Source organism: Diabrotica virgifera, chromosome 3, assembly GCF_917563875.1.
Source record: "Diabrotica virgifera virgifera chromosome 3, PGI_DIABVI_V3a".
Classification (NCBI taxonomy): domain Eukaryota; kingdom Metazoa; phylum Arthropoda; class Insecta; order Coleoptera; family Chrysomelidae; genus Diabrotica; species Diabrotica virgifera.
Genome location: NC_065445.1, coordinates 198,112,486 through 199,159,410, shown reverse-complemented (window position 1 = coordinate 199,159,410; position 1,046,925 = coordinate 198,112,486). Strand labels below are relative to the sequence as shown.

Here is a 1,046,925-nt window from a genome sequence, read left to right as displayed (position 1 = left end):
CAATAAATATATATTATTACCGTATTTTAATCAATTTTGTATAAAAATTAAATTTTCAAATGAGAGAAGGCAACTATAAAACAGTTTACAATGGTTTTGGATACCAACTAAGCATCTATAACTTGCTTTGTCCACATACAGCATGCTTGGCACTGAGTAGTTTAACAATGTCACTGAAAGGTTGGATGAAAAAAGGCAAAAGTTTTAAAAAAAAATTAAATTTTGCGAAAATTCCTAAAATCTTGGCCTCATGATTGATTGTGATATTGCCATCTAGTGAAGGACAATGCACAACTAACTAATTGCTGATAGGTTGGTTTTAAAGTAATCTTAAAACACTTTTAGATATTTTGAAAAATTTAAGTAAATCTTTGAAAAGGAAATCTCTGCTAAAAGATATATCATTAAGGAAATACACTATGGAATTTAAAACTGAATATAAATAACAACTTTTTTACACTTTAATATACCTACCCTCAACCCACTGTGCTATATGGTATTATTTTGCCAAAAAAAAAAAATGGTACAATATTTCAAACAACTGGATGGCGATTTCAATATTGGAAGTTACCCATAAACCAAATTTATTGCTAAGAAAGGGGAATCTTAAGCTCGCTAATAAAGATAGGAATAATAAAAAACACTCTTTTAATATTTGCTCAGCATGTCAGTGATACAAATATAAAAATTGTGTTTATGTTTTTTTCTCCAAAAACACTCCATATAAAAATAGATTGCTAGGATAAAAGGTTTTGTTACATTGCTTAGGATTAAAAAAACTGATTCACCAAGTTTGCTACCAATGTATACTGAACCAATTTACCACATTCAATGTGCTCCTTGTTCAACGAAATTTATTTATTTACGGGCAAGCCCAATTCAGAAAGGATTATTACAAAAAAATTACAAACACAAAAGCAAAAACATAAACAGTGTCAACACAAAGAACAAATATTACAATATGTGTTGGATAAAAAAGCTATTAAGTTAAAAGAAAAAAAAAGAACATTACGATATAAAAAACAAACAAAGTTTAAGCTTAAAAATTGCTGAAAGAAATTATATCATTAACATCTAGCTATATTTGTATGCTCAACAAATGGTTTTTAAATCTATCCAAGGAATTGCCGAATATATTTAAGTCATTTAGAGAATTCGCAAGTCTAAGTGTTCGTGGTAAAAAATTGTTGTAAGTATAGTTATATCTATGGAAGCTTCTGTGAAAAGTTTGAGTTTGTCTTGTTGACCGAGTAGGAACAAAAAGACTAATTTTTGACAAAAGATCGGGACAGCTACTATTACCATTATTAATGTTGAATAAGATTGTCAGATCTTTTCTTTTTCTACGGGTTTCTAATGAAGTAATATTCAATAATAATTCAATATCCGTGTAGCTACGATATATATGTTTTTTAAAAGCTACGTATTTGAGAACGGTATGCTGAACTCTATCAAGTTTATTTTTATGAGCTAGATAATATGGAGACCACACACAGGAACAAAAATCAAGATGAGATCTAACAAGTGAGTAAAATAAAATTTTCATTGAATTTATATCTGTGAAATCACGAGATGTTCTTTTAATGAAACCAAGCATTTTCATAGACTTTTGGACAACGGTACTAATGTGGTGCTTAAAGCTGAGTGAAGAGTCTAATATTATGCCGAGGTCTCTGATTTGTGTGCATGATTGCAATGGTTGATCGTCAATAGTATAGTCATGTGTTAGCAAATGGTGATCCCTACAGAAACGCGTAATATAACACTTACCAACATTTAATTCCATGCCATTAAGAAAGCACCACTGGAATAATTTATTAATATCTGATTGTAGTCCAAGAGTATCATCATGAGATCTTATTATCATAAAGCACTTAAGGTCATCAGCGAAAAGGAGAGCTTTTGTATGGGAAAAACAAGTGGTTTTTAGATAAAGGTGTAAACCAACATGGATATTTTTTAGAGCATACTTTTTTTTGTGGAACATACAGATTAATAACATGATACAGAGAGTCATACAATATAGAAATCATTTCATTGATTTGTTTATTATGTAAGAGATTATCCCAGTCAATAGATTCAAAACTTTAGCGAATGGCTGTGAAATTGGCACTGCGAAAGTCGTAGTAGTATTCCATAACTGATGTGCTTTTTTCAACTGCAAGTTGTAAAGTGGTTACTAGCGGAGGATGGTGAACATCTTCAAGGATCAGAAAATTGTGTGCTTTCATTGTTCAGTGAATATTGTGAACATAACATAGTATACATATTATTTGTTTGACTGTATACAAGACGAACTGCCGCCTTAGTTAGTGGGACAGATCGGCAGTTAGAGAACACACCATCACACAACGCAACCACCAAACGTTATTTAGAGTGCTTGATAGGATGTGTATCGAAAAATACTCGACCAACAGAGTAACAATGTACCCCCGGGATATATCAGTTGGTCCATAACTCGTTTAGATACAGACTCTCTTAAGTCGATCGAGTATTTTTCGATAGACTAAGGATGACATCCTACCAAGAACCCTAAATAACGTTTGGTGGTAAAACATGGCTAGTTGTTAAAGTAACTAAATTTTTTATTATCCAACATCGAATGAATAAAAAAACAGAATGTTAAGGAAACCTGAGGCTAGAGTTGGGTTTTAATTTCAGTATTTTATAAATGCTAGAATATTCCACAGGGTGTGGTGAATTTTGAGAAAAAACAGTTTGATTGGTACACCCGGTATACAATAACAATTTACTTGTCTGGCAACAGTATATTGTTAGAGCGATATTGTTAAAGAATAAGGTTATAAGATATTAAATAATAAAAATCACTTTAATGGGAAAACAGGTTTAGGAAATTCTAGACATCAAAAATAATAACCCTTTTTTAAGGTGGTGCGTTAATTTCGTGAAGTAGTGTATATTCACTTCGCCTTATTTTCTCTTTAACTAAATGTGCTATCTCAAACGATTATTTTTATTTTCATCTTACGTACAACATTATAAAACCAAAATCATACTGGACCAAACTCTTTGAAGGAAAAACCTCTTTTTCACTTCACATGATCATGGCTCTTAAATATCTGGTATCGTATCCTTTAGAGGAAAATAATTAAAATACCTTTTTTTCAACAATTATTAGTGGAGACTAAAGTAACATCCCACCAGTTGTTTTTTAGTTTCTTTATATTCCAGTGCTTCCTTTGCTGTATTCCTTTAACAATTATTATGTATATTGTTTAAGTTCTCCGTTGGCGACCATTGCATGTTACTGGCTTAATAAGCTGGAGGATCCGTATTCAATTCCTGGCACTGGCACAAAGAAATTTTTCAATTTCTAATTTAATTCAGGCACCATCGTGCTTTGGAGAGCACGTAAAGCCGTCGTTTCCGGCTATGTAAGTGGTCGTTAAGACCTGCAAATCACTAGACCTAAATTAGTCCAGAAAGCCCCTGCGCATCCGCTAGGAAAAATATTCTAATTCAGATTTTTTGCACAATCTTACTCAAAAAGGACTCCTTTTAACAAATTTGCATGTTGCCAGGACCAAACGGTGGTCAAAAATTTTTTTAACGTTTTTTTTTTTTGTTTTTTTCCTAAAATTATTTTTTTTGCATGGAAAAAAGTTTTTTTAGGTTTTTTGGATCATTCCAAAGAGAACAGGTCTTTAGTGACTTTTCTCTAAAAATGGTAGTTTTTGACATATAAGCGATTAAAAATTGAAAAATTGCGAAATCGGCCATTTTTAACCCTCAAAAACTATGTGAAAAACTGAAAATTTGAATGTTGCCAAGGTAGGTAGATATTCTTTAAACATCGATTGATGAAATCCAGAACAGTTTTTTGCAATACGATATTCCAAACTCCTTTGTTTTTTAATTGCTAATCAAGCGTGCGCGACACTATTTTCCACCGACAGTATGGTGCAAATGAAAGGAATAAATTCGTTATTTCGTAAACCGGCGACTTTAAGGAAAAATCCCAAAACAGGTCGATTTTATTTTTAAGTTAAGATATTGTGGCATATATGGTATACTAGTGACGTCATCCATCTGGACCTGATGACGTAATCGATGATTTTTTAAATGAGAATAGGGGTCGTGTGCTAGCTCATTTGAAAGGTTCTCCAATTCTCTATTTAGTAATATAAACATTTACATAATTATTTATACGGGGTGTCCAAAAATTTTTATTAAATTAAATTATTTGACAAAAAAAAAGAAGTAGAAGGACACCCTGTATAAATAATTATGTAAATGTTTACATTACTGAATAGAGAATTGAAAAACCTTTCAAATGAGCTACCACACGACCCCTATTCTCATTTAAAAAAATCATCGATTACGTCATCACGCCCAGACGGATGACGTCACTAGTATACCATATATGCCACAATATCATAACTTAAAAATAAAAATGACCGGTTTCGGGATTTTTCCTTAAAGTCGCCGGTTTACGATATAACGAATTTATTCCTTTCATTTCCACCATACTGTCGGTGGAAAATAGTGTCGCGCACGCTTGATTAGCAATTAAAAAACAAAGAGTTTTGAATACTGTATTGCAAAAAACTCTTCGGGATTTCATCAATCGATGTTTAAAGAATATCCACCTACCTTGGCAACATTCAAATTTTCAGTTTTTCACATAGTTTTTGAGGTTTAAAAATGGCCGATTTCGCAATTTTTCAATTTTTAATCGCTTATATGTCAAAAACTATCATTTTTAGAGAAAAGTTTAGAAAAAGTTTTAGAGAAAGACCTTTTCTGTTTGGAATGACCCAAAAAACCTAAAAAAAACTTTTTTCCATGCAAAAAAAATAATTTTAGGAAAAAAACAAAACAAAAAAACGTTTAAAAAATTTTTGACCACCTTTTGGTCCTGGCAACATGCAAATTTGTTAAAAGGAGTCCTTTTTGAGTAAGACTGTGCAAAAAATCCGAATTAGAATATTTTTCCTAGCGGATGCGCAGTGGCTTTCTGGACTAAATCAGAAGGTTACACGAATAACATATGTTACCGTTAAAACCCGATTTAAGTTAAAACCCGAATTTACTAGGAAAAACTAGTTTTAACTATACGCTTTAGACAATTCTAGTTTTAACTAGTCAAAACTAGATTTGACTGCTAAATTCAGTTAAAACTGGAAATCCCGAACGGATTTAATTTAGAGTAGTTCTCTATCGATCTAGAGCAGAACCTCTTGTGATTGCATATCGATCAGATCTTCCTGTCAGCGACTATTCATTTCTGAATGCAATATAGGTTTCGACACAAGACCCCTCTTCGCTTTTAAATTATTTTATCTTCTTCCGTTGGCAGATTTCACACATTGGTATAATAGTATTGATCATATCAATTGTTACATTTACCTATTTCCTGGCAGTTTCAGTCTTCAACTTATCCCGATCTCCATAAACAATAGCACCGTGGGCTGCTTCAATTATGCCAAAAATGTCTTCGGCAGGTACATAATATTTATTTGATGTGATCAATTTCAGAAGCTAGATTTTTATTTCGCCAACTTCAACAATTCTAAATCGTTTTAGTCTTCAATTTTGTAATCGTGTTTACTTGGCAGACAGTTGCGCATCTTTTACTTCGACCATTAATTTATTGTATACCTATGCTTTTGGTCACAATATTGCAGTGATTTTCTTTCTTCTCTGTCTCTTCCATTTGTAAAATCATTTCCAAAACACGTTTTTTTTTTCACTTTCTTATATCTCTGCTCTCAATCTGATCTGTCATATTATCACTCATGGTGAAGGATACACAGTGGTGTAATATAACCAATAAAAACGATGCAAAACAATCAACAGTTGCACACACTAGTTTGCTACCAACCGGCCGCTTTCGTCATTAACACTACCCCGAATAAGCCGTAGTACTTGTCTCTTCTCGCAACAATTTTAACTGGTATTCACTAGTAATTTCAGAAAAAATATTTGGAACTAGTATAAACTACTCTAAATGAAATCCGTTTTTATGCTAAATTTGCAATCAAGATGCACTAGAAATAGACAAACCAAGACACGTTAAATGCTACTAGGAGTACCCCCGAATCATAATTTACAATGTATAAGCTTAGGAAATCGTGATTTGGGATTTACAATATAAATATACATTGTAAATTATGATTTGGGAGTGCTCCTAGTAGCATTTAACGTGTCTTGGTTTGTTTATTTTTTCTACTGCATCTTGATTGTAAATTTAGTATAGTTTTAACTGAATCTAGCAGTCAACTCTAGTTTTGACTAGTTAAAACTAGAATTGTCTAAAGCGCATAGTTAAAACTAGTTTTTCCTAGTAAATTCGGGTATTAACTGAAATCGGGTTTTGACGGTAACATATACATACATAGTTCTATTGTTTCGTATGTGTATTATCCCACATATTATGTGGGATCAGTTAGTCTATAATCTCTGTTTGTATAAGGTTCCGGTACTTTCGTTCTCGAATCTTTATAAATTATTTTATTTATTTAGCGTATGGCTTAAGTATATCACAGAATATATTTAGATTTATGCATTATACAATGCATCACAAACAGATGTCCAATTTTTTTATATATTCGATTGACCCTTCGGTTGCCATTACAAAGTCTATAGGGTCGCCTGTGTATGCTCTGCGTGGGCAGTCCTGAACAATGTGACTGATCGTCTGTCTTGCAGCGCCGCAGTCACAAGAAGGCGAGGGGAGTTTACCCCATCTGTGGAGGGAGTCGGCGCATCTTCCACAGTTTGTTCGAATTCGATTAAGGGCTGCCCAAATCTTACGGGGACGTTCAAATTCGCCAGGTTTCCCTATGATGTCCGGTAGACTATGGTAATGCGGATCTGTCCTACTTTCCCAATCTTCTCTCCATCGGGTATTTAAGTCAAAGTTGGATTGCTGCAGCGCTTGAGCAGATTGTAGAGGGGGTAACCTGGATCGGAGACGGTTTCCAAGAATATCGGGGATGTCGTTGTGGACTAGAAGCTGGCGACTGTCCATTATTTTGTTATATTCTTTAACCAATGCATGTTCGCGGCGTAGGTTGGGTGGTGCTATATTACTAAGGGTAGGTAGCCACATTGTAGGGGTGGGCTTAATTGTGCCTGTTATCATACGCATAGTACGGTTTAGTTGGGTGTCGACCAGGTGGGTATGCCTGCTATTTAGCCACACTGGAGCACAGTATTCTGCCACCGGATATATCAGGCCAAGAGCAGAGGATCTTAATGTTGATGCTGTGGACACCCATGTAGTGCCGCAGAGTTTCTGTATTATATTGTTGCGTGTTTTCAATTTTGCTGCTGTTTTCGTCAGGTGTTCTCTGAATGTGAGCGTTCTGTCTAGAGTAACCCGGGTTTCGGGTATTTATTGTGTTTTAACAGCTTTTTATTAAAATACACTCGCAATTCTCTGTTTGCCAACTTGTTGTTTAGATGAAAAGCTGATACTTCAGTTTTTGTAGTACTTGGCTGTAGTCTCCATTTCTTAAGGTATTCGCTGAGGATGGATAAGTCATTCGTGAGAGTGATTTCTGTAGTTTCTAAAGATTGGTGGCTTGTTGCAAGGGTCCAGTCGTCAGCATATCCAAACTTCCGAGATTCGGTTTCAGGCATGTCAGCAATATAGAGGCTGAAAAGTAAAGGGGCAAGGACAGAACCCTGTGGAAGACCATTGTTAAGTTTCATCTGTCTACTCGTCTCCTTTCCCACTATAACCTGGAAGGCTCTGTTGGTCAGCATGTTGTCAATAAGGTTAATTATCTTTCTGCAGGGGATAATGCGGGCCAGTTTATATATTAATCCCTGTCTCCAAACAGTATCATATGCTGCTGTTAGATCTATAAATACTGTTGCTGTCTTTTGTTTCTTTTGAAAACTAGCTTCTATAAAAGTTGTTAATGACAGCACTTGGTCCGTACAGCTTCGATGAGGGCGGAAGCCAGCTTGTTCAATGGGGACATTTTCTAGTATCCTGTGACTAATTCTGTTGAGGAGAAGCTTTTCTAATAGTTTATATACCATGCTGAGTAGAGCTATGGGGCGGTAGTTTTCTGGCTTATCGTTTGATTTGCCCGGTTTCGGAATTGCAATTATCTTTGTTCGCTTAAGTGAGAAAGGAATGTTACCTGACTGAAGTATATCATTAAAGAACATTGCAAGCCACTGTTTCGTGTATGCACCACTGTGTATCAAGAACTCTGGATGGATACCATCAAAGCCAGGTGCTTTACCTGATTTCATTTCTTTCAGCGCATGTGTGATTTCAGAAATAAGTATTCTTGCTGAATATTCGGAGTTCGTTCTGTTCATTTGTTTTAATGCCCTTACGTCTCTTTTCACGTTGGTAGTATGTGTTCGATCTCGTGGAGCTCTGGATAGAGATACTATATGGGAGGCAACCTTGTTAGGAGACATTTTAGACTCTCTGGATTCCAGCTGGTTAGCTCCTCCAATTTTCCGCAACAAGGACCATGCCTGCCGGCTTGATTTTTTGAAGTCAAGGTTTTCGACAGTCTTTATCCATTTTTGGCGTCTAGCTGTATCGATGTTGTGTAAAAGCTCATCGGCTATTTCTCGGTCACCACTTTCGAGAAACTTCGTGTATAAGTCTTCACATGTTTCAGTCCATCCAGGCACATATTCTTTGCGATACCCCCTAGGGATGGTTTTCTTGGCAGTGCTTATTACTGCGCCCACAAACCTCTCATAATGTTTGCTGGTTGGAGGGACCCAGCTCAAGGTCCGGTCTAGTTGTTCAGAGAACTTCTTCCAGTTTGCTTTTCTAAGATTCCACCTGGGTCGAGGATATGATCTAATTATTGGAATTGATATTCCGATGGTGATAAGCACCGGACGATGTTGAGTATGTGGGAAGTCTGCAAGGACACTTCTCGCAGTTGTTAGTGGTCTGTCATTGGTATCTTTTGAGACAAAATATAGGTCTGGGTTATATTCTTTTCTCCATGCAGCTGATTTAAATGTTCCTCTGTCTTTGGCATCAAAAACTAGGTATGTGTTTTGCTCTTCGGACCATTCTACTAGTGCCTCCCCATTTTCATCATTCGTGGTGTACTTCCACATTTCGTGGTGGCTGTTGAAGTCGCCGATGTATATAGTAGGATGTGGATGAGTCTTTAGCACTTCTGGGTTCCATGTAGTGGCTGGAGGTTTGTATATGTTAACTACGGTAATATCTCCAATCTTGGTGACTACTTCATGTATATTATTTTCATTGGAAGCAGAAAGTAGGAAACCATTTTCTATATTGCAGCGAATGTAGGTTGCGACGCCGTAATGTTTATCATAGGTGGCTCCCAGTAAATCGTAGCCAGGTATCTTTCCCCTTAAATCAAGCTGGACTTTGTCTTCAGTATGGGTCTCTTGTATGGCAACCAGGTCAATGTCGTTATCGTGTAGGATTTTTTGCAACACTTGGCATTTTGCCTGGCTTATGCCCTCGATGTTAAGGTGACAGACTCGGATACACGGTCCGAGATCTCTAGTCAGTTGGTTCTGAGAAGAACCTTTATTTGTTCCCATCGTATGTTTACGTATAGATAAGATTTCTGTTTGTGATCTGTGATGTTGGCAGGATATTGTTTTTGTTTTTCGTTCGTCTGCCGCCAAATTTTTGCTAGTTTATTTAGCGTTACCCAGGGTGCACCACATGGAGGCGAACTAGTATTACACCCCTATATACATATTGAGGTGTATCCAATTCTAATAATTTGTTGTCATTCTCCAATTGACTTTTTTGGTACTTGGTATTTCGAATTATTGGTAGGTAGGTATTACCAACTTGGCTTTTATTAAATGATAATCACTTCCACATTCTGCTGATAGATATGCTCTGAGGTCATGCATTTATATTATGATTCAATATCAATTTGTTAATATGTATAACAAGTAATCTCTTTTATTTTTCTCAAGTTTCTAGTACTTTTGAGTCCATATATGTATGTGGTATAATATCTTTGTCTGAAGACGTTCATTATTTTAAGCCGATTATGTTAGCAAACGTACCTTCTTGTGTTTTCACCATGGGGATCTACTAGGTACTTCATGCTGTTTTCGGACCGCAGCATTGGGGTCTCCTCCGTTATTTTTTAATTTTCATATACAGGGTGTCCCGGAAAATAGTGCGTTCCTTCGTTCCTTAAAGGTATATGTAGAAGGCACCATGTAGAACAAAAAACTCTTATAACATTTTTTTCTAAATGCAACCGTTTAACCAAAAAATTAAAATGTATTTTGGTAGGCAAATTTAAATCTGACAACTATGTGCGGTACGCAAATTTAAGCAAGACAGTCCCATGTAAATAAATAGATAGAAGATAGATAGTAAGTAAACAGATAGTTTTAAAGAATCCTGTTTAGTGTCAATGCCGAAAATGTTTTCGAGTGAGTGTATTACCTATTATGTTATTACCTATGAATGGTGTTTGTGAAAGGTTACTTGAAACATCTATTCGGTATAATAATTATTTTCAAGTAAGTACAACTTAGTTATTTCAGTTCACAAGTAAACAAATTACTGAGACATTATCTGGTGTATTTAAGTTCCACTGTAAACTATTAAAACTATGTAATTCAGTTAAAGCCCTCAGCAATACTCAGCATTCAACCCATTTAAACCTTACTAAATACATAATACTAGTTCAGTTAAAAGATGTGTTTTTATGTTAAAAGTTAAAAGATGTGTAATTCCTTTAAAATTATGCAATAGGTATTTCAATACATTTCAAAAGAAAATAATTTTAGTAAACAAATAGTAAATACATAAGTATTACCTACTATTAGGTTGGATTATTTTAAATACTGTTAATCACAATCACAAACGAGTTCTTATTATGTTATTATTCCGTAGTGCGTACGATGTTGCCAGTTTATTAAAATTTCCAAACATTAAAAAACAGGTATATGGAAAACAATGTTAACTTTTTTTTGGAAACGGTTAACTTTAGAAAAAAATGGTATAGGACTTTTTTGTTCCAAATTGTGTATTCTCTCCATACCTTAAAGGAACGCACTATTTTCCGGGACACCCTGTATTTGAGATATCGTGTGATTTGGTATCTCATATTTCATTTTGGCCTATGAGAGATATCATGCAATATTAGACAATGGTGTGGTTTCACTGTAGGTTATTTTCGCGCAGCAGCCAATAAAAATCTGTTTCAGGAAATTGTAAACATGATGACGGCCAACGTCTGAATACAGATATGGCACCTAAATAAAAAGTATCTCATAATAATCTTTTTTTTTTCTTGCACAACTGCGCTATCGTTAGGTCCACAGGTGGAGATTATCGTAGTCTTGCGCCCTTTCAAGTTTAAGTTGACTTATAAAAGACATCACTTATTCCTTACCAACTAGATATATTGTAACTTTTTTATATAAGTATTGCTGCACCCTTTTTGGCATGTTCTTATTTTTTAACGCCACTGTATACGTGAATGCATTTTCCACATTTTTTACTCTAGCTTATGATTTTTATCTTCTTGTATGTCTTCTATCTTTGTTCTTATTCCTTGTAAGTTCCACAATACAATGTATTGTCCGTTGCCAAAGTCGTTTTCCGTTGGGGCTTGTCCTACATTGACAGTGCAGAGCTTAGCAGAAGAATCATTCTAGCCGATACGGCATACTTTGATAAGAACCAGATATTTAAATCACGAGACGTACATCAAAGAACTAAGATACGAATCTACAAGACCATACTCAGACCAATTGTAAACCACGGATATGAAAATTTGATATTCTCAAAAATCTATAAACGGCATGGACATCTTTGAAAGAAAGGTAGTGAGACGAATACAAGGCGATAATGAAAATAACAGGTGACTGGAAGAAAAGTATAGTATGCTCGATCTATAAAAAAGTAGACAAACTCCAGTGCAAAAACTACAGTGGAATCTCTACTATGTACAGCATTAAAGTCCTCACGTATATTATAAACCAGCCGCTCCAACCACTAGCAGAAAATATTATTGGAGAGTATCAGACGGGATTCCCACGCACATACGTCGATTTAATGGATTTACGCGGACAAAATTATTTTACAGAATATTTCTACTAAAACCGGTACAAATCAAAGAAAAATATTGTTTTTTAAAAATTGACTTGTATTTTTCATAGAAAAAATCAAAGTTTAAAATTAATACAAAATATGCAGGTTTTTACGTATACCTCAGTCGGTATCTGACATATCGGACTCAGTATTTGGGGTCACCCGGTAGGTAACAGCATTCGAAATGTTTCAGAACAAAATGAGCCTGGTTTGATCCTTTTCTGTACACGTTTTTTGCTGCTTAAAATTGTTAATAGTGGGTCAGAAGTTAAAAGAAGTTTAATTTCCTGTACGCATCTCTGTATTTCCTTGCACTAGCTGGGATCTCTGAGATATCTTTTGGTATTTTTGAAGCATTCCTTTTTCCACGAGCCTGTAATGGCTGTGCTGCTTGAACGATAACTTCACCATCAAGCAAAGTACGTATTTCTTCTGTTTTTCTTCTTTTTGTCCTTTCAGTGGAGTGCTTAAATAATTTAGAAAGCCGACTTAGTTCCATTTATTTGTTTTCTACTAGTTTTTATCAGATATAACAGTTCAATAAATGAATTTCCAAATATTTTAATTTGTGATTAACTATTTAGTGGGAAATAAGCCACAATTAAATCGAAAAATAATTTTATTAACGTTTCGAAGCCCAAATCGGGTTTCGTTGTCAAAATACAAAATACTATTAAAATAAACAAAAATGTTGTTGCTAAGTAAAAAAATTCTTCTAATAATTTATTTAATCTGACTCATTTATGTTGGCAATTCAGACGTACATTATACATTTAAAGTAGAAGACTTTAAAATGATATCGCCAATATTTATGAGTTGCGTTCCTGGGACGACTTTACTAAAACATAGTTCATTCGATTACATGAAATCAATCCCAACTCCAGAATATCCGTCACAAAAAAATCATAGCATGTGATTTGTCTTTAAAACGACAAACAAATGCAACGATGACAGTAAAATTCTCGCGTTAGAGATTCCATAGTAAATCACGAGGGAAAACCAGGAAAAAACCTCGTGATACTATCCCGACATCGTAAGTATTTGGTCTTCTTACATTTAATTTACTTTCAAAAACTAATACCAAATTCTGACTTTAATATGTTTAAATTATAAATAATATTAATAATACAGATATACAATAAGTAATACTAAAATATAAAATTTGTACTAACTCGATATGTTATTGACTAACTAATCGTGTTAATTTGTCCTCTAGATTAGGAAAATCTTGCAGCTCCATTTGGTCGCAAAGATGAGCAGTCACCAGATGTAGCTAAAACAAAAAAAAAACGTAACTTATTATAATTAAAACAAATAAGTAGGTACTTTTATTTTTGTGACGTCATCCTATATAGCAAAATTAAAAACCCCTGTATTTCGAGCATCCGCAGCTAAATTGTACGCCATTAATTATGGCGATAAAATAAATAGTATTGCTCGATCGGAGGCGATAATATAACTGAATGTCTTATAAACATAAAAATTAAACAGAAATGTCACTATAAAATGGCTTGTTTTTGACTTTCTAAAAATAATATAAAAATAAAAGTAACCTTTCTATAAATATTTATTCTTACCTATTCGATTCCATCACAATCACTTTGAAAAATAAGGTGAATATTACAAAATGTCACAATTTTTTAAAAATTGACTACTAAGCAATTAAGAAGAGAACAAAAATTCACTAACAGCTACATGTGCGCGCATTCGCACGTGCACACGTGCGCGGTGAATAGTTCTGGAGAGGGGATAGTAAGTATTTGTTAAGACAAACCATAATGTGTCTAGGATGTTTTGAATTTTTTACGTCACTTTTGAAATTTGACTTTTGGCCGGCTAATTATTGAAAATCAACGTATGTGCGACGGGGAAGATCGACACTGGATCAAATATTTACAGTCAAACAGATCTTTAGCAAATCATGGGAACACGATATTGATGTAAACAATGTGTTTGTAGACTTCAAACAGGCATACGACTCAGTCAAAAGGAACAACCTATACTATATATTGGCAATACCACACAAGCTAATAAGACTCATTAAAACTACAATGGATGAAACTCGGGCATGTCTACAAATACAAACTGTTTCAAAATTTCGCAGGTACTAAAGCAGGGAGATGGGCTGGCTCCAACATTGTTTAACCTGGCACTGGAGTATGCGGTTAGGTAAATGCAAACTGGACGAGGAAATCTACTGACGAACCGAACGGTTCAACTGGCCGCTATGCCGACGATATTAATATTATGAGTAGAACATCAATAGGAGCATAGGAAACATACGCAGAGTTCAAAACACAAACAAAAATGGAAGGTCTGGAAATTAACACAGAAAAAACAAAAATAATGACTCAGACGAGAAGAAATATAGTCAGACAAAACATTATACATGAAGATGACATTGAAACGATTGGAAAGTTTACATACCTGAGAGTAGAAATATATGCCGACGGATCAGAAGATGGAGAAATACGGAAGAGAATAACGCAGGCAAACAGAGCTTATTTTGCCCTCTCCTATATATTTCGGTCTAAAAGTGTCCACCGAAATACAAAGATGAGAATATATAAAACCTTAATTCGACCAATAACATGCAATGGCAGTGAAGCCTGGGCCCTGAAAGAAACATCCAAAAACAAACTCGACACATTTGAAAGGAAAGTACTGAGGAGAATACTGCGAGGAAAAACGGAATCTTCAGAAGTCGATACAACAACGAGCTTTATCAACTTATAAGGAAACACCCCTGTCAGGCTTCATTATAATACAAAGATTGCAATGGGCCGGACATGTGATCAGAATGGGAGATGATAGGCTACCAAAAAGAGCACCGAATGCTAGAATGCAGGGAAAGAGACCGGTTGGAAAGCCAAGAAAGCGCTGGGAAGACACAGTAAACAGCGACGCACAAGCCCTTTTAGGAGTCCGTGTATGGAAAAGAGCAGCCACAGACAAGCAAGGGTGGAGGCAAAAAATAAAGGAGGCGAAGGCTCAATTTGAGCTGTAGTGCCGTAGAAAAAGAGAAGTATCTAGCCTTCACCTTTTTAAATTCTTTTTAGTTTTTCTCCTTCTTCGTCTGAATCCTTAAACCTTTGTATGTACGAGGATAAGAAATAAACAATAAACCTAAAAGTTATATTTATTTTATGAATTCCTGCAATATACAATTTTTATAACATACTACAATAAAACAAACAATATTTACTTAACAATTCAAATTAGGGAGTGTTTTTTTTTGTTAGTCCGTAAAGAAAACTCTTTGAAACTGACATTCTACTGTAAATTTTCTAATCTACTTAAACCAATAGAAAAAACTGTGATATGAATGTTACTAACAGAAAATTAAATAGTGTCTCTAAACACGAGGGAACTTGAAAAATATATATCTGCTCTATTTAACTGTCATAGGAGGTTAAATGTTGTCAACTCCATCTCTATACAAATGTATATTATAAGACCACTTAAATTGCTATCTGTTAGTAATTAGAGTAGAAATAAGAACGTGAGAATAAAAAATTTATCAGCGTTCACCATTAAATAGAAAATTATGTTGGTATAGTACGCCAATTGGATGTTTGTACAATTATAGCGTTATTCACGAATTATTTTTGATATTGATTCTCTTTTCTACTTACAAAACTATGAAATTAAGCCCCTTTTCCTTATATAACGAAATATATCAAACAAATATAGTAGTATGACGAATGACGGTGATGGATTCGCGAGTTTTGTCTTTTCTAGTCTAGGTCTCCAGTGATGAGCATGCTAATCACCGGCAAAATAACGCAAAAGGTGAAAAACATATTAAGTTATGAGATAAAAAGAGATGAAACTAGTAGAGGTAAGAAATTTAGCGATAGAAACGTATAAATTTACTTTATATTGATTGTTTCCGACCTTTAGACTTATCAGAGGATAGGAGTATGTCAACTGTAAATATGTCCCTGTAAATATTCTCTTTATTCTGTCACTGAATAAAAAGAAAATTTTTGACTGTCTGGTATCTTTCTTGTCGGATAGTAAAATATTATTGTAATTAGTTACAGGTATTTGTAAAATATGTTAAAAAAAATAAAAAAAATTTTAAAGAAAAAAAATCACTAAGAGGATTTAAACCTCCGAGGGGTTGAACCGGGTTAACATCTTACCGTAGTGACAAAAACAAAACAAAAAAAAAATACAAAACAGAATGCATTTATTTTAAATATTAATATTTTTATTTGTAAAATGTATACACTGTGTTCTTGATAAACATTAAGTATAATAAATTTCTTGATAAACAATATAATATTTATTAACATAGTATGTATATTAGCTGTAATGAGTAGGTAAAATAAGAAGTAAAAAATTGTAATATTATTATAATAACCATGTTTCACTAATTGGCAATATCTTTAATACATTTACTTTTGATTGAGACTGGCTGAATGAATATAGTCGAAGCCAAAAAAAACTGTCACTGTCACAGGGTTAGTTGTCAAACTCGTCCGATATGTCTAAAGGTGGGAAACACCAATTTACACGTTTCTATTGCTAAATTTCTCACCTCTAATAGTTTCATATTTTTTTATCTCACAACTTAATATGTTTTCGATCTTTTGCGTCAATTTTCCGGTTATTAGCGCGCTCATCACTGTATAAGGAGAAGGGACAATAAATAATTAATTGAAGTTAAAATTTTAATCCATTCATGTACGATTATATTGATAATATATTTTTTTATGATGTCCAATCTCTCCAAAATACAGCTAAATGGGGGAACGTATGTCCAAATATAGATGTTTACAGCTGACTACATATATGTAGGTAGCTCCTATCATATATACTTTTTTTTGTTTCCACGTTCTTATAGAAGATCTATTAGACATTATATAAAATTACGTTGCTACATATAAAACGAAAGATGATTTTACAAAACCCTCGCCTTTAATATTTAGTACAAATATTACTAAAATTCTAGAAATAACTTTAAGGCATCTACAATATAAATAACATCATTTTTTATTTTATATACATTTAAAAATATTGCGGTGAATAGATCTAATATAAGCAAAGAAAACAATATCCTCGTGAGACTTTTTTTTTAAATATTTTACACTACATATTAAAACTTATCACATCTGAAGCTCAGAACAAAACATTGTTTTCAGTGTAAAAGGGGGTGTATATTTAGACGATATGATCACAACAGTTTTGGGGCAATTACGGGCATTAATAAAATGACTGGATAAAAAGGTTTACCACCCAATATTTAGGCCTAAAGCTGTCATCACACGAGTTTTTTTTTTAATTGATGCTTTTGACTCTTTTTACTTTATTCCTTTACTTAATTAAACTTTAAAAAATATTCCAATATTATGAGATATATTAAAAACACTGGAATAATACTAAAGGACACAAAAAAACATTTACAGCTGAGAGCTTATGCATTTTTACAACTTATTTCTTTTGTAAATCAGATGTATGCTTTTTTAATATTTTCAGAGATATAAAGGATTGAATATATCTAATATGTTACTTTCTTAATTTGTAACAATATTATAGTGGAATCTTCTTGTACTTATAGTTATTAAGGTACCAAGGGTATTATAAGGATAATAACGCTTGAGGTCAATGGTGCATATACCGAGGGCCTTTGGACCGAGGGATATACGTTGACCGAAAGCGTTATTATCTATAATATCCGTGGTGCCTTCAACGTTTAATGTCCGACTAAATTATTCTTTATATGCAAAAAATTTGAATGAATTTTGAATTAATTAGTTTTCAAATAAGTACATTTACCAGCAATAGTCGTAACGTAATAATTGTGGTAACCATAGTTTTACTTAGGTTGTTATTTGTCAACTTAACAGTATTTAACTAGTTATTTAAATTTAATGCCCTAGGGCGTTATTTTTCAAAATATTATAATATCATACTTAACTGACTTCGAAATGATTATTTGTCAAATAATATACCAGTCGGACATTAAATAAAATAAAATATAGAGTTTATAATATTAAAAATATAAAGACATTTTAGGTGATTATATACATTCTATAATGGTAAAATTGTGTTTAAATTTACAATCGAGGTTAAAATCAAAAGGCACATATTATTTCATATGTACATATAAAAATCCAGCAAACAGTAACCTATTCCTGTGCAAACAGTTTATTCAGTTTTTCTCTGTTAGTTTCTATTGTAAAGGTTTTCACAAATATTTTCTGTTTTTTGGGTTCTTCTATCTTAATGACATTAGCTGCTTCAGTGGATCAATTATATATTTAAGACATTGGATGAAACTGATTGCATACTCACAAACCACATAGTAATAATCAAAGTCACAATCCTATCATCTCAATACAGGAAGTGACCACAAACTAGTTCGACCAGTAGTGCCGGACCAAAAAGGGAATAATATTTTCTATCAGTTGCTATCTATCCATTCAGTGAAGTTTCCCCAGAGCTATAGACCCACATAGTTGTGAGTTATGCGTTGCCGTGATATAAAATAAAGTAAAAGTTCAAACATCACATAATATTAAATACAACAATTTAATTTTATAATACCTTTATACCATTTAAAGGGTTTTCACTCAGATATTTTTAGTGGCTCAACCATGTATACCTCGTAAGCAGCACTGGTGATGGAATTATTTCGAAAACGTTCTGTGATGTCTTTTTTAATATAAATATACCTTTGATACATGATTTTTAATAAATTTTTGTGAATTATGGTTTAAAGCTGACTACAGGAAATTCTTTTCATTGTTGATTTTAATATTTTCATGTATTAACTTTCCATGTATCAACACACGAAGATTGTACACAAATAAGTCAGTCCTAAGCTATCTAATGCCTTTTTGCGATCCAGTCACACTAGCATGTACCTTTGTTTCTATTCATTGGTCTGGATTGACCAGTTTTTAACTGATAATAACTTCTAGGATGATTGTCAAAGTCTATATTCTTTTTTTTTAATTTCTCAAAATAGATATTAAATTTACGACAAATAAGGAATTGGACTGTACATTGTAAAGTACACGAATTCGTTGTATTGTTTGCAAAATATCAATTAAAGTGATACATTTGTAGCCTAATAATGTATACGCAATCCATATATTTACTCATCCACCATTAAGGAAGTACTTTTGGGCCATGAAAGCTTTTGGACCATGTTACTGTTGGTTTTAACCCTATTGTAAGTATTGTTCAATAGAACGATCGTTTAAATATACACCCCGGAAGATATACTGAAAATAAATAAACGAGCCAAGATTCAAGTCCATACATCCATTAGTTAGTCACATATCAAAAAGAATCTAACAACGGGCAATAAACTGAAGTAAAATAATTTTTACACCCAATTTTCTACCACCACGTTTATATGTACATTGATAGTTAATGCCATAATTAATTATCACAAAATGGAAAATTAGTAGCTTTTTTTATTATAATCGAAATACAAGGTGTGGTTCAATAGAGGCTAATCTCTGTTATAGTTCAAGGTTGGAAAGAACTGTAACCGATAGTAACCAGTGAGTAAAATCTTGGGGTATGAGATAGTCCATTAACCAATACTAAACACTTATGCCGTGGTCTCTCGGTTCCATCTTAAATACCGAAGAATATGTAGAAATTAAATTAATCTAGCAAGCGCAACTATCACCGTTGGTGTTGGTTTTCTGTGCCTTCGTGAGCTTGATCTCATCAGGGAATTCGTTATAGAGATCGACCGTTGTGTTCTGTTGGGCAAGAGCGTTTTTAGCGATGGCCAAAAAGGCCTGTTCCACGTTCAAGCCATCTTTGGCCGATGTCTCGAAATAGGGGATGTTGTTCTTTGATTGGCACCATTGTTGCGCCCTCTTGGGCGAGATCGCCCTCGGCTCGAGGTCGACTTTGTTTCCTAGGAGGACGAATGGGAAGTTTTCTGGCTCTCGGGGCGATGCTTGGATGAGGAATTCGTCTCGCCAACTGTCCAGGGATTTGAATGAGGTGGGGGAAGTTACATCAAATACTGCAAAAGAAAATAAGTTAAAATAAGTATAAACAACTACAACAAAAACATAACGTCATAATATAAAATAGGCATATAACCATAAATAAAAACAATGTAATACAAACTAGAAACACCGTAAAAAATATTGGTCAAAGAGTAATTTAAAAATATAATGCTTGTCAAGAGAATGCTTAAAGTAATACATTTACATAAAAAAGCAAGCAAGTAATAGTGTTAAACCCAGTATGAGAGACTTGCACAGCTCTGAAGAATGCCATTCGGGTGATACAATTCATTATTGGGGGGAGGGTTTCTCATTATGTGTCCGAGATATTCTAACTTTCTCCTTTTAATAGTATACATCACCTCTCTTTCTTGCCCCATTCTTCGTTATACGGTCTCATTGGTTATCTGTCCGTCCATGATATCCTTAGGATTCGCCTGTATCGTCACATCTCGAAGGCTTCAAGTTTTTTTTCCATCGCTTCAGTGAGTGTCCAGGATTCGACCCCGTCCGTAGTATAATATTGAGAAGATAAAACACCGTAGGAGCCTTACCCTTATCTCCAGATTAAGGTTGTGGCTTTTACTCTTGGCAATGTTATTGAATGCACTCCTAGCCTTCTCTGTTCTACATTTTACTTCTTGTGAGTGATCCCATTGTTCGTTTACTAGTGTTCCTAGATAGGTATACTGTTTTACTCGGTCCACTGGTGTGTTCTTGATAAGCAGTTGGGCGTCTCTAACTAAATTTAGTTTTTTGATATATTTACTTGTAGTCCAAATCTTTCGCTTACTTCATTTATTTTGTTTATTAGTTGCTGTAAACTGTTCAAACTGTCTGCCAAAATAACTCTGTCGTCTGCATAGCGGATGTTGTTTAGGCGTTCTCCATTTAGGAGTATTCTATGTTCGCAATTTTCCAAGGCTACACTAAATATTTCCTCTGAATATAGGTTAAAGTATACATCCTTCTCTAATGCCTCGTAGAATCTGGATCGCTTCCGTTGGTTCATCTCCAAGATTTGTTCTTATTGTGGCTGATTGGTTGCAGTATACATTTTTTATTATACGCCAACGCCGGTCTTTATCATCCATTTGGGCTTTTGTTAGAACATCCATCACTTTTCGGTGTTAAACTGTATCAAATGCTTTTTGGTAGTCCACAAAGCAGGTGTAAATATCGCAAGTCATATCTCTGCATCTTTGAAATAATACCTGTAGACCAAATAGTGCATCTCTTGTACCTACGCCTTTCATGAATCCAAACTGTGTGTCTTGTACTCTCTCTTCGCATAGCTTGTATATTCTGAGATGTATAATTTTAAGAAAAAGTTTTAATGCATGGCTCATTAATTAACCTATATTCTCCGCACTTTTTTGCTCCCTGTTTCTTTGGTAACGTAATAAATCCTGAAACTAGCCAATCTTTTGGGATATTGCCTGTGTCATAGATATTATTGAAGATTTTACATAGTATTCTTAAAGATTCATCATCAAGAAGTTAAGAAATTCAGACTGTACTCCGTCTGGTCCTGGAGCTATCCCTTCTTTTAATGATATTATGGCTGCTCTTATTTCTGCCACTAGTATAGGTGGTCCTGTTTCCGTAGGAATTGGGGACTGGTTCTCCGTCTCATCAAAAAATAAATTTCGTATGTAATTTTTCCAGGTATTATCGATACCCTATTTGTCCACGATTATGTCTCCATTGTCATTAACAAGTTTACTTATTCTTCTGTTTTTACATTTGCTTGTAATTTCTCTTACTTTCTTATGCACGTTGAAGTCATCGTATTTACTCTGTAGAATTTCGATTTCTTGACATTTTTTCTTCAGTTCTTTCTGTTTGGATTCTCTGATCTTTCTCTGTATCTCTCGTTGTAATGTTTGAACATGGAGTTATCGTTCTTGTTTTTCTATCCATGTATTATTCTTACCTTCTTCGTTTTTCATAAAATTGTCTTTAATGTCGTCTAAGGAAGGGATTCTATCTTCTCTTCTGTGCTTTTTGTTGTATTATCGATTTCTTGGAATTTTCTATTTAATGTTTTGCTGACTATGTTTTACAGTTTTTCCGAGTATTTTATTTAACTTGGTTCTATACACGCCCACTAAATGATTGTGGTCAGATTGAATATCAGCGCCTGAGTAGGTTCTAACACTGTTGAAACTATTTCGATATCTTTTGTTAACAAGTATACAGTCTATTTGGTTTCTTATAATTCTTCTCCGTCGTCTCTATTTAGGTGATTTCCACGTATACAGGCGTCAAGGTGGTAGTTTGTAAAATGTGTTTAGCAAGATTAAGCCATGCTCAGCTGCAAAGATACTCATTCCCAACGCTGATTTCTGTCTCCTAATCCATGTGGACCAATATGTTGTCCTTCTTTTCCGTTACCTATTTTCACATTGAAATCTCCCATGACTATAGGAGTTCGTGTCTCGGTATATCTCTTATAAGGTTGCTTATTTGTTTGTAGAATTCTGATATTTTCCTCGTCACTGTGGTCTGCTGTTGGTGAATAGACTTGTATAATATTTGTTTGTGTTCACCGGTGACGTATTTATTTGTAACAAGAGGATTCTATCGTTCACTGGTATGAAGTTGTCGACATGTTTGGCTATACTTGTGTGATAATTCCGACTTCATTTTCATATTTACCATTTTCTAAAAGGGGTATACAACGAAATGAAAAACAAAATTTTTCAATTTCAGTTTCATGACGCATATCAATCAAAGCAAGATTATGATTAAAGAAAACAAAATAAACAATATAAAACTCATATTAAATTATATTTCGAGAAATCTATATATCATATTATAAACAATTTTATAATGAGACTGGTCACGTTTCAATTTTCAATTGTAATTGTTCTTTAATTTTAAACAAATTTTTTATAGTGTATACAGGGCTTTTTATTTGATTCCCCTTAGTCGTAAAATGTATTAATAAAAATCGTATTAAACTTTTACCTTGAATTACAGCATTATTAAAAACAATCAAAATTATGCGTTTTATGGTAAACACCGCCTATTTGTAAAAGAAAAATAATCTCAAAATGTATTTACCTATGAGATTATTAGTATTTATAAATATAAAAAGACGAAATCTTATCAAATCATCAGATATTAACTTAATAAAAACACTTTTTTATAAGCCAGCATCTTTACTATTTGTCAAGAAATCTATATTTCACTAGAATTGTATAAATAGAAATCTATGATAAGCCATAAGCAATCTCGATGATGATGAATTCATCTTGTATAAATTGATAAATACTGACAGAAATTACTTTTATTATTGGCAGTCGGTTGGCGAGGGAGGGTTACGGGGCACAGCCCTTCCTAGAAAAATGAGGTACAAATAATAGGGAACTTGCACATAAAAATATTTTTGCATAAAATTGTTAATTTATGTTTAAAAATGTTATATTCAAAATATTACATCTTAACAATGAATGGTGTACGTACAACAACTGATCAAAGTTCCGCGCCCAAAAATTTCTGTTTCAAACAATTTCAAAAGCGCGAGCTGGGGTCTGACGTCACCAACCACTGTTCTCGTTCGCCCGTTCGGTGAGCCATTGCATGGATGCATTTTGCCATTGCTAGTTGTGCGTGTCGAATAAGTGCGTGTCGAATAACTGTGTTGTTTGCTCGGTGTTTATAATATTATTGTAATTAGTGTATAATATACTTTATCAAAATTGAAAACAGATCTGCCTAATATAAGTACTATATAGTGCTGTAATGCCAAAGCACAACTGTCAGAATATCCAACAAACATTTTTTTTACTCTAGTAGCAGAACCAAAAACGTCGATTAAAATGGCTAAAGGCAGGCTTGCGAGATAAAAAGGATATTTCACAAAGTAGCAAAAGTCTTTATTTCTGTGAGGATCATTCCGATGTGAGTATTTATCTAATTAGGTACCTAATAAGACATTTTCTATTTCAAGAAAAAATATTAGTTGTCGTTTCATGAAATGTGCCTACTTAAACTTGTTTATTGGTTACAGTTGGAACAAGATATGGATAACTATATATAATTAAAGATTATGGGTGGTCCCAAAATTATAAAGTCAGGTGTTGTTTACGAGCTTTACCTTAAAAACGGTATCTCAATAAAGGTATTCAGTGTTAATTTCAAAGGAGCGTTACAGTCGAGTTGTCACCATTGCAAATACATAATAAGGATGCAGGAACTTCACCTATAAAAGACTTGAAACATTATTTGAAGATACAAAAAGTGAATCAGGATGTTCTGTGTTTGAAGATAATAGTGAATATAGTGGTAGTGATGACTATTGGTACAATGAAAGTGATTCTGTATCTTGTGATGAAGATGCGAAAGAAGAGGAAGCAAAACAATTTAAAAGTTTGTCTCTGAATTGTACAGTGATGAAGTTTCAATACAGACCTAGATTGTATACGTTTCATTTTATACCGCTTTAGTTAATGGAAATAAAACACAAACAATGCATCTATTTTTAACTCTAAAAAAGATAAGAACAGGACACACATGTATGTCTCTTGGAGATGATTTCGCCATAAGCGAAAGAAATGCTTTGAGAATATTTGCAAAATCTGTTCCATTAATTAGTAAATATTTAAGATCTTGTATTTTTAATCCTCAAGTTAATTCAATTAAATTAAACTTACCCTTACCATTTCAATTATTAAAGACGATTAAAATGTACTATACATTCCCCAGAATAACCTAATAGCTTTGTTTTGAAAAACCCTCATGAATAACTGTACTTATGCGTTTTAAACCCTTTAGAAAAGTAGCAATTTCTAAAGATTTATAAATTTCACTTTAAAACTATGCAATTGATTGTAGAACTATACAAGAATACAAATACTACCTGTTAATTTACAATTAAATGCGATTAAAATGTAATATACAATTCCCGTAATACTCTAATCGCGTTGTTTTCGACTCCTAGCCCGGTTGACCGTGGTCCGTGACGTCAGACCAATAGAAGCACGTTCAAGCGCCTTCTCAGAAATTTGAATTTCATAGCATTTTCAAAGCCTCGTAATAAACGTATGGGTTAAAAATATTTGTTTTTTGCACGCAAGCGTTTTAAGATCATGTTACCTTATGTTTTGTAATATAATTTTAATATTTAAAAATTTATGCAAGTTCCCTATTAGTATTTCATATTTTCCTACTGAATATTTTCACTTTTCTGTTCACACTTCATTCTCTTTTCTGTTGAAACTTAATTGAATTAAAACATTTACCTAAATGAACTAAATTTTACAACAATTACATTTCGTAGCTGATTTCCTTACGCTGCCTGTATAAAGGCAAAAATGGTTACCATGAAAACGACACGCGTAACCATTATATTTTCGGAATTTATCACGGCGTTTATAGGGCGTTACCATTTGACTTTGGCGGATAGGGTTGATATTAAAATAATTAACTATCTCCATCTAATTTACTTACCGTTGCACGTCATCTGCGTCATAGCCCGTGACGTCACATGATACCAACACGAAATATTTAGGCGGTAGGTGTGTTCTTTTTTAGAATCACTTTGCCGAGTACACTGGTATTACAGCCACTAGACATATTTTATTATATACGCGTAGAAATAATATTTAAAGATTTCTATTAAAGTCAACTTAAAGAAATACACAATAATATGTTTCATTTAATTTGTATAAATTGATTATAAAGCGTTTTTATGAAGCACATTTGTTCGGAATACACTGTAATTATAATCGAACGCAGGTGATATTTTGGCATAAATTGGTAACATTTATTTGACAGTTGCGGTGATGACACTTCATATTTGTTTATATTCTTTACTATAAGTATTTGTTTCACTATATTTACTGTTTTTATTATGTACTTTAACGTAAGATTATAACTTAATTCTTGTTTTCTATTTCTAAAGTTTTTATTTATTTACATTGAATATTAATTTGTTTTGCTGTATAATCCACTTCCGTAAAAATTGTGTGATGTATTTGATTTAAAATGAATTCAAGAATTTTTTGTAATTGGGCAACAATGTTAACTTAGATCTCTAACGTAGATAATGACGTGCAACGGTAAGTAAATTAGATGGACTGTACATACTTATGCCGGTATTGAATTTAAGATATGTGGAAACTGGTTATAAAAATCGAGCGAGGTTTGCGCAGAAGTATCTGCGACAAGATGTTATGATTGTGCAGATGCAAAGAAAAAAAAATACGATACATATTTTGTGTTGTTAGTTGTTGTTGTTTTTATAGAGGCGATTTGCATGAAACGGTATAAAACACGAAAAGTCGACCCAACATTTAAACTTCCAGCTATTAGTCGTCCTATCAAAAATTATTGATATTTTGAAATTGAGCGGCAAATGTAAGAGCCGAGTGTTATAATAAGTCTAGCCACAATGTTTTTAGAGCTAGTTGATTACACTAAAATAGTATATTATTCAACGAGCATGTAATGATGACTACGGCTCGTGTCGCAAAATAGCCATTGCATGCGAGTAGAATACTATACTTTTTCTACGACCTTTTTTTATTTTAATTGGTAAAAAATATAATTATCAACTACTCGAGATGTAAATTATAATAATTTATAAAAAATCCTAAATGCTGTTTACCCCTAATACGTGGCTGAATAATTGGTTGCCTACTATTACCAAATTCATATGTATTGTAAAAATACAACAAGAAATAGTCAAACCAAGTTCTATTCGTTTCCGAAAAATTATAAGCCTACATTTGTACCTAGTGTCAATGAATCTAATAAATAGGAAATGGCTATTATCGGTGGACGTATTTCATTAGTTGTAATGTATATTTACATTTAACTAAATATAATATAATAATATAACTATATATAATATGTTATAACATATTTAACACAATATGATTTAAAAAATAAGCACAATATTAGTTAATTCCAATTAACACAAACAAAATGCGCTAATGTCACTGCCACTAAAATAAATTATTAATGATAAACGTCAAATTTTTTAGTAAACAAGATATAAACTTAAAAAATATACTGACATTGTTACAGTTAAAATTCCTTTAAAAAATTTTCGAAGTTAATTATTGATATAAATTACAATAATTATTGTATTAAATAAACAAGTTTAAGTAATTTTATTTGCAGTTTATATACGATTAATAAAAACTGGCATGCGACACTTATCTGACTTCAGCCTGTGAGTAATGAACTATTACTCACGGGTAAAGTAATGGGTGCTATTATCTATTAAAAAATAGCGAATAATGAGCATATTATTAAACGGTCGTAGAAAAATATAGATTCTTCAATCAGATGATACGTAATCCTTTGTCACCTACTGACTGCAGCATTTCCCCTGATATTGTGCCAATGCCTGGGCACTTGTTTCTCATTGCCGGTTTAATTACATCTTTTACTTCAGGGAAGTTCTCTCGTGTAGTTGGAGGCCTGGAGGGCCATAGATCTTCTGCTGGACTCTCGTTATTTCTATATAAATCGATACAATAGTTTCGGTTGAATAGTTTCTATATAAATGAATAATGAAATTGATTCGGTTTTGGTCTCCTGTAAAATTTGGTAACCACCGCATAAAACGAGACCTTACTGTACATTGTAAATCCCAAATCATGATTTACAAAGTTTATACATTGTAAATCATAATTTGGGAGTGCCCCTCGTAACCTTCAACGTGTCTTGGTTTGTTTATTTCTAGTGCATCTTTATTGTGATTTTAGTATAGTTTATGTAAACTTTTTAGTAACATTGCGGCATATCTGCATTTTTTTCTAATTCTCTAGACACAACGTTAAAGCAAATGATGAGCACATATATTGAAAAACCATAGCAAATACTAGGTTTGTTCCAACACAACCAAGACCGTCATGAAACGATCACGAAACTGCGCAGTAAACAAAATAACCCCTGGAACGTATTATTTTGTTATCTGCGCGCAGTTTCGTGATCGTTTCATGACGGTTTTCGTTGTGTTGGAACAAACCTTATGGAATTTTAATTCTAGGGCGATAAAAACTGTATTCAAAAATCGAGATAGCATCCTGGAAAGTCGAATGAACGCCCCTCGGAACAAAATTATTACCAGCTGTCACTGATCATTGAATATGCAAAACATTTTTTGATCAAGGATGTATATTCATCTGTACCTACCGAAATATGTACGAGAAAACATGTCTGTTCAATATAATCGCAATTATTACATGTGCCATTTTCTATGTATGATTGATGGTACAATTGATAAAATAATGCCGGTTCAAGGAGATCGATATCTTTTACAAATTAATAAAATATGAATATTAAACTGTTAAACCGTAAAAACTTATTAGCCGAGTCATTTTTGCTAATATTTCCGCCAACAACAAAATGATTATGTCATTATTGCTAAATTTAACCAGCTATTGAAATATCACGACTAAACACGATAACCCCAACTTTTATACACAACAATTATTATTGTTGTACTGGTCAATGTTGTACTGAATTTATTTAAATAAGAAGTGAATATATGGACGTATCGTGAAGATGAGAGAATTTCGGAACACATAATATCGGATATTCGTGGTAAATGGACATGGAGAGAAACAACATTCTATTATGATATTCATAAAATAAACACAAATGTTTATTTTTAGTAGTTCTCGTTCAAAAAATGTTGGAAGGTAAAAAAATAGATCGAGTTACAAGGGTGGTGAAGCGCCCTCTCATATTAAACAACTTAACCTAACCTAAAAAAAAAACAACGAAATGCATGTAACAAAAAATGAGAATAGTTATAGTGCAGTCAGTAAGGGTATTTGGCTCCTGATTCCATCCTACTGCATCAGTTTACTTGATATTTTCACTGTAAATAGGGAATAGCTCAAGAAAAAAAGTTTACCCTATATCCTACGGCGCTTTTATCGTGGGGGTGGTTCCCACTCCTTTAAGGGAGTGGAAAATTTTTTGGGCAAAATAACCAGGGAAGTGGCTAGAGAACCTAATTCTAAGCAAAACCTGTTCTATAATTCTTTTTGAAAACTCGACAGTTTTAGAGTTATTCTGCATGTTTTTTTTTGCGAATACCTTAAAAGTTATGCATCTAACGACAAAAACTAAGTACATAAAACTTTTTGTAGCTCATGAAAAATCAACGAGATTCATTTTTTTATAAATCTTCTAGTTATAATTACGGTTATGACAGCCCTGGGCACTAAGGCTATCTTCTCCCGGTGAGGGTGGTTATCCCTTATCCGCGGGGTGGAATAATTGATACGCTTTTACTTGTTGAGTTGTTTTATTTACACTCGCATTAGTATAAGCTGGTAGCACCGCACCCAAAGAACATCTCGTGTAGAAAGAGACACTATCTTTAATGTGGAAATATTACGTCTGATCACCAAAACAGAATGACGAATGTCTAATATAATATTAAAGAATTCCCTTGTTATAGTTTAACTGTTTATATATTTAGAAATGTCTATTCAGCATCGACCATGAAAAGTGTTTATAATTGACTCTGCAATTATTAGTTGAATCGTGATCTGGGCTAACAATATTTATATAATCGAATGAAGGTTGTAATATTGTTTGATGACATAAATAACTGAAAGTAATTATTGTAGATAATTACAGGGTGTTTTTAAGATATATCTACTGAGTACAGATGAATTCTTGTACACCTTCCCTTTTTAGGAATTTTCCGACTACGGGGAGGGAAATTTGCAAGTCGTACTACCAACCCATACTGTGTTGTAATCAATACAAAAAATTTATTTTATATACAAACTTCCTAAGCCTACGCAAATACATAAATAATATAAAATGTTCGTTTAACAACATTGTTTCGTAACACTTGTCACTCACTGTGTTTTCGGATTGTAAGCATATAATCTATTCTTATGTATTTCCTTGATTTTATTGTTTTCTATTCTGATTTTACAATTAACGTTATTTACTTCTGTTATCGTGAAAGGACCTACATAAAGACTATCAAACTTACCATTCTCTTCCCTTTTTACAAGGACTAGGTCTCCTCTTTTAAAGTGTTGTGGTGTTGTTTTGGGTTTATTTTCTTCTTGCCGCTCTTTTTTGTCTTCATTGCTTCTAGTGAGGTGACCTATCGTGTCTATGTACTCTGTGTCCTCTGGTTCCGAAGAAGTGTCCGATATCACGTCTTCTTTGACAAGTGTTCTATTCGGTTTGTTAATGTGACATTCATGGCATTGTTTAACGTATTTTCTTACGTCTTTTTCTAAATTTTTCCATCTAAATCTTGCTTTTAGCTTCTTTATTAGTCTATTTTTCTTTAAGTGTCCTCCGAACATCGGGTGATTATGGTATTCTTCTATTAATCTGTGTTTTTCTTTGTCATCTTTTATTGTTTCTGGTACTTCACATATGTATATTTCTATATTCTTCAATTTTTTATTTCCTTCTTTAATAAATTCATCAATTGTGCACATTTTAAAAATAATATCATTTACGTATATTTTTACTTTACGTACTGCATTCTCTACCGCCAGCTTATCAAGCTGTACCAACGCTTGGTTTAAATCGAAACGATTCAATCCTGTGGCTATGCTTTTGCTGCATTTTATTTTGTTTTTGGCCCTAATGCTCAGTCTTGGTGAGATTAGTTCTGCTCCAAAGGACAAAATTGGTAGTCTATGCGCCTCTAAATTATTTAGTACCTTCCTTACTGTCTGTTTGGTGGCTTCTGGCTGTAGTGCGAGTTCACTTTCAGCCTTTGTTTGTCTTGCTTCTTTCTCCTTTTCTTTTGCTTGAGCTCTTGTTATAGCTAGTATATGGGCGTTGTCTATGTATAGGTTTTTTAGTTGATGCAATGTTATTCTTGAAAGGCTGTCTGCGTAGTTACTTTTCCCTGTTATATACTCTATTTCGAAGTCATATTCTTCTAGGTCTAATCTGATCCTCGTGAGTTTTGAGGTTGGTTCTTTCATTGCAAATAGGTGTGTCAAAGGTTTATGGTCTGTTTTTACTTTGAATGTTGGTGCTCCATATAGATAACATTTAAAATAATTAATTCCCCAATGAATCGCTAGTAATTCCTTAACGATTATAGGTTTATTACATTCTCCTTTACTAAAACTTCTTGATGCATATGCTATAGGTAGGTCAATTCCGTTATAATCTTGACTTAGGATTGCTGAACAACTCTCATTAGATGCGTCTGTTGTTAAGATAAACTGTTTGTTGAAATCGGGATATTTTAAAATTGGTGGTTTCGTCAGAGATGCTTTAAGCTTTTTGAATGCTTTTTCACACTCCTCGGTCCACGAAAATTCTACTCCTTTCCTCGATAATTTGTTGAGTGGTCTGCATATTTCCGCAAAATTTTTAATAAAACGTCTGTAATAGTTGCAAAATGCTACAAATCTCTTTGTTTCTTCCGCTGTCTTAGGTGTCGGATATTGTTCAATTGCTGCATACTTCGCTTTGTCTGGTGATACTCCCTCTTGAGAAAGATCATGTCCTAAATATGTTACTTCCCTTCTAAAGAATTGACATTTTCCTGGGTTAAGTTTCAAATTGAATTTTCGACATGTCTCGAATGTCTTTTTCAGGTTGTCTAAGTGATGTTTTTCGGATATTCCAATTACTACGATATCGTCCATGTAAAGAAATGCTTTGTCTGGTGTTAATCCTGAAAATGCTATTGACATCATTCTTGAAAAGCTATTTGGGCTTACATTTAATCCAAAAGGTAATCTGGTAAATTGAAATGCTCCATTTTCTGTGCTGAACGATGTGTATTTTCTCGATGATTTTTCTAATGGTATCTGGTGAAAGCCTGACATTAAGTCTATAACTGAAAACCATTTTGCTCTTCCTAGTTGATCTAATATCGAATCTATTCTTGGTAATGGAAATTTGTCTGTAACTATCTTCTTGTTCAGTTGTCTAAAATCTATGCATAATCTCCATGCTTTTCCTCCATCTATAGCTTTTTTCGGTACCAGTACTACTGGACTGTTGTACTCGGATGTAGATGGTTCTATGATTCCTTGGTCTCTTAGGTTTTGTACTTGTCGATTTAATTCCTCTGTTTGCGCATGAGGTGTCCTATAATTCTTGATATATACCGGAGTTTGGTCTTTAACTCTTAGTTTTTGTTCGTAGAAATTGTTACAGGTTAACATATCATGCCTTAGGGCGAATATGTCCGAATATTCCTCGCATAACGATACTAAGTTGTCTCGTATGTATTCTGGTATGTCTAATTTCAGTGATTCTCGTAATTCTTTTTTTCTGTCCTTGCTGTCGTTGACTAGCCTATATATATCGAATAGTTTAATATCCAACGTCCTGATTGTGCTTGCGTCTACATTTACTGTTTCGTACGTTGTGTTCAAAATTTTGATGTATGGATTATTACTTGAAATAATTGCTCTTGCTATGAATATTCCTGGTTGTATTTCTTGCTGTTCCACTATCCTGTCTTTCTTTAACGTTTGAAAAATTTTTACGATTCTGTAAATTTCACATCTAGGCGGTATTATTATGGTGTCATTGTCTATATTATCCAGAATTTTCGTACTAATGTAACAATCGTTGTCCTCTTTAATGTGCATTTTAAGGTTTGCGTAATCTAGTATACATTGAAAGTTAGAAATAAAGTCTCTCCCAATGATTCCGTCTGTTGGAATTGGAAAGTTAGGTTCTACCAATTGAAAGATGTGTTCGAATCGAGTTCCTTTTACTTCGAGTGTTGTCTCAACTTCTCCCATTGTTTGCAACTCTCCTTTAGTGACTCCTTTTATTTTCGCCTTTGTGTTTGGTTTCACCTGTTCCTTCATAAAATCTTGTGAACATTTTAGTATTGAAATGTCAGCTCCTGTGTCTATGATAAAAGTGCTTGTGTTTTCAAGAATTCCTGTTTTCATTCGTACAAAGTTCGTTAGGTTTAGGTCGAAGTTGTAAATGTTATATTTTATTTCTGCCTGTGTGCTTCCAACTTCTTGTTCATTCAAAACCCCAACTGCTGGTTTTCTTGCTCTTCTTGACTGTCCTCTATTTCTAGTAACCTTACGTTCCTGTTACGTCCGCCTCTCTGGTTTCCTCTGTATGTTTGATTGTTAAATTGTCTGTATCCTCTGTTCGAATAATTTCGTTGATTGTCCGTTGCTTCTCCTTCGTTCCGTTGTCCGAAGTTATTTCTTCTTCCTCTGTCATATTTGTTATGGTATCCTCTTCTGTATTGCTGCTGTCCTCTCCTATTCTCGTAGTTTGTCCTATAATTTAAGACTCTTCCTTGTGCATTTTCTTCAGTCGTATCGATCGACAAAAATTTAGATACTACTTCCTGCGGTGATGTAAAGTTACCTGCTTCCAGTATTATCTTAGCTTTCTCTGCATTAGCGTTTCGTTTCATTGTTGTTACTACAGCTTCCGTCGTATATTTCTTTGCTAAGTCAAGTGGCATTCCTTCCGCTATGTATGCTACTTTTAATTGTTCTGCTAACTCTTCCACTTCAGATGCGTACACTGCTGCATCTCTATGCCCTTGCCTTTTTTTGGCTAATTTGGCTATTAAATTCTTCGGATTATCACCTTTTAATTCTTTCTTTAGTGCTTCAGCTATCCGTGGAATTGTATCTTCTGTGGTTATTAGGTTCCTAGCCTTATTGGTGAGTCGCGTTTTTATTAGCGTTACAGCTGTGTCTTCATGACCTTCTGCCAATTTTCCAAGTAGTTCTAATGCGTCTAAAAATGGTTGTAATTTCCCTGCGCTTCCATCGAACTCGTTGGGCAATATCTTGCTTGCGATATTCAAAAATTCATTGATTGTCAAAGCCATGTTTAATATTGTTATATCTTGTTTTATGTCACCTTTTTTCTCTTTTATTTCGTCGTTAATTATTTCTTCTTCTCCTTCCTCGTCGCTTTTTCCTTCTTCTATTTCCTCATCGCTTTGTTCCTCTTCAACTTCCTTGTCGATTGGTTGATGTATTGAATTTGGAACCACTGTTCTTACATTTACTGCTTGAAATGAGCGTATAACTTTGTCTCTGATTTTTCCAAAATATTTGTTGCACGATTCCCTTTGTTTGTCCGAAAGTGCTTCCCAGTTTTTCCTAGTCAATTGTGTGAACTTGTTATAAGCTTTAATTAGCTGTGTCGTTACTTCTTCCTTTATGTCCTTAGATTTCGAAACTTTTTTCTTTAAGACTCTTCTGCTTTGCCTGTCTATTTCTTGTGCAATTTCCTCAACTATTTTGACAAAATCTTCCCAAGTAACTTTGTTGCTACTCATTTATACATAATTTTTTATCTTCAGCTCCTGCACTTCTTAGCGAAAATATAAATTCGATAGTCTTACGGTGTATATAGATATGTAGTATATAGATATATAGTAAAAAATATAGAGATAAAATAATACGTCAATATATGGTAAAAATATGTAAAAATTGCAGTAGTAATAAAAATTCAAAAATAAATAACGTTATATTAACCCTTGTAAATAAGTAGTTAGAATAATAATTTAAATGTATTATGCATATAGCGTATATTTGTTATATCGTATATTTATTTTGATAGGTATATTTACGATAGCAAATATTAAAATCAAAAATTGCAAAAATGTACTAAAAATCAGTAGTCAAATAATAAATGAATAAAAGTCAGCAATGATAAGGTATACGTTGATAAATATGTAAAAATCATATAAAATTGTATCATTGCGTCCTATAATAACTTAATATGAGGGTAAAAAAATCTTTTTATATTGATAAATATTGGTAATAGAATAGAATAATTAAGTAAAAATAGGTAAACTTGAAACATATATTAATGTAATTAAGGTAGCACATAATGTTTATACTTTATACTTTATATTAATCAGGAAATACCATAAAAATAGCTAATATGGACTTACCACTTTTACGCGTCTTTGTTCGTATCACAAGTCCTCGCTGCACGTTCCATAGCATTGTCCATTTTCCATTGTCCCACGATGTTCCATCTCCATACTATTCCATTTTCAGCTCCGCGTCGGCCTGATGTCTCCATCCATTTTACATATACCACACTGTTGTCTAAGGTGGTCTAGGTGCCTGAACATTGACGTGTTTCTTCATACCTGTCCTGTTTACCAGTCCTGAGTTCTTCCCTGGTTCTGGATCGCCATATGACAGCCCTGGGCACTAAGGCTATCTTCTCCCATTGAGGGTGGTTATCCCTTATCCGAGGGGTGGAATAATTGATACGCTTTTACTTGTTGAGTTGTTTTATTTACACTCGCATTAGTATAAGCTGGTAGCACCGCACCCAAAGAACATCTCGTGTAGAAAGAGACACTATCTTTAATGTGGAAATATTACGTCTGATCACCAAAACAGAATGACGAATGTCTAATATAATATTAAAGAATTCCCTTGTTATAGTTTAACTGTTTATATATTTAGAAATGTCTATTCAGCATCGACCATGAAAAGTGTTTATAATTGACTCTGCAATTATTAGTTGAATCGTGATCTGGGCTAACAATATTTATATAATCGAATGAAGGTTGTAATATTGTTTGATGACATAAATAACTGAAAGTAATTATTGTAGATAATTACAGGGTGTTTTTAAGATATATCTACTGAGTACAGATGAATTCTTGTACACGGTGACCATATGTACTTATTTAAGTAGGACAGTACTTATTTTTAAATATTGTCCTAATGTACTTTAAAACCTTTCTAAGGACACGCGAATTACTTATTTTTTCTAAAAAATGAATATTTTTATCTTTTACTACTTTTAAACAAATTTCTTTGTATATACTGTTCCAGGTATTGCAGCTTTTGTGTCTTGATGGTTTCCAATATTTCCATTCTTTTGTTGACTCTTCTCATGACTTCGTTGTTTGTTACAGGCTCGGTCCATGCTGTCTTCAGGTACCTTTACCCACAATCCAAATGCTTCCAACTTTTTAGTAGTCGACGCGTTAATTGACCGTGCTTCTATCCCGTAAAGCAGAGTCGAGAAATATAACACCTTGCCAGCCTAACTCTCAAGTCTTAATTATTTCAGTTCTCTTGCACAAACTACCTTTCTCATTTTACTGAAGTTGGTTCTTGCCTTCTCTATTCGAACTTTGATTTCTTTGGAGTAATCGTTTGTGTGATTAATTATTGTGCCAAGATAGTTGTAGTTTTCAACTTGTTCTAAAGTTTTACCTTTAATTGTCAGGCTTTTATCATTATTTTGGGTTTTTGATATCCTCATAAATTTAGTTTTCTTGATGTTTATTGATAATCCATGTTGTTCTCCATACTCAACTATCTTGTTCATTAGCTTTTGGAGGTCTTGGAGGGTGTCCGCTATTATGATAGTGTCGTCCGCATATCTAATGTTGTTAATAATTGGCATTCCATTTAGGTACGTTTATTCCTGCTGTTTCTCCCTCATGAACTTTTTTCATAATTTCTTCAGAGTATGCATTTAATAGTAGTAGTGACAATACACACCCCTGTCGCACTCCTCTTTTAATTTCGAACTCTTCTGATGTGTGTTCGTTAATGCGCATGTGTGCCTGCTGTTTATAATATAGATTTGTTATAATTCAAAGGTCATTGTATTGTAACTGTTTTGCTTTTGAGGACGTCCATTAGCTCTTTGTGGCGGACTTTATCGAAAGCCTTGTTGTAATCTATGAAACAGACGTACATATCCTGGTTCACATCCAAGCATCTCTGGATTAGTAGTGTAAATCCAAAGTGGGTTTCTTCAATATCCATATCAAGTGTTTGGTAAATGCGTTTATGAATGATCTTTAAAAACATTTTAAGTGTGTGAGACATTAGGCTTATGGTGCGGTGGTGGTACACAAAACTTCACTGCACAAGTGAAACATTTTTACACAAAATGTGTAACCTACCTAGAAAACTGGAGTACAAATTTTCATGAATTTAAACTATTCAAAAGCATAGATCTAAAGCGGGCTCCACACTCTCGGCGAAGTTACTTCGCCAAAGTTGACCGAAATCCGAAGTACCCTCTCTACACACTCGTTCTACTTCGCGAGGAAGTGTGATACCGACAAAGAGCGGTGCGATACCAACAAAGATCCCTTTGACCAGACCGACAGAGAATGGATGTAGAACGAAGTGAGGCAAAGTTACACAAGGTGGCCGTCTACACTATCGTACTTGTTGAACCTCGATCGACTTCAGCGAGAGTGTGGAGCTCGCATAAGAAGTGAAATAACATGGAACGATGTTTGCTATTCTCTCGAAGCTTTTAAATTGTATACCAAGGCAACCATGTGAAACGAAGATCACTCTTTGACGAACTGGGAATTTTGAAAGACGTGGAAGTTAAAAAATTGCTGAGGGGAACAGAGAAGAAAAAATAGTCAGGATCGATGGCTTAAAGTTTTTAAGTGTGTAGATCAATTCAAACTGAAAAACTTACAAATATTATGCGAATTTATTTTTTGTCTTCCGGGTACTAGTGCGGCTATCGAGCGTTTATTTTCTGTAATAAATAATTATTATTGGACGTCGGAAAAGTCACAAATGTCCATATCCACTCTCAAGGCAGCGATGCTGGTGTACGCAAGTTCTGATGAGACTTGTATGAAATGTTTCATTTACTTCAGTCGAAGCCGGACCTTCTTAAATTAATTTTAAATTCAGAAAAATATGAATGATGCAAAAAACCGGAAGAAGTTGAGGCTATCCCAGGTCCCTCATCTAAAAACTCTTAATTACAGGCTTGTAACTTTTTCAAAGGTAAAGTAATGTGTTATGTTTAGTTTAATTGATATAATTTTTTATGTTTAGCTACATACTTTATTTATTTTTAATGCAAAAAAGTTATATTTGTCCAATAACAAGATACATTTTGCGTTTTTAATACATTTTTGTTTTTTGTACTTTTTTTTCTTTCAAAAGATATGGTCACCGTAGTTATAATACACAAAGAGATATGGTAGGTGAAAAAAGATTTTTTTTTGTGCATGCTCAAATCGGTGTATTCAACTTAACATAACAGAGAAATGGTCAATTTTAGGGGTATAATGCTACCAACATCTTTTGTGGTGATTGAAAATAGTCTAAGTAATGAAGCTTAAAATAGGACAAAACCTCACAATTTTTACAGAATGGATCGATTTGCTTGAAAATTTGAGAATAAGTAGTGGATAGTCCAAGGTTCAAAATCTATATAAGGCCGAAAGGCGCTTTTACCATGGGGGTGGTTGCCACCCCATCTCGAGGTTGGAAATTTTTTATTATATTTTGACCGCAAAAGTTGGTAAAAACATTCATTCTAATCAAAAAACGTTCTATACATTTTTTTGACAAAATTAATAGTTTTCGATTTATTAGCTATCGAAAGTGTTAGTTTTATATCGAAAAAATTCAATGGTTTTAATCAGTTTTCTGCTAATAACTCAAAAAGTTTGCGTTTAATCTAAACAACTTTGCTTAACAAAAATGTACCTTTTGAAAAAATAAACAAAACCTTTTTTTTTAAATTTTTTTTAAGACCAATAGTAATTGAGCTATGCTTTGTTATATGTTAGCTCTTCTTCGTCAAATGCTAAATATTGTACTTTCAAAGTCAAAAGGAGGGAACACTTTGGATTTTTCGAGTATAAATTGTTCAAACTAATTTAAAGTATTTAAAAATATCTATCTCCAGAAATAAAAAAAGTCTCTAGCTCAAAAATTAAGTGACATAATGAAAATAATGTCAGTCCCTATTTTTTTCAACGAAAAAGTGATTGGAAAGAACCCCCTAATCACCACCCTAATTAAAATTAGTCATTGACCTTATTTGGTCTTTTTTATTTATGTATTATTAATAGGTTCTAGAAGTTTGACCGGCCTAGAATGGTCAGTTTTTAAAAAATGAAGTTAAAAAAGCGAATAACGAATTTTTGTAGTTTGGTAAAAAGTGCATTTTCTTCAGAATAGAAAGATTAGCATCAGAGATACGAAAAAATGTTTAAATATGGAATTGTAGCTTATTTAATTCTCAGGAACATGGTTTAAAAAAGTTTTTTCTATAGCAAAAATTGAGTGAGCTATTGACAATTAAAACTGGTAATAACAAGCAAAAACCACATTTACCAACCCTTTCAAAGTCACCTCTTTTTGCTACTGAGAATTTTAAATGGATTTAATATCAATAGCCTTATAGATCTTGTAAATCCTACAAAATTATTTTTTACCAAACTTACTATGATAAAAAATAAAAAAGTTACGGTTGAAAATCAATATATTTTTTTGAAAAAAAAAAGGGAGAAATCCAATTGGAAGCATAATAATGTAAGTTGACGGTATTTTTAGTCATTGGCCTTCTTCATTCTTCTTTATATGTGTATTATTTATAGATTCTAGAAGTTTAACTGGCTTAGAATGACTAGTTTTTAAAAAACTGGAGTTCAAAGCGAATAATGAATTTTTGTAGTTTGGTAAATAATGCCATTTTCTTCAGAATAGAAATATTAGCATCAGAGATTCGAAAAAATGTTTAAATATGAAATTGTCGGTTATTTAATTCTCGAGAACTTGGTTTAAAAAATTTTTTTCTACGGCAAAAATTGAGTGAATCGTAAATGAGTAATATCGAAAAACATTGATTTTTTGATATAAAACTACAACACTTTTGAAGGCCAATAATTCGAAAACTATTAATTTTATCAAAAAAAATGTATAGAACATTTTTTGCTTAGAATGAATGTTTTTATCAACTTTTGCGGTCAAAATATAATAAAAAATTTCCACCCCCGAGATGGGGTGGCAACCACCCCCATGGTAAAAGCGCCTATCGGCATCATATAGATTTTGATCCTTGGACTCTCCACTAATTATTCCCAAATTTTCAAGCAAATCGATCCGTTCTGTAAAGATTGCGAGGTGATAAGCTTCGGTTCCTGGGCTAAAAGACCTTTAAACGAGCACTGTTAAATGTCGATTACATTAAAACTAAGCGAGATATGGTGCAAAAAAATTGATGACTAATGTATTTAAGGAAAAATGAGCAAAATATTTAACCCATCATCCACCAGATTTAAATGCAGCGTATTCCTTCTACAATACTTTTTAGTATAGTGTTATTTCGATGTTCAAAAAGTTAAACGGGTTTAATGTGCATGGTTTTTGAAAAAAATAAGATCAAATTATAGAGCGCATTTTAAAATTTTCTTAAAAATCTTCCTTTTTCTACATGTAACTCGAAAATGATAAGAGATACGACAAAACGATACAGTACAAATATGTAGGGTTTTTTTTCAGCTAACAATTTTGTTTTGTCTTTCATTACTGTATCTCTATATCATTTTCGAGTTACATGGAGAAAAAGGAAGATTTTTAAGAAAATTTAAAAATGCTCTCTATAATTTGATCTTATTTTTTTCAAAAACCATGCATTTTAAACCCGTTTAACTTTTTGAACATAGAAATAACACTATAATAAAAGTTATTGTAGAAGTAAAACGATGCATTTAAATCTGGTGGTTGAGGGGTTAAATATACTTTGCATTTTATCTTAAAATAAATCAGTCATCAATTTTTTTACACCATATCTCGCTTAGTTTGGATGTAATCGACATTTAACAGTACTCGTTTTAAATGCCTTTTCAAGCACTACAAAAGATATTTGTAGCATTATACCTAGAGCTCCATTTTCCCGACCCCTTTTGATTTCCCGGGAATCGGAAGTCGGTAATTTGGATTTACCGGGAATCGGGAAATTTAAAAATAAAAAGAAATTTTTTTTTTAATTTTTCAATGATGCAATTAGTATAAAAACGTGTAAATTTGATTGAATAGTAAACATTTTTAGAAAACTTCAAAAATTTGGAAGAAAATTCAAAATTTTAAAAATAGAAAAATTATAAAGTGTTTAATCTGAATTTTCGTTATTATTATTGAAATATGTTTTAAGAAAACATAAATTGTTCAGTCTTTGATCTATCAGGTTTTTTTTTTGTATAGAAATTTGCTGAAGTTGAAAACTCGCTTTCTGTTGATCAGAGGCTGCTTTACTTATTGTGCAGGGTGTGCGGTGCACACGGGCGCCGAGATGTTGGGGGCGTCGAGCGCCAAAGAGAGGGTCCTCTACTTTGTTTCAACATAAAATATGCTTCAAAACGATTAGTGAAAAATTACACTGGCAGTAAGCGCGATTTATAGATTGGCTGTCCGTCAATTGGCTGTCCGAAAAAGAAAGCTGAAGAAGAAAGTATATCTGAAAAAGAATACGACTTCTATCGAAAAATTTATTCTGCGACCCGGTACATCTACAGAGGAACATCTTGAGGCAAATGAAAACCAAGGTAGTTCTACACCAGAACTCCTCTCTTCAACGTCGTCACCGCCTTGGTAGTGGAAGAAAACGAACAACCTTCTTGTGCCGAAGCGTTCCAGGGGAATATATACTTCAAGATGATATAATGAATGATCTTGCGTTACGGTCACAGATTTTATCCGAAAAAGAGAGCATATTTTTAATGGAGCGTGGACCAGTACAAGTAAAACAGAGTTCCTATCCTTCAAATAGTTCGAAAGGATCTTTTTCAAATGCGTATTAGAATAAAAAGATGTTAAATAATGAAATCGTTTTAAGAACTTGGCTGGTTTACTCTAAATCGACTGATTATGTTTATTGTTTTTATTGTAAACTTTTTCATACATACTATAGGTACCTAAAATAGGTTACAAAGATTGGCAGCATTTGTCTATAGCTTTAGAGCGTCATGAAAAATGCACCTATTATGTCTTATGAAACAAATTAAATTTGTTTCTACAAACATTATTTTGTAGAAACTACAAACTTGTTTCTACATTTCACTGACAATAGGCGCCAGGGCATCGACTGCATACGGGCGCTACATGGGCTAGAGCCGCCTCTGCTGTTGATGTAAGTCTGATGCTTTTTAGTGCAGTGAGTAATTTTCTTAAATGTCCGGTCAGCTGATTTGCACCAATATAATAACGTATTAAATTTCCGGATGTACTAAATTTCCTATGTAATACTAATTCTTCATAAACAGAATTTTAATTCAAAATAAATATTTATGTTATAATTCTGGATGCTTCAAATTCAAAATGAATCAGATCGGTTGATTAAACAACAGATTGTTTATGCTGACCGATATGACATTTGATACATTCTGATTTAACGCCAAAATTGGAAGGTTTAAAGATAATTGAAAAAGAAATATTTTAAGTGGAATAATTTAAAATGATTATTAAGCAGACAGAGATAATTATTGTATGAGAACCATTTATTCATTGTGAGTTAATAATATCTCCGCTCATAATTTAAAATAAAATATGTATTTAAAAAATCCCGGAAAATCTGTAAGAACTCCCGGGAATCAGGATTGTCATTTTTTACCGATTTCCTGGGAATATAGTTCTAATTATACCCTTAAAATCGACAATTTTTCTGTTATTTTAAGAACACACCGATTTGATCATTCACCAAAAAAATCTCTTTTCACCTACCATATCTCTTAAAACCGTCCGAAAAGGTGACATTTTTCAACCACGAATGGCAAATGAAAATGGCAAATTTTCAACCACGAATATCTCAAAAAGTATTGAGTTAAAAAAAATAGTTTTTGCTTAGAATTAGGTTGTCTAGCCACTTCCGTATAATAATAATATCGTATGGCATTTTTGCCGGGAAGATCCTTTCGGACAGTTCCGGCGCCATTTACATCTTTAATCCTGTTTTAAGTAACTAGTGCCGATGTACACTAGCCCAGGGGGACCGACGGCTTTACGTGCTCTCCGAGGCACGGTGAGACGGCTCGTGTCATTATTGGAAATGAAAATGGTTTGTCTTTGGTAGGGCTCGAACCCACGTGCACTAGCGTATGAGGCCAGCGATTATGCCGTTACTCCACGGCCGGTCAGCCACGTCCGTGGTTATGTTATATTGACCAACATTATTTTCACCCCCGAGAATGGGTGGGAACCACCCCTAAGATAAAAGCGCACATCGGCATAGGGTTGACTTTGAATTAGGAGATAAATAGAGGCCATTCCCAAAATTTCATTAAAATCCATGCAGTAGGATAGAATTCGGAGGTAATATCCTGTTTTTGCTCTCATTGACTGGCGTATTAGATGAATGAGTGGAGTGACAAAAAACGATAAAATTTAATAGGTTGGAGAAATACAGTTCAGACATCATGTTTGAATATGGGAATATGCAAAATGCATTTTTTTTACATATCTGGCATATTTTGCATAAATTTCATATTTTTACAAGAAATTGCATATACCTATCTGGATATTTTTAGGAAAAATGAATAATACCAATATTTTCTAAATGTGTTGACTTTTTCTCGAAATTGTTCATTAAAATTCCACTAGTAATAAAACCGGTTTCTGTGAATCATTTTGGGCGTACCTGTTATTGTAATAAAAGGTTTTGGGTAACCTGGTAAACTAGCGAGATAAGTTTTTCCGAAATCCAAAAGGGACAGAAAAGTAGATGAAGCTTTTAGGAATAAGTACCTGTATGAACCTACGAAATTTACATTAGTTTCATTTATGCTCTTGGCGTCAAACAGTGTAAACGTGTGTATTGAGGAAATTTTAACAGTGCATTTATAGTGTAATTATTGTATTAGTAACCCGTGACTTCGTTAATTTGTTTATATCGCGATGTCCAAACTAAGTGCTTGTTATCACGTGCAAACTAAGTACTAATCGCGATAACTTATTATCTTCTTATTCTTCTTTAAGTACCGTGCCCAAATTTTTAGGCGTGGGTAGCTTCCATAACAATTTGCCGATATCGTTCTCGATCTTGTGCGGCATGTAACAATTGATCTGCTGATAAGCCAGTCCAATGACGAAGGTTTCGGAGCCATGAATATTTCTTTCGACCAATTCCTCTTTTTCCGTCGATCTTTCCATTGAGTATTAACTGCAGCATCCTGTATCTGCTACCTCTCATTATATGCCCCAGATATTCAAGTTTTCTCTTTTTTATCATCTTCATTAAGTCACCTTCGCCTTGACCTACTCTGTTTAAGACTTCTCTGTTTGAAATGCGTTGAACCCAAGATATTCTGAGCATTCTACGATACGACCACATCTCAAAGGCTTCTAATTTGTTCATCATGTTAACCTTCATGATCCAGGTTTCACATCCATATAGTAATACAGGATACACATAACATTTTAGGAACTTGATTCTTAGTTGTAAGTTCAGCTGAGAGTTGCTCAGAATAGATCTAAGTTTCATAAATGCTCCTCTTGCAATTTCTATACGAGTGTTAATCTATATTTTATCTATACGAGTTTATTATCTTAGGTAATTCCAATTTCAAAAGTGAATAATGTCACTTTTACCTCATTTTTTCGAAATTTTTAACATTTCCGATCAAGGTACCTTAAGAAAACATATATCGAGATTTGCTCCAATGAGACCATAAGAAACATTCGAAAAAGTGTTGCCGATAATTCAATTTATTTTATAGTTGACGAAAGTACTGATACACGGGGGCGCTAGATAGGCATTTATTAATAGGGGTTTTACACGAAGATGTAAAAAATAAATGTTACTTTATTGCGTCAAGCAATTGGAGAAAACCAACAATTTAACCATAGCACGTTTTGTTCAAGATGAATTATCCCGTTTTTTTTTCTACTGAAAAGTATACGATGCGATAAAGTAAAACGAAATTTTCCACATGTTTTAAGGCCATGGGTACATAATTCGCAAATATTTTACGGCTATCCCTACCTTTTCTGTCTTTACATGGCAAATTACGTGTAGTAAAATTCACACTGGTATGGATATGTAAATATTACTAGAATGTCATTCTACTTGACAATGTCATAATTAAGAGATGGCTTGTGAATGTTCTTGGATAACTGTCATTTGTATAATTGAAAATTATTAATTCAGTTAATAAATGTGATAATTTTTTTACTAACTATGTATTCAGTGATTGTAATAATTTATATGTACAACAAAAACTAATACTCAATCGAGAAAAGAGGAAAAGTGTTAAAGTGATTTTTTAATAATATATTGTTACTATGGAACGCATACATTTTTGAACATCTTTAACAACAAAATACTTGGACCACAGAATATAATATCATGATGTATTCTCTGCTTGGATCTTCCATAAATAATACACAATAAATAACTTTTTATAAAGTTCACGTCTTAAATCAATTATTCATCAAATACTATATATCAATATTATTTAATCAACAACTCAAAATATTCTGAGCGTTTGTAGGAGGACTCTTGACGCGTCTAACGGTGTATACCTCATATCTGGGAAACTTCGAATGTTTAAGTTATAGGCTTCAAAAGTATGATCAAATCTATTTCCTATGGGAAAAACGGTTTGTCAAGCTCAATAATTCCTGTAATACCTTCAGTTATCATACTCAGGGCCGGCGATAATGGGCCTGCAAGGGATGCACTGCAGGCGGGCGCCCCTATTTGGGGGCGCCAAAATGACCTTTTTTCTGTCGGTGCTCTACAAAATACTAATTTAAAAGACACCGAAGGGCGCCTATGCTTCTTTTGCAGGCGGGCGCCTTATACCCTAGCGCCGGTACTGATCACACTTGACCTTGGATGCATCAGATACTACTTGTCAATACGTTTCAAACTCATGTTTAGTGATCAAAATCGGTTAAACCGTTTAGAAGTTATCGAGTTCTCAAAGTATAATCCACTTAACCATTATCGCCGAAAAAGTTTATGTAGTTGTAGTGGTTACGACGCTAAATTTGATCGGGCAATCCGAGTTCATTTATCGGTCATCCCGATATTTTTTTCAATCTATTTCGAATAGAAAAAAAATCTAGTGTACATTCGATGGACACTAGATCATTTGGGAGATAATACGACAAAGGCGACCATTTATAACGCTTAACGTGTAATCGAGAAACATTACATTCAACTTCATACATTTAATTTATAAATAACTGAAAAATTCCTGATACAAGAATAAAAAACCGCTAAACGCCGTAAAAATGAGTCGCGCATACAATATTCCAGCTACAAAAGAGCTGATATGAATATTACGTGGGGCGAAAATGTATTTTCATTTTGATGGAAAATAAAATTCTAGTTTTATTTTGGAAGATTTTTCCATATTTGCTAAAGAAGTAAAATGCGCCACAAAAGAGCTTCAAAATGCAAACTGTATCAAGGTTACTTTTTGTGGAGCGTTTTACTTCAAATTTAGCAAATATTATGGAAAAATCTTCTATGGAAAATGAAAATACATTTTCGGACCGTAATAATCACGTAATATCGTATGCACTTGAATATTGTATGCGCCACTCATTTTTACGAAGTTTAGCGGATTTTTATTCTTGTATGTTATAGACAAAAACTCAGGATTTTCTATTTTGGAAAAATTTTCGAAAGTTCATCGAGGTGATCCTGTACCAGATCTTGAACGAATGCCTCCTAACATAAACAAGTTTAAAAATGCACCAATAACTTCCGTTCATGTTGCAAGAAGTCTTTCGAATTATAAACATTTATACACAGATATAGTCCTGTCGCCAGGGGGGTTACAACGGCCTTCTTAATTCAGATGGACTTACCCAAGTTTTTTTTATGTATTTTGGCCCGTAGAACACGAATTTTTTGGGTAACAGTTGATCCGGATGTCGATAAGATTGTTATAAACAAAGAAGTTGAGGAATTACATAACAGCGATTTCTCGCAAAACAAAACATTTTTTTGTATTTTTTGGGTCATTCTAACCAAAAAATGTTAATACAAGTTTTTTCGTAGGATGCATAGTTTTCGAGATAAACGCGGTTGAACTTTCAAAAAATCGAAAAATTGCAATTTTTGAACCCGAATAACCTTTGAATAAAAAATAAAATAGCAATTCTGCTTACCGCCTTTAAAAGTTTGAGTCAAATTATATCTGTTTTGAATATTTGCATTGCTAAAAATTTATTTTTTGATTGTTAAAAAAAGCTATAAACACATAGTGTTTCCCGTGCCTAATACATGCGTTTTAATGCATGCTACGTAGAAATAGCCCCGTTTGCACTTTTACCTCTTCTACCTACTCGTTCGATTTTAAATGAGAAATCATTGAAAACATCACTCAAGCACTAGGTGTTTATAGCTTTTTTTAACAATAAAATAATAAATTTTTAGCAATACAAATAATTAAAACCGATATAATTTGACTTGAACTTTCAAATGCGGTAAGCAGAATTGCTATTTTATTTTTTAATCAAAAGTTATTCGGGTTCAACAATTGCTATTTTTCGGTTTTTTGAAAGTTCAACCGCGTTTATCTCGTAAACTATGCATCCTACGAAAAAATTTGTAGGAACATTTTTTGGTTAGAATGGCCCAAAAAATACAAAAAAATGTTTTGTTTTGCGAGAAATCGCTGTTATGTGATTCCTCAACTTCTTGGTTTATAACAATCTTATCGACATGCGGATCAACTGTTACCCAAAAAATTCATGTTCTACAGGTCAAAATACATAAAAAAAACTTGGGTAAGTCCATCTGAATACAGGAGGCCGTTGTACCCCCCCTGGCGACAGGACTAATAGAAAAGCATAATATTTTAATTGCAAATTTTTAAAAACAAATTATTATCAATTATTGTTTTGATAACGATAACACTAGTTTGTGAAATTGTCTATCTACTATAATTATGTACGAGTATGGTTAATGGATTTAATCTTACTGCTGTTTTATTCTACACTTCTCCAAGAAATTAACGCACCATCTTAAAATTGGTATATTTTTGATGACTCGAATTTCCTAAACCGGTTGTCCGATTTGAGTGATTTTTTTAATATGTTATAGCCTTATTCTTTAAGAATATCGCTGTAGTAATGTTGTTGCTAGACAGGTAAATGTCATTTTATATACCGGGTGTAACAATTCTACTGTGTTTTTTTCTCGAAGTTATGAACACCCTGTGGAATATTCTAGCATTTACAAAATATGAAATCAAAACTCAATTGACCTTCTTAACATTTTGTTTTTTGATTTATTCGCTTATGTTCGATAATAAAAGAGATTTGTACTTTTATATTACAAAAAAATGTGGTGTGCTATTATTTGGTCTTGATCAATATAATTACAAATCTCGAGAGCTACTGTTTCTACTAGGGATAGCGGTTTTTGACAAAACACCGGTTTTCGGTTATACCGTTTTTTTTTGCTTACGGTTTAACCTGGCGGTTATAACCGGCCAAAAAAACCGGTTTTTCCAAAAACCGGCTTTTGGTTTTTTTAATCCAACAGGTTACAATGTTACATTTACAATGCACTTTAGGTTGCGATACTCCACTCGACTCGATACTCGATATCAATATGATCAAAATTAGTACTATCGAAAGAACATCAATATCAATATAAATAAAATACAATTTTTAATAAAACCATTTTATTCTATTAATTATTATATTTATTTATTATTTTATTATTATTATATATTTATTGATTATTATTAAATATAATATAGCGTAAGATTAATATATACATATTGCAATAATATACAATTTAACCCAACCATTTCAACTTATAAAAAATTTCCCAGACTCTTTCAAATGGGATATCCCATTTGAAATGGGATACTCCCATTTGACTCATCAAATGGGAAAAAAATAATATCAACATAAATATTTTAATTAAAAATAAGTTGGATAATGCAATTTATCTTTTATTTTTACTACCAATAAAAAAAATTATCATGTATTTCTTTTAACACGTTTGTATATTTGTATAATAGGTACATTTTAACTCATTTAATACTTCCTGTATAGTATAGGTGTATAGTTTTGAAAACGTAGGGAAATCCTTGCAGATTCGTATTCGTAATCGGTAATTCGATATTCATAGTCAGAACATTGTTTTTGGAATGACCTTGGTAGTCATTCACCCACTTTCAATGTCAAGAGTCAAGTGTTAAAATACACTCACCGGCAGAGAAAACGGGCACCCCAAAAAATGGGTCATTTTTAATGTCTTGTATTTCCTAAACCTGATGTCCGATTTAAGTAATTTTTTTTAATATGTTATAGCCTTATCCTTTATCAATATCGCTGTAATAATATTGTTGCTAGACAGGTACATTGTCATTGTATACATGGTGTACGAATCAAACTGTGTTTTTTTCTCAAACTTTGGAACACCCTGTGGAATGTTCTAGCTTTTATAAAATACTGAAATTATAACCAAACTATAGCCTCAGGTTTTCTTAACATTCTGTTTTTTGATTCATTCGCTTATGTTGGATAATAAAAAAGTTAAGCACTTTAACAACTACCCCTGTTTTTCGTTAATACAGGGTGTTTTTAATAAGTACGGCAAACTTTAAGGGGTAATTCTGCATGATAAAATAATGACAGTTTGCTTTATAAACGTATGCCCGCAAATGCTTCGTTTCCGAGATAGGGGGTGTTGAAATTGTTCTTACAAACTGACGATTTATTTATTTCTCTAAAACGGTTTGTGATATGCAAATGAAATTTGGTAGATTTTAAGAGGTAGTTATTCCGCATTTTTTGGCATACAATTAAGAATTTTATATTCACCATTGGCGTGCATACGGGTATAAATATTTTAGATATATCCCGTATGCACGCCAATGGTGAATAAAAAATTCTCAATTGTATGCCAAAAAATGCGCAATAACTAGCTCTTAAAATCTACCAAATTTCATTTGCATATTACAAACCGTTTTAGAGCAATAAATAAATCGTCAGTTTGTAAGAACAATTTCAACACCTCCTATCTCAGAAACGAAGTATTTGCGGGCATAAGTTTATAAAGCAAACTGTCATTATTTTATCATGCAGAATTACCCCTTAAAGCTTGCCGTACTTATTGAAAAACACCCTGTATTGACGAAAAACAGGGGTAGTTGTTAAAGTGCCTAACTTTTTTATTATCCAACATAAGTGAATGAATCAAAAAACAGAATGTTAAGAAAATCTGTGGCTATAGTTGAGTTTTAATTTTAGTATTTTATAAAAGCTAGAACATTCCACAGGGTGTTCCAAAGTTTGAGAAAAAAACACAGTTTGATTCGTACATCCTGTATACAATGACAATGTACCTGTCTAGCAACAATATTATTACAGCGATATTGATAAAGAATAAGGCTATAACATATTAAAAAAATTACTTAAATCGGACATCAGGTTTAGGAAATACAAGACATTAAAAATGACCCATTTTTTGGGGTGCCCGTTTTCTCTGCCGGTGACTGTAGATGATGTTTGCGTCTACTTCAACCAGATCACTTCTTATGTAAATATTATGATTACAAATACCTTTTCAACGAAATATTATAATAAAACTTAATTGGTTCTGGCTGATGTGAGTTTGCACTTTTAGTTTGCTTCTGTATTTATAAAATAAAATTTGAATTATGGTTTTGTTTGAAATAATTACTTGAGAATAATAATTATGTTTGGGATCCAAAATAATATCTAAGCTAATCCTAATCACCGTAAAAACCTAATAACCGGTTTTTACTTTAAAAAGAAAAAACCGGTTATAACCGGGACAAAAAAACAACCGGTAAAACCGGTTACTGCGAAGTAAAAAAACTGGTTTTAGGCTACGGCTCCACGGGCGAGAAATTGACGCTAGCAATAGCCGTAAAACGAACTTAGGGTTCCGCGAAACGGATAAGGAATAGCCGAACTGAACCGACTACGCACAAGACCTGTAGTCGGTTCAGTTCGGCTATTCCTCTTTCGTTGCGCGGAACCTTAAGTTCGCTTTACGGCTACTGCTAGCGTCAATTTCTCGTCCGTGGAGCCGTTCGCTTAGGTTAAAACCGGTAGGTTTTTCTCATCCCTAGTTTCTACCCCTTGTAAGGTTCTAGGAGGTGGGAAACGCTGTCGTAGTCTTCTGTCAATTATGTCCCATAAATGTTCGATCGGGTTAAGATCTAGATCTAGACTATGCGCTGGCCAGTTTAAAGTCCGAAGATTTACCTGTTGTAAATATTCGGTAACAGTTCGTGCAACGTGAGGTCTTGCATTTAGGCCAGGGTAACAAGGCAAAAATATACCCTGTTCGTGATACTTCAACAACCAGGGCACTGAAGCGTTTTTTCGACAGATTGATAATACCTATAAGAACAAATTGTGACTATTCCCTGCGTAGGATTTAGCGGCCATGTTTATTTATAAACAAGTTAGAGTCAAAAAACGGCCTTTTTTCCTTTTTTTTTCAAATCAATGGAAAACAGTGAAACTTATGATTTTTTAGTACAAACATCTTCGAGAACATGGAAAAAGCTTTAAAATTGCGTATTGTAAAGGTACTCATTTATTGTTAATATAATTACGAAAAAAGGTCGAAATTAACTATTGTAAAAATTATGTAGTGTAGTGTTAAACAAATATAGAAAACTGTAGACCCATTAGCCTCGTATTAGTCTTGTATAAGCTGTTTGTGAAGATAATTACATTGCGACTAACAACTAAACTGGATATTTATCAGCCTCGGGAACAGGCAGGATTCAGAAAAGGTTATAACAGATGTGATCCAGAAAATTGTCATGTTAAAATGAAACTGGGCAGGACACGCAGGAAGAATGGAAGACAACCGTTGGCAAAGCGAATTCTAGAGTGACGATCAAGGGCAAGCAAAAGAAGTAGAAGCAGACCTCAAACAAGATGGACTGATGACATCAAGCGAATGGCTGGCCACCAATGGATGCAAAAAACAGCAAACAGATATGAATGGACACACCTAAGAGTTAAGAGAGGCTTACATCCGATGATGGAAAAGGCCTTTGACCGTGTAAATAGGGCACAGATGTGGAAAATCCTTAGATTATATGGGATACCACAAAAAATCATAAACTTTATTAAACTCTTCTACGAAGGATACAAAGCCAAACTAGAACATTCAGGTGAAATAACAGAAGAAATATCCATAGAAAGTGGAGTCAAACAGGGTTGTGTACTATCCCCTACCCTATTTCTTATTATGATAGATTGGGTAATGAGGAAAGTAATCGACGATCGAACAGGCATCAGGTGGAACCTTTTCAAACAGCTAGAAGATCTCGAATTTGCAGATGACATCTGCCTGATAACTGAACACCGAAATCATATGCAAGCAAAAATTGACAAATTGGCACAGTACTCCGACACGATCGGACTTCGAATAAACACAGAAAAAACTAAACTTCTAAAAAATAATAACCATCCAAATAATAAAATAATGATAAACGGTAAAGAAGTAGAAGAGGTAGACAAGTTCACATATCTGGGATCTGTCATGGAAAGGAGCGGGGGGTGTAAAAAGGATATACAGACGAGAATAACAAAGGCGCAACACGCATTCAACGCTTTAAATAAAATTTGGCAAACAAACGAAATATCGGAAACAACAAAAATTAAAATCTTTAACAGTTGCATTAAAAGTATACTGCTCTATGGAGCAGAAACATGGAAACAGGACGAAAATACAACTAAAAAACTACAAACATTTGTAAACAAATCTCTAAGAAAAATCCTGAAAATATACTGGCCAAACAAAATAACTAATACACAACTATGGGAAAGGACAAAGCAAACTAACGTATCTACTGCAGTCAAGGAAAAAAAATGGAAATGGATCGGCCACACTTTAAGGAAAGACCAAAGCAGCATAGCAAGACAAGCACTTGAATACCAACCAGAAGGGAAAAGAAAGAGGGGCAGACCAGACAACAGCTGGAAAAGAATAACAACGAGAGAACACGAAAAAATTGGACTAAGATGGGGCGAAGTCAAAAAGAGAGCAAAAGATAGAAGAGAGTGGAGGGAATTAGTTCACAATTTATCCAGAGAATAAAAACAAAAGAAGATGCGCTGTCCCGGCCAGACAGCAATCTTACACTTTTGGCCAAGAAACGCATAAGCGCCCAATACTCCACAAGGAGGGATGGAACGAGAGAGAGACATCCGATGATGGATGGAATAGCTGTTGTTGATGATGATGATGATGATTGCCATGTGAAAGAGGATTCAGCTGTAGTATTATTAAATTTGCCGTATTTCGTATCTCTTACTTAAAGTGATTCAAATTCAAGAAAATATTTTTATTTCAGCAAAAACTCTCACACTTAACCTATTTAACATATTAACAGTCTACAAAATGTAGGTTAATTTCCATATCAGTCATGATACTCTGCCTTATCACGTTTCAACTCGCATTAGTCAGCTTTTGATAAATAATCAATATAAACAAGTCTATGAATAATTTCTATTATTCTGGTGTGTTTCCTTTTCAAGTTTATGTAAAGTATTATTTGAAATCTTAATGCTTTACAACATAAAATTGCTGCACCTAATTAGTTGCCTCTCCTATTTATGTGAATGATGAAACTTGACATTATAAATAATATATTGCAATTAAATCAGTACAATTAAACAAATGTATAGGAACACCTGAGCTTTAGATAAATAAATTTTAACAGTTTGGAATCTAAAACATACATCCACATAAAACTCTATGACAAAACTATTAGTGCAGTCACTGAAGGTTTTCACCTCCGATTTCGTTCAACCTCCATCGATTTTCATGAAAGTTGATGAGTAGTTAGATGATACCTCAAGGAACAAAGGTGACATGATGCCAACTTGCGCTTTTACCCTGGGGTGAATGCCACCCCTTCTCGGGGGTGAAAATTATTTAATTAAAAATAATGCCATAAATCGATAGAGGGACAAATTCTAAGCAAAATTTGTTATATAATGTTATTAATTTAAATCAATACGTTTTGAGTTATTAAAGATCAAAGATTTTATTTCTTCATAAAAAAATGCATGTTTTAAAGCTGCTTTTCACGTATAACTCAAAAACGATAAGCTTTTACAAAAAAGTTATTATTATCAAAATTGAAGATAATAAAAAATTGAATACACTCCTCACTTAAACAACTACCTAAACTAATGTTAATTCAAAGTGAGTTATGGGTAATTGAATGTATATTTTTTTCAACGAGTACTCAAATCTAAGTATTCAAGCTTAAATAACGGCAAAACGATGCATTTTATAAAAAATATCTTCTAAACACGTGTCCAAGTACTTCGGAATACTTATCAAATGAGCTCCAGAAGAAGTTAATAACATCAAAATTAAGGAAGTTATGATGAAAATAAGAGAACCCTTTCAAATTCTTTAGGAAAAAGTGAAAAATAAAACATACGCCACTTCCACAAAAATTAAAATTTATAGTAATCATTAAAAGAATTTATTTATATTTATAGACCGGGAGATATTATACAGAAGTCAACCACGATTTTCTGAGTCCTGCCTTTTGCAATAGTGGAAGGGTAGACGAGGTACTTACGATTTGTGGAAATATCCACAAATTTTATGCGACATTTTCCTGTAAAAATTAGATTTTCCCAAAAAATAAAATAGGGTTTTGCGATGAATTTCTGAGTCCTGCCATATCCGTAGAATGACAGGATGAGGATACTATGGATTTTATGAAGAAAATTTTTTGGGCAGGAGGGTTGCAACGGGCTAACGGAGTATATAATGTATACAAATATGTAAGGAAAATAATGAAATTTTCATGATTTTCTGGGTCCTGCCAACTAAATATTTCATATATTTCGAAACATATTTATTTCAAAATGATCAAAAAAAATGTTGGCATGACGTCTCCTACTGTTTAAGTATACTTGTCCCTTGGAAAATTCTGCGGAAAATTTTCACCTTGATTCCGTGATTTTCTGAGTCCTGCCTTTAAAAAGTTATAATACTCAAATGCAATCAATACTTTTTCGGTACTCGGCAGGAAGGTTAAACGGTTCTTGTAATCCTAGATTTGTAAGAAAATTCGTGAAAAAATCCACCATGTTCTGAGTCATGCTATTTTGCATATGTTTCAAGAATCTTAATACAAGTCTATTTACAAAGAGGCAGGATGGTTTTATAGTTGTCTCATATACAGGGTGGGGCATTAGTGTGACAAAGTCCAAAATTACTCGTTTGTCGTAAGAGATACGAAAAAAAGTTATTTAGGTAAAACGTGGGGCAAAGATAGGATCATAATTTAAAAATATTTTCTAATATACAGGGCTACCCGTATTGACAGGGTGACACAAACTTATGTTTTTTTTAATGGAACACCCTGTATATAATTTTAAGATTCCTAAGTTAATTTTAAGATTTCTAAGATAATTTTAAAACAATTTAACACAATTCACTTAATCCAAAAATGTTTCCTAAGGGAGCTAGAGCTCTTTGAAGATGGCGCCTTGTAATTAGTTTTTTTTTATATCTCCACAACGCTTCCATTTCGATACAAAAAACTGCGGTCCGCCTTTTTATCTTCCATAGATAAATCGATTCCATCATTTGCGAATCTCTAGTACCGGTCATAGCAGTCCGTTTTGGGCCGGGCAACGGTTATTTTATAGCATAACTTTTTTGTCTTTAACTTTTAAGCATTTTTGACACTATATTCTTAAATTGTGAGATATTCTAGTACTAAAAGGTACTCTTGCTTTAAGTCGGTAGGATGCACCGTTTTCTAGAAAAATCAATTTTAAAATTTTTCGTGTTTTGAATTTAAGAAAAATTTGAAAAAAAAAAATAAACAAAAAACGGTGTATTTACTGACTTAAAACAAGAGTAATAGGTCTGGATCCCGCGTATGAAAAAAAAGTTGATTAATAGCAAGCTGAAAATTTGTTAATAGCTTAAGGGTGTCTAGTCGGACAAACTTTGATATATGGGAACACTGGAACAGGGGAAGTTTTAATTGTGGAACAGGTTAAAAATTTGGAACGGTCAGACCACGAAAACGGCACATGTATTTTGTCCGACAGAACAGACTTAAACTCTCCGAATAGAGATTAAACTCTCATGCAAAAATCAGACTGCTATTTATCACCAAATGGGCGTTTTAATGAGTGGAACATGTAGAATATGTCAAATGACAGGTGATAAATAGCAGTCTGATTTTTGCATGAGAGTTTAATCTCTGTTCGGAGAGTTTAAGTCTGTTCTGTCGGACAAAATAAATGTGCCGTTTTCGTGGTCTGACCGTTCCAAATTTTTAACCTGTTCCACAATTAAAACTTCCTCTGTTCCAGTGTTCCCATACCTCAAAGTTTATCCGACTAGACACCCTTAAGCTATTAACAAATTTTCAGCTTGCTATTAATCAACTTTTTTTTCATACGCGGGATCCAGACCTATAACTTTTAGTACAAGAATACCTCATAATTTAATACTCTACTGTCAAAGATACTTAAAAATTAAAGCAAGTTATGAGATTTCGTTGATCTACCCAAGACGGACGCTTATGACCGATACTAGAAATTCACAATTGATAAAATCGATTCATCTCTGGAAGAGAAATAATCGTACCAGTTTTCGTTTTTCTAAATAGTTTATTTTTTGTTTATTTTTTCAAATTCAAAAACAGAAAAAATTTTCAAATCGATTTTTCTAGAACACGGCGTGTCCTACCGACTTAAAGCAAGAGTACCTGTTAGTACAAGAATACCCCATAGTTTAATAACCCAGTGTCAAAAATGCTTAAAAGTTAAACACAGAAAAGCTATGCGATAAAATATCCGTTTCCCTAACCAAAACGGACGCCTAGGACCGGTACTAAAAATTGACAATTGATGGAATCGATTTATCTCTGGAAGATAAATAGTTGTACCATTTTTCGTTTTTCTAAATAGAAGTGTTCTGGAGCTATTTTAAAAAAACTAATTACAATACGCCATCTTTAAAGAGCTCTAGCTTCCTTGGGAAGCATTTTCGGACTAGGTGAATTGAGTTAAATTTTCTTAAAATTATCTGAGGAATCTCCGGGCTTCGTTTGTTAGAAGAGTTTCTGGACACCCTGTATAATAGGTACAATCCCTATTATAACCAATTAATAGTAAAATTATTGATTTTCTTCCTATTACTTTTATTACGTTTACTTAGATACAAATATGATCTAATCGCTTAAAATATAGATGTTACAAATGTTGAATGGGTTGCATGTGAGAGTTAATTTTGAATGAAGTAAAAAAACAGACGTACTCTCAAAAGAGTACGTCTGTTTTTTACTTCATTCATAGATGTTACAGTTTGGTATTAGATTTGAAAGGTGTGTAAAAATCCGAGACATTACTCAGGAAAATAATGTTTAATACCGTATGATTGTTTTAACGATATAAAAATTAATTTTTATGTACTAAATAACTTTGCGGTTATCCTACCACGTTGTAAACGGTTTTAGATTAGTGTTTTTTAAGCATACTTGACATGGCATGACTCAGAAAATTGTGGTGATATGAATATGTTTGTATAACAACCTGCAGTAATTTTACAGACTTAAAATTTTATTTTTACATACGAAATAACTACACAACCATCCTGCCTCTTTGTAATATTAACATTCTTGAGATATGTGCAAAATGGCATGACTCAGATAATGGTGTAAATTTCCACGAATTTTCTTACACATTTTTTAACTATGTATAGTAAAAAAGGTGTAACTAAACATCCTGCCATTTTGAATAATGTCTACTTAAATGATTTATTTTATAATAAAATTTATTTTGACTCCAGGTATGGAACCAGGGTAAAAATTTTCCACAGAATTTTCCAAAAGACAAGTGCAGTTAAACATTAGGAGACGTCATGCCAACATTTTTTTCGATCATTTTCAAATAGTTATGTTTAATTTATTAAGTCGGCAGGACTCAGAAAATTATGAAAATTTCATTATTTTCATTACATGTTTGTATGTATATCTATATACTCCCTTAGTCCTTTTGCAACCCTCCTGCCCAAAAAATTTTCTTCATAAAATTGATAGTATTCTGTCATTCTATGGATATAGCAGGACTCAGAAATTCATCGCAACTCCCCATTTTTGTCCTCATGGAAAATCTAATTTTCACAAGAAAATGTCACAGGAAACCCGTGGATTTTTCCTAACCTTCCAGTATTGCAAAGGGCAGGACTCAGAAAAATCGTGGTTGAAGTTCTGTTAATATCTCCCGGTTCATTAGCATAAGTAATGATTCCAACAATTTTGACCGGTTTAGAAGGCAAATTTTTGAAAAAAAAAAGATATAATTTAAAAAAATCAGAATTTTTAAAATTATCGTAATTTTCATTTTCTTTTGATAATAACTCCAAAAATACTCAATATACGTAAAAAATTATATATAATAAAATTTTAGTTTTTTCTGTATCAAATATTTTACCTGTTTTATTATTTCTGTAGAGTAAAAAATAACCGAGGTAGAAACGTTTAAAGCTTAAATTTTGCTGCGAGAACCATGTAACCGGGGCCATTTTTAAGAAAGTAAGGGGTTTAAAAGATTAAATTCAACGTGGTTTAATAGCCCTTAGAATTAACTTTCAAATGGTTTTTAGGTGAATCTGATATCGTAAAAATTAACGGAGGTATTAAAAAAAACAATAAGATTTTTTGGAAAAATTTTTAAAAGATAATTTTGGAAAATTTTTTTTAGCATAAATTTTCATGCTATCAACTTGTTCGGTGGCTCATTTGATAGATATTTCTAAGTACTTTGACAAATGTTTAATAAGTTTATGTTTTAAAATGCATCATTTTCCCGTTAGTTAAGCTTGAATATTTAGATTTGGGTACACGCCGAAAAAAATATACATTCAATTACCTATAACTCACTTTTAGTTAACATTAAAAGGTTTTTCCAGTACGTAGTTTATTTCACTTTTTATTAGCTTCAATTTTGGTAATAATAACTTTTTTGCAAAAATTTATAGTTTTTGAGTTATTTATAAAAAATCGGCTAGAAACATGCCTTTTTCTCACGAAAAATTAAAATCTTTAATCTTTAATAACTCACAAAGTTTTGATTTATTTTAATAACTTTATATAACAAATTTTGCATAGAATTTGTCCCTCTATCGAATTATGGGGTTATTTTTAATAAAATAATTTTCACCCTCGAGAAGGGGTGGCATCCACCCCCAGGGTAAAAGCGCAAGTTGGCACCATGTCACCTTTGTTCCTTGAGATATCCTCTAACCACTCACCAATTTTCATGCAAATCGATGGAGGTTCAACGAAATCGGAGGTAATAGCTCATATCCACCTTTAGTGACTATAATTACTATAATATGTTGCATTGGAGTTTTTACTTCAATTTTGAGTGATTTATTAATTTCAAAAGCACGCCATTAGTCCAGTCGTCGGACGAAAATGCCACCGAACCTCAAAAGGTGACCTCAAAAAGGTGCAAAAAGTTTGTCACTTCCACCCCGAGCTTCCCCCTAAAACACCCCTGAGTAGGGGTTGGGAAAACGGGAAACATCGATTTACGAAGAATATGTACGCCATACAAAAAAATTATTCAAACAAGAAATATAACTAGGTGATTTAAAACAAGAATGTTTATTACCACTTTTTGTGCAAAACGAACTATTCTCTCATTCTAATATCATAATTTAAATATAAAAATCGACCTGTTTCGGGATTTTTCTTTAAAGTCGCCGGTTTACGAAATATCGAATTTATTCCAAACATTTGCACCATACTGTATAATTATTACATGTACTTGAGCTGGCCAATTATTTTTTGTGACACGGTGACAGAAAAATACAGCGTTTTATACATATTATGTTCATTCATGGGTAATCTTTCATTTTGCCTAATATAAATATGAAGTTATTTATTATATGTCGTTGTACATCGGACCTATTGTAGGAGCTTAAATAAGAATATATACAGGGTGAGGCAGATAAAGGGCCTATTAGAAATATCTCGAGAACTAAAGGTAAGAGAATCATGCAAATTGGAATACAAGGGTTTTGAGGTATGAACTATTTAATGAAAATATTTTGGTCTCTTTGCTACTTCCGGTTATACCGGAAGTTGATTATAACTTCGTTTTTTTAAATGGGACACCCTGTAGATTTTTACATTTCTAGATTCTGCTCGATGTCTTCTGTCTTAAAATATGAGGTTTTGTAATATTATACAGGGTAGTTTAAAATATAATTAAGATTTTTTATAAATTTTGTAGCAAACTTCACACCCTGTAGAATTGTACTGATTTGGTATGAAAAACTCCATTTATGTTCAAGTGATTCTTAATATAGTCTATTATTATTAAAAATTAATAATACAGCGAAATGTTTAATTTTAGTATACAGGGTTGGTTGAAACTCGGAATGAGTATTTTCTGAGTTTTCTTAAATGGAACACCCTGTATTTTTGTATTGTAATGAAATGATATTTTATAGTACTTTTTTATTTCTTAAGCATTCCCTATACCTAACTGCTTTAATTTGTAAGTTATTCGTAGTTCTTTAAGCCAAACATTAATTGCAACAAAAATTGCGTGAAATTTTATTAAGTTTGCCGTGAAAATATTTAATCATAAATAATTTTTCGAAAATAAACACATATTAATCTCGACTGACCCTTAATTTATTAATACTGGTTGATATATTATCAAAATACCTACGTAGTTAAGATTGTTGGTGTGTTTAATATTAATACAAACATACAATATTCTATCTAGTTGGCTATGACTTTGACACTAAATATGCTTAAACTAAAATAGGCTTTGCTTAAAAAACATTCTACTAGTTTTGAATTTCCAGTTGCTTTGCTACCATTACTAATATGAATTTTTCTAATGAGGAACTGATTCAGATGTTTTTTGTTCAAGGATAGTAGAATAAATAAAAATGTGCTACTAGCAATAAGAATTTATCATCAGCAATTCCATGATAGATGACAACCAAAAAGAGAAACTATTCAAAACTTACTAGAGCGGTTTCAACGAACTGGACATTTAGATTACGAGAAATCTGATCAAATAAAAATTATTGTAAATGATTTAAATGAATTAAATGTTAGTGTCACTGAGAATCTGCATATTAGTATGAACGTTCTCATAATCTAAGTGTCTATGGTTTGTTTTTAATGATTTAAGGATCATTCTAGATTAACATGTATTTATTTTCAAAAAATTATTTATGATTGAATATTTTCACGGCAATCCTAATAAAATTTCACGTAATTTTTGTTGCAATTAATGTTTGGCTTAAAGAACTACGAATAACTTACAAATTAAAGCAGTTAGGTATAGGGAATGCTTAAGAAATAAAAAAGTACTATAAAATATCATTTCATTACAATACTAAAATACAGGGTGTTCTATTTAAGAAAACTCAGAAAATGATCATTCCGAGTTTCGACCCACCCTGTATACTAAAATTAAACATTTCGCTATATTAATAATGCTTGATAATAATAGACTATATTAAAAATCATTTGAACATAAATGGAGTTTTTAATAGCAAATCAGTACAATTCTACAGGGTGTGAAGTTTGCTACAAAATTTATAAAAAACTGTAATTATCTTTTAAACTACCCTGTATAATAATACAAAACCTCATATTTTAAGAAAGAAGACATCGAGCATAATCCAAAAATTTAAAAATATACAGGGTGCCCCATTTAAAAAAACGAAGTTACAATCAACTTCCGGTGTAACCGGAAGTAGCAAAGAGACCAAAATATTTTCATTAAATAGTTCATACCTCAAAACCCCTGTATTCCAATTTTCATGATTCTTTTACCTTTAGTTCTAGAGATATTTCTAATAGGCCCTTTATCTGCCTCATCCTATATTTATAAGGTAGGAAAACGTTAAAATTTCATTATGTATAATGTATTAACGTAATAATTTTAGAATGCCAGTTACAGTCTGTAGTGTGGCCAAATTTATTATCTACTAGCTGACCCGGCAGACTTCGTACTGCCTCAATAAATAAAAAAAGCTAAACTTTTGTATAAAATACACTTAAAATAAACAAAAGGAATTCGTAATTAATAAACAAATAATGCTCGATATGAATGAGGTATTATTATTATTTTCAAATAATTACACATGATGTTTGAAGTAATAAAGTTTAGTTAGGAGTAACAAAATAAAGTTTGTAGTGTAACAGTTACATTCTTGAATTTGTTTTTTGTTTAATCAAATAAAATTAAACAAAATTAATAAAAATTAATTAAAATTTTATAATTTACTGCTTGTTCTTTTCGTGTGCTCAGAATTTTTCTCCTGCTTGCGGTTCGTCAGAAAAGTTCCGTTTAGAGATATTTTTTGATAATTTCGAAAAATTAAAAAATTCATATTTTGTCCAATTTAAGTCCAAAAGTTAAACAGTTGCACTTTTCTTCGATGAAATTTGGCGCTCGTTCATCTTCTGTCCTCAAGCCGTAGAATATTTCTACGGCTTGAGATATTGTATTTGACACCGATCGCGCTAGAGAAACAATTTTAGTACGGTTCTGTTCGGAATTCAGCAAGGAGTCTACCTACTTAATTTCGTATTTTTCAAGTCATTATTATGAGAGTTATGGGGTCATGGGCAACCCCTTATGACGTAAGAGTATGAAAAATAGACAACAACCTATTCTCAGCCCTGCCGAATATAGGCGTAAAATTTCATAAAAATCGGTCAAACCGTTTTGGAGGAGTATGGCAACAAACACTGTGAAAAGAGCATTTTACAACCATTTCCAACTATCGAATGTGAAAAATCGGGTTTTTCAGATTCGATACCTTGCCCTCGCATTATACGTGATACATCTTGTGGTAAATTCTCGTTATTGTAGCTTGATTAGGAGCGCGGGAAATATGCTCTTTAACCCATCGAATATGAACATTTTTTCATTTGGTTGACTGCAAACTGATGAAAATGGTTATATTCGATACTTTTGTTTTGTATAAATATATCTAAAGGTAATTTGTAATTGTAATTTATTCAACAGTTATTCAATTATAATCTGTAAACTGTAGAAAATGCTAAACTGCTGAGAAGAATAAAATGTACGTGTTTACAATTTGTGAGAATTTTGTTTCAGTATCGCTTCCAAGAAATTCTTGTGAGGCAGTTTATGATTTCATTTTGACGGATTTTCATTATTTGATTATAAAGTACATAATTCGCTATTATACATTCGCTACTTTGAATCATCGGACCGAAATAAATCTTTTATTAATACAAAAAGCAGAGTAACGAATATGATTTTTTGGAAAGAAAAAAATGATAAGCAGTTCAAATTTGTTATCAATCTAACAAGGATTAAACATTACATACAAAAAATATAAAAATTTTTCCATATGTCAATGAGCTGATTTAGGAGTCTCTAAAAAAGAGTTATTTTGCTCTCCTGAAAAGTACCACTTTTCACATTCGATAGTTGGAAATGGCAGGGATAACATATAGATGTAAAAATTTTGGTGTCTACTAAAATGACTATATAAAACCGTATAAACCTTCCCTGAACTTCCACAAATAATTCAACATCAAAATTAGCCAAATCGGTCGAGCCATTAGACCAGGGCATTTAGCACTAAAAACACCCGAATAAATAATTTTTTAAATACAGCACCTAGAGACTTGTAGTTTTTTGCATTATTTTCAGGATGACGCCAGGAAAAAAGTCTACTATTCAAAAATGGGTGGAAATGCATAATTGCACTGTAAAGTACATAAAATGCATCCAAAATTGCATAAATATAAAAATAATTGGAACAAAATTTATTGTTTGGGAGTTTTTGGGGTCACTGAATACGATTACGCCATCAGAACTGACCTCCGGATCACCTGCTGCCCAAGGTCACGGCAAGAGATGTCATCTTCTGGAGTTTCGATGGTTTTCGGCATTAAATCGATGCAAATGGATTACTCGCGGGTTTAAGGGGTCCCTAAATACAAATATGCCATCAGAATTGACCTCCTCAGTACCTGGTGGGCCAGGGTCGTTACTAAGGCAGATCATCTTCTGGAGTTTCGAGGGATTTCGGCACTAAATTCAGGGTTGGCATAGAATTTCCCCATCTTATAAAACCCAGTGGGTTTTTTCGGGTTTTTTCAATTGATAAAACCCACTATTATTGGGTTTTTTGGGGTTTTTTCAAAAATAGCAAATTTTCAGTTGAATGAATGTCATATACATATATTTATTTCTGAATAAAAACAAAAACTAGCATAAGTACCATGAAGTAAGTACCATGTAGTAGTAGGTGAATACAAAACGAGAGAAACTGAAACTAAACTAATAAAACACTTATTTTAAACATGGTATATAGACAAATAAAAAAATAAACAAGTTTCTTGTTAAACAAAGCATCAGTGCTTTTATTCTTTCAATTTTGCTGCTAATTAAAATTTTACAATGTTTACATTCGGCTTTAAGCTTTCCTTCCGTTTCAATTTTGTTAACGTCTGCCCAACTGAAATCTAATTTTCTTCCACATCTACTGTTATTTGCCATAATTTCAGAATTATGTAATTTCACAACTCCAGAACTCCACGGCAAAACGCACTCATCAATGCATCGCACAGTTAAAATTGACAAAATTAACACGTTAATCGCCATGACACCCAACAGTTGGGTTTCAGATCTTATGGTTGTACACGCTCTCACACCCATACGGCAACCTTCACTACTAGTATGAACATTAAGGTCTGTCTTAACTGGGCCTGGGGGTAAGATATTTTTCGCATCATTTGGGCGATTAACGTGTTAAGAGGTTTGTGCTCTAAATAAATCCCCGAAGAAATATCGGTGATTCCCCATTATCCGGCTGTTGGCGTGGAGGCAGATGACGTAGTGCAGGTGCTGATGCACTGATGGCCAGTGATGCCAAATGTATTTATTTATGTCAAGTTGCTTTATTTTGTAAGCATATTTTGTTATTTTATTAATTTTGCAATAAAATTCATAATTTTTGTAAAACTTTTGATAGAGCAGAACCTATATATCAAATCTAAATAAAAAACTGAAAATCCCCAAAAAAACCCGAAAAAAACCCCTAAAAAACCCAAAAAAAATCCGTCGGGTTGGGCTTTTTTAAAAAAACCCGGGTTTTTTCCAACCCTGACTAAATTGATGCAACTGGACTATTCGGGGAGTTTTTGAGGTGGTTAAACACGAATATGCCATCAGAACAGACCTCTGGATAACCTGGTGCCCAAGGTCACTGCAAGAGACGTCATCTTCTGGGGTTTCGAGAGATTTCGGTATCAAATTGATGCAAACGGATTACTTGCGGGTTTTTGAGGTCGCTAAACACGAATATGCCATCAGAATTGGCCTCCGGGGTACCTCGTGCCCAGGGTCGCTAATAAGTCACGTCATCTTCTGGGGTTTCGAGGGTTTTCGGCATTTAATTGATGCAAATGGATTACTCACGGGTTTTTGGTGTCGCTAAACACGAATATGTCATCAGAATTGACCTTCTTAGTACTTGGTGCCCAGGGTCGCTACAAAGGCACGTCATCTTCTGGAGTTTCGAGGGATTTCGGCACTAAATTGGTGTAACTTGACTACTCGGGGGGTTTTTGAGGTGGTTAAACACGAAGATGCCATCATGACAGACCTTTGCACCGTAATCCATTTGCATCAATTTAATACCGAAAGCCCTAGAAACTCCAGAAGATGACGTCCCTTGCAGTGACCTTGGGCAGCAGGTGATCCGGTGGTCTATTCTGATGGAATATTCGTATTTACCGACTTAAAAAAACCCCGAGTAATCCACTTTTATCAATTTAATGCCGGAATTTCTCAAACTCCAGAACAGGACGCTCCTTGCTGTGAGCTTGGGTTCCAGGTGCACAGGGAGTCGGTTTCGATAGCATATTTGTGTTTAGTGACCTCAAAATCCCGTAAGTAATCCGTTTGCATCAATTTGATACCGAAAGCCCTCGAAACTCTAGAAGATGACGTGCCTTTGTAGCGACCCTGGGCACCAGGTACTACGAAGGTCAATTCTGATGACATATTCGTATTTAGCGACACCAAAAACCCATGAGTAATCCATTTGCATCAATTAAATGTCGAAAACCCTCGAAACCCCAGAAGATGACGTGACTTATTAGCGACCCTGGGCACCAGGTATCTCGGAGGCCAATTCTGATGGCATATTCGTGTTTAGCAACCTCAAAAACCCGGAAGTAATCCGTTTTGATACCGAAATCCCTCGTAACTCCAAAAGTTGAGTCTCTTGCAGTGACCTTGGGCACCAGATGATCAAGTCTCTTCTGATGGCATATTCGTATTTGTGTTTAACCACCTCAAAAACCCCCCGAATAGTCCAGTTGCATCAATTTAGTGCCGAATTCCCTCGAAACTCCAGAACATGATGTGCCTTAGTAACGACCCTGGGCACCACGTACTGCGGAGATTAATTCTGATGGCATATTCGTATTTAGGGACCCCTAAAACTCGAGCGTAATCCGTTTGCATTGATTTAATGCCGAAAACCATCGAAACTCCAGAAGATGACGTCTCTTGCCGTGACCTTGGGCACCAGGTGATGTGGAGGTCAGTTCTGATGGCGTAATCGTATTCAGTGACCCCAAAAACCCCCCTAATAATACATTTTGTTCCTTAGTATACTGATTTTCACTTTATTTTTATATTTATGCAATTTTGGTTGCATTTTATGCACTTTACAGTGCAGTTATGCATTTCCACCCATTTTTGAATAGTAGACTTTTTTCCTGACGTCATCCTGAACATAATGCAAAAAACTGCAAGTCTCTAGGTGCTGTATTTAAAAAATTATTTATTTTGTGCTAAATGCCCTGGTCTACATTCTCGAGTTTTAGCGAGACTAACGAACAGCAATTGATTTTTATATATAAGAATATTTAAATTCTTACAATAAATTATACAAGTAATTCTAATTCACATAATCCTATCTGACCTCTAAGCCAAGCCGCACACCAAAGAAACATGAAACGAAAAACATGAAACATGAAACGAAAAATATGTTTCATGAAAAGAAAACACTGCTAAACAAATCTCAAAGTCCGCCTACCAATGAAACGAGTGTGATTCATGCTCATGACACATTTTTATTTTCGGAGAGTTTCATAAATGGCCGGACATATATTTGTTTAATTAACGTAAATTACGTTTCATGGAAATAAACCACTGCTAAACAAATATATGTCCGGTCATTTATGAAACTCTCCGAAAACAAAAATGTGTCATGAGCATGAATCACACTCGTTTCATTGGTAGGCGGACTTTGAGATTTGTTTAGAAGTGTTTTCTTTTCATGAAACATGTTTTTCGTTTCATGTTTTTCGTTTCATGTTTCTTTGGTGTGCGGCTTGGCTAAGGATAGTATATATTCAATAGTTAATCCAGTATTAATGGAAATTCAGCGACAAATTTTCAGTGTGGAATGGAGATTGAAGTCTTAGATTTCCGTAAATTTTGCATTAATTGTTGGATAAATATCAACAGTTTTCCATAATTAGGTATTATAATCCACCAAACATCTTTACTTCTTAACTATCTTGACTATTTTTCATACAAAGACATAAAAATACCGATTAATCATATTACGATTCAAATTACAGTATCCTCGTGACGTAATCGCGCCCAAAGTCGGCGCACACAGTGGAGGCGGTTTCCGCTAGCGGGCAACGCTAGCGGGACCCGCTTTTAAACGTTTTCAAAAAGAATGCACGTCTTTAAATGTACACGAACATAGTCAAAGCAGGTCCGCGCGGGCCAAACGCCTCAACCCGCCTGACCGCTTTTGCTAGAATGAGAATTTAGTTTTTTCCGCGCGGTTTTAATGTTTACTGCAATGATAATTTAGTTTATTCGCTCTTTTATAATAAGAATTAATAGTTCTCCATGGATTAATTTTATAAATAATTGTACATTATAATAAACAAAAGTAATAAAGTCAATCTTATTGAAACCGTAATTTTGTGTGACTTAGGTATTTCTAAAACCATTCCAGTATTAACTATTAACTAAATCAGTACTTGAAAAATAAATTTACAACAAAACTACTTACCTCAATGTTATAACAAGCCTTTCTTCCGGAAGGATAGCCTGCTTATGTAAATTACACCAGTTTTTAATTAAACGATACTCCTTCTTCTTCTTAAAGTGCCTATCCGTTCCGGATGTTGGCGATCATCATGGCTATCTTGACTTTGTCTACCGCAGCGCGGAACAGTTCAGTGGTAGTGGTATTATACCACTTTTGTAAATTTTGAAGCCAGGAAATGCGTCTTCTTCCCGGTCCTCTTTTACCATTTACATACCTTCCCTTGGAGAATCAGTTGGAGAAGGCCGTAACGTTCTTGATTTCTCATTACATGTCCTAGATATTCTAATTTTTTTGTTTTGATGGTTATGAGAAATTCACACTCTTTCCCCATTCTACGCAGGAATTCCACGTTAGTAATTCGGTCAACACAGGATATACGTAAGATGATCCTATAACGCCTCATTTCGAAAGCTTCGAGCCGATTCATAGATGTAACAGTTAGTGTCCAAGCTTCCATTCCGTAGAGCAGAACTGTGAATATATAGCATTTCAACAGACGGTATTTTGTTTTTAATGATATGTCTCGACTGTTGAAAATGGGTCTCATTCTAAAGTATGCTGCTTTTGCTTTTATTATTCGCTGTTTAATTTCTGAGTAGTCCCATTCGCTATTTAAATTCGTACCCAGATATGTATATTCTCAACTCTTTCGATATTCTGTTGGTTGACTGTAAGTTGAGCGTTTAATATTGTTTTTAACGATAGTCCACTTTCTCCAAAATATATTTAAAAGTCTCTTGAGTCATTCTCATATACTGGAAGAATCGTTCATTATCTTTTAATTTTTGAAATAGATGATGATATTCTCCATAAATTAATCTTTCTCGATTAATAGGATGTACATAAACTCTCTTTCTTTTCAGTTTAGTCAAAACAGAATCTAAAGCAATTATATCATCATCGGAAGACGACATTTTGCTACAAGTAGTAGACGCAACTGCCAGATTTGAAGTCCAGTGTTGCCAGATGATCAAAACGAAAATATTGTACAATGATGCAGAAATTATCGTTTTTTAAATGATTTTATCGTACAACCAACTGCCCTTAATTTTTCGGTAGAAATCGTCAAATTTCGGTAGATTTTATTTTTTTTACTTCTTTTGCTCACATTGCAAAAAAAGTGATACTTCAGGAACGAGTATTCAAAAACTAACTTCATCATCATATGATGATCATTTAATCATCATTCATCATAAAAAATATTCAAAGTTCAAAATCGGTATATTACGTAACGTTAAAAAATGTATTTTCTCGACTTTTATAGCATTTTCTTGGAATTTTCTTAATTTTTTTTAATCCAAAGTAACTCGAATAGAACCGCCTAACAGACGCAATACTAGGTAAATATCAAGGATGCTTTAGTTTTTAGTCCAAGTAATGAAGCTTAAAATAGGACAAAACCTCGCAATTTTTACAGAATGGATAGATTTTCTTGAAAATTTGAGAATAAGTAGTGAATAATCCAAGGATCAAAATCTATATGATGCCAAAAGGCGCTTTTACCATAGGGGTGGTTGCCACCCCATGTCGGGGGTGAGAATTTTTTATTGTATTTTGACCGCAAAAGTTGGTAAAAACATTAATTCTAAGCAAAAAGTGTTCTATACATTTTTTGATAGAATTAATAGTTTTCTATTTATTCGCTATCGAAAGTGTTAGTTTTATATTAAAAAATTAATGTTTTTAATTAGTTTTCTACAAATAACTCAAAAAGTTTTCGATTTATCAAAACAACTTTGCTTAACAAAAATGTACCTTTTGAAAAAATCAACAAAACCATTTTTTTTTAATTTTCTTTAAGACCAATATTAATCGAGCTATACTTTATTATATGTTAGCTCTTCTTCGTCAAATGCTAAATATTGTAGTTTCAAAGTCAAAAGACGGGAAAACTAGGCATTTTTCGAGGATAACCTGTTTAAACTAATTTGAAGTATTTAAAAATATCTATCTCCAGAAATAAAAAAAGTCTTTAGCTCAAAAATTAGGTGGCTTATAATGAAAACAATGTCAGACCCTATATTTTTCAGCGAAAAAGTAATCGAAAGCAAACCCCTAATCACCACCCTGATTAAAATTAGTCATGGACCTTATTTCGTCTTCTTTACTTATGTATTATTAATAGGTTCTAGAAGTTTAACTGGTTTAGAGTGATTAGTTTTTTAAAAGATGGAGTCAAAAGCAAATATCGAATTTTTGAAGTTTGGTAAAAAATTCCCTTCTCTTCAGAATAGAAAGATTATCATCAGAGATACAAAAAAATATTTATATATGAAATTGTAGCTTATTTAATTCCCAAGAACTTGGTTTGCAAAAATTTTTTCTACAGTAAAAATTGAGTGAGCTATTGACAATTAAAACTTGTAATAACATGCAAAAATCAACTTTACCAACCCTTTCAAAGTCACCGCTTTTTGCGACTGAGGATTTTAAAAGGATTTAATATTAATAGTCTTATATATCTTGTACAAATCTACAAAACTATTTTTTTATAAACTTTCTAAGATAAAAATTAAAAAGGTCACGGATAAAAAATCAATATATTTTTTTCAAAAAAAAAAAAAGAAATCCAATTGGAAGCATAATAATGTAAGTTAGCTTTACTTTTAGTCATTGGCCTTATTCATTCTTCTTTATTTATGTATTGTTAATAGATTTTAGAAGTTTGACTGGCTTACAATGATTAGTTTTTAAAAAACTGGAGTTAAAAGCGAATAACGACTTTTTAGTTTGGTAAAAAATGCAATTTTCTTCAAAATAGAAAGATTAGCATCAGAAAAAATTTTTTCTACGGCAAAAATTGAGTGAATGGTAAATGAGTATATATCGAAAAACATTGAATTTTTCTATATAAAACTAACACTTTCGATAGCGAATAAATCGAAAAGTATTAATTTTATCAAAAAAATGTATAGAACATTTTTTGCTTAGAATGAATGTTTTTATCAACTTTTGCAGTCAAAATATAATAAAAAATTTTCACCCCTAAGATGGGGTGGCAACCGCCCCCATGGTAAAAGCGCCTTTCGGCATCATATAGATTTTGATCCTTGAACTATCCACTACTTATTCTCAAATTTTCAAGCAAATCGATCCATTCTGTAAAAATTGCGAGGTGAAATGCTTCGGTTCCTGGACTATTTGTTATAATGAATAAATTTATTTATAACAAAATAAAACTGCATATTTTTTCCTGTTGTAGACTTTTCAGAAAAATTTACCACAGGTGTACCTTTTAACAGTCACAATACAAAATATCCTCATTTGAAAGCTGTATAATTTTTTAAACAGTCTTTGTTCAAATTAAAAATGATTGTTAGGATAATAAATAACAGTTATAAGTTATTAACATTTTTTATAAATTAAAGTAAATATATGTATTTATAAAATAAGCAAAAAAAGATTTTATTTCGATCAATTGTTTATGCATTTCAAATTATTCAGAAATTATCGTACATTATATTCATATTGATCGTACATCGTACAATACCTTTAATTATCGTACAATACCTTTAATTATCGTACAAATACGATAATTATCGTACGTCTGGCAACTGCCAGATTTGAACGATCTCTCTCGCTTTTACCCGTCTTCACTGTGTTACCATACCCGCGCGCGAGAACCGCGCGGTTTGCCCGCTAGCGGAAACCGCTTTCACTATGTGTGCCGCCTTAATGTTCATTGGTTAGTCGATCCAGACAACCGTAGTAAAGTCTAAGAACCGTCGATAACAGTGGAGTAAACTTGCCAGGGCCTCGATTTTTGACCCTTCGCTTCGTTATCGAACGTATTCGCTTCGTATCTCTTTAGTATACATAGCGAATACGTTCGATAACGAAGCGAAGGGTCAAAAATTAAGGCCCTGAGGTTGTACAGATTACAAAAAAAGCTTTACGGCGCGGCGCGGGAAATTTGAATTACTCCTCTTGGTTTAAAAATGGACTTTAGTAGATGAAAGTTCTTAAAGTGGTGCATTTTTTGCTTTAAATTGTTAATACTTCCACCGAACCGACTGCAGGATACATAGAGGTTTTGGTTACTGAGGTCCATAAAACTCAAAAATTTGTCAGATAACTGACCGGGTCAAATTCTCCAACAGGATACTTTTTTACCTTATTTTTCCGGACTATGTTATGGTAAGAAGCTGCATTCATGCTCGTGGGAAGTACATACGTCATAACATGAAACTTTATTTAACAATTCAATGTATAAATAACTCAAAATATACTTTTGAATTAGTTATATACACAAACTGTGTTTACACAAAAACAGAATATCTGTTTTTTATTTACAAATAGCTTTAAAAAGATATAAAAATAAATTTTTGGTGAGTCTATTCAAATTTGTTGATAGTTAGAATACGCCGAAAATATAATAGGGAACTTGCACATTTTTTTATTACATAATAATGTTCAGTTTTGTTTAAAAATGAGATTTCCAAATTTCACGCTTCAAAAACTCATAATAACTTAGAAATGCCAATTTAAAATCTTCTGTGATTTAAAATAGTTCAGACGACCTGTGACGTCACTTGGTTTTACTATAATGTTCATGGAGGTATATATTAATATAGATTTAGCAGCATTTTCAATCCAGCTGGATTTTTGCAAGATTGGTATAAATCCAGCTGGATCCTGCAAAATTTGGAATCAAAATAAGAACACAATTTTAATGTTTTTTTCTGTATTCTAAATTTCTAAACAACAGAAACATGAATTATGTAGTTTTTTGGAAGTGAGACTTTAAAAACATATTTTATCTATCGTCTAACCCAGGGCTTCCCAAACTTATTCGTACTGTGACGCCCTTGAGACTTTCGATATTTTTTTGCGACGACCCTCAAGCCAATCTCCAATAAAATTTACCAATTTTAGTAAGTACTAGCCTAGTAACAGGTTATAGTTATAACAAAAAAAACTATTTGAACATTTATATTTTTATAAGAAATTAAGAACGAATTCAAAACATAGGAACAAGGCACAAACATAAAAAGGGATATTTTTTAATGTAACTGGCTGGTTAACGTGAAGGATGTGCTTGCTTTTTTGAGCACAGCTTATGAAACCGGGGCTCCAATTTGGAAATTGCCACTTTCATTTCTTTCTCTAAGATTATGTTTGACTTGTACTTGTTTTTAATAATTACTGTCACTGCAGAAAATTCCGTTTCGCACAAGTACGAAGTCGCAAATGGTAATAAAACCTTTAATGTTGCAGTGCTGATGGCATGATATTCATGAGAAACTGAGTTCCAAAATTCAAACAGTGTGTCCTTGTCGTATTGAAGCTTTAGGCTGGAATCACAGGACAATTCTATCAGTTGTTCTTCTGACTCAGTCATATTACTCCAGATCTTCAGGAAAATATTTCTCAAAGTGTTCGCTCAATGATAACCAGTGTTGTGTAAACATATTTTTTAAAGAGGGATCGAGGATTTCTCTCGATTTTTCTTGTAAATACCTTGTAAAGCAGGGAAACAGTCAATTTCTTGATATTTTAATTTTCTCTTCCATAAGAGCAACTTATTCTGAAACCCAGTAATTTTATCTGCCCATTGTAGGATATGAGTAATTGTAATACATATATTTTCTGTATTAAAAGTCCGCTCTGACACGCGACTCCCCTGGGACAACTCGGCGACGCCCCAGGGCGTCGCGACGCACAGTTTGGGAAGCCCTGGGCTAACCTACTTTGCACAGAACTGCACATATAGCCGGTTGCGGAGAAAGCCCTTTCGGCCTCTATGTTGGTCGGTTTTAAGGTCATCAAATAGTCATAGACCGTGGACAAATGATCGCCTTTCACTCTTCCTGTCTCATAAAGGCCATTTCCTTTTTCAAAATCTTTTAAAGCACCAGTTTTTTTTGCTTATAAAAGTTTTCTCTTTCTCGTTTCAATTCAATCTCAAGTTCTTGTTCCAAATTAAAATTCACGGGCTCCGGATTAGTTGGCCCATCTTCCATTATGTCCTCTTGCACTGATTCCACGAACACTTGTTTGTTTATACGACTCAACAAATTTTGTAAGTACACTAAGGGCCGGTTGTTCGAACGCTAATCAACAATGATCATTATCAAATATTTAATTACTGTCACCAACTGTCAATGTCACTTTGTTTGGGTTGCTGAAAATATAATGGATTACAATTATGAAATTACTTAATCAATTATGTTAATAATTGTTATGTTAATTGATTAAACTAATCTCATAATTATAATCAATTATATTTTCAGCAACCCAATAAAAGTTGACATTGACAGTTTTGATGACAGTAATTAAATATTTGATAGTGATCATTGTTGATTAGCGTTCGAACAACCGGCCCTAATGCACCTGTAATTTCAGAGAGGCGCCGCGCCGTTCCGCGATTCTGTTGCGTAATGGTTCCGATTGATCGGCACTAAGGCTAGAGTCCTGGATATTTATTTTGTCTAAGACAAATTTCATGGTTGTGTCGGCCGTTATCAACGTGGACTCTCTTCTGCAAAGAGCTTCTACAGCCAGGTTCACCGGTAAAAGAGTGGCGATCAACTCATTGATTATTGACTACTCGCCAGCAGAGAATATTATCACAGAATCAATGTCTATCAACGCTTTATCGATGCAAACTTTTAGGCTGTAGAAACTTTCCAGCATACTGAACTACTGCTAGCCCGATAGAATGGCAAGTTGCCGACTCACGGCTTTGAATAAAGAGACTACTGAAGACATGAAGTAACTTATTTCGAATTTGACACGTTTGCAAATCCGCGCTGCTGGATCCAGCACGGTTTGCTGGATGCAGCATGTAAAAAAAAGCGCTGGATCCAGCAATTGCAATCTCTACATGAGTGAGCCTACCCTCCGCGCTTCCTGACGACAAGATCTCTTGTACTGGTTTGCGGTGTCTCTTAGCACATTGTATCGGGAAACTAAGATGACATTAAGTGCGAGTATATGCACGGAAGGGAAGGACTACTGTAGCAGCTTTACTATGCGTAAGAGCGAAACAGCACTGAGCCAAATAAAAAAGATCGTGTCGTCACTTCGCTCTGAATGGCACTCTGTCTATGATAATATTACATAAGTCTATGATAGGGATATGTTTATGGTTATATTCAGGTATGTTCTTCTTCTCCTTCTTTAGTTTATTGGCGTCCACCTACTTGGGTATTTGGCCAGCTCATCGTCGCGGAATAATGGAAAAATATTTATATTCTAATGACATTTATCGTATGTCATTGTAATAATATATACCAGTTTGTTGAGATTGGCGTTTGATACAATTTTTGAAGGAAAGGAAAGAAGGTTTACTTTGGAAAATAAAACCATTTTGTAAAAGTACAAGTTTTCTATGAATAGTTCAAAACGATCAAAAACCCTTGTGACGTCACATAACTGTATGTTCTACTGACGTTTAAAATGTCTAATTTAAAATTATATACAATTTTGTTTACTTTGTTGGTGCAGAATGTAAATATTAACCATATGACATCACGACGCGTTTTGGGCTAGCTGCTTTAATTTGAATTTAGAATCATCTTTAGGGACCAAACGGAACACAAAAACAACTTTTTTTATCTTTGATACATGTTTTAAATTATGTTCTGTTGTGATTTATAACATTTTTTTTTCGAATTTAAAGTTTTATGCAAGTTTCCTATAATTGGATATTATCAAAAAGGATTCAGACCAAATAGAACAGACATTTAATATATTCATACTAAAAACGACACAAGAAAAAGCTTATGAATACGATATGTAATGGATTTTAAACAAGCTTTTGATAGTGTGAAAAGAGACAAAATGTTGGAAGATGCTCTCGCAACCAAGCTACCGTTGAGTCCGGGAATCTTTACCCGTGCGTCATAATTTAAAGCATATGAAATAAGTTGATAAGTCCGAAACTGAAATTTACTAAACGCAACAGCAAGTGACAGTAAGTGACTTGCTGTTGCGTTTAGTAAATTTCAATTTCCGACTTATCATCGTCTTATTTCGTATGCTTTAAATGATGACGTACGGGTAAAGATTCTAGGACTCAACTGTATTTAACCTAGTTCTTGAGTCAGTCATCAGAAAAATCAATGTAACCGGCCGCGGCCATATAAACATAGTCCAGAGAAATAAGGTTTTTGTCGGGACACTTGAGCAGCCAGGTTGCAAATGGATTTTTTGGGTACTATATACCTAATACAGTGAAACTTGGATAATTCGAATCTCAGGGGACCGTTAAAAAAATTCGCATTATCCAAAAATTCAAATTAAAAAATAAATCTACCAAAACAAGGATTACCTACAACAATATCTGCAAATAATGACAAATATCAGTAGTCGATCAGCAAAAAACAGTAGTTGATCATTTTTATCGCTGGAGATGTTTTTGTTCCTATTCTTGCCAGAGTTTTGTCAACCAAAAAAAAAAATGGGCCAAAAAAATTCGGCCAAAAATACCAATTAAAACATTTGTAAGCTATAAAAAAGACCGACTTTATTTTTTTTTCCAAAGAGATCCGAAATTTTTAGCTGCTTTTTAGAATTTAGCTTCTCAGTAATGACATAAGATTCTAAGATATTCAGAAAAGATAGTAGAAAAATTCGAATTATCCAAAATATAATTCGAATTATTCACGACTTTTTACCATTACTTATATGCGAAATGCTAGGGACCAGAATAAAGATTCGAATTAAAGAAGATTTCGAATTATGGAAGTTCGAATTAAGCAGGTTCCACTGTACATTAAAAATACAAAAATGTCCGTCACAGTTCGAACGAGAAACTTAGTTATTAACAAATAAGGGTCAAAAATGGCAGTTTTTTCGTTTAAATCGCTACAGGTATAAATAGGGTAATTAAATATCTTATTTATAATATTCTTCTTTTTGTAGATGAGCTAAGGTTTAAAATGGCACTTTTTGAATTTTGGTCCGATTCTTTTTTGTTTCGGAAAGTGCAAAGTAAGACTAAAATTTCAAAAATAAAAAATGTGCTATAACTTTTGCGAAAATCCACGAGGAAAATAAACTTCCTGTAGCTGGCTGTATACCATAAATCACAAAAATACCAAGTTTCTTGTAAAAGGTATATATTAAAATACCCTAAATAAGGGTCAAAATACAAAACGTTTTCGGATTAAGAAATCCATCATCAGTGTTTAAAAGCCAAAATTTGCATGCCTGAGCCACCAAAATGTATAGGGTAAAAACCCTTTAAATGTAAATAATAAAGATGTTTTACATATTTATATAAAATTCATCGGATGTAATAGATAAACCTGGATGTTACCCAGGGTAACACAGGACTCTCCCCACGTGGTTGGAACTTTTTTTGGTGAAAATCTCACATATTGGATTTCAATGGCCAACTTTGCGAAAATGGCCTTAAGACTTTCATATTGCACGAAAAGTTGAGTCAAACATTCCATATAATGCACAAAAATTTTTAAGACGATTCGTCAATTAGTTTAAATTTTATTCAATTTGTTTATCGCAAAGAGCTTTTTTCGCAATGTTATTGTTCAGAAAATAATAATGACATAGCAATTCCGTGGAAACCACATGCAAGAATAATAGTTATATTTTTAAAGTACATACTGAAAAAATCATTAAAAAGTCGTTTTTATCCCTCCGAAAAAAGTTTGGTAAAATAGAGTCATTTTTGGCTTCTAAACAATTTGAATAACTTTGTTAATATTGACTATTAGTCGAGGAAATGAAGCATTTTGGCTCGCAATTTTTTCGTCCAGCATAGATTTACTTGAAATTTTCACAGAAGGTAGGGACTAGTCCAAGGATCATTTTCTATATCATGCCGCTGTACGCTAAAAGCTTGGGGGTGTTTGCCACCCCATCTCGGGGGCGGGAATTTTTTATTACATTTTAACCATGTAAATCAATGTAAAAAGTAATTTTAAGAAAGAAATGTTTTTTACATTTTCTTCGTATAATTAATATTTTTGGAGTTATTCGCGCTTGAAAGTAACAGTTTTTCGACGAAAAAATCGACTTTTTAGAGGGTTTTTTAAGAATACCTCGAAAAATATGCATTTAACCAAAAAAACTCTAGATACCAAAATTGTGTCTTTTAGTAACACAAACCAAATTATTTTTCTGTAATATCTTTAAGACTAACACAAACGGAGATACGACATATTAAAAAGTTAGCTTTTTCCGTCAAATGCATAATTTGAAATATTCAAAGCCAAATACCGGAAAAACTTTGCATTTTTTGAGGAAAACTTAAATAACATTTTTTCAAGTATACAGTTACACTTTTCAAAAAATAATAAAAGTTTCTAGCCTGAAAATTAAGCGACTTATGATAAAAAAAAACCGGTACTTGCTTTTTTCTGTGAAAAAGTCAGTGAAAACAACCCCCTAACTCTCTCCTAATTAAAACTTGGTCTTCATCTTTCTGTAATTCCTTTTATATTTGTATTATCAATACACCCAAGAAGTTTAACCTATTTAAAAGGCCTAATTTTAGAAAAATTGGAGTTTAAAATAAATTAATTTTTTGCAATTGCACATTGTTCACCGTTTACTTCAAAATATCTCCGAAAATACTGGAGATACCAAAAAAAACGATAGACCACTAAATTGTATCTTTTTTAAAAGCTAAAATTGCTTTGTGCATAGATTTTCACTACAGTGAACAGCGAGAGATAGCTGTTTAAATCCTCTTTTTACGACCAAACACCCCCTTATTCGAGCCATTTAAACCCACCCTAATTAAAAACTAAAGGATCTTACGGAATTTAGTTTACACAGTCTTATAACTCTTCAAACATACTACAAAGTCATTTTTGAAAAAACTTTATATCGACAAAAATAAAGGAGATATGTTTATAAAACAAATTTTTTTTTTCGAAAAATTCGAATAGTCCGCTTATGGATCATTTTCAATGTTATATTTTTTCAATTGATAATACCACAGAACCGGTTTGTATACTGGAAGATGACTAAAAAACTATTTGTATTTGTACATATTTGTAAATTCGTATTTTTGTGTAAATAAATGTTTTTGTAATTCTTTAATTCTACTTTTTTTCTGTATAGATCTATTAAAATATCTACTTATAAAAACTGTAATGTTATTAAGGGTGATTTTTAAGGGTTGAAATATTATGATATTATATCCTAAAGTATAAAACAATCATTATTTAACCAATCAAAACCAAATTTTACCCATATTAAAGTTTACAATGTTTTTATATAATTTTTGACAATAAGGGATAGTTTACACCACTAAAAATAATCAACGCCCTTAAGCATGATATAGAATATAAAGTACAGGGTGAGATGATCATAATCCCAAATTTTGTGTAAATCGATGCAAGCCGAAATTATTCTTTTAGAATAAGTAAATTTTTTATATATAGCTCCGACAAGGGTGGTTTTAAGGGTTGAAATATTATGATAGTATATCTTAAAGCATAAAACAATCAATTTGTAACTAATAAGAACCAAATGTTGACAATATTAAAGTTTAAAATGTTATTTTATAATTTGTTACAATTAGGGGTAGTTTTCACCAAAACCAAAAGCGTACAACGGCTCGATATAGAAAATGAACTAGAGGGTATAATGAGCCTAGTCCCAAATTTTTGTACAAATCGATGATGGACGAAAAAATTGCGAGGTTTTGCCATTTTTTCAGCTTCATTTCCTCGACTATATAGAGTAAATCTACTTTAGGATTTCAAAATCTGGTATTTTTATACGAATTTTCAGAAAAAATACTTTTTGCCTAGGTTAATTAGGTTCAAAGTTAGCCACTTTTATTATTTAATTCGCAGTTACTTCTATATACATCAAATTCTCCTGTAACAGTGTTAGTTACCATACTACTCCGAAACGGCTTGGCCGATTTTAATAAAATTGTACACGTTTATTCTGTAGGCCGTTGAAGAGGTTTTAATCTATTTTTTATACCCATAAGTTATACGGGGGGTTGCCCCCTGACATTTTTATTTTTTTTTGACAAAATTATCTACCTTAATTTTATATGATGTAGAATTAAAAAATACATACAACCCTTAATTTTCACTCTTCTATCACCAACCCCTATTTGTTAATATGACTATATATTTACATCTATAAAATTCTCCTGTCACAGTGTTAGTTTCCATACTCCTCCGAGACCGCTAGACCGATTTTTATGAAATTGTATATGTATATTCGGTAGGTCTTAGAATCGGTCGTAATCTATTTTTCATATCCCTGAGTGATATGGAGAGTTCCCCCTAACATTTTGTAATGTTAGGTGGGGTTGTGTGTACATAACGTACTCTATAAGACTACGAGTACATACAAATTAAAAAAATTATGATCAAAATCCATCAACAAGTTCCAGCGATATTAATCGCAGCATGTTTGCAGAATCAGTTTAATTTTTTGAGTGTACGTATTTTAGTAATTCCCCTCCACCGACCACGAATTAATTCCGTTCGGACGCCATTTTTAAAGCTTTATTAACCACTCTGTTGAGGTTCAAAATTTACTCAAACTTTTACACATAACCTATATAGGTATCTTCAACTTCAAAATGGCTCTAGTTAGGTTGCTTAATTGTCATAAACAAAGTAGCCGTCAATTAAATAAAAAAAGTGGCTAACTTTGACCGTAATTAACCTAGGCGAAAGGTTTTTCTTTGAAAATTCGTATAAAAATACCAGTTTTTCAGATTATATTGTAGTTGTAGCCTACAGTCAATATTAACAAAGTTATTCAAATTGTTTTATAAGCCAAAAATGACTCTATTTTAGTAAAATGTTTTCTGAGTGATAAAAATTACTTTTTAATGATATTTTTTAAATGCCTTGAAAATATGACTATTTTTCTTTCATGTTGTTTTCACAGAATTGCTGTATCATTATTATTTTCTGAACAATAACATTGCGAAAAAAAGCTCTTTGGGATAAACAAATTGAATAAAATTTAAACTAATTGACGCATCGTCTTAAAATTTTTTGAGCATTATATGGACTATTTGACTCAACTTTTCATGCAATATGAAAGTCCTATATTCATTTTCGCAAAAGTTATAGCAAATTTTTTATTTTCGAAATTTTAGTTTTATTTTGCAATATCCGAACCAACAAATAATCGGACTAAAATTCAAAAAACGCTATTTTAAACATTGGCTCATCTACTACAAGAAAAATATTATAAATAAGATATTTAATTACCCTATTTTAACCTGTAGCGATTTAAACGAAAAAACTCTCATTTTTGACCCTTATTTGTTAATAACTAAATTTCTCGTCCAAACTGTGACGGGTATTTTTGTATTCATAATGTATTAGGTATATAGTACCCAAAAAACCGATTTGCAACCTGGCTGCTCAAGTGTCCCGAACATGGTATATTTTTGCCTTATTTCCCTGGTGTAACACCAAAACAGTACAAATTACTGCATATGTAGGCGATGCAGCTATCATTAGTAGGAACAAGCCACGACTAATGAAAGCATTCAAAGAAATTGAAGCACGAAACAGTGGGCTTAAAATAAACGAAGCAAAAATGAAGTAGACGAGCGTCAAAAGAACACCTAACAACGAAAATATTATCACTATCACAATACTGCCGTGCTTTGCTTAAAAGTGGTAAAGCTTAAAAGAACAAAAAAACATGTAGGTAACGTTAGTATACTAAAGAAATAAATTTGAAAATAAAATTGAATAATTATTTTGCAAATAACCACAACGGATATTTTTTAATCCTCTACGTTGCTTAGCATATCAGTGGCTTTGTTGTTAACTTGCAAATGTTCCCAAAATGTAAGCCTATTTGCTGGCGTTAAGGAAGATAAGGTTTTAATAATATTGGTCTTTCTTTCTTCAGTGATACCTCTTATTGGTTTATTCTTTTTTGTAAAAAAGCATTCCATTTTTCAAGTTCTCATTTTTCAAAAAAAATTAGCTCAAATTCTTCTTGAGTTTTTTTCCTCTTAATGCTCGAATTTGCGGGGTTGTTGTTTCTTTAATTTATAAATTGAAGAATGATCATCCCACTCATAAAAATTTTCAGGTGTAATAACTTTTTGCTGGAATTAGCTTTTTGGACAACATCAACAAAATCTTTAAAATCATATATCTTTGGATTTTTTTTCATAAAAGCTTCTACTTCTCTGGTGAGTTAACAAGAAAGTAAATAACCTCCAATTTTTATTTTGTGACAAACAGTTGTCTACCCATAACACAACATGTTCATAATCTCTCATTTCTAAAAAGAAATTGTAATACATGGTCACCAAGTCTCCTTCTTGCCTTCCTGCGAGGCCTTCATGCCAAAGTAGGGCAATTGGTATAACTTTTTTTCTGTTTTGTGCCAATCGTGCCAAAACTCTGATTGAATACTATGATTCTTGGACAAAATATCTCTTTTTTAAACATATCAAATCTGGGGAGCATGATAACTTTTTGAAGATCTCCCGAAAAATAGGTACACAGTTTTGTCATTTAAGGGCAGCCAAAGTCCAAAAATTGAATTTTTTTAAAGTTTTTTGGGTTATGATTGAAAATTATTTTCTGAAATCTTCCATTTCCAACGATATATTTCCCCAGAACTACACTTACCTAAACTGTGCCCACTTCTAGGTAAAAACAAAATTATAATAAGCAAATTTACTAGGTAGAATGAAACACTAACACATTTGTTGCTTTGATTTAAATCAAATGAAAACAAACATTGCATTTTTAGGCGCGCATTCATAAGCCGGTGAATAACTTGTCTTAAACGCGGTATGTACAACATTTTGAGAACATACCACTTACTAGCTAAGGAATAATAGATACCACGTTTAAGACTATTACTGCGCTGTTTTGTTGTACATACCACAATTTTTTTAACAATATATTTTTATTTTTATAAGCTTTTACAACTTTTAAGTTAAGAAAAATGATGTAGAATGTAAAGGTTTATATGTATAACATCATAACTCCATTTGGCACAAAACTGGAGATACCACTTTTAAGCTAAGCACGGCAGAATAAACTATACTATGAACGTGTGGATGCCTTCACATATCTGGGCACAGAAATCAATCGGAAGAATTCGTAAGTAGCGAAATTAATGCACGTATTTCCATCGAGAATCGTACATACTATGCTAATTAAAAATTGATGACATCGAAATTATTAGACAAAGGAACCAAAATGACTATCTACAGAACATTGATCAGACCCGTAGTAAGCTATGGTTGTGAAACCTGGGTAATGACAATGACGAAAAAAGATGAAGCCCAATTCAGGACATTCGAGAGAAAAATGCTGAGAAAAGTATATGGCCCGCTACAAGAGAAAGGCGGCACATGTAGAATCACGAGAAACGACGAGGTTAATGAATTGAATGAAGGTTATGATATTGTAAGATTTGTGAAAAGTCAAAGACTGTCATGGCTGGGATATGTCCCAGAGACAAGGCGATGCAAAAACAACACAGAAAATATTACAATGGAAGCCGATAAGGAATTCGAAAAAAAAGGAAGACCCAGAACCAGATGGTTGAATGACGTGGAAGACGATCTGAAAACCATGAACATAAGACAATGGAGAAGAAGGACACAAGAGATATCTGAATGGGGAAGGACATAGCCAGGCAAGCAAAGACCCATCCAGGATTATGATGCCAAAAGAAGAAGATTCAAATTTGTTGAGAATACAAAGTTTAATTCAGTTTCTGAATCTAAGTATGTACATAGCTACCCAAAATCTTTTTAAAGTAATAATTTGTCAAATACGCATTAAAAAGATATCATTGAATGTATATAGACACTTACCTAACACACAGCAGTCTGCCCCTCTGTAAAAGGCTACACCTAAGGACTGAAACCTTTCCTGACCTGCAGTATCCCATATTTGCATTGTAACAGTTCGATCGTCCACTGTGAGTTCTTTTGTAAGGAAATCAGCACCTATGGTCGCTTTGTATTGGTTGGAGAATTTCCTATTTACGTACTGGTTCATCAAGGAAGTCTTTCCCACACTGGAATCACCCAGGATGATGACCTTCAACAAAGTCTTCTTCCGACTAGCCATTACTATCTGTTTAGAAAAGAATATTTTTTTATCAATCTAATGGAAAATTTTAATAAACTATAAAATAATTTGAGACATTTTATTTACAAACAATAGTTCAGTTGTTATTATGAGTAATTCTCTTTGTCTGCTACTAGTAGATATTTATATTTATTAACAAACTAGAAACTAGACATTCAATATCTTGTGCCATTATAATTCAAGCAATACATTACGGACCATTCTAATCTATCTTAAATGGTCTTTCACGACCGTTTTTGCAAAAAAAAATCGATTTACCATTATTGTTCTAGACTAGAAGGTTATATGAATCAGATACTGAAAATTCATATAGGTACTTAAGGAGGGGGTATGGTTTGAAATCAACATATCAAGCACATTTTTGTGAATTTTTTTCGAAACTATGGTAGAATTATTTTATTTTTAAATTAAATAAACACATTAAGTACAATTCAAAGAATATTTAAGAAAAAATTCAATCCAAAATATTGAAAAATAAGCCATTGGCGACAAATTTTGGCAGGCAGCTCAAAAAAAAAATGGATTTTGCGGTGGACATCAGAACTCATCACTGGATTATACGAAACAATAAATTCAAAAAGATTTTATTAGCTTATGAGTTTCACGAGGTAACAACGTCGAGTTTTTTTATTTTTAATGATTTTTGAATTTTTGGTATCACTCAAAAGTCAAAAATACGAAATTTTTGATAAAAATTTTGTGAAAACCAACAGATTTAATATTGTTGAACAAAAAATAAGCACAAAACGAAAAATATCTCGACGTTGTTACCATACGAAATGTCTAAAGAAAATCTGTGCAAAATATCAGGTAGATCGGCCGAGTAGTTTTTCAGTTACAATGTCCACCGCATTTGAAAAAGCAGTTTTGAGAAAAATGCGTTTAAAGTTTTGACAACTGCATCTTCATCTTCTTATTTGTCTGCCAAATCGTAAAGTGATGAACATTGGAATATGTTTTTTTAAATTGGGGAGTAATCTACAAAAGAGAAGGCGAACAGTTATTTAACGTTTCTCACTACGCTCCGGCGTGCTGGCGCGAAGCCGCGGCAAAGCGAGTCGAAGGTAGGGATATTCAACACCCTGTATCTCTGGTAATTTTACTCCGATTATTTTGAAATTTTCAGAGAGTATTCTTGAAAGTATGCACTTTTATTTGAAATAATAAAAAAATTTAAATATTTCAAACCATACCCCCTCCTTAATTTGTTTGATAAGTTTTATTCTACGAAAATTCCTTTTAAGTCCTATTAGCGAGTGTAGTAATTGAAATTCCCAGACGGCATATAGACCCCGATATATCCGCCAATATTCATTGGGGGATTAATACCTCTATGTATATGTAAGGGTAAGAACAGAACAAGTGGGTCGCGGTGGAGGTGGAGGTCGCGGTCGATATCCATGTAAAACGAACACATTGTAGTGAATGGAAGAGAACAGAGCAGGTAAGTCGCGGTGGAGGTTTAGCGCGATGCCATCCAGGAGGTTTACATCGATGCTTTTGAAAATAAAATGAGTTTGTTTTACATGGATGTCTACTGCGCGGCCTACAAGGATGCTTCCCTGTGATTGGTCCGTTCGAAGCCAAGTTGTCATTACCTGCGGTAGCTGAGTTGATACTTTTTATGTAATCCCTTTTTTGTATACAGTTTATTTTTGAATTTCTAAAGTAATTAAATTCAGTAAATTTTTGAAATATGAAGGAGGATCTGATTATTTACAGCTGACATTTCATCACTATCATCACTTGACTGACACAACATCGCAAAAGCAGTCTTTTTGTCATTCAAATTTCATTAAACTACTTTACTTGATAGTGGTTCTAGCTCGACTGGTTCTAGCGCAGGTGACCTCCTTGCTATGTGCTGTCGACATCGACCGCGACTAAACTAGTAGCATCCACCGCGACCTACACCTCCACCTCGACCTACACCTCCACCTCGACCTACCCCTCCACCTCGACCCACTTGTTCTGTTCTTACCCTAAGGTTGTCGGTTCCATGACATCTCGTAATTCGTAACGCGACAGTTCGTAACCGGACAACTGGTAACGGACAATTCGTAACAGCGACAGTTCGTAACGGCGACACTTCGTAACGGCAACAGTTCGTAACTATACAAATTCGTAATGTACAAATTGAATTATTCTGTTTATTTTTGTTAACGTGGAAACTAAATGTTATTACAATTATAAATGAAATTATATTAATCAATTTAACGAATCAGTATCAGGATAAACATTTTTAAGGCATTTCATATTTCGTGTTTCAGAATATAATAAAAGTATTTTAACCAACTATTAACTATTAAAAGCCATCCCTCGTATCGTTGATTGAATACCCCAACGCTATAACCAATCTCAAGGTTTATTATAATAACAGGTAATTATAACCTTTCCTTTACAAAATGTTTACTAGAAAATTAAGAATGTCTAAAGACGCTTGTTGACTTAAATATTTCACGAATTACTTCATTATTCCATTGTCTAGGTATATGAAAATTTAAGGAATAATAAGAGGGGTAAACTTTTAAAAATATTGTTAAAAGTATATATTATGTATTTAAATATTTGCTTGTGTTTAAAGATTTTTAATATACATATTCTGAAACACGAAACATAAAATGTGTTAAACATGTTTATCCCGGTACTGATTCGTTAAATTAACAAAACATAATTTGAATTATAACAACTGTAATAACAGTTAGTTTCCACGTTAACAAAAATAAAGAGAATAATTCAATTTGGACGTTACGAATTGTCCGTTACGAATTTGTATAGTTACGAACTGTCGCCGTTACGAACTGTCGCTGTTACGAATTGTCTGTTACCAGTTGTCCGGTTACGAACTTTCGCGTTACGAGATGTCTGGTCACGAAGGTTGTCACACCATCTTTTGCGTGGTCGTCCGATAGTTCTACCAATTTGTGATTTATCTCCTGCTATTTTGACCACACTAGTCTGCACCATTCTGCTTATGTGATTATTCCATTCTCTTTTTCTATTTGGTGTCCATTCTTCTTCTAACGTTTTCACTCCTCTTTTGATTCCTTAGTGTACAGCACAATCAAATTCACTTTGTATTTGAGATTTGGATGCGCACTGCTGTTGACGTTCGGTTTTTCCACATTTTCTGAATTTTATTTTGGTACTGTGTAGTGATGTTAGAGGAGAATATTCTCAAGAGAATATTCTAGAGAACGAGAATATTCTCGGCCCGAAAATTCTCTAGAGAATATTCTCGGCAAATTTTTCTATATTTTCAAAAACCGAAACAAAAATAAAAACTAGATACGGGTCAAATTATTATAATTAAAAAAATATGTAGGCATATTGTTTTTGCCAATCCCATGAACCACTAGCAAGGGTATTTACAGTGTCAATATTTATTGTTTTGGTGCAATATTAACGTGCAAATATTTAGAATGGTGTTCATTTAAGCAGAGAAGAACAAGTTGAGGAAACTGAGTTTGTAGATAATTTAGCAACTTTAAAATATGGTGATGAGTCGGCTGAAATAATGGCAGATTTGGCACTTTATCGGTCTAAGGAGGAATTTTTTGGAAAACCATACGTTGTAAAATCAATTGAAAAACTAGACTTAATCATATGGTGAAAAAGTACATGTTTCGGAACAAAATTAACTAAAATAGTAGTTGATATATTAAGCATGCTTTCATCCAGTGCAGCGACTGAAAGAAGTTTCAGTACTTATGGTTTTTTTATCCACTCCTCTAAAAGAAACCGGCTCACTGCTGAACGGGCTCGTAAGGTAACTTTTATTGCTCACAATTTAAAATTGTTAGACGTAGACCAATCCATGACTGAGATGGCCACTAATGAAAAACAAAGTCCCACAACTCATCAGTACATTGAAATGCAGATTGTAGATGACTATGTAGGATGAGCTAATGATAGAAATAGATTCTGAATCTGAGGTCTCATATTTTATCATACCATTTTATCATATTTTATCAAAATTTCATTTTTTTATCAAAGAAATTTTGTGTTTTCTGCTGTTTTGTATTTTTATATGCAAAGAACACTGTTGTTTCGTCTCATAATTTTGTATATAAGATTATGATTTTTAAAACCCTATTTTTCATCTTCAACAATATTCTTAAGTGCGTCATGGGGTTCATTCTCAGAAAATTCTCCATATCGAGAATATTCTCCGATTTTTCATTCTCGAGAATTTTCCAACAGTGTAGTACTGTAGTAGTAGTACTGTGCAGGTATTTTACTTGGCGAGACGTTACCAAAATACATCAAAAAAATTGGAAAACCGAACGTCACCACCAGTGTACATGCAAATCTCAAATATAAAGTGAATTTGGTCGTGCTGCATTTCCTATAATTCTTCTCAGTACTCTTATATCTGCTGCTGCCGTTTTCGGTAGTCTTTGTGTTGTTCCTGTGTCAGGTCTTGTTTCTGATGCATATTTCATTATTGGTCTTACGCTCGTTTTATAAATTCTTGACTTCCATCTCAGTATTAATATGTCAGTTTCGCTATATAGCATTATTAAGGCATTCCGCCAGTCTAATTGCTTTTTGTACTTGATCTCTCCTTTCTTTTCCGGGTCTCCATAGCTTGACAATGTAGTTCCAAGGTATTTTATTTCCATTACTTGTTCAATATGATGCCATAAATTTCTATTTTACATCTAATTGGTTCTTTGCTGATTACTATTGCTTTAGTTTTCTGCCATAAAATCTCTACATGGATAATATCTAATGTTACGATAATAGGTATCTTCTTCTTGTAGTGCTTATCCATTTCGGATGTTGGCAACGATCATGACAATCTGTACTTTGCCCACTACTGCTCTGAAAAGATTCGTCGTTGTTGTTTTATACCACGTAGTAGATGTTTCAGCCAGGAAATCCTCCAATTTTGATTGACGTTCATAACAAGGTAGGTGTATGTCTTTACTGTTTCTATTAGTTGACAGTTCACACTGATTCGTCCAAATCACTGTTCCTTTTTAGAGATCATTATACATTTTGTTTTCTTAATGTTTAGTGAAAGTCGATATCTCTGACTTACTTCTGTGATCATATCATTAACTCCTGGAGAATTTCATAACTGTCAGTGAATATCACTGTATTGTCCTAGTATCTAATGTTATTCTCTGTTAATTCGAATTCCATCTTCAACATACACTACTGCTTCTTGAAAGCTTTCCTCAGAGTATATGTTAAAAAATAAGCCCTATGGAACAACCAGATGAAGTGGCGATTGGAAGTCAGAAAATGGCAGAGAACTTTATAAACTGTATGGATAGATTGTTTGATTCCAGTAAAGATTCCTAATACTTCTTAAATCACAGGTGTTTATTCAAATATTTGTTAAAATTTAATTCAGCTTGTCCAGCTTTACGGAAACATGCATATAACACTTTAATATTAAAGAGAGCCTCTCTCGTACCCACTGCATTCCGAAATACAAGCTATGTATGTCTGTTTTTTTCTTCGTAAGTTGTGCTCACTACGGAGAGCAATGGATTGTATCCTCGCTCCGACCCTTGCTCCCTGGTATTTATATTCGTTATATTCGTGAATTCTCGCATTTAAAATAATGTATTTATTTTACATAGCGATCGATAATATAGTTTCGATCGCTATGTAAAATAAATACATTACTTTAAATGCGAGGATTCACGAATATAAATACCAGGGAGCAAGGGTCGGAGCGAGGATACAATCCATTGCTCTCCGTAGTGAGCAAACCCTTACAGTCTATAATCTTTTCTATGTTGTTAGACTTTCAGAAATAACTTTAAAATGTGGCTCATTAAGCTGAGGGTATGAAATTTCCCATTTAAAATGCATGGTCATTAGAGTTCTACCCTGCCAATTCAGCTTGCAAACAAAAATATTTTTAACACATTTGCTACATAATTTTTTATTACATTATTTATTTGTATTAACACGTTTGCTACATTATTTGTCTTATCACACTCATCAGTGTTGTCAGTTGTCATTGGTCATGTACCACAATTTTATTAGACATAAAAACAAATCCCTCTCTGGTAATCATGGTATGGAATTTTTTCAAGTCCAGTACACAGTTGGGGTCGTGCGAGCAGATAATGTCTTAAATGTGCTCATACAAAAATATAAATTTATCCAAACTCCTCTGACAACACTGGTAAAATGCAATTCTGATTATTTAGCATGATATCTTATCAAAATTTTGTCTAAAATACAATAATGTTTATTGTTTACCCTTTACCACTGTTTATTTATACAACCAGTAGTAACTACATTAGTCAACACTAAGTTTTGGTATAATTTCATTTATTAATAAATAAACAGATCTTCTGTTCACTGGAAAGTCTCAGTAATAAATATGCATCCTTTAGATCAGCGTTTCCCAACCGGTGGGTCGCGACCCACTAGTGGGTCGCGGGCAGATTTCAGGTGGGTCGCGGCGTGGCTCTTACAGTAGCTGTGTGACGTACAGAGTACAGAATAGCGTATCATCATGGGTGAGGGATGGGTCGCGAATATGAAAAAACATCCGAAGGTGGGTCGCCAGACATAAAAGGTTGGGAACCACTGCTTTAGATAGTAGAATTTCTGAATTTTAAATGAGAATAAAAATATTCAAGCACTGATTAATGTTTAACGACGTTCTACACCTTCCTTGCGGGATATGCCTCTCAGAGGAAAGGGGGGAAACTTATATGCAAGCGAAAGTTGGTAAACAATGCATTTATAGCAGAATACTCAAATCATATGTTTCAGTATTGAATACTTTATAAAAATAAATTATAATAAATTACGGAATAAATTACGGAATTAATTATAATAAATGAATTAAAAATAAATGGTACGGTAAACAATCCTCATTTTTTAATATGTTATTCCTTACAAAAAAACCTTTAATTTAAGCACAAATAATTAAAAATCGTAAATTTGAGTCAGAAGTTACTAACTTTTTAAGAATTTCCATAAGAGCCCATGTTAAAACTTAACTTTGACCCTTAATAGTAATTAAAGGGCACGGTAAAACAATTTTTAAAGAATCAAGTCTTACTTTTTTGAAGTAAACTATAACATACTAAAATTTCATGCAAATCCTTAATTCTTTGCCGAAGGTGTAGAACGTCGTTAAAAATAAGTACAGAAGTTCCTTTAGTGTCTATTAAAAAAGTCAATAATGCTTAATATTTTCCAATATAAATCTATGTGTAACTAGTAAATAAATCCGCCACAGTATACAGTAAAACCTCCGTTAACTGAAATAATTGGGGAGAGGCTGTTTCACATAACAAGAATTTCGGTTAAAAATAATATTGTTTTTTGTATTCTTCTTGTTTTAAATTACATAGTATTCTTGGTTAAACTTGGTATTAAAAGATACTATGAGGTGATTTCGTAAAGTTCATCATAAGGTTTCGACTCATTCAATTCGATCCAGCAATGTTGACAAATTAACATCGAATTGTTTCTGTTTTGCGATAAAAATTTACTTTTTATTGAAGAAAATTATTCAAACTGTCAGATGTTTCGGTTACGCGATGGTTCGGTTAAAAAGGTTCCGGTTAACAGAGGTTTTACTGTATTAAAATATTATCGATGTGTATCTGTGACACAAAAGTACTTTCAGATTACCATCTTTTTACACATGTATATTTTACATATTTGTGCATAGCTTACTGCCAAAACCAGCCAACTCCACTTTTTTTTGTTGATTTTGGGTTAAGTATGGACTTAAAATTTCTAAAAGAATGTACTGACAAAACCAGACAAGTCCAAACAAATTTTAAATGTGGGAAACATGAGGCGTAAAAAAACTAACTCCGATAATGACACTATTATGCAGCCAAAAACAGATGTGTGCAGTAGTTGTTAAAATAAAATAATATTTTATTATTTACAATATACTAGTTCTACCAAAACAAGACAAGAGCCAGTTAGTACTACATATTTTGGTATACATGCACAAATTTCATGGGATGACTGTACTTAGCACTTAAAGTAGTAAAATATTGTGCACAGATAATTTGAAGGGTGAGAGGGAAAAACGATGAATGTCAACTTTTTGGTCATTTTGAGATTCTTATGCAATTTGTTAGCTTAGAAAGAGTACTATCCACCTGTGAGTGGCCAAGGGTAAATAACGATGAGAATTGCCTTAAAAACACATCAGAAGATTGAGCGCAAGGGGGAAAAACAGTGAATATGTAACTTTGTTTTTCATTTTACCGAAAATGCTTCCAGATAGACATTCATCGTTCTTCCCTCTGACCCTTCATTTGTAAAGATGTACATGAAGAGTACAAAGGAAAAACAAGGAATGTCACTTTTTCATGAATTTTGGCTTTTCTTGTCATGAGGTAGTAAAAACTGAATACTGTCGACGAGTCAGAACAATAACCAGAAAGATCAGTCTACAGGGTGATTGATTAGTAGGGTAAAGCTCAATAGCTCCGCTATAGTAATAGATAGCAATAAAAGTTAATAACAAAAATTTTAGCCACCTTTGAGCTTCACATTACAAAATTAGTTAGAATGTTACAGGGTGTTCGATAACACAGTGGCAGACCTAACTTATGTTTTTTTAAATGGAACACCCTATATTTTATTTTATATTCGAAATCGTGTTAACTTCTCCATCACAAAAATATAAAGGTTTGTAATGTTATACAGGGTATTTACAAAGTTATAACCAATTTTGTATGAAAATCGTAACAAGTTCAACTCCCTGTATAAATAAAAATAAGCACAACAGCAATGGTTTATTAATGCCATATTTTTTATTTATTGTCAAAATTTTTAAGAATTATTGATATTGCTAATTTTCTTTATATCAAATACAGGGTGAGTCAAAACGCAAGTACATTATTTTCTCAGTAATGTTAAATGGAACACCCTGTATTTTATATCATTATTGAAAAGTAACATTAACGTACTTTAATTTTTATATAACATTCCCTATGCCCAAATTTATTAGTTTTCGAGATATTTTCATTTTTCAGAGCAAATTATTTTAGGTGTTTAAATTTATCTAAATTTTAAGTAAGCCATGACTGAATTGACAATTGAAGATTACCGATTATCAATCCGGTAATCAATGTAACACTGTAGCAAATAAATAAATAAAAATAATTTATTAGTAATACATTTTACAAACAAAAACAATGTTTTGAAACAATTAAAAACTATCTTTTTATGTAAATGCAACAAATAAACAAAGAAAATTAGTAATAAATTTTACAAAAAAACACACAAACACAAAATACAATATTTTGTGAAGACAATTAAACACTACTTTTGTATGTAAATGTAACAATGTAACAAATAAAGAACGAAACATAATTTATCAGTAATACATTTTGCAAAAAAACATGTTTGAAAAAATTAGAAGCTACTTTTAATAAAATATTTTTAAAATTTAATTACATAAGGTGTTCAAAATTATCTCCTAACACATTTATGTACGCCTAAAAACGATCATTGAATGAGCTACTTACTCTACGGAGCATTTGTAAATTAACACATCGAAATACACTTTGTATTCTATTTTTCATCTCATCCCTTGTTGTTGGAGGTATTTTATAAACTTCATTATTAACGTAACCCCAAAAAAATCAGTCCAGTTTATTAAATTCTGGTGATTTGGGTGGCCACGCTACTGGTCCATCGAAAAATGAAAATATCTCGAAAACTAATAAATTTAGACATAGGGAATGTTATCTAAAAATTAGAGTACGGTAATGGTACTTTTCAATAGTGATATAAAATACAGGGTGTTCCATTTAAAATTACTGAGAAAATAATGTACTTGCGTTTTGACTCACCCTGTATTTGATATAAAGAAAATTAGTAATATCGACCATTCTTGAAAATTTTGACAATACGTTAAAAAATATGGCATTAATAAACCTTTGTTGTTTTGCTTATTTTTATTTATACAGGGAGTTGAACTTGTTACGATTTTCATATAAAATTGGTTATGACTTTGTAAATACCCTGTATAACATAACAAACCTTTATATTTTTGTGATGGAGAAGTTAACAGGATTTCGAATTTAAAATAAAATATAGGGTGTTCCATTTAAAAAAACATAAGTTTGGTCAGCCACTGTGTTATCGAACACCCTGTAATATTCTAACTAATTTTGTAATGTGAAGCTCAAAGGTGGCTAACATTTTTGTTATTAACTTTTATTGCTATCTATTACTATAGCGGAGCTATTGAGCTTTACCCTACTAATCAATCACCCTGTATATAAATTTTTTAAGAATTTGTATCCAGGCGAAGGACCGGGATTGTCCGCACGCCACTGGACAATAATAAGGAATGTTAGCAGTTTTTTGGTGCATTATTAAATTAATAAGTTAATATAGATTCATATTATATTAACATTATAGAATAAGAATTGCTAGAATTCTGCTAAGAATCTCTAAGTAGTTTTTAGATATCATAAGATTTAAACCTTTATTGGTGTTTATCTCAATATGTATAAAATGACATTCCTTGTTTTTCCCCTGTACTCTTCATTATCCTTCAGTAGATGTCTGGATTTGTTGGTGTTAACATGTATTCAATTTTAAACATAGATCTATTTTAGGCCAGCATTGGTGAACTTTTTACTAATTTATAGAACAGTTCTATTAATTAATCTTAAATTGCATATTGCAAATTCCTTATAGTGATGTAAGCCTGATGTATTATAGAGGAAAAATTTGTTCCCAGATTTGAATGGTGTATGAGTAGTAAGTACATTCTTTGACGGTTTTTGCTGTAAAAGAAGAACCGCTTGGATTGACATGAAATTTGGCATAAGCATAGCTAACATGTCAAAGAAAAAACTGATATTCTGCCGATGTGTGCGCTTTTGCCCTGGGGGTGAGTTTCCCCCTTCTCGGGGGTGAAAATAATACGTTCAAAATAAGTCTGGAATTCGATAAACTGACTAATTCTAAGCAACTTTTATTCTATACAGTTTTTTCACCAAGTCAATACTTTTCGAGTTATTTGCGAGTGAATATGTTCATTTTTCAACAAAACAAACACGTTTTTAGACAATTTTTCGCAAATAATTCAAAAACTAAGTGTTTTATTGAAAAAAGTTTTCAGCAAAAATATAGCCTGTAAAAAAGTAAAAAAAAAATGGTGTATGCATGAAGTCTCTAGATCTAGTAGAAACAGAGTTATATCTAAAGAAAAATAGTTTCATATTCGACAAATTCCAAATAGAATATTTCAACTTGAAATAACCAAAAAATGAAGCACTTTTTGGAGAAAACTCATTACAACTTTCTTAAAGAGTTTAAAATTTTTGTTTTTATAAAAAAAGATTCTAGCATCAAATGTAAGCAAGTTACGCTCAAAATACAGTTGATCCCTTTTGTTTTGGCAAAAAAAATCAGGATAATCACCCCCTAATTAACAACTTAAATGAAATTAATTGTTACTGCTTCATAAGTTGCTTTATTTTTGTTGTGTTTATATGATCTGTAAGTTTCATCGATTCAAGGTGCTTATTTTTGAAAAAAATTAGTTTTACAGTAAAATTTTTAATTTTGAAAAAAAAATGCTTTTTTCAAAATAACTTCAAAATTATTAGAGGTACCAAAAATCTCAAACAATAAAAAAGTTGGCTTTGCTTTTCTGAACATTTTGTATTTTATTGTTTTTCTCTAAGACAAATATTGGTTAATATTTTGTGTTTCTAAATTTGTATACACTCGTGATAAGTGACTCGTTGAAGTCCTTTTAACTACAGCCCTTTCACAAATTGGAACTTTGAACCGATGAAACTTACAGATTTATAATACATATAGCAGTAAAACAACTCGTGAAATGGTAAGGAATAAGTTCATTTGAGATGCTAATTGGGGGCGATTTTCCCGATTTTTTTACCAAAAAAAAGGGACCAAATTTATTTTGATCGTAACTTGTTTACTTTTGATGCTATAAATTTTTTTATAACACAAAAATAATGCCTTTTTTAGACACTTTAAAAAGGTTGTAATAAGTTTTCCCCAAAAACTGCTTCATTTTTTGGTTATATCACGTTAAAATTTTCGATTTGGAATTTAATTTAAACCTATTTTTCATTAGCTACAACTCTGATTATACTAGTTCTAGATATCTAATACATACACCATTTTTTCAGTTTTTTAGGGACTATATTTTTGCCCAGAATATTTTTTTCGACAAAATACTTACTTTTTAAATTATTTGCGAAAAACCGTCTAAAAACGTGGTTATTTTGTTAAAAATGAATATTTTCACTCGCAAATAACCCGAAAAGTATTGACTTGGTGAAAAAACTTTATAGAATAAAAGTTACTTAGAATTAGTCAGTTTATCAAATTCCGGACTTATTTTGAACGTATTTTTTCACCATCGAGAAGGGGTGAAACTCACCCTCAGGGCAAAAGCACACATCGGCACAATATCACTTTTTTTCTTTGATTTGTTAGCTATGTGTATGCCAAATTTCATGTCAATCCAAGCTGTTCTTTAAAAAATTTAAAGGTTTTGCAATATTTTCTGTTAAAGAATGTACTAGAGGGTCTTAAACTGATGTGCTTTGTCCTAGCTTAACCATTGCAGCTCCTCTTTAATATTTCCAAGCAGCAACATGATGTCAGTATATAAAATGTGTATATAATATACACAAAGTGTGCTTAAGTGTTGATGGCACTAATCTATAGTCATATTTGGACACATGTATGCATCACCGGAGCTGAGAGGGTTAATGGGAAAAGAGAAAGACTGGAAATCAGTACATACCTTTTAAGATATATAGATAAATTATCCACTGCTGTAACTGAACCGCCTCGCTTATGTAGTTAGTACAAACAAATCCGAACTTATCTGTAATAAAACAGAAATTTCTCGGGGGTGGACATATCTACATAGGGGTAGATAACATGCTATTGAAAAGACACAAAAGTATGTTCAAGTTTACACTTGAATCATAACTGGATTAATATTTTCTGTATGACAAGGACATATTTATAGATCTGGTAAGAAACCTTGTATTGTACAGGAACTCAAGTATAGGGACTTGTTTGACCTAGAGGAGAGACGCTATCAAAATTAATAATGAAAAATAGGACAAAAACAAAAATAATGAACTAAATCTGGCTAAAAATAAAATGCTTGAAATATTTAAAATCCAAGCCAGTCATTGCGTTGTAAAGTTACAATCACAGTTCTGACTTCTGACTACAAAGAAATAAATATTTTTGGTAGACGTGGCCCTGTTAATCTGAGCAAAATATAGTTAAAAAATCTTTGCTAAACCTGAGCTTATCAGTTAAAAAGAAAACAGGATCTTTTAAATGAAACAGGATGAATTTAATTAGTATTATAAATTGTTACCGACCTTGACTGAGATTGAGGGCAGTATACCTGAGCCTTATATTGAGGACAGTGATGTTTAGTGACCTGAAAGATGACTAATTTTGTACAGCCAAAACCCGATAAATACAGTTTTTCAAACTTTATTTTTTTTAATGTACACTTCATTTTAACCTTTTTTTACAGAATTTTTCCTTTGCTTTGTTATTTACTTTAACATTTTTTAAAAGTTTAAAACACAGACTTCTCGAAAGTTTGAAAAGTAGAGTTAGTTGGTTTTGGCAGTAAGCCAATGATATGCTCTCTATATTGACATTGCTGAGACTAAGCTGAAGGCTACAGAGTTGAGGGGTGGAATGATAGATGTTAAAGGAAAGAGCCAAGTCACATCCGCATTTTTTTGAGATGTTGAACTTGTGGTTATTGAAAATACCATGGATCGAGAGAGTGTCAAATCATCCACTGTTGCAAAGAATGCATAAAGGTACTATTGACAACAGTTAACAAAGAAAAGTAGCTTAATGGTCATATCAAAGGGAAAAAAAGAAAAAATACTGATAACAGTAGATGACTCAATATCAATCATAAAACTGGGAAAAACCTGTAGACAGTAAAGTACAGAGATTATCTGTTTTTGTTTTTAATGTATCGTTAAACTATGTAATGAAAGAAATAGGAAATAAACTGTTCTATTAATATTAAATCTGGACAAATAACCATGGTGATGATAGCAGTTTAAAATATACAAAACCATCATATGACCAATATCATCGGTGATACGGCAATATGTCCTATGTCAAAAATTAAGAATTTTCAGAAAAGGTTAAACACATGATATTTGGAAAACTCTTCAAAACTGTTATATTATTGTATGGTATTATTATTTTATTTTTTGGTATATATTGAAAATAATAATACCTATTTTTAAGGCATTAATGTCCAAAGAGTTATGACCACATAGAATGTATTGCCACAAATCGATATTACACATATAGGTAAGATTGCTGACATAGAACCTATTGCAAATGATGTAATATAAATATAAGTTAAATAAACCCAAAGAATAAAAGAGAAAGGAAAATAAGTAAATATAATTAATATTTCCTTATTATAAAACATGTACAAATAAAATAACTAAGTTTAGCTGTTGGTAATATTAACATAAACTATGCAAACCTTTAATGTCCTTTAACATGGACATAAACAAAAGGCCAACATAAACAAAATTGAAATAACTCAGAGAAAAATGGAAAGATCCATGATGGGAATAAAACTACAAGACAGAAAATCAAACAAATGGATGAGAGAAAACAAAAGTAAAAAATGTAACTGAACATATAACAGGGTTAAAATGGAGATTTGCGGGCCACAATACGAGACAGGAAGATAAAAGATGGAATGCTGAAATACAAAACTGGAGACCGTGGACAGGAAGAAGAGGAAGAGGAAGACCTTAGATGCGATGGAGGGACGATATTGTAAAAGCTGCAGGAACTAACTGGAAAAACGCAGCCAAGGTCAGACGGAAATGGAAAGATTTGGGGAAGGCCTATGTTCAAAGTTGGATAGAAATGGGCTAAAAAGAATGCAAACCTTTGGTTGCATTTAGGCATCTATGTGCTTATTATAGAAATGGTGATGATCTTCTTCTTCACGTGCCATATCAGAATTATCTGAAGTTGGCGATCACCATTGCGAAGGCCTCTCGATCTTCTGCAATATGGAATAATTGACCTGCATTTGATATCTTGAGTCCATTCACGAATGTTTTTTTAATCAAGAAACTTGATTTCTTCCTTTGTTGATGATTACCTTGTATTAATAATTTCATTTCGTGTAAATGAACAAATTTTGATGTTTCTATGGGTAATGGTGCTCATAGGCGTAACCAGGGGGGGTTTGGGGGGTTGTAACCCCCTTATTGGGATGTACTTTGAGCTCTATACGCTTAACACCATAGCCCTCAGAGACCTTCCAGTAGTTGTAACTCCCCCCCTTTCAGGTAGTTGTAACCCCCCCCTTTCAGGTAGTTGTAACCCCCCCCCCCCTTAGGATCATCCTGGTTACGCCTATGATGGTGCTTGATATAAGAGTGTTTTATTTGGTAAGATGTTCAATTGCTTAGGACTTCTAGACACATCTGCGCATTCCATGCTAAAATCAGTTTTATTATACGTTCCACTGGGTCATAGTGAAGTCCCACGAGATCATTAACGCATAGATCAGTTTTTTCATTTCCAGGACTAAAATATTCGTTAAACAGATGAATTTGGCTTTCCCACACTGGTTCAAAATATAGTTTTTGTGACGAAACTCTGCAGTAATGTAATTCAATTTTTGGCAAGCTATTGAGAAATTCTGTTACCCTTTTCCTTTTTCTTCAATAGTTCTACTTACTTCTGGTTTTATGCCGGTTTGTTTATATTTTCCGTCGCAGTTTTTCTGAAAACTCAGGTACGATTCACTCTTAAGCCTAGATGAAGCATTTTTAGCACGTTTCCACTTAGTTGGATCACCATGCCCTTTCCTTGGACGTTTTTTTCTGACGGCCATCGCTTGTTGTAACTACAAATAAATCACCAGTAACAGGATCCAACTCCTCCTTTAGTAGAACTGTCATACGATAGAGCAGAATACATGCTAATATCCTCAGGAGCATATTCTGAGACAGAATCGCTAAACCATGTAGGTTCTGGATCACTCCATACACTATCGTCAGACAAATCTTTAAATCTTAAGTTTGTTTTCAGTTCTCCAGTGCTCTCATCTAGGGTTGTCTGCTGATGTTAATCTAGAGCCAAACTAACCAATTTCCTAGCTCGATTCATACTTGACATATACGCAGGTACTTTTCAATATTTATCAGCAGTAATGCACTCTCAACTATCTTTAAGCAAAATACGTTGTCACATAGAACATATTGCAGTCAGTCAAGCCGGCCGGCTGACTTACACCGTTTTGCAATAGTTTTAAAATCTAGTTGGTAATCAGATATTTACATGGGACGTATTGCAGGAGCATAGTTAAGGTCATAATAACACTGTTGGTTAGATAAAACAAATAGCCGAAATTTTTGACATAGGACGTATTGCCGTATCACTGACGATATATATATGTTGTACATAATTTAGGACTCCATATCTGTTTGGGAGCTATGAAATCAACTCCAAATAAGCTTTACATGTAGAAGCTTTAGAAATTCCACTCAATTATAGAAGGAAATATCTCAGCCAGAAATTTTTAATGAAAATCCATTACCTAAATATTGGTCTTTACCAAAATGTTAACAATCTGAATGTAACAGATTTAACTAGTAAATACTGGAAGATAAAGAACTCGCCTTCACTTTGCGAGGCTTTTCGAGATCTGTCAAATTTTGACTGTGATTATAATGTGATTGACAGCTTTGGACTTGAAGATTTTCATTCTTTTTTACATACAGTTAAATTAGTAAAACCAAATTACCATGAAAACAGTGATATTAGCTCTAACATCTTAAGAACATTCTTAGAGAATTGGCCAGACTCTGTAAATATAATATATACAGATGCATCTAAGACGTTAGTTAGCACTGGATGTGCCTTTTACATACCTGCTACTAAAACAGAAAAAATGTTTAAGTTAGGCCATGATTTTTCTATTTTCAGTGCTGAAGCCATATCAATTATTTATGAGTCCCTGCAATATTTTAAAGAATCAGAAGAGATATCTGCAACAATTATTTCCGATTCACTCTCTGTTCTTCTTGCTATTCAAACTATAGATTTTCCCTATAACAATTCAAATATTTATATCCTACTAATTAAGAAAATCCTTTTTGAAATACAAAAAAATAAAAGAAGAGTGAACTTTTTATGTGTTAAGGCTCATATAGGACTAACGCATAATGAATATATGTTGATAGTTTGGCTAAAAAAGCTATTGAGTATGGTACTTCAAATAATCGTAAGTTTTGCATATCTGATTTAGTTAACACTATTGAGTTTTTGATTCAAATCTTTGTACTGAATGCCAGAAAGTGGGTGATTTGAATCACACTTTCTTTAGTGCACAAAATACATTCCATACACCTATAATTTAATTGAAGATTTAATAAAATGTAATGTTTTTCCATCTTTCAATATATCCTATCTATTGTCTCTAACAGCAAAAATATATAAATATGATTGTTTAATGAAATTTATCTGTGAAACTAAAATTAACCTTTAAACTTATTAATCCTGATCTGATAATTTGATATATGTACATATGAAAAGAGAAGAAGAAGATGTATAATGGAAAAATGTGGTGAGCAACTTGGATAGTTCATAGCAGCCAGCTGCAGCTTTTGAACGGAGTAGAGAACTGTGGAAGAGTTTGCTATGGAACTCTAAGGACCTCATTGTTTTCTTTATGTATGAATAGGAAAAAAAAGTTGTGACTGGCTAATTGACACCCAAGGCTATGCCATAAAACCAAAAAAAAATCATATGGCCAATAGCAACTATATTAATGGATAAGGATAGAACACCTTATACTTAATTATGGATAATGACAGAACACCTAATGCTTAGCGGAAATATGGTATAACATCGGCCAGTAGGAAAATCAAAAAAGAGGTTGATACTGAGGGTGGGTAACTGGAGAAGTGCAGCTGGGGATAGAGATACTTGGAAGCGGATGCTGGGGGAGGCCTGGGCCTGACTTGGGCTGCAACACCATAGGAGAGAGAATGGTTGCAGGGGCACCACATAATAGAAAAAGCATGTAAAATGCTGAAAGAGAGAATTACAACAAAGGTTAGAACATGTTAGAACAAAAGCAAAATGTATGTATTTTAAAAAGAATACATTGGGTAAAGAAATTAATCAGTATACAATATATAAAATAGTATTAGAACCCTTATGGGATCAAAAAATAGGAACAGATGAACGGAGACCACTAGTATGTATGAATATGCATATTACTGTAGATTTTCTTGGACATTAGCTAAACTGAAATTGCTCTTAGACTGAAATTGAAACAATACAGGCATAATTAAAGTACACAAAGTAAATTAAAAATAATGAATTGATACTATAGATAATTTTTTAACCATTCCAAAATCAACATTGTAGAAGAAATTTAACTTCCACAAAAAAAGAAACAACTTTATACAACTAAAATGAAAACACAGTTACATGAGGCTGAGAGTAAAGAACACAGATAATAATTAACGATGATCTGCAGGATGGTAACAACTTGGTGAGTCAATAGTTCCCAGTAATATTTCAATAATAAGATTGTGACATCACTAGACAAGATACATAATTTCGACCTTTGTTTAATATAAAGGCCTCAAATCAATCCCTCGAACTATATCAAAGAATTGCGTGCTAATAGGGGGCGTCAAATTTGATTAAAATAGATAAAAACGGCCATATGAGTGACATGTTCTAACAATGACAATAGGAAAAATATCTTATGTCAGCTGATTTTTATAACAAAATAATCAGCCATATACATTCATATTTCTATCTAATTGTAGGTGGTGAAAAATGTGAAAAACTTACTTTTATATATGTTAATTGATAACAAAGGAACACTAAGTTTTATCACAAAAAATTTAACTGCGTACAACCTATGACAACCAGAAAATGGCGATTCTTTTTCCGTGTTTATTTGTTATGTGAATGTGAAATGTGCGCAGGGAATTTCTATTTAGAACTAGACTAGAAGAAATGTCATAAGTTGACAACTGGACGACACAGACATCTGACAAATGACAGAAGTATCTTATCTTCCTGTTCTTCTGTAATACAAGGGGCGTTAAAAAATTTTATACAGTGAGGGAAATTTTCTGACAAAAAGTGTTCTATGTAATAATAAAAAAGTTCATAGTTTATAAAATTATAATAATAATTATAATTCGCAAATTATAAGAATGTTCATAATTTCATAGGACGTGTGAAATAATTATTAATATTCAGCGGTAATACAACAAAACTTTAGTTTTTACTTTATAGCTTTACAATTTGAATAAATCGTTTCTTTCTCATTGCGTTTTCCACGCCCGTTTTTATGTAAGTGACCAATTCCATTTCAGAATGGGAGATGATCAAAAAGTCAATAGAAGAAGCTGCAAAGAAGCAGGTAGGCAAACACCAGAAGAAAACAAAAAAAAAACAAATAATGGTGTAACAACGAATGAAAAGAACGAACAGTAGAAAAGGTGCAAGCAAGAATTAAGTGGCTGAGAACGGATAAAGAGAAAGACAGAGAAAGTTATGAAAAATTAAGAAAGAGCGCTAAGAAAATTATAAGACAAAATAAAAGAAGAAGGGCAGATGAAAAAATGCAAGAAATAGAACAGGAAAGAACAACTAGAAACACGAAACATTTCTATAAAAATATTAAAGAACAAAAAAAATACAAAGGTAAAACAAACGGAATAAAAAATAAAGAGGGAATAGTCATAGTAGAAGACAATGAATATAAGCAGGTATGGGCAGATCACTACAGAGAACTCTTGACGGAGGAATACAGTGGAGAAGAAATGCATGAGACGCAAGCAGACGAAATACCTACACATGGAAGTCTCAAAAGAGCCAACAATAGATGAACTCGAGGAAGTAATACAGAGGAACAAAAATGGAAAAACTCCAGGAAAAGACGAAATTAACATGGGGCTTATAAAATATGGAGGAAAGGAACTGAGGGAAAAATACTATCACTATTGAAAAATATATGGAAGGAAGAGAAGATGCCGGCGGACTGGGAGATAGGGCAGGTAATAATAATAATACATAAAAAGGGAGACCAACAAATTTGTGAAAATTACAGAGGAATAACATTACTAAGCACAACGTATAAAATATTGACTTCAATAATAAGAAAAATATTGTCAAAGATTACGAAGAAGAGAGTGGGACAATACCAATGTGGATTCACAAAAGGAAGATCGACAATAAATGCTATACACACGATAAAACAAATAATGGGAAAAGCAAATGAATACAAAATAGAATTAGAAATGCTATTCATCGACTTCAAACAGGCATTTGATTTGATTTAGGGCCGGTTGTTCGAACGCTAATCAACAATGATCACTATCAAATATTTAATTACTGTCACCAACTGTCAATGTCAACTTTTATTGGGTTGCTGAAATCATAATTATTCATTACAATTATGAAATTACTTAATCAATTATGTTAATAATTGTTATGTTAATTTGATTAACTAATCTCATAATTATAATCAATTATGTTTTCAGCAACCCAATAAAAGTTGACATTGACAGTTGGTGACAGTAATTAAATATTTGATAGTGATCATTGTTGATTAGCGTTCGAACAACCGGCCCTTAGAGAAAAGAATTTTTGATTGCACTGAAAAAATTAAAAATCCCACATAAACTCAGAAAAATTAACAAATATCCCACCTCAAAGAGGCAAGACAGGTGAATTCATTATAAATAAAGGAGTGAAACAAGGAGATGCCTTGTCCACAACACTGTTTAATCTAGCTTTAGAATATGTACTACGAAATATAAATAAAGGAAACCTAAGAACAAGAGGTGGACAAATAATCGCCTACCCAGGCGACATTGTTATTAATACAAAGAATAGAAACATAATGAAAGAAATGCTAGAAGAAATAAAAGAGAAAGGAGAGACAATAATGAGAATCAGATTAAATTTGAAGAAAAGACAAAAATATTAAGACTAGGGAAAACAGCAATAAAAGGAAAAACCGAAATAGGAAATTCAGAGTTTGAAGACGTAGAACATTTCAACTGTGACAATAAGCAAAACGGGTGAAATAAGACCAGAAATAAAAGAAAAAATATTGGCAGCGAATAAAACTTTATTTTGCAAAATGTATGGAAGGAATATATGCAAATATACTTAAAAGCAAAATACTGCTGCGACTATGAAAATCAAGATGAGAATGTATAACACCATAACTAGACCAATATTATTATAGGCGGCAGAAATCAGAACAGAGCAAAATGAATATGCCGAACAAATGCAGAGATTAAGAAAGTACTGAAAGAAGATATCGTGACCAAAATAAGCAATGCGGAGTTAGATGGTTAGGTTACACCTGGCGGCTGGCGGGCAGAAGATGAAGCAGTGACATCTGCTATGAGAATGGAATCCAGAAGGAAGAAAGAAAAGAGGAAGATCAAGATCAAAATGGTTGCAAGAAGTTGAAGAAGACTTTAAAAACGCAGGAGTGAGAGAGAATTTCGGGGAAAAACTAGAGACAGGAAAAAATGGAGAGAAATCGTTAAGATCACATAAGCAAAAGGGACTGATCATCCCAAGAAATAGGATCTAGAAAGATTTTGCGACTTAGCCCCACATCGGGGTGTACAGTCACTATATATAACTCCATTTTTGGTTTTTAATCATTTCACCTTCCAAAGTTTTCATCTTGTTAATTCTATTGAGACAATGCTTTTTAATGTTGTTCTGAAACTATTTCCTTGTGGCATTTTTACGATTAACTGTTTAGATGGGAAATAAGCCACAATTAAATTGAAAAATAATTTTTTTGAAAGTAAATTAAATGTAAGACCAAATACTTACGATGTCGGGATAGTATCACGGTTTTTTTTCCTGGTTTTCCCTCGTGATTTACTATGGAATCTCTAACGCGAGAATTTTACTGTCATCGTTGCATTTGGTTGTCTTTTTAAAGACAGATCACATGCTATGATTTTTTGTGACGGATATTCTTGAGTTGGGATTGATTTCATGTAATCGAATGAACTATCTTTTAGTAAAGTCGTACCAGGAACGCAACTCATAAATATTGACGATGTCATTTTAAAGTCTTCTACTTTCATCTATCATTAACATTTTAAACTATAATATACGTCTGAATTGCTAATATAAATGAGTCAGATTAAATAAATTATTAGAAGAACTTTTTACTTAGTAACAACAATTTTGTTTAATTTAGTAGTACTTACTTATTTTGTATTTTGACAACGAAACCCGATTTGGGCTTCGAAACGTTAATAAAATTATTTTTTCAATTTAATTGTGGCTTATTTCCCATCTAAATAGTTGATGCTTTTTAAATTTGAAATTAATAATCACTCAATTTCTTCTTTTTTTCACCGCTGTAACTTGTTAAAATAAACAATGTCGTAAACATTTACCTACTTAAAAATTGTTTAAATAACATACACTAGAAAAAGGCTAAAGAGTTTAAAATAATTAAAAAAACTAAGTTTTCAAACTAATAGCACATAAAACAACATCCAAAAATGTCATTCTACATCCTACCAGACTGAAAACAATGGGAACCTTCTCTGGTAACACCTCCGAGGCTTCTACAATTTGCAAGTCATAACGGATGCTGAGACTAAGGAAGATGAGGGAATTTTATAATTTATAATTCACGTCCCATCTGCTCAGCGCGGTAAAGTTCCAACGAGAATGGTTCCCTTCATACTCCAATGGGAATAAACATACATAAAAAATGAATAACCATTTTCAATTTCGTTGCAACACGAAACTACAGCCGCAGCACTATTCCAGTTCAATCAGAGAGTGCAACAAGCATCTCTACCGGTTTCGAAACTTATTAGTCTCTCATCAGGATTCACATATGCTGCTCTCTCTGACCCAACTAGGACAAACCCCGGCGTGCAGTCACGGATTGCAACGAACGAAATGGCAGGGATGCCCTAGCGGCAACTGCTATCAAAAAACTAAGTTTTCAATCTAATAGCACATAAAACAACATCCAAAAATGTCATTCTACATCCTACCAGACTGAAAACAATGGGAACCTTCTCTGGTAACACCTCCGAGGCTGCTACAATTTGCAAGCCATAACGGATGCTGAGACTAAGGAAGATGAGGGAATTTTATAATTTATAATTCACGTCCCATCTGCTCAGCGCGGTAAAGTTCCAACAAGAATGGTTCCCTTCATACTCCAATGGGAGTAAACATAAATCAAAAATGAATAACCATTTTCAATTTCGTTGCAACACGAAACTACAGCCGATACGTGAATTATAAATTGTAAAATTCCCTCATCTTCCTTAGTCTCAGCATCCGTTATGGCTTGCAAATTGTAGAAGCCTCGGAGGTGTTACCAGAGAAGTTTCCCATTGTTTTCAGTCTGGTAGGATGTAGAATGACATTTTTGGATGTTTTATGTGCTATTAGATTGAAAACTTAGTTTTTTGATAGCAGTTGCCGCTAGGGCATCCCTGCCATTTTGTTCGTTGCAATCCGTGACTGCACGCCGCCGGGGTTTGTCCTAGTTGGGTCATAGAGAGCAGCATATGTGCCTCCTGATGAGAGACTAATAAGTTTCGAAACCAGTAGAGGTACTTGTTGCACTCTCTGATTGAACTGGAATACTGCTGCGGCTGTAGTTTCGTGTTGCAACGAAATTGAAAATGGTTATTCATTTTTAAAATAATTATTCGGCAGTTACATTATGGGCAATGTCAGGAGATAGAATTTTAAACTTTTTCTCCTTTGTGTAGTGTATACCTATTATTTGTATAATTTTTAAGTAGGTACCTAAATGTCTACATTACGGGATGTGCTGGATAGTCGCCTGTTTTTGACGAAATGTCTCTGATGATGCTCTGAGAGCGAAAGTATTTGGGTAAGATTTAATAAATAACTGCCTTCTATTTGTAAAATTCATATATTCGAGCATTCTTATAAATCCTAGTCTGTTTGATTGACGAAGTCTGTTACAAATCATTGATGACTAGGTAGTAAAATTTAAAAGCATTTCACTGGCCAAGCGCCCGTGTAACCACTGTTAAATACCATTGGTAACAGTTAAAAATCTTGCAAATAAATATTTTATTACTGTGAAATAATTATTCCATTTATATTCTTACCAATAGAAATATATTATGTGTTAATATGTGTAGTATCTAGTTCAGTAAATAGCCAACTACTCGTAGACACACGAAAATATTGGCGAGTTTATGTGACTCAGTTGCACTTTATTATACGTTGTTACCAATTTCGTATGTGGTTACAATGTGGTAATCCTCGCTGTCGGTCGAGACCTGCTAGTGTCTGAAAATTTTTAAGGAGCGACGGCGTGAGCGCGCTGTGTATATCAGTAGGCCTGTTACCAGATTTTGATTTGGTTACAGGTTACAGTACCTAGTACAGTGTGCATGCTATTAACCATGGATGAGTGTCGCTGCGTAATCGATCAACCACTTGAAAAGTAAATTCTCTTTGTAAAGGAGTAAAATGATTTAAGTCATTTTTTAAATATGTTATAGTCTTATTCTTTAACAATATCGCTGTAATAATATTGTTGCTAAACAGGTAAATTTTTATTGTATACCGGGTGGACGAATCAAACTGTATTTTTTTCTTAAAGTTCGCATCACCCTGTGGAATATTCTAGAAATTATAAAATACTGAAATTAAAACCCAACTATAACCACAGGTTTTCTTAACATTCTGTTTTTCGATTCATTCGTTTATGTTGGATAATAATAAAAAAATATGAAAAAAAAGTTTTTAGGAAACGCTTTTCTTTAGTTCCGGATGACTAAAATTATAAATATTAAAAAATCAACTAAAAAGCAAAAAATAAAAAAAATTGAAAAAATCCAACACATTCGTCAAAGAAAAGCGTGGGGCGTCTTCATTGAATAAACGGTTTTCGCCCCACGCTTTTCTTTAACGAATGTGTTGGATTTTTTCAATTTTTTTTATTTTTTGCTTTTTAGTTGATTTTTTAATATTTATAATTTTAGTCACCCGGAACTAAAGAAAAGCGTTTCCTAAAAACTTTTTTTTCATATTTTTTTATTTTTTACTTTTTAGTCTTACACTTTTCAAACATTAAAATATATCGTCATGTTTATTAAAATATGTATATAAAACATATGATATACAAACATAAAAAGTAGTCGGAATCGGCAAAAAATTTGAAACTTCATTGTTTATTTGTGAAGCATAACTGTAAAATGTATTCCGAGTTAAATAAATTACATACATTCTTCTTTTTGTCAAATAATTTAATTAAAAAATTATTTTTGGACACCCTGTACAAATAATTATATAAATTTTTACATTACTGAATAAAGAATTGAATTGCCTTTCAAATGAGCTATCGCATGTCCCCTATTCTCATTTAAAAAAAATCATCGATTACGTCATCGCGCCCAGATGGATGACATCACTAGTATGACATATAATATGCCAAAATATCGTAATTTCAAAATAAAAATCGACATCTTTCGAGATTTTTCCTTAAAGTCGCCTTTTTACGAAATAACGAATTTATTCCTTTCATTTGCATCATACTGTATAGACAAACATATGAGTGTCCAAAATTTAAAACTTTATTGTTTATTTATGACGCATAACGTAAAAAATTAACGTAAAAAGTGAAATTATGTATAGGTTATATCATTAGCTACAATCCGTAAAAGTTTCAAGTTTCTACATTGTAAAAAACAAGAGAATTTAGGCATTTTTCCATTAAAATCGTTTTTTTTATTTAAACAATTAATAAAAATAAACAAAAATTTTTTGTTGTCTATTCGTGTATTGTTCCCGCGAATGCATATGTCTGCAAATTTTCATTCATTTGAATGGAAGAAAAGGTAGTCAAATTAACATCCAAAGATTTGACGCAATCTATTGAACTAAATAAAAGCGTTTAAAAATCATCGATTACGTCATCGCGCCCAGAAGGATGACGTCACTAGTATGACATATATGCCAAAATATCGTAATTTAAAAATAAAATCGACCCCTTTCGGGATTTTTCCTTAACCCTGGATTGCTCCACTTATTTTCTAAACTCAATCTGCTACATCGAGGTACAGTGGTACCCCAAATAAAATCGACCTAAAATATTTATATATGTATGTTTTAAGAACTTATGACAAAAACAATCTTAAGATAACATGCTAAGAATTTATTTTGTATACAAAAATATTTTATTATATTATTATTCACAAGTTTATTTTCATATTTTCTACACCCACTACTGCAAATTGGTGTAACTTACAAACAAGGTTGGGGTACAAGTGTACCCCAGGTAGCATTCCAGGGTTCAAGTCGCCTTTTTACGAAATAACGAATTTATTCCTTTCACTTGCATCGTACTGTATAAACAAATATATGAGTGTTCAAAATTTAAAACTTTATTGTTTATTTATGACGCATAACGTAAACAATTAACGTAAAAAGTGAAATTATGTATAGGTTATATCATTAGCTACCATCCGTAAAAGTTTCAAGTTTCTACATTGTAAAAAACAAGAGAATTTAGGCCTTTTTCCATTAAAATCGTTTTTTTTATTTAAACAATTAATAAACATAAACAAAATTTTTTTGTTATCTATTCGTGTATTGTCACCGCGAATGCATATGTCTGCAAATTTTCATTCATTTGCATGGAAGAAAAGGTAGTCAAATTAACATCCAAAGATTTGACGCAATCTATTGAACTAAATAAAAGCGTTTAAAAAAGTTAGGTACTTTAACAATTAGCCATGTTTTTCATCAAGATAAGGATGTGCGACAAACTTTAAGGGGTAATTCTGCATGAAAAAAAAATGAAAGTTTGCTTTATAAACGTATGCTAAACAAATGCTTCGTTTCCGAGATACAGGGTGTTAAAATTTTTAAACAAACTGACGATTTATTTATTAAATGAGTGAAATGAATGTCTCGTTTCACTCTTTTCATCGTTCCCCGTTAGAGGTCAGTCTAACCATACTCCGGTGTAAATATTTGAATATTTACACCATTTCTGTGAGTTTTGATTCAGATCAGTCTTCTTGAAAAGCCTCTTTGATAAGGGATAGACCCCGAAACACGGTGTTAGAAGATTGCAAGAGACTCGATTTGAATCAAAACAAAACCGTTTGTATAAACTGGTTGAGGTATGCAAATAAAATTTGGTGGGTTTTAAGAGGTAATTATTAAGCATTTTTTGACATACAATTAAGAATTTTATATTCATCATTGGCATGCATACGGGTAACATGACCCGTACGCGCCGCAATGGAGTATATAAAATTCTTAATTGAATGTCAAAAAATGCTTAATAATTATCTCTTAAAACCTACCAAATTTCCTTTGCATATCTCAACCGGTTTTAGAACAATAAATAAATCGTCAGTTTGTAAGAAAAAAATCAACATCCCGTATCTCGGAAACGAAGAATTTGCCGACATATCTTTATAAAGCAAACGGTCATTATTTTTTCATGCAGAATTACCGCTTACAGTTTGTCGCACTTATTTAGAAACAACCTGTACTAATGAAAAACGTAGCTAGTTGTTAAAGTACCTAACTTTTTTATTATCCAACATAAGCGAATGAATAAAAATCACAATGTTAAGAAAAACTGAGGCTATAGTTGGGTTGTAATTTCAGTATTTGATATTTGCTAGAATATTTCACAGGATGTTGCAAACTCTGAGGACAGTTTGATTGGTCCACCCGGTATACAATGAAAATTTACCTGTTTAGCAACAATATAATTACAGCGATAATGCTAAAGAATAGGGCTATAACATATTAAAAAATCACTTAAATCGGACAAGAGGATTAGGAAATTCAAGACATCAAAAATAACCAATTTTGTGGGCCGCCCTTTTTGTCTGACGCGCAGTGTATTAACTGCACAGGGATTACAACAATGAATTTTTTTTCTTTGATTATCTACATACTATAGAGACCATTTTGTCATATTATATTGTATTCATTTAATTTCTTCTATATAATTTTCTTTCGTAAGTTTGGAAATTAAATTTGCTCTGTGTGCGTTTAGAAGCATAAAAATAAACAATAAAACAGTTTAATAGTTTTTTAGCATATATTTTCCAATAAATCTCATATAGCGCGTCTACATTTATAAAATAAAAGATATTTTTGTACATTATGTTAACGTCAATGAAATCGAGTATTTCTAACTCAATTTTGGGGCTACTTATTTGTACCACTAACCTCAATCAATTCACCTTTTTAAAGAGAGCATATTCTACTTCAAGCTAACATAAAAAAAATAATATTTCTATCCGCAACTATCATATAAGATCGACAAGGAAATAATTTTCTTGTAGCTGGCTGTATACCATTAATCACAAAAAAATTTATTGAAAATCCTTTATAAAAGGTACACTGAGCGGCACAAAAAATGGCCACCCCACAAAATGGGTAATTTTTAATGTGAATTTTCTAAATATGTTGTCCGATTTAAGTGATCTTTTTAACATTTTATAGCCTTATTCTTTAACAATGTCGCTGTAATAAAATTATTGCTAGACAGGTAAATGATCATTGTATACCGGGTGTACCAATCAAACTGTGTTTTATTCTCAAAGTTCACCACACCCTGTGTAATATTCTAGCATTTATAAAATATTGAAATTAAAACCCAACTATAGCCGCAGGTTTTCTTAACATTCTGTTTTTTGATTCATTCGCTTATGTTGGATAATAAAAAGTTAGGTACTTTAACAACTAGCCATGTTCTTCATTAATACAGGGTGTTTCTAAATAAGTGCGACAAACTTTAAGGGGCAAATCTGCATAAAAAAATAATGGCCGTTTGCTTTATAAACACATGTCGGCAAATGCTTCGTTGAGATACTGGATGTTGAATTATTTTCTTACAAACTGACGATTTATTTATTGCTCTAAAACCGGATGAGATATGTAAATGAAATTTGGTAGGTTTTAAGATACAGTTATTGCACATTTTTTGACATGCAATTAAGGATTTTATATTCTCCATTGGCGCGCATACGGGTAATATGTCTGGTAATATTACCCGCATGCACGCCAATGGTGAATATAAAATTCTTAGTTGTATGTCAAAAAATGTGAAATAACTGTATCTTAAAACCCACCAAATTTCATTTACATATCTCAACCGGTTTTAGAGCAATAAATAAATCGTCAGTTTGTAAGAAAATAATTCAACATCCAGTATCTCGGAAAAGAAGCATTTGCCGACATGTGTTTATAAAGCAAACTGCCATTATTTTTTTATGCAGATTTGTTAAAGTACCTAACTTTTTTATTATCCAACATAAGCGAATGAATCAAAAAACAGAATGTTAAGAAAACCTGCGGCTATAGTTGGGTTTTAATTTCAATATTTTATAAATGCTAGAATATTACACAGGGTGTGGTGAACTTTGAGAATAAGACACAGTTTGATTGGTACACCCGGTATACAATGATCATTTACCTGTCTAGCAATAATTTTATTACAGCGATATTGTTAAAGAATAAGGCTATACAATGTTAAAAAATCACTTAAATCGGACAACAGATTTAGAAAATGCACGACATCAAAAATTACCCATTTTGTGGGGTAGCCATTTTTTGTGCCGCTCATTGTATAATGTATAATTTTATTAAAATCCCTTCAAGGGCTACATAAAATCACAGGACCTTTTCGAACTAAAAATATCATCATCAGTGCTAGTACAGGTTAATCACATGCTGAGCCACCAAAAATACTTGGGTATAAACCCTTTACATGTTATGAAAATGTGTTAAATTTACATTATTAATAAAAATTCGAAACGATGGATGAAATTGTTAAAGATATGGCCCTTTGATATGGCACCGCATGACGTCCCGAAATGGAAAGGGACGATATCATTCATGTGTTAAATTAGCAAAATCTAAAAGAAAAACTGCCAATAAGTGGGCAAAAACAACCATAGTTTGTTCAAAATGCAAGTATGTATGCGGTAAGCACAGCAAGAAGTCAAAAATGTTTCTGTATCCTACGATGATGCCAATTCCACTGAAGCCGAAGACTCCGGGTAAATTATAAATTCGTATCTTTTAACTGTTCCAATTAACGTCTAGGAATAAATAAAAGTGTTATTTTTAAATTAGTTTAAATAGTTTTTTAATAATTTATGTATGGACATTTATTGGTCCTCGCCGTTTCTACTAAAAGATTGGTCCTACGAGGGTTAACGCCCATATCTTTAACAATTTCATCCATCGTTTCGAATTTTTATTAATAATGTAAATTTAACACATTTTCATAACATGTAAAGGGTTTATACCCAAGTATTTTTGGTGGCTCAGCATGTGATTAACCTGTACTAGCACTGATGATGATATTTTTAGTTCGAAAAGGTCCTGTGATTTTATGTAGCCCTTGAAGGGATTTTAATAAAATTATACATTATACAATGAGCGGCACAAAAAATGGCTACCCCACAAAATGGGTAATTTTTGATGTCGTGCATTTTCTAAATCTGTTGTCCGATTTAAGTGATTTTTTAACATTGTATAGCCTTATTCTTTAACAATATCGCTGTAATAAAATTATTGCTAGACAGGTAAATGATCATTGTATACCGGGTGTACCAATCAAACTGTGTCTTATTCTCAAAGTTCACCACACCCTGTGTAATATTCTAGCATTTATAAAATATTGAAATTAAAACCCAACTATAGCCGCAGGTTTTCTTAACATTCTGTTTTTTGATTCATTCGCTTATGTTGGATAATAAAAAAGTTAGGTACTTTAACAAATCTGCATAAAAAAATAATGGCAGTTTGCTTTATAAACACATGTCGGCAAATGCTTCTTTTCCGAGATACTGGATGTTGAATTATTTTCTTACAAACTGACGATTTATTTATTGCTCTAAAACCGGTTGAGATATGTAAATGAAATTTGGTGGGTTTTAAGATACAGTTATTTCACATTTTTTGACATACAACTAAGAATTTTATATTCACCATTGGCGTGCATGCGGGTAATATTACCAGACATATTACCCGTATGCGCGCCAATGGAGAATATAAAATCCTTAATTGCATGTCAAAAAATGTGCAATAACTGTATCTTAAAACCTACCAAATTTCATTTACATATCTCAACCGGTTTTAGAGCAATAAATAAATCGTCAGTTTGTAAGAAAATAATTCAACATCCAGTATCTCGGAAAAGAAGCATTTGCCGACATGTGTTTATAAAGCAAACTGCCATTATTTTTTTATGCAGATTTGTTAAAGTACCTAACTTTTTTATTATCCAACATAAGCGAATGAATCAAAAAACAGAATGTTAAGAAAACCTGCGGCTATAGTTGGGTTTTAATTTCAATATTTTATAAATGCTAGAATATTACACAGGGTGTGGTGAACTTTGAGAATAAGACACAGTTTGATTGGTACACCCGGTATACAATGATCATTTACCTGTCTAGCAATAATTTTATTACAGCGATATTGTTAAAGAATAAGGCTATACAATGTTAAAAAATCACTTAAATCGGACAACAGATTTAGAAAATGCACGACATCAAAAATTACCCATTTTGTGGGGTAGCCATTTTTTGTGCCGCTCATTGTATAATGTATAATTTTATTAAAATCCCTTCAAGGGCTACATAAAATCACAGGACCTTTTCGAACTAAAAATATCATCATCAGTGCTAGTACAGGTTAATCACATGCTGAGCCACCACAAATACTTGGGTATAAACCCTTTACATGTTATGAAAATGTGTTAAATTTACATTATTAATAAAAATTCGAAACGATGGATGAAATTGTTAAAGATATGGGCGTTAACCCTCGCAGGACCAATCTTTTAGTAGAAACGGCGAGGACCAATAAATGTCCATACATAAATTATTAAAAAACTATTTAAACTAATTTAAAAATAACACTTTTATTTATTCCTAGACGTTAATTGGAACAGTTAAAAGATACGAATTTATAATTTACCCGGAGTCTTCGGCTTCAGTGGAATTGGCATCATCGTAGGATACAGAAACATTTTTGACTTCTTGCTGTGCTTACCGCATACATACTTGCATTTTGAACAAACTATGGTTGTTTTTGCCCACTTATTGGCAGTTTTTCTTTTAGATTTTGCTAATTTAACACATGAATGATATCGTCCCTTTCCATTTCGGGACGTGTTGGTGTTGAAGGTATTCAAGGGGATTATTTATACTGCACTGTCAAGTTTTTACAAAAGTATGAGGAAATGAATTAAATTATAGAAATGCTAATTATGCCATCTTAATAGGGCAGTAGTACGCCGACAACTACTAATTATTTGAGATTTTTAGGAACAAAGGTATTTATAAAATCGGATGTAATGCAATGTTGTGGATACTTCTTAACCCTCCTTGGTCCTTCTAGGGTTAAGCACCCAACGTTCCTAATGTAAGGACATATCCATCTAATCAGCAACCCACATGGTGTGGGGGAGTCATGCGGTGCCATATCAAAGGGCCATATCTTTAACAATGTCATCCATTGTTTGGAATTTTTATTAATAATGTAAATTTGACATACTTTTTCATAACAAGTATTTTTGATGGCTCAGCATGTGAATGACCTGTGCTAGCACTGATGATGACATTTTTATATCGAAAACGTTCTGTCATTTAATGTAACTCTTGAAGGAATTTAAATAAAAAATTTTATCATATGATATTTCATATGTGCTGGTTTCCAACCAGGATTCCATTGTACTCGTGAGGGATTATAATGGTTTATATAGTGGAACCCCGATAACCCGGAAGTCCGGCTAACCCGGATCGATTTTCATCGGACAAACATTTCAACAATAAAAATGTATGTAATATAATATGTGAGAGATACTGTGTATTTGTGTAATTTGAACTATACCTACGATAGTAAAAATGACTCATGGCACACGGCGGCAGAGCGATGTTCATTGTCACGGATTATCGGAAACCATATTCTCCGGCTAACCCGGATTTTCGATTACCCGGATCGGCCGCGGTCCCGATTAATCCGAGTATCCGAGAAGCCTAAAATTACGGTATATGCCAATGAACAATTGTCCTCTCATGGTGATTTTCTATTTTTAATTTCCTTAATGCCTCCTTTACATCTCCATCTTCTAACTGTATTTCTTCGTTTGTCGTCACTTCAGGTGTTGGTTGTTCATTATCGTCACCGTTAGCAAATACAGATCGAAAGTAGTCTGTCTATGCTTTCTTCTGAAGGTGTTTCGTTTTTATTAGTTCGACAAAATATCGAATGAACCCCTAAAGTAGGGAGGATAAGATATGACAAAAATATTAAACTAATCCAAAAAAATAATATAACAAAACACAAGAATGAAGATCAAGCATAAATCGGACCCGAAGAGTTACAGAGGAATTAATTTATAAAACACAACATTAAAATTAACAACCAAAGTGGTAACAAACAAACTTAATGAAATTATAACATTAGCAGAAGAACAACAAGGTTTTAGGTCAGGAAGATCATGCACCGACACTATACAGTGCCGGCAAAAAAAATCTTTACATTGCCAAATAAATCACCAAATTTGAAGACAATTTGCATGCGTTCTGTTTGCGCTTGGTGGGAGGATAGGGGAGGGGGATAGTGTACTTGCGACGGCAAACGGCAATTATCTGTAGTTTGCGGACCACTTGGCTTATTTAGGGTATTCTGCGCGTTTGCACTGTAAACAGTTGGCTTTGTGTGGGTAGTCAGTGTTAAACTTTTTCTCATTTACCCCGTAAAGTTTGAGATCGTCAAATTCTAAATCGAATTGACAAATATGGGTCGAAAGAGACTCACAAAAGAGGAAAAGGTTCGTGCTTTAACATTACTAGAGAAAGGTGACTCTGTAATTGCCGTAGCACGTGATATTGGTGCTTCAAGAGGGGCTATTTATCAACTGAAACGTTGCAGCCGAACGTTTCAGTTGATAAATAGCACCTCTTGAAGCACCAATATCACGTGCTACGGTAATTACAGAGTCTAATTTCTCCAGTAATGTTAAAGCACGACCCTTCTCCTCTTTTGTGAGTCTTTTTCGACCCATATTTGTCAATTCAATTTAGAATTTGACGATCTCAAACTTTACGCGGTAAATGAGAAGATGTTTAACACTTACTACCCACACAAAGCTAACTGTTTACAGTGCAAACGCGCAGAATACCCTAAATAAGCCAAGCTGTCCGTAAACTACAGATAATTGCCGTCGCAAGTACGCTATCTCCCCTCCCCTACCCTCCCCTCCAAGCGCAGACAGAACGCATGTAAATTGTCTTCAAATTTGGTGATTTATTTGGCAATGTAAAGATTTTTTTTGCCGGCACTGTATTTATAATGAGATAAGTTCAAGAGACATCATTAGAATACAACAAACACGCATACTTATGTTTCGTGGACCTTAAGAAGGCATTTGACGTTATCCATTTATTGTACGCAAGGTACAATACTTAACCTCTAAGAATAATTAAAACGATCGAAAATATCTACCAGAACAACACAATAAAAGTAAAAGTAGAAGGACTAATTGGCCCAATTGAAGCTGCCAATGGAATAAGGCAGGGGGATTCCCTGAGTCCTCTATTGTTCAACCTGATCATGGATGAAGTAAGAACTAAAAAAGGGATAACAAATGAGAGAAAAACAACTTAAAATAATCTGCTATGCAGACGATGCAATACTAATCTCCCAAAGTGAAGATGATTTCCAACATATGCTACAACAATAATTTAATATAATCGTCAGAAAATTTAACATGTTAATTTTCCCAAAAAAGACAAAATGCATGGTTATAACATCAAATCTACTAAGATATACAGATAGTAGAACAAGTATATTATATATAATCCGGTTCTCTTCTACCGTGAGGTGTCGAGAAATCTGCTTTTACTTCCTAATCATCTCTCTCCAAAGTTTTCTGTTGGATGTCCTTCTCTTGGCTTCCTCCCATGTAAGGTTTCTGCTTTGTAATGATTTTCCCACAGCATCGTTCCATTGTTGACACGGTCTTCCTCTTCTCCTTGTACCAATTCCCTTTGCTTCCCAAACTACCTCGACTTGCCTATGTGGATCTAACCTATTTAAATGATCGAACCATCTTAGTTGCGATCTTTCTATTGCTTTGTTGGCACTCTCAACATCTAGGTTGTTTCTTATCGTTTCATTTTTTACTTTGTCCATTAGCGTAACTCCTTCTACTCTTCTTAAATACTTCATTTCAGAAGATTGTATCTTGCTCTTCTCCCGTTCAGTTAGCGTCCATGTTTCACTTCCATATAACAAAGTAGGGAGGTATATTGTCTTATATACTGACACTTTTGTCTTCTTGCTAATTTCTCTTTTGCTAATGAAACCTAAATTCAGGGAGTGATATAGTCGTGATGTTTTAGCAATTCTGTTGTTCAGCTCTTTTTGCATTTTTCCTTTTCCATCTATTTTAGTTCCTAAATATTCAAAATCCTCAACTACTAAATTTCCGTCTAGGTTTATATGGATTTCTCTCGGTGTCTTAGATATAAGTAGAGTTTTGGTCTTTGATAAATTTATTTTCATTCCTTTTTCTGCAAGTTCTCTCGTCCATAAATTTAGGTTGTTTTGCAAAGATTTCTCTGAACTTGCTATTAATGCAATGTCATCTACACGTCAATGTCAAATACACATTCACTTATAGTTATACTTTTTAATCGATGGTAACCTAAATCTAATTTTCGGGACTCTCTAACTAGTAGAACAAGTAAAGAAATTTAAATATATAGGCATCACACTATCTAGCTACGGAAAGCTTGAAACAGAAGTGGAAAATCAAGTGGATAGAGCAAACAGAGCTGCAAGTTACCTAAATTAAACAATATGGAGAAAAAATGAAAGACAGAATTTACAAAAGCAATAACACACTAATAATCACATACGCGACAGCACAACCTGACACAGAGGGGGCAAAAATAATGCTAGAAAAGGCAGAGTTGAAAACGCTTCGAAAAATCGATGGTAAGACATTATGGAGCAGAGCTGGAAGTACAGATATACGACGGAGTTGCAAGGTGGAGAACATTAATAACGGAGTAAGAAACAGAAGAGTAGAATGGAAGGGCCACATAAGCCGAATGATAACAAATAGAGTGATAAGGATGGTGAGAGATGGTTCCTCAATAAGAAGACCATCAGTGGGAATACCAGGAAAATTTACTGGAGGCACATTGAAAAAACAGACAAGGGCATGTCTACACTACACAAAAAGAAGTATCACATACTTCTAACTTTCGTTTAAGGGCTTTCTAAGTTGTTTATCAGCGTTATGTTGAGTGTTCAGGCTCTATTCCATACAATAGTATCGACCATAATAGCAATGCAGAATACTTGACGTACAATAAAAATAAATAAAAACTTTTTCGCAAATTCTTCTAAGCAAAAGTTAGATTCAGATAGTTACGAATAGAGAATAGTGTTTTAATCGCAAATAAATATTTCATAGTTTGCTTCTTAAAAGGTGATTTTTATATTTCTGTTATGTATAATATATTATTATTTCACAAAAATATTATATATTTTCACATCTTTAATAAAATAATCATTACAAATATTTTTGTCTTTAAATCCACTTCAATATGAGCTCCGTTCTGAAAATAATATTAACATCTTTAGTCCTGTCGCCAGGGGGGGTACAACGGCCTCGTTAATTCAGATGGACTTACCCAAGTTTTTTTTATGTATTTTGACCTGTAGAACACGAATTTTTTGGGTAACAGTTGATCCGGATGTCGATAAGATTGTTATAGACCAAGAACTTGAGGAATCAAATAACAGCGATTTTTGGTAAAACAAAACAATATTTTGTATTTTTTGGGTCATTTTAAGCAAAAAATATTTCTACAAGTTTTTTAGTAGGATGCACAGTTTTCGAGATAAACGCGGTTGAACTTTCAAAAAATCGAAAAACTGCAATTTTTAAACCCGAATAACTTTTGATTAAAAAATAAAATAGCAATTCTGCTTAGCGCCTTTGAAAGTTCAAGTCAAATTATGTCGGTTTTGATTATTTGCATTGCTAAAAATTTATTGTGTTATTGTTAAACAAAGCTACAAACAACTAGTGCGTGAGTGATGTTTCTATGATTTCTCATTTAAAATCGAACGAGTAGGTAGAATAGGTACTAGTGCAATCAAGACTATTTCTACGTTACATGCGTTAAAACGCATGTAAAAGCACGGGAAACCCTACGTGTTTATAGCTTTGTTAAACAATAAAAAAATAAATTTTTACCAATGCAAATAATCAAAACCGATATAATTTGACTTAAACTTTCAAATGCGGTAAGCAGACTTGCTATTTTATTTTTTAATCAAAAGTTATTCGGGTTCAAAAATTGCAATTTTTCGATTTTTTTAAAGTTCAACCGCGTTTATCTCGAAAACTGTGCATCCTACGAAAAAACTTGTAGAAATATTTTTTACTTAAAATGGCCCAAAAAATACAAAATATTGTTTTGTTTTGCCAAAAATCGCTGTTATTTGATTCCTCAAGTTCTTGGTCTATAACAATCTTATCGACATCCGGATCAACTGTTACCCAAAAAATTCGTGTTCTACAGGTCAAAATACATAAAAAAAACTTGAGTAAGTCCATCTGAATTAACGAGGCCGTTGTACCCCCCCTGGCGACAGGACTACTTAATCAAATACAAAAAATTCAGTTTCTGAGATTTTAATAAATATATTCAAGTTACTAAAATTTCATAACACACTTCTTTTTTGTTTCGTTTTCTGGCCTTAGTTTTGTACCTTTAGCCACGTAATTACATACAGTTATCACTAGCTCAGGGGAGTAATGTGTAGTGTATGTGTTGAATAAATGTCTTGTTACTTAGTAAAGTCGATTTCATTGTCTTTACAAAGAGATGCTTATTGTATCAGAACGTCTGCGGTCCCTCAAGTGAGTACTAATAACATACTTAGTTGAAAGTTTTCTACAATTTTGTCAGAATAGAACCAATCAAATTGACAGCAGAGAGTAGAGGTGGAGTAAATTATTCATTTTGGTGATTAAACTTCCCACTGAAATGGTGATCCAGTTAACCTGTGTTTTTATAATTTGAAATACAGTGATGAAATACAGTTAAGTTGTGAGATAAAACTAGTAGAGGTGGGAAATTTAGCGATAGAAACCTATAAATTTACATTATAGTGACTGTTTCCCCCCTTTAGACGTATCGGATGAGTTTGACAACTACCACTGTGACAGTGACAGTTTTAGTTGACATACTCCTATCCTCTGATAATTCTAAAGGCGGCAAACAATCAATATAATGTAAATTTATAGGTTTATATCGCTAAATTTCCCACCTCTACTAGTTTCCTCTCTTTTTATCTCACAACTTAATGTTTTTTCCATCTTTTGCGTTATTTTGTCGGTTATTAGTGCTCTCACTTGCAATTCACAGTGCAATTCTTCTTCTTCTGTAGTGCCTATCCGTTTCGGATGTTGGCGACCATCATGGCAATCTGTACTTTGCACACTGCTGCTCTGAAAAGATTTGTCATCTTCTTCGCCTTCTTGGTCATCGTTTTTCTTCTCCCTGTAAAACTACTTGCAGCAGTCCATATATTCAGAGTCCATAGTCCAGAGGTATTCGATTTTGGTTGTTTTTATTATTGTGGTTAACAGCTCCGTTCCTCTTTATATTCTTAACTTTTTGTATACTGTATTATTCAGTTTTATATTTGAACAGATATTTCATAATTCGAAACATTGTTTATGTCACAACGTGAAGATGGCCTTTACTAAAATTAAACGATTTTTCTGTCGCAGAACTAACTGTAAAATTTTTCATTCTCTTTCCATTTACGTTTATTTGTGAAAAAGTAAATAACTCAAATGTAACAGTGACAACTTTTAACACATTGTATCACATAATGTATAACATTTCAGTCCCAGCTATAGTAAGTAAGTAGCTAAGTAATAAACATTTTCCAGTGCAAAATTTGAAGGAAACGTAATATTCATTATTTAATAACCACTCTGTATACAGTGATGAGCGCGCTAATAACCCCCATAATAACGCAAAAGATGGCAAACATAATACGTTGTGCAATAAAAAGAGATGAAACTGTAGAGGTGTAAAATTATCAATAGGAACCTATAAATTAACATTACATTACATAATGTTTCCCACCTTCAGACGTCTGTGGCAGTTGCCATACTCCTCTGATACGTCTAAAGGTGGGAAACTATGTAATGTAATGTAAATTTATAGGTTCCTATCGATAATTTCCCGCCTCTACTAGTTCTATCTCATTTTATTTCACAACGTATTAAGTTTTCCATCTCTTGTGTTATTTTGAAGGTCCTTAGCGCACTCATCACTGTATTTGAATTATTTTATGCCGCTGAAAATGGCGTTTACAAAATCCTAAGCAAATCTCAATTACTTACAATATTTTAGACATCTATCTATCTACATGTCAAAGTTCTTCTTCAGATACTGAACTTTCTGTATATACTTCACATATCAGTTTATGGATACTCCATAAACAATTATTTTGAACACAGCCAATACATTGTCAAACAAATTTCGTTAACTCAGGATTGCCCATGTATAAATACTTTCAAAATTGTAAAAACTTTGTCAAATTTCACATGGCACAGATGTTTTTCGTGGAAGCACAGGTATCCATGAGCAAAATATACGCGGGGGAATTCTATGCGTATTTTCTACATAAAATTTTAGCCGTATTTTCTACATAAAATTTTAGCAATAGATGTTTTAAACAGTTCAATGTGGATGGATACTGGTAGTTTAGAGGCCATAGAAAAAAATGAAGGAGGAGAAACTGTCAAATTTGTAAAGCTGTCTGTTTAAAGCGTAGGCGCAAATACTTTACGGTTATCCCTACTTTTTCTTTCTTTACACGGCAAATTACGTGTAGGAAAATTCTCACTGATATGGGGATGTAAATATTAGTTCACAATGACATTGCCATCATTAACATAGAGAAGGCTATTTCGAAGTTTTAAATTTTCTTGGATAACCGTTACTTGTATAATCGCTTAAATTACTAATTCAGTTAATTAATAGGATTATTTTGTAATGATGTGATGCCAGCGATGTGCCGGTCGACCAAAAACAACCATAGGAGCAGTCGTGTTGGCGCAAAGCACCGCTGGGGGAAACAGAAGGAGTAGTGGCATCGAGAGCATATTTAAGGCGAGCCAGGAAAATGAGAAAATCAGTCGTTGCTAGCGTGTTGAACTAGCAATGGCTCGACAGCTGGTGCTAGCGTGTTGAACTAGCACTAGCTGGATGGGCAAAGATGCACCGTTTGTGAGGTGGAACTATGCCTAGGCGAACGCCACCGTGGTGAAGTGGAGTTTTACCATGACCGTTATCGCAGGAGGCGGTAGTAGCGAGGAACGAGTGACTACGCGCCGCATTGAAGTGAAATGCGGATCGGAATATACGGCTATGATTTAACGTAGCGAGGTTGTTATTGTATTATATTGTATTGTTTATCGTATCATTTTAATAATCAAGTATATTCAAATAAGAAATAAGCCACAATTTTACCTAAAAATGATTTTATTAACGTTTCGACGCCCAAGTCGGGTGTCGTTGTCAAAATACAAAATAATACTAAATAAACAAAAATGTTGTTGCTTAGTAAAAAATTCTTCTAATAATTTATTTAATCTGACTCATTTATATCGGCAATTCAGACACGTATTATACATTTTAAAGTAGACGACTTTAAAAATGATATTGCCAATATTGATGAGTTGCGTTCCTGGGACGACTTTACTAAAAGATAGTTCATTCATTTTGAGAGTAAACTAAATGTAAACCCAAATACTTGCGATGTCGGGATAGTATCACGAGGTTTTTCCTGGTTTTCCCTCGTGATTTACTATGGAATCTCTAACGCGAGAATTTCAGTACCACCGTTGCATTTGGTTGTCTTTTTAAAGACAGATCACATGCTATGATTTTTTGTGGCGGCTATTCTTGAGTTGGGATTGATTTCATGTAATCGAATGAACTATCTTTTAGTAAAGTCGTCCCAGGAACGCAACTCATCAATATTGGCAATATCATTTTTAAAGTCGTCTACTTTAAAATGTATAATACGTGTCTGAATTGCCGATATAAATGAGTCAGATTAAATAAATTATTAGAAGAATTTTTTACTAAGCAACAACATTTTTGTTTATTTAGTATTATTTTGTATTTTGACAACGACACCCGACTTGGGCGTCGAAACGTTAATAAAATCATTTTTAGGTAAAATTGTGGCTTATTTCCCATTTGAATATACTTGATTATAAAAATGCCACAAGAAAATAGCTTCAGAATATCATTTTAATGTTGCTATTATGACTGTAATAAAGTTTGATACTGTTTTTCCTTTGCAGAAGACGGAATTATATTTTATTTGATTTGTTTTAAACTGTATATAATTACCTTAAATACTTTATTTTTAACCTGTGTTTTACTGAGTCTGCCGTCCTGAAAGAGCTACCCGTTACAAATGGCGCCCGAGCATTTAACTATGTATTTAGTGATTACAATAATTGATATACTATACAATATAAAGTAATAATCGACAAAAGAGAAAAAGTGATTTTAATAATGTACTGTTACTATGGAACGCTTAGATAAATTTGGAACATCTTTAACAACAAAATACTTGTATCACAGAATATACCCTGGTGTATTCTGTGCTTGCATCTTCCATAAATAATAAACAATAAATAACTTTTTATTAATTTCACGTCTTCAATCTTTTATTTATCAAATACATTATCAATATTAGGTATTTAATAAACAACTCAAAATATTCCTGAACGCCTGAACCCATGTCAAATATTCAGTAGACTTGTTTGTCACTGTCTTGTCACCACATTCTGTTCGACTGAGTGCGTTGTATGATAAAGATAGCGGACGTTCGATTTGGAAAATATCAACACGGACATGGTGTTCATTTTTTTTTCAAATCCTGGAAAAACTATTAAATATTTTTGAAAAATTTAAACGCAGAATGAAAGATTACATCATTACCGAGGGTAGAAAGTCCCTTAAAATAAACACAAAGTTTCTTTTGAATGAGATATTTGAAATTAAAAATCACACTCAATTTTTTCTTCTTTTTCACCCCTGTAACTTATTGAAATAAACATTATAAAAGTTTTCAGGGACTTTTTACCCTCGGTAATGATGTAATCTTTCATTCTGCGTTTAATTTTTTCAATAATACTTATTAATTTGTTCAAGATTCGAAAAAAATGAATGCATTTAAAAAACATTGGAACGAAATTTTGCGCCTACGCTCTTAACATAAAATATAAAGTAATTAATCCTCATTCACACTTATCTGATGGTTAATGACAAGGTCCAGATTTAGTCTTAAATTATATTCTTGATAAATATAATAGGGCTATAAAAAGCGAGATGAACTAATTAAATTGACAAAAACCAGAGAGCAGACACAAAAATATCATCAAGACACAGGTGCAAAAATAAAGCACTATTCAGCAGGAACTTATTTTTACTTTAATATCACTGTTGTCCTATATAAAAAAGCTTTACATCATGCACAACATAAACAACAAATTATCATTCTTACCACTGTGTTTTCTCAGGCTACTCTGTTAAAAACATCTACTACCTTTAATTTTAATATGTACTAATCATATTATCTACTTCCAATATATCTTTAATATCTAACACGACTTGTTAACAACGCATATGATGTACATAGTAATGTACTAATTAGATTTTTAAATAGATATCTTCAGTTCTAAATAAATTCTAATCAAAATATACAAATTTATTGTTACGAAAAATATAGACAATAAAGATTTTGATTTGGTCTTTTCTTGTATACAGAAAAAATAAAATCACTCAGTAAAATATTTCAATTTTAGTCTCTTCTTTTATCTTTAAATAGATAAAATAGAGTAACAGGTATATACGATAGACATGTTTTGTTTTCAATAACTTGATACTATTCAGAAATATCTGAACCCATCTCTACGTGTCCTACTATTTCAAATTAGGCGGTCCTACATAAGTTTGTAGTATGATGGGAATGGGAATATCTGCAGAGTAAGTTGAGATATTTTAGATTAGACCAAGACAATATACGCGATCAGATTTGGTTACAGATCCCAAAATAGCTATGTAAGTAATACAATAATGTAGAATGTAAAAGTATGCATTTACCATGTTATTAGATTTAAAAGATTTTTCTGATGTTTTAATGGTTTACTAATAGTCGATATAAGGTCGATTTGCAGCGATCTGTTTAATGAATAAAAATTATTGGATATGTAATTTACCATGTTAACAATTAAAAAAACAAGGGTTGCCCGATCTAATCTTGTTCTAACTATTATTAATTAATAATTAAAAAATGACATTTTTTATGAATAAAAAAAATCCACCCGGGCAGATATTGTATCATATTTTTTGGGTCATTCTAAACAAAAAAGGTCTTTTGTAATTTTTCTCTAAATTTGATCGTTTTCGAGTTATAAACAATTTAAAACTGAAAAAACAACGAAAGATGACAATTTTCAGGGCTCAAAAACACAAGTAAAAAATATTATTTTTGTAATCACAAGTTCAAACCTTTTTCTATCAGGTCTCTATAAGAATTTTAGCCATGTTTTATTCTAAAACATATTTTTTTAATTGCTAATGAGGGAAGGTTCCTTATGGAGAGACGGGCATTAACAACTAAAAAACAATGTTTCAGAATGAAATAGATCCAAAAGACTTATCAAGAACTGATAGAATAAGGTTTGAACTTGAATTTAGGTACTTCGTAATTTCAAAAACGATATTTTATACTTATGTTTTTGAGCCTTGAAAATCGTCACCTTTCGTTCTTTTTTCAGTTTTAAATTGTTTATAACTAGAAAACGATCAACTTTAAAGAAAAATTACAAAATACCTTTTTTGTTTAGAATGACCTAAAAAATCTGAAATAATATCTGCCAGGGTCGAAATAATTATAGTTAGAACAAGATTAGATCGGGCAACCCTTGTTTTTTGTAATTGTTAACATGCTAAATTACATATTTAATAATTTTTATCCATTAAACAGATCGGTGCAAATCGACCTTATATCGCATCTTAGACTATAAAGTAGCCAATAAGATGATCTCAATGAAAATAAGCTTAATGATCAAAGGTATTAATGAAGCAGATAATTAGACACAGCAACATAAAATTATAAAAAATAAGAATCATAAACTCTCTTTGAGTTTCGCCTGATTGACAAACCTATTTTGGGAAAAGTTTGAATTAATAACAAAAGGCAATTCCTAGTAGCTATTAAATAGTCAATAAATAAAAATAAAATAACACATTTTTTGATTTATTCTTGACAGTGAATTCACAGACCAAACAGTGCTTCAAATTCTAGTCAATTCAAAGAAAAAAAGGTTATAGCCAAGTGATTCCGATCAAACAAGAGAATGTACCTTTAACATCATATTAGTTATCTTTGCAAAAAAAATCATGAATAAATATTTAGAAAAAATCACAATTTTGTTTCAAATGGAAAGTAGCTACAATAGTGGTAAGTTTTCACAGTACAAGGTGAAAACGGTAATAAAATGTTTGACACGGTTCCTATATAATTAAAAACAACATTGAACTCAATGTATAATGCAACATCTATAGATGTTTAACCCCTTAACGTACACACTCGAGTTAACTCGAGCACGCTAAACGGTCTAAACTGTGCACACTCGAGATAATTCGAGCAGCGTTGTATTTTATGTTGCTATAATTTTTCACACTCGAATGCAATCGAGAATTGAAAATAACAATGTGAAATCAAAAAAAATATATCCTTTTTCTACCTATCACTTACGACTAATCTCTTCCTTGTGAGCCGCTTTCCGACAAATGTGCATATTCATATTCTGATTCGTTCATTTTTCAATATACATGGTGTTAGTAAATAAGTATGAAAAACTTTAAGGACTAATTATTTATTGCTCTAAGACCGGTTAAGCTATGAAAATGAAATTTGGTGTGTTTTAAGGGGTAGTTATTGTGCATTTTTGACATACAATTAAGAATTTTGTATTCATCATTGGCGCGCCTACGGGTAATGGTCTGAATTTTTTTAAAGACAAAATCGTACGCCACTGAGATATTTCGAATTAAAACTTATTTTTAATTCCACGTCTAATTTACGATAAAAAACCTTTCTTGCCTTTTTTTCATATGGTGCAACGTTTTTATGCAGAGAAATAAAACATCTTGACGCGTATTTTTCACTTTTTAATAAATTATCAAGAAATATCCAATATAATAATACTAAACTGGAATAATAACACAAAATATTACTAATAAGATTTTAACTAGGTACAGAGCTACAACAAATGTTAAAAATGACCTCCTTTAGAGGTTACAGAAGAATTTTATATTCATCATTGGCGCGCGTACGGGCAATGGTCTGAATTTATTTTAAGAAAAAATAGTAAGCCACTGAGATATGTCAAATTAAAAATCATTTTTGAATTGCTGGTTCAATTTACGACAGAAAATCTTTCTTGCCTTTTTTTCATATGCGGCGCCGTTTTTATATAAAAAAAAAATAAAGCATTTTAGCGTTTACAAAGTATTTGAGCTAAGTTGGCATATGGACACTACCTCAAATACTGTGTAAGCGTTAAGATATTTTATTTTTTTTTCTATAAAAACGGCGCCTCGTATGAAAAAAAATGCAAAAATATTTTCTGTCGTAAATTGAACCAGCAATTCAAAAATGATTTTTAATTTGACATATCTCAGTGGCTTACTATTTTTTTCTTAAAAGAAATTCAGACCATTGCCCGTACGCGCGCCAATGATGAATATAAAATTCTTATGTTACCTGTAAAGGAGATCATTTTAAACATTTCTTGCAGCTTTGCACCTAGTTAAAATCTTATTAGTAATATTTTCTGTTATTGTTCTAGTTTAGTATTATTATATTGAATAGTTCTTGATAATATATTAGGAAATGAAAAATACGCGTCAAGATGTTTTATTTTTCTGCATTAAAACGGTGCACCATATGAAAAAAAGGCAAGAAAGGTTTTTTATCAAAAATGGTGCATGGTCTGTGCTCATTGAACTGGCAAGTACCTAGTTTTTCGAGCAGGGAAGCATGTTGCCCTTTAAGCATGTACTAATTTAATCCTTTAACATCGACTGGTATTCACCATATTTTCTTTAAATCTATCATGTAAACCATATATTATGATGTTACCACTTTAATTAGTGTGCTAGTTTCAACTACTTAGCAGATTGCACTGAAGATGTTCTGAATTAGAACGAAAACGTTTTGCACGACTTTTTATGAAGTTTTTTAATAAACCATTTTATACCAGTATACAACTTGAAGTTTTTACTTCTGTATGAATACAAAATTCTTAGTTGTATGTCAAAAGAATGCGCAATAACTACATCCTAAAACTCACCAAATTTCATTTTCATAGCCCAACTGGTCTTAAAGCAAGAAATAAATTGGCAGTTTGAAATAAAAATTTCAACACCCGTATCTCGGAAACGAAGCATTTGCGGACATATGTTTATAGAGCAAACCGGCATTATTTTTTCGCCGCACCGGCAAAAACAGTCATGTAACGATCATGCTCCTGCGCAGTAAACAAAATACCTACGTTCCAACAAAAAGATGATCGTTGATCCCATCGTCCTTCCGATTGTTCCAATAAAAAGTGTTATCGTCCAATGACAGTTTCGTGACGATCATTTCAGTAATCGGATAAACGCAGGTACTCGTTGGGCTGATCTGCGCACTAGGATCACTTTTTTCATTAAAAACAAATTGATTTTTTTTGGCCGGTCTTTTTGAAAAAAAAAAAACTGCATTAATTGGTTAACCTAAGAAGTGTAAAATTTTGAAATTACGAATACAGTAGAACCGCGATTATCCGTGCGCGGATTATCCGGGTTGCGTATTATCCACAGAGGTGTAACCAGGATGATCCTAAGGGGGGGGGGTTACAACTACTTGATGGTTTCTGGGGGGTATGGAATAGTAATGGTGTTAAACGTATAGACTTAAAAATACATCCAAATGGGGGTGGGTTATAACCCCCAAAACCGCCCCTAGTTACGCCTATGATTATCCATGCTATGATTTTGCATTACTCCAATTGAGGTTGCACGTGGGTGGTCCGATAAGTACTTAGCCTCTCCGTTCGATGGCGCCACTGTCGCAAGAGAAATTTACAATTGTGTAATACATTCTTGTAGACGGCCTATGCCAAAATATCAGCCAAATCGCACTCGTAGTTGTAAATCAAAAGCGCTTAAATGATGTAAACGGCGACTCTTCTTCTTCGATTAAAATTGTCAAAAATTGGTTTAACGAGTTTCAATGTGGTGGCACGTCGGTTTTTGATAAGTCACTCCCAGGGGCCCCGAAAACGGCTACCACTAAGGATAACATGAAAAAAATCCACGATCTCGTATTGGTAGACCGCCGACTGAAGGTGCGTGAGATAGCTGAGACAGTAGTCACCTTAAAAGATGTCGTTGATCATATCATGCATGAAATTTTAGGCATAAAACAGCTGTCGACGCGATGGCTGCCGCATTTTCTAACTCCGGACAATAAACGCAACCATGAGACCATTCCAGAGCAGTGTCTGATGCTGTTTAAGTGTAATCCAAATGAGTTTCTAGGTTGTTTCATAACCGTTGGCGAAACATGGTTCCACTGGTATACACCAGAGACCATGGAATAGTCGATACAGTGGACGTCACTCCGCGAACGTGGCAAAGACTGTCCAATTGACCGGAGAGGTGATTGCTACTATTTTCTGGGATTCACAAGGTGTGATCTATATCCACTTTCTGGAAAAGGGCAAAACGATCATAAGACGATTTTACCATGCCGCATTATTGGCTCGATTCGATGCCGAATTTCAGAAAAAACAGCCCCAGTTGGGGAAGAACAAATACTCTTCCACCATGACATCGCTCCGACTCACACCTCCGTCATTTTCATAGGCAAATTGGGCTACAAACTGCTGTTCCATACCACGTATTCTCCAGATTTGAGAAGGCCTATTTTGAAGGCTAAGTACTTATCAGACTGCCCTAGTATTGAAATAAAAGTTACCGTAAATCCCTCGACGGAAACTCTATATGACGTCAGAGATGCACATAATGCAATATTGACAGCTACAGTGCTAGGGGATCCCTGGAAATCATTCGCTTGACATCTGCTGCCATCTGAATATCTAATATTTAGTTACGCGCTAGAGAACAGTTGCTACTCTGCTAAACGCAGGAAAAATGCTTTGACAATAATTGAACAAACATTAGAGATTATAAACAAGTGGAAAGGTGAAAGTGTCTTAATAATTATCACGAATATGTGAAGTTGTCAAGCAAACAATACAAAAGGATCGACTTTTCAACAACTCGATGAAGCACATTCCAACCAAGTGGTTTCTGCAGATAAGATCGGAGGGTGTAACAATCTCTAGGCAAATGTGTGCTAAGCAAGCAGAGATTTTTCACGAACACTTGAAAATAAAAGAACCTTTCAAACTAACTCCGAAAATGAGAGTCAAGATGAAAAAAAGTTGATATGTTGAACTTGCACAGAAGATTGTACTATGAGTTAGTTTAAACTTAAAAGATTTATTTTTTCTTCACCTTTTTATAGTAAGTAGATACGTATGTGTATACATATGTATAACATATAAGAAATAAATGTTCGATTTTTCCATGCTGTTCAATTATCTGTGCCACGCCCGATCCCGTGGAGCATGGATAATGTGGGTTCTGCTGAACTCTACTTTAAAAATGTAAACACATCGACCATAGTTTTAAAATAAACAAATGATACCATATAGAAACAAAAATCTAAGATTGTATAAAGAATAAATAAAGAATTATCTGCTCACTATTTAAATATTTGGAAATTTGTTAATTTTTGATCATAAATATGTTGTTACATTTATATTTGTAAATGCCAACATAGGATTAAAACAATTTGATCTCTGAATTCACTTTTTATACTGCAGTCATCTCTAAATCTGTATTATAATCACAACATATGGAAAACCTACTACTAAAATTTTAGTAATAATAATTTATTACTTATTACGATGAAGAAGGTTGATTATCAGAGCTATTATGATGCGTTCCTTCATCTTCGTCATCTTCCTCCTCTTCCATTAACTTTTTTGCCAGTTGAAGTGCATGGAACTCGTTATAGTGCTTTTTTCTTTTCAATTCAAAGTCTTTCTTTTTCTTTTTCTGATCGTCTGTTAATTCCTCTTCTGAATCATCATCAGAATCGTCTTGTTGCATCACCTTGGGGGGCTGCTCAGTTGCTATCCTTATCCTTAAATAAACAAATCAAATAGTTAATATATGTATTATAAATATCTTAACACGTAAACCCTTTCGCTCATGCATTTTTGTTTTTTAAGATAAAAATTTGAAATTAGGTTATAATATTTCTTTCGTTTTTTTAAACTTTTTGGCATGCTCAAAATAATTCCCTGTTATCCCTTTTAAGGGATATGAATTGTACAGTATATTGTACATTGTGAACAAACGGTGTATACGACCTGTACAATATAATATATTGCACATTGTGAGTAAATGGTAGTGGCTCTTGCGACTCTGGAAACCAACATATAATTAAAAATCATATATCTGCAACTAATTATTTATTTGTATGATATAACATAAAAACACTTTTGTTTTTTTTTGGAATACATACGTGTATACTTCACTTTTTATAGACAAAATTGTTTTGTCATCTATAATTAAAAAATCACCAAATCCATGCAGCCTTACTACTGCTGCTGCTCTAGTTTTTGTTTTTTCTGTGACGGAGATGAAGTCGATTCTCTTGTATCCAAAGGACATGCCCGTTTTCTGGAGGATACTGTGTCTGATTTTATTAAAACTTCAGTGACGTATGACGATGAATAAACTTCTTCCCTCTTCCTTGTCATCAATAGCAGAACAAATAACTTCCCCGTTGTCTGTATTGCTTTCCTTCAACTCATTATTCATCACTGCTAACTTCTTCCTTCCTATCCCCCCAAATATAGTTGTGTACTATACCTGTCACCCACCTCCATATACTCACACTATACAATATACTGTGCACTAATGTTTACTCAAATATAAAAAAAAAACAAACTAACTGAACGGAACGTGCACTGTAAATGTAGTAAATACAAGTGTGTCTTGTCATTAATAAAAATATATCTGACATTTACAACCAATCTGTAAACTATTAAACACCACCTTCCGTTGAGACACTGAAGTAACCATCACAACAACGTAGTTCCTTGAATTTTATTTTTTTTTACTTAAAACTAGTCAACCTTAGATGGAAGCAACGGTTTGAAATTAAAACTAATATGTGTACACTACAATGTACATTGTGAATAATGCAGATAGAAATATCGGGTCACGTGATTTCGATATCAGTAAAGTGATGTACAATATAACGTACACCGTGAACGAAAGGGTTAATTGCCAGTTAAATAAAAATTATTACCCCTCAGGCCACCTCGCGATTTTTTAAATTCACATCAATATTTAGTTGTCTTAATATATTTCCGAGAAGTTGCAGTATTATTTTACCAATAAAACATTTTTTTTATTTTTTTTTTGTTGCGGCACAGCTTAAATGCTACAGAACCTAAAGCAATATTTTTGTTGACTGTGGCCATGCAGCATGCAACTTTCCGAAAGTGCATGCTGCACTTTCCTGTTGCAACCTCTCTATTCCTGGATTTGCATGTTACTTTATACTGTTTGATCATTTGTAATCATACCTTCGACGTTTGCATTCACTGACACAACTGCATATGCAGACAGTAATTTGTGACACAACTGCATATGCAGACAGTAATTTGCCTTTGTAAGTGTCTGCATTTGCAGTTGTGTCCGTGAATGGGTTAACTAAAAATCTTGGGTTAGTGAATTTTTAAAATTTGTAGATTTAATTCCCATTAAAGATAGTCAATCACATTAAAAAGCCACAAGAAAATAGCATCTGAACATAATGCAATACTGTTTTAAGTCTAGTTTTCTAGTCTATCTTTTTTATGACTATTTAAAATAGGACTATTAAGAAATTGTTATTAAAATCCACAAGGAAAATAAACTTCCTGTAGCTAGCTGTATACCATAAATCACAAAAATACTAGATTTGTTGTAAGAGGTATATTTTAAAATACCCTAAATAACCCTTTCTTGAGCTCATCTTTATGTAGGTATCAATTTCAAAATAAACATATTTTTACTGGGAAAGATGATATCAATATGTTGTGTCTATGGTGTATTATTATCAGAGTAACTAAAATTATTTAAGGAATTCATGCTTAGTGTGCAATAGAATATCCTATAAGGTGGCTGTGTATTTTGATGACAAAACCAGTAAAGGTAAGTAAAAGATATTTTGTTTTTATGTGTTTATGTTATTGTAAGGGGGTTATGGTATATATATAAAGTTTCAACTTCAAGATAATAAACAAGATTTAAGAAATTATTGGTTTGTTTGTAGAGATCTTGTCCTGTAATATTTGAATATCAGGATAGTGAGTTGTCCCATAGTGAGTTGTCGGATAGTGAGTTGTCCTCACACATTCAATTTTCAATAGCAGGAAATTAAAAATACTAAATATTTATTGGTTTGACTTTTTATTAATTTTTCTCTATTTAAATGATTACAGGTGTGCCTCTCACCCACGATTTGGCTCTAGAGTTGTTAAATGTTGGTAACTAGTCCGAAATAGAAGATTTAGATGGCGAAAATGATGATGCTTTTGAGGTTCAAATATTTGAAAATAACACCGACGACAAGGATACTGAAGAAACTGTATTAGATGAAGAACCTGTATTGGATAAAGAACATGTTCCTTCAACGAGCTCTTCTTCAGCAAGGAGGCAATGGAAAGACATGACATTTCAGCAAAAAATTTTTGTTTTATTTTAGTTAGAATGTAATAGCATGTTAAAAAATTATAAAAATAATTTTTATTTGGCCCTAATAGTGTTTTACGTTTAATAAAAGTAAATTTTTTCATACACTTACAATCCTGCGCTTATAGAACATAAGGCGAGAGCGCACAAACGTGACATGTCATTTGTGACAGATTCAAACTATAAATTTTTTTTCTGCATTTTTTACCCCTTTTTTAGATACCGTATATCGTAGTTATTCAAAGGGAAACTTCATTTTCACTCAAAAAAAGTTCAGGTATGAAAGGGATAAGGGTCACATTGGGTCACATAAGGGTCAAATTGTTATTCCCTTAATCTTCAGGCTCATGCCACTTTTCACTTAAAGGGTACCTCTCATTAATATAGGCAAAATGACATCTCTCTCAGAATTCAATTTCTGACATTTTTTTTATGTTCTATGTAATTAAACATCAGACTCACAGCCCCCCAAAAACTCAGAACTCAGAACCCCAAATTTGACCCATCCAGAAACTCATAAACCAAGAGTTTCTTCACAATTAAAAAAAAAACATGTAAATTTATATTGGAAGGGGGACGAATTTTCATGCAAAATACATGCCCTCAAATGTAACCCCTTACTGCCCTGAATCAACCCCTAGTTTTTTTTAAATAGCAAGTGTGATTAATTATTTATATGGGAAATAAGCCACAATTAAAATGAAAAAAATAATTTTATTAACGTTTCGACGCCCAAATCGGGTGCCGTTGTCAAAATACAAAATATTACTAAAATAAACTAAAGTGTTGTTGCTAAGCAAAAAAATTCTTCTAATAATTTATTTAATCTCACTCATTTATATTGGCAATTCAGACATATATTATACATTTTAAAGTAGAAGACTTTAAAATGATATTGCCAATATTTATGAGTTGCGTTCCTGGGACGACTTACTGAAAGATAGTTCATTCGATTACATGAAATTAACCCCAACTCAAGAATATCAAATATCAATATAGACATATAGCAAGTGTGGTCGAGTGACACATCATTTAAAAGATATTTTTTCTCTCTATACTACACTTTATTTTTTTTTTTATTTGCGGAATAACTTTGAAGATAATTTTGGATATAACTAATTTATTGGTTGAACATAATTAATAAAAAAAAACATAAAATTTCATCAAATTAAATAAATTAAATGGTCAAAATAACCTACTCTGACCTCCATAAAATAATACAGTCTATTTTCAAAGCCTCTTCGTATATTTGCAAATACATACCTTGATGTTATAATATGTATATTGAGATTGGATATTTAATCAATAAATTAGTTAAATCCAAAATTATCTTCTAATTATGTAATGATGTAAAATGACGTAAATTAAAAAAATAGAGTGTCGTGTAGAGAAAAAAATTACCTTTCACATGATGTGCCACTCGACAACACTTGCTTGGGTGGGGGTAAAAGTTTCGTTGGAACACAGTGTATATGTGTTGGAAATAAACGTGGGACTGTGCAAATTTGGAAAAGCAACACCTGGTTTCATAGCTCAGCAACATTTTTCGCACTTTTAATTATGTAGATAAGGACACACCATTAAACTTGATAAAAATAATAAACTTAAAGATAAAACCCATAACTAAATTAAAATTCATGGTGACGTTTCACTTATTACTTTAATCATCGTCAGAATAATAAGTTTCTTGAGCGGATGCTTTAAAATAATTTTAAAGGAACAAACAATAATTAATGAAAACGTAAAAATGACATTGACAATCATTGGGTTAAGTCAATAATTTCAAACACGCCATGTCTTGTTGCGTGTTTAAGGGTGGCTTCAAAAGAAATATGGATAATGCCTCCTTGATGCTGAGTTCCATTGGAGAACTTGCATGACCAATGATTGAGAAGTCCTTACGACTAATAGGGTGGTCAGAATCAGTCATATGTTGGAATACCGCTGAATTTGGAATTGTTCTTGATCGTCTTCCTAAGTGAGGAGTGACCATTAAGTGTTCGCAACATCTGACATTAAAGTGACGTCGAGTCTTCCCGACGTACGTAGCTGCACAGCTACTACATTTGAATTGGTATATAATTATTATTGCTTTTAATTATATTGGCCAATTATAAAAGTCCTGGTTGCTGGATAATTGTCAAGGCCATAGCCCAAAAAAATTATAAGAAGAAAAGGTAAAATTTAGGTTGCAGATTTAGGCAGTACTGCAAGCAAAATACAATTATTTAAATTTACTTTTATATAATAATTGCTTATCATATCAATATTGTAAAGCAACCAACGAACTGTCAATATGGATGGAATGGGCAAGAAGTGAATTTAATGCGGCCAGGATGAGAGAGTGCAGTTTGGGAAGGATAGAACATAGTCGCTATCTTTCGTAAACAAAAAAATTGATAATGGCAATCAGGGTTGCCAGCGTGGGGTATTTTCCCGTAAGTTTGGAGTAATTTGAAAGCGTCTAGAATTTTTCTAAGCAGAAATAGTTGGGGGGGCGGGGACAATTATAAGAGATTTTAAGGGGTCATGGTAAATTAAATTTGCGTATATACATAGAACTGTATATTATACTCTCATATAATCGAAGACGATAGGACCTATGAATTATTTCCAGGGCCTTCTGTTGATAAGTAGTATAATTTTGGATTACTGTTGACTACTAATTTATTAAAATGCGGCAAAAATTTAAATTCAAGGGGTTTGAGCTTCAATTTGAGGGAATTTCAGTTTCTAAGTGGGGGATTTATAAAATCACATCTGGTAACTCTGGTGGTAGTTGTAGCAAATTTTCCCTGGCATGCTCTGTCTCTCTCTAGGACCTCTTACTTGTATGTTGGCCGCAATCTCGCTTCACTGTTTGAATGGGACGGGGCCATTCCATCCCTATTGACAGTTCGTTGGGAACAACATATAATTTTTTTTCTTCAATGACAGTAGAGGAAAGGCGCCAATTATGGAATACCATTTTGTTTTGGGGACATAAAAAATAACTATATAGAAATGAAAACAGTTTTTATGACAAATCAGTCAAACATTTACATATCGTAATTAAAAGAATTCTATGAAATATCTTAATTAACAAAAAAAAATAAGCAAAAACAAAATCACATTTTAGTATCCAAATATGGAATAGGTACCCATATATGGAATACAAGCATAAATCAACATATATCAATAACAAAAACAAACATAAAATATATGAGATCAAATAATTTTAAATAAAAACTTTGTGAAAAATAAAAGAATACTTAATTCACTTGCAAAAATCACAGATCCATGTATCAAACTCTGGACCAGCACAATCATAATGAGCCCACTTACACTGAACCCGCTATTCCATAATTAGGCACCAACGACTGTCCATATTTGGATTTGTACATTAGTTCAAACTAGTATCAACATGTTTTCAAGTCGTAATGTTTTAATTACAGAAGGTCATAAAATATCAAAATAAAGGTACTATGGATATACGCAATAGCATAACAAGTCTGTATTCATGCATAATAACCAATAATACTCGTTGAATATATTTACCTTTGAAATTTTCTGCGAGACGAGAAAACAAAACGTGCCTGTCAGACACGTATCGTTCGCGCATCTGACACAGAGGTGTGAATACGATAATAAAGAGAGCGACTGAAATAGAGGATGGTCTTGTAGTGCGCTTCCAACTTATATTTTCGGAGAAATCAAGGAATTCCATATTAGGGCACTATTCCATATTTGGTTACTTTCAAGTTGCAAGATTTCTCTTGAAATTTTAGATATTTTTGGTTTTTGACAGACCTGCTTTATTACATACTGTGGCAAGTAACATATAACCAATGAAATTGAAATCTTACAAATCTTAATATTACAAATTCAGTTACTTTATAACATGCTCACTAAGTCACAACTACTTCCTACCAACACTAATAAAAAACAATTAGTATCGGCAATCGGCATAGCACTCAAAGGTGACATGAGCACTGAATGGATTAAAGATGTCCATTTACTTGTGAGTTCTGCATTGAAGGCCAAAATTTCAAAGAAATAATTAGTTTTTTAGCTGTCGTTTCAAGTCACAATACCAAAAAGAGGACTGGGAAACTGGTCCGCCGATAACGGCAAACTCAATATGGTATACGGACGGCTCCAAAACCGATATAGGTACAGGGGCTGGAATATATGGCTTAAAACCAAGGACGGAAGTCCGGGTATGTCTAGGGACATATGCGACCGTATTTCAAGTCGAAGTAGCTGCTATACAAAGGTGCGCTATGGAACTAATCAGTCGAAATCTAGATAACGACTCCATCGTTATCTATTCGGATAGTCAAGTGGCTCTGAAGGCACTCAGTTCGGTACAGGTCGATTCATGGCTGGTATGGAACTGTTTGAGTGTCCTCTCTCAGGTGGGAAGTCGAAACAGATTGACACTTGCCTGGGTGCCGGGACATAAGGGTCATCGTGGCAACGAGAAGGCCGATGAATTGGCCCGAGAAGGCGCATCTACGCCACTGGTTGGTCCGGAACCCGTCTTTGGAATCGCAAATACGATAAAAAGAGCAGCTATACAAAAATGGGCGCAAGAGAAGTCTCTTGAATGGTGGAACAACTCCCCAGGACAGAGGCAGGCCAAACAGTTCATCAAAGGACATTCGGCTAAATTTACAACAGACTTACTTTCGCGCAGTCGAAGCACTGTCAGAATGATAGTGGGTCTGCTGACTGGACACTGTAGACTCAATAGACACTTGAGTCTCATAGACCTGACAGAAGAGGACACCTGTCGGTTCTGTCTGGAAGAAGAGGAAACCGCTCTACACGTTCTGTGTCATTGCAAAGGTCTCGCATGAGTGCGGTTTCTAGAACTCGGTGAGGAAAAACCGGAAGCACCAGGCTACATGAAAAGGCCACTATCAAGGCTGTTAAGTCTCATTAAGAGGACTAAGCTAGGTGAAGTGCTTTAAAAGAAAGGGGAAACACAATAGATCTACTAAGGTCGCAGTGTATCAGGCTCTATTGGCCGCCCCATTTTCTACATTCTACATTCTAGCTGTCATTTATTGACGAACTAGATAACTAATTGGAGCACACTAAGGCCCGGTTTTTCAGTGAGCGGTTAAAATTTTGGTTAGCTAACCTAGTTTAAATTTTAACCAATATCTTAACCAATATTTTAACCCTCGTAGCGTTTTTCAGTGCTTAAAATCAAGTTAAGAAAATCTCGGTTAGCTAACCACTTTTTTCTTCTGTTGGCAGCAGTAACTGTAGGTGCGCATGTGCAATTCGAGAAGTAATGATCAATTTGACAGAAAAATAAATAAAAGACAATTTCATAACCAAATTAAAAAAATTATTAATGCAATGCAATATGCAATATTAAGTTCGGAATCTTTGTTTAGTTCATAACATCTACCTCGGTTTCATAATAGAAGAGAATTAAAATTATTGGGACGATTTAGACTTTTTTTCTGATTTTGTTTGTCAAAGACCATGGTCTTGTCTTATCACTATTTGAACAGATTGACCATGAAATAAGAAGTCAGACTCTTTGGTAAATAATTAAGTATTTTGCTGTGTAGACAAATATAAAATAATCTTTTTAAAATATTACTAGGAATCATCCATTAAATCCTGTTACAGTAAGTGTAAACATAGGTACCTGTTACAGTTATATTTAAATATATTTCCTTATAATTCCTTCCTATATAATAACGATAATAATTTATAACTTCAATAATAATAATTTCCTTATAATAATAAGGAGGTATTAGTGTTGTTCTGAAGCTATTTTCTTGTGGCATTTTTATAATCAAGTATATTCAAATGGGAAATAAGCCACAATTTTATCTAAAAATGATTTTATTAACGTTTCGACGCCCAAGTCGATAATAAATTATTAGAAGAATTTTTTACTAAGCAACATTTTTGTTTATTTAGTATTATTTTGTATTTTGACAACGACACCCGACTTGGGCGTCGAAACGTTAATAAAATCATTTTTAGATAAAATTGTGGCTTATTTCCCATTTGAATATACTTGATTATAAGGAGGTATTAGAATACTTCCCGTGATGAAATAAAATAACATAACCCAACTAATCCCTTCTGTCAGGCAGGTACTCAAAAATCAAAAAAATAAACATAATGCATTCACTGCACCAATTCGCAAGCATAACCGCAAAATTCGGAGTTAAACCATCTAACGAGGATTGGTTAAAATCGTGGTTAACTTAAACGAGTTTACGCTCTAATCTAGTACTGAAAAACTGATTAAACATGAATATTTCGGCGACCAAAAAATAAATAGGTTAACCCAGCACTGAAAAACCGGCCCTTAGTTGTCATAAGGATGTAACTGCATAATCACACATAGTAAAAAGTCACATGTAAACATTTTATGGAAAAATAACTTTTAACCATTAGTCTAAGGTTTTATTAATTTTTATTAAATAGGAAAACATCCTAAAATTGTTTATTAATATATGTTAATATATACAGTGATTCATATAGCACCTTGATTTTTATGTAAATATAATTATGTATGAGTATGATATAACTGATTAATGATTCCAAATTTAACTGCATAATATATGCACAAAACGTGGTACACAAAAAGGTGTAGGTACATAAAATAGCTACATAAAATAATGCAACTAAATCTATGGAAGAATCAGAATGTTTTAAACAAAGAAAAATCATGGGTCAAGTGTAAATAATTTAAAATATTATTTTATCTATGCTGAGATATTGTTGCCAACAGAAAATTATATGATTTAATAATATAAATAAGTACCTTTCAGCTAATTCACTGGCATCTAGTTCTTCTATATTATCCTGTTCCATATAATTGAAGGGTGTTTTGGGCTCTTGAATTTTCATGTGCCCATAATCCTTGTCTGCAGGGTGGAGCGTAGCTATTATATTCATTTCATCCCATTTCGTTTCCTTTTGTTTTCTAAAACAATTTCGATATTTAAATATAGAATTATAAATGTGCAATTTTTTAATTTAACATAATTGAGGTCCTTATCTTAAATTTAAAGTTACAGCTAAAATAATTAGGCTTACTTTGCATTAAACTGCGGATCTTGTTTGTCGAAACTACTAGAATTTTTTAAAATCCCTTTCCTGGGTCGTCTTTTTAGATTTTCTGCCATTCTAACAACAAAATTAAAAAGGGTGTCAGGGGAGACTGGGGAGAGTCTCAAACTCAGCCATCAAACCCAATGTCAAATGCGATACGTCAACGTCAAAGTCAGTTTTAAATTGTCCGTCACTTACATGTCCGCACAGCGCCAAGGATTATAACTGAATCGATTATAACTTCAATCATAATCGTTTCGTAAAAAGTCATGTTAAGGGGATGGGTACAAACTTCCGGTTCAATGCCATTTAAATGGGATTCATTTTTTCGAATCCTGAGAAAACTAATAAGTATTTTTGAAAAAGGACCCCGCAGGAACCTTATGGGAAATGGCTCTCTGTCAAATGCTCTGAAACTTTGGGTTCTGGTAGTCCTTGATAAAGAACAAAAGACTCAATGGGTGCGTAGCTCCAAAAATTCATGTTTTTAAGATATAAGCTTCTGAAATTATAGATACAGTGAGGACGTTTGAGTTGGAATAAATTCATTTTCTCGAGAATGGGAGACTCTGGAGATAAAATTACGAATCGTCGATTTTTATTTTTAAATTATGATTTTTGGTCATATGTATATATCATGCCAGTGACGTAATCCATCTGGGTGTGATGACGCAATGGATAATTTTTTAAATAAGAATAGGGGTCGTGTGATAGCTCATTTGAAAGGCTATTCAATTCTCTATTCACTAATATAAACATTAACATAATTATTTATACAGAGTGTAAAAAATTTTTTTAATTAAATTAATTGAGACAAAAAGAAGAATGTATATAATCTATTTAATTTGAAATACATTTTACTGTTTTCTGAAAACGGGAAAAAATGTTTATTTGACAAATAAATATTGTTTTTCGCTTAACTTTAATATTAAAGCTGCCACCCACCTGCCTCTTAGCAGTTTGAACATTTAATTTAAGCGTAAAGCAATGATTATTTTTCAAATTAACATTTTTTCTGTTTTATGACAGAAGTAAAATGTATTTCGAATTAAATAAATTATATACATTCTTCTTTTTGTCTCAATTAATTTATTTTTGGGTACTCTGTATAAATAATTATGTTAAGGTTAAAAATAAAAATCGACCTGATTCGTAATTTATCTTCTGAGTCTCCCATTTTCGAGAAAATGAGTTTATTCCAACTTAAACGTCCTCACTGTACCTATAATTTAAGGGGCTTATATCTTAAAACCATGAATTTTTGGAGCTACGCGCCCATTGAGTCTTTTGTTCTACACATCAAGGACTACCAGAACCCAAAGTTTCAGAGCATTTGACAGAGAGCCATTTCCCATAAGGTTTCTGCGGGGTCCTTTAAGCGCAGAATAAAAGATTACGTTATTACCGAGGGCCGAAAGTCCCTGAAAAGGAAACCTATAGAAAGAATGAAGAACTATCTGATAGTGGCGACGAAGAATCTAAGAAGAAAAAATATAAAGAAGATAAATTATATTTTGAAAAGAGTAACCTGACGAGACGAACACCGAATAAAAGCAACGACACAAATGAAGAGATGATAAAAATGATGCGGGAAGTTATGTGGAAAAATGATGAAATGATGGCAGAAATAAGAACCATACGGAAAGACCAAAAAGAAACGATGGAATATATTAAGGAGCTGAAAGAAAAAAACGAAAAATTGGAAGAAGGTTTAAAAATGGCAAACAATAGAATAGAACAATTGGAAAAAGATAGACGGAGAAATAATATAGTATTAAAAGGCCTAACACTAGATGCTACCGACGGAAAGCCTGTAAAGGAGTCAGTAGAACACTTCATAGGAAGAAATCTGAAATTAGAGGTCAGACTGAGAGGAGCGGTGAAGATCGGCGACCAAATCTTTGTAGCAGAAATGGAAAACCTAACGGATAAGATGAGTGTACTAAAAAACAAAGGAAAACTGAAAAATCTACAGGGACAAAAGGTGTATATAGAATCAGATTTAACAAGAAAGGAAAGGGAAATACAAGCAAAAATTAGGAAAATGGCAAAAGAAGAAAAAGACAAAGGTAATACTACGAAGATAGGATATATGAAACTGGAGATTAATGGAAAGGAGTGGAAATGGGACCATAATAAAGAGAAACTTATACTAACTCACAGAAATATCGGGGAAGGGACTTCAAAAAACTAAAAGAAAATAATGAGACCGGACCCACAACAATGACAACCAAGGCAATGAATGGGAAAAGCGATAGGGAAAAAGATGATGCAAAGGTAAACAAGGATGAAAATAGGAAAAAGGGGAAAGCTAGATTGCAGAAAAAAGGAGAGATAAAAATGGGAACATGGAATGTGAGAAGCATCAATGGAAAAGAGGAAGAACTGGTAGAAGATATGATAAGACAAAAAATAGAAATACTAGGAATAACAGAAACGAAGATGAAAGGAAAAGGTCTTAAGAAAATACACAAAGGATATTGGTTACTTTGGGTAGGAGCGGATACAAAAGAGAGAGCAAAAGAAGGAGTCGGGATAATAATTGCACCGAATAGACTACAACACGTTATAGAAGAAACATATGTTAACCAGAGAATATTATCGGTGAAAATTAAACTGATGGACGAAGAAATATGGACAATAATAACAGCCTACGGAGTAAATGAAGATGCAAGAAAGGAAGAGAAAGATAAATTTTTCGAGGAGCTCCAAATGCAAATTGATAATGGGGAAGAAAACATAATTGTAATGGGAGATCTAAACGGTAGAGTCGGAAACAACAACAGCGGAATAGAGGAGTGCATGGGAAAAGAAGGAGAAGAAATGCTAAACAGAAATGGTGAAAGAATAATAGAAATATGTATGGAGAATAAACTAGTTATAACAAATACAAAATTTAAACATAAAGAAGTACACAAATACACGAGAGTACAAGACAGCAGAAACGAAAAATCAATCATAGATTACTTTTTGGTAAGCAGCAACAAATGGAAAAGAGTACAGGATACGAAAGTGAAAAGAGGCTCGGAGATTGGCAGTGACCACCATCTAGTAATAATGAGAATGAGAACAACAGAGGAAAAAGAAGAAAAGAGAAGAAAGGTAGTAAATGAAAAAATAAAAAGTTACAAATTAAAAGAGGAAATATATAAGAAGAAATTCCAAGAAAACTTAGATAATACTTTGAAAGGTAGGGCAAAAAATACAAATATAGAAAAAAAATGGGAATATCTAAAAACCAGCATAATCAAAGCAGCTGAGGAAACTTGCGGGAAAGCAAAAATAGCAAACACTAACATGAGGAGAACAGAACGGTGGACGGAAGAAATACGAGAGAAAATAAAGAACAAAAAAGACAAATGGAAAAGATACCTAAGCACAAAACACCCGGAAGATTACGAAGCATATAAAGAAAAAAGGAAAGAGGTTAAAATAGCGGTGAAAGCAGGAAAGGAAAGGTCATGGGAGATATTTGGACAAAAAATGACAAAAAATTATAGGGAAAACCAAAAACTCTTCTACGGCGCATTAAAACAACTCAGACAAAAGAAAGAGCACACGATGCCGAATATAAAAGACAAGAATGGAAACGTACTAACAGAAGAAAAACAAATAATGGAAAGATGGAGAGAACATTTCAAAGAGCTAACTCATGTAGACAAGGACAACATAGGGGAGATACAAGAAAGGAATGAAGAACAACAAGTGGAATCCATAACAAGAGAGGAATTAGAGAAAGCAATAGAAAGAGTAAAACTGGGCAAAGCACCAGGCAAGGATCATATCACCCCGGAAATGATAAAATTCATGGGGACAGAGGGAATGGATAGCATGAAAGAACTAATGAATGATATCATAAATAGAGCAGAATTACCAAAGGACTGGAAGAAAGACATTATATTACCAATACACAAAAAGGGAGACAAGAGAAACTGTAATAATTACCGAGGTATCACCATATCAAGTATCCCTGGGAAGGTATTAGCAAGAATACTAGAGACAAGAATAAAAACACAAATAGAAACAACTATGGAAGACACACAGTGTGGATTCAGGAAGGACAGAAGCACGCAAGACCTAATATTCACATTAAGACAAGTAAGTGAGAAGGTAATCAAGAAAAATAGAGAGATACATATGTGCTTCATTGACCTGGAAAAGGCGTTTGACAGAATCCGAAGAAAGGACGTTTGGAAGACACTAACAGAAAGGGGAGTCGACAGACACATAATAGAAGTAATAAAGGATATGTACAAAAATAATACAAATACAGTAAGAACCAATAACGAGGAATCCAGAGAATTTTCTACAAGTCAAGGCGTCAAACAGGGATGCGTGCTGAGTCCACTGCTATTCTCAGTGGTACTGGATGAAGCGATAAAGAAAGCCAAGAGAAGAATGAGAAAACTAACATTAGGATACTGGCAAATGAAACAGACTCAACTATCGGAGCTACTATTTGCAGACGACATGGTATTGATAGCAGAAAACAGAGAAGACTTACAGAACAATCTTGAAATCCTAGAAGAAGAACTATCAAACATAAATATGAAAATTAATACAGAGAAAACAAAAACAATGATAATTTCAAATACGAGGAAGACACACGCAATAGAATTAGACGGGAAACAACTAGAGCAAGTGGAATATTTTAAATACCTAGGAGTAATAATCGAATCAAATGGTAAACAAGACATGGAAATAAACGAGAGAATGGGACGAACAGGAAGCTTATTTAACACTATGAAAACAACATTTTTTGGGAAAAAAGGGATACCGGAAAAAGTAAAAACGGCAGTCGTTAAATCAGTAGTTAGACCAACAATCATGTATAGCAGCGAGACATGGACATTGACGGGGAGACAAAAATCCAGAGTCAATGCTATGGAAATGAGGTTCCTGAGGAAAATAGCAAACAGAAAAAGGACAGACAAAATACGAAACGAAACAATTAGACAAAACCTAAAACTAGAACCAATCAATGAAAAAATAGTAGAAGGACAACTTAGATGGTTCGGGCACGTGTGTAGAATGTCGAACGAGAGGCTAACAAAACGAGTGTTCGAAACGAGAGTGCAGGGGAAAAACAAAAGAGGGAGACCAAGAGTTATGTGGGTAGATGAAATCAGGAAAGAAGTCGAGAAGAAGGGATTGACATTGGAAAGTGCAAGAAACCTAGCGCAAGATCGGAAAGCATGGAGACTACAATGCCAAACTCAACTCCACCAGCCTTACACCTAAAGGTAGAAAGGCTTAGGACTAAGTGAAGTGAAGTGACAGAGAGCCATTTCCCATAAGGTTTCTGCGGGGTCCTTTAAGCGCAGAATAAAAGATTACGTTATTACCGAGGGCCGAAAGTCCCTGAAAACTTATATAATCTTTATTTTAATAATTTACAAGGTTGAAAAACTAAGAGACAATTTAGTGTGATTTTTAATTTCAAATATCTCATTCAAAATAAGCTTTTTATTCATTCTTAAGGGACTTTCGGCACTCGGTACTAAAGTAATCTTTCATTCTGCGTTAAAATTTTTCAAAAATACTTTTAGTTTTCTCAGGATTCGAAAAAAATGTTTACATTTAAAATGCATTGAAAATTTTGACAGGCGTCAAAATTTTGCATTTTGTTCTTTTCCCCTTATAGGCGAGCGGCACACCCCTAATTTGAGGCTTAGAAATCGAAAAAGCGACCATGATAGGTGAATTGGCCATTCTTTATGTTTTCGACGTCGCTGAATCTGAATATGAAGTTTATTTTTATCTAGAATTGGTGGAACACGTTCACAAATCAAATTTTATGCAAAAATTCGAAAAATCAATTTTGATGATTTTTCATATTTACCTCGGTGTATCTTTGGTTGCTGTACATATTTCCTTCTGAAAATTTTACTGGGTCATTCTTGAAGAATTTAGATAAGAATGAGATTTGTCCGAGATGTTTAAACGGATTAAAAGAGAAGTTGTTAATTTTTAAACATTTTGTTGTCAGATATCGTTAGTTTCATGTTTACTTAAAAAGTTGGGTGACAAAACTTTTAGTTTATAATTTTAACCAACACAGTATTAAAGCATAAGTCATGAAGAAGTTTTCTGAAAAATTTCAAGTCAAAATATGCAACAGGAAAAAAGTTATGTGACTTTATAGACGAGTGGCACTCCCCCAATAAAACGCTTATTTCTCGAGATATTGACCAATTGACCACCGCGTGGTGAATGGCTAATTTTGGTCTTACTTTATGTTTTTGATGGTGCTGAAAACGAAAATGAGGTTTATTTTGAATTTTAGATAGGGGAATAAGTATTGTCAAAATCGCAATTTTACCCTAAAAATAAAAAAAAAATAAATCACGTTTTTCGTAAAATTAAAAGTTGCATATTTTTTTTTATAAAATATTTTGTTCTTTGTACTCTATGTTTTAACATAAACTTGATTAAAAAGCTAAATTTTAAATTTTGTCACTCAACTTTTGCAATTCAGGAATCTGCACCTTTTACTTTAAACAATTCATAACTTTTATTATAATAAGACAGAAAGATTAAAACAGGTCCCATTGTCTTCAGAAAGGTGAGAGATATGGACCATAAAACGCAAAAAAACGTGATTTCATTTTTTTTATTTTTAGGGTAAAATTGCGATTTTGACAAGGCTGCCCCACGTAAAATTCAAAATAAACCTAATTTTCGTTTTCATCGCCATCAAAAACATAAAATATAACCAAAATTAGCCATTCACCACTCCGTGGTCAATATCTCGAGAAATAAGCGTTTTTTGGGGTGTGTCGCTCGTCTATGAAGGCCATAACTTTTTTTCTATTTTATATTTTGACTTAAAATTTTTCAGAAAACTTCTTCATGAATTATATTTTATTGCCATGTTCGTCAAAATTATAACCTAAAAAATTTGTCACTCAACTTTGTTAAGTAAATATGAACACGGGCGCCCATATAAAAATTTTCAGGGGGGGGGGCAGACGTGAAGATGTTGCACATTATATTTTGTATATTTTGGATATACAAATTCTAAAATGGACGCCAAGGGAAAGAAGGAAGAGAGGAAGACCGAAACAATCCTGGATAGGCGGCATTCAGAAGGCAATGTCGGAAAGAAATCTTCACCCTGGCGAATGGAACGACCGACGAAGCTAGAAGCTGGAAACCCGGAAGGCGAAGAACGCTATAAATAACCGGGATAATTAAAAAATATTTTGGATAACCATATATAGTTAACAGCACCCGAAAAGCAAGGGGGGCACACCCCCCTGCCCATGGGTATTGGCGATCATAAACATGAAACCAACGAAATCTGATGACAAAATGTTTAAAAATTAACAACTCCTCTTTTAATTTGTTTAAACATTTTTCACAATCGCATTTATATCTAAATACTTCAAAGATGACACAGTAAACTTTTCAAAAGGAAATATTCATGGCGACTAGTGCGGCAGATTCGTGCAAATATTATAAGAATTGTGCATTTAATTACAGAAGCATATAATTTAGACTACATATACTACACATATAAAGGTTCAAAATTAGATATGAGGTCATCTCAGATTTTGCCTTTTACAAAAATGGCGGGCATTCAAAATCGCGACTATACATATATAAGAACGATAACTTTTAAACAAAAAGTCCGATTTCAACCAAATTTGGTATATAGGTTCTTATTTTATGTATAAGATCGAGCTCTTGAACCGGAAGAATCGGTTTACCAGAAGTTGTGTTTTTCTTGATTTTTTATGTAAAAATATGTTGTTCTTCTTCTTCTTCTTTTATATAGGCAGTACTGCCTGTTTTTCTTCAACGGTGCCTTTCATTCTGCCCCTAAGTTGTCATTCCATCTTTTCCTTGGGCGTCCTATACTTCTCCTGCCTAACGGTGACTTGTCCCTGGCTATTCTTACTATCCTTGATTCAGACATCCTGCTTATGTGCTCATTCCACACTTCTTTTCTGTTCTTTACCCAGGTATTTATATTGTCTACCCCACATATGCGTCTGATTTCCTCACTTCTTACCCTATCCTGTAGTCCTTTTCCAGCAATCCTTCTTAAGATCTTCATTTCGTTGGTTTCCAGATGTCTTCGTGTTTTGCTTGTATCTGGTCTTGTTTCGGCCGTGTAAGTCATAACTGGTCTAATAACTGACTTATACAGGGTGTCCCGAAAAGATTGGTCATAAATTATACCACACATTCTGGGGTCAAAAATAGGTTGAACCTAACTTACCTTAATACAAATGTGCTCATAAAAAAAGTTACAGCCCTTTGAAGTTACAAAATGAAAATCGATTTTTTTCAATATATCGAAAACTATTAGAGATTTTTTATTGAAAATGGACATGGGGCATTCTTCTGGCATGGCAGGAATATCTTAAAGCAAAATTATAGTGAAATTTATCCACCCCATAAAAATTTTATGGGGGTTTTGTTTCCTTAAACCCCCCCCCCAAACTTTTGTGTACGTTCCAATTAATTCATTATTGTGATACCATTAGTTCAACACAACGTTTCTAAAACTTTTTTGCGTCTTGGTATTTTATAAATAAGCCAGATTTTATCGCGATGCGGCTTCTTTTTTAATATGTTTACATAAAAATTTTATGGGGGTTTTGTTCCTTTAAACCCCCCAAATGTTTGTGTACGTTCCAATTAAACTCTTATTGTGGTACCATTAGGTAAACACAGTGTTTTTAAAACTTTTTTGCCTCATAGTCTTTTTTTGATAAGTCACCTTGTATCGAGATGTTTCTTCTTTTTCAAAATATACCTAATAATGTAAATTATAAATAAATTTTCAGATTATTAAAAGCTCTCAATCGTACTTAACCATATACAAATATGTGGTGGATTCGACAAATATTCAAAATATCTCGATAAACACTGGCTTATCGAAAAAGTACTAAGAGGCAAAAAGTTTTAAAAATATTGTGTTTACCTAATAGTGGAACAATAATAATTTAATTGGAACGTACACAAAAGTTTGGGGGGTTTAAGGGAACAAAACCCCCATAAAGTTTTTATGGGGTGCACAAATTTCACTTTAATTTTTTGAAGATATTGTGCTTTAGGCGCGATTCGATTGAGGGTAAAATTGTACATAAATCTGCGGGCCTGCGCAGACAGTATGTACACAGACAGCATGTAGTTCATTGCTAATCTTTCAAGATAGGTATGTATGTATCTGTAACCGTGCAAATAAGTCATTAAAAGAATATATTAGTGTTTTTAGGAAATGTATTATTTATTATAATTCTTGTGTTTTGGATTTGTGTTTCTCTGTAGTAAAATAATAAAATATTATGTAAGCATAACATTTTTACACTGTATGTCGCCGTGTTGTTTAATTATATCCGAAACTTACATGTCAATTACAAGGACCTCGCTGGAGTAGTTGGTAATGCGTTAGATCTGAGATTGGAATGACGCGGGTTCAAATCCTGGGCGATTCATATATTTTTTTAATTTTTGGTTGTTTTAATAAAATTTTTTAAAAGTGGTAGATAAGAAAGCTAGTTTGATTTTTAAATAAAATACAAATAACCTGTTAAGTATATTTACTTCGTTTAAATTACCTATTATTTAATAGAAGAATATCTTCTTACGTGCGTACAAAGTACACACACACATTCTTTTTTTTAAGATGTTGCTACTATAACAATGCCACTATGCCACATGTCCAATTTCAATAAAAAATCTCTAGGAGTTTTCGATATACGAAAAAAAAATCGATTTTCAGTTTGTAACTTCAAAGGGCTGTAACTTTTTTGTGTGCACTATTGTATATAGGTAAGTGAGATTCAATCAACCTATTTTTGACCCCAGAATCTGTGGTAGAATTTATGACCAATCTTTTCGGGACACCCTGTATATTCGGGCCTTTGTTTCCAATCTTAGGTGTTTGTTTTTCAAAATTGTGTCGTTTAGGCATCCGGCCGTTCTACTGGCTTTAATTATTTGGTCTTTTACCTCTTCTTCGATATTGTTGTCGGCTGATAGATTAATTCCCAGATATTTGAAAGTCATTACTTGTTGTATAATTTGATTGTCTAACTCCAATTTGCATCTTATTAGTTCTTTGGCAATTACTAAGCTTTTTGTTTTTTGGGCTGATATTTTCATATTCATTTCTTTTGCGTTAATGTTGAACTCGTGCAATAATCCTTGTAGGTCGTCTTCGCACTCTGCTACTAACACGGTGTCATCAGCGTAACTGAGTATTTTTATCTCTCTATTGCCCATTTTGTACCCTCTTTTTTTCTTCACTTGTTTTATTATTGCATCCAAGATTATGTTAAACAGTAGAGGGCTTAGTGAATCTCCTTGCCTGATTCCTGTGTTTGTATTGTTTGTATGTGTATCTGTTTGTACACATATTCCCTAAAAAATACTTGTACACTCTTTTCAATGGCGGTATTACCTATTTGAAAAATTAATATACACAGGGTGAAAGAATTAAAAAAAAAAACAAAATATTTTTACATAAACACCAAGAAAAACACAACTTTTGGTAAACCGATTCTTCCAATTCAAGACCTCAATCTTATACATCAAAAAAGAAACCTATATACCAAATTTTGTTGAAATCTGACTTCTCGTTCAAAAGTTATCGTGCTATTAGTCACATATGTATAGTCGCCATTTTGAATGCCCGCCATTTTTGTAAAAGGCAAAATCTGAGATGGCCTCATATCTAAATTTGAACCTCTATATGTGCAGTATATGTGGTCCACATTACATACTTCTATCATTAAATGCACAATTGTTTCACATATCGGCTGCACTAGACCAAACCAAAGATACAGTGAGGTAAAGTTGAAAAATCATCAAAATTTATTTTTCCAATTTTTGCATAAAATTTAATCTTTGAACATGTTCCACCAATTCTAGAAAAAAATAAACTTCATATTCGGATTCACCGACCACGAAAACAAAGAATGAATACGGCAAAAATTACAAAATTTTCTGTCTTTACACGGCAAATATTACGTGTTAAAATTCTCACTGGTATGGATATGTAATCATTACTACTTGACAATGTCATCATTAACTTACTTGTTCTTGGAGAACTGTTACTTGTATAATTGCAAATTATTAATTCAGTTAATAAATATGATAATTTTTTCACTAACTATGTATTCAGTGATTGTAATAATTTTTACACTGTACAACAAAAACTATTACTCAATCGAGAAAAGCGGATAAGTGTTAAGTGATTTTTTAATAATATATTGTTACTATGGAACGCTTACAATTTTGAACATCTTTAACAACAAAATACTTTGATCACAGAATATATCCTGGTGTATTCTCTGCTTGGATCTTTCATAAATAATAAACAATTATCGAATACACTATCAATATATAATATGTACACCATATTCTATTCGACTCAGTGCGTTGTATGACAAAGATAGCGAATGTTCGATTTGGAAAATATCACCATGGACATGGTGTTAATTTTTTTCAGATCCTGAAAAAAGTAATAAATATTTTGAAAAAATTTAAACGCAGAATTAAAGACTAAATTAATATCGAGGGCCGAAAGTCCCTTAGAATAAATAAAAAGTATTTGTAATTAAAAATCACACTACATTTTCTCTTAGTTTTTCACCCCTGTAACTTATTAAAATAAACATTACAGAAGTTTTCAGGGACTTTCGGCCCTCGGTAAGAACGTAATCTTTCATTCTTTGTTTAAATTTTTGAAAAATACTTATTAGTTTTCTCAGGATTTAAAAAAAATGAATCCCATTTAAATAACATTAGAGCCGAAACTACGTACCTACCCATCCCCTTAATAGATTGGAATCTTTCCCATTTGAAATTTTTACAATTATTTGTAAAAACAACTTATTATTTACATGAAATATATTGATTAATACTGACAAATAACATTTATAAAAAAATCATTCATTTATTTTAGAGAAAAACTTTTAAATAGAAAGTTGTAGTAAATTTAAAAAGCCACATTACTTCTACAATAAATAATGCAATTGCAAAAAACGACCATTTTGGACCTTTTGCTAGCTGTTTTGCAACAACAAATTAACGAAATTAAACTTGCCATTGCCATAGCTCAAATTGTGGATTTTTTAATTTACTACAACTTTATATTTAAAAGTTTTTCTCTAAAATGGATGCATGAATATTTTTATAAAAATGTTAGTTGTCCGTATTAATCAATATTTCATGTAAATAATAAGTTGTTTTTATAAATTGTAAAAATTTCAATCTATTAACATTAACATGACTTTTTACGAAGTTTTATAATATATAGGTAATTAAGTAAAGATCTGCGAGGATTATGACTGAAGGAGTTAATGTATCGCTTATAGTATATAAAATTATTAAAATTTTAATGTATTTTATGTGAAATTATATGTTTTAAGTACATATCCATAATCTTGTAATAATCCATTCGTACCGCGTATGCGTAGAGAGCTATTAGGATCTGCAATCGGCTTGTGCTTGTAGTCGGTTCGGTTATATTCCTTGGCGCTGTACGGACATGTAAGTGTCAAACGTCATTCTTGGTATCCGCTCTAAAGGCTATCTTAATTTTATTGCATTGAAGCACATAACCGATAAGAACGTAAAGAAAAGTATGTGGATTATACGGCACTTTTTGGTATGGTTTGCTGAAATCGTAAACTCTACTTTACACTTTTATTTTTTTGCTTGTGTATCTATTGAGGAATATTTTTTTTAAATTGAGTTTTAAATTAATAAATAAATGAATCAATAAAATGGATAGAATCTTCAGAATCCATATTCTTAATTATTACAGAAATAAAAGAAACTTGTGTGTAAAATGACAATATAATTTAAATGTTTATACTTTTGGTTTTCATTTTTTAGGAACAATTTTAGAATATGTATGTAAGCAAATGGGCCACATGGACCAAAATTAAGCTTACGAATAAATATTTTCTGGAAATATATTATTAAAAGTTAAATGGCCTTTCGGGCATTCTCGCATTGAGGAATTTAGAAAAAGAGCAATATGTGCCGTTGTACTGCGCATGCGTGTATTTATTAATAGTTCATTTCAGTATCAAATTTCTGTGAAGCAAATTTTCAGTCTCATCTTTAGCGAGGAGGGGTGTAGTTGTTGTTAGTGAAAGTGCGATTTTAGTGGAAAAGAAGAATTCACAACACAGGGTGAGTGAAATATATTGTTATTTATAGACTTATTGTACTTCTGCAGGTTCTCGTTTTATCGGTGCACGAATTCTAAAAGAACCTTGGAAGTCTCTGTCGGTTTCAGTTCAATGGTCTTTTGTTTCTCGGAGTCAAGGGTGGAATAGTGCGGCGGGCTAAGCAACTCATTACACAGGTGTCATCAAAATATTCACTTTTAATAATAGAAGGGGTTTTTGATACCCATAGACCTTTTATTGGCATAGAAGTGTATTATAATAATTATTGTACCTTAATATACGTGTAGGGCTGCGTGTTTGATTTGATTTGGTGCAGAAAGTGCATTGGCAGGAATACCAGGTCTGTACTAAAATTTGCTAAATAGAAATATGTAGGTTTTTTTAGTTTTAAGCTTAGTACACAAGCTTGAATTAAAAGAACTGGTTTAGTTTTTTGTTTATTTATTCACACCGGTGTATCAAAATATTCATAACTTTTTTAGATAAACTTTATACTTTATATCTTGTAACAAATGTTTTGTCTTGTAATTAGGCGAAAAACAAAACTGAACAGTGTTCAAATTTCAGGTTTAATAAACCAATCGCTGCTAATATGAAGTATAAGACAGTCAGTATCAGCTTCAGTTCTTACTGTCCCTCCTTCCAAAATTTTGAATCTATTACGGCCTTAATGCCTTGTAAGTGGATCAAATGTCAATCTAGTTATCACTATAGTCGGTTCGCTAAACTCAGACACAACTGGCTAGTGATTTTAGTAGGTAATTTTTTTTGTTTTTGGCCAATTTTGTCAAAATTTGCAAAATTACTAACTATTTAGTATTTTTTTTACCAATTTTACCAAATTGGCAAAATTACTTACTAAAATCACTAGGCAGTTGTGTCTGAATTTAGCGAACCGATTTTAACAAGTTTTTTGTTGCAACTGTGTAAGTTTGCAAATCTAAGATACCGGTCAGTAGTAAAATCGTAATATGGTCAGTGATAGAAGCGTATTTTTTCACAAGGAAAAAGTTTTCCTGTAGTTGGCGGTATGCTGTATACCATGTGATACAAAAAACAATAAATCTTGTATAAAAGGTATACCTTTTATATAAGATTTATTGTTTTTTTTTTCGTATTTTTTTGTTTATATCCAGTTTTTGATATAAATTGGATCTTAGTACCTAGGTCCCTTGCTTTTTTCTCCAATCTCTGAATCTCTCACGCCAGTTTCTGACAGGTCTTGGTTTACTGCTTTCAACCATTTCTTCTTTCGACTTCCTCTACTTTTCCCCGTTACTCTCTTATTCAGTATTGTTTTAACATTTCGATTATTTTTGTTCGTATTTTTGCCGTAATTATTGGTTTTCCGTACATCCGCATTATTTCTTTATTTGTTCGTCTTCTCCAAATATTCTCTGCCGTCTGGATTGCTCCGAAGATTTTTCTGAGCACCTTTTTTCCCTCATTTCTATTTTCTTTTCTTGCTGGTTCATAATCCATGTTTCGCTGGCATACATCACTTTGGGTCTGATTTCTGACTCGTAAACCCGCAAGTTAACGGTTCTTAACAAATTTGTGAATTTAGTGACCCTATCGCTCTGCTCCTCTTCATTAATCTTTTGTCTATCTCTTTTCACTTTTTTCCCGTATTCGTTATGGTTAAGCACTCCTAAGTATTCAGATTCTGACACCTTTTCAAAACTATAAACAGCCTCTGCTCCTTTTATTTTGATATATTTGTCATTATTCGATATGTTTTCTTTCATTTCCATAAATTGAGTTTTTGTTTGGTTTATTGCTAGTCCGCATCTTTTCGCTTATTCTTAAAATGTTTGGAAAACTTCTAGATGTTTTTTTGTTCTCGCTAATACCACATCATCCGCGTGCTCTACGCACTGTTCCATGCTATTTAATAGCCCTGTTTGTGCTCATATTTGACCTTCTTACGATTTTTTCTAACACCAGGTTGAATCAATTCGTTGACAGCATACCTATCCCCTTTTTTAAACCTCTATTTACTTTGAACGGCCTTTAAAAGGTTTCTTCCATTATTACCCTATTTACCGTATTTCTAAGTGTCATTCTCAGTAGCCTTAAATATAAGCTTTTCTGGCATTTCTAATATTCTCATGGCCTCATATAGCATTCTTCGATATATATGGAGTCGTATGCCGGTTTAAAATCGATAAATAATATATTATTATGTACCTAATCCTAACTTTTGTTCGTAGCTATTATTTTGTATTAATCTAAAACCTCCCTGGTATTCTCCGATCACTTTGTTATCATATTTCATTATTCTTTTCGTAATAATTTTTGCAAGTATTTTATAAACCACTTCTACTAATAGTGCTTGCTATATCTCTATAGTTTTTGCTTTCAGTGTCTAATTTACAATACTAATTATTCATAATAGAAAAAAAACTGCATTTCATGAATATGTTAGCAGTCTGGTTCACTGTTATTGCACTCTAGATTTTGCATTTATGAATTGTTTTTCATTGAGTATGGTCAGTACCTAAACGGACGCGGAATCTGATACGTAACTTCATTTATCTCGACATCCTTTAAATCGTCTTATAAAAGTTAACTACCTTAAGTGTTAACTACCTGGACCTGACGGCTTCACGTGTCCTCCGAAGCACGGTGAAGCTTGAATTAAAAGAACTGGTTTAGTTTTGTGGTTATTCACACCTTAAAAATTTTTTAGATAAACTTATCTTGTAAAAAATGTTTTGTCTTGTAATTTGGCGAAAATTAAGAGAGTTGTGTTCAAATTTCAGATTTAACAAAACAATCGCTTCTTAGTATAAGACAGACAGTAGTATCAGTTCTTACTGTCCCTGCTTCCAAAATTTTGAATATAATATGTTAAAGCCTTAATGCCTTGTAAATGGATCAGACGTAAATCTTTAGTTATCAAGCAACTTTTGTCTTGCAACTGTCTGCTTGCAACAGTTATCGCATTTTAGATTTTGCAAATATGAATTGGTTTTTATTGAGTATGGTCAGTAAATGGATGCAAAACCTGAATCTGTGGCATCTGCCAGAAATCGCAGTTTTTACTTATTCTTCTTCTTCATTGTATATATTAGGAATGTTCTTGTCCTTGTCCGACCTTACGGCTGAGATCATATTAAAATCTTAGTGTATCTTCCTGTGTAATGGTGTTAGTGTAAACGAGTACTTACATAGCCGGGACTGACGGCTTTACATGTCCTCCGATGCACGGTGGCAGCTCAGTTTTATTAGAAATTGAAACATTGCCTGTGTCTGCCTGGATTGAACTCGAGCAGTCCAGCTTGGTAAGCCAGTACCCAACCAATGAGCTATGGCTGCCACTTGATGTCAATTAGTCTTAAATGTGTTGTTGTTCGGTCTAGTCTCTCACTATCCATTCATGTAACATGTTGGTCACAGATCACCTACCTCCTCTAGATGTTCCACGGTAGGTAACGCTTTGGTTAAATATGAAAAACAGCGCTCCATGCCGCTTGTATCGGAACTAATACAAGCGGGAATTTCAAAATGTAATTTTGGTGGGAAGAAAATGTTAGGTTAAAATATTTGTATAGTTGAAAAAAAAATAATTTGGTTTTAAAATATGCAAATTATTTTTAATTTCAAATATACAAAATACCATTTGGGAAAAAATAAGACATGACAACGTATTTTTATTTATTTATTTAATACCAGCAAAACCACTTTGTATATACTTTTTTACAAATCGTATCTTTACAAATGAAATTATTAATAGTTATCTTCCAAATTGAGTTCCAAATACTTCTACAAAAGGGTATCTCAAATGATTGAAACATGTGTGCATCTCCACTTGTTGAAGGACTTTCAACTAAAACTGAAAATTATTATAATTGATTTGATAATAACCATGATTCATTTCACGTAAAATAATTTTTATTAATTATATATTTTCAGTAGGGGTTACTTACTTGATGTTACATTCATTTTCATTTGCTTCCCTACACCACTGTGTTACTTGTTCTCTAATAACAAATACTACTTGTTGAACTCACCATGCAAATGTAAGCTAGGAATTGGTTCTTCCTAGGGATCTTCAAATCACATTCGTTTTGTTTCAAAAACTATATTTGAATCCATTTTATCTAAATCAGGATTTTTATTATTGCTAACAATTAGTTAAACATTTACTGACATAAAGATAAAGGCATTGGCATACTGACAGACAATGATGACAATTGACAAATTATAATGATACTCAGACTCAGTGATATAGAAGAAATCTTCACTCCAGGTGCATGGCGACATCTTAAAAAACGTATCATTACTAAAAATGACATTTAATTTAGGATGACCTTGAGATACCTGCGTGAAACATCTAAAGAGAGTTAAGTGATCTGTGATGTTGGTTTCATTGCCGTCTTCTCTGTCTTCTTGATTTGATTTGGTGCAGAAAGTGAATTTTCAAGAATACCAGGTCTGGACTATTTGTTAAATAGAAATATTTACTTATTTATATTTTTTAGTTCTTTTAAAGCTCAACTAAGAACTATACCTACACACGATTGAATAAAAAGAACTGGTTTAGTTTTTTAGATGAACTTTATAGTTTATATATTGTAAAAAATGTTTTGTCTTGTAATTTGGCGAAAAATAAGTGTATACTTAGGGCCAGTTGTTCGATCGCTAATCAAGAGGTTGATTATAATTAAGTCCCCTTAACAACCATCAAATAACAACATCCCTCATTCGTACCTCAATCAGTTGATTTTAATCAATTATGGTTAATTATCATTATGATAATTAACATAATTTATTGATTAATTAATTATTAATTAACATAATAATTATTAACAATTGATTAATAAATCTCATAATTGTAATCAATTATGTTTTCAGCAACCCAAACAAAGTTGACGTTGACAGTTGGTGACAGTAATTAAATATTTGATAAGGATCAGTTGATTCTATTTTTGATTGGCTTTCGAACAACCGGCCCTCAATGTTTTAAATTGTATAATTTTATTGTGTGATTTTAATTGACTTTAAATTACTGTGACTAATTTCAATTCCGACTCGAAGGACCAAATCTTTTGTTCTCATTAACCAAAGAGTTAGATAATTATTTTGAATTTTAATAGTGCTGGTTTTATATATTATGTCGAAATAAGTTAATAGCAAATTTATCAACTAATTTAAGGTGTGTGTATGTAAATAGATATTATACGGTACCTTTACCTTGTGCAGCTCGTCTTCTTCTCCCTAGTCGACTAGGCTGGATTGGCTTGGTTTTCTGGCTTTTTGTATTGGTTTAAAACTACATAAAACTGTTTCCGTTCACTTATGGTTAAAGCAGAAAACTGACAGAGCGTGGAGCGACATTCTGAGTGAAATAGAAAAATGTAACAGAAAAAGATAAAAACTGAAGACGGGATTCAACCCAACGTGAAAAAGATTAAACACAACGAGAGATAGAGAAATTTCTGTCAAAATTTGGTATTTATGACCCTAAGTCGCGTTTACACGATGATAATTGGCGAGACAATTGTCATTGGACAATTGTCATCACGTTGTTGCGGATTGTCGGAGGCTAGTCCAGTTGAACGAGAAGAAGTTTATACGGGGCCAACTATTGCCATGGCAGTAGACAGCTAAAACATGGCCGACTGATCGTCATCTAGAGGGAACTGGCAAAAAACAAGACAGCAGTACTGGCCTACACCGTTCACACGGCGCCAATTGTCGCAGCAATTTAGATTTCGAGTGGTGGGGGCTCACTGGGCGCAGCTCATTGTCCTCAGTCTACTCCCGGAGACAACTGAATTTTGGGCCAATTGTGAGGGTAGTTGGCAAGGCAATTGGCCTGAAGTGTTTAGATAGACGAAGACAATAATTTCACGCCAGTCAGTTGTCTTCTGACAATTGTCTCGCCAATTGTCATCGTGTAAACGCGACTTTAAAATAACACCAAATGCTAAAATTTATTGGCCTGTGGATGTCTCGTCAACCGAGGGTACGATCAGTGGCGTGGTAATTTTATGGTCAAACTACGTTTTGTTCTAATTTTTATCATTGTGGGAATTAAAAAAACCAACTAATATTTTTATCTCCACCACTGGGGGCGGTCACCTTTTTGGTTGCCTGTATTCTTCGGGACATATGCTGTGACCCATTTTATCACAAAGTAAATATTACTAATTTTACCGTCTTGCAGGGTAACTGCGTTCTTTTTCTTTTCCACTATTATATATATTATATCTCTCTTTGCCGACGTTTAAATTAGAACCCACTTAAAGCTCGCTTCAACACGCGCTTCGACCTCGTCGTGAGATTTCCCCTTAAGACATTACTAAAAGCGTGTGTGAACGCTTTGGAAGATTTTGCGTCCCTCTTAAGTAGGTTAGGGGCGGTAGGTATCTACAGGACCGTATTTGGCAACTTAGGAAAGACATACACACACGTTAATTTACACTAAATATAACATGAATAAAATAAAATACTTATACCCTATTCCACGAACATATGCCTGTTTTGGATTACTTCGACAATGAATATTTTACTGTGCAAAATAAGAAGAACGAAAGTAAATTTCAAATTACATTGTTGTTTATTGGAATAATTATTAGCGCCATTTACTTTCGTATTTCTTATGTTGCACAGTAAAATATTCGTTGTCGAAGTAATCCAAAACAGGCGTATGTTCGTGGAATGGCCCATATTAATTACTTAGTAAAAAAAAAGAAAAATATATGTGGAGGGACGGAGCAATAAGACTGAACTGTGTTCAAATTGACAGGTTTAGCAAAACAATCGATTCTTAGTATAGACAGCCAATATCAGTTTTTACTTTTTCCTGTTCCCCCCTTTGCAACTGTCTAATGGGGAATTCTGACGACGAGGTCGAGGCGCGTGTTGAAGCGAGATTCAAGTGGGTCCTAATTTAAACGTCGGCAAAGAGAGATATAATATATATAATAGTGGAAAAGAAAGAGAACGCAGATACCCTACAAGACGGTAAAATTATTAATATTTACACTTTGTGATAAAATGTCCCGAATATGTCCCGAAGAATACAGGCAACCAAAAAGTTGACTGCTCTCAGTGGTGGAGATAAAAATATTAGTTGGTTTTTTTAATTCTCACAATGATAAAAATTAGAACAAAACGTAGTTTGACCATAAAATTACCACGCCACTGATCATACCCTCGGCTGACGAGACATCCACACTATCCACAGGCTAATAAATTTTAGCATTTGGTGTTATTTTAAGGGTCATAAATACCAAATTTTGACAGAAATTTCTCTATCTCTTCTTACGTTTAATCTTTTTCACGTTGGGTTGAATTCCGTCTTCAGTTTTTATCCTTTTCTGTTACATTTTTTTATTTCACTCATAATGTCGCAACACGCTCTGTCAGTTTTCCTCTTAAGTTTGCAAATCTCTCTAAGATACCGGTCAGTGGAAAAGCCTAATATTTTTTCGTTTATATCGAAGAATGTAGGCAGCTTTCGTCTACAAATATTTTTCATATAAATTGGATCTAAGTAGGTAAGGCCTCCCATGCTTTCAGTGCCTATAATACTAATTATTTATAATAGGAAAAACTGCGATTCATCAATATGTTAGCAGTCTGTTTCATTGTTGTTAGAGCATGGTCAGTAAATTGATACAGAATCTGAATCTGTGGTATCTTCCAGAAGTCGCTGTTTTTATTTATTGTCCTTCTTCGTATATTAGAATAGATATTTTTCTCGTACTTAGTTTTTTCCTTGCTAAAGTCGTCTTCGAATATATCTGTCGTATATCTGAGGCTTTGTGTTTCTTTTTTATCGGGTTCTCTTAACCCTTATTTTGGGCTTGGTTCCGGCTGTCTCAAACGAAATAAGCGATAGACTACCCCAGCTAATTGAAATAATATTCGAAAATATTACTCCAATCATCCGAGATAGCCATCGTTCACCCTTGCCTTAGCTCAGTCTCTCAAGGTCTTGTCTCTTTTCGTCTTGTCCTAATCTTAGAAATGGACTATGAAGATTCAGAATGGAAGCAAACAAAACAGTACTTTTAACTAATCATGTTTATTGTTCATAAAAATATAATAAAAATGTGACTTATTAAGTGCATTAACAAATATATTCGAATTCTTGCCAAAAACTAACAATTTGTAGATTATACTAATGGCTTTGGTGTCTGGTTCGATGGTTGAACTAGAATATGGATAGAACTGGGCAGATGTTGTGGCCCTAGGTCGCTGCAACTAGAGATGTCCGGTGCTGTTGTCTGTTTGATGCATCTTGTTGTCTTGCATGATGAGTAGCATCACCGGTGATGAAGGCAGGTGGCTCCCGAAGGGAGAAAAGTGATTTATTTCCAAAAGCTATAAGATAAAGACACATATCAATCATCAAGAAGAAAAACCAAAAACGAGCCTATGCCAAACAATCGTAAAAAGTAGTTATTGGCAAAGGAATAATTAAATGGAATTAAGATTGAATATTACTAGTTAAAATTTTATTACTATACGTGCATATATGTAAATTAAAAAGATATATTTAAAACTAAAATATCAGAAACCATGCTTTTAGATGGGAGGTTAGGTTAGATATAGAAATATTAGAAAAACTGCTAGATGTAGAAATGTAATTAAAATATGATAATATGTATTCTTACCCCAAGAGAATATTAAGTCTGGAAATAGATGGGGCCTTATGGGCTCATCTCTTTAAATATATTAATTTTTCCCTTCCATTTTCATTTTGTGTCAGCGGGTAGGGATGAAGTGTCACTTTCATGACAGTGCGACGTAGGCAGTAGCAGGCATGTTCCGTATTAAGACAGATAGTTACAGAGTAAGAATATACGGGGTACGTTTAGAATGATGATTTATATTTTAGATGAGAAGAGATACAGTAGAACCCCGATTATCCGTGTGCGGATTATCCGGGCTGCAGATTATCCGTGCTATGATTTTCTATTACTTAAATTGCATTTTTGAGGTTTTATTAAAATATCGTCACTGTAAATCACTCGACGGAAACTCTATACGCGGAGAGGGAGACTCATAATGAAATATCCACTAGGAAGAATTTCCTGTAGCTGGCTGTATACCATTAATTACAAGTAAAATTTAATAAAAAATTTTGGTCTTGGTAAAAGGTATATTATTTTAAAAAGCCCTATAGGGCTACAAACATCGAACAGAACGTTTTCGCTCTAAAAAGAGCATCATCAGTGTTGCCTAAAATAAGTATAACCATATTAATTATCAAAATGTTGAACTTAAAGTGATGACCAAGGTAGAATCAAAGTTTGGTTATACTTACAAGAACATGGTGAGCCAACCAAAAAAATACGAAGGTCAAAGCCTTTCAAAAATGGACTAAAAGTCACATCAAAATGCTAACATAGCAAATTCCAAATGATGGATATAATCCCTAAGGATATGGCCCTAGGATAACATATGACTCCCACACGTTGTAAGTGGGTCAAAGGTAACAAATTAGGTCATTATGTTACAAGAGCTGACAGGCAACTAAGATGTGAGATATCAAAAGCGAATCTGTCTGATGTCAAGACAACAATTGTCAATGGAACTTGAAGTATCATGAAAAATTGGTTACACAGCTACTAAATTTATAGTTGTTTATAGTACAAGCAATGATAACAGCTAACATCAGTGTGTTGGAATTATAAAAATAAAGAGTTAGTGAGAATAGATTATCTAGATGTAAAATAGAAGGGGGGAATTTGAGTACCCACAATCATCAATGAAGTGTACGTAAATTGATGAAGAAAGGTAGGCAAAACAACATACAGATAATGTAATGTATGGTTTATGTTTTGAAATTAGATAATTTATATTTGTGAACCAACACAAATGATGGCTGAGAGACTGGCTGAAAAACTAGAGACAAAATAGGGGTCGTGATATCAAATGCTGAAAAAGTTGTAAATGCAAAATCTTATTTATAAATTAATAAAATATAGATGGGTTCATCAACACAAATTTACAAGACTGAAAAGGTTGTATTACAAGCTTAGTCCAAATTTCTTTATTATGTCCTTTTATGTTAAATAACATCTAGGGCAAAGAAAAATTAATAACTTGGATAAAAGTGTCTAAGCTACAACTAAAGTGGGGTCAGATGAAGATAAGTGTTGAGTAAGATTATTGAGTATATGAGAAAATTAAAAATTGTGTTTATTTGAGATAGATGAGTTTGTGGTATATAAAGTAAATTTGACATCACTATTGAGACTAATGAACATTATTGAGAGACTGGGGACTCCAGAGACCAGGCAACCAAACAAACCAAATGATGAATGAAAGGTTGGCTGAATGGAATAACTACTAGATGTGTGAAACTTGAAAGATATATTGTACAGTATTATTGGTTGATTTAGTTTAGAATGAAATAGTTATGATTGGACACTAAACGAAAAACGGTTTGAAAAGATGATGTGGAGAGAATGGGATATATATTGAATAGATATAGATGTGTACAAGTTGTGACAAATGGATGTTGCGGATATAGTTGAAATTGCTTTGTTTGGGAGAAGAAAAATTTTTTGAAGAAAGGATTAGATGATTATCGAAAATTGAGTGAACATGTGGATGTGTGTGAATAAGAAGAGAAAAGAAAGAAATAGAACAATATTGGTAGATGCGAATAATTAGGAGAAATAAAGTAATATAAGAAACAGATTTATAATGTAATTTATGAGAAAAGTTGACGATGTAACGGTTGAAAGTCACGATTGAAAGACACATGGCGATTAACACAATTTGGACTTCTCTGTTTCTCTTTGACTATTTCAAGATCCTCGTATAGGTCCAATCTCAGAAAGTTTTTATCGGGAATGTTATGTATTAGGGATACGTTATCAGGGATATTGAGAGTATGGTTGTTTTGTTTAAGATGTTGAGAGAAGGTTGATGTATTCTCTCTTTTAGTATGTTCAAGTGAACGGGAGGCAAGTGACCTACAAGTTCTCCCTATATATGTGGCATCACAATCAGAGCATTGCAATTTATAGACACCGCTACGATTCATGTAGTTAATAGGGTCTTTGGAGTTGGAAAGGCACTGTCCTAAATTACTTGATACCTTAAATGAAATTTGAATGTTATCAACTGAATATATCTACAATATATCTTTCAAGTTTCACACATCTAGTAGTTATTCCATTCAGCCAACCTTTCATTCATCATTTGGTTTGTTTGGTGGCCTGGTCTCTGGAGTCCCCAGTCTCTCAATAATGTTCATTAGTCTCAATAGTGATGTCAAATTTACTTTATATACCACAAACTCATCTATCTCAAATAAACACAATTTTTAATTTTCTCATATACTCAATAATCTTACTCAACACTTATCTTCATCTGACCCCACTTTAGTTGTAGCTTAGACACTTTTATCCAAGTTATTAATTTTTCTTTGCCCTAGATGTTATTTAACATAAAAGGACATAATAAAGAAATTTGGACTAAGCTTGTAATACAACCTTTTCAGTCTTGTAAATTTGTGTTGATGAACCCATCTATATTTTATTAATTTATAAATAAGATTTTGCATTTACAACTTTTTCAGCATTTGATATCACGACCCCTATTTTGTCTCTAGTTTTTCAGCCAGTCTCTCAGCCATCATTTGTGTTGGTTCACAAATATAAATTATCTAATTTCAAAACATAAACCATACATTACATTATCTGTATGTTGTTTTGCCTACCTTTCTTCATCAATTTACGTACACTTCATTGATGATTGTGGGTACTCAAATTCCCCCCTTCTATTTTACATCTAGATAATCTATTCTCACTAACTCTTTATTTTTATAATTCCAACACACTGATGTTAGCTGTTATCATTGCTTGTACTATAAACAACTATAAATTTAGTAGCTGTGTAACCAATTTTTCATGATACTTCAAGTTCCATTGACAATTGTTGTCTTGACATCAGACAGATTCGCTTTTGATATCTCACATCTTAGTTGCCTGTCAGCTCTTGTAACATAATGACCTAATTTGTTACCTTTGACCCACTTACAACGTGTGGGAGTCATATGTTATCCTAGGGCCATATCCTTAGGGATTATATCCATCCTTTGGAATTTGCTATGTTAGCATTTTGATGTGACTTTTAGTCCATTTTTGAAAGGCTTTGACCTTCGTATTTTTTTGGTTGGCTCACCATGTTCTTGTAAGTATAACCAAACTTTGATTCTACCTTGGTCATCACTTTAAGTTCAACATTTTGATAATTAATATGGTTATACTTATTTTAGGCAACACTGATGATGCTCTTTTTAGAGCGAAAACGTTCTGTTCGATGTTTGTAGCCCTATAGGGCTTTTTAAAATAATATACCTTTTACCAAGACCAAAATTTTTTATTAAATTTTACTCATAATGAAATATTTATTTGTTCTGTTGTCTTTTTATGGTAGGTATATATGTATGGATATCCGTACATATGTATGTATTATAATAAGAAATAAATGTTCGGATTATCCGTGCTTTTCAATTATCCGTGCCAACGTCCGGTCCCGAGGAGCACGGATAATCGGGGTTCTACTGTATATTAAATATAAAATAATAAAAGAGGATAATAAAAGAGGGCGTCAACGAGTTTTTAACGAAGAAAACAGGTAAAACAAATAGAAGAAAATTATTAATGAAATATTAAAGAAAATAAAGTAAAATAATTATTTAAAAATAAAATATCAAAGATTTGACGTTTGTAACGTTACATGTCCTGTTAAGCTACTCGATCTGCCTAAAATGAAATTATTGATATTTTTAATTGATTTTCTTGTACTTGTCACGACGTACTGCAGACAATAATATGCTTATATTGTACCTACGTTATACCCATATGATTCCCATGATAGGATTCTGAAACCCTGTGCCAGGAAGAAATATCCATGGCTCCGAATCCTTCGTCAATGGATTGGCATATCAGCAGATACATTGTTACATGCCGCGTAAGGTGGAGAACGATAGCGACAAATTGTAACGGAAGCTACCCACACCTAAAATTTGTACACGGTACTCAAAGAAGAAGAAGTGAATGGGTTACATATATTTTTTTGGAGTTACTTGGATGTGTCAAAAAAATATTTGCCAACTGCGATCTAATACCTTGCAGTGATGCAAGATATGGTTGACTGTTTCAGGTTCTCTGCTACAGAGCCTGCAGCTCAAGTCGCCATGAAACAATCCTATTGTGTGCAGGTATCCCTTGACTGGCGGATATCCAGTAAGCAAGCTTATTTTGACTCTGAGCTAATTCCTGCTTGTTTTTCGCAGTACTTCAGACCTATTAGCATAATGTCCGTTCAACATCTCATCGATATCATATTTTAAAAATCTGGTTACTGATACTGATCGACGCCCTGGTTTATAAAAAACGAATCATCGCGATTATACTCCTTCTATTTTGCCAATCTGTTAGAATAGAGACATTTTATTCAACCGCTATGACTTACCTTTCCACTTATTATTTTCATATAATATTGAACATATTTCGAGGAAAATACGTATATATTTTATGATAAAAATGTTTAATAAAGCTATATACTGACATCGCTAAGCAATTATTTACATATAGATAAGGATTAAGGTTTATTTAAATGAAGTTTTAGTTTTATGTAGGCAAAAAAGTTGCATAGATTGTACATAAACAATGCCAAAACACGGATTTAAGTATGTACTTATTATCTGAGAGTCTGATGTAACACGTTATTCCTTATTCAATTCTTCGTTATTCCGTGTCTTGGTATTCTAAAACACCGAAAACAAACATCAAATGTGATTCAGAGTAGTGATTTGAGACTAACTTAACTTAGCAAAACGTGTGTCTTTAATTTTGTCATAGATTGTTAGTTGTAATAGCTTATCATCGTCATCATCCAGCCTCAAACGTCCACAGCTGAACATAGGCGTCTTCCTCGTGTTTCCACTCCCGCCCATCTTGTGCAGCTCTCATCTAGTTTTAATTTAGCCTTCTTAAATCGTCAGTCCATCATCTAGGTGGTCAACCGACGGTTCTCTTGTTTTCCCTTGGTCTCCGTTTCAATAACCTCTTTGTCACTTTGTCCATCGCCCATCTGTCTTCTAGCTATGTGTCCTGCCCATCTCTATTTTAGTCTAGTTATCCTTTCCATGACGCCAGTCACCTTGGTTCTTCTTCGTTTTTTATTTTGTCTCCCAGAGTTATTTCTAACATGGATCGCTCTATTTTTCTCTGTGTCACTCTCAGTTTGGCAGTCGAGGCTTTTGTTAAGGTACGTAAGTGTTTCCGTTCCATATGTCAACACTGGGAGGACGCACTGATCAAATACTTTTCTCTTCAGGCATGTGAGCAGCTCACTTTTAAAATTATCTCTCAGTTTTACATAATATGCTGCCCACCCAAAACCGATTCTTCTCCTCTGATTAGAATCGCTAATGTTGTTTATTTCTCAAAACATGACCTAAATCTACTCATTTATGGATAACAATGATTTCAGACATTTCATTTTCTTGATTTAAATTAGATTTTTTTTGTCTTCGATAATCTGTCCAATTAGTATTGTACATAGATATTTTTTTCCTGTGTGGAATATCAATTTTCTGAAAACTGTTAAATCTGTCTACTTTATATTTATATCTGTTTGCAACTCATGTAATTTGAGGAAAAGTAAACAAATGGTAGTTTTAAATTGGCAATTAAAGATTTTATAGCCATACATTTTTTATGTCGTTAATTTTTGTTACAAGCTATTAGCATCTTTCAATCGTTTATAAATTATTCAAATTCGAGGGCAATCTCAAACGTTCTCACACGCTGATTTATTATGATTTAGGAATATAATATATAATATGAATGTCATAGACATGACAATAAACAAGTTTGGTGGCCGCAAGTACTTGCCAAGTGTAAATGAAGCTTAGGCTTTTAGACCAGGGCGCATCTGTAAAAATATTAGTACATTTGTACGTTGAGAGGTGACTCAATTTTTTCAGAAATTGCTTGAAAATAACTCAAATAATAATATTTGAGTTATCCTCCCTCTCAAAAAGCTCCGGAACATTGTTTAAATAATCAAAATGTCAAAAAATGAAGGAAAAATTCGATTTTTTTCTTCGTTTTTTGATTATAACTTTAAAAGTATTCATTTCCGAGAAAAGTTGTACAGTAAAACCTCGATAGAACGGATCTCTATTTAACGGACTTCGGATATAACGGACAAAAAATCCTATCAAATGTAAAAAAAATTGAATGCAAAAGTATGAAAAATCGAATTGCACTGCTCGAATGCCAAAAAAATATGAAAAATCAAATCGATCTCGGCACTGCTTTGTGCTAACGCCGATGGATCGCATGGATGGATTGACTGTTATAATTCTTGGTAAATCTCGTAAACCTAGAGGTGTCATTGTTTCAAAGATATATTGCATCATCTGCCCGTTTCATACTGCTATAGCTGTAATAAGCATGGTTCACCACAAATATTTTCAAAAATTTGATTTTTTTAAAGAATTTGTACCTGCATGTGCAGTGAGAAGATTTCAAGAGAAGAAACTGGAAATACCGCCGAAAAAGGTGAAAAGTTTATTGTTTTTGGACAAAGCTCTTGCTAATCCCTCTGAAAATATGCGACATTCAGAAGATGGCAACTTTAATTGTATCTTTTTGCCAAAAAATTCATCGCTTATTCAACCCATGGATCAATGAATATTGGCAACCAATCGAGTATATTCCAGAAAGATTTTCGATGATGTAGAAAAGTAAAAAAGTGGCAAAAAATACTTGATACCTTTTTTAACTTACAAACTTGTACACTGTATCTAAATACAGTACATATTAAAAAAAATTGATTTATTTTAAACCTATTTTTATATAACGGACTTTCGGCTTTAACGGACATCCCGTCCCCCCGATTAGTTCGTTATATCGAGGTTTTACTGTACTGACATAAAAGTTGCGTAATTAAATTTCCTACAATATAAAATTGGTTAAAAATTTAAAAAATAGTCACCCTTGTTGCAAAATAGCAATAATTGCGAAAAAACCATACAAAAACAAGTACTCGCATTTTACGTTTTTCAACCATTTATGCTATACTTAGGACCTTCATATTTCATCACAAAAAACTTTATGATTTAGTAAAACAATACTGTAAATTTGATTAAGATCGGTTCAATAGATATTGCAAAATAAATTTTGAAACCCAGCTGTCGCAAAAAAAAATCATTTTTTCAAAATGTTACAGGACTGAAAATAAAGCAGATAGCAAGTTGACATTTTTTTTTGCTTATAGAAGTGTACTGTACCTTTCATTTGCAATTCGCAAAATTAAAATCGATTAACTACCACGGCGTCAGAAATGTTTTTAAATAAACATTAATTATTGGTGCTACGCGCAGGACAGCGGATAGTTTACTCTGATTGGGCATTCCAATGACCTTTGATAATGATTGATACATTTTAATTTTTATTACATTTCGATATAAATAAATAAATTTGTTTATTGCAAAATAAAAACACATACGCTATCCTTTGAAATACCACTTTTTTTAGCAAAAACTTTCTTTGTTCATATATTTTACCTTAGAGAATAAAAGTTTATTATTTTTAAACATATGCAATTGTTTAAACAATATTTCACAAACAATAATAAAATTAGTTTGATTTTTGTGAAATTAAAATATTAAAATACAACAAAATATAGAGTAAGAAAATAATATATTAGATAAAGATTGGAAGAAATTTTGGTGGAAATCAACTTGTGGGAATCGAACACCGCTGTCCTCCGCGTAGCACCAAAAATTCATGTTTATGTAAAAAAAAAAAAAGATATCGAATAAGCACACATGCTTTTTGATCGATCCTGACAAATAGTAAATTTAACTTACAAAAACCAATCATAGTATTCTTACACTACGTTAACATCAAGTATAATAGTGTTAGTTAAGTGTGTATAGAAAAACATTTTCTGTGAGTACATATTTTTCTATTAATAAGTATTTCATAACCAAAGAACTTTATAAAACCGTCAATAAACAACACCAGTCATTGATCGACACCAATTTTTTGTCTTTAAAGACAATTACCAAAATCCGAAGCGGAACAGGTCCGTACTTAGGAAAATCAAATGGTGTTGAGAAATGTAATTCGACGTCACTAATAATAGCGATGAATCATTATCGCAATCCACATCACAAAAACCTTTATCTTACTCTGCTGCAGCTAGTAGACAAAAAGAAACAATCTATCCATCCAAGCTACAAGCAGTAGTTTTTAATTCTCTCAACGATGTTAAATTAGAAGAATACTTGTTAGCGGTAGGAGCTTTAGTTAGTCCAAAACACATTATTTTTTCATCAAGAATCACCAACAATCGTATCTGTATCTATTTCTCAACCAAACAAGTCGTAGATGAATTTTTTTCAAACAGTAGAGGTTTCATCACTGTAAACAATACACAAATTCAAGTCCGTAGACTAATTACTCCAAGTGAAAGACTCCTAATATCCAATGTTTCTCCCACTATCCCGCATAAGGTAATAGAAAACGAACTACTGCTCTTAGGGCTAAAACCAACTTCATCAATGTCATTTTTGCGAATAGGAACCAACAATCCTGAATACAAACATGTACTCAGTTTCCGTCGACATATTTACGTATCTCCACCCACAGGTCCAATTCCTGATACCATTTTAATAACTCATGAAGATACTACAAATCGAATTTTTTTGACATTAGACAACTTATGTTTCATTTGCAAACAACATGGCCATATTTCCAGTAGTTGCTCAGTAAATGTAAATCACTCAGAAACAGCTGTCCCAACTGCTACACTTTCAAACAGAAACGAACCTAGTACAGTAACTTCAACAGAAACGACTGCTATTACACCTTCAACAACATGCACTTCTACAAACATATCAAATAATTCAACGCCACTAACAAAAATATTATCTACAACCAACCTAACACCTCTTGATATATCAACTACAGATAATACAATGCCAGTGATATCTAAACCAAATATATCCACCTCATCAGCCCCCTCACCTCACATAGTCATAACTAACCAGCCTTCATCTTCCAGTCTAAGCAATAATTCTTGCTCGGTTAATGAAAATAAAGAGAATCCAGCACCAAAAGAATTTAGCGTATCCAACGAAGAAAATACATCTAAATCATCCTCCAAACGAACTGTATCTGAAGCAATATCACCCCCGATTGAGACATCAGCTAGTGACGATGTATTTTCAAAGCCAACTCAGAAACAAAAAAGAATAAAAACAAAAATATCAACAATACCATTAGAAACGCTAATGCAACCAATTAAAGAATTATTCAATTCCGAAAAGCAAATATTAACTTTTGAGGAAACAGTTGATTTATTTGAGAACGCTCATGGAACAAAAGATGTTATCAGCGTTGTAAATAAATATACAGTAGACATTCTAGGATTTAAAAAACTCATAACCAAAATTCATTCATATACATCCGAACGCTCATTAAAATTGAAATGTACAAAGCTTAACAAAAAAATTACGAGAGAGCTCACAAAAGACAACTACGAGGATGAAGAACCTGACACGGATACATCGACTGAATTATCCCAGGAGCTGAACATTCAATAATTATAACTATAACATTCAACAAACTAACAAAATTTTCTAAATCCTATCATATATATACAGACGCTTCTAAAACATCTACTGGAGTTGGGGCAGCTGTCATTACTCCAAATAGTACACTTGAGTATAAACTACCATCCTTAAGCTGTATACATACTGGCGAGCTATACGCCATCTATCAATCTCTCGTTCATATTAACTCCAGTAATATATCCAATGCTCTTATAATTACCGATTCCCTCAGTTTCATCCATACCATTAACCAACTGTACACGAAGCATCCAATTGCTCTCCTAATTAAAAAAGAACTAGCTACCATTCAAAACAACAACCATATTGTACAATTCCTATGGGTTCCTTCACACATTGGCCTCCAAGGAAATGAAGCGGCGGATCGGACAGCCCAACAAGCCAGAGACAGTGAAACCGCGAGTGAAGTGAGAGATGTAGTTCTTAATGATTTAAAATCATTTATTAAAGTGAAAGTCAAAAATCTGTGGCAAAACCAGTGGGACAGTTCAACTTCAAAACTTCGCGAAGTGAAAACGTTTGTAAAACCGTGGAAATCTCAAATTCACAACAGAACTCACCATGACATTGTTACTCGCCTTCGTCTAGGACATACCCGACTTACCCACGGACACATAATTGGTCACACTAATCCCACTTTATGTGAAAACTGTAATATCCCACTAAGTGTTAAGCATGTACTTGCAGAGTGTCCAAAATACCAGTTGCAGAGACAGAACAACCACATCATCGGATCAACAAGTGAAATCTTAGGAGAAAATTGTAAAATTGAACACTTGGTAAAATTCCTTAAAGATATCAATGTATTTAACAAAATCTAACATCTGTAAATAAATTACCTTATGTATATGTATATGTCGCTAATAACCTCCGAGGTTGATGCGACTATTTTGTAAAATAAAAAAAAAAAAAAAAAAAATGTAAAAAATTTCGCCGTGGTAATTAATCGATTTTAATTTAGCAAATTTCAAATGAAACGTACAGTACACTTCTATAAGCAAAAAAATTCAACTTGCTATCTGCTTTATTTTAAGTCCTGCAACATTTAAAAAAAATGGAATTTTTTTGCGAAAGCTGGAATGCAAAATTTATTTTGCAAAATCTATTAAACTGATCTTAATGAAATTTACAGTGTTGTTTTACAATATCATTAAGTTTTTCTGGGTAAAATATGAAGGTCCTAAGTGTAGCATGAATGGTTGAAAAACGTAAAATGCGAATACTTGTTTTTGTATGGTTTTTTTTCGTAATTATTGCTATTTTGCAACAAGGGTGACTATTTTTTAAATTTTTAACCAACTCTATATTGTAGGAAATTTAATTACGCAACTTTTATGTCAATACAACTTTTCTCAGAAATGAATAGTTTTAAAGTTATAATCAAAAAACCAATAAAAGAATCGAATTTTTCCTTCATATTTTGACATTTTGATTATTTAAACAATGTTCCGGACCATTTTGAGTGGGGGGATAACTCAAATATTATTTGAGTTATTTTCAAGCAATTTCTGCAAAAAAATTTGAGTCACCTCTCAACGTTCATCTCAAAACAGATGCGCCCTGGACTATTTGGATTTTGATTTGCGTTTCCTTATTTTTCTAACATATTTCGTTATCATCAACAATACTTGTTTGTTTTATTTACTTCGAATGCATTCCATGATTCGCCTCTTTTAGGAAAAGAAAAATAAAAAAAAATAAAAAGGTACTTTTTATGAAAACCCCTCTGTTACCGACATGTGTAATCACCCTTGTCTTTTGTTCCCTTTCCAAAAGTACGTATGCAACCTGCTGGCATGTCAGTTACTCCCAAATGTATTTCAGTTGATCCACTACATTTTTTTTTATTAAAATCCTACGCAAAATTGTCATATATTTATTAAATGTTTCAATGCATTAAAAATAGAAACTCCTTGTTGTTGATTTATGATGTTATTATTCGCATTATCGTCTTAAATACTCGCGCCATTATCATTATTTATTCAGTGTAATAAAATCAATTCTACATTTTTTCGAAAGTTGGTTATTGTTCTTTGTACGATGTTTATCAAGGCGAATAACCTCTTTTTTCGTATATTTTCAGAATATTTGTTTATGCTCTCTACATTTTGACGAATACTCAAATATTTAACGTAAAATTAAGTTTAAGAGTATTTTATAACCATTAAATTTATGGTGATATTTAAATATACAGGGTATTTCAATAGTATATAAAAATAATATAACTGGACAATCATTGTTTAAATGTATGTATGGTTCATTCCACGAATATAATACGACTGTTTTGGATTATCGCGACAACGAATATTTTAGTGTACAACATAAGAAGTACGAAAGTAAATGGCTCTAATAATTATTCCAATAAACAACAATGTAATTTGCAATTTACTTTCGTTCTTCATATTTTACACAAAATATTCGTTGTAGAGATAATCCAACATAGTCGTATTATGTTAGTGGGATAGGGTCTATAAGATTAGACCTAAAACAATTAGCTAAAAAGAGCCTTGCTCTAGGCTAGAGTAGTTAATCGAATATTTCACAATTACTTAATTGTTTCCTCTACTTTTATCAATCATAACGCCGCCGCCTACGAAAAGTATAACTACGAAAAAGGCCGTTAAGAATAGAACTTTCAATGAACGCCGCGAAAAATATTATTTTCGATTATATGATTGTGAAAATTATAATCCCTAATAAAGTGTTAACAAAAAAATTTATTTTTTGAGGAGTATCTGCAAAAAACATCATTTCTGTTTGTGGCTCCACAAAAATTATAATTAATAAAAAGTTCTCAGAAATACTTGTTTTCGTCGGCAGAAACAGAAACAGAAAGGGAAATAATTGTTTTCGTCGGCATCTATTATAAACTAAATCTTTTCGTTATAAATATTTTGGGAGTTATAATCTTCGCGGACACGCATATAAAAAAAATTGTATCACCAAAACTTATCAAAGAGTTATTATTTTCACTGGAAATGTATTAGGAATCACATTAATCATAGGTACCAGCGATAAAACATACGATTATTATTTTATTTCGTCCATTAATATAATAATGGACGAAATAATAGAAGCAGTACTTAAACGCCATGGTTACAGAATGGGAAACAAAGAAATCCAAATATTATGTTATGCCAACGACGCCGCATTATTCGCCGAGCAGAAGACGATCTCCAAAGATTAACACGCATATTCAATACAACAGCCAAGAAATGCAATATGATAATATCAGCAGAAAAAAACAAACGTATGACAACATCTAAATACCCACTACGATGTAAAACCGAACTTGACGGGAAAATAGTAAAGCAGGAAGCAAGGTTTAGATATCTGGGAATATATATAACTAGTTACGGAGATGTTCAAGAAGAAGTACGACAACAAAGCTTAAAAGCAAGTAAAGCGGCGGGATCTCTTAAGACACAATCTGGAAGAACAAACACCTAAGACAAGACACAAAAGCAAGAATCTATAAAGCAACAATAGGGAACTTGCACTAAAAATTGTGCAAATTGTGTACGTACAACATCTAATCAAAGTTCCGCGCCTAAAATTTCCGTTTTAATCAACTTCAAAAGCGAGACCTGTGGTCTGACGTCACAGGTCACTCGTATCGTTTGTCCGTTCGGGGTGGGCCATTGCATTTAATGCAATTTGCCCATAGATAAATAATATAGTTGAAATATCTTGTTTTACTCTGTGGCAAAAATGATTTTTTCTGTGACAGGCAAAATATTAATATTTTATCTCTGTTGACATGTATCAAAAAGTTCTTTTTTATGAAATTACTTTGTTCGTTTCTGGTGTTGAAGAACAAAGAAGAAACAAGTAACTTAAAAATAAACAAAACTTTTAGTAATAAAAGTAAGAGTAACTAAAAAGTATTGGTGCTACTATAGTATGCGGTCTACAGTCGGGTTTCTACTATAGCTTGCGGTCTACCGAGGGATGCGGTGTAAGTATAAGCTGAGATGATAAAGATATTAACTTGTAAAATTACAATAATGATTCTTCTTATTTATGCGTATTATTAACTTTGTAAAGAAGGATTTTGTTGCTGCTAATCACCATAATCTTTTCTCAGAAGGCTTTGAACACAATAATGAAAGGCTCCAGTAGGTACTAATAAACATTACAATAAAATATAATCTTTATTATAATGCAGATTACACCGTAATCTTTTCCAGGATATACGAAATCCTTCGATTAGAGGTAGGTAGATCAAACCCACGGGGTAAACCGTATAAGTACTATAATATAATGGTACCAAACTATTGTTATAAACGGTTTAAACATGCTTATTAATAACTCTTACTTATTTGCCTTGACACCTCGCATTTCTCCAATAGAATAGCTTTTACTACTTTTTATAAAAGTTGCCACGATGAAGACATCAACGGTAGGTAAGTTAGTCAGATTGACCTTTTGAAAAACCCTCGTCCGTCATATTATGCGTTTTAAACTCTTTACAAGGTAGCACTCAACTTTATCAATTCAGCTGATTGGGGAACTACTTATTACAATATATAAGATGAACATAAATTATACCTAGGAATTTTTCATTAACGACGATTAAAATGTAATATACCCGTGATACCTACCTTAATCGCGTTGTTTCCGCCTGTTCACCGTGGCCGGTGACGTCGAACCAATAGAAGGACGTTCAAGAGCCTCCTAAGATATTTGAATTTTATAGCATTTTCAAAACGTCGTAATTAGCGTACGGGTTAAAAATATTTGTTTTTTTCGCATACAAGCGTTTTAAGATCATGTTACCTTATGTTTTTTAATATCATTTTAATATTTAAAAATTTTTGCAAGTTCCCTATTAGACCTCTATTGGCATACACGGCGGAGACAAGACCTGACACATCTAAAACAAGACGACTACTAGAAACAACAGAGACGATAATACTTCGACGAATATCAGGGAAAAGTCTGTTGAATAGGAAGAGAAGCGAAAACATAAGAAGAGCATGCAATGTATAAGACATAAATGGATGAGTGACAAAACGGAAACAAGAGTGGAACGAACACATTACTAGAATGGCAGAGGATAGGATAGTACAAATAGCACCAGATAAGTCACCAAATAGACGAAGAAGTATTGGCAGACCAAGAAAAAATGGTGCGATAATTTAAACAATTTAGGAGGCTAAAATTGAAGAAGAAACAGGCTTAAAGCCTACATACAAGAAGGAAGAAGAAGAAGAAGAAGTAGGACATACGATATCTTAAAGAACTTTTGCCGAATAATGTATGGTACTGAAAGTAATACTGATAATAATTTGTTTCTGATCGTTGTACGAGATTTGTCTTTTTAGTTTTGCATATATCCGCTTAGAGGGCGCCACCAATAAAACTTTTCGAGAAAAATGTAACCTCAATTTTTTGTTGACATAAATCCAGAGTTTCATTGCGATGCAACAAGTCGTTTATACAGTGAATTTTTGAAATTAGCAAGTCGGTCGATAAATGGAACTTAGCTAAGAACATTTTCAAGCAATAATTTTTTACAATTTTCGGAGAGGATTATCTCAACAGCAATGTCTCGCTGAAATGGTTTCTGTGTTTGGGAGTGAATCATCACACCAATCCACTACAGTCGAATCCGCTTATTGGAATAGCCTTCGTGCCAATCCAAAGTATTCCTATAACCGGGATATTCTAATAAATGATCATTGGTCGCTAGAGAAACGTTTCAGGACCTCAAATTTCTATTCCTTAAACCGGGATATTCCTTTAATAGATATTCTAATAAGCGGGTTTGACTGTATTTCTCTCTGGTATTGCGAATTTCAACATGGTTGCTCCAGTCTCAAAATCCAGACCAGGTCCACCCAAAACAGCAGCCACACATCAAAACATTGATGCGGCTCGTCAGCTAATTAGGATGAGTATCGTGTAACATACCGGGAGATAGAATCTTTGGGCATTTCAAAGACCTCGATCTAAAATATCCTACATTAAGAACTGGGTGTTACAAAGTCGCTTTCCCGTTGGATCCATCATTTGCTCACAGAAGAGCAAAAAGTGGTTCGTGTCAATTGGTATCGAAAAACATTGAAACGGTTTAACAAAAAGGAAGTTCAAAACACGTTTATAGTACTATTAGTAGCGATGAATCTTGGATTTACTCCTACGAATCAGAAAAAATAAGCGTCGATCCGCTGTTCGGGTATTTCACGATGAGGAAAAACCAGCAAAAGTGATCCGTTCTCGAAGTGTGTCAAAGAAAATGGTCGCAACTTTTGTGTCAAAATTTGGTCATATGGCAACAATTGCTTTAGAAGATCGAAGAACGGTTACTTCTGATTGGTATATAACCGTTTGTTTACCAGAAGTTATCGCGAAACTCCGACAAAACAACACACAACGGCGAATCATCCTACATCAGGGCAATGCAAGTGCTCACACTGCCCAAAAGATAATCGAGTTTTTGGAGCTTCAAAACATCGAATTGTTAAACCATCCACCGTATAGCCCCGACCTAAGTCCCAACGACTTCTTCACATTTCCAAAGATCAAGAATTCATTGCGTGGGCAGAGATTCCAGTCGCCAGAAGAAGCCATCGATGCCTTTAAAACAACGACTTTGCAGGTGGCAACTGAAGACTAGAATAACTATTTACCAATTGGTTTGAACGTATGCAAAAGTGTATCGATTTTGGTCTGGTGATCTGCTTGATATTTGAAAGTTCAGGCTTTCTACTGTTTCCGTCCATTTTTGTTATCGGGTTGGAAAAATGTATCTATATTAGTCTGAGTTTGAAATGACTGGACTGCTGAGCAATGGATAACGTATAGTTATTATAGTGCTGTCGAAAGAAATGCAGATCGTGAAAAAGGCCCGTAATAGTAAATATTCTTAGAGACGGATTTTCTATCTCTAGATCAAACATGGATGGATGCTATATGGTAGGGGAGCCCAAGCGGGGATTTTTGCAGTTACTCAAGCGCGTCAGATTATTATATGGAGAGAAACCTTGTACCCTGAAAATGTACCTCTATCATATATTGGCTCTTAATGCAGAAGAGTTCGTTAAGGGGGACCGAAAAAAATGTCTATTCTTAGAAAAACTCGAAATTGTCAGATTAAGATAAGGTAAGTTAAGTACATGCAAAACAGTGTATATTTAAAAAATCTGACGATTTGAGCGGGGCCTAAGGAAATGGGTAAGTCCCAAAGTTTCACAAGAAAAAAGCGAATATTTCGCGAAATGAATGACAGATCGAAAAACTAAAAAATACGTGCTCAATATTTTTCAAAAATCTATCGAATGATACCCAACACGACTTCCCACAGAGAGGGGTGGGGGTAAATTTAAAATTTTAAATACGAATCCCGCGATATTTCGCGAACTGAACATCAGATCGAAAAACTGAAAATTACACTTATTCAATATATTTGAAAAATCTATCGAATGGCACCAAACACGACCTCACACGGAGGTGGGGTTGGGGGGTTACTTTAAAATCTTAAATGGGAGCCCCCATTTTTTATTGCATATTTGTGTTCCTTGCGTAAAAATAAGTAACTTTTATTCGAGACATTTTTTCGAATTATGGATAGACGGCACTATAATCGGAAAAAATGATTGTTGGAAATGGAAAATTAAATTAAAAATGGAAAGTCCCCACTAAAATGGAAAACTTTACTTAACTTTTTTTGGTTTTAGGACCTACTCTTCACAACCCAATAGGTCCCCATAACGCTCGAGTGACTGCACATTTAGCATACTTTGCTCCCCTACCAATAGGACAACTCTCTCTATTCGATCAGTTTATTATAGGATGAGAATTTCTATCTTGCAATCTTATCGATCTTATCTCATCTTTCCATTGACTTGGAGACATAGGAGTGATTGTGGTGGTGTCAAGTGCGTGTTCTGCAAATTCTGTATCAGTCACTATCTGGTTCCTTCGTAACTCTTAAGTTACCGTGCTTCCGTGGCCAGCTAAGTCTACTGCTATTTCAGTTATTGATCATGTATGGATATTAATGTAGAAGATTGTGTTAACTTTCTGATTGAATAATGGATTTAAATCTCTTTAAACATGAGGTCCAAGTTGCTTGAGACTCAATATCTCAAGAAGACAAGCCTCGGAGAATTAAGAAATGTATTAAGTTGGGTTAGACTCATTACGATTTTCGCGCAAAAGGAAGGAAATTGTGTTGAAGTTTTGGTAGTTGTAGATTTTATTCTAAGTCCTTTTACTTACTAAAAATATAAGAAAGTATTTTGATGTTTCTTTCCTTCAATATCAGTAGGTATGTACCTATAGTTTTTTCTATCATATTTTGCAAAATGATGATGTATAGGAACATATTGAATGCGTGGTGGGTGAGTTATTTTGAATTGTGATTGTATCGTTATTATGTATGTATGACATATGGACCGCGTTATGCATAACTCGACCAAGCGCCACTTTTACCTTTTTGAGAAAAATGAATTTAAGTTTATGGCGTTCTGAAAAATCTATTTAACATTTTAAAAATTTGATTTTTAGATATATTTTTAAAAACGGTAAAATGAATTTTGTTGTATTATTATTTGAAGTTTTAAAATTATATTTTAGCTGATATAGACAAAAATGGCGTTTGGTCGCGTATTGCTTTTTTCGTTATTAACATTTTAATAATTTGCATAAGTCGTTTACTAAACAAAACTGTCGCTTGGGAGGTTTATGCGAATTAAAACATGTGGTTTATAGAATATTTTTATTGTTTTATGACAAAACTACATTGTAAAACTAAACATAACAACAGTGTTGTATCATAAGATAGTTACTATCTTATAAAACTGTAGTCTGATATAAAAACAAAATTGGTATAAGACCTTACTAAAGTTCATCATCTTCAAGATCAAAATCAAGAGGTCCATTTAACCCATCTATATCATCTTCCATATTTGGATCACCAGTCAATTTTTTGTAAAACTCTTTGGCATCTTTTGGAATAAGGCTAAGCAAAAATTTTAGATCCTCAAGTTTTTTATCTGGTATTGGCTTCCCATCTGGCCATAGCAGCACAAGTGATTCTTTAAAATTTTGATAAAGTTCTGATGATGGTCTTCCTCGTTTCTTTTGTAGACTTATCTCATGAGCTTTTTTTTGATTATCATCCATTACTCTTACGTCACCTATTTCATTTTCCTTGTTTGAATATCCATCCGAATTACTTCCTTCCTACAAATAAAGTAAATAAAAATTTAGAAATCTGCTATTTATTTGGTTTTTTATACCTCATAAATTATGTCTGGTAATTTTAGATTAAATTCCACTTCCCGAACCGTTTGTAAATCGCTGTAAGTCTTTGGGGAAACAGCTGCTGTATGAGTACTTTCTTTCTATAAATAACAATAAGTAAAAATTAACAAAACTTAGTTAAACATTAAAACTTATAATAACATACCTCACTAATATCTGTTGCTGAGTTAAAATCAACTTCCTGTAACGGTTCTAAGTTGGTATAAGTCTGAAGCGAACTTGTTTCTTGCCGAATACCTTCTTCCTATAAATAAAGTAAATAAAGATAAACAAAACTACTGTAAAAATTTAAGTTTTTAATTTATAGCTCAAAAATTATATCTGGTAATTTTCGATTAAATTCCACTTCCCGAACCGGTTGTATATCGCTGTAAATCTTTAGGGAAACAGCTGCTTTATGAGTACTTTCTTCCTATAAATAACAATAAGTAAAAATTAGCAAAACTTATTTAAAAATTAAAACTTATAATAATATACCTCACTAGTATCTGTTGCTGAGTTAAAATCAATTTCTTGTAACGGTTCTATGTTGGTGTAAGTCTTACGGGAACTTGTTTCATGACGAATACCTTTTTCCTATAAATAAAGTAAATAAAGATAAACAAAACTACTGTAAAAATTTAAGTTTTTAATTTACACCTCAAAAATAATGTCTGGTAATTTTTACAATACAAAATAACTTACCTTCTCCTCGTTTGTTATTTCTCGAGCACGGTTTAAAATTAGAGCAGTCCTCTGCAACATATTTACACGCTTTTTTACACTTTTAAACACAACTTTTATAAAAAATATAACGCGACACTTTTTATATTGCTCAACAGACTGAACTGAATTAACAAATTAACAAGACGGAAACAATGCTGCCAAAATCCCGCCGATTTCCGTTTTTGCATAAGGCGACCAAGCGCCAATATTATGTCGCATAGTCTTATTATGCTAAATCTAAGTCACTTAGTCGGGTATTGTCAAATGTTTACAGACATTAATTTAGTCGATTTGGCGTTTAGCTAAAAGTAAAATATTTTCCAAAATACAGATTTCTAGGCTTTGGTGATTTTTTCCCAAATAGGTAACGTCATTACTTGATAGATGGCAGCATTATTCCAAAAAACTTGAATTTGGCGCTTAGTCGAGTTATGCATAACGCGGTCCATATATGTGATATATTCTGCGTTAAAAATAGTGTTTGTGAGTAATATGAGTTTAGAAATGTAGATTAAACTTTTTTATTCGTCAATAAATCATATTTTATCTATATCTATAGAATTATGTCTTGGAAGTAGTCATTATTATTTGCTTGTTATAAAAGTACTGAAATGTGAGATATGCCGCATATTTATTCACAATATTTTTGTCTTGCCACTGCTCGATATGTCGCTAAATGTTACCACATAGACTACAACCAAATCACCAGACTTTTAGAAATTGATTTATTGGATCAGGAGTATTTGAATAATGTAAGAACAAAACATATTGCAGTTGATCAGGTAGACATTTTAGTTAGAGAGAATTAATGGCAATTGCCAGTTGAGCCTAACGGCAAATACTGCAATAAGAATAAGCAGTGTTTCTTTAAGATCGATTCTCACTAGTAGACCGGTCTAAAATAGGAGTGAGGTTACAATAATTACCATCAAGTTGAAAATTGGCAGGATTGTTCAAAATACAATCATAAATGAAATCTAAAAATTCCTCATAAATCCAACGCGAGCTAAAAAATTTACGCGGGGTCAAAGGTCACCAAATATGGTTTTTAGCGATTTTCAGCGAAACTGCAAGTTTTATCATAAAATTAGTTCTAACAAAAAATGTAGATTAGATAAGTATCTATAAAAAATATCTTAATACTTTTTTTCGTAAGAGTCACCGTTTTTGAGATACAACGATTCAAAGACTTAAAAGAGTTCTAATCGTCATATGTATTAGTACACCACGTATATACATCACTGAAGCTGTAATACAAGTAAACATAATATTCTATCGCTAAACTTAACTTATATTACACATAATAATATAAGATATTATAAATATTATAATGTTTCTACTATACAGCTTGCGGTCTAGAGGGGGATGCTATGTATAAGTTGTGTTATATTACAGTGCCAACAAAAAAATCTTTACGAAGTGAATGTAACGCGAGAATAATAAGAATTACTATTTCAATTTTACAGCTTATTCCCAACAAAAATAGTAAATTGATATGACAAAGTATTAACTTATAATAATTCTTCTTACTTATGCGTCTTATTCAATTTGTAAAGATGGGTTCTGTCGGAATAAACACTTCCTATCGGTACGTCGGCTAATCTAATCACCCTACCTATTCTTTTCTCAAAAGGGTTTGAACATAATAATGAAAGCCAACTTTCTAGGCAAAATGTTTATTAAGTACTAATAAACATTTCAATATACAATAAACTTTATGCAAATTTAGTTTGTTTACTATTCTGCAAATTACACCGTTATCTTTCTGGGTGGCGAAATCCTTCAGGTAGATGACACCCTCGAGGTATTAATAGGGATGTTCACAAAAAATTAAAAAGTCATTTCAAACATGTAAAACGATTAAGAAACACCCTAGGAATAATTGTCCAAAATTTCAACAAAATTGAAAAAGCCTTTTTAGAAAAAATCTTTATTAGAAATCTAGCATTATTTTAAATTTCAAGAACGCTTCTCTATTGGCCTGACGTCACTAGTTGCATACCCCAAGCGCGCGCCATTCTCATAGTGTTACTGTTTACCTGCTTGACGTTTCAGGTCATTTTATTTTGTTCTCTTCTTGTTTTGTCAGGGTTAAAGTGGAGTTTTATAGTGAATTTGTTTAGTTTAAAGTGGATAGATAGACTGTTTGTAAGGACATATTTTGGGTTTTACAAAAATAAACAAATAAAATGGAAGAAGGTTTTCAGAAGGCCGATTCGTATAAACTACCGACTGTAGTGTAGATGTAACAATGGTGTATGATTTTTTGGCATCTTGTAAAAAAATAAATCTACCACAGCTTTACTGAGTGTATATTCCATATAATTTTCCATGTCTTCTTTAAACTAAAAAAAGAAATGCTTAATACTCCACAAAAAAAAATAGAGAAAGTTGTATGCATGCATTGTACGCATGCATATTGTATACATACATTGGCTGGTTATTACTTTACCTTGGTTAGGTGTATTAAAAATATTTTTATTCTTCTTCATGTGCCTTGTCCGTTGTGGACGTTGGCTATCATCATGGCAATTTTAATTTCATTTGAGGCGTTTCTGAATAACTCGATCGATTTTTGTCCAAATCATTGGCGTAAGTTTTTAAGTCATGAGTGTCTTTTCTTCCGGGTCCGCGTTTGCTCTCTATTTTACCTTGCGTTATCAGTTGGAGTATACGATATTTATCATGCCTCATGATATGACCGAAATATTTAAGATTTCGTTTCTTAATTGTAAAAGAGATTTCTTTTTGTTTTCCCATTCGACGCAATACCTGTACGTTGGTGTGGGTCGCCCAGGATATTTTGAGGATTCGTGGGTACACCCACATCTCGAATGCCTCTAGCTTTTTCATTAATGTTTCCATTATTGTCCAGGCCTCTGCGCCATATAGCAAGACCGGAAATAATAACATTTTAGCAGCCGCATTTTTAGTGGGAGAGATATTATGTCGCAATGGGTGAAAATATTTCTCATGCATGTTGTTAAATGTTGCTATGTCCTTTTCAACTCTAGATCTTATTTCGGTTGTTTCGTATTTCGAGTTGACAACTGTTCCAAGGTAAAAAATATTTTTGAACTTGGGTATTATACATTTTCATTTCAACCAATCTTTTCACTAAATTATTAATGATTTTAATATAATATAAAGTCATATTACCTACATCCACATGTAGTTATTTCAAGGTTTACTTTTACTGTATGTATTATTAGAATTCCGTTTTTAGGAATATCCCAGTTTAAGGAATACAAATTTGTGGTCCCGAAACTTTTTCATTTACTCTTTAAGGGGGTAGGTGCAAAATCTTGGTCCAATGCTATTTAAATTCATTAATTTTTTATGAATCCTGAGAAAACTAATAAGTATTTTTGAAAAATGTAAATGCAGAAAGAACAATTACATTATTACCAAGGGTCGAAAGTCTCTGGAAAACTTCTATAATGTTTATTTTATTAAGTTAGTTCTTTAAGTTAGTTATTTTAAGTTCTAGCTGCAACAAACCATTTCTTTTGCTGTTTTAAATTGGCTGGAACGGTAATAAAAATCTTGTCAGAACTGTTTTTTGATGTATTTACACACCCAGGAACAAAACACCACTTATTTGGCTTTATTTTTAATAATTAAATACGTAAAAAACTGCGCACATTCAAATACACTGAGTAAATAAGTATACAAAACTAGTCGTCGATCAAAGACGTTACGACTGCTGACGTCACAGACCGTAGCCTCGCTGCAGGGTACCGTTTTTCTAGCCTCCACGAAAATCAACATTATGAACTCATTTATCTTAAAAAATATACATTTTTAAACAGTTTTATGATTGTTACGTCTTCATATACCTTGTAATCTATTGAATTTAACTATATTTAAAAATTAGTGAACATCCCTATTAGTATTGAGTACTGCTTCGGAGTGAAAATACGTGTTAAACCTAATTATATGTATTACTTGAATATTGAATGTGAAGTTTAAAAAAAACTAATTCAACTCCACAAGAAGTTATTTCCAATTAGGAATTAGCTTTCTTCTCTCTATGTATGGAGCGCCTAAAAAACTACTTGCTGAGATAAGTTTCGATATGCATGTTTCTTTAAAAATACTCGAAGTATAAAAAACAAGTGCAATTATTTCGTCTTCCTCCAACCTCGGCGGCTGCTCATCAACATCTCTTTCGGGTATATTACTAAGTTCTAGTGTGGCTTGGTTATCAGCTAGATCCAAAAGAATGGTGATGGAAATTAGTCAACAGTTCATTAGAACCAATTCAAACTTTACTCCCACCTGCGCCGGAAAAAATCCTGAACATAATTCTTTGCAACTGTAAAAAGGGACGTAGCGCTAAATATGGTTGCAAAAAAGTTGGACTGTTTTGTTCGGTAGCATGCACTAATTGTCAAAACCGGTCGTGCTCCAATGTTGAATCACCAACAATTGAGGAGTCATTTGATTATATCGAGGAGCCATGCGATGAGTCATTATTGGGGCAATTTACTTGCACCCAGGATGAACAAGAAGAAGAAGAACAAGAAGAACTAGAATGTGAAGAGGAAGAAGAAGAACAAGGAGAAGAGGAAGCAGAAGTGTTAGAAAATTATGAACCAGTTGGATAAATTTCCCTTTTTTTAATTTATACCGCTTTTTATAACTTATATCATTTTTGACCCTTGCCAATATCAATTATTCAATAGCTTCAAATTAAACAGAATCATAACAGATCCGTGGAATAGGTCTACTGGGGAAACCACGTTAAAGGTGGTGTGGAAACGTGTACGCATATTATGACGATTACAACTTTTTGAATTGTTGTATCTCAAAAACGGTGGCTCTTAGGAAAAAAAGTAATAAGACATTTTTTATAGATAATCATCTAATCTACATTTTTTGTTAGAACTAATTTTGTGATAAAACAACGTTTCGCTGAAAATCGCTAAAAACTATGTTTGGTGACGTTTGACCCTGCGTAAATTTTTTAGCTCGGGTAGGATTTATGAGGACTTTTTAGATTTCATTTATGATGGTATTTTGAGCAATCCTGACAATTTTCAGCTTGATGGTAATTTTTATAACCTCGGATGTGTAAGTTGACCGGAGTATATACGTTCCGTTTACTTTATACATACAGGGTAGCGAGAAAGTATGGAAACACGAAATTTTCTCGGAAACCGCTTGAACGATTGTTTTAAATTTTGGTGGGTAAGGGTATTATAATACGGCCGATATTATAGTGGTAATAACATTGTTGTCAAATTTTCCGTTTTTCTGGAAATCTAATGAACTTTCTTATTTTAAATGGAACACCCTATATATTTTTTGCGTTTTGAAGTCCTTAAGAAATTATGATTATTTTTCATGTTATATTCCCTATACCTAAATGCCATAATTTCGGAGTTATTGCTACATTTATTAAAAAAAAAAAATTAACAAATTATACAACTTTATTTTTTTGGACCGGGTAGATATTATTTTAGGTTCTTTTGGTCATTGTGAACAAAAAAGGTCTTTTGTAATTTTCCTCAAAAGTTAATAATTTCAAGTTATAAACATATTAAAACTGAAAAAAAATCGAAAAATGACAATTTTCTGTGTTTAAAAACATAAGTAAAATATTATTTTTGAAACAATGAAGTGCCTAAATTCAAGCTCAAACCTTATTTTATTAGATACCGATAAGTTATTTGGTCTTATTTCATTCTAAAACATTATTTTTAGTTGTTAATGCAGCCCGATAGCCCGTCATCGCATATGAACTTTATTAACAATAAAAAAAAACAATGTTTTGGAATAAAATATGAGAAAAATTCTTATAAAGATCTGATAGAAAAAGGTTTGAGCTTGAATTAAGGTACTTTGTAATTTTCAAAATGATTTTTTACTTGTCTTTTTGAACCTTGAAAATCGTAATTTTTCGATTTTTTTCAGTTTTAAATTGTTTATAACTCGAAAACGATTAACTTTTGAAGAAAATTACAAAAGACCTTTTTTGTTCACAATGACCAAAAGAACCTAAAATAATATCTACCCGGTCCAAAAAAATAAATTTGTATAATTTGTAAATTTTTTTTTATAAATGTAGCAATAACTCCGAAATTATGGCATTTAGGTATAGGGAAGATAACATAAAAAATAATCAGTATTTCTTAAGGACTTCACAACGTAAAAAATATACAGGGTGTTCCATTTAAAATAAGAACGTTCATTAGATTTTCAGAAGAATGGAAGATTAGACAACAATGTAATTACCACTATAATACCGGCCGCATTAGGACACCTCTACCCACCAAAATTTATAAAAATCGTTCGAGCGGTTTCCGAGAAATCACCGTGTTTCCATACTTTCTCGCTACCCTGTATACCCGTTCCATGTAGCTCCACCACTGTTCTCAGTAGACGACGCGATTACTTTTCGTTTCCGTTTCATATTGTACATAATATGTACATATGTACATATTATGTACATACATATTTTGTTTCAGTTTGGTCACATTTTATCCTAAGTGTGGTCGGTAATATTGAACGCGATTGTATTTGTATTTAATAATATTTTATATAAACGAAATAACACGGATATGGAAAGTAAACGGAACATACTTTTGGTGAAAATCGACGCTTATCGTAACACCATAGAAAATTTCTGGTCAAGTGATTTTCCTGTCACCTGGACTAAGAACTGGAGCATTAAACGAAACTAGTTTCACATGTATATAAGGGAATTTCACCCCGCCATGTGATATTACGCAGTCAGGATTAAATTGTTCTATTTTTAGCAATAATATGAAGAATTACGTGACTATGGATATTAGTCCATTGATAGTTTTACGAAACCATGAAATCTTTTGCGCTCTAGACCTCTTTTAAATACCATATAAGAGAGGTCCATTCCTCCTCATTTGTAGATCTATCTTCCATTCCTCTGATTCCTTCTCTCCCAATGCTGTTTTCGCCATCGTTCGTCTTTCATTAACATTACATGCCATATGCCATTACCATAAAAGTTGTTTGAATTTTATTGTATCTACAGTATTGTAAATCCTTCTTGTCCTTCTGCTTATTTCTTCATTTGGGATGTGATCAAGTCTGCATATCAGACACGTTCTTCTTAGCGGTAGGTATCACTTCCAGTTTTTTCGTTTCTTTCATCGTAATTTGTCAACATTCAAATCCGTACGTCAAAATTAGTTCTACAACCGATTTTGTAGATTGTCATTTTTGTTCATCAACTATTTTTAGAAGACTAAAGTAATGGCTTTACTGTTTGCACTACATTGAGGCCCTGTTGTATCTCCTGCTGAATGTCTCGTTTCGATGTTCCTTCGCAATCACTGTCCCTAGGTATTAAAAATGTTCGCATTTTTTATATTTTTAATCGGGAGTTAATCGAGGGATCGTGGGACCCGAATTTTCGTATTCTTCAGTTAACTTTCAGATAATAAAATCCATGTATATTAAGACACGGATTATTGTATAATTGACTCCGCATAATATAATTATATTTAATATCTAAATAAGTTAAATTTTTGTTTGTGACTGTTACTTTTTAATTGTTTTATATACCTATTAGAATTTAATGTATAAAGCCGTCCGATAAATAAACAAATTAGACCAAACACCTTTTAGCTGCCGAATTTAATTGTTTTAAGTCAAACCTTATACCGCAAATAATACTGTCAGAAATGATAAAAGAAATCACAAATTGGATTCCGCTGAAGACAATACACTGAGCATGACCTTTTCATTGTGGGGGCAGATAGAAAACGACATAAAAATAATGAAAAAAATAATGGAAGCCAATTTGTGGAAACCTAACAGATTGGAAACGCGTAACAAACTCTGCAGATATTTGATGAATTCTGAAAAATATGTAAACGTGGACTGATTAATCCACCTTAAAAGAATTTATTACTAATGCCGCTTAGCATTGCCATAATCTAACAATATTTAATGAGGGATGATGGTAATGAGGCAGACAATGTATTTTTAATATGGTCACATGGAATGGAATGATCGGACATTTTACTGACGGAATATAAATAAATAAACAATGTTACAGAGGAATTTATAAAATTTACAATGAAAAAAGAAAATAACATATTAACCGTACCACATTTGTTAATATTTTAGAATATTGCATATTGGATATTAGTGGAGTCACTGAAGGTTTTCACCTCCGATTTCGTTGAACCTCCATCGATTTTCATGAAAATGGATGAGTAATTAGAGGATACCTCAAGGAACAAAGGTGACATGATGCCAACTTGCGCTTTTACCCTGGGGGTGGATGCCACCCCTTCTCGGGGGTAAAAATTATTTTATTAAAAACAAACCCATAATTCAATAGAGGGACTAACTCTAGCCAAATTTGTTATATAAAGTTATTCATATAAATTAATACTTTTTGAGTTATTAAAGATAAAAGATTTTATTTTTTTCGTAAAAAAATGCATGTTTTAAAGTTTTTATTCACGTATAACTCAAAAACTATAAGCTTTTGAAAAAAAGTTGTAATTACCAAAATTAAAGACAATAAAAAATTGAATACAATTCCTGTTTAAAGAACTACACTAATGTTAATTCAAAGTGAGTTATGGGTAATTGAAAGTATATTTTTTCGACAAGTACGCAAATCTAAGCATTCAAGCTTAAATAACGGGAAAACGATGCAGTTTTTAAAATATACCTACTTAAAACTTGTCAAAGCACTTCGGAATACCTATCAAATGAACTCCAGAAGAAGTTAATAGCATCAAAATTAAGCAAGTTATGACGAAAATAAAAGAACCCTTTGGAATTTTTTTGAAAAAGTGAAAAATAAAACATACGCCATTTCCACAAATATTAAAATTTATAGAAATCCTGACAAAAGTTTCTTTATATTGGCATAATTAATGATTTCAACAATTTTCACCGGTTTAGAATTCATATTTTTGAAAAAAATATATCATTTAAAAAATTCGGAATTTTTCAAATTATCGTAATTTTTATTTTCTTTTAATAATAACTTTAAAAATACTCAATATAAGAAAAATACTTCTGAATCAAATATTATACCTTTTTCCATTTCTCTAGGGTACAAAATAACCAAGTTAGAAACGTTTAAAGCTTAAATTTTGCTGCGAGAACCATGCAACCGGGGCCATTTAACCTTTTATTTTTAAAAAAGTAAGGGGTTTAAAAGATTAAGTTTAATGTGGTTTAAAAGCCCTTAGTTTTGGCTTCCAAATGTTTCTTAGGTAAATCTGATATCTCAAAATTAACGGAGTTATTAAAAAAAAACAATAACATTTTTTGGAAAAATTTTTAAAAGATAACTTTTGAAAAATTTTTGGTGCATAAATTTTAATGCTATCAACTTGTTCGGGGGCTCATTTGATAGATATATTTAAATACTTTGACAAATGTTTAATACGTTTATGTTATAAAATGCATCATTTTCCCGTTATTTAAGCTTGAATACTTATATTTAGGTAGTCGCCAAAAGAAATATACATTCAATTACCTATAACTCACTTTTAGTTAACACTAAAGGGTTTTTCTGGTAAGGAATGTATTTCGTCTTTTATTAGCTTGAATTTTGGTAATAATAACTTTTTTGTAAAAACTTATAGTTTTTGAGTTATTTATAAAAGATCGGTAAAAAACATGCATTTTTCTCACGAAAAATTTAAATCTTTAATCTTTAATAACTCAAAAAGTTTTGATTTATTTTAATAACTTTATATAACAAATTTTGCTTAGAGTTAGTCCCTCTATTGAATTACGGGGTTGTTTTTAATAAAATAATTTTTACCCCCGAGAAGGGGCGGCATCCACCCCCAGGGTAAAAGCGCAAGTTGGCACCATGTCACCTTTGTTCCTTGAGATATCCTCTAACCACTCACCAATTTTGATGTAAATCGATGAAGGTTCAACGAAATCGGAGATAACAGCTCACATCCACCTTCAGTGACTGCACTATATTGAAATATTGGATAGAAAACCAACCTGTGCCTGTGTCGTAAACCAATATACATACATATTATATTTATTATTAAAATTACAAATATTGTAAAACTGAAAAATTGATCTTAAATACGCCTTAAAAGTGAAAAAGTTTCGTTGTACAAGCTAAGACCGTAAATATATATAGTGAGAGGCAAAATTAGGGAATAAATTCATTTTTTAAGGAATTGGAACTTTGAAAATAGATCTCGCAACACGTCGATCTTGATTTTTAAATTATGATTTTTTAGCATATAGATGTATCATACTAGTAACGTTCATCTGGACGTGATGACGTAATCGATGATTATTTAAATATTCAGCGATATAAACATTAACATAATTGTTTATAGACGGTGGCAAAAAAATAGTTCTTTAATTAAATTCATTGACACAACAAGAAGTATGTACCTAATTTATGTAATTCACAACCATTTTATTGTTGTCAGAAAAAAGAAAACAATATTTATTTGACAAATAAACATCGCTTTTCGTTGTTTTCATATTCAAACTGCCACCACCTGCCCTTTAGCAGTAATTGAACCACAAACCACAAACTTCTTGAACCAGGTAAAAACCAGGGCTCATCTGTAAAAATATTAGCACATTTGGACGTTGAGAGGTGACTCAAATTTTTTTGCAGAAATTGCTTGAAAATAAATCAAATAATAATATTTGAGTTATTCTCCCTCTCAAAAAGGTCCGGAACATTGTTTAAATAATCAAAATGTCAAAAAATGAAGGAAATATTCGATTTTTTTCTTCGTTTTTTGATTATAACTTATAAAGTATTCATTTCCGAGAAAAGTTGTACTGACATAAAAGTTGCGTAATTAAATTTCCTACAATATAGAATTGGTTAAGAATTTAAAAAATAGTCACCCTTGTTGCCAAATAGCAATAATTGCCAAAAAAACATACAAAAACAAGTATTCGCATTTTACGTTTTTCAACCATTTATGCTACACTTAGGACCTTCATATTTCACCCAGAAAAACTGTATGATATAGTAAAATAATACTGTAAATTTTATTAAGATCGGTTCAATAGATTTTGGGCGTCAGGATTTTTTTTTTAAATAAACATTCATTATTGGTGCTACGCGCAGGACAGCGGATAGTTTGCTATTATTGGGCATTCCAATGACCTTTGATAATGATTGATACATTTTAATTTTTAATACATTTCGGTATAAATAAATAAATTTGTTTATTGCAAAATAAAAACAAATACTCTATCCTTTGAAATAACACTTTTATTGTTTATACATATTTTAACTTAGAGAATAAAAGTTTATTATTTTTAAACATATGCAATTGTTTAAACAATATTTCACAAACAATAATAAAATTAATTTGATTTTTGTAGAATTAAAATATTAAAATACAACAAAATATAGAGTAAGAAAATAATATATTAGATAAAGATTAGAAGAAATTTTGGTGGAAATCAACTTGTGTGAATCGAACACCGCTGTCCTGCGCGTAGCACCAAAAATTAATGTTTATTTAAAAAATTTCCTGACGCCGTGGTAATTAATTGATTTTAATTTTGCAAATTGCAAATGAAAGGTACAGTACACTTTTATAAGCAAAAAAGATTCAACTTGCTATCTGCTTTATTTTCAGTCCTGTAACATTTTGAAAAAATGAATTTTTTTTGCGAAAGCTGGATTGCAAAATTTATTTTGCAAAATCTATTGAACCGATCTTAATAAAATTTACAGTATTTTTTACTGTATCATAAAGTTTTTCTGGGTGAAATATGAAGGTCCTAAGTGTAGCATAAATGGTTGAAAAACGTAAAATGCGAATACTTGTTTTTGTATTGTTTTTTCGCAATTATTGCTATTTTGCAACAAGGGTGACTATTTTTTAAAATTTTTACCAATTCTATATTGTAGGAAATTTAATTAAGATTAAAAGATCGAATTTTTCCTTAATTTTTTGACATTTTAATTATTTAAACAATGTTCCGGACCTTTTTGAGAGGGAGGATAACTCAAATATTATTATTTGATTTACTTTCAAGCAATTTCTGCAAAAAAATTTGAGTCACCTCTCAACGTCCATCTCAAAACAGATGCGCCCTGGACTAGTAACATTGCTGGTCATTTCTGGAGTCACTTATATTACGAATTTCCAATCTAATTGTATTTTTTAACTCTTGTAAATTTTGTGGTTGATCGACGATTCAGGTCATGCTCATTAATTTCTTAAAATGTATTGAATTAAATGGGAAATAAATGAGTCCCTAATTTTGTCTATTAAAACACTTGAAGAAGTTTATTAATAAATGTTTGGTACGGATGTTATTTCTACTACTGCGAGAAAACAAAAATAAATTGCCATATTGGCCACATAGTCGAAGCAATAAAGCACTGAACCTCCGAAAAAAAAAGAATGTGTGTGTACTTTGTACGCACGTAAGAAGATATTCTTCTATTATACATTAAATAGGTAATTTAAACGAAGTAAATATACTTAAAAGGTTATTTGTATTTTATTTAAAAATCAAACTAACTTTCTTATCTACCACTTTCAAAAAATTTTTATTAAACAACCAAAAATAAAAAAAATATGAATCGCCCAGGAATTGAACCCGCAACCTTCCAATCTCAATGCTAACGCATTTCCCACTACTCCATCGAGGCCCTAGAAATAGACATGTAAGTTTCGGATATAATTACACAACACGGCGACATATAGTGTAAAAATGTTATGCTTACATAATATTTTATTATTTTACTACAGGGAAACACAAATCCAAAAACACAAGAATTATAATAAATAATACATTTCCTAAAACCACTAATATATTCTTTTAATGACTTATTTGCACGGTTACAGATACATATATACCTATCTTGAAAGATTAGCAATGAACTACATACTGTCAGAACTACATACTGTCAGTATGCGCAGGCGCGCGGATCATGTACAATTTTACCCTCAATCGATTCGCCGCTAAAGAAGAATATCTTCAAAAACGAAAATACGGATCTTAATCATTATTTTTGCATTCGATTCGTGAATGCGCCAGGAAATTTTGTTATACCTTCTTCTTCTTGATGTGCCTATCCGTGACGAATGTTGGCGATCATCATGGCAATCTTCACTTTATCTGCAGCAACGCGGAAAAGCTGCACAGATGTTGTGTTGAACCAGGTTCTGAGGTTCTTTAACCAGGATGTTCTTCTTCTTCCTGGACCTCGCTTTCCAATTCCTTGCAGGATGACTTGTAGGAGGGCATATCTGGATTCATTTCGCATAATGTGTCCAAAGTATTCCAACTTTCGCAATTTGATGGTAGTCATTACCACTCGGTTCTTCCCCATTCTTCTAAGGACCTCCTCATTTGTGACCCGATCAGTCCATGGGATTTTAAGAATTCTCCGATATAGCCACATCTCAAATGCTTCCAATTTTCGGCACATATCCTCGTTCAAGGTCCATGATTCAACACCATAAAAAAGGACAGAGAAGACGTAACATCTCAACATTCTTACTTTTATACCAAGAGAAAGGTTGTGACTCTTGAAAAACGCCCCCATACGGTTGAAGATTGATCTAGTTTTTCCGATGCGCGCTCTTATTTCTTGGTTATTGGTCCATTCTTCATTTATTATGGTGCCGAGGTAGTTGTAGTGCCTCACTCTTTCTACAGGGGTTTGGTTGATATAGAGTTGACCTTCTGTTATCTTTTTCTTGCTAACGATCATAAGCTTTTTCTTTACGTTTATATTGAGTCCATATTGTTGACTGTAATACGTGATTTTGTCCATGAGGACTTGTAGGTCTTCTAGGTTGTCCGCAAATACTATGGTGTCATCTGCATACCTGATATTATTTAGCCGGTACCCGTTTAGTAGAATACCTTTTTCAGTTTCGTGCAAAGCTTCGATAAATATTTTTTCAAAGTAAAGATTGAAAATTAGGGGGGACAAAATGCAGCCTTGCCTCACTCCACGCATGATTTTGACATATTCGGTGAGTTCACCGTCAACTCTGAGGTTTGCAGTCTGATTCCAGTAAAGGTTTCTAATTATTTTCAGATGTTTGTTGTTAATTCCTGCTTCTTTTAGTATTTGCATCATCTTGGCGTGTTGTACTCGATCAAACGCCTTCTCGTAATCAACCAGACATGCCGTATACGTCGCAATTGACGTCTCTGCATCTCTGGAATAAGACTTGTATTGAAAACAAAGCCTCTCTCGCACCAACAGCATTTATGAACCCGAACTGGTTGGGCGAAATTTGACTTTCACATAGCTTATAAATTCTCATATGGATTACCTTTAGGAACAATTTTAGGAGATGACTCATCAGGCTTATCGTACGGTATTCTTCGCACTTTTTGGCTCCTGGTTTTTTTGGAAGTGCAATAAACTCAGACTTAAGCCATTCTGTTGGTATTTGTCCAGAGTTGTTTGTTGAATATCTTTGTGATTATTGCTATTGATTCGTTGTACATCAGTTTGACTAGTTCTGCTTGTATATTATCGGGCTTTGCCATCCTTTAGCTGTGTTATGGCAGAATAAAATTCCTGCTGTAATATTCTTGGTCCATCATTTACCTCTTCTTCTAGCTCAAAGGTGTTATCTCTTTGGTCTTCAAATAGTTTTTCTAGATATTCTTTCCACGTTCTAATTTTACTCTGTTTATCTAAGATGATGTTTCCGTCAGAATCAGTTAAATTTCCTCTCTGTCTCCGTCTTAGTCCACCTGTGAGTTGTTTAACTTTCCTATGTACATTGTGACTATCGTACTTTGATTGTAGAATCTCAATTTCTTGACATCTCTCCATTGCTTCTTTTTCTTTCGCTTCTCTGATTTTCCTTCTTATTGATATATTGATTGTTTTGTATGTGTCGGGATCATATTTTGCATTTCTTCTTTCGTTCATTAGTTTCAGGATCTCATCTGTCATCCATGATTTCTTCTTGGTTAATTTATCTGCCTTTAAGTGTCTATCCTTTACATTTTGAACTATTTCGGTCATCTGTTTGATCATTTGTTCTTCGTTCGATGCGTCTCTAATTGCAGTCACTTGCTCGTTTAACGTGGCTTGGACCCTCATTTTCGTGTCAGGGTCTTTTAGCATACGTAGGTCGTATGATTGTGATTTCTTTTTCTGCACTATTTTGAGTTTGACGCGAAATACTCCCACCAGTGGAACGTGGTCCGTCTCTAAGTCTGCTCCAGGATAAGTCTTGACAGATGTAAAGCTGTTTCGGAATCGTTTGTTTACTAAAATGTAATCTATTTGATTTCTAATAATTCTCCCGGGTTTGTCTTGAGGGGATTTCCATGTGTACAGCTTTCGAGGTGGTAATTGGAAAAATGTGTTTGTGACAACGAGTTCCGAGTATTCTGCGAATTTTTCTAGGAGGTCTCCTCTGTCGTTTCTGACTCCAAGTCCATGTGCGCCGATGTACTGCGTCTTATCTCCAGCTCCAATCTTGGCATTAAAGTCTCCCATAATGATAAGAACTTCCTGTCGTGGAATTTGCTGTATAATTCTGTTGATATTCTCATAAAACTCAATAGCTTCTTCCTTTTCTTACCGTTACCCCTAGCCGTGATATAATATTGAAAAACTGCATACAAAAAATGCATTCTTAAAGTGCATCTCAAACAGACAATAAAAAAAATCAGAACTCGTCAATTATTGGCGAAAATGAGTTCAGTTTTGTTACTCGGTGCCCGAGTACATAACTTTTGCCCCTCTCCATAAAAAGTCTTGCATATTTTTTCAATTGAGTATTAGAAAAAGTAGGAATATGAACCTCCCACAAATAATAATCATTAAAAATATAATCTTAGTCTTCTCTTACCAAACAAAAATGGTATTCCCTTCTCTAACTTACATTTTAATTTGTTTGTAAACACTCAGTCTATTATAGAATCACTTACCATGTAGGTACATACACAGTAGAAACTGAATTAAAACGAGCTTCACTTTATGAATTTAGGGATTCCTCACGAGAAATTGATTCTATTTGTATTGTATGAAAGTTTGTTTACTTGTTCTCGCTTTCTTAGAACAAGAGAGTTATTTTTGTGCTGCATTTAGATATCGTTTCTGGAAACCGATTTTAAATATCCTTAACTTTTATTTTTACCCAGATAGCCGAGGCACGCCGAGATATTAATAAAACACAATAGACATAAGATGATAGAATATACAGGGTGGGCCAAAGAAAAGAGTCCACCTCAATATTTGGCGGTAGTTATTAGATTTTAAGGAAATGCCGAAACAGGTCGATTTTTATTTTTATATTGCAATTTTTTGGCGTATATTTCATATTAGTGACGTCATCCATCAGAGCGTGATGACGTAATAAATGATTTTTTTAAATGAGAATAGGGGTCGTGTGGTAGCTCATGAGAAAGGGCGTTCAATTCTCTATTCAGTAATACAGGGTGTCCCCGAAAATAATGCGTTCCTTAAAGGTATAGATAGAAGGCACAATGTAGAGAAAAAAAGTCTTATAACCATTTTTTTCTAAATTCAGCCGTTTGACCAAAAAACGAAAATACATTTTGATATGCAAATTGAAGTCTGGCAACACCGTTGACACATTTAAAAATACAGTAGACTCGCGATTATCCGAGGTAACTGGGACCGTGACTACCTCGGATAAAGAAAAACTCGGTTAACACTGACATTGGTTATATTGATAGAAAAACACGTGAATAATCATAACTGTGGATATTTTAATGACAAAATTAATACAGTACTGTCTATAAAAGATAAAAACATTTACCTTAATAATGTTACTGTTTAAAAAAGTATTTGATTTTGCATAAGCTTTGCTCCTCTTTTTAATTTTGAGGCGGCTATGTTGCGGCATGGTTGAAAATTGTAACTCACCTGTTCTGACTTTTGCCTCGGTTAACCGAGGGGCTCGGATGATCGAGACTCGGATAATCGCGAGTCTACTGTACATAGTAGGTTTGTAGGTCATTTGTATCTGGTAGGTAGTAAAGTAAAAATGTAAATATCAACCAAATGGCTAGTGTTTACATTTTTTCACCCCTTGGTTTGTTTGATGTTATTGTCATTTCCAAAGAACAGGTCGGTATTTCTTAATACCGTTATTTCAAAGGATACAGAAAGGGTAAAGGGTGCAATATTTTATGAATTACCCAGAACACTAAATGTAGAGGCCTATAATTTTCTTTCAAAATGTTTTGCCGGTACTTCTTGAAGACGTGCCTTCGCAAACACGACGCGACGTCAAATGTTGTTTCTTCACGACGCCGACGGAGACCCAGCACATTTTACCAAAGCTGTAAAAAATCTTCGGGATACTACTTATCCTCGTCGTGGAATTGGTAGGAATGGACTCATTCTGTGGCTACCGTGAGTCCCGAATTCAATGTATTGGATTTTTATTTTTGGGGACATTTGAAATCGTTAGTGTATGATAACCGACATAAAATCCAAACAGAAGCTGAATTACAAAAACGCATTTTTGGTGCTGCAGAAACTATCCGACATAATTTAGTTAACTATGGCATTACTAACAAGCGGATTCGTCGTATCGATGCATGATAGAGCTCACTTTGAAAATTTAAGTATTATAAAAATTATTGTCAATTAAGCACAAACATTTAATTTAATTTTTAGACCACAAGTAAACAAATTACTGATAGTCGGAGCAAAATGTAAAATACTAAATTAGAATCATTAAACGTTGTCTGTTGTATTTAATTTCCACTGTAAACTATGTAATTCAGTTAAAACCCTTGCATTCAACACCTTTAAAGCTTAATAAATACATATTACTAGTTTAGTTAAAAGATACAGTGTTTTTTATTGTAAGGATACAAATCATTTTTCCACTAAGAGCATTAATTACATTTTAGGAATTAAACCATAGTTACTTAAGTAAAAGTTATAATTTATGTAAAATTTCGAGCCTTAATCCAAAACCTTAATTCAGATATTAATAGCAAAAATGCCACATTATTAAAGCAAGAAATAATTATTTTGCAGGTACATAAGTATGTACCTACATTTAGGGTCATCAATCCTAAAAATCACACCTCAAACAGTAAATAGACAAGGGGTTCCATTAGATGAAATTTCTACAATCACAGGTTCTTCTACGCAATGTTGCCAGGTCATTAAAATTTATGAAAATAAAAATTCACTCGTATGGAGAATAATGTAATTTTTTTTGGAAATGGTTAACTTTAGGAATAAATGTTATAGGACTTTTTTGTTCTAAATTGTGTATTATATTCACATCTTAAAGAAACGTACTATTTTCGGGGAAACCCTGTATAGACATTAATATCATTATTTATACAGGGTGACCAAACAATATTTTTTGAATTAAATTAATTGACGCAAAAAGAAGAATGTATGTAATTTATTTAACTCAAAATATATTGTACTGCTGTCAGAAAATAAAAAATATTTATTTCACAAATAAACATTTCTTTTCGCTTAAATTAAATCACAAACAGCCTCCTACCTACCTCTTGACAGTTTGAACATTTAATTCAAGCGAAAAACAATGTTTATTTGGCAAATAAACATTTTTTTTTCTATTTTCTGAAAGCAATGAGTTTAATAGCATTTTGAGTTAAATAAATTACATACATTCTTCTTTTTGCATCAATTAATTTAATTCAAAAATTATTTATTGGGCCACCCTGTATAAATAATGATATTACTGTTTATATTACTGAATAGATAATTGAACACCTTTTCAAATGAGGTACCACACGACCCCTATTCACATTTAAAAAAATGATCGATTACGTTGGAAACAGAAAAATTGTACCGTGTATACAGAGTGAGTTTTATGTATGGAAACACTCAATTATCTCGAAAACAGCTTGCACGATTTTCATAGATTTTGGTAGATAGGGGTTTTCTAATGAGGCCGATATTATAGTGCTAATTACATTGTTGTCAGATCTTCAGTTTTTCTGTAAATCTAATAAACTTTCTTATTTCGAATAAAATCGAATATATTCGATATTCGATAAAATCGAATCGCATATCGAAAATTCACCCTGTTTGTGGATTTGCAGTAGGCCGCGTTTAAAATTTAAAGTTCAGTTGACTATTTTAAAAATTGTGAACCATCAACCTGTATGACTGTGCCAAATTTCAAATCTATATACATATATATTTTGATAGCCGAAACAAAGGGATGTCTTCATCTTAAATACGACACACTGTATCTTATCAATTCGATAATTGATTGCAACTAATATAGTCGTATTTTTTATAGATTCAAAATATACAATCAAAATACTGACTAAGTCACTAATTTTATCATAAAAGGTTCAAATTTATTGCATATAAGTATTGAACCAATTAATGCGTATTAATATAATATTATAATTATAATTATAATTATGGGGTGTCTTCATCTTAAATACGACACATTGTATCTTATCAATTCGATAATTGATTGCAACTAATATAGTCGTATTTTTTATAGATTCAAAATATACAATCAAAATACTAAGTCACTAATTTTATCATAAAAGGTTCAAATTTATTGCATTTAAGTATTGAACCAATTAATGCGTATTAATATATTATAAATAATTATAATTATTATAATAATAGAGTGAGTTTTATGTATAGAAACCCTCAAGTATTTCGGAAACGACTTGCACGATTTTTATAGGTTTTGGTAGATAGGGGTTTTCTAATGCGGCCGATATTATAGTGCTAATTACATTGTTGTCAGATCTTCAGTTTTTCTGTAAATCTAATAAACTTTCTTATTTCAAATGGATTACCCTGTATATTTTTTGAGTTTTGAAGTCCTTAAGAAATACTGATTATTTTTTATGTTATATTCCCTATAAATAAAATCCCATAGGTTCGGAGTTATTGCTACATTTATTTAAAAAAAAATTTGAACAAATTATAAAAATCAATTTTTTTGGCCTGGGTAAACATTATTTTAGGTTGTTTGGAGCATTGGGAACAAAAAAGATCTTTTGTAATTTTTCTCTAAAATTAATAGTTTCCGAGTTATAACAATTTAAAACTGAAAAAAATCGAATAATGACGATTTTCAGGGTTCAAAAACATAAATAAAAATACTATTATTGCAACTACGAAGTATCCAAATTCAAGTTCAAGCCTCATTTTATCAGCTACCGATAAGTAATTGGAGCTTGTTTCATTGTAAAACATTGTTTTTTAGTTGTTAATGCAGCCCGATCACCCGTGCTCTCATATGCACTTCATTAACAATTAAAAAACAATGTTTTAGAATAAAACGAGCCAAAAACTCTTATGGCAAGCTGTTAGAAGAAGAGTTGAGCTTGAATTTAGGTAATTAGTAATTTCAAAAATTATATTTTTTACTTGTGTTTTTGAACCTTGAAAATCGTCATTATTCGATTTTTTCAGTTTTAAATTGTTTATTACTCGAGAACGATTAATTTTAGAGAAAAATTACAAAAGACCTTTTTTTTCCAATGATCCAAAAAACGTAAAATAATGTCTAACCGGGCCGAAAAAATTGATTTTTATAATTTGTTTAAATTTTTTTTAATAAATGTAGCATAACTCCAAAATTATGGCATTTAGGTATAGGGAATATAGCATGAAAAATAATCAGTATTTCTTAAGGACTTCAAAACGCAAAAAAATATACAGGGCATTCTATTTGAAATAAGAAAGTTCATTAGATTTTCAGAACAAACGAAGATCTGACAACAACGTAATTAGCACTATAATATTGGCAGTGGCGGTTTCTCCATAAGTGCACATGTGCACGTGAACCCCCAAAATTATTTTCACACCAACATTCATATATGTAATATTTATCATTCTATAAATAACATTTTAATCTAACTATAAAGTAATTGAAATTCGAAATAACAGATCCAAGGAGTTTATAAGTATCTAATAGGTAACATTTAATTATTTTTATTCTATTTCAAAGAAGAAAGTTCATGGATGCGAGGCCTTAGACAGAACCCCGCGTTCACCGCTCTCACAGTGGTTCCTATCCCAATGACTTTCCATACGACAAAATACAACTCACCACCCACCCCGCTACCCGCTATAGCCCACAAGTTTAGATGGCCACAGGATCACAAGTTGGATGTGATCTTAGGGCATGATCTTTGGTGTTTTCAACGTGCACGGCACACGTATGTTTAAATTTTGCTTTCATGAAGTTCGAATTTCGGAACTATATTAAGAATGGAAGGATTTGTGGACGTAAATGTTAGCGTGGAATATTTAAAATCAATTAAATTTTCTTCATTATATTTAGAAGAAAAATTAAAAATGCCGAAACCAAATTTGTTAATTAAGAATGTACCAAAGTGCAAACGTCGGGATTATAAATGATTATTTAAAATGGAGATTTGTGTAAAAACTTACAAATTGTGTAGGTGTGAAGCACATATTTGGAGAAGAGGACGCATAATGAACAAAATAGAAGATACGATTTTAACTATCCAGTTGGAATTAAAGATTGGAATTCTCCAATTATGTACTTGTTACGATGCCAGTGACAACTGCAGAAACAGAACGATGTCTCTCTGCATTGAAACGTATCAAAACTTTCCTTAGAATAGCTATGGGCCAGGATCGATTAACTGCACTCGCAATGTTTTCAATAAAAAAAAAATGATTCAAGAAATTCCAAATTGTACTGAATTTGTTTGTGAATAATTTATCTAAAAAATAACAGGCCACTGACTTTCGTTACAAAACTTGCTTGTAACATTTAAACACTAAATTATAATTTTAAGTTAATAAAATACATTATTTATTGTAATTTTTAATAAGGTCCTTTGATTTTTACAATTTGAAGACACTCAAAAACCTTTACCTACGGAAATAGGGTCTCAAGATCTTTTTATATGTTAACATTATGTGTGCACCCCCAATATTTTACACCAGGCGCCGCCACTGAATATTGGCCGCATTAGAAAACCCCCATCTACCAAAATCTATAAAAATCGTGCAAGCCGTTTTTGAGATAATTGAGTGTTTCCATACATAAAACTCACTCTGTATTCTAAAACTTGATATTCTCATTTTATGTACAATACAAAGTCAAGGATTCAAAATGGATTGTATCGAAATTGGAAACTGATATATGAATACATTCATTTTAGAGACACAGCTTTACGTGTCTCGTAAATACTAGCTGTAAATTATGGCTTTGAGCGTAGCCACCCAACAAGATGTTCTCACACTGAGGCTACTCAATGTCAAGTCGAATTCTAATGTCACCATCTATCCTTCGTTATTACTAAATACCGCTTATTTTTATCTTCATTTTACAGCCACAGCATAGAAAAAGCATTGTTTCATAAGAAATTGTTTTATGCAATATTGGTGAGCCAGTTGCCATGAAGTGGTTATGAAAACTATAAAGTGTGGAACAAAAAGGCAGGTTATAAATTAAATAACACATATTCTGGGACCAAAAATAGTTCGATTGAGCCTAACTTACCTTATATTAATGTGCAGATACAAAAAGTTACAGCCCTTTGAAGTTACAAAATTAAAATAGATTTTTTCCAACATATTGCAAACTGTTTTTTTATTGAAAATGGACATGTGGCATTATTATGGCAGGAACATCTTAAAAAAATAACAGTGAAATTTTGTGCTAAATACTTTTTGAGTTATTCGTGGTTGAAAATTAACCATTTTCTATGAATTTAACTAAAAAACTATACAACGAGATTAGTGCCTTAATAAATCTTATAGTTATAATACAAAAGGAGATATGGTAGGTGAGTTTGTTTTTTTTGGTGCATGCGCAAATCGGTGTATTCAACTTGAAATAAGAGATAAACGGTCTAGTTTAGGTGTATAATTATGCCAATACCTTTTGTAGTGTTTAAAACATATAAATATTAAATATTAGATAAAATTATTTAAATATTAAATATTAAATGTTAATTACATTAAAACTAAGCGAGATATGCTGCCAAAAATTAATAACTAATGTATTTTAAGAAAAAATGAGAAGTATATTTAACCCCTCATCTACCAGAATTGAAATGCATCGTTTTCCTTCTACAATACCTTTTTTATAGTGTTATTTATATGTTCATCAAAAAGTTGGACGGGTTTAAAATGAACGGTTTTTGAAAAAAAAAAATAAGATCAAATTATAGAGCGCATTTTTAAATTTTCTTAAAAATCTTTCTTTTTCTCCATGTAACTTGAAAGATAGACAGTAATAAAAAATAAAAACAAAATTTTTATCTAAAAAAATCCTTTATTTTTGTTTGGTATCTTTTTTTTGTACCTCTTATCATTTTCGAGTTACATGCAGAAAAAGGAAAATTTTTAAGAAAATTTAAAAATGCGCTCTATAATTTGATCTTATTTTTTTCAAAAACCATTCATTTTAAACCCGCCCAACTTTTTGAACATAGAAATAACACTATAATAAAAGGTACTGTAGAAGGAAAACGATGCATTTCAATTTTGGTCGATGAGGGGTTAAATAAAATCTCGCTTAGTTTTAATGTAATTAACATTTAATATTGCTCATTTTAAAGGCCTTTTCAAGCACTACAATCACTCAAAATCGACTGTTTCTATGTTATTTCAAGTTGAATACACCGATTTGAGCATGCACCAAAAAAACAAACTCTTTTCACTTACCATATCTCTTTTTGTATTATAACTAGAAGATTTATGAAGGAAAGAATCTTTGTTTTTTTTTATAGGCTACAAAAATGTTATGTTCTTTGAATTTTCTTCGAAGTATTTTAAACATTGGATTTTTACTAAGCCTCCCTTGATAAACGACTTTTTTTCAAAGTTTTCTCCTCAAAGGTAGTTTTCACTGTATATTTCATAAAATGTGGTCCACGATCGACAATTTCTGTAAATTGAAAGAAATACAAGGTTGGCGGTTAATTTTGCCGGTGAATGTAGAACAAAGTGAACACATAAACTATAGGAACATATGTGCAATCACGGATATAACCCGCTGGAAGAAGGAAAAATATCGATCTTTTTTATTTGTTTTCTAATCGTAAAATTCCACGCCAACGGCAATCTAATAGTTTGATCTCTATAGACCGGGCTGTATCGTCGCCTCCGCTAGCGAAATTATTCCGATTCGATTTTTTTGCACAAACTTACTCAAAAAGAGATCCTTATAACATATCCACAGGGTGCCAGGCGATGCCGTGGTCGAAAAATTGTTTAAACAATTTTTTTAAATAAATTCACAAAAATAATTTTTTCACTTCGAACAAATTTTTTTAGATAATTTGGGACATTCTGAGCAAAAAAGTCTCTTGTGATATTTCTCTAAAATTGATTGTTGTCGAGTTATACGCGATTTAAAATTTGAAAAATGCGAAAATGGCCATATAACTCGACAACAATCAATTTTAAAGAAAAATCACAAGAGGCCTTTTTTTGCTCAGAATAACCCAAATTATCTAAAAAATCGTTCGCAATGAAAAAATGATTTTTGTGAATTTGTTTAAAAAAAAAATTGTTTAAACAATTTTTCGACCTCCGCACCTCCCCTTAGTGTGTCGATTAGAACAAGCTAGGTGGACAAAATTATTTTTCATCATATTTACATTTGTATCGAGCAATAATATAATTTGATAATAAAAAAATGTGAAAAAAAATTTTTTTAGGAAACGCTTTTCTTTAGTTACGAATGACTAAAATTGATAATATAAAAAAATCAACTAAAAAGCAAAAAATAAAAAAAAATTGAAAAAATCTAACACATTCGTCAAAGAAAAGCGTGGCGCGTCATCGAATAAACGGTTTTCGCTCCACGCTGTTCTTTAACGAATGTGTTAGATTTTTTCAATTTTTTTTTATTTTTTGCATTTTAGTTGATTTTTTTATTTTATTAATTTTAGTCACTCGTAACTAAAGAAAAGCGTTTCCTAAAAAACATTTTTTTCACATTTTTTTATTTTTTACTTTTTAGTCTTACATTTTACAAACATTAAAATATATCGTCACGTTTATTAAAATATGTATAAAACATATCGATGGCATAGGGCACAATTGTGGTAAGTGCAAAAACTAATGTTTTACAGTACAGCCATTTGAAAGTTATAGGTATGTACTTGCCACTTTGTACCACTATGTACTTTTCTTATATTGTACATACCCCATTTGACAGGTATATACTACAAGCTTCTAAATGAAATTAAATAACAAATATCAAGGAAAAAATTGTTTAATTCGCAAAAAGAATGAATACAAATATTTATTCATCATCAGAAGTATCATAATATTAGAACAGTGAAGATAAACCATTTGTGGTAAGGGCACATACAACATTTGGCTTATTTAATTTTTCTTATATTTAGCAGTTACCACATTATGTCAACTTGTATTTCTTACACGTTTCATTATTTGCTTACCACATTTGTGCACAATAAACTTTGGGTCAAAATAATGTACTATGTGTACTTATCAATTTTCTAAAAAAGTTGTACTTACCACATTTGTGCACTATACCATCGATATGATGTATTAACATGAAAAGTCGTCGGAATCGGCAAAAAATTTGAAACTTTATTGTTTATTTATGAAGCATAACGTAAACAATTAACATAAAAAGTGAAATTATGTATAGTCCATATCATTAGTTACAATCCGTAAAAGTTTCAAGTTTTTACATTGTAAAAAACAAGAGAATTTAAGCATTTTCCGTTAAAATCGTTTTTTTTTATTTAAACAATTAATAAACATAAAATTTTTTTTATTGACTATTCGTGTATTGTTCCCGCGAATGCATATATCTGCAAATTTTCATTCATTTGCATTGGAGAGAAGGCAGTCAATTTAACGTCAGAAGATTTGACGCAAACTATTGAACTAAATAAAAGCGTTTAATAATAATAAATCATTTTTATTAGTTAAAAACTGAATCAGAGAGATCTAGAAGCCTAGAAAATAAATAAAAACATTAGAAACCAAGGTTTTTCTATATTTAATACATTATAAATACAAATACATAAATATATAAATAAATATTCGTCTGATTTTGAAGTAGATTTGACAGAGGTTGAGACTCTACTGTAGGAGCTATAGTTAATCAACTTTAAAACCTCTGGGTACAATTGACCAGCTTTTTTGTTTAGAATTTCTCTGAAGCTATTTATCAGTGGATCAGATGTTATGATCAACATTGAAAGTAAATCTGTAGTGGTGTCAATACGTGAACAGTCTCTGGTGTATTGCTCCCGGAACTTGCGGCAATCTTTGTTCCTTGCTTCTTGAGCTTCTTTTGAAAGCGGTCCAAGTGGAACTAATGCTGATTTTATTACTTCCATACTAGTATAAGTATTTTATGTACAGTGGCTTTCAGTACCATGAAATGGCTCTTATGGCTAAGAAAAAGTTCTCTGGCTTCAAGACAGACATTTTCAAATCTCAAAAAAAATGTTGTGCTCGAGTGTTTTGGTTATAATAAGTCTTATTATTAGTGAAAAGGTGCAGATATTACATAAAGCAAATTTAGCCCTGGTACAAAAGGGTCAAAGTCATTTGAAAGTTTTAAAACGAAGGAAATTCATTCGTTCATCATACAAAGTTTTTTTTATTGTCCGTTTATCAGATACAGTTATTAAATTAGAAAAAATTAGCACAAATATTATCCAGCTTCAACGATTAATCTGTATAAATTAAGGAAAACTTAAATTTCGTGTGAAAAAAATGATGAACGGAACCCAACTGATTTATTCTATTACAATAAAAATACGTACCTTTGGACGCTATTACTAAAAAAAAGAATCATGTGCAAGCGTGTGCAGTTTATAATAAGTATGATTATTAATGGGAAAGGTGCAGCTATGATATATAGAAAATTTAGCCCGGGTACAAAAGGGTACAAGTATTTGCCACCCTTCCAAAGTTTCAAAACGAAGAAAATTTCCTTCGTTCATCATAAAAACTTTTTTTCCACCTACCTCTACCAAAAGTATACTTTTCCGGACCTAATTGTAGGGAGCAATTTGACCTGATTGTAGGGAGGAAAAGTAAAAGTGACGTCATGGTATTTCATGCATGAAATATAACTTATTGACTCCCTGTACAATATCTATTTTCTATTACGTAAGTATCTATACATTTTAACGTTTATTTATAAAACCCCTATAGTTTGCAAATGGTAATTGTTATTTGATTTAACAATGTTTATATTAATAATTTGACTTATATTTGACAGTTGACAGTTATATTGTACCTACTCGTCAGTTTTAGTTCTAATAAATTTTGTTGGTTAGTTACATAAATAAATTAAGTAAAAATGAAAAAATTACTTGTTATTTGAGGAAGGTGGAAAAACCATATGTATAACATGGGAGTAAAGTGCCTTTTCCTCCCTTGTTATACAAATAGCTATTAATATTGTTTTCCGCAAATCGCCAGGAAATTTTGACATTCCTGTCAAAATTTCTTGAAGAAAAAGTCAGGACTTCCTTACTGTAAGGAAATGTCATTTCCTTACTGTAAGGAAATGATATTTCCGTACAGTTGTTAGTGTTCTACATAAATGATAATTCAACCTCAATACTTTTCCATAGTAACCCAAGTAATTTTATTAGGAATTTCAAAGCACCATTTATTTGGGAATAAAATTATCGCGTTTTTTTTAAATCAATCAATATCTGTCGAATTTTAAACGATTTGCGGAAAAATAGTATGTTTACCTCGTAGGAAAAGCCACATTCCTGGACTCTGTGTTGCTAAGTCTCGGCTTGCGCCTCGACTTAGCAATCTTCACAGTCGTCCAGGAATGTTAAGCTTTTCCTACCCGGTAAACAATGTACTATTAATTATTAGATTGATTTATTGGATTAGAAAAAATGAGCATTTACCAGCATAACTATCAGCCATCTTCAACAATTATTGATCTTTAAAAATTAAGGAAAACATTAATTTCGTGTGATTGAAATGATGTACCGAATTCAACTGATTTATTCCATTACAGTGAGAATACGTATTTTGGGCTCTATTACTCAATGATGGGATGTGTTAGACATAAACAAATATTAGAGTAGCATGTTTTGGGGTATTGTTTACAATATTCAAATAATAATTCTTTTAATTTTGAATATGACTATTGTCCACCTAGCCAGGCTCATCGACACACTGTGCGCCCGGCACCCTGTGGATGTGTTATAAGGACCACTTTTTGAGTAAGTTTGTGCAAAAAAATCTAATCGAAATAGTTTCGCTAACGGGGGCGCCGATACACTTGGACTATAGCGCTAATTGTTAATAATTAAAAATAGCAGCTTTGTAATAAAATAATGACAAAAATCTCTTCAGGACCTTGAAGAAGGGGTTTGAAACTTGATTTAGTCACTTTTTGAATTTCATGATAATAATTTTTAATCGAGTTATTAAAACTTGAAAATGGCAATTTTCGCATTTTTCAAATTTTTAATCGCATATAACTCGACAACAATCAATTTTAGAGAAAAATGACAAGATACGTTTTTGGCTTAGAATTATCGAATCGGAATAATTTCGCTAGCGGGGGCGACGATACAGCCCGGTCTACTAGTACTATGCATGTTATTGACACACACAACCACAAACACTTTTTCTACAATTTTTTATTCTTTTTTCCATTCCATCGCGCGCTCGTACAACAATACGTTGTGTGGTGCGTCTTCTCGAAATGCCGTACAGTATTAATTTAAATATTTATTCAAATGCCTTGAATTTATCGCTGCTTTCTGTTTTTTTCGTCAAGTACACACCTACGCTTGGGAATTAATGAGAGCTGGTAACAACACTGGGTAATAATGAGCAGGAAAAAATTAGGTACTAGATAAGAGTATTTAGCTTCGAATTCGATGGTATACAATGTGTACAAAATGTACAATAACATACCTACCAATACTTTGATTTCTAATAAGTTTAAAAAAACAAGTTTTTGGTTTAAGGCCGTTTTTCGTCGCCTGTCGTGCCATGATCAAAAACGTGGTTTTTGCAGGAAACAAAATGGAACCCATGTTTAGCGTTTTTAAACGCTAAACATGAATTTAAACGGTAAACTACTATGGTTGGTTTTTAAACCAAGAGGAGTAAACAAAAAAGACAGATTCACACCCAAGAAACTCACTAGAAAAATCACCAAATACATATTCTTTTTTGGTTTACCATGTCGGCCTTCGACGGTATGTAATCCATAAATATATATATATATATATATATATATATATATATATATATATATATATATTATACTATCTGACCCGGCAGACTTCGTACTGCCTCAATAGATAAAACAAACTTTTGTATACAATAAACTTAAAATAAACAAAAGGAATTCGTAATTAATAAACAAAAAATGCTCGATGTGAATGAGGTTTAATTATTATTTTTAATTAATTACACATGATGTTTGAGGTAATAACGTTTAGTTAGAAGAAACAAAATAAAGTTATAGTGCAACAGTTAAAATCTTAAATTTGTTTATCTTATAATGAATATAACAGCTTTATTTTAGCAACATTCAAAACAATCCTGTATGTATAATTGGGTTCGGGGTTGTTCAACTATATAGGTGTTGATTAATCAAAATAAAATTAAATTAAAATGTAATATCATTAAATAAAATAAAAGTAAATAGAATCTAATAAAAATAAATAAAATTTAATAAAATGAAATAAAATAAAAACAATAAATGGAATTAAAAAATGAAATAAAATAAAATAAACGAAAATAAATAAAATACTTAAATTAAATAAAATTAAACAAAATTAATTAAAATTGAATAAAATATTATAATTTGCTGCTTGTTGTTTTCGTGTGCTCAGAACTTTTCTCCTGCTTGCCGTTCGTCAGAAAACTTCGATTTAGAGATATTTTTTGAAAATTTCGAAAAATTAAAAAATTCATATTTTGCCCAATTTAAGTCCAAAAGTTAAACAGTTGCACTTTTCTTCGATGAAATTTGTTGCTCGTTCTTCTTCTGTCATCAGAATATTTCTACGGCTTAAGATTTTGTATTTCGGCCACCGATTGCACTAGAGAAAAAATTTTAGTACCGTTCTGCTCGGCATTCAGTAAGGAGTCTACCTACTTAATTTCGTATTTTTCACGTCATTATTGTGAGAGTTATGGCGTCATCGGTAACGGCCTTATGACGCGCGGATATGAAATATAAATAACAACCTACTCCCAGACCGGTCGAATATACTTGCCAAATTTCATAAAAATCGGTAGTCGTTTCGGAGGAGTATGGCAACAAACACTGTAAAAAGAGCATTTTATACATATAGATGTAAAATTTTTGGTGGCTACTAAAATGACTATATAAAAGCTTATAAACCTTCCCTGAACTTCTACAAATAATTCAACATCAAAATTAGCCAAATCGGTCCAGCCATTCTCGAGTTTTAGCGAGACACACGAACAGCAATTAATTTTTATATATTAGATTAATACGTCGAGTTAATAAAAGAGTTCTAAAAGCAACTGTTTATTTTATATAAAAGCAGACTAAAAATCTAAAAATTAAAGGAATAACGCAGAAAACTCAAAAAATCGCCGATATAACTTGATTAACCTATGAAATGCCAATAGTGTCGAAATTGCATTAATGTCACTGGTGTCAAAATTTCACAACATTGGAGTAAACTTGCCTGCGGTTGGACCAATTACAGACGAGCATTATGGCGCGGTAAATTTGAATTACTCGTTCTGGTTTAAAAACAGAGCATAGGCCATTCCATAAGTTTTGCGGTTCGATAAGAAAAAAACACAATTTTGTGGTTTTAAATATACATTATTTTTCATTAGTCTCCCTAAACATCAATACACCTGTTCCAACGAGATTCCAATTTATAAATTCCATCCCTAAAATGAGAATTTGGAACGGCTATAAAATACTCCTCCACAGCTGTTATAACCTCATCATAACGCTCAAGCAAAACGCTTTCCACGCATGAATTTTTTTATGTATTGAAACAGATGGACGTCGCTAGGGGCCAAATCTGATAAATGCGGTGGATGCTCCAACAATCTGAACTTCAATTCACGGAATTTAGCCATTGTTAAAATGCTTATAATATGACACTGTGCATTGTCCTGATAAAAAAGGATTTTTTCTACGGCCGTGCTAAAAGAGCCACTTTCACGCACGCATTTCGTTTCCGAAAGTTGTACTTTCCCGCACGGCGTGCGTGAAAGTAAATTTTTCCGCACGGCGTGCGGGAAAGCAAAATACCTTGTAATATGGCATTACAATATATTATAATACATGGAATAAACTAATATTTAGATAAAAAATAAAAACCTTATTTTGTAAAAGGTATATGTATTTAAAATCCCTAAAAAGGGCTGTATCACAAAACGTTTTCGGAATCAATATTCCATCATCAGTGTTATCATAGGTAACCTGTATATGTATTTAAAATCCCTAAAAAGGGCTGTATCACAAAACGTTTTCGGAATCCGAAAACGTTTTGTGATACAGCCCTTTTTAGGGATTTTAAATACATATACCTTTTACAAAATAAGGATTTTATTTTTTGTGATTTATGGTATACAGCCAGTACAGGAATTTTTTTCCTTGTGATATTTTTAATATTTAGATATTATTTACTATTCATTTATTTCAAATGTATCTTATTGTGTTCATGTTTTAATGAAATTAGCGCGATTATTTCATTCATAGGAGATTCTGACCGATAGAAAGCTACAGAAATAAAAATTAAACTGATAATTTTTGATAATGTCCCGTCGTCAAGTATATTACCTCAGATGCCCTTGGTTGCTACGAAAAAATACATTCAGTGACATTAATGACAATTAATGTTTTAAAAATTATAAAAGTGATGACTTTCAACCGTCAAATATTTATAACAACTGTGTGTTTAATTGTACTAATCTGTACTTACATAAATAAATTACAATAAAATTTTGGTTTTGAACAGTTTTATTCATGAAATAATCGCAACAAATTGCACTCGATCTCTAAAATTAATATCGAATTTTTCCCTGTGACACTTTGACATAATTTCACTCAAAACTGTCAAAGTGTCACTCGGGAAAAATTCAATAAAAATTGAAGAAAATGATCTTCTGTGTAAAAAGTATATTAGTTTGAAAACCCCTATAAAGGGCTACATTAAAATACAGAACGTTTTCGTTCTAAAGAGAGCATTATCAGTGTTCTAAGCAAGCTCTACATGCTAAGCCACCAAGAATACATGGGTTAAAACCCTTAAAATGCCGACCAAAGGTCTTACATTGGCATATTATTTATTAAACCCTGGCCATGGGTGAAATTTAAAAGGTATACCTCAAGGCACCATATGACTATATCACAAGCATGTGGGTGGTTGAGTTGATTTCTCTGTCTTTACAAAGAGAAGATGAAAGCCAACTCAGTTGGTGGTTGTTGTTCTCTGGCTATACATGTACAGTTGTATATTTTATACTGGTTAATAGTATTTATCGATTCAGATGCAATTCCCTGAAGTTCAGATGCACCCCCTGAAAATAATCCTGGGGCGCCTATGCAAGCATCTTGCAGAGTTAAAACCACTCGAAAATCGCCCGGCAAGTTTGGTGGAATTCTTGGGGAAAATAACCGCTACCCTTCAGCCAGACCGGCATTTTTGTATTAGGCTATCATGGAAGAGTCACCTGAAAAATTTTCAGATTGCCTAAAATACCTGCTCAAAAATGTCTCACAGCTCTCATGCTAGTACCAACATAACACAATAAAATTATGCTAGTAGGAACGCCCTCTCTGATCGAATCGCAAAACTTATTGAACAGTCAGTAAAATGGATCCATGATCCATTGATATATCCGTGTGTTATATACTTGGTACACAAATAAAATATAATTAAAACGAGATGCCACAAACTTTGGGAGTGTTCACCGAATAAATAGTACAATAATCCTCAGAGGCATATATTATAGATTATAGGTACACTAAGGGCCGGTTGTTCCAACGCTAATCAAAAATGATCATTATCAAATATTTAATTACTGTCACAACTGTCAATGTCAACTTTGATTGGGTTGCTGAAAACATAATTATTGATTACAATTATGAAATTAGTTAATCAATTATGTTAATAATTGTTATGTTAATTGATTAACTAATCTCATAATTATAATCAATTATGTTTTCAGCAACCCAACCAAAGTTGACATTGACAGTTGCGACAGTAATTAAGTATTTGATAGTGATCATTGTTGATTAGCGTTCGAACAACCTTCCCTTATAGCAGCGTTTCCCAAATAGTGGGTCGCGACCCGGTACCGGGCCACGAAAGCAAAATGCCGGGTCGCCTGGCTTTGACGAATAGGTTTTTTTTATAAATAAAAAGAGAGAATTAATAGCTACCATAAAAAATATGTTTTTGATTTTTCTCAAAACGCTCAATCTGAAAACCTTGTACTGGCTTTTTATGAAATATCAAAATTAATTGCTGAAAAAGGTTATCCACACAATTGCCAAGAAATTAATAGTTCTAGCAATGAAAATAGTAGCATTTCGGATATGTGATGAAAAGCAGGAAAAGCAAGAAGTGAATTCGCTGGCTGTATCAAATAACATTATAGTGTAAGTTGCCAAGAGGGCCAAGGACTGGCGAATATCATATCACAGTCAACAAAATAGAGTTTGATGTACTTGGTTTGATAGTTGTAGAAAACAGCCAGTTTGGCTGGATAGATATGAGGGTGGATAATCAAATTTTGATTATTCTGCGTATTTTGTGCAATTATTCTGTATTATGTGTTCGTAATAATGAGTTTTTGGGTAACATTGTAAATTGTGTTATTATTGTATTGTATGTTGCCTATGTATAATGTATGATAGAGACATTATGTGTTTTACATTTTCTTATCCTCTATTATTGGTAAGTATGTTCTTATTATTCACCTCTTCTTTAAGTATTGCCAACCAAAGTTTGCTGCATTCTGCTGGTGGATTTGCTACAGATTATTCTTCGTTTAGTAGGATGAGGACTGCTTTTTTGATTTTTCTCTTTTTCATGTGTTTCTTTCATGAAAGAATTTTACTATCCTAATTATTGGGTGTGGTTGTTTTTAGAGACAAATCATATTTTTCTGACCGGTTATGGTCAAGTTTACGGTAAGTATAAGTAAATCTTAGTACGCCTTGTATATTTTCTCAATTTTCCATAATCGATTAAATTCGAAATAAAACCGTAAACCCGCATACCTCTAACTTTATTGGTTCGAAATTTAATTGAAAACTATTTTTAACAGGAATGTGTTTATGACCAAAATAATTAAGGAATACGCAGTTTATTAATATCATTTAATTATATGCTGAAAGTGTCTTCCTTGTTGTACTGGGAGGTTTTCATTAGTATCTATTGTTAAGACTAAGATTTATAAGGCATTACCTAATTATTATCTAACGGGTTGTTATCCGATAATATCTTTCAAACTATCAGTTTTTTTGTTTTGCGCAAATATTTTTGAAATACTTCGATATAATAATTCAATGGCGAAATCTTATTAATTTAATTCTACCGTTTCTTCTTATTCACTTATATGTGTGACAAAACCTCGTTTAAATCATTTTCAACTTAATAAATATTATGCTAAATTGATATGGCGCATGATCTATCTCCATATCTGTTCTGTCTGTTGGAAATAGGGTTCTCCTTGTTTCGTCACTGGTCTCTATTGGATCTGTTGTCATACATCTTATCCAATACGTTTCTTAAGATTGTCTGCCCATTCAACATAATAAATATGCTAAATTGATATGGCGCATGATCTATCTCCATATCTGTTCTGTCTGTTGGAAATAGGCCTCTCCTTGTTTCTTCACTGGTCTCTATTCGATCTGTTGTCATACATCTTATCCAATACGTTTCTTAAGATTGTCTGCTCATCTCATCTAAGGTTTTTCATTTCCTTCCTTAGCTTATAATCCCAGAGATATTATCTATAATTATTTTATTGAATATCAAATTTTGCTTATGTTTTAGCACTTGTTCCGTAATGTTTCTCAGTTTCGTTACAGATTTAATCCAATGTATTCTTTTTCAGCCTTTTTAAGTTTTATATACAACTTTTACCTTTTGATTGATACTTGTGCTTTTGTAGTTTATTAATATCTTCCTTTCTCAGTGTCCATACTTTTGAACCGTAAGTGAAAACAGGTGAAAAACATTTTTATGTCATTTATGTCATTGTCGTCATTTTACTGTGATTTATATTTTTTCTTCTGTATTAGTTTTAGAATTGGAAATTTTAATTATAACATGGTTATGATATCTTCTATATCATCATCATCGCAATGACGTTACACCTCTTCGTGAGTCTTTGTCGCGTTTATTATTGACTTCCATGTTTGTCGCTCATATTTCACTATTTCCCATTGCCTCACTCCCATTTTCTCCAGATCCTCTCTGATTACATCTTTCCATCTTTTTCTAGGCCGTCCTACAGACCTTATCCCATCTGGTCATTCCCAAAAACACATTGTATATAAAGCGATTGTTGTTCTGCCTCTAATCACAAGCCCTGCCTCTAATCTTTTGTCACGCTGTCTCTGCAAGGGCCATATACCTAGATTATCTTCTATTCTATATCTATATCATTTAAACTTCATTTTACAAAATTCTTCACGGACAAGCGCCTGCCAACCTAATGATCAATGCAACCTAAAATATGCATAATAATTAATCGAAAGGAAGAAGATAAATTACATTTAATTACCTTTGTTACTAAGTAGATATTATCTAATCTGCAACTTCTGAAAAGAAGTTATCTATTTTTTCTTTATTCAATATTCTTGATTATTTCATTCATAGGAGATTCTGACCAATAGAAAGCTACAGAAATCTGAATTAAATCGATAATTTTTGATAATCTCCCGTCGTTAAGTATATTACGTCAGATGCCCTTCGTTGCTACGAAAAAATACATTCAGTGACATTAATGACAATTAATGTTTTAAAAATTATAAAAGTGATGACTTTCAATCGTCAAATATTTATAAAAACTGTGTGTTTAATGGTACTTACATAAATAAATTACAATAAAATTTTGGTTTTGAACAGTTTTATTCATGAAATAATCGCAACAAATTGCACTCGACCTCTGAAATTAATATAGAATTTCAGAGCTCTTGTGCAATTACTACTGATTATTTTGGTTTGTAAGCAACGGATTTTCTTTTAAGGAACGCAATAAGTTTGGGATATCGGCTTATATCTATGTTATTTCATAATATGTTATTTTAATGTTAATTGTGGACTTACTACGCATTGAATAATTGCTCCAGAGACTGGAGGGCTTTAAGATTTTAGATTTTTCCATTAAATGTGTAATAATACCTTCTTCATTTATACAGTGTGTCGCATTTAAGATAAAGACAGCTAGTCAGTCCTATATTTCGGATATCAAAATAACTGCAGATTTGAAGTTTTGCACAGTCATACATGTTGAAGTTTCACATTTTTTAAGATACTCAACTGAAATTTAAATTGTAAATGCGGCCTTTACTGCGAATCCACAAACAAGGTGAATTTTCGATATTTTGCTTCGCGTTAGAGATATCGGAAAGGGTTATTTGCAAAAGTTGTTCCAACTATTATTTATAACCCCACATACCAAATTTTATGACAAAATTCGCACTTTTAGTTTCTTCATTATTTGTATTCAGTACCCTAAATGGGCTGTCCCGACATGCAAGTTCTCCGGACTTTCATGTCGGGACAGCCCATTTAGGGTCCTGACTACAATAATAATTATTATTAATATTATTAATTATTAATGAAGAAACTACAAGTTAAGTGCGAATTTTGTCATAACATTTGGTATGTGGGGTTAGAATAATATTTGGAACAACTTTTCCAAATAACTTTTTCCGATATATCTAACGCGAAACAAAATATCGATAATATACCTTGTTCTCCCTAAACTGTATATTCTAACCTACTGCCTACTGTGTACAAAGATCCGAGCGGTATATGTCCCGTGACTTCAATATTAGATTTTAATGTTATGCTGTGTCCCACATTTTAACCTTTTAAAACAAGTAATTTAGGGGAAACTGTCATTGGGTATTTTCCTACCTGATAAAATTTTAAATTATCTAAACAGATTGCAAATAACGCGAGTAATAAAAAAAAATGCAAGTGAGTGCATCTCCATGGGGAGCTGTTTGTCTAAAGTTGGTGATTTAGAATTATATCTGTATTTTTTAATTTATTAAATTTCCATAGATTCTAATAAAGACAGCTTAAGGCCTTTGTTTTGATAATGAAGAATTTGAAACTGTTCATTAAAATAATGATTATGAACTAGAAGGTCAAGTGTGTACGTAGAATCTGTTTTTCTATTGTTGAAAACCCTTTTGTGTTCTGCTATGCGTTTTCAAAGGTTCTGCCAGTTTGACCGATGTAAGTTTTTGGACAGTCACTACATGTCAGTTTGTAAACACCACTCTGTAATTGCTTTCTCTTTCGGCTCTTATTGTTCTTAATGTTTTCAGTGTTTTATATTGTTAGATAAAATGAATTTCCATCAAGTATCGGTCGAATCCATCAATTATTATGTATATTTGTCTGTATAAATCGAAATTTCATCAAATATTCCTCCAACTTGTTAAAAATACTACTACACCATTAGACCGGGCTGTATCGTCGCCCTCGCCAGCGTAATTATTTCGATTAGATTTTTTTGCACAAACTTACTCAAAAAGAGGTCCTTATAACACATCCACAGGGCGCCGGGCGGTGCCGTGGAAGAAAAATTGTTTAAACAATTTTTTTAAACAAATTAAAAAATAATTTTTTCATTGTGAACGATTTTTTTTGATAATTTGGGTTATTCTGAGCAAAAAAGGTCTCTCGTGATTTTTCTCTAAAATTGATTGTTGTCGAGTTATATGGCCATTTTCGCATTTTTCAAATTTTAAATCGAGTATAACTCGACAAAAATCAATTTTAGGGAAAAATCACATGAGACCTTTTTAATCAGAATGTCCCAAATTATCTAAAAAAAATTTGTTCGAAGTGAAAAAATTATTTTTGTGAATTTGTTTAAAAAAAAATTGTTTAATAGTTATTTATGATATAAGTGTTAAAAGTACACGTTTAAGACACGCATATGAAAGTTTGCAGAATGAGCGATAGCGAGTTCTTCAATTCACATGAGTGCCTTAAAAATGTACTTTTTAACACGCATATTATACAATATTTTTTCTACAAACGTAATTACAGGACAATATCTACAAACACTTTTACTTGAACTTGACTGACATTCCATTTTTATATTTTTTTGACATTACATCAAAATTGCATATACGGTCAATACGAACTGCAGTGCCTTAAAAATATTTTAAAGCACTAGTGCCTTAAAGTAGCATTTTTAACGCTCGTATGGAGTGCTAAAATTGCATTTTTACCACGGTTGTAGAAAATAGTTATTTATGAAACAGTTCGTGAAGTATGCTTTTTGCGAACGCACGCGATATTTAGAGCACGAGCGACAACGGAGCGAGTGCTATACATCGCGTAAGTTCGCAAAAAGTACTTCACGCACAGTTTCATACAATATTTTATCTACGATTAACAAATAAAAAAACTGTAACTCTTCTCCACTGGAATTCATTTATATTCTACAATTTTTAAAACTTTGACATTTAAAAATTCTAACTACTTTCAAACCACGAAACTGTCAAAACTTTTGTTGTAATTTATTGCTCATATTGTCATCACCATGACAACGCGAAAGTTGATTACATGAAAGTGTGTATTTGATTATATGTAAACAGTGCGAAAAAGTAAGTCCCATTTAAAATACATTGTTACTTCACGCACACTTTAAACCCTTCACGCACTGCTATCTATAATGACAGTTTTCACAAACTAAAAACTTATACTTAATATGATATAGAGTAGATAATAGTTATTTATGAAACAGTTCGTGAAGTATGCTTTTTGCGAACGCACGCGATGTTTAGAGCACGAGCGACAACGGAGCGAGTGCTATACATCGCGTAAGTTCGCAAAAAGTACTTCACGCACAGTTTCACGGCACCCTGTGGATATGTTATAAGGACCTCTTTTTGAGTAAGTTTGTGCAAAAAAGTCGGATCGAAATAATTTCACTAACACGGGGGGCGACGATACATCCTGGACTATAGCGCTAATTTTTAATAATTAAAAATAATAACAGCTTTGTAATAAAATAATGACAAAAATCTCTTCAGGACCTTGAAGAAGTGGTTTGAAACTTGATTTGGTCACTTTTTGAATTTTATGATAATAATTTTTAATCGAGTTATTAAGCCTTGAAAATGGCCATTATCGCATTTTCAAATTTTTAATCGCATATAACTCCACAACAATCAATTTTAGAAAAAAAATGACAAGAGACCTTTTTGCTCAGAATGACCCAAATTATCTAAAAAACAATTGTTCGAAATGAATAAATTATTTTTGTGAATTTGTTTAAAAAAAAATTGTTTAAACAATTTTTCGATCACGGCACCGCCCGGCACCCTGTGGATATGTTATAAGGACCTCTTTTTGAGTAAGTTTGTGCAAAAAAATCAAATCGGAATAATTTCGCTAGCGGGGGCGACGATACAGCCCGGTCTACATTGAGAATTATAGTTCTGGTATTTTATTGCGCTTTTTCAATTCCAAAAATGATTCACTTCAGGTCTACCTTGTCCAAATTCCACTAAACATATCTAATAAAAAGCAATGCGTTAAAAGTAGGTATTATTCGCAAAAAACTACAATGTTTTCCCCAACTTGCCAAAGCAGTGTCGTAAAGTACACCTACAATTCGGATTCTCACTAAACAGATTTTGGATTAGTTCCAGAACTCTCCGAAATAACTACGTATATATAGGTAAGACGTAAAGGGTCGTTTAAACACAGCGATAAATCAAACAACTTATCAAGGTCAATCGAGTTGTTGCAACTTATCATTGTGTGTAAACGGTGCATCACACAACTTATCAAAGTTGGAGTTGGGTTGAAGGTGGTATCGCATTGAATCGCAGCGTCTAAACAGCGTTTCAACTTGTCATCACAACTAGTTGCTGTGACTTATCGTTGTGTTTAAACGACGCTTAAAGATACTGTTTGATGTTGCCGTAGTTGTTGCACTCCGCACTCAGTGTGCTAACTTGTTAAAAGGTTTCTATGCGGATATGCGACTGTTTATGAGGTAATCTCATAAATATCAGGATGCAGGTTGGACACCGTTGCTTTTAATTAAGCTAACTTGCTTCGAATGTGGTAAATTTTACTGTATCAAAGTTTACATTGTGTTGTATCAACACACATGCGAGATCTGAAATATTATTATATATGAATAAACAATTCTTCTTCTTAGCCTTCTATCGTTCATGTTTATACATAGGCCTCTCCCAACTCCTTCCATTGGTCTCTATCCTGAGCAACATTTTTCCAATTTGTTCCGGCTATTCTTTTAATATCATCAACCCATCTCATCTATGGTCTTCTTATTGGTTGTTTACCTTTGTAAGATCTCCAATGTTGTATTGCGGCGTTCCAACGTTGGCCTTTTTGTCTAGCAGTGTGGCCTGCGAAGCTCCATTTAAGTTTGGCAACTTTTGTTGTTATGTCCTCGACTTTTGTTTTTGATCTTACCCAGTCGTTCCTCTTTTTATCTGACAGTCGTATATCTAACATTAACATTGCTCTTTCTGTTGTGGCTAGTTTATTCATATTTGCCTTGGTTAGGGTCCAGTTTGACATCCATTTGATAGTTTAAGGATAGTTTAATTTTGTCATCCGTCATGATAGGTGGGATGCACTGGTTGAACACTTTCCTCCTCAAGTATTTTGTTATTTTGCGATTCTTAATTATTATCCAATGAAATTTTCCAAATCCTGCCCATGCTAGTCTTGCTCTTCTAGTAATTCCGCACTTTGGTTCTCTTTATCAAGTTTCAGGATTTGGACTAGGTAGATATATTGATGGACTTGTTCTATCTTCCTGTCATTTATAGTTATAGGTCTGGGGTCATTTGTGTTTGTCAATACTGAATAAACAGTAGCTACTTTAAAAACGTCAATTGTTTTTATTTTCCCCTCAACTGCTTCTTTCCCGATCTCTTTAGTTTTATATTTCTTTATCCACTTTTCTGCCCCAGTCTGACATTCCCTATCTTTACCCACGTACTGTTTCTTTCTTTTCTTTTCCTCTTCTCCGTCATATCTCCTCGCTTTACTATACCCTGAAATAGTATGATGACGATGTTACAATATTACTATTTCATTACCGTGTGTTTTTGTCGGGTTAAGAAAAGTTTTTCAAATCCAAAACGAATTACGTATTTTATTTATCCAGCTTGTCAAAAACCCCAACATCCACGGTTACTAAAGTCGTATCAGAAGCCTCGTAATACATTAAGGTGATACAGTAGCGATCAACAGGTAGCAAAAACGTGTTCCAAGATTGCGACTGTAATTTTGAATATTTTTCGAGATATCTAGCACACGTATTCGTAATATAATAAAGAATGGCGTTACAGAGCCCAATTTGAAAAATATATTAATATGTGAAAATTACTTTGTAATTAAATACAATATTAAAAAAACGAGCCTGTACCGCCATTAAGAAGAACAAAAAAATACACTTTCTTCAAATAAACGTTTTTATCCGATGCCTAGATTTTGTGTCATTTTGGAACTACTAAAATTTTTTATTTCATTAGTAGTTCCAAAATGACACAAAATCTAAGCATCGGATAAAAAAGTTTATTTGAAGAAAGTGTATTTTTTTGTTCTTCTTAATGGCGGTACAGGCTCGTTTTTTAATATTGTATTTAATTACAGAGTAATTTCCACATATTAATATTTTTTTCAAATTGGGCTCTGTACCGCCATTCTTTATTATATTACGAATACGTGTGCCAAATATCTCGAAAAAAAATTCAAAATTACAGCCGCCATCTTGGAACGCGTTTTCGCTACCTGTTGATCGCTACTGTTTCCTCTTAAACATACATGTAGATTTTTAAGCATTTCTAAATATTAGATCGGCAATGCTCTACCTCAGAGTAATTCATTTTGGTTTAGCAACTCTTACATGGCTTAATTGCAGAGGCTCAGTGAGTTCAAAACTGAATCTTGCACACATCTTATGAATATATTCGTCTCGAAGTTACAAGCATTTCATACCATTGCTCCAATTCTGAATTCTGATTAATAACGGCGTAAATTAATATAAATAAACCTAAAGTCAAATGGGTACGTACGTGAGTTATAGTGAGAAAAGATATTTTGTGAATCGGCAGTTCATAAATCTTTCTGTAGGTATTAAGGCAATTGTTTCATATCTGTATAAGACTGTATAGTTCCTGTAATCGGCTAATCTTACTGGGTTAAGTTGTTTTCTAAAAACTGTTTCTAGCTGTTTCTAAAAACAGGAAAGTATTTATGAATATGACAGTTTTGTGGACTTCCATTTGCATAAACATTAATTACAATTTACGACGGTTATTAATCAAAATTCAGAGTTGGCTTAATCATATGCAATAATTGTAATTTCGAGACGATATATTGTCTCGAAAGATACCGCACACAAGATATGTGCGGTGTCATTTATGCTACGTGTACCTATAATGGTATTTAAATGGGTGGGGAGAGTAACTCATGCTGTTTGTAGATTTTTGTATAACTTTTGGTTTAGCATCTGGAAGTTTGCACAATCTATCTATAAAATCACATGCTCTAATGTACCCAACTTCTCGCAAGTTTAGTTTTGAAAATTGGACAATGGACAACCCTAGTTTATTTTTGTGGACTGGGCTGAGTATGAATCATGTTTGTTTCTTGCCCTGTTGAAGGTCTTAATGAAGTGCCGATTTGTAATACCGTTAAACCACGGTTTTCTATATGTTTTTTCTAGTTTTGTCGGTGACTGACATTAATGTTTCTTCAATTTTTTTTTGAAGTTATACTTCTTTAGGTACGAGGGTAAATTTTTTGTTTTACTGGGCGCATGCGCACACCGACAGTATGATATAAACGTTATACGGGATCTGATTGGGTGTTAAAATCATCTGTCAATAATTGTTCAATATGGAGATTTTGGATAAACAAATTAATGTTGTGTATATTAGTTTTTATTGTTGTAATGGCAGAGAAAAAAGCAAGTTTATAATATTGTAGTGACTTTTTAAATAATTTTTAAAAGCGATAGGTACGTAATAATTGTAAATGTTTCAGTATCCTAATAAAAAATTTCATAGGTACCTACCTATTTGGAAAATTTAAAAAGAACCTATCAAAATAGTATGTAATGCTTTGATTTACATAATTTGATTACCATCAAAATTTCGGACATCTTGGATTTTAAAGCACCCTATGTAACGCACAGCCGGCACAGCTGAATGTGGTTGAATTTTTATGTTTGTGCATCACAGTGTTGCCATGCTGTTTTCTATATATTTCTTTCATAATTTCAATCAATGTTAAATGTACCTACAAGAATAATAGAATAATAACATTTACTTCTCCGTCATTATACTAGGTATAATGACAAATGAGGTGTCAAATTAAAGCTTATAATTCAAGGATAGTACTAAAGGTAAGAAATTAGACCTAGGTTATCTGTCCGTCTGTCTGTCTGACCGCGAATATAACTCCTCCGTTACTATACCAGGTAGAATGACATATGAGGTGTCAAATGAAAGCTTATAATACAAGGATCTTACTAAAGGTGAGAAATTTGACATAGGCTGTCTGTCCGTCTGTCCGTCCGACCGCGAATATAACTCCTCCGTCACTATACCAGGTCAGACGGACAGGCGGACAGACAGCCTATGTCAAACTTCTCATCTTTAGTACCATCCTTGGATTATAAGCTTTCATTTGACACCTCATTTGTCATTCTACCTGGTACAGTGACGAAGGAATCATATACGCGGTCGGACAGACAGACGGACAGACAGCACAGGTTAAATTTCTCACCTTTAGTACCATCCTTGGATAAGCTTTCATTTGACACCTCATTTGTCATTCTACCTGGTATAATGACGGAGGAGTTGAGTTTGCAAACAGACAGACAAGACGGACGGACGTGGACAATTCAATGTTTTTACATTTTTTCAAAATTGGTGAAAACAACAACATAATAAACTTTACTTAATTGGTGTTTCAAAACTACTTACTTTTAACACATTAGGTACACAATATTACAAGGTTTCTAGCAAGTTAAACGTCACAATGATTTAAAATAATCAAGTAAAAACCTATATATACATAACATATTAGAACATACCTAAAATACACAAAAATGATACATTTCACACACAAATATAATATCACAAAAATTTGTAACGTGATAGTATGAAAAAATAGAGGATACGGCAACGGTGTTACATGTGACGGTCGGACCGAGTCGGATTCAATGCCAATATCTACACAGACATATTAGGGTGCTTTAATATCCAAGATGTCCAAAATTTCTATCAATATTCACCTAATATATTGTTTTCTTACTCTATGTTTTGTTGTATTTTAATATTTCTTTCAATTCTAAATAATTTCAATTCAAAATCAAAATAATTTGGTTAAATTCAGAACCGTCGAAAGTTTAATCCGTTTAGTTAGTTGATCTTCGCACATGATGACACATGGTCTCTGTGGGTAAAAGTTTAAGATGAATGAATTTCAATACTAACTGCGCTGATAAGCGGGTTCGAACCCCAATGGAAACTTTTATTTTTATTTTTTTTTATACATTTTATGATTGTAAGTTTATTTATTATATAATTTTTTTTTTCAGAAAATACGTGTTTAGTTAAAAATTTTTCCTACATTGTTCAGAAAGCATTTGTGGCATTTTCAATGTGTTTGTTTGTGTGTGTTTTATTCTTTTATTATTTTAATTTTTGGCACTGCTTTAATAAAAAATTTTGAGAAGTTAAAATTAGTTTAATATTTAAATAAAATATAAATAAACTGTTTAAAGTATATTAATTTCGTTGAAATCATATAATAGAAGTATAACTTCTTACGTGCTTACAAAGTACACACACATACTTTTTTTTTCAATCTTTTCCCCTGTTGTAGTAGCACCTTTTGCAAGTCTATCCACTATTTCATTTCCGGTTATTCCATACTATTTGCAGTACTAACCGGAAACGGTAACCAAATCGGTTACTGTTAACACATTTGGCACTTTTGTTTAACCTTTCTTACTTTTTTTTCACTTCTACTATAAACAAACGTTTCAAGTGCACCAAATCGGTGTACTGTAAGGAACTTTACATGATACTTTATTACGGACAAAGTGTATAATACACAGTGTAAAAGAATACGTTCCGAGGATGGTTTCTCAACGGACGCCACTGTCATGATCGTTTTCCGCGGAACTTCAGAATAACGAAAACGAAAAGAGCCAGTTCACGTTTTTTCTCAACAACAGATGTTGGGACAAGACACAAGACCTCCCGCCTTCTTCTTTCAAGGTAATCCAAGACTTCAAGGTTCTCACTTTGTGGCTATCGCGTACTCATCATCCGACGTCTTCGTTTTGGACAATTAAATTATCAATTTGGGGGAAATTGAACGCGGTCATGGTATTAATTTTTTTATTAGCGTGCTTGATGTGGATTTAAAGAAATTTCTGGTTTCATTCATAAAGAGAACAGAGTAATTAGTAAAGTAATATACTACTTTTAGTGATACTGAATAAAAACAGTAAAAATTACTGTTGTCTAAATTTTCATGTTGTTATCTCAATGCTGTATCGTTATTAGTTTTCAAACGTCGAACTTAGGATTCTGTATCATTTAGAATCCATTTTTCGAAGTCTGAGGAAATAAAGACTTTAAAAGTCTTACAGTACTTAGTAAATACTAAAACCGCCTAAACCTCTAACTCTTTTAAAGTAAGACGGATCGTTATGAAACCTTATGCAGTCGATTCGGGAGAGGTTCAGCAAAATTATTGACCATTTGGCATGTGGGCCAAATGAAAATTGCATTGTAGGGAAAATGCATTTTTCAACGTGCATCTCAAAATGTTCAAAAAATAAAAATTCACAACTCTGCAGTTCTGCACAATCATGCAGATGAGTTAAATTTTCATAGTCGGAGGTTTTTGAGGTCGCTTAACCTTTAACTACACGCGCTGGCGTATTTTGTACGCCAGATATAAGAATTCCACTGCAAATATATTTAAAAATTTAATTTTTGACCTTGTTTATCTTTCTAACCTATGACTGGAATGTGCTTTACTTTTAGTTTCGTTATAATCGGCATTCTGGGAAGATCGTAATTTACAGTTTATTATTTGTTGTTTCAGGTGGTGGACAATATACGCCACGACTATAGTAATATAAGTAGCAATATAAGTATGATCTTTCAATTCTTTTTTAGTGATTGATTATGGCACAAAATATATTTTTCTATGGATGCTATACAATGCGCAACTTCTCTCACTACTTACATACATTCAAAACGAACAATTGCTCATGCAGTGAGAAAAGTCGGTCATTGCAGTGAGAAATAATTTTTCTCACGGGTTCTCCTACGGTTTTCCATATATGATCGCCGTTTCCATGGTAACATGCACAATACAAACACAATATTAATGTTGTCAAATAAAATGTGTTGAATCAAAACTTACCAGGAATTACCTTTCAAAACTGTTCGAAAATAACTGTTAATTAGAATTTTAAATAAATAACGTAAGTATATAAATTTTATAGTTATTAAGGTACCAAGGGTATTATAAGGATAATATCGCTTGAGGTCAATGGTGTATATACCGAGGGCCTTCGGCCCGAGTGATATACGTTGACCGAAAGCGTTATTATCTATAATACCCGTGGTGCCTTCAACGTCTAATGTCCTACTAAATTATTCTTTATATGCACACAATTTGAATGAATTTTGAATTAACTATTTTCAATGGGAAATAAGCCACAATTTTACCAAAAAAATGATTTTATTAACGTTTCGACGCCCAAGTCGGGTGTCGTTGTCAAAATACAAAATAATACTAGATTAAACAAAAATGTTGTTGCCTAGTAAAAAATTCGTTTAATAATTTATTTAATCTCACTCATTTATATCGGCAATTCTGACATATATTATACCAATATTGATATATATTGCCAATATTGATATATAGAAAATAGCTTCATAATTTTGAATTAATTCGATTTCAAGTAAGTACATTTACCAGCAATAGTCGTAAAGTAATTGTGGTAACCATAGTTTTACTTAGGTTGATATTTGTCAACTTGACAGTATTAATTATTGAACTGCATAGTTATTTAAATTTAATGCCGTCTAGGGCGTGCGTTATTTTTCAAAATAACGCCCTTGGGCATTATATCATACTTAACTGACTTCGAAATCATGTCATTATTTGTCAAATAATATACCAGTCGGCCATTAAGAATATTTAATACCTACATCTACATGTATATTAGGGTGGATCGATTATCGCAATATTTTAAAAAAATTAACACATTGATTTGGAATACCCACCAAAAGTTTCCTTTAGTAACGACAATAAAAAAGTGTTATTACAACTTTTTGATAAAATTACATCTTCTGCCCTCTACAGGCCTTTAAAAAAAGAAAAAAAAATGGATAATAATCACAACATAAAAAAATGACAAATTGAATTGGAATACCCACCAAAATTTACCTTTAGTAAGGACAATAAGAAAGTATTATTACGACTTTTAGATAAAATTACATCTTCTGCCCTCTACAGGCTTTTGAAAAACGAAAAAAACAATTTTTTGGCATTATTAACAGAAGCCCGGTCCTGGCGGCCCTGGTTTGTTTAGTCTATTAGTCCCATATTCGGGGTGCGGGGGTGCTGCGACTTTGGACTTTCAAGAAACAAACTGAGAAGAGCAAGAGATCAATCAAGAAAAGGTTTTATGCAAAACTCCCCCGAAACTTTGAAGGCCATAATATTTTGACGGAAGGAAAGATAAAACCTTCATTTTTGAAAATATTGAAGGCAAGCCACACAGAGGAACCGCACTTGAAGAGTACGTTTCATTAGTTCAAGAGGCAGGCTCCATTTTTAGGTCACACAGTACCCCTTTCTGCATCGGCTCTAAGAATTTATCAAAGTATTGTGAACTTTTTAGAGAGTTATAGGTAAAATCTAGAAAAACTAGTGGTAGTATTATATGACGGAACTGTGGTAAATACGTGAAGAAAAAATGGTATAATTTCTCAACTATAGAGTTAAAGTTAGGCCGCCCTTTACAAAGATTTATGTCAGCTTCACGCTAATGAATTGCTTTTACGGCATCTTTTCCAAAAACCTTGACGGTCAAACTCATCAAAGTCCAAGAGCTTTTGCAGAAACTATAGGAAATCAAATAGTGCATTGCGAAAATATGCCGGACTGTGAGTTACCAGAAGTAGATTTAATTGACTTAAGTGCCGATCAGAAATATTGGTTTCAAATTTGTGTCGCAATTTCTACAGGGGAATGTCCTGTGGATTTATTAAACCAAAGCCCTGGAAAGTTAAGTCATTCTCGATGGCTAACGTTGGCGAATCGTATTATACGTCTTTATGTTAGCACTGAAAATCCAACATTAGAATTAAAGGAACTGACCAAATTTGTTTTCACGGTTTATGCTCCTTTATGGTTTCAGATCAAATGCAATTCATCATTTGTGAATGGTGCAAAGCATGTTTTACAAACAATTAATCGTAGTTGATACTTAGAGCAAAATTTGAAAAGTTTTATAGACCCTGCATTTCAGAAACCTGCCTATTTTGTACATCCGGAAAATCTTCTGCTATGCAGGCTGCATGACGCTCGCCCTGGTATAAGAGATCTTGCACTTCGTCGCATTCTCAATGCAAAAACTAAGGCCAATAATAATTCATCTAACATTTATGCCTTTTATTATTCCACAAATTAATTTTGAAGCTGATGACTATATTGATTTTATTGATTGACAAAACAATAAAATAACTTGCCCTCCAATTGCTTCAAGGTTTGAAAGTAGAGGATTTGAAAAATATTATTTCCGGATCTCCTGAGAAAATCATTGACATCGCTACATTTCCCTGTCACACCCAATCTGTAGAGAGAATCGTGAAGCTTCTAACTGAACCATCTTCGTCGGTTATTGGGTCACAAAAAAGAGACAATTTTATCAAGGCAAAAATTGATTCGCGCAAAGATATGCCAAAATTTGAGTTCAAAAGAGACTACAAACAATAGATAATCAAAATTAAGGGGGAGGGTTGGGAGTGGGTAGAAGAATAAATATGACATATTTCAAAAATATTGCAATTGGATATCATTTTTATAATAATATCATGTATTTATTAACTTTTCAACTAAAATCAATATCGTATTTTTTTTTATTTTTTCAACCCCCGGTAGAGGGCAGAGGATGAAATTTTTTTGAAAAATCGCAAATAAAGATTAGGTTTGTAATATTAATTGGCAACTTTTGCGCACTATTCCAAAACAGTTTTCGAAACTGCGATTTTTCGATCCACCCTAATGTATATGTATTTTATTTCAATTTATGCATATAATATGCCTAAAAGCATCTAAATTATTTAATTTTGAAGTTTGAACGCTTTACAAAACCGCAGCCATAGAAAAAGTACAGTGTACAACACATGAGAAAATGACAAAATTCTCCCTCGCTTGTGAGCTCGTGAGAAATATGTCTTTTTTCTCACTTGTTGTACAATATACTATTTTCTTTATAAACAATACTTTTTCTCATGTAAGAAACCACATTTAAAAAAAATTTTTATTTAATTTTATTTATCATGGAATCAGATTCCAGTTATAAATCCCAACTGGCTTACTGAGAAGGAACTCCAAGTATTCGCTGATGCCGAATAAGGTTTATAACAAACACCTAAGTGTATTTAAAAAAAAACAAATCCGCTGTTTTTAAGTAGATTTTGTTGTGGCGTATAAAAGTACTTACGCCACGCATGTAGTTGTACGAGTATTATAACTTGATGCGCGGGTAGTTAGGTTAATAGGAATATTGGGTCTGTGAAGCTGTGGTGCCCGGTATCCCCGTATGCACGTTGTCTCGTGGAGTTTTATGGAAATTCATGATGAAAATCGTTGAAACTTGTTATCCCGAGATTTTTGAGTTCGCTGAACGTTACTACTTGTGGTGGTGCTGTACGAGATACCTGGTGCAGGTGCATCTATGTCATCTCCTGAAGTTTTATGAAAATTCGTTATGAAAATAGTTGAAACTTGTTATCTCGGGGTTTTTGAGGTCGCTGAATACGAATATTGCAACGAAGATGCTGTACGAGGTACCTGGCGCCCTGTATCTAAGTCGTCTCCGGGAATTTTATGGAAATTCGTAATTAAATTTGTTGAAACTTGTTATTCCTACTTAAGGCTACTGAGAGGCTACTAAGTTGTAATCAGATACGCGAGGTTCCGACATATTTATATCTAAAAAAAATATTATTACTAAAAAAATTTTTTTTTTCATAATTTGCGCTCTGAATTTAAATAATTTACTGTTATTGTTACTTAATGTTCCTACTGTTACTTACTATATTGTTGACCTTTATAACGGGGTTTCCATAAAACTCCAGGAGACGACGTAGATACCGGGCACCAGGTACCTCATACAGCATCTTCCATGCAATATTCGTGTTCCGCAACCTCACAAACCCCGAGGTAATAAATTTAGACTACTTTCATAACGAATTTTCAAAAAAAAAATCGAGGAAATGACGTAGATACCGGACAACAGGTACCTCGTACAGCATCTTCGATGTAATATTCGTGTTCAGCAACCTCAAAAACCCAGAGATAATAAATTTCAACAATTTTTTCATAACGAATTTTCATGAAACTCTAGGAGATGACATAGATACCGGACACCAGGTACCTGGTACAGCATCGCCGAAGCAATATTCGTGTTCAGTGACCTCAACAACCTGGGGCTAACAAGTATCAACGATTTTTATAATGAATTTTCATAAAACTCCGGGAGACGACGTGCTACAGGGACACCGAGCACTAGGTACACCTCTTACAGATTCGCCGACCCGATATTTCTGTTCAACGACCTCAAGAACCCCTCGAATATAAAAATTAGAACTCATTTACATGATTATTTTCCGAGTTGTGAATTTTTATTTCTTGAACGCTTTGTGATGCACTTTGGAAAATGCATTTTCCGAATACAAAAAAGCAATTTTCATTTGTCCCTCATGCCAAGTGGTCAAGAATTTTCCTGAAGCTTTCCCGAATAGACTGCAAAAGGTTTCGTAACGATCCGTCTTACATTAAAAAAGTTAGAGGTGTAATGCTTTATTTCCTCTCCCCTCTCTGTTAGTTGGTTTTAAATTGATTGATTTACGTGTACTCTACGGGTACGGGTAGGAACTCTTTTAGACAGTCCTATCAGGGAAAGTAAAAACGAAAATCTACGACCAATGTATTCTTCCGGTCCTCACACATGGATCTCAAACATGGACGTTCACAAAAGCGAATATGGACAGAATTGCGAAAACATAAAGAGCAATGGAAAGACAAATGATCAACGTAAGACTGTCAGATAGAAAAAGGAATTCCTGGGTAAGAAATATTACAAAAGTTAAAGATGCTACTCGTCAAACAGCTAAACTAAAATGGAAATTCGCCGGTGATACGACTAGACAAAAAGACGAAAGATGGAATAAAATTATTACAGAGTGGAGACCATGGACATATAAACGAAAGAGAGGAAGACCACAGATGAGATAGGTAGATGACCTAAAACATCAAGCAGGCTCAAAATGGATGCACATGGCTCAGGATAGAGAATGATGGAGGAGCGAAGGGGAGGCCTATGTCCAATATTGGATGTTGCAAGGCTGATAGACGTGTACTCTATGAAGCCGTCCACTCACGATACTGCGGCGTTGTTCAATTTTGTCGAATTTGACTAATTCACAAAAATTTTGATCGTGTGTGACCATGCATCCAACAAAATCGTTACAATTTTACCACAGAGAAACTCTGCCGTGCTTAGCGAAAACCCCGTATCTGCAAAAATCTGAAAAAATTAGATTTATACATTTTTCTAACCCAAATTGCTTACTAAAAATGAAGTAAAGCCAAAATACATTAAACGCAACGCATTTTATGCCGTATCTGCAAAAATGTTCATTGAGGTATAGCGGAGTTTCCTATGTGTATGTATATTCTTCTTGATGCGAGATTGTATTATTACGTTACATCTAATAAGCCAATTTATCTAAAAAAAATTGTTCGAAATGAAAAAATTATTTTTGTGAATTTGTTTAAAAAAATTGTTTAAACAATTTTTCGACGACGGCACCGCCCGGCACCCTGTGGATATGTTATAAGGACCACTTTTTGAGTAAGTTTGTGCAAAAAAATAGAATCGGGATAATTTCGCTAGCGGGGGCGACGATACTGCTCGGTCTATATATGGGTTATTCCAGACCACGTTTCTCAAACATCCGGACATGGCTGCGGCTTTGTTTATTTGTCCTCTTAGGTCTCTGGCTGGGTCATGATAACTTGATAAGTCTACACCTAGATATTTGAACTGGTTTAGCTGTTCTATGGGTTTCCCCTCTACCACGAGCTTGCATCTAATTGGATCTTTCGCAATGGTAATGCATTTTGTTTTCTGCGTGGATATTATGTTCATGTTGAGTCGTCGACATGCTTGGTAGAATGGGTAAAGTTGTCTTTGTAGGTCATCCTCATCTTCTGCAATCTATACTGACATAGCGCACTATACTGATTCTACTGTGACCTAGTCTGTATACCTACTAGTTGTAGCGATTCCACATCTTCTATTATTTCATCCATTAGCATATTAAATAGAAATGGGCTGACGCTGTCTCCCTGCCTGATTCCCCCTGGTGTTGTTATGTTGACCGTAGTGGTGTCATTTGTTTTAATTTTTATCGTGTTGTTATTGTTCATTTGTTTTATGACTTTAACAATGTTTGTCGGTATCCTTTTTGTTTCATTTTCTGTAATATATCGCTAAGTCTGACTCTGTCAAATGCTTTCGTTAGGTCTACGAAGCAAATATCACGAATATGTTATTATCAATAGTGAAAAACATTCTTTACTTTTGCGAGATTAGACGTGAGATAAAAAGTGTTACAATAAAATAGAAGCGGTGAAATCGTAAAAATGACTTTTTCTTCGTAAAGTGGAAGAGCTCGCACTTCACGGTCAACGAAATTGGCCAGGCTGGGCTGAGGGGAAAACGTGCAATTTACTTTTACTGCATCATCCATGTTTTCGTTCGGCGCGTTCATCGATGCTATTAGCGAGCCGCTTATCATCAAAGACAATCGCTTTGGGACGAACTGTTTGGCGTGAAATCATAGGTTGTGCGGGTGTCTATTACTCCCAATTAAAATAATTAGCTTGATTATTCGTAATGCTCATCTTGATTTTATAGACGTAAAAATCGTTTTAAGAGGCCACATCAGCGCGTCATTAATGTTACTTCGGGAGATAGTAGCACACACTTTTTCGAAAGTTCTGCGAAACTTTGGCAACAGTGCGTCGGCATTATTTGACACTAACTAAGATGAAGACTCAATATTGTGACAATATACTCATAGGCGCGCTAAATTGAAGTAATAGAAAACAATTTTATTAAGTAATAGTCCAGGAACCGAAGCTTTTCACCTCGCAATTTTTACAGAATGGATCGATTTGCTTGAAAATTTGAGAATAAGTAGTGGATAGTCCAAGGATCAAAATCTATATGATTCCGAAAGGCGATTTTACCATAGGGGTGGTTGCCACCCCATCTCGGGGGTGAAATTTTTTTATTATATTTTGACCGCAACAGTTGATAAAAACATTCATTCTAAGCAAAGACTGTTCTATACATTTTTTTGATAAAATTAATAGATTTCGATTTATTCGCTATCGAAAGTGCTAGTTTTGTATAGAAAAAATCGAATGTTTTTCGATATTACGATTCACTCAATTTTTGCCGTAGAAAATTTGTTTTCAAACCAAGTTCTTGGGAATTAAATAACCTACAATTTTATATCTAAACATTTTTTCGTATCTCTGACGCTAATCTTTCTATTCTGAAGAAAATGGCATTTTTACCAAACTACAAAAATTCGTTATTCGCTTTTAACTCCAGTTTTTTTAAAACTAGTCATTCTAAGCCAGTCAGACTTCTAGGATCTATTTATAATACATAAATAAATAAGAATGAATAAGGCCAATGACCAAAAACACCGCTAACTTTCATTAATATGCTTCCAATTGGATTTCTCCTTTTTTTTTTTTCAAAAAAATATATTGATTTTTTAACCGTAACTTTTTTATTTTTATCTTAGAAAGTTTAATAAAAATATAATTTTGTAGGTTTTTACAAGGTCTATAAGCCTATTTATATTAAATCTTTTAAAATCCTCAGTCGCAAAAAGAGGTGACTTTTTTGCTATTCTGAAGAAGAGGCCATTTTTTCCAAACTACAAAAATTCGTTATTCGATTTTAACTCCATTTTTGTAAAAACTAATCATTCTAAGCCGGTCAAACTTCTAGAACCTATTAATAATACATAAGTAAAAAATACCAAATAATGTTATTGACTAATTTTAATTAGGGTGGTGATTAGAGGGTTGCTTGCGATCACGTTTTCGCTGAAAAAAATGGGGACTGACATTCTTTTCATTATAAGTCACTTAATTTTTGAGCTAGAGACTTTTTTTTTATTTCTGATAATAGATATTTTTAAGTGCTTTATATTAATTTGACAAGTTTTCCTCGAAAAATGCCCAGTTTTCCCGTCTTTTGACTTTAAAACTACAATATTTAGCATTTAACGAAGAAGAGCCAAAATATAATAAAGTATAGCTCGATTACTAAATTGGTCCTAAAGAAAATTTAAAAAATTGGTTTTGTTTATTTTTTCAAATGGTACATTTTTGTTAAGTAAAGTTGTTTTGATAAAACGAGAACTTTTGGAGTTATTAGCAGAAAACTTATTAAAAACATTGATTTTTCGATATAAAACTAACAAAAATGCCAAGTTTCTTGTAAAAGGTATATATTAAAATACCCTAAATAAGGGTCAAAATACAAAACGTTTTCGGATTAAGGAATCCATCATCAGTGTTTAAAAGCCAAAATTTGCATGCCTGAGCCACCAAAATGTATAGGGTAAAAACCCTTTAAATGTAAATAATAAAGATGTTTTACATATTTATATAAAATTCATCGGATGTAATAGATAAACCTGGATGTTACCCAGGGCAACACAGGACTCTCCCCACGTGGTTGTAACTTTTTTTGGTGAAAGCCTCACATATTGGATTTCAATGGCCAACTGACCCAATGTCAGTTGGCCATTGAAATCCAATATGTGAGGTTTTCACCAAAAAAAGTTCCAACCACGTGGGGAGAGTCCTGTGTTGCCCTGGGTAACATCCAGGTTTATCTATTACATCCGATGAATTTTATATAAATATGTAAAACATCTTTATTATTTACATTTAAAGGGTTTTTACCCTATACATTTTGGTGGCTCAGGCATGCAGATTTTGGCTTTTAAACACTGATGATGTATTAATATATACCTTTTACAAGAAACTTGGCATTTTTGTGATTTATGGTATACAGCCAGCTACAGGAAGTTTATTTTCCTCGTGGATTTTATAAAACTAACACTTTCGATAGCGAATAAATCGAAAACTATCAATTTTATCAAAAAAACGTATAAAACATTTTTTGCTTAGAATGAACGTTTTTACCAACTTTTGCGATTAAAGTATAACAAAAATTTCCACCCTGAGATGGGGTGGCAACCACCCCCATGGTAAAAGCGCTTCTCGGCATGATATAGATTTTGATCCTCGGACTATCCACTACTTATTCTCAAATTTTCAAGCAAATCGATCCATTCTGTAAAAATTGCGAGGTTTTGTCCTATTTTAAGCTTCATTACTTGGACTATAAAATAGGTGATAAAGGTGATAGGTGAAATAGGTTAACTTTATTAAAAGTTTTTTTATTTAAATTTAAATTTTAAACTATTGATGATATTTCTAGAATAAAAAATCCTCCCAACACTTTATATACTCGCATTACATTTCGTAATATTTTTACGTAAAATAACTACAAAACTCACAATTAATAATAATCTATTTTTTCAAATAGTCCGGCAACTTAGTTCTATTACACAAACATACAATGATGAGCGCTCTAATAACCGGCAACATAACGCAAAATATGGAAAAAATATTAAGTTGTGAGATAAACAGAAATGAAATTGGGAAATGGAGTAGACATTTAGCGATAAAACCCTATAAATTTACATTCTATTTATTGTTTCCCACCTTTAGACGTATCGAACGAGTTTGGTAACTGTCACTGTGACAGTGCCATTTTTAGTTGACATACTCCTCTGATACGTCTAAAGATGGGAAACAATAAATAGAATGTAAATTTATAGGTTTTTATTGCTAAATTTCCCACCTCCACTAGTTTAATTTCTGTTTATTTCACAACTTAATATGTATTCCATCTTTTGCGTTATCTTGCCGGTTATTAGCGCGCTCATCACTGTATAATAAATTAATTATAAACAACCACTACTGCACTGAACAGATATCGATATGATAATAGAACTATCTGTTCTGTTATCAACGATATCTGTTCAGTGCAGTAGTGTATTATTTTCGAGAAAATCGTGCTATTACACTTTGAGAACAGACGGAGGTTTGTCCGTGAATCACTTCGTTGTTGCCTTCACAGCTAACGGGGTTGCACTAAATCTAAATAAAAAAATAACGTTCAAAAAGAAGTAAATTTTTTAGATATGTATTATTTTTATTATTAACAACAAAAACCCGTATCTAATAAATTTAATAACCAGAGAAAGGGTTAAGAGGATGGGTACGTATTTTCGGCTGCAATGCTATTCAAATGGGGATTCATTTTTTTCGAATCCTGAGAAAACTAATAAGCATTTTTGAAAAATTTAAACGCAGAATGAAAGATTACGTTATTGGCGAGGGCCGAAAGTCCCTAAGAACTTCTATAATGTTTATTTTAATAAGTTACAGGGGTGAAAAACTAAGGGAAAATTTAGTGTGATATTTAATTTAAAATATCTCATTCAAAATAATCTTTTTATTTATTCTAAGGGACTTTCGGCCCTCGGTAATAATATAGTCTTTAATTCTGCGTTTAAATTTTTCAAAAATATTTATTGGTTTTTTCAGGATTCGAAAAAAATGAACACAATGTCCGTGGTAATATTTTCCAATCTATCTTTGTCATACAACGCACTCAGTCGAATAGAATATTGTCAGCATACTGTCAGTCAGACAGTGACAATCAATGACAATTTTAAATATTTGACATGGCATCGGGAATATGTTGAGTTATTGATTAAATATTATTGATATATAGTGTATTTGATAAATAAAATTGATTTAAGACGTGAACTTAATAAAAAATTATTTATTCTGTATTATTTTTGGAAGATCCAAGCAGAGAATACATCAGGATAATATATTTATTCTGTGATCCAAGTATTTTGTTGTTAAAGATGTTCAAAATTGTAAGCGTTCCATAGTAACAATATACCTATTATTCAAAAATCACTTTAACACTTTTCCTCTTTTCTCGATTGAGTATTAGTTTTTGTTGTAGGTATATATAAATTATTACAATCACTGAATACATAGTTAGTGAAAAAATTATCACATTTATTAACTGAATTAATAATTTGCAATTATTAAAATAACAGTTATCCAAGAACATTCAAAAGCCATCTCTTTAAATTAATGATGACATTTTGAAGTATGCTTCTTTTCATGAGCATTTTTCAGTGCGTCACAAATGATAGAAAAAAAGGTAAGTCCGTGATAATATACATTTTAGTGACATGACATTTTAGTTAAATCTGACAGCTGTCAAATTTTATTTGCAATTTGGCATAAAAACAAATCAATTTTGTTTATTGCATTTATAAAATGGTATTTTCTTTGATTTGTATAGTCTTTTAAATGATTCAGATTATATTCGTAGATATATTCTATAATTCGCAAATTATTTTATTTTCGATTATAGCGCCATCTATTGACAACTAGAATAAATGTTATAAATGTCACCGACGAAATGTAATCAACGACGCGCCGTGCGTTTTTTATGTCACATACAATTTAATGCGTTAGAAATAAATCGAAAAACTGTGACGCACTGAAAGATCCTCATGAGAAAAAGATTAGAATGACATTCTAGTAATATTTACATATCCATACCAGTGTGAATTTTACTACACGTAATTTGCCGTGTAAAGACAGAAAAAGTAGGGATCCCGGAAAATATTTGCGAATTATGTACCGATGGCCTTAAGTTAATGTCCAAAATGTTTGAAGGATCTTTAAACAAGTCAATACAGTTTTGAGCTACAATTTACGAGAAACCAATCACACCTCTCGATTTGAAATTAAACATAATAATTTAAAGTCATGTCTAGATTTATTATCTATCATTAATTTTGAATTGAAATATTTTCATAAATTATAATATAACACAAATCAATGTATGGGTACTTAATTGAGATGATGGAAAATGACAAAATTAATAAGAATTTTTTAGGATGCATGTTTAAATAAATGTTACTGACTGATCGAGAATGATCGATATTGTTTTAGTTTTTAGTATACTAAAAACTTGTGGTATTATGTCACAGAACCTTGCTTTTAGCTGGTTTGATATACATAATATTTTCGTTGAAATGGCAACGTTCCCTAAAAATTAGAATGGACACATGTGACAAGATCAACTTACACAACTTGAAAAACACGATTTTCGGTTATAAGAGTTTTACCAGTTTTTTATAACGCTAAAGCAGGAAACCCATTATGAACGCCCGACACGGCACATCCCGGCACGGCACAGGACAGTCCAAATTCATTTGTACAGTTTTAAATGCAACGTAACCAATTATGAGCGGCCAGCTCGGCCCGGCACAGTCCAGCACGCAAACGGAACGGCCGAAATTCTCCTAGGAGAATAAAATCCATTGAAGTCGAACGGCCTGAACGGCCAGTCTGCGCCAGTGCGTCATAATTGTTGGTAGTAAGCAGATATATTGTTGATTTTTTAATTGAAAGCGCGTTGTTTGTTTTGAAATATGGAAATATAAAATTTGGTTTGAGGCATTCGAAAATATTTGAGAAATTTTGGATCATCTATATGCGGGAGAAGATGATGCAAATCGCCATATTCTCTTCTTTCTTTAATATTTCGTGAACCCAAAACCGATGTTTCCGTCGTAATTTTGCATTTTCGTCTGTTTCAATATCAGCACAAATTTCACTTACTATTATAGCCTTTTCTTCCGACGAGGTCTCCATGACAAATGATCATTTTTCCGGTGACGTGCCGTGCCGGGCGTTCATAATGGGTTTCCTGCTTAAGTGTACCAAAAAAAAGTTGAAAATTTGTTAATAGCTTAACGGTGTCTAGTCGGACAAATTTTGATGTACGGAACACTGGAACAGGGGAAGTTTTAATTGTGGAACAGGTTAAAAGTTTGGAACATTAGATTACGAAAACGTCCCATGTATTTTGTCGGACAGAACATCCAATTGATTTGTTACCCTTTCATTAAACTCTCATGCCAAAAACAAGACTGCTATTTACCACCAATAGTCCGTTCTTTAACGGTAAAATATTGCAAAACCTCTAAATTTTAAAGAACCGCTTGGATTGACATGAAATTTGGCATACACATAGCTAACAAGTCAAAGAAAAAAAGTGATATTGTGCCGATATGTGCTTTTGCCCTGGGGTTGGTTTTCAGCCCCTCTTGGGGGTGAAAAATAATCGTCCAAAGTAAGTCAGGAAATGGATAAACTGGCTAATTTTAAGTAACTTTTCTTCTATAGAGTTTTTTCACTAAGTCAATACTTTTCGAGTTATTTGGCAGTGAATGTGTTCATTTTTTCAACAAAATAACCACGCTTTTAGACGGTTTTTCGCAAATAACTCAAATAGTAAGTATTTTGTTGAAAAACATTCTTAGCAAAAATATAGCCTGTAAAATTTTTTAAAAAATGATGTATATATCACGTCTCTATACCTGGTAGAAGCAGAGTTATAGCTAATGACAAATAGGTTCATATTCGTCAAATTCCAAATGGAATACTTTAACGTGAAATAACCAAAAATGAAGCACATTTTGGGGAAAACTCATTACAACTTATTTAAAGTGTTGTTTTATAAAAAAAATTTCTAGCATCAAAAGTAAACAAGTTACGCTGAAAATAAAGTTAGTCCCTTTTTGTTTTGGTAAAAAAATCGAGAAAATCACCCCCAATTAGTATCTTAAATGAACTTAATTGTTACGACTTCACAAGTTTCTTGACTCGTGTATGTATTGTTTATAAGATCTGTAAGTTTCATCGGTTCCAAGTCCTTATTATTGAAAGGGCTGTAGTTAAAAGGGGTTGAACGAGTCACTGATCACGAATGTATGCAAATTTAGAAACACCAAATCTTAATCAATTTTTGTCTAACAAAAAAACAAAAAAATACATGATATTCAGAAAAGCAATTCTGACTTTTTTTGGTTTTCGAGATTTTTGGTATCTCTAACAATTTTTAAGTTATTTTGAAAAAAAAAAACATATTTTTCAAAATTAAAATTTTTAAAAATTTTACTTTAAAACCAAATTTTTTCAAAAATAAGCACTTTGAATCGATGAAACTTACAGATCATATAAACACAACATAAGTAAAATAATTTGTGGAGCGGTAACAATTAATTTCATTTGAGTTGCTGAGGGACCAACCTTATTTTGAGCTTAACTTGCTTACATTTAATGCTAAAAACTTTTTGTAAAAACAGAAATAAAGCTTTTTTTAAACACTTTAAAATAGTTATAATGGCTTTTTCCCAAAAAGTGCTTAATTTTTTGGATATTTCACGTCGAAATATTCTATTTGAAATTTGGTGAATATGAATCTATTTTTCATTGGCTATAACTCTGGTTCTATCCAGAGATCCAGAGACCTATCGCGTACATCATCTTTTTTACATTTTTATAAGCTATATTTTTGCTAAGAATGTTTTTTCGACAAAATACTTACTTTTTGAGTTATTTACGAAAAACCGTCTAAAAATGTGCTTATTTTGTTCAAAAATCAACATTCACTCGCAAATAACTCGAAAAGTGTTGACTTGACTAAAAAGCTCTACAGAACAAAAGTTACTTAAAATTAGTCAGTTCACCCATTTCCGGACTTATTTTGGACATATATTTTTCACCCCCAAGAGGGGGTGAAAGTCACCCCAAGGGCAAAAGCACACATCGGCACAATATCACTTTTTTTCTTTGACATGTAAACTATACGTATGCCAAATTTCATGTAAGTCCAAGCGGTTCTTTAAAATTTAGAGCAAAAACCGTGAAAGAATGTACTACAATATAAATCCTGTCATTTGACATGTTCTACGTGTCGGACTTATTAAAACGCCCAACATATTTGTCCGACAAACATTTTTTCATATATTATATAAAGTTTGCTATTGAATAAACTTAAAAACAACCTGCCAGTTTTCACAATCATATACTTGTCAGGATGACACGTTCCACAATTAAAATCATGTTCCACAATTAAAACTTCCCCTGTTCCGAAATCCGAAATTTAGCACGAAATCGTTTGAATGACATTTGAGGTATTAAACATCAGCTGATAACTAATAAATGATATTTAACAGCACATTCTCAAACTGGATCCACTTCCACACTTGGGATTTAAGGGTACCAGAATTTGGTGGTACTTAAAAGTATCGTGGGGAGACTAAAGGTTACATGAATTATAACGAAGAAAGTCAAGAAAATCAACAAATCATGATAATAGAAATAAGGGCAGAAAATGGAAGGGCCAGAAGTGGACGCAACACTTTGCTATTGCTACCCTATCGTTACTGCACTACTCTTTCCAGTCGTTTTCTTCCATCTTTCGGATTTGCATGGCGTCTCGGATTCCATAGTTCCAAGTTTTTCGGGCCTACCTCGTTTCCGTCGATTTGATGGAATATTCGCTAAGATTTTTTTAGGTCATCGGTCACTCGTTTTCGTTTTACATGACCATACATAATATATTTTTTATTATGTTGGTGTCGCATTTTCACAGTTGTGAAAATATACATACATACAACATCAAATCAGGCATTAAATAGTACATGAACAAAATTTAAACACAAACAAAACTTTTTGCTATGGAGTGTGATAATTCGTTTTTGTTACTCTCATTGTCCCATTGATCCGATAATATAGCCGCCGGGATATTTCATTTACAAAGCGATATGTTACTGAAAATTCCACACCCTGGATATTTCATTAACGAGTAAACTGTCAAAAACAAATTGTATTAAAAACACAAGAAAAATGTGTTTACATGACATAATATTTTCGTTCATATCATATCAGAATGAATTAAGTAATTTTATTGAAGGGATAGAACAAAACAAACACTCAAATTTGTTAAATTTATATTTTTTGGCGAGGCACAAGCCGGCAATTACTTCATAAAAAATTGATTTTTTGGAGTATTTTTTAATGATTTTAACTTCCAATCGTGTAGTAAGATTTTTCATCACGTGTTTAATTCTGTCCAATCAGATTATTATTATACCGGGAATATTCTACCTAGATTATTATACTGATTATTTCATTTATATGAGATTCTGACCAATAGAAAGCTACATAAATCTGAATTAAATCGATAATTTTTGATAATCTCCCGCCGTTAAGTATATTACGTCAGATGCCCTTCGTTGCTACGAAAAAATACATTCAGTGACATTAATGACAATTAATGTTTTAAAAATTATAAAAGTGATTTTCAATCGTCAAATATTTATAAAAACTGTGTGTTTAATGGTACTAATTTGTACCTACATAAATAATTTACAATAAAATTTTGGTTTTGAACAGTTTTATTCATGAAATAATCGCAACCAATTGCACTCGAGCTCTGAAATTAATATAGAAGTTTTGCTCTCGTGACACTTTGACATAATTTCACTCGCCTTCGGCTCGTGAAATTAAAACTGTCAAAGTGTCACTCGGGAAAAATTCAATAGTTTCAGAGCTCTTGTGCAATTACTACTGAGAATATTTTTAGGTAGTTTGTTTCTGTTTAATTACAACGAGTTTCCTAGTTTTGACAACTGTCACATTTAAGAAAATTTATAACCGAAGCAATAAAGCACTGAACCTCCGAAAAAAAAAACGACAAGACGGATCTTAATCATTCTTTTTGCATTCGATTCGTGAATGCGCCAGGAAACTTTGTGACCCCGAGCCATGATATAATATTGAAAAGCTGCATACAAAAAAGGCATTCTTAAAGTGCATCTCAAACAGACAATAAAAAAAATTTAGAACTCGTCAATTATCGGCGGAAATGAGTTCAATTTTGTTACTCGGGCGGTTTTGAGGTCGCTGAAAACGAATATGACGTCGAAAGTGATCTCCGGAGTACCTGGTGCCCAGAGTACCTACTGTTTACCTCGTCATATGGGGTTTTCGGCAAATTCAATAAAAAATTAGTCAAAAATCATTACTCGGGGGTTGTTGTGCTCGCTACCGACGAATATGACATCGGAAGTGATCTCCGGAATACCTGGTGCTCAGGGTACCTACTTCTTCTGGAGTTTTCGGCAAATTCATTAAAAAATTAGCCAAAAATCATTACTTGTGGGTTTTTGGGTCGCTGACGACGAATATGACATCGGAAGTGATCTACGGAGTACCTGGTACCCAGGGTACCTACTGTTTACCTCGTTTTCTGGAGTTTTCGGTAAATTCATTAAAAAATTAGTTAAAATTCATTACTTGTGGGGTTTTGTGGTCTCTGACGACGAATATGACATCGGCAGTGATCTCCGGAGTACCTGGTACCCAGGGTACCTACTGTTTATCTCGTAACTAATGATTTTTGACTAATTTTTTAATGAATTTGCCGAAAACTCCAGAAGACGACGTAAACAGTAGGTACCCTGGGCACCAGGTGCTCCGGAGATCATTTCCGATGTCATATTCGTCGAAAGAGACCCCAAAAACCCCCCGAGTAATGAATTTTGATTAATTTTTTAATAAATTTGCCGAAAACTCCAGAAACCGTGGAAAACAGTAGGTACCTGGGATACCAGGTACTCTGTAGATCACTTCCGATGTCATATTCGTCGTCAGCGACACAAAAAACCCCAAGTAATAATTTTTGACTAATGTTTTAATAAATTTTTTGCCGAAAACTCCACAAGACGAGGTAAACAGTAGGTACCCTGGGCACCAAATACTCCGAAAATCACTTCCGATGTCATATTCGTCATTAGCGACCCTAAAATACCCCGGGTAATGATTTTTGACTAATTTTTTAATGAATTTGCCGAAAATTCTACAAGACGAGGAAACAGTAGCTACCCTGGGCACCAGGTACTCCGGAAATCACTTTCGACGTCATATTCGTTTTAGCGACTCCAAAAACCCCCCTGTAACAAAATTGAACTCATTTCCGCCGATAATTGACGAGTTCTGAATTTTTTTATTCTCTGTTTGAGATGCACTTTAAGAATGCATTTTTTGTATGCAGTTTTTCAATATATCATGGCTCGGGGTCACAAAGTTTCCTGGCGCATTTACGAATCGAATGCAAAAAGAATTATTAAGATCCGTCTTGTCCTTTTTTCGGATGTAAGGCCGATTTGAGTGCTTTATTGCTTCGGCTAATAATAAACTTTTAGTTCTGCATCTAATGTCAAATTGTCACGAGGACAACACAAATCGGCAATTTTAAGCGGTCGAGTGTACTTCGGTATGATTATTTCATGAATAATATATTTATAAATAATTTTAACAAAGCTTTGTGGCTAAACGACTATGGCTGGCCACAGTCGCTCGTCTGGGGTGGAACGTCCACTCTACATAAGAACTCACGGCCAATCATCAGAAACTACTTTTGTGGATTTTTGTGGATCCACACCGTAGTGGTGCAGCGTGATCCGTCTGTTTTGAACCTTATAGCCCATGTGATCTAAATGCGGTTATTTAATAGTACTCCAGGGAAATAATGTTTTTGTCGGGACACTTGAGCAGCCAGGTTGCAAATTGATTTTTTGGGTACTATATACCTAATACATTATAAATACAAAAATGCCCGTCACAGTTCGGACGAGAAACTTAGTTATTAACAAATAAGGGTCAAACATGGCAGTTTTTTCGTTTAAATCGCTGCAGGTAAAAATAGGGTAATTATATACAGAGAGAGTCTGTAAAGTGGAATAAATTCAATATCTCAAATACTAATTGTTTTTTTGGAAAATGCTCAGACCCGTCGATTAGTATTTCAAATTGTCCTTTTTGACATTCAATAAAAATGTATACAGGGTGTCCCAATTTAGAGATATGACGTCATCGTCGATTTTCTTAAATGGCAACACTGTCATTTTGATAGCTAATTTGATAGGGTTTGTAAAGTTATACATGTATGTATACACCGTTCTTAGGCGTCAACGCCCTTCGGTAGGGATCTATGGAGGAGTATCGCCAAGCCGGAAGCCCTTATCCCTTCCCGTACCGCTCCTCCATAGGCCGATCAGACGCCAGTTTATTCCAGACCAAGCCGTAGACTCTATTGAGTTTTATACTACGGCGTTGGCCTTTTTATAAATTTCATGACCTAGCTGAGGCTCGAACCAGCGACCGCAAATCGCAAATCCACTAAACTTGTCGATCGACTGAGCCCCAGCTAACTGGACCGTCAAGACCGACAAAGTTATACATAACTGCAAAATATCAAATTTTTATTCTCTACCATTTACAAGATAATAGAAAATAACAAAGTTATATCTGTAATTTGGAATATATTCAATAATTAAAATACTAACTGTTTTTTTGAAAAATGCTCAGACCCGTCGATTAGTATATCAAATTGTCATTTTTAACATATAATAATAATGTATACAGGGTGTCCCAATTTAGAGATATGACGTCATCGTTGATTTTCTTAAATGGCAACACTATCATTTTGATAGCTATTTTGATAGCGTGTGTAAAGTTATACACATCTGAAAAATTTCAAAATTTTATTCCCTACCATTTACAAGATAATAAAAAATAACAAAGTTATGAAGAACAAGAAGTAATCAAATAATAATTGAATTTATTTATTTCAATTAAGAAAATGCTCATAACGTTGCCCATTGACAATTTGACAATAATTGAGGGCAACATTATGAGTTTTTGCTTAATTTATTGAAATAATTAAATTCAATTATTAGTTGATTACTTCTTTTTCATAACTTTGTTATTTTTTATTATCATCTAAATGGTAGAGAATACAAATTTGAAATTTTGCAGTTGTGTATAACTTTACACACCCTATCAAAATAGCTATCAAAATGACAGTGTTGCCATTTAAGAAAATCAACGATGACGTCATATCTCTAAATTGGGACACCCTGTATACATTATTATTATATGTCAAAAATGACAATTTGATATACTAATCGACGGGTCTGAGCATTTTTCAAAAAAACAGTTAGTATTTTAATTATTGAATATATTCCAAATTACAGATATAACTTTGTTATTTTCTATTATCTTGTAAATGGTAGAGAATAAAAATTTGATATTTTGCAGTTATGTATAACTTTACAAACCCTATCAAATTAGCTATCAAAATGACAGTGTTGCCATTTAAGAAAATCGACGATGACGTCATATCTCTAAATTGGGACACCCTTTATACATTATTATTGAATGTCAAAAAGGACAATTTGAAATACTAATCGACGGGTCTGAGCATTTTCCAAAAAAACAATTAGTATTTGAGATATTTAATTTATTCCACTTTACAGACTCTCTCTGTATATTATTTAGAGTAAGCGTATTTTAGTAAATCAGCCAAGGTTTAAAATGGCACTTTTTGAATTTTGGTCCGATCATTTTTTGCTTCGGAAATTGCAATATAAGTCTAATATTTCAAAAATAAAAAATGTGCTATAACTTTTGCGAAAATGGCCTTAAGACTTTCATATTGCAAGAAAAATTGAGTCAAACATTCTATATAACGCACAAAAAATTTTAAGACGATTCGTCAATTAGTTTAAATTTTATTCAATTTGTTTATCGCAAAGAGCTTTTTTTTCGCAATGTTATTGTTCAGAAATAAACCACATGCAAGAAGAATAGTTATATATATTTTCAACGTCTTGAAAAAAATCATTAAAAAGTCGTTTTTATCACTCCGAAAAAAGTTTAGTAAAATATAGTCATTTTTCGCTTATAAACAATTTGAATAGCTTTGTTAATATTGACTATAGAGTAAATCTACTTTAGGATTTTAAAAGCTGGTATTTTTACACGAATTTTCAGAAAAAAAACTTTTTGCCTAGGTTAATTAGGCTCAAAGTTAGCCACCTTTATTATTTAATTCGCAGTTACTTCTATATACATCAAATTCTCCTGTAACATTAGTGGAGTATCTGTTGAAAGGTACAAACGTTATTTTGATAGTCCGTTTAATTTTGGAATTAGCAGTGGTAAACTATCTGAAATTAAATTTTTAAAAGTAGTGCACATAAGTTAAAGTGTTATCCAGTCAGTTTGGTGAATTTGGCTCCAGAAAAGTGCATCCAGGCCTGTGTGTTATTAAATTCATCGTATTGCAAGGTCAGATATATTTACATTATTTACATTAATTATCTATCACTCCCACCATGCCAACTAGTCAAACCTGCGCTAATTGTTTGAAAGCGATAGACGAACGTGAACGTTCGGCCCTACAATGTGATGCCTGTAAAAGAGGAATTCACCTAGCATGTACCGAGCTTCTCCAAGACGATCGCATAACCAGATGTAAGGTGCGAGGAATTAAAATTATTTGTAACGGCTGCTCAAGCAATATTGAAGCATTTTCCAATTTAAAATCCATTCTTAAGGAATATAATGATGATTTACAATTAAAAATTAGTCAAATAGATGAAAAGGTCGCTGAAATTTCAACGAAATTCAATGATCTAGAAATTAAATTATCATCCGCTGACCAACATTCGTCACCACAATTTGCTGAAAATATCGCCAATGAAGCCGTCGATCGTATTAATCGTGCCAAAAATGTTATCGTCAGAGGCGTACCAGAATCTACAGGTGATATTCAAACTAAAAAAGATGAAGACAAAAAATTTTTGCAGGAAATTTTATCGACTGTAGAATGTAATGCTACTCCGGTTACTTTCTTTAGAGTAGGCAAAGTTGGTGATAGATTTCCTAGAATGATTAAAATGATAATGAATAATGAGTATGAAGCTAAGCAAATTCTACGAAATAAAAGGAAACTCTTAGAAAAATCAAAAACAAAAAATGTATCCATTGTTGACGATAAGACACCTATGCAAGTTAACGTTTTAAAAGAATTGCGATCTGAGTTAGAGACTAGAAAAGAAAACGGAGAGCAAAATTTAACAATAAAATACATACGTGGTATACCAAAAATTACTAATTTTCGACAATAATATTAAAAAAACCTGCTTTTGCGACTGGCTCTGCTTTTATACCAATTTAGCGACATTACATTCTAAATTTAATGAACTATTATGTTATATTCAGGATTTAAAACCTAAAATAATACTAATCACCGAGACTTGGCTGACACAAAAAGATTCTGACAATTTATACAATATAGATGGATACTCTCTTTACAGATTTGATCGCAGGAATCGAAGAGGGGGAGGAGTGTGCATATACCTGTCATTAGAAATTTCTGAAACTTTTTCTGTTGCTCATCTGGATGTTGTTGTACCTAACATTGAACTTTTATGTTTAAAAATTTCTCTTAATTCACTTGTTATTCACTTGGCGTGCCTATATCGTCCAGGTAGCACTGTCCTAGAGGATGACCGAATCCTGATTGAAAAAATGGAATACCTTTCAAACCTTGAAAACCTTGTCTTATTTGGTGATTTCAATTTTGCCGATATCTCTTGGCCTTTGACTATTATAAGCAATGAACAAACAAATGCGAGAAACATTTTTACAAACTTTGTTCAAAGTTCTAATCTACACCAATTGATTACCAATCCAACTCGTTTCAGAATAAACAATTTGCCATCAACGTTAGATTTGATTTTTACAAATGATGACCAATTGCTTACAGATCCGGTGATTCGCACTCCAGTCGGCAATTCTGATCATGTAGTTATCACGACAAACATACAGTTTATTACGGAATATAATCATCTTAGTGAAAATACAGTTATACATGAAATAACAAATTTTGAAAACCTCTCTCTTCAATTGCGTGATGTTGATTGGCCGTTATTACTGGGAAGTCTAGAACATCCGGAAGAAGTTTGGAATAATTTCATAAACATCATTGACAACTACAAAAGACTCAACACTACAAAAAAAACTTACTATAGGAACAAACTTAAGCCATGGATTAACGGTGAATTGATATCACTTATAAGACACAAAAGAAAGTTATGGCGAAAATATAAACGTACAGGTGATACACGTGACTTGCAAACTCACAAAAACTACACAGGAATTTTAAAAAAGTATATTAATGAAGCCAGAATGTCATATGAAGGATCTATTGTAAGCTGCAGCGACTCTAAAAAACTGTATAAATATGTTAGGTCTGCTATGTCTTCTAAAGTGTCCATTCCACTGTTAAAAAAGAATAATGAAACGATTTGTCAGAATACGTATGAGGTCGCTAACATTCTCGCAGATACATTTTCTAAAGTTTTTGCTATTGAACCGTCTCAAAATCAGTTTCCTATAATCAGTAATCCACGAGTTATTCCCAAAATTGATTATATCGATTTTTCACCTGAAATAATTCAGCGCCATATTGACAAGTTAAAAAACAACTCATCTCCAGGGCCCGATAAAATCTCTACATTATTTTTGAAAAAATGTTCAGATGTCCTTTCTGTTCCACTATCACTAATGATGCGTTCATCTTTTAATGCACACTCTTTGCCTTCAACTTGGAAAAGCGCTTCGGTGACACCTATATTTAAAAAAGGAAATAAGTTAGATCCCAATAATTACAGACCAATAAGCCTTACACCTGTTATTTGTAAAGTTATGGAATCAATAATCACAGAGTGTCTTTCAGAATTTTTACTTCGAGAAAATATTATTCCTCTACAACAACATGGCTTTGTGAAAAGTAGATCAACCATGACTAATTTACTGTGGTGTGTTAATGAATGGACAGCAGCATTGGATAAAAAACGACCTGTGGACGTAATATATTTAGACTTTGCAAAAGCATTTGATCGAGTACCAAGAAGAAAATTGATGTATAAACTGGAACATTTCGGCATTCGCGGACAACTTCTTGAGTGGATTAATGATTTTTTAACAAATCGGGAGTTTTGTGTTAGAGTTGGCAAGTCGCTGTCATCTAAAAAACCGGTTTTAAGTGGTGTTCCACAAGGATCTGTTTTGGGTCCACTACTATTTGTGTTGTATGCCAGTGATCTTGAATCTCATATCAAATCTAAGAAAGCTTTCTACGCAGACGATACAAAAATATTTGCTGACCCACTTTTCAATGGGCAAGACTTACAAAGTGACTTAGATTCAATCTTCAAGTGGTGTTCGGATTGGATGTTACCTCTAAATAGAGATAAGTGTGTGGTTTTACATTTGGGAAAAAATAACCCTCGTTTGTCTTACTCGATAGACGGGCATTTACTGGATACCGTGGAATCATATAGTGACCTTGGTGTAACAATTACTGAAAATTTGAGTTGGTCGGAGCATATTTCAAACGTTACTAAAAAAGCGAATAGTAAGTTATACCTTCTTAGTAAGACTTTTACAAAAATATCATTTTCGGGTTCTATCCGTTTGTATAAAACTTATGTCCGACCCCTACTGGAGTACTGTGGAACGGTTTGGTGCCCAGAATTAGTGCGCGATAGAACTCTTCTCGAAAATATCCAAAAGAAGGCCACCAGACTATCTTTCAAACGAAGAAGGCCAGATTACCAACAAAGACTTTCTTTAGCAGGGTTACCAACTTTTGAAGCTCGTCGACTCCGTGGTGACTTAATTATCACCTTTCGAATTTTAAAGTATGGATATGGAGATTTGCAAAACTTGTTTATTTTAGATGATCACGGCAGACTACGTGGACATAGTTTGAAATTGAAGAAGGAACCCTTTTCATCGATAAGGCGCCAACATTTTCTGTGTAATCGTATTTTTAGTATATGGAACAGTCTCCCAACGGAAATTATAAATTCTCCATCTATAAATGTTTTCAAAAATCAACTAGACAGTTATCTGTTTGTAAACTGATTAGTGTTGTGCACAATCTATTAGTCTATAGTTTATTTGCGAAACTAATTTTTGTAATGTAGGTACTATTTCATTTATCTTGTAAATGGGCTTATGGGTCTCCATGACCCCAGCCCTTATTTCTATGTAATAATAATAATAATAATAATAACAGTGTTAGTTACCATACTACTCCGAAACGGCTTGGCCGATTTTTATAAAATTTTACACGTATATCCTATAGGACGAAGAAGAGGTTCTAATCTATTTTTATACCCATAAGTTATAAGGGGGGTTGCCCCCCTGACATTTTTTTTTATTTTTCAGACAAAATTATCTACTTTAATTTTATATGATGTAGAATTAAAAAAGACATACAACCCTTAACTTTCACTCTTTTATCACCAACCCCTATTTGTTAACAGCCATCTATATATTTACATCTATAAAATTCTCCTGTCATAGTGTTAGTTGCCATACTCCTTAGACCGCTTGACAGATTTTTATGAAATTATATATGTATATTCAGTAGGTCTTAAAATCAGTCGTAATCTATTATTCATATCGCTGAGTGATAAGAGGAGTTCCCCCCAACATTTTGTAATGTTAGGTGGGGATGTGTGTACATAACGTACTCTATAAGACTACGAGTACATACAAATTAAAAAAATTATAATCAAAATCCATCAACAAGCTCCGGCAATATTATTCGCAGCATATGTTTGCAGAATCAGTTTCATTTTTTCAGTGCACGGATTTTAATAATTCCCCTCCACCGGCCACGAATTAATTCCGTTCGGTCGCCATTTTTAAAACTCTATTAACCACTCTGTTGAGGTTAAAAGTTTACTCAAACTTTTACACATAAACTATAGGGGAAGACCGCTATGAAGTGGACAATTTATTACAAATCGTTAAATTAATATATTATGGATAATAAAATGATGTAAAAACTACAATAATAGAAAGATCCGACTATCTACTTATAAAATACTCTGTTGAAGAAATTTTAAAAAAATTGTTATTTTAAAAATACTGAAATTTAAAAAAAAGTTACATGTGTCCATTTCGTAACATCGATGCATTGAAAAGGACAGCCGGTGTTTTGGAGAGGACAGTAGTGGTTGTGAAGAAGACATTTGAATTAAAAGACAATGATTGCTTCAAAATAAACTTTATTTGGATTGGAACCATTTAGGAACAGTTATTACAATAAAGTTTCGAACACCCTTCAAGCCACAAGTTTCGTGTGCCCATAACGAGCATATGAAACACTTTAACCAATCTGTCTTGCTGCACTGATATGGTCTCTTACAATAAACACAATCATTATTGTGTTTCACTTGTTTATCGTCGTCCCTGGTTTTAGCGTTCATTTCGTTGGTATTCTTTGATGCAATTGGATTTTTTTCTTTGTTGAGTTTTAATCTGGAAATTGTGAAATATTGGTTTAGAGGAATGTCATCACTAGACAGCTCACTATCACTAGGAGTCTTTCTGGGGCCGTATTCCTGTAATGGTAAATCGTCGTCACTTGATTCATGTAGGGATAATTCGTGTGACTCATCTGAACTTGAAGATTCTTTAGTGAGGGTCTGTATTCTCTTTTTTGTAGCCGCGGATACTTTTGGCTTCTTCTTTCTTGCTGCTTCTTCCAAGAGTTTCTCTTTTTCGGGGGTATCAGTTATCACTGTCGATTTTCCCTTACGAGGTCATCGCTGGATGCTTTTTTTGGGAGGTGCCTTAGGATACGGTCTCAGTTGTTCAGGAGTTATAGTAATTTTCGAGGTGGACGGCTTCAGAGATGAGGTGGATGGCTGCGGAAATGAGGAAGACGGTTGCGGAGATGAGGTAGACGGCTTCGAAGATGAGGTGGATGGCTTCGGAAATGAAGTCGATGAACATTCTAAAAATTGTTCGTTTGAACACGTAGAATGAGCACTTGCTGGCTGAGCAGTAGTTTCGACTCCTTGTAAAATATTTGGATCCGGCCTATCTGACACATATGAAAAGAGGAAATCGTCATCAGAAAAGATATTCCGATTGCATGGGTGAATGCCGGTTGCCGAAAATGCCTTTGTTATGATTGCTGGTGAAAATGCATGAAGGAAAGCTTCGTTAGCAAATGAGGCTACCTCGTAAATTGTTACGGTTTTTCCTGGGTTAGACAACATCCAAGAATTCATTGTCGATCTATATCTAGCTTTAAAAGGTCCATGCACACAAACGTCTAATGGCTGTAGCCGATGACTACAGTGTGGCGGAAATGTTAGAATTATGATATGGTTTTCCTTCGCTAACATTACAACTTCAATTGTTGTATGCGATTTATGGTTATTCATTTAAAGCAGGCATGGGTTTTCTGCAGTTGGCTTTACAAATTTTATAAAGTGCTTCATTGCCTCTAAGAACGCTACTTCTGTCATCCAACCACTAGGATTTGCAAGCCCTAATGCACCAGCGGGCCCGTCTTTCAACATTATTTCTTTAAAATGCACTCTGGGAAAAATAAACGTTGATGGAATCGTTCCACCAGAGGCATTAATAAATCCAAGCATAGTAACTAAATTTCCCCTTTCAGCCGAGGTCACTTGCCCGACTTGTTTTGAACCTCTTGTTGCTAGCACCTTTGGAGGATTTGTGACGGTTGGACAACCGGTTTCATCTAAATTCCATATCATGTGTGGCTTGAATTTATATTTTTCGAGAACTCTTTCCAAGTTGTCATAAAACATATTAAAATTTGTTGGATTGAAAGAAGTAGCTCTAGAAAGCGAGGTATTTTCTGGTTTTCTTAAACTCAATGTCGCATTTCTTTTCATAAAACCACGCAACCAGTCTTTTGATGCTATCTGTCTTTCATTCCAAGGTGTCGGTACAATTCCATGTGCTCTAGCGTACTTATAGGCCAATTGCCTGACTTGCACGGTTGTAAGCCCGTAACACATCTTTGACGATGTTTTCAAATACTCAACCAGCAGTTTTTCCTGATCAAGGGAGAAAATACGTTTGTTGCCTATATCAGGTTGATGGCGATAACCTTCTTCCTGGCTTTTAGCTCTTTTACAAATAGAAGCTAGGTAAGACTTGGAAATATTATGTGCCGTCGCCACTGATCGAATCGATTGATTTCTATCACAAACTTCTCTTACGGCAGTTTCGATTGCTTCACTGGATGGTCGTATCCTTTTTTTAGGTTTAGATGACATTTTGTTAATCTGAAAAGAGAGAAAATGTATTAAAATTCGATTTCACAATTTATTTTGAAACATCAAATATAGGTAAGGAACGTCAAATTTAAACAAAGCCGTTTAAAAACTAATATTTATTGACGGACTTGTCACGGCGCTTTGAAACGGACAAGAAGTAGTAATGAAAAGGACGTCCTTTTCTACACACCTTGTTGTGTCCACTTCAACACCATAACCAGTTAACCTCAAAATATCAAGAAAAATCCGAGTCAAATAGCATTTTAAAAGTTCTACCGCAATTATTATCTTCCTTAGTAAACTAGTTTTAAAACCCATAATCCCAAATGTATTAAATTTCAATAGCTTACCTGTGACATAGTTCGATATTCTCACAAATAATTTACTTTTGAAGTGAATAATAATAAAACGTTTGCCGCGGACAAACTAGTAACTACTTTGAAGCGCAATTTCGGTGGTAGCGTGGGCTTAGCACAGTGTTGCCAAATGTTACTGTAAATTTCTTTGTCGTTCAATCACTTAGGACATACGGGAACTGTCCGTTTCAAGAACCGTCCGTTTCATAGCGGTTCTCCCCTATATCTTCAACTTCAAAATAGCTCTAGTTGGGTTGCTTAATTGTTATAAACAAAGTAGCCGCCAATTAAATAAAAAAAGTGGCTAACTCTGACCCTAATTAACCTAGGCGAAAAGTTTTTCTTTGAAATTCGTATAAAAATACCAGTTTTTCAAATCCCATTGTAGTTTTAGCCTACAGTCAATATTAACAAAGTTATTCAAATTGTTTATAAGCCAAAAATGAATCTATTTTAGTAAAATGTTTTCTGAGTGATAAAAATGACTTTTTAATGATTTTTTTAAATACTTTGAAAATATGACTATTCTACTTTCACGTCGTTTTCACAGAATTGCTATATCATTATTATTTTCTGAACAATAACATTGCGAAGAAAAAGCTCTTTGCGAAAAACAAATTGAATAAAATTTAAACTAATTGACTAATCGTCTTAAAATTTTGTGTGTATTGTATGGACTGTTTGACTCAACTTTTCGTGCAATACGAAAGTTTTAAATTCATTTTCGCAAAAGTTATAACAAATTTTTTATTTTCGAAATTTTTGGTTTTATTTTGCAATATCCGAAGCAACAAATGATCGGACCAAAATTCAAAAAGCGCTATTTTAAACCCTGGCTCATCTACTAAAAGAAAAATATTATAAATAAGATATTTAATTACCCTATTTTTACCTGTAGCGATTTAAACGAAAAAACTTCCATTTTTGACCCTTATTTGTTAATAACTAAATTTCTCGTCCAAACTGTGACGGGCATTTTTGTATTTATAATGTATTAGGTATATAGTACCCAAAAAAAACCATTTGCAACCTGGCTGCTCAAGTGTCCCGAACATGGTATATTTTTGCCTTATTTCCCTGGTGTATAGTTGAAATCATCGAAAATTTATGGATTAGAATTATAATTCAAAATTAAATATTTTGTTAACGGTATACTGAGCCTTTCGTTAAATCTTCAATACACGCTGTCGATAATCTTCAATACACGCTGTACGGCGTCTATTGGATACCACCGGCTAAATCACTTCAATTCACCCGGTAATTTGAATTTGTTTTAGGATCACTATTTTTTAACTATTTTCGGTTGTAAGATAGTTTTTGTCCTTCAAAGTTTATTAAAAGTAACGAAAATAAACAATGTTCCTACGGCGTGACGTTGTACGCAGCCTACAGCGTCTATTGGAGACCACAGCCTGAGAAATTATTGGCACCCTTAATACAAAAATATTGAATTCTGACTAATGGAATATAGATTTTACCTAAAAATACGTCATACGTCTTAAACCTTCATTTCTATTGTGTCAGTCAATATTTAGAATGCGACGGAATATCCACATCTCAAAGTTTTTTCTGGCGTCTTAACGAGCTACTTGTCAGCGTCCATGCTTTCATTTTTTTCTAAAATCGAGATTTTTCGATTTGTCATTTTTTTTTAAACTGGGAAATTTCTATAATTTACATATAGACCTGGATCCCGCGTACCAAAAAAAGTTGATTAATAGCAAGCTGAAAATTTATTAATAGCTTAACGGTGTCTAGTCGGACAAACTTTGATGTATGGGAACACTGGAACAGGGGAAATTTTAATTGTGGAACAGGTTAAAAATTTGGAATGTCAGACTACGAAAACGTTCCATGTATTTTGTTAGAAAGAACTTCCAATTGATTTATTACCTTTTCATTAAACTCTCATGCAAAAATCAGACTGGTGTTTATCACCAACTGGGCCTTTTTGAGTGGCACACGAAGAACATGTCAAAGGACAGGAATCAAAATTTTTTGGTAATAGCAGTCTGATTTTTGAATGAGAGTTTAATGAGAGGGTAACAAATCAATTGGATGTTATCTCCGACAAAATACATGGGACGTTTTCGTAATTTGACGTTCCAAATTTTTAAACCTCCACAATTAAAACTTCCCCTGTTCCAGTGTTCCCATACATCAAAGTTTGTCCGATTAGACACCGTTAAGCTATTAACAAATTTTCAGCTTGCTATTAATCAACATTTTTTTGGTACGCGGGATCCAGGTCTAATATTTAAATGCTTTAGTTATAAACGGATTTTGTTTAGTGGTTTAAGCATTTTAAGTTTACTTATGTATTTTTTTTATTGTTTCAGGTATGTAATCAACTGTTTTAATGGATTAGTTAAAATATGGACGTGGTAAGATTTTATAGTTCTTTCTTTTTAGAAATAGATACATGAACTAATTAGAAAATAAACAAAAAATGACAACAGAAAACACATGTGCGATTAACTTACAAAATCTCCTCATTTTAAAGGTAATTGTTTCAGCTTAAAAACTTTTCAAAATTACTTTATCTTTATTAATAAAAAAGTTATAACGATTAAACATTAAATCGTTCACTAAAAAGTTGCGAATTATTTGTTTATAAGAGATTTAAACAAAATTCAGCTATAAATTTTGAAAATCTGACTAATGAAAATTATAGAAGAACTCAAGATGAACATTTTTAACTTTGGTAAATGTTTCTATGTTAAACCTCAATTATTTTCAATATCCCGGCGAAAAGAAAAATTAACAGAAACTTTTACCAAAGCTTAAAATGTTCGTTTTGAGTTGTTCTATATTTTCGAGCCAGATTTTCAAAGTTTTTTTAAAGCTGAAACATACCTTTAAAATGAGGGGTTTTGAAAGTTTATCGCACGCATGAAACCGGAGTTATACTTGGAAAAATCCCATGGAATGCCTATTTTGCAATTGTTTTTGACGAAATCTTTTTCGTGAAAACCGTTTTTTTACTATTTTTAAATAGTTTTGTACGTTCGAAGGGATTTATTCGAACAGTCAAATAGTCTACTATTTGAGACACCAAGTCACATACTCCTGAATATTTTTCTGTAGTTTACTAACTACATATCTAAAAGATTTTCTCGGCTCGTCGTTAGCCTCTCACGGTCCGTTTTTCTTTTTTCATCTGCATCGTACAAAGTCAAGTGTCGGCTTATTATTCTCGATCTAACAGTAAACTTCTTGCATTATAAGTAAGATCTAACCTCAATTAATCTCGAACTTGAGTTGGAAGTTTCGAACAAACGCAGTTTGCATCGCATCAAGGATGTAATTGAGGACTTTGTAAACTGTAAGATTGCAGTAGGTGTACATAAGCAATCAAATTTTTGATTATTATGTTTACATTGATAATATAATTTTGTGGAAGTTTATGTAGGGGTTATATGCAATATTAATTGTTTCATGTTAATTTTTTTAATTCCTTGTTTCATTCAAACACTTAAAATTACTCCCTCTTCTTAAGGCTTTTATTTTCTTGTCAAAATTGCAGTAGGTATGTATACATAAGCAATCAAATTTTCGACGATTATGTTTACATTGATAATATCGTTTTGTGAAGTATTAACATTTATGTAGGGGTGTAAAATTATAAATGTAATAATAATTGTTTCATGTACAAATTTTTTAAATTATTTGTCATTCAAACACTTACAATATTACTTCCTCTTCTTAAGGGTTCTCTTTTCTTGGCAAAATGATAACATGTATATAAAATAAAAATTAAGCACTTATTGCCATTAAAAATATATACGTTGCACATTTAAGATATTAGAGCCTTCTTTCCAATGTTCCGCTTTTGCGCCATCTCCTGTTTGGACTGCATAACAGTCCGAGAATATCGAATACCTGATACTTTCTGTCATCGACTCCTGGACATCTTTTTCTGTAGGTAGTTGTTTTGGGTATCATACCTACTTTCCAGACCGGTTGTCTTCAGCAATTATCTGGATAGATCCTGATCAGATGGTCCGGATGGTCGATCACTCTGTGTTTTTCTCGATATATTCTCCGAACCGTGTTCGTTTCCTTTTACATACATTCTATTTTAGCATTCTTCTGTAACACCAGATTTTAAATGACTAGCTTATTTATGTGTGCTTGCTTTATTGTCCAGCTTTCTAGTACATATATATTGCAGTATTGAAAACACGTAGCATCTCAAAGCTCTTACTCTCAGTTCAAATTTAAGGTCTTTACTACAGATAATTGTTTTCATACTCATTTTTAGTTCATATTTTTTACAGAACCTGTTTTAGTCCATGTGGTGAGACCGCTCCCGTCTGAAAAACATTTCTAATTCGGTCTCTGCGGATTCATATTCAAAAATGTCCGCTTTAAACAAATCTGAAGGGTGCCTGACGGAATTTTTGGGCAGAAATTGTTTAAACAATTTTTTTAAACAAATACATAAGATCACCTTTTATTGCTCCAAAAAATATATTTTTAGGTTTTTTCGGTCATTCTAAACAAGAAAGGTATGTTGTGATTTTTCTCAAAAATTGACAGTTTTCGAGTTATAGGCGATGCGATTTAACATTTAAAAAATGCGAAAATACGCATTTTTGAGGCTTAAAACTTATATTTATATTAGTATTTTTAAGGGTGCCAATAACTTGGATTAAAGTTTAAACATTCCTTTTCATGATTCCGAAGAGTGATCGGGTCTAACTTCAATTTAGACTGTAGTTTTTTAATTGTTAATTATGCATGTCCATCCGATTTTTTGGCCGGTGCGGCGCGCTCTATTTCAAAAATCTCCTATTTTCCTCCGAAAAATATTATTTCCAGATTCTTTGGGACATTATAAATAAAATAAGTTTCTTGACATTTTTCTCAAAAGTTACTAGTTTTAAAGTTATAACCGATTTAAAATTCGAAAAATGACAAAAAACACATTTTTGCATTTTAAATCGCTTATAAGTTTAAAACTAGTAACTTTTGAGAAAAATATCAAGAAACTTATTTTATTTAGAATGTCCCAAAGAATCTAGAAAAAATATTTTTCGGAGGAAAGTTGGAGATTTTTGAAATAGAGCGCGCCGCACCGGCAAAAAAATCGGATGGACATGCATAATTAACAATTCAAAAACTGCGGTCTAAATTGAAGTTAGACCCGATCACTCTTCGGAATCTTGAAAAGGAATGCTTAAACTTTAATCCAAGTTATTGGCACCCTTAAAAATACTAATATAAATATAAGTTTTTAAGCCTCGAAAATGCGTATTTTCGAATTTTTTAAATATTAAATCGCCTATAACTCGAAAACTGTCAATTTTTGAGAAAAATCACACGATACCTTTTTTGTTTAGAATGACCCAAAAACCTAAAAATATATTTTTTGGAGCAATAAAAGGTGATCTTATGTATTTGTTTAAAAAATTGTTTAAACAATTTCTGCTCAAAAATTCCGTCCGGCACCCTTCAGATTTGTTTAAAGGGGACATTTTTAAATATGAATCCGCAGAGAAACCGAATTAGAAATGTTTTTCAGACGGGAGCGGTCTCACCACATGGACTATTTGGTTTGTTTAGCAGTAGAAGATTGTGGCTCGTAATAAGCTATAACACCAATAATAGAAGCAAAAGTAAGCTACCAATAGCGGAAATAAACATATCATAAGAAGAATAGCAGGCAAAACTAGAAAATTGCGCTCTTATGAGAGCGCGGTATGTGATATGTAATCCTTTGGACAAAATGGAGGAAGAAACCAGTTAAATAAAGCGCACTCACGAATGTCGTCGCGGAAATGGAAGGACAGTTAGCAATTTTTGAAGAAGATATAACATATGTATATTTTAGATTATAACTTTCAAGTTTATTGACTGTCACATCTTTTTAATTGAATTCACAACACATAGGTACACCAAACCCAACAACACACAAGAAAGATCCAAAAGCTGCATCTACAAAATACGCTGTGCATGTAACAATTTATACGTGGGAGAAACTGCAAGATCACTAAATTCAGGGTAAACGAGCATGAAGCATACATCAAGAACAGAGATTTCGAGAAATCCCAGATATGCAAACATGCCTGGGACAAGGAGCACAGAACACAATGAAAAGATGCATCAATAATCATGAAAGACACAGAGATGAAAAAGAGAAAAGTCAAAGAAGCAGCTCTCATCCTACTGAACGAAGAAATCTATGTAGCAAACCCATCAGCAGAATGCAGCAGGGTTTAGTGGCCAATACTAAAAGAAGGAAGTCAATAACAAGAACATATTAACAATAGCGGAATAAAGGAAGTCCAAGAACAAATCAACGAAAATCTAAGACACAATGCGTATGCAACACACAACACACGGACACACAAACATGGATAAAAATAAAAAATTTCACCAATATTCTTCAACTTCACCAATCACAGCTACAATGCATATCATACAAACAAAATTAAAAATGAACACAAAATAGCACACAAAAACAGTCGGAATTTGATGCCCCTAGGCCTAGGGCAATAATGGTAAGCGAATGGGATTAGAGATTAATACCAAAAAGACCAAATTCATGATCATCTTCAGAAACTTGGATGTACTTGAAAACTCCACCATAACACTGAATAGCAAGTCCATTGAAAGAGTAAGCAAATTTAAATACCTGGGAACGTGGCTTTATGTGAAGACTGAGCATCGGACATGGAAGTAAAATGTCGCATTGAGCAAGCTCGACAAGCTTTCGTAAAATTCAGGAAGGTACTGGCCTGTTTAGAGTTCGATCTTCAACTGAGGCTAAGGTTTACTAAGTGCTACGTATGGTCGGTGCTGTTATATGGGGCTGGACACTCAAAACGAGGGATATAAACAGATTAGAAGCCTTCGAAATGTGGCTTTACCGCCGTGTCGTAAAGATACTATGGACGGCGAAAGTCACAAATATAGATGTCCTTAAAAGAATCAACCAAGAACGCCAACTTTTCGAAACCATCAAGGAAAGGAAAACGGCGTATCTGGGTCAGGTCACGCGAAATGAAAAATACCAGTTCCTTCATCTTATAGAATCGTATAGTATCTTATTATCATAGTAATCGAGGGTAAAAAATTGAAGGCAAGAGGTGAATAGGACGCAAGAAAATGTCCTGGCTCCGAAACATAAGGCAATGGACAGGGTTTAACGACATACAATCTCTGATACACATTGCAAAAAACAGAGGGATAATGGAAGATGTGATCGCTAATATGCATTAGTCATTAGTGGATTTGCTCGTGAAGAGAAGAAGGGCAATAATATCACTTTCAAACAATATTTTTCAACCGCCCATTGCTGTGGTCCATAAAATTTAAGCAAAGTTTGTAATTGTTTGAAAAGAAATACATAAACTAAAAAAATCAGGTTATAAAATCTTCCCAGATTTTTTTTAAAAATAATTTCCTTTTTTTGAGACCGGTTTTCGAAGTGGAACTCGAAACGTCAAGCACTAATTAATTAAAAATGTAATTTTCATTATACCAATAATTTGTTCCTCAACTTAATACTTAAACCTACACATATTAATTTATCTATATCTACATAAAACTGAGCATATCTCAAAAACAATAATTATTCTCTTTTAACAATTTGATACGAGTATTATACCTCAGCTTCTCCAGACTGGCGTCAGTTTTACTTTTCGGATGTCTATTTCAGTTGCAAGCTCTTTGTAAATAATACTGGTTTAATTGTATTTCTGTCTTTATGGGCGAATCTTTATGAGCTTTTAAATAAGTTTCTATAGAATATAAAGTGGTTGGTATTTTGGTTTTTTGGTTAAAATATGTTTCTGCTTCCATATTTTAATAAGTCAATTATAATTTGAAAGCCATTGAATACACTTCAGTGGTACATATCATACAAGGTTGCGAGAAAGTCTGACAACACGGTAATTTCTCGGAAACCGCTAGAACGATTTTTATGTGTTTTTGGTGGGTGAGGGTTTTTTAATACGGCCCATATTATAGTGGTAATTACATTGTTGTCAAATCTTCCGTTTTTCTGGAAATCTAATGAACTTTTTTATTTTCTTGAGTAGAGGTGCTTGATGCACTCTCTGATTGGACTAGAATATGGTTCGGCTGTATTTTCGTTTTGCAACGAAATTGAAAATGGTTATTCATTTTTGATTTACATTTACTCTGATTGGAGTACGAAGGGAACCATTCTCGTTGGAACTTTACCGCGCTGAGCAGATGGGACGTGAATTGTAAATTGTAGAATTCCCTCATCTTCCTTAGTCTCAGCATCCGTATGGCTTGCATATTGTAGAAGCCTCGGAGGTGTAACCAGAGAAGGTTCCCATTGTTTTCATTCTGGTGGGGTGTAGAATAGCATTATGTTGTTTTATATGCCATTAGAGTGAAAACTTAGTCTTCTTGTAGCAGTTGCCGCTAGGACATCTATGCCATTTCGTTCGTTGCAATCCGGGACTGCACGCTGGGGTTTTGTTTTGGTTGGATCAGGGAGAGCAACATATGTGCCTCCTGATGAGAGACTAATGAGTTTCGAAACCGGTAGGATGCTTGATGCACTCTCTGATTGGACTAGAATATGGTTCCGCTGTATTTTCGTTTTGCAACGAAATTGAAAATGGTTATTCATTTTTGATTTACATTTACTCTGATTGGAGTACGAAGGGAACCATTCTCGTTGGAACTTTACCGCGCTGAGCAGATGGGACGTGAATTGTAAATTGTAGAATTCCCTCATCTTCCTTAGTCTCAGCATCCGTATGGCTTGCATATTGTAGAAGCCTCGGAGGTGTAACCAGAGAAGGTTCCCATTGTTTTCATTCTGGTGGGGTGTAGAATAGCATTATGTTGTTTTATATGCCATTAGAGTGAAAACTTAGTCTTTTCTTATTTTCAAATAGAACACCCTGTATATTTTTTGCGTTTTGGAATTCCTAAGGGATACTGATTATTTTTCATATGATATTCCCTATACCTAAATGCCATAATTTCGGAGTTATTGCTACATTTATTAAACAACTTTTTTTAAACAATCATTTTGATTGTTGTGATCAATTGATTTTTTATAAAAATTCTTAAGAGGATCGGTACGTATTTTCGGCTGCAATGCTATTCAAATGGGGATTCATTTTTTTCAAATCCTGAGAAAACTAATAAGTATTTTTGAAAAATTTAAACGCAGAATGAAAGATTACGTTATTAGCGAGGGCCGAAAGTCCCTGAGAACTTCTATAATGTTTATTTTAATAAGTTACAGGGGTGAAAAAACTAAGAGAAAATTTAGTGTGATATTTAATTTCAAATATCTCATTCAAAATAAACTTTTTATTTATTCTAAGGGGCTTTCGGCCCTCGGTAATAATTTAGTCTTTCATTCTGCGTTTAAATTTTTCAAAAATATTTATTGGTTTTTTCAGGATTTGAAAAAAATGAACACAATGCCGTGGTAATATTTTCCAAATCTGTCTTTGTCTTACAACGCACTCAACCGAATATAATATTGTCAGCATATATTGTCAGTCAGACACTGACAATCAGTGACAATTTTAAATATTTGACATTGCATCGGGAATATTTTGAGAAATTGATTAAATATTATTGATATATAGTGTATTTGATAAATAATTGATTTAAGACGTGAACTTAATAAAAAGTTATTTATTGTGTATTATTTGTGGAAGATCCAAGCAGAGAATACATCAGATATATCCTGTGATCCAAGTATTTTGTTGTTAGAGATGTTCAAAATTGTAAGCGTTCCAAAATAACAACATATTATTATTAAAAAATCACTTTAACACTTTTCCTCTTTTCTCGATTGATTATTAGTTTTTGTTGTACAAATAAATTATTACAATCACTGAAAACATAGTTAGTGAAAAAATTATCACATTTATTAACTGAATTAATCATTTGCAATTATAAAAATAACAGTCATCCAAGAACATTCAAAAGCCATCTCTTTAAATTAATTATGACATTTTCAAGTAGAATGACATTCTAGTAATGTTTACATATCCACACCAGTGTGAATTTTACTACACGTAATTTGCCGTGTAAAGACAGAACAAGTAAGGATACACGTAAAATATTTGCGAATTATGTACCCATAGCCTTAAGTTAATCGTTTCGGAGTTTTAAACAATTTAAAACTGAAAAAAAAACGAAAAATGACGATTTTCTAGGTTCAAAAACACAAGTAAATAATATTATTTTTGAAACTACGAAGTGCCTGAATTCAAGTTTAAGCTTTATTTTATCAGTTACCGATAAGCTTGGCCTTGTTTTATTTTAAAATATTATTTTTTAGTTGTTAATACAGCCCGATCGCCCGTTCTGTCATAATATGTGCTTCATTAATAATTAAAAAAACAATATTTTAGAATAAAACGTGCCAAAAATTCTTATAGGTGTCTGATAGAAGGTTTTTATCTTGAATTTAAATAGTTTGCAATTTCAAAAATTATTTTTTTTTACTTGTGTTTTTGAACCGTCAAAATAGTAATTTTTTATTTTTTTTCAGTTTTAAATTGTTTATAACTCGAAAACGTATAATTTTAGAGAAAAATTTTGTTCCCAATGATTTAAAGAAAATAAAATATTTATAAATTTATAAATTTTATAAATTGTTTAAAATTTTTTTTTATAAATGTAGCAATAACTCCGAAATTATGGCATTTAGGTATAGGGAATATCATATGAAAAATAATAAGTATCGCTTAAGGATTCCAAAACTTAAAAAATATATAGGGTGTTCCATTTGAAATAAGAAAGTTCAGTAGATTTCCAGAAAAACGGAAATGAATCAAAAAACAGAATGTTAAGAAAACCTGAGGCTATAGTTTGGTTATAATTTCAGTATTTTATAAAAGCTAGAACATTCCACAGGGTGTTCCAAAGTTTGAGAAAAAAACACAGTTTGATTCGTACACCCTGTATACAATGACAATGTACTGTCTAACAACAATATTATTACAGCGATATTGATAAAGAATAAGGCTATAACATATTAAAAAAATTACTTAAATCGGACATCAGGTTTAGGAAATAAAAGACATTAAAAATGACCCATTTTTTGGGGTGCCCGTTTTCTCTGCCGGTGAGTGTATAATTCATTTAGATGCCTTTTAAAAGTTTTTTAATAAAACTTTATACCATTATACAAACAAAAGTTTTTTACTTCTATGTAAGTTTATTATTAAGATTGTTTTTTAATCTTCTTTTCATCATATATTTTAATATTTATTATCCTATTTCCGACGAAGACAAATCCAAAGACACAAAAGTTATAATAAAATATATTTACTAAAAACACCAATATCTTTTTACACACTTTATTTGCATTGATACATACGTAACTTGAAAGATTTAGCACCTAACTTCATACTGTCTGTGTTCGCGTAGTTCATACTGTCATTTTTATGAAAATTTACTCTCAACAATTTTCCCAGTCGCGCCTAAAGAAGTATAACTTCAAAAACAAAGAAAATGGCGTTTACTAAACTTTAATCCAATAATTAGCACTCGAGATGTAAAATTAGTGCAAAATGATTGCACAATAAGAAGTATTTTTGGTAGCTTTTCCGATGGTAACTCGGCTTCTACACATGCAAATGAGCTTTAAAATATCATTGTAAAGCCTAATTTAAAGACTTTCAAGCAAAATTCGTTAAATTAGTTACGGGTATAACTTTAATACAGATAAAGATAAAACAAATTTTGTTTGAAAGTCTATAAATTACACTTTAAAATGAGTCTCTCTGAAGCTCATTTGCGTGCGTAGTAGTCGGGTTACGATCGAAAAAGTAAAATATCAAAATATTTTGCACTAATTTTGCAATAGCTTGAGTTCTAATTATTGGATTAAAGTTTACCAAATGCCATTTCTTTCTTTTTTTTCAAGAAACAAATTTTATTTGAAAAATATATTTTTTAGTTTACGAGCTACTCTTTGAAAAAAAAAATGAAATTGTTTATAAAAATTGTTTGACCACTCGGATCGAAATTCACCCACGTAATTCGTAATTAGCAGCCAAAAATACATAGGAATTACTTGGGTTTGCCCATCAGAATTGAAAAGGCTACGGTGATCTAGCTGGCGCCAAGACTGTTAATAGTAGAGGTTTTCATTATAATTGACACTTAACTTTTTAACTTAACCTAAAATTTTAACACTTTGTAATAAAATAACAAACTGGAATATGTATAGAGACGAAATAAAAACATCCATTAACCTAAACTTGCCTCTTAAAAGTGACAGTGACATAGAAAATGCAGTTTCTCACTTAATTACAATTATTCAGCAAGCTGCTTGGTCGTCCACCCCAGAAATTACCTACACACAACTCCGAGTCGTATCCTGCTCAAATAAATACACTTATACTGGAAAAAAGAAAACAAGAAAGAGGTGGCAGCTCACTAGGCACCCAGAAGATAAAACAAATCTTAATAGATCTTGCAGATTACTCAAAAGAATCTTAATCCAACATAAAGACAATGGAATCAACAATTATTTAAAGAACCTCTCACCTGCAGATGATACAAATTATTATCTATGGAAACAAACAAAAAAACTTGAAGACAATGAACAAATGAATATGCCAATCAGGAAACCAAATGGCACATGGGCTAAAACTGACAAAGATAAAGCATACTTTCGCAAATCATTTATGCGAGGTATTTTAACCGCATCCGAGGGAAGTATCAGCTGAAGAAGAAGAAGTTATTCATGAAGTCGTAAACGCACCATATCAAATGGCTCCGCCCATTAAAATTTTTAAGAAATCCGAAGTTAAAGAAGTAATTGATAATCTGGAAAATAAGAAGTTACCTGGATATGATCTAGTTTGGTACTACAAAATCTACCCAACGAAGGTGTAAGTTTAATTACCTATATATTTAATTCAATATTAAAAACAGGTTACTTTCCACTCCAATGGAAAGTAGCTAAAATTGTTCTAATCCCAAAACCTAATAAGGATCACGCGGAAGTATCTTCATATCGTCCAATAAGCTTGTTGCCCTTATATCCAAAGTATTTGAACGGCTTTTCCTGAGAAGACTAGAGCCTATCTTAGATAGCGGCAATGTTTTACCTAATTATCAGTTTGGTTTTAGAAAACAACATGGTACCATCGAGCAAATTCATAGAGTGGTAAAAACTATCAGGAATTCGCTCGAACACAAAAATTACTGTACAGCTGCATTTCTAGACATCTAACAGGCATTCGACAAAGTTTGGCATGTAGGTCATATCTTCAAAATTAAATCCATATTTCCTTATCCCATAAGTTCTCTATTAAGATCCTATCTGACAGATAGATTTTTTCAAGTCAAAAGAGGTGGGGAAATTACCAACCTGTTTCCAATATGTTCTGGAGTTCCACAAGGAAGCATATTTAGGACCAACACTTTACTTAATATACCCATCAGATCTCCCAACCACCAATAATACAACAATTGCTACATATGCGGATGACATAGTTATCATGGCTTCAAATTCTGTAGCAAGGGAAGCATCCGAGGTATTGCAAAATCATCTGCTTAAACTAGAGATCTGGCTTAAACTGTGGCGAGTCCAAGTCAACAGTTTAAAATCAACACAGATAACATTTACTTTAAAAACAGGTGTCGGCCCACCTGTTTCTATAAATAACACTCCACTACCAGTCAATACAGTCGTAAAATACCTCGGAATTCATTTGGATAGTAAACTTAATTGGGGCAGCCATATTTGGAAAATCGTCTTCAACTCAGCTTAATCTACAGGAACATTCAAAAGCTTCAACGATTTCAATTAAAAGTATTGCGCCAGATCTGCAATGCTCCTTGGTATGTTACGAATCACAGATTACACCACTATCTACAGCTACCAACTGTTGGCGAAGCAATATCTGCTGTAAACTCTACATACAAGACCAGACTATCTTGCTATCCAAATCCGCTTGCCACGGACCTGCTCAACATTTCCCAGGAAAGAAGACTAAAAAGACCTGACCCTTTGGACCTCTAGTATATCTGGAGAAACAGAGTGCAGTAGTGCAGTGTCATAGTGAGGTGAAATAATCAAGTGTTAGTTTCAGTGATATTTTAAACTCTTTTCGTATTTTTATTCTTGTTTTTAGCCTTCTAATAATCATATTTATTGCCTGTGCTGTCTACTATACTAAATTTTATCTATTATGTTCCAAGTAATTGTTATGTTGTATTTTAAAATTATAATTTTATATGTCTTACAGGGTGCTCGCCACTGGGCGGCTTCCCTCTATGTTATTTTACATTAATTATGCATATTGCTTATTGTTTGTGATGAGACAGATTGCAATAAACATTGGATGTTATTAAAAAAATTATAATTGAAGATTTTAACCAATAGAATCAAAATTAACAATTTATTCCATCATCGTTAGATATCTCAGTTAATAACCATAGAGCTCGTATAGATTGTAGTATTTATGGTACGTGGTGTTAGAACATCATAGTAATTTGTTACAATGGTGAAGTATTATAATAAAATACCGGACATGCTGAACGGTTTTCAACTTGAACAGGAGATTATCAAACGGTTGCCGACCCCTACTTTATCGTTCATATTGCATTTCTTCATAAAATTATCATAGCGTACATTTCTTGTGCGACATTTTCTGAGAATTGTGACATTATTAATTGATTTTATTATACATGAAGCCATACTTGAAATTATACAGAAGCATATGAAAAATGTTGCCCAAAACAAAACAAACAAGACAAAATCAGTTCAGATACTAAATAGAAAATAGACGAGCAGGTAATCCTTAGGGACACAAGCGATTTAAAACGTGTGGAGACGTTGTCCGATATCTGGACTACAATTTCTTCCATTGTCCATCCTCTAAGCTCTAAGTCTTCACACTCATAGCTTTACGAATTTCCTCGCCACAGTTCTTTTGGGGCGACCCTTTTTTTCGATGATTTTGTAACCAATTGAATTGCATCCAGAGAAGTTGTTTCCTTTCGATGTAATGATTGGGTACTGAAATCATATTTTGTTCTGTGATATTCTCATCTCTAACTCTCCGTTCTTGATATTCTAACCGATCTTCTCTAGACGTAGTCTAGTCGCAACAAGAGATTGCAGTTGCTGGATCCAGCATCCAGCAATCCAGCGCTTTTTTTTACATGCTGGATCCAGCAAACCGTGTTGGATCCAGCAGCGCGGATCCGCAAACACGTCAAATTCGAAATAAGTTACTTAATGTCTTCATTAGCCTCTTTATTCAAAGCCGTGAGTCGGCAACTCGCCATTCTATGACGCTAGCAGTAGCTGAGTATGCTAAAAAGCTTTTACAGCCTAAAAGTTGGCATCGATAAAGCGTTGATAGACATTGGGTGCGTTCGGACGACCACAGCGGCTGGACAGCTGAGCCAGCAGTAGCTGTCAGACGTCACCGCTGGAAGCCAGCCGCTGAGAGATTTACTAAGCTTTCCCTATCACGGCTGGATACAACCACTCAGCCGATTTCTGCTGACAGCCAGCCGCTATGGTCGTCCGAACGCACCCATTGATTCTGAGATAAATTCTCTGCTGGCGAATGGTCAATAATCAATGAGTTGATCGCCACTTTTTAACCGGTGAAACTGGCTATAAAAGCTCTTTGCAGATGAGAGTTGACTTTGATAACGGCCGACACAACCATGAAATTTGCCTTAGACAAACTAAATAGCCAGGACTCTAGCCTTAGTGCCGATATATCTGAAGCACTACCAACAGAATCGCGGAATGGTGCCTCTCTGAAATTACAGGTACATTAGTGGACTTACAAAATCTAAAAAAGTATGGCGAAGGACTAAGCAATCCTGGTTATTTCCTCATGCCGAAAAAGATGAAAAATTTGTTGAGTCTTATAAATAAACAAGTGATTGTGGAACTAGTGCAAGAGGACATAATGGAGTCACTAATCTGGAACCGGTCAATTTTACTGGAACAAGAACTTCACATTGAATTGAAACGAGAAAGAGAAAACTTTTATAACCAAAAAAAACTTATTCTCAAAAAGATTTTGGAAAAGGAAATGACCATTTATGAGACCGAAGGAGTGAAAGGCGATAATTTGTCCATGGTCTATGACTATTTAATGATCTTAAAACCGACCAGTATAGAGCCGAAAGGGCTTTTTCCGCAACCAGCTGTATGTGCAGTTCTATGCGCAGTAGGTTAGGCCTATGTTTTTTAAGGTCTCACTTCTAAAAAAACTAAATAATTCATGTTTCTGTTGTTTAGAAATTTAGAATACAGACAAAAAAACATTGAAATCGTGTTTTTATTTTGATTCCACATTTTGCTTGATTCGCGCTGGATCCAGCTGGATTCAGGCCAATCTTGCAAAAATCCAGCTGGATTGAAAATGCTGCTGGATTGCAATCCCTATCGCAACATAGGAGGTCCCGTGGACACTTTTAGTTCGCCGCGATTTGATGGTGGTACATATTAGGTTTTTTGGGTCGTAAATTGTGGTAAAATTAGGTGTTTTTCAGAAATTATTAGAAGCCCTGTACATAAATTGGTAGTGTTAAGGTCTTCTCTGGTGTATTTTTGGTCGCTGAATCGAATGTGACTAGTCGCAATTACTCAAAATGTGTTCTTATTTTGTTAATAACAAAATTATTGTTTATTCGCCGAAAAGCTCGAAATGCATTATCTACAGCAAGTTTGTAGTCTTTTTCATAGTATTTTTATACGCTAAATCGATTTTCACTAGTCGTGATAGCTTAAACCACGTTCCGACTTTGTTATTAATAAATTATTGCAAAAATAACGGTTTATAGTACGTTTACTCACGGTTTTTTGGCAAACACGTAGCCAAAAAAAAAAGAATGTGTGTGTACTTTGTACGCACGTAAGAAGTTATACTTCTATTGTATAATTTCAAAGAAATAAATATACTTAACAGGTTATTTGTATTTTATTTAAATATTAAACTAACTTTCTTACCTACCACTTTTTAAAAAATTTTATTACAACGATACCAAAAATAAAAAAAAAGAATATGAATCGTCCGGGATTTGAACCCGGAACCTCTCGATCTCCGGTAACACGCTCTCCCACTGAGCTATATTCCCTTCGCTTTGACAGGTTACAAGATTTCTCATACATACTGACAAATTTAATAGACCAAGTGAAGTATACAAAAATACTTTAAATATACTTACTATTATTATAAAATATCTTATTACCGAGGAAGACAAATCCAAAGACAAAAATTATAATAAATAATACATTTACTAAAAACACTAATATATCCTTTTAGTGACTTATTTGCGCTGATACATACATATCTTGAAAGATTAGCAACGAACTACATACTGTCTGTGTGCGCATGCGCCCGGTATTATAAAATTTCACTCTCGATCGTAAAGAAGTATAACTTCAAAAAATCAGATCGAAAAACTGCAAAATACACGTATTCAGTATTTTTGAAAAATCTATCGAATGGCACTAAACACGACCCTCCACGGAGTCGGGGTGAGGGGTTATTTTAAAATCTTACATAGGAGCCACAATTTTTATTGCAGATTTTGATTTTTTACGTAAAAATACGCAACTTTTATTCGAAACATTTTTTCAAATTATGGACAGATAGCGCTATAATCGGAAAAACGATTGTTGGAAATGGAAAATTAAATTAAAAAATGGAAAGTCCCTTACTTTATGGAAAACTTAACTTTTTTTGGTTTTAAGACCTACTCTTCACAACCCAATAGGTCCTCATAGCGCTCGAGTAACTGCAAATTTAGCATACTTTCCTCCCCTACTATTAGGATATACGTTACGATTACTAAAAATAATAAACGACAATGTGTCCGTCCACAAACAGTTTTGTATAAAATATATTTTTTGATTACTATACTAAGTTTTCACATCGCCGTCCGTACAAAACTACAACATAACACCAAACCCTTTCTCGCTTTGAAAATCGATACCGCTATAATATTTCAGGTCTGATGTTCTCATGATTTATTCTCGAGTTTAGAAACTATTCGAGAAACAGACGTACAGCTTTTCGCAACGTTTTCCGTAAATACTTAAAATTGTTCAGTCTGCGCCTAATGTTTTCCAGCGGCCGACCAAAATAAAGGAAGAGGAGAAAGACCCGGCGTTTCAGACAAATATAAAACGACAAAATATGAGGAAACTACGACGCTACTACGTACCAGAGATAAACAAACGGGTTAACGATGTCAGATGAATATATTTCAGAAATACAGTTTTAAAAATGCAGTAATAGTATACAGGTTGATCCATCTATACTAGATGTAGCGACTGAAACGGCAGATCTTGCTACGTGAAGTAGTTAAACAGTCCAATGCGCGTGTCTTCATAAAATAAACTAAATTAATTAAAATAAAATAAATTACTTAAATAAATTAAAATAAAATAAATTAAATTAAAATGAAATCTTTATAAATTATGTAGGATAAGTAGAATAGAAAATGTTAAGTAGATAGGTATAGGAAAGTATTTGATGGATTCGACCGTTACTTGATGGAAGTTCATTTTATCTCACAATATTGTGAGTATTGTGAGATAGGAAAATATATTGTAAAATAAATGAGTAAAACTGGTGAATCGGCGAATGAGCCTTGATGGGCCCGTAGTCATACAACTCCAAAGAAAAAAAAATTAAATAAATTAAAATAAAACTCAGGCCTGATTAAAATAAAATTTTACCAAAACCTGGCGAGTACTTCGCACTTTACCCTGGTAATCCTAATATAACCCGTTTACCTAACTTTACCTGTAACATATATATTTGTTTTATAATTAAATGAAATGTTTTATATTTTTATTTCGGACTGACCTTGTCGAGTAAATTGAATCTTCCATATATTCCACGTGTCGTGACGATTTTTCATTTTGCTATAGAGAAAAATTAAGACATCACTATAAAATTAACTATTTAGATGAGAAATAAGCCACAATTAAATTGAAAAAAAAAAAAAGAATATGTGTGTACTTTGTACGCACGTAAGAAGTTATACTTCTATTATATGATTTCTTAAAAATAAATATACTTTAAACAGTTTGTTTTAATTTTTTTTAAACACCAAACTAATTTTGTGCTTACCGCTTTCAAAAAAAAAAAAATAAAAAAAAGTATAGGATTGCTCTGGATTCGAACTCAAGACCTCTCGATCTCTAGCCGAATGCTATATCAAATACGCTACGAGGACTGTGTCTGTATCGGTTCGGACGTACCTAATGACAATTCACGGTAACAAACAGACAAGGTGAAGTAAATATACAATAAAATGTTTTAATAATACTCATATTACTCCTGAGGAAGACAAATCCAAAGACACAAAAATTATAATAAATATATTTACTAAAAACACTAATATATTCTTTTCACACCTTTTCTTGCACTGATATATTTATACATAACTTGAAAGATTTAGCAAATAAACGCCATACTGTCTGTGTGCGCATGCGCGCAGTATTATGAAATTTTACTCTCAATCGCGCCTAAAGAAGTATAACTTCAATAATTTTATTAACGTTTCGACGTTAAAATGATCTAACATACTATCAAAGAAAATTAATGACACCTCACTACAGTAAGACACCACATTTTTATGGAGTGCCGAAAATTCATAAAAGCGAACATACCACTTACATAGACTTAGACCCATTTGTAGTACAGTACAGCGTCGATTATCCGAACTAATTGGGGGACATGGGCGTTCGGAAAACCGATCTGTTCGGATAATCGAACTATATTGAGATTGTCATACATATTTATCCACAAGTGAATAAAAACCATATTTATATAACTGTATATTTGTTTATACCTTGATAATGACAAATAGCAATTAAACAAAAAAGTGCAGTCTTTGCAACAACATATTTTTGGATACAGAATTGAAGAAAATTGAAGATATTTTAAGCGTTAATTACTAACGCTTGCTCAGTACTCGAGTGCGGAGCGCGGGAGTCGGGAGTTCGGATAACCGGTCGTTCGGTTGATGGACGTTCGGATAATCGACGCTCTACTGTACCATCAATTCTCCTTGTAGTGAACTATCAAAATTTTTATTAAACATTATAAAACCATTTATAATACCTTGTGAATGCGAACAATTTTATTTAGGTGAAACATCAAAACCATTAAACGTTAGAATAAGTGAACATCAGTCTTATATTAAAAATAGAGAATTTGATAGATCTCAAATATGTCAACACGCATGGGATAATGAACATAGAGTTCAATGGAGAGATTCAAGTATAGTCCTGAAAGAATTAGATAGTAAAAAGAGAAGAATCAAAGAAGCGGCTCTAATTATGCTAAATGAAACCAATTGTGTCGCAAATTCCTGGGTAGAATGCAGTAGGATGTGGTTACCCATACTGAAAGAGGAAGTCAGTCGAAAGAAAATACCACGATTAGTAAGTCAATAACATATAGAGTTAGTACATATTTTATATTTTAGTATTACTTATTGTATATCTATGTATTATTAATACTATTTATAATCTAAACATATTAAAGTCAGAATTTGGTATTAGTTTATGAAAGTAAATTAAATGTAAGACCAAATACTTACGATGTCGGGATAGTATCACAAGGTTTTTTCCTGGTTTTCCCTAGTGATTTACTATGGAATCTCTAACGCGAGAATTTTACTGTCATCGTTGCATTTGGTTGTCTTTTTAAAGACAGATCACATGCTGTGATTTTTTTTGTGACGGATATTCTTGAGTTGGGATTGATTTAATGTAATCGAATGAACTATCTTGTAGTAAAGTCGTCCTAGGAACGCAACTCATAAATATTGGCGATATCATTTTAAAGTCTTCCACTTTAAAATGTATAATATACGTCTGAATTGCCAATATAAATGAGTCAGATTAAATAAATTATTGGAAGAATTTTTTTACTTAGCAACAACATTTTTGTTTAATTTAGTAGTATTTTGACAACGACACCCGATTTGGGCGTCGAAACGTTAAATAATTATTTTTTCAATTTAATTGTCACTTATTTCCCATCTAAATAGTTAATCGTAAAAATGCCACAATGAAATAGCTTCAGAACAACATCACTATAAAAGCTTCGCTTAAAAAATGTAGTAATCATACAGGGTGATCCATCTATACTCCAGTGTTAAAATATCTTCTCTGTTATGACTATGAGAGATAAAAAAATTTAAAATTATTTTCAAATATACAGAGTATCGCATAAAGTACGATTAATAAAAGAATAGGTTTTTTAAGTAATATTGATGTACCTATAGAAAATACCATATTTTAAATTTTTCTTTCACTTGTTTTTCCTGAGTAATGTTAATGTACTATACACTGCTCAACAACTGAAGTAAATGTTATTATTCTTCGTAATTTTGTTTTAAAAAATACTCAACAAATAATAGCCAATGCTTTTTACACGCTACTTTTTCTTTCTTTGCTTTTTTGGAAGCATAGTAAATACTCTAACGACTGTAAAAACGTTTACTACTGAAACGGCAGAAGTAAAATAAATTAAAATTAAATAAATTAAAAGAAAATAAATTTAAAAAATACAACAAATTAAAATAAAAAAATAAGATATATGTATTAAAATAAAATAGATTAAAATTAAATAATATCCAATGCTCCGTGCGTAAACCATAACAAAGCTACGCTTGCTCCCCTCGCTAGTGCTTTATCCCGTTTTTTACTTTTCAGTTGATAAAAACGTGGTTTAAAACTCATACATATATTTTAAGTTTTTGCGACTTTATTATTGTTGTTCCAATAAAAGCTTAGTTCAAATAAAATTTAGTTTAGTATTGCACTCAACCTACGGGTCTATAAAAAGTAGACATGTTTTGCAAAAGCAGTTTTGTATGCGTGTAAATTTTTTGAAATTTTTAAATCGACTTCTTCCACCCTAAAAAAAGAAAAATGTGGTTTTTTGGGGTGGAAAGGAGAATGGGGTGGGGTGGAGAGGTCAAATTGCGCTAAGTATTATTTTGTAATTACATAGAACATAAGAACATGACAAAATAGAGTGAGGGCATTTTGTCCATCTTAACGGGGGGTATACCCTATATCAGTTTTTTAAGGTCATTATTATAATCGTACTATTACTAGATTGTTCTGTTCCTTAAATCATAGATTAATATTTTTTTTCTTCTAGGTGAGTGCCTTATTCAGCTAAGATGTTCTAGTAAGTACTAGTTATTTTATGCAGCAGTAAAAGGTACGTGACGTAAAGCTCTTTAGCCATGTAACCACCGGGATTAGCACAGAGCCAATATTACCATCCTGATTTAATCGTGACCTAAATTGTATAAATTAATATCGCAATATCTTTTTCTGAATATTTTGGATTTTTTGTTTTTTTTTGTAAGGCAAAAATTGGCAAAAAGATATGGCTGTTCTAAATTTGCATACACTCGTGATTATTGACTAGTTCAAGTCTTTTCAACTACAGTCCCTTCAAAAATAAGCACCTTGAACCAATGAAACTTACAGACATAAATGACACATACACGAGTAAAACAACTTATGAAGTAAAAAGGATTAATTTCATTTTTGATGCTAATCAGGGGCTGACTTTCCCGCGTTTTTTTGACAAAAAAAAGAGACCAACTTTATTTTGAGCGTAACCTGCTTACTTTTGATGCTACAAACGTTTTTAAAAAACAGATACACATATTTTTTTAAACACTTTAAAAAAGTTATAATGATTCTTGCAAAAAATGCATGATTTTTTGGATATTTCACGTTGAAATAATTCACTTTGAAATTTGACGGATATGAACCTATTTTTCATTAGTTAGAATTTTGTTTCTTCTGGGTCTAGAGAGTTCATGCATACATCATTTGTTTAAATTTTAATGTTCTATATTTTTTGTTAAGAGTGTTTTTTTTTTCAATAAAATAGTTACTTTTTGAGTTATTTGCCAAAAACCGCCTAAAAACGTGTTTTTTTCTTGTTGAAAAATGAAGGTATTTACTTGCAAATAACTCGAAAAGTATTAACTTACTGAAAAAATGCTATAGAACAAAAGGTGCTTAGAATTGGACGTTTTATCCATTTCCGAACTTATTTTGAGCGTATATTTTTTCACCCCTTATAAGGGCTGATACTCACCCCCAGGGCAAAAGCACACAGAGGCCCAATATCATTTTTATTCTTTGACATGTTATCTATGTGTTTGCCAAATTTCATGTCAATCAATGCGGTGCTTTAAAATTTGGAGTAAAATCCGTGATTCAATGTACTATAAGTTGCTAACCGTTGCTAAGGGCACCCGACACAATAAATCACATTTGCAAAGAAAAATAATCTGCACTACACTTAAAAATCATTTTTAATATTTAAATGTAATTTTCGTTTATAATAATTTTTATCTACTCTATCTCATATTATGTATGTATAAGTTTTTGGTTTGTGAAAACTGTCATTATATAGATAGCAGTGCGTGAAGGGTTTAAAGTGTGCGTGAAGTAACAATGTATTTTAAATGGGATTTACTTTTTCGCACTGTTTTTTGACACACTTTCATATAATCAAATATCCTTAACTTTCGAGTTGTCATGGTGATGACATGTGAGCAATAAATTACAACAAAAGTTTTGACAGTTTTGTGGTTTGAAAGAAGTTAAAATTTTTAAATGTCAAAGTAGAATAGAAATGAATTCCAGTGACGAAGAGTTACAGTTTTTTTATTTGTTTATCGTAGATAAAATATTGTATGAAACTGTGCATTAAGTACTTTTTGCGAACTTGCGCGATGTATAGCACTCGCTTGAGCTCTAAACATCGCGTGCGTTCGCAAAAAGTATACTTCACGAACTGTTTCATAAATAACTATTATTTTAAGATAATTAAGTCTTTCTTTAGTCAATGACTGTGAAATAATTTCTTAATTGTTATAAATAAAGTCACTACGATTTAATAAAACAAAAACAATTATCTCAGCAGGGCCGTAACTACGATGTTGGGGGCCCTGTGGCAAACGTGATCTGGGGGCCCCTACCGTGGGGTCTGGGATTTATCTTGATATTGTTTGATATTTAACCCTTTGAAAACTCATTTTAATGAATTTGATGACGGAAGTTTCTTGTACCTATATATTGCTATTTTAGTTGACCAACACAAAACATTTTGAAATCACCTTATTTTAAGTTAAATAATTTTGCAAGTACCATCTTATCTGTTTTATGCAAGTACATTGTTCGGCTACAATGTGGTTCCTTTCACGTACCAATATGTGGCCTGGGGTAAATTGGTTAAGACAATATAGCTGAGACGGGGGGCCCATATTCCGGTTGCATTTTAGTTTTTGTTTCGCCAAAATAACTAATTTTCTCAGTAACAATTTATATCTTTACGAAAGGTCTCGGGACCCAGCTTAGCCCGGGCCTCCTCCTCCAATGTCATTTTAGGATTTATTATGCCAAAATAACTAATTTCCTAGGTAATAATTTAAATTTTTATGTTATGGTCTCGGGGGACCCAGCTTAGCCGCCTCAACTTTATGTTGAGGTCTAGGGTGCATATGTAAGGTCTTTTTAAAATTGTGTCATTTGAAACTATTTCGTTGGGATCGGCTTTAAAATACATATTTTTATTTTCCTCGTTAAAATCTATGCACGGCCAACCAAACAAAGCCCCTGCGGGGCCCCTCTTGGCCAGGGGCCCCGGGGCACTGCCCCGGTTGTCCCAATGGTAGTTACGGCCCTGTATCTCGGCTTCAGTTGGTCGTAGAAAATATTTTTATTTTGTTTTGAATCTTTATTTTGTCTTCAGCAACAATAATCTGCAAGTTAGAAACTCATAGGATGTATAGGGACTGCTTCAGTTCTAAATGTTTATAAGGAAATTTGCCCCCTTATTTTCAAACCCGAAATAGGAGGTTGAAAAATGTTTTACGCATTTATTTACATCAGAATATGAAAATATAAGTCTTTAGAAAGAGAGAGGATCTAGGATTAACGCTCTACGATTTTTTTCAAAAAGTTATAGCCTTTGACATTTGACCCCTTGGGATAAACAATTTATAGTATTTAAGCAACAAGTTCACCAATCAGGCTCTACAAATTTTTTAATGTTTAAGATTGAAAGGTCTTCATTTTAAAGCCTTAAAAAAATATAGAAAAGTTATTTTTACAATAATTTTTACAATTGCAAAAAACGGCCATTTTGGACTTATCGCAGGCTGTTTTGCAATAACATATTAACGAAATTAAACCTGCCATAGCTCAAATTGTAGGCTTTTTAATCTACTACTATTTTCTATTTAAAAGTTTTTCTCTAAAATGAATATCCTAAGCTGCAAAATCAAAAATCTTTAAAAATTGCAAATAACAAATGAAAAACGTCATAAATAAAAAACCGCACAAAGTTTTTGGTTACATTTTAGTAGAAGTTATTCCTGCCATGGTCCTTTACAACACCTGATAGGTTTCAAAAATTCTTGAATTATATCACGTTTTTTCACCCACAGCCTGGGGTAGATGTCTTAATTTCAACTAGTAGGCTAATTTCAATTACTACGCAGAATGTCACTGATGATAATCTGACTAGATCGAAAACGTTCTGATGTTTTTATCCCATTTGGATGACTTTTTTAAAGTTCCAATAAATTTTATACAATTATACAAATCGAAGTTTTTTACTTCTATGTAAGTTTAAATGCAATTTTGATTTCGTCACCATCACTTATGAATCGAATGCAACAAGTTTCATTAAGATACATCCAACTGCAAAAATTTGGCAGATTTTGGGCTTTTTACATCTTCATTGCCTCGTCTAAGAATAATCTGACCACAACTTTATAGAACGAAGAACCTCCGCGGATAAATATTTTCATAAACTTCTTAAATGCCAGAGCAGTCATAAATCAGAGTTTCTGCTTCAAAATACATATTTCGATTTCCAAATAACGTAAAACTATTGTAATATTTCCCGTTGTCGAAGAAGATTATCAAATAAAAAATCGAGGTCGAACAAAGATTTCTTAATGGAGGTTGAGGATTTAACTGAATAATCCATTGACATTGAATACAAGAATGAATACAATCGTGGAACGTGACATCACCGGTTATAGACTTCTTACTTTGCTGCTTTAATAGTCTTTTTATATATAGATGCTTAATTTAACATAATATTCCCACAGTAGAGAAAATTGCACTGAATAATTTTAAAGGCTATGGTTTTTATTTAAACGTCGAAAGAAAGTACATAATGTAATTTATAAGTTTTCCATTATTGTACGCTATTATTGAACTATAATTGATTAAAATTTTTGCATCAAATGGGAAGAGTAAACGAATGCTATGCTGGAACAACGTAGTAAACGAAAATATGACATTTTGTTGACAAATTGAAAAAAACACTTTATAATTGATAATTTTGAGAAAAATAGTTATTTTCCTAACAAGTGCAGAAAGTCATTCTTTTCCGCACGCGACTGCAGTTTGCCGAACGACGCGAAGCGGGAGTTCGGCAAGCAGTCGAGTGCGGAAAAGAGACTTTCTGCAAGAGTTAGGAACAATATTTTTTCTAAGAGTCTTTAAAAAATTACCAAATCTTAATCAATTAATATAATTAATATGAAAATACATACACAAATTAATTCTTTGACAAGGTTGTCAAAACCAAACTTTCAATATAATTAGTTAGCATGACGACGATCTTGGTTTCCATGACGATGATTCAAAACGACTGTTATTGTCTCCGATTTGACTTTCGAATATTATGTCAAAATAATTTTATTTCATAGAATTGTCGCGTTAATTTCATTAAAACAGGAACACAGTAAGATATATTTGAAATAAATTAGTAAATAATATCTAAATATTAGTTTATTGCATGTATTATAATTACTTTAAGAGGAAACAGTAGCGATCAACAGGTAGCAAAAACGCGTTCCAAGATTGCGGCTGTAATTTTAAATATTTTTTCGAGATATTTGGCACACGTATTCGTAATATAATAAAGAATGGTGATACAGAGCCCAATTTGAAAAATATATTAATATGTGGAAATTACTCTGTAATCAAATACAATATTAAAAAACGAGCCTGTACCGCCATTAAGAAGAACAAAAAATACACTTTCTTCAAATAAACTTTTTTCCGATGCCTAGATTTTGTGTCATTTTCTAACTACTAAAATTTTTTATCAAAATCTAGGCATCGGATAAAAAAGTTTATTTGAAGAAAGTGTATTTTTTTGTTCTTCTTAATGGCGGTACAGGCTCGTTTTTTTAATATTGTATTTAATTACAGAGTAATTTCCACATATTAATATATTTTTCAAATTGGGCTCTGTACCGCCATTCTTTATTATATTACGAATACGTGTGCCAAATATCTCGAAAAAATATTCAAAATTACAGCCACAATCTTAGAACGCGTTTTCGCTACCTGTTGATCGCTACTGTTTCACCTTAAGGCCATATTAACATATCTAAATTAACTCGCGTGCGGAAAAGTAACACGCGTGCGGAAAAGTGAAACTTTCTAAACTAAAATGCGTGCGCAAAAGTAGACATTTTTGCACGCTCGTAGAAAAAATATTTATGAGCGTAATATGATAGACTAAAGGATGCATAACATTAATATCAACAAAAATAACCTTAGGTTATACAAATCAAGCATTTATGAACTTATATGCTATATTTTAATAAAACAACGTGTTAAATCCCCGTCGGTTAAAACGTTGTTGTGTGGAAGTATGGCGGTTAAAACGTTGTTTTAGAAATAAAAAATGAAGTACACCTGAAATTAAAAAACGTTTTTTCCCTCGATTAATTTGGGTTATCACTGAATTGGTTATACTAACATCCATTTTATCTCGAAATGACAAATTACACGATTGAAAACGTTGATTTACAAAACACACATGCAGAAATTTTGACGCGAAAGATGACCCACTTTAACACATACAACGTTGTTACACCGAAAGTTGAAGATTGACTAATTTTCAAACTACCAAAACAGGCAAGTTAAGTCTCATAATATTCCCCACAGTCAGCAGTACATTGTTTTGCACATTTAGAACGTTGTTCCATGGAAAACCCACTTTGAAAGTATTGGCGGTTACAACGTTGTTCCAGCATAGCATTCACGTTGAACAAGAACTGTCGGATGAAATAAATATAAAAAGAGGAGTAAGACAAGGCTGTGTTCAGTCGCCTTTACTCTTTTTAAGTTTTATTCAGAGGAAATACATTGACCGGCACGAAAAACGGGCACCTCTTAAATTTTTGATAAAAGTTTCGATACACAGTTTATTTTTTATTGTATCTTTTATCGATGATTAGCATGTTTTAGTAGAGGGTTTTAAGGTAAATTTTAGAAAGGAAATGCGTACGAAAAAACTTTATTTAAAGAAAATTGTACAAAACAAATTAATACAAAACAAAAATAAACTAACGAATTGGTACTTATTCAATTATCTTCAGAAACAAAATAAAGATAACAAGGAAACAAAATAAAAATAATAAGGAAAAAAATACAGGATCCTTTGTAAAACGTATATTTAAAAGACCCCAATAAGGGTGACATCACAAAACAAAACGTTTTCGGATTAACAGGTAATCCATCATCAGTGTTAAGCCAATAGCTGGCATGCGTGAGCCACCAAACAGTTATGGGTAAAAACCCTTAAAAGTTGTAAGATCTTAAATGATACTATGTACATATAATATTATTAAAATAGATGACGTTGCAAATATTCCTGAATATTACCCAGGGCAACACAGTTGACACTCAATTTTCAATATGTGAGGTTCATTCCTTGCATATCACATCCACGTGGGTTAGAGTCCTGTGTTGCCCTGGGTAATATCCAGGAATATTTGCAACATCCATCTATTTTAATAATAATATGTAGTATCATTTAAGATCTTGCAACTTTAAAGGGTTTTTACCCATAACTTTTTGGTGGCTCACGCATGCATGCTATTGGCTTAACACTGATGATGGATTACCTCTTAATCCGAAAACGTTTTGTTTTTTATGTAACCCTTATTGGGGTCTTTTAAATATACCTTTTACAAAGGTTCCTGTATTTTTTGTGATTTATGTTATACAGCCAGTTACAGGAATTTTATTTTCCTCGTGGATTTTTAATAAGGAAAACTGTAAAAAATTACTTCTCGGTTTAATTATTACCTCGTATTACCTCAACGTGTCTATAAAACGGCATTCATTATGCTGGGCATACTGTTAATTAAGTTCATAACTTCATTCTATGAAATTGCTTCCCATTCCTAAAAAAAAAAAAACTATTTTGAGCTGACATAATATAAGAGCAGCAGGTATCCGCCTTCGACTACGTCCTCCAAGCCTGTCCCTAACATGTTCGAAGGGATTTAAATCGGGACTGTGCGCTGGCTATGCCATATGAGTAATATAAACTTAATTTAAAAGTATGCTCTGACAATACACATATTAGTGCGGTCGTAAATATTATTAAATTTATCTGACTTGGTCCAAATAATCAAGAATATAAAAAAAGTGTACTTATGCCCATTAATGTTCCATTTTCGCATCTAGCGCAATTCAACGTGACAGAAAAATATCTATATTACCACCAAACATAAGTAAAACAACCTGCAACCTGCATAAGCTGAAAGTCAAACTGTTCAGTGGACAGGTAAACACAGCGCACGTGCTTCTATATTTTTGACTTTGACAATACCGGGCGGGGTAAAAGTTAACTAATTTGCGATACCAAATGGTATCCGTAGGCGCTAATGGGTTAAAATAATTCAGATTTTCCAAAATAAAGTATTAAGGTTCATTGTTAAAGCATCTTGGTACATCCGCAACCAAGATATCCATAGAGACCTAGGTGTGGGATATGTTGATGAAGAAATACAAAAGATCGCATGCAAACACGAAGAGAGGCTTTCGTAGCACCAACAAGTCGAGGTCATTCAGCTTCTGCATAACTCTAGCCAAAAAAGAAGACTCAAGAGGACAAAGCCATATGAATTAGTGTAATGCACAGTGCAAGTTAAGTAACAAATTACATTGGGTGATTCTTAGATTAAATTAGATAGTATAGTAAGTTAGGATCTATAAAAAAGTTACTGATTGGTATTTGTAATTTGTTCTTTTGAAAAAAAAAATCTGTCCCATTGTGGTTTCTGCAAGATGGTTTCCTTATTATTTTTAACTATTCGTCATTAATGGGATAATTAATTTACCCATTCATTTATCCTTCACCTCCTTCTAAAGATTTCTTTCAGCTACGCCTTTGCTTAGCACCGTTGTCGTTAATTTACTAGTATTCTCCATAAAAATTTAACATTTTCTCATCAACCTTAACAACTGTAAATCCTGATTCACTGACTCAGTTATTAAATCGCAGAGTATCACTTTATATTAAAAAACTGGTTAGTTCACACCTCACTTCACCTTTAGAATTCGCATCACATTCGTCTCTTGAATTTGTAACGCAAAAAAATGGAAAAACTTAAGTCGAACAGAGTGTGAAAACAACTTTTTATCAGTATTGGCGTATATAGTTATAAAAAATGTAAATAAATACGAGTGATCTTCATAATTTGACACTGTATATCATTAATAGTAAATAGTATATCTCATAAATTATATGCTTGACAACAATAAAGTAAATGTTATGTGTGTGATATACTCGTATACTAGAACCCATACCTCACGCGTAATTGTCACAAAATATTTTGTTTGCTCATTACAGCTTTTTAGTGCTTCATTAAACTGCTGTTTGTATAAGTTCTCTTAAAACAAGTAATTGTACTTCATAATTCCTAGATTTTTACCCCACCTGACCAGAAATAGAACCAAAAGTCGCTCTTTGCACTCTTCATGCAACTTTGCGTTGATTGACATACGATTTCACTATTGTTGAGTCATTTGCCAAACTCCAAGTCATAAACTTTTTAACCGGAAGTATAATATTTACTCTCATCTTGCTAAGGCCTGTCGAATAATATATCGCTTATACTATTTCGCCGATTTAAAAGTACTTCCGTTGCAACTCTGGAACCGGAAGTTCGTGGACAAATTTCTCATCATTAATACACTTCGGGTTTAAATTCTATTTAGTTTTAAATACGCAATAACACAGCTAAGGTCCCGATAATATACAACCAGAACTACTCAACCTAATTGACAACGAATCAATAGCAATAATTACACTGGTAAACACACAGTTTGCTGCCGAACATTTTTTTACTGTTTCTATGTAATTTGGGTCTGCTGAATCCAAAAATGCCACCAGATTTGCTCCATCAAATCGTTTTCAGAAAATACAACATACCACATTTCTAACATACCTATAGGGTAATTTAACGCAGCACTACTACCTACCTAATATATGTTGTAATGTAGTGCTGTTACCCATCAAATAAACAAAACACGAATAAAAAATAAGATATTTATTGTACAACAATATACTTCACATATATCTGCCAAAAAAACTTAAGTTTTCATCTAACCAAACCAGCATCGCAGCTCAAATCTGTTATTAGGCGTCACCCAAAAACTTCCTTTTTTATGATTTTTTTGTAAAGGCTTTAAAAGTACGGTCCCTTTGATGACTCCAGCAGTAATCTGCCATCATGTGATTGCCCCATCTCCCCTGATACCTCTCTTCCATCGTTTTGATATCTTGGTGGAAGCGTTCCCCTTGTTCCTCAGTAAGGTCACCAAGAGTTTCTGGGAAACGGTTTAAGTGGCTGTAGAGGTAATGAATTGTAATACTCATATGACAACCGTGTGTGTTAATATTGTTAAGCATTTCTTCCACTATATCACGGTAATTTTCCGATTTATTGTTTCCAAGAAAATTTTTCACAACTTTCACAAAACAGCACCATGCATTACATTCAATTTCAGTCATCGATTCTGTAAAATGCGAATCTTTTATGAGTTGTCGTATCTGAGACCCATAAAATATTCCGGCTTTCAATTTTTCTTTACTAAGTGCAGGGAATTTGATGAACAAGTATTCATAACACGGACGATTCTGGTCTAGAGCCTTTACAAATTGTTTCATCACCCCTAGTTTAATATGTAACGGAGGTAATATTATCTTCTCTCGGTCGACCAATGCTTCGTTAACTACGTTAGCTTCTACTTGAACTATAGTATCTCTAGAACACCATTTCTTCTACTTCAGTGTTAGTCCTTAGCCCTGCTATTGCTATCCCAAAGACACAGGAAACAAGGTTATTTTGTATAGCCACATTGTTGTCCCAGGAGAAAGTTCACCATCTTAAAATCAACACAGATCACCCACTGATGTTGGCCATACTTATGTTTTTAGCACCAGCGGTATTGTTTTATAGTCTTCCTTCATTTTTGTAGAATGCCTAATTGGTATATGTACTTCCATATTTGTTGCCAATATGTAAAAGGATACACTTTAAACTTCGTTTGGAACTGTCGATAAAAAGACGCCAGTGATCTGGTGTATGCTCTGATACACTTTAATTAGAAGTCATTAGTATGCATTTGGCTTAGAATTGGTTAAGTTTGTTTATAAACATATTGCAATTATAGTGGTGGAATATACAGATATATAAGAATATTTAAGAATTTGATAAGTATGTTATTTCTCGAAAACTAGAGCTGATACAAAGAAAAGGTTTGTATTTTTGGAATCAGCACGGATGAATTAACCAAAATCAGAAATCAGTAAATCAGTTGATTTTTTTTCGGCAGCAAGACAAATTTTTTGTTGGGCTGTGTTATTATAAAGGTACTTAACACCATTATATCACTCTGGGGAAATACAAACAAAACGGCTGAAGTCTGAGTTTATTGCACTTCCAACAAAAAACAGGAGCCAAAAAATGCGAAGAATACCGTAAGTAAGCCGGACGAGTCATCTAAAATTGTTGCTCAAGATAATCCATAAGAGAATTTACAAGCTACGTGAAAATCAAATTTCCCCCAACCAGTTCGGGTTCATAAATGCTGTTGATACGAGAGAGGCTTTGTTCTAAATACAAGTCTTATTCCAGAGATGCAGAGATGTCAATTGCGACGTATACGCGTGTCTGATTGATTAAGAGAAAACGTTTGATCGAGTACAACACGCCAAGATGATGCAAATTCTAAAAAGAAGCAGGAGGTAATAACCAATATACTGGAATCAGTCTGCAAACCTCAAGAGTTAAAGGTGAACACGCCGAATATGTGAAAATAATGCGTGGAGTGAGGAAAGGCTGTATTTTGTCTTCTCTACTTCAATCTGTAAATGAAGTTCCCATTAACAACATTAGATATGCGGATGACACTGTCATCTTAGCTGAAAATATTGAGGATCTTCAGAGGTTGGTGACCAGAATAGCGGAGTTTGGACACGAATACGGTCTAACAATGAACGTCAAGAAGACAAAGTTTATGAGAATATCGAAAACTCAAAAAAATACCGAGAATCTCTTCATAGACGGATCCAATATCGAACGAGTCGACCAATATGCATACCTTGGAACAATGATCAACTCCACAGGAGATTACTTACAGGAAATCAAAATCAGAATAGAAAAGGCTAGAGCAAATTTTAACAAAATGAGAAAAGTGCTCTGCACAAGAGATTTAAAGTTGGAGCTAAGAGTTAGGTTGGCTAGGTGCTACGTTTTCTCGATTTTGTTTTATGGAATGGAAGGTTGGACTTTGAATGCTGCATCAATGAAAAAACTAGAATCATTCGAGCTGTGGTTGTACAGAAGAATTTTGAAAATATCGTGGACAGAACACGTCACAAACAAAGAGGTTCTGAGAAAGATGAATAAAGAAATGGAAATCTTAAATACCATCAAAACAAGAAAATTGGAATATCTCGGACATATTATACGTGGAGAGAGATACAACTTGCTCCAATTGATTATGCAGGGAAAGATTCAAGGAAAAAGAAGCATAGGGAGACGCAGAATATCGTGGCTGCTCAACCTGAGAGAATGGTACGGATGTACATCAAATGAACTTTTCAGAGCAGCCGTCGCGGAGATGGCAGTTAAAGAAGAAGAATCTTCAATCTCTATTCTGAAAGAAAATGTATCGAAACGTTGCACGAAACTGAAAATGGTATTCTATTAAACGGGTACCGGCTCAATAACATCAGGTATGCAGAAGATACAGTATTTGATAAGACCTATCTCTTATAAGACCTATAAGTCCTTATGAACAAAATCACGTATTGCAGTCAACAATATGGACTCAACATAAATTTAAAGAAGGCAAAGCTAACAGCTAACATCATTAGCAAGAAAAAGATAACAGAAGGGCAACTCTCAACCAAACCACTGTAGAAAGAGTGACGCACATAACTACCTCGGCACCATAATAAAATGAAAAAGCGCGCATTTGAAAAGCTTCAACCGTATGGGGACCTTCTAAAAAGCCTATCTATCTAAAAGACCATACTATTCAATAGAAGAATTTCTTAATGAATAACTAAGAAAATTGGGTTTCATACGCAGTAGCATAAACTTGTCAGTTCCTTATGTATTTTATTTGATTTGTTGGAAGTATGTTCAATTTGCAATTTATATAAATTTTGCAATAAATTGTTTTTGTCTTGGCTTTTATGTCTTATATTATACTGTACATATATTGACGATTTATCTAATTTTAGTAAATTGTAGTTGTTATTTGTTATTGATATTATGTTTTCTTTTGACTGTACGTAAGCTTTGTCCATAAAATTGTAAAAATTTTCAGTGACAATAAAGCATATTTCTATTCTATTCTATATTCTTCAAGAGCCACAACCTCTCTCTTGGTATAAAAGTAAGAATTCTACGATACTACGTCTTCTCTGTCCTTTTTATGGTGTTGAATCGTGGACTTTCAACGAAGATATGCGCAGCAAATTTTAAGCATTTGAGGCTATATCAGAGAATACTTAAATTTTCTTGTACTGTCTGGGTCACAAATGAGCAGGACCTCAGAAGAATGAAGAAGAACCGAGCGGCACTGACCGCCATCAAATCTCGAAAGTTATAATACTTCGGGCCTATTATGTGAAATGAATCCAGATAATATGCCCTCTTACAAGCCATCCAGTTAGGAAAAATATTTGGAAAGTGAGGTCCAGGAAGACGCGTCCAGCACTTTTCAGTGCTGCTGCAAATTAGATAAAAATTGCCATGATGATCGCCAACATTCGTCACGGATAGGCACATCAGGAAGAAGAAGTTTTAAAGTATTTTAAGTTATTTTTTTAAATTCCTTATCCCAGACGAATATTAGAGCTAAGATTATTGTGAAAATTTTGATCGTAAATTTAATAAAACGTTGTCTTTTTTTAAAACCAAATAAATCATAATGATTGATTTATCTTAACAGTTCCCCTCACGATCCATGGACTGCTAATGCTTCGAGAATACACAAAGAAAGCAAAACGAAAAAACTAAAGTTAATAATTCTTTATGAGCGCTAGCTTAAAATGGGGTAGATCCAAAGTCTCAATATATAGGGCCACATTTTTTAATATAGAATTTAGGTCTGACCGTAAATAGAGGAGAACTGTCACTGATATCGGTCTTTCCGGAAAATACTCGTGGCAAGAGGGTGGTTGAAGGATTATTCCTAAAGGGGAAAAGTATGAATGTAGTGAAATAGCTGTTTATTGAGAAAGTTTCACTATATTTTATAGTTTTGTTTTTTATATTGGAAGTACTAAAAATTCAACAAAGAAAATAGAGAATAGACGCATGTCAGTAGAAAAAGAAACTGCTAAAAGAAATAAGGTTTACAATATATACTTATTTGAGATAGAGATGTTTGTTACATAAGTATTTAGTATTATTGTAGCACCTGTTTGCGGACTATGTCTTCATTTGTCCTGGTATGTTTTTGTGGTTGACCCATGTGCCCAGAGAGATGAATTCTCTGACAGCTTTGATCATTATTGGTGAGAGCTGCATCAACATTCCCCACCTTTGTCGGTACAAATTTGGTTTTAGTTTATTTAATTTGTAGTCGTATTCTGTTGCTGATGTTATTTCTGTCCTAATTTCTGTGGTTGCTATACTGACTAAGTCCTATACTGATTTACTGTGAGTTATATATTAAGTTTATGTTGAGTTTATGTAATACGTGATGTTGTTCATAAGGACTAGATATTCTAGGTTGTCCGCAAATACTATTGTGTCATCTGCAAACCTGATGTTATTGAGCCGGTACCTGTTTAGTAGAATACCATTTTCAGTTTCGTGCAAAGCTTCAAGACATACAAAGCTTAGATACATTTTCTTTCAGAATAGAGATTGAAGATTAGCGGAGACAAAATACAGCCTTGCCTAACTCCACGCATGATTTTCACATACTCGGTGTGTTCACCTTTAACTGAGGTTTGCAGACTGATTCCAGTAAAGGTTTCTAATACACATTATCAGGTCACATACTGTGACATAATGAAAATAATGTCAGTCCGTATTTTTTTCATCGAAAAAGTGATCGGAAACAATCCCTCAATTGCCATCTTAATTAAAATTAGTCATTGACCTTATTCGGTCTTCTTTATTTATATATTGTTAATAGATTCTATTGTTGCGGTAGCGGGTAGGAACTCTTTAAATTCTTGAAGATAGTCCTATCAGGGAAAATGAATCAATCCCTGCCGTCCGCAGATTCCGGGGGTTTCCTGACCCGGGAAACTAGTACCTGTTTAGGGTCCCTTGTCCAGGGTTACGGATGAAGTCCATAACGGCAGCTACGGAGGAGAAGCGGAGCTTCGGTACGGTGTAGATGGCGGAAGTGGCAACCCCCGATTTTAGGGGTAATATGGAATCAAATTACTCACCGAATGATTGCCGGAATAAGAAATCCCCCACTTACTGGCCAACGGCTTTGGGCGGATGAGTTAGAAAGTGGTAGGGCACCCTTTTGCCCTGAGGTTGAGAAATCGGCTCCGAAGGCGGCAGAACCAATTAATGGTCAACGGCATAAGGATGTAGAAGGCAAGGGAAAACCACTACATTAAAGATCCCTATGGATATCCCTAGTACAATCATCATGGTGGTAGAAACCAACAACAGTGATACTGATTATGGCCCTCGGAAGCCAAGATCCGGCAGGGGAGGAAAAGACAAGGCCTCTCAGGTCGTTAATCAGCGAATTCCTTGTCACAAAAGCGGAGACGAGAGAATAAGACTGTCCAATACTAAAATTGGAACCTGGAATGTTCAGAGCATGTTTCAGCCTGGTAAGATGCACATTCAAGAGATGAACAGGTTGAATATTGATATACTGGGTATCAGTGAAGCCAGGTGGCCTAACTCAGGCTGCTTCTCAACAGCAGAAGCTACAATATATTATTCAGGTAGCGATGACAACCTACATAGACACGGCGTGGCAATAATTGTTAATAAAATATCTAATAGAGCAGTGAAAGGGTTTGTCCCCATCTCAGAAAGAGTAATGTTACTACAATTAGAGACATCTTACGCCACGTTGAACCTGATACAAGTATATGCTCCTACGACGAATGCCAATGAAGAAGAACTAGAATTATTTTACCAGCATATCGAAGAAGCACTGAAAAAACAAAAAGCAGAGAAATCACGATAGTCCTAGGTGATTTCAATGCAAAAATTGGAAAGGGGCAAAGCGGAAAATGTGTAGGAAAATATGGTCTGGGAAATCGCAATGAGAGAGGTGATCGTCTACTACAATTTTGCCAAGAGCAGAACTTCATTCTCACAAACACAGTTTTCAAACTACCCAACAGACGACTGTATACATGGCGATCGCCCGCAGATTCATCGGAGAAAGTAGTTAGGAACCAGATAGACTACATTATGATAAACGAAAGATACCGTAATGCTGTTAAAGCCGTAAAAGCATATCCCGAAGCAGACGTGGCCTCAGACCACAACCCACTTATCGCCAAAATTACACTCACACTTAAAAATATTAAAAGAAATCAGAGAACAGCTACAATAGACATAAGCAAGCTTAAAGAACCCAACGTAAAAGAATGTCTTCAACACGAACTGCATAAGAACTGTAGAGAGCTGAACATAGACACCAATGACATTGACGAGCACTGGGAGCAACTAAAACATTGCATACTAGAACCTTGTAAAGATATACTAAAGACTTCCACAAGGAGAAAAGAGGAATGGATGAATGACGAGATACTGAATATGATGGAACAACGGAGACAATATAAGAACAAAAATGACAATAAATACAGGGAGATTAACCACGAGATAAGGAAGATGATAAAGCAGGCAAAAGAAAAACACTTTGAAGAGAAATGCAAAGAGATCGAGGATCTCCAAAAAAGATACGATCTATTTAACCTACATAAGAAAGTCAAAGAAATGGCTGGACTAAGAAAGCAAAATCTAACTGGTGCACTTCTGGATAGACATGGGGTCGCTATAACAGAGACCGATGAGAAAGTACAACGTTGGGCAGAATACATCGCTGAACTGTTCGATGATGAAAGAGGGTACCTGGAACACATAGAACTTACTTCAGGAGAAATAGGTCCATATATTACAACGGAAGAAATAATACATGCGTTAAAAACAACGAAGAACAGAAAAAGCCCAAGACCTGACATGCTTCCTATCGACCTTTTAAAAATTATAGATGAGCAGCATATTGATGTTTTAGTGGTACTCTTGAACAACATTTATAGCTCAGGCACATTACCCAAAGAATGATTGACGTCGATCTTTATTTGCCTCCCTAAAAAGAAAAACGCAAGAGAATGCGCCGACTACCGCACCATTAGTTTGATGTCCCATATGCTAAAGTTGCTACTGAAAGTCATCCATAACCGAATATATCATCAACTAGACATAGACATTAATGATACGCAATTTGGGTTTCGCAAAGGCCTGGGAACTCGTGAAGCTCTTTTTTCACTTAACATACTTATACAAAGGTGCCTGGACGTCAATCAAGATATATATGCTTGTTTTATTGACTATAATAAAGCATTCGACAAAGTACGACATGAACAACTAATGCATGTCCTGGAATCAAAGAAGCTGGACTACAATGACCTCAGGATTATATCGAATTTATATTATAAGCAACGAGCAAACGTACGTGTTAACGATCAGCTGTCAGAGGAAATTGAAATCAGACGTGGAGTGAGACAGGGATGCGTGTTGTCGCCGGTTCTTTTTAATGCCTACTCGGAAGAGATCTTGAAAAAAGCTCTTGAGGGTGAAACAGCTGGAATAAAGGTAAATGGAGTTCCCATTAACAACATTAGATATGCGGATGACACTGTCATCTTAGCTGCAAATATTGGGGATCTTCAGAGGCTGGTGACCAGAATAGCAGAGTTTTGAGAAGAATACGGGCTAACAATGAACGTCAAGAAGACAAAGTTTATGAGAATATCGGAAACTCAAAGAAATAACGAAAATCTCGTTATAAACGGATCCAATATCGAACGAGTCGATCAATATGCATACCTTGGAACAATGATCAACTCCACAGGAGATTACTTACAGGAAATCAAAATCAGGATAGAAAAGGCTAGAGCAAATTTTAACAAAATGAGGAAAGTGCTCTGCACAAGAGATTTGAAGTTGGAGCTAAGAGTTAGGTTGGCTAGGTGCTACGTTTTCTCGACTCTGTTTTATGGAATGGAAGCTTGGACCTTGAATGCTGCATCAATGAAAAAACTAGAATCATTCGAGCTGTGGGTGTACAGAAGAATTCTGAAAATATCGTGGACAGAACACGTTACAAACAAAGAGGTTCTGAGAAGGATGAATAAAGAAATGGAAATCCTAAATACCATCAACACAAGAAAATTGGAATATCTCGGACATATTACAAGTGGAGAAAGATACAGCTTGCTCCAATTGATTATGCAGGGAAAGATTCAAGGAAAGAGAAGCATAGGGAGACGCAGAATATCGTGGCTGCGCAACCTGAGAGAGTGGTACGGATGTACATCAAATGAACTTTTCAGAGCAGCCATCTCTAAAATACGAATAGCTATGATGATTGCCGACCTCCGCCGCGGAGATGGCACTTAAAGAAGAAGAATAGATTCTAGAAGTTTGACCGGCTTAGAATGATTAGTTTTTAAACAAATGGAGTTAAAAGCGAATAACAAATTTTTGTAGTTTGGTAAAAAATTCCCTTTTCTTCAGAATAGAAAGATTAGCATGAGAACTACGAAAAAATGTTAACATATGAAATTTTAGATTATTTAATTCCCAAAAACATGGTTTGCAAAAATTGTTTCTGCGGCAAAAATTGAGTGAGCTATTGACAAATAAACTTGTACTTACATCCAAAAAACTACCTTTACTAACCCTCTCAAAGTCTCCTCTTTTTGCGACTGAGGATTTTAAAAGGACTTAATATTAATAGCCTTATAGATCTTGTAAAAACTTAGAAAATTCTTTTTTAGCAAACTTTCTAAGATAAAAAATAAAAAAGGTACGGTTAAAAAGCCAATATATTTTTTTGAAAAAGAAAATTGAGAAATTCATTTTTTTGAGCAATTTTGAGCGAATTTGAGCAATTAGGGGTAGTTTGCACCCATAAAAATGATCTTTTCAGGGGTAGAAATAGTCAATAAATATAGTTAGAGTATTAGACAATCATTATGTAATGCATCTGAACAAATTTCTTTTTAAGCTTTTTTATAGGTTTTAGCAATTAGGTGTATTTTTTACCCCTCAAAAATAAATTTTTAAGGATTGAAATACTCAGAAATTAGGTTTATTAATATCAAACTATTATCACATAAACCATCCGAATAAAATGTTATCCTCCTTAAGCATTATGGAGCAATTCTGAGCAATTAGGGGTATTTTGCACCCTTAAAATGAACCTTTAAAGGGTCGTAATAGTCAATAAATATTGCTAGAGTATTAGACAATCATTATGTAATGCATCTGAATAAATTTCACCCTTTTTAAGCTTTTTTATAGGTTTTAGCTATAAGGGGTAGTTTTCACCCTTAAAAAATAAAAAGCGCCCATCAGCACAATATAGATTTTGACATAGAGTGTAAAGTAAACTTAATTCCAAATTTTCATGCAAATCGATCCATTCATCGACTATTTTTCATATTTTCCATGATTTCTATGACACGAGCTTTATATCGGTTCTTAAGAATCCCTGTTTTTTATGTAAAACTACCGAAATTATTTTAATTGTTGTCAAAAAAGTATTTCATAATGACAGTCTTTTAAAAGCAAAATTGCCTTGTATTGTGTTGATTTTTGAACAAATATAAATCGGGCATATTTTTGAAGTTATACTTCTTTAGACACGAGGGTGAATTTTTACATTCCCTGGCGCATGCGCACACCGACAGTATGGTATTAGTCGCCACATCTTTTAAGTTATGTAGCGCAAATAAGGTGTGCGTGAAAAGAATATATTATTAGTGTTTTTAGTAAATATATTTATTATAATTTTTATGTCTGTGGATTTGCCTTCCTCCTAATAAGTATTATTGAAAATGTTTATTTTCAATTAATGTATCTGTCACCGTGATTGTAATTATGTCCTAGAAATGATCGACTGAATACAAAAGCGGTGGTAGCTGATCGGTAGAGCTTTCGTGTAGGGATCGAGAGGTCCCCTGTTCGAATCCGGACAAAGTCATATCTTTTTTTTTTAATTTTGGTATTCTTTTTGTTTTTTCCAAGATTATTAATATTTAAATACAATACTGTTGGAAATTCCGATAAATTGATTTGTTGTGTGAATAGTTCGAAATCATGTCCCTTTTTTTACCCTTGTCGACGCCCGTGGTTCCTCGCGTGCATATTTTCGAATGCCCATCTGGGCCGCGGGCAAAAGGACCTAGGCAAAACCTAATCACGTGAAAACCAGGAATTCTGTTCTCCCTTCCGACATCGAAGAAAAAGCATTGAGACGGCCAACGCGTAATCACGTAAAATGGTGACTTCGTAGATGATGTCCGATCGTAAGTACATACCTAGTATTTTCACCTTATATTTTGTTATTACCTATATCCTGTTATCGTTTTTTGTGCTATTTGACCACCAACAATTGATTTAAATGTGCGTATTAAGTTTATATGCGCCTATGAGAATTTCCATTTAATCTCTACCAATAGTAGCTATTCGAAGAGACATAGTAATTGGCAGGTAATTTGTATTGTTTATTGCTTGTGTTGATTTTATTAAATTGTTTTCGTTCAATACCTGCTAATAACCCACAAATACAAAAAAACTGTTTAAAGTAGATGGGTATATTGATTTCGTTGAAATCATAATATGAAATTAGATTATATTATAATAGAAGTATAACTTCTTACGTGCGTACAAAGTACACACACATTCTTTTTTTATTTATTAAAAACTTAGTATCAAAATCTGTACCAGGTGATTATAGCAATAATATTTTTAATGTTGCTCCTATAATCCTATGTAGTATTAATAAAACAACTTCCGTAATTAAATTGAAACGTGATATAATATAGATATGTATATGTAAAAAACGTTTATATTATGTTATCTCTACATGATATATTATTATTAAATATTACCAAAATGTTAACATCATCGTCACGCTTACAACAATATGACGCCAGGCGCGGATCCAAGGGGGGGTCAATGGGGTCAATTGCCCCCTCCTTGAGACTTCGCCTGGTGTCACCTTTCTTTTAAGAAAGAGATAATTACGATTGAAAATAAATAGTGGGTTTTGTGTCCTGTTGATAATTGAATAACGGAATGAAACATAAAACAAAATTCCTTCTCCAAAGTACGTGTTCTCGGTCTTACTGTACGGTGTCGAGTCTTGGACTGTGAATAAAATCGATCTACTTATCTAAATCGCCTTGAGGCTTTCGAAATGTGGTTCTATAGAAGAATTTTAAAAGTATCTTTGGTGAAGAAGGTTCGAAACTAAACAATACTAGAACGTCTCAGTAAGACTACCGAGATTATAGAAGGCATCAAGAAGAGAAAAGTGGAGTATTTTGGACATGTAATGAGAAGTCTCAAATAAGTATAAGTTGCTACAAAATATTATGCAAGTGAAAATAGAAGGCAAACGCAGTCCAGGACGAAAAAGCACTTCGTGGTTTATTTAGGGTGGCAGTGAATAAAATTAAGATAGCTATGATGGTAACCAACGTTCTGAAAGGACATGTTACATGAAGAAAAATAAAGTAACAGCCCATACTGAAAAAGAATGCTGCGTACGCGAGTGACGAGAAAATTTTTAATTCATTGCTCCCTCCTTGCAAGGTTGCTGGATCCGCCGTTGTATGACGCGAAGCTTAAGTGAGTAGGCGCAAATTCTTGGTCCAATGCTAATTAAATGCATTCATTTTTTTCGATTCCTGAGAAAACTTAATAAACATTTTTGAAAAATTTAAACGCAGAATGATATATTACATTATTACCGAGGGCCGAAAGTCCCTTAGAATAAACAAAAAGTTTCTTTTCAATGAAATATTTGAAATTAAAATGTACACTAAATTCTCTCTTTTTTTTTCACCTCTGTAACCTATTAAAATAAACATTATAGAAGTTTTCAGGGCCTTTCGGCCCTCGGTAATAATGTAATCTTTCATTTTGCGTTTACATTTTTCAAACATACTTATTCGTTTTGTCAGGATTTGAAAAATATGAATGCATTTAAATAGCATTGGACAAAGATTTTGCGCCTACCCCCTTAATATATTAGCTACAAAACTTGGAATTTTTTTTCCAAATGAGTCGATAAAATGTGGGATTAAGCTCAAATTACCCTCCGTATAAAAATCTATATTAGGCCGACAGACACTTTTCATTTTTTAGGGCTGAAAACTACCCATTATTATCGAAACCTAAAAAACTATATTATATTAAAGCTTAAGCTGAGTAAAATTAGACCAACAATAGGATCGCAAGATCGTACAAAATAATTTTATGGTATATTCAAAAAACATAAAAACCCTGCCTAGACATGACTGCTTGTATCTTGTGCACCCTATGTAACCTACAGTTATGTTTGTGCGTCAAAGTGTTGCCATATACTTTTTTCTTTATTTCTTTCATAATTTCAATCAATGTTAAATGTACCTACAAGAATAATAGAATAATTTTATAAGAACGTTTAAATTGAACCCAATTTTGAAAAAAATGTGACAACTTTGAATTATCCACGTCCGTCTGTCCGTCCGTCCGTCTGTCTGTCTGTTTGTAAACTCAACTTCTTCGTCATTATACTAGGTAGAATGACAAATGAGGTGTCAAATGAAAGCTTATAATCCAAGGATGGTACTAAAGGTGATACATTTGACCTAGGCTGTCTGTCCGTCTGTTCGTCCCACTGCGAATTTAACTCTTCCGTCATTATACCAGGCAGAATGACAAATGAGGTGTCAAATGAAAGCTTATAATCCAAGGATGGTAATAAAGGTGTGAAATTTGGCCTAGGCTGTCTGTCTATCTGTCCGTCCGACCGCGAATATAACTCCTCCGTCATATACTTCGTCCTAACCTCAATATAAATAATAGGACGAAGTATATGACGGAGGAGTTATATTCGCGGTCGGACAGACAGCCTATGTCAAATTTCTCACCTTTAGTACCATCCTTGGATTATAAACTTTCATTTGACACCCCATTTGTTTTTCTACCTGGTATAGTGACGAAGGAATTATATTCGCGGTCGGACGGACAGACAGCCTATGTCGAATTTCTCACCTTTAGTACCATCCTTGGATTATAAGCTTTCATTTGACACCTCATTAGTGATTCTACCTGGTAAAGTGACAGAGGAGTTGAGTTTACAAACAGACAGACAAGACGGAGGGACGTGGATAATTCAACGTTTCACATTTTTTCAAAATTGGTGAAAACAACAACATAAAAAACTTTACTTAATAGGTGTTTTTTAAATGCAAACTATTTTTTAAATGCAACTTTATGTAATGTGATTTATCAAGTATGAAAGAATAGAGGATATGGCAACGGTGTTACATGTGATGCTCGGATCCAATGCCAAAATCTACACATAAATATTAGGGTGCACTAATAAACAAGTTGTCCCCTAGACATGTATTTTCGCCATCATGTATTGAAAGCACAACTAAAGCCGAAATTAAAGCTTGTTAATATTTATCGGGGCTTTTTAAGGCAGGTCATAGAGTCTTTGGCCTTTGGGCCACTGATGGTACTGGTAGACATGTTTCGCTGTACTATGCCCTAGCTCCCAGTCAGCCCTAGCTCGGCAGCCTTCGGCAAGCTGATCCATATTTTCAAATTGTCTGACATACCAGTATGCCTTTAAAGAAAAACCTTTAATCAGTGTGTTTTGTCAGTGTTGACTTGCGGACCTTGACCGTGACAATGAGAACAGTGCAAAAGATCCGTGTGTCTCAAAGGGCGATGGAGCGTGCTATGTTGGACTTTTTACTACTAGATAAGATCCCAAACCGCCAGCTACGACAAAGAACAGGAGTGGCTGATGCAGTAGAGAGAGTAGCAACACTAAAATGGAACTGGGCAGGTCACGTGGCTCGAATGACAGATAATAGATGGACAAAGCGGATACTGGAATAGAAACCACGAGATGATGTCTACCGAAGCAGAGGTCGTCCACCGACACCTTGGACTGATGATCTAAAACGTTGTCATAGAAATTTGATGCAGGAGGCACAAGATCGAAAAATATGGAAAATTATGAGGGAGATCTATGTCCAGCAGTGGACAAGCAAATATTGAATGATGATGCCCTAGCTCTGTTCTCGTTTTAATTAGTCTGATTAAAATCTCTAAATAACAATTGATAATATGGATTTAAAATAAAAGTGGATGATGGAAACTGGAAACAAGCATTGGAGTAAAGGAATTGCAGAAAAAAACATGTTAAAAACAAATTATTTTTTCTTTTCTTTTTTCTTTGTCTTGGTCAAAATTTAATAACAAAATTATTTGTATAGCATCATAATATGGCAAGCGCCTTGGGCATAATATAAATTTTATCGTTTTGATTTTGACCCTACCTTCTGACAAAATGTCAAATCGATGCATTGGAAACAATTGCGAGGTCTAAACCCTTGCTCCCTGGACACTTCCGTACACATCCAAACTATGTACTCTTTAAATATTCTCCTTACTTATATTATCGGAGGGAACAGAAACCTTCAATACGTATGTGAATGCAGATCAATGTTCTTCAATTTCATCCAATTACAAACGGTTCATAAAAACTCGGCTAAGACAGAATTAGCATCAGAAAATAAACACGAAACGATTACATTCTTTTTCGTCCATTGGGGATATAAACACAGTTTTCCATTCCTTTGAAACATGAGCCAAATGCGAAACTGAGGTGTTAAAAAACATGCACATTTATAAGAAAAATAAATGCCTGAGAGATTTACGTATTCCAGATTCCAGATGTTTTACCGGTCCGGAACGTATGAAATCGACATTTGATGGGAAATTGAAGTGATAATGAATAATGGTAGGGGAGCCCAAGTGGGGATTTTTGCAGTTACTCGAGCGCCTGAGATCATGACATAGGGAGAAACCTTGTACCCTGTAAATGTACCTCTACCATATAGTGGATCTTAATACAGGGAAGTTCGTTAAGGAGAGTCCGAAAAAAAATCTATCCTTAGAAAAACTCAAAATCGTCAGATTAAGATAAGGTAAGTTAAGTACATGCAGAACAGTGCATATTTCAAAAATCTGACGGTTTGGGCGGGGCGTAAGAAAAAGAGTGAGCCCCAAAGTTTCACAAGAAAAAAGCGAATATTTCGAGAAATAAACGTCAGATCGAAAAACTAAAAAATAAGTGTGTAATAGTCAATACCGAACTTTGTGAAACCTGCAATGTGGTGAGCGACTTAGATCACATTTTTTATGCTTGCAGTAAATTTGAAATACAAAGACAGGAATTTATTAATAGTTTATTATTGCAAAACCTATACCCCCCTTTCAATCTACTCCATTTACTATCATTAAATATGCATCAGGTATACAAAATTATTCTAAGTTTATTAAAATGTGTAACTTAAAACTTTAGTGTAGGTGTTAAGCTCGTTACCTCTGTTATATCGCCAAATATTTTACCTATTTACCTATACTTTCCGTGGTCTACCCTTTCTGTCTGTGAGTCACCTTGAATGACCCCTAGGTGCGAAAAGTAATCTTAGTTCCTCTCCCCATCGTAGTTCTTCTTTTAATTTCCAGAAGTGTAGTTAGTTTAGTTAGAATAGGTTACACATTTGTTACTGGCTGAATGGGCACATGAGCCCAAAGGCCAAAAAAAAGTGTTAATATTTTTTAAAAATCTATCGAATGATACCAAACACGACTCCCCACGGAGAGGGGTGGAGGGTAAATTTAAAATTTTAAATGGGAACCCCTCGATATTTCGCGAAATAAACATCAGATAGAAAAACTGCAAATACACGTATTCAATATTTTTGAAACATCTATCGAATGACACCAAACATTACCCCCACGGAGGTGGGGTGGGGGATTACTTTAAAATATTAAATAGGAGCCCCCATTTTTTAACGCAGATTTGGATTCCTTATGTAAAAATAAGTAACTTTTATTCAAGACATTTTTTCGAATTATGGACAGATGGCGCTATAATCGGAAAAAACGATTGTTGGAAATGGAAAATTGAATTAAAAAATGGAAAGTCCCCACTTAAATGGAAAATTTTACTTAAGTTTTTATGGGTTTAGGACCTAATATTCAGAACCCAATAGGCCCCCATAGCGCTCGAGTAACTGCAAATTTAGCATACTTTCTTTCCCTCCTTACCTATAGGTAATTTATAAACACTGAGAAACTAATAGTTCAAACGCCAGGGAGTTGAGTATGCAATTTTCTATCTCCTCGATAGCTTGACGTATTTTTATGTTTTAGAACAAAATGGCATTTGGTAAACTTTTTTGATTGGGAAATAAGCCACAGTTAAATTGAAAAAATAATTTTATTAACGTTTCGACGCCCAAATCCAGTTCCGCCGCTAAGGTGTTGGGCGCCCGTGTGCAACTTAATATTTACCGCCCCCTTCCAATTTCAACACTTTAGAAAAATGTTTATACTAGTATTTGAAAAAATGTGCAGAAGATGCACAACAATAATAATTTGTGAATAGATAAATATTTACTTGAACATTTTGACTAATATCCATGATCCACCGTCCATTATAATGTGTATCCTAATATCCTAATTTAAACGTCCATTTAATTAAAATAAACTGTGAGTAGATAACATAAACACATAAAAAACTAAAAACGGACTTTTCGGGATTTCATTTCGGAAAACTTGTTGACAATGTTTAACAATATTTTTGACAATGCTTTTTTTGTTTGTTTTCTGGCCTTGGTGTTGAACCTTTAGCCACGTAATTACATATACTTATATCTAGCTCAGTTATGTCTAGTGTGTGTGTGTGTGTGTGTTGAGTAAATGTCTTGTTACTTTGAATAGTCGACTTCATTGTCTTTCCAAAGAGATGTTAATTGTATCCGAACGTCTGCAGTACCTCCGGTGAGTACCGATTCCACAAGGATAGAACCTATTTTCACCTATTAATTTTTAATAAATCAAATGTCTGTCTGTCTTTTCTCTTCTCCCTCTTTTTCTCTTCCTGTTCTCTTTCTTTCGTCCTTTCTCTTAGTTTGCTGTTTCTCTCTTCCTTCCCTCTTTTCCCTCTTATCTTCTCTGTAATTTCCATTGCTTTTGTTTGCGCTGGTTCAAGATCCGATTTATTTCTTTTCTTCCACTTCTCGCCTCCATCTTTTCTCCCCTCTAGTTTCGTCCTTTTCTTTTTCCCTCCCTCTTTTGTGTTCTCTTTCGCCCCCGCTCCGATCTCTACGGCTTTATTTTTTTCTTTTTTTTGTCCCATTTTTCTTCCCAAATGTTGGGTCATACTGATCGGTTAAGTAAGGCAGTGCGCCCTTGCCCCCAAGACTGTTTTCCGCTCGGGTTCGCCATCTCCCTTAGGCATCGCTTGTAACCCACTATGTTACCCCCTTCGACATGATGGTATCATGAGGTTGGGGTGGCGGTATATTAGGATGATACATAGCCATCATCCCTATGCATATCCGTTTGTTTCCGTGGTTTCCTCCACTGGTTTCAGAGGTTTTCTCCTCGGGTATAGGTTTGAGTATCAGGACGTGTATGATGGGTAGGGGTGGGTGTCGTATGATAGTATTAACTATCACACAGGGACAGGATACAAGCTTGGCTATACGAGAGCGGGCATCTGCTCCAATTTGTTGCGTTTTACGATGAGCAGGATAAGCTGTGGAGGTATTCTATCTGGAGGCTGAATGAAAAAGTATTCCCGGAACTGCTTTATGACTATACCTGCAAAAGGGCAGTTAATACAATAAATAATATTCTCTACTATTTTTGTTTATATTAGGATGAAAAAAAAGAACTATAAATAATAAATGAAACGCATTTTAGTAATATCAGGTAATAATAATAATAGTTAGCCCAACACCGAAAGGTACGAATGGGCTTAACTGATTAAATAAAAATAAATAAATAAAATAATAATAGTTTACAGAATCATCTGAATCATTACTGTTTAATTATTTGAATTTATTTTCGTTTTAAAAACAGTATTATCATCAGTGGCCTGCTTTTGGCCGCGCCTATTGTTGGCCGCCCGTGTGCGATGCACACTTAGCACACATGGTAGCGGCGGCCCTGCCCAAATCGTGTGTCGTTGTCAAAATACAAATTACTAAATTAAACAAGAATGTTGTTGCTTAGTAAAAAATTCTTATAATAATTTATTTAATCTGACTCATTTATATCGGCAACTCAGACATATATTATACATTTTAAAGTAGAAGACTTTAAAGTGATATTGCCAATATTTATGAGCTGCATTCCTGGGGTGACTTTACTGAAAGATAGTTCATTCGATTACATGAAATTAACCCCAACTCAAGAATATTCGCCACAAAAAAATAAAAGTTTCTGCCGCGTATGTCATTATTGGTCTGGTGTGAAATTACAATTTTCGCCAGATCTCCCTTGATTCTCGGGATATGTTTTGTAAAGCTTTCAGTTCAGCTGTCTATGTGGAATTATCTTCAGGACTTTTTTGGGGCAGCAGGTATATACACAGTTTTTAAGTTAAAGATTCTCAGACAGCTAAATTTTTAGCTTTTAATAAATATAAGTGGAAGTGATATAGCGTGTAAAAATAAAATAAAAAATCTATTTAAACGGAAGATTCAGTCCTGACATGTAATACAAATCTCATAAAATTTGCACATAACGGCACTCCAGGCGACCTGACCCTTCCCGTGTTATTTCACACATTTGGGGTTGTTTATTATTACCACGAAACAAGCACAGTAGTAAAATTCTTTGTTTTTGATGATGTTACTCATTGCCTCAGGGTGGAAGAGCGTAGTTGACAAATGGGATCTTCGCTTATATAAAGTGCTTAGGGGGTGTGTCGGAACATCATTAGGGCGAGAACTGATGAGTAGGCCCTGACATCTGCTTATTGACTAATTAATTCGTTTAGAATGTTTGCGTTTGTCAGATCATGTGGAAACTCTCCCTAACAAGATGGGGTTTTATTAGAAAAAACGTTTTATAAAAACAGTTTCGAAATTAAAATGTGTATAAAAAATATTGTGCATATGTTTTGTACAATTTTTTCTCAGGATACCACTGAGGTATCCTCTAACTGCTCACCAATTTTCATGAAAATCGATGGAGGTTCAACGAAATCGGAGGTGAAAACCTTCAGTGACTGCACTAGTCGTGTTTTTTAGTTACGCACTTTCATTTAGATACAATAACAAAAAAAAAATCGAAAATGTCAAACCTTACCACCCCTTAAATCAAGCAACCATAAACTTAGTATGTATTTACGTTAAATGCGTAATTTGTAAAAGTTTCATCTTCAAAATAAATCAAATCTTAGATTGAAACCTTAGGTTTAGATGACTTAAGTCTAGGAACACATAAAGGACAGTTTATAATTGAAAATGAATTACCAATAACTGCGATATTACTATTCATATGTATTTATTTATTCCACAAATATAAAAATATTAATTGTTGGTTTTGACCAAAAATATTGAAGTAAATTCCTTTTTTGTCAGGAAATTAACAAGCTGATGAGAAGATAATTATTTTTGTCTGCATTAAAACGCAACCAAAAATGGAAGGACACTAAAATAGTCTATATTCTACACAACCATAAATTTTAAGTTGATTGCATTAATCTTTCACTTAACTTGAGTGCATCTACTTTAAACAATCTCGCACTGAATTATTTGGAATTTTTTATTTGCGAATTTGTATACAGAACACTTTTAGGCCAGTTCGCAGAATTGAATATCTCGTTATATGACCAAAAGTTTGAGTTTCATTTGTATAATTATTATTATGAAACTTATATCGACTTCTCTCTCTCAATTTTCGTGTTAGACCACGTGAAATTTAATTTAATTGTTTCGAGTTTTTTTGTTGAGTTTTGTGTGTAAGTTAAATTCCGTGACTTAGTCTGGAAATTAGCCTGGAAATAAATAAAATTAAATTCAAATAAAAACATTTTTCTATGAATGCTATACAATATGCAACTTCTCTCACTACTTACATACATTCAAAACGAACAATTCTTCACGCAGTGAGAAAAGTCGGCCATTGCAGTGAGGAATATTTTTTCTCACGGGTTCTCCTACGGTCTTCCATACTGTGATCGCCGTTTACATGGTAACATGCACAATACAAACACAATTAATTTTGTCAAATAAATGTGTTAAAGCAAAACTTAGCAGGAATTACCTTTCAAAACTGTTCAAAAATAACTGGTAATTAGAATTTTAAAAAATAAGGTATATACATTTTAAGAATATTAAATACCTACATGTATATATATTTTATTTCAATTTATGCATATAATATACCTAAAAGCACCTAAATTATTTAATTTTGAATTCTTGACAAAACCGCATCCATAGAAAAAGTACAGTGTACAACACATGAGAAAATGACATATTTCTCCCTCGCCTCGTACCTCGGCTCGTGCAAACTTCTGCGCTCGTGAGAAATATGTATTTTTTCTCACTTGTTGTACAATATACTATTATTGCCTTAATCATATATACGTTTCAAACATTTCACACTTAAGATATTTTAAACTTAAGATATTTTAGCCTTCTTTCTTCCAACGTTACGCTTCTGCACCGCCTTCTGTTTGAACCGCATCCTGTTCGATTATTTTTTGACATATTTTTCTCTGTGTGTCCAGGTATATCATCCACCTGGCTAGACCCTGAACAGATGGTCGATCAGTCGGTGCTTTTCTCTGTACATTCTCGGTATTCGATTTCTGGCGAGGATGTCCTTGGTATTTATGAGTCTTCTTGTGGCTTGGTGGAAGAATTATCTTATCCCATGTTCAGTCATCTTCCTCAGTGGTCTGTACTGGAGCTTTTCTATGATGGTTGAATTTGTTACACTGTCTTCCCATGTCAATCCGTCGATTAGTCCGTAGTTCTTTCCAAATTCTTCCTGTTGGTCTCTGCTGTTGGACTAAGTCCATACTGGGACTGCATATACTATAACCGTCCTAACGTAGGCCTGGTAAAACTGGATTTTCTTGGCCTTCGTTAAAAGACTGGTCCTGTAAATATAAGGTTGAATTAGTCTTTTTGCTACATTCGCTTTTACCTTGAGCTGCTGCGTGTGCTTCGTGAAATTAAGGGCACCCGAAGTCCCATTTAACGACAATGTTAACTTTATGTCACATAGCTCTGTAACCAAAGCACTTAGAGACCTAATTTTTACGCGGAACTTGATTGTCTATCTACAACTACTGTAAAAATTTGGACCTTCTATCATCAAAGGATCTAGAGATATTTGACTCAAAAGTTAAAAAACCTAGTATTCGGGAAATCGCAAAAACATAGAACACTCTAATAGGCTACAAAGAAAGCTACCGGTACCAGTGGCGTAACCAGGAAGGGTTTTGGGGGTTATAACCCATTGGGTTGTACTTTGAGCTTAATCCATACCCTCAGAGATCCTCCAGTAAATGTAATTCGTCCCCCTTAGGATCATCCTGGTTACGCAGTTGACCGGTACACGGTAAGTTGAGTGCGGATGTTCAAAAAATAAATAATTTTGTAACCATGGATATTTTCTACTATAATGTGTTATATATCGTTGGAAAGAGAAGATTTCAGAGAATAATTTTCAATCATAACCCAAAAAAATTTAAAATATTCCCTCATCTTCGTTAGTCTCAGCATACGTTATGGCTTGCAAAGTTTAGAAGCCTCGGAGGTGTAACCAGAGAAGGTTCCCATTGTTTTCAACCTGGTGGGATGTAGAGTAATATTTTAATGTTGTTTTATGTGCTATTAGATTGAAAACTTAGTCTTTTGCTAGCAGTTGCCGCTAGGTTATCCCTGTCATTTCGTTCGTTGCAATCCGTGACTTCACGTCGGGGTTTGGCCTGGTTGGTTCACAGAGAGCAGCATATGTGCCTGCTGATGAGAGACTAATAAGTTTTGAAACCGGTAGACGTGCTTTCAGCGCTCTCTGATTGAACTAGAATATGGTGCGGCTGTAGTTTCGTGTTGCAACGAAATGAAAAATGGTTATTCATTTTTGATTAAAAAATTCAATTTTCGGACTTTGGCTGCCCTTAAGTAAGTGAACTGTCGAGTTATCTTTTATTGAAAACCTGAGTGAGTTTTTCAGTTTTTTTCTTATTTCATACTAAGGTTCTTGCATTTCTCCACTTGTTTACTCAACTATCTACGATGATACTAAGTATTCTGACGCATCGGGGGTCCACTTCATACTCTTGTTTGTTTCTTCTTATCACATTTTCATTGCTTCGGTATTTTCCATACGTTGTATTTTTTTCTTAGTTGTCATACTTTTTTAATGTCATTTATCTTGTGTAAGTATATTATTTTCGACAAGATCCAGCGTTTTAAGAAATACTATTAATACTAAGATTTCGAAGCCACGGTTATGTTTTCCTGCCAATTCGTCTCTACCTCTTACATATTTCCGTTGTGTATTAACTGCAGTATTCCGTAGCTATTACATCTCATTACAGGCCCCAAGTTTTTAAGTTTGTTATTTCCGTTTCATTCAATTTGCTTAAAATGAAGAAGAAAGAAGAACACATTATTTTCCATTTGTAGTTGAATAGAAATAGAAATAAAAAAATCGATTGTTTAGTTTTGTGCGTCCGCCTATCTCTGTGTCAGTCTTACGATCAATGGAACAGACAGTGCATTTATATTCAGCGTTAAAGTTATGAGAAATAACATTATTGAAACTGTTTTTGCCAGTGTCAAAATTTTTGTGAAAATCCTCCTCCTCCTCATTCTTTGAGCCTTTATCAGGGCATGGTGACACTCGTGGTGGTAAATATTGTCAGCTTACTGTCTTCATTGGCTGCAATCATGTGCCAGATGGACGGTTTCATGTAGATATTTTCCCACCAGGGTCTTCATTTGGTCTGCCCATCGTGTTGGAGATCTTCCTATTGGTCTTCGACCTTACACCTTTCCTTCTACTACCAATGGTTCCATCCATAGTCCTCGTTCTTCTCGCTATGGCTGAAGTAATTTAGGTATGCTCGGTTTAGTTTATTTTAATAGCTTATTTTTTATATGAAGCTCTTACAGAATTGACTTCTTCTTCTTCAGGTGCCATCTCCGCTACGGAGGTTGGCAATCATCATAGCTATTTTAATTTTTGAGGCAGTAGCTCTAAATAGTTGTTTTGAGCTGCATCCAAACCATTCTCGCAGGTTCTTCAGCCATGAAATTCGTCTTCTTCCGATGCTTCTTCTGCCATCTATCTTTCCTTGCCGCATCACATATCCGAGATACTGTAGTTTTCTTTCTTTAATATTGTAAGTTCAACTTCCTTCTCTTTACCTATTCTTCTTAGTACTTCGTTGTTCGTAACTCTATCTACCCAGGAAACCCTCATAATTCTTCTGTAGGTCCTCATTTCAAAGGCGTTAAGTCGTCTCATTGTCTCTACGTTTAACGTCCATGATTCCACTCCATAGTATTGTACACTGTATACGTAACATTTTGTTAGGCGTACCTAAGAGCTAATGTTAAATCTTTGCTACATAGGACCTTTTTCATTTTCATAAAATTAGAACGTGCTTTTTCGATTCTGACTTTGATTTCTGCAGTGTAGTCATTATTTTCTGTTATAAGTGTTCCTAGGTAAGTGTACTTTTTTACTCTTTCGATCTGCTGGCCCTCTACTATCAAGCTTTCGTTAGTATTATGGTTATTTTTACTAATTTTTATAAACTTCGTCTTTTTGATATTGAGAGAGAGTCCGTACTCCTTACTATTTTACTACTGAGTCTTTACAAGTCTTGTAAACTATCGGCTATAATTACTGTATCATCTGCATATCTGATGTTGTTAAATAAGACTCAATTTACTCTTATGCCGACTGTTTCATCTTCCAGAGTTTCTCGCATTACCTCTTTAGAATAAGCGTTAAATAATAGAGGTGATAGTATGCAGCCTTGCCGGACTCCTCTCTTTATTTTCAATTCTGTCAATCCAGAATTAACAGGTTGGTTCAATGTTTTGTCCAGGATACGTGTAGAATTCTTCTGTAAACCCATGTCGAAGTCTTCGATCTTACTTCTATCAGCAGTGGGAAAAATAAGGGCATTGACCTGACCAACCTGAGCTTAGTATTCCTTGTTATTGTCCGGTCTGTCCATATTTTAATTGATTTAGCTGTATGTCAAAATAATTATACTTTAATAACAATAATTTAAAATAAAATTATCCGTACGGAACTTTTATAGTTGATCTATAAGTTACGTAATCCAAGTGGGGAACAGATTTTTATTATCATAGACGAAGAAATAAAGGACTAAAATCGGCCTTAGGCTAAGGCTCCACGGGCGACAATTTTACGCCAGCAGTAGCCGTAAAACGAACTTAAGGTTCCGCGGAACGGAATAGGAATAGCCGAACTGAACCGACTACGCACAAGTCCTGTGGTCGGTTCACTTCAGCTATTCCTGTTCCGTTCCGCGGAACCTTAAAGCGGCAGTTTCACATAGCAGTCCACTGTTATCGCAGCGGCTTTTAGCGGTGGGGATATATCTACTGCGATGGGTTTTACTGCTACCTACTGATTCACTATCCGTGTGTCCAAATGAAATAGTCAGTTTTTAAAGATGGCGCCGAATAAAAAAAAGGTGTAGATGGTGTAACAACTTATTTATTACTATTGAAGAAATAAAAATATTATGGAAAAAAGTACCCTCTGTGGCGAAACGAACATACAGTAAAATAAGATATTGGGTGAACAGACCGTTATTAAACAGACCTGGCTTTGACATAGAAAATAATTTATTAACAGAACCATTAAAACCATGGCACTGTGTTGGACAGTAAATAATCATCTGTGCTCATTCCTGTTGGTTGGCTATCATGAATTTTCTTTTTTTCTAGTAGATACGTTGCTATTATTATGGATGCTATCTTCTTTTTTTATGGTTTCTGTATCTATAATCTATACCCACCTTTTCCGCAATTTTTGCAATTGCATCCTTTCTCTTAAATGAATAAAAACATTTTTTTCGTCCGAGAACGTAATGTGTTTTCGCCAGAATTCGCCATTTTTATTTTATAAATAAGTTACTGCGATAGCAAAACTAGAATTATTTCTACTTATCGCAGTAATTCTTATAACAATCTACTGCGATCGAAGTGGTATGATTCACAACGAAGAAAAGGTGACAGTCAAACCACGCCTACCTAACAGTCGCTGTGATAACAGTGAACTGCTATGTGAAACTGCCGCTTAAGTTCGTTTTACGGCTACTGCTAGCGTAAAATTGTCGCCCGTGGAGCCTTAGGCTAACATTCGAAAAAAAAAACGACAAGACGGATCTTAATAATTCTGTTTGCAGTCGACAGGAAACTTTGTGACCCATAGCCATGAGATAATATTGAAAAACTACATTTGTGCATACAAAAAAAATGCATTCTTAAAGTGCATTTTAAGCAGATAATAAAAAAAATTCAGAACTCGTCAATAATCTGCGGAAATGAGTTCAATTTTGTTACAACTCGGGGGGTTTTTGACGTTGGAAGTGATCTCTGCAGTACCTGGTGCCCATGATACCTACTGTTTACCTCGTCTTCTGGAGTTTTCGGCAAGTTCATTAAAAAATTAGTCAAAAATCATTACTCGGGGGGTTTTTGGAGTCGCTGAAAACGAATATAACGTCGGAAGTGATCTCCGGGGTACCTGTTGCCCAGAGTCCAGGGTACCTACTGTTTACCTCGTCTACTGGAGTTTTCGGCAAATTCATTAAAAAATTAGTCAAAAATCATTACTCGGGGGTTTTTGCGGTCGCTGAAAAAGAAGATGACATCGAAAATTATCTACAGAGTACCTGGAGCCTAGAACTTACTTTTTACGTCAACTTCTGAAATTTTCGTTATACAATCAGTCAAATCTCTAAACTTGGAAGTTTTTTTTTACTTTTCTATTGTCTTCTTCTTTTCATACGCAGTGGTACCATCGATTTTGTAAAGATTCATCAATGCTACCAACAGAATTTAAAGCGTCAAATTAAAAAAAATGTGTTATTTTTTAAAGATATCAAATGAAACTCTATAACGTAGCGGTTGCTCAGAAGATTCTTTTCGATATTAAAGACGTTCTCAGCGAGCACAAAAACCCCCAAGTTTTGGCTAATTATTTATCAAAATTATCGAAAACTTATTGAAAAATTATCAGATTAGATGTATCCGAGATGAAAATAATAAAATACTAGTTCACGAAAGGGATGTCAAAAAGAGATGGAGAAAGTACTTTGACAGCTTATTAAATGAAGAATTTGACAGACAGCCTGTAGAGTCAACGGAGACAGTAGCAGCAATGGTCACCAAAATAACAAACGAGGAAGTGGCTCAAGCGCTTCAAAAAATAACGAAAGGAAAAGCGGTAGGACCAGATGATCTATTTAATAGAATTATGGAAGTTGGACAAATGCCAGACGAATGGAGAAGCAGTATACTGGTACCTGTTGACAAAAACAAGGGAGATATACAACAATGTACAAACTACAAAATGTGGGAAAGAGTAATTGATAGACGGATACGTGAAGAGACCGAAATATCCAAGAATCAATTTGGCTTTATGCAGGGCAGATCAACAACAGATGCAATTTTCATTATAAGGCAGTTGATGGAAAAATACAGGAGTAAAGAAACAAACGCTCATATGGTATTCATTGATCTTGAGAAAGCATATGATAGAGTTCCTCGAGAGATTCTGTGGTGGGCACTCAATAAGAAGGGAGTCCCTGGTGAATACGTAAAGATTGTGAGGGATATGTATATGAGGGAGTAACGACTAGTGTTAGGACAGGTGTGGGAGAGACTGATAAATTTCATGTGAAAGTAGGATTTCACCAAGGCTCGGTGCTTAGTCCGTATTTATTCTCATTAGTTTTGGACCAGATAACAGCGAAACTACAGGGTAACACTCCATGGTGCTTAATGTATGCTGATGATGTCGTGTTAGTAGGAAATAGTGAAAGAGACTTATAACAAAAACTGGAACAGTAGACACGAGCTCTGGAGGAAAAATGTTTAAAACTTAGTCGGACAAAGACAGAGTATTTGGAATGTTCATTTAAAGATAGAGTTACTACAAATAAAATGGTATCTTTGGATGGTGAACTGATTGTAAAAAGCAATAGTTTTAAGTACCTGGGATCGGTATTACAGAGTAATGGAGAAATAGATGGAGATGCATGCAGTAGAATTAGGGCTGGATGGATGAAGTGGAAAGAAGCGAGTGGTGTGTTGTGTGACAGAAAAATTCCAATGAAGCTGAAGGGAAAATTATATAAAACAGCCATAAGACCGGCTATGATGTACGGAACTGAATGTTGGGCAGTGAAGAAGAAAGAGGAACAACGAATGCATGTGGCGGAAATGAGAATGCTTAGATGGATGAGTGGAGTGACAAAAAAAGATAAAATTAGAAATGAGTATATTAGGGGAAGTTTAGGTGTGGCACCAATTGATGCCAAAATGAGAGAGCATAGGTTAAGATGATTTGGTCATGTTTAACGTCGAGACGTTAATCACCCAATACGAAGAACAGCTGAAGTGCAGATTCCTGCAAGGAGTAGGAGAGGAAGACCAAAAAAGACCTGGGGGAGACGATAAGGCAGGACATGTTGGTAAAGGGGATTGATATTGATATGACCCAAGATAGATTTGTGTGGAGAAACGCAATTAGGGAAGCCGACCCCGCATAGGGATAAGGCAAAGAGAATGATGATGATGATGATGATCGAAACCCCCAGCAGACGAGGTAAACAGTAGGTACCTTGGGCCCCAGGTACTCCAGAGATAACTTCCGATGTATTATTGTTTTCAGTGATCCCAAAAACCCCCAAATAATGATTTTTATTAATTTTTAATGAATTTGCCGAAACTTCTAGAAGACGAGGTAAACAGTAGGTTCCCTGGGCACCAGGTACTCCGGAGATCAGTTCCGATGTCATATTCGTCGTCAGCGATCCCAAAACCCTTCGAGTAATGATTTTTGACTAATTTTTTAATGAATTTGCCGAAAACTCCAGAAGACGAGGTAAACAGTAGGTACCCTGGTCACCAGGTACTCCAGAGATCACTTACGACGTCATATTAGTTTTCAGCGACCCCAAAACCCCCCAAGTAACAAAATTGAACTCATTTCCGCCGATTATTGACGAGTTCCGAATGTTTTTATTGTCTGTTTGGGATGCACTTTAATAATGCTTTTTATCGCCAACCGTCACTAAAGTCATTCATTATTGTACTCATTTGCCGCCGTTTGCGGCAGTAAAGTAACATTTTATTGTACTGAAAGAAGAATTTTACTTTACCTGCCACGATTAATTGAGATTGAATGTAAGTGGTCGATGGCAGTAATCGATTGTTTATTTGAGTTAACTTACAATTTGTTTACTTTAATTATTAAAAATCTTGTATAAAATTTACGACATTGTTAATTAAATTTATGTCAAAAAGTGAAATTTACCGATTTAGTAATTATTCAATGTTGATAACTATCGATTAAAGATCGAAAGCGGCCATCATGCAAAAGTCATCTGTCATCACTGTCATGAAATTTTTATTATGTCAAAAATTTAAAACGTTCCTAAATTGTAAGTAAGTGTTAAAACCAATATCAAATTATGTTGGCGATAAAATTTTGTATGCACCACGTCAGTAAAGACTTTTTATCGAACTCGTCTGTTATTCGCCTCGCTCGCTACACTCGCTCTGCTCATAATATCAGACTCGTTCGATAAAGAGTCACTTTACTGACTTGGTACATAAATAATTATTTTTGTATCCACAAATGCAGTTTTTCAATATTATCTCATGGCTATGAGTCAAAGTTTCCTGGCATCCCGACAGCCAAAATCCCGACAGCCAAAATCCCGACGGCCAAAATACCGACACGCGAGAATCCCGACAGGTTTGATAAGTTCCTTTTTAACATATACAGGGTGTCCAGAAACTCTACCGACAAACGAAGACAGGAGACAATTCTAAGACAATTTTAAGACAATTTAACCCATTTCACTTAGTCCGAAAATGCTTCCTAAGGGAGCTAGAGCTCTATGAAGATGGCGTCTGATAAGTAGTTTTTCTTAAATACCTCCAGAACGCTTCTATTTAGAAAAACGAAAATTGGTACGCATATTTATCTTCCAGAGAAAAATCGATTCCATCCATTGCGAATTTCTAGTACCGGTCACAGGCGTCCGTTTTTGGAAGGGCAACGGTTATTTTATACCAAAACTTTTTTTTATATAATTTTTAAGCATTTTTGACTCTGGAATATTAATCCGTAAGGTATTCTAGTACTAAAAGCTACTCTTGCTTTAAGTCGATAGAATATACCGTTTTCTAGAAAAATCGATTTCAAAATTTTTCGTTTCGTGAATTTGAAAAAAAAAATTTCAAAAAAAAACTATTTAACAAAACGAAAACTGGTACGTGTATTTATATTCCAGAGATTATTTCATTCATAGGAGATTCTGACTAATAGAAAGCTACAGAAATCTAAATTAAATCGATAATTTTTGATAATATCCCGTCGTCAAGTATATTACGTCAGATGCCCTTCGTTGCTACGAAAAAATAGATTCAGTGACATTAATGACAATTAATGTTTTAAAAATTATAAAAGTGATGACTTTCAACCGTGAAATATTTATAACAACTGTGTGTTTAATTGTACTAACTTGTACTTACATAAATAAATTACAATAAAATTTTGGTTTTGAACAGTTTTATTCATGAAATAATCGCAACAAGTTGCACTCGATCTCTAAAATTAATATAGAATCTCTGCCCTCGTGACACTTTGAAATAATTTCACTCGCCTTCGGCTCGTGAAATTAAAACTGTCAAAGTGACACTCGGGAAAAATTCAATAATTTTAGAGCTCTTGTGCAATTACTACTGATTATTTCATTCATAGGAGATTCTGACCAATAGAAAGCTACAGAAATCTAAATTAAGCTGATAATTTTTGATAATTTCCCGTCGTCAAGTGTATTACGTCAGATGCCCTTCGTTGCTACGAAAAAATACATTCAGTGACATTAATGACAATTAATGTTTTAAAAATTATAAAAGGGATGACTTTCAACTGTAAAATATTTATAACAACTGTGTGTTTAATTGTACTAATTTTTACTTACATAAATAAATTACAATAAAATTTTAGTTTTGATCAGTTTTATTCATGAAATAATCGCAACAAGTTGCACTCGATCTCTAAAATTAATATAGAATTTTTGAGCTCTTGTGCAATTACTACTGATAATTCGATTTCTTTAATTGCGAATTTTTAGTACCGGCCATATACGTTCGTTTTGGGTAGGTCAACGGATATTGTATCGCATAATTTTTTGTCTTTAATTTTTAAGCATTTTTGACACTAGATTATTAAATTATGAGGTATTGTAGTACTAAAAGTTACTCTTGCTTTTTAAGTTGATGAAAGACACTGTTTTTCTTTAAAAATTTTTTTCATTTTTTTTTTCAAATTCAAAAAACGAAAAATTTTCAAATCGATTTTTCTAGAAAACGGTGTGTTTTACAGACTTAAAGCAGGAGTATCTTTTAGTACTACTTAGAATACCTGAGAATTTAATAATTTAGAGTCAAAGATGCTTAAAAGTTAAAGACAAAAAAGTTATGCGATGAAATAACTATAGCCCTACCCAAAACGGACGCCTATGACCGGTATTAGAAATTCGCAATGAATGGAATCGATTTACCTCTGGAAGACAAATATGTGTATCAATTTTCGTTTTTCTAACTAGAACCGTTCTGGATGCATTTAAGAAAAACTAATTACAAGACACCATCTTCAAAGAGCTCGAGCTCCCTTAGGAAGCATTTTCGGACTAGGTGAATTGGGTTAAATTGTCTTAAAATTATCTGAGGAACATTTGTCGCTAGAGTTTCTGGACACGTTGTATAATTACATTTTTATTTCTCGTTTTTTGTTTATGGCCGTAAGTATTTACCATTTAATATGAACTAATTTTCTAAATAAAATTTCTAAAATGGGTACATATATATGAATTAAATTATTTTTTTTGCCAATATATAGTCCAATAATATATGTATAATCAAATCCTGAAATCAAGTTTACTTTCATATAACAGATATTATCATGTCACTTAACCTTCCATTTCAGCAAGTATAGCTTTTATAATATTATAAAATGAAGTGTTTAATGATTTTTTTCTTTTAAAATACATAATAATTAGTACCCGTACTTATTAGTAAGTAATTAATTTTGCAATTTTAATACCCCATAATATGATTTGGTATTGCATTTGAAAAGGAAACAATAAATATTCAAAATGTAGTTGTCGAGATTTTTGCTTATGCGAGGATTGTTGCATGTCGGGATTCTGGCGTGTCGGGATTCTGCCGTGTCGGTGTTTTGGCCGTCGGGATTTTCGGAGCCGCTGTCACCGAAGTATGATTGTCGAAGGCTGGAGTCTAGTAAGTACAATTTTTTTTAACGAATAAAGTTCGTGAACAGCGAATATTATCATTTTTACAGGTATGCTTCTCCGACGAATCAACATTCAAGATTTTGGTTTACAAAAGTGGTTTTGGGAGCAATTCCATCTTGATTGCATTGTGGAGAGGATTAAACATCCGGTTAGTGTCATGGTGTCTCTTGGTCATCTTGGTCTGTAATCTCGGCCAAGGGTATGGGACGCTTATACATCATGGAAGGGACAATGAGGCAGGACTAGTATAAGCGAGCACTTGAATCTCAGCTACTGCCCCAGCTTAAAGAATGGCTTCCTGGGGAAAAATTACATTTTTATGCACGATTTTGCACCGTGTTACAAAGCTAGGAGTGTTACTGCTAACAAAACTCATCGGTTTTGTGCCCTTAATACCACACTGTCTTATACAAAAACTAAATGCAAGCCTGAAAGCCAACTGCTTGCTAAGAAAATTCAGTTAAAATAGAAAATCGTTTTACTGTCTTTAATAATTTGGCCACCCACTGTACCTTGCCTAGCCTCATTAAACTATAAGCGCACAATCCAATTCAAAACTCTTTTAGCTGGCCTAAAACTAAATGGCCAATTTACTTCGTTCTTAAAAGCTCTACTTATACATACGACTCCAGAAGCAAATGTCATCGAATGGTAATGGCTGATGATGATTGTTGTGGTTTATCAACTACTAATAAACATTAGCGATGCTAATAATAACGTTCGTTCATTCGTTTCCACTAATACAATTTATTGAACTCTTAGCATGGTGGTACTAGCGGAATTTAAAAAGGAGTCAGTCTTGTTTATACGTTCAGTGATTTTGCGTTTTATAGAAATACATGACACAATTATTTGTTTTTTTTATTACTATTGTAGCCATGAAGGGAAACCATTTTTGAACCACATCATGTGTTGAAACATCACATTTTCGGAAACAGTGGTGTTTAGTTAGTGCCTTAACGCATAGAATTTATATTTCTAATTGATAATATGTAACTAAATTTAAAAAACACAGTAAAAATTAAACTCTGAATAATAATTTTCTTTATCTTTATCAGTACATATTTCCATTTCGTCGACTTCCCTACGACATTTCTTAATATTTTTTCTATCTTTGGTAATATAGTATTAAACAAACCTCTTAACTCAGCCACTTTTTTGTTCCCCTAATGCTGTCAATACTTCTTCAGGAATACCATATATGCTCAAACTGGTTTATCTGTTGCATGTATTGCTTAAGCAACTTATTCGTTTCACACCTTACAACAGGGTAAAAGTTAAAACCGGCAATAAATACTCCAACGAATTTAAACCACAAATGGCTTATTGTAGGGTTCAAGATATTCCTAAAACAAATATTAAAACCATGGAAAAGGAAATGTGAAGGAATGGGAATACCAATCCGGGACAACTTCTTGTACACATTAAGTTTTGCAGATGACCAAGTGGTAACGGCTTAAGATAAAGAAGATCTGTCCTATATGCTCCGAAAATTAGAAGAGGAATACACAAAAAGTGGACTGGAGATAATTCTAGATAAGACCGAATACTTAACAACAGAACAAGAACCAGTGAGAAACTTGGAAATGGACGATGATAAGGAAATTAACGGCACTGAAATATTCAAATACTTCGGATTCATACTCTCAAAGATTGGAACCACCGAGCAAGAGATAACCAGCAGGTTAGCACAGACAAGAACATATATTAAATAAATGAATGACCCAGATTACCAGAAATACAAAGAAGGGAATATATAACACCTTGGTACGTAGTGTAATGACCTATGGAGTAGAGAATTGGGTAATAAACAAACGAAACAGGTTCAAAATTACAGCAACTGAAATGGAGTTCATGAGAAGAAGCCGTAGAGTGACAAGAATAGATCGCATTAGAAGTGAGAAGATAAAACGAAGAATGGCAGTAGAACAAGACATAGGTACTCAGCTATATCGAAGAAAAACGTTTAATTTGGTATGAACATGTGAGAAGAGCAGATCGTACAAGGTGGATGTCGGAAGATTTCGGATTGGAGCCCAATAGAAAAGAGAGGAAGAGGTAGACCCTGAAGATCATAGTATGGAGGGATGAAGTGAACGAGGCCATGGAAAGACGAGACTTTAGAGATGGATAATGGCAGAACAGAAAGGACTGTAGACCTTGGCTGAAATAAGGAAGGCTGAAACAGCTGTAAAAATCCTTATATAGATATAGATAGATACAATTCTGCTGTAACCCCAACCCTGGACAGATATATTTTACGCTTTCACAATTATCAAAAAGCCTTAATAAAAAGATTTCGAATCATCATAAAATACTCAATAGTTGGGGAACATTTATAAAAAAAAAAAGAAAAATTAAAATTAAAAAAAAATGTTACAAAGTTTCTACTGGATATTTAGCACAATTCTCGTTTAATAAACTATCCAAATATTTCTTTCAGTGCATTTTTATTCCTTCCTTTATTCGTATTGCCAAATGTAGGCCTCTCCCAGTTTTTTCATTAGAAATTAAGATTTTTTAATATCACCATTCCAACGTATTTGGATGGCTATCCTTCGAAAGGAGATGGAGCAGTTAGTTCAGAGAAATAAGGAAAAAAATATCGTGTTGGTGACACAACCCCTCCAGGCCGAAACCAAATTTTTTGAGTAGTATGGACATCTATAATAATAACCTATATGTTTCCTGCAGCCGATTTTGATGATAAACATAGTCATAAACAAATAAAGATCAAAAAATGGTAAATGTTCGCTTTTTTCGTCTATTACCAAAAAGTTAAGCATTTTAAACAACTTTAAGAGTAAGAAACTCATAAATCGTATAAAAAAACTTCAATATGGCGTTCACTGAATATGTCTATCGTTATTGGTTGCTTAGAAAATTGCAAAATAAATCATAAATTTTGAGTTTTTATAAATATTCATAACTTATGGAAAAATTGACTTAGAACCTTCTTATTACACAGAATGCTGAGACTTCTGGTGCTTAAATCATACCCTAAATTTAAAAGCAATTGGTCAAATAGTTTAAAAGTTATTTAATTGGTTTATCCCAAATTAACTTTTTTTGCAACACTAAAGTCAGAAAACGATGAAGTTACAGTAATACTTTGGATAGTTTATGAAAGAAGAAAATTTACACTAATAATTTAATTAATAAAAAATGACAAAAAATAATAATTCTAAATATTGCAAAATTATTTTGTAAGAACATGTGAATTAAAAAAAGGGGGGGGGGGGGCTAACTTCGTCCGTAAATGTCCTAGAACAATTGTTTTTCTTTCTAAATGTGTATAAAAATTCAGTTTTTCTAAATATAAAATAATTTTTCTAAGGGTAACGGATGAAAAGTTATTCTAATTGTTTATAAAAAAGCAAAAAATCGACATGTTTTTGCAAAATAATTTTGCACTGTTTAAAATTACTTTTTGTCATTTTTTTTTAATTAAGTTAATACTATAAATGTTCTTCTTTCATAAACTGTCCGAAGTATTACTGTAACCGTGTAACCTCATCATTTTCTGACTTATAGTGTTGCAAAAAAAAATAAGTTGGGATAAACAAATTAAATAACTTTTAATTTATTTGATCAATTGCTTTCAAATTTATTTTATGATTTAAGCACCAGAAGTCTCAGCATTCCGTGTAATAAGAAGGTTCCAAGTTAATTTTTACATAAGTTATGAATATTTATAAAAACTCAAAATTTATTATTTATTTGGCAATTTTCTAAGCAACCAATAAGGATAGACATATTCAGCGACCGCCATATTGAAGTTTTTTATACGATTTATGAGTTTCTTGCTCTCAATTTTTTTTAAAATGCTTTAACTTTTTGGTAATAGGCGAAAAAAGTGAAAATTTACCGTTTTTTGATTTTCATTTGTTTATAACTATGTATATCAACAAAATCGGCTGCAGGAAACATATAGGTTATTATTATAGATGTCTATACTACTCAAAAAATGTGGTTTCGGTCTGGAGGCGGATGTGTCACGAGAAAAATCTTATTTCTCTGGACTAAGTTAGAAGAGAACTTTTTTGATATTTGGGTTTTGTAATGTTTGATAATATTTGATCTTTCTATATATAGTCCAGAAAGCCACTGCGCATCCGCTAGGAAAAATATTCTAATTCGGATTTTTTGCACAATCTTACTCAAAAAGGACTCCTTTTAACAAATTTGCATGTTGCCAGGACCAAAAGGTGGTCAAAAATTTTTTAAACGTTTTTTTTTTGTTTTTTTCCTAAAATTATTTTTTTTGCATGGAAAAAAGTTTTTTTAGATTTGTTGGATCATTCCAAACAGAAAAGCTCTTTAGTGACTTTTCTCTAAAAATGATAGTTTTTGACATAATATGTCAAATATATAATATAAGCGTTTATATTATAAGCGTTTAAAAATTCAAAAATTGCGAAATCGGCAATTTTTAACCTTCAAAAACTAGGTGAAAAACTGAAAATTTGAATGTTGCCAAGGTAGGTAGATATTCTTTAAACATCGATTGATGAAATCCCGAAGAGTTTTTTGCACTACAATATTCAAAACTCCTTTGTTTTTTAATTGCTAATCAAGCGTGCGCGACACTATTTTCCACCGACAGTATGGTGCAAATGAAAGGAATAAATTCGTTATTTCGTAAACCGGCGACTTTAATGAAAAATCCCGAAACAGGTCGATTTTTATTTTTAAGTTATGATATTGTGGCATATATGGTATACTAGTGACGTCATCCGTCTGGGCGTGATGACGTAATCGATGATTTTTTTAAATGAGAATAGGGATCGTGTGGTAGCTCATTTGAAAAGTTCTTCAATTCTCTATTCAATAATGTAAACATTTACATAATTATTTATACAGTGTGTCCTTCTACTTCTTTTTTTGTCAAATAATTTAATTTAATAAAAATTTTTTGGACACCCTGTATAAATAATTATGTAAGTGTTTATATTACTGAATAGAGAATTAAATAACCTTTCAAATGAGCTAGCACACGACCCCTATTCTTATTTAAAAAAAATCATCGATTAGGTCATCACGTCCAGATGGATGACGTCACTAGTATGCCACAATATCATAACTTAAAAATAAAAATCGACCGGTTTCGGGATTTTTCCTTAAAGTCGCCGGTTTACGAAATAACGAATTTATTCCTTTCATTTGCACCATACTGTGGGTGGAAAATAGTGTCGCGCACGCTTGATTAGCAATTAAAAAACAAAGGAGTTTTGAATATTGTATTGCAAAAAACTCTTCGGGATTTCATCAATCGATGTTTAAAGAATATCTACCTACCTTGGCAACATTCAAATTTTCAGTTTTTCACCTAGTTTTTGAGGGTTAAAAATGGCCGATTTCGCAATTTTTCAATTTTTAATCGCTTATATGTCAAAAACTATCATTTTTAGAGAAAAGTCACTAAGAGCTTTTCTGTTTGGAATGATCCAAAAAAACTTTTTTCCATGCAAAAAAAAATAATTTTAGGAAAAAAACAAAAAAAACGTTTAAAAAATTTTTGACCACCTTTTGGTCCTGGCAACATGCAAATTTGTTAAAAGGAGTCCTTTTTGAGTAAGATTGTGCAAAAAATCCGATTTAGAATATTTTTCCTAGCGGATGCGCAGTGGCTTTCTGGACTAATAATATAATGAAGATATTTAAGGCTAGAACAGTAATTAGAACGTCAGTAATCCGGATTAATTGGGACCGAACCCCATCCGGATTTATTAGCAAATTATCCGGATTATCGAAATTACCTTAAAAAAGGCCAGTATACACATTTATATACAACGAACTTTTTAAAATTTCATATTTTCTCTTATACAGTAAAGTGTCTATACCCCATTCCACGAATATACGACCCTCTTGGATTATCGCGACAACGAATATTTTACTGAGCAAAATATGAAGAACGAAAGTAAATTTTAAATTATATTGTTGTTTATTGGAGTAATTATTAGAGCAATATACTTTCGTACTTCTTATGTTGTACACTAAAATATTCGTTGTCGCGATAATCCAAAACAGTCGTATATTCGTGGAATACACCATAGAGGTGAAATTAATCAATAGTATATTGTACAACAAGAGAGAAAAAAGACATATTTCTCACGAGCGCAGAAGTTTGTTGGCACGAGCCGAGGCACGAGGCGAGTGCGGCTAATCAAGCTAGAGAGAAATATGTCATTTTCTCTCGTGTTGTACACTGTACTTTTTCTATGGATGCGTTTTTGTCAAGAGTTCTAATTTCAAAATTAAATAATTTAGCTGCTTTTAGGTATATTATATGCCTAAATTGAAATAAGATACATAATATGTACACACATTATGTACACATAGGTATTTAATATTCTTAATATTTTGATACTTTATTTATTTAAAATTATAATTCACAGTTGAACAGTCTTAAAAGATAATTTTTGATAGGTTTTGACAAGTTTGAATACATTTTGTTTGACAAAAATAATTGTGTTTGTATTGTGCATGTTACCATGGAAATGGCGATCATATGTATGTAAACCGGCGGTGAACCCGTGAGAAAAAATATTTCTCACTGCAATGGCCGACTTTTCTCACTGCCTGAGAAATTTTTCGTTTTAAATGTATGTAAATAGTGAGAGAAGTTGCACATTGTATAGCATCCATAGAAAAAACATTTTTTTAGTTCAAACACTGTATTGTAATTTATTTATAGCAATATGTGTGTGTGTAAGTACAGTAAAAACATTTACACTATTTGAGCTTTTAAAAAAATGTGTAAAAGGTTTTTGAATTGCGGTAGAGGTTCATTTTTCGCAGCTAAGTTCTTAATTCGTCTTAAAAGAATTAGATATTTCTAATTCCGGATTTTTTTTATTGGCTTTAGTTCCGGATTATTGATGGTCCGGATTTTTGACGTCCGGATTATCGACGTTCTACTGTATTACTTTATATTTTAGATAAAAATTTCTCCCTGTTCTTGCTTTCGTATATACGTAAAGACACTGAAATTAATTTGAATATAAAGAGAGCATGGAAGATCTTATACTCAAACTATGAAAATTTTATTGAAAAAGAGGAGTAATAAAATAAGGATATTTAGTGATCTACCAACAATCAATTGAATGTTTATTGTACTGTAACAGTATTTTTACACAAATGTTAACGTAGTATTGTTAAAATCTTTAAAATGCATTTAATAGTTATTTATGATATAAGTGTTAAAAATACACGTTTAAGGCACGCATGTGAAAGTTTGCAGAATGAGCGAAGCGAGTTCTGTAATTCACATGAGTGTCTTAAAAATGTACTTTTTAACACGCATATCATACAATATTTTTTCTACAAACGTAATTACAGGACAATATCTACAAAAACTTTTACTTGAACTTGACTGACATTCCATTTTTATATTTTTTTGACATTACATCAAAATTGCCTATACGGTCAATACGAACTGCAGTGCCATAAAATTTTTAAAGCACTAGTGCCTTAAAGTAGCATTTTTAACGCTCTTATGGAGTGCTAAAAACTGCATTTTTAACACGGTTGTAAAAAAAGAATATTATTAAATACTTTTTTCTGTATTTCATCTGTTTTTCACGCCCTAATAACTTTTTTTTTGTTTCAGGTAAGAATACCTACATATATGTTATGTACATACAAAACTTCTTTTATTCGTAAGTATGGTTTGGAACAAGTTCAGTTGCTTAGCAGAGTTTAAAATAAAGAATTATAAGAAAACATTTTAAACAAAACTAATCTTTTGAATAGTTTGTATAGTTAGAAATTAATGACTGGCGTCATTTATACTAGGCTGTTCAATAAGTTTTGCGGTTCATAAGAGAGGGCGTTGCTACTAGCCTAATTTTATTTTGTTGGTAAACTCTTAATATGAACATTCTTACAGTTTCATTTCAATCTGTCAATTATTTTTTTGTTTACACGCCATTTAGTATCGATGTGTCACAGTTTTCTTTTACAAAGGAAACAATCAAGTATCGTGTAGTGCAGAGGTCACCAATTAGTTTCCATGGGGGTCCGTTTCGAAAACCTATGACACTTCCGGGGTCCGGATTTATGCTGCCTGTGTCTGGCTGTTGTGATTCGGCTTCTTCGCGGATTCTTGTTAAAAATATCCCCTATAAACAAATCAGAAGGGTACTGGGCGAAATTTTTGGGCAGAAATTGTGTAACATTTTATCAAACTTTAAAATTTTTAACAAATTCAAAACATCACCTTTCTTGTCCCCGAAAATATGTTTTTAGCATTTTTGGGTTATCTTAAACAAAAAATATCTGTCACTTTATTAAAACTTAAGAGTTTTCAAGCATCGCAAATGCATAATTTTGCATTTTTCAGATTTGAAACTATCAACTTTTCAGAAATATGACAAGAGACCTTTTTTGTTTACAATTACCCAAGAAATCTAAAAATATATTTTTCGAGACAAAAAAGTAATTTTGAATTTGCTTAAAAAATGTTTCACCCTCCTGATTTGTTTAAAGGGGACATTTTTGAACAGGAATCCGCAAAGAATTCGAGTCAGAAACATTTTTTATACGAAAGTGGCCTCACACATGGACTAATATGGAAAGGAAAACTAAAATATCTGATTGTTTTTTGGTTACTGTATATTTTCCTGTAAGTTTTCCTGGTACATACAATAAATAAAATATAAATTCATTGTTTTGATGTTATTATCAGTATATTTTGAAAACAGCAGTATTGTAAATTGTTACTGAGAATATTTTAAAAGTTAGGGATTTATATTTTGAATGCTAATGAAGTTTTTAGACATCTTCAAATTTGTAGAAAGGAAACTGAGGAATTTAAAATAAATAATCATAGGACAAAATGCTAATTAACATGTTATCTTTTCTACATTAGTGTCAATGCAAAGTGTTTGTTGCAAACTTATTAAATCTGAAAATTATTTTAATTAAATGCACATCTGAAAAGTACTCCTACTTATAATGTAGTAGAGAGGAAATGAATATAAAAAATGCACATGACAATTTTATATTACAGTTTACTTAATTTCAAAATTAATGATTAGTAAGTGAACTATGATAAGGGAACTTTTTACAAAATTAAATTATCAGAGAGAAAAATGACATTTTTTATGTACAACCTGTCTTTGGAGTGAGTTTAGTGCAACTGAGTCTCATTAGAGAGTTGAGATATTCAATATGTTAAGTGAGATCTCTACCGATTTTTAATAAAGTTCATTCTTGATAAAGCAGCTTCGCACACATAAGTTGAGCCAAACATAGTACACGGCCAAACATTTTCAAAATTGCCAAACACTAGGTATATTCTGAATTTATTGACGGTCCGCACAAAACTAGCCCACGATCCGGATGCGGATCGCGGTCCGCTAATTGGTGACCCCTGGTGTAGTGATTGAATTTTTATTTTTGGAAAAATAATTAAGCAAAGGACATTATTTATGAACGAATGTTGAAGTTCAATTAGTACAGTAGAAAGATGGGTTGCTGAATTTAAACGTGGTCGTACAAGCTTTGAAGACGATCCATTTAAACAGGTTCTGAAACTGTTTTGTTACTGTATGTCTAATTTAAGTAATAATAATAATATAATATGTAAGCACTACGAGCCTAGTAGGCCTATGACTTGATGTACTATTCTTTTCCACTCCCTTTTGTCTGTCGCTTTTCTTTCCCAGTTCCTTACGTTAATTCTTCTCATATCTTCTCTAACTCCATTACTCCACCGGGACCTCAGTCTTCCTCTTCGCCTTTTCCCTGCCAATACATCTAAGTCTTTGCGCATTAATTACTGCTAATATGTTAGGATCTTGATAGAGCTCAGTTAGTTCCTTATTTGTTCTTCTTATCCATTGTCCATTTAAGTTTTTCTCACCGAAGATTTTGCGCAGTATTTTCCTCTCCCAAACTAATAACAACTCTTGGTGTTTTTTTTTTGTTGTGACCCATGTTTCAGCAGCATACGTTACTGTCGGCCTTATCACGGTCTTTTAAGTTCTTAGTTTTGCTCTTCAAGATATATTTTTACCTCTTAACAATCCATTGAGAGCATATCGCTGGTACCTATGATTAATGTGATTCCTAATACATTTCCAGTGAAAAAAATAACTCTTAGATGTTGGCGATACAATTGTTTTTTATACAGGGTGAGTCATGAGGAACTGTACATACTCCTACCTCGTATAGAGGCCCCTATGGGGAATAACAAATGACCATTAAAAAGTGGCTGCTCCCATTGTTTAATAATATACAGGGCGAGTTTCGCATTTTGACAGAAATTTGTATTCGTCATAATTTTTGAACGGTCAGATCGATGTGTCTCTTATTTTGGCCAATCGTTACACTATTACCACCTAATCAACTGATTTATTCAAACTAGAAAAAAATCAGGTCCGGCTTCAAAAAAATTAGTTCATTTGGGTCTTAGAAAAAATTTCACCCTGTATACGCTTTTTGAAAACTATAATATAAATTTTACAAATTAGACAAATAGGCAATTAAAGTGACACATTTATTTTTTTCCCCACACGATTACTTAATTTTTTATAAAAAAATCAAATTTGAGTATGAATTAAAAGTTTGGTAAAGTGAACCATAAATTTAAAAAAAATAACTTTAATTACAAAAATTAATTTGTTTTTTAACAAATATTTAACTTATGTTACCACCCAATCAACTGATTTATACAAACTAGAAAAAAATCAGACCCGGATTTAAAAAATTAGTTCGTTTTGGTCTTAAAAAAAATTTCACCCTGTATACGCTTTTTGAAAACTCTAATATGAATTTTACAAATTAGACAAATAGGCAATTAAAATGGCATATTTATTTTTTTCCCCACACGGTTACTTAATTTTTTTATAAAAAAATCAAATTTGACTATGAATAATTAAAATTATGAATAATTAAAAGTTTGGTAAAGTGAACAATATTTACTAGAAACCAGATTTCAAAAAATTAACTTTTATTACAAAACTTAATTTTTTTTTGAACAAATATTTAATTTATGTTACCACCCATCAACTGATTTATTCAAACTAGAAAAAAATCAGGCTCGGATTTAAAAAATTAGTTGATAAACTCTAGTATGAATTTTACAAATTAGACAAATAGGCAATTAAAATGGCGTACTTATTTTTTCCCCACACGATTACTTAATTTTTTATTAAAATAATCAAATTTGTCAAAATCGGAATTTTACCATAAGAATAAAAAAAATTAAACAACGTTTTTCTCAAAATTTAAAGCTTCACCATTTTTTTTTCTATACCACGTCTAGATCTAAAACCCATAACACTTCTCTTTGGACTCTGTAGTTTAACATAGACGTGATCAAATAGATAAATCTTAAATTTTTTCACTTAATTTTTGTGATTTTTGAAATTCACGAATCTGCACCTTTTATTTTTAAAAATTCATAACTTTTATGAGAAGAAGACGGAAAGTCTACAACAATTTTCATATTCACAATGGTAAGAGATATGTGCTGTAAAATTTCAGAAAAAAATATTAAAATGGAACAGAGTTGTAGCGAGTTAAACCGTGATTTCATTTTTTTTTCAGTTTTAGGTTAAAATTCCGATTTTGACTTTGATTTTTTAATAAAAAATTAAGTAATCGTGTGGAGAAAAAAATAAATATGCCGTTTTAATTGCCTATTTGTCTAATTTGTAAAATTCATATTAGAGTTTTTAGAAAGAGTATACAGGGTGAAATTTTTTCCAAGACCAAAACGAACTAATTTTTTAAATCCGGGCCTGATTTTTTTCTAGTTTGTATAAATCAGTTGATTTGGTGGTAACATAAGTTAAATATTTGTTAAAAAAAATTAATTTTTGTAATAAAAGTTAATTTTTTAAAATCTATGGTTCATTTTACCAAACTTTTAATTATTCAGTGTCAAATTTGATTTTTTTATAAAAAATTAAGTAATCGTGTGGGGAAAAAATAAATAAGCCATTTTAATTGCCTATTTGTCTAATTTGTAAAATTCATATTAGACTTTTCAAAAAGCGTATACAGGGTGAAATTTTTTCTAAGACCAAAACGAACTAATTTTTTAAATCCGGGCCTGATTTTTTTCTAGTTTGTATAAATCAGTTGATTGGGTGGTAACATAAATTAAATATTTGTTAAAAAAAAATAATTTTTGTAATTAAAGTTATTTTTTTTTAATTTATGGTTCACTTTACCACTTTTAATTCATACTCAAATTTGATTTTTTTATAAAAAATTAAGTAATCGTGTGGGGAAAAAGTAAATAAGTCATTTTAATTGCCTATTTGTCTAATTTGTAAAATTCATATTATAGTTTTCAAAAAGCGTATACAGGGTGAAATTTTTTCTAAGACCCAAACGAACTAATTTTTTTGAAGCCGGATCTGATTTTTTTCTAGTTTGAATAAATCAGTTGATTAGGTGGTAATAGTGTAACGATTGACCAAAATAAGAGACACATCGATTTGACCGTTCAAAAATTATGACGAATACAAATTTCTGTCAAAATGCGGAACTCGCCCTGTATATTATTAAACAATGGGAGCAGACACTTTTTAATGGTCATTTGTTATTCCCCATAGGAGCCTCTACACGATGTAGGAGTATGTACAGTTCCTCATGACTCACCCTGTATGCGTGTCCGCGAAGATTATAACTCCCAAAATATTTATAACGAAAATATTTAGTTCATAATAGATGCCGACGAAAACATCTATTTCCCTTTCTGTTTCTTCCGACGAAAACAATTATTTCTGAGAACTTTTTAGTAATTAGATTTTTCGTGGACCCACAAACAGAAATGATGTTTTTTGCTGATTCTCCTCAAAAAAAATTTGTTCGCTAACACTTTATTAGGGATTATAATGTTCACAATCATATAATCGAAAATAATATTTTTCGCGGCGTTCATTGAAAGTTCTACTCTTAACGGCATTTTTCGGAGTTATACTTTTCGTAGGCGGCGGCGATATATAGCGCGGTTGCCCGATATAATTCTTTTTTGTATTTCTTCTTCACATATTTCTTCTTCTTATATATGGGATTTAGTCACAATTATTGGTGTAATTTAAATTACATTTTTAACTAATGTTTTGACGTTTCGATTTCCACTCGGTTTTCAAAATGGAAAATGGTTTTCAAAAAAGAACGTTATGTATTTTTTTTTTCAAAAATGAAATTTTGGTCTCGATCTTATGGACTGTAGCAATTTGTGGTTGAAATCATTGTTTTAAAATTATGTTATTGTCCTAGGAGTGTCAAATTTTGACTGTTTTGGTGTTAATTTGTTTGTGTAATTTGTTTCGTAGATGTGATTGTTGAAAAAATGATTTTTTGATTTTGTTCATGATTGTGTTTTGTGTTACATTTGTATTGTGCAGGCATGTTTATATATCTGAGATTTCTCGAAGTCTGTTCTTTATGTATGTTTTATGCTCGTTTACCCCGACACTTAGTGATCTTTGAGTTTCTCCCACGTAAAAATTGTTACATTCATAGGGTATTTTGTAGATGCAGTTTTTGTATCTTTCTTGTGTGTCGTTGGGTTTAATTTTGGACGGATGGATCTCAGAGTGTTGGCTGTTTTGAACGTTGTTGTGATGTTGTATTTGTTTCGTATCGTTTTCAAGTTTTCTGATTAGCCCTTTACATATGGGATTGTTGTCATCTTTGATTCCCTTCTTGTGGGTGTCTCGAGTGCTTGTGCTGTTTAGTTGTTTCTTTTCTTCTATCCTATGGAATTCCTTGTTTATCAATAACAACGGGTAGTCATTTTTAGTTAAAACCTTTGTTAGCCGGTTTATTTCTTCCTGGAATGTAGGGATTATAGCAGGTGCTTCGTCCTATATCATATTCCTAGAGTAATAAAACAGAGTAATATATCAAAATCCTAGAAAATTCCTAGAGTAATATATCAAAACAGTGAAATTTGGATATTCCTAGAGTAATAATCTTAAAAAATGTTTTCAACCACAGATTGCTATAGTCCATAAGATCGCGACCAAAGTTTCATAGGTTGAAAAGGAATATATAACCTAAAAAAATCAGGTTTTAAAATCGTCCCAGAATTTTTCAGAATAATTTTCTTTTTTCTTTTTTGATAACGATTTCGTGGAAATCGAAAAGTTAAAACATTAGTTTTAAATATTATTAAAAATATAATTTTCATTACACCAATAATTGTGGCTAAATCTCATATAAACATTATACATTTAATAGTTATTTATGATATAAGTGTTAAAAGTACGCGTTTAAGGCACGCATGTGAAAGTTTGTGAAACATGAAACATTGTGAAACATGAGTGCCTTAAAAATGGACTTTTTAACAGGTATATCATACAATATTTTTTTTCTACAAACGTCTTATATATCAACAATTATAGTTTATTCATTCTCAATTACAGCACAATATCTACAAAAACTTTTACTTGAACTTGACTGACATTCCATTTTTATATTTTTCTTGACATTACATCAAGACTGCCTATACTGTCAATACGTAAATCATAACAACTATAGAATAACATCTTACTTTTATCGTTGTATATTCTAACAAATTTTAATAGTTTTTTTCTACAAACGTGTTAAAAATGCAATAATACAGTTTAAATTAAATTTTAAAAACCTTTTAAACCACCTTTTTCAAATTGCGCAAGTTGTACTATTAATATTAATGATGATAAATGAAATATAAATATTTTGACGTTTCACAATTTGACAATTTACTTTTAACTGCAGTGCCTTAAAAATTTTAAAGCACTAGTGCTTTAAAGTAGCATTTTTAACGCTCCTATGGAGTGCTAAAAATTGCATTTTTAACACGGTTGTAGAAAAACAGGTTTAAATTAATTTTTTTCAGTATTTTGTAATTTAAATAATATTGATTTTACACGGCACTGGTGATCATGAACATTTTGCGGTCGTTTACTGAAGAAAATCGTCCAATAACTAAAACTATTGTTTAATTTTTATATTGTTATTGTTTGTTGTTGGTCTGGTTACTGTTTAATGACTACGGTTTTTTCACGAACTCGCATGCGGAATAGATAGGTGAATATCACGATGAATGTTTATGTTATAAAAACAGTTACTTGAGTTGGCGATGTCTTGGAAGGTGGTAAATTGTGTTTTTGTTCGCTAAATGTTCGTGCGGGTTGTTTAATTGTCTAGTGCAGTGAACTAGTATGTTTTAACGTTAAAAAAGTTTTGAAGTTTAATCTATCATTGAGGTAAGTTATTAACATGAAATTATACCACTATTTCCAAAAAGGTTATTTGAAGCGCTTTCGTAAGCATCTTAGGAAAATACGGGTTCTGTATTCAATTTGCAAAAATACTAAGAATTGAGTCTCAAAATTCTACTTTTACTTTTATTGTGTTCTTATGGTAGGTAATTTCATCCGTTTTAAATATTCCTAGAGCTATGTTATTCCTGTCTTCCGTACAATAAATGGATAACATCCTTTAATTTGACACTATCAAATGCCTTCTTAAGTTCAACGAACGTAAATATTCAGGTATTTTGTAGTTATTCTAAGGATTTATTTGCCTCATTATATTTGAATTTGCCTCTTGAACTTGCCTCACTATAAATATAGCGTCGGTGCATGACCTTCCTGACCTTGTTGTTTTTAATTGTTAATTAACGTTAAAGCTGTCGTATTTACTACCTATCTACTTCCTCAATTTCATTGCACTTTTCGTTCACCCACCGTTCCTTTGCTTCTTTAATTTTGTTTCTAATGACATTGTAAATTTTTTTTGTATTTTACATCATTCTTGTGTTTATGTTTCCTACGTTCATCCATCAGTATCAGAATCTTCCGAGTCATTAAAGGTCCATAAGGAAACGGTTTTCTTGTAGCTGGCTGTATACCATATATCAACAAAAATTTTGTGTAAAAAAAAGTAAAATCCTTTATAAAAGGTATGTATATAATTTATTAAAACTCCCTAAAAGGGCTACATCACATATGCAGAACGTTTTCGATCTAGTTACAGATCTGTAATCAGATCTAATCTTATCTATCTAATATAATCTAATCTATAATAAACCGTTCTACATATGTGATGTAGCCCTTTTTAGTGAATTTTTATAAATTATATATGTACCTATATTTAACCCTATATTTAGCCCAGATAACATCGAAACTACAGGGTAGTATTCCATGGTGCCTAATGTATGCTGATGATGTAGTGTTAATAGGAAATAGTGAAAGAGACTTAGAACAAAAACTGGAACAGTGGAGACAAGCTCTGGAGGAAAAAGGTTTAAAACTTAGTAGGACAAAAACAGAGTATTTGGAATGTTCATTTAAAGATGGAGTTACTACAAATAAAATGGTATCTTTGGATGGTGAAATGATTGTGAAAAGCAATAGTTTTAAGTACCTAGGATCGGTATTACAGAGTAATGGAGAAATAGATGGAGATGCATGCAGTAGAATTACGGCTGGATGGATGAAGTGGAAAGAAGCGAGTGGTGTGTTGTGTGACAGAAAAATTCCAATGAAGTTGAAGGGAAAATTCTATAAAACAGCCATAAGACCGGCTATGATGCACGGAACTGAATGTTGGGCAGTGAAAAAGAAAGAGAAACAACGAATGCATGTGGCGGAAATGAGAATGCTTAGATGGATGAGTGGAGTGACAAAGAAGGATAAAATTAGAAATGAGTATATTAGGGGAAGTCTAGGTGTGGCACCAATTGATGCCAAAATGAGAGAGCATAGGTTAAGATGGTTTGGTCATGTTCAACGTCGAGACGTTAATCACCCAATACGAAGAATAGCTGAAGTGCAGATTCCTGGAAGGAGTAGGAGAGGAAGACCAAAGAAGACCTGGGGGGAGACGATAAGGCAGGACATGTTGGTAAAGGGGATTAACATTGATATGACCCAAGATAGAATTGTGTGGAGAAATGCAATTAGGGAAGCCGACCCCGCATAGGGATAAGGCAAAGAGAGCATGATGATGATTTAGCCCTATATTATATACCTATATTTAGTATAAAACCCTTTATTTATAAAGGATTTTAATTAAATTGTTCATTAAAGGTGTTGCTCACTACCATTTGTTCTTCTATACAAAATTGCAATAATCTTTCTATTCTCTGATTTCTCTTACTTAGTCCGAACTTCCCAAGGTACTCTTTATAACTTCCTTCACCGATTTTGGCATTGTAGTCAGTTATCAGTACTGTGTACGGGTACGCCTTTTCTTAATTTTAACACATCTTTCTAAAAGTCGTTGATTTCGTTATTAAGAAGAATTCCTACTCCATTAAAGTGGTACTAAGGTCACCGAACCGTTTTAATTTGCTAGGTCTTCTCGAAACTGGTATATGTCGCATTAATGTGCCATCTTTATTCTTTTTATTCTCTCATATGCTGCTCTTTTTCTGATTTGAGTCAGTTGAGCTAAGTTTTAAAGTAAAGTATATAACACCTGGTCTATACAAATCTTACATCTCTTTTCTTTTTATACGTGTAACATTATTTAACAAATCTTGGGTTATTGCTTTGAGTGGATTTTGGTCAAAGCCTACTAACACAATCTATTTCGTGCGTTACTTTCATCTTAGAATGTTAACAAAAAATAAATATACATATTAAAAATAGCAAAAATATACTACACTGCACGTGAGAGAAAACGGGCACCCCACAAAATGGGTTATTTTTGATGTCCCGAATTTCCTAAATCTGTTGTACGAATTTAAGTGATTTTTTTAGTATGTTATTCGCGGTGTGCAAGTACTTGGAAAGGGAAACGAGAAACGACCGTGCGCGAGTCGCGGAGAAATATTGCAACTATCTTAAATAATTCATATTGTCAATTGAAATTGTCAAAATGACGTATATTTCATACCTTCTGTCATTGACGCAGAAAAATTATATATTTCTCCACAATATTGATATGATATGCAATTATTATATAAAGGTAAATTTAATTAATTGTATTTTGCTTGCAATACTGCATTTTAATAACTGATTTTATTTACTACATACAATTGTTTACGTTTGCATAATATAACCTGCATCTTATTTTTTCTTCTTATTATTTTTTTGGACTATGGTCTTGACAATTATCCAGCAACCAGGACTAATATAATTGGCCAATATAATTAAAAGTGCGAATAAAAGTACAGAGCGTAGAAATAGAGGTCGCTTTGCCGAACTTTTTTTTTTTTTTTTATTTGTGACTTTAGCACTTAGCTATTTAGCCAGATACAACTTGATAATAATTAATACTAATACAAAAAAACTATTAAACCTAATACAAATTATTAAAAAGAAAAACATATTATTCTAATTTACTTAATACTAAATAAAAAAGTGTCTATCTATACCTACTATTGCAAACAGATCAAAATAGTCAAAAGAAAAAAAAAACCTCTTAAAAATTACTAAAAGACATTACTATAAATAGGGAAAAGGAGGGAAAATAAACAATTGGGTAAAAAAAAGGTTAACGAGATTGGCTAAAATTGATTACAGACATACATTTGTACTATGTATAAATTTGATTAGACAATCATATACTCTTTTGTCATTAGTAGCCAATAGGTTATTTATTTGGTACGGAGGAAATATTTGCAGCGTTTGCAAGCTGCTTAAAAGAGTTCCTGTATGCTGAATATATTTGGAACAGTTAAAAAAGATATGATTAAGATCTCCTTGTTCTTGACATGTTTCACATAAGTCTGAATTGTAAATTTTGATTTTAGCAAGATGAGTAGGATAACAAGCATGACCAAATCTCAATCTTATTAAGGTTGTTATATATTTACGGATGTTACTAAATTTCTTAAACCATCTCGAATTTGGAATTTGTGGTTGTATATAAATATATTGTGTTGTTGAGTGGTTACAAAAAGTTTGCCAATAAGTTTTCCAACGATCTATTTGATTTCTTTTAGAGATACAAAAAGTGTCAGGAATACAAATTCTCTCCTCTGGTACAATTTCAGCTGAAGAGGTTATTGCAGCTTTAGCTAAAGAATCAACATGCTCATTATATTTTATACCAACATGAGCTTTTACCCAAATAAAATTAGTAGTTTTATTTTTATTTTTAAGCTTGACAAGCATGTTCTTAATTTGGTAAATGAAAGGATTAGAATTATAATTGGGTAATTTTGAATTTTTGAGACATAATAAAACTGACAATGAATCGGATATTATTAACACTGAATTATTGTTTAAACTATCGAAATATATCAAGGATTCAAGAACGCAATTGCTTCTGCACTAAAAATTGAGCAATTAGAAGGTAATTTGAACATTTTTTCTGTTGATTTAGATGGAATGTAGAAAGCACATCCGGTCCCTTCCGATGTTTTGGATGCATCTGTATAGATTACAGTTGCTTTGGGCCATTTGTCTATACAGGAATTCAAGATGCATGAATCTAATAATGAACTATTATAATATGTAGGTATATGTATATCAGGTTCATAAAAAAATGCGAAATAGTCGTTAGTATCAAGGTTGTTGATATTGTTGATATACTTATTGTTGCACATGGTTCTAAAGGCTGTACACAGGGTTGGTGTATTTTTATGAGTCCAGTAACTGTTTGTTAGATCATCTGTGTTTAGTGAGCTTATGCTAGAATATAATGAATTATTGATACATGCAATTTTCACAACAAATTTTTCACTCAGATAATCTCTTCTAAAATTCAAGGGAGGTTCTAAAGCTTCAACATGCAGTGGTGCTATTGGAGTAGACTTCATTGCTCCCATACAGATACGTAGAACAGTAGGTTGAAATACATCAATTTTATTTAAAATTTGTTTACTTGCTGATCCATAAAGTATACATCCATAGTCCAGAATAGATCTGATGTAAGATTTGTAAAATAGTAAAGCTGTTTCTACATCAGCTCCCCACCAAGTTTTAGAAATGGATTTTAAAAAGTTTAGACCTTTATTGCTTTTGTCAAGCATATACTCGATGTGTAATTTCCAAGTTAGCTTTTGATCTAGAAACATGCCTAGATACTTTATTGACTTGCAGAAATTTAAAGTTTGGCCATTTAATAAAATAGTATTTGTGTTAAGAATATTATGTTGTGAAAAAATACACACATTAGATTTACTAGTGGATAAATTAAAACCATTTTCACAAAACCATTTTGAGAAATGTTCGTGTAATTTTCTTAAGATTGTAAGAGAGGGTTCATATTTTGTCCTTTCTGTATATATGAGGAAGTCATCCGCATATTGGATTGTTTTGTAAGTAATACTTGGTGCATTAAGGCTATGAAAATCAGCCGTATACAGATTAAAAAGAAAAGGGCTTAAGACTGATCCCTGAGGTAATCCCCAACTATTATAACGTGGTCCAAGAAGTTCATTTTTATGGTTTCTAACGTATAGGCGTCTATCAGTGTAGAAATTAAGAATAGTTTGTGCTAGTTTTATGGGTATTTGAAACTGATTGATCATTTTGTCTTTTAATCGAGGTAAACACACACTGTCATAAGCGCCTTCTATATCTAGTGATAAAGTAGGCAAATAATTATTTCTAGAAAAATTACCCTGTATGTCCGCTACAAGTGTAGCTAAAGCATCTAAAGCTCCACATCCTCGTCTGTATCCAAATTGATTGTTTGGTAGTAACTTTTTAGTATGGACCCACCATTCTAGTCTGTTTTTTAACATACGTTCCAAAGTTTTAAATACACACGAAAAAAGAGAAATGGGTCGATAAGATTCGGCTGAATTTGGATCTTTTGTAGGCTTTAGAATCGGAATAACAATTATGTCTTTAAAAATATTTACGTCAGAATTGTCTTGAACTATACGATTAAAAAGGTCCAATAGAAAATGTTTTGCTACTTCTGGAAGGTTTAAAAGCATGGAGTATTTGACATGATCGTATCCTGGACTATTATCTTTACGATTATTTATAGCGAAAATTAGTTCATTGTAAGTAAAAGGTTTTAAGAGAAAATGATTTTTATCAGCTGGGGTTGATGCTATGGAGCTGGGAATTATTTGAGGGTTCGCAGTTGGGGGTGCAACTTTAATAAGAAAGTCATCCATCCATTTCTGATCTAAAGATTTTATGTTTGATAGCGGTTTTCTGTAAAGTTTTTTAGCTTGATTCCAAAGAGTTGTAGCGGATGTATTTTTATTGAGCGAAGAGACCCATTCAATCCAATGCTTTTTGGCTATACTTTTTAATGTTTTTTTGGTTCTAGCTGCAATCTCCTGATATTGAACATAATTTTCAAAATTACTTTTTTTCTTGTAATTTATTAGAGCCAATTTTCGTTGTTTGATAATATTGTCACAATCAATATTCCACCAAGGAGGTGGGTGCCTTTTACATTTATAAGGTTTATATTGGGGTATAGCTGCTCCCGCAGCCGTATTTATATTATTTATGAAGAAGGAGTACTTATCAATTAGATTATCCGAGTGAAAATTGTTTGTATCGTGTAAATTTTGAATAGTAGAGGTATATAACGCCCAATTGGCTTTTTTAATATTCCATTTATTTTTAGGAGATATTTCATTTTCATTAATTGCAAAAAGAAGTTCTATAGATATGACATAGTGATTTGATCCTAGAGTGTCAGGAATGACATTCCAAGATGTCTTGTTAACCAATTCAGGTGAACAAAAAGTTACATCGACAGCCGAATCTTGTTGATCAGGACGTCTCAAAATTGTAGGTTCGCCATTATTTAAAACTGTTAAATTTAAATCATCTGCGACATTTATAAGTTGTGACCCTATGGTATCATTATTACGACAACCCCATATAGAGTGGTGTGCATTAAAGTCACCACCTATAATTAAAGGACCCTCAAATTGTTCAAAAATTTTAGTCCAATCGTCATATTTTGTTTGTATTTTTGGAGGTTTATAAATAGATAAAAAATTTAACAATAAAGTTCCATATTTAACTTGGATAGCACACACTAAAATATTTTCATTGTAATTTATATTGATTTTATGTTCAACAAAACGAAGAGATTTGTGTACCAAAATTGCCACACCAGCGTAGCCATCGTTTCTGTCATTGCGGACTATATTGTAACCACTAAAACTATATTTTTGATTTCTTTTGAACCAAGTTTCACTTATAATAGCAATGTCAATATTTTTATCATAAAGAAATTGTACCAGACTATTTTTGTTAGCTATAGCAGAACGTGCATTCCATTGCATTATATTTAAATTGCGTGTTTTGGGCATTTTATTGGTTTTTCAAAGTATCCTCCAATACCTGTTCTATGCTACTTGTAATTAATTTAATATCAATAGGTTGTCTATTGTTACTTGAAAGAATTTTATTTAAAAAATCCACGATAAAAATGGATAGGTTGCTAGCTATACTACTCTTCTTGGTTTCCAAACAAGCGTAGTTTGGTTTATTTGAATTTATCGGCAAAGGTTGTGAAGGTCCAAAGGAGAATGGAAATAATGGTTCGTGGATAGGTGACTGGATAGTGGAAGAGTTTGATTTTCTCTTCTTTTTCATTGGAGGACTAAAGCTTACAGGATTGGGTTGGGAAAGGAAATTATTTTGATTGCAATTGGTATTTTTAGGAATTTGATTAGGTTGTGATAATGACATACGATGGTTGTTAGGAAGAACTGGAAAATTTTGGTCATAATTTGTTAGCGGTGAAAAAGAGTTGTGACTTACTAGACTGGATAAGGAGTTTTCAGAAATTTCTTTAGCTTCTTTAAAGGAGGTTTTTTGCTGTATCATTATATTTTTAATTTTTTTTTGATTATCGTAAGAGGGACACTTTTTTGAGATAGAAACATGATCTTTGCTTTTACAGTGTATACAAAAAGTTAAATTTTTATCACAATTATGTTTATCGTCTTTAATTTCTCCACAATTGATACACTTTTCTTCAGTACTGTTACACTGCTTAGATACATGCCCAAATTTAAAACATTTGAAGCATTGGGTCACTCTTCCTACAAATTGTTCGACAGGAAAAAAGACTCTATTAAAAGCTACTCGATCAGGTAAAATATTCCCCTCAAAAGTAACAACAATAGTTTTTTTTGGTACAAATTCAACTGTTCTGTCTTCTTTTTGGACTTTTCTATTTAATCTGTAGATATTAGTGACGCGTGAGTGTGATTCTATATTTTCCATAAGATAGTTGATATCGTAACGAGTATCAACATCTCTTACTAACCCTTTAATTTCAAGTAAGTGATTTGGAATAAATGCTTTTAAATTTTCTGACTTTAGGAGGGGATGTTTAACTAAATTATTTGCTTCTAATAATGATTTTAATAAAACCTTAATCCGGTTTCGGCCTATACTCTTAATTTCCAAAATGTTATTAAGTTTAAATTTTTTAAAAAGGATATGGGCAACTGTCATTGCATGCAATTTTCCTACATTATTTTCAGTGCTTTCTATGTATACCCAAATATTTTGTACATTGTACTTATCTGAAAGAATATTGAAAGTTTTCGGTTCCAACTGCTTTGTTTTCTGGAGGTTACTATCACTTGGATTATTACTAGTAACACTTGAAATTAAAATACTGTTATCCATATCAGCATCTGTCGTCACAAAAGACGTCGGTTGTGTAGTTTTGTCCCCCATCGGGGACCGATATTTATTAGTTGTCAGAATACACTTGTCTTCTTAATTGACTTTTCACTAAAATTTTAAAGTTTATCTATATAAATAGGTATACAATTTTATTCACTGACAAAAACTGTTACTTTTTCAACTCGTATGAAAGTTTAAATAATACTTTTTGAGGTAAAAATGTTAATTTTTACTAAGAGTAGATTTTACTTCGTACTATCAGTTTGAAGTTTAAAACGTCAATGCTTTGCCGAACTTGCACGGTCCCAATAGCCTTATTCTTTAACAATGTCGCTGTAATAATATTATTGCTAGACAAATAAATCTTTGTATACCGGCTGTACCAATCAAACTGTTTTTTTCCAAAGTTCACCACACCCTGTGGATTATTCTAGCATTTATAAAATACTGAAATTAAAACCCAACTATAGCTTCAGGTTTTCTTAATATTATGTTTTTTGATTCATTCGCTGATGTTGGATAATAAAAAGTTAGGTATTTTAATGTTCTAGATATGTTCTTCATCAATACAGGGTGTTTCTAAATAAGTGCGACAGACTTTAAGGGGTAATTCTGCATAAATAATAATGACCGTTTGCTTTATAAATGTATGTCTGCAAATGCTTCGTTTCCGAGATACGGGATGTTGAATTTTTTTTTAAAAACTGACCATTTATTTATTGCTCTAAAACCGGTTGAGATATTCAAATGAAATTTGGTAGGTTTCAAGAGGTAGTTATTGCGCATTTTTTGACATAAAATTAAGAATGTTATATTCACCATTGGCGTTCTTACCGGTCGTATTACCCGATCATATTACCAGTAAGCACGCCAATGGTGAATATAAAGTTTTTAATTGTATGCCAAAAATTCACAATAGCTATTCTTAAAATCTACCAAATTTCATTTGCATACCTCAACCGGTATTAGAGCAATAAATAAATGGCCAGTTTGTAAGAAAAAAATCAACATCCCGTATCTCGGAAACGAAGCATTTGCAGACATACATTTATCAAGCAAACGGTCATTATTATTTATGCAGAATTACCCCTTAAAGTTTGTCGCACTTATTTAGAAACAACCTGTATTTACGAATAAGATGGCTAGTTGTTAAAGTACCTACCTTTTTTATTATTCAACATAAGCTTATGAATCAAAAAACAGAATGTTAAGAAAACCTGAGGCTATAGTTTTTGTTTTAATTTCAGTATTTTATAAATGCTAGCAAAAATATTAAACAAGGTGTGGTGAACTTTGAGAAAAAAACATAGTTTCATTGCTACGCTCGGTATACAATGACAATTTACCTATCTAGCAACAATGTTAACAGCGGTATTGTTAAATAATAAGGCTATAACATATTAAAAAAAAAGAGTGTGTGTACTTGTGTACGCACGTAAGAAGTTATACTTCTTTGTCGTCATAAAAAACAGTTGTTTTATATACCTCATACAAAATCGATAATATTTGATATAAGATGGTTATATTTTAGGTTTTAGATCATGCAGAACATTCTATAACTTTTCTTTCGTAAAATTAATAACAAAAGTTATCATAATTGAAATAACAGAAAATAATATTGATGATATATGCCGAGAAAAATTTTTAATTTCTTTTTCAATTAGAAGGATGTAATTGCATATTAGAATATAGTTCTAATTCCAATTAACTGTTCATAATAACAATGTTCAATATTGTAAAAATAAAGCTACTTTTCTCTTGAGTGAAATTCATATTTTTTGACATACCCTGTGTAACACCCATAAAAATTTACTATCTGATGGTTGAATCAGAGATTATAGATATTGCAGAACCTTTTATGTAGAACAACTATTTTTCGTAAAATGAATAATAAAAAAGTTTTCCATATTATGGTTCCAACTTACAGGGACATACTGTATATTATGACAAAAATGTTTTTAAATCTGTAGGCAAGTCAAAAGTGTAAACTCAACCTTAATTTAACAAGAGTTATAGTCGGTTCGCTAAACTCAGACACAACTGGCTAGTATTTTTAGTAGATATTTTTTTTGTTTTTGGCCAATTTTGCGAAAAATGGCAAAATTACTAACTATTTAGTAATTATTTTCTTGCCAATTTTACAAAATTGGCAAAATTACTTACTAAATTCACTAGCCATTTGTAGTAACACTGGTGGTACTCATTATTTTCTTTTAAAATATCATACAATATATTATTTACAAAAGTATATACAAATCCCGTATAATATCCCTACTTTATAGCATTTTCAATATCTTCCGTAAGTCCAAACGGTGAGTTTAATTTTTTTTTTCAAGGCGTCCAACTTTCTTTGAAGCGAAGCTGAATTGTTCAAATATAAAAAAACTCTCCTGCAGTGTTGTCCGTATGAGATGATATGCCAGTCTCTAATGCATCATTGTCCTCTATGTTTACTTTTTGATTTATCTGTATAGCCTACAAAAAAATTAATCCAATTTAAATTTTAGATCACAACTACACCTGATATGAATAACATTGTAACTCCACTTATAATGTTTTTCAACTATTGCTTGAATGATATCTATAAAGGACAACTTTCATTTTGATCTAAAAGCTTTTATCCTATCTTATGTACCTAAATATAAAGTTTTTTAATAAAATAACCTCATTGTAAGTGCAAATTTTGAATCACTCGGTGGAAAAAACTTTGTAACCAATGTTACAATACTATAAATTTCTATTATTGATGAATATTTTTATAAACACATTGTAACATCTATATAATTTACGAGTGAACTAACTTCCACTGTTATATCTGATGTTCACAGTGGACTACATGTTCAATTACAACAGCGGAAACCCATTCCTGCATCAAAGGCATTAGTTTTATTATTAGATACGTCTGCTAAGGAAAAATTTCCAAAGAAGAAAAATCTTGGAAAGGAGAGACAAAGAGATCCAAGTGTTTCCAAAATTAATATTTTGAAGAAACTGAGGAACTCTGACCAAGAATACACTAGAAAAACTGTAAAATTAACGTAAATGAGAGAATTGGGACCTCGATGTAACGATAAATGTAACATTAAATGTAAATCGAAATTATATAAAAAAAGAATGACTCAATTCATTTAATAATTTTTGGGCAATAGCTGATCATTATAAACAGAGTGATTTATGTAAGTTTGTAGAGCAGATATAGTCCGTCCGCTATAACTTTTCTCATACGGTATGAATCTTTTTCAATCAAACTAAATCAAAACATAAATTGAAACGAACGTCGATGTGTATATACATTTTGTATACTGTATACTATATACTACACACATCGGCATACGTTCCACTTCCTGTTTTGACTTAATTTGATTGAAAATGAATCGTACCGCATGGGAAAAGTTGCAGCGGACGGACTATTCTCAAACAATAGAGAAAAGTTAAATGAGTCCACGTAAAACTGGTAAATATGAATATAATTTGCAGTTAGCAGAACACTGACACCAAGTTCATAAGAAACGTTTTTGGATACTTTACCAGATAATATACAGAGAGAGTCTGTAAAGTGGAATAAATTCAATATCTCAAATACTAATTGTTTTTTTGGAAAATGCTCAGACCCGTCGATTAGTATTTCAAATTGTCCTTTTTGACATTCAATAATAATGTATACAGGGTGTCCCAATTTAGAGATATGACGTCATCGTCGATTTTCTTAAATGGCAACACTGTCATTTTGATAGCTAATTTGACAGGGTTTGTAAAGTTATACATAACTACAAAATATCAAATTTTTATTCTCTACCATTTACAAGATAATAGAAAATAACAAAGTTATATCTATAATTTGGAATATATTCAATAATTAAAATACTAACTGTTTTTTTGAAAAATGCTCAGACCCGTCGATTCAGTGGCGGATATAGGAAAATATTTTGGGGGGGGGCCAATAACCGGGGAATCCGTGGGGGGTATGGAATAAGCAGAGGGGGGTTCGGGTATACTCCCACGAAAAAAAATTTAAAGAATTGGTATATTTTTATTTTAATTTAATATTTTAAGTTTACAACTTTATTACAACTTTTATATTTTAAGTTTACAACACAAAATCAAGGTTTCTTGGTACACTCGCAAACTTGTCAAGAACTTCTTCATTGCTTATTGCAAAGTCTCTGTGGATTGAAAGCAACGCTAGCCCATTAAGCCTATTTTCCGAAGTGCTATTTCTCAAGTATGTTTTTAGCCTTCTTAAACTTGAGAACGATCTTTCCACGGTTGCCACAGAAACAGGCAGAACTGCTAGCAGTTTTAATAGAACATAAATATTTGGGAAGAAATCTTGGTCACATTTTTCAAGAGAGCTTACGGCTGACTTGGGAAGATTTTCATACTTCTCTTGGCTCCACCTTTCTTTCCACAGCATGAACTCGCTTTCCACAACCTCTTTATGGGACAAATCCTCTTCATAGGAATTGAAAGCAGGTTCCAATGCACAGAAATCAGTTTTGATACAAAATTCTGGAAGGATGTTTTGTAAGGATGCAACTGTTTCCTTGTGAGACTCAAAGCGTTCCTTCAGCGAATTGCAAAAATCGTCTAGGTAAGGTAAATAAACAGCTCGGCGATAGTACTCTTCTTGGGTACTGTATGGAACGTTGTTGCGGGCTGTTTGAAGGCGGCAAATTCTAGGAACCTCCTCTTTAATCTTAAGTTTGTCAGCCCGCTCCTGTATTTGACTATACAGGACTTTAAAGTTGTTATCGGCATTTTCCCTTTCTTTTGAAAGCAGATCTAAGACATTCGAAACATTTTTCACAGCCTGTGTGAGATCTAAGTTCTTTTTTTGAAGATTCTCAGATAAGTTATGTGTTTTAGACAGCATATGGCTCAAAACAAAAGTATTTACAAGAAATTGAAATTGAGTGATAGAACTACCTAGAGCGTGTGCCTTAGGCGCTGAGTCACTTGATTCTTCTTCAATTTTCAAAAGGGAAAGACTGACGGGTTCCAATAGTTCCTTAAATAAAAGCACCGAGTCATGCCTCTCCACCCATCTTGTTTCACATAAAGAAATAAGTTTCTTTTTCTTTTGTTCAGGACAACATTCAGTAATGGTTAATTTTAATACTTCAGTTCTTTTGGCTGACTTATGGAAGAATGCGCAGACTTCTTTAATAACGCCCATGCAATTTTTTATAGAAGGTATGTTACTTGCATCTGGTAAACATAAGTTTAGGGTATGTGAAGAACAGTGTGTGTACAACGCTAGAGGCAGTTTCTGTTTGATGCACGCTTGCACCCCTCTGAAGGGCCCTCTCATCGTGGAAGCACCATCGTACCCTTGGCCTCTCAATTTGTTCAGGTCAAGCCCTAAGCTTGACAAGGTATCCAAAACTGTGTTAGCTAATGCTGCCCCAGTAACGTCATACACTGGAACAAAAGTCAGGAAATCTTCTCTGATTTTATATGATGAGTCGTCGACATACCGTACACAAAGAGAAAACTGTTCAACTCTACTAATGTCAGTTGTTTCGTCTGCCAAAACAGAGTAAAAAATAGATTTTCTGACATTTGTGACAATCTGACTTTGAATCAAATGACCAAACGTGCTAATCAGTTCATTTTGAATAAAAGAACTTGTGTACATACTCTTACCACCACTGCTCAATAATTGAAGTTTTAGATCATTGTCTCCACTGTTAGCCCTGTATCTGAGCAAAGATCGGAAATTTCCATCATTTTTTTCTGGCTCTTCTAAGCCTATTCGTCCACTGTCACGGTGGCCTCTTAGTGCTATTTGTTGCCTCCCGCAAAATCTTATACTTTCTATTATAGGAATAAGCTTTTTCCTGTTTTCTTTAATATCTATTATTCTTTGAGCGTCGATTGATAACACTCTCCGATTTTTTAGTTACAACAGATTTTGTATTTTGAGCTACCAAAATTGATCGTTTGTGATATGTACATTTTTCGTGTTTACCAAATACTTCTTTTGCCTTTTTCAAATTAGTGAAAGCCTTATTTACCAATGCCCCTGACATTTGGTGGTCTCCTTTTCCTACAGTTTCGGAGTGAGAAAATATTACGCAGTATTTACAAAATGACCCAGATTTTTCCTCGGAATATGCTAACCACTTAAATTCTTCTAGCCATTTCATTTGAAAAGATCTAGCATGGTTTGAACTAGAAATAGTAGGAAATTTATATCCAATCGGAGGTTTCCAAACATTTTCTAACAGTGAATTTTTTTCTTCATTTGTTAAGCTTTGAGTAGAGTTGATTTGACAATAGTGTCCAATATCATATTTGTTTGCTCTTACTTGTAATAAGCCTAACTGGTTACGGTCCTCTGCTACTGGAAATGGATCGGTGCTCGTAGTAGCAACAACAGAAGACGCAGCATCATTGCTAACGGCACAGTTAACTTCACTAGGTTCACTTACGTTTAGCCTTTTCGTAAAAAAGGTTTCAATTGAAGCTTGTCTCTTCATAACGAAATGAGCTGAACTATATAACAACGGATAACAACAAACGAATAACAAATAAAGCAAACTCAACACCACTTAATTGCAGTTTGTAACTGACGCTTCTCTGAAAACAATCAACACAGCATGCGCCGAGAACGTTCCGCACAGCGTTGCCATATCGCTAAAATTAAAGCGGTAGTAAGTAAAATGTACTGGCTCCGTTAAGAACGACTCTGAGCAAAGTTGCCGTTTAGGGAGATCCCAAAAAAGGAAGGGGAGAATAATGCACGGACGTAAGTGAGGGGTTACCATAATTAGCACCTACTTCCGAGTCCGAGCTTTTTCCCCTTTTTCTTGTTTAATGTCTTAACAATTTTTCTATTACATATTTTTCAAAAATTTTGGAATTCATTTGACAATGATAATCTCCACTATAAAATAGTAGTGTAGGCTCTATAAACCAGTTATGCTCCTTGGATAAATCCTTCCGAACAGCCAGCATGCACAACAAACAGTATATATCAATCTCCATAAAATCAATCAATCTCCATCCACTTCAATATTTTGTGTTAACTTGTATTTTTTAACTTCATCAACCATTTTTCATTTATTTATTTTTATTTCGGGAGGGGCCCGGGCCCCCTCGGCCCCCCCCTTATATTCGCCCTTGCGTCGATTAGTATATCAAATTGTCCTTTTTGACATATAATAATAATGTATACAGGGTGTCCCAATTTAGAGATATGACGTCATCGTTGATTTTCTTAAATGGCAACACTGTCATTTTGATAGCTATTTTGATAGGGTGTGTAAAGTTATACACAACTGCAAAATTTCAAATTTGTATTCTCTACCATTTAGATGATAATAAAAAATAACAAAGTTATGAAAAAGAAGTAATCAACTAATAATTGAATTTAATTATTTCAATAAATTAAGCAAAAACTCATAATGTTGCCCTCAATTATTGTCAAATTGTCAATGGCAACGTTATGAGCATTTGCTTAATTGAAATAAATAAATTCAATTATTATTTGATTACTTCTTGTTCTTCATAACTTTGTTATTTTTTATTATCTTGTAAATGGTAGGGAATAAAATTTTGAAATTTTTCAGATGTGTATAACTTTACACACGCTATCAAAATAGCTATCAAAATGATAGTGTTGCCATTTAAGAAAATCAACGATGACGTCATATCTCTAAATTGGGACACCCTGTATACATTATTATTATATGTCAAAAATGACAATTTGATATACTAATCGACGGGTCTGAGCATTTTTCAAAAAAACAGTTAGTATTTTAATTATTGAATATATTCCAAATTACAGATATAACTTTGTTATTTTCTATTATCTTGTAAATGGTAGAGAATAAAAATTTGATATTTTGCAGTTATGTATAACTTTACAAACCCTATCAAATTAGCTATCAAAATGACAGTGTTGCCATTTAAGAAAATCGACGATGACGTCATATCTCTAAATTGGGACACCCTGTATACATTTTTATTGAATGTCAAAAAGGACAATTTGAAATACTAATCGACGGGTCTGAGCATTTTCCAATAAAACAATTAGTATTTGAGATATTGAATTTATTCCACTTTACAGACTCTCTCTGTATGGTTAACTACGATATTCAAAAAAAGTGGCATTGCAGCTCGACTTAAATCAGAACCATTAATGCTAACAACAATGTGATACATGAAAGCGAAAAGCTGAGGAAAAGTTATAAAATATGGATTAAGCAAAATGTAGCTGGAGCATCACATGAGCTAATGGTTTATTGCATATAAGGAGACAGTCTGCAGTTCTGCTGCAAGAAGTTGCAGCTAAATAGAACATGTTCATGCAATTTTTCTGCAATTGTTATATATAACACATATAATTTTCTCAATAATCCAACCTTTTTAATCTAATATCTGATAACTCTACTTAAAAAATCACATTTAATTTATAAAAACAACATAACCTAAAATTTATGGTTAGGTCAAAGTGTCTGTCTATTTCATGTCAGCTTATGCAATTACTTGTACCCTGTAATCATTTTATTGCAGAAATCTAGTTGCAAGTTGCAACTGATTGCAGAAGTTCTTGCTGCAAGAACTTGTGCTATAAATTTCGCAATTACTTGCAATGTGTAAAGTGGCTATGTTCAAATGTAGGAACCAAATTTTATCAACTTATTTCTAAAACACTTACCAGTAATCATTGATAGTAATAACTGGATTCTCCGATTCTTTAGTTTTGAATAAGTGAGATCGTAAATCGTTCCGGGTTGATTGATGTTATCCACAGTTCTCCACACTCTACCTCTTCGAGCGAATAGGTTTTTATCAGTAATTTTGCGATTGAAAATCGCACTCACACAGTTTGGGCTTCCACAATGACATGCAACAATCATGTTAATAAGTCCAAAAATATAATATGAAAACTATTTAAAAAGGCAGTTAAACAACCACTCTATATTTATCAATCAACGACATAACCAAACCGTTCACGTCCAAACCACAGCTATGCTACAGCAGCCATATTGGATAATTTTTGACATGTCATTTGAACATCCAATCAGAACAAAGTTATAATGCGCATGCGCCCGGTCGCTAGGTTTTCCCATTTAAAAATTCACTCTCTATCGCCGGTAAAGAAGTATAACTTCAAAAATCACTTAAATCGGACAACAGGTTTAGGCAATTCGAGACATCAAAAATTACTAATTTTGTGGGGTGCCCGTTTTCTCCGACGCGTAGTGTATATTACTCTAGCAACTTTCCAGATAATATCACCATTTTATTGTAAAGTGCAAATTACAGATTCAGATCGCAAAAGCTGTATCTAAAATTGTACACATCAGTGCAAAATTTCCCTATAATAATATATTAACACATCTCTCCTAAAGGTGTAATAGAAACGCCAACACCACAAATTGTTGTTTATATTATAAAATACCAGGTTAGTGGAGTAAGCGTTTTCATTCACGTTAATCGTTTAAGGTATGTTTATTATAACAATTTACTTTGCAAACAAACAAAAAGTTTAAACGATTCAAAAACGATTTTAATTGAAATTGAAATACCCGCGCAATTAGAGTCTAAGAAGCTATTCTAAAAAAGTTTGCAAACAAACAAAAAGTTTAAACGATTCAAAAACGATTTTAATTGAAATTGAAATACCCGCGCAATTAGAGTCTAAGAAGCTATTCTAAAAAAGAACTCCCACGGAATGTTGGAGCTGCAGGACAAGTGAAATAGAAAAATGCAAAAGAAAAAGATAAGAACTGAAGACGGGATTCAACGCAACGTGAAATAAATTCAACGCAACGTGAAATAGATTCAACGCAACGTGAAATAGCGAAATTTCTCTCGAAATTTGTTATTTATGATCCTTAAGGTTATACACACAAAATGTCGCCTGTCAAAATTTTCAATGTGTTTTAAATGTACTAATTTTTTTCGAAACCTGAGAAAACTAATAAGTATTTTTGAAAAATTTAAACGCTTAATGAAAGATTACGTTATTACCGAGGGCCGAAAGTTCTTGAAAATTTCTATAGTGTTTATTATTCGTAGTGTGCAAGTACATGGAGGGGATACGAGAAACGATCGTGCGACAATAGCGGAGAAATATTGCAACTTTCTTAAATAATTCATATTGTCAATTGAAATTGTCAAATTGAGGTATATTTCATACATACTGTCATTGTAGAAGAAAAATTATATATTGCTCCACAATATTGATATGATATGCAATTATTATACAGGGTGTCCCGAAAAGATTGGTCATAAATTATACCACACATTATGGGCTCAAAAATAGTTCGATTGAACCTAACTTACCTTAGTACAAATGTGCTCATAAAAAAAGTTACAGCCCTTTGAAGTTACAAAATGAAAATCGATTTTTTTCAATATATCGAAAACTATTAGAGATTTTTTATTAAAAATGGACATATATTATTCTTATGGCAGGAAGATCTTAAAACAAAATTATAGTGCAATTTGTCCACCCCATAAAAAATTTATGGGGATTTTGTTTCCTTAAACCCCCCCAAACTTTTGTGTACGTTCCAATTAACTCATTATTGTGGTACCATTAGTTAAACACAACGTTTTTAAAACTTTTTGCCTCCTAGTATTTTTTCGATAAGCCAGTTTTTATTGAGATGCTGCTTCTTTTTCAATATATTTACGTAAAAATTTTATGGGGGTTTTGTTCCTTTAAACCCCCCAAATGTTTGTGTACGTTCCAATTAAACTATTATTGTGGTACCATTAGTTAAACACAGTGTTTTTAAAACTTTTGCCTCTTAGTCTTTTTTTCATAAGTCACCTTTTATCGAGATGTAGATGTATTTTTCAAAATATACCTAAAAATGTAAATTATAAATAAATTTTCAGATTATTAACAGGTCTCTATAATCGTACTACCATATACAAATATGTGGTGGATTCGACAAATATTCAAAATATCTCGATAAACACTGGCTTATCGAAAAAGTACTAAGGGGCAAGAAAGTTTTAAAAATAATGTTTTTAATGTGCCACAATAATAATTTAATTGGAACGTACACAAAAGTTTGGGGGGGTTTAAGGAAACAAAACCCCCATAAAATTTTTATGGGGTGCACAAATTTTACTTAAATTTTTTTTTAAGATGTTGCTGTCATAAAAATGCCACATGTCCATTTTCAATAAAAAATCTCTGAGAGTTTCCGATATATGAAAAAAAATCGATTTTCATTTTGTAACTTCAAAAGGCTGTAACTTTTTTTGTGTGCACTATTGTATATAGGTAAGCGAGGTTCAATCGACCTATTTTTGACTCCAGAATCTGTGGTATAATTTATGACCAATCTTTTCGGGACACCCTGTATAAAGGTACATTTAATTAATTGTATTTTGCTTGCAGTACTGCATTTTAATAACTAATTTTATTTACTACATAGAATTGTTTACGTTTTAATAACATAACCTGAATCTTATTTTTTCTTATTACTTTTTTTGGACTATGGCCTTGACAATTATCCTGTAACCAGGACTAATATAATTGGCCAATATAATTAAAAATGCGAATAATGTTGCTGAGCGTAGAAACCAGGTGTCGCTTTGCCGAACTTGCACGGTCCCAATAATAAGTTACAGGGGTGAAATAAAGAGAAAATTTAATTTCAAATACAGTAAGGTCTCTTTTTATGCGGATTATTTTAAATCGATTTTGAAGTTGGGCGGTTTGTATTATATCCAAAAGTTTCTATTATTAACAACTAGTATAATTAATATTAACTATACCCATCTAGATGTCAGTAATCTGAGGGTTTGCAATTCGGGTATTCCCCTTGTTACATGATGTAACAAGGTAGTATGTAGCTACATATTACATCAATCTGAGTTTCACATTGAAGGGTATACCCTGTAATTGTTTTGAAATTAAATTTAAATGTGTAAGTATTTAACAGTTCAAATCTTAAGCTCCACCTTAGCCGAGCTCAGCTTATAGATAAGGCCGCTTTAGGTCTAACTTACTTTGCATCATGATTTTCGATTCATATCTATCCAATCCACGTGGCAATTCATTGTGACAAGCTGAAAATTGATCTAAGACTCAATGGTGTAACACGTATGTTTCGTAAGCTGAGCTTAAAGCACTTCTTAAGCTTAAGATCTGTTGGTGCAACCAGGCATAAATGTAGCTGATTTCAAGTTGCAGTATAATAAACAGCACATTTTGATTTCTGGATTGTCATAAAGTTTTATGTTCCATTACAAGAGGTTTTTGCAATCTCAATATCGTAAGTCCGTGTTTTTAATTTCTTCCTTAAGATTTTATTTGGCCCAATGGAGAAAAAAAACATCAAAGGCATAAAATTTTTGGTGGACAAACGTCCACCATTTTATGTGATTTTAGAGAACTACGGAATGTATCCCTACTTTTTCAATGCAAGTAAAGTCTTTTTTAATGCGATTTTTTTATATGCGCTTTTCTGTAGAACGTATCCACCGCATAAAACGAGACTTTACTGTATCTCATTTAAAAGAAACTTTTTGGTTATTCTAAGGCACTTTCGGCCCTCTGTAGTAATGCAATATTTCATTCTGATTTTAAAATTTTCAAAAATATTTATTAGTTTTCTCAGGATTTGAAAAAAATGAATACATTTATAATACATTGAACATTTTGACAGGCGGCATTTTGCTCCCATGCCCTTGAGCTAATACCAGCTAGAACCAGACATAATAAAACGTAGAATAGCAATGACTTTTATGAAAATGAAGTCATTTTTTAGCAATAATCATCTCAGTTTAGAACTAAGACAAAGAAGGGTTAAGTGCTTTGTTTGGTATGTACTTTTGTATGGTGCAGAAGTGTGGACTCTAAAAGTATCGATCATGAACAGAATGGAAGCATTGGAAATGTGGATTCATAGACGGATGCTGAAGATACCTTGGACAGTAAGAAAAACTAATGAAGAAGTATCCCGGAGGGTCAGCAAAGATAGAGAACTGCGCTAAAGACTGTTAAACACCGAAAAATGTCTTATTTGGGACATGTAGTGAGAGAAAATCGATATAAAATATTACAACTGATCCTTAAAGCCAAAATAGAGGGCTGCAGAGGTGTAGGAAGTCAATCCTAATCATGTCAATTTCTTCTTTTATATAATATAGGTGGTACCTAGTAAGGAGCCTTTAGAGATTATTTAACCAACCACTCTCTAGATTATTTTTTTCCTAGTTCTCACATTCATTCTATGTCCACTACATTTATCACCAACTAATAACTCGTATTATTTATGACAGGTTTGAGTGTGTAAACTGGATTATTGTAACTTCCAGCAATTAACATAATTTTCATTACTTACTTCTTATTTCATCTCCTGGCTCTCCTACACCACTGGTCGGTTGTACTTGTGGTCAGTGTTCAGTCTACCATAGAGTCAATGAATGTGCAGTTTATTAGGAATAATTCATCAGTTACCTCCAAACTCCAGTGTTAATAAATTGTTTTGTAAATTTTAAGTAAATATCTACGATATTCTGGAATATCTTCTTCCTTTCTTGACGAAGTATTTTTTATTTCTTGTTTTTCCACCTTTTCTACCTCTACTCTTAAGAGTATCATCAGAGTCATCTGAAATGGGCCAAAAAATACCATTGTAGAGGCAGAAAAAGTGGAAAAACAAGAAACAAAAAATACCGAAGAAAGTATCCGCTGATGAAAGATTTGGTAAATAACTGCGCTCAATATCTGCCTTTTATTTGTAAAATTCATATATTCGAGTATTCAACCATACATTGTATCTTATTTTACCAAAATTTATTTTTATTTCGTTTAAAATTGATAGCGAAGTCGTGGTAGAGACGAAGTCAAACAATAAGGCATGCGCGCAATTTTTCCATTGTAGCCATATTTTAAATTTGAAAAAATAAGGGAATGATCAGATTTTCTTGATATTATGCCATAATGACGTTATTATTATATTTGATCAGATGGTAAATGGGTATAACTGACGTTTCTCATAATATTGGAGATTAAATTGAATGTCAAATTATTGTTTTCAAATTATATTTTCTTTATTTAAAAAATTCCCTTCTCTAAGTTCCCTTCTTATCTCTATCCTTGATTGGCGATTAGGTTAGTAATAGCCTTGTTGTATGGTAGGTTTAGTTAGGCTTTCATTTTAGGAATTGTTGCTGGCTAAATGGGCACATCTCTCACAGGCCATAAAATTAGAACAAGAAAAAATAAATAAACACAAATCTTACATAACCTTTTATAGACACTTATATTACAGATAGTTATGTTTGTTTCACCCCCTAAAGACAGAGATAAACAGTGTAGCCGGTAGCTGCTATGGCAAATACGTATATGTTTTTTTATTTGGCAACAGCACTTTCTTGCTAAACTTGACGATAGCGAAGCTAAAAAGCTAATATGAGGGAACATTAATTTCTTGAATTTGTTTGCAGCCAAGTTTGTACCGGTAGGTTATGATATCATTAAATTTATGACGTGCATGCCTAATTGTTTGAGTTTTAGTTTATTAATATTATTTAATAGTTATTTATGTACCAAGTCAGTAAACAGTCTTTACTGGCGTAGTGCATACAAAATTTTATCGCCAATCATAAAAAACATAAACACTTACTTAATTACATCCTAATGAAAAAAGAGTGTGTGTACTTGGTACTAGTGATGAGCGAGACTGGTCTTGGTCTTGCAGTCTTGGTCTTGGTCTTGCAGCAAGACCAAGACCGCCTTTTAGCTGCAAGACCAAGACCAAGCTTGCAAGAACAAGACCAAGACCGAACCTTGCAAGACTATGCAAGACCAAGACCAACCTGTAAGACTCTTGCATTTTTTTGCGAAATTGGTTTTTTATGAGTTAACTTTACTTTTTAGTTAAATAATATATACTGACATTGTAATAAACCTTAAAGAATATCGAATTTTTAAAATACATAATATTTTAAGCTAAGAATCAACAATTTTGATATATAGGTACTTTGATCGGTAGAAAAACAGATTAAGGGGAATTGGTTTTAACATTCCTCTTCTAACTTTTCTAGCGTTATCTTATAATTTTACAACAGTAAGTACAGGGTATTTAACGTAAGCAGGCCACTCAAATAACAAAAAAATCAATCGAATGTCAAAAAAAGGGGAGCACAATCGAATTAAAAAAATGCTTCGTATTAGACTGTCGTATAAGAACGTCGTTTCTGTAGTACTCAAAAGACATTTAAAAAACCGTATATGTAGAAACAGAAATAAAATTATTCCTACGACAGTTCAACAGTTTCCAGTATAATAGATTTTCAGTAGTAATTGCACAAGAGCTCTGAAATTATTGAATTTTTCCCGAGTGACACTTTGACAGTTTTAATTTCACGAGCCGAAGGCGAGTGAAATTATGTCAAAGTGTCACGAGAGCAAAAATTCTATATTAATTTCAGAGGTCGAGTGCAATTTGTTGCGATTATTTCATGAATAAAACTGTTCAAAACCAAAATTTTATTGTAATTTATTTATGTAAGTACCATTAAACACACAGTTTTTATAAATATTTGACGATTGAAAGTCATCACTTTTATAATTTTTAAAAGATTAATTGTCATTAATGTCACTGAATGTATTTTTTCGTAGCAACGAAGAGCATCTGACGTAATATACTTAACGACGGGAGATTATCAAAAATTATCGATTTAATTCAGATTTCTGTAGCTTTCTATTGGTCAGAATCTCCTATGAATGAAATAATCCGCCATATTTGTTTCTAATTGGAACTTAAAAGCTAAAAATAATGGAATTTTTTTGAGTGATACTGGATTCTTCGGAAAATGATTTTCTTTAATTTTTCTATTTTCAGTTATTCTCTATTATGAACAGTTTCCGAGATATCGATATTTGTCACACTATACAGCCACCCTGTATATGCAGAATGTTTACTAAGTATGTGTACAAACTTTATAGGTTAGACGTTCATATGAACTGAAAATAATTTTTATCTACTCTACGTCATATTATGTATAAGTTTTTAATTTGAGAAAACTGCCATTATAGATAGCAGTGCGTGAAGGATTTAAAGTGTGCGTGAAGTAACAATGTATTTTAAACGGGACTTACATTTTCGCACTGTTTTTAACTTTCGCGTTTTCGTGGTGACAATCCTTAACTTTCGCGTTGTCATGGTGACAATCCTTAACTTTCGCGTTGTCATGGTGATGACAATATGAGCAATGAATTACAACAAAAGTTTTGACAGTTTTGTGGTTTGAAAGTAGTTAGAACTTTTAAATGTCAAAGTTCTAAAAATTGTAGAATAGAAATGAATTGCAGTGAAGAAGAGTTACAGCTTTTTTTATTTGTTTATCGTAGATAAAATATTGTATGAAACTGTACGTGAAGTACTTTTTTCGAACTTACGCGATTTATAGCACTCGCTCCGTTGTCGCTCGTGCTCTAAAAATCGCGTGCCTTCGAAAAAGCATACTTCACGAACTGTTTCATAAATAACTATTTTTTAATGAGAAATCAGTGTTCACGTTCGATATATCATTTGAATAGGAATTTTACATCTGGTTAAAATTGAAGGTTTTTTTAATTTTTTCTCCACATAAAAACACAGTTTTGCTTTTTCCTTGTATATAAGTATGTACAATTAAATAAAGCGCGTAATTCCTCCAAGTAAAATAAAATGTAACTAATACCTTTTTCTTTTTTTTTTCAATTTTTTTTGATATCATATGCTATTGAATTTATAAAAAGCAGGTTGTGTCTCAATTCAACTTAAAATTGAAATTTGAAAATATACCGTTATATTTGAAACATAATTTTAATGAAATAATAATAGTTAGGTGAATGTATAATGTTAAAATTGGTATCCGTTTGAAACTACATTCTACATTCTTTTAAAATTTTAAAGCAAAAAATATAGTTTCATTCTTCACATTTTTATTTATTTCAATATACATTTTATTCGAAATTGTTTGGTTCAAACTATTACTACCAAAAAAGCAAGACCAGCAAGACTCTTGCAGCAAGACCAAGACCAAGAACAAGACCGGCTAGTGCAAGACCAAGACCAAGACTGCTTTTTTGCTGCAAGACCAAGACTAAGCTTGCAAGAACAAGACCAAGACCAAGACTAGCCTGGTCTTGGTCTTGTTCTTGTTTTGCTCATCACTACTTGGTACGCATGTAAGAAGTTATACTTCTATTATTATGATTTCAACGAAATAAATATATTTTAAACAGTTTAATCGTATTTTTATTTAAATATTAAACTAATTTAAACACTTAAAATAAAATACCAAAAATTAAAAATACCGTTAATAGTTACTTTGATTGTTTATAAAGTATAGCCTCCCGCAGCGCAGTTGCTTTTCTCTGGATGAATAGTAGAAAATCTAAATATATATATTTGCTAACAAATCATCAGTAAATATCTATCACCGTCATATATAATCGAATTAACAAAAACACTATTTCATAATATATTTGCATTAATACAAAACTTAAAAGATTTAAGAATTTTATTAATTTTAGACGAAATAAAAATTTCGTATGACAGTAATGACACAGAATGATGACTTTTGCATGGCCGATTTCGATGTTTATTCGATAGTTGTTATCAATATTGAATAAGTAGGTACCTATTAATTATTACTAAATCTTTAAAGTTTTCATTTATGTTTTATGAATATAATTTCAAAATACTACAGAATATCAATTTCTGACATAAATTTAATTAATAATAACGTAAATTTTGTACAATATTTTTAATAATTAGAGTAAATACATTTTAAGTTCACTCAAATAAATAATCGATTACTGCCATCGACCACTTACATTCAATCTCAGTTAATTTGATTAATCGCGGCAGGTAAAGTAAAATTCTTCTTTCAGTACAATAAAGTGTTACTTTACTACCCCAAATGGCGTCAAATGAGTACAATAATGAATGACTTTAGTGACGGTTGGCGATAAATTATATTACTCAAATTTTTACAAACTCCGACTATTTCTGGCGTAAAATATTACTTGATCCTTATCAATTGTTGAGCACTGTATTTAACTCCACACGCCATCTCACATCGTCTACTGTATTATTTTCCGTAGAACGTATATCCGTATTACATTCGCCTTTTGGATTCTTTCTACAATTTTTTAATATAGAACAACACATGCTCACTATTTCCGCTCGCACTTGGATCGTTTCTCGCACAGAGCGTTTCTTTATTATGGTTTTAAATTGAAAACAATCGTGCTTATGTGTATGTATGTAAAAGAGCGACTTCAGTCTGTTGCCCTTAGCGGTTTCTAGAAATGGCGGATGTTGGGATGTGTTGACTGTTGTTAAAGAGAATAATTGCATCAATAACGTTGAACAAACAAACCAAAAATTCGATTCGAGACATTATTTACAGGATGTTGTACAAATAAGTTTCGTGATGTTTATGAATAAGTTTTTGATTTTGTATTAAAGCGTCTATACATTACATTGAATAGAAAGAATTAGAGCAATACAATTAAATGGCTGTAAGACCGTTATATCCAATAATTGAAAACTAAAAGTTTGCAAGAAAGAAAAATTCTGAAACTCTTTTCTTATGGTATGTCTAAGTATGTTAAATATCATGTTGATATGGGATTAAGCCACAATTTTTTTATTCCAAATTAATCATCTTTGGTTTATCATCTGGACATCTTTGGTCATTGACACGGAGTAGAAGTTTACAACAGTACATAATTATGGGTATATACATCACATATACTTATAGTCCATGTGGTGAGACCGCTCCCGTCTGGAAAAATTTCTGATTCGGTTTTTTTGTGGATTCCTATTCAAAAATAACAATACTATGTGAATTAAATAACAATTGTGTAGTCTTTAAGAAGTCTATTGCTCTTGACTCGGCTTGAACAGTTCAGAAGTTCTTTTAGACTCTTGATTGCAGTGAAAATTATATTTTTAACTACTGTATAACGTTTCTATTTCTACTCTACTCTGGAAACCGTTTTCAAAAAGATTATTTTAAAAATTGTTCGAAAAGTATAACCAAAAAGTTGTTAACTGGTTTATGTTTTTCAAAACATGGCGTTCATGCATTTAGGTGAAAAAATCTGAGGGAGTTTGTGCCCGTAGAATATCAAGTTCTTCTTTGGCAGTCTGTAAGATAATCCTTTTTGTGCAGTGTTTTATATATTTTGTTTTCCAGTGATTTGGTTGGATCCCTTTTTAGTTTTGTGTAAGGTCGATTTGTGACCAATTCTTAAATTTCAACATTTATTAAAAATTCACAATTCCTGCGAAAATTAGCAGAAATAGATTTCAATTGCAACAATATGCTAGTTCAGTTTCGATATCATCAGTCTGTGTCATTTTAGAATACTTTAAAAATAAATCAAATTAGAGAGAGAGATGATACGTTGACAACAAAACCCAAACAAATGTATCAGCTATCATGGAGTTACTAGCACTTTGCACAGGGAACACTCATTTTCAACTAGAGAACTGCACTAAATTTCAATAAGACATACACTGCATGTAAACAACGATTTTGCTTGTTAAAGGTCTTCAAAACGTATCTACTCGTTCCATAGTAACAGTATATTATTAAAATCACCTGATCTGAATATATACATAGATAATCCTATTAATTAAATTAATGAATAATTTACGCCACTATACAAGTAACTGTTATCCAAAAATATTCAAACACTTAACCAAATCGCCATCTCATTCTGACTACTGTTTACAACTATTAGTGCATAAGCCATGCGAATAAACTGTAGACAACGATTTCTATAAACAAAATTTCGGATTAGCCATGGGCTCATCCTTATCTGCATCATCAGCAGATATATTCATCGAGGATTTTGAATAAAACATTGTACACACACAAGATAAACAACCCACAGTATGGCGGAGAAATGATTTATTAAGATTTAACAAAAATCAGTTAAATAAAATGTGGCTCCTTACTGAGTTACAAGGTGTTTTATTTAAAAACTATTTTTGCTCAGTATTTTAAAACTATTCGGCGTATCCTTTTCATACTTGGCAGAAAGTGTAGGTACTGTGCACCCTACTAAATTATGATAAATAAACGTTTCTGACTACTACCAGAGGCATACTACAGGGGACAGTGAATGGTTGACCCTCCCAAATTCTACGCCACTGGCGGAATGCCTATTTTAGCGCAATATTTCGATTCTTCAATACCATGTATGTAAATAACATATTCTTCATTCGAAACGAAAAAGTCCTTAGTTTTCGATAAGTATATGTATTTGAAGTTGAAAATTAATGAAATGACAGCTATTTTGATTAATGTATTGTGCCCCTTAATTTTTAACTTCAGATATCTCGAAAACTAATGATTTCATCGTTACGAATGACGAGTACATTATTTAAATGGAAAGTGTTGGAGAATCTAAAAATTATGCTAAAATTGCTATTCCGTCAGTGGCGTAGAATGTGGGAAGAGTTAACTATTCACTTTCCCCTGTCGTACGCCTCTGGTAGTAGCCTGAAACGTTCGTTTAACACAATGCAGTAGGGTGTTCAGTATCTACACTCTTTGGCAGATATGATAAGGATATGCTAAATATTTTTAAAGTACTGGGTACAATTAATTTTTAAATTTTAAATCAAATTTTTTTGGGTTAAATATTAACTATTTGTATGCATTACTTTAAAAGTATTTGATATATTCTTATCATACTTGGCAGAAAGTGCAGGTAAGTACTATACACCCTACTGAATTATGTTAAATAAACGTTTCTGGCTACTACCAGAGGCGCACAACGGGGGAAAGTGAACGGTTGACCCTTCCCACATCCTACGCCACCGGCGGAATTACTATTTTAGCGCAATTTTTCGATTCTCCATTACACTCTCTGTAAATAATATACTCTTCATTCGTAACGATAAAATCATTAGTCTTCGATATATTTGAAGTTAAAAATGAAGGGGCACAATATATTAAGCAAAATAGCTGTGCTGTTTCATTTTCAACCTCAAATATCTCGAAAACTAATGACTTAATCGTTACGAACGAAGGGTATAAAATTTATATATGTAATTTGACAGTGGCGTAGAATTTGGGAAGGGTAAACCATTCTCTGTCGCCTGTCGTACGCCTCTGGTAGTAGTCAGAAACGTTTGTTTATCATAATTTAGTAAGGTGTACAGTATCTAGACTTTCTGATAAGTATGACAAGAATATGTCAAATAGTTCAAAAGTACTGGGTAAAAATAGTTATCAATTTTTTAAATAAAACACCCTGTAACTCAGTAACGAGCCACATTTTATTTAAGTGATTTGGGTTAAATCTTAATATTTTGAGGTTTATAGAATCTACTACCTAGAGATTGCATATTCTTAATGAATCACATTACTGATTCATACAATCATACCGATTGGACAGAATTGATTGGACAGAACACGTTACAAACAAAGAGGTTCTGAGAAAGATGAATAAACAAATGGAAGTCTACAATACAATCAAAACCAGAAAATTGGAAAATCTCGGTCACGTGAAGAGAAATACAACTTGCGCTCCAACTCATTATGCAGGAAAGGATTCAAGGAAAAATGAGCATAGGGAGACGCAGAATATCGTGGCTGCGTAACCTGAGAGAATGGTACGGATGTACATCAAATGAACTTTTCAGAGCAACCGTCTCCAAAGTCCGAATAGCTATGATGATTGCCGACATCTGTCGCTGAGATGGCACTTAAAGAAGAATGAATCACGCTGTATATTTATTAACAAATCAGTAAAACTGTTCTTTATCATCAAAGTCACAGGTTTACCCATTTCTCCTCGACAAAACTATTTTATGACTTTCGTGACTAGCATCTATAAATAAGTCGTGATGACTTACAGACGCTTTTAAAACATTTCTTCCTTTTTTCTCTCCCAACAATTGGTTCGCACATTTTGGCAAAGCCTATAAATTTCATTGATGTGCAGTGAATCACGATGACTTATTAGTTATTCAAATTTAGACCAGGCAATCGTCCAAAACGTATAAACGAATAATTTCTTTATAGAGAGAGTTATAATGTGCAAATAATGCTGATTTTAACGCGTTATTTATTCTAATTTGCTACACATTACAACATTAGAAGAAATAAACGACGCAAGGAAAACATAATATACAAATTCTATTCTCAGACATATAGGAAACAAAATATCAACAGACGTTTAAACATTGATAATAATTTACCCATTCTAGCATAAGAAATAAAATACGCATTGAAAAACATGAAGACCGGAAAAGCACGTGTTCCCGATAGCATTCACAGTAAAATTTTAAAGCTCTTAGAAGATGAAAACTTGAGCTCCTTGCATATAAACAACTTGCAAAATTGTATACCAGATTGGTTATTTAAGTATCCTTATGTTTATATGGAATTGAGCCAGAATTATCGGTGACCTGAAAATTACATTTTTAATTAACTAATGTTTGACGTTTCGATTTCCATCTACAAAATACTCTGTGAATGCAACAATTTCTACTAAGGAGAAACTTCAAGACCACTAAGTGTCAGGGTAAGTAAACGAGCATAAAACATACATCAAGAACAGAGACTTGACAAATCCCAGATATGTAATCATGCCTGGGACAAGAAGCACAAAGTACAATGAAAAAATCAATCAACAATCATGAAAGAAACACACATGAAAAAGATAAAAGTTAAAGAAGCAGCTCTCATCCTTCTCAACGAAGAAAAATATATAGCAAACTCATCAGCAGAATATAGCAGATTTGGTTACCAATACTAAAAGAAGAAATACACAGCTATGAACAAAGGAGTCTTATCAGAGCAGCCAACGAGTAAACACGTTAAATTCTTATTATCCGCTTACTGCTTTTTTCAAAAGTTAAAAACGCGTTTTGTGAATGTGTTGTATTTTAACGATAAACATTGGTAAGCTATATCACGATAAGTGATTATTTAAATACGTATATACAACTTAGGCCGTCTGCACATGGGTCGACGTTCGAAGTAGTCGACGCGATTCCAGTCGCGTAGATCTCTCCCCGCCACTCAAGTTCCTTCGTTGTGGCATTGAACTCCGTAGACCGGGCATTTAGGCTGTCCGCACACGGAACGACGCTCGAACTACTCGACTGGATTCCAGTCGCATAGGTCTCTCCCCGTCATTCAAGTACCTTCTTTGTGGCATTGAGCTCCGTACACGGAGCGTTTAGGATTATAAATCTCCTCGTCTTGTACGACTCTGGTCGCTTGCGATCCGTAGCGCACGAGAAAGTTCGAGTGAGACGCATGTTTCCAGTCATATAGGTAGTTTATTTTATTTGTTTCCTTCGTTTTTTGTTATGAACTATTAATGGGAAATAAGCCACAATTTTACTAAAAATATGATTTGATTAACGTTTCGACGTCCAAATCGGATGCCGTTGTCAAAATACAAAAAATATCGTTTTTTGTACTTCATTAAGTTTTATTTAAAGATCGGTGCAAGTTATGTTCGTTGATTGTAGTACTACCTACAAGCTTTGTGGAAAAATATTGTTTGTAATAAGTATAAAATTCTGAAAACATTGAACTTCTGTTTCTAGGTGATTAATATAAATGTCTTCAGTACAATGCTCATTGTATTCAAATTATACTAAAAATGTAACAATATCGTACTTTTCACAGATCGAAATAGTCGTTTTGGTTGATATATAAAAAATGCGTTCTTCCTGGTTGGAAAATGTTAGCAAACTGAATCGACTAGTGTGCGGAGAACAATTGCTTGTGCCGCAGGGTTCGTACAAGACGAGCAAGACGCGCGAACTTCGAGACGTGTCTTCGATCGACCCATGTGCGGACGGCCTTAGGATTGCAAATCTCTTCGTCTTGTACGACTCTCGTCCCTTGCGATCCGTAGCGCACGAGAAAGTTCGAGTGAGACGCATGTTTCCAGTCATGGAGCGTATTTTTTCCTTCGTTTTTTGTTGATTTTTGCTTAAATTTTAGTTTTTTTTAAAGATCGGTGAATGGTATGTTCGTTGATTGTTGTACTAGTAGCTTTGTGGAAATAATTTTGTTTGTAATATAAAATATTGAAGTTTCTAGGTGTTAATTATAAAATTCGTTGGGGAAGTAGAAAAATACCCCCAATTGTATACTGCTCATTGTATACAAATTATACTAGAAATGTAACAATACGGTACTTTTCAGAGGTCGAAATAGTTGTTTTGGTTGATATAAAAAAAATGCGTTCTTCCTTGTTGGAAGATGTGAGGAAACTGAATCGACAAGTGTGCGGAGAGCAATCGCTTGTGCCGCAGGGTTCGTGCAAGACGCGCGAACTTCGAGACGTGTCTTCGATCGACCCATGTGTGGACGGCCTTAATAAATAGGCCAGTATTTACTGGCCCCAATTAATTTCTACATGATGGCATCCTCATCTACGTCAACTCAACCTAGTTCTGCACCAGGCCAACAATCTCTACAACCTAAAAGTTACTCTTCCGTAACCAGACAACCAACTGCTAATGTTTTTCCATCAAGAAATCAAGCAATTGTTTTCGACGCAATTGACAACACCAAAATTGAAGATTACCTTCACAGTTTAAGCCGAATTATTCGACCAATCAATATTATTTTCTGTTCAAAGCTTTCCAACAACAGAATGTGCATTTACTTAACAAATGAAAAATTAGTGGATGGTTTTATTACCAATCACGGAAAATCTAAGTTAATCAACAACTTTTACAAGCACGTCGACTAATCACACGTATCTCAAACGTATATCCATCTATTCCCCACTCAATCTTAGAATCCGAACTGCAAGCACTTGGTGTTAACCTTTTGTCACCCTTATCATTTCTACCTATAGGGACTTCAAGTCCTGAATTCCAGCATGTATTAAGCTTAAGGCGACAAACCTACATTTCCCCTTTAACCAACCATACATTACCCGATTCTTTCATTATCACTCATGAGGAGACATCATATACATCATACGGTTATCTTTAGACAACCAGACTTGCCAAATATGCAAAAATACCAAGCATTCAGCAAAAGACTGTCCAGCAAAGGCATCTGTATCAGGCGACACCACTTCTATTCCTCACAATACAGAAGCAGGTGAGAACTCTATTGAAAATAGTAACAATCAGGTGACTGAAGAAGTAACTAGTGACATCCCACGAAATCAAACCGAACTGAACGATTAAGATGTGCAAAATGGAACACTAAGCACAAAACTCCAAACTAACCAAATAGAAACAGATCCAATATCACAAAAACGCACAGTTCCTTCATCAGAACATGTTTTTGAAGTACCAAAAAACAAAGAGAAAAATACTAAATTAAACCAAGACAATATGCCAAAAAAGAGACGCTAGAGGAAATGCTGAAACCTACAGAAGAATTATTTATAGACCAAAATTCCAGTTATCCCTTAAACTATGATCAAAAAATAGATTTCTTCGAAAATTTTACAGGCTATTCAGACCCACTAAGCATTGCAAAAATTTATACCAATGAAATTTCTGAAGTCACAGATCTACTGACAAAAATATACCCTAAACAAATTGACCGAAAAATTAAAAGTAGATGCACCCGAATAAGAAATAAAATTCTCCGACAAATTCATCCAGACTTCCATACCGAAGCAGAAAGCGGACACCTCTACGGACACATATTCCTGTGTGTGACATGTCTTTACCGTAAAACATTGTTTATTGCAGTGCCCGAAGTATAAAGTGCAACGGAAAAAGTACAACATACCACCAACATTAAATAGTGCACTCGGAAAAGACAGTGATACAAAAAACATTTTCACATTCCTCAAAGACTGCAACCTCTTACCAAAGATATAATATTTTACTTTACTTTGTATTTAGGGCTTTTTACAATTTCCTATTGGTATGTTTAATAATCTATTTTTAATTTATTATTTTGTAACATAATCCATACACCCTAATAACCCTGCGTGGTTGATGCGTAATGTAAGGAAAAAAAAACATGAACAAAATTAAAATTTTTATTTTTTCAACTATCGCATCTAGGATACAGACTACACAAACAAATTAACACAAAATAACATACAAAAACAGTCACAATTCGATACCTCTGGGCCCTAGGGCAATAACATCATTTTCTAATAATTTTTTTAACCACACATTGCTATTGTCCATAAGATCAAGCAAAAAATTTTTCAGTGTTTGAAAAGAAATACATAACCTTAAAAAATCAGGTTATAAAACCTTCCCACGATTTTTCAGAATAATTTCTTTCCCTTTTTGAGAACCATTTCCGGAGTGGAAATGAAAACGTCAAATATTATCTAATTAAAAATGTAATTTTCATTACACCAATAATAATTTATGGCTCAATTCCTTCTTCTTCCTCCTTCTTGTATGTAGGCTTTAAAGCCTGTTTCTTCTTTAATATTAGCCTCCTAAATTGTTTAAATTATCGCACCATATTTTTCTTGGTCTGCCAATACTTCTTCGTTCATTTGGTAACTTATCTCGTGCTATTCGTACTATCCTATCCTATCCTCTGCCATTCTACTAATGTGTTCGTTCCACTCCTGTTTCCGTTTTGTCACCCATCCATTTATGTCTTCTATATTGCATGCTCTTCTTATGTTTTCGCTTCTATCCCTATCCAACAGGCTTATTCCTGATATTCTTCGAAGTATTTTTATCTCTGTTTTTTCTAGTAGTCGTCTCGTTTTAGATGTGTCAGGTCTTGTCTCCGCCGTGTATGTCAATATAGGTCTAATTGCTGCTTTATAGATTCTTGCTTTTGTGTCTTGTCTTAGGTGTTTGTTCTTCCAGATTGTGTCTTAAGAGATCCCGCCGCTTTACTTGCTTTTAAGCTTTGTTATCGTACTTCTTCTTTATCATCTCCGTAACTAGTTACATCTATTCCTAAATATCTAAACCTTGCTTCCTGCTTTATTATTTTCCCATCAATTTCGATTTTACATCGTAGTGGGTATTTAGATGTTGTCATACATTTGGTTTTTTCTGCTGATATTATCATATTGCATTTCTTGGCTGTTGTATTGAAAATGTGTGTTAATCTTTGGAGATCGTCTTCTGTCTCGGCCATTAATCGCAGACGAAGACGACGCGTCGTCTGCATAACATAATATTTGGATTTCTTTGTTCCTCATTCTGTAACCATGACCTTTACGTACTGCTTCCATTATTATATTAAATAGCAGTGGGCTTAACGAGTCACCTTGTCTGACTCCGCTTTGTACTGGTATAAACAGTGTTAGTTTTCCATTTATCTTTGCCTGTATTCGATTATGGAAGTTGAAATGTTCGGCACAAAAACACTTGGATGAACCCAAAACAAATCTTTATTTGACTACATATCAAATACAACTGGTTAATTCTTTTACCTGTAACTAACTAAAATATAATGCGATAATTAACAATACATGAGCGTCGCGAGTGGGGTTTATAATTACATGGCCAATACATTACATCACCCCACCATAAAATCCTACTTATAACTAAATTTAGGAACACAACAAATCTAAACTCCTAAATACTATATTTCGAATCCAAAACGTTTTGGTTCTTTTCTAGATCTTATTGGACGTCTATGTGGGATGCCTGACTCTTGAATAACATCACTATCATTTTGAGAGTCTAACTGAGGCTCCCCACCTAGATTTCCTGTTGAGTTTGTAGCGGCTTGGATAACATTTTCCTCGTTATTTTGAATATTATTTTTCTCTGAACTATCGTGCATCGTCTCCGCAATGGTAATACCTTCTAAATTACTATTAAAAACTATTTTAATTTGATTACAATGTCTTTTCCACGTAAATTTACTCCCTAACGGATTTACCAAATATGCTCTTCTACCTAAAATTCGTAAAATCTTTGCTTTGCACCACGACACCTTAGTGTTTCTATAATCTTTAACTAAAACGATATCCCCCACTACAAACTCTACCTGTCTCCTCCCCCTATAATATTTCTTATTATTTTCTTGCGCTTGCATCAAGTTACGTCTAATTTGTGTTAAATCAACTGGGTTTGATTGTTGGTTTTGTAAATCATCAGGTTTAATTAAATCTAGACGCGTTCGCAAAGCCCTTCCAAAAAATATCTTAGCGGGAGAAGTACCTGTCGACAGGTGCACTGTGTTCCTATATGTCAATAAAAATTTAGACAATGATAAATTAATATTCCTTTGATCAATATCTTTTAACAAAAAATGCTTGACTCTTTTAACGCTATTTTCAGCAGCACCGTTGCAATGTGCTGAAAAAGGAGGTATTGTTATATGTTTAATACCATTAATTAAAGTAAAATGTTTAAATTCTTGCGATGTTAGCTGCGGGCCGTTATCGCTGACAAGTACTTCCGGTAAACCATAACGAGCAAAACACTCCCTAAGTTTAGCAATCGTAGCCATTGAGGTGACTGAAGACATTGGACAAACTTCTACCCATTTAGAAAAAGCATCCAAAATGATAAGAAAATGAGTTTTTCGTGTTTCGGCAAAATCTATATGCACGCGTGACCAAACATTTTGAGGAATGCTCCAGCCTTGTAAGGGAACCTTAGGAGGATCTGCCTGCATGTGCTGACATGGAATGCAGTTCTTGCTGAGAACTTCAATTTCTGTATTTAATGATGGCCACCAAATATAAGACCTAGCTAATAATTTCATCTTAACTATACCAAAGTGAGCTGAATGCAATTCATTGAGTAATTTATTTCGTAGTTTACTAGGAACAATTACTCTTTGTCCCCACAATAAGACGCCATCTTCAATAGATATTTCATTTCGTTTAAGGAAATAGGGTTTAATCTCTGATTCAACATTTGTGGGCCATTTGGCCATAACATATTAAGTTACACGAGACAAAATCGGATCTAATTTTGTTTCTTTCCTTATATCACTCACATTAATAGGAATTTCTTCGCTTTCTGCTAAATAATTTAAATTAACAGTTTCCTCTATATTAAACTTAGAAGAATCTAGCCTTATCGACTTATTTGAAGGCAATCTACTTAAAAAGTCTGCTACATTTTTTTGTGTCGATACATGCTTTATATTAAAATTGAAACCACTAAAAATACTGCATATCGCTGCAATCTATTTACCGCTGTAACCGGTATCCCATTTTTAGGGCCAAAAATGGATACTAACGCCTTGTTATCTGTGATTAAATTGAACTCCTTCCCATATAAAAATTGGTAGAAACGTTTGATTCCCCACACTATAGCAGTTGCTTCTTTATCTAGAGTCGAATAAGCCTTTTCGGTATCGCTGAGCGTTCTACTAGCAAAATAGATTGGTTTCTCGCTACCATCTTTCAAACTATGCGAGAGAACAGCTCCGATCCCATAATCTGAACTATCAACCGTTAAATTTAATTCTAAGGTTGGGTCGAAATGAACTAATACTAGATCTGAAGCTAACATTTGTTTAATAGTGTCAAAAGCTAATTGACATTCTTCATCCCAGTGCCAAACTACATTTTGTTTTAAAAGCTTATATAAACAATGAACAATGTTTGGGAGATTTGGAATGAATCGATTATAATAATTTATACTTCCCAAAAACGATTTTAGTTGTGTCACATTCGTAGGTTCTGGGATATCCTCAATAGCCGGAATTTTATCTTGACTTTTATGCAAGCCCCTTTTTACCAATTATAAATCCAAGATAAGATACTGATTCCGCGAAAAACTTACATTTTTCTTTTTTTACTGTAAGACCACATTCTTGTAAAATCGTTAAAACTTTACACAAATTCTTAGTGTGCTCTTCCCTATTCCTTCCTGTAATTAGAATATCATCTAAAAACATAGATATACTTGGCATATTGAGAAATATTTGTTCCATAATACGTTGGAACTGGGATGGACCTGATACAACTCCGTACGGTAGACGATTAAATGCAAATAATCCCTTATGAGTACTAATAACCGTATACATATTTCCGAAAATCTGGATGAATCACAACTTGCTGATAAGCTTGACTCAGGTCAATTTTAGAAAACTCTTGACCACCCTGTAAATTAGCAAATAAATCATCGATCCGTGGTAACGGATATTTATCCGCTTCGATAAAAGGATTGACAGTTATTTTGAAATCACCACAAATCCTAATAGACCGATCAAATAAAATTACAATACGTGTAAATCAAAATGTAATTCCGTACAGGTTGGAATAAATTTTTTATCAAAGTTTAGGTCCAAACAAAAGATATTTTCAAGAAACTATATATGATTCATATGAGGGGATCATTGTTTAAATAATTAAAAATTGGTAATTTTTGCACAAAATTTACTTTTTTAACTGCTGCGGTAATTAGTGTTTTTATTAAAGATTTTACAATTTTTTTTCTGCAAAGATTAAGAAACAGTCTGTTATATGAGACTTGCTAAATTAAATTTGACCCATAATTTATTTAAATAATTGTAAATCAATATTGAAAAACAAATTTCCAAAAAAATATTATTTGCAATATAAATAAGCACTATAAAATACTTTTTTTTACAGAAAAAGTTGAGCTATAATATCACAATAAATTGACAAAAAAATTGGTTGATAAATATTTAGTATTTTATGAGATATTTAATTTGTTTATAAAAAATTACAATTTTTTCAATTGCAAAAAACGCGGTTGTTGCCTATAGAGTATACAAGTTTTTAAGGTCTCATTTGTTTAGCTTTTATGTATATTTTCGATAAATGTATTGACAAATCAAAATTTCAATTAAACATCCCTCCATAATGGCCTTTGAAAATTGGTATAATTTGTTTTTAACTTATTTTTTTAATAACATCGCCGGGATTAAAATTTTTTAAATTATTTTTCGATATTCGTATTCTAGGTAATTTTTGACATATCCACAAAAAAATAAAAATTTTCTAGAATCATTGTTGGCCGAGATAGCTTTTCCCAGTTTAAGAATTCATAATTTGTTTATTTATCAATATTGACATTTAAAAGTACGTGAGTACATCTATTAACCTTAATACTTAACAATGTTATTTATAAACATAATAAAAGTTGTATAATATTAAAAAAAATGATGATATTCGTAGCACCTTAAATGAAAACTTTTTGTCTGAAAATTGGCGGAGGAGTAGTTTCCAATATATCCGTTAATAATGGGCCAATTTCAGTATTTTCTATTAATTTGGGGTAGCATATAAAAATAATAACATTTGCATGACCCATTTTGACGTAAATAATCATTAACTAGTTATAAACAATTTTTTTTTCAAAAAATTTTTTTTGTCTAGTATTGTGATAAATAACACTTGGCACCAAAGATAATCACAAAAGAGCATTAAAACAAATTTTTATTTTAAAAATTTAACAAAAAAGTAAAATTTCGTTAAAGAATCACAAAAACTTTGTTCTTTGTACAAATCATTGGCAAAATCTCGCAAAAATAATGTGAATTCCTACAAAATTAAATATGTAAAAATAATGGAGGACAACATCTATATAAATATATTATGTATATAAGTGAATAAAAATTAACAAATATATACACAATTCTTAGTGTATTACCTGTTAAAAAGATTATAAAATTAATTGTAAAATACATATATATTTTAATACAAAGTACAAAGAAAAAAAACCTTTAAGAAATTTTAATGCTAATTCAGTATTATTTTTTTTATAAAAATCTTTTGTCAACTTTTATTTATATAACATCTAAATAGAGAAAAAAATTGAAAAAAAATTGTTTATAACAAATTGACGAATATTTATTGTTAAAAGTGTCATTTACATGTACTATTTTTATATACTACCATAAACTACAAAGAAACATTGAAATTGGTCCATTATTAAAGAAGATATTGCAAAGTACTATTGCACCACTCTTCATGCCAAAAGTTTTCAGTTAAGGTCGCTACGAAGATCAATATTTTTTTAAATATTCTTAAATTTTAACTCTATGTGTAAATGACATTGTCAAGTAGTAGGGTTGATAGAGGTACTCACGCACTTTAAAATGTTAATATTGATAAATAGACAAATCGTTGCGTCAGAATAACAAGGTTCTATCTGCAATTTTTGTCTAAACTGAGATTTTTATGTAACTTGATTCTATTTTATGTTCTTCACCTTAATATGATACTAGCACCCACATCTATTAACAGGTGACTGAAATACGTAAGTTACAAGGTTCTATCTCAGAGAATTTTAAATGTTGATAAAACAAGCTTCTAACTGACATAAAAACAGTCAACTAAGTACACAAGGTACTATCTGCAAGAAATAAAAGTGTTTATAAGTTAACAATATAACTTTATTAAATAACTAGAAGTTGTTTTATTATATACTAATTGTTAAACAAAGGTATATTTGGAAAATAGAACTTGATTAAATAAGTTTAATTCATTTCTCAAATCAGAACTCCTTTGTATTAACTATTGAAGTAACCTTTTACTGTTAATAAAAATATACGAATTTTTTTAAAAATTTACATTGTTAACACATAAAAGTGGCGATAATAGTAAAATAAATACATAACAGAAACTTCAAACAGTCATAACTAAAAATGGCACCTGAGGCAGTTAGAACTTTGTTATTCAAATGCAACGAAATAATGAATTTTTAAACTCGGAAAAGCTATCTCGGCAAAAAATGGATATAGAAAATTTTTTTCTTTTGTAAGTGTGTCCAAAACTACCAGGAACACGAATATGAAAAAATAGTTTTAAAATTTTTAATCCCGGTGATATTATTAAAAAAACAAGTTTTAAACAAATTACACCAATTTTCAAACGCCATTTTGAAGGGGTGTTTAATTAAAATTTTAGTTTGTCAATACATTTGTCGAAAACACACATAAAAATAAACAAAATGAGACCTTTAAAACTTATATACTCTATCGGCAACAACCGCGTTTTTGCAATTGAAAAAATGGTAATTTTTTATAAACAAATTAAATATCTCATAAAATACTCAATATTCATCAACCAATTTTTTTGTTAATTTATAGTGATATCATAGCGCAAGTTTTCATCTAAAACAAAATATTTTATAGTGCTTATTTATATTGCAAATAATATTTTTTTGGAAATTTGTTTTTCAATTTGGATTTACAATTATATAAATAAATTAAGGGTCAAATTTAATTTAGTAAGTCTCATATAAAATACAGTTCCTTCATCTTTGCAAAAAAAATTGTAAAATCCTTAATAAAAACAAGTATGGCCGCAGCAGTTAAAAAAGTAAATTTTTTGCAAAAATTTGCAATTTTTAATTATTTGAACAATGATCCCCTCATATGAATCATATACTTTCTTGAAAATATCTTTTGTTTTGACCTAAACTTTAATAAAAAATTTATTCCTACCTGTACGGAATTACATTTTGGTTTTATTTTATTTTATTGGGCTATAACACCTCCATCATTTTTTAAAATCAGTACCTACTATGGGTGTTCCCCATTCCGAAAATTCAACTGGAGATATAATGCCCTCCTGGACCATTTTATCTAATTCCATATCTACCTTGTTTCTTAAAGAAAAAGGAACCACTCTGGGTTTAAAAAAATTTAGGTCTGGCATCTGGTTTAATATTAAATTTTAACTGAAATTTATTAAATGTGCCCAATTTGTCAGAAACTACAGTGGGAAAATCTTTCATTAACCACCCCATTATTTCATTATGTTTATCTGCTTCAATAAAATTTAGTTCCCTGAAACCCATATTATAACACCTAATAAAATTTCTACCTAGCAAGGCTGGAGTTTCTCGATGCATAACATAAAAATCCAAATTATTTGTTTGTTTTGAAAAAGTTACTCGTAAGTTAATTTTGCCCTTAGGATGAACCTTGTCTCCCGAAAAATTAACTAACGATACATTAACTTGAGATAACGGTTGTGTATTAAAATATTTGTTATATATACTAAAACGTAGGACAGAGACCGCGGCGCCCGAATCTAATTCAAATTTAAACATTTTACCTCTAATACTGATATCAATATAAATTGGCGGATCATTATTTGCTGATATACACAATACAGATGATTCAGTTCCTTCTTCCAATAAATTTAAAAATCTATTTCTACATACCCATTTTAAGTGCCCTCGAACGTTACATAAATTGCAGATATAATCCTTATATGGACATACTGAAGGCGGATGTCTTTTAGGACACCTGAAACACTTTCGAACACTACCACTGCACTCATCACGATTAAAATTCGAACTATGTCTCTGCATCCCTGAAGTTGAAGGTCTAGTCTCCTTAAATCGCCGTTCTTGTTGATGTGCTCTGCCATGTGATACTTGCAATATTTCCTTACTGCAACTTCCACTCGATATTTGACACACCTCTCTTTCTTCTACTGGTTCCACTTTCACCACACTTCTGCTATCTACTTCGTTAATGCCAGTTATTGCTGCTTCTTCAATTTGTGCTGTTTCCATAGTTTTATTAAATGTGATATCTGACTTCAGTGCAAATAGCGTATTCTTTACTTTTCCATCATTATATTTTGAAATAAACATATCTGTTAATTTCGTTTCCAAATTATTTCCAAATTCACAAGTACCGGCTAGATTTTTTAAAAGTACACTCCAATTTTGTACACTTTCACTTTTTGTTTTCGAAGCACCATAAAACTTTGCCCTTTCTACCCACACTAAACAAGTTTTGTTATAGTAGCTATCTAGGCTTTTTACAATGACATTAAATTCACATTCTTCAGGTTTTTTAGGCACGGACAAGTCGGATAACAAGATATAAGCTTCTTCTGAAAGGCTATATAACAAAATAGCTCTTTTAATATTAACATCTGTAATTTCTCTAGCGATGAAATATTGTTCTAGTCTTTTTATAAACACATTCCATTCACAAATTCTGGGATTAAATTTCAAATTTAACGATAAATCTAATTTTCCGTTTTTCGACATTTTGTATTCACTTATACACACTTTAAAAACGTTTTTATCTTCGTCGCCATGAAATGTTCGGCACAAAAACACTTGGATGAACCCAAAACAAATCTTTATTTGACTACATATCAAATACAACTGGCTAATTCTTTTACCTATAACTAACTAAAATATAATGCGATAATTAGCAATACATGAGCGTCGCGAGTGGGGTTTATAATTACATGGCCAATACATTACAGAAGTACTTAAATGATTTCGATTGTTTGTATAATATTGATTGATATGTTTCTTCTATACAGTAGGTGTAAGACGTCTTCGACTTGGATGCGATCGAAAGCCTTTCAATGGATGGCTCAATTCCATATGAACATAATATGTACTTAAATTAGACATACCACAAAAGAACAGTTTCAGAACCGGGCTAAGATTGGCTATCATCTACGTTTGTACCCCTTCCTAAATCCAAAAACTTTAAAAAATGTAACGATCAATATATGAAGCTTTACAAAAGTGTTCGTCAACTATTTGATGTGAGATAATAGTCAAAACTAATAAAATTAAGTATTTTCTAAAAATATCAAATAATGATGTCAGGTTAGTGGCGAACTCCATTACTGCAGGATACCAAGATAGTAGGAGTTGTAAAAGGAGTACAGGTATTCGAGAGCTTCTTAACTGGAGAACTTATGCTTAGAAGAAGAAGAAAATAACACAATTATACTATTAATTCAAAGATGAAGATAATAAATGGTATAGCTTCACCGGTAAGCATACGGCTACAGAGGAAAAATAAGTACGTTTAATATTAGATTTTCATTAGTGTATTGTAACTTCTTCATCTTTCACATTTATTATTCTGTCTACGCTTTAAATAACAGCTTTGGTGATTTTTTCCTTCTTTTCACCCTAACTACCTTACGGATATCATCTAGTAGTTTATTTTGTTCACATTACCAAAAGTTTTTTTTGTTTATAAACATATTTTATAGTTATATGTCAAATTTATCCGTGTTTTCAAGATCATTGTTATAATCGTACTATTAGTAGGTTGTTTTGTTCTTTAAACTATAGATTAATATTTTTTTTCTTCCAGGTGAGTGCCTTATTCAGCTAACAAATTGTTCTAGTAAGTACTAATAGTTAAAAATTTTAATAAACCTAATATCAATTGGAAATGGGAAGCTGATTACAAAAAATTGCAAATAAATCTACAAATCATTATTTTAGCATTCACTCTACACTTCCAAGAAACATTCTTCATTTTACCTACAATTATAATAGAGCACAATTGTCAGTATTGAGTCGTTTTGCATCCCACTTATGTATATAAAATTGGAATACTTAACACTATGGTCTGTATTTGTGACAACGTATCCATTGGTGATCTAATTGATGTATTTCTCGAATATTGTCTGAACACTCGGTTTTTTTTTCACTTCTGTACCAAGAACTAAGTTTCCATTACCGCTAAATATTACACATCTTCTGTCTTCTTCAGATATATCGGTACTGATTCGATCATTAATTTTATCAGAAATTCAACAGAAACATTTCAAATAATTAATAATTTCCATATTTTGTGGCAAATAGGTTTTGTCTGATACCATGATCTCCCACAAACATATACACACAAGTTAAAACCGAACATGTTATACCATAGTTTAGGACTATCATAATTTGGGGAGGGATAGTGTCTAATGACGTCATATATAACTACCTGATTTAGGGGCAAGAATCGGTCCGAGATGCTAAATTTTGAAATTTTCGTTCTGGCCAGCTTTTTATGTAAAATATCACTCTGTGTGCTGTTTAGTAATATATTGTCTCTTAGTTCTGTTACAAATACTCCTTTTTATTTTGTTGGATCGCAAGTATATCAACCATCTTTCTATTTCCTCTGCCAACTGTGTCAGTGCACCTTCCTCAAACGTTACCTTCTTTCTAATACCCAACCCATGATGTCTTATACATTTATGACATAATAAACATAATAAACAGCTCATAAACTATGCGAATGCACGCCATAGTATGTCAGAATCGAAGACGCCTTCCTTAAAGACGACTTTTAGTGTTTATGCAATAATTTGTCTAAATATATCTCAAAAAAGTAACACCTGAAAATGCATGACTGATTCTGCTTAAATGAGCGTGAAGCAGGATAGCAATAACCAGAGAAGTGAAATGATGCGCTTTATACAGGGCCGAAATGTATTATTTAATAGTCGTAAAGTTTAGATTAATGGGTTAGTTTGGGGGTTATGGTTTGAAATCAACATTTCAAGCACATTTTTGAGAATTATTTTGAAACTATGGTAGAATTATAAACATATTCAGTGCAATTCAAAGAATATTCAGAAACAATTTCGAGGTAGTCCTATCGCCAGGGGGGTACAACAGCCTCCTTTATTCAGATGGACTTACCCAAGTTTTTTATATATTTTGACCCGTAGAACACGAATTTTTTGGGTAACAGTTGATCCGGATGTCGATAAGATTGTTATAAACAAAGGACTTAAGGAATTACATAACAGCGATTTCTCGCAAAACAAAACATTTTTTTGTATTTTTTGGGTCATTATAAGCAAAACATGTTCTTACAAGTTTTTTCGTAGGATGTATAGTTTTCGCGATAAAACGCGGTTGAACTTTCAAAAAATCGAAAAATTGCAATTTTTGAACCCGAATAACTTTTGATCAAAAATAAAATAGCAATTCTGCTTAACGCATTTGAAAGTTTAAGTCGCTGAAGGCATATTTTGGTATAATATTTAGATATATTACGATACAGAAGTCGATATAACAAGGAGCTTTATCAACTTTATAAGGAAACACCCCTGTCAGACTTCATTAGAATACAAAGATTGCAATGGGCCGGACATGTGATAAGAATGGGAGAGGATAGGCTATCAAAAAGAGCGCTGAACGCTAGAATGTAGGGAAGAGACCGGTTGGAATGACAAAAAAGCGCTGGAAAGACACAGTAAACAGCGACGCACAAGCCAATTTTAGGAGTCCGTGTATGGAGAAGAGCAGCCACAGACAAATGTGGAGGCAAAAAATAAAGGAGGCCAAGCCTCTTTGATAACGGATAAACCTAGAAACACGTGTAAGAGGATGGTAAGAGACTCGAATTGAATCAAAACGAAACCGTCTATTTTTATTTTATCATCATAATCATTCTCTTTGCCTTTATTCTTATGCAGAGCCGTCTTCCCTAATTGCATTTCTCCATAAGTTTATATCTTGGGTTATATCGATACCAATCCCCTTTACCAACATGTCTTGTCTAAGCGTCTCTTCCAGGTCTTCTTTGGTGTTCCTCTCCTACTCCTTCCGAGAACTCACAATTCAGCAATTCTTCGTATTGGGTGATTAACGTCTTGACACTGAATGTGACCAAACCATCTTAACCTATGCACCCTCATTTTGGAATCAATTGGTAACAACCCTAGACCTTCCCTAATATACCCATTTTTAATTTTATCCTTTTTTGTCACTCCATTCATTCATCTAAGTTCTCATCTTCGCCACATGGATTCGTTGTTCCTCTTTCTTTTTAGTTCCGTGCATCATAGCCGGTCTTGCGGCTGTTTTATAGAATTTAGCTTCATTGGAATTTTTCTGCCACACTCCTTCCACTGCATCTATCCAGTCGTAATTCTATTATAGCGATACGCTCCATTTATTATTTTTTTAATTGCTAACTTTAAATATTAACTTTCATAAAATACGAAATACTAAACGAAAATAATATGGGTCATTTAAAATTCACATGTGTTTCGTTCCTAAAATACAAAACCAGATTGTATAAAATTAAGGTCTTTTTCAGGGAAACACAAATTGCCAGATTGGCCACGCTCTTTATGTCAACTTGAAAGGAGCTTTTAAAACGCCAGATTTAGTAATTTATCGCCTTTTCTAGCCATATTGTAGAACCGCGTACATGATGACATAATAGTTTTATGGTCTCGATCAGTATAGTAACAGCGGGCACCCGGGGCAGTTCATTCACACCCTCGCAAAAATAACAAACCCTTACGAGATATAAACGAAGCACGCTTGTTTATCAAAAAATAAATAAATATATTACTGTTCGTTGTTTTTACACTTATTTTAATTTAAGTTAATTGATGTGCAATCCTATTTCACATGAAATTTATCAGTTTCTCCCACACCTGTATTAACACTAGCTGTTACCTTCTCGTACATATCTCTCGTAATATTTACATATTCACCGGGGACTCCATTCCTATTGAGTGCCCACGACAGAATCTCTCGAGCATATGATATGCTTTCTCAAGATCAGTGAATACCATAATATGGTCATTTGTTTCTTTATTCCTGTATTTTTGATTATCGGATATTTCGGTTTCTTCACGTATCCATCTATCAATTTTACTCTCTCCTATATTTTCATGGTGTGACTCAGTAGTTTTATAGCCCTGTAGTTAATACATTGTTGCATGTCTCCCCTGTTTTTGTAAACAGGTAGTAATATACTGCTTCTCCATTCGTCTGGCATTTGTCCAACTTCCATAATTCTATTAAATAAACCATGATGTGCGTAAACATCTCAGAATAAAATTATTTATATGGCTGGTACCGTCCTCTACGTTGTAATGACAAGTTTACACAGCCAATTTTTTGTCACTGTTATTTAAAACGGGTTGACAAAACCTCTCACATACGTTTATTCAAACATGTATTTTACAATGTACATTTTGCATTAATTATACGACACTTTTAACCAGCGGGCCATATAACGCTATTAAGTCCAGAGCCAATATTTGTTTATTCAAATAACCTAGTCCTACAGAGGTTTAAGTTCGCAGCTATGATAAATGGACCGTCGTTTGTGTTCATCCAATCAACATAATCTTACTTTTTAGTGTTATAATTTATGACTAATGGTGGTTATGAAAACTGTTCAGACACTTTTTGTTTTACATGTATGTAATGAGTTTGCCATAAAATAATATTAAAGAAACATTTCTGACGTGTTAAAAAATTATCATTTGTATATTTTGATGTAAAACTGGATGCCCGAGAAAAATGTTGATCCCAAATGAGGAAAATCCGAAAAATTGCACCGGGATTTTAAGGAAATCTATCCAGCTCAATATAGGAGGGTGTGTGGATATCTGAAAACTATTGCACTACCTTTAAATCCCGAAAAACTAGATTTTTAGTAATTTTGGGGATTTTTCCCATTTTATGGACTTCAACATAAATCAAATCAAAGTGTTTTTATAGGTTATATACAGTGATGAGCGCGCTAATAACTGGCAAAATAACGCAAAAGATAGAAAACGTATTAAGTTGTGAGATGAGAAGAAATGAAACTAGTGGAGATGGAAAATTTAGCGATAAAAACCTATAAATTTACATTCTATTTATTGTTTCCCATCTTTAGACGTATTAGAGAAGTAGGTCAACTAAAACTGTCACTGTCACAGTGGCAGTTGCCAAACTCGTCCGATACGTTTAGAGGTGGGAAATAATAAATATAATATAAATTTATAGGTTTTTATCGCTAAATTTCCCACCTCCACTAGTTTCATTTCTTTTTATCTCACACCTAATATGTTTTCCATCTTTTGTGTTATTCTGCTAGCGCGCTCATCACTGTATTAAGAAATGGGAGAAACATGTTCAAATCCCCCAAAAAACGTGGGTTTGGGGGGGGGGGGGGTGAAACGTGTTTATTTTTTAATGTTCTAAAGGAAAGAAAGAAAGGTATACGCTTTTTTCGAAAAAAAAAAGTTTATTTTAATGTTATGTACACTCAACCTAAGGATCTATAAAAAATAGACATGTTTTGTAAAAGCCTCAACTATCCCTGTGAATTCTTAAATTAATTGCATTCCGCCTAAAAAAAAAACAAAAACATGACGGATTTTGGGGAAGGGGGTGGGGAGTGGTGGAATAAAATAAACACATGACATATTTTATAAAAAATGAAAAAATTAATTCAGGTTCTATCAATCTCAAAAAATATGTTTAACCCCGCAAACACCCTTAAAATAAACATGGTTTTAGGGAGGGAGTTTGAATGTGTTTCGCCCAATTTTTGAGTGTCTTAAAGATCTCAGATACTTAAAAGATACTAAAGATCTCAGGCCAAATTATATATAACCTAAAAAATATATTATTTGATCTATTTTGAAGTCAAAAAAGCCAAAAAACAGTTTTTCGGAGTTCTGAAAGTCTTACGCAAAAATTTGAAAAATTTAGAAATATAGTTTTTGATAAAATACACAAAATAACAAAAATTGCTGCAGCTGCAAAAATCTCAAAAAATAGTAATACTTTTTTTCGAAATAAAATGCATTTTGTGGTTAGGTATGTAGAATCAACCTAAAGGTCTATAAAAAAATAGACGTGTTTTGTAAAAGCCGCAATTATGCGTGTGAATTTTTTGAAATTTTTAAATTGACTGCATCCCATAAAAAAATAAAAACGAAAAAATGACGTTTTTTGAGGCAGGGAGGGGGGAAAGTGATTCGCTTAAAAAATGCATTTTGAGATTAAGTACACTCAAGCTACGGGTCTATAAAAATAGACATTTTGTAAAAGCCTCACTATGCCTGGGATTTTTTTAAATTTTTACCTAAATTGATTACAAAAAACGAAAAAATGACGTTTTTGGTGGTACCGAGGGGGGGGGGGGGGGTTAAAATTCGTCTAATTGAGTCCTTTTTTGTAATCACATAGAACGTAAAAACTTAATTGTGCATTTTGCCAATTTTAAAGGAGGTACTCTTCCAAAAATGTACTGATGAAAAATGGAGGTACTCTTGAGAGGGTGCAAAATACAAAAATGAAATTATTAAATTCGTACTAGTCGTATTGTCGATTTGATATTATTTTCCTTTTTCTTTACTGTTTGTAATGTAACAGTAGTCAAATCGTAAAATATACAATTTACAGTTTTTTAATAAACTCTAAATATATTATTTAATGACTAAAACGATAAAGGTTCTGAAACAGTAATTATTAAAAATGTAATTTTCATTACACCAATTAGACAAGGCGAAAACGACGGGTTCGTTAGAAACAATATTCCCCTGAGATTTTTTTGCATAATCACATTCGTGAGACATCCCAGAATAAGGTTCAAGAAGGCGCCCACGTGAAAAGTGGTCCAATTTTTTTTAACAATTTTTTTAATCAAATTGCATAAATCAGTATGTTTGGCCCGTGCAAATTTTTGTTAGGTTTTTTGGACCATTCTGGACAAAAAAGGTATCTTGTAATTTTTCTCTAAAGTTGATCGTTTTTGAGTTATAAACAATTTAAAATTGAAAAAAAAAATGAAAAATGGCGATTTTCAAGGCTTAATAAAATTGGTTAAACGTTATTATTATGAAAGTCAGAAAGTGACTAAATCAAAGTTTAAAGCCCACCCTACAAGATCCTGAAGAAATTTTTGTCATAATTTTATTACTAAGCTGTTATTTTTAAGTAATAATAATGAGCGCCAGCACGTATTAGGCGGCCGTCTATGGTGAGTGCGAGACAGATGCCATTCCGGCAATCCAATGGGGTATCTTACTCGCACTCACATTTACAGCCGCGTCAATACGCTCTTACGGCCTATTGTTAATAATTAAAAATAACAGCTTAGTAATAAATTAATGACACAAATTTCTTCAGGATCATGTAGGGGGGCTTTAAACTTTGATTTAGTTACTTCCTGACTTTCATAATAATAATAATTTTTAACCGAGTTAAAAAAGTCTTACCGAGTCTGAAAAATGTCCATTTTTGCCATTTTTGCAATTTTAAATTGCTTATAACTCGAAAACCGTCAACAGAGAAAAATTACAAGAGACTTTTTTTGTCCAGAATGGTCTAAAAAACCTAAAAAAAATTGTCCAGACAAAAAACAATAATTTTTGCAATTTGACTAAAACAAATAAAAAATTTGGTTACTTTTCTCGTGGGCGACTCCTTGAACCTTATTCTCGGGTGTATTACAAATGTGATTATGCAAAAAAATCTCATGGGAATATTTTTTCCAACGAACCCGCCGTTTTCTACTTGTCTAAATGATTGTGGCTCAATCCCAGATAAACATAATACTAAAATAAAACATTTAAATTAAAGTAATTAAAAGAAAACGAAATAAAAGAAGAAGACAAACTTTTATTTGATTTCCTGATGTAAGAACTTTTTCAGAAGCCGATTCCGTATTCTCAAAGCTGCCACTTAACATTTGTCCTACAATCAGAATGTATACATAGAAAATGAGCACTGGAATGTCTGTCAGTAGGAAAAGTTGATGTAGTTTCCTATTTCACTCATCTCTAAAATGTGTACAAAGGCAAGAGTAAATTCATTAAAAGTCCATTTAATGTCGGCACTCTCTGTAACCGATATCACTCTATTTTTTGCGCTTCCCGAAGAACTTTGAGTAGTTATGAATAGATCAATAAACTGGAACTCAAACTTCTTTTATCTCTCTTTTTGAAATAAGTTGTTCATATTAACCTAATTTGTATCTTTGCGCAAAGCTGCTGATGTGTCAAATAATTCGAATGTAGATGTACTGGCCTTATTATTAGCTGACACTCTCTTAAGCCGGGCTCAAACGACTCGTGTACTTGGCGAATAATCGCTACTTGCGTATAATTACCGTGTCGTGTGAGTGGGTTACCAGTACAATTATTTGTCACTCGTTGGTTTTCCATTTGTGGTCGGTAAAAATGGCCGAAGTCAAAGGGATCACGATTATTGAACAAATTCATTTAGTTGTCAACCACTGATTAATTTGTCAAGGATTTTAAGCTAAATATTCAGCTGTGCGAGAGCCCTGCTTGTCATCGCAATAATTGCAAAGCTCGTATACTTGTCAAGTAGGTAAATAATTGTGTATTTGCCAAGTACACGAGTTGTTTGAGCCCGCCTTTACAGATAGCGTGCACTGGCGCTAATTTGAAGATATACGAAAGAAAAGAAATGCCACTTCTTGCCAATGGCTCTAATCTTTCCTATACCAATGCTCTTCAGATAAAACTATCCACCTTGAATAACTTTTGAACCACTGATTTTTAGGAAAAGCGCAAAAACACGTCAAATATTAATAATTGACGGGGCAGACATTATGCCATATTTAAACTTGTTAGGAAAGGCACCCTCTCACCCCCGTACCATCCCTTAAATGTTTTTAAATTACTACCACCTTTTTTTTATTTGATATTTGGATTCTACTCGTTGTACTGATTTCAAAAATGTATAACACATGATGCTTATAGTGATTAGTTTATGAGAAAAATAAATACAAAAGCAAGAAAACTGGATTGAAGAAAAAGTTATTTATGAAACAGTTCGTGAAGTATACTTCTTGCTGTATATCGCGTAAGTTCGCAAAAAGTACTTTTGCTGTAATTTATTGCTCAGATGTCATCACCATGACAACGCGAAAGTTAAGGATATTTGATTATATGAAAGTGAGCCAAAAAACAGTGCGAAAAAGTAAATCCCATTTAAAATACATTGTTATTTCACGCACACTTTAAACCCTTCACGCACTGCTATCTATAATGACAAGTTTTCACAAACTAAAAACTTATACATAATATGACATGGAGTATAATTTTTTCTACAAACGTGTTAAAAATGCAATTTTTAGCACTCCATAGGAGCCTTAAAAATGTCACTATAAAGCACTGGGCGCTCTAAAATTTTTAAGGCAGTGCAGTTAAGTGAAATGTCAGATTTTGAAAGCAAACGTCAAAATATTTGTATTTCATTTATTAACATTAATATTAATAGTACAATTTGCGCAATTTGAAAAATGAATTTCTTGCACTGCAGATTTACCATTTTCCATGGTTAAGGCGGAATGAGTAGAAATAACCGTAAACAATTAAGTCAACAATGGTTGCTAAGGTCCGTAATATTCGATGCAATTTAAAACTATCTCCTTTCAATGTATTAAAGGTTTTTTAAAATTTAGTTTAAACTTTATTAGGTATTGCATTTTAACACGTTTGTAGAAAAAATATTGTGTGATATACGTGTTAAAAGTACATTATTAAGGCACTCTTGTGAATTGCAGAATTCGCTTCGCTCATTCTGCAAACCTAGACATGCCTTCCTTAAAATTGTACTTTTAACACTTATATCATAAAATTATTTTTTTAACAATTTTATTACTAACATTTAGAATGAACATTTCACTACCAAAAATTTATACAATAATAATTTATTGTTCAAAATATCTGTCATTTACTTATTGGCTATATACTATTGTATGGAGGCGAATGGCCGTCATTTTGAACAATTTTATTGTAAAAATTTTTGGTAGTGAAATGAAATAGAAATAATCATGAACGAGGACATAAAACTACTAAACTAAAACTTTATAATCAATTATGTACTTTTTTAATGGGAAATAAGCCACAATGTTACCAAAAAAATGATTTTATTAACTTTTCGAAGCCCAAATCTGGTTTCTTTGTCAAAATACAAAATACTACTGAAACAGTAATATTTTGTATTTTGACAACGAAACCCGATTTGGGCTTCGAAAAGTTAATAAAATCATTTTTTTGGTAAAATTGTGGCTTATTTCCCATTAAAAATAATCGATTACAAAAATGCCACAAGAAAATAGTTTCAGAACAACATTAAAACTTTATAAAAGCCGTTAAGAGCCTAGGCGCAAAACTTCGGACCAATGCTTTTTAAATGTATTCATTTTTTTTTCGAATCCTGAGAAAACCAATAAATATTTTTGACAAATTTAAACGCAGAATGAAAGATTACATTATTACCGAGGGCCGAAAGTTCCTAAGAATAAACAAAAAGTTTTTGAATGAGATATTTGAAATTAAAAATCACATTCTTCTTGTCCACCCCTGTAACTTATTAAAATAAACATTATAGAAGTTTTTAGATACTTTCGGCCCTCGGTAATAATGTAATCTTTTCTTCGGCATTTCAATTTTTTTAAAATACTTATTAGTTTGGGTATCAGGACTCGAAAAAAAAATGAATGCATTTAAAAAGCATTGGATCGTAAATTTTGCGCCTACGCTCGTAAGGTTCGTTTTTAGTATTTTAATAAATATTATTGTAAGTTTGTGAATAATAAATAATGTGTTTCAGAAACCACTTGTGTTCATGTGTTAACCGGAGTAAAATTACAGGAAGAACAGCACGACTAATATCCCTACCTTCAACTCACTTTGCAGCAGCTTGATAGTGACAAACATTAAACAGCCCTTTTTTTGTAAATTACTACAAGATTCAAAAACATTTTCCGGTGTGCATCACTCTACGATTTGACAGACCAAAAAGAAATTGAAAATAAAAGTTGGCAATACTTTAAACGCGTTTTTCTTAAAACTGCGTTTTATAAACCGGTTTTAAAACCAACAAAGACGTTGGACATCACCTCAACTAAAACTCAAAAGCTACTTGACAGATCCACCTGAAATTTTTTATAGTTTTTTTTTAGACATTTCGTGAGGTAACGCTGTCGAGATATTTTTTGTTTTGTGCTTATTTTTTGTTTAATAATAATAAATATGTTGATTTTCACTCTCAACAAACAATTTTTATATTTTAACTTCTGAGTGATATAAACTCAAAAATCGTTAACACGATCACATGTCATATCAAAATTGGTAAACTCATAAGCTAATAAAATATTTTTGAATTCTTTGTTTCATATGATTCAAACGAGTTCTAATGTCTACTGCAAAATCCATTTTTTTTTGAGGTGTCAAATTTGCCACCGTTGGCTTACTTTTCAATATTTGGTCTTGAAAGTTTTTTTGAATATATTTTTAATTGTACTGAATATGTCTATTTTAATTTAAAAATAAAATACTTCTATCATAGTTTTAACCAAAATTCACAAAAATGTGCTTGAAATGTTAATTTCAAACCATAACCCCCTCCCTAAACAAAATTAGTAAAAAGTTGAAAATTCGAACATGTTAAGGGAAAAAATATTGCGGCCCTCGGTAATAGACCAAAAACATTTTGTGGCCCATACTAAAAAGTTTGCCCACCCCTGTTCTAGACTAATTATTAAAAATTACATGTTTTTTCTTTTACTTTATGTTATCCCGTCTGAATTACTGTTGGTATTGTTAAATTGTTCAGTGCACCCACCCGCTGGCTTCGTCTTTCACGGGACAGAAAATCGCCGTTAGCTGCTTAATATTTACATATTTTATGAATTTGACAGACTACTACAGCGTGATATTTGGATAGTTCTAATTGGCTATTCCTCCATCCGGTTACCACCGAGAGTGCGATCGAAGAACTCGAACTCGAACTCGAGCCTGCTTTGAATATTCAATTCATGCAGTTTTGTTCTAGTTCGTGCTGTTTTTCGATCGTTTTGCCGGAAGTGATCTTTGAATAGACGCAGAAAATCGAATGCGGTTGCTTTTTAAATGGTTTGAGTGTTTGTTGGATTTGAATAATGAAAATTTTGTTTTCGTGCGGTTTGCTGATATTAGATCGTATGGGAAATGTTAGATTGGAAATTACAACCAACAAAAAAATATATCTCACTGAGAATATGTACCGGGTGTCCCAATAAGAATGGCTCTCGGGCATATCTCAGGAACCGTTTATAGTAGAGCTTTGAAATAAAAAATTTTATAACAAAAGTTGCCTCAGGAAAAGCCTGGAAATTATTTTCATAATTGTGGGACCACCGCTAGAGGACGTAATTGATTATCAAAAATTAAAAAATCTAAATTTTACAAAATTTTCCTAATGAAGGGGCACTGGAAATCTAATCGTCGTATTCTTCATAAAATTCTACGCATATTTGATTTGACAAGTTTAGGTCTACCTTTGGAAATAAGAGGTGGGGGTGAGTGGGAACCTTGTTATGAAAAACTGGCTGTGAGTCCGGTTCTGCTTAATCAAATTTTGCAAACTTGGTCTTGTTGAAGACAGATCTTTTTCGTTAATGTAAAAGTTATGATTTCGAACCAACTTACTGAGTAATATGCCAGCTAGAAGGCGTTATTTAATTTTTTTCAGAAATCTAGTGTTCCTTGGAAAATATTAAATACAAACATGCATTTTTAATACCATATTACAAAATTAGACAAAATTAGCAACAGAATAGCGAAAACCGCATGTTAATACCTTTTTTCTATCTCGAGATATCTTACAAAACGTGTAAATTTAAAAACATAACTGTTACTGTCACCGGTAAACCAAATTCATTAAAAGTAGTGTGCTATGGAAACAACAAAGAAACATTTTCCAGCTGTCAACGTATATTAGGTCTTTTCAACGATTCTCATTTGTTTCGAGCCTCGTTCATATCTCGTATATTAATATTATACACGGATTATACGGCATATGACAGAGGCTCGAAACAAATGAGAAGCGTTGAAAAGCCTATTACAAAGAAATAAAAACAACTATTTAGTGATGACATAAACGTTCAAATTTTTGCCCATCATTTTCGTTGCAAACATTTACTCTTTCAAGAGTAGATTGAACAGCAGTCTCAATTTCTGCTCTCGATATGCTTTGAATGGCGTTTAGTATTCTCTGGATAATGTATTCTAAAGTAGTGTATGATGGGCAACAATTTGAATATTTAGGTCGTCACTAAGTAGTTCTTTTTGTTCTGTGTTATATTTAATTTTAATAGTATTGTTTCTCTTTATATTGTTGTTTTAATTAATTATATTTTTATACGTTGACATCTGGAAAATGTTTTTTTGTTTTTTTCCACAGCACACTACTTTTCATTAACTTAGTGTACCGGTGATAGTAACAGTTATGTATAAAATTTACACGTTTCTCGAGATATCTTGAGATAGAAAAAAGGTATCGACATGCGGTTTTCGCTATTCTATTGCTAATTTAATCTAATTTTATAAAGTATGATTAAAAATGCATACTTGTATTTAATATTTTCCAAAGAAAACTAGATTTCTGAAAAAAATTAAATAACGCCTCCCAGCTGGCTTATTACTTACTAGGATGGTTCAAAATTATCACGCTTACATTAAATAAAAAGATCTGTCTTCAACAAGACCCAGTTTTCAAAATTTGATTTAGCAGAACCGGACTTACAGCCATTTTTTCATAACAAGGTTCCCACTCACCCCCACCTCTTATTTGCAAAGGTAGAGTTAGACTTGTTAAATCAAATATGCGCAGAATTTGATGAAGAATACAATAATCGGATTTCCAGTGCTACTTCATTAGGAAAATTTTGTATAATTTAGATTTTTTTATTTTTGATATTCAATTACGCCCTCTAGCGGTGGACCCACAATTATGAAAATAATTTCCAGGCTTTTCCTGAGGCAACTTTTGTTATAAAATTTTTTATTTCAAAGCTCTACTATAAACGGTTTCTGAGATATGGCCGAGAGCCATTCTTATTGGGACACCCGGTACATCATGATTTTCAAAATAAAAATAAAAATAATACTAAAATAATTTTAAACTTTTGATTCCCGTTTCAAGATCGGAAACCACTTTTAAAATACAATTGTTTAAGAGGCGACAATATTAACTTTGATAAAGTATCTTAGTCTCTAATAGCATAGGCTAGAAATAATAATAAAGCAACCTACTTATTGTATACGAGCCCCTTCCCATATCAGTTGGCCCAATGCAGATTGAAAAGAAAATCCAATTTTATAGAACAAAAACAATAGTCAATCAAGCATACCTAAACTTTGAAAGTTTTAATTCACCGATAATTTGTGGATATCCAGAAGTATACAAATAGTTCAGAGAAATAAGGAAAAAAAAATATCCTGTTGGTGACACAAACCCCTCCAGGCCGAAACCAAATTTTTGAGTAGTATGGACATCTATATTAATAACCTATATGTTTCCTGCAACCGATTTTGATGATATACATATTTATAAACAAATGAATATCAAAAAACGGTAAATTTTCGATTTTTTCGTGTATAACCAAAAAATTAAGTAGGTATTTTAAACAAATTTGAGAGTGAGAAACTCATAAATCGTATAAAAAACTTCAATATGGCGTTCGCTGAATATGTCTATTATTGGTTGCTTAGAAAATTGCAAAATAAATAATAAATTTTGAGTTTTTATAAATATCCATAACTTATGTAAAAATGGCCTTAGAACGTTCTTATTACACGGAATGCTGGGACTTCTGGTGTTTAAATCATACCCTAAATTTCAAAAAAGCAATTGGTCAAATAGTTTAAAAGGTATTTAATTTGTTTATCCCAAATTAATTTTTTTTGCAACGCTATAAGTCAGAAAATGATGAAGTTACACTAATACTTTGGATAGTTTATGAAAGAAGAAGATTTATACTATTAATTTAATTAAAAAAAATGACAAAAAATAATTCTAAATACTGCAAAATTATTTTGCAAAAACATGTGAATTAAAAAAAGGGGGGGGGGCTAACTTCGTCCCTAATTGTCCTAGGACAATTGTTGTTCTTTCTAAATGTGTATAAAAATTCAGTCTTTCCAAATATGAAAAAATAATTTTTCTACGGGTAAGGGTTAAAAAGGTATTCTAATTGTTTATAAGTAAGCAAACATTCGACGTGTTTTTGCAAAATAATTTTACACTGTTTTACTTTACAAAATTAATAATTTCACAAAATTACTTTTTGTCATTTTTTTTTAATTAAGTCAATAGTATAAATGTTCTTCTTCCATAAACTGTCAGAAGTCTTACTGTGACCTCATAATTTTCTGACTTATAGGGTTGCAAAAAAAATGAATTTGGGATAAACAAATTAAATAACTTTTAAACTATTTGACCAAATGCTTTGAAATTTAAAATATAATTTAAGCACCAGAAGTCTCAGCAATTCGTGTAATAAGAAGGTTCTAAGTTAATTTTTACATAAGTTATAAATATTTATATAAACTCAAAATTTATGATTTATTTTGCAATTTTCTAAGCAACCAATAAGGATAGACATATTCAGATAACGCCATATTGAATTTTTTTAGACGATTTATGAGTTTCTTACTCTCAAATTTGTTTAAAATGCTTAACTTTTTGGTTATAGACGAAAAAAGCGAAAATTTACCGTTTTTTTATCTTCATTTGTTTATAACTATGTATATCATCAAAATCGGCTGCAGGAAACATAAAGGTTATTAATATAGATGTCCATACTACTCAAAAAATTTGGTTTCGGCCTGGAGGGGGATGTGTCACGAGAAAAATCTTATTTCTCTGGACTAAAAATATGTTTTAAATTAATAAAAACGATTAATTGAACAGAATAACAACAAATCAAAAAAAAAACGTAAACCATATCTAATTTTAACAAAACAAATGTGAAAGTTTACTTGTGAGTGACATCCCTTTTATTTTTCATTAGATTCAAAATTCTTCGAGGCATAGTTTTTACAATGTTTTGGCAACACTCTGGTGGAAATGAATCCCATATTTTTTTGCAAGTTTTGCTTCAATTCTTTGACGGACCTAGCAGGATGTTTCTTCAATGTTTTTTTTTATTTCGCGCCACAAAGAGGCGTGAAAGTTTCTCTCAGGGACAAGTCGGGACTCTTAGAAACGTATTCCAGAAGTAGAATATCATGGTCTCCAATCCAGTTTAAACTCTTTTGGCTTATGGCAACCTACGCCATCCCATTGGAAGACAAAATGTTTCGCTGATTTTAACTTGTTTAAAGGACTTTGTTCCAAAATCGGTAAGAGATTATTTAAAACCGTCAAATATTATTTGCCCGTATTTAAAATTCTATCGATAAAATGCAACTTTTCCACACCTTTCGCCGACATGCTGCCCCAGACCACGATAAACGCAGGAAATTTGACTTTTCTGTTAAGACAGTAAGGCTGAAAATCGTTATTTTTCCTGCGAATAGCTCGACTCCTACTGTCTCCAATTCGACTCCAACACACACTTCAAATCTGGATTCATCACTCCATTGTATTGCATTCCTTAGTCAATTTGTCCAGCCTAAATGCTCTTTTGGCCATTTTAATATATTTTTCTTGTGTTGTAATGTTAAGACTCGATTAGTCTGAGATACTAAAATGAAATTTTTCAAAAAAAATTCATATTGTTTTTTTCAACTTTATCAATTAATTTGTAAGTAAGCAAATCTTAATTTGTGTGCCTCTCGGTGATATGTTGATCTAGAAACGTGTCTTCCAACGAGGTTAATCCACAAAACACTTAATTCTAGTTAAATTGCACCATTATTGTTTGAAATAAATAAAAAGATCACAAGGGTAATGTTTTCAATAAATGGATGCCTCAGAAGTCAAACGGTGTAAGTCACATTCTACCTACAAAATTCTTATGAGATATAACACTTATTATTATATTATATAATAATATTATCATTTCCTTGTTTGTATTTATGAATATTTTACCCATATTATGATAAATAAAGACAGTTTATTTGTTTTTAATAACTACTTCGTTATATTTCTGCAACTATTGTCAGAAACATATTAGTATCTCATTTTAAACACTTATAAATTGACTTACACCGATTGGCTTCTGAGTCATCGAAATATTAATAAAAAAGGCAATAATAAAATTAATATGGGAACTTATAAAAATATGTAGATTATCATTTGTTTGTGGTTATTGCCATAAACTGCAAATTCCAAAGGTGGGCCAACTAAAATGGGAAGGGGCCCGTACATACTTATAATTAAGCTATCTACTAGAGTGAAAAAACTCTACAGAACCAAAGTTGCTTAGAATTATAATAGTTCATTTATCCGTTTCCGGACTTATCTTATGTTGAACATATGTTTTTTCACCTCCGAGAAGATATGGCTTTCACCCCTCAAGTAAAAGCAACCCTGGGCTTAACTCCAATAATGAAGTACAGGGTAAGAGAAATCCAAATTTTTATGCAATTCGGTGATGGCACGAAAAATTGCACGGTATCGCAGTATTTCATGTTCATTTACTGGCCTAAATGCAGTAATTCAGAATTCAGACGGAATAAAAATAACATAGAAGAGAACAATGTAATTTTTAATAATCAGTTCTAACGTTGTTATCAGGTTATGACAGAATATTGTCGTATATTTTGTAAGAGGTTTAAAGAATTTTGCCGCGCGCAAAATTTGCAAATACTTAAGCAATGGTTTGTTATATTATTGGTGTAATAGAGGCGATATGTTGTAAACCTTTCATTGTGTACATTTATGTCTGCTATTAATTGATTTTTGTACATTTCTTCGACAGTAGCGTACTGATAGATCCGCGGGCTCTGGTTCCAGTTGGGATGCGGGCTGATTAGTCTGGGCTGATTATCGGAGAATAGGCCATTTTTGGGAAAAGTTATTTACCAGCAATTTTATTGCTGGAATCGAATTATAAGATCCTATATATTAATAATATAGGTATGCAAAGTCCTCAGATAGTGTGCTACTTTTTTTATAAACAAAATGGCGCTCGAAAATCGTGTTTTTTTCAATTATTGCTCTAGAACTCCGAAGATTTTAACTTTACAAAAAAAAAACACTCAAATAAAAATTCACCGTGATTAAATTCTGCATAGAGAAGTGTTTTTCCCGATCTGCTCCGACGAAAATTTTCCTCGGAAAATGCGGGTTTTCCCAACAAAATCTTTAATTTTCAAATAAAGTTTTAGATAAGTAATTATTTACCAATAATTAAATAACTTGGTGACTTAAAAGCCTTCTTGGTTTAGATTATAGTTCCAGAAGCTGGTGAAAATTAAACGAATATTTTAGCAACAATTCAATTGTTAATTAATAATTTACGGTCGCAATAATAACCAAAATAATTATTATATACTGATCAAACTTTGAAATCTTATAAAGATGAGATGCCTATTTAACATTTTGTCGACAAAATATAAATTTTTTATTTTTTTGCATAATCTTTAAATGTTTAAAAGAAATAGTTATAAACAAATTAACGTTTCTCAGAAAGTTTTTATTATATTATAATTTTAAAAAATACCTAAAATGCGGATTTCAAATATCTTGAAAATGAATGCTTTAAAACTTTTTTGCAACCATTTGCAAAAAAGTTATGAAACAGCAAAGTAAACATACTATTACTACGGTGTTAATAATTTTTTTTAATTCTTTCAAAGCGTAGAAGTGAGTTTAAAGTACAAGCTAATTATTTATTAAACAATATCGATTATCAGCTTAATGGTTATATTTCAATTAAAGATTATAAATATATTTTTTTGTAATTTACACGCGCGAAAGTAGAATAATACAGTACCGTAGCTACCCGCCCAAATACACAACTCGCGCGAGTTTAAGCGTGTCAGTCGCTTCGAGTGAACATTTTATCTCCGGCTCTGTATCAAGCCTACTTTCGCGCTAAAAATTACAAAAAAAAGTATTTTTAATCTTTGATTAAAATATTTCGTCGGAAAAATCGGGAAAAACATACCTCTACAGGGTGTCCCAGACTAAATTACCCACGCTATATCTCTTAAACGAATAGAGATTTTCGAATGGGACAAAAAGTGGTCTATTCTAATTGTAATACACTTTAATATGGCGTAGAAAAAATCATCCCCTATATATTCATCCCTTAGTTACAACCCCTAACTTTATTTTTTTTAATAGCACCCTGTATATTTTTTTATAGTTTTGGATGTGGTCTTTTATCATCTATTCAACACATTTTTTGAAAATAAAATCGGTTCGTAAATAACCAAGAAACTGTTAGTTAATTTTTGTTAATTGTGTGTCCCAGACTAATTTACCCAGGCTATATTTCTTAAACGAATAGAGATTTTCGAATGGGACAAAAACTGATCTATTTCATTTGTAATACACTTTCATATGGCGTAGAAAAAATTCATCCCCTAAATATTCATCCCTAACTTACAGGGTGCTATTTAAAAAAATAAAGTTAGGGGCTGTAACTAAGGGATGAATATTTAGGGGATAATTTTTTTTCTACGCCATATTAAAGTGTATTATAAATTTAATAGATCAGTTTTTGTCCCATTCGAAAATCTCTATTCGTTTAAGGAATATAGTCTGGATAAATTAGTCTGGGACACATAATTAACAAAACTAAACTGATATTTTCTTGGTTATTTGCGAACTGATTTTATTTTCAAAAAATGTGTTGAATAGACGATAGAAGACCTCATTCAAAATTATAAAAAAATATACAGGGTGCTATTAAAAAAATTAAAGTTAGGGGTTGTAACTAAGGGATGAATATTTAGAGGATGATTTTTTTCTACGCCATATTAAAGTGTAGTACAAGTAGAAGAGACCACTTTTTGTCCCATTCAAAAACCTCTATTCGTTTAAGAGTATAGCGTTGGTAAATTAGTCTGGGACACCCTGTATGTAGAATTAAATTGGGGTGAATTTTTATTTGATTATTTTTGATGTAAAGTTAAAATCTTCGGAGTTATAAAGCAATAATTGAAAAAAATACGATTTGTCGGCGACATTTTGTTTACAAAAAAAGTAGCACACTATCTGTGGACGACTTTGCATATCTATATTAATAATATATAGGATCTTATAATTCGATTAAAGCAATAAAATTGCTGGTAAATAACCTTTCTTTGTACTTTACTAATTAGACCAACGTATTATAACTATTTTTTTTTCAAAATTTAAAGATTATGCAAAAAAAAGAAAAATTTATATTTTGTCGATAAAATATTAAACAAGCATCTCATCTTTATAATCTTTATAAGTTTGATCAATGTATCATGAATATTTTGGTTATTATTGTGATCGTAAATTGTTAATTAACAATTGAATTGTTGCTAAAATATTCGTTTCATTTTCACCGGCTTCTGGAATTACAATCTATACCAAGAAATCTTTGATGTCACTAAGATATTTAATTATTGATTAATAATTACTTACCTAAAACTTTTTTTGAAAATTATAGTTTTTGTTAGAAAAACCCGCATTTTCCGAGGAAAATTTTCGTCAGAGCAAATCGTGAAAAACATATCTCTATGCAGAATTTAATTGCGGTGAATTTTTATTTGGGTGTTTTTGTTGTAAAGTTAAAATCTTCGGAGTTATAGAGCAATAATTGAAAAAAATACGATTTGTCGGCGCCATTTTGTTTATTAAAAAGGTAGCACACTATCTGCGGACTTTGCATACCTATATTATTAATATATAGGATCTTATAATTCGATTCCAGCAATAAAATTGCTGGTAAATAACTTTTCCATGAATTTTGCTAATTAGCCCAGAGTACAATGAAAACACACGTTGTATATCAAAAGTTTTTAATATAAACATTAAATATAAAAAATCATAATACACTAAGTAGCAAAATTAACACGGTGTAGGAAAGTTGGTCGAGAACACTTCGTCGACGGAAAATTAGTCGACAACATTTGGTCGACAAACAATTGGTCGAATGCAAAATTCATCGAACGTACAATTCGTCGACGAACATTTGATCGAATGGATTTTTCGTCGACACAGACCCAACGGGAATAATACATGGAGAAAACACGCCAATATATAAAGTTAGTTTCTTTGTACCATATAAAAAAATATTTTATAGATTGCCAGTCCTAAGCCTTGGATAAAGTGTGAAGGGAAGTTTATTCTCACGATTTCTTTACTTTTTTATTGATATTGACTGATTATTGCAGTCGAAAACATTGTACGGAAATGCATCGACTCCCTAACAATTTATTTACCTCAGCATATCGCATATTTTATCTTGTCCGCAAGTGCCCCCAAATTTGACTTGTCCGGAAATGCTCCGTTCGCAAGTGCGCTGACACCAAAAAGAAGAACGGCACATCGCTAATTAAAATATCGGTTTATATTTGCTCTATACTCTCCCACCGCAGGCAATTTTTTCATTAAATTTAAAAATAATTAAGATTTAGAAAAAAAAATTAACAAAACCCCAAAAAAAAATAAATTCAGATATGTATAATACAATATTCCAGTTAACAAAATAAAAACCAATAATCCGTCATTTGTCACCATTAATCCCTTTATCCTAAAGATAAATAACAGTTTGTCGACGAAAAATCCATTCGAACAAATGTTCGTCGACGAATTGTACATTCGATGAACTGTGCATTCGACCAACTGTTTGTTGACCAAATGTTCTCGACCAACTTTCCAACGGTAGACTAGGTTTGTCTTATTATTTCGCAAGAATGCCATGGCTGCGCAACCTGAGACTCTGGTACAGATGTACATACATCAAATGAACTTTGAATCTGAATCAAATGTTTGCAGACCTCTATCGCGAAGATGGCACTTAAAGAAGAAGATTTATTTTAGAATATCGGAGGTTCCTGTCTATGGAAATTTGTTTCGTAAAAACAACTGTTCAACCCAAGAACCTTGTAATTCTCAGTTAGTTAGGCAACTGTTAAACTGTCTTTTATTATCTTAGTTCTACTCATAAATTGATTACCGGGAACCAAAATTCATTAAATTTTTGCCTAGATAAAGTGACATGTTGTAAAATGCATATTGTAGATTACCCACTTCTATTAATTTATCGTTTCGTATGCCTTATAAATTGTAGAAGGATCAGAGTAAGGCGTTACCAGAATTTTGCTTTCCAGTTTAAGAAATCTTTAGTTCTTCTGTTCCTTAGATGTCTCGTTGGTTTAATAGATGTCGCTATTGGGTCCTTTAGTAATTTTTTTCTTAATAATTTGCTTACATGACAGTTGGGTTTGGATTCTATTCAGAGCACACCACGGACTGATCTGACGAATCTAGGAGGATGAAACATACGTAAATAGATCATGGTGGTCTCTAAAACGAAATTAAATCTCAAACTGTCTTTCATTTCAGAACTACTTCCTTCACTGCGCCTAAAAAAATACTCCCTGTTTTCATGTATGGCTTTCAGACCTGGATGTTTACAAAGAAAATATGGAAAAAATAGCAAAGGCAGAAAGGTCCATGAAAAGACAAATGCTGAACATTAAACTAACACAGAAAAACGAAACGAATCGATCCGTAACAAAACAAATGTGAGAGATATCTCAACCCAAGTAGCAAAGCTTACATGGAAGTTCGATGGACACACCCTACGGCAGAAGGACAAATGATGGATGTTTAGGGCTGATTACATAGGGTGCGTTCGGACGACCATAGCGGCTGACTGTCAGCAGAAATCGGCTGAGTGGTTGTATCCAGCCGTGATAGGGAAAGCTTAGTAAATAGCTCAGCGGTTGACTTCCAGCGGTGACGTCTGACAGCTACTGCTGGCTCAGCTGTCCAGCCCCTGTGGTCGTCCGAACGCACCCAATGATAGATAGATATACCTAAAATACACTGTTGTTAAATCCTCTTAGGGTCGATTTCTCATACCTGCCTTTCTATGGTTCAGTTGACCGCAGTTCACCGGTGAACTTCGGATTTGTTTGGAATGCATTTCTCATTGCACGTTCATGTCAGTGTACGTTCTACAGCTTTCGAGAAATGCCTGGCAAAAGGTAAAAACTATCGCCATTTTGTACGATAATTTTTATGCTGTTTTTGAATAAAGTTAAATTTAAGTAAAATCAATGGGAAAATACCCAGTAGCTGGCTGTATACCATAATTAAAAAATCATACAGAAGTAAAAAACTTCATTTGTACAATGGTATAAAAAGTTTATTAAAACTATTAAAAGTCATCCAAAAGGATCTGCAAAACGTTTTCGATCTAGATCAGATCATCTTCAGTGCGTTCTGCCTAGTACATGTAACTAGCAACCTTATGAAAATGGTAACATCGAGAAATATGGTTTACATTTTAATTCTATAATATTTATAGCGACTCCAAGTCGATGTTAAAGGATTAATTTATGTGTTAGGAGTGCTCAAAGGGCAACATGGTTCCCTGCTCGATAAAAAATCGTGGTTCTTGCCAGTTCAATGGACACAGACCAACAAAGGTGATGAGGGAAACTCCTTCCGACCCTGTATAATCTTACAAAACCTGTTTTCATTAAATAGATCAGTCTTCAAAACCCCCTTATTCCAATTTTCATAATTCATTTGTCTTTAGTTCTCGAGATATTTCTAATAGGCCCTTTATCTGCCTCACCCTATATTTAAGGTAAAAATATACACCACAGCTTTGACCAACTAATATTATTTCCTATTAATGTTTTAAATTAATGTTTTAAAACAATGTTTTAAATTAATCACTTTGACATTTATGTCAAATTTCCAGTAAAAGCTTACTTGTCACTACTGGCGCTTGCGAATTTTTAATTATCCCCTCTACATACGAGCTCAGAGCGTATAGTTGTTGACTGTTGATACATCTCTAATGCTTGTTCTTGATAACACGTCTTAGTGTCAAAACTGGAAATTTTGCATGCTTTATGTTCAAAATTATCTGTTAGATATTAGAAATCTCATTCATCATCTTTTTTACCATTTCAGCGCAACATTTACGTCCATTTAGAAATACAATAAATTAAACCATCCATTTTGATCTCTACATTCGTAGCAGGTACACTCGCATAAATATAACAAGTGCATTTTTAAAGACTGCGGTTGTAATTTTTCGGTTCCCTAGACATTTCTATGACCCCTTTGTAATGTCTAAGTACCCGGTGTCTGGTCCCCGTCTGTACTACGGACATTTTCTACGGAGCTCATAAATTCAACGACAACTAAACGACCCACCGAGTGTGACAACCAAATTAGTATGCGCGTTCGTGGGAAAGCAGCGGCTCTAGCATAGGCTGAACATGGGGAGGCGTGGAGGTTTTAAACCCCCTTGATAAGAAATGAAACATTTCACACTCTTAGCTCAGAGTAGTCATTGTAAAGGAATGAAAATTACAGTGTTCAACTTGCCGTTATTAGTAATACACAGGCTCGTATTAGTACTACAAAGTTTCAACTAGACATGCAAGTAATTGTATAAAAGTTGTTTATACAACATATGCAAACATTACGAGATAATTTTCACGAGTGAAATTACTCTACGAGATGGTCACATCGAATTAGTAAACACGTCCAATAAAGAAAACACTTTTTGCACAAGTTGTCTACAATATTTTTTCTATTTGAATACAATTTACAAAATGTTTAATATACATGGAATTCATCAATTACCTTATATTTGACCACTGCTGAACGTAGGCCTGCCGTAAAATGGCATGGCGTTTAAAATTAACATGGCATTAAGTGTAGATAAATAAAAGGCGCAATTTAATAGCAAAATAAGTAATAATTCACTACAACAGATCGATTAGTATTAAAAAAGTTAGAAAATAATATGTTTGAAATAATTTAACTCAAACTATATTTTTTGTACCACCAATGTTAAAAATGTAAATGTCATTGTTAAATGTAAATGTTCAAATTGTGCAATCTTCAATACCGATATTTCTTAGTGATTATTTTTAAGAATACCCCTTGATTTCTGACTTATCTAAATGTACCAGTACTCGGTCTCTATTCATTGAGCGTTGTCATTTGAGCTCCAGTATATCGTTTCAGTATCCTTAAGAAGTCTTACGAATAATCTCAGGATACATCTGAGATAGACCAAAAGTGAAAATGACTTCTGCAATGACTTTTTTGATCGATGTCCTAATGCTATTAGATTCTTGTAATTTTTATCAATATTTTATTTTAGGAAGACAGTTTTCAGTAAAATTTTTAAATCTTTTAAAGGAAATATAACTTTTAAACGTTTAATATTAATGTTTTCTTGATTTTGTTTATAATAAGTTTGAAGAGGGAAGGTTCTGAAACTGGTATTTAGCCACAATTATTGGTGCAACAAAAATTATATTTTTAATTAACTAATGTTTTGACCTTTCGATTCCCATTCCGGAAATCGTTCTCAAAAAGAAAAAAAAATTATTCTGAAAAATTTTAGGAAGATTTTATAAACAGATTTTATGTCTTTCTTTTCTTCTTCTTCTTCTTTTTGTATAGACATGACTCTGTCTGTTTTTTCAATGTGCCTCTAGTAAGTTGTCGTTCCATCGTTTTCGTGGTCTTCCCACTGATCGTCTTCCTATTGGGGAACCGTCTCTCGCTGTCCTGACTACCCTATTTGTTGTCATTCGGCTTATGTGGTCATTCCATTATATTCTTGTTTCTTACCCAGTTATTAATGTTATACACCTTGCATCTCCGTCGTATATCTGTACTTCTAGCTCTGTCCCATAGAGTCTTACCATCGATTTTTCGAAGGGTTTTCATCTCCGCTGTTTCGAGCAATCTTTTTGTCCTCTCTGTGTCGGGTCGTGTTTCTGCCGCGTATGTCATTATTGGTCTGATTACTGTTTTGTAAATTCTGCTTTTCATTTCTTTTCCGATATTTTTATTTCTCCATATTGTGTCATTCAGGCAACCTGCGGCTCTGTTTGCTCTATTCACTTGATCTTCCACTTTTGTTTCGAGTCTTCCGTAGCTAGATAGTGTGATGTCTAGGTATTTAAACTCCATCACTTGTTCTATTATCTGACATTCCAGCTCCAATTTACATCTTATTGGATCTGCTGTTATAACCATGCATTTTGTCTTTTTTGAGGAAATTAACATGTTAAATTTTCTGGCGATTATGTTGAATTGGTGCAGCATACGTTGTAAATCATCTTCACTTTGAGATATTAGTATTGCATCGTCCGCATAGCAGATTATTTTAAGTTGTTTTTCTCCCATTTTGGTATCCTTTTTTAGTTCTTACTTTTTTTATTATTTCGTCCATGATCAGGTTGAACAATAAAGGACTCAAGGAATCCCCCTGTCTTATCCCATTGCCGGCTTCAATTGGGTCAGTTAGTTCATCTTCCTTTTCAAACAAATAAATTTTGGTCTCGATCTTATGGACTATAGCAATGTTTTTCGCCTTATTTGGTACCAATCATGGTACATGGGATCTGGTGTATTGGTTATGTAGAGGAGAAAAGCTGCGGCCCGAAAATACTACTCTGCGGTATACCTGAGTTGATAGAACAAAAGTAGGATAGTTTACCGTTAAATTTAACGGAAAAGTATCTATTTGAAATGTAAGATTTTGGTAGGAGGAAATAGTTACTGAATAATGCGTTTTTAATTTGTGTAGAGGTTTATCTGCCAGATTTGTCAAAGGCTTGGGAAATATCGAGGAATACAGCGTGAGATATTCCTTTTTTTAAGATTTCTTGATGTTTAATTTATCTATCATTCGAGTGACTTCTCGGGTAGTGGAGTGATTTTCTCGAAAACGACACTGATGTTTTGGTGGTAGTACCTAATGTTTGGAATTCATGATCTGCGTACATTCTTTGTAGTATAGTAATCTTTCAAAAACTTTTCTTATGGCGGCACCACATTTCGCTAGGTGTTATTTGTTATGCGCCTTATTCGGCCGCATAGGCCGAAGTGTGGAGGGTTCATTCGTCTTTATTCGCACGCACAGCGCATAAGCACGCATAGCAAGTACGCCTATCCATCCAGTTGCCGGTTTTTTTACACTTCAAAGGACAAATATCTGGGCGCTTACAACGTAGCCGCACAACAAATAGCACATAGCGAAGTGTAATGCTGCCATTACTGTAAGTAGCAGTGATGGGCCGATAAGGTGTTACTTCATTGGACTGTTTTCTTGGCTTGCGAAAATTATTTCAGCGATTTTCCATATTCCTGGAAAGTATGACAAGTTTATCATTCGGTTGAATTAATTGAAAATTATATAAAATACTTAATTGTTTAAATCCTAATATTATATAACAAAAATGTACTAAATATATCGTCGTCGCGTTTAAACGTTTATGTTTGTCTTTATGACAAAACGGTGTACTAGAATAACAGTTGGGTGCAATAAAATGTTTATTGTCCTATTGCAATAAAAAACCAGTTTTTTTCGCTAAATATAGTTCAACATCATGGTTCAAAAAGATTTGTTTTTTGCAAGAGCAGAGAACGATTTAGTTTTTTTGATGTGTTAATATTTATACACAGTGCTCTTGAATAAAATGTTTCCGGAACCATTTTCTCACCAGAGCATATAGACCAGTCTATAGAACCATTTTCTCACCAGAGTTAGACTCAAAACTAGGAGTGAGGTTACAATAATTACCATCAAGCTGAAAATTGGCAGGATTGCTCAAAATACTATCATAAATGAAATCTAAAAAGTCCTCATAAATCCGACCCGAGCTAAAAAATTTACGCGGGGTAAAAGGTCACCAAATATGGTTTTTAATGATTTTCAGCGAAAGGGTAAGTTTTATTATACAATTAATTCTAACAAAAAATGTAGATTAGATAATTATCTATAAAATATACCTTATTACTTTTTTTCGTAAGTCACCGTTTTTTGGGATACAACGATTCAAAGAGTTGAAAGAGTTCTAATCGTCATATGTATTAGTACACCACGTATATACATCACTGAAGCTGTAATACAAGTAAACATAATATTCTATTGGTCAACTTAACTTATATTACACATAATAATATAAGATAACGAGCGATCCACAATTATTGGGATCAAAGCTAGCCATGCAAAAAATTACGCATGTCTTGTTTTAATCTGAATTTATATCATTGGTTTATCAATTAATTTTGATTAACATTATAAAAAATAAAAAATCAGTCAAAACCTTTAATACAGAACTTTAATCAAAAATAAAAAGAATTAACAAAATTATAAGTAACAATAATAAATAAAATCAAACAAGATGCTGTATGTCCACCACCAACATCTCTACATAACCTAACTTTTCTTGTTAAGTTGACGTACACTGCAAAGTTGACGTAAACTGGAAAGTATATCTGAATTAAGAATAGACATGTACTGTATAGCTATCTCCGTCGTTCAGAGCCACCTATGGTGACAATAATTTTGGATCACATCATCATACAACCTCTTCTGTCCACTGCTGGACATAGGTCTCTCCCATTCTTCGCCACTCTTCACGGTTCTGTGCTTCTTGTTGCCATTTCTTGGATATTCGTTTAATGTCGTCCATCCAGCGTGTTGGTGGTCGTCCTCTGCTGCGTTTGTCTTCTCTTGGGCGCCAGTCAATTAGTTTTCTGGTCCATCGTGAGTCTTTCAGTCGCGCTATGTGACCTGCCCAATTCCATTTCAGCTTGGCTATACGTTCAACGACATCAGTGATACCTGTTCTTTTCCTTAAGTCTTGGTTCCTTATTTTGTCTTTTTTTGTCACGCCGAGAATCGATCTTTCCATGCGCCTTTGTGCCACTCGCATTTTTAGTGCTGTTGTTTTTGTGAGCGTGAGAGTTTCTGCTCCGTATGTCATAATAGGAAGAACGCATTGGTCAAATGTCTTCCGTTTCATAGCTGTCGGGATGTTGCTCTTAAAGATGTCTCTTAGTGATCCATACGCCGCCCAAGCAAGTGTTATTCGTCGTTGAAATTCGCAGGTCTGATTGTCCTTGCCTATTCTGACTTCATGACCGAGATATATGTACTTTTCTGTCAATTCTACCACTTGATTTTGGATGGTTAGGTGTTCGCTGGGAACTAAATTTGTCATAAATTTGGTCTTACTGATGTTCATTTTTAGACCTATTGTTGAAGACACGTTTTCTAATTCTAGTAGCATTTGTTGTGCTTCACCCAGATCTTCGGTAATAAGTACTATATCGTCGGCAAAACGCAGATGATTGAGCATTTCTCCATCTATCTTTATTCCTCTATTTTCCCACTTTAGCATTTTAAAGGCGTATTCGAGGACCGCTATAAATAATTTAGGTGAGAGAGTGTCGCCCTGTCTCACACCTCGCTTGATATGAATTTCTCTGGTAGTATCATGTAGTTTTACACGCATTGTGGCGTTTTGGTATAATGTTTGCACTAACTTTGTAAACCGGTAATCTATTCTACTATTGTTCAGAGCAGTTATAATGCTGTCTAATTCCACAGTGTCGAAGGCTTTGTGAAAGTCTACGAAGATAAGTACCAGTGGTTTGTTATATTCTATCGACTTTTCTATTAAGGTTTTTACTGTTTGTAGGTGATCGTTCGTTCCGAATTTTGAGCGGAATCCAGCTTGTTCTCGGGGTTGGTAGAAATCTAACTTTTTTTCTAGTCTTGTCGTAATTATTCGGGTAAACATTTTATAGATGTGGTTCAATAAGCTGATTGGTCTATAGTTTTCTAGGTGCGCCTTGTCTCCTTTCTTGTGTAGTAAAATTGTTACTGCATTGTTCCATGTTTCCGGTATGCAACAATCTGTTAGACAAAGGTTAAACAAAATTTTTATTTGGTTGAGAAGGACACGTCCACCCATCTTTATAGCTTCTATTACGACTCCATCGGATCACACTTTATTATAAATATGATAATGTTTCTACCATACAGCTTGCGGTCTACCGAGGGATGAAATGTATAAGCTGTATTATATTACAGTGCCAACAAAAAAGTCTTTACAAAGTGAATGTAACGCGAAAATCATAAGAATTATTATTTCAATTTTACGTCTCATTCCCAACAAAAATAGTAAATTGATATGACAAAGTATTAACTTATAATAATTATTCTTACTTATGCGTCTTATTCAATTTGTAAAGATGGGTTTTGTCGGAATAAACACGTTCTATCGGTACGTCGGCTAATCTAATCACCCTACCTTTTCTCAGACGGGTTTGAACATAATAATGAAAGCCAACTTTCTAGGCAAAATGTTTATTGCTAAGTACTAATAAACATTTCATTAACACAATAAACTTTATTCAAATTTAGTTTGTTTACTAGTATGCAAATTATACCGTTATCTTTATAAATTATACAGAATCATAACAGATTCGTGGAATACTTTACCTCAAAGGTGGTGTGGAAACGTGTGCGCATATTATTATGACTTATGACGATTACAACTTCTTGAATCATTGTATCTCAAACACGGTGGCTCTTAGGAAAAAAAGTAATAAGACATTTTTTATAGATAATTATCTAATCTACATTTTTTGTTAGAACTATGTACTTTTATGATAATACTTGGAATAGGCCTACTAGGGACACCACGTTAAAAAAATGCGCTAAGTACACTACCTCAAAGGTGGTGTGGAAACGTGTGCGCAGATTATGACGATTACAACTTTTTGAATCGTTGTATCTCAAAAACGGTGGCTCTTAGGAAAAAAGTAATAAGACATTTGTTATAGGTCATTATCTAATCTATATTTTTTGTTACAACTAATTTTATGATAAAACTTACCGTTTCGCTGAAAATCGCTAAAAACTATATTTCTTAACCTTTGACCCCACGTAAATTTTTTATCTCGGGTCGGATTTATGAAGACTTTTTAGATTTCATTTATGATGGTATTTTGAACAATCCTGCCAATTTTTAGCTTGATGGTAATTTTTGTAACCTCGGATGTGTAAGTTGACCGGAGTAATACTTTAAATTTACTTCTACCAAATTGTGCCAATCGTTGACAAGAATTTCAGCAAAACATAGAACATTTGTAAATTTTATAAATTGAAGAAAATATCCAAATGCTTATATGGTGGTGTTGGACGTTTTCAAGTATTACAAAGTATTTTACATAAGAAACCAGAGAAGTTTCAGTAGTAATCATTACTTCAACACAATTAGTTGCATACTGACTGTGCTTCCACAAACAATAATTACAAACATGTCCGATCTGTAAGATATTAGCATTTACAGAATAGGCCTTGTTTGAAGTATTTGCATCTTTCTAATAAAATGTTGAATATTTTTAAAACAAGAGGTCAACATTCAGATTCAGGGTCTGTGAAAATGGTAGTGTTGCCATGTCTTTATAATGTAGGTATTATGTTGTTTGGTTCAAATATTCAGAGAAAGCTTTGAAAAGTACATTTTTATTATATTGATTTATGGATTCTATTTTTTAATTTTTATAAAACATGAACGAATAAATATTTGTTGCTTTGTTTTGATATTAATTTCAATTGATTATTAGAAATTTTTTTGGCAATTTCCCTGGTATAGTAGTGGATAGATTTGGCAATAGACTCAGAACCTTTGAATTTGGGATTGCCAGATTGCCACGGATGTTCAGCAGATACAGTTTAGTAAAATTTTAAAAGAAGAATAATTTTACTTATTTTGCACATTTTAACTTTATTATTGATACTGAAATCTTAGTATTTCGACATAAAGAAAATTATAAATTTTTCTCGATATAATACCCAGTTTATGTTTTTCCATGTTATTCATTTAATTAATATATATCTCTTTCCCGATTTATTCTATGAATATCGCAACACTGCCAAACACTAAAATTCGTTATATTTGTTATATCTTGTTATATTTGTTTCGTTATATTGAAATATATTCAATCAAGAAAACATTATTCTCCAGATTTTAGATGTTTAAAAATTACTGAAACATATAAAATCCTGCTGAAAATAAAGCGTCTCTACGTCTATGGTTACGATCCTACTTTAAATTATTTATAATAGGGGGCGGAAAACTATTTAAAAGAGAAATGTTTAATGAGCTATGAGAAATTGAAAATGCGAATCATATTCGCAAATCGTGAGACTTTTAACTGTTTTTAAACCGGTTAAAACATTCTTACAATGAGAAAAATCAAGAATGAAATGGACACATAAAGAAATGACATTGAAGATGATGTGTTGGTAAGTCTTAACAGGTGTGAGTTATTAAATATGTCTAATTGATGTTCAATAAAATGGTTAGTGAGCACACATATATCACAAATATAGGGTTGAGAACTATGATATTAGAAGAATTTCACATAAAAACCAGGGTATATACAGTAGGGTGGGCCGAAAAAAACTTTTTTTATTTCGTGTTGCTATACCGCGGAAAAGTTGCTACTAGGATAGAGTTTTAAATTACAAAAAGAATTTTTCAAATTGGTTGATATCTTCCGGTCGCGCATTGGTCGGAAAATTTTGAAAAATTTGTTGTTTTTGAAATTTTTTTAAAAACACAAAAATATTTTATCCCCTTTTGCTATACCGCGTACATCTTTCCTTGAGGGGTCAGGATTAAAATAAAGCAAAGAAAAAAAGATATATTGACATATTCCGGTCGCGCATCGTCCATAAAATATTAAAAAATATCGTTTTTTGCTAATTTCTTCTTTGAAAATACAACGCTTTTAATAATATAAAACCAAATTAACGGCCCTACTTTTCATGTGCCAGGCACAAGACTTAAATAAAAAAAAAACAACTGAATTGCAATAAAAATTTCAAAATCAACCAATTTTTTTTAATTTTACGACCAATGCGCAACCGTATAGCACACGAAATAAAATAAAAAGTTTTTTTCGGCTCACCCTAATATACAGGGACATAGCTGAAAAAAAGACATAGTGGCTTGCAAAATGTACGAAAACACAAGCCTGAGATCTAAAAATGATAGGATGAACCTGTGTTATGTCCATAGACTTAATAAGAATAAAATCAATGGGAAAATGCCCAGTAGTTGGCTGTATACCATAATTAAAAAATCATACAGAAGTAAAAACTTCGTTTGTACAATGGTATAAAAAAGTTTATTAAAACCATTAAAAGTCATCCAAAAGGATTCGCAAAACGTTTTCGATCTAGATCAGATCATCTTCAGTGCGTTCTGCTTAGTACATGAAACTAGCAACCTTATGAAATTGGTAACATCGAGAAATATGGTTTACATGATACTTATATGATATCTATAGCGACTCGCAAGTCGATGTTAAAAGATTGAAAGTGTTAGGAGTGCTCAAAGGGCAACATGGTTCCCTACTCGATAAAAACTTGTGGTTCTTGCCAGTTCAATGGATTGGTCTGTGTCCATGCCACAGACCGTTTCTTTCGTTTTATTTATGTTCAAGTAAAAAATTAAAAATAATAACTATCTGAACAATATTTTTATAACTTTAACACCCTATATTCCACTGAATACCTGTTAATAGTTTCTTCTAATTATTAAGCAAAAATTATTATTATTTATCATGCAATCATGCTATACGGAAAGACAAAAATAGTATATTAATTAACATGTATCAACTCTAAATCCTTTTTTAATGTGACAAAAAGTACATTTCGCTCAATTTATTGTCCCGTGAATGCTCTAATTGGTGTTAACTTCGTTGTAGACGATTATTTGCGAGCATAATACTTTTTTACGCTTACTCCGGCGTTTACAATGATTTACCTTGATTTAATAATGTAACTAGAATAACATTCTCATTTAATAATCCAATTAACCAAGTCATCTTCTTATCTGACCTAACCTACAAACGCGCGCCGACAACTAGATTAATGTAATAGGTGCATAATGAAATTGTTTATATACTCATAGCGATTTGTAACAATTTATTCACTATTCATTTTACTACTTTCCCTGATATGATGTAGTGAGTGTCTAACGACTTTATATACATATAAAATGATTTATTTATTAAATAATTGGTTTATTCTATCATATAAGGAGTAAATGGATGATATATGTTAACAAAATCATTATCAAGTATTGTGTTTATGGGATTAAGCCATAATTATTAGTGTAATAAAAATTCTTCTTCTTCTTTTACTTCTTGAAGATATTTCGATCTGTTTAATTCTGAAGCTGTCTCTGATTAATTTCCTAGGAGATTGTCAACTATCCCTCCATCTTTTAGGTGGTCTTCCGGTAGGTCTTGAACCGGGCGGATTGTTTTCAATGGCAATTTTTGGGAATCTATTCTCATCCATTCGTCTTACATGGTTGTACCACATCCTCTTGCGCTGCCTACCCCATCTTACAATATCTTGAATTTTGCATTGCTCTCTAATGTTTGTATTTCTCACCCTGTATCTTCTTGTTTTCCCACTATTGTTCTTTTCATTTCGGATTTTCATTTCAGTAACCGTTAGCATCTGTTTCATATGTCATGATCGGTCGTATGCAAGTCTTGTAGATTATAATACTATCTTGTAGATTCTAATATTAATAATTACTATCTGTGCGCATATACGGATTTGACCAGACTATCTCCCGCAGACATCCTGACAATGCAGATGCTTTGTTGATCTGACTCCTCAGGTCCTTTATTGGGTCGTGGGTGCTTGATATAGCTATGCCCGGATATCTGAATTGCATCACCTGTTCTATGGGGTTGTTTACAACCACTAACTTACATCTGAGTGGACCTTTTGCTATTGTCATACATTTAGTTTTGTTGGTAGAAATGTTCATATTTAGTTGGAGGCTTATTTGAAAGAACTGAAAGAGCTGTCTCTTAAGATTATCTTCTGATTCGGCAATAATTGCTGCATCATTTGCGTAACACACTGTTTTGGCTTTTAGCAAACCAAATGGAAAAAATTTAATAATAATAACTTACCGAGATTTTCTTAGATTTTCTTCGTGTTGTTAAATGTTGAAGCACTATTTTCGGTGGCATTAAGGAAAATGAAGGATGGGATAAAAGAAGGGAACTTACCGAAAATATGTTGTCTGGTATCGTCAATTTGTCTCACGGAAAACACACACAAAATCAAATTAAAATTGTCAAAGTGTACTATACGTTCCGACCGTATGTCTGTTAACGACTGACTGACTTAACATAAAGGACAGAAGATTATGCTTACTTAGAACTGTGTTGCCAAGACGTTCCCGAATTAAAATAAATGAAATATATATTCATATTGGCGCAAACATAGCCCCCGCCCTGAAAAACCCATTTTTCAGCCAAATCTGTATGCAATTTGTGCCGAAAACACAATAAAAAAAACTAGTTCCAAATAAATACTCAAAGGACCAGGCATAAATTAATATACCAAAATTTTCAGAGTTAATTACCGTAACTCAAAAAATAATAATCGAAAAAAATAAATAAATTCTAATGAAAAATACCTATAACTATATACAAAAGATATTACTGTAAATTTATTGATTCGGAAGAGGGCATAACTTCAAAACTGGTCGTGTAAATGTCCCTTTCGAAGTTTTTACAGTAACATTTCTAACAACTCCGTCTTTACCCGGATGAACCTCAGTAACAATGGCCAACGGCCAACAAAGTGTAGGTACATTGTCTACCTTTAAAATAACAACCGTTCCGATTTTAACATTAGGCAAATCTATATTCCATTTTTCTCTAGTTTGTAAGGTAGTCAAATATTCCAAACGCCACCTTTTCCAGAAATCTTGCACCATTCGATCGATTAACTGGAACCTATCTAACCGGTTTATATTTAAATCTGTTAAATCGTCGGCCGGCAAACTTCCTAACGGTGTTAAATTTAAAAAATGTGATGGAGTTAATACCGATATTTGAGATGAATCAGTTGGTCGACGACAAAGAGGTCTCGAATTTAAGATTGCCTCTATTTGAATTAATAGAGTATTTAACTCTTCATATGTTAACAACTGATCCCCTATGACCTTATAGAGATGCGACTTAGCGCTCTTTACATTACTTTCCCAAAGACCCCCGTGACTCGGACTTTGTGGACTTATAAATTTCCATTCCACACCGTTCAAATTTAATTCACATAACAGTGCATTTTGATATTCTTCCGAACTAGCAAACCGATTAATTTCACTTAAAACCGTTTTCGCACAAACAAAAGATGATCCCTGATCAGAATACAAAACCTTGCATGGGCCCCTTCTTGCTAAAAGTCTTTTAAATGCTTGCATAAAATGTGGTGTGCTTAAAGAACTCACCAATTCTAAATGAACCGCTTTTGTGCTTAAACAAACCGCTAATAAACAATACGATTTATGAACCGCCGCATTACGTTTTTTACCTAATGTAATATTTATTGGCCCAAAATAGTCAACCCCTACGTGTAAAAACGGTTTAGTAGCAGTAACCCTCGATACCGGTAAATCTGCCATGAGCGGTGTCAAAATTTTCGGTTTATTTCTAAAACAACGATTGCATTTAAAAACAATAAAGCTTCAAGCAAATATGCCCCCGTATGCATATAAATTATATGATAAAAATCAACAATCCGTTCAACTAACGTTTCTTTTCCCGGTAAAATTAGTGGATGTTTTCCCGAAAAACTAAGGGATGAATTATTAAGTCGTCCCCCCACCATAAGTAAACCGTCTTGTAAAAATGGCCGTAATTTCTTAAGCTGTGTTTTACATTGTTTGTTTTCTTTTATCATTTTTATTTCAGTTTCAAAATGTTTTAACTGAATTAACTGAATTAAATAACATTCTGCTGTTCTTAGCGCAGTAGCCGTAATTAATTTTTGCACAGGAATTAATTTTAACAACATTAAAACCCGAACCGTAATCCGTAAAATTTTATGCCAGCTAGAATGACGTTCAACCAATTCAAGTAAGGGATGAATTTTTTCACCCTGCTTCTCCTCCTCAATAACCAAAACCTTAACCTCCGAAATATCCGATTCTAATATTGAAGAAGGCCAGTCCGATTCCCGTAATTTTATCCAACTAGGACCTTGTAACCAAAGTTCATGATTTATTAATTGTGAGGGTGTCAACCCTCTTGACAAGCAGTCCGCGGGATTATTTTTACCTTCAATATGTTGCCATGAAATATTAGGAAGGTTTTCTTTAATTTGCTGCACTCGATTAGCTACAAAAATATCTTTGGTATTTGCCGAAGTTAACCAACTCACCACCGTGGTCGAATCAGAATACGCAACTAGTTGTGAAATATGAGTAAGTTTGCTATAATTTTCAAATATTAATTTCAGCAAAGATGATAACAACAAAGCCGCGCATAATTCTAGCTTCGGAATGGTCATGGTCTTTTTTAAAGGTGCACATCTCGATTTTGCAGCAACCAGTCTCACACTCACTTCACCGCTAGAATTTACAACCCTTAAATAAACTACCCCACCGTAACCGTCTTGACTTGCATCCGCAAACCCCAAAATCCTAATCGGAACATCCCTCATGGCTCCTACATGTCTAGGGACCTCAAATTTTGAAAAATCTTGCCATTCATTGCATACCTTTTCCCATGATTTTTTAATCGTATCCGGGGGTGAGTCATCCCAACCCAATTTTAGTTGCCATAACTCCCTGATCATTAACTTTAAATGCAAAATAAATGGAGCAATCAGACCAATAGGATCATAACATTTTGCAGTAAGAGATAAAATCTTACGTTTTGTACAATTTTTATCGGGGGTGGTTAACCTATAGTTCAAAACATCCCTCTGCGGATCCCATTGCATCCCTAAAACTTTAGTCTCCGATTTAAATGTAACCGAATTTTGTAAACGTTTTTCCAGCGGAATTTCTGATAACAAATTGTCCAAATTAGTCGACCATTTAACTAAGTCAAAACAACCACCTTTGAAGAGATTTACCGATTGATTATATAATTCTTTAGCTTCAATTTCGTCCGGAACACTCGTTAAAAAATCATCCATATATAGCCCCGAAGAAATATATTTTTTAGCTAAAGGATAATCTTTGCCATCTTCATTTATCAATTGCTGAACCGTCCGTAGCGCTAAAAAAGGTGACGCCCTTAAACCGAACGCAACCACCGTAAATTCATACGTTTTTATTTCCTCGTTTGGATCAAATCTCCATAATATTCTTTGAAACCGCCAGTGATCTTGTACTAATTTTATTTGTAAAAACATCTTTTTTAAATCCGAACTCAATGCTACTGGAAAAAGCCGAAAATTTATTAATAAAGTGCATATGTCCGCCTGCAGTTTAGGCCCGCTATGCAATAAATCATTCAAGGAGACATCACTGTCTGAAGGGCAAGATGCATCCAATACGATACGTATAGGTGTACTTAAACTCTCTAATTTTATTACAGGGTGATGACTAATATAATAGGATAAGTCACAATCTTCTTTTTCCAATAATTTTAAGTATCCTTGATCCAAAAAATCCTGCATAATTTTATTGTAATCCGCACGCAAGCTGTCCGATTTTGTTAACCGTTTTTCCAAGGTTTTTAACCGATTTTCCGCCGAAACCCTTGAATTTCCCAAATTTTTTGGTGAACTTTTAAAAGGTAATGCAACAGTAAACCGGCCCGATATATCCCTGGAAACCGTGGTTTTATAAATATTTTCACATTCTATAGCGTCTAAATCCGGAATTTCCCGTTTTGGAACCTGCTCTAATTCCCAAAATTTTGTCAAAATTTGTTCAATCGATGTTTCTTCCCTTAAAGTGAGCAAATTTATGGGAGTGGAATATTCCGTATCCACCTGACCCATAATAACATACCCGAACGTTGTTTCTAAAGCCGCCCCTAAACCTGAAGAACTCAAAATCCGATTACCGCCGAAAAGAATAGGAAAAAAACTGCGCACCGATTATGCCATCGATTGATTTAGGTTCAATAAACTTATCGTCCGCTAATTGTAAATTTTTAAATTCCGATAAAGTTTGCAAATTTAATTTCGTTTTTGGCAATTTATCTGTAATATGATCAATAACTAAAGCTTGAACATCGTATTTTTTAGTCTGATCAAAACGCGAAGCGATAATAATGTCCGTTACTCCCCTTACCGACTGAGAGTTTTGTCCCAAACCTTGTACCGAAGAATTAATTTTTGTATATCTAAGACCTAGTTTTTTACAACATTCCGTGGTCAAAAGATTACACTGACTACCGTTGTCCAAAATAAACCGCGCCGTTGCATTTTGTAAAGGACTATTTAACACACATACCGTTACCGTTGCTAATAGAACCGTTTTTTCCTGATTTCTATTCAAAAAACTAGAATTTTGAAACGCACAATTAACTGAACCCGAATTGTGGTTATTGGAACCCGTTTCTGGAATACCGACACCAGAATTTGGTTGATTATTTTGATTATTTTCTTTCGCACCCCTTATTTCCGGTTTTCCTGCGCATAAAAGAAAATGATGATTCTTGGCACACTGGGCACACGGTCTTTTTAAGCACTGTCTTACACCATGTGACTGGGAAAAACACAGAAAGCATAAATTATTATTTTTTACCAAATCGTACCTTTGTGTAGGATTCATAGCCTTAAATTTATCACACCTACCCAAAAAATGTGACGATTTTTTACATAAAACACAAAAAGGCATTCTGTTATTGTTTTTATTCTCATGCTGGCTTACAAAAAATGATTTCGAATTTTTATTTTTATGATAGCCACTGGAGCTAGCCTCTTGTGAGTCACTATTATGCAAAATTTTTGTTTGATCCTTAACAAATTTAATTAAATCCGTGTAAGTAGGAATAACCGTTCCGCGCATGTGATTTTCAAAAGATTTTACCGTTTCCCTGTCCAGTTTTGAGAGTGCATGATAAAGTAAAATAAAATCCGTTAAATCCGGGACATCCAACTTTTTTAAGGCATTAACCGAGGCGTCAAAGATTTCTAAAAAACTGTTTAGATTTTTTTCAGATTCCGATTGCAAGGATTTAAAATTAAAAATTTGTTGTAAATAAGTGTTTGCTAACAACCTTTTATTATGATATTTTTCTAAAAGTGCTTTCCATAACGTGTCATAATTATCCCCAGAAGTAGCTATTCCCGCACAAATACTAAGGGCCGATCCCTTTAAATGTGAAACCAAAAGCCGAGCCTTATCTGCATCCGTCAGCTGGAAATTATCGTGTACCAATGGTTTGTAAATCGAATAAAAAGTTTCCCATTCCTTTGGTTCTCCGTGGAAATCTGGAATAGTGATTTTTGGCAAAAGACTGTGTACATTACACTGTTGTGTACTTTGCTGTAAAGTTGGATTTACAATATTGGTGCTTGGGTTTAATTTTGTATAAGCCGCCCTTGCTTCACAACACATTTCGTTAATAACAGACATCACCTGAAAATCTGGTTTATAGTTTTCATCAACGTCAAACCCGACTGCGTTGATTTCATCCAAAATTTTGAGAATTTCTGTCCTTGTCGAATCCATCGACTGATACAAGTTTGTGAATTTTTTAATGGTTTTATCCGTAGTTAAGTTTTTCGATAAGTCATATAAAGTCTGAATTATTGTATAAAGCGTTTCTTTTTTAGCCGTTAATATTTTAAATTGCCTTTCGTAAGTAGTCATTGTCACTGAAATCAATCCGCAAAATCAGAAAAAAAAACAAAGTCTACTTTAAGAAAACTGTAGCATATAACAAACCAGGTCTGAGTATAAATTTTGAATAAAATTAATTAATTATAGAGATTTGTTAAAAAACAAGCCTTCCGGGCAGTTATTATGCAAACTCTTTATTTTGTTTAGAACCGTGAATCAAATTTAGTATTTGTTTACAAAATAATTTTTATTCATACATCCGAATTTTTCCGTAACCGATTGAGTCGAAAAATATTCACGTTTGACAACACCGCAAATATTTAAAAACCTAACTTCTTTCACGCCCGAAGCCCAAGTTGTTCCGAGAAACAAAAACGATACAAATACAAAAATCAGCAAAAAGTTATCACAGAGTTTTTTTTTCCGATACGTGCCGACATTAAATTTTACCGAACAATTTGTTTCTAAATAAGAATATTATTATTTAATAATACAAAACTAAGCAAAGCAAACTGTAAACCTACGCTGAATATCCGAGCTCGAAATTGACCAATTATGTTTTGGCTTTTAGCAAACCAAATGGAAAAAATTTAATAATAATAACTTACCGAGATTTTCTTCGTGTTGTTAAATGTTGAAGCACTATTTTCGGTGGCATTAAGGAAAATGAAGGATGGGATAAAAGAAGGGAACTTACCGAAAATATGTTGTCTGGTATCGTCAATTTGTCTCACGGAAAACACACACAAAATCAAATTAAAATTGTCAAAGTGTACTATACGTTCCGACCGTATGTCTGTTAACGACTGACTGACTTAACATAAAGGACAGAAGATTATGCTTACTTAGAACTGTGTTGCCAAGACGTTCCCGAATTAAAATAAATGAAATATATATTCATATTGGCGCAAACACACACCATACCAATTCTTTTGTTGCCCATTCTATATCCGAGATTAAGAGATGTTACTTTGTTTATAATTTTACCCGTGAGTTGGTTAAACAAGAAGGGGCTTAAACTGTCGTCTTGTCTAATTCGTCCAGGTATTGGAATATTTTCAGTGAATTGGTCTCCTGCTCTAACTTTGGTTACGTTGTTGTTATTTAGGTTATGGACTATCTTTGTTATGCTGGTCGGTGTTTTATTTTCTATTAATATATTTAGAATGTCTCCCAGGCGAACCCTGTCAAAAGCCTTCGTCAGATCAATGAAGCAAATATACGCTGGCATGGCGAACTCTATTGCTTTTTCTTTTCTTTGTTTTAGTATAAATACTGCGTCTGGTGTAGACCGCCGCTTTTTAAAACATTGTTGTTCTTCAGCACTAGTGATTTGCCTTTCCAATTTGTGAATACCCGTGAAAATTTTCATCGTTGTATTTAAGAGGATTATTCCTCTGTAGTTTTGTGGGCAAGTTTTTTGTCCTTTTTTAAATGTGGGGATTGTGATGCTATTATGCCATTCCTCTGGTGTTTCTGTTTCATTTAAGGTTTTGTTAAATGGTTGCGACAGTTTATTTGCAAGTTTAGGGCCTCCATATTTTAAAAGTTCATTGGGTGTACCATCCGTTCCAGGTGATTTTCTGTTTTTTAGCTTCTTGATCTTTGCTTCTACCTCTTCGTCATTGCTTGTAGCACTTATATCTATTTCGTATTCGTTTATATTCAGCGTTTCTTCAGCATCATATAGCTCTTTAAAATGATGTTGCCATGTCTATAGGTACTCCCTTGGTCTGCACGAACTCGTTAACTGGTTTTCCTGTTCCGAAGCATTATTAATAAAAACTACATTTTTGATTAACTGTTTGACGTGGATGCGAGGAAGTTATAACTGCATTAAAAGAGATGAAAAATGGAAAACTCCTGGAGATGACAGAATAACAAAAGAGATGATTACAGCTGGAGGTTAAACTATTTTGGAGGCAGTTAAAATCCTAATGAACAAATGTCTCTTTGGGGGTGCTATTCCAACCTCTTGGCAAAATGCGCAGGTACATTTACTACATAAGAAAGGAGACAAACACAAACTCGACAGTTACAGACCAATAAGCTTGTTACTACATCCGTACAAACTGCTTACCAAAATAATTATCAACAGATTATCAAATAAATTTGATAGTTACCAGCCTGTTGAACAAGCGGGATTCCGCAAAGGTTATAATATATAGTACGATAAAGCACCTACAGACGCATCTAAAAATGTAACGAATACAATGAACCTCTTCATTTGGCATTTGTGGATTACAATAAGGCATTCGATTTCATAGAAATCTGGGCCGTATTAGAAAGAATGAATAACGCAAGGATTGATTCCAGATATAAAATATTCCTAAAATACATACATACGATCATGCAAATATGCAAATAAAGGTATCAGAAGATCTAACAAGCAAAATAATAACGGAGACAGGAGTTGGACAGGGAGACACTATATCTCCAAAATTATTTACTCTTGTATTAGAAGATGTGTTCAAGTAGTAAAATTGGGAACAAGGCGGAATTAAAATTGATGGCAGATTTATAAGTTATCCAAGATTTGCCGATGACATAGTACTCATAAGCAACAATACAGAGGAACACGCTAAAGGAGAATGAAAGAATCTGAGAAAATCGGTTTAAAAATGAATTTAAATAAAACAAAAGTGGTGGCAAATCAAAATATTACAGTCGACTTAGATGGAAGTGAGATCGAAAGTGTGGAAGAGTAGGTACCTAGGTCACACGATCAAACTAGGCAGAATCAAACGGCAGAGATATCTATAAGAATCCGAATGACTTGGGCAGCAGTAGAGTTCTTTGGATCATAATTTAAAGCTAAATCCTGACTAATGATGAGCAAAACAAGAACAAGACCAAGACCAGGCTAGTCTTGGTCTTGGTCTTGTTCTTGCAAGCTTGGTCTTGGTCTTGCAGCTAAAAGGCAGTCTTGGTCTTGGTCTTGCACTAGCCGGTCTTGTTCTTGGTCTTTGCTGCAAGAGTCTTGCTGGTCATGCTTTTTTGGTAGTAATAATTTGAACCAAACAATTTCGAATAAAATGTACATTGAAATAAATAAAAGATGTGAAGAATGAAACTATATTTTTTGCTTTAAAATTTTAAAAGAATGTAGAATGTAGTTTCAAACGGATACCAAATTTAACATTATACATTCACCTAATTATTTCATTAAAAAGTATGTTTCAAATATAAAGGTTTATTTTCAAATTTCAATTTTAAGTTGAATTGAGACACAACCTGCTTTTTATACATTCAATAGCATATGATATAAAAGAAAAAAAAAGTGAAAAAAAAGAAGAAAAAACAAAAAGTTATTAGTTACATTTTATTTTATTTGGAGGAAATACATTATGACATTTAAAAAGTTGAAAATATTCGGATGTGGGTAGTAAAAACTAGAATCTAAAACACACTGAAATGATTCGCATGCATTTTAAGTGCGGAACATACTATTTGCAGTACTGGCCCTTTCTGGGGAAAACCTAGATTCTTCCAAATAGTTTTCAACTATAAAATTAGTAAAATTCTTTACGCGTTTGTCATCCGGTATTTTCACAAATATTTCAACTTCCAACTTTCGTTGATTGTAAAAAATTAATCCAAAAAACAATTTTAAAAATTTCCCAGTATCGGAATTTTTGTCATTAGATATATTCAGAAACTAAACCTAAGCTTTGGATTTTGCGATACCAAGCTTGACACATTACAATCGGCAAACAGTTATTTTTTATTCAGGCCACAATGCTTTCACAGCATTGTGGATCCTTTTCAAAATCTATTATGATATTTTTTTGGTATTAATTTTAAACTTAACGACCTACAATTTTCCTCGATTATGCGAAAAAAATTGAAATAAGTGTCAGTATTTTTATTAGACAAAAAAGCGAAAACTACTGGTACATAAAAACCGTTTTTATTGGCATTTTTTTTAAATGCCCTATCTTTAATTATATTTTTTTGTCTTACAAGTAATTTCAATTGTCCTTGAACTGTCGCCGTTTGAAAACTTGCCTTCTGGACACTTTGAAGATTGAGAAAATCCAAACCGTTTGACTTAATCAAAACGACATAAAAATATAACCAAAATATTATGTATTTTAAAAATTCGATATTGTTTAAAGTTTATTACAATGTCAGTATATATTATTGAACTAAAAAAATAAAGTTAAATAATAAAAAACCAATTTCGCAAAAAAGTGCAAGAGTCTTACAGGTTGATCTTAGTCTTGCGTAGTCTTGCAAGGTTCGGTCTTGGTCTTGGTCTTGAATACCTGGTCTTGGTCTTGCAAACCAAAATGCGGTCTTGGTCTTGGTCTTGCTGCAAGACCAAGACCAAGACCGCAAACCAAGATCAGTCTCGCTCATCACTAATCCTGACAAATCGTGTGTTATGATTTTTGGTAATAAAAGTAAAACAGAGTTTCTTAAAAAAAATTTAAGTATTTCAATTAATAATTCCAAACTAAACTTTGTAGAGAAAAACAAAAACTTGGGCGTTATTTTAGATGAACAGCTTGGATTTAAAGAACATGTAAAAAAATTAGTTCAAAAATCATTTTGTTCTCTGAAAATATTATATAATAATAGACATGTCCTAAACAAAAAATTAAGAAAAAATTTATGTGAAGCTCTCGCCCTATCTAATTTTAATTACTGTGATTTTATTTATGGTTTTTGTTTGGACAGTGACAGTAGAAACCGTATACAGAAAGTCCAGAATGCGTGTATCAGGCTTGTTTATGGTTTGCGCAAATTTAATCATATATCACATTTATATAAGGATGTTAATTGGCTTAAAATGAATGACAGAAGGACTCTTCATTTTGCTACCTTTTTATTAAATATAATAAATAATCCTACTTCACCAACTACGCTTAAGGAACGCATTATATTTCGTAACGATATACATAACCTTGCATAACCTTCACATCAGAAACAGGATTAAACTAACAATGCTTCAACATAGCACCGCTATATTTCAGAGATCTTTCTCATATAATGCTGTTAAAATTTTTAATTCTATTCCTAATCATTTCCTCCAATTAAATATAAATACCTTTAAAGTAATATATAAAAAAAATACCTGTTAAATATATGTCATAATAAGTAAACAGTTCTTAAATCTTAAAAAATCAACTAAATTATAAAATTTTAATTTATTAGCTAATTTGTAGACCAAATAAAATATTTATTCAATGTTATTAATAATTGTCAATCCGTAATTTTCTTTTAACAGTATAAATTAACATAAAAGCCTTTGTGTAACATATCTTTTAAGTGACCAAAAATAGAAATGTATTAGGGTTCTGGTTTGGTTCAATTGAGTAGCCTTGAGCTAGACTTGCGCCAAACCAGGACATGATAGGGAACATTTTTTTATTGTAACTAAAATTGTAATTTTTTTCCCTTAAATAAAGTCCTTTATTATTATATATATTATATTATTATTTTTCTGTTCGATGGTGAATTTGATGGATTCTTCTTTATTGTTGAAATCTCAGATGTTGTTGATGTCAGTTGATGTCTCAGAAATTTGTTCAATGTCTCTGGTCCGTGGGTCCAAATGGAGAACACACCATCTACATATTTTCTATCATAGTGTGGGTTGTTTATCTTGTGTGTGTACTGTGTTGGGGTCGAAATCCTGCATGAATATGTCAACTAATAATGGATATAAGGATGAGCCTATAGATAATCCGAAATTTTGTTTATAGTCGTTATCTAGTTGAAAATAAGTGTTATCTGGGAAAAGTGTTAGTATCTCTATGATAGCTGATACATTCAGTTCTGTATCACCCCTTTCCAATTTGCCTCTTGTGTTTTTTATACAGTTTTCTGCAGTGCTACGTTGGTGAAAAGACTGGTGATTTAGCATATTGATATAACTACAATATACTTATTTTGATAAATAAATTTTGGAGAAATTAATATCGTCAATTGTCACCCCTTTGTAACACCTTGTGTTGTAATTCTGACTATTTAACCAGCAAATAGTTTAATATTTTCTACTACGGAATCTGCAGGTAAAATAAAACCAATTCTTTACTTTAAACTAACCCATTTATGCTCTTTTTTTAATCAAAATTTAAAAAGGAAGCTATTCGATATCAAAGATTTCTTATGACTAACGAAACAAAACAATCTTGTTTTGCAAATTAACACGCCCTGTCTATCATTCACCAAAACAATGAGCAAAAACATGAACCTTAATCATACACTCAACTCAAGTGATGCGCAATCAAATCCCATTAAGTATAAAGTGCACTGAGACAAGATTCATTAAATGACACCACTAAATGATGTCAGAGACAAACAATTCAATTTGTAGACATTAAAAAAATTAAACAGCTTGACATTGTCGTCCTAAATAGTCTAAGCAACTTGGCTTATCTTTTAATGTTTTTTGGTTTCGATTTTTGTTAAGTATAAATTTCTATAATAATTGATAAAGGAACATAGTACGAATATTTCTCCAAACTAAACATTACAAAACTTGTAATAATGGTTCAAAAAAACGTTTGCAGAGCTTGGATATCCAAAATTGGAATAGGATATTACAGACGTAGATACAGACTTCTTCACCAAGTACCGTGTCCATCAGTGGACATTGGCATCAATTTAGGTGTAGGCCTACTGTGTGCGACCACAGGAATCGAATCTTTTACAGCAAGGAACACTATCTTTCAATAGTATTGGGAGCTGCTCACGTCTCGTTAAGAGGAAACAGTAGCGATCAACAGGTAGCGAAAACGCGTTCCAAGATTACGGCTGTAATTTTGAATATTTTTTCGAGATATTTGGCACACGTATTCGTAATATAATAAAGAATGGCGCTCCAGAGCCCAATTTGAAAAATATATTAATATGTGGAAATTACTCTGTAATTAAATACAATATTAAAAAAACGAGCCTGTACCGCCATTAAGAAGAACAAAAAAATACACTTTCTTCAAATAAACTTTTTTATCCGATGCCTAGATTTTGTGTCATTTTGGAACTACTAATGAAATAAAAAATTTTAGTAGTTCCAAAATGACACTAGGCATCGGATAAAAAAGTTTATTTGAAGAAAGTGTATTTTTTTGTTGTTCTTAACGGCGGTACAGGCTCGTTTTTTTAATATTGTATCTAATTACAGAGTAATTTCCACATATTAATATACACATAGTTTCAAAAGTTATGCATCACCCCTCGTATTCACGATGTTTACGCTTTTATAAATCCGTATCTTTATCACATATTTAATGGGCCTTTTTTTATAAAAAATATACCATTTTTGGTTTTTTATTTTATTTGATTACCCATTTAATTGACCTGGTTTTGCCAAGGTGTAAACATTTGAAAAAATTATTCGGGTGAAATTTTTGAAAACGTGATTAAAAATTAATCGTACTTTCATTTCTGAGTTGGACCGTATAAGAATTATCTATTTAGTTGAAGAAGGCCATTCACAGCGGTTCGTGGCGGAAAGAGTTGGTGTTTCTCAGAGTGATGTCTCACGGATATGGAATAGGTTCCTGGAGACAAACTCGATACGCAATAGAGCTCGGTCTGGTAGACCCCGAGTTACCAATGATCAACAGAATAGATATATCAGAATTTCCATCTGTAGAAATTCTTCTATGTCTGTACCAGTCCTCCAAAGAAAATTCAGGCGTGCTACAGAAGTCAGAGTATCGTTGGCTACAATAAGAAGAAGAATTTTAGACTCAGGTTTGAGGAGTCGTCGACTAATAAGAGTTCCTCAGCTACAACCTAGACATGTTTTGGACCACCTCCAGTGGTCTCAAGAACACATAGAGCTCCCCCAACTGTTTTGGAATTTTGTGCTTTTTTCAGACGAGACCAGAATCTGTTTAAATAGTGATAACCGGCGAATTCGTGTGTGGCTAGTTGTGCAGCTCTTGTTGGCTCTTGGCACACACAAATTCGCCGGTTATCACTATTTAAACAGATTCTGGTCTCGTCTTAAAAAAGCACAAAATTCCAAAACAGTTGGGGGAGCTCTATGTGTTCTTGAGCCCACTGAAGGCGGTCCAAAACATGTCTAGGTTGTAGCTGAGTAACTCTTATTGGTCGACGACTCCTCAAACGAGTCTAAAATTCTTCTTCTTATTGTAGCCAACGATACTCTGACTCCTGTAGTGCGCCTGAATTCTCTTTGGAGGGCTGGTACAGACATAGAAGAATTTCTACGGATGGAAATTCTGATATATCTATTCTGTCGATCATTGGTAACTCGGGGTCTACCAGACCGAGCTCTATTCCGTATCGTGTTTGTCTCCAGAAACCTATTTCATATCCGTGAGACATCACTCTAAGAAACACCCACTCTTTCCTCCACGAACCGCTGTGAATGGCCTTCTTCAACTAAATCGATAATTCTTATACGGTCCAACTCAGAAATTTAAGTACCATTTATTTTTAATCGCGTTTGCAAAAATTTCACCAAAATAAATTTTTCAAATGTTTACACCTTGGCAAAACCAGGTCAATTAAGTGGGTAATCAAATAAAATAAAAAACCAAAAATGGTATATTTTTTATAAAAAAGACCCATTAAATATGTGATAAAGATACAGATTTATAAAAACATAAACATCGTGAATACGAGGGGTGATGCATAACTTTTGAAACTATGTGTATTTTTCAAATTGGGCTCTGTACCGCCATTCTTTATTATATTACGAATACGTGTGCCAAATATCTCGAAAAAGTATTGAAAATTACAGCCGCAATCTTGGAACGCGTTTTTGCTACCTGTTGATCGCTACTGTTTCCTCTTAATGTAAACAGTTATCTGTGTTCCTATTCTCAAACCGTCGTCATTTTTGACGTAACACACCCAGGACACTTTAAGCGTACGTCGATGTATCCATATTTTGAAGGTCAAAAGCTACCCTGTTCATGCAATAAACGCAGTATAGCATTACGCTATAATTACTATTTCTGCTAATTATATTATCTTATTTCTTTTATTATTTTTTCTCAAAAACCAAACAACGTTAGTCATTCGAAATGCACATTCAAATATAAAACATGGCTTTAACCTGTCACCATCTGTTTTCTGATCCACATAAAGTGTGTCAACAACTCACTATGCATTCGAGTGTTTTTTGTTGTAACTGTGAAAGCATACACCAGATCTAATAAATGATTTATTAGTCAGTCATCTGGTCAAAAGGGAAGAACGATAACAGTAATCGTTGTGGTATTTCTTTTTTAGTAACAACTCGACAGGCAGCCGCTTTGGGTCGCACCAAACGCTCTCATTTTTAACAATCGACCTTTCTTCCGAGAGACCTAAACAAAACACATTTTCGTTCCAATAATAAAATTACCGTTTGTTTTATTATATTCATTTTTTAATTAAATTCCGCAACTCACCCATCGGAATACGCAGTATTTGAAAAATCAGTGTCTCAGGCTCTAAGATAGCCAAGGCGGTCAGGCGAAATAGATTATATTTCTCATGCTGCTACCTGATCTCAATGCACCTTTTTTTTTCATGCGTACCTCTTTGGTTTGTCTGATGTTATTTACTTGGTAGGAGTCTGTTTGGTCTCCGGTTTTTAATGCTTTCCGGTGATCCATTAATTCTAGGATTTCGGTGGTCATTCATTTATTTATCATGGGTTTATCTGCTGTTTTCATATCTGGTCCTATATATGCTGTTTAAATCATATCTGATTTTATCATACATGTTGTCGATTCCATGGTCTTCTCGTTTTTTCCGGTTCGTAGTCCCCCTTAACCCTTAACTTGGCGGTGTGTACTCCAGGATACGTTGTTTATTATAATTAATTTCTCTATATATACGTAAAGTTGCCGCGGGATTTTAAAAGTACCCTCTCCACAAAGTATTCGCCTAACCAATAAATTAATTTGAATGTCATACACAGAGATTTCCACCAATGAGAGAGCGTTTTATGTAAGCGTGCTAAAAATGGCTTCCAAAAAAGGTGTTAGTTTGTGTCATTCGGAAAGTAAATTCATTTTTTAAATGTTTTAAGTTATTATATGAATTGGTAAACTATAGTTCTAGATAAATAGGCCTGCAACAAACAATCGTATAAAATAATATTCAGGATTTGTTTATAAACAAACAGATAGGATCACTTTGAAAAGTAGTATCTCTGAAAATACATTGCCAGGTTAGCGGCAATTTAGATAGTATCCTTGAATATACATTGGCAGGTACTGATGAAAATTGAATGAGTATCTTTTTGGATACATCACCCGGTATACGGACAAATACTAACTGTTTCTTATTAGCTACTTTGCCCATTAGAGAATTAACAGAAAAGTGATAAAAACATTTCTTATATTATGTTGTAATGATTTATCGTATGTTCTTATCTACTCCAAAAGCTTGTATGTATGTCCCAGCTTGTATGTATGAATCATATATGTATGTCCCGTCAATATTTCTTGAAAGTATTAGTATAAAAAAATGTTACAGTATGTTATCATATTATCAAATTCTATTTTTTACATATTAGGTATATACAGTGCGACTATAAAGTAACTAAGTAACGCATAAATTCATTAGATATTATCTAAATAAACATAGAAATTCCCGAAACATATCGATTTTTATTTTTAAATTACGATTTTTTGGCATAATACTAGTGACGTCATCCATCTGGCCGTGATGACATTATCGATGACACCGAAAAAGAAGATTCGTAGTCACGTCATATATTCGTAGAATATACCTGGAGAAGATGTCAGAAGAGACCTTTTCGGACACTTTCCAACTTTTACAACCAAAGGACGATGCCGAAACTGTTGCAAAGGACAAACAGCAATGAGTTGTACAAAATGTAGGGCGAGATTATGTTTGACGGAATCCCGTAATTGTTTTTATGATTTTCATAATAACTAAATTTTGTAATTTTTTATACTTATAATTACTTTCCACTTTTATTTTTTGAGTGTTCCAAGTTTTATTTGAAGTTTTGAATTTAAGTTTTAAAAATAAATGTTTGATCATCATTGTAGTTTATTTATAATTTATAAATGTACATGATTATATATTAATTAATACAATACTATGTGTATGGTTGAAACCCCTACACAAAAAGCCATCTATTCATAATTATTAAAGTAACACAAAATTCCACAAAATAAAATGACAACATTAAACAAATCTACAAATGTTTCGCTAAAAGTCTTGAAAATTCTAAAGATTTTTAGCGGAACAATTTATTGTAGATTTGTTTATTGTTTTCATTATATTTTGTGGAATTTTGATAATTTTGCTTTAATTCAATGACCCAATAATATTTAATATATTGGTCCAAACTACAAATATACATCTTGGCAATGTATCTTTCTAGATACGGAGGTATTTTTTTAATAACCTGGCAATGTATCTATGGGGCATCAGTACTTGTTTTATAGTGTTCCTGGCAATGTGTCTTGCGAGGTACATTGTAATGTACGGTACGCCTAGTAGTGTATCTTATGGGATACAATGTCAATAAAATGTCAAAAAATTTAAAATAGAAAAAAAACTGTAATTGACTCTGATAATGGAGCCCTCTAAAAATGACATCCAGTAAGCAAAAACATTTTTCCCTCAGCGGTTATAGGCGCGCCAAGTTAAGGGTTAATGTGCAACTCTATCCTAATTTATGTTCTTGAACGTATACACATCAAACAATATTGCTTGCATTTGATGCCATTCTGGGCCATAAATCTGCACACTATTTTGCAACTGGACCGGTGATGACTGATCCTTTCATCTTTATTGTTGACAATGACCCCAGCATTATCTTCAAAGTAATTTGAGCAACTCAAATATGCAACTCTTCATGCTACTATAACTTCTGATCTACTTAAAATAAAAACCTGGTCTGACTCTAATTTACTCTCGTTTAACGTAGATAAAACAGTAGCATTATCTTATTAAGGAGCTCTTCAACCCTTACCTCTTAATAACAGCCATATCAGTACTGTTGATTCTGTAAAATTTCTTGGTATTTTTTTTAGGTCTTAAATGGTCCCTCCATATTAATTTGTTAAGGAAGAAACTATCTTCAGCTTGCTATGCTATAAAATCTGTTTCGAATGAACTCAATTTAGCATCTTCCAAAATAACATATTTTTCTTTGTTCGAGTCACATCTTCGTTATGGTCTTCCTTTTTGGGGTTCTGGTACAGCTGCCCAATTCGATGTTATTTTCAAATTACAAAAAAGAGCAATAAGATATCTGTTTGGCCTCAGAAGAACAACACATTGTAGAAGTTACTTCAAAGATCACAGAATTTTAACCCTTCCATCTTTCTATATTTTAGAAACTGTTTGCTTAATTCGTAAACATCTACATGTGTGTCCACGAAGACCTAATCATGACTACTTCACGAGAAATTCTACCTTTGACGTCTATTTACTTAAGAAATCTATATTGACGTCTAAAGAAATCTATATTATATTCCGCAAAAAAACTTTACAACCATCTCCCTCTACAACTTAAATCTGCAGCATCTTTCCCCAAATTCCGTAAACTGACAAAAGCCTTCCTATCCGAAAGACCATATTATGCAGTAGAATATTTTCTTAATCAATAACTAAGAAATTACATACAGTATCCTTTGCACAAGCAGTATTTTTATTATTGCTTTTCATCTATATTTGGGTGTCATATGCAGCAGCTTAATAAACTTAATTACTATAGTCCTGTCGCCAGGGGGGTACAACGGCCTCCTGTATTCATATGGACTTACCCAAGTTTTTATTATGTATTTTGGCCCGTAGAACACGAATTTTTTGGGTAACAGTTGATCCGGATGTCGATAAGATTGTTATAAACAAAGAAGTTGAGGAATTACATAACAGCGATTTCTCGCAAAACAAAAATGTTTTTGTATTTTTTGGGCCATTCTAACCAAAAAATGTTCCTACAAGTTTTTTCGTAGGATGCATAGTTTTCGAGATAAACGCGGTTGAACTTTCAAAAAATCGAAAAATTGCAATTTTTGAACCCGAATAACTTTTGATTAAAAAATGAAATAGCAATTCTGCTTACCGCATTTGAAAGTTCAAGTCAAATTCTATCGGTTTCGAATATATACATTGCTAAAAATTTATGTGTTAATTGCTAAAAAAAGCTATAAACACATAGTGTTTCTGTTTCCCGTGCCTAATACATGCGTTTTAATGCATGCTACGTAGAAATCGCCTCGCTTGCACTTGTACCTACTCTACCTACTCGTTCGATTTTAAATGAGAAATCATTGAAAACATCACTCCAGCACTAGGTGTTTATACTTTTGTTTAACAATAAAATAATAAATTTTTAGCAATGCAAATAACTAAAACTGATATACTTTGACTTGAACTTTCAAATGCGGTAAGCAGAATTGCTATTTTATTTTTTAATCAAAAGTTATTCGGGTACAAAAATTGCAATTTTTCGATTTTTTGAAAGTTCCACCGCGCTTATCTCGAAAACTATGCATCCTACGAAAAAATTTGTAGGAACACTTTTTGGTTAGAATGGCCCAAAAAATACAAAAACATGTTTTGTTTTGCGAGAAATTGCTGTTATGTAATTCCTCAACTTCTTTGTTTATAACAATCTTATCGACATCCGGATCAACTGTTACCCAAAAAATTCGTGTTCTACGGGTCAAAATACATAAAAAAACTTGGGTAAGGCCGTTGTACCCCCCCTGGCGACAGGACTACTAGGTAGACTATGCAATTTGCAATTTATTTAAATTTTTAAATTTTGCAATTGATTAACTGTTTAACTTCATTATTATTATTATTTTTTAATTTATACGGATGATTTATATAATTTTAGTAAATTGAATTGTTATTGTTTTGCTTTCTTGACTTTTTGTAAGCTTTGTCGATAAAATTGTACAATTTTTCATGACAATAAAGCATATTTCTATTCTATTCTATTCTAGTCTAAATGAATACACCATCCTTTCTTCTGAATGTTTTTCTCTGCCTAATGACTATTGCAGGCATGACTTTTTCCTGAGTTCTGGTGTACAAATGGTTCCAAATTATTTGTTTCCAACGTTTCATACATATGCTAATAAAAATATTGCTAATAAATGAAACAAAGAATATCTCATTGCTATAAGCCCAATAAATGACCGTTTTGGAGTGTAATTTCCAGAGGCAACTCCGAATTGCATGAAAATTTGGATTTAGGTTCTACTTACCCTAAACTTCAAAGTTGAATTTGTGCCGTTGCTTGCTTTTACTTGGGGGGTAACATTTACCCCTTCTCGGGGGGGTGAAAAACGCGTGTTTAAAATAAGGAAGGGAATGGATACATTGACTTATTTTAAGCACCTTTTCTTCCATAAAGTTTTTTACGTAAGTCAATACCTTTCGAGTTATTCGCGATTTAAAATGTTAATTTTTCGACAAAAAAACTAGGTTTTCAGACCGTTTTTCCCAAATAACTCAAAAAGTAAATATTTTATCGAAAAAAATATTTTTAGTAAAAGTGTAGCCTATAAAAAAACAAAAAAAAAAATGGTGTACCAGTAAAGTCTACAAATTGAGTAGAAGCAAAGTTGTAGCTCATGAAAAATACGTTCTTAATCGTCTAATTTCAAATTGAATAATTCAACGCGAAATCGCTGAAGAAAGAAGCGTTTTTCGGGAAAACCTTATTAACATTTTTAAAGTATCGAAAAAAGCTTATTATTTGTTTTTTACAAAACTTTACAGCATCAAAAATAAACGAGTTACACTGAAAAAAAAGTTGTCCCCTTTTTTGGTAACAAAAATCGTGAAAACCTTCCTCTATTTAGTACCCTAAATGAAATTAATCGTTTGGATTTACCATCTATTTTAACTGTATGTATTGTTTATATGATCTGTAAGTTTGATTGGTTTGAAGTGCTTATTTTTGAAAACATTTGGTTTTATAGTAAAAAAATTTTTTCTAAAAATTTTTGAAAAATTTCATTTTTTCAAAATAACTTAAAAAGTATTAGTGATAAGAAAAATATTAAAGAGTAAAAAAATGTAGGTTTTGCTATTATAAATATGCTAGTTTCATTTTGTTTCTCCGTAAGACGAAAATTGGTTGAGATATGGCTGTTCAAAATTTGCATACACTCGTGATTAGTGACCCATTCAAGCTTTTTCAATTATAACCCTTTCAAAAATAAACACTTTAAACCGGTGAGACTGACAGATCATATAAAAAATAGATAGGTAAGTAAATTGTTTGTAAAGCGGTAGCGATTAATTTCATTTGGGGAGCTAAACACGGCGAGATTTTCATGATTTTTTACAAAAAAAAAAAGAGGGCCAACTTTACTTTGATCGTAACTCGCTTATTTTTATTGCTAAAACTTTTGTTACCAATTAAAACAAAGCTTTTTATAAACATTTTAAAAAAGTTTAAATGGGTTTTTCCCGAAAGGTGCTTAATTTTTCGGTGATTTCACCTTGAAATATTCGATTTGAAATTAGACGAATAAGAACGTATTTTTCAAGAGCTACAACTTTGTTTTTATTTGACTGATAGACTTTACTGAAACACCATTTTTTTGGGTTTTTTATAAGCTACACTTTTACTAAGGATATTTTTTTTGATAAAATATTTACTTTTTGAGTTATTTGCGAAAAACCGTCTGAAAACGTAGTTTTTTTGTCGAAAAATCAACATTTTCAATGGCAAATAACTCGAAAAGTATTGACTTACGTAAAAAACTCTATAGAACAAAAGTTGCTTAAAATGAGTCAATTTATCCATTTCCGGTATTATCTTGAACGTATGTTTTTTCACCGCCGAGAAGGGGTGACTGTCACGCCCTAAGTAAAAGCAACCAACGGCACAATTTCAACTTTGAAGTAGAGGGTAAGTAGAACCTAAATCCAAATTTTCATGCAATTCGGAGTTGCCCCTGAAAATTACACGGTATCGCCGAATTTCCCGTTCATTTACTGGGCTATATGCCAAAATTGTCTTTACAGAAATTAATATTTAAAACAACTGAATATAAATGTTATCTGAATAAATAATTGATAGTTTCAAACAAGAACAAACTAGAACAAACAATAAACAAAAATTTTAAACCCAAAACTGCATAAGAAAGCCCTGAAATTAGTCTGCCCACCACCCAGAGAAAAATCCCAGTACCTTCTGCTCGATTAAATACAGGCAATGTATACGTCCATCGTCCAAAGGCTTACATCGGTCAAACTGGAAAAGCCTTCAACAAACGTATAGTAGAACACAAAAGGGCTTTCAATAATAGATAAATAGATTCTATGTACCTACACACTTCAGCTTCTAGAAACCACATTCAAAATAAAAGCCTTAAGCTATCTTGATTAGAGTCTATGGAAATTAATAAATTAAAAAATACAGATATAATGCTGAATGACCAACTTGAGACAAACAGATCCCCACTCTTACTATTAAGTGTAGACACAGTAAATTACATCACAACAGACTGGCACTCTGTCGAAACAGCTATACAGAGTGGGCCAAAGAAAACAGTCCACCTCGATATTTGTCAGTATTTATTAAATTTTAAGGAAATGACGAAATAGGTCAATTTTTGATCTAAGAGGGACACCTTTTTACGATACATACATCTGTCCACCTCCACATCTACTTACGGTACGTACATCTTCCACTTCCCCCACACCTTATTTTTAAATAGCGAATAGGGGTCGTGTGCTAGCTCATTTGAAAGGTTCTTCAAATCTGTATTCAGTAATATAAATATTAACATAATTATTTATACAGGGTGTCCAAGAAAAAAATATTTTAATTAAATTAATTGACACAAAAAGAAGAATGTATGTAATTTATTTAATTCAAAATACATTCTACTGCTGTCACAAAACAGAAAAAAATGTTTTTTGATAAATAAACATTGCTTTTCGCTTTATTTAAATGTTCAAGCTGCCACCCGTCTGCCCTTTGGTAGGTTAAATATTGAATTTAAGCAACAAACAATGTTTATTTATCCAATAAACATTTTTTTCTGTTTTCTGTCGGCAGTAGAATTTATTTTGAGTTAAATAAATTACATACATTCTTCTTTCTGTGTCAATTAATTTAATTCAAAATAATTTTTTTGGACACCCTGTACAAATAATTATATCAATGTTAATATTACTGAATAGAGAATTGAATAACCTTTCAAATGAGCTAGCACACGACCCCTATTCCCTATTTAAAATAAGGGTAAGGGGGAAGGGAGGGTGTTGACAAATGACAGATGTGTGTACCGTAAAAATGTGTCCCCCTTAGATCAAAAATCGACCTATTTCTTGATTTCCTTAAAATCTAATAAATACTGCTAAATATCGGGATGGACTGTTTTCTTTAGCCCACACTGTACGAGGGTCGTTTTTTTTTCAACCTCCGTTTGTCCATAAAAAATTCCCGTGAAGCGTTTCGCCATTGCGGTGCGCAGTGGGCGACAGCGCATCTCCCCCGCTACACTCTTCATTAATCCCGACTTCCAGGCATCAGTCTGTACTGTGCTACACACGAAACAACATGGCCGCGACAATTAGTTCTCCCGCCAAGTGTGAATTATGCGCTGTCATTCGCTTTCATTTGACACATCAAGGATGTGTCAAATGAAACTTGTGGAAATTCCATTGCCAACGATGTTAAAGTGAAGCGACGGTTGTTTCTCACCGCTTCATCAACACGTTGAACAAGCTCATCTGTAACGACAGAATTGCGACCTTGGCCCCCTTCGTCATGCACATCATTTCGTCCTTCTTTGAATTTTCGGCACCATTCACGCACAACTCCATCACTCATAAACCCTTCTCCGTACACTTGACACATCCTTCGATGAATTGCAGCAGCACTATTGCCTTCTGCCTGCAAAAAGCGAATGACAGCGCGTAATTCACACTCGGCGGGAGAACTAATTGTCGCGGCCATGTTGTTTCGTGTGTAGAATAGTACAGACTGATGCCTAGAAGTCGGGATTAATGTACAGTGTAGCGGGGGAAATGCGCTGTCGCCCACTGCGCACCGCAATGGCGAAACGCTTCACGGGAATTTTTTATGGACAAACGGAGGTTGAAAAAAAAACGACCCTCGTACATTACTGTGTAATAAATTTTGAGGAAGTATTGAAAACATAAATGTTCGGTGTTTTATTGTTAGAATTATAGTCTAAGATACGATATAAGGTCGATTTGCACCGATGTGTTTAATGGATAAAAAATTATTGGATATGTAATTTAGCAAGTTAACAATTACAAAAAACAAGGGTTACCCGATCTAATCTTGTTCTAACTATAATTAATTAATAATTAAAAAATTACATTTTTTTATTAATTAAAAAAGATTTTTTCTACCCGAGCAGATATTATTTTAGATTTTTAGGTCATTCTAAACAAAAAAGGTCTTTTGTAATTTTTCTCTAAAGTTGATCGTTTTCTAGTTATAAACAATTTAAAACTGAAAAAAGAACGAAAGATGACGATTTTCAAGGCTCAAAAACATAAGTATAAAATATAATTTATGAAATTACAAAGTACCTAAATTCAAGTTCAAACCTTATTCTGTCAGTTCTTGGTACGTCATTTGGACTTATTTCATTCTGAAACATTGTTTTTTAGTTGTTAATACCTGTCTCCCTATAAGAAACATTCCTCATTAACAATTAAAAAAATATGTTTTAGAATAAAACATGGCTAAAATTCTTATCAAAACCTGATAGAAAAAGTTTTGAGCTTAAACTTATGTACTTGTTGATTACAATAATGATATTTTTTACTTGTGTTTTTGAGCCTTGAAAATTGTCATCTTTCGTTCTTTTTTCAGTTTTAAATTGTTTATAACTCGAAAACGATCAACTTTAGAGAAAAATTACAAAAGACCTTTTTGTTGAGAATGATCCAAAAAATCTGAAATAATATCTGCCCGGATCGAAAAAATTATTTTTAAATTTATATAAAAAATGTCATTTTTTAATTATTAATTATTTATAGTTAGAACAAGATTAGATCGGGCAACCCTTGTTTTTTGTGATTGTTAACATGCTAAATTACATATCCAATAATTTTTATCCATTACACACATCGGTGCAAATCGACCTTATATCGGATCCTCTACTATTAGTGATAATTTCATTTATTTTATTCTGGACTGTTTGCAATATATTATCTTGTTCTTATTTGCTCCTTATTTTTAATGATATTTTTGTACTATCTATATTATACATTTGTAAACAAAATATATCGAAACTTAACAAATTATATTGGTAGGATTAAATTGTTTTTTTCAATACCGTTTATTTTATTTCCCATAAATAGCAGTAATTGATCGCCAGGCCAAAAAACTTGAATAAAAGGCAATTGGATTACACGCGCGTTAGAAACTTCACGGTCTAGTGATAAAAAGCAGAAAAACATGCCGCAAGTGCGTTAACTTCACTATTATTACGTGGACTTTCTTCAACTGAAGAAAAACAGTTTAAAAATACGGTGGGTATACGAGAAAATCGAAAATGAGTGCATTTTACACTGTCGTCACAATATAAACTTAACCGCATAAGTTTTGCACCACCAAAAATTATGCTCATTTTGATAGTTGATTTTCTCGTGAACGGATTAACGGATTCCGCTAATGTTTTTATTATTTTAGATTTTTCTTTGGTTTTTACTCTGTTGGACAAATGTTTACTCAATCTTCTCTTTTGAGCTCATACCGGGTGGAAGAAAAGAAATATTTTTCTTTTTAAACAACGTACACTAATATGTATGTACCTACAGGGTTATTCACTACATTTTGACCCCCCTGTAAACTGCTTTATTTACATAATTAATTTTTGCAGGATTGCCGAGAAAATCGATTTGCGATTAGACCCAAATTGGCACAATTTTCCAAAAATCCTTTAATTTGGTGTATGTTCTAATGATGATTCCGATTCTAAACGAATTATTCATTCCTTAGTTTATTTCAGCATGGTTATAAACTTAAAACTATTACATAATAGGTATTACTGATATGCATGTGACTCAACTTTTGAACAGTTACCAGACTGTAACAATGTAACACATGTAAAACCAATCTGTTTTCCGTTAAAATTTAAAACTACCGAAAACTTCTTCTGTTGCCATCACTTGACCTTAATACTTTAAAAGATTCAACATTACGAAAGGTTAAAAGATCGCTCCTGTCCTACGAGCTATTTCACAATCACAATCCAATATTTAGATCTACATTCTTTAATAAGTGGAACTTTTGTCACCAGAAACGTAGTCAATAACAACATTCCGAGATTCTTGACATCGTCCCGCAATCAAAAATACATCTCTCTAGGTTGATTCAAAATTCAGATGTGCACGGTATTAAATATAACTGTCGAAAATAGATTTGGTAACTGTTACAGTTACCTACAGAAATTCTTTGAACGCTTCCTAAAAATAGAGTTATTTGATTAGCCGGTAGTAATATACAGGGTGGTCAACTTTCGCGTAAATATAAGTAGAAAGTTATTTATGATCTAAAAAATAACACTCAGACTATTTTTCTTCTAAAATTTCATCATAGCGAGCAGAATCGCTTCCTTAGAATTTGTTTTCCAAAATTTTTGAAAACTTCAGTTAAGTTTGTAGTTGTCACTTGATTGGATCCGAACAAACAAACGAGAATCAACGGCTCTTCTCAGAGCCTACATTAACAATGATGACCATAAACATTGAATGTCTTATTTGTAATAAACAGGTTTTGTCTGAACTATGTAAAATCCACAGATTATGTGATATATTATGTATACAAGAGACTCACCGTGGCATATAAATAAGCAGATATCGCCGCCGCCTACGAAAAGTATAACTCCGAAAAATGACGTTAAGAGTAGAACTTTCAATGAACGCCGCGAAAAATATTATTTTCGATTATATGATTGTGTAAATTATAATCCCTAATAAAGTGTTAGCGAAGAAATTTATTTTTTGAGGAGTATCAGCAAAAACATCAGTTCTGTTTGTGCGTCCACGAAAATTATAATTACTAAAAAGTTCTCAGAAATATTTGTTTTCGTCGGCAGAAACAGAAACAGAAAGGGAAATAATTGTTTTCGTCGGCATCTAAGTATTATGAACTAAATCTTTTCGTTATAAATATTTTGGACGTTATAATCTTCGCGGACGCGCATATAAAAAAAATTGATATATCTAACTTTGAGGGAATGCAGCTTCAGTGGCGGCTCGTGGTAATTTAAGGAGGGTGTTCAATTAAAGAATGTAATTATACGAACGGTGAATACGCGCCGCAGGCGAAAAACTTTTGGGGCCTCGCCAAAAGATGTTCTGTAAAATGAAACCTATCTTTGATCCGATTAGACAGGATGTCACACACTTTTTTTGTTTTGTGCAGAATATGATACCTACTGAATGATGGCGCTTCTTCGGTGGTGAAGGTGGAGGCAGAAGTTACGAATAATGAAATGGCTTTGTCAAAACTGTTTAAAAATCCGTTTATTTTAACGGCATCCAAAGACCGAGATTGAAATTATAGTTTTATTCTTTGAAAATACTAAACATGGAAAACAAAATAAAGAATGTAGTTTATCACACCCACATAATCACTAAGTTTTTCTATATTGTTCAACTTTAAAACAATGTTTAAACTTTTTGTTTCTTATTGCACATTCTTGTGCCAAGTTTATCTCCGGCCAAGTTAGTCCATTCTTTTTATAAGAAGTCGATTTTCAAAACTATTTGCATTTTCTTTTATAAACTTTACTGAATAAGGCTCCACCATCCTAAAAAAACTACCTACCAATATTGTATTTAATAAAATCCCACAACAGAAAATGCCAAACTGTGAATCGAAACGCTTCGCCCCGGTCTCTGTGTGCAGTGCACAAATGGTCAATGTTTTAAGATAGGAGAATCCCTGGTTCACGGATTTAAGAGCTCTCGTTCTTCTATAGGGTTACTGTATAGGGGCTGGGTTCAATTTGAATTCTGCACTTACCACGTTTTAGCGTAGCGGTGTTGTGCAAACAAATTATGTGATTAATAAATACAGTTATATTTTAATGATACTATGATATTTATGAGATTTAAGAAAAAATATTTTAATGATATTTATGAGATTTTTAAAAATATGTATTTTAATGAAATATGATTGGATGTTCACTGCACAAATGAACCAATGGAGAAACCGCCCCTGTGCAGCTTATCATTGACCATCCAAGCAAAGAAGAAGAGTTTGAATGGAACAGATGGTCACGTTTATTTGTCCCTTGAAAATACCGTAGTTATTGTCAGGCCACATGCACCTACTCAGTAGGTGCACAAAATTTTATGCTGAAACGTTACAGGGCAGTACCCTTCTGTTAACGTTTATATTCTTTGATCCAAGTGCGAAACACGGAAGCGCCATCCTGATGAGGAGAGATCTTCTTTTTTGTGTGCCGTGCTTGTTTTCATGCGTTGGCTATCGTCGCGTCGTATTAACAAGCTGATGAAATGTTTCTCGGTCGGCAGCTATATGAAACAATTACCGTTCGACCTATCCGTTGACTAGCGTTTTCCTTCGATATTGCCCTGAATGATCAACCGGAGTAATCGATATTTAGGTCCTCTCATTATATGACCGAAGTATTGAACCTTTCTTATTTTTATGACGTCGATCAATTCTCGCTCTTTGTGCATGATCTTCAGCACACGTTCGTTGGATATGTGTGCTGTCCACAGGATTCTGAGCAAGCGACGGTAATACCACAACTCGAACGCTTCTAATTTGTTGAGATTTTTCACTTTTGTTGTCCAAGTTTCACATCCATAGAACAAAACGGACCAGACGTAGCCCTTCAATACTCTTAAGCGTGTGGTCGATGACAGACTGCTACTGCACAATATTGAACGCCAGCTAATAAAGCTTTTTCGTGCAAGTTCTATTCTTGTCGAAAGTTCCTCATCACTTTCCACCCTGCAGTCAATTCAGCTACCCAGATATCTAAAGTGTTTCACCCGTTCCAGGATTTTGTTAGTTGTGAGGTTGTGAGTTTGTTGTGAGGAGAGATATTGATGTAAAATCATCTGAAAAAATATGCTACAACGACATTGAAATTCTGACCGCCGAAATAGGAACCTACACAGTGACATCTGTATATTATAAACCATCCAGGAGAGACATTGTTTTCTCCCCTTAAAAAAATTCGCTTCTCAAAAAACCAGATTCATTCTCATAGATTAATAGTCATAATGTTCATTGGGGCTACTCTTTAACGGACAAAAATGGAGATCTTGTGGAATATTGGGCTGAACAACAACAATTTGGCAGTCCTGCACGATCCAAAGCTGCCCTATTCGTTCCAAAACAAATTATGGAAGAAAGGTTACTCCCGGATCCCGCCTTCATCAGCATGTCTTTAGAGGGTCGTTGAGTTAGAAAGGTATATAAGCCTATAGGAACCCAAGACAGCTCCGATCCCCAAAAATTATAACGCGTTCATCCAACTTGTAAAACGAATCTCATGTAAACACATATCCAGAAAATGTCAAAAAATTACATATCTGGTCTGAACGACGAAGCAAAAGGCGTAATAGAATAGAGAATATAGTAAAGACCCATTTAGCAAAATTACGGCAGAGATAGGGTAGAGATGACAGCAGATACTAAGCGCCTCAAGACAAAAATAGTGGAGCGAGACATAAAGTAAAATGGATATGATCCCACAGAGATAAAACAGCCTTGTACAATAACGCCAAATCAGATAGCCCTTCAACTGCTTCTGAATGACAAAGCAAGCAGTCGTTGCAAAGCCCTCAAGTTTATAAGAACTCAAGAACAGGAAGCAACTCTCTTGCGAAACCCATTTACCATCGAAGAGCTCAAAAATGACATGGACCTTATTAGTGGAGTCACTGAAGGTGGATATGAGCTATTACCTCCGATTTCGTTGAACCTCCATCGATTTGCATGAAAATTGGTGAGTGGTTAGAGGATATCTCAAGGAACAAAGGTGACATGGTGCCAACTTGCGCTTTTAAACTGGTGGTGGCATCCACCCCCTCTCGAGGGTGAAAATTATTTTATTAAAAGTAACCCTACAATTCGATAGAGGGACAAATTCTAAGCAACATTTGTTATATAAAGTTATTAAAATAAATCAAAACTTTTTGAATTATTAAAGATCAAAGATTTTAATTTTTCTTGAGAAAAATGCATGTTTTTAACCGATTTTTCATCAATAACTCAAAAACTGTAAGTTTTTACAAAAAAGTTATAATTAAAATTAAAGCTAATAAAAAATTAAATAAATCCCTTACTGGAAAAACCTTTTAGTGTTAACTAAAAGTGAGTTATAGGTAATTGAATGTATATTTTTTTCGGTGAGTAAAAAACTCTAAGTATTCAAGCTGAAATAACGGGAAATTGATGCACTTTATCACATAAACTTATTGAAGATTTGTCACAGTACTTAAAAATATCTGTCAAATGAGTCACCTAACATGTTGATAGCGTTAAAATTTATGCTCCAAAATTTTTTCAAAATTTATCTTTTAAAAAGTTTTCCAAAAAATGTTATTGTTTTTTTTTTAATAACTCCGTTCGTGTTCACGATATCAGGTTCACCTAAAAACTGTTTAAAAGTTAATTCTAAGTGCTATTTAAGCACGTTGAATCTAATCTTTTAAACCCCTTACTTTTTTTAAAAATAAAGGGTTAAATGGCCCGGTTGCATGGTTCCCACAGCAAAATTTAAGATCTAAACGTTTCTATCTCGGTTATTTTTTACCCTATAGAAATAGTAAAACAGGTATAATATTTGGTAGAGAAAAACTAAAATTTGGTTATATATAATTTTTTACGTTTATTGAGTATTGTTGGAGTTATTATCAAAAGAATTATGATTTTTTTAAATTATATCTTTTTTTAAAGAATATGCATTCTAAACCGGTCAAAATTATTAAAAACATTACTTGTGCTAATATAAAGAAGTTCTTGTAAGAATTACTATAAATTTTAATTTTTGTGGAAATGGCGTATGTTTTATTTTTCACTTTTTCCTAAAAAATTCGAAACGGTTCTTTTATTTTCATCACAGCTTGCTTAATTTTGATACTCTTACCTTGTTCTGAAGCTCATTTGATAGGTATTTCAAAGTACTTTAACAAATTGGCAGGAATATTTTATGCGTTGCATCGTTTTCCCTTTATTTAAGCTTGAATACTTAGATTTAAGTACTCGTCGAAAAAAATATACATTCAATTGCCAATAACTCACTTTGAACTAACATTAGTTTAGTTCTTTATGTAAGGAATGTATTTAATTTTTTATTATCTTCAATTTCAGTAATAATAACTTTTTTGTAAAAGCTTATAGTTTTTGATTTATACGTGAAAAACCGATTTAAAACATGCATTTTTTTATGAAAAAATAAAATATTTGGCGCTTAATAACTCAAAAAGTGTTGATTTATTTTAATAACTTTATATAACAAATTTTGCTTATAATTTGTCCCCCTATCGACTTATGGTATTATTTTTAATAAAATAATTTTCACCCTCGAGAAGGGGTGGCATCCACCCCCATGGTAAGAGCGCAAGTTGGCATCATGTCACCTTTGTTCCTTGAGGTATCCTCTAATTACTCACCAATTTTTATAAAAATCGATGGAGGTTCAACGAAATCGGAGATGAAAACCTTCAGTGACTGCACTATATGAAAAATGGAAAATCACCTGGGGTGGACGAAATCCTAACATAGCAGCTAAAGCACTTTAGTCAAAACGCGAGACAATGGGTTCTCGATCTATTTAACAACTCTCGGTCTACCACCAGATTCCAAACCTGTGGCGCAAATCAAAAGTAGTAGCCGTTATGAAACCTGGGAAAGATCATGAACTACCCAGTAGCTACCGTCCGATATCTCCACTATGCCACCTGTATAAATTTTATGAACGCCTCATTTTAAACCGCATCCAGAAAAAATCGCATTTAAATTCGACATTCGAAAATATTTTTGAAGAACTTTTCGTCATCTTCGATTAGGTCGGGAAACAAAATGATAAAGCTCACCAAAGTTTCTCTTTTTAAATTAATGTTATGAATCCAATTTCTTGGTTTTTGTATTTCATTGCACGTTAAGGTCATAAGAATTCATTGTAAAAGGTATATTTAAAATTCCCTAATAAGGGTTACATTAAATCACAGAACGTTTTCGGATTAAAAAATCCATCATCAGTGTTACTAATAGCTAAAAAATGACCTTATATTCCTTGGACCTTGTATTCAGTTGGCCATTTATTTCAAATATGTGAGGTTTCAATCCTTAAATTCCAACCACATGAGAAGATTCCTGTGTTGCCCTGGGAAATATCCAGGAATATTTGCAACATCACTAAATATTATTAAAAATATGTAGTACATCACAACAATTTTCAACATTTAAAGGGTTTTTATCCAAAACATTTTGGTGACTCAGGCATGCTATTTTTTGGTTTTTAGTAACACTGTTGATGAATTTTTTAATTCGAAAACGTTCTGTGATTTAATGTAACTCATTAGGGAATTTTAAATACACCTTTTGCAAATGATTTTAGTGATTAAATAGACCAGGGCGCATCTGTAAAAATATTAGTACATTTGGACGTTGAGAGGTGACTCAAATTTTTTTGCAGAAATTGCTTAAAAATAACTCAAATAATAATATTTGAGTTATCCTCCCTCTCAAAAAGGTCCGGAACATTGTTTAAATAATCAAAATGTCAAAAAATGAAGGAAAAATTCGATTTTTTTCTTCGTTTTTTTGGTTATAACTTTAAAACTATTTATTTCCGAGAAAAGTTGTACTGACATAAAAGTTGCGTAATTAAATTTCCTACAATATAGAATTGGTTAAAAATTCAAAAATTCACCCCTGTTGCAAAATAGCAATAATTGCGAAAAAAACCATACAAAAGCAAGTATTCGCATTTTACGTTTTTCAACCATTTATGCTACACTTAGGACCTTCATATTTCACCCAGAAAAACTTTATGATACAGTAAAACAATACTGTAAATTTCATTAAAATCGGTTCAATAGATTTTGCAATCCAGCTTTCGCAAAAAAAAAATTCATTTTTTCAAAATTTTACAGGACTGAAAATAAAGCAGATAGCAAGTTGAAATAATTTTTTTTGCGTATAGAAGTGTACTGTACTTTTCATTTGCAATTTGCAAAATTAAAATCGATTAACAACCACGGCGTCAGGAATTTTTTTAAATACATAAACATTAATTATTAATGCTACGCGCAGGACAGCGGATAGTTTGCTCTGATTGGGCATTCCAGTGACCTTTGATAATGATTGATGCATTTTAATTTTTATTACATTTCGATATAAATAAATAAATTTGTTTATTGCAAAATAAAAACACATACTCTATCTTTTGAAATAACACTTTTTTTAGCAAAAACTTTGTTCATATATTTTAACTTAGAGAATAAAAGTTTATTATTTTTAAACATATGCAATTGTTTAAACAATATGTCACAAAGAATAATAAAATTAGTTTGATTTTTGTGGAATTAAAATATTAAAATACAACAAAATATAGAGTAAGAAAATAATATATTAGATAAAGATTGGAAGAAATTTTGGTGGAAATCAACTTGTGTGAATCGAACACCGCTGTCCTGCGCGTAGCACCAAAAATTAATGTTTATTTAAAAAATTTCCTGACGCCGTGGTAATTAATCGATCTTAATTTTGCAAATTCCAAATGAAAGGTACAGTACACTTCTATAAGCAAAAAAAATTCAACTTGCTATCTGCTTTATTTTCAGTCATGCAACATTAAAAAAAAATGATTTTTTTGCGAAATTGGATTACAAAATTTATTTTGCAAAATCTATTAAACCGATCTTAATGAAATTTACAGTGTTGTTTTACTATATCATAAAGTTTTTCTGGGTAAAATATAAAGGTCCTAAGTGTAGCATAAATGGTTGAAAAACGTAAAATGCGAATACTTGTTTTTGTATGTTTTTTTTTTTCGCAATTATTGCTATTTTGCAACAAGGGTGACTATTTTTTAACTTTTTAACCAATTCAATATTGTAGGAAATTTAATTACGCAACTTTTGTCAGTACAACTTTTCTCGGAAATGAATACTTTTAAAGTTATAATCAAAAAACGAAGAAAAAAATCGAATTTTTCCTTCATATTTTGATATTTTGATTATTTAAACAACGTTCCGGACCATTTTGAGTGAGAGGATAACTCAAATATTATTATTTGAGTTATTTTCAATCAATTTCTGCAAAAAAATTTGAGTCACCTCTCAACGTCCATCTTAAAACAGATGCGCCCTGGACTAAAAGTATTTTTGTGATTTATGGTATAGAGTCAGCTACAGAAAAATTTATACTCGTGGATTTTTGTCATAAGACTCTGATGAACTACTAGAACTCATTTTTAAAATAATTTAAGTCTGTATCAAACGCTTGCTGAGACGAAACTGTCGAGGAGAGTCGGTGCGCGGTACACTTTGCTTTGCTACACTTTGCTTACGCTACTGTTGATATTATACAGGAATTGTTGAAACTTTTAGAAAAATAAAAATAATTTATTTTCCTGAAAATTAAATCTAATATTGTAGATATGAAAAAAAAAATTCCGTATTTGTTCATTAAATTTAACCTTATTTTTACTCGGTCATCTTGAATGTTAAATTACTAAAATTCCTGGAACACTTTATTAAGTTTAAATATATAATTTAATAGAACAATTAATTATCTACTAAACTTTCAAAGTTGGATTTCGTCCAAACATCTCGTAATGTATAGGTGGATAATACTTTCTTGTTTAACATGAATTGGAAAGCCTAGATACTTATCATAAAGTTGGTGAAGAAAATTGGCATTTTGCCAATGCGAAAGTAACTGTAGTATTTATTTATGTTCTTTTTGGAATGATAGTTGGAAAGACAAAATAATAAATGCACTTATTAGAGGACTAGTCAACCAGAAACCATTAATGAATATCATCTCTCTCTAGTTCCATCCCTTCTTGTGGAATATTTGGCGCTTCTATGTTTGTTAGCCAAAAGTGTAAGATTGCTGACTGACGGAGTTAGCGCATCTTCTTTCGTGTTTATTCTCTGGATAAACTGTCTTCTAGTTCCTTCTATTACATCTTAGTCCAATTTTTTCGTGTTCTCTCGTTATATCAGCGCCGGATTAACCATTAGGCGGACTAGGCGGCCGCCTAGGGCCCGACTCCTGCTCAAATGCATTAATTAATATTGAAATATTTAAGTAGTAATTTAAAAAAAAATGTAAAATGTTAAATAAATCAAATAGGGCTAACGGAGACAAAGAAAAAAGAGAATGGTTAATTTATAATTTTTAATCAAACTCAGTTTTTTGTTTTGTCTTCTGTCAAATATATCAGGAAAATACAACCGACTTCAAGCCAAAATTAAGCAGTTATCTCCAACGGCATTTTATATTCCATGTTCTAAGTATTCCCTCAATTTGGTAATCAATTTTGCAAGCAATATTGTAAAGAAGTTGTTAATTATTTTTGTACGGTTCAAGAAATATTTTTTGTTTTCCATTTCTACCCACCGTTAGGCCTTATAGTCTATTCACTCACGGTAAAATATTGCAAAAACCTCCGGATTTTAAAGAACCTTTGATTTTAAAGAACCTTTGGATTTTAAAGAAGAACTTGGATTGACATGAAATTTGGCATACATATAGCTAATATATCAAAGAAAAAAGTGATAATGTGCCGATGTGTGCTTTTGCCATGGGGTGAGTCCACCCCTTCTCGGGAGTGAACAATATACGGTCAAAATACGTCCGGAAGTGAATAAACTAACTAATTCTAAGCAACTTTGTACAATAGAACTTTTCGAATTATCTGCGAGTGAATGTATTCATTTTTCAACAAAAAAAAAAACACATTTTTAGACGGTTTTTCGCAAATAACTCAAAATGTAAGCATTTTATCCAAACAATTTGTTAGTAAAAATATAGCTTATAAAAAAGTGAAAAAACGTTGTACGTGTGATGTCTGTAGACCTAATACAGAGTTGTAGGCTGTAGCCAATTAAAGGTAGTAATAAATAATGTGAAATAACAAAAATCTTTTCAGGAAAAACTCATCATGAGTTTTTTAAAGTGTTTAAAATAGCGATATTTTTGTTTTTGTTTTTTTTAGTTTCTAGCTTAAAAAGTAACCAAGAGGCGCCCAAGATAAAGTTGATCTGTCTTTTTTTGGGTAAAAAAACTGGTGAAAATCAGTAAACTGGTAAAGTGTTTATTTATGAAATGGCTGTAGTAGAAATGACATTAAAAATTGTTTTACTTTATATCCCAATGTTTTGAAATAAAAGCACTGGGAACCGGTGACACTTACAATTCATATAAAGAATACATAAGTACAAACTAAGGGATGATTTTTTTTAATATTTTCAAGATTTCAAGACAAGATTTTTTTGCCAAAAAAAGGAAACAACATTATTTTGAGCTTAACTTGCTTAGTTTGTATACTAGAAACTAAAAAAAATCAAAAATAAAGCTTTTTTAACACTTTAAAAAAATTATGACGAGTTTTCACCTAAAAGTGTTTAATTTTTTGGTTATTTATTATTATTACCTCCAGCTCTGCTTATACTGGGTCTGCATACTTCATACATACCTACACCATATTTTTTACTTGTGTATTTGCTATATTTTTCCTAAGGACATTTTTTTTCGATAAAATACCTAATTTTTGAGGTATTTGAATTGAAAAATGAACATATTCACTCGCAAATAACTCGAAAAGTATTGACATAGTGAAAAAACTCTATAGAACAAAAGTTACTTACAATTAATCAGTTTATCCATTTCCGTACTTATTTTGAACGTATATTTTTCACCCACGAAGGGGTGAAACTCCCTTGGGTAAAATCACACATCGGCACAATATCGTTTTTTTTTCTTTGGCATGTTAGCTATGTGTATGCCAAATTTATGTAGACTATTGACAAGTTGTTGCGAAATGTCGGTTAAAAGACTTGTATACCAGAATTTACTAGATGGGCAGCTATGAACGGACTAGTTTCCATGACAAACATCACCATCATCATCATGATTTAGATGGTCAGATAGATTTGATGCTGTAAAAGGAGATCAAAGATTATTATAGGAAAATGAGTATCAAATAGATCTTTTACCAATATGTGGTCCAAGATTTTAGAACGTTTCAAAAATAGTGCTGCTAATAAACATTAAAAAATCCAACTATAAATTGATCAGATGCAGTTATTTTACTTAAATCTTTAGTACTCTTTATTTTTATTTTTTACATTGTCGTAATTTATTTCTGTAGTAACTACCCAAAACAACATAAATATCTGTGTTTTAAGTAAATGGTCCCATCATGTCTTAAACCGTCACCGAGTTATAGTTCTTTTCCAGCTGTTGTCTGGTCTTGCTCTCTTTCTTTTGCCCTCTGGGTGGTGTTCGAGTGCTTGTCTCGGTATGTTGCTTTGATCTTCTTTCAAAGTATGGCCCATCCATTTCCATTTTTTCCTTGACTGTATTAGATAGGTTCGTTTGCTTTGTTCTTTTTAATAGTTTTGTATTAGTTATTATGTTGAACGAACATATTTTCAGGGTTTTTCTTAAATATTTGTTTACAAAAGTTTGCAATTTTTTAGTTGTAGTTTCGTCCTGTTTCCTTATTTCTACGCCGTAAAGTAGTCTACTTTTGATGCAACTATTAAAAATTTAAATGTTTGTTGTTTTATCCGATCCGATATCGACCGACGTCGAACTGCTTCTCTGCTGTAGCTTCTCCTATCAATCGCCCGATATCGGGCGATTTACGGATCCAATGTAGGTGTCGCCATTTAATACCATGAGTTTGTTTTCAAACTGACGCGACGTCGGATCGGATTGGATCGGAGAATTACGGATCCAATGTAGGTGCGGCCTAACCATTTCCGATTATCATTTCTCACTTCTTCACCATACCTTCCAATTACATCCGTTACTGTCTCGTCCTATCATAGTTTACGACTAAATATTTTTTACAGTTACCTCGGATCAGGAAGTAAACTTCAGTTTTCCGGCTTAAGAAAACCCTAGTTAGATTTAATAATGTCAAGAGTTAATCACGATCAATACCCGATGAAGTTATAAAACCTTCCGGCAAATAATTAACGCAGCATTAATATTGAACTACTTCTCGTATCCGGGCATAATTGGCGAAATAATCGAGATATTAAAGCCCTACAAAAAATATGTTGAAATCCCTCGAATAGATCAATTAATCTGTAATTAATTCGTACAAGATTGCTCAGGAAAACTAGATTTATAGTCTAGTAAAATAAAATTACACTACATGTAAATCAAAATGTAAATTCTTACAGGTTGAAACAAATTTTATATTAAAGTTTAGGTGGGTACAAACGATATTTTCAAGAAAGTATCCAAATCATACAAGGGGATCATTGTTTAAATAATTAAAAAGGGGTCATTTTTGCAAAAAAAAAATACTTTTTTAACTGCTGAGGTCATTCAATTACTAATGAACGTATATAGGATTGTCTTCTGCAAAGTTGAAGGGTAAATCTTTCACATAAGACTTACTAAATTAAATTTGACCCCCTATTTATTTAAATAATTATGTATAAAACTTTAAAAACAAATTTGCAAAAAATTATTTTTAGCGTTTTAAATTAGCACTATAAAATATCTTATTTTACAGAATAAGTTGCGCTATGTTATCAGTATCAACCAAAAAAAATTGGTCCAAAAACATTTAATATTTTTTGAGATATTGAATTTGTTTAATAAATGTTACTATATTTTCAATTGCAAAAACCCGGTTGTTGCCAAAGAAATATTCACCTGTAATAAATCTTATTATTTGTATTTTTATGTATATTTTCGATAAATGTATTAATAAATTCAAATTTCAATTAAACTTCCCCCTAAAATGGCATTTTAAAATTATTCAAATTTGTTTATAATTTGTTTTTTTAATAACGTCGCGGGGATTAAATATTTTGAAATGCCGTTTCGATAATTGGATTCCTGGGAATTTTTCAATAATTAACATATTTTTTTGTCTTTTTTCCTCTTCTTTTTTTTTTCTTGGATTTATATTACTACGGGCCCTTTTAGGGTTAAGTTTCATTAAGAATGTCGAATCTCTAAGTTGTAGATTCTAGACCTAAAAATATTAAGATTGGTCAAAAATCACTTAAATAAAATGTGGCTACTTACTGAGTTACAGGGTGTTTTATTTAAAAATTTAAAAATTATTTTTACCAAGTACTTTAAAACTATTTGACGTATCCTTATCATACTTGGCAGATAGTGTGGCTATTATACACCCTACTAAATTGTGATTAGTAAACGTTTCTAGCTAGTGCCAGAGGCGTACGACGGGGGATAGTTAATGGTTGACCCTTCCCAAATTCTACGTCACTGAGGGAATTACTATTTTAGCGAATTTTTTCGATTCTCCAATACTTCCTATGTAAATAATATACTCTTTACTGGTAACCAGTAAGTCAATAGTTTTCGAGATATTTGACGTTAAAAATGAAACTGCATAGTTAATTTGATTCATTCGTTCATTCATTTTAAACTTCCAATATCTCTCAAACTGATGACTTTATCGATACCAATAAAGTTATCTACATACAAAGTATTGGAGAATCGAAAAATTTCGGTAAAATAGTAATTCACTCAGTGGCGTAGAATTTGGGAACGGCCAATCATTCACCATCCCCTGTCGTACACCTCTGGCACTAGCTAGAATCGTTTACTAATCACAATTTAGTAGGGTGTATAATAGCCACTCTATCTGCCAAGTATGATAAGGATACGTCAAATAGTTTTAAAGTACTTAAAAATAATTTTTAAATTTTTAAATAAAACACCCTGTAACTCAGTAAGTAGCCACATTTTATTTAAGTAATTTTTGACCGATCTTAATATTTTGAGGTCTAGAATCTACAACTCAGAGATTCGACATTCTTAATAAAATTTAACCCTAAAAGGGCCCGTAGTAATATAACTCCAAGAAAAAAAAGAAGAAGAAAAACGACAAAAAAATTTTGTTAATTAGTAAAAAATTCCCAGGAACCCAATTATTGAAACGGTATTTCAAAATACTTAATCCCCGCGACGTTATTAAAAAAACAAATTATAAACAAATTTGAATAATTTTCAAATGCCATTTTAGGGGGGAGTTTAATTTAAATTTGAATGTATCAATACATTTATCGAAAATATACATAAAAATAAAAATAATGAGACCTTAAGCAGGTGAATATTTCTTTGACAACAACCGCGTTTTTGCAATTGAAAATATAGTAACATTTAATAAACAAATTCAATATCTCAAAAAATATTAAATATTTTTCGACCAATTTTTTTTACTTAATACTGGTAAATAGCGCAACTTAGTCTGTAAAATAAGATATTTTATAGTGCTTATTTAAAACGCTTAAAATAATTTTTTGCAAATTTGTTTTTAAAGTTTTATATACAATTATTTAAATAAATAGGGGGTCAAATTTAATTTAGTAAGTCTTATGTGAAATATTTACCCCTCAACTTTGTAGAAAAAAATCCCATAGACCTTCATTAATAAGTGAATGACCTCAGCAATTAAAAAAGTATTTTGTTTGCAAAAATGACCCCTTTTTAATTATTTAAACAATGATCCCCTTGTATGATTTGGATACTTTCTTGAAAATATCTTTTTTACCCACCTAAACTTTGATATAAAATTTGTTTTAACCTGTACGAATTTACATTTTGACTTTTTTTATTTTATTAGGCTATTAACCAATTAGGAGAAATATCAAACAAAGGAAGTTAGTATCAGAAAATCAAATTGGATTCCGCAATAACTAGGATAGCGTGGAACAGACATATTGCGTGGTAGATTAAAAACATTAGTTATTATTTAAAAGATAAAATATACTACATAACAGATAGTAATATATAGTCCGTCCCCTATAACTTTTCCCATGCGGTACGATTCATTTTCAATCAAATTAAGTCAAAACAGAAAGTGAAACGTACGCCGATGTGTGTAGTATATAGTATACAGTATACAAAATGTATATACACATCGACGTTCGTTTCAATTTATGTTTTGACTTAATTTGATTGAAAATGAATCGTACCGCATGGGAAAAGTTATAGCGGACGGACTATATACTACATAGCCCTTTCGGATTAAAATCATTATAAAGCATTATATATAGTATGATGCAAAAGTATGGAGTAAAATTATTTCAGAAAAACACGTCGATTTGAATTTTTGAATGGTTATCAGTTATTGTGATTATTTCATTCATAGAGATTCTGACCAATAGAAAGCTACAAGAATAAAAATTACAGCCGTTATTTTTTAATGATTTTGACTTCCAATCGTGTAGTAAGATTTTTCATCACGTGTTTAATTCTGTCCAATCAGATTATTATTACAGCCGTAATTTTATACTGTACAAAATTACAGTGGGAATAATTTTAAGTAGATTGTTTCTAAGTAGATTGTTTAATTGCAACCAGGGCCCAGAGCACGCCAAATAGAATTCTATTTTGCTGACGTCACAAAATAGAATTTCATAATGGGAGAATCGACGGTTGCTAGGCAACGTGACGTCACTAAAATAGAATTCTATTTGGCGTGCTCCCGCACCAGGGCCCAGAGCACGCCAAATAGAATTCTATTTTGCTGACGTCACAAAATAGAATTTCATAATGGGAGAATCGACGGTTGCTAGGCAACGTGACGTCACTAAAATAGAATTCTATTTGGCGTGCTCCCGCACCTGTTTCCTAGTTTTGACAATTGTCACATTTAAGAAAATGAACCATCATAAACCACAAACCATACATACTTATAGACGTTTCACGACCACGTTAATCTTTCGGATCGAATTAACGCCATCTCTTGATTGGAATGGGAACTAAATTGACAAATTTTAGTTACGTGAGAATTTAAAATTATAAATTTTGCGGGATTTTTGATGAAATTTCGCAGGAAATTAAAACAACAGAAAGACAATTCAATGTTTTATTCCATATTTTACTGAAAACTTCAAATATTCCAATTTGTTTTCAAAATGATAAACACTACTATGTGTCACGTGAAAGCACTGATGTGTATGGAGTTGAATGAAAATTTTTGAAAGAATCTTCTACATAGGATGATTGTTTAGATAAATATTACCTTATAATCTTTTACAAACTTCCAAAAATATATAGGTTCGAAATCTTGATGACACACTTGTCTATTGGAATAAACTGTTTCAGGATCTATTATAGTTTTTTTTTAATGTGGAGAAACACAACACGGGATGATCAATGTAAACTAAAAATTCTACTCATAAAAATGGAGAGGAGGTTAATACACTTATTAAAATTGTGATTAAATCTAATTAAAAACGTAACACCACTATAATAAAATAATTAAGCCACAAACTGTAAAATAAAAAGTAAATAACAAATTAATTTAATTGTCAACTGTCAGTTGTTAAATATGACAAGAGAATTGACTGACAGCGACATCTCTGGATTGAAATGGTAACTAATTTGCTGTCTTGACCTTGACAATTTACGTGAAACGTCTATGAGTATGTATGGTTTGTGATCATAAACTTTTAGTTCTGCATCTAATGTCAAATTGTCACGAGGAGAACACAAATCGGCAATTTTAAGCGCTCGAGTTTACTTCGGTAAGATTATTTAATGAATAGAACTGTATTTATAAATAATTTGAACTAATGTTTTATTAATATCTTCGTTTAAATATTTGCTAAACTGTGCTGTTCACTTTGACAAGTTGAAAAATGTGTGTCACATTAATTGGGTCAACGTCACTGAATGTTTTTAAACAAAGGCTTGAAGTATTAAATAATAACCTGTCGAATATCACACGATAGTAAGAATAAATAAGAAAATAATGCTCCAATTTTTGTTCTCAAACTTGTTTCTATGCTGCAATAGTCACTCGAGCCCTCCGGGCTCTCGTTTCTATTTCCAGGCAACAAGTTTTCGGAAAATTGTTACATTATTGTTAATTTATTCTCACTCTCTAGTGATATTAACACCGAGAATTTTTTTCCATAATTTCTTGTCGTCAAATATTACGTCAGATACCCTTCGTTGCTACGCAAAAATTAACATTCAGTGACATTAATGACAGCAATTAATGCTTCACAACTTATCAAAGAGAACACCATGAACCAGGTTTAGCAAATATTCAGGCGAAGATATCAATAAAATATTAGTAAAAATGATTTAAAAAGACAGTTTTATTCCTGAAATAACCTTACCGAATTACACTCGAACTCTTATGCCGGATTTATACTCAGCCTTTGCCACTGCTAATGCTGTTGTCGGAAATATTGCCCGAAATACGATATCGACGCGAGTGAAGTGTTCACACCAGTACTCACCAATGTCGGCAATGTCCTCATGACTAATACTCACTCGCATTCGCGCTGCCTCTCCTTTGACTTCCGTCTCAAAAACCGACTTTTTGGGGAGCGCCGTGCAATGGCAGTAGCATGAGTAGCGGCAGCGCGAGTGAGCTATTTACACATTCACGCTGTCCACTTCCCTGCCCAATTCCCTGTCCAACAGGACTGAGTGTAAATCCGGTATTAAAAATTACCGATTTGTTTTGCCCTCGTGACTCTTTGACATAATGTCACTCCCCTTCGGGTCGTGAAATTAAAACTGTCAAAGTGTCACTCGGGATACAAATCGATAATTTTAGAGCTCTCGTGTAATTACTACTGATAATATACTAGTGACTTTACCCGTCACCATGGGTAACCATCAACTGGGATACAGTCACTACACTTATTTTTGTTACTTTCTCCTATTTTATCGTATCTCCCTCCTATTTTTCTGACTTCTTATATTTTTTTCTGACCTCTAGTATTATTTTCTGATTCCTTCCTATTTTTCTGGCACCCTCAAATTTCTTCTGATACTCTCAGATTTGTTCTGTCTCCCTCAAGTTGTTTCTGTCTCCCTGTAATTTTTCCCGACTCGCTCTAATTTATTTTTATTAGCTAAATTAGCTAAATCTGCAGCTTTAACCAAACGAAACATAAACAACATACTTCTACCAGTAACCGATATAGATAATATCAGTAAAAACAATTGCAAATAATATTGGCAACGTTTATATAACCAAAGTACAACGGGAATACATTTTAGAAATTGCCAACCACTAATTCCCAATGAGAAATGGTTTAAACATGAGTCAAATAGGTTATTTATAAAAACAATAAACAGAATGAGATCAAATCACGCACTAACCCCAGCATACAAACACAGCATAGGTATCAGTGATAACCCATATTGCGCCTGTGGTAAAATTGGAGATCTACAGCACCTCATATTGGAATGTGGACAGTACAGACAAAATATTAAAATAATGAATGAAAAGCTAATTGATCTAAATTGTCTTTTACCTGTCAATTTAAATGAAATTATTTTTCAAAAAAATAAGCAGACGTTAAAATGTCTTTACGAATATGTAACGTCATGTAAATTTAAATTTTAAATAGGCTTAGGTAATAAAATTAAAAATTGTAAACATATCACACAAAATTGAAAAATGTATCCATTAATATAATATTATAACATCCTGTAAATTTAGATTATAAGTGGGCTTAGATAATTAAATTAAAAATGGTTATTAAACCATACAAAAAAAAACAAATAGTCTGGCTAATTGGCTAAGCCAAAGCCATTATAAAATAAAAAAAAACATTAAACCCTGTCACACCACAAATAACTCATAACATAAAAATTATATAAAGTCATCAAAATAATTTGATTTGTGTCAAGTTTGTTAGAATGACTTATAAATCGTAATAATAGTAATAATAATGATCTAATCTCTAATCCATATACAAATCAACTGTTATTATCTTCACGATTTCTCGCCTTTTACTACACAAACCATCAACGTTTTATAATTTCTAGAACGGTCCAAATAAGGTAAAGTAAGTAAAAGTACTGGCCGGATTCCGAACATCCTCTCTGACTTCGTAATAAGCCAATTTGTAGTCGATTATCGAGAAATAGTGTTTACATACGTGAAACGGATATGCCGAATGTTTTTGTTTAATGAAATAACTCAATCAATTTTTTGATAATCGATCAGCTGGGATTTGTTCATTGTTCAATTCCCGTCCAATAAGTCGAAATAGGTCATCCATATTCTTCACCGTTATTATATCGCCATTAGCGTAACATATTATCAATAGTTTTTTTCTTTCCTACTCTTTATTTTTTTTTTAATTTCCTTATAATTTCCTTTATGACCATTATTTAAGGGATTGTAACTGACGTTATAACGGATGTTATTTGAAAAATTAGACTTAAATACTTTAAACGCGTTTTTCTCAAATCACATTTTTCAAACCTCAAAGACGTTTTTCTCAAAATCTACTGCACCAATCTCATTGCACCAAAATTTGCTTGATACTTTTTTATATACGACTACTAAATAAGCCTCTAAGTTAGAAAAAACTCCACGTTTTTAGTACAGGAGTAACTTCACGCCCAATACTAGACGTTTTTTTGAACTTCTTGAGATCGCGTATAAAGGCCATATAAATATAAAAAAAAATGATTTTTAAAAATGTTTATAGTTGTCAGCCTCACGAATTGAATCCCGTTGAAATTAGCAAAAAGGTTACGGGAAGGCAGAAAAGTGTCCCGAATTAAAATGCATCTTTTGAAAGACGCCCTCTGCAGTGGTGAACAAAACATCTAAAAGTGACAAAAAAAATATTTTTGTACGTCTCGAAATCTTAACAATGTATAAAAGAAATTATAACTATAAAAATAATAGTTATTTCTTTAAAAATTATCTATTTTTTAGAAAGTAAAAGTCTCCGTAATATAAAATAATGAATAGAAATCCCAGTAAAATACGAAACAAAATAGGTTGAATAAGGGAAAATGAAAATGTAGTATGTCAAAGTGTGTAAATAATTTTATTTCCTTAGCTGAGCGCTTTCGACATAAACGTCATCATCGGAGCTAATGCTAAAATAAAAAAAGAGATCTTGTAAGAACAAACTTATCAGTCTTTCAACTATTCAAAATAGGTTGAACTAAATAAACTAAGTGAAAAAAAAATATGAAAAGAATATTTTTAAGAAACGCTTTTCTTCAGTTATGTTATGAGTGACTAACATTAAACATATAAAAAAATCAATTAAAAAGCAAAAAATAAAAAAAATTTTAAAAATCTAACACATTCGTCAAAGAAAAGCGTGGCGCGTCTTCATCGAATAAACGGTTTACGCACCACGCTTTTCTTTAACGAATGTGTTAGATTTTTTCAATTTATTTTATTTTTTGCTTTTTAGTTGATTTTTTTATAATATGTTTAATTTTAGTCACTCGTAACTGAAGAAAAGCGTTTCTTAAAAATTTTTTTTTATATTTTTTTTATTTTTTACTTTTTAGTCTTACACTTTTCAAACATTAAAAATAAACGTCATGTTTATTAAAATATGTATAAAACATAATATGTGTACAAACATGAAAACTAGTCGGAATCGGCAAAGAATGTGACACTTTATTGTTTATTTATGAAGCATAACGTATACAATTAACGTAAAAAGTGAAGTTATGTATAATTCATATAATTAGCTACAATATGTAAAAGTTTCAAGTTTCTACATTGTAAAAAAACAAGAGAATTGAAGCATTTTCCATTAAAATCGTTTTTTTTTATTTAAAAAAGTAATAAACATCAATAAAAGATAGTTATTGACTATTCGTGTATTGTTCCCGCGAATGCATATGTCTGCAAATTTTCAGTCATTTGCATTGAAGAAAAGGCAGTCAAATTAACGTCTAAAGAATTGACCCAAACCATTGAACTAAAGAAAAGCGTTTACTTAATTAATACGTCAAAACGAATTCTAATGTTAATTGTACCACAAAACGTCTCTACCGGTGGTTTTTCTAAGACTACGATAAACACACGAATTTTTTTAATTCGAGTTTTGGTTGAAGTTTTGTTTCGTATCGTATTGAAATTTGACACGAATAAACGCCGATTTATATATAAACAAATATATGAGCGTTCAAAATTTGAAACTTTATTGTTTATTTATGAAGCATAACGTAAACAATTAACGTAAAAAGTGAAATTATGTATAGTTCAAATCATTAGCTACAATCCGTAAAAGTTTCAAGTTTCTACATTGTAAAAAAACAAGAGAATTTAAGCATTTTCCATTAAAATCGTTTTTTTTTATTTAAACAATTAATAAACATAAAAAAAATTATTGACTATTCGTGTATTGTTCCCGCGAATGCATATGTCTGAAAATTTTCATTCATTTGCATTGAAGAAAAGTCAGTCAAATTAAAGTCTAAAGATTTGATGCAAACTAGTGAAGTAAAGAAAAGCGTTTAAAAAAGCGTTTAAAAAAACAGCTTTTTTATTAAGTACCTAATAAAAAATAAACTAAGTATAAAGAATTACAAAAAATTCAGTGTTATTGACCGTTTCTTTGGAAGTCTATACCTACTTTTCTATTTTTTCTCTTGTTTTTTTCCTTTTTTGCAACGGGGATACTGTACGCAGTACGTGACTCATGCAATCATCCCTTATAATGGACACACTGTATCCCTTCCACACGAAGTTTATTTCTGTAATAATTACTTGAAAATTTTAGAGGTACCTACTCTTGTGGCGTAAATCATACCGCTGGTACCTATGATTAATGTGATTCCTAATACATTTCCAGTGAAAATAATAACTCTGATAAGTATTGGCGATTACAATTTTTTTTATATGCGTGTCCGCGAAGATTATAACTCGAAAAATATTTATAATGAAAAGATTTAGTTCATAATAGATGCCGACGAAAACAATTATTTCCATTTCTGTTTCTGCCGACGAAAACAATACAGAGGAAACAGAGGAAAATATTTTTCCTCCCTAGGGAGGAAAAGTAAAAGTGACGTCACGGTATTTCATTCATGAAATATAACTTATTGACGCCCTGTACAATATCTATTTTCTATTACGTAAGTATCTATACATTTTAACGTTTATTTATAAAACACCCTGTATTTTGCAGAATGGTAAAAAACAGTTAATTGTTATTTTGATTTGACAGTTGACAGTTATATTGTACCTACTTGTTAGTTTTAGTTCTAATAAATTTTGTTGGTTAGTTACATAAATAAATTAAGTAAAAATGAAAAAAATGACTTCTTATTTGAGGAAGGTGGAAAAACCATATGTATAACATGGGAGTAAAATGCCTTTTCCTCCCTTGAATGATTACTTCATTACTACAGTAAACTTCATTCTCGGGAGGAAAAGTAGCACTTTCCTCCCTTGTTATACAAATAGCTATTTCTGAGAACTTTTTACTAATTATAATTTTCGTGGACCCACAAACAGAAATGATGTTTTTTGCCGATACTCCTCAAAAAATAAATTTTTTCGCTAACACTTTATTAGGGATTATAATTTTCACAATCATATAATCGAAAATAATATTTTTCGCGGCGTTCATTGAAAGTTCTACTCTTAACGGCATTTTTCGGAGTTATACTTTTCGTAGGCGGCAGCGATACTATCGTTATGGACGGAGCATTCGCCATTATTGAGAATTATGATTTGTAAACTTGGCGAATTCACCAAAATTAAACAGTAGTACATATAATAATTGTCTTGAAAAAAACTATTTCAGTAAGGTTTTTTCTTGAACTATATAAATAAGGTTTGTTCCAACACAACTAGAAACCGTCCATGTAACGATCACCGTCCTGCGCAGTATCATGGAACGTATTATTTCGTTCCCATGGAACCCATGAAACGTTATCTAATCTAGTAACGTGATCGTTTGACGGTTCTTCGTCGTGCTGGAACAAACCTATAAACAGTGGTACAGCTCTTATTGCTTAGTAGCTCAACGTATCTGTAGTCCATCCTACTGTTATTTAGAAAATACTTTGAATGCACATATTTATTACATAAAATATATCTAAATCAAGAACAAATGTAGATTCGAGCAAGTAGAAAAATATTAATATCGTCCGTTCTTTTCAGGATTTGAAGAAAATTTGTGAAACGATATTATCAATCCAATAAAGGTAAGTAACAGTGTACATTTCCTAATACCTACCACAAGTTTTTAGTCATGTCTATGTTATGGTTGAAGTGATAAATCCGGTCTATATTAATAATTACCCGTAAATATTAATAGTAACCGTAGCAGCTGGTCAATGTGATTAATATTGCCTTTATAATTAGATTTACCGGCTATTATTAATACTTTTCTAATATATTTTTAGTGGCTCAACCATGTATATACCTTGTGAGCAGCACTGATGATGGAATTGTTATTCCGAAAACATTATGTGATGTAGCCCGAAAGGGTCTTTTAATAAACATGCCTTTTATAAAGCATCTTTAAAAAATTTTTATTGGTTTTGTCAAGAAAAATTGTTTAAACATATCTACTAAACAGTATAAAACTACACTGCGCATCATAGAAAACGGGCACCCTAAAAAAATGGGCCATTTTTGATGTCGCGTATCTCCTAAATCTGTTGTGCGATTTAAGTGATTTTTTGAATATGTTATAGCCTTATTCTTTGTCAATATCCCTGTAATAATATTTTCCTAAACAGGTAAATTTTCATTGTATACCGGGTGTACGAATCAAACTGTGTTTTTTTCTCAAAGTTCGCAACACCCTGTGGAATATTCTAGCTTTTATAAAATACTGAAATTAAAACCCAATTATAGCCACAGGTTTTCTTAACATTCTGTTTTTTTATTCATTCGGTTAGGTTGGATAATGCAAAAGTTATGTACTTTAACAACTAAGCATGCTCTTTATCAGTACAGGGTGTTTCTAAAGAAGTACGACAAACTTTAAGGAGTAATTCGGCATAAAAAAATAATGACAGTTTGTTTTATAATCGTATGTCTGCATGTGCTTCGTTTCCGTGATACGGGATGTTAAATTTTTTCTTATAAACTGACGATTTATTTATTCCTTTAAAACCGGTGGAGATATGCAAATGAAATTTGGAGAGTTTTAGGACGTAGTTATTGCACATTTTTTAACATACCATTAACAAATTTTATATTCACCATTGGCGTGCACACGGGTAATATGATCAGTCATATTACCCGTATGCGCGCCAATGGTAAATATAGAAATTTTAGTTGCATGTCAGAACATGCACAATAACTATCTCTTAAAACCTACCATATTTCATTTGCATATCTCAACCGGTTTTAATGCAATAAATAAATCGTCAGTTTGTAAGAAAAATTTCAACATCCCGTATCTCGGAAACCAAGCATTTGCGGACATATGTTTATAGAGCAAAAGGTGATTATTTTTTCATGCCGAATTACCCCTTAAAGTTTGTCGCACTTATTTAGAAACACCCTGTACTGATGAAGAACATGGCTAGTTGTTAAAGTACCTAACTTTTGTATTATACAACCTAAAGCGAATGATTAAAAAAAGAGAATGTTAAGAAAACCTGAGGCTATAGATGGGATTTAATTTCAGTATTTTATAAATGCTAGAATATTCCACAGGGTGTTGCGAACTTTGAGAAAAAAACACAGTTTGATTCGTACACACGGTATACAATGAAAATTCACCTGTTTAGCAAAAATATTATTACAGCGATATTGACAAAGAATAAGGCTATAACATATTCAAAAAATCACTTAAATCGGACAACATGTTTAGGAGATACGTGACATCAAAAATGACCCATTTTTTAGGGTGCCCGTTTTCTATGACGCGCAGTTTATTTGTTAACGTGTCAACATATCAAAATAACAATTTTTTACTTATCACATTAAGAAATTTGACAGACTGAAAACATTTCAACTCTTCCTCGTATATGATACGAGGGCTGTTAGCAATTAAAATGTACAAGATTTAATTAAGGCAACTTTACGAAACATTCCACAGAATATGAATTCACTTGACGCTTATCTACGGAAGAATATTCAAAATTAACCATATTCCATGTAATTAAGACAGTAATCGAATTCACGATCTCTCATTAAAAAACTAATTTATCATTTTGTAATCCTCCTTTCCGAATACCTCGGCTCATCCTCTTTTGATGGTCTCCAAATTTTAAACATAGTGGGGTGAATATATTTTTTTGATTAATTAATAAGTTTGTTTAGAGTCAAGTAGTGGTGTTATCAAAACAAGTGAACAAATTTAATAGTAAGATTGTGGGTTGTTTTTAAAACCGTAAGTACTATGTAGTAATTAGGTAAAATATTACTCCCTCTGCTTTGAGATACTGCTCCGCGATGTCTTATTTGTCAGTTTTCATGATACTTACTAATGATACTAATTTATCATTTTGTATTCCGCTGTTTCGAATACTTCATTACATACTTTTTTTGATGTTCTTATAATGTTTTAGCGATGTTTTAGTTTAGACCAGGGCGCATCTGTAAAAATATTAGTACATTTGGACGTTGAGAGGTGACTCAATTTTTTCAGAAATTGCTTGAAAATAACTCAAATAATAATATTTGAGTTATCCACCCACTCAAAAACGTCCGGAACATTGTTTAAATAATCAGAATGTCAAAAAATGAAGGAAAAATTCGATTTTTTTCTTGTTTTTTTGATTATAACTTTAAAAGTATTCATTTTCGAGAAAAGTTGCGCTGACATAAAAGTTGCGTAATTAAATTTCCTACAATATAGGATTAACTGAAAATTTTTAAAATTGTCACCCTTGTTGCAAAATAGCATTAATTTCGAAAAAACCATAAAAAACAAGTATTCGCATTTTACGTTTTTAAATAATTTATGCTACACTTAGGACATTTATATTTCACCCAGAAAAACTTTATGATATGATAAAACAATACTGTAAATTTCATTAAGATCGGTTTAGATTTTGCAAAATAAATTTTGCAATCCAGCTTTCGCAAAAACATTTATTCTTTCAAAATGTTGCAGCACTGAAAATAAAGCAGACAGCAAGTTGAATTTTTTTTACGTATAAAGGAATACTGTACCTTTCATTTGCAATTTGCAAAATCAAAATCTGTTAACTACCACGGCGTCAGGAATTTTTCTAAAGAAAACATTAATTTTTGGTGCTACGCGCAGGACAGCGGATACGTTCGCTCTGATTGGACATTCCAATGACCTTTGATAATGATTGATAAATATTAATTTTTAGTATTTTTAATGTTGTTCTGAAGCTATTTCCTTGTGGCATTTTTATGATTAATTATTTATATGGGAAATAAGCCACAATTAAAACGAAAAAATAATTTTATTAACGTTTCGACGCCCAAATCGGGTGCCGTTGTCAAAATACAAAATATTACTTTTGTATTTTGACAACGGCACCCGATTTGGGCGTCGAAACGTTAATAAAATTATTTTTTCGTTTTAATTGTGGCTTATTTCCCATATAAATAATTAATCATAATTTTTAGTACATTTCGAAATAAATAAATAAATTTGTTTATTGCAAAATAAAAACACATACTCTGCCCTTTGAAATAACACTTTTTTTAGCAAAATCTTTCTTTGTTCATATATTTTAACTTAAAAAATATAGTCCATTCTTTCACGGTTTTTGCTCTAAATTTTAAAGAACCACTTGGATTGACATTAAATTTGGCATACGTATAGCTTACATGTCAAAGAAAAAAAGTGATATTGTGCCGATGTGTGCTTTTGCCCTGGGGGTGACTTTCACCCCCTCTTGGGGGTGATAAAATATATGTCCAAAATAAGTCCGGAAATGGGTGAACTGACTAATTTTAAGTAACTTTTGTTCTATAGATCTTTTTCGCCAAGTCAACACTTTTCGAGTTATTTGCGAGTGAATATGTTCATTTTTCAACAAAATAACCACATTTTTAGACGGTTTTTCGCAAATAACTCAAAAAGTAAGTATTTTGTCGAAAAAAACGTTCTTAGCAAAAATATAGCCTATAAAAATTTAAAAAAAAATGGTGTACGCGTTAGGTCTCTGGATCTCGTAGAACCAGAGTTATAGCCAATGAAAACTAGATTCATATTCACCAAATTTCAAATAGAATATTTCGACGTGAAATATCCAAAAAATAAGCACTTTTTGTGGAAAATCCGTTTTAACTTTTTTAAAGTGTTTAAAAAAGCTTTATTTCTGTTTGTACAAAAAGTTTCTAGCATTAAATTTAAGCAAGTTACGCTCAAAATAAAGTAAGTCCCTTTTGTTTTTGCAAAAAAAAATCGGGAATACCACCCTCTAATTAGCAACTAAAATGAAATTAATGGTTAACGCTCCACAAATTATTTTACTTTTGTCGTGTTTATATGATCTGTAAGTTTCATTGGTTCAAAGTGCTTATTTTTGAAAAAATTTGGTTTCAAAATAAAATTTTTAAAAATTTAAATTTTGAAAAACATGCTTTTTTTCAAAATAACTTAAAAATTGTTAGAGATACCAAAAATCTCGAAAAACAAAAAAAGTCAAATTTGCTTTTTTGAATATCATGTAGTTTTTGTATTTCTGTTAGACAAAAATTGATTAAGATTTGGTGTTTCTAAATTTGCATACACTCGTGATCAGTGACTCGTTCACCCCCTTTTAACTACAGCCCTTTCAATAATAAGGACTTTGAACCGATGAAACTTACAGATCATATAAACAATATATACACGAGTCAAGAAACTTGTGAAGTCGTAACGATTAAGTTCATTTAAGATACTAATTAGGGGGTGATTTTCTCGATTTTTTTACCAAAAACAAAAGGGACTAACTTTATTTTGAGCGTAACTTGTTTAATTTTGATGCTAGAAATTTTTTTTCATCATCATTCTCTTCATATTTGTTTTATAAAAAAAAAAAAAAAAAAAAAAAAAAAAGATGCTAGAAATTTTTTTTATAAAACAAAAATGAAGCTTTTTTTAAACACTTTAAATAAGTTGTAATGAGTTTTCCCCGAAATGTGCTTCATTTTTTGGTTATTTCACGTTAAAGTATTCCATTTGGAATTTGACGAATATGAACCTATTTTCATTAGCAATAACTCTGCTTCTACTAGGTGTAGAGACGTGATATTTACACCATTTTTTTAAATTTTTTTACAGGCTATATTTATGCTAAGAATGTTTTTTCGACAAAATACTTACTATTTGAGTTATTTGCGAAAAACCGTCTAAAAGCGTGGATATTTTGTTGAAAAAATGAACATATTCACTGCCAAATAACTCAAAAAGTATTGACTTTTTGAAGTATTGAAAAGTGAAAAAACTCTATAGAACAAAAGTTACTTGAAATTAGCCAGTTTATCCATTTCCTGACTTTCTTTGGACAAATATTTTTTCACCCCCAAGAGGGGGTGAAAACCACCCCCAGAGCAAAAGCACATATCGGCACAATATCACTTTTTTTCTTTGACTTGTTAGCTATGTGTATGCCAAGTTCCATGTCAATTCCAAATTCTTTAAAATTTAGAGGTTTTGCAATATTTTACCGTTAAAGAACGGACTAATAAAAGTGTATTATTTTTAAACATTTGCAATGGTTTAAACAATTTTTCACAAACAATAATCAAATTAGTTTGATTTTTGTGGAATTAAAATATGAACATCCAACAAAATATAGAGTAAGAAAATATTACATAAAGATTGGAAGAAATGGTGGAAATCAACTTGTGTGAATCGAACACCGCTGTCCTGCGCGTAGCACCAAAAATTAATGTTTATTTAAAAAATTTCCTGACGCCGTGGTAATTAATCGATTTTAATTTTGCAAATTCCAAATGAAAGGTACAGTATTCTTCTAATTGCAAAAAAAAATTTAACTTGCTATCTGCTTTGTTTTTAGTGCTGCAACATTTTGAAAAAATGAATTTATTTGCGAAAGCTGGATTGCAAAATCTCTTAAACCGATCTTAACTAAATTTACAGTATTGTTTTATCATATCCTAAAGTTTTTCCGAGTGAAATATGAAGGTCCCATGTGTAGCAGAAATTGGTGAAAAACGTAAAATGCGAATACTTGTTTTTTTTATGTTTTTTTTCGCAATTATTGTTATTTTCCAACAAGGGTAACAATTCTAAAAAATTTTAACCCATCTTATATTGTAGAAAATTTAATTTCGTAACTTTTATTTTAGTGCAACTTTTCTCGGAAGTGATTACTTTTAAAGTTATATTCAAAAAACGAAGAAAAAATCGAATTTTTCCTTCATTTTTTGACATTTTGATTATTTAAACAGTGTTTTGAACATTTTTGAGTGGGAGGATAACTCAATTATTATTATATGAGTTAATTCCAAGCAATTTCTGCAAAAAACTAGAGTCACCTCTCAACGTCCATCTCAAAACAGATCCCCCTGGGCTAGTTATGTACTGTTTTATTCAGGTTCATTTTGTTTTGTTCATTGGGATCTCCTATCTGTTAATACAGATGCATAAAAACGATTGCTTTCAAATATACTTATTAAGGTACCAAGGGTATTATAAGGATAATAACGCTTATGGTCAATGGTGTATATACCGAGGGCACAGTATATAGAGGCCGAGGGCCTATGGCCCCAGGTATATACGTTGACCGAAAGCGTTTTTATCTATAATACCTGTGGTGCCTTCAACGTTTAATGTACATTTAGCAGCAATAGTCGTAACGTAATTGTGGTAACCATAGTTTTACATAGGTTTTATTTGTCAAGTTCACAGTATTTAACTAGTTATTTAAATTTAACGCCCAAGGGCGTTATTTTTCAAAATAACGCCCTAGGGCATTATATCATATTTACCTGACTTCGTACTGTCATTATTTGTCAAATAATATACCATTCGGACATTAACGAATTAATTATACCAGATTAATATCAGAATACCAGATTACTTAATTTGTTGGTAATTTGGTATACCGGTTCTTAGTTAAGTAATAATAGATTATTCTTAATTAGATTATATATGTACTGTTTTATTCAGATTCATCTTGTTTTGTTGATTGGGATCTCCTATCTGTTATTGTGCAGGTGCATAAAACGATAGCTTTCTTCAAATGTTAACAAATGAATTACATGTTAGCATTAATTACGTGTTAACAAATTATCAGAATACCAGATTAATTTGTTGGTTATTTGTGATACCGGTTGTTAGTTAACTCATAATTATCCCGGTGTTATCCTATTTTTGCTTATGATCATGTATTTTATGTATTTTGTGTCGGCAAACATTCCACACTCTCTGCGAAAATGGCGATGTCATCAGCGTATCTTATGTTTTTAAATCGTTCTCCATTTATAAAAAAATTATTCCTTTTATAATGTGCTCTGAATTTAAATTCAATAATAAAGGGGTTATTATACATCCGTGTCGCAAATCTCTTTTTATGTTTACCGAGTGCACCTCTGAACCCGAATTGTGTGTTTGTCCAAGGCTGTATATCATAATATCCAAAACATTACACATTTTATACATATTGAGATAAACACCAATAAAGGTTTAATTCTTATGATATCTAAAATCTACTTAGGAGATTCTTAGCAGAATTCCAGGAATTATTAGTCTATAATCTTAATATAATATTAATCTATATTAACTTATTAATTTAATAATGCACCTTCTTCTTCTTCTTCTTGTGCCACTCCTATCGGAGATTGGAAATCATCAAGGCTACCCTGACTTTGTTTACAGCTGACCTAAAAAGTTCATTAGTGGTGCAGCCAAACCACTCTCTCAAATTCCGCATCCATGACATTCTTCTATGGCCTGGATTCCGTTTTCCTTCTATTTTTCCTTGCATTATATTTTGAAGTAATGCGTATTTATGACCTCTCATCAGATGACCCAAATACTCGAGTTTTCTTCGTTTTATCGTTAACAACATTTCTGGGTCTCTTCCTATCCTTCGTATTACTTCAAGATTTGTGATTCTTTCAACCCAACTTATTTTCAGCATTCGACGGTAACACCACATCTCGAAACTTTCAATATTTTTTATGTTGGTCTGTTTGAGAGTCCAGGCCTCTACACCGTATAATAGCGTGTTAAATACGTACCCTTTTAGCATTCTTAATCATAGAGGGATGCTTATATCTCTGTTGCAGAAGAATTTTCTCATCTTTATGAAGGTGGCCCTGGCAATTTCGATACGTCTTTTTATTTCATTGTTTTGGTCTCCAGTTTCGTTTATTAAAGTTCCCAAGTATTTGTAACTTGATACTTTTTCAATTTGAATGCCGTTTATACTAATATGTGCTGGTTGTGTCATGATTTTATTGAAGACCATATACTTGGTTTTTTTGATATTAATGTTTATGCCATAATTGTTGCAAGCAATATATATGTTTGTAAGTAATCGTTGTAATTCTTTTACTGTTCTTGCAACTAGTACAGTGTCGTCTGCGTATCGAATATTATTTACAACCTCTCCATTGATTACGATTCCTTCATTTGCTTGCAAAAGGGCTTCCTGACAGATGCTTTCACTATATACATTAAATAGCAGTGGTGACAAGATGCATCCCTGTCTTACTCCTCTACGTATTTCTATTGCTTTTGATATCTCATTTTCTATTTTGATGTTAGCTTTCTGATTCCAATATAAGTTGAGAATTATTCGCAGATCTTTATTATCTATGTCTTTTCTTTTAAGAATGTCTCGTAGCCTATCGTGGCGGAGTCTGTCAAACGCTTTTTCAAAATCGATAAAACATGCATGAACTTCTTGATTAACGTCTAGGCATCTTTGTGTAAGAACATTCAAACCGAAGAGAGATGCACCAAAAAACTGCTAAACATTCCTTATTTTTATCCAGTGGCGTGCGGACAATCCTGGTCCTTCGCCTGGATACAAATTTTTAAAAAAATTATATAGACTGATCTTTCGGCTTATTGTTCTGAATCGATAGTCTAGTCGATAGTACTCAGTTTTCGCTACCACATGGCGAGAAAAGCCAAAATTCATGCAAAAGTGACATTCTTTGTTTTTCCTCTGTACTCTTCAAATGTGAAAGGTATTTTTAAGAAACTTTTACATCAACATATCGACTCTTTTGGCGTTACAGTCACCCATTAGTATTACCTCTTGAATTTTTAACTTACTTAAGGCACAATTCCATTGAGGCAACATAAGGCATGCGTCATTGTCGCATGCTACACAAAGTCTTTCCATTCAAGAGACTGAAAGCGACACGAATCAAGTCGCCTTCCCGAATGCCACTTGTTGACTGTTTTTGCTGGGACGCAATCATTACCGTTCGGCAAATTTCAACGTGTTGAACAGTGTAGCGCCATCCAGCAGTCAACGGATCGGTGCGGCTTTATTGTGCGACATGGAGTGGACTATTGAAAAACCAATGTTATTTATTGAAGACTCCCATAACTAACCAGAGTTATGGAATAAGAAAATTAGTTTTTATAAAGACAAGATAAAAATTGATAAGTTGAAGCAGTTATCAGATAAATATGAATGTACTGTAAGTGATATAAAAAATAAAATCCATAATTTAGGTTGTGAATTTCAACGTGAGAGGAAAACACTAAAATTAAAGAGCGGTTCATCTTCTAGTAAAAAAGGGAAATTGTTTTATGATGCTGCCGCGACTGCTTGCAAAGACATAGCATACTAAACTGAAGTCGCCTGAATGGAATCATGTCTAGACGCATGCTACAAGCTCATGCGATAAGACGCATGCTTTCTAGGGAGACAAATGAGGCATGCGATCTTTTAAAATTTGTGGCTTAAAGTCGCAAACCTTGAAGCAGGCGACAAGTGAATACGTGTATCTTGCTTCATGTCGTTCAGTGTTGCCTCAATGGAATTGCTCCTTTAGGCTTTTTTGAAATATATGGGCCACGTAATGCTTAACGAACATCGATACAGACTTCTCTACATCATTCTGCAAGGTAAGATGCACAATGCACAGTAAGACAGGCCCATGAAGGCATAGTAAATTGGTACAACTTAACAGAGCTTTTTAGAACAGCACGCAATAAAGTTAGAATAGTCATGCCGGTAGCCAATATCTACTACAGGATAGCCACTGTAGAAGAAGAACATATTCTTCAAACTGTAATAAAAATAACACTTGAAAATAAATTGGAAATAAAAATTCCTTTCAAAATTAAAGATAATGAGATAATCAATTTTCTATTTACTATTTTAGTTGGGAATAAGCCACAATTTACTTTGAAATTAAGTTGATTTGACTTTTCGATTTTCACTTCGGAAATCGTTATCAAAATACAAAAGATTAATTCATTAATGTTTTGTATTTTGATAACGATTTCAGAAGTGGAAATCGAAGTACCAAAGAAACTAAATTTCAAAGTAAAATTATGGCTTATTATAAATTAAAATACCACAAAAAATTGCTTCAGAACAATATTAAGTCAATTGTTTAGATTTCCTTTGTTCAACAGTGATTTAAAATAAGGAATTTACTTACAAACAATACCTACAAAAGACGCATGTGTTAATCAAGTTTGGGCATACATTATAAATTAATTTCTAATATGGTCTTCAAATTAATCTCATTAAATCAGGAGATACCGATAATTTGTTAGTGTTTACTAATCTTTTATTGATGACTGTTTGATAGTAATATCTATTTAAATTGTTAATGTGTTGTTTATTTTGAAATTTTATAAAGATTGAGTCATTGATATTCGTAGTCGAAATTATTAACTTTTGTAAATCAAGTTGCTAGTATTTGTCGTGTACGTGTAGTACCACGGTGGAGGTTGTATGATATTTTTACTGTAAGTACCTACATGTTTTAATCATTATTACACGGATCATAACATGCTACACTACTCGTATAATCATAAAAAATGTGTAAAAGGAAATTACAAATTATTCATATGTAAATAATGTTCATAATATGCTAGTAATAGACTTGAAAACTCTCTCCTCTACGTTGACCCCCCGGAGGGAGGTAATGGGTGTCGTAATCTCGTGTGTCTCCATAGATTTCACAAAGAAAAACAAAAAAAAAAACAAACGAAACTATTGATAAAATAAAAACATAACAAAGTAACTCACAAGGTGTCGAAAAGTATTCTTGTCTTAACTTCGTTAAAAAAATTCTACAGAGTGAAACTCACTTATTGAACAATATTGTTTCTGTCCTTGTTTTAAAAAATTATAAAAAAAATCCCGAGATCCGTCGATTTTTATATACATCTAAATAAGGATGACAGATTTTAAGGGAAAATAATGCCAGTTTGTTCTATAAACGTATGTCAGCAAATGCATTTCCGAAATACGGGATGTTTTTAGGGTCTGAAGTTTTTAAAGAAAAAAATAATACGCCACTGATATATTTCAAAATAAAATCATTTTTGAATTCATCGCTCAATTTGTGACAGAATAATCTATCACTTCTTCCCTTCCCTTTTTTAAAATATAATAAATAAAATAAAAATAAATAAAAAAATGGCGAATATAAAATTGTTAATAATTCTTAACAATTATTGTACCTATCTCAAAAATGCACAATAACTACAATGACAGATAACCACAAAGATTAAAATTTTTGAATTAATGCATTTTTGAACGGGATGTGCGATGTGAGATTAAGTAATTTTTGTTGTTTTTTATAATCCTATTGATTAAGAGTGAAGACGCAAAAGTTTCGCGCAAATGTGTTTTAAATGCATTCATTTTTTTTTCGAATCCTAAGAAAGAGAAAACTAATAAAAATTTTTGAAAAATTTAAACGCAGAATGAAAGATTGCATTATTACCGAGGGCCGAAAGTTCCTGAAAACTTTTATGATGTTTATTTTAATAAGTTACAGGGGTGAAAAAAAAAAGAGAAAATTTAGTGTGATTTTTAATTTTATAGTATTCGCGGGGTGCAAGTACTTGGAAGGGAAACGAGAAACGACCGTGCGCGAGTCGCGGAGAAATATTGCAACTATCTTAAATAATTCATATTGTCAATTGAAATTGTCAAATTGACGTATATTTCATACCTTCTGTCATTGAAGCAAAAAAATTATATATTGCTCCACAATATTGATATGATATGCAATTATTATATAAAGGTAAATTTATTTACTACATACAATTGTTCACGTTTTCATAACATAACCTGAATCTTATTTTTTCTTCTTACTATTTTTTTGGACTATGGCCTTGACAATTATCCAGTAACCAGGACTAATATAATTGGCCAATATAATTAAAAGTGCGAATAAAAGTACAGAGCGTAGAAATAGGGGTCGCTTTGCCGAACTTGCACGGTCCCAATATTATTCAACGAGCATGTAATGATGGCTATTACTCACGATGATGAAGTTTGCGACACGAGCCGTAGGCGAGTGTCGTAATTCATCAGAGTGAGTAATAGACATTACATGTGAGTAGAATACTATACTTTTTCTACGCCCGCTTTTTATTTTAATTAGTAAAAGATTTAATTATCAACTACTCGAAATTTAAATTATAATAATTTACAAGAATACCTAAATGCTATTTACCCCTAGTACGTGGCTGAATAATTGGTTGCCTACTATTTCCAAATTATTATTTATTGTAAAAATACAACTAGAAATAGTCAATATAAGTTCTATCCGTTTCCGAAAAATGATAAGCTTAAATTTGTACCTACTGTCAATTAATCTAATAAATAGGAAGTGGCTGTTGTCGGTGGACGTATTTCAATAGTTATAATTTATATTTACATTTAACTATACCGGGTGGTGATTTGGAACACGGGCCATAGGAAACTCAATGTACAATTCTAAACTGTTGAATTCCTGCTTCCCTAATTATTTTACATCAAAAGTCATAAGAAACTATTTATAGAGAATTGAAATCTGTATTGAAAACAGCTGTTAATATTGTTCTACGAACAATAATTATTCAAAATTTTGTAAAAATATAATACAATTTTCAGAGAAATACGCCAAAGTTACGCCACACACAGTGCAATAATGTGTATAAGATTGCATTCAGTGACAATGAATTTATTATATTAACAATTTGAACTGCCAATTTCTTTATTTATTTTATCATTTATTGTTTAAAACACAATAAAGTTGATCAGATACCCCCAGTTAAGGAGAAAGTATTAATAATAAAGATATTTTCTTCAGTCAATAGTGTGCTTACTGTCAGTTAGATAGTAACGTGTGGCCTAACATGCCCACACATACCTACTGTGGTAAATACATTATATTCTTCAAAATTTTTGGAATGTGTTTAAATCGTAGAACAATTGTAACTTCTGTTTTTAATACAGATTTCAATCCTCTACAAATACATTCTCATGACTTTTGATGTAACATAATTAGGGAAGCAGGAATTCAACAGATTAAAATTTTACATTGAGTTTCCTATGGCCCGTTTTCCGTTTCACCACCCTGTATATAATATAATAATATAACTATACGTAATATATTATAACATAATTAACACAACATAACTTGAAAAATAAACTCAATATTAGTTATAAATTCCAATTAACATAAACAAAATGAGCTAATATCACTGTCACTAAAATAAATGATAAACGTCAAAATTTTTAGTAAACAAGATATAAACGTAAAAAATATACTGACATTGTTACAGTTAAAATTCGTTTAAAAATTTTACGAAGTTAATTATTGATATATATGTATATGTATACACCGTTCTTAGGCGTCAACGCCCTTCGGTAGGGATCTATGAAGAAGTATCACCAAACCGCAAGCCCTTATCTCTTGCCGTACCGCTCCTCCATAGGCCGATCCGACGCCAGTTTATCCAGATCAAGCCGTAGACTCTATCGAGTTTTATACTACGGCGTTGGCCTTTTATAAATTTCATGACCTAGCTGAGGCTCGAACCAGCGACCGCAAATCGCAAATCCACTAAACTTGTCGATCAACTGCGCCCCAGCTAACTGGACCGTCAAGACCGACAAATAATTATTGATATAAATTACAATAATTATTGTATTAAATAAACAACTTTAAGTAATTTTATTTGCAGTTTATATACGATTAATATTAAAAGTGGCATGCGTCACTTGAATCTAACTTCAGCCCGTGAGTAATGACCCGTGAGTAACTTCAGCCCGTGAGTAATGAATTATTACTCACGGGTACAGTAATGGATGCTATTATCTATGAAAAAATAGCGAATAATGAGCATGTTATTAAACGGTCGTAGAAAAAATATTTTATTCAACAGAAACTTTTTTGTTATTCTAAGGGACATTCGGCCCTCCGTAATAATGTAATCTTTCATTCTGAGTTTTCTCAGTAAAATACTTATTCGAGTTTTCTCAGGATTCGAAAAAAAAATAATGCATTTAAAACACATTGGCACGAAATTTTGCGCCTACGCCCTTAAACCGAAACCAATAATTGCTTTAAACCTCTTTTTAATTGAACCATGGGAATCTGAAATGAATCAAAAATATAGTAAATAATAAATCAGATTTACAATTCCTCGTCATAAATATTTTATCGGAACTCAAGTTCCAAACTGACAGGGAAGGGAAATGTAATCAGGCGACATATTTTCCTTCGATCGGGTACACCTCCAAGCAATCAAACTTTGATATTATATGTTGCGTGAGCCAGATATGTGTTTTATTTAATGTAGATGTCGCTGGCGAACATGTTACAATACATGACAGCTCGTAACACCCATTTAGGCACGATCAAAAAATAAAGCGCAAAAGGGGAGTGTGACCATGTATAAAATATGAGCGACTTGCATGCGGTGTCAAGATTTTTTTGAAAAAGCGTATCAATTATAAGCTCTTAAGAGGTGTTTTATTTATTAATATTCTACAGGATGTTTAGACAAAAATTACGTACAAAAAATTAACAGAAAGTATGATCGGTTTATCGAATTAACTTTACACAAAGTTGAACAAAATAAAATTTAAGGACAATTCAAAGATAATTTTTCATTGCGAAGAGGTTTATGATCTCGGTTCGATGTCCTACCAGAAAGAGTATGTTGTTAATTTTTTTCCATTTATCCTCCCATTTTTCCTATGTATCCTTCAAATTGTTGATGATTATAATGTATTACAACCAATGAACTGTCAATACGGATGGAATGGCCCCGTCCCATTCAAATAGTGAAGCGAGATTGACGCCAACATACAAGAGAGAGGTCCTGAGAGAGACAGAAAAGGATCAGGTAAAATTTGACAGGCCTTGTAATTTGAGTTGCCTATATCAACTTAAATCGGGGAAATGGACCTCATATTTTTTTAACTTGGTATCAGGGCTGATAAGTATTTAAAAATTAAGTTAGGTTAATAAAGTTAAAAAAATATGAGGTCCATTTCCCCGATTTAAGTTGATGTAGGCAACTCAAATTACATGGCCTGTCAAATTTTACCTGATCCTTTTCTGTCTCTCTCATGACCTCTCTCTTGTATGTTGGCGGCATTAATTTTCTTCATGCCTATTCCATCCATATTGACAGTTCGTTGATTACAACTGTGTACACCTTGACTTATTCCTACGTTGTAAGATTTTCGTATATTTTATATGTCGTATTCACCTGTAGGATCGAAGCAGTAACATGCAAATGGATTAACGCTTGAGGAATGCATGTTCCATGTAGAGGGGCTTCCATTTTACTGTATCTAAAGCCTTTGTGAAATCTATGAAGCAGAGCAGCATTGGGATATTGTGCTCACTTTTTCTATTATCTGTTTGGTGTTCAATATCTGCTGACGTGTTCGTCTTCCTGGTGAGAATCTGCTTAGTTTTTCGGCTAGCTCTAGAAGTAGAAAGGTTCTTTAGTCGTTCGTTGATTATATGTAGCAGGATTTTGATTGCATACGGAATTAGGGCAATAGTTTTGTAATTGCTGAATACAGTTAGCGATTCTTTTTTATGAATAGGAATAAAGGTTGATTCCCACAACTCATCAAGCCATTCACCTTTGCTCCATATCATATTGCACATATCAAGTATTACATACATGCCAATATCTCTCATTGCTTTTAGAATCGCCTCTGGTAAATCATCTATCCTGGGGTTTTTTGTTTCTCAGTTGCTTCGGTCCCTACTTCTGCTCATAAAATGATTGTGAAAACCATGTAGAAGACCGAATAGAAATATATATGCCAGAAGTTAAAAAAGCAGTAAAAAATACTTAAGAACAAGAGAAAAGCAGAATCACAGTTGGGAGAAGGAGAAATCGTATAGTCATCAGACAGAATAAATTCCGCAGAGATTAAGAAACATATTATGAATAACTTCGATATAATCCATTATACAAAAGAAAAAAGAGTAGCCTGGTACGGAAACAGAAGAGTAGATTAAACCATTGGATAGACAATATCACAGAATGGGTTCCTAGGAAGAAGAAAGAGAGGAAGACCTCAAAAATGGAAAGAAAAACATGCAATATTGACGTTGGTACAATAGACAGAGATAGAGATAACAGTTGAGCGAATGATTACAGTGATGTTAGTACAGTGAAGTTAAGCGATGTTGAGTAATGGTGGTAAAAATATGAATAGATTGAAACACCAGACACCGATAAAATAGCCAACGATGAAGAATAAAGGAATTCGAATTAGAAAGTAAAAAATATTAGTGTATAGTATGATGTTCAATTGGAAGAAGGTACAATTTAAAATTTTCATTGTGAGATGACAAAGTATCAAACACCCTAGACGATGATGCAACATAAAATAATGAGATCTTCTAACGTTATCCTTTAAAAAAAATAATATGGATTGATCATGTTATATCACGGGTCTAGGACGTTTCATCGCCGCCGTTTCGATGCCGCCAGTTCATCGCCGGCCGATTCATCGCCGGCCGTTTCGATGCCGCCGGTTCATCACCAGTCAGTTAATCGCTAACTCATATATTTCCGAATTTTCGACCAATCTTCGACAGTTACATTTATTATTTATTTTTAGTATTAATTAGGAATTCTAGGAAATGCGAGATATGACCATTCCCGTTGCCATACTTAATCTTTTAATAGACTTTTAAACTTTTATAATATAAAATATAATTTAACACTACAAATTTAATACTGTTTAGTATCAAATTTAGGGGGAAGTAGAAATAGAAAGTAAATTAATATAATAATATTTTTTATCTATTTATTTGCCATAAGTTTTAAACTGAATTTAACGTCGTGTCGTGTCATCTCCCATAATACAAGATCAACTGACTAACTGGCGATGAAACGGCCGGCGATGAAATGGACTGGCGATGAACCGGCGGCATCGAAACGGCGGCGATGAAACGTCCCATTCCGCTATATCACACCGTGAGATGACAAGAAGTGTCATCTCATGATGTGATATAGTGATCTCACTTCCAAAAACAAGTACTGCTAAGTAAGCTTTTATAGGTCGCCTGATGCTTCTTCGCCCTGTCGGTGATTATTTATTTCGAGATATTCTTTCTACAGTGCATAAGATGCACTCTAAAATGCATAAACATGTCAAAATCAGTATATTACGGGTAGATTTAGTTACTCGACGGTTTTTGGGGTCGGCACCAGGTACTCCGGACCCCGGAGCACCTGGTGCCCAGGGTTGCGGCTATGGCACGTCATCTGGAGTTTCGAGGGCTTTCGGTACTAAATTGATGCAAACCTTTTACTCGGAGATTTTGGGATTGCTAAATACGAACACGTCATCTGAACCGACCCCCGGAGCACCTGATGTCCAGGGTCACTGCTGAGGTACGTCATCTAGAGTTTCGAGGGTTTTTGGCACTAAATGGATGCAAACAGATTGCTAAGGCGTTTGGGGTCGCTAAATACGAATATGACATCAGAACTGATCCTCGGAGCACCTAGTGCCCAGGATGACTGCTAAGATACGTCATCTTCTGGAATTTCGAGGCTTTTCGATACTGAATTGATGCAAATATCGTACTCGGGAGTATAGAAAAAATAGCAAAGACCCCCCAGTAATCTGTTATCTGTGTGGCATCAGAAGATGATGGATGACGTGCTTTAGCTATAACCCTGCGTACCAGTAGCTCCGGGGTCGGTTCTGATGGCATATCCGTGTTCAGCGATCCCAAAAATCGCCGAGTAATCTGTTTGCATCAATTTAGTGCCGAAATCCCTCGAAACTCCAGAAGATGACGTACCTTAGCAGTGAACCTGGATACCAGGTGTTCCGAGAGTCCGTTCTGATGGCGTATTCATGTTCAGCGACCCCAAAAATTCCCGAGTAATCTATTTGCACCCATTTAGTGCCGAAAACCCTCGAAATTCTAAATGACATGCATTAGCAATAACTATTGGCATCAACTGCTTCAGGGGTCGGATCTGATGGAGTGTTCATGTTCAGCGACCCCAAAAACCACCGAGTAGCAAAATCTGGCCCTTAATATACTGATTTTGACATGTTTATGCACTTTTGGGTACATTTTCTTCTTTTGCCCTTTAATTCGTCCAATTTTGAACATAGGCTTCCCCCAGTTTCCTCCATTCGCTTCTGTTTAGTGCTTTCTGTTTCCAGTGCGTTCCTCCTATATTTTTAATGTCGTCTCCCCATCTCATCTGGGGTCGTCCTCTTGCTCTCTTTCCTGTCCATGGTCTCCATTGTTGTATCGTGGTATTCCACCTATTGTCCGTTTGTCTAGCGGTATGACCTGCGAAGCTCCATTTTAGCCTGGCTATATGTTGTCCTGCGTCTTTGACTTTTGTTTCATTTCTTACCCAGTTGTTTTGCTTTTTTTCTGTCAATTTTACTCCTAACATTGCTCTCTCCATGGCTCTTTGTGTCTTCATTATTTTATCCATGCTTGACTTGGCTAAGGTCCATGTTTGGCATGCGTATGTGAGAATTGGGAGTATGCACTGGTCAAACACTCTTGTTTTTAAGTATTGTTGTATTTTTTTATTCTTTAGGACCCATTTTAATTTCACAAATCCTTCCCAGGCTAATCTGGCCCTTCTTTTTACCTCCGCTGTTTGGTTTTCCTTATTTATTTTTATCATCTGTCCCAAATATATATGGTACATTCCATGTCAAATCACTCAGGCAAAAATTTTGGATCTTCGATTTGCTTGAAAATTGGAATATAGCTTCAGCGGGACGTAAAAATAAGATATTTAAGGTCAAAAATCTTCTTCTTTTTTCTCAAAATGTTATTTTATGCGATTTTACAGTGATTTGGTGTTTATTTAAACAAATTTTCATTTTCTATCATAAAGTATCAATGGAAAACATAATATTTTAATAGAAGGGACTCAAAAATGTCATTATATGGCATTATAACAAGTTATTTTGATTCAAATCAAGTTTTTGATCAAATTTTATAGTGTAGAAAACGTTAAAATACCGTTTTTTACATTTTCCTCTATTCCCAAAATACGTCATCATCGATTTGACTGAAAATTTACCCACAGATAGCCAAAACATAGGACTTTAAGTGGTTAGAAGGATTTGAATTATATTACAATACCAAAAAAGTTACATGCAGTAATATAAGACTCAAAAGTATATTAGTCCAGTCGGGATAGCATTTGACCTTGCATGCCGAGTTGCCCAAAATTTAATTTTTCTAATCTTTAGGGGAGTCAATAGTAGCCTAAATTTAAAATCACGAATGAATTCCTCCGTTACATTAGCCGCCATTTTGATTTTAAAGGAGAACCTGATTTGCTCAATATCTCCGCCATTTTTAACTTTTCGACAAAAATGGTAGGAACTGAAATTGTTCCAAGTAAATGGTATTTACCATTACATATTACAATTTCTTTTTAACAATTTTTGTCGTGAGGTCGATATTTTCGAGTTAATTGTACTTACAGTAGACGCCTATATTTTTGACTATGATATTGCATGTAACTTTTTTGGTATTGTAATATAATTCAAATCCTTCTCACCACTTAAAGTATTATGTTTTGGCTATCTGTGGGCAAATTTTCAGCCAAATCGATTATGATGTATTTTGGGAATGGAGAAAAATGTAACGGTATTTTAACGTTTTCTACACAATAATATTTGACCAAAAACTTGTTTTGAATCAAATTAACTTGTTATAATGCCATATATGGCATTTTTGAGTCCCTTCTATTAAAATATTATGTTTTCCATTGATACTTTACGATAAAAAATGGAAATTTGTTTACATAAACACCAAATCACTGTAAAATCGCATAAAATAAAATTTTGAGAAAGAAGAAGAAGATTTTTTGACCTTAAATATCTTATTTTTACGTCCCGCAGAAGCTTTATACCAATTTTCAGACAAATCGGAGATCCAAAATTTTTTTTGCTCCAAAATTTGAGTGATTTGAAATGGAATCACCCATATAATCATTAACCGCTTCTATTGTGATGTCGTTTAGTATTACGTTTCTATTATCTTGTGTGTTTGTCATTGTTTTTGTTTTGGCAAAATTCATTTTTAGACATTTTATGCACTGTAAATTCAAGTATGCATTTCGACCCATTTTTATATTGTAGACTTTTTTCCTGACGGCATCTCGAACACAATGCAAAAAGTTGCAAGTCGATACGTGTTGTATTTAAAAATCGTGTTTTTCTAAATGCCGTGGTCTAGACTCATCTTTCCAATATTGACGATGACTTCAGCTGCAAAATTATATCAGGATAAAGAATTATAATCTCGTATTTTACGTTGTCCACAAACGTCCAATACCAATACCATATCTGATATGTTTGAGCACTTTCTAATGCGCCAATAGCACGAAAAAGTTATGTTGTGTTTGTTAATGAAAACCTAATCTCTACTATCGGCCGAGTTCAACAATTAATTACTACGCAATTAGTACGTGCGAATAGAGATCTCAAAAACTATTTTAGAACCGACCTGCAGAAATTCCACAGCTGACCTACATTAAGTTTTAACGCTTTTATTCGCAACTGTCTAATATTTCGTAATTTTTCCTCGGTCAGTAGCCTCGAAGACAAACTACCTAATCCTACCTGTGCGTAGCAGCCAGACCAGCCCGTTCAGTATTTTCCTCTCGAATTCCACACATTCAGAGAAGATCTATTTATAATGCAGAAACGACGTCGTCGGATTTTTAGTGCACACTTACAGAGTCATTCAGTTTCATGTGATAAATTCAATGTTTCAACTCTAACCATATAGCACCATAAAGACATCTTAAAGAACATTGGAAGCAAAATGAATGTGAAGAAAGCAACATTAAAACAATCATGTATATTATTATCGTTTCGTTAAAAATAATAATTCGTTAATAAGGTGCAACCACAAGCGCCAAATTGTTGTTATGGTTGAGGTTATGTCACACTCCTGTCAAAAAATGATTGCACTCTGCTTATGATGGTTGTACTAAACAGCCAACGGGTGGATGTTTTTATGCTCTGTGACACATCAAATTCCGATTCTTTTGTATATTTATTTGTGCAATAATTCTGTGTGTTATGTGATTAGGTGTTTACGTGTTCGTAATAATTAGTTTTTTAATTTAAGTTAGTTTTATGTATTGTGTGTTGCATATGGGTTGTTCTCAAATAGGAAGAAAGTTGGTCACAACTACTTTTTATTATTATAAATCTAAATTTTTAAAAAGACTAAGTTTTCAAGCTAATGGCATATAAAACAACATAATGTTACTCTACATCCCACCAGACTGAAAACAATGGGAACCTTCTCTGGTTACACCTCCGAGGCTTCTACAATTTGCAAGCCATAACGGATGCTGAGACTAAGGAAGATGAGAGAATTTTACAATTTATAATTCACGTCCCATCTGCTCAGCGCGGTAAAGTTCCACCGAGAATGGTTCCCTTCGTACTCCAATCAGAGTAAACATGTAAATCAAAAATGAATAACCATTTTCAATTTCGTTGCAAAACGAAAATAGCACCTCTACCGGTTTCGAAACTTATTAGTCTCTCATCAGGAGGCACATATGCTGCTCTCTCCGATCCAACCAAAACAAACGCCGGGGTTTTTGACGCATGGAAAAAGTCCATATAGGTATTGTTAAAAGTTATACTTCTTCCATACAGTATTCAAAGATATTATACACGTCAGACGTCAATTCAACTCATTTGGTCAGCAAACTAGGTATTGCTGTTCATAAATTAAATTGAAATAGACTAGATTGAACAAAAGAAAATTTCTTCGAAGCCGTAAGATGGCTGGATTACCATTTTACTATTACTGTGGATATTCATCAGCTTTTCCTATTATTATTTTTATTTTTAGGAGATCGTGCCAAACAGTGCTAAATCCCTTTTAAAACTAGTTGTACTTTTGTTTGATATCGAATCTACGCCTATGCTTGTCGATCACATGCACAGTCCCACAATCGGACAGAAAGGTGAAGATTCGCGTTTGAAAGCTTCAGGGTATATCCACAGACAAAACAATTTATCAGATTCGTCACATACGCCAATTTAATCAATATTTCAGAATAACATATCAAACGTAAATCAAATAAAGGACTTACAGACAGAGATTATCGACTGAATACAAGGTTAAGGAGGATGTTTAAGGGTTATTATAGTGCTTTAGTCAATTATTGTATTTGGATAATGGATTTCAAATTGGATCCAAAATTTGGATATTTGGATTTGGTATTTGAAAATGGTTATTCATTTTTAACTAAATATATAAATAAAAATACTTTGTCAAATCAATGGTCACATCATCATGTCCGTGGACTAGAGATGTTGAAAAAGTATCTATTCGTTACAAAGTACTCGTTACTTACGAATACCGAAAATAACGATTACTATACAGAGAGGCAAGTCGTTTGATTACTCTGATTACTTCGTACCAATCGTATCAGAGCGAGTAAAGACTATTGTATCTACTTTGATTACTTTGATTACTCTGATTACTTCGTTACTTCAAACCAATCGTATCAGAGCGAGTAATACCTATTGCATCTACATACTTTGATTACTCTGATTACTTCGATACTTTCTACCAATCGTATCACAGCGAGCAACGGACGGGACCGGTATTTTACGAGTGTTATCGAATATCTTTATCGGTATGAAGCGTTTTAAGGGTGTGATGGTGAGGAGAAGATATAAGATGAAATAGAGGGGTCAGAGGGAGGTATAATGGTATACGTAAAATATGTAATGTATGTCATTAACAAAAATCGAATGCGAGAACCCCATATTTTATCTAGATCTACGCGATTTGCCGATGTAGATTAGATAATAGATAATTCACAAATTCACAGAATGAAAATAAAAATAAAACCTACCTACTGAGAAATACGATTCTCGATATGATTACCGGTACTCAAATACAAAAGTAACAAAAGTAGTCATAGTAACCAAAGTAACGAATACTGTAAATGATTACTTTATACAAAAGTAACTATTTGTAACGATTACTCGAAAGTAACTATAATCAACATCACTACCGTGGACTATACAATTTTTTTTAACTTACGGGAAAAATACTTTATATTTAACTTGACGTTGTTCTGAAGCTATTTCCTTGTGGCATTTTTATGATGAACTATTTTAAATGGAAAATAAGCCACAATTTTATCAAAAAAATGAATTTATTAACGTTTCGACGCCCAAGTCGGGTGTCGTTGTCAAAATACAAAATAATACTAAATAAACAAAAATGTTGTTGCTTAGTAAAAAATTCTTCTAATAATTTATTTAATCTGACTCATTTATATCGGCAATTCAGGCATGTATTATACTTTTTAAAGTAGAAGACTTTAAAATGATATTGCCAATATTGATGAGTTGCGTTTCCTGGGACGACTTTACTAAAAGATAGTTCATTCGATTACATGAAATCAACCCCAACTCAAGAATATCCGCCACAAAAAATCATAGCATGTGATCTGTCTTTAAAAAGACAACAAATGCAACGATGGCAGTCAAATTCTCGAGCTAGAGATTCCATAGTAAATCACGAGGGAAAACCAGGAAAAAACCTCGTGATACTATCCCGACATCGTAAGTATTTGGGCTTACATTTAGTTTACTCTCAAACCTAATACCAAATTCTGACTTTAATGTATGTATGCTATTTTAAATTATAAATAATATTAATAATACACAGATATTATATAAATAAAACTAAAATATAAAATATGTACTAACCCGATATGTTAATGACTTACTAATCGTGGTATTTTCTTTCTATTGACTTCCTCTTTTAGTATGGGTAACCACATCCTACTGCATTCTACCGAGGAATTTGCGACACAATTGTTTTCATTTAGCATAATTAGAGCCGCTTCTTTGATTTTTCTCTTTTTACTATCTGTTTCTTTCAGGACTATACTTGAATCTCTCCAATGAACTCTATGTTCATTATCCCATGCGTGTTGACATATTTGAGATCTATAAAATTCTCTATTTTTAATATAAGACTGATGTTCACTTATTCTAACGTCTAATGGTCTTGATGTTTCACCTAAATAAAATTGTTCGCATTCACAAGGTATTTTATAAACACAATTCTTTCTTTTTTCTTGTTCATTGTTAGGTTTAGTTTTAGATAGAATAGATCTCAATTGTTTGTTGTTTTGAATGTTGTTGAAATATTGAATTTATTTCCTATTGTTTTAAGTTTCTCGGATAGTCCTTTTATATATGGTATTGATATTTTCCTCGTATTATTTCTTGTGGATGTTATAGGATCCCGTTCTACGTTGTTCTGTTCCATTCGATCCAATCTTGACAATTCCTTATTTATAAACGATAAAGGATAATCATTTTTTAATAATGAACTATCTATTAGTAAAGTCGTCCCAGGAAACGCAACTCATCAATATTGGCAATATCATTTTAAAGTCTTCTACTTTAAAAAGTATAATACATGCCTGAATTGCCGATATAAATGGGTCAGATTAAATAAATTATTAAAAGAATTTTTTACTAAGCAACAACATTTTTGTTTATTTAGTATTATTTTGTATTTTGACAACGACACCCGACTTGGGCGTCGAAACGTTAATAAATTCATTTTTTTGGTAAAATTGTGGCTTATTTCCCATTTAAAATAGTTCATTTAACTTGACCTCTAGCCTTTCTTTAACAAGTGACTATAGCTTAATGAAGTTACGAAAAAAATTTAATGAATTTTAATTATTTTAAAACTTAGTGGTAAAATCTGCCAATTTATTAAGAATGACCCATGTATGTAGTGTATGATGGTGATATGTGCTTTACGTTTCCCTGTGCTCTATTATTGGAATGTTTTTGTTGTTCACTTCTTCTTCATCAAGTATTGGCAACCAAAGTCTGCTGCATTCTGCTCATGGATTCGCTACACATTTTTCTTCGTTAAGTCGGATGAGGGCTGCTCCTTTGTTTTTTCTCTTTTTCATGTATGTCATGACTAATGATGCATCTTTCCATCGTGGCCTGTGTTCATTGTCCCAGGCACGTTTGCATATCTGTGATCTGTCGAATTCCCTGTTTCATGCTCGTTGATCCTTACACTTAAAGATCTTACAGTTTCTCCCACGTAGGAATTGTTGCATTCACATGGTATTTTGTAGATACAGTTCTTTGACCTCTCATGTGTATCGTTCGGTTTGGTTTTGGACAGGATGGATCTGAGAGTGTTGGTTGTTTAAAATGTTTTTATATTGTACTTAACACCTATCCTTTTTAATTTTTCTGATTAGCCTTTTACATAATGCTACTGTTGTTATCCTTGAGTCCCTTTTTTGGGGGTAACTGGATTGCTTGAGTTGTTTTGTTGTTTCCTTTCTTCTATCTTCTGGAATTAATCTGGATACGGTATGCGCTCCTCTACATATAAACCGCCACCGATTGGATCGCCGAGCGGGAGCGCTGCTCCGGGAGCCCCAACGTATCCACTATGTGGAGCAGTTACACGGATCACCAACGTAATGGATACGTGCCTTAAGAGGAAAACTGATATTTTTAGAATTTTCAGTCGGTTGAAATGACTTGTTCGAATCTAGCGCTACCTCCCGTACTATATATCCGTCATTGTTTCCATTGAAAAAAGTAGATGCATCATTCTTGGTGCAGTACATCAATCTTACCTTCCGTCGTCATCCAAGAATGCAGCATTTATGTATTCTCATAACCTCGGAAATAGTACATGTGCCAAAATTCCTTATCGTTAGTTTCACCAAAGTAATTAGTCGCATTCTGGCATACCTAATTACCTCTGCAATTCGGCTTTCATTAGATTCGTCCCGCTTCTTGGTTTCGTACACGTTGGTCTAACAATTAATGTATCACTAGCGGAAATAATTCTTTTTAACAAAGTAGCACCTCTTAACGCTAATAGATGTTTATTACCTCTTAATTTTGAGGTTTTATGCGTGCTAGGATCTCTTTTTTTATCGCACTCTGCAGGAGGTTTCATTTTCATCGTTAAAAGTTGATTTGATTGTTAAAAGTGGAAGGGAGCAAACAATTAAAGTCCACAGTGGTTTTCAATTTCTCGTTAGAAGCCATACGGAGAGAAAGTGAAATACGACCGCAAGGAACGATTTGCCATTACAGATGAAGTAGTGTATTTTAAGTATTGGTAGCAAGAACGAGTTGATAAGGACATTCAAATTTTTCGATTAATCATCACATTGCCGTCAACCTACGCGTCTACTGCTGGACATAGGTCTCCCTCTGCTCTTTCCATCTGTCTCTGTCTTGTGCGGCTTGCATCAAGTTATTGATAACACGTTTCAGATCGTCAGTCCATCTGATTGGCGGGCGTCCTCTGCCCTGTAGTGCTTCTTGTCGTGGCCTCCAACACTTGTCGTCTGAAAATCTGGTGATGTGTCCTATCCAGTTCCACTTTAAAGACGCTATTTTTTCGACAGCATCTGTTGGTTTTGTTCTACGACTTATTTCTTCGTTGGGTTGCGGTCTCTCAGAGAGACACCCAACATTTGGCGCTTCATAGCCCTCTGAGTCACGTGAATCTTGTTTGCCACCTTTTTTAAGTGAGTGAGTGTTAATGTTTCCGCTTCATATTTGAGTACACGTAACACACACGGGTTAAGATTTCCTTTTGAGGCATATAGATAAGTCCGATCTAAATACATATGTAGTTTAATTTACCAACCGCTGTCCAGGCTAATCCTATGCGCCGTGGGAGCTCACATGTCTGGTTTTATCTCTGTCCAACCGAATTCCATGTCCATAAGTACTTGTACGATGCTGTCTGCTAAATATTCCTTCCATCATCATCATTCTCTTTGCCTTATCCCTATGCGGGGTCGGCTTCCCTAATTGCATTTCTCCACGCAATTCTATCTTGGGTCGTATCAATGTCAATCTCCTTTACCAACATGTCCTGCCTTATCGTCTCCCCCAGGTCTTCTTTGGTCTTCCTCTCCTACTCCTTCCAGGAATCTGCACTTCAGCTATTCTTCGTATTGGGTGATTAACGTCTCGACGTTGAACATGACCAAACCATCTTAACCTATGCTCTCTCATTTTGGCATCAATTGGTACCACACCTAGACTTCCCCTAATATACTCATTTCTAATTTTATCCTTCTTTGTCACTCCACTCATCCATATAAGCATTCTCATTTCCGCCACATGCATTCGTTGTTCCTCTTTCTTTTTCACTGCCCAACATTCAGTTCCGTACATCATAGCCGGTCTTATGGCTGTTTTATAGAATTTTCCCTTCAGCTTCATTGGAATTTTTCTGTCACACAACACACCACTCGCTTCTTTCCACTTCATCCATCCAGCCCTAATTCTACTGCATGCATCTCCATCTATTTCTCCATTACTCTGTAATACCGATCCCACGTACTTAAAAATATTGCTTTTTACAATCTGTTCACCATCCAAAGATACCATTTTATTTGTAGTAACTCCATCTTTAAATGAACATTCCAAATACTCTGTTTTTGTCCTACTAAGTTTTAAACGTTTTTCCTCCAGAGCTTACCTCCACTGTTCCAGTTTTTGTTCTAAGTCTCTTTCACTATTTCCTACTAACACGACATCATCAGCATACATTAAGCACCATGGAATGTTACCCTGTAGTTTCGCTGTTATCTGGTCCAAAACTAATGAGAATAAATACAGACTAAGCACAGAGCCTTGGTGCAATCCTACTTTCAAATGAAATTTATCAGTCTCTCCCACACCTGTCCTAACACTAGTCGTTACTCCCTCATACATATCCCTCACAATCTTTACATATTCAACAGGGACTCCTTTCTTATTGAGTGCCCACCACAGAATCTTTCGAGGAACTCTATCATATGCTTTCTCAAGATCAATGAATACCATATGAGCGTTTGTTTCTTTAGTCCTGTATTTTTCCATAAACTGCCTTATAATGAAAATTGCATCTGTTGTTGATCTGCCCTGTATAAAGCCAAATTGATTCTCGGATATTTCGGTCTCTTCACGTATCCGTCTATCAATTACTCTGTCCCATATTTTCATGGTGTGGCTAAGCAGTTTTATAGCCCTGTAGTTTGTACATTGTTGTATATCTCCCTTGTTTTTGTAAACAGGTACCAGTATACTGCTTCTCCATTCGTCTGGCAGTTGTCTAACATCCATAATTATATTAAATAGACCTGCTAGCCACCTTGTTCCTGTCTCTCCCAATGCTCTCCATACTTCCCCAGGAATATCATCTGGTCCTACTGCTTTTCCTTTCTTTATTTTTTGAAGCGCTTCAGCCACTTCCTCGTTTGATATTTTGTCCCTTCAATATCCCTTCCATCGACAGCAATATTACGATTTAGCACCAGCTTAGTCATTATTTGTTAATCTTTAGTCCGACCTCATAAGTAAGCGTTAATTTTTTTCTAACATTATTATTGCATTATCCATACGATCGGCTATAAGGACGATGTCATCTGCGAATCTCAAACGATTGAACTTAGCTCTCTTTATGTTGATACCATATAGAATATAGACTAATCATCATTGAGAAAACATATGGAAATGGGACAGAAACCAAATGAGGACAGCCAACTAAATAATGATCTTCTTCTTCTTAGCCTTCTATCGTCCACGTTTGGACATAGGTCTCTCCCAACTCCTTCCATCGGTCTCTATCCTGAGCAACATGTTTCCAATTTGTTCCGGCTACTCTTTTAATATCATCAACCCACCTCATCTGTGGTCTTCCTGTCAGTCGTTTACTTTGGTAATGTCTCCAATGTTGTACTGTTGCATTCCAACGTTGGTCTTTTTGTCTAGCAGTGTGGCCTGCGAAGCTCCATTTAAGTTTGGCAACTTTTGTTGTTATTTCCTCGACTTTTGTTTTTGATCTTACCCAGTCGTTCCTCTTTTTATCTGACAGCCGTATACCTAACATTGCTCTTTCCATATATTTGCCTTGGTTAGGGTCCATGTTTGACATCCATATATCATGATAGGAAGGATGCACTGGTTGAACACTTTGCTCCTCAAGTATTGGTGTATTTTGCGGTTCTTAAGTATCCAACTAAGTTTTTCAAATCCTGCCCATGCTAGTCTTGCTCTCCTAGTAATTTCCGCAATTTGGTTCTCTTTGTCAAGTTTCAGGATTTGGCCTAGGTAGATATATTCCTGGACTTTTTCTATCTCACTGCCATTTATAGTTATACGTCTGGGGTCATCCGTATTTGTCATTATTTTTATTTTTCTCATGTTCATTTTCAGGCCGACGTATTGGGAGCTGCCTGCGAGTTCCTCCATCATAATTTGCAGTTCCTCGAATGAGCTCGCTATAATCACAATGTCGTCAGCGAATCTGGGGTGGTTTAGCTTCTTGCCATTAACATTAGTGCCATAGGTTGACCAATTTGTCGTTTTGAAGACGTCTTCTAGGGCTAGGTTGAAAAGCTTTGGCGATATTACGTCTCCTTGTCTCACGCCTCTCTTAATGGGAATGGGATTTGTATTTTCGTCTAGTTGTACTATCATAGTTGCATTTTCATATATACATATATTATGTATTAGCTGTCTATATCTCGAATCTATTCTACAATTATTAATAGCTTGTTCTATGGCCCACATCTCTATACTAACAAACGCCTTTTCATAGTCTACGAAAGCAAGAAATACGGGTAGTTGGTATTCATTTGCCTACTCTATCAATGTTCTCATTGTCAGCAGATGGTCTGATATACTATATCCTTTGCGGAAGCTAGCCTGTTCCACTGGTTGGTAACTGTCCATTTTGTAGGTCAACCGGTTGTTAATAATTCTCATAAATAGTTTGTATTCTTGACTGAGCAACGATATAGCGATACAGGTATATAATTCTGTAGGTCACATTTGTCCCCTTTTTGTGTAAGAGTATTACTAGACTTTCGTTCCAGTCTTTAGGGATCTGTTATGGAGACATTTATTAAATAGCTCTGTTAGTATGAGGATTGTTACTGTTTTGCTTGTTTTCAAGAGCTCGGCAATGATACCGTCGTGTCCTGGAGCTTTATTATTTTTTAGTTCTTTTAAAGCTCTTTCTATTTCGAATCCCTTTATATTTGGTAGTACTTCTGATCCCATGTTTTTTATTTTTCTTTTGACGTTCTCCTTTGTTATTCATTAGGCTGGCTTTGCAAGCTGTATATGGTTTTATAGAAGTCTTCGACTATTTTTGTTATTTTATATTTGTCCTTCTCTTCCTTATTATTGGCGTCTTTCATTTTGATGATTTTTTGAACGCCCAGTGCGGGTCTTAGACATTTTAAGCCTCCGTTGTTTTCAATGACTCGCTCTGTTAAGTTCTCGTTCCATTTTTGTATGTCGCGTTTTAGTTCTTTTCTAATTGTTTTATTAGGTTCTATGTATTCTTGAGTATGACGTTTGTTTTGCGCTAGTAGGTAGTTGTCTTCTTCCCGTCATTAGTTGTTTGGTTCCGTTGCTTATTTTGTCTTCTTTAGTCCTTGTTTTTTTGCGACCTGTAGTCCGGCTTCGAGAAGGTTCTTGATTATGTGAAGGATCATATTCGAACTTATCCGCTAAGATCTCTCAGAATTGCTCTTCATTTGTTTTTAGTTTAAAGGCATCTATCCGCGTTGTTTTTTTAAATATTCTTTTTCTCTCTTCTTTCATGTTAATATTTATTTTTGCTCTAATTATACGATGGTCACTACCCGTTGTTACGTTGTTTATTGTTGTTACGTCTTCAAATATTCTTTTGTTGTTTGAGAGAAAATAGTCTATTTAATTTTTGGTGGTTCCGTTAGATGCAACCCATGTCTACTTTCTGTTAGGTTTCTTTTTTTAGAAGGTATTCATAACATACATGTTTTCTTGTTCCAGAAATTCCATAAGTTTTTCTCCCCTTGTGTTTCTTGTGCCGAATCTAAAATTTCCAATCTTGCTTTCAGAGTCTTCAATCTTACTTCCAATTTTGGCGTTAAAATCTCCCATTATTATTATTTTGTATTCTCTGTTGGTGTCTATAGCTTTTTAAGATCTTCGTAAAAAGTATTTATTTCTTCATCAGTTGCTTTTTCAGTTGGAGCATAAACTTTATCTTTATCTTTAATAATCTTAATCTTTAATAAACCTCTAATAATAAACTTAATCTTTAATTTGGTTTTTGGATTTAGTTTTAACCCTGTCTGAGATGCTGTCAATTATTTGAATTTGTGATTTTCTCTTCTTGTTGAATAAGAAACCTACTCCACCGTATGTATAGTCTTCATTGCCTTTATAATAGAGTCTGTTGCCTGAATGTAAGTCCACATACCCTTCACCTCTTCTTTTAACTTCTGATAGTCCCATTATATCCCAATTCATGTTCCCCAATTCCTCTTCTAGTTCGTAGAGTTTTTCGTCTTTTGCCATGGAACGGATGTTGTACGTTGCTATATTCAGTTGTTTGTTGTTCTTCTTTTTCAATGTCGACTTGCCTCCCCCAGAATCCTCGAGGCAGACCGTTGTTTCGGTGTGGGACTGTGGAATAAACTTCCTACCGACCTGGGGTATCTTCCGTATCTCTGTTGAAACCGACATTTTGGATTTTTTGAGGTTTTGGCCATAACCCACCACGCTGGCCAGACGGGTTGGGGGCGGGGGGGATATTAGGGAAGGAATTTGGGGTTTGGATAGGATAAGGATAATACTGGGGTTAGGGCCTGGTTTCCTTTAAGTAGGAAGTGGAGGAAAAACCAAGAGCTCGCGTGGACAGGGACGCTAAATCCCTGAAGTAAGTCTACTCTCTATCAGGATCATAGAGGGGTACCTACCCGCTACCGAACGATAACATAAATAATGATGGTAAAGAATATTTAAAATTCCGGCACGAGGAAATTCGAACACGGATGATTTTATTCACAAGTCACGAGGCTTTAGAAAAGCATCTAATTAGGGCAGTCGTTAAGCGGGTTAGTTCTTCTTTGCTTGTTTGTTTATTGTGACGATTTCGTGTTCTTCGCGATGTTAGCGGTTCTTGCTCCCTTATTAATGTTATAATAACTAGGCTTCATACTTAACGTCAGTTCTACGACGCGACGGTTCTCCATTAGGTACAATGTATGAACAAGGTAATTTATGTCAAATCGACCTAACACAAACCATAGAATTTTAGTTTTCTTTATGAAGATACTTTCTGGACCTCTTGTATATCTACATTACCTTGGATGAGACGATGTCGAATGAATCATTTGACATCTACCTTTTAAACCAGTTGCATTTTTCTCCGAACTTTTACCCAGTCTTCTTAAAATATTTACATATTTAAAAATATACATACATACGAATCAGGGCTCAAGTTTCAGCAAGTAATGTCGTGTAAAAAATATCTTTTGTACTTTTTTAATCCTTCACAATGCATTTAGAGTTGACCTTGCAGAAGAAAAGTGAAATGTCCCGTATGCGCTTAAAGAGATTTATGCTTCTATTCAACGGGGTCATCGGTTGAAAGGACAAGATGGTTTGTTTAAATGCATGTCTCAACGATTGCCAGAAAAAGCAATCATTCTAAGTAAAAGTTTTAAGAGTTTTTTTATATCGAACATAGGGGACAAATGTTTTTGAAAAAATTGCTATACTAGGCTGTTCAATAAGTTTTCCGGTTCAATAAGAAAAACACAATTTTATGGTTTAAAATACACTTTATTATTTAGTATAATCTCCCTGAACTAGTGATGTTGAAAAAGTAACTATTCGTTATAAAGTACTCGTTACTTACGAATACCGAAAGTAACGACGTAACGATTACTATACAGAGAGGTAAATCGTTACTTTGATTACTTTGATTACTCTGACTACTTCGTTACTTCATACCAATCGTATCAGAGCGAGTACTTATTTTGATTTTGAGTATTGTATCTACTCGGTTGATATCGGTTGATGTCGGAGTCGGACCGGTATTCCACTAGTGTTCGGTATCAAGTACAGTTAACTAAAATTTTATCTATGAAGGGCGAAGGCTATGAAGAGTTTCACAGGATTACAGGGCGCTAAGAACTAGCTGAAACAGAGGGAGGTATAACATTTAACAAAGCATGCACCCAGAAACAGATATTAATACGATTTGTCGAGGTAGATAATTCACAGAATTTCACAGATGTTAGTTCTTTTGAAAATAAAAATGCAACACATTAGATTTTAATAATAAATACTTAATACTTAATAAATAATATTTCTAGACTATGATCATCAACTTTAATTTTACATGTATCTAGGTATGACATTGTTTTTATTTAACACTAAAAACACAGGAATAAATATATTTTTAAATATAGTAGGTACATAGAGACTTGCAACTTTTTGCATTGTATTTAGGATTAGGATGACGTCTGGAAAAAAGTCTACAATACAAAATAGGTGGAAATGCATTATTACATTTTAAAATGCATTAAACGCATCGAAAAATGCATAAACATGTTAAAATCAGTATATTAAGGGCCAGGTTTTCTTATTTCGGGATATTTGGGGTCACTGAACACGAATTTGCAATCAGAACCGACCTCCGAAGCACCTGGGTGTCCAGGGTTAATGCTAAGGTACGTCAACTAGAGTTTCGAGGGTTTGTTTTTGGCACTTAATTGATGCAAACAGATTACTCGAGATTACTGATATTGTGGAGCAACAATGACAGAACAATTACATATAATCGGATCTTATTCTTATACGAAATACTGAGAAATGCGATTCTCGATATGATTACCGGTACTCAAATAAAAGAGTAATCATAGTAATCAAAGTATCCTACTAATACTAATACAAAATATGTACTGAGAAATGCGATTCTCGATATGATTACCCGTACTCAAATACAAAAGTAATCAAAGTAACGAATACTTTAAATGATTACTTTATACAAAAGTAACGATTTGTAACGAATACTCGAAAGTAACTATAATCAACATCACTACCCTGAACATCAATACACTTCTTATTCCAATGGGATTCCAATTTATAAATTCCATCCCTTAAGTGGGAATCTAAAAGGGCTGCAAAATACGCTTCCACAGCTCTTATGACCTCGTCATTGGATACAAAACTTTTTCCATCCATAAATTTTTTTAGGTATTGAAACATAAGGAAGTCGCTAGGGGCATAAATTGGTGGATGCTCCAACAATTTGAACCAAAAAGAATTTCTTTCTTCTGCAAACCGGGTCTTTTTTCACGAATTCTTCCCTCGGCTTGTCTAATAGGTTACAATAATATCCAGAATTTATTGCTTTACCAGTTTTGCATGTAATTCATAAACAAAATTTCTCTCGTGTCCCAAAAAACTGATGCTAACACCTTGTACGATTTCTGCAGAGGTTCACACCACTCACCTCTTGTTTTGATTCAGGATCATGGTGATAGACCGAAGTCTCATCCGTAGTGATGAATCGACGCAAAAAATATACTTTATCCTTTCGAAAATGCTCTAAATCGAAATGGACAAAATCATAGGAGCCATTAAAAGTACAGGAAAAGGATATAAGATGGCAGAAAAACAAATATTAATCCTCTGTTATGCTGACGACGCAATCTTAATCTCCGATAACGAGGATAACCTACTCTGTAGGTTACCGAGGGTAACCTACAGACTTAATACAGTGGGAAAGAACTACAGCCTGGAAATATCAACAGCTAAGACCAAATCCCTGGTAGTGTCAAGAGAACCCAAGATGCAAAATAGTAATTAACAACGAACTAATAGAACAGGTCTCGAGATTGGAATATCTGGGAGTCGAAATATGTAGTTATGTTGATGTTAAAGAGAGCGTCCGAAAGCAAGCAAATAAAACCAATTACGTGTCAGGATGTCAGAGGGATATCATCTGGAGAAATATAGATATGAGACTGGAAGGGAAAGTACGCATATACAAATCATGTATAAGACCGATCATGACTTACGCGATAGAAACAAGATGTGACACAGCAGAAAGCAAGAGGATACTGAGAATATCGGGAATGAGAACGTTGAGGTCAATAACTGGGAAAACACTGAGAGACAGAATACCGAACGACAGAATAAAAGATATCTGTAATATACAAGATATAGTACGGTGGGGAAGACAGAGAAGACGAGAGTGGAATCAGCATGTGACGAGAATGGACAGCGAGAGAATAGCCCGTATAGCCAGAGATTCAAAGCGAACAGGTAAGAGAGCAATAGGAAGTCCCTTTAAAAGGTGGCGAGATAGCTGGCAGTCAACATCACAGCTACGAATACTCAGTCGAAAGCTTAAAATCGGTTAAGAACAGGTCAAGAGGCCTAATATAAGAAGAAGAAGAAGTTGATTAATAATCTTAATTATTGTTTTGACAGTGTACCATGCCAACCGTACCATGCCAATGGCCATATTTGTCGAGGCATTTAAGGTAAATTAAAAAAAATATTCTTGTTATGATACATTCATAAATCAAGTTTTATAGTTAATTTTTAAAAATTCAAAAATTTTAATTTAAAATGTCACTGAAAAGGGAGCTCATTGGTTGCAATTGCGACGTCGGCATTAGGGGGGAGGGGGTCTCGGCGCCTTACGACCAAGGGCCGGGAAAGTATTAAGAAGTCCAAATATTTTACGACTTAGTTTATGGATGTTCCCTGACGATCACTTGGTGGTAAATTTTTTTATAAAACTGACAAAAGTTATAAATTTAATACTTGGGCCAAGGGTTGCTCCAAATTACTCCATATTGTTCGACTCTGTAATCTGTTTCTTACCTTGTTTTATTAAAAATATGGAGGTCTTTTAGTTTTTGGCAAATAACAAAGGAAAACTCTGTTTAATATAAAAATTATTTTGATATTTGAAAAAGTTCACAATTTGAATACGACTTATACAGGGTGAGTCATGAAGAACTGTACATACTCCTACCTCGTATAGAGGCTCCTATGGGGAATAACAAATGACCATTAAAAAGTGTCTGCTCCCATTGTTTAGTAATATACAGGACGAGTTTCGCATTTTGACAGAAATTTGTATTCGTTATAATTTTTGAACGGTCAGATCGATGTGTCTCTTATTTTGGTCAATTGTTACACTATTACCACCTAATCAACTGATTTATTTAAACTAGAAAAAAATGAGGTTCGGCTTTAAAAAATTAGTTCGTTTGGCTCTTAAAAAAATTTTCACCGTGTATACGCTTTTTGAAAACTCTAATATGAATTTTACAAATTAGACAAATAGGCTATTAAAATGGCATATTTATTTTTCCCCACACGATTACTTAATTTTTTATTAAAAAATCAAATTTGTCAAAATTGGAATTTTAACCTAAATATAAAAAAAAATGAAATCACGGTTTAACTCGCTACAACTCTGTTTCATTTTAATATTTTTTTTCTGAAATTTTTACAGCACATATCTTTTACCAATTGTGAAGACTATGAAAATTGTTGTAGACTTTCAGTCTTCTTCTCGTAAAAGTTATGAATTTTTAAAAATAAAAGGTGCAGATTCGTAAATTGCAAAAATTAAGTGAAAAAATTTAAAATTTATCTATTTGATCACGTCTATGTTAAACTATAGAATCCAAAGAGAAGTGGTATGGGGAGTTTTAGATCTAGACGTGCTATAGAAAAAAAAAATGGTGAAACTTTTAATTTTAAGAAAAACGTTGTTTTAATTATTTTTATTTTTATGGTAAAATTGCGATTTGGACAAATTTGATTTTTTAATAAAAAATTAAGTAATCGTGTGGGGAAGAAAATAAATTTTAATTGCCTATTTTTCTAATTTGTAAAAAAGACCCAAACGAACTAATTTTTTAAAGCCGGACCTGATTTTTTCCAGTTTGAATAAATCAGTTGATTGGGTGGTAACATAAATTAAATATTTGTTTAAAAAAAATTAATTTTTGTAATAAAAGTTAATTTTTTTAAATCTATGGTTCACTTTATCAAACTTTTAATTCATAGTCAAATTTGATTTTTTTATAAACAATTAAGTATTCGTGTGGGGAAAACAATAAATATGCCACTTTAATTGCCTATTTGTCTAATTTGTAAAATTCATATTAGAGTTTTCAAAAAGCGTATACAGGGTGAAATTGATTAACCAAAATAAGAGACACATCGATCTGACCGTTCAAAAATTATGACGAATACAAATTTCTGTCAAAATGTGAAACTCGCCCTGTATATTATTAAACAATAGGAGCAGACACTTTTTAATGGTCATTTGTTATTCCCCATAGGGGCCTCTATACGAGGTAGGAGTATGTACAGTTCCTCATGACTCACCCTGTATTATTATTATCATATTCCTGCAAATTTCAACTCGTAGGGCGATATGCAAATGCTGACATTTAGTAATGATAAAATCAATAGTTTCCATATTTATAATAATTAGTTCATTCAATAAAACCGCAGAGATTTTTTCAAAACTCATGTCCAATACGTTACTCCTGGCCTGATATTCATGGGCAAATACTACGCCTACGATCCGTGCAAACCATGTAAATGGTCGCATGAAGATGGTTTGGTTGTTGTTTATATATAACATTTATAAACTAAATGGTCATAGTCTCGTCTCTTTCGCGCAGGGTGTCTACAGCTCTACAATATGCTCCGACGTTGCCAGAATTCTCTTGAAAATTTCACAAGCATAATGAACTTAGTTACTTATTCGAAACGTATGTCATGTATTGTATATCACAAACACGAAAATATGCCCATTAGAGATAACTAAATGAATAATCTTTATTATTTTGGAATAAGAAAAAGAAAAGTATATAAAAAGTAGTGTTGCCCAAATAGACCAAGACGAGACTTAGACAGTCTTGGTCTTGGTCTTGCAATAGTACACCTGGTCTTGGTCTTGGTATTGCGCTCCAGGTCTTGGTCTTGGTCTTGGTCTTGGTCTTGCAGCAAGAGTCTTGCAGGTCTCGCAGTTGCCCATTAGCCTATTACATATCTTAGAACAACGTAACAGAGTAGGTAAATTTTAAGCTTGAATTATTTATTCGTTAACAATATCGCTGTAATAATATTGTGGCTAGAAGGTAAATTGTCGTTGTACCTATAGGTAACGGATACCGTACCGGTACCAATGAGTGTACTAATCAAACTGTGTTTTTTCTTAAAGTTCGCATCATCCTGTGGAATATTCTAGCCTTTATAAAATACTGAAATTAAAAGCCTACAGTCTGATATTTTCTTAACATTCTGTTTATTTATTCATTCGTTTATGTTGGATAACAACCTGTATTGATGAAAAACATGGCTAGCTAAAAAGTACCTTAACTTTTTATTGTCCAACATAAGCGAATGAATAAAAAACAAAATGTTAATAAAATATGAGGTTATAGTTGGGTTTTAATTTTAATATTTTATAGGTAAGCTAGAATATTCCATAAGGTGATGCGAACTTTGAAAAAAAAAACACAGTTTGATTGGTACACCCGGTATACAATGACAATTTACCTGCCTAGAAAAAGTATTATTACAGCGATATTGTTAAAGAATAAGGCTATAACATATTAAAAAAATCACTTCAATCGGACAACAGATTTAGGAAATTCAAGACATCAAAAATGACTCGTTTTTAAGGTGGTGCGTTAATTTCTTGGAGTAGTGTATATCACCAAACACAAAGAGTAACAAAACAACAGTTGATTGATAAAACAAATGACCAATTTAATTTAACTACAGAAAAAACTGCTATAAATGTGCTTTTGTCTTGCATACATTTCACTGTAAATATTTCTTTGTTCAATGCCTCGGTAGACAGTATATCGTTATTAAATATTTCGTTATTTTGTTTACACGGTATGTATAGCCGGCATTATCTGCATTAATGTGTCTCGTTATTTACTTTTAAGTATTAGCCGCATTCTTTCAGCAAATTTTTGTCTAACTGAATGAGGTCATTGCACAATCAACAGAAAAAATATACGTCTTACTATTCTATATACTATATACCGATAAGATTTGTGGTGTTTAAAGTCCTAGACAACTAATAAGGAAAAAAATTAATTACTTATTAGATGTATTTTTTATCAGCTACAGACTTTTAACGACATTATTGTCGGCATCGCAAGGTCGCAACGCAAGAATATTAATTTATGAATAAAGGCCGGATTTATTCTCAAAACCTGGACAATTAATTTCAGAGCGAAGAAATCGTCTGCTGGGAAAGAATGTAAAAATATTTTATGTTTGCATTGTAATAATGATCTCTGAGTACGTGTCAAATGTGTTAAGTGTTATTTTAATAGATATTTTGATTCGCTATGTATGTTTGTGGTATTGTTCGTAATGCGCATAAGTCCAATTTTCCAAATTTTTGTTAAACATTTTTTTGCCTCTTATAGAGTATCTAAGAATATACCCGAACTAATATACTCTCTAAAACGATCCTCAGTTCTAACTGCAAGACGCAAGAGTCTTGCAGGCTTAGTCTTGTTCTTGCTCAAATCTTGCACGGTAAGTCTTGGTCTTGGTCTTGGTCAAATTAGGCGGTCTTGGTCTTGGTCTTGGTATTGCAGAAACGCAAGAACAAGACCAAGACTGCAAGACCAAGACCGATTTTGGGCAACACTAATAAAAAGGTATATTTCACCGTTTTTGATGTATATTTTTAGCATTAAACTGTGCGACGGCTGTGTTACAGGCTTAAGAAACTGGAGGACCCGGGTACTCGTTATCCCAGGCATGTTCGCTTATCTGGGATTTGTCGAAGTATCTGTTGTTGATGTATGTTCCATGCTCGTTTACCCTGACACTTAGTGGTCTTGCTGTTTATCCCATGTAGAAATTGTTGTAATCACAGGGTATTTTATTAATGCAGTTTTTTTATCTTTCTTGTGAGCTGTTACGTTTGGTTTTGGACAGGATAGATATCAGTGTGATAGTTGTTTTGAACGTTCTTGTTATTTGATTATTTTACTTGTTTCCTATATTTTTCAACTTTTCTGATAAGTCCTTACACATTATGTAATCCCTTAAATATTATGGTATTGTCATCTATGATTCCTTTCTTGTGAGATTTTCTGGATTGCTTTTGGTGTTTTGTTGTTTCATTTCTTCAATCTTGTTGAATTCCTTGTTTATAAATGACAATGTGTAGTCATTTTTGTCAAAACCTTTGTTAGCAAGTGTTTTTCTTTTTGAAAGCATTTCAGCAAATATAGCTGGAAAAAATCATAAATATAGAAGGAAAAAATGAATAACATAGCATAAAATAAAAAAATTAAATTAAAAGTGCAACTTAAAGAATTTAGTCTACCACTTCACAAGTATTGGTTGTTATAATGTTAAAATCTCTGCATTATCGATTTGTTTGATTGATTCCACAATAGTATGCGGTCTACAGTCGCCTTTCTGCCATAGCTTGCGGTCTATGAAGGGATGCGGTGTATAACCTATACAGTGCCGTTAAAAATATCTTTACAAAGTGAATAAAACGCATTAATCAGAAGAATTATTTTTTTTATAACTTAATACTTTTTCATATGAATTTACAATTTTAGTTGGAAATAAGCCATTTTTTAAGTTATGTAGATGTAGGACAGACTAGAAAAGGTAGAAAGATTCAGTCAGAAAAGATCAGGAGAAAATGGGAGAGAGACAATGGGAAATGAAATAGTGACCGACAAACATGAAAGGCAATGGTAAACGTGGCAAAGACTCATGAAGAGTTGTTACGCCGTTGATGATGATGAATAAGTAAATTTTGTGGCTTATTTCCAACTAAAATAGTAAATTCATATGACAACGTATTAATTTATAAAATTAAAATAATAATTCATCTGATTTATGTGTTTTATTCACTTTGTAAAGATTTTTTTGGCCGGCACCGTATACCTGTGCGGCTAAACAAAACCATAATCTTTTTTCAGAAGGGTTTGTACACAGTAATGAAAAGTAACAAACAGTTTGTAAGCAAAATGTTTATTGCTAAGTAGGAATGGGCAGTTTCAGAAATATACAATAAACTTGGTCTTTACTATAAATAACAACATAATCTTTTCTTTTTTCATTGTACATTTACATTGTACATTTTGTTTTCTTTCATCGTACATTTATTTTCTTCCAAATGTTTATTGCTTGTGAACAAATATTTTTCTACAAAAGTTTTCTTCCATTTCTTTATTTTCCGCAAATCCTTTAGGAATTTTCAGGTAGACCGCATACTATAGCAGCACCGTTTGGTTTGATAGTTCAGAGAGGAAAAAAATATCCTGTTGGTGACACAACCCTCTCCAGGCCGAAACCAATTTTTTTTTGTAGTATGGACATCTATAATAATAACCTATATGTTTCCTGCAGCCGATTTTGATGATATACATAGTTATAAACAAATAAAGATCAAAAAACGGTAAATTTTCGCTTTTTTCGTCTATTACCAAAAAGTTAAGCATTTTAAACAAATTTGAGAGTAAGAAACTCATAAATCGTATAAAAAACTTCAATATGGCGTTCACTGAATATGTCTATCCTTATTGGTTGCTTAGAAAATTGAGTTTTAAATAAATCATAAATTTTGAGTTTTTATAAATATTCATAACTTATGTAAAAATTAACTTAGAACCTTCTTATTACACGGAATGCTGGGACTTCTGGTGCTTAAACCATACCCTAAATTTGAAAGTAATTAGTCAATTAGTTTAAAAGTTATTTAATTTGTTTATCCCAAATTAATTTTTTTTGCAACACTATAAGTCAGAAAATGATGAAGTTACAGTAATACTTTGGATAGTTTATGAAAGAAGAATATTTACACTATTAATTTAATTTAAAAAAAATGACAAAAAATAATTATAAATATTTCAAAATTATTTTGCAAGAACATGTGAATTAAAAGGGGGGGGGGCTAACTTCGTCCCTAGTTGTCCTGAGACAATTGTTTTTCTTTCTAAATGTGTGTAAAAATTAAGTCTTTCTAAAGATGAAAATAGTTATTTATGATATAAGTACAATTTTAAGGCACGCATGTGAAAGTTTGCAGAATGAGCGAAGCGAATTCTGAAATTCACATGAGTGCCTTAAAAATGTACTTTTTAACACATATATCATACAAGATTTTTTCTACAAACGTCTTATATATCAACAATTATAATTTATTCATTCTCAATTACAGGACAATATCTACAAAAACTTTTACTTGAACTTGACTGACATTCCATTTTTATATTTTTCTTGACATTACATCAAAACTGCCTATACTGTCAATACGTAAATCATAACAACTATAGAATAACATCTTACTTTTATTGTTGTATATTCTAACAAATTTTAATCGTTTTTTCTATAAACGTGTTAAAAATGCAATAATACAGTTTAAATTAAATTTTAAAAAACCTTTCACCGCGAAACCACGTTTTTCAAATTGCGCAAGTTGTACTATTAATATTAATGTTAATAAATGAAATATAAATATTTTGACGTTTCACAATTTGACAATTCACTTTTAACTGCAGTGTCTTAACATTTTTAAAGCACTAGTGCTTTAAAGTAGCATTTTTAACGCTCCTATGGAGTGCTAAAAATTGCATTTTTAACACGGTTGTAGAAAAAATAATTTTTTTACGGGTAAGCGTTAAAAAGTTATTCTAATTGTTTATAGGTAAGCAAGAAATCGAAATTAAGTTCATAGTATAAATGTTCTTCTTTTATAAACTGTCTGAAATATTACTGTAACCTCATAATTTTCTGACTTATAGGGCCGGTTGTTCGAACGCTAATCAACAATGATCATTATCAAATGATTAATTACTGTCAATGTCAATTGTTAAAACATAATTAATTACAATTCTGAGACTATAATCAATTAATATAACAATAATTATTAACATAATTAATAATAAATCTCATAATTGTAATTAATTATGTTTTCAGCAACCCAAACAAAGTTGACATTGACAGTTTTGGTGACAGTAATTAAATATTTAATAATGATCATTGTTGATTAGCGTTCGAACAACCGGCCCTAAGTGTTGCAAAAAAAATGAATTTGGGATAAACAAATTCAATAACTTTTAAACTATTTGACCAATTGCTTTGAAATTTAAAATGTAATTTAAGCACAAGAAGTCTCAGCATTCAGTGTAATAAGGAGGTTCTAACTTAATAATTTTTACATAGGTTATGAACATTTATAAAATCTCAAAATTTATGACTGATTTTGCAATTTTCTAAGCAACAAATAAGTATAGACATATTCAGCGAACGCCATATTGAAGTTTTTTTATATGATTTATGTGTTTCTTATTCTCAAATTTGTTTAAAATGCTTTAGTAATAGACGAAAAAAGCAAAAATTTACCATTTTTTGATCTTCATTTGTTTATAACTATGTATATCATTAAAATCGGCTGCAGGAAACATATACAGGGTGATTGATTAGTAGGGTAAAGCTCAATAGCTCCGCTGTAGTAATAGATAGCAATAAAAGTTAATAACAAAAATTTTAGCCACCTTTGAGCTTCACATTACAAAATTAGTTAGAATGTTACAGGGTGTTCGATAACACAGTGGCAGACCAAACTTATGTTTTTTTTTAAATGGAACACCCTATATTTTATTTTAAATTCGAAATCCTGTTAACTTCTCCATCACAAAAATATAAAGGTTTGTTATGTTATACAGGGTATTTACAAAGTTATAACCAATTTTATATGAAAATCGTAACAAGTTCAACTCCCTGTATAAATAAAAATAAGCAAAACAACAATGGTTTATTAATGCCATATTTTTTAACGTATTGTCAAAATTTTCAAGAATGTTCGATATTACTAATTTTCTTTATATCAAATACAGGGTGAGTCAAAACGCAAGTACATTATTTTCTCAGTAATTTTAAATGGAATACCCTGTATTTTATATCACTATTGAAAAGTACCATTACCGTACTTTAATTTTAAGATAACATTCCCTATGTCTAACTTTATTAGTTTTCCAGATATTTTCATTTTTCAATGGACCAGTAGCGTGGCCACCCAAATCACCAGAATTTAATAAACTGGACTGATTTTTTTGGGGTTACGTTAATAATGAAGTTTATAAAATACCTCCAACAACAAGGGATGAGATGAAAAATAGAATACAAAGTGTATTTCGATGTGTTAATTTACAAATGCTCCGTAGAGTAAGTAGCTCATTCAATGATCGTTTTTAGGCGTACATAAATGTGTTAGGAGTAATTTTGAACACCTTATGTAATTAAATATTAAAAATATTTTATTAAAAGTAGCTTCTAATTTTTTCAAACATGTTTTTTTGCAAAATGTATTACTGATAAATTATGTTTCGTTCTTTATTTGTTACATTGTTACATTTACATACAAAAGTAGTGTTTAATTATCTTCACAAAATATTGTATTTTGTGTTTGTGTGTTTTTTTGTAAAATTTATTACTAATTTTCTTTGTTTATTTGTTGCATTTACATAAAAATATAGTTTTTAATTGTTTCAAAAATGTTGCATGTAGTGGTTGTGTTTTTGTTTGTAAAATGTATTACTAATAAATTATTTTTATTTCTTTATTTGCTACAGTGTTACATTGATTACCGGATTGATAATCGGTAATCTTCAATTGACAATTCAGTCATGGCTTACTTAAAATTTAGATAAATTTAAGCACCTAAAATAATTTGCTCTGAAATATGAAAATATCTCGAAAACTAATAAATTTGGGCATAGGGAATGTTATATAAAAATTAAAGTACGTTAATGTTACTTTTCAATAATGATATAAAATACAAGGTGTTCCATTTAACATTACTGAGAAAATAATGTACTTGCGTTTTGACTCACTCTGTATTTGATATAAAGAAAATTAGCAATATCAATAATTCTTAAAACTTTTGACAGTAAATAAAAAAATATGGCATTAATAAACCATTGCTGCTGTGCTTATTTTTATTTATACAGGGAGTTGAACTTGTTACGATTTTCATACAAAATTGGTTATAACTTTGTAAATACCCTGTATAACATTACAAACCTTTATATTTTTGTGGTGGAGAAGTTAACAGGATTTAGAATATAAAATAAAATATAGGGTGTTCCATTAAAAAAAAAACATAAATTCGGTCTGCCACTGTGTTATCGAACACCCTGTAACATTCTAACTAATTTTGTAATGTGAAGCTCAAAGGTGTCTAAAATTTTTGTTATTAACTTTTATTGCTATCTATTACTATAGCGGAGCTATTGAGCTTTACCCTACTAATCAATCACCCTGTAGGTTATTAATATAGATGCCCATACCACTCAAAAAAGTTGGTTTCGGCCTGGAGGGGGATGTGTCACGAGAAAAATCTTATTTCTCTGGACTATGATATAAATGTATTTATCTTATGGAAATCTTATGCATCCGGCAATATGGTCGCGGCTCGCGAACCTTTATTCTCGACTCGGGGTTATCGCAGAACGTGGCTTTAATATCTCTAAAACCTGTTTAACAACAAAACTAGGAGCCATCCCATCCTGCAGAGTGTCGATTGTTATTAAAAGGAAGAAGAGTGTATCCGGCCTTTGTCGAAATGATTCGGTCACATCATTAAACTTATTATGAATTACAACTCTTCTTAATTTAGTTAATTTGATTTCATTAAATTCCTCCCGTTGATTTGTGTACCAAATCCTGCTTTCATTAACTGGTACAACTTTTGAGCTCCGTGGTAGAAATTGTTTTAAATACACTCAAAGAAAGTGTATATAAAAGAATATTATTGTTTAAAGTTTTAGAATGAGTAATATCAACACTCCATTGGAATCCATTACTCCATACTGATTTGAGAATTATAATTATGTTTTAATGGATCGGAATATTTTTACTCTATAAATATACCTTTCTACCATTTAACCCTGCTGTCCCGTTCGAGTCAACTACACAAATGTACTGTTCGGGTCAATATGACCCAACTATGGTTTACGCTCCTTAATCGAAATAAAATAAGCTAATGGTGATAAATAAAACTTTACTAACAATAAATTATGGTTAACTAAACAAAAATTATGTTATTAATGTAACTTAAACCTTCTTAACAAAAACAAAAGACATTTTTTCTTTCAAAAAAGCCTAGTAACAAATATCTACAAAAATTTAATTCAGTTTACAACTGGGACATTAATAAAAAGAATGGATTTTACAAATATGTTTGTGATGTAATCCAATATAACAATTTGTCTTGTCATCGTTTTTACGGCAAGTTTACAGCGTGTTCGTTTAGCAGGCGGAGTTAGATTTAATAGACGGTTCACTAGCATTTCCATCTTGTCTACTTGTTCATTCTCGTGTCCTTTTTGCCAGTTCGTAAGAGCCTTTAGTTATTGGTATATTTTTTCTGGAAATGATGACTAGATTCATTAGTTTTTTCCCAATTCCTCAAGAAAAATTCGCCGTTTTCCCAATTGATTGGTATTCCATTGGATATTTATTGATGCCCATAATACGAACGCGTTGTAGGCAGAAATGTCCAGTAGATTATAAAAAACAATCATTGGCCAGCGATTTATCTCTTCTCACATATATACGTGCCAACAAGCTAATCTAGAGTATCCATTGCTCCCTTATTGGAATTGTAATCTAAAATAATTTGGGGCTTTTTCATTTGATGAAAATGATGCATGATGCCTCGATTCATGATGCAAAGTACTCATAAGAACAACATTTTTATTATTTTTGGGAATATTGTCAAATCTTGCATGAAGCAAAAAAGACGAGCTATGAACTTCTCTATTCGCGATTTTTGCTGAAAGCTCCGGTTTATTTTACTTATAATCCCAGGCGTTGTATCTACTTTGTTTTAGAAGAAATTTTCCCAAATTTTACGATGAAAAAAAGTTATTATACACGTAATATTGTGGCATTTCAAATCACTACTCAAGTCACACATCACACGCATTTCTGTATAGATCTTCAATTTTAGAGCATAAGAAGTTTTACTGTTCATAATTACATAAACCCTAAAGTTTTGTGCCATATTTCGCTGGCTTGCTGGAATATACCATTTGAAGGGAGAGCGGTTGCCTCTAAAGGCAACTAGTTGCTTATCGACGGTAACATTTTTATCAGGGTTAAAAGTTCTGTTTACATTTTCTACCCATGTTTCATAAATTTCACGTATTGCCGCAAGTTTATCAAAACGTCTTCTATCCTGTCTAGTAGTTTTGTTATCAAAACGTATTACTGGCAAACTTTCTGTAAATAGATCAAGCGACATTGTTGATCTAAATATAGTACGACCCGTTTCTTCATTCCATAAACTTTTAGTTGATTCACCATGGGACTTATAAACTCGAGCTAAAAATAAAAAACCAATGTATGCTTGGAAACCAACTTTATTTATGTCTTTCCAGTTGGTTCCAAATACATGCTGTCTGTCCATGTTGGTCATATTTATAATTTGGTTTGCAACATCGTCCAGCTACACTACAGTTGATTTTACAAGTTTTAGCTTGCAGTAACCTGTTTTTATTTACAGACGTATGCGGCTGACAAACACACAGGTACTGCTAATATAGAATACTGCCAACTAAACACACATACACAAGTAATTTTTAACGGTTTAAATACTCGGGTCACATTGACCCGAACGTACCATAGGTAACAATTTCATTTTTATCAAAAAAATCAGGAAGTTGATTGTTTATCTCATATGCAATTGAAAGACCTCATATTAGGTAATAAAGTCACGAAACACCAAATCGTTACGCCGCGTAATAATTTGTAAAATAAGAAATAAATTATTTTTTGGGTCAAATAGACCCGAACAGGACAGCAGGGTTAAAAAAGAGTTACCATCTAAAATTGTGTTAAAAATGGACTACAATTTTTTTTAGTCATGCAAGTGTTTGCACTCACCACCAAAAACAAAAAGAATGGTGGATTTATGGTGTCTATAGTCCCAATACAAAGTGCTTGAAAAAATCTTAATCTTTATTTTTTATAAAAGTCCCTAGCGTCAATTCTAAGGAAGTTACAACAAAAATATGGTTCAGCGACAAAAACGTGAAAATTACACCCTAATTACCTCTCTAATTAAAAATAATCCCACCAGATTGAAAACAATGGGAATCGTCTCTGGTTACACCTCCGAGGCTTCTAAAATTTGCAAGTCATAACGGTTGCTGAGACTAAGGAAGATGAGGGAATTTTACAATTTATAATTCACGTCCCATCTGCTCAGCGCGGTAAAGTATCAGAGTAAACATGTAAATCAAAAATGAATAACCATTGTCAATTTCGTTGCAACACGAAACTACAGCCGCATCATATTCTAGTTCAATCAGAGAGTGCAGCAAGCACCTCTACCGGTTTCAAAACTCATTAGTCTCTCATCAGGAGTCACATAATGCTGCTCTCTCTGGCCCAACTAGAACAAACCCCGGCGTGCAGCTACGGATTGCAACGAACGAAATAGCAGGGATGCCCTAGCGGCAACAGCTAGAAAAAGACTAAGTTTTCAATCTAATAGCACATAAAATACTACATCCCTCCAGATTGAAAACAATGGGAACCGTCTCTGGTTACACCTCCCAGGCTTCTAAAATTTGCAAGCCATAACGGATGCTAAGACTAAGGAAGTTCCCATTGTTTTCAATCTGGTGGGATGTAGTATTTTATGTGCTATTAGATTGAAAACTTACGTCTTTTGTTAGCAGTTGCCATTTCGTTCGTTGCAGTCCGTAACTGCACGCCGGGGTTTGTCTTAGTTGGGCCAGAGAGAGCAGCATATGTGCCTCCTGATGAGAGACTAATAAGTTTCGAAACCAGTAGAGGTGCTTGCTGCACTCTCTGATTGAACTAGAATATGATGCGGCTGTAGTTTCGTGTTGCAACGAAATTGAAAATGGTTATTCATTTTTTATTTGCATGTTTACTCTGATGGGAGTATCAAGGGAACCATTCTCGTTGGAACTTTACCGCGCTGAGCAGATGGGACGTGAATTATAAATTGTAAAATTCCCTCATCTTGCTTAGTCTCAGCATCCGTTATGGCTTGCAAATTTTAGAAGCCTCGGAGGTGTAATCATAGACGGTTCCCATTGTTTTCAATCTGGTGGGGTGTAGTATTTTATGTGCTATTAGATTGAAAACTTAGTCTTTTGCTAGCTGTTGCCACTAGGGCATCCCTGCCATTTCGTTCGTTGCAATCCGTAACTGCAAGCCGGGGTTTGTCCTAGATGAGCCAGAGAGAGCAGCATATGTGCCTCCGGATGAGATACTAATAAGTTTCGAAACCGGTAGAGGTGCTTGCTGCACTCTCTGATTGAACTAGAATATGATGAGGCTGTAGTTTCGTGTTGCAACGAAATTGAAAATGGTTATTCATTTTTGATTTACATGTTTACTCTGATTGGAGTATCAAGGGAACCATTCTCGTTGGAACTTTACCGCGCTAAGCAGATGGGACGTGAATTATAAATTGTAAAATTCCCTCATCTTCCTTAGTCTCAGCATCCGTTATGGCTTGCAAATTTTAGAAGCCTCGGAGGTGTAACCAGAGACGGTTCCCATTGTTTTTAATCTGGTGGGATGTAGTATTTTATGTGCTATTAGATTGAAAACTTAGTCTTTTGCTAGCAGTTGCCGCTAGGGCATCCCTGTCATTTCGTTCGTTGCCATCCGTAACTGCACGCCGGGGTTTGTCCTGGGTGGGTCAAAGAGAGCAGCATATGTGCCTCCTGATGAGAGACTAATAAGTTTCGAAACCGGTAGAGGTGCCTGCTGCACTCTCTGATTGAACTAGAATATGATGCGGCTGTAGTTTCGTGTTGCAACGAAATTGAAAATGGTTATTCATTTTTACAATTCACTTTTTCAAGTTTCTTATAGTATGGTTCGAGAGTTTGGCTGTTTTAAAATGCTTTGTTTTGAAAGAAACAGTTTGCAGTGAAAGGACGATTTTTGTGTATTAAAAAAATTACATTTTTTTCAAATAACTTAAACTATTGTAGGTTTTGCATTTCTGTATGTAGATTTCGATTTATTTGAAAAAAGGGAACTTTTTAAAAATAGTTGTTTTATACAGAATGAGTAATTTATTATTCTAACTGGGAAATTAGTCACAATTTAATTTAAAAAATGATTTTATTGACGTTTCGACTTCCACCTCGGACGTCGTTATCAAAATACAGATTAAAATTAAATTCTTAAAATTAGACGTCCGAGTGGAAGTCGAAACGTGAATAAAATCATTTTTTAAATTAAATTGTGACTAATTTCCCAGTTAGAATAATAAATTACATAAATGCGACAAAGAAATAACTTCAGAACGAAATAAATATAATTCATTTTTACATGTTTACTCTGGAGTACGAAGGGAACCATTCTCGTTGGAACTTTACCGCGCTGAGCAGATGTGACGTGAATTGTAAATTGTAGAATTCCCTCATCTTCTTTAGTCTCAGCATCCGTTATGGCTTGCAAATTTTAGAAGTCTCGGATGTGTAACCAGATAAGGTTCCCATTGTTTTCAATCTGGTGGGATGTGGAGTAATATTTTTAATGTTATTTTATGTGCTATTAGATTGAAAACTTGAAAAAATCTTTTTATAATTCATTTTGTTATTTTAAGCTATATTTTTTATAAGAATGATTTTTCAATAAAATATATACTTTTTGAGTAATTCGCAAAAGACCGTTTGAAAAAGTATTTTTTTGGAAATTAACATTTTCACATGCGAATAAGTCGAAAATTGACATTTTCACATCCAGTTTCAGAAAAAAATGTATAGAATAAAAGTAAAAATAACAAACTTTTACCCCCAGAAGGGGTGGCACCCTCGCTACCGCCCAGGGACATAGAAACTTACGGCATAGCGTCAACTTTGAAGTTGAGGGTAAGTAAAACCATAGCCAAATGTTGTAACAAATCGGTGCAGGCTCAGAAAATTATACGGGAAAATGGTCATTGACTGGTTTGACCTTGACCATTGACCTTTTTTTCGAATTTCGACGAAGTCAAAATAGGAAACTTGCATATTTTTGTTTTATTACATAATAATGTTCAGTTTTGTTTAAAAATAAGATTTCCTAAATTTCACGCCTGAAAACCTCATAATAATTTAGAAGCACAAATTTAAAATTTTCTATGTATTTAAATCATTTCAAACGATCAAAAAAGCGCGAGAACACTTGTGACGTCACGTCATTGTATTTTCTACATGTCTCATTTAAAATTATATACAATTTTGTTTACTTTGGAGTCTAACACAGTTTTTGGAAAGATAGTATTATATTATATTGAATTGTGTGTGTTTTTATTATGGAAAATAAAAGTAAATATGTAGGTACTATGAAAGAGTTGTTTAATACCATTATATTAAAGTAGAACCATTAAAACCCCTCAATAACATATTTATTAGATTGCCATTCAATAAGAAACGGAGTTTAATAAAGTGGTTACAAAGGACTTTAAATACATTTTAGTTCATTCTCAAGGTCTTCATGGATGCGAAGCTAATTTTAATGTAAGTATCTGTTGTTTTAATGTAGTATCTGTTGTCTGATTGAATTTTTTTTAAATCAACAGTATTTTGAATGAAAAAAATATAGAACTTTTGAATACAGAATGTATATAGACGTAAAAAATTAAAATAATAAATTAATATATAATATCATTCTGTGTAATCCCTTTGAAAATATGTGGCCACCTGGAAACCATAAACATATTTACAATGGGTAGGTTATCGGAGTGCCCTTAAGAAAAACCCTCTTCGATGATTTTAAAAAAATTGTCTTAACAATAACACTCAAATATTATGAAATATATAGGTCACAGCAACTATTTATAAAACTATATATTTATAACTAAATATTTATAAAACTGAAATACATACACCATAAAATGGTCACAACGAGTAAATGAATATCAAACCTAATGAATTAATGGTGCGGAGTGTAAACATTATAGTCATATGACGTCACGACGCGTTTTGGGCTGGCTGCTATAATTCGAATTTAGAATCGTCTTTAGAGGCCAAATGAAAGACAAAAACAACTTCTTTTTCTTTGATATATATTTTGAATTATGTTCTGTTGTGATTTATAACATTTTTTTCGAATTTAAAATTTTATGCAAGTTCCTTATTGATTTTACAACTATGGTTCCTTCGAAATTTTACTCAGAATTACCTATAGATTATTTTTTCATACCCTATTTCATATCAAAAAATTTTACCCTAAAACTCTCAAAAAATTTTACTCAAAAAATTTTAATAAATATGTATAATGTACAGGGTGTAATAAAAATACAGGTCATAAATTTAACCACATATTCTGGGACCAAAAACAGTTCGATTTAACCTAACTTACCTTAGTACAAATGTGCACATAAAAAAAGTTACAGCCCTTTGAAGTTACAAAATGAAAATCGATTTTTTCCAATATATCGAGAATTATTAAACATTTTTTATTGAAAATGGGCATGTAGCATTCTTATGGCAGTAGTATCTTAAGAAAAAATTATAGTGAAATTTGGACACTCCATAAAATTTTATGGGGGTTTTGTTCCTTTAAATCCCCCCAAACTTTTATGTACGTTCCAATTTAATTATTATTGTAGTACCATTAGTTAAACACAATGTTTTAAACACTTTTTACCTCTTAGTACTTTTTCGAAAAGTCAGTTTTTATCGAGATATTTTGAATATTTGTCAAATCCACCACATATTTGTATGTGGTTAATTAAGTACGGTTATGGAGACTTGGTAATAACATGAAAATTTATTTATGATTTACATTTTTAGGTACATTTTGAACCATATTAAAAAAGAAGCCACATCTCGATAAAAGATGCTTTATCAAAAAAATACAAAGAGGCAAAAAAGTTTTAAAAACACTGTGTTTAACTAATGGTACCGCAGTAATAGTTTAATTGGAACGTACACAAACATTTGGGGGGATTAAAGGAACAAAACCCTCATAAAAATTTTATGTAAACATATTAAAAAAGAAGCCGCAACTCGATAAAAACTGCCTTATCGAAAAAATCTAAGAGGCAAAAAAGTTTTAAAAATATTGAGTTTAATTAATGGTACCACAACAATAATTTAATTGGAACGTACACAAAAGTTTGGGAGGGTTTAAGGGAAGAAACCCCCCATAAAATTTTTATGGGGTGCACAAATTTGACTATAATTTTTATTTAAGATGCTCCTTGTATAAGAATGCCACATGTCCATTTTCAATAAAAAATCTCTAACAGTTTTCGATATACTCGAAAAAATCTATTTTCATTTTGTAACTTCAAAGGGCTGTAACTTTTTTTGTGTGCATATTTGTACTAAGGTAAGTTAGGTTTATTCGAACTATTTTTGGTCCTAGAATATGTGATTTAATTTATGACCTGTATTTTTGTTACACCCTGTATATATAGTCCTGTCGCCAGGGGGTACTACGGCTTCCTTAATTCAGATGGACTTACCCAAGTTTTTTTATGTATTTTGACCCGTAGAACACGAATTTTTTGGGTAACAGTTGATCCGGATGTCGATAAGATTGTTATAAACAAAGAACTTGAGGAATTACATAACAGCGATTTTTTGCAAAACGAAACATTTTTTTGTATGTTTTGGGTGATTCTCAGCAAAAAATGATCTTACAAGTTTTTTCGTAGGATGCATAGTTTTCGAGATAAACGCGGTTGAACTTTCAAATAATCGAAGAAGTGCAATTTTTGAACCCGAATAACTTTTGATTAAAAAATAAAATAGCAATTCTGCTTACTGCATTTGGAAGTTCAAGTCAAATTCTATCGGTTTTGATTATTTGCATTGCTAAAAATGAAGTTTTTATTTGTTAAACAAAGCTATAAACACATAGTGTTTCCCGTGCCCAATGCATGCGTTTTAATGTACGTAATCTACGTAGAAATTGTCTGTATGCGCGCCTACTCGTTAGATTTCAAATTAGAAATGCATTGAAAACATCATTCAATCACTATGTGTTTATATCTTTGTTTAACAATAAAAGAAAAGAGTGTGTGTGTACTTTGTACGCACGTAAGAAGTTATCCTTATAACAGAATAAAACACACACAAACACATTGAAAAATGCCACAAATGATTTCTGAACAATAATTGTTGGAAAAATTTTAATTAAATACGTATTTTCTTAAAAAAAAATTATATAATATAATAATATACTTACAATCATAAAATGTATAAAAAAATAAAAGTTTGTATTGGGGATTGAACCCACGTGCATTGTGTTCAAGTTCCAGCACCTGTGGATATCGGCTGCGGGGACATATCAATTATACTGGAAGATAGAGCAACTGAACAACTTGACACTTCCGAATTTAACCACATTAGTTTGATGTCTAGGGAATTCAAATTATTTTAACACAACAAAACAGAGCAAGAAAACAATATTAGATGAATATTTTTAGAAATTTTGTTGGTTAGGTAGGTAGGTTTATTTTACATACATACTAGGTAGGTTTATTTTACATTTTCCAAATAGGTTATGTAATTTTTTATTGCGATACTGAAACATTTACAATTATTATTACGTACCTACCTGTTGCTTTTAAAAACTATTTAAAAAGTCACTACAATTATAAACTTTTTTGTTTCTGTCCTCACAACAACAAAACTAATATATTATACATTTGTTTACCTCCATATTAAACAATTATTATTGACAGATCATTTCAACACCCAATCAGAGCCCATATAACGACTATTACCATACTGTCGGTGTGCGCATGCGCGCAGATTAATAATTAATAATCACCCTCAATCGCGCCTAAAGAAGTATAACTTCAAAAATTAATTTTTAGCAATGAAAATAATCAAAGCCGATAGAATTTGGCTTGAACTTTCAAATGCGGTAAGCAGAATTGCTATTTTATTTTTCAATCAAAAGTTATTAGGGTTCAAAAATTGCAATTTTTCGATTTTTTGAAAGTTCAACCGCGTTTATGTCGAAAACTATGCATCCTACGAAAAAACTTGTAAAAACATTTTTTGCTTAGAATGACCCAAAAATACAAAAAAATGTTTTGTTTTGCGAAAAATCGCTGTTATGTGATTCCTCAAGTTCTTTGTTTATAACAATCTTATCGACATCCGGATCGACTGTTACCCAAAAAATTCGTATTCTACGGGACAAAATACATAAAAAAACTTGGGTAAGTCCATCTGAATTAAGGAGGCCGTTATACCCCCACTGGCGACAGGACTAATAGTTTACAAATTAAAATTAACATTTGAATATACCTACTGCAGATTCTATAAACCTCTCTTCACACGTCTAAAAGTTCAAGAATTGCAAATTGGCTGATTTCCTACTCTACTTTATTTACTATCTCTATAATAGTCGAATGCACTTGACATCGTTTCGGATGTATTACATACATGTTTTTTTTAAACGACCTTGTAGAAATAACGACAGCTGCATTTGTGTGCCAAACGAAAAAAAAACATTATTTAAAAATCTGGTCAGGTAGCATTGATGATATATCTGTCGTATATTAAAGAGTGAGTTGATATTTTTTTCTGGAGAAAATAATTGTTAATTAGGCAACATATTATGTTAAGAGGGTGGGCGCAAAATTTTTCACTAATGCTATTTAAATGCATTCATTTTTTTCGAATCCCGAGAAAAGTATTTTTGAAAAATTTAAACGCTGCTGAATGAAAGATTACATTATTACCGAGAGCCGAAAGTCCCTGATAAATTCTATAATGTTTATTATAATAAGTTACAGGGGTGAAAAATCTAGAGAAAATTGAGTGTGATTTTTAATTTTAAATATCTCATTCAAAAGAAACTTTTTGTATATTCTAAGGATTTTAGGCCCTCGGTAATGATGTGATATTTTATTATGCGTTTAAATGTTTTAAAAATATCTATTAGTTTTTCCAGGGTTGGAAAAAAATGAACACCATGTCGTGGTTATATTTTCCAAATCGAACATTCGTTATCTTTGTCATACAACGCACTCAGTCGAACATAATGTGCTGACAAGACAGTGACAATTTTAAATATTTGACACGGCTTCAGGAATATTTTGAGTTGTTTATTAAATAATATTGATAGTGTAGTTGATAAATAATTGATTTAAGACGTGAAATTAATAAAAAGTTATTTATTGTTTATTATTTATGGAAGATGCAAGTAGAGAACACACCAGGATATATTCTGTGATCCTAGTATTTTATTGTAAAAGATCACTTTATTACTTTTCTTCTTTTCTCGATTAAGTTTTAATTTTTATTGTGTAGTATAAATTATTGCAATCGCTGAATATACAGTGATGAGCGCGCTAATAACCGGCAAAATAGCGCAAAAGATGGAAAACACATTAAATTGTAAGATAAAAAGAAATACAACTAGTAGAGTTGTTAAATTTAGCGATAGTAACAAATAAATTGACATTATATTGATTGTTTCCCACCTTTAGACATATCAGAGGAGTATGTCAACTAAAACTGTCACTGTGACAGTGGCATTTCTCAAACTCGTCCGATACGTCTATAGGTGGGAAACAATCAATATAATGTCAATGTATCAGTTACTATCGCTAAATTTAACATCTCCACTAGGTTCATCTTTTTTATCTCACAACTTAATATGTTTTTCATCTTTTGCGTGATTTTGCCGGTTATTAGTGCGCTCATCACTGTACAGTTAGTGAAAAAATAATCCTATAATTTAAGCGATTACACAAGTAACAGTTATCCAACAACATTCAAAAACTGAACGAAAATCTCTATAATGCTAATGACCGTCACTGTCAACTACTAATGTTTACATCTGCAGTTTCCATACCAGTGATAATTTTACTACACGTAGTTTGCTCCGTAGGGGATAGCTCCGTAAACTATTTGCGCCTACACTCTTAACAAAAACCCTAAAAATATTATCAGATATTTACTGCTTTACACAAAAATATAAATTTATGTATTTTTTTCTACAACCGTGTTAAAAATGCAATTTTTAGCACTCCATAGGAGCGTTAAAAATGATACTTTAAAGCACTAGTGCTTTAAAAATTTTAAGGCACTGCAGTTAGTGAATTGTCAAATTGTGAAACGTCAAAATATTTATATTTCATTTATTAACATTAATATTAATAGTACAACTTGCGCAATTTGAAAAAGGTGGTTTAATAGGTTTTTTAAAATTTAATTTAAACTGTATTATTGCATTTTTAACACGTTTGTAGAAAAAAACTATTAAAATTTGTTAGAATATACAACAATAAAAGTAAGATGTTATTCTATAGTTGTTATGATTTACGTATTGACAGTATAGGCAGTTTTGATGTAATTTTAAGAAAAATATAAAAATGGAATACCAGTCAAGTTCAAGTAAAAGTTTTTGTAGATATTGTCCTGTAATTGAGAATGAATAAATTATAATTGTTGATATATAAGACGTTTGTAGAAAAAATATTGTATAATATACGTGTTAAAAAGTACATTTTTAAGGCACTCATGTGAATTGCAGAATTCGCTTCGCTTATTCTGCAAACTTTCACATGCGTGCCTTAAAATTGTACTTTTAACACATATCATAAATAACTATTAAATAGTTATTTATGATATAAGTGTTAAAAGTACACGTTTAAGCCACGCATGTGAAAGTTTGCAGAATGAGCGATAGCTAGTTCTGCAATTCACATGAGTGCCTTAAAAATGTACTTTTTAACACGCATATCATACAATATTTTTTCTACAAACGTAATTACAGGACAATATCTACAAAAACTTTTACTTGAACTTGACTGACATTCCATTTTTATATTTTTTTGACATTACATCAAAATTGCCTATACGGTCAATACGAATTGCAGTGCCATAAAAATTTTAAAGCACTAGTGCCTTAAAGTAGCATTTTTAGCGCTACTAAAATTACGCTTATATTACGTAGAAAAAATAATATAAGCGTAGATATAATAATAGAAACTAAACATAAAATTCTTAAAATAATTACATTTGTTTAATCGAAAACAGTATTAACTCAACAAATAGATGTTTCCCAAACTATTTTCTTGTGGAATTTTTGTATTGTATAAATAACTAAAATATTTTATGAAAATGATTTTATACGCACAATTGACTGACAAATTTTAATTGAAATACTCCACAAATAATATTAGACGTTTCGATTTCCACCTAGCAAATAGGAAGATTCTTCTAATAGTTCAATTTTTATCTTCTTCACTTCTTTTTTATTTTTCATGAATATCTGCCTCAAAAAATTAAAATGATAACATCTCGGCAAATTCTCTCGTTAATAGTTCTCTTTGTTGAAAATTTTCAGATTCGGTTTCTTTGCGGATGCCTGTTCAGAAATGCCCCCTTTAAACAAATCAAAAGGGTGTTTAGCGAAATTTGTGGGCAGAAATTATTTAAACATTTAAATATCAATATTAAAATAGAATTTAAATTTTTGCCCTGGAAAATATTTTTTTAGGTTTTTGGGGTCATTTTAAACAAAAAAGGTCTATTTTAATTCTTAATATATAAAATATTTTTATTTTTAAATATTTAATATATTTTAAATAGCTACAAGCCCAGTGCAAAAGTTAAATGATTATTGTTTTATTTAATTTGGTACCCCCTCGAAAGATAGCAATAAAGAAATGGGGAATTGACATTGGGAAGTGGAAATATCAAGTTTTATAGAATCTCTGGACCTTTTAGGATGGTTACTATGTACATGATTACTTATTTCTGGACCTTAGGGAAGATTAAAAGTGAAACAAAAATAGCTGTAAAAAGAATTGAGGTCAATTAAAGTAAATACATTGGCGAAAGAAGAGTAACTTACATTAGACAAGGCGAAAACAACGGGTTCTTTGGAGAAAATACTCCCATGAGATTTTTTTGCATAATCACATTCGTGAGACATTCCAGAATAAGATTCAAGAAGTCGCCCACGCGAAAAGTGGTCCAATTTTTTTGTTAATCAAATTGCAAAAATCAATATTTTTGGCCCGGATCAAATTTTGGCCCGGATATTCTGGATAAAAAAGTTCTCTTATAATTTTCTCTAAAGTTGATAGGTTTCGAGGTGAAAGCATTTTAAAATTGAAAAAAACGAAAAATGGCGATTTTTAAGGCTTAATAACTCGGTTAATAGTATATTATTCAACGAGCATGTATGATGGCTATTACTCACGATGATGAAGTTTGCGACATGAGCCGTAGGCGATTGTCCTAATTCATCAGAGTGAGTAATAGCCATTACATGCGAGTAGAATACTATACTTTTTCTACGACCTTTTTTTATTTTAATTATTAAAAATATTTAATTATCAACTACTCAAGATTTAAATTATACCTAATAATTTACAAGAATACCTAAATGCTATTTAACCCTAGTACGTGGCTGAATAGAAGGTTGCCTAATATTACCAAATTATTATTTATTGTAAAAATACAACTAGAAATAGTCAATATAAGTTCTATCCGTTTCCGAAAAATTATAAGCTTAAATTTGTACCTACTGTCAATTAATCTAATAAATAGGAAATGGCTGTTGTCGGTGGACGTATTTCAATAGTTATAATGTATATTTACATTTAACATTGGGACCGTGCAAGTTCGGCAAAGCGACCTCTATTTCTACGCTATGTACTTTTATTCGCACTTTTAATTATATTGGCCAATTATATTAGTCCTGGTTGCTGGATAATTCTCAAGACCATAGTCCAAAAAAATAATAAGAAGAAAAAATAAGATGCAGGTTATGTTTAGCAAACGTAAACAATTGTATGTAGTAAATAAAATCAGTTATTAAAATGCAGTACTGCAAGCAAAATACAATTAATTAAATTTACCTTTATATAATAATTGATATCATATCAATATTGTGGAGCAATATATAATTTTTCTGCGTCAATGACAGAAGGTATGAAATATACGTCAATTTGACAACTTCAATTGACAATATGAATTATTTAAGATAGTTGCAATATTTCTCCGTGACTCGCGCACGGTCGTTTCTCGTTTCCCTTTCCAAGTACTTGCACACCGCGAATATCTAATATAATAATATAACTATACATAATATATTATAACATATTTAACACAATACAACTTGAAAAATAAACACAATATTAGTTATAAATTCCAATTAACATAAATAAAATGAGCTAATGTCACTGTCATTAAAATAAATGATAAACTTCAAAATTTTTAGTAAACAAGATAGTTATAAACGTAAAAAATATACTGACATTGTTACAGTTAAAATTCCTTTAAAAATTTTTTGAAATTAATTATTGATATAAATTACAATAATTATTGTATTAAATAAACAACTTTAAGTAATTTTATTTGCAGTTTATGCCCGTGAGTAACTTCAGCCCGTGAGTAATGAATTATTACTCACAGGTACAGTAATGAGTGCTACTATCTATGAAAAAAATAGCGAATAATGAGCATGTTATTAAACGGTCGTAGAAAAAAGTTATTACTATGAAAGTCAGAAAGTGACTAAATCAAAGTTTAAAGCCCCCCTACAAGATCCTGAAGAAATTTTTGTCATTATTTGATTACTAAGCTGTTATTTTTAAGTAAAATTAATGAGCGCCATGCACGTATTAGGCGGCCGTCCATGATGAGTGCGAAAGAGATGCTATTCAGACAGTCCAATGGACCTTCTCACTCGCACTCACATTTACAGCCGCGTCAATACGATCTTACCGCTCATTATTAATAAATAAAAATAACACCTTAGTAATAAATTAATGACACAAATTTCTTCAGGATCATGAAGGGGGCTTTAAATTTGATTTAGTAACTTTCTGACTTTCATAATAATAATCTTTAACCGAGTTATTAAGTCTTAAAAATGACCATTTTCGCGTTTTTCAAATTTTAAATTGCTTATAACTCGAACACCATCAACTTTAGAGAAAAATTACAAGAGACCTTTTCTGTCCAGAATGGTCCGAAAAATCTAAAAAAAATCTATTTGTCCGGGCCGAAAATATTGATTTATGCAATTTGATTAAAAAAATGTTAAAAAAAATTGGACCACTTTTCGCATGGGCGACTTCTTGAACCTTATACTGGGGTGTCTCACGAATGTGATTATGCAAAAAAAAATTATGGGAATATTTCTTCCAACGAACCCGCCCTTTTCGCCTTGTCTACATACTTCAACATCAAATTTAAAAATTAATTGATACAAATGATAATATATGGGTACAGTGTCTAACAATAAACATTTGCACTTATGTAGCGGCACTAGTCAACAAATAAAATTATCTTTTTGTCATCTCCTTCTTTTATTAGGCGTATTATCTGTTTTGTTTTAACATTGTCTGATATTTCTAGCTCGAGCTTTGCTTCTTCGGATTGATTACTTTTCTATTCTATTCTATTAGCTATTCCAACTATTATAATTTCTACCATTATTCTAAGGCTACATTCTTCTTCATTTGTCTATTGTACCAACTAATTTTTGTTGTATATTCTGCACATGTTTTTAACGTAAATAATCCATTCTGTGTAAACGTACTTCGTTAATTGACGACTCTTATTTCTTGGTCCTGTTTTTTTAACCAAACTAAATCCTATTAGATATATGCGCGATGCCTGATTTATCCATGTTCCTCGTTTCGTGTTGATGCGAAGCCTTTGATATTCATTAATTTACTGCTCACAAACAAGAGCGAATTCTGTGCACACACGAATCATGTTGTTTACGAATCGATTTTTAACGGACAAGACCCCACACACTATTCGTAAACTGCCAGTGCTAATCGCGAAGGCATGCATAGTAGTGTGTAGCCAGCTTTACCAGTGCGGAAATCGAGAAATCTGCACAAATTTTGTTAATAGCTTTACACACTTCGATTATTACAAACTTCATATAATTTTACTACAATCGCGAAGACGGCAGCACATATTTTATAAATAACTTGTAGGATGCAATATGCAAATGACTAACAATCACAGTTAAATCTGGTGTTATTGTTTCTAAATATATAATACCAACTGATTTAGGAGTTGATTCAGACGTATGTCTACATTGTGACGAAAGAGTTAATAAATTAATAAGTTGTCCATTTTGTAAGCGACAGTTTTGCATTTTCAGCTCTTTAGTACTAGATTTAATTAATATTAAACTGCAATTCAAATAATTACACCTTCACAAAAGATAACATTATAGTTGCAAGAAAAATAGGCAAAATATTTTGCTACGATTATTCTTTCGTTTATCAGACCGTGTCACTGTATTTATCTTGGAAAATGTAGAGCGCTTGCATATCATTAGGCTACTTCGATAAGTAACATTACTTTATGCGAAAAATGGTAATAGTAGTATAATACGTTGGCTTTTTAATTTATTGGTAGTTCAAAAACATAATTCTTTTTAAGTATGAGGGCTGTTTCTCTTGCATGTACCTACTTACATTCAAATTTAAATAAATGAGTCCAAGAACCGTTTAAAAAGGTATACTAAACCGTAGATAAATTTATAGTAGTTTCTATTAAATTTTCTTTGGTATTAAGTTAGATTTGTTTTACTCCAGTCAAATCCGACGGTCTATACAACAGGATGTTTGTAAATAAGTGCGACAAACTTAAGGGGTAATTCTGCATGAAAAATAATGACAGTTTACTCTTAATAAACATATGTCCGCAAATGCTTGGTTTTCGAGATACGGGGAGTTGAATTTTTTCTCACAAACTGACGATTTATTTATTACTCTAAAACCGGTTGAGATATGCAAATGGAATTTGGTGGGTTTTAAGAGGTAGTTATTGGACATTTTGATATACAATTAAGAATTTTATATTCATCGTTTGCGCGCATACGGGTAATGGTCTGAATTTAAAAAACATAGTACGTCACTGAGATATTTCAAATTAAATAATTTTGAATTAATAGCTATTTGTGACAAAAGGCCGATCTGCCCTTTTTCACACGAGACGCCATTTTCATGCCAAAAATAAAACATTTTCGCTTACTACAAGTATTTGAAATTAGCTGTTTCAAATACTGCTATATATATATATATATATATATATATAAATTTCGTACGAGTGGTCGTTAAACCATTAGCCTTGGATCTTTTGATCACTGAGTGTGTTTCAAAGATCTACATCTTATGTTTTTAAATATATATATATATATATATATATATATATATATATATATATATATATATATATATATATATATATATAACAAGGAGAGGTTAGCGCGAGTTAATAGATATCGGCATGGCTCGCAATAAGTATGAAAAACAAAATATGCACAAGATGGAATGCAACCATAGACACGTGTTTCTGACTTATTAGTCGTCATCAGTATGATATAGCTAAACAGGAGCAATGCAACCAATTTGTGGCTGTAATGTTAGAAGACCCTCAGGATTCGAGAGCAACAACTAACAAATCCACGGAGGAAGCTACAGCTACCTGAGGCAAGGAAAGCCAAACGTTTAGAACGTTTTAAACAATCAAACAAGGAGAGGTTAGCGCGAGTTAATAGATATCGGCATGGCTCGCAATAAGTATGAAAAACAAAATATGCACAAGATGGAATGCAACCATAGACACGTGTTTCTGACTTATTAGTCGTCATCAGTATGATATAGCTAAACAGGAGCAATGCAACCAATTTGTGGCTGTAATGTTAGAAGACCCTCAGGATTCGAGAGCAACAACTAACAAATCCACGGAGGAAGCTACAGCTACCTGAGGCAAGGAAAGCCAAACGTTTAGAACGTTTTAAACAATCAAACAAGGAGAGGTTAGCGCGAGTTAATAGATATCGGCATGGCTCGCAATAAGTATGAAAAACAAAATATGCACAAGATGGAATGCAACCATAGACACGTGTTTCTGACTTATTAGTCGTCATCAGTATGATATAGCTAAACAGGAGCAATGCAACCAATTTGTGGCTGTAATGTTAGAAGACCCTCAGGATTCGAGAGCAACAACTAACAAATCCACGGAGGAAGCTACAGCTACCTGAGGCAAGGAAAGCCAAACGTTTAGAACGTTTTAAACAATCAAACAAGGAGAGGTTAGCGCGAGTTAATAGATATCGGCATGGCTCGCAATAAGTATGACCTGAGGGTCTTCTAACATTACAGCCACAAATTGGTTGCATTGCTCCTGTTTAGCTATATCATACTGATGACGACTAATAAGTCAGAAACACGTGTCTATGGTTGCATTCCATCTTGTGCATATTTTGTTTTTCATACTTATTGCGAGCCATGCCGATATCTATTAACTCGCGCTAACCTCTCCTTGTTTGATTGTTTAAAACGTTCTAAACGTTTGGCATTCCTTGCCTCAGGTAGCTGTAGCTTCCTCCGTGGATTTGTTAGTTGTTGCTCTCGAATCCTGAGGGTCTTCTAACATTACAGCCACAAATTGGTTGCATTGCTCCTGTTTAGCTATATCATACTGATGACGACTAATAAGTCAGAAACACGTGTCTATGGTTGCATTCCATCTTGTGCATATTTTGTTTTTCATACTTATTGCGAGCCATGCCGATATCTATTAACTCGCGCTAACCTCTCCTTGTTTGATTGTTTAAAACGTTCTAAACGTTTGGCATTCCTTGCCTCAGGTAGCTGTAGCTTCCTCCGTGGATTTGTTAGTTGTTGCTCTCGAATCCTGAGGGTCTTCTAACATTACAGCCACAAATTGGTTGCATTGCTCCTGTTTAGCTATATCATACTGATGACGACTAATAAGTCAGAAACACGTGTCTATGGTTGCATTCCATCTTGTGCATATTTTGTTTTATATATATATATATATATATATATATATATATATATATATATATATATATATATATATATATATATATATATTATATAATAATAATACAGCTGTTAATACTAGCTGTATTAGAAAATACTTTGTAAGCTGTTAAGATGTTTTATGAATAAAAACGGTGCGTCGTATGAAAAAAAGAGAAAATAGATTTTTCAGAAATGGCACGAGAAATATAAAAATATTTTTTTCCTTTAAAGTAATTCAGACCATTAACCGTATGCGCGTCAATGATGAATATAAAACACTTAATTCCCTGATAGTTTCTGACTGGTTTGGCCGCTAGTTGGAACAAATTTTATATAAAATCTGTATAAAAGATGTAAAAATATAATGCCAATCGGCAATAACAGGAAATACCACGCAAATCTTGAAATCTGTATTAGCTAGACTAGAAAAAAAAATAAAGAAGACCGACCGAATTATGCATATTATACCTACAGAGCCAATGTGAATATAGTCCATGTGGTGAGACCGCTCCCGTCTAAAAAAATTTCTGATTCGGTTTCTTTGTGAATTCCTATTCAAAAATGTCCCCTTTAAACAAATCTGAAGGGTGCCGGGCGGAATTTTTGGGCAGAAATTGTTTAAACAATTTTTTTAAACAAATACAAAAGATCATATTTTTTTGCTCTGGAACATATGTTTTTAGATTTTTTGGGTCAATTTAAACAAGAAAGGTATCTTTTAATTTTTCTCAGAAATTGATAGTTTTGGAGTTATAGGCGATTTCAAATCTGAAAAATGCGAAAATACGCATTTTCGAGGCTTAAAAACTCATATTTAAATTAGTATTTTTGAGGTTATCAGATACTTAGATTAAAGACTGAACATTCAGCTTCAAGATTCTGAAGAGTGATCGCGTTTAACTTCAATTTATACCGTTGTTTTTCAAATCGTTAAATATGCGTGTTTATGCGATTTTTTTGCCGGTGCGGAGCGCTCCATTTAAAAAATCTCCCATTTTCCTCCGAAAAATATTTTTTCTAGATTCTTTGTGATATTCTAAATAAAATAAGTCTTGACATTTTTCTCAAAAGTTAATAGTTTTTAAGTTATAAGCGATTTAAAATCCGAAAAATGACAATAAACGCATTTGCGGATTTTAAATCGCTTGTAAATTTAAAACTATTAACTTTTGAGAAAAATGTCAAGAAACTTATTTTATTTTGAATGTCCCAAAGAATCTAGAAAAAATATTTTTCGGAGGAAAATAGAAGATTTTTGAAACGGAGCGCGCCGCACCGGCAAAAAATCGGATAAACACGCATATTTAACAATTAAAAAACAACGGTATAAATTAAAGTTAGACGCGATCACTCTTCAGAGTCTTGAAGCTGAATCTTTGGTCTTCAATTTAAGTATCTGGCAACCTCAAAAATACTAATTTGAATATGAGTTTTTAAGCCTCGAAAATGCGTATTTTCGCATTTTTCAGATTTTAAATCGCCTATAACTCGAAAACTATAAATTTCTGAGAAAATTTACAAGATAACTTTCTTGTTCAGAATTACAACAAACAAACAAAGTGATCTTTTGTATTTGTTTAAAAAAATTGTTTAAACAATTTCTGCCCAAAAATTCCGCACGGCACCCTTCAGATTTGTTTAAAGGGGACATTTTTAAATAGGAATCCACAAAGAAACCCAATCAGAAATTTTTCCTGACGGGAGCGGTCTCACCACATGGACTAATAAGTACGTTAAAACTGGGGAATTTAAGGTATAGTCGGTTCGCTAAACTGAGACACAACTGGCTGGTGATTTTAGCAAATAATTTTGCCAATTTTGTAAAATTGGCAAAAAAAAAAATAATTTTGAGAATTTTGGCAAAATTGGCAAAAACAAGAAAATTACCAACTAAAATCATTAGCCAGTTGTGTCTGAGTTTAGCGAACCGACTATATCAAAAATGAGATCTTTCTATTTGCAAGATTCGGTTTCCTCAGAATTGTATATTCTCCAAAACCAAATTGTTTGGTTCGACAAAATTTGATGATAGGGCTTACAATACCGGGATTCCGGGATCCCGAATACCGGAATCCCGGACGATATTTTCCGGTATTCGATACCGGTATTTATAATAAAAATATCGGTATTTCGGTATACTACATTCGCTCTCGCGAGATTTTTTTTGAGACATTCGGAATAGGAAACGTACAACACAAAAATTCCTACTTCACACTATTAACTGCTAAAATCAACTCAAATCAACTTAATCTTTCATTAAAAAAAGAAGAATTATTAGAAATAGTGGGAGTGTCTACTAATCTCATAAAATTTTGTGAAGTTTATTTCTACAAAATATTTTTATTTTTTAACTATTTAGAATGGGAAATAAGCCACAATATTATTAAAAAATGATTTTTATTAACGTTTCGACGCCCAAATCGGGTGCCGTTGTCAAAATACAAAATACTATTAATATAAACAAAAATGTTGTTGCTTAGTAAAAAAATTCTTCTAATAATTGGGCGTCGAAACGTTAATAAAAATCATTTTTTAATAATATTGTGGCTTATTTCCCATTCTAAATAGTTAAAATTGTAAAAATGCCACAAGAAAATATTTTTATTTTGTTCAATAAATAATTTTCTCATTTGCTATCAATACATTATAATGGTTTAAATAAATAAATATTGATTGGCGTAAGGTTTATGTTATTTTTATGTCTGTTTACTATTAATAATATTGGATATGAGCAGGTGCGTTGGTTTTGTAGTAATTTCCAGTCACTTCTGACAACTGAATTTTTCAAAAAAGAAATTACTAACGTCAAAAAAATCTCGCGAGAGCGAATGTAGTATATTAGCTTAATTTATAAAAATGGAATTGATGCACAATAAACTTTCTTCTAAGATATTTTTTGCTATTACAAGAAATTATTTTTGAAGATAAACTACCAATATCAAATATCATTGTAAAAAATATTTATTAAACACATTCATTATATGTACATACAAGTCAAGTACATATATCGCTTTCTAAAAGCGTGAATGTCATTAATTTAAGGCAAACGGTGATACATATCAGCTTCTACAACAAAATTATTAAATCTCGTGTATACAAATATATAAAATGAGTTCTTAAAATTGAGTTCAAAAATTCTTAAATATTTAAAATTAGACTACTTTATTTTATAAATAAGCCGAAAGATTTATTAATCAGAATTGTTTTTATATTTTCAGATCTATTTTTCATTTTTTTGTGTATTGTGGTGTATAAATTAGGCTCACTTATTTTCCGAATTATTAATAATAATTGAAAATATATAGTGGTCTAAATACAGAGTTATCCATATAAAATATTGGTCACAGTAAGTTAATCTTTGTATTAATATATTTTAAAGTTAAATTAATTTACAAATAGCAAATTTCATGAGTAAAAGTACTATCCTATTATATGCAAAATTTATCCTAGAACCAAATACAGTAGAACGTCGATAATCCGGACGTCAAAAATCCGGATCGTCAATAATCCGGATTTGTATCTAGCAAAAATATCCGATTCTTTTAAAATAAATTAAGAACTTAGCTGCGAAAAACGAACCTCTACCGCAGTTCAAAACTATTTTACACATTTTTTTAAAAGCCCAAATAGGGTCTGATGTTTTACTGTACACATGCTGCTATTATAAATTATGTAATTACAATACAGTGGTTAAACATAAAAAAAAAGTTTTGATTAATTTCTCCTCTAGACACTTTACTGTACAAGATAAAACATAAAATTTTAAAACGTTTGTTGTACTTTAATGTGTATACTGGCCTTTTTTTAAGGTAATTTCGATAATCCGGATGGGGTCCGGTCCCAATTAATCCGGATTATTGACGTTCTACTGTATATAGTTTTTCTATTTGCACATTTTTTGTATCTATCTATTCCTACTCTCTAGGAATGTTATAATCAACATCTACTCATTTCAAAACAAAATTTAATAGGTTTCATATATTATTTAATAACAAGTCGATATAACAACTGAGGATAGTATAAATATAACGCGTATATTTTTTATTCATAATACCGGTTTTAATACCGGGATCCCGGTATTTGAAATTTTAAATACCAAATACCGGTATTGAGATTTTGGCTCGGTATTGTAAGCCCTATGTGTAGAGAGTGGCTTGGCTTCTAGTCTGGGCTGATTATCGGAGAATAGGCCATTTTTGGGAAAAGTTATTTACCAGCAATTTTATTGCTGGAATCGAAGCTTATGATTATACAATAATATAGGTATGCAAAGTCCACAGATAGTGTGCTACTTTTTTTATAAACAAAATGGCGCCGCCAAATCGTGTCTTTTTTTAATTATTGCTCTATAACTCCAAAGATTTTAACTTTACACCAAAAACAACCAAATAAAAATTCACCATTCTTCGGACTTAATCCATTCGCCACAGATCGTAGTAATAACTCGACTGATTTTATTGTAGTCTACTGATTTAAATCATTTACAATTAAATTAGGGAAAAAGAATCGTGAACCTATATTTCATACTATTGACAAATTGACAAAGTATGTTGTTAAACGTATTATAAAAATTTGGATGTTGAATCTGATTAATACAAAAACCCAAATAAGAGAGTAATAAAATAGGAAAATACTATATTGATTCATAATGTAGGTATAGACCAGGAAGGATCTGATTTTAGGTGGATGTGAGAGGTGGCATTCGAATTTTTGCGGATAAAGTTAGGTGATAACTTCGTTAATAATAATTGACTTATGCTCCTTCTTAAATATGCCCGGAACATTAATAAAAAAAATAAAATATTTAAAAATTTCAAAAAATTTCGTTTTTTTCTACTTTCTTTGCTTATAACTTTAAAACGATTCATTTTGGAACAAAGTCATATAGGAATAAAACAAAGATAATTAAATTTTCTATCAGATACGATTATAATGTATCAGATACGATTATAATATATATAATATAATATAATAAATATAAAATAAGGGGGCAAAACAAGCCTTTCCTTATATTGTTTTTCCATGACTTAGGCTACACTTAGAACCTTCCTAATTCGCTTAGAAAATGTTTGTAATATGCTAAAACCGTCATCAAATTTCATTAATTGACTTACTAGATTTTGCATAATAATTTTGCAATCTAAACTTGCAATCACAACAAAAACTAGAACATACAAAGATTTTTGTCAATCTTTTTACATATAAAGAAGCACCCACCTATCTAATGCACTTTACAGAATTGAAATCGGATTATTTAAGCAGCCTCAGCAATGTTTTAAAGTTAGTGCTGTAAAATTAGTGCTGTGGCCAGGAGGGGTGCTACGGGCTCCTTTATTTAGATGGACTTACCCAAGTTTTTTTATGTATTTTGACCCGTAGAACACGAATTTTTTGGGTAACAGTTGATCCGGATGTCGATAAGATTGTTATAAACAAAGAACTTGAGGAATTATATAACATCGATTTTTCGCAAAATAAAACATTTTTTGTATTTCTTGGGTAATTCTAAGCAAAAAATGTTCTTACAAGTTTCATTCGTAGGATGCATAGCTTTCGAGATAAACGCGGTGGAACTTTCAAAAAATCGAAAAATTGCAATTTTTGGACGCGATTAACTTTTGATTAAAAAATAAATTACCAATTCTGCTGACAGTATTTGAAAGATTAAGTCAAATTATACCGGTTGTAATTATTTGCATCGCTAAAAATTAATTTTTTTATTATTAAATAAAGCTATTTGTTTATAAGCCAAAAAATTGTTTATAATTTTAAAACATTGCTGAGGCCCCTTAAATAATCCGATTTTAATTCTGTAAAGTGTATTAGATAGGTAAAGTACCTCTTTATATGTAAATAAATTAGCCAACTTCTAAATGGTCTACTTTTTGTTCAGAAAGGTTTTAAAAAATTTGAACTTTTTTAAAAACATTTAGATTGCAAATTTATTGTGCAAAATCTATTAGGTCGATTTTAATGAAATTTGGTAGACCGTTTAAGTAAGTTCTAAGAATTTTCTAAGCGAATTACTAAGGTTCTAAGTACCACCAAAGGGGTTAAGAAACATTGAATAACAACAGGCGTATTTTGCCCCCTTATTTTGTATTTATTGCTATATTGCAGAAAAGGTAATACCGTAAGAAATTTTTGACCAGTCGTATATCATACAAAATTCAATTATCTTTATTTTATTTCTCTACGACTTTGTTCCAAAACGAATCGTTTTAAAGTTATAAGCAAAGAAAGCAGAAAAAAATCGATGTTTTTCGAAATTTTTAAATATTTTTATTATTGTTCCGGGCATATTTGAGAAGGAGCATAAGTCAATTATTATTACTGAAGGTGTCACCTAACTTTATCTGCAAAAATCCCACTGCCACCTCTCACATCCAAAAATAGAAGTTTTTTAAAAATAGACATTTTTTTACAGATTAGTCTTGGTCTAGTACTTAACTGTATTTTTTAATTTAAAAAACTCATCTTTTGCTACTACTCGGATACCTTAAGGCCCCGTTCTCATGACAAGCGCTTAACACGCGTTTTGATAACGCACGATTACAACTACATACAGTTTACTTGAGACCGTTCACATGCTAACATGTTGGCATGTGAACGGTCTCAAATAAAATGTATGTAGTTGTAATTGCGCGTTATCACAACGCGCGTTAAGCCCCTCTCATGTGAACGAGCTCTAATTACGCCCGCACAATATAGCTACCGTTGCACGTCATCTGCGTCATAGCACGTGACGTCACATGAAATCAACACGAAATATTTAAGTCGTAGGTGTGTTCTTTTTTAGAATCGTTTATCAAAGTACACCGGAATTACAGCCACTAGACATATATTTTATTATATACGCGTAGAAATAATATTGGAATATTTCTATTAATGTAAATTTAAAGAAACATACCCTAACTTGTTTCATTTAATTTGTATAAGTGGAATATAAAGCGTTTTTATAAAGCACACTTGTTCGGATTACACTCTAACTGCGATCGAACAAAGGTGACATTTTGGCATAAATTGGTAACATTTATTTGACAGCTGCGGTATTGACACTTCAGATTTGTTTTTATTCTTTACTATAAGTATTTGTTTTATTATATTTATTTTTTTTATTATTTACTTTAAATAACCGAGGAAAAATTCATTGACACTTCAGATTTGTTTTTATTCTTTACTATAAGTATTTGTTTTATTATATTTATTTTTTTTATTATTTACTTTAAATAACCGAGGAAAAATTCAATGTAGAATCACTGTGGAACGATTCTACAAGAGAAATGTATCAGAAGAGGCTAGCACACAAGATACAGCTGAAATAAATAGACGACATCTAAGATATAAACGTGAGCTTGGAGAAAATTAAAAACAACATTGAACAGGCAGCAACAGAAGCTCTAGGAAAACGCAAAGTCATACTAAACAAAAGAAACATCAACAATACACCATGGTTCAGAAAAGAAATAAAAGAGAAATGTAAAGAGAAGCGAGAGGCCTACATGAAGCATAAAACATCAAACACTCCAGAATCCAGAGACACCCATAGAAGAATACGAAATGAAACAAAGCAATTGGTAAGAAGAACAAAAAATGAACACTGGGAACAGTTTACAAAAAGGATGGAAAGGGACTTCTACGGAACACAAAAACAAATATGGAGATCCATAAGAAACCAACAGAAAGAAATGGCATTGAAGCAATACAATAACATACCAGCAAACGAATGGGAAAGATACTTGACGGAACTGTTTAAAGGAAAGGAAAATAATCAAAACAATAACCTACCTGAATTAAGACACGAAATGGAAATCAGTTTTCAGGAAGTAGAGATAGCCATAAATTCACTCAAAAATAGAAAGTCACCAGGACCAGACGGAATAACCAACGAGCTTCTAAAATACGGAGGAGAAAGTATAACGCTAGAGATGACAAAACTTATACAAAAACTAATATTGCACTGCAAGATACCAGACGCATGGAGAAACAGCATAATGATACCAATGTTCAAGAAAGGAGACAAAGAAGACCCCAACAATTATAGAGGTATAAATCTACTGAACACCGCACTTGCGCTAACCACAAAAGTCCTAACCAACAAAATCAATAAACTAACTTTATCAGATGAACAACAAGGATTAAGGTCCGGAAGATCCTGCGTAGACGCCGTATTTGTACTGAGACAAATCACAGAAAAGGCCATTGAGTACAATAAACCAGCATATTTATGTTTTATAGACCTGACAAAGGCTTCGATCGGATCCAAGTCGAAGACGTCTTACATTTACTGTATAGAAGAAACATACCAATCAATATTATACAAACCGTCGAAAACATCTACTTTCATAATCGAATACAGGCAAAGATAAATGGAAAACTAACGCAGTTTATACCAGTACAAAGAGGAGTCAGACAAGGTGACTCGTTAAGCCCACTGCTCTTTAATATAATAGTGGACGAAATAATAGAAGCAGTACGTAAAGGTCATGGTTACAGAATTGGGAACAAAGAAATCCAAATATTATGTTATGCAGATGACGCCGCATTAATCGCCGAGACAGAAGACGATCTCCAAAGATTAACACACATCTTCAATACAACAGCCAAGAAATACAATATGATAATATCAGCAGAAAAAACCAAATGTATGACAACATCTAAATACCCACTACGATGTAAAATCGAAATTGATGGGAAAATAATAAAGCAGGAAGCAAGGTTTAGATATCTGGGAATAGATATAACCAGTTACAGAGATGTTGAAGAAGAAGTACGACAACAAAGCTTAAAAGCAAGTAAAGCGGCGGGATCTCTTAATGGAATCAATGGAATCTGGAAGAACAAACACCTAAGACAAGACACAAAAGCAAGGATCTATAAAGCAGCAATTAGACCTATATTGACATACACGGCGGAGACAAGAAATGACACATCTGAAACGAGACGACTACTAGAATCAATAAAGATGAAAATACTCCGACGAATATCAGGGAAAAGTCTGTTGGATAATGAGAGAAGCGAAAACATAAGAAGATCATGCAATGTAGAACACATAAATGGATGGGTGACAAAACGGAAACAGCAACAGGAGTGGAACGAACACATTAGTAGAATGGCAGAGGATGGTATAGTACGAATAGCACGAGATAAGTCACTAAATGGACGAAGAAGTATTGACAGACCAAGAAAAAGATGGTGCGATAACTTTAACAATTTAGGAGGCTAATATTGAAGAAGAAACAGCCTTTAAAGCCTACATACAAGAAGGAAGAAGAAGAAGAAGACTTTAACGTAGGATTATAACTTAATTCGTGTTTTCTATTTCAAATGTTATTTATTTACATTGAATATTAATTTGTTTTGTTGTATAATGTACTTCGCAATGATTATGTAATATATTTGATGTAAAATGAATTCAAGAATTTTTAATGACTTGCAAACGTATCTATATTGTACGGACTGTAGATATTGTGCTTCTATCAATTAACTGTTTTGAACAACATTTCTCTCGACGTAACTCCCCTTGGTTTTCACTCCTTGGTGAAAATAGTATCGTCTACACAATTAAGAAGTTCGGGAATCTAATAAACTTCCGACATTAATAAATAAAGTTGCGAAGGGATCGAAGAAGCTACGTGAACAATTTAAAATTTGTCAAAGTCAATTAAAAAAAAAGTGCTAGGATTTTTCTAACCGGTAGTTCTCTGAAATGTTTAGTTTTCACAATAAGTAAAAACAAATACGGTATCCGCCAAAATAAACAGTACCGAAATTAAGAGGGCTGGGAAATTGCACACGCAAGTTGCATTTATCATATTTGGCATACTTGTCATTAGCTGCCATCTTGACATTACGTTATGGTTAAAATCTTTGTCATTATGGTTCTTTCTACCGAGGAAAAAGATTTTTTAGTAGAACATAAATTTCTGCTCATACGGAGTTGGACGGAATAATGGCCCATGTTTAAAATAAGTGTCAGAAATATATCAACGTTGGAATAAGTTCTCGTCGCACAGATTTCGAGTATCCACCTCATTCACCGGATTTAACACCACCTGATGCCTACATTTGGGGTATGATGAAGAATTCCATATTTCGCTCGGAAAATCCGCCAGAAACTGTTGGAGAACTACGGCACAGAATAATAACTTATTTTCAACATTTGTAGCAACCACTTTTCTTAAATATGTTTAATGATCTTCAGAAACGTTATGAAGCTTGTTTGCAACGCCATGGTGCACATTTTGAACATATGTATTATAAAAACTAATTCATAAATAATTTTTGTGTATTCGGTACTGTTTCTTTTGACGGATACTGTAGTTTTAAAACGTTTCAATCGAAAATTGCGAATTAGTTTCAGAGTCGAACGGACGGAGTTTTTATTATAAATATATCTTGAAACAAATTTTTAAAGTTCTGATCAAAAAGCAAGACTTATCAAGTTAACCTAAAAATCTTAATTTTAATAAGACATATTTTAATGTAATGCTCTGAAATAATTGACTCAACTACACTTTATTTGGTATTGGGAGAGAGTTATAGATTAAAACTTTTCTATGAACATTTACACTTCTGCGTGACCCAAGCTCTCTCGATTTGTCTTCATCATCCTATAAAAGGTCCGAATATAATAGAAATGGATTTCTACATTTATTTCCATTGGCATACATTTCCATTGACACAAACATGTCTTCGAGTCACATGATTTATTGGAAACATTGATGAATTACCTTCTTTCCCTTACTTAATAACAACTTGATTTGACGGTTTTTTCATAAAACTGACTAATTCCTACATTTTCTGCTTTCCCTTAACAGCACGTTTTATACATTTGTGCATTTATGAACATATCCAATTTTATATGAAATAGTTTTCGTTGTCACATCATCTTTAACTTGAGCAGGTAAAATTCAACAGGTTTTAGTGGGGAACTACTAGAATATTCTGTATATTTTTGTCATTTCAATTTTTAATTTTTCTGAACTTTCTTGAACAAGAAGATATGCTCTATAAACATCCCAACCTTAAACTGCTCCTCAAACATCTCAACTTTGAAGTGTTTCAGCTTCTTGACAACCAACCACAGATGCGAAGACTCAAAAGAACCAAACAGTTTGAGCTAAACCGTTAGGTGACATCTAGATTACAAAATTTTCTTTTTGGAACTTGGTATCAAAGAAAAAATACTGATTAGTCTTGTAGATAAGGTAGATTTCCATAGTTTCTATTTTTAACACTACAAAAAGCTCTTTATAGGAGTTTGTTATTTACTGTTGCATGAATTAATTTCCCGACGGTATTTCCCAACGAAACACTAACTATACAGTTTAAGAAGAAAAACCTCCTTAAAAAAAATTCAAAAAGGAACCTGAAAACAAGCAATTGGGCTTCGTAAGTACTAGGTTTTCACCCAACGGGTCAGATATGCTCGCTAAGAGCGGTTCTAGACCCGTCGGCTGGAGAAAGAGGGGGTTGGTTTAGTCGGTAGGCGGCTCGTGATACAGAGAGCGCGGGCTGAATCCGACACACCTGGGACACCTTCCCAGACGGTCTTAAGAAGATTCTCACCCAATAAAAGAGTTTTCACCCAACGTGATTGTATTGGAAGTAGAACCAGAAGTCGATATTTGAATTCTTCACTCGAAAATCGTATATCAATGGACTTTGCATCGATTGATATACGATTTCACTAATTTTGAGTCATTTTTGTCAAACTTCCGGTCATAGCTTTTTAACGGGAAATGACTTCAAAGCCGGAACTTAATATTCCAGCTCAACTTTTCAATACGCGATGATTGATATATCACATTTACTATTTCTGCGACTATAATGTGACACTTCCGGTTACAGCTTTTTAACCGGAAGTATATATTTATTCTCGTCTTACTAAGGCGCGCCGAGAAATATATCGCTTGTACTATTTAGGAGACTTCAAAACAGTAGTTCCGGTTGCAACTTTGAAAATTCCTCACCTTTAGTACCATCCTTGAATTATAGGCTCTCATTCAGCGCCTCATTTGTCATTCTCTCAGTTCTAGTAACGGCGCAGTTATATTCGCAGACAGACAGACGGACCGACAGACAGGCATGAAACCGGAAGTATATATTTGTTTTCGTCTTGCTAAGACACGTCGAATAATATATCGCTTGTACTCTTTCGGCGACTTTAAAAGTCAAAGGTTAAATTTCTCACCTTTAGTACTATCCTTGAGTTATAAGTTCTCATTCGACACCGCATTTGTCATTCTGCCTGTTTTAATAAGGGGTTATATTTGCGGACATACAGACAGGCATCACAATATAACTAATGCGGGTCTAATAATAAATCGCTTGCAACTCTAAAACTGGAAGTCCGAGGGTAAATTTTTAACCTTCAATATCTTCTTTGGTTATAAGCTTTCATTCGATACCTCATTTTTGTCATTTTATCTGGTCTAATGACGGAGGATTGTGTTTACAAAGTCTCTGGGACCGACACTACCGACACCGACAGACATGGGTAATTCAAGGTTTTCACATTTTTCCAAAATGAGTGAAAACAATAATCGGTTTCTTACAACTTGTAGCTCTTATAGTATCTACTCCTACTAGTACTCTATACAGTAGGAAAAATTAAGATTACCCATGAACGAACAATAAAACACGCTGTATTTTTTGTCACTGTGTCAAAAAAAATTGGCCAACGCAAGTACATTGTAATACTTATACAATAAGCTGTTCTTATAGCACTGGTACTAGTTCATTATTTTCTGGAACATAGAAAAGATGTGTTTAATAATATGATCGCTCATGGGTAATCTTTCATTTTTCCTACTATACAGGGTGTAACGAAAATACAGGTCATAAATTAAATCACGTATTCTGAGACCAAAAATAGTTCGAGTGAACCTAATTTACCTTAGTACAAATATGCACATCAAAAAAGTTACAGCCCTTTGAATTTATAAAATAAAAATCGATTTTTTCGAATATATCGAAAACTATTAGAGATTTTTTATTGAAAATGGACATGTGGCATTCTTATGGCAGGAACATCTTAAAAAATAATTATAGTGAAATTTGTGCACCCCATAAAAATTTTATGGGGGTTTTGTTCCCTTAAACCCCCCGAACTTTTGTGTACGTTCCAATTAAATTATGATTGTGGTACCATTAGTTAAATTCAATATTTCTATAACTTTTTTGCCTCTAAGTATTTTTTCGATAAGGCAGTTTTTATCGAGTTGCGGCTTCTTTTTTAATATTTTTACATAAAAATTTTATGGGGGTTTTGTTCCTTTTAACCCCCCAAATGTTTGTGTATTTTCCAATTAAACTTTTACTGCGGTACCATCAGTTAAACACAGTGTTTTTAAAACTTTTTTGCCTCTTTGTGTTTTTTCGAGAAGGCACTTTTTATCAAGATATTACTTAAACTAAAAGGGAAGTTCCCTAGGTTGGCTGTATACCATATAGTTAAAAAACTCTAACAAGAAGTAAAACCACTTCTATGTAAATTGGTATATTTATTAAAACTTAAAAAATCCCAATGGATTGAATAAAATATGTCCAATTCAGAACGTTTTCAGACCTATCGGTCCATCATCAGTGAATGTGCATACTTGCTAAATAGCCCCAGAACCAAACAATGGTTGAATTTAAAATTCAATTTACATTATTTAAAAATAATATTAAACAGGCTAAACGCCGATGTTAAAGGATATCGCCTATGGGAACATGGTGAAACCCTACCAAAACCTCAATCAACCATCTTAGGCCAACTTTGACTATAAAGTGACTTTGAGTTTTCTACTTTCTTTCTTCTCCCATAAATCTCTCATTCTCCTATAAAGTGACTTTATAGTCAAAGTTGGCCTAAGATGGTTGATTGAGGTTTTGGTAGGGTTTCACCATGTTCCCATAGGCGATATCCTTTAACATCGGCGTTTAGCCTGTTTAATATTATTTTTAAATAATGTAAATTGAATTTTAAATTCGACCATTGTTTGGTTCTGGGGCTATTTAGCAAGTATGCACATTCACTGATGATGGACCGATAGGTCTGAAAACGTTCTGAATTGGACATATTTTATTCAATCCATTGGGATTTTTTAAGTTTTAATAAATATACCAATTTACATAGAAGTGGTTTTACTTCTTGTTAGAGTTTTTTAAGATATTACTTCTTTTTTAATATTATTCAAAATATACCTAAAAATGTAAGTCATAAATAAATTTTCATACATATTACCAAGTCCCCATAATCGTACTTAGCCGTATACAAATATGTGGTGGATTTGACAAATATTCAAAATATCTCGATAAAAACTGACTTTTGGAAAAAGTACTAAGAGGCAAAAAAGTTTTTAAAATATTGTGTTTAGCTAATGGTACTACAATAATAATTAAATTGGAACGTACACAAAAGTTTGGGGGGGGGGGGGGGAGGGTATAAAGGAACAAAACCCCATAAAATTTTTATGGGTTGTCCAAATTTCACTATATTTTTTTATTAAGATACTACTACCATAAGAATGCCACATGTCTATTTTAAATAAAAGATCTCTAATAGTTTTCGATATATTGGAAAAAATCGATTTTTATTTTGTAACTTTAAAGGGCTGTAACTTTTTTATGTGCACATTTGTACTAAGGTAAGTTAGGTTCAATCGAACTATTTTGGGTCCCAGAATATGTGATTAAATTTATGACCTGTATTTTTGTTACACCCTGTATATCTTTCGAACGTTGTATGTTTCTAATCCACAATATTCCTTTATAAAATCGTTCAAAATTCAATTTACGTTTTTGGTCAACTATGTAACGTTTTACCGCATTACCGTCCTTAAAACTGAAACAAATCCACCATCGAATGTTTGCATCATAAAAATGAGAAGTAAATCGTATATCATAAATTGTGGAACATGATTCACGGCACACTGCCTCTCTGAATATGTATGAGAAAGAGTGAAATACGTATACCATGGGGAATCTTGGCCTTAGTTCAACATACCGAGCGATTATTAATTTCATTGTTGGTTGGTGTATGTGTGTGAAAATGTAGCAGCTTAAGGGCCGGATTTAGCTTTTGTTTGGGCGAGCTATATCAATAATTCCTTTATCTACTCTGTCATATTATGTATAAGTTTTTAGTTTGTGAAAACTGTCATTATCGATAGCAGTGTGTGAAGGGTTTAAAGTGTGCGTGAAGTAACAATGTATTTTAAATGGGATTTACTTTTTCGCACACTTTCATATAATCAAATATCCTCAACTTTCGCGTTGTCATGGTGATGACAATATGAGCAATGACTTACAACAAAATTTTTGACAGATTTGTGGTTTGAAAGTAGTTAGGATTTTTAAATGCCAAAGTTCTAAAAATTGTAGAATAGAAATGAATTCCAGTGACGAAGAGTTACAGTTTTTTTATTTGTGTATCGTAGATAAAATATTGTATGAAACTGTGCGTGAAGTACTTTTTGCGAATCGCGTGCGTTCTCAAAAAGCATACTTCACGAACTGTGTCATAAATAACTATTTTCTACGACCGTTTAATAATATGCTCATTATTCGCTGTTTTTGAATAGATAATAACACCCATTACTTTACCCGTGAGTAATGGTTCATTACTCACGGGCTGAAGTTACTCACGGGTCATTACTCACGGGTTGAAGTTAGATTCAAGTGGTGCATGGCAGTTTTAATATACTTAGCAAATAAAATTACTTAAACTTGCTTATTTAACCCGCGAGTAGTCGCGCGGTGAGATAGAATCTCAATTTTTATCCGTTTTCGCGATAACTTGATGAAATATTTTGCAATTTTGAAAAAATTTCGCAAGTGCCTCGAGGAAGGGTGTAGTAATGCGTAGGAATTTTTTTTCTTCTTCTTCTTCTTTTTGTGAAATTTATGGCTTTGGGGAGAGCCAATTAGCTTTAACCCGCGAGTAGTCGCGCCGTTAGATAGAATCTCACATTTCATCCTTTTTCGTAATACAGTAAAACCTGTCAGTAACGGCCACTAAAAATGAAAGAACTATTGGCCGATATAGAAAGGTGGCCGCGGAATGGGACGTTTCATCGCCGCCGGTTCATCGCCGCCGTTTCGATGCCGTCGGTTCATCGCCAGTCCATTTCATCGCCGTCATATCTCGTATTTCCTAGAATTCCTAATTAATAAGCGATGAATTGACTGGCGATGAATCGGCCGGCATCGGCATCGAACTGGCGGCATCGAAACGGCGGCGATGAAACGTCCTAGACCCGGTGGCCGCTATTGCCAGTTTTTGTAGTCTACATATAATTGGTTTGGGCAATTTTTAAACTGGCCGTTAGGACAGGTGGCCGATGTTGGCAGGTGGCCGTTCACACAGGTTTTACTGTACAGCAAAATTTGTCAGTAACGGCCACTAAAAATGAAAGAAGGAAATTTTTAAACTGGCCGTTAGGAGAGGTGGCCGATGTTGGCAGGTGGCCGTTAACACAGGTTTTTTAATAAAATTGTTAGAAATATATATTTTCAATATAAAAAGTAGATAAAAATAGTACAAAGTAAAAATTTGTTTTAAATTCGTATTTTGAGATAGAATCTCACACGCGACTATCGACTTTACAGAAGTGAGCGCGACTACTCCCGGGTTAATAAAATAGTCATTGTAATTTATATCAACAATTAAATTCGAAAAATGTTTAGATTTTTAACTGTAACAATGGGTTAATATGTATATTTTTTACGTTTAAATTTCAACATTTGACATTTTAAGACTGACGTTATTCAAAGGTAAATATAAACAATCGCTATTAATTCCGTAAAAGGGCTTACGGATATGAAATTTATATCAATGAATTCTGTTTTACTTACTGTTGATTGTACAATAAATTTTTATTGAGAGCACACGTTCCTTTTCGTGTAATTGCCTTAAAATATGTCTTATTTTTAAAAGCCACCTCCATTCCATGACACTAATGTCAACTGTCTGTTTCATTGTTTCGTAAGCTCAAAGGGGATAAAATATGTTTTCTTATGAAAAATAAAATCTTTCGATTTTGAATAATGTTAATAGTTGATAATTATATTTTCTACTAACCCAAATAAAAAACGTCGTAGAAAAAGTATAGTATTCTACTTGCATTAATGGCTAGTACTCACTCTGATGAATTACGACACTCGCCTACGGTTTGTGCCGCAAACTTCATCATCGTGAGTAATAGCTTTACAACATTACATGCTTGTTGAATAATATACTAATTTTATATTGTATAAACTAGTAGGTCTGGATCCCGCGTATGAAAAAAAAGTTGATTAATAGCAAGCTGAAAATTTGTTAAGAGCTTAAGGGTGTCTAGTCGGACAAACTTTGATATATGGTAACACTGGAACAGGGGAAGTTTTAATTGTGGAGCAGGTTAAAAACTTTGAACGGTCAGACCACGAAAACGTCACATGTATTTTGTCCGACAGAACTTCCAATTGATTTGTTACCCTTTCATTAAACTCTCATGCAAAAATTAGACTGCTATTTATCACCTGTCATAATTCCTGTCATTTGACATGTTCTACGTGTTCCACTCATTATCATGCCCATTTGGTGATAAATAGCAGCCTGATTTTTGCATGAGATTTTAATGAAAGGGTAACAAATAAACTGGAAGTTCTGTCGGACAAAATACATGTGAGGTTTTCGTGGTCTGACGGTTCTAAATTTTTAAACTGTTCCACAATTAAAACTTCCCCTGTTCCAGTGTTCCCATATATCAAAGTTTGTCCGACTAGACACCCTTAAGCTATTAACAAATTTTCAGCTTGCTATTAATCAACTTTTTTTTCATACGCGGGATTAAGACCTATAGAGCCGCGTGATATTTTATCGCATCCACTTGTCAACCTTTTTCTTTACCGATTTGTAAGGCGACGTTCATACTCGGGCGATAGACGATAAGCGACATTTTATCGGCACGATATGCTAGGAAGGTTCATAGAGAACGGACGATAAATCGCCGCGACCATGCGATGATGATGGAAGCATAATTCATGCTACTTAAAATTATGGGCTCAAGTGAGGAATTGGGCGTAGAATGAAAAGAAAAATAAAATGCTGGTTACATAATACTGAGTTGTCAAATAAACATGTTTTTCGGTTTTCTGGCAGCAGTAAAATGTATTTTGAATTAAATAAATTACCTACATTCTTCTTTTTTTTTTAATTAATTTACTTTAACAAAATTTTTTGTGGATACCCTGTACAAATAATTATATTAGTATTTATATTACTGAATACAGAATACCCTTTCAAATGAGACATCACTCGACCCATCAGTTTTACTTAAAAAACATCTATTACGTCATCACGCCTATATGAATAACGTCACTCGTATGATAATATACCAAAATATCATAATTTAAAAATAAAAATTGACCTGTTTCGGGATTTTTCCTTAAAGTCGCCGGTTTATGAAATAACTAATTTATTCGTTTTAGTCGTTTCGGTATAGATTCTAATTTAGGAGGTCTGGCAATTAAGTTGCGAAATAGGTTTCTTCTTCTTCTTTGAATACCGTCTCTCAATCGAACGTTGAATATCATCATAACTATCTTTACTCTATCTACCCCTGCTCTGAAAAATTCTCCAGTCCTTTAAATTTTTCAACCATGACACTCTTCCCCTTTTTATACTCCTTCCCCATCTTTTTCCCTATATTATCAGTCTTAGCGTTTCACATAGCCTCATTACGTGCCCCAGATATTCTAACTTTCTTATTTTTATTATGTTGATTATTTCGTATTCTTTGCCCATTTTTCGTAATCCTTCTATGTTCATTTTCTTCTGTGTCCGTGCTATTCTAAGCATCCTTCTGTGACACCACATTTCAAATGACTATAGATTATTAATGTGTTCTTGCTTCAATCTCCAGCTTTCAAGTACTTACATCTTGTAGAATCGAAAACACGTAGCATCTCAAAGCTCTTACTCTCAGTTTTAACGAATCCCTTCCCATTTCAGTTGACCCACCTTTTTAATTTGCAGTTTATGGCGATTACCATAAACAAATAATAGTCTACATATTTTTATAAGTTCCCACATTAATTACTATTCCATTTTTTTTAATATTTATTGAAAACATTACCCTTATGGTTTTTTTTATCTATTTCAAACAATATTAAAAACATTCACAAAATAGTGGCTTTTGATTCACTTACATCAACATACATTGACTTTTTTTCATAATTATCTTAAAATCAGAGCTAGTGTGGAAAATGATATCAAAACAACGATTGTTAATTAATGTCAAATATATTTTGTGATATTATAAAGCCTATTGCCATTTGTTATATTAAATAAATAAGGGTTGTATAAATAAGTATTGTGGTAAAGTTATGGATGAGAACATTTGTTCAATCATCAATATATTTCTTAATTCTGAAAAATCCAATTCGGAAATCGCGAATATGTTTCAATTGTCACAGTATAGTGTAAGAAATATAGTTAGGAGATACAAAACCTCAGGTTTTATCATCACAAAACCTACAAATGTAGGAACAAGTAAAACGAAGCAGATCGAAGGGGATTAAGACGCGGTATAGTGAAAAAACGACGTGCAACTTATCTAGATTTAAGTGTTTTGTGGAGTAACCTGGTTGGAAGACACGGTTCTAGATCAACATGTCACCGTGAGGCCCATAAATTAAGATTTGCTACTTACAAAGTAATTGATAAAGTTGAAAAAATTAATAAGTACGAATTGTTTCTGAATATTTTCATTTCGTCTCGGACTAATATAATAATCCAGTCTTAACATTACAATACAAGAAAAATAAGTTAGGCAGAATGGTCAAAAGAGCATTGAGGTTGGACAAATTCATTATGGGATGCAATACAATGGAGTGATGAATCCAGATTTGAAGTGTGTGTTAGAGTCGAGTTGGAGACAGTAGGAGTCGAGTTATTTGCAGGAAAAAGAAAGCTTTTCAACCTTACTGTTTTAACAGAAAAGTCAAATTTCCTACGTTTATCATGACCTGGGGCAGTATGTCATGCATGTCAGCATGTATCCCAGAGAACGGCAGTTCTCCCAGTGGCGCACAACCCCCCTACACGCGACACTATATATACACGAAATTTTCGATTTTCTATATCTGACTGAATTGAAAATTGGGACAACTCCCATCTTAAAGTTCAGGAAAAGACTCACCCATCCATATGCCAACCATCCATTTTGGTCCAAGGGGTTTTACGGGTTGGGATTTTACGGCCCTTCCTATTTAGGGTCTGTTTTCCGTTCTCGTCCCCAAAACTCCCAAAAATTTCGAAAATTTAAGTCCGACCTTTGCTGCTTCTGATAGTACTGATCATTACCTTTCCAACGCAGGTCTAATTTTGAAAACCAGTTATACCATTCAAAAAATACCGAGCTCGGAAATATGACTCAATTTCTATTTAAAAAAGGGAAAATGTTTGTGGATATGTATATATGTATGTATGTATGTATGTATGTATGTAAGTATGTATGTATGTATGTATGTATGTATGTATGTATGTATGTATGTATGTATGTATGTATGTATGTATGTATGTATGTGTGTGGAAAAGTTAAACCAATCTGAATTTTTTTTCTGTGTTTAAAGAGAGGGTCAGGGCCGATTCAGAACCGGTGTAGTTTGTGACTTTTGACCACACATAAGCCAGCTATAGGACTTGGTAGGTACAAAACGGCATATTTTTTGGGGGTATATATATTCGGTTCGAGAAGAGACAGGAGAACCGCAGATACACCAAATCAATAGTGTTGAGTTAAGCTTTCAAATGGTGTCTAAGCCGTCAGGATCAGACATACACACAGCTCAGTATAGCCGAAAAACTGAAAAACTAAACTTTGAAAATTTTGGTTTTTCGACAATTACTCAAAATTTCCACCTACGAATTGCGCCAATAACTGAGCGTTTGTAAAAGGACTCTAGACTAACTATATCCCCATATCCGGGAAAATTCGAATTTTTAAGTTATAGGCTTCATAAGTATGATCAAATCTATTTCCTATGGGAACAAACGGTTTTTCAAGCTCAATAATTCCTGTAATACCTTAAGTTATCATACTTAACCTTAGATGCATCAGATACTACTTGTCAATACGTTTCAAACTCATATTTAGTGATCAAAATCGGTTAAGCCGTTTCGAAGTTATCAAGCTCTAAATTATAATCCATTTGACCATTATCCCGTTATTCCCGTCATTGACCGTTATTAAGCTACAAAAGCATAATTCAAGTAACCATTATTCCTCAAAGGGTTTATGTAGTTGTATTGGTTACGACGCTAAATTTGATCTGGCAACGGGCAATCCGAGTTCATTAATATTTTAATGAATTAAATTTAATTAATATTTTTAAATTAAATTAATTTAAGCATCCCAATATTTTTTTTAATCTATTTCGAATAGAAAAATAATCTAGTATAGATTCGATGGACACTAGATCATTTGGGAGATAATGCGACAAATGCTACCATTTATAAAGTTTAACGTGTAATCGAGAAACATTGCATTCAACTTCATACATTTAATTTATAAATTTGAAAAACTCCTGTTACAAGAATAAACTGCTAAACGCCGTAAAAATGAGTGGCGCATATAATATTCCAGCTACAAAAGATCTGATATGAATATTACGTGGCGCGAAAATGTATTTTCATTTTGATGCAAAATAAAATTATAGTTTTATTTAAAAATATTTTTCCATAATATTTGCTAAATTTGAAGTAAACGCTCCACAAAAGAGCTTCAAAATTCAAACTGTATTATTCTTTTACTTCAAATTGAGCAAATATTATGGAAACATCTTTTAAAATAAAACTAGAATTTTATTTTGCATCAAAATGAAAATACATTTTCGGGCCAAGTAATATTCATATCAGATCTTTTGTAGCTGGAATATTGTATGCGCCACTCATTTTTACGGCGTTTAGCGGTTTTTTATTCTTGTCATACGCATATTACAAAAATACCAGTAGTTTTATACATATTTCATTTTCAGTTTGACTGAACTTCTTCTTTCGACATTAATTTTTTTCTCTGGATGTTTTCGGCTCAGTTCTGCACTGCGTCTTACTACACTAATGTTCGTGAAACATGACTTAAAGCTGGAATTGCAACAATACCATAAATTCTCTTGTTAACAGAATATAAATATTTATTTCTTAACCTTAAATTATAGCCCAGTTCTAAAATATATCCAAAATAATTTAATTGATTTCTGTGATTTTTGATTAGAAACTTTGAAAAATCAATCGAATATGGCAAGTATGCATATATGCTGATTGATTTTCTGCAAATCGTATTTAATCTACGGTATCTACCTCTAATGTACTCTAAACAATATTTATACAGGGGACACTTTACACGATTATGCCGTAATTAATAGTCGTGGAGGTGGCGTCAAGTTTGACCGGAGCATTTTAGCATGGCTGATTTTTTTATATAGCCAGTTGTTCCAAAGCTTATAGTACTTTTATAATAGCAAAAAAAACTTTTTATAATACCACGTTTTTATTATTTATACGACACAATATAAAAAGGTATTATAAAAACAATTATTTTTTCTACGGCCGTGCCTAAACAGCCACTTTCCCGCACGCATTTTGATTCCGAAAGTTGCACTTTCCCGCACTAGTGCGGGAAAGTAGAATACCTTGTAATATGGCATTATAATATATTTTAATAATTTTTAGATATGTTTAGATATTATTTACTAATTTATTTCAAATTTATCTTATTGTGTTCATGTTTTAATGAAATTAACGCGATTATTTCATTCATAGGAGATTCTGACCAATAGAAAGCTACAGAAATCTGAATTAAATCGATAATTTTTGATAATCTCCCGTCGTTAAGTATATTACGTCAGATGCCCTTCGTTGCTACGAAAAAATACATTCAGTGACATTAATGACAATTAATGTTTTAAAAATTATAAAAGTGATGACTTTCAATCGTCAAATATTTATAAAAACTGTGTGTTTAATGGTACTTACATAAATAAATTGCAATAAAATTTTGGTTTTGAACAGTTTTATTCATGAAATAATCGCAACAAATTGCACTCGAACTCTGAAATTAATATAGAATTATTGCTCTCGTGACACTTTGACATAATTTCACTCGCCTTCGGCTCGTGAAATTAAAACTGTCAAAGTGTCACTCGGGAAAAATTCAATAATTTCAGAGCTCTTGTGCAATTACTACTGAAAATTCTTTGAAACAGAATTATTTTGACATAATATTCATAAGTCAAATCAGTGGACAATCACAATGGTTTTGAATATCGTCGTCATTGAAACCATTATCGTCGTCATAGTAACCAATTTTATTGAAAGTTTGATTTTGACAACCTTGTCAAACAACGTATGCATTTGTATGTTTTCGCTGCAATTTTTAAAAAATTACATGGATTCATCGGACGAAGAGATCCCGGAAGCTGTCTTGATAGCCGCCGCGGAAGCAAATTTAAATTTGTTGCCTGCCAAATCTAAAGAGAGGTATCAAAAACAATTTGTCCATTTTGTGAACTGGTGCGAATCTATGAAAGTAAGGGGCTATAAAGAGGAAGTATTTTTGGCATACTTTTTAGAATTGAGCAAAAAGCTTAAATCAAACACACTTTGGTCACGCTATTCCATGATTAAAAGTTTAATGAAAATAAAGCACAATATTGATATAAGTAAGTTTTATAAACTAACAACTTTTTTGAAAAAACAAAATATTGGTTTTCGAACCCAAAAAGCAAAAATTTTTAGTGAAGAAGATATAGCCAAATTTATGGTAGACGCACCAAACGAGATATATCTTATGATAAAAGTAGTTACCATTTTTGGTTTATCTGGGGCTTGTCGTAGAGCCGAACTTACGAAAATCACTCTCGACGATATTGAAGACAAAGGGAATCTAATAATCGTCAAAATTACGAACTCGAAAAACAACTCTGCGACATCATTTGTTGTCTCAGAAGAAATAAACAATGGAATGTTTTTGAAGCTATACAGAGAATACGTCAGTTTACGACCTTCAACCACAACTCATCGGCGTTTTTTTTATAAAATACCAGAGAGGAAAATGTACAGTGCAATGTGTAGGAATTAATACATTTGGAAAAATCCCCTCCGCAATTGCAGCCTTTTTGCATCTACCCAATCCTGAACGTTACACAGGACACAGCTACAGCCGATTCTGGAGAAACGATTACAAATATAAAACGTCTAGGAGGTTGGAAAACAACTTCTGTAGCCGAAGGTTACCTATAAGACTCTGAAAAGCAAAAAAAATGTGTGTGTAACAAAATTTTAAGTATCGATTCTCTAGAAACATCTACATCTAAGTCGAGTGATCACAGCGAGCACAGGTCGAGGGAGAATACACAGTGCCAATTCAAGGATCAGCTTTCATCCGTTATAAATTTGCAGAATGCTGCGAATTGCTCATTTATCTTTAATATTACGAAGCAATAAATAGACATTCTTCTTTTTCCACTAAATATTTTGTTGTATTTACTAGTAAATAAAAATTGATATAACTCTATTTGTTGTGACTTTTTTCCAAACATACGGCCGTAGAAAAAAAATTGTTCCTAACTCATGCGGAAAGTGTCTTTCCGCACTAGTTAGGAAAATAACTATTTCAAATCAAAATGTCAATTTTAAAAACAAAAAGTATTTCGAACCCGACTCGCCTCAGCTCGCCTGGGTGAAAGCCAGGAGCCAGGTATTCTAACCCCTAGGCCATTGTGGATGTAAGGCACGGAGATAAATATTTGACATATAAGTTGTAGGGTTTTTCCATCTACTTTCATATTTTATCTTTTCTTGCCTAAAAGCTCCGGAGTCGCGCCAGCTGACAGGGATTTTAGTTATCAAACATTCATGGAATTCGTGCTAAACTCACCGTAAAAATTTGCCACGACCTCCCAGACTATAAGGTTTTTGCGGAAAAAACACCGATGAAGTAGAAGTAAGTACTCTTTCACCAAAACAATTTCAACAATTCAACGTCACAAGTCTATCCCAATCATCGTTCCTCATCATATTGCTGGTTTGGATTAATGTATTTTATTTTTGAGATTTTATTTTATGGTTTTAATTCTATAACTAGAAGCGAAACGCAATATAACAAAATAATTCGTTAATGATGGCATACATACATATGCAAAGATCCAGTTTCTAGTTTGTGTATTAATTTAATGTCTTGATGGGTCCCTAGACGAGAAGCGAGTAACCATGTTATTCCTTACTGATAATCAAATAGGTATTGTGATAATTACTTTCTTTTCTTTTCTTTAGGAAGAACTTAAAAAAGTTGTGACTGGCTGAATGGCAAAAGCCTATGCCAAAAAAAACAAAAGATCCAGTGAACTTAGGAATTAAAACAGAAGTCACGTACTGATTTGTTTTTCATGAATCTGAGTTAATTTTATATAGACCTGGATCCCGCGTAGCAAAAAAAGTTGATTAATAGCAAGCTGAAAAGTTGTTAATAGCTTAACGGTGTCTAGTCGGGCAAACTTTGATGTACGGGAACACCGGAACAGGGGAAGTTTTAATTATGGAACAGTTTAAAAATTTGGAACGTCAGATTACGAAAACGTTCCGTGTATTTTGTCGGACAGGCCGTATAAAATGTATAATTGTTTTTCTGTTAAAACAGTTATAACAATGTTTGGAAGTGCAATAAGAGACAAATTGAACTCAATTCTTTGCTATTTCGATCATGAAAAAGAAAATAACGGCCGTTAGATATTTATGCCAGAACTAGTTGCAGATAAATTAAAACTTAGTTTGACACGAATAATACGTGAACAATGTTTACAATTTGTGCTTAATTTGTTGGACTGCTTCAATACAGAAAAGGAAAACAAAATATTGCTGTCTTTCTCATTGGTGCAAAAATGAGTGGCATATCTTTTTTGTTCTCCGGTCAGTCTTATGTGTTCGTTATGTGTTCGCTGTTACATATGCCGCAGTAGGGTGTATTTTGCTAATTTTTCAGATCGTGGCCTTCTTTCCAGCAGTTGCAGTCTCCCCTTTTTTTCGTACACACTTTTGGACACACAAGAAACGAATGTTTTTTGTGTGTAGGGTTTCGACTGCTTTCGTGTTACTATTACTGTTACTATACCGTTTGACCACCGCTGTATCCCGCCTTTATCTCAAGAATTGTTATTATTGTCTTTCCTTCTCTCTGTCTCAAGTGTTACTCCAACCACCTTTTCATTGATTTATTTACGTCCTAAATGATCGAAGTTTTGTCCGGAAGTCTGGAATTAAATAATTAATAAAAAATGTAGAAATTCGCTGAAATCATTAAGATTAAACGCCCAACCTTTTTTAGGTTCCATGTACGCCCAAGGGTGGGTAAAAAATGTCCACCTCGAAAATAGCTAATATATTTATTGAGAGTTGTTGGAAATGGATTAAACTTAAGAATCTTATTCTTAATAAACACAGCATCGTTTAAAATATTAATATAAACAATTTACAAACCTTACAACAAAATTACAATGTAGATCAAAATTAACATACCAGTAAAAGCCAGTAATTCAGATTTGTCAGTTTTTCTCCACATACTTCCATTCAACCTCCTCATTGGCGGATAATTATGTCATCATCATCATCATCATCATCATCATTTGGCTCTACAACTCTATGTGAGTCTTGGCCGCGTTTACTATTTCTCTCCATTGTTGTCGGTCCTGAGCAGCTATTTCCCATTGCTGTACTCCCATTTTGCGTAGATCGCTGGCTACTGCGTCCTTCCATCTCTTTCTTGGGCGACCAACTGACCTTTTTCCATCGGGCCTTTCCCAGAATGTGGCGTTTAGAAGTCTTTCGTCACTTGATCTTAGTACGTGACCCGCCCATCGTATTCTGTTTGATTTAATGTAGCGTACTATGTTTTCATCTCCGTATATTGTCTGGAGTTCATCATTGTGTCTTCTTCTCCATTCTCCTGTTGTCTCTTCTCTGCAAGGCCCATAGATAGTCCGCAGTATCTTTCTTTCAAGTACCAGTAATTTTGTTGTTTCCCGCTGATTCAGAGTCCAGGTTTCGCTTCCATACGTTATTGTGGGACGAATTATTGTCTTATATACTCTTATTTTTGCTGGTCTTGAGAGTATTTTTGATTTAAGTAGGGTCCTTAACGAGTAATATGCCCTGTTTCCTGCAATAATCCTGGCTGCCACGTCCTTTTCATAGTTATTTTCAGATGTTATGATCGCTCCCAAGTACTTAAATTCTTTGACGACTTCAAAATTGTATTCATTAATTGTTACGTTTTGTCTAACCCTTGGTCTTGGGTCCTTCGTAACCACCATGTACTGTAAGTACATAATCTACATAATAATCTACATAATCTACATAATCTACATTATGTAGATTATGTAATTATACGTCGATAATTCTATGGATTATTTCATTCATAGGAGATTTCGACCAATAGAAAGCTACAGAAATCTAAATTAGACTGATAATTTTTGATAATTTCCCGTAGTCAAGTATATTACGTCAGATGCCCTTCGTTGCTATGAACCAATACATTCAGTGACATTAATGACAATTAATGTTTTAAAAATTATAAAAGTGATGACTTTCAACCGTAAAATATTTATAACAACTGTGTGTTTAATTGTACTAATTTGTACTTACATAAATAAATTACAATGAAATTTTGGTTTTGAACAGTTTTATTCATGAAATAATCGCAACAAATTGCACTCGATCTCTAAAATTAATATAGAGTTTTTGCCCTCGTGACACTTTGACAGTTTCACTCGCCTTCGGCTCGTGAAATTAAAACTGTCAAAGTGTCACTGAAAAATTATAAGAGACCTTTTTTGTCCAGATAACAAAAATTTATACGGGCCAAAAATATTGATTTTTGCAATTTGATTAAAAAAATTTGGACCATTTTTCACGTGGGCGACTTCTTGAACCTTATTCTGGGATGTCTCACAAATGTGATTATGCAAAAAAATCTCATGGGAATATTTTTTCTAACGAACCCGCCGTTTTCGCCTTGTCTACTTAGGGTCGTGAAATTAAAACTGTCAAAGTGTCACTCGGGAAAAATTCGATAATTTTAGAGCTCTTGTGCAATTACTACTGATTATTTCATTCATAGGAGATTCTGACCAATAGAAAGATACAGAAATAAAAATTAAACTGATTATTTTTTGATGATTTTAACTTCCAATCGTATAGTAAGATATTTGATCACGTGTTTAATTCTGTCCAATCAGATTAAAATTATACTGAGAATTATCCACTGTAGAAAATTACCCATAGAATTTTTTTAAGTAGATTGTTTCTGATTAATGGCAACCAGTTTCCTAGTTTTGACAACTGTCACATTTAAGAAAATATCCATAATATACGTATTAAAAAATAATCTTACGAATATCACACGAGAGTAAGAATAAATAAGAAAATATTGCTTAATTTTTTTTCAAATTTGTTGTCATTGGGCAATAGCCACTAGAGCCCTGCGGGCTCTCGTGTCTATTGCCAGACAACAAATTTTCGAAAAACTGTCGCATTATTTTCAATTTATTCTCACTCTCTTGTGATATTATACCCGATAATTTTTGATAATTTCCCGTCGTCAAGTATATTACGTCAGATGTCCTTCGTTCCTATAAAAAAATACATTCAGTGACATTAATGACAATTAATGTTTTAAAAATTGTAAAAGTGATGACTTTCAACCGTAAAATATTTATAACAACTGTGTGTTTAATTGTACTAATTTGTACTTACATAAATAAATTACAATAAAATTTTGGTTTTGAACAGTTTTATTCATGAAATAGTCGCAACAAATTGCACTCGATCTCTAAAATTAATATAGAATTTTTGCCCTCGTGACACTTTGACATAGTTTCACTCGCCTTCGGCTCGTGAAATTAAAACTGTCAAAGTGTCACTCGGGAAAAATTCAATAATTTTAGAGCTCTTGTGCAATTACTACTGATTATCTACCTACCAACGAGAAATTATATAGAAACCTTTAGATACAAGTTTTACCAAGGGTGTACTTTTTATGCCCACCCATATTTTAACTCAAGATGCTACTTTTATTTTCAAAAATATCGGTGAGAACCAAATTAACATTCGATAAAGGGCTGTCTTTTTAACAATAAATAATTTTTAAAAAAAATTTTAACACCTAATAAATATGTTACAAGGGAATACGCATTAGGTGGACATTTTTTACCCACCCTTGGGCGTTTAAGGGTTAATCTAGGAAAGGACCCTAATGAAGTAACATATTATCAACTCATCAGCCTACTCCAAACCGTAAGCAACGTTTTGAGAAAGATTGCTGCTACAAAGGATATCCGTAGATCATGAATTCCTAACGTTACTATAGTTCATTCGCTTTCAAGATGAGTAACGCCGTCAATTTCAGACGCCTCATTCGTGGGTTTTTCGTGTCGTCGCAGCTTGTTATGGGTTAGAAATTAATTTATAAAATACATAGAATAAATTAATTTATACATCTTGAAGGCGAATGAACTATACCCAAACATCAGCTTGGTTGTCGGGAAAATTACTCCTCTACACAACAAATCCATCGGATGATAAATGAAACATCAAAAAGTCTTAAAAAAAAAGAGAAATACTACAACGCTATATTCCTAGATATCTCAAAAGCGTTTGACAAATAAACTCTGTCCTATCGACTCTGGAGTCCCGCAGGGTCGTGTTCTTGAACCGATGCTTTTCTCACTCTACACAGCCGATATATCAGAGACTAATAATGCTACAATGGTAATCGCTTCCTTTGCTGACGACGCGAGCGTAGTAATACTAGCTGTGAACGAATATTCCATACAAGCCTCACAATACCTAAAGCATCATCTGGACTTACTCAGTGATTACTATACAAAATGGCGAACAAAAGTAAACAAAACAAAATCAACTCAAATAATATTTACCAACCTCCACAACACATGCCCACCTATAAGAATGCACAATGTAAGAAAACCAACAGTAACAGACTCTATATACCTTGGCCAACGTCTTATGTGGAAGAAACATATTCCAGACCAAAAGAAGACAGCTCAACTTAGCCAACTTTCCTTTTATCTCAGTATGCTAGGTGGAACTGAGTTTCTGTTGCTCCGCTCACTACTAAAATATTGTTTCGGTTTACCATTTCCTGGCATTCATCGGTAGTGGTGGGAGCCTGGTGTGAGCCTGGTGGGGCGGCGTGTGTTGCGATGCGCGCTCGGTACATCCCAGCGAGCTGAATGCAAAGATATTATACACATAGATTAGGCCAGGTCCGAAAAAGGTGCCAGTTCGGGTCGGTGGTCTATCTATCTCTCTCTCTACCGGCGCTTAGCTTTCTCTCTCTAGCATATAATGGCCGCCGCCGATGTGTTTGTGTCGTTCCATTACTCCCACAACGTGGTAGATACGCTCACACTCGCACGACAGACAAAGATAGCTAGACCACCGTACTTGATATTGGCGTTACATCCCGATTAGTAAATAGTAATAGATAGTAAATAAATAGTTGAATTTACTACAACACAAGTCAAAAAATATCATGTGAAAACAGAAAGTGACCCTAAAAAAAGTTTTTAGTCTCTCTTACAAAACTCATTAAAAAGCAGATATAGTTCAGAGAAATAAGGAAAAAATATATCGTGTTGGTGACACATCCCCCTCCAGGCTGAAACCAAATTTTTCGAGTAATATGGTCATCTATAATAATAACCTATATGTTTCCTGCAGCCGATTTTGATGATATACATAGTTATAAACAAATGAAGATCAAAAAATGGTAAATTTTCGCTTTTTTCGTCTCTTACTAAAAAATTGGGCATTTTAAACAAATTTGAGAGTAATAAACTCATAAACCGTATAAAAAACTTCAATATGACGTTCGCTGAATATGTCTATCCTTATTGGTTACTTAGAAAATTGCCAAATAAATCATAAATTTTGAGTTTTTATAAATATTCATAACTTATGTAAAAATTAACTTAGAACCTTCTTATCACATGGAATGCTGAGACTTATGGTGCTTAAATTACACCCTAAATTCCAAAGCAATTGGTCAAATAGTTTAAAAGTTATTTAATTTGTTTTTCCAAAATTAATTTTTTTTGCAACACTGTAAGTCAGAAAATGATGAAGTTACAGTAATATTTTGGATAGTTTATGAAAGAAGAAAATTTACAGTATTAATTTAATTTAAAAAAAATGACAAAAAATAATTATAGATATTGCAAAATAATTTTGCAAAAACATGTGAATTAAAAAAATGGGGGGGCTAACTTTGTCCCTAAATGTCCTAGAACAGTTGTTTTTCTTTCTAAATGTGTATAAAAATTCAGTCTTTCTAAATATGAAAAAATAATTTTTCTACGGGTAACGGTTAAAAAGTTATTCTAATTGTTTATAAGTAAGCAAAAAATGGACATGTTTTTGCAAAATAATTTTACACTGTTTAAAATTATTTTTTGTCATTTATTTTCAATTAAGGTAATAGTATAAATGTTCTTCTTTCATAAACTGTCCGAAGTATTATTGTAACCTCATAATTTTCTGACTTATAGTGTTGCAAAAAAAATGAATTTGGGAAAAATAAATTAAATAACTTTTAAACTACTTGACCAATTGCTTTGAAATTTAAAATATAATTTAAGTACAAGAAGTCTCGGCATTCCGCGTAATAAGAAGATTTTAAGTTAATTTTTACCTAAGTTACGAATATTTATAAAAACTCAATATTTATGATTTATTTTGCAATTTTCTAAGCAACCAATAAGGTTGGACATATTCAGCGAATGCCATATTGAAGTTTTTTATACGATTTATGAGTTTCTTACTCTCAAATTTGTTTAAAGTGCTTAACTTTTTGGTAATAGACGAAAAAAGCGATAATTTACCGTTTTTCGATCTTCATTTGTTTATAACTATGTATATCATCAAAATCGGCTGCAGGAAACATATAGGTTAATAATATAGATGTCCATACTACTCAAAAAATTTGGTTTCGGCCTGGAGGGGGATGTGTCACGAGAAAAACCTTATTTCTCTGGACTAATAGGAGGTATTGTCACATCACCGACGAATATATAAGTTGTAGGGTTTTTTCCATCTACTTTCATATTATTTTTTCTTGCCCAAAAGCCCCTGAGTCACGCCAGCTGACAAACATTTTATTTGTCAAACGAGTACTAACTACCAAAATAAATTCATAAAATCCGTGCTAAAATCACCGTAAAAATTTGACACTCCTCAACAAAGCACAACAACCTCGTGCTACAACAAAGCAACTGGTTGTTTGACCAGTAAAAATCCGGTGAGTCTGCCAGCACCTACTACCAGTAAAATATCGGCCGATTTTATACTCGCCGTCCAAAATCGGTGTGTGTGCAAATAGCGTAAGGTAAGTCATCATTGGATGTCTCTCCTTCACGCCCAAAACCAGAAAAATACTCTGTAATGATGTAGATTGTAAATAAATATAGTTATAAAAAAATTCTTTGAAAATCAAAAGTTTGAGGAATATAACTAGTGTAACCAACGGATGGAAGAACCGACACGTGGTAGGGCACCACTTCATTGCCCTGGAGTCGAGAAATTAACTCCGAAGGCGGAAGAGCTAAATTAGTCAACGGCATTGAGATGTGCAAAGCCACGGGATGACTACCACATTAAAGATCCGCGTGGATATCCTTAGTAAAAATCATCATGGACCCACTAATTGATAATTTACTTAATGATCACGGAGCTCGGAATCCAAGATCCGGCAGGGGAGGAGAATCAGATTTAGACGACAGGGCCTCTCAGGTCGTCAGCAAGGTAAATCCCTGTCAAACAAATAAGAATAACTCTATAGCATTGAAAATTGGAACATGGAACGTAAGAAGTTTATACCAATCAGGCAAACTCGATAACGCTGTGTCAGAAATGTGCAGAATGAAGATTAACATACTGGGCCTTAGCGATATACAATGGCCTGGATCATGAAACTGTAACACCAGAAATGGAACACTCTATTATTCCGGAAACAACGACCCCAATCACAAACAGGGAGTTGGAATTATAGTTGATAACAATTCTCGGAAAGCCGTTTGTAACTTTGTTCCTTACTCTGATCGAGTATTAATGCTGACTCTCAACTCTCATTTAAATCGTAAAATAAATATAATCCAAGTATATGCACCCACTGCAGACAAGGATGAAGACACCATAGAGGCCTTCTATGAACAAATTGGCAATGTCTTAAAGCTAACTAAAAGACATGACATAAATAATATAATGGGCGATTTGAACGCTAAAGTCGGTCAAGGAGAAGTGGAGAATTGTGTGGGGCGATATGGACTCGGGGAAAGAAATGAACGTGGCCATAGGCTTGTTGATTTCTGTATCAATGAGGAACTCATAATTGCAAATACCTTGTTCAAACTACATGGAAGTCACCAGCTGACAATAACAACAAAATAGTCAGAAATCAAATAGATTATATTATCGTCAACAGAGATATAGAAATTCTATAATATCATCTAAAACTTATCCAGGAGCGGACATATCCTCCCCGATCACAACCCGGTTGTTTTGTCTATGAGAGTGAAACTAAAGAAGGTAAAGAGCTCTAGCTCCAATAAAATCATAAATACAAGGCGGCTCAAACAAGACAAGACCTATGCGGAAACGAAATTTAAAATAAACGAGAACTTAAGGAAAGTCAAAGAAGATAGTGCGGAAACTCTGACTGTTGACCAAAAATGGGGAAAAATTCAACATGCCTTAGTATCAGTTGGAAAAGAAACCCTCAAACCACTTGGAGAAAAAACAAAATCTTGGATGACAGTAGAAATTCTTGAACTTATGGAAGAACGAAGAAAACATAAAACAAAAGACCCGAATAAATACAAAGAAATTCAGAGAAACATCAGAAAGAAAATTCGAGAGGCAAAAGAGAGGTGGCTCTCCGACAGATGCAAAGAGATAGAGGACCTGGATAAAAAGTATGACAGCTTTAATTTACACAAAAAAATCAAAGAAATGACAGGTTCTAGAAAAAGCACAAGAACGAATACCCTTAAAAATGATAAAGGGGATACTATTACTGACGTGAAGGAGAGATTGTGTCAATGGACCAATTACATCCAACAACTCTTTAATGATGAAAGAGGAGAACTGTCATTAGAAATCACAGAGGATACCGGACCACCAATATTACCACCAATATTAAGAGACGAAGTCATCTATGCCATTAAAAACACGAAAGAGGGTAAAGCTACTGGACCAGATGATGTGCCCATCGAATGATTAAAACTTATTGATGAAGATGGTATTGATGTAATGGTTGAACTCTTTAATCTAATATATCAGACTGCCACAATCCCCAAACAATGGCTGCAATCGACCTTTGTAGCAATTCCCAAAAAGTCAAGTGCAACAACCTGTAGTCCAGCCAGGAACTGAAGCTTTTCACCTCGCAATTTTTACAGAATGGATCGATGTGCTTGAAAATTTGAGAATAAGTAGTGGATAGTCCAAGGATCAAAATCTATATGATGTCGAAAGGCGCTTTTACCATGGGGGTGGTAGCCACCCCATCTCCGGGGTGGAAATTTTTTATTATATTTTGACCACAAAAGTTGATAAAAACATTTATTCTAAGCAAAAATGTTCTATACATTTTTTTGATCAAATTGATAGTTTTCGATTTATTCGCTATCGAAAGTGTTAGTTTTATATCTAAGAAATCAATGTTTTTGGTATAGATACTCATTTACAATTCACTCAATTTGTGCCGCAGAAAAAAATTTCTCAAACCAAGTTCTTGGAAATTAAATAATCTACAATTTCATATTGAATCATTTTTTCGTATCTCTGATGCTAATCTTTCTATTCTGAACAAAATGGCATTTTTTACCAAACTACAAAAATTCGTTATTCGCTTTTGACTTCAGTTTTTTAAAAACTAATCATTATAAGCCAGTCAAATGTCTAGATCCTATTAATAGGAATCTAATAAAGAAGAATGAATAAGGCCAATGAATATAAACACCGCTAACTTACATTATTATGCTTCCAATTGGATTTCTCTTTTCTTTTTTTCAAAAAATATATTGATTTTTTAACCGTAACCTTTTAATTTTTTATCTTAGAAAGTTTGGTGATAAACAATTTTATAGGTTTTTATGAGATCTATAAGGCTATTAATATTAAATCTTTTTATAGTCCTTAGTTAAAAAAAGAGGTGACTTTGAAAGGGTTGGTAAAGGTGGTTTTTGCATGTTATTACAAGTTTTAATTGTCAATAGCTCACTCAATTTTTACCGTAGGAAAATTTTTTGCAAACCATTTTCTTGGGAATTAAATAAACTACAATTTCATATTTAAACATTTTTTCGTATCTCTGATGCTAATCTTTCTATTCCGAAGAAAAAGGCATTTTTTACCAAACTACAAAAACTAATTATTCGCTTTTAACTCCATTTTATTAAAAACTAATAATTTTAAGCCAGTCAAACTTCTACAACCTATTAATAATACATAAATAAAGAAGGCAAAATAGGGCCAGTGACTAATGTTAATTAGGCTGGTGATAAGGGGGTTGTTTCCGATAAATTTTTTGCCGAAAAAAATAAGGACTTACATTCTTTTCATTATAAGTTATTTAATTTTTGAGCTAGAGATTTTTTTTTATTTCTAGAGATAGATATTTTTAAACACTTTAAATTAGTTTCAATGAGTTATCCTCGAAAAATGCATAGATTTCCCGTCGTTTGACTTTGAATCTACAATATTTAGCATTTGACGAAGAAGAGCTAACATAAAAAAGTATAGCTCGATTACTATTGGTTTTAAAAAAAATTAAAAAACCAGATTTGTTTATTTTTTCAAAAGGTACATTTTTATTAAGTAAAGTTGTTTTGATAAAACGAGAACTTTTTGAGTTATTAGCAGAAAACTGATTAAAAACATTGATTTTTTCGATATAAAACTAACACTTTCGATAGCGAATAAATGAAAAAGTATTGATTTTATAAAAAAAATGTATAGAACGTTTTTTGCTTAGAATAAATGTTTTTACCAACTTTTGCGGTCTAAATATAATAAAAAATGTCCACCCCGAGATGGGGTGGCAACCACCCCCATGGTAAAAGCGCCTTTAGACATCATAGATTTTGATCCTTGGACTATCCACTACTTATTCTCAAATTTTCAAGCAAATCCATCCATTCTGTAAAAATTGCGAGGTTTTGTTCTATTCTAAGCTTCATTACTTGGACTACTGCTCGGATCACAGAACAATATCTTTAATGAGTCACACACTTAAACATTTTTGAAAATAATACACAGTAGAATTGTTAAAACTCTCGAATATGAAATCAGTGACACACAATTTGGCTTAAGAACTTACGGGAATGGTTCGAATGCAGTAGTGCAGAGCTATTTAGAGCGGCAGTCAACAGGGTCCGCATTGCCATGATGATTTCCAACCTTCGATAGAAGATGGAACTTAAAGAAGAAGAAGAAGAACCAACTAGTCCGAAAAAGTTTTGGTAAAATTCTATTTTGAAATTTTGAATACGTTACTCTTCTAAGAATTCTCATCAAGTTGAATTGGTGGGACGAAAAAAGTCGACAATTTCTAGAGTGTAATACTAATACCACATCCAAAACGCATGCATTTTATATCGTGGTATTATAGTTCTACGAAAACTAAAACGATGGCCTTTTTTTCGTTTCTATATTTTAATTATCGTCTTGTGAAAAAAAATGGCCCGATTTTCATTGAAAAGTCCCGGACTCCAGGTATTTTTTTTTTCAGCCTTGTCCCGGATTCGACTGAAGTGGAGTTGGTCACACTAAGTATAACACGAATGGAAACAGAAAAGACATGTTAGTTCGTATGCTGTGATGACGTACAGGTACATCAAAAATACTGAAATAGGCTGTATATTTGTGTTTTTTGTATTATTTGAAACCTTGCTAGCTACATTGTATGTAAGATATAAGTAATAAACCATATAATCAAATATGAAATTGCTCGGTGCATTAACCGACATATTGGCGAGATTTGCTACTCGCTGTTTTTTCTTGGGTCATTATGATGATTACATCCGAAGAGCACACATCACTCGGGAAATGGCCCCTGCTGAATAAATGAGCTACATCCTATCAACTAGTCTTTTTTTGTCTTATTTCGGTTTTTATTTATTTTTTCTCCGAATCGTTTCATTCTGGTATGATCTTAACAGGCTCATGGCTATTTTTAGCTATTAAAAGCGTGCGTGCTTTCAAGATGTTTATTGAAAGATTGTTGAACGGTAGAGGTGGGTGTAGTGTACAGTGTACAGAAGTAGTATTAGGGATGTACGGAGCTAAGCTTGTAAAAAGGTACAACAAATAAATGATTTTGTTTGTGGTTATATTTCGAATTGTGGTAACAATAAATTGTTATCAAATGCTGTTCAAAATTTTCTAATAGAAACTTATGGCTTCTATCTGAGTACAGTGGAACCTCGATAAGTCGGATTAATTGGGACGGCGGCCGATCCGGGTTATTTAAAATCCGGGTTAGACGGAGAATATGGTAAAAATTACTAAAATATAGTATGTATACTTACAGATAAACTCCATTATAATTGCAAAAACGTGAAATACATATAATATGCACAGTCATGGGCGCCCATATAAAAATTTTCAGGGGGGCCAGACGTGAAGATTTTGCACATTACATTTTGTACACTATGGATAACAATATATAGTTTAAAGCATCCGAAAAGCTAGGGGGGCCACGACCCAAAAAAGCCGAAAAGCATGGGTATGGGCGCCTATGTGCACAGTACATCTAAACTACGTACAGTTGTATACAGTATTGTTCATTTATTGGTAAAAAACTCAGTCAAACTGAAAACATGTTTGTTTTGTCTGATGAAACTAACTTCCGGGTTATCGGAGGCCGACTTATCGGGGTTTCACTGTACATAGAAAAGCTTCTCTCGACATCACTTGATGTACCTAACCAGGGCATTTGTCAAATTTACTAAAATTAAGTGGTTCAGAAAATGTCCCAGCTAGTACTTGAAGCACTTCAGAAAGAACCTGGTATAGTCGGTGGTCGGCTAAACTCAGCCACAACTGGCTAGTGATTTTAGCAAATAATTTTGCAAATTTGGTAAAATTGGCAAAAAAATAATTACATACTAAATAGTTAATAATTACTAAGTACTTGGCAAAAAACAAAAAAAAATACCTACTAAAATCATTATCCAGTCGTGTCTGAGTTTAGCGAACCGACCTGTTTTTTTTCCATGATTGCTTTTAATTTTTGGAAAATTTCCTTTCCAATATACTTTTAACGTTTTGACACAATGATTCAATTTTTTTTTAAATGTATTGTCTAACAATGATAATTTGGATGATTCTAATTGGGTAATAGTTTTCTGAACAAAACTACATAAAGTTTGATTTTATGAATGACATTGAACTGTTTATTTTCGGCATTTTCAAAGCACAATAGCTATTATTTACGATTCAAAGATATATTGTGTTCACAGCTTATTTCACAACAAATGTGTAATGGACGGTCAAAATAAAAATCTTTACCTACAGTTGTAAACTGGCAGATTTTGGAACCCTTGGTGCCCTTGTATCAAGGACAAAAAACGTGACAAAACTATAAGTCGCTATCTTTTATTAGTTACTATGTACATTCCGATACCAAAAATTTGAGTAGCAAGAGATTATAAAACAAAATTAAATATTGAGATTTCCAAGCTATTTATTATATGAATATAAAAATATATGTATAGTTACAACCAAAATTTCAAGTTATATGCACTTTACGCTTAAATAAAAATATGCAAAATTGGACAGTTTTGCATTTTTATGCATAATAAGCAAAATATGCAATATGCATATTTGCCTAAGTCTAGTGATAATACATGACAGTAAATACATAGTAAAGATGGATAGTTCGATATGACTATGCGAGATGTATTTTTTAAAAATTGTTATTGGAAAACGTTTCTGCTAAATTTTCAATTATCATACACCTCTTCACCATGACTGTAACGCATCCGGCCCTACTTTTGTTGTTAGAAACAGTTTAGTATTTTGATTTCTTTCCACTTTTTCTTTGTAGCTGACAGTCCAAAATCTTGTTTAATTTGATATAAATTTACCTTTAAGAAACACAAAAATCAAATAATACTGACTGATAATCAAAGACATTTTTCTCTTTACAGTCATTTTCATGAGCGTATTCTGAGAAATTTCGTCGCGTCTCATCTGTAACCATATATTTCATTTTACATAGCTAAAATTTATGCGGGAAGTCTTTTGTGAGCCCCTTCATCAGGTATGTCGCCATTAATTTAAGAATCTTTTGAAATAGTTTAAAAGCTTGGTCTTTTTAAGACGTATTAAATTTAAAAGTGACATGAAATTCTGGGGAATTACGAGGACCATTTATTAACACAATTCTGCAACTATGTAGATACACTTTCACGACATTTGTTTGTGATTTTGAAATTGTGAGATTAGTTGCATTTTTCTGGTATACATCTGGTAAAACATATTATCTAAGTGGGTATACATTCGTTATCTTTTTATTTTTATTCCGACATACATTTTTATTCTGACAACCTACCACAGTAGTTTATCCTTGAAAAATTCCAATTAATAAATATATCAAAATATGCCTACGTATGTAGTCTATAAGATTTACAGTAACCTTTAAAATACATTTTTCTTACCTTGCTTTCACAAATTCACTTACAGCACGAGATGATTGAAGATTATAGCTATTTGTATAACAAGGGAGGAACGTGCTACTTTTCCTCCCGAGAATGAAGTTTACATATAGTAATCATTCAAGGGAGGAAAAGACACTTTACTTCCATGTTATACATATGGTTTTTCCACCTTCCTCAAATAACAAGTCATTTTTTAATTTTTACTTAATTTATTTATGTAACTAACCAACAAAATTTATTAGAACTAAAACTAACAAGTAGGTACAATAGAACTGTCAACTGTCAAATATAAGTCAAATTATCAATGTAAACATTGTTAAATCAAAATAACAATTTAGTGTTTTTTACCATTCTGCAAAATACAGGGTGTTTTATAAATAAACGTTAAATTGTATAGATACTTACGTAATAGAAAATAGATGTTGTACAGGGCGTCAATAAGTTATATTTCGTGAATGATATACCATGACGTCACTTTTACTTTTCCTCCCTAGGGAGGAAAAGTACAACTTTGCTCCCTACAATCAGGTCCGGAAAAGTATACTTTCGGTAGAGGTAGGTGGAAAAATATTTTTCATGAGAAGCCTCAAAACACATTTACACAAATAAGAGAAATAATTTCTGGCCGATAGAGAAATAATATATATATATATATATATAACCGGTTCTATAGCGTTCTACGCCTTCCGGTACCCAATCGCCAAGCCTGTCGATCTAGCCAGTCATTTTCTTGAAGATTTCTTTCTGACATGGCTTTTGTAATTCCTTGTTTCCAGGAGGTCGGTGGCCTTCCTCTTTTCCGTTTTTCTGGCGGTATCCATCTCATTGTAATTTTTGGTAATCTTTCATCTCCCATTCGTTGGACGTGTCCATACCAAGTAAGTTGGTTTCGTTGTACCTCGTCCACTATTGTTTTCTGCTAACCTACTTTTTCTCTGATCTGTTCATTTCGAACATGGTCCCATCTCGATATTCTGGCAGATCTTCTAAAAAAATCCATTTCAGTAGTAAGCAGCTTATTTTCGGATTTTTTTGTCATTTGCCACACTTCGGAGCCATACGTTAAAATTGGTTTCAGAATAGCGTCGTACATCCTCATTTTTGTATTTAAATTTATGTTATGTTGCCATAAGACAGGGTTTAGGGCTCTAGTAACCTTTCTAGCCTTCGTCACTCTATCATATATACTGGGTTCCGTTCTTCCACTATTTGTTAATTTAATCCCTAGATATATATACTCTGTACAACCCCTGATGTAGTCACTTCCGTCAAGATCTAGGTCCTCCTGTTGTATTTGGTTACCGATGTGTAGATATTGTGTTTCCCTTATGTTTACCTCTAAACCCCATTTCCTGTATTCTTCCATCAATTTTCTGGTCATATATTCTAAGTCTTCCTTATCTTGGGCAACTACCACCTGGTCGTCTGCGTAATTCAAAGTGTATAATGTTATGTCTCCGATTGGTATACCCATACCACTTCATTTCTGCTTCCAAAGTCTGAGAGCACCGTCGGTACATATGTTACAGTTCAAGTTGATTCTCAGTTAGAGTTGACTCCAACTAGTTGGAGTCAACTCCAACTGAAACGAGCAGTAAAAGTTGATTTTAAAAATTTAAATCAACTTTTACTAGTTGGAGTTGACTCTTCCTGGATCGATTCAGTAAATGTTGATTATACGAGAATCTCAAGTGCATTTTTGATGAGTGTGCGTTTCTTTGTTTTGACCGTTTGAACTACTTATTAGCATAGTCTGTAACGTCGCCCCCGTTAGGTAAATTATTCTGATTCGATTTTTTGCACAAACTTACACAGGGTGTCACGCGGTACCGCGGTCGAAAAATTGTTTAACCAATTTCAGTAAAGTCAGTCAGTAAAGGGACTCTTTATCGAACGAGTCTGATATTACGAGCAGAGGAACAGACGCGTTCGATAAAGAGTATTGAGGTGGTGCGTACAAAATTGTATCGTCAATCATAAAAAACATTAACACTTACTTACAACTTTGAGGAAATTTTCTTAATTTTAGACGAAATAAAAAATTCGTATGACAGTAATGACAGATGACTTTTCCATGATGGCCGGTTTTGATGTTTAATCGATAGTTATCAATATTGTATACCTACCTAATTACTAAATCTGTAAAGTTTTGATTTATTTTGTATGAATATAATTGCGAAACACTACAGAATTTTACTTTTTGACATAAATTTTATTAATAATAAGATAAATTTTGTACAATATTTTTAATAATTAAAGTAAATAAATTTTAATTTTACTCAAATAAATAATCGATTGCTGCCATTGACCACTTACATTCAATCTCGGTTAATTTGATTAATTATCGCGGCAGGTAAAGTAACATTCTTCTTTCAATACAACAAAGTGTTACTTTACTGCCGAAAATGAGGGCAAATGAGTACAATAATGAATGATTTTAGTGACGTTTGGCGATAAACAGTGATTTTAAACAAATTCGCAAAAATACACACACCGGCAAAATTAGCCGAACACCTTAAAAATGGGACATGTTTGATGTCTCGAGTTTCCTAAATCACTGATCCGATTTGAGTGATTCTTTTAGTAGGTTATAGCCTTATTATTTAAGAATATCGTTGTAATAATATTGTTGCTAGACAGGTAAATATCATTTTATACCGGGTGTACAAATCATGCTGTGTTTTTTTCTTAAAGTTTGGAACACCCTGTGGAATATTCTAGCACATGTAAAATATTAAAATTAATACTCGATTGTAGATTTAGGCTTTCTTAACATTTTTATTTTTGATTTATTTACTTATGTGAGATAATAAAAAAGTTATGTGCGTTAACAACTATCCATGTTTTTCATCAATAAATCCTCATAGTAGGGGTGGAAACTATACTAAATTTGCAGTTACTCGAGCTTTATGGGAACCTATTGGATTGTGAAGAGTATGTGCTAAAATCAGAAAAAGGTGAAGTTAAATTTTCCATAAAGTGGGGGACTTTTCATTTTTTAATTTAATTTTCCATTTGAAACAATCATTTTTCTCCGATTATAGCGCTATCTATCCATAATTAGAAAAAATGTGTCGAATAAAAATTGCTTATTTTTACGTAAAGAATCCAAATCTGCAATAAAAATTGGGGGCTCCTATTTAGGATTTTAAATTAAATCCCCCACCCCACCTCCGTAGAGGTTCGTGACAACCCACGGAGAGGGGAGGGGGTAAATTAAAAATTTTAAATACGAACCCTGCGATATTTCGCGAAATGAACATCAGATCGTAAAACTGCAAAATACACCTATTCAATATTTTTCAAAAATCTACCGAATGGCACCAAACACGACCCCGACGGAGGTGGGCTGGGGGGTTACTTTAAAATCTTAAATAGGAGACCTCTTTACAAACTGCAAATTTAGCATACTTTCCTCCCCTACTATGAGGATTTATTGATAAAAAACATGGCTAGTTGTTAAAACACATAACTTTTTTATATTCCAACATAAGCAAATGAATCAAAAAAGAAAATGTTAAGAAAGTCTAAGTCTACAATCGACTTTTAATTTATTTTAAAATATTATATACTAGAATATTCCACAGGGTGTTCCGAACTTTAAGAAAAAACACAGTATGATTGTAACACCCGGTATAAAATGACATGTACCTGTCTAGCAATATTATTACACCGATATTCTTAACTAATAAGGCTATAACTTACTAAAAGAATCACTCAAATCGGACAACAGGTTTAGGAAATTCGAGACATCAAACATGTCCCATTTTTAAGGTGTTCGGCTAATTTTGCCGGTGTGTGTAATTTTTTCACTTCGTACAATTTTTTTTAAGATCCGTTGGGCCTTTTTTTCTCTAAAATTGACTGTTGTCGAGTTATTAGCGACTTACAATTTGAAAAACGCCAAAATAACCATTTTCAAGGTTTGATAACTCGGTTAAAGATAATTATTGTGAAAGTCGAGGGAGCGGCCGTGGAGTCACGGCATAATCGCTGGCCTCATACGCCAGTGCACGTGGGTTCGAGCCCTGCTAAAGTCAAACCATTTTCATTTCCAATAATGACACAAGCCGTCTCACCGTGCCTCGGAGAGCACGTTAAGCCGTCGGTCCCCCTGGGCTAGTGTACATCGACACTAGTTACTTGAAACTTGTGAGCGGCCGTGGGTAACGGCATAAACGCTGGTCTCATACGCCAGTAGACGTGGGTTCGATCCCTGCCAAAGACAAACCATTTTCATTTCCAATAATGACACGAGCCGTCTCACCGTGCCTCGGAGAGTACGTTAAGCCGTCGGTCCCCCTGGGCTAGTGTACATCGACACTAGTTACTTGAAACAGGGTTAAAGATGTAATTGGCGCTGGAACTATCCGAAAGGATCTCCCCGGCAAAAATGCCATACGATATTATTATTATTACTTGAAACAGGGTTAAAGATGTAATTGGCGCCGGAACTGTCCGAAAGGCAAAAATGCCATACGATACTATATATTATGAAAATCAGAACCTAAAACAAATCAAAGATTAAAGCTACCTCTATAAAATTCTGAAGAAATTTTTGTCATTATTTCATTAATAAGATATTATTTTTAATTATCAACAATGAGCTCTAACCGTGTATTGAAGCGGCCGTCAATGTGAGTGCGAGTGAGATTCACCATTGGACGGCTGGAATGGTGCATCTCTTTAGCACTCACCATTGACGGCCGCCTAATACGCACTTAGCGCTCATTGTTAATAATTAAAGATAAAGCTTAGTAATAAAATAGTGACAACAATTTCTGCTGGATCTTGTAGAGGGGGCTATAAACTTTGATTTGGTCACTTTCTGACTTTCATAATAATGGATTTTAACCGAGTTATTAAGCCTTGAAAATGGCTATTTTCGCATTTTGCAAATTTTAAATCGCGTATAACTCGACAACAATCAATTTTAGAGAAGAATCACAAAATACCTTTTTTCGCTCAGAATAACCCAAATGATCTTAAAAAAAAATTGTTCGAAGTGAAAAAATTCTTCTGTGAATTTGTCTAAAAAAAATTGTTTAAACAATTTATCGATCAAGGTACTGCCTGGTACCCAGTAGATTTGTTATAAGGACCTCTTTTTGAGTAAATTTGTGCAGAAAATTCGAATCGGAGTAATTTACCTAACGATGGCGACGATACAGCCTAGACTAATTTGAACATATACAGTAACATTTAATTTCTAGAATCGGCTGTTTGTGTGAATCAGAATCAACTTTTACTAAATGGCATTGGGAAGAGTATACTTTTCCTAGTTGGAGTCTACTTTTACTAGTAAATGTTGAATATAAATCTTCATTTTATATTTATAATCAACTTTTACTGAAACCAGCCGTTAGAGTTGACTCCAACTATAGTTGGAGTCAACTCCAACTGGATAATCAACTTGAACTGTAACATATATATTGAAAAGAATGGGAGATAAGCAGCACCCTTGTTTAAGGCCTTTTGTTACTTGGAAGCTAGATGACAGATGGTTACCTCTCTTTACCCTTGATATAGAATCTTTATAGAGGCATTGTATGGCTTTGAGGACAGTTGCAGATATGTGTGTATTGTCCAAAACCTCCCACAATTTTTTCACGGGCACTGTGTCATATGCTTTCGTTAGGTCGACAAAAAGTATATGTGTGTCTTGTCCACGTTCTAGTCTTTTTTCCATAACCTGTGTTAGACAGAATATATTATCAATCGTAGATCGGCCGGCCCTGAAACCACACTGTTCTTCGGATTCATAGGGTTGATATTCTTCGCAAATAATGGTTTTCAGTATTCTGCCATATAAACGGCTCATTGTGCTTGTTACAGTTATTCCCCTATAATTGTTGACATAACTTTTACTTCCCTTTTTGTGTATTGAAGAGATCCAGCCCTCTTTCCAGCTTTTTGGAACTTGTTCTCCGTTAATAATTCTGTGAAGGAATTCTGTGATCATTCGGATTAATTTCTTTGAACCTGATTTTATTAGTTCTGCGGGAACATTGTCAGGGCCAGGTGCCCGACCATTTTTTAATTGTGAGATAGCTTTCTGTACCATTTCTGTTGTTATTGTTATTTCTTCACCTTCTACTATTACTGGGCTTGATTCTTCTTGTATGTATTGTGGGCGGTCTTCAGTCAGCAAGGATTTATAATGCTGTTCCCATGTATTTGTTGTTATGTTGTCAAGCCTTACATTTTCTGTTGTATCTGATCTCAATGTTTTGATAAACCTCCACGATTCTCTACTTCTCCTACCACCTATATATGTTTCCAACTCATTACATTTCTTTTCCCATGAATCATTTTTTATCTGCCATACGTCCTGTTTAAATTTTTTGAGGGCGTTTCTGTATTTTTCCTTGTCTTCTATCCGGTCAGTGTTTAACCATTTTTGGTATAGTTGTTGTTTATTTTCTTTTTGTGTTTGTAGATGTTCGTTCCACCAGCTATTACCTTTATGTATTCTATTTTCTTTTATACCTAGCGCCTAGAGAAATAATAAATTGATGATAAGTAAGACCTTTCGTATGTAGAAGGCGTAGCGCGTTAACTTCACAAATAAGGTAAAAATCGGCATTGTGACAACTTGCCCCTGTGACAACTAGCCCTGGTCTCCCCTACTCAGTACGTGAGAGAGATCATGAGAGTTTAGAGATCAATTTATGGGAAAACTTTAGGGAGATAAAATACCAAATAGGAAATCTCTATAAAATACAGAATATTGTACGATGGGGAAGACAGAGAATACTGGAATGAAACCAGCATAGTATACGAACGGTTAGGGAGGAAGTATCCTAAATAGCAAGTGATTTAACACCAACAGGCACCAGACCACCAGGAAGACCGTTTAAAAGATGGTGAGATAACTGGCAGTGTACCTCACAAATATAACTACAACTTACATATCAACGGCCAAGAATAATATAATACTAATCTAAGAAGAAGAAAAAGAATGAGATGAGAAAGATATGCCCTACTTCAGCTGATCATGCAGGGAAAATATTGGGAAGAAGATTGAGAGGAAGACGAATAACCTTATTGTTAAGAATCTCACGGTTAAGAATCTCTGCTATGGAAGTATGTATTAATAAAGAATCAGAAGTAATGAAGAAAACATGTCTAGGCTTTTATAAATGAAATATGAGCAAAAGCTATTTTTTAATAAGTAATGTAAATATTTATATTATTGCAGTATTGTAACATTATTTTAGATACTGCTATGCTCTACTTTATCTCTTTATTTGGATTAATTAGCAAATTCTTAATTCAATTAATTAATCAATTACTTTAATCACTGCCTATGTAAAACAAAACTAAATTCAAATTAAAATTAAATACTCCAATAAATTTTATTCTCAGGGCCAATTTTGTATTTGATACAATACCTATGATTTGTGGCTTCTAATAGTATTTCTAGTTTCTTACTTCTTCCAGCATCGAACAGGGAAATTAAAAACATTCAATATCATATAAATGTAATATATTATTCATTTACCAAATTATCCGTGTACATATGATTTAAAAAATACTAAATTTAACTTTGTTGCAACAATTTCTTACTTAATAAATCAAACTTCAATTCTGATATCTCTTTGTTTTAACAAAAAAAATTATTTAAATAAATTATTATTTTCTCATACTAAATTTAATAAAATTTACTTTTATTCATTTGAATTGAATTCTTAAATTTGAAATGACTAACTGCGTTATAGTAATGTTCAATAAACAAATAAACAAATATGGTTCTGATATAAACAAATTCTCTCTATTCCGACAAATGATTTGACTAACCTTTTTGTTTCTTCACTTCCTCCTTTTCCGGATTGCGTGGTCCTCGATTCTCCCAACGTACTCTCTGGATGTTGCGAAAAGGTCCCTCTCGTCCAAACTGCTTCCAAAACAACACACAGGACTTGCTCGAATTCTCTTACTCAATTTTCTCCTTGCTCGATATCTTGTGCAAATAGATATCGATCAGCTACTCGTTCTAGACAAAACAAAGGAATCTCCCTCGGACCAGGAAAATTAACTTTTCAACCGGTCGACAATTTGGTTTCAACTTGATTCTGCTCGCAAAGGCCGATTACACCACTATACACTGATTTCTCACTTTTGAAAACTCGACTGCTCTCCTCAGATATCCATTATACAGTGCCCTCTTTTATCTCGCAAATTCAGACTTCAACTTCTTATCCCTTCTACCGATCTTTTCCACCCAATCAATAAACACGCCTCTCTCAAAACCTTTCATACCCATTTCCTCTGAACCAAATATTTTTCTATATAACTTTTCAATTTGTCAAATTTGAAGAAATATCATACTTAGTTTTTCCTACATACTACTTTTATTTCTAAAAACTAAAACAAAGTGTTTACCATCATTACCTTCCCGGAAACATTTTAAAAACATTATTGTTCTCGCCAAACGATATGTCCACTTTCTAATCCCGAATTGTTTGTTAGTGTACCCATTCACTTCGTCGAATCATTATCACTAATCGTTTTCACTTTGCCGAAACACTGTTTAATAGCTAAATTAGGTTGGGATGAGAATCTATGATCTAATGGTCTTTGATATAAATTTAATTTTCTTTTTAAATGATGAACTATAATTTTTTTTTAATTAAAAAAAAAACAATTCTACAACAATACATATGATTTTTATATAAAGAAAGCCCTCTTTCTACTCTCATTTGCCTCATATTCTTAAACGTGGTTAATCCCTAGATTATAATGTTACTGTATTCTAAACACTCTTGACTTATATATGCTTCAAGCATTATACAGGGTGGGCCAAAGAAAACAGTCCACCTCGATATTTGTCAGTAGTCATTAGATTTTAAGGAAATGCCGAAACAGGTCGATTTTTATTTTTAAATTACAATTTTTTTTATATATATTTCATACTAGTGGCGTCATCCGTCTGGGCGTGATGACGTAATCGATGATTTTTTAAATGGGATAGGGGTCGCGTGGTAGCTCATTTGAAAGGGTATTTAATTCTCTATTCAGTAATATAAACATTAATATCATTATTTATACACCGCGTGGCAAAATAAAATAATTTTTGAATTAAATTAATTAACGCAAAAAGAAGAATGTATGTAATTTATTTTACTCAAAATACATTCTATTGCTGTCAGAAAATAGAAAAAAATGTGTTTTTTGCAAATAAACATTGCTTTTCTCTTAGATTAAATGTTCAAACTGCCAGGAGGTAGGTGGGGGCTGTTTGTGATTTAATTTAAGCGAAAAGAAATGTTTGTTTGTGAAATAAACATTTTTCCATTTTCTGACAGCAGTCCAATGTATTTTGAGTTAAATAAATTTCCTACATTCTTCTTTTTACGTCAATTAATTTAATTCAAAAATTATTTTTTTAGTCAGCCTGTATAAATAATGATATTAATGTTTATATTACTAAATAGAGAATTGAACACCTTTTCAAATGAGCTACCACACAAACAATATTCCTCTTTAAAAAATCGTCGATTACGTCGTCACGCTCAGATGGATGACGTTACTAGTATAAAATATATGCCAAAAAATTGCAACTTAAAAACAAAAATCGACCTGTTTCGGCATTTCCTTAAAATCTAATAACTACTTCCAAATATCGAGGTGGACTGTTTTCTTTGGCCGAGCCTGTATAATATTACAATACCATGTTTTTTAAGGTTCAAAAAATTGTCTCAACTGCCCTCTTAGCTTTACCAAGCGTTATATCACATTTTTATGATTATTTTATCTGTTTTCTGTTTTTATTTATTTGCGTTTTCTTTTTTGTTGCAGATGGCGGAGACTGTAAAGAAATCTAGAATAGTAAGTGATGAAGAAGAAAATCTCGAAGAAGCTTTACTGGAAGAGTTTAACATGAGACTAAAAAATTGCATGAGCAAAGTGTGTATTTTTGTCGATTTTTTTTAACACAACTTCAAAAGAGTATTAGGACGAATTGTGTTATGCGGAAATTTCAATACTAATTATTATAATTTATTTAATTAAATGTTATTTCTGCGTAGAGATACATTTTTAGTTTTTTCTTTCTATTTCGAAAATATACGAAATTCAAAAACATAAAATCTAATGCTTTTTAAGGCTTAACTAAATGCAATTATCTTTTCTAGGAAATTTTAGAATAAATTTTATTGAATTGATAATGAAGTAAAAAATCAAAATTTATAGAATTTACAAGACAATATTTCTAAATAGTATATTTTTTGTACACTGTGTCCCAGTGAAAATCCAAAATCGGCTCGATTTTTATATTAGGGGGACCCAATTTTGAACAAAACTGTTTATAAGTACTTTTTGTGTAGAATGAACTGTTCTCTCAGAAACAACGCTTGAATCGACCGGCGATTTTGAATGTCAGTTACGCGAGCGATATAATTTTTAAGATTTTTTAATTAAGTTTTCGGGGTACACATTTTCGTTGGGACACCATGTATAATAATAATGACTCATTTTTTTTTACATCCACCAGAGAGTGTATGGTAGTATATTAGGATTACGGTATGCCTTTGGCCTAAGGTATGTAAGAGAAATAACAGGACCAGTGGTACACTTTATTGTCTATTATTAGAATTAACTTATATAGTCCAGGGTAATTAGGTTTTTTCCATGACACTTCAACAGCCAGGCTACTGAAGCGTTTTTTCGACAGGTAATACCTGTCAGAACAAATTGTAACTATTTTCTGCGTAGGATCTGGCGGCCATTTTTATTTATAAACAATTTAGTGTCAAAAACGATCTTTTTTCCTTTTTTGCAAATTAATGGAAAACAGTATGACATATGGTTTTCTTAGTACAAACATCTTCCAGAGAATGGAAAAGCTTTAAAATGGCGTATTACAAAGTTTAATACACTCATTTATTTTCAAAAAAATTAATTTCGCAATAACTATTGTAAAAATAAGTATAGATGTTTGAAATTTTTGTCAAATGAGGGTTCTTTGGTGCTTAATATGTGCCAAAAATTTCAAAGCGATTCATTTATTTGTTTAAATTTTATTCAAATTGTTTATCCCAGAGAGATTTTTTTTTGCAAAACATAAGTCAGAAAAAAATAATGTTAGAACCATTCTACATGTGTCAAATGAAAGAGCATGAGCTAAACTTTCAAATTGGTTTAAAAAAAAGTGCATAAAAATGCATTTATTAGTAATAAATAATTATGCAATACTATGTTCAATTTTTTCTCATAAACTTTTTATTTTTTTATATACTTAATAAATTATATATATTTATTACAATTTTTCATCAATTATCATATAAATAACATTACTTGGTAGTTATGCACCGAAAAAACGGTAAAAAATTTATTTTTTGAAAAAAGTTATTCAAAAAGTTTAAAGATTCAAAAAAAGAAAAGTTGCCGATACTTTTGCGCAATTATTTATTACTAACAAATCTATTTTTTATTTACTTTTTTTTAAACCAATTTGAAAGTTTAGTTCATGCTCTTTTATTTGAGACCTGTGAATGGTTCTAACATTATTTTTTTCTGACATGTTATCGAAAAAAAAACTCTCTGGGATAAACAATTTAAATAAAATTTAAACAATTGAATGAATCGATTTGAAATTTTTGTCACATATTAAGCACCAAAGTACCCTCATTTGACAAAAATTTCAAAGCTCTATACTTATTTTTACAATAGTTATTGCGAAATAAATTTTTTTGAAATTTTGACTTTTTTTCGCAATTATATTAACAATAAATGAGTGTATTAAACTTTGTAATACGCCATTTTAAAGATTTTTCCATTCTCTCGAAGATGCTTGTACTAATAGTGTAGGAAACAGAGGTTGAACCTTGCAAAATGGACACAAGTCCGGTTTTATTTTTTTTCTGGCATATCAGGGGGTGCTTATTATAAAACTAACTTTTTCTGAAAAAATTTCGCCCCGGAACCCCCCTTTTCACCCCTTTAAAGGGGGTAATTTATGGTTTTTGCAGAACGTAGCCCTTCCTGTACCTTTTACAAAAAATTTCTTTTATAGAAATATGAAGAGGACTATATTTTCTACGATTTATTTCCGACAGCATCTCTCTATCATCCACCGTTTAGCAAGGGTGGCGCCCCAAAGTTGACAAGTTTTAAAAAAAGATGTTTTTAAAAAATATATATTTTTCCCTAACTGTAACGGAAATTAAAAAGAAATGCTGCGGAAATTATTCACAAATAGATGATTGATTTTTTGGTATAGGTTTCACTTAAGGGTAATTGCCCTTTTTTTAATTACAGGGTGTTACATTTTAAAAAACCCCTTTTTATACCATCTGAACCGTTTATGCTAGAGTAAAAAGACTTTCAGCGACTACCCATGTACTGGTGTTATTTACAAATTTGTATAATGCACCCCCAGTTTTTCCCCGGAACCACCCAAAAAAAAGAAGAATTAATAAATAAAGTGATTTTCTTGGAATCCTTCACACACAATGCCCTTCATTAATATGCTTCATATATCATTTTGTGCAAGTTATTATTACCCATGCATGGACACTAAAAGTGATTTCCTAGTGCAACCCCTCTAGCCAAAAACAATAAATAAAATGGGAGGTTGAATTTTTTTTTGTTTTTTGCTTTTTGATACATATGGGCATATACTTCATCAATAGTGCTTTTCAAAAATATATATGGTTATTGCAACATCCCTGCGCAAACCACCCCTATCCTTGAAAATATACTGCAGAAACTACCCCTACACCTTATCCAGCATGTTTTTACGATTTTCTCATTACCTATTCATTTTTTTTTAAACAAAACTTATACAAGGTTAAAGACCACTATTTACTCTAAAAATTAGGTCCTATTCATTTTTTTCGTTCAAGCAACCGTTACGGCACAGTGGCGCCGTAAACCTCATATATGCTTTGACGGGCTCCAGTTTTTGTTTATTTTTTCGTCATCTGTTTGTTTTATTGATAAAGTACTTATGTAAAATAAAACAACACAGTATAACCTACAAATCATGACCTATGCACATTTTACATTCTTTGCTCTCCAAAGCTACAGTGGTGGCCCAAAATAAATTTTTGATATTTTCGCCACCTACACGCATTTTATTGCGTTAATGCTACCTTAATAGCACAATATTCACCCCTATGTGGTCGCTAAGCAGTGGCGGATCCAGGGAGGGGTGATGGGGGCGATCACCCCCACCCCTCTCAAACCAAGTGATATTATATTTGAAGATTATAAAAATATTCATTTATTTTTATAGAAATACTTATATTATATTAATATTATTTTTATAAGAATGACTTTTTATGCTTTAGCGACAGTGGCGGATCCAGCATCGTTAAGAGGGGGGTGCCAATTGGTTAAGTTTCTATAAAAATAAATGAATATTTTTATAATCTTTGAATATAATATCACTTGGTCTGAGAGGGGGGAAGGTGATCACCCCCACCCCTCCCTGGATCCGCCACTGCGTAGCGACCATCTAAGGGTAAATATTGTGCTGTTAAGGTAGCATTAATGCAATAAAATGCATGTAGGTGGCGAAAATATGCAAAAATTTATTTTGGGCCACCACTGTGGCTTAGGGGAGCAAAGAATGTAAAATGTGCATAAGTCATAATTTGTAGGTTACACTGTGTTGTTTTATTTTGCATAAGTACTTTATCCATAAAACGAACAGATGACGAAAAAAAAAACAAAAACTGGAGCCCGCCAAAGCATATATGAGGTTTACGGCGCCACTGTGCCGTAACGGTTGCTTATACGAAAAAATGAATAGGACATAATTTTTAGAGTAAATAGTAGACTTTAACCTTGTATAAGTTTTGTTTAAAAAGAATACATAGGTAATGAGAAAATCGTAAAAACATGCTCGCCAAGGGATAGGGGTAGTTTCTGCAGTATATTTTCAAGGATAGGGGTAGTTTTCGCAGAGATGTTGAGATAACCATATATTTTTTTGAAAAGCACTATTGATGAATCATATGCCCATATGGATCAAAAAGCAAAAAACAAAAAAAATTTTCAACCCCCCATTTTATTTATTTTTTTTTGATACAGGGGTTGCACTAGGAAATTGCTTTTGGTGTCCGTGCATGGGTAATAATATCGTGCATAAAATGATATATGAAGCATATTAATAAAGGGCATTGTGTGTGAAGGATTCCAAGAAAATCAATTTATTTATTAATTCTTCTTTTTTTTGGGGTGGTTCCAGGGAAAAAATGGGGGTGCATTATACAAATTTGTAAATAGCACCAGTACATGGGTAATCGCTGAAAGTCTTTTTACTCTAGCATAAACGGTTCAGATGGTATAAAAAGAGGTTTTTTAAAATGTAACACCCTGTAATTAAAAAAAGGGCAATTACCCTTAAGTGAACCCTGTACCAAAAAATCAGTCAATTATTTGTGAATAATTGCCGCAGGATTTCTTCTTAATTTCCGTTATAGTTAGGGAAAAATATATATTTTTTAAAAACATCTTTTTTAAAAAGTTGTCAACTTTAGGGCAACACCCCTGCTAAACGGTGGATGATAGAGAGATGGTGTCGGAAATAAATCGTAGAAAATATAGTCCTCTTCATATTTCTATAAAATAAATTTTTTGTAAAAGTTACAGGAAGGGCTACGTTCCGCAAAAACCACAAATTACCCCCTTTAAAGGGGTGAAAAGGGAGGTTCCGGGGCGAAATTTTTTCAGAAAAAGTTAGTCTTATAATAAGCACCCCTTGATATACCAGAAAAAAAATAAAACCGGACTTGTGTCCATTTTGCAAGGTTCAACCTTTGTTTCCTACACTATAAGAAAACCATAGTTCTTACTATTTTCCATTAATTAAAAAAAAGGGAAAAAGGCCGTTTTTTAACACTAAATTGTTTATAAATAAAAATGGCCGCCAGATCCTACGCAGGAAATAGTTACAATTTGTTCCTATAGGTATTACCTGTCGAAAAAACGCTTCATTACCCTGGCTGTTGAAGTGTCACGAACAGGGTTTATTTTTGTCCTGTTACCCTGGTCTAATATTCAACCTACATGTTTCACTCAGATTGAGTAAACATTAACTTTTTAGAATTTTTTTAAACTTAACTAGAAGATTTCGCGTACCAGGGATGAAGACTGGACCTTTCATTTGATAGTCAAACATCCTCCTGCGTAGCTACCCTATACCTCTATTTTTTCACTTAAGCTGCTATCTTAAAATCTGTAGTAAAATCTGTAACAATATAACAACCAATGTATAACTGTAAAGTTAGGACCTAGATCATTTGATGCCAATTGTTAGAACAATAAAGTAACACATTAGTCGTATAACGATAAAATACTTAATTCTCCAATAATCATGTTCTTGTAAGCTTCTCTAGTGACATTAGAAATTACTTTTTTTCAACGGTCCCATGTGCGAAGCTTTCTCTATCCCTTTTTAGCAAGTTTCGAAGCTCAGAATGCTTCTCCATTTGAATATATTTGTACAATTTTTAGAGTGTTAAAGTTTCGACTTTTTTTCTTCTTATTTAATCCACATCCACACATGCTTCTCACTGCATCTCACATGCAGTGCTCTTCTCCTCTCGGTAGGAGTTGTTGTCCTTACAGTATACACTATACACTCTCAAACACATTTTGTTGCATTTGTCACACATTTATGATCTAATCTCTTTTGAAGATGTGTGTTGCCACTAACTAGCTCTGTCTTTTTGTGTTACTACTAACTTACTTTTAGGATGACCTCCAAGAAGCTGATCAGTACCCAGAAGACAACTTCTACGAAAATATTAGCAATAACATACGTCCTGTTCCCAAAAGCGGCATAGCCAGTAACGATTTCATTGAAAATGAACGTCACCAGTACTACGACACCCCCGTCATTACCCTGAACCTTAAAAATGGCAGCTCAGAAACCCAAAACGGCCACGACGTTGAAGATGAAAATTTATACGAAACGTTACCGGAACCAAGTAAGACTGAACTGACGGACCAATCCCCCGAGACGCCCAAACTTAATCTTAACTTAGACTTAAGTCCGAAAATCGAAGTAGCGAACGAGTACGAAATCATCAACAAGGAAATCGACAAAGAAACAACTGAAAGGCCAGAATTTAGTCTAAACACTACAGATTTTTCAGAGCTACATCTTTCACAAGAAGAAAACGTTAAGTCGGTTAAAGACAGAATGTTGCTAATGACAGATGACGCTGCTACGCTGCTATTCACTCAAACCGTCACTTCCCCGATGCTAACTCCTTCCGAAGAAAACATTGACTTCCTTAAAGGCTTCCAGAGAGAAAACACCAACTCAGATGAATCAGCTTCCAATGAAATACCTAAGGATGATAAAGAAGATAAAGAAGATAAAGAAGAAGAGAATACCGCCAGTGAAGTGAGTGCTGAAATATCCACAAGTGAACCACCAGTTAATACCAGTACGCAGGAAGAAGTCAAAGTATACGAGAATTCAGAAAACATCTACGAAAACTTAAAGGAACCGATCAATGAAAATATCTACGAAAACCTAAAAGAAGTTAAAGATAAAGTAGAAGAATTAGCAAACTACGATGAACACATATATCAAGATATTGAAGATTACCCAAAGGACCTCTACGAACCAGTGGAGGATCCAGTCAAAAATGATGAATTTATGGTAGAAAATAGCTTGTACAACAAATTAGATGAATTGACTCAATTCCACAACGACGAAATAGTCACTGATCTAGATGCAGTTGAGAACGACATTGAAGACGAACCTGTGGATAATAATTACGAAGTTATATCAGAAGATGAACCTGAACCAACTAAAGAATCGCCAGAAGAAATCATCCGAGAAAATCACATCGATGAAATTAAAAAAGAAGAAGTTGAATATGAAAGCATTACTGACAGCAATACTGAAGAATCTCTAGACAGTAAAACTAAAGAAACTTACACAGAATTTTTATACCACAGCAAAACAGAGAGCAACTATTACGAGAAGTATACAGAAGTCGTATCCAAAAACACAGAAATCAGTAACAGAGAAAAAGATACGGAAACAGTTCCTGCTGAGATAGTGAAGAATCTGAAGAGTCAGTTTCTTAAAGGAGATGCAGAACTAGTGTCTGCTGTATCCAAAAAGGAAATAGAGGATGTTAGTCAGTTGAAAATGGTCAATATTATAAAGCAAATTAATAAGTTTGAGCTTAAGGATAATGGAGAAGCAGCTGACGATGATGTAAGTATACAAGAAAATTATCTTATTATACAGGGTATAACAAAAAGGTAGGTCATAAATTAAATCACATATTCAGGGATCAAAAATAGTTCGATTAACCTAACTTACCTTAGTAGAAAAATGTGGACACAAAAAAAGTTACAGCCCTTTGAATTTACAAAATGAACATCGATGTTTTCCAATATGTATATTGAAAACTGTTAGAGATTTTATATTGAAAATGGACATGGGCTTTCTTATTGCCAGGAACATCTTGAAAAATAGTCAAATTTGTGTATCCCTTAAAAATTTTATGTGTGTTTTGTTTCCTTAAATCCCACAAATATTTGCGTATTATACGTTCCCATTAAATTATTATTGTGGTACTATTACCTAAACACAATGTTTTTAAAACGTTTTTGCCTCATAGTACTTTTTCGATAAGCCAGTTTTTTTCAAGATATTTTGAATATTTTTAAAATCCACCACATATTTGTAAATGGTCAAGTGAAAGATTATAGAATATTATGTTCATATTCTCTATAATCTTACTTAACCATTTACAAATAAGTGGTGGTTTTTACAAATGTTCAAAATGTCTCGATAAAAACTGGCTTATCGAAAAATTACTGAAGTTTTAAAATCATTGTGTTTAACTAATGGTACCACAATAATAATATTTAATTGGAATGCACACAAACATTTCGAGGAGGGGGCTTTCAGGGAAGAAAACCCCCATAAAGTTGTTATGGGGTACACAAAGCTCACTGTTATTTTTTAAGATATCCCTGACATAAGAATGCCACATGCCCATTTTCAACCAAAACTCTGTAATAGTTTTCGAGACTTATATTGGAAAAAATCGATTTTTATTTTGTAACTTCAAAGGGCTGTAACTTTTTTATGTGTACTGCGCTAAAGTACGTTAGGTTTAATCGAACTATTTTTGATCCCAGAATATGTGATTTTATTTATGGCCTGCCTTTTGTTACACCCTGTAGTTCAGGTAAATAAGTAAAAAAAGTACCCCGTTTGTGACACTGACTCCTCCTGTCAAACGACAGTTTTTTTTAGTAGTATGGACCTCTATAATAAGAACCTTTATGTTTCCTGCAGTTGAATTTTTGGACTTCTTAGTTATTAACAAAAAAAAAAAAGATAAAAAAACTGCAAATTTTTGCTTTTTTCGTCTATCAGAAAAAAATGTCTATCGTCTATCAGAATGAAAATTGAGAGAAATAAGCTTAGTGATATAAAAACGATCAAAATGACGTTTTATAAATGTTTCTATCCTTCCAGATTTAGCCATACGGCTCACAGTCCCTCTGAGGGAAAAATTGACTCATCCCAGATACCTACGGTATCAAAAGGATTGAGCTCTGGTGGGACTCTTTCCGTGTTATCGAGCCCTCTAGGTGACTTGGAATGCAGGTGTATCTCCCAAAAATGTTCGTAGACATCTGGCCGTTGCGAGTAGTACAGCTTTCTGCATGGTCTTGTAAAGATGTTCATTTAGATGTTAATTATTAATTGGTAATTATAATAAGAGATCTAATTAATTATTATTAATTAGTACTCTTATTGTTTTGACAAAGCTGCTGCGAATTTAAGGGGATAGGTGCAAAATCTTGGTCCAATATAATCATTAATTATTTTCGGATCCTGAGAAAACTAATAAGTGTTTTTGAAAAATTTAAACGCAGAATGAAAGATTACATTATTACCGAGGGCCGAAAGTCCATGAAAATGGACTATAATGTTTATTTTAATAAGTCACCGGGGTGAAAAATTCTAATTTTTTTTTATTAGAAATTAGAATTGGCAGAGGTAACCAAACATGCGAAATAAAAAGAAGATTAACTCTTGCTTGGGCAGCCTACGGAGCTCTGAGAGACATATTTAGGAGCAGTATACCGATCGGTTTAAAAAGACAAGTGTTTGACCAATGTGTGCTACCGGTAGTAGAGACCAGAGTAGTATGGAGCAGAGACACTGACTCTAACCAAGGCAACAGCGTCGAAAATGCGGGTTGCTCAAAGGCGCATGGAAAGATCCATGCTGGGCGTAACTCTACGGGATAAAATAAGAAATGAAGATCTCAGACAAACAACCGGTATCGCAGATGTAGAACGTATCATCAGGCTCAAATGGAACTGGGCAGGACACGTCGCCAGGCTGAAAGATTCAAGATGGGCACGAAAGCTGATGGAGTGGAGACCAAGAGAAGATAAACGAAGTAGAGGAAGGCCGCCTACACGATGGACAGATGATATCAGGCGGATTAGTAAAAACTGGCAAAAATCAGCACAAAACCGTGAAGTGTGGAAACAATTGGGGGAGACCTATGTCCAGCAGTGGGCGTGAATTGGTTGGATGATGATGATGATGGGGTGAAAAAAAGAGAAAATTTAGTGTGATTTTTAATTTTTTTTTAGATATTTCATTCAAAAGAAACTTTTTGCTTATTATAACGGACTTTCAACCCCGGTAATAATGCAATCTTTCATTCTGCGTTTACATTTTTCAAAAATACTTAGTTTTCTTAGGATTCGAAAAAATGAATGCATTTAAATAGCGTTGGACCAAGATTTTGCGCCTACTCCCTTATAGGGAAAGGGACTAATGCCTGGTTGCACCAACAGATCTTAAGTTCCAGATTAGCTAAGCTCTACTTATAAACAGGGCCTCCTTGAGTATCACTTATGTTGCACCATAATTTTATATTCTTACCTTATTATCAATTATATATAATATTATAGGTATTATGGTATTCTAATTGTAATATATTATAATTATATTATATTAATTCTTATGATATTCTCGACTTAAGCTTAAGATCTGTTAGTGCAACCGGGCATTAATTTATCACAAATTAATTTTCTTGCATAAGATAATGGTTAAAAAGTCATTCTAATTGCTTATTAGCAAAAGTTAGCCCATGTTTATTTTTAAACAAGTTATTTATAAAGAAAAAAACCGAAATTTCTGACTTTGCAGTTTTCTAAGCAACAAATAAGTATAGAAACATATAAAAAATCGCCATTTTAAAGGTTTTTATATGACATAGGTACGTTTCTTACTCTGAAATTGGTTTCAAATGCTTCTTCACTTTTTCCTGATAGACCAGAAAAGCGAAAATTAGCCTTTTTTGGTATTAACTTGTTAATAACTAATTAAGTAAAAAAACGACTGCAGGAAACATACAGGTTCTTGTTGTAGAGGTCCATACTACACAAAACAACTGTCGTTTACCAGGAGGGGTCAGTGTCACGAGAAAAAAATGTAATGGATAAATTGGTCAAATGAGGAAATGTATTATTTTTCTGGTGTAAAACTTTTCTTTACGTTAACTATCTATTTTTATAATAAAAGTTTTATTAGACGCCAGACGTCCACGTAAGTTTGTAGAAACTGCATGATTGTCGATTTCTTTTAAGTGTTTTATTTTTTTTGCTTTTTTAAACCTAATTTTAAAGTTGCGTTGATTATTTTATTTTTATTTTATTATTCTTTAATTTTTATTTATCTAGAGCACCGTAACTGAAACTTACACAGAAACCACCACGATCCAGTCCGATACACCCGAGGAGAAGGTTTTAAAAAAGAAGAAAACTAAAAAATCGAGGAAGGAGGAAAAGGAAAACATTTCAGTGGTAAGTTATTGTGTGTGAGATTTTGAAGGTGTGGTGCAGATGTTACAGGCTTTTTAAAAAACGAGGTATTGCATAAAGTTTAACGGGTTGCTCTGTTAGACACGAGACTCAGTAAAACACAACTTTCATTTAAATAAAAATGTATTCTTAATAAATAAGTAACAAAAATATAATTATCTTTTCCGTATAATAAAAGTAACATTCGAATACCTACAACAATAAATACAGTTACAGTCGGAAAAATGAAAGAATACCCATGAACGAACATATAAAACACGCTGTATTTTCCTGTCACCGTGTCACAAAGAAAATTGCCCAGCGCAAGTACATGTAATAATAATTATTACATGTACTTGCGCTGGCCAATTTTTTGTATGACACGGTGACAGGAAAATACAGCGTGTTTTATATGTTCGTTCATGGGTATTCTTTCATTTTTCCGACTGTAATTGAAGTGACAGACGATGCGCTATTTAGTACATATGTTATAGTCAAAGCCCGAATTTCAGGCACTCCTAGGTTTCACTAGGCAATCTGTAGGTCTGACTGACGGTCTTAGTCAAAGCCCGAAATAAATTACAGTTTCGGCCTTTGACTAGTCAAACCTAGGAGAGACAAGTTGGTCAGGCAAAGGTCGAAATTTAATATTATGAAATCGGGGTTTGACTAGTCAAACCCCGATCAGCTATTGAAATGTCGTAATTTGTTAGATTATGTTTAATAAAACGTAATTTTTTAATTTTAATGTTTAGTATTTTTATATTCTAATTAAACTAAAAAAATTTTGAAATTGAAAATGGTTATTCATTTTTAATTTTAAAAAAATTTTGTGTATTCTCACATGTTGAGACATTATGGCATTTAGAGTTGCACAGTACGTTAGATCTTTACACTTGCATAATTTTGAAGAGCATTTCTTATTGCAGTAGCATTTTATAAAGCCTTGTAATCCAAATTTAGAATCTTTTGTACTAATTTCTCTTAGAGACACTTTAACGTCTGAAACATCTTTAAGAAAATTCCCTTTGCATTCTCTTATTTGATTTCTTAAAAAAAGTTTGTTTATTGTTTCGTATTTCGTACCAACTCTATATAAACCGTAAATTATTTTATCTTGTATGATACCCAAAATATTTCGAGCATCTCCTTTGGTTGTATCTAAGCTAGGGATCGGTATTGTTACAGTTTTTCCGATCGAAATTGGAGGAATTTTTTTTCACTTAATGGTTCCATAGCATTAGCCTGGGCATAAAGACCTTCAGTCGCCTTTCCTTTATTTATTTTAATCTTTTCTGTGTGTGCACAACGCATGCATGTAACTTTTCTTTCAAAACCTTCATAGTATACACCAAGTGTTCTGTTAGTGTATACAACATGTACCACCTGACTACAAATTATGCACGTATGTGCGTCAGAGCTCCATTTTTAACAAATACAACAAACTACATCTGAAGATGTAATCTGGATTGTTTGTCAATTTTCTTCCTCTCCTAGTGACGACGGTCCAGGGGTTCGTTAGTATTATGGTAATCTTTAGATTTTTCTATGATTGCAATATCTTCTTTCACAGTTGACGATAAAACAATTGACGGTTTATATAGAGTTGGTATGAAATCAGTAAAAATAAATACACTTTTTTCAAGAAATAAAATAAGAAAATGCAAAGAGAATTTACTTAATTTCGAAGATGTTCCAGACGTTAAGCTGTCTTCAAGAGAAATTAGTACAAAAGATTCTAAATTTGGAGGACAAATGCTCTTAAAAATTATGTAAGTGTAAAAGGTCTAACGTATTGTGCAAATCTAAATGCCATAATGCCTCAACATGTGAGAATAAACACTAAATTTTTTATTTTAATTACGACAATATAAAAATAATAAACATTAAAATTAAAAAATTACGTTTTATTAAACTTAATACAACAAATTACGATATTTTAATAGCTGATCGGGGTTTGACTAGTCAAACCCCGATTTCATAAAATTAAATTTCGACCTTTGCCTGACCAACTTAGTCTCTCCTAGGTTTGACTAGTCAAAGGCCGAAACTGTAATTTATTTCGGGCTTTGAGCTGAGGATTGCCTAGTCAAACCTAGGAGTGCCTGAAATTCGGGCTTTGACTATAACACATACACAAATATCAAGAAGAAAGAATGATTGGGCTGTTATAGGATTAGAGGTGGGATGGATCAATCAATACTCGATCGGGTAAGGAACGGCATGGCGATTAATCAATACTTAATCGCCTCGGCAGGACGGTTTGGCCTTAAATCAATACTTTAAGAGCCCGGTTTGGGAACCGCTACTAAGTCAATCCTTGAGCAAAGGCAATTGGCCCCCAGTGGGGCCGAAGGAGTTGTATCAGATCAATTCTTTGGCAGAGCACTGTTGTGGCGAAGCTCCTTTTATATTGTTGCCGATAATCCATCTCCTAACGCGTATTGGTGATAGTGCTTTATATGTGCATTTTAAACCATTTTCACTATTTAAAAAATAGAAAAAGGACTATACAATACAGTACATTGATTTGCCCTGCTTAGGGTTCGAAGATATGAGTCTTAAAAAAGACTAGTAAAAGATGCTGTAAGGGAGCATCATTAGAGAGGTGTAGCCCAGTAAATGAACGGGAAATACGGCGATACCGTGTAATTTTCAGGGGCAACTCCGAATTGCATGAAAATTTGGATTTAAGTTCTACTTACCCTCCACTTCAAAGTTGAATTTGTGCCGTTGGTTGCTTTTACTTGGGGGGTGACAGTCACCCCTTCTCGGGGGTGAAAAAACATACGTTCAAGATAAGACCGGAAATGGATAAATTGACTAATTTTAAGCAACATTTGTTCTATAGAGTTTTTTATGTAAGTCAATAATTTTCGAGTTATTTGCGATTGAAAATGTTTATTTTTCGACAAAAAACTACATTTTAAGACGATTTTTCGCAAATAACTCAAAAAGTAAATATTTGATCGAAAAAATATCCCTAGCAAAAGTGTAGCTTATAAAAAACCGAAAAAATGGTGTAGGTATCAGTAAAGTCTATCAATCGAGTAAAAATAAAGTTGTAGCTCATGGAAAACATGTTCTTAATCGTCTAATTATAAATCGAATATTTCAAGGTAAAATCACCGAAAAATTAAGCACTTATTCAAACTTAAAGTGTATATAAAAAGCTTTATTTTAATTGTTTATACATGTTTCTAGCATTAAAAATAAGCAAGTTACGCTCAAAATAAAGTTGGCCCTCTATTTTTTGGTAAAAAATTATGAAAATCTCCCCGTGCTTAGCTCCCCAAATGAAATTAATCGCTACCGCTTTACAAACAATTTACTTACTTATCTATTTTTTATATGATCTGTCGGTCTACCGGTTTAAAGTGCTTATTTTTGAAAAGGTTATAGTTGAAAAAGCTTGAACGGGTCACTAATCACCAGTGTATGCAAATTTTGAACAGCCATATCTTAACCAATTTTTGTCTTACGGAAAAACAAAATGAAACAACCATATATATAATATTAAAACCTACATTTTTTTACTCGTTAAGATTTTTCTTATCGCTAATACTTTTTAAGTTATTTTGAAAAAAGGAAATTTTTCAAAAAATTTTAGAAAAATTTTTTTTTACTATAAAACCAATTTTTTTCAAAAATAAGCACTTCAAACCAATAAAATTTACAGATCACATAAACAATCTACATAGAGTTAAAATAAATGGTAAAGCGGTAACGATTAATTTTATTTAGGGTGCTAAATAGAGGCAGGTTTTCACGATTTTTTTACCAAAAAATGGGCCAACTTTTTTTGTTCAGTGTAACTCGTTTATTTTTGATGCTAGAAACTTTTGTAAAAAACAAATATAAAGCTTTTTTTAGATATTTTAAAAATGTTAATAAGCTTTTCCCGAAAAGTGCTCGATTTTTCGGTGATTTCGCGTTGAATTATTCGATTTGGAATTAGACGAATAAGAACGAATTTTTCATGAGCTACAACTTTGCTTTTACTCAATTTATAGACTTTACTGATACACCATTTTTTTTTTTTTTCGATTTTTTATAAGCTACACTTTTCTAGGAATATTTTTTTCGCTAAAATATTTACTTTTTGAGTTACAGTGAGTGATCATTTTATTAGAGCCACCTCAGAAAATTTTACTTTTGTTTAATAATGGTATGTAATTTTTTTCTTTATACGGTCCACGTTACCTTTGAAACTTTAGAAATGGATGCTATGTTTCTGTTGGAGTGATTAGTATTGAATATTAAAGTTTTTATTTCTGCTATTTTCCTTGGTGAGATGTCTTTGGATTTCCCATGATGTTCTGGTACCACTAGTGTAACGAATGCGCAATTTTTACTAAATTCACAAAATATAGTATAGGACTGTCAGAATATCACTAGAGAGCAATGGAAACACAAAGTTTATTATAACTCTAAACACCAAGGATACAAAATAATAGGCACACGAGTGGCAAGCTGGGCTGGGCAGCACTGACAAACAATGACATCTGAGTCATGCATTACCACACATGCGTGTTGCCGCTATTGTCAGACTATTTATTGCACTTTCATAAAGTGTAACAAGATAGACAAATGGAAACAAATAACAAATGCATTAATATATGATACAGCTCAATTATATACTCTTTCTCTAAAACATTGAATTTTACTAGGTGGCTCTAATAATATGATCACCCACTGTATTTGCGAAAAACGGTCTGAAAACGTAGTTTTTTTGTCGAAAAATCAACATTTTCAATCGCGAATAACTCAAAAAGTATTGACTTACGTAAAAAAACTTTATAGAACGAAAGTTGCTTATAATCTGTCAATTTATCCATTTCTGGGCTTATTTTAAACAAGCGTTTTTCACCCCCCGAGAAGGGGTGACTGTCACCCCCAAGTAAAAGCCAACGGCACAATTTCAACTTTGAAGTGAAGGGTAAGTAGAACCGAAATCCAAATTTTCATGCAATTCGGAGTTGCCCCTGAAAATTACACTCCAAAACGGTCATTATTTATTGGGCTAGTGAACGTGCAAGAAAAAATGGTGCCGAGGAAAGTAACTGAAATTATCCAGTAGATTGCCTGATTAGTTGCACAAAGCCAGGAACTGTTATTGTAGCAGAGGTTAAGAATCCTGACTTTGATGAACAAGAGATTAAATGTCCAATGAATTAATTGGAAACAGGCTCTCAAAATGGTTTACATTGAGCAGTCTGATGGACATAGACTGTAAAGATGGCCTTGATGATATGGATCCAGGACATTAAGGATAATTTACGTGAACTTAATGAGAAGGCATAAGATTACCCATGAAGAGTTATGCTATTGTTGATTGATCAGTTCTAATAAAGGGAGAAACTGATATTATATCCGAAGTAAATAAATTCAGATTTGGATGATTGGGGTGTTTCCAACAATGTGTTGGTGAATGTAATGTCCATTTATCAGTTTGATGAACGTAAACATTAAGGAATACTTTGACTGAGATGACTTCAAGACGTTGGCAATGATTAACGTAGATTAGAGTTAGCTTGCTTTTCAGAACATCAATTTTTCTTCTTACTACTTGTATATTAGTCCAGGGTAATAAGGTTTTTTCCATGACACTCGAGCAGCCAGGGTACTGAAGCGTTTTTTCGAAAGGTAATACCTATAAGAGCAAATTGTAACTATTTCCTGCGTTGGATCTGGCGGCCATTTTTATTTATAAACAATTAAGTGTCAAAAAATGGCATTTTTCCCTTTTTTTTTCAAATCAATGAAAAACAGTGAAACTTATGGTTTTTTTAGTACAAATATCTTTGAGATTATGGAAAAAGCTTTAAAATGACGTATTACAAAGTTTGATATACTCATTTATTGTTAATATAATTGCGAAAAAAGGTCGGAATTGCAAAAAAAATTAATTTCGCAATATCTATTGTAAAAATTAGTGTACAGCTTTGAAATTTTTGTCATATAAGGGTTCTTTGGTGCTTAATATGTGATAAAAATTTCAAAGCGATTCATTCAATTGTTTAAATTTTATTCAAATTGTTTATCCCAGAGGGAATTTTTTTTTACAATAACATAAGTCAGAAAAAAATGACGGTAGAACCATTCCACAGGTGTCAAATGAAAGAGCATGAGCTATATTTCCAACTTGGTTTAAAAAAAGCGAATAAAAAATGAACTTATTAGTAATAAATAATTATGCAAAAGTATCGTAAATCTTTCCTTATAAACTTTTTATTTTGTTATATAAGAAATTATATATATTTATTACAATTTTTTGTCAATTATGATATAAATAACATTACTTGGTAGTTGTGCACTTAAAACAGGGTAAAAAAGTTATTTTTTTTGGAAAAAGTTATTCAAAAAGTTTATAAGGAAAGATTTACGATACTTTTGCACAATTATTTATTACTAATAAATGCATTTTTTATTCGCTTTTTTTAAACCAAGTTGAAAATATAGTTCATGCTCTTCCATTTGACACCTGTGGAATGGTTGTATCGTCATTTTTTCCTGACTTATGTTAGTGCAAAAAAATGCTCACTGATATAAACAATTCGAATAAAATTTAAACAATTGAGTGAATCGCTTTGAAATTTTTATCACATATTAAGCACCAAAGAACCCTCATTTGACAAAAATTTCAAGCCTGTACACTAATTTTTACAGCAGTTATTGCGAAAATAATTTTTTTGCAATTCCGACCTTTTTTCGCAATTATATTAACAATAAATGAGTACATCAAACTTTGTAATATGTCATTTTAAAGCTTTTTCCATAAGCTCAAAGATATTTGTACTAAAAAATCATAAGTTTCACTGTTTTCCATTGATTTGAGAAAAAAAGGGAAAAATGCCATTTTTGACAGTTAATTGTTTATAAATAAAAATGTCCGCCAGATCCTACGCAGGAAATAGTTACAATTTGTTCCTATAGGTATTACTTGTCGAAAAAACGCTTCAGTACCCTGGCAGCTCAAGTGTCACGAACAGGGTATATTTTTGTCTTATTACCCTGGCCTATATGTATTTTGAAGAATAACGTGCAAAGTTACGCATTATTATCGTTTTTAAATAGGCCTGCAATATTTTATAGTTTACTTTTGCTATTTTTTGTTTGCTAAAATATTTTTAAAATATTTTGCTATTTTTTAGTTTGATTTTTTATGCATCTTTTTATAGTTTAACAATAACTCTGTTTTTGTTGTATTGCTATTAATAATTTTATTTTAGAATGGCGATTTAGTGAACGGGGATTATTGCTATAATGTGAATGTTAGAAACTTGGTAAGAAATATTCGATTTATATACATGCAAAATTTCCCTACGAAATATGTTGTTGCTAGGTGTGAGAAAATACCAGTTTAGTGTCAGTAATATCAGTCAGTAATAGTATCAGAAATCACAATTTTACTATTCGAAAACTTCAAAATATAGGCTAAATTTTTTATTTGTGAAAACAATTAGAAAACTTCAATTTTTTCTCCTTTTGAGAAAATTAAAAAATTGGCAAAAATCAATGTTTTTCAAGCTTTCAAATAAAATTATTGAAATTCCGTTGAATAGGGGAGCCTAAGGAATTTTTTAAACAACTCAACTATTTTTAAGCTAACAAACAAATAGGATACCCTTTTCAATCTTTAATTAACTTTTTTTTTACTAAAGTTATATCGAAAGTTCAGCGAAAGCCGCGTATTTAAGAATACATTAAGATTGGTCAATTAGTTTTGAATTTATGATCGATCAAAGTTGACCAGCATTTACAACCGGAGTAACCTAGTTGAGTCCCAGAATTTTTAATCCGTCTTTCCAATGGCCGAGTTGAGTCCCGAAGATGGGTAAATTGAGTCCCGTGCCTATCTGGAGCTTCATGTAGGTACACAAGTCGGTATACGTAATTATTTCTAGGAATTAGAAAGCAATAATTTTGGTTTATAACATATAATTTTATTACGAAAATGTATACCTAAAATATTTACAGTAAACAGTATAACCTACAATTACATGCTATATCATTTAGTTAACTATTCTAAATTTTTCATCTACCATTTTGTGGAAATCAAATTTTGATATTAATCTATTATTTAATTTGAAAATTTACATCTAAAAGTACACCTACATTTTTTTGGATGTACTTAAGAGTTTTTGCAGAATAATTTTTTTTACTTTTTTTGTACGCTTCTAATGTTAACATACGTTTCACTTTAAAAGTCTATTAGAACTGCTAAAAATTGAAAAATATGAGGATGAGCCTGGAGTGAAAACTCTCACATGCGTTCGTCGTCCGCTGTAAACTGATGGACTCATTCGCCCATATCTCTGGCAGAAACTTAGCGGATTTTGATACATAATAATCGACCAGATAGTCCGCAAATTCCACTATCCTATGATTTTGTAGCTGTATTGATGACAAATATTTAACTAACAAAACAATCTCCTACATCTTCTGGACAAAGAAAAAAAATCATTAAAATTACAACAGTGTGGCATATTGGAAATCAGTAAAAACACCAAAAACAAAAACGCACATATACATCATTATCATAAAAAAAGATTCAAATATGTCAAATATGACTACTTACTAGGACTTTCCTAAATGAAATCGGCAGCCCTTCAATGAAACATTATTCCTCAATGTCTTTTAAATGCATTAATTTTTTTTCGAATCTATTTTCGAAAATTAATAAATATTTTTGAAAAATTTAAACGCAGAATGAAAGATTACATTATTACTGAGGGCCAAAAGTCCCTGAAAGCTTCTATAATGTTTATTTTAATAAGTTACAGGGGTGAAAATAAAAGAGAAAATTTAGTGTGATTTTAATTGCAAATATTTTATTCAAAAGAAACTTTTTATTTATTCTAAGAGATTTTCGGCCTTCGGTAATAACGTAATCTTTCATTCTGCTTTTAAATATTTCAAAAATACTTATTAATTTTCTCAGGAATCGAAAAAAATTAATACATTCAAAACACATTGACAGGCGACATTTTGCGCCTTTCTCCTTAAGCGAGTTGTTTTATTGCATTTACCAATTTTTTTTTATCGTATACAGATAGGTCGCACTATACTAAATATTGACTATACCATGAATTCATAACCAATAAAATCATTTCATTCCTCCATTCCAGACAACATTTCTAAATATGCTTAAGTACAACTACTTCAAATTAAATAGCTATTAAAACGTAATTAGAAGAATTACGATACCAGGGACTCAATTCGACCATCTAAATATTTTGACCCTTCTTAATTCAGGTATATGGGACTCAATTTACCTATGCCCTTTACAACAGTAATACAAAGGTTTGAAGTATATTTTTTAGCAAATAGCTTTGTTGTGTCAAATGATATAAATTTTCACAATTTCTTCTTTTACGCACCCATGCAGTGATGGGGATAGCAATTTCAGCCGTCTCTAAAAAGAAATCACGCGTTCAAAATAGAGACGCGCTTAAAAATTGCAATTATCACAGCTTCTGTGGGCCAATTTTGATATTTTTTTACTGGGGTCACTGACTCCTCCTTGAGTTAAAACTTTTAATTATTGGACCGCTAAAAACGTATACTTATTTATTTTCCATGTTTTTACTTATAAAGTAATATTATTTTGCAAAATTACGTAAATTTTTCCTTTTTTTTTGCTCGTTAACATTACAATATCAACGTTAACTGTAGTATTCTTTATCAGTAAATATTAATAAAACTTGTAAATATTAATTTTAATTAAATTATAATTTTATAAATAAACATCATTCAAAGAAATCATGTAATAAACAATTAATTTAATAAATTCTTGGTTTATTTAATTTTTTTAAATAATTTAAATACCAATTCATATAGTTTTATTTGTTTTAAACATAAAAACTCCGGAATATACGAAAACTCCGGAATTAATAACTTTATAAATCATAGCTGTAAAACTTATTCTAATTTTAGCCTTGTATTAATACTTTGAATGTTGTCATGCGATTCTTCTCCTTCATTATCATCTTCCAATTATTGATCAACATACTATCCGTTGCAAGATAATTCGGGATGGAATTCCGACAAAATATATACAAAAAGTACATATTTTGTCGGAATTCCATCCGAATTATCTTGCAACGGATAGTACTTAAATTTTTTATTCTGGAACTTCATCATCTTTATCCAAAATTTATTTCAGTATTAACATTATTGGGAATCATAACATTCAAAATTGCAACTATTAGTTAATTAGTTTAAAAATTTTTGCAGTTTGGAAAAAATTCCCTAGGATCTCTTATTCAACGGATTTCAATGATTTGAATTTTATCTGTAAGCTTGAATGCGATTTTGTAGGAAAAGAAATTTCACAAGTAACTTACGAAAGTACTTGTTTGTTGGGTCTACATAATTTTGAAAATTAAGAATTTTTTTTCAAAAGTTTAGATTTCAAAATTATTTTGCAAAAACTACTCGATCGATCGTGCTGATTTTTTGTGTATTGTTGTTTTATATTAAAATTATTTTATGGTAAATTTTGGACGTTCTATGTGGCTTTTAAGTACCTTAAAAAAGTTGAAATTGAAAATATGTACATTGATTTTTGACCTTGTTTTAATGGTTTTTGTTAATTTTACAATTAATTCTCATTTGTAGTAAATTTAATTGCAACATTTTTTGTCTTTAAAAAAGTTTTCTAAAATGCATGCCGAGATTGCATCTCCTCATGCTGAGATTTAACAACGAAAAGGAGAAAAAATTTTTATTTTTTTATTTTTTTTTCGCTAATTTTTTCACAAAATATTTAGCTCATCTTTTGAAGTGTTCATATGGTAAACCTGGTGTAAGTTGTTGTAACGCGTCATCAAAAACAATCTTAATGACATGACATTGATAATTAACATTGATAATAAACATTGATATTGAAACTGAAACTTCGCGTAAAATAGTATGCAATACAAGAACAATAATAATAAAAATCTAAGGACTATTCAAAATTTTTTGCAATTATTAAGAGATTATTGTAGAATCGGTAGCATCATATTGTATTGTTCGAAAATTTTGAAGTAGGCGGTTATTTACAGCTGAGAATATGAATCAGTTTAGCATATATTTTTTCAAAAAATATGTTTTCGTAGTGACCCTTTAACAAATTTGTCTAATGGCCCATATCAACTGATTTGAAATGCACTTCCTTGCATAAAGTTTTTAATGTTTTCATGACCTTTTTTTCCGAGATAAATAATGAGATAATAATGAAGAATATATTTTGTTCTGAGTACATAAAAACTAATATATCAAACTTTACCATGCATTTCAAACTTTTGTAGCAGCCTCTATGCATGCAGGTAGTGAAATTTTGCATACAGTTTTAGCATTAGATCAGTAGTTATATTTTTTGCATTTGTTTTTTGTAATTTTGCATGATTCGCTTGATACTGCTTGTTCGGTTGACTCAGTGTAGAAGTTTTGGAGACTTAACAAAAATCCCCGACGACACTAGAAGCAAATCATCATCTATATGGAATACTGGGGTAAGCATTTCTTTATTTAGCATTGCTTTTAAGATGATAATTGTTTCTCTACCTTTTCAAACTGAAAATATGTATACAAAAATCTATACATATTTAATACACTCACCGGCAGAGAAAACGGGCACCCCAAAAAATGGGTAATTTTTAATGTCTTGTATTTCCTAAACCTGATGTCCGATTTAAGTGATTTTTTTAATATGTTATAGCCTTATTCTTTATCAATATCGCTGTAATAATATTGTTGCTAGACAGGTACATTGTCATTGTATACAGGGTGTACGAATCAAACTGTATTTTTTTCTCAAACTTTGGAACACCCTGTGGAATGTTCTAGCTTTTATAAAATACTGAAGTTATAACCAAACTATAGCCTCAGGTTTTCTTAACATTCTGTTTTTTGATTCATTCGCTTATGTTGGATAATAAAAAAGTTAAGCACTTTAACAACTACCCCTGTTTTTCGTTAATACAGGGTGTTTTTAAATAAGTACGGCAAACTTTAAGGGGTAATTCTGCATGATAAAATAATGACAGTTTGCTTTATAAACGTATGCCCGCCAATGCTTCGTTTCCGAGATAGGGGGTGTTGAAATTGTTCTTACAAACTAACGATTTATTTATTTCTCTAAAACGGTTTGTGATATGCAAATGAAATTTGGTAGATTTTAAGAGGTAGTTATTGCGCATTTTTTGGCATACAATTAAGAATTTTATATTCACCATTGGCGTGCATACGGGTATAAATATTTTAGATATATCCCGTATGCACGCCAATGGTGAATACAAAATTCTCAATTGTATGCCAAAAAATGCGCAATAACTAGCTCTTAAAATCTACCAAATTTCATTTGCATATCACAAACCGTTTTAGAGCAATAAATAAATCGTCAGTTTGTAAGAACAATTTCAACACCCCCTATCTCAGAAACGAAGTATTTGCGGGCATAAGTTTATAAAGCAAACTGTCATTATTTTATCATGCAGAATTACCCCTTAAAGCTTGCCGTACTTATTCAAAAACACCCTGTATTGACGAAAAACAGGGGTAGTTGTTAAAGTGCCTAACTTTTTTATTATCCAACATAAGCGAATGAATAAAAAAACAGAATGTTAAGAAAATCTGTGGCTATAGTTGGGTTTTAATTTTAGTATTTTATAAAAGCTAGAACATTCCACAGGGTATTCCAAAGTTTGAGAAAAAAACCACAGTTTGATTCGTACACCCTGTATACAATGACAATGTACCTGTCTAGCACCAATATTATTACAGCGATATTGATAAAGAATAAGGCTATAACATATTAAAAAAATTACTTAAATCGGACATCAGGTTTAGGAAATACAAGACATTAAAAATGACCCATTTTTTGGGGTGCCCGTTTTCTCTGCCGGTGAGTGTATTTCCTGATTTCTCCATGATTGTAAATTTGGAAAAAACTTGCAATTATATCCCGACATTATTTTAAGTATTTGATATAATATTTAGTTTACTCCCAATATACAGCGGTACTTAAAAAAAAAGGTAACACCGTCTCTAGGATAGGTAAAAAACTGAAAAGTAATTGGGGTTTGCTTAGTAAAACATTTTTGTAACGCCATCCGTTTTAAAGACAAGGGCGTTAAAGCAAACAAATTTTTCTACGATTTTGCCAAAACTACTAGCAACATTGTAATGAAATTTGGTTGGTTTTAAGAGGTAGTTATTGTGCATTATTTTATATACAATTAAGTATTTTATATTCATCATTGGCGCGTATAGGGCCTAATTGTCTGATTTTTGTAAAGAAAAAAAATGGTACGCCACTGAGATATTTCAAATTAAAAATCATTTTTGATTTTGTCGTTTAATTTGTGACAAAAAATCTATCCTCCCTTTTTTTCATAAGACGCGCAGTTGTTATGCAAAAAAGAAAACATTAAACCCTTTCAAAGTATTCGAAGAAGTTTAATTCGAATACTTCGAAAGCGTTAAGATATTTTATTTTTTGGATGAAAACATAAAAGTCTTGTAAATTTATGTCAAAAATGCACAATAACTACCTTTTAAACCCCCACCAAATTTTATTACAATGCCAGTAGTTTCACATAAAAAATGTGTAATTTTTTTGTTCTTTAGTGCGCTGTATCTGAAAAACGGATGGCTTTACAAAAATTGTTTACTAAGCAAACCCAATTAGTTTTCAGTTTTTTACCTATTCTAGAGAAGGTGTTGCCTTTTTTTGAAACACCATGTAAATATTACTGCCCGGTTCTTTTAACTGCCGTTTCAGTCATTATCATTATTCCATGCTTGTTTGCACGCTTGAGAGTGGCAGAATTATCTATTTTTATTGTAAGATTCATGTTTATTTCTTTATTCTAACCATGTTTTCACTGTTCCTTATCTAGAAAAACCCATAAAAATTCTGACAACAATGTAATAAACAGGAAGAAAATTAGAGTGATGAGATTGTTAGATAAGTAGTGAGGTATCAGATATGCAGGAGAATAAATGGACTTACAAGGTATCATAAAGATAATAAAGGCAAAAATGACGTTGCACAAGTATTAGCAACCATAATATGTATACTATATAGTGTATAGTAGGCTATAATATGTACTATAATGTCTTTACAGTAATCCTTAAATCTACTAACTATTGGGACCGTGCAAGTTCGGAAAAGCGACACATGGTTTCATAGCTCAGCAACATTTTTCGCACTTTTAATTATATTGGCCAATTATATTAGTCCTGGTTGCTGGACAATTGTCAAGACCATAGCCCAAAAAAATTATAAGAAGAAAAGTAATATTGAGGTTATGTTATTAAAACGTAAACAATTGTATGTAGTAAATAAAATTAATTATTAAAATGCACTACTACAATCAAAATACAATTAATTAAATTTACTTTTATATAATAATTGCATATCATATCAATATTGTGGAGCATCATATAATTTTTCTTCTTCTTTGGCAGTATATATGAAATATACGTCAATTTGACAATTTCAATTGACAATGAATTATTTAAGAAAGCTGCAAGATTTCTCCGCTATTCGCGCACCATCGTTTCTCGTATCCCCTTTAGGTACTTACACACAGCGAATTTTCATAAAGAACGAGGGAAGCCCACTGTACATGTACTATTGCAAATGTCCATGGATGTTGACCAGTCAGTATATATGTGTTTGTTGCATTACAACAAAGCCTTCGATACTTGAAAAGAAAAACTTAAACATGAGAGACATCAGGATCATTAGCGCTATGTATATATTATAATCAGATCGCTGTGGTAAAAGAGAACAACGTCTTTTCAAATGAAATACAGATTGAGAGGGGCGTCAGGTAGGGTTGTGTCCTGTCTCATACTTTGTTCAATTTGTACTCAGAGGAAATAATCCAGGAAACATTAGAAGAACTAACTATGGGAATAAAAGTAAATGGTCGCTAAGCAATATGATTGAAGACACTTGAAGAAGAAGACAAAAGTCTAACAGCACCAAGAAAGCATAACATTACATGAAGAACAAATTAAAAAAGTTGAAAAGTATAAATATCTGGTGTAGCGGTTACGCTTTGATTAAATTAATTGAATTAAACTTAATAATACCCCTCAAGAAATTTTTTGTGATACGCCCGCGATCGATCTAAAAACGACATTTCTCTACACACGCGCGACAACCTCTTTGGAGTGGAACGAAATCGATTTTTCGATTGGGACGGCAGTTGGTCAGTAAAAACTCGATTGAAGAGGCACGCCGTATCTTGAGAATTATTCTCACCATTATTTAAGTGACGGAATTGAAGCAATATTTTGGATGGAAATGAAATCTAACTAAAAGGAAATCAAACATCAGCCAATACCTTGTGCCAAAACTAGTAAATCAAAATTAAATATATCTTGGGACTTCACATAGAAGAATAATTATACCGCTGGCGTGCCTGCTTTTTTATGTGGTTTTTTAACCAAAATTAATCTACGAATAACGAACGGAATATCTACGATGATTAATTGGATTTTATGATGAAGAAATGAGAAATATATAATATATTACTTACTGAAAAAAAGCAGGCACGCCTGAGCGGTATAATTATTCTTCTATGTAGAGAAGTCCCAAGATATATTTAATTATGATTTACTAGTTTTGGCACATGGTATTGGCTGATGTTTGATTTCCTTTTAGTTAGATTTCATTCCCATCCAAAATCTTGCTTCAATTGCGTCACTTAAATAATGGTGGTCACTAAGATACGGCGTGCCTCTTTAATCGAGTTTTTACTGACCAACTGCCGTCCCAATCGAAAAATCGATTTCGTTCCACTCCAAAGAGGTTGTCGCGCGTGTGTAGAGAAATGTCGTTTTTAGATCGATCGCGGGCGTATCACAAGAAATTTCTTGATGGGTATTATTAAGTTTAATTAAATTAATTTAATCAAAGCGTAACCGCTACACTGGGTACAATAATTAATGAAAATAATGAGCAAACCACACCGAAGAGATTAAAGCAAGAATAGGACATTCAAGAAATGATTTCAACAAACTGAAGACAGTGTTCTGTAGCAGAGACAATACAATTTATTGAAGATAAGACTTCTTCTGAGATGCTACGTGTTCTCCGTGTTATGTTATGGATTGGAAGCTTAGACATTAAAGAAAGACAGATTAGAAGCCTTCGAGTTACGGACCTACAGAAGGATATTAAGAACAAGTTGGGTGGATAGAGTCACGAATTTCGAGGAGTTGAGAAGAATGAGAAAGATAAAGAGGTTTTGAACACAATTAAAGTTAGAAAACTGCAATCTCTGGGACATGTCATGAGGGGCGAGCGTTATAACTTGTTATTGCTATTAATAATACGAGGAAATATATAGGGTAGAAGGAGTCGTGGAAGACACATCTCCTAGTTAAAAAATTTGAGAGCTTGGTTTAATTGCAATTCTGATGATCTTTTTAAGCGGTATCGTAATAGAGAAGTTTCCCTAAATATCATAAAAACTATTGATAGTCTAAGAGCTAGTGAACCCTCCGACTAACGGTCGTCCTGTAAGGCTAAAAATTTTTCCAGTGATAATTCATAGCACACCAAGGCTAAAAACCATGACCTGGCAGGCCTCAGCGGTGCACGTGTATCTACCAGGTGAATCGAAAAGTGCAAATTTAGGGGGTAAAATAAACTTTCTCCTGTAAGGTTTAAATTTAAGTATGTGTTTGAGTAAGTCATTTAGAAGAAATGTGTACAATGACAGGCGATTCTGAAGAGCATAAGACCTTGCCAGGCGAGGGGAAAGATTATGGGTTTTTCGTAAAATTATTCTTTTTGCATCGAACAAATTTTTTTTAGGTTTTTTGAATAATTTCAAACAGAAAACGTCTTTTGTGATTTTTGCGATGATTGTGATTTTTGCGAATGAGCGATTGAAAATTTTGAAAATTGAGAAATCGGCCATTTTTAACCCTAAATTGGACATTTATCTAAAAATTTCAATGTTACCAAGGTACGTAGATATTCTTTAAACATTGATTGATGAAATCCCGAAGAGTTTTTGCAATAAAATATCGCAAACCCCTTTGTTTTTTTAATTGCTAATCAAACGTGTGCGACACTGTAGTATAAGTGAGGACGTTTGAGTTTGCATAAATTCATTATCTCGAGAATGGGCAAATTTCAAGAGAAATCCTCAGACAGGTCGATTTTTATTTTTGAATTAGGACTTCTTGGCATATATATAATACTAATGACGTCATCCATCTGGGCATGATGACGTAATCGATGATTTTTGTAAATAAGAGTAGGGGTTGTGTGATAGCTCATTTGAAAGGTTATTTAATTCTCTATTCATTAATATAAACATTAACATAATTATTTATACAGGGTGTACAAAGAAATTTTTCTTCTATTTGTCAAATTTAATCGAAGTTAATTTAATAAAAAAAAATTTTGTACACCCTGTATAAATAATTATGTTAGTGTTTATATTAGTGAATAGAAAATTCAATAACCTTTCAAATGAGCTAGCACACAACCCCCACTCTCATTTAAAAAATCATCGATTATGTCATCACGCTCAGAAGGATGACGTCACTATTATTATATATATGCCAAAAAGTCCTAATTTAAAAATAAAAATCGACCTGTCTGAGGATTTCTCTTGAAATTTGCTCATTCTCGAGATAATGAATTTATGCAAACTCAAACGTCCTCACTTATACTACAGTGTCGCACCTGCTTGATAAGCAATTAAAAAAACAAAGGGGTTTTCGATATTTTATTGCAAAAAACTCTTCGGGATTTCATCAATCAATGTTTAAAGAATATCTACGTATCTTGGCAACATTGAAATTTTTAGATAAATGTCCGATTTAGGGTTAAAAATGGCCGATTTCGCAACTTTCAAAATTTTCAATCGCTTATATAAAAAAAACTATTAACTTCAGAGAAAAATCACTAAAGACGTTTTCTGTTTGGAATTATTCAAAAAACCTAAAAAAAAAATTTGTTCGATGCAAAAAGAATAATTTTAGGAAAAACCCCTAATGTTTCCCCTCGCCTGGCAAGGTCTTATGCTCTTCAGAATCGCCTGTCATTGTACACATTTCTTCTGAATGATTTACTCAAACACATACTTAAATTTAAACCTTACAGGAGAAAGTTTATTTTACCCCCTAAATTTGCACTTTTCGATTCACCTGGTAGATACACGTGCACCACTGAGACCTGCCAGGTCATGGTTTTTAGCCTTGATGTGCTATGAATTATCACTACAAAAATTTTTAGCCTTACAGGACGACCGTTAGTAGGAGGGTTCACTAGCTCTTAGACTATGAACACATCTACCAAAACAACAAAGTGGAAGTCAAAATAGATGGGCAACTTACAGAACCTATCGACACGTAGGCAGCAAAATAAGATTCATTGAGTCCAATGCTCTTCAATTTAATCATGGATGAAATCATTAAAAGTATCAAAAAAGTAAGAGGATACAGAATGGGTAACAAAGAAGAAAAACTACTCTGTTACGCAGACGAGACAATATTGATAACCCAAGATGGAGATAATCTGCAAAGACTAGTCCACATATTTACCATGAGAGGAAAAGAATTAAATATGAAAATCTCAACTTAGAAAACTAAAACAATAGTAATCAGCAAAGAACCGATCAGATGTAAAATAGAAATTGATGGTAACAGTAATGAATAAGTAATGACACTAAAATACCTTAGAATATTACCCTGTCCAGCTATGGAGACCTGAAGAGACTCTCACAAAGAAGTGATCAAGTAGTACAAAAAGCAAATAGACTCGCAGGATGCCTTAATATAAATATGATAATACTAAATGGCGAATCCGACATATTAACACTGAGATGAAGTTAAGAATTTATAAAGCCAGTGTAAAACCAATAGTGGAGCTCTTTTTTTTAATACTATTTTAAACTTTTTAAAATATGAAAACACACATATAAATTATTGGTATATGCTAGGCAGATAATGGTACATTAAATTTCTTAGAATGGTTGTTTATTTACAAAAACATATGTGATCATCGTAAAAATTATTTTGCAAGTTCCAGGAGAAAACAGGAAACGGGAAGATATAGAGATATGTTCAGAAATAATATTTTTTTGTCCAGTAGTAGGTATATGCAAATAAGAAAGATTAAGATGATGGAGATAGATACAGATAAAGGCAGTTTTTGTTTTTATTTGATTCAGAGTTGGACCACCATCTCCATGTAGCTATTTCAGCATCTATGTATCCTCAGTGAAGCTACGCAGTCACAACTCTGAAACAAATATCAACAACCCTGCCTATTTAAGGGAAACCATCGCGATGCAATGATTCCACCTTTTGAGACGCAAAACAGCGACATCTCTCGTAATACGAGCAAGACTAAAAGCCGTAGATACAAAGTTTACTACTTTTATACAATTAGAATAATTGAAATAAAATTTTAAATCCAAGACTTTTCGTTAAGAAACTGCTTTTTGGCTGCATCCTGTATCTCCGACTTTTACAATATATAAGCACAAGAGACGACGAATATAGAAGAAAGTAAGAAAGCAAATAAAGGACACGTTGGCCACGTATTAAACTTCTTTTCGTCTAGGAAAAGGACCGAAAGACAGTTTCAGGTACTCAAATCTGAGTAAAGATGAAAAAGATAAAGGGGGTTTTTGTTTTTATTTGATTCAGAGTTGGACCACCATCTCAATATAGCTATTTCAGCATCTATCACCCTCTATTCAGCATCTATCATTTTCACCCTTTTCAGAAAAGAGGGTAAATACGTGGCCAAAGTGTCCTTTATTTGCTTTTTTCTATATTCGTCGTCTCTTGTGCTTATACAAGGTGTCCAGAAATTCTACCGACAAACAAAGACAGGAGATTCCTCAGATAATTTTAAGACAACTTAACCAAATTCACAGTGGCGTAACAAACTCCGTCGGCCCCCCCGGAGAATAGGAAATGGGGCCCCCTTTAAAAATTACTAAATGCGACTTGTGTACGTACGAACAAAATCGTATATGTGTTAGTGTATTTATGCACTGTTTATAAAAACTTATATTTTTGATCTTTATTGGTGTAGAATAAAATAGAATAAAAATTGAGAGCGTAGGCGCAAAATTTCGTGCCAATGCTTTTTAAATTCATTTTTTACGAATCCTGAGAAAACTAGTAATTTTGAATAATATTAACGCAGAATGAAAGATTACATATGAACCCTGAAAACTTCTATAATGTTTAATTTAATAAGTTACAGGGGTGAAAAAAAAGAGAATGTTTAGTATGATTTTTAATTTCAAATATCCCATTCAAAAGAAACTTTTTGATTATTCTAAGTAACTTTCAGCCCTCGGTAATAATGTAATCTTTCTTTCTGCGTTTAAACTTTTCAAAAATTTTATTAGTTTTCTCAGGATTAAAAAAAATGAATGCATTTAAAAAGCATTAGTCCGAAATTTTGCGCCTACACTCTTTAAATTATTACATTATTACATAGTATTATTCTATGAGATGAACAACTTGCTTTGTGCACTACTATCAGCGAATGTATCTACAAATTATTTTTAATATCTATCTGATGGGCAACTTCGTTTTCAATACTTATAAGCGCTAGATAAAATAACCGTGCTTCTGACATTGTACTACGAAGATATGGTTTTATTAATTTAAGTTTAGAAGTATATCTCTCTGAACTAGCGGTCATAACAAGTAAAGTTGAAAACAAGGTGTACGCGTGACACACTTCTGGTACGCAAGATGCAAGCACTAGTGCAATGAAAGTCTACAAGAATAATTTTGGCTGCATCATAAATTGATACCCCTGATATATTGGGCCCCCCGCAAGCTTCATGCTGCGGGGGCCTCTGTTACGCCCCTGCAAATTCACCTAGTTCGAAAATGCTTCCTAAGGGAGCTAGAGCTCTTTGAAGATGGCGTCTTGTAATTAGTTTTTCTTAAATACCTCCAGAACGCTTCTAGTTACAAAAACTAAAATTGGTACACGTATTTATCTTCCAGAGATAAATCGATTCCATCCATTGTGAATTTCTAGTACGTCATAGGCGTCCAGTTTGGGTGGGACATCGGTTATTTATCGTATAACTTTTTTGTCTTTAACTTTTAATCATTTTTGATACTGGATTATTAAATTGTGAGGTATCCTAGTACTAAAAGGTACTCTTGCTTTAAGTCGGTAGGACACACCGTTTTCTAGAAAAATCGATTTGAAAATTTTTCATTTCCTGAATTTTACCAACTTAAAGCAAGAGTAACTTTTAGTGCTAAAATACCTCATAATTTAATAATCTAGTGTAAAAATTCTTAAAAATTAAAAACAAAAAAGTTGTGCGGTAAAATAACCGTTGACCTACCCAAAACGGACGCATATGACCGGTAGTAGAAATTCGCAATTAATGAAATCGGTTCATCTCTGGAATATAAATAAATGTACCAGTTTTCGTTTTTCTAAATAGTATTTTTTTTTAATTTGTTTTGATATTGAAAACACGAAAAATTTTCAAATCGATTTTTCTAGAAAACGGTGTATCCTATCGACTTAAAGTAAGAGTACCTTTTAGTACTATGATACCTTACATTTTAAAAATCCAGACTCAAAAATGTTTAAAAATTAAAAACAAAAAAATTATGCGATAATATAATTCTTGCCCTACCCAAAACGGACGCCTATGACCGGTACTAGAAATTTGCAATGGATGGAATCGATTTATCTCTGGAAGATAAATATGTGTATCAATTTTCGTTTTTTATAAATAGAAACGTTCTGAAGATATTTAAGAAAAACTAATTACCAGACGCCATCTTCAAATAGCTCTAGCTCTTTTAGAAAGCATTTTCGGACTAGATGAATTGAGTTAAATTGTCTTAAAATTATCTGACGAATCTCCTGTCTTCGTTTGTCGATAGAGTTTCTGGACACCCTGTATATTGTAAAAGCCGGAGATACAGGATGCAGCCAGAAAGCAGTTTCTTAACGAAAAGTCTTGGAGTTAAAATATTGTTTATTGTTTTTATTTCAATTATTCTAATTGTATAAAAGTAGTAAACTTTGTATCTACGGCGTTTCGTCTTCCTCGTTACGAGAGATGTCGCTGTTTTGCGTCTCAAAAGGTGGAATCATTGCATCGCGATGGTTTCCCTTAAATAGGCAGGGTTGTTGATATTTGTTTCAGAGTTGTGACTGCATAGCTTCACTGAGGACGCATAGATGCTGAAATAGCTATATGGAGATGGTGGTCCAACTCTGAATCAAATAAAAACAAAAACTGATTTAATTTTTTTCATCATTCTTAACGAAAAATCTTGGAAGAAAGATTAAATTATTAGAGTGTTGAAACTATTTATTGTTTAATATCATTTAAACATTTCTTACTACCTAACCTCATGTCAAGTGTTCTTTCTTAAACGATATTGAAATTTACTTTCTTTAGTGTCTTGCTTAGTCGTTTTTACTTCAGAATTTCTTGGGATGTAAAATGACCTCGATTCGAAATATGGTTGATAAGGATTCTTGAAAAGATATTTGTTCGTGTTTTCCAGGTTACTTGATGCTTTTAGTAAATGTTGACCCCTTTTCGGTGGTTCTTTGGGATGAATTATTTTATGTTCAGCTGAATTTCTTACTTTATAGTCCACCAGTGGCAGCGAAGTGACTTTGAGTTCTTTACTACCGTTGTTACTACGGCGAGATATTTTATGATAGTATGGGACGTCATTGATGCTGTTTCTACTGCTGAGGTAACTACTTTTGTCACTATCTGAACCCTTACTACTATTTTTAGACCTTCTGCCTCTGGAGAAGGTATTTGTAGCTTTTGAAGCATCTTCAACACACACTTTTCTGGAAACTTTAGGTTTGACAATTTGATTAGAACTGTTGTTTCTAATTTCGTCGCTAAAATGTTCTCGTTTAAGAATTTTTTTCTTAATCAAACCGTCAACACCTGCATTCACTTTGTCGTCTCCAGTGCTTTTGCTTACGCTTTCATCCCACACCAGCTTTTCTTTAATATCGTCGAAGTAGCAATGTCTCAGCAACCGTTTGACATTTATTCTCTTATCCCAATCGTACTCTACCATTAGATTTAAGATATTTCGTCCATTTCTAGATATATAAGGCAGTAGATTGTAGAAACCTGTTCCTTTAATTTTTGGAAAACATATAAAATTTCTCGATCTTGACTTCAGTCTCGCAATTAACTGGAGGCTTGGTGATCCTAGTATATGATGTATTTTACACAATTGATCAATTTCGTTACTGCCTGGAAAAAGAGGCCGCAATGTCAGCATTTCGTAGAAGACACAACCAGTGGCCCACACATCCATCTTGGGACCGTAATTACCAACAGTGAGGAGACATTCTGGTGATCTATACCATCTGGTGGATATATACTCTGTATATGGAGGAGAGCTGAAAATTCCTCTGACAGATCCCAAATCACCTACCTTAACTATTTCTTCTGAACTAGTTTGAGACAGTGGAGCATAAAGGATTGATGGAAACTTAATAAGAATATTTTCAGGTTTTATGTCTCTATGAAATAATCCGTGTTTGTGGAGGTGTTCCAATCCTTTCAGTATTTGAAACAAATAGAACTTAACTCTATGTTCTGACAAACCCCTACGCTTTGTTTTGAGGTAATCATGCATACTCATATCCATAAGTTCAAAGATAAAGGTCAGTTTCCCTGTGTATATGTCATAGTGGTACTCCAACATGTTGACAACATTAGGATGATTCGGTATCTTCTGCGCAGCAACTATCTCCGCGCATGCCTGTATACTTGCCTCAGATCGATATGTGTTTTTAAGCCTCTTTGCTGCGTAACATACTTTTGTTTCTCTATTTTCACATTTTAGAACGTCCGAAAATGATCCCTCGCCTATTTTTTCTAGCACTTTATATTTGGACTGGAAATGGTTCATGGCCCAAAACACAAATATTAAATTTAACCACTTGACATATTATATTACTTTTGGTGCGTCAATGTCAAACAAATGTGTGTTCGTTTACAACTTTCTTCTTTTTTGCATTTTATGGCAGTAAGAAGTTATATTTCTTTAGTTACTGATGAGGAACCTAAGGAAAAAATTCTTCTTCTTCTTCTAAATTCTTGGTGTTCATCCGATATTATGTGCGCCATTATTTTCTCCATCAGTATTTTTGTTGTGAGTTTCAGTATAGTGCTCAGTAAATTTATCCCTCTATAGTTACTGTGGTCTATACAAGATAGATTTTTAACCTCATTTATTGTGAGTGAAACACGTTTTATGCTAAATCAAAAGGCCTTAACAGCGGGAAATGGATTATTTGAAGATCTTCTGTTCTACATCCAGGAGTAAATGTTAAGAAACACTCATTTTTTCACTTCTATGTAGACCATGAATATCACATTGTCCTCAAACTATGGCTACTTTACTCTTCTAACCCTTATAATACTAAATAAAAAACAACTAAATCAAAAGTCCAACATTGCTATTCTGTTAGCACATGCTAATAGCATAGAAAAATACAATTATTTAAATACAGAGAGAGTCTGTAAAGTGGAATAAATTCAATATCTCAAATACTAATTGTTTTTTTGGAAAATGCTCAGACCCGTCGATTAGTATTTCAAATTGTCCTTTTTGACATTCAATAATAATGTATACAGGGTGTCCCAATTTAGAGATATGACGTCATCGTCGATTTTCTTAAATGGCAACACTGTCATTTTGATAGCTAATTTGATAGGGTTTGTAAAGTTATACATAACTGCAAAATATCAAATTTTTATTCTCTACCATTTACAAGATAATAGAAAATAACAAAGTTATATCTCTAATTTGGAATATATTCAATAATTAAAATACTAACTGTTTTTTTGAAAAATGCTCAGACCCGTCGATTAGTATATCAAATTGTCCTTTTTGACATATAATAATAATGTATACAGGGTGTCCCAATTTAGAGATATGACGTCATCGTTGATTTTCTTAAATGGCAACACTGTCATTTTGATAGCTATTTTGATAGGGTGTGTAAAGTTATACACAACTGCAAAATTTCAAATTTGTATTCTCTACCATTTAGATGATAATAAAAAATAACAAAGTTATGAAAAAGAAGTAATCAACTAATAATTGAATTTAATTATTTCAATAAATTAAGCAAAAACTCATAATGTTGCCCTCAATTATTGTCAAATTGTCAATGGGCAACGTTATGAGCATTTGCTTAATTGAAATAAATAAATTCAATTATTATTTGATTACTTCTTGTTCTTCATAACTTTGTTATTTTTTATTATCTTGTAAATGGTAGGGAATAAAATTTTGAAATTTTTCAGATGTGTATAACTTTACACACGCTATCAAAATAGCTATCAACATTTAAGAAAATCAACGATGACGTCATATCTCTAAATTGGGACACCCTGTATACATTATTATTATATGTCAAAAATGACAATTTGATATACTAATCGACGGGTCTGAGCATTTTTCAAAAAAACAGTTAGTATTTTAATTATTGAATATATTCCAAATTACAGATATAACTTTGTTATTTTCTATTATCTTGTAAATGGTAGAGAATAAAAATTTGATATTTTGCAGTTATGTATAACTTTACAAACCCTATCAAATTAGCTATCAAAATGACAGTGTTGCCATTTAAGAAAATCGACGATGACGTCATATCTCTAAATTGGGACACCCTGTATACATTTTTATTGAATGTCAAAAAGGACAATTTGAAATACTAATCGACGGGTCTGAGCATTTTCCAAAAAAACAATTAGTATTTGAGATATTGAATTTATTCCACTTTACAGACTCTCTCTGTATAGTTTATAATATGTATATGTGTCGATAACTTCAATGATTAATTACATTAAAAGTTACACAGTATTTTTATGACATTTTATCAAATAATTGATCATAGAGTTTGAAAAGGTAGTTAGAAATATATATACAGTGTGTCCGATGAAGTCGGCATCATATGGGAAACTTTTTTACTATTAATTTTGCGAAAAACAGTTATTCTTCATAAAAAGCGCTGCATGGTCTAGAAATTTTACAATCTTATACGAGGTATGTCAAAAAATATGAATTTCGCTCAAGAGTAAAGTGGATATATAATTAGAAGGATGTAATTGCATATTGAAACATAGTTTTTAGTTCTAAACGACTTTTCATAATAACAATTTTCAATATTGTGAAAAATAAAGGTACTTTACTCTTCAGCGGAATTCATATTTTTTGACATAGGTACCTCATGTATGTATAATTGATAAAATTTGTTACATATATTGTGAATTATGATGGTTGCATCTTAGATTTTAGACCATGCAGTGCGTTTTATGAAGAATAATAACCTTTTTTCGTAAAATTAATAATAGAAAAGTTTCCCAATATGATGCCGACTTAATTGGACACACAATCAGTTATTGATTGCCACATTAAAAACTGTTTTAAATCCAGCTATAAATACAATTTGATTGATTTAACTGCCTCTTGTGTTCTACCCTTTTATTTTTAACAAGCAGTATCGCATAATTTATTACTTTTACTAACGTAGGCATTTGTTTGGAATAAATCGTGAAGGATCTCCTGAATTTTCTGGAAATTTTTCTGATGCCAAAATGATCACGGTCAAATTCGAGGCATGATAAGCTACACTATACAGATTTGTGTACAGACAGTTTTGTTAATTAAGCTGTCTGAGCTATACGACATGAATGGCACATTTCCCGTAACGCATATGATTTCATTATACGAGTAGCATGAACTTTGAAATTAGTTTAATGCACAATTCGCTAAATTCCTGAAAATGCAATAAATAGACAATATCGACAATATGTGCTCAATTTGTGGAGTACATCAATAAAAGTAGTTATTTAGTCGCTTGAAATTAGTTTGAAAACAACTTGAAGTAAATTACAGATGTCTTGAAAATCAGTTTGAGCAGAGTGCCAATAATAATATGAGTGTCAGGTGGAATTTCCTATCTCGACACTTCGATAATGCATTAAATCTGCTATCATAGAAAAATACCGACGATATACATGTTTTTGCTATTAAAGCAAAAACTGGGAATCTTCTGTAATGAAAGAGAGAAAAGAGAATGATCATTTTTCTCTTCTGGTTCTCTCTCCTATGGCGGATGCTGGCCTCCCCAACTTCAGGAAAATGTTAACTGAAATTGAACATGATTTAAAATTTGATGTACGGGGTGATTTAATTTTCACAGGATATAACAACTGAATTTTTGACACGTTACAAGTTTTAGAAGTTTTTCCTTAACACCACTATATTAGACTAGTAAGCTTAGCTGTTGCGACGAGTATAACGCTTTTAGTATAAAAAAATAATTTTTTTCCAAAAGTTTTTTTTATTTTTTGCATGTAATATTTTTTGCTTGTTTTGTAGCGATCTAAGTCTTTATCGGATGTCTTGCTTTCATCTAACAAAAAAAATATCGAGAATGTCTTCTCGGAAGTATCTGTAAGGGCACTGGTAAGCATTTATGATTTCTATTCGACAATTTCGTTTTTTTTTTATTTAAATAACTGAGTTATCATAATGTCACTAAATATCTCAGTGGTGAAGTATTGACAATAAAACGAGTGAGCAGAAGGACATTTTAAATACAGAACGAAGGCAAATGATTAATAGACAGGCTGAAAGGTTTTAGTTTAGCTCCAAGATTATACTGTTTGAAATGGCACTATTTTTAGCAATAGTAATTTGTTTTATCTGGTTTATTGCTGATATACTGTATGGAGCGGAACCGTGGAGTCTAAGTGAGGCTATGCTTAAACGCTTGGAAGCCTTTGAGATGTGGGTGTGGGTATACTGACGACTACTAAGAATAAGCTAAGGGTCTACAGGGTTAGAAATGAGGAGGTCCTTAGACGGCTGAAACAAACAACACACAGGGGAGGTCAATATAATAAAGAGACACAAGCTGGAATACTTCGGTCACATTATTAGCCCGATCAAAGAACAATCTGACCCAAAAAAATAAAGGAAGGATGAAAATTTTGGAATAGGTAGTTGAAATTGTCTATTATTATATAAGAAAAAGTTTACAATTCTACACCCCCTCCATTTTACAAAAATGGAGGGGAATACCCCTTCTTGGGGGTGAAAAAAAATACATTCAAAACAAGTCCGTAATTAGATAAAATGACTAATTCTAAGCAACTTTTGTTCTATAGAGTTTTTTCACTAAGTCAATACTTTCTGAGTTATTTGCGAGTGAATATATTCATTTTTAACAACAAAAAACAAGTTTTTAGACGGTTTTTCGCAAATAACTCAAAAAGTAAGTATTTTAGCGAAAAAGATATTATTAGTAAATATATAGCTTATAAATAGTGAAAAGAATGGTGTACGCATGAAGTCTGTATACCCAGTAGAAGCGGAGTTGTAACTAATGAAAAGTAGGTCCTTATTCGTCCATTTCCAAAACGAATTTTTCAAAGTGAAATAACCAAAAACGGAGCACTTTCCGGAAAATACCCATTAAAACTCTTTTAAAGTGTTTATAAAAATTTTTGTTTTTTTTAACTTCTAACATTAAAAGTAAGTGAGTTACGCTCAAAATATTGTTGCTCTCTTTTATATTTTGGTAAAAACAATCGCTAAAATCAACCCTAATTAGCATCCCAAATAAAATTAATCGTTACCGCTTCACAAGTTACTTTGTTTATTTATTCTTTATAATGATCTATAAGTTTTATTGGTTCAAACAGTTCAGTTTTGAAAAAACTTGGTTTTAAAATAAAAAAAATTTTCTGATTTAAAAAAAATCCTTTTTTTTTCAAAATAACTAAAAAATTATTAGTAATACCAAAAATCTCAGACAGTAATAAAATGTACGTTTTGTTTTTCTGATTATTTTGGATTTTTTTTGTTTTCCTGGTAGACAAAAATTGGTTATGCTATGACTGTTCAAAATTTGCATACACTCATGATAAGTGACTTGTTCAAGCCATTTTAACTACAGCCTTTTCAAAAAGAAGCACTTTGAACCGATGAAATTGATTGAACCTTACAGATCATATAAAGAATACATAAGAAAAGTAAAGTGTGAAGCAGTAAGGATTAAATGTATTTGGGATGCTAATTAGGGGGTGATTTTCGCGATTTTTATACCAAAAAATAAAAGAAACCAACAATATTTTGAGCGTAACTCACTTACTTTTAATGTTAGAAGTTTAACCTTTTTTTAAACACTTTAAAAAAGTTGTAATTAATTTTCCCTGAAAAGTGCTCCGTTTTTTGGTTATTTCTTGTCGAAATATTCGATTTGAAATTTGACAAAGAAGGACCTACTCCTCATTAGCTACAACTCTGCTTCTACTGGGTCAACGGACTTCATGCGTACACCATTTGTTTCACTTTTTTATGAGCTATATTTTTGATAAGAATACTTTTTTCGATAAAATATTTACTTTTTGAGTTATTTGCGAAAAACCGTCTAAAAGCATGTTTTTGAAGTTATACTTGTTTAGGCGCGATTGAGATTGAGGGTGAATTTATATTGATCTGCGCGCATGCGCACACCGACAGTTTGGTATTAGTCTTTATACGGGCTCTGATTGGGTGTTGAAATGATCTGTCAATAATTGTTCAATATGGAGGTTATCAGTAAACAAAAATATTATATAATATATTAGTTTTTATTGTTGTGAGGACAGAAATAAAATCAAATTTATAATTATAGTGACTTTTTAAATAGTTTTGAAAAGCCACAGGTACGTAATTCTAAATGTTTCAGTTGTATTCCAATAAAAAATTATCTTCATACCTATTTGGAAAATGTAAAAAAAATAATGTACTTACCTAGTACTTGCTATGCTATACCCCTAGTAGGCAATGCTTTAATTTACATAATCTGATTACGGACAAACTTTCTACAAATTTTCATCTAATGTATCGTTCTCTTACTCTATATATTGTATTTTAATTCGACAAAAATCAAACTAATAATAATTCATATAAACAAAATGTCAAAAAGTTGTTCAGTTTGTTTATATTCCCACATGACGTATACGCGAAGGTGGTGCAGTTTGAAATCGCTTCGGCTCTCGTACGGCGGGAGGCGGGATACACGGGAAGTAGGTTCAAGCCCAATGCAAGTTATATCATTTTTTTATTTTTTTTTTTTATAGATTTTATGATTGTAAGTATATTATTATATAATTTTTTTCAGAAAATACGTATTTAATTAAAATTTTTGGCAACCATTATTGTTCAGAAATCATTTGTGGCATTTTTCAATGTGTTTGTGTGTGTTTTATTCTTTTATTTTTTTAATTTTTGGTATTGTTTTAATAAATTTTTTTGGAAAGTAGTAGATAAACTGTTTAAAGTATATTGATTTCGTTGAAATCATATAATAGAAGTATAACTTCTTACGTGCGTACAAAGTACACACATTCTTTTTTTTTTTGTTAAAAATGAACATATTCACTTGCAAATAATTCGAAAAGTATTGACTTAGTGAAAAAACTCTATAGAACAAAAGTTGCTTACAATTAGTTATTTTATCCAATTCCGGACTTATTTTGAATGTATATTTTCACCCACGAGAAGGGAGTGATGTAAAAGGGGGTAAAGGGTAAGTGGTAAAGGGGTTTTTTGTAAAATGGAGGGGATGAGAATTGTAAACTTTTTCTTATATAATAATAGACAATTTCAACTACCTATTCCCAAATTTTCATCCTTCCTTTATTTTTTTGGAGGTTTTCGTTAAGTTTTGTATTCCTTGATCGATCTATATGAGACAACCTGAGAAATATGAACTTTTGCATCCAATCATTCAGGGGAAGATCCAAGGTAAACGTGGTCCTGCTGGAAGAACATCATGGCTGAAAAATCCAACACACTGGCACGGAAAATCGACTACATTGTTATTCAGGCTGCTGTCAATAAAGTCATGATAGCGAATTTAATAGCCAATGTGATATCTAACAATCGATAATGGCCATGGAACTAGAAGAAGAATAAGTTTATTAAGGCTAACACTAAATTGATTCTTAAGTTTATCCGCAACAGTCCAGAAGTGCAAGCAGTTCCTTTGGAAAGTGGTGAAGCACAACAAAGTAACTTTGTTGTTGGTACAAAGTCTTGCTAGAGCAGGAGCTAGTACTACTTTTGTAGGATCAGAGCCATTCTGTGGTAAATCAAAAAGCCCGCGAACTATTATAGCCTCGCGAACCCGCGAAATATATTCTAGATCAAATAGTCTAGTAAAATAAAATTACACTACGACATGTAAATCAAAATGTAAATTCGTACAGGTTGAAACAAATTTTATATCAAAGTTTAGGTGGGTACAAAAGATATTTTCAAGAAAGTATCCAAATCATATAAGGGGATCATTGTTTAAATAATTAAAAAGGGGTCTTTTTTGCAATAAAATTACTTTTTTAACTGATGAGGTCATTCAGTTACTAATGAAGGTCTATAGGATTATTTTCTGCAAAGTTGAAGGGTAAATCTTTCACATAAGACTTACTAAATTAAATTTGACCCATATTTATTTAAATAATTATACATAAAACTTTTAAAACAAATTTGCAAAAAAATATTTTTAGCGTTTTAAATAAGCACTATAAAACATCTTATTTTACGGAGAAGTTGCGCTCTGTTATCAGTATTAATAAAAAAAAATTGGTCCAAAAATATTTAATATTTTTTGAGATATTGAATTTGTTCATTAAATGTTGCTCTATTTTCAATTGCAAAAACGCGGTTGTTGCCAAAGAAATATTCACCTGTATTAAATCTTATTATTTTTATTTTTATGTATATTTTCGATAAATTTATTGAAAAATTCAAATTTCAATTAAACTTCCCCCTAAAATGGCATTTGAAAATTATTCAAATTTGTTTATAATTTCTTTTTTTAATAACATCGCTGGGATTAAATATTTTGAAATGCCGTTTCGATAATTGGGATCGTGGGAATTTTTCACTAATTAACAAATTTTGTTGTCTTTTTTTCCTCTTCTTTTTTTTTCTTGGAGTTGTATTACTAAGGGCCCTTTTAGGGTTAAGTTTCATTAGGAATGTCGAATCTCTAAGTTGTAGATTCTACACCTAAGAATATTAACATTGGTCTAAAATCACTTAAATAAAATGTGGCTACTTACTGAGTTACAGGGTGTTTTATTTAAAAATTTAAAAATTATTTTTACCAAGTACTTTCAAACTATTTGACGTATCCTTATCATACTTGGCAGAAAGTGTGGGTACTATACAGTCTACTAAATTGAGATAAATAAAAGTTTCTAGCTACTACCAGAGGCGTACGACAGGGGATAGTTAATGGTTGACCTATCCCAATTTCTACGCCTCTGAGGGAATTACAATTTAGGTAATTCGATTCTCCAATACTTTCTATGTAAATAATTTACTCTTTACTGGTAACGATTAATTCATTAGTTTTCGATATATTTTACGTTAAAAATAAAACGACATAGTTATTTTTATTCATTCATTCATTCATTCGTTTTAAACTTCCAATATCTCTCAAACTGATGACTTTATCGATACCAATAAAGTTATTTACATACAAAGTATTGGAGAATCGAAAAATTTCGCTAAAATAGTAATTCACTCAGTGGCGTAGAATTTGGGAAGGGTCAATCATTCACTATCCCCTGTCGTACGCCTCTGGCACTAGCTAGAAACGTTTATTAATCACAATTTAGTAGGGTGTATAATAGCCACACTTTCTGACAAGTATGATAAGGATACGTCAAATAGTTTTAAAGTACTTGGTAACAATAATTTTTAAATTTTTAATAAAACACCCTGTAACTCAGTAAGTAGCCACATTTTATTTAAGAGATTTTAGTTAAATCTTAATATTTTTAGGTCTAGAATCTACAACTCAGAGATTCGACATTCTTAATAAGATTTAACCCTAAAAGGGCTCGTACTAATATAACTCCAAGAAAAAAAAAGAAGAAGACGAAAAGACAAAAAAATTTTGTTAATTAGTAAAAAATTCCCAGGAACCCAATTGTCGAAACGGCATTTCAAAATATTTAATCCCCGCGACGTTATTAAAAAAACAAATTATAAACAAATTTGAATAATTTTCAAATGCCATTTTAGGGAAGAGTTTAATTGAAATTTGAATTTATCAATACATTTATCAAAAATATACATAAAAATAAAAATAATGAGATTTTAAGCAGGTGAATATTTTTCTGGCAACAACCGCGTTTTTGAAATTGAAAATAGAGTAACATTTAATAAACAAATTCAATATCTCAAAAAATATTAAATATTTTTGGACTATTTTTTTTATAATTAATACTGATACCAAAGCGCAACTTCTCCTGTAAAATAAGATATTTTATAGTGCTTATTTAAAACGCTAAAAATAATTTTTTGCAAATTTGTTTTTAAAGTTTTATGTATAATTATTTAAATAAATAGGGGGTCAAATTTAATTTAGTAAGCGTTATGTGAAAGATTTACCCTTCAACTTTGCAGAAAACAATCCTATAGACCTTCATTAGTAATTGAATGACCTCATCAGTTAAAAAAGTAATTTTTTTTGCAAAAATGACCCCTTTTTAATTATTTAAACAATGATCCCCTTGTATGATTTGGATACTTTCTTGAAAATATCTTTTGTACCCACCTAAACTTTGATTTAAAATTTGTTTTAACCTGTACGAATTTACATTTTGACTTTTTTTATTTTATTAGGCTAAAAGGCAATAAAAAAGCTTATTACAACGCTCTGCTCGTTACTCAAAAATACTTCTGTAGCCTGAAAAGACATAACTCGAGAGTTTTCACAGGTGTTTTTAGTTTTGGTAGTACTCACTCAGAGACAATCTCTGTAAAATGAGCAAAATGGAGCGGAAACTGCTGAACATAGTGTCTACAACTGTAGGACAATAAATACCTGCGGTGTGTTTTTTAGATGCCGATCAGGAAACAAGCGTAATAACGAAACACACAATATTATAAAGGTCGAAGAGGCTAAAAAACCTATTTGAAATCTACCATTCCTAAAAAGTATATACTAAATTTACATTCAAGATGCAGTAGAAATAAACAAACCAAGACACGTTAAATGCTACTAGGAGCACTCCCGAATCATAATTTACAATGTATAAACTTTCGAAAATAGTAGTAGCAGGCAAATGCTAATAGGGAGTGCTCCTATTATCATTTAACGTATCTTGGTTTGTTTATTTCTACTGCATCTTGATTGTAAATTTAGTATAGAATTATCATGATAAATAAAATTGATATATTTACTATGTATATTATAGAAATTTAAGTCGAAGAAGGCAATAGAAATTATGCAAGCTTAAAAACAAATGCAGAAGAAGCATATGACGACGACGATGACGATGTTCTGTCTAAACAATTTGAGGCGATGATACAATAATTGTAACTATGTTGAGCTGTTTACGTAGTATCAAAGGTGAAGATAGCAGTAATTATAGCTAACATTCTTAGAGGAAATGGCACTGAAAGAAGTAGAAAAACAAAATGCAGTATGAGGAAGACTATATTTAATGATAATCTTAGTTTTCCATCCATAAATGGATATTTTTTATTACGTTATACAATTCCACCTCTGCGATATTTATGAGATTATAAAGCTTTTTTATGATTTATATGGACTAAAGACAAATTATTAGTAGATAAGCATATTCAAGATTTAGACATATACTTTATCAAATAGGGATAGACCAGGCGATCGTTTGGGTTGATAACTCGTATATGACCCTATTTTTTGCTTTAATCTTGGAAATATTATTATAAATGATAATTTCACTATGCGGACACTTAAAAAGGTGGGCTAAATTTTTTATTCAACAAAGTGTGAAAAAACTGGAAAAATTCATTTTTGCTCCTTTTTGTTGCTCTATCCCGGAAGTTATGCATTTTAAACAAAATTTGTGGAGACGAAAAAAGTTTTGCAATTAAATTTCCTACAAGAATTGATTTCAAATTAAAAAATAATAATTATTATTGCAGAAATAAATAGAATTAACAAAAACCATTAACAAATGACAAAAATGAATGTTCAAAATCATATTTAAAATTAAGAACCCCAGCTAAAAATAATAATCAACAATAATCCACTGGCAACTTGAGATAATTGAAATTTTTAAGCGCGTCGCTATTTTGAATGCTTGATTTCATTTTTGAGATGGCTGAAATTGCTACCCCACCACTGCCTCTTGTCGATTTTTCTATACCCTTAAAGTTAAATCAACATTTTAACCAGGTTGCACAAAAAAAGATTAACATTTATTTATATCTACAAGTACTTGGCACAACAAAGGTTTTTATTAAAAACAAAAGACAAACCTTCGTACTATTGTTGTAACTGCCGATCAGCTTTGATCAATTATAACTTCGAAACTAATTGACCAATCTTCTGATATAAATTGAGAAAAAAAAAATAGTAATTGAAAATTGACGAAGTTATTCTGTTTGTTTATTAGCTTAAAAATTGTACAGTTGTTTGGAAGCTCTAAATCACTTTTATATGTAAAAAAATTTCTAAGTGTTTCAAAACTTTTTTTATTGGCTTTTGATAATTTTGAAAATTAATAAATTTTTTTCAAGAATTTAGATGCTTGCTTTACCGATTGTGCTGAAATTGTGTGTTGTGTTTTTTATATTAAACATATTTTCTGGGTAAATTTTGAAGGTTCTATGTGGCTTTTAAATACCCAGAAAATATTATTGAAAACATTGATTTTTGACCCTTTTTGCTAATTTTGCAATGATAATATTTTTTTTTAGATTTACAATATATTCTGTCTTGTCGAAAATTTAATTGCAAGACTTTTTTATCTCCACAAAATTTTTCTAAAAAGCATAGTTGCCCAGATATAGCAACCAAAAGGTGAAAACAAAATGAATATTTAAAATTTTCTTCACAAATTATTTAATAAAAAATTTGGCCCTTTTTGAAGTATTCGAATACTGAAATTATCATTCTTAATATTTCCAAGCAATTAAAGCTTCAACAAAATAGGATGATATACGATTTACCCAAAAGATGGTGTATTGAATCGCCTGGTACTAGGATGGGTTTTGATAGTCCTACCGTAATCTGTTCATGTTATTGTTTTCACCCAATTTTGAAAAAATGTGAAAACTTTGAATTATCCACGTCAGTCTGCCCGTCTGTCTGTCTGTCTGTCTGTCTGTCTGTCTGTCTGTCTGTGAACACAACTCCTCCATCATTACACTAGGTAGAATGACAAATGAGGTGAAAAATGAAAGCTTATAATCTTAGGATGGTACTAAAGGTGAGAAATTTGACCTAGACTGTATGTCCGTCTGTCCGTCCGACCGCGAATATAGCTCCTTCGTCACTATACCAGGAAAAATGACAAATGAGGTGTCGAATAAAAGCTTATAATCCAAATATGGTACTAAATGTGAGGAATTTGACCTAGGCTGTCTGTCCGTCCGACCGCGAATATAACTCCTTCGTCATTATACCAGGTAGAACGACAAATGAGGTGTCAAATGAAAGCCTATAATCCAAGGATGGTACTAAAGGTGAGAAATTTGACCTAGGCTTTCTGTCCGTCTGTCCGTCCGACCGCGAATATAACTCCTCCGTCATTATACCAGGTAGAATGACAAATGAGGTGTCAAATGAAAGCTTATAATCCAAGGATGGTACTAAAGGTGAGAAATTTGACCTAGGACTTCCGGCTTCAGAAATACGACCAGAAGTACTGTTTTAAAGTCACCGAAATTGTACAAGTGATTTATTATTCAACGCGCCTTCGCAAGACGAGAACAAATATACAGTGATGAGCGCGCTAATAACCGGCAAAATAGTGGTGTGGAAAACATATTAAATTATGAGATAAAAAGAAATAAAACTAGTAGAGTTGTTAAATTTAGCGATAGTAACATATCATTTGACATTATATTAATTATGTCCCACCTTTAGACGCATCAGAGGAGTGCGTCAACTAAAACTGTCACTGTGACAGTGGCATTTCTCAAACTCGTCCGATACGTCTAAAGGTGGGAAACAATCAATATAATGTCAGTTTATAAGTTACTGTCGCTAAATTTAACACCTCTACTAGGTTCATCTCTTCTTATCTCACAACTTAATATGTTTTCCATCTTTTGCGTTATTTTCCGGGTAATTAGTGCGCTCATCACTGTATACTTTCGATTTCATGACTGTCTGTCCGTCCGCGAATACATCTCCTCCGTTATTAATACAGATAGAATGGCAAATGAGGTGTCGAATGAAAGCTTATAACACAATGATGGTATTAAAGATGAGAAATTTGACATCGGACTTCCGGTTTTAGAGTTGCAACCGTAGGTACTGTTTTAAAGTCACCGAAGTAGTATAAGCGATATATCACTCGACGTGCCTTAGCAAGATGAGGACAAATGTAAAATTTTGGTTGTTTATATCATTTCCGGTTAAAAAGTTCTAACCAGAAGTGCCATTATAGTCGCAGAAATAGTACATGTAACACATCAATCGAAGCGTATTGAAAAGTTGAGTTTGAATCTTAGTTCCGATTTTGAAGTCATTTATGTTTAAACAATGATCACCCAAAGTTTAGTAACAATGACTCAAAATTAGTAAAATCGTATATCAATCGACCCAAAGTTACACGAAGAGTTCAAATATCGACTTCCAGTTCTACTTTCGATTACTTTGGGTGAAAACCTAGGATTTACGAAGTCCAATTACTTCTTTTTTACTAAGTTATTTGGCAATTTTTAAAATATTAAAAGTTATTAGTTAAATTGTTGTGACTCTTAAATCATAATGTACAAAGAAAGTACTACATTTGTTGCCTTCTTTAATTTTTCTTTAGTCCTTGTTTATCAAGTTTTTTATGTAGTAATACCGTTGGGAAACTTATTATTTTATTTGAGAAATTTTAGAAGCTAACTTTATTTAATTTTTTGCATGGTATTGCATGGCAAATCTAACAGAAAGAAAAGTTTAACATCTTCGAGAACAAAGATCCTCTGGGTATAGTAAAACCTACCTTCAAAAATCCCGTAATGGTAAGTTAAATACACGTGGTGAATTAAAAAACGTTGCGTCAAAAAAAAAGAACAAATATGATAATCAGATAGCTCAAAAAATGCAATATCACAACGGACACGTAGCGTCTACAGTATTCGTCAAAATAAAGAGTACCGAAATTACATTGTGTTTATTTTTGAAGTGAATACTTCTTATCGCTCGATATGGAATTTAGACGGGACTAAAATCGTATTTGGAGGCATTCGAACATCGAGACGCATGTAGTAACCTTACGGTATACCGTTATATAAGTACATATTTATACACTTACTTTAACTTTTTTAGTAAACTAAGTATAGTTCCCGAATTTTTAATTATTGACTGAGTTTGGGATGGTTTCACCTCTGTATGGGTAATTTGTTAAATTTTTTCAAAAAATATAGTGCGGCAGGTGATTTTATACTATACTAAAATAACAATCAAGATGCACTAGAAATAAACAAACCACGACACTTCAATGTTACCAGGAGCACCCCCTAATCATGATTTACAATGTATAAACTTTGTAAATCATTATTTGGGATTTATACAATGCATATACAGTGTAAATCATAATTTGGGAGTGCTCCTTGTAATATTCAACGTGTCTTGGTTTGTTTATTTCTAATGAATCTTGAAACTAAAGTATAAAACCAAATATAGATTCCGAATTTTCTATTCATGACTGGCTTCGGGTTTCAACCCTATCGAGGTTGATTTGTTCAGTATTTTGGAAAAATATAGTGCGATACACCATTTTTTCAGGTGAAACTAGTTATCTTCTTCTTTATGTGTCCTGCCCGTTGCGGACATTTGCTGTCATCATAGCAATTTTAATTTTGTTTGCCGTGTTTCTAAATAACTCGATCGATGTTGATCAAACTATATACTTAGTATAGATTCAGAATTTTCTATTATTGACTGGGTTTGGGGTGGTTTCAACCCAAATTTAATTAAACTTAAATAAAAATAAATAGAATTAAATAAAAAATATAATAAAATTAAATAAAATTAAACAAAATTAAATAAAATTAACTAATAATAAATGAAATTAAATCGGGTCGAATCGAAACTAATTGAATAGAATAGAATCGAATATAATCCAATCTATACAAGTATTCACTTCTGTCGGCACTCTGTAATATGTATAGGTACACAATAATTTAAATGCTCACAATGAGCACCATTACGGCGAGAAAAACTTCACAATACAAAAAGCGTAGCATGGTTGTATTTTTTAGGCTTTAGATATTTTTAATAGTGTTTATAACAAGCTGAACTGAGTAACATTGTTTATGTGGAACGATAATTTATAATTTTATTAGAAAATGGAAAACTACCCAATTCCAATCTTAATATTTTTTAGACGAACAGTTTTTTAAATCACCATTTTATATATGGGTTTAAAACTTGTTTTATTTTTATTGTTTTTTTAATTGGGGTATTAGAAATGGTTTAACAATTTTTATATTATTGGTAAAATGTTCTAGTTAGTTCTAAATTGATCGGAACCTGATAATAATTTTTTTAGTTTTAAAACATGTGTTTTACGTTTTTAGTCAGGGAAAATAAATTTTACTCTATTTTAATAAAATATGGTCTGTTTTTAAACCAAGAGGAGTAATTCAAATTTACCGTAATGCTTGTTTGTAATTGGTCCAAGCTCAGGCAAGTTTACTCCACTGTTATGAAATTTTGACACTAATGACATTTATCAAATTTTGACACTACTGGCATTTCATAGGTTAATTAAGTTATATCGGCGATTTTTTGTGTTCTCTGCGTTATTCTTTTAATTTTTAAATTTTTAGTCTACTTTTATATAACTAACAGTTGTTTTTAGAACTCTTTAGCGACGTATTAGTATAATATAATATGTATGGATTACCGTCGAAGGCCGATATGATCAACCAAAAAAGAAGATGTATTTGGTGATTTTTCTAGTGCCTCTCTTGGGTGTGAATCTGTCTTTTTAGTTTACTCCTCTTGGTTTAAAAACAAATCATAGTATATAATAAATTTTTGAAAATGTAGTAGGCCTAGAAAGTATCAGAATTATATCTCAAGCACATCAAGCATGTGACTTCCAGTGATCTCGTAATGCCTAGTTCCTCGCAGTATGGTTTCTTGAGAGACGTCGTTCAACGAATAATGGAACAAGTGGATTTATTTTGTTTCTCTTCGTAATCTATATCCTTAATTTAGATGGTTTAATTATTCCTCCGAATGCTGTTCTAGTCACTACGTTTGTATATACAGATACAGGGTGGCCCATCCTATACGCCTTTTATATTATAATATAACAGTATAAATAATTAAACCAACTAAATTAAGGATATATATTACGAAGAGAAACAAAATAAATCCAAGCAAAAATAAAGCCAAGCATAAAAAGAGCAAAAGCTATCGCAACCTAAAATAACAATTAGACATTGGCATATACAAACTCTAATATAGATTGAAAGCTGTCAATTTTCCACACCACAGACAAATAAAATACAGGGTGTATCATTTAAAATAAGTACGTTATTACAGATTAAAAAGGCTAATAGAACAATTTAATATTTTGACCACCCTATAAAAATGTTTGTTATAATAAATATCTGTTTAAGTAAGAGTAATGGTGTATTATTAAGGCCCATGAAAAATTTCTCTCCAATCCAATTCGTAGATATTTAATTTTAGTACAAGACAGCACAAACGAAAAATCAATCTCAGATTACTTTTTGGTAAGCAGCAACAAATGGAAAAGAGTACAGGATACGAAAGTGAAAAGAGGCTCAGAGATTGGCAGTGACCACCATCTAGTTATAATGAGAATTAGAACAACAGAAGAAAAAGAAGAAAAGAAAAGAAAAGAAAGGTAGTAAACGAAAAAATAAAAAGTTACAAATTAAAAGAGGAAAGATATAAGAAGAAATTCCAAGAAAAATTAGATAATACTCTGAAAGGTAGGGCAAAAAATACAAATATAGAAGAAAAATGGGAATATCTGAAAACCAGCATAATCAAAGCAGCTGAGGAAACGTGTGGGAAAACAAAAATAGCAAATACCAACATGAGGAGAACGGAATGGTGGACGGAAGAAATACGAGAGAAAATAAAGAACAAAAAAGAAAAATGGAAGAGATACCTAAGTACAAAACACCCGGAAGATTACGAGGCATATAAAAAAAAGGAAAGAGGTTAAAATAGCGGTGAAAGCAGGAAAGGAAAGGTCATGGGAGAGATTTGGACAAAAAATGACAAAAAATTATAGGGAAAACCAAAAACTCTTCTACGGCGCATTAAAACAACTCAGACAAAAGAAAGAGCACACGATGCCGAATATAAAAGACAAGAATGGAAACGTACTAACAGAAGAAAAACAAATAATGGAAAGATGGAGAGAACATTTCAAAGAGCTAACTCATGCAGACACGGACAACATAGGGGAGATACAAGAAAGGAATGAAGAACAACAAGTGGAATCCATAACAAGAGAGGAATTAGAGAAAGCAATAGAAAGAGTAAAATTGGGCAAAGCACCAGGCAAGGATCATATTACCCCGGAAATGATAAAATTCATGGGGACAGAGGGAATGGATAGCATGAAAGAACTAATGAATGATATCATAAATAGAGCAGAATTACCAAAGGACTGGAAGAAAGACATTATACTAAAAATATACAAAAAAGGAGACAAGAGAAACTGTAATAATTACCGAGGTATCACCATATCAAGTATCCCTGGGAAGGTATTCGCAAGAATAATAGAGACAAGAATAAAAACCCAAATAGAAACAACTATGGAAGACACACAGTGTGGATTCAGGAAGGACAGAAGCACGCAAGACCTAATATTCACATTAAGACAAGTAAGTGAGAAGGTAATCAAGAAGAATAGAGAGATACATATGTGCTTCATTGACCTGGAAAAGGCGTTTGACAGAATCCGAAGAAAGGACGTATGGAAGACACTAAAAGAAAGGGGAGTCGACAGACACATAATAGAAGTAATAAAGGATATGTACAAAAATAATACAAATACAATAAGAACCAATAACGAGGAATCCAGAGAATTTACTACAAGTCAAGGCGTCAAACAGGGATGCGTGCTGAGTCCACTGCTATTCTCAGTGGTACTGGATGAAGCGATAAAGAAAGCCAAGAGAAGAATGAGAAAACTAACATTAGGATACTGGCAAATGAAACGGACTCAACTATCGGAGCTACTATTCGCAGACTACATGGTATTGATAGCAGAAAACAGAGAAGACCTACAGAACAATCTTGAAATCCTAGAAGAAGAACTATCAAACATAAATATGAAAATTAATACAGAGAAAACAAAAACAATGATAATTTCAAATACGAAGAAGACACACGCAATAGAATTAGACGGGAAACAACTAGAGCAAGTGGAATATTTTAAATACCTAGGAGTAATAATCGAAGCAAATGGTAAACAAGACATGGAAATAAACGAGAGAATGGGACGAACAGGAAGCTTATTTAACGCTATGAAAACAACATTTTTGGGGAAGAAAGATACCGGAGAAAGTAAAAACGGCAGTCGTTAAATCAGTAGTTAGACCAAAAATCATGTATAGCAGCGAGACATGGACATTGACGGGGAGACAAAAATCCAGAGTCAATGCTATGGAAATGAGGTTCCTGATGAAAATAGCAAACAGAAAGAGGACAGACAAAATACGAAACGAAGCAATTAGACAAAACCTAAAACTGGAACCAATCAATGAAAAAATAGTGGAGGGACAACTTAGATGGTTCGGGCACGTGTGTAGAATGTCGAACGAGAGGCTTACAAAACGAGTGTTCGAAACGAGAGTGCAGGGGAAAATCAAAAGAGGAAGACCAAGAGTTATGTGGGTAGATGAAATCAGGAAAGAAGTCGAGAAGAAGGGATTGACATTGGAAAGCGCAAGAAACCTAACGCAAGATCGGAAAGCATGGAGACTACAATACCAAACTCCACCAGCCTTACACCTAAAGGTAGAAAGGCTTAGGACTAAGTAAGTACTTAGTTATAGGGAACCCTTATAAAAGTATAGCTTATTTTTTATAGACAATTGAAAAATGTTATCAAATATAGAGTGTTTGGTAAGAAAAATATAACTTTTTTATACCTATAATACATACTTATAGGATTATATATTATATAATCCTATAAAATTAAATATCTACCAATTGGATTGGAGAGAAATTTTTCTTGGACCTTAATAATACACGATTACTCTTATATAAACAGATATTTACTATAACGAACATTTTTATAGGGTGGTCAAAATAGTCCTGTCGCCAGTGGAGAGTACAACGGCCTCCTTAATTCAGATGGACTTAACCAAGTTTTTTTTATGTATTTTGACCCGCAGAACACGAATTTTTTGGGTAACAGTAGATCCAGATGTCGATAAGATTGTTATAAACAAAGAACTTGAGGAATCACATAACAGCGATTTTTCGCAAAACAAAACATTTTTTTGTATTTTTTTGGGTCATTCTAAGCAAGTTTTTTCGTAGGATGCATAGTTTTCGACATAAACGCGGTTACTTTCAAAAAACTTTCAAAAAATCGAAAAATTCCAATTTTTGAACCCGAATAACTTTTGATTGAAAAATAAAATAGCAATTCTGCTTACCGCATTTGACAGTTCAAGTCAAATTCACGGGAAACACTATGTGTTTATGGCTTTGTTTAACAAATAAAAACTTAATTTTTAGCAATGCCAATAATCAAAACCGATAGAATTTGACTTGAACTTTCAAATGCAGTAAGCAGTATTGTTATTTTATTTTTTAATCAAAAGTTATTCGGGTTCAAAAGTTGCACTTTTTCGATTTTTTGAAAGTTCAACCGCGTTTATCTCGAATATTATGCATCCTACGAAAATACTTGTAAGACCATTTTTGCTGAGAATCACCCAAAAAATACAAAAAAATGTTTTGTTTTGCGAAAAATCGCTGTTATGTAATTCTTCAAGTTCTTTGTTTATAACAATCTTATAAAAATTCGTGTTCTACGGGTCAAAATCCATAAAAAAACTTGGGTAAGTCCATCTGAATTAAGGAGGTCGTTGTACACCCCCCCCCCCCCCCCGGCGACAGGACTAAAATATTAAATTGTTCTATTAGCCATTTTAATCTGTAATAAAATTTACATACAATATTTTAAATGATACACCCTGTATTTTATTTGTCTGTGGTGTGGAAAATTGACTTAACTTTCAATCTATATTGAGTTTGTATATGCCAATGTCTAATTGTTATTTTACGCTTCGATAGCTTTTGCTCTTTTTTTTTGACAATAACAAAGAGCTAAAATAATCAAAAGAAAAATTATAGATACTTTCTAAACTTGCTACAGCTTTGATGACCTTAACGCATGTGTTTTGATGATATATTTTTATTTTAGAAATCCAGCTTTAGTAAATTCGATGCCCTCCAAAAGAAGAATGTTCTTCACATCAGATCATCTGATTCCGCCAAGGCTCAAGAGAAATTTAACGTGAGTAATTTCTTTATGGGCGCAATGTTTTATTTTTAACACACTTTAAAATATTTTTAAATATTTTTCTGCAAGGTGCGTTAACATTTTTATCATTAAAACAAAATATTCCTGCAAAATAAGAAAAACTGTACAAAATATGGTACACCAGCCATATACAGTGAGGACGTTTGAGTTGGAATAAATTCATTATCTCGAGAAGGGGTAAATTTGTAGAGAAATCCTGAGACAGGTCGATTTTTATTTTTAAATTATGACTTCTTGGCATATATATCATACTAGTGACGTCATCCATCTGGGCGTAATGACGTAATCGATGATTTTTTAAATGAGAGAAGGAGTCGCGTGATAGCTCATTTGAAAGGTTTTTTAATTATCTATTCAGTAACATAAACGTTAACACAATTATTTATACGGGTGTCTAAAGAAATTTTTTTGAATTAAAATAATTGAGATAAAAAGAATAATGTATGTAATTCATTTTATTTCAAAATACATTTGAGTACTGTCAGAAAACAGAAAGAAATGTTTATTTGACAAATAAACATTGTTTGTCGCTTAAATTCAATGTTAAAACTGCCACCCACCTGTCTCTTAGCAGTTTGAACATTGAATTTAAGCGTAAAGCAATGTTCATTTGTGAAATAAACATTATTATCTGTTTTTCTGACAGCAATAAAATATATATTTGAAATTAAATAAATTGCTTACATTCTTTTTTTTCTGTAAATTAATTTAATACAATTTTTTTTATACACCCTGTATAAATAATTATGTTAATGTTTACATTACTAAATAGAGAATTAAATAACCTTTCAAATGAGCTAACACACAACCCCTACTATCATTAAAAAATCATCGATTATGCCATCACGCCGAGATGGATGACGTCACTAGTATGATATATATATATATATATATATATATATATATATATATATATATATATATATATATATATATATATAAAGAAGTTTGGTATTATTGACTGATAATATGTAGACTTTAGTTTTTTATTGAGGTTGCAGTCATTTATTTCTAAGGGGTAGGGTAAGAGAAACTCTGTGTTATAATCAAGCTTTCGCAAAATTTATTTGCTTCGTCAGGATTAGCTAAAATTATTATATAGTTATAAATAAATACAACGAAATGAAAGAACATTGCATAAAAATTAGTACAAAAACTTACAACGTGAGGCTTGTTCCTTAATTTGACATTTCTACAAAACATAAAATATCTAAAAAAATCTTTATCCTAATGGTTTTCAAGTTCCAATGTTTTAATTTTTACAATTCATGATAAAAAATATGATTTATTAATTTAGTTCTAAATTTGACTAATGCCAGAAAGACACTTAAATAATGTCAAAAAGACACTCGTAGGTATTTGTTTATTTGATTTTAAGTTGTTAGAACTAGATTTTTGATTATTACTTGCTTGTGCATTTTAAAATTTTAGAAGTTATAGATGTATACACATATATATATCGAATACCAAATACCCAATAACTAAAAATATATTAAATACCAAATGAATATGTAAATGAATGAATGAATACCAAATACCCATATATATGGCATTTATAGATTTTGAAAAGGCATTCGACTCTACAGAACACTGGGCAGTGAAACAATCACTACACAATAGCAGAGTAGATTACAGGTATACAGAACTAATCTCTAATATATATAGTAAGGCCACAACTACGATCCAACTTGAAACAGAATACACATCTCATATCTATCAAAAGGGGCGTTAGATAGGGAGATACGATTTCGCCGAAACTCTTTAACCAAGCACTAGAAGACATTTTTAAGAGATTACAATGGGAAGAATATGGAATCATTATTAACGGCCATATATATATATGCCAAAAGTCATTATTTAAAAATAATTCGCCCATTCTTGAGATAAGGAATTTATTCCAACTCAAACGTCCTCACTGTATGTAATCTACTATTAAGTTTGGGTATAACATGAAACAAAACATTTGATAATGTAAGCTTACGTTGTATTTTGAACACCTCATTTGTGTGTACAATAATTTGCGTAGGCCTATACGTGAGGAATGTTGGCGATAGTCATGGCAATCTTTTATCTTGTTTGTAGCAGCGCGGAAAAGCTGATTGCATGTTTTGTTTAAATAGGCTCTGAGATTCTTTAACCGGGATTTTCTTCCCCATGGACTTCCCTTTCCAAATATATTTTTGTAGCAGGATGGCTTGTAGCAGGCATATCTGGATTCATTTCGCATAATATCTTCGAAGTATTGTCCTTTCGAGTCAGTACCTCTCGGTTCTTCTTTATTCTTCTGGGAACCTGCTCATTTGTGACTTGGTCAGACCATGAGATATCAAGTATTCTCCGATAGAGCCATATCTCAAATGATTTCAATCTTCTGCCCATATATTCGTTTAAAGACAATGATTCAGTACCATAAAAAAGGACAGAGAAGGTGTAGCATCGCATCATTCTTACTTTTAAACCAAGAGTGAGGCTGTAACTCCTGAAGAAGACCCCCATCCGGTTGAAGGTACTAGCTGTTCCGATGCGCGCTCTTATCTTCTGGTTGTTGTATTACACCCTTCATTTATTGTGGTGCTGAGGTAGTTGTTGTGCGTCACTCTTTCTATTGGGGTTTGGTGGACCTATAGTAGACCTTCTGTTACCTTTTTCTTAGTAATTATCATGAGCTTTGTCTTCTTTGCGTGTATTACGGGTCTAGATTGTTGACTGTAATACGTGATTTTGTTCGTAAGGTTTTGTAGGTCTTCTAGGTTGTCTGCAAATTCTATGGTGAAATCTGCATAATTGATGTAGTTTAAACCGGTACACGTTTAGTAGAATGATGCCTTTTTCAATTTCTTTCAAAGCTTCGCTAAATATTCTTTCAGAGTAGACATTCAAGATTAGAGGAGGCAAAATACATCCCTGCCTCACTCCATGCATGATTTTCACGTATTCGGTGTGTTCACCTTCAATTCTGAGATTTGTGGTTGGAGTCCAGTATAGGTTTTCCATTATTCTCGGATGTTTATTGTCAATTCTTACTGCTTTTAGTATTTAGATCATCTTGGGGTACTGTACTCGATCAAACGCTTTCTCGTAATTAACCAAACATGCGTTTATGTCGCAATTTGACGTCTCTGCCATCTCCGGAATAAGACTTGAACTGAAAACAAAGCCTCTCTCCTAGCAACATCATTGATGAACCCGACCTGATTGGAAGAAATTTGACTTTTACCCAGCTTGTACGTATCTCTTATGGATTATCTTCTGGAACAGTTCTAGTAGATGACTCGAAAATTTGTTTTTTGGGAAATATAATAAACTTAGACTTCAGTTATTCTATTGGTATTTCTCCAGAATTGTATATGTGGTTGAGTATCCTTGTGACTATTTCTATTGATTCATTGTCCATTAATTTGGCTAGTTCTGCTTGTATATTATCGTGGCCTGTTGCTTTGCCATCTCCATTTCATGTAATCGAATGAACTGTCTTCCAGTAAAGTCGTCCCAGGACGCAACTCAATAATATTGGCAATATCATTTTAAAGTCATCTACTGTAAAATGTATAATATATTATGTCTGAATAATTGTCAATGTGAATGAGTCAGAGTAAATTAAATTATTAGATAGAAGACATTTTTTACCAAGCAACAAAAAATTATTTAATTTATTAATGTTTTGTATTTTGATAACGATTTCCGAAGTGGAAATCGACACGTCAAATTAACCTAATTTCACATTAAAATTGAGGCTTATTCCCAACTAAAATAGTAAACTACAAGGTATGGGTACTAAAATTAAATGTTTGTTACGTTTTGTATCGTACAATGATTAAAATTAAATCGAGACCGTAATTTGATAGCATCGGTTGACGTCGAGAATAAATCAGTATAACTTAATGCATCAACTAATCAAATTATTTACTGTAATTGTACTGTATCCTACTCCCCTTCTTGCCACGAAGTGGGTTGATATTTTGGATTAATCTACTTACTAAAAAGATAGCTGTCCGACCAAAATATACCGTCTCATACATAACCCGTCTCATGATTTTATTATCTTCTACTATATTTCTTGTTTATTGATTTTGAATTAAATTCAAAAATATTGCCAAAGGGAATAAAGGCCTGTTTAATATACAGGGTGTTTCATTATAGTCGTATTTTCTCAGGTAGAGGAGGTCCAGGTAGCTGACTACTTTTTTCGTTATTGTAGACCTCTAGCCCTATAGGAAGAAAACCTACCTGTTTCCTGCCTAGAGTTCGCGTCCGTTTTTTAATTATTAAAAATTTAGTGCAAAAAACGAGATTTTTTCGATTTTTTGCACCATGAAAAAGCTAAATAGTTGACATAAAATTACAAAATTTGATTTTTTAGAACATTAAAAAAGCTTCAAAATAACGATTTTTGAATGTTAAAAAGTTAGTTTGTTGCTTCGCACATTGCAAAATAAATGAAAACCGATTTTTGTTAATAACTTTTACTAAATTTAACCTAGAATTTTAGGGTTTCACCCAATGTTGGGTATTTTGGTAGGTACTTATCAAACCCTCAAAATTTGAGACCAATCCATTAATTAGTTTAAAAGTTATTCTATTTGTTTATCCCAGCGACCTTTATTTTGCAATAATATAAGACAGAAAATAATGAACATAGGGCAATTTTGAGTATGCCATATGAAAGTAGAAGAGTGGTAGTATCAAAATGTATTAAAAAAAGATAAAAAAATTAATTATTATAGCCAAAAATCCTAATGCCAAATTTTTAAAAATTTTTAGTGTATAAACATTTAGAATAACTTTAAAAATATTATCCGTAGAAACAATGTTTTTATATAGGTATTCGAAAAGCTAGTATTTTAACACGAATTTTCAAATAAATAAATTTTGCCTAGGTTCATTTGGGACAAAGTTAGCATGTGTTTTTTTTTAATTCACAGCTAATTTGTTTATAATAATAATTAAGGAATCTCATTAATGCCATTTTAAAGAAGCTGATTTGTAAACAAACATTGTACCTTCACAGCGCCCTCTACAATTTTTCAAAAATGTAGTTCAAACGGTTACTAGGGGGAACCTACAAATCCACCGGGTTATTGGTTAAAATACCGAAAAAGCAATTTCAAGCTAATAACTCTGCATCTCCGGATCAACTCAATGGATTTTGATCTTTATTTTTTTAATTTGTATGTAATTTCTACGTGCATTACAAATATGCAATTTGTTTATAAATTTATTAATCAATAAACAGTCTAATTTGTTTAAACAATTCTTGAAAAAAATTTTTTTTACAAAAATCTATTTTTTAATCATAAAATCATAAATCATTTTTAATCAGAAAAAGTTAAAGTACTCTGTAATAAATAAATTATTTTTATTAGATAATTATTTATTGAAGATAATTTATTTATAAAAGTATACCTAAACTTTTTCTATGATTAATAATGAAAGTATGATTAAAAACATGGATTTTTGGAAAAAAATGATGTTTAAACAAATTAGCCATTAGACTGTTTATGAATTAATAAATCTCTAGACAAATTGCATATTTGTAACGTACAGAAAAATTACATACAAATTAAAAATAGAAAGATCCAAATATATTCAGTAGATTTCGAGATATAGAAAATGATAGTAGTTTTAAGTTGCCTTTTTTAGTTTTTGAACTCGTGCATTTGTCGGCTCCCAGCTCCACCTTCACTTACCACTAGTCACCAATAGGGCTTTTCATTCACAGTCATTTGTTTCGAGCTTCTGTCATGTGTCACATAATATTAATATATCTACGTCGTACGTTATTGCATATACCAATGGTACAAACCACAGACGTATGACGTAGATATATTAATATTATGTGACACATGACAGAAGCAATGACAATCGATGAAAAGCCCTATTGAACTACATTTTTAAAAATTCGTGTAAAATACCAGCTCTTCTAATATGTAACAGGATTTTTTTACGGACAATATTTTTAAAGTTATTCTAAATGTTTATAAACTACAAAATTTCAAAAATTTAGCATTAGGATGTTTGACTATATTATATTAGATAATTTTTTATCTTCTTTTAGTACATTTTGATAGTATCACTTTTCTACTTTCATTTGACATACGCAGAATTGCCCTATCCTTATTATTTTCTGTCCTATGTTATTGAAAAATAAAAGTCTCTGGGATAAACAAATAGAATAACTTTTAAACTAATTAATGGATCGGTCTCAAATTTTGAGAGTTTGTGAAGTACCCCAATACCCAACTTTTGGTGAAACACTAAAGTTTTAAGGTAGTTTTAGTACAAGTTATTAACAAATAACGATTTTCACTTATTTTGCAGTTTGCGTAGCAACTAATTAACTTATTAACTTTCAAAAATCGGCAGTTTGAAGGTTTTTCAATGTTTTAAAAAATTAAATTTTGTAATTGGCGTCAACTATTTAGCTTTTGAATGGGGTGTAGGAAATCGAAAAAATCGCGATTTTTGCACTATATTGTTATTAATTAAAAACGGACGCGAACTCTAGGCAGGAAACAGGTAGGTTTTCTTCCTATAAGTCTACAATAACTAAAAAAGTAGTCAGCTACCTGGATATTTGAGTGTCCCGAACATGGTCTATTTCTAGCTTATTTCCCTGGAGTACATTTTAAGAATGTCCAATCTCTGAGTTGTAGATTGTAGAACTCAAAATATTAAGATTTAATCCAAATCACGTAAATAAAATGTGGCGCCTTACTGAGTTAAAGGGTGTTTTATTTAAAAATTTAAAAACAATTTTGCTGAGTATTTTTAAACTATTCTAAGAATTCTTTTCATACTTGGCAGAAACTGTAGGTACTATATATCCTATGAAATTATGTTAAATAAACGTTTCTAGCTATTACCAGAGACGTATGACAAGGGACAGTGAATTGTTGACCCTTCCCAAATTTTTCGATTCCCAAATACTCTCTATGTAAATAACATACCCTTCACTCGTAACGATAAAGTCATTATATATATTATATTATTCAGTATATTCAGTATATTATTCATTGTCCCTTGTTGTACGCCTCTGGTAATAGCCAGAAACGTTTCATCATCTTAGAAGAAGAGAACAATAGGATGGTAAGCAGAATGTTGCTCTAAAAGAGTCAATCGTAGTACCTAAATAAAAACTTCTGCATCAAGAAAATAGTCAGCGAGGCAATGTCAAAGAAAACAAACACTGATTCAATCAATCTTCTTCTTCATCTTCTTCCCCTTTAAGGACATTGGCGACAGTGGCGGTTTCTCCATAAGTGCACATGTGCACGTGAACCCTCTAAATTATTTTCAAACAAACATTCATATTATGTAAAATTTATCCAAGGAGTTTATAACTAATAGGTAATATTTAATTATTTTTATTCTATTTCGACGAGGAAACTTCACGGATGCGAGGTCTTAGGTAGAACCTCTCGTTCACCGCTCTCACGGTGGCTCCTATCCCAATGACTTATCATAGGGCATCATACAATTCACCACACACCCCGCTTCCAGCTATAGCCCTCAAGTTTAGATGTCCACAAGAGCACACATTGACTGTGATCTTTATGGTATTTTTAACGTGCACGGCGGATATGTACCGGGTGTCCCAATAAGAATGGCTCTCGGCCATATCTCAGGATCCGTTTATAGTAGAGCTTTGAAATAAAAAATTTTATAACAAAAGTTGCCTCAGGAAAAGCCTGGAAATTATTTTCATAATTGTGGGACCACCGCTAGAGGGCGTAATTGAATATCAAAAATTAAAAATCTAAATTTTACAAAATTTTCCTAATGAAGGGGCACTGGAAATCCGATCGTCGTATTCTTCATAAAATTCTACGCATATTTGATTTGACAAGTTTAGGTCTACCTTTGGAAATAAGAGGTGGGGGTGAGTGGGAACCTTGTTATGAAAAACTGGCTGTGAGTCCGGTTCTGCTTAATCAAATTTTGCAAACTTGGTCTTGTTGAAGACAGATCTTTTTCGTCAATGTAAAAGTTATGATTTCGAACCAACTTACTGAGTAATATGCCAGCTAGAAGGCGTTATTTAATTTTTTTCAGAAATCTAGTGTTCCTTGGAAAATATTAAATACAAACATGCATTTTTAATACCATATTACAAAATTAGACAAAATTAGCAACAGAATAGCGAAAACCGCATGTTAATACTTTTTTCTATCTCGAGATATCTTACAAAACGTGTAAATTTAAAAACATAACTGTTACTGTCACCGGTAAACGAAATTCATTAAAAGTAGTGTGCTATGGAAACAACAAAGAAACATTTTTCAGCTGTCAACGTATATTAGGTCTTTTCAACGCTTCTCATTTGTTTCGAGCCTCGTTCATATCTCGTATATTAATATTATACACAGATTATACGGCATATGACCGAGGCTCGAAACAAATGAGAAGCGTTGAAAAGCCCTATTACAAAGAAATAAAAACAACTATTTAGTGATGACATAAACGTTCAAATTTTTGCCCATCATTTTCGTTGCACAATTTACTCTTTCAAGAGTAGATTGAACAGCAGTCTCAATTTCTGCTCTCGATATGCTTTGAATGGCGTTTAGTATTCTCTGGATAATGTATTCTAGAGTAGTGTATGATGGGCAACAATTTGAATATTTAGGTCGTCACTAAGTAGTTCTTTTTGTTCTGTGGTATATTTAATTTTAATAGTATTGTTTCTCTTTATATTGTTGTTTTAATTAATTATATTTTTACACGTTGACATCTGGAAAATGTTATTTTGTTTTTTTCCACAGCACACTACTTTTCATTAACTTAGTTTACCGGTGATAGTAACAGTTATGTATAAAATTTACACGTTTCTCGAGATATCTTGAGATAGAAAAAAGGTATCGACATGCGGTTTTCGCTATTCTATTGCTAATTTAATCTAATTTTATAAAGTATGATTAAAAATGCATACTTGTATTTAGTATTTTCCAAAGAAAACTAGATTTCTGAAAAAAATTAAATAACGCCTCCCAGCTGGCTTATTACTTATTAGGATGGTTCAAAATTATCACGCTTACATTGAAGAAAAAGATCTGTCTTCAACAAGACCCAGTTTTCAAAATGTGATTTAGCAGAACCGGACTTACAGCCATTTTTTCATAACAAGGTTCCCACTCACCCCCACCTCTTATTTGAAAAGGTAGAGTTAAACTTGTTAAATCAAATATGCGCAGAATTTGATGAAGAATACAATAATCGGATTTCCAGTGCCCCTTCATTAGAAAAATTTTGTAAAATTTAGATTTTTTTATTTTTGATATTCAATTACGCCCTCTAGCGGTGGACCCACAATTATGAAAATAATTTCCAGGCTTTTCCTGAGGCAACTTTTGTTATAAAATTTTTTATTTCAAAGCTCTACTATAAACGGTTCCTGAGATATGGCCGAGAGTCATTCTTATTGGGACACCCGGTACATTTAAATTTTGCTTTTTTGAAGTTCGAATTTCGGAACAATATTAAGAATGGAGGGATTTGCGGATGTGAATGTTAACGTGGAATATTTAACATCATATAAATTTTTGTTCTTTATATTTAGAAGAAAAATTGAACATATCTAAACCAAATTTCTTAAGTACGGATGTACCAAAGTGCAAAGGTGGGGATTATAAATGATCATTTAACATGGAGATTTGTGAAAAACCTTACTGATTGTGTAGGTGCTACTATCAATACTTTTTACCGCTTTCCGTATTTCCTACATATTTGGAGAAGAAGAATCATAAAGAACAAAATAGAAGATCCGATTTTAACTATCCGGGGCAGTCCACTTAAGTAAATTTTTGATTGAAAATAATTTAAAAGATGATTTTTCTAAAATAATTTGAATTCTTCAATTACTTGTTGCGAGACCAGTGACAACTGCAGAAATAGACTGTTTCTCTGCATTGAAACGTATCAAAACCAAAACTTGCCTTAAAATGGCTATGGACTAGGATTCAAAGAAAATGATTCAAGAAATTTTAAATTTTACTGAATTGGTTATTGAAGAATTTATCTAAAAAAATAACAGGCGACTTGACTTTCGTTACAAAACTTGCTTGTAACATTTAAACATTAAATTATAATTTTAAGTCAATCCAATACTTTATTTATCATAATTTTTTAAAAAGGTCATTTGATTTTTACCATTTAGCGACACTCAAAAAATTTTATCTAGGGAAATAGGGCCTCAAGGGTTTTTTATATCTTAATATTAAGTGTGCACCCCCAATACTTTACACCAGGCGCCGCCAGTGATTGGCGATTATCACTGCCCATTTTACTATGCGGCGGTTCTGAAGAGTTCTATTATTGTTTTTCCACTCCACTGCTTTAAATTTTTCAACCAGAATATGCGTGGTCTCCCTAGTCCTCATTTTTCCTTTCACTTTCCCTTGTATAACCAATCACATCAACTCATATTTTTCATTTCTTAGTATGTGACCAAAGTAGCTCATTTGTTTTTCCTTCATAGGAATGATTCACCACCAATGCTGATGATTTAACGCTACTGGTTGAACGACAAAATATAATTAATGAGTATTTAAAATATTAGAAAGAATAGCAAGAATGTATGAGCTGACAATTTAAAAAAAAAAACAAAATACATCATTGGACGATGCCAAGATAAAGAAGAAGAATTTGACTATAAATATATATATTTTGTCATATAATTTTCTTAGCGTCCTTTCTTCATTTTTCATAACTTTCTCTGTCTTCTTCTTTATCCGTTCTCAGCCATTTAATTCTTGCTTGCACCTTTTTTGCTGTTAGTTCTTTACATTCGTTGTTATACCATTCGTTTTTTGTTTTCTTCTGGTGTTTGCCTACCTGCTTTTTTGCAGCTTCTTCTATTGACTTTTTGATCGTGTCCCATTCTGATTTGATGTTCTCTGCTTTATATTTCTCTCTTATTTGCCCTGTTACTTCTTCTTCATATTTTTTTCTTATATCTGCATTCTGCAATTTATTGACATTCCATTTTTTCTGTTGATTTTTCTGTTTAGTTTGGATTTTAACTTTTTGTCTTATGGTGGCTGTGACCATTAGTGGTCTGAATCCGCACACGCACCTCTGCTAGTTCTCACGTCCTTCATTGATGACTGTTTTCTTTTGTTAATTAGTATGTGATCAATTTGGCTATACGTTTTCTGATCAGGTGACCTCCATGTTACTTTATGCATTTTAGGCTGTTCAAATTTTGTTGAGCTTAGTATCATGTTTGTTCTTGTTGCCAGGTTACATAGCCTTAGACCATTATCATTCGTGTTTTTGTGTACGGTGTGCTTTCCTGCAATTTTATGTAAAAAATCCTCTTTTCCTATCTGGCCATTGAGGTCTCCTAGTATAATTATAACATCTTCTTTGGGTATTTTTTCAATCTCTTTTTCTATCTTATCGTAAAAATTGTCTTTATCGTCTGTATTGCTTGTTTCTGTAGGTGCGTATAGGTTTAATAGTGATATATTGAATGGTTTATTATTTATTCTTACATACGCAATTCTTTCACATATCGGTTTAAAGTTTATGACTTTTTCTCTTAGCTGTCCTAGAATCATGAATCCCACTCCTTTTTGTCCTTGCTTCTTTCCTCCTGAGTATAATATTGTAAAGTCTTGTTTATCAATCTGTCCTTGTCCCTCCCACCGTATCTCTTGCAGTGCTGCAATATCTATTTTATACTTTGCTAGTTCTTTGCTTATTTCTAGCATTTTTCCTGGTGCCAACATCGTTCTTATATTCCATGTGCTTATTTTCAGTTCTTTATGTTTTTTATTTTTTAATTTTTTTATTTTCGTCTTGTATTTTTATTTCCTTGTCTGCTCTTATTTATTTCTTTTTTGTGATACATCAATTTATCTGCACTCCTTTCCTTTTTATTTGCCTCGTCCGGCGCCAAATAAGTATTGTCTTGTATTCTCTCATCAGTTGCTAGTTTTTTGAAACGTTTTGAAAAACCTCATCCAACTGATTCTTGTTCTTATTCCATTTCCTCTCCCGTCCATCTATTATCAATTTGTTGTGCTTAATTTGGACACGTTTTCCTTTCCTTGTTTTATCATTTGTTATTTTGACTATTTCTTTTTGTATTTGTAATTCCTCTTTCGTTAAATCATTGTTTATATAATATTCTTTCTTCTTTTACTTCTTTAAGTTTTCTTTTATTTTCCATTACTATTATTTTTTTTCTCTTTGTTTGGCAATCTGACTTAACATGTTTTGTTTCCTAATTTCACAGCTTCTTCTATCTTTATATTAATATCTAGTTCTTTTTTCATAAAGTTCTCCATTGTTTCTTTTAGTAATCTTCTATCTCCCGTATCTATTGTCATTCCTTGTACTATAACATTATTTTCTTTTATTGCTCTATCGAGTCTTTCAAGGCGCACTTTTACATCTTCCAGTTCCTTTTTCATATGTTCATTTTCTCTTCGCACTTCACTATTCTCTTGTCTTAATTCTTCCAATTCAATTCTGAGTTCCCTTATTTCTTCTCTGTATTGCCTTTGCTCCTCTTTAATTTCTTTTACGTGAAATTTCAGATCTTGTGTCTCTTTCGTTAAGTTTGTCATCATATTTAATATTTTGTCTATTTTGTCTTCTTCGTTGCTCTTTTTATCTGGGCTTCTTGATATTTTTTTACTTTTCGAAAAAGGCTGCTCCTCATTTTCTCTGTATCGTTTCCGACCATCGTCGGATGTGTTTTCGTCGGGGTGCATTTTCTTACCGAAATTGCTCGCGATAAAATCACCCTCCCCACCTATCGCTTCGGAGGAAGATGATTTTCTCAAGCAATATTTTTCTCTTCCGAAGGTGTTATCTCTAAATTGAATTAAACTAAATTAAATTACTTTACCGTTATTTTGGAGCAGTTTGATTCAGCAGTTCCCACCTTGAACTTCCCAAATTCCAGTTTCTTGAGCTAGTAATCAACGTTTTAATGACTAACTTTTTTAGACGTGCTCTTGAATAAAATTTTATTTGTTGTTCCAAGTTTATATATTATATTTAATATTATTGTACTTACAGCCTGTTCAATAGTTTTTCTCTGCCACTTCACTTAACACTACTCTTCTTTTACACACTGTGAATAAAGTCACCTTAGACACTAGGTATCTATTTTAGCCATAAAATTGAATTTTTAGAGAGTCGAAGTTTTCACGTGTTGCTTTGCTCACACTAGAGATCTGACTATAAATAGGTGTTAAAATTTATTAATTTGAGAAGTTCAATAAGTTCACTTATTTGAGAGTTATTTTAGAGGAGAACGGCCATGAGAAGAACGACATAAGCGCAAGAATAGCAAAAGGTAACAGGAAATATGGGACCATGAGATACCATGGGCTATAGGACCATGGTTTCTGGATAGAAACTATGTTTCTATCCAGAAAAAGCTGAGAATATCAATATATCCAACAGGATTCAGGCCAAAACATATTTATGCGAGACGTGGTTGCTTCATAAAGATGAGCGACTAGAATGATGGGAACTTAAAATGCTGAAAATCATTTTGGGAAGGATAAAGAGTGGGAAAGGCCGGAAAAGAAAAACCCACTACGAAGTATAGTGTAGGAAACAGAAGCTGAACCTTGCAAAATGGACACAAGTCCGGTTGTATTTTTTTCTGTTATATCAAGGGGTGCTTATTATAGGACTACCTTTTTCTGAAAAAACTTCGTCCCGGAACACCCCTTTTCACCCCTTTAAAGGGGATAACTTGTGGTTTTTGCGGAACGTAGCCCTTCCTGTAACTTTTATAAAAAAATTTTTTTATAGAAATATGAAGAGGACTATATTTTCTACGATTTATTTCCCGACAGCATATGTCTATCATCCACCGTTTAGCGGGGATGGCGCCCCAAAGTCGAAAAGCTTTTAAAAAAGATGTTTTAAAAAAAAATATATTTTTCCCTAACCGTGATGGAAATTAAAAAGAAATTCTGCGACAGTTATTCACAAATAAGTGACTGATTTTTTGGTATAGGTTTCACTTAAGGGTAATTGCCATATTTTTAATTACAGGGTGTTACATTTTAAAAAAACCCCTTTTTATACCATCTGAACCGTTTATGCTAGAGTAAAAAGACTTTCAGCGATTACCCATGTACTGGTGATATTTACAAATTTGTATAATGCACCCCCACTTTTTCCCCGGAACCACCCCAAAAAAAAGAAGAATTAATAAATAAAGTGATTTTCTTGGAATCCTTCACACACAATGCCCTTTATTAATATGCTTCATATATCATTTTGTGCACGTTATTATTACCCATGCATGGACACTAAAAGCGATTTCCTAGTGCAACCCCTGTAGCCAAAAAAAAAAAATAAATAAAATGGGGGGTTGAAATTTTTTTTTGTTTTCCGGTTTTTGGATCCATATGGGCGTATGCTTCATCAGTAGTGCTTTGTAAAAATATATATGGTTATTGCAACATCACTGCGAAAACCACCCCTATCCTTGAAAATATACTGCAGAAACTACCCCTATCCCTTGGCGAGGATGTTTTACGATTTTCTCATTACCTATGCATTCTTTTTAAACAAAACTTACACAAGGTTAAAGACCACTATTTACTCTAAAAATTAGGTCCTATTCATTTTTTTCGTATAAGCAACCGTTACGGCACAGTGGCGCCGTAAACCTCATATATGCTTTGGCGGGCTCCAGTTTTTGTTTTTTTTTTTCGTCATCTATTCGTTTTATTGATAAAGTACTTATGTAAAATAAAACAACACAGTGTAACCTACAAATTATGACCTATGCACATTTTACATTCTTTGCTCCCCAAAGCCACAGTGGTGGCCCAAAATCAATTTTTGCATATTTTTGCCACCTACACGCATTTTATTGCATTAATGCTAACTTAATAGCACAATATTCACCCCTAAGTGGTCGCTAAGCAGTGGCGGATCCAGGGAGGGGTGATGGGGGCGATCACCCCCACCCCTCTCAAACCAAGTGATATTATATTTAAAGATTATAAAAATATTCATTTATTTTTATAGAAATACTTATATTAATATTATTTTTATAAGAATGACTTTTTATGCTTTAGCGACAGTGGCGGATCCAGCATCGTTAAAAGAGGGTGCCAATTGGCTAAATTTCTATAAAAATAAATGAATATTTTTAAAATCTTTGAATATATTATCACTTGGTTTGAGAGGGGGGAGGTGATCACCCCCATCACCACTCCCTGGATCCGCCACTGCTTAGCGACCAAATAAGGGTAAATATTGTGCTATTAAAGTAGCATTAATGCAATAAAATGCGTGTAGGTGGCGAAAATATGCAAAAATTGATTTTGGTCCACCACTGTGGCTTTGGGGCGCAAAGATTGTAAAATGTGCATAAGTCATAATTTGTAGGTTACACTGTGTTGTTTTATTTTACATAAGTACTTTATCAATAAAACGAACAGACGAAAAAAAAACAAAAACTGGAATCCGCCAAAGCATATATGAGGTTTACGGCGCCACTGTGCCGTAACGGTTGCTTATACGATAAAAATGAATAGGACCTAATTTTTAGAGTAAATAGTGGTCTTTAACCTTGTATAAGTTTTGTTTAAAAAGAATGCATAGGTAATGAGAAAATCGTAAAAACATGCTCGCCAAGGGATAGGGGTAGTTTCTGTAGTATATTTTCAAGGATAGGGGTGGTTTCCGCAGGGATGTTGCAATAACCATATAATTTTTGAAAAGCACTATTGATGAAGCATATGCCCATATGGATCAAAAAGCAAAAAACAAAAAAAAATTTCAACCCCCCATTTTATTTATTTTTTTTTTGGCTACAGGGGTTCCACTAGGAAATCGCTTTTGGTGTTCATGCATGGGTAATAATAACGTGCACAAAATGATATATAAAGCATAATATTAATAAAGGGCATTGTGTGTGAAGGATTCCAAGAAAATTACTTTATTTATTAATTCTTCTTTTTTTGGGGTAGTTCCGGGGAAAAATGGGGGTGCATTATACAAATTTGTAAATAGCACCAGTATATGGGTAATCGCTGAAAGTCTTTTTACTCTAGCACTCTAGCATAAACGGTTCAGATGGTATAAAAAGGTGTTTTTTAAAATGTAACACCCTGTAATTAAAAAAAGGACAATTACCCTTAAGTGAAACCTATACCAAAAAATCGATCAATTATTTGTGAATAATTGCCTCAGAAATTCTTCTTAATTTCCGTTACAGTTAGGGAAAAATATATTTTTTTAAAAACATCTTTTTTAAAAACTTGTCAACTTTGGGGCGCCACCCCCGCTAAACGGTGGATGATAGACAGATGCTGTCGGGAAATAAATCGTGGAAAATATAGTCCTCTTCATATTTCTATAAAAGAAATTTTTTGTAAAAGGTACCTGTAAAAGGTAAAAAATACAAGGAATGCAGTTAACTAAATATAAGAGCGAAAAAACATTTTTTTTTATTTATTTGCCAATATTTTCCTTTCCTTTAGAAAAATAAATCGTCCCGCTACTGGCTCTATGTCAACGGGTATGTCAATAATCCATTATCGTTGATCCTCGTAGTGATTTATATCTACATCTTTCTATTGACTTCTGAATCGCCAATGTTCTGAATCACAAAAGCAAACAATATAGGTAAAAGTATTTTGTTATCATCAGGAAAATACCCACAAAGATAAACAGAGGATGTACCTTGGTCTCCCCGATTTAGACCAGTCTAGTGTTGGGTGTGGTCGAGTTTTGTTGGTATCAAAGAGAAAAATGGAAATGGAAGTAAGAATTCATTTTACATTTTAATATTTCATAAAAGACATGTTTTATATTTTACTTTAGTATTTATAGTGTATATTATACCTATACCTACTCCATATCGTTGGACAAAAGATCGATTCATCTTATATGTAACTTTTACATTTATAAATTTGTTTTTTTAAAAATTAAAACTGTTCTTTAACAAATAAATTGAATGAGGTGGACTAGTAGTTTTCTTGTATCTTCACAACGATTGGTGTGTTTTCGCTTAGTAGACTACACTCAATTTTTTTTCCAATAACTTGTCGTTCCACCGTTTTCGTGGTTTTCTCACGGATCGTCTTCCTATTGGGAAACCGTCCTTACTACTCTATTTGTTGTCTTTCGGCTTATGTGGCCGTTCCATTCTACTATTTTGTTTCTTACGTATATCTGTAGTTCTAGATCTGTCCCATACTGTTTACCACCGATTTTTCGAAGCGTTTTTAACTCTGCTCTTTCTAGCATTCTTTTTGAACTCTCTGTGTTTCTGCCGCGTATGCCATTATTGGTCTGATGACTGTTTTGTAAATTCTGCCTTTTATTTCTTTTGCGATATTTTTATTTCCCCATATTGTTTCGTTCAAGCAACTGACACTCTGTTTGCTCTATTCACTTGATCTTCCACTTCTGTTTCGAACTTTCCGTAGTGTGATGCCGAAGTGTGTGAGCTTCCGTACAAGTAGTGTGACGCCAAGATATACAGAGTTGGAATAAAGTATGGAACCAAGCAAATATCTTTGAAACGAAAAGAACATTTATGAAACTTTGCATGTAAGTACTGTGACGAAAAAGGCATCTGATTCCATATTTTTTGTTACTACTCCACTTCCGCTTTCACCGGAAATACCCTTAACTTATTTACTTTAAATGGGACACCCTGTATATTTTTGCAGGTTTTAAAAGAACTTGTTATTTTTAATTCATATATACATATACCAAGTTTAGAAGAAAAAACTATTAAAACAAGAAATAAATCTCTTTACAGTTAAAAAATAGGTTAGTTTATTTACGTTAGACCAATGATATTAAAAATTAAAAAAATAATTTCAAATGTTGAAAATGCTTGCAGTTTAACTCCTAATAACGTGCAAGCCTATAAATAAATTCGTGAGTCACTCTTTGCAAGATTTCTCCACGTATTAGTGCACATTCATCAATTATTCTTTGTCTCAAATCCTGCAAGCATGTTAGTCACCTAACGTTAACACGTGATTTTAGATAACCCCACAGAAAAAATCTAACGAGTTGAGGTCCGGAGAACGAGCGGGCCACTCTATGAATCCTCTACGTCCAATCAATCGCTTGGAAAATTCACCTCCAAAAAATAAAAATTCACAATAACCGATTTATTATTAATATTTCAATACGATCTTTTTCACTTAAATGAACTATTTTTTTTTATTTAGCTAATGCCTCGACAACTAATGGCCATTGGCATGGTAGGTACGGTAATTTTGAACAGTTAGGTACCTAGTGTCATATGTAGTGTGGGTGTTGAGTAAGTGTCTTGTTACTTTGCAAAGTCGACGTCATAGTCTTTGCAAAGAGACGCTAATTGTATCCGAACGTCTGCGGTCCCTCCGGTGAGTACCGATCCCACAAGGACAGAAACTATATTCATTTATTAATTTATAATAAATGAAAAATCCCTGACCCTGGTGAGATTCGAACCCACAACCTTTCGGATTTTTTCGATCCAAAGGCAGGCGCTCTTACCACTGAGCCACGGAGGGGGTGAACTATTTTTAATACAACTTATTTCTGTCAATTAGTTCAGTAACGGTTTTACCTACTATACTAAATTCAAATAAGTCATGAAGTGCATGTAAACAACAATTTTAGTCTACAGTATACATAGATAGTACTCGTTTATTTACTACTACGTTGTATTAATACAAAATATTATCTAAAGACACTTTTTAACAAATTATTTCTTCCAAATTTGGTATGTATAAATTAAAAATAACAAGTTCTTTTAAAATCTGCAAAAATATACAAGGTGTCCAATTTAAATTAAATAAGTTAAGGGTATTTCCGGTAAAACCGGAAGTGGAGTAGTAACAAAAAAAATGGCATCAGATGCCTTTTGCGTCACTGTACCTGCATGCAAAGTTTCATAAATATTGTTCTTTTCGTTTCAAAGATATTTGCTTGGTTCCATACTTTATACCAACCCAGTATATTTAAATTCCATCACCTGTTTTATTATCTGACCCTCCAGCTCTAACTTACATCCACTGGCGGATCCAGGGGGGGTGTCACGGGGTCATGACCCCCCCCCCATAATTGTAAACCCACGTATACTAGGGTTGGTAAGACTAAGTGACCTTGCCTCAGAGAAAGGTAATTAAATCACCCTCAAGACCCATGACCCCCCCCAAAAAACATTTCTGGATCCGCCACTGCTTACATCTTAGTAGATTTGCTGTTATAACCTTGCATTTTGTCTTTTTTGAGGAAATTAACATGTGAAGTTTTCTGACGGTTATATTAAATTGGTGCAGCATACGTTGTAAATCAAGTCCACTTTGAGAGATTAGTATTGCATCGTCTAAATTGCAGATTATTTTTAGTAGTTTTTTTTTATTTGGTATCCTTTTTTAGTTTTTACATTTTTTATTATATCATCCATGATCAGGTTGAACAACAGAGGACTCAAGGAATCTTATCATTGTCTCAAGTCTTATCCCATTGCCTGTTTCAATTGTGTTCTGATAAATATTTTCGATCATTTTAATTATTCCTAGCGGTACCTCTCTTGCGCACAATAAATGGATAACGTCCTTTAATTTTACCCTGTCAAATGCCTTCTTAAGGTCCACGAAACATAAATATGTGGGTTTGTTGTATTCTAATGGTTCCTCTTGAACTTGCCTCATTATAAACATAGCGTCGGTGCATGATCTTCCTGACCTAAATCCTTGTTGTTCGTATGCCAATGTTTCGTTGCAATTGCAATGCAATTTCGTTCAGTTTGTTTGTTATCACTTTGGTTGCTAATTAATGTTGTGTTTAATAAATTAATTACTCTGTAATTCTCCGGGTTCGGTTTGTCTTCCTTTTTAAAGAGAGGTATAGTATTTTTGCTACAAAAGCGATATTACGTAGGTCAAAATTTTTGACGTAAGAGAACTGTCAAAACATTAGAATGTGACTTTTCATTATTGCCATGTTTATTATAAACATTTATAATAAACATGGCAATAATGAAAAGTCACATTCTAATGTTTTGGCAGTTCTCTTACGTCAAAAATTTTGACCTACGTAATATCGCTTTTATAGTAAAAATACTATATTAGGATGCTTAATCTCCATTCTTGTGGTATATATTCTGTTTTGTTCTATTATTCTTTGGACTAGTTTTAATAGTTATTTGGTCAGATCTTGTCCTCCGTACTTTAGGAGTTGATTCGATATTGTGTCCTCTCCTGTTGATTTTCTACTGTTTAATTTCCTTAATTCTTCCTTTACCTCTCCCTCCTGAATGTTGATTTCTTCGTTTGTCGTCACTTCCGGCGTTGGTGGTTCATTATCGTCACATTTAGCAAATAGAAATCGAAAGTAGTCTGCCCATGTTTTCTTCTGAAGGTGTTTTGTTTCTATTAGTTCATTAATCTCTTTTCTTTGTCCTCTGATCATTTTTCGTATTTTCTTTTGTCTTCTGTAGAAGTCGTGTTCCATCTGTTTTGGGAAGCCCGGCCAATGCTACCTTTTTATTTGCCTGACTAAAGTATTCGTTTCGTTTCTGATTCGTTTATAGATGTTCTATGCCTGTTGTGTTTGTTTTGTTCTGTATTGTAATAGTAAAGTATATTAAGTATGGAGAACGGTAAGGGTTTTATACCGATCGAAGACAATTGTTGTCTGAGATCGGTTACCCTTAACGTTCGACATGCTTATAACGTTTTTTGCACGATAGATACCATTATAAATTATAAAATTAAACATTTTCGTCATATTGACTAGTTTCATTCATTTTATCAAGATAGATACTTTGGTTGTTTGGTAGTAACTAGGGTGCATAACAACAATGGAGAATTGAGTTTTTATTTAGTTGTCAATAATTTTAAGTACAATTTTGATTATTATAAATTAAAATATGAGCGAAAGTGAATTTGAAGAAATTGAACGGGCTTGGGAAGAAGGGTGTTTCGCAATTATTCCCGAAAAATCCAAAATCCGTTATCAAAATACCTACCAAAAGTATATAAAACTTCGTCCATTACAAGTAAAATCAAATCATTTGTTCTTAAGATACGCCAAAGGAAAATGTTGTGCTCAAGTAATAGGGAAAGGGACAATCGGGGGCTGGCCTTCTCAAATTGCCAAATTCTTAAATTTGTCTAATCCCGAGAACTATACTGGCCATTCGTTCAGGAGGACATCAGCAACGCTTTTGGCTAATAAAGGTGTTGATGTCCTCGGATTAAAGCGTCATGGAGGTTGGCGTTCATTGACAGTGGCAGAAAGCTATGTAGAAGATTCTCTTCAAAATAAAATAGATTTTGCCGAAAAAATATTGTGCAATACTAGTAATACTACTAATGTATGCGATTCTGCAGGAGTTTCTGTTAGAAGTGAAACCACAGCCTAAACAAGTGGGATTTCATTAAATAATTTAACAAATTGTACCATAAGTTTAAATATTAATAAATAATTCGTTAGTTTTCTTTATTCTTTCAAAAAATAAATTAAAATTAAGAGATTTTTTAACTCGACGGTAAGTGAATTACTTACCGTCGAGTTGGATTACTTACCGTCGAGTTGCTAGTAAATGTCACCTACTGACGTAAAATCTGTCACGGTAAACAGTCAAAAATGATCAATCGTGCAAAAAAATGTATTACTTATTTTCTTCACACTTTATCTTAATTTCCTCTCTTAACAATGGGGTTTTATTTTTTGATATGTTAGTATTCGTTACTTTCCTCTCTCCAAGTGATTCATTTATAGCGTTAATTATGTTCTCTTTGAGTCAAGGGCGGATCCAGGACCGATTTTCGGGAGGGGCCATGATCTTTTTTGGGAGGGAGACCGGGGGTCGGTCTGGGGGTAATTTTTAAAAATTTGGGTTACAATGGTGAGTTTTAAGGCACTTTTTACACACTATTGAGTGCCATAAAGGCATTCAAAACTTATCGTTTTTAAAGTATTATTAAAGTCAGTACCGATTCCTACACATTTTTTCGGATCCAAGTGCAGTTCTTTCAACAAGTTTAATACTATTTATCCCAATGCTTCTCCTGTCAGGTCTTGTTCTTCCCCTCATTCTTGATTTTCACTAATTATTTTTATCTTCTTATAATCGTCAATGAACTTGACAAAGTTTTCACGAATGTTGTTATTGTGTACAGTGGGAAAAATGAAAGAAAACCCATGAACGAACATATAAAACAAGCTGTATTTGTCTGTCACCGTGTCACAAAAAAAATTGGCCAACGCAAGTACAGTAGAGCGTCGATAATCCGAATTAATTGGTACAGGGGCAGTTCGGATTATCAAATTGTTCGGATTATCGAACATATGTTCAAAAAGCATACAAAGCTCATAAACATAGTACATATGTACATGTATTTTACGAGGAATAAAACACCTGCATAATAAGCAAATATATTGTATGTATTTCTGCATAAACAAAACAAAAATCCGCGGTCATATTTTGCCCATATTGTCATATTAAATCCAAAAAATTTTATAATGTTTTGCGTTCCGATTAGGGAACGTTTGGATTACCAGGGTTCGGATTATCGACGGTCTACTGTACATGTATAATATTTACTTATATAAGCTCTTCTTATAGTACTGGTACTAGTTCATTATTTTCTGCATAGAAAATATAGAAAAGATGTGTTTAATATGATCGCTCATGGGTAATCTTTCCTTTTTCCTACATATTATGTATCTCAAATTTAGAAAAAGCTGTTCCACGTGGGATACGTCGGTCGTTTCGTCAAATATGATAGGGTAAAAATTTGCACTTTGAACCTGATTCATTATTTGTTCAATCACTTGTTCACCACAACCACAACATGTTATCAATTGACTTTGATTGGTGCCACTAACGTATGTTGCTCGGGAGGATGCTGTGGATATGTGTTGTTTAAGAGTCTTATTCCCTGATGCTATTTTAAACCTTAACAATTCCCTCATTGCTAGGTCCAGCATCTTCTTTCAGAAACAGAAGGACATCATATCAAGAAGAATAAATATTTAAATACCTATCTGGTTAATATCTGGTCTATCTGGTCATTATCTGACTTTTGCGGGTTGCGATAACTTCATGGTTTTGTATGGCTCCGTCTTTGCCCATGAGTTTTGCAAAAGATGTTAAAGGTTTCGTGACAAGGCTTTGGGCAGTCATCCCTTTATTGTATGTAACCATATTTTTTATTAGAAAAATAAAACGCAATACATACTTGCAAAACAATCCCTTTTTTAATGTGCGAAAGTACCAACCAACTCCTTTGTTCTAAGTGCTTGTGACCCAAGTAACGCCTAATTTCTTTTTTATTCTTTGTGTGTACAGAATATTGAAATTGATACAATTGATGGCTGCCAAAGTCGTTTTAACAAATGGCACTTTGTAAAATCATCAACATTTTTATTTACAAAAAAACCTACTTATGTCACTCTTGAAGCTTCCGTTACTGCTTTTGTTCAATTATAGTTCAGAAGACATAATATGTATCCCCTGTTTTGTGCATATATAAGTGTGTGTTTAAAATTAAAAATATTTGAACTGCAAATATTTAAACTTTTATTTTTTTAAATTCTCGGAGGGGGGCATGGCCCCCTCTCTGGATTCGCTCTTGCTTTGAGTTGTTCTCAGTTTTCCCGGATGTTATCTTATTCTAATGTTTTAGTCTCAACAATCTTCTTTTTCTGTATAAGTATTCCGTGGATTCCGTATGTAATCGTTCCACTCTGATTTTTGTTTGTGTTGGTGCCGATCTTTTGGGTGTAAAGTATTTATTCATATTCCTATTTTACATAATACTAGGCTATAGTTTCTATCTAAATCTGCTGAGTTGAGGCATCTCACGTTGATTATTTTTGATGGACGTATATCCCTGCTGGTTACAACATAATTTATCTTATATCTTTGTCCACGGATGTTATTGAATGTATATTTGTGTTGATCTTTGTGGTCAAAGAATGCTTTGTTTATTCTAAATTCGTTATTCGCGCACAAGTTTATAATCAGTTCTCCGTTTTTAACATTCTTATTATGTTTTTGCATAATTCATAATTTTTATTTCATTTGCGAAATCTATTAGGAAGTGACATTACGTTCGTGACGACAATAATAACTGTTGAATAAAGAATATAATATAATTACGGTAATTTGGCCATTATGTAATCTGAATAATACTTATGGTGAAATGATAATAGTTATTTATGATATAAGTGTTAAAAGTACACGTTTAAGGCACGCATGTGAAAGTTTGCAGAATGAGCGATAGCGAGTTCTGCAATTCACATGAGTGCCTTAAAAATGTACTTTTTAACACGCATATCATACAATATTTTTTCTACAAACGTAATTACAGGACAATATCTACAAAAACTTTTACTTGAACTTGACTGACATTCCATTTTTATATTTTTTTGACATTACATCAAAATTGTCTATACGGTCAATACGAACTGCAGCGCCTTAAAAATATTTTAAAGCACTAGTGCCTTAAAGTAGCATTTTTAACGCTCGTATGGAGTGCTAAAAATTGCATTTTTAATACGGTTGTAGAAAAAACTCTTTAAAAGCTTTATGAAAACGTCCTGAAAGAAATTCAGAAACTGCAACGTGTTGTTCGGGAAGATTGTAAATAGCTGGACCAAGATGTAATTAATAAGTATTCTCATCCGCGAGGTATACCATAACGCTTATATGACATAACTGAAGCCCCAGGAGATAATATAGGATATTCATTAGCGTTCTTACTCCTTAGGGATACCAATTAAACCTCATGAACCGGTTTATACGAGTATTCAATATCAGATGTTGATTTTTTCCGTCTTAAAAAGATGTTTTCTGTTAATGAGTGAAGTGATTTTGTTCTTTCTGAAATATTAATAAAATATTTACGTTTTATATCAACAATGGCGTAGTACTTTGATCCTGTCATTAATAGGAGAGTGCAATTAGATCGAAAACATGCATTGTTTCGGAAAATTCAAAAAAGCTTATATTTTTCTAAAACCTTTTGTGCTAGTTTATATACATGTTAAAGTAAAAACTTCTACTCGCAGATTTGGCCGCTAATTGTTTATTAATTGTTTAAACATCTCACGATGTTGTCGTCTCAACAATAACAATTGTTGTGTATAAATAATTTTAAAAATATCGTTGAATTCATCATTTCACTTTGATCAAATATGTTTCTATTTTGTTTTTGGTTATGCTGAATCCGAATATGGCATTGCAATTTGAAAATTCTTATACAGAAGCTCTTGTACAGTATGTTTGCATAGCTAGATACCACATGGAAAACTTTTTTATTATCAATTTTACGAAAAAAAGTTATTCTTCATAAAATGCTCTACCTGGTCTAGAATCTAAAATACAACCATCAGATATCAAACTTTTTCAGTTTTATACGAGGTATGTAAATAATATGAATTTTTCTTAAGAGTTAAGTGCCTTTATTATTCACAATATTTTAATTAGAAGAATGTAATTGAATACTGAAACATATGTTTTAATTCCAAACAACTTTTCTTAATAAGAATTTTCGATATTGTGAATTGTAAAGGTACTTTACTCTTGAGTGAAATTCATATTTTTTGACATACCTCGTATAAAATTAATCAAATTTTATATTTGATGGTTGAATCTTAGATTATATACGATGCAGAGTATTTTATAAAGAATAACTTTTTTTTCGTAAAACTGATAATAAAAACGTTATTAATAGGTTCCAAGTTACGCAGACATACTGTATAAGAACTAAAAAAAAAATTTTTGTTAAACATTTATTATTGTTGAAGCTTATTATAAAATGTATTTTAGGTAAGTTTTACAGACAAAAGTTTTGATCAGTTTGTATAAACATCTTTTTAGCTGGTATTTTTCGGTTTTTGTATTACATTTTTATTATCTTTCTTAATTTTCTTAAAAAGAAATAGTTTATTTCATTTCTAAAGTAAAACAATTTAGTGCATTTTAAAGACTACATCCTAATATTAAAAAAACACCTACAAAACTGTAATAGATCTGTTCAAACTTGAGTAATACCGTCTTAAAGTGGTGTTAATTCTGTAAAACTATGAAATTTTCAAAAATTACATTTTTTGAGACGTCGTATCATTTGAATTAAATTTTTGAGATTTTTTTTGAATAAAACATTGTTTAGTAAGATGTTTGAAAAGTCTCACTTTCAGCCCACACTGTATTTATACCCATACATTTTATTTATTTTTATTATAACCATAAGATAGTCTAATTATTCTTATTTCATCTCCAATTTGTAAAATTTCATTTGATCGATTAGTTAAAGAATTACATTAAAATAACTCAACCGTGCACTTCGCCGTACGCTAGTTTACAGTGCACCAATGTTTGTGAGAAGGGTGACTTTAGCGTTAAAAATAAAAATTATAGAAGCTACTGATTTAATTTTAGAAAAATCTTTATATAAGGTGTTTTTTGTAAAATTTTCTGAATTCTGCAACGGTCAAGTCAGTTTTTTTCTAAAATTTATATGTTCGGAGTTATTTAAAAAAACATCTAATTTCGCAGTTCATTTGTTTAATAAAAAATGAAGCACCCACTTCTCGAGTAGAATTTTTTGATATGTTGTTTATTAAACATTTCTTAATGAAATTACAAAAAGTTCCATCTTGTTTGATTTTTTCCGAAGTGAAAATCTATATGCACTCCCCTATAAAAAAAAACAATAAAATTTGTGCCTTTAAATAGAATTTTAGGACGTTTCGATAACGTCAGATGCTATCTTGAGAACATCAGACAGCTAAATGTTTCATTTTTAATTTTTTCGGTTTAAAATTTTGTTCATTTTCTTAGTTTTCTTTGGTTTATTGGTATTTCTACTTTGTTATCTTTCCCATTCTTCCAAACGCTTCTTTCCAAATATTCGTAACTTTGGAAATATGGCAATTCATCATATTGTTAGTGCGTCTGTAATTCACATTTCAAATTCGTTTTTCGTATTACTTGTAAGGTGTTTATTTTTCGTATTACTTGTAAGTTAAGTGTTCACGCTTCGACAAAGTAATAAAATACACTCCGCTGTAACATTAATGAAACACCTTTAGATTCAGGGACGACTCTTATTACTGCATAAAATTATGTCATTCTGAAAAATTTGCTCGTCCTAGAACAAACCTAGCACTAACTTGTGGTTTATTCAGATTTTCTCTAATCGTTTGGATTCTATATGGGGCAGTACAGCTTTACGTAAAATTGGAGCGCCACATTGTATGTTGAATAACTTTTTTGTTTATGGGAAACTAATTACTCGCTTTCACCTGGAGGTAGAACAAACCTAGCACTAAGTGGCTATCTGTTTGAATATTCCTGAAAGTTTTTTGTTTTCGAGTGGGCCGTACAAGTTTATGTAAAGTTAAAATGCCACATATTTTTTTTTCAATAACTCTTATTTTTTAGAACAAACTTCAAAATTACTGAACAAACTAGAACAAACCTAGCACTAACTGCTATAGTTGTGAAAAAATATATTGGGAACTGGGGCAATACAGGTTTACAGACATGTACTTGATCTATTTTTTTATCGCTATAGAGTATAGCCGTTACTGATACTGTTAATTATTATTGTTGTCTTTACTAATCCACATGTATTTTTCGTGTTATCCGTACTTCTGATTACATTATGATATTTTGTCCAAATCTTATTCGCCAAATATTTTAAGTTGTCAGTAGATAATATTATTATTGCAACGTCTGCGTAATGAAATAGTACCTACGTGTTGATCTTCTCACCATGGAAAATGGAGTTCCTGAATATTAACTCCATTTCCCTTTATTCCAGCTGACCCGTGTTGAGCTGGCCCCCCCACTTGCAAAAATTAAAAAACAAATAGCCCTGATTTATGAGCTATTTATGAGCTTTCATATTCCACAAACTAAAAATTTTGAGCTCGTTCCACTGAGCAGGAATTTAATACTTTAGTACTTAACTAGGATAACTTTAGAACTTAAGAGAAAAATGCTGAGAAAACTTAAAATATATCGTATTGCGGATATAATTCCTATAGCTTATATACTCTAAGAATAAACTATTAAATCACGTGCATTTCGATTATTGAGCTACAACCCCTTCGCAAGAAAACCACCCTATCTTCCCGGCTTAAGAGAAAGTTGTACTTAAAATGCATTAAATTAATTATTTGGCGACTACATATCATTTAATAATTTATAAGCTTCCAAATTACGCGCATTTAGATCAGTAAATTGCAATTTATTTTGTATAGTGCAGTCACTGAAGGTAAAAATCAACGATTACCTTCAATTTCGGTGAACCTTCATCGATTTTCACGAAAATTGGTCAGTGGTTAGAGGATACCTCAAGAAACAAAAGGTGACATGGTACCACCTTGCGCCTTTACCCTGAGGGTGGATACCGCCCCTTCTCGGGGGTGAAAATTATTTTATAAAAAATAACTGCAATATAACTAAAAAAGAACAAATTATAAGCAAAATGTATTATATAAAGTTATTAAAATAAGTCAATACTTTTTAAGTTATTAAAGATAAAAAATTTTAATTATTCGTGAAAAATGCATGTTTTGAAGCGGTTTTTCGTAAATCACTGAAAAACTGTAAGTTTTTACAAAAAAGTTAATAGTAGTTTAATTCGTATAGCTTATATTCTAAGAATAAACTCTTAAATCACGCGCCTTTCGATTATTGAGCTACAACCCCTTCGCAAGAAAACCATCCCATATTCCCGGCTTAAGAGAGAGTTGTACTTAAAATAATTTAAATTAATTATTTGGCGACTAGATATCGTTTAATAATTTATGAGCTCGCAAAATATACGCATCTCAATTATTGAATTGCCAGTTTCTTTCTATAGTGCAGTCACTGAAGGTAAAAATCAACTATGACCTTCAATTTCGGTAAATCTCCATTCATTTTCACGAAAATTGGTGAGCGGATTTTGATGCTATCAACTTTTTCTGGAGCTCATTTTTGATAGGTATTTATAAGTACTTTGACAAGTATTTAGTACCTAAGTGTTATAAAATGCATCTCTTTCCTGTTATTTAAGGTTGAATCCTTAGATTTGAACAGTCGCAGTAAAAAATATACATTTAATTACCAATAACTTACTTTAAATTAACATTAAGAGGTTTTTCAAGTAAGCAATTTATTATATTTTTTATTAGCTTCAATTTTAGTGATGAAAACTTTTTTGTAAAAACTTACAGTTTTTGAGTTATTTATGAAAAATCGCTTTAAAGCATGCATTTTCTTTCACAAAAATTAAAATATTTGATCTTTAATAACTCAAAAAGTATTGATTTATTAATAACCATTATATAACAAATTTTGCTTACAATTTGTCCCTCTCTCGATTTGTGGGGTTATTTTTAATAAAGTAATTTTCACCCCCGAGAAGGGGTGACATATACCCCAGGCTAAAACCGCAAGTTGTTATTGTCAATTCGTGAAAATGAATGGAGATTTACCGAAATCGAAGGTCATAATTGATTTTTACCTTCAGTGACTGCACTAAACACAATAATGTCAAAATTGATTTATTACAAATGTCACTTACAAATGTTTAAATTGTGAAAATTATGGTAAAAATGGATAAAACACCTTCAAAAAGTAATTATAATTCTTACAGAAAACGAAGTTCATCAGAAGAATCCCATCAGAAATTTTTTGCAATCCTTTCTTGAATATTATGAGAGATTTTCGGAGGTCCCATAAACAAAATTTAACAGTAACTGAATTAGGTGAGAAGAGGAGCCCAATAATTGAAGTTAGATGATCTAAAAAGACTATATTTGATTCCGTTTTTTGTTAACCTATAAGATAAATTAATGTTATTTAATACGCTTAATCAAAATTTAACCCTCACGCACAAGTTGTAGTCTATTTTGACTGACAACTTCAGTGAGAAACTGGGTTTATTTATTATGTATTAGTTGCTACAAATAAACTCTATATTATTATTATTATTATTATATATACTATAGAAAGGAAATGGCAATTCAATAATTGAAATGCGTATATTTTGCGAGCTCATAAATTATTAAATAGTAATAGTCGCCAAATAATTAATTTAAATTATTTTAAGTACAACTCTCTCTTAAGCCGGGAATATGGGATGGTTTTCTTGCGAAGGGGTTGTAGCTCTATAATCGAAAGGCGCGTGATTTAAGAGTTTATTCTTAGAATATAAGCTATACGAATTAAACTACTATTAACTTTTTTGTAAAAACTTACAGTTTTTCAGTGATTTACGAAAAACCGCTTCAAAAAATGCATTTTTCACGAATAATTAAAATCTTTGATCTTTAATAACTTAAAAAGTATTGACTTATTTTAATAACTTTATATAATAAATTTTGCTTTTAATTTGTTCTTTTATTGATTTGTGCAGTTATTTTTTATAAATAATTTTCACCCCCGAGAAGGGGCGGTATCCACCCTCAGGGTAAAGGCGCAAGGTGGTACCATGTCACCTTTGTTTCTTGAGGTATCCTCTAACCACTGACCAATTTTCGTGAAAATCGATGAAGGTTCACCGAAATTGAAGGTAATCGTTGATTTTTACCTTCAGTGACTGCACTATACAAAATAAATTGCAATTTACTGATCTAGATGCGCGTAATTTGGAAGCTTATAAATTATTAAATGATATGTAGTCGCCAAATAATTAATTTAATGCATTTTAAGTACAACTTTCTCTTAAGCCGGGAAGATAGGGTGGTTTTCTTGCGAAGGGGTTGTAGCTCAATAATCGAAATGCACGTGATTTAATAGTTTATTCTTAGAGTATATAAGCTATAGGAATTATATCCGCAATACGATATATTTTAAGTTTTCTCAGCATTTTTCTCTTAAGTTAAATCAATTAAAGGGTTGTTTGGGGGTGAAGGGGAAGAGCTCAAAAATCGAAACTATATAATTTCAAGAGCTCATAAATAGCTCGTAATTCTGCCGCAAAAATCGATTCAATATTCCTATTTTTAAGTAGTGGGGGGGCTGAGTCAGCCCCCCACTAAAGTATTAAATTTCTGCTCAGTGGAACGAGCTCAAAATTTTTAGTTTGCGGAATATGAAAGCTCATAAATAGCTCATAAATCAGAGCTATTTGTTTTTTGATTTTTGCAAGTGGGGGGGGGGGGGCAGCTCAACACGGGTTTCCAGCTGTTTCACCTTCGAGAGCTTTTTTTAGGAACTCTGCCGAGTAGGCATTAAAACGCATTCCTGTTTCACCCCCACGTCTAATTTCCTCTGAAAGCTGTTCGTTAACACCTATTTTTGCTCGGTGCTTATAGTATAAATTCGATATGATCCTGAGCTCATAGTCATAGTCTTTGATTTCAGGACATTCATTAACTGTTCATGTGGTACTTTATCGAATGCTATATTAAAGTCAATAAAATACGCATATACATCTTGATTGCCATCCAGGCACCGTTTTATGTATATTATATTAAGTGAAAAAACATCTTCACGCTTTCCTAGGACTTTGCAAAGTCCAAATTGTGTATCATTGATGTATACAGTCGGAAAAATGAAAAAGCGATCACATCAATCACTTATTTTGTATTTGCTGTCTTTTTCTATAAATAGTATGGTATAACTAGATCCAAACCCAGACATCCAAAGTGAAAGTTATCCTCCAACACCAAATTGTTCTATATGGTCCACATAATGTTCAGAAAAAAGTCACACCATTTTGAGCGTCTGGTTTGGGGGGGGAGGGGGGGAGAAATCGGTTAATTCGTAGTTTTTTAAGATTTTCGTCAATATTTCTAAAACCTTGCGGTTTAGCATGAACAACCTTCTATACAAAATATGTTCTACATTAAATTTGAAATAAAAAAGGCCCTATGCATAATCCTTCTAAAATGAACGGTTCCAAAGTTACGGAGGTAGTATACGCTGTGAGCTCGTACGTAGAAGGGATATTTACAAATTCTCGAGCGCTAGTAGTGACAAGTCTGTAAACGATTACTGGAAATTTGACATAAATGTCAAAGTGATTAATTTAAAATTAAAATTAAAAACATTAATTATAAAAAGTATTAGTTTGTCAAAGCTGTGTTATATATTTTTACCTTAAATATACAATACGTTTTAAATACTGAATTTAAGTTTTTTTAATGTTCCGTAATATCTAATTATAAATTAATATATTAATCTTACCGCCATCTATACGATAATTGTGAAAGTATCCGAAGTAAGAAATTCATATTTTATCAATAGAACGTCAAAATGATTAGCAAAATCTTAAAAAAATCGATTATAATTTAATTACTTTTTTGCGTTGTAAATATTAAGCGATAACAATTAAATAATAAATTTAAAAATTACCAGTGAAAGTTGATTAGTAATCCGCCAGGAGCGACACCAGCGAAGCTCACAGCGTATAGTATAGTATAGAAAAAAAATAGCAACTACAAAATAAGTGATTGATGTGATCGTTCATGGGTATACGCTGTGAGCTCGTACGTAGAGGGGATATTTACAAATTCGCGAACGCCAGTAGTGACAAGTTTGTAAACGTTTACTGGAAATTTGACATAAATGTCAAAGTGATTCATTTAAAATTAAAATTAAAAACATTAATTATAAACAATATTAGTTGGTCAAAGCTGTGGTATATATTTTTACCTTAAATATATTTACGTTTTAAATACTGAATTTAAGTTTTTTTAATGTTCCGTAATATCTAATCATAAATAATCTATTATAATCTTAGCGCCATCTACACGATTATTGTCAAAGTATCCGAAGTAAGAAATTGATATTTTATCAATAGAACGTCAAAATGATTAGAAAAATCTTAAAAAAATCGATTACAATTTAATTACTTTTTTGCGTTGTAAATATTAAGCAATAACAATTAAATAATAAATTTTAAAATTACCGGTAAAAGTTGAATTAGTAACCGCTAGGAGCGACACCAGCGAAGCTCAGAGTGTACGCTCTGAGCTTCGCTGGTGTCGCTCGTAGCGGTTACTAATTCAACTTTTACCGGTAATTTTTAAATTTATTATTTAATTGTTATCGCTTAATATTTACAACGCAAAAAAGTAATTAAATTGTAATCGATTTTTTTAAGATTTTTCTAATCATTTTGACGTTCTATTGATAAAATATCAATTTCTTACTTCGGATACTTTGACAATAATCGTGTAGATGGCGCTAAGATTATAATAGATTATTTATAATTAGATATTACGGAACATTAAAAAAACTTAAATTCAGTATTTAAAACGTAAGTATATTTAAGGTAAAAATATATACCACAGCTTTGACCAACTAATATTGTTTATAATTAATGTTTTTAATTTTAATTTTAAATTAATCACTTTGACATTTATGTCAAATTTCCAGTAAACGTTTACAAACTTGTCACTACTGGCGTTCGCGAATTTGTAAATATCCCCTCTACGTACGAGCTCACAGCGTATAGGGCTTTTCATTCACACTTATTTGTTTCGAGCTTCTGTCACATGTCGTATAATCCGTGTATATTAATATTAAACACAGATTGTACAACATATGACAGAAGCTCGAAACAAATGACAATCGATGAAAAGCCCTATTCTTTCATTTTTCCGACTGTATGTCCAGTTTATGATACAGTACGTAAATAGTTCAGCTAAACATAGGGAATATACATTGAGATAATTGTGGCAACTGCGCTCTCTCGATGGCAATATGTTTGTTAGCATTAAGTGGCATTAACCTAAAAATTAACAATTCATTTCGGCTGACACAAATAAACGTCAAAACATGACTATGTTTGTATCTCATCACGTCCATGTGGTGAGACCGCTCCCGTCTCATTTCTAATTTGGTTTCTCTGCGATTTCATATTCAAAAATGTCCCCTTTAAACAAATCTGAAGGGTGTCGGACGGAATTTTTGGGCAGAAATTGTTTAAACAATTTTTTTAAAGAAATACATAAGATCACCTTTTATTGCTCCAAAAAATATATTTTTAGGTTTTTTGGGTCATTCTAAATAAGAAAGGTATCTTGTGATTTTTCCTAGAAATTGACAGTTTTCGAGTTATAGGCGATTTAAAATCTAAAAAATGCGAAAATGGCATTTTCGAGACTTAAAAACTCATATTTAAATTAGTATTTTTAAGGGTGCCAATAACTTGGATTAAAGTTTAAACATTCCTTTTCAAGATTCCGAAGAGTGGTTGGGTCTAACTTCAATTTAAACCGTATATTTTTAATTATTAATTATGCGTGTCCAACCGGTCTTTTTGCCGGTGCGGCGCGCAATATTTTAAAAAATGTCCTATTATCATCCGAAAAATATTTTTTCGGAATAACCTTTCAAATGAGCTAGCACTCGACCCCTATTCCCATTTGAAAAATAGTCGATTACGTCATCACGCCTAAATGGATGACGTCACTAGTACGATATATATGTCAAAAAATCATAATCTAAAAATCGAATAACTTTTGTATTTTATTTTTTTTCTAATTCTGTAAATAAAGCAGTTTACAAGGGGTCAAAATATAGTGAATAACCTTGTACATTCACTGGGGCCAACCGACCGGCTCTGTCCCGTCATACAGCTGACCGACTATAATAACTTTTATTTTAATTTAATTTAGAATGTGTGTACTGATTTTCAGCCTTAGTAAATGAATTTACAGTGGAACCCCGATAAGTCGGCCCCCGATAACCCGGAAGTCCGGCTAACCCGGACCGATTTTCATCAGACAAAAATTTAACAAATAAACAATTTAACAATTTTATCAAATAAAAATGTATGTAGGCAAAATAATATTTGAGAGATAATGTGTATTTGTGTAATTTGAACTACATATACAATAGTAAAAATGATTCATGCACACGGCGGCAGGCAGAGCGACCGTCTCGGCTTATCGGAAAGAACAGGCACCTGTCTGTATTCCTTTTCCTTTATTTATGTCAAACTGTCTTAGCATTGTTTAAAATAGAGGTGACTATTTAAAAATTCTTTTTTAAAACAATGGTCTTAGTCTGTTCTTAAATAACAACATTGTTCCTTGTGACCGTATTGTGTGTAGTACAGTCGTATTAATCAATCACTTCCGTTCTGTAATCGTGCTTCAGATTGTGTTTGCGTGATTTTTGTCTACGTAATGGTAACAAAACGTAAAAATGTTGTACTGACAATGGAAAAGAAACTAGAAACATTAGGTAGGATTGATAGAGGCGAATCTTTAAAATAAATTTATTGCAGCATCATAATATGATATTATGATACCATATTATGGTGTCGGTACATCTCTACAGTATGACTGCGTTTTTTACCAAGAAATGAACAAAACTCTACACTCTATACAACTATACGTAATTTAGATGTGTACTGTGCATATGTGTTTCATGTTTTTGTAATTATAATGGAGGTTATTTATTAATTTTTACCATATTCTCCGGCTAACCCGGATTTTCGATAACCCGGATTGGCCGCGGTCCCGATTAATCCGAGTTCGAGGTTCCACTGTATTTACCTTCGTAGGAAAGCAACTTTGATACTCTCTCAGTAACCCCTGTTTTACGTTTCGCTTGACCGACCGCAGTATGTTTCTCTACACAATCACAGTAATCAACTGTGAAAAATCTAGCTTTAGTAAATTCAAAGAGATTTTTCAGGGCTGCCTCTTGGACTAGAATACTATTTAAATTAGACTTTTCACAATGAAGTAGTTTCAGAACCTTTGTACTGCAGTTTTAGTTAAACATTGTTGATATTTCGAACCTAAAAGGGTTTATCTATTTAAACTAAACCGTCATTTGTTGTTTCAGGGTACACAAATCGACATGACAAACTGCAAGGCTTGCGCGAAGCAAGTCTTTCAAATGGAACAAATCAAAGCTGAAAAAGCAGTTTGGCACAAAAACTGTTTCAGATGCACGGAATGTAGTAAACAGTTAACGTAAGTGTACTATTTTTATTTTTTCTATAACACATCGGGAATTTTATAAGCTGTTTATATTTTTCACTTGATTTTTAGTGCTTTTCCAAGAATTACAATTTTTTAATAGACATGACTGATATGACTAATCTGAAAATTGGTTTAATCATGCTTGAAATATCTGTAGGTGGATAGAAAATATTATTTTCCTTTAAAAAGTGGAGACGATAAATTATCATGTCAGTTATTTATTTGTTTTATCTGTAAAAACACTTGGATATAAAAGTTAAGAAAAATTTATTACTAGAAATGAGTGTAACAACATTTGAACATTATTCTTATCATAAAGAATATACTAGGTGAGCAGCTTTTTAAACATTTACTTGGTTTTGTGTCTTTTGTATTCCATATAACTTAATGACTATAAGAGGGATGTGGAATAGATATGTATGTTTATGCACCTGTATGCAGAAGGTTACTTTTGGCGCTTTTTAGTATTGGATAATTATCATTTCATCATTGAACAAGTCGTTGAATCATCTTAGCTTGTTAACTATTAAGTGCTAACTTGTCTCATTCTTCATAAGTATATTAAACAAATCTGTTATGGTAGGGGAGCAAAGTATGCTAAATGTGCAGTCACTCGAGCGCTTTGGGGACCTATTGGGTTGTGATTATTAGGCCCTAAAACCAAAAAAAGTTAAGTAAAATTTTCCATTTTAGTGGGGACTTCCCATTTTTTTAATTTAATTTTCTATTTCCAACAATCGTTTTTTCCGATTATAGCGCCATCTATCCATATTTAGAAAAAAATGTTTCGAATAAAAGTTACTTATTTTTATGCAAAGAATCCAAATCTGCAATAAAAAATGGGGGCTCCCATTTAAGATTTTAAAGTAACTCCCCACCACCTCCGGGGGGGGGGGTCGTGTTTGGTACTATTCGATAGATTTTTCAAAAATATTGAATAAGTGTATTTTGCAGTTTTTCGATCTGATGTTTATTTTGCGAAACATCGCGGGATTTGTATATAAAATTTAAAATTTACCCTCCACCCCGCTCCGTGGGGGGTCATGTTTGGTATCTTTCGATAGATTTTTGAAAAATATTGAACACGTAGTTTTTAGTTTTTCGATCTGATGTTCATTTCGCGAAATATTCGCATTTTTTGTGAATTTTTTTGACTCGTCCATTTCTGTACGGCCCGCTCAAATCGTACTTAACTTATCTTAATCTGACAATTTCGAGTACATATTTTTAAGGATCGATTTTTTTTCGGGGCCCCCTGAACGAACTCCCCCGTGTTAAGGGCCAATATATGGTAGAGGTACATCTGCAGGGTACCACGTTTAGTGATGAGCAAAACAAGAACAAGACCAAGACCAAAGACCAAGACCAGGCTAGTCTTGGTCTTAGTCTTGTTCTTGCAAGCTTGGTCTTCGTCTTGGTCTTGCAGCTAAAAGGCAGTCTTGGTCTTGGTCTTGCACTAGCCGGTCTTGTTCTTGGTCTTGGTCTTGCTGCAATAGTCTTGCTGGTCTTGCTTTTTTGGTAGTAATAATTTGAACCAAACAATTTCGAATAAAATACACAAAAATCAAATATTTTTTTACTTTGTTTAATATAATTAACTTTTTTATAAACTAACTAAAACATACTTTTTAGTAAATACATACATATTTACCATACCTATTTATAGACCTAATACTATAACATAATAACTAAACCTAATGGGGAGTTATAAACGCTTAATTCTGTAATTTGTTATCTTGCAGTTCTTTAATTTTATCTAAACTATATTGCTCTCGTAGCACGAGTTATTCGCACTTTTTATTTTCACATATTTTTGGATTGAATACCCATTATGGACATTTAAAAAGTTGAAAATATTCGGATGTGGGTAGTAAAAACTAGAATTTAAAACACACTGAAATGATTAGCATGCATTTCAAGTGAGGCACATACTATTTGTAGTACTGCCCTTTCTGGCGAAAACCCAGATTCTTCCAAATAGTTTTCAACTTTGAAATCAGTAAAATTCTTTACGCGTTTTTCATCCGGGATTTTCACAAATAATTCAACTTCCAACTTTCGTTGATTGTAAAAAATTAATTCAAAAAATAATCGGAATTTTTGTCATTATATTCAGAAACTGAACCTAAGTTTTGGATTTTGCGATACCAAGCTTGACACATTACAATCGACAACCAGTTATTTTTTATTCAGGCCACAATGCTTTCACAGCATTGTGAACACCTTTTCAAAATCTATTGTGATATTTTTTGGTATTAATTTTAAATTTAACGACCTACATTTTTCCTCGATTATGCGAAAATAATTGAAATAAGTGTCAGTATTTTTATTAGACAAAAAAGCGAAAACTACTGGCACATAAAAACCGTTTTTAATGGCATTTTTTTTTAATGGATTACCCTATCTATAATTACATTTTTTTGTCTTACAAGTAATTTCAATTGTCCTTGAACTGTCGTCGTTTGAAAACTTGCCTTCTGGACACTTTGAAGGTTGAGAAAATGCAAAAAGTTTGACTTAATCAAAACGACTTAAAAATATAACCAAAATATTATGTATTTTAAAAATTCGATATTGTTTAAGGTTTATTACAATGTCAGTATATATTATTGAACTGAAAAAATAAAGTTAAATAAAAAAACCAATTTCGCAAAAAAGTGCAAGAGTCTTGCAGGTTGGTTTTGGTCTTGCGTAGTCTTGCATGGTTCGGTCTTGGTCTTGGTCTTAGTCTTGAATACCTGGTCTTGGTCTTGGTCTTGCAAACTAAAAGGCGGTCTTGGTCTTGGTCTTGCTGCAAAACCAAGACCAAGACCAGTCTCGCTCATCACTAACCACGTTTCTCCCCATATGGTTGGTGTTTTCCCCTAATATTGTGTGTACTTCTCTAGAGATACATTATTTTGCATTTAATTTTTATGTCTCTCTCTTCAACAATCCTGACCCCCCCCACCCCTCGGAGGGAGTGTAGTGGTCGACGTGATGTCGTGTATTGTCCGTCTACAAAGGTCTCTGTCTCTGGTCATTTCTTTTAACTCGTGCGTAGGTCTTTTGCATATTCCTGTAATTTGATAGGCTCATCTTGTTGAGGATCTTCCTCGTGATCTTCGGTCTTCCACCTTTCCTTGTTCAATGAGTCTTTCCATGTTTTCTGTGTTTGCTCTCATAACATGTCCAGAGTATTTTAATTGTTGGAGATGGACTTTACTGGAGAGCCGTTGGCAACTTTTAGCTCTCTTAAAATTGAATTACTTGCCCTACGGTCGGTCCAAGGAATTCGTAACATTCGTCTCCAACAGAACATTTCAGTGGCGTCTATCTTTCTTATTTCCGATTGTCTCAGAATTCAAGATTCACATCCGTAGGTCAGTATTGGGAATAATAAGCAGTTGATCAACCTCACCTTTAACGCTCCTGAAATATGACAGTCCTTCCATATTTTGGTCATTTTTGCTGTGGCAACTTTTGCTAGATCACATTTACATTTAATCTCTTCTTGTAGTGACCCTGTGCTTGTGAATTTTTATGTAAAGCTTTAGAGATTTCTCCGTTTGCTATTTTGGACACTATTGTCGTTACTATATTGATCTTACTCAAATACTATCACAGTCAGTCGTATTTCTTGTGGCTATTTTTTTATCTTTTCTTCCACTAGTACATTACTAATATTCCTCTCGAATACTAATGTAATTACAATCTGCTTTCTTTGTTATGTACTGTTTCACCTTTTTTGGTTACAATTGATTGGAATCAGAATTACATTTTACATTTGTTTTGACGCTTCGATTTAAAATCCAGAGTGTTCAAATAACCTTTAAAATAAAAATTATAAATTGAAGACCTTGGGGCCAGAAGGGGACAAGCCACAATTTTGCCAAAAATGGGTTAAAGTAGAAGTCGCACACTCTAAGACCATATTAATGCCCCAAACAGAAAATTTCAGCTTTTTTCTCATAGATGGCGCCGCTGTAGTAAGTCCCGTTGTGTCACCATTACTTTATATTGCAACAGAAGGAGACAAGCCACAGTGGTAATCAACATTGGAACATTCCGGTGCATGTAAACGGAAAATAGACTTTGATGAGTTTGATTTTGAAACAAAGTGACCAAAATCCATTTTTAAATAAAAGCGAAGATGACAAAGACTACAGTTCATTTTTTAGAATATAATTTTTTTTTGTATACAAAAGGGGATAAGCCCCATATTTTTTCAAAAAATGTTCAAAAACTCAAAAACCGTTAAATAAACATTTGTGTTACTTTAATTGTATATTTAATAACATATTTCCAAACGATTGTGGACCGTACTTCCGAAAAAAATGTAAAAAAAGGATTTCAGGATCTGAAAATAAGGTTAAAATGGTGTTTTCTCCAAAATAATCTTTTGTGGAATGTCCCCTACTGGTCCCAAGGGCTTCAATTGCTTAACCTGTAAACGTTTATAAATAGGTACTGGGTGGTAACAACACCCAGTGTTGACTTAATTTACCGCGATCTTATAGGCATTAGCGATATTTTGAGGGAAATTATGAGAGGTGTTATTGTACCCTCGGATTAATATCAAATTTTGATCTTTCTTTGCTTGTCTAGTTTATTATTATTTATTACTAGTAACCAGACTCTGCTATATTGTATTGACGTGTTAACTACACAGATTTCTTCATTTTCATCTTTTATTACCTCGGGCATGTTTGCACCTCTGGGATCTGTTAAAATCTCTGTTTTAATGTATGATTGGTGATCATTTATCCTAACAGTTAGTGGTCTTGAAGAATAAAAATTGTTAGTTAGGAATTAGGAGTTAAATTAAAAATTGAATTTATCAATATATTTATCGAAAATATACATAAAAATTAAAGTAATCAGACCTCACACAGATTTATATTCTTTTGGTAACAACCGCGTTTTTGCAATTGAAAATATTTAATAAACAAATTAAATATCTCATAAATTATTAAATACTTTTTAACCAATTTTGTTTTTCTTAATACTGGTAACATAGCGCAATCTTCCCTATTAAATAAAATAATTCGTAGTGCCTATTTAAAAAGCAGAAAATAATTTTTTGCAAATTTGATTTTTAAATTTTATATATAATTATTTAAATAAATAGGTGAAATATTTATCCTTTAACTTTGCAGAAAAAAATCCTAAAGGCCTTCATTGAAATGTAAATTACCTCAGCAGTTAAAAATAGTAAATATTGTGCAAAAATGACCCCTTTTTAATTATTTAAACAATGATCCCCTTATATGATTTGGATAATTTTTTGAAAATATCTTTTGACTTCACCTATATTTTGATATAAAATTTGTTCCAACTTGTACGGAATTACATTTTGATTTTTTTATTATTTTATTAGGCTAATGCATTTTTAAGTATTTATATAAACTTCTGTGGCTGAATTTCTTTTCTCTTATAATGTACTGTATAATAAATAATTGAAATTTGATTTTCCTGTGACTATAAACAACACATTCAGTTTATTTTCTGGTTTTTGATTTTCCTTTTTTCCTAAGCAACAGTCCCATTACGATCAACTCGATTCATTACTTTCTCGAAATCTCTTTTGTTGGATTATCAGCCTTCCGGAAATCATTCATGAAAAGTTTTTCTGCCAGTAAGCAATTTTTATTACATTCGTCCAATATCTATCCCATATCGTTAAGTTAATGATTTGAAAAACTTTGGTAGGTTATATTTTATGTTTCTGGAAGCAAAATTACTTAGAATACAGGGTGTTCCAAGGCTAACAAAAAAATGTTGGGAATCTATATCTAAGTTATGTCAAAATGGTGTTATTACTTTATAAAAACTTCTTTAATACATGTAATTATTTTCGATTTCTAGGCTCCCAGAATTTATATTGAGTTTTTATTTTTAATTTTAATAAAATATTTAATCTACACTCCTGGCCACAAAAATCGGGACACCTTAAAAATGGGTCATTTTTGATGTCTCGAATTTCCTAAACCTGTTGCCCGATTTTAGTGATTTTTTTTTAATATGTTATAGCCTTATTCTCTAAGAATATTGGTGTAGTAATAGTGTTGCTGAACAGGTAAATGTCATTGTATACCGGGTGTAACAATAATACTGTGTTTTTTTCTGAAAGTTCGTAACACCCTGTGAAATATTCTAACATTTAAAAAATACTGAAATTAAAACTCAATTGTAGCCTTAGCCTTTCTTAATATTCCGCTTTTTGACTCATTCACTTATGTTGGATAATGCAAAAGTTAGGTACTTTGACAACTAACCATGTTCTTCATCAATACAGGGTGTTTCTAAATAAGTGCGACAAACTTTAAGGGTTAATTCTGCATGAAAAAATAATGACAGTTTGATTTATAAACATATGTCCGCAAATGCTTCGTTTCCGAGATACGGGATGTTGAATTTTTTCTTACAATCTGACGATTTATTTATTACTCTAAAATAGGTTGAGATGTGCAAATGAACTTTGGTAGGTTTTAAGAGGTAGTTATTTCACTTTTAAGAGGTCGACTCAGCCTGAATAAAATGAGTACCTTAGGTAAAACCAGGGGTAATAATAGGCGGTTGAAGCGTAGCACTGGCCCTGTTACCTTCCTTGTATACCGTAGGCCCTAGATATAGCAGACTACCCTGCTATACTCCCAAAGCCACGTGAGCGGTATAAAACGGGAGACTATTATTATTATTATTTCACATTTTTTGACATACAACTAAAAATTTTATCTTCACCATTGGCGTGCACACAGGTAATATGACCGGGTAATATGACCCGTATGCACGCCAATGGTGAATATGAAATACATAATTGTATGTCAAAGAATGCGCAATATCTACCTCTTAAAACCCACCAAATTTCATTTGCATATCTCAACCGATTTTAGAGCAATAAATAAATCGTCAGTGTGTAAGAAAAAATTCAACATAATGTATCTCGGAAAGGAAGCATTTGCAGACATATGTTTATAAATCAACCGGTCATTATTTTTTCATGCAGAATTACCCCTTAAAGTTTGGCGCACCTATTTAGAAACACCCTGTATTGATGAAGAACATGGCTAGTTGTCAAAGTACCTAACTTTTTCATTATCCAACATAAGTGAATGATTCAAAAAGCAGAATGTTAAGAAAGGCTAAGGCTACAATTGGGTTTTAATTGCAATATTTTTTAAATGCTAGAATATTCCACAGGGTGTTACGAACTTTCAGGAAAAAACACAGTATTTTTGTTAAACCCGGTATACAATGGCATTTACCTGTTCAGCAACACTATTATTACATGGATAATATGGATATTCTTAGAAAATAAGGCTATAACAAATTAAAAATTCACTAAAATCGGACAACAGATTTAGGAGATTCGAGACATCAAAAATGACCAATTTTTAAGGTTTCCCGATTTTTTTGGCCAGGAGTGTATATAACATTTTTATATAGAGTGTATTTTTGTTGAAAAAGTAAACAGATCAACAAGTTTTGAAGCCATGTTTTGAGTGCCGTGTAGGTCTTTCACGGAACTTCATATTGAGATGGCGGGAACCACCACCATTCTAACCTTCGAAGGTTTTTTCTTTGGAAATAGCAATTTTGGATCATTTCAAATAACACGCGTTGAGAATCAATTATATGTATTAGATCTTGCCTTGTGTGTACAATGTGCTGCTGGAAACATAAAGGTTATTAATATAGATGTTGTTCTGAAGCTATTTTCTTGTGGCATTTTTACAATTTTAACTATTTAGAATGGGAAATAAGCCACAATATTATTAAAAAATGATTTTTATTATCGTTTCGACGCCCAAATCGGGTGCCGTTGTCAGAATACAAAATACTATTAATATAAACAAAAATGTTGTTGCTTAGTAAAAAAATTCTTCTAATAATTTATTTAATTTGACTCATTTATATCGGCAATTCAGATACATATGATACATTTTAAAGTAGAAGACTTTAAAATGATATTGCCAATATTTATGAGTTGCGTTCCTGGGACGACTTTACTGAAAGATAGTTCATTCGATTACATGAAATCAACCCCAACTCAAGAATATCCGTCACAAAAAAAATCATAGCATGTGATCTGTCTTTAAAAAGACAACCACATGCAACGGTGACATTAAAATTCTCGCGTTAGAGATCTCATAGTAAATCACGAGGGAAAACCAGGAAAAACCTCGTGATACTATCCCGACATCGTAAGTATTTGGTCTTACATTTAATTTACTCTCAAAATTAATACCAAATTCTGACTTTACTATAATTTTGTTTAAATTATAAATAATATCAATAATACATGGGTATATAAGTAATACTAAAATATAAATTATGTACTAACTCGACTATTGACTTACTAATTGTGGTATTTTCTTTCTATTGACTTCCTCTTTCAGTATGGGTATCCACATCCTACTGAATTCCACCGAGGAATTTGCGACACAATTGGTTTCGTTTAGCATAATTAGAGCCGCTTCTTTGATTTTTCTCTTTTTACTATCTGTTTCTTTCAGGACTATACTTGAATCTCTCCACTGAACTCTATGTTCATTATCCCATGCGTGTTGACATATTTGAGATCTATCAAATTCTCTATTTTTAATATAAGATTGATGTTATATTATTTTTTAATAATATTGTGGCTTATTTCCCATTCTAAATAGTTAAAATTAATATAGATGTCCATACTACTCAAAAAATTTGGTTTCGGCCTGAAGGGGGATGTGTCACGAGAAAAACCTTATTTCTCTGGACTAAGTAATTAAATATCACATCAAATATCCCAAGATATGCCCTAAGAAACCATGAGAATTAATTAAGTCCTAAGGTAGTAATAGTGTATAGTACGTTGCAAATTACAATGATAATTTTCAATTTTCAATAATTTTTATTTTGTTTCAGCGTTGAAACATACGCGAGCCATGAGGGCACGCTCTACTGCAAACCCCATTTTAAGTCCCTCTTCGCCCCCAAGGCCGTTGAAGATGACACTCCATGTAAGTATTTAGTATTATTATTTATTTACACTATCTACATATCTGTTATTTATAAATATTTGATATCTTATCAGAGTAATAACCTCATAAAAGAACATTACGTCAGAAAACCCAAAATGATCTCAGTTCTGGTGAATTTTCTTGTCCAGTTATCTTTGTGGTTAGATTGATGAGTATTATGTTGAATTTTAAAGATAGAAAGATTAATCTCAGCGTAAATTGATAAGAATGGGATGGTCCTTGGCATTTTTTGACGTTTTCTCATATAGGTCTGGATCCCGCGTATGAAAAAAAGTTGATTAATAGCAAGCTGAAAATTTGTTAATAGCTTAAGGGTGTCTAGTCGGACAAACTTTGATATATTGGAACACTGGATCAGGGGAAGTTTTAATTGTGGAACATGTTAAAAATTTGGAACGTCAGACTACGAAAGCGTCAGATGTATTTTGTCCGACAGAACTTCCAATTGATTTGTTACCCTTTCATTATACTCTCATGCAAAAATCAGACTGCTATTACTAACCAACATGATTTCTGTCATTTGACATGTTCTTCGTGTTCCACTCATTAAAATGCCCAGTTGGTGATACACACCAGTCTGATTTTTGCATGAGAGTTTAATGAAAGGGCAACAAATCAATTGGAAGTTCTGTCCGACAAAATACATCTGACGTTTTCGTAATCTGACGTTCCAATTATTTAACCTTTTCCACCATTACAACTTCCCCTGTTCCAGTGTTCCCATATATCAAAGTTTGTCCGACTAGACATCGTTAAGCTATTAACAAATTTTCAGCTTGCTACTAATCAACTTTTTCTTCTTATGCGGGATCCAGACCTATAACATGAGACGTGAATTTTTAAATATAAACTTGTTTAATTCTTTGATTTGGCTGCCTGTTATAAATAAAACACTTTATTATTCCTTAAACGTTTCGGCTATCTTCACCATTTTCAATAAGCACTTTTAGTAAAGGATCCGATGTAAGTTAGATTGGGGCCGATCTGTTTAATGGATAAAACTCATTGGATCTAATTGGAACATCGGGTGTCCGATCTAGTTTTGTTATTGACAAATAAGAAAATGTGACTATAATTAATTACTAATTAAAAAATTACTATTTTTTATAAATTTGAAAAAAAATTTCGACCCGGGCAGGTATTATTTCAGAATTCTGGGATCATTCTAAACAAAAAAGGTATTTAGTATTTTTTCTCTTAAGTTGATCGTTTTCGAGTTATAAATAATTTAAAACTGAAAAAAGAACGAAATATGACGATTTTCAAGGCTCATGGCAATCATCTCTGAGGCACCTGGTACCCAGAAAGGAAATCGTCTCCTGGAATTTGATGAAAATTTGATACAATACTGGGGGGTCCTTGGCACCACGTGTCCCAGGGATCATCACTGACATGATATTAGTGTTTCAAAACCTCCGTGTAACCACTTTTAACTGATTTTGTATTTAATTTTCCCAAAACTCCAGTATACGAGACTCTTTCTAGATACCAGGTGCCTCGGAGAGCATCGCCGATGTAATATTCATATTCAGCCCAAAACCTCCGCGTAATGAGTTTCGCACTGATTTTGTATCGAATTTCCACAAAACTCCAGTAGGCGAGGCCCGTCCTGGGTATCAGTTGCCTTGGAGACCATCGCATTATATTCGTGAATAGCGACCCCAAAAACCCTGACCAAAAAAGATTTTGGGAAGAGCTATGACCTTGAAAATTTCATATAACCTTTTGTACTATATCGGCATAATTCAGAGCTCTTGTCAAAATCCAATACCTTAATAATATAACTATAATAAATATTTTCGATTCTAAAATATTGTAAAAGACTTTAAAGAGTCTGAGTAGAAACAGAGATATTTAGTTATATTCTTTGTGAGATTTTCAAGGTCATAGTTCTTCCCAAAATTCATTACCTATAACCAGCTTGCGCTGATTATGTATCGAATTTCCATAAAACTCTAGACGAGGATCCAGGATGCTTGTACACCATTGCCGTCATGACTTCCGTGTTTAGTTCATGCAATCTTCATTAATTTCATTATCATCATCAGTTTAGTTATATACCAGGGTATTTAGCACAAAATAAATCAATTTTTAAATACAGCACCTAAAAACTTGCATTATGTTCAGGAAACTTTTTGCATTAAGTTCAGGATGATAAGAAAAAGTCAAGAATAGAAAAATGGGTGGAAATGTATAGTTGCTATTTTAAAGTGCACATAACAGATCCAAATGTGCATAAGCATGTCAAAATAAGTGTATTATGGACCAGATTTCCTTTTAGAAAGGAATACTAATACATATAATAGTAAGGAAGAAGTAATGGGACACGTATCTACTTTTAAATATTTGAGAAATATAATAACAGATCATGGAAAAACGGACTTGGCAATAAGTAATGAACTGAAGAAAGCAATTGACGTGTATTATTTTTTAAATAATAAATAATACAATTTTTGGAAAGTCAGAAATAAACAACAAAACTAAACTCAGAGTATATAACAGCATAGTAAATCCGATAATGACTTATGGGGCGGAAACATGGATTGTGCAAAAGAAACATGAATCAATGATAAACGCGACCGAGATGAAATACATGAGAAGAATAGCTGGAGTTACGAAGTTTGATAGATTCAGAAATGAAGATAGCTGGAACATAAGAAGAGAGCTGGAATAAGAACCGATAATGAGGAAGATCGAAAACAAGCGATTAAGCTGGTTTGGACACATACAACGAATGGAGCAAAAGAGACTTCCAAAGAAGGTACATGAAGCCAATATGGGAAACAAAAGAAAAAAGAGAAGGCCGAGGAAGACATGGATGGACCAGATCCGGGATATATGTGAAAAGAGACACATGAGTATGAGCAATATGAAGAACCTGGCCACCAATAGAAGCGCTTGGAAGAAATGGATAAAAGGTAGAACCCAACATCCGACGCCTGAAGGGCATTAATGATTATGATAAAGAAGAAGAAGGACCAGATTTTGTTACTCGGGGGTTTTTTGGCGTCGCTGACGCCATCAGAACCAGCCACCGGAGCACCTGGTGCCCAGGTTCACTGCTAAGGTACGTCATCTGGAGTTTCGGAGGTTTTGGGCACTAAATCGATGCAAACAGATTACTCTGGGGTTTTGGGGTTGCTGAACAAGAATACGCCATCATTACCGACCCCCGGTGCACCTGGGGTCCAAAATCTCTCCAAACTCCAGAATATAACCTTCGAACCACCAGACAGCGTGTCTTAGCAGCGACCCTGGGCACCAGGTGCTCTGGGGGTCGTTTCTGATGGGGTGGTCATGTTCAGCGGCCCCAAAAAACCCCCCGAGTAACAAAATCTGGCCTTTAATATTTAGACAATTTTATAAACTTTTGGATGCATTTATGCATTTTAAAATGTACTTATGCATTTTCACCCATTTTTCTATTGTATACTTTTTTCCTGACATCATCCTGAACACAATGCAAGTCTGTAGATGCTGTATTTAAAAATCTATTTATTCCGGTGTTTTTAGTGCTAAATGTCCTGGCCTATTAACTAAGTTGCCTAAGGCTCTTACAAATTGAATGCAACAAGTTTCATTGAGATGCATTCAACTGCAAAAATTTGGTAATTTTTGGGTTTTTTACTGCTTCACTGCCTTGCCTATTATATTAATCACTGATTAAGAACTTACTCGAATTTATCTGCAAAAAGTACGATTCGGACAATTGAAACTAAAATAATACCAATCAATATCAATTATTTTGTTGGTTTGGTGTTGCCATATGGTGAAATCTAATATTAATATTTTTGGCTCTAACACATAAATCATCGAACAATGCCCACGTACATCTACACATACAATCTGTGGGACCAGACCAGTTCCTAATTACAGAAATGATCGTTAAACTACAACTACCTAGTGTTTATACAGATCTATCATACGAGATATATATACGAGATCTATATACGAGATAAGCAGATATAATATAATTTGATCTGGTTTATTAACATGAAAATAACTTTGTTCTTTCCGAAATAATTGCCTCTCGTTTGTTTAAATTAGAATAAGACGGTGGTTTCGTTTACATATTAGTACAGTGTAAGAAGGTAAAAATCAATGTTTATCTCCGATTTCTGTGAACCTCCATCGATTTTCATGAAAATTGGTGAGAGGTTACCTCCAGAACAAAAGTGACACTGTGCCTACTAGCGCTTTTACCCTGGGGGTGGATGCCACCTCTCACCCTTCTCGGGAGTGAAAATTATTTTATTAAAAATAATTCCATAAATCGATTGAATGACAAATTCTAAGCAAAATTTATTAATATTCTTTTTCTCATGATCATCTTTCAGTGCGTCACAGTTTTTCGATTTCTTTCTAACGCATTAAATTGTATGTGACAGACAAAAAGGCACGTCCGTGATTACAGACATTTACAACATTTATTCTAGTTATTCTAGTTGTCGATAGATGGCGCCATAATAAAAAAAAATAATTTTTTTTAATTAGATAATAATATTACAAATATAATCTGTATAATTTATAAGACTATACAAATCAAAGAAAATACCATTTTATAAATGCAAGAAACACATTTGATTTGTTTTTATCCCAAATTGAAAATAAAATGTAACAACTGTCAGATTTAACTAAAATGTCATGTTAGAATAAATGTCATAAATGTATATTATCACGGACTTACCCTTTTTCCTATCATTTGTTACGCACTGAAAAATGCTCATGAAAAGGACAATAGTCCATTCTTTCACGGTTTTTGCTGTAAATTTTAAAGAACCGCTTGGATGGAGATGAAATTTGGCATACGCATAGCTAACATGTCAAAGAAAAAAAGTGATATGGTGCCGATGTGTGCTTTTGCCCTGGGGGTGAGTTTCACCCGTTTCAGGGGTGAAAAAATATATGTCCAAGATAAGTCCCGAAATGGATAAACTGACTAATTTTAAGCAATTTTTGTTCTATAGAGTTTTTTCACCAAATCAATACATTTCGAGTTATTTGCAAGTGAATATGTTAATTTTTGAACAAAATAACCACGTTTTTAGACGGTTTTTCGCAAATAACTCAAAACGTAAGCATTTTGTCGAAAAAAATGTTCTTAGCAAAACTATAGCCTATAGAAAAATGAAAAACGGTGTATATATTAGGTTTCTATGCCTAGCAAAAGCAGAGTTATAGTCATAGTTATAGTTATAATGAAAAATAGGTTCATATTCGAAAAATTCCAAATAGAATCATTCAATGTGAAATATCCAAATAATGAAGCATTCTTGGGGAAAAAACATTTCAACTTTTTTAAAGTGTTTAAAAAAGCTTTATTTCTGTTTTTATAAAAAAATTTCGAGCATCAAATGTAAGCAAGTTACGCTCAAAATAAAGTTGGTCCTTTTTGTTTTGCAAAAAGAAATCAGGAAGATAACCCCCCAATTTTCCAAATAACTTAAAAATTGTTAGTGATACCAAAAATCTTAAAAAATAAAAAAAATTGGCTTTACTTTTCTGAATATTTTGTATTCTTTTGTTTTTGAGTAAGACAAAAATTGGTTAAGATTCGGTCTTTCTAAATTTGCATACACTCGTGATAAGTGAGTCGTTCAAGCCCTTTTAACTACAGCTCTTTCAAAAATAAGCACTTTGAAACGATGAAACTTACAGATCATATTATGATCAATACATACGCGAGTAAAAAACTTGTGAAGTGGTAATAGCTCTTAGGCCCCCATATAAAATTATTATTTATGACCACACCGTTGAAACTTTTTGTACTTGTTATTTGGGTGGAGTCGGACAAATTTCGAGCTTAGCGCATCATGGCAGTGGGGCGTTTGTCTGTCAAGCGGTCACGAAGTTGTCAATTTTATGCAAGAAAAAAATTTATAACCACATTGGTCATTTTATTTTAATCAATGGTTTTTATCATATAAACAGCGAAAATAATTTTGTCGGACAAAAATATTGGGGCATATGACGCGTCGGACACGCTAAAGATGTCAAATTTATGAAAAAAATAAATTTATTACCACATGGATAATTTTAACGGTATCTACCATAAAACCTTTTTACAATAATGTGGTAACCTTGTCGGACAATTTTCACGGGGCATATGCGCAGTCGGACGCGCCAAAGATGTCAATTTCCTGAAATTTTTTTATTTACAACCATTTTTCCGACAACATTAGTAGGTTATAAGTAATTATATTCTTAATCAAAAAATCAAAGTGTCGGACAAAAATATTGGGGCAAATCGACAGTCGGACAAAAAATTTAATTTTTATTAGTAAACTATACTTTCAAACAATGCTGCGTTCGTGTATCCCCTATCTTTACAACCATTTTTCCGACAAAGGTAGTAAGTTACAAATAATTATATTCTTAAACAAAAAATGTAATTGTCTGACAAAAATGTTGGGGCAAACGAACAGAAAACTTAATTCTTTTAGGCTATCGACGAGGAGGTATTATCAAAAAAAATTAAAAAAAAAGTTTTTCTCGCTTATTTTTAAATCGATATAGCTGAAAATTGGTACACACACTAAGTAAAACATTTAAAAGGGTATGACGTAGAGCTGTACCCAAATTTTTCCAAAAAATTTTCCGACAAGAGGGAAAATTTTAGAAAAATTGTGATCTGATATTTGCGTACCTACTCCTTGAAAAACGACAAATATCGTTCTGTAGTTTTTTTTTCTCCAATTAAAAAAAATTTCCGACACAAGTATCAGGTTATACGTATTCTAAATCAAAAAATCTAAGTGTCCGACAAAAATATTGGGTCAAATCCAAAGTCGGACAAAAAATTTAATTTTTATTAATAAACTACACTTTTAAACTATGCTGGGTTCGTGCATCCCTTATCTTTAAAACCATTTTTCCGACAAAGGCAGTAAGTTACAAGTAATTATATTCTTAAACAAAAAAAAAAGAATGTGTGTACTTTGTACGCACGTAAGAAGTTATACTTCTATTATATGATTTCAACGAAATCAATATACTTTAAACAGTTTCTCTACTACTTTCCAAAAATTTTTATTAAAACAATACCAAAAATTAAAAAAATAAAAGAATAAAACACACACAAACACATTGAAAAATGCCACAAATGATTTCTGAACAATAATTGTTGTTAAATACGTATTTTCTAAAAAAATATATATAATAATATACTTAATATCATAAAATCTATAAAAAAATAAAAAAAATGATATAACTTGCATTGGGCTTGAACCTACTTCCCGTGATCCCGCCGTACGAGAGTCGAAGCGATTTCAAACTGCACCACCTTCGCGTATACGTCATGTGGGAATATACACAAACTGAACAAATTTTTGACATTTTGTTTATATGAATTTTTATTAGTTTGATTTTTGTCGAATTAAAATACAACAATATATAGAGTAAGAAAACGATACATTAGATGAAAATTTGTAGAAAGTTTGTTCGTAATCAGATTATGTAAATTAAAGCATTGCCTACTAGGGGTATAGCATAGCAAGTACTAGGTAAGTACATTATTTTTTTACATTTTCCAAATAGGTATGAAGATAATTTTTTATTGGAATACAACTGACACATTTAGAATTACGTACCTGTGGCTTTTCAAAACTATTTAAAAAGTCACTATAGTTATAAATTTGATTTTATTTCTGTCCTCACAACAATAAAAACTAATATATTATACAACATTTTTGTTTACCGATAACCTCCATATTGAACAATTATTGACAGATCATTTCAACACCCAATCAGAGCCCGTATAAAGACTAATACCAAACTGTCGGTGTGCGCATGCGCGCAGATCAATATAAATTCACCCTCAATCTCAATCGCGCCTAAAGAAGTATAACTTCAAAAATCTAATTGTCTGACAAAAATGTTGGGGCAAACGAACAGAAAACTTAATTCTTTTAATCTATCAACGAGAAGGTATTACCAAAAAAATTTTTAAAACAGTTTTTCTCGGTTATTTTTAAATCGATTTAGCTGAAAATTGGTACACACACTAAGTAAACCATTTAAAGGGGTATGACATAGAGTTGTACCCAAAATTTTCTTAAAAAATTTTCCGACAAGAGGGAAAAGTTTAGAAAAATTGTAATCTGATATTTGCCTACATACTGCTTGAACAACGACAAACATCGTTCTGTAGTTTTTTTTTCTACAATTAAAAAAAAATTCCGACACATGTATCAGGTTATAAGTAGTTATATTCCAAATCAAAAAATCTAAGTGTCCGACAAAAATATTGGGGCAAATTCAAAGTCGGACAAAAAATTTAATTTTTATTGATAAACTATACTTTTAAACCATGCTGGGTTCGTGCAGCCCTTATCTTTACAACCATTTTTCCGACAAAGGTAGTAAGTTACAAGTAATTATATTCTTAAACAAAAAATCTAATTGTCTGACAAAAATGTTGGGGCAAACGAACAGAAAACTTAATTCTTTTAGGCTATCGACGAGGAGGTATTATCAAAAAAAAAATTTAAAGCAGTTTTTCTCGGTTATTTTTAAATCGACATAGCTGAAAATTGGTACACACACTAAGTAAAACTTTTAAAAGGGTATGAGGTAGAGCTGTACCCAAAATTTTCCCAAAAAATTTTCCGACAAGAGGGGAAATTTTAGAAAAATTGTGATCTGATATTTGCGTACATACTCCTTGAACAACGACAAACATCGTTCTGTAGTTTTTTTCTTCCAATTAAAAAAAATTTCGGACACAAGTATGAGGTTATAAGTAGTTATATTCTAAATCAAAAAATCTAAGTGTCCGACAAAAATATTGGGTCAAATCCAAATTCGGACAAAAAATTTAATTTTTATTAATAAATTATACTTTTAAAGTCTGCTGGGTTCGTCATCCCTTATCTTTAAAACCATTTTTCCGACAAAGGCAGTAAGTTACAAGTAATTATATTCTTAAACAAAAAATCTAATTGTCTGACTAAAATGTTGGGGCAAACGAAGAGAAAACTTAATTCTTTTAGGCTATCGACGAGAAGGTATTATCAAAAAAATTTTTAAAACAGTTTTTCTCGGTTATTTTTGAATCGATTTAGCTGAAAATTGGTACACACACTAAGTAAAACATTTAAAGGGGTATGACGTAGAGTCGTACCCAAAATTTTCTTAAAAAAATTTCCGACAAGAGGGAAAGTTTAGAAAAATTGTGATCTGATATTTGCCTACATACTGCTTGAAAAACGACAAACATCGTTCTGTAGTTTTTTTTCTACAATTAAAAAAAAATTTCCGACACATGTATCAGGTTATAAGTAGTTATATTCAAAATCAAAAAATCTTAGTGTCCGACAAAAATATTGGGGCAAATCCAAAGTCGGACAAACAATTTAATTTTTATTGATAAACTGTACTTTTAAACTATGTTGGGTTCGTGTATCCCTTATCTTTAAAACCATTTTTCCGACAAATCATTTCCGACCATTTCCATTTTCCGGGTGTAACTACAATGATATTATGCTAAAAATGATGGTGTATCGCAGATTTAAAATGCGTTTATCTCGAAAACGGTTGAGTTTAGGGAGATGAAAGAAGTATACCTTTTTTAAGTAAAACTAATAGGATAACAAAAATTTTAATGTCAAAATTATACAGAGTGAGGGATAAAAAAATTGAACGTAATAAATGAGTGCTGAAAGGCGTATGTGGCGCCCTCTGGGCAATGCATAATTTTTGGTAGGGAATTTAGTTTCCTCGACCCAAAAAACCCCCACATACCAAATTTCATGTTGGTATCTCATACCTGTCAGGAAATATTCAATAATAAATAAAAAAAAGTTTAACTTTGACACCCTGTATCTCCAAAACGCCCCATTATTTTTGTCCGACAAGTGATCCAATATGCATTACACATGTAAAAGAACAGCACAAAATAAAAATGACATATGTGGTAATAAATAAAAAATTTTCAGGAAATTGACATCTTCGGCGCGTCCGACTGCGCATATGCCCCGTGAAAATTGTCCGACAAGGTTACCACATTATTGTAAAAATGTTTTATGGTATATTCTGATAAAATTAGCAATGTGGTAATAAATTTATTATTTTCGTAAATTTGACATATTTAGCGTGTCCGACGCGTCGTATGCCCCAATATTTTTGTCCGACAAAATTATTTTCGCTGTTTATATGATAAAAACCATTGATTAAAATAAAATGACCAATGTGGTTATAAATTTTTTTCTTGCATAAAATTGACAACTTCGTGACCGCTTGACAGACAAACGCCCCACTGCCATGATGCGCTAAGCTCGAAATTTGTCCGATTCCACCCAAATAACAAGTACAAAAAGTTTCAACGGTGTGGTCATAAATAATAATTTTATATGGGGGCCTAAGAACTATAACGATTAAGATCATTTCAAATGCTAATTGGGAGTGATTTTCCCGATTTCTTACCAAAAAAAAGGGACCAACTTTATTTTGAGCGTAACTTGTTTACTTTTGATGCTAAAAAGTTTTTTTAAAAACAAAAATAAGCATTTTTTAAACACTTTAAAAAAAGTTAAAATGAGTTTCCCCAAATAAGTGCTTCGTTTTTTGGTTATGGCACGTTAAAATATTCGATTTGGAATTTGACGAATATGAACCTATTTTTCATTAGCTATAACTCTGCTTCTACTAGGTATAGTGACCTAATATATACACCATGTTTTTCACTTTTGTACCTGCTATATTTTTGATAAGAATTTTTTTTCGACCAAATACTCACTTTTTGAGTAATTTGCGAAAAACCGCCTGAAAACGTGGTTATTTTGTAGAAAAATTAACATATTCAATCGCAAATAACTCAAAAAGTATTAACTTGGTGAAAAAACTTTATAGAGCAAAAGTTGCTTAGAATTAGTCATTTTATCTATTTCCGAACTTATTTCGAACATATATTTTTCAACCCCAAAAGGGGGTGAAACTTACCCCTAGGGTAAAAGCACATATTGGCACAATATCACTTTTTTTCATTGACTGTTAGCTATGTGTATGTTAAATTTCATGTCAATCCAATCGGATCTTTAAAATTTAGAGGTTTTGCAATATTTTACCCAGAACGTACTATAAATCAAGTTATTAAAAGAAAGCAATACTTTCTGAGTGATTAAAGATCAAAGATTTTAATTTCTCGTGAAAAAAAATGCATGTTTTAAAGCAGTAATACCCCAAAAACTAAGTTGCTACAAAAAAGTAAAATTCCATACCTTTTAATATTAATATCCACAAGGAAGATTTCCTGTAGCTGGCTGTATACCATTAATTACAAATAAATTTAGTGAAACATTTTTTCTTGCTAAAAGGTATATTTATTTAAAAACCTATAAAACGGCTACAAATATCACAACAAAACGTTTTCGCTCTGTAAAAAGAGCATCATCAGTGTTACAAGAACATGCTAGACCACCCAACAACACAAAGGGTAAAACCTTTTAGAAAAATACTAAATGTCTTACATAAATGAATACAATATTAAATCCAAAGGATGGATATAATCCCTATGGATATGGCCTTAGGGCAACGTATGACTCCCACACGTGGTACATGGTACGTGGGTTGCTATGGTTTGTTTTTAAACCAAGAAGAGTGATTCAAATTTACCGCGCTGTAATGCTTGTTTGTAATTTTTATCAAATTTTGACACATTGGCATTTCATAGGTTAATTAAGTTATATCGGCGATTTTTTGTGTTTTCTTTGTTATTCTTTTAATTTTTAGATTTTTAGTATGATTTTATATAAAAAGCAGTTGTTTTTAGAACTCATTAGCGACGTATTATTATAATATTTATGGATTACCGTTGAGGGCCGACATGATCAACCAAAAAAGAAGATGTATTTGGTGATTTTTCTAGTGACAATATTGGGTGTGAATCTGTCTTTTTAGTTTACTCCTCTTGGTTAAAAAATAAACTATTGGTAGTAATTAGTTTATTACTCTGAGAGAGATGAAAGTCAACTTAACTCAACTCAGAGTTGACTTTCATCTCTTCATTACCCTGAGAAAGATGAAAGTCGACTCAATTCAGAGTTGACATAGTTTTTGAGTTATGTATGAAAAACCGCTTTAAAACATGCATTTTTTCACGAAAAATTAAAATCTTTGGAAGATGAAGTCTTTGATTTGTAGTAAGTTAAAAAGTATTGATTTATTTTAATAACTTGATAATACATATTATAACAAATTTTGCTTGGAACTGGTCCCTCTATCGATTTATGGAGTTATTTTTAATAATATAATTTTAACACCCGTGGAGGGGTGGCATCCACCCTTGGTAAAAACGCAAGTTGGCTCCATCATGTCACTTTTGTTTTTTGAAGTATCCTCTAACCTCACCAATTTTCATGAAAATCTTTGGAGGTCGCCGAAATTGGAGGTAATAGTTGATTTTTTCGTTCATACACTGTACTATAAGACATGGTTTCGTTTACATATTTACTTTCTAATATATTAAAAATGAACGCGAGTAATTAGCAATTAGACATATACAGTATTAAAAACACGACCGAGACCAACAATACGTGTATATAATAAACAATAACGTTGTTTGACGCTTAATAGAAATAATGATATGTATAATCCTTTTAAGCATTCTTAATGTGTTTCTTCACCTCGTACGAACTAAATAGCATAGACTCTTTTGAATACATTTGCAAAATTAAATTTTATAAAATAACAAAGTAAGTGATGAGTGAGTCTGCTATGATATCATTTCCTATGAATTCAATTACTTCTCGGCGTATACTTGAAAGTAAATGATTTTTTATGATATCCTGGAGAATCCTGAATCTTGGTCAACTAGGTTATCTGCTGGTTTAAGGTTTGTTATGTTATACAGGGTATTTACAAAGTTATAACCAATTTTCTATGAAAATCGAAGAAAGCTTAGCTCCCTGAATAAATAAAAATAAGCACAATGGATTATTGATGCCATATCTTTTATTTATTGTCAAAATTTTCATAAATTATTGATATTGCTAATTTTTTTTTATATTGAATACAGGGTGAGTCAAAACGCAAGTACATTATTTTCTCAATAATTTTAAATGGAACACCCTGTATGTTATATCACTATCGAAAAGTACCATTATATATATTTATCATTTTTACAGGCCTTTTAGGCTCAGAGTTTTGTTGTTCTTTTCCATAGCTTTCTGTTACTTGTCAACTTCTTCCAGTCTGTTATTTTCTTTTCTTTTAGGTCTTCTACTACCGCCTCTCTCCATCGCTTTCGTGGTCTTCCTCTCTTTCTTTTATAATCTGGTACTCTCCATGCTATTTTCTTGACCACTCTGTCATCGTTTATTCTTTCTATGTGGCTCAGCCACTGCAACCGAAAGTACCGTTACCGTACTTTAATTTTTATACAACATTCCCTAGATTCCCATTCTTATGATTTTGTATATCCAATCATTTAGCAATTTTCCACCATATTTCATCATCTCTGCTGTTATGTTATCGCTTCCAGGGCATTTGTTATTTTTCAGATTTTTAATGATTTCCTCGATTTGTTCTTTGCTGGGTGAATTATCTTCTATATCTTCTAAATGTTCGTTTTCTGCCTCTGCTTCCATGGATTCACTTTGGTTTGACTTATTCTTGCCATTTAGTAACTCGTCAAAATACTCTTTCCATCTCTCTACTATTTCTGCTTTACCGCTTATATTATCCCCAGCTTTGTTTTTAACGAATATGGGTTTTTGCTGGTAGGTATCCTCTTTTCTCGTTTCTGGCACCTCGATACAGGTTTTTTATTTCTTTATTTCTGTAGTTCTCTTCTATTTCTTTTAGCTTATTTTCTAAGTGTTTTCTCTTCTTTTCTCTCAACAACCTCTTTACTTTTTGTCTTTGAAATGTTGAATGGGTTGCATATGTGAGTTCATTTTAAATGAAGTAAAGAAACACAGACTTACTCACAATCATTTAATAATACTTCGACGACCGGTTTCGATCTCTACACTATTCAGATCATCTTCAGGTCGGCGTTACAAGTAGTTAAATGATGCCGTTACAAGAGATGTAAGTTCATCGATAACATGTTTAAACGTCCAAATTAAGCTAATAGGATAGCTAGGTGAGGGACTGGGTAAGCGGACATGTTTCGTAGGTCAAAACACAGTGAATTGGAATGGATCTGTCTTCATCTGCCTTCAGGATCCATTCCAATTCACTGTGTTTTGACCTACGAAGCATGTCCGATTACCCAGTCCCTCACCTAGCTATCCTATTAGCATAATTTGGACGTTTAAACATGTTATCGATGAACTTACAAAGCATCCCTTGTAACGCCGACCTGAAGATGATCTGAATAGTGTAGAGATCGAAACCGGTCGTCGAAGTATTACTAAATGATCGTGAGTAAGTCTGTGTTTCTTTACTTCATTTTTGTCTTTGCTTTATATATTCTGCGTCTCTGTTGTTTCTTTCTTGATCATTTCCATCCTTAATGATTTTCTTAGTTCTATTTCTTTTTGGCACTCTGTGTCGAACCACTCCTTCCTCTTTTTAATCTCTTGTTTATTACATTCTTTTGCTGCTTTGCTCATTACTTGCTTTGTGATACCAAATTTTATTTACACATAAATAAATTTCATTTACTCATAGATAAATTCATTTATACCATTTTCTCGGTCAGTTTCGATTCAGATCAGTCTTCTTGCGAAGCCTCTTTGATAAGGGGTAGACCCCGATACACGGTGTCAGAGGATGGCAAGAGACTCGATTTGAATCAAAACGAAACCGTTTATTTTGTATTTACACTTTACTCAGTATACGAGTACAAAAATGATGACGATTCCGGCGTTTCGGATAGGCAAACTGAGATTCATCGTTGGAATATTTTCCAAAGCGTCGTCCGTTTGATATTTATATATCTGGCTTAATAGCCCGATCAAAGAACAATCTGACCCCCAAAAAAATAAAGGAATGATGAAAATTTGGGAATTATTATATAAGAAAAAGTTTACAATTCTACCCCCTCTCGAAGGAGTAAAATATACATTCAAAATAAGACCGGAATTGGATAAAATGACTAATTCTAAACAACTTTTGTTCTATAGAGTTTTTTCGCTAAGTCAATACTTTTCGAGTTATTTGCAAGTGAATATGTTCATTTTTAACAAAAAAAAAATGGAGCATTTTTCGGGAAAAATTCATTTCAACTTTTTTAAAGTGTTTAAAAAAAGGTTTTTGTTTTTAAAAAAAAACTTCTAACATTAAAAGTAAGTGAGTTACGCTCAAAATATTGTTGGTCCCTTTTATTTTTTGGTAAAAAAAAATCGCGAAAATCACCCCTGAATTAGCATCACAAATAAATTTTATCATTACCACTTGACAAGTTACTTTGCTTATGTATTATTTATATTATCTGTAAGTTTCATCGGTTCAAAGTGCTTATTTTTAAAAAAGCTGTAGTTAAAATGGCTTGAACGAGTTGCTAATAACAAGATAAGGCAAATTTTGAACAGCCATAGCATAACCAATTTTTGTCTAACAAGAAAACAAAAAATCAAAAATATTCAGAAAAGCAAAACAGAAATTTTATTACTCTTTGAGATTGTTGGTATTGCTAATAATTTTTAAGTTACTTCCATAAAAAATTCCATTTTTATTCAAAATAAAAAAAAATGTTTTATTTTAAACATAATTTTTTTCAAAAATGAGCACTTTGAACCAATGAAACTTATAGATAATATAAACAATACATAAGTAAAGTAACTTGTGAAGCGGTAACAACTAATATTATTTGGGAAGCTAATTAGGGGGTGATTTTCGCCATTTTTTAGCAAAAAATAAAAAAGACCAGCAATATGTTGAGCGTAACTCACTTACTTTTAATGTTGAGAAGTTAAAAAAGAAACAAAAATAAACTTTTTTTTAAACACTTTAAAAAAATTGTAATGAATTTTCCCCGAAAAGAGCTCCGTTTTTAGGAATTTGACGAAGAAGAACCTACGGTTCATTAGCTACAACTCTGCTTCTACTGGGTCTACAGACCTTATGCATACACCATTTTTTTTTTTTAGTTTTTTATGGGCTATATTTTTGCTAAGAATATTTTTTTCGCTAAAATACTTACTTTTTGAGTTATCTGCGAAAAACCGTCCAAAAACATGTTTTTTTGTTAAACATGAACATATTCACTCGCAAATAACTCGAAAATAATTAACTTAGTGAAAAAACTCTATAGAACAAAAGTTACTTAGAATTAGTCATTTTATACAATTTCGGACTACAATTTTGAACGTATATTTTTTCACCCCCGTGAAAATATTTTTCACCCCGTATTTCCCAATTTTTGTAAAATGGAGGGGATGTAGAATTGTAAACTATTCCCAAATTTTCATCCTTCCTTTATTTTTTTGGAGGTTTTCGTAAAATTTTGTGTTCCCTGATCGGGCTATAACAGCTTGCTTGAATCGTCATCGACATTCATGTTCATTCAATTCTAAATAAATTCATAAAGACATCCACAAATAACCAGAGGAGGTATTTTTGTGGTTATCTTTATGAATAATAAATATTAAAGCATTTTAAAATATCCATTTAAATGGTACGATCTATAAATAAAACTGCAGGTACTGGTCAAATGAAAATCCGCATTGAATGGTATAGGCACTTACACCAGATTTTTTTCGGAATCGATTAGAAAAGTCTTAGATGAACAGTGGCGCACCCAGGGGGGGTTTGGGGATTAAAACCCCTTCCAGGACATATACAAAATATAAAGAATAGTAGGAAAATGTAACTTGTCTTTCAGAAGCAATACAAAAAAATTTCGGTGCCCAAGCGAAGCTAGAAATAATCCCTTGACAAATAATCCCGGACAAAAAAATCCCCAGACAAAAAATTCCCGGACAAAAAAATCCCCGGACAAGTAATCACAGGACAAATAATCCCGGACAAATAATCCCCACAAATTTTTTTGGACAAAATATCCCCACAAAAAAATCCCGGACAAAATATCCCCAAGAAATATTTGCTGCCGAATAGTTCTCTAAAAATTTTCCCGTGAATGCAATCAAGTGAAATGTTTTTCAGCCTCAGTGCGTGAGAGCTATAGCAATCGCCATGAAACAGCTTTTCGGCACAAAAATAATGATTAGCGATTAAGATTTAGCATGAATTGTAATTTAAATTACCAAATTTCGATTCAATTCCATGTCGAAAACTTCAAATTTTACATGACAAACGATCGTGAGTTTTTTCAAAAATCACGGAAGATATGGGGAATGCGCTAAGGCTGTGGGAACCATGTTGTAATTATTCGCTTAAATCTTTTACTCACTCTGCTTTGAATTACTATGTTCAAAAAATTGCCTATTCGTGATGAAAACTGCTGGTCCTGAAAACGATAATATTGATTGTAATCCAAAAACCTGTTACTTATTGTAAATTTAACGTCAAACACATTTAGTTATTATCATCATTAATGGCGTTATAACTTTTCGATTGTCCTTGTGAGTGGTTTACTATTGCCTTTCATGTGTCGGTCTTGTGCCACTATTTCCCATTGTCTCACTCTCATTTTCTCCATATCTTCTCTGACTGCATCTTCACCTTTTTCTAGGCCGTCCTACAGACTTTCTCCCATCTGGCCTCTCCCCGAGCAGCTATGTCTGGTTTGATTTTTGGATAAATTTTTCGCATGGCATATTCTAAGGCCAGGTTAAACAACAACGGGGACAACGGATTTCCCTGTCAGAGTCCAGAATTTACACAGAAAGCATTTGATATTTCCCCACCTCTTCTAACTTGTGCAAAGAAGTTACTTACACACATTTGCGTTGCCACAGTTAGTTTCTTGGGTACGCCCAGCTCGACCATTGTATTCCATAGTTTAGGATGATTAATTGAATCATAAGCCTGTTTGAAATCTATAAAGATCTGATGCACGTCTTGATTATACTCCCATTCCTTTCAAGCATTTGTCTAATAGTAAATATTTGATCAACAATCGATCTTCCAGGCCTGAAATTACACTGGTAGTCACCAAGTATTTCTTCGGCGTATGGTAGTAATCTTTTTAGTAATATATAACGAAAAATATTTAGTCATCAGTTTCAATTCACTGCAAGCAACATTTCAGAAACCTGCTTCAAAAGCTTTCAAAAGCTATGTCAAAAACCTGTGTTCTGCGTTTTTATAACAAAGCTAAACATTCTTAATAGCGCAAATTTTTTCATGGATGCACACAGATAATAGGCAATGTTTTAAACTTAGTTATTTAAGGCAGAGTGAGCAAAAGATTTAAGCAAATAATTACAACATGATTCCCACAGCCTTAGCTCATTCACAATATCTTCCACGATTAAAACTCACACTCGTTGGTCATGTAAAATCTGAAGTTTTCGGCATGTAACTAGAATTAGAAATTTGGTAATCGAAATTACATTAATTCATGCTTAATCTTAATTACTAATCATTATTGTCGTACCGAAAATCGGTTTCATTTCCATTGCTATAACTTTTATGCACTGAGGCTGAAAAACATTCGAGTCGATTGCGTTCACGGGAAAACTTTTAGAGAACTATCCGGAAGCAAATATTTCATGGGGGTTTTTTGTGGGGATATTTTGTCGAAAAAAATTTGTGGGGATTATTTGTCCGGAATTTTTTGTGGGGATTTTTTGCCCGGGGATTTTGTTCTAGGGATTTTTTGTCCAGGGGATAATTTGTGGAGATACCCAAGCCAACCCCCTCTAGAGGAAAAGTCTGGGTGCGCTACTATAGATGAACATTCATTCCGAATGGATTTTTGTTTCTAAAAGGCAAGGTGGTAACATTGAACACCCCCTTTATTTTTTTCTTTCGGTGCTTTTTGTTTATACAGCCATATTAATTACAGAATAAAAATGATTTTCTAATTTCTGCATTACAATGGTCAATATTGGCCATTAAGATTACATGTTGCATCGGCAATAAAAACTGTATTAAAAGACTGTAAAGTATACGGGCGGTCCCATTTAAAAATACGCGTATCATCCGCAAGTGCGCATCCAAGGAGGGGGCCATGGCCCCCATCTTAATTATTGGCCCCCTCCGAGAATAAAAAAAATATGAATTTAAATATTTGCAGTTCAAATGTTTTTAGTTTCAAACACATTTGAACATTTTGTATATATGTACAAAACAGGGGATAAATATATCTTCTGGATTAGAATTCAACAAAAGCAGTAACGGAAACTTCAAGAATGACATAGGATGTTGTGTAAATCAAAATGTTGATAATTTTACAAAGTGCCAATGGTTAAAACGACCTTGGCAGCCATCAAAATCGTATCAGTTTCTACACTCTGTACACACAAAGAATAAAAAGAAATGAAGCGTTACTTGGGTCACCAAAACTTAGAATAAAGGAGTTGAGTTGATTGCTACTTTCGCACATTCAAAAAGGATTGTTTTGCAAGTATTACATTTTATTTTTCTAATGAAAAATATGGTCATAATAAAGGGGATGACAGCCCAAAGCTGTCACGAAACCTTTAACATCTTTCGCCAAACTAATGGGCAACGACGGAGCCATACAATCCCATGAAAAAACATCAGACCACAAGGTGTGCTTTCAGGTTGAGCTAGGTTTTCTGCAAAGTTATCGCAACCCGCAAAAGTCAATCATTAACCAGATAGATTCTCAAGAGGTCTAAACAGTTACAAGTAAATAGAGAAAGACTACAACCAATAGTTAGAGCCTATAGTGTTCTTAGATCTTAGACAGACAAAATATTCCTCTAAGAGGCCATCGTGTAGATAGCCTTCTACTTCTGGACGAAGATACTGGATCTAGCAATGAGGGGAATTTTCAAGGTTTAAAATCGCATCAGGAGATTAGACTCTTAAACAACACCTATCTAGAGCATCTTCCCGAGCAACATACATTAGTAGCACCAGTCAAAATGAATTCATAACATGTTGTAGTGAAGAAATAATTGAACAAATAATGAATCAAGTTCAACGTGCAAATTATTACTCTGTCATATTTGACGAAACGACCGACGTATCTCACGCTGACGTGAATCAGATTTCTCTAAATTTGAGATACATACACAAAAACAACATTCATGAAGATTTGTCAAAGTCAATTGACGCTTATGAGAACATAAAAATAATTAGTCTTGTAATGACACTAAAGTGCGCCTGACAGGAGAAGCGTAGGGAAAAATAGTATTAAACTTGTTGAAAGAACTGCACTTGGATCTAAAGACATGTTTAGGAATCGGTATTGACTTTAATAATACTTTAATAACGATAAGTTTTGAATGACTTTATAGCAATCAAAAGTTGTGAAAAGTGCCTTAAAACTCACCATTGTAACCCTAATTTTTAAAAATTACCCACAGACCCCCAGTACCCCTCCCAAAAAAAAGTTCATGGCCCCTCCCGAAAATCGGTCTTGGATCCGCCCTTGATTATCCGTATATCTCAGAAATTGTTTGTTTGGCAGCGTCGAAAATGTAAAATTTAAATCGCTGGTCCATACCATATTTTTCCATAAGTACTTTACGCGCGCACTGTATATTGGAAAATAATGAAAATCTTAGCTTTCTACACTGTCATCGTATTTATAATATTATCAATTAAAATATTTTACAAGCATTACACTATTAACACTATTACGTGCCTCTCACTAAATTTCATTTAACAATAAGGAAACTCTTTAATAGTAAAATTTTTAATAAAATAACATTAACGACAATCCATTGACTTCTTGGTAGCCTCCAGTCAGATTATTATTACTGTTTAAACAATACTTATCACTTTCAATACTAGATAATAACTATACAATAGTCTTTTGTTATTTTGCAATATTTATTTTTTTATCGATATAATATGTTCAAATATAGCTGTTTTTATTTGCATATAACCTTTTATCTCCTCCACGTCACTGATGCACAATCGGGTTCTTTTAAAAGTAGTTATTAGGCCAGTCCCTGAACATATTCAAAACTAATCTTCAAAAATAGTCTTCAAAATAATGACAAATTGGGTCTCGCATGTTTTGCCATTGAAAAAAATGGGCTGCCTTTTTGTCGATTGTTTATTTCCCTTATCGTAAGCATATTAAAGCAATACAGCGAATATACAGGATGTTTCATTGGGAAAGTAACATACGTTAACTGTAGAAAGAGGATACTTGGGAGGTCTCAAAAATACCATACTTAACGGGTCTTACTTCATTAATAACAAAGATACTGGATGTTTTATCTATTTTGCCATTTTCTTATTTCTTTCATAACTTTTTAACCACACTGTATATTTATTTTATATTTGGCACGCAAATATTCTTTAAGGTGTACAATAAATTAATGTATTTGCAATTGTAAAAAATTCAGGTCCGGATTAAAAAATATTGGAAAAATGTCCCGACCCAAAAACAACACCCTGTACATTAAATTTTTTTAAAATGGATTTTGCATTTTAAAACTGAATGGAAAACTAAATTTAGTGGTATACTTTGAATTTTCGGCAAAATGATTTTTTTGGTAAAATTTTGAATTTGAATTCTGAAATTATGCGAATTGCGAGAGCTCGAAGTAGAAAAAAAAATTGAAATACGACTTACAACTTGTTAAACACACTGTATATTTATTTTATATTTAACACCGAATATTATTTAAGGTGCCCAATCAATTAATTTATTTATAATTATAAAAAATCCAGGGCCCGATTAAAAAATAATTGGAAAAAGGTTCCGACCCAAAGAAACACCCTGTACATTAATTTTTTTTAAATGGATTTTGCATTTAAAAAAGGATGAAAAGCTAAATTTAGTGGTATTTGAATTTTCGGCAAAATGATTTTTCTGGTAAAATTTTGAATTTGAATTCTGAAATTATGTTTAACGTAACTATTTATATGGGAAATAAGCCACAATTAAATTGAAAAAAATATTTTTATTTAACCTTTCGACGCCCAAATCGGGTGTCGTTGTCAAAATACAAAGTGCTGAAATTATGTGAATGGCGAACGCTCCAAGAAAAAAATTAAAATGTGACTTAATTTTAATTAATACCATTATTTAATCTAAATTGGTAAAACATTTCAGTGTTTTTTATTATGGCGACAAATAATTTATAACAAATATTCACCTTTAATTAATGAATAAATAATAAAAAGTCCACAAAAAATACATAACTTTAATCAACGAGCTATCTTAATAGACAAGGCGAAAACGGCGGGTTCGAAGGGAAAAATATTCCCATGAGATTTTTTTGCATAATCACATTCGTGAGATATCCCAGAATAAGGTTGAAGAAGTCGCCCACGTGAAAAGTGGGCCAATTTTTTTTTAACAATTTTTTTTTAATCAAATTACAAGAATCAATATTATTGGCCCGAACAATTTTTTCTTTAATTTTTTGGACCATTCTGGACAAAAAAGGTCTCTTATAATTGTTCTCTAAAGTTGATCGTTTTCGACTTATAAGCCATTTAAAATTGAAAAAAACGAAAAATGGCGATTTTCAAGGCTTAATAACTCGGTTAAAAGTTATTATTATGAAGGTCAATATATGACTAAATCAAAGTTTAAAGTCCCCCCAACAAGATTCTGAAGAAATTTTTGTCATTATTTTATTACTAAGCTGTTATTTTTAAGTAACAATAATAAGCGCCATGCACGTGTGCGGCCGCTGTAAATTTTGAGTGCGAGAGAGAAGCCATTCCAGCAGTCCAATTGTGCATCTTACTCGCACTCACATTTACAGCGGCGTCAATATGATCTAACCGCTCTTTTTTATTAATTAAAAATAACAGCTTAGTAGTAAATAAATGACACAGATTTCTTCAGGATCATGTAGCGGCGACTTTAAACTTTGATTTAGTCACTTGCTGACTTTCATAATAATAATTTTTAACCGAATTATTAAGTCTTAAAAATGGCCATTTTCGCGTTTTTCAAATTTTAAATGGCTTTTAACTCGAAAAAGATCAACTTTAGAGAAAAATTATAAGAGAGCTTTTTTGTCCAGAATGGTCCAAAAAAACCTAAAAAAAATAGTCCGGGCCAAAAACATTGATTTTTGCAATCTGATTAAAAAAAAATTGTTAAAAAAAATTGGCCCACTTTTCACGTGGGCGACTTCTTGATCCATATTCTGGGATGACTCACGAATGTGATTATGCAAAAATATCTCATGGGAATATTTTTCCCAACGAACCCGCCGTTTCCGCCTTGTCTATAAAAATTAAAAAAAAAACAGAAAAAGTTAAAAAAAAAATATCAAAACTATAGTAATTGTTCAAAATGGCCACCACCTTGTTGAAGACAAAGTCTTGCTCTTTTTGTTATTTGTCTGACTGACTTCCTAATCTCGTCATGGATATTCTTAATTTCTTGGAAGGCGTCTCGAATCCGGTCAAGAAGTTCTTCCCTACTATTTATTTTCTCGTTATAAACTTTGGATTTTAGATATCCAAAAGTTATTTTTCCGTAATTTTTTCCTGTTTTTTTAATTTTTAAGATAGTTCGTTGATTAAAGTTATGTAATTTTTGTTGACTCTTTATTATTTATTCATTAATTAAAGGTCAATATTTGTTATGAATTATTTGCCGCCATAATAAAAAAAAATACTAAAATGTTAACATTTTAACAATTTAGATTAAATAATGGTATTAATTAAAATACAGTCATAAAGGTACATACAAAAAAGTCACATTTTAATTTTTTTACCTCGAGGTCTCGCAATTCATATAATTTCAGAATTCAAATTCCAAATTTTACCCGAAAAATCATTTTGCCGAAAATTCAAAGTATACCACTAAATTTAGTTTTTCATCCTCTTTTGAAATGCTAAATCCATTTAAAAAAAAATTAATGCACAGGGTGTTTTTTTGGGTCGGAACATTTTTCCAATATTTTTTCATCTGGCCCTGGATTTTTTATAATTGTAAATAAATTAAATGATTGGACACCTTGAAAAGAATATTCAGTGTTAAATATAAAATAAATATAAAGTGTGGTTAACAAGTTGTAAGTCTTATTTCATTTTTTTTTTCTGCTTCGAGCTTTCGCAATTCACATAATTTCAGAATTCAAATTCAAAATTTGACCAGAAAAATCTTTTTGCCGAAAATTCAAAGTATACCAATAAATTAAGTTTTTCATCTTCTTATCACATGCAAAATATATTTTAAAAAATTTAATGTACAGGGAGTTGTTTTTGGGTCGGAATATTTTTCCAATATTTTTTAATCCGGAACTGGATTTTTTACAATTTAGAATAAATATTTAATTATAATGTTTAATTATAATTAATGTTAATGGTAACAAGTTAAACCACCCCAGATTCACTGAAGACATCGTGATTATAGCGATCATATTCGAAGAACTGCAAATTATGATGGAGGAACTCACAGACAGCTCACAATACGTCGGCCTAAAAATGAATGAAAAAAACAAAAACAATGACAAACACGGACGATTCAGTATTCCTAGCTTCTAGTCAAGAAGATCTGCAAACACTACTTGATAGTGTCGTTGAGAGTTGTAGGGAGGCAGGTCTGGATCTGAACATACGGAAAACCAAAATACTCGTAATAAGTAAACAGCAGCATATAAAACCGTCTATATATGTAAATAATACCAAACTTGAGCAAGTTGATAAAATCGTTTACCTTGGACAGCAACTAAATTGTAACGCAGAAAGTCACGGCGAAATTAGATCTAGGATAGAGCAGACTAGAGGCGCTTTTAGAAGGATGTCCAAGGCGTTATGTAACAGAGACCTAAAATTGGCATTGAGGATCCGCCTACTTCGCTGCTACGTGTTCTCGGTCTTACTTTATGGTGTCGAGTCCTGGACTGTGAATAAAATCGATCTAAATCGCCTTGAGGCTTTCGAAATGTGGTGCTATAGAAGAATTTTAAAAGTTTCCTGGATGGAGAAGATTCGAAACTCCACAATACTAGAACGTCTCAGCAAGACTACTGAAATCATAAAAAGCATCAAGCAGAGAAAGCTTGAGTACTTCGGACATGTAATGAGAGATCCCAAATATAGGTTGCTACAAAATATGCAAGAAAAAATAGCAGGCAAACGCGGTCCAGGACGAAGAAGAACCTCATGGTTGAAGAACTTGCGAGATTGGTATGGTGTTGATACAAGCATGCTATTTAGGGTGGCAGTGAATAAAATTAGGATAGCTATGATGGTAACCAACGTTCTGAAAGGACATGGTACATGAAGAAGAAGAATGACAAACACATACGACCCCAGGCGTATAACTAAAAATGGTAATGAGATTGTTCATTACCATTAACAAGCCAAATATATCTACCCAGGCCAAATTCTGAAACTTGACAAAGAGAACCAAAATGCGAAAATCACTATGAGAGCAAGACTGGCATGAGGAAGATTTGGAAAACTTAGTTTGATACTTAAGAACCGCAAAATGCCCTAATAGTTGGAATGTATGTATGTCAAACCTCGACCCTAACCAAGGCAAACGTAGATAAACTAGCCACAACAGAAAGGGCATGGAAAGAGCAATGTTCGGTATTCGACTGTCAGATAAACAGAGGAACGATTGGGTAAGATCAAAAACAAAAGTCTAGGATATCACAACAAAAATTGCCAAACTCAAATGGAGTTTCGCAGGCCACACTGCTAGACAAAAAGACCAACGTTGGAACGCCACAATACAACCTTTGAAACCTTACAAAGGAAAACGACCAAGAAGAAGACCACAGATAAAATGAGTAGATGATATAAAAAGAATATCAGCAACAAACTGGAAGTATGTTGCTAAAGATAGATATCGATGGAAGGAGAGAGGCATATGTCCAAAAATGGACGATAGAAGGCTAAGAAGATGAAGAAGGACAAGTTTGGTACCAATCGTTGCAATAATGTGAACTTCTAACGTGATTAAGCTATGTTCAACGTCGAAAAGGTAATCACCCAATACACATAATATTTTCTGTAAGAATACGAAAATTCCGGAACAAGAAAGTCCAAAAAGGCCTTCTAAAGCACTGTGAGACGTTACTGTGAAGATGTCTAATATAATATTAGTACCAAAATTAGTAACCTATTGAGAATTGTAATTAAGAAAGCATACGTAAAAAAATATTGGGATTATTCTCCCTATTTGCCAAATCTGATCCCTTCTGACCTTCATCTATTCCTGAATCTTTAGAAATTTATAACTTAACAACATTGTGATGCAAATATGCAAGTGATAAAAGCTTCTTCTTCTTATACTTCTTGTAGATCTCTTAATTCCGACGTTAAAGTATTTTTGAGAGGTAGACTACCATCTATCTCTCCATCTTTTTGGTGGTCTTCCCGGTGGACGCTTGCCAGCAAGTTTTCCTTCTAGCGCACTTCTTGGTAGTCTGTGCTCCTCCATTCTTTTAACATGACTGAATCATTCTCTTCGTCTTTGCCTACTCCATCTTGCAAGCCACATTGTTCCCTGATCATGTTGTTTCGTATTCTATCCCTTCTTCTCTTCCCTGCTATTGCTCTTAGTGTCTTCATTTCGGCTGTTCTTAGCATGCTTTTGGTTTTATTGGTGTCTTCTCTTGATTCAATACCATAGGTCATAACAGGTCTGATGCAAGTTTGATAAATTCTAACTTTGCTGTCCATTCTCATATATGGGTTATTCCAGACCACATCTCTCAAACATCCGGACATGACTGCGGCCTTGTTTATTTGTTCTCTTAGGTTTCTGGCTGGGTCATGATAACAGGATAAATCTACACCTAGACATTTGAACTGGTTTAGTTGTCTATGGTTTTCCCCTCTTCCACGAGCTTGCATCTAATTGGGTCTTTCGCAATGGTAATGCATTTTGTTTTCTGCGTGGATATGTTCATGTTGAGTCGTCGACATGCTTGGTAGAATCGATAAAGTTGTCTTTGTAGGGCATCCTTATCTTCTGCAATCAGGGCTGCATCATCCGCATAGCACACTATAATGATTCTACTGTGACCGAGGCTGTATCCTAGTTGTAGCGATTCCACTGATAAAAGCTGTAAACAAATATATTGAAGACCTATCAAATTAACACTTATGGGACGGAACCTGCTCATTGAAGACATTTTGTACATACAAAGAGGCCCTATAAGACCCTATTAAGAAATATATGTAAGTTTTAAATAAAAACTCATTATTTTACTACTTGACCAACACAACTTTTAAAAATCTTCTTGTTAATTGTAAAATATATTTTTTTTATCATACTTTATTTAACAATCAGAATATTATACATTCTATAAGTTAAAGTGTTGACTTGGGAGCTGGGCCCCTCATTGGCGTGAAGGGATTCCTTCCGGTGAAGGAGTCCTAGGTTGTCTTCATGTTAGCTGGCCATAATCTCTTTAACCTTCTAGCAAATGTACATAAAAACTTTCTCAGGTCGCCACATTTATTGGAGAAATAAATCACGGTGTGGGGTTCAAGGCCTGGCCTATAAGTCATCGTCTGGCATCTTCATTTGAGGATTGTGGACCAGAACAAGAGTCAGATGGTCGGTGAATGTTTGGCCTGTCTGCAGAGAGCCGGTACCATCGGGTGTCGAGTGTAAATATACAGTTTTAAGGAACTGTATGTGTATTATTAATATGAGTCATTTTAACAGTTGATGAACATTATTTTTAACTGTAGTTTTATCAGTTTGGACGTGGGTTTAGTCGGTGTAAGAACGCGATCCGTTTCGAAATAGCTCGAGTGAATTTTTGTTTAGTAAATATTTTGGATTAGGTTAATTAATTACTTGATTAGTGACTACAATGCATCCTGAAGGTAATTAGTGTTTATTTTATCTTATTAACTTTAATTGAATGACATGCAAGCGCAACACAAATTATGGTAGTGATGAACCGGGAGAGATGAATATTAAAATGTAAGAAATAAATATATAACAAATCAGAAATAAATCGATACCTAGGAGTAGCGAGTAGGAAATAAAAAAAATACCGAATAAGCTCGACTTCTATAGTTTATAGGCAAGAAAGAAATTAAAAATAAAACAAAAATAAATGCGTTCATGTTTCAGTGCTTTAACTTTTTATTGCGAATCATTTATATCGATACTTATCCAACGACAAGATTTACCTACAAACGACAAAATGTATCCAAAATAATTACTTATAAGAGGAATAAAGGAAGGAATGGAGTACTAGATAAGGCCAACGCCAAACTACCACTAACAAGGAAAGAGGAAGATCTGCAGATTCAAGGGGGTAGGCGCAAAATATTGGTCCGATGCTATTTAAATGCATTCATTTTTTTCGAATCCTGCGAAAACTAATAAATATTTTTGAAAAATTTACATAATAATATACATAATATTAGTCCTGTCGCCAGGGGGGTACAACGGCCTCCTTAATTCAGATGGACTTACCCAAGTTTTTTGATGTATTTTGACCCGTAGAACACGAATTTTTTGGGTAACAGTTGATCCGGATGTCGATAAGATTGTTATAAACAAAGAACTTGAGGAATTTTGTAACAGCGATTTTTCGCGAAACAAAACATTTTTTTTGTATTTTTTGGGTGATTCTCAGCAAAAAATGGTCTTACAAGTTTTTTCGTAGGATCCATAGTTTTCGAGATAAACGCGGTTGAATTTTCAAAAAATCGAAAAATTGCAATTTTTGAACCCGAATAACTTTTGATTAAAAAATAAAATAGCAATTCTGCTTACTGCATTTGAAAGTTCAAGTCAAATTCTATCGGTTTTGATTATTTGCATTACTAAAAATTAAGTTTTTATTTGTTAAACAAAGTCATAAACACATAGTGTTTCCCGTGCCCAATGCATGCGTTTTAATGTACGTAATCTATGTAGAAATTCTGTATGCGCGCCTACTCGTTCGATTTCAAATGAGAAATGCATTGAAAACATCATTCAATCACTATATCAAGCTATAAACACATAGTGCTTAAATGATGTTTTCAATGCATGTCTCGTTTAAAAGCGAACGAGTAGGCGCGCATAGAGACAATTTCTACGTAGATTACGTACATTAAAACGCATGCATTGGGCACGAAAAACACTATGTGTTTATAGCTTTGTTTAACAATAAAAAATTAATTTTTAGCAATGAAAGTAATCAAAACCGATGGAATTTGACTTGAACTTTCAAATGCGGTAAGCAGAATTGCTATTTTATTTTTCAATCAAAAGTTATTCGGGTTCAAAAATTGCAATTTTTCGATTTTTTGAAAGTCCAACCGCGTTTATGTCGAAAACTATCCTACGAAAAAACTTGTAAAACCATTTTTTCCTTAGAATGACCCAAAAAATACAAAAAAATGTTTGTAAAACTTGGGTAAGTTTATCTGAATTAAGGAGGCCGTTGTACCCCCACTGGCGACAGGACTATATAGAGAAAGTCATAATTTGAGTAGGTTGTAAAATTAAAATATTTTGCCTTAATGCTTTAATCACCTACACAGAAGGATGTTTATTACTTTGGAAATTAAATATAAGGAAATTAATCTTCTCCATTTAACTCTTCACACAAATTCCATAGAACACTACTCAATGCAGCAAGAATTGAAATGAATTATTGAGCTCTTCACATTTTTCTGTTAGGCGATTTCTCAGTTGTTTTAAATTGTTGCATGTGCACTAGTGATGTTGATTATAGTTACTTTCGAATATTCATTACAAATCGTTACTTTTGTATAAAGTAATCATTTAAAGTATTCATTTCGTTGATTACTTTGATTACTTTTGTTACTTTTGTATTTGTGTACCGGTAATCATATCGAGAATCGCATTTCTCAGTACATATTTTGTATTAGTATTAGTAGGATACTTTGATTACTATGATTACTCTTGTATTTGAGTACCGGTAATCATATCAAAAATCGCATTTCTCAGTATTTCGTATAAGTATTAAATCCGATATAACGACCTTCACCGATCTATTTAATGGATAGAAATTAAATGGTATGTAATTGTTCTGTCATTGCTGCTCCACAATGTCAGTAATCTCGAGTAATCTGTTTGCATCAATTAAGTGCCAAAAACAAACCCTTGAAACTCTAGATGACGTACATTAGCAGTAACCCTGGTCACCCAGGTGCTTCGGAGGTCGGTTCTGATTGCAAATTCGTGTTCAGTGGCCCCAAATACCCCGAAATAAGAAAATCTGGCCCTTAATATACTGATTTTAACATGTTTATGCATTTTCGATGCGTTCTATACACTTTAAAATGTAATAATGCATTTCCACCTATTTTTTTATTGTCGACTTTTTTTCCAGACGTCATCCTAATCCTAAATACAATGCAAAAAGTTGCAAGTCTCTATATAGGTACCTACTATATTTAAAAATAGATTTATTCCTGTGTTTTTAGTGTTATGCCCTGGTCTAAAAAAAACAATGCCATACCTACATGTAAAATTAAAGTTGATGATCATAGTCTAGAAATATTATCATTTCTACATATTTTCCGGTCAATCTAAGCTATTTTTTTTCTGGGCCTGATAAGAATAGTGTGTATTTATTATTAAAATCTAATGTGTTGCATTTTTATTTTCAAAAGAACTAACATCTGTGAAATTCTCTGAATTATCTACCTCGACAAATCGTATAGACATCTGTTTCTGGGTGCATACTTTGTTAAATGATATACCTCCCTCTGTTTCAGCTACTTCTCAGCGCCCTGTAATCCTGTAAAACTCTTCATAGCCTTCGCCCTTCATAGATAAAATTTTAGTTAACTGTACTTATACCGAACACTCGTGGAATACCATTCCGACTCCGATATCAACCGAGTAGATACAATACTCAAAATCAAAATAGGTACTCGCTCTGATACGATTGGTACGAAGTAACGAAGTAATCAGAGTAATCAAAGTAATCAAAGTAACGATTTACCTCTCTGTATAGTAATCGTTACTTTCGGCATTCGTAAGTAACGAGTACTTTGTAACGAATAGTTACTTTTTCAACATCACTAATGTGCACGATCTTAAACCACTGATTTTTAGAAAAAGCGCAAAAATACGTTAAATAATATTTGAAGGGAGACATTATGCCAAAAACGTAAACACATGATGCTTCAAGTGATGAGAGAAGTAAAAATACGAAAGCAAGAAAACTGGATTGAAAAAAATATTATATGTTTTTAACAATTTTATTACAAACGTTTAGAATGAAAATTTCACTACCAAACATTTTAACAATAACTATTCAAAATAACTTGAAATTTTGAATAATTATTGTTAAATTTTTTGGTAGTGAAATGTTCATTCTAAATGTTTGTTAAATTGTTGAAAAAATATTTTTTTTCAATTTTCTTGCTTTTGTATTTATTTTTATTATAAACTAATCACTTTAAGCATCATGTGCTATACATTTTTGATAAAAATGGTGGATGTAATTAAAAAAAAATTAAGGGCTGATACTGGGGGTGAGAGGGTGCCTTTCCTGGCAAGCTTAAATATAGCATAATGTCTTCCCATTCAAATATTCCCCTATATTCAAATAACATGTAGTTTTATCTGAAAAGCACTGTATAATTCCTGACCATTTAGTTGATTTATAAGTGGCCTTTCTTTGCGATGTCGTGTAGGAAAAAGTTTGCTTTCTTCAACATATCTCAAAAACACCAATTTTTTTGGGATGCAATGGTTCATCAACAAGAAAATGGAGATTTTTAGATGACCGTTACCTGTTACCTCATATTCTGTTTATGAACATATCCAGAATGATACAAGATACAACCACCCCTTACTTCACGTGATAGGCAAAAAAACTGTGTCACGGATATTCTCATTGTTTTAATTTATTCTGAAACCACTGACAAAAATGGGATTATGATGGAGAATCTCGTGCAAACATCGCAGCTTGAATGCATCACAGTGTTGCGATTTTTTTAGTAGTTTTTGGATTTTGATTATTATCGTGCTGAACGATTTCAATATTTCAGCTGTGGGTTCAGCCTACCGCGGACATGGATTTTTTTGTCTTAATCAGTGTTACTCGGTCTCTTTGTTAACCCTATATTTTTTCTGTTATTTTTTCTGAACTTTCGCTTTATTTCGGCAAAAAAAATATCGCCAAATTTTGGTCCTGCAACCTAATATTCGGATACAAAAGTTGTGTAAACTTCTAAGATGTATCAAATTATATTGCAAAACCTTTTTTTAACATTAATGGCACAATTACTGCCTGAAAAATGTAATACACATAATATTACAGTATGTACGAGGGCAAGGGAAAAAGTTTTCGGCCTAGTAAAGAAAAAAATTATTTTCTTTTAAAATAGTATGAAACAGTTCGTGAAGTATGCTTTTTGCGAACGCACGCGATGTTTAGAGCACGAGCGACAGCGGAGCGAGCGCTATACATCGCGTAAGTTCGCAAAAAGTACTTCACGTACAGTTTCATACAATATTTTATCTACAATAAACAAATAAAAAAACTGTAACTCTTCGTCACTGGAATCCATTTCTATTCTACAATTTTTAGAACTTTGACATTTAAAAATTGTAACTTCTTTCAAACCACAAAACTATCAAAACTTTTGTTGTAATTTATTGCTCACATGTCATCACCATGACAACGCGAAAGTTAAGGATATTTGATTATATGAAAGTGTGCCAAAAAACAGTGCGAAAAAGTAAATCCCATTTAAAATACATTGTTATTTCACGCACACTTTAAATCCTTCACGCACTGCTATGTATAATGACAGTTTTTACAAACTAAAAACATAATATGAGATATCGTAGATAAAATTTATTTATTTTCATTGCAATTTTTTTATTAGTTCAATACCTTTTGCTCACTTTTTTCTACACCTACCGAATTATATCACTGAAATTCGATTCCAAAACTTGTTCAAAATATTCATTTCCGCAAGTAGGGCTTTTCAACGATTCTCATTTGTTTCGAGTTTCTTTTATATGTCTTATAATCCGTATATATTAATATTATACACATATTATACAACATAATGACAGAAGCTCGAAACAAATGATAATCGTTGAAAAGCCCTGTTGAGCGAATAGTGGAAATAATCCAACAATTCCCAAAGTATCTTTGTTGGGGAGCTTTTCTGTCGAAAACCAGTATTTTTCATTTTTTTAACTAGCTGGGGAAAAAGGTTTTACCCTTCTGTAGATAGCCAATTTAAATAAACTATTAGGAATCCCAAATAACATTACTTATATCCTTCTAAACCGATACAACTGTCTTGTAACTAGTATTCTTTTACTACAATCCTTTGTTGGTTTTGTTGCATGTTGTCACCACCACAATAAATATTAACAATATATATCCTGAAAGGCTGCGATCATAGATAACTTCTGATTACTTCTGAAACAAAATTTGTTTTTGTTTTATTTTAATGCCCATTTCTCTTAAGGTCGCTGCATATTATCATGCACGTAGCGTTTCCAGCACGTATTGTTTAGTTTTCGAAAAATATAATTTAATGGTTTTAAATATGAACAATTCACACTGTCTGGAACGTATCGTATCAGACACCTTTCAGTAAAATCATATTTTTCGGAGACTAAACGCTACGTGCTGGAAATGCTACGTGCATGATAATATGCAGCGACCTTTACTTCGTAAATATGATCAAGCAAAATATGAAGACCTTCAATAGTTTCTGGCAGAATTACTGTATTGTCCGCGTATCTAATTACATTAAGTAGTTTACCGTTGATTTTTAGTCCATAATATGATGACTGTCTCAAGTGCCTTTTTAAATACCTGGTCCGAGTAAACATTGAACAATGTTGGGGACAAAATACAACCTTGTCTGACTCCTCGTTGCATGGAGATATCGTCAGTGTAGTTATCTCCAATTTTTACGATAGCAGTTTGATTCCAGTACAGATTTTTAATGACACGAATACCTTTGTCATCTATTCCTATATTTTTGCGTATCTGCAATAATTTTACATGCTGTACTTTATCGAATGCCTTTTCGAAATCCACGAAACATGCAAATACATCTTTTCTTGATTATAAAGTAGAAATTTTGCCCTTATAGATTGAACAAATAATCACATGCGCGTCGAATCCAAAATAAACAATTTGCAGGAAAAAATCCACTTACCCCAGGCTTTGGGTGAAAAATAGGTCGATTTCAGGATATAATTCAGGAATTTTTGAAACCTATCAGGTGTTGTAAAGGACGATGCCAAAAATAACTTCTACTAAAATGTAACCAAAAATATTGTGCGCTTTTTTTCCTATTGCGATTTTCTTTTGTTAAATTTGCAATTTTTAATGATTTTTAATTTTGCAGCTTAGGATATTGATTTTAGAGAAAAACTTTTTAATAGAAAATTGTAGTAAATTAAAAAACCTACAATTTGAGGTATCGTAGGTTTAATTTCGTTAATTGGATATTGCAAAACAGCCCGCGAAAGGTCCAAAATGGCCGTTTTTTACAATTGCATTATTTATTGTACGAATAATTTTTTTTATTTTTTAAAGCTTTAAAATGAAGATCTTTCAATTCCAAACATAAAAAAAATTGTAAAGCCAGATTAACGAATTTGTTGCTTAGATATTATAAATTGTTTATCCCAAGAGGTCAAATGTCGAAGGCTATAACTTTTTGAAAAAAAAAATCGTAGAGAGTTGGTGAAACATCTAATCTCCTTCTAAAGAGGTATATTTTCATATTCTGATGTAAATAAATGCGTAAAACATTTTTAAACCTCTAATTTTTGGGTTTGAAAATAAGGAGGCAAATTTCGTTATAAACATTTTGAGCTGAGGCGGCCCTGTATATCCTATGAGTTTTTAACTTACAGATTATTGTTGCTGAAGATGAAACGAAGATTTATAAAAAAAAAATAAAAAATTTCTACGACCAACTGAAGCCGAGATAATTTTTGAGTTTGAAAATAAGGGGGCAAATTTCGTTAAAAACATTTAGAGCTGAAGCGGCCCTGTACATCCTATGAGTTTCTAACTTACATTTTATTGTTGCTTAAGACAAAACGAAGATTTATAAAAAAAATAACAATTCTCTACAGCCAACTGAAGCCGAGATAATTGTTTTTTCTTTCTTAAGTCGTAGTGCCTTTATTTATAACAATTAAGAAATTATTTCACAGTGATTGACTAAAGAAAGACCTATGTTATCTTAAAATAAAAATTATTATAAAATATAATTACATTTAATTATTAAAAATTATTTTTAAAATCGGTGCTTTTGCCAGCGGCCGAAATCCGCTCCGTCGGAAAATTTTTACGTAATTTGTATTAAATTTTGACAGAACACAATTTAATAATATTACTATTATAATATACAGTCTATTTACCAATGTATTTATTTTTCTTGATAAACTTTTATATGGGAAATTTCATTTCTGAAGAAATAATATTACAAAAATGATACATAATATATGAAATATATAACTATATTTTTAATTTTTTCATTGTTAAATAAATATAATAATAATAATGTTACTTCTTACTATAATATACAATATATGACTTTTTCTTCTTGTAGTGACTATTCTTTTTGGATTTCACATATAAAAGTTTATCAAGAATAACAAATACAGTGGTAAATAGACTGTATATTATAATGGAAATATTATTAAATTGTTTTCTGTCAAAATTTAATACAAGCTACGTAAAAATTTTCCGAGCGCGCGGATTTGAAGCGAGCCGGGCGATTTGCAAAATTCGGCCGCTCACAAAAGCACCGATTTGAAAAATAATTTTTAATAATTGAATGTAACTGTATTTTATACTAATTTTAAGATAATATAAGTCTTTCTTTAGTCAACGACTGTAAAATAATTTCCTAATTGTTATAAAAAAAGGCACTACGATTTAAGAAAAAAAAAAAACAATTATCTCGGCTTCAGTTAGTTGTAGAAAATTTTTATTTTTTTATAAATCTTCGTTTCGTCTTCAGCAACAATAATCTGTAAGCTAGAAACTCATAGGATGTACAGGGTCGCTTCAGCTCTAAATGTTTATAACGAAATTTGCCCCCTTATTTTCAAACCCAAAAATTATCTCGGCTTCAGTTGGTCGTAGAAATTTTTTATTTTTTACAAATCTTCGTTTCATCTTCAGCAACAATAATCTGTAAGTTAAAAACTCAGGATGTACAGGGCCGCTTTAGCTCTAAATGTTTTTAACGAAATTTGCCCCCTTATTTTCAAACCCAAAAATTAGAGGTTTAAAAATGTTTTACGCATTTATTTACATCAGAATATGAAAATATAACTCTTTAGAAGGAGATTGGATGTTTCACCAACTCTCTACGATTTTTTTTCAAAAAGTTATATAGCCTTCGACATTTGACCTCTTGGGATAAACAATTTATAATATCTAAGCAATAAATTCGTTAATCTGGCTTTACATTTTTTTTTATGTTTGAAATTGAATGATCTTCATTTTAAAGTTTTAAAAAATCAAAAAAAATTATTTGTACAATAAATAATGCAATTGTAAAAAACGGCCATTTTGGACGTTTCCCAGGCTGTTTTGCAATAACCCATTAACGAAATTAAACTTACCATAGCTCAAATTGTAGGTTTTTTAATTTACTACAACTTTATATTAAAAAGTTTTTCTCTAAAATCAATATCCTAAGCTGCAAAATTAAAAATCATTAAAAATTGCAAATTTAACAAATGAAAATCGCAATAGAAAAAAAAGCGCACAATATTTTTGGTTACATTTTAGTAGAAGTTATTCCTGGCATCGTCCTTTACAACACCTGCTAGGTTTCAAAAATTCCTGAATTATATCACGTTTTTTCACCCACAGCCTGGGGTAACTGTAAAAGTAGGTATACCAATAAAAGTATGTATCATGTATACCGTTAGTACAGTCATGATTCTTGCTTTTAAGATATCATTCCTGCTAAGACAATCTTTAATAGTCTATATTGCCGACTTTCTCTCTCCTCTAATATAAATACCTATATTTATATTACAGAACTATAAATTCTGATTATCTATCAAGTAAAGCAGTAATGATTAGTTTGGAGCAGGTATACTATTATTACTGTAAGATTTCTGCTTCCTCTATAATTTTTACCAGTAAAACATCACTTTTATTTCAAAAATATAAAGGATTATCTAGTGAAATAGATAGTTGTATTAAGCATATATAAAATGGTCTTTTAGTTTCTCTTTTATTAGAAAACAGTTTCTAATTTCTATGTGCAAATGGTATTTAAGAATCTTCACATTCGTCACGTACACTTAAAACTAATTATTTTAAGATAAAGGGGTTGTCCAAGAAACTACTAGGCGAAAATATAAAGCACTAAAATTGCATAAACATCTAACTTTTTTAAAGTGAGACGGATCGTTATGAAACCTTTTGCATTCGATTTGGTAGATCTTCAGGAAAATTGTTGACCTCTTGGCATGAGGGACAAATGAAAATTGCATTATTATAGGCGGAAAATATATTTTCCAAAATATTCGGGGGTCAAAATTGAACTCATTTCCATCAAATCAACTGTCAGTCGTAGGTTTTTCCTGGTCTTTCACAAGTCCTTTTCTGATGCTGACTTCTAAAGGTTCCTTACTGTTACTTTGGCAAGTCTACATCCTGACCCTTCGTTCCATCTTTTCACGGTTTGTGTGTGGGAGTGATATTTGGCAATTTTCGCGATTGTTGTAGTTGACCAGCCAAAATGATCACCAGGCCCTACGAGTCTTGGGCCTTCTGCCTTCCTAGTTAGCTGGTCAGCAATGCGGTTGCTTTTATTTCCATTGTATCATTTAACCCACCCCACCGCAGGATGATGTTGTTAGCATCCGAACCTTGGGCTAGTGACTCATGACACTACATTACTAACCCTGATGTGACACGTGGTCTATTCAGGGCTGGTAGCGCTTGTCTGCTATCTGTGCAGATTATTATGCTTTTACCGGCTATACCTTTTCGGGTTATCTCTTTTGCGGCTATGGAGATACCAGCCAGTTTAGTCTTAACAACGCTGGGATTTTTGCCAATACCCCATTTTATACTAAGGCTCAGTGATCTGGAGTATTTCCCATAAAAAATTATAAACAAATACTTACTATTAGGTACCAAAAAAGTACTAATTATGTCATATTCGGTACTAAAAATGTACTAATTATGTCGAATTGCAGCGTGACGCGATACGTGTCGATAAGGAAGGTATGCCAATAGTTGGTAAAACCAAATTGATTTACAGACAGGAAAGACAAAGGTATTATCAGTTAAACGAATTCGGGTGATTAATTGTTGTTTTATTAGTACCGACGTGAGTTCCGTGCCAAGTGGTTTCATTCTGTTACGGTCGATTAGATACCTGTCGTTGAAAACTTTGGCGTTGCGGTGTAATATGCATGACGAGAAAGGTATGCTTTGTTTTTCAATTTGTAGTCTTTGATTTTGTGAAGTATGCACGTAATTTTAATGAGGTTTGATAGATTACATAGTCTAAGATTAGTTCACTTACTGACGGTTTTTGCTGTAAATGTTAAAGAACCGCTTGGATAGACATGAAATTTGGCATACACATAGGTAACATGTCAAAAAAGAAAAGTGATATTATGCCGATGTGTGCTTTTACCCTGGGAGTGAGTTTCACTCCTTCTCGGGGGTGAAAAATATACGTTCAAAATAAGTCCGGAATTGGATAAACTGACTAATTCTCAGCAACTTTTGTTGTATAGAGTTTTTTCACCAATATTTTTCAAGCTATTTGCGAGTGAATATATTCAGTTTTCAACCAAAAAACACGTTTTTAGACGGTTTTACGAAAATAACTCAAAAAGTAAGTAGTTTATCAAAAAAATATTCTTAGCAAAAATATAGCTTTTAAAAAAGTAAAAAAATGGTGTATATAAGAAGTCTTTAGGCCTAGTAGAAACAGAGTTGTAGCTAAAGAAAAGTAGGTTCTTATTCGTCAAATTCCAAATCAACTATTTCAATGTGAAATAACCAAAATGTGTAGCACTTTTCGGGAAAACTCATCACATTTAAAAAAAGTGATGATTTAAAAAAAAGTGATGAGTTGAGAAAGTGCTTAAAAAACTTTATTTTAAAAATCTCAAAAATTAAAAAAATGTAGACTTTGCTTTTCTGAATATGTTGGATTTTACTGCAAGACAAAATTTGTTAAGATTCTGCTGTTCAAAATTTGCATACACTCGTGATTAGTGACTCGTTCAATAGACCGGGCAGTATCGTCGCCCCCGCTAGCGAAATTATTCCAATTTGATTTTTTTGCACAAACTTACTCAAAAAGAGGTCCTTATAACATATCCACAGAGTGCCGGGCGGTGCCGTGGTCGAAAAATTGTTTAAACAATTTTTTTTTAAACAAATTCACAAAAATAATTTTTTCATTTCGAACAAAATTTTTTTAGTTAAATTGGCTTATTCTGAACAAAAAAGGTCTCTTGTCATTTTTTCTAAAATTGATTGTTGTCGAGTATGCGATTAAAAATTTGAAAAATGCGAAAATGGCCATTTTCAAGGCTTAATAACTCGATTAAACATTATTATTATGAAATTCAAAAAGTCACCAAATCAAGTTTTAAATCCCTTCTTCAAGGTTCTGAAGAGATTTTTGTCATTATTCTATTAGAAAGCTGTTATTTTTAATTATTAACAATTAGCGCTATAGTCCAGGATGCATCGTCGCCCCCGTTAGTGAAATTATTCCGATTCCATTTTTTTGCAGAATCTTACTCAAAACGAGGTCCTTATAACATATCCACAGGGTGCCGGGCGGTGCCGCGGTCGAAAAATTGTTTAAACAATTTTTTTTAAACAAATCCACAAAAATATTTTTTTATTGCGAACGATTTTTTTTTTGGATAATTTGGGTTATTCTGAGCAAAAAAGATCTCTTGTGATTTTTCTCTAAAATTGATTGTTGTCGAGTTATATGGCCATTTTCACATTTTTCAAATTATAAATCGCGTATAATTCGACAACAATCAATTTTAGAAAAAAATCACAGGAGACATTTTTTGCTCAGAATGTCCCAAATTATCTAAAAAAAATGTGTTTGAAGTGAAAAAATTATTTTTGTGAATTTGTTTAAAAAAAATTGTTTAAACAATTTTTTGACCACGTCACCACCCGGCACCCTGTGGATATGTTATAAGGACCTCGTTTTGAGTAAGTTTCTCTAAAAAAATGGAATCGGAATAATTTCACTAACGGGGGCGACGATAAATCCTGGACTATAGCGCTAATTGTTAATAATTAAAAATAACAGCTTTCTAATAAAATAATGACAAAAATCTCTTCAGGACCTGGAAGAAGGGATTTGAAACTTGATTTGGTGACTTTTTGAATTTCATAATAATAATGTTTAATCGAGTTATTAAGCCTTGAAAATGGCCATTTTCGCATTTTTCAAATTTTTAATCGCATATAATTCGACGACAATCAATTTTAGGAAAAAATAACAAGAGACCTTTCTTGCTCAGAATAAGCAATTTATCTAAAAAAATTTTGTTCGAAATCAAAAAATTATTTTTGTGAATTTGTTTTAAAAAAATTGTTTAAACAATTTTTCGACCACGGCACCGGCCCGGCACCCTGTGGATATGTTATAAGGACCACTTTTTGAGTAAGTTTGTGCAAAAAAATCGAATCGGAATAATTTCGCTAGCGGGGGCGACGATACTGCCCGGTCTACAAGCCCTTTTAACTACAGCCTTTTTAAAAATGAGCACTTTGAACCGATGAAACTTACAGATCATAATATTAACAATATATAGGGTGTCAATTTGAAAAGTTGCCACCCCCTATAATTTGGTCCCTATAGAAAATCTTAAAATACACAAAAACACGTCAAATTTATTTGTGAGGGAGACATTTTGTACACCAGTTTTCAACTAAATTACATTATCCCTCTAGCGGGGGCGGACACAACACCCAAAATCTTTAATGGAAAGGGGGGTTGAGTGATACCTCATTGCAAAGATCGTTCGATTACCTTTTCAAAAATATCACATACATTATATTTGTTTTCAGTACTTATGGAAAAATCAAGTGAAACCGTACAGATATTAAGTATCGAGTTCAGAACTCCAAAATTTTTTTTGAGGTATTGAACTCCAAATTGAATTTTTTTGGGTGTTGGAGTATTTAGAGGATTTTTTGGAGTATTTTTGGAAAAATCAAGTAAAACCGTAAAGATATTAAGTATCGAGTTCAGAACTCCAAAATTTTTTAGAGTATTGAGTCCAAGATTTTTTCAAAAGTACTAAAAAGAAATATAAGGTATGTGGTTTTTTTGAAAAGGTAATTGAATGACCTTCAAAATGAGGTATCACTCAACCCTTCCCATTAAAGATTTTGGGAGTTGTGTCCGCCCCCGCTAGAGGATTGATGTAATTTAGTTGAAAAGTGGTCTACAAAATGTCCCCCTCACAAATAAATTTGACGTGTTTTTGCATATTTTTAGATTTTCTATAGGGACCAAATTATAGGGGGTGGCAACTTTTCAAATTGACACACTGTATAAGTAACTTGTGAAGCGGTAACGATTAATTTCATTTGGGATGCTAATTAGGAGGTGATTTTCACGATTGTTTTTACAAAAAAAAGGGACCAACATTATTTTGAGTATTTTGAGTATAACTTACTTATATTTGAGTTAGGAACATCACCCGTCTGCATAATGCACCCATGTGAATGTCACAGTATGACAGTCAAGCACGATGCACACGGGTGCATCACCGTATTGAAGGGGTTTAATCCACCTTATACTTTAAGAAAATACATTGAAAACTCTGAAAATCAAAGCTTAATGTTGAACATTAAAATTACTGTTTATAATTTATATGGTTATTACTCTGATAAACATAACTGGAGAAATATACATGAAATCGATAAAAAATGTACCTATCTTTTAGCCCACAGGTAATGATTTCACGTTTTATTAAAAATTTATTTTTCAATTCAAACTTTTACGAAACTTGTATATACATACTGCATGTGCATAGGTATAAACTTTTACAAACTCTGAAAACGTATTTATTATTAAATTTTTTGATACAGAGTAAACATTGAAATGTGTAGCCTACATGTTTTTTAATCATTTCAGCAAGGCCTAGAAAGCCTGAACTTATCATTCGAGAGAATCAACCACTCGAATTACCCCCAGATGTAGTTAGAGGTATAGGAAATGTGTGTGTTGTGGATTTTGTAATAACTGCAACTAATACTAAAATAGAAAATAATCTAATAACATTTATTATGATTTTTATTTGTAGTGTACAATTAACAAATTGTGTGCGAGTATAACATTATTATTACTAGGCTCCGTTATTACTAACAGTGGAGTATGCGAAGACGAGATCCGTCGACGCATCACAGTGACCAGATCGGCAACAGCCAAACTCACAGAAATATGGGAACACTGACATTAGTGACATTTTACAAAACACAAAATTACGCCTTGTTCGAGCAGTAATATTTCCTATCGCTACCTACGCTTCAGATGAAAACATCAAAAAAGCCGATTCGAACCGTATAATGGATATTTAAAATGTGGTTCTACCGTAGAATGTTGCGCATACCATGGACCGCACATCGCACAAATAATTCAATACTAGCAGAACTTAACATAAACTCTAGACTAGTGTTTCCCAACCTTTTTTGTGCCATGCCCCACCTTTGCTTTTCTAAAATTATCATGCCCCCAGGGCAGGATTTACCACTAGGCCGACAAGGCACTGGCCTAGAGCGCCAAATTTGTAAGGGCGCGGAACGGGCGGATTTTGTTCCCATTTTTGTTCGCACGTCAATATTTGAAGAAGAAATGTTTTTTCTATTTTCTATTTTTTTCTACGCTGTTTATAGTTACGCTATATTGTAGGTATATGCAATTGTTCCTTTGATATAAAGAAAAATCAGTTACCTTTCTTGTAGAAGATTGTACGACTAATTTTAAGCAAGATAGTTCATCATAGTTTTCTTCATTTTTTTACGTTTTTTTTTCTGTGAAGCAATGCCGATACCTATTCCTTCGTGGAAAAGTTATGAGGGAAAGAAAATTTGGTCTCGTTGCTTCTTTTTTTTGGATATACATAAGTACTTAATTTCTAAATAAAATAATTGTTTGTAACTTTAGAAGGTACATTTCGATAGGAAATTTAATTTTCTTTTCTGTAGATGTCAAGGGCGCCCATATAAAAAATTTTAGGGGGGGCAGTAGGGGGGGGCAGAGGTCAAGATGTTACACATTACATTATGTATACTTTGGATAACCATATATAGTTTAAAGCACCCGAAAAGCTAGGCGGGGGCCACGCCCCCCCCCCACTCATGGGCGCCCATGGTAGATGGAGATGTACGAAAAGTGCATAGCATTCGCTAATTCAATTATTTGTCCAAAACGCACCCCCTTAAATAGTACTCCACGGTTTTTTCATATTTGGGGGTTCATTGAACATAAGAAACAGTAAACCCCCTGTAACGTTGTAGTTCCTTTTTGCCCTCTTTTTTGAACATTTATAATCAATTGCCTATGGAATTATTTAAAATAGTTATATTCTATATCGTTTATGGCATTATGTTGTTGGTATGAAGCATAAAGAGAGCTACCAGCAGGGTGCAAGGGGATGCATGTACACCCCCTCTCCGGAAAGAAAGTACATAGCTATACATATATGTATAGTTCTATATTTTATATTGGTTAATAGTATGTGTAAATACAGATGCATCTAATTGATGGATTCGACCGTTACTTGATGGAAGTTCATTTTATCTAACAATAAAACACTGAAAACGTTTGTTTTCTATACTTCCACAAAATTTATTATAACTAAGTGACTACAGCTGTTTCGGCGGAAACATCACTTGAGAAAGGCACTCCGCCGAAACAGCTGTAGTCACTTAGTTATAATAAATTTTGTGGAAGTATAGAAAACAAACGTTTTCAGTGTTTTATTGTTAGACAGATGCATCTCCCTGGAAATAATGGTGGCGGCACCCATGTATGTAGTACAGTAAAATATAGTAACATATTCTTGATAAGAAGACTATTTAACTTCCTTGTGAAAATCGAAAATAACGTATGACACTTTAACCAAAGAATGTATTTTTTTCAACCAGATGCTTCGCTAATTCTTACAGATGGTACCCGCTAAGCACTATATCAACTTCAGAAATACCTTCATGTACACCGTTAACACATACCACATGTTAGAATTATTTTTCTCGATTGAGGTGGATGGAATCCTGATACATTTTTAACATCGTTTTTCAGGTTATTCAATCCGTCGTTGATTAAATTTTATATTCACCCTGCGTATTAAATTCGCATCATTTTTCGGTCGAATAATCCTAATGATGGTTATCTGTATAAAATTTCAGTTAAATTTTATTCATCAGATTATATTATAATTAGTGTAAAAAGATAATTTTAGAAAATCAAGTTGTAAGGGACTCGGATAACAAACAGTAGGCTAACGGAAGTTTCTGGTAGATAATTAAGTTAGTCGGATGATTAGACACATTTGTTGGCTTTATTAGTTTCCATAGGGTTAAAAATATATTGTATAAACTTTAAAAAAGTTTTTACGGTGTATTAAACATTACGGTTGATTAAGACTCAAGAAACGCATAATATGAGGGTATACATAATACAATAAGTACATATTGTATTATTTGCTTGCACGTTTCGGCTGTTTGCCATTTTCAATAAGCACCTTTAATTATTATTAAACACTACACTGTTAACAAACATATTTTATATACAATACACGTAATATTTTAAAAATTTAAAAAAATGCACATCGTGTTTCTCTAAGATGTTATGAGAGAATGCCAGGCATGGTATTATGTATACAGTGTGTCAATTGAAAAGCTTACCACCCTCTATAATTTGGTCCCTAAAGAAAGTCTAAAAATATGCAGAAACACATCAAACTTATTTGTGAGGGGCACATTTTGTACGCCAGTTTTCAGCTAAATTAAATCAACCCTCTAGCGGAGGCGGACACAACCCCCATTGTCCACTCCTTTTTTAATTAAGAAATCCTACGTTTTGTTGAAATTTTGAAGACGTACTGTTGCTGTGTGATTCCAATATACAGATTGACGATAATTATTTTATCCTTGGCGTCCAATCCTAATTCTTGTAGATACTTTATCATTAGTTCGTGTTTTACATTATCGAATGCTTTCTCATAATCGATGCAATAGATAAAAACATACTTTCTTTGATCTAAACAATTCTGTATTAATGTTTGCATACTAAAGATCGCCTCTCTCGTGCTAACCCCATTTTTGAAACCAAACTGACTCCAGCCACTGAACTCTTCAAATTTTTTAAGTTATCTTATATTTTTGTCTATATTTTTCGAAATCCCGGTATACTTGCAACAAAGTAGTAAATATCTTAATTAGTCATCTTTCTGCTCTAGTAATAGAATACAAGAAACTTTTAAATACCTAGTCCAAGATCAGGCTGGAAATAATTGAAAGGTTGCCAACAATGCAATTTTTAAATCCGTGTTGAAAGTAGGATACTGCTAGGATATTTTTAACTAAACAGCATCAATGTTTTACCTATATACATACATATCATTAAATCCAATTATCCGAAACAAATAACTTTAGAGTCTTTTTCAGACAATCATACAATAATTTTAACCTTTTCATTTTCCCACAGTTTTCACTGTCTGGCCTTTCATCTTATTAAGATTATACCTCAAAGCACTGTGCCCGGTGAAACGACTTGTTGTCAGTTTAATGTCTTGTTTTGTTCATTAGAGAAGGCATCTTAAGCTTCTTAAGTGATAATTTTACAAACTTTTCAACTCGCTCCATTTCGGACATATTTAACCAGCGAAATTGTGCCTTTCTCAAGTGAAGTATTTTTACTATGCGTCTACACTTTATAGTCTTTAACTGAAAGTTGAGGAGGGAACAGCTGTTCTCATTTTCTTTTATAAATTACCCCGCAATTCAAAAACATATTCCGGTGTGCATCACTTTGCGATTTGACAGACAAAAAAGAAATTGAAAATAAAAGTTGACAGTACTTTGAACGCGTTTTTCTCAAAACTGCTTTTTTCAAAGCCTGTAACAATGTTAACTCAAAAACCACTTGGCCAACCCACCTGGAATTTTGTATATATTTTCTTTAGACATTGCTTGAGGTAACGCTGTTAAGATATTTTTTGTTTTATGCTTATTTTTTTTAACAATAATAAATATGTTGATTTTCACCCTTTTTTGCAAAAAATTCGTTGTTTTAACTTATGAGCGATAACAAAAAGTCAAAATTCGATAAAACTAAAAACTCGACAGCGTTATCTGGAGAGACAGAGTTAATAAAATCTTTTTGAATTTTTTGTTTACCATAATCCAACGATGAGTTCTGATGTCCACAAAATTCATTGTTTCTTGAGGTGTCTTTAAAAATGTGCCACCGTTGGATTATTTTTCAATATTCTTCCTTGAATTGTTTCTTGAATAATCTATGAATTGTACTGAATATGCCTATTTAATTTAAAAATAATATAGTTCTACCATACTTTCAAAAAAACTGTGCTTGAAATATTGATTTCAACCCCTACGGCCCCCTCTTAAGGATAGCTATGACACGATTTTGATAGGCAACCCATGCTAGAAATATTTGTCTATGTATGAAATTTAATAAAAAAAATGTTTCATCCGGAAAGCAGATGGGTACAGATCAACCTATATTTGGATCCCGTACTACCATTGTCTACCAGAAGAAGAAAGTTAGCATGGGCAGCATTCGGCAAACTCAACCATGTACTCAGAAATCAGCAAATTCAACTACATCTTAGATCTAAAGTTTTTGATGCATGCATTATTCCGATATTAACGTATGGGGCACAAACATGGATAATCACAAAAAAGAATATGAACATTCTCAGAGTCACTCAACATGCGATGGAAAGAGCAATGCTTGGCATATCACTTAAGGACAGGAAAACAAACACATGGATAAGACAGAAAACCAAAGTCACCGATGTGGTACAAAAATCATTACAATTGAAATGGGAATACGCTGGACATGTAGCTAGGAGCGATCTAAACAAATGGCAGAGAACAATTCTAACCTGGAGACCATACCACCACAAAAGACCCAGAGGCCGACCTCCTATGAGATGGACAGATGATCTGAAACGGACTGCCTGGAAAAATTGGCTACAAGTAGCGTACAACAAAAAACAATGGATAGGAAGACTTGAAGAGGCTTATGTTCAGAAGAAGACTACCATTGTTTACTGCTGTTTATTTAACCATATGAATAATTCTATCTATAAAAAGAAGTTATAATTTGGATAGTTTGACCCAAGAGAGTACAAGAATACTATATCAACAAAGACTGGATGGCAAACTAATGAATATAACTGAAACATCAACAGTAGAGGAGGTATATAGAAACGTAGTCGTTAGCGTTAAAAAAGCTGCAGAAGAAGCACTCGGCTTTAACACTCAAAGACAAAGTGAAAAACTTTGGTGGAACAAAGAAATAGAATCACTCGTAGAAGAGAAAAAGCAAGCGTATATCAGATGACTGAGCGGTAAACAACAAAAAGATAGAGATGAATACCTGGAACTCAAAAGAATAACAAGAAGAACAACAGTAAAAGCAAAAAGAGAAATCTCACAATAAAACACTGAAAAACGTTTGTTTTCTATACTTCCACAAAATTTATTACAACTATGTTATTACTACAGCTGTTTCGGCAAAGTGCCTTTCTCAAGTGATATATTTTACAATGTGTTTGCCTTTTTAAGTCTTTAACTGAAGAGGTTGAGGAGTGGGGAGCTGTTTGTCTCGAGTTGGTCATTCAGAATTATATCTGTATTTTTCAATTTATTAATTTCCATTGATTTTAAAAGTGATAGCTTAAGGCCTTTATTTTGAATATGTAGAATTTGAAACTCTTCATTGAAAGAATGATTATGATCTAGAAGGTGAAGTGCGTATGTAGAAGTGTCTGTTTTTCTATTGTTGAAAGCCCTTTTGTGTTCTGCTATCCGTTTGTCAAAAGTTCTGCCAGTTTGACCGATGTAAGTTTTCGGACAGTCACCACAAGTTAGTTTGTACACACCACTCTGTAGTTGCTTTCTCTTTCGGCTTTTATTGTTTTTAATATGTTTGCTTAAGTTGTTGTTAGTTCTGAAAGCTGGTGTTATTCCTTTCTTTTTTATGTATCTGGCTATTTTTGTTGTTATTTTGCCAGTATATGTGAGAGAGCAGAAGGTACTGGGTTCTTTCTGTGGTGGTGGATACACTAATTTCAAGGCTTTCTTATGGAGTTTTTGGTTTAAAATGTTGTTAACTGTTCGTTATAGCCATTGTTTACTGCTATTTGTCTAATGATATTTAGTTCTGTCTCGAAGTTATTTTTTGTCAGAGGAATTTCTGTCAGTCTATGTATCATGCTATGGTAGGCTGCTAATTTGTGTTGTGTAGGATGGGATGATGAATTGTGTATAGTTGTGTCAGTATGGGTAGGTTTATGATATACGGAGAACTCATGTTTGTTGTGTAGTCTGGTAATCGTTACATCTAGAAAGTTTATGGAATTATTCTGTTCTGTTTCTATTGTGAACTCAATATTACTATGAAGTGAATTAATGTATGATAGAAATTGGTCAAGTTGTCTGTTAGTTCCTGTAAAGCAGACTAGTATGTCATCCACGTATCTCCACCAATATAAGAACTGTTTAAATACGGGGTGTTTAGAAATTGTTGTTTCAAGTTGGTTCATAAATATATCTGATAGTAATGGGCTTAGACTGACAGAAATTCCTCTGACAAAAAATAACTTCGAGACAGAACTAAATATCATTAGACAAATAGCAGTAAACAATGGCTATAACGAACAAACAGTTAACAACATTTTAAACCAAAAACTCCATAAGAAAGCCTTGAAATTAGTGTATCCACCACCACAGAAAGAACCCAGTACCTTCTGCTCTCTCACATATACTGGCAAAATAACAACAAAAATAGCCAGATACATAAAGATAATACATAAAAGAAAGGAATAACACCAGCTTTCAGAACTAACAACAACTTAAGCAAACATATTAAAAACAATAAAAGCCGAAAGAGAAAGCAACTACAGAGTGGTGTGTACAAACTAACTTGTGGTGACTGTCCGAAAACTTACATCGGTCAAACTGGCAGAACTTTTGACAAACGGATAGCAGAACACAAAAGGGCTTTCAACAATAGAAAAACAGACACTTCTACATACGCACTTCACCTTCTAGATCATAATCATTCTTTCAATGAAGAGTTTCAAATTTTACATATTCAAAATAAAGGCCTTAAGCTATCACTTTTAGAATCAATGGAAATTAATAAATTGAAAAATACAGATATAATTCTGAATGACCAACTCGAGACAAACAGCTCCCCACTCCTCAACCTCTTCAGTTAAAGACTTAAAAAGGCAAACACATTGTAAAATATATCACTTGAGAAAGGCACTTTGCCGAAACAGCTGTAGTAATAACATAGTTGTAATAAATTTTGTGGAAGTATAGAAAACAAACGTTTTTCAGTGTTTTATTGTGAGATAAAATGAACTTCCATCAAGTAACGGTCGAATCCATCAATTAAAAAGAGAAATGTGGGATAAGAAGTGCCAGGAAATTAATACCTACCTGGGAGGCATAAAATGTACAGAAACATGGAAGTTCCTCAATAAAATAGGAACCAACGAAAGGAAGAGCACAAACATTCAATTAATATCCACACAAAAATGGGAAAAGTACTATGGGGAACTACTGACAGAAAATAGGGACGAATACTTTACTCAATCACCAACAGAGGTTAACATTGAAGGAGAAGATATAACAATACAAGTGACAGAAATTAGAAAAGCTATAAAAGAACTGAAAAACGGTAGGTCTCCAGGACCAGGGGATATCCCAGCCGAACTAATAAAATGTGGATCACATAAATTGTTTGAAACCGTCAGTTGGTGCATAAATCAATTTATAAATGGTTCTCCCGTACCCGACGAGTGGAAAATTGCTTATATTTCGTCGATCCATAAGAAAGGAGATAAGCTTAAATGTGAAAACTATAGAGGGATATCAGTGACTAGTACATTCAGCCGTTTGTATGGACGAATAATTAGAGACCGCATTGAGAAGGAGTACAAAGACCAAGAGGAAGAAGAACAATCCGGTTTTCGAACAGGAAGAAGCTGTACTGATAATATCTTCTGCCTCAAACAACTAATAGAAAAAAAATTAAGCACAAATCAAGAAACCCACCTCATGTTTATTGACTTGCAGAAGGCGTACGATACAATTCCTGTAAACAAACTCTGGAACGTGTTACGACAGACGAATATTAGTGTCACCTTAATAAAAGCCTTAAGAAATTTGTATGAAGGGTCAACATCACAAATAAAACTGGAAACAGATTATCGCAAAGCTTCCTGGTTAATAAAGGTCTACGTCAGGGGTGTTGTGTATCACCGACCTTATTTAAAATATATGTTGCAAAAGCATTGAAAGAGTGGAAACGAAAATGCAGAGGCATGGGCGTAGACCTTGGAGAGATTTGCTTATATACATTGCAGTTTGCTGATGACCAGGTTGTTATAGCAAACGATAAAGATGATTTAGAGTACATGGCAAGGAAATTACAAGAAGAATATAGAAAGTGGGGACTAGAAATTAATACAGAAAAAACAAAATACCTGCCAATAGGTACCGAACTATCGAACATCACATTAGAAAATAATGAAATCATCATGCCCTGCGACCATTACACATATCTAGGAATCGTTTTTGACACAACGGGGAAAGATGATGAAAAAATAAAGAGAAGAATAACACAATCCAGAAAAACAATAGGTTGTCTAAACAGCGTACTGTGGAATCATGAAATAGGAAAAAGAAGAAAACACAATATCTACGAATCTTTTATTAAAAGCAGTCTATTGTACGGAGCAGAAACTTGGCGGATAACCGAAAACAACAGAAGAAAACTGGAGGCAGTAGAAATGGACGCTTTTAGAAGATCAGTAGGAGTGCCACGCAGAGAGAGAATACGTAATGATGAGATAAGACAGCGAATGGGGGTTGACGGCTCTCTAACAACAGACATAGAAAGAAAACAGCTGATATGGTACGGACACGTCCAGAGGATGGATAACTCAAGACTCCCTAAAATAATTATGCAATGGGTACCACCAAACCGCAGAAAGAGAGGAAGACCCAAGAAATCTTGGAGAGAGAGAGAGTAACGAAGGCGATGAGCGCAAGAGATCTAAGAGAGGGCCAATGGGATGATAGAGTGTCATGGAAATTAGGCATCGGACAACGTCGCAAGACGTTTTAAAACCGATTGATATATATAATAATTCTATCTCTTTATTTCCATTGTATACCAAGTTTTGGTGAAATATCTAGAATTCGTGCTTTTTTTTTGTAGCCGTCTTTTAATATTGGTACTTATTTTGTATAGTCCTAGTCTACTTGTAATTCTCTATACAATTTGTGTATTACCTCTACAAATATGTTCATTTCATTCTATTAGTCTTGTCTTATAAATTTTATCAACAAAAAATTTTTCTCAGATTAAAAAAAACGTTAATTTAAATCGTAGTATCAGATGGTAGAGCTGTACGGAATTTTTTACCGTAAATGTGGACTTGAAGTGAAATTAGTACACAATAAAATATCGATATTTCATATCCAGTTAGACGAGTTTCTAAAAGAATTTGACTATCTTGAATTGGTCAGTTTTGTGAGTCCAACGCATTGTCCACATACACATCGCATTATTGGTTTTGTGAAAGTTTTTATAATGATCTTTACCATAATACCATAAATCGATTTTAAAGTGTTAAAATATTAATTTATTTTACTTTCTGGCATCTGAGGAAAACACATGTGATTTTTATTTGATTTTATTTGATTTATTTTTATTGAAACAAATATTATTTCTTAAAAAATTTAAAACCCACTGTATGGTGGAGATATGTAGATGATGTGTTCTCAATATGGCCTCATGGATCACAATTGTTATATACATTCCTGGATAATATAAACGAAAAGAAGAGACAATAACATTTACTGTTAATTAAAATGAGAAAATGAATACAGTAACACACTACCTTGTTTATAGAAAACCACCTCATACCAACAGATATCTAAATTACAAATCAAATCATAACATCTTCTTCTCCATTTCCTTTTATATATGCAGTACTGTCTGTTTTGCTTCAACGCGTTGCAACGGTGCCTTTTATTCTCCCCCTAAATTTTCATTTCATTTTTTCCTTGGGAGTCCTATACTTTTTTTTTGCCTAACGGTGTTTTGTCCCTAGCTATTCTTACTATCCTTGATTCAGACATTGTGCTTATGTGTTGATTCCACTCTTCTGTTCTTTACCCAGGTATTTATATTGTCTACCCCACATATGCGTCTGATTTCCTCACTTCTCACCCTGCCCTGTAGTCCTTTTCCAGCAATCCTTCTTAAGATCTTCATTTCGTTGGTCTCCAGTTTGATGTTTTTGTGTTTTGCTTGTGTCTGGCCTTGATTCGGCCGTGTAAGTCATAACTGGCCTAATAATAATTAACTTATACATATTATATTCGGGCCATTGTTTCCACTCTTAGGTGTTTGTTTTTCCAAATTGTGTCGTTTAGGCATCCGGCCGTTCTATTGGCTTTAATTATTTGGTCTCTTACCTCTTCTTCGATATTGTTGTCAGCTGATAGATTAATTCCTAGGTATTTAAAAGTCATTACTTGTTGTATAATTTGATTGTCTAACTCCAATTTGCCTCTTTTTGTATTTTTGGGCTAATATTTTCATATTCATTTCTTTTGCGGCAATGTTGAATTCGTGTAGTAATCTTTATAGGTTGCCTTCGCACTCGGCTACTAACACGGTGTCATCACGCCGTAATAGAGTATTTTTATCTCTCTATCGCAAATTTTGTACCCTCTTTTTTTCTTCATTTGTTTTATTATTGCATCCAAAATGATGTATAGACAAGGTTAACAACCTTAGGTGTTTGTTTTTCCAAATTGTGTCGTTTAGGCATCCGGCCGTTCTACTGGCTTTAAATATTTGGTCTTTTACCTCTTCTTCGATATTGTTGTCAGCTGATAGATTAATTCCTAGGTATTTAAAAGTCATTACTTGTATAATTTGATTGTCTAACTCCAATTTGCATCTTTTTGTTTTTTTGGGCTAATATTTTCATATTCATTTCTTTTGCGGTAATGTTGAACTCGTGTAGTAATCTTTGTAGGTTGCCTTCGCACTCTGCTACTAACACGGTGTCATCACGCCGTAATAGAGTATTTTTTCCCTCTTTGTCCCCATTTGTACCCTCTTTTTTTCTTCATTTGTTTTATTATTGCATCCAAAATTATGTATAAGCAAGGTTAGCAACCTACCTATCGTAAAATGAACCAGTGCTCAAATCATATCATCAATAGTAAAAAGGACGCATTAAAATACGATAGTCAAAATTACTTGTTCTAACGAAAATTCGTTCTTAGAGGAGAAGCATATGCTTTATTAAAACATTATTACCCGTTGTCGTTTAAAAATAAGGAATTTTTAAGAATGGAATGGAACAACTTAGAACGTGATCATATAACATTAACAAGAAGTAATACGAGGATAATAGCAATACCGTACATAAAAGAAATGAACATATAAGTGCAAAGATTAGTATAGTGCTGAAAGAAATATATGGTAAAAAGATCAAAAAAGCGGATTTAATTGTGTTAAAGGAAACCAATAGCGTCGCAAATTGCTCGACACAATTAGGCAAGGCTTAAACGGCGGCTTCGCTGGAGAAAATATTCCCATGAGATTTTTTTGCATAATCACATTCGTGAGACACCCCAGAATAAGGTTGAAGAAGTCGCCCACGCGAAAAGTGGTCCTAATTTGTTCAAACAATTATTTTTTTAAACAAATTGCAAAATTCAATATTTTTTAACCCGGACAAATTTTTTTAGGTTTTTTGGACCATTCACAACAAAAAAGGTCTCTTGTAATTTTTCTCTAAATTTGATCGTTTTCGAGTTATATAATTTGAAAAAAAAAGGGAAAATGGCCATTTTCAAGACTCTTTCAACTCTTTACAAATTATTATTATGAAAGTCAGAAAGTGACTAAATCAAAGTTCCCTACCCTACAAGATCCTGAAGAAATTTTTGTCATAATTTTAATACTAAGCTGTTATTTTTAATTATTAACAATGAGCGGTAAGATGGTATTGAGGCGGCTCAATATGAGTGCGAGTAAGATGCACCATTGGACCGCCGGAATTGCATCTCTTTCGCACTTACTATTGACGGCCGCCTAATACGTGCATGTCGCTCATTTTAGTAATTAAAAATAACTGCTAAGGAATTAAATAATGACAAAATTTTCCTCAGGATCTTGTAGGGGGCTTTAATTTTTGATTTATTCATTTTCTGACTTTCATAATAATAATTTTTAACCGAGTTATTAAGCCTTGAAAATCGCCATTTTTCGTTTTTTTCAATTTTAAATTGCTTATAACTCGAAAACGATCAATTTTAGAGAAAAATTACAAGACCTTAAGAGACCTTTTTTGTTCAGAATGGTCCAAGAAAAACTAAAAAAAAAAGATGTCCGGGACAAAAATATTAATTTTTGCAATTTGTTTAAAAAAATTGTTTAAACAAATTGGGACCACTTTTCGAGTGGGTGACTTCTCGAACCTTATTCTAGGGTGTCTCACGAATGTGAATATGCAAAAAAATCTCATGTGAATATTTTTTCCAAAGAGGCCGCCGTTTTCGCCTCGTCTAAATGCAGTAGGAACGGGATACCCTATTAAAAAGGAAATCAATAGAAAGAAAATACCAGTATTAGTAAATCAATAACATATCAAGGATACATCATTTATGTTTTAACCATACAGATAAAATCAGAGTTTGGTTGAGAGTAAACTAAATGTAAGACCCAACTACTTACCATGTCGGGATGGTGTCATGAGGTTTTTTCCTTATGATTTACGATGGTATCAATAATAGAATAATTTTACTGTTATCATTGCACGTGGTTGTCTTTTTAAATACCAATCAGATACTATAATTTTTCTGATGGGTATTCTTAAGTTAAAGTTGATTTCATGCAATCGAATGAACTTTCCAATAAAGTCGTCCCAGGAATGCAACTCAAAAATATTGACTATATTATTTTAAAGTCATCTCCTTTAAAATTTATAATACCGGGTGTCCACTTATATTTTCCCCCATTTTAACTACCTATAACTTCTAAACGGCTCAAGATAGAAACATGCGGTTTTCGCTGAAATATTTTATTTTAGTAAAAGTTTTGTATGAATCGATTGAGTTTTTTATATCGCTTTCAATTACAAAAATAAAAATGGCGGATTTTTGAAAAAAACTTTGTTGACTTTTTTTTAATGGAACACCCAGTATATTTATTTGTAAAATTATTCGTAAAATTATTTGTAAAATTGAGGTAAAAATTCCCTCATCTTCCTTAGTCTCAGCATCCGTATGGCTTGCAAATTGTAGAAGCCTCGGAGGTGTAACCAGAGAAGGTTCCCATTGTTTTCATTCTGGTGGGATGTAGAATAGCATTATGTTGTTTTATATGCCATTAGAGTGAAAACTTAGTCTTTTTGCTAGCAGTTGCCGCTAGGGCATCTATGCCATTTCGTTCGTTGCAATCCGGGACTGCATGCTGGGGTTTGTTTTGGTTGGATCAGGGAGAGCAGCATATGTGCCTCCTAATGAGAGACTAATAAGTTTCGAAACCGGTAGGGGGGCTTGCAGCACTCTCTGATTGGACTAGAATATGGTTCGGCTGTGTTTTCGTTTTGCAACGAAATTGAAAATGGTTATTCATTTTTTATTTACATTTACTCTGTGTGGAGTATGAAGGGAACCATTCTCGTTGGAACTTTACCGCGCTGAGCAGATGGAACGTGAATTGTAAATTGTAGAATTCCCTCATCTTCCTTAGTCTCAGCATCCGTATGGCTTTCAAATTGTAGAAGCCTCGGAGGTGTAACCAGAGAAGGTTCCCATTGTTTTCATTCTGGTGGGATGTAGAATAGCATTATGTTGTTTTATATGCCATTAGAGTGAAAACTTAGCCTTTTTGTTAGCAGTTGCCGCTAGGACATCTATGCCATTTCGTTCGTTGCAATCCGGGACTGCACTCTGGGGTTTGTTTTGGTTGGATCAGGGAGAGCAGCATATGTGCCTCCTGATGAGAGACTAATAAGTTTCGAAACCGGTAGGGGTGCTTGCAGCACTCTCTGATTGGACTAGAATATGGTTCGGCTGTGTTTTCGTTTTGCAACGAAATTGAAAATGGTTATTCATTTTTTATTTACATGTACTCTGTGTGGAGTATGAAGGGAAACATTCTCGTTGGAACTTTACCGCGCTGAGCAGATGGGACGTGAATTGTAAATTGTAGAATTCCCTTCATCTTCATTAGTCTCAGCATCCGTATGGCTTGCAAATTGTAGAAGCCTCGGAGGTGTAACCAGAGAAGGTTCCCATTGTTTTCATTCTGGTGGGATGTAGAATAGCATTATGTTGTTTTATATGCCATTAGAGTGAAAACTTAGTCTTTTTTTTAGAAATAATCAATTGCAAAATTTAAGTAAATTGCAAATGCATAGTCTACCTAGTAATTAATAAGTTTAAAAGTTAAGCTGCTGCATATGACACCCAAATATAGACACAAAAATGATAATAAAAATACTACTTGTGCAAAGGGTACTGTAATTTCTTAGTTATTGATTAAGAAATTCTTCTACTGAATAATATGGTCTTTCAGATAGGTAGGCTTTTGTCAGTTTACGGAATTTGGGGAAAGATGCTGCAGATTTAAGTTGTGCTTTACTAATTCAGAGGACGGGGTCGGCATATAGACGTCAAACGTAGAATTTCTCGTGAAGTAGCCCTGATTAGGTCTTGGTGGAAAGACATGTACATAGTTATTTACGAATTAAGCAAACAGTTTCTAAAATATACAAAGATGGAAGGGTTAAAATTCCGTGATCTTTGAAGTAACTTCTGCAATGTGTTGTTCTTCTGAGGCCAAACAGATATCTAATTGCTCTTTTTTGTAATTTGAAAATAACATCGAATTGGGCAGCTGTACCAGAACCCCAAAAAGGAAGACCATAACGAAGATGTGACTCGAACAAAGAAAAATATGTTATTTTGGAAGATGCTAAATTGAGTTCATTCGAAACAGATCTTAAAGCATAGCAAGCTGAGGATAGTTTCTTCCTTAACAAATCGATATGGTGGGACCATTTAAGGTTGCTGTCTAAAAAAATACCAAGAAATTTTACAGAATCAACGGTACTGATCTGGCTGTTATTAAGAGGTAAGGGTTGAAGAGCTCCTTTATAAGACAATGCTACTGTTTTATCTACGTTAAACGAGAGTAAATTAGAGTCAGACCAGGTGTTTATTGTAAGTAGATCAGAAGTTATAGTAGCATGAAGAGTTGCAATATTTGAGTTGCTCCAAGTGATGCTGGTATCATCAGCAAAAAGAAAGATTTTTCCATCGATTTTTAAACTAGTGATGTCATTAATAAAGATAAGGAAACGTAGAGGACCCAATACTGAACCTTGAGGTACCCCACATAGAATGTTTTTGAGACTAGAGTCTGTATCATTTGCTCTAATCAGTTGTTTCCTATCATCCAAGTAAGATTGGAACCAATCTAAAGAAATACCTCGAATTCCGTAGAAATTTAGTTTTTTCATCAAAATGTTATGATTTACACAATTAAAAGCTTTGGCGTAGTCACAAAAAACGGTGGCAGTGTGAAGATTATTGTTCAGTGCTTGATAAACCTCATGTAGTACAGAAAAGATAGCATCAGTGGTGCATTTATTATTTAAAAAGCCGAACTGATTTTGTGATAAAATGTTGTTTTCAACTAGAAAGGCTTTTATGAGTCTCTCAATAATTTTGGAGAGTACCGGTAGTAGTGCAATAGGTCTATAATTGCAGGTATTAGATATTTCACCACCCTTATGAAGAGGAATAATGATGGCTGTCTTCAGGCACTGTGGAAATTTACCTTTCTCAAAGTAATCATTAATTAGTGAGATGAGGACTTCTAACACATTTTCTGGGAGATTAGAAAAAATTTTTATCGATAGACCATCAGTACTACAGGAAGATTTGCTTTCCTGCAAATATTATATATATAATCGGTTTATAACGTTCTACGACGTCTTCCGATTCCCAATCGCCATTGCTCTCGATCGTAGCACATGTCTTCGTTCAAGCCTCTTTCTCCGATTTCCCTATGGATTCCTTCTATCCAGCTTTTCCTAGGTCTTCCTCTCTTCCGCCGTCCTTTTGGTGCCCATCGTAGCACTTGCTTGGGTAATCTGTCTTCTTCCATACGTTGTACGTGGCCAAACCATCTTAGTTGCTTTGTTTTTATATCGTCCATTATTGTATGCTTTACATCCATTATCTCCAATATTCTTGTATTTCTGATTTTTTGTATTCTTGATATACCAGCAGATCTTCTCCAGAAGTCCATTTCAGTTGTTCTGAGCATATTTTCGGATTTTTCTTTAAGTGGCCAAACTTCGCTGCTGTATGTTATAATGCTCTTAACAATGCTGTTATAGATGTTACGTTTATTTTCTTTGGAGACACTTTGGTCCCATAGGATTTTGTTCAATAATGCGATAGCTTTCCTTCCTTGTGTGCACCTTTCTTGGATATTCTTGTCCAACGTTCCATCTTGTGTAATTGTAAGACCCAAGTATTTATATTCCTGACAGTGATTAATAGTTATTTCATTTTCCAACGCTAGATCCTGCTGTATACCTCCAACGCACATATATTCCGTTTTCTTGGTATTCACTTCTAAACCCCAGTTCCGGTACTCTTCTATGATTTTTCGGGTCATATATTCAATATCGTGATAATCCTGGGCCATAAGAATCTGATCATCCGCAAAACATAGAGTGTATAGCATGTTATCATCATTTAGCGGTATACCCATATTCTTACATTTCCTTTTCCAGGATTTCAAAACTTGCTCTAAATATATTTTAAATAGTGTCGGCGATAGACAGCAGCCCTGTTTAAGACCCTTATTCACTTCAAATCCTGATAGTCCTGTCGCCAGGGGGGGTACAACGGCCTCGTTAATTCAGATGGACTTACTCAAGTTTTTTTTATGTATTTTGACCCGTAGAACACGAATTTTTTGGGTAACAGTTGATCCGAATGTCGATAAGATTGTTATAGACCAAGAACTTGAGGAATCAAATAACAGCGATTTTTGGCAAAACAAAACAATATTTTGTATTTTTTGGGCCATTTTAAGTAAAAAATATTTTTACAAGTTTTTTCGTAGGATGCACAGTTTTCGAGATAAACGCGGTTGAACTTTAAAAAAATCGAAAAATTGCAATTTTTGAACCCGAATAACTTTTGATTAAAAAATAAAATAGCAAGTCTGCTTACCGCATTTAAAAGTTTAAGTCAAATTATATCGGTTTTGATTATTTGCATTGGTAAAAATTTATTTTTTTATTGTTTAACAAAGCTATAAACACGTAGGGTTTCCCGTGCTTTTACATGCGTTTTAACGCATGTAACGTAGAAATAGTCTTGATTGCACTAGTACCTATTCTACCTACTCGTTCGATTTTAAATGAGAAATCATAGAAACATCACTCACGCACTAGTTGTTTGTAGCTTTGTTTAACAATAACACAATAAATTTTTAGCAATGCAAATAATCAAAACCGACATAATTTGACTTGAACTTTCAAAGGCGCTAAGCAGAATTGCTATTTTATCTTTTAATCAAAAGTTATTCGGGTTTAAAAATTGCAGTTTTTCGATTTTTTGAAAGTTCAACCGCGTTTATCTCGAAAACTGTGCATCCTACTAAAAAACTTGTAAAAATATTTTTTGCTTAAAATGACCCAAAAAATACAAAATATTGTTTTGTTTTGCCAAAAATCGCTGTTATTTGATTCCTCAAGTTCTTGGTCTTAACAATCTTATCGACATCCGGATCAACTGTTACCCAAAAAATTCGTGTTCTACGGGTCAAAATACATAAAAAAAACTTGGGTAAGTCCATCTGAATTAACGAGGCCGTTGTACCCCCCCTGGCGACAGGACTATGACGAGATTTCCTTGCCTAGCTTAACTTTTGCTATATTATGTTGGTATAGATTTTTTACAGCTTTAATGAGGTTCAGACTGATGTTAGTTTTTTCGAGGGCTTCCCAAAGTTTACTTTGTGGTACAGTATCGTATGCTTTTTTTAAGTCTATGTACACTAAATGCAGTTCTTGATTGTAGGCTATTTGTTTGTCTATTAACTGTGTTACACAATATAGGTGGTCAGTGGTGGATCTGCCAGCGCGGAAACCGGCTTGCTCTTCGGCCTCTAAGTCCTTGTATTCTTCTTCTATTTTATTTTTGATAATTTTTCCGTAAACTCTGCTGATGGTGCTTGTGACAGATATTCCCCGGTAATTATCGCATATATTTCCTGCAAATACCTTTCTAAATACCTATCTTAACATAAAATTTTCACCCATTTTGGTTTGTTTTTATAAATATCTATTTATTAATAATAAAATCGTTTTCTATTACTTCCATTTAGCGCGACTATGATATTGTCAAAATATTAATCTTAGATAATGTCAAAGATTACCACTGTTGCCAAAGTTTATGATACTATCTCCCGAAGTTATATTTTGTTGCTACCTGTTGATCGCTACTGTTTACTCTTAAGGGGTTACATAGGTGTTGCGGGTAAAAAAAAGTGACTTTTCAAAAAAATTATATCTCGAAAACTAAAAATTATTTTTATTTCTAGTTGGAACATGTAAAAGTATAGTACTTAAGGTACTCTCAAAAAAATTTTCAGCCAAAATATTCATTTTTGTAGAGTTGACTGCAATTTTTCGACAACAGCCCTTTTTTGCGGTGGGCAGCATATCTAAGTCCAGTCTCATCTGAAATCAAAAAATCAAAAAGTTTCTTGTAGTTTATACCTCTGGCTAGTGAATGAACGAAGGAATTTTTATTTGGTGAAGTTATTTTTGTTTTATAAAAAAAAACTACTTTAAAAATGGTCATTTTTGAAAAAATGAGAAAAATTGGAGTCGAAAATGTATTTAAACTTATATAAAATCGTCAAATTTTATTTTTTTTTAATTCCTTCTTTCATTCACTAGCCAGAGGTATAAACTACAAGAAACTTTTTGATTTTTTGATTTCAGATGAGACTGGACTTAGTTATGCTGCCCACCGCAGAAAAAGGGCTGTTGTCGAAAAATTGCAGTCAACTCTACAAAAATTAATGTTTTTGGCTGAAAATTTTTTTGAGAGTACCTTAAGTACTATACTTTTACATGTTCCAACTAGAAATAAAAATAATTTTTAGTTTTCGAGATATGTATAAGTTTTTTAAAAAGTCACTTTTTTTACCCGCAAGACCTATGTAACCCCTTAAGAACGATTTCCGAAGTTTAAATAATTAAAACGTCAAAATAAACCTATTTTAAAATAAAATTGTGACTTATTTCCAATAAATATCTTTCTTGTATGTTTTTCTACCGCGTTAATAGATTTTTTATCGTTTTTAAATAAAGAAGTGACAAATATCAGAATAGGTAGTAAGTTTTTTAAAAAGTCACTTTTTTTACCCGCAAGACCTATGTAACCCCTTAAGAACGATTTCCGAAGTTTAAATAATTAAAACGTCAAAATAAACTTATTTTAAAATAAAATTGTGACTTATTTCCAATAAATATCTTTCTTGTATGTTTTTCTACCGCGTTAATAGATTTTTTATCGTTTTTAAATAAAGAAGTGACAAATATCAGAATGGGTAGTTTAGGAAGTACCCATTCACGCTCCTGACCGTTAAATACTTGGCTGTGTGCCTAATCGATAAATAAAACTATTTTTCTACTTGACTGTGTATCACTGCCTACTAGAATCTTTATGTTTCCTTAATACATAGGTAATTTATAAGAGCTTTAAATCATGGTTTGATAAATGGGACACATTTTATTTATAAAACCCATTAAAACCAGAAAACCATTGAACTTTCCAAGTTGTAGAGATATAGAAATGTTCAAAGAATATTCTGTCAGTAACTGGCAGGTTAAAAGGATCGATTCGAAAGAAGTAAAAAACATTGCAGTTTTTTATAAAATACCACGTTTTTTCCCAAAATTTTCGGTCCTTTTTTCACATGTGACATTAGGGCGAAGTAGTTTTATTATCGAACCAGATATTACCAATATATTATAACCCAATGTTTTTAGTTTATCAGAATTTTAAAATATTGCAATAGGTGCATGTCGCTTAATTTGCAATTACAGTAGAACCCCGCAAATTCGAACTAATTGGGGGGACAGCCGGTTCGGATTCCGAAAAGTTCGGATTATCCGAAAGATAGCCTGGAAAGCATGGATGAATAGTGCACTTTTTAAGGAATGATATGAAAAACAATTTGTTCCATCCGTTTCGATATTTAATAAGGAAGTGGAAAAGCTGTTGACCACCTTATTGCAACCCATGGACCAGGGTATTCTGCAGTTTATAAAACTTTACTATAGAAAAAATTTGGCACGGACTGTATTAGAAGGCGAGGAAAGCCGTCCACTACTGATAACCTGAAAAAAATCACCGTAAAAGATCTCATTTATTGGGTGGCTGAGGCCTGGGACAACATCCCTTAGACTTTAATTACAAAATCATGGAAGAAGTTGTGGTCAGATTTACAATTTGAAGAAGCTCCATTACAAGATGAACTAGAAGTCGTAACACCCAAGATGTGAAAACAAAGAAGAAAGTGCAATTACAAAATGTATTGAAGCTGACGACAATGGGCACCAATAATTTACGGATGAAGACATTGTAGACTTGGTTCAACCTTAAGGCAGCCCTAATGAAGAAGAAGAAAGCGAGAAAGAAGTTTTTCTGCCAGATCGTGTGTCACACGCAGTTGCCACTAACCGCTTGTTCATATGCAGCTTGTTCATATAGGGCGGTTTGCTAACGTCGACGCCGCGGTTTACCTGTTTTCCCCCTGTTTTACTTGATCTCACCCTAATGCCGCCTTTGAAGTCACCAAGATAAACAGGGGGAAAATAGGTAAGCCGCGGCGTCGACGTTGGCAAACCGCCCTATATGAACAAGGCCTAAAGCTCTGGATGTGGCTCTACGTTACGTGGAGCAGAACTCTGGTGGAGCAGAACTCTGCTGCGTTACCGGTCGATGTAATGTTTATGCGTAAATGGTTTAACATCGCTTCGTTAACTCGCTACACCTCCATGCGTCAGACGAAAGTTACCGACTTCTTAAAGAATACGCCTTATTAATACTACATTGTTAAATTTTCTGGTTTTACTCGCTACACCTCCATGCGTCAGACGAAAGTTACCGACTTCTTAAAGAATACGCCTTATTAATACTACATTGTTAAATTTTCTGGTTTTACTATTAGTCCAGAAAGCCACTGCGCATCCGCTAGGAAAAATATTCTAATTCGGATTTTTTGCACAATCTTACTCAAAAAGGACCCCTTTTAACAAATTTGCATGTTGCCAGGACAAAAAGTTGGTCAAAAATTTTTTAAACGTTTTTTTTTTGTTTTATTCCTAAAATTATTTTTTTTGCATGGAACAAATTTTTTTAGGTTTTTTGGATCATTCCAAACAGAAAAGGTCTTTAGTGACTTTTCTCTAAAGTTGATAGTTATTGACATATAAGCGATTAAAAATTGAAAAATTGCGAAATCGGCCATTTTTAACCCTCAAAAACTATGTGAAAAACTGAAAATTTGAATGTTGCCAAGGCAGGTAGATATTTTTTAAACATCGATTGATAAAATCCCGAAGAATGTTTTGCAATACAATATCAAAAACCCCTTTGTTTTTTAATTGCCAATCAAGCGTGCGCGACACGATTTCCACCGTTGCATGTGTATACAGTATGGTGCAAATGAAATAAATAAATTCGGTATTTCGTAAACCGGTGACTTTAAGAAAAAATCCCAAAACAGGTCGGTTTTTATTTTTAAGTTATGATATTGTGGCATATATAGTATACTAGTGACGTCATCCATCTTGGCGTGATGACGTAATCGATGATTTTTTTAAATGAGAATACGGATTGTGTGCTGGCTCATTTAAAAGGTTCTTCAATTCTCTATTCAGTAATTTAAACATGTACATAATTATTTATTTGGGTGTCCAAAAAATTTTTATTAAATTAAATAATTTGGCAAATTGACAAAAAAATTAAATTATTGGACACCCTGAATAAATAATTATGTAAATGTTTATATTACTGAATAGAGAATTGAAGAACCTTTCAAATGAGCTAGCACACGACCCCTATTCTTATTTAAAAAAATCATCCATTACGTCATCACGCCCAGATGGATGACGTCACTAGTATACCATATATGTCACAATATCATACCTTAAAAATAAAAATCGACCTATTTCGGGATTTTTCCTTAAAGTCGCCGGTTTACGAAATAACGAATTTATTCCTTTCATTTGCACCATACTGCATACACATGCAACGGTGGAAAATAGTGTCGCGCACGCTTGATTGGTAATTAAAAAACAAAGGAGTTTTTGATATTGTATTGCAAAAAACTCTTCGGGATTTCATCAATCGATGTTTAAAGAATATCTACCTACCTTGGCAACATTCAAATTTTCAGTTTTTCACATAGTTTTTGAGGGTTAAAAATGGCCGATTTCGCAATTTTTCAATTTTTAATCGCTTATAATATGTCAAACACTATCAACTTTAGAGAGAAGTCACTAAAGACCTTTTCGGTTTGGAATGATCCAAAAAACCTAAAAAAATTTTGTTCCATACAAAAAAAATAATTTTAGGAAAAAAACAAAAAAAAACCTTTAAAAAATTTTTGACCAACTTTTGGTCCTGGCAACATGCAAATTTGTTAAAAGGGGTCCTTTTTGAGTAAGATTGTGTAAAAAATCCGAATTAGAATATTTTTCCTAGCGGATGCGCAGTGGCTTTCTGGACTCTACAGTGCTAGTCAAAAGTCCGTACCCCCCCTCGTATCTTTTGAACGGTTATACCTATAATAGTGAAATTTGGAGGAAGGAAATAAACGGACGTAAGCTTCTTAATTAGTTATGACAGGTGACGTAATAGTGACAGATGACGTTACAGAGCCACTGTGACCGATAATTTTAAATAGGACCTTATGGTAAGTGATACCTCGTTTGAAAGGTATTTAGAATACCTATTCAGTCATACTAATTTTTTTGAGTTTAGGTTGATTTTGATTTTGGTGAATAAATTAAATAAATATAATATTGTAGTTTCGAATTTAATTAATAAAAATTCAAATGTCCGCCTATTAATTTTTTGGCAAAAAAGTTGACGTTTTTTAATTCTCTAGTAGTTTTTACGTCAACGTCAACCTGTTTGACAAGTAATCATAGGCGGAATTTTGAATTTTTATTAATTAAATGCGAAACTACAATTTTATATTTATTTCATTTGTTCATCAAAATTAGCTTAAACTCAAACAAAATTAGTATGACTGAATAGGTATTCTCAATACCTTTCAAACGAGGTATCACTTGCCATAAGGTCCCATTTAAAATTATCGGTCACAGTGGCTCTGTAACGTCATCTGTCACTATTACGTCACCTGTCATGACTAGTTAAGAAGCTTACGTCCGTTTATTTTCTTCCTCCAAATTTCACTATTATAGGTATAACCGTTCAAAAGATACGAGGGGGGGTACGGACTTTTGACTAGCACTGTATGTATAATAAACATGTTTTTAAGTTTTTGTCTTGAATTTTTAAATTTTTTTAACTTTCCGTGGGCTCGGATTTGCCGAACGTTCGGATTAGCGGGGTTCGGATTTGCGGGGTTCGGATTTGCGGGGTTCTACTGTATATTTTGAGTAACTTAATTGACTTTTTGTTTTTTTTTTAATGTGGAACACTTTGAGAAATAGTCATTTCTTATAGTTGTTTTCTCTATCCAAGATCTTGACATTTGATAAATTAAATGTGTGGCCTGTTTTGTTAGAATAGTACCCTAATGCACAAGCAATTTTTCTCTGTTTTGTAGTCACTTCTGTGCTGCGTTATTTTTTATTTTAACCACTTCTGTTTGCCCTATATACTGTCCATTACATTCAAGACTTTCTTGTCAGGCCACACGCAGTCGCACAGGGAGGAATTTGTGATGTGTCAGTACTCTGCGGACTAGTTCTTAACCTATTTTTTCCAGTACTTTCCAAGTAGTTTCCAAATTGACATAACCAAAAATTGCTACTTCTGTGATCTGTCGCCTCAGTACTAACACGTTTTTCACACTCCCTTTTTTTATCAGCTACGGATGTCGTTTCTCATCTTGTCCTAGTTGATTAAATAATTTCGTTGTTCTCCTTCCACAGTTTCCATTTTTTTCGAAACATGGAAATAATTTCAACCCGTTTTGTGATATAGACCATTTCGATAAAAAAATAATTATTCAAGATCGTTGTTAAATGCTACCAACTACAGGCAAAATAACTAAACTTTTTCCAAAATTCTTTCCATATAATTTTTGACGTGATTGAAAAATTTGTCATTAACACTAGCAAAACGCGCGTTACCGTTTGGTTTTTAAGAGGTGTAACACTTAATAAATTGACACATTTTTCACAAGAACAGAGTTAATTCAAGAAAAATGATAATAATAATAGTCTCCCGTTTTATACTGCTAACGCGGCTTTGGTATTATAGCGGGGTAGTCTACTGTATCTAGGGCCTACGGTAACAGGAAGCCTAAGGAAGGTAACAGGGCCAGTGCTACGATTCAACTAGGTACCTATTATTACCCCCGATTTTACCCAAGGTACTCATTTTATTCAGTCTGAGTCGACCTGCGGCCTATATACAAGGTGTCCCGAAAAATAGTGCGTTACTTAAAGGTGTGGGTAGAATGCACCATTTTAAAGGAAACTTTCTTATAAAGTTTTTTTCTAAAGTCGTCTGTTGCCTCAAAAGTTGTGAGCGGCCGTGGAGTAACGGCATAATCGCTAGCCTCATACGCCAGTGCACGTGGGTTCGAGCCCTGCCAAAGACAAACCATTTTCGTTTCCATTAATGGCACGAGCCGTCTCACCGTGCCTCGGAGAGCACGTAAAGCCGTCGGTCCCCCTGGGCTAGTGTACATCGGCATTAGTTACTTAAAACAGGGTTAAAGATGTAAATGGCGCCGGAACTGTCCGAAAGAATCTCCCCGGCAAAAATGCCATACGATATTTATTTTGACATAGCGAAGCTATTTAAAATTGTAAACACAAACAGTCATATCATAATTACCTGTTACCCGAGAATACATCGTATTGCTGTGGTATTGTCATGATTTCGATCGCAAGTATCATGTTAAATACGTAATACCTATAGTGTATAATTAGTGCAAGATTTAGGTACACCAAGGCGATTTACCTCGAAGTTTAAGGATTTGTAGATGGTTTCAAAACAAAATGTATAAAGTGTTGTGTGCAGATAAAGCTTGTTTTAAGAGAAATGGTGTTTATGTGTTTTACTTTAATAATGCCAAAAGTACGAGTATTAATGTATGGGCTGGGATTATTAGTAGTCATCTGATTGAACCACTCGAACTTCCCATAAGATTGAATGGAGAAGTGTAATACTCAAATTTTTTGTAACATGTTCTACCGATAAATACTTCTTGAAGACGTACGTAGCTTGATTGAGTTGATTGTAATAAAAATTTTTCATCATGTAAGTTAAAACACTATACAAACAAACTTTATTTATTAGATATTTAATAAACATAAATATTATGCTGTTTTTCTATCACTGTTATCAGTATTTTATCAATACATAATATTATGCCTAGTGGTCAATGATTCATGATAGTTGAGTTCTAGTAAAATTATTTTTACACAGAAGAAGGAACGCAGCGTTGCCGGCTGTATTTGCATTTCTGTGGACATTAATCAAATGCATTAAAATTAATAAATTATTTTTTTTTTGAAACTGTTGACTTTACAAAAAAATTTTATCAGACTTTTTTGCTCTAAATGGTGCACTTAGCCCGTACCTTGAAGGAACGAACTATTTTCCGGGACGCCCTGTATAGACCTTTTTAAAAATGTCTAAGATAGCTGTTCTCGCCGGCATGGCACCGGGATTCGTACACTGGCCTACCTGAATGAAAGTCAGACATCCTACCGCCTGAGATACTCCGGCCCAAAAAATGATGAATGCCTGAATTCTCGAGCAAAATACCTACACGTCTACGTTGTGGTACACATAGTCTATTCTCTATTTAAAATTAACGGTTTGTGGTACTGATAGGGAGAGGTTGACAAATGGCAGATGTCTATATCATTAAAAAATGTCCGCTTTTGAATAAAAATCTCAACCTGATTTAACATTTTCATCAAATCCTGTGATTATTGCCAAATATCAGGGTGGACTGTTTTGAGTAGCCAACCTTGCATGAAAACGAGTAAATTAAAAATAAAGATTATTCGCCACGTTTCTGCATTTAAATTTAATAATAACCCCCTCTGTGGCTCAGTGGCAAGAGCGCCTACCTTTGGACCCAAAGGTCGTGAGTTCGAATCTCACCTGGGTAGAGAATTTTTCATTTATTAAAAATTAATGGATGAAAGTGGTTTCTATCCTTGTGGAATCGGGACTCACTGGAGCGACCGCAGTTGCAAAGACAATGACGTCGACTTTGCTAGGTAACAAAACACTTACTCAACACACACTACACATTACACTAGGTGCCTGATTGGAAAAATCCATTGTACCATGCCAATGGCCACGAGTTGTCGAGAAATTAAGCTAAATAAAAAAAATGCATCATGGATTATCATATTTTTAATACTACTGTTTTGACCGAAGGTCTCAGTAGAAATAATTCAAATTTTACCGTTTGCTTTACCGTTAGTCCTGTCGCCAGTGGGGGTACAACGGCCTCTTTAATTCAGATGGACTTACCCAAGTTTTTTTTATGTATTTTGACGCGTAGAACACAAATTTTTTGGGTAACAGTCGATCCGGGTGTCGATAAGATTGTTATAAACAAAGAACTTGAGGAATCACATAACAGCGATTTTTTGCAAAACAAAATATTTTTTTGTATTTTTGGGTCATTCTAAGCAAAAAATGTTTTTACAAGTTTTTTCGTAGGATGCATAGTTTTCGACATAAACGCGGTTGAACTTTCAAAAAATCGAAAAATTGCAATTTTTGAACCCGAATAACTTTTGATTGAAAAATAAAATAGCAATTCTGCTTACCGCATTTGAAAGTTCAAGTCAAATTCTATCGGTTTTGATTACTTTCATTGCTAAAAATTAATTTTTTTATTGTTAAACAAAGCTATAAACACATAGTGATTTAATGATGTTTTCAATGCATTTCTCATTGGAAATCGAATGAGTAGGCGCGCCTACAGACAATTTCTACGTAGATTACGTACATTAAAACGCATGCATTGGGCACGGGAAACACTATGTGTTTATGACTTTGTTTAACAAATAAAAACTTAATTTTTAGCAATGCAAATAATCAAAACCGATAGAATTTAAGTTGAACTTTCAAATGCAGTAAACAGAATTGCTATTTTATTTTTTAATCAATTCGGGTTCAAAAATTGCACATTTTCGATTTTTTGAAACTTCAACCGCGTTTATCTCGAAAACTATGTAGTGTAGGAAACAAAGGTTGAACCTTGCAAAATGGACACAAGTCCGGTTTTATTTTTTTTCTGGTATATCAAGGGGTGCTTATTATAAGACTAACTTTTTCTGAAAAAAATTCGCCCCGAAACCTTCCTTTTCACCCCTTTAAAGGGGGTAATTTGTGGTTTTTGCGGAACGTAGCCCTTCCTGTAACTTTTACACAAAATTTCTTTTATAGAAATATGAAGAGGACTATATTTTCTACGATTTATTTCCGACACCATCTCTCTATCATCCACCGTTTAGCGGGGGTGGCGCCCTAAAGTTGAGAAGTTTTTAAAAAAGATGTTTCTAAAAAATATATATTTTTCCCTAACTTTAACGGAAATTAAGAATAAATCCTGCGGCAATTATTCACAAATAATTGACTGATTTTTTGGTATAGGTTTCACTTAAGGGTAATTGCCCTTTTTTTAATTACAGGGTGTTACATTTTAAAAAACCTCTTTTTATACCATCTGAACCGTTTATGCTAGAGTAAAAAGACTTTCAGCGATTACCCATGTACTGGTGTTATTTACAAATTTGTATAATGCACCCCCATTTTTTCCTCGGAACCACCCCAAAAAAAAGAAGAATTAATAAATAAATTAATTTTCTTGGAATCCTTCACACACAATGCCCTTTATTAATATGCTTCATATATCATTTTATGCACGTTATTATTACCCATGCATGGACACCAAAAGCAATTTCCTAGTGCAACCCCTGTAGCAAAAAAAAATAAATAAATTGGGGGGTTGAAAATTTTTTTTTGTTTTTTGCTTTTTGATCCATATGGGCATATACTTCATCAATAGTGCTTTTCAAAAATATATATGGTTATTGCAACATCTCTGCGAAAACCACCCCTATCCTTGAAAATATACTGCAGAAACTACCCCTATCCCTTGGCGAGCATGTTTTTACGATTTTCTCATTACCTATGTATTCTTTTTAAACAAAACTTATACAAGTTTAAAGACCACTATTTACTCTAAAAATTATGTCCTATTCATTTTTTCGTATAAGCAACCGTTACGGCACAGTGGCGCCGTAAACCTCATATATGCTTTGGCGGGCTCCAGTTTTTGTTTTTTTTTTTCGTCATCTGTTCGTTTTATTGATAAAGTACATATGCAAAATAAAACAACACAGTGTAACCTACAAATTATGACTTATGCACATTTTACATTCTTTGCTCCCCAAAGCCACAGTGGTGGCCCAAAATAAATTTTTGCATATTTTCGCCACCTACATGCATTTTATTGCATTAATGCTACCTTAACAGCACAATATTTACCCTTAGGTGTTCGCTACGCAGTGGCGGATCCAGGGAGGGGTGATGGGGGTGATCACCTCTCCCCCTCTCTAACCAAGTGATATTATATTCAAAGATTATAAAAATATTCATTTATTTTTATAGAAATTTAACCAATTGGCACCCCCCTCTTAACGATGCTGGATCCGCCACTGTCGCTAAAGCATAAAAAGTCATTCTTATAAAAATAATATTAATATAATATAAGTATTTCTATAAAAATAAGTGAATATTTTTATAATCTTCAAATATAATATCACTTGGTTTGAGAGGGGTGGGGGGTGATCGCCCCCATCACCCCTCCCTGGATCCGTCACTGCTTAGCGACCACTTAGGGGTGAATATTTTGCTATTAAGGTAGCATTAACGCAATAAAATGCGTGTAGGTGGCGAAAATATGAAAAAATTTATTTTGGGCCACCACTGTAGCTTTGGGGATCAAAGAATGTAAAATGTGCATAGGTCATGATTTGTAGGTTACACTGTGTTGTTTTATTTTACATAAGTACTTTGTCAATAAAACAAAGAGATGACGAAAAAATAAACAAAAACTGGAGCCCGTCAAAGCATATATGAGGTTTACGGCGCCACTGTGCCGTAACGGTTGCTTAAACGAAAAAAATTAATAGGACCTAATTTTTAGAGTAAATAGTGGTCTTTAACCTTGTATAAGTTTTGTTTAAAAAAAATGAATAGGTAATGAGAAAATCGTAAAAACATGCTGGATAAGGTATAGGGGTAGTTTCTGCAGTATATTTTCAAGGATAGGGGTGGTTTGCGCAGGGATGTTGCAATAACCATATATATTTTTGAAAAGCACTATTGATGAAGCATATGCCCATATGGATCAAAAAGCAAAAAACAAAAAAAAAATTTCAATCCCTTATTTTATTTATTGTTTTTAGCTACAGGGGTTGCACTAGGAAATCGCTTTTAGTGTCCATGCATGGGTAATAATAACTTGCACAAAATGATATATGAAGCATATTAATGAAGGGCATTGTGTGTGAAGGATTCCAAGAAAATCACTTTATTTATTAATTCTTCTTTTTTTTTGGGTGGTTCCGGGGAAAAATGGGGGTGCATTATACAAATTTGTAAATAACACCAGTACATGGGTAATCGCTGAAAGTCTTTTTACTCTAGCATAAACGGTTCAGATGGTATAAAAAGGGGTTTTTTAAAATGTAACACCCTGTAATTAAAAAAAGGGCAATTACCCTTAAGTGAAACCTATACCAAAAAATCAATCATCTATTTGTGAATAATCTCCGCAGCATTTCTTTTTAATTTCCGTTACAGTTAGGGAAAAATATATATTTTTTTAAAACATCTTTTTTAAAAACTTGTCAACTTTGGGGCGCCACCCTTGCTAAACGGTGAATGATAGAGAGATGCTGTTGGAAATAAATCGTAGAAAATATAGCCCTCTTCATATTTCTATATAAGAAATTTTTTGTAAAAGGTACAGGAAGAGCTACGTTCTGCAAAAACCATAAATTACCCCCTTTAAAGGGGTGAAAAGGGGGGTTCCGGGGCGAAATTTTTTCAGAAAAAGTTAGTCTTATAATAAGCACCCCTTGATATGCCAGAAAAAAAATAAAACCGGACTTGTGTCCATTTTGCAAGGTTCAACCTCTGTTTCCTACACTAATGCATCCTATGAAAAAACTTGTAAGACCATTTTTTGCTGAGAGTCACCCAAAAAATACAAAAAATGTTTTGTTTTGCGAAAAAGCGCTGTTATGTAATTCCTCAAGTTCTTTGTTTATAACAATCTTATCGACGTCCGGATCAACTGTTACTAAAAAATTCGTGTTCTACGGGTCAAAATACATAAAAAAAACTTGGGTAAGTCCATCTGAATTAAGGAGGGTGTTGTACCCCCCCCCCATGGCGACAGGACTACGTTTGCTTAATGTGCTTTTACTAACCTGAATTTCTTTATCAAAAATAATGTGTGTAACTAAATAATTATTCCTTTTAATCATTGCGTATATTTTCAACCTATACTTTTTTGGTTACAGCAAGCGACAAGCCCGACTTGGGTCTCGAGGAACTCCAGAGTTTAAATGTAAAAGAACGCTTCCAAGTTTTCCAACAAACTCAGTCGGAGACTCAAGAGATGGACAGAGGACCCACTCCTGTCAATGTTAAAAAGTCACCCTCCATTTTATCGAAACTCGCAAGGTAAGAAGACAGAGATTAAGAACGAAAGTTACTTTTGTCAGTTATTTGTTGCAAGACCGTCTTGCAACAAGACTGTCTTGTAGTGATGTTGATTATAGTTACTTTCGAGTAATCGTTACAAATCGTTACTTTTGTATAAAGTAATCATTTACAGTATTCGTTACTTTGATTACTTTGATTACTTTTGTTACTTTTGTATTTGAGTACCGGTAATCATATGGAGAATCGCATTTCTCAGTACATATTTTGTATTAGTTGGATATTTTGGTTACTATGATTACTTTTGTATTTGAGTACCTATTATCATATCGAGAATCGCATTTCTCAGTATTTTGTATAAGATCCGATATAACAACGACCTTCACCGATCTATTTAATGGATAGAAATTAAATGATATGTAATCTATGTTAAAAATTATTAAAAACAAGGGGTACCCGACATAATTATGTCCAGACTAATTAATAATTAAAAATATTTTTTTTTATAGATTCTACTAATTTTTTGGCCCGGGCAGATATTATTTTAGATTTTTGGATCATAACAATAAAATACACATAAACCAAGGCATATAGGAAAAAATAAATGATTTTTACGGAAATAGTGAAACAGGAAAAAGTTTTCAATAGAAAAATGGGTGGAAATGCATAATTGCGGTATAAAATGCATCCAAAAGTACATAAACATTCATCCATGATTAAATTGAAGAGCATGGGACTCAATGAGTCTTATTCCGCTGCCAATATCTATAGATTCTGTAAGTTGTCCATCTATTCTGACTTCCATTTTGTTGTTATGGTAGATTTTTTCAATAGTTTTTATGATATCTAAGGGAAATTATTCTCTATTATACATAGAAGATAGATTACATCTGTGAGTCTTAACTCTACTAAATGCTTTCTTCAAGTCAATCAGACATAGAAATTCTGGTCTATTATACTCTAGTGATTTCTAAGTAATTTGCTTTAGGACGAATATTGCATCGTTACACGATCTTCCAGTACGAAAACCCTGTTGTTCATCTGCTAAACTTATCCTCTAATTCATTAGGTCTTGTAAAAATTTAATTGTAAGTTTTAGGGTAGTATTTAACAAGTTGATACCTCTGTAGTTTTCTGGCTGCTTTTTGTCTCCTTTTTGAATAGTGGAATTAGTTCGCTTGTTCTCCATTCTTCCGGTATTTTATTGTGTTTTATGATTTTATTAATTAATGTTGTTAGTTGTTCTGTCATTGCTGCTCCGTCCATTTTTCTATTGTAGACTTTTTTCCAGACGTCATCCTAATCCTAAATACAATGCAAAAAGTTGCATCTTTATTTCTGTGTTTTTGGTGTTAAATGCCTTGGTCTAATAAAAACAATGCCATACCTACATGTAAAATTAAAGTTGATGATCATAGTCTAGAAATATTATCATTTCTACATTTTTTCCGGTCAATCTCAGCTAGGTATTTCTTTTTCTAGGCCTGGTAAGAATAGTGTGTATTTATTATTAAAATCTAATGTGTTGCATTTTTATTTTCAAAAGGAACAAACATCTATGAATTATCTAATTCGACAAATCGTATTTTATCGTATAGACATCTGTTTCTCGGTGCATGCTTTGTTAAATGGTTTACCTCCCTCTGTTTCAGCTACTTCTCAGCGCCCTGTAGTCCTGTAAAACTCTTCATAGTCTCCATATCCTTCGCCCTTCATAGATAAAATTTTAGTTAACTGTACTGATACCGAACACTCGTTGATTACCGGTCCAATTCCGATATCAACCGATTGTAGATACAATACTCAAATAGGTACTCGCTCTGATACGACTGGTAAGAAGTAACGATGTAATCAGAGTAATCAAAGTAATCACAGTAACGATTTGCCTCTCTGTATAGTAATCGTTATTTTCGGTATGTGTAAGTAACGAGTACTTTGTAACGAATAGTTCCTTTTTCAACATCACTACTCTCTTGCTTCAACTAAAAAATCGCCCTCTATTTTATCGAAACTCGCAAAGTAAGAAGACATAGTTTAAAAACGAAAGTCACTTTTGTCGGTTATTTGTTGCAAACCAGTCTTAATGCATGTGGAGTGTCAACATTAGTTTTAACTTTAACAATTGATCTGAGTTGCTTTAGTGTGACAATACGTAATTGGTGTAAATTTTTTGTATTTTTAAGTTATGATCTGTACTTTTGTACGGATAAAATCGAGGCATTTTAAATAAAGTAGTATCGAAAAATACCCTAAAAAACTATGGACCAGCAGAACCAGAAGCCAAGAAGTTAGAGATCTAGACCATAGCATAACAGGAAATCAACTTGGATTTAGAAAAGGCTTTGACACTAGATGAGGATTATTTACTATACGAGGTCTGGCTATTAAATAACGAGACTTCGCGCGCAGAAGGCGACCTAGAGGGGAAGAGTGGGAAACGAATGCAGCATTGGATAGCTGGAAGTGTCTACTCTTCCAGTACTAAAACACATTTTTGTCGCTGTAGTAGTATTTTTTCTGTAGAAGTTAGAAAAGGACGTGTTTTTTTCTCGTGCCGATAACAATGTGTGACGAAAAACATGAGCAACGGATTAATGTGAAATTTCTCGTTAAATTAAAAAAAACTCCGACTGAGTGCTATAATTTGTTGAAAGAGGCCTATGGTGAGAATTCTCTATTAGATCGGGCAGTATCGTCGCCCCCGCTAGCGCAATTATTCCGATTCGATTTTTTGCACAAACTTACTCAAAAAGAGGTCCTTATAACATATTCACAGGGTGCCGGGCGGTGCCGCGGTCGAAAAATTTTTTAAACATTTTTTTTAAACAAATTCACAAAAATAATTTTTTTATTTCCAAAAATTTTTAGATAATTTGGGTCATTCTGGGCAAAAAAGGTCTCTTGTTATTTTTCTCTAAAATTGACTGTTGTCGAGTTATACGCGATTAAAAATTTGAAAAATGCGAAAATGGCCATTTTCAAGGCTCCGTAACTCGATCAAAAATGATTATTATGAAATTCAAAAAGTGACAAAATCAAGATTCAAATACCTTCTTCAGCGTCCTGAAGAGATTTTTGTCATTAATTTATTACAAAGCTGCTATTTTTAGTTATTAACAATTAGCGCTATAGTCCAACTGTATCGTCGCCCCCGTTAACGGAACTATTTCGATTAGATTTTTTTGCATAAACTTACTCAAAAAGAGGTCTTTATAACATATCAACAGGGTGCCGAGCGGTGCCTTGGTCGAAAAATTTTTTAAACAATTTTTTTAAACAAATTCACAAAAATAATTTTTTTATTTTTAACATTTTTTTTTTTTAGATAATTTGGGTCATTCTGAGCAGAAAAAGTCTCTTGTCATTTTTCTCTAAAATTGACTGTTGTCGAGTTATACGCGATTAAAAATTTGAAAAATGCGAAAATGGCCATTTTCAAGGCTCCGTAACTCGATCAAAAATGATTATTATGAAATTCAAAAAGTGACAAAATCAAGATTCAAATACCTTCTTCAGCGTCCTGAAGAGATTTTTGTCATTAATTTATTACAAAGCTGCTATTTTTAGTTATTAACAATTAGCGCTATAGTCCAACTGTATCGTCGCCCCCGTTAACGGAACTATTTCGATTAGATTTTTTTGTATAAACTTACTCAAAAAGAGGTCTTTATAACATATCAACAGGGTGCCGAGCGGTGCCTTGGTCGAAAAATTTTTTAAACAATTTTTTTAAACAAATTCACAAAAATAATTTTTTTATTTTTAACATTTTTTTTTTTTAGATAATTTGGGTCATTCTGAGCAGAAAAAGTCTCTTGTCATTTTTCTCTAAAATTGACTGTTGTCGAGTTATACGCGATTAAAAATTTGAAAAATGCGAAAATGGCCATTTTCAAGGCTCCGTAACTCGATCAAAAATGATTATTATGAAATTCAAAAAGTGACAAAATCAAGATTCAAATACCTTCTTCAGCGTCCTGAAGAGATTTTTGTCATTAATTTATTACAAAGCTGCTATTTTTAGTTATTAACAATTAGCGCTATAGTCCAACTGTATCGTCGCCCCCGTTAACGGAACTATTTCGATTAGATTTTTTTGCATAAACTTACTCAAAAAGAGGTCTTTATAACATATCAACAGGGTGCCGAGCGGTGCCTTGGTCGAAAAATTTTTTAAACAATTTTTTTAAACAAATTCACAAAAATAATTTTTTTATTTTTAACATTTTTTTTTTTTAGATAATTTGGGTCATTCTGAGCAGAAAAAGTCTCTTGTCATTTTTCTCTAAAATTGACTGTTGTCGAGTTACACGCGATTAAAAATTTGAAAAATGCGAAAATGGCCATTTTCAAGGGTTCATAACTCCATTAAAAATGATTATTATGAAATTCAAAAAGTGACAAAATCAAGATTCAAATACCTTCTTCAACGTCCTGAAGAGATTTTTGTCACTATTTTATTACAAAGCTGTTATATTTAGTTATTAACAATTAGCGGTATAGTCCAACTGTATCGTCGCCCCCGTTAGCGGAACTATTTCGATTCGATTTTTTTGCACAAACTTACTCAAAAAGAGGTCCTTATAACATATCCACAGGGTGCCGGTCGGTGCCGTGGTGAAAAAATTTTTTAAACAATTTTTTTAAACAAATTCACAAAAATAATTTTTTCATTTCCCACAATATTTTTTCCCCAGACAGAAAAGGTCTTTGGTCATTTTTCTCTAAACTTTGGTTTTCAAATTTTAAATCGCGTATAACTCGACAACAATCAATTTGAGACGAAAACTACAAGAGACCTTTTTTGCTTAGAATGACCCAAATTATCTAAAAAAAATTGTTGAAAATGAAAAAATTATTTTTGTGAATTTGTTTAAAAAAATTGTTTAAACAATTTTTTGACCACCAGCCGGCACTCTGTGGATATGTTATAAAGACCTCTTTTTGAGTAAGTTTGCGCAAAAAAATCTAATCGAAATAGTTCCGTTAACGGGGGCGACGATACAGTTGGACTATAGCGCTAATTGTTAATAACTAAAAATAACAGCTTTGTAATAAATTAATGACAAAAATCTCTTCAGGACGCTGAGGAAGGTATTTGAGTCTTGATTTTGTCACTTTTTGAATTTCATAATAATCATTTTTGATCGAGTTATGGAGCCTTGAAAATGGCCGTTTTCGCATTTTTCAAATTTTTAATCGCGTATAACTCGACAACAGTCAATTTTGGAGAAAAATGACAAGAGACCTTTTTTGCTCAGAATGACCCAAATTATTTAAAAAAAATTTTTGGAAATAAAAAAATTATTTTTGTGAATTTGTTTAAAAAAAATGTTTAAAAAATTTTTCGACCACGGCACCGCCCGGCACCCTGTGGATATGTTATAAGGACCTCTTTTTGAGTAAGTTTGTGCAAAAAAATCGAATCGGAATAATTGCGCTAGCGGGGGCGACGATACTGCCCGGTCTATATCTCGTGAGCGTGTTTTCGAATGGTATAAACGGTTTTCTGAAGGCCGAGAGAGCGCCGAAGATGACGAACGTCCAGGTCGACCTGTCTCTGTTTCAGCTCCGCAAACAGTGACCAAAATAAATGAAATTGTGCGCGGAGATCGTCGTGTGAGCATTCGGATGATTGCTGAGACTGTAAACGCCGATAAAGAAACTGTCAGAAAAATTTTGCATGACGAATTGAACATGAAGAAAGTTTGTGCGAAGTTGGTCCCAAAAAATTTGACCCCTGACCAAAAGCTCGTCCGCCAACAGATCGCTGTCTGTGAAGCGTTATTTAGCCGCTAGAGGCATTCCAGTGCTCGAACACCCGCCGTACTCGCCTGATGTAGCACCCTGTGACTTTTTCCTGTTTCCGAAGATCAAGTCTGCCTTAAAAGGAATCCGGTTCGTGTCGATGGAAGAGGTGAAGCGAAAAACGGCGAATCTCCTAAAAGCTCTAACAAAAGAAGAGTTCCAGCATTGATTTGACCAATGGAAAAAACGAATGGAATGGTGTGTGGCGAGGGAAGGGGAATATATTGAAGAGAGCATTCGATTGTAGAATGATTTTTAAAATAAAACTCTTTTTCATAAGCAGTCTCGTTATTTAATAGCCAGACCTCGTACACACAATCATATAATGTCTGGTTGAGTTTGAGAATCCATCCATCCAATGGCACTACAGCCCAAATCGAGCCTTGGCCTCCTTCAACAAGCTTCTCCAATCATTTCGATTTTGAGAATGCCTTCGACAAAATTGAACACAGAAGGCTTGCAAACAAATTACGGAACACAGAAATAGATGATCAGGATGGAAATAGAGAATCATTACAAAATACCGATATCACAAAATGTAGACCAACAAAAATTTAAAGAGGTACCTATACAGAAGTACGACAAGGATGTGTACTATCCCCTCTACTTTTTAATACGTGCTCAGAAGAGATATTTAAAGAGGCACTAGCAGACATCAATGAAGGCACACCAATTGACGGAACACTAATAAATAATCTCAGATATGCAGAAAATACAATACTCCTTGCTGAAAGAGAGAAGAGCTGCAAAGGGCCTAGCCGGGTAAGATGATGAAAAGTGCCCCCAACTCGATTCGAATTCCATATAGGTCACCGATTAGCATATATAGTGAAACTAACTTTCTGAAATTTTTAGCCCCCTAGGTGGTCATGTGACCCACCTAGAGCCTAATTAGGCTTTTTATGTTTTTATTTTTTAAATAAAAAAAAAACTTTATAGAAAAACTTTAAATAAAAAATTTATAAGATTTAAAAAGTTCTGTACGAAAAATTTTTTTTTAATTTTTGGCGGGAAATTTAAATTTTAGAACGATTTTAAAATTTTAAATGAGTATAAAAAAATAACTAAGATATTCGTTTTCACGAAAAAAATATATAACGTGTATTTTTGCATAATATTTCACCCTGAATTTTTTCAAATTTTTAAAATTGGTGAAACGCACCTTCAAAAATAAAAAACCGCATTTTTTCGGTTTTTTTTTTCGTTTTTTGATACAATTTTATACAGATTTTTCAAAAAAGGTAACACCGTCACTGGAGCAGATAAAAAATTTAAAAAGAATTGGGGTTTGCTTAATAAAAATTTTTTGTAACACCATCCATTTTCAAGATACAGGGCGTTGAAGAAAACAAAATTTTACACATTTTTTACGATTTTGCCGAAACTACTGGCAACATTGTAATAAAACTTGGCGGGTTTTAAGAGGTAGTTTTTGTGCATTTTTTGACATACAATTAAGAATTTTATATTTATCATTGGCGCGTATACGGGTAACAGTCTGAACTTTTTAATTCAATATATTGAAAATGGATGGGATTACAAAAAATTTTTATTAAGCAAATCCCAATTATTTTTCAGTTTTTTACCTATTCTAGTGACGGTATTACCTTTTCTGAAAAATATGTATAAAATTGTATCAAAAAACGAAAAAAAAACCGAAAAAATGCGGTTTTTTTATTTTTTAAGGTGCGTTTCACCAATTTTAAAAATTTGAAAAAATTCAGGGTGAAATATTATGCAAAAATACACGTTACATATTTTTTTCGTGAAAACGAATGTTTTAGTTATTTTTTATACTCATTTAAAATTTTAAAATCGTTCTAAAATTTAAATTTCCCGCCAAAAATAAAAAAAAAATTTCGGACAGAACTTTTTAAAGCTTACAACTTTTTTATTTAAAGTTTTTCGCTAGTTCTCGATGCGGCTGAGATAAAAAATAAAAACTTAAAAAGCCTAATTAGGCTCTAGGTGGGTCACATGACCACCTAGGGGGCTAAAAATTTCAGAAAGTTATTTTCACTATATATGCTAAACGGTGACCTATATGGAATTCGAATCGAGTTGGGGGCACTTTTCATCATCTTACCCGGCTAGGCCCTTTTGGTTGATCGCACTACGCAGTACTGCGGAAGGTATAGTATGGCTTTGAACACAGAAAACACAAAAATCATGATTGTGAGTAAGAACAAGATTGAAGACGAAACAATCTACGTTAAAGGAAAAGCTTTAGGGCCCCCGCATACTGCAGACTTTTTATCGGCCGATAGTTTAGTCGGGTTGGGCTGTTAGTGCGCATACCGAGCCAACTAAACAGTCGAGTTGGCGAAAAGGGCGCACACTAGCAACAGCCGACCGACTATTCCTTAACGATTTAGTACTTAAGTTCTTATTTGACTGTTAAGTGAGTAGTTGCACAATGCAAAAATTTTCCAGAAATGTTATTATCGCTCTCATACATAGTCCGTTCTTTAACGGTAAAATATTGCAAAATCTCTAAATTTTAAAGAACCGTTTGGATTGACATGAAATTTGGCATACACATAGCTAACAAGTCAAAGAAAAAAAGTGATATTGTGCCGATATGTGCTTTTGCCCTGGGGGTGGTTTTCACCCCCTATTGGGGGTGAAAAAATATTCGTCCAAAGAAAGTCAGGAAATGGATAAACTGGCTAATTTTAAGTAACTTTTGTTCTATAGAGTTTTTTCACTAAGTCAATACTTTTCAAGTTATTTGGCAGTGAATATGTTCATTTTTTCAACAAAATAACCACGCTTTTAGACGGTTTTTCGCAAATAACTCAAATAGTAAGTATTTTGTCGAAAAAACGTTCTTAGCAAAAATATAGCCTGTAAAATTAAAAAAAATGGTGTATATATCACGTCTCTACACCTAGTAGAAGCAGAGTTATAGGTAATAAAAAATAGGTTCATATTCGTCAAATTCCAAATGGAATACTTTAACGTGAAATAACCACAAATGAAGCACATTTCGGGGAAAACTCATTACAACTTATTTAAAGTGTTTAAAAAAGCTGTATTTTTGATTTATAAAAAAAATTTCTACCATCAAAATTAAACAAGTTACGCTCAAAATAAAGTTAGTCCCTTTTGGTTTTGGTAAAAAAATCGAGAAAATCACCCCCTAATTAGTATCTTAAATGAAGTTAATCGTTACGACTTCACAAGTTTCTTGACTCGTGTATATATTGTTTTTATGATCTGTAAGTTTCATCGGTTCAAAGTCCTTATTATTGAAAGGGCTGCAGTTAAAAGGGGTTGAACGAGTCACTGATAACGAATGTATGCAAATTTAGAAACACCAAATCTTAATAAATTTTTGTCTAACAGAAAAACAAAAAAATACATGATATTCAGAAAAGCAAATCTGACTTTTTTTGTTTTTCGAGATTTTTGGTATCTCTAACAATTTTTAAGTTATTTTAAAAAAAAAGCATATTTTTCAAAATTTAAATTTTTAAAAATTTTACTTTGAAACCAATTTTTTTCAAAAATAAGCACTTTGAATCAATGAAACTTACAGATCATATAAACACAACATAAGTAAAATAATTTGTGGAGCGGTAACGATTAATTTCATTTAAGTTGCTAATTAGAGGGTGGTCTTCCCGATTTTTTTTTGAAAAACAAAAGGGACCAACTTTATTTTGAGCGTAACTTGCTTAACTTTAATGCTAGAAACTTTTTGTAAAAACAAAAATAAAGCTTTTTTTAAACACTATAAAAAAGTTATAATGGGTTTTCCCCAAACAGTGCTTAATTTTTTGGATATTTCACGTTGAAATATTCTATTTGAAATTTGGTGAATATGAATCTATTTTTCATTGGCTATAACTCCGGTTCTATGAGATCCAAAGACCTAACGCGTACACCATTTTTTTTTTTACTTTTTTATAAGCTATATTTTTACTAAGAACGTTTTTTTCGACAAAATACTTACTTTTTGAGTTATTTGCGAAAAAGCGTCTAAAAATGTGGTTATTTTGTTGAAAAATGAACATATTCACTCGCAAATAACTCGAAAAGTGTTGACTTGGCGAAAAAGCTCTATAGAACAAAAGTTACTTAAAATTAGTCAGTTTACCCATTTCCGGACTTATTTTGGACATATAATTTTTCACCCCCAACAGGGTGTAAAAGTCACCCCCTGGGCAAAAGCACACATCGGCACAATATCACTTTTTTTCTTTGACATGTAAGCTATACGTATGCCAAATTTCATGTCAATCCAAGCGGTTCTTTAAAATTTAGAGCAAAAACCGTGAAATAATGGACTAACAACGGAGGAGGAAAACCAAGAAGAAATTCCGAGAGGATTGAGTGCATCCAGTTCACAGTTGGAAGAAATAAGACGACGGTAAAAAGTATATCCAAAAAATATTGCCATGTTAAAATGGAACTGGGCAGGACACATAGGAAGAATGGAAGACAACTGTTGGACGAAGCAAATTCTTAAATGGCAACCAAGGACAAGCAAAAGAAGTAAAGGCAGACCTCAAACAAGATGGAATGATGACATCAAATGAATGGCTGGTCACGAATGGATGCAAAAAATAACAAACAGAAATGAATGGTCACACCTAAGGGAGGCTTCCTTCTGGCGATGGATGGAATAGCTGTTGATGATGCTGATGATGCATTCTCACTGATAGATTATTTAGTGGAAAATGCTACACAATGCATTCTAAATTACTTGATTACCCAAAAAAGTTTTTCGCCTTTTATCGGATGATCTAAGGGTGCGTTCACCACGGAGACCAAAAGATGGTATCCTAGCCTAGAGCATGGTATCGTTCTCTTCATATTCGTGAATTTTCGCATTTAAAATAATGTATTTATTTTACCTGGCGATAGAAACTATATTATCGATCGCTATGTAAAATAAATGCATTATTTTAAATGCGAGAATTCACGAATATGAAGAGTACGATACCATGCTCTAGGCTAGGATACCATCCTTTGGTCTCCGTAATGAACGCACCCTTAGTCAGCTTCAATGAACTATTAGTCATGCTAATTTGACCATGCAGATTTCTACAATTAACGATTGTGAATTAGACAATGCCATTTTTTCGCAAAATATTCAGAAAATAATCGCATAAATATTGGACACCAAAACTAGAAGAGAATTTAACTATCGGCCGATAAACAATCGTCGTGTGTGCGCAAGTCCTAGTTAGCCAACACTGATTAAACTGTCGGCCGATAGTTGGCCAACAAATTAGTTTGAAGGCAATCGGGAAGCCCATCAAAGTTTTTTATCGGCCGATACTGAATCGGTGTAATGTGTGCATATGCATAACTCTCTGTACTGATGAAGAAGCCGACCAAACTATCGACCAATAAAAGGTCTGCAGTCTGCGGGGGCTCTTAGAGAAAGTACCCAGATACAATAACTACTTGGGATGGGAGCTAAATGAACAATGGGATCGCAGCCTGACATAAAACTACACATTGAGATGGCTAGAAGCGCTTTCAATAAGATGAAACCAGTATTAGGTATGTAATGAAAAACTGGGAATAGAAATTAGAACTAGAGTATTGAGATGCTACTAATTCTCTGTCTTTTTATAATGGAGTTGAAGCCTAGCCTGGACAATTACGGACGCAACTGAACAAAGACTTGCCATTGATGAGATGTGGTGTTATCGAATAATGTGGAAAATATCATGGACACAACACGTAACACACACGGAGGCATTAAGAAAGACGGAAAAATAAAAGAAATGCTCAACACTATGAAGGAAAGAAAAATGAGCAACTTTCGTCACACACTCATCATCATTCTCTTTGCCTTATCCCTGTGCGGGGTCGGCTTCCCTAATTGCATTTCTCCACACAATTCTATCTTGGGTCATATCAATGTCAATCCCCTTTACCAACATGTCCTGCCTTATCGTCTCCCCCCAGGTCTTCTTTGGTCTTCCTCTCCTACTCCTTCCAGGAATCTGCACTTCAGCTATTCTTCGTATTGGGCGATTAACGTCTCGACGTTGAACATGACCAAGCCATCTTAACCTATGCTTTCTCATTTTGGCATCAATTGGTGCCACACCTAGACTTCCCCTAATGTACTCATTTCTAATTTTATCCTTCTTTGTCACTCCACTCATCCATCTAAGCATTCTCATTTCCGCCACATGCATTCGTTGTTCCTCTTTCTTCTTCACTGCCCAACATTCAGTTCCGTACATCAGAGCCGGTCTTATGGTTGTTTTATAGAATTTTCCCTTCAGCTTCATTGGAATTTTTCTGTCACACAACACACCACTCGCTTCTTTCCACTTCATCCATCCAGCCCTAATTCTACTGCATGCATATCCATCTATTTTTCCATTACTCTGTAATACCGATCCCAGGTACTTAAAACTATTGCTTTTTACAATCAGTTCACCATCCAAAGATACCATTTTATTTGTAGTAACTCCATCTTTAAACGAACATTCCAAATACTCTGTTTTTGTCCTACTAAATTTTAAACCTTTTTCCTCCAGAGCTTGCCTCCACTGTTCCAGTTTTTGTTCTAAGTTTCTTTCACTATTTCCTACTAACACGACATCATCAGCATACATTAAGCATCATGGAATGTTACCCTGTAGTTTCGCTGTTATCTGGTGCACAACTAATGAGAATAAATACGGACTAAGCACAGAGCCTTGGTGCGATCCTACTTTCACATGAAATTTATCAGTCTCTTTCACACCTGTCCTAGTCTTTACTAGTCGTTACTCCCTCATACATATCCCTCACAATCTTTACATATTCACCAGGGACTCCTTTCTTATTGAGTGCCCACCACAGAATCTCTCGAGGAACTCTATCATATGCTTTCTCAAGATCAATGAATACCATATGAGCGTTTGTTTCTTTACTCCTGTATTTTTCTATCAACTGCCTTATAATGAAAATTGCATCTGTTGTTGATCTGCCCTGCATAAAGCCAAATTGATTCTCGGATATTTCGGTCTCTTCACGTATCCGTCTATCAATTACTCTTTCCCATATTTTCATGGTGTGGCTAAGCAGTTTTATAGCCCTGTAGTTTGTACATTGTTGTATATCTCCCTTGTTTTTGTAAACAGGTACCAGTATACTGCTTCTCCATTCGTCTGGCATTTATCCAACTTCCATAATTCTATTAAATAGACCTGCTAGCCACCTTGTTCCTATCTCTCCCAATGCTCTCCATACTTCCCCAGGAATATCATCTGGTCCTACCGCTTTTCCTTTCTTTATTTTTTGAAGCGCTTGAGCCACTTCCTCGTTTGTTATTTTGGTGACCATTGCTGCTACTGTCTCCGTTTACTCTACAGGCTGTCTGTTAAATTCTTCATTTAATAAGCTATCAAAGTACTTTCTCCATCTCTTTTTGACATCCCTTTCGTGAACTAGTATTTTATTATTTTCATCTCGGATACATCTAATCTGATTAAAATCTTTTGCTTTCTTTGCTCTCTGTTTGGCTATTTTATATATCTTCGTTTCGCCTTCCCTGGTATCAAGTTGATCGTATAGGTTTGAATACGCTTTTGCTTTGGCTTTTGCTACTGCTACTTTCGCTTCCTTTCTGGTTTCTTGCAACTTTTTATATAATTTTCTCTTCTCTTTTATTTTTCCTTGTACTTCGTTTGACCACCACCAAGTTTCTTTATCCTCAAATTTTTTTCCTGACGTTTTCCCAAGTATTTCAATAGCAGTCTCTCTAATACTACTGGCCATTTTTCTCAAAATTGTATTAGGGCTTCCTTTCATGTTCCAACATATTTTTTCTACTATTCTTCTCCTGAATAGACCTTCTTTCTCATCTTTTCTCAACTTTCGTCACATACTAAGAAATGAAAAATATGTGTTAATGCGATTGGTTATACAAGGAAAAGTTGAAGGAAAAATATGTCCGAGGAGACGACGCATGTCGTGGTTAAAAAATTTAAAGCAGTGGGGTGGAAAAATAACAATACAACTCTTCAGTACGTCTGTAGACAGAGTAAAAAGGGTCATGATGACCTCCAATGTTCTTACAGGACGAGACACATGAAACAGAAATATTAAATATTAAGAAACGTCAACTAGGGTATCTTGGACATGTAATCGGGCACCAAGATAAAATTTCCTTCGGCTAACTCTGAATGGTAAAATTTAAGGAAAGAAATGGATAGGGTGGAAGAAACGTAAGCATAGTAGTTTTGAAGGAGCCGGACACCCTTAGAAGAAGAAGTTCTGATATTGTTGTGTTTGTGTAATTGGTAAATGATCTCATCTGCTCATTTACTTATCTTACGTACATTACCTCATAATCATCAATTGCACTATATGTTTGTATTACATTTAACTGGATAATAACAATATTCTCCGAACCGTACTTTATTTGCATGATATTAAATTTGTTGCACCATTCGTTTGTTCTTCACAGATACAAATCTCTACGATTTGATAAGTATAAACAAAAATACCTTTATGATTTTACAATGTTATAAAGTCTGAAGTAGAATTATTTAATCCTACTCATTTCGTTTAGTACTAAAATTAAATTAGGTATTGTTTATTAAAAATTAGTACAAATGTGGATCATACGGAGAGTTCTGCCGAGTTTTACCAGAGGTGAAGAGTAAGTTTACACTTTTAAGTCTTAACATCAGTACACCAAATATATCAAGATCGATATGCAAGGACAATGCATTTTTCAAGGTGTATTTCGAAGTGATGAAATTTTTCTTTTACTTTTCAGTGTTGGGACTGACACGTCTTTTCACGTCACATGTCATGTTGACCATTGTTTCTTGTTGTATGCTAATCTGCCAGTAACATTTGGAATTTTTTGACCGCTTATAATATTGTTCTTTCTGTCTTTCCTATCAGCTATTTCTAGCCTTTCTTCTGTTTCTTCAATTTGGTTAATTTTAACTCTTAATTCTTTCATTTCCATTTCTGTATATTTTATTCTTTCCTTTTACCTCGTTTATCAGTTCCTTTCAGTATATTTCATCATGTCTCCTGCAGTCTCATTTATCAGTTCCTTGATCATTTCCTTAGATTGCATAATATCTTCCTTACTCATGCTCATCCTGATTTCTTTACCCTTGTCTTTGCACGGTACGTACACAGATCAACGCTTCAGATGTTCGTTATCTATCCTAACATATACACTTTTCAGTATAACTGGTTGCCTATTAACTTAATTTTTATTTTAAGTTTGGTTTCACCTTTTAATAGTTGTTATTCTATAGAGTATTCTCACCTCTATCCACTTCTTGGATATTTGATTTACCAATGGTCACTATTACGTATTTTATCTGCTCGTAATATCCCGTTATTTCGAGTTTTAATGCAGAGCACAAATGCACACGTATAAACAATCACCAGTAGCGTACTTCCTCCATTCCATACAAAAATTGTAATCCGGAAATAATGGAAATGAGTTATTATTACTATTCGGGGGATTTGGGGTTCGATGGGCACCTTCTTGAATATTATGGAAATTCGATACAAAATCAGTGCAAACTCATTACTCGGGAAGATTTTGTGGTAGCTGATCACGAATATTATGTTGGTGTGTTGGTGATGGTCTCCAAGGATCTGGAACCGGATTTTTGACCCTTCGCTTCGTTATCGAACGTATTCGCTTCGTATATGTTTAATGTACAGATAGCGAATCATCGATAACGAAGCAAAGGGTCAAAAATCGAGATCCAGATAGCGAATGATCGATAACGAAGCGAAGGGTCAAAAATCGGGGTCCTGGTGCCCAGGACGAGCCTCGTCTACCGGAGTTTTGTGGAAATACGATACAAAATCAATGCAAACGAATAAAATATCGGCAATGGTCTCCGAGATGCATATATTCTGATTTTGAAATATTGATTTGCGACAAATTGAAAGTCATAAAATTGATGAAATATCGATGAAATTGTAATCAGAGACTAATGATGCGTATTTTAAGGCTATATAAATACACTGCCACATACAGATCTAAGTCTATTACTTCTTATAATGGCTCCATATTGATTGATTGAGGTTGAGCACTATGGGAATATCTAAGTATATTTTGTAGGACTTCGGAACATATTAGAAGGTTTCAGAAAACTCTGGAGGACTTTACGGCAGCCAACAACATTTCGAAACTGTTTTGGAATGTTTCAAGTGCATCTGTAAGGCTTCGGACAACCTGAGATCCTTCAGTACTGTTTTGTAACGTTTTAAATCTGAAACCTCTGAAACACTTCAGAACAATCTGAAATGTTTCTGAAAGACTTTATGGTGGCCTCGAAATACTTATGGACTATCCTAGAATGTTATAGAAACCTCTAGAGGACTTTAGAGTAACAGAAAATGTTTTAGGATGCAACGTTTTTCAATCCGGTCAAATATTTCAGAGAAGTCTGAGTTTGAAATGGCTAATACTTCCCTCGTTATTTGTCTTCAGTCTTCGTGATAGGAAAATATTTTTCTGTTCAATCGTAGTAAATTCTACTGAATAATTTGATTCTCAATTTTTTTTGTGTTACCATTTACATTTTTTTAAAGATATTACTATTTTTTAGTGACAATATCTACACTCATTTCTCTCTATGGACCTATACTGACTTCCTGTCCCATCGCTGATCCCATAACAAATGAACAAATAATGTCAAATGTGTAGGTATAGGTCGACACAAGCTGAAACCTTCAAGGTCATCCGGTCTCTTGGATTGAGAAGTAAATATTCAGTTTTACGAAAGTATGCGAAGCGTAAACTTCCATTTACTTACCATTGAAACCAATTTTAGTCAATTTGCAACGTTGCCAGATTTTTTGTTATAAATTAAATATATAGGATATATTACTCTTTGTTAGTGACAATATCTACACTCATTTCTCTCTATCGACCTATCCTGACTTCTTGTCCCATCTCTGATCCCATAACAAATGAACAAATGTCAAATATGTATAGGTCGACACAAGCTGAAACCTTCAAGGTCTCTTGGATTGAGAAGTAAATATTCAGTTCTACGAAAATAAGCGAAGCGTAAACTTCCATTTACTTACTATTGAAACCAAATGATATTAAATGTTTATAGATTTCTGATTTAATAGACTATTGTGCATTTTAATGATTGCGACTAATAGCTTCACCTAATAACATTTTATCACCCTTTTTTATTACCTCAAACAGTTTAACTTCGGCATTAGTGCTCTGATAAAAAATATTTGTCGATAAACGTAAACGACCGTTTGTCTTCTTCGCGGTTTCAGATAAATTTGTTGTACTGTACGTGTGTAAATACTATTGCCTCGTTTCTCACCGAAAAACTAAATACCGTACTGTTGGATAGCCCTATTTCGCACCCACCGTTTCTATCAATCAATCAATTTTTATTAAACTCCAGAGACATTTCAATGGCATTTATTTTTATATACATATCATTACCATTTTGTTAACAAATATTTTTTTCTTTAAGATTCCAAGCTAAGGGCATGGACGTCGGTGTATCCGACGAAGCATTGAATGGAATACCTATCGAAGAGTCCTCTTCTGAAGCCGAAGAAGAGGAGGAGGAAGTGCCCGAAGGAGAGGATCCCACTCTGTACAGGGCCAAAAGGGTGCAAAAGGAAAAACCGTTCCATTTTACTAATCTGAATGAAGTGAAGAATAAATGGGAACAGGGAGAGCAAAATTCGAAAGATGAGAGACGGGAGGAAAGGAAACAGGAGATCCAATCCATTAGGAATAAATTGTTTTTGGTAAGTTTTTATTAATAAAGTATATTAGGTAACTAGTCCAGGAACCGAAGCTTTTCACCTCGCAATTTTTACAGAATGGATCGATTTGCTTGGAAATTTGAGAATAAGTAGTAGATAGTCCAACGATCAAAATTTATATGATGCCGAAAGGCACTTTTACCATGGGGATGGTTGCCACCCCATCTCGGGGGTGGAAAATTTTTATTATATTTTGACCGCAAAAGTTGATAAAAACGTTCATTCTAAGCTAAAAATGTTCTATACATTTTTTTGATAAAATTAATAGTTTTCGATTTATTCGCTATCGAAGGTGTTAGTTTTATTTCGAAAAAATCAATGTTTTTCGATAATACTCATTTACGATTCACTCAATTTTTGCCGTAGAAAAAAATTTTTCAAACCAAGTTCTTGGGAATTAAATAACCTACAATTTCATATTAAAACATTTTTTCGTATCTCTGATGCTAATCTTTTTATTCTGAAGAAAATGGCATTTTTTACTAAACTACAAAAATTCGTTATTCGATTTTAACTCCAGTTTTCTAAAAACTAATCATTCTAAGCCAGTCAAACTTCTAGAATCTATTAACAATACATAAATAAAGAAGAATGAATAAGACCTATGACTAAAAACACCGCGAACTTACATTATTATGCTTTCAATTATATTTCTCCTTTTTTGTCAAAAAAATATATTGATTTTTTAACTTTTTTATTTTTTATCTTAGAAAGTTTGGTAAAAAAGAATTTTGTAGGTTTTTACAAGATCTGTAAGCTTAATAATATTAAATCTTTTTAAAATCCTCAGTCGCAAAAAGATGTGACTTTGAAAGGGTTGGTAAAGGTGGTTTTTGCATGTTATTACAAGTTTTAATGGTCAATAGCTCACTCAATTTTTGTCGTAGAAAACATTTTTGCAAACCAGGTTCTTGAGAATTAAATAGGCTACAATTTCGTATTTAAACATTTTTTCGTATCTCTGATGAGAATATTTCTATTCTGAAGAAAAGGCCATTTTTTCCAAACTACAAAAATTCGTTATTCGCTTTTAACTCCATTTTTTTAAAACTATTCATTCTAAGCCGGTCAAACTTCTAGAACCTATTATTAATACATAAATTAAGAAGACCAAATAAGGTCTATGACTAATTTTAATTAGGGTGGTGATTAGGAGGTTGCTTCCGATCACTTTTTCGCTGAAAAAAATAGGGACTGACATTCTTTTCATTAAGTCACTTAATTTTTGTCTAGAGCTAGAGACTTTTTTTTTATTTCTGGAGATAGATATTTTTAAATACTTTAAATTATTTTGAACAAGTTATCCTCGAAAAATGCATAGTTTTCCCGTCTTTTGACTTTGAAACTACAATATTTAGCATTTGACGAAGAAGAGCTAACATGTAATTTGGTATAGCTCGATTACTATTGGTCTTAAGAAAATAAAAAAAAATGGTTTTGTTTATTTTTTTAAAAGGTACATTTTTGTTAAATAAAGTTGTTTTGATAAAACGAAAACTTTTGGAGTTATTAGCAGAAAACTTATTAAAACATTGCTTTTTTCAATGTAAAACTAACACTTTCGATAGCGAATAAATCGAAAACTACATATTAATTTTATCAAAAAAATGTATAGAATGTTTTTTGCTTAGAATGAATGTTTTTACCAACTTTTGTGATCAAAATATAATAAAAAATTTCCACCCACGCGATGGGGTGGCAACCACCCCCATGGTAAAAGCGCCTTTCAGCATCGTATAGATTTTGATCCTTGGACTATCCACTACTTATTTTCAAATTTTCAAGCAAATTGATCAATTCTGTAAAAATTGCGAGGTTTTGTCTTATTTTGAGCTTCATTACTAAACATAATGTCTAGACCTAGACAAAGCTATAACATAATAAAGTTACTTTTATAACTAATCTAAAAATTGGCACTAGTTGACTACAACTTCTTCATTGACTATGCATACCATATAAATTTTACATGAATATTTCACTACCAAAAATTTTTAACAATAATTGTTCAAAATTACTTTTGAAATTTTGAATAATCATTGTTAAAATTTTGAATTATTGTTAAAATTTCTGGTAGTGAAATGTTCATTCTAAATGTTCGTAATAAAATTGTTAAAAAAATAATTTTTTTCAATTCATTTTTCTTGCTTTTTTATTTATTTTCTCATAAACTAATCACTTTAAGCATCATGTGTTATACATTTTTGAAATCATAAAGGGGAGAATCAGAATATCAAATAAAAAAGGTGGAAGCAATTTAAAAAAATGAAGGGTGGATCTGGGGAGTGAAAGGGTGTCTTTCCGCAAGCTTAAATGTGGCATAATGTCTCCCGCTTCAAATATTATTTTTCTATGGATGCCATACAATGTGAAACTTCTCTCACTACTTACATACATTCAAAACGAACAATTTCTCAGGCTGTGAGAAAAGTCGGCCATTGCAGTGAGAAATATTTTTTTCTATGTATGCTATACAATGTGCAACTTCTCTCACTACTTACATACATTCAAAATGAACAATTTCTCAGGCAGTGAGAAAAGTCGGCCATTGCAGTGAGAAATATTTTTTTCTATGTATGCTATACAATGTGCAACTTCTCTCACTACTTACATACATTCAAAACGAACAATTTCTCAGGCTGTGAGAAAAGTCGGCCATTGCAGTGAGAAATATTTTTTTCTATGTATGCTATACAATGTGAAACTTCTCTCACTACTTACATACATTCAAAACGAACAATTTCTCAGGCTGTGAGAAAGTCGGCCATTGCAGTGAGAAATATTTTTTTCTATGGATGCTATACAATGTGCAACTTCTCTCACTACTTACATACATTCAAAATGAACAATTTCTCAGGCAGTGAGAAAAGTCGGCCATTGCAGTGAGAAATATTTTTTCTCACGGGTTCACCGCCGGTTTACATACATATGATCGCCATTTCCATGGTAACATGCACAATATAAACACAATTATTTTTGTCAAACAAAATGTGTTCAGACTTGTCAAAACTTATCAAAAATTACCTTTTAAGACTGTTCAACTGTGAATTATAATTTTAAATAAATAAAGTATATAAATATTAAGAATATTAAATACCTATGTGTATATATGTATTTTATTTCAATTTAGGCATATAATATACCTAAAAGCACCTAAATTATTTAATTTTGAAGTTTGAACTCTTCACAAAAACGCATCCGTAGAAAAAGTACAGTGTACAACACGAGAGAAACTGACATATTTCTCTCTCGCTTGATTTGCGGCCCTCGCCACGTGCCTCGCCTCGTGCCAACAAACTTCTGCGCTCGTGAGGAATATGTCTTTTTTCTCTCTTGTTGTACAATATACTATTTCTCACGGGTTCCATACGTAGAATCGCGGTTTCCATGGTAACATGCACAATACAAACACAAATATTATGTCAAATAAAATGTGTCAAATTAAAACTTACCAAAAATTACCTTTCAAAACTGTTCAAATATAACTGGTAACTATAATTTTAAATAAATAAAAGTATATAAATATCAAGAATATTAAATACCTACTAATGTGCATAATATGTATTTTATTTCCATTTTGGCATATAATCTACATAAAAGCACCTAAATTATTCAAATTTGAAGTTTTAACTCTTGACAAAAACGCATCCATAGAAAAAGTACAGTGTACAACACGTGAGAAAACGACATATTTCTCCCTCGCTTGATTTGCGGCCCTCGCCTCGTGCCTCGGCTCGTGCCAACAAACTTCTGCGCTCGTGAGAAATATGTTTTTTTTTCTTTCTTGTTGTACAATATACTAACGTATGTCCCTAAAGTTTTCGGAAAAAATAAATAGGTATGTATTTTCTAGTTGTAAATTATGTTTATTTTATTATCTAAATACAGGTAATTAAGTCTACACATTTAAAGTTTAGAATGTATTTTTATAGAACAGAAAGAGGTCCGTGATCTTCGATGGCACGTAAATTTGGTCTTGCATGTGCAATAAGCCTTTGGACTGTTTCTAAATCGATCTCACGAAATTTTTGCAAAATTCTTCGCCTTAGCTGATCTTTGCTTTGGGCTTCCCAGCCATGATTATACATGATTCGACTAAAAACAGCCCAAGACTCTTCTATAGGTCTCGCCTGAAGCACATTTGTAGGCTGTCGCTCTTAGGAACAAAATTTATATTTTGAGCAGTTAACGATCTGTCGTTCTCCTGGCGTAATGGCATGAAGTTAGGTCGGGCCAAAATATGATTTCATCATTGGGGTGATGAGTATTTATAAATTGAACAAGCTTTGTAAGACACCTGTCAACGTAAATGTCAGCATTGAGAGCTTCACCGCGCACACGCCCCGCAAACGGCTGTGAAACACTAGCTTCTGAGATGAAAATTTTATCGGCCAATTTCACTTTTCCCTTAAACCTAACTTCGTCCGGTGCATCTTGTACATTGCGTGTATAAAATCCGTCATTGCCCTTCATTTCGAAATTGGATAAAGTAATAGCTATTTGTATAACAAGGGAGGAAAGTGCTTCTTTTCCTCCCGAGAATGAAGTTTACTGCCCGACGCGTAGCGGAGGGCAGTAATCATTCAAGGGAGGAAAAGGCACTTTACTCCCATGTTATACATATGGTTTTTCCACCTTCCTCAAATAACAAGTCATTTTATCATTTTTACTTAATTTATTTATGTAACTAACCAACAAAATTTATTAGAACTAAAACTAGCAAGTAGGTACAATATAACTGTCAACTGTCAAATATAAGTCAAATTATTAATGTAAACATTGTTAAATCAGAATAACAATTTAGTGTTTTTTACCATTCTACAAAATACAGAGTGTTTTTAAATAAACGTTAAAATGTATAGATACTTACGTAATAGAAAATAGATATTGTACAGGGCGTCAATAAGTTATATTACATGAATGAAATACCATGACGTCACTTTTACTTTTCCTCCCTAGGGAGGAAAAATATTTTCCTCCCTAGGGAGGAAAAGTACAACTTTGCTCCCTACAATCAGGTCCGGAAAAGTATACTTTCGGTAGAGGTAGGTGGAAAAATACTTTTCATCATCCATAATGAGAACTTTACCAGGAAAATAAATACGTCTCAATGCACGGCAACATCTAGAAATTATTTCTAACTGGGTAGGTGTGTACTTAGGAGCTTTTTCCTTTTATACCGTTTTCAATTATTTCTAGAGATTGTTCTACTTACAGTCATTCGTGAAACATTATATCTTCTGCCAACATTTCGCAGACTTTCCTAATTGGTTCTTCATACTCTGAATTAATCTCTGTTCTCCAGCAGGCGTTAAGACTCTTAGTCTTCCACTTTTGGGCAAATTAAGGCATGGTATACCATTTTCGCGCTCTTTAATTTTCTGGTAAATCGTTGACTGGTAAATCGTTAAATAAATCTGGTAAATCGTTGACATATTTTGAGCACTAGAAATTCTTACAATGTCGCGTTTTGGTACATGTCCAACTTAACGATATATACTTTGACGAATATTAAGTTGGTACGACATCTTTACGAACCCCATTTATCAAAACTGACATTGTTTATATAGTTTAAGTTGTTTACTAACTTTGGCTTCCAATGGCAGCTTGATCCAATGCTTCCTACCAGTAATACTTTTAAATATAAAACTTTCCGAAAACTTTAGGGACATACGTTATTGACGTGTTTTTGCGCTTTTTTTTTAAAATCAGTGGTTCAAAAGTTATTTAAGGTGGATAGTTTTATCTGAAAAGCACTGTATATTATGTTTAACACTCTACCCATTGTAGTATTATTCATATTCTTCGATCATTGAAGAAGAAAGTCCACTTTTACCTCGTTCTATGCGAATTCTGAAGATAACGATTTTTAATACATTAATTTTCAGGGAAAACAAGGGAAGATGAAGGAAGCATACCAGCAAGCTGTAATCCAATCAGAATCTTGCACAAATCTCGTAAAATCAGAGAAAATAGAGTCCTGTGATACCAAGTCTCTGAAAGAGAGATTCGAAAAAGGAGAATTGGTAATAGAACGAGAAGACTCCAGGAACGGAGACTCAGATGATACCGAAGTGTTCCAAAGTGGTAAGTCATATTTGTGAAAATCTATGAATTTTACGTCAATGAACCAAAACATTAGTTAACATTATTATTTTTATTGTCTTTCAGAAATTAGTAAGAAATCTAGGTCCTTGTTCCTTGAACTTGATGCCAATGCTGCCAAACAGCCCCAGAGCATATCACCTGTTGCTGTACCTAAAGTAGATGTGAAAAAAGCTCGAGAGGTGAGTTTTAGTAGAAGCTTAATAAAATAAAACCTTTATATCGTCATTTTAGGTATACTCAATTCCATCGTCAGGTATTGTGTTCTAGAACGTCCTGGCCATGAGTATTCACATTTCTCTACTACAAACCTCCTACAACACAATCATTGACGATAAACAAACATACCCATCACTTTTATGTTGATAATAAGCTATTGAAATATCTTCTAATTACTCAACGAGGGTATTCTTAAATATTTTTCTGTACTTTTCTTATCTTATAATATACTCAGTGACATCAGAAGAGCTATATCCAGAAGGAATAATTTTTTGAACTAAATTTTTTAGCAACATGGTAGATTTATATCAAGAATGAATCGATAACGTTGACAAGAATTTTTATTAACATATAATAAAAAAATAATGTGTTTGGCAGCCCCGTAGCTGAATGCACTCCTGTATAGGTATTGACAAAATAAGATGAGCGATTTCTGCTTGTGGCACCTCGTTCCAAGCAACTTAAACTTCATGGATTAACTGCGTCAGAGTCTGTAGAGGAATGGTGCAAAGTGGACAGTCTCCTTCCCATCATATCCCACACATGTTCGATAAGATTTAAATCCGGTGAACGAGGTGGTCACGGCAAAATATTCAGCTTCTTGGAGAAAGTCCACAGTTCGCCGAGCAATATGGGGAGACGCGTTATCTTGCTGAAAAAGGACGGGTCGACATCCGTCTACATAAGGCAGTAAAGTGGTTTGTAAGATTTCATCAACATACAAGCGGCTGTCATACTGCATCGAATAAACACAAGTAGTGATCGGCTACCTTAGGTAATAGCTCCCCAAACCATTACTCCATTTATGTACTTTGTACATGCCTCTCAACAGCAAACTCGATATCGTGTCGCTCTCCACAGCGGTGTCTTATTACCCTACGACCATCATGCACTCCTAAACAAAATCGCGATTCATCATGCTACATTATGCCATGCAACGCTGCTGTTCTCTGCATAAATTCAAACGTTGATGACAGTGGTCCGCAGTCAAAGGAAGCACTAGTCGAGGGCGGAATGAAACCAGTCCAAAGGCTCGAATGCGACGGTATAGTGTACGCATAGTAACAGATCTTCGTTTTATTCCAAACCATTGGTCAGCGAGTTGATGCGTAGTAGCAAAACGGTCTCGCGGAGCCAGTAGTCCAAAGCGCCTATCTTGACTCTCTGTGATACACTTCAGTTGACAGATGGTATTTTTCGTCTTCCTCTACCTTCGTTTGTCCACACACGACACACACGCATTACCATAAGTGCCGTACAACTAACACGACAGCCAATTTCGCAATACGACAAACCCATATTTCTATAGGCAACAATAATTCTACCCCTGTCAAAATCGCTAACATGGTGGTAATTTTGGTGTCTCCGAACTCGAGGCATTTTCTTACACAGATCACAATTAGACTGAAGAATAATAACTAAAAAATTGTATACGACCTTGTCTTCATAAATCGATCTTTTCAGAAAAATATACAATTTTATTCTGTTGCAGATCTGTCGCATTTTGTTGCCAAAAAATTAAGTTCAAGTAATGGACCGTGATAGTGTGACGTTAAAACGTCAAAAAGGTTTCCAAACACAGCAAAAGTTTGACGTCTGGCAATTTATTATACACGTGATTTGTGTAATCATTTTTAATTTTATTTTGTTTTAACAATCATCTACACATTTTTTCTAAGGACACAATCCTTGTTAGTCATATCAATCATATTGTATTTAATTTTATAAATGTCCTTACACAAAATCAAGGATTTACACACTACATAGTACTTACTGCGTTTCTTCAGGTTCTTAACCAGTCATATTTGGAAATATGGTGCGAAATATACTATGAGCATTGATTACAATCACAGGTACCCGACACATTACCATTTTGTAAAAATTAAACATCCTACAAGCAATATATTGTAAAAGCGAAAACAAACACCACGTGTGAATTTTTGCTTTGTTTGGAAACCTTTTCAGGGTAGCCAACATTAATTTGACGTCACGACTATCACGGTCCATTATTCCTTCTGGGTCACTTCTGGATCACTTATGTCACGAGTATATATCGTGTATGTGTTATATGAGATCAGTTTATTCTCATTTGCTTACTTCCCTGACAGTTTTAGTTAACATTGACTTATTTAGGCATACTCGAAATCGGTCTCCGAAGATGTAGTAAAATCTTCAGAGATAGAAGAAGTGATCGAGGTCAAGACGGCCGATATTCAAGAACGTTTCAAGTTCTTCGAAACGTACAGGGAACCGGAGAAAGAGAGGAAGCAGTTCAGGATTACGCCACCACGAGACCCATCACAAGTGAAGGTTAATGAAAAGCAGCATGGTCGTGATGTTGTGTTGATTTTTTATTTTGGTCTTGACAACTATTTAGTTAAAATATTAAATGTTATGGCTCAACGGAGATATTGTTCTTCGAAAGCTGTTAGCCTTTGGTATTTTGGTAATATAACTGGCCAGTTAAATATTAGGTATCAGGAGTAGTAATTTTAATTCATCTTTTAACTTTTGCACTCACTATAGTTGGGTGGCTTTTGTCGAAATAGGTCAAGTCATACCTACAAGCCGGAACTTGTTTTAATCGAGAGATTATGATGCCCAGAGGTTTGTTCCAACCCGTCCCATAACCGTTATTGAATCGTTACGCGCATGCGCAATATCACATACTCGTAACCATTCAAGAACGGTTATGTGACGGCTTGGAACAAACCTTGTATCATATGTTTAAAAGTTTACGTTAAATTTTTCATGGCAACCTACCTGTTTAGTTGTAACAACTTTTAAATAAATTATAAAAAATTGCTTTTTTTCGCTTCTAAACCACTTTTTTTTAATAATGTGGGTTATTTTAGTTATTCTTGTGATATTTTCATAAAATGCTTACTTTAAGCGTAAACGTTAAAAATGTCGAAAAAAAAGCCAACTAGCATTTTTCAGACCATTTTCTAATAGAATTGACATCGAATTAAAAAAGGACAAAAAATATGAGATGAAAGCTTACGTCAAGTAGTTTCAAAATCCGCAATTCCATTTTGATTTTATATACACACATATACACATAAAAGAGTTAAAAATTAAATTTATAAAATAATAAACCTCTTGCATGTAAACCAAGTATGTAAATATAAAGTTACATAAAGTTTTAAATTATTTTTCTTAATAAAGTAAGTTTTTTCAATTTTGCTAAAAATTTAATTACTGATGAAGTATCGTAAATAAACTCGTACTCATAAAATATCGTATATCAATATATTTATGTATATTTTAAACTGACTTTTGCAATATTAAATCAAAATGGAATTGCACATTTTGAAACTACTGAACTTAAGCTTTCGACAAAAGATATCCGCCTACTAGACCTAAGTTTAAAATGCTAGAGTCGGTGTATACTGTTGCCTTCTTGTTAAGATCAAATTAAGTGAGTGAAGTATTTTATTTTCCATTGTTTAATCGCGATAATTAGACAAAAATTATGTCGTGATTCGTTATGTGTTAAAGATGGATTTCCATATATGTACCTCAATTTTTCTATAATATTTTATTACAAATTGTCAAGACCAACTAAATCTTGTTGCAATTAATATTTTATTCTGTGTGCAATACTAATGAAGTATTACTTAGAAATACTTATCCCATAAATGTATAAGATGATGATCTTTATTGCTTGATCAAAGGAGATTACTTACTTACTATATTTTAATATTTCTTTTTGTGTCTGTAACTACTTAACTAGTAGAGTTGTATTCAAACAGTTTAGAGACTACTTTGCACTTGCCAGTTTCATATTTTTCAAGTATGATTAATTTTGACTTCATTTTTTAAATTTTTTACTTCATGTTCATGATTTGTTCTTATCCCTTTTAGTGCATTATTTAATTGTTTTATATATTTTTTATCACCTTATCTTCTATGGTTTTAACACCCTGATATATTTTCAATTTTCGTTTAATGCCTTTGGATCTACTATTTTGCTCGTCTTCCTTACTTTTAATTATTTTTCCTATGATGGTTTTCTCGGAAGCATACCTTTTCTGCTAAAAGTTCTGACAGTAGCTAAAGGTTGAACCATTTTTTTGTGCAAGATAGAAGCAATCGTACTATTTTAGACATATAACTACTGATAAACGCATTTGCTGTGATTTTTACTAACATTTAACCACACAACGACTGCATTTACTTACCTCTGTTAAAAATCGTTTTTAGTCTGACACTCCCGACCGTGAAATCTACCATGATCCAGAAATTATTCGTTCTGATGAGATAGCCGACGATTCGGAAGTCGCTAGGGCTTCACACACAGCTTCGAAGATGTTAAGCAAGTTCAAACAAATGGAGGAGAACTTTTCCAGGGACCCAGAACCACAAGGTACAGTAATATTCTATAGTATTTGTTATATGTTTGGAAAAATAGGGATATATCTACATTCGGAAATATTTTCTTACATCATCATCATGGCTCTACAGTCCTTCGTCAGCTTTGGACTGCTTCAAGACGTCCTTCAATTCGTCCTTACCAAATGCCTTTCTTCTCCATTCTCTCAGTGTCAACTGTTTTAAGATTATCTTCCACGTCGTCGAGATATTTTAGTCTAGGTCTACCTGTTAGTGATGTTGATTATAGTTACTTTCGAGTATTCGTTACAAATCGTTACTTTTGTATAAAGTAATCATTTAAAGTATTCGTTACTTTGATTACTTTTGTATTTGACTTTGAGTACCGGTAATTAAATTAAATTAATATTTATTGACGGAAAACTCCATTTTGCAATTAAAATTAAAAGTCAAAATTAAACATTGAACACAAGTTAACTTACATTACTTACAATTAAACTAACGACATCAAAAAATTAAAATCAAATTAAAATAATTCACGTGAAATAGTCCTTTTAAAAGCATTTAGTGTGACTCCCATAAAGTCTATATTTGGAAACTCATTTACACTAGAAACAATTCTATTTAAAGGCATATTTTCTGCATGACGTGTATTGCACGATCTAGCGGATAGCAAGGGACATCTTCTCAAATTCCTAGCTGGAACATAAAAATCTATTCGACCCAGAATGCTAGGTGCAACAATAATACCATTTAACACCTTAAATACGAAATTAAGGTCAAAGTATCGCCTGCGATCCTCTAGACAGTGCAAATGAAACATCTGCATGACCTGACTGGAATTCAATTGCATACCTCTAGTACCTAATCTATACCGCAGATATCTAACGAATTTATTTTGAATCGATTCAATTCGATATTTGTGATTCTCATAACTTGGACTCCAAATCACTGAACAATACTCTAGTAATGAACGAACATAACTCAAAAACAATCTCACAATTACAAACAAATTATTAAAATCATATGACATTCTGATGACTAACCCTAATGTCCGATTAGCACGCGCAATAATGGTCCACGAAACTTAGCTTACTATCCAGTAACACACCTAAATCCTTAATTACCTGAACCCTAGATAAATCCACATCTCCTATCTTGTATTTAAAATCACGGGTGGTCTTATTACGTGAAAAAATAATATATGAGCATTTCGAAGCATTCAATCTAAGATTATTTTCCTGGCACCAATGTACTAAAGAATCCAAGTCTCTCTGCAAACCCTCAGAATCAGATTCTGACGTAATGCATTTAAATATCTTTAAGTCGTCTGCAAATATCAGATATTCAGATTTAAAGTTCCTACCAATATCATTTACCAACAACAGAAAAAGCTTAGGACCCAAATGGGAACCCTGCGGAACCCCTGACACGGCTTCAAATCCATTAGAAACACATCCTGCTGATCTTACTTGCAATGTTCTTCCTTGCAAATACGAAGTAAACCAAGCTAATAAAGAACCAGTGATACCAAAGTTTCTCAGCTTTGTAATTAAGACATTACGATCTAGTAGGTCAAAGGCCTTACTGAAATCGGTGTATATAGAGTGCACCTCGTAACCCTCATCCATTGCTGTACCTAACTATCGATATACAAAAAGAGGTTAGTGAGGTTAATCATATCGAGAATCGCATTTCTCAGTATTTCGTATAAGTATAAGATTCGATATAACGACCTTCCCTCTATTTAATGGATAGAAATTAAATGATATGTAATTGTTCTGTCATTGCTGCTCCACAATATCAGTAATCTGAAGTAATCTGTTTGTATCAATTAAGTGCCAAAAACACACCATCGAAACTCTAGATGACGTACCTTAGCAGTAACCCTGGGCACCCAGGTGCTTCGGAGGTCGCTTCTGATTGCAAATTCGTGTTCAGTGACCCCAAATACCCCGAAATAAGAAAATCTGGCCCTTAATATACTGATTTTAACATGTTTATGCATTTTTCGATGCGTTTTATACACTTTAAAATGTAATATTGCATTTCCACCTATTTTTTTATTGTAGACTTTTTTCCAGACGTCGTCCTAATCCTAAATACAATGCAAAAAGTTGCAAGTCTCTATGCACCTACTATATTTAAAAATATATTTATTCCTGTGTTTTTAGTGTTAAATGCCCTGATCTAATAAAAGCAATGCCATACCTACATGTAAAATTAAAGTTAATGTTCATAGTCTAGAAATATTATCATTTCTACATATTTTCCGGTCAATCTATTCTTTTATCAATTTTTTCTAAGCCTGATAAGAATAGTGTGTATGTATTATTAAAATCTAATGTGTTGCATTTTTATTTTCAAAAGAACTAACACCTGTGAAATTCTGTGAATTATCTACCTCGACAAATCATATAGAGATCTGTTTCTGGGTGCATGCTTTGTTAAATGATATACCTCCCTCTGTTTCAGCATAGCCTTCGCCCTTCATAGATGAAGTTTTAGTTAACTGTACTTAATACCGAACACTCGTGGAATACCGGTCCGACTCCGATATCAACCGAGTAGATACAATACTCAAAATCAAAATAGGTACTCGCTCTGATACGATTGGTACGAAGTAATCAAAGTAACGATTTACCTCTCTGTATAGTAATCGTTACTTTCGGTATTCGTAAGTCACGAGTACTTTGTAACTAATAGTTACTTTTTCAACATCACTACTACCTGTAGCTCTACCTCCTACTGGGTTCTGAAACACAGATATTCTAATGGGGTTTTTGAAGTTCATTCTTCACACGTTGCCAACCCATCTTATGCGGTTTTATCTTTACTACTTTTATTTGAGTCCTTATAGACTCTGTACAGTTCAAAGTTATATCGTTTACGTAATATACCATTTTGATGTATATTGTATAGGTATTTTGTGCAATACTTTATGCTCGAAACATCTTAAGGCCGTATGACACTATGCATTTTCTTGTTGTTCTGAAGCTATTTTCTTGTGGCATTTTTATAATCAAGTATATTCAAATGGGAAATAAGCCACAATTTTACCTAAAAATGATTTTATTAACGTTTCGACGCCCAAGTCGGGTGTCGTTGTCAAAATACAAAATAATATTAAATAAACAAAAATGTTGTTGCTTAGTAAAAAATTCTTCTAATAATTTATTTAATCTGACTCATTTATATCGGCAATTCAGACACGTATTATACATTTTAAAGTAGACGACTTTAAAAATGATATTGCCAATATTGATGAGTTGCGTTCCTGGGACGACTTTACTAAAAGATAGTTCATTCGATTACATGAAATCAATCCCAACTCAAGAATAGCCGCCACAAAAAATCATAGCATGTGATCTGTCTTTAAAAAGACAACCAAATGCAACGGTGGTACTGAAATTCTATAAATTATAAGTTACCCATACTAAAGGAGGAAGTCAATAGAAAGAAAATACCACAATTAGTAAATCAGTAACATATCGAGTTAGTACATATTTAGTATTTTAGTATTATTTAAAATTTAAAATATTAAGTCAGAATTTGGTATTAGTTTTGAGAGTAAACTAAATGTAAACCCAAATACTTGCGATGTCGGGATAGTATCACGAGGTTTTTCCTGGTTTTCCCTCGTGATTTACTATGGAACCTCTAACGCGAGAATTTCAGTACCACCGTTGCATTTGGTTGTCTTTTTAAAGACAGATCACTTGCTATGATTTTTTGTGGCGGCTATTCTTGAGTTGGGATTGATTTCATGTAATCGAATGAACTATCTTTTAGTAAAGTCGTCCCAGGAACGCAACTCATCAATATTGGCAATATCATTTTTAAAGTCGTCTACTTTAAAATGTATAATACGTGTCTGAATTGCCGATATAAATGAGTCAGATTAAATAAATTATTAGAAGAATTTTTTACTAAGCAACAACATTTTTGTTTATTTAATATTATTTTGTATTTTGACAACGACACCCGACTTGGGCGTCGAAACGTTAATAAAATCATTTTTAGGTAAAATTGTGGCTTATTTCCCATTTGAATATACTTGATTATGCATTTTCTTGTATCATCGTTTCTGATATTAGAAAGTTATATACATTTTCTTGTATCGTTTCTTGTACGTACATTTGTGCCCTGTATGACACTATGCAAGTTCTTGTATCGAAAATTGCATGTAATTCGGCACGTGATTGGTCAAAATTTTGTTTGCCACCCTATGTCACGTTACATTGGTATGGTAGTACTGCGTCTACAGCTGATTTTAAGGACTTTATAAAATTTATAGACTTTTAAAAACTTATAAATTTAAAATAGGAAATGGTTGAATGCTCGAATATATGAATTTTACAAAGGCAAAGGCAGATATCGAGCACTGAATTTATTTAATCTTGCCCAAGTATACTTTCGCTATCTTCAGGGGCATTTCGTCAATAAAGAGAAGGTATTATCCTCGAATGTCATTTAATATGAAAGAGTTTGGTGGCAACTTAAATTAACATATAACTACACACTTAACAAAGGACAAAACAGATAAATTTGAGTGCCTGGTAAGGTTCTACATTTTTGCAAGATGGAAGCAGATTTTCTCTTTATTGACGAAATGGGCAAGATTATATAAATTCAGTGCTCGATATCTGCCTTTGCAGTTTGTAACATTTATAACATTTTAATTTTTAACTAGAATTTTTACGTTGACTGTTTGATGTTGATTATTTGTGTTTTTATTTTGTTTTGATACACACACCGGCAAAATTAGCCGAATACCTTAAAAATGGGGCATGTTGTATGTCTCGAATTTCCTAAACCAGTGGTCCGATTTGAGTGATTCTTTTAGTATGTTATAGCCTTATTATTTACGAATATCGTTGTAATAATATTGTTGCTAGACAGGTAAATATCATTTTATACAGGGTGTACAAATCATACTGTGTTTTTTTCTTAAAGTTTGGAACACCCTGTGGAATATTTTAGCATATGTAAAATATTAAAATTAAAACTCGATTGTACACTTGGCGTTATTAAAATTGTCCTGTTTGATTCATTTAATTAAGTGGGATAATAAAAAAGTTATGTGCGTTAACAACTATCCATGTTTTTCATCAATAAATCCTCATAGTAGGGGAGGAAAGTATGCTAAATTTGCAGTTACTCAACCGTTATGGGAACCTATTGGATTGCGAAGAGTATGTGCTAAAACCAGAAAAAGGTTAAGTTAAGTTTTCCATAAAGTGGGGGACTTTTCATTTTTTAATTTAATTTTTCATTTGAAACAATCGTTTTTTTCTGATTATAGCGCTATCTATCCATAATTCGAAAAGATGTGTCGAATAAAAGTTGCGTATTTTTAACGTAAAGAATCTAAATCTGCAATAAAAATTGGGGGCTCCTATTAAAGATTTTAAATTAAGTCCGCCACCGCACCTCCGTGGAGGCTCGGGTTTGGTGTTACTCGATAGATTTTTCAAAAATATTGGATACGTGTATTTTGCAGTTTTTCGCTTTTGATGTTCATTTCGCGAAATATCGCAGGGTTCGTATTTAAAATTTTTAATTTACCCCTCACCCCTTTCAGTAGGGGTTCGTTTTTGGTATCATTCGATAGACTTTTGAAAAATATTGAACACGTATTTTTTAGTTTTTCGATCTGACGTCCATTTCGCGAAATATTCGCTTTTTTTGTGAAACTTTGTGACTCACCCATTTTCTTAGGCCCCGCTCAAATCGTCAGATTATTGAAATATACACGATTTTAAATGTACTTAACTTACCTTATCTTATCTGACGATTTGAGGGGCGTAAGAAAATGGGCGAGTCACAAAGTTTCACAAAAAAAAGCGAATATTTCGCGAAATAAACGTCAGATCGAAAAACTAAAAAATACTTGTTCAATATTTTTCAAAAATCTATCGAATAATACTAAACACGACACCCCACGGAGAGGGGTGGGGGTAAATTAAAAATTTTTTTAAATACGAACCCTGCGATATTTCGCGAAATTAACATCAGATCGTCAAACTGCAAAATACACGTATTCAATATTTTTCAAAAATCTATCGAATGACACCAAACACGACCCCCCACGGAGGTGGGGTGGGGGGTTACTTTAAAATCTTAAATAGGAGCCCCTAAATTTTTATAGCAGATTTGGATTTTTGACGTGAAAATAAGCAACTTTTATTTGCAACATTTTTTCCAAATATGGATAGATAGCGCTATAATGGGTAAAAACGATTGGTAGAACTGGAAAATTAAATTAAAAAATGTAGAGTCCCACACTTTATGGAAAACTTAACTTAACTTTTTTTGGTGTTAGCACCCACTCTTTACAATCCAATAGGTCCCCATAACGCTTGAGTAACTGTAAATTTAGCATACTTTCCTTCCCTACTATGAGGATTTATTGATGAAAAACATGCTTAGTTGTTAAAGCACATAACTTTTTTTATTTTTCAACGTAAGCAAATGAATCAAAAAGAAAATGTTAAGAAAGCCTAAGGCTATAGTTCTGTTTTAATTTCAATATTTTATATCTGCTAGAATATTCCACAGGGTGTTCCGAACTTTAAGAAAAAAACACAGTATGATTGTTACACCCGGTATAAAATGACTTTTACCTTTCTAGCAACAATATTATTACTCCGATATTCTTAAATAATAAGGCTATAACATACTAAAAGAATCACTCACATCGGACAACAGGTTTAAGAAATTTAAGACATCAAACATGTCTCATTTTTAAGGTGTTTTTAGCACAAATACACACACCGGCTAATTTTGCCGGTGTGTCTATTTGTGCTAAAATATTTGCATTAGAATTATCTTCAGTTTGATCCAAATTAGGAACTATTATATTTTCCTCTATTAAAAAATAATACACAATGAAAGCCAAAGTTATAGTTTGAACTTTACTAGGAGCTAAATATATGGTTATTAGTAGAACAATAGTCCATATATTAAGTATCAATAAAAGATTTATAAATAATACCTACAAAAACACAAATAAATTCATCAAGACATAAATCATATGATCCCATTTTCAGCCGCCATTATGACATTTAGATGTTTTACCAGCAGGTTTTACGTTTTTGCTCTTTGTGCAGAAATTGACGCAGTTCTTGTACCGGGTGTCCCAATAAGAATGGCTCTCGGCCATATCTCAGAAACCGTTTATAGTAGAGCTTTGAAATAAAAAATTTTATAACAAAAGTTGCCTCAGGAAAACCTGGAAATTATTTTCATAATTGTGGGACCACCGCTAGAGGGCGTAATTGAATATCAAAAATTAAAAAATCTAAATTTTATAAAATTTTCCTAATGAATGGGCACTGGAAATCCGATCGTCGTATTCTTCATAAAATTCTACGCATATTTGATTTGACAAGTTTAGGTCTACCTTTGGATATAAGAGGTGGGGGTGAGTGGGAACCTTGTTATGAAAAACTGGCTGTGAGTCCGGTTCTGCTTAATCAAATTTTGCAAACTTGGTCTTGTTGAAGACAGATCTTTTTCGTCAATGTAAAAGTTATGATTTCGAACCAACTTACTGAGTAATATGCCAGCTAGAAGGCGTTATTTAATTTTGTTCAGAAATCTAGTGTTCCTTGGAAAATATTAAATACAAACATGCATTTTTAATACCATATTACAAAATTAGACAAAATTAGCAACAGAATAGCGAAAACCGCATGTTAATACCTTTTTTCTATCTCGAGATATCTTACAAAACGTGTAAATTTAAAAACATAACTGTTACTGTCACCGGTAAACGAAATTCATTAAAAGTAGTGTGCTATGGAAACAACAAAGAAACATTTTCCAGCTGTCAACGTATATTAGGTCTTTTCAACGCTTCTCATTTGTTTCGAGCCTCGTTCATATCTCGTATATTAATATTATACACGGATTATACGGCATATGACAGAGGCTTGAAACAAATGAGAAGCGTTGAAAAGCCCTATTACAAAGAAATAAAAACAACTATTTAGTGATGACATAAACGTCCAAATTTTTGCTTATCATTTTCGTTGCAAACATTTACTCTTTCAAGAGTAGATTGAACAGCAGTCTCAATTTCTGCTCTCGATATGCTTTGAATGGCGTTTAGTATTCTCTGGATAATGTATTCTAGAGTAGTGTATGATGGGCAATAATTTGAATATTTAGGTCGTCACTAAGTAGTTCTTTTTGTTCTGTGTTATATTTAATTTTAATAGTATTGTTTCTCTTTATATTGTTGTTTTAATTAATTATATTTTTATACGTTGACATCTGGAAAATGTTATTTTGTTTTTTTCCACAGCACACTACTTTTCATTAACTTAGTTTACCGGTGATAGTAACAGTTATGTATAAAATTTACACGTTTCTCGAGATATCTTGAGATAGAAAAAAGATATCGACATGCGGTTTTCGCTATTCTATTGCTAATTTAATCTAATTTTATAAAGTATGATTAAAAATGCATACTTGTATTTAATATTTTCCAAAGAAAACTAGATTTCTGAAAAAAATTAAATAACGCCTCCCAGCTGGCTTATTACTTATTAGGATGGTTCAAAATTATCACGCTTACATTGAAGAAAAAGATCTGTCTTCAACAAGACCCAGTTTTCAAAATTTGATTTAGGAGAACCGGACTTACAGCCATTTTTTCATAACAAGGTTCCCACTCACACCCACCTCTTATTTGCAAAGGTAGAGTTAAACTTGTTAAATCAAATATGCGCAGAATTTGATGAAGAATACAATAATCGGATTTCCAGTGCCCCTTCATTAGGAAAATTTTGTAAAATTTAGATTTTTTTATTTTTGATATTCAATTACGCCCTCTAGCGGTGGACCCACAATTATGAAAATAATTTCCAGGCTTTTCCTGAGGCAACTTTTGTTATAAAATTTTTTATTTCAAAGCTCTACTATAAACGGTTCCTGAGATATGGCCGAGAGCCATTCTTATTGGGACACCCGGTACAAGAATCTGTGTCTGACACAAATTCTTGTATCGTTTCTGATATCGTTTCTTGTATCTGTGTATGACACTATGCATTTTTTTGACCTATCAGAAACGATATCAGAAATGATACAAGAAAATGCATAGTGTCATACGGCCTTTAGAAATTGCTTATGCTTGTTCTACTTGCAGCACTCTATTCTTTATTGGCTACGTCGTTTGCATTATACTTGGTTTTATTAGTGTTATCACCAGCCCTATATCCCACACTGCCACTTCTACTGCTTTATGTGCTTCCACAAGAGCGGTGTGTGCTCGGCCAATAATATCTATCGCATACGTCGATAATGTAGATATTAGTATATGTATTATAAATAGTGTCTGCGGTATATGCTAATAGCTTTCTCTGTTACAATGTTAACACGTTCGGTGCCCATCTTGAACAAACGCTACATGCCTGGTGCCACGTACTTAAATGGTTCCTTTAGTAACGCAGTACTATCGCCGGCACTCGTGCGTCGTCGACACCCTTGCAAAAAACCTCGTGCCGACACACTGTCGGCCTGGGCACTGAACGAGTTAAACAACACACACGATATTGCATCCCCTTGTTAAGTCCGCCATTGGCTTCAAAGGCTGAAGACAGATTTCTCTGTACACTAGTGTACACGTACCCGACACACCACCTTCTCCATTGTTAACTTCACCGGATGAGCTCCACCGGATGATTTGTGATTGCTAGTTCGTGCATTGCTTAAAAGAGCTTTTTTCTATTTATTGTGTCATAAGCAGCCAAAAACAGTGGATGCGTTTCTATGTTTACCTTCCTTGTTTTCTCCGTATTTGCCTCAGCGTGGCAATTTCGTCTGTAGTTGATTTACCATCTATAAAACCCCTTTGGTATTTTCCAACAACCTTTCTGAATACGATTTTAGGCGACTGCAAAGCAGTGTGGAGAACATTTTATAAGCTCTGTTTAATAAAGTGATCCCTGTATGATTGAAGCATTCGAGGATGTCACCTTTCTTGTGTATGGTACAAATTATACCGGTATTCCAGTCGCTGGAGAAGATCTTCTCTATCAACATACACATCTACTGAGATTGTCTCCGCCCTTTGTAACAGTTCTGCTGGCAGATTGTCAGTGCCGGGCCGGGTGACTTATTGTTTGATTTATTTATTGGTTCATTTACATCGGTTAGTGATGGTGGTACTCCTTCCTCGTTTTCTCTTTCTATTTCATTGTGTGGGTCTACGTGTATGCGTTCTTCCTCGTGTTTTGCTTCACTTTCTGAGTTGAGAAGTTTATTGAAGTGTTTTCTCCATCGGACTAATAGTTTTTCTTTGTTTGTGATTTTCATTTTTGTTTTATTGTGTTGTTCTAGGTTGGTCTAGATATTTTCTTACATGCTTTACTCAATATATTTGTTTACAATGGCAGTCGAACCCTCCCTTCAAACCATAATTCGATACCACAAGTTGATACACCCCCCTATGAGCTACCCAGACTGTTCTGTTTTATACACGTAGATAAAAACTTATACTTTATATTTTTGTAGGTCCTAAACCATTGAAACGATTCACTCCACCACCAGAGCCCACCAGAACTGAAAGCGAAAGTGAAGAAGGATCGGCTACCGAGGAAGAAAACGAAGAAGAAGAAGAGGATCAGACCGATAACAACAAATTACCTGAAGATTTGATCGAAGTAAGTATCGTCTCTGCCTGTTAAAAATCATTTAGTATGCTCGGTTGGCTGATCCCAGTAACAACTGTCTATAGTTTATTTTTTAACCAGAAGGAGTAAACTAAAAAGACAGATTCACACCCAAGAAAGTCACTAGAATAATAACCAAATACATCTTCTTTTTTTGGTTGATCTAGTCCTAGTCGGCCGTCAACAGTAATCCATAAATAATATTATATTAAATTAATACGTATAGTATGATAAAATTGATCCAAAAGATGGCATAACCCAGACATCCAAAGTGAAAGTTATCCTTCAGCACCAAATTGTTCTATATGGTCCACATAATGTTCAGAAAAAAGTCACACCATTTTGAGCGTCGGGTTTAGGGGGGGGGGGGAGAAATCGGCAAATTCGAAGTTTTTTTATGTTTTTCGTCAATATTTCTAAAACTATGCTTTAGCGAAAACAATGTTCTATAAAAAAATGTTGTACATTAAATTTGAAATAAAAAAGGCCCTATGCATAATCCTTCTAAAATGAACGATTCCAAAGTTACGGAGGTAGTATAGTATAATTGATCCAAAAAAGGCCTAACCCAGACATCCAAAGTAAAAGTTTTCCTCCAACACCAAATTGTTCTATATGGTCCACATATTGTTCAGTAAAAAGTTACACCATTTTGAGCGTCCGGTTTGGGGGGAGGGGAGATGGGGGAGAAGTCGGCAAATTAGTAGTTTTTTTACGTTTATTTCTAATTTCTAATTTCTTATTTCTAAAACTATGCTTTATCGTAAATTATCGTAAATATCGTAAATATTGACAAAAAACTACTAATTTACCGACTTCTCCCGTATCTCCCCCCAAACCGGACGCTCAAAAGGTGTAACTTTTTACTGAACAATATGTGGATCATATAGAACAATTTGGTGTTGGAGGAAAACTTTTACTTTGGATGTTTGGGTTAGGCCTTTTTTTGGACCAATTATACTAAACTACCTCCGTAACTTTGGAACCGTTCATTTTAGAAGGATTATGCATAGGATCTTTTTTATTTCAAATTTAATGTAGAACATTTTTGTATAGAAGGTTGTTCATGCTAAACCGCATAGTTTAAGAAATATTGACGAAAAATGTAAAAAACTACGAATTTACCGATTTCTCCCCCCTCTCCACCAAACCCAACGCTCAAAATGGTGTGACTTTTTTCTGAACATTATGTGGACCATATAGAACAATTTGGTGTTGGAGGATAACTTTCACTTTGAATGTCTGGGTTTATGTCTAGTTATACCATACTAGTAGCTAAAGAGTTCCAAAAACAACTGCTTTTTATATAAAAACAGGCTAAAAATCTAAAAATTAAAGGAATAACACAGAAAACACAAAAATCGCCGATATAACTTAACCTATGAAATGTCACTAGTGTCAAAATTTTATAAATGTCATTAGTGTCAAAATTTTATAACAGTGGAGTAAACTTACCTGCGGTTGGACCAATTACAAACAAGCATCTCAATTACTTAGCGCGGTAAATTTGAATCACTCCTCTTGGTTAAAAAACAATCCATAGTAAAATTAATAACGTTTTGATATGTTCGCTAAATTTTGACCGACTGACTGTTGGGACTGGGATCAGCAAATGGAGTATTCGCGATGTTAAGTCACAACGACGACCTCTCGCGGATTTCGGTTGAACTAGTTTTATTGTGTTTTCAATGGGTGCGTTCGGACGACCATAGCGGCTGGCTGTCAGCAGAAATCGGCTGAGTGGTTGTATCCAGCCGTGATAGGGAAAGCTTAGTAAATCTCTCAGCGGCTGACTTCCAGCGGTGACGTCTGACAGCTACTGCTGGCTCAGCTGTCCAGCCGCTGTGGTCGTCCGAACGCACCCAATGTCAAACGCAGAGCGCACATGCATTTGAAACAAGTAGGTAATATTCATTATTTATTTTTACATGTTTTTTTACAAATATTATATACAACATAGACGCCAACTTTTATTGAAAGATGGAGATTTCATGTTCATTTTATATTGCCCAATAATTAATTTAAAACATATAAAAATAAATAATGAATATTACCTACTTGTTTTAAATGCATGTGCGCTCAGCGTTTGACATTGAAAACACCCTAAAAACTAGTTCAGCCGAAATCCGAGAAGTCGTCGTTGTGGCTTAACATCGCGAATAGTCATAAATTTCCGACAATGACTTTGTCAAAATATTCACAGGCTGAGTGAACCGACTATAAAAGAATTTTTAAAAAGAACTGTCATTTTTTACACACTGTCACTGTTTGAAATATGTAGGTATTAACTGTCGTTTGTCACTTGTCACGAATTAAACTTCACGTGTCACTAAGTAAATGGTCGCATTCAGGACAGAGACATGTTAACAGTAGACCAGGCTAGTTATATGCCACTCAATGCATCGGGGTGTAACGCCAGTATCAAGTACGGTGGTCTAGCTATCTTTGTCTGTCGTGCGAGTGTGAGCGTATCTACCAAGAGGTGGGAGTAATGGAACGACACAAACACATAGGTAGCGGCCATCATATGTTAGAGAAAGTTAAGCGCCGGTAGAGAGAGATAGATAGACCACCGACCCGAACTGCTCCGCGTTACGCTATTTTTCGGACCTGGCCTAATCTACTTGTTATTATATCTATGATTCAGGAGACGAAAAAGTGAGGGAACACTTCCCGATTGAGCGGTAACAGTTGTATTTCGTCTTGTGAACGCTCCGCTTCCTAAATTTGTGACAGCCTATCACTTTCTGTTATATGTGAGGTTATATGCTTGCCTCTCGGAGAGAAGTTTGGAGACGTATTGGTATGCCAAAAAATGCGATGAGTCACCTAACTAAAGTTTGGAAAGACAGATCTATTTCTCAAAATATCAAGATGAGACTGGTGAATGCCCTTGTATTCTCAATATTTCTATACAGAGCAGAGACTTGGACTCTTCGCGCATGCGAGCGTTAAAAAATTGATGCCTTTGAGATGTGGTGCTGGAGAAGAATGCTGCGCATACCTTGGACAGCTCATAGGACAAACGTTTCCATTCTAAACCAACTCAAGATTAAAAAAAGGCAATTCTTTGGTCACGTGGTTCGCAGAGGTGACGACAGTTTGGAGAGATTAATTGTTTCTGGAAACGTTCCGGGGAGAAGATCAAGAGGACGATCACCAACTAGATGGTCCGACCAAATAAAGAATTCAGCTGGAAACTCATTCTGCGAAGCTCTTAGAGCAGCTGAAGATAGAGACCAATGGAGAAACATTGTTAGGAATATTGGAAGAAATCACGATCCTCAGTAATGGGGAAACGACAAGAGAGAGAGAGATGCTTGCCTCCGCACAATAAATTGTTTTTGCTTCATAATCATGGTCAAAGATCATGGAATGTTTACTGTCTGCGCTATTTTTCAATTATTGATAATTATTAGTACTTGACGCCATCTTTCAACAAGTCTATTGACAAATTCACAAAAGTAGCATAGGTACGTTGGACGGTGGTAGCGGAATTAATATGTAGTCCAGAGAAATAAGATTTTTCTCGTGACACATCCCCCTCCAGGCCTTAAACCAAATTTTTTGAGTAGTATGGACATCTATATTAATAACCTCTGTGTTTCCTGCAGCCGATTTTGATGATATACATAGATATAAACAAATGAAGATCAAAAAACGGTAAATTTTCGCTTTTTTCGTCTATAACCAAACAGTTAAGCATTTTAAACAAATTTGAGAGTAAGAAACTCGTAAATCGTCTAAAAAATTTCAATATGGCGTTCGCTGAATATCTTCTTCTTCATGTACCATGTCCTTTCAGAACGTTGGTTACCATCATAGCTATCCTAATTTTATTCACTGCCACCCTAAATAGCATGCTTGTATCAACACCATACCAATCTCGCAAGTTCTTCAACTATGAGGTTCTTCTTCGTCCTGGACCGCGTTTGCCTGCTATTTTTCCTTGCATAATATTTTGTAGCAACCTGTATTTGGGACCTCTCATTACAGGTCCGAAATACTCCAGCTTTCTCTGCTTGATGCTTTTTATGATCTCAGTAGTCTTGCTGAGACGTTCTAGTATTGTGGAGTTTCGAATCTTCTCCACCCAGGAAACTTTTAAAATTCTTGTATAGCACCACATTTCGAAAACCTCAAGGCGATTTAGATCGATTTTATTCACAGTCCAGGACACCATAAAGTAAGACCGAGAACACGTAGCAGCGAAGTAGGCGGATCCTCAATGCCAATTTTAGGTCTCTGTTACATAACAGCATGGACATCCTTCTAAAAGCGGCTCTAGCCTGCTCTATCCTAGATCTAATTTTCGTCGCTAAATTTTAAGTTTATATAAATATTCATAACTTATGTAAAAATTAACTTAGAACCTTCTTATTACACGAATTGCTGAGACTTCTGGTGCTTAAATTATATTTTAAATTTCAAAGCAATTGGTCAAATAGTTTAAAAGTTATTTAATTTGTTTATCCCAAATTCATTTTTTTTAAACACTATAAGTCAGAAAATGATGAGGTTACAGTAAGACTTCTGACAGTTTATGGAAGAAGAACATACATGCTATTGACTTAATTAAAAAAAAATAACAAAAAGTAGTTTTAAACAGTGTAAAATTATTTTGCAAAAACACGTCGATTTTTTGCTTACTTGTAAACAATTAGAATAACTTTTTAACCGTTACCCGTAGAAAAATTATTTTTTTCATGTTTGGAAAGACTGAATTTTTATACATATTTAGAAAGAAAAACAGTTGTCCTAGGACAATTAGGAACGAAGTTAGCCTCCCATTTTTTTAATTTACATGTTTTTGCAAAATAATTTTGCAGTATTTAGAATTATTTTTTGTCATTTTTTTAAATTAAATTAATAGTATAAATCTTCTTCTTTCATAAACTATCCAAAGTATTAGTGTAACTTCATAATTTTCTGACTTATAGCGTTGCAAAAAAAATTAATTTGGGATAAACAAATTAAATACTTTTAAATTATTTGACCAATTGCTTTGAAATTTAGGTTATGATTTAAGCACCAGAAGTCTCAGCATTCCGCGTAATAAGAACGTTCTAAGTTAATTTTTACATAAGTATGAATATTTATAAAAACTCAAAATTTATTATTTATTTTGCAATTTTCTAAGCAACCAATAAGGATAGACATATTCAGCGAACGCCATATTGAAGTTTTTTATACGATTTATGAGTTTCTCACTCTCAAATTTGTTTAAAATACTTAACTTTTTGGTTATAGACGAAAAAAGCGAAAATTTACCGTTTTTTGATCTTCATTTGTTTATAACTATGTATATCATCAAAATCGGCTCCTAGTCCTGTCGCCAGGGGGGGTACAACGGCCTCGTTAATTCAGATGGACTTACCCAAATTTTTTTTATGTATTTTGACCCGTAGAACACGAATTTTTTGGGTAACAGTTGATCCGGATGTCGATAAGATTGTTATAGACCAAGAACTTGAGGAATCAAATAACAGCGATTTTTGGCAAAACAAAACAATATTTTGTATTTTTTGGGTCATTTTAAGCAAAAAATATTTCTACAAGTTTTTTAGTAGGATGCACAGTTTTCGAGATAAACGCGGTTGAACTTTCAAAAAATCGAAAAACTGCAATTTTTAAACCCGAATAACTTTTGATTAAAAAATAAAATAGCAATTCTGCTTAGCGCCTTTGAAAGTTCAAGTCAAATTATGTCGGTTTTGATTATTTGCATTGCTAAAAATTTATTGTGTTATTGCTAAACAAAGCTACAAACAACTAGTGCGTGAGTGATGTTTCTATGATTTCTCATTTAAAATCGAACGAGTAGGTAGAATAGGTACTAGTGCAATCAAGACTATTTCTACGTTACATGCGTTAAAACGCATGTAAAAGCACGGGAAACCCTACGTGTTTATAGCTTTGTTAAACAATAAAAAAATAAATTTTTACCAATGCAAATAATCAAAACCGATATAATTTGACTTAAACTTTCAAATGCGGTAAGCAGACTTGCTATTTTATTTTTTAATCAAAAGTTATTCGGGTTCAAAAATTGCAATTTTTCGATTTTTTTAAAGTTCAACCGCGTTTATCTCGAAAACTGTGCATCCTACGAAAAAACTTGTAGAAATATTTTTTACTTAAAATGGCCCAAAAAATACAAAATATTGTTTTGTTTTGCCAAAAATCGCTGTTATTTGATTCCTCAAGTTCTTGGTCTATAACAATCTTATCGACATCCGGATCAACTGTTACCCAAAAAATTCGTGTTCTACGGGTCAAAATACATAAAAAAAACTTGAGTAAGTCCATCTGAATTAACGAGGCCGTTGTACCCCCCCTGGCGACAGGACTATCCAGGAAACATATAGGTTATTAATATAAATGTCCATACTACTCAAAAAATTTGGTTTCGGCCTGGAGGGGGTTGTGTCATTACCAGGATATTTTTTTCCCTTATTTCTCTGAACTAATGAGCTCACTCTCATGGCGACCGTTCTGTAACACGTTCCGCAAGTAGCGCCACATTCAGAGAACGAACTCCCAACAGTTGCGGAACTGCTCAGTCACTTTTTCGTCTCCTGAATGCGACAAATGTCGGCGGTCCCATTTTATAACGTTCAAAATTCCAAGCATCAATGATTAATTTTAATTTTATAACTGGGTTATAATTTTTATTGTTGACTGATTGTATAATTTACTCACACATATTTAATATGTTATTTTTAGGCACAAAAAGCAGCCAGAGCTAGACAGCTCAGAGCCAAATTTGAAAAATGGGAAGCTCAAGAAATTAAAAGAGAGCAGAATCAAAGTGTCAACGTTATCGAAGAATATGGTGATGAATCCCAAGTCGAATCAACAAAATCGTAAGTTTTTAAACAATGAGAAATCGAAAATTATATGAATTGCTTCTAGATAATATAAGTATTTACATAATAGTATAAATTTATAGATAATATAGTTGCATCAAAAGTATACTACTCTACGAAGCAAATATCCAAGAAAAATTCTGAAAATATACTGGCCCAATAGAATACCTAATACAGAACTATGGGAAAGAACAAAGCAAACTAATAAATATGCATTTGAATACAAACCAGAGGAGAAAAGAAAGATAGGAAGACCAGAAAACAGCTAGAAAAGAACTACAACGAGAGAACACGACAAACTTTGGTGGCTCAAACACAGCACTAATGATGACATTTTTATTTCGAAAATGTTCTGTGATGTAGCCCGAAAGGGTCTTTTAAATATAAATATACGTTGTATAAAGGATTTTATTAATTTTTTTGTGATTAATGGTTTACAGCCGACTACAGGATTTTTTTGTGGATTTAGTGACCTATGAGTGCTTTTTGAACATTTATATGATTTATAGACCGGGCAGTATCGTCGCCCCAGCTAGCGAAATTATTGCGATTCGATTTTTTTGCACAAACTTACTCAAAAAGAGTTCCTTCATATCCACAGGGTACCGTGGTCGAAAAATTGTTTAAACAATTTTTTTTAAACAAATTCACAAAAATAATTTTTTCATTTCAAACAATTTTTTTAGATAAATTGGACCATTCTGAGCAAAAAAAGATCTCTTGCCATTTTTTTTTCTAAAATTGATTGTTGTCGAGTTATATGCGATTAAAAATTTGAAAAATGCGAAAATGGCCATTTTCAAGGCTTTCTAACTCGATTAAAAATTATTATGAAAATCAAAAAGTGACCAAATCAAGTTTTAAACCCTTTCTTCAAGGTCCTGAAGAGATTTTTGTCAATATTTTATTATAAAGCCAATAAAGCTGTTATTGTTAATTATTAACAATTCGCGCTATAGTCCAGGATTTATCGTCGCCCCCGTTAGTGAAATTATTCCGATTCGGTTTTTTTACACAAACTTACTCAAAAAGAGGTCCTTGTAACATATCCACAGGGTACCGGGTGGTGACGTGGTCGAAAAATTGTTTAAACAATTTTTTTAAACAAATTCACAAAAATAATTTTTTCACTTCGAACAAATTGTTTTTACATAATTTGGGACATTCTGAGCAAAAAAGGTTATTGTGCTTTTTCTCTAAAATTGATTGTTGTCGAGTTATACGCGATTTAAAATTTGAAAAATGCGAAAATGGCCATATAACTCGACAACAATCAATTTTAGAGAAAAATCACAAGAGACCTTTTTTGCTCAGAACAACCCAAATTATCCAAAAAAAAAATCGTTTCGCAATGAAAAAATGATTTTATTGAATTTGTTTAAAAAAATCGTTTAAACAATTTTTCGACCACGTCACCGCCCGGCACCTTGTGGATATGTTATAAGGACCTCTTTTTGAGTAAGTTTGTGCAAAAAAATCGAATCGGAATAATTTCGCTAGCGGGGGCGACGATACAGTTGGACTATAGCGCTAATTGTTAATAATTAAAAATAGCAGCTTTGTAATAAAATAATGACAAAAATCTCTTCAGGACCTTGAAGAAGGGGTTTGAAACTTGATTTGGTCACTTTTTGAATTTCATAACAATAAATTTTAATCGAGTTATTAAGTCGCATTTTTCAAATTTTTAATAGCATATAACTCGACAACAATCAATTTTAGAAAAAAATGACAAGAGACCTTTTTTGCTCAGAATGACATAAGTTATCTAAAAAAAATTGCTCCGAATGAAAAAATTATTTTTGTGAATTTGTTTAAAAAAAAATTCTTTAAACAATTTTTCGACCACGGCACCGCCCGGCACCCTGTGGATATGTTAAAAGGACCTCTTTTTGAGTAAGTTTGTGCAAAAAAATCTAATCGCAATAATTTCGCTAGCGGGGGCGACGATATTGCCCGGTCTATTAATGTTGTTGAAAACGCTTATGTTATATATAGGAATGTAAAATTCATTATTTTTTTAGGTTAAGAGCACGTTTTGAATCAATGAGGGAAACAAGCTCAGACAAAACAAGGACACCTCGTGTAAAAGTCAATAGATTTGTGGTAAGTGATCATTTGTAGCAGGAGGATGGTTTTTCAAATACGATCTCATTTTTAATTGTAACAAAACTGTAGAAAAAAATAATAAATTATATGGTTTGTTCCGTGTTTTATATATTTGATCAATGGACAATCTTCTATTTACAAGAATTCATTCTTAAAAGAATCTTCAGATCCGGTACTACAAGAATATTCAAGCGAGCCAAACCTATATCTTAGCCCATATTGACACTTCAAACCGAACGCAACGGTTCTCTCAAATTTGAGGTCATGTTATAACCTAAATTAACTTAAAACAAAAGTCTGACGAGTTGAAATAATCACGGTGTTGTTAATCAGAAATAAATTTCTAGCTAATGACAAGCCGCGATGACATGACAAACACTCCGATCACGTGGAAACTTGGCGTCTAAGCTTATCTTGGGAATGAACTTAACTACAGTAGCGAAAAGCTTTGATACTAGAAACGCAACTAACTTTAGGTAATGTTATTTTTGGACAAGTGCTTATGTAGTGCACCGAATTAGACATCCACACTCGACAAGGTTATCAGTTATCAATTTCTTGATGGTGTGAGTATAGTATATACTGTTCGAAAAAAATAACAATTATTTTTCGTGGATATAAGCCCTATTCTATATAAGCCCATTCTCGTATATTTAATTAATAAAAACTCTTAACAGTGTGTAGGAGTCTCCACATTTTGTTCTTCTATTATTACCTGGATGCACAGAGTCTCTAGGAGGAGAGCACGAGAAAGAAAAATTTAATCTTCACCGTCCGACAGCATCCTGGCAATTGATGTACGATTAGGTTTTGTCTCCACTTAAAAACCAATGAATCGCTCTACAACTTCGGTTCTCTCAAGCCTCACCAACATTCAATCTTCTCTTGTCCACTGCTGGACATAGTAGATCTTACTCATAATTTTCTATCTGTTTCGATATTGTGCCTTTTGTATCCAATTCCTATGACAACGTTTTATATCATCAGTCCAACGTTAGGTATACCAATATGTCCTGCCGTATTTACCAATATGTCCTGCCTTATCGTCTCCCCCAGGTCTTCTTTGGTCTTCCTCTCCTACTCCTCCCAGGAATCTGCACTTCTGCTATTCTTCGTATTGGTTGATTAACGTCTCGATGTTGAACATGACCAAACCATCTTAACTTATGCTGTCTCATTTTGGCATCAATTGGTGCCACACCTAGACTTCGCCTAATATACTCATTTCTAATTTTATCCTTCTTTGTCACTCCACTCATCCATCTAAGCATTCTCATTTCCACCACATGCATTCGTTGTTCCTCTTTCTTTTTCACTGCCCAACATTCAGTTCCGTACATCATAGCCGGTCTTATGGCTGTTTTATAGAATTTTCCCTTCAGCTTCATTGAAACTTTTTTGTCACACAACACACCACTCGCTTCTTTCCACTTCATCCATCCAGCCCTAATTCTACTGCATGCATCTCCATATATTTCTCCATTACTCTCTAATACCGATTCCAGGTACTTAAAACTATTGCTTTTCACAATCATTTCACCATCCAAAGATACCATTTTATTTTTAGTAACTCCATCTTTAAATGAACATTCCAAATACTCTGTTTTTGTCCTACTAAGTTTTAAACCTTTTTCCTCCAGAGCTTGTCTCCACTGTTCCAGTTTTTGTTCTAAGTCTCTTTCACTATTTCCTATTAACACTACATCATCAGCATACATTAGGCACCATGGAATGCTACCCCCTGTAGTTTCGCTGTTATCTGGTCCAAAACTAATGAGAATAAATAAGGACTACGCACCGAGCCTTGGTGCAATCCTACTTTCACTGAATTTCATTGAAATTTATCAGTCTCTCCCACACCTGTCCTAACACTAGTCGTTACTCCCTCATACATATCACTTACAATCTTTACATATTCGCCAGGGACTCCTTTCTTTCTTATTGAGTGCCCACCACAGAATCTCTCTAGGAACTCTATCATATGCTTTCTCAAGATCAATGAATACCATATGAGCGTTGGTCTCTTTATTCCTGTATTTTTCCATCAGTTGCCTTACAATGAAAATTGCATCTGTTGTTGACCTGCCCTGCATAAAGCCAAATTGATTATCGGATATTTCGGTTTCTTCACGTATCTATCTATCAATTACTCTCTCCCATATTTTCATGGTGTGGCTAAGTAGTTTTACAGCCCTGTAGTTTGTACATTGTTGTTCTATTAAATAGACCTGCTAGCCAACTTATTCCTGTCTCTCCCAATGCTCTCCATACTTTCCAAGGAATATCATCTGGCCCGACTGCTTTTCCTTTCTTTATTTTTTGAAGCGCTTGAGCCACTTCCTCGTTTGTTATTCTGGTAACCATTGCTGTTACTGTCTCCGTTAACTCCACAGGCTGTCTGTCAAATTCTTCATTTAAGAAACTGTCAAAATACTTTCTCCATCTCTTTTTGACATCCTTTTCGTGAATTAGTATTTTGTTATTTTCATCTCGGATACATCTAATCTGATTAAAATCTCTTGCTTTCTTTGCTCTCTGTTTGGCTATTTTATATATCTTTGCTTCGCCTTCCCTGGTGTCAAGTTGATCGTATATGTTTGAAGACGCTTCTGCTTTAGCTTTTGCTACTGGTTCTTTCGCTTCCTTTTTGGCGACCATATAGTTTTGAAGATCTATGTCCGATCTGGTTTCTTGCCACTTTTTGTATAATTTTCCCTTCTCTTTTATTTTTCCTTGTACTTCATTTGACCACCACCAAGTCTCTTTATCCTCAAACTTCTTTCCTGACGTTTTCCCAAGTATTTCAATAGCCGTCTCTCTAATAATATTGGCTATTTTTCTCCAAATTGTGTTAGGGCTTCCTTTCATGTTCCAACATATTTTTTCTACTATGCTTTCCCTGAATAGACCTTCTTTCTTATCTTTTAGCATCCACCACTTGATTTTTTGTGGTCCTCTCCGATATTTTTGTTTAGTTTCGATATATGAGCAATATTGAAATATATTAGCGATATATGATATATGATATAGCGATATAAATATTATCGATATATGAGCAATATTGAAATATATTTGTCTAATATTAAAAAAAGTTTGCTCTTTCAGAAATGAATTCATTCCTTAATTTATTGATACTTTAGCTCAATATACTTCTCAAGTAAGCAAATTCTGACCCGAAGATACAACTTTTGTAAGCTCTTCAAGATATCCATTTACCTCTGCTCTTTATTTGATACAAAATGTGTGCTCGCCAAAAACTTCGTATGATCTAGGATAGATAAAATTCAGCAGGAACCAAATCTGATGAATATGTAGAATGATGCAGTAATTAATACTCTAAATTATTATGTAAGGGCTTGCACTGCACTAGTAAAATACAAATAACGGAGTATTTAGCGAGTATGTCAACTTAAAAAAACTGTAATCCCTTTGTGACACGCCCATATTATGGGTTAAACCAGGAACTGTTCAAATCGCTCTATAGTCTATACTGTTCTCTGTTGTTTCTTAATAACCCCAGTTGCACTTTCTAGAGATATATTCCACATATAATTATTAGCATCCTTTTTGTGTAACGTCTCTCGCTTTGTTCACCTTATTAGTCGGTTTATAAAAATGTTAATGATAAATAGGAGACACTGTTTCCTTTATTTCTTCTATTTTCTATATTTCTTTTCACAACATTTTTCTTTTTTTATCGTTTTTAAATAATATCTAATATATTTTGGACGAAGAATCTTTTGTAGACAATTATATAGAACACGTGACAAACCTTTAGAAAAACCATACTCATTTTTTCCATCGTCACAAAAATAAGATGGTCAGTTTCATTCATTCAGAACAAAATACTATTTTAATTGTGAATATGTGAATATTTTACTGTAGAAAACAGTAAAGGGAGAGTATAGTTGTACTTAAACTGGAGAACTAACGAACAAAATAATATAGTGGGAGATCACCTTAACGCAATAATACAACCTTTCTTACAAGATATGACCATTAGAAGAACCAGAATAGGCTGGACATTTAATCATGATGACATTTACTGATTATTTGCTTTTGCTTGTTATTAGTACAATAATACGGTATTATGCCTATGACCGGTACTAGAAATTCGCAATTGATATAATCGATTTATCTCTGGGAGATAAATAGGCATACCAGTTTTCGTTTTCCAAATGGAAGCGTTCTGGAGGTATTTAAAAAAAACTAAATATAGACGCCATTTTCAAAGAGCTCTAGCTCCCTTAGGAAGCATTTTCAGACTAGGTGAATTGGGTTAAATCGCCTTAGAATTATCTGAGGAATCTCCTGTCTTCGCTTGTCAGGAGAGTTTCTGAACACTCTGTATAATGCAAGTGAGCACACAGCTCTCTATACTTACACATTTTTTACGGAACAAAATTCCAATATTTAAACATCTCTTCTTCCAATAATTGATGGATTCGACCGTTACTTGATGGAAGTTCATTTTATCTAACAATAAATCACTGAAAACGTTTGTTTTCTTAAGAACATTAAGAGCCGAAATAGAAAACAACTACAGAGTGGTGTTTACAAACTAACTTGTGGTGACTATCCGAAAACTTACATCGGTCAAACTGACAAACGGATAGCAGAACACAAAAGGGCTTTCAACAATAGAAAAACAGACACTTCTACATACGCACTTCACCTTCTAGATCATAATCATTCTTTTAAAATAACATTCTTTAAAATAAAGGCCTTAAGGTATCTTTATTAGAATCTATGGAAATTAATAAATTGAAAAATACAGATATAATTTTGAATGACCAACTCGAAACAAACAGCTCCCCAACCTCTTCAGTTAAAGACTTTAAAAAGGCAAACACATAGTAAACTGAATCACTTCAGAAAGGCACTCTGCCGAAACAGCTGTAGTCACATAGTTGTAATAAATTTTGTGGAAGTATAGAAAACAAACGTTTTCGGTGTTTTATTGTTAGATTTCTTCTTCCGCATAGCTTCGATCTAAGAACTCACAAAGATCTTTGTATTTTTTCGAAAAAAGATGGACTATGTGGTTAGAGGCTCCATACGCCAAAAGATACTGCAAAAACACTTATTTTGTCTGTCACCAAGAAACGAGTGTATTCACCAAGATTTGTTCGACCAAATTCAAAAGCAAATTAATCTCTGTCAAGAATATTTAAAAAGACAAACACCTTTTAAAAGATATCTAGGGCTTTATTGTAGTGCTACATGTAGAATGTGAAAGATATAATTTTTATACCTGGGCGTACTACACGAGGCAACGAAGCATTAAACCGTTATTTAACCTAGGAATTTTGTGCAGTAAGATGAATCGTCATGCAACTTTTTGCATTCGATTTGTGAGAGTGTCATGCAATTTTGTGAACTAAATTGATCACCGGCAAAAAATTTTGTGCATGAGAAAAAGATCTTTAAAGTGCATCTCGAAGAGATGGAAAATAAAAAATTTAGGACTCAAGAAATGTTTACGGAAATGAGTTCAATTTTTATAATTGGAGGTTTTGGAGGTCACTGAACACGAATTTCATGACGGCGATGGTCTCCGAGGTATCTGGTGCCCAGGGTGGAACTCGTCGCGTGGGACGACCGAATAATTCGCGGGACGATCTAATAATTCACGAAATGAAGATTGGATCGAAAAATTGAAAAATACGTGTTTAATATTTTTCAAAAATCTATCGAATGACACTAAACACGACCATTCCACTCCACCCTCTGGAGGTGGGATGGGGGTAACTTTAAAATCTTAAATATAAACCCCAATTATTATTGCAGATTTGGATTGCTTACGTAAAAGTAAATAACTCTTATTCGAGACATTTTTTAGAATTGTGGATAGATGGCGCTATAATCGGAAAAAAACGATTTTTTCGTGATACCATAGGTAAATTATAGAAACGGACTAATATCTCGAGAAATACACTTCCAAATAAAAAACCAAAAAATACGTCTTTTATATTTTTTAAGAACCTTTTTTTCGATCCAATCTCTATTTCGCGACTTATTCGATCGTCCCCCGAATTATTCGATTGTCCCAGGCGACGAGCTCCACCCTGGGCACCAGGTATCTCGGAGACCATCGTCGTCATGAAATTTGTGTTCACTGACCACCAAAACCCTCAAATATAAAAATTGAACTTATTTCCGTCAATATTTCCTAAGTTCCAAATTTTTCATTTTCCATCTCTTCGAGATGAACTTTGAAAATGAAATTTGTGAACTTTTAGTTCACAAATTAGCCTGACACTATCTCAAATTGAATGCAAAAAGTTGCATGACGATTCATCTTAATGCACAAAATTCCTAGGTTTTGGGCTTTTTAGTGCTTCGTTGCTTCGTCTGTACAAATAACTGAAAACGACAGCGAGATGGAGAAAATATGGAAACGGATAATGCTTACTAACAAAGCATACGTCTCTCTGTCGCAGGTATTTGGATCCAAAAACATCCATATGAAAGTTAATTTTAAAATAAATAAAATTGAAAAGACAATAAACTTTATTAATACTTTTGAAAGAAAGATATTGAGAAGGATGTTGGAACCCATCTGCGACAATGACTGCGTTCACCAGATGCTAACACATTCACAAATGTTTGCGCTTTGATTCTAAACTTGTTGACAGCGAACTGAACGGTTGGTTGTTTAGGTTAAAATTTGACATTTTGCTTGCTTGGTTTGAACGTAACCTAAAATAAATTTTCTCAATAAATACGTTTTTGAATTTATTTTTTTTATTAAAGGAAAAAAGAAAATTTATATAATAGATAATAACGTAGCAGAATGTCTTCAGTAGCCTTTATTTTATATATAAAACCCTTATCAATATATTTTACAATATATACAATTTAAATTCCCGCCATATTTCAACACGTTTGCAAAGTTCAACTTAAATATCTTATGTTTGCAAAAATGGCGACCGCTTTCCAAACATGTTTGACGTTAGCAAGTCGTTCAGAACCATAAAGCGCAAACTGATTGCCAACGTTTGCATCTGGTGAACGCGCCCAATGGTATATGGAGAATAAGAATCAACCGCGAGTTGTATCATTATTACAAAGAACCCTGTACAGCAAATTATGCAAAAATACAAAGATGGCGCTAGGCATATCACTTTATAAGAATGGATAATGATACGATACGTAGTAAAACGCTTAATGAAACTATGTTGGGACGTCGGCCAGTAGGAAAACCAAGGAAGATGTGGATAGATGCAGTGAGAACCGACAGTAAAGAGATAATTAAGGTGGATAACCGGGGGAGACAGATACATGGGGGCAGATGCTGGGGGAGGCCACGGCCCGACTTAAGCTGTAGTGCCATTAGGAGAGAGAGAGAGAGACGGGGAGAGAGATAATTTTTATACGGAAAATTGTTCCGATCTCTCGGATAGTCAGACTTTCATCCTGTTAAGAGAATTTGTTTTCATCTTGAAAACTTGGCCATGTTTGACGGCATAATTCTTTCAAGATTACAGAAACAATACTTGGGGTTACGCTTTGATGTTCCTGTGACATCATCTACGTGATTGTCGTCCACCGTCCTGAATATTCTGACAATCACTACTATGTTCGTAAATAAAAATATTAGTAACAAAACAAAGAGAAGTCTTAGATCCGTCTTAAACCTTCTATAATTGAAACCAAGATTATGATGACAACCTGAATTCGTGCCTTCTAAAATTTGAAGTCAAACGAATGATGAATAAGGTAGACTAGGGGAAATCTAAGATTGCATTCCACAACCCGTCAATTCATTTAGGTAAAATTCCATCGAATCTTGATTCCTTGTACTCATATAGGAATAAAACTAAAAGAAAATGAACCACAGTTAACTGTTATGACATCTTTTTAAAACAATGAGAAGTCTCCGATCAAGATTATAATGACAAACTGAATTCGTGCCTTCTAAAATTTGCAAGTTAACATTTCATTCCAAAGAATTTTAGATAAGGTTGTTGGAACAAGTGAAGAATTTGGTCTGTCACTAAACATAAAGAAAACGAAATTCATGGTTATATCAAAGAAAAATATTAGAAACATAAATCTACACGTAAATAATAAGACGATAGAACGAGTTCAGAATTATAACTATTTAGGGTCAAAGAAATCCGAATTAGAATAGAGAAAGCTAGAAGTGCATTTAATAATATGAAACAAATATTATGTAGTACAAAAGCGAGTACTAAAATGTTATGTATTTTCTGTTCTTTTGTATGGTGTGGAGACATGGACTCTCAATAAACAATGCCTCAATAGATTGGAAGCATTTGAGATGTGGACGTATCGAAGAATGCTGATAATCTCCTGGACATACAGAATAACCAATGAGGAAGTACTAAGGAGAATACAGAACAGCATGGAGATACTGGATTCCATCAAAATAAGAAAACTTCAATACTTGGGTCATATAACACGTGGTGACAGATATGAACTCCTAAAATTAATTATGCAGCGAATGATTCAAGGAAGGCGCAGTATAGGTAGGAGAAAAATGTCCTGGCTGAGAAATCTCAGAGAATGGTTTGGATGCAGCTCAACTGAACTCTTTCGGGCTGTAGTATCAAAAGTGAGAATAGCAATGATGATTGCCAACCTTCGTCGCGGAGATGGCACGTAAAGAAGAAGAATATTTCATTCCATTTAAGAGGCCACCAAAATTCCCTTTTTTGTTTCACACTTTTGGAATTTTCAGATAAGCCTATGGTCTGCTATGAATCGTAACGAAATGAATGGTACTTTTGCTCCGAGTCGTACTTTTCATTTTCATTTTTTTTTATATATTAGTATTTTGTTTTGAATAAATGAGAATCCATTGTTCCATCACTTAATTTGCTTATGCACTAAATTAAACCCATAAAAAACATAAACTGACTAGATCACCAAGCCGAAATTAATATTTTTAACTTTTTATTTTATTGTATTTTGGTGTTTGCATTTTGTTGATTTGTGTGCACTAATAGATAACATTTTGTTTTGTTCTGTGATGCATGAACGTTTTTAGAAGTATTTGTGGAGGTCGTTTAGATTGTTCAATGATTTGTACTCGTTTTTCCGTTTTAAGAGAAAACTCATTATATAAAAAAATACATTAATATTTTGTATTTTGACAACGACATCCGATGTGGATGTCGAAACGTTAATAAAAGCATTGTTTAGTTAAATTGTGGCTTTTTTCCCATTTGGAATAGTTAATTAAAAAATACATGACTTGAATAATAATTGACAGAAAAATAAGTAAACAGTAAAGTAGGTAAACAACTTTTGAACATTAGTAAAAACTTGTTTATGAGAATTGTTCAAACTCAAATGTCGTCTTCTTATACAGAATATTTGGTAAAGAATGGGCCATAGCTTAACCTCAGGTTCCTGAGGTTAAAATAGGCCGATTTAAGCTAACTTACCTTAGTACAAAGTTTATAATAACCGAGATACAGGGTGTCAAAGTTAAACTTTTTTTTTATTTATTATTGAATATTTCCTGACAGGTATGAGATAACAACATGAAATTTAGAATGTGGGGGTTTTTTGGGTCGAGAAAACTAAATTCCCTACCTAAAATTATGTATTGCCCAGAGGGCGCCACATACGCCTTTCAGCACTCATTTATTACGTTCAATTTTTTTTATCCCTCACTCTGTATAATTTTGACATTAAAATGTTTATTCTCCTATTAGTTTTACTTAAAAAAGATATACTTTTTTCATTTCTCTAAACTCAACCGTTTTCGAGATAATCTCATTTTAAATCTGCGATACACCATCATTTTTAGCATAATATCATTGTAGTTCCACCCGAAAAATAACTTAAAACCATAATAATTGTGCCAGTTCTCAAATTTATGTCATTTCATCGCAAATTCCATTTGAAGAAATTTGCGATACATTTTTGGATAATTTTATGGTTTTAAGTTATTTTTCGGGTGTAACTACAATGATATTATGCTAAAAATGATGGTGTATCGCATATTTAAAATGCGTTTATCTCGAAAACGGTTGAGTTTAGGGAGATGAAAGAAGTATACCTTTTTTAAGTAAAACTAATAGAAGAATAAAAATTTTAATGTCAAAATTATACAGAGTGAGGGATAAAAAAAATTGAACGTAATAAATGAGTGCTGAAAGGCGTATGTGGCGCCCTCTGGGCAATACATAATTTTTGGTTGGGAATTTAGTTTTATCGACCCAGAAAACCCCCACATACCAAATTTCATGTTGTTATCTCATACCTGTCAGGAAATATTCAATAATAAATAAAAAAAAGTTTAACTTTGACACCCTGTATCTCGTTTATTATAAACTTTGTACTAAGGTAAGTTAGCTTAAATCGGCCTATTTTAACCTCAGGAACCTGAGGTTAAGCTATGGCCCATTCTTTACCAAACACCCTGTATAAAGATTTGGCTGTTTCGTGTTTCTCTTAATATCTGGGATTCACTAATATAAAACATTGGTAATTATCTTTAAATACCTGTAGAATTGCCTTAAATACCTTTGATTTCATGATCCTTTAAAGTATATTCGGGCATTTTGCTGTTTAATAAGCTACGTTAGTGTTATTTCATACAGTAGTGAGGGAGCAAAGCTGACAGATAATTTATATACGATTATTTTAATAAAGACTGAGCATGTAAATAAAACATCGCTTTCTAAAAACATACCTAGCTTTCTATCAATTCATACACATCCGCCAACTGTTTATTGATGATTGCATCAATCCCATTGTCATCAAAACTCTTGGCATGTATTGTGTGAAATTTTTTATCTTTTTTTTATACTTACTTTTTCCTTTTTATTAAGAGTAAACAGTAGGGCGTCATCAATATTTTTGTTTTTCGAAAGTTCTGCGAACTTTCAACAGTGAGGCAACAGTGCGTCGGTAATTCGACACTGACATTATACTATCAAAAACAATAATTTTTATACTCATAGGCGCGCTAAATGTTGCCGAGTCAGAAAATTGTGAAATCAAACAGAAGTTAATAAGTTACATGATAGAAAAAAAAAACAGAAATTATTTTCACATGTGTCATTTATGGGGTGATAAATATTGCCACCAGTGGGAATTGGATCATATACCATCCCCTGCAACTCACTAGTAAAGATTTCTACCGCTACATCTACACACTCTTCTTCGTGTGCTACTCCTATCGGAGATTTTAAATCATCAAGGCTACCCTGAACTTGTTTACTGCTGACCTAAAAAGTTCATTAGTGGTGCAGCCAAACCACTCTCTCAAATTCCGCAACCATGACATACTTCTACGGTCTGGATTCCGTTTTCCTTCTATTTCTCCTTGCATTATATTTTGAAGTAATGCGTATTTATGACCTCTCATCAGGTGACCCAAATATTCCAGTTTTCTTCGTTTTATCGTTAACAAAATTTCTGGGTCTTCACACACATTCTTTGCATAATCTGTCAGAATTAAACATGTCATTCTGACTTTTTGGGCAATGAAACATCCACTATTTACTCTTGGCTTTGAGTCACTTTTACATGAGTATTTGTAGATTTGGTCTTCTTAGTACAAATCTCTTCGGCAGAAACTTGAGCTTGAACTACAAGCAATATGTGCGTTTGAATTAGATCTAACGATGCACTTAGCCGAAGAGGGTATAAGTGAAATATTGTCACCTGTCTCAGAATCATCTCTATATGGTCCTTCCTATAGAATCATCTCTATATGGTCTGGACTTGCATTTAAAGCAGTCTCTTAAATTCTTCAACCATGACAATCCTTCTTCCATACTTCTTCCTCCTGTTATCTTGTGGACTGTGTAATCCCTGTATTATCAATCTTAGCATTTCATATCGCTGTTCCCTCATTACGTGTCCCAGATATTGTAACTTTCTTATTTTTATTGTGTTTATTATTTCGTATTCTTTTTCGCAATACTTCCGTGTTCGCTTTCTTCTGAGTCCATGTTATTCTAAGCATCCTTCAGTAACACTACATTTCAAATGACTGTACTGCCATACCAACCAATTATAAAGCCATAAGTAGAAGTTGCTTTAATATGCAACTACCCGTCAACGAATACATAATTTTTTAAAGTGCTATCTATAATAATCACGAACTTACCTTTTTTTTCTGTCACTTCCAACTTAATGCGTTAGAAATAATTCGATTGACTATGACGCACTGATAGATGGTTTGGTGTGATCTATATTTGTCATTCCTCAAGCTTGCACAGATCGCGGTTTTGGCTATTTAGCTATTTATGCATAGCATGTATTTAACATAGTAAAGTAAGTTACATCAGACCTGCGCAAATTTTGTTTTTGTTTTGATCAATAAATTTAAATTATTTTGATAAGGATAAAATTCTTAAAAACGAACTGAAATTTTACTTTGAGTACAAATCATTAGAAGAAAAAATACTAGACATACTACATGAACTTTCCCTTTCCAGTGAATGAAAAATACTGAATGGAGTCGTCCAAACACTTTAAGCCTAATTGTATTAAAGAATCTACTAGTAATTAATGAAAAACAAACTTCGTACTGTCATTATACCGTACGTCTTGTTGCGCCAGCGCCACGTACGGTTCCTTCTCGAACTACCGTAGACAGTAGACTTCTCGAACAATTTCGATTGTCGATTATCTCACCAATTTATGCATGTCATTCTTGCTGTGGATAGGGTTACGTCATTTTAAATCAATTTTAAATGTATTAATGTAACTCTGCACAATCAAATTATTTTATCCGATGTATTGAGTATATTTTTATATATTTTTAACGTTTTTTACTCAGTTGTTAGTACCAAAAAAGAACGGATTCAGTCCTAGTTTATTTATGTAGCGATTGACCAGCTTGTGGCATTTTGATTCATGGTTAGCGGCATAGCAGATCTAGAAATTTGCTTTGGGGGAACTTGCCTAGAAGGAGTGGGGACTTCCAATGAAACACCAACCAAAAGCCATAAAAAAGATAAACAGAAAATAAAAAAAAGACATAAGAAATATCTTGATATAAATAATAAATTTATGCAATAAGGTTTTCTTAATTTTGCTAACTAGCTGTTTTATTGAATTAAATTTGTCTATCTATGGTTTAAGTTTCATAAATTTTGGATCTTCTTGTGGGGAGGACTTTCCCCTATTTCCCCCCTCGTAGATCTGCAACTGGTTTGCAGCTAGATATAATTAGGCAAGCAACAATTTTTATTGCAAAAATCTAGTTCGTTTTGTGTAGTATTTCCACTTAATTTTACCGTAAATTTTATAGTTTTATTGCTTCCTGGACTGTACATACATGCCTGAACGTTGGTAACCTTTATTTGCAAGGTTGGCACTTCGCTATTAAAATTACTATAAATTTTAGCGCCCTAAATATCCGCTTTAACCAATATATGTTTTTTTGTAGATTTTATTCTACTAGTACTTGTAGTTACCAAGTGTTTTTTTAAAGTCCATTTTTAATGCCTTGTTGTTTTACTTTTAATATTTTTTAGATCAATTTTATATTTTTATGAAGAAGTTTCAGAATTGTGAAAAATTTTAAATTCAAGCACACTATATTTTCACCTGCACTATACCAATACTTCGTACCACCCAATCTTTTTGCACCTACTATGTTTATCAAAATGACATTAAGCTATCGATTTAAACGCGTCTTTGTTTATTTTTAATTAAAAAATATTCTTATTTTCCCTTCTCTTCTAAAAATATTTTTACGGCAAAATGATGTCAAAGTATTAATAACTGAGCTCTATGTACACTTTTCATAATACTAATATATGAATAATAAACTTTTGAAGGCTTGAAACCAATGTCTTTGCTAATATTCTCATAATTTGTACAATTTTTTGTTGTCTAATCCACCTACGGTTGACGAAAACTGTTTCAGCATACAAAATACACCAACTATTTCTGTCAGTTAGATTTTTGAATAAATCCATATTTTATATAATTTTAAAGATATCGATTGTATTTATTTTTACCTACATACAAAATCGATACTGTCCGATTCCTACCCAAACGTTTTTGAGTATACAGTACGTAAATCTTTCAGCTGGACATAGATAACACACACTAAGGCAAGTGTGGCAACTGCGCACTCTCGATGACACTGCTGTCGTCAAGGCCGCAGACGATTTAACTTTTAGTTTCTATTTTAATTCAGTTTTTTAAATATTTTCTATTTAAAAACTAATTTACAAATTAAACAGACACAGTTTTCCCATTCCATCAGGCCAAAAATATTCAGCTACTACATTGTCAAGTTTTGACATGACGTTTATACACGTCATGACAATCTAGTAGTTGAATATTTTTGGCCGGAGGGAATCGAAAAACGTCTGTTTAACTTGGAAATTAGTTTAAAAAAAAATATTTTAAAAATTAAATTAAAATAGACACTAAAAGTTAAAACGTCTGCGGTCTTGACGACAGTAGTGTCATCGAGAGTGCGCAGTTGCCACACTTGCCTTAGTGTGTGTTATCTATGTCCAGCTGAAAGATTTACTTACTATGTTATATTTCTACAGGTATATAGATATGATTTTGCAGATCTCTTTTTATTTTCCTCCGTTTCAGTTCATTAACAAAATAAATTCTTTCTATTTTGCTCATAATCCCTCTGGAGCAGATACAAAAATGTTATTATTTGATAGAATCAAAGAAATGGTTTCAAGTTCTGATATAATAACATAACTCAAGTGAGAAATTGACGTTTAATAATTTAGCTTAGGTAAAATGTTTTGTACTATTGTCGTTGTGTTTTCTTTCAATTACGCAGAACTAAAAAATGCTCTGAAAAAACTGTGTTAAAAATAACAATTTTGTTAAAAAGGGTGAAGGACAGCGATATGATTCAGATACCTCTCAAAAAGGGTTTAATACTATAATATATTCGATATTAATGACATCTAGTATCGATTTAAAACATCTAATACTCCTGAAATACTTGAACCAATAAAAAATATTCTTTGTGGCATGTTTTGTCCTACCACAATGAAAAAGAAAGAGAAGAAAAATAAAAATATATTAAATTTTACAAACATACGAATACTGTTTATAGTTCAAATAATCAGTTAATAAACACACCAAAACCTGAAAAAGTAAAATAGGACAACTTCAAAAACAGGATACCTTTTGAAACGTTGATCATTCAATTCGCTGTGTGTCACCCTATATGCTATTTAGTATAATTTACAGTAAGACACCTTGTATTTTGTAGCGCGTTTATTGGATATTTTGAGGACTTTTAAATCCTGTTAGCGGTGTAGTGAGAAAGTACTCGAAAAGTACAAGGTGGTCTTTGTATAAAGGTTGTCACTTACTTGCCCGTTGTCAGTCGCGACAGTTTGTTCCGTGTACACTGTATGATTTAAGTTCGCTGTGAGGTGTCAAATGTCATGATGTTTTCTTTTCGTTTCTTATTATTTCCAAAATTGTAGTTAGGGAATAACTTATTCTGCAAATATACTATAGCCCATGATGTTTTTTCGTGGTTTGTCATTAAACTCAAAACATCCTAGCAAAAACAGAATATGATCGAATAATGGCCATAGCCACCACTATTTTGCAACAAATCTATTGTCTTTTGCTTATAAGGCTTTTCATCGATTGTCATTTGTTTCGAGCTCCTATCATATGTTGTATAATCTGTGTATAATATTAATATACACGGATTATACGACATATGACAGAAGCTCGAAACAAATGACTGTGAATGAAAAGCCCTATTGAGATCTAACGTCATTTGTGGCCTAAATTTGAGACAAATCTCCCTATCTTGTCGATCTGTTTCTGGCAAGTACGCGACAACCTTTTGCGAAAGTTTGTAATACTGAAAAACATGTAGATAGGACCTTTAGATTTAACAAAAAACAGTAACTCTAGATGGTCATTTTTATATTAAATATCTAGGTATTTTATTAAGTTTTTTCTATTCTAGCGCTTGTTTTAAATAAAAAAAGTTCATATTTTAAAGTGATTATTATATACTGATAGTAGGTAGAGATTATTTTGTTGTATGTTCTCGTTTATGTTAAAAAAAGTCTAATTGTTGGATATTTTGGTAAAATTTTTAAAAATCTAGATGTTAACAACTGTGAAATCAAACCAAAAAATCTGAACGTCTATTGATATGATTGAGAATTTTCTAGGTTATGAGATTACGATATTTTAAAGAATTAATTTATGTAATTTGTGCCAATTTATACTGATTTTTGAGTGAAATAAACTGAATTTTTTAATGTCTATTGAGTTTTCATTTATCAACAAAATGCAACCATCATAAATGCTTGAATTGTACTTTGTTATCACTGGAGCTCTTCTCATCATGCACCATGGTATACATCTGGCTTCATAGGTTTTCATTTTATTTGAATTTTATATTTGCTGGGAGCGTTAACTATGATTATAGGTCACGTGGTACTCTCTCCCGATTTGGAGGACGATCTTATGTGTATTTTTTATATTTGATTTATAAAAACAAAAGATTATATAAAGTTGTACTAATAATTATTTTGTGCTAATGTAAATAGTAAAATAAATTTGCTATAAATACTCTATATGGTATAAAGTGTTATGATATAATAGAATATATAAATATAGTTTAAAAATAGAAAAAAATACTAGTTTAGGGCAATGAACATAACCTAAGATGTATTTGACATTTGATGTAAGCTTAACATATTTATGTCAGTGTTGTCATATCGTCAATTATTTCATACTCTCATCATCATCAATGACCACTGGCAGCCCATAGAGGGCCGTTGGGGTTTCTAGGCTCTAAAGTGTTACATGGTGTGGAGGCCAGCCACACGCATAAATCCTCAAAAGTCTAAACGATATTTTTATCTAAAATATTACTTTCTTGTTTCTTTTTTGAGGAGGTCTTTTCGGCGTTATGTGTGTTTTGTTTGTTTTTGTTTGGCTATAGCTGCCCATGTTTTTCTTTCCTTTGCTTGTTTTTCTCATGCTCGTATTCCTAGGTCTTTCAAATCCTGATTAATACCGTCAATCCATCTCTTTCTAGGCCTACCTCTCGGTCTCTTCCCATTTAATTCTTTTCTAAGTACTTATTTTGTATTTCGCTTATCACCCATCCTTTCTACGTGTCCTAACCAACTCAGTCGTTTACTTCGTATTTCTTTTATGATAGTCGGTCTGTTAAACATTCTATTTGTTTCGTGGTTCATTCTTATACGCCATTCTCCATTCTACTGTATAGGTCCATATATTTTCCTTAAGATTTTTCTTTCCCATCTAAGAAGTTGTTCCTCTTGTTCACTAGTCAAGGTTATTTCATACTCTCACATCTAAAATTCAGTATGGGCCAATTCAAGTCTAATTCATATACATTATAACAAAAAACATGGCAACACTTGATGCGCAACCATATATTCAGTTATACCAGAAACGATAGGTTATGTTCATTGCCATGAACTAATCATTAAACAAAGCTTTAATCCATTTTTTCTTTGCTGCAACCTTTCTTTTGGGATGTAAGAAAATGAAAGAATTTCACTCCTCTATTTCTCCACGTAAGTAAACAATCAATAACGACACATGAATCGTGATCAGACAATTTAAAAAAATGAAGTTACTTAAATGTAAGTAAGGCCGTCCTTCAATGTTTAAAATTTGCGCTACCATGAGAAGCACTGTAAAAATATCATATCCACTCCATGTCAACCCTCCCATCTAATAAGGAGAAAATTTTATGGTAATCTAAAAAATGATAGTGTATTTTAAAAGTAAGGTAGAGTAAACTCTCAGAAAACTTATTTCCGAGACCCAAAATACATCTCTCTCTTGTCGTTTCCCCATTAGTGAGGATCGTGATTTCTTCCAATATTCCTAACAATGTTTTTCCATTGGTCTCTATTTTCAGCTGCTCTAAGAGCTTCGCAGAATGAGTTTCCAGCTGAATTCTTTATTTGGTCCGACCATCTAGTTGGTGATCGTCCTCTTGATCTTCTCACCGGAACGTTTCCAGAAACAATTAATCTCTCCAAACTGTCGTCACCTCTGCGAACCACGTGACCAAAGAATTGCAGTATTCGTTGCAGACATATTGTGGACAACCTTTTTTTAATCTTGAGTTGGTTTAGAATGGAAACGTTTGTCCTATGAGCTGTCCAAGGTATGCGCAGCATTCTTCTACAGCACCACATCTCAAAGGCATCAATTTTTTGGCGCTCGCATACGCGAAGAGTCCAAGTCTTTGCTCCGTATAGAAATATTGAGAATACAAGGGCATTCACCAGTCTCATCTTGATATTTTGAGAGATAGATCTGTCTTTCCAAACTTTAGTTAGGCGACTCATCGCATTTTTTGCCATACCAATACGTCTCCGAACTTCTGCTTCACAGTTACCATCGTTAGTTCTACTAGACCCGAGATAGACGAAGGTGTTTACTATCTTGTATTCTTGTAACATGTTAGTCAGTTGAATAGTGTCGAATCTGTCGACCACCATTATTTTTGTCTTAGCTTTATTGATTTTTAGACCAACTTTATTGCTTTCGTACTCAACTCTTCGCAGGAGATCAAACATTTCTTGCTCATTTGCTGCTATAAGTATAGTGTCATCAGCAAATCTTAAATTGGAGATCTTCCTACCAGCTACTGTTACTCCACCGGCCCATCCTTCTAAAACCATCCTCATGACATGTTCACCATAAATGTTAAATAAGTCAGGTGACAACACGCGTCCTTGTCTAACGCCTCTCTCGGTCTTTAATTGGTTTGAGAACTTATGATCTAGTCGTACTGTCGCTATATTGGACTGGTACAGATTTTTAATAAATGTCACCATGTGCATTGGTGCGCCCGTTTCTATTAAAATTGACCACAGATTTATCCAGCTTACACAATCAAATGCCTTTTGGTAGTCAACGAAGCATATAATCATAGGTACTTGAAATTCTCTAGACATTTCAATGAGTTGTCTCAGGTTCAGGATTTGTTCCCTTGTACCTTTACCCTTTACAAACCCCGCTTGTTCCTGAGGTATTTGGTAATGTAGCTAGGTTTTTATCAAAATACATAGGTGTGCATAACTTACAAACGCTACGTTTTATTTTAAGTATGTATATGAGAGAAACGTTGAAAGAATATATTTCATAAGTGAGATCTTCTTCTATTTCATGAGTTCGCGCGATTGTTGGTGTGTCCGCGATATACAGGGTGCGCCAAACCTCTGGTTTTCTTTGATTATGGCTAAATTATGGGATATACAAAAAAATGTTTTTAACAAAATTAATGTATATCGACGCCGTCTATAATTTAAAATTATTTTAGATTATACAGGGTGAGTCAAACCGACGGTAGGAACCAAAGTTGTGTTTTTTTTAAATGGAACACTCTATATATTAAATCCTTTTTTAATATATTTTTTAAAAATATTAAGAATTTATATAAGGTATTATAGGCCTAAAGATAAAAATTTTCGAAATATTTACGCTTTTATTGAGAAAAATGGTAATATTCAAAGGGCTGTGAATTAGGCTTTCAAAGTAATACAATTTTTTATGACATGTCAAAGTTTTTTTAGTATACTGTTATTTTTAAATAAATTAACATATTTGACAAATATCCATAAAATATACAGTGTGATCACTATTTGCAAATATAAAATTTTCTCATTTTTTTTAAATGGGACACCCTGTATATTAGTATTGCCTTTTGTAGTAAATATTACAACCTTTCTTTTGGTATAAGGTTGTATGTACCTAGCATGTTTTGTTTTGTAGATATTTAAAGAAAATTATAGACTTTACCTTTTTGCGGATTTTTATAGACATAGAGAATAGAAACATAAATTAAAATATTAAATATGAAAATAAAAACGTATTAAAGATTAAAATAAATCGTATACTAGTACAATTCAATTGAATTTAATATCTTTAAATTATTTTATAAAAAATATTTTACCATACTAATGAATGCATAAATTAGTTACTAAATTAAATAAACAATCAAATTTGATATCTAACCTAGTAATTTTTCTACCACAGCAACTTTCTTGTACCAAATTAATTGTTAGTTATATTGTATTTACGAGTAAGATCAGTTAAACTTTTAAGTTACCTTTTAAATTTACTTACATCTTGAGAACATAATTATAAAGTATGCTTTGAAACAAATGAATGTTAAATGTATCAACCAAATTATTAATATAAATAGTATTAACTGGTGTCACAATAGCTGGTAATACTTTTGTAGTTGAAATTTTTGTAACAATTTTTTATATTTTAAATTTTAATTTTTCAATCGAACAATTGGTGAATATGACATTTGTTTTGGGCGAAACCATTAGAAATTATTACCAGCTTTTGTGAGACGACTACATAGATACTATTTACTTCATAATATTATACTTCTATAACGTTCATTTGTTTCAAAGCATACTTTATACGTTCTCAAGATGTAGGTAAATTAAAAAGTTATTAACTGATCTTACTCGTAAATACAATTTAACTATCAAAATTGGGTACAATAAAGTTACTAGGGTAGAAAAATTTCTAGGGTAGATTTTAAAATTGGTTGTTTAATTTAATAATTAATTTATCCATATTAATTACTTATTAGTATGGTAAAATATTGTTTGTAACATAATTTTAAGTTATTAAATTCAATTAAGTTGCACTTGCATACGTTTTATTTTAACCTTTAATTACGTTTTTATTGTCATCTTTGATTTTTTATTGTATGTTTCTAAAATAAGATTATAATTTTTTTTTGCAAAAAAAGTTTAATTAAAATTATCAGTAGTAATTGCACAAGAGCTCTAAAATTCTATATTAATTTTAGAGTTCGAGTGCAATTTGTTGCGATTATTTCATGAATAAAACTGTTCAAAACCAACATTTTATTGTAATTTATATATGTAAGTACCAATTAGTGAAATTAAACACACAGTTGTTATAAATATGTATTTGACGGTTGAAAGTCATCACTTTTATAATTTTTAAAACATTTGTCATTAATGTCACTGAATGTATTTTTTCGTAGCAACGAAGGGCATCTGACGTAATATGCTTAACGACGGGAGATTATCAAAAATTGTCACCTTAATTTGCATGTCTGTAGCTTTCTATTGGTCAGAATCTCCTATGAATGAAATAATCGCGGATATAAAATATCCGCGAAAAGTAAAATCTATAGTTCTTTTTTAAATATTTACAAAACCAAACATGCTATGTACATAAAACCTTATACCAAAAGAAAGGTTATAATATTTACTACAAAATGCAATACTAATATACAGGGTGTTCCATTTAAAAAAAATGAGAACATTTTGTATTTGCAAATAGTGATCACACTGTATATTTTATGGCTACAAGTAAAAGATATTAAATTATTTAAAAATGATACTATATTATAAAAACTTTGACCTACCACTTAAATTTTTATTACTTGGAAACATAATCCACATCCCTACAAATATTACCATTTTTCTCAATAAAAATGTAAATATTTCGAAAATTATTAACTTTAGGCCTATACAAATTTTTCATATTTTAAAAAAGTATATTCAAAAATCATTTAATATATAGGGTGTTCCATTTAAAAAAATACAACTTTGGTTCATACCGTCGTTCTGTATCACCCTGTATAATTAAAAATAATTTTAAAGTATAGACGGTTTTGATATACATTAGTTTTGTTAAAAACATTTTTTGTAGATCACATAGTTTAGCCGTAATCAAAGAAAATAAGAGGTTTGGCGCACCCTGTATATAGTATATAGAAAGATTACTGCCCTGAGGTATTCCAGCCTCAATAATTCGGACTTCAGTCATGACGGGTCGTATTTGAACCCTCAAGTTTCTATTGGCTAGGTACGACGAGAGAAGGCGTGCCATTGCCTTGCTGTATTTAAATTGACTCATTTTGTGAATAAGCCCTTCGTATCGTATTTCGTTAAATGCCTTACTCTAGCATCTCATCGTCTCATTTTCTATTTCGTCTATCGACTTATCGTCTGGTACAGCTCCCGGAGCGAACCATGTCCGGTGGAAGAAGTCCTCTCTGCTAAAGCTTGTGGGTGTACGACCGACGCGCGACGACAGGGTTTGTCACCAAAAGATGGAAATAAAAAAAATATGAAGTCTTTTCGTATTGTTACAGAGTGTAGGTGTACTTTAGGAAAAACTTGGAAAAAGTTGGAAGCCACTTTGTTTTTATTTAAGGTGCATTGGAGCTATGTATCAATAATAGCGCCCTAATTACGAAAATTTGTATGGGAGTCTGTCTCAACATGTCGCTACTTTTATAGAAAGTTTCTACAGGAGCAGAGTATGATTACAGCGAATGATTACAGTAGAACTCTACGTTGCTAAAGAGAGAAAAAACAAACAGCCGGGTGATAAATTCACTTTTTAACACTTGTCAATATTCTTAGTGTTGATGATTGGGCACTTTTAGATAGTATTTCGTAAGTAGTATTTTGTGGCTAGCAAAACCCAAAAAACGGACAAGAGGAGCACATATCCAAAGCAGGGACTCTAGTCCCGAGCAAGCAAGTACAGGTCGATGATAAATCACTGAAGATAGCGAGAATAATAGCGCCTCTTGTTGTTAGCATTGTTCGGGGTGCATCTAAACATTCCGTATATGTATTTGGAACCTAGGAGTTTTCTATTGGTTCATTGCAGCACGCGGTCATATTTTAACCAATAGGCGGCGAGGTCCCAAACGCATATACGAAATGTTATTCGGTTCCAAATTCATATACGGAATGTTAAATATTGGTACACCGAAAAAGATAAGTTTTTATTAGAGTCTGTTAAAAGGAGATTTATTTTAAAATACTTGTTACTGTATTATTAAATAAAAATAAAACAATTATAGTATTTGGAATGTTATTTGGTGCGAAATTCATATACGGTATGTTAAATATTCGTAGAACAAAAAGACGATTTTTATTAAAGCCAATTAAAATGAGACTGGTTTTTAATAGTATATTATGCAACGAGCATTTAATGATAGACATTATGAAGCGAGTTTTGTATAGAGTACGAGCTTCATATTGATAATTAAATGCAAGTTCACAAAAAATATATTCAAATTTATTAATTTTGTAACGCAAACAAATTAAGTAGTTTGTCAGTCTGACAGTTTGTTTACATATTGAGAACTGTCAAAGAGTATGTATTTGATTCGCCATTGGTTACTCCGCGTGTGCCACCTTTATCGCGAATGTCATATCGCGATTCTATTGGTTAAAAATCTGTATCCTAATGAAAATATGTATCATAATGAAGTTCATTATGATACAGGTAGTGACATCATAATTGATATATTATAGTATGAGAATAGAAAAATTATTGTTAATGTATTATTAAAGATCCACAAGGAAAAAGGTTTTCCTGTAGTTGGCTGTATACCATATAATACAAAAAAACGAATAAATTCCTTTATAAAAAGTCTATATTTAAAATCCCTAAAAAGGGCTACATCACATAACTAGTTTTAGATTGATTGACCAATCATCATCAGTGCTTTCCTAAAATGAATATAACCTGATAAAATGATGCAAAGGTTTTAAAATTTTGACTACGTTTAAAAAAAGTCGTAGGTTATACCTACTCACTGCTAGCCACCAAAATATATTACAAATTTTATTTACATATATTACATACTTACAAATATTTTGGTGGTTAGCATGTAAGATCACGTGAGTATAACGTACAACTTTTTTTAACCGTAGTCAAAATTTTAAAACCTTTGCACTATCTTATAATGTTATATTCATTTAAGGAAAGCACTGATGATGATTGGTCAACAATCGAAAACTAGTTCTGTGATGTAGCCCTTTTTAGGAATTTTAAATATAGACCTTTTACAAAGGACTTTATTTGTTTTTTTTTGTATTATATGGTATACAGCCAACTACAGGAAAACCTTTTTCCTTATGGATCTTTAATAATACATTATATATTCATTTTATATTCTCATACTATAATATATCAATTATGATGTCACTACCTGCATCATAATGAACTTCATTATGATACAGATTTTCAATATGATACAGATTTTTAACCAATAGAATCGCGATATGACATTTGCGATAAAGGTGGCACATGCGCAGTAACCAATGGCGAGTCAAATATATACGCTTTGACAGTTCTCAATATGTAAACAAACTGTCAGACTGAGAAACTACTTAATTTGTTTGCGTTACAAAATTAATAAAGTCGAATATATTTTTTTGTGAACGATCATAGAAAAAATCGTGTATACAACTTGCATTTAATTATCATTATGAAGCTCGTACTCTATACGAAACTCGCCGCTAGGTGGCTCGGTTCGTATCCCTTATACTCGCTTCATAATGACCATTATTAAAAATATACTATTAAAAATGTATAATAAAATGTATAATAAAATGTATAATAAAATGTATATAAAATGTATAATATACTATTAAAAACCAGTCTCATTTTAACTGGCTTTAATAAAAATCGTCTTTTTGTTCTACGAATATTTAACATACCGTATATGAATTTCGCACCAAATAACATTCCAAATACTATAATTGTTTTATTTTTATTTAATAATACAGTAACAATATTTTAAAATTAATCTCCTTTTAGCAGACTCAAATAATAGTACATTGTTTACCGGGTAGGAAAAGCTTAACATTCCTGGACGACTGTGAAGATTGCTAAGTCGAGGCGCAAGCCGAGACTTAGCAACACAGAGTCCAGGAATGTGGCTTTTCCTACGAGGTAAACATACTATTTTTCCGCAAATCGTTTAAAATTCGACAGATATTGATTGATTTAAAAAAAAACGCGATAATTTTATTCCCAAATAAATGGTGCTTTGAAATTCCTAATAAAATTACTTGGGTTACTATGGAAACGTATTGAGGTTGAATTGTCAAACTAACAACTGTACGGAAATATCATTTCCTTACAGTAAGGAAATGACATTTCCTTACAGTAAGGAAGTCCTGACTTTTTCTTCAAGAAATTTTGACAGGAATGTCAAAATTTCCTGGCGATTTGCGGAAAAAACTTATCTTTTTCGGTGTACGAATATTTAACATTCCGTATATGAATTTGGAACCGAATAACATTCCGTAAATGCGTTTGGGACCTCGCCGCCTATTGGTTAAAATATGACCGCGTGCTGCAACGAACCAATAGAAAACTCTTAGGTTCCAAATACATATACGGAATGTTTAGATGCGTTCGGGGTAGGGTGTGGGAGTCCTTGTACCTAGGACTTCCACATGATAAAACCTTTTGTTGATTTGTAGCTTCTATAGCGCATCAAGCCTTCTAAATATAGCCTTCAAACATATATGTAGTAAATAATATTAAAATGTCACAAGAAAATAGCTTCAGAACAATATTAAGCTCACAAATAGTATCCATGCTACAGGTAGCGTTGATTCTATTCTGTTAGTTGATGAAAACTAACGTTTTTCAATTATGTCCTCCAGGAAATTGCACGACCAACCTGTAGGTAATAAACAGAAACTACACCTTTTTTCACTTATTGTTACAGTGCCGTCTTGTATTTTAGTACCACAATCAGTTGCAAGAGCTAAGAAATAACATATCAGACAGTGGTTAGCTTCACACCTAAAAAAAGCTTAAAAATTAAAAATTTCTATCACGGCTCCTATCAAAAAAAAAAAAAAAATCTTTTGGAAACTTTTTTGAGAAAATTTAAATATTACAAAATGTATATCTATTATTTTTTCTTTTAATAAAGGAAATACCAAATGTTACTGAACTATGCTATAGCTGCGAGGAAAAGGTATATCCCTTAGAAAAAATTTCTGTTCATGGCCACACCTACCATAAGAGATGTTTCAAATGCATGGAATGTTCGTGTATTTTGAGGTAAGTACATTGAAGGAATTTAAGTCCTTATATTTAATTTCAGCTGCCGATTTTTGCACTGTACAGTAAGCGCTACGCTATTAGACACACGGGCACCTGATTGCTGCTTAGGCTAATCCGGCCCGTTCTCACCTGTGACTTTCATGTCTGTCATGTCATGTAACTGTCATGAAACTATTCAAAATAATTATTTTTCCATACAAAAAATACATTAATTAATAATATCACAAGGAAAAATTCCTGTACTGGCTGTATACCATAAATCACAAAAAAATAAAAACCTTATTTTGTAAAAGGTATATGTATTTAAAATCCCTAAAAAGGGCTGTATCACAAAACGTTTTCGGAATATCAATATTCCATCATCAGTGTTATCACAGGTTTACATGCTTTAAGCCACCAAAATGTACGGGTAAAAACCCTTAAATTGTTTTTAAACAGGTGGGGTTACATTATATTATTTGACGGGTTTTTACCCGTACATTTTGGTGGCTTAAAGCATGTAAACCTGTGATAACACTGATGATGGATTATTGATTCCGAAAACGTTTTGTGATACAGCCCTTTTTAGGGATTTTAAATACATATACCTTTTACAAAATAAGGTTTTTATTTTTTTACATTAATTACCTAATAATATTGTTACTCTGCTTTAAAAAACTTTATTCAAACACCAACAATATTACAATATTTTATGATTTTTACAAATTTAACACAATGGCAACTTTAAATTCAAATACAACTACTGTTCTATAAACTTTCAACTTTCGATGTTTATATTGGTTTCTATACATTTTCTGACGTTCTAGACGTCACTAGACATAAAAGTAAACAGTGAAACAAGTGAAAGGTCCAGGACTGTATTAGCTCAATGTACCTGTGTGTCAAGTAGCGTAGCGGTTACTGTATAAAACAAAAAGGGTAGAATGTATGCTTCTTTTCATGAGCATTTTTCAGTGCGTCACAAATGATAGAAAAAAAGTTAAGTCCGTGATAATATACATTTTAGTGACATGACATTTTAGTTAAATCTGACAGTCAAATTTTATTTGCAATTTGGCATAAAAACAAATCAATTCTGTTTATTGCATTTATAAAATACTATTTTCTTTGATTTGTATAGTCTTTTAAATTGTTCAGATTATATTCGTAGATATATTATATAATTCGCAAATTTTTTTATTTTCGATTATTGCGCCATCTATTGACAACTAGAATAAATGTTATAAATGTCACCGACGAAATGTAATCACCAACGTGCGTTTTTTCTGTCACAATTTAATGCGTTAGAAAGAAATCGAAAAACTGACGCACTGAAAGATCCTCATGAGAAAAAGCATATACTGCTTTTTTCCATTTATAGTGTAACGTAAATGTAGATAAATAAAACTTGATTTTGACGGTATTAAAATAACGTTTGAAGTAAACCTCCGGTAAATTATATATGTTACCGGCAATGTGTACAATTCAGGCATTGTATGGAATACCTAGGCATTGTATACATTGCCGAGTGAATCCAGGCAAAGTATGAAATAAACTCATTTCTTAACAATTGTACAAACTTTGCCTAGGCATTGTGTATAATGCCTAGGCATTATATAGAATGTCGAAAGTTTTGCAGGCAAAGTATAAAATGAACAACATTGTTAAAAATTGTTTATTGCAAATAACAAACATGAAATGTATTAAACATAGGATCTGAAAATCCTCATATTTTACTAGAGTAAAATTTAAAAGTGAAATATTAATTTAAGAAATTACTTGTTACAGCAGGAAAGAGAACTATGGCACTTCGAGTTGCATTTTCGATTGTTTTTAACACAAGCACATTGTTTGGTTTGACATTTAGTTTTGCAAGTGCATCTCACAAATCCTTGGCCGCTTCCTGTTGACTGAGCTGTTGCAACGGTACGAAGTCCTGTTTCTTGATCAGGCACGTCTTCTACTCGAACTAGGCTTTTTTTGCAAACTGTAAACTGTGACCTTGCGTACAGTTGTTTCAAAACTCCGTTGGCGGTCCCTAATTTGTAAAACCCATCTTCTGTCGTATCCATGACCACTGCCAGAATATTTCTCAAGTCACCTTTTCCTTTGTCAACGTCAGGAATTGGAACACGAACAGTGACTCCTTTGGTGACGGGGGAAACTTTTTATCGGAATTAGCTTTCATTTTCTTAGCTTGTTTTTCAAGAACAAGCTTTTGACCTCTTCCTCTCTTTATCAATATTTTCCGAATTAAAACAAGGGACACACAACAGGGTTTTTTCAGTATCATCACACCCCTGAATTGAATGGCCACATGAAATATGTATGTCCGCTAAACATTTTGTGCAGTTTTGTTTCTCATTAGTTTGCTGCAAACAAACGCTACACATTTGTAGAAGGCTAGAACTGACCGAAACATCAACGGTTGCCTCATTAACTTCTGAAGTGTTATGATCGGTTTGGAGTGGAGGTTCTAGACTTGACATTGTTTGTGTTTCTGTTGTGTGCATGTTATTAACCACTCTTTCCAAATCTTCTTCGCTGTTAATGGAAACCAAAATTTCTCGAGGCAGAGAAGATGTTGTAAGACCGACCTTTACTTTACAGCCGAAGAGAGCCTCATAGGGCGTTCTTTTGATTCCTGAATCTAAAGCTCTATTTTTCATAAGTTGCACAAATCTCAATCCCTCACTCCAACGGTCAGTTTTTTCATCTTGCATCCAAGTCGAAATCATGTTTTCAATATCTTGGTTTGCACGTTCTACACTACCCTGACTTTGAGAATGACGTGGTTTGCCATGAACGATTTTTAACGTAGGCCAATAATCTTTTAAATTGTAAACTATTTTGTTTGCAAACTCCCTTCCATTGCCTGACTGCAATATACTTGGTGCTCCAATGAGAGTAAAAATATCAACTAGGTGATATGCTACTTCCTCAGCGGTTTTAGTTTTGAGAGGCTTAAGAATCACAAATTTTGTCAAATGATCCTGATAGACCATTATGAACTTAAACTCCCTGTCGGGCTGTGACTGGAAATCAATCAAATCTACTTGACAACGAGAATTAAATTCTGATGAAATCAGGGGCTTTACTACCACTCCTCTTTTCGAACCCTTTTGTTTCTTCTGACATGGCTCACACAAACTAATATATAGCTCATCATGACGTGTAACATTTTTGTACTTAATATCTAGCTCTTTTAACATTCGATCTCTTCCACCATGACCAATAGCTACATGAGCTTCATGGAGAACAGTAAATAAATCTGAATCGTGGACATAAAATTTTACAACACTGTCTCCTTGTTTTAATGGGTGTATTAGTTTTTGCACATTTTCTACGATCATTACATCATACCTGTTGAGTAGCCAGTAGTGACGAGGTTCCTTTCTGGGCTTGGCCTTGGCATCTTCGACCTCCAACACCAGCTTCTTATAGTCGTCTTCAGTCAAAAAAACACTATTTTTAGCACTTGCATTCCGAATTTTTACAAGTTCGGTACTAAAACGAAGTTTCATTAGCGATAAACGATCACTAGAACTACTGATACTACTGTTCACTTGTGACATTTTCAAGCAACAATACAGTGGCACGACAGAACAGAACTGAAGCGTAGGCCTAGCACAATACTGTGGCGTGACGGAACAGAACTGAGAGCAGCGTTATAGCGGGGATGGGCGAAGGGAGTAGGTGAGGCAAGCGCGTTGTAACTCGAAAACAATGGAACAGACAGATTTTTAACTCTGCCTGAACCCCAGCAGGCATTCTATAGAATGCCTAGGCAAAGTATGAAATGTTTAAAATTTCACACTTTGCCTGCTTACTTTTGGCAATGTATAGAATGCCTAGGTATTCTATACAATGCCTGATTTTACACTTTGCCGGTAACATATATATATGGACCGTTCACTCTAGTTAGAGTATAGGTCGCTCAAATACTATGAGCTCTTTTAATCCATTTCACGCGGTGGATTAGTCCGCAGTGTCCTTTAGGTCATCGTTCATAGGTTGTGATGTTTTTTTGCCTTCTCTACTATCTTCTTCCACTCACTCCGATCCTGAATCTTTTCTCTCCAGTTTGCAATTTCCATCTTTGATATATCGTCTAGCAGTTGATCTTCCCATCTTATTTTTGGTCTTCCTCTTGGTCTATTTGTTACTGGTCTCCAGTTCACTATCTTCCTGATCAGTTCTTCTACCCCTCTTCTTTGTGTGTGTCCAAACCATCTGAGTCTTTGTGCTTTAATGAATTTTACTATATCTTCTCCTTCAGTTATATTTATTATTTCATGGTTCATGAGCCTTCTATATTCCCCTGTTTCTGTCATCACTGGGCCATGTATTCTTCTCAAAATTTTTCTCTCAATTATTCTTAACTTTTCTAGGCTATCACTGGTCTAATTGCTGCTGTATATATTTTTGATTTTGTTTTTTTGCTCAGGTTTTTGTCCTTGAGTAGTCGGTGGTATTTCCAATATACTCTATTACCTGCTTTAATTCTTTCGTTGATCTCTATACTCCTTCCGTTTTTGCCGTCCACCATCACCCCCAGGTATTTGAAGCAATCTACTCTCTGGAATGTATTTTCACCTATCTTTATTTCTGTTATTCTGTTTACATTGTCTCTTGTGCTTATAAGGTATTTTGTTTTATTCTGATTGATTATTAATCCTCTCGTCTTTGCTTCTCTTACAAGGGTTAAAAGTGCCTCTTCTAGTCTTTTTTTATCTCGTGCTATCAGTCCTAGGTCATCCGCATATCCTATGATCTGTGTTGAGCTTTGAATAATTGTCTTTTTCAGGCCTGTGTCCCTAATTACTCCTTCTAGAGCGATATTGAATAGTGTCGTTGACAGACTGTCTCCTTGTCTTACCCCAAGTTCTATTTTGATGTCGTTTGTATCTCCCTCATTTGTTTTAACTTTTGCTGTTGAGTCTTTCATTGTCATTCTGGTTAGTCTTATTAATTTTGCCGGTATCTCCATTTTTTTCATTTCTTTTAGTAATTGTTGTCTGTATATGCTGTCGAAGGCCTGTTGGAAATCGATGAATAGTATGTGTAATTCTACGTCATGTTCATAGCTTTTTTCAATTGTTTGTGTTAGGACGTGTATTGCATCTATTGTTGATCTTCCTTTTCTAAAGCCCTGTTGGTATGGTCCTATAATTTTTTCTGTGTATTGATTTAGTCGGTTTCTTATAATTGTGGTCAATATCTTATACGTTGTATTTAGTAGCATAATTGCTCTGTAGTTGCAGCACTTAGTTGGATCTCCTTTCTTAAAGATTGGTGTGATATGCCCATTTTTCCATTCCATGGGCATGCTTTCGTCCTTCCAAATTGTAACCATTAACTTGTGCATTCGCTTCGTGAGCTCCTCTCCTCCGTTGATGATCAGTTCGTTGTTGATTTCATCTGGCCCTGGCGTTTTGTTTACTTTTAGTTGTTTTAGTACCTCCATGAATTCCTGATAAGTAGGTGCACCTTCCTTTTCATCTCTGTTATCTCTTATATCCTCATCCTCTGAATCTGCCTTGTTGTTGTTTTTGTATAGGTTCGTGAAATGTTTTTCCCAATCTTTTTTGTTTATTTTTGTGACAGTTTTTTGGTGTTGTATTGTTGTTTTATGTATTCGAACAATTTCTTGCTGTCTTTATTATTCGATTCTAATTCTTGCATTTGTTCAATGATCCATGTGTTCTTCTTTCTTCTATAGAGTTTCAATGCTTCTTGTTTTTCTTTTCTATATTGGTCCAATTGTTCCTGTTCGGCACTCTGTAGCCATTTGTTTCTTGCGAGGTGCTTCAATTGACTTTTTTGGTGACATTCGTCATCAAACCATTCTTTCGATTCTTTGTTTGTTTGGAATCCTATTATTTGTTCTGCTGTCTCTATTATGCTGCCCTTAATGTTTTTCCATTCCTCTTCTATTTCTATGTTCTCGTACCTGCCCAGTTTCTGTTCCAGTTGTTCTGTATATTGTTGATTTTTTTCTTGCGTTTTCAGTTTGGCTATATTCCATTTCCTCCTTTTTCTTTCCTTATGATTATTTGCTTTGATTATTTTCATCTTAAGTTTTGCTATCAACAATATGTGATCAGTGTCCGCATTTGCCCCTCTATATGACCTTACGTCTTGTACTATTTGTGTCCACTTTTTCGAAATTAGAATATGATCTATTTGGTTTTCATCCATTCTTGCTGGTATCATCCATGTTATTTTGTGTTCTTTTTTATGTTTATGCCTAGTACTAACTATACAGAGAGCACGTAAAGGTTGGAATAAATTCATTTTCTCGAGTATGGATGAGTTTGGAAAAAAATCCCGAAACAGGTCAATTTTTATTTTTAAATTAAGACTTTTTGGCATATATATCATGCTAGTGACATCACCGATCTGGGCGTGGTGACGTCATCGATGATTTTTTTAAATAGGAATAGGGGTCGTATGATAGCTCATTTGAAAGGTAATTTAATTCTATATTCAGTAATATAGACATTTACATAATTATTTATACAGGGTGTCCAAAAAAATGGTTTTTAATTAAATTTATTGACATAAAAAGAAGAATGCATGTGATTTATTTAGTCCAAAATACATTTTACTGCTCTCAGAAAACAGAAAAAAATGTTTATTTGAAATATAATCATTACTTTTCGCTCAAATTAAATGTTCAAACTGTCAAGAGGAAGGTGGGTGGCGGCTATAACATTGAATGCGAAAAACAATATTTATTTGTCAAATAAACATTATTTCCTGTTTTCTGATAGCAGTAAAATGTATTTTGAGTTAAATAAATTACACACATTCTTCTTTTTATGTCAATAAATTTAATTAAAAAAAATTTTTTTGGACACCCTGTATAAATAATTATGTTCATATTTACATTACTGAATAGAGAATTGAATTACCTTTCAAATGAGCTATCACACGACACCTATTCCCATTTAAAAAAATTATAGATGACGTCATCACGCCAAGATGGGTGACGTCACTAGTATGATACATATGCCAAAAACTGGCAATTTTAAAATAAAAATTGACCTGTTTCTGGATTTTTTTCCAAAATAGTCCATTCTCGATTAAATGAATTTATTCCAACCTTTACGTGCTCACTGTATATGTGTTTGTTGCTGCTGCTAGGTTGCAGATTTTTCCTCCATTGTCGTTCGTAGTGTCATGAATGGTTTCTTTGCCCGCTACATTACTATTATAGTCCTCCTTTTCGATCTTTGCATTGAAGTCACCCAATATTATTAATATATCATTCCTCGGAATATTTTCACAGGTTTCTTCCAGGATGTCGTACAATTCTGCTTTATCTTCTTGGCTTGCTTCTTCCGTGGGTGCATAGCAATTGACTATCGAGATGTTGGCTTGTTTATTTTCTATTGTTATGTAAGATATCCTTCCATTAACTGCTTTGAATTGTATCACTTTTTCCCTCATTTTTTTGTTCACCATAAATGCCGTACCATTGGTTCCCTGTTTGTTTTCTCCCGCATAGTATATGCTAAAGTTTTTCTTCTCAATTTTTCCTTCTTTCTTCCATCGTATTTCTTGTAGGGCTAGGATTTCTAGTTCGTATTTTTTCATTTCTTGCATCTTACCTACTGCTAGCATGGTTCTAATATTCCAAGATCCCATTCTAATGGGTTTCGTTCTTTTCTTCTTATTGAGATTCTTTCTTTCTTTTGTGTGTGTTATTTTGTTTTCGTTAACCGTTTGCATTGCCGAGTCTGTTTCCAGTGGTACTATCTTTTGATTTTCATCAGCTAGTTTTTTGGGAATGTTTCTACTTTACCGTCTTTTCTCCATCTCCATTTTTCATTACCATCCACGGCTAATCCATTGTAGTCCCTTTTAACATTTCTCCCCGTGTCTCTTAATTCCTTACACTTTGCTCCTATTTCTTTCTGAATATTTCTTTCTAAGACTGTCATATCTTGGCTTATGAAAATCTTCTCCCCTTTGATATGTCTCAATTTACTTTTCTTCTTTATTACCTTATTTTTTTCTTCTATACTTCCCATTTTCAATAGACAAGGTCTATCTCCCAGTTTAACTGCTTTCTCTATTTTTGTGTTCTCTTCCAAGTGCTGTTTGATGAAGTTTGTCATTTTTTCTTTTAGTTCAGCTTCATCATTCGCATCTATTTTGAGACCCGTTATTACTAGGTTGTTTTGCTTCATTTCTTTTTCACACCGTTCTACCCTAATTTCCAAAATATTTAGCTTTTTCTTTGTTTCCTCGAGTTCTGTCTTTACCTTATTGTTTTCTTTCTTTAATTCTAATATTTCATCTCTAAAAACCTTGTTTTCTTCCCTCGTTTGTCTAATTTCATTCAAAACTGGTTTCAGTAAGCTATTTGTTGTTTCTTGTTCTGTGTCCATTGTTTTCTCCATGTCTTCCGTTTTTCCCTTTGCGATTTGAAGCTTTTTTGTTGGGTTTGGGGGAGATACTGATTCTCTGTCTTTTCTCTTACGATATTCGATCAGAGGCTCGTCCCTTTCCAGCTCCAGCTTTATTAATTTTTTTTACCTATGTAATATAATATGCCTAGTTTAAATTACGTACTATTTCTTAAATATATACAGATTTTAGAACTACTAGTTTACCAAACAACCGCGAAAAGGGTTAATTTCGGACTATCTCCGCGGAAAATTAACCCCTATCGGTTCTCAGTATGTTTTTATTTATTTTTTTTGTATTATCTATTCTCTATTTTTTTTGTTTATATTTCTCATGTATTCTTACAAAAAAGTTCTAATAATGATTGAAATTTTACTAACCGTTCCTTTGGAGCGTTGAATCCCACCTTTATATCTCCGCCAACACTTACAAGGTAAAGGTAGAATGTTTTGACACAAAAGTACTAAGTTTTATCACTATTCACTAATTACTAATTGTGTGTAATGTTTTTTTGCCGAACAAAAACACTATTAAAAATACATAGATCTCCGGTAAATTACTAACCAATATTATATGCATTAAAAGAAGTCGTGGCGAAGATGTATTAGTATATCGACGAATTTTTTGTAAATATTGGCAACTGCTGATCTTTCTTGCTATTTCCTTAAAAAACCATTCAATATATTTTTTAATGTATTCTGTACTTCCTCGTTGTTATAGTCATAATTTAGGAATCTATAAACCATAACTAAATCGCTTTTTTTATCGTTCCTTTGAATATTAGCAATAAGTCAATAACACCTACAGTAGGTATGCGGCCAAATAAACAATAATGAAATGAATAGCCTTGTAAATAATATTCACGACGACGTTCCCAATAAAAAAGATGTTCAATATGCTCAACGTTCAGTTTGAAGCCTTTTTCGTAGCGTTTACGAAGGTTCTCAATCATGTCTGTGAACTAAGGCTGTTGACTAACACGAAAAAAACTTGAATTTTAGTTCGCAATTCTAGAATGTCAGGCTAATATTCCCCATATGTACGCATCAAGTGAAGATGATTTACAACGTATGCTGCACCAAGTTAACATAACCGCCAGAAAATTTAACATGTTAATTTCCTCAAAAAAGACAAAATGCATGGTTATAACAGCAGATCCAATAAGATGTAAATTGGAGCTGGAAGGTCAGATAATAGAACAAGTGATGGAGTTTAAATACCTAGGCATCACACTCTAGCTACGGGAGGCTCGGAAACAGAAGTTGAAGATCAAGTGAATAGAGCAAACAGAGCCGCAGGTTGCCTGAATGACACAATATGGAGAAATAAAAATTTCGGAAAAGAAATGAAAGGCAGAATTTACAAAACAGTCATCAGACCAATAATGACATACGGGGCAGAAACACGACCCGACACAGAGAGGACAAAAAGATTACTCGAAACAGCGGAGATGAAAACCCTTCGAAAAATTGATGGTAAGACTCTATGGGACAGAGCTAGAGGTACAGATACACGACGGAGATGCAAGGTGGACAACATTAATAACTGGGTAAGAAACAGAAGAATAGAATGGAATGATCACATATGCCGAATGACAACAAATAGGGTAGTCAGGACAGCGAGAGACGGTTCCCCAATAGGAAGACGATCAGTGGGAAGACCACGAAACGATGACAGAGTCATGTCTATACAAAAAGAACGAGAAGATGTACGCATCAGGTGGCGTTAGGTCTGGTGAGTGCGATGGGTATGGCTATGGAGGATCACTACCACGCGAAATAAGGCGATCCCCAAAATGACTGCGTAGCATTCGAAAAGACTCCCTGGTCGTGTGATAGTTTGCTCCATCCTGCTGAAACCATTGTTAATTAAGTGGTGGGTTCCTGCTACGACAAAATCGCTGAAGATCATATAAAAATGGCGTGATAATCTGTTCTCTGTATCACTCCTGATTAACAGTTAATGGCGTTCCATCGTTTGCTTCAATGAATTATGTGCCCAATATGCCATGTGCGGATTCAGCGCACCAAATGGTAACACGGTCACTATGAAGGGGGTACTCCACGATTACGTCGCGGCGTTCGAATCCAAGAAACCGTGCAGGGCCGTAAGTACGATGTCGGGGGCCCCGGGGCAAACGTGATCTGGGGCCCCCTACCGGGGGTGAAAGGGCGGGAGGGTCCGGAAAAATGTTTGATATTTAACCCATTGAAAACGCATTTTAATGTATTCCATGACTGAAGTTTCTTGTACCTACATATTGCTATTTTAGTTGACCAACACAAAATTTTGAAATCACCTTATTTTAAGCTAATTAATTTTGCATGTACCATCCATATAACATATTTTCTGTTTTCATAAAAAAATATACTATAATGTTTATTACATTATTGGCTACAATGTAAGTTTGTAATCGCGTTGTATTGCAATTTTATTATTGAGCGCTAATACAAATTTAAAAGGGAACATTTTAAATTTTATATTTTAAACATAGGTAGTTATCGTCTATCTATATACTAAGAATGAAATAAAGATGGAACCTAGAAACAAACAAGAATCAGCAAGGTTTGAACAATTGTCTCAAATGATGAAATCACAACAAGAAGAGAATAAATTATGAACAGAAAGACAAAAAAAGGCTTTATAGAGACAAACAAGTCAAATATTACAAGCAATGAGAGAAGAAAATAAACGACAAATGGAAGGGAAGATAATAGGCTATTAGCAGAAAGACAAGAAAACTCTTTAAAGTATTTAAACGAAACACAACAAAATGAACAGATGGTAAAACAAAATGAGAAAATATAATGAAACAATAAGAAGAAGATTTTTTGAAACTTTAAAGCAGAATGTCGTTCTCAAGCTATTTCCTTGTGGAATTTTTATAATTGACTATTTAGATGGGAAATAAGCCAGAATTAAATTGAAAAAAATATTTTGAAAACGACATCCGATTTGGGCGTCGAAACGTTAAAAAAATGATTTTTCAATTTAATTGTGGCTTATTTCCCATCTAAACAGTCAATTTTAAAACCGAATGGAAAAATATGAAGGTTTATTTAGAGAAAATGTAGGAAGAGGTAAACCAGATTGCTGTGGAGATACAGAAAATTGAAAAGGTCGAAGAAAATTTCGAGAATGCGTTAAAATTCGATATGGAAAAAGTGTAAGAAAAATTGAAGGAAATAGGAAAATGTCAAAAAGGAGGAGACCGTCGGGAAAAATTGTATACAGTTCTAATGAGAGCAGAATCCAATTTGGCGGGGATATTAGAAACCGACATCTGGTACCTTTCATTAAAATCCTAAAAAACAAATTCCAACATATGCAGAACTTCGAAGACTGCAAAGAAATTATAAGAAGCCATCTAAAAGACGGAGCTGCTTTGTGGTTTGAAAGCAAAGAAAATGAGGTGACTTCATGGAGAGATTTTGAGACAAAATTTTTTTATAATGGTGCAGGTGAAACAGGTTAAAATCGATCATTGCAGTTCTTAGAATTAATTTATGCCGTGTACTTATTACAACCGGACAACTCGAAGTAGAACTTGCCTGAAAGTACTTTGAAAAGTTTATTTGACCTCGTTAAAATCTATGCACGGCCAACCAAAGGGGACACCTGCGAGGTGGCCCCCGTCCGAAGGCCCATGATCTTCAATGGTAGTTACGGTCCTGAGACCGTGTTGTCTGCTTATTAATTCTAAATGCATCGACAACTGATTTTAAGCTTGGATCGTTTTCGCGACATTTTCCGTATGACCGAAAGTAGTAAGACAATTTTATATCCAAACCCATACATATAAGAAGAGGTGTTCGACAGGGATGTGTGCTTCCCCTCTTTTATTTAACATTTATTCGGAAGTCATATTTCAAGAGTCTTTGGAAGATGCAAAGATGGGAATCAAAGTGAATGGAGTATTGATCAACAACATACGATATGCTGATGATGGTGTCTTAATTTGTGACAACATAGTCGATCTTCAACAACATGTGGTCTTCAACAACAAAGAAATGAAATTGAAAAAAACAAGAATGTTTCCAAAAACTTGTGGAATATTGTTAAAACTTTGACAGGTAAAGAAACTGAAAAAAATATTACAAAAATAATTACACAAGAAGGAACTACTGTAACAGATGGTGGAGCTATCTCTAATTCTTTTGCTCGTTATTTTACAGAAATTGGAGAATCTTATGCTAAAAAAATAATACCACCGACATCTTATCTCCCTAAATATAATAACGTGATGCATTCTATGTATTTAAGACCGGTCTCGGAAAGCGAAATTGAGGGAATTATTAAAACACTTAAAACGAACAAATCACCCGGTATTGACAACATTAGAACAGAAACAATAAGAACTATAGATAAACAAATGACCAAACCGTTGATGGATCTAATAAAGTTAATATTTAAAACTGGTGAATGCCCAGACAAATTTAAAGAAACGGTAGTAATTCCTATACACAAGAAAGGAGATAAACTAAGTTTGTCAAATTACAGACCAATTTCATTAATTACTACTTTAACAAAAATCTTTGAAAAATGTCTTAAAATCAGATTAACATCTTTTCTTGACAAACACAACATATTATCGTTTTCTCAGTTTGGATTCCGTGAAGGTTTTTCAACCAACGACGCAATTATAGAACTCACCAATGAAATATATAATCGAATTGACAATAGCCAACCTACTGCTTGTGTGTTTCTAGATCTCGCAAAAGCTTTCGATACTGTAAGCCATCCAAAACTACTAGAGGCACTAGAAAATAGTGGAATACGCGGCACTGCTTATAATCTACTGAAATCTTACTTGGACAATAGACAACAAATTGTTAGGATAAATAATATCAATAGTAAAAAACTTCACGTAAGATACGGGGTGCCTCAAGGTACAGTATTAGGGCCACTATTATTCAATATCCATGTCAACGATTTATATAACCTTAATACTGAGGGAAAGATAATCAGTTTTGCCGATGACACTGCAATTTTATATAGCGCAGACAGTTGGGAACATTTAAGGGATAAAATTAATGTAGATATGCACAAACTAATAAAATGGTTTAATTATAAAGGTTTAACAATTAATTATGAAAAAACCTTTTTTCTTCCGTTTTGCAGTTATAAAGTATCACTACCTTCTTATAGTGCTATAACAATTAAAAACACGAAAGGAAATATAATTATAAAATCAAGTAACAATATAAAATATCTTGGAGTAAAAATCGACTCTCATTTAAGATGGGATGCCCACATAGATCAAATAACAAAGTGTTTGAGAGCCTTGGTTCCAAAGTTCAAATTTCTCAAATCTAAAATAGATGTAAAATATTTAAAAATATTATATTATGCACTAGTTGAATCTAGAATTAGATATGGAATACTTGGGTGGGGCGGTGTACAAAAAACTTATTTAAAGAAAGTCGACATCTTACAAAAAAAAGTATTGAAAATAATAACAAAAAAATGACATACCCGTCTCATTTATTATTCTGTGATACTAACGTAATGGATACGAGGCAACTTTATATGTATTCCCTGGTATTATACACATACAACCATAAACATATCCTTCATACATTACCTCATCACTATGAGACTCGCACTAAAACCAACCAACACGTACAATTGGGAAATATTAAAAAATCAATAGGACAGAGATCTGCCATCTATCTTGCTCCAAAAGTATTTAATCACTTGCCGAACATATACAAGATATATTTTAATACTCTTAATTCATTAAGTATGGTAAAATCTATATTCAAAAAGTATGTATTGAACCTTGATCGTATTATTTGATTGACTTAACAAGTGAATGAAATTTAAAAAAAAAATAAAAAAAAATGATAAAAAAAAGAATGTTTGCAATACAGTGGTTTGTTAAATTTACCCAGTTCCTTTATTTATAATATAAAAAAATAAAAGAAAATAAATAAATACATGTAAGATAATAGAATGTTTGTACCTTGGCATTTAGTATACACATACTATATTCAATAACTAAACATTGTCACACACTATCCCCGTGTTCGACCAATAGGTTTTAACGGGTAGTGAGTAAATGTTTCTTTATTTTCCAGGATTAACATGTAAAGTTAAAATGTAGAATGTAATAATGTAAAACGTAGAATATAAAGTTAAAATGTATGTATGTAATTCTTGTACTGTGAAATTAATAAACATTATTATTATTATTATTATTATTATTATGTCACTATAATCGGAGAATACAGTAAGCGAATGGGATTAGAGAATAATACCAAAAAGACCAAATTCATGATCGTCTCCAAAAATTTGGATGCATTTGAAGACTCCACCATAACACTGAATACCAAAGTCCATTAAAAGAGTGAGCAAAATTAAATACCTGGGAACGTGGCTTTTTGAAGACTGGGCATCGGTCAGGGAAGTAAAATGTCGCATTGAGCAAGCTCGACAAGCTTTCGTAAAATTCAGGAAGGTACTGACCTGTTCAGAGTTCGATCTTCAACTGAGACTAAGGTTTACTAAGTGCTACGTTCGGTCAGTGCTGCTATGTGGCGTAGAGCGCTGGACACTCAAAACGAGGGATATAAACAGATTAGAAGCCTTTGAAATGTGGCTTTATCGCCGTATCCTAAAGATACCATGGACGACAAAAGTCACAAATGTAGATGTCCTTAAGAGAATCAACCAAGAACGCCAACTTTTCGAAACCATCAAGAAAAGGAAAACTGCATATCTGGGTCACATCATGCGAAACGAAAAATACCAGTTCCTTCAACTTATAATCGAGGGGGAAATTGAAGGCAAGAGGGGAATAAAACAAAATGTCCTGGCTCCGAAACACTAGGCAATGAACAGGAATTAACGGCATACAATCTCTGATACACATTGCAAGAAACAGAGAGTTAATGGAAAATGTGACCGCTAACATCCATTAGTGGATTTGCATCTGAAGAAGAGGAAGAAAGTAGTACACCATGATAAAAAATTTTACTGTAATACTGAGAACCATCCTGAAGCATCTGACATTAATACGACATTCATATTTTATGTTATAACGACGTTCGGAAACGACTCAGTACGTTTCGGCTCATGATACATACAAATTTGACGCATACGCATTTCAGTACTGTTTATTTTACTGCATACCGTAGATAGTAGATAGATAAAAAATTACATTATAAAGTCCAATATTCAGCATTTGAAAAACGACACAGCTCCATAAAAAAGGAAAACGTTTCAAAAGCTGTAGATTCTTCGAATCTCGAGATTATAATATCTCCCACCGTACTATTCATTCATCGACCGACTCTATTTACCCGAATTTCATGAATCACAATACTCTAACCATAGTTCTACTCACATCGAAGTGAGTCCGCCAGTTCGCTAAGCCATCATGATGACCATATAGACCAGGCGGTATCGGTTTAATTAATTTTAATTAAGTTTGTTAACCTTTTATCCCGACAATACATCTGCAGTTTACCCTTTTGCATCATCTTTGTGTTTTAACAACACCATCTTTTGCACTCTCTACGTACAGAAAAGACGTAGAAATGAAAGTAAATTATTGCATTATGAAGGGTACACAAAGAAGGTGCTATGTCAAAGTAATAAGTTTCGAGAAAAATGGTTTCAAAGATTAAGACTCTCTGGTGTTTGTTTATTATTTATGCACTGACGAAAACTCGTTTATTTACTAAATTTGCTGGAATTACAGCGATGGCATCAGCCTTTGTGTACAACATGACATAGCACTTTTTTCGCCGGGACCGCGCGGACTTGCCACCTACTTAGCCTGAATAGAGAAATTAAAATATATTGTTATTCCTGACTCAACAGGTTCATAGCCGGTGATTGATTTAGAGCAGCGTTTCCCAACCGGTGGGTCGCGGCGTGGCTCTTACAGTAGCTGTATAGCGTACAGTGACCGTGTTCCTTATTTTTTCTATCATCATGGGTGAGGCATGGGTCGCGAATATGAAAAAACATCAGAAGGTGGGTCGCCAGACAGAAAAGGTTGGGAACCACTGATTTAGAGAATGGTAGTCGAGATCGCTAGCTAACAGAGGAGACCAGAAACTCATTTTCTCCAAAAATTGACAGCACCTTTTTTTGCCTGTACCCTTTATTTCTTTTCATTTCGAGATCCACCATTGTTTTATACGCGTTTTGAGATATTCGCCTCTCCTCAGGTATATTTGAGGTAGCTGAGATAAAATTGCTTCATCTATATGGCCGTTATAGTAACATAACTTTCCTGAGTACCCTACTAGCGACATCTATATGAAGCAACAAGATGCCAGAAGACTTTTCTTTAATGGTGAATTATGTAAACTGCAAATCCAAAGATTACCGGAAGCTATTTGACGATGTTAGGAATAACCTTTTATATCGACAATACATCTGCAGTTCATCCTTCAGAAACACCATATTTTGCACTCTTTACGTAGGCAAAAGACATTGAAATAAAAGTAGAAAGGTAAACTGCAGATGTAAATATTCACTGTATGTACCTACAGTTCACTAGCACTAGAGCTTTTCAGCTTCTATCAGTTTCTTATTGTCTCTTTAACCTTTGTAAATGATTTCAATCCAAAATCTGTATTGTACAACTTTGTTTAGTAAATAGGATTTGATAGGATTGATAGGACTAGAATGCAAATCTAAAACATTACATTTCTATGATTACTAAATTACTATTACGTATTACTATTTCATAGTATACTTTAATAATAATTGCTTATCATATAATTTTTATTATTTTTAGAATGGATTCGTATTCCTACAATAAGGGGCTGTTGTATTGCACCCCTCATTTCAAGAGATTGTTCATTTCCAAGGGAAACTACGACACTGGTTTCGGATTTGACCAGCACAAAGAAAAATGGAATAACGTGAACGCCACAATGGCGTGAAAACTGCCGTTTTATGTGATACTTAATATATTTTTGGACCAATTTTTGCCAGGGCTAAAATATTTAATATTTTTATTGAAATAAAATTTATACTTATACAAAAAGTTATTATTCCATGTACTTAAAGTACGATTCGTGTGTAAGACAAAGTTGTATTTTTTTGCTTTTTATAATGTATTATCATATATGTAGATGTTCTAGTGTTTTTGACATATTATTCACATATTTTACTACGTATTTTTGTATTACCATTATGTGATTATTTTGAAATATATTTTATACAACAAACTACCGTTCTTTTAATTTTACCTCATGACAGGGGATTTTAACTGAAAATTGGCAATTAAGTTATACCGGGAATTCGAAGAAAGAAAACGAGAGTGGTAAACAAATGACACGACTATGTGGACAAAATGAACTCAGAATCAACAATATGTTCTACTCACATAAACCACAAAATAAGTGTGCATTCAAAAGTACACGAGGACAAAAAGCAATAACAGACTACATACTCACGAACAGGGCCGCCGAGAGGGATGAGCGGACCCCGGGAAGAAGTGAAGAGCGGACCCCGGGAAGAAGTGAAGAGCGGACCCCGGGAAGAAGTGAAGAGCGGCCCCCCGGCAAAAAGCGAAGAGCGAAAAAAAAATTATTTAATTTTTATAGAAATGAAATTATCAATAATAAATAATAAAAAACATTTCAAATAAAAATTTATTTAGTGAAAACAAGTAATTGGACTTCGTAGCAAATTTTCTCTCCTAGCTTTTCCCCAAAGTAAGCGATAGTAGAGCTGTAAGTCGATAGTTGAACTCTTCGTGTAACTTTACGTCGATTGATATACGATTTCACTAATTTTGAGTCATTTTTACTAAACATTGGGTCATCATTTTTTAAAGAGAAGTGACTCCAAAACCGGAACTAAAGATTCAAACTCGACTTTTCAATAATTATAAGTTAATTATAGTTATACAAGGTGTCCCAAAAGTAGTGGAACGGTCAAATATTTCGCGAACTAAACATCGGATCGAAAAACTAAAAAATACGTGTTCAATCATTTTCAAAAATCTATCCAATGACACCAAACACCAACCCCCACTACACCCCCGGGAGGTGGGGTGGGGGTAACTTTAAAATCTTAAATGGAAACCCCCAGTTTTTCTTGCAGATTTTAATTCGTTACGTAAAAGTAAGCAACTTTTATTCAAGACATTTTTTCGAACTGTGGATAGATGGCGCTATAATTGGGAAAAACGATTTATCCTGATACCATAGGTAAATTATAGAAACGGTCTAATATCTCACGAAATACACTTCCAAATGAGAAACTAAAAAACAGATTTTTAATATTTTTTAAAAACCTTTCGAGTGACACCAAACGTGACCCTCCAACCCACCCCCTGGGTGTGAGGTGGGGGGTAACTTTAAAATCTTAAATAGCAACCTCCTCTTTTTATTACAGATTCGGATCCGTCACGAAAAATTAAGCAACATTTATTCGAAACATTTTTTAGAATTGTTAATAGATGGCGCTTTAATTGGAAAAATACGATTTATTAGCGCCATCTATCAGAAATTTTAAAAAATGTTTCGAATAAATGTTGCTTAATTTTTTATGGCGAATCCGAATCTGCAATAAAAAGTGCGGGTTGCTATTTAAGATTTTAAATTTACCCCCCACCCCACCTCCAGGGGGTGGGATGGAGGGTCGTGTTTGGTGTTATTCGATAGGTTTTCGAAAAAGATTAAAAATCTGTTTTTTGGTTTCTCATTTGGAAGTGTATTTCGTGAGATATTAGACCGTTTCTATAATTTACGTATGGTATCAGGATAAATCGTTTTTCCCAATTATAGCGCCATCTATCCACAGTTCAAAAAAATGTCTTGAATAAAAGTTGCCTACTTTTACGTAAAGAATACAAATTTGCAAGAAAAACTGGGGGTTTCCATTTGATATTTTAAAGTTAGCCCCACCCCACCTTCAGAGGGTGTAGTGGGGGTTGGTGTTTGGTGTCATTGGATAGATTTTTGAAAATGATTGAACAAGTATTTTTCAGTTTTTTGATCTGATGTTTAGTTCGCGAAATATTCCACCGTTCCGCTACTTTTGGGACACCCTAATTAACTTATAACCTTTCAGTCATGAAACTGAAAGTATACAGGGTGTAACAAAAATACAGGTCATAAATTAAATCATATGTTCTGGGACCAAAAATAGTTCGAATGAACGTAACTTACCTTAGTACAAATAGGCACATAAAAAAGTTACAGCCCTTTGAAGATACAAAATGAAAATCGATTTTTTTGAATATATCGAAACCTATTAGAGATTTTTTATTGAAAATGGACATGTGGCATTCTTATGGCAGGAACATCTTAAAGAAAAATTATAGTGAAATTTGTGCACCCCATAAAAATTTTATGGGGGTTTTGTTCCTTTAAACCCCCCAAATGTTTGTGTACGTTCCAATTAAACTATTACTGCAGTACCATTAGTTAAACACAGTGTTTTTAAAACTTTTTTGCCTCTTTGTATTTTTTCGATAAGGAGCCTTTTATCGAGGTGGCTTCTTTTTTAATATGGTTCAAAATATACCTAAAATATGTATATCATAAATAAATTTTCATATTGTTACCAAGTCTCCATAATCGTACTTAACTATATACATACAAATATGTGGTGAATTTGACAAATACTCAAAATATCTCGATATAAACTGACTTTTCGAAAAAGTACTAAGAGGCAAAAAAGTTTTTAAAATATTGTGTTTAACTAATGGTACTACAATAATAATTAAATTGGAACGTACACAAAAGTTTGGGGGTTTAAAAGAACAAAACCCCCATAAAATTTGTATGGGGTGTCCAAATTTTACTACAATTTTTTCCCAAGATACTACTGCCATAAGAATGCCACATGTCCATTTTCAATAAAAAAATCTCTTAATAGTTTTCGATATATTGGAAGAAATCGATTTTCATTTTGTAACTTCAAAGGGTTGTAACTTTTTTTATGTGCACATTTGTACTAAGGTAAGTTAGGTTCAATCGAACTATTTTAGGTCGCAGAATATGTGATTAAATTTATGACCTGTATTTTTGTTACACCCTGTATATTTGTTCTCGTCTTGCGAAGGCGCGTCGAATAATATATCACTTGTACTATTCCGGTAACTAAAACAGTACTTCCGGTCGAATTTCTAAAACCGGAAGTCCTAGGTCAAATTTCTCATCTTTAATACCATCCTTGATTATAAGCTTTCATTCGACACCTCGTTTGTCATTCTACCTGGTATAATGGCGGAGGAGTTGAGTTAACGGACAGACGGACGTGGATAATTGAACGTTTTCACATTTTTTTTAAAATTGGGTGAAAACAATATTTATAATACAGGTGCTGTTCGAGTTTTCTGATTGGCAAAGATGTCTCTAATTTTAGAAAAATCGCATATTACAAATCATTCTCAATGCACAAAGTTGCTAGGCCAGTTAACTGATCATTATAAAGGATCTTTTCGTTTCTGCTAATGTCACCGGTAATGCGCAAAATATTCTTAACGCAATAACGACGTTAGGAAATAATTATTCCAATTATTTCCTTTATTATTATTTGAGATGTTTAATTTTAATAAGTAAATCTATTGGAGAAAATTGAGATTCCAGAGCGATATGCTAAGGATAACATTATCCTTGTATATCGCTCTCAAATGAAAAATTTCATTTAAAAAGCGAGAAAAAAAAACGAGAAAAATTACGCCTTTGGTCTGGACGACGACGGTCCCCTTACATCGCCGGGCCCCGGTAAAATGTACCGGCTGTACCGCCCTCTCGGCGCGCCTGCTCACGAACAAAAACTTCCATCCATCATAATAGAGGATGTAAGATCCTTAGACTCGGCAAAATGTGGAAACTGGAACCAATCGTAACCTAGTGATCGCAAAAGATACGAACAAAGATGCAAAAATTACTTCATGAACTAATCGAACATACAAGCAAACTCAATGTAGGATCCTTATACAGGATGTCCCAAAAGTAGCGGGACGGTCGAATATTTCGCGAAATGAACATCGAATCGAAAAACTGAAAAATACTTATTCAATATTTTTCAAAAATTTATCGAATGACACCAAACACGACCCCCACTCCACCCCATAGAGACGGGTACAGGTAACTTTAAAATCTTAAATAGAAACCCCCATAAATAAGCAACTTTTATTCAATAAATTTTTTCGATTTGTGGATAGATGGCGCTATAATCGGAAAAAACCATTTATCGTAATACCTTTGGTAATACAATTGAATAATAACTACACACTGGGTAGTTTTTAATCCATGGTAATACCCAAGGTAAATTATTGGAACGACCTAATATCTCAAGAAATACACTACCAAATAAAAACCCAAAAAACATGTGTTTAAGGTTTAATATTTTTCAAAAAACTATCGAAGGACACTAAACACCACCCCCTGGAGGATAACTTTAATATATTAAATAGGAACTCCCGTTTTTTATTCCTGATTTGGATGCCTCATAAAAAATAAGTAACATTTATTCGAGACATTTTTTAGAATTGTTGATATAAATATGGCGCTAATAAATCGTATTTTTCCTATTATAGCGCCATCTATCCACAATTAACAAAAATGTGTCCAATAAATGTTACTTATTTTTTCATGAGGAATTCAAATCTGCAATAAAAAACGGGGGCTCCTATTTAAGATTTTACGGTTAAGTACCCCCCCCACCCCACCTCCGAAGGGTAGAGTGTTGGGGCGTTTTTGCTGTCATATGTTTTTTTGTTTTCCATTTTGATATTTATTTCTCAATGTATTAGACCGTTTCTATAATTTACCTAGGGTATAAATAAATATAGTATAAATGGATTTTTTAAATTTTATCGCCATAATTTTATCCCCATCGCAAGTTACCCCCCACCAAACCTCCAGGGTGCGGAATGGGTTGTTGAGTTTGGTGTCATTCGATAGATTTTTGAAAAATATTGAAAACGTATTCTTCAGTTTTTCGATTCAATGTCCATATCGCTAAATATTAAACCGTCCCGCTACGTTTGGGACACCCGCCTTTATTATCGAGTCGAGCAAATATCTTAAAACAACATGGACAAAAGTAAAAGTCAACTTACTAGGGACGGCAGAGAAAGCACTCGGAAGTAGAACCATTGGAAAAGGAAGAAAACGAAATACAATGCCTTGGTTCACACAAGAAGTTAAAATATTAGCTGAAAAGAAATGAAAATCATATTCGTACAACAATAAATAATGAGTACAAAAGTGTAAGGAACAGAGTTAACGAGAGGATCCAAGAAATTAAAAGAGAAAATGGGCAGACATTTTCGAGCGATATGGAACACGACCTATACGGAGGCGAAAAGAAAATATGGAACTACTGAGAGGCAGAAAAAAACCATTGAATAAGTACATACATAGGACAGTCAATGAAGGTATTTGGCTCCGAATTCCATCCTACTACATCGATTTACTTGATATTTTCACAGTAAGTAGGGAATAGCTCAAGAAACAAAGTCTACACCCTATCCGATGTGCGCTTTTATCTTGGGGGTGGTTCCCACCCCTTCTCGGGGGTGAAAAATGTTTTGGTTAAAATAGTCACGGAAAAGGCTAAAGAACCTAATTTTAAGCAAAAACTGTTTTATGGTTATTTTTTGAAAACTCAATACTTTTTGAGTTATTCGTGGTTGAAAATTGGCCATTTTCATTGAAAAATGACACCTTTTCGGACGGATTTTTGCGAATACCTCAAAAACTATGCATCTAACAAAAAAACTATATTAAATATTTCTATAGGTTATAAAGAAACAAAGAGATTCGTTCCTTCATAAATCTTCTAGTTAAAATACAAAGAGGGATGTGGTAGGTAAGAAGAGTTTGTTTTTTTGCTGCATGCTCAAATCGGTGTATTTAACTTGAAATAACTGTTGAGAGAAACTGTCGATTTTAGGTATATAACGATACTAATAACTTTTGTAGTGCTTGAAAAGACCTTTAAAATGAGCAATACTAATTTGTCGATTACATGCAAACTAAGCGAGATATTCTGCAAAAAAAGTTAATGACTAATGTATTTTAAGAAGAAATGAGAAGTATATTTTACCCCTCATCCATCAGAATTTAAATACATCGTTTTCCTTCTACAATACTTTTTATTATAGTGTTATTTCTATGTTTAAAAAGTTGGGCTGGATTAAAATAAATGGTTTTCGAAAAAAATAAGATCAAATTATAGAGCGCATTTTTAAATTTTCTAAAAAATCTTCCTTTTTCTCTATCTAACTCGAAAAAAATAAGATACACGAAAAAAGATACCACACAAACATGTAGTGCTTTTTCAGTTAAAAATTTCCTTTTTATTTTTCATTAAGTACTGTATCTCTTATCATTTTCAAGTTACATGGAGAAAAAGGAAGATTTTTAGAAAATTTAAAAATGCGCTCTATAATTTGATCTTTTTTTTTTCAAAAACCATTCATTTTAAACCCGTCTAACTTTTTGAACATAGAAATAACACTATATTAAAAGGTATTGTGGAATGAAAACCATGCATTTACATTTTGGTGGATGGGGGTTAAAATTACTTCTCATTTTTTCTTAAAATACATTAGTTATCAATTTTGTTTGCAGCATATCTCGCTTAGTTTTAATGTAATGGACCTTTAATATAGCTCATTTTAAAGGTCTTTTCAAGCACTACAAAAGGTATTAGTAGCATTATACACCTAAAATCGACCGTTTCTCTGTTATTTCAAGTTGATTACACCAATTTGAGAATGCACCAAAAAACAAACTATTTTCACCTACCATATCTCGTTTTGTATTATAACTAGAAGATTTATGAAGGCAAGTGTCTCTTTTTTTTTATAACCTACAAAAATGTTTAATATAGTTTATTTAGTTAGATGCATAGTTTTTAAGGTATTCGCAAAAACCGTTCGAAAAGGTATTATGTTTCAATGAAAATGGCCAATTTTTAACCACGAATATCTCAAAAAGTATTGAGTTTTCAAAAAAAAATATAGAACAGTTTTTGCTTAGAATTAGGTTCTCTAGCTAATTTCGTGTTAATTTTAACCAAAAAATTTTCCACCCCCAAGATAAAAGCACACATCGGCATAGGGTAGACTTTGAATTAGGAGATTAGTAGAGGCTAGGCCCAAAATTTCATTAAAATCCATGCAGTAGGATAGAATTCGGAAGTCGGAAGTAATATATCCTATTCTTGCTCCCATTGACTGGCGTAACAACATACAAGAATCACATAGACGAACAGGAACAATATTTCAAGGATCTCTGTAGTCCAACTGAAAATAACACAAGAAACACACCAGGAGGACGAGAACCCCAACTAATATGCAAATTGGACCATTCCCTTGGAGAAAGTAAAGCAAATGGCGAGTAAACGAAAGAACAGAAAGGCATCGGTAAAATAAGTAATGATACGAATAACTAATGAGATGAAACAGAACTGAATATCCTCTTAAAAAAATCATTGAAGTGAAAAAAATATCACCTGAGTGGAAAGTAAGTATGTACATTGTACATTGATATGAATTTTTAAAAAATGAGAAAAAAGTAACTTAGGAAACTACTGAGGTATTAGTTTACTGAGTGTGGTACTAAAACTGTTCACACCAAAATTCTAACAGAAGAAGTAATGTTAACAGGAATCTGTGAAAAACAACAAGGTTTCAGAAACAATATGTCGACTATAAATGCAATATTTATAAACCGCCAAATAGTACAAAAAGCCATAGAGTTTAACAAGATAGCTTTCATGTGTTTTATTGTCTTAACTAAGGGTTTTGATATAGTTGACTACTGATATAACAACTCTCCTACAAAAGAGAAACTTTCAGCTCGTGCAATTAATGAATAACGCATAGGCGTAACCAGGATGATCCTAAGGGGGGGTTACAAATACTGAAAAGGGGGGGTTACAACTACTGGAAGGTCTCTGAGGGGTATGGTGTTAAGCGTATAGAGCTCAAAGTCCATCCCAATGGGGGGGGTTATAACCCCCAAAACCCCCCTGGTTACGCCTATGGAATAACGAGAACAACGTGAAACTGCCGTATGTAGTCTAGCTGAAATCAAGTTTCCTTGTAACAGCACCTTAATTTCAGGAGAAACTGGTATTCGTGCTAGAACTGTACGAAATATTTTAAAAAGAAACAAGTACCATTGCTACAAATTGCAAAAAAACTCAGGAAATTTTCCCTGCTGATTATGAACGACGGATGGTGTTTTATGAGGACATGACGGAACGTACTAATCGTGACAAAGATTTCATGAAAAAAATCTTGTTTCCAGATGAGTCTCCTTTTTCTTTAACTGGCCATCACAAACCATATGTTACCGTAGGGTACTCTACAGAAAATAGGCACATAAGTGTTCCTTACAAAACACAATACCGTCAAAAAGTCAACCTCTGGGCTGGTATTTTAGGTGACAAGGTGATTGGCCCTTTTTTCATTGAAGGTACTTTGTGTCGTCGTAAATACCTAGATCTCCTGAGAAATCACATAATTCCAGCAGTTCGAGCATTACCTACTCGTATGGATGAAATTTGGTTACAGCAAGACGGCTATGCAGCTCACAATGCACGGGAGCTATTAGATTTTTGAAGTTATACTTCTTTCACAGCGCACACAGGCTTTTACAGTCTTTAACATGCGCGCACAGGCAGTATGGCGTTTAGTTGCTATCTTTCAAGTTATGTATAAATATATCAGTGCAAGAAAAGGTGTGAAAAGAATATATTAGGGTTTTTAGTAAATATATTTATTATAATTTTTGGGTCTTTGGATTTGTCTTCCTCAGGAGTAAGATGAGTATTATTAAAACATTTTATTGTATATTTATTATACTTCACCTTGCCTGTTTGTTACCGTGAATTGTCATTAGGTACGTCCGAACCGATAGACACAGTCCTCGTAGCGTATTTGGTATAGCATTCGGCCAGATATCGAGAGGTCTTGAGTTCGAATCCGGAGCAATCCTATACATACTTTTTTTATTTTTTTGAAAGCGGTAAGCACAAAATTAGTTTGGTGTTTAAAAAAAATTAAAACAAACTGTTTAATTTATTTTTAAGAAATCATATAATAGAAGTATAACTTCTTACGTGCGTACAAAGTACACACATTCTTTTTTTAAACATTACGTTTCCAGTTGTTCGTATGGGGTTATGTGAAGCAACAAATTTACCGACATGAACATGAACGTGCCAGAAATTTGGACGAATTACATCAAAAAATCATTCAGACATTTTAAAGCATGGCACCCAAAATGTGGTCGAGCACCCGAAGGCAATTATGTAATAGATTGGGCTACTTCTTGGCTAAACGTGGTGGACTTTTTGAAAATTTATTTTAAAATGTTTTAGTTAAAATTATATTTTAGTTAAATTGTTATTTTTTAGAATAGATTTTTTTAATTTATGACCAGAGTCAGGCAAATATGCAAGAGTGCATATGCATATGCATTTGCATATTTTTGTATTTTCTTTTGAATTTTGCATATAGTGGTATATTTAAAAATACGATGCATATAATAGGTTTTCACAACGATTGGGCATGTTTCTTGGATTAAAATACTCCAAATGGAATATTCCAAATGAAAGAAGCTGAAGAAGAAACCAGGTCGATTCTGTATATTCTGCGGTACTGTACTGAGTAAAATAAAATTAGATATAGGAGATAATTATTTTTATGTATGCGTGGATGAAACAATTGACTCTTTTGGACGTTAAATCGCACATTTATTAATCGAATCTCTTAAAAGGGAGCAAGATCGTAAATCGCATTTAATTGCTTCCAAGCAGTTGGATGAAACCAACGCACTGTTTCAAGGTTTTTGCAAGACAGTTTAGCTAATTTTTTTCTTGCTTTAGTTGTTCCCAACGAAAATTTTTTGTTTTTTCTTTCAGATTCTGCACCTTAGATGGTTATAGTGGGAAACAATTTGAAAAAAATTTTATGCACGTTTAGTACATACAACTTTCCTAGTGCATGGTTTAAATAGGGTCGCAGAAGAAATTAGAATTAAATTTCTTCTTGTTAATAATTTAATTTCAAATATGAAAAAAATATTTCTTAAGGCTAAAAATATTTCTATAATTTCTTATTAAGTAAATAAGAACTCAGTTGTATAAAGAACATTTGCCAAATCTTCCCCTTCCAGCAAAACCTATTGTTTGCTGGAATTGCTAATGGGGAACTTAAGTTCCCCAGTAAGAAAGTTCCCCCTTAAGTAAGAAAAGCCAGTAATAATAGAATTAGCTGACGATTCTTCCGAACCACTTACACTTTCCAAAGAATTGCTGAAAAATAAAATAGTAAAAGCAGAGGTGTAACCAGGATGATCCTAAGGGGGGGGGTTACATCTACTTGAAGGTCTCTGGGGGGTATGGAATCATAATGGTGTTGGTATAGAGCTCAAAGTACATCCAAAAGGGGGGGGGGGTTATAACCCCCAAAACCACCCCCTGGTTACGCCTAGGAGTACCTAAAACCAACCAAAATAATTTTTTTCATACCTGTATACGTATCAGTAGTAAAATGAAAATCTATACGATATTCGTAAGATCGATCATGACCTACGCAGTAGAGACCAGAGCAAAAATCATAACAATGAGGAGCATGTTAAGAACCACGGAAATGCGGGCATTCAGAGCAAACAGGATATACTCTATATGGCCGTAAAAGTAATGAAAAGTAAAAGAGATATATGATATTTAAAATTGGCCAAGAAAAACGCCCAAAATACACCTCAACAGCTTGGAGTACCACCTACGCGGTGGTACGAAAGTTGGTTTCGTCGTTACCCAGACAGCACACAAGATCGTAAAGACGTCTTTTTTATGTCTGTTAAATGTCTGGACGCCTAAAGACCTAAAGCAGACATCTTCTATAGATGTCTTCTTTTAAACATCGTAAAGATATCTAATGTCGACATCGTTAAGACGTCTTATGAAAGTCTATATAAGATCAAATTTTTTAAGAAAAGGTATTTCTTTAAAGGTGTAATATTTTTTTTAATCCGATTTAAGAAAAACATAAATTTTAACATAGAATCTAAATAAAAACTCCACTTTTTTTCGATTCGAAAACTGGAATATCTCAGTGGAGTGGAGGAGATGTCACGTGACCAAAAGTGTGATCACTCATCACTCCGCCATTTTGCTACTGTACATTTTAGTCATACCACGTCAAATACTTGTTGTTTGTGCTTGGGTTACTGAATTCGTTTATTTCGCAGTGTTATTTATAGGTCTGGATCCCGCGTATGAAAAAAAAGTTGATTAATAGCAAGCTGAAAATTTGTTAATAGCTTAAGGGTGTCTAGTCGGACAAACTTTGATACATGGGAATACTGGAACAGGGGAAGTTTTAATTGTGGAACAGGTTAAAAATTTGCAACGGTCAGACCACGAAAACGGCACATGTATTTTGTCCGACAGAACAGACTTAAACTCTCCGAACAGAGATTAAACTCTCATGCAAAAATCAGACTGCTATTTATCACCAAATGGGCGTTTTAATGAGTGGAACATGTAGAATATGTCAAATGACAGGTGATAAATAGCAGTCTGATTTTTGCATGAGAGTTTAATCTCTGTTCGGAGAGTTTAGGTCTGTTCTGTCGGACAAAATAAATGTGCCGCTTTCGTGGTCTGACCGTTCCAAATTTTTAACCTGTTCCACAATTAAAACTGCCCCTGTTACAGTGTTCCCATATATCAAAGTTTATCCGACTAGACACCCTTAAGCTATTAACAAATTTTCAGCTTGCTATTAATCAACTTTTTTTTCATACGGTGTATATAAAATATTTGGTGTGGATAAAAAGAAAACGTCTGGAATAACATTTCATAGGTTAGTATAAACAACTAACAGCTGTACTAAATTTTTTTCTAAAAAACCAATACAGAAGTAAAAACTTCGAGATGTATTCTGGTATAAAATCGTTTATTTAAAAACTATAAAATGTCATCGATTGCAGAACGTTTTCGTTCTAAACAGAACATCTTCAGTGCCTAGAATGAAGTATTTCCACGTTAGATTAAAGCAAAGGGTTAAAAATGTGACTGTTAAAATGAAAAAAGTGTGGGAATACTTACATCCTGCCGAGTATTTTGAAACTAGCACACCGTAAATAGTGTTAACATCATCATATATGGTTTACATAATGTAATATGTTAAAATGTTATGACTACAAGTCGATGTTAATGGATAAAGTGGAACACATGCTAAAAGGGTGCCATGGTTCCCTGCTCGAAGATACTAGGTACTTGCCAATTCAATGGGCACAGACCAACTGAGAAATTATGAAGTGGATTTACAATTTGACAAGGGTGACATGACATGACAAGATAAAGCCAATTTTTGGTTAAAGTTTCATTTGATTTTGGATTTTTTAATAAAATGCGGAGGTTTGTCTGCAAAAATAATTTAAATTATTTGAATAATAAAATCTACTGTAAAGTTTAAATTAGCAACTCTCTATTCCAGAATAACTTATATATTCATTAAATTTAATGCAGATATATTACGTGGTTTAAGTTGTGACGTCATCGGATGTGAAATGACGAGTTGAAAGTTAAGTTTGTGGAAACAAGGAAATACACTACATAGTAAGATAATTAGACTTGCATGGAAAAACAAAGCTAAACAAGCCGAGAAAACCAGAATTTAAGAGTGTTTTTATGTGATGAAATGTTGGTTGCCTAACAAGGCAAGCAGACAACAGGTTGAAGGTAAACGGTAGAATATTGCGAGAAAACAGTATATATACAAAAGGTGGCTATATGTTGTGTTAAATTTATTATTATACTATTGTAATGAATAATTATGTCTGTTAAAAGTTGGAAAATAGTTGTTAACAAAATTAAATAACTAAAGATTACTGTTAGTGAGGTAGATATATGTGTGAAGGATATGATTGTATATAGTATTGTGAAATGAATGAGAGTATGTAATAAAATAATAAAATTAAACTATGTGACATAAAGTCTAATTCATCTTTATGTAGTTTTGAAAGGACTGAATGAATTGGAAGTAATGTATCTTGATAGTCTACCAACGTGGAATAGTGAATAAAATAATTAGAATGAGAGCTACCAATATAGGTCAAATTGTGGGTAGGTGTCAGTATGTAAAGAAGAATCTAAATTGAATGAGTATATGAAATAGAAAAGTATGAGATTGATTTCTATTGGTGATAGTGGAGTAAATAGACTGAACTAAATGATATATATTTAAGTGCACAAACTTTATGAACGTATGTGATTGTAACTGAAATCAAACAAATGCAAAATGTGAAAAAATTTTTATTTTAAATTGGGATAAATGGATATTGGAAGTTGCCTGGTATGAATGGAAATGAAAAGATAGATGAAAAAAGAAGAATAGTGAATGCAATAAAACTTATGAAAGAAGTTTGACTGAATGGGTCGTAATGGATATAGGTGTGCAGTATCCTATTGTTAAGTAAAGTCTAAGAATCTAAAAAGAAAGCAGTGACAGAATGTTACTAAGTAAGGAAAGTGATATATATGACAGACCAGAGTGATTGGATGTATGGTGTTTTTTATTATTGTAAGCGGAGATGAGAGAAAATGAGTAAGTAACATAACAGGCAACAGGATAAGTGAGTGTGAAGAACATTCCAAAGAGACAATAAACCAGACCGATTTAAGGATTAATAATAATAAGAGGCATTTAAATAAATTATGAAAGAAATGGTGAGATGAGATATAGAGGACCTGAAAAAGAGACAGAGACACAAGGTCAAACCAGAAATGACTAGGAGTGGAGAAAAATATGAAGGATAGGAAAATAGAAGAATCAAAACTGTGTGAGGGATGGGATAGTGGGGGAGGCAGCAATGAAGTTGAAAAGAAATGCAAGTTGAGATATGGTTAATGGGTGATTAGTATGGAAAGAGAAGACTGTTATAAACTAGTGGGGTAGTGGAAAAAGAGGGGGAGGGGGAAATGGAGAATAGGAGTATAGGGGAAGGGGGGTGAGAGGAAAAATGAGAGAAAACTAGGGTTGGATTAAGGGAATAGTTGTCGATGGATAGGAGTGAAAGGACGATTTAAAGTTGTTTGACGATTAACGCAATTGGGGCTGGTCCTCATGTCTCTGGAAATCTCAAGGTCCTCGTACAAATCCAGGCGTAGATTGTTTCTGTCTTGGATGTTATGAATTAATTTAACACCATCAGGGATGTCGAGATGATGATTATTAACTTTCAAATGATGGGAAAAAGCTGATGTAGTGTCTCTTTTAGAATGTTCAGCAGATCTGGTTGAGAGTGATCTGTAAGTCCTGCCGATGTAAGAGGCATCACAATCAGAACAAGTCAGTCTATAAACACCACTACGATTCATATAGTGTATTGTATCCTTAGTATTTGTCAAAAAGTGGCCAAGGGTATTTCCAACTTTGAAAGAAATATGTATATTCTCAGAAGAGTTAGATACAATACGTTTAATCTTTTCAGATAGATGTGGGTTATGATATGGTAGTGACCTGTAAATAGCAGAAGAGGAAGATGACTGATGGAAAGCAGAATTTTGAAGCAATTTAGATTCTCTTTTACGGATGAGTTTATCTATTATAGAGGGATCGTAACCATTGTTGACAGCTATTTGTTTTATAATGTTGAGTTCTTTGTTGAAAGAATCTGTTGACATAGGTATAGAGAAAAGTCTGTGTATGAAGCTTCTGAAAGCTGCTAGTTTGTGTGATAGAGGATGATTAGAAGAAAAATGAATTACATGGTCAGTTTGGGTGGGTTTACGAAAGATACCAAAGTTGAATTGGTTGTTAAGTCTGGTAATAGATAAATCAAGGAAATTAATGGCCTGAGAAGATTCTAGTTCCATGGTAAATTTGATATTAGGGTGAATTGAGTTAATTTTAAGAAGTAGTTGTTGAGCTGAGTCATGATGTCCAGCGATGAAGACCAAACAGTCATCTACGTAACGAAACCAATGTAAAATTTCTGGATTTTTCATAATGTGATTGGACTCTAAATGATCCATAAAGACATCAGCTAGGAATGGGGATAAGCAACTGCCCATTGCTAAACCATCTGGTTGTTTATAGAATTTGTTGTTGAATTGGAAGAAATCTTGAGATAGACATAATTCAAGGATATCTAGTATCGGTGAAATGACATTGGGCTGAAAAGACTTGTTGACTAAGAGTGATTTTACCAGACTTAAAGTTTCGATTTTGGGCACTGAAGTAAATAGGTTGCTTACATCAAAAGAAAGCATAGTTATGTCTGGATTGAGATTGATGAGTTGAAGTTTATCAACTAATTGGTATGAATTTGATACAGTAAAACGGGGTGTGAAGTTGATTAAATTTTTGACAGACCAATCACTCTGGTCTGTCATATATATCACTTTCCTTACTTAGTAACATTCTGTCACTGCTTTCTTTTTAGATTCTTAGACTTTACTTAACAATAGGATACTGCACACCTATATCCATTACGACCCATTCAGTCAAACTTCTTTCATAAGTTTTATTGCATTCACTATTCTTCTTTTTTCATCTATCTTTTCATTTCCATTCATACCAGGCAACTTCCAATATCCATTTATCCCAATTTAAAATAAAAATTTTTTCACATTTTGCATTTGTTTGATTTCAGTTACAATCACATACGTTCATAAAGTTTGTGCACTTAAATATATATCATTTAGTTCAGTCTATTTACTCCACTATCACCAATAGAAATCAATCTCATACTTTTCTATTTCATATACTCATTCAATTTAGATTCTTCTTTACATACTGACACCTACCCACAATTTGACCTATATTGGTAGCTCTCATTCTAATTATTTTATTCACTATTCCACGTTGGTAGACTATCAAGATACATTACTTCCAATTCATTCAGTCCTTTCAAAACTACATAAAGATGAATTAGACTTTATGTCACATAGTTTAATTTTATTATTTTATTACATACTCTCATTCATTTCACAATACTATATACAATCATATCCTTCACACATATATCTACCTCACTAACAGTAATCTTTAGTTATTTAATTTTGTTAACAACTATTTTCCAACTTTTAACAGACATAATTATTCATTACAATAGTATAATAATAAATTTAACACAACATATAGCCACCTTTTGTATATATACTGTTTTCTCGCAATATTCTACCGTTTACCTTCAACCTGTTGTCTGCTTGCCTTGTTAGGCAACCAACATTTCATCACATAAAAACACTCTTAAATTCTGGTTTTCTCGGCTTGTTTAGCTTTGTTTTTCCATGCAAGTCTAATTATCTTACTATGTAGTGTATTTCCTTGTTTCCACAAACTTAACTTTCAACTCGTCATTTCACATCCGATGACGTCACAACTTAAACCACGTAATATATCTGCATTAAATTTAATGAATATATAAGTTATTCTGGAATAGAGAGTTGCTAATTTAAACTTTACAGTAGATTTTATTATTCAAATAATTTAAATTATTTTTGCAGACAAACCTCCGCATTTTATTAAAAAATCCAAAATCAAATGAAACTTTAACCAAAAATTGGCTTTATCTTGTCATGTCATGTCACCCTTGTCAAATTGTAAATCCACTTCATAATTTCTCAGTTGGTCTGTGCCCATTGAATTGGCAAGTACCTAGTATCTTCGAGCAGGGAACCATGGCACCCTTTTAGCATGTGTTCCACTTTATCCATTAACATCGACTTGTAGTCATAACATTTTAACATATTACATTATGTAAACCATATATGATGATGTTAACACTATTTACGGTGTGCTAGTTTCAAAATACTCGGCAGGATGTAAGTATTCCCACACTTTTTTCATTTTAACAGTCACATTTTTAACCCTTTGCTTTAATCTAACGTGGAAATACTTCATTCTAGGCACTGAAGATGTTCTGTTTAGAACGAAAACGTTCTGCAATCGATGACATTTTATAGTTTTTAAATAAACGATTTTATACCAGAATACATCTCGAAGTTTTTACTTCTGTATTGGTTTTTTAAACTATGGTATACAGCCAACTATTGGGATTTTCCCATTGATTTTTTTTTTTTTTTTTTTTTTTTTTTTTAAATTTTTTTCTCTTAAAATAACATTGTATATTATAAAAACTTTTTAAGTATTTATAGTTCTTCCTTTATTTAGGTATCACATTTGGTTTTGTATGGTTCTTTAGAATAATGGGTTGATGTTGTGGATGCCTAGAAACCAATTGTTAGTCACTCAAATTTTTATAGATAAAAATCAGCTTATAAATGCTAGGGTCAAATTGTTTAAAGTACAGAACTACCTGGAAAGTTATAATTAAAGATTAAAACAATTGCTTTATTAATAGTTTTGGCTTTGGCTTAACCCTTAAATGCCCAATGTAGGTTCCATGTATGCTCAAAGGTGGGTAAACAATGTTCACCTCGAAAATAGCTAGTATATTTTATTAAGAGTTGTTACAAACGTTAGAAATAGATTAAACTTAAGGATCTTATGCTTAGTAAACACAGCATTTTCTAAACTAATAATATAAAGGATGTACAAGTCTTCAAAAAAATTACCCTGTACAGCTGGTTCCTAAAAAACATAATGTGGATTATGTAACTGCTAACGATAAATTATATAAAAACCTTTAGTTATAGAGTTATAAAGTTTTACCAAGGCTGGACATTTTGTGCAAACTCATCTTTAAGATAACCCAACTTACGAGATCACTTTTTGTAATGTATGCTAAAAAAGTTTCTGTTTTTAAGGAACGAATAGAATTTTATTCTTTGAGACAAGCTGAAAAGGAGTCCGTGGCAGACTTTTACGTAAGAATTAAAAATAAAGCAATAGATTTCAAGTTTGGGACTACATTAAACGATGTTTTAAAAGACAAATTCGTTTGTGGTGTGAGAAAGGGACCAGTCCTGGATCGCTTATGTGAGGAGGATCATACAAAAACCTTAGAACATCTATATGAGTTGGCGTTGAGAAAAGAAGCTGCAGCAGTAGAAGCCAACACTTCAGTTCCAGTAAATAAGATATCAAGCACCAGTGTTAACAAAGGCAGAAATAGAGAAGCACGAGAAGGAGGTTCAGGAGGTTTGTATGGAGAGTCAAAGTGTAATGCGTGTGGAGGAATAAAACATGACTTTAGAAATTGTAAGTACCGAAAATATAGTTGTAAGGTCTGTAGGAAGGTTGGCCATCTGGCTAAAATGTGTAATAAAAACAAGGGAAAAAGTACTCATTATGTAGAACCTGTAGAGAGTGAAAATTTTGATTCCGAAAATGTACAAGATTTTGATTTTGTAAACATGTACCATACCTCTTTTGATAATGTTAATAATGGTTTTATAAAACCACACAAGGCAAATATGTTAATTAATGATTGTACTATTTTAATGGAACTGGATTCAGGCGCAGGTATCTCTGTCCTTCCTGAAAATATTTATATCAGATATTTCAAAACCAGTGCATTACTTCCAACTAAAGTTAGACTCAGATCATTTGATGGAAGTATTATTACACCTTTAGGTGAGATTTTCGTAACTATTCAATATAATAATGTTAGGGTAGATAACTGTAGGTTAATTATAATAAAAAATGGAACAACAGCCTTAATTGGTAGAGATTTGATGAAGACATTTAATTTCGAGATTAAATTACCGGGGGTTCCTAACATTAATATAAATAAAATAGATCAGGATGCAGAGATAGCAAGGTTAGTAAAAAAATATAGTTCTCTCTTTAGTAATGAATTAGGGCATTATAGGTTTGAAAAGGTTGACTTAAAAATGGAACCAAATGCAAAACCTATATTTTGCAAACCAAGGCCATTACCTTTTGCTTTTAAAAGGGATGTTAATGCAGAATTAGATGAACTTGAAAGTAAGGGTGTCATTACCTTGATTGAAAATGCTGAATGGGGCACCCCACTGGTTCCCATTGTCAAGGAGACAGGCAAAATCCGTGTATGTGCTGACTACAAAATAACCGTAAATAAATTTCTAATTGATGTCAAGCATCCATTGCCAAGAGTGGAGGAGTTATTTGCAGCCCTCCAGGGTGGGCACCTTTTTACAAAACTGGATTTCAAAAATGCTTACAACCAATTGGAACTAACGGAGGAGACAAAAAAACTTTTAAGTTGGAGCACACACAGAGGTATTTATCAGGTAAACAGGCTACCATATGGTACAAGACCGGCCTGTAGCATTTTTCAAAAAATTGTAGAAAAAGTTTTGTTAGGTATTCCAAATGTTATTAATTTCTTAGATGATATTGTGGTAACAGGTCCTAATAGAGAGGAGCATCTAAAAAATTTGGAAAATGTCTTTAATAGACTTCAGAAGGCAGGCTTTAAATTAAATTTAGATAAGTGCATGTTTTTCCGGCCTGAAATAAGGTATCTGGGGCATATTATTGATAAGGAAGGGTTACATAAAGATCCAGGAAAAATTAAAGCCATTATTGAGTGCCCCAGACCCCAAAATATCTCTGAAGTTAGGGCATATGTCGGGATGATCAATTATTATGGTCGTTTTGTGGCCAACTTATCAACAGTACTGGAGCCATTGTATAGGTTATTAAGAAGAGATGAACGTTTTAAGTGGACTTCAGAGTGTGAGAATGCATTTTTAAAGGCAAAGAGGGAAATTTCGTCAGGTGCGGGCCTTGCACACTATGATCCACAGATGGACTTGAAATTGGTTTGTGATGCTTCCAGCGTTGGCTTAGGTGCTGTTTTAATGCATGTGTATCCAGATGGGTCAGAGAAGCCAATCAGTTTTGCTTCAAGAGTGTTAAGCAAACATGAAGCTAAGTATTCTGTTATACACCAAGAGGCTTTGGCAATATATTGGGGTGTACAAAAATTTTATCAATATTTATTAGGGAAGCATTTCTTTTTATGTTCTGATCACAAACCACTGATGGCCATATTCGGAGAGACAAAGGGCATTCCGCAAATGGCAGCAGGGAGACTGCAGAGGTGGGCACTATTTTTAAGTGGATTTCATTACACCTTTAAACATATTAAGGGAGTAGAGAATAAAACAGCTGATGGACTTTCACGCTTGCCTCTTTCCATACCTAATGAGGTACAAAGTGATGTTGAGTTTGATTATTTTAATTTTCTGGTAGAGGATAAATTACCAGTTACCGCTGTAGAAATAATTAAAGGAATACGGTCAGACATCTGTTTGAGCAAAGTTTTTAAGTATGTAAGAGATGGCTGGCCAAAAACAGTTCCAGATGAATTGAAAGCATATGCTAACAGGGCTAATGAGCTTACCATTGATAATAATTTAATTATGTGGGGGTATAGGGTAGTGGTACCTTCCAAGTTTCATAAACAAATCTTACAGGAATTGCATAGTACTCATAGCGGAATAGTTCGAATGAAGACAGTCGCAAGGCAATATTTTTGGTGGCCTGGCTTAGATGGAGATATTGAATTGTTTGTAAAATCTTGTGAAGCATGTTTAAAGAATACTACAACTCCACGGAAGGCACCTTTAATTAAATTCCAGGAAGGAGCTCATGTGTTTGATAGAATTCACATTGATTTTTTAGGACCGTATCATGGGAAGAATTATCTTGTTATTACAGATGCATACTCGAAGTGGCCCGAGGTATATGAGATGTCAAAGACTGACTCAGAACATACCATCAGTAAACTTCGAGACTGTTTTGCCCAATTTGGGTTGCCAAATCAAATTATTTCAGATAATGGTCCGCAGTTTAATTCAGAGGAGTTTCAGCGATTTTGTAAAAATAATGGCATTATTCATAAAACTTCAGCTCCTTATCATCCAGCGACAAACGGAGCGGCCGAAAACTCAGTTAAAACCCTAAAATATGCAATAAACAAAATGTTAACAGGCTCCCAGAGCAAGAGTATATCTGAGTTGATTTCAAAATATTTATTTTCTTACAGAACTACCCCTCATTCAGTGACATTTCAAACTCCTGCCTATCTCATGTTTGGGCGTAAAATTAAAACCAGATTTGACTTTTTGACATTTAACGATAAGACATTGAGAGCTAGAGAACAACAGATAAAATACCATAAAGGTAATAGGGTGGTAGAATTTATAGAAGGAGAAGATGTTTATGTTAGGGATTACAGGGTAAATGCACAAAAGCCTAAATGGGCAAAGAGTAAAATAGTTAGAAAATTAGGACATCAAACATTTCTATGTCAGCCTTTAGATAATCCAAGTCTTGAATGGAAAAGACATTTGGACCAAATTGTTAAATGTGGTCATTTTTACGATGAAGAAATATCTAAAATTTCTGATGACAAGGATAGAGATACGTGTGATCCACTAAGTTCAGTTCCAAGTACTTCTGTAAGTTTGCCATTACCTTTAAGTGAAACTGAAGCTTTGGTAACCTTAAAAAATACCAGTGAGACCCAAGGAGTGTCCGGTAGTGTTGAAACCGAATTTTCGAGTGAAGATATCAGTGCGGTTCCTTCGTCAATTAAAGACAGTGCATCACAATCAACCGTTGGGTTGCAGTCACCTAATATTAAGGAAAGATTGAGAAGAACCATCAGACCGCCTGATCGTTTAGATTTATAATTAAAACTATGACAATGTGGTTTTTATATTCGGATCTTGGTGTGGAGGGATGTAATGTATGCTACCTGTAACAGTTATGTTACTTCCCACCTCTACAAATCTATCTATGACCAACTTCACAGATAACCTAATATATGTAATTCAGATATTAGCATATGTTCATTTAGCATAATGAATAAAGGTTTTCATGCCGTTTAAATTGTTTAATATTCTTAGATGTGGACACCACACTTTTATTTTCAAAAATATCCGTAGAATCAAATTAACATTTGATAAAGTGCCATCTTTATAACAATAAATAATTTTTGAAAAATTTTGGAACACATAATAAATATGTTACTAGGGAATATGCATAGGTGCATATTTTTTACCTTGGGCGTTTAAAGATTAAGTTAAATAATCTAAAACTTAAATAATAACTAGATAAAATGTTGTTTTAGGCTTGCTTTGTACCTAGTAGGTAAATAATTAGTCCCATATTTTAATTTTAGATTTCCAAAGGATCCAGAACATAGAAAAAATGGATTACTTTTGTAAATAGAGGAGCTTGGGTACCTACAACATATAGTGTGTTATGCTCTAAGCATTTCTCCGAAAAATACATTGACCGAACCTCCAGATCTCTTGTTAGATTAAGAGATAATGCTGTGCCCACTATTGATCTTATGCAGGTAATTAATAATGTAATTTATAATAGAAAATGTCTTTGTGTTTTCTACCAATTGTAATACTTTTTTGCTTATCTATTGTTCTTTAGAAATTATTAGTATGAATAGAAATAGTACACCTATCAATTACCTACATTGAATAAATATTATTAAATATCAATTACTTACCTACAATAAAAGGTTCAAAAAATAGTTATTTATGTACTAAGTCAGTAAAGTGACTCATTATCGAATATAAATAACATAAATAACAATAATGAATGACCGTAGTAGCAGTTAGGGTTAACTTTTTTTTTATTATGTTACAAAATATTGCGTAATATATGAAAAGTCAACAGTTTTGCAAAACGGGGGTGTTTCAGAACTGTAAACTTGTTTTTTTAAATTTATAGTTAATTTATATATTTTAATTTATTTATTTATATTTAATTTTAGCTCCAAGAGATATCTAAGCTGGGTGGATGCAATGCATATGATTTTATTAAAAGGGCTTTTCAAGTTATCCTATCAAATGACCAAGCTCTAAAATATAGTTGGAAGGGCATGAAAGGAAACAGAAAATTTAATGATACCCGTTTAGCAACACTGTTGTTACGTGAGTCACTTAAATGTATTTGTTTTATTTCGAGTTTCTTATTTATATATTTATATTTGTATAAATATTTTTACATTTTAGGAGCCACATATGTTACAGGACTAGCAGATTCTCAAAAAACAAGTGAATGTGCAATTCAAACTTGGTTGAGAAGGGCAAGTGACAGGAAGGCAACAGTGTTAAATAAAACTTTTTAAAAAATAGGAAAAAAGTTTTCCCTTGGGTTTTCTGGGTATTATAACAAAGTTTTTAATTTATAACATTTTATAAGAGTTAATTGATTTTTGTTTAAAGTTATAAAATAATATATTTTTTTTAATGTTACCCGTCACTTATAAACTCTATGATTGAGAATACAGTTCAACGTTTGTGAAATATACAACAAATTTTTATTTTATATTTTACTTATATTTTTTTATTTATATTTGTAGTAGATTAAGCAGGTACACATTGGTTTGTAGTTAAAATATACATAAAAATATAAGAAATTTTTGTATTATTTTTACTTTTGTGTCAAAGGGAATGAATAAGTATGGCTTAAAATGGCCTAAGCAAGATATATGTAAGACGTCCTTTGATAGATATCTTTAAGACGTTCTAAAATCTACATCTTTACGACATCTTAAAGATGATGTCTTTAAGACATCTTAAAGATGATGTCTTTAAGACATCTTACTTTGTAACATTCGATGTCTTTAAGACGTCTTAAAGACGCCATTCAGGAGACAACAGACATCTTTAAGACGTCTAGTTTGCCGGATTCCGACATCTTATAGACGACTTAAAGACGCCAGTGTGCTGTTTGGGTAACTGCTATTGCTGAACCATTAAAGAAAACACCGGATGTAGTCGTAACGTAAGAAGAAAAATCAAACTGGAATGTTGTGAATGTCATTTTGGCCAATATTGACTTGTGCTCTAGCCTGACCTAATTAAACTCATATTATTAGATCACACTACCTCACCAAAAGCTTTTTACAAGTTAACACAGTAATCGCATTCGAGCGAGACCAAAAACAAAAAGAAAAACTTGTGATCTGACTCTAAATTTGGGGATGTTAATTTAGCTTTTCCGTCGAGAATTTGTTTTGGTATTATTTTTCTACTTGTTATTATGTAATCTATCGATCATGTATCGTTGACTGTTGAGCTTGTGTATTGTGAAATTCTATTAAATATTCCTCTATTAAAAATGTTGCTTATTCTCAAAGTATCTTTAGTCTCTTATCTCCAAAACATTCTATTGAATCTTTTCAAATATACGAATCAACTACACATTTATAGTAAAATGCACAAAATCGTTCATAAATTTTTGTGATCATAATTAGGTACAGATTATATTATCAAATAATCAAATTTAATTTAAATCACATTTACTATTATTTAACAAATAATTTTAAATTTTAGTTGTGCGTCACAGTTTTTCGATTTCTTTCTAACGTATTAAATTGTATGTGACAGAAAAAAAGGCACGTCGGTGATTGCATTTCGTCGGTGACATTTTTATAACATTTATTCTAGTTATTCTAGTTGTCGATAGATGGCGCCATAATAAAAAAATAATTTGTTTAATTAGATAATAATATTACAAATATAATTTGCATAATTTATAAGACTATACGAATCAAAGAAAATACCATTTTATAAATGCAAGAAACACATTTGATTTGTTTTTATTCCAAATTGAAAATAAAATGTGACAACTGTCAGATTTAACTAAAATGTCATGTTAGAATAAATGTCATAAATGTGTATTATCACGGACTTACCCTTTTTCCTATCATTTGTTACGCACTGAAAAATGATCATGAAAAGGACAATACATACAATTTATTCAAAGGTAATACCACGAGTCCTCTAAAATTTATCAAGCAAAATTTAGAGGACGAGTGGTATTTGAAAAGATTATTTTGTGAACCAATATGTATTATTAGTAAATACGGGCATCTGTGAAATATTTTTAAGACAACTAGGATCAATGTCTTAAGTAGGTTATAGATAAATTATTTTATGATTTAAAAATGAACCAATTTATTTATTATATTGTTAATACATAAAAAACTGTTTAAATCGAAAATGAACAATTATTAAAAACCCAATTTTTATAACTAATATGAGATTTTCCAATGTCGTTCGTAACGTATTATGTGAAATTTAGGGTACCTTAAGTTTTATCAGGGAAGAGACTGTTTTATCAAGGAAGAGGCTGTTTTATCAGTATGTATTACACTCAATGATTGGCTAGAACGACGCGTGGTGATTGGCTGAAAAAGCAAAAACGTCAGAATTTGACAGGTGAAAAAAATAATCATAGTTAAAATTTTGGTGGGAGCGCTTTGGCAGTTTAAAACTTGGCGAGAGAACTTGTTTCAATTTAAAAAATTTTAGCATCACTAACTAGATGTCGCCACTAACGTAATTGGATTACTACTTAATTGCATAGCTGTTCAAACAATCTCTAAATGTAAAATGTTTCAATAAGGAATATTATTTATAAACAAATAGATACTAAATCGTTGTATTTTAAATTATTATTAATCCAATTGTACTCAACAGAATATTTAAATCATAAATTTAATAATTTAATGGTGACATCTATACATCTATGCCTAAACTAGTACAGAACGGGTCGTACCCAACTCATCGAACGCCAACTCTTTGAATCTTAACTTCCATACATCCAAAACGCATGCGTACCAAATCGTATACTACCCTATTCATATACACATATACTCGCATACGTAAAAATAGTAAATTTATAGGAAACACGGAATGTATAGGAAATGTCCAGTTGATAAGTTGGGCTTTTCGATGAAGTGGCTGTATACGATTTTGGTGTATATGAAATGTCTTTCGATGGGTTCGGATTCGATGAGTTGCGCCCCACCAGTACAGAGCTAATTTCATTATTTAGTTTATACGTTACACTCTAGACCTCTAGATGTCAGACTAACGTACCAGCAGTCATATGGGTCATATTACCCGTATGCGCGCCAATGGTGAAGATAAAATTCTTAATTATTGTATGTCAAAAAATTTGCACTAACTACTTCTTAAATTTGCATATCTCAACCGGTTTTATTAGTTTGTAAGAAAAAAAAAGAATGTGTGTGTACTTGGTACGCACGTAAGAAGTTATATGTACTTCTATTAATGATTTCTTAAGGTTGATCTGAACCCCCCAAAAAAAACTTTGAAGTTCAAAAATTTTGAAAAAATTTGAGGTGTATGTGATTACTAGAAGTATTTTGACAAATTTTGGGCAAACTTCATGTTTTCGTTTTCGAAAAAACTCAAAAATACTCTTTTTTTCCAAGTAGAAAACGGGAAAACCAAACATACAATTTTGTTAATTTTCTTACAGGATAAAGATATAATCCTAAGAAATACTTATGAATTTTTTGAAAATTTTTGATCTTACAGTTTTGCCACAATAGGAAAAAATAATATGTTTTGGCTTATAATAAAGTTACCGGTAAGAAATCGGACAAAATTTTAATAACAACATATATAAAACTGTAAGAGTGGAAAATATTTGCAATAAAATGTTCAATATCTTTTCCTAAACATATGAAAAATCTCGTTAAACAAGAATTATATCTTGAATTGCCGCTGTGAATTTGTGCCGCCATGACGTGGCTCCACCTACACCATCGGTAATATTTATGTTCGATAGATAGCAGTACCTTCTGCTAGAATCGCGTCAAACAGAACTTTATCCTAGCAGCGTTGCCATATCAATTACTTTGTACAACAAAATGTTTTATTGTATTATCGTTAGTAGGTAATATAATATAGATATAAGCCTACTATAACGTCTATTTATAACGCATCAACGTGACCTTCTGAAATTAATTTAACTACTGTTCCTGAAATATTGTCAGTCCCCTTTCCCCTTGACCGTATTAGATTTTGATATATTTGGGGCCGGTACTTTCTGTCTCGATTAAACCCGAGTTGACTTTTTAATGTTTTTAAGTAACATAAGTTGTCTTTTTTATTTGTATTTTTTCATGTATCTCTGAAGCTTTGTATTTGACTATATTTTGAATTGGAGCATAAATAGTCTTCTTTTGTCAAATAGTTTTTCTAATAACTACCATCCATGGTGTTTCTCTTTTGTCGCACTTATGTTTATTAAATATTTTAATTTAAACCATTATTTTATCTTTAAAATTTTCCTTGTTCATTACTTTTTGCATTTGTGGTGAGCTAAATTTAAAGGAAAACAATTGGACGATAATTAAATAGATATGGAGTAAGAGTAAATAAATAACCACTTAGAAAATTACCAAAAGGCAACGAACTTGAATGAAACCAGAGAAAATTTTGCCGGAAATAATTTTCTCTCGAATGATATTCGACAAGACTATTTCACGAGACACGAGATCTTTATTTCTTTATTTATTTATTATCTGTCATAATTTTTTCGCTGAGATTTCACGTCGTTAAGGAGTTTTGTTAGTAGGAAACAGTCTAGTGAAATAGTCACCTTCTATATCGATTTCTTCTACATATGTACAAAAACAACACAAATAAATAAATATTAGCGAAGACAAAAGAAAAAATGTGTTGACACTTAATAATATGTTAAATAAACGTATTGATTAGTCTGATGCAAGTAGAACTAGAACTGTTATATTATGGTGCTAATAGACTGGGAGATATTATACAGAAGTTCAGCCACGATTTTCTAAGTCCTGCCTTTTGCAATACTGGAAGGGTAGACGATGTAATTACAATCTGTGGAAACATCCACAAATTTCCTGCGACATTTTCCTGTAAAAATTAGATTTTCCCAAAAAATAAAAATAGGGTTTTGCGATGAATTTCTAAGTCCTGCCATATCCGTAGATAGACAGGATACTATCGATTTTATGAAGAAAATTTTTTGGGCAGGACGGTCGCAAAAGTACTTAGGGAGTATACATATATACAAATATGTAATGAAAATAATGAAATTTTCATGATTTTCTAAGTCCTGCCAACTTAATAAACTAAACATATTTATTTCAAAATGATCAAAAAAATAATGGCATGACGTCTCCTAATGTTTAAGTATACTTGTCCCTTGGAAAATTCTGCGGAAAATTCTCACCCTGATTCCGTGATTTTCTAAGTCCTGCCTTTAAAAAGTTATAATACTCAAATACAATCAATACCTTTTCGGTACTCGGCAGGAAGGTTAAACGGTTCTTGTAAGACGGCAGGAGTCCTAGATTTGTAAGAAAATTCGTGAAAAAGTCAACGATTTTCTAAGTCATGCCATTTTGCACATGTTTCAAGAATCTTAATATAAGTCTATATACAAAGAGGCAGGATGGTTTTATGGTTATTTTGTATACAGGGTGGGGCATTAGTGTGGGCTAGTCCAATTACTCGTTTGTCGTAAGATATACGAAAAAAGTTATTTAGGTAAAATATGTGCCACAGATAGGACTATAATTTAACAGTATTTTCTAATATACAGGGCTACCCGTTTTCACAGGGTGACAAAAATTTATGTTTTTTTAAATGGAATACCCTGTATATTTTTACATTTTTGGATTCTACTCGATGTTCTCTCTAATAAAATATAGTGTTTTGAAATATTATACGAGGTAGTTTAAAATATAATTCCGTTTTTTTTTAATTTTGTAGGAACATTCACACCCTATACATGTTGTTAGTGATTTGATATCCAAACTTCTATTAATTTATGTTTAAACGATTTTTAATATAGTCTACTATTCTCAGTTATTAATAGTATACCAAAATGTTTAATTTTAGTATACGGGGTTGGTTGAAACTTGAAACTGGGAATGAGTATTTTTTGAGTTTTCTTAAATGGGACACCCTGTATTTTAGTATTATAATAAAATGATATTTTATGGTACCTTTTTATTTGCTAAGCATTTTCTATACCATATTTATATATTAATTTCGACAGTAAATTGATACAGACAGATTACTCAGGTGGTTTTTGGGGTTTCTGAACAAGAATGTCACATTAGAACAGATCTTTACCTAGTGCTCGGGGTGACTGTATTCTTAAATTTCGAGGCATTCAGACACTAAAGTGATGCAAGTAGATTTCTCGAAGAGTTTTGTGGTTGCTGAACATGAATACGCCACCAGAATCGACCTCCAAAAACTCTCTTAAATTCAAGATCAGTCACCCTGGGCACCAGGTGCTCCGAGGGTCGGTTGTAATGTCATATTTGTGTTCGGCCATCCCAAAAACCATCGAATATTCTGTTTTTTTTTAATTTATTGCCGATATCCCACGAAACTCAAGATGGCGTGCCTTAGCAGCAACTCTGGGCACTAGGTGATTCCGAGGTCGGTTCTGCTTGCGTATTCGTAACTCCATAAACCTCCCAAATAACAAAATTTTGCCCTTCATACACCGATTTTGACAGGTTTATGCACTTTTGGATGCATGTTTTGCACTAAAATGCAATTTCCACCCATTTTTATATTATACACCTTTTCCTGATGTTATCCTGAACACAATGCAAAAAGTTGCAAGTAGATAGATGCTGTATTTAAAAATCGATTTATTCTGGTGTTGTTAGTGTTAGTAAATTTTGCTATCAAATATAGGAAACAATATCAGGATAATATCTACAATCCTACAATATCAGGAAAACGAGTTGAGTGCGGCAACTCAGCGCCTGTTACATGCGTGTGTATTTTGTGTTCGAACAAGTAAGAAGGCAGGATAAAATTGATATGCAACAAAATAAATTAATAACAACAAATTGATTTTAAGGCAATTAATAATTGCAATAAAGGCAATTAATAAATTTAATAATTTTAAGGCAATTTAACACAATTCAACTAATCTGAAAATGCTTCCTAAGGCAGATTAAAATAACATAAAACGTGAAAGATGAGACGTGAAACATGAAACTTGAAATAAGAAACAAATAAATTGTGAAAAAACGTTTGATTTCATGTGATATACTAATCGAAGAAACAAAAATAAAATTTGTATAGTCGACAATGGAAAGTTATGACGAGGTCGTTGCTGTCATGGCAAACCTTTATTACTTTCTAAGGGAGGCCGCAGATCAAAGAAACGTGAAGTAAAACATAAAACGTAAAACATGAAACAAAATGAATTGTGAAGGACGAAACCGTTTCATATTATATACTAATCAAAGAAACAAAATGAAAATTTGTATAGCCAACAATGGAAAGTAATGATGACGAGGTTGTTACTCTTGCGGCAACTTTTTATTACTGCCCAACATCATAATCATAGTACGTATTTGGTTGAAAACGAACTAAGTAATCATCTTCCCAAATTTAAATAATTTTATAGACTGAGTATTCAAACATCTACATTGTTTTATTGTGGGTCCTGGTTTAAAGAAAACTGATATTTTCTTATCATTACCTATTCGAGTACCTCTCCAGGTTATAATAATTGTACAACTCTTCTTTCTACTTTACAACAGAAACCAATGCAATATTAAATTCTTGGTTGGAATTCATATTATGCACGTAATTAACTGTCCAAAACAATGAAACTGAAACCGAAAAATACAACACGATCTCTTTCCTGAAACAGATTTCACCAAGATAAAAATGTTTTATGTGCATGAATCACACTCGCTTCTTGTGTGTGCGGACTTCAATTTGTTTAGCTGTGTTTTATTTTCATGAAACGTGTTTTACGTTTCATGTTTTATGTTTCTTTGGTGTGGGGCCTCTCGAAGATAAAAAAGTTTCAGGCACATGAATCACACTCGTTTTATTGGTGGGCGTACTTTTAAATAGACGGAGGCCTATGACCAGTACTAGAAATTCACAATTGATAAAATCGATTCATCTCTGGAAGAGAAATAAACGTAGCAGTTTTCGTTTTTCTAAATAGAATTTTTCTAAATTCTTTTAAACTCAAAAAACCAAAAAACGAAAAATTTTTCACATCGATTTTTCTAGAACACTGCACTGCGTATTCTTCTGAGTTAAAGCAAAAGTACCTTTTAGTACAAAACTATCCCAGAATTCAATAATCCAGTGTCAGAGATGCTTAAAAGTTAGACAGAAAAGTTATTCGATAATATATCCGTTTCCGTACCCAAACGGACCCCTATGACCGGTACTAAAAATTGACAATTGATAATTGACATTTGACAATTGACCTCTGGAAGATAAATAAGTGTACCAGTTTTCGTTTTTCCAAATAAAAGCGTTCTGCAGCTATTTTAAAGAAACTAATTACAAGACTTCGATATGCTTCTTCTAGACGAAGCATATCGAAGTAGAGGTCGTCCGCCAACCAGATGGTCTGATGACATTTGTAAAGTTGTAAACGGTTTTAGATTAGTGTTTTTTAAGCATACTCGGCATGGTATGACTCAAGAAAAATGTGGTGATATGAATATGTTTGTATAACACCCTGAAATAATTTTACAGACAGATAATTTAATTTTTTTATACGAAATAACTATACAACCATCCTGCCTCTTTGAAAATAGATTTATATTAACCTTCTTGAGATATGTGCGAAATGGCATGACTTTGAAAATCGTGTAATTTTCCACGAATTTTCTTACAAATTTTTTAACTATATATAGTAAAAAAGGTGTAACTAAACATCCTGCCATTTTGCATAATGTATACTGAAATTATTTATTTTGTAACAAAATTTATTTTATGACTTAGAAAATCACGGAACGAAAGTGAAAATTTTATACAAAATTTTCCAAGAAACAAGTGCAGTTAAACATTAGGTGACGTCATGCCAATATTTTTTTTGGTCATTTTGAAAAAAATATAATTAATTTATTAAGTTGGCAGGACTTGGAAAATCATGAAAATTTCATTATTTTCATTACATATTTGTATATATGTATACTCCCTAAGTACTTTTGCGACCGTCCTGCCCAAAAAATTTTCTTCATAAAATAGATAGTATCCTGTTATTCTATGGATATGGCAGGACTTAAAAATTCATCGCAACTCCCAATTTTTTTATTCATGGAAAATCTAATTTTCACAGAAAAATGTCACAGGAAACCCGTGGATTTTTTCACAAATTGTAAGTACCTTCTCTAACCTTCCAGTATTGCAAAGGGCAGGACTTAGAAAATCGTGGTTGAACTTCTGTTAATATCTCCAGGTTTATAATCTGGATCGGTATAAATTAGATGAGAAAGAAAAAAATCTAATAAACAGTTTCTTTGAGACCAGGAAGAGAAAGAGTATGGAATATTAGAAAATGAAAACGGCGCGGCAGAATAATCATCGATAAAGCAGTAAAAAAGGAAACGCGATAACGATATCTAGAACAATTGTTTTATCTGATAAGACACGAAGAAAAGCCAGAAATTGCTATCAAAACAAAAAATATAGTAAAGCAGTGTGGATTGTTTGTGTGCTTGGAAAAAGGTTATCGGTTTTTATGAGCTTCCCCGGACGGGTTAGTAGGTGATAATAAGATTATGGAAGTTAAGTGACTGTATTCAGCCCGAGAATATACACCTCTAGAGACAGCCAAATCCATAAAAACATGTAGCTTGTCAAGTGAATGTCCCTAAAGAAAACAATAACTTCTTCTTTAGCCTGTTTGCATCCACTCCTCGACAAAGGCCTTCCATGAGTTCTCCACTCTTCTCTGTTTTGTGTTATTTGGTACCAGTTTCTCCCCACTTTTGCTTTGAAGTCATCTAGCCATCGTTTTTGTGGTCTTCCTCTGCTACTACTATGCTCGCGTGGTCTCCAATGTACAATGTTCTCGTCCACCTTTCGTTGTTTTGCCGTGCCACGTGTCCTATCCAGTTCCATTTCATTTGCGCAATTCTTCCAATTACATATTCCACCTTCGTTCTGTTTCGTATGTCCCATTTCGAATATGTGCTCTCAGAGATACTCCTAATATAGCTCGTTCGATGGCCCTCTGTGTTCTTAATCTATTGGCTGATAACCCTGTAAGTGTCACGGTATCCACTCCATCAGTCATAACTGGTAGAATACAACTGTTGAATACCCTTTTTTCTAGATTTATTGGTATCTTTTTGTTTTTCAACACATCACTGAGTCTTGCAACTGCTGCCCAAGTAATTTGGATTTTTCTAGTTATCTCTGCCGTTTGATTCTGTTTGCCTAGCTTGATTGTGTGACTCTTCGACAGTTTCGATCTCACTTGCATCTAAGTCCATTCTGATATTTTGATTTGTCATCACTTTTGTTTTATTTAAATTTATTTTTAAACCGCCTTTCTCAGATTCCTGTTTAAGCATCTTTAGTATGTAGATTAGTTTTTCTATATTGTTGCTTATGAGCACTATGTCATCGGCAAATCTTAGATGACTTAAAAATTTAAGTGACAATTTAACTTTTTCTTTTAAGACATAAGGCATCTTCTAATGCAAGAGTAAATAATTCTATATTCTATTATCTTAATATTCTAACTTATTGGTCTGTAATTTTCGAGTTTGTGTTTGCCTCCTTTATTTTGTAGTAGAAGTAGCTGCGCATTTTGCCAAGTGGTTGGAATAGCAATATCAAAGAGGCACTTCTTCATTAGGATTTTAACTGCCTTCAAGGTAGTTTGACCTCCAGCTCTAATCATCTCTTTTGTTATTCCGTCGTCTCTATATTTTCCATTTTTCATTTGATTTAAGGCATTTATAACTTCCTCGTTAGTAATAAACCATACCATAATAATAACATTAGTAATAAACTATACCATTTATACTACATCCAACGATCAAATGTGTAATTTGGAAGAGAAGTGTCAGAAGAAATGGAGATAAGGAGAGGGGCCAGGCAAGGTTACATACTGTCGCCGTTATTGTTTAGTGCTTATTCTGAAGAAATCACACAAGAAGCTTTGGTAAACGAGACAGTCGGCATAAAAGTGAATGAAAATTTAATTATTAACATTAGGTATGCCGACGATACAGTCATAATATCAGACAACTTGGAAGACTTAGAAAGAATAATGAACAAAATATTAAGATATATGTGGTGGAGAATAGGGACTCTCTCTTAACATCAAAAAACCCAAATTTATGAAAAATAGCAAGAACAACAATACAAATGAAATATTAACGGTAGGCGGCCAGCAGTCTGAGAGAGCAAAAGAATATACTTACTTGGGAACGATAATCACAGAAAATAACGATTAGACTGCAGAAATAAGAGAGAGAATTGAAAAAGCACGTGCCAACTTCGTGAAAATAAAAAAGATTTTATGCAGCAAAGATCTGATACTGGCCCTCAGAATAAGGCTAATTAAATGTTATGTACACAGTGTGCTTTACTGTGGAGCTGAATCATGGACATTAAATCGAAATGCAATAAATCGACGGTTCTCTTAGCAAGACAGAGACGAACTAGTTTTGGTGTTAGTGAAATAGTTTTGAGTATGTTTTTCTGTTAACAGTCATTTTTAATATCTTTATTATAACCTTTTGGGTCTTATTCTGCGGTATCTCATGAAACTGATTAGGGTGCGTTCAAGTATTACGTAACGCGATTTTTGAAGATTTTAACCCCCCCCCCACGTAACGCACTCTTATGGGAGTTTATCTATTGCGTAACGCAATTTTTGAAGATTTTTGACCCCCCCCTAACCTGCGTTACGTAATACATACTTGAACGGTCCCTTACGCAAAAAGATCTCATGGGAATATTTTTCCCAAGAAACGCGAGGTTTTCGCCTTGCTTAAACATTTTTGCTGAATTTAAAACAAAATCCTATTATTACATCTACAGATGCATATGAAATATGATACTACATCCATGGTCGTCGTCCCCATGTTTACAAAAAACATATTGTTTCCATAAACTATAAGCGCTAAAACAAATTTAGCAATTTCCCTATTCTACTTTGCAAAATTCATAATAGTGTCACAACACTTGATTATACTTTTGACGCACTGTCCGTCAACGTGTTAAAAGGTTTATGTGTATAAACAAAATTTGTGCAATGCAATACATTTTTACATGATTTGTCGACAGTGAATGGAAGAGGTCGTAAAATTTTATTACCATCTTTCAGTTCAGTGTGAGATAAGATGAATGCCTGACAAACTGGAATATTTAGTTACAAAGAAACATAATATGTAATTAGTCTATGTTGTGAGGCCGCTCCCGTCTGAAAAAAAATTCTGATTTGGTTTCTTTGCGAATTCCGATTCAAAAATGTCCCCTTTAAATAAATCACAAGGGTGCCGGCGAAATTTTTGGACAGAAATTGTTTAAAAAATGTTTCTAAACAAATTCACAAGATTACCATTTTTTGTCCAGGAAAATATTTTTTCTTGTTTTTGGGTCATTCTAAGCAAGAAAGATATTTGTCATTTTTCTCAAAAGTTGATAGTTTTCGAGTTAGAGGTGAATTAAAATCTGAAAAATGCGAAAATACACATTTTCGAGGCGTAAAAACTCATATTTAAATTATTATATTTAAGGTTGGCAAGTCCTTAAAGTGAAGTTTAAACATTCATTTTTGAAATTCTGAGTAGTAATCGGGTATAACTTCAATTTAGACCGTTGTTTTTTAATTGTTAATTATGCGCGTCCATCCGATTTTAATGCCAATGCGGCAGGCTCCATTTCAACAATCTCCTATTTTGCCCTGTAATTTTTTAGGTTTTTTGGATCCTTCTAAACAAAAAAGATATCTTCTCATTTTTCTGAGAAGTTAACAGTTTTTGAGTTACAAGGGATTTAAAATCTGAAAATTGCGAGAATACACATCGCTTGCTGAGAACATTAGTGACGTAACTTCAAAAACGTAATTTGTAGCGCCGTAACTATTTCATGTATGGATATTGCATGGAGAATATAATATGTTTAAATGTAATACCGCCACATGTTGCGAGTTCTAGGGGTCTTTTACAGAAACGTTTGCACAATATTCCGAAGTATGGGAGAGTTGTAGAAGGAAGTAATAGGACAAACAATTTATGTTTTTATTTAACTATAAACAAATTAAGGAAAAGAGCATGCAAAATATTTTTATGAATACCCTTATTATTGGAGATCGATTTATTCGAACAAGTTGGGCTAAGTCAAAAGATTATAACATCGTTCAGAAAGATAATAGAGGAAATCATCAAAAACGCACAAATATAGACGAGAAACTTAAGCAAACCGTCGTAAGAAAACACATAAATAGCTTTGAGCGCGTAGAGTCTCACTATTTAAGAGCTCAAACTCTTAGAGAATTGATCTTGATGGATCATTAACCTTAGCTCAGATGTGTAGATACTACAAAGAGTAACAAGAAGAAAACAGTTGCCATCTGTCAAAAGATGTACATATGAAACATTTTTTAACACAGAATGTAATATCTCTTTTTTTAAACCGACGAAAGATCAGTGCGCAACTTATGAGGTGTATAAACAATGCAATCAAGAAGAAAAATACAAAGGCCAAGAACAATACACACGTCACTTTCGTAGTAAAGGAAGAAGCCGAGAAGAAAAAGCAAACGATATTACAAAGCCTACATAAAAAATAATAAACTCATAGTAGCTTGCTTCGATTTGCAAGCAGTATTAGAATACTATTAATACCTACACATTGCGGAGATATTTGTACATTTTTTTCTAAGTCCTGCCTCAATTGCTTTAATTTTACGATTTTCGAAGTAGCATCGCAAACGGTTCCTGCTTTTTTTGGCACGAAGCCATTGCTATGCGAGGAGCAAATTAAATTGCAACATGCCTCTCTAGCTATCGTGAATGAAATGACGCTGAAGACTTTTTTGACTTCAAGTACCTTTCAAAAATTGTTGGGCAAAAATTCACCAAAAATTCGGATAACGAGAAAGTAATATGGAATAATATACAAATTCTTAAAGTAGAAAAGTGTTATCCTACAAAAGTTTTTTACAAAACTAACTTTGACTATGTAACCTATAAAACTATTGACCTTTCTACTCGTCGTTTTTCTGATAATAATAATATTTTAGAGCCATATAACTCAAAACCAGCCTACGAAAAGCCTCCTACTGTAGGAGAGAAAACAAAAGAGCATTTACTGGAATTATGCAAAAAATCTTATTGCAAATGTACACCAATCATTTTATTTCAATTTGTTGAGTTAATTTCTTGTAAGTGATTTATAATATACAATTATGATTATTAAATTTATCTAATAAACTACCATTTATAACTTTGTCTGGTTTTTCATTGTTAATCTGTATAATCGTAGCAGTTATGGTTGATGAGTTATTTAAAAAGATAATGCAATACGGTATTGCCAATACCGCCATATCTTACAAATATTTATAACGGTTAAATATTGCTTGTTTTTAAAAAAAGATATCCATTCGTGTGCTATTGAATTACTAATATTCTAATATTCAATTACTTGTCTTAAAATATCTATTTTGTAGAAGAAAACCGCAGCTGTATCGGTATTGAATGGGATGTGCGATATATTAACATAATTCTGAGCTTTTAAGCTTCGAAAATGCGTATTATCGCATTTTTCAGATTTTAAATCGCCCCTAACTCGAAAACTATCAACTTTTGAGAAAAATGACAAGATACCTTTCTTGTTTAGAATGACCCAAAAAACCTAAAAAACATTTTCCGGAGCAAAAAACGGCGATCTTTTAAATTTCTTTAAAAAAATTGTTTAAACAATTTGTGGCGAAAAATTTCGCCCTCAGATTTCCTTAAAGGGGACATTTTTGAATAGGAATCCGCAAAGAAACCGAAACATAATTTTCTTTCAGACGGGAGCGGCCTCACAACATGGACTAAATGTGTCTTGCTATTAACATTGTTATTAGGCGTTGATAAAATTAGTGTTTAAACAATTTGGCAACATAGCCAATTGAGCCGATGGGTGTAACGATAAAAAAGTGTTCAGGTTTCTACATATTACTGAGTCATCATGTAGAAATCTACAATTAAGTTGAAAATTTTACCACAATGGTATGCTACAGTAGAGCCATCTCTAGGATCAGAAACAAATTAATTAAGGGTTCATATCAACCTTAAAAATAAATATACTTTAAACAGTTTGTTTTAATTTTTTTTAAACACCAAACTAATTTTGTGCTTACCGCTTTCAAAAAAATAAAAAAAAAGTATAGCATTGCTCCGGACTCGAACTCAAGACCTCTCAATCTCTTGCCGAATACTATACCAAATACGCTACGAGGACTGTGTCTGTATCGGTTCGGACATACCTAATGACACTTCACGGTAACAAACAGACAAGGATAATAAATATATAATAAAATGTTTTAATAATACTCATCTTACTCCTGAGGAAGACAAATCCAAAGACACAAAAATTATAATAAATATATTTACTAAAAACACTAATATATTCTTTTTACACCTTTTCTTGCACTGATATATTTATACATAACTTGAAAGATTCAGCAACTAAACACCATACTGTCTGTGTGCACATGCGCGCAGTTTTATGAAATTTTACTCTCAATCGTGCCTAAAGAAGTATAACTTCAAAAATGGACAAGGAAAAATAAGAGACTTCATATGAAAATTGAACCCGGTACTATGGGAAAGAACATCAGCATAAAAACAAAAAGAAGAATATATTATAATACCATGAGAAGAAGTATCCTCACTTATGGGTGTGAAAATTGGACAATAAATAAAAAAAGAATGTATGTGTACTTTGTACGCACGTAAGAAGTTATACTTCTACTACATATTATGTGATTTTTAAGACAATACCAAAAATTTAAAAAATAAAAGAATAAAACGCACACAAACACATTGAAAAATGCCACAAAGAAAAAATGATTTCTGAACGATAATAATTGTTGGCAAAAATTTTAAATACGCATTTTCTGAAAAAAAAATTATATAACAAATATACCTACTTACAATCATAAAATGCATAAAAAAATAAAATCTTGCATCGGGAATCGAACCCGTGAATTTCGGGGCGCTTTGATTCGTAATCGAAGCCTAGACTCACTCGTCCAATTCCACATTATTTGTCATGTGGAAAAATAGGGTAACTGAACGTTTTACTGTTTGACAGTTGTTTTGAATATAATTAAATTATGTAGTTTAAATTTTGTGGAAGAAAATATTAAAATATAACAAAACAGTAAGAAAACAATATATTAGATGAAGATTGGTAGAACTTTTGTTGGTAATCAAATTAAGTATGTAAATCAAAGCATTACATACCTACTAGATCAGGGGTTCCCAAACTTTTTTGTACCACGCCTCCTTTTGTTGAAATGAAAGCTTCTCGCGCCCCCTTCCCCTTTACAATAAATTGTATGCGCCTAAATAGGAACAAAACAAAAACAAATAAGTATTCGCTTGAAGACAAAATATTTATTTATTCTGCCATAAGATACAACAATATCAGTTTCCATAAACTACAAAAATTATTAATAAAAGAAAAATAGATTAGGTTGGTTAGTGAGATGGATGTGCTTGCATTTTATTTACTAGTATGCCTATTCGTGGCTGAGGTTTAGTAAGTGCACAGCACAAGTCACTAGCAACATCAAGTTTATTCCGATATTTTGTTTTAATTGCCAAAAGTGTTGAAAAAGGCAAATATAAATGAAGAGCTTCCCGTGATACACTCAGATACACTTTGAAATATTTTAACCAAAATGAAGGTTTGTCCATTATAACAAAGTATTTGGCGGAGGAATCATGCAAAAAATCATTTGGATTTATTTGCAAAGCATCTTCTTGAAGTGATTCAGGCAGGGAGTCTATGTTGACATGGAATGGATCAGTTGACATTCTGTAAATAAAATTGTCACAAATGTTTGGGAAGTATTTCTGGAACTCTTCAATTATGCTCTCCATGGTTTGATATTTGGATTTTCCTTTATAAAAATGTCCTTGAAGCGTGTTTCTTCTGAGATTGGCTCTACTGTAGAGAAATTTGAATAATTTCAGGGGTTTTCTGATATTTTACGCCTCCAACGTTGAGTAACTAAGCCTCCATCACAATGAGTAACTACTATATTTCTCAGTCTTCACCCTGCAGTTTTAGGTTAAGGCTGTTCAACGAGTCAAAGATGTCTGACAAATAAGCCAATATTACTTGGATACAATGTTTTTGAAGGCCATATTTAGCTCATTTTGCTTTTGATGTTCCAAGGTGATTACTTCATCTCAAAGGTCAAATAATCTTGCCAACATGTTTCCTTTTGAGAGCCATCGTACTTCTGTATGAAGTAGCAGTGTTGTGTGATCACTTTCTAAATCTTCACAAAGAGTTTTAAACAGTCGAGTATTTAACGCACTGTTTTTTATGTACTTCACTACTTTAATAGACAACTTTAAGACAGCCAGAAGTTCATTTGGAAAGGTTTTTGTTGCCAAGGCTTGTCAATGTATAAAACAATGTAGTGCAAATAGCTTGAGCTAAAACCAAGCATTGAAGGTGCGCCATCTGTACATAAACTGATCAGTTTTTGCTAAGAGAGTTCATGTTTGTCAAAAAACTCTCACACTGCTTTCATAACATTAATAGCATTTGTCGTGGTCTCCAGTCTCCAACTCTGTAGAAAAGAGTAGCTCGTCTTTCATTCTTTCGTTTTGAATATACCGCACATAAACAATTAACTGATATCAAAAACTGGCGATTATTTTACTGCATCAGCTACCTGTTTTTGTATGTCTTCGGTCATATAATCAATGCGGCGTTTCACAGTATTTTCAAAAAAAAAAGTATTTGAGATAACTTTTGCTTACTCTGCGTTACCAGACACAGTTTAACAAGCGGTTTATTTTGAATTCTAGAAAAATAACTAAATTTAATTTAATGTTCAACTTGTCTCGCGCCCCCCCTGATATGTCCTCACGTCCCCCAGGGGGGCGCGCCACCCAGTTTGGGAACCCCTGTACTAGATAAATAAATCTACGCCAAAAAATCATAATTTAAAAATAAAAATCGGACCTAATTTGGGATTTCTCTCTAAAATCCCCATTCTTGAGAAAATAATTGTACAGTAGAGCGTCGATTATCCGAACGTCGATCAACCGAACGACCGCTTATTCGAACTATCGACTCCCGCGTCCCGCACTCGAATACCGAGCAAGCGTTAGTAATTGACGCTTAAAATATCTTCAATTTTCTTCAATATTGTGTCCAAAAATAATTATGTTGTTGCAAAGACTGCACTTTTTTGTTTAGTTGCTAGTTGTCATTATCAAGATATAAATAAATATGTAGGTATATAAATATGGCTTTTATTCACTTGTGGATAAATATGTATGACTATAAATATGTATCAATATATTGTAGTTCGATTATCCGAACAAATCGGTTTTCCGAACACCTATGTCCCCCAATTAGTTCGGATAATCGACGTTCTACTGTATTTCAACCTAATCCAAATGTATAATTACAATATGATTATAATAAAAACTACTTACAAAATTAGTATGAGTTTTCCTTGTCCAAAATAGTCCAAAAGTCCAAAAATATAGGTATATGAAAACTATTTAAAAAGGCAGTATAACTATTAACTAACTTTTGTTTGTTGTTTCTTTTCACACAAATTTTAAAACGCAACTACCATAAATAATCTAATTTCTGTGCCACAGCCGCCATATTGAATAATTTTTGACATGTCATTTGAACATCCAATCAGAACAAAGTTATAATGCGCATGCGCCGGGATCATAGGTTTTAACATATAAAAATTCACCCTCATATCGCCGGTAAAGAAGTATAACTTCAAAAATCAACATCCCGTATCTCGGATATCATTTGCGGGCATATGTTTATAAAGCAAACGGTCATTATTTTTTCATGCAGAATTAGCCCTTAAAGTTTGTCGCACTTATTTAGAAACACCCTGTACTGATGAAGAACATGGCTAATTGTTAAAGTACCTAACTTTTGTATTATCCAATATAATCGAATGAATAAAAAAACAGAAGAAAACCTGAGGCTATAGTTGGGTTTTAATTTCAGTATTTTATAAATGCTACAATATTCCACGGGGTGTTGCGAACTTTGAGAAAAAACACAGTTTGATTCGTACACCCGGCCGGTATACAATCAAAATTTACCTGTTTAGATATAATATTATTACAGCCATAATGTTAAAGAATCATCATCATTTGGCTCTATAACCCATGCTGGATCTTGGCCTGTTCCAGAATCAACTTCAATTCCTTCCTATCCCTCGCCTTGATTTTCCAATTTCGCACTCCTTAAACTCGCAAGTCGTCTTCCACCTGGTCCTTAAATCGTGGTCTGGGCCTGCCTCTTCTCCTCCGTCTATCCGGTCTCTGGATATAAATATGTTTTGACGGCTCCGCCTCATTCATTCTCTCGTTTCGATATGTCCGCAAACGCTTTGTTTCCGAGATACGGGATGTTCAATTCTTTTACAAACTGACGATTTATTTATTTCTTTAAAGCCAGTTGAGATATGCAAATCAAATTTGGTGGGTTTTAACACGTAGTTATTGCACATATTTTGACATACAATTAAGAATTTAATATTCGCCATTGGCGCACAAACGGGTATTATGACCGATCATATTACCCGTAGGTATGCACTCCAATGGTAAATATAAAATTCTTAATTGTACCTATTGTGATAAGAATGGGAGAGGATAGGCTACCAAAACGAGCACTGAATGCTAGAATGCAAGGAAAGAGACCGGTTGGGAAGCCACGAAAGCGCTGGGAAGACACAGTAAACAGCGACGCACAAGCCCTTTTAGGAGTCCGTGTATGGAGAAGAGCAGCCACAGACAGGCAAGGGTGGAGGCAAAAAATAAAGGAGGCCAAGGCTCAATTTGGGCTGTAGTGCCGTAGAAGAAGAAGAATTGTACCTATGTAAAAAAATGTGCAAAAATGTGCAAAAAAAACTACGTCTTAAAACCCATCAAATTTGATTTGCATATCTCAACTGGTTTTAAAGCAATAAATAAATCGTTAGTTTGTATAAAAAAAATTGAACATTCCGTATCTCGGAATGACTAGAAGCGTTTGCGGACATATTATAATTATAAAGCAAACTGTCATTATTTTCTCATGTAAAATTATCCCTTAAAGTTTGTCGCACTTATTTAGAAACACCCTGTACTGATGACGAACATGGCCAGTTGTTATAGTACCTAACTTTTTTATTATACAACATAAGCGAATGAATCTAAAAACAGAATGTTAAGAAAACCTGAGGCTATACTTGGGTTTTAATTTCAGTGTTTTATAAACGCTAGAATAGTCCAAAGGGTGATGCGGACTTTGAGAAAAAAAAACACAATTCGATTCGTACGCTCGGTAGGTATACAATGACAGTTTACCTGTCTAGCAACAATATTATTAAAGCGATATTGTTAATGAATAAGGCTATAACATGGTAAAAAAATAACTTAAATCGGACAAAAAGTTTAGGAAATTCGAGACATCAAATATGACCAAATTTTTAAGTGGATCGATTTTTTTGCATCTGAGTGTATTTGCCTATGTATGAAATTTAATAAAAAAATATTTCATCCGGAAAGCAGATGGGTGAAGGTCGACCTATTGGGATCCCGTACTATCTAAAGAAATCTATCTATTTCTGTAACTCTTTTTTCTTTTTTTTTTCCAAATTTTTTGGCCAGTGTGGCAATATGGCAATTAATATAAATTGAATGTAGAAACACAAAAAGGAAAAAATAGTAAATCCTTTATAAAAGGTATATATTTAAAATCCCTAAAAAGGGCTACATCACAATCACATAACTAGTTTTCGACTGGTTTACCAGTCATCATCAGTGCTTACGTGAAGTTTACATGCTAACCACCAAGATATAGTTTAACAAAAATATGTGGGTCAAAGCCCTGTATAAGTGGTCCGTTAAGGAAACATCAGTTAAAAATGTCAATTAAAGCATGGATGTTCATTCCATCCAATGCATTAATCATTCAAGCATCCCAATTCATTAGTCATTTGCTACCAGACTTTCACCATGTAATCAAGTCAAACCACAGCTCAGATGTTACCTGGGGCATAGTATTAAAATAGTTTAAACATCCATGCTTTAATTGGCATTTTTAACTGATGTTTCCTTAACGGACCATTTATACAGGGCTTTGACCCACATATTTTTGTTAAACTATATCTTGGTGGTTAGCATGTAAACTTCACGTAAGCACTGATGATGACTGGTAAACCAGTCGAAAACTATAGTTATGTGATTGTGATGTAGCCCCTTTTTAGGGATTTTAAATATATACCTTTTATAAAGGATTTACTATTTTTTGTGTTACAAGGTATACAGCCAACTACAGGAAAATTTTTTCCTTGTGGACAAAAAGGAAATTTAGCAGTTATAAAATCAAATTTTTATCGGCTTGCTTAGATAATTTTTTTATCTGACCACCCCTTAATTATCTGCCCCCATCCTTAATTATCTGCCCCCACCCTTAAAATGTATACCCATATCTGATGTCGAGAAACTTTAAAAGAGTCATACTGTAATTAATTCTCAATATAATGTTTTTTTTATTTAAAAAATATAAATAGGTTCACCTAATCTACAAGATTAATCAGTATTTTTTCTTTACCCTAATTTCCCTAAACTAGATGTCACCTGGTCCATCCTAGCTTTTTTTTACATGAAATGCTCACTTCTTTGTTGTGGCTACACAGCACAGCACTGACTCTGCTTTTCACTAATTGCTCAGTCTTTGTTGTGGCTACAATGCAATGCACAACACTAACTAAGCCCGGCACAACTTCACATATTACACGAGCTCGAACGGTTTAGTCCTCTTGAGCCTTCTCATCTGGGGTTCGTTGACAAGAAGCTGAAGTGCTTCATGGTTGGGATGCTTATGCAGCCTCTCTTCATATCTCCTGGCGACTTTCTTAATTTCATTTGGAATAGATTCGATTTTAAGATCTCTACGCAAATCGTCATTCCGAACATACCAAGGAGCACATACAATATTCCTTAATATTCGGTTCTGGAGCGTTTATAAATTTCAGTAATTGCTAATTTTGGTACAGCCCCATAATTGTAGGTCATAGGTCCACACCGGTTTCAATATCTGTTGGTAAATTAGTACTTTGTTCTGGATGGAAAGTTGAGAGTACATACCTACCTATAAGTCAATACATATTTTTGTACTTTATCTTCAACTGTTCAGTTCTCTTTTTAACGTGCTCCTTACATTTTAGTTTGACGTCGAGATTTAAACCCAGGTATTTCGCTGTTTTTTTTATTAGAAACAACGTTGTTGTTTAGGATAATTGGAAGATTATTGATTTTCTTGTTAGTGAAGTTAATATGAACTAACTTCTGTTCAATAAACTTTATACGCCATTTTTTGACCAGCCTTCTATGCCATTAAGTACATTTTGTAAGTTAATCGTAGATTCCTCTATAGTTGCTCCTATTGTCATGACTGCTGTATCATCAGCAAATATGGCAGTTGGATGTTTTCCCTCTCCGGAATGTCAGATGTGTACAAAAGGTGTAGTATTTTTTTTAATTTTATTTGGGATACAGACAGGACAAACCCATAAAAGTATCCACTACAGAATTTCAGATACATTTACAATTTTACAAACTGATAAAAGCATTCCATAAAGCATTGGTCCAAGAACGCATTTATTTGCTTTAACTCAGAGTACTCGTTTTCCATTTTAACTCTAAATGTTCGCTGGTGTAGGTATGACTGCAATATTTCAACGAGTTGCATGGGAAATATTTTCTTTAGCTTCATTAACAGACCGTCGTTCCATACTTTGTCAAATGCTTTTGCGATATCCAGGAATACTGCTGAACAAATTTTGTCCCCTTCCAATGCTTTCTCTATTTCAGTTACTATTCGATGGATCTGGTCAATTGTGGAGTGTTTATCACGAAATCCAAATTAATGTGTTGGAATAATATTTTTTTGTTCAATTATATGGTTCATTCTTCGTAGTAGTAATTTTTCAAACACCTTTGAGATTATGAATAGTAAGGAGATTGGCCTGTATGATGTTAATTCATGGTTATCTTGTCCTACTTTGGGTATCATTATAACCTCTGCCGTTTTCCAAAAGATGGGAACATATCTAAGCCTAAAGGATGCATTTATTAGTGTAGTAAGCTTTACTATGGCTTTTCTAGGTAATTTTTTTAGTATCTCACCATTGATCAGGTCAAACCCAGGCGCTTTTTTTGTATTGATGTTCTTGATTAATTTTTGAACTTCTTTTATAGTAGTCAGGTGTATGTTAACAGAATCAGTAGCTACTCGTTCATCGTCTACATGAGTTTCCCCAGGGTTTGGTTGAAATATGTTTTCTAGATAATCAGCGAACGCATCCACTTTCTCTTTGGGATTTCTTGCCCATGTTCTGTTTTCTTTTCGTAAAGGAGGTATATGCTGAACTGGCTTATTTATCTTCTTGGCTGCCTGCCAGAGGGAGTAATCGGTGCATTCATCATCATTTAGGTATCATCATCTCTCAGCTACTTATTGATTTATTCGTTTTTAATTTTCGAGATTTCTCTTTGCAGCTGTTGTGTGAGCCTATTTAGCTTATTTTATTTTCTGTAATTCGAGTTCTTTGCCATACCTTCCGAGCCTTTCTTTTTTCCTGTATCAAGTCTCTAATTTCTTTGGGGTAATTGTTTCCTACTGTTTTTCTTTGGATTATAGGTGTGTTGTTCCACGCTGCCTGCTGGATGTTTATCATAAATAGCTCGGTTTCTTGTTCCAATTGTTCTATCGTTTGAATAAATCCATTGAACTCAATTTTCTCATTCATTTCTGATTGGAAGTTTACCCAGTCCGTAAACTTATTGGTCAACGCGGGTTTCATTTCAGTGGTAACAATGTGCTCACTAATTGTTAGTAGAATTGGAGAGTGGTTAGATATAAGCGTCTCTACATCCTCTACTTTTATAAAATTTGTTGCTACACCTCTGGATATAAAAAAATCTAGGAGGTCCGGGATTCTGTTTGCATCACTTGGCCAGTAAGTGGGTTTCCCAGTAGAGTGCCATCTACAATTATTAATTGTGTCCAGTCACAACAAGCTGCAATTCTTTACCTTTAGGTGTTGAGAGTCTGGAGCCCCAACAGGTATTTTTGCATTAAAGTCTGCGCCAATTATGTATTTTTCACCCAAGGTTGACAAGAAGTTAGCATAGTCTTCTCTTTTGAGGTTATGTCTAGGAGGGAAATATGCAGCTGCAATGTTTAGTGTGTATTTCTTAGTTTTAACACTGATAGAGGCACATTGTATTTCTTCAGTTTCAATTTTTTCACATTCCCAGTGGAGAATACTATTTTTAACAGCGACAGCAGCTCCGCCTCTGGCTGAATTTTGTGGATGTATGGCATGATAGATTTGATAATCTCGCAGCTTAATAAATGATTGTCTAGTTAGATGTGTTTCTGCAATTAGGCATATGTCTATTTTTTGTGTTTGTAGGGTTACTAATAACTCTTGCTGGAGTTGTAAGAGTTCATTTGTATTCCATTGGAGTATCCTAAGGTCCGGGGGCATTATAGTCTCATTATGATGGGCTTCTGATATTTTCAAGTCTGTCCAGCCTTTCAAGTACTTTTTTGTTAAATTCTTCTTGTTTGCTCATTTTCTCCATTATTTTTTACAGCAATTCAGTTACTGTGTCTGTATTATTTTCTGTTTCTGGTTGTTACTTGAGCATAAGATACTCCAGCTCTTCTTAAAGTTCGGTGTGTATTTTTCATATTTTCTATATTTATTCTGCTCTCAGGAGCCTTGTTATTTAAATTTTTATTTCTTAGCGTTTGCAGAGATTTTGCAGTGCTATATCCTCTATAATTAGCTCCAAAATGTGTTCACTGGTCATTACCGCAGTGAACACATTTTGGAGCTATATTTTTGGGATTTTTTACAGTCTTTGGTTAGATGTTTTCCAATGCATTTGACATATCTTGGTTCCCTTTTGCAGTAATTCTGTGTGTGCCCATATTCCTGGCAGCGCTTGCATTGGGGCAGCAATTTTGGTTTTCTGAAAGCCTTTATTTGTACTCTCCTATTTAATATTTCATTAATGGCATAGATTATTTTATATCTTCATCTTTATCAAAGGATAAAGTAAAAAGCGGAAGTGGCGTTTTATCTTTCCCGGTTAGTATTTGATTTACCTCCAGTATATTGAAGCCTTTGTTCTTTAGGTCTTTTAAAATTTGTGCAGCTTTGCATGACTGGTGTAAGTTCCTTGCAACTACCTTGACAGGTCTTGACTGTTTGTTTTCAAATGAAAACCATTCCATTTCCGTATTGTTTAAGACTTCAGTTAGACTCCTGTATGCATCTGAGCCATGGCATTTTTTCCCTGGAAGCCGTCTGTTGTAAACCGGTTGTATTGCAGCCACTTGGCTTATTGTACATCTTCTATTCGTTTATGAAGCCCATTCCAGGATTCTGGAACCCTGTACCAGCTTGTACAGGTCTAGTGGGTGGGTGCCATATAAATTTGGAGTCACTTCGATGTCTCCGAAAAGTGTTTGCCGCCTCCGATCCAATGCCTCACAGTCATGCAAAATATGGTTGACTGTTTCAGGTTCTCTGTTACAGAGTCTGCAGCTCAAGTCTCCATGAAACAGCCCCATTGTATGCAGGTGACCCTTAACTGGCGCATGTCCAGTGAGGAAACCTGTTATGACTCTGAGCTGATTCCTGCTTGTTTTCAGCAGTAACTCAGCCCTACTAGCACATGTCCGTCCGATATACATCTTGCCATGTGTTTGACCAGGTACACTCTCATAGTGTGAGTTGTGTTGGCTTCGGATCCAGGCTTTTTTTCGTTCACGGACGGTGCTTTTTGGCACTCCATAGGCCGGCTCTGGACCCAGGTATTTTGTAACTCTCTTGGTAAGTGCATCAGCTCTTTCATTGCCGTATATGCCCGATGACCTGGAACCCATACCAGTATAACACTGTTATGTTGTGCCAGTCTATCAAGTTCTTGTCGACATTCCCACACCAGCCTAGAGTTCACCTTAGGGCTTATAAGAGCCCCAATGGCTGCTTGGCTATCTGTGCATATGTTAACCAGCTGCAGTTCGAATGCCCTCAGGTTGTTTTCTCTTGCACACTGTAAGATTGCAAAAATCTCTGCCTGAAATACGGAGGTATATTCTCCCAGTGGAATAGAAATGTTGAAATTTTCACCACTACAGAATATTCTTGCGCCCGAACCGTCTGCAGTTTTAGACCCGTCCGTATACCAGGTGCAACCCTGCAGTCTGGGTCGAGAGTTTCCTCTGTCCCATTCGTCTCGTGGGCAAATGTCCACTTGAAAAGGTACTTCAGGCTTGTATCTTGATGTCATATGGTCAGAAATCATCATCCATTCGGCATCATTAGTTTCATTCGTTATTCGAGTCATGACATTGATTTTCATATTCCCTCCAGCTAACATGGTTGCCTGGAATTGTAGGTATCTTGTTTTTGTGTAGATAATCTGACAATTCGTCATACTTTTGTACTTTGTTAATTATAATTGGTGGAGGTTTTATATTAACCGGTTGCAGTTTGTTACTTTTGGTATTCGTTTCAGGGGATTGTACCTGCGGTGAGTTGCTAGCTTTTCTTTTTTTGAGTTTCTAACCCTAATCCATTCTGTCTCTCTGCTTAGTTCTTCTTTATCAGTTTTTAGTTCTTCTTCAGTTTGGTCTTTTTTAGTGTTCTCCTCAACTGGTTCTATTTTATTTTGAATTATCTCAACTTGTATTTGAAGCTGTTTAATAGTGACTTCTAATTTTTCTCTTAATTGTTTTTCACTCAACCAAGCATTATACAACGCCTGCTCTTTTTGACTGCGGGCTTGATTTTCGTTGAACAAAGGTTAGTTTTGTTGAACTAGCAGCGCCTCGTTCGAGGTAGACTGCTGCATGTACCCATCCATTTGACTATTCTGGTTATCATTCTCAGTAGAATAAATAATGATTTAACAAATATTTATTAAATAAAAATTAACTACTTACTCAGTTTATCACTAATCACTTTCGATATTATTAATTACACGGTAAAAAAACATCCCTCACTTTAACAGTTCGGAAAAGATGTCTTTTAATTGTTTATAATTGTTTATTAATAGCCTTTAATTACAGAACTGAAAAACTGAGTGTAAACACGTCCGTCTTGTTTCGCTGCTCGATTAGAAGTCTCAATATAATAATATCATGTAAGTAGATTTTTCCCATTATAATAATAATCTGCCTGGACATAATTAAACACGTGATAAAAATCTTAATACATGATTGAAAATTAAAATCGTTAAAAAATAATCACTTATAATTAGCCAAGGGCTCTAAAATTACCGATTTGTATCCCGAGTGATATTTTGAGAGTTTTAATTTCTCGACACGAAGAGGAGGGAAATGTCAAATTGTCACGAGGGCAATATAAATCGGTGATTTTAAGAGGTCGATTGTAATTCGGTAAGATTACATATTTCATAAATACTCGATATTAATAAAAATAGTTTGTACTACTTCTTTAATTGCCTTATATCTTTGACTATTTGCTAAACCTGCTCATGGTGTTCATTTTGACAAGTTTAAAACATTAATTGTAATTAATATCGCAAATGTTTGTTTTTACCAACGAAGGACTTCTGCTTCGCTATTTGACAACGGGTAATTATTAAAAATTATTATCGGTATTACTATAACAAAAAAGTGAGGATAAATTGACAATAATGCGACAATTTTTCAAATACTCGTTGCCTGGCAATAGACACGAGAGCCCGCAGGGCTCGAGTAATTGTTGCCGAATGGAAACAAGTTCGAGAAATAAACTGGAGTATTATTTGCTTATTTATTCTTACTATCGTGTGATATTCGGAAGATTATTTTTTAATACTCACATACAAAATTCAACTCTTTGTAAATAAACATTAGTTTCAAAACTAGATAGTTGTCAAAACTAAAGAACTCGTCATTAAACAGAAACAAAATACTAAAATTTATTCTAGTATATAATATCATAAGAGAGAAAATCTGGCCGGCAATATTTTCGACTGGTATGAAAGTTTGTTGCATGGCCATTTTCGCGAATTAAATTTTGACATATCGCGAATTAAATTTTAAATTTTGAAAATTGCCAAAAGGCGACAAACTTGAATAAAACCAGAACAAAATTTTACCGGTAAATAATTTTCCCTCCAATGATATTCGACAAGACAATTTCACGAGACAATTAATGCACCATATCACCGAAACATAATCTTTATTTATTTTAAAACAATATTAAATGTACAATTATTATAAGCTATTGGGACCGTGCAAGTTCGGCAAAGCGACACCTATTTCTACGCTCTGCAACTTTATTCGCACTTTTAATTATATGGGCCAATTATATTAGTCCTGGTTACTGGATAATTATCAAGGCCATAGTCCAAAAAAATAATAAGAAGAAAAAATAAGATTCAGGTTATGTTATTAAAACGTAAACAATTGTATGTAGTAAATAAAATTAGTTATTAACCCATTTATGCCCAACGGGTCGTTAACGGCCCAACTAACAAAAATATGTTCCAAGCAAATATGTCGAATTTACCAGTCGCTGTTGGTTTACAAATTCATTCCTGACTATGCAAGTAAGCAATTTATTTAGTGCAAAACCGTTTATTTCGCTCGTAGTGTTCGTAAAGTGTACATCAAAATAGAACTTGAATAACGTTAGCAGCATGGCTTCATTCAAAGATGTGTAAGTACATTTAAATAAATCATTTTATTATTTAAATTCATTTTATATAGTTAAACATAAGTTGTATTAACAAATTATAATATTACTAGTATGAAAATAATTTGATAGATGTCATAAATATAATATTTTGATGGGTCGTTAGCAACCCGTTGGGCACATGATATATCATAATGAGGAAGTGTTTTTTTAGTAAGAAACCATTATCTACTGCAGAAATTCTGGAGGAAATAGATTGAAAATAGTGAAACTATATCGGATGATATATCTCTGATGTTTGGGATAAATGGGTTAAGTCAGAATTTCACAACAATCATGTTTTGATGCCTTCTGGGCCAAAAAAATCTACTATTTTTATTGGTACATACGGTTTAAGTCTACAATTGTTGTATAAACATGTTATCTAATGTGCATGGAACGGAGCCAATCCAAAAAGCAAGCGGATATTAACTAAAAGAAAAACTAAAAATTCAAATAGATCATCATTTGTAATTTCGCAATACAACAAATTTATGGGCGGAGTCGACTTGATAGACAACATTTCGAACTACAGTATACAAATGCGTGGAAAAAAATCTTACTTTCCAATACGGATATGGATGTTTGTGTAACTAATGCTTGGACACTACCACGACAGTTTGGATATAAAAATGACAACTTAGAATTTAGAACATATATATAGTTCGTACATTATTATTTAACTATGGAAAGTCGTTCTATCCGTTCTACTGGACCTCAAAATATATGTAGCAATAATTCCTCCTCCATCCCCATCAACACAGCATCTAATTATTACTGGTGCTCAAAAAGGAGATTTCGTGTATGTTCAAATAAAACTACAAAAGCATGCGATAAATGTGATTCAACCCCACGATAAATTCTTCAAAGATTATCACACAAACTATTTTAAGCCTTAAGTAATATAATTAATCTATGCCTGCTTCATTGTTTTAAAAATAAAGTGAAATAAAATGTTATTGCATAAAAGTTATTATTTTTATTTTGTACCCCTATGTGCCCAACGGGTCGTTAACGACCCAGCATGTTTTTCGAAAATCAGTTTTTGAAAAAATTTTTTAGTAATTTTTCAATGCATTTTAGGGTATTGTATTATATTCTTGAGAATATCATTGATATATTTGACAAAAATAGTTGTGGGCATAAATGGGTTAAAATGCAGTACTGCAATCAAAATACAATTAATTAAATTTACCTTTATATAATAATTGCATATCATATCACTATTGTGGAGCAACATATAATTTTTCTTCTTCAATGACAGTAGATATGAAATGTACGTCAGTTTGACAATTTCAATGGACAATATGAATTATTTAAGAAAGTTGCAATATTTCTCCGCTATTCGCGCACGATCGTTTCTCAATTCCCTTCCAAGTACTTGCACACCGCGAATAGTAGTTTGCCCATTCTTTTCTACCAAAGCATGATTTTATGCTGACAACAATAGAATTACCAGGCACCTTCGTGACGGATCTGTCATAATTTTGTCGCTGAGAAATCACGGACAGGAAGGAGTTTTGTCAGTAGGAAACGTGGCGTTCACGTTAATCCAGAAAGTCACTGCGCATCCGCTAGGAAAATAAATACTCTGACCCGGATTTTTTGCACAATTTCCTCAAAAAGGACCCCTTTTTTTGCATTTTGCCAGGTCCAGTCAAAAATTTTTTAAACGTTTTTTTTTATTTTTTTCCTAAAATTATTTCTTTGCATTGAAGAAAGCTTTTTTAGGTTTTTTGGATCATTCCAAACAGAAAAGGTCTTTAGTGACTTTTCTCTAAAGTTGATAGTTTTTGACATGTAAGTGATTAAACATTTAAAAATTGCGAAATCGGCCATTTTTAACCTTCAAAAACTATGTCAAAAACTGAAAATTTCAATGTTGCCAAGGTAGGTAGATATTCTTTAAACATCGATTGATGAAATCCCGAAGAGTTTTTTGCAATACAATATCGAAAACCCCATTGCATTTTAATTGCTAATCAAGCAGGCGCGACACTATTTTCAACCGTTTTGCATGTATGTATGTAATATGCGTAAATATTTTTTTTCGCCATCTTGCTTGAAAAGGTCTTCTTTTAACAAATTTTCATGTTGCCAGGATAAAAAGGCTGTAAAAAATTTTTTAAACGTTTTTTTTTTTGTTTTTTCCTAAAACTAATTTTTTTGCATCGGACAATTTTTTTTGGTTTTTTGGATCATTCCAAATAGAAACAATTTTAAGTGATTTTTCTCTAAATATGATAGTTTTCGACATATAAGCGATTAAAAATTTAAAATTACAAAATCGGCCATTTTTAACCCTCAAATTCTATGTGAAAACCCGAAAATTTCATTGTTACCAAGGTACGTAGATATTCTTTAAACATCGATTGATGAAATCCTGAAGAGCTTTTTGCAATACAATATCGAAAACTCCTTTATTTTTTAATTGCTAATCAAGCGGCCACGACACTATTTTCAACCGTTGCATGTAATCGGAAAACATTTGAAATTTATAAAAAATGTTTAAAAAATTTTTTGACCAATTTTTTACTCTGAACCTTTTCAAGCAAGATGGTGAAAAAAAACTGAATCAGAATATTTTTCGGCACATATATTTACGCATATTACACGGTGAAAATAGTGTCGCGCCCTCTTGATAAGCAATTAAAAAACAAGGGGGTTTTTGGATATTGTACTGCAAAAAACAGTATTGGATTTAATCAATCGATATTTAAAGAATATCTACCTGCCTTGGTTCGCTTATATGTCAAAAACTATCAACTTTAGAGAAAAGTCACTAAAGACCTTTTCTGTTTGAAATGATCAAAAAAATCCAAAAAAAACTTTGTTTGGTGTAAAAAAATAATTTTAGGAAAAAAAAAACGTTTAAAAAATTTTTGACCCACTTTTGGACCTGGCAACATGCAAATTTGTTAAAAGGGGTTCTTTTTGAGTGTGCAAAAAATCCGAATCAGAATAATTTTCGTAGCGGATGCGTAGTGGCTTTCTGGACTAGAAGCATTCGGAAGAAAAATTTTTGCTTTTGACATGTTGTGAAACGAAGTGAAAACAGCCCATGGAATCTGTTATCAGTGTAATGTTGCTGTAATTAGTTATTTTTATTCACATGACCTCAAATATATAAATTTCATTGGATTTCTAAGTAAGCAAAACATATTCTATAGGTTTGTTCCAACTCGATACAAAACTGTTCTTGAATCGTTACGCGCATGCGCAATAACGAATATGCGCAGTAACACATTTTTCGTTTCTACGCATACCCGTAACCGTTCGAGAACGGTTTTGTATCGAGTTGGAAAAAACCTAGTATAATAAGGTAAGTACATTATTCTCAGTATAAAATAATCCGATTGGACAGAATTAAACAACGTGATGAAAAATCTTACTACACGATTGGAAATTAAAGTCATTAAAAAAAATTCGCTGAAATTTTAATTTTTGTAGATTTCTGTTGATCAATATCTCCATGAATAAAATAATCATTAAATTTTTTTATTTTTGTAGCTATGGGTCAAAATCTCTATGAATGAAATAATCGCTAAAATGTTTATTTTTATAGCTTTCTATTGGTCAAAATCTCTATGAATGAAATAATCACTGAAACAATATAGTGAGTACAAAAAAAACTGATAATGTATTAAAAAACTACAACCTTCAAATTTTATTTCTTACCATTATTACAATTATTTTACAAATTTGTAATATATTAAATAAAACTTTTAAAAATAAGAAACTAATACCTACATCACTTGTATGGGCGCCCGTGTAGATCACTTTATTTCTAACGACAGCTATCACTTAATTATTCAACATTTCAGCTCTCTTAGCTCCAAAACTCTTTTAGCTATCCAAGTCTTCAAACCTCGCCATGGCTTTTACAAAATGATCTATCGCAGTAGGCTCCGAGAATTTTCTTGTTCTAACCAGACTTGTCAATCTCGTTCGATCCAAAATCATTAAAAAACCAATCACCAACACGGCAAAAATTACTGAAGCACCCATTAAAGCAGATTGGAGCGGTTGAAGCAGATTCGGAAGCAGATTCGGAAGCATAATTTGAGGTGCTTGGATTTGCGGAACCAGGTAATCACAAAGACGCGAATTTTCATAATACCTGTCTAAAGACATTCTTCTGATACAACTTTGAAGAGAATGAACAATGTATGTTAGTAGTGGTGTAGTAAGTATTGTAATTTGTGCAATTCGATATGCTTGCGGCGATTAACAAAAGCGTCAGTCACAAGGGCAGCGTTCCATTATGTTGAAATTTTAATTGAATGATGTATTCAAGAATTAGGCTGACATAATGATACAATTTAAAACTACTATTATATCTTCATAATGATCGCATTTCTTGGTCACAGTTACAATAATAATATTACAAATAAATTTACACAAATATCGAGTAACAGTAACTACTTGAAAACCATTGAGATCACGATCTTAACAATTAGGCCTGGATCCCGCGTACCAAAAAAATTTGATTAATATCAAGCTGAAAATTTGTTAATAGTTAACGGTGTCTAGTCGGACAAACTTTGATGTTTGGGAAAATTGGAACAGGGGAAGTTTTAATTGTGGAACAGGTTAAAAATTTGAAACATCAGACTACGAAAACGTCACATGTATTTTATCGGACAGAACTTCCAATTGATCTGTTACCCTTTCTTAAACTCTCATGCAAAAATCAGACTGGTATTTATCACCAACTGGGCATTTTAATAAGTCCGACACGTAGAACATGTTAAATGACAGGAATTATGTTGGTGAGCAGTCTGATTTTTGCATGAGAGGTTAACGAAAGGGCAACAAATCAATTGGAAGTTCTGTCCGACAAAATACATGCTATTAATCAACTTTTTTTGGTACGCGGGATCCTGGCCTAAATCTTATTAAGGTGGTGGGCGCAAAATTTTGGTCCCATGCTATTTAAATACATTCATTTTTTTCGAATCCTAAGAAAAGTAATCAATATTTTTGAAAAATTTTAACGCAGAGTGAAAGATTACAATATTACCGAGGGCCGAAAGTCCCTTAGAATAAACAAAAAGTTTCTTTTGAATGAAATATTAGGCTATTGATTATGTTAAAAATAAGAGAGGTAAAAGGAATTACAACGTTAAAGGGTTTTATTGTCTCAGTAGGTCAATGGACCTCTAAATATGAAAAAAACCGCGGAGTGATAGCATTTAAGGGGGTGCGTTTTTGAGAAAGGGGTGAATTACTCCCTAGGCACAGGGTAAATTTGAGAAAGGGGTGAATTACTCCCTAGGCACAGAGTGAGTTCTATGCACTTTTGGTACAAACACGTCTACAGAAAAATTGTTTCAAGTTAAATATACATACTATCGAAACATCCCCTTTTTAAAGTCAATAATATTTTCCTGACAAAAATATATTAAAAAAAAAAAGGAAAAATACGCAATAAGCAATACGACAGAAAGCCATTTTGTTTTTTGCTCCATAACCTTTTCGCCGGGGATATAGGCATAGCCATTGCTTTGTAAAAAATACTTTCATCCTTCCTCTTTAAAATGACGTTTGATATAAGTCTCTAGGATTTATACATAGTTGCTGAAATATGATTTTTCAAATTTCGCCGCTCACAGGATTTTTGGGTAATTTTCCCTTTACATCGAAAACATTGTTCTGTAAATTTTTTTTACGCATTTCTAGGTATATGCAATGATACATTTAGTAGGAAGAGAAGTCAATTATCTTTAAAATGGTCTATTGTATAAAGTTGTATGACTATTTTTAAACAAGTTATGGTTTTTCAAAATTTGGTACTTTTAATGGTATATGATAGATTAAGATTATTTTTTAAATTTCTCATTATATCTTTTTTCTTGTACATTTAGGTATATATTATTGTCGAATAAAAAAGAAAGCTTATTATTCTTTGCTTTAAAATGGTTACCTATTGTAAAAAATTCTAGGACTATTTTTAAACAAGATATCCATAGGAAATCCAAGGGTATCTGTAATTTAAAAAAAAATTGAAATTTTTTATTTTTTTCAATTAGATGAATATATTTGCATATTGTAACATAATTTTTAATCCCAACTAACTTTTATTAATAACACTTTTCGATATTGTGAAATATAAAGGTACTTTAGGTACTCCTGATTGAAATTCATATTTTTTAACATACCTCGTATAATATTGATAAAATTTTCTATCTGATGATTGCATCTTAGTTCTAAGACTATGCAGAGTATTTTATAGAAAATAATTTTTTTCATAAAGTTAATAATAAAAAAGTTTTCCATATGGTTCTTACTTAGTGGGACATATTGCATGTGTATATATGTCACACTTTGAAAAAGCATATCTTGTTTAAAAATAGTCCTAGAATTTTTTACAATACACCATTTTAAAGTAAAGAAAACAATATATTTCTTTTTTATTACACAACATATATAGGTACCTAAATGTACAACAAAAAAAGTTATAATGGGAAATTTAAAAATAATCATAAAATATTATACCAAAAATCATTAAAATTATAAAATTTTGAAAAACCACATATTGCTTAAAAATAGTCATACAGCCTTTTACAGTAGACCATTTTAAAGGCAATTCAAATTTCTTCCTATTAAATGTACCATGTATTACATATACCTAAAGCTGCGTAGAAAAAAGTTACAGAACAATGTTTGCGAAATAATGAGGAAAATGGCCCAAACATGCTATGAGCGGCGAATTTAAAAAAATTATATTTCTGAAACTATAAGGGTCGATTCTCACTATACCTCCCGTTTACTTTCCATACCCGTGGCATTCCGTTTCCATAAAATATTATTAAATACAAATCATATAGTATATGCCCACTTTCCGTCCCGTTTACCTACCATTCCCGAAGCTTTGCGTTCAATATCGGCCACGTATTTTTCGGCGACGTCTCGGGTACCCTATGGATAGTGTGAATATTTCTATTACCTCGCGGTTCAGTCACGTATTTTTTTCTGCGTCAAGGTGTGACTTGTCGGGTAGGGTATGGATAGGGGGAATAGGTACATAGCGGTTATGGGTAGGGGGAATACATGTTGAGATAAATTTGTAACTGCGTTACTTCACCAGAAACAAAGTTAAATTTTTAGTTTATGAATGTTCTTTATATTGATAACGATTTCCGAAGTAAAAGTCGAAACGTCAAGTAAACTTGATTTCAAACTCGAATTGTGGCTTATGCCCAAATAAAATAGTAAATCTTATTTTGTATTTCTCATGCCGGTAAGAAGCCAAATGTGAAATGGCCTTTTTTAAATTGGTCCGCATGTATATTTTCTATTTCAGCTTCTATTTCCCTTCAGATATCTGCTTTAAGATGTTTTTTAAATGGTCCTTTCTTGAGAATCCCACAATAATGATTTTCCACGGTAAACATCAATACGCTTGATATTTCCTTCTGACCACTCCATTACTAACAAATATTCAACTAAGGCTAAGGCTCCACGGGCGACAAATTTACGCTAGCAGTAGCCGTTAAACGAACTTAAGGTTCCGCGGAACGGAATAGGAATAGTCGAACTGAACCGACTACAGGACTTGTGCGTAGTCGGTTCAGTTCGGCTATTCCTATTCCGTTCCGCGGAACCTTAAGTTCGTTTTACGGCTACTTCTAGCGTAAATATGTCGCCCGTGGAGCCTTAGCCTAAGGCGTGCCAAAACCAACAAACCACTCGCAAACCCGTCCAAATACGTATTGCAAACCATCAAAGCGTTTGTTGAAAAACCGACAGAAGTTAGATCGTGGTGCGCCGTGTGCGAGCCGTTTGTGCGCCACTTGAAAACACGTATTAATCTAGCAAACATGTTGCGCGCGAGCGGCTCGCACAACGAGCGGAGCGCATATGTATACGAGCCCTTACTTGTTCAATACTGACTGGTTCTTTACTGATTACTATTGTTTTAGTTTTCTCAGAAAACTCGTAATCAGTAAAGAACCAATCAGATGTAAAATAGAATTTGATGGTATTAGTATTGAACAAGTAATGGAAGTAAAATACCTTGGAATTATATTGTCAAGTCACGGACACGGAGACCTGGACAAAGAAGTGAGAAATCAAGTAAAAAAAGCAAATAGACTGGCAGGATGCCTTAATAACACTATATTATGGTGAAACCGACATATTAACACTGAGATCAAGTCAAGAATGTATGTGTTATAGTCAAAGCCCGAATTTCAGGCACTCCTAGGTTTGACTAGGCAATCCTCAGGTCTGACTGACGGTCTTAGTCAAAGCCCGAAATAAATTACAGTTTCGGCCTTTGACTAGTCAAACCTAGGAGAGACTAAGTTGGTCAGGCAAAGGTCGAAATTTAATTTTATGAAATCGGGGTTTGACTAGTCAAACCCCGATCAGCTATTAAAATGTCGTAATTTGTTAGATTAGGTTTACTAAAACGTCCTTTTTTAATTTTAATGTTTAATTTTATTCTTATATTGTCGAAATAAATTTTTTTTATATTAGTGTTTATTCTCACATGTTGATGTTGACGCATTATGGCATTTAGAGTTACACAATACATTAGACCTTTTACACATAATTTTGAAGAGCATTTCTTATTGCAGTAGCATTTTATAAAGTCTTGTTCTCCAAATTTAGAATCTTTTGTACTAATTTTTCTTCCGTACCAACTCTATATGAACCGTCAATTGTTTTATCTTTTATGATACCCAAAATATTTCGAGCACCTTCTTTGGCTCTATCAAAGCTAAGGATAGGTATTGTTACAGTTAAGCATTAAGCATTGTTACATAGCATTAAGGCGGGTTACGCTTACGTATTTTGCCCGTGCTATTGTCAGATATTTTATTATCTATTTTCAAACTCAAGCAGTAGGTACATTTGTATCTATGCATTGCATAAATGTAATACACTCGTAATGTCAACCCACCTGTAGGCTGAGCACTATCAAAAGTAAGGATCACCATAGTACTAACGAAGGCCCTGGACCGTCGTCACTAGTGGAGGAAGAAAATTGTCAAACAATTCAGATTACTTCTTCAGGTGTGGTTTGTTGTATTTGCCAAAAAGAGAGCTCTGACGCATATTCGAGCATAATTTGTAATCAGATGGTATAGACATGCGTTGTGCAAAGACAGAAAAGATTAAAATAAATAAAGGGAAAGGCGATTGAAGGTCTTTATGCCCAGGCCAATGCTACGAAACAATTAAGTGAAAAAAAATTCCTCCAATTTCGATCAGAGAAACTTTAACCATACCTATTCCCAGCTTTGATAGAGCTAAAGGAGATACTCTTGGGTATCATACAAGATAAAACAGTTGACGGTTTATGTAGAGTTGGTACGAAATACGGAACAATAAACACACTTTTTTCAACAAATAAGAGAATGCAAAGAAAATTTTCTTAATTTCGAAGACGTTCTGTCTCTAAGAGAAATTAGTACAAAAGATCTAAATTTGGGGGACAAAGCTTTATAAAATGCTACTGCAATAAGAATTGCTCTTCAAAATTATGTAAGTGTAAAAGGTCTAACGCAGGGCTTCTCAATCTGTGGTACATGTACCAATGGTGGTACATATCATTATGTGCAGTGGTACACAAAACGCAAAAACAGCAAAAATTTATCATATTTATAGTTAATTAGATTAACTACCGCCATAGGTATTTTAGTTAGGTGGTACCAAAAATAATTATAAGAATTTTGTGGTAGGTGCATCACTCAAAAAAATTGAAAGCCACTGGTCTAACCTAATGTGTAACTCTAAATCCCATAATGCCTCAACATCAATATGTGAGAATAAACTCTATTTTTTTATTTTAATTACGACAGTATAAAAATAATAAATATTACAATTAAAAAATGACGTTTTATTAAACCTAATCTAACAAATTACGACATTTTAATAGCTGATCGGGGTTTGACTAGTCAAACCCCGATTTCATAAAATTAAATTTCGACCTTTGCCTGGCCAACTTAGTCTCTCCTAGGTTTGACTAGTCAAAGGCCGAAACTGTAATTTATTTCGGGCTTTGACTAAGACCGTCAGTCAGACCTGAGGATTGCCTAGTCAAACCTAGGAGTGCCTGAAATTCGGGCTTTGACTATAACATATGTATTCTCCTTCAGTATTTCTATTTTTTAACATATTATGTATCCAATATTTCCGTTTCCTTTTTTTATTTAAATTATTTTCTTCATCCAATATAATAGCTGTTATTATTAAATTTTCTTCTGACCACATATTTCATCAAGCCGGAAAAAACACGTGTATTCGAGTCAGGAATTTAGGGTAAAATGTTACCAAACCGGTACAAAATGTCTGGAATATTAAATGGGGAAAGTAAACACGATGTCTAGTGAGAATGGGAGCTAAATTAATGGGAGGTGTATGGAACGGGTATGGGAAGTAAATGGAACATATAGTGAGAAAAGAATTTTAATGGAAGGTGTATGGAATGGGTATGGAAAGTAAACGGGAGGTATAGTGAGAATCGACCCTAAATCCTAAAGACTTCTGCTGAACGTCATTTTAAAGAGTAAGGATGGAAGTTTTTTTCTATATAACAATATCTATATCGTACCTATATCGTGTTTTTTTGCATTCTTTTTTAAATATATTTTTGAAAAAAAAATATTTTTTTGACTTCGATCCTATGAATCCTAAATGAATGGGGATGAATCGACCCTAAATCCTAAAGACTTCTGCTGAACGTCATTTTAAAGAGTAAGGATGGAAGTTTTTTTCTATATAACAATATCTATATCGTACCTATATCGTGTTTTTTTGCATTCTTTTTTAAATATATTTTTGAAAAAAATATATTTTTTTGACTTTAAAAAGGTTATATTTCGATAGTAAATTTAACCTGGAACAATTGAGGCGTTCTTTGCAAAAACCCCAGTAGTCCTTTTTTTCCGAAAATGGACTTATGCCATCTATGGATTGAAGGACTAATTACCTACGTTCCTTGCGTAAGAAACTTCCATTAAAGTTACAGTAGTCCAAAATATAAGCGACAAAAGTATAGACGATTCCGCATAAACCCCATATGTCAAGCGCAATTCCCTTTGTTAATGACTATTGGTGTTTTTGCGGGAAACTTTATCGCTTGGCTGTCAGTAGGTTTTTATAGGTTAAAGTTCCTTCGAATAGTTGTGTTGTGTGATTTTATAAGTAAACACCATTTTTCGTTCATTTTTTATTTTGGTTTATTACTATAAATATTGTTTTTCCTATAAATTAATGAAAAGTTCCTGCAAAAACCCCATATGTCAAATGAATAAATGTCCTTCATAAATAAACAAAAGGAAAAAATAATGTTATTTATATTGTAAACTGTGTGTAATCATCAAAATAATAAATCACTAATTTGAGAATTTCCGTAAACTTAATAGGGTTCAATTAAATAACTTTTTTTTAAATATCTCCGATGTTGTAAAAAGTGACATATGGGGTTTTTGCAAAGAACGCCTCAATTTTTCTGTAGACGTGTTTGTAACAAAAGTGCATAGAACTCACCCTAATACAGGGTGATTGATTAGTGGGGTATTGCTCAATAGATCCGCTATAGTAATAGATAGCAATAAAAGTCATTAAAAAAAATTTTAGCCACCTTTGAGCTTCACATTACAAGATTAGTTAAAATGTTACAGGGTGTTCGATAACACAGTGGACAGTGGCAGACCAAACTTATGCTTTTTTAAACTGAACATACTATATTTTATTTTATATTGGAAATCCTGTTAACTTCTCCATCACAAAAATATAAAAGTTTCTTATGTTATACAGGGTATTTACAAAGTTATATCCAATTTTATATGAAAATCGCAACAAGTTCAACTCCCTGTATAAATAAAAATAAGTACGAGAGCAATGGTTTATTAATGCTATATTTTTTTTGTATTGTCAAAATTTTCAAGAATGATTGATATTATAAATTTTCTTTATATCAAATACAGGGTGAGACAAAACGCAAGTACATTATTTTCTCAGTAATTTTAAATGGAACACCCTGTATTTTATATCACTATTGAAAAGTACCATTACTGTACTTTAATTTTTAGATAACATTCCCTATGTCTAAATTTATTAGTTTTCGAGATATTTTCATTTTTCAATGGACCAGTAGCGTGGCCACCTAAATCACCAGAATTTAATAAACTGGACTGATTTTTTTGGGGTTACGTTAATAATGAAGTTTATAAAATACCTCCAACAACAAGGGATGAGATGAAAAATAGAATACAAGGTGTATTTCGATGTGTTAATTTACAAATGCTTCGTAGAGTAAGTAGCTCATTCAATGATCGTTTTTAGGCGTGCATAAATGTGTTAGGAGGTAATTTTGAACACCTTATGTAATTCAATATTAAAAATATTTTATTAAAAGTAGCTTCTAATTTTTTCAAACATGTTTTTTTTGCAAAATGTATTACTGATAAATTATTTTTCGTTCTTTATTTGTTACATTGTTACATTTAAATACAAAAGTAGTGTTTAATTGTCGTCACAAATTGTTGTATTTTGTGTTTGTGTGTTTTTTTGTAAAATTTATTACTGATTTTCTTTCTTTATTTGTTACATTTACATAAAAAAGTAGTTTTTAATTGTTTCAAAAATGTTGCATGTTGTGGTTGTGTTTTTTTTTGTAACATGTATTACTAATAAATTATTTTTATTTCTTTATTTGCTACATTGTTACATTGATTACCGCATTGATAATCAGTAATCGTCAATTATCAATTCAGTCATGGCTTACTTACATGGTCTAAAATTTAGATAAAATTTAGACACCTAAAATAATTTGCTCTAAAAAATGAAAATATCTCGAAAAATAATAAATTTGGACATAGGGAATGTTATATAAAAATTAAAGTACGGTAATGTTACTTTTCAATAATGATATAAAATATAGGGTGTTCCATTTAAAATTATTAAAAAAAGTAATGTACTTGCGTTTTGACTCACCCTGTATTTGATATAAAGAAAATTTATAATATCAATCATTATAATATAAAATAAAATATAGGGTATTCTATTTAAAAAAACATAAGTTTGGTCTGCCACTGTGTTATCGAACAACCTGTAACATTCTAACTAATTTTGTAATATGAAGCTCAAAGTTGGCTACAATTTTCGTTATTAAATTTTATTGCTATCTATACTATAGCGGATCTATTGAGCTTTACCCCACTAATCAATCACCCTGTATATCAATCAACGCCCTAATTCACTCTGTGCCTAGGGACTAATTCACCTCTTTCTCAAAAACGCACCCCTTTAAATTGTAGCACTCCGCGGGTTTTTCATACTTAGAGGTCCATTGACCATAATCTGACCATAACCAACATTGATGAAATCATAAAACCCCGTTAACGTTGTATAGACAAGGCGAAACCGGCGGGTTCGTTGGAGAAAATATTCCCATGAGATTTTTTTGCATAACCATATTCGTGAGACATCCCAGAATAAGGTTCAAGAAGTCGCCCACGTGAAAAGTGGTCCAATTTTTTGTTTCCATATTTTTTAATCAAATTGCAAAAATCAGTATTTTCGGCCCGGGCATATTTTTTTTTTTAGATTTTTTTGGACCATTCTGAACAAAAAAGGTCTCATAATTTTTCTCTAAAATTGCTCGTTTTCGAGTTATACTTAGGCAATTTAAAATTGAAAACAACGAAAAATGGCTATTTTTAAGGCCTAATAACTCGGTTAATAGTTATTTATGAAACAGTTCGTGAAGTACGCTTTTTGCGAACGCACGCGATTTTTAGAGCACGAGCGACAACGGAGCGAGTGTTATAAATCGCGTAAGTGCCTCCCTGGGACTCTATATTTTACCTCGACGACGGTGGGAGGGCCGAGTAATGGGTCGTGGTCCCTAAAATTGTGAGGGGAGCACGACCGGTGAAACCAGGAACGGTCCCAGCGTCCAGCGACTGTGCACCGGGTGGCCGCCGGACACCGCCGCTGGACGCTAAAAGGTGCCGCAACTAAGGCGAGTAGTTGCGGCGCCTTCGCCTTCAGCAGCTGGATATCACCTCCCAACTCCCTTGCGGCTACCCTAACCCCCAAATTCAACCTCGCCCACCCCGGAGTTTCTGGCTGGAGGCAGGCGCAGGGGCACTACGCATTGGGCGGGCGGCCCCTCCGCTGGGCTCCGATCACAAACCTCATTTTTTTTTCGAGAACATTCTCGACATACCCACCGTGAGTAGCCGCCATGTCTTACCCCCATCTAAATACCTTTTCCCACCGCACATCCTTCCCAAATCCCGCGTAACAGGGAAGGCAGCAGTTACGCGGAAATTCCAAGCAGCCTGTGAATACAGACTGCTACTGCATCCGGAGGCAACCGTGATAAAAAGACTAGAGGAGTAAACCTCGATAAAAAATCCGCAACCACACGGTGTTCAGCGATCCGTGCCAAAGTGGCGAATGGCCTAGCGTTAGATGGTCACAAACGGAGCCCTTGGGGAACCGGGCGAAACCCCATTGTATATGGCCTTACTGCTGCATGCGGGGCTCTGCAGTAGAGGACGAATATTCCCTAGCTACTCGTGGGACTTAAATGGAAAGAAATAACATTCAAGTCATAAATATAAACGGCGACTCGGACGGTGCACAAAATCCGAGTCAATCAGACATAAGTAGTGGCGGCAGGAAGAGAGTGAACTCTCTCCCAACCGAGATACCAGACATAAGTAGACGGAGGAATAGGATAAACTCTCTTCCAAGCCTGGTACCTGTTAACACGGGTACAAAGAGGAAAGTAGAACAAGATGGAGACCAGACCATATATAAAAGGAAAGAAAGTTGTGAGTATTTCACTATTATGGAAGGACTAAATAGGTATGAAAAGCTTGTAAGTGAGCTACACAAGCTCATAAACGATGTACCAAATACTCATAAAGGTATTAAAGAAGTGGCTATTCAGCTGAGGAAAACAAGTACTACCTTTAAAAATGATCTCGTTGTCAACTGGCTCAGTAAACACCGATACGAGCCAGTAGAGAAGATGACAATGGAGATAGAAACGCAAACAGACGCGTGGCATGGGGGCCCAAAACAGGTCATTACAAATATTGACCGAGTAAAGACTATTGGTGACTGGGAGAAGATCGCATCCCAGGAGTGGGACGAAAAATTATTTAAGCGTACTAAGGTGATAATCGGAGACCCGGTAAAGACATCGAGTGAAGTGACAAAGGTGGTCTTTGTGGAGCCGAAAGATGAGGCAATGAATTTCAGTGTCCAACGTCTCTACAGAGATAGATACCCTGAATTAACCGAACTAAATGACCAACACGAAGTACTGGAGCGAAGGGTTAGGCTAATCAGTAAAGGCACAACTGTGACAAACCGAATCATTAAGGCTAAAATCAGTGGACAGAATGTGGATCTATGGGAGAAGATCTGTAGGGTGAAAGAAGATCACCCGGAAAAAATGGGGAAGGTTGCTTTGCACCATGTAAGCAGCCTATCTGTGTCAGAGCTTAGAAAGATGTGTGAGGTCATTTTCCGTGACACAAACATAGACGTTTTGATCCATACAACGGCCCAGAAAAGAGAAAGACCAACCTACGATAGGATAGTCACCAAAAAAGATGGTGACTATAAAGACATATTAAAATCTGTTAATACAGCTGTGAGGAGTACGGATGCCTCCGATGTAGTCCGCTCTCTTAGGAGTACCAAGGACGGCAAACTTCTAATTACACTTACACTGGACAAAGATAGAGCAGCCTTGCAAAAGATCAAGACTGCTATAGGGGCCCAGGATGGAGGAATGAGGGCTGTCCAGCTTGGTGACGAAAACAAAACAGTAACCCTGCACATCCGTGGCATGGCACTAGATGCTACCTCAGATGAAATAAAGAATGCTTTCGAGGAACAATTTGGTAAGTGGGAGGATTTTTACAAGATGGGAGACCTCCGCCCCCTTAAAGGACAGACCCAGGCCACGACGGTAGTAGTAACGGTACCAGTGGCAAACGTTATGGCAGACAAAGGCTACCTTAGAGTTGGCATCGTAAGATGTCAAATAGAAAAGAGACTCAAGGTTAATGAGGTGTAGCAAGTGTTGGGGATACACCCACAGCACAAATGTTGTAAAGGGCCAGACCGAAGCTGCACGTGCTACCGGTGTGGAAAAACCGGCCACAATATAAAGGAGTGCAATGATGTCGAATGGTGTTCTATGTGACTCACAGCACACTATGGGCAGCATGGATTGCGCAGAATTCAAAACCGTCCTAAAAAGGGCAAGAAAAAGCGAACAACAAGGACATAGTTCCCTAATCCGCTTTACTTCTCCTTCAGTTGAACCTGAGAAAAAAGATATAGCCCTCGTCGAGGAATCGCATCCTCTAAAATCCCCGCAAAATACAGAAACTGCGCAGGACTCACTTCTAAACGAGTTTGACCAGGCCGGCGACGTATCTACAGTGCGACAGGTCGAAGTACCTACTGAAAAGCCGAAGTTCTCGAAGACCCTCTTATGAAGGAGTTTTCGAAAGCCTGCGACGAAATACAGATGACACTCAGCGAGGCTCGAACACCTGAAGCTGTAAGTCAGAAGGTGGATGAACTGTCGCCGGATAGTGTCCAGAAAATTATCCTTGGATAATCATAATAACAGACACCACCACCCATCTAAGTGACATAATAAGTTACTGGTAGATATTAAAAATGGATTCGATAGGGACAAAGAGACTAAAAATATTACAAGTCAACGCCGGAAGAGCAAAGGTAACACACGACTTAATTCACGCGAAAGCCTTGGAGATAGAGGCAGATCTCTTGATCGTCCCAGAACCTAATAAGAGAATAGCTACGAATAAAGGTTGGATATATGATAATAACATCGACGTAGTGATAAAAATACTAAATAGAAACGTGTGCATCAATAAAATAGTAAGAAAAGAGGGGCATGTAACAATAAAAAATAACCATAATAGCTTGCTATATTTCCCCGAATATTACTAGAGAGCGTTACAGACAACACGCGGAGGATATAATAGACACGACACAGAGGGAGAAACATTTTTTAGTAGCGGGAGACATAAATGCAAAGTCCATTCTATGGGGATCCCCCCTAAACGACGAGAGGGGTGAACTTTGGAATGAGTGGATCTCCGCGGCGGACCTCACAGTGCTAAACAATGGAAAACCAACCTTTGTGAGAGGTACATCGAAAAGCCACATAGATGTCACCATAGCTAGCGGTGGTGTTGCCAAAAAGATCAGGGATTGGGACGTACTGGACGAGAACCTTTTCACCTTTCACAGGTACATTATCTACGAAATTGGCACCAAGGTCACGAAATACGGCAGGAAGAGAGCAGTATTCGACAAGGAAAAATTTAAAAGAGAAATAAATAACCTACAAGAAGAAACTACCAACTTTAACGAGCTCCGAGAAAATATCATAAATGCACACAGAAGAAGTACCATAAATAGGCACACTACATATACAATACCCTACTGGTGGAATGACCAAATCCAAAATAAGCGAGAGGAATGCTTAAGACGCAGGCGAATAGCACAAAGGCATAGAAACCAAGAAGAACATAAGGAGGCATATAAGAGAGCCAAAAAAGAATTAAGTAGTGAAATTAAAAGGGCTAAACGCACATGTTGGCAGGATTTGTGTGCCGCGCTGGAAGAAGTCATATGGGGCGAAGCATATAAGATCGCCATGAAAAGTCTAAGGTTCGAGTCCCCATATAACCTTTGTGCAAAACGAAAGATGGAAATAGCGAACACTCTATTTCCAAGGAAGCCCGACAACACATTCCTACGGATAGACAATAATATTAGACCTGCAGAGTTCACCACTGAAGAGATCATACAAGCAGCAGAAAGTATAAAGCCAGGAAAAGCACCAGGTCCAGATAAAGTAACGCCAGAAGCAATAAAACTGGTAGTAAAAGAGAAACCTGAAGTGATGCGCAAAGTATTCAATGAATTGTTGAACACACAAGAATTCCCAGATAAACTGAAGTTGGCGAGACTCGTATTATTACCAAAACCAGGAAAGAACCCGGACGAAGCCAGCTCATATAGACCTCTATGCTTACTAGATTGCATAGGAAAATTATATGAAGGTCTTATAAAGAAACGTCTTGAAGACGAACTTGAAATTCTGGGAAAAATTTCAGATAGACAGTACGGTTTTAGAAAATCCAGATCGGCTATATAGATGCGGTGAAGAAGATCTCTGATACTGTAAAAAGATCAGAAAAAAGATGGGCCATTCTTGTGATGTTCGACGTGAAGAACGCCTTTAACTCTGCAAATTGGCATCACATACTAACGAAGCTCGAAGTGGCAGGAGTGTCAGACTACATCATAAATATTATAAATAAATACCTGACAAACAGATATTTAAATGTGGCATATAATACAGACATGAAACTCTCATCAGGAGTACCGCAAGGGTCCGTTTTGGGACCTACTCTATGGAATGTACTGTACAACGGGGTATTGGAAATAGACTATGGGCAAGACACCTACGCCATAGCATATGCAGATGACCTTGCAATCTTAATAGAGTCTAACATAAACGGGGATATTGAAGAAAAGGTGACAAGTTGTTACAGAAAAGTCAACAGGTGGATGACAGAGAATGACCTAGAGTTGGCAAGTAGTAAAACAGACATAGTAATATTAAAGGGACCAAGACAGAGACCAACTTTGAGCTTTGATTTAAATGGTAGCATTATAGAACCGAGTAACTGTGCTAAATATTTAGGCATACACCTTGATTCAGGTTTGAGATACACGAAACACCTTATAAATACAGTTCAGAAAGCTGAACAGAGAATTGCTGCTATGACAAAGATTATGCCAAATATAGACAGACCTAGCAACTATAAAAGAAAATTGTATCTCCAGGTAGTACAATCCACCCTCCTATATGGGGCACCTGTATGGCTTGAAGCGTTGAGATACAAAAAATATCAGGAAATATTAACGAGAAGTCAAAGAAAACCCCTCCTGAAGGTAGCAAGTGCATACCGAACTACATCGACGATAGCCCTACAGGTGATCGCGGGTACGCTCCCCATTCACCTCCTAGCAAAAGAGCGTAAGATTATATACGAAAATGATAACGGTCACCTAATAGGAGTGAAAGCCGAGGTAAGAGAGCAAATGCTAAACGAATGGCAACAAGAATGGGAGCAACAGATAGAAAAAGCACAATGGACGAAAACACTAATTCCAGATGTGAAAGAGTGGTACCAATGTAGGTTTAAAAGAACAAATTACTTTTTTACTCAATTCCTGACCGGGCACGGCTCATTCAGGTCTTACACATATCGTATAAGGAAAACTGAAGATGACTTATGTACAGAATGTGGAGTGCGTGACGACGCAGAGCATTGTGTATTCCATTGCAACGTTTTCCACGATAAACAAGACATGAGAAGAAAACTAGGTGAGATAACACCAGAGACTATAATGAATGTAGCCATGCAAAGCAAAGAAAATTTCAACGTGATAGTAGACCTAATAACAGAGATAATAAGAAAAAAGGAAACGCGAGAGAGAGCGAGACAAGATGGGAGATGAGAGTGACAGAAGACATCGTCAAGGATATTTTATCATTTATTTTACTTATACACCTTTATCTATACACTTTTATTTTTACAATGTTTTATGAATACTTATTTTATCTTACTTTATTATATTTCAGTTGTGTACACTTCGTTTTATTTTAACTTTTTTCATATACTCTTCTTTTTGTACACAGTACTCAATTTTTTATTTCTAGAACAAATAAAAGAATAACTACTCCTCACAGTCGGCTCCACCGACATGGAGTAGAGATAGGGTCAGCAGCGGGGCATCTGAAGTAACGTTTGTTAAAAATACGTACCGGGTGTCCACGGCTGGAATGAGGGGGTTTTAGTGGGTAGGCAGTTGCGTTTTCACGATTGATTCGCTCGGCTTCACGGGTGTCTGAATCGGGCAAGCGGACTGAATCCCACACACCAGGGTAGAGGGCAGAACACTAATTTCTTGGGGTGCTGCGGTCTACCCTGACGGTCTTATGAAAATTTCCTCCTTCCCCCCAAAAAAAAAATCGCGTAAGTTCGCAAAAATTACTTCACACACAGTTTCATACAATATTTTATCTACGATAAACAAATAAAAAAACTCTACCTCTTCGTCACTGGAATTCATTTCTATTCTACAATTTTTAGAACTTTGACATTTAAAAATTCTAACTACAGTGGAACCCCGATAAGTCGGCCTCCGATAACCCTAAAGTCTGGCTAACCCGGACCGATTTTCATCAGACTAAACAAACAATTTTTCACTTTGACTGAGTTTTTTTACCAAGAAATAAACAATAATGTATACAACTGTACGTAATTTATTTGTACTGTGCATATGTATTTCATATTTTTGCAATTATACTTAATGTTTGTTTGTTTATTATTTATATGTATTTTATTAATCTTTAACATATTCTCCGGCTAACTCGGATTTTCGATAACCCAGATCGGCTGTGGTCCCGATTAATCCGATTTATCGAGGTTCCACTGTACTTTCAAACCACAAAAATTATCAAAACTTTTGTTGTAATTCATTGCTCATATTGTCATCACCATGACAACACGAAAGTTAAGGATTGTCACCATGACAACGCGAATGTTAAAAACAGTGCGAAAAAGTAAGTCCTATTTAAAATACATTGTTACTTCACGCACACTTTAAATCCTTCACGCACTGCTATCTATAATGACAGTTTTCACAAACTAAAACTTATACATAATATGACATAGAGTAGATAAAAGTTATTATTATGAAAGTCAGAAAGTGATCAAATAAAAGTTTAAAGCCCGCCATACAAGATCCTGAAGAAATTTTTGTCATTATTTTATCACTAAGCTGTTATTTTTAAATAAAAATAATAAGCGCCGTGCACGTATTAGGCGGCCGGCAATGATGAGTGCGAGAGAGATGCCATTCCGGAAGTCAATGGTGCAACTTACTCGCACTCACATTACAGCCGCGTCAATACGATCTTACGGCACATTATTAATAATTAAAAATAACAGCTTAGTAATAAATTAATGACACAAATTTCTTCAGGATCTTGTAGTGGAGGCTTTAATCTTTGATTTGGTCACTTTCTGAATTTCATAATAATAATTTTTAACCGAGTTATTAAGCCTTAAAAATCTCCATTTTTCCTTTTTTTTTTTCAATTTTAAATTGTTTATAACTCGAAAATGAGCAACTTTAGGGAAAAATCATAAGAGACCTTTTTTGTCTAGAATGGTCCAAAAAACCTAAAAAAGATGTGTTTGGGCCGAAAATATTGATTTTTGCAATTTGATTAAAAAAATTGAAAAAAAAAATTGGACCACTTTTTACGTGGTCCTTATTCTGGTATATCTCACGAATATGATTATGCAAAAAAATCGCATGGGAATATTTTTTCCAACGAACCCGCTGTTTTCGCCTTGTCTAGTAGTTCCTTTCTAAAATACATAATCAATAGCCTATATGTATTTGAAATTAAAAATCACACCAAATTTTCTCTTTTTTTTTAACCCTGTAACTTATTAAAATAAACATTATAGAAGTTTTCAGGATCTTTCGACCCTCGATAATAATATGTAATCTTTCATTCTACGTATAAATTTTTTAAAATACTGATTAGTTTTCTCAGGATTCGAAAAAGATTAATGCATTTAAATAGCATTTTACCAGGATTTTGCGCCTACCCCCTTAAGCCAATACAACAATTTAGCAAGTATCTACTTATTTTGAATAATTTTTGAGACTGAAATAAAAAATTCTTACCAAGATAAATTTTATAGTAGGTACAATTAGAATGTGTACCTATTTATGGACTTTTTCTTTCTATATTATTATCATTTTATACCAAATGGTGTTTGGGACCAAAATATTAATTTTTTTTTGGCTCTAGAATTAGTTCATGCAGCCAGAAAACAAGGAAGTATTAAGTCTAGCTTTTTGAGGTTATACTTCTTTAGGCGCGATTTGGAAAAATGTTGAGAGTAAATTTTTATAAAAATGACATTGAAACCAAATACATTACATAGTCCATAGTATTTGTTGAAACTAACTGAGACTAATAATTGAGACTAACGTGACATTGAAATATGCACTGTAGTTATTTTGTTCCATTATGAAAAAAAAAATAGTAATGAATCATTTCATTAAATAAATCACTATAGTAATAAAATTAAGATACATATTTCTATGTAAATTCCAATATTATGGCAAATGCCCCCTCCTGCCCCTATCAAATGACGCCCCTGGTTTATAATAAATTAAAAAATTTCTGAAAATTTAAAATCTTGGTAGATAGCTTGGAGTGTGGAGCTTTAGACTTCTATTTGTCTGGGGCCTCATAAGATTCTTCCCTAGCCTGTTGGTGTGGTTTGAAGTTGTCTGTCGTACTTTTGGGAGTAACTGGCAGTTTCTCATTTGAAGATCATTAGACATGTACCACTGTACCACGGTGCATTTGTGGAATGCGGAAGGTCTTCGATTGGAATCTCCCCAAGATATCGCATTGGATCTTGATGCAGATCCCCACAGTTGGATTTTGTAGATCCATACTGGCTTCATCACTGACTTGTATGTATACTAGGATTTTATTGTACAAATTCAGTTGTGACCTTTTTTCTATTAAACAGTTCATTTTACTGAGTTTCAGACCCAATTGTTTTCTTTTCGTGAATATCTATGTGTTTCTTCTACGTTAATCTGGGTAAGTGCATACCTAGATATTTTACATCGTCCTTTTGTTGTAGTAGGTAAAATTTACTTGGTTAATTAATGAGACGGTTGGGCATGTAACTTTTTGATTGGTGAACCTTATGTACTCACTTACTTCTGTTTACTTCAAATCGCCGTGTTTGTAAACAAATCTTTATTTTATCGAGATTGTTCTGGAGCAGTTGCGAGGCAATGTACGGATTTGAGTGAGCCGCAAGGATTGCTGTGTCGTCTGCATAATATGTGACTTAGGGGAGTGCAATTAGAACGAAAACATGCATTGTTTCGGAAAAATTCAAACAAGCTTATATTTTTGTAAAACTTCTTTTGTTAGTTTATATACATGTTAAAGTAAAAAGTTCTACTCACAGATTTAGCCGCTAATTGTTTATTAATTGTTTAAACAATAACAATCCTTTTGTATAAATAATTTTAAAAATATCGTTAAATTCATCATTTTACTTTGATCAAATATGTTTCTATTTTGTTTTTGAGTATGTTGAATCTGAATATGGTATTGCAATTTGAAAATTCTTATATAGAAGCATAGGCGTAACCAGGATGATCCTAAGGGGGGTTTAACTACTGGAAAGGGGGGGTTACAACTACTGGAAGGTCTCTGAGGGGTATGGTGTTAAGCGTATAGAGCTCAAAGTCCATCCCAATGGGGGGGGGGGGGGGAAGTTATAACCCCCAAAACCCCCCTGGTTACGCCTATATATAGAAACTCTTATACAGTGTGCCTGCGTAGCTAGGAACCACATGGAAAACTTTTTTATTATCAATTTTAGGAAAAAAAGTTATTCTTAATAAAATGTTCTAGATATAGTATAGTATAGTTGATCCAAAAGATGGCATAACCCAGACATCCAAAGTGAAAGTTATCCTTCAACACCAAATTATTCTATATGCTCCACACAATGTCCAGAAAAAAGTCACACCATTTTGAGCGTCGGGTTTGGGGGGGAGAGGGGGGAGAAATCGGTAAATTCGTAGTTTTTTAAGTTTTTCGCCAATATTTCTAAAACTATGCGGTTTAGCATGAACAACCTTCTATACAAAATTGTCCTACATTAAATTTGAAATAAAAAAGGTACTATGTATAATCTTTCTAAAATGAATGGTTCCAAAGTTACGGAGGTAGCATAGTATAACTGGTCCAAAAAAGGCCTAACCCAAACATCCAAAGTAAAAGTTTTCCTCCAACACCAAAATGTTCTATATGGTCCACATATTGTTCAGTAAAAAGTCACACCATTTTGAGCTTCGGGTTTGGGAGGGAGATGGGAGAGAAGCCGGTAAATTAGTAGTTTTTTTTTAAGTTTTTCGTCAATATTTCTAAAACTATGCTTTAGCGTAAACAATGTTATATACAGGAACGTTCTACATAAAATTTAAAACAAAAAATGTTCTATACATAATTGTTATAAAATCAACGGTTCCAGAGTTACGGAGGGTGAAAAGTCGAGGTTTTCGATACTTTTTATATTTTTTGGGCAATATTTATGATATAACTATACCAAAAACCCAGACATCCAAAGTGAAAGTTATCCTCCAACACCAAATTGTTCTATATGGTCCACATAATGTTCAGAAAAAAGTCACACCATTTTGAGCGTCGGGTTTGGGAGGGAGAGGTAGGAGAAATCGGTAAATATAAAAAGTATCGAAAACCTCCAATTTTCACCCTCCGTAACTCTGGAACCGTTGATTTTATACAATTATGTATACAACCTTTTTTGTTTTAAATTGTATGTAGAACATTTTTCTATAGAACATTCCTTACGCTAAAGCATAGTTTTAGAAATATTGACGAAAAACGTAAAAAACTACTAATTTACCGACTTCTCCCCCATCTCCCCCCCCAAACCGGACGCTCAAAACGGTGTGACTTTTTACTGAACAATATGTGGACCATATAGAACAATTTGGTGTTGAAGGAAAACTTTTACTTTGGATGTCTGGGTTAGGCCTTTTTTTTGGACCAATTATACTATACTACCTCCGTAACTTTGGAACCGTTCATTTTAGAAGGGTTATACATAGGGCCTTTTTATTTCAAATTTAATGTAACAATTTTGTGTAGAAGGTTGTTCATGCTAAGCCGCTTAGTTTTAGAAATATTGACGAAAAACCTAAAAAACTACGAATTTGCAGATTTCTCCCCCCTCTCCCCCCCCCCCAAACCCGACGCTCAATATGGTGTGACTTTTTTCTGAACATTGTGTGGACCATATAGAACAATTTGGTGTTGGAGGATAACTTTCACTTTGGATGTCTGGGTTTGGGTCTAACTATACCATACTAATAGTCAAAAATCTAAAACTCAACCATCAGATATCAAATGTTATCAATTTTATACGAGTTATGTCAAAAATATGAATTTCGTTAAAGAGTAAAGTATTTTTTCTCAAATTACGGATACTCATCATCATTTTAAACTGCAGAGATTACGGTGGGCAGGGCACGTGGTCCGCATGCATGAGAATATAATCCCCAGAAAATTGCAGAATGCAAGAATGCAGGGAAGAAGACCTGTTGGAAGACCTAAAAAGAGATGGAAAGACGAAGTCGATGAGGATGCCAGGAACTTCCTGGGAACGCGTTCATGGAAAAGAACAGCGGTAAACCGAAATGATTGGACAAGCTTGTTGAAGGAGGCCAAGGCTCGATTTGGGCTGTAGTGCCATTGGATGGATGGATCATCAGTTTATTACAATTATGATAACTATTTTATTATCACTTTTACGAAAAAAAGTTATTCTTCATAAAATGCTCTCCCTGGTCTTAAATCTAAGATACAACCATCAGATATCAAACTTTTTTAATTTTATACGAGGTATGTAAAAATATTAATTTTTCTTAAGAGTTAAGTGCCTTTATTATTCACAATATTTTAATTAGAAGGATGCAATTGAACACTAAAACAATTTTTTAATTCCAAACAACTTTTCTTAATAACAATTTTCGATATTGTGAAATGTAAAGGTACTTTACCCTTGAGTGAAATTCATATTTTTTGACATACCTCGTATAACATTAAATAAATTTGATCTTTGATGATTGCATCTTAGATTATAGACCAGTATGGATCTGTTTTTAGGTGGATGTGAGAGGTGGCATTCAGATTTTTGCGGATAAAGTTAGGTGATAACTTCGTTAATAATAATTGATTTATGCTCCTTCGAATTTCGAATAAGATCGATTTTTTTTCTATTTTTTTGTTTATAACTTTAAAACGATTCATTTTGGAACAAAGTCGTATAGGAATTAAACAAAGATAATGAAATTTTCTATCATATGCGATTGGTTAAAAATGTCTTAATTTATCACCCTTGCTGCAAAATAGCAATAAATATAAAATAAGGGGGCAAAACAAGCCTGTCATTATTCAATGATTTTCCATCACCTAGGTTACACTTGGAATCTTCCTAATTCGCTTAGAAAATTTTTGTAATGTGCTAAAACCGTACACCAAATTTCATTAAAATTGACTTACTAGATTTTGAATAATAATTTTGCAATCAAACTTTTTTTAAAAAATTAAAATTTTTTAAAATCTTGCACAAGAAAAACTAGAAAATACAAAGATTTGTCAATTTTTTTACTTATAAAAAAGCACTCCACCTGTCTAATGCACTTTACAGAATTCAAATCGGATTATTTAAGCAGCCTCAGCAATGTTTTAAAGTTATAAACAATTTTTTGGCTTATAAACAAATTAGTGCTGTGGCCAGGATGGGGTGCTACGCGCTCCTTTATTTAGATGGACTTACCCAAGATTTTTATGTATTTTTTGACCCGTAGAACACGATATTTTTGGGTAACAGTTGATCCGGATGTCGATAAGATTGTTATAAACAAAGAACTTGAGGAATTACATAACATCGATTTTTCGCAAAATAAAACATTTTTTTTGTATTTCTTGGGTAATTCTAAGCAAAAAATGTTCTTACAAGTTTTTTCGTAGGATGCATAGTTTTCGAGATAAACGCAGTGGAACTTTCAACAAATCGAAAAATTTAAATTTTTGAACGCGAATAACTTTTGATTAAGAAATAAAATAGCAATTCTGCTGACATCATTTGAAAGTTTAAGTCAAATTATACCGGTTTTAATTATTTGCATTGCTAAAAATGATTTTTTTTTATTATTAAACAAAGCTATTTGTTTATAAGCCAAAAAATTGTTTATAAGTTTAAAACATTGCTGAGGCCCCTTAAATAATCCGGTTTTAATTCTGTAAAGTGTATTAGATAGGTAGAGCACCTCTTTATATGTAAAAAAATTAGCCAACTTCTAAATGGTCTACTTTTTGTTCAGAAAGATTTTAAAAAATTTGAACTTTTTTAAAAACATTTAGATTGCAAATTTATTATGCAAAATTTATTAGGTAGATTTTAATGAAATTTGGTACACGGTTTAAGTATGTTACAAAGAATTTCCTAAGTGAATTACTACTAAGGTTCTAAGTGCCACCAAAGTGGTTAAAAATATTGAATAACAACAGGCGTATTTTTCCCCCTTATTTTGTATTTATTGCTATATTGCAGAAAAGGTAATACGTTAAGACATTTTTGACCAGTTGTATATCATACAAAATTTAATTATCTTTATTTTATTCCTCTACGACTTTGTTCCAAAACGAATCGTTTTAAAGTTATAAGCAAAGAAATCAGAAAAAAATCGACGTTTTTCGAAATTTTTAAATATTTTAATTTTTTTATTAATGTTCCGGGCATATTTGAGAAGGAGCATAAGTCAATTATTATTACTGAAGGTGTCACCTAACTTTATCTGCAAAAATCCGAATACCACCTCTCACATCCAAAAATAGACGTTTTTTCACAGATCCTTACTGGTCTATTATACACTGTGTCCGTAAAGTATGGAACAAATTCTTTTTTAGCTAAACAGAGCATTTTAAGAAATAATCCTGAAACACGTCGATTTTTGATTTAAAATAATATTCTAATATACAGGGTGAATTACTTTCGAGTAATGACGTCACCGTCATTTTTTTTAAATGGAATACCCCCATTTTGTCTCAATTTTTGGATTACTCTAGCTGAGCAGATTCCAAAAATGTATCACATGTTGATTCAAATTGGTACAGGGTGGACAAAAATACAATAGTTTTGTGTGTACTCATAATATTAAATTTTAATTAAATTTTGATATTAAATTAAAATATTAAATTAAACAATTCAAAAATTAATTAAAATCAAAAATAAAAATGTATACCATTTCTATTCATTCAGTTGCGGTGCGAAACCAAAACTGTCTTAATTTTTACCCAGATCAGAGAGTGCAGCCAGCACTCTTATCGACGATTTCACCATCTCGTCAGTTGCGGTGGGAGATGGATATGTCGAAGATTTTTACCTGGGCCAGAGAAAAGCAGCCTATGCAGTCTCTGATGAACCTCTAAAAAGAGGTGAAATCGTCGATAAGAGTGCTGGCTGCACTCTCTGATCTGGGTAAAAATTAAGACAGTTTTGGTTTCGCACCGCAACTGAATGAATAGAAATGGTATACATTTTTATTTTTATTAGTATTACTCCTATAGAGTAACTAGGTCCATTTTCCGCTGGAACTTTACCACGCTGCAGACGGGGGTTGTGAATTGCATAGTGTAGAATTCCTTCCCCTTAGTCTTCACTGCAGCATCCATGTGCTTGCATATTGTAGAAGCCTTGGAGGTTGTCACCAGGAAATGGGCCAATAAAGTTTTTCAATTAAAAATCTTTTAAAAATACTTAATTTACAAATATTTTTATTAGGTTGAAAAACTTATTCTTTTTTTTTTTTTTTTTAAATCAAAAACTAATTAAAATATCAAAAATACAATAAGTATTTTTGATAATATTGTTAATTCAACTAACGCGTTACTTTATGAACACACACAAAGCTATTGTATTTTTGTCCACCCTGTACCAATTTGAATCAACATGTGATACATTTCTGGAATCAGCTCAGCTAGAGTAATCCGAAAATTGAAACAAAATGGGGGTGTTCCATTTTAAAAAAATGATGGTGACGTCATTACTCGAAAGTAATTTACCCTTTATATTAGAATATTATTTTAAAATACGGTAAATTAAAACCAAAAATCGACGTGTTTCAGGATTATTTCTTAAAATGCTCTGTTTAGCTAAAAAAGAATTTGTTCCATACTTTACGGACACAGTGTATACGATGCAGAGTATTTTATAAGGAATAACTTTTTTTCGTAAAACTGATAATAAAAAAGTTATCAATAGGTTCCAAATTACGCAGACATACTGTATAAGAGCTAAAAAATATATTTTTTGCTGAACATTTATTATTGTTGAAGCTTATCATTAAATGTATTTTAGGTAAGTTTTACAGAAAAAAGTTTTGATCACTTTGTATATAAACTTTTTTTTAGCTGGTAATTTTCGGTTTTTGTAATATATTTCTGTTATCTTTCTTAATTTTCTTAAAAAGAAATAGTTTATTTCATTTCTAAAATAAAATAATTTAGTGCATTTTATAGATTACATCCTTTATAAAACTGTAATAGATCTGTTAAAACTTGAGTAATACCGTCTTAAAGTGGTGGTAATTCTATAAAACTACGAAGATTTCAAAAATTACATTTTTGGAGACGTCATATCATTTGAATTAAATTTTTGAGATTTTTTTTGAATGAAACATCATTTAGTACGATGCTTGAAAAAAGGTTTTAAAAAGAAAAATTGTATTAGTTACACATTTTTACATCATTTTTAAACAAAATTCATGTAAGGCTCATTTTCCGCTCTCACCGTACTTATGCCCATACATTTGATTTCTTTCTATTATAACCATAAGATAGATCAATTATTCTTCTTTCATGCTAAATTTGTAAAATTTCATTTGATCCATTAGTTAAAGAATTACATTAAAATAACTCAACCGTGCACTTCGCCGTACATTAGTTTACAGTGCGTCAATGTTTGTGAGAAAGGTGACTTTAGCGTTATAAATAAAAAATTATAGAAGATACAGATTTAATTTTAGAAAATTCTTTTTATAAGTTTTTTTTGTAAAATTTTCTGAATTTTTCATTGTCAAGTCAGTTTTTTTCTAAAATTTATATTTTCAGAGTTATTTAAAAAAACGTCTAATTTCTTAGTTCATTTGTTTAATAAAAAATGAAGCACCCACTTCTCGAGTAGAACTTTTTGATATGTTGTTTATTAAACATTTCTTAATGAAAATACAAAAAGTTCTATCTTGTTTGATTTTTCCCGAAGTGAAAATCTATATGCACTCCCCTAACTGTGATGATGTTTTGACTTGTAGGAAGATCTGCTGTGTAGAGTACGTAGGGAACAGGTCCAAGGCCACTACCCTGAGGTGTCCACTAGTGCCCACTAGTGACGAGGTTCGGGCAAATAATCCCCGGACAAATAATCCCGGACAAAAAATCCCCACAAATTATCCCTGGACAAAAATCCCCAGACAAATAATCCCCGGACAAAAAACCCCGGTCAAATAATCCCCACAAATTTTTATGGACAAAATAGCCTCACAAAAATAAGATAAGACCTTATAAGATTTATGAACTCATTCACAAAAGACTTATTCACAAAAATTCTTTTCTCTCTCTTATAAACTTATGTAGGTCTTAACTTATGTAACTTGTGTATGTTTCTATGTAACTCCCACACTATCATTTCATTATATAAATTTACTCCGGTATTATAAAAAAAATCAGGCTTGACTCAATGATATGAAATTATCGTAATTTAGAGAGGAATCTATTCATGTAAATTTTATTGCATTTGAGTGACATTATATTTTCCATAAGATGTGTGCCTTTACAAAAAGGAACAGGTTTTTTGCATTACAATCAAGGTTATCGTTTTCAGGACCATCAGTTAGCATCACGAAGAGGCAACGTTTTGAACACAGTTATTCAAAGCAGAATGAGCAAAAGATTTAAGCGAATAATATTACAACATGATTCCCACAGCCTTAGCTCATTCCGCATATCTTCCATGATTTTTTAAAAAAACTCACACTCTTTTTGTCATATAAAATTTGAAGTTTTCGACATGGAATTGGAATTCAAAATTTGATAATTGAAATTACAATTATAGACCAGGGCGCATCTGTAAAAATATTAGTACATTTGGACGTTCAGAGGTGATTCAATTTTTTTTGCAGAAATTGGTTGAAAATAAATGAAATAATAATAATTGAGTTATCCTCCCTCTCAAAAAGGTCCGGAACATTGTTTAAATAATCAAAATGTCAAAAAATTAAGGAAAAATTCGATCTTTTTCTTCGTTTTTTGATTATAACTTTAAAAGTATTCATTTCCGAGAAAAGTTGTACTGATATAAAAGTTGCGTAGTTAAATTTTCGACAATATAGAATTGGTTAAAAAAAAAATAGTCACCCTTGTTGCAAAATAGCAATAATTGCGAAAAAACCATACAAAAACAAGTATTCGCATTTTACGTTTTTCAACCATTTATGCTACACTTAGGACCTTCATATTTCACCCAGAAAAACTTTATGATACATCAAAACAATACTGTAAATTTCATTAAGATCGGTTCAACAGATTGTGCAAAATAAATTTTGCAATCCAGCTTTCGTAAAAAAAATTCATTTTTTCAAAATGTTACAGGACTGAAAACAAAGCAGATAGCAAGTTGAAATTTTTTTTTCTTATAGAAGTCTACTGTACCTTTCATTTGCAATTTTGCAAAATTAAAATCAATTAACATCACGGCGTCAGGAATTTTTTTAAATAAACATTAATTATTGTTGCTACGCGCAGGACAGCGGATAGTTTGCTCTGATTTGGCATTCCAATGACCTTTGATAATGATTGATACATTTTAATTTTTATTAAATTTCGATATAAATAAATAAATTTGTTTATTGAAAAATAAAAACACATACTCTATCCTTTGAAATAACACTTTTATTAGCAAAAACTTTCTTTGTTCATATATTTTAACTTAAAAAATAAAAGTTTATTATTTTTAAACATATGCAATTGTTTAAACAATATTTCACAAACAATAATAAAATAAGTTTGATTTTTGTGGAATTAAAACATTAAAATACAACAAAATATAGAGTAAGAAAATAATATATTAGATAAAGGTTGGAAGAAATTTTGGTGGAAATCAACTTGTGTGAATCGAACACCGCTGTCCTGCGCGTAGCACCAAAAATTATTGTTTATTTAAAAAATTTCCTGACGCCGTGGTAATTAATCGATTTTAATTTTGCAAATTACAAATGAAAGGTACAGTACACTTCTATAAAAAAAAAAAAATTCAACTTGCTATCTGCTTTATTTTCAGTCCTGTAACATTTTAAAAAAATAAATTTTTTTTACGAAAGCTGGATTGCAAAATTTATTTTGCAAAATCTGTTAAGCCGATCTTGATGAAATTTACAGTATTGTTTTACTGTATCATAATATTTTTCTGGGTGAAATATGAAGGTCCTAAGCCTAGCATAAATGGTTGAAAAACGTAAAATGCGAATACTTGTTTTTGTATGGTTTGTTCACAATTATTGCTATTTTGCAACTAGGGTAACAATTTTTTAAATTTTTAACCAATTTTACATTATGGGAAATTTAATTACGCAACTTTTATGCCAGTACAACTTTTCTCGGAAATGAATACTTTTAAAGTTATAATCAAAAACGAAGAAAAAAATCGAATTTTTTCTTAATTTTTGAACATTTTGATTATTTAAACAATGTTCCGGACCTTTTTGAGAGGGAGGATAACTCAAATATTATTATTTGATTTATTTTCAAGCAATTTCTGCAAAAAAATTTGAGTGACCTCTCAACGTCCATCTCAAAACAGATACGCCCTGGACTATTATTCATGGTTAATATTAACTGCTACTCATTATTTTCGTGCGGTTTCATGGCGATTGCTACATCACTCATGCACTGAGGCTGAAAAACATTTAAGTCGATTGCATTCACGGGAAAACTTTTAGAGAACTATTCGGCAGCAAAATATTTCTTGGGGATTTTTAGTCCGGAATTTTTTGTGGGGATTTTTTGTCCGGGGATTTTTTGTGGGGATTTTTTGTCCGTGGATTATTTGTCCGGGAATTATTTGTCTGGGGATTATTTGTCCGGGAATTATTTGTCTGGGGATTTTTTGTCTAAGGATAATTTGTGGGGATTTTTTGTAAGGGATTATTTGTCCGGACAAAGATGTAGTGACTACCGAACCATTAGCTTGATGAGTCATGTTTTAAAGATATTTCTACGAATTTTGCACTCTAGGATGTACCAAAAAATAGAAGAACAGCTTGGCGATACGATACACAGTTTGGATTCCGCAATAACCTTGGGACCAGAGAAGCACTGTTTAGTATTCAGGTTATGGTACAGAGATGCAGAGATGTCGGACATCCGGTTTATATGTGTTTCATTGACTTTGAGAAGGCCTTTGATCGGGTAAAACATACTGAAATGATTGCTATTCTTCAGAAAGTGGGTATTGATGATAAAGACCTACGCATTATCAAAAATCTTTACTGGCATCAACGTGCAAACATCAGGATTGGCCGGGACACGTCTGAAGAACTTCAAATACGAAGAGGAGTAAGGCAGGGCTGCATTTTGTCCCCACTAATATTTAACATCTATTCTGAGTTTGTTTTCAATAAAACAGTGGATAATGCTCAATGTGGTATCAAAATGAATGGAGTCAATATTAATAATTTGAGATATGCGGATGACACGGTGTTAATTGCGAGCAATTATGAAGAACTTCAACACCTGATTAATAGGATTACCACAACGTGTGATGAATATATGGACTCAAGCTAAACACCGCAAAGACCAAGGTGATGGTTGTCAGTAAGACGTCAATACAACCGGAGGTAGTAACAGCTTATGGTGAACAATTAGAGAGAACTAACAGTATCACCTACCTTGGTTGTAATCTAAATGCGAACTGGGACATGAGCAAAGAAATTAGAATACGTATAGAGAAGGCCAGAGCTGCATTCTTTAAGATAAAGAAACTTTTATGTGGAAACAACATTACTTTGAATCTTAAAATTAGATTATTGAGATGTTATGTGTTCTCTACTCTTTTGTATGGTGTCGAAGGTTGGACTTTAACAGATACTCTTCTCAAGAAATTGGAAGCCTTTGAAATTTGGGTATATAATATAATATACTCCAGAGAGATATAATATACTCCATTTAATAATACAAGGCAAGGTGGACGGAAGAAGAGGGCCAGATCGAAGAAGAACGTCATGGCTTAAAAACCTGAGAGAATGGTATAACAGATCCTCTGCATCCCTTTTCCGAGCTGCCGTTAACAAAATTGCTATAGCCAATTTGTTAGCCAACGTTCGATAATCGAGCACGGCACATGAAGAAGAAGAAGATTATTTGTCCTAGCTTCCTAGTGATACTACCTACTAAATATTTAATTCCATATAATTTAGTGCACTGATCATTTAATTTTACAATGGCGGTCGGAAAGAGTTAAGGATTAGAACGTCGTTGAGAGAAAGGACTTGTGACTTTGTCTATTTTGTATAGCAGGCAAGTGTGCCGGACTTTATTACAAGCCTGCAAGACATCCAACAAGACTGCAGTATTTCTTCTCTTCTAAGGCCTTGTTTATGGAATTGAAGATTCGGTGAATTTACTCAGTGGTAGCATGTTGTTGTGTAAATCCAAACTGGTAGTTGGGTATTAGCTGCTGTTCCACGAGGATTGGCTGTAATCTATCAGTAGTTTTCAAAAATCTTTGACATCACCGAAAATAGACTGACATTACTGAAAGTATAATAATTATTATCTAACATTGATTTTTCATTTTCATCTAAGTTACCTTCAATTATGAATATATGTACGAATATATGTACAGCAGAAATAGTAGCAATTAATAAGGGTATAACTGAGTGCTTAAATAAGGGCATTACTGATTGTATTGTCTTTAGTGATTCTAAAAGCGCTATACAAAAATTAAGTCAAATAGGTATTAATTCAAAAAGTGATTACCTATATTGCACTAAAACAAAAATAGTACATTATATACCGCGGGACTGAAGTAGTACATTTAATCCTGAAGGTAAAGTTTATGGCCCGACCGCAGGGAGGGCCATAATTTACCTGAAGGATTAAATGTACTTCAGTCGCAAGGTATATACGATACTTTTCGTACTTCCGGTATGATTTTATTAATTATTTCAATAATTTCAATCAGTTTTTTCTCTCTTCAACTCATTTAATAAACTGTCTTTAAAATAAGTTACCATAGTAACATTGCGTTGTGACAGTTATAATTTAGAAACATTGTCATTACTAGTGTCATTGTAAAGAAACATTGTTATTGATAATTATTGGTATCATGAGTGAAGAAGGTGTATCTGATATTGATAAAAGAGCAGCCGAAGTAGGTGAAGAATTGTTACCACCGAAATCTAGAAAACTATACGAGCAGCAGTACGATGCTTTTAAAAAGTGGTGCCGCTTAAAAAATGTGAGACAACCTACTGAAAATGCGCTGTTAGTCTACTTCGATGATAAATCAAAAGCGGTTTGTGCCTCAACTCTCTGGGCAATTACCATTCTAATTAATTATATTTTTCAATAAAATATCCCTTAAATTCGTTTGTTTGTGATTTAATCGTTCCGGGAGTTTCGTCAATATTTAATCCCGGAGGGATTAAATGTGACACTTTAGTACCTGTCACAAGGGAGTGAAGTTGTCACTTTAGGCCCGGAAGTACGAAAAATTAATTATCGAGGCCAATTGTATCGGCAGAAACTATAAACTATGTTGGATTCCAGGTCACTCAGGAATAGAGGGCAATGAACACCCACATAACAATGATGTTCGTATCATGTTCTAAGCATATACTACCAACATTCGTCGGAGTATATTCTTTTTAGTATATGCGTAGTATAAGCATAGCATGTACCTTAAAAAACATTCTAAATTTCATGTTCGTTGCATATACTTTACAGTATATTCTCGTACCGAATATACTGAGTGCATTCATGTACGTAGTAACTCGGAATATTCGTAAAAGTTTATTCTTAGAATATACCTTTATCGAATATTCTTAGCACATACTTATAAGTACATTCTTAACACATACTTATAAGTAGATACTTATTAACGTTTATTATTAAAAATTCGTTTTCATAATTGAAATAACTTTACTATTTCGAGTTTATCATGAGTATTTTTACATCGCTGGAATTTGAATTTAGGAACATTCAATTCAATACGGGAGCCTGTGATACGGGCCATTCCAGAACCAAAGCATGCCAAAACCCACAACCAAAGGCTTTGGTGTTGCCAACCATCCAGTGAGCTTTTTCCGTCAACCTTAAAAATTCCCACTTTTATAAAAAAATTCCCTCCTGTTTACAAAATCTGAGAAGATATGTTTAATTATTTTCAAATATTTTGATTTTTTAAAATATTTTACAATTTGGACTGGAACAAAAATTCCCTTTTGAGTTAACTTTTCCCTTTATCACCTTTTATGTTGAAAATTCCCGCAAAAAGTGAAATTTCCCTCCGTTTGGCAACACTAACCACCGGTGCACCGATGTTGTTATTCCACTTCCACAATACATATCCCCCTAACCCCGTCTTGTCTTATTCTGACCATTTCTTGCCTGAATCTGAATGGATCAGGGTAGGAAACAACGGTAAAATATGAAATCGAAAATATGTATCTATGCAGTGTGGCAGTGTTAAGGATAAAGACGAATGATAATAAAGTACTAGGACTAAAGAATCATCAATCATGTATCTAGGATACATAATCTCTTTATTTTGTTTGCGGTGCTTCAAAATAGGTATAATCTATTTTGGTAACTCAATATTATTTAATAAATACATATAAGTAAGTACATATAAGTATATAAATTTTAGTTACTCATACATAGTTTAGTTTAGCTAAATATTATAATATAATAGTTTATATAGAAAACTAAAATTTATAAATATGTACTTACTTTTTAAGTAATATTGCAGAATGTAGGTACTAACTACATTCTCATTTGCCATTAAAATATGTAAATATAATAGGTATTTATTGGTAGAACCAGTAGAACCTAAGATGAGATTAGGTGATGCTGAAAACATACTTCTGAGCAATATAGCACTTGATAGCACTTTATTAGAATATCCTTAAAAATATATTCTTCTAATACAAAAGGTTTGTTCCAACACGACCGAGAACCGTCACGAATCGGTAACGCTCCTGCGCAGTTAACAAAATCCGTTCCAACAAAAATATGATCGTCATCGGATCGTCCTTCCCACTGTTCCAACAAGAATTGTGATCTTTTAGTGACGGTTTCGTTATGGTAATTTCAGTAATCGGGCAATAGGGTATTTCATCGATTGTCATTTGTTTCGAACTTCTGTCATGTGTCACATAATATTAATATATCTACGGCATACGTCTTTGGTTTTTATCATTAGATATACCAACAACAATATACATTGATAGATAAATCAGTTATCAGTCAGGTAACCGTTCCAACATCGGTTTCCAAATTACCGTCGTGGGACGATAACTGGGCGATACAATTACGAACATGCGCACAACAAACGGTACAAGTAGTTTCGTGACGGTTTCTGGACCGTCCAAAAGTTCATGTTGGAACAAACCTAAAGATGTGCAGTAGTACGTTCTAAGTATATAAATAGAAGGTTTATAGCACTTCCTTGGAATATTCTAAAAAGTACGTTCTTAGTATAAACTAAAAAGATGTGCAGTAGTAGGTTCTAAGTATATAAATAGAAGGTTTATAGAACGTCCTTGGAATGTTCTAAAAAGTATATTCTTAGTATATACTGAAAAAAAATGCGGTAGTATATTCTAAGTATATACATAGAACGTTTAAATACTGTAATGTAGTATATACTCAGTATGTGCTCTGCACATTTGCAATGGTAATTAGGCATTTTCTCAGTATATACTTTTTACTTTTTCTGAAAAGTATGTTCTATGAATCTACTAAGAACATGAAATTGTTATGTGGGCATGTGGATAATTTGGCAAACATTGGCAGGTGTCTTAAGATTCCCCAGGAGATTAAAATAAACTATAGGTACAGAACTTTGGCCAATTCTAAAAGATAATATAAAAAATGAACACAATCATTATTGGAAGTCAAAAGTACAAATTATTCAGAAATACAAGTAACATTTCCAGAAAAACCCTGGTTTCACAAATTCCCATACACAAGCTCACATCTATATAAATTAAAAGTAAAAGAACATCCTTACTGTGAATGCGGAAAAATTGAGGATCTAGATTAGATCATATTCTTCTGCAGTGTCCAATAAGAGTATCCAAGCAGTTTAATTTGAGAATCGAACTTACAAAATTAGGAGTACCAAAGAATTCCAATGTTCAAAATATATTGCAACATCTTACCCATGAATAACTAGAGGCAGTGCGGGTATTCATTTAAATATTAACAAAATGAATTTATGAATTTAAAATACTTCGACCCGCACTTACGTCCCCCCAATATTCCCCTGGTTACTTGGTAAATCAAGGCAACATTTTTTAGGTTTTCATTTCAGTATTTCAGTGTTGCAGCATTGCTTAGAGCAAGACGAGCTGCAATATAATCAAATGTACTGGCAGATGCACAAGTATGCAAGCCAAGAAAGAGAGTAAGAAGAAGAATAATTATTATTGTAGTAAACATCTTTTTCAATGTTTTTATCTTTTTATTAATGCCTGCTAATGTACTAATCAGAGGCGTGCTGGAACTTTTCAAACGGCCCGGTGATTTTATAGAAAAGCGGCCTTCCATTCTCATTTTACCTTTTATTATCAGGATGTTTTATTCGTTATTTATAAAATAAAAAAGTATATAAATTATTTTTAAATCAAACATAAAACTTTGAATTCAATGATTTTTTGTTTAATTTGCTGTATTTTTTTTAAGAATAAGCAATCTTACAAAATAATGAATAACATGTATGACAATATTGTATGCAGTAAGGCAGAAACCATTATTTCCTGAATAAATATAATATTATTTTGATGTAATTAAGATAAAAATAAAATAAACTTTTAATAATTTTTCAATTATGTAGGTATTAAGTTGAATTTTAGTAAATCAATTATGCAAGAGAGTACAAATACAAGTACCTACAGTGTAAATACTTTAATATAACAATATTTAAGATGTTAATACAACGCAATAATTTAAACAACGCAAATAATTACTTAACTCTCGATCAATAATTTCCGCATTAAAGTAGATTTTTGAGCAAATTCGTCGATTATTTCATTATTTTTAAGCTCATACAAAGCTCTTTTTCTATAGCCATTAGCATAAATGTTTTCAAGTGATCTTGTGTTAAAGTACTTCTTAACCGATTTTTTATGTATTTCAACGTTCAAAAGCTTTATTCGCAAGATACTGAAAGAGTTAATATATTAATATATTTATAAATGCTTATTTACTATTTAAATTTGGATAAGCACACTGATATAAGTTGTACTTATGCAAAACAGCGTAAAAGCAAGCTATACAATCTTTACACTTGTTAGTACCATACGGAGGTGAAGTTTTCACGGTATCAACAACATTGTCATTTATTTGTTACTTCATGTTCATTATCACTTAGATTAATAATATCATCCTTCATATTTTCTGCAGACTGAACATATCCATCATTAACTCGATCTTCTATAATTTCAGTATTTTGCAAAATCCTATTTTCTAACGCAATCCATTTATCAGCAAAATCCACGAGTTCTTCTCTAATTATTGCAGTCGCAGATATGGTAGGATAAACATTTCTTAATTTTTCAGTACATATTAAATGATTTTAATGCCGTTAAAGGTATAACATTTTTTATTGTAACAAATTTCTAGGATGTAGAGTGCTTATATCATCATAAACCGATTTGTCTTGATCAAATCGTTTTTGATACTTCCAATAATTCGGTCAAAAATGTGCAAGGCGTTTTTCCATTTATTATTCTGCACGTACATACATGTTTGAAGGAAATTGAAAAACCATAAATATACTTGTATGTATGAAAATAAATATTATCTGTAGCAATATATTTATGTATCTAGAGATTCATTTACTTAAGCTGTACCTATTTTACAATTAAAAATAATTTTAATTTTTTTGAAATGTTTTATTAATATTTTTAGCAAAATTAACATTCGATAGAAATTTAAAAAATATTTTTTTGTTACATCTAAAATTTTTTGTGAAAAAACCTATTTGACCGGCCTCAAGAGGCCGTGGCCTCTCGGTGATTGCACCGATTCATTTATATGACCAGCACGCCACTGGTACTAATCTCAATAAAGGCAAAGGTCGTCCTTGAGGGGGGTCGTTCTGAGCATTTTTTAAAGAAGAACTTAAACTTAACAAAGTAAACAAATCACAAAATGATATCAAGAATAAACTTAGTGCTATCCTACAGGGTTGTATCCTTACTTTCTAAATATAAATAAACTCAAGGATTTTTACTTTTTACAATATCCACTGATGAATACTTATTCCTAAACAAAAAGTGACCTTGCACTCCGTCTCCGTCTAATGTTAGGCAACTAGGCCTACACACTGTTTAAAGTTTATTATTTTAAGCAATTTAATTTAAATAAAATTTTGATAAATAATTTAAATCTTATTCGTTAAAAAAAGTATTGCTGGCTTTGGCTATAAAGTAAAAACATAATCAATTAGAATATTTTTGAAACGCTCTCTTTCATTAGGAAGCTACACCTAACACTGTTCTCGTGCCATTGGCAAATATGTCAGTTAGAAGTCAGCCAATAATTTTTGGTTCTTTTAATTCAAAATAAATTGTAGAAAAAGTAGAAACAAACAGATATCAGTAAATATAACATTTCATTTAATTTTTGCTTAAAATTTTGTAAAAAAAAAATAATATAAGTTTGTTTTTTGCCTTGTGGGAGTTAAGTACATAGTAAACAGAAATCTGAATTTGTATTGATGTGATAAAATGCCGTATAGATGGCAGCAGCAAAATGACAGTTAGTACAGTGTAGCAACAAACCTTTCCGGAAATAACATATGTTTGAGTCAGAGTCAATGCGGTCCCAAACTTTCAAGTCAAGAACAAGACCGGCCATTTTACAATACCTTGTTGTGGGATTATTCACCTTTCAAAATTAAAATTGTAATTAATGTCAGAACCACAGTCAGCTCTCCTATTAAGAAAACAGCTAGCAGGTCAGTGAAAGTGATGTTTTTTATTTGCCTTCAAGAAATCTCGCCAAGCTTCAAAAATAAACTCGGGTTTCTATAATGAAAATGTTCTTGCAGTACAACCTGGATTTTTTGTATCCCGTTTGGTGCGGCCTTTCCAAAAATAGTAGCAACATACTATTTCGGTTGTAGAAGGTTATGCTTTATGGGAATTTTAGAATATTTTTAGGGCTCTACCAAAATCAATAAGCGTGCGTATTATTCCTTATCATGCCCGTCAATTTGAAGGTAAATTATTTACGATAATCTGCTGTAAATATCCTGTTTAAAGGTATTTTTAGGCTTTAATATTCAACTTGAATTTCAGTTGAAAATAAAATATCACGTTAATTAGATTAGGCACCAAAATCCATACAATGAAAAGAAAAAAACATGATGTCAACATTTTCAGTTGCAAATTGCAAAACTTGAGTGAAAAGATATTGTTGAAATCGTGTCTATTTGCATATTCAGTTTAGTATTAGGAAACGAGCATATTTTTATTAGAAATTTCAAATTTACTTACGATATTAAAGAAAATTTCTTTGTTACATTCATGAGTAAATTCGTCAATGTCTAAGTATTCAGTGGGCGGACATTTAAAACAGTTATTTTGGACAAATAAAGCAAAAAACAGTTCTTTCTTTGTTGTTAATCAACATTTCTTTCGTATTTTTTGAAATCAGAACTATTTCATTATAGAATTTCCATCCTTTTACTTAAAAAGAATGAATGAAAAATAACTATTTTAAGATTTTACTTAACCTAAAAAATGTGGTTTTCTGGCAAAATTTTTACTGCTTGAAGCAAATTTTGACAATACAATTTTGGATTTACTTACATTTTTTTTAGAATGTTACTAAACTCTGGTATTGTTGCAAAATTCAAGTTGTATTCACGTAAACAAGCTAACTCAAGTTAATTTATTTTTATTACTGTTGAGTACCTATGTGACAAGATAAATGAGAAAAGGTACTGAGGATTTTAAAACATTTTGAATTGAATTAAAATGTCATCAAAATAAAAGAAATGCAGTTTGATGGAAGTTTTTATAATTTTTTTTGTTTTATGGTGAAAATGAGTGTTTAAAAATATTTTAGTTTGACATCATTTTTATGTTTTGAACACAATAATGATGAAGTTTGAGCTTGCTTTCTATCCTGTCCATTTATATAAAATAAATATAATTGACAATAATCTTTGTGCTATTTACAAATAAACAGCATATTTGAATCATATATTTTTCAAAGTTAATCAGATTAACAAAAATGACTATGGATGGATCTCGAGCTGTAGTAATAACAGAGGAAGGTAGCACAAAATACATTTCAATAGAAACATGAGTACGACAAACCAATAAGAAAACTGTTGGCCTTCGGTAAGGCCATAGGACTTATTAAAGTTTAAGGAGAAGAACAGGGTTTGGTACAAAGGTCTTATGACCAAGTGCTAGAGACTAATGAGTCTCGCCTGAGTTAAGAAGAAGAAGAGGAGTGCGACAAGTACGGAAGCAAGACTTGCTTCCGTACAGTCATGATGTGAACTTGTCAGATAGAGCTCATTGGTACCTCGGGCGAAAAACATTGGATATCTTAATCATCCATGTTATAATTCACATCTTTGTCATATGTTCCGATGACGGATCAATTGTAAAGGGTTTTTACCCTGTTATTTTTACTTTGGTGGCTTGCATGTAGATTCTAAGATTGCACTGATGATGATCGGTCAACCGATCGAAAACTAGTTCTGTCTTTGATGTAGCCCTGTATAGGGATTTTAACAAATATACCTTTTATAAAGGATTTTATGTTTTTGTAATGGTATACAGCCAACTACAGGAAATTTTCCTCGTGGGTTTTTTTAAGTGTTTTTAAATAAGAAAAATGTTTTTACAAGAAGAAACATTTATTTATAAATAACAAAAACTACATACATATTCTGTAAAAACATAAGAAAAAGTGAGGTGCTTACGGATGCGCTTAATTTTCGTCAGTGGTCTTCGCTTTTTTTGTCACACTTTGCTCATTTTTATCTGCAGCTCGTTTAAAAATACTGTCCAGAGTGGTTTGTTTCTTCCTCCCTTTCGTAAATCGCCCATGCCTTCTCACATACGATGCTTTGTGTTAAGGTTCTTGAAGCTGCTTCTCTGTCACCCACACCATCATTAGTTTCTCCATCTTTTTATGGAGAGAGGTCCGGAGCTTGGAAATTATTGTAACGCCCTTAGCTGGCATTATACCCTTTATCACCTCCTTCAAGTTAAAAGTAGGTAGTCAAAAAGAGGCATGAATTTTAATAAAAAACGGTGCTCGTATCTCAAATTACGCTCTCATCTCAAAGCAAAACATCGCTTGCTCGGCGTCTCGTATCTCAAAACACTCGTATATTAAGATGCTCGTATATCGAGGTAATACTGTACTCGGATCTGAGTTACAAGTAGAACTGCGAATGATTACATTGAATACGAGTGATTCTTTTACTTTTTCACTTTTCTTCACTTTATGTAGAAATATTCATTATATCTGCAATAGCTTTATAAGCATTATTTATTTTGTTGGTATTGCGATATCCCTCGAGTTTACATTCTACAAACATTCAAATGATCGGTAAAAATCAATAAACTGTCCCATCTGTTCTCCAGAAAATCTCAGTTCGGACATTTTCTATTTGTAAATTACACATGCTCTCATACCAACTCGTACTGCCACTCAGATTGAGTTCAACTTCGATCCATACTCGTATCTGAGTGACAACAGGGTCTGAGTAGGTGTTTACAATTTCGAGATGCACTCCAAGTAGGGTAATTCGGATCCGAGTACTCGTAAATGTAAAGCCGACTTTATGGGAAGAGACAAGGACAGATTAAAAAAAGCAGTAACAATCGTGGCAAAGGAAGCACGGAAAAGAGGTCTAGAAATTAACGAAGAAAAAGCAAAATATCTACTCTACTCTAGAAGAGAAGATAACAGGACTAGAGAAATCAAAATAGAAAACTACACTTTTGAAAGAATTCAACACTTTAAATATTTGAGAGTAGTAGTGAATGGCCAAAATAAGAGAAGTGAAGAGGTAATGGAGCAAATACTAGCAGGCAACAAAACATACTGGAGATATCATGGCTAATGAAGGACAAGAACTTATCCAGAAATACAAAACTGCAAATACCATCATCATCAACAGTGGCGTTACAGCTCTTTATGAGCCAAAGCCTTCTTCAGAACAATCCTCCATTTGGCCCTGTCTCTGGCAACTCTTCTCCATGCTCTAATTCCAATAGATTTTAAATCATTTTCTAAGTTGTCTTGGTACCTAAGTCTCGGTCTTCCTCTTGCTCGTTGTCCTATCGGCCCTCTTCGGTCAAAAACTTTTCTGACTATGGCATCTTCCTCTCGCCTGATTACATGACCTATCCATCTAAGGCGTGCTACCTTAATGAATTGTACAACGTCAGGTTCTCCAAAATTTCTATACAACTCAAAGTTGTAACGCCTGCGCCACAAACCTTGTTCTTTTATGCCACCATATATTCGTTTTAGAATTTTTCGCTTGAAACGTTTGAGCAGTTCTCAAAACTGAAAATATACGGAGTTGCAATCAGACCAGTAGTTACGTACGCAGCTGAGACAATGTGCCTCACGGAAAAACGATGAAGAAAACTTGAGAATATTCCAAAGGAAAATCCTTGGATGAATTATGGGCCCGATAAGAATGGACAATGGAGAAATGAGAAGAAGAATGAACCATGAACTAAGACACAATATGAACAGAGAAGATATATAGTCGATTCGCTAATCTGAGACAGCTGTCTACACTACAATCACAATAAAAATGCACTATATAGAAATAAACAAACCATGTCTTGATTTGTTGAATGTTCGAGGAGCACTCCCAAATCATGATTTTGGAGTGCTCCTCGTACTTGTTCATTTCTAATGCATTTTTATTGTGATCGTAATGTACACAGTTGTGTCTCAGATTAGCGAATCGACTATAGTTAGATTTATTAAAGTGCAGAGACTGATAGAGAGAAGGAAAAACAACTTACTGATGGAAACCAGAAACTGAAAGACCAAGGGAAAGACTCAGAGAGAGATGGGAGGACCAGGTCATGAGAGATATCAAAATTCTGGAAGTGAGAAACTGGAGGGAACTATGCACATATTGAAATTAGTGGAAGAAAATTGTAATGAAAGCCAAGTCATACAACAAACTTTGACAACACACAAGTAGAATGCGAAGTGATTCACCGCAATAAGCGAATCAGAGAGCTCATAAGTATGACAGCAAACAATCCATCCGAAATGAAAAGCCCTGATGATGATGATTTTTTAATTGTAGCAGATATACACATCAGTAGAACATCCTAAAAAAAAAGAAATTTAAATGTTTACAGCCCCTACAATGTTGTGAATCTTTTGGCACTGGTCAATAAATGTGTTAAGGTACTTATCCATACAAGGGTGATCCATGCTCTACGTGAAGCTGCTACACCTAGCGTAGTTCACCCTTGTATGGATACGTACCTTTAGACTTTATTTGAGATTTCATATTTCAGTCTAAAATTAATTTATAGAATAACTAAATTAGGGTTGTAGTCTTAAATGTTTTTCCTTTTGTTTATATACCTAGCTTACTGGGGTCGACCAGTATTTGTTAAAAAAAAACCTTCAGAACAACACCTGGGCAAGAAATGTGTGACCCTTGTCCTAATCCTAAAATTCTTATTAATTAATATTCCAAATAAAGAAAATTACGTTTTTAAAAAAATGTTTGTTATCATAACAAATTGGTCATGGTCAGTCAGTCATAATATTTTTTATTTTAATTCTGGCTGCAACGACTAAAGCAAAAAAAATACAATAGTATCTTAAGCTGCCGATAAGTCATACCCTCAGTGCAAAACTGTTGTAAGTCAAAATAAGTAAGTTTCGAGATAACAGCGATTTTGTTTATTTTCGTGCTACTATCGGTGTGCTAATATAGGTGTGATAGTTGTGATATTTGGCCGGTTGAGCATTTGAAAGTTACTAAAGTTTTACAAGGGATAGATATGCATGTTTACAAGCGAATGCCATGATTACTTACTTCATTTTCATAACATTTTTGACTTACTAACAGTTTTGCACTGAGGGTGTGAAGTGTTGGTTTGACTAGTTCTTAACCTTTCTGTGCTTGTGTCCAGTTTTAAACCATAATTGCTTGCATGTGTACTGTGAGTCCGCACCTACAAAACGCCTGTTCTTTTGTCCCATATTTCTTTACAGTTTAATCGGCTAGATTTGAGAACTCCTGCTAGATATAATAACCCAATCAAAGCCTTGATTTCTATTAGATCTGTGTTTTTGGCATCTCTTTCACCTTGATAGTGTTCGTGGTTTACTTGAATGGCAAGTTTTAAGGGGCAAACTTTATACTAATGCAAATCAACACAACTAGACATACTTAGTCATTTGACTGCATATTGGGGAGTTATGGTCAAATTTTTCAAAGTGCAGATTGAGAGTCCGTTCGGAAGCTCTGGAAGGTTAAATCTCAATTTTAGCTGATATTCTAAACTAATGTTGTTTACTAGGGAGATTTAAATTAATTTTATTTGTGACATTCCTGTGTGAAGTCTGTGTTGTTTTCCATTTTTTCTATATTTTCTTTTCTGAGCTGTTCAAATAAATAAAGACAACTTCTGAAATATATTAATGGTCCTAGTTTTCAATATGTTGCACAAAATAATTCAAAATTCCATTCTGCTAATAACTTGTTACATTTTTGTTGAATTATATGTGTAAACGGGAAATTTGCCTAGCCGGAGGCTTGCTATAAAATTAGGGTAACTTTGCCCTTTTAATTTTTCGTGTACAAAATTTAAACTTATGTATAAATTCTTACAATTTTTTTCCTTTATGTTGTATGTATATTTATTCATGATTTAAGGTATTAGTACACTTTATGTAGAAGACCAAAAATAAGCATTTTTTCAAGAATTTTTTTCTCAACCTTTTTCTTAACTCTTTTAAAGTGTACTAGTACCTTAATGCTAATACTAACTGAACGTTATTACTTGTTAAAATGGGCCTTTCAAAGGGAACTGCTATTTGTTACATCAACTCTACATAAAAGCACAGAACATAAGGATATTTTGCAAAATTATTTTGAAGTAAAAAGGTGCACAAGTAAACGAGGAGAAAACTAAGATGATGGCATCAACACCCAACAATAGAGCCAGAAACATCGGTCACCAATTCACTGTTGACAACTCTACCTTTGAAGTGGTGGACAATGGAACGGAGACATGGACCATCTCCAAGGCAGATGAAAACCTTCTGCTTATATTTGAACGACAGATACTGAGAGGAATATTCGGTGGCATCTTTGAAAATGGTATTTGGAGGAGGAGGTACAACTACGAGGTATACCACTGATACAAACATATAATTTTTGGTAAAGATGTAGTATCTCTTATAAGAATAGGAAGACTAAGATGGGCAGGACATCTAGCAAGATCACAGCACAGCATAACAACCCTCCTAGAAGAATCCTTATGTCACAACCTGTGGGAAGTAGAAATAGGGGTAGGTTAACACTTAGATGGAAGGATGGTGTAGTTGAGGATGGGAGAAAAATAGGCACAGCAAACTGGCAACGGTTGGCAATGGATAGGACTGACTGGCGTAATAGACTTGGGAAGGTCGAGGCTCTTTCATAGGGCTGTAGCACCATTGATGATGATGATGAAAAAGGTGCACTGGGAATATAAAAACATTAACAAGAAATTAATGTTATTGAGTACTACATGTTAATTATGTACCTATTTTGCACAAACTGAGAATTGTTTCTTGCCAGTATTGGAATATTTTTATACAAAATATATTTTCTTAGTAAAATAACAATTTTTTATGTTCAACATGTTATAAAAATAGGATGATCCCTAAAAGACGAATGTAAATAAAAAATGGTCAATATTAATTTTAGCACATACAATAATGTCCTGCTTTAAAGGCATATACCTAACTCTTTCTAATGTTATACACTTTCTGGGAAAATTTTTTTAAATTTACATTATTTAGACCAGCGCGGATCTGTTTTGAGGTGGATGTGAGAGGTGTCATTCGGATTTTTGCAAATAAAGTTAGGTGACAACTTCAATAATTATAATTGACCTATGCCCCTTCTCAAATATGCCCGAAACATTACTAATAAAAAAATTTAAATATTTAAAAATTTCGAAAAATATCGATTTTTTTCTACTTTTATTGCTTATAACTTTAAATCGATTCATTTTGGAACAAAGTCGTAGGGAAAGAAAATAAAGATAATCGAATTTTGTATAATATACGACTGGTTTAAAATGTCTTAAATTATTACACTTTCTGCAAAATAGCAATAAATAGAAAATAAGGGAGCAAAAAAGACTGCTTTTATTCAATGTTTTTCGACCACTTTGGTTACACTTAGAACCTTCATAATTCGCTTAAAAAATTCTTACAACATACTTAAACCGTCCACCAAATTGCATTAAAATCAACCTAATAGATTTTGCATAATAATTTTGCAATCTAAATTTTTTTAAAAAAGTTAAAATTTTTTAAAAACTTTCTGAACAAAAAGTAGACCATTTAGAAGTTTGCTAATTTTTTTTTACATATAAAGAGGTTCTCTACCTATCTAATACACTTTACAGAATTAAAATCGGATTATTAAAGCGGCCTCAGCACTGTTTTAAAGTTATAAACAATGTTTTGGCTTATAAACAAATACAGTGAGGACGTTTGAGTTGGAATAAATTCATTTTCTTGAGAATGGGCGACTCGAGATAAATCCCGATACAGACCGATTGTTATTTTTAAATTATAATTTTTTGGCATAAATATCATACTAGTGACGTCATCCATCTGGGTATGATGACGTAATCTAAATATTGGAATTATTTTAATTCAAAAATTTTTGTTTAACTCATACCCTGTATAAATAATTATGTTAATGTTTATATTAGTGAATACCTATAATACCACGGCACCTATTCTCATTTAAAAAAGTCATCGATTACGTCATCACGCCCAGATGGATGACGTCACTAGTATGATATATATACCAAAAAATTAGAATATAAAAATCAACCTGTTACGGGATTTATCTCCAGAGACGCCTGTTCTCGAGAAATGCCAACTCAAAAGTCCTCACTGTATTTGTTTATAAGCTAAAAAATTGTTTATAACCTTAAAACAGTGCTGAGGCCGCTTAAATAATCCGATTTTAATTCTGTAAAGTGTATTAGATATATAGTAATGAAACACAGACCTACTCACAATCATTTAATTATACTTTGACGACCGGTTTCGATCTCTACAATATACAGATCATCTTCAGGTCGGCGTTACAAGTAGTTAAATGATAGTAGTCATCATTTACATTCATTGACATACAAGTAGTCATCATTTAACTACTTGTAACGCCGACCTGAAGATGATCTGTATATTGTAGAGATCGAAACCGGTCGTCAAAGTATAATTAAATGATTGTGAGTAGGTCTGTGTTTCATTACTATATTTAATATGGACTCACATATGCAACCCATTCAATATTTGTATTAGATATCTATATAAGCTCTTTATATACAGTGAGCACGTAAAGGTTGGAATAAATTCATTTTCTCGAAAATGCACGATTTTGGAAAAAATCCCGAAACAGGTCAATTTTTATTTTTAAAGTACGACTTTTTGGCATATATATCATACTAGTGACGTCACCCATCTGGGCGTGATGACGTCATCGATGATTTTTTTAAATGAGAATAGGGGTCGTGTGATAGCTCATTTGAAAAGTAATTCAATTCTCTATTCAGTAATATAAACGTTTACATAATTATTTATACAGGGTGTCCAAAAAAAAATGTTTTTTTATTAAATTTATTGACATTAAAAGAAGAATGTATGTAATTTATTTACTTCAAAATACCTTTTACTGCCCTCAGAAAACAGAAAAAATGTTTATTTGAAAAATAATCATGGCTTTTCGCTTAAGAGGATCGGTACGTATTTCCGGCTGCAATGCTATTCAAATGGGGATTCATTTTTTTCGAATCCTGAGAAAACTAATAAGTATTTTTGAAAAATTTAAACGCAGAATAAAAGATTACGTTATTAGCGAGGGCCGAAAGTCCCTGAGAACTTCTATAATGTTTATTTTAATAAGTTACGGGGGTGAAAAACTAAGAGAAAATTTAGTGTGATTTTTAATTTTAAATATATCATTAAAAATAAACTTTTTATTTATTCTAAGGGACTTTCGGCCCTCGGTAATAATTTAGTCTTTCATTCTGCGTTTAAATTTTTCAAAAATATTTATTGGTTTTTTCAGGATTCGAAAAAAATGAACAAAATGCCGTGGCAATATCTTCCAAATTTATCTTTGTCTTACAACGCACTCAGCCGAATATATTATTGTCAGCATATATTGTCAGTCAGACACTGACAATCAGTGACAATTTTAAATATTTGACATTGCATCGGGAATATGTTGAGTTATTGATTAAATATTATTGATATATTGGGACCGTGCAAGTTCGGCAAAGCGACCTCTATTTCTACGCTCTGTACTTTTATTCGCACTTTTAATTATATTGGCCAATTATATTAGTCCTGGTTGCTGGATAATTGTCAAGACCATAGTCCAAAAAAATAATAAGAAGAAAAAATAAGATGCAGGTTATGTTTAGCAAACGTAAAAAATTGTATGTAGTAAATAAAATCAGTTATTAAAATGCAGTACTGCAAGCAAAATACAATTAATTAAATTTACCTTTATATAATAATTGCATATCATATCAATATTGTGGAGCAATATATAATTTTTCTGCGTCAATGACAGAAGGTATGAAATATACGTCAATTTGACAATTTCAATTGACAATATGAATTATTTAAGATAGTTGCAATATTTCTACGCGACTCGCGCACGGTCGTTTCTCGTTTCCCTTTTCAAGTACTTGCACACCGCGAATAGTGTATTTGATAAATAATTGATTTAAGACGTGAACTTAATAAAAAGGTATTTATTGTGTATTATTTGTGGAAGATCCAAGCAGAGAATACATCAGGATAATATATTCTGTGATCCAAGTATTTTGTTGTTAAAGATGTTTAAAATTGTAAGCGTTCCATAACAATATATTATTAAAAAATCATTTTAACACTTTTCCTCTTTTCTCGATTGAGTCTTTGTTGTACAAATAGATTATTACAATCACTGAATACATAGTTAGTGAAAAAATTATCACATTTATTAACTGAATTAATAATTTGCAATTATAAAAATAACACTTATTCAAGAACATTCAAAACCCATCTCTTTAAATTAATGATGACATTTTCAAGTAGAATGACATTCTAGTAATGTTTACATATCCATACCAGTGTGAATTTTACTACACGTAATTTGCCGTGTAAAGACAGAAAAAATAGGGATACACGTAAAATATTTGCGAATTATGAACCCATAGCCTTAAATTAAATGTTCAAACTGTCACGAGGCTGGTGGGTGGCTGCTTTAATATTGAATTTAAGGAAAAAACAATATTTATTTGCCAAATAAACATTTTTTCCTGTTTTCTGATAGCAGTAAAATGTATTTTGAATTAAATAAATTACACACATTCTTCTTTTTATGTAAATAAATTTAATTAAAAAAAGTTTTTTTTTGACACCCTGTATAAATAAATATGTTAATGTTTATATTACTGAATAGAGAATTGAATTACCTTTCAAATGAGCTATCACACGATCCCTATTTTCATTTAAAAAAATAATCGATGACGTCATCACGCCCAGATGGGTGACGTCACTAGTATAATATATATGTCAAAAAGTCGTAATTTAAAAATAAAAATCGACCTCTTTAAGGATTTTTTTCCAAAATCGTCCATTCTGGAGAAAATGAATTTATTCCAACCTTTACGTGCTCACTGTATAAAAGAATTAGCAAACTTCTTAATGGTCTACTTTTTCTTCATAAAGATTTAAAAAACTTAAACTTTTTAAAAAAAAATTAGATTGCAAAATTATTCTGCAAAATCTATCAGGTCGATTTTAATGAAAGGACATCGCACACATCTTATGGAAAATATAATGTCACTCAAATTCAATAAAACTTATACGAATAGATTCGTTTTAAAGTAACGGTCAAATCTTATCATTGCGCCAACTCTTAATTACGTATAATTACGGCGCAAATTGCAATTAAAGTTTATCGAAATCACATTTTTTGAGTCAGTAAAAGTGTCAGTTACCATCACTATTGCTCTGGGTGCTATTCAAAAGAGCTTTAAAAAAATAATCGATGACGTTATCACGCCCAGATGATTGACGTCACTAGTATAATATATATGTCAAAAAGTCGTAATTTAAAAATAAAAATCGACCTCTTTAAGGATTTTTTTCCAAAATCGTCCATTCTCGAGAAAATGAATTTATTCCAACCTTTACGTGCTCACTGTATAAAAAAATTAGCAAACTTCTTAATGGTCTACTTTTTCTTCATAAAGATTTAAAAAACTTCAACTTTTAAAAAAAAAATTAGATTGCAAAATTATTCTGCAAAATCTATCAGGTCGATTTTAATGAAAGGACATCGCACACATCTTATGGAAAATATAATGTCACTCAAATTCAATAAAACTTATACGAATAGATTCGTTTTAAAGTAACGGTCAAATCTTATCATTGCGCCAACTCTTAATTACGTATAATTACGGCGCAAATTGCAATTAAAGTTTATCGAAATCACATTTTTTGAGTCAGTAAAAGTGTCAGTTACCATCACTATTGCTCTGGGTGCTATTCAAAAGAGCTTAAAACTAGTGAAACTAATCCGCTGATTTATGGAGTACCGACAATTTGGGTGTTTTAAAATATTTTTTCTCTCTCTAACTTATGCACGTACCCATTTGATTTCAGATTTATTTATATCAATTTCTGCTCTTATTGAAAATATAGAGTTGGCGCAATGATAAGATTTGACCGTTAATTTAAAACGAATCTATTCGTATAAATTTTATTGAATTTGAGTGACATTATATTTTCCATAAGATGTGTGCGATGTCCTTTGGTGAACAATTTAATTATTTTAAAATCCATAAGGAAAAATTTCCTGTAGCTGGCTGTATACCATTAATTACAAAAATTGAAGAAAAAGATCTTCTGTGTAAAAGGTATATTTATTTAAACCCCAATAAAGGGCTACATTAAAAACAACGTTTTCGCTCTAAAGAGAGCATCATCAGCTTGCTTAGAACACTGATGATGCTCTCTTTAGAGCGAAAACGTTCTGTTTTTAATGTAGCCCTTTATTGGGGTTTAAATAAATATACTTTTAACAGAAGACCTTTTTCTTCAATTTTTGTAATTTAATTATTTTGTAAGAATTTTCTAAGCGAATTACGAAAGTTCTAGGTACAACCAAAGTGGTTGAAAAACATTGAATAAAAACAGCCTTATTTTGCCCCCTTATTTTGTATTTATTGCTATTTTGCAGAAAGGGTAATAATTTAAGACATTTTTTACCAGTCGTTTATCATACAAAATTCAATTATCATTATTTTATTTCCCTATGACTTTGTTCCAAAATGAATCGTTTTAAAGTTATAAGCAAAGAAAGTAGAAAAAAATGGATGTTTTTCGAAATTTTTAAATATTTTAATTTTTGTGTTATTGTTCCGGGCATATTTGAGAAGGAGCATAAGTCAATTATTATTGTTAAAGTTGTCACCTAACTTTGTCCGCAAAAATCCGAATGCCACCTCGCACATCCAAAAATAGACGTTTTTTTTTCACATATCCGTCCTGGTCTAATTGGCATTTTTCCGTATTGTAGTTGTTTTCATTTTGTTTATTATTGATAGTAAAAACTATCCCTACGAAACTTCCACTGATGAGAACGCTATGGTTAATTACATAATTATTAGTTATTTGTTAAATGCCTCTGAACCATCTGCAAACAGGATACTATCATCCGTATATAGGAAATTGATTATTCTCATAAATATCCAATTGGCTACTTTCTATTTTTAATTTTATACTTCATAGTCATAACTTCTCCAAATAGATTAGTATAGTATAGTTGATCCAAAAGATGGCATAACCCAGACATCCAAAGTGAAAGATATCCTTCAACACCAAATTGTTCTATTTGGTCCACACAATGTCCAGAAAAAAGTCACACCATTTTGAGCGTCGGGTTTGGGGGGGAGAGGCGGGAGAAATCGGTAAATTCGTAGTTTTTTAAGTTTTTCGCCAATATTTCTAAAACTATGCGGTTTAGCATGAACAACCTTCTATACAAAATTGTTCTACATTAAAATTGAAATAAAAAAGGGCCTATGCATAATCTTTCCAAAATGAATGGTTCCAAAGTTACGGAGGTAGTATAGTATAACTGGTCCAAAAAAAGGCCCAACTCAAACATCCAAAGTAAAAGTTTTCCTCCAACACCAAAATGTTCTATATGGTCCACATATTGTTCAGTAAAAAGTTACACCATTTTGAGCGTCCGGTTTGGGAGGGAGATGTAAGAGAAGCCGGTAAATTAGTAGTTTTTTTTACGTTTTTCTTCAATATTTCTAAAAATATGCTTTAGCGTAAACAATGTTATATAAAAAAATGTTCTACATGAAATTTAAAACAACAAATGTTCCATACATAATTGTTATAAAATCAACGGTTCCAGAGTTACGGAGGGTGAAAAGTCGAGGTTTACGATACTTTTTATATTTTTTGGGCAATATTTATGATATAACTATACCAAAAACCCAGACATACAAAGTGAAAGTTATCCACCAACACCAAATTATTCTATACGGTCCACATAATGTTCAGAAAAAAGTCACACCATTTTGAGCGTCGGGTTTGGGTGGGGGGGAGAGGGGGAGAAATCGGTAAATATAAAAAGTGTCTAAAACCTCCATTTTCACCCTCCGTAACTTTGGAACCGTTGATTTTATAACAATTATGTATAGAACCTTTTTTGTTTTAAATTTTATGTAAAACATTTTTCTATAGAGCATTCCTTACGCTAAAGCATAGTTTTAGAAATATTGACGAAGAACTTAAAAAAACTACTAATTTACCGACTTCTCCCCCATCTCCCCCCCAAACCGAACGCTCAAAATGGTGTAACTTTTTACTGAACAATATGTGGACCATATAGAACAATTTGGAGTTGAAGGAAAACTTTTACTTTGGATGTCTGGGTTAGGCCTTTTTTGGACCAATTATACTATACTACCTCCGTAACTTTGGAACCGTTAATTTTAGAAGGATTATGCATAGGGCCTTTTTTATTTCAAATTTAATGTAGAACAATTTTGTATAGAAGGTTGTTCATGCTAAACCGCTTAGTTTTAGAAATATTGACGAAAAACCTAAAAAACTACGAATTTGCAGATTTCTCCCCCCTCTCCCCCAAACCCGACGCTCAAAATGGTGTGACTTTTTTCTGAACATTATATGTGGACCATATAGAACAATTTGGTGTTGGAGGATAACTTTCACTTTGGATGTCTGGGTTTGGGTCTAACTATACCATACTAGATGTTCAGAGTAAAAATTGAATAATTGACTCAAGCACATCTTTGTGAAGTTCTGTTGTTTGGATGTTGAATTTTTCATAAAACTTAATTATCCACTTTATAAGAATGCCTTTGGTTGCTAATGTACATTTTCCAGAATAATCAGAACTTCAATGCCTGTTTTTTTGTTTTTTTGATCAGTTTTTTGTGGTTTACTTTGTCCAGTTTCCAATCCAGTAATGTAGACTTTGTAAGATCCTCTGAAACTGCTTTCTTGTGGCATACTTAAGGTACATATTGTATTTAGGTGGGATTAAATCGCAAGTAAATGTAATGAAGATTACTATACTGTTCAAATCAATTGGGACAAACATGTTTTTCTGGTCTGAGTTAGTATGTGATTAACCTTTACTATAATTTACTCGTTTGACTGGTTTTAGAGAATCATTAGTTCAGTTTTGAGCTTTCTGTGTCACAGCTGGTTGTTATATTTTGTTCCCTGTAATAGGTGTTATTTCTGCTTCTTCAAAGGTGGATGTTACTAATGGGAAGCTTGCTTAAGTAATTGCTCTTAATGAACATGTCTATTACTAGCTACATTTTAAGTATAATTCAAGATTCTAGAACATCGTCTCCAAAAAAAGAAAAATGTGCGCAAACAGAAAACAACTTAAAGAACAGCTGATAAAATTCTAATGAGAAATAGCAAACTAAATGCAAGAAAAACAAGCACTGGACTTATATGGTATTTGGCAACTTTCTGTACAACTACACTATATCCCTTTGTATCAGTGGCATCAATGCCAATAGACTACATTGCATTATAAAATTATCTTAAGAGGAAACAGTAGCGATCAACAGGTAGCGAAAACGCGTTCCAAGATTGCGGCTCTAATTTTGAATATTTTTCGAGATATTTGGCACACGTATTCGTAATATAATAAAGAATGGCGGTACAGAGCCCAATTTGAAAAATATATTAATATGTGGAAATTACTCTGTAATTAAATACAATATTAAAAAAAGAGCCTGTACCGCCATTAAGAAGAACAAAAATAGTATATTAAGTATGGAGAACGGTAAGGGTTTTATACCGATCGAAGACAATTGCTTGGAGGAGGAGCGGAGCGACGACTCCAATTATTGTTTGAGATCGGTTACCCTTAACGTTCGACATGCTTATAACGTTTTTTGCACGATTGATACCATTATAAATGATACAATTAAACATTTCCGTCATATTGACTAGTTTCATTCATTTTATCAAGATAGATACTTTGGTTGTTAGGTAGTAACTAGGGTGCATAACAACAATGGAGAATTGAGTTTTTATTTAGTTGTCAATAATTTTAAGTACAATTTTGATTATTATAAATTAAAATATGAGTGAAAGTGAATTTGAAGAAATTGAACGGGCTTAGGAAGAAGGGTGTTCCGCAATTATTCCCGAAAAATCCAAAATCCGTTATCAAAATACCTACCAAAGTTTTAAAAAATGGTGCGAAGGCAAGAATTTAAGAATCGAAGAAAAGACTCTATTGGCATATTTCGTTCAAAGACATATGCAGTTGAAAGCTCCTGGAAGCCTCTGGGCAGAATATTCAATGATTAAATCCACCGTTTTTCTTTATGATGGCATTGATATTTCCAAGTTTTCAACTTTGATCGCGTATTTGAAGAGAAAAAATGTTGGCTATAGGCCTAAGAAGTTTCAATATTAATAAATAATTCGTTAGTTTTCTTTATTCTTTCAAAAAATAAATTAAAATTAAGAGATTTTTTAACTCGACGGTAAGTGAATTACTTACCGTTGAGTTGGAGTACTTACCGTCGAGTTGGATTACTTACCGTCGAGTTGCTAGTAAATGTCTCCTACTGACGTAAAATCTGTCACGGTAAACAGTCAAAAATGGTCAATCGTGCAAAAAATACACTTTCTTCAAATAAACTTTTTTATCCGATGCCTAGATTTTGTGTCATTTTGGAACTACTAATGAAATAAAAAATTTTAGTAGTTCCAAAATGACACAAAATCTAGGCATCGGATAAAAACGTTTATTTGAAGAAAGTGTATTTTTTGTTCTTCTTAATGGCGGTAGAGGCTCGTTTTTTTAATATTGTATTAATTACAGAGTAATTTCCACATATTAATATATTTTTCAAATTGGGCTCTGTACCGCCATTCTTTATTATATTACAAATACGTGTGCCAAATATCTCAAAAAAATATTCAAAATTACAGCCGCAATCTTGGAACGCGTTTTTGCTACCTGTTGATCGCTACTGTTTCCAATGTCCATAAACTCAAAGCACTGATTTCGTAAATAAATCCTACACGTTTTCAAACCATACAACAAGAACAACCAGAATTTTCAACGCAAGGAAGAAATAATTAAATGCTATTAGATAATACTATTTTCGTTTTCTTGTATCTTGTACCTATGCTACTGAAATATTAACCTCCCTAAGGAAAGAGTTAATTTCCTGTAGTCGGCTGTGTACTATAATATTATGACAAACGTTGTTATTAAAATCTTTTATAAAATATATATTTATTTAAGAAAACCCTTTTGGTCTAAACCACAGAACGTTTTTATATACCAATTAAATACATGAGTGAAAACCCTTTAAATGATATGAATTTGATATTAGATTACATGGTTGCTGATAATTTTATAGGATGTTAAAATTTTGAGTAGATTCACGTCATGGCTACGTAAAGGCTATAGCGGGATAAGATGGTGAAATCTGCACTCGGCTGGATTCTTAGTTGGGATTGGGCAATCGAAAGTACATAATTCAAAAACCCCCTAACCAAATTTTTAGCTCCCTATGTGACCCCAGGTGTCCCCTATCGAAAAAAATGTGTTTTTTCGAAAAACATTTTTTTGGAGCGATCTTTTGCTTTAAAAAATGTGAAAAAAAAATGAGTGTACATTATTATACCCAAAATCACACTGATTTTTTTCAGATTTTTTGGATCAAAATTGACGCCAGAAAAATTTTTTGAATTTTTCAAAAAATTTTTAGGTTATGTAGGTAATTTTTGGCTAGCTCCGACAAAATTTTTTTTAGTGTATTTTTTTCCGTTTTTTTTAATGGTAGGGATAGTTTGGCCATTTTCTCGCCGGAAATTGCTCAAAATTCGAAAAAACCCATTTTTTTGGTCCCCCCCTCATATTTTTAGTGTTTACTGAGCCATCTTTTCTTTAAAAAATCTGAAAAAAATTATGAACATATGCCCAAAAATATACTGGTTTTTTTTTCAGATTTTTTGGATCAAAATTGAAAATTTTTAAATTTTTCAAAAAATTTTTAGGTAATGTAGGCAATATTTGGCGAGCTCCGACATAATTTTTTTTAGTGTATTTTTTTCCGTTCTTTTGAATGGCTGGGATAGTTTTGCCATTTTCTCGCCGGAAATTGCTCGAAATTCGAAAAAACCAATTTTTTGGTTCCCCCCTCATATTTTTAGTGTTTACTGAGCGATTTTTTCTTTAAAAATCTGAAAAAAGTTATGAACATACATTGATGCCCAAAAATATATTGGTTTTTTTTCAGATTTTTTGGATCAAAATTGAAAAATTTTGAATTTTTCAAAAAATTTTTAGGTTATGTAGGTAATTTTTGGCGAGCTCCGACATAATTTTTTTTAGTGTATTTTTTCCGTTCTTTTGAATGGCTGGGATAGTTTTGCCATTTTCTCGCCGGAAATTGCTCAAAATTCGAAAAAAACCCATTTTTTTGGTTCCCTCCCTCATATTTTTAGTGTTTACTGAGCGATCTGTTCTTTAAAAAATCTGAAAAAAATTATGAACATACATTGATGCCCAAAAATATACTGTATATAGTATTATTGTATTATTATTCTATCTATGTATATTATGGATTGAAAATATAAATATGTAGATATTCACATACTAGACAAGGCGAAAACGGCGGGTTCGAAGGGAAAAATATTCCCATGAGATTTTTTTGCATAATCACATTCGTGAGACATCCCAGAATAAGGTTCAAGAAGTCGCCCACGTGAAAAGTGGGCCAATTTTTTTTAACATTTTTTTTAATCATATTGCAAGAACCAATATTTTTGGCCCGAACAATTTTTTTTAAATTTTTTGGACTATTCTGGACAAAAAAGATCTGTTATAATTTTTCTCTAAAGTTGATCGTTTTCGACTTATAAGCAATTTAAAATTGAAAAAAACGAAAAATGCCGATTTTCAAGGCTTAATAACTCGGTTAAAAGTTATTATTATGAAAGTCAATATATGACTAAATCAAAGTTTAAAGCCCCTCCTACAAGATCCTGAAAAAATGTTTGTCATTATTTTATTACTAACCTGTTATTTTTAAGTAATAATAATAAGCGCCATGCACGTGTGCGACGTCTGTAAATGCTGAGTGCAAGAGAGAAGCCATTCCAGCAGTCCAATAATTATGCATCTTACTCGCACTCACATTTACAACCGCGTCAATACGATCTAACCGCTCATTTTTATTAATTAAAAATAGCAGCTTAGTAATAAATTAATGACACAGATTTCTTCAGGATCATGTAGCGGAGACTTTAAACTTTGATTTCTCACTTTCTGACTTTAATAATAATAATTTTTAACCGAGTTATTGTCTTAAAAATGGCCATTTTCGCGTTTTTCAAATTTTAAATTGCTTATAACTCGAAAAAGATCAACTTCAGAGAAAAATTATGAGACCTTTTTTGTCCAGAATGGTCCAAAAAACCTAAAAAAAATTAGTTCGGTCCAAAAATATTGATTTTTGCAATTTGATTAAAAAAAATTGTTAAAAAAAATTGGCCCACTTTTCACGTGGGCGACTTCTTGATCCTTATTCTGGGATGTCTCATGAATGTGATTATGCAAAAATATCTCATGGGAATTTTTTTCCCAACGAACCCGCCGTTTCCGCCTTGTCTATACTTATTTAGTAAGCTACATTTATGGAAATAACTTGATTACGGTGCAAACGTGTTTGCTTATTTAAAATGTAACTTTTAACGAATAATTTTATTTACTTTACACCTTTGAAAAGTAAAATTAATAAAACAAATAAAGTTGAAAATAAACGTTTGCCTATAACTGTATGGCATATTTCATGCTGTGAAAACGTTTTTAATAATTACTTATTACTTATTAATTACTTATAATTACTTATTAATAACATTAATAATGTCTATATATATTTAAATATTTTTAATATTGATATATTTTTTAAAATAGGTATTCTAGCGTATCAAAAAATTAACTTTCAATTACCTAACTTAATTAATAAATACGCAAAAGGTAATATTAATATGGTAGTTTCAATTGAGAAATCGGAAAACACAACTAAGACGAAGAAATATCTATGAATTGATCTATACATAATGTAATTAAGGTAGCCATGTACCTATAGTTAAGGGTTAAGGTTGTCTACTAGAGACATAGGAAAAATATCAACAAAGGGAGTTTGTCGTATTTTATGCATATTCTCTTCTCAAAATGGCTACCTTCTCTTCTCAAAAAACCTGATCACGCTATTCAAAATAACGGAAAATCGTTATTTATTGACATCAAAAATCGTTATTTATTGACATGCAATTGAGTTTATGTGCACACATAGGGGGACACAAAGAAATGGCTCTTTTCGAATTGTGAGGAAGTCCCGGAGAGAAAATGGCAAATCTAACCCAGTTATTCAAAAGAACGAAAAAAAAAATACACAAATTATTTCGAAGTCTGTCAAAAATGGCTTACATAACCGATTTTTTTTGAAAAATTCAAAAAATTTCCCTGGGTAAAATTTTAATCCAAAAAACCTAAAAAAAATCAGTATGTTTTTGGGCATACAATGTATGTTCATAATTTTTTTCAGATTATTTTAAGAAAATATAGCTCAGTAAACAATAAAAATATGAGGGGGGTAAACCAAATGGGTTTTTTTCGAATTTTGAGCAATTTCCGGCGAGAAAATGGCAAAACTATCCAAGCCATTCAAAAGAACGGAAAAAAATACACTAAAAAAATTATATCGGAGCTAGCCAAAAATTACCCTAAAAATTTTTTTAAAAATTCAATAATTTTTTCTTGCCTCAATTTTGATCCAAAAAAGCTGAAAAAAAAAGTATGTTTTTGGGCATCAATGTATGTTCATAATTTTTTTCAGATTTTTTAAAGAACAGATCGCTCAGTAAACACTAAAAATATGAGGGGGGAAGCAAAAAAATGGATTTTTTCGAATTTTGAGCAATTTCCGGCGAGAAAATGGCAAAACTATCCAGCCATTCAAAAGAACGAAAAAATATACACTAAAAAAAATTATTTCGGAGCTAGCCAAAAATTACCTACATAATCTAAAAATTTTTTGAAAAATTCAAAATTTTTCAATTTTGATCCAAAAAATCTGAAAAAAAGACAGTACATATAGTTTTGGGCATCAATGTATGTTCATAATTTTTTTCAGATTTTTTAAAGAAAAGATGGCTCAGTAAACACTAAAAATATGAGGGGGGGAACCAATAAAATGGGTTTTTTCGAATTTTGATCAATTTCCGGCGAGAAAATGGCAAAACTATCCCAGCCATTCTAAATAATGGAAAAATATACACTAAAAAAATTATTTCGGAGCTAGCCAAAAATTACCTACATAACTTAAAAATTTTTTGAAAAATTCAAAATTTTTTAAATTTTGATCCAAAAAATCTGAAAAAAAAATCCAGTATATTTTTGGGCATCAATGTATGTTCATAAGTTTTTTCAGATTTTTTAAAGAAAAAATCGCTCAGTAAACACTAAAAATATGAGGGGGGAACCAAAAAATTGGTTTTTTCGAATTTTGAGCAATTTCCGGCGAGAAAATGGCAAAACTATCCCAGCCATTCAAAAGAACGGAAAAAAATACACTAAAAAAAATTATGTCGGAGCTCGCCAAATATTACCTACATAACCTAAAAATTTTTTGAAAAATTCAAAATTTTGATCCAAAAAATCTGAAAAAAAATCCAGTATATTTTTGGGCATCAATGTATGTTCATAATTTTTTTCAGATTTTTTAAAGAAGAGATGGCTCAGTAAACACTAAAAATATGAGGGGGGGGAACCAAAAAAATGGGTTTTTTCGAATTTTGAGCAATTTCCGGCGAGAAAATGGCAAAACTATCCCTGTCATTAAAAAGAACGGAAAAAAATACACTAAAAAAAATTTTGTCGGAGCTAGCCAAAAATTACCTACATAACCTAAAAATTTTTTGAAAAATTCAAAAATTTTTTCTGGCCTCAATTTTGATCCAAAAAATTTGAAAAAAATCAGTGTGATTTTGGGTATAATAATGTACACTCACAATTTTTTTCACATTTTTTAAAGCAAAAGATCGCTCCAAAAAAATGTTTTTCGAAAAACCACATTTTTTTCGATAGGGGACACCTGGGGTCACATAGGGAGCTAAAAATTTGGTTAGGGGGTTTTTGAATTATGTACTTTCGATTGCCCAATCCCAACTAAGAATCCAGCCGAGTGCAGATTTTACCATCTTATCCCGCTATAGCCTTTCCAACAAGAGTTACGGTTAGAGTTGCTACCTAGGGTTTATTTAAAGATTACATCTCACAGTAACTCTTGTTACGTTGAATGAAGTGAATTTTCTTAGTATTTTAACTTCCTATAAAATTATCAGCAACTATGTAATCTAATACTAATTTCTTCTTCTTGTGATGCTGTATCCTCTATTGGAGGTTAGCGACTATACTGGAAAATCTGTCTCTGTCCAATGCGTCTCTAAATTAAAAATCCCGTCCTAATTTAAAAATAAAAATCGACCTATCTCAGGATTTCTCTCCAAATTCGCTCATTCTCGAGATATGAATTTATTCCAACTCTAACGTCCTCACTGTATAAAGTTCTCGGGACTTTGAGAGATCCTTTAACACCCAAGGTGACATCGAACCTTCTCATATTAAGAGGCAACAGTAGCGATCAACAGGTAGCAACAAACGCGGTCCAAGATTGCGGCTGTAATTTTGAATATTTTGTCGAGATATTTGGCACATATATTCGTAATATAATTCGAGTGACGGTACAGAGCCCAATGTGAAAAAAATGTTAGTATGTGGAAATTACTCTATAACTAAATAAAATATTGCAAAAAGGAGCCTGTACCGCCATTAAGAAGAACAAAAAAATAAACTTTCTTCAAATAAACTTTTTTATCCCATGCCTAGATTTTGTGTCATATTGGACCTAGTAAAATTTTTTATATCTAACAAGAAATCGGACATATTAAAACTAAATAACTGATTACGTCAACATAGTGAAAGACACTGTCATTTTGACAAACCTACGTCAGATTTCTGTTCCGTTATCTGCACTCGATACCATTCGTATCGAGTGTTGGTAATCTCTATGCAGATAACAGAACAGAAATCTGACCCAGGTTTGTCAACATGACAGTGACACTTTCTCTATGTTGACTAATCAGCATAGGGATTACGAACACTCGATACGAATCGTATCCGCCATGTTTTACCATAAGGCGCTACGGTAAAATATGGCGGATACGATTCGTATCGAGTGTTCGTAATCCCACCTCAGTTATTTAGTTAAATATGTTCGATTTCTTGTTAGAGATAAAAAATTTTACTAGGTCCAATATGACACAAAATCTAGGCATGGAATAAAAAAGTTTATTTGAAGAAAGTTTATTTTTTTGTTCTTCTTAATGGCGGTACAGACTCCTTTTTGCAATATTTTATTTAGTTATAGAGTAATTTCCACATACTAACATATTTCTCAAATTAGGTTCTGTACCGCCATTCTTTATTATATTACGAATATGTGTGCCAAATATCTCGACAAAATATTCAAAATTACAGCCGCAGTCTTAGACCGCGTTTGTTGCTACCTGAAATTTTAATCAACTATTTTAAATGGGAAATAAGCCACAATTTTACTAAAAAAAATGATTTTATTAACATTTCGACTAAATTTTGTGATTCTTTACTTTAATTATTTATATTTCTATTAATATTTTTCAGAACTGAACAAAAACCCTGTGGAGGGTTTTTCTGCAGGCCTTATAGATGATAATGACATCTACAGATGGGAAGTACTCATAATAGGTCCTCCTGATACATTATAGTAAGTAGCATTAATACAAGTATAATTTTAAGTTATGGTGGTGGGGCGCGCCGAGCACCAATTTTTATTGCAAATTTCCTATTTTGCAATTAAATTAGGTGATTAAACATATCATTTTTGAAGTCCTGGTCTCCCGAGACATCGATTTAAAAAAATATATCAAAATCGCCTATTCACTTTTTTTCAGATCTACCCTCTCCACCTTAACTTTAAAAAATTCCCTAGGCTCTCCTAATAAACCGATTTCAATTTTTCAAAGTAGGGGAGCGGGGGGCTAGTTGTAACAATTTTCATAAAATCAAATATATCTTGACAGCGATTTTCCCAATTATCACTAATTAAACACTAAACGCTAGTTTAACTCTTTCTGAATAAAATTGAACTGAATAAAAGTTAAAAAGCCTGATATTTTTTAATCAACTAGCATTTTACCAAAAAAGTGCATTGTTACAACTTACCCCGCGTTGTGGGCTAGTTGTAACATCTATTGGGGCAGGTTGTAACAGTACGAAAATTCGAATTTTTTGGTATATTTCGAAGAACATACCAACGTTGGTCCTGTTGAAAGATGTTACTCCACTTAATAACGTGGCGTCCGTTGTTCTTAAATATAAATGTAGATTTCTACGCATAAAATTTTGGACCCAATCTGGACCAACTATATAATTTTGATACCAAAAAGAAGGAAGTTGCTTAGCACTGAGTTTCACGGCACATTGGTAAAGCAGTTTTCGCGTCTTCATGGGAATTAGTCCAAAATATATTTCGGCGCACTTCAGAATATACGAAGCCATTTTACTTTCTTCTTCGGCTGTAAAAACTATCCCTGGTTTAGTATAACTCACTTGTAGACTCTTATCTTATTGTTTTTCTTTTTTTTATATATCGGTATAAAGATACATGACACAGTCCGTGATGTTTTACTTGCTTGCCTTATGCTGCATTGATGATCTAAAACTTCCGCTGAAGCTAACTCGTAGGCTTCACTTCCTGGTTTTGAGTTTCCCTTTCTGATTTTCTTTTATATTGCCTCATTCTGGAAGAAAAAAACTAAATAATACGTTTTTATATTGTAGATAATAAATTTAGTAAGATTCAATGCAATTTGTAACACGTTACAACAAGACCCAACGTTTTGTTACAACATACCCCGTAGCACACTTTTGTATATTTATTAAAATAACTGTAAAAATATCTTCCTAATCGTAAAATCGTTAAGCAACATCAAAGTATAACTAAATTTAGAAAAGAAATGAACACGGAAAGTTTAATTTCCTTTAAAACAATATCGATAACCAAAATTTTATCAGTGTTAAATTTTATATTACCTCATCCAAATGAAGCACGTGCACAAAACTAAACTAAACTTTTACTATTTGCAACTATCGGAGGATGGCTGGCGAGAGGGTGTCATTTGAAGGGCGATAAGAGAATAAAATTGAAAGAGCTAAATTAGTTAAAAACATCCAAATAACCTATGAAAAAGCCCTGTTACAACAAGCCCCTTGTTCCCCTAAATGTGGAAGCTTTTCTTTATACAGGGTGTCCCGAAAAGATGGGTCATAAATTATACCACATATTCTGGGGTCAAAAATAGGTTGATTGAACCTCAGTTACCTATATACAATAGCGCACACAAAAAAGTTACAGCCCTTTGAAGTTACAAAATGAAAATCAATTCTTTTTTAATATATCGAAAACTCTTAGAGATTTTTCATTGAAAATGGACATGTGGCATTCTTATGGCAGCAGCATCTTAAATAAAAATTAAAGTGAAATTTGTGTACCCCATAAAAAATTTATGGGGGTTTTGTTCCCTTAAAGCCCCCAAACTTTTGTGTACGTTCCAATTTAATTATTAGTGTGGCACCATTAGTTAAACACACTGTGTTTAAAACATTTTTGCCTTTTAGGACTTTTTCGATAAGCTAGTGTTTTCGAGATAGATATTTTGAATATTTATCGAATCCACCACATATTTGTATATGGTTAAGTACGATTATAGAGACCTGTTAATAGTCTGAAAATGTATTTTTATAATTTACATTTTTAGGTATATTTTGAAAAAGAAGCCACATCTCGATAAAAGGTGACTTATCAAAAAAAGACTAAGAGGCAAAAAAGTTAAACACTGTGTTTAACTAACGGTACCACAATAATAGTTTAATTGGAACGTACACAAACATTTGAGGGGTTTAAAGGAACAAAACTCCCATAAAATTTTTATGTAAATATATTAAAAAGAAGCCACATCTCGATAAAAACTCGCTTATCGAAAAAATACTAAGAGGAAAAAAGGTTTAAAAACGTTGTGTTTAACTAATGTTACCACAATAATGAATTAATTGGAACGTACACAAACGTTTGAGTGGGTTTAAGGGATCAAAACCCCCATAAAATTATTATGGAGTGGACAAATCTCACTGTAACTTTGTTTTAAGATAATTCTGTCATAAGAATGATACTTATCCTTTTTCAATAAAAAATCTTTAATAGTTGGATTTTAATTTTGGATATATTGAAAAAAATCTATTTTCATTTTGTAACTTCAAAGGGCTGTAACTTTTTTTATGAGCACATTTGTACTAAGGTAAGGTAGGTTCAATCGAACTATTTTTGGCTCCAGAATGTGTGGTATAATTTATGACCAATCTTTTCGGGACACCCTGTATAAAAATGTTCGACCACTTAAAGTGCTTATTTTGGTCCCAGCATAATTTTGCAAATTTGCAATTTTTTTGCGGACCCTGGATTGCTGGATGAAACTTATCACATGTTTGACATAGTCTAGAGTTCTTATAGACGGGATATGAAGAAGGCTGTAAGTTATGTATATAGGGCCGAAAAAATTTTATAGGAGGATACTCCCATTTTTTTCACTTTTTTCCCAATTTATTTTGTTATTTTTTAAAATAAATTAACATTAAATTTTCAATTTCTATCTAGTCAAATATGTAAAATTGAAAAGCGAAACTTTTGCCTTCTATATTTTTTTGTTGGAGCAATATCTCTGGGTTATAGACGAAAATATAGGCGCAAAAAGCAAAAATAATCGATTTTTTTGAGATTTTGTTACATAAAAAATTAAGCACGAGGTTTTTTGCTAGTGGTACATATTTATGTAATATCGTCATTATTCATACAAGATACATCCTGAAGTAATTTAAGGCAAAAAGTAGACTCCAATGGAAATTGTCCAATTCAAAAGAGATCCCACATGGACTACTTATATCTTAATTCAATTTAAATAATTGTTTTTTAAAAAGTTCGAACTTTAGATCCGAAGAACTAAAGACTTTTACCAGAAGTTCTGGTAAAACAACCTGAATTTGTGTTTTCTAAAGCAAACGAAAGATGAATTAGAAGAAGCCTATGGGAAATCTAAAATTGCATTTCACTACCTGTTTATTCATCTAGATAAAAATTCCAACGAATCTTTGGTTCCCTGTACTCAGGTAGGAGTAATACTAATAGAAAATGACAATGAAAAACAGCTTATATTTCAATTTGTCGAAATGCAAAATTGCATGTCACTACCTAGATGAATAGACAGGTATTGACATTTGTACGTAGATGAATAGACATATTACAGACGATAGAACGAGTTTAGAATTATAACTATTTAGGGACAAACATTAGTGAAACAAACGATTATACCAAAGAAATCCGAATTAGAATAGAAAAGGCTAGAAGTGCATTCACTAATATGAAACAAATATTATGTAGTAGAGACCTCAGCCTAAATCTTAGAAAGCGAGTACTAAAATGTTATGTATTTTCTGTTCTTTTGTATGCTGTAGAGACATGGACTCTCAGTAAACAATGCCTCAATAGATTGGAAGCATTTGAGATGTGGACGTATCGAAGAATGCTGAGAATCTCCTGGACAGACAGAATAACCAATGAGGAAGTACTAAGGAGAATACAGAACAGCAGAGAGATACTGGATTCCGTCAAAATAAGAAAACTTCAATACTTGGGTCATATAACACGTGGTGACAGATATGAACTCCTAAAATTAATTATGCAGGGAAAGATTCAAGGAAGGCGCAGCATAGGTAGGAGAAAAATGTCCTGGCTGAGAAATCTCAGAATGGTTTGGATGCAGCTCAACTGAACTCTTTCGGGCTGTAGGGTCAAAAGTGAGAGTAGCAATGATGATTGCCAACCTTCGTCGAGGAGATGGCACGTAAAGAAGAAGAATAGACATATAGTGAAATCAAATTTTAGATTTCCCCTACTCTTCTTCTAATTCATTGTTCGTTTACTTTGCAAGTATTGGAAAGCACGAATTCAGGTTGATTTACCAGAATTTGATCCCAGTAGAAGTCTTTAGTTCTTGGGATCTAAAGCTTCAAACTTTTTAAGTAGATGTCACTACATCCACTGAATCGAATTATTATTTGTTTTAATTCGGCATTGGGTGACTGCTTATTTTTCTTTCCTTTAAGAGCAGACCATAGAGGCTCTCTGATGATCCCTAAAAAGGGTGAAACGTACATAAGAGGATGGTGGTCATCTCTGACGAATTGAAATATAAGCTGTCTTTCATTTTCATTGTTTTTTAGTCGCTAACGAAGCGCTTATAACAGGGCGGGTGCTCATTTGTACCGGGTGTCCCAATAAGAATGACCCTCGGCCATATCTCAGGAACTGTTTATAGTACAGCTTTGAGAAAAAAATATTTATAACAAAAGTTGCCTCGGGAAAACCTGGAAAATATTTTTATAATTGTAGGTCCACCGCTAGAGGGCGTAATTGAATATCAAAAATTAAAAAAAAAATCAAAATTTTACAAAATTTACGTAATGAAAGGGCACTGGAAATCCAATCATCGTATTCTTCATAAAATTCTGTGCATATTTGATTTCACAAGCTTAAGTGTACCTTTGCAAATAAGAGGTGGGGGTGAGTGGGAACCTTCTTATAAAAAAATGGCTGTAAGTCCGGTTCTGCTAAATCGAATTTTGCATACTTGGTGTTGTTGAAACAGCTCTTTTTCGTCAATGTAAGAGTCTTATTTTCGAAATAGCCTAATAAGTAATCTGCCAGCTAGTAGACGTTATTTAATTATTTTTGGAAATCTAGTTTTCTTTGGAGAATATTAAATACAAGTATGCATTTTTAATCCTGCATTACAAAATTAGACCAAATTAGCAACAGAATACCGAAAACCGCATGTCGATATCTTTTTTCCATCTCGAGATATTATCTTAAGAAACGTGTAAATTTTAAACAACTGTTAATGTCACTGATAAACGAAGTTAAGAAAAAGTAGTGTGCTATGGAAAAAACAAAGAAACATTTTCTAGATGTAAACGTATATAATTAATTAAAACAACAACAAGACAAACAACACTATAAAATATAAAAAAGAAATAAAAGCAACTACATACTTAGTGACGAGCTAAATGTTCAAATTGTTGCCCATCATTTTCGATGCAAGCATTTACTCTTTCAAGAGTAGGTTGAACAGCAGTCTCAATTTCTGCTTTCGCAATGCTTTGAATGGCGTTTCGTATTTTCTAGATCATGTTTTCTCGACTAGTGCGCCTAGCGGCAAAAACAAGGTCTTTAATCCGTCCCCATAAATAAAAGTGTAAAACAGATAAATCTGTTGCTATTCAATCTACTCTTGAAAGAGTAAATGCTTGCATCGAAAATGATGGGCAACAATTGGAACATTTAGGCAGTCACTAAGTACTAAGTAAGTATTCTCCTTCTCATAGGCATCTTTCAGTGCGTCACAGTTTTTCGATTTCTTTCTAACACATTAAGTTGTAAGTGACAGAAAAAAGGTACGTCCGTGATTAAAATAATTTATAACATTTATTCTAGTTGTTGATAGATGGCGCTATAATCGAACAAAAAATTATTTATGTATTATCTATACTATTCTATACGACTATAATCTGTACAATTTATAAAACTATTCAAATAAAAAAAAACATACCTTTCTATAAATGAAATAAACACAATTGATTTGTTTGTATACCAAATTAAGATTACGATTCTGACAACTGCCAGTTTTAATTAAAATGTCATGCTATGATATGATTCTCTACATTCTTAAAATCATATATTACATAATTAATGAGACACTGAAAGACTGAGAACTTTAAATCATAGTCGTATAGATATGTAATAGGTAAATAATCAGTAAATCGATAAACCTAATTTTTTTTTCGATTATAGCGCCATCTATCAACTACTGGAATAACTGTTATACATGTATGTATATGTGCGTATACATGTGTGTATACATGTATGTATATCACGGACGTGCCTTTTTTCTGTCACTTGCGTCACACTGAAAAAAGCCTCCGAGAAGAACCATAGTTGCTTTTATTTCTTTGTTATATTATTTTATAGTGTTGTTTGTCTTATTGTTGTTTTAATTAATTATATACGTTTACATTTGGAAAATGTTTATTTGTTTTTTCCATAGCACACTACTTTTCCTTTACCTCGTTTACCGGTGACAGTAACAGTTGTTTAATATTTACACATTTCTTAAGATAGAAAAAAGGTATCGACATGCGGTTTTCGGTATTCGTTGCTAATTTGGTCTAATTTTGTAATATAGAATTAAAAATGCATACTTGTATTTATTATTTTCCAAAGAAAACTAGATTTCTGAAAATAATTAAATAACACCTCATAGCTTGCATATTACTTATTAGGATATTTCGAAAATAAGACTCTTACATTGACGAAAAAGAGCTGTTTTCAACAAGACCAAGTATGCAAAATTCGATTTAGCAGAACCGGACTTACAGCCATTTTTTCATAAGAAGGTTCCCACTCACCCCCCACCTCTTATTTGCAAAGGTAGACTTAAAATTGTGAAATCAAATATGCGCAGAATTCTATGAAGAATATTATGATTGGATTTCCAGTGCCCTTTCATTAGGTAAGTTTTGTAAAATTTTGATTTTTAAATTTTCGATATTCAATTACGCCCTCTAGCGGTGGACCTAGAATTATGAAAATAATTTCCAGGATTTTCCCGAGGCAACTTTTGTTATACATTTTTTTCTCAAAGCTGTACTATAAACGGTTCCTGAAATATGGCCGAGAGCCATTCTTATGGGGACACCCGGTACAATGGAAATTCAAACTAGGAATAACTTGTGCCATAAATCTTATTTGTTTCTCTTGCACACGCGGCAGCCCGTCCTGTCTTAAGCGCTTCATTAACAATTAAAAACATTGCTTTAGAATAAAACAAAACAAAAATTCTTATCTTATATTTTTTTACTGTATGCTTTTTCGTTAACATTTTCAATTTATTTACAGTGAGGGAGGTTTTTTCAAATGTCATCTTTATTTTCCGAAGGAATACCCACTTAGGCCACCAAAAATGAAATTTGTAACAGAAATTTGGCATCCTAATAGTAAGTAACACGTTTTTAACTTTATATAATCATTATCAAACTGAAGTTATTTAAAAATTGAAGAAAAATCTTCTGCGTAAAAGGTATATTTATTTTAAAACCCCCAAAAAAGGGCTACAGATACAAAACAGAACGTTATCGCTCCAAAGAGAGCATCATCAGTGCTCTTTGCCTAAAATAAGTATAACCATAATTAGTAAAGACAAAGGTAAAATTTTTTGAAAGTTGACCAAGATAAAAAAGTTAGGTTATACTCACAAGCTCGACATGCTAAACCACCGAAAATACATGGGTTAAAACCCCTAAAATGTCGACTAAAAGTCTTACATTAAAATGTTATAAGGTGGAGTGGGGTAAGATCGTAAACGGGGCAAGTTCGTACTAGCTCTAAATCTATCATAAGATACATTTAATTGTACAAATTAATAAGTAGAAATCTGTACTAGATTAGTATGAACTGATTGACATAGATGTCTCTCACTCAGAAGTAATTCTGCCACTATTTTGCCATTTATAAAATCTGAGTACATGAGTAGTAGATATCTAACCTAGAGCTGTTGAAGAAAGTGCCGGTATTTTACAGCAAATTTTGTGTCTTGTGCATTTATTTTTGGTAAGTATTAAGAACATTGCTTAAAGTTTACGTTAAAGAAATAAATCCTTTCGATGATTTGAAATTTACTGGGAAAAATCACTACTCTGGGCTTGCACCGCAAATATTAGTGCACGGGGCAAGTTCGGAGCATATAGCGGGTTAAGACCGGACTTGTGCTTTTTCCAGTCAATTTTAAAGATTTTTTTGTACTTTTTATGGTTTCTTGCTCAAATTCTTTATTTATAACCTTTTTTAGATAAAAATGGTTAGACATTATATATTAGAAAAACGAAGATTGTAATCAGCAGAAACAATTAAAGGAGCATTGATAGAAATTCGGACAGGCACATAAATGCCATGCAAAAAACCATTCTTTATATTTAAATGTATAAATTTTAAACTAAGCAACTTATTTTAATCTGGCAAAAAGCATTTCATAAATGACGGATTAGTAATTCCGATTTTGTCCCATAACATATGAAGATAAATTTTATTGAGTTTTAAATAGCTGTTTACGAACTTGCCGCATTTATGGGGCAAGTTCGGAATAGTTACTGTTTTTTCTAATTTTTTATAAAAGTTCTAATTTCCAATGTAAATTGGTGTTTTGTGGCAATGCGAATTATAGCGTATTAATGGTAATTCACGTTGATACCAAGAAAATGTTAAATATTTGAAATATAATTTACACAAATATTATTAAAGTCAAACTTAACGAAAACCGATCCGAACTTACCCCACTCCACCTTATGCTAAATCCTGACGATGGATGAAATTAATAAGGATACCCTAAGGCATTATTTGACTTTCCACGACGCACGTGGGTTGTTGAGTCGAATTCTCTGTCTTCACATAGCGAAAGGTGAAAGCCAACTGAAGTACAGGTGTAAAAGCATTTCTGACTTATGACAGAACGAGAAAGACAATGCGACTTGAAGCTTTGTGAATTGATATACAGGGTGTCCCGGAAAATAGTGCGTTCCTTAAAGGTGTGGGTAGAATGCACCATTTAAAAGAAAACTTTCTTATAAATTTTTTTTCTAAAGTCATCTGTTGCCCCAAAAAATTAAAATAATGTATTTTACTAAAATTTACATTTGGCAACACGGAAGTTTTATTTATTTTGACACAGCTTAGATAAAAATATACAAATTGTAAACACAAACAGTCATATCATAATCACCTGTAACCCCAGAATAGGTACATCCTATTGTTGTGATATTGTCATGATTTCGATAGCGAGTATCATGATATTATGTTAATTACGTTTAGTGCAAGATTTACAGCAAGGCTATTTACCTCCAAGTTCCAAGTAAAATAAAATCTTCAGAGAACCCGAATTTCTGTGTAAAGTGTTATGTGCAGATAAAGTTGATTTTTACGAATGGTGTGTTTAACTTTCGTGGTTGACAAAAGTATGAATTTGTGGGCTGGGAATATTTTTTATAATCATCTAATTGAACCATTCGAACTTCCCAGAAGATTGAATGGAGAAATGCAGGTACTCAAATGTTTGCAACATGTTCTATCGATGCTTCTTGAAGACGTAGCTTTATTGTAATAAAAAATTTTTATGTAAGTTAAAACACTATACAAACCTTATTTATTAGATATTTAATAAACACAAATATTATGCTGTTTTTCTATTACTGTTATCAGTATTTTATCAATGTATGCCTATGATCGATGATTCATGATAGTTGAGTTACAGTAAAATTATTTTAGCACAGAAGGAACGCAGCGCTGCCGGCTGTATTTGCTTTTCTGTGGACATTAATCAAATGCATTAAAATTAATAAATTATTTTTTTGAAAACGGTTGACTTAACAAAAAAAATTTATTAGACTTTTTTGCTCTAAATGGTGCACTTAGCCCATACCTTGAAGGAACGCACTATTTTCCGGGACACCCTGTATAGTTAGGTACACTAGTTTTAAAAATTATTTGTAGTAAAATTCAATAATAACAACAAACATCTTGGGATTAAAAGTATTACATATTAAGCTAACATGAATAATATAAGGAGTGAAAGTAAAGTTATTTAAAACTACACACACCGGCAAAATTAGCCGAACACCTTAAAAATGGGACATGTTTGATGTCTGGAGTTTCCTAAACCAGTGGTCCGATTTGAGTGATTCTTTTAGTATGTTATAGCCTTATTATTTGAAAATATCGTTGTGATACTATTGTTGCTAGACAGGTAAATATCATTTTATACCGGGTGTACCAATCATACTGTGTTTTTTCTTAAAGTTTGGAACAGCCTGTGGAATATTCTAGCATATGTAAAATATTAAAATTAAAACTCGATTGTAGAGTTAGGCTTTCTTAACATTTACCTTTTCAATTTATTTACTTATGTGGGATAATAAAAAAATTATGTGCGTTAACAACTATCCACGTTTTCCAAGGGGAGGAAAGTATTCTAAATTTGCAGTTACTCGAGCGTTATGGGGACCTATTGGATTGTGAAGAGTACGTGCTAAAACCAGAAAAAGGTTAAGTTAAGTTTTCCATATGGTGGGGGACTATTCATTTTTTAATTTAATTTTCTATTCGAAACAATCGTTTTTTTCCGATTATAGCGCGATCTATCCATAATTCGAAAAAATGTGTCGAATAAAAGTTGCTTATTTTTACGTAAAGAATCCAAATCTGCAATAAAAATTGGGGGCTCCAATTTAAGATTTTAAATTAAATCCCCCACCCCCACGTCCGTGGGGCTCGTGTTTGGTGCCATTCGATAGATTTTTCAAAAATATTGAATACATGTATTTTGCAGTTTTTCGATCTGATGTTCACTTTTTGTCGATGTTTTATATAAAATTTGTAAAAAAAACATTCAAAAATAAATACTGAATATTACAATGCATGTGCGCTCAGCGTTTGACATTAAAACCCCCCTCGAAGCTAGTTCAGCTGAAATCCACGGGAGGTCGTCATCGTAACATCGCTTACACCGCTTAGTAATTTATTTATTTAATACATCTATTGAATTACTTTAGGCTTGTTTATTAAACTAAGCAGATAATGATGGTAGGGGAGCCCAAGCGGGGATTTTTGCAGTTACTCGAGCGCGTCAGATTATCACATGGGGAGAAACCTTGTACCCTGTAAATGTACCTATTATATTGGTTCTTAACACCGAAGAATTCATTAAGGAGGACCCAAAAAAAATCTATTCTTAGAAAAGCTCGAAATCGTCAGATTAAGTACATGCAAAATAGTGTATATTTCAAAAATCTGACGATTTGTGCAGGGCGTAAGAAAATGAGTGAGTCACAAAGTTTCACAAAAAAGCGAATATTTCGCAAAATAAACGTCAGATCGAAAAACTAAAAAATACGTGGGGGTTTCAATATTTTTCAAAAATCTATCGAATAATACTAAACACGTCACTCCACGGAGAAGGGTGGGGGGTAATTTAAAAATTTTAAATACGATATTTCGCGAAATGAACATCAGATCATAAAACTGTAAAGTACATGTATTCAATATTTTTCAAAAATCCTGCGAGTTCCTTTAAAATCTTAAATAGGAGCCCCCAATTTTTATTGCAGATTTGGATTCTTGACGTAAAGATAAACACCTTTTATTTGCAACATTTTTTCCAATTATGGATAGATGGCGCTATAATCGGAAAAAAGATTGGTGGAAATGGAAAATTAAATTAAAAAATGGAGAGTCCCACACTTTATGGAAAACTTAACTTTTTTTGGTTTTAGCACCCACTCTTCACAATCCAATAGGTCCTCATAACTGCAAATTTAGCATAATTCCCTCCCTTACTATGAGGATTTATTGATGAAAAACATGGCTAGTTGTTAAAGCCTATAACTTTTTTATTTTCCAACATAAGCAAAAGCCTAAGGCTATAATTAAGTTTTAATTAAAATATTTTATATATGCCAGAAAATTCCACAGGGTGTTCCAAACTTAAAAAAAAAGCACAGTATGATTGTTACACCCGGTATAAAATGATATTTACCTGTCTAGCAACAATATTATTACACCGATATTCTTGAATAATAAGGCTATAACATACTAAAAGAATCACTCAAATCGGACAACAGGTTTAGGAAATTCGAGACATCAAACATGTCCCATTTTTAAGGTGTTCGGCTAATTTTGCCGGTGTGTGTGTATTTAAAACTAACCCTGCTGACAATTATTAGTTTTAAATAACTTTACTTTCACTCCTTACATTGTTCATGTTAGCTTAATATGGAATACTTTTAATCCCAAGATGTTTGTTGTTATTATTAAATTTTACTACAAATAATTTTTAAAACTAGTGGCTAGTGTACCTAACTATATATTAATTCACAAAACTTCAAGTTGCATTGTTTTTCTCGTTCTGTCATCAGTCAGAAATGCTTTTACACCTGTACTTCGGTTGGCTTTCACCTTTCTCTATGTGAAGACAGAGAATTCGACTCAACAACCCACGTGCGTCGTGGAAAGTCAAATAATGCCTTAGGGTATCCTTATTAATTTCATCCATCGTCAGGATTTAGCATATAACATTCTAATGTAAGACTTTTAGTCGACATTTTAAGGGTTTTAACCCATGTATTTTCGGTGGCTTAGCATGTAGAGCTTGTGAGTATAACCTAACTTTTTTATCTTGGTCAACTTTTAGAAATTTTTACCTTTGTCTTCACTAATTATGGTTATACTTATTTTAGGCAAAGAACACTGATGATGCTCTCTTTAGAGCGAAAACGTTCTGTTTTGTATTTGTAGCCCTTTTTTGGGGGTTTTAAAATAAGTATACCTTTTACGCAGAAGATTTTTCTTCAATTTTTGTAATTAATGGTATACAGGAAATTGTTCGTTATGGAATTGAACTTATATAATTATTTATGAATGAAGTTATATAATTTATATGAATATGAAGTTATATAATAGTACGGGAAGTAGCGTTTTGTGTTTTCTTAGGAATACATTTTATTTATAGCAGTTGAATAGTATCATTGATTATAGACACGGATATAGACTCCGTGTCTATAATCAATGATAGTATTCGATAAGGTACGTTTTTACTGAACGTCTGTTGCGATCATCGTTTACCGATCGTCGCTGACCGATGATCGCTAAGCGATGATTGCACTAGAGTGTTTTTACTGAAGAATTGATTAGTGAGTTGTCCGTTGTCTAGTGTACAAGTGGTTTTATTGCAGCGATTAGTAATATGCAATAAAAATATGCAATATTTAAAAGAAGACAAGAAGAACGATACTTCAAAATTTTAACAAGCAACATTTATTAGCGGACGATTTTCAAGTTTTCACAGTTCTTCCGATTGAATGAACTTCAGTTTGATTTTGTGTTAAATTTAGTAAAACAGAATACACACGCCACGATACTCCGTCCCAAACCCTTTTTTCAGTGCGTCACAGATTATCGAATTCTCTCTAACGCATTACAGTTGGAAGCGACAGAAAAAAACGTACCTCTGTGATTATTATACATTGAACTTAGAAAATTATTCCTTGACGGGTATTTGCAGATTAAATCGGATTTATACTTATAAATGTATAATTGCTTGGCGATTACAATACTCTAAACTCAAAATAGATAACCAATCAATGAGGCGAGTAAGATAATTTGACACACAAATAATCGATCATATGGTAAAATGACAATTGTAATTTCTAGGTTAGAAATTTGTCGCTATATAATAGACGCTAGCGGCTCCAGCGACGGACGCTTTGGTCAAAACTGCTCCTTAACAAACCACACAAGCAGTATATCACGATCATCGCTCAACGATGATCGCAATAGACGCTCCTGTAGTCAGCAAAATGGGCGTCAGTAGCTGCACCTTCGGTGAAGTTAGAGGTGACAGCATCTGAAAGTTGTATAAAAATGTTTGTCTTAATAGTCCAGTCGGGATGGCATTTGACATTGCATGGCGAGTTACCCCAAATTTTATTACTTTAACCTTTAGGAAGTCAATAGTAGTGTAAATTTAAAATCGTGGCTGAATTCCGCCGTTGCTTCAGCCGCCATATTGATTTTAAAGGAGAACTGTTTCTACCTTACATCGCCATTTTGAATTTTTCGACAAGGATGATACTGAAATTATTACAAATGCGATTTCCCACAATTTCTTTTTTACAAATTTTTTCGTGCGGTCAATATTTTCCGAGTTACTCTTTTGTTTATAAATAATATTAAGCGTATAAATTTTCGCAGATTGTCAGTGAATACCTTTATTTTATGATGCAATTATCGATAAGTATGAAGTTTGTATTATTCGAACTAAGCCGTAGCCATTTAAAGAAAAGGTTCGCACGCGGACTTTACTAAGAGTGATCATGGGGTAAGAAGCCTGGACTCAGTCAGATTTTGAGATGGGAATTACAAATTGGAGCGCGCTGAAAAATTTGCAATATCTAATAGTCCTAGTACACGTTTGGCCAACAAGTTGGACCAATGAGTTGGGCCAACGTGTACAGAACCAGACGACGTAACTTCAGGATTGGTGTCCAACGTTGGTCTACAAACCGATTGTTGTCGGTTTTTCATGTACATATCAATGAACCACCAAAGGCCAATGCAGACTGAGCAACTCCACCAAAGTGTAAACACTAATCTTACGAGTCCCAACTTATTAAACTTATTGGTTCAACTCATTGATACACTTAGTTGGCCAAACGTGTACTGGGGCCTTAAGATTCTAAAAAACGTGAAACCTTCATTTTTTTTAGACCGGTGTAACTTGACGAAATAATAACAACGGGATAATTTAAATTTCCCTGGACAATTCACAATTTATTTTTAAAATTTTTTATAATAAATATTTTTTTATAATGTAATTAATTTATTTAAAAAGTTAGTTAATTAAAATAACAGTAAAGTATTAAACTATTCATGTTGTTCTGAAGCTATTTTCTTGTGGCATTTTTACAATTTTAACTATTTAGAATGGGAAATAAGCCACAATATTATTAAAAAATGATTTTTATTAACGTTTCTACGCCCAAATCGGGTGCCGTTGTCAAAATACAAAATATTATTAATATAAACAAAAATGTTGTTGCTTAGTAAAAAAATTCTTCTAATAATTTATTTAATTTGACTCATTTATATCGGCAATTCAGATACATATGATACATTTTAAAGTAGAAGACTTTAAAATGATATTGCCAATATTTATGAGTTGCGTTCCTGGGACGACTTTATTGAAAGATAGTTAATTCGATTACATGAAATCAACCCCAACTCAAGAATATCCGTCACAAAAAAAAAATCATAGCATGTGATCTGTCTTTAAAAAGACAACCACATGCAACGGTGACATTAAAATTCTCGCGTTAGAGATCTCATAGTAAATCACGAGGGAAAAACCAGGAAAAACCTCGTGATACTATCCCGACATCGTAAGTATTTGGTCTTACATTTAATTTACTCTCAAAATTAATACCAAATTCTGACTTTACTATAATTTTGTTTAAATTATAAATAATATCAATAATACATGGGTATATAAGTAATACTAAAATATAAAACATGTACTAACTCGACTATTGACTTACTAATTGTGGTATTTTCTTTCTATTGACTTCCTCTTTCAGTATGGGTATCCACATCCTACTGCATTCCACCGAGGAATTTGCGACACAATTGGTTTCGTTTAGCATAATTAGAGCCGCTTCTTTGATTTTTCTCTTTTTACTATCTAGATAAAAATAGAGAATTTGATAGATCTCAAATATGTCAACACGCATGGGATAATGAACATAGAGTTCAGTGGAGAGATTCAAGTATAGTCCTGAAAGAAACAGATAGTAAAAAGAGAAAAATCAAAGAAGCGGCTCTAATTATGCTAAACGAAACCAATTGTGTCGCAAATTCCTCGGTGGAATGCAGTAGGATGTGGATACCCATACTGAAAGAGGAAGTCAATAGAAAGAAAATACCACAATTAGTAAGTCAATAGTCGAGTTAGTACATATTTTATATTTTAGTATTACTTATATACCCATGTATTATTGACATTATTTATAATTTAAACAAAATTATAGTAAAGTCAGAATTTGGTATTAATTTTGAGAGTAAATTAAATGTAAGACCAATTACTTACGATGTCGGGATAGTATCACGAGGTTTTTCCTGGTTTTTCCCTCGTGATTTACTATGAGATCTCTAACGCGAGAATTTTAATGTCACCGTTGCATGTGGTTGTCTTTTTAAAGACAGATCACATGCTATGATTTTTTTTTTGTGACGGATATTCTTGAGTTGGGGTTGATTTCATGTAATCGAATTAACTATCTTTCAATAAAGTCGTCCCAGGAACGCAACTCATAAATATTGGCAATATCATTTTAAAGTCTTCTACTTTAAAATGTATCATATGTATCTGAATTGCCGATATAAATGAGTCAAATTAAATAAATTATTAGAAGAATTTTTTTACTAAGCAACAACATTTTTGTTTATATTAATAATATTTTGTATTTTGACAACGGCACCCGATTTGGGCGTCGAAACGTTAATAAAAATCATTTTTTAATAATATTGTGGCTTATTTCCCATTCTAAATAGTTAAAAGTTAAACTATTCATATAATGATCAAATACTATTTATAAATAATTAGTTGTATCGTTAATCTGCAACAATGCATACAAATACATTGTTTACTACGGATTTGATGCAGAGGTAAGTAATTTTAAGGTAAGGTAAGGTAAGGTAAGTTTATTAAAATACACTCACGAGCAAAAAAATCGACTCGTGAGGAAATTAAGTTATATTTTTTGAGTACTCTGTTTGGCGTTGTCTATCCACATATATGTAAAATTAGAAGTAAAAAACTTAAAAATATATGTTCCGGAGCAAAAAAACGTGATCTTTTGTATTTGTTTAAAAAAATTGTTTAAACTATTTCTGCCCGAAAATTTCGCCCGGCACCCTTCAGATTTGTGTAAAGGTGACATTTTTGAATAGGGATCCACAAAGAAACCGAGTCAGAAATTTTCCCAGAGGGGAGCGATCTCACCACATGGACTAAAATATGTACTGCTCCAAATAAAATAAACTTTATTTTTTCAAGAAAATTATGAACGCATGCATACTATTAAAAAAATGGCGGAGGTTCTTAAAAAATCTTTATAATCTGAATTACAAAAAAGCGAGTATTGTTAACTAAAAAAAAAAGAATGTGTGTGTACTTTGTACGCACGTGAGAAGTTATACTTCTATTATATGATATAAACGAAATTAATATACTTTTTATTTATATTTTGTTTAAATATTAAACTAATTTATACTTACTACTTCTCAAATATTTTTATTAGAACAGTGCCAAAAATTAAAATAATAAAAGAATAAAACACACACAAACACATTAAACAAGCCACAAATGATGTCTGAACATTAATTGTCGAAATTTTTTTTAACTAAATACGTATTTTCTGAAAATACAATTATATAATAAATATACTTACAATCATAAAATGTATTAAAAAAAACAAAAAAGAAAGTTTCTATTGGGACTCGAACCAGCGCTGATAAGAGCGGTTGGTATTGGAATTCATTCGCCTTCTCCGCTTAGCCATGGACACTATGTGTCATTATTTACGAAGATCGACTAACTAAACGGATTAAACTTGTGATATTTTGATATTTTGAAAATTGATCAAATTATTTTAATTTTGAATTGAAATGATTTAGAATTGAAAAAATACAACAAAACATAGAGTAAAAAATCAATATATTAGGTGAATATTGATAGAAATTTTGATGGTAATCAAATTATATAAATAAAAGTATTACATACTATGTATTTTGGCAGATCAAATAGGTAGGTTTATACTCATGATACATTAACAATTATTACGTACCTGTTGCTTTTAAAAACTATTTAAAAGTCACTACAATATTATAAACTTTTTTGTTTCTGTCCTCACAACAATAAAACTAATATATTATACATTTGTTTACCTTTACCTTTACCTCCAAACCACAGCTGCCATATCGGATAATTTTTGACATGTCATTTGAACATCCAATCAGAACAAAGTTATAATGCGCATGCGCCGGGCTGATAGGTTTTAACATATAAAAAAATCACCCTCTATCGCCGGTAAAGAAGTATAACTTCAAAATAGTAAAACAATGTTGAAAAGTTGAAAGTACTTGAAAGTAGAACAATTGGATGAACTTGCTGCCATTCTAATATTGAAAGGATACTGAATGGGCTGCTTTTAACTATAAAAGCGCAAAAACTTTACGTCAACGTAGCTGAAAGACTAAACCATACTAAAACTGCAGCAGTTGAGAGGAGGCACAATTACACACCACTTGAAGGTACACAGATGGTGTTCGAAGGAATCTTTTATAAAATAAGTTTTACAACAAATATATTTTCAGCGATGCATGGCATCTTCTTCTTCTTTAGCCCATTTCTATCCAACTTTGGACATAGGCCTTCCCCAAATCTTTCCATTTCCGTCTGTCCTTGGCTTTTCAAATGAGTTCCTGCAGCTTTTACAATATCGTCCTTCCATCGCATCTGAGGTCTTCCTCTTCTTCCTGTCCATGGTATCCAGTTTTGTATTTCAGCATTCCATCTTTATCTTCCTGTCTCGCATTGTGGCCCGCAAATCTCCATTTTAACCCTGTTATAATAATATCGCACCTTGAAAACAAAAGTGACATTATCCCAAAATCTAGATATTTCAGTATGACCGTTTAAAGTTTTTCGAACAGTTCTGTAATGGATGTTGAACTAAAATAACCGAATTAAATACTATAATTAATGTTATTTAACAGTTTGATTAAAGTACAGTTAGTTTCTACCGTAGAAGGCAAGTTAATAATGCAACTACTAATTTAGAAAAAAATCTTTAAATAAAATTCCTTATAGTGCCACTTTTGTTTTACATAAAAGTTCTAATTATTAGAATAAAAAGTCAAGTTAATATTTACCTTAATGATAAAAAAAGAGAAAAATAAAACTAAATTGTGTCATATTACAAAGAAAAATCGTTTATTTGGTAAAAGCAAACAAACTATTAATAATACTTAATGAAACTTAACATTTTAAATTTACGTGAAAACCGGCACTAAAGAAAAAATGTCACTTTTTTTACTTACAACGACGTGCTTCTCCCTCAACAATCCGCCGGAAACCGATAGAGTGCCACTTTTTAAATTACCACTTTGACAAAACACCTAAAATTCAAAAGCGACACTAGCGACTTACAGGAAAAACTATGCGAGCTATTAGAACAGGAGTCTCTGCAATAGGAGCGTTTAGTCAAAAGTAATGCAGATGTCGCTATAACTAAAAATTTATGTTTTCAGTATAGTGCCACTTTTGTTTTCAAGGTGCGATATGTTCAGTGACATTTTTTACTTTTGTTTTCTCTCTTATCCATTTGTTTGTTTTTCTGTCTTGTAGTTTTTTTCCCAACATGGATCTTTCCATTTTTCTCTGAGTTATTTCTATTTTGTTTATGTTGGTCTTTGTTAATGTTCATGTTTCTGAACCATACATCAGAACGGGAAGGATGCACTGGTCAATACACGGGTTTTTAGGTACTGTTGTATCTTTGAGCTTTTTAGTATCCATCTTAACTTTCAAAACGCTGCCCACGCCAATCGGATGCATGGTATACCGCATGTCAACGGTTAAAGGTTAAAGATAAGATTTCTGACGAATGTACTAATAGCTCCTGCCATAAATACCTATACACTACCCATTCATTCTTCTTTCCCATCCGAGCGTGGAACCGGGAATGGAAAAGTGGATAAAATTCATCACTTATGACATTAAAAAAACATTTAGAATAAATAATTGTTAATATAAATATTTTAAATGATTTTTTAACATTACAGTTGATAAGAATGGTGATGTATGTATTTCAATATTGCACGAACCTGGAGATGATAAATTTGGTTATGAAAAAGCCTCGGAACGGTGGTTACCAGTACATACAGTAGAAACTATTTTAATATCAGTTATTTCAATGTTAGCCGATCCTAATGATGAATCACCTGCCAATGTTGATGCTGCGGTAAGTAAAACTTCTCCACTATTTTTATAATTTTTAACACATAACTTGAGAATCATATCTTGCGTTTTTTATGCAGTTTATGTAGCACGAAATAGATAATTTAGTGTACGAATGGTTGTTAATGCAGCTACACAACCACTTTTTTATTTTGTTTGGTAATACATAATGAATAGAATCGTGAGCACTTAGTACATAACTATTTTTCAAAATTTCGTAATACTTTGCTGCTTTAACCCATTAGCGCCCACTGCACTCATTTAAGTACAGCTGCTATTTTGACATACTAATGCCATTATACAATAAAATAGTTGCAATTCTTCGTAATTACAGGAAACTATATACCCCTAAAGGATCGTTTAAACACAGCGATAAATCAAACAACTTATCAAGGTCAATCGAGTTGTTGCAACTTATCATTGTGTGTAAACGGTGCATCGCACAACTTATCAAAGTTGGAGTTGGGTTGAAGGTGGTATCGCATTGAATCGCAGCGTCTAAACAGCGTTTCAACTTGTCATCACAACTAGTTGCTGTGACTTGTCGTTGTGTTTAAACGACGCTTAAGACGACAATCTTAACAGATTTCATTGAATGATTCAGCTGGTTGGTTAGTTTTGATTTATTGTTTATGAAGTCAACACGTACTTTTTTTATTGACATCAACTTCGTAAATTTACAATATGTTTCTCTCGTTTACTTCATTTTGTCATCAAATGGTTTACGTTAGTTTGTAACAGGGGTGGCCAAGCTCATTGATATTCCGAGCCATTTTTCAAAATTTAAAATTTTTCGCGAGCCGCAATTAAACAATTATTTAAAAAGTGTAAAAAAGGTATGTATTTAATTTTTCCTGTCACATTATCTTTTCCATCTTTTTCCAGGACGACCTACTGATCTTCTACGGTCTCTCAAGAAACACTGCCTTTAACACTCTGTCTTCGCCTTATCTTACCACATGACCTGCCCATCTTATCTTAACTTTTATAAATGTTCGACGATGTTTTCAGTATCATACATACACAGTCACCAGAAAATACCATTTTATAAATGCAATAAACCAATTCTGCTTTGCGACAGCTTCTCCACTCTCCTGTCAATTCATCTCTTTGACGGCCAAATATCATTCTAAGAACTTTCGTTTCAAATACGAACAGCTTATTTATTTCCCGCTGATGTAGAATCCATGTTTAACTTCCATATGTAACAACTGGGCGAATAATTTGCATCTACAGTCTTAATTTAGATTGTATTTTTAGAAGCTTAGATCTTAATAATGATGACAGGGAAGTTAAAGCTTTATTCCACGCAGCTATCCTTGCTGAGACCTCTTTTCATATGTGGTTGTCATCTGTGATTATCGCCCCTAGATAATTAAACTCTTTTACTACTTCGCAGTTGTGGTCATTAATAGTTATGTTGTGCCTAACTCTTGGTCTTGGAGATTTTTGGTTACTACTTTTTTGTAGCATGTATTTCATCCTCTCTATCCTCTCTTCACAGGCCCAGACTACCTGTTTCTTCCTCGAGTTGTGAAAACACCTCTCTCTAGTTTTGAATCCTAGATTTGCAAATATCCCTGTCAGCTCAGATGATATTTTTTTACTTATTACATATTTTAAGGCCCAATTGAATAGCAACAATGATAAGGGGTCTCCTTGTCTAATTTAATATATTTTGAAATACAAAATTAAAAGTAATTCAGGCATATTTATTGAGAGCCACAAATTATTCTTCAAAGAGCCACATGCGGCTCGCGAGCCACAGTTTGGCCACCCCTGAGTTTGTAATAAATTTAGTAAAGGGGTTAAGTGATTAATTTTTCAGAATTTTAATTATAACGTGATTTATTTGTTGTTAAATTTAGGTGTACTCATATGAGCACAATGGGTGCATGGGAATATTTTTGATATTTTACAATTTTGGTACAGATAGGGCATCTGTAGATGATTTTGAGAGTATTAGTGTTCGAAATTTCTATGAAAAGAAATACGAAGGTTTTCCTTCAGCATTAAAAGATATTTGTGCTTCTAATTCGCGGTCTGAGGTGGATATTGGTATTATCATTCCAGACCAGATATGCTAACCCATGAGGAAGACATTGAGGATGATAACCTTATGAAGGCAGTATGACACTACCTAAAGACGTAGGAGAAATTGAGGTTCATTGCTCTTCGTATGCAGACTTAGAAGATGTACCTTTGACACTGCGGTTAAAAAGATTACGAGAACAAAAGTGTTAGGCCCACAATGGACAAAAACTTGTACAACTTGGTGGGGGCGTAGGATATTTCGACACCAAGCAGGTAGCTTTTTTTTTAGGCCGGTTTTTATCTTACAGGAATATTCGACACCAAATAAATATAGTTGCGGCATAAATAAAATACCATAATTAATTAATGTTTTTATTTATTTTATTAAACATAATATACATTTTATTTCTTTAAAACGGTAATAATATCTGAATATAACTACTAATAGTAATGTTTATACATTTTACAGTCAATATATTTATATTTTACATGTATACAAAAATTTATTAACTATTATGGGAATGATACGATATAGCTTTAATAAAATCTAACCTACTTATGTATTTGTTGGAATCGTAGCTATCTTTTTCTCCAAAATTGCCAATTTAGCGTTAACGATAGTATCTACTATTTATTTTGACACGTGGATTACATTTAAATGGACAAGTGTCCACTTAAAACTTTTCAATAAACATAAAAACAAAAGGATACGTTGAGTAAAAAGAAGAATTAACCTCGAATGGAAGGGTTCACAGGCATTCGTTGTCCTCGTAATAGACCTGGATTCTGATTAGACCATAACTGTGGTGGAAATAGGTTACCTATCCATTATGTAATTTTCCGGTCTGCACATATATCAAGTGTTTAGGTTTATATGACATGAAATCATTCATAAACAAAGCATTCTTCAACTTTGTTAAGTTAAATCAAATGTATGCCTGAACAATTTTGCAATTTCTGAATTTGAATTCTTATATTCTTGTACCAAACCCAAAGATTGATTTTTTTTAAACATCATTTTCTTTGCGTCAGTTTTGATGTAGGTAAGTGAAAACGGCATCCGCGAATTTTTACAGTGGGTCACATACCCAATACAGCACAATGAATGATTTTTTCAAAATCCACAAATATTTCAGTTGACTCTGAATTTTTGTATGTCATCGACAATTTGTCCTTTAACAAGGAACATAATGTCCATTTTTAAGCCATATAGGTATAGCCTATAGTAAATAATTGGAGAAAAAATTTGGTACTGTATGAAAATGTACTATCCATATATGTACAAACAAAACGTCAAACAAGAAATAAAATACAACTGAATAATATTAGTGTAAATTTGGGCAGACTGCAATTGCGCGCAGCGGTCAGGGTTCTCAACAGGGTGTCTAAGCCAATGGTGCAATTGCGCGCACGTCTTTAAAAAGGTATGCTGTGATTGCGCGCAAAGTCGTAAATTATAGTAAACGGAAGTTTTATTTACTTCTTATTCGTTTTGAAGGGACATTTTGCTAATTTTAAAAAATTAAGATAATAACAAATGAATACTACATTGAAATAGTTGTGATAAAAAAAACTAAATAGTGTTTCTTTTATAATTAATATTTGTTGTATTAAATAATGTACATATGTAGACATTTAATTTGAACATGCCTTATAACATATAGTTTTAACAAATGCTATTCTGGATATTTCTTTATTTTTAAATTTCTCTATCAAATTTGTTACATATTTTAATGTTACATCTGACCTTGATTTTCAGATTTTCATTTCCATCGTGGTTGTGCTCGTTCAAACTTTCTAAGAGAATAGTTTCGTTGTGATCCACTCTAATAGATGCTTTACACAATTTGTTCGTAATTAAAAAATTAATATATTATATATATTATATATTATACAGTACAATTTTCAAAGGAGGAAGACCTAACCCTTCGGTCCAAACCTAACTTTCGGGTATTAGAGTGTAGAGTACCCCAGGAGGTATTTGACCGCTGCGCGCAATCACAATATACCGTTTTTACCTGCCTTAATCCTTCCGTTGCGCGCAATCACAGCAACCCTCTTAAAGGTAAATTTCAGTACCCCAGGAGGTATTTGACCGCTGCGCGCAATCACAACCCACCCGTAAATTTAGATGCAAGTGATAATAAATATTGAGAAACCCCAAGTAATTACCCAGCTAACTGCTTTACCGCGCGGTGTCGAAATTTCCTGTAATAAAATTTGACCCTTCGATTACCTCAGGTACAAACACAATTTGGTGTCGAAAGTTGCCCGCCGCTTGGTGGAACATCACGGTGGAATGACCGGTTTGAAATCGTTAAACATTAATTACAAGACTTAAATGAAGTTTATTTAGGTTGTAATGTCAAATCAATGTTTATGAAATGTAGACCTTCCGGAGATATTCTGCCTACCGTTAACAAACATGAAGGATGGCACTTTCCAAAAAAACTTATGAAACAATTATTAAGGTGTGCTCAGTGTCATCAAAGAGCCAGATGGAGTAGGTGAAAAGTGTGATATAACTCTTTGTATTGATAGTGACTGTTTTAAAAAACTTTTCATTTAAATTAATTTTTCTGCTAAAAAAACTTATTGGTCCATTTCCCTGGTATCATTTTTTATTTTATTTTTATATTGGTCTTTACTCCTTTGAGTAACTAGGTCCATTTTCCGTTGAAATTTACCAGCTGAACAGACGGGGTCGTGAATTGTAATTTTTTTAAAAGATGAAGTTTTCGATCCTAATATCATTATTAATAATATTTAAAAAATATTAAAATATTACTAAAAGATTTTTAAATTAAAAACTTATTGGTCCATTTCCTTGGTAACACCTCCAAGGCTTCTAAAATTTGCAAGCCAAATAAATGCTGAAGCGAAGAAGACAAGAGGGAATTCAAAAAACTTACAATTCACGACCCTGTCTGTTCAGCTGGTAAATTCCAACAGAAAATGGACCTAGTTACTCGAAGGAGTAAAGACCATTATAAAAATAAAATAAAAATTTTATTTTTAATTCAGTTGCAATGTGAAGACAAAACAATCTTACTTTTCAATTAGAATACGGAGCGCAGTCTAGTCCTCTGAATCGCGATTTTCGGCTCTTATTGGAGCCTCATCGGAGAGAACGTAGGCTTGTTCTCCATACTCCAATTGATCAGCACCGAGAGCTTTTCCCACCCATTGCAACTGAAGTGAAAATATTAGGTGATTAGCGTCATCTGGCAATTAAAGGATGAAGATCGCGATTCAGAGGACTGGACTGCGCTCCGTATTCTAATTGAAAAGTAAGATTGTTTTGCCTTCGCATTGCAACTGAATTAAAAATAAAATTTTTATTTTATTTTTGTAAATTTTTTGAATTCCCTCTTATCTTCTTCGCTTCAGCATCCATCTGGCTTGAAATTTTTAGAAGCCATGGAGGTGTTACCGGGGAAATGGACCAATAGTTTTCAATTAAAAATCTTTTAGTATATTTTTAATATTCTTCAATATTATTAATGTTTCTATTAGGTTGAAAACTTACTTTGCCTAACATATTTTAATTTCTCTAGTCAGGCTAAGAAGGTGGCAAGTCCGCGAGGTCCCTGCGAAAAAAGTGCTATGTCATGTATAGTACACATAGACTGATGCCATCGCTGTAATTCGTGCACAATTAGTGCATAAATAATAAACAAAAACCAGAGAGTCCTTAACCTTTAAAACCATTTTTCTCGAAACATATTATTTTGACATAGCACCTTCTTTGCCTGTACCCTTCACATGTTTATCGGTTATCTTTCATTACGGGTTCATCAAATTTTTAACTTTTATGAATATCGGAATGAATTTTCAATTTTTTTTTTGTTTACAGAAAGAATGGCGAGAATCATACTCAGAATTTAAACGGAAAGTAGCAAGATGTGTCCGGAAGTCACAAGAACAAGAGGAGTGTTAGGACTGTATTAAATTTGAATTGATAAACAACTAATTATATAAAAACCCATAATTGATTTGATTCCCGGGCTGTTAAAATCTACGTGACTTTTTGTATGTCGTTTCCGTAGTTTTTTATACAACTTAATAATAGTAATATACTTTTTAAACATTCGATAGACTTCAACATGCCGCCGGAATCAAATCACGTGTTTCAACATTTCTTTCTTGTGTTTTTTAAATATAATTTTGCGATCTCAACAACAACTGAGAATTTTTTTTTTAAATTAGGAATCCGAAATAAATTTTTAGTTTAATTTTATTACAATTTGAATAAATGTCACCTTGATTTGAAAATTGATTTGCATTTTTTGTTGTCACGACTGGTCTTGTAAAAAGTTTATGCTCTGCAGAGATTGGTTCCTATTTTAACTGGAAGTATTTAAAGGAAGACGCACAAACATTGTCTGTCTGATCTTTTGAATAAGTTTTCTCATTTACATAGAGAAAGCGAGTTCTCATTTACATTTTATTTTTAATTTTATTATTAATTTAATGCCGGGTTTCACCAACAAATCTTAAGCTCCAGCTTAGTCTAGCTCAGCTGTTAGATAGGGCCGCTTTAAGTCTCACTTACGTTGCACCATAATTCTCGATTCTTATCTAAGCGCGTCGTAACTGAGATGAGGTTTAAGATGCAGTCCACGTGGCAATCCATTGTGGCAAGCTGAAAATTGATCTAAGACTCAATGGTGCAACGCGTGTTTCGTAAGCTGAGTTTAAGACGTTTCTTAAGCTGAAGATCTGTTGGTGCAACCAGGCATAAAATATCTGTGAATTTCACATTAAAAGAGAATCGGTCATTATTATCACTGGAGTACATTATTTCGTTTTGCTTAAAAACCAAAATCTGTGATTCTAAATTCAAAATGACAATATTGATCTGACACAATAAACTGTCCGTTTTCACGATTGCTGTGTATTATTTTCACAACTCAACTACTTAGGTTAGGTTAGGTTCAATATGAGTGGGTGCTTAACCAGCATTCCATATGATCTAAGAAATCTATTGTGGCTTATCCCTTGGTAAAAGTTGTCCTTTTAGCCCAGCCTTTTGACCAAAGTCTATTGTGGCCTTTGGTGACACTTCTACAAAGTTATAGGGATCGAGTTGATAATGCTCAAATGTATTAAGCCTTATCCTATCCAACCCTGGGCAGTAGCACAGAAAGTGTTCCGCCGTATTGTCTTTAGCCTGACAAAAACTGCAATCGTCTCTTTTTGTCGGTCCGATCTTCATGTGCTACTGGAGGTGACAGCAGTGACGGAAACGTCGAGGTTGTGTATGCAGTTAATCGACTCGATCTTTACAAACAGGAAATCTTGTGAACTGCCCTCATAGACTTGCTGGTGGCACTCCTCTGTTATGTGCTTGATAGATTGGACCTCACCGCTGCATGGTGGTGATGATAGCTTACCCCATTTGTGCAACATATACGCACATCGACCAGGTTGAGTTCTGATGTGATGAAGTTCGCACCAGGTCTTACGTGGTAGGTCAAATCCAGGAGGTGTTTCTGTGATGCAAGGTGTGACTGTATTTGGTTGAGCTTCCGAACATTTATGGATTCACTTGGTGATCATGTTGAACCCGGTGGCTGTGGTTGATTCTGCGGTTTGTATTGAAGATTTTCTGGAGCGCAGTCGACTTTTGGTTGCATCTTCCATATAGTTATGAATCGGCAGCGCCGTGTTGCTAAGGATCTTGTTATATTATTCGGTTAGGAGACCGCACGTTTGAGACCAGTTTGTTTGTACCAGTGGTTAGTTTCATCCGTTCCAACCAGTCCATTCAGTTCTTTTGGTTGTGCTTCTTGCAATACCAATGAAAGGTTCGGAGCCTGTGCATGTTTATAGGCATCCAGAGTAAGCTTACTATTATTGCTGATAAATGGTGAAGTAAATTTCTACTTTATTTTTTTATTTGATGTACTGAATAATTTCACCAAATTATGAGATAATATATTACCTAATTTTTTCTAACGGTAGTTTCTGTGAGGGTTAAAATGCCTTATGTTATAGAGATAAATATAAATTTCGGCCTAGTTTTTATCTACAATAAATGGTTCATTGTATAAAACATTGTCCATTGTTGTAAAATATAAAAATTTTCTTTTTTCTCTCTGCTTGCTTTTTGTTTCTTGAGTGATGTTGGTAAATTTTATGTATAAAAGACAAAAAATGTAATAATATTCAAAAGTTCAGAAGATATTTGTGCGTATTTCTTTGTTTTTTTTTTATTTTAAAAAGAATAAAATTCAGTGAATCTATTTAAGCTAATACATTAGTGTTTTTAAGACAAACAATATGTTCAAATAGTAGATGTCAGAAATTTTTTTGATGTTTTGATGGTTACAATCTGAGTCGTGTGGTCCTGAAACTTATTTCTTGTGAATTTTTATATCAACTACTGTATTTTGTTTCCAATTTGTTTGAAATTGTTCCCAAAATACCAATCAAACAAATCATTATTACTCGAAAATAGAAAAAAAATCCTTATAGTTTAATTTTATGGTTTAACTCATCCAGTTTTCTTCATGCCATTATTTTGTTCCATATTTTACTAAAATGAAGATAAAGGAACAATAGTCCTGCTGTAGATCTGTTTAGTTTTATAATTATTGTATACCTAACTTGCAATACCTGACAAAAAAGGTACACCTGTACCTCCATCTACCAGTGAGAAGACAAAAGATTCCTTCGTTCAAGAAAACAATCACCCCTCATACCTCATCTTTCAGGAATTAAGTGCATCAGATTAATTACAAAATTTTCGAGTAAATATCTACTCAACAATATATTTTTCCAGTATTGTAGAATTTTTATCAAGACTTCTTGACTTTCTGTCAATTCAACACATGCCTTTACATCTATGTGTTTATTTATACAGGGAAAAATTGTCACCGGTTGACCTGTATAAAACCATAACCTCAAATTAGAACCAAAAGACTACAATTTACATAATTTATGACACTTTAGCTGGGCTTTTGTGTACGTTATGGTGTAACTACTGTAATAGGTGCGTTCGCGGGTACAGTTGACAAATTGTCGTCGACAATTTCTAACCTCACTTAATATAAATAATACCGTTAATAGATATACAAGGTATATTTACTTTTAATTAATATTCATAACCAATTATTAAATTATACCATGTAAATATACCTTGTATATTTATCTATTAACGATATTATTTATATTATTTTAAAGTGCGCATGCGTGTTCTGATAATTTATCCAATTTTCTGACAATTTCAGGTACCCGCGAACGCAACTTATAACATTGTCTTTTTAAAAGCACAATATGTTGAGCAAAAAGTAGGACACTGTATTGCCGATGATGATATTTATTTGATACTTCCATTTGTCCATTATCGTAACTTTTAAGGTTAAGTTGTACTATATAAACTGTGTTAAGCCTTCGAATTGTGGATGAGTAATTAATTTTTTTTCAGAATTTACCAAGCTTCAAGAGAGGTTTTAAATAATCGTAAGACAGTGAAATGTCAAAAAACTTGTAATTGCTCCTAGACATTTAAATTTTACTGTAACGCTGTAGGTATCGTAATTTAAGTAAATTTTATTAAAAAATCTATGTGTTATTTTCTTTTTCTGTTGTTTTGAAATAATTTGAACAAACCTTGTTTGGTCGCTGAAATGTGATGACTGTTTATATTCATGTAGAAACCTTACCATAATCATGACAAATCAGCAGATGAAACATTCAATTGAATATTGAAAATACCCTAATACTCTAATTGATAGTATGGATACCTACAAATACTTAGGAACATGGATAACATCATATAGACCAAACCAAAGAAATTAAGGCACATTGAAATAGCACTTGCACCATTATACTTTTTTAAAAGTTTCTTTGTTGTCGGGATATAAGGTTGGAACTAGGCCTAAGGATTAGGGTACATCGAAAAAGGAGAAAACAAATTTTTTTGCGATGGAAAAGTAATACCTCACAAATGTTGCCCAATCAACTGTTAAGTAATTTGGTAAAATTTTTTCGAAATTGGAAAATATCTTCTGTCCCAAGACAATTAAAAATTTTGAAAAAATGTTAGACGAAAAAATTTTTTATTTCGAAACGAAAATGTAATAGCTCACAAAAGTTGCCTTACACACTTCAGTATTTTAAAAATTAGAAAAATACATTAATATGCAAATTTCTTTTAGAACTTGAATAAATAAATTCGGTTTAAATTGGAAAATATTTTCTGGTTTCACAAGGCAATTAAAAATTTTACTTAAGAAAAGTATACTAAAACATTCTTTTTATAACAAAATAGCCTAAATTATCCGTCTCCCTGACGTCACCCAAGTTTTTTGATACTAAAATAAATATAAAGCAAAGTACAAAATTATGTATACAAATATTACAAAAAAATATGGTAAAAGCATTCTATTCGAAGATGTCTTCCGATTTAGCATTAAAGTGAGGCATAGTTTCTCTGGAATCAATTCGAGTTTTTATAAATCCATACCCTCGAATACGAAATTTGGTATGTGGGATTAGAACAACTTGTTTAAATAACTTTTTCCGAGATCTGTAATGCAAAGGGTAATTTACCGTGTTTTTGCATTCGCAGAGTACGTATGCCGCTTTTAGAATTAAAAAAATTCAGTTGAGTATCTTAATGCAAACCTTCAACCTATATGGACTGCAAAACTTCAAATCTGTATTTATTTTGATATGCATATCTACTTACAGAGATAGAATTGTTAACAAATAAACGACACAAACTTTGGTAATACACTTTTACAATTATACTAACTATTTTTAAAATGATATGATATTATGAATTATGATGATATTATAAAGTGTAAATAAAAAATGGTCAAAAAAATGGGGCCTTAAATTAGATTTTTTTGGCGGATTTTTTTTTGCTACTGCAAATTTGTCTAGCTAGATAATTTACAGTTAGGTATAGCCTCCCCTATTGAAAAAATCACGAGCCGCCACTGTTTCAGGTATATTTGGTGGTTGCCCAAAAATGGGGCGATCCACAGCACATCTTGATTTTATTCCCCATGGTCCTGGTTTATCTATTTTAAAAATCTTTAATTTACAAACACCAATAACAAAGTAAATCATCGCACCAAACATAAGTGAAAATTACACGCACGGACTCACGAAGCGGGACATTTCAAAGGGATTGGGGAGACTGAAAAGACAAATAAAACTTTAAATATCGTTTAAATTTGTAGCTGACAACATTTTAAGTTTTCTTTAAGTGATCTTGGATCGAGTTAGCACATATTTTATTCCAAATAATATAAATTGAAATTTCCATAAAAATCAGATGTTTAATAAAATTCAAGGTCGTTAGGGGGCAGAAAATTCGCTTAAAAAAATTAAAAATACTAATATGCTTAAAAATAACACTACTTTTTCACGCTATTAGTTTATATAATTTTTAACATTTCCAACTTTTATTTTTTCGATGCACCCTACTAAAGATGCTTCGGTGTTACTTGTTCTCTACTCTTCTTTATGACTTGGAAGCGTGGACACTAAAGCAAGTGCATCTGAATAAGTTTGCCGCCTTTGAATTTTGGTGTTAACAGAAGAATCGTGCGAATGTCATGGATTCAGAGTATGTCGAACGTGGAAGTATCTAGAAAGAAAAGAAATGAAGCAAAAATGTGTGTGACTACTTGGACTTTCGTGTAGAATGTTGAATAGTTGCAGTTGTCATCCCATTTCTATTACCCATGGGTTAGTTATAGGTCCATAATTTTTTAAATGTTCTGATGTCTAGATCGTTGTATTTTTTCATGTGTTGGATAGTTGTTTGCAGTTCTTCAAGCGTGAACGGTGTGGCTAGGAAATTTTTCTTCTCGTCAAGAATTCTTGTTATAGTCTCCCAGGTTTTCTTACTTTCAAAGCACAATTTAAGATACATAAAAGAAACAAAAAGTACAACAATATATAGGTACAGAAAAAATGAAGTGATGTGGAAAACAAGTGGTACTGAAAATGACATCGCAATACTAAAAGTTCAGGAAATCAAAATATTTGAGAACAAGTAAAACTAAAATGAAACTGGATGAATGATGAAATATGAAATTCTGTAAAGGACTGACGGAAATTGGAAGAGTGAACGATAAAAACATTGTGGAATACAAATAGTGCTACTAGACCAACCAAAAATAAATGCATGAGTGAATAAATTGAAACATTGCAGCACAGATATGGAGATTCTTATTTAATCTTCATAAAACGACCAAAAAAACTGCAGCGATCTGTAAGCCTAGAAAATCAGGGTATATAGTAAAGTGAAAAACAGCTATAACTTACACGGGAGTGTACAGCTTATATACATATTATACATAGTAGATAGGAGCGGCAGAGGCATTAAGACAGTACAAAAAAGGAGATCTTGAAAAGTTATGCAGAGGAACCAGTTGAAGGTGAAAGAGAGGTATTATTTATTTAATGTAACCTGTAATGCTACATACACTTATCATTCATTAACATTATTTTATTAAATTAGTGAAGTGGAAACGTCAATAAAACCACTAAAGATGGGACAGCTGTAGAGCCAGATAAGTTTCATTTATAATTCCTACAACAAGGAATACTATTGGATGTTTAATAAGATCTATGATACAGTAGCAGGCCGCCCTTACAAAAGTAGACCACCAAGAGAAAGACCACAGATTAGATGGGTAGATGACGTAAAACAATAGCCGGAACAAATTGGAAGTATGTTGCTAAGGATAGAGATCGGTAGAAGGAGTGGGGAAATACCTAGTCTGCAAAGTTTGTATTACTATTGTGGGGTTGAATAATTATTTTAATATATTATTTGTTGAATAAATGCTTTAACGGATTTATTTTGTGATTTATAATAATTTAATAAAACCGGCCGTATAACGTAAATTACAAGCGTGGCTAATCTATCTTTGTTCCTCTGCTGTAAATACCTAATGCAAAAAGGTGTTATGTTAATGATCCTATATTCTTCAAAACTTTTTGCATTAGGTATTTACAGCAGAACTACAAACCATGCTAACGGAACTAGCAAATGAATCCGAACAAATAGGTCTAAAAATGAATTTTGCCAAGACAAAAACAATGACAAACACAAGATAATAGAAACGTAATACTAAACCACACCACAATAGAAGCGGTTAATGATTGTATATATTTGGGAGAAATAATAAAAATAAATAAGGAAAACCAAACAGCGGAGGTAGAAAGAAGGGTCAGATTATAGGCTATTGATTATATTCAAAATAAGATAGCTAAAAGGAACTACAACGTTAACGGGGTTTTATTATTTCATATGGTCAATGGACATCTATATATGAAAAAACCGCGGAGTGCTACCATTTAAAGGGGTGCGTTTTTGAGAAATGGGTGAATAAGTCCCTGGGAACAGGTTACATTAGGGTGAGTTCTATGCACTTTTGATACAAATACGTCTACATAAAAATTGTTCTTGGTTAAATTTCCTATCTAAATATAACTTTTTAAAGTCAAAGATACTTTTTTTACAAAAATATATTCAAAAGAAAAAGCACAAAGAAACCCAAAAGAAAGAAATTTTGTTTTTTGTCCCATAACTTTTGTCCACAGGGATATAGGTATAGACATTGCTTCACAGAAAAAAAAACTTACACATTTTCTCTTTAAAATGATGTTTGGTAGAGGTCATTAAGATTTACAGTTTTCGAAATATGATTTTTCAAAGTTCGCCACTCACAGCAATTTTGGGCAATTTTCCTTGTTATTTCGCAAATATTGTTCTGTAACTTTTTTCTACGTAACTTTAGGTATATGTAATGGTACACGTAATAGGAATAGAAATCAATTACCTTTAAAATGGTCTACTGTATAACGTTGTACGACTTTTTTTAAAGAGATTGTGGTTTTTCAAGGTTTTATACTTTTAACGATTTTTTTATAATATAATATAAAAATAAAACAAAATTATTATATAATATATTATATAATACCTAATATTAAAAAAAATATTATTTTTTACATTTTTTACGATTATTTTTGAAATTTCTCATTATAACTTTTTTTCTTGTACATGAATACACTATCTATATATTGCGCAACAAAGAGGGCTTACTTTCTGCTCTTTAAAATCATCTATATTTAAATATATAATAGAAACCGAGTGATTCTTTGATATTTTTTTACCTGTATTATTTAAAATATTTCTTTTACAAAAATTACAAAAACATTAGTCTTAAAAAACATCACTTTAGTTAAAATTATTTAAACGTTGACATTTAAAAAAATTTCAAAATCAAAGTCCATCTTTTCGTTAGCATTAGCTTCAATATCTTCCTCTGACACCTCAGTTATCTTAGAGTTCCCACAATAAGTACCCATGCACATGCACCCTTTGCAGAATATTGAACAACTAATTCCTATCTTCCTACAACCGCAGTTTTTTGTACATCCTTTGGTTATATTTACATGCTATTTTTTCAAGCAAAGCTTGTAGTGCAGGAGCTTTGACAGTAAATATGGGAATTAATCCATATTTTCAAGTTTGCCCGGCCGAGTCAAGTGGATCAAAAGTATTACCTATAAAAAATAAGATTTAATCATAACACACAATCACATAAAAAAGTTATAATGGGGAATTTAAAAAATAATCCTAAAATCAAAAATCGTTGCAAGTACTTATTACAATTTGAAAAAGCATATCTTATTCAAAAATAACCCTAGAATTTTTTATAATACATCATTTTAAAGTAAACAGAATAAGCTTTCTTTTTTATTATATAATATATACCATATAGAAAAAAAGTTATAATGGGAAATTTAAAAAATAATCGTAAAAATATAAAAACTCGTTAAGAGTCTTGAAAAAGATAACCTCTTTAAAAGAAGTCGTACAAGATTATACAGTAGACCATTTTAAAGGTAATTGATTTCTATTCTTTTTACATGTACCATTGCATATACCTAAAGTTACGTAGAAAAAAGTTACAGAACAATATTTGCGAAATAACAAGGAAAATTGCCCAAAATTGCTGTGAGTGGCGAAATTTGAAAAATCATATTTCGAAAACTTTAAATCCTAATGACCTCTACCAAACATCATTTTAAAGAGAAGATATGTAAGTTTTTTTTCTGTGAAGCAGTGTCTATACCTATATCCCCGTGGACAAAAGTTATGGGACAAAAAACAAAATTTCTTTCTTTTGGGTTTCTTTGTGCTTTTTCTTTTGAATATATTTTAAAAAAAAAGTATCTTTGACTTTAAAAAGTTATATTTAGATAGGAAATTTAACCAGGAACAATTTTTATGTAGACGTGTTTGTACCAAAAGTGCATAGAACTCACCCTAATGTAACCTGTGCCCAGGGACTAATTCACCCATTTCTCAAAAACGCACCCTTTTAAATGGTAGCACTCCGCGGTTTTTTCATATAGAGAGATTCATTGACCATATGAAATAATAAAACCCCGTTAACGTTGTAGTTCCTTTCTATAGTACATAATCGATAGCCTATTAGCCTGGGCAGGATTTGGAAAATTAAAATGGGTCCTAAAGAATAAAAAAATACAATACTTAAAAAAACCAGAGTGTCTGACCAGTGTATACTCCCAATTCTCACATACGCATGCCAAACATTGACCTTGACCAAAGCAAACATGAATAAAATAATGAAGACATAAAGAGCAATGTTAGGAGTAAAGTTAACAGACAAAAAGCAAAACAACTGAGTAAGAAATAAAACGAAAGTCAAAGACGCAGGACAACATATAGCCAGGCTAAATGGAGGTCCGTAAAGTTGGCTTGTCCACTTTTATATAACAATAAAATTTTCATGCCATAATTTAGTGCTCATTTAGTGCTAATTTTGTACCGCAGTCCCGAATTTTGTGCTCTTTATTTATTTAAAAAAGCAGGTGGACAATGAAAAAATAAAATTATTCAGATTCTAAATACGCTATAATTTAGTGCTAATTTTGTACCATAAACATTATAATGAAATATTTGTTTAAACAATTTGTTATAAACAAAATTTTAAAAAATTAAAAAATAGAAAATTTTTTTATGCTAGAATTCAGTGCTCATTTAGTGCTAACAAAATATCCATATCCTGAATTTTGTGCTCTTTATTTATTTAAAAAAGCAGGTGGACAAGCCAGCTTAACGTTAAGCTGGCTTGTCCACTCTTAGTACACAATGAAAAAATAAAATTATTCAGATTCTAAATAGGCTATAATTTAGTGCTCATTTAGTGCTAATTTTGTACCATAAACATTATAATAAAATATTTGTTTAAACAATTTGTTATAAACAAAACTTTTAAAAATTAAAATATCGAAAAATTTTTTATGCAATAATTTAGTGCTCATTTGGTGCTAATTTTGTACCATAAAGATTATTATAAAACATTAAAATTTTAAACAGTAATACAAACGAAAATTTGTAGTGATCCAATTTAGCGCAAATTGTGTGCAAATAACTAAATAAGACATCGTGAGATCAAATTTGGTGCTCTTTATTAATGTAGAAAAGAATTACAGTCTAAATATAAAGGCATGGTGATACAGTTTTAATTGATTTTATTTATACGTTTTTTCAACTGTAATGTATATTAGAAATTCTATGTTGACTTTTTTGTCCACATCTTTGGTTAGAGTTCTTTGTGTTCCTGCATTGAGATCATTAAACTCGGTCCACAGATTATTTCTGCGACAGATTGTTGTGTAGTGTCCCATGGACAGTTTTCCTAATCCATTAGTCGACGTAAGGTCATTGTTAATGTAACGGATTACTCCTACCAGTAAATAATAATCAGAGGTCCCAAGTACATCGGGAAATTTTATCGGGATGTTATCCAGATGAGTTAATGTCATGATGTCCGTTAATTGAATTAAGATAATTGGACCTGTAAAGAAATTATTTTAAGTATATGGATTTTCTTTAATTTATGTGTACACGTGAAAAATAAAATACTTTTGTTGATTTTAATCATTTAAAACGTACCACTTGAATCATATTGCACTTCTGATTGTCCTAAGCATCCTTTTCTGCTACAATCTCTGTCAGCTGTTAATGCTTCTTGCATTTCCACTTCGCTTAAAGCTTCCTTAAAGAGTAAGTTATCCAAAAAATAATAATTCGTTTCTCGGGTTCTTTGAGGGCAACCATTATTACAGTTTATGACTATTCTGTTAATTGGTAATTTTTCAATTAATTTTAACATCATGTCAAAAGCATTTGTGTTGCAGTCTACGTGTATTACTTTTTGAAGTTCATTATTTGTTTTGTTTAGTGTCTTCTGTATAGCACTTTCATGAAACTCCAGTAAAATTCTGCCTCGTTTTACATAAGATTGTGCAACTCCCATCTTTTTTATATATAGTGCAAGTGGAATAAATGGACAATCCTTTTGTAATGTTTTTAATGCATTTTCGACTTCAGAATGGTCTATTGCTCCAACAATAAACGATTGTACAATTGAATCTATTGCACACGTGTTATAAAATGAATACAATTGTTTTTTAATTTTCACACCCTAGAATAAAAGAAACCGGTATAAAATTTTAAATATTTTAATTATTTTGTTTATCGTAATAAATTCATAATTTGATTGAACTGAGTTCATTTAAATTAAGTAATTATTCACTATTAACTATTTTGCAACACAAAGTAATATTTAATATAAACTGATTAATTTTACCTTTAAATTAAAGCATTTCCATTCTTCAGAATAGGCACTTTCTGCAAATTATCTTGAAACAGTGAATCAAAAGTAGTTTGGTTTTGATCCAAGTATTTTGATAACTTTGCAGATTTTGTTCTCGATTTTTTAGTTGTATTTTTTGATGCCTTAGTGACTTGACCACGCCAATTTTCTTCTTTTCCTAAGTCGATTATTTGTTGTACGTTGTTTACAGCACTGCAGTTGTTGCACAACATTTCACTACTCCCTTTTTTTTTGTTGTGCACAACTGGATGAACACAATTGGCATATTATTTCTTTGGTATTAATTATTCTTACGTTCTCTTCTTGAATTGTATCTGTAAACATGAGAGAAAATAAAAATAGTTGTAAAATATACAACAAGGTGTAATGAATAAGAAATACCTACTTCAGTTAGAAGCTTTTACATACCTTTTACGAATTCTTTATCTTCCTTAATTGAGATTGACTTTGGTTCAGTAGCAATTATTAAATTTCTTTCTGCATCAAGATCTTTCTCCGATTCATTTCCAGATCCTTTAGTAATTTCAACGTTATCTTCTTTGTTTTCCATTGCATCAGTTTTCGCTTGAATTATATTAGAGCGACCAACCAGGTACTCTAAAATCGCATTAACTGCTGCATCTGCTCTCAATTTTTTTTCAATTAAATCTTTTTTTATATTTTTTATTTCGCTTTCTACTGCAGAACTGGAAGCCGGAATTTTACCAAATCCAAATTTTTGTACCCAAATACAAGACCATAACGGGAAGCTTTTAATGTCTTTCTTTAAACGTGCGCAAAATTCTGGCGAATTAAATGGATTGTCATGTATTCCTATTTCTTTTGTTTTCACCATTTCGACTTCTTTTTCAACATTTTCAAACCAATCTGACCAACAATTTATTGGTTTATCTGTTAAGTTTTCACTTTCTTCGTTTGTGTCGTCAAAAATAGATTCATTAGTTGGCCTCATTGATTCCCATTTTTCTGTTACTTCTTCGTCGAAAAGCCTCTTCTAAACCATGTGGCTGAACTATATTTTTAAAAATTGTTTTTGCGTTTCACAACTACTGTCTTCATTTGTATTAATGAGTAATCCATCTGTTTCGCAAGAAGCCACTATTAAAATTGCTTTTAGAATAGTGGTTGCTCTTTCTATAGTTTGACATAATATTAATTGTCCTATAGCAGCTTTATAAAATACTTTAACTTTCTTAGATTTTGTCAAGTCACTCAAAAAATTAACGTACAATTTAATGAAATGAGCAACATCCATTCTAATAAAACATTGAGGGAGGTCAGAAGCATTAACATATTCTTCGATGGTGCGGTACTGAGTGAATGCTTTAATGCTGGCGATTATGAGCGCTTTTCCTCCATCACACGTGAATTCTTTAGGTTGAGGGGCACCTAAACGAGTCCACTCGTTAAGGAAGTACATAACTGCATTAGTATTATGTACTGAGCTCAGCATTTGTGCTACACTAAATTGTCCTGCATCGTTGTTAACAACAATCGAATATAAATAAACAGGGCCTGCTTTTGTTCCTTCAATCGTTTCAATGCTATTTACAATATTTCCTGTCGCATCTAGACAAACGCTTGTAATTTCATTTTTTGCATAATAAAAGTATAATCTTGTTTGATGTGCGGTCCAAAAGTGCACGAAAAAGGGATCATAACCAATGCCATGAATTGCGTTATTCCAGGTAGAAGTTTTCATAATACGTATTGCTTCAAAAAGGTCTGAATGAATGTATTGTGAACGGACATGTCCAGCTTTAGCAACCCTTAAAACAGGTGCACTAGGCATAAAAGGTGGTTCTTGATCGCCTGGTTCCATATTTCCTCTAGCTTGTTCAGTTCGATACATTTCTGCTCCTTTATTAGTCAATTCAATTGCAACTTCCGTCCGAAATGGTTCCCTCAAATAGCGTTTTTTGCATTTGCCAAAGTTTTTTCCTTTCTTGACAACACATTCCATTTGCACATCTTCAAAATAAGTTTCATTATCAAGTGTACAAAGAAGTTTGCTACCACAGCTACAATATCCTAAAAAAATTACATTTTTCTAAATAAAATTTTTATATGAGTTTATATAAGTTTAAAAAATAAGATTATAATGTAATAATAATAACGTAAAATAAGTCTTGTACACAAATTTTATAATTAAAAGATTGAAAACATAAACATATTTAGGTATCAATATAATTTTGAAATGTCACTTTTCATACTTAATGAAATACAAATGTGGACAAATTCGATTTGATAAATTTTTATTCGTATTAAAAATTAGAAGCGTATCATTGAACATTTTGTGGGTTGATAGATAGATTTTTGTGGTCTATTTATTTATTTATTATTTAATCTATTTATCCATAATCTATTAAGTCTATTTATTATGTAATAGGAACTCAAAAATACTTAAATACCTAGGGTAGACCGGGGCAAAGATAATAATCTAATCTAAACTTCTTCACACTTATTTCGAAGATATTTCGATTATTATTTATCGATACAGTCGCTATTCTGGGCAAAGGGAATAGTCAGGGCAAAAATAATAATCGAAATATCTTCATAATTTATTACCCCCCTAATACTTATATGTGTACGTCCGCATGAAAAGGCCCCATTTTGTCGATTTCATTTTAGGAGATAATCGTAATTTTCTAAGAGTTTAACTGTTAAACTGTTTTGGTCAGTCAGAGTCAGAGATATAAAATCTCATAGTCCTAATATTACGATTATAACAAATTTGCTATAGATAATTATGTAGGTATTTCGGAACCTTATTTAAAATAAAAACTTATTTGAGGTGTATTTATATTCTCTAAATCTCATTTGGCATCAATTTCATTTGACTGAAATTTCTTTTGGCTTTTATTTCATTTGGCCGAAATCTCATTTTCCATCAAACTTATTTACCATAAATGACATTTATCATAAATTTAACATGTATAAATTTATGCCAAATAAGATTTAGGGAATATTCATGCTCAAAGAGTTAATGAAAGAAATAAACTATTGCATAATTTTAAATTATACTACTAAATTTTTTTGTTGTGTCACTAATTCTAATTTTGATTTTAAGTTATAAAGAATGAAGAAAATGTTAAAAAACTTACCTTGAAGAGTACCATAATTACCATTATCAGTAATTGAATGATTCAGAATATTGAATCCACAGGGTATTTTTGTTCCAGCCCAAATTGCAAACGTAATCCATCGCGAATAATTACGCGATGAATCTAAACGCAATGACTCCCTTGTATAAACTTTGTTTTTTCTTGTTTCGCGTCTTTTATATGTCTTTTGTACTAATAAGGCTTCATATTCTGATTTTTTACCATAAATTATAAAGCTAATTTCGTCACTGTTCGAAAAAAAAACTGTCTTGATCTTTATTAATTACACATTTGCTAATATTTTCATCAATTGTGGGTTCGGTGAATTTCGTTTTCCTTAAATTACATACTCTACTATATAACGTAGTATGCTTTAATTTTCCACCCAGCTCTTCACAGAAGACAAGCCATACTTCTTTACTTTTTAATTTTTTAAAATCGTCATCATAATAAAGCAGATGCTTCCACTTTTCATAAGCAGTTTCCACTCTAGACGGTGAAATGTTCCTTTTCCTACCAACGTGAGGGATACTCATTTTCACAACTATTTCACTATTAAGGGGGATATTCGATATTTCACTATTAAGGGGGGATATTCGATATCTCTTCTAGTTTTGTCAGGAGGCCTTTACAAAAATCGCTAAAATTGCATATACTTTTACATATGTAAGAACCCCCTTAACAAATATCACTCACGTAAATACATAAATCACATTCAATAACAACGCAATTATTAAGTGCCTGTTTAATAAACAAAATATTACAGAAGTGGTCAAGTCAAGAATACTGACTTCAGGGTGCGGAAATTATTTCGACTTTACAGATTTAAAAAAAAGTCTTTCTTATTATTTAGCAACCCAATCATAAAAGGATTTAAAACATATGTTCCTGTTTGAGCCTTAGTTAAAGTCTCCAATTTTTTCTACTGTAGTTAAAAACCATGAGAAAACACTATTGGAGGTATATTTCACGCATAAAAGTCCCTTTCAATACAAAAGGGTTTATGACGTGCCATCTTTAAAGATGTGATATCCTGGCTCCTAAGGTCAAATTATCTTGAACGGAATAAACTATTTATAATACATTACAGTATATAAATTATTAAAATATTTTTTTATATCACATAATATGATTTAGGCTCGATTAAAATAAACAAAGAACACAACATTCAAGGAATATATATTTTGTTAGCAAAAAGTAAGTTATTAGTTATTATTACAGTAAAGGACCGAAAATAATATATATCTGGGTTTTACTGTAGTTGCAGAATAAAAATATTTACATTTTTATACCTTTTTAAAGTTTTGTTTATAACAAATTATTAAACAAGAATGTGTGTGTACTTTGTACGCACGTAAGAAGTTATACTTCTACTACATATTATGTGATTTTTAAGACAATACCAAAAATTTAAAAAAATAAAAGAATAAAACTCACACAAACACATTGAAAAATGCCACAAAGAAAAAATGATTTCTGAACGATAATAATTGTTGGCAAAAATTTTAAATACGCATTTTCTGAAAAAAAAATTATATAACAAATATACTTACAATCATAACATGCATAAAAAAATAAAAAAATAAAACTTGCATCGGGAATTTAACCCGTGAATTTCGTGGCACTTTGATTCATAATCGAAGCGTAGACTCACTCGTCCATTCCCACATTATTTATCATGTGGAAAAATACGGTAACTGAACGTTTTACTGTTTGACAGTTGTTTTGAAAATTAAATTATGTAGTTTAAATTTTGTGGAATATAAAAATATAACAAAACAGTAAGAAAACAATATATTAGATGAAGATTGGTAGAACTTTTGTTGGTAATCAAATTAAGTATGTAAATCAAAGCATTACATACCTACTAGATAAATAAATCTACGCCAAAAAATCATAATTTAAAAATAAAAATCGAACCTAATTTGGGATTTCTCTCTAAAATCCGCATTCTTGAGAACATAAATGTATGTATTTCAACCTAATCCAAATGTATAATTACAATATGATTATAATAAAAACTACTTACCAAATTAGAATGAGTTTTCCTTGTCCAAAAGTCCAAAAATATAGGTATATGAAAACTATTTAAAAAGGCAGTATAACTATTAACTAACTTTTGTTTGTTGTTTCTTTTCACACAAATTTTAAAACGCAACAACCATAAATAATCTAACTACAGCTGTGCCACAGCCGCCATATTGAATAATTTTTGACATGTCATTTGAACATCCAATCATAACAAAGTTATAATGCGCATGCGCCCGGTCGCTAGGTTTTACCATATAAAAATTCAGCCTCTATCGCCGGTAAAGAAGTATAACTTCAAAAAGAATTTATTTTACTATTTTCAAATTTTTAAAAATTTTATTTATAACAAATTGTTTAAACAAATATGTTATTATAATGTTTATAACTATCTGAGCACTAAATTATAGCCTACTTAGAATTTGAATAATTTTATGTTTTCATTGTTTATACTAAGAGTAGACAAGCCAGATTAACGTTAAGCTAGTTTGTCCACCTGATTTTTTAAATAAATAAAGAGCACAAAATTCAGGATATGGATATTCTGTTAGCACTAAATGAGCACTAAATTATGGACAAAAATTTTCGATTTTTTAATTCTTAAAAGTTTTGTTTATAACAAATTGTTTAAACAAATATTTTATTATAATGTTTATGGTAGAAAATTAGCACTAAATGAGCACTAAATTATAGCCTATTTAGAATCTGAATAATTTTATTTTTTCATTCTGTACTAAGAGTGGACAAGCCAGCTGAACGTAAAGCTAGCTTGCCCACCTGATTTTTTAAATAAATACAGAGCACAAAATTCAGGATATGGATATTTTGTTAGCACTAAATGAGCACTAAATTCTAGCATAAAAAATTTTTCGATTTTTTAATTTTTTAAAATTTTGTTTATAACAAATTGTTTAAACAAATATTTCATTATAATGTTTATGGTACAAAATTAGCACTAAATGAGCACTAAATTACAGCCTATTTAGAATCTGAATAATTTTATTTTTTCATTGTGTACTAAGAGTGGACAAGCCAGCTTAACGTTAAGCTGGCTTGTCCACCTGCTTTTTTAAATAAATAAAGAGCACAAAATTCAGGATATATTTTGTTAGCACTAAATGAGCACTAAATTCTAGCATAAAAAAATTTTCGATTTTTTAATTTTTTTAAATTTTGTTTATAACAAATTGTTTAAACAAATATTTCATTATAATGTTTAGGGTACAAAATTAGCACTAAATGAGCACTAAATTATAGCCTATTTAGAATCTGAATAATTTTATTTTTTCATTGTGTACTAAGAGTGGACAAGCCAGCTTAACGTTAAGCTGGCTTGTCCACCTGCTTTTTTAAATAAATAAAGAGCACAAAATTCGGGACTGCGGTACAAAATTAGCACTAAATGAGCACTAAATTATGGCATGAAAATTTTATTGTTATATAAAAGTGGACAAGCCAACTTTACGGACCTGCTAAATGGAGCTTCGCAGGTCATAACGTTAGACAAACGGACAATAGGTGGAATACTACGATACAACAATGGAGAGATCATGGTCAGGAAAGAGAGCAAGAGGACGACCCCGGATGAGATGGGGAGACGACATTAAAAAGATAGGAGGAATGCACTGAAGCGAATGGAGGAAACTGAGGGAAGCCTATGTTCAAAATTGGACGAATTAAAGGGCAAAAGAAGAACGTAACTAGTCATTTACTCAAAACCTTCCTAAAAATAATTTGCAAAACAATCTATAGATAATACGAAGAACAACTGAAATACACAGTTTTATTCTTCTTTTAACTACACAGTTCTGTATTCCAGCGCTACAGAAACGTGAACTGATATACAGGGTGTAACAAAAATACAGGTCATAAATTAAATCACATATTCTGAGACCAAAAATAGTTCGAATGAACCTAATTTACCTTAGTACAAATATGCACATAAAAAAAGTTACAGCCCTTTGAAGTTACAAAATGAAAATCGATTTTTTCGAATATATCGAAAACTGTTAGAGATTTTTTATTTAAAATGGACATGTGGCATTCTTATGGCAGGAACATCTTAAAAAAGAATTATAGTGAAATTTGTGCACCCCATAAAAATTTTATGGGGATTTTGTTCCCTTAAACCCCCCAAACTTTTGTGTACGTTCCAATTAAATTATTATTGTGGTCTTCTTCTTCTTTGAGTGCCTCTCCTATCGGAGATTGGATATCATTAGGGCGATTCTAATTTTATTTACTGCTGTTTTGAACAATTCGTTAGTGGTACAGCCAAACCACTCTCTCAAATTTCTCATCCAGGACATTCTTCTACGGCCTGGATTTCTTCGTCCTTGGATTTTTCCTTGCATTATGTTTTGTAGGAATGTGTACTTTTGTCCCCTCATCAGGTGGCCTAAGTATTCAAGTTTTCTCTTTTTTATATTCAGTAGAACTTCTGGCTTGTTATTTATTCTGCGTATTACTTCTTCATTTGTAATTTTATCCACCCAACTTATTCTTAGTATACGGCGGTAGCACCACATCTCAAAGCTTTCAAGATTTTTAATATTCCTCTGTTTAAGAGTCCATGACTCAACACCGTAGAGCAAAGTACTGAATACATAGCATTTTAACATTCTAGTTCGTAGATGAATACTAATATCACGATTACAAAATAATTTTTTTCATTTTTATAAAAGTAGACCTGGCAATTTCAATACGTCTTTTTATCTCGTGATTTTGGTCACCTGTTTCATTGATAAGGATTCCCAAGTATTTGTATTCGTTTACTTTTTCAAGTTGGGTACCGTTTATTGTGATACTAGTGTCATTTATTGGATTCTTACTGAAGGTCATATATTTGGTTTTTTTGACGTTCATCCTTATGCCGTAGTTATTACATATCTCATTCATACTTTCAACTAGATGTTGTAGATCTTCCGCTGTTCTTGCCATTATCACAGTATCGTCAGCATATCGAATGTTATTGATAACTTCTCCATTGACTATTATCCCTTCGTTTGCATATGAGAGAGCTTCTTGGCATATTTGTTCGCTGTAGATATTAAACAAGAGCGGTGACAATATACAACCGTGTCGTACCCCTCTACGTATTTCTATTTCGTCCGATGTTTGGTCTTCTATTTTTATATTAGCTCGCTGATTCCAGTACAGATTTAATATTATTTGTATGTCTCTGATGTCAATGTTTTTACTCTCCAGGATTTCTTTGAGTTTACTGTGGCGTACTTTGTCAAAGGCCTTTTCAAAGTCTATAAAGCAGGCGTGTACCTCTTGGTTAACATCTAGGCATCTCTGTGTTAGAACGTTCAGGGCAAAGAGAGCATCCCTTGTACCTAATCCTTTTCTGAATCCCATCTGTGTATCGTTAATATCGATGTCTAGTTTTTGATAGATTCGGTTGTGGATAACTCTAAGAAATATTTTAAGCAGGTGACTCATCAAGGAGATTGTTCGATGATCTGAACATTGCACTGCCTTAGTTTTCTTCGGTATGGTGACAAACGTAGACAGCAACCATTCTTGTGGTATTATACCAGTACTGTATATTGTATTGAATATATGCAATATTATGGTTACGGATTGAACATTCAAAAGCTTCAGCAGTTCTGTAGGGATTTCATCAGATCCGTTTGCTTTTCCATTTTTAGCGTTTCTTATTGCGTATTCTACTTCTTCTTTCAATATGTCTGGCCCAGTTGCATTGATTATCTAAGTTAAGTTGTTTCTATCGTCTTCAAATAATTCATTCAGGTATTCTGTCCATCTTTTTATTTTATTCTCTAGATCTACAATAAGGTTTCCATCTTTGTCTTTAAGTTTACCTAGTTGGCATTTCTTTATGCTTCCTGTTATCTCTTTTACTTTTTTGTGCATATTGAACGCATCGTACTTTTTCTCATAGGTTTCCATTTCTTCACACTGTTCTTTAATCCACGCCTCTTTGGCTTCTTTTATTCTCTTTTTTATGTGTTTGTTTATTTCTTTGTATTTGTCTAGGTAATTCTTCATATTTCTTCTTTGTTCCATCAAGTCTAGTATGTCCTGTGTCATCCACCCCTTGTTCTTTGTTGTCGTTTTTGTCAGATGTCTCTTTCCTGCTGTTTTTATAGCTGTATTTATGTACTTTAATTTTTGGTTAACGTTATCTGTATCGTTAATTTGTTGTTGCAATGAACTGAGGTTTTCATTTATTTCTTCTCCTGTTTCTTGTTGTATATTTTTGTTTCTAAGTTTAACTAAATCTAGTGTCTTTCTTTGTGGTCTCCTTATCTTTTTTGGTCTCACCTCTATCACAGTAACTACCGGATTATGATCTGAGCCTATATCAGCTCCTGGGTACGTCTTAGTACATTTAACAGCATTACGATACCTCCTTGCTATCAGAATGTAGTCTATTTGATTTCTCACTATTTTTTCTTTGGTATGTTGTGGAGATGTCCATGTATATAATCGCCGAGGAGGTAATTTAAAAAGGGTGTTTGTTATTACGAAGTCTTCGCTCTGGCAAAATTGAATCAATCGATCTCCTCTGTCGTTTCTGTTTCCAAGTCCATAGTTTCCTACATGTTCTCCTACCTTACCTTGACCGACCTTGGCATTAAGATCGCCCATTATTATGTTAATGTGTTGCTTTTTTATTGCTTTCAGCATTTCTTCTAAGTCGTTGTAGAATTGTTCTATTTCATCGTCATCTATATCTGCTGTTGGTGCATAGGCTTGAATAAGATTTATTAAGTTATGTCTTTCTTTAATTTGTATTAATATTAAGCGTTCTGAGTAAGGAGTACAGGTAATCAGAGAATTTTTCCATTTCTTTGAAATGATGATTCCAACTCCGTACCGATGGGTGTTGTTGTCGATTCCGGAGTAATAAAATACGCCATCATTTCGTGTTGAACATTATTGTGGTACCATTAGTTAAATTCAATATTTCTAAAACTTTTTTGCCTCTTAGTATTTTTTCGATAAGGCAGTTTTTATCGAGTTGCGGCTTATTTTTTAATATGTTTACATAAAAATTTTATGAGGGTTTTGTTCCTTTAAACCCCCCAAATGTTTGTGTATGTTCCAATTAAACTTTTACTGCGGTACCATTAGTCAAACACAGTGTTTTTAAAACTTTTTTGCCTCTTTGTATTTTTTCGAGAAGGCACTTTTTATCGAGATATTACTTCTTTTTTAATATGGTTCAAAATATACCTAACAATGTAAATCATAAATAAATTTTCATATTACTACCAAGTCTCCATAATCGTACTTAGCCATATACAAATATGTGGTGGATTTGACAAGTATTCAAAATATCTCGATAAAAACTGACTTTTCGAAAAAGTACTAAGAGGCAAAAAAGTTTTTAAAATATTGTGTTTAATTAATGGTACTACAATAATAATTAAATTAGAACGTACACAAAAGTTTGGAGGGGTTTAAAGGAACAAAACCCCCATAAAATTTTTATGGGGTGTCTAAATTTCACTATAATTTTTTCTTAAAATACTACTACCATAAGAATGCCAGATGTCTATTTTCAATAAAAGATCTCTAATAGTTTTCGATATATTGGAAAAAATCGATTTTCATTTTGTAACTTCAAAGGGCTGTAACTTTTTTTATGTGCACATTTGTACTAAGGTAAGTTAGGTTCAATCGAACTTTTTTTGATCCCAGAATATGTGATTAAATTTATGACCTGCATTTTTGTTACACCCTGTATATGTTACAGTTCAAGTTGATTATCCAGTTGGAGTTGACTATTTCTAGTTCGAGTCAACTCAAACGGCAGGTTTCAGTAAAAGTTGATTATAAATATAAAATGAAGATTTTTATTCAACATTTACTAATAAAAGTAGACTCCAACTAGTTAAAGTATACTCTTCCCAATGCCATTTAGTAAAAGTTGACTCACACAAACGACCGATTCTAGAAATTAAATGTTACTGGATATAGGCCAGGAACTGAAGCATTTTGGCTCGCAATTTTTTCGTTTATTTACTTAAAATTTTCACATTAGGTAGGGAATATCCCAAGGATCATTTTCTATATCATGCCGTTGTACGCTAAAACCTTGGAGGTGGTTGCCACTCCATCTCGGGGGCGGGAATTTTTCATTACACTTTAACCAGGGAAATCGATGCAAAATGTAACTCTAAGAAAAAAATGTTCTTTACGTTTTCTTCGTAAAACTAATATTTTTCGAGGTATTTGCGGTTGAAAGTAAGTTTTTCGACGAAAAAATCGACTTTTTAGTGGGTTTTTTGACCATAACTCAAACAATATACAGTTAATAAAAAACTAGCTTTAAAAATTGTATCTTTTAGAAACACAAACAAAGTCGTTTTTTTATAATTTTTCTACAACCAATACAAACAGATACGGCATGTTAAAGGTTAGCTTTTTTCGTCAAATGCATAATATGAAATATTCAAAGCCAAATAACGGAAAAACTTTGCATTTTTCGAGGAAAACTTTTTTAAGTATACAATTAGACCTTTCAAAAAAAAGTTTCTAGCATAACAATTGAGCGATTCATGATCAAAATAATGTCGGTACCGACTTTCTTCTACGAAAAAATCAGTGAAAACAACCCCCTAACTACTCTCCTAAATAAAATTAATCTTCGGCCTTCTTTAATTCTTTTTATATACAGTGATGAAACACAAAATGTATTTGATAAAAAAATTAAATTTTCTTCTTAACAGCAAATAATGGATGTGGTGTCTAATCTGAAAAAGATGAGGCCTCAGATTCAGAATCTATTTATATCATTAGGTAGCTCATCTACATTCTGAATTTTAATGTACTGATGAGAAGTTGTGGGATTTTGTTTTTCACGAGTCGCCAGCTCAGTCATGGATTGGTCTGTCTAATAATTTTAAATTGTAAGCAATAAAAGTTACCTTACCAGCCCGTTCAGCAGCAAACCGGTTTCTTTTAGAGCAGTTTCAGTACTTCATTACATACTGAAACTTCTTTTAGTCGCTGCACTGGATGAGGGCATGATTAATATATCAACTGCTATTTTAGTTAATTTTGTTCCGAAACGTGTACCTTTCCACCATATTATGATTAGGTCTAGTTTTTCAATTGATTTTACAATGTATGGTTTTCCAAAAAATACCTCCTAGGACCGATAAAGTGCCAAATCTGCCATTATTTCAGCTGAGTCGTCATATTTTAAAGTTGCTAAATTATCTTTCCCTCAACTTGTTCTTCTCTACTTAAATGAACACCATTCTAAATATTTGCACGTTAATATAGCACCAAAACAATAAATACTGATACTGTAAACACTCTAGCTACTAGATGTTTGGGATACAAAAAATATACTAGGTGAATTGACAAAAACAATATACATATTTTTTAAATTATAATAATTTGACTCATATCTAGTTTTTATTTTTATTTTGGTTTTTGTAAATATAGAAAATTCTCACCGAGAATTTTCTGACCGAGAATATTCTCGAGAATTTTCTCGTTCTCGAGAATATTCTCTTGAGAATATTCTCTTCATACATCACTAGATAGAGTAAAACACGATAAATTAATATTTATATTAAGGAGTACTGCAATCGATATGCAGCAATCTGTTTTATCATCAAACAGCAAAAATCGGGACGGGACAACCAGCTGCGAAAGCTTTGTAGCAAACTGAGGTGTTTGAAATAGGTGAGGTGACTCGGTGACTGAGGTGTCTTATTGCCTTTACTTTTGAATATCTACTCTGAAGAGATACCTCTGGAGACGTTCTAATAAATAGAGAACATCAGAATAATTTCAAATGTGCAGACGACAAAATAATCTAGGCCTACAGAGACACTAGTTACTAAGGTAGTAGAAACGAGTCAAGAATACCGTCTCAACACTAAAAAAAAGTTTTTGATTGTAAAACAGAAATTAATAATCAATTTACAGCCAATAACACACGTTAACAACCAAGACTATTTCAATACCAATATAAATAATGATAAGGCGAATTATTCTACCAGCCTTCTACTTGTTATCTAATTTCGGTTCTTTGACATTAACCCTCGTAAGGCGGTGCTTAGATTCTTACGTAAACAACGGTGCGGGGTGAATTTGCACCCCCATCCGTATATCATTTTTTTTATATGTGAACGTTGGAGAAATTGATTTGAAAGATAATTACTTAGGACCTGTTCTTCATATTATGAAACATAATTTTACAAACAAAGTACTCATTTCTTCTTAAAAACAATAATATTGCTGCAAGACAAACACATGAAACTTTTCACAGTGTGAGTAACACAAAGTTTTTGCACACAATACAGCTATGCCGGGACTTTCGGTCTTTTTTCTCTGACATAAATAACACCGACATTGTCCCATAGCTCTGTTAGTTCCAGTAGAAACATTTAATTCAGGATGAAATTTTCATCATTTGCTCCTTACAGTCATTTTTCCAAAAAAAAAACATGTAAACGCAAAGAGTTTTAAATACTGTAACGGGTGGAATGCGTTTAGAATTGAATTTAATGCGAATAAAAAAATTAACAAAAATCAAAAAAATTTATTAAAAAAGATAGGTGAGAAAAACGAGGTCTGGGGTGCAGCTGCACCCCGCACCGTCTTACGAGGGTTAACCGAATCATCATTTGAACGACTGGAGACTTTTGAGATGTATTTCTACAAAAAAATATTGGGAATCCCTGGATGGATTGTGCATCAAAGAGAAGTCATGATACGACTCAGTAAGATGTAAAGTTGTTTTAATTGTAAAGAAGCTCAAGTTAGAATATCTGAGCCACATAAACAGATATCAACAGAGCTATGATCTACTGCAGCTTATCTTGCAAGGAAGAATATAAGACAGATTAGGCAATTTCTCAGAGCAGACGAAGAATTTCTTGACTTTAGTAAGTGGTTTTCACTATCTACATCTACCCCTGGAGTAATTAGAGAAGCAGCAAATAAACTGAAAAGTAGTGGCTAGGTATATTTAGATGAGTTTTTCGACTAAGTAAAATAGATCACTATCACTATAGAAGTTTATTGGTGGAAAGTGCAAAACACAACGTCACTTTTGTTGAATAAGAGGAACAAAGAGCTTCTTTATCTTGCCAATATTACGAAGAAATCATTTCTGCAGAAGTTAAATGGAACAGAAACAATTAGGACAGAAAAAGTCGAATTAAGGAATATGTGATGAACGAAATAGCCATTAATTTACAGATCACACAAAATTAAAGACGCAGGTTGGCCAGAAGTTATTAACATCGATTTGTTATCAAATACAATATAGAACCAAAAACGATATTTTGAAATTATGGATTTCAAAAATATGCCAATAATCATGATGAATGAGTGAATATTACTTCACTGTTGTCGAGTACGAGGTACCTAGGTATCTAAGTTATCTGCTTGTAAAACCATTAGGCCTCAGGCTTCACCATATATGATTAATGGTCTAGGCAATTTCTATGCAGTGACAAGATGTTTTCATAGCTCTGAATGAACATGAAACAAAAACTTTCTCATTACTGATATAAAAATCGTAGTATATAATCGAAGGTTTAGTTAATAACTATACCTACTTGTTCCTACCAAAATTGAGAAAACAAATGAGGAAGTGCATTATTTCAAGCAAAATTTTTTTTAAACAAAAATGTTAAGGAAGATCTTTGGATTAGTCAACTATAATGGGAGATTGACATACAACAATTTTATCGGGGTACGAAAAAAATTGTGCTATAAAGCGTCATTGAAAAAAGGAGACGATATTAAGCAGTTTTTATTTTTACTACTACTACTTGTTGGTTTATAACGTTTTCTGTCGTTTTTTCCAATCGCCACTTCATCCACGTTTTTCCATAGGTCCTTTTTTATATTTGTTTCTGTCATCTCTTTCTCTTTGTCTAGTCATTCGCTCCAACTTTTCTCTGTTTACCTCATTCTGTCTATCCTTCTGGTTGCCTTTTTGGAATTTCTTTGGTATTCGTCGTTTATCCATTCTTTGTATATATCCGAATCAGATTTTTGAAGTTATACTTCTTTACCGGCGATAGAGGGTGAATTTTTATATGTTAAAACCTATCAGCCCGGCGCATGCGCATTATAACTTTGTTCTGATTGGATGTTCAAATGACATGTCAAAAATTATCCGATATGGCAGCTGTAGGACAGCTGTGGTTTGGAGGTAAAGGTAAAGGTAAACAAATGTATAATATATTAGTTTTATTGTTGTGAGGACAGAAACAAAAAAGTTTATAATATTGTAGTGACTTTTAAATAGTTTTTAAAAGCAACAGGTACGTAATAATTGTTAATGTATCATGGGTATAAACCTACCTATTTGATCTGCCAAAATACATAGTATGTAATACTTTTATTTATATAATTTGATTACCATCAAAATTTCTATCAATATTCACCTAATATATTGTTTTCTTACTCTATGTTTTGTTTTATTTTTTCAATTCTAAATCATTTCAATTCAAAATTAAAATAAGTTGATCAATTTTCAAAATATCAAAATATCACAAGTTTAATCCGTTTAGTTAGTCGATCTTCGTAAATAATGACACATGGTGTCCGTGGCTAAGCGTTGAAGGCGAATGAATTCCAATACCAACCGCGCTTATCAGTGCTGGTTCGAGTCCCAATAGAAACTTTCTTTTTTGTTTTTTTTTAATACATTTTATGATTGTAAGTATATTTATTATATAATTGTATTTTCAAAAAATACGTATTTAGTTAAAAAATTTTTCGACAATTAATGTTCAGACATCATTTGTGGCTTGTTTAATGTGTTTGTGTGTGTTTTATTCTTTTATTATTCTAATTTTTGGCACTGTTCTAATAAAAATGTTTGAGAAGTAGTAAGTATAAATTAGTTTAATATTTAAACAAAATATAAATAAAAAGTATATTAATTTCGTTTAAATCATATAATAGAAGTATAACTTCTTACGTGCGTACAAAGTACACACACATTCTTTTTTTTTATTTAGTAAAATAAGAAATTCATTTTTTATTTGTTTTTAAATACAATCTGTTACACCACAAAAAAAGTAACACTAAGCATTTTTGTTGAACGAACAAATGTGAGAGGAGTTTTTAGTCCAATGACTATCAACTCCTAGTAGGTTTATTACTAGTAACTACACTAAGTCACTTATTTTCACTTAAACCCTTAAAACACTTTAAACATTATGTTCCAAATGACAAGTCAAGAGGAGTTCTAATATCCAGTCTATTTAGTTGTGTAGAGTTGTCCAATAAATTCACTGCTAATTCGTTGGGGTGCTTTTTCAGTTGTTTGAAATATTTATCACTGCATTTGATGATCATCTGCTTCACTGTCTCGATCTTCAAGCCCCTGTAAGTGTCTGCATTTGGAATGAACCACGGTGCATTTGTGATAGCACGAAGAACCTTGGATTGAAACCGCTCCAGTATTGCTAGGTTGCTGTCTGCTGCAGTTCCCCACAGTTCAATCCCGTATGTCCAGATGGGCCGGATGATTGCTTTATACACTAATATTTTGTTAGAGATAAGGTGGATTTTCGGCCGAGTAACCAGTAGTGCTTTTTGTATTTTATTCCTAATTGCTTCCTCTTTGTCCAGATGCGTGTTCTCCATGTTCACCATTGTCAAGGTGTAATCCGAGATATTTTACAGTATCATTTTTATGAATATTCTTGTTATGCATTAGGATATTCGCTGTTTCTTTGTGACGTTTAGTGAATACTACGTTAACTGATTTTGCTTCGTTGATCTTTATCTTCCATTTCTTAGCCCATATTTCAATTAGATATATGTTTTGTTACAATATTTCAGCTGCCTGTATGGGATCTGGGTTTTTTACCAGAATTGCAGTGTGATCTGCAAATGTTGCGATTGTAGATTCTTCTCCAGTTGAGAAATCAGCTGTAAAGATTGTGTAGAGAATTGGTCCCAAGACGCTGCCTTGCGGGACCCCAGCATTTATGTTGTGAATTTCAGACACACTTTCTTCGTATCTTGTGTAAAATAGCCTTTCTTCGAGATATGACTTTAGTATTGTATAGCGGCTGGGAGATTTCTTTCTCCAGTTTGAATAACAATCCTGGATGCCAGACCTTGTCAAATGCTTGACTTACATCCAGGAAAATGGCATTGCAATAGCTCTTTTCCTGGAAGGCTGATTGTATCTTTTCTACCACCCTATGCACTTGTTCAGTTGTGCCGTGATTTTGGCGAAAACCGAACTGATGATTTGGTATAATATTTTTTGTCTGTATATCAATAATTAGCCTACTTGCAATGATTTTCTCTGCAACTTTGGACATAATTGGTAATAGGCAAATGGATCGGTAGGATATAATCTCATGTGGAGGTTTTCCTGATTTTGGAATCGTTATGATTTCTGCTAACTTCCATTGTGCAGGAAAGTAGCCTGTTCTTAGTATTGAGTTAATGATCTGTGTTAAACTTACTATTCCTTTTCTAGGTAGGCTATTTAAGATGTTGACCGTTATCAGATCATGTCCAGGCGACTTCTTTTTATTGAGGTTTTTTATTAGACCTTTTACTTCATTAGGAGTTGCCCATTTGGGTGGTAGATTCATTTGATTAAGACTATCTAAATATTCATAGATGTCGTCATCTTCATTGGATGTTTGTTAGTGGCTGAAATACCTTTTCTAGGTGATTTGCGAAAGCGTCTGCTTTTTTCTGATCTGTCTTTAGCCATTTTAAATCTTCTGTTCTGATAGGTGGAATTTGGTTTTGTGGACGCTTCAGCTTATTTGTCCCCTTCCATAATGAGTAATCGCTGTCTGAATTAGGTGTCAGATTTTCTAGGTAATATTGGAAATTGGCGTTACTATGTTGTTTTAGTAGTTCTTCCATTTCTCTACACATTCTGTTTAATTCTGTTTTGTCTTGAGGTGAACGAGTTTGCTGCCATTTTTTACGAAGTTTTCGTTTTTCTAATATTTTTGTTCTTATCATTGTTAAGCAATCCTTATGCAACTGTTTTGTGCAAACTGTTAGTGTTTCTATTGCTTTTTCGATATCTTGTGGTTGTTTTAGTGGGATTTTTAGGTCTATTTGTCCTTGTAGGATTTCTTTGAAAATATTCCAGTCTGTTGTTTTATTCGTTAGTCTTGGAGGTGGACATTTTTCTGATGGATTTGTCATTATTGCTGCAATAATTGGTGAATGATCTGACGATAGGTCTTCATTAGGTTCTATGTGCAGGTATTCTTTTGGTATTCCTCTATATATTATAAAGAAGTCAAGCAGATCAGGCAGTCTATTTCGATCGGTTGGCCAGTAAGTTTGTGTGTAGGTCGAGAGATATTGTAGTTGCATTTCTTTCACCACATCGTATAGCTCTACCTCTTCCCGGGGGGATAATCTTGAACCCCAGCTCTTGTGTTTTGAATTGTACTTGAATTTTGTCTTGTGTGCCCCCGAATCAGATAAGTTGTTTTGTTGATAAGTCATCTGTGATTGTTCGTTTGATTTCCATTGTTTCTCTAATGCGTTCGTTTGCAATATTTTCTCTTCTAGATCTTCCTTCTGCTCTTCTCGCAGCTGTAAAGAGTGATACTTTTCATTATAGTCTGATATTTATATCCTCTTTTTATTTTCTTTGCTGGTGGACAAGTCCCATAAAATAGTGTTTAACATTGTGATGGCTTTTCTAGCTGCCGTATTTCCTTCTCTTATTATATCTAACGTTCCATCGTGCCAAATATTGATATCTAAATATTTGTAGTCGTAGAAGTGCTTTAACGTGATTATGTCGTCCAATATGAGATATTTTTGTTGTTGTCATCCAATGGACAAGCATTCAGTTTTCTTTTTATTGTCTTCGAAACCCCATATGTCATACTCTTCCTCTAATTTTCGGGTCATATAGTTTACTTAAATAGTTATAATCTTTGAGCCACTAATACATGATCGTCTTAAAAGTTGAGCCTATAAGTATACCATAGTGCTGGTAAGTAGTATCTCCATTGTTCTACTCTACATTTTTGATTCCATCTTTTTAAAACACTTTCAAGATATATTTTAAATAAAGTGTGGGACAGGCAACATCCTTGCAATTATAGTCTTATCACTAGACTTAGGCAAATATGCAAATAAAAACATATGAAATATGCGCATAAATATGCAGTAGATATTTTATACAAAAATATGCATGTTTATCTAGAAAATATGCGTATAAAAATAAAAAAATATAAGTATATAAACAACTCAGAAAGTATTATCCGTTTTATTTACAAAAATATTTAAAATATCTTCATAATTTATAGTAATTAATATTTTTTATTTATTTTGCAAACTAAGCTTAGGTATTTACCTAACTATTTAAGTATTTTAACAAATAAATGATATTACTTCGAATTGTGCTAACACTAAATGATTAAATGCTGTTTAAATTTTTTTAACAAAAACTTATGGCTTTTGAGTATGTACATATTACAATATATTTTTTAAATGAAGAAACTTCTTTCTACATCAACTGATGTTACTGGAGTATTTTTCAAATTTACGGTAATCTTTGCTTTCACATTAAATTGTTCCTAAGAATGTCCCACCTAGTACCTACTTAAACTAAGTACTTCAGAAAAGACCTGATAACTATTTTCATAACAATTAAAATCAGGAATCTTGAAAATATCAAGATAATATGACTGAAAGCATAAAGGTCCCCCAAATATGTACAGGAGATTCTTGGCTTTTGTTTGTTTATCTAAGAAAAAATACTACGAGCCTAAATCTAAGCACACAACCAAAAAGGTTATTGTACCAGAAAACAATGTTAAGCGACTTTTCAGTACATTATTGAATGATTTGAATTTTTTAGATCCTATTTTTTCATCACAAGAAATTAAAAAAAAATGGTTGAAGAAATAAAAAATATATCGATTTATTGCGAACTTGCCTTGTGTCAGCACATATTAGAAAATATTCTCATATAAAATAATATAACACACAATTATGTAGTACTTCCAGTTTTACCACAAATTGAGCAGTAAACTTTATCCTTATCCGTAGATGTAGGTTTTATCCAAGTTTGAAGCGGTGTTTATTTTCGGTAGATTCAAATTGCAATTCACAATATTATTACAAAGACAGGTGTTACCGGTTCCAATTTTATAACATAATTGAGTTCTAAAACTGACCATTCCAATAAAAATTTTTACCTAGAGGTATAAACTGGCAGATTTTGGAACCCTTATTCAAGGACAAAACTACAATAAATATCTAGAGATATTGAAACAAAATTAAATATTCGGATTTCCAAGCTCTTGATTTATTTGATGATCTATACACCTAAAATTTTAAGTTATATGCACTTTATGCACACTTTTATAGAAATATGCAAAATTTGACATTTTTGCATGTTTTATGCATAATATGCAAAATATGCAATTTGCATATTTGCCCAAGTCTACTTATCACCTGCCTATCTACGTCGGTATATCGTGCCAAAAATTACTTGCAGTATATGTCCTTCAATTGTGTTTTCTTGATGCGTTTTATTCGACAGTACAAATTTGATGTCAAGATATAATATATAGGTCTGCCTCTGGTTTATAATATGTATTTCTTGCAAATAAAAATTATACAGTAAGTAAAAGATACAAGCCACGTTTTTAATTACCTGTTAAAAGTGGGTCATCAGGTGTTGATGCCAAAAATACTAATGCACGTATTTACCTCGATACGTCGAATTAGTATAATAAGAAAGCTGAACTCGACATTGTGTTTTTTTTATTTTGGGTTACTAAGTTATTGGCCCATTTTTACAAAAGGAAACTGTCAAGGAGAAGCGGAGTATTTAGATGTATCGGTGGCATTGAGTCTTAAACGAAGCAAAGAATTAGCTAAGTTGTTGAGTTTCAAGAGTTTCAGTGTTGTTGGCAGCTATTCCAGTAATGTTATCCAACTTGTTTTTTTTTTAATTGTGTAAACAAATTTTTTTAAGGTGTGCAGAAATCTCTAAAACAAAACAATATTTATGTAGCTTTTGCTTCTTTTAATTATGCATGTTGCCTATTTTTCTTCAACATTTCCTATAATTCTGTGATAATATTAGCAGTACATCTTTGTCTAGGCTGACCTTAGGGCCGTAACTGCGATGTTGGGGGCCACGGGGCAAACATGATCTGGGGGCCCCTACCGTGGGGCCTGGGGTTTATCCCCCAGCGAAATGGGGGGTCCGGAAAAATGTTTGATATTTAACCCCTTGAAAACTCATTTTAATGCATTCCATGACTGAAGTTTCTTGTACCTACATATTGCTATTTTAGTTGACCAACACAAAAAAATTTGAAATCACCTTATTTTAAGCTAAATAATTTTGCAAGTACATACCATCTTTTCTGTTTTCATAAAAAAATATACATACTATATTGTTAATTACATTTTTCGGCTACAATGTGGTTCTTTTCATGTACAAGTGGCCTGGGGTAAATTGGTTAAGACAATTGAAATCTCAATACTCTGGGTATTGGGATTTTGAAGAGGAAGAACTGAGGAACTAGGGAAAAACTGGAAGAGAAGTGATTTAAGATACTAATGAAGAGTGGCTTAGCTCAGAAGAACAAATCAAATGGACAGAGAGACACCAAGTCTCAAGTGAGTATTCGGGCTAGCTTTAATTCACTGAATATTGGTTTGTAATATGAAAATAGATATTTATATGGGATAATGAAATGATATAAACAAGGAAGAAAATGAAATGGCCAATATTCCGGTTGCATTTTAGTTTTTATTTCGTCAAAATGACTAATTTTCTCAGTAATAATTTATATCTTTACGAAAAGTCTCGGGGGCCCCAGCTTAGCCCAGGCCTCCTCTTCAAATGGCATTTTAGGTTTTATTACGCCAAAATAACTAATTTCTTAAGTGATAATTTAAATTTATGTTATGGTCTCGGGGGCCCCAGTTTAGCTCCCTCAACTTTATGTTGAGGTCTAGGGTGCATCTGTAAGGTCTTTTTAAAATTGTGTCATTTGAAACTATTTCGTTGGGATCGGCTTTTAAAATACATATTTTTATTTTCCTCATTAAAATCTATGCACGGCCAATCAAACGAGGGCTCCACAGGGGGCCCCCTTGGACGGGGGCCCCGGGGCACTGCCCCGGTTGCCCCAATGGTAGTTACGGCCCTGGGCTGACCTGTGTTTCTTCCGATTGGTGATTTGTGATTACTATCTGTTTAGTCTTGATGTTTTTCCTGTTGTTCGTCTTAGGATTCTCATTTAATTTATTTCACAGTACCTAGGTCTTATTTCTGCGGTGTACATTGTACATGTTTCCTCGTCTTCTATTCTTATACTTGCTTTCTGATCTCATTACACTATTGATGTAACTTTCAGTTAAGGCGAAGTTAGTTAACTGGAACCTAATTTTACAACACTTTAATTTAAATTATCACGTATCTATGCACAAGACAAACCAGGTGCGGGAGCACGCCAAATAGAATTCTATTTTAGTGACGTCACGTTGCCTAGCAACCGTCGATTCTCCCATTATGAAATTCTATTTTGTGACGTCAGCAAAATAGAATTCTATTTGGCGTGCTCTGGGCCCTGATGTAGGAGCACGCAAAATAGAATTCTATTTTGCTGACGTCACAAAACGAATTTCACAATGCGAGAATCGGCGGTTGCTAGGCAACGTGACGTCACTAAAATAGAATTCTATTTTGCGTGCTCCCACTACTGCTAAGACAATCGATCAAGATTCTATGTGTATGTAACTAGAATTGGGTAGAGTGTAATTCTGTATTTTGAACAATATACAAAACTTTGAGGTAACTGGAATATTTTCCAAAGCATCAGAAGCATTCGTTTAAAATTTTATTAAATTATCTCAAAAGATAGATGAGATGTAGTCCTAAATTGGATAAAAAGAGTCCTGAAGAAATAAAACTGCTTGATTTAAAATAAGTACATCAATAACAAACGAAACAAACTAAGATTCCTCGTTTTCTTTTCCTCTAATACGGTTGTTATTATTTTACAATATATTGTGAAAATATATTTTTGGGAACTTTTGATCAATCTGGTATACCTACTTGTTTCTAAATTATTAATACTTGTTGCTTGAAATCCATTTATATTGTTGTGTTTATGACATTTTTAAAAATTGTTGTGAATATGTGTAGACTCAGATTTAGGAATTTTTATTTTTGGGTTGAGTCTTTGCCATGTGTCTTGTCGCTCTCGTGCTCTTAAAATGTATGAGTATCATTGTAGTAAGTTAAACCAAAGATAAACGTTAACATATTCTTCTTCTTCTTTTATATAGCTTTCATTCTGCTTCACATTCAGACATCCTGCTTATGTGCTCATTCCACTCTTTTCTGTTCTTTACCCAGGCATTTATATTGTCTACCCCACATATGCGTCTGATTTCCTCACTTCTTACCCTATCCTGTAGTCCTTTTCCAGCAATCCTTCTTAAGATCTTCATTTCGTTGGTTTCCAGATGTCTTCGTGTTTTGCTTGTATCTGGTCTTGTTTCGGCCGTGTAAGTCATAATTGGCCTAATAACTGACTTATATATTCGGGCCTTTGTTTCCACTCTTAAGTGTTTGTTTTTCCAAATTGTGTCGTTTAGGCATCCGGCCGTTCTACTGGCTTCAATTATTTGGTCTTTTACCTCTTCTTCGATATTGTTGTCGGCTGATAGATTAATTCTCAGATATTTGAAAGTCTGTATAATTTGATTGTCTAACTCCAATTTGCATCTTATTGGTTCTTTGGCAATTACTGAGCTTTTTGTTTTTTGGGCTGATATATTCATTTCTTTTGCGTTAATGTTGAACTCATGCAATAATATAAAATAAAAATGTATACCATTTTTATTCAGTTGCAATGCGAAGGCAAAACAATCTTACTTTTCAATTACAATACGGAGTGCAGTCCAGTCCCTTGAATCGCGATTTTCGGCTCTTATTGGAGCCTTCATCGGAAGGAACGTAGACACTGTTCTCCATATTTTAACTGATTCGTATCGAGAGGTTTTCCCACCCATTGCAACTGAAGTGATGATAGTAGGTGGCTAGCGCCATCTGGCATTGAAAGACGAAGTAGTTTTCAATCCTAATAGTAAATTATTAATATTGAAAATATTAAAAATATTACTAAAAGATTTTTAAATTGAAAACTTATTGGTACACTTTCCTGGTGACACCTCCAAGACTTCTACAATTTGCAAGTCAAATGGATGCTGCAGTGAAGACGAGAGGGAAGGAATTCTACACTATGCAATTCACATCCCCCGTCTGCAGCAATAATCTTTGTAGGTCGTCTTCGCACTTCGCACTCTGCTACTAACACGGTGTCATCAGCGTAACAGAGTATTTTTATCTCTCTATTGCCTATTTCGTACCCTCTTTTTTTCTTCACTTGTTTTATTATTGCATCCAACATTATGTTAAACAGTAGAGGGGTTAGTGAATCTCCTTGCCTGATTCCTGTGTTTGTTTCTATGGGTTCTGTTATTATTCCATTGACTTTCATTTCTATTTTATTTCTTACATATATGTTTTTTATCAGTTTTATGATATCCAGTGGTAAATTTTTGTCATATAATAGGTGTATCACATCTTTTAATTGGATTTTATCAATCGCTTTCTCTAGGTCTATGAAACAGAAAAAGGCTGGTTTGTTATATTCTAATGATTTTTTTGTTATTTGTCTTATCACAAAAACTGCATCGTTACATGATCTTCCACTTCTAAATCCTTGTTGTTTATCGATATATTTATGCACGCCATTATTTTCTCCATAAGTATTTTTGTTGTGAGTTTCAGTATAGTGCTCAGTAAATTTATCCCTCTATAGTTACTGGGGTCTGCCGTATCACTTTTCTTAAAGTACTAGTACACTTTAGAAGACCAAAAATAAGCATTTTTTCAAGATTTGTTTTCTCAGAATCTGTATTAAAAATGAACATAAAACTTTTTACATATTAATATCTAACTCTTAGAGAATACAAAATATACAGGGTGAGGCAGATAAAGGGCCTATTAGAAATATCTCGAGAACTAAAGGTAAGAAAATCATGAAAATTGTTATACAGGGGTTTTGAGGTGTGAACTATTTAATGAAAATATTTTGGTCTCTTTGCTACTTCCGGTTATACCGGAAGTTGATTGTAACTTCGTTTTTTTTAAATGGGACACCCTGTATATTTTTACATTTTTGGATTCTCCTCGATTTCTTCTTTCTTTAAATATAAGGTTTTGTAATATTATACAGGGTAGGTTAAAAGATAATTACGTTTTCTTATTAATTTCGTAGCAAAATTCACACCCTGTAGGCTTGTAGTAGTTTGACATAATAAATTCTATTTATGTTCAAATGATTTTTAATATAGTCTTCTATTGTTAACAATTATTAGTATAGCTAAATTTTTCGTTTTAGTATACAGGGTTGGTTGAAACACGGAATGAGTATTTTCTGAGTTTTCTTAAATGGAACACCCTGTATTTTAGTATTGTAATGAAATGTTGTTTTATGGTACATTTTAATTACTTAAGCACTCCCTATACCTAACTGCTTTAATTTGTGAGTTATTGGTGATTCAAGCAAAACATTAATTGCAACACAAAATATGTGAAATTGTATTAGGTTGGCCGTGAAAACATTCAATCACAAATAATTTTTTGGAAATAAATACATATTAATCTAGACTGATACTTAAAATTGCCAATAATGGTTGAACTGTCAAAATACCATCGAAGTTAAGATTGTTGGTGTGATTAACAATTAAGCACAAATTAAAGCAGTTAGGTATAGGGAATGCTTAAGAAATAAAAAAGTACCATGAAATATCATTTCATTACAATACTAAAATATAGGGTGTTCCATTTAAGAAAACTCAGAAAATACCCATTCCGAGTTTAGACCCACCCTGTATACTAAAATTAAAAATTTAGCTATACTAATAATTGCTAACAATAGTAGACTATATTGAAAATCATTTGAATATAAATAAAGTTTATTATGTCAAACTACTACAATCCTACAGGGTGTGAATATTGCTACGAAATTAATAAGAAAACGTAAATATCTTTTAACCTACCCTGTATAATGTTACAAAACATTATATTTTAAGAAAGAAGAAATCGAGGAGAATCCAAAAATATTAAAATATACAGGGTGTCCCATTTAAAAAAACGAAGTTATAAGCAACTTCCGGTATAACCGGAAGTACCAAGTAGATGAAAATATTTTCATTAAATAGATCAGTCTTCAAAACCCCATTATTCCAATTTTCATAATTCAGTTTCCTTTAGTTCTCGAGATATTTCTAATAGGCCCTTTATCTGCCTCATCCTATATATCTTTTTTCATTTATCCACGTACACTAATATTGTAGAGGGTGCCAAAGCCGAGGCCTCGAAAAAAAGTAGTTCCGATGGCGGACAGTTAATCTCAGGATTGGGATCTCTGAAATAAAAAAATCGTACGGCATTTGAAAAAGGTAGGTTTATAACGTGACAATTTACCACTGTTTGTGAAAAATTCTGCAAAAAAAGATTTTACCGAAATTTGAAATAATTTTGTGAAAATATCGCCCGTTTTTCTTTAGGTTTTCATGGTTAAAAAATATTTATTTTTTATTTTTTGGTCAAATTGTGGTAAATTGTCACGTAAGAAACCTTCTTTTTTCAAATGCAATACTATTTTTTTATTTCAGATATTCCCAATTCTGAGATTAACTGTCCGCCATCATTTTTCGAGGCCTCGACTTTAGTGCCCTCTACAATATTAGTGTATGTGCATAAGTGAAAAAATATATATTTTTTGTACTCTCTAAGAGTTAGATATTAATATGTAAAAAGTTTTATGTTCATTTTTAATAAAGGTTCTGAGAAAAAGATTCTTGAAGAAAATGATTATTTTTTGTCTTCTAAAGTGTACTAGTACCTTACATAACGCTATCATTATAACGTTAATAACGTTAACATATTAAAATAATAAATACAATAAAATTATGTTGGGTAACTGGAATCTACAGATCCAGTTACCCGAAAACTTGAGTTCTAGTTGCCTCCAGATTTATATAGAATATATTATAGAATTTTACTGGGGCAACTTGAACCTATGCATTTGAACCTTTTTTCGTTTAAATAACCTCAAAATGTTCAAATAAATTACACTATGCCACAGCATAAAAAAAAAGTTAGGTAGTTTATTATGCTGTGCTATAGATGCTTCTTGCCGATTTTTATATTTAAGTAGTACGTTCTTTAACGGTAAAATATTGCAAAACCTTACACTTTAAAGAACCGCCTGGATTGACATAAAATTTGGCATACACATAGCTAACAAGTCAAAGAAAAAAAGTGATATTGTGCCGATATGTGCTTTTGCCCTGTGGGTGGTTTTCACCCCCTCTTGGGGGTGAAAAAATATTCGTCCAAAGTAAGTCCGGAAATGGATAAACTGACTAATTTTAAGTAACTTTTGTTCTATAGAGTTTTTTTACTAAGTCAATACTTTTCGAGTTATTTGCCAGTGAATATGTTGATTTTTTTAACAAAATAACCACGCTTTTAGACGGTTTTTCGCAAATAACTCAAATAGTAAGTATTTTGTCGAAAAAACGTTCTTAGCAAAAATATAGCCTGTAAAAAATTTAAGAAAATGGTGTATATATCACGTCTCTATAGCTAGTAGATGCAGTGTTATAGCTAATGAAAAATAGGTTCATATTCGTCAAATTCCAAATGAAATACTTTAACGTGAAATAACCAAAAATGAAGCACATTTTGTTTTATAAAAAAAAAATTCTAGCATCAAAAGTAAACAAGTTACGCTCAAAATAAAGTTAGTCCCTTTTTTTTGGTAAAAAGATCGGGAAAATCACCCCCTAATTAGTATCTCAAATGAACTTAATAGTTATGACTTCACAAGTTTCTTGACTCGTGTATGTATTCTTTATATGATATGTAAGTTTCATCGCTTCAAAGTCCTTATTTTTGAAAGGGTTGTAGTTAAAAGGGGTTGAACGAGTCACTGATCACGAATGTATGCAAATTTAGAAACACCAAATCTTAATCAATTTTTGTCTAACAGAAAAACAAAAAAATACATGATATTCAGAAAAGCAATGCTGACTTTTTTGTTTTTCGGGATTTTTGGTATCTCTAACAATTTTTTAGTTATTTTGAAAAAAAGCATATTTTTCAAAATTAAAATTTTTAAAAATTTTACTTTAAAACCAAATTTTTTCAAAAATAAGCACTTTGAATCGATGAAACTTACAGATTATATAAACGCAACAGAAGTAAAATAATTTGTGGAGCGGTTTTCCCCAAAAAGTGCGTATATTTTGGATATTTCACGTCGAAATATTCTATTTGAAATTTGAGGAATATTAATATATTTTTCATTGGCTATAACTCTTGTTCTACGAGGTCCAGAGACCTAACGCGTACACAATTTTTTTTTACTTTTTTACAGGCTATATTTTTGCTAAGAACGTTTTTTTCGACAAAATACTTACTTTTTGAGTTATTTGCGAAAAACCGTCTAAAAATGTGGTCAATTTGTTGAAAAATGAACATATTCACTCGTAAATAACTCGAAAAGCGTTGACTTGGCGAAAAAGCTCTATAGAACAAAAGTTACTTAAAATTGGTAAGTTTATCCATTTCCGGACTTATTTTGGACATATATTTTTTCACCCCCAAGAGGGGGTGAAAGTCACCCCCAAGGCAAAAGCACACATCGGCACAATATCACTTTTTTTCTTTGACATGTAAGCTATGCGTATGCCAGATTTCATGTCAATCCAAGCGGTTCTTTAAAATTTAGAGCAAAAACCGTGAAAGAATGTACTAATTAAATTATTATAAAATGTATAAGCGACGCGATAGGTGACGTATTATTACATAAATATTTTGGGTAGCACACACATTTTGGGTACAACCATGTACAACACATTTATGTGTTACAAATAATAATTCATCTCAGGGTTTAGGGTTTTTACAATGAAAATCACCATAAAGAATCGAACGTTGTATTTCGTTTTTACCAAACAAGAGATCTGTGCTAACTAACTAAGAACAGACGCTAATAACATTGTCTGTGTGTCCTATTTTCATCTTCTAAACATTAAAATACAAACAAAGGATCAGAAGACCACACACACACGATATAGGTCACTTCACAATGTCTGCAAATCCATGTGTTGTGCAGTCACCCTCCAGGGGCGTAGCTTAAGCAGTTAGTTTGTTACAATATGTATTATTGCACTTAATGTAAGTTTTTACTATGTCAGTACCCAACGTTGTTATGGTTCTACAAAAAAAAAATACTTTTATATGAAAATTTTCGTAACGGTACACATAGCGAGAGCTTAAGATCTATGCAACGGAAAACGGAAGCTTTGGGATGATAGCGATAATGTTATATTGCACGAGCAGTGAATTAAAATGTTGGATTATGGAATTACAAGTATAGGTAAGTATATAGAGCGACAGACGGTGCCCCGCCCTCGTCGCAATATATGGTGTTCGTCTGTCACGCTATATGATTGGGGTATTTAATTGGCGTATGGGCAATAATTAATTTAATAAATAAATAAATTATTCAAAAATGAATATCCATTTTCAATTTCGTTGCAACACGAAACTACAGCCGCATTCATTATTCCAGTTCAATCAGAGAGTGCAGCAAGCACCTCTAACGGTTTCGAAACCTATTAGTCTCTCATCAGGAGGCACATATGCTGCTCTCTTTGACCCAACCAGAACAAACCCCGGCGTGCAGTCACGAATTGCAACGAACGAAATGGCATAGATGCCGTAGCGGCAACTGCTAGCAAAAGACTACGTTTTCAATCTAATGGCATGCAAAACAACATAATGTTACTCTACATCCCACCAGACTGAAAACAATGGGAACCTTCTCTGGTTACACCTTCGAGGCTTCTACAATTTGCAAGCCATAACGAATGCTGAGGCTAAGGAAGATGAGGGAATTTTACAATTTATAATTCACGTCCCATCTGCTCAGCGCGGTAAAGTTCCAACGAGAATGGTTTCCTTCTTACTCCAATCGGAGTAAACATGTAAATCAAAAATGAATATCCATTTTAAATTTTGTTGCAACACGAAACTACAGCCGCATCATTATTCCAGTTCAATTAGAGAGTGCAGCAAGCAATATAAATTATTAAAAATAAACTATGTATGTTAATAATAGCAGGTATACAAAATTTTAATTAATGTGAAGTTGTCCGGGTTGTGAGGAAGCTCGGTATGAAAAATGTTTCTGATTCGGTTTATTTACGGTTTCATTCTTTGCTTTTTGTATTGAAAAATGTTTCGATATGTAGTATCCCTCCAGGCCGAAACCAAATTTGTTGAGTAGTATAGACATCTATATTAATAACCTATATGTTTCCTACAGCCGATTTTGATGATATACATAGTTATAAACAAATGAAGATCAAAAAACGATAAATTTTCGCTTTTTTCGTCTATAACCAAAAAGTTAAGTATTTTAAACAAATTTGAGAGTGAGAAACTCATAAACCGTATAAAAAACTTCAATATAACGTTCGCTGAATGTCTATCCTTATTGGTTGCTTAGAAAATTGCAAAATAAATCAAAAATTTTGAGTTTTTACAAATATTCTTATGTAAAACTATGATAATAACTTATGTAAAAATTAACTTAGAACGTTCTTATTATACGGAATGCTAAGACTTCTGGTGCTTAAATCATACCCTAAACAAAGCAATTGGCCAAATAGTTCAAAAGTTATTTAATTTGTTTATCCCAAATTAATTTTTTTTGCAACGCTATAAGTCAGAAAATGATGAAGTTACAGTAATACTTTGGATAGTTTATGAAAGAAGAAGATTTATACTATCAATTTAATTAAAAAAAATGACAAAAAATAATTCTAAATACTGCAAAATTATTTTGCAAAAACATGTGACTTAAAAAAGGGGGGCTAACTTCGTCCCTAAGTGTCCTGTGACAATTGTTTTTCTTTCTAAATGTGTATAAAAATTCAGTCTTTCCAAATATGAAAAAATAATTTTTCTACGGGTAACGGTTAAAAAGTTATTCCAATTGTTTATAAGTAAGCAAAGAATCGACGTGTTTTTGCAAAATAATTTTACACTGTTTAAAATTACTTTTTGTCATTTTTTTTTAATTAAGTCAATAGTGTAAGTGTTCTTCTTCCATAAAATGTCAGAAGTCTTACTCTCCTCCTGTCGGAAGTCTCCTCATAATTTTCTGACTTGTAGTGTTGCAAAAAAATGAATTTGGGATAAACAAATTAAATAACTTTTAAACTATTTGACCAATTGCTTTGAAATTTAAAATATAATTTAAGCACCAGAAGTCTCAGCAATTCGTGTAATGAGAAGGTTCTAAGTTAATTTTTACATAAGTTATGAATATTTATAAAAACTCAAAATTTATGATTTATTTTGCAATTTTCTAAGCAACCAATAAGGATAGACATATTCAACAAACGTCATATTGAAATTTTTTAGACGAATTATGAGGTTCTTACTCTCAAAGTTTAAAATGCTTAACTTTTTGGTTATAGACGAAAAAAGCGAAAATTTACCGTTTTTTGATCTTCATTTGTTTATAACTATGTATATCATCGAAATTGGCTGCAGGAAACATATAGGTTATTAATATGGATGTCCATACTACTCAAAAAATTTGGTTTCGGCCTGGAGGTGGATGTGTCAGGAGAAAAATCTTATTTATCTGGACTAATGGAACCCTTTGCGACTTCCTGTTCAGAAATTTGTCTTTTAAACAAATCAGAAGAGCGACGAGGGAAATTTTTGGTCAGAAAATGTTTAAAAAATTAAACAAATTCCAACAATCAACTTTTTTTGCCCTGACAAAAATATTTTATTGAGTTTTTGTTTCATTCTAAATAAAAAAATCTGGTATCGTTTTTTTAGTCTAGGCGCCAGAGGAGTCACCGTGTCCTTTTCAATCTTGATGGACAAACTCAACGGTTACTTATGAATTTTTGGCTGCTGATTACGAATTTCGCGGGTGGATTTCGATCCGAGCGGTCAAAAAATTGTTATAAACAATTTAATTGTTTATAAATTGTTTATAAGGCTCTGGCTCATAAACTAAAAGAGATAAAAAGGAATGTTTCAAATAAAATTTTTTCGTTAATAAAAAACGAAGAAAAAAGCCTTTACCAAACTTAAATCCAACAATTAGAACTCAAGATATTGTAAAATTAGTGCACAATGCAAATTGAAAATTGCAAAATAAGTATTTTTCGAAGTTTTATCGATCGTAACTCGGCTTCTAAGGATGGAAATGAGCCTTAAAAGGTCTGATTTCAAAGTTTCATTAATAGGCTTCCAAACAGATTTTGTTATATTACTTGAACTTCATTTGTTTTAAAGTTATATCCATTTGAAGTAATCATTTTCTAAAAAAAATTCTACATTAGTTTGTTTATAAGGGTTTCAAGTAAATTTGAGCTATAGACATTTATACTTTAATTAACAATAATGATAGAACAACTCAAAAGAAATAATTTGAGCTGAATAAAATGTTCGAAAGTTTATTTTTGGTCAAGATATCGATATTTTAATGGCGCGCTATGAGGCGCAACATCGTTTCATAGTCAAGTATTTTTCGACGCTTTATCGATCGTAACTCGCCTTCTACACATGCAAATAAGCCAATATGTGATATCCATATAAAAATGGATCGAGATATTTTGCATCATCATTGCATATAAAACGAGCATATTGACGTGCCTTGATGATGCTACAAAAGAACTAGATCCACTTTATATGGATACTATCCACTATCAACTGGATATCTATACGATATAGATTATATCTATATCATATAGATAATTAGACTCTGAATCCCCAGAAAGTTTTAGTTTTACTGCCTACAAGAACATACTTAGTACCACCATGTAACTGTAAAAATTGCTCTAAGAACTTATGCAGATGTAAAAAAGCTGATATTCCCTGTATATCTCGATTCACATGCATGGAACAAAAAGTTTGTAAAATAGTATTAATAAATAATATCAACGTACTTTTTAGTTCTATTTCTGTAATATTACTTTTTAATGTTTTTTTTTCTCATTTAGTACAAAAAATAGAAGACAAAGTAAATAGAATGAAAGGTGATACGAGGTACAGTATGATGATTTAATTATAAGAATTATATAATAAAAATTTTATTAGGATCTTCAAAAATGAAAAATGAAGATAACGTATATATACATAGAAATTATAATTTGCATCGAGAAGTTAGCGCGTGAACCTTTACGCGGTGAGCCGATCTTGCGCCTCAGAGCGCACTATTAAAATATCGATATCTTGGCCAAAAATAAACTTACAAAGATTTAAACTCAAAAATATTCTTTTTGAGTTCTTCTATCATTATTGTTAATTAAAGTATAAATGTTTAAAGCTTAAATTTGCTTGAAACCCTTATAAACAAATTAATGTACAATTTTTTTAGGAAAATTATAACTTCAAATGGGTATAACTTTAAAACAAATAAAGATCAAGTAATTTAACAAACTCTGTTTGGAAGCCTATTAATTAAGCTTAAAAATGAGACCTTATAAGGCTCATTTGCATGCGTAGAAGTCGAGTTACGATCGATAAATCTTCGAAAAATATTTATTTTGCAATTTGCAATTTGCATTGTGCACTAATTTTACAATATCTTGAGTCCTAATTGTTGGATTGAAGTTTAGTAAATGCTATTTTCTTCGTTTTTTATTAACGAACAAATTTTATTTGAAACATTCTTTTTTATCTCTTTTAGTTTATGAGCCAGAGCCTTATAAACAATTTATAAACAATTAAATTGTTTATAACAATTTTTTGACCACTTGGATCAAAATCCACCCTCGAAATTCGTAATCAGCAGCCAAAAATCCATAAGAAACCGTTGAGTTTGTCCATCAGAATTGAAAAGGACACGGTGACCTCTATTTGGCGCCTAGACTATTTCATGAAGTTGATATTTTTCGAGTTATCAGCGAAGATCTAAAAAATATACATTTTCGAGGCTTGAAAACTCAGATCTAATTTAGTATTTTTGAGGTTGCCACGTGCCTAAATTGAAGTATAAACATTATGTTTAAAGATTCTGAAGAGTAATCGGGACTTGAAGAGGTCGCGCATAATTAACAATTTTAACAAACAACGGTCTAAATTTAAACAAGATCCGATTATACTACAGAATCTTGAAATTGAATCTTTAAACTTCAATTTAGGCATTTGGCAACCTCAAAAATTATTAATTTACATACGAGTTTTCAAGCCCCGAAAATGCGTATTATCGCATTTTTCAGATTTTAAATCGGTCATAACTCGCAAACTATCAACTTTTGAGGAAAATGAGGACAAATCTTTTTTGTTTAAAATGGCCCAAGAATCCTAGTAGGAATCGCCAAAGAAACTGAATCAGAATTTTTTTTCAGGCGGAAGCGGCCTCACATGGACTATAATATAAGCCCCATTGATTTGAGAGCGTCGGCTCAAAATTTCGGACCAATGCTTTTTAAATGCATTTAATTTTTTTCGAATCCTGAGAAAATTAATAAATGTTTTTGAAAATTTTTGACGCAGAATGAAAGATTACATTATTACCGAGGGCCGAAAGTTCCTTAGAATAAACAAAAAGTTTATTTTGAATGAAATATTTGAAATTAAAAATAGCACTCAATTTTCTCTTCTTTTTCACCCCTGTAAGTTATTAAAATAAAAATTAAAAAAATTTTCAGGGATTTTCGGCTTTTGGTAATAATGTAGTCTTTCATTCTGCGTTGAAATTTTTCAAAAATACTTGGGATTCGAAAAAATTAATGCATTTAAATAGCATTGATCCGAAATTTTGCACCTGCGCTCTTTTAAGCTACATTTGCCGTATGGTACCTATTTTCTCTAAAACACAATTCAATATTCTTTTTAATCATTTAATTTCTCCATAATGGAAAAATTTTAAGGAATTCTAAGTGGAAATTATCAGGTCCTGGTGCTTTCTAGCACCACCTAATATGTTTTTTATCCCGGTTATTTATAGCGTTCTTCGCCTTCCGGTTCCCAGTTTACAGCTTCGTCGGTCGTTCCATTGGCCAGGGTGAAGATTCCTTTCCGACATTGCCTTCTGAATGCCGCCTAGCCAGGATTGTTTCGGCGTTCCTCTCTTCCTTCTTTTCATTGGCGTCCATTTTAGAATTTGTTTTGGCAGTCTGTCGTCGTCCGTTCTTTCTACATGACCATACCAGATCAGTTGTCTCCTTTGAATTTCGTCTATGATGGTTGACTTGACTCCCATTATATTTCTGATTTGGTTATTTTGTATTCTTTCAAGCCTTGATTTTCTAGCCGATTTTCTAAAGAAGTCCATTTCCAATGCAAGTAGGCGTCGTTCCAGTTTCGCATCCATAGAGACTATACTTTTAAAGATGGAGTTAAAGGTGAGATGTTTTCTTTGATTAGATAGTTCTTTTGACTATAGCATCGGGTTTAGGCATCAAATCACCATTTTTCCTTTCACGATCCTTTGCTCTATCTCTTTTTCGGTGCGCCCACTCTTGTTAATTGTTGTTCCCAAATATACATATTCCTCACAGTTCTTGATTGTTTCTTGTTCGTTAACTATTAGATCTTCAACTTCAGTCCCGACGCATAAGTATTGCGTTTTGTTTCTATTTACAGAAAGGCCCCACTCTCCATATGTTTGAAATAACCGTCTCGTCATGAATTCTAAATCTTCCTTATCCGCTGCTACTACGACTTGGTCATCCGCGAATTGTATAGTATACAACGTTGTATCACCGTCAAGTTGAATTCCCATACCTGAACAAGATCGTTTCCAGTGTTTTAGTGCTTCATTTAAATATATCTTAAATTGTATTGGGGAGAGACAGCATCCTTGTCGTAATCCTTTTGTTACTGAAAATTCTTCTGATAAGGGTTGTTTAGTTTGATTTTTGATGTTACCATACCTAATATATACCTAACTATGGCAAAAGGTAATTACCTCTTTACTCTTTACTCGTTGTAAATACTTGTCTATATCAAAGGGGCTTAAACAAGGATGTTGTCTGTCTCCGACTTTATTTAAAATATATATTCAATCATCGCTAGAGCAGTGGAGGAAACAAGTATCCGGAATGGGAATAGACATAGGCAGTGGTAAATGTCTAACAACTTTGTTTTTTGCAGATGATCAGGTAGTCGTAGCGAATGATGAGGAAGACATGGACTACATGTTTAGAAAACTAAAGAAAGAATATGAAAAATGGGGCCTCAATATGAATATGTCAAAGACAGAGTATCTTAAAATAGGGGATGATGAAGAAGATCCAGAGTTAGAAATTAGAACCACGAAAAGATGTAATGAATATAAATATCTCGGATCTATAATATCTAAAGAAGGCACTACCAAAAGAGACATCGAAAAGAGAACGCAGCAGGGCAAAAAAGCGGTAAACATTCTGGGCTCTCTACTGTGGTCTAAAGATATAAGGCAAGAAACGAAATTGACAATCTATCGTACCTTGGTAGAGCCTATTATGACTTATGGGGCAGAAGTTTGGCAGATGACAAAAAAAGATAGGAAAAGAATAGAAGTAGTAGAAATGGATTATCTAAGGAGAGCGTGTGGTATATCTAAAAAAGATCACATCAGGAATGAAGATATTAGAAGGAGGACACATACTGTATATTCCAGTGTAGATAAAATTGAAACTAGACAACTAGTGTGGTATGGTCACGTGAAACGAATGAATGAAGATAGATGGCCAAAGAAAGCTTTAAATTACATACCACACCAAAGAAGAAGAAGGGGAAGACCTTCAGTTGCCTGGGAAGAAAATGTACGGCACATCATGAAAGATAGAGCCATCAAAGAAGACGAATGGATGGACAGAAAACGATGGCGGTCGAAATGCGAGAAGCGGCAGAGGCTGTAGGAACCTCGCTGATAGATAGATAGATAGAAATACTTGTAATAGTATGGAAACTTGGCAGATATGCCAAAATCGGTAATTGTTTCGTCCATTGGATAATAAAAAACATGATAGCCATTTAAATGTTTTTAGAAATTGATGATATTTGTCAGACAGTGAATGCAATAACAATTTAAGACTAAAGATAATTTGCAGTTTTCTGGTAAAGTTAATGACATGTATGTATGAAAACATTAAACTTTGGATTGCTTCCAAACACAAGTTCATTTTTTATTTAAATTAGGTGATATAAATTTTAGGCAAACTTTCTTTGTTTAGTGACAGTATCGTAGGAAGCCCGAGTTTTGACTTCGCTTTTAAAAAATGTTTAACCTTGTATAAAAATGTCTTCAAAAGAAAATATTGTAATGATACGTACCGAAAAGAATTACCAATTCTATACAGGGCCGGTGATAACCGGGATGCACTGCAAGCGGGCACCCCTGTTTGGGCGCCAAAATGCTTTTTTCTGCTGGTGCTATACTAAATTAATACTAATTTAAAAAAACCCAAGGGCGCCTGTTATACTAGTTTTGCAGGCGGGTATCTTATACCCTAGCGCCGGGACTGCCAATATACAAGGTGATCAACGTATACTAAGGATCACAATATCGCCGCGATACCATTGAAAAGTTACCGAGCTCAGAAATTTGACTCAATTTCTTTTTAAAAAGGGGAAAATGTCTATAGCTGGGTCTGTCGGTATGTGTGTGGAACAGTTAGAGATAGTGCAAACACTCTTGACCACGGCGCAGTAGCCTTTACGTGAATTTTGACTAGGCCTTCGCGCAGCTTCATGGTCAGGAGTGTTTGCACTATCTCTACACCGATATGATTTTTTTGAAGTTATATTTCTTTAGGCGCGATTTCATTGAGGGTGAAATTTTATTGATCTGTGCGCATGCGCACACCGACAGTATGGTATTAGTTGTTATACGGGCTCTGATTGGGTGTTGAAATAATATGTCAATAATTGTTCAATATGGAGGTTATCGGTAAACAAAAATATTGTATATATTAGTTTTTATTGTTGTGAGGACAGAAATAAAATCAAACTTATAATTATAGTGACTTTTTAAATAGTTTTGAAAAGCCGCAGGTACGTAATTCTAAATGTTTCAGTTGTATTCCAATAAAAAATTATCTTCATACCTATCTATTTGGAAAATGTAAAAAAATAATGTACTTACCTATTAGTAGGCAATGGTTTAATTTACATAATCTGATAACGAACAAACTTTCTACACATCTTCATCTAATATATCGTTTTCTTACTCTATATTTTGTTGTATTTTAATTCGACAAAAATCAAACTAATAATTTGATTCATATAAATAAACAAAATGTCAAAAACTTTATGTGGTGTAAACGTTTAGGTTGTGTATATTCCCACATGACGTATACGCGAATGTGGTGTAGTGGGAAATCGCTTCAACTCTCGTACGGCGCGGTAGACGTGAAGTGGGTTCAAGCCCCAAGCAAGTTGTTATTTTTTTATTTTTTTTTTTAGATTTTATGATTGTAAGTATATTATTATATATTTTTTTTTCAGAAAATACGTATTTAATTAAAATTTTTGGCAACAATTATTGTTCAGAAATCATTTGTGACATTTTTCAATGTGTTTGTGTGTGTTTTATTCTTTTATTTTTTTAATTTTTGGTATTGTTTTAATAAAAAATTTTGGAAAGTAGTAGAGAAACTGTTTAAAGTATATTGATTTCGTTGAAATCATATAATAGAAGTATAACTTCTTACGTGCGTACAAAGTACACACACATTCTTTTTATGTTTCAAGAGGGAGTTGGGGCTGATTTAAGACCGGTGTAGTTTGTGACGTTTGGCCACCCATAAGCCAGCTATAGGATTGAATAAGTAGAACAGGGCATATTTTTTGAGAGAATATATTCCCTATCTCAAAAAGAGATAGGGAAACAGCAAATACACGGTTTAGCAACCCGGTTTAGTGTTACAATCGGTAGCGCTTGAGTCCAGCTTTCCAACGGTGCTTAAGTGGTCAGGATCGGAGATACAAACCATCCAGTATAGCCGAAAAATTGAAAAATTGAACTTTGGAAATTTTTGTGTTTTTGACAATTACTCAAAATTTCAATCTACAAATTGCGCCAATAACTGAGCGTTTGTACGATTACTCCTGAGGCGTTTAGTGGTTTATACGTATACCTCATATTATGTGGGAAAATTCGAATTTTTAAACAAATTCGAAGTTTGAAAACTTCTGTTGAGACCAGATTCTGGTTACTCATTTATTTGTGGTTTCTAATACAGTAGAGCGTCGATTATCCGAACTAATTGGGGGACAGGGGTGTTCGGAAAATCTATTTTTTCGGATAATCGAACTGTATTGATATAGCAACACTATTTATCCATAGGCGAATGAAAGCTTTATTTACGTACATCTTTACATACTTACATACATACAAGACAAGTATATCTTTAGTGGCAAATAGGATAGAAATTAAACAAAAAAGTGCTGTATTTGCAACAAAATGAAGATTTTTAAGCATTAAAAAATCTTCAATTTTTTTCTGCCTAAGCAATCCTACCCGTTTACGAGCATCTGGGTTACGTGTTTTTTAACTTACCATGTGTCTGGCAAAATATTTCAGAATGGATTAAAAATATGAAATTTGATTTTCGGTGTCAGTTTGGCATCTCAAACTATATGCAACAAAGATAAAACTCGCTGGGATCTAGGGAGGAGAAATAGGTTCTCCCCGGGATCTTTTTTGAGTAAACCGCTTATATATGTACAGCATCATCTAAATCCGTGTTTAAGGCAAGTTTTATCTATTACGATTTGTGGATCTGTCAGAATAATTAATCGGAACATAAAATTGCTCATGTCCGTCTTTTCTTTTTTTATCCATCTTACCAGCCTACCAGCCTAACATATTCGTTGGACAAATTGGTTGCAGATTCACCTCCCTCTACTTGTTAATCTCGTGTTTATTTTTCATAGAAAGGACAATACGCTTACGTTTAGGCATTTTCAATTCAGTTTTTATACAAGTCGGGAGTTCGGATAAGCGATCGTAGGTTGATCGACATTCGGGTAATCGACGCTCTACTGCCTGTCTATTTATCAAGGTAAAAATTCCAACGAATTTTTGGTCTCTTTAGTCAGATATGAGTAAACCAATATACAATGAAAATGAAAGACATACCCCTCCGATGATCCCTAATGAGGGCGAAACGTACGTAAGTGGTTTATGGTCCTCTGAACGAATTGAAGTATAAGATGTCTGTCATTGTCATCTAATTTTTAAGTTATAGACTCATAAATCTGATCAAATGCATTTCCAATGGGAAAGAACGGTTTTAAGAGGCAGCAGTAGCGCGCGGAAAACGCGTTCCAAGATTGCAGCTTTAATTTTGAATATTTTGTCGAGATATTTGGCACACACATTCGTAATATAGCACCAATGGGCGGTACAGAGCCCAACTTGAGAAATATGTTCGTATGTGGAAATTACTCTATAATTAAATACAATATTAAAAAACGAGTCTGTACAGGGCCGTAACTACCATTGGGGCAACCGGGGCAGTGCCCCGGGGCCCCCGGCCAAGAGGGCCCCCGTTTGGTTGGCCGTGCATAGATTGTAACGAGGTCAAATAAACTTTTTTAAGTACTTTCAGTCAAGTTCTACTTCGAGTTATTCGATTGTGATAAATACACGGCATCTAACAACTTCAAAGATCGATTTTAACCTGTTTCATCAGCACCATTATAAAAAATTTTGTCTCAAAATCTCTTCATAAAGTCACCTTATTTTCTTTGCTTTCAAACCACAAAGCAGCTCCGTCTTTTAGATGGCTTCTTATAATTTCTTTGCAGTCTTTGAAGTTCAGCATATGTTGGAATTTGTTTTTTAAGATTTTAATAAAAGGTATCGGATATGGTTTTCTAAATTAAATCTCCGCCAAATTGAATTCTGCTCTCATTAGAGCTGTATACAATTACATATTTTCTGACGGTCTCCTCCTTTTTGACATTATCCTATCTCCTTCAATTTTTCTTCCACTTTTTCCATATCGAGTTTTAACGCATTCTAGAATTTTCTTCCACCTTTTCAATTTCCTGTATCTTCTCAGCAATCTGGTTTACCTCTTACTGCATTTTCTCTAAATAAACCTTCATATCTTCATATTTTTCCAACTCTCAACGAACAGTATCGTTCGTTGGGAGGCACTGAAGTCCTCATACCAATCTGAAAGATGTTCCTCGAAAGTGACTCTAACACCTCTCAATTCAACACGCTGCTGGGCTGAAGATTTGATGCAGTCAATACACTTTGAAGTGCCTTTCAAGTCTAGTTCTGACAAGTAACAAAAGAAATGAAAGAGACGAAGCAGCACAACTGAAAAATAGAAAATTTGTTCAAATTTGTTTTGTTACTAGTTGTGCAAAATAAAATCCTTGAAATCCTCAACATAGTCTCGAAAACACTGCAATCAAAATCTTTGGACCTTTTAACAGCTTATAGTTTACTTGAAGAGAGCCTCTTAAAACTAACTGAAATGAGAGGACAATTTGAAACCTTCTTTGAAGTGGCTTCAAATATGTGTCAACGTTGGGGAATACCATTAGGGTTCCCTCCAAAAAGAATGCAGAAGAAGAAAAAATATTTCGATGAACTGTGCGATGATAAAAGACTTCAAGATCCCAAGTCATGTTTCAGAGTAACCGTGTTTTACTCAATGATCGACAAATCGACACATTATGATGCCACCAGCTAGACACTCGCGTTCAAGAAATGAAAGCAGTGTAAGATACGTAGGGGAAGTATGCCTGAGACGGCATACTGGCTGAGATGGCATATCGCGCGTTTTTCGTAAACTATTCCAAATTTGGTGCCTAGTGTGACAGTTTTCAGTTCCTCAAGTTAAAATTTGTCAACATTGTTGAACTTATGCATATTAGTTTTATTTTGACAGCAGTAGCCTTTGGAATGTTAATTAAGTAGGACAAAATATTTATTGACTTTTTTTGTATCACATTATAATTCGCGAGTCTTTACACCTGAGTTAAGTTTTTAAATTTTGTGATGTTCCTTTACCTTATGCCTATCACGCCTGTATCGATTTATATCTTAAAAATGTGCTTAAGAAAAATTAGGTTAAAAAAACGGTATGATTGCAATGTTGCCTGAGATGGCATAGTAAACAGGTGGATAAGATGGCATAGGTATGCCATCTCACCCTTATGCGTTTTTACACTGCATTAATTTTGTTATATGATTGAAGTTTGTCGTTACAGTTATGAATCGTTTTAAGAGGAATTCGAACCGACAAAATCGATTCCGTCGATATTGAGACAAGTGACGAGGAAGATGATGCTTACATTTTTTGTAATGGCCTCTTTTCATTATCTCGTTCTCGAAAAACCTGACTAAGATGTGCCAAATGACTAACCTTGCCAAATTTGTGGCAAGTGGTCATATTCCGAATGTGCCGGTGTACCCAAGACTACAAAAAAAATTATTTGTGACTTATGAGTCGAGATTAGTGCCTTTATTTCAAGGGTATGCCATCTTACCCACATGTATGTGGGTGAGATGGCACATGTAATACTTTACAATTTATTTTCTCAGAAAAAAACTATAATATGTACCTTGTTAAAAATTAATGTTATATTTATGTAAATGTTCCTAGCACTGACTTTGATTTTTATTACATGTCTAACTCTATCGATTATCGATTACAAAACATTTAAAAAAAAGTATGCCGTCTCAGGCATATCTCCCCTACCGAATTGTTCAACCTGATTTTATTTTAAATGCCAACGAACAAGACCCTCAAAACAAAGCAATCAACTTCGTAAATCGTTTTCCAGATGATTCCAGATGAGAGATTGAGGGTTTACCCCCACCCCCTTCCCCTGGGAGGTAAACCCCCGATACCCCCGATAGGCGGCCCCCAGATCACGTTTGCCCCGGGGCCCCCAAGATCGTAGTTACGGCCCTGAGTCTGTACCGCCATTAAGAAGAACAAGAAAATACACTTTTTTCAAATAAACTTTTTTATCTCATGCTTAGATTTTGTGTCACATTGGAATTACTAAAAATCGATTATCTATAACAAGAAATCCAACTTGACTGACTTGACAACATTTAGTGCACCTATGAGTATAATAATTATTGTTATCACAATATTGTGTTAGTTTTTGATAGTACCTATAGTGTCACTGTCACTGTCGTACTGCCGACCCACTGTTGCCGCATAGCGTCGTAACCACTAGACCATTTCGGTGATAATGGTTTAGTATAATAGCTTATAACGCTTAACGTGTAATCGATAAAAATTACATTTAAGTTCATACATTGAATTTATAAAAAACTTTGAAAAACTCCTGATACAAGAATAATAAAACCTCTAAACGCGGTAAAAATGAGTGGAGCACACAATATACCAGCTTAGTATGGTATAACTAGACCCAAACCCAGACATCCAGAGTGAAAGTTATCCTCCAGCACCAAATTGTTCTATATGGTCCACATAATGTTCAGAAAAAAGTCACACCATTTTGAGCGTAGGGTGTGAGGGGAGGGAGAGGGGGAGAGGGGGGGGGGGGAGAAATCGGTAAATTCGTAGTTTTTTACGTTTTTCGTCAATATTTCTAAAACTATGCGGTTTAGCATAAACAACCTTCTATACAAAAATGTTCTACATTAAATTTGAAATAAAAAAGGTTCTATGCATAATCCTTCTAAAATGAACGGTTCAAAAGTTACGGAGGTAGTATAGTATAATTGGTCCAAAAAAAGGCCTAACCCAAACATCCAAAGTAAAAGTTATCCTCCAACACCAAATTGTTCTATATGGTCCACATAATGTTCAGAAAAAAGTCACACCATTTTGAGCGTAGGGTTTGAAGGGAGGGAGAGGGGGAGAGGGGGGGGGGGAGAAATCGGTAAATTCGTAGTTTTTACGTTTTTCGTCAATATTTCTAAAACTATGCGGTGTAGCATAAACAACCTTCTATACAAAAATGTTCTACATTAAATTTGAAATAAAAAAGTTTCTATGCATAATCCTTCTAAAATGAACGGTTCAAAAGTTACGGAGGTAGTATAGTATAATTGGTCCAAAAAAAAGGCCTAACCCAAACATCCAAAGTAAAAGTTTTCCTCCAACACCAAATTGTTCTATATGGTCCACATAATGTTCAGAAAAAAGTCACACCATTTTGAGCGTACGGTTTGAGGGGAGGGAGAGGGGGAGAGGGGGGGGGGGGAGAAATCGGTAAATTCGTAGTTTTTTACGTTTTTCGTCAATATTTCTAAAACTATGAGGTTTAGCATAAACAACCTTCTATACAAAAATGTTCTACATTAAATTTGAAATAAAAAAGGTCCTATGCATAATCACATAAGGCAATGGACAGGGATTACCGACATACAATCACTGATCCACATTGCAAGAAACAGAGAGTTAATGGAAAATGTGATCGCCAACATCCATTAGTGGATTTGCATTTGAAGAAGAGAAGTATGCATAATCCTTCTAAATGAACGGTTCAAAAGTTACGGAGGTAGTATAGTATAATTGGTCCAAAAAAAAGGCCTAAACCAAACATCCAAAGTAAAAGTTATCCTCCAACACCAAATTGTTCTATATGGTCCACATAATGTTCAGAAAAAAGTCACACCATTTTGAGCGTAGGGTTTGAGGGGAGGGAGAGGGGGAGAGGGGGGGGGGAGAAATCGGTAAATTCGTAGTTTTTTACGTTTTTCGTCAATATTTCTAAAACTATGCGGTTTAGCATAAACAACCTTCTATACAAAAATGTTCTACATTAAATTTGAAATAAAAAAGGTCCTATGCATAATCCTTCTAAAATGAACGGTTCAAAAGTTACGGAGGTAGTTTAGTATAATTGGTCCAAAAAAAAGGCCTAACACAAACATCCAAAGTAAAAGTTTTCCTCCAAAACCAAATTGTTCTATATAGTCCATATGTTATTCAGTAAAAAGTTACACCATTTTTTGCGTCCGGTTTGGGGGGGGGGGAGATGGGAGAGAAGTCGGAAAATTAGTAGTTTTTTTACGTTTTTGCCAATATTTCTAGAACTATGCTTTAGCGTAAACACGTATTCGACACTTTTTATATTTTTTGTAGTGTAGGAAACAAAGGTTGAACCTTGCAAAATGGACACAAGTCCGGTTTTATTTTTTTTCTGGTATATCAAGGGGTGCTTTTTATATGACTAACTTTTTCTGAAAAAATTTCGCCCCGGAACCTCCCTTTTCACCCCTTTAAAGGGGGTAATTTGTGGTTTTTGCGGAACGTAGCCCTTCCTGTAACTTTTACAAAAAATTTCTTTTATAGAAATATGAAGAGGACTATATTTTCTACGACATATTTCCAACACCATCTCTCTATCATCCACCGTTTAGCAGGGGTGGCGCCCTAAAGTTGACAAGTTTTTAAAAAAGATGTTTTTAAAAAATATATATCTTCCCTAACTGTAACGGAAATTAAGAAGAAATCCTGCGGCAATTATTCACAAATAACTGACTGATTTTTTGGTATAGGTTTTACTTAAGGGTAATTGCCCTTTTTTTAATTACAGGGTGTTACATTTTAAAAAACCTCTTTTTATACCATCTGAACCGTTTATGCTAGAGTAAAAAGACTTTCAGCGATTACCCATGTACTGGTGCTATTTATAAATTTGTATAAGGCACCCCCCTCTTTTCCCTGGAACCACCCCAAAAAAAATAAGAATTAATAAATAAATTGATTTTCTTGGAATCCTTCACACACAATGCCCTTTATTAATATGCTTCATATATCATTTTGTGGATGTTATTATTACCCATGCATGGACACCAAAAGCAATTTCCTAGTGCAACCCCTGTAGCAAAAAAAAATAAATAAAATGGGGGGTTGAAAATTTTTTTTTGTTTTTTGCTTTTTGATCCATATGGTCACATGCTTCATCAATAGTGCTTTTCAAAAATATATATGGTTATTGCAACATCTCTGCGAAAACCACCCCTATCCTTGAAAATATACTGCAGAAACTACCCCTATCCCTTGGCGAGCATGTTTTTACGATTTTCTCATTACCTATGTGTTCTTTTTAAACAAAACTTATACAAGGTTAAAGACCACTATTTACTCTAAAAATTATGTCCTATTCATTTTTTCGTATAAGCAACCGTTACGGCACAGTGGCGCCGTAAACCTCATATATGCTTTGGCGGGCTCCAGTTTTTGTTTTTCTTTCGTCATCTGTTCGTTTTATTGATAAAGTACTTATGCAAAATAAAACAACACAGTGTAACCTACAAATTATGACTTATGCACATTTTACATTCTTTGCTCCCCAAAGCCACAGTGGTGGCCCAAAATAAATTTTTGCATATTTTCGCCACCTACATGCATTTTATTGCATTAATGCTACCTTAACAGCACAATATTTACCCTTAGGTGGTCGCTACGCAGTGGCGGATCCAGGGAGGGGTGATGGGGATGATCACCTCCCCCCCTCTCAAACCAAGTGATATTATATTCAAAGATTATAAAAATATTCATTTATTTTTATAGAAATTTAACCAATTGGCACCCCCCTCTTAACGATGCTGGATCCGCCACTGTCGCTAAAGCATAAAAGTCATTCTTATAAAAATAATATTAATATAATATAAGTATTTCTATAAAAATAAATGAATATTTTTATAATCTTCAAATATAATATCACTTGGTTTGAGAGCGGTGGGGGTGATCGCCCCATCACCCCTCCCTGGACCCGCCACTGCTTAGCGACCACTTAGGGGTGAATATTGTGCTATTAAGGTAGCATTAACGCAATAAAATGCGTGTAGGTGGCGAAAATATGAAAAAATTTATTTTGGGCCACCACTATAGCTTTGGGGAGCAAAGAATATAAAATGTGCATAGGTCATGATTTGTAGGTTACACTGTGTTGTTTTATTTTACATAAGTACTTTATCAATAAAACAAACAGATGACGAAAAAATAAACAAAAACTGGAGCCCGTCAAAGCATATATGAGGTTTACGGCGCCACTGTGCCGTAACGGTTGCTTAAACGAAAAAAATGAATAGGACCTAATTTTTAGAGTAAATAGTGGTCTTTAACCTTGTATAAGTTTTGTTTAAAAAAATGAATAGGTAATGAGAAAATCGTAAAAACATGCTGGATAAGGTATAGGGGTAGTTTCTGCAGTATATTTTCAAGGATAGGGGTGGTTTGCGCAGGGATGTTGCAATAACCATATATATTTTTGAAAAGCACTATTGATGAAGCATATGCCCATATGGATCAAAAAGCAAAAAACGAAAAAAAATTTTCAACCCCCCATTTTATTTATTGTTTTTGGCTACAAGGGTTGCACTAGGAAATCGCTTTTAGTGTCCATGCATGGGTAATAATAACTTGCACAAAATGATATATGAAGCATATTAATGAAGGGCATTGTGTGTGAAGGATTCCAAGAAAATCACTTTATTTATTAATTCTTCTTTTTGTTTGGGTGGTTCCGGGGAAAAAATGGGGGTGCATTATACAAATTTGTAAATAACACCAGTACATGGGTAATAGCTGAAAGTTTTTTTACTCTAGCATAAACGGTTCAGATGGTATAAAAAGGGGTTTTTTAAAATGTAACACCCTGTAATTAAAAAAAGGGCAATTACCCTTAAGTGAAACCTATACCAAAAAATCAATCATCTATTTGTGAATAATCTCCGCAGCATTTATTTTTAATTTCCGTTACAGTTAGGGAAAAATATATATTTTTTAAAAACATCTTTTTTAAAAACTTGTCAACTTTGGGGCGCCACCCTTGCTAAACGTCGGATGATAGAGAGATGCTGTCGGAAATAAATCGTAGAAAATATAGTCCTCTTCATATTTCTATAAAAGAAATTTTTTGTAAAAGGTACAGGAAGGGCTACGTTCTGCAAAAACCATAAATTACCCCCTTTAAAGGGGTGAAAAGGGGGGTTCCGGGGCGAAATTTTTTCAGAAAAAGTTAGTCTTATAATAAGCACCCCTTGATATGCCAGAAAAAAAATAAAACCGGACTTGTGTCCATTTTGCAAGGTTCAACCTCTGTTTCCTACACTATTGGGCAATTTTTAATATTATTACTGATGAAAATAAATTTTTTTAACAGGATTGTGTTTTGTAAATAAAATTTGCTATTTCAGTGACCGATGATATGTTAGTGATAAGCCCTTGAAGAAACGTCAACCTCACCACCCAAAATCATCATCAATTGCCCAAAACATAAGTATAAAAGTATCGAAAACCTCTACTTTTCACCCTCCGTAACTCTGTGACCGTTGATTTTATAACAATTATGTATCAGACCTTTTTTGTTTTAAATTTTATGTAGAACATTTTTGTATAGAACATCGTTTACGCTAAAGTATATTTTTAGAAATATTGGCGAAAAACATAAAAAACTACTAATTTTCCGACTTCTCTCCCATCTCCCCCCAAACCGGACGCTAAAAATGGTGTAACTTTTTACTGAACAAAATGTGGACTATATAGAAC

General features: G+C 32.8%; 7 protein-coding genes and 1 long non-coding RNA gene across 20 annotated transcripts; 3 read left to right on the top strand and 5 right to left on the bottom strand.

The window, feature by feature from the left end:
* Positions 1-15,185: 15,185 nt before the first annotated feature.
* On the bottom strand, positions 15,186-102,973 carry LOC114347796 (ras-related protein Rab-7a). Its single transcript, XM_050645798.1, has 3 exons — positions 102,807-102,973; positions 83,666-83,930; positions 15,186-20,066 (listed from the first exon to the last, which is right to left on the bottom strand). The coding sequence occupies exons 2-3, from the start codon at positions 83,922-83,924 to the stop codon at positions 19,699-19,701; spliced, it is 627 nt and encodes a 208-aa protein (XP_050501755.1). The 5' UTR covers positions 83,925-83,930; positions 102,807-102,973; the 3' UTR covers positions 15,186-19,698.
* LOC126881506 (uncharacterized) lies at positions 23,348-24,532 on the top strand. Its single transcript, XR_007696882.1, has 2 exons — positions 23,348-23,961; positions 24,071-24,532. It is a non-coding gene; the product is annotated as an uncharacterized LOC126881506 (long non-coding RNA).
* A 23,572-nt stretch (positions 102,974-126,545) lies between the features above and the next one.
* LOC126881505 (protein phosphatase inhibitor 2-like) lies at positions 126,546-143,238 on the bottom strand. Of its 2 annotated transcripts, none has more exons than XM_050645796.1 (3): positions 143,072-143,238; positions 142,797-142,958; positions 126,546-133,406 (listed from the first exon to the last, which is right to left on the bottom strand). In XM_050645796.1, exons 1-3 carry the CDS (start codon positions 143,158-143,160, stop codon positions 133,163-133,165), a joined length of 495 nt encoding a protein of 164 aa, XP_050501753.1. In that variant the 5' UTR covers positions 143,161-143,238; the 3' UTR covers positions 126,546-133,162. The 2 variants fall into 2 exon arrangements, with proteins under 2 accessions (XP_050501753.1, XP_050501754.1); XM_050645797.1 differs by having other exon boundaries at positions 142,797-142,953; positions 143,066-143,211.
* A 12,861-nt stretch (positions 143,239-156,099) lies between these two features.
* On the top strand, positions 156,100-844,538 carry LOC114338004 (F-actin-monooxygenase MICAL3). 11 transcript variants are annotated; one of them, XM_050647133.1, is made up of 25 exons: positions 156,211-156,247; positions 281,846-281,875; positions 465,021-465,064; positions 579,507-579,614; positions 585,412-586,896; positions 590,406-590,528; positions 597,758-597,811; positions 601,952-602,026; positions 617,943-618,029; positions 628,509-628,583; positions 635,000-635,092; positions 670,881-671,011; positions 679,907-680,001; positions 722,047-722,118; positions 753,089-753,251; positions 770,492-770,774; positions 776,678-776,876; positions 776,961-777,076; positions 779,247-779,423; positions 781,320-781,482; positions 791,970-792,118; positions 798,854-798,993; positions 801,021-801,102; positions 826,817-826,947; positions 844,103-844,538. In XM_050647133.1, the coding sequence occupies exons 4-25, from the start codon at positions 579,507-579,509 to the stop codon at positions 844,248-844,250; spliced, it is 4,149 nt and encodes a 1,382-aa protein (XP_050503090.1). In that variant the 5' UTR covers positions 156,211-156,247; positions 281,846-281,875; positions 465,021-465,064; the 3' UTR covers positions 844,251-844,538. The 11 variants fall into 11 exon arrangements, with proteins under 11 accessions (XP_050503089.1, XP_050503091.1, XP_050503094.1 ...); XM_050647132.1 differs by lacking the exon at positions 281,846-281,875 and having other exon boundaries at positions 156,100-156,247; XM_050647134.1 differs by lacking the exons at positions 281,846-281,875; positions 722,047-722,118 and having other exon boundaries at positions 156,100-156,247.
* LOC126882675 (uncharacterized) lies at positions 183,683-184,897 on the bottom strand. The gene is made up of 5 exons (XM_050647650.1): positions 184,838-184,897; positions 184,631-184,729; positions 184,299-184,397; positions 184,129-184,233; positions 183,683-184,072 (listed from the first exon to the last, which is right to left on the bottom strand). Exons 1-5 carry the CDS (start codon positions 184,895-184,897, stop codon positions 183,728-183,730), a joined length of 708 nt encoding a protein of 235 aa, XP_050503607.1. The 3' UTR covers positions 183,683-183,727.
* On the bottom strand, positions 350,344-351,432 carry LOC126882674 (52 kDa repressor of the inhibitor of the protein kinase-like). Its single transcript, XM_050647649.1, has one exon. It carries the CDS (start codon positions 351,430-351,432, stop codon positions 350,344-350,346), a length of 1,089 nt encoding a protein of 362 aa, XP_050503606.1.
* Positions 612,851-614,522, bottom strand: LOC126882282 (MAPK/MAK/MRK overlapping kinase-like). Its single transcript, XM_050647143.1, has one exon. The coding sequence runs from the start codon at positions 614,454-614,456 to the stop codon at positions 612,918-612,920; it is 1,539 nt and encodes a 512-aa protein (XP_050503100.1). The 5' UTR covers positions 614,457-614,522; the 3' UTR covers positions 612,851-612,917.
* Positions 844,539-936,608: 92,070 nt separating the features above from the next.
* LOC126882280 (ubiquitin-conjugating enzyme E2 G1) lies at positions 936,609-990,126 on the top strand. Of its 2 annotated transcripts, none has more exons than XM_050647130.1 (5): positions 936,609-936,801; positions 960,400-960,502; positions 967,802-967,899; positions 980,348-980,526; positions 986,413-990,126. In XM_050647130.1, exons 1-5 carry the CDS (start codon positions 936,756-936,758, stop codon positions 986,494-986,496), a joined length of 510 nt encoding a protein of 169 aa, XP_050503087.1. In that variant the 5' UTR covers positions 936,609-936,755; the 3' UTR covers positions 986,497-990,126. The 2 variants fall into 2 exon arrangements, with proteins under 2 accessions (XP_050503087.1, XP_050503088.1); XM_050647131.1 differs by lacking the exon at positions 936,609-936,801 and adding an exon at positions 936,814-937,065.
* The last annotated feature ends 56,799 nt before the right edge of the window (positions 990,127-1,046,925 follow it).

Coding starts and splice junctions, on each gene's coding strand:
- LOC126881505 (XM_050645796.1), bottom strand. CDS start 143,160: ATGGCAGAAAATCTAAAAAGACGACCCAGGAAAGGGATTTTAAAAAAT. Junction 142,959..143,071: donor GATCCGCAGTTTAATGCAAA/GTAAGCCTAATT, acceptor AAATTGTTTTAG/AAAACAAAAGGAAACGAAAT. Junction 133,407..142,796: donor GCCAGTGAATTAGCTGAAAG/GTACTTATTTAT, acceptor TGTTTATTTAAG/GATAAGGATAGCAACTGAGC.
- LOC114347796 (XM_050645798.1), bottom strand. CDS start 83,924: ATGGCTAGTCGGAAGAAGACTTTGTTGAAGGTCATCATCCTGGGTGAT. Junction 20,067..83,665: donor GGCAGACTGCTGTGTGTTAG/GTAAGTGTCTAT, acceptor TTTCTTTTGCAG/TATTTGATGTAACTTCCCCC.
- LOC126882674 (XM_050647649.1), bottom strand. CDS start 351,432: ATGGGCGTTATTAAAGAAGTCTGCGCATTCTTCCATAAGTCAGCCAAA.
- LOC126882282 (XM_050647143.1), bottom strand. CDS start 614,456: ATGAACCATTTCCAGTCCAAATATAAAGTGCTAGAAAAAATAGGCGAG.
- LOC126882280 (XM_050647130.1), top strand. CDS start 936,756: ATGTCAGAACCACAGTCAGCTCTCCTATTAAGAAAACAGCTAGCAG. Junction 936,802..960,399: donor ATTAAGAAAACAGCTAGCAG/GTCAGTGAAAGT, acceptor AATATTTTTCAG/AACTGAACAAAAACCCTGTG. Junction 980,527..986,412: donor CTGCCAATGTTGATGCTGCG/GTAAGTAAAACT, acceptor TTTTGTTTACAG/AAAGAATGGCGAGAATCATA.
- LOC126882675 (XM_050647650.1), bottom strand. CDS start 184,897: ATGTTGCAGAGGACTGCTCTAATTTTAAACCGTGCTCGAGAAATAACA. Junction 184,234..184,298: donor CAGCAACAGATATTAGTGAG/GTATGTTATTAT, acceptor TGTTATTTATAG/AAAGAAAGTACTCATACAGC. Junction 184,073..184,128: donor TACCAGACATAATTTATGAG/GTATAAAAAACC, acceptor CTTTATTTGTAG/GAAGGAAGTAATTCGGATGG.
- LOC114338004 (XM_050647132.1), top strand. CDS start 579,507: ATGGCGGAGACTGTAAAGAAATCTAGAATAGTAAGTGATGAAGAAGAA. Junction 753,252..770,491: donor ATTTTATCGAAACTCGCAAG/GTAAGAAGACAG, acceptor TTTTTCTTTAAG/ATTCCAAGCTAAGGGCATGG. Junction 792,119..798,853: donor TACCTGAAGATTTGATCGAA/GTAAGTATCGTC, acceptor TGTTATTTTTAG/GCACAAAAAGCAGCCAGAGC.